This window comes from Argentina anserina, chromosome 3 (genome assembly GCF_933775445.1).
Source record: "Argentina anserina chromosome 3, drPotAnse1.1, whole genome shotgun sequence".
NCBI classification, from domain to species: domain Eukaryota; kingdom Viridiplantae; phylum Streptophyta; class Magnoliopsida; order Rosales; family Rosaceae; genus Argentina; species Argentina anserina.
In genome coordinates this window covers 32,701,212-33,836,491 of record NC_065874.1, presented here as the reverse complement: position 1 = coordinate 33,836,491, position 1,135,280 = coordinate 32,701,212, and the positions used below count along the sequence as shown (strand labels likewise).

At 38.0% G+C, this 1,135,280-nt stretch overlaps 131 protein-coding genes, 3 long non-coding RNA genes, 1 other non-coding gene and 16 pseudogenes across 172 annotated transcripts; 75 read left to right on the top strand and 76 right to left on the bottom strand.

The window, feature by feature from the left end:
- Positions 1-5,507: 5,507 nt before the first annotated feature.
- Positions 5,508-8,144, bottom strand: LOC126789421 (FT-interacting protein 3-like). The gene has a single exon (XM_050515571.1). It carries the CDS (start codon positions 7,944-7,946, stop codon positions 5,628-5,630), a length of 2,319 nt encoding a protein of 772 aa, XP_050371528.1. The 5' UTR covers positions 7,947-8,144; the 3' UTR covers positions 5,508-5,627.
- A 3,161-nt stretch (positions 8,145-11,305) lies between these two features.
- LOC126789455 (uncharacterized protein YMR315W) lies at positions 11,306-15,025 on the bottom strand. The gene is made up of 12 exons (XM_050515610.1): positions 14,873-15,025; positions 14,657-14,797; positions 14,203-14,251; positions 13,920-13,937; positions 13,657-13,772; positions 13,459-13,572; positions 13,027-13,077; positions 12,480-12,568; positions 12,316-12,376; positions 12,159-12,236; positions 11,878-11,988; positions 11,306-11,706 (listed from the first exon to the last, which is right to left on the bottom strand). Exons 1-12 carry the CDS (start codon positions 14,993-14,995, stop codon positions 11,578-11,580), a joined length of 1,080 nt encoding a protein of 359 aa, XP_050371567.1. The 5' UTR covers positions 14,996-15,025; the 3' UTR covers positions 11,306-11,577.
- A 433-nt stretch (positions 15,026-15,458) lies between these two features.
- On the bottom strand, positions 15,459-20,973 carry LOC126789424 (DNA topoisomerase 6 subunit B). The gene is made up of 18 exons (XM_050515574.1): positions 20,821-20,973; positions 20,670-20,722; positions 20,462-20,559; positions 20,244-20,349; positions 19,727-19,864; positions 19,575-19,626; positions 19,361-19,425; positions 19,082-19,188; positions 18,862-18,964; positions 18,638-18,723; positions 18,329-18,525; positions 17,883-17,998; positions 17,660-17,745; positions 17,435-17,507; positions 16,906-16,997; positions 16,638-16,776; positions 16,193-16,564; positions 15,459-15,762 (listed from the first exon to the last, which is right to left on the bottom strand). The coding sequence occupies exons 1-17, from the start codon at positions 20,888-20,890 to the stop codon at positions 16,466-16,468; spliced, it is 1,680 nt and encodes a 559-aa protein (XP_050371531.1). The 5' UTR covers positions 20,891-20,973; the 3' UTR covers positions 15,459-15,762; positions 16,193-16,465.
- Positions 20,974-24,953: 3,980 nt separating this feature from the next.
- Positions 24,954-31,138, top strand: LOC126789425 (linoleate 13S-lipoxygenase 2-1, chloroplastic-like). The gene is made up of 7 exons (XM_050515575.1): positions 24,954-25,568; positions 26,383-26,651; positions 26,881-27,121; positions 27,204-27,521; positions 27,645-27,730; positions 27,816-27,926; positions 30,942-31,138. Exons 1-7 carry the CDS (start codon positions 24,992-24,994, stop codon positions 30,975-30,977), a joined length of 1,638 nt encoding a protein of 545 aa, XP_050371532.1. The 5' UTR covers positions 24,954-24,991; the 3' UTR covers positions 30,978-31,138.
- Positions 31,139-43,083: 11,945 nt separating this feature from the next.
- On the top strand, positions 43,084-44,565 carry LOC126787557 (linoleate 13S-lipoxygenase 2-1, chloroplastic-like; the record flags this gene model as incomplete). The annotated part of the gene is made up of 3 exons (XM_050513418.1): positions 43,084-43,283; positions 43,385-43,651; positions 44,007-44,565. Coding segments are annotated over 3 exons (1,026 nt in total), but the record flags the coding sequence as incomplete, so codon positions are not given.
- Positions 44,566-51,426: 6,861 nt separating this feature from the next.
- LOC126789426 (beta-glucosidase 13-like) lies at positions 51,427-59,031 on the bottom strand. Its single transcript, XM_050515576.1, has 12 exons — positions 58,813-59,031; positions 58,527-58,596; positions 56,530-56,588; positions 56,334-56,409; positions 56,146-56,223; positions 55,970-56,057; positions 53,468-53,723; positions 52,861-53,197; positions 52,500-52,531; positions 52,265-52,367; positions 51,980-52,088; positions 51,427-51,804 (listed from the first exon to the last, which is right to left on the bottom strand). Exons 1-12 carry the CDS (start codon positions 59,023-59,025, stop codon positions 51,633-51,635), a joined length of 1,593 nt encoding a protein of 530 aa, XP_050371533.1. The 5' UTR covers positions 59,026-59,031; the 3' UTR covers positions 51,427-51,632.
- Positions 59,032-69,308: 10,277 nt separating this feature from the next.
- LOC126789442 (beta-glucosidase 12-like) lies at positions 69,309-108,211 on the bottom strand. Its single transcript, XM_050515596.1, has 13 exons — positions 108,198-108,211; positions 107,993-108,062; positions 102,064-102,122; positions 71,593-71,668; positions 71,350-71,427; positions 71,179-71,266; positions 70,780-71,035; positions 70,567-70,682; positions 70,227-70,447; positions 70,081-70,112; positions 69,885-69,987; positions 69,683-69,791; positions 69,309-69,596 (listed from the first exon to the last, which is right to left on the bottom strand). Exons 4-13 carry the CDS (start codon positions 71,651-71,653, stop codon positions 69,395-69,397), a joined length of 1,266 nt encoding a protein of 421 aa, XP_050371553.1. The 5' UTR covers positions 71,654-71,668; positions 102,064-102,122; positions 107,993-108,062; positions 108,198-108,211; the 3' UTR covers positions 69,309-69,394.
- Positions 71,748-75,926, bottom strand: LOC126787556 (cyanogenic beta-glucosidase-like). Its single transcript, XM_050513417.1, has 3 exons — positions 75,762-75,926; positions 75,575-75,644; positions 71,748-71,866 (listed from the first exon to the last, which is right to left on the bottom strand). Exons 1-3 carry the CDS (start codon positions 75,924-75,926, stop codon positions 71,748-71,750), a joined length of 354 nt encoding a protein of 117 aa, XP_050369374.1.
- LOC126789429 (beta-glucosidase 12-like) lies at positions 89,461-93,522 on the bottom strand. Of its 3 annotated transcripts, none has more exons than XM_050515579.1 (14): positions 93,147-93,522; positions 92,810-93,028; positions 92,480-92,549; positions 92,094-92,152; positions 91,923-91,998; positions 91,606-91,683; positions 91,404-91,491; positions 91,020-91,275; positions 90,763-90,878; positions 90,465-90,682; positions 90,328-90,359; positions 89,979-90,081; positions 89,714-89,822; positions 89,461-89,629 (listed from the first exon to the last, which is right to left on the bottom strand). In XM_050515579.1, exons 2-14 carry the CDS (start codon positions 92,978-92,980, stop codon positions 89,461-89,463), a joined length of 1,545 nt encoding a protein of 514 aa, XP_050371536.1. In that variant the 5' UTR covers positions 92,981-93,028; positions 93,147-93,522. The 3 variants fall into 3 exon arrangements, with proteins under 3 accessions (XP_050371536.1, XP_050371535.1, XP_050371537.1); XM_050515578.1 differs by having other exon boundaries at positions 92,810-93,048; positions 93,147-93,521; XM_050515580.1 differs by having other exon boundaries at positions 93,185-93,225.
- LOC126789427 (beta-glucosidase 12-like) lies at positions 94,285-97,531 on the bottom strand. The gene is made up of 13 exons (XM_050515577.1): positions 97,235-97,531; positions 97,077-97,146; positions 96,836-96,894; positions 96,670-96,745; positions 96,498-96,575; positions 96,260-96,347; positions 95,722-95,977; positions 95,529-95,644; positions 95,224-95,444; positions 95,103-95,134; positions 94,853-94,955; positions 94,602-94,710; positions 94,285-94,514 (listed from the first exon to the last, which is right to left on the bottom strand). The coding sequence occupies exons 1-13, from the start codon at positions 97,427-97,429 to the stop codon at positions 94,334-94,336; spliced, it is 1,584 nt and encodes a 527-aa protein (XP_050371534.1). The 5' UTR covers positions 97,430-97,531; the 3' UTR covers positions 94,285-94,333.
- Positions 99,467-108,362, bottom strand: LOC126787555 (beta-glucosidase 12-like). The gene is made up of 13 exons (XM_050513416.1): positions 108,198-108,362; positions 107,993-108,062; positions 102,064-102,122; positions 101,849-101,924; positions 101,414-101,491; positions 101,231-101,318; positions 100,843-101,098; positions 100,630-100,745; positions 100,290-100,510; positions 100,174-100,205; positions 99,968-100,070; positions 99,755-99,863; positions 99,467-99,668 (listed from the first exon to the last, which is right to left on the bottom strand). The coding sequence occupies exons 1-13, from the start codon at positions 108,360-108,362 to the stop codon at positions 99,467-99,469; spliced, it is 1,575 nt and encodes a 524-aa protein (XP_050369373.1).
- A 17,880-nt stretch (positions 108,363-126,242) lies between these two features.
- On the bottom strand, positions 126,243-127,732 carry LOC126787554 (putative beta-glucosidase 9). Its single transcript, XM_050513415.1, has 5 exons — positions 127,557-127,732; positions 127,360-127,429; positions 126,940-127,038; positions 126,625-126,700; positions 126,243-126,277 (listed from the first exon to the last, which is right to left on the bottom strand). The coding sequence occupies exons 1-5, from the start codon at positions 127,730-127,732 to the stop codon at positions 126,243-126,245; spliced, it is 456 nt and encodes a 151-aa protein (XP_050369372.1).
- A 1,542-nt stretch (positions 127,733-129,274) lies between these two features.
- LOC126787553 (beta-glucosidase 12-like) lies at positions 129,275-136,167 on the bottom strand (annotated as a pseudogene).
- A 12,007-nt stretch (positions 136,168-148,174) lies between these two features.
- On the bottom strand, positions 148,175-150,433 carry LOC126789448 (uncharacterized). Of its 2 annotated transcripts, none has more exons than XM_050515604.1 (2): positions 150,080-150,433; positions 148,175-148,910 (listed from the first exon to the last, which is right to left on the bottom strand). In XM_050515604.1, the coding sequence occupies exon 2, from the start codon at positions 148,861-148,863 to the stop codon at positions 148,450-148,452; it is 414 nt and encodes a 137-aa protein (XP_050371561.1). In that variant the 5' UTR covers positions 148,864-148,910; positions 150,080-150,433; the 3' UTR covers positions 148,175-148,449. The 2 variants fall into 2 exon arrangements, with proteins under 2 accessions (XP_050371561.1, XP_050371560.1); XM_050515603.1 differs by having other exon boundaries at positions 148,175-148,907; positions 150,080-150,432.
- Positions 150,434-152,622: 2,189 nt separating this feature from the next.
- On the bottom strand, positions 152,623-161,285 carry LOC126789453 (pentatricopeptide repeat-containing protein At5g59600-like; annotated as a pseudogene).
- Positions 161,286-161,630: 345 nt separating this feature from the next.
- Positions 161,631-164,488, bottom strand: LOC126789437 (G2/mitotic-specific cyclin S13-7-like). The gene is made up of 8 exons (XM_050515591.1): positions 164,346-164,488; positions 163,609-163,790; positions 163,313-163,492; positions 163,087-163,215; positions 162,750-162,998; positions 162,505-162,666; positions 162,211-162,392; positions 161,631-162,103 (listed from the first exon to the last, which is right to left on the bottom strand). Exons 1-8 carry the CDS (start codon positions 164,380-164,382, stop codon positions 161,974-161,976), a joined length of 1,251 nt encoding a protein of 416 aa, XP_050371548.1. The 5' UTR covers positions 164,383-164,488; the 3' UTR covers positions 161,631-161,973.
- Positions 164,489-164,897: 409 nt separating this feature from the next.
- Positions 164,898-193,285, bottom strand: LOC126789420 (G-type lectin S-receptor-like serine/threonine-protein kinase LECRK2). The gene is made up of 2 exons (XM_050515569.1): positions 193,169-193,285; positions 164,898-167,204 (listed from the first exon to the last, which is right to left on the bottom strand). Exons 1-2 carry the CDS (start codon positions 193,283-193,285, stop codon positions 164,901-164,903), a joined length of 2,421 nt encoding a protein of 806 aa, XP_050371526.1. The 3' UTR covers positions 164,898-164,900.
- Positions 193,286-195,654: 2,369 nt separating this feature from the next.
- Positions 195,655-198,350, bottom strand: LOC126789419 (G-type lectin S-receptor-like serine/threonine-protein kinase LECRK2). The gene has a single exon (XM_050515568.1). It carries the CDS (start codon positions 198,241-198,243, stop codon positions 195,835-195,837), a length of 2,409 nt encoding a protein of 802 aa, XP_050371525.1. The 5' UTR covers positions 198,244-198,350; the 3' UTR covers positions 195,655-195,834.
- A 1,189-nt stretch (positions 198,351-199,539) lies between these two features.
- On the top strand, positions 199,540-200,175 carry LOC126789449 (histone H3.2). Its single transcript, XM_050515606.1, has one exon. It carries the CDS (start codon positions 199,594-199,596, stop codon positions 200,002-200,004), a length of 411 nt encoding a protein of 136 aa, XP_050371563.1. The 5' UTR covers positions 199,540-199,593; the 3' UTR covers positions 200,005-200,175.
- A 7,810-nt stretch (positions 200,176-207,985) lies between these two features.
- On the top strand, positions 207,986-210,885 carry LOC126789433 (G2/mitotic-specific cyclin S13-7-like). The gene is made up of 8 exons (XM_050515589.1): positions 207,986-208,134; positions 208,758-208,936; positions 209,055-209,267; positions 209,364-209,492; positions 209,570-209,818; positions 209,897-210,058; positions 210,191-210,372; positions 210,488-210,885. The coding sequence occupies exons 1-8, from the start codon at positions 208,098-208,100 to the stop codon at positions 210,615-210,617; spliced, it is 1,281 nt and encodes a 426-aa protein (XP_050371546.1). The 5' UTR covers positions 207,986-208,097; the 3' UTR covers positions 210,618-210,885.
- Positions 210,886-211,702: 817 nt separating this feature from the next.
- Positions 211,703-212,654, top strand: LOC126787552 (pentatricopeptide repeat-containing protein At1g62720-like). The gene is made up of 3 exons (XM_050513413.1): positions 211,703-212,112; positions 212,210-212,285; positions 212,415-212,654. The coding sequence occupies exons 1-3, from the start codon at positions 211,703-211,705 to the stop codon at positions 212,652-212,654; spliced, it is 726 nt and encodes a 241-aa protein (XP_050369370.1).
- Positions 212,655-215,536: 2,882 nt separating this feature from the next.
- Positions 215,537-222,636, bottom strand: LOC126789434 (uncharacterized). Its single transcript, XM_050515590.1, has 18 exons — positions 222,591-222,636; positions 222,409-222,505; positions 222,261-222,314; positions 222,064-222,107; positions 221,952-221,985; positions 221,310-221,400; positions 220,796-220,887; positions 220,278-220,352; positions 219,777-219,868; positions 218,967-219,096; positions 217,989-218,078; positions 217,740-217,805; positions 217,408-217,499; positions 216,912-216,977; positions 216,749-216,812; positions 216,489-216,577; positions 216,138-216,267; positions 215,537-215,751 (listed from the first exon to the last, which is right to left on the bottom strand). The coding sequence occupies exons 2-18, from the start codon at positions 222,424-222,426 to the stop codon at positions 215,707-215,709; spliced, it is 1,272 nt and encodes a 423-aa protein (XP_050371547.1). The 5' UTR covers positions 222,427-222,505; positions 222,591-222,636; the 3' UTR covers positions 215,537-215,706.
- A 1,982-nt stretch (positions 222,637-224,618) lies between these two features.
- Positions 224,619-228,420, bottom strand: LOC126789430 (uncharacterized). The gene is made up of 4 exons (XM_050515581.1): positions 227,728-228,420; positions 225,577-225,860; positions 225,267-225,494; positions 224,619-225,163 (listed from the first exon to the last, which is right to left on the bottom strand). Exons 1-4 carry the CDS (start codon positions 228,146-228,148, stop codon positions 224,672-224,674), a joined length of 1,425 nt encoding a protein of 474 aa, XP_050371538.1. The 5' UTR covers positions 228,149-228,420; the 3' UTR covers positions 224,619-224,671.
- A 2,943-nt stretch (positions 228,421-231,363) lies between these two features.
- On the top strand, positions 231,364-233,766 carry LOC126789445 (uncharacterized). Of its 2 annotated transcripts, XM_050515600.1 has the most exons (7): positions 231,364-231,684; positions 231,809-232,058; positions 232,162-232,281; positions 232,374-232,532; positions 232,700-232,872; positions 233,176-233,281; positions 233,605-233,761. In XM_050515600.1, the coding sequence occupies exons 2-7, from the start codon at positions 231,843-231,845 to the stop codon at positions 233,632-233,634; spliced, it is 804 nt and encodes a 267-aa protein (XP_050371557.1). In that variant the 5' UTR covers positions 231,364-231,684; positions 231,809-231,842; the 3' UTR covers positions 233,635-233,761. The 2 variants fall into 2 exon arrangements, with proteins under 2 accessions (XP_050371557.1, XP_050371558.1); XM_050515601.1 differs by lacking the exons at positions 231,364-231,684; positions 231,809-232,058 and having other exon boundaries at positions 232,162-232,267; positions 233,605-233,766.
- A 163-nt stretch (positions 233,767-233,929) lies between these two features.
- On the bottom strand, positions 233,930-237,903 carry LOC126787551 (uncharacterized). Its single transcript, XM_050513412.1, has 7 exons — positions 237,511-237,903; positions 236,752-236,973; positions 236,469-236,612; positions 235,507-235,626; positions 235,328-235,414; positions 234,579-235,239; positions 233,930-234,289 (listed from the first exon to the last, which is right to left on the bottom strand). The coding sequence occupies exons 1-6, from the start codon at positions 237,901-237,903 to the stop codon at positions 234,583-234,585; spliced, it is 1,623 nt and encodes a 540-aa protein (XP_050369369.1). The 3' UTR covers positions 233,930-234,289; positions 234,579-234,582.
- A 6,487-nt stretch (positions 237,904-244,390) lies between these two features.
- On the top strand, positions 244,391-245,356 carry LOC126789457 (uncharacterized). Its single transcript, XR_007671527.1, has 2 exons — positions 244,391-245,073; positions 245,234-245,356. It is a non-coding gene; the product is annotated as an uncharacterized LOC126789457 (long non-coding RNA).
- On the bottom strand, positions 245,085-248,717 carry LOC126789431 (transcription factor bHLH122). 5 transcript variants are annotated; one of them, XM_050515584.1, is made up of 7 exons: positions 248,047-248,717; positions 246,924-247,709; positions 246,211-246,575; positions 245,969-246,133; positions 245,780-245,845; positions 245,611-245,679; positions 245,379-245,527 (listed from the first exon to the last, which is right to left on the bottom strand). In XM_050515584.1, the coding sequence occupies exons 2-7, from the start codon at positions 247,528-247,530 to the stop codon at positions 245,477-245,479; spliced, it is 1,323 nt and encodes a 440-aa protein (XP_050371541.1). In that variant the 5' UTR covers positions 247,531-247,709; positions 248,047-248,717; the 3' UTR covers positions 245,379-245,476. The 5 variants fall into 5 exon arrangements, with proteins under 5 accessions (XP_050371542.1, XP_050371543.1, XP_050371541.1 ...); XM_050515585.1 differs by lacking the exons at positions 245,379-245,527; positions 248,047-248,717 and adding an exon at positions 245,085-245,207 and having other exon boundaries at positions 246,924-248,015; XM_050515586.1 differs by lacking the exons at positions 245,379-245,527; positions 248,047-248,717 and adding an exon at positions 245,229-245,367 and having other exon boundaries at positions 246,924-248,015.
- Positions 248,718-258,526: 9,809 nt separating this feature from the next.
- LOC126789439 (rhomboid-like protein 15) lies at positions 258,527-260,536 on the bottom strand (annotated as a pseudogene).
- Positions 260,537-262,768: 2,232 nt separating this feature from the next.
- On the bottom strand, positions 262,769-265,953 carry LOC126787550 (S-adenosyl-L-methionine-dependent uroporphyrinogen III methyltransferase, chloroplastic-like; annotated as a pseudogene).
- A 6,610-nt stretch (positions 265,954-272,563) lies between these two features.
- On the top strand, positions 272,564-273,970 carry LOC126789440 (DNA damage-repair/toleration protein DRT100). The gene has a single exon (XM_050515594.1). It carries the CDS (start codon positions 272,724-272,726, stop codon positions 273,819-273,821), a length of 1,098 nt encoding a protein of 365 aa, XP_050371551.1. The 5' UTR covers positions 272,564-272,723; the 3' UTR covers positions 273,822-273,970.
- Positions 273,971-274,801: 831 nt separating this feature from the next.
- Positions 274,802-276,281, bottom strand: LOC126789451 (60S ribosomal protein L31-like). Its single transcript, XM_050515607.1, has 2 exons — positions 276,123-276,281; positions 274,802-275,306 (listed from the first exon to the last, which is right to left on the bottom strand). The coding sequence occupies exons 1-2, from the start codon at positions 276,206-276,208 to the stop codon at positions 275,027-275,029; spliced, it is 366 nt and encodes a 121-aa protein (XP_050371564.1). The 5' UTR covers positions 276,209-276,281; the 3' UTR covers positions 274,802-275,026.
- Positions 276,282-277,316: 1,035 nt separating this feature from the next.
- Positions 277,317-282,802, bottom strand: LOC126789416 (uncharacterized). Its single transcript, XM_050515566.1, has 12 exons — positions 281,909-282,802; positions 281,256-281,458; positions 280,966-281,163; positions 280,759-280,830; positions 280,253-280,348; positions 279,894-279,973; positions 279,618-279,693; positions 279,243-279,453; positions 278,838-279,034; positions 278,478-278,583; positions 278,223-278,312; positions 277,317-278,134 (listed from the first exon to the last, which is right to left on the bottom strand). The coding sequence occupies exons 1-12, from the start codon at positions 282,459-282,461 to the stop codon at positions 277,389-277,391; spliced, it is 2,628 nt and encodes an 875-aa protein (XP_050371523.1). The 5' UTR covers positions 282,462-282,802; the 3' UTR covers positions 277,317-277,388.
- Positions 282,803-288,133: 5,331 nt separating this feature from the next.
- On the bottom strand, positions 288,134-292,941 carry LOC126789418 (uncharacterized). Its single transcript, XM_050515567.1, has 8 exons — positions 292,808-292,941; positions 290,963-292,181; positions 290,621-290,810; positions 290,399-290,502; positions 290,205-290,310; positions 289,804-290,108; positions 288,824-289,129; positions 288,134-288,735 (listed from the first exon to the last, which is right to left on the bottom strand). The coding sequence occupies exons 2-8, from the start codon at positions 292,067-292,069 to the stop codon at positions 288,367-288,369; spliced, it is 2,487 nt and encodes an 828-aa protein (XP_050371524.1). The 5' UTR covers positions 292,070-292,181; positions 292,808-292,941; the 3' UTR covers positions 288,134-288,366.
- Positions 292,942-293,370: 429 nt separating this feature from the next.
- On the top strand, positions 293,371-293,739 carry LOC126787549 (uncharacterized). Its single transcript, XM_050513411.1, has one exon. It carries the CDS (start codon positions 293,371-293,373, stop codon positions 293,737-293,739), a length of 369 nt encoding a protein of 122 aa, XP_050369368.1.
- A 5,234-nt stretch (positions 293,740-298,973) lies between these two features.
- LOC126789438 (serine/threonine-protein kinase UCN) lies at positions 298,974-300,415 on the bottom strand. The gene has a single exon (XM_050515592.1). The coding sequence runs from the start codon at positions 300,389-300,391 to the stop codon at positions 299,144-299,146; it is 1,248 nt and encodes a 415-aa protein (XP_050371549.1). The 5' UTR covers positions 300,392-300,415; the 3' UTR covers positions 298,974-299,143.
- A 12,636-nt stretch (positions 300,416-313,051) lies between these two features.
- Positions 313,052-313,601, bottom strand: LOC126789450 (FCS-Like Zinc finger 5-like; annotated as a pseudogene).
- Positions 313,602-328,756: 15,155 nt separating this feature from the next.
- On the top strand, positions 328,757-331,985 carry LOC126789452 (AP2-like ethylene-responsive transcription factor PLT2). Its single transcript, XM_050515608.1, has 10 exons — positions 328,757-328,881; positions 328,978-329,186; positions 329,425-329,809; positions 329,900-329,982; positions 330,129-330,137; positions 330,277-330,365; positions 330,471-330,544; positions 330,643-330,693; positions 330,787-330,863; positions 331,106-331,985. Exons 2-10 carry the CDS (start codon positions 329,039-329,041, stop codon positions 331,861-331,863), a joined length of 1,674 nt encoding a protein of 557 aa, XP_050371565.1. The 5' UTR covers positions 328,757-328,881; positions 328,978-329,038; the 3' UTR covers positions 331,864-331,985.
- Positions 331,986-334,686: 2,701 nt separating this feature from the next.
- LOC126789447 (zinc finger A20 and AN1 domain-containing stress-associated protein 8-like) lies at positions 334,687-337,020 on the bottom strand. Its single transcript, XM_050515602.1, has 3 exons — positions 336,937-337,020; positions 336,696-336,776; positions 334,687-335,663 (listed from the first exon to the last, which is right to left on the bottom strand). The coding sequence occupies exon 3, from the start codon at positions 335,648-335,650 to the stop codon at positions 335,072-335,074; it is 579 nt and encodes a 192-aa protein (XP_050371559.1). The 5' UTR covers positions 335,651-335,663; positions 336,696-336,776; positions 336,937-337,020; the 3' UTR covers positions 334,687-335,071.
- Positions 337,021-350,300: 13,280 nt separating this feature from the next.
- LOC126787548 (uncharacterized) lies at positions 350,301-350,714 on the bottom strand. Its single transcript, XM_050513410.1, has one exon. It carries the CDS (start codon positions 350,712-350,714, stop codon positions 350,301-350,303), a length of 414 nt encoding a protein of 137 aa, XP_050369367.1.
- A 2,729-nt stretch (positions 350,715-353,443) lies between these two features.
- Positions 353,444-354,699, bottom strand: LOC126789444 (cytochrome c-type biogenesis protein CcmE homolog, mitochondrial). The gene has a single exon (XM_050515599.1). The coding sequence runs from the start codon at positions 354,658-354,660 to the stop codon at positions 353,842-353,844; it is 819 nt and encodes a 272-aa protein (XP_050371556.1). The 5' UTR covers positions 354,661-354,699; the 3' UTR covers positions 353,444-353,841.
- Positions 354,700-375,200: 20,501 nt separating this feature from the next.
- On the top strand, positions 375,201-380,041 carry LOC126789443 (zinc transporter ZTP29). Of its 2 annotated transcripts, none has more exons than XM_050515597.1 (12): positions 375,201-375,406; positions 375,863-375,921; positions 376,233-376,325; positions 376,418-376,507; positions 376,625-376,712; positions 377,192-377,247; positions 377,925-377,981; positions 378,063-378,103; positions 378,741-378,808; positions 379,245-379,301; positions 379,397-379,514; positions 379,738-380,041. In XM_050515597.1, exons 1-12 carry the CDS (start codon positions 375,343-375,345, stop codon positions 379,781-379,783), a joined length of 837 nt encoding a protein of 278 aa, XP_050371554.1. In that variant the 5' UTR covers positions 375,201-375,342; the 3' UTR covers positions 379,784-380,041. The 2 variants fall into 2 exon arrangements, with proteins under 2 accessions (XP_050371554.1, XP_050371555.1); XM_050515598.1 differs by having other exon boundaries at positions 375,207-375,406; positions 376,631-376,712.
- Positions 380,042-384,686: 4,645 nt separating this feature from the next.
- Positions 384,687-387,269, bottom strand: LOC126789441 (zinc finger protein WIP2-like). Its single transcript, XM_050515595.1, has 2 exons — positions 386,592-387,269; positions 384,687-385,378 (listed from the first exon to the last, which is right to left on the bottom strand). The coding sequence occupies exons 1-2, from the start codon at positions 387,162-387,164 to the stop codon at positions 384,938-384,940; spliced, it is 1,014 nt and encodes a 337-aa protein (XP_050371552.1). The 5' UTR covers positions 387,165-387,269; the 3' UTR covers positions 384,687-384,937.
- Positions 387,270-414,246: 26,977 nt separating this feature from the next.
- On the bottom strand, positions 414,247-420,094 carry LOC126789422 (outer envelope protein 80, chloroplastic). The gene is made up of 16 exons (XM_050515572.1): positions 419,429-420,094; positions 418,739-418,832; positions 418,504-418,586; positions 418,231-418,328; positions 418,075-418,144; positions 417,504-417,594; positions 417,328-417,409; positions 417,181-417,216; positions 416,304-416,457; positions 416,065-416,205; positions 415,856-415,926; positions 415,656-415,734; positions 415,462-415,577; positions 415,161-415,308; positions 414,916-414,985; positions 414,247-414,567 (listed from the first exon to the last, which is right to left on the bottom strand). The coding sequence occupies exons 1-16, from the start codon at positions 420,008-420,010 to the stop codon at positions 414,413-414,415; spliced, it is 2,070 nt and encodes a 689-aa protein (XP_050371529.1). The 5' UTR covers positions 420,011-420,094; the 3' UTR covers positions 414,247-414,412.
- A 21,872-nt stretch (positions 420,095-441,966) lies between these two features.
- LOC126788213 (probable L-type lectin-domain containing receptor kinase S.7) lies at positions 441,967-444,357 on the top strand. Its single transcript, XM_050514185.1, has one exon. It carries the CDS (start codon positions 442,076-442,078, stop codon positions 444,092-444,094), a length of 2,019 nt encoding a protein of 672 aa, XP_050370142.1. The 5' UTR covers positions 441,967-442,075; the 3' UTR covers positions 444,095-444,357.
- Positions 444,358-448,368: 4,011 nt separating this feature from the next.
- On the bottom strand, positions 448,369-452,810 carry LOC126786790 (poly(A)-specific ribonuclease PARN). Its single transcript, XM_050512716.1, has 7 exons — positions 452,428-452,810; positions 451,277-451,407; positions 450,834-451,147; positions 450,592-450,705; positions 450,373-450,499; positions 450,031-450,295; positions 448,369-449,548 (listed from the first exon to the last, which is right to left on the bottom strand). The coding sequence occupies exons 1-7, from the start codon at positions 452,793-452,795 to the stop codon at positions 448,675-448,677; spliced, it is 2,193 nt and encodes a 730-aa protein (XP_050368673.1). The 5' UTR covers positions 452,796-452,810; the 3' UTR covers positions 448,369-448,674.
- A 7,447-nt stretch (positions 452,811-460,257) lies between these two features.
- LOC126787547 (receptor-like protein 35) lies at positions 460,258-463,503 on the top strand. Its single transcript, XM_050513409.1, has 4 exons — positions 460,258-460,564; positions 460,949-461,593; positions 461,690-461,895; positions 462,889-463,503. Exons 1-4 carry the CDS (start codon positions 460,258-460,260, stop codon positions 463,501-463,503), a joined length of 1,773 nt encoding a protein of 590 aa, XP_050369366.1.
- A 703-nt stretch (positions 463,504-464,206) lies between these two features.
- LOC126786484 (receptor-like protein 33) lies at positions 464,207-468,120 on the top strand. Its single transcript, XM_050512320.1, has one exon. It carries the CDS (start codon positions 464,422-464,424, stop codon positions 467,632-467,634), a length of 3,213 nt encoding a protein of 1,070 aa, XP_050368277.1. The 5' UTR covers positions 464,207-464,421; the 3' UTR covers positions 467,635-468,120.
- A 20,372-nt stretch (positions 468,121-488,492) lies between these two features.
- Positions 488,493-494,104, bottom strand: LOC126786781 (uncharacterized). The gene is made up of 20 exons (XM_050512703.1): positions 493,917-494,104; positions 493,685-493,747; positions 493,461-493,523; positions 493,097-493,251; positions 492,788-492,901; positions 492,453-492,518; positions 492,049-492,132; positions 491,883-491,969; positions 491,480-491,571; positions 491,290-491,350; positions 491,022-491,081; positions 490,865-490,925; positions 490,605-490,712; positions 490,364-490,482; positions 490,213-490,284; positions 490,033-490,118; positions 489,654-489,750; positions 489,340-489,477; positions 489,203-489,244; positions 488,493-489,048 (listed from the first exon to the last, which is right to left on the bottom strand). The coding sequence occupies exons 1-18, from the start codon at positions 494,047-494,049 to the stop codon at positions 489,346-489,348; spliced, it is 1,653 nt and encodes a 550-aa protein (XP_050368660.1). The 5' UTR covers positions 494,050-494,104; the 3' UTR covers positions 488,493-489,048; positions 489,203-489,244; positions 489,340-489,345.
- Positions 494,105-496,430: 2,326 nt separating this feature from the next.
- LOC126789121 (E3 ubiquitin-protein ligase UPL1) lies at positions 496,431-512,611 on the top strand. Of its 3 annotated transcripts, XM_050515191.1 has the most exons (17): positions 496,431-496,672; positions 498,209-498,304; positions 498,382-498,588; positions 498,824-506,312; positions 506,418-506,776; positions 506,866-507,183; positions 507,767-507,968; positions 508,046-508,332; positions 508,733-509,019; positions 509,154-510,288; positions 510,415-510,561; positions 510,739-510,819; positions 511,015-511,240; positions 511,327-511,466; positions 511,560-511,666; positions 511,780-511,947; positions 512,196-512,611. In XM_050515191.1, exons 1-16 carry the CDS (start codon positions 496,640-496,642, stop codon positions 511,880-511,882), a joined length of 11,217 nt encoding a protein of 3,738 aa, XP_050371148.1. In that variant the 5' UTR covers positions 496,431-496,639; the 3' UTR covers positions 511,883-511,947; positions 512,196-512,611. The 3 variants fall into 3 exon arrangements, with proteins under 3 accessions (XP_050371148.1, XP_050371147.1, XP_050371146.1); XM_050515190.1 differs by having other exon boundaries at positions 498,827-506,776; XM_050515189.1 differs by having other exon boundaries at positions 498,824-506,776.
- A 1,612-nt stretch (positions 512,612-514,223) lies between these two features.
- LOC126785943 (pentatricopeptide repeat-containing protein At5g55840) lies at positions 514,224-519,151 on the top strand. Of its 3 annotated transcripts, none has more exons than XM_050511625.1 (5): positions 514,224-514,427; positions 514,769-518,178; positions 518,267-518,353; positions 518,465-518,546; positions 518,713-519,151. In XM_050511625.1, the coding sequence occupies exons 1-2, from the start codon at positions 514,289-514,291 to the stop codon at positions 518,014-518,016; spliced, it is 3,387 nt and encodes a 1,128-aa protein (XP_050367582.1). In that variant the 5' UTR covers positions 514,224-514,288; the 3' UTR covers positions 518,017-518,178; positions 518,267-518,353; positions 518,465-518,546; positions 518,713-519,151. The 3 variants fall into 3 exon arrangements, with proteins under 3 accessions (XP_050367582.1, XP_050367581.1, XP_050367580.1); XM_050511624.1 differs by having other exon boundaries at positions 518,703-519,151; XM_050511623.1 differs by having other exon boundaries at positions 518,465-519,151.
- Positions 519,152-519,804: 653 nt separating this feature from the next.
- On the top strand, positions 519,805-522,668 carry LOC126786346 (protein NOI4). The gene is made up of 3 exons (XM_050512141.1): positions 519,805-519,951; positions 521,566-521,751; positions 522,312-522,668. The coding sequence occupies exons 1-3, from the start codon at positions 519,946-519,948 to the stop codon at positions 522,354-522,356; spliced, it is 237 nt and encodes a 78-aa protein (XP_050368098.1). The 5' UTR covers positions 519,805-519,945; the 3' UTR covers positions 522,357-522,668.
- A 569-nt stretch (positions 522,669-523,237) lies between these two features.
- Positions 523,238-525,192, bottom strand: LOC126789302 (transmembrane emp24 domain-containing protein p24beta2-like). The gene is made up of 5 exons (XM_050515432.1): positions 525,079-525,192; positions 524,441-524,650; positions 524,088-524,274; positions 523,863-523,970; positions 523,238-523,556 (listed from the first exon to the last, which is right to left on the bottom strand). The coding sequence occupies exons 2-5, from the start codon at positions 524,648-524,650 to the stop codon at positions 523,423-523,425; spliced, it is 639 nt and encodes a 212-aa protein (XP_050371389.1). The 5' UTR covers positions 525,079-525,192; the 3' UTR covers positions 523,238-523,422.
- Positions 525,193-535,922: 10,730 nt separating this feature from the next.
- Positions 535,923-540,298, top strand: LOC126789300 (cellulose synthase-like protein E1). Of its 2 annotated transcripts, XM_050515428.1 has the most exons (8): positions 535,923-536,245; positions 536,338-536,677; positions 537,044-537,184; positions 537,291-537,422; positions 538,348-538,554; positions 538,682-538,906; positions 539,103-539,450; positions 539,585-540,298. In XM_050515428.1, exons 1-8 carry the CDS (start codon positions 535,974-535,976, stop codon positions 540,134-540,136), a joined length of 2,217 nt encoding a protein of 738 aa, XP_050371385.1. In that variant the 5' UTR covers positions 535,923-535,973; the 3' UTR covers positions 540,137-540,298. The 2 variants fall into 2 exon arrangements, with proteins under 2 accessions (XP_050371385.1, XP_050371386.1); XM_050515429.1 differs by lacking the exon at positions 538,348-538,554.
- A 1,060-nt stretch (positions 540,299-541,358) lies between these two features.
- LOC126789298 (cellulose synthase-like protein E1) lies at positions 541,359-545,723 on the top strand. Its single transcript, XM_050515427.1, has 8 exons — positions 541,359-541,756; positions 541,932-542,268; positions 543,177-543,317; positions 543,444-543,575; positions 543,683-543,892; positions 544,020-544,244; positions 544,504-544,851; positions 545,066-545,723. Exons 1-8 carry the CDS (start codon positions 541,485-541,487, stop codon positions 545,621-545,623), a joined length of 2,223 nt encoding a protein of 740 aa, XP_050371384.1. The 5' UTR covers positions 541,359-541,484; the 3' UTR covers positions 545,624-545,723.
- Positions 545,724-547,948: 2,225 nt separating this feature from the next.
- On the top strand, positions 547,949-552,800 carry LOC126787546 (cellulose synthase-like protein E1; annotated as a pseudogene).
- A 203-nt stretch (positions 552,801-553,003) lies between these two features.
- LOC126789301 (cellulose synthase-like protein E1) lies at positions 553,004-556,331 on the bottom strand. Its single transcript, XM_050515430.1, has 8 exons — positions 556,020-556,331; positions 555,452-555,758; positions 554,983-555,123; positions 554,747-554,878; positions 554,435-554,647; positions 554,122-554,346; positions 553,680-554,027; positions 553,004-553,594 (listed from the first exon to the last, which is right to left on the bottom strand). The coding sequence occupies exons 1-8, from the start codon at positions 556,283-556,285 to the stop codon at positions 553,037-553,039; spliced, it is 2,190 nt and encodes a 729-aa protein (XP_050371387.1). The 5' UTR covers positions 556,286-556,331; the 3' UTR covers positions 553,004-553,036.
- Positions 556,332-557,727: 1,396 nt separating this feature from the next.
- Positions 557,728-560,961, bottom strand: LOC126787733 (cellulose synthase-like protein E6). Of its 2 annotated transcripts, none has more exons than XM_050513636.1 (8): positions 560,656-560,961; positions 560,135-560,453; positions 559,830-559,970; positions 559,604-559,735; positions 559,288-559,500; positions 558,950-559,177; positions 558,515-558,862; positions 557,728-558,347 (listed from the first exon to the last, which is right to left on the bottom strand). In XM_050513636.1, the coding sequence occupies exons 1-8, from the start codon at positions 560,946-560,948 to the stop codon at positions 557,805-557,807; spliced, it is 2,217 nt and encodes a 738-aa protein (XP_050369593.1). In that variant the 5' UTR covers positions 560,949-560,961; the 3' UTR covers positions 557,728-557,804. The 2 variants fall into 2 exon arrangements, with proteins under 2 accessions (XP_050369593.1, XP_050369594.1); XM_050513637.1 differs by having other exon boundaries at positions 560,135-560,476; positions 560,656-560,907.
- Positions 560,962-568,055: 7,094 nt separating this feature from the next.
- LOC126786073 (WEB family protein At5g55860) lies at positions 568,056-572,348 on the top strand. Of its 2 annotated transcripts, XM_050511780.1 has the most exons (3): positions 568,056-568,436; positions 569,565-569,778; positions 570,359-572,348. In XM_050511780.1, the coding sequence occupies exons 2-3, from the start codon at positions 569,596-569,598 to the stop codon at positions 572,141-572,143; spliced, it is 1,968 nt and encodes a 655-aa protein (XP_050367737.1). In that variant the 5' UTR covers positions 568,056-568,436; positions 569,565-569,595; the 3' UTR covers positions 572,144-572,348. The 2 variants fall into 2 exon arrangements, with proteins under 2 accessions (XP_050367737.1, XP_050367736.1); XM_050511779.1 differs by lacking the exon at positions 568,056-568,436 and having other exon boundaries at positions 569,523-569,778.
- A 1,693-nt stretch (positions 572,349-574,041) lies between these two features.
- On the top strand, positions 574,042-577,477 carry LOC126786677 (uncharacterized). Its single transcript, XM_050512574.1, has 5 exons — positions 574,042-574,556; positions 575,735-575,820; positions 575,922-576,227; positions 576,364-576,447; positions 576,763-577,477. Exons 1-5 carry the CDS (start codon positions 574,143-574,145, stop codon positions 577,211-577,213), a joined length of 1,341 nt encoding a protein of 446 aa, XP_050368531.1. The 5' UTR covers positions 574,042-574,142; the 3' UTR covers positions 577,214-577,477.
- Positions 577,478-578,536: 1,059 nt separating this feature from the next.
- LOC126786678 (phosphatidylinositol/phosphatidylcholine transfer protein SFH1-like) lies at positions 578,537-582,529 on the bottom strand. The gene is made up of 11 exons (XM_050512575.1): positions 582,252-582,529; positions 582,103-582,131; positions 581,218-581,301; positions 581,075-581,128; positions 580,369-580,446; positions 580,164-580,217; positions 579,883-579,942; positions 579,708-579,803; positions 579,492-579,593; positions 579,308-579,388; positions 578,537-579,028 (listed from the first exon to the last, which is right to left on the bottom strand). The coding sequence occupies exons 1-11, from the start codon at positions 582,343-582,345 to the stop codon at positions 578,708-578,710; spliced, it is 1,053 nt and encodes a 350-aa protein (XP_050368532.1). The 5' UTR covers positions 582,346-582,529; the 3' UTR covers positions 578,537-578,707.
- A 2,324-nt stretch (positions 582,530-584,853) lies between these two features.
- LOC126786176 (serine/threonine-protein kinase D6PK-like) lies at positions 584,854-588,307 on the bottom strand. 2 transcript variants are annotated; one of them, XM_050511924.1, is made up of 3 exons: positions 587,943-588,307; positions 586,493-587,569; positions 584,854-585,962 (listed from the first exon to the last, which is right to left on the bottom strand). In XM_050511924.1, the coding sequence occupies exons 2-3, from the start codon at positions 587,392-587,394 to the stop codon at positions 585,095-585,097; spliced, it is 1,770 nt and encodes a 589-aa protein (XP_050367881.1). In that variant the 5' UTR covers positions 587,395-587,569; positions 587,943-588,307; the 3' UTR covers positions 584,854-585,094. The 2 variants fall into 2 exon arrangements, with proteins under 2 accessions (XP_050367881.1, XP_050367883.1); XM_050511926.1 differs by having other exon boundaries at positions 586,493-587,566.
- Positions 588,308-590,102: 1,795 nt separating this feature from the next.
- Positions 590,103-592,295, top strand: LOC126787545 (pre-rRNA-processing protein TSR2-like; annotated as a pseudogene).
- Positions 592,296-592,610: 315 nt separating this feature from the next.
- Positions 592,611-596,388, bottom strand: LOC126786172 (uncharacterized). Its single transcript, XM_050511915.1, has 9 exons — positions 596,124-596,388; positions 595,744-595,926; positions 595,127-595,253; positions 594,899-595,024; positions 594,586-594,761; positions 593,884-593,979; positions 593,709-593,802; positions 593,408-593,527; positions 592,611-593,019 (listed from the first exon to the last, which is right to left on the bottom strand). The coding sequence occupies exons 1-9, from the start codon at positions 596,295-596,297 to the stop codon at positions 592,892-592,894; spliced, it is 1,224 nt and encodes a 407-aa protein (XP_050367872.1). The 5' UTR covers positions 596,298-596,388; the 3' UTR covers positions 592,611-592,891.
- A 3,569-nt stretch (positions 596,389-599,957) lies between these two features.
- On the top strand, positions 599,958-603,687 carry LOC126786170 (oligopeptide transporter 1-like). Its single transcript, XM_050511912.1, has 7 exons — positions 599,958-600,174; positions 600,715-601,157; positions 601,260-601,357; positions 601,563-602,135; positions 602,229-602,496; positions 602,582-602,764; positions 602,901-603,687. Exons 1-7 carry the CDS (start codon positions 600,099-600,101, stop codon positions 603,519-603,521), a joined length of 2,262 nt encoding a protein of 753 aa, XP_050367869.1. The 5' UTR covers positions 599,958-600,098; the 3' UTR covers positions 603,522-603,687.
- A 961-nt stretch (positions 603,688-604,648) lies between these two features.
- Positions 604,649-611,324, top strand: LOC126786171 (oligopeptide transporter 1-like). 2 transcript variants are annotated; one of them, XM_050511913.1, is made up of 7 exons: positions 604,649-604,724; positions 608,343-608,779; positions 608,895-608,992; positions 609,400-609,972; positions 610,073-610,340; positions 610,431-610,613; positions 610,704-611,324. In XM_050511913.1, exons 1-7 carry the CDS (start codon positions 604,649-604,651, stop codon positions 611,322-611,324), a joined length of 2,256 nt encoding a protein of 751 aa, XP_050367870.1. The 2 variants fall into 2 exon arrangements, with proteins under 2 accessions (XP_050367870.1, XP_050367871.1); XM_050511914.1 differs by lacking the exon at positions 604,649-604,724 and adding an exon at positions 606,952-606,987 and having other exon boundaries at positions 608,324-608,779.
- Positions 611,325-611,515: 191 nt separating this feature from the next.
- Positions 611,516-613,483, bottom strand: LOC126786085 (pentatricopeptide repeat-containing protein At5g66520-like). The gene has a single exon (XM_050511796.1). It carries the CDS (start codon positions 613,474-613,476, stop codon positions 611,635-611,637), a length of 1,842 nt encoding a protein of 613 aa, XP_050367753.1. The 5' UTR covers positions 613,477-613,483; the 3' UTR covers positions 611,516-611,634.
- A 120-nt stretch (positions 613,484-613,603) lies between these two features.
- Positions 613,604-616,093, bottom strand: LOC126786086 (ER membrane protein complex subunit 8/9 homolog). The gene is made up of 5 exons (XM_050511797.1): positions 615,790-616,093; positions 615,544-615,690; positions 615,375-615,434; positions 613,972-614,135; positions 613,604-613,881 (listed from the first exon to the last, which is right to left on the bottom strand). Exons 1-5 carry the CDS (start codon positions 615,994-615,996, stop codon positions 613,851-613,853), a joined length of 609 nt encoding a protein of 202 aa, XP_050367754.1. The 5' UTR covers positions 615,997-616,093; the 3' UTR covers positions 613,604-613,850.
- A 1,423-nt stretch (positions 616,094-617,516) lies between these two features.
- LOC126787544 (F-box/kelch-repeat protein At3g06240-like) lies at positions 617,517-618,167 on the bottom strand. The gene has a single exon (XM_050513407.1). The coding sequence runs from the start codon at positions 618,165-618,167 to the stop codon at positions 617,517-617,519; it is 651 nt and encodes a 216-aa protein (XP_050369364.1).
- A 2,472-nt stretch (positions 618,168-620,639) lies between these two features.
- Positions 620,640-776,858, bottom strand: LOC126788917 (heterogeneous nuclear ribonucleoprotein 1). Of its 3 annotated transcripts, none has more exons than XM_050514936.1 (7): positions 776,855-776,858; positions 622,882-623,021; positions 622,704-622,744; positions 622,326-622,489; positions 622,117-622,216; positions 621,833-622,002; positions 620,640-621,566 (listed from the first exon to the last, which is right to left on the bottom strand). In XM_050514936.1, exons 2-7 carry the CDS (start codon positions 622,935-622,937, stop codon positions 621,030-621,032), a joined length of 1,068 nt encoding a protein of 355 aa, XP_050370893.1. In that variant the 5' UTR covers positions 622,938-623,021; positions 776,855-776,858; the 3' UTR covers positions 620,640-621,029. The 3 variants fall into 3 exon arrangements, with proteins under 3 accessions (XP_050370893.1, XP_050370894.1, XP_050370892.1); XM_050514937.1 differs by lacking the exon at positions 776,855-776,858 and adding an exon at positions 683,743-683,746; XM_050514935.1 differs by lacking the exon at positions 776,855-776,858 and having other exon boundaries at positions 622,882-623,051.
- LOC126788907 (GBF-interacting protein 1-like) lies at positions 626,720-632,161 on the top strand. The gene is made up of 9 exons (XM_050514925.1): positions 626,720-626,952; positions 627,827-627,870; positions 628,311-628,401; positions 628,505-628,637; positions 628,733-629,250; positions 629,567-629,831; positions 630,030-630,330; positions 630,842-631,279; positions 631,463-632,161. Exons 1-9 carry the CDS (start codon positions 626,784-626,786, stop codon positions 631,730-631,732), a joined length of 2,229 nt encoding a protein of 742 aa, XP_050370882.1. The 5' UTR covers positions 626,720-626,783; the 3' UTR covers positions 631,733-632,161.
- On the bottom strand, positions 632,305-634,869 carry LOC126788912 (nucleotide-sugar uncharacterized transporter 2). Its single transcript, XM_050514931.1, has 7 exons — positions 634,618-634,869; positions 633,962-634,113; positions 633,612-633,820; positions 633,422-633,515; positions 633,179-633,345; positions 632,909-633,079; positions 632,305-632,689 (listed from the first exon to the last, which is right to left on the bottom strand). The coding sequence occupies exons 1-7, from the start codon at positions 634,733-634,735 to the stop codon at positions 632,413-632,415; spliced, it is 1,188 nt and encodes a 395-aa protein (XP_050370888.1). The 5' UTR covers positions 634,736-634,869; the 3' UTR covers positions 632,305-632,412.
- Positions 641,617-649,315, top strand: LOC126788919 (disease resistance protein RUN1-like). Its single transcript, XM_050514939.1, has 5 exons — positions 641,617-642,073; positions 642,155-642,405; positions 642,521-642,719; positions 648,823-649,094; positions 649,184-649,315. Exons 1-4 carry the CDS (start codon positions 641,733-641,735, stop codon positions 649,019-649,021), a joined length of 990 nt encoding a protein of 329 aa, XP_050370896.1. The 5' UTR covers positions 641,617-641,732; the 3' UTR covers positions 649,022-649,094; positions 649,184-649,315.
- LOC126788918 (farnesyl pyrophosphate synthase) lies at positions 643,799-731,189 on the top strand. Its single transcript, XM_050514938.1, has 12 exons — positions 643,799-643,809; positions 727,642-727,815; positions 728,980-729,120; positions 729,206-729,292; positions 729,390-729,506; positions 729,592-729,680; positions 729,787-729,838; positions 729,968-730,063; positions 730,279-730,323; positions 730,419-730,508; positions 730,611-730,682; positions 730,805-731,189. The coding sequence occupies exons 2-12, from the start codon at positions 727,705-727,707 to the stop codon at positions 730,931-730,933; spliced, it is 1,029 nt and encodes a 342-aa protein (XP_050370895.1). The 5' UTR covers positions 643,799-643,809; positions 727,642-727,704; the 3' UTR covers positions 730,934-731,189.
- On the bottom strand, positions 650,448-656,334 carry LOC126788903 (probable disease resistance protein At4g27220). Of its 2 annotated transcripts, XR_007671444.1 has the most exons (7): positions 655,761-656,334; positions 655,433-655,680; positions 654,838-655,312; positions 651,975-654,752; positions 651,320-651,389; positions 651,158-651,236; positions 650,448-651,036 (listed from the first exon to the last, which is right to left on the bottom strand). XR_007671444.1 is itself a non-coding variant. In XM_050514919.1 (6 exons), the coding sequence occupies exons 1-5, from the start codon at positions 656,258-656,260 to the stop codon at positions 651,365-651,367; spliced, it is 4,026 nt and encodes a 1,341-aa protein (XP_050370876.1). In that variant the 5' UTR covers positions 656,261-656,334; the 3' UTR covers positions 650,448-651,236; positions 651,320-651,364. The 2 variants fall into 2 exon arrangements, 1 of the variants encoding a protein (XP_050370876.1); XM_050514919.1 differs by having other exon boundaries at positions 650,448-651,236.
- Positions 657,145-657,933, top strand: LOC126787542 (pentatricopeptide repeat-containing protein At1g62680, mitochondrial-like). The gene has a single exon (XM_050513406.1). The coding sequence runs from the start codon at positions 657,145-657,147 to the stop codon at positions 657,931-657,933; it is 789 nt and encodes a 262-aa protein (XP_050369363.1).
- LOC126787541 (F-box/kelch-repeat protein At3g06240-like) lies at positions 661,756-672,987 on the top strand (annotated as a pseudogene).
- LOC126788909 (uncharacterized) lies at positions 683,987-686,904 on the top strand. Its single transcript, XM_050514927.1, has 2 exons — positions 683,987-686,108; positions 686,602-686,904. The coding sequence occupies exons 1-2, from the start codon at positions 684,267-684,269 to the stop codon at positions 686,698-686,700; spliced, it is 1,941 nt and encodes a 646-aa protein (XP_050370884.1). The 5' UTR covers positions 683,987-684,266; the 3' UTR covers positions 686,701-686,904.
- Positions 688,193-689,169, bottom strand: LOC126787540 (putative F-box protein At5g15670). The gene is given in 4 exon segments (XM_050513405.1): positions 688,193-688,264; positions 688,635-688,706; positions 688,760-689,041; positions 689,044-689,169. Coding segments are annotated over 4 exon segments (552 nt in total).
- Positions 689,862-694,447, bottom strand: LOC126787539 (G-type lectin S-receptor-like serine/threonine-protein kinase RLK1). The gene is given in 3 exon segments (XM_050513404.1): positions 689,862-690,587; positions 690,589-691,017; positions 693,167-694,447. Coding segments are annotated over 3 exon segments (2,436 nt in total).
- Positions 691,404-692,989, top strand: LOC126789393 (uncharacterized; annotated as a pseudogene).
- Positions 697,549-698,805, bottom strand: LOC126788911 (F-box/kelch-repeat protein At3g23880-like). Its single transcript, XM_050514930.1, has one exon. It carries the CDS (start codon positions 698,803-698,805, stop codon positions 697,549-697,551), a length of 1,257 nt encoding a protein of 418 aa, XP_050370887.1.
- On the bottom strand, positions 700,799-708,165 carry LOC126788904 (mediator of RNA polymerase II transcription subunit 15a). 2 transcript variants are annotated; one of them, XM_050514922.1, is made up of 12 exons: positions 707,976-708,165; positions 707,490-707,626; positions 707,276-707,387; positions 707,052-707,175; positions 705,354-706,694; positions 705,122-705,201; positions 704,390-704,464; positions 702,857-704,185; positions 702,414-702,761; positions 701,848-702,042; positions 701,659-701,747; positions 700,799-701,500 (listed from the first exon to the last, which is right to left on the bottom strand). In XM_050514922.1, exons 2-12 carry the CDS (start codon positions 707,597-707,599, stop codon positions 701,293-701,295), a joined length of 4,011 nt encoding a protein of 1,336 aa, XP_050370879.1. In that variant the 5' UTR covers positions 707,600-707,626; positions 707,976-708,165; the 3' UTR covers positions 700,799-701,292. The 2 variants fall into 2 exon arrangements, with proteins under 2 accessions (XP_050370879.1, XP_050370878.1); XM_050514921.1 differs by having other exon boundaries at positions 707,490-707,605.
- LOC126787538 (F-box protein CPR1-like) lies at positions 715,871-716,901 on the bottom strand (annotated as a pseudogene).
- On the top strand, positions 723,673-725,255 carry LOC126788927 (E3 ubiquitin-protein ligase At1g63170-like; the record flags this gene model as incomplete). Its single annotated transcript, XM_050514951.1, has 3 exons — positions 723,673-724,169; positions 724,277-724,652; positions 724,793-725,255. Coding segments are annotated over 3 exons (1,020 nt in total), but the record flags the coding sequence as incomplete, so codon positions are not given.
- LOC126787537 (uncharacterized) lies at positions 732,280-732,585 on the top strand. The gene has a single exon (XM_050513403.1). The coding sequence runs from the start codon at positions 732,280-732,282 to the stop codon at positions 732,583-732,585; it is 306 nt and encodes a 101-aa protein (XP_050369360.1).
- LOC126788926 (protein FERTILITY RESTORER RF2, mitochondrial-like) lies at positions 733,207-735,753 on the top strand. Its single transcript, XM_050514950.1, has 5 exons — positions 733,207-733,355; positions 733,941-734,010; positions 734,305-734,507; positions 735,101-735,173; positions 735,352-735,753. Exons 2-5 carry the CDS (start codon positions 733,956-733,958, stop codon positions 735,558-735,560), a joined length of 540 nt encoding a protein of 179 aa, XP_050370907.1. The 5' UTR covers positions 733,207-733,355; positions 733,941-733,955; the 3' UTR covers positions 735,561-735,753.
- LOC126788906 (uncharacterized) lies at positions 738,631-743,895 on the bottom strand. Its single transcript, XM_050514924.1, has 10 exons — positions 743,647-743,895; positions 743,305-743,400; positions 742,637-742,758; positions 741,872-742,488; positions 740,403-741,736; positions 739,794-739,873; positions 739,596-739,688; positions 739,453-739,526; positions 739,150-739,282; positions 738,631-738,985 (listed from the first exon to the last, which is right to left on the bottom strand). The coding sequence occupies exons 1-10, from the start codon at positions 743,732-743,734 to the stop codon at positions 738,902-738,904; spliced, it is 2,721 nt and encodes a 906-aa protein (XP_050370881.1). The 5' UTR covers positions 743,735-743,895; the 3' UTR covers positions 738,631-738,901.
- Positions 744,779-747,957, top strand: LOC126788923 (calcineurin B-like protein 3). 3 transcript variants are annotated; one of them, XM_050514944.1, is made up of 10 exons: positions 744,779-744,923; positions 745,791-745,863; positions 745,957-746,111; positions 746,215-746,297; positions 746,464-746,535; positions 746,670-746,778; positions 746,924-746,976; positions 747,073-747,153; positions 747,279-747,391; positions 747,639-747,957. In XM_050514944.1, exons 3-10 carry the CDS (start codon positions 745,988-745,990, stop codon positions 747,694-747,696), a joined length of 693 nt encoding a protein of 230 aa, XP_050370901.1. In that variant the 5' UTR covers positions 744,779-744,923; positions 745,791-745,863; positions 745,957-745,987; the 3' UTR covers positions 747,697-747,957. The 3 variants fall into 3 exon arrangements, with proteins under 3 accessions (XP_050370901.1, XP_050370900.1, XP_050370902.1); XM_050514943.1 differs by having other exon boundaries at positions 744,779-744,948; XM_050514945.1 differs by having other exon boundaries at positions 744,780-744,948; positions 746,464-746,523.
- On the bottom strand, positions 748,860-752,061 carry LOC126788908 (heat shock protein 90-2). Its single transcript, XM_050514926.1, has 3 exons — positions 751,845-752,061; positions 750,978-751,119; positions 748,860-750,872 (listed from the first exon to the last, which is right to left on the bottom strand). Exons 1-3 carry the CDS (start codon positions 751,965-751,967, stop codon positions 749,044-749,046), a joined length of 2,094 nt encoding a protein of 697 aa, XP_050370883.1. The 5' UTR covers positions 751,968-752,061; the 3' UTR covers positions 748,860-749,043.
- On the top strand, positions 753,037-755,482 carry LOC126788925 (peptidyl-prolyl cis-trans isomerase FKBP16-1, chloroplastic). Of its 2 annotated transcripts, none has more exons than XM_050514949.1 (8): positions 753,037-753,126; positions 753,454-753,627; positions 753,799-753,833; positions 754,146-754,239; positions 754,356-754,416; positions 754,517-754,562; positions 755,051-755,121; positions 755,305-755,482. In XM_050514949.1, the coding sequence occupies exons 1-8, from the start codon at positions 753,068-753,070 to the stop codon at positions 755,380-755,382; spliced, it is 618 nt and encodes a 205-aa protein (XP_050370906.1). In that variant the 5' UTR covers positions 753,037-753,067; the 3' UTR covers positions 755,383-755,482. The 2 variants fall into 2 exon arrangements, with proteins under 2 accessions (XP_050370906.1, XP_050370905.1); XM_050514948.1 differs by having other exon boundaries at positions 755,207-755,482.
- On the top strand, positions 758,907-761,099 carry LOC126788924 (protein transport protein SFT2-like). The gene is made up of 4 exons (XM_050514947.1): positions 758,907-759,125; positions 759,938-760,205; positions 760,418-760,522; positions 760,787-761,099. The coding sequence occupies exons 1-4, from the start codon at positions 758,920-758,922 to the stop codon at positions 760,895-760,897; spliced, it is 690 nt and encodes a 229-aa protein (XP_050370904.1). The 5' UTR covers positions 758,907-758,919; the 3' UTR covers positions 760,898-761,099.
- LOC126788905 (LRR receptor-like serine/threonine-protein kinase RGI3) lies at positions 767,735-771,531 on the top strand. Its single transcript, XM_050514923.1, has 2 exons — positions 767,735-770,640; positions 770,747-771,531. Exons 1-2 carry the CDS (start codon positions 767,811-767,813, stop codon positions 771,205-771,207), a joined length of 3,291 nt encoding a protein of 1,096 aa, XP_050370880.1. The 5' UTR covers positions 767,735-767,810; the 3' UTR covers positions 771,208-771,531.
- Positions 772,415-775,431, bottom strand: LOC126788920 (uncharacterized). Its single transcript, XM_050514940.1, has 6 exons — positions 775,359-775,431; positions 774,764-775,035; positions 774,485-774,647; positions 774,127-774,219; positions 773,383-773,470; positions 772,415-773,094 (listed from the first exon to the last, which is right to left on the bottom strand). Exons 1-6 carry the CDS (start codon positions 775,364-775,366, stop codon positions 772,795-772,797), a joined length of 924 nt encoding a protein of 307 aa, XP_050370897.1. The 5' UTR covers positions 775,367-775,431; the 3' UTR covers positions 772,415-772,794.
- Positions 776,859-777,992: 1,134 nt separating the features above from the next.
- LOC126788935 (kinesin-like protein KIN-14F) lies at positions 777,993-785,856 on the bottom strand. The gene is made up of 18 exons (XM_050514963.1): positions 785,824-785,856; positions 785,387-785,605; positions 783,692-783,855; positions 782,789-782,932; positions 782,242-782,601; positions 782,051-782,119; positions 781,693-781,917; positions 781,515-781,596; positions 781,313-781,408; positions 781,043-781,219; positions 780,822-780,928; positions 780,515-780,693; positions 780,236-780,400; positions 779,873-780,126; positions 779,587-779,750; positions 779,314-779,505; positions 778,444-779,132; positions 777,993-778,346 (listed from the first exon to the last, which is right to left on the bottom strand). The coding sequence occupies exons 2-18, from the start codon at positions 785,553-785,555 to the stop codon at positions 778,187-778,189; spliced, it is 3,396 nt and encodes a 1,131-aa protein (XP_050370920.1). The 5' UTR covers positions 785,556-785,605; positions 785,824-785,856; the 3' UTR covers positions 777,993-778,186.
- Positions 785,857-795,501: 9,645 nt separating this feature from the next.
- On the top strand, positions 795,502-800,957 carry LOC126788910 (uridine kinase-like protein 3). Its single transcript, XM_050514929.1, has 15 exons — positions 795,502-795,637; positions 796,452-796,609; positions 796,726-796,817; positions 796,948-797,017; positions 797,489-797,607; positions 797,726-797,822; positions 798,113-798,192; positions 798,409-798,603; positions 798,707-798,790; positions 798,883-798,943; positions 799,034-799,094; positions 799,408-799,501; positions 799,806-799,878; positions 800,184-800,266; positions 800,400-800,957. Exons 2-15 carry the CDS (start codon positions 796,456-796,458, stop codon positions 800,574-800,576), a joined length of 1,440 nt encoding a protein of 479 aa, XP_050370886.1. The 5' UTR covers positions 795,502-795,637; positions 796,452-796,455; the 3' UTR covers positions 800,577-800,957.
- A 538-nt stretch (positions 800,958-801,495) lies between these two features.
- On the top strand, positions 801,496-803,422 carry LOC126788916 (fructose-bisphosphate aldolase, cytoplasmic isozyme 1). The gene is made up of 4 exons (XM_050514934.1): positions 801,496-801,630; positions 801,906-802,178; positions 802,271-802,680; positions 802,860-803,422. The coding sequence occupies exons 1-4, from the start codon at positions 801,603-801,605 to the stop codon at positions 803,220-803,222; spliced, it is 1,074 nt and encodes a 357-aa protein (XP_050370891.1). The 5' UTR covers positions 801,496-801,602; the 3' UTR covers positions 803,223-803,422.
- A 1,486-nt stretch (positions 803,423-804,908) lies between these two features.
- LOC126787536 (patatin-like protein 2) lies at positions 804,909-806,956 on the bottom strand. Its single transcript, XM_050513402.1, has 7 exons — positions 806,819-806,956; positions 806,504-806,688; positions 806,143-806,332; positions 805,825-805,980; positions 805,398-805,718; positions 805,100-805,275; positions 804,909-804,987 (listed from the first exon to the last, which is right to left on the bottom strand). Exons 1-7 carry the CDS (start codon positions 806,954-806,956, stop codon positions 804,909-804,911), a joined length of 1,245 nt encoding a protein of 414 aa, XP_050369359.1.
- A 10,300-nt stretch (positions 806,957-817,256) lies between these two features.
- On the top strand, positions 817,257-818,660 carry LOC126788914 (sufE-like protein 1, chloroplastic/mitochondrial; annotated as a pseudogene).
- A 997-nt stretch (positions 818,661-819,657) lies between these two features.
- Positions 819,658-836,032, bottom strand: LOC126788921 (NDR1/HIN1-like protein 10). 2 transcript variants are annotated; one of them, XM_050514942.1, is made up of 2 exons: positions 835,034-836,032; positions 819,658-820,026 (listed from the first exon to the last, which is right to left on the bottom strand). In XM_050514942.1, the coding sequence occupies exons 1-2, from the start codon at positions 835,637-835,639 to the stop codon at positions 819,862-819,864; spliced, it is 771 nt and encodes a 256-aa protein (XP_050370899.1). In that variant the 5' UTR covers positions 835,640-836,032; the 3' UTR covers positions 819,658-819,861. The 2 variants fall into 2 exon arrangements, with proteins under 2 accessions (XP_050370899.1, XP_050370898.1); XM_050514941.1 differs by lacking the exon at positions 819,658-820,026 and adding an exon at positions 834,563-834,708 and having other exon boundaries at positions 834,863-836,032.
- On the bottom strand, positions 824,026-826,076 carry LOC126788915 (patatin-like protein 5; annotated as a pseudogene).
- On the top strand, positions 832,275-834,478 carry LOC126788913 (sufE-like protein 1, chloroplastic/mitochondrial). Its single transcript, XM_050514932.1, has 2 exons — positions 832,275-833,503; positions 834,331-834,478. The coding sequence occupies exon 1, from the start codon at positions 832,322-832,324 to the stop codon at positions 833,477-833,479; it is 1,158 nt and encodes a 385-aa protein (XP_050370889.1). The 5' UTR covers positions 832,275-832,321; the 3' UTR covers positions 833,480-833,503; positions 834,331-834,478.
- A 2,990-nt stretch (positions 836,033-839,022) lies between the features above and the next one.
- LOC126787535 (putative pentatricopeptide repeat-containing protein At1g12700, mitochondrial) lies at positions 839,023-867,679 on the bottom strand (annotated as a pseudogene).
- On the top strand, positions 842,738-843,264 carry LOC126788933 (heavy metal-associated isoprenylated plant protein 47-like). Its single transcript, XM_050514960.1, has 2 exons — positions 842,738-842,825; positions 842,951-843,264. The coding sequence occupies exons 1-2, from the start codon at positions 842,738-842,740 to the stop codon at positions 843,205-843,207; spliced, it is 345 nt and encodes a 114-aa protein (XP_050370917.1). The 3' UTR covers positions 843,208-843,264.
- LOC126788934 (heavy metal-associated isoprenylated plant protein 47-like) lies at positions 845,647-846,630 on the top strand. Its single transcript, XM_050514961.1, has 3 exons — positions 845,647-845,751; positions 845,921-845,999; positions 846,400-846,630. The coding sequence occupies exons 1-3, from the start codon at positions 845,746-845,748 to the stop codon at positions 846,537-846,539; spliced, it is 225 nt and encodes a 74-aa protein (XP_050370918.1). The 5' UTR covers positions 845,647-845,745; the 3' UTR covers positions 846,540-846,630.
- On the bottom strand, positions 852,897-862,429 carry LOC126788937 (uncharacterized). The gene is made up of 3 exons (XR_007671449.1): positions 862,056-862,429; positions 861,784-861,901; positions 852,897-853,268 (listed from the first exon to the last, which is right to left on the bottom strand). It is a non-coding gene; the product is annotated as an uncharacterized LOC126788937 (long non-coding RNA).
- Positions 863,829-864,595, top strand: LOC126788928 (heavy metal-associated isoprenylated plant protein 47-like). The gene is made up of 3 exons (XM_050514952.1): positions 863,829-863,958; positions 864,057-864,135; positions 864,282-864,595. The coding sequence occupies exons 1-3, from the start codon at positions 863,896-863,898 to the stop codon at positions 864,536-864,538; spliced, it is 399 nt and encodes a 132-aa protein (XP_050370909.1). The 5' UTR covers positions 863,829-863,895; the 3' UTR covers positions 864,539-864,595.
- A 724-nt stretch (positions 867,680-868,403) lies between the features above and the next one.
- LOC126787534 (heavy metal-associated isoprenylated plant protein 47-like) lies at positions 868,404-868,927 on the top strand. Its single transcript, XM_050513400.1, has 2 exons — positions 868,404-868,545; positions 868,671-868,927. The coding sequence occupies exons 1-2, from the start codon at positions 868,458-868,460 to the stop codon at positions 868,925-868,927; spliced, it is 345 nt and encodes a 114-aa protein (XP_050369357.1). The 5' UTR covers positions 868,404-868,457.
- Positions 868,928-870,337: 1,410 nt separating this feature from the next.
- LOC126788931 (heavy metal-associated isoprenylated plant protein 47-like) lies at positions 870,338-871,138 on the top strand. Its single transcript, XM_050514954.1, has 3 exons — positions 870,338-870,466; positions 870,573-870,651; positions 870,766-871,138. Exons 1-3 carry the CDS (start codon positions 870,404-870,406, stop codon positions 870,996-870,998), a joined length of 375 nt encoding a protein of 124 aa, XP_050370911.1. The 5' UTR covers positions 870,338-870,403; the 3' UTR covers positions 870,999-871,138.
- Positions 871,139-877,011: 5,873 nt separating this feature from the next.
- On the top strand, positions 877,012-877,820 carry LOC126788929 (heavy metal-associated isoprenylated plant protein 47-like). Its single transcript, XM_050514953.1, has 3 exons — positions 877,012-877,133; positions 877,240-877,318; positions 877,433-877,820. Exons 1-3 carry the CDS (start codon positions 877,071-877,073, stop codon positions 877,663-877,665), a joined length of 375 nt encoding a protein of 124 aa, XP_050370910.1. The 5' UTR covers positions 877,012-877,070; the 3' UTR covers positions 877,666-877,820.
- Positions 877,821-879,278: 1,458 nt separating this feature from the next.
- LOC126788932 (heavy metal-associated isoprenylated plant protein 47-like) lies at positions 879,279-895,567 on the top strand. Of its 5 annotated transcripts, none has more exons than XM_050514955.1 (3): positions 879,279-879,427; positions 879,526-879,604; positions 879,743-880,185. In XM_050514955.1, exons 1-3 carry the CDS (start codon positions 879,422-879,424, stop codon positions 879,982-879,984), a joined length of 327 nt encoding a protein of 108 aa, XP_050370912.1. In that variant the 5' UTR covers positions 879,279-879,421; the 3' UTR covers positions 879,985-880,185. The 5 variants fall into 5 exon arrangements, with proteins under 5 accessions (XP_050370912.1, XP_050370915.1, XP_050370913.1 ...); XM_050514958.1 differs by lacking the exons at positions 879,526-879,604; positions 879,743-880,185 and adding exons at positions 894,866-894,944; positions 895,053-895,567 and having other exon boundaries at positions 879,280-879,427; XM_050514956.1 differs by lacking the exons at positions 879,526-879,604; positions 879,743-880,185 and adding exons at positions 894,866-894,944; positions 895,032-895,567 and having other exon boundaries at positions 879,280-879,427.
- LOC126788936 (uncharacterized) lies at positions 880,966-883,488 on the top strand. Of its 3 annotated transcripts, XR_007671447.1 has the most exons (6): positions 880,966-881,488; positions 881,802-881,938; positions 882,180-882,284; positions 882,447-882,815; positions 882,907-882,961; positions 883,138-883,488. It is a non-coding gene; the product is annotated as an uncharacterized LOC126788936 (long non-coding RNA). The 3 variants fall into 3 exon arrangements; XR_007671446.1 differs by having other exon boundaries at positions 882,180-882,815; XR_007671448.1 differs by having other exon boundaries at positions 881,802-882,064; positions 882,180-882,815.
- Positions 895,568-902,573: 7,006 nt separating the features above from the next.
- Positions 902,574-905,305, top strand: LOC126786858 (BTB/POZ domain-containing protein At1g55760). The gene is made up of 4 exons (XM_050512819.1): positions 902,574-903,104; positions 903,965-904,110; positions 904,243-904,361; positions 904,479-905,305. Exons 1-4 carry the CDS (start codon positions 902,986-902,988, stop codon positions 905,079-905,081), a joined length of 987 nt encoding a protein of 328 aa, XP_050368776.1. The 5' UTR covers positions 902,574-902,985; the 3' UTR covers positions 905,082-905,305.
- A 4,816-nt stretch (positions 905,306-910,121) lies between these two features.
- LOC126789304 (subtilisin-like protease SBT5.3) lies at positions 910,122-913,631 on the top strand. The gene is given in 12 exon segments (XM_050515434.1): positions 910,122-910,208; positions 910,360-910,469; positions 910,551-910,648; positions 910,768-910,935; positions 911,225-911,333; positions 911,432-911,987; positions 912,081-912,178; positions 912,266-912,511; positions 912,595-912,709; positions 912,785-912,947; positions 912,950-912,997; positions 913,096-913,631. Coding segments are annotated over 12 exon segments (2,334 nt in total).
- Positions 913,632-915,072: 1,441 nt separating this feature from the next.
- LOC126789303 (subtilisin-like protease SBT5.4) lies at positions 915,073-919,135 on the top strand. The gene is made up of 11 exons (XM_050515433.1): positions 915,073-915,524; positions 915,621-915,730; positions 915,802-915,899; positions 915,984-916,148; positions 916,573-916,678; positions 916,761-917,295; positions 917,391-917,488; positions 917,562-917,813; positions 917,914-918,028; positions 918,134-918,347; positions 918,434-919,135. The coding sequence occupies exons 1-11, from the start codon at positions 915,438-915,440 to the stop codon at positions 918,973-918,975; spliced, it is 2,322 nt and encodes a 773-aa protein (XP_050371390.1). The 5' UTR covers positions 915,073-915,437; the 3' UTR covers positions 918,976-919,135.
- Positions 919,136-920,978: 1,843 nt separating this feature from the next.
- LOC126789305 (protein DNA-DAMAGE INDUCIBLE 1) lies at positions 920,979-926,683 on the bottom strand. Its single transcript, XM_050515435.1, has 16 exons — positions 926,379-926,683; positions 926,226-926,258; positions 925,848-925,975; positions 925,623-925,731; positions 925,294-925,410; positions 925,047-925,112; positions 924,776-924,838; positions 924,640-924,684; positions 924,314-924,375; positions 923,831-923,924; positions 923,640-923,732; positions 923,497-923,566; positions 923,315-923,385; positions 921,668-921,725; positions 921,556-921,581; positions 920,979-921,342 (listed from the first exon to the last, which is right to left on the bottom strand). The coding sequence occupies exons 1-16, from the start codon at positions 926,442-926,444 to the stop codon at positions 921,214-921,216; spliced, it is 1,230 nt and encodes a 409-aa protein (XP_050371392.1). The 5' UTR covers positions 926,445-926,683; the 3' UTR covers positions 920,979-921,213.
- A 7,359-nt stretch (positions 926,684-934,042) lies between these two features.
- On the bottom strand, positions 934,043-934,552 carry LOC126788765 (uncharacterized). Its single transcript, XM_050514776.1, has one exon. The coding sequence runs from the start codon at positions 934,392-934,394 to the stop codon at positions 934,191-934,193; it is 204 nt and encodes a 67-aa protein (XP_050370733.1). The 5' UTR covers positions 934,395-934,552; the 3' UTR covers positions 934,043-934,190.
- A 3,007-nt stretch (positions 934,553-937,559) lies between these two features.
- Positions 937,560-944,607, top strand: LOC126789056 (enhancer of mRNA-decapping protein 4). The gene is made up of 12 exons (XM_050515116.1): positions 937,560-938,483; positions 938,679-938,728; positions 938,812-938,968; positions 939,094-939,312; positions 940,169-940,297; positions 940,393-941,922; positions 942,161-942,535; positions 942,610-942,729; positions 942,844-943,014; positions 943,548-943,712; positions 943,839-943,964; positions 944,051-944,607. Exons 1-12 carry the CDS (start codon positions 937,680-937,682, stop codon positions 944,357-944,359), a joined length of 4,155 nt encoding a protein of 1,384 aa, XP_050371073.1. The 5' UTR covers positions 937,560-937,679; the 3' UTR covers positions 944,360-944,607.
- Positions 944,608-944,690: 83 nt separating this feature from the next.
- LOC126789061 (chaperone protein dnaJ 11, chloroplastic) lies at positions 944,691-945,348 on the bottom strand. Its single transcript, XM_050515120.1, has one exon. The coding sequence runs from the start codon at positions 945,315-945,317 to the stop codon at positions 944,847-944,849; it is 471 nt and encodes a 156-aa protein (XP_050371077.1). The 5' UTR covers positions 945,318-945,348; the 3' UTR covers positions 944,691-944,846.
- A 4,947-nt stretch (positions 945,349-950,295) lies between these two features.
- Positions 950,296-950,835, top strand: LOC126787533 (E3 ubiquitin-protein ligase SDIR1-like). Its single transcript, XM_050513399.1, has 2 exons — positions 950,296-950,363; positions 950,406-950,835. Exons 1-2 carry the CDS (start codon positions 950,296-950,298, stop codon positions 950,833-950,835), a joined length of 498 nt encoding a protein of 165 aa, XP_050369356.1.
- Positions 950,836-953,360: 2,525 nt separating this feature from the next.
- On the top strand, positions 953,361-957,053 carry LOC126789057 (probable galactinol--sucrose galactosyltransferase 1). Its single transcript, XM_050515117.1, has 13 exons — positions 953,361-953,609; positions 953,715-953,974; positions 954,065-954,155; positions 954,373-954,421; positions 954,538-954,629; positions 954,714-954,821; positions 954,915-955,049; positions 955,146-955,556; positions 955,650-955,791; positions 955,880-955,947; positions 956,042-956,176; positions 956,259-956,476; positions 956,586-957,053. The coding sequence occupies exons 1-13, from the start codon at positions 953,419-953,421 to the stop codon at positions 956,954-956,956; spliced, it is 2,271 nt and encodes a 756-aa protein (XP_050371074.1). The 5' UTR covers positions 953,361-953,418; the 3' UTR covers positions 956,957-957,053.
- Positions 957,054-957,697: 644 nt separating this feature from the next.
- Positions 957,698-960,844, top strand: LOC126789059 (cytochrome c oxidase assembly protein COX15-like). The gene is made up of 8 exons (XM_050515118.1): positions 957,698-957,779; positions 958,267-958,441; positions 958,653-958,951; positions 959,150-959,375; positions 959,460-959,705; positions 959,812-959,922; positions 960,291-960,422; positions 960,568-960,844. Exons 2-8 carry the CDS (start codon positions 958,277-958,279, stop codon positions 960,736-960,738), a joined length of 1,350 nt encoding a protein of 449 aa, XP_050371075.1. The 5' UTR covers positions 957,698-957,779; positions 958,267-958,276; the 3' UTR covers positions 960,739-960,844.
- Positions 960,845-960,906: 62 nt separating this feature from the next.
- LOC126789062 (oleosin S1-2-like) lies at positions 960,907-961,622 on the top strand. The gene has a single exon (XM_050515121.1). It carries the CDS (start codon positions 961,058-961,060, stop codon positions 961,460-961,462), a length of 405 nt encoding a protein of 134 aa, XP_050371078.1. The 5' UTR covers positions 960,907-961,057; the 3' UTR covers positions 961,463-961,622.
- Positions 961,623-961,702: 80 nt separating this feature from the next.
- On the bottom strand, positions 961,703-964,215 carry LOC126789060 (F-box protein CPR1-like). Its single transcript, XM_050515119.1, has 3 exons — positions 964,087-964,215; positions 962,455-963,710; positions 961,703-962,058 (listed from the first exon to the last, which is right to left on the bottom strand). The coding sequence occupies exon 2, from the start codon at positions 963,685-963,687 to the stop codon at positions 962,467-962,469; it is 1,221 nt and encodes a 406-aa protein (XP_050371076.1). The 5' UTR covers positions 963,688-963,710; positions 964,087-964,215; the 3' UTR covers positions 961,703-962,058; positions 962,455-962,466.
- Positions 964,216-965,203: 988 nt separating this feature from the next.
- LOC126789328 (vacuolar cation/proton exchanger 5) lies at positions 965,204-969,418 on the top strand. Of its 3 annotated transcripts, XM_050515462.1 has the most exons (14): positions 965,212-965,358; positions 965,631-965,702; positions 965,826-965,970; positions 966,107-966,367; positions 966,447-966,514; positions 966,608-966,636; positions 967,045-967,241; positions 967,396-967,608; positions 967,736-967,876; positions 968,098-968,214; positions 968,288-968,341; positions 968,566-968,682; positions 968,842-968,938; positions 969,080-969,418. In XM_050515462.1, exons 3-14 carry the CDS (start codon positions 965,947-965,949, stop codon positions 969,100-969,102), a joined length of 1,341 nt encoding a protein of 446 aa, XP_050371419.1. In that variant the 5' UTR covers positions 965,212-965,358; positions 965,631-965,702; positions 965,826-965,946; the 3' UTR covers positions 969,103-969,418. The 3 variants fall into 3 exon arrangements, with proteins under 3 accessions (XP_050371418.1, XP_050371420.1, XP_050371419.1); XM_050515461.1 differs by lacking the exon at positions 965,631-965,702 and having other exon boundaries at positions 965,204-965,358; XM_050515463.1 differs by lacking the exon at positions 965,631-965,702 and having other exon boundaries at positions 965,205-965,358; positions 965,831-965,970.
- Positions 969,419-971,027: 1,609 nt separating this feature from the next.
- On the bottom strand, positions 971,028-972,299 carry LOC126787531 (26S proteasome regulatory subunit 7-like; the record flags this gene model as incomplete). Its single annotated transcript, XM_050513398.1, has 1 exon — positions 971,028-972,299. A coding segment is annotated over one exon (1,272 nt), but the record flags the coding sequence as incomplete, so codon positions are not given.
- A 2,840-nt stretch (positions 972,300-975,139) lies between these two features.
- Positions 975,140-975,658, bottom strand: LOC126787530 (uncharacterized). The gene has a single exon (XM_050513397.1). It carries the CDS (start codon positions 975,656-975,658, stop codon positions 975,140-975,142), a length of 519 nt encoding a protein of 172 aa, XP_050369354.1.
- Positions 975,659-976,633: 975 nt separating this feature from the next.
- Positions 976,634-977,011, bottom strand: LOC126787529 (uncharacterized). Its single transcript, XM_050513396.1, has one exon. The coding sequence runs from the start codon at positions 977,009-977,011 to the stop codon at positions 976,634-976,636; it is 378 nt and encodes a 125-aa protein (XP_050369353.1).
- A 727-nt stretch (positions 977,012-977,738) lies between these two features.
- On the bottom strand, positions 977,739-977,810 carry TRNAT-GGU (transfer RNA threonine (anticodon GGU)). The gene has a single exon. It is a non-coding gene; the product is annotated as a tRNA-Thr (tRNA).
- A 15,109-nt stretch (positions 977,811-992,919) lies between these two features.
- Positions 992,920-996,338, top strand: LOC126787886 (probable amino acid permease 7). The gene is given in 8 exon segments (XM_050513802.1): positions 992,920-993,010; positions 993,012-993,132; positions 993,779-994,012; positions 994,099-994,192; positions 994,997-995,211; positions 995,324-995,457; positions 995,569-995,796; positions 995,888-996,338. Coding segments are annotated over 8 exon segments (1,503 nt in total). The 5' UTR covers positions 992,920-992,935; the 3' UTR covers positions 996,290-996,338.
- A 452-nt stretch (positions 996,339-996,790) lies between these two features.
- LOC126787891 (transcription factor MYB80) lies at positions 996,791-998,761 on the top strand. Of its 2 annotated transcripts, XM_050513807.1 has the most exons (4): positions 996,791-997,721; positions 997,815-997,944; positions 998,029-998,462; positions 998,535-998,761. In XM_050513807.1, exons 1-4 carry the CDS (start codon positions 997,589-997,591, stop codon positions 998,741-998,743), a joined length of 906 nt encoding a protein of 301 aa, XP_050369764.1. In that variant the 5' UTR covers positions 996,791-997,588; the 3' UTR covers positions 998,744-998,761. The 2 variants fall into 2 exon arrangements, with proteins under 2 accessions (XP_050369764.1, XP_050369763.1); XM_050513806.1 differs by having other exon boundaries at positions 998,029-998,761.
- Positions 998,762-998,810: 49 nt separating this feature from the next.
- Positions 998,811-1,017,102, bottom strand: LOC126787884 (proteasome activator subunit 4). Its single transcript, XM_050513800.1, has 35 exons — positions 1,016,845-1,017,102; positions 1,016,553-1,016,655; positions 1,016,335-1,016,447; positions 1,015,856-1,015,978; positions 1,015,173-1,015,274; positions 1,014,923-1,015,088; positions 1,014,557-1,014,673; positions 1,014,392-1,014,459; positions 1,014,188-1,014,289; positions 1,013,882-1,014,098; positions 1,007,806-1,008,048; positions 1,007,594-1,007,712; positions 1,007,351-1,007,468; positions 1,006,992-1,007,210; positions 1,006,743-1,006,898; positions 1,006,523-1,006,599; positions 1,006,232-1,006,440; positions 1,005,760-1,005,976; positions 1,005,567-1,005,646; positions 1,005,365-1,005,482; positions 1,005,079-1,005,249; positions 1,004,169-1,004,337; positions 1,004,047-1,004,090; positions 1,003,911-1,003,953; positions 1,003,683-1,003,828; positions 1,003,390-1,003,481; positions 1,002,392-1,003,290; positions 1,001,439-1,001,720; positions 1,001,258-1,001,353; positions 1,000,719-1,000,897; positions 1,000,320-1,000,401; positions 999,965-1,000,089; positions 999,787-999,879; positions 999,074-999,227; positions 998,811-998,991 (listed from the first exon to the last, which is right to left on the bottom strand). Exons 1-35 carry the CDS (start codon positions 1,017,003-1,017,005, stop codon positions 998,950-998,952), a joined length of 5,445 nt encoding a protein of 1,814 aa, XP_050369757.1. The 5' UTR covers positions 1,017,006-1,017,102; the 3' UTR covers positions 998,811-998,949.
- A 10,612-nt stretch (positions 1,017,103-1,027,714) lies between these two features.
- On the top strand, positions 1,027,715-1,028,907 carry LOC126787895 (uncharacterized). Of its 2 annotated transcripts, XR_007671294.1 has the most exons (4): positions 1,027,715-1,028,450; positions 1,028,562-1,028,647; positions 1,028,737-1,028,796; positions 1,028,879-1,028,907. XR_007671294.1 is itself a non-coding variant. In XM_050513811.1 (3 exons), the coding sequence occupies exons 1-2, from the start codon at positions 1,027,823-1,027,825 to the stop codon at positions 1,028,606-1,028,608; spliced, it is 675 nt and encodes a 224-aa protein (XP_050369768.1). In that variant the 5' UTR covers positions 1,027,715-1,027,822; the 3' UTR covers positions 1,028,609-1,028,647; positions 1,028,718-1,028,797. The 2 variants fall into 2 exon arrangements, 1 of the variants encoding a protein (XP_050369768.1); XM_050513811.1 differs by lacking the exon at positions 1,028,879-1,028,907 and having other exon boundaries at positions 1,028,718-1,028,797.
- Positions 1,028,908-1,031,908: 3,001 nt separating this feature from the next.
- Positions 1,031,909-1,033,707, bottom strand: LOC126787889 (F-box/kelch-repeat protein At3g06240-like; annotated as a pseudogene).
- A 138-nt stretch (positions 1,033,708-1,033,845) lies between these two features.
- LOC126787890 (hydroxyacylglutathione hydrolase 2, mitochondrial-like) lies at positions 1,033,846-1,038,123 on the bottom strand. Its single transcript, XM_050513804.1, has 8 exons — positions 1,037,975-1,038,123; positions 1,037,689-1,037,874; positions 1,036,887-1,037,090; positions 1,035,638-1,035,761; positions 1,034,957-1,035,057; positions 1,034,532-1,034,606; positions 1,034,349-1,034,447; positions 1,033,846-1,034,094 (listed from the first exon to the last, which is right to left on the bottom strand). Exons 1-8 carry the CDS (start codon positions 1,038,029-1,038,031, stop codon positions 1,033,948-1,033,950), a joined length of 993 nt encoding a protein of 330 aa, XP_050369761.1. The 5' UTR covers positions 1,038,032-1,038,123; the 3' UTR covers positions 1,033,846-1,033,947.
- Positions 1,038,124-1,038,746: 623 nt separating this feature from the next.
- LOC126787892 (THO complex subunit 3) lies at positions 1,038,747-1,041,814 on the bottom strand. The gene is made up of 11 exons (XM_050513808.1): positions 1,041,480-1,041,814; positions 1,041,305-1,041,400; positions 1,041,083-1,041,212; positions 1,040,873-1,040,964; positions 1,040,695-1,040,763; positions 1,040,123-1,040,180; positions 1,039,944-1,040,043; positions 1,039,613-1,039,699; positions 1,039,330-1,039,408; positions 1,039,022-1,039,151; positions 1,038,747-1,038,940 (listed from the first exon to the last, which is right to left on the bottom strand). The coding sequence occupies exons 1-11, from the start codon at positions 1,041,540-1,041,542 to the stop codon at positions 1,038,900-1,038,902; spliced, it is 945 nt and encodes a 314-aa protein (XP_050369765.1). The 5' UTR covers positions 1,041,543-1,041,814; the 3' UTR covers positions 1,038,747-1,038,899.
- A 4,561-nt stretch (positions 1,041,815-1,046,375) lies between these two features.
- Positions 1,046,376-1,048,399, bottom strand: LOC126787888 (uncharacterized GPI-anchored protein At1g61900). The gene is made up of 2 exons (XM_050513803.1): positions 1,048,264-1,048,399; positions 1,046,376-1,048,133 (listed from the first exon to the last, which is right to left on the bottom strand). Exon 2 carries the CDS (start codon positions 1,047,971-1,047,973, stop codon positions 1,046,555-1,046,557), a length of 1,419 nt encoding a protein of 472 aa, XP_050369760.1. The 5' UTR covers positions 1,047,974-1,048,133; positions 1,048,264-1,048,399; the 3' UTR covers positions 1,046,376-1,046,554.
- Positions 1,048,400-1,048,605: 206 nt separating this feature from the next.
- On the top strand, positions 1,048,606-1,054,561 carry LOC126787885 (uncharacterized). The gene is made up of 14 exons (XM_050513801.1): positions 1,048,606-1,048,742; positions 1,048,853-1,048,935; positions 1,049,135-1,049,229; positions 1,049,313-1,049,473; positions 1,049,555-1,049,706; positions 1,050,052-1,050,170; positions 1,050,841-1,051,004; positions 1,051,154-1,051,228; positions 1,051,475-1,051,546; positions 1,052,038-1,052,175; positions 1,052,526-1,052,681; positions 1,053,192-1,053,244; positions 1,053,334-1,053,512; positions 1,053,619-1,054,561. Exons 1-14 carry the CDS (start codon positions 1,048,661-1,048,663, stop codon positions 1,053,716-1,053,718), a joined length of 1,629 nt encoding a protein of 542 aa, XP_050369758.1. The 5' UTR covers positions 1,048,606-1,048,660; the 3' UTR covers positions 1,053,719-1,054,561.
- Positions 1,054,562-1,054,970: 409 nt separating this feature from the next.
- On the top strand, positions 1,054,971-1,058,977 carry LOC126787893 (KH domain-containing protein At5g56140-like). The gene is made up of 7 exons (XM_050513809.1): positions 1,054,971-1,055,231; positions 1,055,461-1,055,546; positions 1,056,469-1,056,614; positions 1,057,579-1,057,698; positions 1,057,780-1,057,896; positions 1,058,074-1,058,217; positions 1,058,360-1,058,977. The coding sequence occupies exons 1-7, from the start codon at positions 1,055,098-1,055,100 to the stop codon at positions 1,058,510-1,058,512; spliced, it is 900 nt and encodes a 299-aa protein (XP_050369766.1). The 5' UTR covers positions 1,054,971-1,055,097; the 3' UTR covers positions 1,058,513-1,058,977.
- Positions 1,058,978-1,059,685: 708 nt separating this feature from the next.
- Positions 1,059,686-1,062,263, bottom strand: LOC126787894 (probable calcium-binding protein CML21). Its single transcript, XM_050513810.1, has 6 exons — positions 1,062,091-1,062,263; positions 1,061,801-1,061,896; positions 1,060,893-1,061,142; positions 1,060,600-1,060,802; positions 1,060,304-1,060,478; positions 1,059,686-1,060,069 (listed from the first exon to the last, which is right to left on the bottom strand). Exons 3-6 carry the CDS (start codon positions 1,061,089-1,061,091, stop codon positions 1,059,963-1,059,965), a joined length of 684 nt encoding a protein of 227 aa, XP_050369767.1. The 5' UTR covers positions 1,061,092-1,061,142; positions 1,061,801-1,061,896; positions 1,062,091-1,062,263; the 3' UTR covers positions 1,059,686-1,059,962.
- Positions 1,062,264-1,063,909: 1,646 nt separating this feature from the next.
- LOC126787896 (ubiquitin-conjugating enzyme E2-17 kDa) lies at positions 1,063,910-1,066,202 on the top strand. Its single transcript, XM_050513812.1, has 5 exons — positions 1,063,910-1,063,952; positions 1,064,533-1,064,618; positions 1,065,174-1,065,301; positions 1,065,510-1,065,614; positions 1,065,719-1,066,202. Exons 2-5 carry the CDS (start codon positions 1,064,549-1,064,551, stop codon positions 1,065,860-1,065,862), a joined length of 447 nt encoding a protein of 148 aa, XP_050369769.1. The 5' UTR covers positions 1,063,910-1,063,952; positions 1,064,533-1,064,548; the 3' UTR covers positions 1,065,863-1,066,202.
- Positions 1,066,203-1,078,006: 11,804 nt separating this feature from the next.
- LOC126789201 (phosphatidylinositol/phosphatidylcholine transfer protein SFH13) lies at positions 1,078,007-1,083,659 on the top strand. Its single transcript, XM_050515292.1, has 15 exons — positions 1,078,007-1,078,255; positions 1,079,156-1,079,270; positions 1,079,464-1,079,767; positions 1,079,874-1,079,973; positions 1,080,232-1,080,498; positions 1,080,617-1,080,694; positions 1,080,790-1,080,894; positions 1,080,982-1,081,031; positions 1,081,107-1,081,206; positions 1,081,318-1,081,416; positions 1,081,505-1,081,624; positions 1,081,731-1,081,878; positions 1,082,050-1,082,435; positions 1,082,518-1,082,592; positions 1,082,858-1,083,659. Exons 2-15 carry the CDS (start codon positions 1,079,264-1,079,266, stop codon positions 1,082,876-1,082,878), a joined length of 1,860 nt encoding a protein of 619 aa, XP_050371249.1. The 5' UTR covers positions 1,078,007-1,078,255; positions 1,079,156-1,079,263; the 3' UTR covers positions 1,082,879-1,083,659.
- A 416-nt stretch (positions 1,083,660-1,084,075) lies between these two features.
- Positions 1,084,076-1,086,283, top strand: LOC126786812 (GPI-anchored protein LLG1). Its single transcript, XM_050512743.1, has 4 exons — positions 1,084,076-1,084,294; positions 1,084,405-1,084,602; positions 1,084,730-1,084,786; positions 1,085,693-1,086,283. Exons 2-4 carry the CDS (start codon positions 1,084,500-1,084,502, stop codon positions 1,086,055-1,086,057), a joined length of 525 nt encoding a protein of 174 aa, XP_050368700.1. The 5' UTR covers positions 1,084,076-1,084,294; positions 1,084,405-1,084,499; the 3' UTR covers positions 1,086,058-1,086,283.
- Positions 1,086,284-1,086,517: 234 nt separating this feature from the next.
- On the top strand, positions 1,086,518-1,088,259 carry LOC126786604 (pentatricopeptide repeat-containing protein At5g66520-like; annotated as a pseudogene).
- Positions 1,088,260-1,088,291: 32 nt separating this feature from the next.
- Positions 1,088,292-1,093,840, bottom strand: LOC126786606 (actin-related protein 8). 2 transcript variants are annotated; one of them, XM_050512461.1, is made up of 13 exons: positions 1,093,441-1,093,840; positions 1,093,141-1,093,226; positions 1,092,793-1,092,863; positions 1,092,560-1,092,627; positions 1,092,210-1,092,271; positions 1,091,975-1,092,072; positions 1,091,754-1,091,835; positions 1,091,189-1,091,331; positions 1,090,933-1,091,081; positions 1,090,587-1,090,720; positions 1,090,398-1,090,516; positions 1,090,030-1,090,181; positions 1,088,292-1,088,476 (listed from the first exon to the last, which is right to left on the bottom strand). In XM_050512461.1, the coding sequence occupies exons 1-12, from the start codon at positions 1,093,785-1,093,787 to the stop codon at positions 1,090,107-1,090,109; spliced, it is 1,434 nt and encodes a 477-aa protein (XP_050368418.1). In that variant the 5' UTR covers positions 1,093,788-1,093,840; the 3' UTR covers positions 1,088,292-1,088,476; positions 1,090,030-1,090,106. The 2 variants fall into 2 exon arrangements, with proteins under 2 accessions (XP_050368418.1, XP_050368419.1); XM_050512462.1 differs by lacking the exon at positions 1,088,292-1,088,476 and having other exon boundaries at positions 1,090,033-1,090,181; positions 1,090,398-1,090,512.
- An 871-nt stretch (positions 1,093,841-1,094,711) lies between these two features.
- Positions 1,094,712-1,099,183, top strand: LOC126789587 (uncharacterized WD repeat-containing protein C2A9.03-like; annotated as a pseudogene).
- A 633-nt stretch (positions 1,099,184-1,099,816) lies between these two features.
- On the top strand, positions 1,099,817-1,103,814 carry LOC126789310 (uncharacterized WD repeat-containing protein C2A9.03-like). The gene is made up of 10 exons (XM_050515440.1): positions 1,099,817-1,099,977; positions 1,100,805-1,100,954; positions 1,101,193-1,101,357; positions 1,101,473-1,101,559; positions 1,101,671-1,101,805; positions 1,101,887-1,101,997; positions 1,102,200-1,102,291; positions 1,102,369-1,102,474; positions 1,102,759-1,102,845; positions 1,102,944-1,103,814. The coding sequence occupies exons 2-10, from the start codon at positions 1,100,826-1,100,828 to the stop codon at positions 1,103,355-1,103,357; spliced, it is 1,326 nt and encodes a 441-aa protein (XP_050371397.1). The 5' UTR covers positions 1,099,817-1,099,977; positions 1,100,805-1,100,825; the 3' UTR covers positions 1,103,358-1,103,814.
- A 390-nt stretch (positions 1,103,815-1,104,204) lies between these two features.
- Positions 1,104,205-1,104,903, top strand: LOC126788462 (photosystem I reaction center subunit V, chloroplastic). Its single transcript, XM_050514457.1, has one exon. It carries the CDS (start codon positions 1,104,346-1,104,348, stop codon positions 1,104,823-1,104,825), a length of 480 nt encoding a protein of 159 aa, XP_050370414.1. The 5' UTR covers positions 1,104,205-1,104,345; the 3' UTR covers positions 1,104,826-1,104,903.
- A 1,884-nt stretch (positions 1,104,904-1,106,787) lies between these two features.
- Positions 1,106,788-1,110,479, top strand: LOC126787734 (high mobility group B protein 10-like). Its single transcript, XM_050513638.1, has 6 exons — positions 1,106,788-1,107,085; positions 1,108,144-1,108,222; positions 1,108,588-1,108,744; positions 1,108,829-1,108,897; positions 1,109,348-1,109,700; positions 1,110,162-1,110,479. Exons 1-6 carry the CDS (start codon positions 1,106,862-1,106,864, stop codon positions 1,110,237-1,110,239), a joined length of 960 nt encoding a protein of 319 aa, XP_050369595.1. The 5' UTR covers positions 1,106,788-1,106,861; the 3' UTR covers positions 1,110,240-1,110,479.
- Positions 1,110,480-1,117,577: 7,098 nt separating this feature from the next.
- On the top strand, positions 1,117,578-1,119,134 carry LOC126787528 (uncharacterized). The gene has a single exon (XM_050513395.1). It carries the CDS (start codon positions 1,117,578-1,117,580, stop codon positions 1,119,132-1,119,134), a length of 1,557 nt encoding a protein of 518 aa, XP_050369352.1.
- A 3,298-nt stretch (positions 1,119,135-1,122,432) lies between these two features.
- LOC126786380 (WPP domain-interacting protein 2-like) lies at positions 1,122,433-1,125,643 on the bottom strand. The gene is made up of 3 exons (XM_050512191.1): positions 1,125,520-1,125,643; positions 1,124,186-1,125,355; positions 1,122,433-1,123,484 (listed from the first exon to the last, which is right to left on the bottom strand). The coding sequence occupies exons 2-3, from the start codon at positions 1,125,264-1,125,266 to the stop codon at positions 1,122,757-1,122,759; spliced, it is 1,809 nt and encodes a 602-aa protein (XP_050368148.1). The 5' UTR covers positions 1,125,267-1,125,355; positions 1,125,520-1,125,643; the 3' UTR covers positions 1,122,433-1,122,756.
- Positions 1,125,644-1,130,217: 4,574 nt separating this feature from the next.
- LOC126788385 (uncharacterized) lies at positions 1,130,218-1,133,775 on the top strand. Its single transcript, XM_050514372.1, has 2 exons — positions 1,130,218-1,130,292; positions 1,130,527-1,133,775. The coding sequence occupies exon 2, from the start codon at positions 1,130,785-1,130,787 to the stop codon at positions 1,133,716-1,133,718; it is 2,934 nt and encodes a 977-aa protein (XP_050370329.1). The 5' UTR covers positions 1,130,218-1,130,292; positions 1,130,527-1,130,784; the 3' UTR covers positions 1,133,719-1,133,775.
- The last annotated feature ends 1,505 nt before the right edge of the window (positions 1,133,776-1,135,280 follow it).

Genomic DNA, 1,135,280 nt, shown 5'->3' with positions numbered 1-1,135,280 from the left:
TGTATGTAACATGTCATAAATCTGATTTTACTCTTGATCTGCAGAACAATGTGTGCAGAAAGTCTCTATATGCTGATAAGAACTCCATTTATCTATATGCTGATGAGAACTCATATATTCCATTTATGTGGTAGACAAGACAAGTACTATGTTAAGAACAAAAACATACCTTGTGGGAAGTGCAGAAACTTTTAACTACTTTATGCCTTCTAAAGGCAGCAGCTTGACCAACTGAATATGCTTGATCTATGACATAGTCCCTGCAATGCCATTATCACCTTGCTTCAAAAAACCAGAACAGAGCTATGGAAACCATACCGAAAGAAAGCAAAGATCTTTACCCATCCATCTAACACCATAAACATTTTCTTCACTCTCATTCATCACACCCTACATATTACACATTCTAATCTCTCTTCACCAAAATCAAAGGCAAGAACTTTAACAGTTTAACTCCCCCACATCCACCTACACATTTATATAACAAAGATCATCACAACGACAGTGACTCACCTCAGAGCTGAAATGGGCAATAGTAATTGTTGCCAACGAATGCCATATGGCATATAACAATGTCGAAAATGCGTCAGATAAGCCGGTCCTCCAAACCCAAAAGAAGCAAAAGGTGATCTTATTACGGCTGATGATCTCATCATCTCTTTGAACTTGGACTGGTATTTAAATACCAAGATGCTTCCTTTCCCTCCAATAGCAAGCAGACAAAAACTCCCAACTGTTGCCTTGCTTCCAAAATCCCAACTTCCTTGGTGACTCCGAGAATTTCCAAACCCTGTGATCAGATATTCTCTTATATGCCCTTCTTAAGTTCTTATGATGTATCCTTTCTTTTCGTTTATTGAAAACGTCGGCCAGGGTGTGGATCAAAATACTATATTAAAATCTCCCGATATGGATTACAAATAAGAGAATGGGGAGGATATTCTAGACAGGATATACAGGTAAGAAAGGTCCTATGCAATAGGAACTTGGATCTTGGAGAAGCAATTATCCGTCTGTCCAATGATGGCGGAGATAGCAAACCAATGAGCTATTTCCTTGTGAATCTTTGTTGTACATTGACTCTTGAATTGAACTGGAGGGAACAGGGCAGTTGGGGTTTCTAGGGTTTTCAGTCGACTAGCATTTTTGATGGCTATGACCTATGAGCCGATGAAGAAGCGTCAAGGGAATGAACTGATAGAACTGCTGCTTGGACAATATAGCGGAAGACCGTGTATTGGTAGTTATGTTATGCTGTAACACTATACCAATTAATTATTATACCGGAAAGAGTCCGTTTGTTATGTTAGTTGAACTCGCCGCCTCTAAGAGCAAATGCACCCATTTTGGATTGGTTAGTCTAATTCTCGGGCCTCTGGCTCAATCTACTATTCACCTAAATCAGTCTTTAACATATGATTAACAATACATTAATGAAACTAATATAAGAATTAATTACTATTTCCATAGTATCAAAAAATTATTTTTTCTTTAAGAAAGTAATAATTATTTTATATTTTTATTATTTATTTTAAAATTATTTATTTATATGCTAAATACCATAATATACATATATAAAAAACAGTTTATAAAATATATCTAAAGTTGTTTTTAAATTTAGATTGTTAGATCTTAATTAGATGCTCATTATTTAAACAAATTATTATTTTTACTTAGAAACGTGTGGTGTTGCACATAAGGTGCAAATGTGGGCCCGTAGAGAAATTAACCCAGCTCAATCCATGGACTAAGAATTAGTCCACTTCTTGGTCGGATTGGACCAATCTCAGGTGGAACCCATCATTAGCCCGACTAATTCTACATGGGTGGATGCGTTTTTCAGTCCACCCCTCACTTCACCCCCACTTTTTAGTCCATTAGTGTATTTGCTCTCACAGATAAAAAATTTATGTCGCTAAACTAAATGGTACCAGACACAAATCACACGATCACTTAAAATACTCTTTTTTGAAATACTTTTTATATTTCTGTTTAAAGATATTAAATAATAGAAAGTTTGAGACCTTTTTAGTGAAAATGACTCCACAAAATAATAAGAGATATTAGCAAGTCAAATATACGATGATGCCATATTGTTACGCATTAATTTTATATTCATGCTTCTATAAGAGGGGTACGCGAGATAGGCTTCACGTTCTTTTGCTTTTGAATCATCCTATTGCATCCATAGTTTTGATAACTTTATGAGTTTTATGTGAAACATCAATTAAGCAAAACTCTTTGTCCTCCAACATATACACACGGCAAAGACTATTTGATTCTTCAACTAAGCAAGTTCTCAATTGGAATGTTATAGAATAAGGGAATCAATTACAACAAAAGCGGCATTAAATAGAGTGAGAGTGCTTTGAGTGGGATAGTGACATTCATATGTTTGGGATTAACTAAAACAAGTTTGTACTTTGTAGCAAAAACGTATTGCACAAACTTAGTACAATGATGATAACAATGACTTGTTCATGTCTGAACAAGGTTTTGGGAGACAATTCGTATATATGTGCTACATCTTTTCTGCGTGTTTTTCAATTAAGATTCTCTTTTCTTATAGCTAGAAAATTTTTGGTTTGCCATGCATCTGTCCCTCTTAAGGAAATAATCATCAATGATGACAAACACAAAATAATTTTTCTTTAGTATATACAATTGACTTTAAAATGTCCGGCCAAAAAATTATTGTCATACAGTTGAAAAAAAAATGTGACTCTTAGTTTTAAGTAATGATGATGAATCTGTGTAACAAGTCGCATACATGGATCAAGAGTTCACAATTATAGAAAAATATTGAAAAAGTTATTTGTGGTAATTGGGTCCGTGTATTATGCAAATTTATCAACTACTTTCAATCAAAGCCTCCTTATTTTGGTGAGTTATCTTCGTCATCATAGATTCAATACGTTTTAGAAATTGTCTAACACTGCAAGTTCTGTGACACAGTTCTAAGAAATTAAAGAAGAGATCAAGTACCTTTCCATTGAAAATGACTCTAGCTACCAGTATATTTACAATGGTCAAATCTCTTAAAACATATCGTGAGAGAAAGATCTCACGTCATATATATTTGTATTTGGTGTTGCAATTTTGTATATAAATTAAGACACAGCTGACCTTATCAATGTGTCCGATCTACAATATGGGGCATATGGCTAGTTCAATGATGCAACATTACTTAATATGCATATGAACACAAAACAATGTAATTTTTGACATGTTATCATGCACTCTTTATCTCTACTACTATAAAGTCACCACCCAATTACCACCAAATTACAAACTTCCAAATCTGTCCTTCTGTAATTTTACTCTCACACATAGTCATAAAGACAATTACGTAAAAACACTGATTGTGTTTTTTTTTTCAAAACTATCATTCGTGGTGAACAAAATTACATAACAACATTGCATTTTAAACTTAAAATTAAACGCTGCAAACGACAAACCTGTGTTATAAAATCACGTACATTGCACGGGTACGAGGCTAGTATATATAATATATTGGGTAGATTGGTAAGATTGAAGTATCGGATTCAAAACATTTACTTTACGACGGTTTTTAAGAGAGTGAAATCGTAAGTATATATTGAAATATTGAATTATGCTCGGTGTATTCGGGTGCCTCAAACAATTTAAAGCCACTGTTGCAATTTTCAGTAATCTGCAGTATATATATATTGAGTTGGTATGGAGTACTGACGATAAATTAACCTTTGGAAAGGGATAGATTCATAGATAGCTAGGACGGCAGAATGACATTTTATGATTTATATATCCCAAACATGTCTATCGATCACCTAGCTATTACATACTCGCAACTTAAGGATTTGATCAAAGTTAATTTTGTGCAGCTAGCATTATATATGCATGTTAATAATTCTGGGTAGCCAGCATTATATATGCATGTAATAATTCTGGGTACCAGTTCGACTGTCAACCTTAGGTTAATTCATCACTGCATATATAATTCTATATATACATCCATGCATATACTGTCTGCAGGTTTTACCCTGATTCCCCGTCGATAATATTAAGAGATCGAATGTGTTTTTTACAACTTACTGCGTGGCATACAAAGTGATACAACATGCGTTGGAAGGCATACAATGATAACCAAATCAACATATCGCGATCGATCCTAAGAATTGACGATTATTATGATGGAAGAAAAAAAAATAAACACTTCTAAGTTCTAACTGTGATTAGTTAGATGGTTTATTCATTCAATCATATAGTTAGGTCAGACTTAAGTACGTGGTAATGAGACCTAAGGCATTTTCATTATAATACAAGTTGACAAAGCTGATCTGAAATGCTTAGGTATGCAAAATAATGACTAGTTTTGGTTTAGCTTAGAAAATAAGGACTACGCTAATAAGTAGACTTCACTGAAAGTAAGCGCCACCTTATATTCATATGTGCGTCTAATACACTTGGGTTACGTACTTAGTACATTGTAGTGACACAATACATGCACAGGTACATATATGTAAAGCCATACTGTATACAAGTATTTAACTCTGTATTTGCTACGGATATGCTAAGCATACAAAACCATATTCTATCAAAAATTAAAGAAGCTGATCGCGGTTGACATGCATATAATATATATATATATATATATATGATATATAGTGTAGTGTGCTCAGCGGAGGTTATATGATATATAGTGTAGTGTGCTCAGCGGAGGTTATATATATATATATATATATATATATATATGATATATAGTGTTGTGTGCTCAGCGGAGGTTACAGTGTCATGATCATCAAGCAGCCCTTCAAGATTCAAATGAATTTGCTCTGATGTATGCCATAATTATGTAGGGCGTCATTCAGACTCATTCTGGAATTTTATTTATAGATTTAATTGTTCAGGAGCCCTTAATTAGTTCTCATTTTTTGGCAAAAAAAATTAGTTCTCAATTCTTAATTAACAGCAAAAAAGTAGGATTATATAATCAAGAAGCTTACTTGAACCTTTATCCTACAAATGTTCCATATATAGATATGTTGAGATGCTAGATACATAATTTTTACACTGATCACTGCTATGATTCAAGATGAAGATGAAAAACTTCACAGTCGTAGCAACAATTGCAAAAAAAAAACCATCAGAAATACGAAGCTTGGAGAGTCAGAAAACCAAAGATAGCTACAGGTAAAAATGAAACGGGAAAGAATGATATCAGCTTGAAGATAATACAGAGTAGCACCCTATTTGCTTTGGTGACCTGGAGAAGGACATTGCTAATGGGCTAAGTTCTGGAAAATTGTTTGGGCTCAGCATGGTGACATTGTTGAGGGACAAGTCTTGTGCCATTCTGATATGCAAGGCTATGTTCTAGAAAAGGTTATCAGAAGCACCAAGGTGCATTTTGACTCTACAGTTACAGGCTTATAATGCACATGAATTTAGTGAGTGGTGACACCCCAAACTCTAGTTCTGGCTCTGCATTGGATATGTTCAAACTGGATCCTACTAATACATGATAATACACAATGATTGCAATAAACTGAACTTGAAATAATACAAAGAACATAAATAAGTTTAGGCACACATGTGAAATAATCACTTGTGGAGACCGGGGATGAAAGCTACTTATGCTGAAGTTCTTAGAGCATACTGTCTGATCTTGCAGGCAACCTTCTAAAGAAGTTGAGTGGCGCCGAAGGAAGCTTGTGGCGGAACCTGGGATGCCTCAACACGTAAATTCCTGCTAGAAGTCCCACAACTTGGAATGGAGTCACATAGAGAACAATGGCAGCAATCAGACAGAAAGTAACAAACAATGTGGTTGCTCTTGGGTCTCTCCAACTCAGAAGAGACTGAAATCTTTCCCCTTGCGTTGCCATATCACCAACAACAGTCTGAACTCTCCCTGCAATACTTCTCAGGCGATCATACCTCATTCGAACAATGTCTGATGGCCGTGAAGTTGGGAATGTGTCAAACTCTTCATCACGTTCATCAGGATGAGCAGCATCAGCCTGAGATAGCCTGGTGTCCATGTGAGGAGGGTGTCTAGGCCTCCATCTGAAGTTCCAAATACCAATTAGGAACAGGTAAAGAAAAATAGTGGGGAGAATTAGTTCCGGATAAAGAACCAATATGACGAAAAGGACATGAATCAGAATGGTAGTCAGAGGATTCTTCCAGTTGCAGATTTGATCAAGCCATTTTCCTACTGCAATTACCCCGCTTAAAACTCCCATTATTCTGAAAAAGTTGGCCTTGCTTCTTCTCATGCTCCACATATGCGAATCAACATCTAGCATATACTCCACCACCTCTTTCCTCAGTGGGGGTTCAGCCCGATTGAGCCTCATTGAGACGATCTGCATAGCTTGATGCCTCAAGCTATCTAGCTGAATTACAGACAATGGATGAATGTAGTGCATTTTCGGCAACAAAGGATGTGAATACATGTGCAACATATTAACCAATGATGAGCATGTAAACCTCACTGCCAGTTGAATTTCACCCATTTTCTTCACCCCGGAAGGATGCAGGATAAGAAGAGGATAGGAATGTGTGTAAACCCGATCAGCTTCAAGTGTAGATAGCCGAATCCTTACTTTTCCAATTCTTGAATCCTTTCCACCTTTATCACCCCCATGTATATGACCATTGTCAAAAACCCCAATTGATATGACAGTGCACGGGTCGAAAACCTCCCAGGTATACTGCTCATTCCACTTGGGGGTAAAGCTATCCACAATGGTCCTTGTACGAACCCATTTCTGCCCATATTTAGCCACACAATAAGCATCTGTGGTTCCTCGGCTATCTTTCGCCTTCATTGGCATCAGTCCTACTGCACTAATAACCCCGAGCTCCAAAATCCCAATGCTTGGTTTCCACAACTGCTTTGCTGTTGGCCTAAGGTCACTACTGTAGTGTGTCGACTCATCCAGAACATGATACCCTCCATCCAAACAAACCCTCAAATGAATCCTGCTTGCAAACTTAATCTCCTTCTTCTGTTCCCCATCTATTATTGTATGCTTCTCTAGATTAAACCACCTTGTGTTCACAGGTTTATGGTCTAACCTCCTCTGCACATTCTGTAAGGCAATGACACATTTCCCCAAGACTTCATCTTTGCCTGATCCCACTCTATCTTCCACAGTCAAAAACAAAGGCTCTTCAAATGGTTCAGCAGCAACAAACATCAAATCCTCATTCCACATTGGATTGATACTTTTACTCTGTGATATTCTAGTCCTCAATGCCTGATTCCCATAGATAACCCTCACAAAAACTTCAGGATACCTGCTCTTGTCAGTAGGCAACAAATCCTGTGCTTCAATAACATTGACCCTCACATACCAAAGCTTAGGGGAGAGATACACCTTTGATCGAATGTTATTCACACCTTCAGGCCCAACTGTTGCAGCATCTGAATGCCAAGCATCAGGAAATGCTTCATCTGCTTGAGTTCCCATCCAAACTGCCAACATCAACTCTCCCTTCACCCTAACACCTTTTCGATCATCCAGCCTATACCATTGTGGTGCCAAAGGGCTGTCAGGTGGAATGCGTTTCGGTATGTCATTCAGTTCAAATATAACCCTGCCCATGAAATCATCAACCACAAAATCCTTGTCTTTCACAACAGCTTCCAAAATTGAAGCTTGAATTCGATCTTTGGAGAACGCAAACACTTGATTCCATTCAGGATTAGACTTCTTCTCGAAATGCCTAGTGACTCCCTTGTAATTACCAAGTTTCACTTCAACATAGGGATCACAACTACCACTAACATCTTTTCCAGGTAAATCCTTTGCTTTTACCACTCTAACATAGAGGTATTGCATCTGCTCAACAAGGTCATAGGTGCATGAGAGCTTGTCACCTGTGATTGACCCCGCCCCAATGTTGGGTGAGGTCTCCTTCAGAGCAAAATCTTGAGACTGTGGAGGCTTCTGCATTTTTCTAGCTTAAGGGTGAACTAAGCTAAAGGGGAAGACAATATATGGTTCTAAGGAGATGTTATCACTACAAAAACAAACTCACCATTTCACATATCAATGATATTACAGGCCTAATGGCTGAAGCTGGAAGAAAAGGTAAAAGCTTTGTCAAGGGTTTCTAATGAAAGAACCTAATCAAAGATCTTCAACCCAAACGCAATTTATTAACTGCAAAATTTCAAAGGAAATCAAGATCAATCTGATAGCCTTATTAAAAGTACCTTATAATGGGAAGAACAAGAACAAAGAAACTGAAATTCCCTTCACATTTTTTGGGATCACAAAGAAAATGAAGACACAACTCAACTGAGAGATAAGCATGAATTTTTTTTTACAAACATTACCTTCCCACATAAATGTTCATTAACATCAATAACATGTGTTCAGAGTTTATTTTAAACTAAATAAATTTTCTGACCAACTACACTGAACATTACAAGAAACCAAAGTATACTAAAAGAAGAAACAGTGCATAAAATCTCTTCAAGTAATTACCTTCGGAAAATAGAAGAAATAGCATATTATTTACAACTCACAGATCCAGCCCAGAAAACCCATTTAAGTTTCAAGACAAGAAGTAAGCTCAGAGTTCCACTAAACTCACACATTAACTTCACCAACAACAACTACTTAAACAAAAAAGAACACATTTTTCAAACCTACTCATATCTAACTCAAAGAAAGAAACTTTCTTAAAAGCAAGCATTGTTCAACTCAACAAGTAATGCCAACTTCTCTCAGTTCACAAAAACATGAGCTTCAAAGACAGAGTTCAAACTGACCTCAGGTAGGTACTGTTAGCTAAGCTACAGTGCTATTTCTCCAGAAACTGCAGCAATGGAAAATCTCCAAGCTTATGAACTGTGTTGTGTTTGTGAGGAAAGAAGAAGGTAAAGAGTCAAGTGTGGCTGAGATCTGTGAAGAAAGGGTAAATCTTTCTATAAAAAAAAGAGTACAAGTCTACAGAGATCACTTCAACCTACACTGTACCAACTTCTATACTATTTTAATATAGTTTTTGAATTTTTCTCTGTTTTTTCTGGGGACGGGGGTTTATACACTTGGGGACTAGAACAGTAGAACCCGTGGCACACGTGCGAGGGGATTGTGGTCGGTTTTGGCTGATTCCTTCAGGGAGTGTTGGTCTTTGGAATTGTGGTTTCTTGGTCATGAAAGTAAAATCATTTGTGTTTTCTTTAATCTTCTTGGTTTTCTGAATCATGTGTTTGGCATTCTAATGAACACTTTGGGTTCAACAAAATAAACAGACAGAAATTGTTAACCTCTTCCTCATCATTCCATGATCTCCATCATTTGTAGTTTTATACACAAAAGAGCATAACTTCATTTACTTGAGAAAATTGCACATACACCCTGGAAAAATGATATAGAAAATTATAACCCCAATTGTTGCATAAGAGTTCTTTCAGCATTATTGCATCCATCCTCTATCTCCATCATAACTATATGTATGTTTCTATGTAGTCATTTTCACATATTAAAATTGCCTTAGCTAAAGAAGGGATGTAGCTCAAGCTATTTATTAATTAATCAAGCCTTGATCACAAGAACACTAATGACCATGGAAATGCATGGACACCAATCATACATGAAGTCTTAAGCCTTTGATATATGTTTGATCAAAATCGATCATCAAATGCTAAACAAGTATTTTACTTGGCCATCCATAGTTCCATAATCCATACCCATACCAGAATCTCAATGCTGATCATTTTGGGGGTGAGGGGTTAATTCCAATGGTCCAATACTCAAAGCAAAAGGTAACCTCCTGTATTAATATCATCAATATCACTCATAGTTTGTGAAGGAAAACTTGCTTCAGCCAATCAGCCCTACAGTGCTGGCTATTGCAGTTGAGAAAATAATGAGAAAGGTATGTGTTAGGACATGACTGATTCATCAATTGGTCATTCCATGTATAGGAGAACACATTCTCTAAATGATGGAACACATTTTGTGAATGCAGAACGGATATACTGTCGTATTTTGATAAAATACAATTCATGTCTGGTAAAACGCAATTTGTGAATGCCAGACGGATATCATGTCGAACCCGTAACTAAAATTTGGAACTACCAGAATGAAACAAGAAGGAAAAAGAAAAACCTTGTGGTATATCTGTTTTCCAGCTGGGTGCATGGTCTAGTGATTCAAAGATACGGAAGAAATAATTGATCGGATAAGACATGAGTTGCGAAATTGAAGTTTGAGTAGTCTTGTAGGTTTTGTTAGGTACAGAAAATTTTGGGGCAAAATAATCAAGGCTTCCATTTCTGCGTCACTCGTTCTGAACTTGATGTGACATCAACAGTTGGCATGCAGGAAAAATGTAGCAGTTGCAGGACATGATCAGACTTTTTCTTATGGAGCTGGTTGATATTCACATGACCATGCAGTAAGAATGTGTAATCAATGAAAGCAATTAGTGAGCTACCCCTTTTGGCGAACCAGAGTTCTACTCTAAACTCTGAAGTTCTACTCTCCAGAAACAGGGTCATTAAAATGCCTGTGGAGAAACAGAATAAAGGACAGTGACGCATTAACCCTAGTAAGACTTCGATTCAGTGACTTGTTTTCCAAGTATGGAAACCCTAGAACAGGGAGCAGTTCGATTAATCCACTATATTGACACACTACAAACTAATCTAACAGCTCCCGGAGTTTCCTTGTAATGGTGCTTCTATCTGTGTAAGCCTGGTATAATGTCTTTATCAATTGAGTGCTACATGTGGTGATGCTCATCAAAATGGCACATTAACTGTACTGCAATAACTAACTGCATCATGTGAGACTGTTTTGAAGTTGAAGAAGGAGACTGAACTTGAAATGGTCCATCTAACAATTGTTCAAATACAATGAAAAACTGGCTATGTACCCATGCCAGCAAAATCAAATTTCATGGTTAGACAGGAAACAGTTCAACCATTTATTCACAGTTAGAATTGAGATGCTATTACCAACAAAAGAAAAACTGAGTTGCTAACTTGCTATTAGTGAATATATGAGTCAAATTGCAACAATACCAACAATTATTTTCAGCTATTTAACTTCACAGACGTCCAACTCCCAATCATGCCAATTGCCAACGGATTATGGATTGAAAATGCTTAAAGGAATTAAATCCTAGCATTAGATAGATTAGCTAGACACAGAGTTATTATCTTTTGTAAGGTGAAATGCAGTCGGAATATGGAAGTGAAACAATTTGTCTTTCCTACCTCAGTAAAAGTTACAGTAAAGATGAACCTACAGATTAATAAAGACACACACAGCTAACTATAAAATATTTATGAATACGTAGTTGCCAGTTACATAAGCTCAACTCTCCTCCATTAATCCAGGTACCCTTACAGAGGAAAAAATAACCTTTAGAAGATTCAAATTTCATTTCATAAACTATGTTCTCTCGTCATATCAACATAAATTTCACTATAGAAAACTGAACTGATAAAGCATCTCAATCAGAATCTTTTCCACGGAAATCAGTAATGGAGAGAGAGAGAGAGAGAGAGTGAGTGAGTGAGAGTGAGTGAGAGTGAGATATGATGTAAGAGATCTTATCATTATGTCAAAATTTCTTCACACGGACTGGTGCCCCTTGCTTTCCTCCAGACTCAAGCATTGCCTCTAGAACACCAACATCTCTAGCACCTTCCAGAAATGACATGCGTGGCTCAGCTTCATAGATAGCTCCCTTCTGCAACCATGACAAGTAGACAATCAGAAAGAGCTGGGGAATCTGAGTCTCTAAGCTTGTTTTATCAACACACTTGTCCACCAAAATTTTTAACTCAAGAGACAAAGAAACATGAAAAAGTAAACATCAATCGTATACTATGATGATTAGCATCTGCACTTAGTCAGTTACCTTTAAACTGGCTTGCTTTATGTCATTAATAAAAGCTATGAATTCTTCAGTCACTCCACTAAATGGGTAGAAGGAGCTTTTCCTTTGTCCATCAGCACTGTAAAATATGACCTGTCGTAGTAGATCATAAGTAATTGAGAATGGTCAACTTATTAGAAGTTGATTTACAAGATATTTTAGTTTTGAAGGGATAAAATGTCCTCAAGAATCCAAAATATAAATTACATTCTTTCTCCAGCGCCACAGAATTAAATTAACTGGTAGGATGATTGTGGACATACCACATAGCCATGTCGTCCATCTTGGTTTCCACGCTCAACTTCTAGTGTTCCCTTCAAGCCAACAAATCGCCAAACTATCTGATGGTATAAACAATTATGATAAACTACAATTTTATGTAAATGTAGAGTGTAAATGAAATTAACTCGTAGGACATGCCTTGGGAGACCTTGAGGAGACTACCATCACAAAAATCCCTGAACATCCATTCTCCAGTTGACTGAGGCAAGGAAATAGCGTTTAGAAATTTTGTTCTCAAAAAATAAAATTATTAGGAGCAGAGAACAGATTCTAAAGGCTAAGAATAAGCAGTGGTAACTTACAAGAGAGAGGATATGTTATCTGGGGGAGGTAAAGTTTTGTCAACATGAGAAGTTGTAGCCGACACTGAGACTATCTCAGATCCAGCAAGCTGTTCAAATAAACAGGAGAAAATGAGATTTATGTCCTGAATGAAACGTTACAAAGATGACAAGTAAATTGGTGAAGATCAAATGGTATCATGAGAGATTAAATGTGACAGACAGACTACACCATACCCAACAAGCTGTTCAAATTAACGGGAAAGAACTGAATTCATATATTGTAAAAAGAAGACTCACATAACTTCATGCAGAAATGTTCTTCAATAGATGCATACTTGCACATACAGGAAAAACACTGTGCACTCGATTTATAAGACTACTGCTATTAGTTTTCAGATATGCAACAAATAAGAGGAGAACAGCGGCAGAAAGACTGGTAGTAATAGAGAAGTATAAATACAACTCAAATGAGATTCAGAAGAGTAAGCTTTCTACTTCCTAGTCTGATATTAGTATCAGAATAGAAGCAAGCCGTCACTAATCAGTAGGAACATAAAAATCTTACCATCCTCAGTCCTGCCATGAAATGTACTCCCATGTCCAGAATGAAACCACCCTGCCATAAAGAGATGATAAAATTGCTGAGAAGAAAAACAAAAGAGGTAGTACGGGAATACATGTATTTGCTTTATCAAACAAGGCATCTCAGAAATCTTGTATTCACATAAATAGTAAATTCTTTACACACTGGCTCTCAGGAATAAAATGAGGCATTTAACATATGTTATCACAAGCATGAAAAAGAAATTAACTATATCTTAACTACTTGTTGCTTACTAATTGCATAAATTGAGCAGTAGGTGTATCTCATTAGTCACAAGTCTTTGACTAGGAGTGGAATGAACTGAACACTACATTTCACCAAGGTCAATTTTGGTAGTGGTTTCTTATGAACAAGGGAGAACTTCATAGTTATCAGCTATGTAGTTGTGCTTACATTGAAGTCTCGCCTCCAAGAGCTTGAGAAGTAAGGGTTTGAACTGTTCATTGATCCTTCGACAATAACTTGGATGCTCATCACATCTCCAATTTCAGTCATTAATGTTTTTCCCTATGGGAACGATGTTGAGAGTCATGTTGTCAAAAGTTATACATATTAATTTATTAAGCCATATTAATAACGGAGAAAGAGTACCTCAACAAAAGCAGGTTCAAATCGATAATTTTCTGCTACAGACCAAATTGGTTTACTGGGGGTATTAGCAACAATTGAATTATAACTTGACAGTGCAGTATCCAATTCACTTGTAGCTGCATACCAGAATAAGTCACTTAGATTAAACAGAATAACATGGAAAACTAATATCATAAACAAATAACCAACAGTTTTCAAATTCAGATGTCATAAAATAAATCGAAAGACAATTACAACACAGAAGTAAACCGCATCCTACTTACTAGCTGCTGCTGATTTCTCTTCAAGTCCATCAAATTGGCCAAGCAATAGAGGATAGGTACAGCAATGACAAACAGAAAAAAAAAATTTAGTCCATTGTAGAAACAGATAAATGATGTATTATAGCACTGTATGCTTTCTGTCAAATGAAAAAAAGCAACAGCCAGTGCGGTTGACTGTAGGTAAAGATGGCTTTACAAAATCCTTGACAAAAGTTTTGTCTCATATATGAATTGGATCCTTCTGACAATCCAACTATATAATTGTTCAGAAGCTAGAACTAACCTTGAAGGACATTCTTCCCTGCCTTGAGAAGCTTCAGTGAGAAGTCAACCTGCATGAGTTGGTTCATATTAAACACTTGATCTCATTTCCAAAAGGGTATATCTCACGAACTTGATTGCATCCTCATATCTATATGGTCAGTTCATTATGTGCTCCATGTTTTTTGTTTCATCATAAACACAATTTGGATGATAATAAGAACAAGCGATAATTTTAAAGTTTGAACCACAAACCGCATCAAAATAAGTTCCACAATCTACTTAATTAGGTATAACCAAACAATTAACATCAACGAGACCATAACTTCACAGGCATTAGAGTATTCCTGTAATCCACTCATCCAAATAAGATCCTCTTACACGAAAATCACTAAAAAGCCTAGAAATTTCTACGACCAAGCTTTTGATTCTATGATTTAAATGAATAAAGAAGCAAGCTTCGGCTATAACTATACCTGAGCTTGGCCAGCTAAAACCACAGCAACACCAAGGATTGAACTATCTGCAATAATTTCCTCAAGTCCCTGATCACCCCATTTGCATTCAACTCCTGGGAAATGTTTCTTAGCAATCTCAACTGCACCTCTAGCAGATTCCTACACCAAAAAAGAGATGAAATCAATGACTAAACGATCCGAATCCAATTAAAATATACAAGTTATTTGAAGTACCTCTGAACGGCTCCAAATGGCTTTAAGATTGACAAGGTTAGAGATCTCAGCCAGCCTTGGAATGTATTGGGACTTGACAAACGTACCAGCTCCACAAATGGCAATCTGGGGTGCTTCTGCCATTTTTGTCAAAACCCAATTTGCAGTTCTTGGTTTTGTCACTTTGTGCAGATGTGGCAACTGGGTATTGAATCTTGCTGTTTCAGTTTTCAGTTATATACACAGTTACAATCTGGGATTTGGAGTGAGGATGGTGACTCATAGTCTGTGGGTATCTTATTTAACTCCAAAGTTGATGGCTTTCCTTTTTAATGTACACGTTTTTGGTCTTTACAAAACGAAAATTGAGAGCCATCTTCCTCTGGTTCAAACAATTTTGTTTCCTCACTTTCATGTCCAAATATAGAAGTTAGAACTGTTTGGGCATGGTTGACAATCATTGGTTTATAAATGTTACATACCATTGCGGCATTGCCAATTTTACTCACTAGAAGTTTGTAAAAGCAACAGACTAATATAGCAATGATGATTAATTATGACTTATGAGAAACCTTGAGGATTTAAATGGGGCTGCGTTGGCAAAAAAGACCAATGAGAGCATTGATTGCAACCCTCAACCTTTAGAGTTTTCGGAATTAGATTCAAAGAACATTGACTGAATAAATTACAGTGGCACTTCTATTTCGTGTAATTAGATAAAAATGAGTTGCATGTTCAGTATAATAGTATCCAACAAATTCCTAGCAGAACAGCCGAAAGACAAAGAGGGGACTATGCAAGTTGATAAAGTTATCTTCAGCAGGTTCTAAAGATTGTAGATATATACATTCTCTTGGTTCCTCACTCACTCCGCTGTTTGCAGCAAACTCCATTGCCATCTCTGAGTCCACCTGCAAGATTTAAGCAAATATTACTTAACGCATTTCATTTTGATGCCGGGACTTCTACTTACAGATTCTACAGTCTACCACTATAGTGATATGTCTGGTTTTAAAATTTTCTTGCACTTTCCCACCCTTGCCTGTTCGGAACATCATTTACAAGTTACTACCATGATTGTAGCATTAGATTTCTCGGTGAATTCCAGAGCCAAAGAGATCAGTATGTGCCTTTGGCATATAATTCACTTCAGGACATAAATGCCTATTATATTGTGAAGTAACTTATGAACATTTTATTGGATGATTGCGCTCACTAATCACTGCAACTCAGAATACATGCTTATATGCATACTAATACCCCCACCCCCTGAAACTAATAATATAAAGCCAGGGAAAAGAGTACGCTCAAAGACCAATGACAAGTCAAGCATCATCTCACCTGTTCAACATGTTGTACAAGCTTCTCCTTGATCATTTCTTTTGTGATCATCCCGGTAGACAGTTTTTTAAGTACTTCTGCTTCCTTGTCATCATAACGTCTCTTCTTTGATGCTTGTATATGTTGCATTTGCTTCAGTACACCACACACAGCACCAGCAACATTTTCAGCATACCTGCAATTGGTTACTTATTTTCAGTTTGTGCAGCAAGGGAGGGTTAAAATTATCATTCAGGAAAAATCAAGCATGTAGACCAAAATGAGTAAACAATTTTACTTGCTTAAATTCCGTTTTCTTTCCTTTTGCTCACGAGCTTGAATGTTCTTCACTATCTTGGCTTTCAGCTGAATGCAACAGTGTTGAATGGCAGACTGGAGATAAATTGTGAATTAGATAGCTACGTTTACACATGAAGATACAAATCATAAAATGAAAATCATATACCTTGACGGCAGAAGCTACTTCGGTTATATCATCTCCAATATACTCCTTCCCAGTTCCTTTAAAGGGAATCTTTGTGCTTACAATGCTCACAAAAACACCAACTTTATCCTGAGTCTGATTGATCTTGTAACTACTCCAACTGAGTGAACATATACAGTATGATTGTTAGAATATTGCAAGTTTGACTCCATAGCAGATGAATAGTACTCCGAGCGAAAATAGAATTCACAGCTCACATAAGTAAATCAGGAAATTCTTTGTATCTTACTTGATTCTCTTAAGGGCGGTCCTTGTGACAACATCAGCACCTTGCTCAAAAAGGAGGGGAATCCGGTTTGCAAATCGGAAAATATTCAAACCCTACAATAGAAACCAGAAATATCAATGTTATCAAACCTTACTTGGCAAAAATTAGCTAGTCCGGTAAACTTACAATGAAAAAATAAAAAGAAGAATAAGAACAAAACTCCATTTCTTGGTTTGTTAATCCTTATTGTATTTAAACTCCACTGGCTTTGTACATACTCATCTATTCGTCCAATAATTGCTGGTCTAGTTTATGTGATAATGACAACAAGGAGCACTATACTTTCTCTTTTAACTTTTGGTTTTTCACTATGCCCACGTTTCCCCACTCCCTCCCTCCTCGTTATGTGTGTACCCAACGACATGAACAAGCTCATTTAGAAAAGAAAATAATTGTATTAAGGGTGCATATCCCTAAATACCTTCTTTACTAGCTAACAACTTCAGACCTATCTACCACCGCATGTTGATATTAACAGAGAAGCACCTACTTGTTTGACATCTTTTCCACCAACGCTGACCCCAGCTTCCACAATGAATGGGTGACCTTCAAAAATTTGAGCACTGTATAGTACATGCAGATGATGTAGAATAAGAACTGGCATCAGCTAGATAATCAGTCAAAATCCTATGCAAGAACTTTCAGAAAACCATAAGACAAAAAACAAAATTGAAACAAAAATTACAAGAACCAGAGAAATGAGAATAAAGACAACCTTCCAGAATAAGTAGCAACCAGCTCCGGATGCAGCTCTTTTATAATTCCTAGGCGGAGATTGTATTCCCCTGCAGGACTCAGGCACTGGAAAGAATTACTAAGTAATAGGCCAAACAACACTTAAACTATATTGGAAAAGGAGGCCGAAAAACACTACTACGCTAACATAGGAATTACATGCTCACAGGAAAAATTAATGAAAAGATTCAAAGGATTCTTACATCACCACTAGGATCATTGAATTTGGCTTGACGAAATAACTGATGGATCCGTACAATTTGCTGAGAAGTTAGAGACTTCACAGGCATCTTTAAACTGAACTCTGGACCCAATTCCCCTAAAAAAGAAACAACATAAACTTAAGCATCTGAGGAGCTGGAACACATGAATGACTCCGTAATCAGTATGCGAAAAAAATGAATCAATTCCCAACCCTTTAACAGCACACAAACGCTCTTAACAAAAAAAAAATTCATCCATTTATCAGAATACAAACGCCACTCGGAATCTCCATATGATATAAACCTCCCCTTTAATTGACACAATCATGCAGACAGATTTGATTTAAGCACTGTCCTCAATTATCTACCAGGATAACCTTTGTAAAGTATAAAGTTGTACTTTAAGTCGCATAAGCAATTGTAAAAAACAATGCCATAAGACTTACCAATTAATCGTTGAGCATAGGATTTTCCTATATTAACAAATTCATGCTGAAGAAACTGTATAAGGTTCTGCTTTGAAGTTTCTTCAATTAGGCGTTTGATTAGCAATAAGTCAACAGATGAGGGATGGTGCTTTGTCTCAAGTGGAACAGGAGGCATTACATCAGTTCTCCGTGCAAACCTTATGGTCACATTTTTACTGCACAAAAAGTAAAATCGTGGTTTAGATTTGTTTAGGAAAATAATTATATATATATACAGAGAGAGAGAGAGAGACAGAGAGAGAGAGAGAGAGAGAGAGAGATTCATACTCAGGAACATCTGATACAAATTTGAAAATGAACTCAGCGTAAGGAGTGATAACAGCCATTTGTCGCATGTAATGCAATATCTTGGACTGCACATGCCAAGAATGGAATCTTTAGCTAATGAAACAGGATAGGCCCGGTTAACTTTATTGAACAAGTTTTACCAGAAATGCAATAGAGAAGCTATAAGGGATCAACATGAAATGAGTGTCTGATGAAGTACATACACGGTAAGTTGTCCAATTTCCCTCAATAACAACTTGGATTTCAGCACCATGCCACCTATCCTTGTTATCCCGCTTCTCATGTATATGAACATGAGGAATGTTCCTGAAAGTTGAATGATACACCATATGACACTAAACAAAAACTTAAACTATTATATTTTCTGATGCAAATACGTAGTACAGCATATATGGACCTATGTGATACATATTTAAGTCATACCTATGAATATCAATATCCAGCCTGCAGAAAGAACTATAACTTTGGCCCTTCATTGATGAAGATATGTCTATTGGAAGCCCTGTACTCATCTTGGACCAAATTAAGGCCTGCATAGGAGAACATATGTCGTCAATTTTGGTTCAACACCTACAGGATCAAGTAATGCAAGCACAATGACCAGATTATACAATGGCGGGTGTGTGTGTGTGTGTGTACGTGTAATAACTATAATAGTTATAACAGGAAGATGTTTCTTGAATAAAATTTCACAATGCGTACCATCTTTGCACCTAGACCGAACTTTCCGCGTGTCTGCTTCAACCCATATTTTGTCCCAGACAGTACTGTATGATATCATAGATACACGGATATATTAAATGATGTCCAACATAACTCATACTGTCATCTATGATTACTAATAATATGAAATCATCTGTGCAAAACATTTTTCGCTGCTTAAAATAAAGCCACTAGGTCAAAGTAAGTCCACAACCTCGTCCAAACATGTTTGGAATGTCATCATGAGGCATTCCTCTTCCATTATCCTGTATTTAGAACCAATGTCAGTCATTAAGCAGAGTTGCAAAGAATCAGATCAGTATAAACCATGAAAATAAGGTGCAATTGTATGCTTAGAGGTTATACCCTGCAAGTAACCCTGTAGAATGCAGCCCCACCTCGACCCTTCATGGCCTTTGGAGCTGCAGGCTCTTTGATTTTCTTTCCAAGGGAAGCGTTCTTTTCTTGTAATTCTTGGGCTTGAGCTTCCTTTGCCAAACGTTTCTGTACACAATAAAATGAACAACAAGTTTTATGAGTGCTAAATAACTATAAAGAGAATACGAAAAGAACCAGTAGAGATAACAATGAAAGCTATGAATTCATCCTTTTGTCTTGGTTTTCATATTAGAAGAAGTTCATCTACATGTAAAGCACCTAGACTGCCAGTTAAGGTTCACACATATTGAAGCCCCATAACAAGGTGTTCAACCAAACAGAAAATCTGGAAGTATTGTAATTGAAACTCAAAACATCCAAATCAAGCAGTGTAAATTTCTGAGAAGGGAAGAATTATCAAGGTTCTTGATTTCTTTGCCTGATCTATCCTCCGTATCATACTTTCAATTACAAAAGACAAATGTCAAAGCATAAGTATGCAGACCTCTCGAGCCTTAGCCGTCTCATGATCATCATACAGTTCCTCATCAACACGATCTCGATCAACAAGACCAATCATAGAATTGAACTTGCTTTTCTCAATATCTTCACTGTACAAAAACCAATTTCAACTAAGAACACATCACATATACATTTACCCCCACATTAAATACTTTACCATTTCCAACAATTTGCAAACATTGCAACACAAGTAACACTCACATTGTGATTTCTATCAGTGGAAGCTTCGATATCGACTCTGTGGAATCAAGTGAGTTCTCCACAAGCTCTCTCACAGTAGTATACAGACATTTCCCTGGCTAAAACATCCAAAGTCAGACACTCCAAATTTCAAACCTCCATCCTTTACATTTCACATAAAGCTTCAAACTTGATGTTAAAAATAAAATAAAAAACAAAGAAAGCATACATTATCAAACCCAGCAATGTTCTTGTTCTCAGCGAAAAACTCAGCTGGAGATTCTGCAGTAACAAATTGAAGACAAAAAAAAAACAATCTGAATATGAAACCCAATACAAAAAGGCACAATCTTTATATGGAGAAAAGCATAGAGACTAACTCTGCTCAAGAACACTATCTTTGGACTTCTTTGCCGGAGCCTTTGATTTGGGTTTTTTACTGCCCTCCATCCCCAAATTCCAACTGGGTACTTTCCCAATTTCACTTTAAATCCAGAAAGCCCCAAACTTTGGAGCTCAAGAATCAGAAATTGAAGAAGTAGATGAGAGAAAGAAGTTAGGGTTCTGTTCAGGGGTTCAAGGTGGGATAATAACCGTTGTGATGTGAATATGATGAAATGTACGGTTGGGATTGAGGGAGGAGTAAGATGATTGGTGTATGTGCACTGTACCTGATCAGCACCTTGGTTTATTCCATTTATTTCCCGCCAAATCTTCTTCTTTTTAAAGCTAATACATGCAATTGTTGATTACTCTGTTTTATGAGATAATCAATCTACATGTCACGTCTGCCACAATACACACATGTGATATTTAGATGTCGTCGTAATTAGTTTTAGAAGATAAAGCCATGTTATTTTGTATTACGCTGCTTGTTACATCACTTGCATGAACTATTTTGAGTTTGTAAAGAGTTGTGATACTTATATAATGGTTGTTCCTCCGTCATCTATATTCTACGTGCCTTAATTTACTTCCAGAAACCAGGAAAGAGTTGTATATATTAATTCTTCTTGGGTCGAAGGGCGGCAGTAATGAAAGTAGTATCATTAATATGTTTTACCGATCAAAAGTAGACTTATAAGTTATAGCTCTAACTAGATCATCCAAGAACAGATCGACAAACGCCCCTGGCCTAACTCAATAAGAAATTTGATTGTTACTGACTTAAATGCATATCGATCTCTTGGAATGCTCCAGCCAATATGCAATCAATTTAGAGTAAAATTATTGTTACTCTGCCCGCTTGATCGAAGACTAAAAACCAAGTGGCGGGCTGGCGCTTGCTCAGTCTTTAAGCTAAGTCATAGTGAAAGAAACTAATTCTATTGAGGACAGTATATGTTGTTAACAGCAATTGTCTTAGTCCACAAAGTGTAGTCTGTGACCACGTACTCTCGTACCAATTAAAGACTGATCGAGTTATAGACTTCTGAGACAGATGAAGATATAGAGAATAATCTAAGATTTTAGCAATTACGTAATGTTTGTGGAAAGCCTACGCCGCAGCCAGTGGCGGATTCATGTACAGCCAAGCTTAGGCACTTGCCTAGACTGAGAATTTATTGCTTATCTGGAAAGTGGAGGTTTCCTAGAATAAGGCTGTTTGGGTCTAAAATAATACTCCGGTATTAGCTAGACTCTTTAGGCTCGTGGACCGGTTATTTGGGGAAAATCTATCATAGAGCAAAATTACCTGCCGTATTGAAATTGATTTAGGGGACTAATGCTGTATAGAATTTGAGTTGAATAAGGAATGTGAATCCAAATCAACTAGGAGGTTCTCAAAACTTGATCCGCAAAAAAGAACAATTTGTGTTCTCTATATAAAGGGGTCGAATGTGCGGAGTAAGACACACAACGTCAAACAAACTATCGCGCAACCGCATAGTCAAATCTCCACACGGAGTAAAAGTCCGATTAGCTTCGGCAACTAAGTCTCCCATCAGAGCGGAGCTACCCAGATGTACGCCTTGCGCTGCATGTAGCAACAAGTTCGATTAACCTCGGCAACCAAAGTCAAGTTCATCGAGTCGCTAGCATAGCTTCTAGCAAATACAAAAGTCTGCATTAGTCAGCAATTTCCTATAGCGAGAGAGTCCCGCTATCAACGACACATTATAAGCTCTGCTTTTCCCCAAGCGGTCTAAAGTAAGATCGGCAATCTACTTGAGGTGAAGTGAAAGGTACCTAGCAACTCCGGTTGTGTATAGGTCATTCGAACTTCAGCGGTTTATCAGCAACTGCGGAGCAATCGTTTGAGAAGAAGACGAGTACGTGAGCGCAATCATCGTCAACAAAGCAAGAGTTGTACCTAACTCAAGGGTACTGGCACGCCAAGCAACAACAGAGAACGAATGTTAGAACCGTCTAGGGTTCAACACCGGGACTTGCTGATTGTTCTCTGAGGAGATCTTTTTCCCAGCTTGAACAAAGGCATTGATTTTTAAAGCCAAATCTTTGGCAAAATTTTGGGTAGAAGAAAATGCACGGTCGTCCTTTTTTTTCTTTTCTTTCTTTAAAGCCAAAAGGGCATTGTTTTAGCATCTCTTTATTAGTTAATCAAAGCCCAAAATTGTCATTTATGCCTTTATAGGAAACTAAAATAAAAAAATAAAAAAAAGAAGACACAAGACAACAATTAAACCTCATTGTTGATTAATACTATTATTAAACCTGGTTATATCTTTAAGTTCATGACCTATCAACATAGAACATCTCTTTAGTACTTCTCCAAAATCGAAAAATGTAAATTCTAAGTCGAAAGAATTCTCTCAAAATATGAAATCGAGTCTAACTATCGTTTCGTCGATCAATGACAAGTTATCTTTTTATTATTGAGTTGCATTTTCAATTAGTGCATTATGTTCATATTAAAATTTGAGTTGTATTATTAACACACCATTATTCTATCACTATAATTTAATTGAATCTACAAATTCACCCATTAAATTAGCTTTATCACCCTTTATGATTAGCTCTTATCATAGAGGAGGTGTATAAATAGCAATTTGGTGTGTGTTAGCACAATCCTAATTTTTTTTGTCTTGTCATGTATTTCTGGATTTGTCACTGACCGCAACAGCTTTTTTCTTCACACGCTATCACACACACATGCGTGCATGTTATTATACCAGCATATTATTACACTAATTTTATACCACACATCAATATATGTATGTATGTATAATATACACTGCTGCATAACAATTAAACCAAATATTTGTACGTACTTTGTAGTCAAATCGTGCACGTTGTTGTATCAAGGCTGAACGGCTGGACCACGGCGTTTACGTCGGTTAACTCTAGCTGGCCGTCGCAATGATCAGTCACGAACAGTATAAACAACTTGCAATGCTTGATATTGCAGGTTTCCATATCAATCACATGCTCAATATATCTGTGTTGATATCGTCTGCTGATATGGACTAAAAGTGATGGAAAATTGATTGAAATGAATGGTCCTGTTTCCAATGAGCAATGATATTTGCATCTTTAATGGACGCAAAATCAAAGAATCTTTTTCTGACAAATTAAATTGAATTCATAACAAGTAGTTCTTCTTGGGTTAAAACTCAAACTTTCACTATTTTGTCACCGGCTAGTGATCTTCCTTAATAATTACTTATGCACTTATGCACACTGTGTTAATTTTAATTCCTATATATATGTACGTACTTTTCTTGTTTGCTCTTTCTTTTAGCTATCTGTAATTTGAGATATACATGCAGTACTATAATTGATCCGATCGATCTGGTCACATGCTTCATTAACTTAACTACTTAGTTTTCTTCCCAAAATAAATTATGACCTCTCCTCAGCTCCTCTTACAACTATTCATTCTGGCTATAATACAGGACCACCGGGTTTATGTCTGTTAACTTTTGCTATCAGTATGATCCGTTGCGAACGGTGTGAATTAATATCCAACCTTTTTTTTTTTGGGTAGACGAATTAACATCCCATTCCGGGTTTGTTTGGATGTGCTTGTTGTCATTGAATGATTGATTCACCTTACCAGTTACAGCCCACACTAGTAGCTGACTAGCTGTTCATCAAAACTAATGTATATCTAAGACAAAAAAATTTCATTTCTAACGAAAAAAAAAGGGACAATAAAATACACGTACGCAATGTCTAAAATGAAAATACAAAATTACACGTATCAATATCTGTGATATTATGTCGACTACAATTATTACAATATCACTATTAGTACATGCAACAATAATGCAAGTCCATCAATCCAATCAAATTACAGTACTGTGACTTGACCTAGCTAGGGCTCGGCATTTTATTGGAAGAAGAAAAGGGTGTTCAACCTAAGCGATGTTACCAAGCTTTTCTGGCTATAAGCACAAGATTCACGAAAAATAGAGATGTAAAAATCTGTAAAAGATATTAATCGTTATCAGGTCTCAGCGGTTCCTCTCGCTAGCTAGCTAGCTCTCTCCATCTCTATATAAAGATTTCTACATGAACGTAACCTAATAAACGCAACTGCCAGCAGACTCTCTAGCTAGCTATAGTAGTACAGTTATCGTCCAACCTATGCAAATAGCTAGTACATTGCAAAAGATGTTGAAACCAAAACTACTTCACCCATCACAGTCTTTAGTTCTCCAGCACAAGCCGTTCCTGCATGGAAGCAGTGGGCGGAGCAGTACTGCTTCACTTCCCGTCTGGTCAACAATGCCTTCGTACCCCAACAAGCAGCAAACCCTTCGATATGGCTCCAGTAATCATAGAAACAAAATAAAAGCCGAAAGCAGTAGTGACAGTACTGGTACTAGTAGCATTAGCAGTTCTACTACTACTAGTAGCAACAGCAGCACGAGTAGTGGTATCACTCCAGGACCGACGACCACCACAACAACAACAACAACCACTGAGGTGACGGAAGTGGTGATCGAGAATGAAGATGCAATGGTCGAGAAAGAAGTAGAAGTAGTGACCACAAAAGAAGTGGTGACGGAGAATTTCACCAGTGTTAAAGCCACCATAACTGTGACGCTTACAGTTGGAGGGTTTCTGACGAACATGGGTTTAACCCGAGGACTCGATGATGTCAGAGATATGCTTGGTCAAACTCTCTTCATGGATCTCATTAGTGCTCACCTTGATCCCAGTAAGTAGATCCCAGTAATTAGTATTGTACGTACGTTCAAGTGGTTCAACTAATTAGTAAATTGCAATTAACAAGCAGCTAGGTAATTAACCACTGTTAATTATTGTTCTAATCTTTTTCTGATCATTCAAACGTTTTTGTTCTTTCAATCTTGTTCAATAATTCAGTTCCAAAGAGTTGGATTTCCAAGTGTTTATTAATATCAGTTGCTAAATCATTATTCAGAAGGTAGCTCTCTCTCTCTCTCTCTCTCTCTCTCTCTCTCACAGACAATACAATCGATACAATATTCATGGTCCAATCTTTATACAACGTTGTTTATACATCACAAATTTTCGTTACGTTTAAAAGAAAACCTGGTCCAATGGTCCCAGTTCGACGAAATCTAGGGCATGGAACCAAAATGCGTTTATATTCTAGCTATCATCTAGGTATCTTGAAACCAAAAATTATTAAAAGTAAAACAAGACAACAAAACGGGGGAGTGTGAAATGTACCACCACGCACACACCTATTGTCTTCTAAAGTGGAGCTAGTTTATATCTCTATTACTATAAAATCAGCACTTTAAGCCTTATCAAACTACGAACTTTCAAAAATACTCTTTTACATTTCACATTGGCATACAAATAAATAAGAGTTTTATAGTCAAAACATAAATATTTTCAGAAAATCACATCTTCATAATAATAATCGCATATTTTTCTACACCGTATAGTGGCCAGTTTCTAGTATGCATAAAAAGCTCAAGTAATTATAGTGTGATAAATGGTTTAATACTTATATACTGATCTATTGAATTTGTTTTGTGAAGAAACTGGATTGGAGAAAAAGCATGTAACTGGGTTCGCACACAGGAGTCGCCGAAAGGACAGTGAGATTGTATACGAGACAGATTTTAAAGTTCCATTGAATTTTGGAGAAGTTGGTGCCGTTTTGATAGAAAATGAGCACCACAAGGAGATGTACCTCAAGGATATTGTCCTGGATGGCTTGCCTGAGGGTCCTGTACTATTTACCTGTAATTCATGGCTTCATTCTAAGTATGACAATTCAGCGAAGAGAGTCTTCTTCACAAACAAGGTCATACATTTGATAATCGACCAAGTTTACCCTGTTGTTGGTTGCATCATTAGGGACTACCAATTAAGTCAATTATAATTCCTGTGTTACAGAGCTAATTGACTGCCTAAGTTAGTCATAGTACGTGTCTTAATCTGAATACACAACATATATAGCAAGAGATGATGTTAATCATGTAATACAAAAATTATAACGTAAAACATGTTTGATTTCTGTCTGTTTGTTACAGTCATATTTGCCATCTAAAACTCCAAGTGCTTTGGTGAGGCTAAGAGAAGAGGAGCTCGTTACTTTGCGTGGAAATGGCCAAGGAGAGCGCAAGAGCTTTGAGAGAGTTTACGACTATGATGTGTACAATGATCTCGGGGAACCTGATTCAAAATTCAGCCTACAAAGAACTGTAATTGGGGGGAGCAAAGAGTTCCCTTATCCCAGGCGATGTAGAACAGGGCGACCAATGTGCGAAACAGGTACTATACACAGAAACACACAATTAATGTTCTCTTGCCAATTAATTAGTAGATTAATATTTTCTTTGATGCTAAATTACAGATCCGCAATCAGAGAAAAGAACTGGTACTTGGTATGTTCCTAGAGATGAAGCATTCTCAGAGATAAAACAATTAACTTTTTCAGCAAAGACAGTATATTCTGTCTTGCACGCAGTGGTGCCTGCTCTGGAGACTGCCATAGTCGATTCTGATCTTGGATTCCCATTATTCACAGCTATAGACGAACTCTACAATGAAGGCATTAGCTTGCCTCCTCTTAAAGATCAAGGGGTCATCAGAACCATAATTCCTAGGCTAGTGAATGCTCTACCTTCCGGAGATGAAGTTCTGCGGTTTGTGCCCCCAGAAACAATGAATAGTAAGCAAGCAGGCAAATATCGATTAATGTGAAATTTAGTTAGAAATATAGCAAGAAATGATAATTTTATTATTGCATATATACATGAATTTGTAAAAGCTGGATTCCTCGGGTTATTGTCAGGAGACAAATTCTTTTGGTTTAGGGATGAGGAATTTGCTAGGCAGACTCTAGCGGGTCTTAACCCGTATAGCATCAAGTTGGTGACGGTATGGATTAATTGTAGTTGACAAAACTAGTTTTACACATTTCATTATATCAATAAAAAAGTCTATAACAAAAATAAAAGTGTAGGAATGGCCATTGAGGAGTGAATTGGACCCCGAGGTATATGGACCTCCTGAATCTGCAATTACCACGGAAATGATTGAGCGAGAGATTAGAGGCTTTGCGACCATCAAAGAGGTATCATAACATTGTTTAACTAGAAGTTTAGAAATACCCTTCTTTGGCATTCTTACTTTTGTATATTTAAGTTCTGTGTGTTACATTCTTATAATTTTCACTTTAATTCTGATGTTTAATTATCTATATTTCACATTCGTATATGAAAGTTTCTATATGATACTACAGATAACTTATCAATCGAGCTAACTTTAGGGCATATCTGAATATGAATAGTTTGGTGATTTAACGCAGGCCATAAGAGAAAAGAAGTTGTATATACTAGATTACCATGATTTGTTCTTACCGTACGTGGGCAAAGTAAGAGAGATCGAAGGCACAACTCTATATGGATCTATGTAATAACCCGATTTTTCGGGTCGAGTTAATCGACTATTTCTAAAGTTATAAGTTTTCGAAAATATGAAATCGTGTTCGTTCCATTTTGTAACATCGGGAAATCGAAAACGAAAACGTTATCGGAACGCTTAATTTAAAAAAAAAACGTTACGTTTCCGTAACAAATATATCGACTTTTATTCCGTCGATCGTTGATGAAAACTTTCTTCACGAAAGTTGTAGAGCTCGTCGATACGAGTGCGTGGACATGTGACGCGTTCGCAACGGACATCGTACGTAAAAGTTATTCGCGTCGGAAGTTAGTTTCCGATTTGGAAACTAGTATAAAAAGGGAATTTTTGTAACTAGGGTTTCCATAACAGGAAACCCTTTTCTTTTCCGCCGCATTCTCTCTCTCTCTCTCTCTCTCTCTCTCTCTTCCTCTCCCCTTCTCCCCGATCCCTCTCCCTCTCACTCTCGGCCTCACCTCCGATCTCCCTTCAACAGGGAGACGTGCTTGTCACCGCCTAGCCGGGAAGCACCACGCCGCTCCCCTCTCCAACCCCTGAGCTTGCAGCGCTCAACCTCACCGCCGAGAGCATCACTCATTCCCCGAGCTCCTTCGCCGACACCATCCTCCACTCGCCTCCGGAGCCTCCGCGATAAGGGTTGAACCCCGATTCACCTCCACACGGCCTCGCCTCCACACGGCCTCACCTCCACTCGCATCGACTGCGTCGGCCTCCCTCACGTCACCACTGACGAATCGAAATCTCCATTTGAGCTAGGTATGATTGTTGATTTGAAGTTGTGTGTGCTTGTATGGTGATTTGGGGGTGATTGGGAGAATTTGGATTCGAATTTGGGAAGGATCGGCAGTGAAGGAGGGTGGGAGATACCGCCGCCTCTAGGCGGCGCGTGAGGGTGTTAGGGGTAGCCTAGGGGTGGTTGAAGGCCGTAGGAAGGAAGAGGGGGAGGAGGGGGAGAGTTTAGGCACGGCGGTGGCGTCACACGCTCCGTGGTTAGCCTCGGCGCGTGGGCCCCACGCGCGGCCGGCCGGAGGTGGCGCGTGTGCCACACGCGCCGCCGTGTGAGGTGGTGTAATTAGTTTTGACTGAAAGGGTATTTTGGTAATTTACTGTGTAACGGTAAATGTAAATTTTATTTACGTATGGTAAATGTAATTAAGTTTTACCTACGGTAAATGTAATTATAAATTACTTTCAGTAAATGTAAAAAGTAATTTGTAAAAGGGTAATTTAGTAAATTTTATTTACTGAGTTGTATTTACATTTAAATCGTACGTATACGTACAGAAATACGTATTAATATTTATACGTACAGAAATACGTATTTAATATTTATACGTACAGAAATACGTATTTAATATTTATACGTACAGAAATACGTATATAGTATTTATACGTACAGAAATACGTATATAGTATTTATACGTACAGAAATACGTATTAATTGAGTATTGCACAGTAACCGTGAATAGTGAACCGTGAACAGTAACTTCGTATAAATCAAAATTGCTGAACAGTAACTGTTTATTACTGTTTTGGCATTTAAAGGTTTACGAAACGATTCTAAATTCTTTTCTTATTCTTTTAAGGTGATCGTTAAATCGAGGAAATGAATTATCAACGGGAATTGAGGATTTACGCTTGAGTCGATAAGGTGAGTAAAATCTCACTGAATTACGAATCTACCCTCGCGGTGATTCAACATTTTTGCAAGTGTGTTTATGAAATGAATTACAACATGTATATAACTTAGTGGACTACGTATATATATAGTATAATGGTAATAAATACATATATATATATATATAGTTCATTAAATTACATACTGTTATTAATTCATTAAAAATAGTCATTTCGGTGACAGAAAAAAATTGTGCATGTGTGATTTTAATGGTACGATATGATGTGAGATTATCGTACGTAATTTTTCAGGTGTTTATGAAATATGACATGTATATGATATAGTGGGCTATGTATATATTGTATAAATGGTAAATAAATACGATTATATATAGTTTGCTATATAATATACTGTTATGATTTTTATTATGATATATTGTGAAAGTTTAAAACGTACAATATGATGAGTGATTATTGTACATGATTTTATCACGGAAAATGTGAAATATTGTGATTTGTCTTCGGACGTGATGTGTGGTACAATATGATGTGAGATTATTGTACATGTGATTTTATCACGGAAAATGTGAAATATTGTGATTTGTCTTCGGACGTGATGTGTGGTACAATATGATGTGAGATTATTGTACATGTGAGGCAAGTCGGAACCTAGCCTTTGGCCGGGCGAAAGTTACGATACAGTTAGAGCTCTAGTCTGTCTGCCATAGTACTGCATGGAGGTAACGGGTGGTTATCTGCTCATGGGTACTCAGCTTGTTTTGGATGTTGGGTGGCGGGTGGTTACCCAACATCTGCGGTATACTAAGTGAGGGGTAACAGATGTGTACCAGCGCTCATTAGTTACCATTTTGTGAAAGTATTAGAGTAACCAGATGGGTTGCTCGTTTTCTCATGATTTTCATTATACTGTGTTGATGTGGAGTTGTGTTTTTATGAGACGAGAGTTATTTTAATATTTTACTCATACGAGCTGTAAAGCTTACCGGGTTTGTGTTGCAATCCCGGTGCACCAATTTCAATGGTGTAGGGGATAATTCCGCAGGTGCTGAGTAGTGGTGATTGAGTGACGACTCCGAAGACTCGAAGTCGATCGCATCCAGTCATGGTGAGGTTCCAGCGTGGATTGTGTGTGAGATTTGGTGTGATTTTATTTGTGAGGTTGTTGTGAGGATTATACAATTCCATTTGTTATATGTTGAATTATCATTTGGGTTTGTAATAATCGGCTTGACTGAGTTATATTTTAAACTCAGATGTGATCCGCTGCGACATTAAAATGATTTCGATTTCATTGAGATTATTTTTGTGTTTAACGATTTTAAGATTTTGAGTTTTGAAGCTCGAAATTTTAGGGTCGTTACATTAAAGACGATATGTATTTGCATTTTGAATATGAGAACTTCAATAGGATGGTTAAAACCAGTTCGTGTATGCACAGTATTGGTCTTAACTAATAAAACTAAGGAAAATGTTTTAGAGCCATAATATGATGCCAGATTCGGCGCCACAATCTTACGTGGCATGCCACGTCACTTTATTATGTCAGCAATTACAATAATCACATAATGTCATTTTTGAATCAAAATACAATCATATCCTTATTAATTAAATAGTTCTAAATTATTATAAAAAATTATAGTTTTTTTTATATCATTTATTTTTTTCAAAATTCTTTAAAATGTAATAAAAAATATGAAATATATAAAGTATGCTTAATATATATATACATATACAGTCCCTATTCAGAGTGAAAGTTCACTTTGAAATTACATAGTGAAGTTCCAATTTTGGCACACTTTTCGGTCAAATATTTTCACCATAAGTGATTCAATATTTAGGTATGTTATTCAAGATCATCTCTACAAAGTTTCATCTAATTTGACAATGGTTTGAGCTTTCAAAATTGAGATTTACACAAACGGTTCACGTTGAATAATTTTAATTCATTCATTGATTTAATCTAATTTCAATACCTTAACAATGTCCGAATTAAATGAAATTTTGTAGTGATGATTTTAAATAGCTTACCTAAATATTGAATCGCTTATGGTAAAAAATTTGGCCGAAATGTGTGTTAAAATTAGAACTTCACTATGTAATTTCAGAGTGAAGCTTCACTCTGGATAGAGACTGTATATATATATATATATATAGTGTGTGTGTGGAGGTGCATATATGGTAATTATATTAATTAATATAGCCATTAATTAATTGTAAATGTAAATTAATTAAATAAGAAAATCATGAATCTTGACATATTTTTCACAATAAGGATTACCACATAATTGTATAAAATATGGTATAAATTAATATATATATATATATACTTTTGGAAAAATAATATTTGTTATCTTACATATCCGCTTAAATCGATTATACCCTAATAAAAGAATATTTCATTACAGAAAAAAAAACAAAGGTCTCACTCTTTTTTTTAATAGTGCAAACTACCCCTAATTTATTTAAATCAAACTAACAAAGGAGAGAGCCAAAATAACCTCACTGTCACAACCTCGAATTTTCGAATGATAAAAATTTGAATTCGAAGTCATGAAAACTCTAAAATAATCTCAAATATATTGAAATCAACTTATCATAACAGTGTATCGAAATTGAGTCCACATCATGACTCAGCGACTTAAATAACACACAACCAATGGAAATGTAAAATTCACTCAATCCTCACCACAAACAGCAGATTGAAATCTTCGACAATCTTCAGAGAAAACACTCTAATTCTGCTAATCCACACCTACAGAACTATCTCCTACACCATCGAATAGGTGCACCGGGATTGTAAACACAAACCCGGTAAGCTTTACAGCTCGTATGACTAAACCAACAATATAACACAAATAATACTGAAAATATTTAATTATAAATGTACTCATGAGTCAGAGGACGGCCATCTGTTTGTCAAATAATATCTGAAAATATAAGTGCTCATGAGAAATCGGGCAACCCATCTATTTACCCAAATACATTTATAATACGGGTACTCATGAGACCCAGGTACTCATCTGTTACCCCTCATGCAGTACGCCGCCAGACATTGGGCAACCCATCTGTTACCCAATATCAAAAAATATGGGTACTCATAAGCAAGTAACCCATCTGTTACCCCTCATGCAGTACACCGGCAGATAATGTCACAACCCCGAAATTTCGAGTATGAAACCCAAACATCGAAGCCATGAAAAAAACTCTAAAACAATCTCAATAAATCGAAATCATCTTATTGTCACAGCGAATCATTACTGAATTTATGGTACAACTCAGTCGAATTGATTATTACAAACCAAATTTATAATTCAAGCATTATATCAAATGAAATGTAAAATCCTCTCAATCCTCACCACAAAATAAAATAAGGCAACTTCGAAATCTTCAGAGTAGTCCGTCAATTCTGCTAATCCACACATGTGGAACTATCTTCTATACCATCGAATAGGTGCATCGGGATTGCAAAACACAAACCCCGTAAGCTTTTGTAGCTCGTATGAGTAAAACAACGAGATAACATGCATAGTAATACGAGAATAAATATTGAAACATCCAATTATAAATGTACTCATGAGTCAAATGACAGCCCATCTGGTTGTCCAATAATATATGAAAATATAAGTGCTCATGAGAAATCAAGCAACCCATTTGTTTACCCAATTACATTTATAATACGGGTACTCATGAGACCCAGGAACTCATCTGTTACCCCTCATGCAGTACACCGTCGGGCATTGGGTAACCCATCTACCACCCAATAATCCCAAAAATATGGGTACTCATAAGCCGGTAACCCATCTGTTACCTCTCATGTCAGTACACCGGCAGACAGATTAGAGCTCTAACTGTATCGTAACTGTCGCCTGGCCAAGGCTAGGTTCCGACATGCCAACACATCCGAAGACAACAAAAACGTTTTAACATAACTCAAGTTAAAACACGTACAAAACAATCATCACATGTTATTGTACAAAACCAAGTGACATGCTCAAATAAATAAATATCAATGCTATAAATAAACTTATTTGCAAACGAAAATATGACAGTATATAATATAGCAACCCATATATATGTATCGATTTTACCAATTATACACATACACAACTCACTATATCATATACATATCATAGTTCAATCTTTTTAAATAAGTGTAATTATGAATCTCCGCTAAGAGTAGATTCGTCACTGTGAAATTTTACTCACCTTATATTCCTGAGCGTAATTTCTAAAATTCGACAAGCAAATCCTTTACCTGTTGTGTCGATCACCTTACGTAAAACCTTAAATGCCGAAACAATAATAATGTTTTACTGTTAAGTAATTTCTGGTTTGTTACGAAATTACTGTTTATGTAATTAGTGTTCACGTAATTACTATTCACGTATCACTGTTCAAATACGTACAATCTATATATTACTTTTCATATACGAACTGTTTACGTATTCATGTACACCAATGTAGTATTCATAGTAAATACTGTCAGTAAATACAAATCACTGATTTACCTTTCAGGAATTACTTTTACAATTACTGTACGTAAAATAATTTTACATTCACCGTACCTAAAATAATTTGACATTTACTGTACGTAAATTATTTTTACATTTACTGTATGTAATATTACTTTTTTGACATTTACCGTACATAAATTAATTTTTACAAAATTTACTGTTTTGAAAAAAAAATCACTATTCACGTACCACCGCATGTGGCGGCGCGTAATGCACAAACGCCTCCCCACGGTGGCAGTGCGTGGCTTGCCCACCGCCGCCCAAAACCTTGCCTACCTTCCTCCTCTACCCTTCTACGGCCTCAGGCTGTCTCCTACCCCTTTCACGCCCTCTCACGCACCGCCTAAGGCGGCAGTACTCTCAATTTCCCCTCCTCCTCCGATTCTCCCAAAATCTCCACAAATTCACCAACAAACCATCTCAACAATCAATTCAAACGAATCCTTACCTCATTCAAGCCTTGGAACCATCGGAACGTCGCCGGAGGAGCAGCTTGGTCGGCGGCGATTTCTGCAGAATTTTCGGGTTGCCGGTTGAGCTCCGATGCGCCGTGGGACGGCGTGTCGAGCTCGAGGGTTGTAGCAGAGGGCCGTGTGAAGCTTCTGGGGCCGGAGGTGAGGGACACAGACGTCCGGTTGGTGAGATCGCCGGCGCTGAGTCTTTTGAGAGGGAGAGAGTGAGAGATCATGGAGAGAGATAGGGAAGAGAGAGAAAGGAGGTTGCGGGGGAAAAAGAGGGGTTTCCGAAAATGGAAACCCTAATTCCTAAAATTCCCTTTTTATACCCACTTCTTAAATCGGAAACTAACTTCCGTCGTTAATAATTTTCACGTACGATGTCTAATTAGAACGCGTGACACGTACACGGACTCGTATCGACGAGCTCTACAACTTTCGTTAAGGAAGTTTTCGAAAACAAGTGACCGAGTAAAAGCCGATTCTCGCGTCGCGGAAACGTAACGTTTTTCAAATTTACATCTCCGACGACAGTTCCGTTTTCGATTTGACAACGTCGCGAAGCGAAACAAATGCGATTTATTAATTTACAAATTTTATTAATTCCTAAGAATTCAATTTATTTGATTTCGAAAAATCGGGTCATTAAAATCTACCCCCCTTAAAGGAATTTCGTTCCGAAATTCAAGTTCTCTACTCAACAAACAACTGCGGATATCTTGTCTTCATATCCGACTCTAGTTCCCAAGAGGCATCGCCCTCATCATGATGGCTCCACAACACCTTGACTAGCTCTACTTCTTTCCTCCGGAGCTTCTTTGTGGATCTATCCAGAATACAAACCGGCTCAATAATAAATGTGGCATTTTCCCTCACCTCTATGGAGCTATGATCAGTTACATGCGACTCATCTGGTACGTACCTCCTCAACATAGAAATGTGGAAGACATTGTGAACGCCAGACATGCTAGTAGGCAAGGCTAGTCGATATGCTAGTTCTCATACCTTTTCAAGAATCTCAAAGGGCCCAACATACCTCGGAGCCAACTTTCCTTTCTTGCCAAATCTCACTACACCCCTCATAGATGAGACTTTTAAGAACACATGATCGCCGATCTCGAATTCAACATGTCTTCTCTTTAAGTCTGCGTAGCTCTTTTGTCTACTATGTGCGGTTCTGATCCTATCTCGAATGATCGAGATCTTCTCCGTAGTTTCCTGAACCATCTCTGGGCCCATTAGTGCTTCATCACCAACTTCGACCCAACAGATAGGTGATCGACATGGTCTACCATAAAGAGCCTAATAAGGTGCCATGCCGATGTTAGAATGGTAACTGTTGTTGTAAGCAAACTCAATCAGTCTCAAGTGATCCTCCCAACTTCCTTTAAAATCAAGCATATAAGCTCTCAACATATCTTCCATCACCTGATTCACTCTTTCTGTCTGTCCATCAGTTTGAGACTTTGAGGATGAAAAACAGTACTCATATATAAGGTAGTACCCATAGCTTTCTGCAAACTACCCCAGAACTTCGATGTGAAACGTGCATCTCGGTCAAAAACAATAGAAACCGGAGCTCCGTGGAGTCTCACTATCTCATCCACATATAATTTCCCTAGCACATCCACTGAATACTTTATTGACACTGGAAGAAAATGTGCCGACTTCGTCAATCGGTCGACAATCACCCATATCGCATCGTGACATTTCTTGGACTTAGGTAGTCCAGTCACAAAATCCATAAATATATGTTCCCACTTCCAAAGAGGAATAGTCAATGGCTTCAACATGCCAGCAGGTCGTTGATGTTCTGCCTTCACTTGCTGACACGTAAGACACTTTGATAAAAATTTAGCCACGTCTTTCTTCATCCCGTTCCAGCAGAATTGCCTACATAGGTTCTTGTACATCTTGGTATTCCCTGGATGTACTGTATATCGAGATCGGTGTGCTGTGTGAAAGACTTCCTCCTTGAGAGTAGTACAATCTGGGACGCACAATCTTGTCCCAAACCTCAACACTCCATTGGGTCCCACTATCCACTCGGATGGATATCCATCAAGCGTATCTACTACGAGGTCTGCCAACTTAGCTTGTGAGAATTTACCTTGTGCCTGACCCTGAATGATTCTTGAGATTAATGTAGGTTGCACCGAGACACTACCAAGAAAGACCTTTGGTTCTCTTCCCGATGGTACCAAATCAAATTCTGATACAATTTTGAGCATAATCCATTCTTGAACCATAAGAGAAGCTATCACACTTCTCGGTTTCCTGCTCAAGGCATCGGCCACCACATTTGCTTTCCCGGGGTGATACTCCAATGTGAAGTCATAATCCTTGAGGAGTTCCATCCATCTCCTCTGCCTCATATTCAATTCTTTCTGAGAGAATAGATACTACAAACTCTTATGATCAGAAAAGAGTTGAAATTTCTCACCATACAAGTAATGTCTCCAAACCTTTAGGGCAAAAACAACTGCCGCGAGCTCTAGATCATGAGTGGGGTAGTTCTTCTCATGGACCTTTAACTGTCTAGATCCATACGCGACCACTCCTCCATGCTGCATCAACACACAACCTAAGCCTTGGAGCGAAGCATCACTATAAATGACATAACCACCCCCACTAGTGGGAATTGTCAACACTGGAGCCGTTGTCAAGCTGGTCTTTAGTTTGTTGAAGGCCTCCTCACATGCTTCTGCCCACACAAACTGAACGTCCTTCTTGGTCAACTTGGTCAATGACGATGCAATACTTCGATAAACCTCCGGTAGTAACCTGCCAAACCAAGGAAACTAGGAATCTCAGTAGGGTTCTTTGGACGACTCCAACTCTTTACTGCCTCCACTTTTGACGGGTCTACTAATACTCCATCCTTTGAGACAACATGACCAAGGAACTTGACTTTTTCCTTCCAAAACTCACACTTCTCAAGTTTGGCGTACAATCTTGCTTCATTTAGGGTTTGCAATACAGTTCTCAGATGCACTACATGCTCTTCTTGCGACTTGGAGTATATCAGAATGTCATCCACAAACACTACAACAAACTCATCCAAGTACGGGCTAAAGATTTGGTTCATCAAACTCATAAAGACAGCTGGTGCATTTGTCAGACCAAAGGGCATGACCACAAACTCATAGTGTCCATACCTGGTCCTGAAGGCTGTCTTCGATATATCTTCTTCCTTCACCCTGAGTTGATGATAACCGGATCTCAAATCAATCTTAGAGAACACCGTAGCTCCTTTAAGCTGATCGAACAAATCATCAATCCTAGGCAAGGGATACCTATTCTTGATGGTCACCTTGTTCAATTCTCTGTAGTCCACAGATAACCGCAGAGAACCATCTTTCTTTTTCACAAACAGCACCGGTGCACCCCAAGGTGAGACGCTAGGTCTAATGAATCCTTGGTCCAATAGTTCATCTATCTGTACCTTCAACTCTTTAAGCTCATTTTGTCCCATTATATAAGGCGTCTTTTGACACTGGTGCCGTACCAGGTAACCCTGGTATCTCTTGGAACACCTCACTATACTCAGATACTACCACAATATCTGCAATAGTTACTTTCTGATCTACAGATTCCACATGTGCCAAAACTCTTGTTCTCATAGCATTATCGGACTTAAGGCAACGATAACGAAACACTGATTCTCCGGGCCTATGGAATAACACCACCATGTCAAAGCAATCAATCAATCAGTATTGTGGCCTCAACCAATCAATTCCTAGGATCACATCATAGGTGTGGTCCAGAATCACTATCAAAGAAGCAGAGAACTCTCTACTTCCAATCATAATAGGACAAGCCTTGCAGATTGTCTCCAATTCGAGGGACACTCCAAGGGGTGAAGTGACACATAAAGAGTTTCCAAGAAGTATATGAATCAGTCCTAGCATCTCCACTACCGAACTAGCAATAAAAGAATGTGATGCTCGTGTATCAAACAATAATCTAACAAGGTAGTCAAAAATAGATAAAGTACCTTCCACCCCTGTGTCACGCTGACCCACTGCAAACATTTTAGCTTGGCCTGCTGGTAACTATCTCTGCTGATGTTCATGTCTACCCTGCGGAGGTCGGGTGCAGTTTCTAGCCATATGTCCCACTTTCCCATACTTAAAACAGCATGTTCTCTTCAATTTCGGACAAGTTGTGGCGTAGTGCGCCATTTCATTGCAAAAGAAATACCATACAGAAGCTAACTGTCTAACAGGTGCAGTCCTAGTAGATGGCGATGCTGCCTTAGCCGGAATCTAGTAATGCGGTCTCGGCCACTTTCAAGATCCACCTTTTTGTCCTAGTACCCGTTGCCTGAACTGATTGCCTTGCCTTTTCCTCTAGCCTGTTCCAAATTCATAGCACTCTCATACATCAACTCCTTGGTAGACAAACAAAGTGCAGATGTGATGGTCTTGTACTCTTGCTTAAATCCCCGTAAAAATTTCTGGGCTAAGGAGGTTGCACCCATTGGTCTGACAAACCGCTACAACTGTGCAAAACGGGCCTCATACTCCCTGACAGTCATATCTCTCTGTACCAGCTCAAGGAACTCAAGTTCTAAATCCTCCTGCACTATAGCTGGAAAGTAATTTTCTCGAAAGAGTGCCGTAAAACCATCCCAGGTCATAGTAGACACATCCACAGTCCGCCTCGTGCTCTTCCACCAATCCATAACATCATCTTTTAAGAAGAACGTGGCTATCATCATCTTCTCTATCTCAGAGCACACCATCATCTCAAAGTAGGTTTCCATACTCTCAATTCAATGATCCGCTACCATATGATCCAGACCCCCATGGAATGATGGCGCTGACAGACTACTGATGTCCTTGATCAGCTTAAGCATGCCACCATCGTCGTCTCTGATGACTGCCGCGGGGTCAACATGTTCTTCTTGTGGTGCCGCCTCTTGATAGAGGTTCTCTACATTGCGGACTCGGCCTCCAGCCCTAGCTCGGCCTCAGCCTCTTGCCCGTCCTTGACCTTGTGCACGGCCCTTCTCCAAATTCATCACCTTGAAACATTTAAACACTTAGTCAATACATGTGAAATCTTGAATCCGAATAAAATAGATTCAACATATATTAACTTAAGACATTCAGAAAGAAGGTGAATCATCGAGGTATTGTCACAATACTTTACTAGAGGACCAAACCTTAAGGTGTGGCTCCTAACACTCTTGAGTACCCAGCAACATATCAATACCGAACAGCATGTGATGGGGGTCCGTTGCGATCGGGCCATCGCTCCTGGATGATATTGATAGATCACCAAATACACAAACTTGGCTCTGATACCAACTGTCACGACCCCGAAATTTCAGGTATGAAATCGAATTCAAAGCCATGAAAAACTCTAAAACAATCTCAATAAATCGAAATCATCTTATTGTCACAGTGGATCATTACTGAGTTCATGGTACAACTCAGTCGAATTGATTATTACAAACCAAATTTATAATTCGAGCATTATATCAACTGGAAATGTAAAAATCCTCTTAATCCTCACCACAAGATAAAATGAGACAACTTCGAAGTCTTCAGAGTTGTCTATCGATTCCGCTAATCCACACATGCGGAACTATGTCATATACCATCGAATAGGTGCACCGGGATTGTAAAACACAAACCCCGTAAGCTTTGCAGCTCGTATGAATAAAACAACAAGATAAAATGCATAGTAATACAAGAATAAATATTGAAACGTCCAATTATAAATGTACTCATGAGTCAAAGAACGGCCCATCTGGTTGTCCAATAATATTTGAAATATAAGTGCTCATGAGAAATCAAGCAACCCATATGTTTACCCAATTACATTGATAATACGGGTACTCATGAGACCAAGGTACTTATCCGTTACCCCTCATGCAGTACATCGCCGGGCATTAGGCAACCCATATGTCACCCAATAATCCCAAAAATATGGGTACTCACAAGCCGGTAACCCATCTGTTACCTCTCATGCCAGTATACTGGCAGACAGACTAGAGCTCTAATTGTATCGTAATTGTCGTCCGGCCAAGGCTAGGTTTTGACATGCCAACATGTCCGAAGACAGGTCCGAAGACAACAAAAACGTTTTAACATAAGTACATAACTCAAGTTAAAACCACGTACAAAACAATCATCACATGTTATTGTACAAAACCAAGTGACATGCTCAAATAAATAAATATCGATGCTATAAATGAACTTATTTTGCAAACGGAAATATGACAGTATATAATATAGCAATTCATATATATATATATATATGTATCGATTTTACCAATTATACACATACACAACCCACTATATCATATACATATCATAGTTCAATCATTTTAAATAAGTGTAATTATGAATCTCCGCTAAGGGTAGATTCGTCACTGTGAGATTTTACTCACCTTAAAATCCTGATCGTAATTTCCACAATTCCGCAAGCGAATCCTTTACTTGTTGTGTCAATCACCTAGAATAGGTAAGCAGTGAATTTAGAAGCGTTACATAAAATCTTAAATTCCGAAACAGTAATAATGTTTTACTGTTCAACAATTTTTGGTTTTACGAAATTACTGTTCACGTAATTACTATTCACATTTCATTATTGAAATACGTACTGTATATGTATTACTTTCTAAAACGTACAGTATATGTATTCATGTACACTAATGTACTATTCATAGTAAATACTGTCAGTAAATACAAATCACTGATTTACCTTTCAGAAAATTACTTTTATAATTACTGTATGTAATTTACTTTTTACATTTACTGTACAGAAATCACTTTTTACAAAAATTACTGTTTTGAAAAATCACTGTTCACGCGCCATTTCCGGCGACAGTGTGTGGCGCTCACGCGCCTCCCCACAGTGGCAGTGCGTGACGCTCACATACCGCTCAAACCGGCGCACGTGGCTTACCAACCGCCTTCCAAATCCCCTCATTTCCTTCCCTTCTTCCCCTCCACGGCCCAAGGCCACCTCCTGCACCCCTCACCTTCCCTCACGCGCCGCCTAAGGTGGCGATATGATTCTCCCCTCCTCCTCCTCCGAATCTCCTCAATTCCACCCAAATTTCATTTATTATCACCACAACCAACAAATCGAATGAACCCTTACCTAGATTGAAGCTAAGAACTCAGAAATAGTGCCGGAGAAGCTTGGATCGCTGACGGTGCTCGATTCCTCGGGGAGGGTGTGTTGCGGCTTGAATCGAGTCTCAATCACTCGCATGCGGCGTCGGAGGGTGGAGAGTGATTAGAGCCGAGAGCTTGCGTCGGCGGAAGCGGGGTTGAACGGCGGCGGAACTCGCAGGGGCTCGGGTTGTAGCGAGGGCTTCACGGCGGCGAACAGAGGCGTGTCGAGCTTGGGGGTCGCTGCGGTGGACCATGTGAAGCTTTTGGGCGAGGCGGTGAGAGTCACGGAGGTCCGGCTGGTGAGGGAGAGAGAGTTGGGTGAGAGAGAGGGGAGAGCCTGCGGGGTGAGAGAGAGAAAGGGGTTTCCGAAAATGGAAACTCTAATTCCCAAAGTTTTCTTTTTATACTCTTTTCTAAAATCGGAAACTAACTTCCATCGTTAATAACTTTCACGTACGACGTCCGATTAGAATGGGTGACGTGTCCATGAAATCGTATTAACAAGCTCTACAACTTCCGTGCAGGAAGTTTTCGGAAATGAGTGACGGAGTAAAAGTCGACTCCCGCGTCGCGAAAACGTAACGTTTTTCCAATTTAAGTTTCCGATAACGGTTCTGTTTTCGATTAACAACGTCGCGAAACGAAACAAATACGGTTTATTAATTTTACAAATTCTATTAATTTCTAAAAATTTATTTTATTTGACTTCGAAAAGTCGGGTCATTACACTTACAAAGCAAACAAATGCAGGAATGGCCATTGAAGAGTGAATTGGATCCCGACCTGTATGGTCCCCCAGAATCTGCAATCACCTCGGAAATGATTGAGCAAGAAATTGAAGGGTTTGTGACCATCGAAGAGGTACAGCAAACAATATTATTGTTTCTATTAATATTACAGTAAAATATCGTGTATATTATTGTGGCACGTATATGTATGTAATTCGAATAATTTTCTGGGAACATGTAGGCCATAAGAGAAAAGAAGTTGTTCATACTAGATTAGCATGATTTATTTTTACCATACGTGAGCAAAGTACGAGAGATTGAAGGAACGACGGATCGAGGACATTGTTCTTTCTTACCCCAGAAGGCACTCTAAGGCCGCTGGCTATTGAGTTGACTCGACCGCCCATAGATGGAAAGCCTCAGTGGAAGCAAGTCTTCCAACCCAGCTGGAATGCTACCGGTGTCTGGCTTTGGAGGATTGCAAGAGCTCATGTCCTTGCTCATGACTCTGGTTACCATCAACTTGTTAGTCACTGGTAATTAGTAAAGATTAATTCCATTGCAAACCCTATGTTCTACGTTCATGTTTTTTTTTTTACATATCTAACCCACGTATCTTACCGTGCTGATTTATCAGGCTACGAACGCATTGTGTCACAGAACCATATATAATCGCAACCAATCGTCAACTGAGTGTGTTGCACCCTATCTATAGACTGTTGCATCCCCATTTCAGATACACTATGGAGATCAATGCACTTGCTCGTGAATCACTTATCAATTCCGGTGGCATCATTGAAACCTCATTCTCTCCTGGAAAATACTCCATGGAGCTTTGCTCTATTGCCTACGGTAAGGAGTGGCGATTCGACCAAGAGGCTCTTCCAGCTGACCTTATTCGCAGGTACATAGTTCGTAGATTTCATTAAAATGCACGGTTAATAACTTAATATTGAATGTTAATTATAGAAAAAACTCAGAAGCACAGCTAATTCGTTAAGTACTTGAAAAGAAAAAGTTAAATGATTGAGTTTGTTGTGGAATATTCTATGGTACAACGACAGTACATGCTATGCAACCCGAAATAATGCATCCTTCATTGCATATGAGTGAGGTTAGAGAATTAAAATCAGTTGTTAACCACAAAGTTTCGGTCTGCATAGCATTAATTGAATGGTGCATAGTTGCTAATTAAAATGCTGTAATTATGAGTCTATGATCACTAACATCTTGATCATGTAATGTTCCTCTATATATAGGGGTATGGCTGTTGAGGACCCAACAGCTGCTCACGGTTTGAGGCTAACAATTCAAGACTACCCTTTCGCCAATGATGGACTCCTCATATGGGATGCCATTAAAGAATGGGTCTCTGATTATGTAAACCACTACTACACGGACGCCAGCCTTGTACAAACCGATCAAGAGCTCCAAGCATGGTGGACAGAGATCAGAACAGTAGGTCACGGAGATAAGAAGGACGAACCCTGGTGGCCTGAGCTAAATACCACTCAAGACCTCGTCGACATCCTCACAACAATGCTTTGGGTTACATCCGGTCACTATGCATCAGTCAACTTCGGTCAGTATACCTATGCAGGTTACTTCCCTAATCGCCCAACAATTGCAAGGACTAACGTTCCCACGGAGGATCCCGACGATGCAGTCTGGAAAAGGTTCAAGGAAAAACCCGAGGAGGCACTTTTGCGGTGCTTTCCTTCGCAAATACAAGCCACAACGGCGATGGCGGTTTTAGACATTTTGTCTACTCATTCGCCGGACGAGGAGTATGTCACGACTCTAAAATTTCGAGTATGAAAACTCAAATTCTGAAGTCATGAAAATTATAAAACAATCTCAATAAATCGAAATCATTTTAATGTTACTGTAATAACCCGAATTTTTAGAAACTAAATGTCGAGTATTTTCAAAGTATTAAACTTGTGAAATTAATTCAAGATGACAATTGGAGGTTTGCGACATTTCGAAACGAAAACGGAAACGTTCTCGGATCGTTTAATTAGAAAACGTAACGTTACCGCAACGTATAGATCGACTTTTATTCCGTCGCTCGGTTGTGAAAACTTCCTTCACGAAAGTCGTAGAGCTCATCGATACGAATTCGTGGACACGTCATGCGTTCGAATTGGACGTCGGACGCGAAAGTTATTAACGTCGGAAGTTCGTTTCCGATTTTAGAAATAGTATAAAAGGAAAGAGATGAGATTAAAAATCAGAAAATCAGATTTTTCTAAAAATCAGCTCGGGTACTGTTCACCTGAGCTCGGGTACTGTTCGCCCGACCCAAAAACCTTCTCCGGCCGATTTCTCCACCATCCGACGTCGCCTCATGTCGTGCCACCTATCAAACTGACGGGCTCGACGAGCTCCATCTTTTGGGCTACGCCTTCCACTCCGGCGACAACCACACACGGTGTAGCAACCGCCGGAAGTTACTGTTGTGGCGGCGCCGCCTCCTCCGGCCACCATGGCTCGAGATTCTTGGGGGGTTTTGCTTGTCTCAGTCCCAGCACCATTCCCACAAAAGGAATCGAGCCAAATCGAAGTGTAAGTATCCGAATCAAAATTTCAATTTTCTAGGGTTTGTGAATAGTGCCGATTTTATGTTCTTCGTTGTTTGGACTGTTTAGACTCGGATTTAGACCTTGGTGTCAACTAGGAAGTTGTTGGAAATGTTGTTTAGGTTGTGGTGGTGAAATTTGGTGATGATTGGTGGCGGTCGGTGAACAGTAGCGCCGAATGAATAGTAACTGTGAATAGTAACTCCGCATGAATAGTGATCTGTAACAGTACTGTGAATAGTGATCTGTAAAGTAAATGTGAACAGTGGCGTGGTAAAACAGTACTATGAAGAGTGTTTTGGTAAAACAGTAACTGTGAACAGTGGTTTAGTAAAAACAGTGATTAGTAAACATGAACAGTGTTCCGTGCACAATGTTTTATGAACAACATTTAGCTGTGCTGAACTCGTCACCTGATATTTTAAGTATCATTTTCTAAGCATTTATCGTGCTATTAGGTGACTGACGAAACGAGTGAGAAAATTACTTTCAGGGTCGTGGAAGTTGCACGCAAGAAAGAAGGTGAGTAAAATCTCACTTATTTACGAATCTACCCTTGCGGTGATTCAAGATTTTGCAAGAGTTTTTAATATTGAATTACGACACGTATACAATATAGTGGATTACATATATATCGTATAAATGGTAATAAGTATATATATATATAGTTTGCTATATTATATACTGTTATGAATTCATTAAAATTGGTCATTTCGAATGACGAGAATTAAATATTGAGCATGTGATTTGATTTTTGTACAACATGAGGTGTGATTATTGTACGTGGTTTTAACATGAGTTTGTTAAAATATTTTGTCTTCGGACGAGTTTTGTCTTCGGACGAGTTTTGTCTTCGGACGTGTTTATGAAATATGACATGTATATGATATAATGGATTATATATATATTGTATAAATACTAAATATGTACATATATATATAGTTTGCTATATAATATACTGTTATGATTTTATCGTGTTTTATGTCATTTTGATGACGAGATTTATATATCGAGCATGTGATTTTGATTTGTACAATATGATGTGAGATTATTGTACGTGATTTTAACATGGAGATTGTTAAAATGTTGATTTGTCTTCGGACTTGATTTTTGGTACAATATGATGTGAGATTATTGTACGTGATTTTAACATGGAGATTGTTAAAATATTAATTTGTCTTCGGACTTGATTTTTGGTACAATATGATGTGAGATTATTGTACGTGATTTTAACATTGAGATTGTTAAAATGTTGATTTGTCTTCGGACGTGATTTGGTACAATATGATGTGAGATTATTGTACGTGTTTGGCAAGTCGGAACCTAGCCTTTGGCCGAGCGAAAGTTACGATACAGTTAGAGCTCTAGTCTGTCTGCCGTAGTACTGCATGTGAGGTAACGGGTGGTTATCTGCTCATGGGTACTCAGATTGTTTTGGATGTTGGGTAGCGGGTGGCTATCCAATATCGGCGGTGTATTACGAGAGGGGTAACAGATGTGTACCAGCGTTCTTGGTACCCGTAATATAAATGCATTTGGGTAACCAGAAGGGTTACTTAATTTCTCATGAGCGTTTTATTTCATATTTCTTTGGGACGACCAGATGGGCCGTCCATTGACTCATGAGTGCATTTATATTTGTTTGATTTCTGGATTTTCGAATATATTGTTATGCGAGTTATATTTTCATTTCACTCATACGAGCTGTAAAGCTTACCGGGTTTGTGTTTACAATCCCGGTGCACCAATTCGATGGTGTAGTGGATAACTTCGCAGGTATGGATTAGTGGGAATTGACGTACCGCTCAGTGGACTTGAAGTTATTTATCTCCAGCTGGTGTGAGGATTTTGTGTGACTATCTTGTGAGTTTGTTGTGAGGATTACGCAATTCTATTTGTTATAATATTGAATTATAATTTGTGTTGTAATAATTGGTTTGACTGAGTTGTATTTTGAACTCAGAGATGATCCGCTGTGGCATTTTAAATGATTTCGATTTCATTGAAATTGTTTAGTGTTTAACGACTTTGAAATTTTGAGTTTTCAAGCTCGAAATTTTAGGGTCGTTATAGTTACAGCGGATCATTACTCAGTTCATAGTACAACTCAGTCAAAATGATTATTACAAACCAAATTTATGATTCAACATTATATCAAATGGCAATGTAAAAATCTTCACAAATCCTCACCACAAGATAAAATAAACAACTTCAAGTCTTCAGAGTTTTCCGTCGATTTCCGCTAATCCACACCTGCGGAATTATCTCTTACACCATCGAATAGGTGCACCGGGATTGTAAATACAAACCCGGTAAGCTCTGCAGCTCGTATGAGTAAAACAATAATACAACTCGCATAAAAATATATACGAAAATCCACAAAAAATCAATCATAAATGTACTCATGAGTCATTAGACGGCCCATCTAGTTGTCTAATAAAATGAAAATATATGTGCTCATGAGAAATTAGGCAACCCCTTTATTTACCCAAATGCATTTATAATACGGGTACTCATGAGCGTTGGTACACCTCTGTTACCCCTCATGTAGTACGCCGCCGACATTGGAAAACCACTTGCTACCCAATATCAAAAATATGGGTACTCATAAGCCGATAACCCATATGTTACCTCTTATGCAGTACCCCGGCAGACAGACTAGAGCTTTAACTGTATCGTAACTTTCGTCCGGCCAAGGCTAGGTTCCGACATGCCAACACGTCCGAAGACTGGTCCGAAGACAGAAAACACGTCCGAAGACATAAAACATGTTCGAAGACTTAACACACGTCCGAAGACATAAAACGTTTTAACACAATCAATGTTAAAACCACGTACTAACAATCATCACATGATATTGTACAAATCAAATCAACATGCTCAATAAATAAATCTCAACAACAAAATGAACTTATTCACAACGGAAATTTCAACAGTATATAATATAGCAAACCGTATATATATATATATATACATATTTACCATTTATACACATCCACAATCCACTATATCATATACATATCATAGTTTATTCTTTAAACTTTAGCATATTCTTGAATCTCCATAAGGGTAGATTCGTCATTGTGAGATTTTACTCACCTTATAATCTTGAGCGAAATTTCCACGATTCCGAATGTGAATCATTTACTTGAAGTATCGATCACCTTGAAAAGATAAGAAGTGAATTTAGAATCGTTACGTAAAACCTTAAATGCTGAAATAGTAATAATGTTTTATTGTTCAGCAATTTCTAGTTTTTATGAAATTACTGTTCACAAAATCACTATTCACGTATTACTGTATAAATACATATGAATTACGTATTCCTGTATGAGTACATATTGTTTACGTATTTATGTACGTAATCATACTATTTACGTATTCATGTACATCCATGTACTATTCAATCGTAAATACTGTCTTAGTAAATAATAATTATCGATTTACCCTTCAGAAATTACTTTTATAATTACTGTATGTAATTTATATTTACATTTACATTTACCGTACGTAAATTACTTTTTACATTTACCGTACGTAAATTACTTTTTATATTCACCGTACGTAAAAATACTTTTTTACAAAAAAATTACTGTTTTGAAACACTATTCACTCACCGCCGCACGTGGCGGCGCGTGGGGTACATGCGCCACCTCTGGCGACCGCGCGTGGCACTCACGCGCCACTCACTGTGTCAACGCGTGAGGCCCACACGCTGACTCTAACACCGGCGCGTAGCACGCCACCGTCGCCCAAAAACTCTTCCTTTCTTCCCCCTCTACCCTCCTACGGCCTCAGGCCGTCTCTTGGCCACCCCTCACGCGCCACCTAAGGCGGCGGTACTCTTCATCCTCCTCCTCCTCCTCCGATTCACCTCCGATTCACTCTCAAATTCAACCAAATCACACACAATACATCCAATAACACAACCCTTACCTTGACAAAGCTCGAGAACCACTGGATGATAGCCGGAGGTGGAGCTCGAACGGCGGAGGAGAAAACGCAGGCTCGGGTTGCAGCGCGGGGACTCACGGTGGCGAGGGAAGACGTCTCGACCTCGAGGTTTGTAGCGGTGGGCCGTGCAATGCTTCCTGGACCGGCGGTGAGAGACACGGACGGCCGGAGGGATAGATCGCCGGTGGCGATTTCGAGAGAAGGAGAGAGAGCTCGGGGAGGGAGAGAGAGAAGAGAGAGAAGGAGAAAGGGAGGCGGGGGTGAGGGTTTCCGAAAATGGAAAACCTAGCTCCATTAATTTCCTTTTTATACCCGTTTCCAAAATCGGAAACTACTTCCATCGTTAATAACTTTCACATCCGACTTCCGATTCAAACGTGTGACGTGTCCACGAACTCATATCGACGAGCTCTACAACCTTTGTGAAGGAAGTTTTTACAAACGAGCGACGAAGAAAAAGTCAATTCTCACGTCGCGGAAACGTAACGTTTTTCTAAATAAAAGTTCCGATAACGTTTCCGTTTTCGATTTACAATGTCGCAAAGAAACCAAATGTCGTTTAATAAAATTTACAAACTCTAATAATTTCTAAAATTTCAAATTACTTGACTCCGAAAAATCGGGTCATTACAGAGTATCTTGGAGAGAAGATGGAGGACGCGTGGGCTGAAGACGAAGTTATAACGGCAGCATATGAGCGGTTTAAGGGGGGGTTGAAGATGATTGAAGAAACTATTGATGATAGAAATGCTAATCCTGAGTTGAAGAACAGAAATGGTGTTGGGGTTGTGCCTTATGAGCTTTTGAAGCCCTTTTCAGAACCTGGTGTTACTGGCAAGGGTGTTCCATATAGCATCTCTATTTGAACGCCTTGCCTAAGGGAAACCTAAGTTTCAAAAACCTTGGTCGCTCCTACCCATCTCTCAAGTTCAATTTATCTAAAAATACCATATATTTTCAATACTCATGACCCAATTAATCAGGAATCTAAATATATAGTCGTTCGATCGAGTTATATATCCACCTTAATGAGTTGATGTTACCGTATTGCTTTGGTGACCACTAAGTTATCACTAAGGGAGAAATTACTGGACAACAAGAATTTGCATGGACACATTGAAACATAGATGTGAAAGCAACTAAACAAATTTAGTAACATATTTATATGGTCCATTACTGCATGTGAAGCAAATATGGACGTATGCTATAGCGGTCTGACATATCATGTTATGATAGGTTAGTTTGGAAAATTCAATTAACAAAATAACGAAATGATATCTGACAGAGAAACCAGAAATAATATATAGAGGACAACTTATATGTGATATGATGCCCAAAGATCATGAAAGTTGATACTAGAAAATTATGAGTTGATTACCTTGTACGACCTGCGCACCGCTGTGGGGGCCGGGGAAGAAGAGAGGCAACTGAGCAAGGCTATGTGGTCGAATTGTTCATCATTGTCTTCAATAATTCATTCATTTTTGTATTCTTCGGATACAAGTCACGCAAGATTGTACGTCTGAAACACTGAATTAGAAAGGCAAGTTCAGCAGCGATTGCAATCTGTGTTGGGGGTCCTATATATATTTTGTCTCTATTGGCGTACCTACGTGAGTCACGCCGTGTAGTATCAAGATTTTCTTCGAAAGCGTGTAGTATCAAAGATTGTGTATTCTGTGTAAGTGTACATCATTGGAACCTGTATATATACTCAGTATTTAGAAAAAGGATTAATATCATTCAGAAATTCCTAAATTCTCTTATTAGTGTCATCTCTAGGCCCTTATGTTCTTGCTGCCCTTATTAGAACTTGAAGAATGACGGTAAGGTTTAATAAGCGGAACTTTTACCATTCGATCACACTGAAAAATAGAAGTACAGCCGCTAAACCCTAGAGCTCTAAGTTTTCTCGTTCTGGCGCTTAGCACCCTTCCATTTCATCACCATGTCTGATGGATTCACTACTTGATTTGCTGCCGGCCTGCCGCCCTTGCTATTAATTAAGGAGCAAGGCAAGATTGTTAGCAACATTTTCAATCAAGCTTGAGCTCCATGCACCTGCTAATGTCATTGTAACAGAATAAAGTTGACAGTTTGCTGAATTAACCAAGATTAATTGAACAGTCAAGATGGACCACTATGGCATAAAATCAAGACCCAGAAGAGCCGAAACCCTTTATTATGAGCCTCAGGTGATGAGCTTCACATCTATATCAAGTACTGCCTAAACTCTTCTATTATCTTAAATTTATTCCCACAAAATATGATCTTTAGTTCTTTTTCCAAACTAATTCATGTCCATGAAATGTTTGAAATTAGTGTCGCTACATAGTATATAGTCATCTCTTAGTACTTCTTGAGGAAATTCTTGAACCATAATGCTGAGTGTTTAGGGTATCTCTTCAGCCCATCTTTATAATCGACATAGTTGATGCCAAACCGAACGGTGTAACCTAATGTCCATTCAAAGTTGTCCAGCAATGACCATGCGAAATAGCCCTTCACATTGACACCATCCCTGGGTAAAAAAAAACAAGATGTCAGAGATGATCCCAACAATTCAGGTGTACTAATTTCTCGATCGAAAGCTTTCTAAATATTGGAATAGTCTGCATTGTCGTCGATGAATCTGCTACATTTACACAACTTATTATCACAATATACAATATAATGAAAATAAGAAGAAGTCTGACTTGATTGATTCTCGGAGGTAATAGAGATGGCGAAAGTGGTAGTCAATTCTTTGGTTATCAGCAAGGGCTTCCTCAAGTGTTAACTTGGGATCATTAAACTCATCAACGCCTGCAATACAGGGGGAAAATGCACGCTTAAGGACTTCCAATTATCAAGATAGAAAGACAAATTAAACCCTCCCAATAAGATCACTGAAAGCTCTAGCCTTAAGTACAACACAGTCCATATAAAATCAAAAGAAACAAATTCAGCCATGTAGTATCAATACCAGTCCTGATGCTTACCATTCTCTGTGATGTAAATGAGCGGATTGTTATATTTCTTCTTTGTGTAGAGCAATACATCCCTGATGCCTCTCGGATAGATATAGAGACCATCTGAGGCAGCCTGCAGGAGATCGATCATGTCATCCATCATATAATGAGTACGTATTTGATCGTAATCAATTCAATTGATACATAAATGTTGCTCCAGAAGAAAATAATTGTTTGGAAATGAATATCTGGATTTCATACAGACCTTTGGACCAATGGGGACACCATTACGAAGGGCTGGAAATCAAGAAGAGAAAGCAGCACAATTTAGTAGTAATAAGCATGCATCACATTTATTATTCTTAAGATCTTATTATCTTATACAAAGATAAGTATAATGCAAAAAATATTAATTTAACTACGTTTTTGTGTATCATCATTTTATAATGATAGTCGATGTGACTAATAAATCTCCATTAAGAATATTCATATATGAATAATCTAATCTTCATATAAGGTACTTTATAGGTAGTGTGTGTGTGTGTGTATATACGAACTGTAAATTTGTATAAACATGATGAGAAACTTTTAATTTATAGAAATGGTTATCAGTTTAGAAACTTTACGTGACATAGTAGCAAGAGTGTCTGTCATGTAGCTTGCATTGGCGACTTTGGCTAGCTGGGGTGCGTCGGATACGTAGTTAGAAGTGTAGTAGTTCAATCCGATGAAGTCAAACGACCCTTTCAGCAATTTGGATTGCTCTTTCTTAAACTTAGGCAATCTGTCTCCGACGAGGGATTTCATGCTCTTAGGGTAGTCGCCATTTGTCAAAGGATCCATATACCATCCAAGCATAAAATCCAGGGCTCTAAGAGCTGCAACTTGGTCACCCGGTGCCGTAGAATTTGGTACCATCCATTGTGCCACCAGGGTTATCCCTATCAGTCCGTTTTGTGACTCCTGAAACACGCCCCGATAATTTTAATTATTAATCACTGATCGAGCATATGATATGATTGTGCTTTCTCAAAAAAAAAAAAAAAAAGAGAGTTTGCGGGAATGAGAGAAAGAATAAGGCAAATGTTTGATGAAATGTCTCAAACAACATGCTGTAATCTAAGACGAGCTCAAGGTTGATGCCTGGATAATGGCATAGATTCAATTTTATTGGATGCACGCATGCTTGTTGATGTAGAAATTAAGAACATGATACACAGTAGTGAAGTGAACCTGATAATGTTTCTTATACAAGTCAACTGCAGCTGCATGAGCAAGGAGTTGGTAATGTGTGACCAGATATGGCTCCGTCGTCGAATTTCCTCCCGTGCAGTTGGGGTTTATCCAAGCGGAGCATCGTCCCGGTGCCAATGCCCCGAGTCCATAACCAGCCACAGCAAGAGCAATTGGCTCATTGAATGTGATCCAGTGCTTTACCCGATCACCAAATTCCTTATAGCAAAGTTCGGCATAGGCCTCAAAATCTTTCCTGCATTTTTGTGAAAGTATACCAGTCGTGTGAATTAAGCATTGTAATACCCCGAATTTTTGAGTTTAAATTCGTATCATTTCTTGTAAATTATTAAATTTGGTATTTGAATAAAATCGTATTTTTACGCCTTCTCGTTGATGTCTTTGCGAAACGAAACAGATTTCGGAAATTTAAAGTTGAAAAACGTTACGTTTTCTGTGGCTCGAGGGTTCACTTTTATTTCGTCGCTCAAGGAAGTTTTAGAGCTCGTCAATACGAGTTCGTGGACACGCGACACACCTTAATCGGATGTAGTATGTGAAAGTTGTTAGCAACGGAAGTTTGGTTTCCGATTTTAGAAGGGTATAAAATGACATTTTTGGAAACTTTCCAAAATCAGAAAATTCCTCCGCAACTTTTCTCCCCGACCCCCATTTTCGCGCCGAGCTTCTCCTCCGACGATCTCTTTCCTCCGACCGCCGTGCTCAACACCGCCAGTGTCGTTGGAACCGCACGGCCAGGCCACATCGACCGGTGGTGGTGGCGACCCACCCCGTGCAGCGTTTTAGCCACGCCCAATGAAGCACAGCGATGGCTTCATCAAGCTCGACGTCGCAAGTCCTCCCTCCTCCTCCTAGACACGAATCCACCGGTGGTGAAGCATGAATCGAGCCATTTCATCTCCAATCTTCAACCCTCGATCCGAGATCTTGCGGCGGCGATTCCGGCGGTTTCCGGCCGACTTGGAGCGAACTGCAGGTATGGTTATGATCTCCACCTTGTGATCTACGTTTTTGTTGTTGGAAGTTTATTGATTTAATGAAGTTTGGGCGGAGTTGGTGGCGGCGCGCGTGCTGCTTTCTAGAGCGGCGCGTGGGAGCAAGTGAGGCCGGCAGGGACTAGAAAATAGGCCTAGGACGGTGTAGGAAGGAAATCACTGGTTTTGGGGGTTGCGAGTGAGGTCACGCGCGGCTGTTTTGGGTGGCGCTCACGCGCCACTCGCGGCTGCCAGTGTTCCATGAACAATGTTTTCAGAACAATGTTTCAGCTGTAATTAATATTCACATGAGGTTTTACGGGTTGTTATGCTATTAGGTGACCGACGAAATGAGTGAGAGAATCGCTTTTAGTGTCGCATAAGTTGAGCACTCGAAATAAGGTGAGTAAATCTCACTATGACAAGTCTACCATTGGCGGTGACTCATAATTATGATTTTTTTTTAAAAGAGTGAACTGAGACATCTATATGATATAATAGGTTGTTTATGTGTACAAAATGGTAAATAAGATACATATATATGAGTTGTTGTATTATATAATGTTACGGTTTTTATTAAATTTATGAAATTTTATTGTTTTCGATTAATTGTGGCGGATGGAACATGAATGGATATAATGTAATTTCCGGTATAATGGAGTATTGAAGTGACATTATATATATTGTTGTATAAGAGTCGCTTGGTTGTAGTAGATAAACATGCGTGAATTGTTATATTGTACGTGGTTTTAACATTGAGTCTTGTTAAAACGTTTTCTGGTCTTCGAACGTTGTTGGCATTAAATCGGAACCAAGCCTTGGCCGAGTGTCGGTTATGATCAGTTAAAGCTCTAGTTTGTCTGTCGTTGTACTGCATGAGGGGTAACAGATGTGTTGCTTAGGTCTCATGAGTACACATGTTTTAAATGATATTGGGTAACCAGATGAACTGCCAAGTGTCTAGATGAGCTGCCCAGTGTCTCATGAGTTCACACGTCATAATATGTTATTTGTTACATTTCCTTTTTATGTGACGTATGTTATAATGTTGGTTTACTCATACGGATTGAAAAACTTACTGAGTTTGTGTTTACAATCCTGGTGCACCAAATTGATGGTTTATGTGATAGTTCTGCAGTTGGGGATTAACAGGCTCAGAGAGCTTACTCGGAGAATTACTGAGGGTTTCCTTCTTCGTTTGCGGTGAGGATTGAGTGAATATTACATTTCCAATTGTTTTAATACTTGAGTGTATTAACTGGTAATGTATTATTCAGATCAACTGAGTTGTGCTGTGAACTCAGTTTTGATACACTGTTGCTGTAAGATAATTTCATTATGTTTGAGATTGTTTTAGAGATATCATGGCTTCGAATTTAAACTTTTATCGTTCAAAATTTCGAAGTCGTGACAAGCATAGATGACTATTGATCACAGTCAGCGTACTCTAACACAGACTTGCACAATACGAGTAGACTCAATTCAATAGCAAGGTTCATTCACTTACACAATATGGGGACTTAGGAACCCGCCATGCTCATCTTGCAAGGGTTGGGGAAGATCCCAGTGGAAGAGTGTCACAAAGGGCTTTATACCTGCACTTCTTAATTAATTTTAAATACTAAATCTAATTTTTAGTGTAGTTCGATGACGACGACGAATAGATAAATCAAGAGATTATACCATTGGCAAGGAGTTCATTTATAAGGTTGTTGTAGTAATTTATCCCTTCTTTGTTTACACCCCCGCTAATTTTTCCCTCTGAAATTGAACAGTTAAACAGTTAATTGGCCAGTGCATGTAGTCATGTTACTCATGTACGTAATAGATTTTAGTGAAAGGACTATATATACTGAACAAAATGATCTTACTTGGTAGTACTCTAGACCATGAGATAGAAAATCTGTAAACATCCAAACCCATTTCCTTCATGATCCCCACATCTTCCTATAATTTGTAACACATGCATATATGAAAATTAGTACGCATATGTGCTTAACTAATTAATATGATAATTAACTGGAATCTATATATGATAGTTAAAGATTAATACTTTATATTAAGTACCTTGTAGCGATGATACGAATCTATTGCAACATCTCCACTGCTACCATCTTTTATCTTACCTAGAATCAAACATGCATATATGTATTAGAACATATACAGAAAACATAAATACTACAGTTTATTAGAATGTTTTATACCATGATTCTTCCTCAGAAAATTTCATTATATCAAAATTACAAGTGTCATAACCTAGCTAGGAACGTATATCGATCATTTAGTATAGGTAAAATATATTGGGTTATAATTTGTTTTGACTAGGCTGTTTGTGCATTAAGTGTATTCTTCTCCATCGTTTCTCTCTGTCACATATTCTAAAATTCATATATAAGTAATATAACCAATTAAACCATTACATGGTGAAACACGTAACAGGTAAGAGATGGGGCTCTAGGTTTTACGGAGCAACCAAGATGTGAATCCTAGGGTTATACGGCGGCTCCCCTCTCCTTTCAAGGGTGGTGATCGTCTTGATATTCTAGCAGCAGCATAGAGGACTCTCGGCGTTGATTGTGAAGTTGTGGTTTCACTCTTATTGGTTCTGGCGGCGGGCATTGTGATATCTAGATCAGGCGATGGTGGGAGGACAACGATGCGGCTCTCGAGCAGCAGCGTCGAAGGTCAATCAGGTCTTTTGCAATCATGGGTTCGTTGAGTGCTACAGAGGCTCGGTGTGTCAGGGATCGGACAATCTTGGGGCTCGGGTTGTTCTTGCATCATGGCGGGGGACTTGATGGTCTGTACTTTAGCCTAGACGGCGTGTGCGGAGCTCGGTCTCCAAATCTGGCAGGGTAAGATGGGTATGGAGTTCAGGATCGGAGTTCTTCGATGGTGGAGCCAGCTCAGGTGTGGCCGATGCAAATAAGACAAGCTTTACTGGGCCGGGTTTGGATCTGGCCTTCGGGCTCTGGTCTAAACTTGGCCTTAATGGGGTTTGTGAATTGTCTGTTGAAGGCCCAAGTTTGGATTTTTTTGGCTGATGATGGCCCTTTTAAGGGCAATGATAAGACTTAGATATTTTCTTAGCCTATTCATATGCTTTTATAAGTCGTATAATAATTTTTATTTTATTTTATATGTTCAATTTAGGAATATTTATTAAATAATAGACCTATGTTATGTACTAAATTTGAGATTCGGCTTAAGACTTCTTGTATGCTGCACGACAATAACGGATGAGTATATAATGACTATTCAGACGTTCATTATATAAAATTCTAGTGGATTCCATAAAAAAAAACGATTACATGATGATAAACTAACATATTTTTTGTACAGGTCTTTTGACCCCCCTGTATAAAAAAAACATACATTTGTTGTACCCCATCGGGGTACATACGAGTGATACGACCTATGCAATTGGATGACCTGTGCACATCATACCCGTTGACTCAGGACATTCTGGACTTGGACTACCAACATAACTTGGACATTAAAACCTAAACTAACACATTTGTTTTCAAAAAACATCATTAGAGATACATTTGCAATGATGAGGGTGGTCATATATTCACACTAAAGGTTAGGAATTGATCTTAATATATATCAGAACGTTAGGTAGGTGTTGAATATTGACGACAAAAAAAAAGGTATATCAACCTAAACATCAAACAATGAGGAGAATGAATTCAAATTAGCGACAAACGTACGTATGCTAGATGTTAAATTGTTGATCGACTAGTTGAATGTTTAATACTCTAGTAGTGTTAAGTAGGCAAGTCCGGCCAACATATTCGTCGATTTCGACTCCGTAGTCGTGTGCAATTGATATATATCAAAAATGAAACTGTTGAGCTTTCGAACGGCTAGATTGAAGAGATTATTGTTTTTATATATGAAAATAATGTCATGTTAGGTAGCAAGAATCACTGGCCGGTATTTGAGTTGACGAGATCGATAAGAAGAACAACTCGTTAATTTAGAATAGCCTAGCTAGCTGGCTGATCACTGGCTTGCCATGATCAAATAAAAAGAAATTCAAAGGATAAAGAATATTAAACCTGGATATTTGTGGGTGAAAGTATCCCATATACTTGGTCCTCTACCACTTTCATTTGCAGCACCTTCATACTGAAATCGATTTAATTAAGTAGGCAACATATCAGAATTCAACCATCTTCCCTTATTCTTTTCCTTTCAATCATGGAGGGAATGTGAGAGCCAAAAGAAGAAAGTACAGTCCGGTGAATAGCCAAATCAGAACAAATTCAACAAATGATACTCTTACAAAATGCTACAAAGAATTAGGCGCGTATAGAGTAAAAAATGAGTGGAGTTTTAGATTACCTGGTAAGCTGCTGAAGCTGTGCCGAAAACAAAACCAACCGGAAAACTGCTCCGGTTGAGAAAAGCAGTTGCATAGCGATCACTGCTGAGATCAGTACTAGCCTGAGCTGCAGTAAATCTAGTTGTATTTCTCACTAATGAGGCAAAAGCAATTGCTATAAGGCTTTTGGTGATAATGTTGAGGAAAGAAGAACCTCTGGTAATGGACGCCATAGTTGATCTGGATCGAGTAGGTGGCAATGCATATGTTCGGCTCTACTTGTCAGCACGCATTTATAGATGGACGATAAGAGATTGAGTAAAAGATTATAAAGAAATAAGTAAGGCAAAAGGAAAGAGACGGATACATGATTAATTAACCATTTTCGTTTTGGGATATTATAATAAAATGAAATTAATTTTTGAATTCTTTTGTATATCATTTTGTGTGTGTGTGTGTGTGAATTGCGCATTGTAACATAATGTCTGACCATTTTCATAGTTTCCATAATCCAACTTGTGGGAGATTCTCAATCCGACACCTAACCACTAGACCACTCGCAGCCGTTTATTTCCTTTCATTGTTGGGCGGTAGTTACCGTGGTTTTGTGGTTAACTCAGTTCTCCCGGCAGCTACAACACAATGACCAGGTCGGACTGCTCGAACAAAATTCATTAGGTGAGATTCGTGGACGGCTACTTAACATTAATCATGTGCGGATTGCTGGCCGGCAGCATTGGGCCACCCTGTTCCGAATGACTCTTTTCTACAAGTTAGTATATCAATCCCATTATAAGATACTCCATTTGAAGTGAACTGGTCCCTTCCAAAAGTTATTGAGGTGTCTTTTAGCTGGCTGTACACAAGAATATATATCCATATATCTCTACCATTTGAAAATACAAGATATAACAGTAATAACAACGGATAATTTAGAAGAATTTTATTTTATTTATTGAATAATTCATATTACAAAAATTACACCTTAATATATGATAAAATAGTCATGAAAAGTAAAATACTTCTCACTTAATAGTCACAATCAAGTTGTGATATAACCTCATCCAGATCATTGTAGTCACTTCGATGTTCGACTTCACTCAGATCGTCGATGCCACAAAGGTCTTCAATGGAGTCACTGAGATCTCTTATGCCACTAAGGTCTTCAATTTCGTGAATTTTCTTCTCTCTATATTCACCACCTCTTCATGCATCATGTAACTGAACATATATACGCCCAAATCCCTTCAGCCTAAACTTTTTGATAAGGCTAGGAAATTTCTCTTAACAACCTTCTAAAATTATCTCAAAATAGAAAAGGTAAATCCCAAATAAATATGGCATACATCCATTTAACTAACATGTTTCTATATCAATTTATATCACCCTTTAACAGAATATATATTTGAAAACAACCTTTCAAATATATTCTAATCTACCGTTAAATAATCAAGTTGATAAACTACTACATGGTAATTAAATCATGTCGTAAATGTTTCTTAGTCCAACTAGGAAACATCATTAATGCGTTTGTAATATCCCGAAAATTTATAATTATTTTCTAATTATTGTTCGGAGATATTTAAATTGGTGGTGATTCGATTATATAGTACGAGAGATAAAACGAAAGTGTTCGATCGATTTATACACAGAAACGTTACCGTGACGGGTCAAGAGTTGACTTTTTATCCGCTTGAAATTTCAGAAAACTTCATCATGAAAGTCGTAGAGTTCATTAATACGAATTCATAGACACGCGACACGCCTAAATCGAAATTCGTATGAAGAAGTTACGAATCAAAAAGTATTTGGACATTTTTGGAAAATAGTATAACTATGGGAATTAAAGAGAAAAAGGGGGAGAAAATCAGAAATTCAGATCGGTACTGTTAATCAGTACTGTTCACCCCCGAAAAACCAAAATTTTTCCCTCCCGAGCTGCCGACTTTAGGGCGCCGGATCTCCGCCGTCCAGCCACCATAGAGCGGCGCAGCGATCCTTTTGAAAGGTTGCTGCGTCTCCTGTCGATTGGTGGCAGCGTCACCCGCCATCTCGCTGCCGTTTGGGAGCGGTGAAGCTTGGAAGTTCCTCCGAAAGTGCATATTTCGCCGAACTTCACCTCGCTGGATCTCCCTCCTCCGGCCAACAATCTATGAGATTCTTGTCCCATTGACCCAAATTGTTTTGTGCTAGGAGAATCGAAGAAAAGAAATCATAGGTTTTAAATTGGGACTTTTTGGTTTTTGTTAAATTGAAGTGTTTAGGCTCGGATTTGGACTTTGTGGTGAACTAGAAAGTTGTTAGGAATGTCATTTAGATTGTGGTGGTGAAATTTGGTCGTCATTGGTGGTGGTCGGAAAACGGTGGCGGCGCATGAACAGTGATTGTGAACAGTGTTCATGAACATTGTTCTTCACGGACAATGTTTTATGAACAATGTTATATGTAATGAAATTGTCACATGAGATTTTACGTATCGTTTTCTAAGAACTTTATCATGCTATTAGGTGACCGACGAAAGGAGTGAGTGAATCGCTTTCGGTGTCGTAGAAGTTACTCGCATGAAAATAAGGTGAGTAAACCTCACAATGATCATCATGATCGAATTAGTGTTATGATTATTGAATTTAATTTGAGTTTTTAACATAGTTATTGCATCACTATCTTATAAAAATTATTTTAAAAATATGTTTTGGTTTAAATTACGTGAACTTGATCATTTACGGTTCATGGGTAAGTGAAACGCTATTTTTAATAAATGATTTTAAAAAGTTTTAGTGATTATGGACTATGGTGAATGTGAGTAAATCTCAGTGTGACAAGTCTACCATTGGCGGTGACTTATATGTTTGAATTATTTAAAAAGAGTGAACTGTGACATTGATATAATATAGTGGATTGTGTATGTGTACGAAAATGGTAATATTAGTACGGTTGTCTTTAAATGTTATTTGTCATATTTCTTTTGTATGCGATGTATATTATACTGTTAGTTTACTCATACGAGCTGAAAAGCTTACCGGATTTGTGTTTACAATCCCGGTGCACCAATTCGATAGTGTAGGGGATAGTTCTGCAGGTGGGATTAACAGATTCAGAGAGCTTACTCTGAAAATTTATTTTTTCTGTTTGTAGTGAGGATTGAGTGAATTTTACATTTTCATTGTTTATAATACTGAGGTATAAACTGGTTATGTATTATTCAAGTCGACTGAGTCGTATTGTGGACTCAGTTTCGATACACTGTTATTATAAGATGATTTCAATATATTTGAGATTGTTTTAAAATTTTCATGATTTTGAATTCGAATTTTTATCATTCGAATTATAGGGTTGTGCGAGCGTCTTTACTCCCTCTTTGTTGCAATGACTTGTTCTCCAATCATTTGATTCTTCATCTCTTTTATGGAGGCTAACGTGTGTACCCTTCAACGTTTTAGTGATAATCAACACATAAACGCAATTAAAACAATTTATATTTTGTCATTCTTACCTGCTCTGAGTTTTGTTACTTAGTCACGTTGATATCAATCTCAACGGCTAATTTTTAACTATAAATAATAGTCACCGGTGAATATGCTGTGCTAACATGTCCGAGTACTACTATTTTGAGCATGCAAGGCATAATCGCTCTAGCGCATCTATTATTATAGATTTGTAGATGTGTTTACATGCATGCATGTGTGCTTTGTCCCATGTCATACTTTAATAAAATTCATGTCTGATATGATATTGTCAAACTATACACATTCATCACTACTCGGAGAGTATGGTGAAAGGTTTGGGGACTTTGGCTTTGTACATATACAGTGTCATAAGTATTATATAGATATACACACGTACAGGCATATTGTATAGATTCACCGATGAGTAAAGAAAGACAATGAGAGAACTCCATAACGTGAACCTTTGTATGAAGAAAGGCAAACCAACATATAAAATGGAGTGTGCATCGATCCCTCATTCTAGTACTGATTTATATTGATTGAGACTTGCGAGAGGAAATTGTATCTAACTTAACGGACTTTTGAAGAAACTTCTTGAACCAGCCAGCTGAGAGTTTGGGGTATCGTTTGAGTCCATTTTTGTAATCTATGAAGTTGAGGCCGAATCTACAAGTGTAACCCGTATTCCATTCAAAGTTATCAAACAATGACCACGCAAAATATCCTTTCACCTTAACCCAATCGCTTGTTGAAACAGATACAAGTTAAAGATTAAGTAATACCAAACAACTGATAATTGCTCTATCATTAAGCACTTACTTGATTGCTAAAAGAAAATAACTAGATGGGCATCATAATAGTCAATTCTATGATTATCGGTTAGGGCTTCCTCCAGCGATAATCCGGGGTCGTTCAGCTCATTAACGCCTTCAATAGCAGCAACAAAATGTACATTATTATTAGCTGTTGTGCCTCAGATAGTTGTTTGCTTTTCGCGATCGATTTCAATGGAAGAAAGATTGAAAATCATTTCAAATTAACATATTACCGTTTTCAGTGACGTAGATAACTGGATCGTTATACTTATTCTTTGTGTAGAGCAATAGCTCGCGAAATCCTGCTGGATAAACATAGAGCCAATCCAGAGCAGTCTGCAACATTCAATTAAAAATGAGTTGAAATCTCGTATGATCAAAGTTAGCTAAGGTATAAGATCAAGGTCCTTTTAAGAAGGTAATAAGATCAAGGTTGATCAAATTAATTGGTACACACCTTCGGACCAATCGGAACACCATCACGCTCGACTGCCACAATGATTAGGTTCAAGCTTTGTTAGAATATATATATATACGGAGGTTTTCAGGTGCGGAGGTCCGTATCTTAAGTTAAGGTACGGATTTTTATTTTTTATCCATTTTTCGCTCTAGTTTTCACATCTCCACCGTCCAATCCTTAGGTAATAACGTATAGATGACCTCTGTAAAATTTCAGCCAATTTGGTAATCGTTAAGGTATCTAACTAAGTTAAACCAATGAACGGATTAAATTTGCCGAATTTGAACCGTTCATGTGTATAATAGAAAAACGCAGTTTGGAGTGATTTAACGATTACCAAATTGGCTGAAAATTTTCAGAGGTGATCTATACGTTATTACCTAAGGACTGGACGGTGGAGATGTGAAAACTCGATCGGAAGGTTAACAAAAAATGAAAATCCGTACCTTAAGCTAAGGTACGGACCTCCGCACCTGAAAAACTATATATATATATACAGTCTCTATTCAGGGTGGCTTCACTCTGATATTAAATAGTGAAGTTCCAATTTTGGCACTTTTCAGTCAATTTTTTCAGCATAAGCAATTCAATATTTATGTATGTTATTCAAGATCATCTCTACAAAATTTCATCCAATTCGAACATCGTTAATGTATTGAAATTAGATTAAATCAACGAATAAATTAAAATTGTTCAACATGAACCGTTCATGTAAATCTCAATTTTAAAAGCTCAAACCATTATCGAATTAGATAAAACTTTGTAGAGACGATCTTGAATATCATACCTAAATATTGAATCACTAATGGTGAAAAATTTTGACCGAAAAGTTTGCAATGGCAATATAATGTGAATCTCAGCTCAATAATTGCATCATCACATTAAGAATGTATCACACACCCTACCACTCCCTTACTAATAATGTTAGAAATGTTTGTCACAAAAATTTTCGTTAAACCACCTCCAACCTATAGTCTTCACATCCCTTACCTTGAAAACAATACTTCAACCTCTTTAGGCCTCAACTTAGATTAGTTGCATAACTAAAATCCAATGCTCAACATTGGAACACTCAATATCCCTTAATGCAGGATCAACACTCTCCATCAAGACTTCTTGATAGGTCTCTACCCTGATGGAAATCTATATACTCAAATTAGTTAGCATTCATGTAACTTCTTCACTCACGAGACAAGGTGTCGCTAAGATATCGTCTTACTATTGCACCAAGAACTAATCCCTCACGAGAAAGCCTTTATGCAATCAAATCACATAAAGCATGTGACAAAACTTTGAATAAATGGGTTGATTGAGAGTTCACGCAAAGGAATGTTAGCAACATATTATGCATGACTCACCCCAAACCATAACTATTAACTTAGGCGCTACTACTTTTAGTCAAGGACTAGCCCAAATTAACAACACCATTAGGTCAGCACAATGACCTACAAACAAGTACAACAACAACAAAAGTCATCACCGAATCATACAAATCAACCTAGTAGTTCAACACAGTGACCCTACCATCAAACAATCGCAGGAGATAAGTCCTCCCGTGACCTAACATCCAAGCAAGCAAAACCACATATGTCAACACCATGACATAACGACAGTCAATCACTGATAGGAGCAATTTGTGCGACGTTCTTAACATGTTTTTACCTCCATTTGTACTTTGCTTAGCCCTTATTGTTATACTATTGAGTCGTAATAAGAGTATTGGACGGTATTGGATGTATTTTTGTGCTTACATGAGTTAAAAATGCAGAATTGGTCTAGAGACCTAATTTGAGTAGGAATCCTTGTAGGACTAGGAAACCTAGTTGGATTAGGAGTCTTCATCTTTCTACGTTTTGGTCGCATTGGCGATATTTTAAGAGTTTTTCTTGCACTAGGAATCCTTGTTAGGTTTCGAAACTAATTACCTCTTACTTATGATTTTATTTTCTTATTTTCAGATTGGATTTAAAGATAATACTAGAGGAAAACAAGGAGAAATCATGCACGTAAAGTCTTATCATCAACAAGTCATGCAACAATTAAATAGAAGAGACAAAAAAGTGGAAAGAATTAAGAGATAGAGTCCTTGCCGTGGGAAGAATGAAGAAATAAATGTGAAGATTAATTAAGTGAAAAGAAGAGAGATGGAGCCATGCATATGCAACATAAAAGCTAGAAGATGATCATTAAAGGAATAAAACACGACATGATTTAGGAAATAAAACATGGCATGATTTAGGGAATAAAAAGTAGTAAAAATTCTGGATTTTTGCATGTGAAATCATGGTGGGTGACGCCACAAATGAAACATGTCTCCAACAAAGATTTTGTGCTTAAATATAATCTTGTTTGATTTCTACTTTAAGTGTTATTGAATTCGATTGCATGCAAATTTAAATTAAGCCCTAAGTCAATCTAAATGTTAAATGAAATCTTGCCTGATTAGATGATCCACTAAGGCTCTAATTGTATTGATGTCTATAAAGTATGTAATTAGTCGAATTAGAATGCATGATAGGTTCGAACTTGTAATTATATGGTGTAGTGGTGAATTTGATTGAAGTTTGTTAAAGAGAAGTCGATCATGTAAATAGTAATTTAGGTTTTATTTTAGTAGTTAATAATCAATCTCAAACCCTATCCATTATTTGTTAACACTAAAAGTTTAGAGTTCCATTCAATTCCCCGACTGAACGATCCCTGCTTATTCTAACAATAACATTTTACAGGGTTTATTATACACGTTTTAATTAACGCTCTATCAATCACCAAAACCAAATCACAAATACTCAAGACAACAAAACTCAACGAAACTAATCTTAAACAACAATTCTCGTCCCCTTAAAGGTTGCCACAATTCTAGTCTCGCTACCCAAGCTAACTTAATAGCAACCCATGTTCTAAACTACACCAAACATTACCGCATACCTAATGACATATCAATACCGGAGAGTATATGATGGGATCCGCTGCAGACGGGTCCATCACTCTTGGTGATACTAATTATTACCAAATATGTCACATATGCTCTGATACCAACTGTCACGACCCCAAAATTTCAAATGATAAAAATTCAAATTCGAATTTGAAGCCATGAAAACTCTAAAACAATCTCAAATATATTGAAATCATCTTATAGTAACAGTGTATCGAAACTGAGTACACAGTACGACTCAGTTGACTTGAATAATACATTACCAGTTTATACACTCAAGTATTAAAACAATTAGAAATGTGATATTCACTCAATACTCACCACAAACAGAAGAAGGAGACCCTTAATAATCATCTAAACAAGCTCTCCGAGCTAGTTAATCTCCACCTGCATGACTACCCCTTACACCATCGTATTAGTGCACCGGGATTGTAAACACAAACCCGGTAAACTTTGCAACCCGTATGAGTAAACCAAAATTATAAATACATCACATACAAGGGAAATATAACAGATAACATCTTAAGACATGTGTACTCATGTGACACTGGGCAACCGATATGTTACCCAATATCATGTAAAAATATGTGTAATCATGTGCCACTGGGCAACCCATCTGTTACCCAAAATCATTAAAAACATGAGTACTCATGAGACCCAGGCAATCCATCTGTTACCTCTCATGCAGTACACCGACAGACACTGGGTAACCCAAAATTATTTAAAACATGGGTACTCATGAGACTCAGGTACCCATCTATTGCCCCCTTATGCAGTACACCGGTAGACACTGGGAAACCCATCTATTACCCAATATTACTCAAAACATGGGTACTCACGATACCCAGGCAACCCACTTTTATCCCTAATGCATTACACCGACAGTCAAACTAGACCTCTAACTGATCGTAACCGACACCCAGCCAAGGCTTGGTTCCGATTACTGCCAACAACGTCTGAAGACCAAAAAACGTTTTAACAAGACTCAATGTTAAAACAACGTACAATATAACAATCCACACATGTTATTGTACTACAACCAAGCGACTCTTGCACAACAATATATATAGTCACTCCAATAATCCATTATACCATAAGGTACGTTATCTCGCTTCCGGTCCCATCTGCCACAATTAATCAAGAACATTATCATCTCATAATTTAAATAGAAACCGTAATATTATATAATACAACAACCCATATATATGTATCGTATTTACCATTTTCGTACACATACACAACCCACTATATTATATAAATGTCACAGTTCACTCTTTTTAATAATTCAAAAATATAAGTCACCGTAAATGGTAGACTTTTCATAGTGAGATTTACTCACATTCACCATAGTCCATAATCACTAAAACCTTTTAAAATCATTTATTAAAATAGCGTTTCACTTACCCATGAACCGTAGATGATCAAGTTCACGTAATTTAAACCAAAACATATTTTAAGACATTTTATAAGCTAGTAATGCAATGACTATGTTAACAACTCAAACTAAATTCAATAATTATAACACTACTTCGATCATGATGATCATTGTGAGGTTTACTCACCTCAGCTCCCGCTGCATCTTCTAGTCAAAATAAGGAAGGTACTAGCTACCACAATCACTCCATAACCAAGCAACAAATACCTAATTCACATCAAGGTTGCAAGTCATTAACACTTGAGAGACGACAACAACAATTCAACCTAGAATCGTCAAACCTTTAACAACAACTAACTTACTCAAGAATTAACCTAATAGATGCAAATAACATGTATCAACGCTCGTATCGACGAGCACATCACATTGGAGTAAACCATGACCCAACACACTGCCACATCCATCAAACGACTCAAAAAGCCGTCGAAAACAACTCCGGCACGGCGGCAACCGCCCTTAGTGCCGCCCTTTTCCGTCCCCCACCAATGACCACCAAAATTCATCATCACAATCTAAATGACATTCCTAACAACTTTCTAGTTCACCACAAAGTCTAAATCTGAGCCTAAACACTTCAATTCAAGAAAAACTGAAAAGCCTCAATTTAAACCGTATGATTTCTTTTCTTCGATTCTCCTAACACAAAACGGAGTTATTTGTTTTGGGGATTGGGAAATGCAGATTTGAAAGCTATGTAGTCGACTATTGGGATATATAAGTAGTCGTGCATCGATCTATCTATATTTAGAGCAGCTTCCTTGCTTAGCCTCTTGTATTTCAACAAGAAGCGGCCAATGCTCTAGGATTTGGTTACCAAATCATTGAAATTCGTTGAAAGAGGGTCAATTATGGTAGTGTGAACGTCCAATAAAACTAGTCTTATCAAGTCCTCTATTTGTTGATGAGCTAGGGGAGTTAGATAAGACCTAAAATTTGTGCATGCCATGTAAGAATTGCAAACATTCATTTCTAATTTCATGTAACGATATTATCGGTATATAATTTTGAAACACCAATTTTACTCCATAAATATTTTTCTTTTTTAGATTTTAAGAGTGAATGAATTTAATGATTTCTATTTTTGAGGATCCAAATTAGGAAAAATATTCTTTCGAATTAGAAACTTTTTTGTTTCATTTATACATACTTTTTAATAAATTTTTCATTCTCGAACGTGACTTGTTGAGCTTTTAGTTTCTATCATGTTTGGTGTTGGGTCTGTTTGGCCCTGTGTTTTCAATTTTGTCCTATGAAATGCATATTTGATTGAAAGAAAAGAACATGTAAAGACAATAATTCTTTTTCTGCTTGATATCAATTGGAGGAAATAATCAAACCACGTACATATGCAGATCAAAAGTTCTCACTCATATGTTGAAAACTTGAAATAATCTGTACTAATTGGGAAATCAAATATGAACATTACATAATATAGTACATAAAGTTTTTTTTATTGAAGGGAACATATACTGTGCATAGGTACACACACAGTTTATATGTTCATTGAATCATTATTGGGTTTGGTGTGACAGATTCAAAATGTCTTTGGAAATTAGAAAACTCTTGAACCAGTGGGCCGAGAGTTTAGAGTATCTTTTGAACCCATCATTGTAATCTACATAGTTGATGCCAAACCTAACACTGTAACCCATATTCCATTCGAAGTTGTCAAACAAGGACCATGCAAAGTATCCCTTCACATTAACGCCATCCCTACTCGATCAAAAATACACACAAGTAAATGATTAGCAGGATTTAGGCCAAGCTTAATTTATATTGAGTTGTTGAATAGAACTTACTTCATCGCTTCAAGAAGATAATAGAGATGTTTATGGTAAAAGTCAATTCGGTGAGAATCGGCTAGGGCTTCCTCGAGTGACAAGTTGGGATCATTTTGCTCATCCCTTCCTACAGTACAATATGTATCATACATGCTTAATTAGTTGGCTATAATTCATAACTAGCTTAAACACAGTGAAAATCGCATTATACACTAATTACCATTTTCAGTGATGTAAATAAGTGGATTATTGTACTTCTCCTTCGTGTAAAGCAAAAGATCTCGAATTCCTTCTGGATAAACATATAGCCAATCTGAAGCAGCCTGAGAAAATCATTCAAAACAAGCTAATCAGGTATTGATAATCATTAAGGTTCAGAACTTAACGACCCAATAACTATATTATCTTATTCACACCTGTTGACCAATAGGAATACCATTACGCTCAGCTGCAACAATATATATGATCAAAATTAGTATAAAAAAAACATATATGATCAAAATTAACCTTGTTGGATATTAAGTAGCAATCTTAATTATAATTATTATAGGTTTCAACTCACTGGAAAGTGTAGCGAGAGCATCTGTAATATAGCTAGAATTTGCAGCATTCTTGAGATGAGGTGCATCGGCAGCATAGTTAGCGGTGTAATAATTCAATCCCAGAAAATCAAATGAGCCTTTTAACATGTCCGATTGCTCTTTAGTGAACTCGGGTAACCGATCTCCGACGAGAGATCTCATGCTGTGTGGATATTCGCCGTTTGTTAAAGGATCCATATACCTACGTACAAAGACATGCAGTTATAAAATCAACTTTCGGAATGCTAAATAGCCCTAACAATGATGGAAGTTCAAATTCGATGATTTACTTTCTATGTATTTACCACACACATTACATACCATCCAAACATAAAATCCAATGCTCGTTGAGCAGCTTCTTTATCGTGCTTGGCCTCAGAAAAGGGGACGAACCAGTGAGACAGTATTGTTATCCCTATCACACCCTTCTGATCAGCCTGCAATTGCATATTTGTGTAATTTAATTCCATATGAACAAATGAAGACCTTGCCAGTTTCCCAAAGCGTTTATGAATAACGTACTGCTGCACATACCTGATACTTCTCTTTGTATGATTTTACGGCGGCTGCGTGAGCTAGAAGCTGGTAGTGTGAGGCCAGATATGGCTCTGTTCCTGAATTTCCACCGGTACAATTTAGGTTTTGCCAATCAGAACATCGGCATGGTGCAAACGTCCCAATTACATAGCCACCACGGGCGTAGCTCCATGGCTCGTTTAATGTGATCCAGTCCTTAACTCTATCACCAAATTCCTTGAAGCAAAGCTCTGCGTAATCTTGGAAATGGTTTCTATGAAACAAGAAACAAAATGGTTAAGAGTTTATGCTCGTTATACATCGAGTTACAACTTACAAGCTAGTTGTACTCTTTTCAATCGTAACTTCGTCGTAGAAAAATTATTAATATTTATGAAGTAGATCATAGTCACTTACACAATTTGAGGGCTTAAGAAGCCACCGTATGCATCTTCTAAAGCTTGGGGAAGATCCCAATGGAAGAGAGTGACAAAGGGTTTTAGACCTGCATTAATCAACAATTAGTATACAGAAATTGCATGCAAACCAATTCAAGTTTAGGTCGATCAGATTATAACTATTACGTACCATTGGCTAGAAGCTCGTTGATGAGGTTGTTATAATAAGTGATTCCTTCTTTATTCACACCCGCACTTAGCGTTCCATCTGATCAAGTTAATGAAAAAGAACAAAGAATGTTCGTATCATATATTGTAGTCAACAAAAACCGTTCCAATCAATTCAAAGGAATAACCGAATAACCAAAAGTCACGCTGGAATGTAATAGTAGTTGCAAAGAGGGTAGTGATGTAGTCGAGTTGATCTTCTTACTTGGTAATATTCTAGACCACGAGATGGAGAATCTGTAAGCATCAAAACCCATATCTTTCATGATGCCAACATCCTCCTATAAAACACAATTAATACAATTATCAGAAAATATTACTTACATCTCTTGGTTGCTAATTTTATTACATCCATATATCTCAGTCATAATATTTTAAAATAAATGATACGATCAAAATTTCCAAATTCATATAGAGTACCTTGTAGCGGTGATATGCATCAATAGCTACGTCTCCGGTGCTGCGGTCCTTTATCTTATCTGTTTATTTACATTAATTAACATGCACATACTTTAGCTTGAACATCATCAGTAATTAATGATGAGAAACAGAGACCAGTATATATGATGAATATATATGAAAATGATAGCTGTACAAATTCAGAGGTACGGTACTTATGTGTTATGTTTTTGACTTTTGTTGTTATCGTTAATTTGTTATTATTCAGGTGGTACTGTATCAACAAGTAAAGAAAGAGAGCGACATGCATATATGTGAAAGCTAGCCAATTAACGTAATTAAGCATGAAATTGTGAGTCTTATTTTGTTAATTCTTCAGGACGTACGTATTCCATTCTCAAAAGTTGAAATTGATAAACATGCTCAAATGTCGACAAAAAAGGCTTTTAGCTTGCAATTTGTAAATTTACAAAACCGTGTTATTGTCACCAACGATGAGAATGAGTAGACGTGAACATACATAAGCATGCTGCATGCCCTAACATTTCCAGTGTTATATGGGAGATGTTTAAACACGCATACTCTTCGTATATCAAATGCTCAATCATAAGTCAATATTGCTAGATGTTGTCAGAGCTGAGGAAAATGCTTGAACTTTCTAACAGAAATCAGTAAAATAATCACGAATTTTTTTACTTCACGTTAATTGCCCTATTTCACACTTCTACTTTTATCAGTACGTACTTGTTGTAATAATCTGATTTTTCGGAACGATTATTGGATTGTTTTTGAGTTTATAAATTTGTAAAATTCTTTTTAAACGAATTTTGTATGCTTCGCAAAGTGGTAAATCTAAAACAGAAACATTATCATAACGTTTATTTAGAAAAACGTTACGTTTCAGTGACGTGAATATCGACTTTTATTATGTCGCTCGTTTGCGAAAACTTCCTTCATGAAAGTTGTAGAGCTCGTCGATACGAGTTTGTGGACACTTAACGCGTCTTAATCGGATGTCGTACGTGAAAGTTATTAACGACGGAAGTAGTTTCCGATTTTGGAAACTAGTATAAAAATGACTTTTTTCTGATTAGGGTTTCCATTTTTGGAAATCCCTCTCTCTCTCCTCTCTCTCCGCCTCCCTTTCTTCTCTGTCCCCGAGTTCGTCCTCTCTCTCTCCGAAAGATCCTCACCGGTGATCTGCCCCTCCGACCGCCCGTGTCACACACCGCCAGTCTCAAGACCACCGCATGGCCCACCTCAACTACCCTGGAGCTCGCCGCGCCGTGCCTCGCCGCCGTGAAGCCGCATGAACGTCGCCAAGATTCTGCAATTTCTCCGCTGGCATCTCAAGCTCTCCGGCCACGATCCGACGGTCCAACAGTTCGATTGAGGTGAGGGTTAGCTTAATTAGATTATTGTGATGCTTGGTTGTTGATTTGTAGTTGTTTTGGTTTGGATTTGGACAAGATCGGAGATCGGAGGAGGAGGGTAGATACCGCCGCCTAGAGGTGGCGCGTTTGGGTGCGTGTGGTAGCCTAGGGGTGGTCTGAGACCGTAGGAGGGTGGAGGAGGAAGAGAGGAAGGATTTTGGGGCGGCGGTGGCGTGCTATGCGCCGGCCTTAGGCTCGGCGCGTGTACCCCACGCGCCGCCACGTGCGGCGGCGCGTGAAAAATGTTTTCGAAACAGTAAATTTGTAAAATTTATTTTTTCGTAAAGTAAATGTAAAAGAGATTTACGTGCGGTAAATGTAAATTTTATTTATATATGGTAAATGTAAATGTAAATTACCTTCAGTAAATGTAAAAGTAATTTCGGAAGGGTAAATCGGTATTTATTATTTACTGAGACAGTATTTACATTTAAATGGTATGCATACGTACAGAAATACGTAAATAGTATGTACACGTACAGAAATACGTAATTGATGTGTATTTGTACATAAATACGTGAATAGTAAATGCATGAACAGTACTTTCGTAAACAAGAAATTGTTGAACAATAACATATTATTACTGTTTCGGCATTTAAAGTTTGCGTAACGAATCTAAATTCTTTTCTTATCTTTTCAAGGTGATCGATAATTTAAGGAAAGAAATTACTGTCGGAATTGTGGAATTACGCTCGAGCTTATAAGGTGAGTAAAATCTCACATTTACGAATCTACCCTTGCGGAGATTCAAGATTATGCAGAATTTTAAAGAATAAAATATAACATGTATATGATATAATAGAATATATATATTTGTATAAATGGTAAATATGTACATATATATATAGTTTGCTATGTTATATACTGTTATAATTTCGTTGTGAATATGTCATTTTGATGATGAGTTTTATATATCGAGCATGTGATTTGATTTGTACAATATGACATGATGATTATTGTACGTGGTTTTAACATCGAGTGTTGTTAAAACGAGTTTTGTCTTCGGACGTGATTTATGTCTTCGGACAAGTTTTTGTCTTCGGACGTGATTGATGTCTTCGGACGAGTTTTATCTTCGGACGTGATTTATGTCTTCGGACGAGTTTTTTGTCTTCGGACGTGATTCATGTCTTCGGACGAGTTTTGTCTTCGGACGTGTCTATGTCTTCGTACGTGTTTGGCATGTCGGAACCTAGCCTTTGGCCGGGCGAAAGTTACGATACAGTTAGAGCTCTAGTCTGTCTGCCGGGGTACTGCATATGAGGTAACATATGGATTATCGGCTTATGAGTATCCATATATTTTAGTATTGGATGACAGATGGTTGTCCAATATCGGCGGTGTACTACGTGAGGGGTAACAGAGGTGTACCAGCGCTCATTAGTACCCGTATTATAAATACATTTGGGTAAACAGAAGGGTCGCCCAATTCTCATGAGTACATATATTTTCAGATTATTAGACAACCAGATGGGCCATCTAATGAGTCATGAGTGCATTTATATTTGCTGATTTGTGGATTTTCGTATATATTGATATGCGAGTTTTATTTTATTTTTACTTATACGAGCTGTAAAGCTTACCGGGTTTGTGTTTACAATCCCGGTGCACCAATTCGATGGTGTGGGGGATAACTTCGCAGTTGTGGATTAGCGGAAGCCGACAGACCGCTCAGAGGACTCGAAGTTATTTATTTCCATCTTGTGGTGAGGATTTTGTGTGGTTTTTTTTGTGAGGATTTTGTGAGGATTATACATTTCCATTTTTTATAATGTCAAATTATAAATTTGGTTTGTAATAATCGGTTGACTGAGTTGTATTTTGAACTCAGAGATGATCCGCTGTGGCATTTAAAATTGTTTTGATTCATTGAGATTGTTTTAATGTTTTTCATGACTTCGAAATTTGAGTTTTATGCTCAAAATTTTGTGGTTGTAACACTTGTACTCATTAATTAACTCAATTAGTTTGTATTTTTTTTTTGAAGTTCAATTAGTTTGTATCTAATTTCGAACAATTTAGTCCAACTCCCTCTTATGATGAGGCTTCATAACGTGCCATCCTTGACATGCAAAATTGTATATATCATAATAGTATATTATACGTTTTAGGCGCACTTAACCCAAACTTATTATAGATTTTATGTAGGCCAAAAAATTAGAGATACTCTCGTGATAAAACAGAAAAGTATCGACTAGCGAACATGCATTTCAATAGATTTCTCCTATTCTTATCGATAATAAGCCATGTTCATGAGTTCATCAATCTCTCAAAAACACGTAGCCATATATATAATATTAAGTGACATGCAGAAACAGACCACAAATGAAAAATTACGGGAAAAGTGGAATAGACCTGGATATATGTGAGTGTATGTGTCCCATATGCTTGGTCCTCTTCCATCTTCTTTTGCAGCACCTTCATACTAAAAGTCATGCAACACCAAATTATGAAAATGCACAAGTATATATTTATATGTATTTAAGTTTTGAGCATGCTACAGTGACATCTTCCGTACAAAACTCCAGCTAGAGGTACGTACCTGGTAAGCCGAAGAAGCTGTCCCGAATATAAAACCTGCCGGAAAGGTGCTCCGGTTGATGGAAGTAACATCGTAATGGCTTAGGGAGGTACCTATAGTACTAGTTGCCAAAGCTAAGCTAAATACAAGTAGAATTACAAAGAGGAGAGTGCGTTGAAGTGCCATAACTGGTCAACTATATATTCTGGCTATGTACTCGATCCTTTATATAGATTATAGAGCGGAAACTTGACATTAGAGATAAACATGTGAGATAGGGTCCATGACTATCACTATCACTATCACATTTTTCATTTTAAAGGCATTGTACGTTTTAAGATAAACTCTGCATATGCCGGAGGTCAAATGATTTAATTTAAAACAAGAACGTACAAGTAAACAGTGGGTAATGTTTACAATAACCATGCATCCAGTATTAATTAGCTTAATTAATAAGATCTTTTCAGCTACAATATATACTTATTAACTAGTATTCTAATACATACACATACATATGCGTACAGTACGCTTATAATGATCTTATAATCTAATATATTGATCCCCGTACGTACGTACATATACAGTACTAATTAAGAGATGCATGCATAGTAATGCAGTGACACGGAGATTATTTGGTGGGACTCGATTAAGTATCTTTCCAGCCTTGGGCAAGGCTGTTGAATGAAATTTCAGTTGACCAAAAAAAAAAATACGTACGTCTTATCAATTTGGTCCAAATATTGGAAGTTACTGGGCAACGTTAGCTGATCGAACAGATCATGATATGCGTGATCGACTAGGACTTCACAAGTTTACGTGATCGCAAACTTAATTGATCGACCGAATTCAATTAATATTCGGACTATATATACATGCTGTAGGGGCAAAGTAGGTTGGTGCGCGTTCTTAGACGAACAAGAAACAAGAAATAGCGTCCATTAATTTTAGTTCCTTAAGTAGGTTGGTGCGCGTTCTTAGACGATCTTTATAAACTTGCGGAGAGAACTGCCTGCATTTTTTGATAAACCAAATTGAAAGGTCATCAATTCAATGTTTATCTTCTGAGATTTCTGTATCTGATATCGATTTTGTTAGATCGAAACTCACATCCATGCATATGGATTCATTTCGTGCAGCAACTTTTCACAGTAAACGTGTTTAATGAATTTATTTGGTTGACCTAGCTCGTGTATATTCATGCACCACGTATCTATGATCGAGTGGTCAAATTGAATGGTTAGACAAGAAGAAATCATGAAATTGAAGTATTTTGGGAATTGGGATTATCTAACTAGCTACTTGAGTGTATTACCCGTAATGTTTGGGACTAATCCAATCCATATTAGAACTCTTACCAATCAAAAGAGAGAAAAAGAAAACAAACAAAAAAACTTGAGGAGACTTGAAAGATGAAATGTGAGATTTTAACTTTGTACGTGTGTGCCAATACAAGCTGAGATCCAAGTGCATGTTCTTTTGGAATTCGCTTTCCTTTCCTTTCTGAAAGGCTATGAGGTTATTATTAATTCCAGGTGTGTATCATCCACTCGCTCCGACCAATTATAGAGTGCTATTCCGATTCTTATTATTAGTTGTAACCAATTTAGAGTGAAGGTTCTTGTTCTCCATGCCACATTTCCACTTTATATATGTTTTTTCCCTTTATTTCTCTTCTTTCTTAAAGGAGTTACGTTCTCCCATTCTCAGTCTCAATGGGAGATTTCCTTTTAATTGTATTATCTCATTCTCCTTCAAATATGTTACCCTCGATCTTTTTTGAAGCGAATTGGTGTATTAGTTATTCTTGCATGTTATATCATATGGAATGTCGTGTTTCCGGGATGAGATCGATGCCGTTGTCGTATGTCATAGATCTTATCCAGTTATGAAAATGATCGATGTGCATTACTAACTTGAACCACCGGTGTTTCTCGCTCTGACTAAATTAAGTTCACACTTATTTGGGTAATGGGGAGAAAATGGACCAAATAATTTGAATCTAACTTATTGTTCTGTAGAGAAATGGGGAGAAGTGAATGTGTGGATTGGAATATGAGACAGCGCCTGAAAATGTAAATACATAATGGAAGAATGCATGCGTATCAAACCGAGCAAATGAATGATATATGATGAAATTGTGAGTATGCAGTTAAGGTCACTAATTAATTCATTGCTGCCCTTTTGCTGAAGTGTTATTTGTAATTAGGATAAAATTTTATTCCCACACATAAAAATTCCTCGTACGTTACCTTATTGATCAAGGAAGAATGGAAAGATGCAAATTACAAGTTATATATCCATAGCCAACATATTTAGTTTTTCTTCAGGAAACCTTTGAACCAGTGTGCAGATAGTTTTGGATACCTTTTCTGTCCATTTTTGTAATCTACGTAGTTAATACCAAATCGGACGGTGTAACCAGAATTCCATTCAAAATTGTCAAGCAATGACCATGCAAAGTATTCCTTCACATTCACACCATCTGAAAAAAAGAAGAACTGTCAGTGAAATGATTGATCTAGTATGACATAACCGCCCCCATTAGAGGAAATCGTCAACATTGGAGCTGTGGTCAAACTGATTTTTAGTTTGTTAAATGCCTCCTCACATGCTTCTGTCCACACAAACGGGGCATCTTTCTTGCTTAACTTGGTCAATGACGATGCAATACTAGAAAACCCTTCAATAAACCTCATGTAATAACCTGCCAAACCAAGAAAACTACGAATCTCTGTAGGGTTGGACGACTCCAACTCTTTACTGCCTCCATTTTTTACGGGTCCACTAGTACTCTATCTTTTGAGACGACATGACCGAGAAACTTGACCTCTTCTTTCCAGAACTCACACTTCTCGAGTTTGGCGTACAATTTTGCTTCCTTCAAGGTCTGCAACACCGTTCTCAGATGCACCACATGCTCTTCTTGTGACTTTGAGTATATCAGAATGTCATCCACAAACACCATAACAAACTCATCCAAGTATGGGCTAAAGACTTGGTTCATCAAACTCATAAAGACAGCTGGTGCATTTGTTAGACCAAAGGGCATGACCACAAACTCATAGTGTCCATACCGGGTCCTGAAGGCTGTCTTCGATATATCTTCTTCCTTCACCATGAGTTGATGGTAACCGGATCTCAAATCAATCTTAGAGAACACCACAGCTCTTTTAAGCTGATCAAACAAATCATCGATCCTAGGCAAGGGGTACCTATTCTTGATAGTCACCTTGTTCAGTTCCCTGTAGTCCACACATAACCGCAGAGAACCATCTTTCTTTTTCAGAAACAGAACCGGTGCTCCCCAAGGTGAAACGCTAGGTCTAATGAACCCTTGGTCCAATAGTTCATCGATCTGCACCTTCAACTCTTTAAGTTCATTTTGTCTCATTCTATAAGGCGCCTTTGACACAAGAGCCATACCATGTACCACATCAATGCAGAAATCTATGACTCTTCGAGGAGGTAACCCTGGTATCTCTTGGAACACCTCACTATACTCAGTAGGGCTGGGCAAAAAGCCCGAAAAAGAAAAAAAACCCGGACCGGACCGCCGGGCCCGTCCGGACGGGCCGGGTTTTTTGCCGGGCTCATATGTTGTCATGTGATAAACGGGCCGGGCTTTGTTATGTCTGGGCCGGTCCCGGGCCTTCAAATCTTTAAACAAAAAAAACCCGGAAACCCGGGACATTAAGTGTTATTATGTAATTGGTTTTCGTAAGTGATCCTAAACTTATAGAATAGATACAATGACACTGGAACATAACCAAATAACCTTAAACTTAACTAATTCCAATCCCATAATTCTCATTGTCGTCGCCTCGCACTGCCGATTCGCCGCCAACTAGCCAAAAATAGAGTTAGGCCCGGAAAACCGGGCGGGCTCGGCCCGGATATTACCGGTCCGAGTTTTACCCGGGCCCTGCAATTAATTGACCCGGGCCGGGTTTTTCCCGGGCCCTGTTTTTTTTAGAAAAAAACCCGGCCCGTCACACTACAACCGGGCCGGGCCCGGGCCCTGAAAAAAATTGCCCGGGCCGGGCCCGTGCCCAGCCCTAATACTCAGATACTACAATGTCTGCAATAATTATTTCCTGATCTACTGATTCTACATGTGCCAAAACTCATGTTCTCATGGCATTATCTAACTTGAGGCAACGATAACGAAACACTAGTTCCCCGGGTCTATGAAAGAACACCACCATGTCAAAACAATTAATCACCGCGTGCTGCGGCCTCAACCAATCAATTCCTATGATCACATCTTAAGTGTGGTCCGGAATCACAATCAAAGAAGCAGAGAACTCTCTACTTCCAATCACAATAGGACAAGCCTTGCAGATTGTCTCCAATTCGAGGGACACTCCAAGGGGTGAAGTGACACATAAAGAGTTTCCAAGAAGTATATGAATTTGTCCTAGCATCTCCACTACCGAACTAGCAATAAATGAATGTGATGCTCCAGTATCAAATAGTACTCTAGCAAGGTAGTCAAAAATAGATAATGTACCTTTCACTCATGTGTCTCGCTGGCCCACTGCAAACACCCTAGCTTGGCCCGCTAGCAACTGTCTCTGCTGATGTTCATGTCCACCCTGACGGGGCCGGGTACAGTCTCTAGCCATATGTCTCACTTGCCCACACCTATAGCAGCCTGTTCTCGTTGGTTTTGTACATGTCGTGGCGTAGTGCCCAATTTCGTTACAAACGAAACACCTCACTGATGCCAGAGGTCTAACAGGTGCAGTCCTAACAGATGGAGATGCTGCCTTAGCCGGAATCTGATAATAGGGTCTTGGCCTCTTCTAAGATCCACCCTTCGCCCCTGAGGGCCCCCTGCCTGAACTGATTGCCTTGCTTTTTCCTCTAGTATCTCTATCTCTCACCTCTCCTCAGCGAGTCTTATCTGCCTGTTTCAAATTCATGGCACTCTCATACATCAACTCCTTGGTAGACAGACAAAGTGCTGATATGATGGTCTTGTATTCTTGTTTAAACCCCCGTAGAAACTTCTGAGCTGAGGAGGTTACACCCATTAGCCTGACATACCGGTACAACTGTGCAAAACGAGCCTCGTACTCTCTGACAGTCATATCTTCCTGTGCTAGCTCAAGGAACTCAAGCTCTAAATTCTCCTGTACTTAGCTGGAAAGTACTTCTCTCGGAAGAGTGCCGTGAAACCATCTCAGGTCAAGGTGGACACATCTACCATCCGCCTCGTACTCTTCCACCAATCTAGTGCATCATCTTTCAGAAAGAATGTGGCTATCATCCTCTTCTCTATCTCACAGCACTCCATCATCTCAAAGTAGGTTTCCAAGCTTCCATGAAATGATGATCTAACTGACCACTGATGTCCTTGATCAGTTTTAGCACACGACCATCGTCTCTAACGACAGCAACGAGATCAACCTATTCTTCCTGTGGTGCCGCCTCCTCATAAAGGTTCTCCATATTGCAGACTCGGCCTGCAGCCCTGCCTCGGCCTCGACCTCTCGCCCGTCTTCGGCCCTATGCACGGCCCTTCTCCAAATTCATCACCTTGAAACATTTAAACACTTAGTCAATACATGTGAAGTCTTGAATCTGAAAAAAAATAGATCCAACATATATTAACATGAAATTTCAGAAGAAGGTGAATCATCGAAGTATCACCACGATACTCACTAAAGGACCAAACCTTAAGGTGTGGCTCCTAACATTCTCGCGTACCTGGCGACATATCAATACCGAAGAGCATGTGATGGGGGCCCGCTGCAGTCGGTTCATCGCTCTTGGATGATATTGATAATCGCCAAATACGCACTTAGGCTCTGATATCAACTGTCATAACTTCGAAATTTGAGTTTCAATACTCGAAATTTTGGGGTTGTGACAAATTCAATCCATATTAGAACTCTTACCAATCAAAAGAGAGAATGTGACGACCCCAAAATTTCGAGCATAAAATCTCAAATTTCGAAGTCATGAAAACACTAAAACAATCTCAATGAATCGAAATCATTTTAAATGCCACAGCGGATCATTACTGAGTTCACAATACAACTCAGACAAACCAATTATTACAAACCAAATTTATAATTCAACGTTACATCAAATGGAAATGTAATAATCCTCACAAATTCTCACAAAAATCCACAAATAAATCCTCATCACAAGCTGGAAATAAATAACTTCAAGTCCTCTGAGCGGTCCGTCACTTTCCGCTAATCCACACATGCGGAGTTATTGCCTACACCATCGTATTGGTGCATCGGGATTGTAAACACAAACCCGGTAAGCTTTACAGCTCGTATGAGTAAAACATAAATAAAACTCGTATATCACCATATACAAAAATCCACAAAAACATCAATTATAAATGCACTCATGAGTCAATGGACGGCCCATCTGGTTGTCCATAAAAAAATAAAATGAAAGTGCTCATGAGAAATTGGGCAACCCCTCTCATTACCCAAATGCATTTATAACACGGGTACTCATGAGCGCCGGTACACCTCCGTTACCCCTCATGTAGTACACCGCCGACATTGGGCAACCTCCTGCCACCCAACGTCCAAAAATATGAGTACTCAAGAGCCGATAACCCATCCGTTACCTCACATGCAGTACTCCGGCAGACAGACTAGAGCTCTAACTGTATCGTAACTTTCGCCCGGCCAAATGCTAGGTTCCGACATGCCAAACACGTCCGAAGACTGGTCCGAAGACATAAACACGTCCGAAGACAAAAACTCGTCCGAAGACAAAACATTTTAACAAACTCCATGTTAAAACCACATACAAAAATCATCGCCTCATATTGTACAATTAAATCGACATGCTCAATATATAATCTCATCATCAAAATGACATATATTCACAACGAAATCATGATAATAAATTATATAGCAAACTATATATATGTATTTATTTACCATTAATGCGAATATATATATATTCCACTATATTAAATACATGTCATATTTCACTCTTTAAACTTTTGCATAATCTTGAATCACAGCAATGGTAGATTCGTAATTAAGTGAGATTTTACTCACCTTATTAACTCGAGCTTAATTCAATAATTTCCGAAGGTAATTCATTTCCTTAAATTATCGATCACCTTGAAAAGATAAGAAAAGAATTTAGATTCGTTACGCAAACTTTAAATGCCGAAACAGTAATTTCTGGTTTACGAAAGTACTGTTCACGGAGTACTATTCACGTATTTATGTACAAATACACATCAATTACGTATTTATGTACGAGTACATACTATTTGCGTATTTCTGTACATATGCATACTATTCAAATGTAAATACTATCTCAGTAAATAATAATTACTGATTTACCCTTCAGAAATTACTTTTTACATTTACTGAAAGTAATTTACATTTATATTTACTGTACGTAAAATAAATTTACATTTTCCGTACGTAAATCACCTTTTTACATTTACTACACGTAAAATAAATTACAAATTTCACTCGCCACCGTACGTGGCGGCGCGTGGGATACACGCGCCACTCACTGTGGCAGCGAGTGGGGCACACGCGCCGAGCCTATGGCCGGCGCGTAGCACGCCACCGCCGCCCCATTTCTCCCCCTCTCCTTCTCCTTTACCCCTTCACGGCCCAAGGCCACCTCTAGACCACCTCAAGCACTCACACGCGCCGTTAAGGCTCCGATCCTCCTCCAAAATCACTCCATTTCAAACCCAAAATCATCAACAACAATCACACAACCAATTTAAATCAAATTCTCACCTAATCAACGTCTTGGAAGCACCGGAGCTCGTCGGACCGTCAATGCTCGATTCGTGGTGAGGAGCGGCGCGGCGTTGAGTTTCCCCTCCGATTGTAGGTGGTACTGAGGTTGAAGAGCGGCGGAGATGCACCTGCCTTGAACCCTAGCTCGATCGGAGGAAGCTTGGGCGGTGGCAGTTCGTTGCAGGAGCTCGGCGTAGCTTCCCAGTGACGAAGGAGGTCGCGTCTTGCCTAGGAGGGGGAGGGGTTGTGCTCGCGATGGCTTAGAGAGTGGTGGTGTGAGACACGGAGGCCGGAGCTGCCAAATCGCAGCGGAGATTTTGAGAGAGAGAGAGAGAGAGAGAGAGAGAGGGCTCGGGGAGGGTGAGAGAGAACGAGGGAGGCGCGGGGGTGAGTGAAGAAGTGGGTTTCCGAAAATGGAAACCCTAATTCACAAAGTTTCCTTTTATACCCCCCTCTAAAATCGGAAACTAACTTCCGTCGTTAATAACTTTCACGTCCGACGTCCGATTCGAACACATGACATGTCCACGAACTCGTATCGACGAGCTCTACAACTTTCGTGAAGGAAGTTTTCACAACCGAGCGACGGAATAAAAATCGATTCTCACGTCGCGGAAAACGTAACGTTTTTCTAAATAAACGTTCCGAGAACGTTTCCGTTCTTATTTCGAAATGTCGCAAAAAACTAAATTTCATTTTAAATAAATTTCACAACTTTATAGAAACTAAATCAACCAAACATCTTTATTAAAAAGTCGGGTTATTACAGAGAAAAAGAAAACAAACAAAAAAACTTGAGGAGACTTGAAAGATGAAATGTGAGATTTTAACTTTGTACGTGTGTGCCAATACAAGCTGAGATCCAAGTGCATGTTCTTTTGGAATTCGCTTTCCTTTTCTTTCTGAAAGGCTATGAGGTTATTATTAATTCCAGGTGTGTATCATCCACTCGCTCCGACCAATTATAGAGTGCTATTCCGATTCTTATTATTAGTTGTAACTCACAAATGGCTTTTTATACCTGCTCTCTAAGAATTTATGAGTAATACCAATAAAAATTTGTAATATATTCTTTGTTGTTGTTTCATACATTTGATGTTGTTAATAAGATTGTAAGTTTAAATTGTATATGACCATTGCGGAGGAGTTCATTGATGAGATTGTTGTAGTATTTGAGTCATTCCTTGTTCACTCCCCCACTTAGCTTCCCATCTAACAATAAAAAAAAAAGAGAGGCCGAGTTAGAAATTTGAACTAACTGGGGCACAAATTTTTTTTAATCCAAAGTCAAACACTTTTCATAATGCTAATTCTTGTCGATCAAACTTTTGAAATGTGATATATATATAATTTTAAAGAAAACGAATAGCTATGATTAATTAGAAGAAATTAATGTAAGGTAGATTAAAAAGAATTTATTCTAAAAGTCTATTGAATCATTAAATTAACAAAAAAAAAGGTAGGGAAATAATCTTAGAGTTGTTTACAAATGATGACTGCTAGAAGAAAATGGTAAAGAATAAAATGTGTTAGAAGAAAATGCAAGGAATAGAAAGTGTGTTTCAAAGAAGGTAATGGGGTTCGAACTCAGGAAGTGAAGGAAATGTGTGATCCCTTAACAGCCTAAACACCACTGCTCCAAGTTGTTCATAATTCAGTTGATCAAACCTGAAAATATTTATACCTACTGGTGCACGGGACCTGATAGGTTCCTTAATGGCTCCGCCACTGATTAAGATGCTAATCAACAGACATAAATTTACAAATAATTCAATCAATATATAATTAATTAAGTAGGAACAGGTTAAGATATATATATATATATATATATTTATTGATTATACTCTCTCGACCATGAAGTTGGACCCGAATTTAACTTGGTTCATGGTGCAACTTGCTTGAATTTTTTTTTTAATGAAAATAAGCTGAAACTTTTCAAATATATGACCAACCAATTCAAACCAAACAATCGCTTCAAATTTAAAAAATTCAAACCAAACAAAATGAAGAAACACTACAAGCTCAAACCAGTCAATCCCAAACAAACACAACAAGCTACAATCTAGTCAAGAAAGACAACCCAAGCTGCCTGGTAATAATCTGTACTTCTAATATAATTAATCAACTTACTTGGTAACAATCTGGACCATGAGATAGAGAACCGATATGCATCCAACCCCAAGTTCTTCATGATCCCAACATCTTCCTAGAATCAAATATGACAAAAAGCATCATATATCATCGTGAGGACAATCGATCTCGGTCATGCATGCTTGTAGAAGCTATATATTTACTTGTGAATAACTGAATATTAAGGCATGAAGATCTAATCTTGAATTGACACCTCATCTATATACAAGTGGAAAGCTAGAACTCTACATTAGCTTAGTCTCAGTTTGATACTTATTTCATTTTTGAAAAAAGAAAGAAAGAACAAATGTCAACCTCAGAGCACTTAGCTTCAGTATTCAACTGCGGGACATATGTCAAATAATGGAATAAAAGAAATACATATAACACATTATGAAGCTCTATTGTGGGAGTAATACAAACTGACATTTTTCCTAACACATGAAATGTCTTACCATTAGCATTAGTAACATAGGATACTGGTAGAGAGGACAACATAGTAAAATAAAAAATTTCATAAGTCATATAATCTGAAGCACCAAAATCTATAATTCATGTATCAGAACCAACAAAACTAAAAATATTTAAAGTCATACTCATCTTATCACGACCATCTATTGATGTTGTGGGTGTTACTCTTCCTGTTGTATGATGATTTTGTCCGACTACTCCATAGATATTTGGTTCCTGAACCAACTGAATATATGTTTTTGTCTTAGGATGATAATTAGGCTTCTTAGGCCTAAGATGTGGATACAACTTCCAATAAGTTTCACAAGCATGGCCAATATCATGACAATAGGAGCAATGAGGACGGGACTGATTACCAAAGCCTAGTGATGGTCCTTGCCTATCAAGTGGAATATAACTGGTTTGTTGAAGGAGCGGTGCTGAACAGTAAGGCTAGAAATATCAACTTGTGTCTGATGAAGACTTTTCTGTTGAGACTCATCCTTACGGATATATGTGAAAATTGTGGTTAGGCTAAGAGGTTCGATCATTATGAGCAGCTCGCCCTTTGCATTGTTATACTTTACATCAAGACATCTCAAGAAACGGTGAACTCGCTCAAGATCCTTTTCTTTTTTATACCAAATAATATCCACCTAATTCTTGATCTTACAAGGACGTTTCATATCAATCTCAACCCAAATATTCTTCAGCTTGGTGAAATATTGTGCCTCCGGTTGTCCATTTTGTTGCATTGCTGAAGCTGTGCACATTAAGCCATGAACATGTATGAAATCTGATTCATTGGTATATAGGTCTTCCAATGTCTTCAATGTTGTTTGCGTAGTATCACATGCCTCCACTAGGTCAACTATATCCTCATTCATGGCTTTGTACAATACAAACATTACAAGACCATCATCTTCCCACTTAGTGTAGGTATCAACATCATCTTCACTGGGAGCCTTAATTACCCTAGTTTCATGTCTCATCTTGTGCATTCCTCTAAGATGAGCTGTCATCATTATCTTCCATTTACGGAAATTAGTTCCATTGAGTTTGGCCCCCCAAATGAACTACTTTCAAAATTCTTAATAGATACTTCAAATTTATGGACATCATTAACCAGAGAACTTTTTTCATATTTTCCATAACCCATTGTAAATCAAATGACAAATCAGTAGTTATGCATCGGAAACAAGAAAAGAAAACGTTATAACATGCCACTGGTGCACTCTCGTTGTCCATGTAACTGCACTACACTGCAATGGACTAGGTCAGGTCACAGTTGAGCGGGTCAGGTCAACGCTGAACAATTTGGGCCAAATATGAGCGGGTCGGACCAAATCTGAAGCAAGTTGGACAAATCTGTGGGGTAGGACCGATCTAGAGATGATGACGTCAACTTGGGCTGAGAACGCGGCAGCGCCGAGACCTAGAAACCGATCCAGTCGACGAGAGGAGCACCGAGGTTGCAGAGAGCCGAGATTGGGAAAAACAGAGCCGATCGGAGAGAGAAGTAGGTGCTAACGACGGGCCGGAACCGAATCGAGAGAGAACGCCGGAAAAGATGACGCCAATAGTGGTATATCCTCACAACTCAGAAGTCAACGCGGAGCCAACAGTGGTGCACCCTAACAACCCAAAAATCAACATGTTGCAACATTTCCACATCCCGAAAAAAAAAACCAATATGAAAAATACAAAAAGTTGAAAGGAAAGTCCCTTGAATCTTTGTCTGTTCTGATGCTAAGTCAAATATAATAAGATGAATTTCTAATATCTTATTCTTCTCATAATAGAAGCTATATATAGAGAACTACAAGAGTACAATTGACATACATGTCTACTCTACAATTGGTAAGTATTAAATTACAATATTCACATTTCTAATATTATACCATGACTCTCGCTAATATTCTATCCTCTCATCTTACGTGTACTTAATTTGTTAGATTTTCTGTATCTATTTGGGGTTACATATCAGAATCTGTCACTATGATCTCATATGCTTATTCCGGGTACCAATGTTGATGGTTCAAATTTATGTGCAAGTCACGTGCATTGAATTACAATATTCACATTTCTAATATACAATTGATAAGTATTAAATTACAATATTCACATTTCTAATATTATACTATGACTCTCGCTAATATTCTATCCTCTCATCTCACGTGTACTTAATTTGTTAGATTTTCTGCATCTATTTGGGGTTACATATCAGAATCTGTCACTATGATCTCATATGCTTATTCCGGGTACCAATGTTGATGGTTCAAATTTATGTGCAAGTCACGTGCATTGACAGAATCAACTGCAGTAAAACTAGAAAACGTATGACCCAGATCCCAGAACACGAAGAGACTCCCTGCCTCTCTCCCTGTAACCCGGCCTTCCTTTCCAACGATGCCTCCCAGGTCGTCGAGCTTTACGTTTGCGCCGTCATTGCCCTCACCACGGGGTCCTCTCCGTCTCTCCCCCTATTAGATAGGCATCCACCACCGCAGCTCACCGTCACCCTAATTTACTATTGCTCTCCCCACGTTCCTTTACTCAATTCCAAAAGCCAAAATGATTATACTCAATCATTCTTCCCAAAATCCAGTTAAGATGGAAGACGAGAACTTTTGTTTTCCGGCAAATGAAGCAACGTCGCCGGCGGAAGAGATGGCTGTAGCCACGCAAATGGCGATGAAGGATTAAAGGCTAGAAACCCTCCCTTATATTTTCGATTTGTGATCAGATTAATCCCATAATCTGATAACATCTTCTTCCATTTTGCCCACTTTTCTACTTTCATATTAACCTCGGTTAATGAATCAGATTTTTACTGATCTCTTGATAATTATCCTTTCTAACGTTGTTGATATGAAAGTTAGTGCCATGTATAAGCTTAGATCAAATGAATGGTTGGGATCTAAATTTAGTTAGTAGGTTAACTTGCACCTTAGCGCCTCGAATAAGTTTCGCTCGTATTATTGAGATGTTACCAAGTAGTACATTAGTTGTCATGCAAAATTCTCATATTATTTATGCCTTCGATATGACGAGTTCGGAAGCAGTATGGCTAATGAAGCAGAGGGTTGAAACCTTGAGGGTTCGTATCGCCTTTCCTAACCTTAAGATAATTCATCAAAATTACGAGCCGAAATGCATCAAATAAGGATCGATCCTCAATTACATTCTGAAGGGGACAGAACTACCATTATTAGGACTAGACTTGCTCTAATCCTCATACCCTACATAAGTAAAATGTATGATTGATATGGGAGTACTATCAAAAACAAGAGTCAGATGAATTCTCTTTCTGATAGGTATGAAGAAAGAAGGTGTCTGCATAAGTTCTAGCTAGTCATCCATGCTAGAGCGATCCATATATCTACTTTCTACTTTCGCAGAAAGTGCTTGAACCAAGATGCAGAGTGTTTAGGGTGTCTTTTGAGTCCATTTTTGTAATCCACAAGATTGATACCAAACCTACAACTATAACCATCAGCCCACTCAAAGTTATCAAGCAATGACCATGCAAAGTACCCCTTCACCTTAACACCAGCACTGGAATTAGAAAGACAAAACAGATTTATCAGTAGCTGGCAAAGATAAGGCAGAGACAAACTTCATTAGCTAATCTATACTCACTTAATTGCTTTATGAAGTTCATCAAGATGGCAACTGTGATACTCGATTCTATGTTTATCCGCAAGGGCTTCCTCTAGTGATAATTTTGGATCATTGCGGTCATCCCATCCTTCAATCGAATCAAGATACTTATTTAGTTTCAATGTGGATTGCAATGTAACCAATGTCATAGCTGGGAACCAATTCTAGTTCACGTATGATTTTGAAGCTACTAGATGTCAGTACGTAACTAATGCAGAAACTCAAATGGAAATGAACTGATTACCATTTTCAGTGATGTATATAAGAGGATTGTTATACTTTTTCTTTGTGTAACGCAAAATCTCTATGAAACCTTGTGGATAAAAATGAAGCCAATCTGAAGCAGCCTGCAAAATAATTTCAAACAAGAGGAGTTTGGATTATAATCGTCATTTTTTGGTTCAAGGATTCTAATTTCTAATGCTTTGATTGTATAATAGACTGACGAATTTGGAACATTTGCACATATCCTCTAAATGATCAACTATATGAGAGCATGTATATAATAACTGAGAATTGTGCATGTACAGAGAGAGAGAGAATTGCCAGACCGTGAAACTAACTAAGCTCAAGGTGCTAAACATTGTACTTACCGGTCGACCAATTGGAATACCATTACGCACGGCTGCAACAACAATTGAAGGGTTTCTAATTAGTATAGTTTATGTATTGCAGAACTAAAGCTGTATGATAAATTGGCAGTTAGTCTTCTAGAATATAGTTTACTAACCTGTAACATTAGCAAGAGAGTCTGTCGAGTAGCTTGGTTCTTTAACATTACGAAACGGTATATTGGCTGCATAATTACCTGTGTAGTAATTTAAGCCAAGAAAATCAAATGAACCTTTCAGCATCTTCGATTGCTCTTTCGTGAACTTCGGCAATCGATTTCCTACAAGAGATCGCATGCTACTCGGATATTCACCATTTGTCATGGGATCCATATACCTGAAGAAAAGCCTTGTTTGTCTGTCACTCCATAGGAAATGAAAAATAAGTTTCATATATAGAGGCCACTGTATTCATACCATCCATACATAAATTCCAATGCTCGTAATGCTGCAGCTTTGTCTTGCTTTGAATTAGAATATGGCACAAACCAGTGTGAATTTATTGTTATTCCTATCACGCCCTTCTGTTTTGCCTGTGCATATTCAACCATATATATATGATCCACATATTAAGCAGTATATACATATTTCACTATTTAACAGATGAAACTTGAGACACAAATTTTTATTGACTAATAATTCAAGTAAGAGTACTGATGACTGAAAAATTATACCTGATACTTCTGCCTATACAACTGTACAGCAGCTGCATGAGCTAGAAGTTGGTAATGTGACACTAAGTATGGCTCGGTCCCTGAATCCCCACCAGTGCAATTTCGTTTTTGCCAAGCAGAACATCGACCTGGTGCAAACTTTCCGGTTGCATAACCATTACGGCTATAGCTATGGGGCTCATTTAAGGTGATCCAATGCTTAACCCTATCACCGAATTCTTTAAAGCAGAGCTCTGCATAGTCCTGAAAATGGTTCCTGTACATTGCATAGCACAAGGGATGAAATAAACATACAAATATATACAAGATCAATGTAATATTTTATTACATAAGAAGGTATGCTTCAATTTATTATTGTCATACTGCAACAATCTATCGACTTACACAATTTTCGGACTTAAGAAGCCACCATATTCATCTTCTAATGCTTGGGGAAGATCCCAATGAAAGATTGTGACAAAAGGCTTCACACCTGCATTCAAACAGTTAATATATATAGCGAATAGAATGAATGAATTTACAACTTCATCAGTTCTGAATGGTGCAAAAGATTAAGTGGATGATATATATGGGAAAGTAGAATGACCATTGGCTAGAAGCTCGTTGATGAGGTTGTTGTAATATTTGATTCCTTCCTTGCTGACACCCCCAATTGGCTTCCCATCTGCTCAATGCATCAAGGCAACCTCAAATTATTGATTACAAAAGTTGGCCTACTATAACATTCTGGAAGGATGAGACTGCAAGGTGCTCGGTAAAATGTCTGATAGTTCTATAAATAAAATAGTTCAATCACTACTGAGTAATAGATACTTGCAAAAAAAATCAGTTCAATTGAAAAAATTAAAAAGAAAGTATCAGAAAAAATAATGGTAACAATAAGAGTTTCATGTAGTTACTCACTCGGTAACAATCTGGACCATGAGAACGAGAGTCTGTAAGCATCGAGACCTAGGTCCTTCATAGTACGAACATCTTCCTACAGAAAATGATTAGTGAAAAACGCAGACACTGTATAAAAATGATATAGATATGCATTGAAATATACGGTGTTATTGATCAATGGCTCTGTACCTTATAGCGATGATATTGATCAATGGCCACATCTCCGCTGCTGTGGTCAAAGATCTTTTCTGATATTATAATCAAAAGGCAACATATATGTTAGAACTACCTAATAGACTCTAACAACTGATTATAAATAAACAACAAAATATATTCATAGATTAAGACATACAAACAAAAGCTGAAGAATTTAGGCAAATTCAAGAGCCTACTTCATTGTCATATAATCAGGTCGCCCAATTTGGGTTACCAAAAAGGCATCCTGCTGTGCCAGATATGAGAACCCCTGCAATTGGGGCTAGCCTGCAGGGACCTAAGAACCAGTAACTTGTCTAATTGTGCTCAACCAATTCTAATCTCAATATTGAGGTTAGGTATCTATACAAGAAGATAACCTGGATACTTGTGAGTGTATGCATCCCATATACTTGGTCCTCGACCCCCTTCTTTTGCAGCACCTTCATACTGAAATTCAAACACAACTGAATGGGTAGCTAGCCTTCTAGCAAATTAAAGTATTAAACATCAGTCACATACAGAATGATTTGTTAGTTTCAGCGACTACCCCAAATCAATTATATCTTTGTTAAATGTTTTCAATTGTGTTTCTTTTGTTGCATTAGAAGGAACCCTGCTGTATAATAGATTCAACTACCAAACCATTTCTCATCATCTGGCCAGACGTATAATAGATTCAACCTTTATATGTACACATACTAACATACCTGGTAAGCAGCAGAAGCTGTCCCAAATACGAATCCTGCCGGAAAACTGCTCCGGTTGAGGGAAGCATTATCACATTGCTTAGAGTTAATCGCACCACTAATCGTCACAGCGCAGCCATGAACAACAAGGAAGCCCAAGAGGAGAGTGGCTTGGAGTGCCATTACTGCCATACAATAATTTCAACTCGATCTTTCTGGGTTCCTGCAGCCGGGTCAAGTCTACTCGGCCATTTCATATACTACACAGAGGAGATTAACGATTCAACAAAATAAGTAAATGAGCAATCTCAATGCTATATATGGTATATATGGCCATCAATAGAATGTACGATGCTACCTCTCCATAAGATCTCAATCTTCAAAGCAAGAATCAACCTTTACTGATGTGTTTGGTTGCACTTTTGAAGAGTAAGAACACATCAAAGAGAGTGGGCGCCCATAGCTTTACTTTTCACATTCAACTTGTTTTGTTCTTGGATGCAATGTAATATTCAGATTCGGGGTTGCTTTCAGTTTAACTAAAGACAAATGTTTAGAACCAAACACGTTACTAGGAAACATCATGTGGGCATGCATATATGAGTTTCTCGCCCAAGTTTTTATCGGGAATGATTTGTTGCTGGGTGGCTGAGTAATCTGTTGGGTTTCCCATTTGAGTTTAACGGCGGTGGCATCGAGGCTCCGGTGCTCATCACTGTTTGGGTTGTATTGATATCCACCGCGGCGGCTGGTTGCCTGGTTAGCTAAATGTGATTTGGGCTGTACCGCCGGTACGGGACTAATATAAAAAGGTGACTATGGCGATGGAGGTGGCAACAGAGACCTCGACGAGTGTGAAAGCAGAGACGTCGGCGGGCGTAGGGAGGCTAGTAGTGGCGGTGGCAGCTGCGATGTTTCTGCAACGGAGCAGCCAATATGGGCTTTATCCGCATTGCTGGGCTTAAAGTCAGTGGGCCTGTATCTTGTTTATTTTAACCCAGGGATATTTGGTCATCTAGCACACTAGATGTTTGGATCCCTATTCCCGTTTTCTTTCGCAAAAGAAAAATGTATCAAAGAAAGAGAGAATTTTACTCTGTTGAGTTGTTGCATTAGCTCTACGTATTGGTAGTCATGATACAACTTATAATTTTCATTACTTTTATATGCTATAGTTGTGTCCGTTTTAGTGCATAGGTAGTTTTGCAAAGTCGGTATCTTGCAAGATACGCTATATTTGGATTATGCGCAGTTTTTTTGTCACTTAAGTCTATAGGTTTTGGTTTGAATTGGGTTTTCTTGTGGCTTCGATAGTTTTAGCATGAACTTTTAGTTGAAGTTCACCGGTAAATAATTTCTCGCTCCAAATTGCTTATTTGTAATGGGAGTAAGGCGAAAGCTATCTTTAGTACATAACAAACATTTTCCGTTTAACATGAAAAGGAAAAATCCGATCACACAATCTTCAAATTGAACCTTCAACCATACAATAATATTTGATGCAATTGGATCTCACTCTATACTCTATAGTGATTTGTGACGAGCTTATTTTCCTCTCTTAGACTTGAGAAAGTTTTTGAACCAGTCTGCTGACTTTTTAGGGTGTCTTTTGAGCCCGTTTTTGAAATCGACATAGACGAGGCCGAATCTAACAGTGTAACCATCAGCCCACTCAAAGTTATCAAGGAATGACCACGCAAAGTATCCCTTCACGTTAACACCAGCCCTGTCGATCAAATACCAAAGTCAAATTTACTGGCTAATTGAATTCACTGGTGATCAATTATCAAGTAACATTTTGATCGGCGCTTACTTAATTGCTGCCTGAAGTTTCTGAAGATGTTGGTCGTAATATTCGATTCGTTTACCATCGTCAAGAGCTTTCTCAAGCGACCATGTCGGATCATTCACCTCATCCACTCCTACAATGACAACATGAAACACTAATTTAGCTCCAAACGTAAGAGTACTAATTGTGATAGCCAATACTTATAGTATAGTGACAGCTACACCACTATTGCACTAATATGCAAACCACATCACCAGATGAACTTAGCCACGTACCGTTTTCAGTAATATACAGAGTTGGGTTATTGTACTTTTTCTTTGTGTAGAGCATTAGATCAAGGAATCCTTGAGGAAAGACAAGGAGCCACGATGAAGCAGCCTGCAATTTTAACAAGTATATCATCACATTTATGCTCGCTCTAATGCATACATGCATGGATCACAAGAGACTAAACTAGTTTAATGTCATTATCAACATATTATTGGTAACCAGTTAAAGCTGAAGGATGCTTAAGATGGTACATACCACTGGACCAATAGGGACACCATTCCGTTCGGCTGTCACAACATCATGTTCAAGCTTGGTTAGTGTCAGAAGTATCTAATTAACTTCATAGCAGCTCAGATAAAGTAAGAGTTTAACTAACATGTAGTATTAACGAGGGAGTCCGAGGTGTAGCTTGGTTGCTTAGGATCAGGTTTATTATGTAAATCCGCTGCATAACCACCGGAGTAGTAGTTCATTCCGATGAAATCAAACGATCCTTTAAGCATAAGTGACTGCTCTTTAGTGAACTTGGGTAATCGATTTCCAACAAGCGTTCGCATGATTTGCGGATAATCACCATGCGTTACGGGATCCATATACCTGAGATAACAAATATAGTATACAGGATTAGTTCTAGATAGTGTGCTTACAGAAGTCGTTCAGTTTAAAATAGTTGACACATACCATCCCAAGTTGAAATCCATTGCTCGTTGTGCAGCCTCTTGGTCAGGCTTTGAGTCGGAATATGGCACAAACATTCCTGTGTTAACCGTTATCCCAATCAAACCGTTCTGTTTTGCCTGTTCAACAATATCTGATCAAGTCTTAGTGCACATATTGTAATGAGTGGTGATGACCTGAAAACTTCTAGCATCACCTGAAATTGATCTCTGTACACCTTCACAGCAGCGGCATGAGCTAGAAGTAGGTGATGTGCCACCATATATGGCTCTGTCCCTGAATCGCCACCGGTGCAATTAGGATTTTTCCAAGCGGAACATCTGCCTGGTGCCATTCCTCCGGTTGCATAACCATTGACGCTGTAGGTATGCGGCTCATTTAGTGTAGTCCAGTGCTTGACTTTATCACCATATTCTTTAAAGCAGAGCTCTGCAAAGTCTTGGAAGTGATTTCTGTACATTCCATATGACCATATATAACAAGATTGATCAAAATGCAATGCTATTTATGACCAAAAACAACAGATGAACATCTATAATCACTGGCTTTTGCAAATATTTTTCGACTTAAACTATATGAACCATCTTTCTGGGTACATTTTTTTGTCATTTAACATGATATTCGCAAATGTTGTTCACAGAACATTATTATCTTTTCCTGGCTAATTTTATTTTTTATCATTCCCTTTTGCTATGTTAGCTTTGCTGTACTGTTATTGTGGAACAATCACGTACACAATTTGAGGGCTTAGGAAACCACCGAATTCTTCTTCTAAAGCTTGAGGCGTATCCCAATGAAATAGTGTGACAAAGGGCCTTAGGCCTGCATCCAACCATTATTGTCATGAAAATTTGAAAGATACTAGCATGAAACTGAAATAAATGAACTGATTTTAGTTCTTTATTTGTAAATGGGGAAAAGAAAGGATCAAGTTATTAATCTATATGTTGATAAGCTCATGAGTACTCCTACCATTGGCTAGGAGCTCATCAAGGAGATCCTTGTAATACTTGATTCCTTCCTGGTTCACACCCCCACTTAGCTTTCCATCTGATCAATATCATTATATGATCCAAATTAGTTACTTCAATCGAAGAATGTAAAAACAAGGGGTGTGTACATAGAATCAATAAAATGGTCTTACTTGGTAACAATCTAGACCATGAGATTGAGAATCTGTAAGCATCCCAACCCATTTCCTTCAGCATTTTCACATCTTCCTATATATAAAAATGTATAAAAGAGAATAAGCATTTGATTGTAATACATAGCGAACCTTGATGATCTTTTAAACTCGATCGATAACGTACCTTGTACCGATGATATTGATCAGTAGCTACATCTCCACTGCTGTGGTCCTTTATCTTCTCTGATACATTTCACCCAAAACCAGAACAGATGAGACATTTTAGATAGCAGAAAAGAATATATAGGCAGATAGCTAATCCTCATATCAGTCCTATGAAATCTCGAATCATGAATCCAGTTATGTACCCAAGCCTCAGTGACATTTTAATTTCTTGTATGAAAGATTCTGGAGTAAGAGATCACCTGGATGCTTGTGAGCAAAGGCGTCCCATACACATGGTCCTCTACCACCGTCTTTTGCAGCTCCTTCAAACTAAAAATAAAATATAATTACATTTTCAATTAGTCATATCTCCTGCATGTATGCTCCTACATTCAGAAAAATCAGAACCTATAAATACCTGGTAAGCCGCGGAAGCTGTCCCGAATACGAAACCTGCCGGAAAACTGCTGCGGCATAAGGAAGTATCGTTATGTGGCCTTTTGTGGTGGGAAGCTTTACGGGGGATACTCTGACTACTTATGCCTGCACTGCTAAGAACAAGTAGGAGGCCAAAGAGAAGGGTACCTACGCCTAACCGGAGATTCATAGTCATTTGGGGATTGAGAAATGCAGATTTGAAAGCTATGTATGTTGACTATTGGGATATATAAGTAGTCGTGCATCGATCTATCTATATTTAGGGCAGCTTCCTCGCTTAGCCTCTTGTATTTCAACAAGAAGCGGTCAATGCTCTAGGATTTGGTTACCAAATCATTGAAATTCGTTGAAAGAGGGTCAAGTATGGTAGTGTGAGCGTCCAATGAAAACAATCTTATCAATTCCCTCGATTTGTTGATGAGCTAGGGTAGTTAGATAAGACCTAAAATATGTTACCTCAATCCTACCTAGCATGTCATATAAGAATTGCAAACTTTCTTTTCTAATTTCATGTAACGGTATTATCGGTATATAATTTTCAAACTGTTCCGGATAATTATTATTGTATCTTTATGTGTGTCTTAGCCTATTTAGATTTCCTTATTGGAGTAGATTATGCTTTAATGTAATAGATATGAATCATTTATTCATCGGAATACTCCGTATGTAATGTCTATATATAGGCCTCATTATCTATCAATAAAGAGTTCGGTTATGTTTCATTAAGTTGTTATTATTGTCGTTCTATTATCCTGCAACACGTTATCATGCACTTTATTTTAAAATGTCTGAGTGACAAAGCCACCACAAGAAATAATCCTTATCCCTGAAATCCTATGCTTCGGCAGCCCTCATTGTCAGAAAAATAGATTGACAAGTAGTTGTCAGTAAAGAAACGAAAAAAAAAAAAACCAAAATCGATCTTATTCAGGGCACCCAGAAATTTCCTCTGGGTACCCAAGCTCTTTCTTCCCCGATCGAATTGCTAGCTTTCATGGCCGCCGGCTCCGACTTGGTTGCATGACGCCGGCTCCGACTTGGTTGCATGACGCCCCCTCGTCCTGCCAGCCCTGCATGCCGCCTCTAGTCGTCGTCCAGTGCCATTTTAGACCCAGATTGCCCTAACCAAGACTCGTCGTTGCCTCCACGCAACTTTTGCCTACCTCCATCGCATCTGTAGACGTCGACCCGTGTTCGGAGTGCTTAACTCGACAACCCAATAGCGATGCTCGTTCTCAGTGCCACTCAACTTCGTCGACGATATTCTGAGGTCAAGGTCGACCGCCTCCGACCCGGTCACCGCCAACTTGCCACCCCCTCCTTCCTCGTCGTCAAGCAAGTTTAGCGTTGAACCCGAATTTGCAGATCTTGACCTGTGCAACGCCGACGATGTCCCTCGACGTCGCCAAAGTCCTCCGATATGGCAGCCTCGAAGATCGCCACCCCCTGACCTAGGCATGTGACACAAAGGGGAGTGTTCCGAGAGAAATATTATTCTACCCTTGTGTGTCTTAGCCTATTTAGGTTTCCTTATTGTAGTAGATTATGCTTTAATGTAATAGATATGAATCCTTGATTCATCGGGATACTTCGTATGTAATGCTTATATATATGCATCATTATCAATCAATAAAGAGTTCGGTTATGTTCCATTACGTTGTTATTATTCTCGTTCCATTATCCTGCAACACAAACAACAATTTTACTCCATAAATATTTTTCTTTTTTAGATTTTAAGAGTGAATCAATGAATTTCTATTTTTTAGGATCCAAATTAGGAAAAATATTCTTTAAAATTAGAAACTTTTTTGATTCATATATATACATACTTTTTAATAAATTTTTCATTCTCGGACTTTTGTTGAGCTTTTTGTTTCTATGGGCTTTAGTTTCTATCATGTTTGGTGTTGGGCTGTTTGGCCCTTTGTTCAGTTCTATCCTATGAAATGCATCTTTGATTGAAAGAAAAGAACATGTAAAGACAGTAATTCTTTTTCTGCTTGATATCAATTGGAAGAAATAATCAAACCACGTACATAAGCAGATCAAAAGTTATCATTCATATGTTGAAAACTTGAAATAATTTGTACTAATTGGGAAATCAAATATGGACATCACGTACTATAGTACATAAAGTTTTTTTTTGTTTTTTTATTAAAGGGAACATATAATATGCATAAGTGCATACATAGTTTATATGTTCATTGAATCATTATTGGGCATGGTGTGACGGATTCAAAATGTCTTCGGAAATTAGAAAACTCTTGAACCAGTGGGCCGAGAGTTTAGGGTATCTTTTGAGCTCATCATTGTAATCCACATAGTTGATGCCAAACCTAACACTGTAACCCATATTCCATTCGAAGTTGTCAAACAAAGACCATGCAAAGTATCCCTTCACATTAACGCCATCCCTACTCGATCAAAAATACACACCAGTAAATTATTAGCGGGATTTAGGCCAAGCTTAATTTATATTGAGTTGTTGAATAGAACTTACTTCATCGCTTCAAGAAGATAATAGAGATGTTTACGGTAAAAGTCAATTCGGTGAGTATCGGCTAGGGCTTCCTCGAGTGACAATTTGGGATCATTTTGCTCATCCCTTCCTACAGTACATTATGTATCATACATGCTTAATTAGTTGGCTATAATTCATAGCTAGCTTAAACATGCAGGCAGTGAAACTTCCATAATACATAATACTAATTACCATTTTCAGTGATGTAAATAAGTGGATTATTGTACTTCTCTTTGGTGTAAAGCAAAAGATCTCGAATTCCTTCTGGATAAACATAGAGCCAATCTGAAGCAGCCTGAACAATAGTTCAAATAAACAAGCCAATCAATCAGGTATTGTTAATCATCAAGGTTCAGTATTTAACGACCCAATAACTATATTAAGTACTTTATTCACACCTGTTGGCCAATAGGAATACCATTTCGCTCAGCTGCAACAACATATATGATCAAAATTAACCTTGTTGAATATTAAGTAGCAATCTTAATTATAATTATTATAGTTTTCAACTCACTGGAAAGAGTAGCGAGAGCATCTGTAATATAGCTAGAATTTTCAGCATTCTTGAGATTAGGTGCATCTTCAGCATAGTTAGCAGTGTAGTAATTCAATCCCAGAAAATCAAATGAGCCTTTTAACATCTCGGATTGATCTTTAGTGAACTTGGGTAATCGATCTCCGACAAGAGATCTCATGCTGTGTGGATATTTGCCGTTTGTTAAAGGATCCATATACCTACGTACAAAAACATACAGTTATAAAATTAATTTTCGGAATGCTAAATAGCCCTAACAATGATGGAAGTTCAAATTCGATGATTTACTTTCTATATATTTACCACACCCATTACGTACCATCCAAACATAAAATCCAATGCTCGTTGAGCAGCTTCTTTATGGTGCTTGGCCTCAGAAAAGGGCACGAACCAGTGAGACACTATTGTTATCCCTATCACACCCTTCTGATCAGCCTGCAATTGCATATTTGTGTAATTTAATTCCACATGAACAAATGAAGACCTTGCCAATTTCCCAAAGCGTTTATGAAGAACGTACTGCAGCACATACCTGATACTTCTCTTTGTATGATTTTACGGCGGCTGCGTGAGCTAGAAGCTGGTAGTGTGAGGCCAGATATGGCTCTGTTCCTGAATTTCCACCGGTGCAATTTAGGTTTTGCCAATCAGAACATCGGCATGGTGCAAACGTCCCAATTACATAGCCACCACGGGAGTAGCTCCATGGCTCGTTTAATGTGATCCAGTCCTTAACTCTATCACCAAATTCCTTGAAGCAAAGCTCTGCGTAATCTTGGAAATGGTTTCTATGAAACAAGAAACAAAATGGTTAAGTGTTTATGCTCGTTACACATCGAGTTACAAGCTAGTTGTACTCTTTTCATCATAACTTCGTCGTAGATAGATTATTAATTATGAAGTAGATCATTGTCACTTACACAATTTGAGGGCTTAAGAAGCCACCGTATGCATCTTCTAAAGCTTGGGGAAGATCCCAATGGAAGAGAGTGACAAAGGGTTTTAGACCTGCATTAATCAAGAATTAGTATACAGAATTTGCATGCAAACCAATTCGAGTTTAGGTGAATGTACAGATCGATCAGATTATAACTACTACGTACCATTGGCTAGAAGCTCGTTGATGAGGTTGTTATAATAAGTGATTCCTTCCTTATTCACACCCCCACTTAGCGTTCCATCTGACCAAGTTAATGAAAAAACACAAAGAATGTTCGTTTCACTGTAGTCAACAAAAACCATTCAATCAATTCAAAGGAATAACCAAAAGTCACACTGGAATGGAATAGTAGTTCCAAAGCAGGGTACTGATGCAGTTTGGTCCCAATGTGGCGTTTGCATATTTAATTAGTAACTACTTCTAAAAGCTTCATTTTCCATTTTTCATAATCTACATAAAGTTACATTAAAGTTCGTGAAATTAGGAAATAAGCTGATTCAATAAACACATGAGTTAGATTAATTATTTGAGAATTTAAACCTATAATCTGGACAAAACTCGAGGTCAAACTCAGCGTAAGTCGAGTTAATCATCTTACTTGGTAATAATCTAGACCACGAGATGGAGAATCTGTAAGCATCAAAACCCATATCTTTCATGATGCCAACATCCTCCTATAAAACACAATTAATACAATTATCAGAAAATATTACTTACATCTCTTGGTTGCTAATTTTATTACTTCCATATATCTCAGTCATAATATTTTAAAATAAATGATACGATCAAAATTTCCAAATTCATATAGAGTACCTTGTAGCGGTGATATGCATCAATAGCTACGTCTCCGGTGCTGCCGTCCTTTATCTTATCTGTTTATTTACATTAATTACACATACACATACTTTAGCTTGAACATCATCAGTAATTAATGATGAGAAACAGAGACCAGTATATATGATGAATATATATGAAAATGATAGCTGTACAAATTCAGAGGTACGGTACTTATGTGTTATGTTTTTGACTTTTGTTGTTATCGTTAACTTGTTATTATTCAGGTGGTACTGTATCAACAAGTAAAGAACGAGAGCGACATGCATATATGTGAAAGCTAGCCAATTAACGTAATTAAGCATGAAATTGTGAGTCTAACTTTGTTAATTCTTCAGTACGTACGTATTCCATTCTCAAAAGTTGAAATAGATAAACATGCTAAAATGTCGACAAAAAAAAAAGGCTTTTAGCTAGCTTGCAATTTGTAAATTTACAAAGCCGTGGTATCGTCACCAACGATGAGAATGAGTAGACGTGAACATATATATTAATATATATAAGCACGGCCTAACATTTCCACTTTCACTATAGGAGATGTTTAAAGTTTAAACACACACTCTTCGTATATCAAATGCTCAATTCAGACCAAAAAAAAAATGCTCAATTATAAGTCAATATTGCCAGATGTTGTCAGAGCTGAGGAAAAGGCTTGAACTTTCTAACAGTAAAATAATCACGATTTTTTCACTTCACCGTTAAGAGAATTTTTATATAATCTCTTAATACTACGCACCCCTTACTTAATATACTAACGACTAAATTTTTCATTTCAATATTTTACTCACTACACTTCATAAAATACTCAAAATATCCTTATGCTAAAAAATTTATTGAATATCATACATTAATATAACTATTTTATTTAATATTTTCATAGCATACTTTATACTAGTTTCGACTGTAAACTTCATTCTATTTTCAAAGAATCATTGGCCAATTAATAATTAAATGAAAAATAATTAAGCAACATAAGAATGTTAATAAGACGACAAACACATAACTCACTTGAAAATTGTTGAACTAGATTTGGGGAATTCATGTTATTTTGTGAGCAGTCTAGTGATGAAGAGATGGATTTTCCAAGAAAACATAGAAAAAACACACCCAGGTTTACAAATGTATTGTGCTATTTAAATTATTTTTTTCCTCCTACTAGTATATGTCTAATTTGGTCATTTATCATTTTTATAAAATCTAATTTAAGAAAGAAAATAGTGAGAGTGTGTATTAAAAAATTAGTGTAGCGTATATAAAATTTCTCTCACGTTAATTGCATCTATTATGTACACTTCTACTTTTATCAATTTATGTACATGCATTCTTAAAAAAAAAAATTATGTACGTAAATGTGGGAAGTTTATTCAGGACGGCAAGATCCATTTACACCTGTCATGTGCAAGTCACGTGACCTAACGGAACCGTTAGTCAAAAAGAAGAATAATGGCAGTAAAATCACACAAAAAAACAGTTTCTTTGATCAACGAATCGAATTCCAGAAATTTGCTCGTAACTCTAGATATTTCTGCGTCTTCTTCCTTTCCAACTTTCACCAATCGAATTCAAGAAACTTCATGAACAAACTTTCTAGTCGTTCCCTTTGCTTGTCAAAACTCACCACAAATTTCAGATGCAACAATTGTTGTATCAGTGGAATTCGAAAGGGCTAGTTCACCTAGCTGGTTCTTATGTTTTCCGGCGTCCATGGAAATAATAGTGCCCAGCAAGGTGACGCCGGTGGAGTAGGTAGCAAGAGCACCGGCACTTGGATACCGGGAGAGATAAGCTGAAAGGCTAAAGATTTTAGTTTCATCCTTCCCTTTACACTTTGATCCCAATTAGATCGAGCCCATAGAACCTCCTCCATCAGGACATTAATTATCCTCCTTTCTAATTAGACTCACTCACCTTTGATATTAATCACTTCTAGGTTATCTCTCTCTAATTAAGTTCTTGGCTGATTCTTGTTTATTTGTTGTAGGCAATTGTTCTATTGGATACTCGTTTCCCATTCCATCTCCTACGAAAGACAGCGCCTTTTTAATCCATTGGATTCGTTAGTCAATCATTTACTTCCAACCGTTTTATTCACACAGTCAGTAGTTCACCGTAGAATTCATGCTTAACTACCATTAGATGTAAATTTAATAGTTGAAAATAAAATAACTCAATTTTAAAAAGATTCTCTTCACCCTTGGATTTACATCTAATTGTAGTTGAGCATGAATTTCATTATCAGCTACTGACCGTGTGAACAGAATTATTGTTTCTAAATCTAGATTGTGTCGTCCATGACCGAAAAATCTCGACTGAGTTTGTTTCTTTCCGCTTGCAGTTTGATGAATATTTAATGTACGTTACTTTTATGGCTCATCAACGGGCCGGGCTCGGCCCATGAGTGGCGAATCTGGACCAGGCCTTAGTACATTTAAATAAATGACGGGCGGACGAGGTATTTTCACAAATATGAAGATCTAAGCATGTCCACCTTAAGCGAGCCTTACAGGCTTTTGCGAGTTTTTACGGACCGGGCCTTGCAAGTTTGTATTAGAAGAAGAAAAAACATAATACTTTATTTAAGTGTTTGGAATAATAAAAGAATTATTAGAAAACATTTAAAAAAAGTCACAAATAAATTCTAGTTTCGAAATATTGTCGATCGACATCGATAGATGTGATTGATATATATATATATATATATATATATATATTTAGGGACCCTGTAAAAAATTTGTCCGTTTTGAACATGGTTTGACCGTCTGTACCTACGGTCAACCAAAAAAGAGACATTTTAACATAATAAAATCTCATTTACCGACGCTTTGCCAAATCGGTTTCCTCATTACGACCACACACGATTGGTGACAAAAAAATTAAATGATTTCAAATATGTAAGCAGCTTTTGGCATTCGCATATTGGTAATAGGTCCTGCCTTAGGGCATATTAGTGGTGTTTTTGATTTATCGGAAATTCCAACGGTGAAACGAGATCCGAATTAGATGAAATTTTAAAATGGTCACTAAATATATATACTAATCACATCGGATGATGTCGATCAATTGTAAGAAGTTTCATTCATATAAAGGTTATGATATATTAGTGAACACTTCGGTGATCGACAACTTCAGTTCGAAATATGGTCGATCGACACCAGCAAATGTGATCGGTATATATATTTAGAGAACCCGTAAAAATTTCATCCATTTTGGATACGGTTTGACTGTCCGTACCTATGGTTAACTAAAAAAGACGTTTTGACATATTAAAACCTTCATTAATAGGGTTTTGCCAAATGGATTTCTTCGATGCGACCGCGCACGATTGGTGAAAAAAATTAAGTGATTTTAAATATGTAAACGGTTTTTGGTGATCCTATCTTGGTAATAGGTCTTCACTTAGGCCATATTAGTGGTGTTTTTGGTAATAGGTGTTTTTGGTTTATCAAAAATCCGGATGGTCAAACGAGGTCTGAATTGGGTGAAATATTGACATGTTCACTAAATATATACACCGATCACATTGGCTAGTGCCGATTGATCTCGAGAAGTTTCATTCATATAGTCGCTTCATAATGCGATAGTTTTATTATAAAACCTAATATAAAGGTTATAATACATTAGTGGACACTTAGGCAATCGACAACTCCAGTTTGAAATATGGTTGATCGACACCAGCAGATGTGATCGGTATACATATTTAGGAACCTTGTAAAACTTTCGTCCGTTTTGGACATGGTTTGACCGTTCGTGCCTACGATCAACTAAAAAATAAACGTTTTGATATATTGAAACCCCATTGACCGGGAGTTTGCTAAATGAGTTTCGTCAGTGCAACTGAGCACAATAGGTAACAAAAATTAGATGATTTCAGATATGCAAACGGATTTCAGCGTTTGCATCTTTGTAATGGGTCATCCCTTATGGCATATTAGTGGTGTTTTCGGTTTATCGGAAATTTTGACGTTCAGATGATGTCCGAATTACTTGAAGTTTTAACAAGGTCCCTAAATATTAGTATCGATACATCAGCTGGTGTCGATTAATCCCGAAAAATTTACTTCATATACTTCATATAGTTGCTTCATAATGCTACAATTTTATTTTAAATCTAGTATAAAGTTATAATATAATGAAATATAAAATTTTAAATCTAGTATTATTAACATATATAATATTTTATATATAATTATTACCAAAAAAGACATATAATTGATATATGTATAATATATTATATGCATGTATAATATTTTATTTTTTGGCGGGCTTTTATGGGCCGGGTCTTGCGGATTTTTGGCGGGCCGGGTTTCACACCTCTAAACTAAACCCAACCCTCTATCCACGGAAGCAGGTTTTGACGTGTTTTCTCGCTGGCCGGACCGAGTAAAATCTCTTCTGGCTTTTCGGATCCGCAAGCTAAATAATGAGGCCTAGTTAATTTGATGAACTAAATATTCATTGGCTTTGATTTAGTGTTTGACCAGACTTAAATAAATAAAAAAGGGATCTTAACAATGTTTTTTTTTTGGAATCAATGATGCATAGTCTCAAGTATATGTGAAAATATATAATATGTGTTCTTGCCTATTTCGTAGGGCAACGATAATGAGAGCGCACGAACTAACTAAGAAACTAGAAAAACCTAAAAAACTAGAATTCATCAATTTCTTAACTAGATCTATGACGAAATCCGTTGCAATCCGCTCAAAAAATTTCCAGAAAAAAAACCTTATTTATCATCATCAGCTAAGTTATTCTTGAAACAAGAAACTCGTCAACTAAGCCGGAGTGGCTTCCTCCGAAGAGGCCTCCACAGAAGTTACCGGCTCCTCCATGGCCAAACCAAGTCCCAACTTGAATAACAAAGACCTTAAGGCCCAAGGAAAAAGCCCACCTCTCAGAGAAAGCCCACATCCCATTCTTGCAACAATGGGCGCCGTCATCAAACCTTAACTACCGGATCCGACGCGTGTCGTAAGTTCGCACCGCCAAGCTCTCTTGACGGCACCACCATCCATTGCTCAGGCAATCATCCGACCTGTCAAGGGAAACCCATCAATGAGAGCATCTTTTATATTGCCCAACGTTGAACATGGAAAATAGGACAAAGCAACATTCCAGCACTCTCCTACGTCATTGACTATGCCGACCTTGAACGCCGAAAATCGATCTAGTTTCAACAAGAAACCTTCCATGGTCGCAGTGCCAGATCCACCCAAAGCACCTCGTCTCTTACGAGAAGACATGCTCCGCCAAAAGCTGAGGCCACCTCAATGCTAGTGGCACTGATGAGGCCAAGGAAACATAGGCCTGAGCCCAGAAAGATCTCCCCTTGAAGAAGGAGGTTGCCGGCACCCTTGAAAGAGGAGATGCACCCAGCAAACCCTGGCATGACTTTCCTCTCATATCTTTTTTATCTTAACAGTGTTAGTATTGGTGTGTGTGAAGAAAAAAGTTAGATTAAATGAACGGTTGAGATTGTATGTTGGTATTAGTTCACTTAAACCTTGATGCTTTGAATTAGTTTCCCATACATGTACCCATTAACTCAATTAATTTGTATCTAATTTTAATCAATGTAGTCCAACTCCCTCTTATGATAAGGCTTCATAACGTGACATCATTGACTTGCAAAATTGTATCACAATAGTATATTTTACGTTTTAGGCGCACATAACCCAAACATATTATAGAGTTTAGGCCAAAAATTAGAGATACTCCCATGATAAAACAGAAGAGTAGCGACTAGCGAACATGCATTTCAATAGTTTTCTTCTATTCTTATCGATAATGAAGGCATGAAGCATGTTCGTGAGTTCATCAATCTCTCAAAAAACACGTAGTCATATAATATTAATCAACATGCAGAAACAGACAAAAAATGAAAAATAACGGGAAAAGTGGAATAGACCTGGATATATGTGTGTGTATGTGTCCCATATGCTTGGTCCTCTGCCATCTTCTTTTTCAGCACCTTCGTACTAAAACTCATGCAACACCAAATTATGCAAATACACAAGTATATATCATATATTTATATGTATGTAAGTAAATAATGTAAATTAAGCATGCTACAGTGGCATCTTCCGTACAGAACTACAGCTAGAGCTAAGTACCTGGTAAGCCGAAGAAGCTGTCCCGAATATAAAACATGCCGGAAAGGTGCTCCGGTTGATGGAAGTAACATCGTGTTGGCTTGGGGAGATACCTATGGTACTAGTTGCCACTGCTAAGCTAAAGAGAAGTAGAATTACAAAGAGGAGAGTGCGTTGAAGTGCCATAACTGGTCGGCTATATATTCTGGCTATGTACTCGACCCCTTATATAGAGGGGAAACTTGGCATTAGAAATAATCATGTGAGACTGGGTCCATGATTGTCACTATCACACTTTTCTTTTAAAAGACATTGTACGGAATTTTAAAAATATACATTAATATATCTTATATATTATATATTGAACGGTTTTTATTATTTTGTGAGTTAAGTCAGAAAAATAATATATGTTTTCAACTGTCGGATGTGATATTAATATATAGTAGATTTAGAGCTCGTCAACGGGCCGGGCCCGAGCCTTAATAAATTTAAATAAGTTGCCGGCATGGTCGGGCAAGGTATTTTCACAAATACGAATATTCAAAGCCGCCCACCTAAACTGAGTCTTGTGGGCTTTTGCGGGCCGAGCCAGGCCTTGCGGGCTTATATTAGAAAAAAATATAATACTCTAATTTAACGGTTTAAAATAATAATAAAATTATTAGAAAACATTCTAAAAAAAAGTCACAAATAAATTCTAATTTGGAAATATTGTCGATCGACACCAATAGATGTGATCGATATATATATATTTAGGGAGCCTATAAAAATTTCATCCAATTCGGACCTCGTTTAACCGTCAGAAATTTCGGTAAAAAAAAAAGAGGCGTTTTCACATAATAAAACCCCATTAACCGGGGCTTTGTCAAATGGTTTTTCTCAGTTCGACCACGCACGATCGGTGACAAACATTAGTTGATTTCAAATATGTAAAAAAAATTCTAAATTCGCATCTTGGTAATGGGTCCCCCCTTAGGACATATTAGTGTTGTTTTTGGTTTACCGGAAATTCCGACGGTCAAACGAGGTCCGAATTGGATGAAATTTTAAAATGATCATTAAATATATATACTGATCACATCGGATGGTGTCGATCGATTCCGAGAAGTTTCCTTTATATAGTCGTTTCATAATGTGATAGTTTTATTATAAACCTAATATAAATGTTATAATACATTAGTGAACACTTCGACGTTAATAACTCCAATTTAAAATATGGTCGATCGACACTAGTAGATGTGATCGGTAAATATATTTAGGGAACCCGTAAAAATTTCGTCCGTTTTGGATATTGTTTGACCGTCCGTACCTACGGTCAACAAAAAAAAGACGTTTTGACATATTAAAATCCTCATTGACCGGGGCTTTAACAAATGGGTTTCCTTGGTGTGACTGCACACAATTGATGACAAAAATTAGGTGATTTCAGATATGCAAACGACTTCCGGTGTTCGCATTTTGGTAATGAGTCTTTTTTATGACATATTAGTGTTGTTTTCGGTTTACCGGAAATTTCGACGGTCAAACGAGTTTCGAATGAGATGAAATTTTTACAGGGTCACTAAATATATATACCGATCATATCGACTGGTGTCGATCGATCCCGAGAAGTTTCCTTCATATAATTTATTCATAATGCAATAGTTTTATTCTAAACCTAATAAAATATGTATGTATAATATTTTATTATTTGGTGGGCTTTTACTAGCCGGGCCTTACGGGTCTTGCGGGCTTTGACGGGCCGAGTTTCACACTTTTAATTTAAGCCCGACTCTCTACCAATGAAAACGGGCTTTGGCTGATTTTCTCATAGACCGGACCGGATAAAAACTCATCAGGCTTACGGACCCGCAGACTTTTCGAATCCGCGGGCTAAATGATAGGCATAACTAAATTAACTCCATTATGCACGTACGTTTAAGATAAACTCTCTGCATATGTGATGACGTCAAGTGATTTGATTTGAAACAAGTAGGTACAACAAAAGAGTAAGCCGGCCACGACTGATTCCAAACCCCTTTAAAAAAACAGTGGATAATGTTTACAATAATAAGATTTCTTAGCCATAATATTAGTACACTTATCATGATCTAATAATTTAATATATCGATCATTGTACGTACTAAGAGATGATGCATCCATAGTAATCTAGTGATACGGAGACTATTTGGTGGGACTCGATAATACTCATCTTTCCAGCTTTGGGCAGTGAATGAAATTTCAGTTGACAAAAAAAAAAAAATACTGGGCAACGTACCATCCAAATAATGGAAGTTACTGGGTAACGTTTGAACGTTAGCTGATCGAACAGATCATGATGGATACAGGCGTGATCAACTAGGACTTTACATGATCACAACTTGATTAATAATATTCGAACTATATACATGCTGTAGGTGCTACTAGAACAAACATGAAATAGCGTCCATTAATTTTATGCTACTTGAGACAGGAAAATGAACACTGATCCAATTTATTTTTATTTAACAATATTAAAAACCGGGGGCAATGGATAGTTCATAAAGTAGCTTGGTGTGCGTTCTTAGCCGAGGTTGATCTGTACTACGACGCTCTCAGCGGCTACTTGGAGAAAAATTTGGAGGCTGGGCTTAATATGCTATATTCACTGGACAGATTTTGACAATTGACAAGCATATCACATTGTTTTAGTTCTGGGTGGTTCATGTATTTTCCTTTTGATATCCACCATCCACTCAAATAGTTGAAGTCTCTGAGCTAAAGTTAGCAACATTTTGGGGATTTCTAACCGTCCATTTGAAGTCAAAGAGTAATATGAAAGTGTGGATGTAGAACATTGATGGAACTGGAATTTCAGAGTGAAGTTCTAATTTTGACACACTTTTCGGTCAAAATTTTTCACCATAAGCGATTCAATATTTAAGTATGCTATTCAAGATCATCTCTACAAAATTTCATCTAATTCGGACATCGTAAGGTATTTAAATTAGATTAAATCAATGAATTAATTAAAACTGTTCAACATGAACCGTTCGTGTAAATATCAATTTTGAAAGCTCAAACCATTGTCAAATTGGATGAAACTTTGTAGAGATGATCTTGAATAACATACCTAAATATTGAATCGCTTATGGTGAAAAAATTTGACCGAAAAGTGTGTTAAAATTGGAACTTCACTCTGGATAAGGACTGTATATATATATATATATATATATATATATAAAACAAACATTACTATAATGTGTCGAAAATGAATTAATAAATATAAGTTCTAGCAAAACAATTGAGTCCCAAGACATGATTGTCATTGAGAGTCAATGATGGCTTAAATAAGCATTTAACCGCATTTGTAGAGTTCTATTCGAATCCACACACTGCAACCTACCCAGGGGCGGATTCGGGGGGGGGGGGGGGGGGATGCTAATTTTTTTAATCTCATGGTCAAGTTTTTGTTTTACAGCCCAAGCTCAGTTCATAGTTATCATACTTTGTGACCTAATAAGGCGAACCTCATAATACTACACACATGTGTTTGGTGTTGCTCTATTTCCACGACTGAAGTTCTAACATCATTTTACACAAGAAAAATGAATGAAAAAGAGATTGAGATAAAATAAAATTCAACGTATATTAATAATTTCTTCAACTGTTATTCATATTAATCTTATTTGATTTATTATCTTATTTGATTCTTAGTGATATAAGTTCGTATTGATGAGTAGTTTATAAAATTTATTTTACCTCATCAAGAGTTTACATTACAATTTTTTTTCTCACTAAGGTAACTTTTGAACCTTAGAGATGCCACTGGTTCTTAGACGATCTTTATAAAATTGTGGAAAGAATTGAGAACTGTCTGCACTTTCAGATAAACCAAATTGAAAAGTCATCAATTCACTTTTTATCTTCTGAGGTTTCTATATCTGATATCGATGTTGTAACATCCTTAAATTATAAACCGTACAAATTCAAATTTAAGGATGCTAACACTCTAAAATAATCTCAATACAATTGAAATTACATTACAGTTGTTGAATATCATTACTGAGTTCAAATAACAACTCATTTCATAATTAAAAACACAAACTCACTGTAGAACGAGAATTTGAAAAAAAATGAGAATGCAGACACATGTACAAATAAAATGTAATTAATTGATAATCAAGCGCGAGGTTACAATCTTCGTGAACTCCTCTGATTCTATCTCCGTATGTAACTTGGCTTAAGGGTGACATGCACTTGATCTTGAGAATTTGAGTTTGGATTTGGATTTGATGAAGAACGAGCGATTTGGTAACTTGATGATTCTTCATGGACTTGAGTTTGGATTTGGATTTGATGAAGAACGAGCGATTTGGTAGCTTGATGATTCTTCGTGGACTTGAGTTTGGATCTGGATTTGATGAAGAATGAGCGATTTGATAGCTTAATGATTCTTCGTGGATTTGGGAGACTTCGGGATTTCTAGAGAGTGATATTGCTCTCTCTTATGTTGAAGTCGAAGAAGGGGTCATTCTCTTGAGCTTTAGTACCTCTTCTCTTGCTCAAGTGATTTTCTCTTTTCTTCTCCAAGTCTCATTCTCTTCATGTTAGAAGAGGTATTTATAGTGTCAAGGCTTCTATTTATAGAATATTTTAACGACACTAAAATAATAATATTTCTTCAATTGTATAATTAAATCAATATGTATTTTCTGATTAATTTAAATTTAGTTATTCTCATAACTAAGGTAAGAAAATAATTGATTTAATTATAACCGTTAAAGAATTTATTAATTTATTCAAATGTCCGATTACCATTTCAAAACGTCAATAACATTCAATTTCCGATTTAAGTTGAAATCACGTAGTTTCGATTACGATCATCCATTTATGTGCTGACACGAATTTTATTCGGATCCGCACTAACTTTTTGACTTTTAGGCCACGTGTATAATTTTATCGGGTTCTTAGTCGATTTAATCATTTAATGAAGATGATTTACTTCATTAAATTTTATGTGTCTACACTCACAATTTATATCAAGTAAATAAGTACAATTTGTTGTTTCTCACAACCCTCACCAAAACTAAAAGGGAAAATAGCTTCAAGACAACAAGTTGTTGCCAAGCTGCTCAACTATCCACTGCTGCTAAGTATTACATACAACACTAACCCCTGCACCATTGATTGGTACACCGGGATTACAAACACAAACCCGGTAAACTTTACAGTTTGTATGAGTAAACCAAATAATTACTCAACAGATAAACAACAACAGTTTATATCAACATATCATGCAAGAACGGCATAATGTAATGCATCAACATCTCAATCACAATTAAGTTCTCAACTTAACATCATCATCTTAACGACAACAGCTACAATCTCAACAACAATCACACATGACCAACTCACCCAACACAATGACTGAGATTACTGCGATCGACTTATCGCCTCCCTTAAAACAATATCAAATGACTCAACTCACTCGATACAATTTATGGGATTACTGCGACCGACTTATCGTCTCCCTTAAAACAACTCACTCAACATAAATTCTGGGATTATTGCGACAAACTCATCGTCTCCCTTACAACAACTCACTCAACATAAATTCTAGAATTACTGCGACAAACTCATCGCCTCCCTTAGAACAACTCACTCAACACAAATTGTAGGATTACTGCGACCAACTCATCGCCTCCCTTACAACAATAACAACAACCACACAACACAACCCAACACGCCACAACTCAACACCGCCACACACAACAACAACAACAACAAACCCACTTATACAAGATGGAAATGAAAGAAAACAATTAGTGAATCATGCATGAAAGCATATATATCGAGAATAGTCAAACACAACCTTAACACCTTAACACTACACAAATGCCCAATACAACCTTCCACAACCAAATCGAGAATAGTCAAACTTCTGAAAACAACCAACATCAATTTCAATCTAGAATCACCAAACCTTTAACAACAACTAACTTACTCAAGAATTAACCTAACACATGCAAATGACCTATATAAACGCTCGTATCGACGAGTACATCATAGTGGAGTAAACCATTAATTCGAAACATTACCCTACACACCACCAGTTTTTCCCGTAACCACCAATGATCACCAAAATTCACCACCACAATCTAAACAACATTTTGCAACAACTTTCTAGTTGACAACAAAGTCTAAATCCAAGCCTAAATAATCCAATTGATGAAGAACATAAAATTGGTACTATTCACAAACACTAGAAATTGAAAGTCTTGATTCTGGTACTTACACTTCGATTTGGCTCGATTCTTTTTGTGGGAATGTTGCAGGGACTGAGACTAGAAACCCCCCCAGAATCTCGAGCTATGGCGGCCGGAGAAGGCGACGCCGACACAACAGTAACTTCCGGTGGTTGCTGCGCCGTGTGTAGTTGTCGCTGGCGTGTAAGGCGTAGCTTAGAAGATGGAGATCGTCAAGCCCGTCAGATTGATAGGTGGCACGACACTAGGCGATGTTGGACGGTGGAGAAATCGGCCGGAGAAGTTTTTGAGTCGGGTGAACAGTAACCGAGTTGGTTTTGGGGAAAAAATTGATTTTCTTAATTTCTAATCTCATCTCCTTCTTTTTATAGTCTTTCTAAATCGGAAACCAAACTTCCAATACTAACAATTTCGACATACGACATCGGATTAAATCGTGTTGTGTGTCTACGAACTCGTATTAATGAGCTCTACGACTTTCGGGAAGGAAGTTTTCTAAAAAGAATGAAGGATTAAAACTCAACACTTGGGTCAAATGAACTTAATTAAATAACACATTGTTGGCTCTCGAAATCAATGTCTACTTCAAACAACGACAAATATAAAACATAAAATGTGAATTTAATCGAATTACCATTTTCTTAATTTCTGAGAAATTAAACGAAATGGTATTGAAAATTCGAGTTATTACAAATACTGTTAGATTGAGACTCACAACCATGCATACGGATTCATTTCGTGCAGCAACTTTTCACGGTAATTAAACGTGTTTGATGAATTTATTTGGTTGACCTAGCTCGTGTATATTCATGCACTATGTATCTATGATCGAGTGGTCAAATTGAATTGTTAGACAAGAAGAAATTGAAGTATTTTGGGAATTGGGATTATCTAGCTAGCTGCTTAAGTGTATTACCCGTAATGTTTGGGACTAATTCAATCCATATTAGAACTCTTACCAATCACAAGAGAGAAAAAGAAAACGAACAAAAAAACTTGAGGAGACTTTAAAGATGAAATGCGAGAATTTTACCTTGTACGTGTGTGCCAATACAAGCTGAGATCTAAGTGCCTGTTCTTTTGGAATTCGCCGTTCTTTCCTTCTGAAAGGCTATGATCGAGGTTATTGCTGATTCCAGGCGTGTATCATCCACTCCGACCAATTATATAGTGCTATTCCGATTCTTATTATTAGTTGTAACCAAGGTTTGAAAAATAGTTAGACGCTATGCAGACGGATAACAACCTCTTAATGCCTAAATGGATAGGTGGTTTCTTAGGCAACGCCTAGCCTGATTTGAATTATTAAATATTTATTTATTATATATATGTATTTAAACAATTTATATAATTCAAAATATATAATGATGCTCAATATTAATTTTCAAAATAGTCTAAACTCAAAATAACTTAAGTTCAAAGCCTATACAAAAATATTAGAACAAAAAATAAATTGTAAAACAAATGCAAAACTAAATCTCAAGTGATTCTTCTTCGAATCCTTCCCTAATTCTTCTGGTATCATACTCAAATTCAATACCTATTTCTTCTTCCTCATCTTCTGTGTCACATTCGAAATAAAATATTCATCATAAAGTTTTTTTTTACTTTTACTGCTTTTTTTTTTGAAAAGTTCACTCATTTTGACCGTCATAGATCGTTGAGAACTGCTGAGGAACATTCTGAACCGCCTAGGCGGCCACCAAATTCCTTGAACGCCAAGAATGACCAAATAGTCAAAAAGTATGGTGGTGACCCGCCTCCTAGCGCTTAGGCGGCCGCTTTTTAGAATACTGGTTGTAACCAATTGAGAGTGAAGATTCTTGTTCTCATGCCAAATTTCCACTTTATATCTGTTTTATTTTCCCTTTATTTCTCTTATTTTTGAAAGGTTACGGTCTCCCATTCTCCTTCTTAATGGGAGATAAATTGGATTATCCCATTCTCCTAAAATGTTACCCTCGATCTTTTTGAACCGAATTGGTGTATTAGTGATTCTTGCATGCTATATTACATGGAGTGTCGTGTTTCCGGGTAGATCGATGCCGTTGTGGTATGTCATAGATCTTATCCAGTTATTAGAACGATATGCATTACTAACTAACTCGAACCACCGCTGTTTCTCTGACTAAAGTTCAGCTCTAGCTATTTGGATAGTTCTTCGTTTTTTTTTGTCAATGGACAAATTCTCATAATTCCTCGAATCAACTCCAACCCTTGCAGTGGGAGAAAATGCACCACATAATTTGAATCTAATTAACTTATTATTCCGTAGAGAAATGGGGAAAAGTGAATGTGTTGATAGGAATATGAGACAGCAAACCAGCAAATGAATTATTGATTTTTCATCATATTTGAGAATATGCAGTCACGAACTCACGATTATTAATTAATTAATTAGAAATTTAATTAGTAGTACTAGAAAACATTTGAATTAAGTAAAAACTCATTTTTGATATTTCTCATACAAATTAGGACATAAATTGTAATATCCCGAAAATTCATATCTAATTTCCAATGAGTTCTCGGATATTATTAAGTTAGACATTTTTCAATTTTATTAGATAAAGATGAAAACGAAATGGTTCGAAATATTAATTGTTTGGAAACGTTCAATTTGACGAGTCTAAGAGTTGACTTTTGACTCATTGGGTTTCTTAGAAAACCTCTTACATGAAAGTCATAGAGCTCGTCGATATGAATTCGTGCACACGTGGCACGCCTAAATCGGAGATCGTATAAAGAAGTTACGAATCAAAAGGTATTTGGACAATTTTGGAAAATAATATAAATAGGGGAATTAAAGAAAAAAAGGGGGAGAAAAATCAGAAATTCAGATCAGTACTGTTCACCCGAAAAAAATTCCATAAGTTCTCTCTCCCGAGCAGTCGATTTTGGGCTGCCGGATCTCCGCCATCCGGCCTCCATAGAGCGCCGCACTAGTCACGTTTGAAAGGTAGCTGCATCCCTTATCGATTGGTGGCAGCGCCACTCATTATCTCGCCGCCGTTTAGGAGCGGTGAAGCCCGGAAGTTCTCCCGAAAAAGCATATTTTGCCGAATTTCAACTCGTCGGATCTCCCTCCTCCGGCAACCAATCGGTAAGATTCTTATCCCATTATGAAGATCTCTTTCCATACTACAAACCTTCCACAAAATTGAACCCAAATCGTTATGTGTTAGGAGAATCGAAGAAAAGAAATCATAGGTTTTTAAATTAGGGCTTTTCGGTTCTTGTTAAATTGAAGTGTTTAGGCTCAGAATTAGACTTTGTGGTGAACTAGGAAGTTGTTAGGAATGTCATTTAGATTGTAGTGGTGAAATTTGGTGGACATTGGTGGCGGTTGGTGAACAGTGGCGCCGCATAAACAATAATATGTACCGTGTTCATGAACAATATTTTGTAACAGTAAATTTGAACAGTGTTTTGTAAAACAATAAATGTGAACAGTGGTTATTAAAACATTGAATTTGAACAGTGTTTAGTAAAACAGTACATTTGAACAATGTTTAGTAAAAACAGTAAAACGTGAAAACAGTGTTATGTGAACAGTGTTTTATGAACAACATTTAGCTGTACTGAAATCGTCACTTGATATTTTACGTATCATTTTCTAAGTATTTTATCATGCCATTAGGTGACCGATGAAACGAGTGAGGAAACTACTTTCAGTGTCGTGGAAGTTGCACGCATGAATTAAATTGAGTAAACCTCACAATGATCATCATGATCGAAGTAGTATTATAATTATTGAATTTAGTTTGAGTGTCACCATAGTCATTGCATCAGTAGTTTATAAAAATTATTTTAAAAATTTGTTTTGGTTTAAATTATATGAACTTTATCGTCTACGGTTCATGTGTAAGTGAAACACTATTTTAATAAATGATTTTGAAAAGGTTTTTGTGATTATGAACTATGGTGAATGTGAGTAAATCTCACTATGATGAGCCTACCCTTGGTGGTGACTCATATTTATGTTTTCTTAAAAACATCGAACTATGACATGTATATAATAAAGTAGGTTGTGCATGTGTACAAAATGGTAAATACGATACATATATATGAGTTGTTATACTATATACTGTTACGTTCTTATTTCCAAATGAATTATACTGTGGCATTGATATTTATTTATTTGAGCATGTCACTTGGTTTTGTATAATAACATGTGATGATTGTTTTGTACATGGTTTTAACTTGAGTTATGTTAAAACGTTTTTGTTGTCTTCGGATGTGTTGGCATGTCGGAACCTAGTCTTGGCCAGGCGATAGTTACGATACAGTTAGAGCTCTAGTCTGTCTGCCGGTGTACTACATGAGGGGTAACAAATGGGTTACCAGCTTATGAGTACCCATATTTTTGGGAGTTTTGGGTGACATATGGGTTGCCCAATGCCCGACGGTGTACTGCATGAGGGGTAACAGATAAGTACCTGGGTCTCATGAGTGCATTTTTAATTGATTGTTTCAGATGAGTTGCCTGATTTCTCAGGAGCACTTATATTTTCAGATATTATTGGACAACCAGATGAGCCGTCCTGTGACTCATGAGTGCATTTTTAATTGATTGTTTCAGTATTTACTCTCGTATTACTATGCATGTTATTTTGTTGTTTTACTCATACGTGCTGCAAAGCTTACTGAGTTTGTGTTTACAATCCCGGTGCACCTATTCGATGGTGTAGGGTATAGTTCTGCAGGTCTGGATTAGCAGAATTAGAGGGCTTTCGCTAAAGATTTTCAAATATTTCTTTCTGCTGTTTGTGGTGAGGATTGAGTGAATTTTACATTTTCATTGGTTGTGTATTATTCTAGTCGATTGAGTCATGATGTGGACTCAGTTTCGATACACTGTGATGATAAGATGATTTCAATATACTTAAGATTATTTTAGATTTTTCATGGCTTCAAATTCGAATTTTTATCATTCGAAATTCAGGGTCGTGACATAAACTCAACCTAAAAAATGAGTAGACCCATTTAATTAATTAATTAATGCTGAAATGTCCAAACTTCCACTATTTTCACGAAAATTAATAAGTTGCCACTCTTAGATCTAACAAGTTTATCTCTCCTCATTTTTTAGTTTTTTTCAAACATTTATTTTTCCTGCCAAACCACCGGTAATTTGGAGGTGAGCCAATATATATATATATAAAGTTGTTTCTTACTTCATGAGCTTTTATTTAAGTATCATATTGCATATGTTTTGAGAAATTTTGAAATTTCAAATTTTGCTCACAAAAAACCACAGTAACAGTTAGTAACTAGATTCATAGTCGACAGTAGCAGGTACATTCCCAGCTGACAGTAGCACATTTCAAGTCGACAGTAGCAGGTTGCTTAATTAGATAATAGCTGTTAGTTTCATAATCGACAGTAGCAGCTAGTTTCTCAATCAACAGTAGTAGATAACTTTTTAGTCGATAGTAGCATGTAATTATTTAACAACAGTAGCATGTAGCTTCTTAGTCGGCAATGACAAGTACACATGTAGGTGTGATATGTGGTAGTGAGAATTAATTTTAAATTCTCTTAATGTGATGGGCTAAAGAGATGCAAAAAGTAAAATATCATATAACATGTGCCAACTTTCCATTATACGGTATTTATTTGTAACTTTTGGTCATAATTTGCTCTATCAAATTAGGAAGTGTGTTTTTTGTACACCAAAATGTTGTCTGACACTTCTTAATAGTTTGTTATTAATTAATTACTGCTCAAATATTTGTAACTAGGAAAGATTTATATTTCCACACATAAAATTTCCTCGTACGTTACCTTATTGATCACGGAAAAAATGGAAAGATGCAAATTACAAGTTGGATGTTGCCAACAAATTTAGTTTTTCTTCAGGAAACCCTTGAACCAGTGTGCAGAGAGTTTTGGATACCTTTTCTGTCCATTTTTGTAATCTACAGAGTTAATACCAAATCAGACCGTGTAACCAGAACTCCATTCAAAATTGTCAAGCAATGACCATGCAAAGTATCCCTTCACATTCACACCATCCCTGAAAAAAAAGAACTGAGTAAAATGATTGATCTCGTATGTACGTTGTAATGACCCAATTTTTCGGAGTCAAGTAATTTAGAATTTTGGAAATTTTTAGAGTTCGTAAAATTTATTAAACGATATTTGGTTGCTTTGCGCCGTTGTAAATCGAAAACGGAAACGTTATCGGAACTTTTATTTAGAAAAACGTCACGTTTCCACGATGTGAGAATCGACTTTTACTTCATCACTCGTTTGTGAAAACTTCCTTCACGAAAGTTGTAGAGCTCGTTGATACGAGTTCGTGGACACGTCACGCGTTCGAATCGGACGTAGGACATGAAAGTTATTAATGACGGAAGTTAATTACCGATTTCGAAAACGAGTATAAAAAGAGAGTTTTTGAGATTAGAGTTTCCATTATCGGAAACCCCTCTATCCTCACTCCGCCTCCCTCTTCTCTCTCTCTCTCCCTGATTTCTCTCTCTCTCTCTCTCTCTCTCAGAAATTTCGCCGCCGGCGATCTCCGTCCATGGGCCGCCGTGGCTCTCACCGCCTCGCCCAAAAGCACCGCACGGCCCACCGCAACAACCATCGATCTCGTCGCATTTTGCCTCGCCGCCGTGAAGCCGTGCGACGTTTCCAAAGCTTCTGCGTTTTTCCTCCACCGTCTCGGTGTAGTTGCCGGCGGTACTGAAGCCCAATCGAGGTAAGGGTCTGTTTGGTTGATTGTTTGATGCGATTGTTGATGGATTTTGAGTTGTTTTGGTGGGAGATCGGAAGAGGAGGAAGGGAGATTACCACCGCCTTAGGCGGCGCGTGAAAAAGGTAGGAGGCGGCAGGAGGCTGTGGAGGAGAAGAGGAGGAAAATGGAGAGGTTTAGGGGCGGCGGTGGCGTCCTACGCGCCGGTTATATGCGGCGGCGCGTGAATAGTGTTTTCGAAACAGTAATTTTGTAAAATTTATTTTTACGTACGGTAAATGTAAAAAGTAATTTGTGTACAGTAAATGTAAATGTAAAATACGTTTAATAATTGTAAAAGTAACTTCGGAAAGGTAAATCGGTAATTATTATTTACTAATACAATACTTACATTTGAATAGTACAAGGAGGTACAAAAATACGTAAATACTATGTACTCTGACATAAATACGTAAATAGTATGTAATTATACACGAATACGTATTCAATATGTATTGTACAGTAATATGTGAATAGTAAATATATGAACATTAATTTCGTAAAAACCAGAAATTTGCTGGACAATAAAATGTTATTATTGTTTCGACATTTATGATTTTACGTAACGATTCTAAATCCACTTCTATCTATTTTTAGGTGATCGACACATCACGTAAATGATGAGGGGTAACAGAGGTGTACCAGCGCTCATGAGTACTCGTATTATAAATGCATTTAGGTAAACAGAGGGGTTGCCCAATTTCTCATGAGCATATACATTTTCATTTTATTAGATAACCAGATGAGCCGTCTAATGACTCATGAGTGCATTTATGATTGATATTTTGTCGAGTTTCGTATATATTTTTATGCGAGTCATATTGTTGTTTTACTCATACGAGTTGCAAAGCTTACCGGGTTTGTGTTTACAATCCCGGAGCACCTATTCGATGGTGTAGGAGATATTTCCACAGGTGTGGATTAGCAGAATCGACGGACAACTCCGAAGACCTTGAAATTGTTTTCATTTTATATTGTGGTGAGGATTTGTGAGGATTTTATATTTCCATTTGATATAATGTTGAATTATAAATTTGGTTTGTAATAATTGATTTTGAATTCAACAATTAACCAAATGGAAATGTAAAATCCTCACAAATTTGAGTTGTATTTTGAACTCAGTAATGATCCACTGTGATATTAAAATGATTTCGATTTATTGAGATTGTTTTAGAGTTTTTCATGACTTCGAAATTTGAGTTTCATACTCGAAATTTTGGGGTCGTCACAGTTGGTATCAGAGGCTAAGTGAATGTCCTTCCGAGTGGAGAGTTGGACCCGATGGAGGGTTGAGGTTTGGGACAAGATTGTGTGTCCCAGATTGTAACGATCTCAAGGAGGAGGTTCTTCGCACGGCACATCGTTCTCGTTATACCGTTCATCCAGGGAACACCAAGATGTACAAGGACTTATGCAGGCAATTCTGGTGGAACGGGATGAAGAAAGACGTAGCTGAATTTGTATCGAAGTGTCTTACATGTAAGCAAGTAAAAGCAGAACATCAACGACTAGCTGGCATGTTGAAGCCATTGACTATTCCTCTTTGGAAGTGGGAACAGATATCTATGGATTTTGTGACTGGACTGCCTCGGTCCAAGAAGGGTCACGATGCAATTTGGGTGATTGTCGATCGATTGACCAAGTCGGCTCATTTTCCTCTAGTGCCAATGAAGTATTATGTGGACGTGCTAGGAAAACTATATGTGGATGAGGTAATGAGACTTCATGGAGCTCCCGTTTCTATTGTTTCTGATAGAGATGCACGTTTCACGTTGAAGTTTTGGGATGGTTTGCAGAAGGCTATGGGTACTACCTTGGATATGAGTACTACTTTTCATCCTCAGACTGATGGACACATAGAAAGGGTGAATCAGGTGATGGAAGATATGTTGAGAGCATGTGTGCTGGATTTCAAAGGTAGCTGGGAGGATCATTTGAGATTGATTGAGTTTTCATACAACAACAGTTACCATTCTAGCATCAGCATGACACCTTATGAGGCTCTTTATGGTAGACCATGTCGATCACCTATCTGTTGGGCCGAAATTGGTGATGAAGCACTGATGGGTCCAGAGGCGGTTTAGGAAACTACAGAGAAGATTTCGATCATTCGAGATAGAATCCGGACCGCACAGAGTAGATATAAGAGCTATGCAGACTTAAAGAGGAGACATGTGGAATTTGAGATCAGCGATCAGGTGTTCTTAAAAGTTTCACCTATGAGGGGTGTAGTGAGATTTGGCAAGAAAGGAAAGTTGGCTCCGAGGTATGTTGGGCCCTTTGAAATTCTCGAGAAGGTAGGAGAACTAACATATCGACTAGCCTTGCCTACTAGCATGTCGGGCGTTCACAACGTCTTCCACATTTCCATGTTGAGAAAGTATGTACCAGATGAGTCGCATGTGATTGATCATAGCACTATTGAGGTGAAGGAAAATGCCACATTTGTTATTGAGTCGGTTAGTATTCTGGATCGATCCACAAAGAAGCTCCGGAGAAAGGAAGTGGAACTAGTCAAAGTGTTGTGGAGCCACCATGATGAGGGTGATGCCTCTTGGGAACTAGAGTTTGATATGAAGGCAAGATATCCGCAGCTGTTTGTGGAGTAGTGAACCTGAATTTCGAGACGAAATTCCTTTAAGAGGGGTAGATTATAATAACCCTATTTTTCGAAATAATTTATTGGATTGTTTTAAAATTTATAAAGTTTGTGAAATTCATTAAACGTGTTTGTTTCGCTTTGCCACATCGGAGATCGAAAACGGAAACGTTATCGGAACTTTTAATTAGAAAAACGTTACGTTTCCGCGACGTGAGAATCGACTTTTTCTCTGTCGCTCGTTTGTGAAAACTTCATTCATGAAAGTTGTAAAGCTCGTCGATACGAATTCATGGACACATTGCACGTTCAAATTGAATGTCGGACGTGAAAGTTATTAACGATGGAAGTAGTTTCCGATTTTGGAAACAAGTATAAAAAGGAATTTAATGGAGTTAGGGTTTCCATTTTCAGAAACCCTCACCCCGCCTCCCTTTGCTCTCTTCCTCCCTGCGCTCTCTCTCCCCCTCTCGAAATCGCCACCGGCGATACATCCCTTCGGTCGTCCGTGTCTCCCACCGCTACAAACCCTGAGGTCGAGACGTCCTCCCTCGCCGCCGTGAGACCTCGCGCTGCAATCCGAGCATGCGTTTCCCTCCGCCGCTGTCGAGCTCACTCTGGCGACTCTGCGGTGCTTCCATGACTTGATTTAGGTAAGGGTTGATTGATTTGATTTGTTGTGATGTTTGTTGGTGTGATTTTGGATGGATTCATTCGATTTGGAGGCGGATCGGAGTAGGAGGAAGAGGGGAGGATACCACCGCCTTAGGTGGCGTGTGTGGCTGCTTGGAGGAGGTAGGAGGCGGCAGGAGGCCGTGGAAGAGAAGAGGAAGGAAAAAGGAATAAAAAATGAGAGGTTTTGGGGCGGCAATGGCGTGCTAAGCACCGGTTCTAGAATCGGCGCGTGGGTCCCACGTGTTGTCACAGTGAGTGTCGCGTGAACAGTGAATTCAAAATAGTAATTTTGTTAAAAATTATTTTTACGTGCGGTAAATGTAAAAGTGATTTACGTATAGTAAATGTAAATTTTTATTACGTATGGTAATTGTAAATGTAAATTACGTACAGTAAATGTAAAAGTAATTTCAGAAGGGTAAATCATAATTATTATTTACTGAGACAGTATTTACGATTGAATAGTATGCATACGTACAGAAATACGTAAACAGTATGTACTCGTACATGAATAGGTAATTTATATAGATTTGTACAGTAATACATGAATAGTAAATACATTAATAGTACTACATGAACAGTAATTTGTAAAAACCATAAATTGCTGAACAGTAAAATATTATTGTTGTTTCGGCATTTAAGGTTTTACGTAACAATTCTAAATTCACTTTTTATCTTTTCAAGGCGATCGATACTTCAAGTAAATGATTCACATTTGGAATCGTGCAAATTTCGCTCAGGATTATAAGGTGAGTAAAATCTCACAATGACGAATCTACCCTTGAGAAGATTCAGTAATATGCTAAAGTTTAAAGAATGAACTATGATATGTATTTGATATAATGGATTGTGTATGTGTATAAATGGTAAATAGGTACATATATATGGTTTGCTATATTATATAATGTCGTGATTTCCGTTGTCAATAAATTCATTGTGGTGTTGAGATTTATATATTGAGCATGTTGATTCGATTTGTACAATATAATGTGATGATTATTGTACGTGGTTTTAACATTGAGTTTTGTTAAAACGTTTTTGTCTACGGACGTGTTTTCTTGTCTTTAGACTTGTTTTATGTATTCGGACGTGTTTTATGTCTTCTGACGTGTTTTTTGTCTTCGGAACCTAGCATTTGGCCGGGCGAAAGTTACGATACAGTTAGAGCTCTAGTATGTCTATCGGGGTACTGCATAAGAGGTAACAGATGAGTTATTGGCTTATGAGTACCCATATTTTTGGATATTGGGTAGCAGGTGGTTGCCCAATGTCGGTGGCGTACTATCATGAGGGGTAACAGAAGTTTACCAGCGCTCATGGGTACCCGTATTATAAATGCATTTGGGTAAACAGAGTGGTTGGCCAATTTCTCATGAGCATATACATTTTCATTTTATTAGACAACCAGATGGGCCGTCTAATGACTCATGAGTGCATTTATGTTTGAAGTTTTGTCGAGTTTCGTATATATTTTTATGCAAGTTATATTGTTGTTTTACTCATACGAGCTGCAAAGCTTACCGGGTTTGTGTTTACAATCCCGGTGCACCTATTCGATGGTGTAAGAGATAATTCCGCAAGTGTGGATTAGCGGAATCGATGGACAACTCCGACAACCTTGAAGTTTTTTTCATTTTATCTTGTGGTGAGGATTTGTGATGATTTTACATTTCCATTTGATGTAATGTTGAATTATAGATTTTGGTTTGTTATAATTGATTGGACTGAGTTGTATTTTGAACTCAGTAATGATCCAGTGTGACCTTAAAATGATTTCGATTTTATTGAGATTGTTTTAGAGTTTTCACGACTTCGAAATTTAAATTTCATACTCGAAATTTTGGATCGTGACAATGCAAATCTACATACATTAATTTACAATTAATTAAGTAGGAACAGGTTAAGATATATATATATATATCCTCTCTACCATGAAGTTGGACCCGAATTCAACTTGGTTCATCGTGTAACTTGCTTTTGATTTTTTTTAATGAAAATAAGCTGAAACTTCTCAAATATATGACCAACCAATTCAAACCAAACAATCGCTTCAAAAAAAAAATTCAAACCAAACAAAATGAAGATGGAAAGACTACAAGCTCAAACCAGTCAATCCCAAACAAACACAACAAGCTACAATCTAGCCAAGAGAGACAACCCAAGCTACTTGTTAATAATCTGTACGTCTAATATAATTAATCAACTTACTTGGTAACAATCTGGACCATGAGATAGAGAACCGATATGCATCCAACCCCATGTTCTTCATGATCCCAACATCTTCCTAGAATCAAATATCACAAAAAGCATCATATATCATCGTGAGGACGATCGATCTCGGTCATGCATGCATGTACAAGCTATATTTTTACTGTGTGAATAACTGAATAGTAAGGCATGAAGATCTAATCTTGAATTGAAACCTCATCTATGTACAAGTGGAAAGCTAGAACTCTACATCAACTTAGTCTCAGTTGATACTTATTTCATTTTTGAAAAAAGAAAGAATGAACAAATGTGAACCTTATAGCGGTGATATTCATCATTAGCTATATCTCCATTGCTACCGTCCTTAATCTTCTCTGCAATAAACATGAGCTTCAAGCATAAGGAGTGGACAATCTGTCCAAAGTTGAAACACGTAGATTTACTATTATCATAATTCAGATACAAGGTAACAAGGAGAGGCGATGAAATTTAGAGATCCGGCCACTCTATAAATAGTACTTCCGCATATAGACAAGGATATATATAATTACATTATCTGCCCAACTAAATGAAAAGCCTGCATCTGTTTAAGCATATATATGGAGGATACAAATTTTAGATTCTTGCAATCCCCCAGGGCATCCATACAAATGCCTTGCATGCATTATAAGTTGGTCAAGTATCTTCAAGTAAAGGAACAGTTGAAAATCACGAACAGCTAGCTAGTTAAATTACCTGGATATTTGTGGGTGTAGTTATCCCATATGCTTGGTCCTCTGCCACCCTCTTGAGCAGCACCTTCATACTGAAACTCACACACGTGAATATGATGATGTTAAGTTCTACGATGAAGCACTAAGTCTCTAACGATGATTGAAAGCTTAGATTATACATGCATTTCAATTCCGATCGCGAGCTAGATATGGACTGACTGGTAAGATGATGAAGCTGTACCAAATATGAAGCCTGCTGGGAAACTAGTTCTATTGAGGAAAGCAGTGTCATACTGCGTAGGGGGTGTAGTAGTATTACTGGCTGTGCCATCTCTCATTACAAAGCCAAGTAGTAGAAGCACTATGGCTAAAAGCCAAGACCCTTGAGTTGCCATAGCTGGGGGTTTGGCGATCTGCTACTGATTAGAGAGTTGTTGGCTCTTTGTATATGCTTGGCATGGATTTATATAGAGGAAAGAGGTAGACAGAGACAAGTGCGGAAGAATAATTTAAAGATTAAAATAAGATTGTGGCTATTCTGTAGATGCATGATGCTTAAGCTAGTAAGATGTGCAAAGTCATCAGTAGAAAGTGACACACGCTGTATACATACAAAGGCTAGTTCAAATTAATTATGCATACATATATAGTCATTATTGGATATGATGAAGCCCCAATATATAAGATTGGTCATCAACAGGATGAGATCGATCAACTGCATTCAGATCAATCATCCTTCTATGACTCTGGGGTGGCCAACTTGCCAAGTCAAAGTTCACGCACTTGAATAGATGAAAATACTAGAAGCTGCACAAGAAATGGATATTAAACGGTGGCTGCAAGCCGTGTTCATTGAGCTAATACACACGAGCCTCTAAGATGATCAGGAGTTGAAGGAGAGAAATGGCACAGTTCTAGCAAAATTTGATAGTAGGATGCAGGGACGTTTTGGTGAGAATGATTATTTTGGTGCTCGCTCTAGTTAGTTTGGAAGTTTAGCTTTCCATCAACACCGAGATGATTAACAACTTGGGCGGTTAATTAAGAGAAATAATTAGGAGAGGCCATGACACTCTCTTGTTGTTTTGAAGGTGAAATAAATGCACCACTACAAGCAGTAGATATTAAGTGGCAAGCACCAGTTCAGCCTCTTTTCAAACTAAACTTTGATGGATCTGTGAAAAACAAATCTGCAGTTTCTGGTTTTATCATTCAAAACATGATGGCAGACCAATGTTTGCTGCTGCTTGTCACGCTGGATGTACTTCGGTGCCAGTTGCAGAGGCCACGGCCCTTAGAAATGGCTTGGCTATTGCAAAGTCAAAGAATCTCTTGAAGATTGAAGTAGAAGGTGACTCAAAGATGGTGGTGGACGCTATCAATGGGGCCATTCTTCCCCCTTGGAGGATTCGGATCCTCATAGAGGATATACAAATTCTTGCAAAAGATTTCAGGGAAATTAGCTTCAAATATGTTCCTAAAGAAGCTAATTTCGTATCCAATGCTTTTGCGAAACTCGGTCACACGTTGCATGCGAGATCATGGGTTGATCAAATGCCCCTTGAGGCTTCTAATGCCCTTTGTTTGATCTTGTTAATTCTGGATGTCCTAGGAGATTTTGTTCGTAATTTCATTTCTTGTATCAAAAAAAAAAAGTACATAATTCAAGAGTGAACAAAATGCTGAAAGGCCAAAAGCTATTACGTACCGTACTTACCATGCATGCAAACTAATTGGTGATTAGCATAAGCTAGCTAATTACTCTAATTACAAACAACGTTGTCATAATCCTAATCCTTAAAGTTCATTAGTGATCTTCATATTGAAGACAAATTGGGAATGTACGTAGAGAGAGGGAGAGAGAGAGAGAGAGAGAGAGAGAGAGAGAGAGAGAGAGAGAGAGTCGTCACACTTGAATTTTTCATAGTTCATACAATATAATTCAACGATAGAAGTCATACAACACGAGTACATTATTCAAGAATATTGCGATTCATCTGCATAATCCATAAACATTTGTCTACACTACTAATAACAGGCACTTCGATTTCTTAATGATCAGTACTTCTTTAGGAAGTTTGTGAACCAGTATGCTGAGAGTTTTGGGTGCCTTTTGTTCCCATCTTTGTAATCCACATAGTTGATACCGAACCGCACCATGTAACCCGAATACCATTCGAAGTTGTCTAGCAATGACCATGCAAAGTAGCCCTTCACTTTCACACCATCCCTGTCGAAAATTTAAAAGGGCTGATGTTTGTATATTTAAGGCTAATCGACTCAGATGTATCTTACTGTAGTCTAAAATGAGTGAGTCGTCATTTTGTATAAATTTTGTTTATAATGTATGAATGTACCATCGTTTTTCCATAAACCAAACTAAGCTAACCAGTAACAAGGTCGACCATTAGTGATATAAACCATATATTACCCATCTATATTATGATTATAATCAGACTTATTTGATTTGTAACGACCCTAAAATTTCGAGCCTAAAAATTCAAAATTTCAAAGTCGTTAGAACACCAAAAACAATCTCAAGAAGTTGAAATCATTTAACATGCACAGCGGATCATCTCTGAGTTCCAAATACAACTCAGTCAAACCGATTATTACAATCCAAATTTATAATTCGACATTACAATATGATGGAAAATGTAATAATCCTCACAACTCTCACAAAGCTCACAAATAAATTCACTCAAATTCTCACACAAATCCACGCCAGAATCTCACCACGAACAGGATACGAACGACTTCGAATCTCCGGAGTCGTCACTCAATCTCCGCTAATCAATACCTGCGGAATTATCCCCTACACCATTGAATTGGTGCACCGGGATTGTAAACACAAACCCGGTAAGCTTATAGCTCGTATGAGTAAAATGACAATATAGTTCGCATATCAATATATACGAAAAATCAGAATCAACAATATAAATGCCCTCATGAGTCAATAGACGGCCCATCTGGTTGTCCCAAAGAAATATGAAATAAAACGCTCATGAGAAATTAAGTAACCCTCTGGTTACCTAAATGCATTTATAATACGGGTACCAAGAACGCTGGTACACATCTGTTACCCCTCTCGTAATACACCACTGATATTGGATAGCCACCCGCTACCCAACATCCAAAACAATCTGAGTACCCATGAGCAGATAACCACCCGTTACCTCACATGCAGTACTACGCTGATATTGGGTAACCACCCGCTACCCAACATCCAAAACAATCTGAGTACTCATGAGTAGATAACCACCCGTTACCTCACATGAAGTACTATGGCTGACAGACTAGAGCTCTAACTGTATCGTAACTTTCACCCGGCCAAGGCTAGGTTCCGACTTGCCAAACATGTACAATAATCTCACATCATATTGTACTAAATCACGTCCAAAGACAAATTAACTTTTTAACAAACTCAATGTTAAACTCACGTACAATAATCACACATCATATTGTACGTTTCAAAATTATGCTCGATATAATCGCAATAAAACTCATAACAGTATATTATATAGAAAACTATATATATTCGTACTTATTTACCATTTATACAATATATATATAGTTTACTATATCCTATACATGTCATATTTCACAAACACATGCTCAATACATAATTTTTCGTCATTGAAATAACCTTTTCTAATGAATTAATAACAGTACATAACATAATAAACTATATATATATATATACTTATTACCATTTATACAGTATATATGTAGTCCACTATATTGTATACATGTTCGTAATTCATTATTAAATACCCTTGCAAAATGTTGAATCACCGCGAGCGTAGATTCGTAAATACGTGAGATTTTACTCACCTTATTGACTTGAGCGTAATTCCACAATTCCCGAAGATAATTCATTTCTTTGATTTAACGATCACCTTGAAAAGATAAGAAAAGAATTTAGAATCGTTTCGTAAACCTTTAAATGCCGAAACAGTAATAATCGGTTACTGTTCAGCAATTTTCGGTTTTACGAAATTACTGTTCAGTGTTACTGTTCACGGTTACTATTCATGGTTACTGTTCAAATATACAATTAATACGTATTTCTGTACGTATAAATATTATATATGTATTTCTGTACGTATAAATATTATATACGTATTGAAATACGTATACGTACTATTTAAATGTAAATACAATCTCAGTAAATAAAATTTACTAATTACCTTTTACAAATTACTTTTTACATTTACTGAAAGTAATTTATATTTACATTTACTGAAGGTAAAATTTAATTACATTTACCGTAGTAAATAAAATTTACATTTACATTTAAGTAAATTACCAAAATACCCCAATCGGAAAACACTGTCACACCGCCGCACGTGGCGGCGCGTGGGGTACACGCGCCACCCGCCGGCAGGCCGCGCGTGGGGCACACGCGCCGAGCCCAGGGACGGCGCGTAGCACGCCACCGCCGCCCCATTTCTCTCCCTTTTTCTCCCCTCTTCTCCGCCACGGCCTCACGCCGCCCCTAGACCCTCCTACTTCCTCACACGCGCCGCCTAAGGCGGCGGTACCCCTCCATCCTCTCCAACCTCCGATCTCCACCAAAACATCACAACACCACACGAAAATTCAACAACAACATCTCATCAACAAACCTAGGCTATCCTCACCTCGATTGGAGCTCGAAAACCACCGGAGTTCGGCTTGACACGGCGGTGGAGAACGCAGAAACTTGGAGCTGTCCGTGGAGCTCCGGCGCAACTCGAGAGGGTGCGTCCTCCTTGGGGTTGCCTGCAGGGGTAGGTGCGGTGCCTCCTAGGCCGGCGGTGAGGGCCACGTTGCTCGGGAGACGGCGGATCGGTGAGCGTTTCAGAGGGAAGGGAGAGTCGGGAGAGAGAGTGAGAACCGAGGGAGAGAGAAAGAGGAAGGGAGGCGGAGAGAAGAGAGAGAGTGTGGGTTTCCTGTTATGGAAACCCTAAACACAATTATCCTATTTATACTAGTTTCCAAATCGGAAACTAACTTCCGACATTAATAACTTTTACGTATGACGTCTGATTCGAACGCGTCACATACTCACGAACTCGTATCGACGAGCTCTACAACTTTCATGAAGGAAGTTTTCGCAAACGGGCGACGGAATAAAAGTCGATAAATTCGCTCGGAAACGTAACGTTTTCTTATTAAACGTTCTCGAAACGTTTCCGTTTCCGTTTCGTAAAGTTTGCAAACAAACAATTTCATTTTAATTGAATTTCATAACTATATAGAATTCAATTCAATTCAAATATCGTTTAAAAATCTATGGTTATTACATGATTGCTTTCAGAAGGTAATAGAGGTGACGAAAGTAATAGTCGACTCTCTGAGTGTCATACAAGGCTTCCTCAAGTGATAATTTCGGATCGTTGAACTCGCTGATGCCTGCATTATAGATTATGTAGTTTATATGTTTAACATAATTCTTAATATGTTTACTGTAAAAAATATCCATCTCATGGCTAAAAAATCACTAACTTACCATTCTCAGTAATGTAAATAAGTGGATCATTATACTTCGTCTTTGTGTAGAGTAAAAGGTCTCTAAGTCCTTTTGGATAAACATACAGCCATGATGAAGCAGCCTGAATATATATATTACCATGCATGGAGATTTTTATGAGTTTCTGATCCATATATATGTTACTTCAGAACGAACAGTCAATAAAAAAAATGACCAACTCGATCTAGGCTCAAGTACCTGTGGACCAATGGGGATGCCATTAAGCGCAACTGCGACAACAAATTAACATGAATAAATTAATTTGATGAAGAATCAAAACCCAGCTAACATTACTAAAGGATCTAAAGACTTGTAATTGCTAGCTCTGATGTTGATTTACAACTTACATGATTGAGTAGCCTGAGCGTCTGTCAAGTAGCTTGCATTTAAAGACTTGTTCTTAGGTGTATAACTTGCATAGTAAGCAGTATAATAATTTAGTCCAAGAAAATCATACGATCCAATTAGTAACTTGGATTGTTCTTTTGTGATTGGGTAATCGGTTTCCGACGAGAGATCTCATGCTGTGTGGATAGTCTCCGTTTGTCAAAGGGTCCATAAACCTAAAATACAGAAATTCAAAGTACGCATATGTATGAATATATAGCAAACTAAATCGATTATTGTAACAGAGAATCGATTGATGTATCATGAATATATATAATTGGTTAGAACTGACCATCCAAACATAAAGTCCAACGATCGTAAGGCAGCATTCTTGTGGTGCGTTGCGTCTGAAATTGGAATGAACCAGTGAGACACTATGGTTACTCCTATAACTCCTTTTTGATATGCCTGCAGAATTTCAATATATAGTTATATGGTGATCATGAACTATAACCACACTACATATAAACGAAATCAAACAAGACCAAGCTATATATGGACCTGATATTCCTGTTTGTACAACTTTACAGCAGCTGCATGAGAAAGGAGGAGGTGACAAAGCTGTGGAAACACAATGGAATCCGACAGATTTATTCCTCTCCATTCTTAACACAAATATCAAGATGAAAATTCATCATTGGCATGTAGAACCTTTGAAAATTTAGCAAGGCACGAAGATATAAAACAAAATCTCCGCACAACATCCGTAAAACAACTACCAGTGTGGGTGGTTATACAATTAGCAAGACATTCGATTTCACAGCGGGACCTGCTCAAAATAAAATTAAAAGAGTCAACGACGCAGTGAACTTCTCTAGACAATACGCTGTAGGATATTGTAAGAGGGGGGATTGAAACAAATGTGCAATCCCATCGAGTGTATCACATGGCAATAGAACTACATTGTTCAACTTAAGAGTTGGAAAAAAATGGTATTGGAGCAGTTGAATACCAAACAATTAGGGTAGTAAAAACCATCCAATTGGTGCGGGTGATCACCCATAATAATAAAATTGTTAGAGCTATGAAATGACTTGGAGAAAAACTGGAAAATTAACCGGAAAACCATATCAAAATAACTTAAAACCGGGTGAAATTTGGACTCGGAAAACGTGAAAGTAAAAACGGCGGGAAATATGCCGAAAAAATGACTAGAAACGACGAAAAATTGCCAAAAAATCGACGGAAAACTGGCCGGCGGTAGTCGGAGCTGGCCGGCAAGGAGGCAGGGGTTGATGTCCGGCAAGGGACGCCGGAAACGCCGACAGGTGACCGGAAGGCGGCCAAAATGTCAGAACACGTTCCGGAAACGCCGGAACAGTAACCGGGAAAAATGACGTCAATTTTGACGTTCCGATGTCCGTTTTCTAAAATTTAAGGTCCAAGGTCACAATGTAGTACTATTGGGGTCTCATGTAACCCAAAAGCGGCCAATTTAAAAACCACGTGAGTTGCAACGTTGACGATTCATGCTAGGTTTAAGGCAAGTAAAATTCTCACGAGTTCAACTAAGGAATACGAGAAATTTTATTGAATATGTTAATATTTAATACAACACAAACAAACTTCCAATTCCAATAGATGACTTAAGCTAAAGTCGAGCAAGAAACATGACAATGCTGACGTCATACTTGAAAAAAAGTAAGCAGAAAACATAGTCAAAATAGATTGACTAATCATAAATCTATTGCAACAAAAATATTGCATATCGGATCGGGCGGGGCCTTAGCCTGAGGCTCAAAACATTTACTTACTTGAATGAAAGAATGTTACGTTTCCATCACCAAAGTTCCCTTAATAAATAGATACAAGTGCCAAAAATTGGCATGTGTTTCTTGGAGGTGGAGTATGCATCAAGGTCCACTCTGATAATACAACGTCATAGACATTCATTAGATCACTTGAAGTGTGTCCCATAAAATTTGTTATTTTTGGGATCTTTTGTCAGTAATAGTGCTGCATCAGAGTAATGAATTTCAACTCAAATAAATGAGTACATACACCTTGAGATTATCGTTTATAAACATGAGTTTAAGAAAACTCAAACATTCAAATAACAGTCGTTATGGCGACGCATCTATGAGAAACGAGGATTGTATAGGTTTCGAATAATCGAAACTATTCAAGTATGTAACCTGAATTAGAAGGGTTGTGATGTATATGGTCACAAAATAATCGATGCATATTGGTGATTCTTATGATCGCACCCAAAACAGCGGTGCACTCAGGCGACCACACGAAATCGATATCTTCCCTTTAAATAATAACGTGACTCCCCCAGGACCGTCACCCGAAAAATGTCGACCAAGAGGAGAATCATATCCCTCGTTGGTCTCATCAGCGTTATAAGAAAGACCAGAAAAATAGACATGAAGAATGCTAATAGCGCTCGATAATTTATATATATATATATATATTCAAAAGCAGCAACTTAAAAAAACGCACTTGTTGGTCTGCCAAATAGACCGCATATAATTAAATTGTTCTGCAAATCGATAGTCATGCAGGAAGTTGCTTGATGAAATCTTTTTCGATCTTCGTCCGATGACATAATGGATACGATCGAAATTATATGTAGATGACAAAAGTATCGCCCATCTCGGCATGAATGTCATCACCCTAGTAAGATGAGCAATGATTTTTCCTATATGAGCACGTGAAAATATCATTAGAAATAAAAACGTGTCAATGAACATTTAAATAATAAAATAGGAAAAAGGAAAAGGAAAAGAAAGTTTAAAGCCAAAGAGGCTCAGTTGGGCTCGGTGGAGCCATAGGCCTTGAATTATGGGTCGGGTTAGATCTGGAAAACGGATCGGGTCCTGCAGGTTCGGGTCAACGGACCCCCGATACGGTTCGGATCATGGAGATCTGGGGCGAGTCCAAGAAGAGACGTGGGTCTGCAGATGTAACGGAGAAGACCTCCATGTGTCGCCGGTCGGAGAGTCTCGACGTCGTCGGCAAGTTAGAAAAAACGGTTCGAGGCTCGTTCGAGAAATTTGGCGATGAAAGCGTCTCTTACACAGGAATTCACACTGGGCATCAGCACCGGGTTTTAGACGTACATGAGCGGCCTTCGATTTTTGGAAGCTAGGTTTCATCCGGGTAACGAGAAGGAGGAGGGCGCCGTCGGGTCGAGCAAACCTCGAGCCTGCCAGGCTGGGTCCAGGTCAAGATGTTGAGGACCCAAACGGGGACGGTGTCGTGTTACAAAGGCACACTTGAAACCGGCGCTAGCGATCTAGATAGGTGGTCTCTCGACGACAGCGGAGCTGCAGAGGGGGTGACTAGAAGACGCAAGGCGGCATTATGTAGTCAAGGCGGAGCCGTGGCTGGTCTAGCAGATCGATCGGAGAAGAAGGATGGGTGCCCAAATCAAAAATATGGGTGCCTTTAGCATATCAATTTGGATTTTCTGGTTTCTTCTATGCTTTCTGACGACAATTTTGTCGGTAATTCTATGCTTTCTGGCTATGCTAAAAGAGAAGGCTGCCATACATGGTGGAGGTTAGGGCTAGGGTTAATTTTTCTGGTGGCCTCGTCGTTCAGATATTGTAGAACAAAGTGCATGATAACGTGTTTGAGGAGTAACGAAACGAGAATAATAACAACGTAATGGAATAGAATGTTTATCTTTATTGATGATAATGTGGCTTATATATATGCATTACATAACCTAAATCTCGTTGGACTCGGAGTCCTAATCTATTACAGAGATGCGAATCTATCTCTAACAGGAAACCTAATAAGGTTAAGACACATACGAGGGTAGAATAATAATTCTCATAGAACAATATGTTGTTTCTTTGGTGCGAGCATCTGACAAAACTACATTATTGGTTATATTATCAACTATACCACATCACATTACGTACGTATAAAAATTACTTATATATAGATGGACGATATTCATTGGTAGTTTTTTTAGAGATAAGACTCGTTTATGTCTTGTTCGTATGTGTTCACCACTTCATACAAAATATTGATTTGATGAACATTATACGTGTTTACCAAATAGGACATGGCTCGATCATGACATTTAAAGAAACTTAAAATGAAACCTTTCTATGATGTGTTCGTATATAAAATGAATAGAGTCGGCTATTGCAACTTTTATTATCTTCTTAATCCATCCAAAATGAATTCGGTCAATAACTCGTAATTTCTAATTGACAAGATCAAGTAGAACCAGAATGGGCAAACAAATTTATTATTCTGAACCAAAAGTACCATTTAGTTTTTTTTTGGGTCAATTTTTTTTGTCTTCTGTATTTTGAAGAATCGAATACCATCACCTCTAGTATTAGGTCTTCCTTAGAACTGGGTTATGTGAGTTCTGTCTCTCATGTTCCTAGGGAAACAAATAAGACTACTCACGAGATAACATATTTTGTAACCCGAGGTGATGGACGTTTTAAATGGTTCAGGATTGAGTTTTCTTAGTTCATGTTTATCGTTTCTAATGATAGTCTTGTAACTTGAGGTGATGGTAGAGAAAGAGTCAACCTTTACCACCTAGAGGTCTCTTAATCGTTTTTCTGGTTTTAATAAATTGGTTCTTCTTCTAAAAAAGAAGAAGAAGAAACAAATACTATCAAGTGCTAGATAAATATACACGTATTCATTTGAACCTAACTAATTCCATCCTTCCATTGATGACACAGCTAGTTGCCTAATTGCCTATCTCCGTTATCAATGACACAGATGATGTGCTCTTCCAATTGCAAACGTGCATATATGCAATCATTTAACTCTATTTAAGAACGTATACAATTTATTTTGGCTTCAATCCATATTCATAGACATTTAAAACAAACACTTACATGATAACTAATGATGTATCATTTGTTTTGAAGGAATTAATTATGGGTCCAAACGGACTATTTTACACCTTAAACTCTCTCTCACTCTCCAAGTCTCCAACCTTTCGTCCTCTCCGCCAACTATTATGAAGTTTTCGTTGATAATAGTAGCTAGCCAGGCCAAAAACTTTGAACCGACCTAGACCCCCAATTTATAGAGGCTCCTAACTTAGTTTGGTTTTCGTGTATTTATAGCTATCAGAATATGGAAACTAAGTTAACTAACCTACTTATAATGTTGTTAAAATAATTATAAGTTGATTCTCAATTAACAATCTTAATTAATAACCACCTTTTAGATCATTCCCTTTTTACTTTATTGTCTACCTAACCCTATAACTTGTATTCATAAGACTTAAATTATCTAGATTGATATTGTTTCCATAATCAACCCTATAAAGAAGTCATGTTTTGATACATGATATAGTAGTTCAATGCAAACCTTCAATTACCATTTTCAATAGTACGTAGTAATGCAAATTCGATTACATAAGATAATTAAACAATAATTTGAACTTTGCTTTATAATGAGAGGCTTAAAAAACTACATTATTATAAATAATATAGGACATATATTGAGCATCAAGAGCCTCATTTAACGGCATGCATGCCGTGAGCCCTCAGGGCCGGCCTTGTGAACCTGAAGCAGCTATTTCACCAGTCCTGGCTTTGCCAGCGTTGCCAAAGATGAAGAAAAGGAATCACTGTGGCGGGTTTTCGGAGCTCAATTTGTGATTTGAGTACTTTTCAAGTTTCCAGAGTCGTGGTCATAAAAAATTCGTTAAGTCCTATGTTTGATACTGTTGCGGCGGTGATTGAGTACTTTTGCCTTATGTGTTCATGCCACAATCTTTTGTGTTCGTTTAAAAACAATTAAACGAATGATTTGATCGAAAATATTATGTAAAATAACAACAGCTTTGAGCTCGATTAGCAAGTAATTAAGTGGTATGATTCACTGGTATCAAAACCTTTATCCATGATACTTCTATTCAAACTTGTTAGAAAGTAAAATTAATCATGTCAAAAACTAGCAGAGGGGATTCGAAAGAGAGTATAGGCACCTGGATGTTCGTAGGTGTAGGTATCCCATATGCTTGGTCCTCTACCATCTTCTTTAGCAGCACCTTCATACTGAAATTTTGCAAACATATATATATTTATATATATAAACGTTAGCACATTTCATTTCATCAACACTACAACACATGAACAGTAAAGATTCAGAAACACAAATTGAAGGCTAGGTAACCATGCGTGCCATTTTCACCCCAAGAGAACCGCTCACCTGATAAGAAGCTGAAGCTGTACCGAATACGAATCCGGCTGGGAAACTAGTTCTGTTGAGGAAAGCAGTGTCATAGAGAGGAGTACTGGGTGGAAAAGCTTCGCTGCTTGTTACTGTAAGCCCTGCAACAAGCAGAAACACTATGCCTAGAAATAAAGATCCTTGCATTGCCATAACTGGTCTCTGGTGATATATTCATATTCGTTCGCGCAAGGGGCGCTTATATAGAGCCATAGAGGGAAGTAGTAGCACATGACTACATGTAGCTAGAACATGAATACGTTAAAGACTAGCTGAAAATACATTTTGGATATATGGATCAAAATAATAATAATAATAATAATAATAATAATAATAATAATAATAATAATTGACTAACTCCACCCTTTAGATGAGACTTTCACAACATTTTTCAATAATAAATATATGCAATGTAGGTTAATCAAATAAATACAACACACCAATATACATACACAGCAAATCACATTTTATATTTGAATCATGATTCAGATATCTTTAACTATCTTTATTTCAATATAACATAACAGATTTTGTACCCAATCATTCTTAATACTCCAATCATATTAAATACATGAGTGTTCTATACTCGGAGCTATATTTGTTGTTCTTTAATCTTTAAGGTAAATGCCATGTTTTCTTAACAAAAGAATTTGCTACGTTCCTGAGAGTTTGATTAAAGAAATTTACACACGCATGATGAAGTCCCAACATATATATCTTAAAAATTACTGAAACACACGCAGCTAGTTTAATGGCATCTCCTGGCGAAGAAGAGGTCACGGACTTCCATCCATTGCCACCTTCTTAGACCCGTCACTCTTTGTACGTAGATAAATAATACTTCTGGTTTTTTTTAAGGACGAAAGTCATATATTAGAATTGGGTAAAGTACGATACATCATGAACACATTTCACCATCGTGTATTACGACATAATTGAAATGTGCAGAATAATAAAAACCCTAACTACTAGAGCTCTAACCACTCCTATGTTGAATCTCTGACTATAGGCACATAAATTGTCACCAAGGAGCCAAAGGAGCTAGTCCCCTAAGAGAGTGTGATATGTAGGAATACAACATAAACATAGAATACCCTTGTGGGCCATTGAAGAACAAGCCCGTACCTGAGTGTAGCCTAAGCAGCGGCCGCCTCAGGCACCACATCTTAGGGGCATCTAGAGGGGCACCAAAATGGTTAACATTCTCAAATAAAAACCAGCTTGTTTCCAAAATGGTTATGTAATTTGGGTAATTGGGTTTTCTAATTATGTTTATAATCCAAAAATTCAATTATATTCTCGTCATTAATTAAGGTAAATAAGATATTCATCAATCCAAACAACAAATAGGAAAGTAATAAGTATCATCTTTTGAAAAAGGAAATTTTAGGATGATTAGAGGGCACTAATTTTGGAACTCGCCTTAGGTCTCAAAATCTCAAGTCCAGCACTATTGAAGAACCATGCGAAAGAACCGAGAAAATCCAGGTAATCTCAATGGTGCAAACGCTGGAATGGAACACCACAGGTAACACCAGGATCAAAAATTTAATCCAGCGACCACCAGGGTCCCAGATCCGAGCCTAAGTGTGAGTGGGCCAAGAGTCCAAACCCCAACCCACAATGACCCAGGCCCAAAGCTGAGAGCCCACAATTGTTATGACCACCCTTCCCAAACCAGCCAGCTTCCAACGCCGACAACCACCATCTTCTGTTGTCAATGTGATGACATGCACCACCGACCACCCTGTAGATCTCAGCGCACACTATCTGCTAGCTCTAGACGCACCACCAACCACCATGTAGATCCCAGTGTACGCAATCTGCTAGCTCCAGACACCGTTGTTGTCGAGCAACAAGTTGCGGACCAAAATAGATTGACCATGTCAGCTCTGAGCCCCGCCACTGCACCCCTCAACCAGCAGCTTGGAATTGACGTTGACCCATCTAAAACCCAGTACCAGCCAAATCCAAGTCCATTCGTCGTCGAATAGCACACTACACGTCTAGAAAATCCTCCCAACCACTAAGCTGCCCACCACTGACTACGGCCCGGATCCCAAATCCAAAACCAAGACCACCAAACCGACCTCCCAATCATCCATAGTTTCTACTCCTCCCCTTGAAGTGACACAGCTCCACCGTGCAGCTCCTTCGGTTGCCTAACAACGTGCCAAATCTGTGCCACGAATCGAGAGAGGAGACTCCCCCCGACCCGACAAAGCATCCATCCGCTGGTGCTAATCCTATGACAGAGATTCTCTGCTTGCCCTAATGAAGGTGGGGAAGCTCACCGCAATGGCAAAGGCATGGACAACCACCACTCCCTAACCCTAGCAGAGCTCTGTTATGTCTCATACATCTATTAACTGGAAATATTTAATTTGAAAAGAAAAAAAACAAACGAACTGTACTTCGGTAAGGGTAATACTTCTGGTTCTTAATATATACTCTTAGGGCAACTCCAACAATAAGTCTTATTTGGGGTGATATTCTCATTTTAACACTCTTTTCATGAGTCCTATAAATCTTATCTCTAACAATAAGGTCTTATATGGGGTGTTATACTCAATATACTTGATTAATTTACTAATCTTGTATTGTTTCATCAAAATAATGACCCACCAAACGGATGCAAGACCCACAAATTGATTGAGTCTTGGTCTTGAAAAATTGGCTTATATATAGGACCTTCATGATTGAAATTTCAGACAAAAGATACTCGTTCTCTGTAAGATTAGTACACGTTCGAGTAATAAGTCAAAAATCCTTCATCTTCATTATGATATTTGATCTTTCTTTAAATGAGTTATTCATGTTCAAAGAAGGGGAAAAGGAAAAACAAGAATTTTTGCATGCTACAGACTTGTTCAATCTATTAATCTATACCAAAATCATATTCTTCGGTTGTTAGGGTCTTATTTCTTGGAGAAGCCAAAGAGAAGACATGTTTAGACTTCAAAGATCAGTAGAGCTGAATACATATTATCTACAAATTATTGCCCTCCAGGTTGTACTTTGTTTGGTTAATAAAGTGTTTGTTCCGTTGCCAAAAAAAAAACAATTTGTTTTGGAGTAAGATCAGGGTCAACTTTTACAATGTATAAAGAATTCTTAGTGTGTTGATAGTCTTACACGGCTACTAGATCTCTAAAATTTTACACTGACTTGTTTAATTCATGTAAAAGAAGTCTAGACTTTTCAATAGATATCGTGTCTAAGAATGATTTGCCACGATGTCTAGGCTATAATATGGTGCTTAGATTGGATATTCCAATACCATATGCTTTGCGGTCATCTTGATAATTGAGAATATATAACCTGAAGAAAAGAAGTAGCTGTTGAGCAATTCAATTAAAAGTAACAGCAAACAAAGTCTATTCGATTGCTGAGAATCCGGCACAAAATCCCCAGTGAAGTGATAGATTTGTCGTCATGTTCGTCCTAGTAACCTACCCGAATTATGCTGAATTATCATATCCAACTATTCAAGTAACATGTGGTTCGTGAGGAACAATACACAGAGTAACACGAAAGACGATCGTCCTTAACTGCATGATCAGATCAGTATGAACCACCAAGCTAGTATCGAAATTATTCGGGCCAGTCAAAGTTTGATAACAATCATGTGAGTCGTTTTTCATCATCCAAAAATAGTTGGACTCAAAAACAGAAATATCAACCAAAGATTGAATGAGCATCATGAATTTCAGCAAGTACTCGATCGCTCTCCTTTTTTTAGTGTAAACTGAATGACCATACAAACTGCAAACTATTTCTCAACAGAAATGCAGCATTGCCATCTTCATCAGTAACTATCAACACCATTATTGAAGTATCATTCTCCATCGTTTTCATATCTACATTAGAAGGAACCCCACTTTTAATGCGTATACAGGAAAGCATGCATAAACAGGAAATGCAAGTATGCTTAATTTCCCACCATTTGCAAAGTAAAAATGTCATTACGTCACAACAAGCACTCAAAATGAGTACTGAATGGAGCATTTTTGGGTTATGATAATATTGGAGCAATTGGGAGATGATTCCGGCAGCTGGTGTGGGGGGTTTTATAAGTGAAGTTTTGCGAGCTGAGACTTTGGGGTCTCTTTCATGGTTTTCAATTGGAAAAATTATTAGATGTGCTTAGTAAATAGTGTATGTGAGGTGCATTTTTAATATTATTGGTCTATTTTTTACTGTGTTTATTTATGATTAGTTACTCATATTTAAATATTTTTCTCTTTCACCGCGTGCATGTTTACAATACTATGAAGTAATATGATTGACTGAGTACATCATATGACAGTATCATGTGATGTTCCGGATACACATAATAATTACTCAATTGACTTTGAGTTTAAGGGTCTTAAAATTAGAATTGGATTCTTGTTTAGAGCATTTCCAGCAGTTAAGCTATTTTTGACAAGTCAGCCTAACGACTTCTAATTTGACAGTAATGAACCCACTCCAATGGATTAACTATTCCCACGTAGATCCACCTGTAATTGACATACGAGAGGCCCATGTCAAAATTGACATAGCAAAGGCAAACTGTCAATTTTATTAATTTCTCTCTCTCTCTCTCTCTCTCTCTCTCTCTCTCTCTCTCTCTCTCTCTCTCTCTCTCTCTCTCTCTCTCTCTCTCTCTCTCTCTCTCTCTCTCTCTCTCTCTCTCTCTCTCTCTCTCTCTCTCTCTCTCTCTCCAGAACAAAGAGTGGAACTCCCACCTAGAATAACCGACTCAGACCCAATCCACCGGTGCCGCCATCGAGCAATCCAGTCTGACGAACCGCCTCGATTTAGCACCCCCTCTTCTCCCCGGCCTTCCCTTATCTTCTTATTTCAATAGGCATCAAATCTGGTGATAGTTCTGCCTTGTTCCGCACTTGTTTTGTACAAGTAATTCCTCTCACTCAGTCTTTCTTCTTGTGTTTTCCTTCTCTCTTTTTTTCTAGCTTTATTATTGTTCTTTTCTTTTCTGTCTACCTTGTCAATTTCTAGATTTGTTTGTTCCCTTTTATCTCCTCTATGGCTTTATGTTTTTTTTACTCAATCTTCTAATTAGCTGTACCATGAATTAGTTTTCTAGGAATGTTCGTGGTTTTTTTTTCTGGGAATTAGTTCGAATAATTTGTTATGGCTTGTTCAACTGATAGTGTGTGTGCTTGAGCTTGTGATTTAAGATGTCGTTGGATACATTTTATTATAATTCATTTTATAATTGTTTGACTATGTGATATTGTTGATCGTCTTGATATGATAAAAGATACTGGCTTTTGAAAAGTTTCTTGAGGAAAACCCAATTTTCCTAGATAAAGTGGTTTTGCTGCAAATTGTTTTGTCTTGTGTTGTTAGATTATCATGGAGTTATAACTTGCTTACTGGGGCATTGACAGATCAAAAGCTTTCGAGTCAAGTTCATGAAATTGTTGGACTAGAAGCTTACATAACTAGCTCAACTAAATATAGCTCTCAACACAAATTTCATATCATTATACATTTTTTCTCTTTCATGAATTTCACTTTCGTACATGATTGTTATGTTGACTTCACTTTCGTACATATATTTTGATGCCCTGTTTCTTTGGAGCATCTTGAGTTAACGTACATGGAGGGTATGGAAGCTTGCATGGTTTGATGTGGAGACAAGATTGCAAGTCTACTAGGTATTACTTTCTTGATAAGTAATGTTATGGTGATGGGAATGCTGTATGGGAAGGACAATGTGGTTTTTGAGCATGTTGTACTACTGCTTCTATATAAGGAGGGAAAGAATGTTGACGCTTCAGCCCAACTTTTCTTCTATGAAAATCAGCAGTAACCTTGACAAGCAAACAAGATCGAGTAATAACTTGTGATTGCTAGAGCAGTGACAGACTGATAAAGGAACTTGTTATCTCCAAGATTACATGTATGACTGAGTAGATAGAGTTGGTGCTTATTTTATTAGCTTTGTTGGAGATAAGTAACTATGTTGTTTTCACTTGTTGATAAATTTAAATGATTGTTTAATACCAAGTAAATATTCAAATTTGACATCTCCATTGGAGAAGAGATTAACCAAATTAGCAAAAGTTATATTTGCCATGTCATATGTCAGATTTTGAATTTGACAAAATGATTTGAATACTCTATTGAAGATGCTCTTAGCTGTATCAGTTTCTTTTTATCTTTGGGACTCTGAGTGAATTTGAGCCTATTCAGATTAGGCACATTCACCACGAACGAATTATGGATGCTGATAATTTGGCCAAGAAATACTCTCATGGATTCTGCAGTCAGCACTCTTCTTCAAGATCCTCCTGCTACTCACTGAGGCGAATCATGGGTATTTCTAGAGCTAGAAACTTTAATGTCAGTTTTGTCTGGGCTGATTGCCCCAACAAAAAAACAAAACAAAAAACTGAAAATGAGTAGTTCTTACTAGAATCTACTTCCAAGTCAGTACAATACCTTCAGTACATAATTTAGCCATTCAGGTCCGAGGGGCCATGAATATTACAATTTGGTTTTCCTAGTTACAAAGTTTACTCGTATAAGTTATAACATGCAAAACGATTTGCCAGACAATCCCAGTATTCATCGTATCAGCCCAATCCTGCTAATGAACACAAGTTGATACTCAAACTCTTGGTGGCGTTGGGGTCCTCCCTGGCCGGCCTGTAGGCATCCTCGGGCGTGGGTTTTCAGATCCGACGGTGGTGTGCCACGTCCGGGTGAGGTGGGCGACCTGCGGAAGTGTTCGGGGCACGAAAGTGAGATTACAAATCGGTTTTAGGTTCCGATGTCGGTGGCTCCAGATCTTGGTGTTGGCAAGTCTGAGCCCCTTGGTGATCTCGGGTAAGGAGGAGGAGCGGATCTAAGGTTTCTGGACAAGTACTTCCTGCTTGGGCAGAATTCGATGCGAGGATATTGCGGCTGAGGAGCAGTGTTTAGGATCTCGCAGGGAGCGGCGTCGAACCTAGAAGAAGCGACATCTTGTTTTAGTCTATTGCCTCCTGTTATGGTGGAGAGTTGAGTAAAGCCGCCGAAAGTAAATCGGTGGCAATGAAGGTCGGCGGAGTGTCTCTCGGCTAGGCCATATGACTGGCCTTCGGGACGCGGCATGGGCTTGGGGTGTAGTCTAATTCGTTGGGTTTCGGCTATTGGATTGGCCCAATCCTTTCCTTTACACGTCTCTTGGGTTATGTACGACTTAAGACACTCACATTCCTAATTTACTCAATTAGGATTGTGTGGTTATTTTTCTGTTTGTCAGTAATTTTTACTTTTAGTTCCAAACTTTTGGTTATGTGATACATTTTAGTTTTACATTTTTGAATTTTGGTTTTTCGTTTTATTACCTAGTTGGCTAGTGTCTGCTTAAAGATGGCTTGTTATCTTTATGCATGATCCTAAGCGTCTCACGCTCAGATTGGCTTGCTCGGATTGGCTTATGCCAAGTGAATTCGTTTCACTGTTTAAAAAAAAAAAACACAAGTTGATACTCAGTAGACCTCAAGCATCTCAATTCTCTTGAAAATCAAGTCGTACCTAATTTATAGTTGCAAATTATGGGCCCTAGCATATAAACTATTGTCTTTATATAATCCATATCAAGGTAAACACAAAGTACACAATCTTCTTTTTCTTTTTTCTATATACCTACAGATGAGTACAGAGTACTACTTCATTAAAAGATAAAAATGATAAAGCAAAATAAATCCAAACAGAACAAAACCAGTGCTAATGAGACCGACTGAATACAGGTCTGAACAAAACCTTCAATTCACTAAGCTGAAAGAAGTCTAACAAACAACCTTGACTTCACTTGTTTATGCACTCAACCCTTTATCACCGATGTTTAGCTCAACATAACTACTAGAACAAAATCATATCACAGAACAAACCAGTAAACTCTAAGATATGATCGCATGACTTTAGAAAGTAAATGTAATGTAAATGTACTCCTTTTAGCAAAACCCTTGTATATGATAGCAACTTCACACAGAACTAGGACCCTGCATAAACCACTATGATTTGTTATCCTAAGAAGAAAGAAGAAATCATATGCCCTGTAAGTCTGTAACCACTCATCCACTCCTTAGCTGTAGCATCCTTCAAGGCTTACACCCTCTAAGCTTTGGTTGAACCTTTAAGAAGTGAATTATGTTTTCATCTAAGGCAGAATACACAATTTTCCGGTATATACCCATACAGGTCTCTCATACCTATTCTCCTCCCACTTTAATGCCACATGATAGGGTAAACCGCAATTTAGACAAAGCTTGAAAATATAGCTTATACAAAAAACATGTGAAAGTTTTATAGGCCCCTCTAAAGTTCTTCAAAATAAGCTAAAATTCAGGATTCAGTATGTCACATTTCGAGGTGGATAAACAGTCAACAATAACAGAACAAGTGTAAAAGTACAGTAAAAATGCAAATTAGATAAGAGGAGGTTAAATAAGTTGGGATTTGTGAAAGAAGGAAAGATAAATTTAACATCAGAGATGTCAAATATGCTAAAATCAGCCTAATCTGGAAATTTTTGTTATAAGAAAGTTTTGAAAAACTTCTAAGAACGAAACATCTATAAACAGCTATCAGAAGTTGGGAAAATCCAAATGGAGAACAATTCTACATCCATTAAACCCTAACCACTCTACCTTCAGCATGATATTGATGCCACATCTGCATAGCATTGTTGCTTGTACAGACTATAAGGCATACACTAACAGTCATCTAAATGCTACCAAACAAGATAGAAGACAATCTGAGAGACTGAAACTGCTTAAATATCTTCTGGGAATTATACAGGACAAGACAAAGAAATCAAATAGTCAAAATATAAAGTATCAGAGCATTTAAGGAAACATCCATCAGAATGCATTCCGAATTCACAAATAAATGAAAAACGAATCAGGAATGAAATTAAGAAAGAACGATTAGCCAGAAAAAGAAGAAAAACTAGAGGTTTACTAGGTCTCACATCTTGTCCGTGATTGCTCTGGCAATATGGAAAACAAGAAACCAGCGCAATACGTGATCACACCCTCACTTGCATTCAACCCCCGCTTCAGCAGCTCGACGGGGTTTATTTTTCCGCCTGCTCCCATTATGCCGAAATCCATTAGATTTAGTTGAGTCATCTGTACTTGATCGTGTTCCATTACCATTTTCTTCCTTCACTGAATCAGACTTCTCCTTGGCCTGTGAGTTTCGTTTCCTCTTCTTTCCATTCTCTATTGCAGAGGGGCTTTTTATCTCTTTGCTTGAGATGACAGCCTTTGCATTCTCCATATCATCTGGTTCTACCTTTTCTATTTCTTCATCATCAATTTCATCCTTTAAAGGCTTTAATGGCCTTCCTCTTCTCTTTTGTGCAGGTATTTTCTCTTCCTCACCACTCCCAGGATCATCATGATTGGTGACAGTTAACCTCTTTCCCTTTCCTCTACCTCTTCCCATATCTCAAAACTCCACGGAAGAAAAGTTCATGCAATAGAAGATTTCTGCTACAACAAACAAACACAAAAGATGAGGTCTTCAATAAAATACACTATTATTCGGCAAACAACACAACTTCTTAAAATATGAAACATGTGAGGGCTTTCCAAAACATATTTAGATCGCATCACAGATTATTAGGGGTTGCATATCAACCAGCACAAGTAGCTAGACAGTGGGATAAATATAAAGGAACAATTGGTAGCAGCTTATCCAAGTTTAACAGCTACAAGCAAAGCATCCACTACTTCGCACATGTAATGAACTATGAAATACAAAGAAAACTGGTACTTGGATTTCACATGCAAAAACTTCTAAAAAATCAAACCTGAATATGTTTCATATCCTTTCAACAAATCAATTGCAGTCATTTATTTGTCAAGGGAAATCAATTGCACTCATTTGTTTGTCAATGGCTTCTTCCAAAACACATTTAAGTAGTCCGAAGATTTCAGAATATGCACTAAGAACTTAAGACAGAGCATCTTATGATTAGAAGCCATATCAAGCAGTACTTCCATTGTCATGTGAAGCAAATATAACTCACAACCCAAGGTCACTTTACCCTAATGTTGTACTTCCAAAATAGTATTTTCAACTTGATAACTCCAAAACTTTGCCTCGGTGGCTGGACAAACAAATTTCTCAAGAGTTTAAGGATTGTTGTATGTTTTCTATACAGAACACAAAAACTCAAGAACCAACATGTCAAAAACCTCAAAACCCCAACAAGAAAAAGTAGAAGGTACTTCTTTGATTCATCCAAATAATCTAAATCTGATTTTTCATGTCAGATTCAAGATATGAAATATGGATTCAAAGATTCATCCTTTCCATCCAACCAACTTGAAATCCATGTAAGTTTACTCGCGAGAGTTGGAAACACATCAAAAACTAATCACAAAGACTCGAACTATGGAAACAGCTCAAATGAAAGCAACAACCTTTACCATCCAGAGACTACATAACTACGAATCGCAGTAGGAACAGACAGATTGAACTTAAAAAAACAAACACAAAATCTCCAAAAACGAATTCAAGCAAGATCCACCAGACAAAACCAGCATGAACAACATATATGATAAGCTTCAACCTCGTGATCATCATAAGCAGATAGCAAATAAATTAGAAGCATATCCCAATCCACAAAAGATAAAAAGAGAGATATGACACTGACCTTATAAGAAAAAAAGTGTTTGTTGCATCTTCAACAAGAAACCCAACACTTTGAATCCATTAAAGAAGTCATAGCAGACACAGAAATGACCAGAAACGATGTGGGTTTTGCCTCGGTCAGTAGATTTGTACAGTTAGAGAGCCACAAAAAGAAAACAAAAGATTTCTAAACCATCAGCAACTATGATCTAAAGGACAAGAAGAAGTATAGGGTACCCAGATCAGCAAGCTTAGAGATTTGAAGATATTAAGGATTGGCATGTGAGTGTGGCAGAGACCAAGAAACTGGCCCAAACTGGAACACACAGTGTGAGAGAGAGAAAGAAGAAGAGAAGAGTTTTAAAGAGATATTTGTTGATTGGTTGTGTAGTCTGCGACTCTGTAAACTGTGATGTGTAGGTTTGAATGTGTAACAAGCTTGAGACATGGAGGTCGTTTTAGTAATTGTGCATTAGTCAAACTAGGTTTGAAAAGTCATATACTTGGCATCCCTATTCACCTGGTATGGTATATTGTCTGTTAAATCTGTGTGCATTTTACAGTTCACACTAGTAAAAATGTCAACAACAAGATTTGCTTTCTGTCTCCATGAGTGTAACCCAACTAGAACTATCAATTTGTGTTATTTTATCATAATATAGGTGAGATCTTAAATGAGCTAAGTCTTCCTGTTCATTAATTTTATTCCTACGTATGTTCCTTCCGTTTAAGTTTTGGATTTGACAAAACAACCGTTTGAATCGAGGCCAACTGATATAAGTTATGTATCTCGTAGCACGAAATTTTGAGATCACCTCATATTGGAGTCTATACAAGGGCACTAAGGAAGCGAAATTTTGAGATCACTTCATATTGCAGTCAGTACGTAAGGGGACTTAGGGAGTCATATCAGATGCCTTGTAATCAAGGAGATGACCGGGGAAGTGTACTTACACCGTAATGTAAAGAACCTAGAAAAACAAAAGTGTTGTTGTTTTTTTTCTTTCTTTGTTCTGTTGTGAACCTTTGAAAATAGATCAATAGATTCCATAAGACTTTGCTTCTTTTTAGCTAGTAGAGAGGTAGCCATATAACAGACCTTATCTAGTCGACTAAATTTGCCAAGGCCAACACCCCCTAATTCTAAGCCTTTTAAAAGGCTCTATCTTTAAAGGGTACGACTTTACCATTTAAGGCCAGTATCTCATACTTTTCTTTTATGAAACTTCTGAGACCTAAACATGATCGATGACACTTATTTAGCAACATGATCAATGACACTTATTTGGCCAAACATAACTCGATCAAAGTCATCATACCTCTCAAATTTTCATAAAATATCATTTCTTTTCCATGAGCCAAATGATAAAAATAGTAAAAAGAAACGAGTGAACTTGGCAACCAAGTCAAAAAGGTCACTTCTGCACTACAAGAGTACAAGGACATCTTCTTCAGCTCAGGTCATTCTGATCAGCATAGTAGAAATTTATCGATAAAGATCCTACCTTTCTTGGCCTGATTGTTTGCAGAAGTTCATTCTCAACTAATAAACTTGACTACGGTAAAGCCAACCAAGAAAATGAGCCTAATTGATGGAACCTATTTAATGGAAGACAGCCAGGTGCCTCTGGATCATTATTATCCAAAGTCTAGATAACAACAACACGTTTTAACAATGACAAGAAACAAAAAAGACCAAGAATACTCCTGTATGTTTCTATTGAGGGTTCCTCAAACAAGGTTGAACATCCTAAAAGAGACTGCAACAATTACTCACACCTTCAGTAATATTTTGGGGTGCTTCATCCTCACTCAAAAAGGTGGGTGCAAATGTGAGAGTGAATAACGAGGGGGTTTCTAATCACCAAAACAAAAATTCGGGTGCTTCCAATTTTCTACACTAAGGAATAGACTTAGTAGCAGCAAGAAATTAAGAATCCATTATCATATCATTGCTTCCCACATAAACTTAGGGCATTTGATGCATGTGGGACTTGGAGAGAAAACAAAATAAGGAGTGGGGGCACACAAAGGTGGTCCAAGAAGCCCCCCATGACCCTCTAGGACATGGACATCAACCACAGACTTAGGCAGGGTATGGTATCTTCTACTTCAAGCTTGTGTCTTTAACCCAATGCAATTATTGGGAGAGTGGGTGAATTAGGACTCTTGTCAATGGTTAGGTTATGATCCATTTCATTTCCTAGCTGCTTAGTCCATTCTATTCTTGGACTGTTTCAAACTTTCTTGACAAGCAACTGACCCTAATTGCACTATAAACGAAGTAGTAGACAATTCAGGAAGACATGTAATTCCCAAGCTATATATGCAATGATCAAAGTAAAGGATGCTAAGAAGATAAATGGACTGAAAAGGAAGATGTTTCATGATAAAGTGTGAAGTATGATTTATGAAGATAACTCAGCAGGCATACTTGGGCATAACAAATTGGGAGAACAGCTCATTTGCTTCTGAACAATTAATAATCACTCAGTTCATATGCTTCAAGAGTGTTTATATGGACTTTTTTGTGACAGAGTTGGAGTAATATGACATATTGGTTATCCAAAAAGAAATTGTTGGTCTCTCTTAATTCCAACAGTCATCACTTGATCAAAACGTTGGTTGAGAAATTGATGAGGTATTTTTCATGATGCATCAACTTGAGAGCCTGCAAACTATTTCCCAAAGCTAGCTATGTAAACTAGAGCAGAGTGACATGCCTTATAATTTTATCATACCTGGTGCCTGAAGGTGTATTCATGCATCTGCCATTCTGCCTTGTCTTTCTGATGGTATATATGTTGTGCTTATCAAGCATTCTGTCCATTGAGTTACGAAGACCGTCCTTGAATCTAGTTTTTTTTTTCTACTTTTGCTTCAGCCTACTTTTCTGAAAATAGTCCCAGTCTATGAACAGCTAAGCTGTTGCTACTGTGTGAGGCTCCTAATATATTGATGGAGCATTCAACTTTGGTTCCCAACCCTGAAGGAGTAATACGCCAGTCAAAAACTGTTGCTAATTACAGAGAATCATTTATCTAATTTTCGACAATTGAAAAGACACAGAAATTTGCTGCTCTAACCAGATCAGGACATCAGGTACATGTCAATTATATCATGTGAAAAATCAATGAGGTAATAGAAAAAACTATCACTTAATGGAGTGTTGTGATCTTGTGATGTAAAAAACCACTAACTGATTGTGGAGACACAGTCAAGTTGGACCCAAGTCAGTCCTGCTACATCTAGGAACAACTGAAAAGGTCTGGCCATGTTAAAAATTGAAGTCTTTAACCCCAATTGCAAGAGAACAGTCTTTGTTTTACTGACACTTGGATCCATATACCACATTTGTGCTCCATGACACTGCTGGTTCCCTAGTTTCCCCACATGATAAATATATATTATGTCAAAAAGGGCATAATTAAGGTTTGGAACGAAGGATATACTGAGGGAATTAAAAAGCACACTCAGAGTCAGAACCAAATCTGGAGCTCCGAAAGTCTAAACCAGGTAACAAAGTTGGAAGAAAAGACAATGGGACGTAGATAATAGAGAAACTTATATGAAATGTTGTGGCTGGAATAGTTTTTCTTGATGTTTCTGCTTTGAACAATCATCCTGGCCTAATCTATATGATCATAAAATTCATGCAAGTTACAACAGACCGATCATCTATATGCTCACAAGTCCCAGCATAAATGAAATCAGTAGCTACATGCATGAAATATATTTTGGTCAACTACGAAATCCAGAAATAGATAAATTTGTGTCTAATGCAGTTCAGAATACTTGATCAATGACTAGTGGAGCCTATAAAGCTTTTGTTGATTTTTTTTGGAGAATGAAGAACCTGAATTATTTATCTATAAACAAATTGAAAAAGATTATCACCCTATTCATGTTATGGGATATTGTATGTCCGTATATAGAAACAAACAGATAGATCAGCTGTAACTTTGCATCATCACGATTATCCGGAGTTAGAATCATCAGTTCCCAAAAGATAAGGAGTACCAGAAATGGCCAAAAATATGAAGAGCAAACAAGAACGAAGTACAAACTTAAAATGTCTTTTGGAGGTCTTACCTGAAATAGAATGAGGTCAGGTCAGGTACAATCTCTCATCTTAAAGACTACATCGATCTGTTGTCTGCATACAAAGAAGAAGGAGAGCATTACATTCAGATAGGAATATCAGGGCATCAAACAGAAGTAGTATATCAATAAACACAATTAATAAAAATTAAGATTATGACTTTCTAATGATTTTCTTCTGTTAAGTATATATGCCCATTTCAGAATCAGAGCACACAAATATATACATCAGAAGCTTGTTCAAATATATTGATCTGTCTATTCTTTATCAAAAATTGAATGGCTGGACATACACAGAAGTTGGGAATCTCAATTCAGCTGTAATGGAGATGTCTGGTTAGAAGCCAAAATTTACTGAACTGATGGTACCTCATTAGAGGCAGACAAGGAGATTCTGTTGACCTCTTTTCCAACTCCCGGTGCAAATAGCTCTCCTTTTAGTCAAGGAAACTAAATCCAGGTTTCTTAAGGACCTTCCTCTTCTTCATTACCATTCTTACATACTCAACTTCTTCCCATTCTCCATCAGCAGCATAAATATTTGAAAGTGTTACAAAACCTCCAGGTCTCTTTAACTCCATTTTCAAAATATCCTCAGCCATCAATTTAGCAAGATCTCTCCTTTCATGGACTTTACACCCATTGAGAAAAGCTCCAATAACGGAGTCTGTGACTTCTATAGGAATGGACTTAAAAAACTCGTAAGCTTCTACCATCTTCCCTGAGCGGCACAAGATATCAACAACACACCCATAATGTTCTTTACTCGTCTCAATTCCATGGCTCTCTTTCAAGGACCTAAATATCTCTAAACCCTTTCTGACAGAGCCACTATGGCTGCAGGCAGAAAGTACAGAAGTTAGAGTCACTACATTAGCCTTAACTCCTTCCTCTTGCATTCTTTTGAAAAGCTCTATCGCAGAATCAACCATACCATGCTTACCATAACATCCGATCATTGCATTCCAAGATGCAGTACTGTTTTGTTAGCGTGAGTCATGTATATAGTTTAGGAATGTAAATTAAATTGTTATTACTTTCCTAGTCTAGATGTGTAGTACATGTGTAGTACATGTAGGGTTAGGGTTTGTACGTATTGTATCTCTATATATAGCCTCCACTGTGAGATGAATAACATATCAGAAAATTCATTCTCTAAAACCTCGTTATATTTGACTTGGTATCAGAGCAAAGATCCAAAAGGACTTTGTCTCTTTGTTTTTCCGCTGCACTTTTTCGTTGAAGTTTTCCCAACGATTCTATTCTATTCTCTGATCGAAGTTTTTCCGATCGGTGTTTCTCGCTCCCGGGTTACTGTTCACGGAGTTGGTTTGTTTCCAGCCGTGCCCAAACCGAAATCCAGCCGTGCCCAGCCCAAAAATCACCGTCGTGCCCAGAAGACGCCGCCGTGCTCAAGACCGACGACTGTTGTGCGTGGTTCCGACACCTGACGCAGGTTTTGTGATCTTATTATATTGCTACATAACTACTGTTTTTGGTATTTGTGTTGCAATGGGTTCTGGAACAGAGAGTTCTAAGGTGAATGATGTTCAGACATTTGAAGTATCTGTCAAGAATTCTGAAAGTGGTTCCTTTGGGGGGCCCAAACTCAATGGAACCAATTTTCGGAAATGGAAGAAAATCATGACGGCTCATCTCCGAGGGATGCACAAGATGAGGCATGTAACTGGGGTTATTACGGCTCCTAGTGAAAGTGATGTTGTTGCCTACACTAAGTGGGAAGATGATGATGGTCTTGTGATGTCAGTTTTATACAAGGCCATGAATGAAGACATAAGTGATCTGGTGGAACAATGTGACACAGCTCAGGCAATCTGGAACACATTGGAAGACTTGTATAACAATGAGTCTGATTTCATACAGGTTCATGAGTTGATGTGCACTGCTTCAGCAATGCAGCAGGATGGGCAGCCAGTGGCGCAATATTTCACTAAGCTGAAGAATATTTGGGCTGAAATTGATGCGAAACGTCCCTGCAAGATCAAGAACCAGGAGGATCTTGTTTGGTACTTGAAGGAAAAGGAGCTTGAGCGAGTTCATCATTTTTTGAGGGGTCTTGATGCAAAACATAACAGTGCCAAAGGAGAGCTACTCAGGATGACGGAGCCTCCTAGCTTGACTAAAGCTTTTACATATGTTCGTAAGGATGAGTCTCAGCAGGAAAGCCTTACTCAAGCACAACTTGAAGTCTCTAGTCTCACTGTTCAGGCAAAAGCACCAGCTCCACTCCTTCAGCAATCCAGTTCAGTTCCACTCCACAAGCAAGGCCCACCACCAGGCTTTGGAGACCAGTCTCGTCCTTGCTCTTATTGCAAGGGTGACCATGCTCGTGACTCTTGTTGGAAGTTGTACCCGCATCTTAGGCCTAAGAGGCCAACCTTTCGTCCCAAGGCAAAGGCAGCTGTCCAGTTGATCCAGGAACCAGATGTCTATGGTGTGGTCGGACACGATCATGACACAGCAGAAGGCGCCACACCCACAACATCAGTAGCTGGTCGTGGTAAGATAGGTATGGCCTTAAATATTTCTAACTTTGTTGGTGGTGATACATGGATTATTGATTCAGGTGCTTCAGATCATATGACTTATGACAAATCTTATTTTGCTGAGTTATCATCTCCACCAGTACCATATGTTACTAATGCTAATGGTGAGGCCTTCCCTGTGTTAGGAAAGGGGTCAGTTCGTGTCACTTCCACTATTGTCCTACAAAATGTGCTATATGTACCTGCTTTATCCCATCATTTGATATCTGTCCCACAGTTGAATGTTGAATCCAAATGTTCTGTGACCTTTTTTCCCATGTATGTGATTTTTCAGGATCTTCTCACTGGGGAGTTACTAGGTCGGGGGTACTTGAGGGGCAGGCTGTTTCGTCTGGACCAGACATACGCAGGGGAGAAACCAGGAGCACAGCCACGAACCGCTTTAATGTCAACTTCTGACAGGCTAAGTGAAGTTTGGTTATGGCACCGACGCTTGGGGCATCCATCTTTTAGTGTTATGAAAAAATCCATGCCTTCTTTGTTTATTGGTGTGGATGAGTCAGTCTTACATTGTGAAACATGTGTTTTTGGCAAGAGTCATCGCTCAACCTATCTGCCTAGTATTTCAAATAAAAGTGTCGTTCCTTTTGAATTAATTCATTCTGATGTTTGGGGACCTTCAAAAGAACCCACAGTGTCTGGTATGCGATATTATGTGTCCTTTATTGATGATTGTACACGTCTTACTTGGGTTGTTCTTCTTAAAACTAAGGATGAGGTTTTTCCGGCTTTTGAAGCCTTCCTTTCCGAAGTTCAAACACAGTACAATGCCAAAATTAAAGTTCTTCGCTCTGATAATGGGGGGGGAGTATGTCAACCGTGTCTTTCAGTCTTTCTTCAAAACACATGGGATTATCCACCAGAAAACGTGTCCTTATACACCTGAACAGAATGGGGTATCCGAAAGGAAAAATCGACATTTACTTGATATGGCTCGTTGTATTCTCTTTAGTGCCCATTGTCCTAAGGATCTATGGGGTGATGCTATCATCGCATCTACCCATCTCATTAATCGTCTTCCCTCTAGTGTCCTCCAAGGAAAAGTACCATTTGAGGTCTTAGCTTCTTATGTCTCTTTCTCTTCCTTTTATAATCTTCCTACTCGTGTATTTGGTTGTGTTGCATTTGTCCATATCCCAAAGAGTCAAAGGTCAAGTAAGTTGGATGCCCGAGCACTGAAATGTGTGTTTGTTGGCTATGGGGGACATCAGAAAGGATACAAGTGCTATCACCCCCCTACTGGGAAGTATTATGTCACTATGGATGTTACTTTCTTTGAGGACATGAGCTATTATACCTCTTCTGATACTGCTCTTCAGGGGGAGCATTCATATTTTGAAGAGCTGTATCATGGAGAGGGGGAGACAGGTCATTCAGTTGAGGTTACTGATGCACCAGTTTCACATGCACCAGCCACTCCAGAGGTTCAGGGACCGGAAGATGACAGACAGGCACCACCAGATGATTCTGGTGTGATTGCTTCAGAGATCCAGGTACCGGAAGCTGAAAGTGTTCCTGCCCCTCCTGCTTCACCTACTGTTACTAATACCCCTGACTCATGTCTCCCTGGTATAGAAGATCTTCCATCTGAGGTTAGTAATTCCATTGGGGGTAATACTAGTGATGTTAATAGTAGGCAATATGTGTTACCAAACAGGTCTACTAGGGGTAAACCAGCAAAAAAGTATGAACCTACCCTCCAAGCCAAAGCTAAGTATCCTGTGGCAAATTTTGTGTCTACCCAAAGGTTGTCTAAGTCATATGAATCATTTGTGAATCAAATATCTGCTGTGTCAGTACCTAACAAAGTGCAGGATGCGTTGGGAGATCCTAAGTGGATGAAAGCAATGGATGAGGAGATGGAAGCATTACAGAAGAACAATACTTGGGAGCTTGTATCACCACCACATGGAAAGAAGGCAGTAGGATGTCGTTGGGTGTTTACAGTGAAGCATAACCCAGATGGGTCAGTGAGTCGGTATAAAGCACGCTTGGTGGCTAAGGGATTCACTCAGACATACGGCATTGATTATGATGAGACATTTGCACCAGTTGCAAAGATGAATACTATCCGGGTATTGCTCTCTCTTGCTGCTAACTTAAACTGGCATCTTAAACAGTTTGATGTCAAGAATGCTTTTCTTCATGGAGAACTTATGGAGGAAGTGTATATGGATCTTCCCCTGGATATAAAACTACTCTTTCAGGTACCTTTGTGTGCAGATTGAGAAAATCTTTGTATGGTCTCAAACAATCACCTCGTGCTTGGTTTGGAAGATTTTCTCAGTTCATGAGAAAGATTGGTTATAAGCAGAGTAACTCAGACCACACGTTATTTCTCCGACACCAACAAGGGAAGGTAACAGCTCTGATCATATATGTTGATGATATGGTTGTTACTGGTAATGATACTGTTGAGATGGATAGTTTGCAAAACCAGTTAGCCACAGAGTTTGAGATGAAGGACCTAGGTGCACTCAAGTACTTCTTGGGCATTGAGGTAGCCAGGGGGAGTGAAGGCATCTATCTGTGTCAGAGGAAGTATATACTTGACCTATTAGCAGAGACATGTATGTTGGATTGTACTCCAATTGACACTCCTATTGAGCAAAATCACCGATTAGCAGAGTATCCTGACCAGGTACCTACCGACAAGCCTCGTTATCAGAGGTTAGTTGGACGACTGATTTATTTGACACACACCAGACCTGATGTTGCATATGCAGTAAGTGTGGTGAGCCAGTTCATGCATAATCCCAGTGTGGATCACATGGATGCTGTTGTGAGGATTCTGAGATACTTGAAGTCCGCTCCTGGGAGAGGAGTAATGTTTTCTAAACACAACAATGTCCTTGACGTTTGTGGTTTTACAGATGCAGACTAGGCTGAAAATATTACAGATAGAAGGTCTACATCAGGATATTTTACCTTTGTGGGAGGTAATCTTGTTACTTGGAAGAGTAAGAAGCAAAAGGTGGTGGCTCGGTCTAGTGCTGAAGCAGAATATAGAGGTATGGCTCATGGAGTGTGCGAGTTGTTATGGCTGAAGAATGTATTACGAGATTTGAGGGTTAAACCCAAGTGCGCCATGCAGTTATACTGTGACAACAAGGCAGCCATTGATATCTCACAGAATCATGTGCAACATGATCGTACTAAGCATGTGGAGGTTGATCGTCACTTTATAAAGGAGAAACTAGATGCTAAAATTATTAGCTTTCCTTTTGTCCCTACAGAAGAGCAACTTGCAGATATACTCACAAAATGAGTTTGTAAGAAGGCCTTCTATGACTCACTTGGCAAGTTGGGCATGGTGGATGTGTATGCGCCAACTTGAGGGGGAGTGTTAGCGTGAGTCATGTATATAGTTTAGGAATGTAAATTAAATTGTTATTACTTTCCTAGTCTAGATGTGTAGTACATGTGTAGTACATGTAGGGTTAGAGTTTGTACGTATTGTATCTCTATATATAGCCTCCACTGTGAGATGAATAACATATCAGAAAATTCATTCTCTAAAACCTCGTTATATTTGACTTGTTTACAGGAGTCCAGTCAAATACACTTCGAGCATATTTCACACAGCCACATTTCGAGTACATGTCAATAAGAGCACAAGCAACAAATACATTTATGTCCAACCCCATCCTACAGATCAATCCATGAATCTCTCTCCCTCTTTCAACTGAACTAATCAATCCACAAGCTGGGAGCAATCCTGTGATTGTGACAGGGTTGGGTTTAACTCCAGACACCAACATAGCATTGAACAATTTAAAAGCTTCACCTGCCTTCTGGCTTTGAGCAAAACCTGAAATTATTGCATTCCATGTAACCAAATCAGGAGCCAATCCTTCTGTAGTCATCCTAGATAGCAGCATATACTCCATTACTATCTCCAATCCGAGCATACCCGGCTATCACTGCATTCCATGTGAACTCATTAGGTTTCAATCCATCCAATTTCATCCTCGCAAACAACATTGCCCCTTGATCAGTCCTTCCCCCATTACAATACCCACATATCATTGATGTCCAAGAAGCCACATCTCTCTGAGGCATTTGATCAAAAACTCGATGACCATAAGACAAGCTTCCACATTTGCAATACATATCAACCAATGCATTGCCCAAAGCAACAACCTTTTCAAACCCCATCTTATACACCACAGCATGAACTTCCTTCCCCTTATTCAAATCCATCAAACCAACACAAACTTAAAGCATCACCGGAAAACTAAACTTATTGCGGGCAATTCCCAACCTTTGCATCAAAGAAAAATACCCATTTGCTTCCTCAAACCAGCCATTAAACGCTGAGGCAAAAGCCATCCAATTCAATGAGAACACATTTGGTCTGGGAATTTCACGGAACACCTTCCGTGCGGAACTCACAAGCTTCGAGCTCATAGACAACAAGTTCGTGTCAAACCCAGTTGATAACAACATTGCATGGACTTGCTTCCCTTGTCTCAAAGTCTTTGCTTTCAGGCATTTTTGCAAGCAGAGAGCAAAATGGTCTGGGGAGAAGTTGAACAATGAAAAAGATCGGATCTTCATTGTTTGTGAATAAATAGATAACATAAACCCATATGTCTATTGTCTTAATGTGTATATTAGATGTTGAAACATATGTATAAAGTATAAAGATTTGAAATTTGTGTTGTTCAGTTTAAGTGAACTTCAGTTCTGTCCTGTTTTGGCAAGAAAAAGAGTTTTTTGGCCAAAGGAGCAGGGTTTTGAGTTTTCTGATTATATTTTGGTGTTGCTCAATTACCAATTGGCCCAGCTTAAATTTACCAGGGAGTAGACATTGAAAGGATAACGATGTAAAGTGTTCGAAGAAATGTCAGACAAGAAAATGGGAATCGTTGTTCTAATAGACTGAAAGTCATAGCTATGATATTGACAGAAGATAAACTTCATAAAACTATACATGCATCAGAGAACAATCTGTAGCTGAAGAGAAACAATCTGTAGAAGACAATGAGCAGAACAGTGCCCACTCTCAGTTTCTAGAGTATGTAGATTGGAACCAAACCAGACCTATAACGTTCAACATTCAAGATGAACAGACCACACAGATTGAAACCAAAACCAAAACCACCTATTAACTTTCTTGACACTCAATCTCTATTACAGAAAAACCACCACTATTAGCAATATATTCAGGTTGGCTGTTGTATTCTGTACAAAAAAAATTACCAATGCTCAGAGGGGACTCCAGGGGACATCTTCCTGAAGACGACTAACAAAGTTTTGCTGGTGTGCGAAGAGCAACTGCACCATATTCAGGCTTTGTGTACTTCTTGTTAACAGCTTTCAGATCACTTTCTCCAGCCTTTGAGTGAAACCCAACCAATGTCTTGGTACATTCCCTGTTTTGAGATGAAAAGCCAACTCAATTAGCAAACTGTCATAGTTAAGTATATATAAACTGATATTAAAGTCACATGGTATATACATAGTAGGATGCCATTATTACCTTAACTGTTGTTCAGAGTAGCCAGTATGGTGCTTCAAAGTTTCAGTCCAGGAAGTCTTTTTGTTGAGGGTACAACGGGCAGCATAGACGGCTGCAGCAGCTATCATGGATGGGGAGTACCGTATGGTTGTCTGATAATCCAAGACTCCGAGTTCAGCTAGAAAGAACACCATATGTCTCAGCTGCATTACAAGAGTAAGAAAAGCATGTTAGTATCCATTGCTTCACCTGGAAGCCAGTTTAAAGGTATGGTTATACTTTCCGGAAAAAGAAAAACGTTAAGAATAAGAGTACCTCATCATCAGGTGAAATTGATGCTTTAATGTATCTTGCAAGAAAGACATAAGGTGTGGGAACTGTCAAATACCACCCCAACTTCTCCAAGATATTTTTCTCCATTGCACGAACCTGACTGCCTGTATATGTATTGTCTGATAAGCACACAAAATCCTTGACCTGCATATTAAAGCACCAGTTCAGATACGTATCAAATTTGGTATCAGTGCCAATGATTTTTTATTTGAAACAAGAACCAGTACCTGTGGAGCCCAGACTTCCTCATACTTAGATGCAATCACCATAGAACTGATGCCAACTAGCTGAAGTTCCCTTCTAATTACTATCCTCCTTGAAAGGAATCGGTCGATTATATTCACGGTGAGGTAGAATGTTTCAGGTGTTAGTCCAAATTTCCTGTGAACATCTACCAACCAGTCTACAAGGATAGATCTCATCTTTGAATTAAGATCTGGCTGTTTGTCCATGTAATCTCTAACTCGGCTGTTATCCTGCCCATGCAATTTTTCATGTGTAAAAAAGGGTATACAAGAAGGCTAAAGGGGGGAATGTGATTGGGGGAAAATTGCAAGAGATTACCTCATCAAGTTTGTAGAACTTGTACAATTCATCAACATACTCAACACCAGCTAATTCATCATTAACATCAGCTGCATCAAAATCCACAATCTGCTCTTTTGGCTTGTTGGTGAGTCCACAAGCCACAGCCTGCAGTAAACAAAAGTTTAATACCCAACAAATCAACATAAGCATTACTGTGAGAACATATATTTAGAATTCAATAAGAATTAAGTTCTAAGCTCACCTTGCTTCGAGCTGTTAGTGTTGAACTAAAAGCCTTGGCCTCCTTCCTTGGATATTGTACTGCCTTGGTTCTACTAATAGGCTTCTCCTTCTCGGCATCTGATGCCTTCTCCGTAACATTTCTTGTAGGGGCGCATTTTCTACTCTGAGCAGGCTGGTCTACAACACCGAGCACTTGGTTCTACAAATTTATAAGAGTCCACAAATGCAAAGAAGTTTCAAATTAAACTCCAAAGTTTCGAAAGTTAGAACTCCAAGACAAAAAGCATAGAAAAGAAGTTGTTCAAGAGCTATTACCACATTGTTCTTCTGCACATTGTTTGCCAACAGTTGGGCCTGAAATCTCCTTGTGATGGGGCGACTGATCTGAACTGGGGCCTTCCCTTTGATTTCAGCCTGACCTGCCTCAACATTGGTCCTGTCCCTGAGAACTACTCTCTGGTTCCTTCTTGGTGCTTCTCCATGCACTTTACCATTCCCTATAAGAAACACAAGCCTCAGTAATACATTCAAAGTCAACTTTCTGCAAAGAAATACATCAAGTCCATCAAAGCCTTCACATAAAAAACCAATAAGAAATAGATGAAAAAGGCAGAGACCCAAAAACCCATGAATCAAACCCCCTCACAAAACCCAGAAACATACACATAAGACTAAACCCAGAAACCCTCAAGAATCAAGATTCAAACTTTACGAAAGAAAAAGATAAGGTGAAACCCACAAACCCATAAACATGAAGTTAAATTCAGGAGAAGAACAGAGTACCCAATTCAAATCACAACCAATACAAACAATCAGAGTTTGAATACACACAATTAAAGGTACCAACATCCGAAACCAAATTTAAAATTAATCCCAACATAACAATCACATGTAGATACATATAAATCCTAAAACCCTAGAAGTGATCAATCCAAAAAAGATATAATTGAACCGAAATTAAACAACTTTATCACTCATCTAACCCAAAATCGCAAAACCCACAGAGAATTATGAAACGAAAAAGAAGAATTGGAGATCAAATCGAAGTATACCTCTGGGTTGTGGACGAACAACTGCTCTGGTGTCCATGGCCAAAATCTTGATGACAAGGACGAGAAATCCTTGTGGGTTTTTGCCTTCAAGACCAGACTCGTCCAAAGCTTGTTGCTTTTTCTCTCTTTCTTCTCTTTCTCTATTTTGCTCTCTGCTTTTGTGTTTAAAAGGAAGAAATGAGAACAGAGGAGGGTTTATATTTGAAGCTGGCGAACCGACATTAGCCCCAAACGGTCGTCTTTTTTAATTTTTTTTTTTAATTTTTGGAAAGTGAAAATCTTTTTCAAAAACTTGTGGGTGTGTATCACTGGATAAAGTTTCCTTTTTCTTCTCGCCAATTCAAGTAGTTTAAAAAAAAACAGTTGATAAGAGTACAAGTCTCATGCATAAATGACAGTAGATTTTCGATTGACAGAAAATGATTCAAGGGAAAACATTTGATTCACTCTTTTACCAAAGAGGTAATTTTGACTAATTTACAATACCCCTAAAATTACATGCATGACAAGTTTTACAACACATAATTGAGTACAAGTCGATACATAACAAAGTCACTAACGTATGTGTACAAATATGGAACTTGTGTAAGAAGATGGATCCGGTGGAATTGGAACTTCCACAGTTCCTTCAAGCATATGAATGGTTTTCTTCATGGTAGGTCTGAGTGATGGATCTTCCTGAATGCACCACATTGCAATCATCACATACTTCTCCATCATCTTGATGTCTTCCTTTGCCTCATCAATTTTCTCCAGCAACAGATGTAGTTTCTTTTGGCTGTAGCAGTCATATACCCAGTCAGCGAGTATTATTTGATCTTCATCTTCTGTTTCTTCGTCAAACTTCTTCCTGCAGCAAATGATCTCTAACAACAAAATACCAAAGCTGTAGACATCCACCTTTGCTGTGATGGGCATGTTCTTGAACCATTCTGGTGCCACATACCCTTTTGTTCCCCTAATTCCTGTAATAGTGCGAGTCTGGTCCAGTCTCAAAAGCTTGGCTAATCCAAAATCGGAGATTCTTGCTGTGAAGGAGTCATCTAGGAGAATGTTTTGAGGCTTAATGTCACAATGTACAACTTGGTTGCTGCACTCCTCATGCAAATACAAGAGCCCCTTAGAAACTCCTAATGCAATTTGCCTTCTTTGGTTCCAGTTTGGCCTTGACTCTCCGAATAGGAAGGTTGCTAAAGTGCCATTGCTCATATACTCATACACAAGAATTCGGTGATTCCCCTCATTGCAATATCCAAGAAGTTGGACTAAATTCCTATGATTTGTTCTCCCAATTGCTTTCACTTCAGCATTGAATTCTAGATCACTTTCTCCAACCTTTGCATCTAAAATTTTGACTGCAACACGTTTTCCCTCGTCACAAGCTAACACTCCTTTGAAAACTGTTGCTGAAGCACCCCTACCTAGTTCTTCCATGAACTCATTTGTAGCTTCCTTTAACTCCTCATAAGTAAAATATTTCAAGTTCATGCCTTGGTAAGGTTGAACCGCCGGAACTTTCCTAGAATGCATTCGAGAAACAACCACATATGTTATCAGAGGTAAGATGAAGGTCAGAATCCCCAGGCTACTTAGGAGCACTGATCCAACAATGATCAAAGTTGAATCATCTTTTTTCTTTTGTGAATTGGCTCTTCCATCCTTTAAAGTAGAATTGTTATTCCTTTTTTTGATAAAAGCTTTCGTCCCAGTAATAGTAGGATCAATCATCCCATTCGAAAAAGGGAGTCCCTTCTTATAGCACTGAGATAGGTTATTGAAAATGGCAACAACACAAAAGCAATCCTCTAGGCAATTCTGTATGCACCAATCCTCAGACACCGGTTTGAAAAACTCGTAATCCAAATGTGGCATATTAGTGTATTCCATCTCTTTTAAGTCAAACTCATCTGGGGCATCTCCAGCATCGCAACTTTGTGGAACAAAATCCTGTTTGCATCCTTTGAGCTTATCATCAGGATCAAAAAAACTGAAACCATCTGGACATAGACAAGTTGATCCTGCATCATCAAGCCTACATAAGCTGTTGTACCCACATGCACCGCCTCCTATAACTTCGACAAGTGACAAGCAAATATTTGGTGGTATGAAAGAGGCAGTAGACCAGGCCAAAGGCAACCTTCCCCCACTTGCGCTGCTGCTTTTAGGGTGCTTATAGTGCCTCAAAACTCCATCATAGTCGAGTGTAGCTCGCTGGTAGAACTCTTGGGATGCGATTGAGTTGGCTGATATTGTATACAGTATGCTCCCATTCTTTGATGTAAGGTAAATAAAGCCAGACTGATTGAAGATGACTTGATATCCAATTTCAGTATTTTTGGCAACTGACCAGGATGCCCAGTATGGGGATTTGGCAGAATATTGAGGGTAATATGTTGTGTAAAGCACGAGATTTCCATCAAGTTGTAGTGTTTTCATGAATCTACCTGTGGAGTAATTTGTCGCTGTGTAGCGAGCGTAGAGTATGCCATTCTGCTTGAGACTTTGTGTGGGAAGCATTGTGTCAGTTGGGTGATCAAAACTCTCCCACAGGTAGGTGGAGTTTTGGTCAGCCAGCACAAAATTTCCACTGTCGAGCATGGCTGCGTAGTAAACTCCGGTATTATAAACATCGGCCGACCATATTTGATTGCCCTTTGCGTCATTGAGCACAAATTGGCCATCACTGGTGAGCTCAACTTTTGATCCTTGTGGCACAAGACTGTCTCTATTGGCTGACCACACAATTGTTTTCTCTGGTATTTTATCGAACCAGATGCCTAGTAAGAAACCGTCTTTCACAATCTGTTGAAAACCAAAAGCAAACTCACCAGATGGGGATGGCCAAGATGAGTTGTCATCTTTCTTTGTAGTGAGGGACGAGTCTAAGGGTATGATTCTCGACGGTTGAGCCATGGTGGAACAAGGATGTAGCAAGAAAACAATGAAGCAAAGAAGGTAAGGAAGATTGGAAGATTGGAAGCCATTATTTCTGCAAGGTTATCAAAACTTGACAGAAACGTACACACATACAGAAGTTGGAGGAAGAAGCAAGCATATATATTTGGGTACAGATTGATCAAACTAGTTGAGCCATGGTGGAACAAGGATGTAGCAAGAAAACAATGAAGCAAAGAAGGTAAGGAAGATTGGAAGCCATTATTTCTGCAAGGTTATCAAAACTTGACAGAAACGTACACACATACAGAAGTTGGAGGAAGAAGCAAGCATATATATTTGGGTACAGATTGATCAAACTAGTCTAATTTGAAACTCTTACATGATCCCATTCGTTGATGTATATTTGCAAAGGTTTGGCAAGGTCTCAATTTAATTGTATTACCACTTTGGAGTCTAACCTGAAGACTTTTCATCAGTTTTTAATTGAATTAATCGTTCCAGTCTAGTCATTGTTGACTAAACAATTAACAAGTTTGCATTAATATTATGTACGTGCTTCATGACTAATAATATGCATGGACGTGTATGATTGTCAATCTTTGTACAGGTTTGTCAAGGTCTCAATTTAATTGTATTACCACTTTGGAGTCAACCTTGAAGACTTTCATCAGTTTTTTATTGAATTAATCGTTCCTGTCTAATATGCATGGACGCGTATGGTTGTCAATCTTTTAAGATTTCAACATTATATACAACTACTTGGATTAGTCCTTGCATCCTGGCTTTGAAATAGTCCTTCAAACTATACTTACAGATTTTCTTAAGTTCAGAGGTCCGCATCTATGATTGAAGTAGGGATTTCTATTTTTACATTATTTTTCGATCGAATTTTCTCATCTCTATCGTCTAATATCTAGATAATATTGTGTAGATCATCTCTGCAAAATTACAGTCAATTTGATAATTGTTAAGGTCTTGAAACTCGAAAAATAAATAGACATAATGAATTATGTCAAACATGAACCGTTCATGTTTTTTAATTAAAAAACTTAATTTTGAGGGCCTTGATGATTAACAAATTAGCTAAAATTTGGCAAAAATAATATACACATTATCTAGATACTAGACAGTGTAGATGATGAAATTTGATCGAAAAGTAGTGAAAATGAAAATCCGCGCCAAAACTATTAGTGCGGACCTCCATAGCAGAGATGAAGTGTATATATATACATATATGTGGTAGAAAATAGAAGCCTAGATATATCAAAGACCACACTTTTTAGTTCGAATTGTCAAAAAAAAAAATCTTTAGTTCGAGGAAATTCATATGAAAATGATCTCATGCGTCGAATGAATGATCAAAACCTAACATTCATATATTCTCTACGAGCAGAACGTCTTGTTCACGCCCGATGCAACAGGTGCCGGATGGATTCTGCTAGCGGGAGTGAATTTTAGGCCAATTAATCTATGTTCTACCATCTATAAGGTCATCTCTAAACTCATTGTCACAAAGTTGATACCTCTTATGATCAAGCTTATAAGTCCTAACTAAGTTAGTTATGTCCCTGGAAGACACATTTGTTCAAGTTCAAGAAGTCTAAGGGAATTATGGGTTTCTTAGCTTGGAATGTGGATTTATCTAAAGCTTATGATAGACTTAGTTGGAGTTTTATTGAGCAGGTGTTTTGTAAAATTAAGCTTCCCTATATGCTAATCAAATTGATCATGAGCTATGTTTCATCTACTAGTTTTCAAATCTGCTTTAATGGTGAACTCACAGACTCTTTTAAGGCTCAAAGATGAATTAGGCAGGGGGATCCTCTCTCTCCCTACCTTTTTGTGTTGTGCATGGAGAAATTATCTCACTTAATTAAGTCTGTTGTTGATTTTGGGAGTTGGAAAGCTGTTAAAGCTTCTCAATCTGGGCCGAGAATTTCTCTTATCTCTTTTTTGCAGATGATTTGATGTTGTTTACTGAGGCTTCCTCTACACAAGCTTATGTTTTAAAGGGCATTTTTGATATCTTCTGCTCTTTGTCTGGCCAAGCTGTTAGCTATGAGAAATCTCTTATATTTTGCTCTCCCAACACTAATAGAAGGCTTGCTAATGATATTAGTAGGACTTGTGGCTCCCCTTGACTGCTGATTTGGGAAAGTATCTTGGCATGCCTCTAGTTGATTTTCGAATCAACAAACATACGTATGATGGTTTGTTTGATAAAACTCAAGGTAGATTAGCTAGTTGGAAGAGTAAGACTCTTAGCCTTGCTGGTAGACTCACTTTGATCTAATCTGGTACTTCTGCCATCCCAATTTATGTCAAACAAACTACTAGATTTTCTATCAGTTTTTGTGAGAAGATAGATAAGTTAAATCGAGATTTCCTATGGGGAAACACTGAGGCTAAGAAGAAGGTTCACTTAGTCAACTGGGATAATTTTTGTCAACCTAACTCCATTGGGGGTCTTGGTATTAAGAAAACTTCTGAGAGGAATCAAGTCATGTTGGCTAAAGTCAATTGAAGCTCTCTCATATTTTTAGAGAGTGTAACATGGTTGCTGATGTATTAGCAAAAAAGAGTATTTCTCATGAGTTGGGACTAATTGAGTTGCTAATCCCCATGCACATGATGCGCAGGCTTTCTTGGATGATCTGGCCAGTGTTGCTAAATGTAAGTGCACATGAGCCTGCTTTAACATTTAGTCTCTGTGTTTTTTATTTCTGGGCCTTTTAGGTCCCTTTGTAACCAAAAAAAAGAATTAGGGCCAAATTATTTTTCACAGTTGGTCAATATTTTGGTCGTCGGTCACATGCAGTGTTTTAACAGCTAGGGATTTTTATCCCGATCTCTCTCAGTAGAATCATTACTTACATTTCATGGTTCTATTCTCTTGTCGGAACTACTTTTATAATACAATATACAGTTTACAACTGTTGGAGAAAACTTTGTTTTTGCAGTTAATCTTGGTCAAAATTGATAAGGACACCCATCAGTTTTGCTGGACAGTTACAACTATTGTAGGCGTCTAATTTTGAATGAAAGATTGCATTTGATATATCCAAGGGGTGCGACAAAACCATTGCAATGCATTCTTCAACGTCTTTATAAGGAAGACGCGATTAAGACATAAAGATACGGGAAAAAAATCTCTCATCTCTTCCCTCTCTTCTATATTTATGAGAAAACACAAAGTAAGTTTGCAAGAAGTTCTTGTTGGTACATAAACAAGAACTTGATAGTTGTATCCCGCAAGATAGACGTCCATCAAGTACAAGCATTAGTATGGGCGAATTTTTGTCTTAGGAGATTGCTACTACAAGCCTCTATCAAACCAAACAAGTAAGTTTCCAATTCATCCTTCATATACAATTCTATCTTTTCATGTATCAATGTTTGATTAGTTATAAAATTTTAAAATAAGAATTGTTATTGTTATATAGATTTCAATTTGTTCTAGATTTCTGCAAATTTAATTACTCTACTATTGTATATATCGAGCAAAAGGATTGATCAGTATCTAATTGATACATTTGTTGTAACATTCTAAGACATAAATTCATACTATGGATCAATCAATTGCTAGTGCGGTTAAGAACCACATTGAGAAGCCATTTGTGTTCAACGGAGTGGACTTCAAACGATGGCCGCAAGAGATGTTGGTTTACCTTACAACTCTGAATTTGGCACAAGTCATTACTGGAGAGGCTCCTGAAGTACCAAAACAGGGTGATATCCTACTGCAACACTCAAGGCTGCTGAGACATGGAACCAAAATGAGTTTCTGTGCAAAAACTACATTATGAATGCCTTGGATGATGAATTGTATGATGTTTACTCCTCATTCAAGACTGCAAAGGAGTTATGGGAATCTTTGGACAAAAAGTATAAGTCTAAGGTTGCAAATGCTAAAAAGTTTGTTGTTGGAAAATTTCTGAATTTTAAGATGAGTGACATGCTCTCTGTTGTGAAACAAGTGAAGGAAATTCAGATCATTGTGCTTGAGTTATTAACTGAAGGTATGGAACTCAATGAGACTTTTCTTGTTGGTTCTATCATTGAAAAGCTTCCTCCTTCATGGAAAGATTTCAAGTTACATCTTAAGCATATTACTGAAAGCATGAACCTTGAACAACTCATACTGAAACTTTGTGTGGAAGAGGAGAATCGAAAGAATGATAAATCTTATATGACTTCTATGGAAGCAAGAGCTGATGTGATTGAAGGTGGCACTGCCAAGCCTAAGTTTGCACAAAAGAAGGTTGCTGCAAAGAAGGTTGCTACTGCACCAAAGGCTAATAACTTCAAGAAAAAGATTCAAGGGGGTTGTTGGGTGTGTGGAAAGCCTGGTCACCGAGCAAGGACTGCCGCCACATGAAAGATGGAAATTCTTGAGGTTCTGGAAACACCAACCAAGCACATGTAGCAGTGGATGATATGTAGTTCATTGGTGTTGTATCTGAGGCAAACACAATGACAATTTCAAATGATTGGTGGCTTGACACAGCTTCAAGGCATGTTTGTGCCATGAAGAGTATGTTTGTTACATATGAGCAAGGATCGGGTGGAGAAACATTTATATGAGAAATGCAAGTACTGCTACTGTTGAAGGAAAATGCAAAGTGAAATTACAACTCACTTCTGGAAAAGAGCTTATGCTCACGGATGTGTTGCATGTTCCTCAAATCCGAAAGAATCTAATTTCTGGACCTCTTCTTAGTAATAGGGGATTCAAGTTAGTATTTGAAGCTGATAAGTTTGTACTCACTAAAGGTGGGGTGTATGTTGGAAAGGCTACCTATTTGTGGGGTTTTTCAAACAAAGTGTTATTTATGCTATTGCTAATAATAAGAATAACGCAAACACTAGTGCTGCTTCTATCTACTTACTTGACTCATTTAAATTATGTCATGCAAGACTTGGACATGTTAATAATCATTCTATAAAAAGAATGGTTAAATTAGGAATGATTCCTAAATGTAATTTAGAATCAGACCTTGATATTAAAAACAGAAAATGTGAGAATATAAGTTTGCAAGGCATTCTTATAAATTAGTGGAAAAATCAAATGAGGTATTGGGTTTGATTCATACTGATCTATGTGACTATCAATCAAAGACAAGATCAGTGATAATACTAGTACAGAACGAACAAGAGAAAATGTTCAGAACAATGCTTCTACTTCTCATGCTAAAGAACAAGAGTTAGAACCAAGAAGAAGTAAAAGAACAAGAGTTGCCAAAGATTTTGGACCAGATTTTGTGACCCTTTTAAATGAACAAGAACCTCAAACATATAAGGCTGCAATTGAATCATCAGAGGCACGTTATTGGAAGGAGGCAATTCAAAATGAAGTAGATTCCATACATGGGAGTTGATTGACTTACCACCTGGAAACAAAACAATTGGATTCAAATGGATATTCAAGACGAAGTTAAGACCAGATGGTACAATTGACAAATACAAAACGAGATTAGTTGCTAAAGGGTATCGTCAAAATCAAGGCGTGGACTTCTTTGACACATACTCTTATGTAACTAGAATTACCTCTATCAGATTATTAATAGCCATTGCTACTATATATAACCTAGAAATACACTAAATGGATGTCAAGACGGCATTCCTAAATGGTGATTTAGAGGAAGAAATTTCTATGGAGCAACCGGAAGGCTTCATTATCAAATGTCAAGAGAAGAAAGTCTGCAAACTTGTTAAATCATTGTATGAACTTAAACAAGCGCCAAAAAATAATGGCATGAAAAGTTTGATAATACAATGATGTCTTATGGATTTTCCATAAACAAATGTGATAAGTGTGTATTGGAGATCCCATGGTTTAGGTTCAATAGGCAAACTGGTTAAAAAAGACTCAAATTGGGTACAACACACATATGTCTATTCCTAAGATGTAACAAATGTGTGTTTGTCGTTGACGTTTAATGGATGAATATGAACTTATTTTTAATAATGTTAATAGCTTATAAAGTGGAATAGTACAGACTATTCTTGATTAGCATTACCTATATGAGAGTGATGTGGGGTCGGATCCATGAGGATTGATATGGCTAAATTCTCTAAAGCTCTCATGAAGTCGGGATTTGTTCAGAACCCACCGTATAAACTCGAAACGTGTTATGATGATATAGGTGTGATGCTTATTGTCTAGTATTACTACACACATGTGGATAGTTCAATATGAAAATTCACTATTTCACCAAGTAATTCCGATAAGTATCACTAGGAGAGGTTCAAGTCCAAAAGACACCTCTACTGACGCCTATTGATTCTTCATTCTCTGAAATAATGACCAGTTACATAATCCGTTTGTAGCTTATTTTCTATTCAAATGTGGGATATCGTAGAGTTTGAATAGAAAATGTGGGGTATTGTTGGAGAAAACTTTGTTTTTGCAGTTAATCTTGGTTAAAATTGATAAGGACACCCATCAGTTTTGCTGGACAGTTACAACTGTTGTAGGAGTCTGATTTTGAATGAAAGATTACATCTAATGTATCCAAGGGGTGCGACAGAACCATTGCAATGCTTTCTTCAACGTCTTTATAAGGAAGACGTGATCAAGACATAAAGATACGGGAAAAAAAACTCTCCTCTCTTCCCTCTCTTCTATATTTATTAGAAAACACAAAGTAAGTTTGCAAGAAGTTCTTGTTGGTGCATAAACAAGAACTTGATAGTTGTATCCCGCAAGATAGACGTTCATCAAGTACAAGCACTAGTACGGGAAAATTTATGTCTTAGGAGATTGCTACTGCAAGCCTCTATCAAACCATACAAGTCAGTTTCCCATTCATCCTTCATATACAATTCTAACTTTTCAGGTATTAGTGTTTGATTAGTTATAAAATTTTAGAATAAGAGTTGTTATTGTTATATAGATTTCAATTTGTTCTAAATTGCAGCAAATTCAAACTCTACTACTGTATATATCAAGAAAAATGATTGATCAATATCTAATTGATACATTTGTTGTAACAACAACCTACGGTGATTATTTGGTATCGTTTTCAATTAGCATTATTAGATTTTGTTCACTATTTGAAACTTCCCAGTGAGCGACTTTTTGATCATATGATTCATATCTATCATTAGATAGTTAAACACTCGGGAGTATAACTGGGGCTCATATTCCTGTAATCCCTAGAGTTTGACCATGTAAATGATTAGGCACTTCCCCAACACGTATGGTCCTACGGAGGGTGAACAAAGGAAATCATTGGGTGGAAATTAAAACTAATTTGCTAATATGCTATGTGTACCTCTTACATCTTTCTTACAAGCTTACTTCTTATTTTACCCTTTATTCTAATTTTGACTTCAATTTAGCCAATTCTCAAATTTCAAGGAAAAAAAAAGAACTTCTTCTCTTCATGATTTTAGTTCTCCAAATTAGGTTATCAAATCAATTTCTTTCAATGAAAACAAGCTAATTAAAAGAATAAATCTTATTGATTTGTTGTTAAGCCCCAATTTTATGAATTTACCAATGAGTTCCACAAACTAAAACTAAATAGCCTTGATAAATTTATGTGGGACTCGAAAGCTCAATTCCCATAAGATAAAAAGAGGTGGAAACATGCTTGAGATGAAATTGTCCCTAGATATAAATCATGGGGATTAATTCATCCCTTGGTGATCTTGGTTGCAACTTGACAACGAAGGGAGAAGAGGATTTTCTCTGTTAGATTAGAACTAATCAATAATAAAAGCTTTACTGGATATTATTATATTAAAGGGTATAAAAGGAAATAAATGTTGAGGGATGTATACATAACCAATAGAGAGGTGCAACCAGAATCACTCAAATAAAAAATAGTAAACAAAAAAGTCTCACTTGTATGTGTTATGTCTAGAGGCGGAGGCAGTTCATAACAACTGTGGGTTTTTGTCCATACCAGATTCTGACAAATCCCACCAATACTAGGTTATTATACTCTATGTGCCCACACACGACTTCTCTTTGTGCCCACACACACACAAGGACTTGTAAACTCCAACCAATATAGTCGTTTTAGATATTGTATCCCCACATATCTCAAATTCCCATAATCTCGTACAACAACAACAAAAAAGGAACTTTCTTTTGTACTTTATGTCTCTATTCAAGAAATAATTGACTATTATTGCTTGGTTTTTGCTCAATAACATATAACCCAAACAGATAGTTGTATGAAACTATGGAAGAAACACAGTCAAACACCCAAAGCCCCAAGTCCCCAAACACACAGTTTTGATATGGAAAACCCCCAAACCAGATAGTGTCTCCGCCTTTGTAGCCGACTATTCTCTAAACCCAGAGTCTTTTTTGACCGTATGAACAAAAAGCATACCTAGTTGGATTATGAGTCTTCTTCTTATTAAGGCATCAAATAACTTGCATATTTCAACAAATAAAAGCACTTTGTGAATAACATAGGAAAACCTCATTTAATAACTAAGTGCACAAATAGACCAAAACTATATGCTCAACTCTTGTGATCACCTCCACAAACCAAGATTTGCTCATTTTAAGAATCATTAGGATCATTAGATAATGTAACTGTTTAGACTTAGCTAAATGCATGAAATATCAAGGAATCACAAAGGTAATCTTATAGACTTAGCAGAGTAAACATCATCCTTATGACACCACACGCCATCAGGGGCCGAATATAATAAGTTGGGCACAATCATTCTATATACATCTATTTATATAAAGTTATTTTCTAAGTTATAAAGCGAGGTGGACGTGTGGCCTAAGTACGTCGTCTAGACACAAATTCATTCATTTGTTTCAGAAGGCTTGATAGCTAGAATCAGAGATAGTCACAAGGCATGACTCATTTGTTCGACACCACGGGAGCCACATCCTCGAAAATGATGTTTTCCCAATCGACTCCATCACTGAGATGTATGTCAATCTATGGGGCTCTGAGATCCAATTTTGTAAACTTTGAACCAGGGTAATGAAAATAGCATGCCCCTTACTCAGCTCGGAATAACTTTGTGTGTTAGACTGGCCCCAAAGTGTTAATAAAAGCCGCCATCAACCCTAAGTGACCTTAGCAAGGTACAAATGGAGGGTTAATGTTAAAATTAACAAAATAGACTTTACCTATTCCGTTCACTTTATAACTTACAATAAACTAAACATAAATAAATATTTTAACTTCCTTAAAAATTTATCTAAGTGTAACAAGTATCATATATGTATACTACAACAAAATTAAAACATTTACCACAAAAATATAGAATAAAACAATTATTTTGGCATTTTTTTTTATAAAAGTACTGTTCAAATCTAGTTGAAATGTTGTGTTACATTAGTGAATATTTCGGTGATCACGAACCTAAGTTCAATAATGGAAGATCGAACTGATCGATTGAATGGGTATATCTAGTGATGCAAGTGGTAATGTTTTGTCGAATTTTGTGCTCGTTTGACCATCGGTAAGTGGAGTCAGCCGAAAAATATGTTAGTTTACCAAACGGAAGCTCTTTGACCATAGTCGTCCGAGATTGTTTTTTTTTTATTTCGACTGCACACATTCAATCATGAGTATAATGTGGTTGATGAAGTGTAAAACTCGCTCGGTCATCGGTCTCCGTTGATGGCTCCACTCATAGGGCATATTAATAGTATTTTTAGTTGACCCGAGTTACATACGGTCAAACGAAGGAGAAATCGAATGAAATTTTTACCATGCATAATTATATGTACCGATCATATCTGGCGGTGATGATTGAGTACAAGTCGTTTCCTTTATATAGCTGCTTCATAATGCTACATGTTTAACTAAAACCTAATTTAAATATTATGATATACTACATGTACTGTCAGTTTAAAGAAGGAACATAGCCTAGCAATATAAAACATCATCTAACACAAGAGGCTGTTTGCTTCAAGTCCTAACTTACTGACATAAGGATTTACAAGCAAACATCTCATTGATTTTAACTATGGCTATTTCTATTTATTTTCAAATTAAAAGTGTGCCTCCCTGACATCTCCATTACTTGCATCTATCGTCTTTGTCAATATTTTTTGATCTAATACTTGCTCAGTTATTCTACAACAATTGATTCTCCAACTAATCACTCAACATTTGATGTATGCTCAGACGACAGATATTTGTCATCTGATATATGCTAAACGACAGATATCTAGGTGCTTATATAGAAACCTCATAATGCGACAACTAGTATACACTTTAGCACTTGTATTTCCCTATGGCTGTTCTTAGTGGGTAGAAGCATAGATAAGGTAAACCACTTGGATCGAGACCAAGGATATAAATTAGGGTTGTTAGGTTGCTTATTTTCTAGGCGATTGGTTCTCATATGAAGAGAACGCAAGGCGCTGAGAGAACTAAATCTGTGGCTACTTCAGAGGAAATGATGCACAGATAACTGAAGCATTTAATAGTATTGTGTTCCCAGAAATTACATGAAAAGCATCACGATTCTACTAGTTTCTTCCACTCGATATATCATCATAAGCCTATGTGATCCAAAATTACATCGAATAATTCCTACTAGGGCGTGATCATATATCACAGACTTAGGGATGAAAAGATGTACAACCTGTATCAACCCCTACAGTACAGTATCGAAAAATCAAAACAGTAAGAATCACAAGTGATGAACAACACGTGAGGTCCAATATGATTGACACCTACCAGACTACCACAGGTATCCGGATAAGTTCGTCTATGAGACATGAAATCAGTGGAAATGTGAACGTGTATATTACAGTTAGATGATTACAAAGCAGCCAGCTGCATATATAGCAGGCAAGGAAGAAAACTAAAAATAAACAATTATAACCTACTTAGCTATTTAAAACTAGGACCAAGACTAAACACCACAGCTTTTTGACTAATCAATACTAGGAGAAATGGGAAAGGAGATCAGGCTGGAGGCAGAGGCGTGCAAGCAGAGGCGTGCAATTCAACAATCATTAAATAGGTGCAAACGACCACCTCTTGTACAACTGAGAACAACAACAGCAACTGCAGAGCTGCATTCCCAACAACAACAGCAACTGCAAAGCTGCATTACCTGCATATCAAGACCAACTGCAGAGCTGCATTACCAACAACAACAACAACAACTGCAGAGCTGCACTCCTGCATTCCCTCTACATAAATTACTCAACTTCAATACTCCCCCTCAAGCTTGGATCGAGACAAGCTCTTGATCCAAGCTTGGACAACAGTCGATCAAATTGAGCAGAGGGAAGAGCTTTTGTAAAAAGATCAGCAAGTTGATCACTGGAACGAATATATGCAGTCTGTAAAACCTTTGATTGGACTTGATCACGAACAAAATGACAATCCACCTCAATGTGCTTTGTCCTTTCATGGAAAACAGGATTAGCAGCTATATGAATTGCTGCCTGGTTATCACAGTAGAGGATGATTGAATAATTGCAGGCAATTCCCAAATCACTAAGTAATGATTTTAGCCAAATTAACTCGCAGGCAGTGGCAGCCATGGCCCTATACTCTGCCTCTGCGCTGGAACGAGCAACAACAGATTGCTTCTTGCTCTTCCAAGTCACTAAGTTACCCCAAACAAAGGTGCAGTAACCAAAAGTGGACCTCCTATCACATTTTTTGCCTGCCCAATCAGAGTCACAATAGCCTTCCAATTTGAGATGATCATGCTTTTTCATAACCAGTCCTCTAGTTGCAGACCCTTTTAAGTATCGAAGAATTCTTTTCACCAAATGAAAATGGTGAGCACAAGGAGCATGCATAAACTGACTCACAATGCTCACAGCATGAGCAATATCAGGTCGAGTAATGGTTAAGTAAATTAACCTTCCAACCAATCTTTGATAATATGCAACATCCGAAAATGCAGGAGATTCTTCATCAATCTTGAATTGGCTGGGAAGAGGGGATCTAGCTGACTTGCTATCCTTCATATCAGCTTCTTCTAGCACATCTAGAATATATTTTCTTTGATTTATAAACAAACCAGATGGAACACGATCCATTTCAATACCAAGGAAGTATCTGAGCTTTCCAAGATCTTTAATGGAAAAAGATGAATGCAGAGATGATTTGAGAGCTCTGATTTCATCATCATTATCACCTGTAATGATCAGGTCATCAACATATACCAAAACAACAAGACGGCCATGTTTACCATTTCTGATGAACATTGAAGAATCAGCATGACTCCTCTTAAATCCAGCAGTAAATAGAACTGAACTAAGCTTGGAATACCATGCTCTAGGAGATTGTTTGAGCCCATAAATAGCTTTATGCAATTTGCATACAACTCCTGGTTCTTTTTCAAGCTCATGTCCAGGAGGCAACCTCATATAGACATCTTCCTCAAGATCACCATGTAAAAAGGCATTCTTGACATCCATTTGAAACAAATTCCAGCCACGATTAATTGCAACAGACAACAAGACTCTAACTGTGTTCATCTTAGCAACTGGAGCAAATGTCTCCTTGTAATCCACACCGTATGTTTGAGTAAAGCCACGGGCAACTAACCTGGCTTTGCATCTTTCAACAGTTCCATCAGAGTGAAATTTGATCTTGTATATCCATCTAGCTCCAACAACTTTTTGACCTTTAGGCAGCTGCACAATGCTCCATGTTTGGTTGTCATTCAAAGCCGTAAGCTCCTCCTGCATGGCCTTCTTCCAAATAGGTGAGGAAGAAGCTTCTTCAAAAGTTCTTGGTTCTGTGATCTCACTCATCTTAGATAAAAAGTAAAAATGAGAAGCAGACATTTTGCTAGAAATCACAGTGTTACCAAGAGGGTGCTTAGGTTCATAGTGAACAAAATCATCCAGACGAGTTGAAGTTTTCCTAGTCCAACTAGGAAACCTTCTCTGGGGCACGGTTGATTCAGGGTGAGCATCAACATCTTGAACAACTACATCTTGTCTTGGAGAAGTATCATTTTGATCTGCATCTCCATTGCCAGCATTAGGTTCACCATCATCATCACTTTGGACTGGACTCCTATTCCCTTCAGTATTTTCACCTTGATCTACATAATTCTGCAGAATTGCAGAATTTGGAGTTATAGTCTCAAAGAGCTCCCCCTGAAAATCATCATTGTTGGACTGAAAAAAGAAATTAGACTCATCAAATCTAACATCTCTTGACACATATAATTTTCTTGTTTCAGGACAATAACACTTGTACCCTTTTTGGGAAGAAGAATATCCCAAGAACACACATCTTGCAGCTCTAGGTCCAAGTTTGTCTCTATGGTTCTTTTGAATATGCACATAGCAGACACAACCAAAGACTTTCAAATGATCAATGCTAATTTTTTTGTCCTTCAGAACTTCAAACGGAGACATAAAATTAAGAACCCTGCTAGGCAAACGATTTATGAGATAAGCAGCAGTTTGAATTATATGTGACCAGTACTTCTTAGGAACATTTGATTGAATCAGTAGAGCCCTTGCTTTCTCAAGAAGATCTCTATTTTTTCTTTCAGATACTCCATTTTGTTGTGGTGTGCCAACACAACTTGTTTGATGCAAGATTCCATGAGCACTGAGATAATCTTGCATAATTTTGGATGTGTACTCAGTACCATTGTCTGATCTTAAAATGTTGATTTTTGAAGAAAAATGATTTGAGATTAAATTATGAAAATCTTCAAAGCATTTGACAACTTCAGATTTAGCCTTCAAAATATAGACAAATGTAGTTCTGGAAAAATCATCAATAAAAGTGACATAGAATTTATAACCATCAAAAGATTGCACCTTTGCAGGTCCCCATACATCAGAATGAACAATCTCAAAAGGTTGAGTTGCTCTTGAACTAGAAACAGGAAATGGTAACCTAGTTGACTTTGATTTGTGACATACTTCACATTCCTGACTAGGTTTACAAGAGTTTGGAAACAAAAACGAAAGAACATGTGGAGATGGATGGGCAAGGCGCATATGCCATAGCTGCTGTTGATTTGAGGACTGAGAATCAACAAGGAGACTCTTTGAAAAACTTGGAGATGTAGAAATGTAGTAAAGGCCATTTAAGTAGAAGCCTTCACCAATCTTCATCAAAGTAACTCGATCCTGTAATATTACATTATGAGTTGAAAAGGTGACTAAACAGTCAAGAAATCGAATAATTTTTCCAACTGATAGTAGCTTGAATGGGAATGAAGGCACATATAAAATTGATGATTTTTTATGACTAGAGAACAAGGAAAGATTTCCTTTTCCCATGATAGGAACTTGTTTTCCATTTGCAACTGAGACATGAGAAGGTTTACTAAATGACACAAAATCATTCAAATCAATAGAATTATTTGACATATGATCAGTGGCACCTGAGTCAACAATCCAAAAATCATGATTCTTGCTAAGTTTCAAAGCAGATGACATTGCACAAATGATACCTGGAATATCCTCAGATTTGGCTAGATTAGACTCAGCAAGAAAACCAGCAAATTTTCCTAGTATAGCAGTGTTGTCTCCATTTCCATTGTTGTCTTGTCTCTGAGCTATGAAATTTGCAAACTCATTAATGAGAGAAATAGGATTAGCTGTGAAATTTTCAATACCAGTAGAAACATCACTGCTAGAACGGTTGGCTTTTGGAGTGTAGGTCTGCTTCATCTTCCCTTTATCATTGAAATTTTTTGGCTTAAGCTCAGGGTGCAAGATCCAGCATGTTTCATGTTGATGACCAATACCTGATCTCCCAATGTTCTCACAATGAGTACACTTCAGATCAGGTCTTCTTCCTCTATAAGGCCTTGAAGTGGCAAAGGCTCTAGATTCAGATGAGCTAGACTCTACACTTCTCACAATTACTTCAGCACACATGACCTTTTTTCTAGTTTCTTCTCTCTGTATGATACTGGAAACTGCTGAGAGTGATGGAAGTGAGGATGACATCAAAACATGGCTTCTGAGATCCTCATACTCAGGTCCAAGGCTAGAGAGGAGCTCAAAAATCTGATCTTCTTCTTGCCTCTTCACAAGGGTATCATGATCAGTGGTGAAGGGTCTGTATTGGTCCAGCTCATTCCACTTTGCTGTGAGATTACCAAGATGCTCAATGAAGGGGAGATTTCCCTGTTGAAGTTCTACAATTTCTCTTTTCAGCTGGAAGACTCTTGCAGAGTTGTTGAGATCACTGTACATCTTCTTAATTGCAGTCCACATAGCAGCTGCAGATGATGAAAATTGGAAGATCTTCTGAATCTGAGGCTCCATTGAGTTTATAATCCATGCTCTCACAAGCTGATCTTGAGCAAGCCATGCCTCATAATCTGGAGAAGAAGCCACATGTGTTTTTGCCTTATCACTAAGGAAACTCTGCTTGGATCTGCCTCCAATAGCCAGAGTCATGGCATTTGCCCATGATATGTAGTTGAATGAATTTAGCAGAGAGGAGGTGAGCCGCAAGCTTGTGTTTGGATCAGTGACATCTAATGATTTTGCACCAGAAGAAGATGCAGATGTGTTGTTTCCACCAGTCATGACTAGTGGAGAAGGAGGAAATGAATCGATGTATAAGCAGAAGCAGGTCCAAAAATGGATCACTGCTCTGATACCATGTTGAATTTTAGAGAGCTATGAGACATGAAATCAGTGGAAATGTGAACGTGTATATTACAGTTAGATGATTACAAAGCAGCCAGCTGCATATATAGCAGGCAAGGAAGAAAACTAAAAATAAACAATTATAACCTACTTAGCTATTTAAAACTAGGACCAAGACTAAACACCACAGCTTTTTGACTAATCAATACTAGGAGAAATGGGAAAGGAGATCAGGCTGGAGGCAGAGGCGTGCAAGCAGAGGCGTGCAATTCAACAATCATTAAATAGGTGCAAACGACCACCTCTTGTACAACTGAGAACAACAACAGCAACTGCAGAGCTGCATTCCCAACAACAACAGCAACTGCAGAGCTGCATTACCTGCATATCAAGACCAGCTGCAGAGCTGCATTACCAACAACAACAGCAACTGCAGAGCTGCACTCCTGCATTCCCTCTACATAAATTACTCAACTTCAATAGTTCTAGTACTTCCAACCTGGTTTTTCTCTTCCAACCTTTTGTAGAGGCAACGAGATTGATCAACCCAACAATTTGATAATTTTTTGCACTCCTGCAAAGGCAAAGTGTATATTGCAGATTTAGTATGTATGATAACTACTGCCCGGACCTTGTTAGAAAATGTCTATAGCAATGAACCCAAAGTCTGTCATAGCATCATCATGTCATCAGCAAATGAAAGACTCACTATGTGGAACCAAACAACTTCTTTACCTCCTTATTTTCTGGGAAGAATGGATCCCTTGATGGAGAAACAGAATAACAAGTCAACAACATAATCATAATTGATCTTTCTACCCTCAGCAGCAATGATAACCCTAACTTCTAAGACTGAGCATATCAATCCTCTGTAAATCATACCGCCCCTCCCTATCCCTGAGAAATTATGCGTAGACTTGTGGACCATCAAGCCTTAGATTTGTGGTTTGTCATAACATTATCCCTCCCACTACCAACTAATAAAGGACAGTTACTTGGATGTCCTTAGATTAACGAAAGAAAAGTCACAATAGTGAGAAGTGAAAACAAAACAGCCTAGCAAGGAGCTATCAGTTGGGACTATTACTCTATTAACATCATTTTTTCAGTGATCACAGAGACCTCTAAGCAATGCGGTAATATCTTAGTCTAACCTCTCTTATAGCAATAACCTCCGCATGTGAGAGCTAAAAATTACTTCATCATTGCAAACAATAACTGCAACATATGGCCTTCCATCTCCACTCCCAGCTCCCTTGTAAGCTTCCTGATAAGAACTTGGGTTTCATCTGATAACATTGTCTTAAATTCAAGACTGATGTTAGTTTGAGCATATCTTACTTATAACTGGTGACAAGAAGATGGGGGAATATTGATAATTCGAGACAAGATAATTCCAAACCAGGGCATAGTCTCTGTTCTCCACCAAATGGAGTAAAACTAGTAATTTAATTTAAAGCAGCTTCTCCCTTTTGCAATGTCAAAGAAATTAATATGTATTATATGCATGATTCGTTAGTACACAAGCAAAGACACAGAGTTTGAGTTATCATCAAGAGAAAGTGAAATATAAAACTAGTTAATACACCTCTAACTTACCTCCCATCTCCATGGAACAAACTAATATGGATGTTCATAGTTCTCTTCATCCATGTGGATAGAACTAAAGACACCAAAACACACCATCCTATCTATGATGCACGAGTACGGATACGGGTACGGGATATGGATACGGCATGACACGGAATACGTTATTTTCTAAAATGTAATATTTTGGATACGTTTTATAAAATAATATATTATATTTTTTTTCTTTAATATTCAGTTTAATTATTTATTTTATTGTTTCACCTATGTTTTTTTTGTATTAGAATTTGTTAGTGTTGTTTTGGTTAGTATGCATGATCCACGTGGTGGTGGCTTGGGAAAAGCCCACTGAGCATAAGTTTTGTTTAGCCTCTAAGTTAATTTAGGAGAGGGGTACCGGAGGAAAGAGGGAGAGGAAAAGAAAGAAAGAAAGAAAAAAAAAAAGGGGAGGGGAGGAAAAACAAAGAGGAAGAGGGGACGGGAAGGAAAAGAAAGAAGAAGAAGAAGAGGGAGAAAGCCTGGGAAAGAAGATTTGGGATTTCAGAAGAAGAAGATTACTTTCGGGTTTCATCTAGATTACAATTAAGGTTGGTATCTATCGTGGTCTTGATTTTGTTTGCTTTAGACCTTGTAGGAATGGCAAAATTGAAAGGATGATTGAGTGGGAGTTGTGACAAACGCTTGATTTAAAGAGGGTTGCAGGTAGTTGAAGATGGTGGTAGAGATTAGATTTCTCACAGATCGTTTTGATGAGTTTTTATTATTGAACACAGACAAGGGTTCAAAGTTGTTTTCTTGTCTCTACAAAGCATGGTTTATATTCTGGTTTTATAGTGATTTGTTTTATCTAAGAGTGTTTCATGATTTGAGAATCCGGATTGTGTGTTGCTACTCTTCTGTCAAAGATCTACTACTTCATTTTCACAATAGATCTTGCTTCTGTGAAATGGAAACAATACGGCTGAGGATTAGATCTAGGTTTTCTGAGTTTTTTAACGTGGCAATAATAATTATATTTCAAAATGTATCCAAAATGTATTTTGACCGTATCTGGTGAGTTGACTATACACTACATATTTTAGGTGCGTATTTTGAGCCAAAAATACGTAAATATAGCGTATCCATCCCGTACTCATATCAGATACAGATACGATACGGGCATTCAAATTTTTCCACGTATCGTGCATCACAGCATCCTATTGGAATCAAATACCCTGTAAAATCCAACATCGAAATCATAAGCAACTCGAAGTGCCTACCCTCATGTACATATAAATATACATATTCATACTTATGAATTCCCACTGTTTTGTTAATTTAAAAAAAAAAAACATAGAAAACAGTTGAAGACGGTTTTAGTTTAAGTATTAGGTTCTTAGAGTGTAATTCTGACCTTTGATTCCGACATCTCAAAGAGCTTTTCTTCAAATAACATTGATAATATTTGCCATTCTTATAGTCTCACTAATCACCTTCAGATCCAAAATCAACATCCTCAAATTTAGTTTTAGCAAAAATAAGAGTAAGGAATATGCAATATCATGAGCACACTGTAAATAATACATTATGGGACTTACATTTTGAGTAAATGGCAAGGACATGTAATCAGTCCACTAATAATCAATCTTGTGCTTGTTCAACCCCATGTTCTCCTCCTGCACATATATACAGTAATTTGAAAAGGACTCACACTTGAAAATTAAAGCCAGAACTGGACAGATTAATTTTCAGTTTCCTTACACAAAAATGAGCCATCATCACTACAATTCTCACGCATGAAGTGTGACAAGTAGATGTGTGATTTCAGATTTTGCAAATCTTTTTTTCTGCCAAAGAAATGAAGTAAGTACAATTACTTTTCTAAAAGGATGTACAATCCATCAATATGACACAAAAATATTATTCATCGTTTATACTTACCATAAAGTTTAATTTTCCAACAACGAAATCAGCTGAGAGCGTGGTCACAAATGAAAAATGGACTGGCTGAAATCTAAAGTGGGTGGTTAACTTCAAAAAAATAACATACAACATAAATCCCATGAATCTAGCACCCCATTTGAGGAAACTCACATCCACATACACAAGGGTGAATTTCGATTCCAAGTTGATAATAACTTGTTACTAACCTGTTGCACATAAGGATCTGACAAACCCAATTGCAAACTGATGGCAATGCGTCTTCAAAACTCAGCGGAATATCACAATTCCTATCTATCTCTTCTGCCACCACCCCCACCTGCCTTGACGAAAATTCACTTCACGTCGAATACATTACTTCCACAGTGTGATCAAGACCTGAACCCACGAGATTCTGCCAATTCCAGATGAGTTCCGCAGATTTCCACCGTGGTTTGTGTGAAATTAGTCGACCACTGCAGTAGATAGCTTTCCCGACGCACCTCTCCCTCCTCGATGAACACAACTTACCCTCTCCAATTTAATTTACCTGTTTGACCAATAATATATTTTAAAACAAAAATTTACACTGAATCACGTGCCTCTAGCTTCTAGTAGAAGATTTTTTTTCCGGTAAATGACGGCAATTAAGGAAAAATTATTATATGCACTCGGTATGTAGTTTATATAGTATATTTTTTAATATTATTAGTCTATTTTTTTACTATATTTGTTTCTAACTGGTTACACATATTTAAATAATATTTTCTACTTTCACCGCGTGCATGTTTACCACACTATGAAGTAATATGATTGGTTGTATACATCACATGCCAGTGTCACGTGGTGTTCCGAGTACACAAAATAATTAAGGCCTAATGAGTCATGCAGCTCTCTCGTCCAATGCCATGTCGACACGTCACCATACAATCATAAGCCCAGTCTGCAAGAATTATTTGATTGTAATGTGGCCACGCTGAATATTGTTGGCTTTATCTTGTAGCGGGAATATAGTTGGAAAGCTGAATTATTTGATATTAAGATATGTACTCGCGTTACATGTTTACTATGTTTTATATTATGTCACCGTTCTTTCAAAGAAAATAAAGTCGTCATTGAAGTAGTACGTACTCTTTACTAACTAGTGCTTGTTAGAATACATTTATTTCGTAGAGCCTCTCAATATTATTATTGGAGTTCTTCCATGTGCTGCTTATTATATTCAAGGGTTTCGGTTTAATGCACCTCCTTTTTTTCTTTGTATTAGACGATTTCACTAATGAAGGTTTGAGGGTATATGTCACATTCCATGCCCTTTTTGAGCCCGAAACACGACAGTAACGCCATAATCCCAAATTAACAAGCAAACAACACGTCAATCCAATGTGTTAACTACTCACTAATTTGAAACTATAAAGCTAGAAATAAAATAAATGGCACAAATGAGGAAAGATGAAATAAATGCGGTAAATAAATTACAAGTGTGGAAAGTAACAAACGAGACTTAGACAAAAAAAATACGAACAAACCATAAGTCCGAAAATAAGCAATAATGGCAGCGAGCAAAAACAACAGGTAAAGAATGCTTGGAAGGTCAAAGTTCGCCTAATGTGACAATTGAAACAAGCACGAAGATCAAAAATTGATATACTGCAATGAAAGATTGATCCTCAGGAATGAAGTAAATCACGAACGACGATCGTTACCAAACTACTAGCCGTCAAACCAATGCCACTAGGTACTTGCAAAGTATGGGTGAACACTCGTCCTCGCTAACCCGTTTCAAGGCCAATAACCTAACCGAAGTAGGGCTTGAAAAAAAATAAGGGTGTAATGCTCTTATGTAAAAAGAATAATGAGCGCTCAAATAAAGAACGATACTACGATGCAACCAAAATGATGTTAGTTTTAAATAGGCAGAAAACATCCATATGCAATATACTAACACCACGGCCTTGAAAGAAATAAAATAGCCTATGGGGCTTTCTAGATCATGTGATTGATTAACCCCAAACCGGGGGCCAACTACCACTCAAAGAAGTCTCTAAGGATGGATGAGTAGTGAGAGTGTTCATTCACTGAGAAAGTGCCCAAATAATAAAACACAATAAGAAAGTACACCCTCGATTGCGACCCAATATCTCTCACGGAAATGAATGTAAGAGGGGAAAACTTAACAGGTCACTGCCCCTCCGGAGATTTACGGTCATTGACGTTGTACGAATAACAAGCGTACTATGTCCCATCACTCTCAGGCCACGCATCGGACATCAGGACAAAGATGTTTCTCATAATCCATATATGCATGTGCATAGCCTCAATTTTCGCAAACATGAATAAAGAACATAAAGTAGATAAAATAATTCACGAGGCATCGACTATGAGCAAGTGAATTCAAGGAATAACGTACACTACACAATTAAAATGTCACTAAGCTGGAAAGGTAACGACTCACCCTACCTAAAATATCAAAGCCGAAGACCACATGCTCCAAGTTTCGATCATCGTGCTCTGAACATAGATAACATCCTGAATCCATCACCAAACATGTCAACGACTAAAAAGATACGAAAGAGAAAGTGTGACAATTATCTCGGTCAAATAACCATTTCCTAATTTGACTAGGAAAGGTCAAAGGTTGACCTTGACCAAGTCCACCGAGTTGACCACGACTCGGCCAACTCGATAATCGCCGATTTACAAGTCAGAACAATACTAAGTGTACTTTAGGGTCCAAAGACACTATATATCAAAACGGTGATTTACTTTTAACATTATTGACACAATTATAAGTTACATGTACCTTTTTGATTTCCGAATTAGGTGGAAATCGAGGTTAACAATTGATCGTAATCAAGTGTCATGAATTTGCGTCGCCATATTTTTAAGTTGGGGTTTTCACAAAATCACCAAGAGTAAGAGTAAAACTGCGAAGGTAGTTTCTTAAAAATTTAGAAGTGATTTTGTAAAACCTCAAAGGTAATTTTTGTAAAATTATAAAACTGTAACAGTAATTTCAGAAACTGTATGACAATTAAAATTAGTGCCGTAAAATAGTGAAAGTAATTGTAAAATAGTAACAACAACAGTTTTGTAACTACTGGGTCTGTCAAGAGTAAAATAATATTTTCACATTACTGTAAAACAGTAAAACGATTATTGGTCCAACATGCAAGGTATGGGTCTAGTAGAGGAAAAGGAAATTAAGATTTTTTTTGTGGTTTCACGGCCAGTGGTAGCCGGCTGTGGCTACACAACGCAGAGAAGCCGCTCCGGCATCTGCGTTTGGGAGAGAGAGAGAGAGAGAGAGTGTGTGTGTGTGTGTGTGTGGGTCGAAAGAGATGGGTCCCAAACCCAAATAAACTGATCCAAAGGCTAAAACAAAATTGAAAGAAATGGAAGGCTCAGTTCTGAAAATAAGAGAAGAATTTCTCAAATGGAGCTTTTATTCATACATATCAAAACAACACTTAAACCTACCTCTTTTTCTAAGTTCATTTTTTTATTTTTTCAATTCATGTGAAATTACCAAAAAGACATATAAGAGTGAAAAAAACAAGATAATTATCAACCTTCCTATTTAAAAATAGAGGATATAAATGATTTTGTTTTTGTTTTTCGTCAATCTATTATTTATGTATATATTTCAGGAAAACCCCAATTCATAATAGTAAATTGAATAAGATGGTTTAATTACTTATATTTTTTATTGTTAAGAAATAAAATAAATGAAATTATTAATCTTCATGTATCAATTGAAAAGCTACATAGCATTTTCGATAAATATCGGTTATGACCTAATAGAAAAAATTGTTCAAAAGATATAAGAAATTTCGTGTTGATTTTACTATTTGGTGAGTTTTAAATCAATGAATGAAAAAAAAAGAACAATATTATTAATTATAAATTTAGGATTGAAAGAGAAAATTATTTTGTGAAAATAGATTATGTAATTGTTAAGAATTTTTGGAGTTGTTTATAATAATTTAATAAAAGTAGAATTCGAAATATATATTAATGGATTGTACATTAATTTGATATTTAATAATAATATATTGATTATGGGCATTTTTGAAAAAGTATGTTGGTCTAAATAACATTTTAAATATTTATAATAGTAAAAGGGAGGTATACTAAGTGAGGATGTCAAAATACTATGTTTAGAGTGTAACGACCCTAAAATTTCGAGTATAAAAACTTAAAATCTTAAACTCGTACAACACCAAAACAATCTCAAATAAATCGAAATCATTTTAAATGCACAGCGGATCATTACTGAGTTCACAATACAACTCAGACAACCAATTATTACAAACCAAATTTATAATTCAACATTACATAAAATGGGAATGTAATAATCCTCACAATCGCTCACAACTCAAGAATAAATCCTCACAAGTTCTCACACACAAATCTGCAATAGAAACCTCACCACAAGCAGGATAATGAACAACTTCGAGTCTTCGGAGTCGTCCTTCGATTCCCACTAATCGACACCTGCAGTAGTATCCCATACACCATCGAATTGGTACACCGGGATTGTAAACACAAACCCGGTTGCTTTACAGCTCGTATGAGTAAAATAAAACAATATATCTCGCATATCAACATATACGACAATCTACAAATCAACAAATATAAATGCACTCATGAGTCAATGGACGGCCCATCTGGTTGTCCCAAAAATACGAAAATGATAGTGCTCATGAGAAATTGGGCAACCCCTCTGTTTACCCAAATGCATTTATAATACGGGTACTAATGAGCGTTGGTACACCTCTGTTACCCCTCAAGTAGTACACCGCCGACGTTGGGCAACCTCCTCGCTACCCAACGCCCGACATTAGGCAACCTCCTCGCTACCCAACGTAAATTGAATAAGATGGTTTAATTACTTATATTTTTGATTGTTAAGAAATAAAATAAATGAAATTATTAATCTTCATGTATCAATTGAAAAGCTACATAGCATTTTCGATAAACATCGGTTAGGACCTAATAGAAAAAATTGTTCAAAAGATATTATAAATTTTCATGTTGATTTTACTATTTGGTAAGTTTCAAATCAATGAATGAAAAAAAAAGAACAATATTATTAATTATGAATTTAGGATTGAAAGAGAAAATTAATTTGTGAAAATAGATTATGTAATTATTAAGAATTTTTGGAGTTGTTTATAATAATTTAATAAAAGTAGAATTCGAAATATATTAATGGATAGTACATTAATTTGATATTTAATAATAATATATTGATTATGGGCATTTTTGAAAAAGTATGTTGGTCTAAATAACATTTTATAAAAGTAAAAGGGAGGTATACTAAGTGACGATGTCAAAATACTATGTTTAGAGGTATGAATAGAAGCTCCATTTCTAAAAAACAAAGTAAAATTATTTTTAAAACGCTTAAAACTTCAAAAAGTCGTAAAAAAAAAATCGAGGGTTGGAAAGATATTTTGTTAATACTCCCGTGTTGATGCCAACCTGTAGTTTAATGTCGGTGGTGAGCCTAAAGTGTAGGAAAAGTAAACGGAAAAATAATCATGGGTCTCACAACAGTTACACCAAGCATTTATTCAAAAAAAAAAAAGGATTTGAGTGCAAGTCTCAACATTTGATTTTCCATCAACAGAAAATGATTTTGGGGAAAACATTTGATTCACTCTTTTACCAAATAAGTAATTTTGACTATTAACTTTAGTCCTAAAAATTATTTGCATTACAACACATAATTGAGTAAAAGTAACTAACTAATGTGTAAAAGTATGGAACTCGTGTAAGAAGATCAGGACCGGTCCATTGTATTTGGAGGCCTTGTGCGAAATATCAAATGTGGCCCCTTATGTGCTCCATTGATTGCTCTACATTTTCTTATAGACCAACATCAACATCTACAGCTCCATCTGCATCCCCTGGACATTGTGGTTCATTCCCTTTCTTGAAAATAAATTTCTCCATAGCTCTTGATTGACTACGAATAAACTTGTCCCATTCCTCTCTTTTTTTTTTGCTTCGGGAACTACCAAATGGAGCCATTCAAACATTTTCAAAATTCATCACATTAAACAGAATATATTCAAACAAAGTTTAATTATCAATTCAATCTAATACAAATTTAACAGCAATTTCCCCTATCACATAAAATTCAACTCCCCTATCAGACTTCTTCATTTTTCTGGACCAACATCAACATCAAAATTCAATCTAATACAATTGGTGGTTCAATCAATTCAGTTTGAAAAAAGTTCAAAAAATAATTACTCAATTCACACTAACTAAGTAACTACCATACCTTCGAGAGTTGGAGAGTGGAGACTTGGAGGCTTGCCGGCTTGGAACCAGATCCCTAGATTCCAATAAGGCCATAAATTAGTTGATCCCGTCGTCCCGATAATGCTTGATTGCTTGTCAAGGTCGAAGTCTCGAAAAGGCAAGAGAGTGGGAGAGAAGAGGAGAAGAAAGACCAAAGAAAGGGAGACGACGACTGGTCTCACTGTCTCAGTGGTCTAGACGAGCTACTGAGCTAGATGACTCAGATGAGGGGAGTCACTGAATCAAGGGACTGGCCGACTCTGTGTCTGTGAGGGAAGTGAGGAAGTCAATGACTTGAATGAGGGTAGATTATGAGTTTATGACTTATGAAAGTTTAGATAAATTAACAAAAAAAAAATGTAAGAGGTTTCGAGGATAAGGAGATTCCACACACACATCCAAGACTCAAATCAACTCAACTAGTTGTTACATAGTGATATCATTTTTTTTTAACTTCTAAATTTTTTGACACTTGGCCGGCCGACGGGCCGGCCTAAAGAAGATGTATATGGTGGAATTGGGACTGTCAAAAACAAATAGCAAACTCACCAGATGGGGAGGGCCAATATGAGTTATCGTTGTTTTTGGCAGTGAGGGATGAGCCTAAGGATATGTTTCTCGACGTTTGAGCCACGGTGGAACAAGGAAAAAGTACGAGAACAATGAAGCAAAGAAGGTAGTGAATATTGGAAGCCATTATTTCTGCCAGGTAATTAAAACTTGAGAAAAGTGTTCGCGCGCGCACAGACATAAGTTGGAGGAAGAAGCAAGCATATCTATTTTGGTACAGTTTTGATCAAACTAGTCAATTGAAACTACGTAAGATCAATCCCATTCATTGATGCATATTTGCACAGGTTTGCATGAGTCTTAATTAAACTTTAATGATAATACCACGTACTACGACTTTTGGAGTCTAACCTAAATTATAAAGACTTTCGATCATCAGTTTCTAATTGAATCAAACCTGTTTGCTGTCAAGGCATTTAACACGTTTGCATTATTGTTGACTAAACTGATTAATATGACTAATATCATTAATATGATGTACATGCTTCATGACTAATATGCATATCGTACAGTGTATGTTTTGACAATGTTCTAAAATTTCATTATGTATACTAGGCACGTGACCAGCTTTAAAATACTGATTTTTTTCCGGAACCGGAACCGGAATCGAAAAAAAAAACGATCCGGATTTAACATAATTTGCTTCCAGAACTGAAATTGAATCGAATCATAAATAACGGGTCAATTTTTGGGTTTTTACGGTTCTAAAAGTTTACTGTAATATATATATATATATATTTATCTCCAAGCCTTAAACAATAACCATATAAAAATACCAACTTTAAGCAAATACAAAACGTCAACAACCTCTCTAGTACAATTACTCAATGATCAACAATTAACATACTCAATTATTTCAAAATAATAATTTGGATAATTTGGATTTTAGGGAGTAACAAAATAATAGAGGAAGTCAGGGCGTAAGACAAATCAAATAGAGTTTTTTTTAGTTTATATAGTAATTAGTAGGAGTCTAAGAAGTAAAGAAAAGAAAGTGATGAGGGATGTGGCGATGGAAGATGTTTTTAGGGGTTTTTCTTATATATCGTGAATACTCGGTTTTAACGGTTTCAAAATAATTTTCAAAAATAGGAACCGGAATCAAATCAAATCAGTTGTTTCGGTGCGGTTCCTCTATGGTTAGTAATTTTTTTTTTGGAATTGAATCGAATCAACCATTTTAGTGCGATTTTGATAGTTCTAAACGGTTCTCGGGTCTAAAATCCCAGACTCCCAAGCCTAATTTATACAACTATTTGGAGGCAGCTGCTTCCTAGCTTTGAATTAGTCCTTAAAACTAAACTTGTGAGGCACAATCGGAGACACCTGATGGAGTTACATATGGTAGAAATGTAGATATTAGGCCTAGATAATATCAAAGACCAAACTGTTTAGTTCGAGAAAGTTCATATGAAAATGATCTCATGCGTCTTTAGATCAATTCATTATCAAAACGGACAAAACCTAACCTTCATGTATTCTCTACCGGCCCTCTTTGTTTCAGTGACACCAACATTTGACACACACGAAGAAAAAAGAAATGAAAAAATGATGCAAGATGAGCTAACTATATATGACATCTCGATAAAAAATCTCGAAAAAAAAAAAACGTCGGCAGAATAATAATTTAATTGAATATCGCAAATCGGTATTTAAATACTGGACGATTTTTAGTGAGCGCCCAAACCCTGATAGCCTAGCCTTGTTTTATTAGGTGTCAATGCATTAGTTACTCCATTATTTTCAAAATTGCCACCGTTTTCATATGCCTCGTTTGCCATTACAGTTTGATTTCTTACGCGTTCCATGCTCTGTTAAAATAAGAACAACACGGGTTTGACCCAGACGGGAGAGAGAGATGATTAGCAGTTCACCTGGCCTCATCCAACTGATATAAGCTATTTACCATTATTTCCAGATCCAAATTTGATACAATTTTATAGTTGATTTAAGTAATTAATTGAAGAATTTCGATCAGAAGAAGAAAAATTCACTTGCAGTTGCTAATTTGCCATGGGGTACGGACACCATTTTCTAAGGAGAAAGTTCGCAGCAAACTTTCTTAAGAAACAATTTTCTAAGGAAAGCTTCAGAAACCATTTTCTAATGTAGCTTAATTCCTTGAATGATAGTGGCTCTGGACGAAGAGCAATAAAAAGAGAGAGTGACAAAGATAACCGAGTTGATCATTGTCTTGGTTCTTCCGTCCAATTCAATCCCCGGAGCTCCTGATTTCGATTAACCCAGCAAAGGTATGGTCTTTCTTTTCGCCTTCAAAAACTGTTCCTCTTCTTGTTGGAATTGGAATTAGTTGAAAGTTGAAACTGATTTTGAAGAGAGGGACACCAGCAGCAATCGAAATCATCACCAACAGTTCTCAATTGGGTCCAGATTGGATTCAACCTCTTCTTCATTATACATGGTAATATCATCATCGATTCAGTACCCCATACACAATGAAAACTTTTCCCTTTGCTTCGTTTAATTCCTCATTTTCCCTTTTCTCCTTCGAATTCTCATAAACAAACTAAATATGAAGTTACATAAATAACATACAATCAAAATATAAAATTACATAAATAATATACAGATGATTTCCAATAGATGGAAAATGGAAAATGATTTGGAGACAAGATTTTATGCCACATTTCCCAAATGTAATTATTTGAACACTAACTAATGTGTAAGGTCCAAAAGTATGGAACTTGTAAAAGAAGATGGATCAGGTGGAATCGGCACATCAACAATCCCTTCAAGCATATGAATGACTTTCTTCATGGAAGGTCTCAGTGATGGATCTTCCTGAATGCACCACATTGCGACCATCACGTACTTCTCCATCATCTTGATGTCTTCATTTGTCTCATCATTTTTCTCCAGCAACAGATGTAGTTTCCTTTGGTTATAGCAGTCATAAGCCCAGTCTGCAAGAATTATTTGATCTTCATCTGCTGATTCTTCGTCGTATTTCTTTCTGCAACAAATGATCTCCAACAGCAAAATACCAAAGCTGTAGACATCCACCTTCGTTGTGATAGGCAAGTTCTTGAACCATTCAGGTGCCACGTACCCTCTTGTTCCTCTAATCCCTGTAATAGTGCGAGTTTGGTCAAGTCTCAAAAGCTTGGCTAATCCAAAATCGGAGATTTTAGCTGTGAATGTGTCGTCGAGGAGAATGTTTTGAGGCTTAATGTCACAATGTACAATTTGGTTGCTGCACTCCTCATGCAAATAGAAGAGCCCCTTTGAAACTCCTAATGCAATTTGCCTTCTTTGGTACCAGTTTGGCCTTGCCTCTCCGAAAAGGAAGCTTGCTAAAGTACCATTGATCATATACTCATACACAAGAATTCGGTGCTTCCCCTCGTTGCAATATCCAAGAAGTTGGACTAAATTCCTTTGATTAGTTCTCCCAATTGCTCTCACCTCAGCATTGAATTCCATATCATTTTCTCCAACCTTCGCATATAATATTTTGACTGCAACACATTTTCCTTCGTCACATGCTAACACTCCTTTGAAAACTGTTGCCGAAGCACCGCTGCCTAGTTCTTCCTTGAACTCATTTGTAGCTTTCTTTAACTCCTCATAAGTAAAATACTTCAAATTCATGCCTTTGTAAGGTTGAACTTCTAGAGCCTTTCTAGAAAACGTTCGAGAAACAACCACATATGTTACCAGAGGTAAGATGAAGTTCAGAATCCCCAAGCTACTAAGGAGCACTGATCCTACAATGATCAAAGTTGAATCATCTTTCTTTGTAAAATTGGCTCCTCCATTCTTTAAAGTAGAGTTGTCTTTTCTTATTTTGACAAGAGCTTTCGTCCCAGTAAGACTAGGATCAATCCTTCCATTTGAAAAAGGGAGTCCCTTCTTATAGCACTGTCCTCCGCTGTTGAAAATGGCAACAACACAAAAGCAATCCTCTAGGCAACTCTGTCTGCACCAATCCTCAGACACAGGTAGGAAAAGCTCGTAATCCAAAAATGGCATATTAGTGTTTTTCATCTCTTTCAAGTCAAACTCATCTGGGGCATCTGCAGCATCGCAACTTTGTGGAGCAAAGTCCTGCTTGCATCCTTTGAGCTTATCATTAGGATCAAGAATACTGTAACCTTCTGGACATAGACAAGTTGGTCCTGCATCTTCAAGCTGACACAAGCTATTGAACCCACACGCACCAAATCCTCTAGCTTGGACAATTGACGTGCAAATATTTGGTGGTATAAAAGAAGCAGTAGACCATGCCATAGGCCTTCCCTCGCTTGAGCTACTGATTTTAGGGTATGTATAGTGCCTCAAAACTCCATCATACTCGAGTGTAGCTCGCTGGTAGAAATCTTGGGATGCGATGGGGTTGGCTGATATTGTACTCAGTATGCTCCCATTCTTGGATGTAAAGTAAATAAGGCCAGACTGATTGAAGATGACTTGAAATCCAATATCAGTATATTTGGCTGACCAATATTCTGAATTGGCCGAATTTTGAGGGAAATTTGTGGTGTAAAGCAAGAGATGTCCATTAGATTGTAGTGTAAACATGAATCTACCTGTTGAGTAATTTGTATTCGTGTAGCGAGCATACAGTACGCCATTCTGCTTGAGACTTTGTGTGGGAAGCATTGTGTCAGTTGGCTCATCAAAACTCTCCCACAAGTAGGTGGAGTTTTGATTAGCAATCGCAAAATTTCCAGTGTCGAGCAACGCTGCATAGGAAACTCCGGTACTAGTAGAATAATCGGCAGACCATACTTGATTGCCCTTTGCATCATTGAGCACAAATTGGCCATCACTGGTGAGCTCAACTTTTGATCCTTGTGGCACAAGACTGTCTCCATTGGCTGACCACACAATTGTTTTCTCTTGTATCTTGTCGAACCAGATGGCTAGTAAGAAACCATCTTTCACAATCTGTTGAAAGCCAATAGCAAACTCACCAGATGGGGATGACCAAGATGAGTTATCATCGTTTTTGGCAGTGAGGGATGAACCTAAAGAAATGTTCTTCGACGTTTGAGCCATGGTGTAACAAGGAAGGATCACGAGAACAATGAAGAAAAGGGGGTAAGCTAGATTGGAAGCCATTATTTCTGCAAGTGGATCAAAACTTTACAGAAACACACACACACACACATATGTTGGAGAAAGAATCTCAACTACCAAGTTAACTACAGATAGATCAGACTAGTCTGATTTTCTCATGCATAACCAATCCCATTCGTTTTGCTGTATTGCATAGGTTTGTCAAGGTCTTAAATAGAAACTAATTGTTTTACCACTTAAAAGTCCAACTCGGAAATTTCTCATCAGTTACTTAGTTGAATTTAATTTGTCCTGGTCATCAACAATTAATAATATTCAACGTTTGACTAATATGTATGGCGTATGTTTTGAAAGTCTTTTCTATGTTATGTACTACTTGGAAAGTTGGAAGTTGTTTTGTTTTGAATTTTAGTCCCTTGAGCTTATTTGGTTTGAACACAATTACAGTACACTTGACTACCTAAGATATATAAAAAGAAAGACCAAGTCTATAAGAGGAAGTTCATACGAATTCAAAGATTACCTTCATATAATCTCCACAGGCCCTTTATGTTTCAAATATTTTTATGCACGAGGTATTTGCCACACACAAACAAAAAACAAAATGACGAAACTCATTCTCGCAAAGAAAATCACACTAAATATGGCATGTGATACTATTGAGTTTCATCTCCGGTCAATCATATTTATTAAAACATCGGAGATTTTCCGAAAAAATGTTTATTAAATTTTCATATCCCATAATAACATAGAAGATTAACACCCATAATATTGTACTAATAGAAGCAAATTTGCCGATCACTTTTTCTAACCACCCTCATGCTCATCCACCTAGATGAAAGCCGCATGTCTTTTTTATCATGTGTTATTAATTTATATAGATAATTATGGTTATACCATAGTTAATCTAAGACACATAACTTTCATCTAATTAGGTGGGCACGAAGGTGGTCAAAAAAAGTGGTCGGCAAATTAGTTTTAGGGTTTAGTTTTCTTGTATTAATAATCCCACAAAGCATTTCAATTGCTTCATTTGGGCATAAACCTTTTTTTTTAGGCCTCATAACCGCAACCGGTCAAAACCAATGCGGGATCCAAACTCTTTTCAAAATTCCAAAACTACCCGCTTTAACAAAGCACAATTCTATTGGTTAACTGAAGAGCACACGGATCGACAAACAAAGCACCTACTGAAATTAATCTTAACCGTTCAAACTAACACAAGACAAATCAGCGGTCCATATCCACCCCACCCAAAATTTCAAACCTCCCGCTTCTCTACTCCTATAAATACACCCCACCATTTCATCCCCATAATCACAATTGAAATCCAAATCCCCCAAATTCCCAAAATCCTAACCCTAATTCCTCTTCTCAAGTCTCAAGCTTTCAATGGCTCGTACCAAGCAGACCGCCCGCAAATCCACCGGAGGCAAAGCGCCGAGGAAGCAGCTGGCCACCAAGGCTGCCCGGAAGTCGGCCCCGGCGACCGGAGGAGTGAAGAAGCCTCACCGTTTCAGGCCGGGCACGGTGGCGCTGAGGGAGATCAGGAAGTACCAGAAGAGCACTGAGCTTCTGATCCGCAAGCTTCCGTTCCAGAGGCTTGTGAGGGAGATCGCTCAGGATTTCAAGACTGATCTCCGGTTCCAGAGCAGCGCCGTGGCGGCGCTTCAGGAGGCGGCGGAGGCGTATCTCGTTGGACTTTTCGAGGACACGAATCTTTGTGCTATTCATGCTAAGAGGGTTACGATTATGCCCAAGGATATCCAGCTTGCTCGGAGAATCAGAGGCGAGAGGGCTTAGGGAAATTGAGATCGATTTGCTGTGCTTTGGTGTCTTAGAATTTGAATTAGATTTGAATTTGGTTTAGAAACGGTTGTGATGAATTGCGAAAGTTGTTTCGGTTGTATATCCTGTTAAGTTCTTTTGAGAATTTGATGAAATGAAATGTTGCACTCTATGTGTTTGTGAAAATGCCTCTTTTGATTTTGATGCTTCATTTGGTTTTGATGATCTCAAAAATGCGTATGCACAAATAATCTGATGGTTCTCGATTTTTTGATGAATAGTTTTACCTAGTTAGGCTGTGTTTTTGAATGAGGATGGATCTGGTGGAGATGTGGAGATGAGACTTTGCTGATTCCTTCAAGCATGAGCATTACTTCATGGTTGGTCTCAGTGTTGGATCCTCTTGAATGCACCACAATGCGATTGTTACATACTTCTCCACATTTGTGATGTCATTGATGGCTTTGTAGTCATTCTTGACTAACAGTTGCAGCTTCATTTGGTTGTAGCAATCATAGGCCCAATTAGCTAGTATATGATGTCTGCAGCAAATAATCTCTAATAACAAAACGCCGTAGCTGTATACATCTACTTTCGTTGTGACAGGTATGTTCTTGAACCATTCAGCGGCCACATACCCTCTTGTCCCCCTGATTCCTGTTGTCGTTCGAGTCTGGTCTGTTGTCAAAAGCTTGGCTAATCCAAAGTCGGAGATTCTTGCTGTGAAGGACTCATCTAGAAGAATGTTTTGAGGCTTAATGTCGCAGTGTACGATTCGGCTGCTGCAGTCCTCATGCAAATACAAGAGCCCTTTTAAAACTTCGAGTGCAACGCGCTCATCATATGGATCAATGTAGGTGTAATTGCTTGGACAGTAGCATTTATGCATGGATCAATATAGGTGTTCAGTCCTTTTTCATCATGTTTACACAGGCTGTTGAACCCACATGCGCCCATAGTAAACTTTTAGAAATTGCTGTGCAGATATATTAATGTGGTTCAGAACTCCATCAAACTCAAGAATTGCTCTTTGGTAGAATCTTCCATTGGTACTTTGTTGGTTATATGTTATGAAGTATGCGTCGTTCATTAAGATAAAAAAAAAAGCCAGACCAGTTGAAGACCTGATGAAAGCCAGTATTACTCCCAGGTTTGATTACCATGTTAGCAAAATTAGGGTAAGATGCCACCTGTATTTTTGATGGTGTAAGTTGTGCATGGAGTATGCCACCTGGATTCAGAGTCTGTGCAGTGGGTAAGATTGTTTCAGTTGATTGTTGAAACTCACCTTCGGTTTTAAGCCCAGCAAATAAAGCCGATCGACTAGGCCCAACAAGCCCAATAAAAAGGGCCGTATAGGTATTTCGCAGTTTTCACTATTAATGTTGGGAGTTCGGACCCAAAGTTCCGTTCTTGATTTCATCGGAGAAAACCTCACACTCTCCTCTTCCGTTACTCTCTTTCACCATTGCAATGGACTCTGGTTAGCTACGAATTCATTTTTTTTTTAAATTTCATTTCTTTATTTATATGCTTAACTTTAGAGCTGTTTTGGAATTTGAAGAAGGTTATGATAGTTTTGAGGTCGATTGATGTGGGTTTTAGGAGGATTTGGTTTTGGGTTAGTTTCTATAGTGATCATAGGGACGTCATCTCTCAAGTTTAGTGCTTTTACTGCTTTAGGTGAAATTAAATTAACTTAGGTAGAAGAGTTGGAGTTAAATTTGTGAGAGCTTTTGTCGTATTAGAAGTATCATGAAATTTTGGACTAGTGTATGGAGATTACATATGTATGGAGACAAATGATAATTGGCTGCAACTCTGCAAATCTGACTGTCTTTGACTCTGGTCATCCCATGTTGCAACTGGTTTTTCCCTACATTTTTATTAAGTTTCTATATCAACTTGACTAATTTTTAGAATGGTGATTTCATCTTGCCATTTTCGGATGTTTTCAATTTCTAGGGTTCGAGTTCATACTGGAAAATTCTGAGTCTTTTTCTGTTGTGTTAGGGTGCATGAAACTACAGCTATTCTGTGTGTACTTGCGTGTTTAAGAAGCCAGGTTCACACAAGTGGTCTGAAACTTTGTTTGGTTATGACTTATGAGGCTAGACACATTCAGAGAATTGTAAACCTGACCTCAGCTGGCCAGATTATGCTTTTGAGTCTTTCTCGTCAACTCTTTATCCTTTCCCCAGTATCATGTCTCAGTCCACTTGAAACATTAAATATAATTACATCGCTTTTGATTTTTGTGAGACGTTCCTGAATCAATTCCTATTTATCAAGATATATTCCGCAAAGTTATGGGAGACGTTCAAGAATCCTACTGATACCATGTTGCCTGGGCAAATATTGGAAAGAGGAGGGAAACTTTCTTCTCGAAACTCAGAAACTGACTATTCGAGAGGAAGGTTTACACTACATTTTCAAGATGATGGAAATCTTGTGTTTAGTGCTCAAAGACCTTTTTACTCAACCAAAACTACCACAGGGGTTGTTCAAGGTAGTGAAGGTCTACAGTTGGTTTTCGATGACTCAGGCAACTTCTATATTCTGCGAGTGAATGGTAGACCTTATACTTTCACTGCGGAGGAACATGCAGCGAAGGACTACTATCTCCGGTCAACTTTCAGCTTTGATGGGGTTTTGGCTCAATATTTCCTCCCAAAGACTTTCAGTGGCAATTAAGCTGGGTTCCTCTTTGGTCAGCGCCACCAAAAACTTGCAAAGAAATTAAGGCGAAATGGAGCTGGAAGAGACTGTCATGTTTGCTCTTTGGTGTATTCAAGGATACCCATCTCTTCGACCCGCCATCAAGAAGGTTGTGCATTTGCTTGAAGGATTAGTTCAAGTTCAGGAGATTCTGTTTGTCCTTCATAATAAGAGATTGTTATGATTTCATTAAGATTAATAAGTTTTGTGTTCCTTCGTCCGAGGTTTATTTATTTTTGACTGTTAACTCGTATGAAAATATATTAAATGACAATTGGATAAATACTGTATAGATATCTACTGGGTCAATTGAAACTGGTAGAGGTTTTCTGGTCATCTTCAACCAATCTGGCTTTATTTGCCTAAGAGTACAAAACGGTAGCATGCTTGGTTCGGTCTTTACAAGAAACAGTTCAGACACGAGACGTCTACCGGAGAACAACTTTTGACTATGATGGAGTTCTCAGGCATAGATCCACCAGAAAGAAACCGAGTCTTCAAGTGCTTGATACACCTTTAGCTTTATGCCTCCAAATATTTGTTTAACAATTTTCAGATATACAAGTGGTGGTGCATGTGGGTTTAACAACTTACATCTTGAGGCGGCTCTGATACCACTTGTCACGGATCTAGTATTTGACTGTCACACTTGGTACATGCGGCGCTTGATAGGAGCACTTTGTGCGACGTTTTTAACATGTTTTTACCTCAATTTGTACTTTGCTTAGCCCTTATTATTGTACTATTGAGTCATTGAGTCGTAGTAAGAGTCTTGAGCGGTATTGGATGCATTTTTGTGCTTACATGAGTTAAAACGCATAATTGGTTTAGAGTCCTAGTTTAACTAGGAATCCTTGTTAGGTTTTGAAACTAATTATCTTTTACTTATGATTTTATTTTCTTATTTTCAGATTTGATTGAAGAGATAATTAAAGAAAAAAAGATGGAGCCAAGTCATGCAACAATTAAATAGAAGATGATCATTAAAGGCATAAAACATGGCATGTTTTAGGGATTAAAGCATGGCATGTTTTAGGGAATAAAGCATGGCATGTTTTAGGGAATAAAACTTTCCATGTTTTAGGGATTAAAGCATGGCATGTTTATAGGAAGAAAGAAGCAATTTCAAACCCTCCATCTTTCCTCTATATATACATGGCTTCACCTCTCAAATAAGATCACTTCTCATTTGCATTCAAGAGCCAAACCTCTACCAAAATACTACCTCAAACATCCTTTACCAAAACAGCAAGCCATTCTCCCCATATACAAATTCCATCTCCACCGAAATCACCATTGAAGACACACCTCCAAGGTTCCTACAACGTGTGATTTTCGCAACTCTTCCCCACGGGTTTGTTCGTTTTTGATTTTTTACAATATTTTGTCTATGAAGATTATAGTATGATGTTTGTGTGGGATTATTGTTTTGTATTAAGAATCGAAATTTTCAGATTGTTGTATTGGATTTTTGGTTCTTTACCAAATTAATGGTTTCCTATAATTAATGAGTTTGTATTTCTATTGTTGTGTTCCAATCATCTTTCTCATACTTTTAGATAATTTTCAGATATGTGCATATGAATTTAGTGCTTGGATGTATTCCCTAAGATTGTGTTTGAGTGCTAGATTCATCAACCATATTGACACAAATCGAATCATGCCCTAAGTAGGTTCGGTTTGTGTTGATTAAAAGTGGTAAAAATTCTGGAAATTTGCATGTAAAACCATGGTGGGTGACGCCATACATGAAACATGTCTCCAACAAAGATTTGGTGCTTATATGTAATTGAATTTGATTTATACTCTAAGTGTTATTGAATTTGATTGCATGCAAATTTAGATTAGGCCCTAAGTCAATCTAAATGTTAATTGAAATCTTGCATGATTAGATGATCCCCTAAGGCTCTAATTGTATTGGTGTCTAAAAAGTATGTAATTGGTTGAATTAGAATGCATGATAGGTTCGAACTTGTAATTATGTGGTGTAATGGTAAATTTGGTTTAAGTTTGTTAAAGAGAAGTCGATCATGTAAATAGTAATTTAGGTTTTATTTTTGTAGTTAATAATCAATCTCAAACCCCCCATTATTTGTTAACACTAAAAGTTTAGAGTTCCCTTCAATTCCCCGGAAAGAACGATCCCTGCTTATTCTATACTAACGATGATGTTTTACAGGGTTTATTATAGACGTTTTAACCAACGCTCTATCAGCGCTCCATCCTCATGGAGCCAGTCTTATCAAATGAGGCAATGCACTGGTTTCACCCTGTCTTAGACTCATGGGATCGGCTCCAAATCCCGACCAGTGTGTAGGGCGGCATACTTTCTTCTTCGACGTTAAATCTCTGATTAGCGACAAGTTCTCCAAACTTAACCAGGTCGGCCTACCTGAACCCCTAGGAACGAGCAGCCATATATCTCCCACACTTCTGATTTTGGAGCAATCTCACATATGTATGAAGCTCATATAACCAGCGACGCCCACGATAAACACTCCCGAAAACGAGACGTGACATCCTCCCCCACCAAACTTGGTGTACGTCCTCATACACAGCATCCCTACTGCGGCATGCGTAACCCTCGTACGCCCGCGATGCCTGAGCGACGAGAGGAGTTCCCAAAGATCGTCCAACAATGCTTCGCGCCGGATCTCTCGTCCTAAATTTTTCCATGGATCCTCGTCCGGTCCTACCCCTGGAGGCACCTTGCCTACTCGACTCCCCCGCGGAGCCCCCTGTATCCTGGGGACACGGCGACACGTGTGAGAGCTTGGCGACACAACGACAGTGATGTCGAAGCGGCTATGATACCACTTGCCACAGACCTAGCCATTCGGCTGCCACACTTGATCCATGCAGCGCTCCATCCCCGTGGAGCCAGCCTTATCCAATGGGGCAATGCACTGGTTTCGCCCTACCTTGAGCTCATCAGGGGATCGGCTCCAGACCCCGACCAATGTGTAGGGCGGCCTACTCCCTTCGACGTTAAGTCCCGACTAGCGACAAGCTCCTCAAACTTAACCGGGTCGGCATGCCTGAACCCCTTATGAAGGAGCAACCATATATCTCACACACTTCTGATCTTGGAGCAATCCCACATATGTATGAAACTCATATAACCAACAACGCTCACGATAAACACTCCCGAAAACGGGACGTGACATTATGTAGACATGATGAGATTAATTACTCATGCCCTCCAAATTACTTTTTTGTTCCCCAAAGTTGTGTTAAAGCCTCATTAGAGAAAGACCTCTTTAAATTTCATGAGCTTCCCAACACTGATGACCTGGTGGAGAACTGGAGATTATGAGCATCTCCAGCAAGTTAATAAGAAATGGCAGGCTTATGGCACTATCCGGAGCTAAGAGTGATTGGCGATTTGCTCGCTTCGTCAGATTTATGTGGTGGAATGGTGAATGTGTTGGTGATGCAAGAGAGAGCAGGAGCTTGAATTATGGTGCTTAACCGAGCTAATTCGAAACGATAAGCTATGAATTCATATTTTTAATTTAGTTTTCTTTATTTATAGCTAGTCTTGCACATCTTACATCAACTAAACCAGATTTAGCTAGTTTTCTTTATTTATAGCTAGTATTGATCGACAATACTATCCCTAATTCACATCGATCAGATCCTTGTTGACCCGCTCGCATTCGTCGATCCATTCACTGTAAATGTCAATGGTTCAGTGAGAGGGTTGGCTTTAGTATGAAAAGCCTCTTGACAAACACAGCACACGGCACTTCCGTACCATTTCTCCTTGAGCTTGAAAATCTCACACTTGGCGTTTCTGCCTTAGTTGCAGAAAGAGCAAGCGAACAGTCTCAAGCTTCTCCGCTCGCCTCTTCATAGGCTTGGCTCTACTGCTACTCTTTCTCCTCCCCATTCTTGGTTTCTAATTCACACTCTGCTTTCCAAATGTGACTTCTCCACTTCGCACGGTGCTTCTGTTTATAAGCTCTGAATTAGTGTTTCCTATTCCTTATCGGATTAGTAAAACCCCTGTATTCGGCATGCAACATTATACAGCTGGCTACTCACCCTCGGTTTAAAATTTTAAAGTTTTTTATCTGAGGCTAAAGTAAATTTGCTCTCAGCACCCATTGGACACCACCGCTGCGTCGGAAACTTCAAAAAGCCGACGGACGACGACGGTGGTTGACTGAAGCGGTGGAGCGGAGAGAGAAAACGCGAGGCTTCCGGTTCGTCTGTCGAAGAAGAGAGAGTTGACTTGGGCCTAAAATTAAATAGGAAGGGCCAGCAGCCCAGAGAAAAGGGCTTGGCACCCTTTCCTTTCTCCTCTGCATTCCCTTTTTCTTTTAGTATTGGAAGAAATTTTATATTTGTTTCCCATTTGAAGAAAATTGGATTTAGTGAGATACTGTATACCGAAAATTCATTACTCATTGATCATAAGTTTATCATTTTAATATGTAAAATATCATATTGTCCTACACAATATTGAAAATTTTGATTCTGGTTCAACCTTGAGGTGCATAACACTTAAGAGACTTATAACCGCAACTGACCATATATAACCTCAATAGCCTAACCAATTAAAGAACTAAATGGCTCCACAGTGTGGAAGTGTCTTGATCGAAGGAGTTGTTATTGTGTCAACATCGTGTATCTAGTAATTTCGCACAGTAAAGCGCCAACATGTGCCAAGCGGCCATGGCCAAAAGTTGAAGAACGATGATTGTGATAGTGGGTGTGAGTTACCTATTTGGGGAGCTAGGAACATTCCACTTTCAATAGTGTCAATTTGTTAGACCAAATTGTGTTTGTCATTCATAGGCCGTTATACAATGCTTTAATTTTATGATTGATTTGGACGCAATATTCTCCGTCTGACATGAATCATATTTATAATTCCTTTTACATTACATAATCTTTTTTCGGATTTTCAAGACAAAGTATAGTAAATTTTTGACTTATACACATTTAAATGTTTGATTGTCCACTTGTACGACCAAACACATTTCAAAGTTTGAATATGCAAACACTTTCATGTTTCCTTTATTGCCATTTTAATAATGTGGCATATACATGTATCATGTATGTTCGTAGTAAAGAACATGGTGAGTTGTATTGGTCTGAAATACAAATAAGGAAATCTTATTACACCACAACTTTAAACCACAGCCGCTGCTCAAATCCAGCGGTTCATATTTCAAATGCAAAAAGATTTGACCGTTGTAGCTCCGTCGGCTCTCGAGCTTCAAATATAAACACAAACCCCCTATTCTCCTGAGGAACACAATCACAGAGAAATCAAAGAGATCAAGAACAGAGGGATCGAAAAAGCAAGAAACTTTGGACGACCCAAGACTTGAAGTCAAAACCCAGAAGGAGATCTCACTCCTATTCATCAAGATTTGGCCATGGACACCAGAGCTGTTGCTCCTCTACAACCCAGAGGTATTCATCGATTTCAATCTCATCCAAGTAATTTTTCTCGTTTCTGGTTCCATATTCTTTGTGGGTTTTGTGATTTTAATTCAGATGTGCAGTAAAATTTGTTCAATTTGAGGTTTTGTGTGGATTTCTTGAAGTAATTGGCATTTCTATCATGTTTGGACTAATGGGTTTGGGGATGATGTGATGCAGTTCTTGGTGGGTTCTGTATGAATAGAAGAATGAATTTTGAGAATTGATGGGTGTTTGTGCTTTGTTTTAGCTTTAATTTTAGCTTTTATTGGGTTTTGTCTTCTTTCCCTGATTATGGGTTGGTTAGGGTTTTACATGCACAAGAACGAGAACGTTTCTTTATATTGTTTTATTGATTCAATCCTTATGATATGCCTTTTGTATTCGTAAATTTAGATGATTGGGTTTATGGGTTTTTTAGTTATCAGTACTAAAACCCCTTTCATTTGAAGACTAAAACCCATTCTCTAGGACTATCATGATTATTTCTGTGAATACAGCCAACTACGTTTTCCCAAGTACTGTAAGATGTCTTAATTTCTTCAGATTACATGTATTTGGGTCTTATAGAAAATCGAAATTGATGTGTTTACTCTTGCTTGTCTTACTTCAAGGTAATGGTAAAGTCCATGGAGAAGCACCAAGAAGGAACCAGCGAGTAGCTCTTGAAGACAGGACCAACTTAGGGGAAGGTCAGGTTGAAATTGAAGGGAAACCCGGGGTTCAGGTTACTCGCCGCATCACAAGGAGTTTCCATGCCCAACTGTTGGCAAATGCACAGAAGAACAATGGGGTAATGAACCTTAACAATTGCTTTTCAATACTTATTTCTGCAATGAATTTTATGTTCTTTCAAATTTAAAGTTGATTAATTATAATAGTATATCGCATTTGACTCTGTGAACTTGCAGAACCCAGTACTAGTGCCTGGTGTTGACAACAAGGAAGCTAAGAATATAAGTGGTGCCCCAGCAAAGAAGGTCACCACGAATAAAACTGATGAAGATGTGGTTGTGATTAGTTCTGGTGAAGAAAATGAGAAGCCGGTCAATAGCGGCAAGCCGGTACAATGTTCAAGGAAAGAAGTCAAGACTCTCACTTCGATACTAACAGCTCGAAGCAAGGTGAGCTTAGAGTTTATTTTTAGTGAATTCTAAACACATATTTCCACAGTATTGCTTCTGTTTCTCTGTTGGGTATTGAACAGTTGTTTATTGCAGGCTATGGCTGGTGGAGACACTAACAAACAAAAAGAGCAGATCTTGGATTTTGATAGAGCTGATGTCAATGATGAACTAGCAGTTGTAGAATATGTTGATGAACTATACAAGTTCTACAAACTTGAAGAGGTAAAATCTTATCCCCTTTGCCTCACCAACATTTGCCGCTTCTCCCGTTAAACTTAAGCATGAAATCACTTATGCAGGATGACTGCCGAGTTGGAGATTACTTGGGCACACAGCCAGATATCAATTCGAAGATGAGGTCTATCCTTATAGACTGGTTGGTAGATGTCCACAGGAAATTTGAATTGATGCCTGAAACCTTCTACCTTACTGTGAACATAATTGACCGATTCCTTTCAAGGAAGATGGTAACTAGGAGGGAGCTTCAGCTAGTTGGCATCAGTTCTACAGTGATAGCATCGAAGTATGAGGAAGTTTGGGCTCCAGAGGTATTGTTCTACCCTTGTTTTAATCCAGGCAGTATTGATTTCTAATACTATTTATCTGAAATGGGTTTGATTATGCAGGTCAATGATTTTGTGTGCTTATCAGACTATGCATATACTGGCTGTCAGATTCGTGCAATGGAGAAAGCAATCTTGCAGAAGTTGGAGTGGTATTTGACGGTTCCAACACCTTATGTATTTCTTGCTAGATACATCAAAGCTTCCATTTCACCTGATGATGAGGTACTTGATGTGCTATGGTTTTTTTAGAAAACATAACATACATTAATATTTAAACTGTTTCTTTGGTACTTATTCAATATAAAAAAGTGAAGCAATGAATATAAACGTGTTTTGTTTACCTTTCTAATGCAGATGAAGAATATGGTGTTCTATTTAGCTGAACTTGGAGTTTTGGATTATCAAATAACCATCCGGCACTCCCCGTCCATGATAGCTGCTGCAGCAGTCTATGCTGCCCGTTGTACCCTCAACAAGATGCCTTTCTGGACTGAGACTTTGAAACACCATACTGGTTACTGCAAAGAAGAGCTAAGGTGATATAAGTGTGCTCAGTTACAGCAAAACATATAGTGATAGAGACACAGTGATAATTGAATTAACTGCCGGATATACTTGATGATTTGACATGTGTTGTTTTTCATACAACAGGGAATGTGCCAAGGTGTTGGTTGGCTTTCACTCAAAGGCTGGAGAAGGTGATCTCAAAGCTATATACAGAAAATACACAAAACCTGAATATGGTGCAGTTTCTCGCCGCACTCCAGCAAAAATTTGTTAGGTCGTCCTCATGAAGATGTTCCTTTTGAGTCCATTTGATTACTGGTTTACTTTTTGTAGACAAATGAATATGCTAGTAGTTTTGGTTTAGGTGTCAAGAAGATTGTCACAACCCTATGTAGTCTGTCCATCTCAAATGTTGTAGGGTGCTTTTGTTTCAATTTGTACTCCAGAAACTGAGAGTTGGTACTGTTCTGCTCCTCATTGTCTCCTACAGATTGTTCCCTGGAACAGACTCAGAGTGTTTTCGCTCCTTGTTAGTAGTTCTATGAAGTTTATCAACGGTCAATATCATGTCCCTTTCGAGTATATTTATGACTGTTACATGATCTTCCACACCTGAAGATTTTTTATTTTCTGGGTACAAATTTTTGAAACTGTTGTGAGCAGAATTGCTTTTAAAACTGTTGCGAGATGAATCAACTGAGGTGTTTGGTAAACTGTTTTGGAAAGTGCAGGGGCTTTGTAGGATTACCAAATTGGAGATCAATATATTTCTGAACTCAAGTTCTTAACAATATCATAACAGGATAAATCATTCAAGGAAAGAAGAAGCTCATCTTATATATTTATACAAAGCAATTCAAGCTATGATCTTATTTATTTAATACTTATGTCTGATCTAATGCATTTCTTTCCTGCAATAAGAAAAAGAAAATACTTTGAGACTACAAGATCATAAGAGGTGTTCGATCTTTATGCTAACACCTCACAAATTGAAGTACCCAGTTCACCCTCACAGATTGAAATATGCTTTTTAATACTTGATAAGTGCAATATATGATATTGATATGAGGACCATATTCCTTCTCAACAACTGTTTTTGTTTAATTGGAACTTTGCAAGGATATATTCTGTCATTAGAAAACAACTCTGATTTGCATGTATCTACATAATACAACTTGTTGGTTTTTCCACAGAGGAGAAGAACATGAAAATGGGTACTACTCATTGATGACCCGTTGAAACTATTCTCAGAAATGAGGAGAAGAGGTCTTGATCCAAATGTTGTTACTTACAACTCTTTAATTCACGATGGTTTGCGACTTAGGCCGCTGGAATCAAGGTACAAGTTTGCTGAATTACATGGTAAGCCAAGGTATCTCCCCAGATATCTACACCTTCACTGTCTTGGTTGATACACTCTCTAAGGAAGGGAAGGTTGAGGAAGCCAAAACTGTGCTTGACGTGATGAATCAAAGAGGAATTCAATCTGACATGATTACATACAGCTCGCTTATGAACGGTTACTGTCTGCAAGGAGAAATGGATCAGGCGAGACAAGTTTTCGATCTAATGATTAGCAAGGGCTCTATGGTCGATGTTCATAGTTGCAGTAAATTGATAAAAGGATATTGCCAGAGTGAAGAGGTCGATCAGGCTCACAAAATTTTCCAGGAAATGACCTGTTGGGAGCTTGTTCCAAACACTGTCACTTTTAACACTCTTATTGATGGTTCCTACAAAGCAGGGAGAATCCGAGATATGCAGAAAAGGTATTCTCTGAAATGCGAGTTCGTGGCCAACTTCCAGATGTTCAAACTTACTGTATGATACTTAATGGGTTGTGTAACAATCAACAACTTTCTACAGCACTAGAATTGATCAGAGAGATGGAAGTCAACAAGTTGGAGCTAAATATCGTAGGGCTACAATACTATCATCGAAGGTTTGTGCAAAGCTGGGAAAATGGATTATGCAATGCATGTCTTCTCTAGTTTGCCATCAAAGCATATTCAACCTGATGTGTGGACATATAATATAATGATTTTGAAGTTTTGTAAAGGAGGCCTGTTAGTTGAAGCTGAGAAATTGTTATCCGAAATGGAGGAGAAAGGCTGTTTGCCAAATGGTTGTGCCTACAACACAATTATCTGGGGTTTTAAATAACAATGAGATCTCAAAGGCTACGGTACTAATGAAAGAAATGCGTAAGAAGGGCTTCTCTGGAGATGCAACAACTATGAGGATTGCTGCTTTATTGTCGAAGGCTATAGGAGATCCTGAATTATTAGCATGGCTTAAAGATTCGGACTGATGCTTCAATTCTGCTCCCTTGGCAACTTTGGGTACGTGTTCTATGAAACTTGTTTGTAAGTCCACCATTGAAACACAACTTCAATACCTTGTCGCAGGCCAATAATTTATTACATGTGTCTGGATGCCAGACTTATCTGGATGAAAAGACCACCATGCCATTTTATGAAAGGAGGGCAAGCATCAAAGAATTTTATGGTGAGTTGGGTTGAGTATAGATAACCTTCCTAATGAACGTTCATCTGCAGTAAAGGAACTCTGTAAACTTTGATGTTGTGCTTACACGTTTTTCCATTCACGGACGGGTGAAGTTTCCTTCTTGGTTGCAACTGATTTGGAGGGCAGGAAACAAAAGAGGTTTATACTGTCAGACTCAGAAAAAAGGATGAGTTGGATGGAAGTCTTTAACATCGACATGGAAAGAGAACAAGGATTAAGGCTTAAATGCAAAAGTTTATCATGAATCTTCTAACAATGGGAATAAGCTAGATCACATAAACCAATCCAATCACATGAACCAAGTTTGTTCAGTGATTATTTATCATTAAGACAGCAGCCTCAAGTTTATTTCAAGAAAGAAAAATGCTAAATTACAATATATATATAGTACATCAATAATAATTTAAGTTGGCGGCCTATCGTAAACAATCAAGCCAGGACCTGAGGTGAGGCTGCAGTAGCGGCCGCCTCAGGCACCAAAACTTGCCCAATTTTTTTATTTTTATCAATGTTCTAAAAAAATGGTCTAGGCGGCCGCCTATGCGGTCCTTGGCGGTTCTAGGCGGTCCTAGGCGGCCATATTCAGTCCTAGGCGGTCTAGGAGGCCCTATTCAGTCCTAGGCGGTCTAATTGGCTCTATTCAATCCTAGTCGGTCAACCATCATTTGACATTAAAAAAAAAAACTAAAAAAGACCGCAACTCTCACTCTTTGTCTATTTTCTGAAAACTGAATCTCATCAACAGAAGAAGAGGAAAGAAATGTGAATATTAAGTTTGAGTCCGATACTGAATGAGTTAGGAAATAATTTGGAGAGAAATAAATTGAGATTTAGTATTATTCATTTGTTTCATTATTTATCTTTTCTTCAAATATTTTTATGGACTTTCTACTTAAGTTATGTGAATTTAGACTATTTTAAGTATTTTTAAAATTAATATTAAACATCATTATATATTTTTAATCATTAAAATAGTTTAAATATATGTATAAAAATAAATAAATATTTAATAATTCAAAACCGCCTAGGAGGCCGCCTAACCGTCTAGGCGCTAGGAGGTGGTTGTCCGCCTGCATACCGCCTACCGCTTTTTAGAACCTTGATTTTTATAAACTATATATTAGTAAACCATGGTGCAAATGATTAAGCTGCTTTGCAGATCAATAAAATCACACACTCAGAAGACTCCACACATGCTTATCACTTCAATAGATTACCAAAATTAGAGCTCGTTACATGTACGATTGTACTCATTTGTACGTTAACACATGTACTGAGTTAATTAAAAGACAGCTAATTAGTTATATATGTACTATATACTTCAAAACTTCTAGGTTCATAACTTTTTAAATGATTTGAACTCTCTTCGGTCTCCACTGCAATTGATTATTGGTGCACAAACAATTATCAAGGCTTTTGAATTTGAATGAGTGAGTAGTTTAGTACTACATTATTTATAGGTTTTTTTTTTTGGGTACTAAATTACTAGAGAACACCATTTTCGGATCTCACCTCATGTCTTGAAATCTCAGACTTGTAAACAATGAACAGATAGAATATGCCACCATAGATATCACTCATATCAGCAATTCCTCACTTCTTGCTGTTGCAGCTTGCAGGGTGACACATCTCTTCTGATGAAGTATAACTTTATATCTTGGAACCTGGAAGTGAAGCGCGCGATGGTTCAATTACATCAAATTCTAGTCCAAAAGAATAATTCAGAGAAGGTAAATTGTTCAAAACAAAAAGTTTTGATGCTAGTCATTCTCAGCTATGCAATCCTTGCTATGCAGACGAGGATTGCATATGCCTCTAGGAACACCCAAAATGATAACTGAATATGCCCTTGAAAGGTCTCCGCACAATAAGTTAGAGAACCCTTCCTATGCCTTTCAAGTTCTAAAAAAGTTAGATTCAGCCAACTTGTTTAAACTTCTGAATTTACACAACAATAAATACAGTAACATGACTATTGGCTCTCAGGTATAGATAAAATAATTTAAGAATTTAAACACTCAAATTTCATAATGATTGTACAAGGATAAGGAGGACTATCTGATCGACATGGATACAGGTGCGACCGTGCGAGGTTCGCTTTTTTTACTCGATACTTTGATAATTATAACTATTTCAGTGTTATTGAAATAGTTATAATTATAGGGTATGGACAACCAATCTTATAGCTGCATTTTAGAGCACGCATACTGAAGGACTTGAACAATCCCACCATTCACCTTCCATCATTTACAAGTTCACCAATTTTCTCATTCATTTTGTAGTAAACAAAGGTCCGGAAGTGTACCACACTCCATTACAAAACTTAAATTCAACAATCTTGCTCTTATCTTACAACTCCATCTCATAATTATCAAATTACTGATAAATGTATAAAAGGAAGATGTTGATGCATATATTGAGCTGATAAGTAGAAAGAGGTTTGACACAAGATTTTGAAATTTTTCTAGAAATGTACAATTACAATGTTCCTCTAATCTCAGAGTACCCAATTGAAGTATATACCTAAGGGTAACTGTCTAAGACAGCACCGCAAAAATCCCATACAATGTGGGACCACAGATTATTGATCTAACAATTAGAAGTTTGGAACCCTCTAATCTTTCTGCGGACAAAACCTAATTTCCATTAGAAAAACACATTAACTATCAGTTAATAATGGACCTTCAGTGCCCTCAAGAGTGGATGAGATAAATTGGCTCCAAGGCTTATGTACTCATTTGATCAAACCAGTTGAACAGAGTACTAAGTTCTTCATACTGTGTAGGCGTATATAGCTTCTCTGCAGAAGTAATTGCAGGCTTCACCTGATCCCCTTAACATGACTTGTGCGTTTGGGAAACCATGAGCAAAGATGAATGCTGCAGCAATCAAAGAGATAGAATTTGAGGCCTTATTCATTACCAATAAAATTCATCATCTGTGACATTGCATGAGAATGATATTTATCTGAAACATTGTTTGTGAGATCTTCAGTTCAAGTTGGAATAAGCTATTTAGGGAGGCCAAATTGGACTGGAGAACTCCATTAGAGAGAAGAGACTTGTTAAAAGATAGTTTGGTGAGGGACAAAGACTAGGATCCTTTGGGGTTGTTGTGGATGGAAAGAAATAGAAGATTATTTGAATCACTATGGCGGGGTAGAGAAGGAGGTCTTGTGGGAGAGAGTTAAATTTTGGGCATCATAAGCCCAGATAATTCAGGATCCAAAATATAAACAATTAAGAAGGTTTCTGGAAGTTCAAACCTTAGTTCCAGCTATGATTGTACTGTTGAGGGGATGAACTGCGCATGCAGTAACTCCTTCAGACAAATCAATAAACCGATTTTGCATAGCTTGATGATCCTTTACCCCAGAAAGACGATTTGCATTCTCACTAGAACATTAAGCAAATTTACTAGAGTAAATACAGATAACAGTAATAATTGCATGCTTACAAGCAGACACATGTTAAGATAATTGTCAGAGGATCAGGAAGGAAACAAGTCAAATTATAACCTAGATTTGCATGAGATTTTCATAATATAATGTCTATGTTTCATAATATAAACAACCAATTATAGAGTAATGTCTATATTGTTTTAATGAGTGTCTTACTCGTAGTCCACATGGCTAGGAGAGCTTGAATCTGGATAGAAATCCAAAATATGAATGCCACTGTCAGTTGATGATCCAACCACATATATCTGCATATAAAACATTGATGTTACCAAATAAAGTATGTATAGATAGACAAATTATATGCTACACGTTACAAGGTCCAACATTCATCCAAACATATGATTAAGCAAAAAATCAAAATGCATTTTAGTACAATCAAACAATGAAAAAAGGAATCTAAAAGTGAGAATCCTTACAGAGTTTGTAGGTAGCCATGAAGGCTTTCTCAGAAATGACAGATCTGAGTCGACAGAATCATTTCTAATCCCACAAAAGGAACAGAGTATAAGTAGCTATTAGACCCAAGCTGCTAATAATTCCAAGTTAATATAGAATATTCAAGGATTCAACTTTACTTACAACCAAGCTGGTGGAGGACAATGAATATGTGTAACTTCAAGATTATGGACATCCAGCACACCTGACCTGCGTGAGATGAGATGCAATAGTTTGATTAGATATGTGTACGAGCATAATTGCTTTGCCAAAGTCCAATATTAATCCTCTGGAATCAGTTATCATTTTCACAAGCTTATTCTTTAATGTTCAACATGCTTTTATTATAAACTATCAGTATCTCTTAATTTCCTGATTGATTTGCCATTAGAAGAGTTGGTACACATCAAGTATGTGATTTGTCTTCTAAAGTAAATCTCCATTTGATTTAGATAAGAACTCCGTTTCCAAAATGGATTTATTCTCTTTCATTTTCCTTACTAAGCAAGTATAAGATGAATAGAGCTTGGCACTCAGATTGGCCCTATCTATATCTGTGTATCTACTTGTACATAAAACAAATATTCAGCAACTCCTGACCACTTTCAGAAATAAATAATAACTTCATCCCCTGACCTACCAACCGTCATCAAGATGGAATGCCAATTGGTGTGGGCAACCAGGATCAAGATTAATGGAGTGTATTTCCTTAGAAACAATGGCTGACTGTTCCTATATATATAAAAAGATGAGAATAAATAGTTCTGTTGAAATTAAAAAAAGTATGCAAAACATGATTTTTATGCATAATAGGCCTTGTACGACTGAAATATTCCTGCCTTTACATTCCTGATGTGTTAATGGTTTTATCTACCAAGTACTTTCATAGCAACATACATAAAGAAAAAAGTTCTATGCTGTTTTTTCTTTTCCAGCAAAAAATGAATGCAAGTAATTTACATTTGCAATTACCTTCAGAGGCCCTATTTTTTCCAACATTGAAGATAAATTTAGTGAGGTGAGAGGTGGACGAGATCCCTGTGTAAACAACAGGAGCACATAGGTTATTACTAACATTAAGTAGAGCATAATATACCAGTCAAATTCAATATTTGTCAAAATAATCCAACTACTAGGATTTGTTCAGTGTTGATTCTCATTTTTTTGTAGTATTGTGTGGAGTAACAATAGATAAGTGACCAGAATAAGAAATCAGTTTGCCTCTTTAGAACCCTTGAAGAAAGAAGATGTTCTTCCACCACGAAGATCCCAAGCATAAATAACCCCATGCCTTCCAGCTCCAAAAATTATCTGATAAAAGAAGCATATATATGTTTTTACTCATGAGTCATAGGCAGGAAAAGAAAAATCAAAGCAGGCAAAATACACAAAATGTTTTGTAGTTTTATACAAGCTAAAAAATTCTGAGTATGTCTTTTATGTTGTGAGAAATTAGGACGTGAGAGATGACACTTAACTCGATAGTGTGAATTACTACTAATAACTTATACAATGTCTGTAGACAATTAGACCAGACTTTGTATACTGTTAGTCTGTTTCTGTTGAAATTGACATACTTCCATCTATTTAAGCATAATTTTCCTTCTCAAAGCTTTAATTGAGACTTGGAAACTTTTCTTCTTCGTACATGTAGTTACTTTGCATAATGTCTGTGCAACTATAAGTGAGCAATCTCACATGGGGCCCTAGGGCCACCGGTTCTATTATATCTGCAGGTTTCCATGATCATACCACTGCTTGTTGATGATCTAACATCCTAAGTTTCTTCAATACACTAGTTTTAACCAATGACTACCGCTTTGCTGACTGAGGCCTGAAGTTGGACATTACAGATTAACATACAAAGAACTACCATACTGCGTGAACCAAATATCTCAACTCTAACACATTCTTACTAAATTCAAACCCAGAGATAAATGTCAAGTAACTAGAACACAAAATTAAAAGAGTCAATCATCATTCATAGCTCTTAAGCATGACCAATCTTATTTATGATCCATTTATATGCAGACAATGTCTATTAAGAGAATATCATCAACCACCTAAAACTGCTATTAAACTCTACATTCATAACAGCAGGAGCAAACAAGCAGGACAGCAGGTTTTTGCCAAAGAAGCATCTTAAGTTCCCAAAAATTGTAAATATAACTGTGATACAGAAGGAATAAGCATAAATACCTGATCTTCCGCATTTAGTTGGATACTATTAAGGCTGCCGCGAGAATTTGTTGTAAGTTCAAGATAAGGAACCGTACTAGTTCTCCTGTCCCATATATGGATAACACCATCCGTATCAGCAGCAAGTACCCTGAAAAGGACAGACAGTAATAGTGGAGAAATCAGAAATCACACATAACAAGTACCAACATTTTTTTAAAGTTGAAGGTCAATAATTCTCATCAGCTATAAAATTTTAGTCACAAACAAAGTTTGAAATGAAAACTGATGAGGTATAATAGCATATAAGACACAGTGCATCCATTTTATTTGCAAATAACCAAAACCTTTTCAAAGGTTATATTGAAATGGAAAATAAAGGTACATCTTGATGTCTTGGAAAATATAAGATAATTAAAACATAATGATACACCAATGAATAATTAACATTTATCGAATGAAGGAAAGAATTAGCGTCAAATATGTATGCATTAATCAATATGTTTCTCACCAAGAACAGTCTATTCAAATATAATTCAATTGAATATTTAGATTTATGATTAAATCAGATAAAGATATAAGTTGATTTATACATCATTTCAACCCATTCCTGATCTGCTTGTAAAAGCCAATTCATAATCATTTGAGGTGTTTTAAAGAAAAGATATTAAAAATCACCTCAACCTCAACCAAATTCGTACTTCCTGTAGGTTTTCAAGTCTTATATATGGCCTACTGGGCAAGTAAATTTCTCTATGAGACAGATAGATGTTCTACATATCTCATATTCCCATCAAAATTGAGTTGAATTGTTCATCTATATTCACTAACCTCGAGTCTTCACAAGAGGTAAAGGCAATATCAGAGAGACCTTTCTGAAAATTAGAACCAAGGATACCAGGACGCGGTTTTGTTTTTAAAACCTGAATCAAAAAGTGGGGAAATTATCAATATATACAATTTCACTCAAATATATAACTACCATGTGACAAACATCTTGTCCTAATGTGTAGCCAGCTTACTGGTCAATAAGGACCAAAAGAAGATAAGATATTTTTAAGGGTTCTAACTTGACTAGAACTGCAAATCTGGGAACTGAGTTCCCTCATTCAAATCATGTTTGATTTTCGTGTTTGTGCAGGCATGTGTAATTGTGTGTAACTCAGAAGTCAAGTTCCTATAATCACAATAAATACCCAAGAAAGCATTTAACAACAATGGAAAGTAGACTCAAAAAGCCATTGTATCCCAGTGGAGGGTAATTACTGCATCAATTCTAATAGATAGCAACACTAAAAGAACACTGATGATAACAGGAGAAGAGAAACTTACTTCAGATGGTGTAGACGATATATAACTAATGTCAAATACAAGTACTTCATTCCTCTTCATAGATGTGCAAACAACCTAATTTAAGCCAAACAGACAAATATTGGTCTCAGACATCAGATAAAATCAGAATCAAACCAAATAAATCAAACTAATCTGAAAACAGCACTGAAATAACCAACATGATTTTAACAATTTCTACAATCTAAACTAGAAGAAAGAGAATTTACAAGAATTTACTTTGTCTTTTCTCAAAAAAAGTTTTTCCACTCAAGAATATCAACACATAGACAGTGGTATTAATCCCATTGATCATGAGTTTCCATTGATTAATAGCATTAATATTATGTATGCTTAAGCATGAGAACATAAATTACAGCTATATGACTGGAAAAAGGAGGATATTCAGCTGGGTTTTATATCTATAAATCTCACAATTTTCGATCTTTAAGCACACGTCAGCAGCCCTTATCAAATTATCTTTATCAGTAAAAAACAGAAAACTTGTATTAAACTCAGACCTCATCTTGGTTGGCACGATTCCACCGGACAAAGTCCAGTTGTTGAGCAACAGAAAGGTGCAGCACATGTTTTGCTTCATCTTCTTCCAAGCCTAGAAAGAAATGTAGGGCACAAGGAAGATAGAAAAGACTTTTTAATAAGCACAAGATGGATTTGCATCTAGCAGAAACGAAAAAGTAACTAAACACTCTACTAGAGGTAATACAAGCACAGTTTTTTAAAAACAATTAAAATGGTACTGTTTTCCTTCCTTCATTAAACAACAAAAATATAACCTGTTTAGTTTGCATAAGTAAAGAACAAATTGAACAATTGGCCAAATACAAATCCATGTGTTAAGCAATTATATTGCAACCCTTAGTTTTTGTGAATGGACGTTGTACTATATTAAGCAAACTGTTGGATTCATCATTGTACAAAATTAGAACATGTAGCAAAACCAAAACAATGTTATATCTGACTGTCTTTACAAAGGGTTGGCAAAAGAAAGGATGCTTTGTAAACGGAACTTACGTAGGGATGGTTCAGTACTCTGGCAATAAAGAATTTCAAAATCATGCACTGTTAAGCACCCGGATTTTGTCACAGATGCCAAGTATATCCCCTACAAACAAGAAATAGACAACACCTTGAGGTCAGAATACAAGATATCAAAAACAGAACAAAACGAAGAGAAAGTACAATAAAGTGAGTGTTATGAAGCTGTTCTCTCAATAATTTCATTTGTACCACAGAAAATTAGAATTTTTAAAAAGTATAAACAACTTCTCAGTTAAGGTGGGTTAATTATCTATCTCAAACCACCCAAATAACAGCACAGTAACTTGAATTTCTTAACATATGTGAGTATCAAAGATGTCACGAAAATCAGTGGCACTTTATAATAGAATGCTAAAAAATTGGAGACAACCATTTGCTGAAAATTATTTCAACTAATCCTAGAATCTAAAAACCCTTGACATGAATAGATACAAGCTCTGGTTTTAAGGGACACCATGCTCTTTCAAACACAGAGATATATCTAAGAAAGCTAAAACCAGTTGGGACAACTTCGACCTTAACAATTTCTAATGTAATTTGGGCACAATACTATTTTGACAGATGCACAATCACACAATCAAGTCCAACAATCAAACTTATAAAGAACGGATTTACCTTGTTGTCAAAATCCAGGGCTGAGATTCCTTCCCTGTAAAAAGAAATCACCATCAGGTACATTTTCCACAACATATGAAACAAAAGAACAAACATGAGAATAGGTACCAACTTTGTCACCGGGGCCTGGAACGTGCCATTAACCGCCCGATTTGCCTACCAAACCAACACCATAAAAGTAGTAAACTTCAACAATACTAACTACAATTACAAAAAAACTAGTATGATATAGTGATAAAGTGATAAACAAACAATATGGATTCAATATTTGATCAAAGAAAAAAAACTTGGGTTTGGAGCAATGCATACATGGGTTTGACATGGGTTTCCATCGATGTGGTACATATGCCGAAACGCCCTGAGCTACATTAAGCAATAAACTATGTAAAAGCCAGAGGCACATTTGCAGAATTCATCTCCCAATTCACAAAATCAAATCTAGAAAACAGTGACGAACCTCGGAGTAAGATTGCATGAGTAGGCCGGAGACGGCGTGGCGGTAGTGGGGCTCGAGCTTTCCGGTCAATTCGATCAAGCTCCGATGCCATCTTCGCCTGAAAAAAAAAAGTTAAAGACTTGATTTTTGAAAATTGGAAGTGAAAAAAAATTGAAGCGATGAGATGGGATTTGAGAGATTGCCTTAAATTGGGTTTTCTGGGAATTTCAGATTTGGGTTTGAGAGGGATTAAGAATTTGTCCATGGGAATGAGAATTGGGGATTTAGGGTTTTAGGGGTTAAAAGATGGCGTTTTTGTTGTTGTTGGTGTGGCTTGATTTCCCGCCATAATTAAATCAACGCGCGCTTTTGAAGCGTGGCCGGGTCTCCCAATGGACCGGTTTGTTTAGTTGGGCTGTGCCTCCATGGCCTGCTCTTGTATCTTTCCAGCCTTGGGCTGTTTGATTGATATTTCAGTGGGCCAAGAAGACTGTTGTTTGTGCCGATGACATTTGTTGCATAATTTTTTTATAGAAAAAGTTAACCATCGGTACCCTAATTATTGTGGCAAGATCAATGTAGTACCCCAACTCTGAGTACCCAAACTTCTAATTCGCTATCAACGAATGGTCTGAGCCCAGTATCCGTTACGGCTCCGTTATCTCGGTCACGTGTCATGCACATGACCCCAAAAAAATTCAACAACGGTACCCAAAATTTTGTGGCAAGGTCAATGCAGTACCCAAACTCTTTTTTGCTATCAATGAGGGGGTCTAATGCCAATTTACGTCACAGTTTCGTCTTATGGATCAAAATAAAAAATGTATTTATCTAAATAACTCTATGTGGGTTCTAAGACCCTAAATAAGAAACTCTTACAGTAAATATCTAGAATTAAGAAACAACTTACAAATTGGACAAAATACCAACTCATTCTTATTATGCTCCGGACACCTCACCACCACAGTGTAGCATTGAGGAGTTCCACCTCCTCTCATCCCACCGCCTCTTCCTTCACTACCAACACCATCTTTGAGCTCCTCCACCTCTCCTTGGAACCCCCGATCCATCGACACGTCATGATCGCAGACCTTCACTTTGAGATTCTTGACCGCCGACCGCACCGCTTTACATGCCTCGAATGTAGTAAGTGGAGGGAGAGAAGGTCGTAGGTGGAGGGTGTGAGGGAGACGATGTTATGGCTCAAGGCGGAGCTGCCGAGCTGGGAGAAGTATCGTGATTGAAGTGTTTGGAAGAAACACAACTCGTAGTATTGCTTTGTCTCAAAATCTGAGCTCATAAATACAATTTGGAAGGAGTGAGAGTGAAGGAGAATGAGAAGAAGAAAAAATGAGAAAATACAAGAAGTTATGACACGTGACCCAGTAGATGGAGTTGTGATAGAAATTGGCTTCAGACCCCTCGTTGATAGAGAAAAACGAGTTTTGGTACTACATTGGTACAACTCAACGTTTGAGTACTACATTGATCTTGCCACAAGAGTTTGGGTACCGATGTTGAAATTTTTTTGCAACCGTAACAGAAATTGGGCTCGGACCATTCGTTGATAGCGAATTACAAGTTTGGGTACTACATTGGTACAGCTCAGAATTGGGGTACTACATTGACCTTATCACAATAGTTTGGGTGCCGATGGCAAAATTAACTATTTTTTATATGCACAACGTGCAACTACATGATATAATCAGCCGTTTATATACTATATTATCGTGCATCTATATGAAAGTAAATTGATTTTAACGATTCACACTAGGTTATCTAGCGTTTATGGCCGGTTATATGACTTCATTTTTGAACTTTTAGATTCACATAATCGCTACACTCATTGATTGATCAATGATGTCTTCCTTGTTTTCTCAAATTGCGTATGTGTGTAATTGTACGTGTAATGTTTAACATCAGGTACCAGCAAATGGACTCTTAGTGTTCTCTTTGTAACTATTTGGTTGAAAGAAATGAAAACATACAAGAAAGAAAAAGATGATTTACAGTATTACACATGCTTTCACAACGTTCTTACGTACAGAGATGATTGACTGATCACTTCCATATATGCTTCATTTTGAAATCCTGTTTCGTCAATATAACGTTCTAGCAATCCTTTATTCTAGAATCTATATGTTTATAATCAATTCGATGCAATAATGCAAACAATGCATGATATATGCAAGACTAATTAATGTGCATGATTAATCAAACAAAGAACGACGTACAATGATACTTCACAAAATTAATTAAGAACCAAATATATTCATATATATAATCATACCCAATTGCTAGATTTTGCAAAATCATGGAATCTAAAAGAGGACTCCCCAGCTGTATCTCTCTGAAGCCTCTCTGATAATCGTTCATCAGAAAGTTCTAATGGTAGAGGTTGTACTTGATTCTCGTTAGGCTGACGAGATAATTGAACTTCAGGCGGCAGTGGTAATGGCATAGTTGGTGGGGAGGTCCTCCTTGTTTGGTTTGTGTTCGAACCAACTGATGTTCGATCCCAGTGAAAAACGTGAATGGATACCGGAATATTGGCATGACGGTGCAGTGAGAGCTTCTGGCTGAGTGAAACGGTGTCGTAGCATCGAACTGCTCCTGTTGAGGAAACCATCCAAGGGAGCACCTTTTGGTTTGAGACCCTAGATACCACCAGCAGCCTTGATGCATTCATTGCTTCTTTGTACAAATTGCTCAGACCTGATCGACTTGAAGGTGCATGTTCATCACCATCAGCCACTGATGATACGTATATAAAACCCTGTCAATCACAAGAACTCGGGAATTAAGAAAATCTATATTCCTGTAATGCTTAGAGGCACATCAAAGGTCACATGCATATGTGGTTTATGTGTGTACGATACCTCTTCTGTTCGACTAATGGCAAAACCAAGTTTGATGTCTCCTTCTTGCAATTTGATCTCGACTGGAATTTCTAGACCAAGAGGAGCATACCATAAGCGAACAGCTCGGACAACACCAATGTCAACCCCGTGGTAATCTTCAAAACCATACAAGCTTGCACTTGCAAGATTAGCCAAATCGGATAATGACCCTGCATTTACAGTTGAAGAAGCTGTCTCTCCGGAAATCTAGTACACAACAAAGCCACAAACTAATTAGTCAACTATGTATTATACTCGATCACGTAGATTTATCTTTCACATATGTTACCTTGGTAAGAAGGGACTCGGTCTGGATGTTCATAAAGACGACAGGGACACCGGAAGCCTGGGAGGCATTGAGCCAGACATTTGCCCGAGCAAGGGTGTCATCCAAATCGTTGTAGCGTGAAGCTGCCCGATCAGAAGCCTTCGGAAGGAAGAGAACTGAAAGGAAGCCACTAGAGTAGGGAATTGGAAGCAATTCCTGCATCCTTCTTTCCCAAGGATATGCAACATATCCATCTTGAAGCTTAGTCCTGGTTAGTGCACTAACCATCCGGTCGTTCCTTGAAGCTGCAAACATTATTTGTTAACTTGATTAACCCGTTCATTGCAATGTGAAGTGTTATGTTCTTCGATCTAATTTGTAGAGCGATCGATATAGATCAAGTGTTATACCAGCAAAGCAATATATAAACAAAAATAACACTCACGAGGCATAATCACAGCTCACATGTCAACAGTATATTATATATCCATCCCAACCTATAGTCGACCATGAATATAAACTACCGCACTATATTGTTGTTTGTTGAATCTTAATAGAGCATCCTTAATTGCCATGTATATATATATATATATGGTAGGGCTGCTCCATAGAAGTCGGGCATACCATCGATCACATGGCACTGGTACGTACGTATACCCTATTGAAATGATTGATCTCCACTCGATCTGGGACTTTATTTTGGATTAGATTCCTTCAGACTACTCCAGACGTCTAACAATTACTCTTGTTGAACCACATTATATAAATGATCAGTACAATTCACTCATGACCACATTTAGGTCTCATCATCCCGTGGATTCCGGCCCTAAGGCCCCGGCCCCGGCCCGCCCTAAAACCGACCCTAAAAGGCCGGCTCAAGCTTTTTTCAATTATGACAGGGTAAAAGTTGTGTAAATAAAGCTCGGCCGTACCTACAGTCAGGCCTTAAAGAGTCTTTTAGGACCAAGTTTGGCCCGATCCTAAAACTCCGCCCTTTTGGCCATAATAATAACATATATTTTTTATATTTAATATGTTTTTTTATTACATAAACAATACAACTTATCTTTATTTTTTATTGATTCTATAGGTTTTATTTCTATTTATTTTTTGTTAAATAACCCTTCATTTTGAGTGAAAGTTTATTGAATATATAAGTATAAGAATTTTCGGCTTATATTTAAAATTTCTTGAGCTAAATCAATTATATATATGTATGTAAAATATGATTATAAATTAAAAAGAAGAGTCTTACATTATCTATATAATTATATAGCTCAATTTTGAGGGAAAAACAATAACTTTAATGTATTTATTTCAATTTTTTAAACCTAATGCAAAATTCAGCCCATTTTGACCCCTTTTAGCCCTATATGGAGAGCCGTGCCTATTAGCCATACAGGAATTGGCCGTTGGGGCGGGCTAAGGGCTTGCATATTGTGACCTTAACCCGCTCCTAAATTTTATTGACTTGGTCAAAGCCCAGTCTTGCTCTACCATAAGCTCTAAATTTTAGGGTATGGCTAGCCCGGCCCGTGATGACCCCTAATTTCACGTTCTATCCTACTTCATCTGCAACAGCGTACGACTAATAATACTCAATCGAAACCCATAGATTTTCCCATAAAGAAAAGATAGATCAATCTAATATTCAATATATCTTCCCCTCCAATATAAGACAAAGAAAATATAGTGACATCCTTCAAATGCAGATGAAGAAAGCTTACTCTCTAATTCTCCAAACCAATCTAATCATATAGGCAAGAAAGGTTGCAAACTTCCAATGAGGCTGTCTAGCACCAATTTGGTCAATCTTCATTTTTTCAACAAAATGAAAGAAGTCATGAATGTCACATGTGGGCTGCTGTGTATCCAACTTATTGACCAAAAAGGTCTCATTGCATTCATACAACAAAACATATTCCTGGGAAATATTGGCCAACAAAATAAAAAAAAATAAAACTATCTTCAACTAATTATACTATAGGTAGCTAGCTAGGGTTCCACCAATTCATAATTACCATGCCCACCTGACAACTAGGGCATTTCTTAATGGACACGTGTGAGCATATAACCGGAACAGAGTGCAGAAGAAACAGTAGGGTATGCATACAGACTAGTCAACGTGAAAGTCAATGGTTGGTGATCAATTGAGTCGTGTTCCTCTCTTACCTTGTAGTTCAAAGCAGTCGGCTTCGGTTCGATCGCAGAACCCAACGGCGTAGTTGGGATCGGAAATGGACCGGAGCATGTAGACCTTTTTCCCGGCAGAGTCGTTGGGGACGATACAAGCCTGCAGCTCCGTGAAGTCCTCTCGGCCGCGCCGGACTCTAACATGGATGGACGTGTCCTTGGCCTTGAAGGAAGCGTGAAGAATCTTCTGGATGCCGCTCCGGCCGCTTTTGAACGGTGACTTGACGGTGACGGAGGTGCCGATACGGAGCTCCTCGACTATGTCTCCGGTCTGGAGCATGTCGTCGGTCCACTCGTCGGATTTAGAGGTACCCTTGAGGCACTCGATGGAGAGGACAACCGGAGATTTCGGCTCTCGCGTCGGCGAGTCGGAGCTCGGTTGTGATCGGTCCATGGTCATTGAAATGGGGTGAGTTCCAAGAACAGAGGTGTGTGTGTTATATATGGAACATGAAATTGATGCAGATAGAGAGAAGAAAATAATTAAAGGGAGAGGAAGCTGTTTAATTTGGTTTGATTGGGCGAAGCAGTAAAGTCAATGAAATCGAAGGGCGCTAAGTTTCTACGAATTTTCTTCCTCTCGTATTATATTATATACACAATCATATAGATTTTCTGGTATGATATTATATGTATGTAGGGTTATCGAATTAGATGATGGCATTATATGCTTACATCAGAATAATGATTACTCAACTATTTCTACCTTAATGATGCTTCTGTTGAAACTATGTGCGATATTTTTCCGGCGTGCACTTAGTCTTTGATTCTTTTTCTCTCTCTAAGTTGAAGTGCAAATAGATAGTATGTACTTTGCTTATCTAAATCCTTCTCTAGGTGAGGGAGAAATTGTAATAAGAACCATCTTTTTAAGGACTAGTCGAGGACTGTCTAACTAATTATTATTTAGACTTATTTTTCGATTACATTTGTTCATCTCAACTTTTAGATATTAGGTATATATAAGTAGATTAGGTATACAAATTTGCAGTCAATGTAATCGTTAAGGAATCCAAGTAGCTCAAATGAATTAACAAACTAAAACTCTCAAACACAAACCGTTCAAGTTCATAATAAGTAAATCGCATTTATGAATGTCTTAACGATTATCAATTTTAATAAATTTTTGCATGAATTATCTACTTATATATATCTACAAACTAAATGGTAGAGATATGAATATGAGATCAAAAATTAAGTAAACCAAAAAAGCCTTCAACTAGTTATTAACAAGATATTCATCATTAGAAAGAGCATGTTCTAATCTTATCAGCTAAAATGATGGTTGATGTTATTGCGGCTGGTACATAGCTGGTTGAACAGAATATACGATTAAATTAGTGCTAATTATATGATCGTTGTTTGTAAATAAACACTAATTTAGATTATGAATTTACCGTTAATGGGTGAATCATCGAGCAAGGTATAGAAGAGCTGAATATCTGTCTTCTCGTTATCAATGTTTGACCAATGATTTACAAAGAAAATTAAGACATTCCATAAGATCATCTCCAATAGCTCTTCTAAAATCTAAATAATATTTTTTAAGGCAGAACAACTAGGAAAGACTAGGTGTTGGAAGTGTTATTTGATATAAATAAATTTTACAAGGGGAGGTCCAAAGAATTTGAACCTCGTACTACAAAAGGTAAAACTCAAATAATATCTGGATTGGGTTTTACATGTTGGAGCTAAAAATTGATATTTTATTTTGGTTCTAAAAGCAGTTGTTCAAATTCGCTATGATATGAAAGTGAAACAAGTTCTTGCTAATGGTAAAAAAATGAGCTTTGAATGTGGGGGCTGTTCTTATTTTATAATTGATGTTTGACAAATCTACTCGTGATCAACGACCCGGAATTAGGCGTTCAATCAACCGTGATTCCAATACTTGTTCGATAATTAAGTTGGTCGATTTTTTATTTGAATAATTAACTTCTTACTCGATTATATTAGTCCATATCTAAAGTGGAACTTCACTCTGAAATTTCAGAGTGAAGTTCCAATTTTGATACACTTTTCGGTCAAATTTTTTCATCATAAGCGATTCAATATTTAGGTATGTTATTCAAGATCATCTCTACAAAATTTCATCTAATTCGGACATCGTTAATGTATTGAAATTAGATTAAATCAATGAATGAATTAAAACGGTTCAACATGAACCGTTCGTGTAAATATCAATTTTAAAAGCTCAAACCATTATCAAATTGGATGAAACTTTGTAGAAATGATATTGAATAGCATACCTAAATATTGAATCGCTTATGGTGAAAAAATTTGACCTAAAAGTGTGTCAAAATTGGAACTTCACTCTGAAATTCCAGAGTGAAGCTTCACTCTCGATAAAGACTATATATAATGAATCAAACAGAAGTGCTATGTACTATATAGATCATATATATTTCATCAACTTGCCTTATTTAGTTACATAATTAATCAAATCAGACAGCTCAATCTAGGGTTTAGTATAATAATATCCTTATACACATGCATACATATATTTTTCACTAAAATCAGCATCATTATTTTTTTAAAGGAGAAGACACCAGCTAGGTATTGCTTGAGATACCAATCAATCAACAACATATACCGTATAGTAGTTGACACGAGAATAGCGACATTTTGAAAGTAAGTAAAGTTTGTGCCATGATCCTATGGAAGCTTCCTGCTTGACTAACATATAATCACCACGACCAATAATTAGAGTTATACTACATCTTTCATGATTTACATAGATCCAACTATTTTGAATATGAACTACTGAGCGAGTGAATGGATTTTGATGTATATATATGAAGTTGAGAATGGACCTGGTGCTTATCCATTTATTTGAATTAGCTATGTTTCGGGAGACAATGACGTCGCGTCGGCAAAGAATAACTCTATGATAAATGGGGTGACGTTAACATTTAAAAAGTTCTCGAATTATAAGAAAATGAGAACAACATTATATATATATATATACACACCAGCAACATTCTTACACAAATTGGTGTATTATGTGTCACTATATCATGTAAGCTAGAAACATCCACTTGTATTTCGATGAGTTTGATTAGTTGTTATTGCATGTCGTTCTAATGGTACTCTAGTTTTTTTTTTAAACCCACCCCTTACATCAAGATAAATATATCTACGCACGACGTACGTGTAAGTACTTGATCTAATCATTTTATTTATAAAGTGAGACCACCATTTATTCATATTTAAGTCATAGATTTTTAACATTCACAGTATATCATATGTTTACATACCCTATACCAAAAATTGATTCAACAATTAAGTGAGGGCGAATAACTATTGCTAATGAGTGAGGGTGACAAAGTCTTTAGCGTTTAGTACTCGGTGTGTAAATACACAAGTAACACGACTCAATGTAGATAATTTATATCGATGACTTCACTAAAAATGCATGGTGTCAAAACATACACACAGTTAAGAACTTAAGATCACATTGTGAAGTTGCACATTGCAAAACATCGATCATGATTCGGAGCACGCCAAGACCTAAACTAGGCCAGATCCGAACCCTTAGCATGAATATAGGGAGCCCAATCCACCAACTGCCCCAGATCAGTGATGGGACTCCAGCCCGAAGCCAAGATTATAACAAAAAAGAACGAAGGAAACGGCAGAGCTTCTATTTTCAGTTTAATCAACGACGTCGTTACCGGCGCTTTCTTGCAAAGAATATCAAACTTTTCTTACGCCAAAAAGAGAAGAAGATTCTCTAACGCCAGAGATCAACTAGCAGCCAGAATTAATCTGAAAATAGAATCTCCATAGCCATCCATATAATTCGTGGCCTCAGATCCTCTCAATATTCACTTGACATAATCCACTTAATCCTCACTTTGCATGGATTTTTCATTTCTGTCGACCTTTGTTTGATTCCCAAGGAAACTTGAGAAAGAAACAGAGCAGAGTTAACAAGTAAGCTTTTCTTTTCTGGATTTCATTTATTTAGATGAGTTTGTGTTGCTTTTTGTTGTGGATTTTGTATTTCTTGGCTCAGTTCTGAATTCTGATGTTGGGTTTGTGGGTTTTGGTTGTGAAGGTTAGTGATACTCTGTCATGGTACAACTTCAACCATGATGATGGTTTATGCTCCAAGAGCTATTACATATCTAGATTCTCATATACTAAATGAGACAATACTACCATGTAAGAATACACATGTCAATTCCTTGAGCAGCAATATTTCAATCTGTCTTGGCACAATTCGAGCTCCTTGTAGTTCTATGTTGTCTGCTTCTTCGTTTTATTGGAAGAGTCGAAATCATCAGAGCAGTACCAAGAAATGGCTAGTAAGTGCTTATGCAAGTTACGCTCTTTCTCGTAAAGTTTGAAAAGGGAATATATTTTTTTAAAGGTTAAGTCTGTGATGTATTTTGATGTTGCCCTTTACAGTGCCAGATGCATGATTCCATTCCATCAGATGACGAGTATCGATCATCGCGAAACATAGCAATCAGTTTGTTTAGGAGGTACAGGAATGTGCTTGATCGTGGAGGAGGTGACAACTTGAAAGTATATTGCGTGGTTTTCTTGAACTTAGTGTTTTCATGAGAGCTGGTTTGCTTGGTTTGTTTGTTTAGTAGTAAAAGGGTTTCTTTAATCAGGAGTTCATCAGTGCTGGGGTGAATGCTTATGCACTGGGATGCACAGATGAGGGATTAAGAAAAGAGCTTATTGATATGAAGCTATCCGGGGTTGAAATTGAAGCAATGGAGTGCTATGGTGGAAGCACCAGTTTGAAATCCAAGATTGCATCAGGGGAGGTAAGTCTGCTGTTCTTCCTGGTTTAACTTGAACATCTTATCAACATTGTACTGCACGTTATCATATACGTGATTGTCGAAGGTCGTGAATATGAAGTTGGTAGCCACTTTCTTTTTGATACTAAGAGGTTCATCTTTGTGGTTGATTGTCACATTATCTAGTGCAGATTGATGAGTGCATTTTGTGGTTGAGCATTATATTTATCACCATCCTGTGTACTCCTCAACCGACAATAGTTAGATGGTCATCCACACCGCCAGTGTCAGATGAGGAAAGGCTCAAGTGGAAAGGCTTTTGTGCAGTCATAGCAAATGCTTATTACTTGAGGGGAATGGCGTGGTAAGATGCTTTCAGCTTATGACATTTCCTTACTTGAGCTTGTCATGCTAGTATTACTCACCTGTAGAACTTTTTCGAAGCTCTTATTGGCTTCTGGGAGTTCATTAATTAATCATGATATTCCAGTTCAGGCATACCATTTGCTATTCGTGTGATGTATTGATACATCTTAGGCAGTTCTCTATATTCCTTTACGGCTTCATGCTGAGATTATAGAGTATTTAACTGCACTTGGCCTTTCTCTGTACCAGTAGTTTGTGATGGTGCACCATTTTGCTTCATTAATTTTTATTGTTGTTGAAGGCTTCCCGTAAAGACTCTTCAACTAGAGCAAATGGCAGTAGTTGGACATGCTGAGGAACCATCTGTTGTTGCAAGTCGAATGCGATTGGTGTTTAGTACTCTCGAGGTTTGTGAATATGCTATGTTTTCTTAGTAAGCTAATTGAAATTGTTATTTAAACATGAGGTATGTTGTTTGGTAGTCCAAATGTTTAAGTTGCCTAATTATCTGTTTTTCTGAGTTAAGTAAAGACTGTATGAAGATCCCTCACTCGACGCTTTCTATATATTTGTCTCCATTATTGGCTGCACAATCAGTATATAGATGTTTTTGTTTGGCCTAAATCCAGAAATCGAAACGTATTCCATACACTGAATTCGCTGTCAATATAGATCGTTGACTGTGATAGATCATTTCTCTTACTGTCTTATGAAGTATTTGCTTATGCAGGTTGTGAGTCCACAGTGGCCTAGAGTATAGTGCTTCACTGCTGCTTCAACCATCAAGTGATATATTTCTGGCCTTATTGTTACTTTTGTAATGTAGTGTAGCCTAAGCATTATCCTCTATAGGAGAAACCAAAGAAAGGCCGTGTGGAAACGACTAGCTTGAGATTTGATTTTTTTGTAATTGTAAACTTTTTCAATGCTCTCAATTGTTCAGAAAATTAAATTCAAATTTGGCTGCTGTTCCATTATGTTCCTTTAAAAAAGATTCCAACGATGAAATATATATGGTACAAAAGCAAGTCATCATCTACATCATCATTCTTACTCCCTTCTCTCCCCTTTATAGAACATCTATGGGATGATTTAGTTCCCAAATTGCACCCAGAATTGGCTTGCACCACAAGTTGCCATTACAATGCTGTCTGAACCATAATGAAACCACTTAGGTAATGAGATCATCGTCAACTGAAAGAGCCATGGCAGATTGAACTAATAAAACATGTCCACCTAAGTACTGCAAGCTCTGCAATTCTATGTTTAGCAGCAACATCTTAACATTATGGCAACAGTACCAGCACCTATAATATATACTAGCCTGATTGTATATTGTATATATCACTCTCAAAAGCATGTTCATCTGGAATGAACAAACTCAGAATTGTGCATGTATCATTCTCCACATCAACCTACAAAAGGCAAAGAAGATGATGGATGAGAATGTGGTCATCATCTAAGCTAATAGTTTGGATAACACAGAACATTTCAGGTATAATTTAAAAGTTTCTGAAAGAAATCAAAATTTGCAACCCTGTTCATGAATACATTCGTTTTTAGAGAGCGGACTAAGTTCAAAACACTTAGTTTTCAGGTTAGTTGTTCAAAGTTCAAGCACAGTGATATTCACAGAACATTTGAAAGAGAAACCAAAAGGACACAGATATAGCTTAGTACTGAACAAAGGTAAAAGCGTGATACCTTACTAAGCCCATCTCTTCTGTGGAGTAGCATTCTTTGATTCCTTTCGTAGAGGCAGATAACGCTTTTTACTCACTTTTGAATCTCCACCAGCTGACAACTGCCTTGGCCTCGAAGTTTGGGATGTACTGGATTTTTTAAAGGTCGTGGCTGACTGAGATCTACTTGATAAGGGGGATAAGGGACTTGCTGGTCGAGAACTTGGATTTGCTGTTTGAGGTCTCTTTGAAAAAGGAGATAAGGGACTTGGTTGATGAGATTTTAGACTCAGGGATTGCCGTCTTGGACTGACTGGTTGATATTTTGTCTTCACCGACCGTAAATGGCTTGAATTCATAGTTATCTCTTTCAAAGGAGCCACTGATGTAGAAATTGGTGTCTTCTCTGGTGCTGATTTCTGGCTTGTTGAAGAAGACTCATAAGTCTGAGGAAGAGTCTCTAGAGTTGTAGCAATCTCTGGAGTTTTAGAAACAAGAGCACGTGTTCTGTTCACAGGGAAGGAACTATCTGAATCGGAAGACGGGCTAGTAGTACTATCCAAATCATAGAGCAAATTGTCTGCCATGTGCGGACCTTTTGGAAGAGGGTCTGCAGTGTCTGAATCATCTGAGCTTAAGGAAGAAGAGTACGAGGATCTCTGAAGCCTTGCATGGTGTACCACCTGTATTTATATAAAACACACAATTAACTCAAAAAAGCATTAATTTTCAAATTTCTAACAGAGCTTTTTTCTCCCAGAAATTTCTTACTCTTTGCTCCAGAACAGCCATGTCCCTCTTTAGTCTTGTTATTGTTGAATTTTTCCTACGTATTATGTCCTCCAACTGTGCAATTCTCTGTCAAGTGTCAAATAATAGACGATGAACCAGATCAATCAAGGGAAATACTGGAATGAAAGAAGAATAGTAGTACATGAGAGTGAACTTACCTTTGAACCAGCAGCTTCAGATGAGTGGAGTAAAGAGGTTAGCTCTCTTATGGTCCCATCTTTCTCTTCACAGTCCCTTCTGAGGTTGTACATGTCTTGTTCGAGAGCTAAGCTGTTCAGCTGTGTACATTACAGCAAAGCACATCAATGACATGATTCATGATACGGTGGGAATCATGTCTGTTCTAAACAATTCTTTTACTAATATATCACCATCAGGTAGTCAAATTTTATGTTGAAGACATGAAAAGAAAATAAAGTATCACTGCCAATTCCAATACTTTTTGCAGGCAAATGGAGTAAGGACTAAGGAGTTATTTGGAAATCATGTTATGCGGGTTTGTTATCTAAATTTAAAATAGAAGAAGTAAATGAACAGACAATTCTGAGATTTCCCAATAATTTCAAAAGGGAGAAGCTTATATTTCAGTTTCACTCACTGAAGTTGCGCGCTCACTGTAATATCATGCACGTTCTTGTCCTATATTTATTTTGGCTAGTTCAGAATTTTGAAGGTCTCCTCCAACCAATCCATTGAAACTCATAAACTATGGCATATCAAAACAATTGCGAGCTATTTGATTAAATAAACAGCAACCAAAACAGTGGTTCAAGACTACAGGACACATTCAACATCAGTAATCCATTTCAACTAGGACAAGCCCTTAACTACAATTACAACTAACTAATAAGAACAATTCTAACCTACCATTAATGGAAAAGTTACTACAAAAATATATGTACACTACAACTTAAGCTTCAGCAAAAGAGAAAAGTTGCTTAAACAACAGAAGATGTTAAGAACTTGAACAATATAGAGATTTCTAATGAAAATTTAGTCACTAGACATTGCAGTCTTGATCTCTATAAAGTATAAACTATGGGCTCACACACAAACTACTTTATATCAAGATAATGGTTTATTAAAGGATACAGTATTTTAAAATTACAGTGTTACATACCTGGAAGTCAGCAGCAGATGTGATACTTGATGCTATGTCTGATAAATCAGACATGCGGCGCTCCTCTTGCTCTGCTACATGCTCTAGAGACATTTTATATTGTAGTATCTCATACCCCTTGGATCCTTTCATGTCATTACTGCCCTGTTACAAAATGAAGAGATGCAACAAAATTCAAGAGCTGTAATGACTAGCAAAACGATGATACACTAGAATGACTGGACAAGATAACACATTTATCAACCAGAGAAACCAAACCAATCTAGAATGAAGTAATTCTTACCACCAAACCTTGAGAAATATCACGATGCTGATCACAAAGCCAGCAACCACAATCAACAAATTTGATTTTATCACAACCAAAAGAATCACTGGATTGCATTTCTATGTCCTTCGTTGGGCACATGTCCGGAGTCTCAATAGTCTCAGTTCCTGTTTGGTGAATGTTACTTATCTGCGCGCACAGACTGTCAAGCTTGTGCTGCATGTTTGATAACACCTGATCCTGAAATGAAGTTCCAGAAAACCATTTGAACCAAGTAGGCAACAAATTCCCACACACACCACACACACACACACAAAGTATCATAGTATCAGTAAATTATGCAGTGTCAATTTCATTCAGACATCTCAATATCACTACAACAATAATGTTTCAAAGAAACCAGTATCTCACATATCATACAAAGACCAAACTGCTGAAAGTTCTTAATCAAATCAGAAGAGGGTTCTAGAAACCAAAATGCAAATAATATAAGAATGAAATGTACTATGCAAAGTTCCAAATACCCAATATTGTTGTAAATTACAGACCTTTATTGAAATTTATGGTACTAATTCAAAACCAAATCTTTCATATAAACACAAAGAACCGCTAAAATAATCAAAACCCAAATAAATACACATAATCAAAATCATCAAGGACCAATCTTTAATCCAGAAACCGTTAAAATATTCACAATTCAATCAAAACCCATAATTGAAATCCACAATTAAATCAAAACCCCAATTGTATATAAAAAACCCCCAATTCTTTACTAACCCTAAACTCCACAGATTTCTTCAGCTCCACAATGCGCCGGTTCTTCTTGGACTCGGCGGCGGCGACGCTGATGACGGCGACGAAGAGAATCCTCTGGATTGGGGTAAACAGCTCCCAAGCCACGGCTTGGTCCGGCTCCAAGCCCCCCTTTATGGCTCGTGCCGACGTGGCCTCGTCCGCGTCGGCCAGCCACCCCTGCAGCGACATCCAGGACAGCTGTCGAGCCGCCGCGGGCGCATTGCGAACTCCGCACCGGCTCGGCCTCCTCTCGGCGCTGGTGATGGAGAGGCGCCGGGTGGAGGGGGAGGGGATGGGGCTTAGGAAAGCCGAGCCGAGACGGAGCCGAGTGGATTCCAAGCCGAATCGGAGCTCTTGGTAGGGGGAGTCTTCCATGGCATGAAGGGCGGAGAGAGAAGAGAGAGAAGAGAGAGAGAGAGAGAGAGAGACGACGACGTTTTTGATGTTTCAGGTTGGAAATTTGGGAGTGAATTCAGGTTTCCTGTTTTGTTTGTTGGTTTCTTTTTTTGGGTGGTTTTTCGTTGTTTTGTGATTTCAAAAAAATTTGAAATGAGAGGGAAACCGTAATGACCGTTGGCGCAACGTTCCAAGAGGAGAACGGAGTCCTTTTGAATTTTCTTGTCCTACTGTGTTCTTCAATCAGTTCAATGGGACTAGCTATTTGGATTTTTCTTCAGGTATTTTCATCCGTTTTAGTTTTGAAAGTTGTAGTTTGAATATTCGTTATGATAATTATGTGTTTACGAACTGTTCGGGCAGGATGATAGAGGTCAGGTGTGTCATCATGCTAGTTGACAATAAGTTTATTTAAACAAATTTCGTGTCTGGACGATGGTTGAGTAACAATTTTTGGTCTTTTAAGTTTGGAAGTTTGATTTCAAAGGAAACTGAATCTGAGAATTTGTTGTGTTGCTTGATTTTTGTATTTGTTTTCCTATTAATATATTACAATTAGAGTCTATCATTTTGTGCTTTCATTTCGTAAGTTAGGAAATGATGTTAAATTATTTTTTTGTTACAAATTACATCTTAAGATCATGAGAACCGAATCCTCTATAATTAGTACAGCTAGAAATTCTGACACGACTAAAGTGCATTTAATCCACATATTTATAAAGAAAATACGTCATGAATTTAACACAAATACAATCTTCCGACAAGTTAGGTGGATCATTTTGGAGCAATTTTTTAATGAACGTACATTTTCTGACATTATTAATTATTGAAATAAGTAGGGTTTTGATTCTTATCATGTGATGAATTTGATATCATGAGTTCATGACATGAAATCCAACTTGCAGTTAACTCATGTCGCCTCTAAAAGCCGACGCCATGAGAACAAGTCCAACCACTCATCCCATCCAGTGTACCACCTCTATTGTCACTAATCACACTACACCTCTCAAGACTTAGGAAATCATATAGCCACAACCACAATCACTTCTACTCATCATCCAGTGTACCACCTCTATTGTCACTAGTCACACTACGCCTCTCAACGACTTACGAAATTATAAAGCTACAATCACAATCAATTCTGCTCATCTCATCTAGTGTACCACCTTTATTGTCACTAGTCAAACTATGCCTCTCAACGACTTAAGAAATCATATAGCTACAACCACAATCACTTATGCATATGGCTCATTCGACTAAAGCCACCATTCTTTTCACACATACTACATGACGCTACCAGCCCGTTTAGTAGGGCCACCAAATTGGCGCCATTAGATGGAACCTCATAATCGAGTAGTCACAAATAGATATATAGGCAATAGACCAAAGCTTAATAGGTTCATTCTTAAGTCTTAACCAAAGGGAGGTGTAGGAAATACAGATCACATAAGGATTCACTTCCAAATGTTGGTTATCTTCATCTTTTTCTTGGAATAGCTACATAAATGTCAAATTTACCAAAATATTCATTAAGAAGTGTGGATGTGTCATATCAAACTATCACATAAAGTTGGGATGCAAGTGTTACCCAAAAAATCGGTTTAACTAAAAGTAGCTTTGAGAAACACATATGTGACTATATATTGCCTAATAAGAAGATATGGGCCATCCACTGTTAACCAACGGCCATACCCGAAATTTTTTTCTCCCATCTTTTTTTTGTTCTTTAATTCAAGCATAAAACCAATCTTCTCTCTCTCTCTCTCTCTCTCTCTCTCTATTCTCTTCCCTCTCTCTCTTATGGCAGAGACTATAAACCGATGTCTCTGTTATTCTCTTCCCTCTCTCTTCTGGCAGAGACTATAAACTGATGTCTCTGTCTCTGGCCTCCTCCTCATTGATCCACTTTTTTCTTTTTTCTTTTTCTCCATCTCCCTCCTCTCATGCAGGAGTACCCCAAATTGCCAATTCCGAATTCAATTCATCTTTGTTTGAATCATCTGACTTTAATTAATCTTTTCAAATTTCACCATCTCAAAACTTGTGAATCGTGTTCAAAACCATATGTGGCACTATAACAATGACAAGAGAATTGATTCTCTGTTAATCCTTTATGACTTCAAAAACACAAGTCTGACTAAAAAGTTTACTGAGAAGAGAGATTGCCATCTTGCTGTTAATTAGCAATTGGGCATAAGAGAGGAAACAAAGGGTCCAACAGTTGGGAATGAGAGAGAGAGAGAGACAGAGAGGGAATTGGGTGAGAGAAGGGTATGAGACATTTTTAACAATTGAGCTCATCTTGGCTGTTGATTAGCAATGGATGGCCCAGATCTTCTTATTGGGCAATATTAGGCAATCTCTCATTAGAAGAGGATCCCACTCTATATCGTCACAATGGTCACATACATCACTTAAGAGATCATGGACAACAATGATCAAAGAAAAAGAAAAGTTAAGAACAATGCATGAAATTTTCGCCACTGAGAATTTTGGTCGGTTAAGATCTAAAACTATCATATACTAATGTAATAGTTTTAGAAATTAAAAAACCAAAAATTTTCAATAGAGAAAACTTCATGTACATTCCTAAAATTTTCTCATGATTAAAACTAAGATATGTATCAATAATGATCAACTTCACATGCTATAAGGATGAGATGTCTGAAACCAAATAAATTGTGTTGAGTAAGACCCAAACCACACGGATCATTCATGTTCCGATTTCCCAACAAATTTTCTGAGCTTATTTGTTGTGTTTATTGGCTCATTGATACAACTTGGAACCATAGGATTCAGCAGACAAATTTGAGTTAAGAACATAATGTTAGTCTTTTAGGGTTCTATTATGATTTGTAAGTCTATTAGGTTTAAGAATCCTAAACCAAATTGTATCAGCAGCCCCTATTGATATAAATAGGGCTGCAGGGGGTTTTAGGTCGTGTGTGAAACAAAAAACCTAAAGAGAGTAAAAGAGTAATAGAGAGATGGGAGCTAGACATGGAGGAGTTAAGGTCTGTAATAAGTACTTGTACCTATATTTTTTCAGTACTAGTAAATATCTCAAGAAAGATCAAAATAGAGGTAGGCTTTGGTTGAATCACTATAAACTTTGATGTGTTTTTGTTTACTTTTTTTTGCTTATATCGCCAGTAACTATTAAAATCTAAAGGCTCTTACCACAACACGTGGTATCAAGAGATGGTTTACGCTGCGATGTCAACTAGCAAAATAATGGTTGAAGCAAGAGAGGTGAGAGCGTCTATAAAGTTATTTAATGGCAAGAACAACATCACGCTTTGACAGAGGAAGATGAGGAACGTCCTAATTCAGCATAAGGTTGATGTAGCTCTTGGAGAATCAAAGCCTACAAAAATATATGACGCAGATTGGGTGGAAAAGTGTAAGATATCAAAGAGCTGCATTGAGTTGCATCTTGCTAATAATGTCGTGCTTCAGATCGGAGAGGAGAAAAACAGGCATGAGACAAGCTACAAGGCATTTATATGGGTACAACCATCAACAAGAATCTACTCTTAAAGGAACGGCTCTTTGGCCTCAAGATGGAGAAAGGGGATGATCTTACTAATCATATATCCAAGTTTTAGAACTGCATAATTAACTCGGAGAAAGTTAGGGTAAAGATGGGATATGAGGACTATGATGCTATTGCAATCTTTGTCATCATCATTCAAACACTTCAAGACCACCATGATATTCAACAAAGAGACTATCACACTTGCAAGAGTGTGTGAGGGCCTGGAACAATATATCAAGATGCAGAGGGAAGAATATAATTCCTAAGCACGAGGATTGAGTGTTAGAGGGAAGGAGAGAGGAAGGTCTAAGAGTAGAGGTGGTGGATTTGAAGAAAATGGCATGTCTAAATCCAAGGGAAAAGACAAAGAAAATGAGAAGGAAGGCTATTTCGTTTGTGGTTCACCCGACCACTAGAAAAGAAATTGCAAATAATAGAAGGACAAGAAGGCACATATGCTTGGAGGAAGCTCCCACTCAGCCAATGTCGTTATTGGGAATGATAGCAATGATGGAGAACTTCTTGCAATATCAACTAGCTCCGGCGCGCCTAGACATTGGACCTTGGACACAGCCTACACAAACCATATGTGTGCACACAGAGATTGGTTTGACACATATGAAGAGAGGAACACCATATTAGTCTTGATGGGGAATGATTCACCAAGTAGAATCATGGGAATCGACACAGTAAAGATCTCAATATATGATGGCATTGTCAGAACATTGGGAAAGGTCATACACATTCCAAATTTGAGCAAAAGGTAACAATGGACTGCTCAAAGTTGGAAATGGTCAGATGGTTTATATGAAAAGTGTGTTACAGTATGATAATATGTTTAAACTCACATGTTCTACAATAGTAGGTAGAGCATCAGTTTGTACAGAAAAAGAAAAGACAAAGCTCTTGCACAGACGGCTAGGGCACATGAGTCAGAGGGGGCTACAAGAATCACACAAGCAAGATAAGCTAGAAGAGGTAATGAGTTACAGCCTTTACTTCTACAAGTATTGCACACTCAAGAAACAGACCAAGGTATCATTCAAAGTGAGCAGCAATGAGAACAAATCCATAGGAGTATTAGGCTATATTCACACAGATGTTTGGGGGCCTACATCAACAAAATCGTTGGGTAAGGCCAGATACTTTGTCTCTTCCATAGATGATTTTTCAAGAAAGGTTTGGGTTTACTCTATGAAGACAAAAGATGAGGTCTTTCCCAAGTTCAAGTAGTGGAAGGTTGAAGTTGAGAACCAAACGGGTAGAAAAATCAAAGTGTTGAGAATCGACAATGGAGGTGAATATAGAAGTAATCAGTTCTTACAATTCTGCAAGGATGAAGGCATTACAAGACACTTTAATGTTAAGAAAACTCTCCAGCAAAACGGTGTTGCAGAGAGAATGAACATAAATCTCTTGGAGAGAGGAAAGAAGTATGAGGCTTCATGCAGGGTTTCCTGAAGTGTTTTGGGCATAATCATGTATATCATGGTTGTTACATGATTAATTGATCACCTTCAAAGACTATTAACTTCAAGTGTGCATAGGAGGTATGGTCTGGAAAACCAGTTGATTATTCCAACTTGAGAATATTTGGATGCAATGCCTATGCGCATATTCCCAGTGATGAAAGAACCAAACTGGAACCAAATTCTCTTGAATGTGTGTTTATTAGTTTTCATGGAGAAATAAAATGTTATAAGTTGTGGGATATAATCAACAAGAAAATGGTGCTTAGCAGTGACATTGTCTTTGATGAGAAGACTGTGCCATTAAATGTAGAAGCTAATAGCAAGGTGAAAATGATTGTTGCTGAAAAAGATGAAGAAACAATTGAGATATCATTAGCTAAACGATCAGTTGAAGATTCTCAAACTCAAGTGGAACAAGTTGAGCAAGTAGGGGATGATCAAGTAGTTAATAAGATCTAAAGGCGCTTACCGCTATAGGCTTTAGATGAACCATTATAATCTTTTGTGTTTCTATTTACTTTTCTTTACTTATATCGCGAGTAACTATTAAGATCTAAATGCTTTTACCACAACAATATTGGTATTGTCAAGCTAATAATATGATCACAACATGTGAACATTTGTTGTAAAGTGGACAAGAAAACATTCATCCAGTAAATCAAAGATCAATAATTTACTGTTGCCTTGAAGAAAAATTGCAAGGACAAAAGGTTATGGGTCTGATGTTATCCTGATTTTTCAAACGTGACCAACTACTAGCACACAGCTTTAGAGATTTCTAGTATTCTCCAATCTACCTTAAGAACATAGTTTGGTCTTCATCAAACTAGGATCAATAGATTGCTGTTTTCAGTTGACCACTTGGGGATAAGGGAAGCAGTAGCTTCATGATGTTGCTAGAAGAAAAGGAAAAAGTTCCCCCACTTCAAGTCATGTAACTTCAAGGTACCCACAGTATAGTACAGCTGGTTGTCCTCTCCTCCTCTCATTGTGGCCAAGATCACCAAATGCCAACAAGTAAGAACAAGAACAATAAGGGCATTTTCCTATTTTACAGAAAACAATAAAACAAGTAACATCTTTCATGGGCAAGGAAAGGCAATTTGGGAGGACATGAACATGACATCAGTTATGACATGGAAATCACTTGCATATTGAAGCCAAATAATAAGGATATATAACAACTTATAACTCATCCATTAATCCAGCTTGCCTAGCTTCAACAACTACAATCCCTTCTTCACCAAGGCAACTCATAGTTGGTTTCTTATTTCTTTGCTTCAAACTCAAATGTATCCCACTTCATTTGCTTTCATAAGCAAAGTTGAAAACTGCAGGTATAAGCAAAAGAAAACAAATCATGCATGTTCCTCTTTCTTTTTTTAACAACCAGTTCAGCACATTTTGTGTTCCAAAGTCCTAAGAGGGGAATGAGAGAGCTTTATCCAGAAACTGAAATAAGAGAGTTTTTATTATACATAAAGGCAAATGCCCTACTTCATCTCAATACCAACCCCACAGACCTAGAACCATTTTCTATAATAAAAAGAATTGAAAAATGGGGGTAATATATAATTGCATATGGAACCTAGATCTGCCTGAACCATTCAATTCATACAGCACTAAACAAAAGTCAAAGTACATGAAAGTAATCAGAATTGGAGAAATCAATGTCAAATCCAACTGGGTAAAACCAGAAAGATTTTGATGCTAGAAATGGCCAAAACAAAAGGCACAAGCTTTCTAAACAGGTAAGTATTAAGATGCTCCACTCAAGCTTACCCAATTATGCCTACATAAATTAAAAAGAACCATGTTTGATTTTATATGCTTCATAAGTTATTTAATGGAGCTGCCTACTGATACGGCATATCCCTATCACTTCAACTCTTCAAGAATGTGGAGGTGGAGGCTGTGGAGCTAAAGCAATCTGGGAGAGATCCACATTGTTTGAGCTCCATACAGCTAATAAATGAAATGTCACATCTAGCAAGAGAATTACTATACAGCTTGCAATTGCTTCCTATAATGTCATTAATGGGTTTAGATCTTACAGCAACTTTTAGCATCTCCCTTCATTTCTCCTCCACCCACATAATAAATAACAACCTACTATCACTTTTTTCCAGTTCAGAAGAGGTCCAGCATTGCTTTCTATTTTCCCTAGTCCTTATGGTCCTGTACATAAAAATAGGCAAATCCCCCTACACTTCTTGGTGTTATTACTGCTGCTGGCTTGAACACGTACACTTAGAACGAGCTTCTGACAGTGTCTGAAATCATTTAGCAGAAGAAAGAGGTCCAGCATTGCTTTCTATTTTCCCAAGTCCTAATGGTCCTGTACATAAAAATAGGCAAGTCCCCCTAGACTTCTTGGTGTTATTACTGCTGCTGGCTTGAACACGTATACTTAGAACGAGCTTCTGACAGTGTCTGAAATCATTTAGCAGAAGAAAGAGGTCCAGCATTGCTTTCTATTTTCCCAAGTCCTAATGGTCCTGTACATAAAAATAGGCAAGTCCCCCTAGATTTCTTGGTGTTATTACTGCTGCTGGCTTGAACACGTACACTTCGAACGAGCTTCTGACAGTGTCTGAAATCATTTAGCAGAAGAAAGATCAATATATTAATTTGGAAGTACAAACTTTGGGCATGGTTTTACTCTTCTTAATGTACCTGGACTTCAGTTTGAAGGTCTTTTATGTAGTCAACAGCCAAATCTAACATGTCTGCTGTGTTGGTTTGCTGAAAAGAAAGACATTAGAGATGTTTGAGTTCATTGTCCTCACAATGTAGCAACTAGCAAGTTCAGAGTCGTATGTAGATAATTGAATGAAATATTTACTTTGTCCATGTTAGGTACAAGTTCTTGTAGTTTCCTCATTCGTTCACTGATTCGGGTTCTTCTGACCTGTTTCAGCAAATGAGGATATTTAGCATTTCTACTATCATAAATATGCCTTTGCAAACTTTACATAAGGGATACTCAAGGCAAAATATGAAATTAATGCTATTAAAACAAAATAAGTATTACCCTCTCAGCAATGCTTCGAGGGTGTGTAGCACAACCCCGCTTTGCTCGAATCTTACAAGGCACAGAATCTTGGAACTGCAAGAAATTTTCAATGGCAGCCATTTCTGCTGATGTTTTTGGCAAGCTCAAGTGATGAGCCAGAGGGCGACTTCTTGCTTCTGAATTCTGAAAGACAACAAATGATGTGAGAACAATATTACAGGTAAACACAAGCAAGCAGACTAGGAACAGAAGTAAGCTACCCGAGTTTCTGAAGCATTCAGGCCAGTAATTGTTTTCACATCATCATCATCATCCCTAAAGCCGGTTGAACCAATGATGTCATCCCCCAAAAGAGAAGATTCCTCCCATGAACCCATGGGAAAACCTGAGGCATAATTGTTACCACGACCTTCGCTAAACCCACCTCCATTGGGATCTTGATTATTAGATCTCATTCTTTTCTCCCCAACTTCTGAAATTGGACTCATCATGCTAGAAGTAGATAATGGTGGCCCTGATGAGAAATTCTTCAATCTGGTTGCAGGAGAAAAAGATGCTTCTTCATTAGTACTATTACGCGCTCCAACATTTCCCATGCCTCTCAATGCAGCAGCATACCCTGCCACTGCCAATTGCTAAGAATCATTAAGGATCATTTAAAAATGGGTAAAATTTCTATTTTAAATCTAAATATGATGAAGTAAATAAATCAATAGTATGGTTTCTTTATAAATATGTATACTGCAATTAGAATTTGTTCTTTTAGCTCTAGCTAATGAAAGTGAAGTGCAACATCAGAAACACCCCCCCCCCCCCGTACTAAGATCATTTCTTAATCACTATAGATCCAATTGATTTATCATATGACACTTTAATCTTCCGTACCAAAACAAAAGTAAGCTGTTTCATTCATACGTAAACGTACTAAACTGAGAACAAGGCAATTTGAAACAGGAGATAAAAAATAATATACCATCAATATTGATATTGGCGAAAAGTCCAGCAGGAGAGCTACTATGTCGAATAAGATTTGAGTGAGTGACACCACCAGTTTTCATGGGAGGCAACTGATTTGACCCCATTGGATAAACAGCAGCAGAAGCACATTCAGATGACACCATATTCTGATTCGGCAAAGGTGGTTTTGGAGATGGATTTTGGTAAAAACCCTGAGAAGTATAGCTGTTCATATGATTCTGCTGTTGTTGTTGCTGCTGCTGCTGCTGCTGTTGTTGTTGTTGCTGATGCTGCTGCTGCTGCTGCTGTTGCTGCTGCTGCTGCTGAATCATTTCTGCTTCAATATCCAGCTTAGGCACTAAAAACTGTGGTTGTTGATCTGTAGCTACTTTCTGATGTGGTACAATTTCTTCTGTCCCTCCAACATCACCACCTTGACCAGACATAAACCGAGATAGAATTCTCTCAGTTTCAGGGCTTGGGGCTCGGTTGAAGAAGGGTTCATTGAATTCTGTATCCAATATATTTGCGAAATAAGAACTCGGTGCTGATCGGTACCGCAATAAACTAGAATTCACATGCTGCTGTGGTTTATGATGTTGCTGCTGAAGATCGGACTCCATTGCTTCCTTCTTCCTAAAATCTCATACAAATGCTCGAAATTTTTCAGGAGAAAAAAAGAAGATCCGAACTTTCTTTAGCTATGATCCTTGATACTTCCTTTCACTATTTCTAGCCAGATCAAAATCAAACCTTCGTGAAAAGAGGAGTGGAGCAAATCCTCAAGACAGTCTTTTTCACCCTGCACAAATTCCCAGAAAAGAAAGATACAACCTTTAATGAAAAAAGAGCAATCAAACCAAGAATTCCTAGCTGCCCCAAAGCCAAATCCCTACAGATTTTATTAGGATGAGTTGAGTTCTGATACAAAAGTAGTTTCTGAAACAGAGGAAAGTATGATGAACAGAGACTCAAAGAACTATTCACTCAATCTACCAAGTACCCATTATTCTATTGTGGAGTATCAATCACCCAAGTCAAGAGATAACATAAGAAATCAAACCAAAACCACTCAACTCTAGACACCAAAGAAGCATAAAGACAAAGCAAGAACAGAACCATGTAGAACTGAAACGGACCTTCTTATCTTGTTCTGGTTTGAACTATGAACTAAACTTTGTAGCAGCAAATCTCTCTATCTCTAGAGAGAGAAATTTGCTTCTTCTCTCTTCCAACAGGTTCTGTTACTTCAGCTGTTTATGGAGTGGTGGTCTTCTCGTTGACACGCTAGAGAGTGAAGGGAGATAATAATAATAATAATAATAATAATAAAGAAGAGAGAACAATAAAAACCAACTCTCTTCCTCTCTTTTCACTGATGCAGCCAATCACAAGTCATAGAAACCAGAAATCTAGTCTCTCTGGATTTGGCAGTGCATGTAGTTTTATGTAACCATTATGCCCTTGAAGAGTGGGAGTATTAACAGAGGAAGCCATAAGTCCAAGGAGAGAAATAGCTGCACATATAATTGATGGCAGGAAGCAGAACCATAATTTTTTAAAGCAACAGAAATGGCTGGATTGTGTACACGTTAGCCAGCAGAGGACTAGAAAGAACATAATCTAATCCCATTTTTAGGAGTGAAGCTAGGTTTTTGGTGGGGAGGGTGACCACAATTCACAAGGATGAAAGAAAGCTTGACTATCATGCCCTTGTTTGGACCACTGTTATTGTGGTGCAGTGAGTGCTGGTTTTGACACAGACACCTTTGTGCCCCTGATCAGAAGGAGCCATTTTTATTTGGGGGAAGGTTTTGTAGTTTCTATTTCCATCGTCCAAATGAAGGATGATTTGTAGAGACCATGATATCATTTCGGGATATTCTTACATAATAAGATTGATGCTCAATATATTTTTTTTGTATTTTACGGTTTCATTAATAAATACAGCATGATGTCAAATAAAAAATTTATATGATAGAGAGATAATATCTTAAATTACTTGTTTTCGATTGTTAAGTTGATAGTTCTAGAGATTCATTTGAAATGAATATGATGTTTGATAGTTACACCATGCAATTTACAAATACACTTCATCTTCATCATTGCACTTATTGCGTTTAGAAAGATTGAATTCCAATATTGTATGAAAAGTCTAATATACGTTATAGACTTATGGTTTATCCATTGAAATCAAAGAGAGCAATGCTTATCATATCTAACATGTCAGCTAAAAATTTTTTTTGGTCTGATGTCAGCTAAAAACGGACAAACAAAATATATCTTTCGTTTAATGTTTATAATTATTTTCTTTTTAAATATTTCTGTCAAATTTGCTTCTATATGTAGGTTAACTAGATAAAAAAAATTAAATAATTGCTACGTAATGAAGTACAAAACTTAAAAATTGCTTTCCATCTAAAAAACTTAATGAGTGTTAATTGTTATATATACCCGACATATATCTCACGTGTCATATCTCCTTAATGTTATTAGTATATTTTTTATTGTATTTGTTTCTGATTGGTTACTTATATGTAAATAAAATTTTGTCATTTTCACCGTATGCATGTTAATTATATAATAGCGTAATATGATTGAATGTGTACACTACATGTCACTGGCGGATACACAAAATAATTACTTGGGTGCCTTTATTAATAAAACGGTCGCATAGTTGCTGCGTAGTAAAGTAGGAGAACTTTGTAAAGTCCTTGCTAATTGATTGTGTGATTTTCAAATCTTTTCAAATACTAGCTCCCTATTGATATGCAACATAGACTTAATAAAATTGGGGGTGAATGTTAGGTATATTGGCTAATCGTTTGGGGCCTGTTTTATGAAGAATTAAAGATAGCGACTTTACAAGAGGAAAGAAACAAGATCATTTGATGCAAATGAAAAGTGTTGAGTCGGTCATAACTCATAAGGCAGGAACTTTTATCAAATAAACATCTCCAATGTCACAATTAGCTAGTATTTTGTGATCGAATTTGACTCGCAATTGCATGTATAACGAGCGACTGTGTGACTATACTGAATGATACTGAGCTGAACTTTCTGTTTCCAACAAACTGATTTACTACAAATTAAACACGACCACCAATGACCAATGAGTTAATTAATTAATTAGTTAATTTGTTGAGTTAGTGATCGATGTACATCGTATTTATCTCGACCGAATTAGTACTTAGTATGTCATTGCTATCTTCTGTACGTTGGAATTAATACGTACATTAGTTGCTTGGGTATTAATTGTTTGTAATTAACATGCATGCATGTCCCATTGAATTGGGTTATAATGTTATATGCAGAGACGAAGAACTTCGAACTCGACCGATTAAGCCTTTTGCTTTTATAGTTTTATTTCAGATTAGTACGTTTCACGTAACATGCCCAGATACAAATAAACTACAGGAATAAGAGCAAGTGACCAAATTATTGCAAACCTTCAGCTCCCTCCTACTTCTGATTTTAAATCATATTCCCAATATTTTCGTGATATTTTTGTTGTTGTAAATTACAACTATATCTTAGAATGATGTATCTTTTTATTTTTTCAAGAAATAAAATAACTTTTTTATTACTCAACACATACCATGCATTATAGATACTCAAAAAGAGCTGTAAAAAAATTATAACAACAATAAAAACACTTTTTATACTCTTAAAAACATACATTGTAGTTTAATACTCATATGTGAAGATCAATGCTCATCAATGATGGTGTGTGAGGTTACATAGTAGATGAAGTTAACATCTATTCATCAATTTTATTTAAAATTTTAAGATAAATAAAAAAATAAAAAAGTTAAAAATATATTCCCTCATATATTATTGATATATCTCCAATATCTCTAATTTAAAAAATATATATATATATACTAATATTTTAAACTTTGTTTCTGAGTATATTCCATCCACCCTCATAGAATACCAGAAGTCTTTTGGAGATCGAGACTGATCATAAAGAAATAATCTTTTATCAGAATGATCTAGGCGGAATTATTTTATGCTTGGATATATAGATTAATCTGCTGACAATTGAATACTATGGTTTCTTTTATCATTGTCCCAATTAAGTATTCAAGGTCTCCGAAAGAATAGGTTTTGGTGTTTTAAAGAAAGAGACATTCTTGGGTGGGGCAAACGCACCACCTAGCAAATGGGGCAGACCAATAAGAAGATGAAACATGTTTATTTTTCCATGTCAGCGTTGCAGAAGAAACATTGCCGGAATTCAAGAAAACCAAAACAGAGGATGAAATCCGACCAACCCCTCACCCAATTTCTTCCTCTCATCATCTTTCACTGCAAGTATATTTGAGGACTGTGTCGTGTTTGAAGTGAGGGAATTGGGAGACGAGGTGGTGGAGCTTGCGGCCGGTTTGGATGTCGTTGTGGCGGTGGCGTCGATGGCGTCTTTGAGGGACTGGGAGGTGGGGAAGTGGGTGGTTTGGAGGACGGTGAGGGTGGTGGAAAGGTTGCTGGAGTTGCAGAGGCGGCTGAGGTCTTGGAGTGGGTTGTTGGTTTTGATGGGTTGTGTGGGAGAGAGAGAGTGAAGATTTTGGAGTGAGAAGGGAGTGTTTGGGAAGAAGGGATGATGATGATTTGAGAATGGGAGTGGTGGTGGTGCCAGAGACGCCATGGTTCAAAGCTCAAGCGGTGCCAGATGGCATCTTCCATCTTTTTGTTTCTAAGGTCTGCAACATCATCATTCTATCTTTATCATTCAATTCTAGACAAAAATTTCCAGAACAAGATAGGAACTTTCAGTGGGAATGTGAAGCAATCTTCCCACTATTTGTTAAAATCAATATCCCCTAGGCTTTAATCGAACAACAATCAACCTTTGACCCATAAAGGCAAAATCTTTTGAAAAAATCTGGGCAGATCTATATGAATGCAATTAACCTTTTACCATTATTCATTCATTCTAGATGGATGAATACAACCGATCATGATGAGCAGATCTAAGCATATATTGAAAAGCTATTATGCCAGCAAACAATCCTCAAGTGAAATGATTTCAGATTTGCAGTGAAAGATGATGACAAGAAAAAATTAGAGTTTGGTCGGATTTCATACTCTGTTTTGGTTTTCTTAAATTCCAGCAGTGCTTTTTCTGCAATGCTGACATAGGAAAATAAACAGGTGTCATCTTATTATTGGTCTGACCCATTTGCCAGGTGGTGAGTTTGCCCCGTCCAAGAATTTCTCTTAAAAAAAAGGTTTATCTGACCAAATTAGTGGGGAAGCAATGCTGCTACGAGTAGTTCTTTCATTTTATACGGCGATGCTTTGCTCAATTATTTCTTGGGGGTCCATTGGTGTTTAGTAAGTAGGGCAACATTGATAAGAAAGGGAAAAAGACAAAGAAATCACGTTAAATCAACATCAATTATATGTTCATTGTTCTTGAATTTGTCTTACTACAGCCATTAATCCAGATTTGATATGAGATTGACCAACTATTTCTTCAGGCTGGGTTGATGTTGTTTACCTTTCACGATTTTATCAAGACCTTGCAGTTATAAAAATTTAACCTAATGGTCAAATCTACTTTGTTAGGAACTTAGGATGTTGTTGAAAATAAGAGACTCTATAAACATATCACGTCTTGTACGGTTATGGCGATCGCCTAATAAACAAGCTCAAGTGTGAGCTACTCTGTCATACTCTTTTTTTTCGAAGACATCATACTTTCATATTTAATGACAAATAAATCTTGTTTACATACCTAATGTGAATTTTTTTTTCATATGAGATCATTCTTACCTTCAAATTGATAAGTTGCAATAAACCAAAATGATTTTCTCTCCTACTACTTTGTATTGGTTTATAGGGTATGCTTAATTAGGCCATCTACTAGCTAGCAAATTATTTATGTTGATACGTATGCGTAACTGAGCTTGAAAGGTACTCAAAACTCAATTGAATCACTAATTTCGTAGGCCTAATTCATAATGGATCCCGATTTGTTTTAACCCTTCTTTCTCGATTCATACAGTATTTACTGTTACTTAACGTGTTTATTCACGTGTAACTGCATTAGATTATTGTCTGATTAGACTTTAAAATAACACTAATCTCATTACCAGCTGCCAGCTTATCGATAGTTTAATCTGGTGCTAATTACTAATTTATTCGATCGAATCTCCATAGCCTAACCTAGCTTCATTAATTTACTGGATTTTAAGATCTTGTTTGATTATAATCAAATCGCAAAGTGACAAAAACATATGGAGGGTTGAGTGGAGAGTCAGGAGTCGTGCATTAGATTAATAATCAGTTTTTACGATGAAGAGATTAATAATTATTAGTTAAAATAGATAATGTTGTATATATCGTTGTATATGCTGCATTACGTGTGATCTATAGGTGGCAAGTGATGCATCCATTTTTATCTAGTGCATGGGTGGGGAGCTCCTAATATTAGTACAGTTCACTATACTCCAATATTTATTCTCATAGATGATATCAGTATGTGAAATTTTCTTATTAGGATCTGTCATCCTCTCGTTCAGTAAAATCATATCGAGCTTTCAGTCCTTTTCACATTGGGTACTCTCCAAGAAAAGTTACCACAATCGCTTAACATGTAGAGATTTTCTAGGTGAAAATTAGGCCTCATCATTTAACCTGCAGATCGGAAAAGCCCGCAAGTCAGATGTGCTTTTATTCGGTATAGCCCGCGAGAGAGCCCGCCAAAGTCCGCTTCAGTGAGTAGAGGGCCAGACTTAGATTAGAGGTGTAAAATCCGGCCCGGTCCGTGGATCCGTCCGCCAAAAGTCCGCAAGACTCGGTCCGTAAAAGCCCGCCAATTATAAAATATTATCCATACATATTTTATTATGTTTAGAATTAAACTATGATAATATGAAGCAACTATATGAAGGAAAATTCTCGGGATCGATCGACCCCAGCCGATATGATCGGTATATATATTGAGTGACATTTTAAAATTTTTATCCAATTCGGACCTCGTTTGACCGTCGGAATTTCCGGTAAACACAAAAAAAAACACTAATATGCCATAAAAGAAGACCCATTACCAAAATGCAAACACTAAGAGCTGTTTGCATATCTGAAATCACCTAATTTTATCACTGATTGTGTGCAGTAGCACCAAGGAAACCCATTTGGCAAAGCCTCGATCAATGAAGATTTTAATATGTCAAAACGTCTTTTTTTTTGTTAACCGTAGGTACGGACGATCAAACAATGTCCAAAACTGACGAAATTATTACGGGTTCTCTAAATATATATATTAATCACATCTGATGGTGTCGATCAACCATATTTCGAACTGGAGTTAACGATCGCCGAAGTGTCCACTAATGTATCATAACCTTTATATTAAGTTTATAATAAAACTATCACATTATGAAGCGACTATATGAATGAAACTTCTCGGGATCGACCGACACTAGCCGATGTGATCGGTATATATATTTAGGGACCTTGTAAAAATTTCATCCAATTCAGACCTCGTTTAACTGTCGGAATTTTCGGTAAAAACCGAAAACACCACTAATATGTCCTAAGGGAGGACTCATTACAAAGATGCGAACACTGAAAGCCGTTTGCATATCTGAAATCACCTAATTTTTGTTACCTATCGTGCACGGTCACACTGAGGAAACTTATTTAGCAAAGCCTCGGTCAATGAAGTTTCAATATGTCAAAACGCCTATTTTTTTTGTTAACTATAGGTACGAACGGTCAAACCATGTTCAAAACTGACGAAATTTTTACGGGATTCCTAAATATATATTCTGATCACATTTGTTAGTGTCGATCGACCATATTTCAAACTTATGACACACCGAGGGCGTTCGAGGGATCATCTCATGGTTGTTCCACCACCCGTGGTCACTGATCATCCATGCATGAAGGAAAAATAAAAATAGTAAACGGTGCTCTGATCAATTCTCAGGCGTTAGACTACTTCTGGTCGGTGCAACGGTCATGCGCGATTGGGCTCATGGTCTTAGAAGCCATTGTAGCCTCAGTTCATCAAATTGTTCATTGTTGAGGGAAATTGGAATGCCAAAAGTGTCATGTTATCCAGAGATATCTCTAGAAATTCTGGTGACTCCGGCGATGTTTTGGGGTTTTTGAGGTATGAAAGTTGATCCACTCTTCGTCCTCTACACAATGGTGTACATGAATTTTGGATATGATTGAGTTTTGAAAGAATTAATTTTTGTGGGTTCTTGGGGAGCAACGCAATCAACGTTGTTACATAGTCCCATGGTTTTTCATGAGTTTGTGATAGAATGTGTAAAGGTGAGCCCGGGGGACTCTGTAACCCAGTTTAGAATAGTCCTTGTATGTCCTAAACATGGGATGTGTTTTTTTTTTTGTGAGCAGTCCAATCCCATCTAGTCCAAGGTAACAAATGTGTCGTGTATGTACTACTGAATACTTAAGTTTACAGTATATTACCATATTAATGTACATAAATCGTAAACTAATCATTGCTAATCATGTACAAGCATGAATCAACAAGAAGCAGACCAATGTACAAATTCTTACGTTCTTATTTGCATTGATATATTAAAATTATACACTGACAAACCTACGAAGCAAAACCAACTACCTATATTTAATTGATCAAGAAAAAGAAAACGAAGGTTAATACTAGTTTTAATTTAACTCTCTAATTAATCAGTACTCAGTAGATTGTCATGCTCACTTAGGGAAGGTCCATGACTCCATGCCATATCCACACACTACCTTATGCTCCACCTTGATGATCGATGCATATTTGTGAACCATCCCTCTCCATAGATGTCGATTCAAACGAATCTGATTGGCATATTTAAGAGTATATGTTTTTCAAAAGTATCCTTTTTTCAAACGAAAAGGATGATCAAATAGTTGATAATTTTAACAGAATCAATTTGTCAATTAAACATAGAGACCAAAAAAGTAAAACTGCATTGATGGCACGCTATATATGCTAATCTCTCACAACAGATCAAACTTATGAAATATGGATTTGATGGGGCTAAACCATGCATGCAGAATGTATGGCTCAAGCAAATGAAGGGTAGAAACTACTGCATTTTTCAAAACACATCACTACATTAATTTAGTGATGTTTATATTGTTTTAATAGATACATCATACATGGGATGAGCGGACTGACCATGCGCCAAAGGCAGAAGAAAAAATAAATAGGAATAAAGAAAAAAGTGCAAGTTTCTTTCGATGATGCAAGAAAATAAAGAACCAAAAAAGGGATCGGAAGTGACATGAAGTAGTCGGTTTCACATCCAAAATGGTATAATTTTGAGCTATACACGGGAACAACTTTTAGATGATGAGGCGTTTGTGTGGCCGTACACTAGTCTTCCTCACATGATACATGGACTAAATTATTAGAGATGATGAAGTAATATTAGGTTCGCATCGATTAAAACTAATAGATAAACTCCATATAGAGCTTGGCTCATAAACTTGGCTATATGTAATACCCGATTTTTTCCACGTGGGATGTACATATTCTCAACATTCCAGACTCGATAGTTGGAGTTGGATTTTGTGAGTTAAATCACGATAAATTAATTGTTGTATTAGAACTATTTATTTAATAAAAAAGTGAAAGTTTATTTGTAAACTAATGATAGTCACTTGTTATTTGTAAGGGTGACATCTAGTTGTAGAAGAGAAAGTGCACGGTACGGTATGGATGGTGTCCGTACATTTGTAATAGCATATCCACACATATTGTTTTTCTTCTTGTTCTGTAAAAGCCAATCAATGAATTGTAAATTGATTGAATTAATCTATATCCCACGCCGTTCCTTCGAAACAACACCCACATTTTCTTGTAGATCCCTTTCATTTAGAATTGTTGATCAATATCAATTTTTATTTATTTAGTGTTATACCATAGTAAGTTATCCCTTAAAACTATATGCTTTCAAAGAATTTTCCAACGATCCTAATCGATGACAAATGAAGACATGAAATGATTGAAACATGCAACTCTATCGTAATTGGGCAGGGAAACTATTTTTCTTTTCTGATTATTTAAGAGGTTCTGACTTTTGTTTTGATTGAAAACCTTAGAGCTTATATAATGGTAACGTGATACTCGTGAAGGGTTATTTAATCAGATGTTATCGATCATCTCCATTATTCTAGGAAAGAGCAAGCTGAATATACAGATGAGATGAAGCCTGGAAATGTAGTATGAGAATTACTGTATAGACGAAATTTACTTCCAATTGGAAAATGATGTAGCTGACTTTTCCTGATAAGAAATGTACTATTAGTCCAATTAATTTTGACGAAACTTAGTAGATTACTATGATAATGACAATTCGATCATGACCATAATTAATATGTGGGCTAAAGATCAATCAAGCAACTGTTCTTAAGTCCTTCTGTAAGCTTCTATGCCTGCATAAGCATTAAGCAATATATTATTGGTCTATCATAAAACTGATTGATATCAAACACATAGGAAATTATTAGCAACTGATAAGATTGTGATATATGCACCAATTAGTGATAATTTTAAAATATTATATATGGAGTATATGAATCTAATGTCTTATTTAATTTCATTTATAACGCAGGGTTTAGAGGTTTAGCTCTGATATCCGAATAATTAAGCAACAATTAAATGTAACTTAACTTGCATTGTATTCATCTAACAATTGACGATTTTTCTAATACCAACCACATGAGACATATTTGCATTGGATGTGTATACAATTTCAATTAACGGCCAATCATGCTTGATTAATTACACAAGATCGAGTAGGGTAATTGTGTCCGGTATGCAACAGCAAGGTGGAGCGAGGCGGAGAAGAACAGTACGTATGATTTGTGACAATTATTTCTCTTCCGGTAGGTTTTAGAAGGACATTGAGGATGATCGATGAGCATGAATTGGAAGTGAGAATACATGCATCGGAATTTGGAGTGCATCATTGTGAAGTAAGAATACATTCAATGTTTGAACTTTGAAGGGCGATGAGGGGTGCAAAATAAAACAGAGTCAAATCGAATGCCATATCATGTAGAGTTTAAGATTTAGAGTCGTAGGACTACTACCATTCACTGCCTTCCCATGCATAATGTATAGTGGCATGGAATCTTAATTGATGAGGAATACGATTCTCTTCCAAAAATGAAGTTACTGAGCAAACCAGCAAACTCAGAAATATATATGTTCGATAGCAATAGGTCGATCGATATCAAGTTTGATTCTTCTAAGGACAAATAACTCTACAGCTCATCTATATGATCCAAAATTCCATTACGATCTGGGCTTTCCCCCCTTTATCTTAAGTTGATATGAACTTCAGATTATGCATGGAAAGTGTTGATGACTAGTGGCCGATTAATCGTTGATTAATATGTCCAATTGTGTGATTTACAATATTACAATAGTCATGAGTCATGACAGATTGATCGTCAAAACGGCTAGTAGGAAGTTGGGTTAAATTTTTGTTTCCAGTCTGCATGGACTAAGTGTGCTCATAACTAAGCTAAATGAGAACTGATTTCGCCTATTGTTCTTTGCTCGATTTTAAGTTCTTATGTTCTGTTTGCTTATATTTGCAATATAAACTACTGTATATACCATGTAAGAGAATGCAGGAATATTTGAGAGGCAGGAATTTATGACTTCTACTTATCCCTTCGAAACAACCATGATTTTCAAGAAATGTATACAGCATAAGCTCACATAGCTGTGATAGTGGAACTGGGCGAGTCAAACGATCCAATGGAGGTTCAGACCTTTGGGAAGTCGAAAGTTAGCCAGTTCGCTTGCGTTTTAATCCTGTTGGCTGGAAAATTTGGACTGCCACTTTAATATCGCATCCGCAGCTGCTAATGCAACTTCAACCTGCGTCCTATCAAAACCCATCGACATAAGCTTTTGCATTTCTTCTTCAGAAGCAACAAAATCCTGATGGTGAACGGGAATTTCAGCTCCAGCCGCCACCATGTTATTTATTGATCGCCTTACATTAGACAACTGCTGTCCTCCATCAGATAGATGTTCAGAGTCACTATCCAACAGTCTAGCCTGTAAGTTTGATTCGGAATTAACATCAGAAACAGCCTGACCTGCACCAGACTCCAGTGTCCTGCTCCCTCTAGGAAACATGCAACTGTATCGTGTTGCGACTGTTACCTGAGGAGATGTTTCTCTCCGCAGGATCCATGATGAAAAGTTTCTCCACAAATTTCCTGAAAAAAAAATCCCCTAGATGTGGTGCCTTGGCTTGAATATGTCTGGATGGAGGCAGAGGGATTTCCACCAGTGCACAAATAAATTAGGCCGTCTCACACAAGATGAAAGCAACGGGGAGGCCTCAATTTTGGAATAGAAGGATGGTCCTGGAATGAGGGTATTGAATAAGCCATAATGATACGCGAAGCCAGACCGAATTCCACACAGGTGTCCCAGTAATGAAACATTAGACATAACAAGTTGGAACACTACCAGCAAGATCCATGCATACCATTTAGCAGGCACATTGAAGAGTCCAAACACACTTCTATATTGCTGTAATGCTGTCCACTCGGACTTGTTTCTATTAAAATCATAGAAAACAAGATTCCATAGAAGCCTATTGCACACTCATGCATTAGATACTCAAAAGGGTGAATAGGATTATAGCCTTATAGGCCACCCCAGAAGTGCAATGAGAAGATGGAGCAACGGATTGGTTGTAGCCAACAGAATGATTATGTACAACAAGCGTATAGACCGCATAATCCTCTCCAACTCAGAACCCAAAGGAACCAACGCCATCATTTTGAACACCACATGAAGCAGTGACCCATGAAACAGAATAGCGGTGAAAATCCTGTAGACTTGGAATTTTGAGATAACTGCAAATGGCAGAAGGCACACTTCATAAAAGGAGTCAATCCAGCCAAGAGGCAAACCACATAAATAGTTGCACAGATACCAACCACCGCAGAAGTTAGGAACAGAGTGCCCTCCCACCATTGTTCCAACCTGGTCTGCAGTCCTGCCTCAGAAACGATGTTAGGCCTCATATTTGCTCCGCTGGAGAAGAGCAAAATCTGATCCCAAGATAATCACTGGAAAAAATAGTGAAACTTTTCATCGGTTACATGAGTCCATCGATCAGGGCTCCTATGACACGCCTGGTTGGCTGATTCCACATAACACTTTTGCTAATACCTTAGGTATAAGATTAAAACAACCTAAGAACAGAAGGTCGTTTTCTCAATCTGCCAGTGAACAAAATCCCAGCTCCCCCTTTCACATCAATGCATGTAATTCATTATTTCCCGCACAAGGAAGCATCATACTATGTTCTAGCACAAGCCAGCACTATTTGTAAACAACTAGCTCCTTGATACAGTATCTTCCTCCAGAAAAGAAGCAGCTAACTCGTCTCAATCTTGAGCAAGATCATCCTCCATCATTCAAATTGGTTTGAAATAGAGCTGGAAGTCCAAATTACGTAAAAAAAAGTATGAGGGCTGAGTTCTAAAGCCCAAGTGACTGATAAAGGTACTTGTTGCATACTCGATTGTGTCTATATGGCTCCGACAAGAGAGACCACTTCATTCGAGGTATGTGGCCACAATGGTGAAAGTGTAACTACTTTCCCAATGACGATGCTGATGTGATTTCAGTAGCAAGCTCCTTCAGTTCTGCAAAGACCTGTATAATTGCAAAATCAACAATAAGGAAATCAGTTATGTTGCCTGCAAATGAAAACTGGAAATGATCATGAGCAAGCTGACTATAAGTATGCAAAGGCATGCGACTGATCCAGCTAATTGGGATGACTGTTAGCCAAAAAATAGACTCCCTGGAAGTATTATGAAGATATAATAACTACCCCATTCTAGTGGCTTGCATTTATCAAAATATAGACTACTTCACTTTCTGCTTCCCATTTCATTTTCTATTAGCCTATTTGATAAAAAACTCTTCAACCAGAAGAATCTAATCTAAGCTTTTATTGAAAACCAGACCGGAATAACATCACAAGAGTACTGAGTTATCATTTCAAGAATAAATGAATAATAAACTGCTGTCGAAAGAATAAACCATATACGTGTGTGCAGACAATTTGCAAAAATGCATAGCATCAATGTCGTTGCAATCAACATAATTTGTATTGTTTCAATCAAATGCAAGTGTAATGTTTGATAGTTAGCTTTTGTTTCAGGTTTTTACTCCGGAATTTCTACAAAAGTAGGTCTACTGTGAAAGGTGGAATGAGAAACATATAGATAAATTGGGAGCACATATCTAAAACAAGTGAATGAATATGGTATAGTGTATAACTATTGATTTTCGTAGAACTCTTTTTCCTTCACTAATGATTCTGATATATCATATGGTTACTGTATAAAAGCTTGCATCTCTTTTACTAGTTCCTTACAGATGCTATTATTTTTGCCTGTAAATGCTCAAGAATTAAACCTCAAACCCATGAACAGTTGAAACCTGGAACTTCAGGTGTTGCATAAGGCAATTTCCCAAATCTATAACAATGTATACACACGCAAACACATAAAAGCATTTTTATATTTCCATGATTTAAGAAAGAACGTCCCTCCCCCCCCCCCCCCCCCCCCCGATTTTAAGTAAAAATAACTTAATATGACTTAAGGTAAAGTTTAGGGATCTTCTCCGCATTTCACAATGACATATTCGCTGACCATGACAGTCTTATCCTATTTGCCAAAGATGATTGAATAATAGACGAGTGGCATTTATATATTCTCTACATGCAATATACAAAACAGAGGTCTTTCAGGTCATTATATGATATTGAACGAGAGATGACCTCAGGACTACTAGTATCAGACAGATGGACACAGTTCGAATGCAACAGTCTCCAAATGAAAGATCATCTTACCATGCGCTGTTGAGGTGTGGTCCCACGCTCAACTGCAACAGCAGGTGTTGTTGGTGGCAGACCATGATGGACCAATTTTTGAGCAAGAGAAGGTAGTGTTGACAAACTCATGTATACCACCAAGGTCGAATCAGGATCAGCTGTATTCTCTGCTACAAAAAGAGGATCTGTTCCTCCCTTCCTGGCTACATAGCACGGAAGCTTGGTTGGACGACCGATTCCCGCTTCGGAAGCGGAAGCGGGAGCGGAAGCGCTCGGAAGCGCGATTCCGAAAAAGGTGGGTTTGGAAGCGCGGCGGAAGCGTTGGCTTCCAAATTGGAAGCGCGACGGAAGCGTTGGCTTCCAAATTGGAAGCGCGGCGGAAGCGTTGACTTCCAAATTGGAAGCGTGATTCTTTTTCTACCTCTATTTTATCAATCAATGTCTTGAGACTCTTCTTGTCGTCTCATCTTCTTATTTATTTCGTTAAGCGGTTAAAGATGATCAGCATCAATCAATCTAATATGTGTCAAAAATAAGGGGGAGAGATATCATGAAAATCTAGATGAGAGAGATATAGAGAGAAGACAGAGAGTTGTGGAGAGATATGAAAAAAAATCCATATGAGAAAGAGAGACAGAGAGAAGACGAACATTTTTTTTTATTAATTTCATCTAGGTGATGTCTCTTTGACTTGCACGTGCTCAACATCTTCACACTATGTTGTACATTCTTTTGTTTGAATTTTGAAATGAAGTTGTAATAATGCTATAATTAAAGATAATCATGGGTTAGAAAATAAGTCATTAATAGTTATCCAGTTATTTTAATACTAGATAAAATAATTAAAAAATAAAATATAAAAATATTATAATATATATATATTATTCTGACGCTTCCAAAACGTACCCGCTTCCTTAATTTTTAGAAAAAAAAAACGTTTCCGCGTTTTCAAACGCTTCGCTTCCACGTACCCGCACCCGATTCCATGCAGCCTAGCTTCCTGGAGTGCCCAGTCAGAAATCTGACACTATTTGCAACACCTCTGTGAGTTAATGGGATCCCGAGCTGTGCTGCTATCCCAGAAGCAGCAGTAATGCCTGGAAAGTCATAAAAGATTTTGATTTTATACACAAGTCAAACAAGGATCAAAATCTCACTAACTCACAACATGACCACATCGTAGATAAAAATAAATAGTGCATGGAATTCTTCTACCTAATAGCTAAAGGTAAACAGAAGAACTCCCTTAGTTCATCCTCAATGGGTCCATAAAGTGTATTACCTTAGCATTTTACTTTCTTTGTCTGTTTATGTTATTTCACTAGTGTTCCCTGCCCCTACTTGGAAACTAATTCCAGCTATCTCTTTTGTATGAGGTAGACAAAAAATTTATATGAAACGACAAGTACTATGTTAATGTGTCAGCAGTCTTATATTTTCTATAAAACTCCACAGCTCTTTGCGATTAACAGGATACATAAAACATGATGACCAGCAAACGCCAATGACCAAAAAAACACAAAACAAGACCACTACCACACACACACACACACACACACACATCACTTAGATGACAAATCACAGCAGAAGCCAGCGCCAACACTTCTCCTAGTTTGGATAGGAAATCTAATCTTGTATCTTATCTGTAACTATCACTTCTTATCTCCTAGAAATCTAGAATTCTGTTAAGCTGTGAATCTCTTCGTTGATAGTTATCTTCTGTAACCCTAGCATATCAGTTGTATATCGCTAAATATAAATTCAACACTAGCGAGGCTACGAAGTTAAGCTATCACATTCAGTTAACAACTCTTCTTCTCTAGTTCTTTCATTAGATACCAATTGCCATTGCTGTCAATGTTGGATGTGGTGAAATAATATAACTGAAGTTTAAGAAACATCTTCAGTTAAATTATGAACCTTTCACTTTGAAAGAATTATGTAATAAGGGAGACCCTTAGCTTCAAGAGGCATTCAAATCTTCTCAGAAAAAGGCTCAACTAAATGACATCTTTAATTAATACCGATTCATTATTGTTCCTGGAATAACTTGCACTTGAATTCCTTGTTGTTGCAAGAAATCCATCTCCTCTCCACCCCTTCCAAACACCTAAAAGACAAACGGTATGCTTCAATATCAATGCTAACAAATTTCACATGTATGGAGCAGTCATAACTTTCTGCAGATAAATCTGGAAACTCGCCAATGGATCCCCTCCTTTTAGTCTCACAACGGTAGCTCCAGCTTCAGCAAAACCCAGTAGCAATTTATGTATCTCCTCCTGAGATGGGAACAACAAAAGAATCTTATCACTCACCACTTGACATAATCCCATTTCATGAAACCATACAATACTTATCACAGCTAAAACGTCTTGATTAGATGTTTAAAACTCAATGTAATACCTTTTAATACCATTTTCAGAAACCCATTATCAGACTCACACAAACCCAACTGCCCAATTCACCCAATTACACAAAGATTAAACATTTACAGTTGGGGAATGCACCCAGTTAGAAATCGTAAACAAACTTAAAAATATGATTTTGGCCAAGTACAAGAAATTGTATAAAGATTAGAGCTTTCACCTGGGCCCTGCTATGGTAGCCAGCAGTCTTGCCAACATAGACAAGTCTAGCATCAGAAGCAACAAAATCCAAGACATCATTGGACACCAACCTATCATACAGCAACAAATCAGCACTCTGAATAACTCTGACAGCTTTCAATGTCAGGAGTTCAGGGTCTCCATGGCCAGTGCCCACTAGGAAGACATTGCCAGGCCCACACTTGCCTCCACCACACCCTCCTTCCCTCTCTCTCTTTCTCTTTTCTCTCCTCTCTCATCACCTCAAGCAGCTTTTTGAGCTCTGTAAGCAGCAAAGCAATGCCATTCTGCCTAATGAAATCAGAATCAGTAGAGTCAGGAGGAGGAAGGAGAGTTTGGGGCAATTGGGTGTTGTCGAGCCACTGGTCTCTCTGGTACCTCTCAAGAGAATGCTTCTAGGAAGACAGGTATGGAAGCCTAACTACAAGAGCCATGATGATTCAGAGTAAGAGAATCACAAGTGTGATTGTGTTGGGAATATAGCATTGAGGTATAATATTGAGTAGGAGAGACTCTTGAGAGAGACGAGAAGGCCAAATTGGTCTTGGCTTATGAGAGGAGAGGGCCTCTTATTTCCCTTTAGCTTTGGTCACTTGGTACGTTCCTCCTCATCTCAAGTTGTTGTGCCCTTTCTAATAACTAGCGTTCTTGTACGTGGTACACATGAGCGGAATGCTACGCTCTCGCGTGCGAATTTGTGTTTTTATCAGATCTCAATGTGATTTTCTATTTTATACTTTATTTGGTGTATTAAACATTTTGTTAAATTGAATTAGAAACCAACCCCATCTCATGAGTGTGCAAAAAGTTGATAGTTATCTCCGTAAAAACCGCTCATATTCTAGATGTGCAAAAAGTAGATAATTATTTATGTGCAAAAATTATTAATTAAAATATGAAGAAATAATATTTTTTATTTAATTTATTTAAATTTTGACTATAATACTTTTATTTGTTTGTGTTGATATAAAAATGACATTTTCGTCAGTTCGTAATTCAGTTCGTAAATCTCTCACCACTTGCCGCCCACAGTTGCTCATTTTCTAGGTTTTTTAGAAAACAATTATTCGATAATTTCTTATGATAATCAACATAAAAGTGTAGAACTAAGGGAGACTGGGAGAACGATGAGTTTACAGGAAAATGATGAACGACTAAGGGAGATGAACATGTAGACGATGATTCGTTATATATTCTTCATTTTATTGTTTGCTGCTACTGTTGTATCATCAGAGACCTGGAACGATGATGGTATGCAACAACACTTGAGAATCATACTTCGATTGGCCATCGGTATATACTGTCATGAATCATGATCAAATGCATGATTGAGATAGCCTAAACATCATGAAATGCCTAGCTAATACCTATGTACTTAAGCTTGTCAGTTATCACCCTTCTGGCCTTTTCCAAATGATAAAAAGTACATGAGCTTATTACACATTACACATTCCACAGAATAAGAACGACCAGGCCCAAACCCAGCAAAACTATGCCCATATAGCCCAATTACTTGGATAGATTCTTCTTCTCTCCTGCCAAAATCATCATCTTTCCAACCAACCATCATCTCCCTCCATAGGTGGAACGATATTGTTCAATTCCTTACCATTAATGGGCCTATATACACTACTAAATGGATGATGAACTTCGTCTCACAACCCTATATATGCCTTCGAAGTTCGAACTCAAAGAGAAATAGATTGGAATCAATCTGCACTGGTCACAAAAACAATATACAGACCAATCTTACGAGCTTGCTCTGCCATTATTTTGTTTACTCACAACCTCCCTTGATTCAAGGGAATGAAGGGATTGTTCTCGGACGTGTAATAACATAACCACTTCATGAAAATCCTCAACCACTCTCTGAAAAGTGAAAACTAAACCCTCTTCGACAGAAAACATCGTGTTCAATTTGTTCTTCATCAGGTATATAAAAAACATTTAAATATCTAGCCATCATTTCAGAACATTGCGTACCTTCAGGTTCAGAAAATTAGGGCAACAGAGAATATAATAGTTATAATACATTAATACTGAAGTAGTTTTCATCTCTGTTAGGGACATGTCTTGCGCATTCCACATGCAATTCCCAGATATTCTGGCTCTGAATCTCAAAAACCCAACCATGCATGCATCATCAACATAGGACTTGTTTTCTGTTAGTAAGTCAATCATGAATCATCAATCCAGAAACTCTTACTCCTGTTGTTGACTTCCCCAGATACCACCCAAATAATTAACTGGAGAAAGAGAAGTACTCAAAATCATGTTCGAAGTTAATATTTAGCTGATACGAAATGGAAAATCAGAAAACTCACAGGGAACATATCTGTCACGTGCCTGTGGTGGCCATAAATGAAAAAAATGAATCCTTTGGCAAAATATATGTAGTAGAATACTAGAATTTGATGTGGGTTGGTGGTGTTTGTGGTGATCTATTACTGGGTAATAATATATATATGCAGATCAGCACATAATGGTAACTGCGAGAATAATGGTGGTGCTGCATGCTGCTGCGAGAATCAATATATGATTCTAAATATCCATCGAGGGATCAAGTTGATGATTGCAATTTGTGGAATGTTTGTTATATGCATTCTCGACCTGTTGAACAGATTTAAGACAGTAATATTTATGTAATTTTGGTTCTTGCATATGTGTTTAGTACTAGATCTAGATATGGGACTCTAGCTAGCTAGTTATGTGGTAATCAAATTAACAACGCCCGTCAGTTACATATCATTCAGATCTTAGGCTACTTCGATCATTAGGTTTATATATAATTGCAACAATATATGCAAGTTAATTTAAACTGGGTGTGAGCACAACTTACCGTCTCATATGTTTATTAGACGATCAAAAGAAGAAGTAAATTCTGCTGAAGATCTAAGCTATCACGCATAGAAGTAAAAAGGAAAAAGAAAAACATGTAATTCAGATTCTATTGATAATAAAGAAAAGACCGGAGTGATCGTCGACGTACATAAGTAGAACTAATCTGAATATCTTATAACTAACAAATAGTTAGTATACAAGGACATACGAATTACTAGAAATTTAGTATAGAACTAAGAAAAGCTAGGTTAAGTAGAATATGCAGAATTGCAGAGATCCATCTCTTCCCAAGAAGCTTCTGCCTTGTCTGAGAGATTGAGATCCCCAGCACATGTGCTGTTCTTCACCACATGCAGAACCACTGCCAATCATTCAGTTATATCACTAGAGAAAAGGTATGATTGTAGTTATTGGTCAATTTGAATTCAAAGCTATCTTCATATTCTTAATATGCGCACTATGATCTAAAAAGAACAAAAGATCGAAATAATTATACACGATCCTGATCGAACTTATAATTATTTGCTTTGAACATATGAACTGCAACCGGAAATCTAAAGACAAGAAACCATTTGAACCCTTTTCTTTATTCATTCATTTTCTCTTCCCAGTTCCCACGTACAAACATTTCCATTTGTATATTATAAAATCATAACAACGAATTTGATAATTGACATCGATATCGACATACACCGCCCTTTGGGGTGTACTAGAAAATTCGATATGCGATATTTTTTAACATGCATGTCGGCTAATTAATCAGTCACATCATAATGAACATTTTTAGGAGAACCAAATCCATGTTTATTTATCTACTCCATGAAGAATCTTCTGGATAAGTTGCTCCCTCAATACAATAATTCGAATTGAAATCAAACTTTAATTTCCTCAAATTCTTGATCGACTAGCACATATTTAGCAAATTAATTATATATAGTAGCACAGTCTGGTGATAATCATCAGTACATTCATACCTTGCAGTGCCTGTGTAATGCTGTAGAACGAGAATATGAAAATAAACAAGAGTGTAGACACGTGTATAAATAAAATGTAATTTATTAATAATCAAGCGCGGGGTTACAATCTTTGTGAACTACTCTGATTCTATCTCTGTATGTAACTTGGCTCAAGGGTGACGTGCACTTGATCTTGAGAATTTGAGTTTGATTTGGATTTGGATTTGATGAAGAACGAGCGATTTGGTGGCTTGATGATTCTTCATGGACTTGAGTTTGGATTTGGATTTGATGAAAAACAAGCGATTTGGTAGCTTGAGATTCTTCGTGGACTTAGGAGAATTCGGGATTTCTCGAGAGTGATCTTGCTCAAGTGATTTTATCTCTTCTTCTCCAGTGTAAAAAAATCCATCATCTCTTTATGTTGGAAGGGGTATTTATAGTGTCAAAACTTTTATTTTATAGAATAATTTAATGACACTAAAATAATAATATTTCTTTAGTTGTATAATTAAATCAATATGTATTTTCTGATTAATTTAACATTAGTTATGATAATAACTAAATTAAATAGATTCAAATAATTGATTTAATTATAACAGTAAAGAAATTTATTAATTTAATCAAATGTTCGATTATCATTTCGATCGTCAATGACATTTAATTTCCAATTAAAGTCAGAATCACGTAGCTTCGATTACGATCATCCGTTTATGTGCTGACGCGAATTTTATTCGGATTAGTACTGAATTTGTTGACTTTTGGGTCACGTGTGCAATTTTGTCGGGTTCTTAATCAATTTAATTATTTAATAAAAATGATTTATTTTATTAAATTTCTGGTATACAAATGCAACGTATGTATATGTAAAACTAATCCATATTGTTATTAATATTCACGGATGTTATAGAACTTCGATCCTTGTATTATTGTATACAGCGAGTTACAACAAGAAAGCTTTTTGCTCCTTTGTCACTTAATTTAGAATATATATATATATATAATCCACAATGCATTACATTACACAAACGAAAACACACAACACATGCTAAGTAAGAAGATTGTTTCTCCCATTTCCTTTTGAATAATGGCAACTAACTCCTTTTACTATGTTCCCTACCATTTTCTTAATATATAGTTCGCTTCAACACAATTGGGTCCATAGCTTTTTCTTTTTTCTTTTTTCTCTTTGGACTTGCAGAGTTACCTCTAAATCCCTACGATGTATATTCGGAAAAAGTTTAAAGCATACTAAAATGTGATTCATCCCTTTTCCAGACAAGGACATTTTTTGTTCGAATGGGATTTCAATAATTGCAGCCAAGTAGCCAAGATATCATGCACTGTCACCGACCAAGATAACTATTGAATTTGTATGAAACAGTGTATATATGTGCAGAGAATATCTTTTCACTGTTGCTTCTTCTTGTCTAGATGAATGAGGTCAACTTATTCAGGCCAACTAAAATACAAGCACCATATCTAAACACATACGACAATAACATAAATCGGAAAATATGTAAACACCAGCAGCTAAACCAAGCATGCGGCAGCTGCAGAAAAATGATTATCACAAACGCCCAATTTTCTGCAAAACCAGAAGGCGGTGAGAATTCATGAACATTAGTTTTGCCTTCATGTGTCAAGAGTCAAGATGACGAAACTCACTGGCTAGTTTGATTTATGACTCAGTTACGTATGTTAATTACCTGGCAATTAGTTGAGTATTGTAATTTAGCCTCCATGGCTCCATGCATATATCTTCCTTCATTTTACCTTGCCGCTTCCCAGACAATTAGTCGACACCCCTTAATTAGGTAAAACCGTAAAAGAGACACTAATTATACGAAGAAAAGCTTCTAGTAACTCTTTAAACCCCAAATTAACCCAAGTAGCATGTCAGAATCGATCGATGTCAGAATAGGAAGGAGAGATTAGACATTTAGACTTAAGGCTAAACCTAGCTTCATACATGACTAGCTTTGACAGAAGTATACCAACTAGCTTGGAGAGCCATGGAGATATGTTTATGCATGATTGAACAACTGTCAAGTAGCTAGTCTACTCCAATCCATTAACAATTGTCAATTGTGTTGGTTTGGTATTCTCATAACATGCACATATGGTGGCTTTGTCTTCACACGATCGATCATTGTTCTCATCCACAAAACTGTTCATATAATCTATCCATAAAAACATGATCTTCCAAGTTCCAACCCTAGCATGGGCCTGTTTCTACTGTTTGGTGATAGAGCCTTTGGACCATCCATTGATTCATACATCTAATTTGAAAGCTAAAATTGCTTCTCTCATAACTGCATTGATTGAAAATGACCACTCCCTAAAATAACCAAATGTGTGATTCTAATAGGGGAGACAAAGATTCAGGTCTGCTAGGGACAGCCCAAGATATGAATAATAAGTGCACTCGATCTAATCATGTGTACTAATCCAGCTTTATTAATAACCCAAATCAAATAGAGTTCATTGCATTTCCACATTTATACTCACACAATCTAAAAAAACCCGAACAACAATCACATTACCAATAATTTACTGTCGATATCAATCCATAATTGCAGAGATCATGACAAGAAAACTAACAAACAAAGGAGGAGAGAAAGTCAAGTACAAGATCAGCTACTTAGATATTACTAATATTATTCCTCACTTTTTTCTCAATTTTCCTGTTCTTGTACGTTTCCCTAAACACATGCGGAAATAAAGTTTATATTAGACCTGTGTGGAAGCTAAGAATATGCAAAAACTAAGATCAACAATTTCGTAAACTTTTTTGTAGCTTAGACAGAAACTAAAAATGGTCGAATTGGTAAGATTCTAAGGTTTAGGAGTCTTATATTGTACACTTAACCTATCAGTACTAACAGCGTGGAGCCACCATATATGTCAAATTGATAAAATCTTAGGCGTGGAATCTCCATACACATGTTCGAATACCACCGACGCTAATTGGAGTTGATGTTGTCATCATGTCCTCTTTTCGTTATTACACTCTTTGCATTATTTACAATTACTCGGATCGAAATCCTGGGTAAGAATTCATTTCGATCAATCTGAAGACAGATCATAGGTTTTGGCATTTTTCTTTATTTGAATGGATTACGCACTGGTCCTGATTTATCTGCATATGAATTGAATGAGGACTTAACTCATAAGTCAGGACTTGATTATGTTATGGCTTTTCATCCTGACCGAAATTTATGAGTGACCCTGACATTCTCTATCACCAAAACTTGGAATAATTAACTTATTAACGCATATATGGACCTCAAGCTGCCACGTGCTGCTACTCTCATCGTACTCCAAGCCAAAGTTCAAGGATTGCTTAAGGACCAAAGCTTATCTTCTTCCCCCCCCCCCCACCCCGTATGCCTCCATGTTGAGCTGCATCATTTTTCAATTATTTGCCAGCATCAAACCCTACCTTAATCCATCAAATCTCATCCTCGATCTTTTTCTCCTCTGGAAGAAAATGCTCATCTGAAAAGTGATAACACTCGATCAAACTGATCTATTCCACCTAGCTAGGATGTGTATAATCTAGGTAGCTATTCAAGCAAAGAATCGAGAACAACTTATGTGTACTCGACAAGAGATTGTACACACACACATATATATATATAGGGAGGTTCAGAAGCGGATGTCTGCAACCCCGAAAAAGTGCGGACATCTTTCATCTCAATTGTATCTGGCGACGATAGTTGCACTTCTCTTTCCGGATTGAGGCCATGTGCATCCCAGAAGATGTCTCAATGAAGATGGAAGACAATTCGATCAAGATTCAAAGGTTATGGGCAACAATCTTGACTAAATTTTCAAATTTATCGAATTAGAAACTGGTAATTGGCGGCTTCACTATCAAAAAGAAGCTTCCGGTTCGGCAAGAGAGGTGTCATCGCCAGACTGTGATGGCTGAGAAAACAAAGACGTTCACAGTTGTGGATGTTCGTTTGTGATCAGGCCTATATATATAACATAATTAACCGTCGAGATAAACCGGCTAGCTAGGCCTCCCAAAAACTGTATTAACTGTTATATTCAATATATGCACATAATATCGATGAGATCGATCATGAGCTCCAAATCTTTAGTCTATTTAAGCAAAAAACACACTCATTCTCTAATACTAATATGCATTATTTTGAATGAAGTGAACCTTATAACGTGGCGAATCATTGAATGAAAATTTGGGGAAGTGAGAGCTACTAGTCGTCGCGTAGTCACCCAAGTCAATCAACCTATCTAAACGCCTAAAACCCGGAGCTTCACGTTAGGGCAAAACCGTCATAAACTATTGATTTCAAATTTTATATAAACCAGTATGTCAGTGAGTCCCCCATGCCCATCATCTTCTTCATCTCTCTCCCACTTCAAACTTGTATACCTGACATCGCACTACTCACTGTAACTCACCTTCTAAGCTTCTTCATCACTCTCACTCACACATATAGAGCAAAACAAAGAAACCTTTCTTTGTAAACAGCTCAAAGTCTCAAACCCTTTTGATAGCTTCGGAAAAATGCAGACAGTTATTGTAATAGTTGCAGTGCTGTTGGCTGCTCGTACTTGGGACACCGTCCAGGCATGTCCGCCATCAGACCGGGCGGCGCTACTCGCTTTCAAAGCGAGCCTCCACGAGCCCTACTTGGGAATTTTCAAATCATGGACAGGCGCCGACTGCTGCCACAAATGGTACGGTATCAGCTGCGACCAGGGAACCCGCCGTGTCGCCGATATAAACCTCCGGGGAGAATCCGAGGACCCCATTTTCGAACGTGCTAAAAGAACCGGCTACATGACCGGGACGATCTCGCCGGCCATCTGCCGTCTGACACGTCTCTCCAGCATCACCATCGCCGACTGGAAGGGCATCTCCGGTGAGATTCCCCGGTGCATCACCAACTTACCCTTCCTCAGGATCCTCGACCTCATCGGAAACAAGCTCACTGGACCTCTCCCCTCCGACATCGGTCGGTTGCAGCGCCTCACCGTCCTCAACGTCGCCGACAACTTCATCTCCGGTCCCATCCCCGAGTCTCTGACGAGAATCTCATCCCTCATGCACCTCGACCTCCGCAACAACAAGATCTCGGGAAAGTTGCCACAAGATTTCAACCGGCTCAGAATGCTCAGCCGCGCTTTGCTTAGCAAAAACATGCTCACCGGTCCCATTCCAGAATCCATCTCTCAAATCTACCGTCTGGCTGATCTTGATCTCTCTCTCAACCAACTCTCCGGTCCGATTCCGGCCTCCCTAGGTAAAATGGCGGTCCTCGCAACCCTGAACCTCGACTGTAACAACATGACCGGAACTATCCCCCCGAGTTTGATCGTCTCAAGTATAAGCAACTTGAACTTGAGCAAAAACTCCCTGCACGGTTTCATACCAAACGTGTTTGGTCCGAGATCTTACTTCACTGTGATAGACTTGTCCTACAACATGTTGAGAGGTAATATTCCGTCGACCATCTCGTCGGCGTCCTACGTTGGTCATTTGGATTTGAGCCACAACCACCTCTGTGGGAAGATTCCGGTCGGTTCGCCGTTCGATCACTTGGAAGCGTCGTCGTTTAGCTACAATGATTGCCTATGTGGGAAGCCACTAAGAAATTGCTAGAGTAAAATGTTTAGTAAGAGATTATACCATATTGTGAAGTTGGCTATCATGAATCCCTACGTTAAGACTCATAACAGAGGATTATGTATTTCGTGTGTTTTATTAGATCATTACCAATGAGCAATGAAGTAATTTTCATGCACGTATTTTTAGCATGTATCTATATAGACCAATCAATTGTATTTGATTCTTGTAGACAGCGAAAACTGGAAGGAGCACATCATCTTCATATGATTTCATGTTGATGTGACCATGGACTACTTGAGGTTAATCACATTATGACCTGGTTTTGTGCTCTTGCAAATATGATGGTAAAAGGCGCATCCAATAATTGAAAGAGCTATTTACTCGCCACTTTTGAAATTCAAAACCAAACATATTCCCCATGTCTTCTTCATCATTACCACATATTCATCACCATGCACCATTGTGTGGTACAACACATATTCATCAACATGCACCATTTCTATAGTTTGCACCAGTGTGTGGTACAACTCGCAAATGAGAGAAATTGACGTTGCGGTGGTACATGACTGGTATGGTTTTGTGACAGTTCTGGCATATGGATTTCTGGAATCGTTAAAAGCGCCTCTGCATTAAGCTTCTTACAGAAAACACAGCTACAGAAGCTGAAACGGCTCCTAAATGTCGACCCAAGTCTAGGATCTTGTTATGCATTGTGATGTAAACAAGTCATGTAATCTTATGCTGGCACTTCACTATAAGCAAGCGCAGCAATAACACCATTTGGCAGATTTGCACAGCTGGGGGCTGCTACAATCCAATTTCACATAATACCTCATACATGTTGTATCAAAGACAGCACACGTGAAGCATTAGTGAGATAATGACTCACACAGCGCCAGCTGTACCAATTTTGCATTCAAGAACAGGAGGCCAAACGGTGAACAGTAACTTCACACGCGTTGGATGGCCGGCGCAACACGTGCCAAGAGGTCCGTGTTATGAGGAAGCAAGAGTATTAAGTATTTCTCATATTATAGATGCTCTCGTGATGCAACCAGAAAACAATAATGGCCACCTCATAATGAACAAGGATAGAAGGGAGTACAATTCAAGTTACTTCTAACTGTGTCTCGGTTTCAAAGTGAAAAAGTTGAAACAAAAATTAACCAGACTCTGCTGTGAAATAGACTTGGAACAAAATGAATTACCAACAATCAAGTCCGGAGAGGCTATATGATTCAATTGTCTCCATCGACGACCGTAGTGCCTAATCCCTTAAGACCATCTGGTGGAACATCAGTGACTGTTACCAGGGTGTATAGCTCCTCTTTGGCATCTTCCTCGTCGTTTCTTCTGCGAGCAATGCGTATTCGAACCCTCCTTGGCACACTTCGGATGCCCCGGCTCCAAATGTGTTTGTTGAGCTTCACATCGACCCTGACATCAGTGGTTCCCATAGCCTTCTGAGCAAACTTCCGGATCTCCTTGATGGCATTTGGTGCCTTCTTCTTGAATGTGCTACAGAAGAACAGATGAGCACGGCATTATAGTTTGTTTATGAAATAATGATCTTATACACTTATTAAGGACAACATCTGTCAACATATTCCAAATGTTCCAGAACAAACTCATAGCACGCGGAGTGGACAAAAACAAGCTATATCGCCTATATGCACTAATTCTTTAGCGTGACTAATTAAGGGCAAGTAAACAGCATATATGCAATAATGCACCTATACATGAGCCATAATCATAACCAATTCATCATTGCATCAATGAAACTAAAATCCATGGCAACCAATAGTACCAAATGCCTCTGCTCTAATACTGTCGGAAAAATACATTACATTATGTAATATAGACAAGCACACCAGTAAACAATACTGATCCCAAGCTGCCCTAGTCCTCAAATTTATATACATTTAGGCTGCTGTTCGCGTTTCAACCCCTCTCAATCAAAGGGTACCTACTCCATCCCATTATTAGATCAAATTGAGTCTCACACCACACATTTCAACCTTTCAACTTAAACATTTTCTCCTAATTTCCCAGCAAATCATCCTATTCCAGTCAATAATATTTACCTCACTAATCCACATAAACATTTCAAAACAAAACTGGAACCTACACTGAACCATATACATCAATCAAACTAGCATAAAGATCAAATCATAACTAACAATGCAGCAAAATGAGCAACTAAGTTGAAGATTCAACAAAATCAGAGCATGATCAAGCTCAACCTACATGAAAATTATCAGCTAAATTGAACTCGAATCTTAAATCAGATATAAACTATAGTTAACGAATCAAAGATTTGAGAGAAGTGAATACCATCCATGGAGGCGCTTGTGGAGATTGATGGTGTACTCTCTGGTCACCACCTCTTCTTTTCTTCCTCGGCTCGTCGTCTCCACCATTGTTGACAGCTCTGAAGCTCCCTGCGGCGAAGAAACAAAAACCCTAAAACCCTAAAACGATGCCGCGAATAGTCCGACGACAGTCAACAGTCTTATATACGGTTTTGGGTTTTCTAATTGTGGATTATATGAACTGGGCTCACTATTGTAAACTTACAATGGGGGTAAAACTGTCTTTTAGGTTACGTATTGCAAACGTATCCTTGGATTGGGAGACGTAAAAATGTTTAATAATTGTCTGAAAGACTTTGAAAGAGCTCGGATAGGCGTCAAATAAGATCGGTGACATTACTGAAAAGACTACTTTACCCCTAAGTTCTGGTTTTTTTTTTATACCATGGGAAACTCTTGGTGGATTTCCGAGTGGCCCAGTGTTGAAGTTTTACTTTTTACAGTGTTTAATTTTCTATAAAATGGTTTTAAAAAAAAGTTCCTAGAAAATGATAACAAAAAGAGATTGGCAATTCATTACACCACTTGCATTTGTGGTCAGTCGCAACTCGCAGCCATATGCATATGACTGCTATGAGGAACTGGCTATGAAATTCTTGGTTCAATTCCATTTCATTCCAAACTCATAATTCCATCACTTCTGCTCGTGAGTCCTCAATCTTAAATGCAGCTGCACTCTGAATCTCTGATTGATACACTACTAGGGCTTTGGAGCATTATATGTACTTCTACATATGCTAGTTTCCTATACACACTAGATTTACCCAGTGGTAAGAGGGATTCAAACTTATTGGGATTATATATTTGAATAGTGATTTCAAGGCTCAGGTGTTGCAGGTTGGTGTAGTGGTCTTGCCTTGTCGGGTTTGCTCCTGGGTCTTGGTTCGACTCACGAAGCCAGTAAAAATGGCTAGGCGCTCTGCTGCAATGCGGGGCGGGACCATTTCACATGGACTGGCGGATTAATCTCTTGGGCCTAAAAAGCCTTTGGGAAACGTGACTGTCAAAAAAAAAGGCTCTAAGTGTGTTTAATAATTGGCCAACGAGGAAAGAATTGTTTAGATTCGGAAAGAGAAGAAGATAATGATTTAGCTATAGTACTTAGATTAGTGGCATTGGCACTTTTTACATGATCCTGAAGAAGCATAATTGCATATACAAAATGAAAACATCTACCAATACTTGTTACCCAATTGATCAGCCCAGGTCTCCAAAATCATGTTCGAACTTAAACAGTTGTTATGTTGAGATAGGCAGTATAGAATTCATCCCTGAAGCTTGACAATGGTTGCAAAAGAAAGTTCCTATCCTTTCCTTGAGCAACAAAGCTGAGAGGATGATACTGACTAATTCCGCTGTTCATTACAAAGCTCGCTGCCTGTTTGAATTCATCATCTGATGAATCCAAATTGCAGCCGAGCTTCAAGGCTGCATTAACCTCCAACTCCGGGCTATATACAAAGCAACCCTTGTCACTTTGTGACTCCAAGGAGGCCGAGGCAGTCTTTCCATCCAGACCTGGAACCAAGCGAAAAACTATGTTGTCCTTGCTATCTGAAGATTCTGCTATTACAAGGTTCTTGTCTTCCCCTTGATGCCCCAGAACCTTTCCAGGATGATCAAACAGCTCTAGCATGACTGATTTCCCTACAGCATCTTGCGCTTTGGAAATTTCTGTTGACGAGCCATCTAAAATGAGTCTAAAAGTGGCATGAACCGAAGCAGCAGTGCCTGCTTCTGGAAAGTTGTCCAGTTGGATCGTTTGGTTTAAATTGGTCAAGGCAAAAGTTGAGTCTTCGTACTCTTGGGAGAAAGATACCAAATAATTATTGTACGAGGAAGGGATTGGAGTTATCCAGTCTGAAAGAGAGTTGGTTGACTCAATTCGAAGGTCCCAGTTCCCACTGGTATGAGCCGCAAGCAGAACTGGACCATAAAGAATTGCTTGGAGTGAAGCAAACTCTTCCCTATCATCTGAGTTTATTCAAGGGACATGGTAAGTTCGTACATCATTTATGTGAAAAGTTTGTGTAGGAAGGGATTTTATTAAGGGTAAGGGTACCTTTAATAGCTTCTGTTCTCAGATTAATGGGTAGCTGAAGAGTTACTATGTCACCATGACTCCATTTATTTGATATTTGTAGGAAAGTACCTGTATCCCACAAACAGATAAAAACGATTATGTTTATATTCTGCATCTAAAAGATCAAAATCGACTAACTGAATTAGTCGGAAAACATGACATGAACATTAGACGATAATGAGCCATGGTAGAGAGGATTAGAAATTAAAGAGGATATTCTGATGGATTTCATACCTGGAGCTGATAAATGCAGACTTTGACCATTCAATGCTGCCTTTGCACCATCTGAATCTGTCCAGATTGGCATTCGTAAGTTCAAGGTAGATGATTTGCCTGTCCCCTGCATCATTTAGTCCAAAATAAGTAGCATGCTTTAAGAAAAAAGGCAGATGATTTTTTTTAATATGGGACACGCCACCAAAATTTAGAGAGCAAAATCAATAAAAACAAATGTAAACGTGGATTGCATTTAACCAACACAAAGTATACAACAGTTGTGCATGTAATTGTGTGTGCAATACGATGAATCAACAATTACTTATATGAACCACATGATAGTGTTACTGTTGAGGCCATAGTCAATATGATCTGTACCTTTGTTGAAGAAAATATTAACGTGATTCTAAGGTATGGATCCCAGGAATTGATGTTATCAACTGTCTGATTAAGCACAAGTTGTCCAGATTTCCAATCAAGCAAGCTTGCTATATACTGGATAATGTAAAGACCAGGAGTTTCACCATCTTCTTCAAAATATATGGAATCTCCTAACTTTGAGAATGATTCAATCCCTGAAAATAGCATCAAGAAGATCGCAGTAATGAGTAGTCATTAGCCTGCAACAACAGCAGCAATGGAATAGCATTCTAAATTGCTTCAATCAGAACAAGTTGGACGAAAAAGCATGAAAGGATGTAAAGATCATGAAAGTTTTAAAGCATGTTGATGGAATCTGAAACCCCTAGGATAAACTGCTAGAAAGGACAAGCGATCTCATACCAGTGCCATAGCAGCACCAGAAATGGTCAAATGGTGATCCCCAACCATGATAGCTCTTGGCCTTGGACTGTCCACGGCCTAGTGGGAGCATGTAGATCATGACTCCAGGCTCAGTTCCTCTTTGGATACCCAGCACACCATTTGTTAGAGCTCGCTCATAATAATCTGCATATGCCATTTCTTTGGTCCATCTAAACAGGTTGCGGGAGACCTACAAGATGAATGCAAAGTGCCAAAGATGAAGCAGAAGGAACCTTTGCATTAGTAATGTTAACACACACCACAGCCAGGCTATTTCTTTGTAGAATGAATAAATAAATGAGCAACCAACCAGCCAGGGTATCTCTTTGATTAATAACTTGCAGATAAGCATACCTTCAGCATGTTATAAGTTACACATGATTCCTCATTCTCTGATTGTAGAGTGGTCGCTAATCTTTTAGGGTCAGACCTGCTCACAATTAGGAAAGCAAACCAAAACAAGTTGGAATTAAGAACCTAGTCTGAAAGAAAGAAGCATAACTCCATAAAAGGATGCATCTAGACTTTCTAAATACTTGTCTGCAGATTAGCATTGAAAATTCAAGCACAAGGATGAGCTATAGATGAATAAACTGAGAATTGAAAGTTTAACTAGCTGAATTGCAGTACCAAAACTCGCTGACTGATGTCCCTCCTGTGGCATAACTGTGAGAAGAGTTAACCATCTCCATAAAGAAAATTCCCATTTCCTGACAATTTTAGATTATTGAGAAAGTGTTAGCATTAAAGTCCTCCCTGATATTCTAAACCTCATATCTGATATAAAATAAACAATAGAGATATTTATTTCTGGGTCAAGAGATAAGAAGGTAATGTAAAGACGAAGAATACAAGTGCAATGCCATATCCAAAATAGAAGTAACATCTCTACAAACGCACATCGAATGCAAGGGGAGCCAATTCGCAAGCACAAACATTAACAGTAAGTTGAGAGCTGTAATTCATATATTTCACAAATTTAAATTTACCTTATAAAGTGGATCACCAGTGACTTCATACCGCTTTTGAGCACCAATGACAACTGGAATATGTGTGTTAGTGTGGTAACCAGCTATGTCATAGGCCTACAAATGTAGGTACTTGGTAAGAGGCAGTACAAGAGATAAATTCTGGAGAAACTCAAAGTTTGATTGGCCTAGATATGCTCAAGAGACAGATAGAGACAGAACCAGTTAATCCTCTTCCCACCATTTCAGACCATAATCATTCATCAAATGCCCCGAAAGTACTTCTAAGGAAATATAGAACATCTGACCAGCTCATAATCTTATCTTTGCATGAAATAGACGCAAGAACTTTACCACTTCTATAATTCTATCAATCTATCATACAACTTTGTCAGGATATAGGTGCCTTACTCGTTTTTCCCTTTGGTATAAGAACTGAATTCCATAAGGTGTTTGTTTTCTGCTCAGACAAAATATTTAGATATCTAAGGGCTACCTAGCAATACTCAAAAGAAAACAACTGTTACCTGCACTGCCAAGAGTCCTAGAAAGCATGGTTTGTCAAAAAGATGAGCCAACAATAAATGCTTCGTATCTCCCTGAGCACAGCATTATGAACGTTTGATGTCACAAGCCAACATTCACACACTAGAAGTTCTTAAGAGCAATGAATTGTATGCAAGCAAAACCAAAGTTCTGGATTCCAGAAATGGTGCTTGATAGTAATTACTTACTGTGATAGCATAGAGCTTATAAAGAACGTCATTCATGCCACCAGATTCTTCATTGAGTGACATATAATGTCTTTCTATACTGTACTTCAATATGACATTCTGAACACGTTTGTAAAAGTAATCAACCATCCATTTCATCATACTTAAAGCTTGGTCATTACCAGCAAGTGTATACTGATCTAACAGGCCTGCCAAGATCTGCCAAAGTAAACAAGTAGATAATCTAAACATATGACTCTGAATCAAACTGAACCTTTTAAATCTAATAAAACAAAAGAATTAGACTCTACCTTGTGGATGGTATAATAAGGAGCCCATACAGGTTTGATAGCTTCCAAGCGATCAAATTCCTCAGTTGGATAAGCAGAAAGATATCCACTGCCAATTTTATTCTGACAAAGAGAAAGACTTGACACAATCCCAGACATCTTATCTTTGAGAGTATCATTATGAGTGCTAGCCCACATCAGTGCCGAAGCACTCAAATAATGCCCTTCATAACACAAAAGCAAGTTATATAAGATGATTTTCAAAAACTAAAATTGAAACTCTTTAAGCCTAAAGGCACACACCATTTTATCATTTGATAATGTCATTATGACAGTCTGTCGCATATTATGACTAGTATGTTGCATTACTTGCATATTATTCATTCTCTCCATTTTAATCCGAAAAAGAAAGGGAACACCACTGTTCCTCCAAACTAAGGTGGAGCTCCCTTTCCAAAACTGTATACAATACATGAAATTTAAGGAAGCTTAAAACATTCAAAAGCACCTTTAATAAAATCAAACAAATTATATCACATTAGAATATGAGAAGACAATGTCATTGCAGAAGACCACTTAACATGTGACGAAATGAAATGTACAGAAAAGCTACCATGACTAATGGGAAGCAAACAACGTTAAGAAAAATAATGAGATAGCATGTATGAACTAACCTACAAAATGACCCCGAAGTTCACCATCTGGTTTCTCCCATGAATCTCTGGCATCATATGGTTTTCCGGGGGTTGCTAAACCAGCTGTCTTTTGAAAATTCCAGAGTAAACTATCTGAATCCAACATCAACAGGTACTCCAGATTTGTTTGCTGTGCCTTCCCATGTTGTGAGGTTGGATCCAACCTCACATCATGCAATGACACTTCCTTAAGGAACCCTCCGGGGGCCTCAGAACCACCACCGGAGTTTTTCATCTTGCGGTACATGACTGACCACTCATATTCATCTTCCTCCCTCAATATTTTTCTTGGAAGCAAATTGAACCAAGCAGAATCATCACTTGGTGTCAAGTGGTAGTGTGAGAACACCTCTTTCTTAAAAGTTTCATTTTTGGAATTTAAAAGTTCAAACCGAAGAGTATGTGATGCCATCCATGATTCAACAGTATTTGTACACTCCTTACCCACAGCAAAACCACATCCCCACACACATAGAAGAAAAATCACAAACACAGATGACATATCAAGAAACCCAAAACCCTTCATTTCCATCAAAACAATACCCAAATTCCCAAATGTGATAAAAAAAAAAACAAGCAAATTTAGTAACAAGAACACAACTTTATACCCAAATTCTGTTCATATTCGACTTCCAACAATCAAGTACTCAACTTTAACAAAACAAAAAAACCACAAAGCATGATCACTGAAAACTCCAAAAGAATTCAACTCTGACTTCAATGTGTCTATCTGAACATAACCCAGAAGAGAGTGACCTCCAAGTTCAGTGAACTAGTGAGAAAATCAGTATGAAACCCATAATCAAAGTACAAGAACTGAACTGAAAAGAGTATATGAGAAGAACTAAAGACTCTGAATAAGTAAAAAGCAGGAGCACATGTGAGTATATATGTGACTGTGTAAGAGTAAGGGCCTATATATATACAGAAGCTAGAGTACAAGATAGCAACTTGTCTCAACTTGTCTCCGGGATCATCTCGTGAAAGCTAAGATGACTTTTCGTGTAGAGTAGAATTTTTTTCCACAAAACGAATAATTGTTCTCAAACATATTTACTGAAATTAATTATCTATAATTATACATATGTACATTGGAGATTAGAGAGAGAGAAAGAGAGGTGAGAATCACGGACTTTGAGGGGAGTTGACCCAAAAGAGATTCAGGGGTTGAAGAAGAAGATGACGGGAATGAGCAGAGCACCAACTGGAGAAGACCGCGGTTGTTCTGTTGGGGACTTGGGGTCTTCCATCTATTCAATTGTTTTTCACTTCTTCTTTTGTTTTGGTTCCTCTTGTAAGTTGTAACTGAAGTTAAGGAAATCTGTTTTCTTCTGGTTAAAAATATTTTTGTTTAGGTCAAATACTAATGTTATTAGACTAAATGATACCATAAAAGTAATATGTGTTGATGATAAAAAAAATCTAAATAGTATCGGTAAAAATAATATATACCCATCAAAAAAAAAAAAATATATATATATATATGTAATATATCGCCATTATAGATGTATTTTTTCTTTTGACATCATTATGACAAAAGAATGAAGTTGTTCAAAATACAAAAAATAGAGCGCTACTTATGTACTTAGCTTACATAAGCTTTTAATTTTTTAAATTTTCGCATTCTCATCTAGTTTTTAATTCACATTAGCAAAAGAAGATATAAGCCCCGTACTTGTAATATGAACAAATTACAATTCCTCTTAAATAAGAAGGTAGTACAATGACATAATTTAAGCAGAAATTAAAAGATTAGGTCAACCAAAACTGCAACATACCTAGGCGTGTGGGAGCTATATCTTTTTGGTGAAGCAACTTTGTCTTATTTCTAATAATCTTGTGAAATAGATTGACGAATGGTTGATAGTATGTCCCATCTATTAAGATGTAAGGTCCATTCAGTTACACAGATGCAAGACATGTATCAAAGTAAAACTATTGCCAGTATCATTCTTCTGTGCATCTGACCATCTGTAATGATCGACCTCCGAAAATTGATGTCTACTTGCTGAGTTGCTTCCAAAGGATTGTTGCTGGAATTCTCAAATCACATTCTTAATTAAGACAGCAAACTAAGTCTATCTTTGATCAGCTAAACAACAAAAGTTATGTAATACTGTTTCTCTTGTTCTTCACCTTCAAGATCCTACCAACCTAATCCACATTATAAAACTTGGTTCATGGATGATGATGCATCACACTCATATCAGAACTGTTAGCACTACATAATTCCCACGTAGGAGTCCATAGCTTTACACCCATATCAGAACTGTCAAACATAACTAATTAGTTCGTCGCACCCTTTGGTCAATTGGTCTTGCCATTAGTGGGGATATGCTCTATAACACTTTGCATACGGAAATTCCAGGAACTAGCATCTAGACTTGGTTTTTAGTTGTATAATATATGATAGTATAAATATAAATTGATTCAATTAACCAATCAAATATAAATATAATTCTAACAAGTCTATTTGATGAATGATTAAAGATTTCAACTTTCGTGAGTATGGTACAAAGAGGTGAAAGAGTGTGTAGGTGTGAACAATGAAGATGATATGGAAATTGTCGAACCCTTTGGTCAATTGGTCTTGCAATGAGTACATGAGTGGATCTGCTTTATAACACCTTTCAGGCGGAAATCCAAAGACTAGCATCTAGACTCGGTTTTTCGGTATTTAGTTATATGATATATAATAGTATAAATATAATTTGAATTAATCAATCAAATATAAATATAAATCTAACAATTCTATATGATGAATGATTAAAGATTTCAACTTTTGTAAGTATGGTGTAAAGAGAGTGTGGGTGTGAACAAATAAGATGATACGGTAGAAATAGTCGAATCCTTTGGTGAGTTTGGTCAATTGGTCTTGCAATTAGTAACTAAGTGGATCTGCTCTATAACACTTTGCAGACGGAAATCCAGGGACTACCATCTAGACTTGGTTTTATGGTATTTAGTTGTATAACATATAATAGTACAAATATATATTAATTCAATTAATCCATAGATTAAAGATTTCAACTTTCGTGGAGTGGTAAAGATAAGTTTTTTTTAAATAATGATAAACATAAATTTGACTGTCAGAGGATTCACATGACTTTTGAATTTTGATACAAAAGTTTTTTTTTTTTGTAATATTTACTCCTTACTCCATAGCTTTCAAATCCTAAATTATTTACTCCAAAACGGTGCGAGAAAAAGGGTATCATTTTGCCGTCACTAGGATCCCCTCTGGTTCATATTATCGTATCAGATAAAATCATTGGAATAAGTCCTTATCTGATCACCAGATCGATTGAGAGCATCATCATACGATTTGTTTGTGGAGTAAACTCTTTTAAAAAAAACGTGTAACTAATGACTGCTGACTCCCAAATAGGCAACCATGACAAACTGATCACAACCATTATCTGGTTTTGCATATTACTTGCAGAATGAAAAGGGAGCAGATGGTCTGTATTTGTATGTGGTTATTAGAAAGTGTGATTTAAAGTGATGTATACGCATGACCAAATCAGAAACATTAGCAACAGAGCTTAATTTTGGAATATAATAGCAACCGTACGTAGGAAAACCACAAATGATGATATAATATTATCTGCATAGTCTTGGTCTATCATCAGCAATTCAGCACAGATATAAAGTTGCTAAAAAATAGATGTAGTGCGTGGTTTTCTATTGTTTTCATACTAATATGCATATTTTAGAGGGTAAGATGATATCATGAGCAAAGCCCTTTACTTAATGGCATCTCAAAGAGCAGTAGTTGTATGTCACGTCCCGTTTTCGGGAGTGTTTATCGTAAGCGTCGTTGCTTAGATGAACTTCATGTATATGTGGGATTGCTCCAAAATCAGAAATGTGGGAGATATATGGCTACACTCTTCTTAGGGGTTCAGGCAAGACGACCCGGTTAAGTTTGGGGAGCTTGTCACTAGTCAGGGACTTAACGTCGAAGAAGGGAGTTGGCCGCCCTACACATTGGTCAGGGTCTGGAGCCGATCCCTTGATGAGCTTAAGGCATGGCGAAATCAGTGCATTTTCGCGTTGGATAAGGCTGGCTCCATTGGGATGGAGCACCGCATGTACCAAGTGTGGCAGCCGAATGGCTAGATCCGTGACAAATGGTATCAAATCTGCCTCGATATCATTGTTGTTGTGTCGTCAAAACGCTTACATGTGTTGCCGTATTCCCAAGATACGGGGTGCTCCGCAGGAGAGTCGAGTAGACAAGGTCGCCTCCAGGGGGAGGACCGGACGAGGATCCATGGCAAAGTCCAGGACGAGAGATTCGGCACGAAGCATTGTTGGGCGATCTTTGGGAACTCCTTTCGTCGCTCAAGCAACACGGGCGTACAAGAGTTACGCGGGCCGGAAGTGGGGATGTCGTGTACGAGAACGTACACCAAGTTTGGTGAGGGAGGATGTTACGTCCCGTTTTCAGGAGTGTCTATCGTTGGCGTCGCTGGTTAAATGAACTTCATGCATATGTGGGATTGCTCCAAGATCAGAAGTGTGGGAGATATATGGCTGCACCCTTCATAGGGATTTAGGCAGGCCGACCCGGTTAAGTTTGGAGAGCTTGTTGCTAGTTAGGGACTTAACGTCGAAGAAGAGAGTTGGACGCCCTTCATACTAGTTGGGGTCTAGAGCCGATCCCCTGATGACCCCAAGGTAGGCAGGGCCGGCCCTGTGTCAAAAATGCCTCAAGGCGAAAAAAAATTGGAGGCCTCTAAGCTGGAGTTCTCTCATTTGTCTTTTTTGTTTTAGCCACAAATTTGAAACTATGGAATCGCAAGGTGTCCGTGGTGAATGTGCAGTGGAGACGGCATAGCCGTAATGAGGCCACTTATGCGGGAGACATATCTGCACCTCTTCTGGCACTTAGTTAATTTCAAGGACGAAATTTCTTTAAGGGGGTAAAGTGTGAGCCCCTGCAAATTTCTTTTTTCTTTTTGGCATTGTTGTCACATTAACCGACATTTTTCGAGATATCAAACTTTTTGATTTATCATTTTTATGTTAAACTACGTGTCGTCACGAGCGCGGAGGTATTCACGGAATATTTTTCCGACGCTCGGTTAATTTTATACGTAGTTACGAAGTTTATGATTACTTAAGTCACATTTTCAGAAATTACACTTTTTACATTCTTAAATCTCAGCACTTGATCTCCATCATTTGATCTCCGCTGTTGAATTTAAAGTAAAAAGATAGTCTAGGGTTGGCTCTCCCACACACAAACTTCTCTCTTTTTTTCTTTTTTTTCTTATCCTTCTCTCTTTTCTTTCTTCTTCTCTCTCCCTCACGCGTCCCTCTCTCTATTTAAAACAGAGAAACCCAGAGACTGCGGCCTTTAACCGACCACGTTAGGGATTGCCACCACCGCCATTCTCTCCCCCTCGACGAGCTCTACACAATCCGGTCATTGCATGTGAGATTTGTGCCGATCTCTGTCCTTTCGAAATTGGAGGCCCTGATTTTTAGAGGCCCCTGGCGCAGGCCTGCTTTGCCTTACCCCAGGGTGAAACCAGTGCATTTCCCCGTTGGATAAGGCTGACTCCATGGGGATGGAGCGCCGCATGGACCAAGTGTGGCAGCCGAATGGCTAGGTCCGTGACATGTAGCTCTTTGTAGTCTTGAAAACACATTGTCCTCCAAGACCTTGCCATTATGGCTTGGATGGGAACCAACTTGACAACTGATGGAAATTTAATTAATAGGAAAACGATTGATGGCTTAAAAATGCAAGTCGTATTGATGTGAGCTACCTTGACTAGTAAGAATGGAAAGGTTGTTCTAGCTTTCAAGTTTGCATCCGGATCTTGTCGGGGAGGAAGAATGGAAAATCATATATGACGATACTCGATACGTATATTACAGCTCTTAGCCCTTAGCAGGATGAGTTTTAACTTTCAAGTACAATGTTTTGAAGTGGAATGCTGGCAATTTGTTTCTAGGTTTGTTCTAATGGTTCTTCGGCTTCTAATGTAAAGCTTAAGTGGCGGAGTACCTTGGAAGGTACTGAATCGTAAGTTTCACTTCCAAGTCCCCCATGAGACTTGAAACAAATGATGATTCCTCCACCAAATGAGGATAAAAATGATAGGATAAGAAGAGTGTTCGTCAAGTGTGCATCACGATCTATATGACTGTTCCATCACAAAGGGCAGACTGGGGACATAAACCTCAAGGCAGTATCAAAATTGGAAGGTACAGCTTCAATAGCGAGTACTTTAATACAGAAAAGATAAATCTGAAATACTAGTTATAGCACAAAATCTGCATAAACTTGATCCAGGCAAACAATAAACTTCACACCATACCAAATCCAGGCAGTATTTTACAATTTGTGAAATTCAAGGAATATTGAGATAACTATTTTATTTTAAAAACCTCATTACGTTTGTTCCACAGCAGTAAAGAGATTAATGTCTCCTCCGCTTCTTCTTGCGTTTTTCGTCCCGATCACTTTCACTTTCAGAGCTTGATGATTCTGATTCTGATTCTGATTCAGACTCAGAACTAGCTGACTCTGAGTCTGATGAACCAGAACTGTTGGTTTCTGCATCTGACTCTGCTTCTTGTTGTTGTTGCATGATAAGGCGTGGCATGTGTTTCAAATACTCCCGCAGATTCTCAGTGATGCCACCAAGCCCAATGGATGTGAAAAAGTTAATAGCAAAACGGGTATTCTTGGGATTATCCCTTGGGAAAATAGATTCGTAAGAGTCTTGCATTGCAGGATCCGTCAGCCGCTCATTAAGCAGACGAATACCAAGATGCTCCGAGAGTTCCTGCATCGTAAACAAATAACATATTATACGAGAAGGAAATCAACTAACATAAAAATCAAACAGAAAGACTCGGTTTCTTTTATGTTACCTGGAAAAGGATCTTGATGAATATACGAGAAGAAGAAGTGGTGTCCTCTTCGGTTAATCGTATATAGGCTAAACAATGCCACGGAAGAGCATCTGTTCCAAGTAAATGCGCAAAAAACTTGGCTACATTACGTAGCTTATTCGTTTCAAGCCGGTGAATCATCGAATACTGTTGGACAAAACACTTCTCAAAGTTTTCCTGGTGGATCCTGTTGATCATGCAGAATCGCTGTCCCAAAAGACCATAATAACGAAGGTAGGTTCTCTCCTGACTGCAACATTCCAAAAGCATGACACATAGCTCCATCTGCAAAGACCATATCAAAAAAAATTAGTTTTTCAACTGTATGATAACTATAACCAAAATTGCATAGATGCTAAGAGCAACATGCATAAATAACATATAAGGTTATCAAGTATCAACTATCATCAAAATACAAACCATGGAGTACGAGCAACTAGATAACTATAACCAAAAACAAATCCAACCAACTGAATTCAAAGCACATCTTCTGTGCAAGATCTCCTGTGCATGGAACTTTACTTGTAATTGCTGTAACCAATTTACAAATAAAATTCTCTATGTGCGCAGAAATCTCAGAAACTGCCATCTTAACATTGGCAGCAAGATATTTCAAAGTTGGACTCTCAGCATGACGAACAAATACATGTGGTAAACCTCTTTTGCTGTCGGAGAAGTCAGTAACCTTTGTACCAAGCTGAAATTATATTTTTCCTAATATATCTAAACTCAAAGGTTTTTTAATTCCGAAACTTGCAGGACTGTATCCACTTGTTGATTGTTATCCACTATATGAACCCTTATGTTGCAGTTGATTAATTATAAGCAAACTTAAGAGTAGTCTTACATTAACCCTAAAGTTCCCATTCAAGAAGAGTGGCACAAAATGCAAAAAAAATCCTACTTATCGAGTGAAATGCAATGAAATAGCAACAAAAGGCATGCAAAGAATCACTCACCTCTTGCCCTGGCTCAAGCCTAATCTTAAGGAGCTTATGACCTGCTTCCTCAAAATCTACACTGGACATGATAGTCAGATATATTGTCCTTCGAAGATTCACGAGATTTGTTTCTGTCTCATCTCTAATTTTCATTTGCTGCTCATCCTCTTCATCTTCATCATCTTCGTCATCGTCGTCGTCATCCTCACCATCTGAAGCTGCATCCGAACCTTCATCCTCAGAGTCTTCACCGAGAATTGTTTTCTTCACCTCTTCATAGCGCTTCTCATTCTCAATGAAATCAGGATCAGGCTTAAAAATATCTGAAACAAATACAAAGAACATTTTCAAAATCACATTAGTGTATATAGAGCTACATAAGTGAAAAGGCCACAAGCAATTTACAGCGTAAAACATACCAAGGGTAACTTCTGAATCTATATCCTCCTCCTGAAGGGAAATCTCATGCGTTAACTGGTCTTCTTGCTCTACAAGGTCCAGTTCTGGACGAACAGCTGGGTGCCCCTGCAAATGCACATATAGAAAAGATACTGTGAATCATGGATATTGATTGTTGCTAAATTGTTTACCATCAGAGGAGATTAGACTCAACCTGAAACTTGGCTTTCCGTAATGCAAATAAGCCTTCAATCAAAAACTGAACCCGTTTGTCAATTTCTCCTTCATGCAGAATTCCACGAAAGCGCTCGAAGATGCCTATTAAAATAAAATAAAAATTATAAGAGATCAATAATCAGAAACGGCATATGCAAACCATACCAAATAAATAGAACCAAAATGCACATAATACAGAAGAGTGGAACAGTGTGCGTACCATGGAGCCCTTTAGGTGAAAGGTCTTGCAGTATTGATCCACACTCTGTGACAAAGCCAACAGCAACTTCAACACTGTCATCAGTAGGATTTTCGAGCAGCACAGTGAGCAATTCCAATGCAATAATCTCATGAGCCACTTGTTGGTTGACAAGATGCGCAATAAATTTAACAGCAGCAAGCAGTTGTGGCTGGTCAAAAAGTCAAGCAAGTTAAAGGAATGGTAATTCTCACACTGAATTAATTATCGAAACAAAGAATTTTTTTTAATAAAAATAAGGGTTTGGAGCATTAAAAATAAGTAAATAACTTAAAAGTAAATAACAAAGGAGAAGAAAGACACCTTGTCATTTCGTTTAAAAGCTCTCTTAAGCTGCAAGACGATTCTTCTCAACAACAGTTCACCAACCTCAGGAAACTTGGTGTTAACAACAGCAACCAGGCCAGCAAATACATCTGTAAAGCCTGGAGAAGCCATCTGAGACTTCATACAGGATCGACAAAAGAGACCCCTTCCACGAATAAGATTCTCCGCAAAAATTTCTGGAATAATATTTTTAATGTTTGCAGCATTGACTTTGTTGACAAGCCCATTAATGCTCTTTCGCAGGGCATCCCATGTTAAGCGCTGATACTCGACACTACTTTTATCTTCGACCTCTTTCATCATTCTGGCCAATTTATAGGGCGGAATATAAACTCCACCAGTCTTTCCCAAACTAGCAATATTCGTATTTGGTTTTCCCTCTCGCAATGTTGACTGTCCTTGGGGCTTGGAATTTTGAAGTACCCTATCATCTCGCTTAGTGTCGTCTCGTCTCTCATTCACCTCTTTATTTCCGTGATATTTTCTATCACCATCATCATCCCAGTTTCTATGCCTACTTTGCCTTTGATCTCTACCATCCCTTCTCCGTTCTGACATTCTGCGGTCTTCCCTCTCATCCCTGTGCTCAGGGTAATGACGTGAAGGCCTGTCCCTTTTTCTACCATCCTCATTCTCCCGCCTTCGATGTCGACCCTCATGTCGGTATCTCTTCAGTCGCTCATCATCTTCTTCAGAACTTCTATCTCCTCTCCCCCTATCACCATTCCCATTTTCACGTTGTCTGCTCCCATTTTCCACTTTCCTTTCCCTTTCACCCCTGCCTTTCTCAGCCCTCTCAGCCTCTTCATCAGAAGTGTGTTGATCCCTATCTTGACGATCACCCCGCCACCTTCCATGTCTATCACTGGCATCTCCCTCACTGGACCTTTCCCTAACCTCCTCCTCATTCAATTTCCCTTGTCTCTTTGTTCTATTATCTTTATCAGAATCTGAGGAATCTATCTCACCCTGCTCAAGATGATTGTCTGACCTGGACTCAACTCTACTTTTATGCTGACGGTTCCTATCTCTTCCTCCCCTCACATCATCATCACTTGATTCACTACTGTACCGTCTAGCCATCAGAACCTATAAAAACTCCTCGTTGTATGCCCAAAAATTAACCCCCCCAAAGCACTAACAACCAGCACTTCAGAAACAAAGTTCCAGTTCCGCTTACTCCAGACCCGAATCCCTGCAATTACCACAAAGAAATAAGACACCATGACATACAAAACTCAGCATTGCCGGATAAAATGAAAAACGCAAGTACAACCCTAAACGAAACGAAACAGGTCAACATTACAAATTCGACTAACAGAGTACTAGTTCAACTCTTAACACCCAGCTTTTGCCTACCAAATACGGTAAAAACTCCAAATTCAATGCTTCGATTTCTACAACACAATTTCATATTCCAATTCACAAAACTTAATCTCCTCTTTCCCAATTAACAATCCAGCCAGAAGTACAATATACTTGGATTCCATGACTCAGCATCTAACCTACGCACACCAGATTGCAATTCCCACGACGAAAACAAAATCGCCGACTCCAATTTCGGATAAATCGTAAATCCAAACCCTAACTTTCGAAATCCACAAAGCACCAAAACCTAACCTAAAATCAGAAACAATTACTTAATCTGAATCAAAAACAAGCCTCAAATCCATACAAATTCATCAAAGAGAGAAATGCCGCGACCGGAGAGTTCAAAATTTAACACACAAAAACCCTAACTCTATATAAGAATACAATAATTATGTATTACCTACAAATATATATACATATATAAAGAGAGATAGAGATATATATACATACCTCGATAAGAATACGCTTGAATCTAAGAGAGTGAAGAAAAGCTGCGAACTTTGGGAAGAAGAAGAAGAAGAAGAAGAAGAAGAAGAAGAAGAAACTGCGATTGAGAAAAGTCCCAACTTTGTTTTTATTTTTTGTTTTATTTTCTAAATTTTTGTGGTTACTGAAATATATATATATATACGGATAAATAGGGTAAGGCCCATATATATAACACGATCAAATCCACTGACCTTTTACGTATTGGGCCGAGCAATTTAGGCTATTATGATTTCAAACCTAGTTGAACTTGGAAAATTCATAGTTGAATCCCTGCCGTGAGTAGGAAAGTTATGTAGTCTCCGTCTATATATATTTCTGAAAGAGAAAGCTTTCCTTGGTCGATCGTGATGGGAACTTTGTGTGTGCAATCGTTTCAGTATCCTCATATTGTGCGAGAGAGACCGGAGTCATCGTACAATTCGTACTTCTTGATGAACATCAGCGTTGTGACTGGTTCGAACTATTGGTGTGCTGCCTCCTTGCTCCATCTTTAACTGAGTGACTTAGAGAGGGAGGAACCAGTAATGTCGAGGAGTACCATTGAAAACGTGCTTTCTAGCTTGCGCATTCCTTCCCGATGTCGCTGTTCTATTGTAGAAAAACTACTGAGGGATGCAAAGGCGAGTGTTAGTGCTAGGGTTTTGAATTTTTGGGTTAAAGTTTATGTGGACATAAATGATCTAGCTCATTCAGACACGAACGAGGGCATGAATTCGAACACAGAGGAAGAAGATATAGATTCAGACACAGAGGAGGAGATAGCAGATATCGATTCAGACATGGAGGAGGAGATTAGTGTTTGTTCCATGTGTAACGAGGAGATTGTGGTTGGTTCCGAAGAAATTCGTATTTCATGTACACGCATGTACCATAGAGATTGCATTGTCAAATGACTTCAAAGTACTTATTGCCCACCGTGTCGGTATGGTATAAGCCAGCAGCTAGTGAAGCCTGAATGAAGATGATAGAATTAGGTGCTAGACTGTGCTAATTAAATGTAATTTGATGTAAAAGTTTGTCATATCAATCGGACATTGTTCCAAATTTTCCACAGACTGACCACTACAGAAAGCTAGCTATTAGGCAAACTGTGTGTGTCTTGCCTCTGTTCCCAATTCGATCTTATGATTAATTCTTATCTTTGCTGGTTTATATATGCCGATCGACTAAACTAAACCCAGAAACACAATCAGCTAAACTAAGAAGCAACACTATCCTACCTAGTTTAGTTTCTCTATACTTGAGATAACAGTTGGACCCAGAAACACAATTTACTGAACTAAGAAGTAAGCAACAGTATCCTACCTAGTTTGGTTTCTCTAATCTCTATACTGGAGATACTAAGTGGTTGGCGTATCTTGGGTTCAATGGGTTGTATTGGAGGATTTATCTACCACACCCAAAGCAATAATCTTTTTACAGAATCTGAAACAAATGAGCATAGAGAAAATTACCAGAAGAAACTCAGGGATGATGAAGTGTGTGATTATTTGAGCACAGCAGAGAATCTGAATCTGAGATTCTAAAAGCTCTGCAAAGGAGGTGAAGAGCACTAGAGGCCTAGAGCAGTAGAGGAAAGAGGCGATGATGATTATGGATCAGATACATTATATAATTGGATTTTGGGTTTTGAGGACTTCGGCTTTAAAGCCCAGATGGTGTTTCGGTTGGGCTCCTCTTTACTTCTGCTAGCGTTTAAACACGTGTTCTACAGAGACATGAATCAGTGAATCACAATATTGAGTTAAATCAACAAAACTTACCGGCGACAAGCCGGAATGTGGTGGCCGGCAACAGCTCCGAACTAGGAGTGTGAAGATAATTTCAGCTTTGTGGACTTAATGGGAGAGGATGCGTTTGGGTTTGGGTATGCTTTTGCATGTTGGTCATGAATGGACTAATGTTCAACAATTGGCGCAGCGCTAGTAGAGAATCTTCTAGGTTGCAAAATGATCACAAATTCACATTAATACAACATTGAAACTGGAAACAATCCCAGACCAGGTTACAAATGGTACATAATCATAAACGAAATGGAAGGGTTGATACCACGAGTTACTCTGTTACAAACACAAACCAACTTTGAAGAAATCATCCTATTTTTCTTGTTACTGATAGCAACCCAACAATTCTCTCTCTCACAAGTGACATTGCTGGGATTTGAATTCCCATTGTAGACATTGATGCATCATGATATCATTCAGGTGGCAAAGATAAGAGTTTCCTCCTATAAAGTCTAGTCCAAGAAAAGCTCATCTTCTCAAGCCTACATCTGCCACTGACAGGCACCTTCTGTGCTTCAGAAATCCTGATCACTTATCCTTCAATCCAATCATACCACTCTGTGAGGAAGAGTAAAATCGTAACAGACAATAGTTAAGAATGGATAACTGACATGTTTGTTATGAAGATGATAGAGATATATGCTAGACTGTGCTAGTTAAACGTAATTTGATGTAAAATTTTGTCATATCAATGGACATTGTTCCAAATTTCCCAAGACTTTTTTTTTAAAATTCAATTCTCAAGTTAAATGACTTATAAGAATTTTTACAATACAAACTCGAAAAATCGGAATATTACAGATAAACTCTAACAAAGAGACAAGACACACATAGTTCGCCTAAATAGCGTTCGATGCCTATCAATCCGTGGCCAGAAAAAAAAAGTGATCAACTCGATGCCTATGCTGAACAACTCGTTATTCAGACTTACGAGGGTTCTTTTTTCTGTGCTCATTTGTAAGCTCGAACTCAGCTGACCATATATATAGACCCTTTCAAGGGTTCAAAAAGAGAGAAAAATAGTTGCCAATTACTCTATACACTATACAGTACACAAAATAGACTACACGGAAGAGACCTAAAGGGGTACTGTTCGATCACTTGCAAATATTACCAAAACTGGGTCACGGGGTAGACGCTCGAATAGATATAGACTAGATTTGGCGATGGTGCTAGTTTGGATCATTGATATACAGCGCAATGAACCAATCAGACCTACGGCTAAGCTAGGGCATGGAAAGCCAGAAGATATATGATCTATCAGTAGATGATGACAAAGATTGCATATGGTTTTCAGTGGACATGCATGTGAGTCTGGTACTCACAGATCGAGAGGAAAACAATAGGTCCAATATCGACATGTAGCTCTGGATTTTCCGACAAATGGAATAATATGTTCATACGCGCGTGTTATCGAATCAAATTCCAGAATTTGGTGCTATGTATTGTTATGTGGTTTGAGAACCTAATACTATAACTGTACTCGTATTGTCATGTCTAGTGTGATTCCATTATTGAATTGTTGTCTTAGTTAGTTTGACATGAAGTTTCGCTTTTGTTCTGCTCCATTGCTCCGATTTTGTTTTGGATATTTCACATGCGAGAAATGGTTGTGTGATGCGATCTTAATCTACCGTATACAGACATCACGTCCATATTAGGTGCCTAACTGCAAATGGTATGCTTAATGGTACAATTCTTCCATGAATATTTTTATCAATCATGGCATGATATAGTTTGAAAAATACTTATATCTATACCAGTATGTATATATGCGTCCAAACTCTTCTTGTTTTTATATATTTAAAAATATTAATATAAATTTTTAACTGTTCAAATTTTTTGTCAAACAAATAGATATCACTTTTATAAAAAAAAAATCAATGTAAATATACATCGTTTACTTAACCGATTGTATGAAACAAACAGACGACTGATTATAAGACTACTAACTTTTACAATAACTGTTCATTTGTTTGATGTAATTGACTTAGCAAACGATTATTATTTCAATTCATATTTTAGTGAGATGATCTTTATTGATCAACTAAACTTTTAAACGGTTAACATTATAAATTACATTATTAAAGTATAAAAATAAGAGAATGTATGGATACAAGTATTTTTCATAGAGTTTTCATCATCTCCTTACGAGCTCAAGTAGCTCAGATGAAAACTAAGCACATGAGAGAATCCACATCCATGATATATACTGTATGAGTATAGTTGCAAACTTGCAATGATCATCTGTAAATTCTGATTCATGCATTAAGCAAGCGGCGTGGTGATGAAAATCATGAAATAATTTTGTTTTTCATTAATAAAAATTTGCATATCACAATAGACAATAACAACCTGGTGGATCTCAAATTATTTTCCTTACTGTATAAAGTGTCATATCTATTGTGATTCCATTAATCGTGTATGCTATTTTTTTCTATTATATTCCGCCCCATTAATTTCACCGACTTTTTTTAGACATTTTAGCCTTTTGGCCTATATATTTCAAACTTAGATCTTTGATGTGATCTTAATCTACTCTATGCACACATCACATCCATAAGTCAAATTAATGGAGATGATTGAATTTACCATCCATTCATGCATGTATATAGGAATCCATCATTACATGAATTGTCTTTAGTTTTGTAAATGTCATTCGATCTATCATCTAGGCCGCAAGAAACTGTTGGTATGTACCAACTACAAGCATTGTAGTGACAAAACATTTCTAACATTATCTAATAATCGAACGATCGTGATCTTTTTTCATCACATAATATCGAGAAACTTGAAATATATGAGTTCCTCAATCATCAAGTCATTGATTTACATTACAATCTCCCCCTTACCGATATATTAATACCAAAAAAAGCATGCCAACGGATCCAAAAATCTAAAACTTAAAAAGAAAATCCCTTGCCAATTACCACCACCACTAAGTTTGCACTGTAAAATTTAAGACCGCCATTATAAAATGATTAAAATCTAGTCACCTGACGGTAAAATTTAAAGTACTTCTACAGTCCTCAAAGCTAGTTAATTTTTTTTTTGCACACGGGTGGTCCCTATATTATGCCAAAATTATAAAACCACGTGCTTTTGGGGTTTTCCAGGTTATCCCCTCCTCATCAAAATTCTATTAAATTGAAGACCCTTTAGAATTTCACGACTTTACATTTAGGTCCATCATGCATGCTTTTGTAGCTTCATTGGCTCTGATTATTATGCCAATATAGAAACACACAGGTTTTGCGGTACTATAATCAAATTAAGAGGGCATATATTACGAATTTCCTTTCCAAGTTAAAGAAGGAATAATTCTCAATTTGGTGGTGGGAAAGTTATAATCATTGCTAATATATCTTTCAATTGGGTGCTATAGATGAAAGTCATATGAATTGTTTGGGAAAGTTGGAACTAGAGAGGATAATCTACTATTATCCAGCGTAATTTAAGATCATTTTGTCCCCTAATGATAACATTCTCATATCATCCAAAGTAATCTTTATATCTTGCTACAACCACAAGTCTAAGTCTACTCCCATAATTAAATAAACTATTTTCCAAGTTAGCAAATGAGTCATTGTGAATGAGGTAGGTTGTACATGTTTTTGGAGCTCATGTACTGCTCATTGTAAATGAGGTAGCTTGTGCATGTTTTTTGGGCTCATGTACGCATTTGCATGAAATCCATAAATTATTTTAAAACAAGGGATCACATTCTCACAAGTATATAGTATGAATACAATGATGTACGTTTCAGTGTTTCTTACTCAAATTTCTTTAAAGAGCATTGATATGAATGATGCATTTTCGTTGCTTGAGAAATTGAAATTAAAAAAAAAACAATCTTGATGTGTTATTTAACAATACGTTTGTGCTTTAACTTGACACATATAATGTTTAACAATAAGTTATTTGTTGATGTTAGGGTCATGAACAACATAAGCAATCACATTCAATTACTTGTTCACGTGTGAAAGGAATCCAAACCATGATTCCCAATAATGTTGATCGATGGCTTAATTTGCTATATTTCCACCCTTCACAGAACAACAAAAATATAGTTGCTATAATTTTATGTGGTTTAAGTAAAACGGGAAATGACCTACATCATTTCTAAATCCCCACCAACAATCTTTTCCATGAAGAAAGTAGCTTTTACCATTGCAATAACCAAAGTAGTCATGAGTCATAACTCATGAACAAGTTAAACGAACCTTGCACAGAAGGGTTTTCTTTCATTTCAAACTTCACCCCATCTTTGATCATCACTTAATCTCACCTTACCTTACGTTAAAGATATACTCCAACTATATGAGCCGGAAAACACTCACCGCGGTGGCCGGAGCATAGACAAAGCTACCGGGAAATTTTATACACCGTATAAACTGCTATACAAATACAAAGTCTAAATCTGAAACTAGTCTATACTAACAACATTCTAACCAGTTATTCTATTGTACAACAAGTGTACGTACGTAAGTACATTAAATCCTCCCCACACGTGTCAAAACTCGGCAAACTGACAATCCGGCGAAGGCGGCATCGACGACGGAGGAGCCCTTAATTTTTGAAGTAACTCCCTCACGCTCGCTCCACATTTCTCGGAGTCCCGCGTCCTCTCCGTTACGTCCTCCTCCCTCGGCGGAATAAACGGAGCCCGCGAAACTTCCGTCAGTAGGTCCCACCTCACCCCGCGGAAAAACTCATGCTCTTTGATCTCGCACGCGCCTCTCACGTACCCTAACCTCCTTGTGGGGTCCTTATGTAACAGCCGTTCGATCAAGTCCGTCAGCGCCGTCCGTCGACCCACGAACTCCGGCGTCCTCGTCACCACGTTACGGAAAGTCTCCTTCCGGCTCTTCCCCTTAAACGGCGTCATACCGTAGAGGCACTCGTAGGCTAAAATCCCCAACGCCCACCAGTCCACGGCGAAATCGTGACCCTCGCCGCGGAGGATCTCCGGGGAGACGTACTCCACGGTGCCGACGAACGAGTTGGCCCGTTCCCCGTTGTCGGAGAAGCTCGGCTTGCGGCGGCAGACGGGGCTGACCCGGGCGGACTTGGCCTTCTTTAACAACCCTACTCCGGCCGCCTTGGATTTCTTGTTGTCGTTGATAATGGTGATCCAGCGCGTGAGGCTCCCGCGGGACTTTCGCCGCGTGTCCTCCGCAGCGTTGTCCGCGGCACTAGCGACTGTTTTAACGGCTTGGTGGTTGAGGCTTCTGGAAAGGTCGAAGTCCGTGAGGGTCACGTGACCCGAGTGTTGGATCAGCACGTTTTCCGGCTTCAAGTCACGGTAAGCGAGCCCCATGGTATGGAGGTGCTCGAGCGCGCAGACGATCTCGGCGAGGTAGAAGCGGAGCACGGCGGGGGAGAAGACGCGGTCGTTTTGGAAGTGGCGGAGGGCGTTGAGGTCGCCGCCGGAGCAGTAAGGGACGGCCCATCCGAGATACTCGTCGCATTCGAAGGAGCCGAGGAGGGAGGGGAGGAAGGGATGAAGGTTTTCCGGGTCGGAGAGGCGGGTGAGGACCTGGACCTCCCACCGGGCGCGGCGGTCGGCGTCGGGCTTGGTGCGGAGGAGGGACTTGTCGACGAGTTTGAGAGCGAAAGGGGAGGCGGCGGAGGGGTCGGATTTTGGGTCGTAGACTAGGTAAACTGTGCCCATGGCTCCCTTGCCAAGGAAGCTGATGGGCTTGAGGGTGTCGAGGTCGAGCTCCGGCGAGAAATGCGACGGTAGTGGAATCTCCTCCATCGTTTTAGAGTTTTGAGAGAGAGAGAGAGAGAGAGAGATTGAAAGATTTTGGAGTTGGTTTTGGCTTATATAGGGCGAAGATTGTACGTACGTCTCTGTTGGGGTGACGCTTTTTTTTTTTGGTTTCATATTTTTGTTTGGTTTGTTTTTTGCGCGTATTTTTGGGTAGAGATTTTTTTTGGATTCATTTCCCTATAAACCCGAGTGTTGGATAACTGAGACTAATGCAAGGATTGAAAATAGGAGGAATTTCCATCCATAATAGTTGTTAAACAATATTCTTAAAAACGGCCGCCTAGGCCGTCATGTGGTGCTTAGTCGTTAGGCGGTGGGTCACCGTTGCATTTTTAATCAATTTGGTTGTTCATGGCGATCGGGTGATTAGGCGGCCGTTTAGGCGGTTTGACTTTAATTTTTGTTAATCTTATATTTTTGGATTTGAGGGTTAGGCCATTTTTTATTGTAAAAAAAATATTTACATTTTATTCTAAAATTCTAATATTGTGGTATGAATTTTGGATGAGTTGAAACTATTTTGATTTATGAACATTAATATTTAGTACTTTTTTACTCATTATATATTTTTAATCATATAAATAATATTAAAAACATGTATAAAAATTAAAAATATATTTAATAATTAAAAATCGCCTAAGCGCCGTCTAGGCGGCCGCCTAGCGTTTTTTCGAACCTTGATTTTAAATAACACAATTTAGTTTAGGTGTGGAGTGTGATATATGATGTGAGATTAATTCTTACTTTAAATTGGTCGCATTTAGAGTATAACAACGTTATTTTGGTGTCGTTTTGAGATAAAAAATTTCATATTTTGATCAATACATGATGATGTCTAATGTCGTAGTATATCCATGAGTAAGTACAAATTAAGAAATGAAAATATTAGATCATATAGGTTAATTAGCGGTGAAGCAGATAAAGAGGTAAATATGTAGAACATTCTATGCTCTTTTTACTTAGTATTTATGTGTTTGGTAATGTGACTGAAACTAAAGTGTTCAAACTTCTGTTAGTTAAAATTAACTTGTGTCCGTAAAACATTTGAATGAATAATGAAAAATGGACAATCCATCTATTTATACATGAGTTGTACGTACTCATCCACAAGTATTGTCACAAAAGATTCCCTCTGTGATATAATTCAGAAATATGCACAAAATCAAAAACGAAAACTTACTCATCTCTACTCTTTAGTTTCTTTTCCGGTGCACTCATCTTCATCATTCATTCTCTGCCTCATCTTTTCTTCCTTTCTCTTTCATTTAAGAAGTAAATCTTATAATCCAAAACCAAAAAATGCCACAAAACGAATCCTATACGGCTATACTAGCAATTAAAACTATAAATTATTCTTAAGTTGATTCAAGATGGTGAAGTTCTAATTTGTAATAAACAACATACTATATAACTTGAAATCCAAGTTTCCAAGTTCCAACCTACCTCTTATCGGCTATCGCCCATGATAGATATATTGTATATGTGCATAGCTAGCTTGCAGTGTAGTAGATATATAAATATAGACTAGCTACTAAACATCTTCTAATATCGACTATAGCCACTATGTAAAGTACACCCGCAAGTGTTTCGGTGCTTTGCCATTAGAAAATGAGAGAATCCATAATGCTTCATTTCCTTATACTACCAAATATGGAGGTCTCGAGTGCAATGAGTTGGATAAAGTCGATGTAATTAAGCTATTTCTTTGTTGAAGAAAGTAGGGCACACGTGTAACAAGACATAAACAAATTAAAATGATGCATAGAGCCAAACCCAATTACAAAACAAAATTGTTCGAACGTACGCTCTCACATGGAAGGCATCCCATTCCCCATAATCTAAGGGCCAACGTGCACCCTCTCATCTATTCTCTTCACTTTCTTGTATGAATGTCCTCACTATATATCTAATTCTCATATTTATTAATTAACTGGGATATAATTAGTTAAATCTCAATCTGGATTATAAGTTTTTCTTTAGAATATCAATCTTTTGTTTCTTGCATTATTAAAGTGTTCATGTGTGTTGCACTAACATAACAATAACATGAATCTGACCTTGATGATTTGATTAGAGGAGAGTTGGTAATATTTAGGGACATGTCGCCTGTCGCGTTATGGTTTTTGGCCCCTAGAATTAAGGCAAGTCCCTTCATGGAACTATATGCCCCCTAGACTTGATCTCAGGCCTCATCAGGGAAGTTATTGCCCTTTGTTTATAACTACTAGCGTCCAATGGCTGCTTGGAGTTAAACATTGTTCCTATCAATCTATAATACTTCATCATTTTTACTCTTGGATTAACCGCTAGGGATGTAACAAGCTGATAGCTGCTACACACACACACACACTATCGTAGCTTCACGCACAAGGATTTATATTCCATGATATATAATGTGTGTTTCGAGGAGGAGTGTAAGATAACTGCAAAGAAGTTTGATATACGAGTATTCATGCTTGTTTGTGTATATATATGAATCGACAATGAATATGTAATTTTAGCCTCTTGTTATATCATCAATTATCTACGTGGTATTAATATTTGATCATTTCACTGGTGTTGCTGTTGTAAAGCACTATGATCAAAAGAGAAAAAAATATATCATAAACGATCGAGAAGCCACAAGCTTAGTATGATCTGTAATAAAAGAAAATTGCAAAAATCATAAGGCTAAAAGAAACAGCATCCACAAGATTGGACCATCAAAGTGTGAAGAAACATTAATAGGTAAAAGAACTAGCTAACAACATATGTGACCCTCATACGTACTATTGAGGTAAGAGAACCTTTTTTTTTTTTATCACTAGGTAAGAGAACTTTGGTGCATAGAATCCGTTAGAATTTAAAAACTTAATGTTTGTTCAAGTGGGAAATTTCCTATGCACCACCCAAGTTCGTAAACAAATTAGAGATACGGAAGATATTTAGGATACACCACTGCTTTCATATAGGATTTTGAACTATAATTAATCTTGATTTCTTTAATGACTACCATATTGTTAAGTCAACAACTAGCTAGTAGAATCTTTTTTTTTAGGATGAAAAGAATGCAGAGCAGACTCTCTAAACAATTTCAAAATATGACGTGGGGCTTCTAACGCATTAAAAAACTTATATTCGAAACGCACCAGATTTCTAATAATCCAAATAAACTAAATTAGATTACAGGAGACTAGAAACCAAAGTTGACGTTTAGGTTTTGGGAACGTTGAAACACCAACACCATTAAACACTTCATCAAGGGTACCCCAATGCGAGAATAAATGAGAAAATAGAAGACAAACTCATTTCCATAAAGCCACAATTTCAGAATAATGCAAAAAAAGATGTGTATCTGATTCCGCATGACTTCCACAAAAGGAGCAACGAGATGGAAGTGAACAACCTCGCTGTTGTAAAAACTCATCAGTTAGTAAACGCCCATGAAGAGCCTTCCAAACAACAAGAGTTTTGTGGGGTTTAATTGCTTTACTCCAGATCACTTTCCCCTAATCTTTATGCTCACCATGATTTGAGAAGAAAATAAAAGCTTATTTTGCTGTCATAATTCTTGAGGAGGAGTGCGGCCATAAAAGAGAGTCAGATGTGTCTGCATCAGACATAACATTTTTTTACATTTTTTTAACTAGCTAGTATAATCGATACTCATACTGATAGGCACAATAGTTATTGGAATCTTCAACCCAATCATTGGAAAAAACATTTCGATTTGTAAATCTGTTACTGGAGAGCAATATTTATATGTATATAATGTACATGGTATAGATGCCTAGAAATAGAGAACAGTATTACTTGGTATTATACTGATCGGAATAGTGATTAATTTTGGTTCTGATTTGGTGGTGCTGTTGGAGCAAACCCACCCTTGTTATAATAACTTTTGGGAGGTTTAGATAACAAGAGTTGGTATATAGCAGAGTATATGCTAAGAGCACTACTAAGACGGCACAATATGACGTCAGATTCAACGTCACAATCTTATGTGACATGCACTGTTACATTGTCACGTTAATAATTAAAATAATTATTAAATTTTATTTTTAAATGAAAAGACAATCACATCCTTATTAATCCAACGGCTCTAGATCATTATAAAAATTATACTTTTGTGGTTCTTTTTTTATCACATGTTATTTTCATCACGATAATGTTTGTAAATACAAACGTAGGCTTGAAATATATATATATATATATATATATATAGTCCCTATCCAGAGTGAAGGTTCACTCTGAAATTTCAGAGTGAAGTTCTAATTTTGGCACACTTTTCGGTCAAATTTTTTCACCATAAGTGATTCAATATTTAGATATGCTATTCAAGATCATCTCTATAAAGTTTCATCCAATTTGACAATGATTTGAGCTTTCAAAATTGAGATTTACACGAACGGTTCACGTTGAACAGTTTTAATTCATTCATTGATTTAATCTAATTTCAATACCTTAACGATGTCCGAATTAGATGAAATTTTGTAGAGATGATCTTGAATAGCATACCTAAATATTGAATCGCTTATGGTGAAAAATTTTAACCGAAAAGTGTGCCAAAATTAGAACTTCACTCCGAAACTTCAGAGTGAACCTTCACTCTGGATAGGGACTGTATATATATATGTGTGTGTGTGTGTGTGTGTGTGCGCGCGCGCGTAATAAATATTTTCAAAATTAAATTCATCCGATAAAAATATAGATGTGTGTATCCTAAATAATTTTGTTAGAGATTTTTTTATATTCTTGTAATCTAATTAATAATTCGATAGGGAATATATGGTAATCGTACTAATTAATTATAGTCATTAGTATCATTCGTAAATGTAAATAAATTTTAGAAACTGAAAAGTCATGAATTAAATTTGAAATTTTTTGACATATTTAGTGACAGAAAAATGAGATTTTTTTGGTAAGATTCTTAATTAAGAGGATACACAAATTCAAAGAAAGTTGATTAATTCAATTAGATGAAAATTTTTTGGTAAGATTATTTTGTTTTACTAATTAATTATCCCTTAATTATTGCTGAAATCATCTTTAATAAATAAATGATAAAAATTAAATTATTACAAGGATATGATTGTCTTTTTATTTAAAAATATAATTTTTTAATATTTTAATTACTGACGTGGAATGATGTTGTAACATGCTAAATAAGATTATGACGCTAGATTTGACGCCATATTGTGACGCTAAAACAATTTACAAACGGTAATTAGCCGTAGCAATTCGTTAGTTCGATCCCACAAATAACTGATAATTAATTCGCAATATTATTGCCTTATTGGCTATATATATAATAGACATGCACGTTTTCCTTCAAACAGCATACATGAATTAATTTGTTGCATGTACAGTACAGGTTATACATGAGCGATCACTAAAGTTCCACATACGTACCTGTTGTTATTCGATATTTTGATTTCGGTTGATTCCTCTAATCCTCTAGCTATGTATAACAGACAGCTGGGAAAACGAACGCACTCCGATCCAAAATTTACACAAAAACTTTCAAGAACAGGAATGATTTTGTCTACCAATAAACGAAATGTGTACTGTCTTCTTCAACATATGCAGTTCGTTTCTGCAACTCAGTCTGTCTACAGTTTTGCTGCACTATCCACATCAGAATATAAGCAACAAAACTGGATGAGGTCTTACTCCCCCTGGACTTACCTGGAATGTATATTCTGTAGGGATCATCAAACAAAACTGGTTTATCTTCATTCAGTGCCATGCATATCCAAGCCACATGATGTGTCCCGATACAGCAATACACCATTAAACCATTGCTCGAGTCTTTCTTGTCGACTAATTTCACATTGAATGCTATGTTACGTATTAGCATTGTGTGTGTGTGTGTGTATATATATATATATATATATATATATATATATATATATATATATCAACCCAATAAATATAACCATTCCAAATGATAGTGTTGGACTTGATTTATTAGATTGATTTATGGTAACAACCGAGTAAATAACCATTCCAAATGATAGTAAAATTATGATATATTCAGACTCAATTTAAGGAATTAAACTCGAACTTATACTTATCTAATTATCTTGAAGTTGATTGTTCCTAAACTCGAACATAGTAAAACCTAATTGTTCGTGGATCTTCAATTACTGACATATCTCTATCAAAGCCACATGTCGTATTTTAGTGCAGCAACAAGATCAGAAAGGGAACTAAAGCAGGTTATGTGTATGTATAAAGAAGTTAATTAGTTTTGATAGTAATGTTTCAATGTGACAAAAAAGATGTATAGGCACCTATATGAAAATGACCTAGCTATATGTGCTATTAAAATTTGATGCACCTCACATGCTGCATTCATTATATTGATCGTTACCTTATATTAAATTTTGGTCCTACTTGTAGCAACCTGGTCGATAATGCCATGTATAAGCCACAAAATTTTATAGTTATGCTGAAGAACCTAGTTTGATATTATCTTTTTCACATTTTTGTGGACTATAAGTATAAGATACGATCACTGATCACATCGTAGCTCTGGGGCTCTGGGGAATGTTCTTTGTGAGTCCATAAAAGGAACTTAACATGGCATGGTAACAACTAATTAACGACACATGTATGGTTTAATTAGGGTTTTAGGGCAAACATGTGTAGTTATTATGTGAAATCCTTATACTGCATTGAAGTAACTCGTGCGCAAAACGTCAAATCCGCATGGAAGGATCAAAGGATGGCTGTGATCGACTTATGTCGATCTCCAGTCCAAATAAGATAGTAATCAGCTTAAATTAATCATGATTAGCGAATCTTGACTAACAGCTCCTTGAGATGACACAATATTGCTATTAACAACGAAGATCCGTCTAACTCTCAATGTTTTCTTCGTAAAAAACCTCTCTGTTGGGTTGGATACCCATCCGGCCATGGTGGATATATTTTGCGTGGAATGAATGCATGGTTTAATAGTTGTGAATTTATGATGGGAATTTACGCATGGTAGTTAATGCATAGTTAAATTCATGAAATGTACGTCTATTAGTATTCCTAGATAGTTAAGGAGGGAGACTTCTATCAAGTATACATAGCTGTGAAAAGGTGAAAGAAGGATCTTCAAGACGTAGAAGATATATAGGGGGAGTTGTGTTCAAGGGTGTGTATAGTTAGCTCTTGGGGTAGAGTTGTTTTCTAGGTTGAGAGAGCGTGTATAATGGGTATCATATTGAGTACAAGGGCTTGAGTTGTGTACAAAGTTGAGCATCGTAATCTTGTACTTGTGCACTTATCTCATATGAAGGTGAAACTCTCCAAGAATGCATGCCTACATTTGCCGATCGCGAGCCTCTTGAAATCTTTTGTGTTCTTAGCCTGTTCATTTTTTTTCATTGCATCTCTTTTTTCTAGTACTTGCTTGGCGGAGGATTAATCTAATAACACTCTACGTTTATATGCGGGAAATACAGTAGAAAATGATGTCATCTATTCGATTGATGATGGCATTCCTAATTGACTAAGATCAAATAAACTCCCAATTTTTTTTTAACTATTAGTTTCTCTCTAGTGTGAAGTGTGAGATATGATGATGGATTTAGGTGTTAGCACATAGCCAACAATAAACGAGGAATTCTTTGGGAAAGGGATCCTCATGAGCTCCCAAGTCCCACCTAATACGTACCCCATTTATTCTAACTTTAGGTTGCACAAAATCTTAGTCATGACTCATGACTGGTTTTCTTTTTTGGAATAGTTATATATGAAGTGTCTTTGGAGCCTAACTAGCTCTGGTACTGGGAACATTATAACCCCACCAAGAACTGTTTTAAACCGCTTGAAATTTTTTTACCTTTGAAGTTTCATAAGATGTGTTCCTGTCGTCATCATTTGGTGGGAGAAAATGTAAGCTTCCACCTAAGTTCAAAGCGAAAGGAATTGAAAGGGAAAAATCTACTAATTATATTCCCTCCACCATGTCAAAGTTTGGAACATATGTAACTTTAAAGAAATTTTCTTATATGCTTGGTCATGATGCCTCTGTCGGCCATGATTCCACCATCAAAAGTTTAGGAAAATTCTCATTTCTTTCTTTAACTGAAAAAATTGTTGGGGACGGGGAAGTGGCTATCTAAGTGTGACATTCAAGTACTTTGATCTTGAATTGTTCGTGGTTGATCATTTAAGTAATCAAAATGTTAAACACAAGTGGAAGTTAGACTGAGTAAATGATTTAAAAAGAGGCATAAGTCCCATTATGTATCTGAGGGATTATATGCATACTTAGAATACGCACCTAACTATTTTGCGTGGACATTAATTCAGATCTACATTAGAAATAATTAGATTTAATTATAACGGACAACAAGTTGAGTCTAGAGTACAAAGTACCCTGATTATCAACTACATATATGTGTTCCGGGAAGCAAATTTTGTAGATAATAATCATAATACGCTTGCTACAATCGGTCAGGGATGACTATTCCCCGTTCTTGGGAAACACTGTTTTTGCCGAGTGTCCTGTTAGCTATCAACTTCGACCACTTTGGGACTAATTGCTCCAAATTTTGAAGGACCCCAAATATAACTTGGACGTAACAATAGATAAGCATGATTATTACTGATCCAATTATGTATTGCATCTTGGATGTATAGTATCGTAAGCCCTTGATGAGATAGTGATTTCGAAATAACAAGTGGCATGCATGGATGGTTAAATTTTGGTGACCAATATCATCAATTAATGTCAGAAAGAGTAATCATAAGGTACATCCATTTTTGCATGCTTTCTTTGGGCACTGACCATGAGTCCATGACAACTCTGTAAAAATCGATATGCACGTCTTCTGCAGCTGGCTGCAAATGCATATCCAGCTTAGGTATTTTCACGATGGCCGGACAAAGAAGAAAACCTTGTACGTTTCTGATATACTGCCACCACACTACTACAGAAAGTAGAAAAAAGCTAGGGTTCGAGTGAGTGCTTTCGATAGCCTTTTGTTTCTTACTTTCGTGTTTGTGGGTATTTAATTATTATGGTTATTATTGTGGAGGTTGTGATAACATGGATGAATTCAAGTAGAATATCATTACAAGCGATTAGGAAAGATTGCCAATATAGTAGAGAGCATGATGAGTCTACGATCTGCGCGCTACGTGCTATTTTATGATATGGTATAGATCATCTGTCTAATTCCTTGCTTTACAATTATTGAAGTAGCAATGTCATTGCTTATCATGTTAGTAGAAGTATAACCTCTTGATTAGACTATTATTAATTAACTATTCATCAAACTTTCGTTTGAAGTGAGAGTGAAAGGAGGAAGCAGTGGTACAAATAGGGCTGTTGATTCCATTTTCCTTTATAATGAAGGCATAATAAGATATAATGCTATATATTAGTGTTAATCTTAAAAATTAATTCTCTTTGAAGTGCAACCGAAGCCCCAAAGGTAAACGTAAAACCAAATGAAGCGTATAGGAGACAAGGAACTTATAGTTGATCTGATATGGTATCAATTTTACATGCTTCTTAAGGTACGAATGTAGCTTTGTACGTTCGTGATAATTAACTCTTATTTACATGCATTTCCACTATAGATAAGATCTCGCAATTCACGCACACATTATGCATGTCGAAATAATGCGATCATACTAGCTTGCTCCACAACCAATTAATGTAAGAGAAAAATATAATAGTAATTCGATCGATCGTACTTCTCCACCACCAATTAGTAGTAGTTACATTCTCAAATTATCGAAATTCAATTTATCAGTGGATAATCTATTATTTGGATGGAGAACTAATTAATCATTAAGCAATCAATTGGACCAAGTTCCTAATTAAGGACTACTGTTCGAGCTGGGAAAACGGATCATCTTCAGAGAACAATCAGACTGCCCCGGCACCGAATCCTGGACGGTTCAGCCCATTCGTTCTCTGTTGTTGTTGGCGCGCCAGTACCTTTGAGTTAGGTACAACTGTTGCTTTGGTTGACAATGTTTGCGCTCCACGTACTGTCTTCCTCTCAGACGATTGCTCCACAGTTGCTGATAAACCGCTGAAGTTCGAATGAACTATACACAACCGGAGTTGCTAGGTACCTTTCACTCCACCTCAAGTAGATGGCCGATCTTACTTTTGACCGCTTGGGGAAAAGCATAGCTTATACTGTGTCGTTAATAGCAGGACTCTCTCGCGAATGAAATTTGCTGACTAGTACAGGCTTTGGGTTTGCTAGAAGCTAGGCTAGCGACTCGATGGACTTGACTCGAATTGCCGAAGTTAATCGGACTTGTTGCTACATACAGCGCGAAGCGTGCATCTGGGTAGCTCCGCTCCGATGGGAGACTTGGTTGCCGAAGTTAATCGGACTTTTACTCCGTTGGGAGATTTTGACTATGCGGTTGCGCGATAGTTTGTTTGACGTTGCGTGTCTCATTCTGTGCCTTCAACCCCTTTATATAGAAAACACCAATGTTCTAAATATCGTTTTTTGTATCGTATCGGTCGAGAGGTAAAACGATATATCGGGGGATATATCGGTTTTATCGGGGATATATCGGTTTTATCGGATTTGCTTATTTTCAATAAAATTTATAAAATTATACTTTAATATGTATCAAATAAACTAAAAAAACGGTACTAAGTAAACTAAAGAAAATAAATACTTGATTTAATGACAATTAAAGTACACGAACGACATTTAATAATAAAAATAGGCATTTAAGAATGATTATTTAGACTTGAAATTCATCATATATATTTAAAATATATAAAGTAAAAATATATATGAAAAAATGAAAAAAAATAAGTTTTTCAAAAAAAAAAAGAGGAAATAAATATTAAAAAATTAAACAAAAATTGAGAAAATAATAAAAAAATCAAAGTTTGACCGATATATCGGAGTTTGACCGATATTTGACCGATATATCGGGGTTTGACCGATATTTGACCGTTGACCGATATAGTCAACCGATATGGCGATATCGTATCGTTTTCTAAATATCGCCGATATATCGGCCGATATATCCGATATTTAGAACACTGGAAAACACAACTTGTTCTTTCTTGCGAATCAAGTCCTCAGAACTTCCTAGTTGATTAAGATTCACCTTCCTTAATCAACTCAGATTCTATACGGCGATAGTCCCCTACATCCACTCTAATTTGACAGGGAATCTTGCTCTGTGACCTTCTTTTCCGCAATCTCAGGGCCAGAGGTTGTCGCGATATACTTTTCCCAAATACCAGGGCTAGAGGAAACCTTGCTTTATGATATACTTTCCCCAAATATCCGGTCCACGGGCCTAAGTGGTCTAGATAATACCGGAGTATTATTTTAGGCCCAAACAACTACCTTGATCGATATCTTGATGACATTTAGTCTTCTCTTATATGGAGCATTGTGATGCACTGTCACGCACAAGTCTACCAACTGAGTCAGTCCCCCCTTTCCAACTGAAATACAGAATGGTCTAAGTCCATGCATGAAGGTAAGGGAGTTGAACTTGATTTATTACGTTAACCCTAAGCTAGCTATGTTCTTCTTAATACATATATACCTAAACCCCACGCAAAACTTTTTTTTTTCAATTCGAGTACATATAATACTTTCTTGATGCTACATATGAATTGGAGTAATTCAGGCATCGTCGATGTATATATATATATATATATATATGAAAATTTTCAGGTGCGGACGTCCGTACCTTACGTGAGATACATATTCGCTGATTCCGGCGACAACAGGCTGCAACGGCGGGGTGGACCACGAAAACCGCACTCCCCACCTCTCGGCGGTCCTGTCTGTGCCGGTTGGAGCTCTATCGGCGACCCACGGCGGCCGAAAATCGCGAAATTGTTGGAATCTGCCCATAAACTTGATTTTTGCAGATTCCGGCCGTTGTGGGTCGCCGATCGAGCTTCGGCCGGCACATATGAGATTGCCGGGAGGTGGGTAGTGCGGCTGTGCTGGTCCGTTGCGCCGTTACGGCATGCCGTCGCCGGAATCGGGACGTCCGCACCTGAAACGGCCTATATATATATATATATATCTAATTTCATTTCGAACATGATGCACGCTTAATTCAGTTAATTGGACCAAGAGTTTTGTTCATTGTCGTTCATTGCTTTGATACTGGCTAGGACTTATCCTTATGTTCTTGTTTCCAGTATCAACTCCCTTTCTGGAAGTGGGGGTCGAAGTAACAGCAGCCTAGCTAATGTGATAAGTTGGGCCCCTAAGATGAATATGAATTAACAAGGTTATCTTTTGATTCTTTTCTGTGCTCGTTCGTTTGACAATCCATCTTGATTATGTACGTTCTGTTGTGTTGTGCATGATTAAATTGTACGCTTTCTCCACACATGTAGATGGTCGACGTAGAAACGGAGATGATTACAAAACTAATTACGTTTGGTGGCCAAAATGAATATAAACTTAATTATGAGGTCTACCGCCATCTTAGAACACAAGGTGATTATAACAATATTGCAAGTATTCTGGAAAATACTGGTAATGACGAATATTACAAAACTAATCATGATAAATGCCCATATTCTCTATTGCAAAAAATGCAGGCTTATACCAGAAACTGATAAAATGCTGGACCGGCTCTGCATGCAGATGTGTATGGAGCTTCTACTGTTTAAAAGAAAAACTATTCTATTCTCTATCACCAAGTAATCTTCAGATTGTTGATCATCTTCTGATGCCATGATAGGGCTTCCGCCGATTGCCCACACATCATCATTTCCCTAACCTTGTCTTCGAGTATCTGTTGGATTCGGCACTCAGAGCTACAGAAAGCTTGCAACGAACTGCAATATCGAAACGAAAGTATAGAAACATCAATACTAATCATTTTGATCATTTTCTTCTTAGCTAAAAAGTAGAAAACTATTTCCAAAAAAACATCACCAGGACATGTAACAAGCTTCACCTGTACATGTAGATCTCATATTTGTCGCCGATCCTCTTCCTACAGAAGGTGCAGTGGTCCAGGAAATGACCTTGAGTGGTAGCACCTGACCACATTGCGAGAGGTGCGCCAGGTTTAGGAGGCATCATGGGAGTTCCTTTTTCTATGACGACGATATGATTGTCGGGCAGCTTCATCTCTTGCCTCGGCTCCTTCGGTGTCTGTTGGTCACTTGGTCGTCCAGGGCGGTCATATCGTCGAAGCTCGTCTTGGAACGAACTAAGCGCATGCGTTTCCCTGTCATTGTATGTCTTAATTGGGTTTTCTCGATCTATTCTTTGGAAACTTTGGCTTAGGGTTTTAGACAAAGAAAATAAGGGTTAGGTTTGTTTCCTTATTTTCCTTGTTTAAAACCCAGTTGAAGCCAATATAGAGTTGGAGGGAAAGATCAATCTCAATTCAGAATATTGATGTTTGAAATGATTGCATATGGGGCAGGTATATATATACTACACAGGTATCATATTGCAAGTGCCAAAGTTAATAAGTCCTGGATTACAACGAATATTAACCGTGAACACGGGCAATACATATGATAATGATACAGCTATTTCGTAAAGTATGGCTTAAAATTTTATTTGATAAGAGTGTGGGTTGGAAGTTCTCAATTTGAACATCAAACCGTTTACGTCATGTCTGTTCATTTCTAAATCACATGCTACCGTAAGTATACAGATACATGATACTATTTGTTTACCCCAAATAGAGGCATATGCTCTGTCGAACTTTCGCACAGTTATAACTAATTAGTCTTTCGGGCGTTCATGAGCAAGTTTTAAAATTAGATTCATCGTCCAAAAAATACATAATAAATGAAATAAAATAAAACAAAATTCAAAACTTTGGGACTCATCTGAGTAGAGTGACCATTTGCTTACCAAATATAAAGCAGTAGTAGAACTCGATATCAATTAGCATGGCTGGACACGATATGAGTGTCAAGAGTCATAGTTCTTATTAGGAGCTAAGTTCCGCTTTGAATTTAGACAGGGAAGTTAACATATTCCATTCGATCAATAATTAGGTCTATATGACAATAATCATCTTTGCAAAGTTTCATCTTTGTAACCCCACTTATAATTCTATCTTCGACTTGTTATCAGCCATTTCCTTTCTCTTCAGTGTACTTATCTGACTATATGAGAACCAGATACTGGTGTAAGAATCCCTGCCTAAGAGAAATGTTGTTCTATCAGCAAGAATCTGCACAAGAACGAGTCAACCTTTTCTCAACTCGAATTAAATACATTGAAATTAAATACTTATATACTCGAATCATATATGATCTTTGGTCAGTAAGTTTTGACCAAAGGATCAGAACTCCCTTTGAGTGATCAGTATATTAACGAACTAGTACGTAGATCCAAGTTCTTGGACAAGTTAGGTTCACCTAAAGGTGAAACTGGACTGTATGAGTGGCAAGTCCCCATTAGAAGCCCAGTCCGGGGAAACCAGAAGGCCAGAATGATCAGGACACCCATAATGATCAACTTGGTGGATTATATATAAAACATCATCTTGGGGTAGAATATTGTTATTCTTACGATAGAATTCATAGAATACCATTTCTGTAGCCTATTGCATTTGTGTATAATGTGGCATAGAAGTTTCATGCATGTTATCAGTTGGGTTTTAATGATTATGGTCACTCCTTCGTTGAATAATATATAACTATATGGGTCTAGTTGAATGAATCGATGTTGAGAAGATATCTTACCCCCTCCAATCTAGGATCCCTGTTAAATAATTTTCACAACATTAGTTACACCCTTTATTTTAGATATATAACGTTATAATATGCTTTATTAATTTGCATAAAACAAGACAATGACATGCACATGCACATTGAGATCTCATTAGCTCAACCAGATGTGCTATCGTTAATCTTTCCATCCTTTTTTACTTATATCGTTATTGAAAAGTTCCCCCATAACTTACGAGGGATTGTCGAGAGTGTGCAACGTACTGGCTTTCATTTATCAGCTGTTTTATATGTAACAAAGAGAATAGACAAGTAAATTAACTAGTTTATTAGTATAAGCATGCAATGCACCAATATTTGATGTGATCAAGTTGCGTGTGTTTTGTTATGGTCCATGGCCTATACCCTTGCTGGTGAATTTTATAGCTGATCACTATCGTGGCCATGCCATTTGACGCCAACAGTTCACGTCTGATCAAATTGTTTGTTTGGGTCTTCGAGAAGTAATATGCAACTCTTTCAAATTGACAAAACATTTTGGTTTCTATTTTCTAGATGTTCATTTTTCTTAAGAATTATGATTTTTCATCGAGTTGATTTATTAAACTCACTAGTCGGAAGAGTGTTTGTGTTGTAGTGACTGTTATCCTCGCATGACATTTGTGTATTACAATACTATCGATAATAACTTCAAAATTATAAATAGTGTAATATGTTTACATAATTATAACATATGTTTTATCTCAAGTTCCAAATCAATGTTAATGACAGAAGCATGATGTCAAGACCAAAGAGGTAAAAGAAAGCAAAATGATTGCAGAGTTGGAAGAAGAATATGGACGCTCTTTCTGCAACATGTATTGTAAAGATAACTTCTACATATACGAGTGATTAACACAATGTAGCTCCGAAATTTTAAGATCACGCCTTGCATAGATTTGGCTATATTTTAGAACTTTAAATTATAGTTATGTATATGTACGTTATGATATCATCTTATTTGGGGCACATATTCAATTAGATATATTTATGTTTGTCAGTCATGTGTTTAATGTTTATGAAACTTTTTTGTTTGTTGTTGCTCTTATTAGCACTAGAAGGCACCATCCTTAGAATTGGTATCCGGTATTCAAATCTCAGGTCTGCCCTGCTTCTTCTCCCAAACTGAGAAAACCTCAACTAGTGCCGCTACCAAACTAACGCTCTATGACACTAGCTAGACATATTTACCATGGCAGTGAACTACCGCTGCCACTCCTACAACCTTGCCTTTCCATGGACAAGGTATCCAACACCACCGTCGGGTATCTAGGCGTTTAAAAGTTAGAATGATCACCTTTACCTTGATAGTCTATCGAACCATCCCAACTTGGGAAAACAAGCCTCATGAGATGCCATCAATGCCTATGCCTGAAAGATACTGCAGTTGAGAGAGTGAGAGATCTTCTAAAATTGTAAGTGATCATGCAATTGTACCAAGCTCTTTTGTTAGTAAACTACAACCATTAATTACGAGTAGTGAAATTTGGATAATCTCGGTAAACAATAAACTACATACTATGGAAACCATACTTTCTGCTACTAGAGAAAGAGGTTTCGCTCGGACAACATAAATACGACAACTTTCAATAAATATAATGTATGTAATAAGACCCTAAAGCTAGTGTACGTTTTCAACTAGTACATTAGACTAACTATCACACGAGCACAGTCGATACTAAAACTTTTTTCCTATATGATGGCGCTAAGCAGCCTACACTACCTATCCAGCCTACCCACTTTTTTCACTATATTGTCTATTACACAGCGGAAACTATCTAATAAGCATACAAGTCACACACACACATACACACACACACAACACAAGTGTTTACGGGAGTCCGCTCCCAACCTTTAACTCATTTAAAGGATCAAGAAAATTACAATAAGAACAAAGAGTGTTTTCAGCCTTGGTCTACCCAAACTCAATCTGCATAGCCACTCACTTAGTGCGCCTACACTAGTCACTCAACCTAAGGGTCAATGAGGCTTATAGCATTCACAATTCCGACATGCCATATTTGTCTAGCTCTCTATTGTGTTTCTCTCACCCTTACAATTGTTATCTCCTTGCTCGTGTTCTCACACTCTCTATTGTGATTGTGATGACACCTCTTACCAACGACAACCCCATTGGCCTAGGTTATGTTGCACTACAATTGTGCATGGCAGTTGACACCCCCAACCGCCCTAGGGTGATGTGGCAGCCTGCATCCTTGCCAAGCAAGCATAATAACTTCCATGACACAGCCCACTAACCTCACTACCTTACAGGAGTAACTGCTGGTCCTATCTTCAAGCATGAGTAACCACCCACTAACTTGGATAACTTCCCACTGCTTTGGTAACTACCTCAGATAATTTCCCACTCCTTGGTAACTGCCTTGCATGCTTGATAACCGCCTACTACATACTTGGTAACCGCCCACTAGTTATGAACTGCCAAGTAACTGTCGTGTATGAGTCATGCACGCTTCGTGCGCGCATGCTTGCTTGCTTGTTGCATGTGCTTGCCTGACACCGTACCCTCCCATGCATGTTGTTGTCTTGCATCCATGCCTATGATCACTACTATCGAGGCTAATCTTTAGCCTATAGGTTTGCCTGCTCCGTGCTAGTTAGGCTAATATCCAGCCAACTGTCTACCGAGGTCTGTTGGCCAGGCTAATCTCCATGCCGTGTTGAATCTGCCTACTTCCTTGTTGGCGAGGCTAATATCCAACATACATGTCTGCTAGCGAGGCTAATCTCCAGCCCAGCCCTTGCACTTGTCTCTGCATCTGCTTTGCATGCTAGCGAGGCTAATATACATGCATTTGTCGAGGCTAATAACTCCACATCCTTTGCATTGCTTGGCACCTGACTCCGTGCTTGTGAGGCTCCTGCTAGTGAGGCTAATACTCAGCCAACCACCGTGCTAGCGAGGCTAATACATCTGCTACTGATTTGCCTTGTTTCTTGCATGTATATTTTTTACATGCGTGAACCTTGCTGAGGCATGGGTCATCCTATCAGACACTAAGGTTGTAACACTAACCATGACGCGGGATGTACAATCTCAGGCTATTCTCAGCGTCCTATGTGCACCCTTGCAATGTTATTTTATATTTATCCAGTAGTTGTTGCAAACAACCCTAACCCTACTCCATGCCCTAGCATACTAAGTAGGTTTTCTTACAAGAAAACAAGGGCTTCCCAAAATATATACTTTGCTTCTTCTCAAGTGGTTCATCTCGAGGCGACACGAGCCCTTTCCCGGCGTTCCCTCCCCAAGATTTTCTGGAACCTCACAATCTTCTGTCCATGGATTCTCGTGAGCCTTTATCCCTAAATTGACCTCATTTCAGTCATTTGCTTGTCCATCTTCACGACCAAGTCCCCCTATAGCCACCAGGCACAACCCACAACTCCTCTCTATTGTCTTTACCATTTCTCACAAAATCGAGCATGGATTTCATCATCGATCAGTGCCATGTTCAAGATTAATCCAAGGAATGGATTGATGGATCCCAATTGGGTTTTCCAATGCTCGTTTATATAGCCAAACTCTTCTATATTGCCCTATGAATGTAGGGGATATGTAATATTGTAATGCCCGACCGCACCTGCTTTGTAAAGTCACAAATTTTCTTAGAACATGGGAATGAACCAAATTAATCGGACTCATCTATTGTAGTATGTATTATAATTGACAGCCGCTCTTTATGCGTGTCGCACAAATTATATCAATTAGACGTTTTAATTGCATGCATGCTGGACATGAGGTTTTGATCTAGAAAAGTTTGAAACACCTTACGGTCTCACCTGTTTTTTTTTAAAATCCAACTATGAAAGCTTAATTCTTAGGGTAATTCTTATCAGAAAACACTATTGGCGACTATGAACAGATCAATGGTTTAATAGTTAATAGTTTAAAATTACTTTTTGTTTAAGTATCTATTGCCATAGACCATACTTAAGCTTAAACTCAAAATCTCCGGATCATGAATCTCCAATCTCTTACCTTGATTGTCACAATAAGAAGAGAACTGGTCCAAACGAACTCCAAGAAATGTACGCATATTAGATGCATCAGGATCGGAGATCATTAGAATCGTAATGATTACAACCAATGTAGGTTGAAGTTGAACGATATTGTTAAATAAAAATTGGTCTAAACACTAGGGAGTGTATTTGGTGCTCTAGCGTATGCGCACCGGTCCAATGTTGATTTTTTGTTTGACACGTGGCTCCTAATTTTATATTTAATTAATGTTGTATGTTAGTTTTCCATTTTTACCCTTTTAAAACATTTTATGTCTCTTTGTTAGGTTAATATTAACCTAGTAATGTTTGACTTATTCTTATTCTTTTACTTTATATTTTTGTATATTTATTTATTTCTTTTTACGTTTCATACTCATGTTAGGAAAATGTGCAAATGATCGGAAACACGTCAAGAAGAGTTGATTTAGCGCATATTATGGATTCAGGTGAAAGTTTCAAGCCAAAAAGAGCAAATGTTGAGATTTCATAAGAAAAGAAAAGTCAACGCCGGAAAATGCCGGTTAAACTCCGGCGATAAGAAGGTGATTGCCGGAAATGGTGGTGGTTAAAGTCAATAAGTCAATGAAGCATATTGGTGAATTATGAATTGTAAATTTTAATTTACAATTTAAATTCAAAATAGAAGAAGACAAATGAAGGAGACAATTTCAAGAACAAGATCCACAATTTGTGCTCCATGAATTGAGGATTTAAATTTAAAATAGAAGAAGACAAATGAAGGGGACCATTTTCAAGAACAAGATCCACAATTTGTGCTTCCACATTTGTCCACCATATCTAACCATGTATCCCCTTACATCTTCACCATTCATTTGTGACCTTAAGACCTTTAAATACCCTCATTCTTCACAAATTCGTGCATTCTCCTTCACCACACTAAAACTCCATCAAAATTTCACATTTTCCATAGTTTTAACATAGTTTTCTTAGGCCTAAGTCATAGATATCAAGTTGTGCAAAGAAAAGTGTAAAGTGTCTTGAGTTTTCACCAAAAACTAAAGATCCTTTACACCCTTGATCAATCACAAACTTGTTTCATAGATTTGGGTCACTTCACTCTCTTATCCTCTACTCATACTCTTTCTCAACCCTTGTTCTTTGTTTCTAGATTGTGTGGATAAAGTATGGTGTTCATGGAGTTCTTCTTTTGTTAGAACCCATTAATACCATACTTAGAAGCATTTTCTTTCTTATTACATCTTTGTGGGTAATAAACTTTTAGAGGTACGGTTTGGTATCATTTATACCAAACCCTTGGTAATCTCTTCTCTCTTTACTCTACTTCTCTTTTGATGTATTTCATTTTCAAGGGTTGTTGTATTTAATGGGTTGTGAGTAGTTGGATTTGAGGCTAGGCTAGCCCTAGCCAAACTCATGTGCTAATGAATTCATTTTACTTTTAATTGATGTTGATGCATGTTGAATCTATGGGCTTCTACACTTAAAATGTTTACTAAATGTGTTACTAGTTTTGTCACCTAGAAACATGTTTAGGTAATTAATGAATCGGAACTTGAACTTGACAACTTCTTGAATCCGTGAGCATGGGTACCCTTTAGGTGGTGGCTTAGTGTTTCTTATGGGAAATATTAAGTTACTTGAATTTCTTACCATGAACTTAATGCTTGTGCCATGAGTGTAATTACTCTAAGGGGGTGTTATGCTTGTGGTACATAGCCCACTTTTATTATAAGGTAATATAATTGGGACTAAGGTTTTGTGATTTAATTTGGCTCCAAAAGACTTTGTTAAATTGCATGATTAGTTGGTTTCTTGGTAGCTTCACCAAAGCACTAGGGGGAAGTTTGTCAAACATGTTATGCATTAATCTTGAGTTACATTTGTACATGAGTAAGGCTAGGTGCAATGCCTAAGTCTCTACTCCTCTTTTGATTCTATCTCTACATTTACCTTTCTTTGTTGTTTTAGTGCAAGAATTAGTTTGCTTAGCTTAATTCTAAAATCAACCAAGTCGATTCACTGCCACTTGTTAATACTATCTCCATGATTCTTAGCTTCCAAAGGGCTAAGGTTGTGAACTTATAAAAATTTAGAATGCATGTTTTTCTAGTTTTTCTTGCGAAAATCTAGTTAGAGTTGAGTTTCCCTCAATCCCTTGGGTACGATACTCTACACTTTCTGTTACTAAAACTTGACCTCCTATACTTGGGAGTAGGTAGTTTCACACATAAATACACATAATCATACTTAACTGATTCAACCAACGCTCTTCAACCGGCAACAACAGTTGTCTCCAAAGACGGCACTAAGAACACCCCACCAGAGTATGAGCTATGACCTTAAGCTGGGGATGACCCGAATCCCCAATACCGGCCATGATTACCTACCAATGAGGAAGTACTAAGCCTAATGTATGAAGGGGAATTGTTTTATGAGCTCGGATCGGATCTCACGCATCCGGCCAATGTACTATGACCGTGAAACCCCTTACGTTCTGACTACCTCGACGTCGCAGGAAATGATCAACTCTCCGAGTTGTACGTACCAGTGTTTTGTTTTCGAATTAGGGTTTAGTTTTGAGGTTTTGACTTTGGCTATTTAAAGTAACCGTCGGCCTTAGTTGTGATGGTGGTTTTGAGTCTGGTTCTTTAGTTTTTGGGTGGCTTATAATCAGCATGACAACTTAGCTGTTGTCACGATCCCGAATTTCGAATGATAAAAATTTAAATTTGAAGCCATGAAAACTCTAAAACAATCTCAATAAATCGAAATCATTTTAATGTCACAGCGGATCATTACTGAGTTCATAGTACAACTCAGTTAAATTGATTATTACAAACCAAATTTATAATTCATGCATTATATTAAATAGAAATGTAAAAATCCTCTCAATTTTCATCACAAGATAAAATAAAACAACTTCAATGTCTACAGGGTTGTCCGTCGATTCCGATAATCCACACCTACAGAATTATCCCCTACACCATCGAATAGGTGCACCGGGATTGTAAACACAAACCCGGTAAGCTTTACAGCTCGTATGAGTAAAACAACAATATAACTCGCATAAAAATATATACGAAAATCCATAAAGGTACTCATAAATCGACATCGGGCAACCAATTGCTACCCAATATCTAAAATATAGGTACTCATAAGCGCTGGTACACCTCTGTTACCCCTCATGTTAGTACCTGGCAGACAGACTAGAGCTCTAACTGAATCGTAACTATCGCCCGGCCAGGGCTAGCTTCCGACATGCCAACACTTCCGAAGACAGGTCCACAGACCACAAAAACGTTTTAACATAACTCAAGTTAAAACTACGTACAAACAATCATCACATGATATTGTACAAATCAAATTGACATGCTCAAATAAATAAATATCAACGCTATAATTAACTCATTCGCAAACAGAATTATGACAGTATATAATATAGCAAACCATATATATGTACCTATTTTACCAATTATACACATACACAGTCCACCATATCATATACATATCATAGTTCATTCTTTTAAAATTTAGCGTATTGGGGCAAGGGTAGATTCGTCACTATGAGATTTTACTCACCTTATATTTTTTAGCGTAATTTCCACGATTCCGAACCTCGAATCCTTTACTTGTTGTGTCGATCACCTAGAATAGATAAGAAGTGAATTTAGAAGCATTACGTAAAACCTTAAATGTCGAAACAGTAATAATGTATTACTGTTCAACAATTTTCTGGTTTTTACGAAATTACTGTTCACATATTATTGTACAAATACATATTAATTACATATTCATGTACGAGTATATACTATTTACATATTTCTGTACGTGTACATACTATTTACGTATTCATGTACATCCATGTACTATTCTATTGTAAATACTGTCTCAGTAAATAATAAATACCGATTTACCCATAAGAAATTATTTTTACAATTACTGTACGTAAAATAATTTTACAATTACTGTACGTAAAATAATTTTACATTCACCGTACGTAAAATAAATTTACATTTACTGTACGTAAATTATTTTTTACATTCACCGTACGTAAAAAATAAATTTACAAAATTACTGTTTGAAAATCACTGGTTACGTGCTGCCGCACGTGGCGGCGCGTGGGGTTCACGCGCCTCCTCCGGTGACCGCGCGTGGCGCTCACGTGCCTCCCCACAGTAGTAGCGTGTGGCTTGCCCACCGCCACCCTAAACCTCTCATTTCCTTCCCATCTTCCTCCTATGGCCTCAGGCCGCCTCCCTGCCCTCCTCACGCTACCTCACGCGCCGCCTAAGCTGGCGGTATCCTCATCACCCCTCCTCCTCCGATCCTCCACCAAATCGATCCAATTCAACCAAAATTTCACAAACAAGCATCACAACAGTCAATTCAGTCACACCCTTACCTAATTCGTGCCTTGGATCCACCGGAGTGTCGCCGGAGGTGCTAGAACCATGCGGCTGTGGATTTGAGCAGAGGGTGAGTCGGCGACTTGATTTCGAGCTCTGATCACTTCACCGGTGGCGCCACGGATGAGGAGCGGTGGAGTGGAGCGATCGCCGAGTGCTCGCGTCACCGGAGTAGCAGTTCGGGCGGCGGAGGAATCGTGGGCCTCGGGTTGTCGTGCGAGAGCTCATGGTGGCGAGGGGAGGTGTGTCGATCTCGGGGTTTGATGCGGAGGGTCGTGCGATGCTCTAGAGGTTGGCGGTGAGAGCCACAGTGGCTTGGATCGGGAGATCGTCGGCGAGGGGTGTGAGGGTCGGGGAGAGAGAGCGATCGTGGAGAGAGAGAGGGATGAGAGAGAAAGGAGGGAGGCGGGTGTGAGAGAAGGGTTTCCGAAAATGGAAACCCTGATTCTCAAAATCTTCTTTTTATACCCACTTCCAAAATCGGAAACTAACTTCTTTCGTTAATAACTTTGACATACGACGTCCAATTATCACGCGTGACATGTCCACGAACTCGTATCGACGAGCTCTACAACTTTCGTGAAGGAAGTTTTTGCAAACGAGTGACGGAGTAAAAGTCGATTCTCGCGTCGCGGAAACGTAACGTTTTCCTAATTAGAATTTCCGATAATGGTTCCGTTTTTGATTTTTAATATCATGAGGCGAAACATTGCGGTTTATTAATCGTACAAAGTTTATAAATTTCTACCAATTCAAATAAATCGATCCCGAAAAAATCGGGTCATTACAGTTATTGTGTCAAAAACATAGAGCTGATATAATCTGTAGTTCTATACAATTAGAGAGAGAGAGAGAGAGAGAGAGAGAGAGAGAGAGAGAGAGAGAGAGAGAGAGATTGGCGGGGTCGACATGAAAAGTAAGCAAAGCAGAGAAATATGAAGGATATAAGAAGAAAACTCTCCAATAATCCAATAGTGGGAACCACGTGCTACATACACAATGTGCAAACACCGAAAAAACGAAAGGTGTATAGAATCATCTTCCCTAAACTCTATACAATTTAGAAAATTTTGCTTAATTAACCAAAGTCAAATAATTTACAGTAGAAATTCTTTTCAAATTCAAATCAATAAAATCACATTCTAAGAGTCAAACAATTTACGATCTCCACTTCACACTCTTAATTCTGTAAGACAATTCCTAATGATAACTTTAATTGTTAGCTCATAATCCTCATATATCGTGGTAGAATCTTAGAGTCATTATCATGAGTTTTCACGTGCAACAAGCAACTTAAATGTGTACGATACGCTTGTAGCTCTCCAGGTTATATGAATGAAGGTAAATTACTTCAACTAGTTCCTTCTCCCAGATTGCATCCGAAGCCTGATTTCAGCTGAAACTGAGAATTTTAAAATGTGGAATCCAGAAATGAAAGTCACCGAAGGTAATTAATTAGAATATATGCATCGTTCATGTTCATGAACCTTGTAAACTAATCATTAATTAACGAAATATGAAAATCAAATTTTCACATGTAAACCTGTAATTTCAAACTTCAACTACTATCCTCAGCTTCTTCAGCTGGAAATAAATGACATTGATTATTGGCTGGAAAAACTATGGATTAAATCTTGCATTATAATCATTTAGAGGGTAGTTTAGTACTTCTCAGAAGAAATGAGATTAAAATTTAAAGGGGTCATACTCTGTAGAGTGTGGTCAAAGTTCCTTTCTGTTGTTTTTTGTAGTTCTTTGTGCAAAGAATGCAAACGGTATAATTGGTTCTCTCTCTCTCTCTCTAGCCTGGCTCCAACTTTCAAAGTTGAAACCCTAAACCCACAAACACAGCTGCCCCGTGGCACGTTCGTTTCATTCTATTTGGTCGCTGAACTTAAAACGCAATGAAGAGAGTGATCGAGTCATCTCCACACCGGACACACAGTGTGTGTGTGTGTGTCTCTCTCTCTCTCGCTCTCCTCTCTACATTTCTCAAGAAGATCAAAATCACCAAATCAAATATATCAAGAGGGAGAGAGCGAGAGATCGATCGTGAGGCTCCAAGATACAACATCGTTCTGGGATTTACAGTCTAGTGCAATAAGTTTTATATATGTTCCTCTTCGGATTTTGATTCGGCTTCATCAACCTTCGTATTATGAACAAGAAGCTACGGCTAATCAAAGTTGGCTTTGGCAGGTTTTAGTTATAGGGTTTTGTCATATTTTGGATTTTCCTTTTTATAAGATGAAGAAGAGTTTAAGAAAGCGATAGACGTTGGTTGGTGCTCCCTTATTGTGGTGCATTTCAGTCAAATAGCCATATATTTTTATGTTGGAGAATATGGCGGGAACTGTGTCATCAACAATGGCAGGTGATTTTCATAACTTTTGTTTTTTTTGCATACTAATTAACAAATATGTAACCCTTTGCTTTTGTTTTCAAATGATTTCGGAGATAAGTGAAAGATTCTTACTTTTGATATATACCAGGAAATGAGTAGCTAGTCTGAACTCTGAGAACTCTCTGAACTGTTTGATCAGCTGGAAAAAGAAGATCAATTTTCTTCAGCAGATTAGAAAATTAACCCACGGCTCTCCAGTCATATTAAAATCTTCATAATCCAAAGTTTGGAAAAAGGTATAAATTCTTGGAGTCAGATTTGCTCCACACACACACACACACTCTCTCTCTCTCTCCTGATCTCTCTCCTTGTTTAAGTTGTAAATATATAAGATAATAACATTTGTTAATTAATTGTGTCGCCTGAGGATGAGTTGCTAAATTCATGTTCACGTATCGTTATATAGGATATATGTTTATATGCATGCATACTACTGAATTGGAGATATATGAAATGATCAGGTGCTTCCCTTTTAATTAAATTGAAACACGTAAATATAATCAGAATTATAATACACTGTTTTCTTTTACAAATTAATCAGGTAAGCTTACAAATGAGGATATGCATGCATGTTTTGTCTCTTAGTTTTCTTTTGGAAAGTTCATGATGCTACTTTAATTAATCGTAAATGTATATAAATTAAACCTTTTATTCAAGTATAATCGTGGATTCTTATTGGGATCAAGCATCAAAACTAAGTAACAATGAAGATCGAATTTGGAAGTAAAATTAATCTCACATCTTTATTGTTGACAAATCATCTGTACAAATTACTACTAACTAGGCACCTAATGATTCTGATGTGTTTCGGTCAGTTGCAAGAATACACCAAAGGTTTCCTGCTGAGTGGTAACCTATCTAGCTACTCTGTCAAGTGCAATTTGTTTATATTTCATCTAATTAGAATTATTGGACTTCATTGACATTTATTTGAAGCTAGTGTGTATATATATATATGCCGCTTTCAGTGTGGACGTCTGTCACGTGCATATTCAGTGTTTTCGGCGACGGAAAGCCACAACGGAGGGGGCGGAACACAACAGCCGCACTCCCCACCTCCTGACGGTCTTATCAGTGCCGGTCGGAGCTCAATTGGCGACCCATGGCAGCCGAAATCGCTGAAATATGTCCATAAACTTTGAATTTTATAGATTTCGGCCATCGTGCGTCGCCGATTGAACTCCGACCGGCACAGATGGGACCGCGGTGAGGTGAGAAGTGCGGCTATCGTGATCCGCCCCTCCGTTGCGGACTGACGTCATCAGAAACGCCGAATCAGCACGGTACAAAACATCTGCACCTAAAAAAATATATATCTTACGATAGGAAAACTAGTACTATCAATTTGTATGTGCAGTACCTTTGATAATTAACCATCACAAAGATATGCTGGCTCTTATATATATCTATCAGGATGCGGTTCATTTGTACCAGAATGTTTTAGTGAGTTGATATATATTAACAGACGGAACTAATGTGCAGTGCAGTGCAGTGCGTGATACTCTACAAAAGATCATCATGGAAGCTACTAGAGACTAGCTAACTAATCAATTGATACTTATGTAGTGAATTATTATTCAAAATATCTTGAACATTTTTTAGCCGGTAGCCTAACCGGCTAACTGGATGGCACAATACAAGCTTCTAACCCTGAACACAGGCCAGACATTAGCAGAACATTATTTTATCTAATTTATTATTGTAACGTGTTTCCACCTTTTGACGGGTACGCAAATCAATCTGGTGGTCAACAGAATTCTCTGGGGAAACCCTAAACTAAATCCTTCAATCTTTCTTAATTTCCCTTTTGAATCCGCCTATTATTCTATCTTCAATTCATCTGGCACTGGCAGAGTGCTATAATTGGGTGTTTAAATATAAGTATTTTGTACAGTCGAGTAATCCTCACTCTTTCTTGCTCCATCTCTAGTCCTTTTAATATTTAATATGTCGGATTTTTTCACTTGAATATTGCATGTCCGTACAGTCACATCTTTAACACATGCACAGAGACTCGGGGATCCACAATTATATTGAGGTTTTCTCTTTTCTTTTCTGGTGATAGTGATTAGTGAGTAACCATATTTTAGGAGGGACAGAGAGATCTTCGCTGATTTAATGGGTTTGATTGATCATCTGCTCTTCATCAATATCTGATCGATCAAATCTCAGTTCCTAGCTACTTGCATTTTAGATAGATATATATTAGAGAGAAGAGGGATGAGAGAGGTCGGTTGGTATTGTTTAACTTTACATGAAGTGTCGATTTTAAGAGTGGAGATGATTTGCAGAGTGTGGGAATGCTGGGCTTTCGGGAGTCATTGGCTGCACTTAACGAGGTGAAGAGAGTTCCAATAAACCCTAGTGGGTAGAGAGAGAAGAGTCTTAGATAGAGAGGTTTGGGTAGCTTGGACTTTTCCAATTGGAATTGTAGGTTTGTCTCAATCTATACAAAGACTGAGTCACTGAGAGCAGCTCATCTACTAGTTTATGTATGGCACTCGTGTCCTTATATTTTTTTCTGTTTTTATAAAATTCTTTGTGGTAATACTTGATTCAGAAGTGTTGGAATGTGGTAAAGAGGGTCAGAGTCAGACCATCCTAAAATGTTAAATGACCACTGCGAAAGGGGTGACCTACAACAGCATGCTCATTAGTTTATTTGTATGCTGCCTATGTTTGACACACACATATATATAGGGTTGGACTAAAGACTACTTAGCCAAGTTAGCTAGCTGCTTTTATACTAAACCCTATTACTTCTCAGATTTATATATAAGTTTCCTTTATCTTTCTATAGATTTTCTCTTTCCCAACTAGCTACTCCTCTTCTTCCCCTCTTTTCTCTCTTACATGTTCTCAGTCTCAACATTCTCTTCTCAGCAGAAATGAAGTTCTAGAGAGAAAAGACAGAGGAGATAGAGTTGGCTTTCGCTGTTCCAAACCCTATTCGTCAGATACCTGTGTAAGTACTTGAACACAACTGCTACTCATCTTGGCTTATAAGCTGTACTTTTGTTTTTTCCTCGAGTACTAATTTCTAGTTTCTGCATATGAGCAGGAGGCTTTGATTCGATCTTTGGAGAACATTACAGCATATTCAAGAGATAAATAGAAAGAATATGGGCTCCGTGAATTCAAACAACTGGCTGTCATTTCCTCTTTCTCCTACTAATTCTTCCTTGCCTTCACAAATTCACCCTTCTCACTCTCATCAATTCTCGCTAGGGTTAGTCAGTGATACAATGGAAAATCCTTTTCAAAACCAAGGTAAGTAGTTATTCATTGTCTTTCTTGATTATCATCTCTTCTTCTTTATCTAATCTTGTATTTACAACAGCGCTAAACAATTCTCGTACCTTAAGATTGGTCATAAACTCATGATCGACCAGGTTATTGAAAGAGTAATTAGTAATTACAAACATACAACAATTGCGAAGAATGAACTTTCGTCTCTAGCATGGTAGGAGACTCCGGATTCACATCTATATACTTTGTTAATTGACAGACTGGAATATGATTAACACCCAAGGGAGCAGCGAGGTTCCGAAGGTAGCAGATTTTCTTGGTGTGGGAAAATCTGAGAATCAGCCAGATCTTGTGGCCTACAATGACATTAATGCTAATGAATCCGTCAGCGATTATATTTTTACAAATGTGAATAATGCTATAGTCCCAATGCAAAACGCGGTAGTTGGCACATCCAGCAACTACGATTACCAGGAGAACTCCAATAGCCTGCAATCTTTGACTCTTTCCATGGGCAGCGGCAAAGGTTCTTCGACATGTGAAACCAGTGCCGACAATACTAGTACAACTACTGTTGAAGCTCCCCCAAGAAGGGCTCTGGACACATTCGGACAAAGGACCTCTATTTATCGTGGTGTAACAAGGTGAGCTAGTGTTCAATTTGCTTAGTTTTCTCTTTTGATTGATTAGTTTCATTTTTAGTTCATGTACGAGCATTGGTTTGAATATTGCAGGCATCGATGGACAGGAAGATATGAAGCTCATTTATGGGATAATAGTTGTAGAAGGGAGGGCCAATCAAGGAAGGGCCGGCAAGGTATGCCACTTCTACGAGCTTGCTAGGGTTTCTTTTCTGTAACTACTTTCCACTATCATTAATACCACCGGAATGTCACTGACTATTCATTTGTTTCACCCTCATTGGAATGCCATCATCTTCATTCCGTATCTGGTTTCTTGCAGTCTATTTGGGTAAGTATTACTATCTAGCTTGCAAGTTACATTTTTTCTTTTTCGTAAATTAGTTTAGTACCTATATATGAATATGATTTTCGGTTCTAATGCTATTCTTCTTCCTCTTTTCGGTATTTCAATATTTTGCTTTATAAAGGTGGTTATGACAAGGAAGAGAAAGCTGCTAGGGCTTATGACTTGGCTGCACTAAAGTACTGGGGAACATCCACCACTACGAATTTTCCAGTGAGTTCATATATGTTGCAAGCCATTGAACAAAATTAAAATGTGACAAATATAACAAATACATGAAAAATTATGGAGTTTGATCTAGCCTTGTACTTGTTGCAGATTAGTAACTATGAGAAGGAGGTGGAGGAGATGAAGAACTGTACAAGACAGGAATTTGTGGCCTCCATTAGAAGGTATGCTGGGGATCGGATCATGTAAAACCATCAAGTAAACATTATTGGCAGCTAACAATATTTTTAACTTTCTTCTTACTTTATGGGTCTAATTCCAGGAAAAGTAGTGGCTTTTCTAGAGGAGCATCCATGTATCGTGGAGTTACAAGGTATCATAAATTAGGCCTTTTCTGTCTGCTTGTCTGTCTCTTTCATTTTAGGCTTCAGTTTTAATGTAAACATCAAAATCTTTTTTCCCCCAGGCATCATCAGCACGGCCGATGGCAGGCAAGGATAGGCAGAGTTGCCGGAAACAAAGACCTTTACCTGGGAACTTTCAGTAAGTACTAACCCAACACTGATTAATCATCGTAATGTAATTCATGCACATCAGTCCTAAGCACTTGAGATAGCACATTAAAAACGTTAAAATGAGAATAATGACGTTGATCTCGAAAGTTCATTAATTTGAATCTGATTAGGACTTCATGTATCATTCGGCATGCATGGCCTTCATTACAGTGTAGACATTTAGTATTATTCGATTCTGTATGGACTTCATGTATTCTGCATTTACTAAAGGTACTGAGGAAGAGGCAGCTGAAGCTTATGACATAGCAGCAATAAAATTCCGAGGCCTGAACGCCGTTACCAACTTTGACATGAGTCGATATGACGTGAAGAGCATTCTCGAGAGCAACACTCTCCCTATCGGTGGCGGTGCTGCGAAGAGGCTGAAAGAGGCTCAAGCCCTGGAATGTTCTAGAAAACGTGAAGAAATGCTAGCTCTCGGTTCCGCCTTCCAATATGCAGCCGGAACGAGCTCATCAGCGAGCTCGGCTGCTCGCAATTTACAGGGCTACTCTTTAATGCAGCAGCAGCCACAATCAGCATATGATCAGACTCTACTTTCTCTACAAAACCATGACATGTCTCAGTACGCCCACCATGACCCTTCTGCATACCAAAACTACATCCAAACCCAGCTTCAGTTGCAACAGCAATCTAGTAATAGTTATAACATCCACCAGCAAGGCCAAAGCCCTCATCAGTATTACAACACCTACTTGCAGAGTGCTCACCCAGCTTTGCTTCAAGGCCTGATGGACATGGGGTCTGCATCTACAACTGTCATGGACAATAGTGCTGGAGGGTTCTTAGGGCATAATGGACTTGGGATGGCTTCGAATTCGACGACAACAAATGGGGTCGGATCGGCAGAAGAACCTGCCCTTGTGAAAGTTGATTACGACATGCCGTCTGCTGGAGGGTATGGCAGCTGGTCTGGCGGCTCAGTTCAGGGATCAAATCCTGGTGTTTTCTCTATGTGGAATGACTGAAGACTGACATAGGGAGATTGCCTAGGCAACTAAGTGATTTGGTGATGGGGACTCGTGGAATATCAAGTATGGATTAGGAGCAATTTACTATCATGCATCCCTTATTTTCAATTTTTTATATGCTTTCTAAGTAACATGAGCTAATCATTATCAATTCCTGCTCTAAGAAGCAGGAATCCGTTTAATTTTGCGACAATTAATATCTGTTCTTTCGTTGATGACTAGATGTTAATTTCGGTGAAAAACTGACCATGAATCCAATTGTGGGTGAACGTGGCACCCCAAATTTTGCGTGCAGAAGATCCAATTGCATAGCTGCTAATGTAATTCGACTTGTTTTACAAGATGAACTAATTATTACTCCTCTAGTAAAATGACAGTGCTAGTAGTATAGTTCATATATATATATATATATCAGTTTATATTCTTATTTAGAGTGAAACTTCATTCTGAAATTACAGAAATATCAAGTAAAATGTCATCAGTACTTAATTTATAATCATATGTATGTGATAGATGCATGAAGATGCATAACACGTAAACTTCCTGGAAATAAATTGAATTAAAAGATTCATATAAGATGTACACTGCTATATAGCTAGAGACTTGATCATTTTTGCATGCTAAGGATCGAAGTTGTCGGTTTTCTGGTTTTCATTATGTTAAACAGCGACAAGTGTGGCTCATGGACCAACTGTACCGATATTGTCCCAACTTAGCCACCTCACAAGTGTTGGGTTTAATCACAAAAATTCTCGGTACAATTGGTTATTATCCACCCACTTATAAGCTTTATTTCTTTTTTCACTTCTTAGATGTGGAATCTCTCAAGTTTCCTGAAGTGATTGTTGTTATTCTATTACTGTTACTGATCGAGCATGAGCTAGCAGTTGGTTACCTTTGTTAGTTTAGTTGATGTGATTTAAGATTCTCCGAGCGTAAATTTCATTCAGGGTTTAACATTTGGATATGTATGAAGGAGTTTTCTGATATTATACTATTATTCTTTGTCACCATGGACCGAGCATGAACTACCTACTGGCTACTAACTTAGTTATGGTTGTTTAGCTAATTGCTATCATTGTTTTGGGTACTCCATTCAGTTGCTGCGAAGCAATTTGGTCAATAAGTGGAGTAGTGAGAGAGCCAACATCCCAACACCCACCCCCAGTAAAAAGATAGAATTGAATGACTACATGATCTTCACAGTTAAAACCTACTTTCAATTGGTGGTGTCTTATGGATGCCTGGGGTTTTATGATATTCATATGCAGCGATAGGTTCTCTGTTTCGGTTGTGTTTAGTGTACCAATGTTGGGTATTAGTTCTCCTCCTAAGCTAGTCTGAATTTGTGCAAAAACACTCAAACATACTGCACTCTTGTGCAATATGATGTGCTAACTTGTAGGTATGAGACATGTTGACATGGAAAAACTTGTTCTTTATAACGAAATTTCTTTTGGGTGTAAACAATAAAGGTATAGAAGATGATCAATTATGCTTCGGGTTTGTTGTTTTTCTTTTCCTGGGTTTTCTTTCTATGTGAACTGATGTAAAATTCTCTCAACAGGTATAAAGTCATGGTCAAAGCATATGCTCAAGAGTACACATACAAGCACCCATGGGAGCGGGTAACTTCAGCCTCTTGGAAAAAATTTGCTGACCCTGAAAATAAACGCACATTGTCTCATGTCCTTGAAGTGGACACTCTCAACCACAAGCTGGATCGTAGTTCTGGAAAGCTTTACACCACGCGTGCTATCACTGTCAATGCCCCAGGACCATGGTTTATTCGCAGAATTATTCGCCAGGATGTCTGTCACTGTGTTGAATCAACAGTTGTGGATGCAAAAGCACGATCAATGCAACTCAGCACCCACAATATCAGTCTTGAAAAGTTCATTGAGGTGGAGGAGAAGATAAGATATGATCCTCATCCCGAAAATCCTGCTGAGTGGACAATCTGCCGACAAGAGACTAGTATCCGAATCAAGCCATTATCAGCATTGGCATCAATGGCAGAGAAGGTTGAGCAAAAATGTGCTGAGAAGTTTGTGCAGAACAGCGCCAAGGGTAGGGAGGTCATGGAGAGAATATGCAAGTATCTTGAAGCAGAATCCAGGGGGATTTCTGCCTGATCTTACATGACCTTTATAGTACTAGATCGTAGAGCTCTTTCAAATTAGAAACTATAAATGATCTAATGAATGCAAGAATATAGACCCGTGGAGGATAATTAGCCTCGAATCACTTGGTTGAAATTTTGATACCACAAAGTGTTGCTTCTAGCCCTTTGCCGCATTTTCTCTTTTAATTTTTCATACAACTAAATCTGATCTGATTGGTGTATCGGATTCAATTTCAGTTTGTAGACATCCCATTGGCTTTCTGGTTTGTTTCCCGCTCAAGTGATTAAAATACCGATTTGTAGTCCTTTGCAATCACTAAGGCCGACTGTACCGATTTGTAGTCCTCTACATTCCAAGTTCTCCTGTACACTGAGCCAAGGGCGTACTTGGCTACTTGCACACTGAACATTTTTTCATTAACTAGCAACGACTTGAGGGAACAAGCTACAACGATTCCCTCATTGGCTCATTGGCTCATTAACTTCAATAACTTGCAAAACAACACTGAACGGATATTGATCAAAGCATCAAGTTTCACAACACTGGGGATCAGGATCACCCACTTGGGACTAGGAGCCAAACACAGAAATGAAAAGAATCTATCATTCCATAGCAGAAGACATGGTTAAACTTCGATGATGCCTGAACAGACCGAAGGTGTTGCTGAAATTAAAAAATTAAATCACTCCAAATAAATGGCAACCGAACTGAAAGCTCAGGATCTGGAATATGCATGAAACAGATAATATACAATACCAGACATTGTTGTCCACATCTCCGAATTTCAACCGAAAAGTAGTACAAGAGAGAAATGCCATATTAACAGAACACAGACACATACATTATGACCCCTTAACCACGACCACCAAACCAACACAGACTACAACTTGCAACACTGGAACAACATATAAATTTCTCCCAACCATAACAAATACAGAGTTCTTCAAGTCCAAACCGCCATGCCTCCCAATAGGTATAACTTAATAAGGGCAAATATAAGGTATCGCAGCACTCTGAAGCCATCATCTGGATGAAAACAAGCATCATTTCTCAGAACGAAACTTTCCACTAGACCAACTTTAGATTTTGTCAAGCTTCTCAGCTTTGACAACAGGATTGGCTTTAGCAATGGCATCACGACCAGCAGTACGATAATCATAGGGACAGTCATGTTTGTCTGAATAACGATGTACTGCACAGAAAAGGTCACCACAGCGACAATTGAATCCTGTTAAACCCACCCGCTTGTTGCAGGAAGTGCAGCGCTTTGGACCCTCTGGCTTCGGCTCACTGCTTTGCCCTGACCCAAAAGTAAATGACTCTGGGCTAGGTTTTGCCACAGCACTCTCCGATGGCCCAAAAGAAAAGGGGGAAGGAGAGTCGTTTTCCGACCTAAACTTAAGGGTTGGAATAAATATAGTTTTTGAGTCCACTGGATTAGCAGTGACAGGTTCCTTCCCGTGGCTGCTTGATGTTCCATTGACAAAACTTCCAATGGAAGATGCGGCAAGCTTAGCCTGCTCTTGTTTCATCATCAGGTCCTTATGGCACTTGGAACACATATTCATAGTAGCTGCACTTCCAAAGAACCCACAATTGTTTACACACAAAATAGGACCTTCAGGGGCAGCTTGACATCCAGTCTCCTCGTGGTCCATCGTTTCAAGTCAGCTGTAAAAAGAATAGTTGTTAAATTTCTCGCACAAACCTTTCACAAACAAAAAGAAAAGTTGCATCACATAGAGAAATAGCTAACTTCTTGTATGCCAACATTAAAACGGGTTCAAATATTCCACTATGGTTAGTTTCAGAAACACACAAGCACATACACACACAGAAAATAATAAAAAGACCATCACCAATGACCAACAATGTTCAAAGGTCTTCAAGTTCATAAAGGTCTATCAGTGCTAGTTTAGGATGCATGACAGACTAAGCTTATGGACTAATGCGAATCACCTTAAATCAAACTAACATTGACCTATGTTTGGTGTTTCACGGATTTAGATATCAATTTTCTTGCTTTACGGTTGAGAAGCAAGATGTTCTAGATATGTCCAGTCTAAGTACCCACCGCAACACCATCAAAGGATGCCATATTTTGAGAACAAGGTGTTCCATAAATCATTTACTCTTGTATCCAGTGACACCAAACATGATAAAAATCAAACTGGACTCCTTATTTAGCACAGTAACCCAATAAGCTTAGTCTGCATACCCAACATTCAGAGGTGTTCAATTCAAACATGGATATCTGAAGCAATTCATTATGAAATGTGCACACAACAATGCTATTTGTAAACTAAGGGTGCGATAGAAGATTTTCTCAAATCTAAGGCGTTCCAATCTATATTTTTGCTACAAATAAAACTACCAACCAATTAAACGCAACCATATACAAAAACATTCGGTAAATCTTCATTCTAAACCTCTTATCAGAGCACAAATTCAAATACATAACTTGAAATATCTAGTAAATTAATGATTACTATGTTATTTCAGACTACTGTATACTGACATTGACTTTCTATTGTTCTCGAAAATCCAAAAAAGCAAAACAGGTAATTCAAATTTAACCCCAGAATCATGAATTTCAAGACTCACTACATCAAACCAGCTCCAATCAACAAGAACGCAGACTTTGATCAGCTGTATAAGTAATCCAAAAAAGAAAAGAAAAAACAGATGAACACAGAACCTTACCCTGCAAATATAAATTAATGGAATTAAACCTCTGAAACCGATCCCCCAAGTTCAGAGTCGCATCGGACAAGAGCGGCTCCTCTGTTCAATAAAATCAACCATAACACAAATCAATCAAAATTGTTCAGTAATCGAGCAATTCAAATCAAACCCAACAAAACCCAGAACCAAAAGACACGATATTTAAACAAATTAGCAAGAAATAAAATTGGGGAAAGAAAAAAAATTCAAAAACCCTAACCCTAGCAGCAGCTGATTTTAGATCGTCGAGAGGAGAGAGAGACGTGTTGCTCTGTATTTCAATCAGCGCGACGCTCCTCTCTTTGCAATTTAATAACGAACATTTCCCAATTGCGGGCGACGTGGCGCGTAGGGATTGGTTGGTTTTCTTACCGCCAATTTCCTGTTTTGTCCCCCTTGTGAGGTGTTAATAACGGTTTTACGAAGTTTTTGGGGGAGAGGGATTTGTTGAAGGTTGGTGTGGTGGTGGTGGTGGTGGGTTGATCATAACATTATTGTTGAGATTATTCTTTGGTTAATTATACAGTCTAAACATGAGATTAGTCAATGAAGCTACCGGTTGTAGTGCTTGTAGCCGGCTGACTTTCTCAGTCGGAGAACGACATATGACGTATTGTGTCTTCCGACATTGATTAGCAATATAATTTGTACAAGTAAAATAGACTAACTAGTCGTTGAATTAGTCTCGTTCCCATTAGATGAGAAGTTCATCACTATTACAGTATTACCATATCTTTCTTTGTAAGTTTACTTCGGCTTCATTTCGATTGCATATTTTCACTTTCGTATTCAATCTACTAACTAAATTTGTACCGACATACCTACATGTGTAGGTCGAATAGTGTTTTCGATATTTATTAAGCTTACTATATATAAGATGTTGGATATATTGATCTAGGAAGCACGGAAACGTGTCTTCACCCGCGTTTTCCGCTTCCGAAGCGGAATCACTCTGCAAACGCGACGAAACGCCCGGAAACGTGTTTCCAGAAAAATGTGTTTTGGAAATGCGGTGGAACGCGAGTTTCCAAACAAATAAAGGTTTTTTTTTAAATGAAAGGCTAGACATACCTTCGTCGAGTCAAATGGCTTATTTCGACATATTTTTGACCTCCCGCCGAGTCGCCGACCCTCCTTCTCTCTTGTTGATACCTAGATCTCTCATTATATTTGTATTATTTCGAATGTTGAACACCAAGTTATTTGAGATTTTGAGTTACTTAAACTAAAAATTTGTTATTATACTTATTTTGTAATAACCCTCGTTTTTAAACGATATTTGATTGAATTAAATTCTATTAGGTTGTGAAGTTTGATTTAAACCGAATATGTTTACTTGCAAACGTTACGAAACGGGAACGGAAACGTTCCGATAACGTTTAATAAGAAAACGTTACGTTTCCGAACGAATTTATCGACTTTTATTTCGTCGCTCGGTTGGGAGAATTTTCTTCACGGAAGTTGTAGAGCTCGTCGATACGAGTTCGTGGATATGTGACGCGTTCGAATCGGACGTCGGAGGTAAAAGTTATTAACGTCGGAAGTTAGTTTCCGATTTGGAAACTAGTATAAATAGATAATTATAGGATTAGGGTTTCCTTATTCAGAAACCCTCATTCACTTCTCTCTCTCTCAACCCGCCGCACTCTCCTCTCTCTCACCCTCGGATCCCTCTCTCTCCCCCGAAACCCATCTTCCTCTCCTTCACAACCCGAGCTCTCTCCCATCTTCCTCTCCTTCACGATCGGACACTCTCACCCACCCTCTCCCTCTCATCTCTTCCCGAGTTTTCTCTCTCTCGGTCCCTTCTTTTCCCCGAGTCTCTTCCATCTCCTCCGAGCATCGCTCCTCACCGCCGGCAGCTACGACCTCACCACCACGACGTGACCACCCCACGAGCACGACGCATCACGGCGACGCAGCGAAGCTCGGCGTGACTCTCGGACGCAAACGCAGGCGGTCCGAATCTACCAAGGAACTTCAACGATTTCAATTCGTGAATTTAGGTAAGGGTTGTGGTTAGATCGATTGTGGGATTGCTTGTTGTGGTAATTATGATTGTTTTGGGGAAGTTTGAAGTAGATCGGAGAGGGGGAGCGGAGGAGAAGAAGGAGGAGATACCGCCGCCTAGAGGCGGCGCGTGAGGAGGCTAGGGATAGCCTAGGGGTCGGCGGAGGCCGTAGGAGGATAGAGGAGGAGGAGGGGGAGAGGTTGGGCACGGCGGTGGCGTCACACGCTCCGTGGTTAGCCTCGGCGCGTGTGCCCCACGCGCGGCCGGCCGGAGGTGGCGCGTGTGCCACACGCGCCGCCGTGTGAGGCGGTGTAATTAGTTTTGACTGAAAGGGTATTTTGGTAATTTACTGTGTAACGGTAAATGTAAATTTTATTTACGTATGGTAAATGTAATTAAGTTTTACCTACGGTAAATGTAATTATAAATTACTTTCAGTAAATGTAAAAAGTAATTTGTAAAAGGGTAATTTAGTAAATTTTATTTACTGAGTTGTATTTACATTTAAATCGTACGTATACGTACAGAAATACGTATTAATATTTATACGTACAGAAATACGTATTAATATTTATACGTACAGAAATACGTATTAATATTATACGTACAGAAATACGTATTAATATTCATACGTACAGAAATACGTATTAATATTATACGTACAGAAATACGTATTAATATTTATACGTACAGAAATACGTATTAATATTTATACGTACAGAAATACGAATTAATATTTATACGTACAGAAATACGTATTAATATTTATACGTACAGAAATACGTATATATTATTTATACGTACAGAAATATGTATATATTATTTATACGTACAGAAATACGTATTAATTGAGTATTGTACAGTACCCGTGAATAGTGAACAGTGAACAGTAACTTCGTATAAACCAAAATTGCTGAACAGTAACCGTATATTACTGTTTTGGCATTTAAAGGTTTACGAAACGATTCTAAATTCTTTTCTTATTCTTTTAAGGTGATCGTTAAATCGAGGAAAGGAATTAGCATCGCGAATTGTGGAATTACGCTCAAGTCATTAAGGTGAGTAAAATCTCACTGAATTACGAATCTACCCTCGTGGTGATTCAACATTTTTACAAGTGTGTTTATCATATGAATTACAACATGTATATAATTTTGTGGACTACATATATACAGTATAATGGTAATAAGTACATATATATATATAGTTCATTAAATTACGTACTGTTATTAATTCATTAAAAATAGTCATTTCGGTGACAGAAAAATTGTGCATGTGTGTGATTTAAACAGTACGATATGATGTGAGATTATCGTACGTAATTTTCAGGTGTTTATGAAATATGACATGTATAGGATATAGTGGACTATGTATATATTGTATAAATGGTAAATAAGTACGAATATATATAGTTTGCTATATAATATACTGTTATGATTTTTATTGTGGATATATCATGAAAGTTTTAAAACGTACAATATGATGTGTGATTATTGTACGTGATTTTATCACGGAAAATGTGAAATATTGTGTTTTGTCTTCGGACGTGATGTGTGGTACAATATGATGTGAGATTATTGTACATGTGAGGCAAGTCGGAACCTAGCCTTTGGCCGGGCGAAAGTTACGATACAGTTAGAGCTCTAGTCTGTCTGCCATAGTACTGCATGGAGGTAACGGGTGGTTATCTGCTCATGGGTACTCAGCTTGTTTTGGATGTTGGGTGGCGGGTGGTTACCCAACATCAGCGGTATACTAAGTGAGGGGTAACGGATGTGTACCAGCGCTCATTAGTTACCATTTTGTGAAAGTATTAGAGTAACCAGATGGGTTGCTCGTTTTCTCATGATTTTCATTATACTGTGTTGATGTGGAGTTGTGTCTTTTATGAGACGAGAGTTATTTTAATATTTTACTCATACGAGCTGTAAAGCTTACCAGGTTTGTGTTGCAATCCCGGTACACCAATTTCAATGGTGTAGGGGATACTTCCGCAGGTGCTGAGTAGTGGTGATTGAGTGACGACTCCGAAGACTCGAAGTCGATCGCATCCAGTCGTGGTGAGGTTCCAGCGTGGATCCTGTGTGTGATTTGGTGTGATTTTATTTGTGAGGTTGTTGTGAGGATTATACAATTCCATTTGTTATATGTTGAATTATCATTTGGGTTTGTAATAATCGGCTTGACTGAGTCATATTTTAAACTCAGATGTGATCCGCTGTTACGCTTTAATGATTTCGATTTATTTGAGATTATTTGGTGTTTAACGACTTTAGAATTTTGAGTTTTTAAGCTCGAAATTTTGGGGTCGTTACATATTTTTTGTATAATTTTTATATATTTATTATTATTTTTTTCGACGTTTCCAAAACGTACCCGCTTCCTTAAAATTTTGAAAAACACGTTTCCGCGTTTCTAAATGTTTCGCTTTCATGTACCCGTACCCGATTCCGTGCAACCTATGACAATTGTGTCTAGCACTCTCTAGCACAGTATGTGACCAATCTTTGGTGGATAACCTATGAATGATCATATGGTTAGTGGCAATGGTGACATACCAACCGCATGGTACTAATGATATATGTCCATGAAATCTCAAAACGCAAGCAAAGATTGCATAGCTTTCAAATAGAAACCAAGGCCTGAAAACCTCAAACGCCAGCCTCTTTCTTTCCTCTTTAGTTCTTTACTTTTGTCTCAAGAATCAAATCTTTTCTCTTTTTTAGCTTTCAAATCTTTTCATGTCTAGTTTAAAAGCATTTTAAAGAAACTTCGGTGGCCAGCTATGTAGGTATAGCTTTGAACATTTGAACCACTACTGCTGTAGTTGTTCTGTATATATATATAGACTATTGTTAGAAACCGAAATCGGTCAGCGTAGATTATTGTGAACTTCGATTAAGTCATTGGTTTTGTCATATTTCTGAACAGTCTCAACTGCTATATACACCTGTAATGTTCTTCTCAAAAGGTGAAGATGGTCATGGAGATTACAAGCATTTTAGACGGATTTTCAGGTTTTGGACTATCTGCACCTTATATATTATATAGCGGAGGTATATGTTCTGCAGAAGATGAAGATTCAGTTAACTAAAGCATAAATTTTTGTGTTTAAATGATATAAATTAGGGTATCTTGTGCTGAAATACTATGCTACATTATGTGGCTTTAAGGGTCAGCAGCCCACAGAGTTCTTCAAAAACACCATTAGGCGAGTTCGTTCGATCAATTTTGGGATTTATTCAATTGGCCCGTCGTTTGCAGCCTATCTATAATCTCCTGAAACAGCCTACTACCTCTGGTGATGAGGTTATAGCCTATCTCTCTGTAACAATGCTACATCATTTTATTCATTTACATTTTTACATTTACTTACATTCGTAGTTCAAAAAGATATATGATATGAAAGAGGTCGATTACAATTTCTCAGTCAACATTGTGAATTTGTGATTAAGTAACATATAGAGCTAGTAGTTTCATTACTAGATGCAGCATGATTGAACCATTTACTTTATATATGAAGGCCTGAACTGTAACCGGTTCGACATAGAATTCACTCAATTCAGTGTTATCAGTTGTTAGAAGACTTTTTATTCCTGAACTTTGGTTTACTGTTAAGGAACAATAATTCAATGGATCCTCAAAGTCAGCAACATATATAGTACGAAAGTTGTAGGTCGATCACTCTCTTAGTCTCTTGTCTGAGTTCCATTTGTATTAGCTCTTGGTCGATCACTCATTCACTCTATTAGTCTAAAGTCTAAACACCTTCCTTATTCGAAAATTGCACCTGGTTGGATTTGGCGAACAAGGAATGCATCTATCTGACCAAAAAAGTCGAGACCAAGATAATTAACTTTTACATAGGCCGGTGTTACCTATATATTTACAAGATTATTAGCATGGCCAAAAACTTAAAAACATTCTAAACAGATCGAGTCAAACAATTGGCTTGACCTTGTACGTTATATTTACAAAGATATTGACAAAGATGATTTTACAGATTTGTCTAATCCAGCCAATGCTTCCATGGAAAACTTATCATTTCCATTTTAAGCGCACAGGAGGTCATATAGTTTCTTCCAGGCCTCCATCCCAATCAAGACGTTTGAGCATTTCACATAACTTGGAGATCTTTGAACCATTTGTAGGAGAATATCCCCAACTGTAATATCGTGAGTTAGAGACACATTATTACCGATCGAGGCATTCTCTAATATTCTCTTATAGTTAAAAGGTTGATTAGCTACAGTGCAGCTTTTCTGCATTCAGAATAATCGATCAATGTATTTTGAAACAGACGGCATGCAGTTTTTGTTTTATGACCGTCGATCAATGTATTCCGTCCCAATGGTGGTATACATTGCCTCATTTTGTGCGCACGGTTCTATTTGTTTTTTGATTATTTCATGACTCACGAGAGACTGGGAAATAATGAAAACAAATCTAAAAACATTTCACATTCGCACGCGAAAAAAAAGATTTGATTCATTTATTGGAGAACATATTACACGCACACACATAATTGATAGCCTTCATCGTTCTTCTCCTCCTTCGTGTAGTACTAATTGAGTCATTTACTGCATGATAAGGGCCAAGAGAGACACGAATGAAGCTCCGGCCAAGGACCCAACTACGGTATTGGCTGAGTTGAATGGAGCGGTTGCAGGTGCAGAATCGGGAGCCGCATAGATGGAGTCAGCCAAAGGAGCCGGGGCAGAGGCAGCATCTTTTAAGTCCTTGGCAGCATTATGGCTATTACCTTTGGCCATAACTGCGGTCATGCAGACGGCAGCGATAAGGACGACAAAGGCAACCTTCTTCATGTCCATGATGATGGATATGTGTATGTGGTCGATCGACGGGAAAACTCCGAGAGAGTGAACTTGTCAACCGATCACACGCTTTGAGAAGTATTATTGGATTGTTTTTGCCTTGTGTGTTATTCTGCAAATGCGTCCTGAAGAAAATAGGGTGAGGTTGAGAGGTATATATAGGTACAGGTATGGAGAGTTTTGGCTAATTATAGAACGAATTTGTTGGTTTTAATTCTGGAAGATTATGTGGTTTTGGTTCATTCGAGTTTGTAGTGAAATGAGGAACGGTTGTCCATCTGTATGATCGAGTTTGCATTGAATGAGGAAGAGTGACCAAAATAGTATCGAGCTAATTAACGCTGGGACAAAGTCAAACCGTGATCTTCTGTACGTAGTAAATTGCACTAGGGAAAATTAAGCACTAGAGAATTAAGAGTTAAGACAACACTGCCAGGAAAAAAGAACTTAAACCCTAAACAAGCCCAAGAGCAACCAATTAAGCCATTAAAGTCAGTGAAGTCACAATTGGCCGACGCAGCCCAGTCCCTGCATCGAAGAGCACACATCATCGCCGGCATATATATGCATCCCGATCGAGTCCGAATCGATCAACACTCGCACCTTAGTGGCCTCCTTTGCCGCTACACCATCGTCGATGCCCTTCAATTCTTAATTTCCCAGCCTCCGCATAGAATGAGGAGCCAACAAGAGAACATAAACCACCATAGCTGTGCTTTAATCTGCCTTTGATCAAGTTGATGCCAATACATTGTAGATGAATCGGGTACCATAAAACCTCTATAAATTAATAAATTTGAGATGTATAACATTTATCATTTTAACGAGATATTATATATTAATTAATAACTTATTAATTTATCAATGTATAATAAATATATTTATCACTTTTTTGAAGAAATTAAGTTTTATTTTGTTCATGCACCATATTGTTTAATTTATCACGGATATCTTATTAAATATTTTTTTCTAATGTATTATATTATTTCAAAATATTATTTTATTCGATGTATTATATTATTATATTTGATAATAAATAAATAAAATAATTTAATAAAAATCCTCATAAATGTAAAATTTATTATATAAATTATACAATTATTAATTTATATATTCGATTGGGTTTATATTAATTCTTGAATTTTTATTATTTGATAAATTTAGAGAATTATTAATTTAGTAAGTTAGCCTTTAATCGGGATAGATAAAAAATATTATTTTAATAAAATTATTAATTAATTAAATATTAATTTAACGAAATTTTACTGTATAATCCAACCCACGCCACCATGAGATGGTGCTTGCAACCGTGTAATTGCATAGCTGCAACTACGTGACGTTGTAATCCATTAGTGATCTCTTGTTCCGACCAAGACCATGTCCTCAGTCCTAAAAGTTAAACACTAGAGCCACAGCCACCTCCCGTCCCGCAATAGAACCACAATTGCAATAGTAGTACGACCAACAGCTAACCAACATCATGACACATCCAGACGTGCGCCCATAGTGTTGAGCAATGAAAATATTTATTATACATATCATTTTCTATATACCACACTGCGAGTCGGCCACTCAATTATTCAAAGTTATTTAAAGTTACTATAAAGGAAGAGCAGCATGGCGCCGGCATTGGTGGAATTTTGAGGGATGATACTGGTTCGTTCCTGAAGGCTTTTAGCAGTAGACCTCCTCACGTGCTCTCCGCCAAACATGACGAGTACGTTGATGGCCGGCCATTAGGGAGGCAATTAATTTCATTTAAGCTCGGGGATTGTCCAACGTATTCATTGAAATAGACTGTCTTGTACGTAGCTGTTCAAGACATTCAAAGTGGTTCAAGGGGTCTGAGTCTTCTTGATAATATTCTGGAAGACATTTGAATGGCATTGCGTAGGTTGCAGCAGGTTGTTCGAGTTTTCTAGGATTTTTGATGTGTAGAGTTAAGGCGAATGTTCTCAATGGTGGTTATTGATGATGCGTAGGCATGCCAATACTTGCGTACGATGATGTTGGTGAATGTGATGGGCTGTCTTGACTTCTAATCTAACAATTGTAACGAGGTTGAGAACTTTCTTTGCCTTGGTCCGCCCTATAGGTCGTATGGATGTCCAAGTCTTCTTTCGCGTCTTCTAGCAAAAGTCACGATTCGATATTCAAGTCACAGAAGTCGTGATCGAGCAGAACTTCAAATAGATCACTGGTGGTCACTAAGGATAGAGATCTTTAGCTGTTTTCGGATGCTTTCGCTAACGACGAAAGGTCTTTAGCTGAGGATGCTTGGTCGTTGGGTTTGCCCGATGGGACTTTTGATAGTAGATGTGCTAGTTTGTCTGTTGAGAGTCGTGTTGTTCTTATGTGTTTTTCGCCCCTTTATATAGTGATCACATTAGGGTTTTAGCAATTCATTTGTCTTCAAGGATTATAGATATTCTTGCCCATAGAGAATTGATTCTGAATTGAGTAAGGATTCTCTTTTCCTTACTTGTCATGGAAGGTCTTCAACCCGGCAAACGAGATCCTCGCGCTAATAGGACTTCGAAGATCATACACAATAAAATAAAGATATTTTGGGCCGCAAGTATTGACCTCTTGGGCTAAATTGCTTAGAATTTTATCTTTAGTTAAATTTGGCTCAAACACAAGTTATTGTTATGCGTGCTCCTCAGCTCGTTCATATAACGTCATTGCTCATTAGACTTGATGCAATGACATATGAATCTAACCTTGATCTAGTCCTCCTACTTGGATCCTAGATGTCCTACAAGAGGATTGTAATCACATTGCTTGAGTTTTTTTAATAAAACAGTAGTTTTTCTTCCAAAAAAAAAAACTATAAGATAGGAGACTATCAAACACTAGTTTTTTAACAACCCGTGCAACGCGTGTGCAACAAACCGCTCAATCTGTCTGTGGATTAGGTTGTCGTGTACGCGGGATCCAATTCGACTTTAGCTCGATGAGAATTGAGGTTGTCTTGTCAGCTTTCTACAATTTTTATTACTTTTAGTTTGGACTGTACGCTATTTTGGACTTTAATTTTCATGGGGAAAATTTTAAAAACAGTACTTAAACTATATTCCACTGAAAATTAAAGTTATTTAACTTTTAAAATGATCAAATAAGTACATGAACTATTTAAACCGACCTAATTTAAAGCTATTCAGACTTTTAGAAGAGCATGAAGTTTAGCAAAAGTGAGTTTGGGGTTGATTGATTTGTCGGTTTTTTTTAAAAGAAATTTATTGTTTGATGGTGATTGATTCATCAATTTTATTGGATATAATGATATATGATGTTTTTGGTTGATTAGTTTGTGGAGATGAGGTTCTAGGTTTTTTTTGTTATTGGTTAATTAGATATATGTTTGATTTGGTGGATGATTAATAGGGATGACAATATTACCCATCGGGTAGGGTACTCGACCCTAATGGGGCTGTGTAATGGGTAAAAACGGGGAACGGGTATGGAGATCCCATATATTCGAAATATGGAATTGGGTAACTGGCGAGGATGATATTTTGATTCTCATCCTCATCCTCATCCCACCCAATAAGAATAAAATATATATTATATATGTTTTAATTATTTAATTAATTAATATTTATGTAAATAAAAACTTTTTTATAGTTATTATTTTATTTTGAACTAGACTTGTATTGGTTTAAGTTAGATTAATGTAAAAAAAAACTAATTTCATCATGATATTTAGTTTTCATTTTAGATTTTTACGTTTTTCTATACTTCATATGAATTTTTATATAATATAACAAAATATCATTAACGGGTATTGAGACCAGTATGAGAAACGGATCCCCATCGAGTATGAGAATGAGGAATACCCATTATTTTCTAACGGAGATTGGGGCGGGTATGAGGATGTAATTGAAATTGGGATGAGTATGTTATTTTAATCCCCTGATCCTATCATGTCCATTGTCATCCCTAATTATTAATCAATTTAAACTCTTCTTTCTAGTGATCAAATTTTTGGGTGAGTTTTCCATAAGCTTCTCCTCGAATTTTTCATTCCAATTGGTGCTAGCTTTGCTCTCTCTCTCCTCTTGTTTCTGAGAATATGCTCTCTGTGATAGGAGCACTTTGTGCGACATTCTTAACATGTTTTTACCTCCATTTGTACTTTGTTTAGCCCTTATTGTTATACTGTTGAGTCATTGAGTCGTAGTAAGAGTCTTTGGCGATATTAGATGCATTTTTGTGCTTACATGAGTTAAAAACACATAATTGGTCTAGAGTCCTAGTTTGAGTATGAATCATTGTAGGACTAGGAAACCTAGTTGGATTAGGAGTCTTCATCTTTCTATGTTTTGGTCGCATTGGCGATATTTTAAGAGTCCTTCTTGCACTAGGAATCCTTGTTAGGTTTCGAAACTAATTATCTCTTATTTATGATTTTATTTTCTTATTTTTATATTGGATTTAAGAGATAATACTAGAGGAAAACAAAGAGAAACCATGCACATGAAGTCCTAGCATCAACAAGTCATGCAGCAATGAAATAGAATAGATAATTAAAGAAAAAGAGATGAAGCTGAGTCATGCAACAATTAAATAGAAGATGATCATTAAAGAAAACACGGCATGATTTAGGAAATAAAACATGACATGATTAAGAGAATAAAGCTTGACATTATTATAAGAAGAAAGAAGCAAGTTCAAACTCTCCCTCTTTCCTCTATATATACATTGCTTCAGCTCTCAAATAATATCACTTCTCATTTGCATTCAAGAGCCAAACCTTTACCAAAATACAACCTCAAACATCCTTCACCAAAACAACAAGCCGTTCTCCCCCATATACCAATTTCATCTCCACCGAAATCACTATTGAAAACACACATCCAAGGTTTCTACAACATATGATTCTCGCAACTCTTCTTCATGGGTTTGTTCGTTTTTGATTTTTTACAATACTTTGTCTATGAAGATTGTAGTATGATGTTTGTGTGAGATTATTGTTTTGTATTAAGAATCGAAATTTTCAGATTGTTTTATTGGATTTTTGGATCTTTGCCGAATTGATGGTTTCCTATAATTATTGAGTTTGTATTTCTATTGTTGTGTTTTAATCATCTTTCTCATACTTTTATATAATTTTCAGATATGTGCATATGAATTTAGTGCTTGGATGCAGTCTCTAAGATTGTGTTTGAGTGCTTGATTCATCAACCATATTGACACAAATCGAATCACCCTAAGTAGATTCAGTTTGTGTTAATTAAATGTGGTAAAAATTCTAGAAATTTACATGTGAAACCATGGTGGGTGACGCCATACATGAAACATGTCTCCAACAAAGATTTGGTGTTTAAATGTAATCTTGTTTGATTTCTATTCTAAGTATTATTGAATTCGATTACATGTAAATTTAGATCAGGCCCTAAGTCAATCTAAATGTTAATTGAAATCTTGCATGATTAGATGATCCCCTAAGGCTCTAATTTGGTGTCTAAGAAGTATGTGATTGGTTGAATTAGAATGCATGATAGGTTCGAACTTGTAATTATGTGGTGTAATGGTAAATTTGGTTTAAGTTTGTTATAGAGAAGTCGATCATGTAAATGGTAATTTAAGTTTTATTTTAGTAGTTAATATTCAATCTCAAACCCCTATTATTTGTTAACACTAAAAGTTTAGAGTTCCCTTCAATTCTCCGGACTAAACGATCCCTGCTTATTTTATACTAACGATGACATTTTACAAGGTTTATTATAGACGTTTTAATTAACGCTCTATCACTCTGGCATATATCTGTTTTTTTTTTCCAGATTCAGCTCTTGGTGTTAGCTTGAGGATTCTAGAGCAACGGGCCGGTGGAGATGGAGAGAGGGAGATCCATGTGTTTGATATGGGGATGGAGATGAGGAGGGATAGAGAGTGGTGGCAATGACTCCATTGGAGAAGCTCTTTGTGTCATCTTCTTCAGTCCAAAGAGCTGTACAACTTGGTGGGGTCAGGATCATTATCAAAATCATGTATTGCATTCATGTATATTTTTTTTATATTGTAGAAACAAATTTGCCCTTGAATATATGACGGAAAAGATGCAAACTAACATAATATATAACGGTATGTATCTAAGTTAGGTTGGTTTAAATAGTTCATGCACTTATTTGATAGTTTTGAAACTTAAGTAAACTTAATTTTTAGTGGAGAATAGTTCATATATTGTTTTTAAAATTAACCCATTTTCATGTCTCATGTGAAAGAGGCTTATTTGAGTTTGTAATATCGCTTAACTAAATGTAGATACTAAGATTAAGCAAACCAAAATGATCAAAATGACAATATAGACTTGTAGAAAAAAAATTGGGTGTAAATTGAAAAAATATTTAGGTGCGTATTTAAAAAAAAAGAGGGATGGACGCAAGATAATTGCTTGGTCCCTTTATTTATTTGAGTGTGTATTTAATTTCAAAGAATGGTTCTAATATTGAGTTTGTCTCTAATTTTCTCTTCTTTTAATGTATAGTTATTGACAAATGATCGAGTTACGCACTCATTCCCCTTACAAAGATTTATGTGACGGTCATGTCAATACCAGTTGACACATAAGATATAGTACAGATTAATTCTTGTATGATTGTGATCAATTAGCTTAATTATTATTCAGAGGTAAATTGTAATTGATACAAAAACGGAGGACAGCATGTGTCTAACCCCAAATAATCAAGACCGATCTATCTCTCCTCCTTCCTCCTACTTGGTTAAGTCATTTAATTACTGCATGACAAGGGCCAAGAGAGACACGAGTGAAGCTCCGGCCAAGGTTCCCACTACGGTGTTGGCGGAGGAAGGTTCAGATGCATGTGCCGGTGGAGGGGTAGAGGTGGTATAGGTGCTAAAAACGTCTCCGACAGAGCTGGTAGGAGCGTCGGTAGTAGTAGTGGTGGTGGGAGGAGAGTCGGTGCTAGAGGTGGTAGGCTCATCCGCAGGGGAGGAACTAGGACTGGCTTCGCCTGAAGCTTTGGAGTGCTTAGGAGCCGGGGCAGGGGCAGGGGAGTCACCTTTGGCATTGACCTTGGGGGGAACATCTACAGTTGGCTTCGGCTGTGGTGGTTTACTGGCGCCCATGACGGCGGTCATGCAGACGGCAGCGACAAGGACGACGAGGGAAACCTTCTTCATGTCCATGATGATAGATATGTATGTGTGATCGATCGACGGGAAAACTCTTAAGAGACCTTGTCAACCGATCACACGCTCTGATAGATGTTGGATTTGTCTGACCTTGTGTGTTAAGCAAATGCGTCCTGAAGAAAACGGGGTGGAATGCGAGGTATATATAGCTATAATCATGGCGGGTTTCGGCTATTATTGGAATGACTTCGTTGGGTTTGGTTTCGGTATTGCAGGATTTCTGTGGCTTTGGTTTGTTCGAGTTGTAGAGAAATAAGGAAGGGTTGTCCAGATGTACGTGTGAGTTTGCATGAACAACCCCATGCCAACCTAGAAGGGTGCCCTCTCATAAAAATAAAAATAAACACCATTCTAGGTCCTCAACCAAGAATGGCGAAAACACATGACAAGGTGATTGAAAAGAGGGTTTAGGACCAACGAATCAATATGATATGGACATATACGGTGGTTTTCTTCTGCAACTACAATAGCTGATGAATATTACTTGTGCTGTTGAATCTCACATACATTATGATTTCGAATTCAAATCTCTCATTTCTTGAGATTGTTTAATTTCAATAGTGATATCGAAATGCAACAGCTAGCTAACTAGCTTTTTGTGTGATAAAAAACACTGAAACAGTGGCCAATAATTCCAGTTATCTCACTATAATCATCCTCACTATACTTAATCATCATCAAGCATCGTAAACTACACCATTAAATAACTGTATACATAAATCTCACAAAGACAACGAAGCTTTAGCTGCAAAAAACCCTAACTGACCGACCAAGAGAGCCGTTGGTGGGTCACGGAAAAGAACAAACGGCTGGCATATCGTCTTCTTTTAAGGAGGCCCCGCCAGACGTAAACGGCAGAGAAACGTTACCCAACCCTGGTCCTCAATTTCAATTTGAACTTGAATTGCAATTGTAAAAAAGAAAAATCAAAGGCCTATAAATTTTGAACGAGTCTCTGGTGCAATCTCATAGCCTCTTCTTCTTCTTCTTCTTCTCTTCCTTCACTTCTTCAACCTTCTCGAGAGGCTTTTGACACTCATTCATAGCTCATTCTCCTTTCTTCTGTCTAGAAATGGCTCACGTTAACATTTGCAAGGCTCTGTTTTTGATGGTGTTGGCCGTGGTGCTCGTCTCAGTCACAGCAGAGGATGCTACACTTGCTCCAGCACCCTCGCCGGTCTTGGGAGCTGGAGTTCCGGCGACAGTTTCAGGGGCATTCGTTTGCTCCTCGTTGTTGCTCTCTCTCCTTGCTCTGATTTGGCAGTAGAGAAACTCGACTTTGAGGCCACTATCTATAAGAAAATAACTAACCCATGGTTATCTTTTGTATTCTTTCTTAAGGTGAGTTGGGTTTGATGATATCCTAGCTACATGTATTTAAAACGGTATTTCCAATTCTTCAATATGCCTGGTCATTTGTTATGGATGTAACATTGCCTTGTTACATTATAAATATAGCAGTCTCAGATGAGTCTGCCTATTCTGGATTTCTGGAATTCAAATCTTTAGTACTCACAATTTGATTGCGACAGAGAGCACACAAGCCTCCACAATAATTCAATTCAATAAAATGTTTATAAAAACATCATGCAAAGTAAATTCAAATCTCAAGGCTAAATTCAACAGTTCGTCATCTGGAAGTGAATTGTTCAGCAAAATCACATTTTTATAACAAAAAGATGCCGATTTTAGATCTGATAAACACATGTTAAGTACTCGCAGAGAGTTCAGAACACTTCACAAAGAAAGCATTCACCATCTATGAATGAAAGGAAAAGAAGTGATCGAGCAGATAGGTAGTGACAACCCGAAGGCAATCAATTAAGGTGCATTAAGCATTCACCACACACAGAAGCATATTAACAAATCATCCAACAATAGTTGCACACAGGGACCTAAACGGCACCTCACAAACTAAAACGGCACTCATAACTTGTCAAAATGAACAAGCGGGGTGCTGGAGAAGATTTCACTAGAAAAACTAACGTGTTTAACAAGATGTCATACATGAATTCTAATCTTGTTTGTGATCTTGATGTATAATTTCTAACCAACCGTGTTTAGTGAATTGAAAGCTACCTTAAAAATAAAGGAAGAAGCCGGCATATATTATTCAACTTCAGGCACATGTTTAACACTAAGCACAACAGTATCAATAAATAACCTGTTAAACCATAACATCTGATGTCTACTTTCAAAGTTGAAGCAGCATCAATATTTTATACCTTTCAGAATGGCTTTTCTCAGATCCTGTTACTAAACTGACCAAATGAGATATTCACTGCAAGCATGCAACGAGCACAACTGGAATCAAAGCCACAAACATTGTCTGTCTTCCTCAACACAAATGACTATTCCCTGATCAAACCTTGATTGCTGATTTAACTAGCCTAACTCACTACTCCAAAAGTCCAAATGAACCAATGTATCTATTATTGAGTCATAGGTTAGCAAAGGTTCTCCTTATGAGAGGCAGTGCATAGGGCCTCAAACTAACTGGTAGGGAGCTAGATTGGCATCGAAGGGGTAGGAAGCAGGGTTCAAATGAATCAGATTAAATCTTCAGATATGTATCTTAGTCTAATTTAAGATGCTGTCAACAATTCATCAAAACAGAACACAAATGCTTCAAGGAAACAAAAGGAACGCGAGATACCAAATTATCACAGTGCATAACACAAGAAAGATGCTTGTCACTGACAATTAGATTGCAGAATTCAAAAAAGCGAGCACAATTCACTGATATAAATCTCAAGGTTGAAGGCAGTATCAGATACAAAAATGTGCCAAGAATTTCAATTGATGTTGCCATTTCCAATCGATGGCATTATTCGCTACTTAAATTAAACTGAGACACTATAGAATCTGCCAATGTCATCGTGCTACAACAACAAAAATTGGAATTTTAAAAGCCTCAAACTTCCAAAATCATATTTCTCTCTCCCTCAAACTCCAATGCCTACTCCCTCACCCTAAACATTAATCAATTAACTCAATTTTTCCAACTATCCTCCAAGTATATCCATTTTCGGATTTTCGCCAATCAAACCTATATATGCTACACAAAAATGAAACATCACTAACAAAAAAGTTGACAAATTCGAACTCGTACCCCGAAAATTCAAGAGCTCTTAACTACTGCTGCTCCATCAGCTCTGCCTTCACCGGCATTGCTCTCCAAATCAGCTCCACCCTCACCGCCGGACTTCGCCTCCTCCGCAAGCTTCTTCTTATTCTTCTCCAGCGCCGCCGCAACCTCCCCCGGCATGTACTTCTCATCGTGCTTCGCCAACACCTCAGTCGCCGAGAAGTAACACTCTCCGGTCCTCGCCTTACCGGAGACGCTTTTCGTCGACACCTCCTTGCGGATTTCGTCGGTGAAAGGCTTCACGAACCCCTCCACCACGACGGAGTGGCCCTCCCGGAACAGATCCGGCAAGGAGCCTTTGTACCGGACGAGGATATCGGTCATGAGATCGGTGATGACGAACTCAATCTCCGGCGAGGAGGCCGGCTGGACGACGCTGCCTTCGAGGACCAGGCCGCCGAGGCGGAACTTGGACTTGCTAGGGTTTGTGTTGTACTTGTCGAGAGCGTCGGTGGGGGTGACGTAGAAGACGAGCTGGTCTTGGAAGCTGTTGAGGACGATGACGATGAAGCCGGCGATGCAGCTGAAGGTGAGGGCGTAGGTCCAGAGGCGGCGGGCCTGGAGCTGGCGGGCGCGGGCCCCGATGTCGACGGATTTGGGCCGGACCGGGCCGCGGCGGGAGGCGGTGGAGAGGAAGCGGAGAGACGGCGGGAGAGGCTGGGTGTGATGGAGTGAGGAGAAGATGGACGGCGGAGATTTGGAGTAGGTACGAAGGTGGATGAGGGAAGAGGGAGCGGAGGAGGGGCGGCGGAGGAGGTGGGATTTGAGGCGGAAAGCGAGGCGCGTGGCCATTTGGGGTTTTGGGGGAGAGAGTGAGGAGGGGTTTGATGCGTGAACGGAACCTCGATTGTTGAAGAAGAAAGGTAGGCTCACGACCCATGAGTTTTATGAGGGATATGAAGGTCATTTGAGGCAGATAGTAGAGATGGTAAAAAGTCCGAGCGCTGTTACTTGTTTCTACCCGCTTAAAAGTTTACTATTAGTTAGCACTGCAGCAACACACTTCATGGAATAATTATTATTTTTTAATTTAGAACTCGGTGTGAGGCTCATTTTCACGACTGTTTTTTATTTTCAATAAAAACATACAACGGGAGAGACATAAATTCAAACTCGGTGATTTGAAAACAACAAAACATAGATATACTGTAAGAAACACTAAACTATCTAAATTGTACCCTACAAGGCCTGCTCAATTCGAACTCTGCAATTACATAATTATTCTCAATGCTATCAGCAAGATCCTTTTCAATGTTCAGAACCATCAGATCATCAAGAAACTCATCTTTTCATCTTGCTTCGAAGTTTGTTCTTTATGAAGTTCATAGATGAAATGTTCTCTCTGTTGTTGATGTAGATATTGGCAAAGTAAGCACAATACAAATCAATCTATATATCATAGGGAAAAATGTTGCTTTTCTTGATCAACTACTTTTCGACACAAATCATGCACTGATGTTAGATTGGCAAATCTTGGATCCATCCGAATATCTGCTATAAAATACTCACACTCCATATCTAGAGCTTGTAACTCATATGATGTAAAATCATCAGGATAAAACCTTGAAGCAAGAATGCAAATATCTTCACATTTAAATGAAGCAAAGTTATCACGTGGATCCAATGTAGCACTAAGAACAAGGAGTTCCAAGAAATCATCTGGAAATCTACTATCCAACTTTGTCAACTGAACTTTAACTATATTGACTTGATAGTAATGCTCATTTGTGATATTTTATTCACAATACATTATCTTTTTTTTTGTAAGGAGCAGACATATCCAACATAATAGTATCATACTTGCAACAAAATGATATAACCTTCGTAATCAAAGCATCGCAACCATTTCCTCTCATGTCTTGAAGTTTTGATTTTGTGAGTGAAAGAAAACGAAGAGCATTCAAGATGTCTATGGCCTTTTTTTAAAGTGCTTGGCAAAGAAAATCAATAATCTTCATCATATCATGCATCAAATGCAAGCAAAACACAACATTAAAACGCTTCAATGCCTTACCAACACTGTAATAACCCGATTTTTCGGGACGAGTTAATCGACTATTTCTAAAGTTATAAGTTTTCGAAAATATGAAATCGTGTTCGTTCCATTTTGTAACGTCGGGAATCGAAAACGAAAACGTTATCGGAACGCTTAATTTGAAAAACGTTACGTTTCCGTAACAAATATATCGACTTTTATTCCGTCGATCGTTGATGAAAACTTTCTTCACGAAAGTTGTAGAGCTCGTCGATACGAGTGCGTGGACATGTGACGCGTTTGAATCGGACATCGGAGGTGGAAGTTATTAACGATGTAATTTAGTTTCCGATTTAGAAACGGGTATATATAGAACTTTTTCTGTTAGGGTTTCCAATTGTGGAAATCCATTTCTTTCATTCTCTCACCGCCTCCCTCCTTTCCCCTCTCCTCTCTCTCTCCTTCGGTCCTCCCTCTCCCTCTCGACCCGAGCTCCTCCTTCTCCCTCTCGACCCCGAGCTTCTCTCTCTCTCTTTCTCTCTCTCTCTCTCTCTCTCTCTCTCTCTCTCTCTCTCACTCTCTCTCGGACCGAGCTCACTCTCCCTCATTTCTTTTCTCCTTCTGTTTTTCTTCCTTCACCGAGACCACGCCGTCTCCTTCTCCTCCGCCTAGCGCCACCCTCCGGCGAGCCCAACACACGCAGTACCACCATCTTGATCGCCTTTTCATCCTCTTCCAAGCCATGTTCCTCGATCATCCGTTACACCCACGAATTGGTGAGATTTAAATCAAGGCAGTCGAACACCACCGAGGAAGCTCATCACCCCGGCGGATTTCGACGATGTTTTCCTTCCTCCTTTGGGTGAGCTTGCCTAAACTATTCATACCCAATCTAATGTTTATTTCAATTTGATGAACCAGGGACTAATCTCTCTTGTTCCTCCCCTTTTTCTGGGTTCATCACCGTCGGTACACCACCATCACCGTCACCCTTCTTCTTGTCGAAATTGAGAGCTCCTCTGCCCCTAATTGATCTAAAAGCAATCACAGCCATCCAAGGGACAGTGGCCATGAAGAAGGAGGACTGCAGCAACTCGGATTGGAGTCAAGGACAGAGCAGCATCCTCGGCTTGCATTTTTAGTTCTTCAGGTGGCAATTCCGCTCCTAACCCTCTAATTGATGTTTTTCAGTTCTTGTGAAGGCTATATTAATGTTGTATACCGATTTGGAAGTGTTAGATTAAGCTTTTGGAGGCCGGAGTAGTGATCGGAGACAATGGGGTGAATTCCCCTGTTTTTACCATTTTACGGTTTACCTTTTTACCATTTTACTGTGATGTGAAATGACAAAAATGCCCATGGCAGAAAAGTTACTGTTTTACTATTTACTTTTACGGTTTTATCCTAAAATTACCATCAGTAAAAGTAAAAAGTAATTTTGTAAAAGGGTAATTTAGTAAATTTTATTTACTGAATTTGTATTTACATTTAAATCGTACGTATACGTACAGAAATACGTATTAATATTTATACGTACAGAAATACGTATTAATATTTATACGTACGGAAATACGTATTAATATTTAATACGTACAGAAATACGTATATAATATTTATACGTACAGAAATACGTATATAATATTTATACGTACAGAAATACGTATTAATTGAGTATTGTACAGTAACCGTGAATAGTGAACAGTGAACAGTAACTTCGTATAACCAAAATTGCTGAACAGTAACCGTTTATTACTGTTTTGGCATTTAAAGGTTTACGAAACGATTCTAAATTCTTTTCTTATTCTTTTAAGGTGATCGTTAAATCGAGGAAAGGAATTAGCATCGCGAATTGTGGAATTACGCTCAAGTCAATAAGGTGAGTAAAATCTCACTGAATTACGAATCTACCCTCGAGGTGATTCAACATTTTTACAAGCGTGTTTATTTAATGAATTACAACATGTATATAATTTGGTGGACTACATATATACAGTATAATGGTAATAAGTACATATATATATATAGTTCATTAAATTACATACTGTTATTAATCCATTAAAAATAGTCATTTAGGTGACAGAAAAAAATTGTGCATGTGTGTGATTTAAATAGTACGATATGATGTGAGATTATCGTACTTAATTTTCAGGTGTTTATGAAATATGACATGTATAGGATATAGTGGACTATGTATATATTGTATAAATGGTAAATAAATACGGATATATATAGTTTGCTATATAATATACTGTTATGATTTTTATTGTGGATATATCGTGAAAGTTTTAAAACGTACAATATGATGTGTGATTATTGTACATGATTTTATCACGAAGAATGTGAAATATTGTGATTTGTCTTCGGACGTGATGTGTGGTACAATATGATGTGAGATTATTGTACCTGTGAGGCAAGTCGGAACCTAGCCTTTGGCCGGGCGAAAGTTACGATACAGTTAGAGCTCTAGTCTGTCTGCCATAGTACTACATGTGAGGTAACGGGTGGTTATCTGCTCATGAGTACTCAGTTTGTTTGGATGTTGGGTAGCGGGTGGTTACCCAATATCAGCTTAGTACGGCATGTGAGATAACGGGTGGTTATCTGTTCATGAGTACTCAGATTGTTTTGGATGTTGGGTAGCGGGTGGTTACCCAATATCAGTTTAGTACTGCATGTGAGGTAACGGGTGGTTATCTGCTCATGGGTACTCAGATTGTTTTGGATGTTGGGTAGCGGGTGGCTATCCAATATCGGCGGTGTATTACGAGAGGGGTAACAGATGTGTACCAGCGTTCTTGGTACCCGTATTATAAATGCATTTGGGTAACCAGAAGGGTTACTTAATTTCTCATGAGCGCTTCGTTTTCTTTGGGACAACCAGATGGGCCGTCCACTGACTAATGAGTGCATTTATATTTGTTTTGATTGTGGATTTTCATATATTTTGTTATGCGAGTTATATATTTTCATTTTACTCATACGAGCTGTAAAGCTTACCGGGTTTGTGTTTACAATCCCGGTGCACCAATTCGATGGTGTAGTGGATAACTCCGCAGGTGTGGATTAGCGGGAATTGACGGACCGCTCAGAGGGCTTGAAGTTAGTTATCTCCAGCTTGTGTGACTATTTTGTGAGAAATTGTGAGGATTATTACATTTCCAACTTACGCAATGTAAATTATAAATTTGGGTTGTAATAATTGGTTTTCTGAGGTGTATTGAAAACTCAGTGATGATCCGCTGTGCACTTAAATAATTTCATTTTCATTGAGATTGTTATTGGTGTTCTAACGACTTTGAGATTTTGAGTTTTTAGGCTCGAAATTTTAGGGTCGTTACAGTTGGTATCAGAGCCTAAGTGCGTATTTGGCGATTATCAATACCATCCAGGAGCGATGATCCGACTGCAGGCGGGCTCCCATCACATGCTCCTCGGTATATATATGTTGTCGGGTACGCGAGAGTGTTAGGAACCATACCTTATGGTTTGGTCCTGTAGAGAGTATTGTGACGATACTCCGATGATTCACCTTCTTCTGAAATTTCATGATTGATATTGGTTGGATCTATTTTGTCGAATTCGAGACTTCACATGTATGACTGAGTGTTAATTGTTGAATGGTGATGAATTTGGAAAATGGCCGTGGACAGGGCCGAGAACGGACGAGAGGTCGAGGCCGAGTTAGGGCTGCAGGCCGAGTCCGCAATGTGGAGAACCTTTATGAGGAGGCTGCTCCACTGGAAAGACAAGTTGATCTTGTTGCTATCGTTAGAGACGATAGTCGTGTGTTGAGGTTGGTCAAGGGCATGAGTGAGCTGCTAGTGCTGTCATTTCATGACGCTTGGATCATATGGTAGCGGACCATTGGATCGGAGTATCGGGACTTACTTGGTGATGATTGAGTACTATGAGTTAGAAAGAGGATAATAGCCATATTCATTTATTGATAGTTGGCAGTGGAGGGGTTAGGATTGATTCCTACGCCTATGGGAACTCTTTATGTGTCACTTCACTTTTGGAGTGTTCCTCGAAATTGGAGACAATGAAAGGCTTATCCTCTTATGATTGGAAGTAGAGAGTTCTCTGCTTATTTGATAGTAATTTCGGACCACACTATGATGTGATCTGAGGAATCGATTGGTTGAGGCCGCAGTACTCGGTGATGAGGTGATCTGAGGAATCGATTGGTTGAGGCCGCAGTACGCGGTGATTGATTGTTTTGACATGGTGGGTTCTTTCGTAGACCCAGGAAACCAGAGTGTCGTATCTCTGACTCGAGTCAGATAATACCATGAGAGTTTGAGTCATAGCATATGTTGAGTATGGGAATCTGAAGTAGCTATCACAGACATAGTTGTGATGTCTGAGTAAAGTGAGACGTTTCAGGAGATACTGTGTGATAGCACCTATAACGAAGACGCCGTAAGGATGGGACAAATGAATTCAAAGACTTAATGACCGGTGCGATCAGCTTAGAGAGGCTACAATACTCTCTGAGTTTGACATGCGATCCAGATACTGGAATGCTAACAAGTTTGAGTATGTAGTTTCCTATCAGGGCAGAGAACTATCAAGGAGTCTTGATAGAGAGTGTTGACCCTATATTGAGGGATGTTCAGTGTTTAAATGTTGAGGACTAGATTTTAGTTATGCAACTAATCTAGAGATGTGTAGACCATAGGTTGGAGGTGGTTAACGAAAATTTTCGTGACTAGCATCTCTAACGTTATTGGTAACAGAGTGGTAGGGCGTGTGATACGTCCTTAGGGTGGTAATACAATTATTGAATTGAGATTCACATTTTGTCGACGTGACAATCCAAACTTGTTTTGGTTTGGCTATAGGCAATTGATGTTACGCATTGATATTGGCTGAGTAAGAAATATAAGGTGATGGAGAAATCTCAATGTGGCGATATGAATTAATTATTTGCTAGCTGAGCATTTAAATGAGAACGCTGGTCTTTCAGGATTTAATCATTTTGGTATTGAGGATTGGAACTTCACAATGCCACAGGTCCAAACAAGACGCAATGGCGGTGAAGTAACTCTATTAAAGGTAAGGTATGAGATGACCTTAGCTTAGTGGTGTTTTAACGAATTTCTTTTTCGTGACAAGCACCTTCCAACTGGTAAAGAAATGGTTGAGAACCAAATTTTCTTTTCAAGTACAAGTGGTGTTAGTATTGGAGACTTAGAGGTTCCTTTCCCTCTATGCATCCGATTGTTTATTGTTGGATAAGGCGAAGTTGACTGAAGTGTTCAACAAGGGATAAATTTTACAATAAAGAGTAATCAATTATATCACTGCTTGCAGAGAAGTTATTTTGGCCGAATGCGTTGGCCATGAGAGTTCTTAATGAAAGTAAAGAAACAACTGTTTAGAGTGGTGGTGTAGCAACCATTTTTGAGTTGATTTTGAGGAGACAATAGAACCAATAACCAGCTTCTGTTGTTGAATCAATTGCAGAACTTATTAGTACTACGACGGTGGGGGAAATCAATATGTTAGATAATGCCACTGGGGCGTTTGTGTGGGATCGTATGTCATGAATTTGAGGCATGTATGAACGAGGGGGTAAAGTATATCGCAGTCGCAGTCTTGTAGGATTTTGCGCAGTAAACTCGCTTAATTTTCATGTTCCACCGTTGTGGGATAAATACCACCTTGGTCTGACGTGTAAATTGTGGCACACCACTCAGGGAAGCAAGAAGCTGAAATTAATTTTCGACGGTAAGTTTTGATGAGAGGGGTAGGATGCGTGATGCATCTCTCTCTTGTGGTGGGGGTAGAATTTTCTACAACCTTTTGCGTATATTAGTCAATTCTCTGGTGAATTGTTTGAGAGTAATTCTTAGTCCAAGGTGGTGATTCTGTAGTGGTTGTGAACTCGATGAGTTAAGATTTCCTTATCGTGCTGCCGATACAAATAGGGTACTTGGGTGGGTATCATGCACGATAGTTACCATTCCAGCATCGGCATGGTACCCTATGAGGCACTTTATAGTAGGCCATGTCGATCTCCGATCTGTTGGGCCGAAGTTGGTGATGAGGCACTGATGGGCCCAGAGGTGGTTCAGGAAACCACGGAGAAGATCTCGATTATTCGAGATAGAATCCGGACCGCTCAGAGTAGACAGAAGAGCTATGCAGACTTGAAGACGAGACATGAGGAATTTGAGATCGGTGATCATGTGTTCTTGAAAGTTTCACCTATGAGAGGTGTAGTGAGATTCGGCAAGAAAGGAAAGTTGGCACCGAGGTACGTTGGGCCCTTTGAGATACTTGAGAAGGTGGGCGAACTAGCATATCGACTAGCCTTGCCTACTAGCATGTCGGATGTTCACAACATCTTCTACATTTCCAAGTTGAGGAAATATGAACCTGATGTGTTGCATGTGTGTGATCATAACACCATTTAGGTGAAGGAAAATGCCACAATCGTTATTAAGCCAGTGGTAATTTGGATAGATCCACGAGAAGCTTTGGAGGAATGAAGTAGAACTAGTCCAGGTGTAGTGGAACTATCATGATGAAGGTGATGCAACCTTGGAGCTAGAGTCAATTATGGAAACAAGATATCCACAGTTATTGTTGAGTAAGCTTGAATTTCGGGACGAAATTCCCTTAAGGGGGGTAGAATGTAATAACCCGATTTTTCGGGACGAGTTAATCGACTATTTCTAAAGTTATAAGTTTTCGAAAATATGAAATCGTGTTCGTTCCATTTTGTAACGTCGGGAATCGAAAACGAAAACGTTATCGGAACGCTTAATTTGAAAAACGTTACGTTTCCGTAACAAATATATCGACTTTTATTCCGTCGATCGTTGATGAAAACTTTCTTCACGAAAGTTGTAGAGCTCGTCGATACGAGTGCGTGGACATGTGACGCGTTTGAATCGGACATCGGAGGTGGAAGTTATTAACGATGTAATTTAGTTTCCGATTTAGAAACGGGTATATATAGAACTTTTTCTGTTAGGGTTTCCAATTGTGGAAATCCATTTCTTTCATTCTCTCACCGCCTCCCTCCTTTCCCCTCTCCTCTCTCTCTCCTTCGGTCCTCCCTCTCCCTCTCGACCCGAGCTCCTCCTTCTCCCTCTCGACCCCGAGCTTCTCTCTCTCTCTTTCTCTCTCTCTCTCTCTCTCTCTCTCTCTCTCTCTCTCACTCTCTCTCGGACCGAGCTCACTCTCCCTCATTTCGTTTCTCCTTCTGTTTTTCTTCCTTCACCGAGACCACGCCGTCTCCTTCTCCTCCGCCTAGCGCCACCCTCCGGCGAGCCCAACACACGCAGTACCACCATCTTGATCGCCTTTTCATCCTCTTCCAAGCCATGTTCCTCGATCATCCGTTACACCCACGAATTGGTGAGATTTAAATCAAGGCAGTCGAACACCACCGAGGAAGCTCATCACCCCGGCGGATTTCGACGATGTTTTCCTTCCTCCTTTGGGTGAGCTTGCCTAAACTATTCATACCCAATCTAATGTTTATTTCAATTTGATGAACCAGGGACTAATCTCTCTTGTTCCTCCCCTTTTTCTGGGTTCATCACCGTCGGTACACCACCATCACCGTCACCCTTCTTCTTGTCGAAATTGAGAGCTCCTCTGCCCCTAATTGATCTAAAAGCAATCACAGCCATCCAAGGGACAGTGGCCATGAAGAAGGAGGACTGCAGCAACTCGGATTGGAGTCAAGGACAGAGCAGCATCCTCGGCTTGCATTTTTAGTTCTTCAGGTGGCAATTCCGCTCCTAACCCTCTAATTGATGTTTTTCAGTTCTTGTGAAGGCTATATTGATGTTGTATACCGATTTGGAAGTGTTAGATTAAGCTTTTGGAGGCCGGAGTAGTGATCGGAGACAATGGGGTGAATTCCCCTGTTTTTACCATTTTACGGTTTACCTTTTTACCATTTTACTGTGATGTGAAATGACAAAAATGCCCATGGCAGAAAAGTTACTGTTTTACTATTTACTTTTACGGTTTTATCCTAAAATTACCATCAGTAAAAGTAAAAAGTAATTTTGTAAAAGGGTAATTTTGTAAATTTTATTTACTGAATTTGTATTTACATTTAAATCGTACGTATACGTACAGAAATACGTATTAATATTTATACGTACAGAAATACGTATTAATATTTATACGTACGGAAATACGTATTAATATTTAATACGTACAGAAATACGTATATAATATTTATACGTACAGAAATACGTATATAATATTTATACGTACAGAAATACGTATTAATTGAGTATTGTACAGTAACCGTGAATAGTGAACAGTGAACAGTAACTTCGTATAACCAAAATTGCTGAACAGTAACCGTTTATTACTGTTTTGGCATTTAAAGGTTTACGAAACGATTCTAAATTCTTTTCTTATTCTTTTAAGGTGATCGTTAAATCGAGGAAAGGAATTAGCATCGCGAATTGTGGAATTACGCTCAAGTCAATAAGGTGAGTAAAATCTCACTGAATTACGAATCTACCCTCGAGGTGATTCAACATTTTTACAAGCGTGTTTATTTAATGAATTACAACATGTATATAATTTGGTGGACTACATATATACAGTATAATGGTAATAAGTACATATATATATATAGTTCATTAAATTACATACTGTTATTAATCCATTAAAAATAGTCATTTAGGTGACAGAAAAAAATTGTGCATGTGTGTGATTTAAATAGTACGATATGATGTGAGATTATCGTACTTAATTTTCAGGTGTTTATGAAATATGACATGTATAGGATATAGTGGACTATGTATATATTGTATAAATGGTAAATAAATACGGATATATATAGTTTGCTATATAATATACTGTTATGATTTTTATTGTGGATATATCGTGAAAGTTTTAAAACGTACAATATGATGTGTGATTATTGTACATGATTTTATCACGAAGAATGTGAAATATTGTGATTTGTCTTCGGACGTGATGTGTGGTACAATATGATGTGAGATTATTGGACCTGTGAGGCAAGTCGGAACCTAGCCTTTGGCCGGGCGAAAGTTACGATACAGTTAGAGCTCTAGTCTGTCTGCCATAGTACTACATGTGAGGTAACGGGTGGTTATCTGCTCATGAGTACTCAGTTTGTTTGGATGTTGGGTAGCGGGTGGTTACCCAATATCAGCTTAGTACGGCATGTGAGATAACGGGTGGTTATCTGTTCATGAGTACTCAGATTGTTTTGGATGTTGGGTAGCGGGTGGTTACCCAATATCAGTTTAGTACTGCATGTGAGGTAACGGGTGGTTATCTGCTCATGGGTACTCAGATTGTTTTGGATGTTGGGTAGCGGGTGGCTATCCAATATCGGCGGTGTATTACGAGAGGGGTAACAGATGTGTACCAGCGTTCTTGGTACCCGTATTATAAATGCATTTGGGTAACCAGAAGGGTTACTTAATTTCTCATGAGCGCTTCGTTTTCTTTGGGACAACCAGATGGGCCGTCCACTGACTCATGAGTGCATTTATATTTGTTTTGATTGTGGATTTTCATATATTTTGTTATGCGAGTTATATATTTTCATTTTACTCATACGAGCTGTAAAGCTTACCGGGTTTGTGTTTACAATCCCGGTGCACCAATTCGATGGTGTAGTGGATAACTCCGCAGGTGTGGATTAGCGGGAATTGACGGACCGCTCAGAGGGCTTGAAGTTAGTTATCTCCAGCTTGTGTGACTATTTTGTGAGAAATTGTGAGGATTATTACATTTCCAACTTACGCAATGTAAATTATAAATTTGGGTTGTAATAATTGGTTTTCTGAGGTGTATTGAAAACTCAGTGATGATCCGCTGTGCACTTAAATAATTTCATTTTCATTGAGATTGTTATTGGTGTTCTAACGACTTTGAGATTTTGAGTTTTTAGGCTCGAAATTTTAGGGTCGTTACAGTTGGTATCAGAGCCTAAGTGCGTATTTGGCGATTATCAATACCATCCAGGAGCGATGATCCGACTGCAGGCGGGCTCCCATCACATGCTCCTCGGTATATATATGTTGTCGGGTACGCGAGAGTGTTAGGAACCATACCTTATGGTTTGGTCCTGTAGAGAGTATTGTGACGATACTCCGATGATTCACCTTCTTCTGAAATTTCATGATTGATATTGGTTGGATCTATTTTGTCGAATTCGAGACTTCACATGTATGACTGAGTGTTAATTGTTGAATGGTGATGAATTTGGAAAATGGCCGTGGACAGGGCCGAGAACGGACGAGAGGTCGAGGCCGAGTTAGGGCTGCAGGCCGAGTCCGCAATGTGGAGAACCTTTATGAGGAGGCTGCTCCACTGGAAAGACAAGTTGATCTTGTTGCTATCGTTAGAGACGATAGTCGTGTGTTGAGGTTGGTCAAGGGCATGAGTGAGCTGCTAGTGCTGTCATTTCATGACGCTTGGATCATATGGTAGCGGACCATTGGATCGGAGTATCGGGACTTACTTGGTGATGATTGAGTACTATGAGTTAGAAAGAGGATAATAGCCATATTCATTTATTGATAGTTGGCAGTGGAGGGGTTAGGATTGATTCCTACGCCTATGGGAACTCTTTATGTGTCACTTCACTTTTGGAGTGTTCCTCGAAATTGGAGACAATGAAAGGCTTATCCTCTTATGATTGGAAGTAGAGAGTTCTCTGCTTATTTGATAGTAATTTCGGACCACACTATGATGTGATCTGAGGAATCGATTGGTTGAGGCCGCAGTACTCGGTGATGAGGTGATCTGAGGAATCGATTGGTTGAGGCCGCAGTACGCGGTGATTGATTGTTTTGACATGGTGGGTTCTTTCGTAGACCCAGGAAACCAGAGTGTCGTATCTCTGACTCGAGTCAGATAATACCATGAGAGTTTGAGTCATAGCATATGTTGAGTATGGGAATCTGAAGTAGCTATCACAGACATAGTTGTGATGTCTGAGTAAAGTGAGACGTTTCAGGAGATACTGTGTGATAGCACCTATAACGAAGACGCCGTAAGGATGGGACAAATGAATTCAAAGACTTAATGACCGGTGCGATCAGCTTAGAGAGGCTACAATACTCTCTGAGTTTGACATGCGATCCAGATACTGGAATGCTAACAAGTTTGAGTATGTAGTTTCCTATCAGGGCAGAGAACTATCAAGGAGTCTTGATAGAGAGTGTTGACCCTATATTGAGGGATGTTCAGTGTTTAAATGTTGAGGACTAGATTTTAGTTATGCAACTAATCTAGAGATGTGTAGACCATAGGTTGGAGGTGGTTAACGAAAATTTTCGTGACTAGCATCTCTAACGTTATTGGTAACAGAGTGGTAGGGCGTGTGATACGTCCTTAGGGTGGTAATACAATTATTGAATTGAGATTCACATTTTGTCGACGTGACAATCCAAACTTGTTTTGGTTTGGCTATAGGCAATTGATGTTACGCATTGATATTGGCTGAGTAAGAAATATAAGGTGATGGAGAAATCTCAATGTGGCGATATGAATTAATTATTTGCTAGCTGAGCATTTAAATGAGAACGCTGGTCTTTCAGGATTTAATCATTTTGGTATTGAGGATTGGAACTTCACAATGCCACAGGTCCAAACAAGACGCAATGGCGGTGAAGTAACTCTATTAAAGGTAAGGTATGAGATGACCTTAGCTTAGTGGTGTTTTAACGAATTTCTTTTTCGTGACAAGCACCTTCCAACTGGTAAAGAAATGGTTGAGAACCAAATTTTCTTTTCAAGTACAAGTGGTGTTAGTATTGGAGACTTAGAGGTTCCTTTCCCTCTATGCATCCGATTGTTTATTGTTGGATAAGGCGAAGTTGACTGAAGTGTTCAACAAGGGATAAATTTTACAATAAAGAGTAATCAATTATATCACTGCTTGCAGAGAAGTTATTTTGGCCGAATGCGTTGGCCATGAGAGTTCTTAATGAAAGTAAAGAAACAACTGTTTAGAGTGGTGGTGTAGCAACCATTTTTGAGTTGATTTTGAGGAGACAATAGAACCAATAACCAGCTTCTGTTGTTGAATCAATTGCAGAACTTATTAGTACTACGACGGTGGGGGAAATCAATATGTTAGATAATGCCACTGGGGCGTTTGTGTGGGATCGTATGTCATGAATTTGAGGCATGTATGAACGAGGGGGTAAAGTATATCGCAGTCGCAGTCTTGTAGGATTTTGCGCAGTAAACTCGCTTAATTTTCATGTTCCACCGTTGTGGGATAAATACCACCTTGGTCTGACGTGTAAATTGTGGCACACCACTCAGGGAAGCAAGAAGCTGAAATTAATTTTCGACGGTAAGTTTTGATGAGAGGGGTAGGATGCGTGATGCATCTCTCTCTTGTGGTGGGGGTAGAATTTTCTACAACCTTTTGCGTATATTAGTCAATTCTCTGGTGAATTGTTTGAGAGTAATTCTTAGTCCAAGGTGGTGATTCTGTAGTGGTTGTGAACTCGATGAGTTAAGATTTCCTTATCGTGCTGCCGATACAAATAGGGTACTTGGGTGGGTATCATGCACGATAGTTACCATTCCAGCATCGGCATGGTACCCTATGAGGCACTTTATAGTAGGCCATGTCGATCTCCGATCTGTTGGGCCGAAGTTGGTGATGAGGCACTGATGGGCCCAGAGGTGGTTCAGGAAACCACGGAGAAGATCTCGATTATTCGAGATAGAATCCGGACCGCTCAGAGTAGACAGAAGAGCTATGCAGACTTGAAGACGAGACATGAGGAATTTGAGATCGGTGATCATGTGTTCTTGAAAGTTTCACCTATGAGAGGTGTAGTGAGATTCGGCAAGAAAGGAAAGTTGGCACCGAGGTACGTTGGGCCCTTTGAGATACTTGAGAAGGTGGGCGAACTAGCATATCGACTAGCCTTGCCTACTAGCATGTCGGATGTTCACAACATCTTCTACATTTCCAAGTTGAGGAAATATGAACCTGATGTGTTGCATGTGTGTGATCATAACACCATTTAGGTGAAGGAAAATGCCACAATCGTTATTAAGCCAGTGGTAATTTGGATAGATCCACGAGAAGCTTTGGAGGAATGAAGTAGAACTAGTCCAGGTGTAGTGGAACTATCATGATGAAGGTGATGCAACCTTGGAGCTAGAGTCAATTATGGAAACAAGATATCCACAGTTATTGTTGAGTAAGCTTGAATTTCGGGACGAAATTCCCTTAAGGGGGGTAGAATGTAATAACCCGATTTTTCGGGACGAGTTAATCGACTATTTCTAAAGTTATAAGTTTTCGAAAATATGAAATCGTGTTCGTTCCATTTTGTAACGTCGGGAATCGAAAACGAAAACGTTATCGGAACGCTTAATTTGAAAAACGTTACGTTTCCGTAACAAATATATCGACTTTTATTCCGTCGATCGTTGATGAAAACTTTCTTCACGAAAGTTGTAGAGCTCGTCGATACGAGTGCGTGGACATGTGACGCGTTTGAATCGGACATCGGAGGTGGAAGTTATTAACGATGTAATTTAGTTTCCGATTTAGAAACGGGTATATATAGAACTTTTTCTGTTAGGGTTTCCAATTGTGGAAATCCATTTCTTTCATTCTCTCACCGCCTCCCTCCTTTCCCCTCTCCTCTCTCTCTCCTTCGGTCCTCCCTCTCCCTCTCGACCCGAGCTCCTCCTTCTCCCTCTCGACCCCGAGCTTCTCTCTCTCTCTTTCTCTCTCTCTCTCTCTCTCTCTCTCTCTCTCTCTCTCTCTCTCACTCTCTCTCGGACCGAGCTCACTCTCCCTCATTTCTTTTCTCCTTCTGTTTTTCTTCCTTCACCGAGACCACGCCGTCTCCTTCTCCTCCGCCTAGCGCCACCCTCCGGCGAGCCCAACACACGCAGTACCACCATCTTGATCGCCTTTTCATCCTCTTCCAAGCCATGTTCCTCGATCATCCGTTACACCCACGAATTGGTGAGATTTAAATCAAGGCAGTCGAACACCACCGAGGAAGCTCATCACCCCGGCGGATTTCGACGATGTTTTCCTTCCTCCTTTGGGTGAGCTTGCCTAAACTATTCATACCCAATCTAATGTTTATTTCAATTTGATGAACCAGGGACTAATCTCTCTTGTTCCTCCCCTTTTTCTGGGTTCATCACCGTCGGTACACCACCATCACCGTCACCCTTCTTCTTGTCGAAATTGAGAGCTCCTCTGCCCCTAATTGATCTAAAAGCAATCACAGCCATCCAAGGGACAGTGGCCATGAAGAAGGAGGACTGCAGCAACTCGGATTGGAGTCAAGGACAGAGCAGCATCCTCGGCTTGCATTTTTAGTTCTTCAGGTGGCAATTCCGCTCCTAACCCTCTAATTGATGTTTTTCAGTTCTTGTGAAGGCTATATTGATGTTGTATACCGATTTGGAAGTGTTAGATTAAGCTTTTGGAGGCCGGAGTAGTGATCGGAGACAATGGGGTGAATTCCCCTGTTTTTACCATTTTACGGTTTACCTTTTTACCATTTTACTGTGATGTGAAATGACAAAAATGCCCATGGCAGAAAAGTTACTGTTTTACTATTTACTTTTACGGTTTTATCCTAAAATTACCATCAGTAAAAGTAAAAAGTAATTTTGTAAAAGGGTAATTTAGTAAATTTTATTTACTGAATTTGTATTTACATTTAAATCGTACGTATACGTACAGAAATACGTATTAATATTTATACGTACAGAAATACGTATTAATATTTATACGTACGGAAATACGTATTAATATTTAATACGTACAGAAATACGTATATAATATTTATACGTACAGAAATACGTATATAATATTTATACGTACAGAAATACGTATTAATTGAGTATTGTACAGTAACCGTGAATAGTGAACAGTGAACAGTAACTTCGTATAACCAAAATTGCTGAACAGTAACCGTTTATTACTGTTTTGGCATTTAAAGGTTTACGAAACGATTCTAAATTCTTTTCTTATTCTTTTAAGGTGATCGTTAAATCGAGGAAAGGAATTAGCATCGCGAATTGTGGAATTACGCTCAAGTCAATAAGGTGAGTAAAATCTCACTGAATTACGAATCTACCCTCGAGGTGATTCAACATTTTTACAAGCGTGTTTATTTAATGAATTACAACATGTATATAATTTGGTGGACTACATATATACAGTATAATGGTAATAAGTACATATATATATATAGTTCATTAAATTACATACTGTTATTAATCCATTAAAAATAGTCATTTAGGTGACAGAAAAAAATTGTGCATGTGTGTGATTTAAATAGTACGATATGATGTGAGATTATCGTACTTAATTTTCAGGTGTTTATGAAATATGACATGTATAGGATATAGTGGACTATGTATATATTGTATAAATGGTAAATAAATACGGATATATATAGTTTGCTATATAATATACTGTTATGATTTTTATTGTGGATATATCGTGAAAGTTTTAAAACGTACAATATGATGTGTGATTATTGTACATGATTTTATCACGAAGAATGTGAAATATTGTGATTTGTCTTCGGACGTGATGTGTGGTACAATATGATGTGAGATTATTGTACCTGTGAGGCAAGTCGGAACCTAGCCTTTGGCCGGGCGAAAGTTACGATACAGTTAGAGCTCTAGTCTGTCTGCCATAGTACTACATGTGAGGTAACGGGTGGTTATCTGCTCATGAGTACTCAGTTTGTTTGGATGTTGGGTAGCGGGTGGTTACCCAATATCAGCTTAGTACGGCATGTGAGATAACGGGTGGTTATCTGTTCATGAGTACTCAGATTGTTTTGGATGTTGGGTAGCGGGTGGTTACCCAATATCAGTTTAGTACTGCATGTGAGGTAACGGGTGGTTATCTGCTCATGGGTACTCAGATTGTTTTGGATGTTGGGTAGCGGGTGGCTATCCAATATCGGCGGTGTATTACGAGAGGGGTAACAGATGTGTACCAGCGTTCTTGGTACCCGTATTATAAATGCATTTGGGTAACCAGAAGGGTTACTTAATTTCTCATGAGCGCTTCGTTTTCTTTGGGACAACCAGATGGGCCGTCCACTGACTCATGAGTGCATTTATATTTGTTTTGATTGTGGATTTTCATATATTTTGTTATGCGAGTTATATATTTTCATTTTACTCATACGAGCTGTAAAGCTTACCGGGTTTGTGTTTACAATCCCGGTGCACCAATTCGATGGTGTAGTGGATAACTCCGCAGGTGTGGATTAGCGGGAATTGACGGACCGCTCAGAGGGCTTGAAGTTAGTTATCTCCAGCTTGTGTGACTATTTTGTGAGAAATTGTGAGGATTATTACATTTCCAACTTACGCAATGTAAATTATAAATTTGGGTTGTAATAATTGGTTTTCTGAGGTGTATTGAAAACTCAGTGATGATCCGCTGTGCACTTAAATAATTTCATTTTCATTGAGATTGTTATTGGTGTTCTAACGACTTTGAGATTTTGAGTTTTTAGGCTCGAAATTTTAGGGTCGTTACAAACACTCTTTGCTTCTCCTTGTGCTTTACTTGGTCCACTTGTAATCAAATTTGCAAGAGTTGTTCGGGTAGCTCCAAACAACTAGATCAAACTTGATATAGATCGAAGATGTGAACTCCAACGAGTAGCCCATGCTCGTTGCAAAGTGCAAACTTGATTAGTCCCGTACCTGTCTCAAGTGATCCAATAGCAACTAATTCGGCAATTTATTTTTCTCTAATAGTTCTCAAAGCTAAATATCTTTTTGCATAAGAATCAACAAAGTTAACAATCAAACTTAGAGTAGAAAAGAAGATATAGATATATATATATATCATCTACGCCTTTAGCTGCAACATTCAAACTCAATTGTAAACGATGAGCAAATCAATGAACATAATATGCATATTTACACTCTTGACGAAACAGAGCTTGTAGCCCATTATATTCACTCTTCATGTTACTAGCACCATCATATCCTTGGCCACACATATTTTCAACTTGAAGATCTTATTGAATAAGGACTTTTTCTAGTTGTTTAGACCTAACATTTTTTCCATCCTTGAAACCCGTCCACAGTAAATGTCGGTGATGAGAAGGAAAACTATCAAATAAGAAACAAGGAAGCAACATGTTTTATCCAACTCCTCAGAATACTAAAGACAAGACCATTCTTAAAAACCATTTAGGATTAAACCTTCTACCTTGACCTCATCAAATGAAGGTGGGTTTTTGAGATGGATTGGTATGGTTATAAGACCACATAAGCTCTTTGAACACTATCACGCAAATCCAAAGGATACTTGCCTATTGGACGACATAATCTTGGATCATGTTGGCATGATTATGTATAGACAGTCAGGCAACTACATCAAAATTGGATATAATGGTTTTCTTATTCAAAGCTCCATATATATGATTTTCTCTACCAAGACATTAGATTAGGCAACGATGAAATTAATCAACTCGTAATTCTCAAAATTCATATCTTGAGACCCCTAAATAGAAACCCCTAAATAGACCAATTTCATCACAACCTAAAATTGAAGAAGCGAGAGAGATGAACGTACCTTACATACAGGACTACGGGCAATAAGATTCGGAGAAGATAGAAATCTTATTAGAGTAGATAACGTTCTGCACTTCTGCACAAACGCTGATGACAACTTCGAACCCTCAACGACGCCGTTCCCGGCTTCCCGAGCAGTAACAACCACAACAACTACTCTTGTTGATAATTTGGTTATCGGTTTTGCTCACTAACACTACCAATTTATGGATCTACTCATCTATCATCAATGTGGGTTTTACTTTTGCCGTTCCCAACTTGCTGTTATACACACAAAAAGATTACATTTACAACTTTACAATCAATTAAGGAGAGAGAGAGAGAGAGACAACAATATTTTCGCCCATATTATAGACAAACATCCACACATGTATTATGAAAAAACTACAATGTGATTCATTTTAATTTTCTTCAATATCTCAATTTGTTGAAAGGCTTTCTAATTATCAGCATCACTTATTACGATATTCTTGTACCACCTACCAAAAACCTTCATCCTTGGCATTTTCAAAGAATAACTTACAAGCTGGTATTTCTTCTGTACGATTTGACCCTAAACATAATATTGAGATGGACCCAATTATACACTCTTCTCATGCCTTACATTTCTTGAAGAATATATACATGAATTTTTGCCATCAGAGACGAATGACAAATGTGTTCATTCATTTTCAGTACCTGCACATGATTCAATTCCCAGCCGATACATTAACTATTTCCATATTTATTTGAAACGGGTAACAGGGCATTGCGAGAATATGCTTGATTCGTCATCTTAATTAGCTAGCTTACTCTATTTGGCTATTTGTTTTTGTTAATCAGTACCTAATCCATTCATCATCACAGAAGCCACCACACACACTCGTTAGACAACATAGTGGGAAAACTGTCTTATTGGTTATTATGTTTTGCAGTAGTCGAGTTATCTTTCCGATATATCATCACTATTTTAAAACAAAGAGAGTTGTTAGTAACACACTTTTTGCTAGTTAATGCCTTGTTGAGTCTTATTTGTGAAGATTTTTGATATCATTTCAGGTTTTTGTAATTAAGGATTTAGACTTAATGTCTCCCCTTGTGTTCAACAATTTTATTAATTAAGGTTTAAGGGTAGCCGTACAAGTCCTTTATTAAAAAAATGTTTACTAATTAGCTTAAGAGTATAAGAGCGATTAGCTAGCTAATCCATATAAACCACGACAGTTTAATATAGTAATAGTGCTTAGTGATATAATCCCCTATGGCCATGATCAAGCTCGTCTTAGACAAATTCACATACTACGTAACAAGTTTTTGAATTGAACATAAAACCTCACACTTACATACAATATATGAGAACTGTGACATTTATCATCCAACACTTTCATCTACCGACATGATTGGTTTATGAATTTTAATATACACGATACATTGCCGTATTTCCTCCATTGTATGCAGTATCTAACCGACCAATCAAGCGATAGAAAAATGCTACATATAGTATACCATACACCAATATACTACAAACATTTTCATTATTATCATCATCATAAATGAATGAAAAGATTTGTTCTTTATAACAGAAGCTCTTCAATCCTTCTTCTAATGTTTGGGTAATTGCGGCATGATTCGTAGCGTACTTAGACTATTGCCTATAGAATTATACAATCACGTTTTCGTACAATCACTCACAATGAGGATGATGAATTGAGGACACAAAGTTAGGTATAACCAGAGGAAACTTGGTTGCAACATCTAGCACTCTTGCTTGGACCACCCTTTCAAACATCTCTTTCTTCCACTACAAAACAAACCCCATATTCCCCCTCCCTCCTCCTCCCTATATATACCAACCTTGCAGGAGTTTCCCATTTCTAGTCTGCCCAGTGTTTCCTACTTTCCTCAGTCAACTCTTTTCAACCCCCACCAAGCCCTCCATGGATTCCCAGGTCTTGGTTGCTCTCGCACTCTCGCTTGTGGGTGGGCTGAGTACTTCTCTGGGTGAGTTTATTGAATCTCAGGCTTGTTCTTTACGTGCCCAATTGAGCATTTCCGAATTCTAATTGTCCCATTTTGTTGTTCTTGTATTTGATGGTCTAAATTTGGTTCTGGGTATTGTTGTCTCTGTTGTTTTGGCTTAAAGTTGCTAGCTTGGTTTGTTGAGTTTGGGATAGAAAGGGGAGCCTGGTATTGGTGATTTTGCTGCTTCAAACTAGCTTCTAGAGGTCGAATTTTTTTTCGGTAAAGTTGTGAACTTTGGACTTAGTGGTGTAATTTGTGATGAAATGTGATGTTGGGATTGTATTTCTAGTGTTTATTAGATGACATTTGGCTTTGTTTAGTGTGCAGAACAAGATATTCTTCTGTGATTTTTTTGGTTTATGTAGTTTTTATGATGTTCACATGAATGCTTAGCTCTGTTGTGGGGTCTAAATATAGTCTTGGAATGTGAATCAGGTGCTCTTTTCGTTATTCTGAATGAGGCACCCAATTTGAAGATGCTTGGGCTTTTGCAGGTACTTATTTCTGAGAGCTTTAGCAATTGGTGAATTATATATTTATATTACTGCAGAAAATCGTGCCTTCACAGATTGAACTCATCTGATGTTTAAGATTTGCTCTACCCTTCAGCAAATGTTTACATGTAACCGATGTGCTTAAGCTTGCAGAAATCTCACTCTTGTTGCTTTATTAGGATAATATCCTTCAAACACTTGATGAAACATTTGTGACAATATCCTGTTCCTTTGGACTTGATGTAGAGTGGGAACATGCATAAGGACAATGAAATCTCATCTAAACCTCTATACATGTATATTCTTGACAGGGTTTTGCTGCAGGTCTGATGCTAAGCATATCATTCCTAGATCTAGCTCACAATGCTATAAACTCGATTGGATTCCTAAAAGCCAATTTATGGGTAAGCCATGTAGTTCAAATATTGTTCTTATTTGAATTTCAGCACATGCATTGCTCAATTTTCTTTAAGATGTAAAATACATGGTGGTGCAGTTCTTTGGTGGTGTAATATTCTTTGCTATAATCGCCAATTTTATTCCCGAACCATCACTTGCTCCAAGTTCAGATGTGAAAAGTAAAAAGGTATTGGTGATCTTTCTACTTCTCATTTAGCAATTTGCAAATAATTTTTCATATGATTGGGAATTATACTTTTACCAGATTGAAGGCATATTTGACTGTCTGTGACTAAATGCTTAACAACAGAAAGGCGGGGATGAAGGGGGAAAAGACACTCTGAAGAAGCATCGGCGTCAAGTTTTATACAGTGGTATTGTTACAGCAATAGGTATGACCATATGAATGTTTTGAGATGTTAATTCTACCCTCCGTACTGGTGTTTGAATTGGAAAACCATACAAGGTGCCTGTGGAATTAGAAGTTGTAATAAAATGTTGCATATCCGAGGTATATATATATTGCAAATTGCAATCAGAATCATAATTTTGGTACTTGTGAGTTGTGATTGACAAAAACCCCTTTTTTTTTCATTTTATGGTTTGCGTTTTCCTTTTCGTCCCTATAGATGTAAAATGGAACCTATGACTTGCCCTTTCCATCCTATTCTAAGGCCAAAGGGGGCTTTGCGTCATCTTTGTATTTTATGAGGTCTCTATAATTTTATGGCATACTTTTTATTTTTCTGGCGATCAAATTCTTATCCCTTTGGGCATAGGTTCTGAGCTAATGTCTGAGCAATATGAAGGGAAAACAAAATTGTAGTTATCTCCTCTAATGTGGAATTTAATATATATTATGATATTGCAGGCATAAGTTTGCATAACTTTCCTGAAGGAATGGCGGTGTTCCTTGGATCAATAAAGGTACCCTAGCAGTTGTATCATGTATGCGATATATAGTTAATTCTGATTTTACTTACATAGATGATTCATGCTTGTGTTGCTTTATAATTGACGTTGTGTGTTTGTTTTGTACGTTTTAACATTAATTTATGATGTGTGAAGTAAAGTCCTTCTGAATGATCACAGTTCCTTTATTCTTAAAGTGCAATATAAATGCAATTTTATGTTTTTCAGTTTCATATCTTAACATTGTTGAACATAAAATATGTTGTTTACCTGACCATCTAGTTGCACGAGTCACACAAACCCTTTATAGTCATCGTGAAATCATATAGTTGGTGAATAGAAATGATCAAGGACATAGGCTTCCGTTAGCTTGTAAAGAAACTCGCAGTAGCCTATCTTCTGGCACTGCAGTGCATAACCTGGGAACTTTGATGAATACTACCATTCGTTTCTGGTCTAAAATGCTATTAACTAGATGCTTTCAAATCCTGTTTTATTTGCTCTATTCTTGTGTTGACACTTTTTTTGCATTTGTTACTAGAAACATGAAATTGCATATTCATGGTTGTGTGCTCATCAGTTTAGCATGCTATCTTAAGCCATATCCTGAAAATAGTCTGCAAAAGAGAATTAAATCGCTCTGATGCCAATTGTTTGTATACAATACGTTCTTGTTCCATACTTCTTTGCAGGGCCTTCGTGTTGGTGTGAATTTGGCTTTGGCCATTGCCCTACACAATATCCCAGAGGTATATTCTCCACTCATTTTTTACTTTTCTGGTTTACACCATTGTAGATTTGTTATCCAGTGACAAGTTTCTTATTTCTAGGGAGTTGCTGTTGCCCTTCCTGTCTACTTTGCAACACAGAGGTGAGAAATTATGCAGCCATCATCTAGTTCCATCTAAAAATAAGCGTAAATATGTTTAAAAAGGTAGCGGTAGGGGCATAGATGATATTGAGGTAACTATTAACATGGTAACTCATAAAAGTGAAGTTAGTTATAGTGGCTGTTATGGGAAGGACAAGGTTGGGGCAGGAGTGGTGGTGGTGATGATGGAGAAGGCAGTGGCGATATGTGCAGGTGGCGACGGCCAGTATTCCTGTCATCGTTCTATATAAGCAGTGGTCTGTAGGTAAACTAACTGCGTTGGTGTTGGAGGAGATGATGTTTTTGATAGTGCGGGGTACCTGGTTCTAGGTAGTGGTATGATGGGGGTGATGGTGGTATTTGTGGTAATGTTGATCATGATTTGGTAACTAGCTAGGTTAATGATGTCAGTTCTAATAGTCCCGAACCTGAAAGCAAATCAGGAGCAGAGGGGTTCAACAAGATAATATACTCAATTTATATTGATACTTCGGTAACATGACTTGTAAGCTTCATTAAATTCCATGTCGATAACAACTTCACAAGCTTAATATTAGGCTGTATACTTTAAGAATATCTCTCAATGCAGAAAATCATTTATACCTAAATTGTTAAATGGGTTTTCTACATGATTCAGCAAATGGCAGGCATTCAAATTGGCAACACTTTCTGGTTTTGCTGAGCCTTTGGGTGTTATAATTGTAGGTATGGCATCTGATAACGAAAACCTTGAAGTTTTTTCTTCTATACTTTTTTTTTCTTTGATATTTGTTGTCGCAATTGTGGGTTTACATGCTTTGAAATTTTAATTTTATACCAATTTATTTTTAGAAGTTGATTTATTTACTTAATTAGGTCCCCACCTGATTTGAAAAAGATACAAGGTGCATCTACAATATTCAAATAGTATTGTGCCAATGATTCCCTTCAAGTTTTGTATCTGTTATCATTTTGTTTGCACTATATAAAACTTTCACGTTTCAGTGAACTTTACTGTTCGGAAGTTTTAATTACGCTTGGTGGTTAAATTGAACTCTATATCAATGATCAGTCTAAGTAGTCCCTTCACTTTCAGTTGGTCTCTATAATAAGTGGAACACTCTGATCTGCTATGGTTTGATTATGTGTGCTAATGCTGCAGCCTATCTCTTCCCTAGCAGCTTGGATCCAGAAATTCTTGAAGGCCTTCTAGGAGCAGGTTTGAAAAGATAACGATTGTTGAATATCTCAATTAGTAAACTGTATTTTTTTTGACAAGTTCAGTTCCTCTATATTTTTTTTTTCGTGGTGCAGTTGGTGGAGTGATGGCTTTTCTGACTCTCCATGAGATGCTGCCCTTGGCATTTGATTATGCAGGACAAAAGCAAGCTATCAAGGCTGTGTTTTTGGGAATGGCTTTCATGTCTGCAAGGTATGACCAAATATTGACACACTATCTGATAATTCAACTGCCTAAAACTTTCAGGATCCATCTTTTTCTTTGATTTGATGGAACTGGAAGCGAATCGATGTCTTTACTTTTATTCTTCTCCCCCCAAACCGCCTTAATTTTGGTTCTAAAATTCTTGTAGACACAAATGCAAAAAGGTTTCATGATATTTGCATAAACTACTTTCTTTTTGCCTGTTATGCAGCCTATACTTCCTTGAAATCAGCTTACCTGCAGAAATGAGCTTGTAGCTGTATTCGGTTTCCTATCTATAGTGTTGTACATTTATGTACTGCCATGCATTTGAGGACTATACCTGTGCTCACTTCTTGTAATTGGCACTAAATAGCTCGTAATACTGATGTTAGATTTGATTTCGGCCTATCAGAGATTTACTGTTGCCAAAAGTAGCAGTTTGATCATATGTAAGATCCTAGAAACATTGCAATCAAATGTAAAGTGACTAGTGTATGAGACTCGATTTCTTCAATCAACCTCAGTTACTTGCTCATATGCTTATTTGGAATTTATTTGATGGAGCTGATAAACCAGTGTAACCAGACTTCAGGCGACTATTGGAATACAATTCTTGCACTTGGCGAAACAAACAATCAAATTGATCTCTTTCCTCACCAAGTTCAGAAATTCCGATCATGGTTGATTTGTTCCAGCATTAATATAGAATATTCCAATATTTCATGTCGGCACTCATAGTCTTGGTACGTAGAAGAGTTATAAACTTATAATCACATAAATCATACAATTCACGCACATCGTTCACCGATGCACCCCAACCAAGTGAACCAACTGATCATCACACAGTCACCAAGAGCAACCCTCAAAACCTGTGGAGCTGAGGAGGCTACTGGAACTCTGGAAGTGTAGTTGGAGACTTGGAGTAGTATATATAAAATATTTTCTTCTCCCAAATACAAGAGAAGCGGCTGACTCTCACAATGAACTTAGTTTTAGTCTACATAGAGCAAGCATGCATGTCTAAAGGATCTAATACATGGAGCAAGCATGCCCCAAATTGATCTACGTACTAAACCTTTTACACCGAAAGGTCCGTAAGTAGTTAATAAATTCAATTTTGCGAACAAAAGAATAATAAAGAACACCCACAAGTAGATGTACAATCGAATGCATAGATTAACTATGAGTCTATGAGCCTATGTCTTATGTGAGAAAGATGCTCTGGCCATGCAATGCACAACGTACAGTTGAACAATTAGTGTTGCATATTCGTTTAAGTACTAAGGAGTATACGTACGAGATTGATTCAATTCAGAGACTCATGCATCATGGTTTTGAATTGAATTGAATTGAACTGTCAATGGAAACGCGCGGCAGGTGTTCACTGTTCAGTCTTATCGATCATCATCGCTTTTCATGGAGAAAATCATTGTGATTATTTCTCGGAAATATGCAAGTCTAATTTCGAAACAAGTAAAAGCGAAATTCATCTGCATAATCTAGTCCAATCTGCATTTGAACATAGGATTAAAGTTGTCTAGTCTTTTTCTGCAGTGCTTCTGATTGGATTTGCAAAAATTAATAAATCGAGAGAGAGAGAGAGAGAGAGAGAGAGAGAGAGAGAGAGAAGAAAAGGCTAAAGTACGTGTTGTCTGGTAAAATCAGGTCCTTGACAAAAGCTGAGGGATATATATGAGTGTGCTTTATTAATCCTAAGAATCAAAGCGTATTAAGACAAAAGTTGTCTATTTTTCTTTAATCTTTACCTTCTAATTCTAAAAGTCAAATTTTAATTTGGATAAAATTTGAACAGAAAGTGAGATAATGCACACTACTGGTCTACTGCACATCGACTCATGAATTAACATACTGAATGTTTCCATTAACACAGGCATCAAGCTGGATCAGTGTTTTACACATGGAGTTCATGATCGAAGAAATTTGTCCTAGGAATCAAGACTGGAGCAACAGAAAGGTGAGAAAGCCTACAGTTTCGTAATGCAAGTCCAAAACACAAAGAAAGCATATATAGCTGCTGAACCCAAATTGTCGAGTTCTACTCCTCCATCTCACACCCATTCGGTTTTGGGGACTTATTGTTGAAAGAAAACAATTTCGTATTTTTCTTCTTAGGATACAATAAATCATGCAGCTTTCTTTTGGTGAGAGTTTCAATTCTCTCAAAGCCTCACTTCGTAGTCTACCAGTACTATTAGGTTAACGTTTTCATTATATACATGTGCTCCATCTTTTGTATGATTTTATGTACAAAGGTTCATATATTCCTGAGCAAATCGTAAAGTCTCTGGTCTGCTATCATTCAGCTACATACCTAATTAAAGTCCTAAACAGCTAATAGCCCATAGCCTCCTCTAGCTAGAGCACTCCAGTGCTGAATCGATATCCTATACACAGTATTGCATTTGTCGTAAAATTTATGAAAGCAGTAAAGTTGCAACACCTTTGCTGTTGTATACAGCAGATGACGCTTTTTATGCCTTCCATGTTCTGTCTGGGGTCAGAACTAACATTCTAATTAGTAATTAGCTTACAGCAACTAGTTAAATTTACTTCAAACAACCGCTCACATTAATGGCATGGAGAAATATTTTGATCTCATTCTCAACCTAGAAAGTACGGAAACGTGCCTTCACCCACGTTTCCCGCTTCCGAAGCGGAACCATTCCGGAAACGCGACGAAAACGTTCAGAAACGCTCGGAAACGTCCGGAAACGTGTTTTCAGAAAAATGTGTTTTGGAAACGCGGTGGAAACACGAGTTTCCAAAAAAAAATTATGTTTTTTTATTTTTTAAATGAAGGGCTAGACCTACATTCGTCGAGTCAAATGATTTATTTCAACATATTTTTAACCTCCCGCCGAGTCGCCGACCCTACTTTTCTCTTGTTGATATATAGATCTCTCATTATATTTGTATTATTTCGAATGTTGAATACCAAGTTATTTAAGTTATTTGAGATTTTGAGTTACTTAAACTAAAAATTTGTTATTATATTTATTTTTTGTATAATATATATATATATATTTATTTATTTATTTTTCGACGTTTCCGAAACGTACCTGCTTCCTAAAAGTTTTGAAAAACACGCTTCTGAGTTTCCAAAAATTTCGCTTCCACATACCCGTACCTGATTCCGTGCAGCCTAGTTCTCAACCCGGCCTCTTTCATAATTTCTTGCAATATTAAATAGTAAATGCGAGATAATATTGGAGCCCGACCTATAACTAAATTACTGAAACTTATTTCGTGCTCGATTTCCAATCCGAGACCATGTACTCAATTCCGATCTAGCTAGGCTCTTCGATCTCATGCATGCATGTTATAAATTTGCTTCCGAGCTAGGGAGCTTCGCACGTTGTTGGTTGTGTGTGCCGGTACGGTCTTCTTATGCTGGCAGTAGTGGGACTGCTTGTGCCGTGCCACTACACGGTAAATTATTGTAGTTAGAACACTGACCGCAATTAAACGAACATGAATGAAAATAGATTTTCTTATACTTAGATAATAGTAGATTGACTAGGTGCATGTTGGTGAATAGAAGAAACTTGATTAAAACATTTTCTTATGTATTTAGAAACCTTCGTGCGGTTGAAAATTTCCCAATGTCCATGTCTGATGGTTCAATATTAGGGACACAAATTCGTTTATGCATGTTAGGGAGACATAGATGGAAGTATGGAACATCTGTGTCGCGCGGGCCATGCAGTAATATGTAATCAGAGATAATATGGTTTTACAAAAGTAATAATAATCAACTTTATTATTAATATCCATAAAAGAAAAAGAAGAAACGTAACTGAGATTTTTTGCGCTTATGTCACTAACTTGGCATGGGGTTTGATTTTTTGTGTCTTAATGAAAGTGTATTGAATGGGGCACGTACTAGACATATGCGGATCCATCATGATCATCTACATTCAGCATCAATAAGTGGAACTGATTTTACAGCACAATACATCAATAGTTTACAGAGTTTGGTAACGTAAGATGAGTGAGGTACGCCGGGGGTGCCCTAGTTAGGTGGAGAGAGAGAGAGAGAGAGAGAGAGAGAGAGATCTATCATATGTCTGTCAATGCTTTACTGCTGCAGGTAAAATGGTGGTGATTGGTGCTGTCACAGACATTACACTAGATACAACAAAGAGAATAATAAAAGAATATCACATAGAAAGAGTCCTAAAACGAGATCCAGAGCTAGAGATCGAGCTTAGTTATTACGGTGGTTTGTATTAATTCACTTCTTACCGGCCAGGTAGCTGGGTAGTTGCAATGATCTGTTAAATCTATGGAAGGTTACGTACAACGAAACTGTCAAATTCTGCCATTCTTACCTCATCTCATCATAAATTAAGTGCAAGAGCAAGAAGACAAAGAGAACCAAGGGAGGTCATGGCATGGTACCAGAAATAATAAAATCGAGACCTATCGATCCCACCATACTGTACATACTTACAGTTTGAAATGACATTTCAGTAGTAGCAGGGAAGCTCTTTTCTCTCTCTTTTCTTCTCTGTTTGACTACTCCACACATGACCCCTCTCTCTCTCTCTCTCTCTCTCTCTCTCTCTCTCTCTCTCTCTTAAAGCTGTCATAAAGATCAATTATATCCCTTCCAACCTCATTAGTACTCCACTCTTCAGCTACAATCAATGTATTGAAACCCTAATTTCTTTTTGGACAATGTATAGAAACCCTAATTTCTATTTTGGTCCATATTGAAACCTTATCAACAATAATGTATGTACTAACCCCAATAATTGCATCAGGTCGTCTGAACTCAAAATTAGAGCTACCTGATTGTTACAAGCATTTAATGTTATCTTCCGATCGACTTAAAATTTCCATAACAAAACTAGACTTGGATAGTTGGATACTTTCACGTAACTGTATCTTATATATCCATAACCTCTTTATATAAAGATCGATGATCGATGTTCAGGGGAATGGTTAAAGATTTGAAGGAGTCTAATGACCAAATCACCAAAATATAAGAAACACCATGATGGCAATGCATGAAACATGATTTGGAACTTACTTCTTCCAACCTGCTTATCAATTGCTCTTTCCTCGAAGGTAATAAGTAAGAAAACGAACTGAAATGTAAGCTAGTACGTGATTAAGGTGTTCTTGCAGTGTTTAAGATACAAAAACAAGAGGCATTACATTGACATCTTACGAGCCATTACTTTACCAAGGAAAAGGAAATTGTTTCAAGAAGGAAAAAGATAAGAAAGAAACAGTAAGAAAAAAGAAGTGCTAGAGATAACTTCCAGAAGCAAATTTATTAGGATCTTGAGTATGGCTTTGTAAGCTAATTAAGCCCCATTATGACCTGTAAACTAAGCCCCAGCCATAAGTATTAAATCCCATATTACAGTAAGGCCACCTTGCAATTAGGTGATCATCACTCAATGGCAAGAGTCAATTTCCTCAATTTCAGAGGCTGCATCGTCATCATCATCTTCTTCAAAACAATCAATGCCATAAGCTGCATGTCCATGCCCAAAAGCCTTGATATGATCCTTGAGCGACCTCTTGTGCTTGAAATCAGAACCACAAGTGCAGTACCAAAGCTTTCCGCAATTCTTCTCATGGGTTCTCCAATCACCTCTCACTGCAAACGCCTTGCCACATTTCCTACACATGAAAGGCTTGATCCCATGTTTTCTCTTGTAATGCGTTTGGAGGGTTCTGAAGTCTTTAAGAGGCTTTGCCCTAGGATGGTCAATGTTGTTCCTGCAACCTGGTGCACAGCAATAGCAAGGGAGTCTAAGCATGGCTGTCGGTTGGGTTCCCCTTAGAGACTCTGGCCCTTTTCTGTATTGAGATCCATGCCCCCACATATGCATCTTCATACATAACCACATCATAGATAAACAACAATCTTTGGTCACATTCATAAGAAGAGAGATTTTTAACAACTGATTAACTAGCTTGTTCAATCATAATTTATTTTGTTCATCTAAATTTCTAATTAACGCATAACCATTAGCTTAGTCCACAATTTCACATAGTAGTGTTATGCAAAAGAAACATAAAAAAGCCCTTAATGAAGGAAAAGGATCGAACAAAAGCTGGACTTGTTAAGGTTTTTGAATGTTTGATTCTTTTAAGACTTGTTTGAATAGCTGAGTGTTTGTGATTTATGCTTTTTCAAAACAAGGGTCAGTTGGGATTTTGAACATGAAATGAAAAAAAGATAAAGCAATTATGTCTTAGAAAGTTGGAGTTTGAATTTCTGCAAATGTAGCGCTCATGGTGAATAAGTATGAGGCAGTAGTAGTATTAACTGAGTTATCATTATTATGTGAGGATTTCCAAATTAGAAAAATTAGTAGGTGACTTTGTTTTCAAAGTTTGAATCGGTCACTGTTCATAGTTACAACTTTGTTCTGATTGTGTTCTCGACTTCTCGGGATATGGCAATCTCATCAAAAAAATCCCTGCCAATTAATATAGCATAGTATACACAGACTTCTAGATGCAAAAAGCACAATTTCTGTGTTGTTCAATCTCATAAAGAGGTGTACTGCACTACTGCTAGTGATCGTATGTAGTTTTATCTCAGACTGATCAGAATAACAGGTAGCAGATTTATTATATTTTGGTTCTCATTTGTTCAAACCCAAAAATCTGGATTCAAAAGAGTAGAACAGAAAAGCAATAACAAGGGGTAGTACCAGTGGTGCTGGTAGATCATAAAGTATCAAACTGGAAATTACACAAATAAAAAGAAAAAAAAAACATGATTTAAAGTAGCAAAGAAGACAAGGGAAAACCCTAAGGACCCATGTAGTACTCTTTTTTCCCAGCATATATAGAATAAAAAAGTTAAAGACTAAAATCAAGCTAGAAAAGGAGTGTACAAAACAAATGAAGAAATCTATATAGCTAGATAGGACTGGATTTTATCTTTCTCAGCAAAATCAAAAAGCTAGAATACGATCAAACCCAGAAAGTAAAGCTTTATTTTATCAAACTTTCATCCCTCTGGCTAAGAATTTGCTTAATCATATATTAATGTAAGGGAGAAATTACTTGATCATAAGAATATTAACATACCTGCATGTTATTGTATCTGTTGAAGGTCTTGAAGCAAAGGGGACAAGAGAACTGAGTTGGACCGATCAAAATTTGAGAAGGAGTTGGGATCCAATACTGGCCCTTGTTGAGTCTGTTTGAGACATACCCTGGTGAAGAAGCATTAGGAGTAGTGACTGCGTTGTCTCTATCTGTAGATGAGATCTCTGAGGAGGAGAGCCTTGAGATTAAATCAGCAGCAGAGCTAGGGTTTGGAAGCCCTAAATGTAAAGCCACAGTAACAGTTTCCTCCTGATCTTCATCTTCATCATTATCTTCAGCATGTTGATCGTGATCCTCAGGTAACTCATCTTGATAATCTCTTGTAGGGCTTAGGCTGAGTAGAGGAAGGGCTTCTTTCAAAGGAGGAGAGGGAGGTGATGGTAAAGACTGGTGGTGGCTACTGATAAAGCTATTGCTGCTGCTGTTGATCATGTTATAATTTGAGAAAGGAACTTGATGATGATGAAAAGTATAGGCAAGGGAAGGTGCGGGTGGAGAGAAGTTGAGGTTTAACCAACCATTGAAGTAATTAGACGGGTAGGGATCTGTCATGATCTTGGAGAAGAGAGGAGCTGGAGTTTTCTTTTCTGGGTTAATGTATCCAGCACTTTATAGACACACAGAGACGGTGTGGTTAGAGACAAGGTAGAGAGAGGATCAAAAGGTAATAATAACCAGAAGGATAGTTAAGAAGAGACCGGCTGAACAAAATCACCAAGCAGTAGTAAAAGAAGAGATATAAAGAGGTTAAAGAAAGGTCAAAAATCAAGGCTGGTTGATGAAAGCAAACACTCAACAGGGTAAAAAGGAGCTGAGACAAGAAATCACTTGTGAGGTGTGACTAAACGGTGACAAAAAATGTGCTAAAGCTAGGGATGAGAGAGAAAGATGATAATAAAACCTTGGGATTTGATAGGACAAGTAACTTGTCAAACACTATAAAGAACAATATACAGTAGTATCTGCAAACTGCACTTGTACACTGGAAGAGCCGATCGCGAAGAGATGGGAACGGAAGTTACCATACTAACCCTAGACTGGAAACCCGTATGAGAGGGTAATAATTGTCAATAAAGATTTGGGGTTGTCCCCCATAATCCCATTCAGAAAGAGAGGTTTTGTACATTGTAGAATCACAATATATACATGTAGTTCTTTCATGTTAGGTTTTTCCTTGTAAATTAAAGAAGTTGTAATGATATATTACTGTAAGGTAAGCTTTGGAAAACAAAGAGGTTAGACTCGAGGGTAATTTTAGATCCAAACGACCCAGCATTTGCTTTGGTGGGAGCGTCATGGTCGGCTGTGCCTCCCTTGGGGTAAACCTTATCGTTGCTTGCCTCTTTCATGCTTTTACATGCACAATTCAACAGCAACGTTCTCTCTCTCTCTCTCTCTCTCTCTCTCTCTCTCTCTCTGGTATCGAAGTCTTTGATTAACTTTTCTATATATATCATTAACGTTTCATAAATTAACTTTGAACATTCATCTCCTCTAATTAGCTATGAATTAATTACAGAGTTATGTAATGTGCAAATTGAGGAGACTGCACTGATTTTATACAGTACATGGCTAGTCTAGCTCAACCTATTATCTACGTAATCTACAATAACAGAGAGCTAAATGATTGATGATGTTGATTAATTGTTTATAATCTTTCTCCTTACAAAACAATTACATAAAATTAAGAGTTATTTTCACCAAGAGTCCCTCAATTTTGATGTACCTACCAATGTGATACCTCAACTCTCAATCGTACCAATGCGATACCCAGACTCTAGTATTGCTATCATTGAAGTACTTCCGTCAGTTTTTTTCAACTTCTCCGTCATCTTGGTGACGTGGCAAGTACGTGAGGCCCACAAAAAGGGTTAAAAGATAAAATTAACCTCATCTGAGATGAGCAATGTTTTTCCCGCCCTTTACCTTGAGAAAGACACACAACAATTCCAATTTTGACGCCAATTTTCCCTCCCTACTCCTTAATTTGTGTCTCTTATCTAAACTAAAGAACTACCGCCAACCAGTCAACCACAATCTGATAAAACCTAGATCAATCTCATTTTCTATTTTTACTCTAGCACTTGTTAAACTAACAGAATAAATATATAAATTTATATGGAACATCTCATTTCCACAATCTCATAAGAATATAGAAACACATAACTTAACGAAATTCAAATACATGTTTAAGTACCATTAGTTGCCACCTTTTATGTTGATCTGCCATGATTTTTGCTTGTAAGAACTAATGGTACTTAAACATGTATTTGAATTTCGTTAAGTTATATGTTTCTATATTCTTATGAGATTGTGGAAATGAGATGTTCCATATAAATTTCTATATTTATTATGTTAGTTTAACAAGTGCTAGGGTAAAAATAGAAAATGAGATTGATTTAGGTTTTATCAGATTGTGGTTGACTGGTTGGCGGTAGTTCTTTAGTTTAGATAAGAGACACAAATTAAAGAGTAGGGAGGGAAAATTGGCGCCAAAATTGGAATTGTTTGGTGTCTTTCTCAAGGTAAAGGGCGGGAAAAACATTGTTCCTCTCAGATGGAGTTAATTTTATCTTTTAACCCTCTTTGTGGGCCTCACGTACTTGCCACGTCACCAAGATGACGGAGAAGTTGAAAAAAACTGACAGAAGTATTTCAATGATAGCAATACTAGAGTCTGGGTATCACATTGGTACGATTGAGAGTTGAGTTATCACATTGATAGGTACACCAGAATTGAGGGACGGTTGGTGAAAAAAACTCTAAAATTAAAGCTTGTTTTGTTTACTTTCAAATATCATGAAAAACTGATTGAATGTACGTACTCCTTAATTTCGAAAAAAAACTATATATTAATTGCAAGTAGTCATCACCTTTCAATTTTTAATCATGTACATGCATAATGCGAGAAAAGAAGCATGTACTCCTGTGGAAATTGTAGGTGAGATCGAGTTATCAGCTACAAGGAGAGTGACTTAATTAATGGCCATCATGACTCGTAGGGAACTAAGTACACAAGTGCTATGATGAACCACAGCTAGGGCCAGTCAGCCTCTGAGCAGGGCTACTTATTCTGTACACATATATGAAGAATATATATACATCCATCAGGCAGATCTGACGATTTTCAAGCTATCCCTAGAACTAACTCAAAAGATCATGATATGGCCAAAATAACATTCTCAATTAGTAAGGTAAAAAATTGTCAATCGTAGTATAAAATAAGCGATGATCGTTCAATGCCAGAAATTAAAGATACTTTCACAATTCACGATAAATAAAAAGAAAATATAAATAATTAAACTAAACTAACTAAATCAATGAATCAAGATTTTTTTATTATAATAAAAAGAAAACAAGAAACAATAATAAACAATTTAAAAAAACTTAATGAAGATAAGATGAGATTAGAGATTTAATTGTCCACCACCGAATACGTTTCAAAACATGTGTAAAATCTTAGGTTCTAATTATTAAGTCAAGAATTGGTTCTAATCAAGAATAAACCGTGAACGCACCGCATAAGTTCTGGGAAGTACTACTAGAACAAGATGACGCACCATAATTTAGCCTTTAGAATAATCAATTCAGGTATAGACGTTATCCTATCAATGGATTACCCTAAGCCATAAACACAATGAAAGTTTGAACGAAACAAGTATACAAAATGTAATAACCCGATTTTTCGGGACGATTTAATAGATTATTCCTAAAGTTTTAAAGTTTGTGAAAATTATAAATCGAGTTTGTTCCGCCTTGTGACGTCGAAAATCGAAAACGGAAACGTTATCGGAAGGTTTATTTAGAAAAACGTTATGTTTTGCAACGTGAGAATCGATTTTTATTTCCGTCGCTCGATTGTGAAAACTTCCTTCACGAAAGTTATAGAGCTCATCGATACGAGTTCGTGGACACATCACGTGTTTGAATCGGATGTCGGACGTGAAAGTTATTAACGTCGGAAGTTAGTTTCCGATTTTGGAAACGAGTATATAAATGAATTTTATCAGTTTAGGGTTTCCAAAATGGGAAACCGCTCACTCTCTCTCTCTCTCTCTCTCTCTCTCTCTCTCTTCACCCCGCGCGCCTCCCTCTCTCTCTTTTCCTCTCTCCCTCCCCAATCTCGCTCCCTCGCCGACGATCTCCATCACCGGTCGTCCGTGAACTACACCGCCGGCACAGCGAGCATCGTGCGGCCCCCCGCAGTCGAACCCGAAGTCGACGCACCGTCTCTCGCCGTCGTGGAGCCTCGCTGCACTTCACCGAGCCCATATCGACTGGTCTAAGCACTCATGCGACTCTCCGGTGCTCCCATGATGTGAATGAGGTAAGGGTTGTGATGTTGTTGAATTGATTTTGGAAGTTTATGTGGAGAATCGGAGGAGATCGAAGTTGTAGGAGATGCCGCCGCCTTAGGCGGCGCGTGTGGTCGCATGGAGGAGGCTAGGGGCGGTGTGAGGCCGTGGGAAGGTAGAGGGAGAGGAGATGAAGGTTTTGGGGGCGGCGGTGGCGTGCTACGCGCCGGCCTTAGGCTCGGCACCTGTGCCCCACGTGCTGCCACAGTGAGTGGCGCGTGTACCCCACGCGCAGCCACATGCGGCGGCGCGTGAACAGTGTTTCCGAAGGGTAAATTTGTAATTTACTTTTACATGCGGTAAATGTAAGAGCGATTTACGTACGGTAAATGTAAATTTATTTTACATATGGTAAATGTAAATGTAAATTACATTCAGTAAATGTAAAAAGTAATTTTCAGAAGGGTAAATCAATAATTAATATTTACTGAGACAGTATTTACATTTGAATAGTATTCATACGTACAGAAATACGTAAACAATATGTACATGTACATGGATACGTAATTGATGTGTATTTGTACAGAAATACGTGAATAGTAACCCTGTAAACAGTAATTTCGTAAAACCAGAAATTGCTGAACAGTAAGTTATTATTACTGTTTCGGCATTTAAGGTTTACGAAACGATTCAAAATTTTTTTCTTATCTTTTCAAGGTGATCGATAAATCAAGGAAATGAATTACCTTAAAAAATTGTGGAATTACGCTCGAGTTAATAAGGTGAGTAAAATCTCACATATTTACGAATCTACCCTTGCGGAGATTCAAGATTTTGCAGAGTTTTAAAGATTGAAATACGACACGTATATGATATAGTGGAATATATATATAATTGTATAAATAGTAAATATGTACATATATATAGTTTGCTATATTATATACTGTTATTATTTCATTGTGAATATGTCATTTTAGTGGCGAGAGTTACATATTGAGCATGTTGAGTTAATTTGTACAATATGAGGTGATGATTATTATATGTGATTTTAACATGGAATTTGTTAAAACGTTTTGTCTTCGGACGTGTTTATGTTTTCGGACCAGTCTTCGGACATGTTTGGCATGTCGGAACCTAGCCTTCGGCCGGGCGAAAGTTACTATACAGGTAGAGCTCTAGTTTGTCTGCCGGAGTACTGCATGTGAGGTAATAGATGGGTTATCGGCTTATGAGTACTCATATTTTTGGATGTTGGGTAGCAGGAGGTTGCCCAATATCGGCGGTGTACTACGTGCGGGATAACAGAGGTGTACCAGCGTTCATTAGTACCCGTGTTATAAATGTATTTGGGTAAACATATGAGTTGCCCAATTTCCCATGAGCACTTTCATTATCCTATTTTTTTGGGACAACCAGATGGGCCGTCCATTGACTCATGAGTGTATTTATATTTGTTGATTTGTGGATTTTCGTATATATTGATATGCGAGTTATATTTTCATTTTACTCATACGAGTTGTAAAACTTACCGGGTTTGTGTTTACAATCCCGGTGCACCAATTCAATGGTGTAGCGGATAAATCCGCAGGTGTTGATTAGTAGAAATCGAAGGACAACTCTGAAGACTTGAAGTCGTTCATTATACTGCTTGTGGTGAGGATTTTATTGTGGATTTGTGTGAGAACTTGTGAGGATTTATTTGTGGGTTTTGTGAGAGATTGTGAAGATTTTTTTTTGGTCAATGATTGTGAGGATTATTACATTTCCATTTTTATGTAATGTTGAATTATAAATTTGGTTTGTAATAATTGGTTTGTCTAAGTTGTATTTTGAATTCAGTAATGATCCGCTGTGGCATTTAAAATGATTTCGATTCATTGAGATTGTTTTGGTGTTTCATGACTTTGAAATTTGAGTTTTTATGCTCGAAATTTTGGGGTCGTTACACAAAACTAGTGTGGAAACGTCTACCTAGCATGCAATCCTCTTTATTTGATTTCACCTATTGTCCTATAGGTTTTACTATTTTGAAAAAAAAAACATTCTAACCATTTAGGAGATCAATCAACCTAATTCTAGCTCCACTCATAAGTTCATAATGTTCTATGATGTGCAAATATGAACATAAACAATTAAGAGTTCTCCATAAAACAAAACCAAATAAACTTCTTCAAAAACTTAATAATAATGAAATCAAGAATCAATCCATGTACGTCTATCACATATTTGGGATTTTTAACCTCGACCCTAACAAGAAGAATTTAGCTACATAAAAACATAGTTGTTATTGTCCCATATGGTAGAGAGCAGAAGAGAGGAAGAAGTCCCCTTTTTATAGAGTTACAAAATCCTTTCTCAAACTAGGGTTGTTTTCTTTGTTTCCCTATATGATTTCTCTTGCTTGTCCCATAAATTGACTTTATAATCTTATATATATCAGAATTATATTTCAAAAGTCGTTCATGTGCTGTTTGGAGTGGTTTGGGCCTTGAAATATAACTTTTGATCCACAACGTGATTTTCAGGCAAACAGACATTTGCTGGCTAAATCGTGCATAACTTTATGTAGACAAATCATATTGATATGATTCCAACAACTCTGGAAAGTAGACACATAGGGCTTTCCATCGATAGATTATTCATAATTTTCCACCGTATGAGCTTCCCGCTATAATCCATTGAAGTTGATTGTTTTGCACATACAAATTTTCTGATTTGGCTTTGAATGCATCTTTTCTCCATAATCCTCTCATTTGCTTCTAAAAACACCTAAAATAATAAAAGTAAGTCAAAATGATAATATTTAAGAGAATAACATAAAAAATATGAGGAATTAGACAATATAATCATAGCATAAAATGCTTCTATTAGATCACTGGCCTCATTGGAAAGACCATGTATATCGAGAATATATACATATCCCTTCTAGTGAGGGATCTTTTTTTTTGGTTAAAAAATGGATAGTTTATTCACTAACTTTTCGATTACATTTTCACATCTCCACTGTTAAACGTTTAGAGTCTAATATGTAGATCACCTCTGTAAAATTTTAGTCAAAATAGAAGTGTTTAAGACATTCAAAACTAGAAATCAAACTTATAAACATGAACGGTTCATGTTTGACAGATTTGGTGCGTTCATTGCTTTCACAAAGTTTGATACCTTGAAGATGTAACGACCCCAAAATTTCGAGCTTAAAAACTCAAAATTCTAAAGTCGTTAAACACAAAATAATCTCAAATAAATCGAAATCATTAAAGTGTAACAGCGGATCAATTCTGAGTTCTCAATACAACTCAGACAACCAATTATTACAACCCAAATTTATAATCCATACATAAAATGGAAATGTAATAATCCTCACAAATCACTCACAAATCTCACAAATAAATTCACTCAAATTCTCACACAAATCCACGCCAGAAATCTCACCACAACAGGGTACGAACGACTTCGAATCTCCGGAGTCGTCACTCAATCTCCGCTAATCAGTACCTGCGGAATTATCCCCTACACCATTGAATTGGCGCACCGGGATTGTAAACACAAACCCGGTAAGCTTATAGCTTGTATGAGTAAAATCACAATACAGTTCGCATATCAATATATACGAAAGATCACAAAACAACAAATATAAATGCCCTCATGAGTCAATAGTCAGCCCATCTGGTTGACCCAAGAAATATGAAATAAAACGCTCATGAGGAAATTAAGTAACCTTTCTGGTTACCCAATGCATTTATAATACGGGTACCAAGAACGCTGGTACACATCCGTTACCCCTCTCGTAATACACCGTTGATATTGGATAGCCACCCGCTACCCAACATCTAAAATAAACTGAGTACCCATGAGCAGATAACCACCCGTTACCTCACATGCAGTACTAAGGCAGACAGACTAGAGCTCTAACTGTATCGTAACTTTCGCCCGGCCAAAGGCTAGGTTTCGACTTGCCAAACACGTACAATAATCTCACATCATATTGTACCAAAAATCTGGTCCGAAGACAATTCACATTTTAACAATCTCAATGTTAAAAATCAGGTACAATAATCTCACATCATATTGTACAATTTCAAATCACATGCTCAATATAATCACAATAAAATCATAACAGTATATTATATAGCAAACTATATATATTCGTACTTATTTACCATTTATACAATATATATATAGTCCACTATATCTTATACATATCATATTTCACCACACATGCTCAATTCACAAACTTCCGTCATCGAAATGACTATTTTTAATGAATTAATAACAGTACGTAATTTAATGAACTATATATATATATATATATATACTTATTACCATTATACTGTATATATGTAGTCCACTAAATTATATACATGTTGTAATTCATTTGATAATCACACATGCAAAAATGTTGAATCACCACGAGGGTAGATTCGTAATTCAGTGAGATTTTACTCACCTTATAGACTTGAGCGTAATTCCACAATTCCCGACGATAATTTCTTTCCTTAATTTCCTTAATTTCTTTCCCTAAACCCTAAACCCTAAAACCCTAAACCCTAAACCCTAAACCCTAAACCCGAAGGTAAAATTTAATTACATTTACCGTAGTAAATAAAAATTACATTTACATTTACCGTACACAGTAAATTACCAAAATACCCTTCTGTCAAAACTGTTCCCACCGCCGCACGTGGCGGCGCGTGTGGCACACGCGCCACCTCCGGCGGGCCGCACGTGGAGCCCACGCGCCGACACTCCCAACAGCGCGTGTTGCACCACTGCCGCCCCAAACCTCTCCCCTTCCTTCCTCCGCCCTTCCCACGGCCTCACGCCGCCCCTAGGCTACTCCACGCACTCACACGCGCCGCCTAAGGCGGCGGTGCTTCACTCTCCTCCACACCTCCGATTCTCCTCCGAAACTCTTCCAAATCAATCCCTAAATCCTCCCAAATACTCCCAATCATCATACAATCACACACAAACGTCAAATTCATCAATTCATACCTAGATTAAACCGTGGAGGCTTCGATTTGTCGTTGGTGAAGCTTGAGGCAGTCGACGTCGATTTCGAAAGGAGGTGAGGCCGCGTGGTGAATGGAGGTTCAGGCCTTGTCGTGGAGGGTTCCGGGAGCAAGAAAAAGAGGAGGCGTGCCCTCCTTGAGCACAGAGTCGGCGAAGGAGCTCGGGGCGAGCGATGAAGGTCTCGACGACGAGTTCGTGTGTTGCAAGCTCGGGGTTGGAGAGGGGAGCGGTGCGGTGCTTCCTGGCTAGGCGGTGACAATCACGTCTCCCTGTGAAGGGAGATCGGAGGTGAGGCCGAGAGTGAGAGGGAGAGGGATCGAGGAGAAAGAGAGAGGAAGATAGAGAGAGGGAGAGGGGGCGGCCCGAAGAGAGAGAGAGAGAGGGAGGGGTTTCCACAAATGGAAACCCTAAAACAGAAAAGTTCTTTATATACTCGTTTCCAAATCGGAAACTAACTTCCGACGTTAATAACTTTTATGTACGTCGTCCGATTAGAACGCGTCACATACTCTCGAACTCGTATCGACGAGCTCTACAACTTTCGTGAAGGAAGTTTTCGCAACTGATCGACGGAATAAAAGTCGATATATACGTTGCGGAAATGTAACGTTTTTTCTAATTAAACGTTCCGTTTTCGTTTCAAAATGTCGTTAACTACTATTTGTCGTCTTGAATTAAATTCACGAATTTATGAACGTAACAATAATCCAATATTCACTCCGAAAAATCGGGTTATTACAGAAGATCACAATTTTGGCTGAAATTTACAAATGTGATCTACATATTAGACTCTATAAGTTGAACAGTTGAGATATGAAAATATAATCGAAAAGTTGGTGAATGAGATATCTATTTTTTAAACCAAAAAAAGGAATCCCTCAATGGAAGTGTCACACCACAATCTTTGAGCTTGTTCTTCTTGCTGGTAGGGCCGGCCCTGTGTTTATTAAGGCTCCAGATGAAAAATAAAAATATTATTAATTAATTATATAAAATTCAAAACTCTCACATTCAAATGTGATATGAGCACTTTGTGCGACGTTCTTAACATGTTTTTACCTCAATTTGTACTTTGTTTAGCCCTTATTGTTGTACTATTGAGTCATTGAGTGGTAATAAGAGTCTTGGGCGGTATTAGATGCATTTTTGTGCTTATATAAGTTAAAAACGCATAATTGGTCTAGAGTTCTAGTTTGATTAGGAATTGTTGTTAGGTTTTGAAATTAATTATCTTCTACTTATGATTTTATTTTCTTATTTTCAGATTGGATTAAAGAGATAATTAAAAAAAAGATGGAGCCAAGTCATGCAACAATTAAATAGAATATGATCATTAAAGACATAAAACATGGCATGATTTAGGGAATAAAACATGACATGATTTATGGAGATAAAACATGACATTATTATAGGAAGCAAGAGGCAAGTTCAAACACTCATTCTTTCCTCTATATATACATGGCTTCACCTCTCAAATAACATCACTTCTCATTTGCATTCAAGAGCCAAAACTCTACTAAAATATTACCTCAAACATTATTCACCAAAACAACAAGCCGTTCTCCCCCATATCAATCTCCACCGAAATCACCATTGAATACACACCTCCAAGGTCATACAACGTGTGATTCTCACAACTCTTCTTTATGGGTTTGTTCGTTTTTGATTTTTTACAATATTTTATCTATAAAGACTGTAGTATGTTGTTTTGTATTAATAATCGAAATTTTCAGATTATTTTATTGGATTTTTGGATCTTATAATTATTGAGTTTGTATTTGTATTGTTGTGTTCTAATCATCTTTCTCATACTTTTAGATAATTTTCAGATATATGCATATTTTTTTAGTGCTTGGATGTAGTCCCTAAGATTGTGTTTGAGTGCTACATTCATCAATCATATTGGCACAAATCGAATCATGCCCTAAGTAGGTTCGGTTTGTGTTGATTAAAAGTGGTAAACATTCTGGAAATTTGCATGTGAAACCATGGTGGGTGACGTCATACATGAAACATGTCTCCAACAAAGATTTGATGCTTAAATGTAATCTTATTTGATTTATACTCTAAGTGTTATTGAATTCGATTGCATGCAAATTTAGATTATGCCATAAGTCAATCTAAATGTTAATAGAAATTTTGCATGATTAGATGACCCCCTAAGACTCTAATTGTATTAGTGTCTAAAAAGTATGTAATTGGTCAAATTAGAATGCATGATAGGTTCGAACTTGTAATTATGTGATGTAATAATAAATTTGGTTTAAGTTTGAGAAGTCGGTCATGTAAATAGTAATTTATGTTTTATTTTAGTAGGTAATAATCAATCTCAAACCCCCAATTATTTGTTAACACTAAAAGTTTAGAGTTCTCTTCAATTTCCCGGACTGAATATACATGGTTTATTATAGATGTTTTAATTAACGCTCTATCATTTTGTCACCGTTGCCGGGAAATTGAAAAAATCTCAATTATTTGAAGTGTTAATTTTGTACTATATTGTATATTTGTAAAAATAAATTCATGTGAACAATACGGTGAACAATAATATTCTGTTAAAAAATTTTTACAAGTATTTTTTATTTCTTCACAAAAAGAAAAAAAAATCTCTGTAATTTTTTTTGTTTTTTTGTAAAGTATAAAAATGTAAAAATACTTGTAAATTGTAAAAATAAAATTTACTTATTTTTATTTTTGTAAAGTGTAAAATAAAAAAAACTTTATCTTTGTAAAAATAATTTTTTTGTACAGTAAACAGTAAATCGAAAAAATTATATAAAATAAATATATATGAACAGTAATAGGTAACAGTAAAGTACACATAGTAAAAAAACCGTGAACAGTATCTTTGTAAAAAAAATTATTCTATATTTTGTTGTAATATGGATATAGGATACTTGTTACACTTAGATAATTTTTTAAGGAAGCTAAAATGTTTATTTATGCTTGGTTTATTGTAATTTATAAAGTGAACGGAATATGTAAAGTCCATTTTGTTAATATTAGCCTTAACTCTCCATTTGTACCTTGCTAAAGTCAATTGAGATTGATGGCGGTTTTTGTTAATACTTTGGAGCCAGTCTAACACAAAGTTATTCCGAGTTGAGTAAGGGGCATGTTATTTTCATTACCCTTGTTCAAGGTTTACAAAATTGGATTTCAGAGGCTCATAGACTGACATACATCTCAGTGATGGAGTCGATTGAAAAAACATCATTTCGAGAATGTGGCCCCCGTGGTGTCTAACAAATGAGTCATGTCTTGTGACTATCTCTTATTCTAGTTATCTAGGATTCTGAAACAAAGGAATAAATTTGTGTCTAGACGACGTACTTAGGCCGCACGTCCACCTCGCTTTATAACTTAGAAAATAACTTTATATAAATAGATGTATATAGTTTCAAAAGAAAATGATATTCGAACTTTTAAGGTATATCAGATAAAGCAAGACCCTTACCTGGGGCTGTTTAAGAAAATTGCACAGTTAGCTCATCTGCTCCACGTACCTTAAATGTTAGGATTGTTTATGAATAAAATCAATTAGACTTAGTAATACTTTTTACACTTGTAGATTTCGTAACAATAAAAAAAAAAGTCGTTGATCATAAATCTGGTCTTCGACAAGGAGCTGCTAAGGAAGAGAGATAAATTGAACAAGTATGGCCGCCCCCTATTGGGATTGGTTTGTCTCCATACAATTGAGAGGGAAGAATAAAAAAATAATGTAGAATAAAATAAAATATAAAAAAATGATTAGAGGAAAGAAGTTCCAAGTGGGCCATAAAGTTCTGTTATTCCATTCGAGGCTTATGTTGTTTTCAGGGAAACTTCGTTCGCGTTGGGTTGGCCCATTTGTTGTTACTAACGTGTTTGTTCATGGTGCGGTTGAGATTCAAAGTGATACAACATGAAAGGCATTCAAGGTGAATGAGTATCGACTTAAGACTTTATATGAGCCATTTGAAGAGCACACGTATAAGGAGGCAATTGTGAGAGATGCGCCTAAAGGAGAATGAACATGAGAGAGTCTAGGCTGAGAGACTATAAAACTCAAGCGCTGCATGGGAGGCAACCCATTTTAACCGTATATGTGGAGGAGTTGTCTATGGGAGTTTGAATTTTCTAATCCCTTCATTCTTATGATTGAATTGTATATGTGTTGATATGTGATATTATTCTATGTTTGTGAATTACATTATTACTATTGAGCTTACATTGAGGACAATGTAATTTTCTAAGTGTGGGGTAGGTTTACAAGTATGCTTTGTGTTTATTTGTTTTTGTTAAAAAAAATTTTAAAAAATGTGTTTACTTTATTTGAGTCAATTGAGTCTTAGGATGCATCTAGAGTCTAGGATGATTATGTCTCTAAATACATAGATGATTGTTTTACATTCCATAAGAATTGAATTATAAGTTTCATTAATAATATGGATTTAGTATGAACATGTGAGATTTGGATTGATTAATTATCATACATTTTTGGTCAGTTTAAAGTCCATAACAACCTGTGAGTTTTAGCATATATGTACTTTCTTCATGAGATGTAATATGAAATTCCGTGGTTGTTCATGAACCTCACTATTCTTTGCATATTCAATAGCTATGTGCCATAGTTTTTAATGGAATCTAGAATTTACTAGAACTCACTATTATGATTGTTGAAACTTTTAAGTCATAAAATGCTCTGATTTTGGAAATGATTTATGGATCATTTCTAGGAATACCACCACTTTAGCCAAACAACCATGTATCTCTATATGTGTCATGTTTGGGACTCCTTAGTTGAACCTCATTTGTGCCTACATTGAGCATTTTCTTCATCACCTATGTTATCTTCATACTTAGTATAGTTACCTCTACCTTGTTCTATAGACTTGGCAGAATTCTTGTTGAGATGATGTTGTGATGATGCATGAAATAAGTGTGGGGTGGAAGACATTTGAAAAAAAAGAATCAACAAGCTTTTAAGCAAGCATTGCCGAGAAAAAAAACAAGAAAAAAATGAATGATGAACTCGGCAAGAAAAGAAAAAAAATGCTATGTTGTATTCTATTTGTGATATGGAGTTGAGTTGTAATTGAAGGTCTAAAAATTTTTACTTGACCTTTATCCATGTTCACTTTGTGGTTAGAATGATGATTGTGCCCAACTTGTTATATTCGGCCTCTGATGGTGTGTGGTGTCATAAATGTGATGTTTATTCTGCTAAGTCTATAAGATTACATTTGTAATTCCGTGTTATTCCATGCATTTAGCTAAGCCTAAATATTTACCTTATCTAATGATCCTAATGATTCTTAAAATGAGCAAATATTGGTTTGTGGAAATGATCACAAGAGTTAAACATATGATTTTGGTCCATTTGTGCACTTAGTTATTAAATGAGGTTTTCCTCTGTTATTCATAAAGTGCTTTCATTTTTTGAAATATGCAAGTTATTTGATGCCTTAATATTATTTCTCTTGAATATACTTGTGTGTGAATAATAACCATGAATCTGAATGAAAAGAATAGAGTATGTCTTATGAAGAGGATTGGATTGACTAAACATGTTAAATGATTTTTGTCTCGTATCTGACTTATTCATACTATGAAGCATGTTTATAAAACTTAGAATTTATGTGCTTACATTCAAATGACTTGAAAGTTATGTGTTTTGAGATTCTGAGGCAATTATTTATGGGCAATAGTGTCTTATTTAGTTTTGTTTTGCTAAGGGACTAACATAATGTAATGTAATGTATCATTTTCATATCAAATTTATGATTTCAAGAGTTAAATATCATATTAGATTTACAAATATGAAAAAAAATCATAATTTTGGACTTAATAATTAATTATATATCAAAATTTTTATTAATTTTTATTAAAACTTTATATGTAAATTTAGAAGAAAAAAAAGGCCCCTACTTTTTTTTGCGCTCTAGACCTGGGTCTACTTGTTCTTGCCAGGGCCGGTAGTGCTTGCCGGTGGAGTTCCCAACTATGAGTTTTATGTCAACCTTGATCGGGTTTAAATTTTATGTGAGGTTGCTATGTACCCAGATGGCTACGCCTTCGACCCTGAACTCCCTGGCCTTCATCTTCATGAAAAGTGGCCTAAGATTCTTATGGCGTTCGTCCGGCAAGAAATATATCATCGTTGACACCTGATGGGTGAGAGCACATGGATATTTTAGTGTGCACATATATCCATCATGATGACAGGAATAGGTGGTTAAAGGAATGAGTGACAGAACGGAATTAGTAGAGAGATTTTGAATTCCATCAAGCGTTTACTTACTGTATGGAATTAGAATTAAGAATTGAACTAATTTCGGTTTGATTACTAAAATAAACCTAAAAATACAGTTATATATTTCAGTCACTCTCATTGCAAACTATTAATCATGAGGTTACATATTAACATCAACTTCCTATATGTAACTCTTTTGTGCCAAAATTTGTCAAAATTATTTTTGTATTACTTTTTTAAGTTGAGGAAGTCATAAGAGTTAGACAACAAAAGTAAACATATTTCTCTTTTTTTTTTGGAAAATATATCATATTAATAAAAGATATTATCGGAAGAAATATCGATTCCTGATGTTTCAATCCCAATCCTACCTCCCCCCTTATATTTTCAATTCCGAGTTGTTAAGGATTTAATTCTTGATGAAGAGGTTGGACCCACAACTATTACAATTCCACCATATGTAGGTAAACACTGGAATTCTTTATACCCGAAATCATTCCCTCACTTTTCCATTACATTTCCAATAAGTAAACGTGCCCTTAATTTCAACCTTTGATATCTTCATCTTCACTACTATAACTGGAAGCACTTATTTGGTGTTAACAGCTTCACCAAAATTTCATATTTCGATTTTGCCCATGAAACAAATATATTTCGCTAAATTAAAGGCTTTGATAACACTAAATATAGGGGTAGTATTGTAAACTAGGAAGAAAGAGAGGAAATATAAACACGGAGGAAAACGGGAGAGGAGAAAGGGGTTGAAGAGAAGAAATGTTTGGAGAAAACCGCAGGTGCACGATCTCAACAGTCGGAGATTAAGGATCCTATATTATATTTCTTTTAGAGCCACTCTGAATGAAAAGAAGAGCAAATTCAATCTTGAAATCATCAAATTTCAATCGCAATGTCGTTGGGTAATTTTCCAATATTGTTTTCCTCTCAACTCTATTTGATTTGGTTTTCTTTGTTACTCATCAGAATTGTCGACCTGTAGTGACAATTACTCCAAAGAGGATGTGAATTTTGTTATATATTGGCTAGGGTCTCGCAGTGACTTGATTGTTGTTCGCAATTGGTTTCAATTTCTTAAAAATTAATTGTTTTAGTTATGATCGCTCATGATAATGAGAAAGCTAAGGGAGGCATGATCGTTGAGTACTAATCTATGATTTTCAGTTTGACCTTGGGGACTTAGGAGTATTACACTTACTAATTGTGAAATGATTAGTTGTTTGGGGACTTAGGAGTATTACACTCGTTCTCCTATTTAAGTAGTATGATCATGATCCCAGGTGCAGTTAGAGAAACAACATCATCTTGAAGCAAAATGGTAAGAATTGTCTATGAAAGTAAATCTTACTGATCTCAAAAAACAAGCTCCTACAAGAAAATTTGCTTCCCCATGTAGTGCTCTAGCGTCCGATTAAAATATTCCTCTAACTTCTCTTTCCTTTTGTAATTGAAAAATGTAAAAAAGATCTATAATTTTGTTATTCAGATTGTATCTCATATGTAATTCTCTTTTGAATCTTTTCTTTCAAAAAGAGTCAAGAGAATTGATGTTATCATGTGGAATGAAATACTTCTTAAAATATGTATTCAGAAATCGCAAGAACGACAATTTCTAATTTTCAAGGATGTTGTGTCCGAAGATATCAATAAATCGTTAATATTAAAAAAAAAGACATGATATGACAAAAAATATAATTTAATTGCACACGCGAATGTAACCATTCGGTACACACATCTTACCAAGAATCGATGAGAACTTGACATCGCACGCGCGAAGGTACCCTTCCACACGTGCATAGCATACGCAGGAAGGCTAATTAAATATAAAGGTGAATCACCAAGAAAACCATGGTCGTCAGCTCTCCTGTGAACCAATTATAACAATCATCCAAAGTACACCATGAGAAATGTTAAAAAGACATGTTTCGGGAGAATTATTATTCTACCCTTGTGTGTGTCTTAGCCTAATAGGTTTCATGTTAGGAGATAAATTAGCATATCCGTAATAGATTAGGACTCTGAATCATACGGGATTGTGGTTTTATAATGCCTATATATAGGCCCCCATATCATTTAATAATACACAATTATTTCATCCTGAAAGACGTTATCACGCATTTTGCCCTAAAACCCTGAAACTTTTAGAGCCCTAGAATTTTCTTTCTTTCTCTTCATCCGCCGGCGCGCCTCCTGCTCGCCGCCGCATTGCAGCCCCTGCTCCCAGCCACGCATACAGCCCCTGCTCCCAGCCCTGTAGCCCCCCCTGCAGCTCCGCACGCAGCCCTGCTCGCAACACCTGCAGCCCCGCTCGCGACCTCTGCAGCCCCGATCGCGACCCCTGCAGCCCTGCTCGCGACACATGCAGCCCTGCTCGCGACACTTGCAGCCCCGCTCGCGACACCTGCAGCCCCGCTCGCGACCCTTGGAGCCCATGCATCCTGCCCTGCTGTCCTGTAGCCCCTGCGACCCCCCTGCTGCCCCTGCACGCAGCCTCGCAGGGTCTCATCCGCATTCGCTCCGCAAAAACATATTTTTGCCCCGTAAGTCCCCGTATCAAAGCATTCACAATTGCTCCTCCCGCATATTCACCTAAGAAACGTGAAATTCACAAGCAATGACTTCGCTCAAAAGAAGCTACTCCTGTATACTACAAACCTTCAAATGAAAAATGATCAATTGTCGTACCACTGTGATGACATCCATGACTGAGACGGACGTTACTCATGCGCAATTTATGACATCAGTATGAAGATCGAAAAGGAATTCATCAAGCAACTTCTTGCATGACGATCGATTTGCAGAGCAATTTAATTATATGCGGTCTATTTGGCAGACCAACAAGTATGTTTTTCTTAAAGTTGCTGCTTTTAAACATATATATATAAATTATCGGGCGCTATTAGCTTTTTTCATGTCTTCTTTTCCGGTCTTTCTTATAACGCCGATGAGACCAAAGAGGGATATGATTCTCCTCTTGGTCGACGTTTTTCGTGTGACGGTCCTGGGGGAGTCACATTATTATTTAAAGGGAAGAAATCGATTTCGTGTGGTTGTCTGAGTACACCGCTGTTTTGGGTGCGATCATGAGAATCGCCGATATGCATCGATTATTTTGTGACCATATACATGACAACCCTTCTAATTCCGGTTACATACTTGAATATTTCGATTATTCAAAACCTATACAACCCTCGTTTCTCATGAATGCGTCGCCATCGCGACTGTTATTTGAATGTTTGAGTTTTCTTAAACTCATGTCTATAAACGATAATCCCAAGGTCTACGTACTCATTTATTTGAGTTGATTCATTACTCTGAAGTAGAACTATTTGCTGACAAAAAATTCCAAAAATAACGAATTATATGGGACACACTTCAAGTGATTTAATGAACGTTTATGACGTTGTATTATCATAGTTGACCTTGATGTATACTCCACATCCAAGAAACGCATGCCATTTTTGGCACCTGTATCTATTTCCTGAGGGAATTTTGGAGATGGAAAAGTAACATTCTTCCATTCTCAAGTAAGCAAACATTTTTGAGCCTCAGGCTAAGGCTCCGCCCGATCCGATATGCAATATTTTGTTGCTACAGACTTTTGATTAGTCAATCTATTTTGACTATGTTTTCTGCTTACTATTTTTCAAGTATGACGTTGGCATTGCCATGTTTCTTGCTTGACTTTAGCTTAAGTCGTCTATTAGAATTGGAAGTTTGGTTGTGTTGTATTACATATTGGCATATTCAATAAAATTTCTCGTATTTCTTGTTTACAAGATGGACTCGTGAGAATTTTATTTGCCTTGGCTTAGCATGCATGGTCAACGTTTGCAACTCACGTGGTTTTTAAATTGGCCGCTTTTGGGTTACATGGGACCCCAATAGCACTACATTGTGATGTTGGACCTTCAAATTTAGAAAACGGATCTCGGAACGTCAAAATTGACGTCGTTTTTCCGGTTACTTTTCCGGCGTTTCCGGAACGTTTTCCGGCGTATTCGCCACCTTCCGGCCATATTCTGGCGTTTCCTGCCATATTCTGGCGTTTCCGGCACCGCCACCCGGTTCCTACCAGCGTCCCCTGTCGGACCTGAAGTTCTGGCCTCCATACCGGTCAGTTTCCGGCCGCCGCCTGCCGGTTTTCCGGTAATCGGTGCCGCCAGTTTCCGGTGAGTTTTTCTGACAATTTTTTCAGATCAGGTAGTTGTTTTACGGATCTCGTGCGGAGATTGTGTTCTATATCTTCGTGTCTTACTAAGTTTTAAAGGACATACATGCCAATGATGGATTTTCATCTTGATATTTGTGTTAAGAATGGAGACGAATAAATCTGTCAGATTTCATTGACAGTATCTTTTTCAAGCTTCGACAGTAGCTTTGTTAGCCTGCAGACATAGTTTTGCTTGCCTGCAGTAGTAGCTTTATATAACTCAAGATTCTTTGAATCATGGGTTCGGTTTTACTGTCTTCTTGGTTTTTACATGATCGTGTTTTGGTCATTTTGAACAAGATATAATGATTCGAGTTCTTTGAAATTCACATTATCATCTATTTTTCATGTTCACGAAGCGATTGGAGAACCACCTCACCCATGCTCCACACGGTGAGGCCGAGCCTGCCTATTTCGGCGGCTCCATGGCATTAAGGCCGTCGGTGGCGAAATCCCCTCCTTCACAGGAGCTTGTGATGCCTCCCGTGTTTTCTAATACCTCCATAAGAATCTATGATGTCCATAGCTCATTTTGCAAAGCTTGTTCTTTTGCTAGATTTCAAGGAAGTCCTTATTTGCTAAGGCTCCAACCGAGAACATTCCATTCTTACGAAGTATTTAAGGTGACATTAGTGGACCCTATCCAACCGAATACGGACATTTTTCGGTACTTTTATGGTATAGGTTAAGAGCATCGACGGGTTGGTCACACGTCGCTTTGCTTTCCACAAGAAACGTTGCATTCGCTAAAGGTTTTAGCTATGATCATCATCCTAAGGGCTCACCACCCTTCCTATCCTCTCAAATCTATTTGATTGGATACCGTTGGAGCGTTCACCCCCACGAATTTGATGATTTCATTTTGCATGTCTACTGGGATCGTCGTTGAACATATTATTCCTCATGTTCATTCAGTGTACGATCTAGCAGAGCTCGGACTTGGTTATGGGTACTAACCTGCCGATTTTTGCATGGAGATATGTAGTGATGTTGCATGCAGCGACACTTATTCGTTTTGAACCCACAACTTGCCAAGCGTTTAGTGCGTACCAGATGGTTACTAGATACAATCCCAACATTCTTTTCATTAAACGCCTATTTGGTTAAAATTGTTTATGTGCCTCTATTGTAGTTATCTCAATGGGTCTACTTGAAACGATTAAGTATTCTGGTTGGTTATGATTTATGAATCACCAACACTTGTCCGCTATTTCCCATCTACAACCGTTGATCTTTATCCTTCGATATTAGCATACGGTCACTTTGATGAGACATACTTCCCGTCGTTAGGGGGAGATATGGAATCCTCCCATTCCGGTTTTAACGCCAGGAATTGACGTGGTGTGGCACTATGTCTCATTAAGATCCCGCATTACTCAAAGTGAGAAAATGTGCAACGCATTATCTACCTCCAGAAAGTCAAAGATTCGATGCTCAATGACTTTACCGATATTGCGAAAGTGACGAGATCGCACATAAATGTTGTGATGTACCGGTAAGGTTGGAACTCTCAGAATATGAGAGAATTTCATATGACCTGGTCCAATCACCGTTGGCACCATGCCTGACACTGGGAAGGAAGTCGGCGATGACACAATCGTACGCTGTGGTGTTGTCGGCACCCGTGGTATTGCACCACAAAACAAGGGCGGCAAACGCAAAGATGGACTAGTAAGGGTCATAGCTTCGGTCTTGGCTCCTACCTAGATGAGAGGGAGACCATTATTCTCTGGAATCAAAATCAGAAAAAAGCAAGATGCGTAGGCACAAGTATTTCGCCCATCATCAAGAGATATTCTCTAAATATGTGTATCAACGAAGTTTATGTGGGACGCTACAAACTCCTTTTGTTGATGTTAGAGAAGAATATAAATCTCACAAATTGATCATATACAGCGCGCGCGCGTGTTTAATGGATTGATCTCCCATGATTGATGATGTATTCGCTTATGCTCTTATTCCGTTGTAAAGTATCAACGATGAGCAACTTGACCGAAGTGGAAAGAATCGATACATGCTGAACTAGACTTGTTTTATGTTGATCGTTGTTCGTAAGTGTAATGAGAAAGATGAAGTCATGCGATACATGCAGGACTTATGGTGCAAACATTGTCTCATTATCCTAGTATTGACTACGATGAGTTATATTCTCTCGTTATGGACATAATTGCTTTCCGCTACTTGATCAGTAGTAGTGTCCATGAAAACTGATTTGCAGCATATGATAGTGGTCATAGAATATCTGTAAAGGGATCTTGACGCAGATATGAGAGTGTCCGAGGGACTTTAAATGCCTCCAGACCACGGAGAGCTTATGTAATCTGATTGCGACGTTCGAGAGAACGTAGTACAATCGGTTGCAAGAACTCATACCCATATGTGTTCATATGAAAGCTAATTCTTGATTCTCTATTCCGTCTAAGTATAGATGATGAAGAGATTCAATGAGCAATAGATTCTTATATGTAAGTATTGTTGGGACACTATTGCTTTCATTATGACGTGATTAACTATGCGCCTATGCATCATCATTGGACTTGCATTGGTTATTTGACATGGGTTTAGTTATACACTTAGTGAACCAACACAAATCCTATCCACACCAATGCCGCCAGCAGCTCCAGCAACATCAACGTACGCCTTGGTGTAGTAGTCGACACTGGTAGCGTAGAGGATGCGTACGGTTCCATCTCGGACCAAAATCAGTCCTTCATTGGTCAATTCCCCCATTCTTTTGTGAAAGACACATTGAATGTGGCAAATCAGAATCTGTCCAGTTTCGTAGGTCAACTTTAACGAGACCTACAAGACAACTCGCTCGATGAAATATAGTGAAATTGGTACCTTGAAAAGGTCTATGTGTCTACTTTCCAGGGACACCAACCATTCTTGCATAGCTATCATATTGAGTGAGTTATGGCCGTTTTAGCAAAGTAGGACAGTTCTGTCCGGAAATTTGCAAGTCAGTCAACTTCGACAGAGCATTGTGAACTGCTCCGATCGGATGAGGTTGTGAAACTTATGTCACTGGAAAGCCACTGGTGTCTAATTTTCAGAACATTTTACGGTTCGCTAATACCTATTTTGACGAAGAAGTTATGGCCGTTTAAGTGAGTAAAGGTCATTCTATCCGAGATTCTGATTTTCATTGCAAACTCTTGTTTTGAGTTGTTATGCAATCTTGTTTCCTAAGATCTAAGTTTGGCTAAGTATAGCATGTATGATCTAATGATGTGTGGCTAGATTAATGATTAATCATTAGCCCAAGACTACGTTTGAGAAGCACGTAATGAACGTTGTATACGTTGTTCTTTGTACTCCATGATTATGGCACTAGTCAGGGGGAGTTGTTTCGTAGACTTCAGGGGGAGTCTACCTCACAAGATGCTATCAAATGTAGACGGTGCGTTGTGCTCTTTTTCCCTTCGATCAAGCTTTTGTTTTTACCTAAGAGGTTTTATTTTGCTTGACAAGGTTTTTACCGAGGCAACAATGTGTGTACCATGTGACACAAGGGGGAGTGTTCCGGGAGAATTATTATTCTACCCTTGTGTGTGTCTTAGCCTAATAGGTTTCCTGTTAGGAGATAGGTTAACATCTCCGTAATAGATTAGGACTCTGAATCCTACGAGATTGTGGTTTTGTAATGCCTATATATAGACCCCCATATCATTCAATAATACACAATTATTTCATTCTGAAAATAGTTATTATTTGTAAAAAAAAACAATAATTTGGGAGAAAATTTATAACTTGATTTTGCATCGTATGTATGATGGACGGATATTATGTGTACACGGATATGTATACATTCAGTCAAATCACATCTTAATTGGAGCTGAAGTTTTCAAAGATATATAGATAGGCCAAATCAGGAAGAAGATAGATCAATCATGTACCAAATGTAAATGGAAGATATTGACTGATATCTGCTCTCAAGTGCGAGCATTAACATGCACGGCCCATGCTTTTATAATTAACAATATCTTGAATCACATATTATGAAAACAAAGAAAAGATCAGTGAAAAGAAAAGGACGAAACATCTTGGACATATATAACACAAGACTTGGGAACAATTTGAATGATGATTCTTTATTTTGAGTACTATGTCCTTCAGAAATTGAGGCCCGAAGAAAACAAGCACCAGCTAGCTTATATAAACGTACATATATACAAAATCGAGTAAAGGGGGTCTCAACCTTTTCATGTTATAGTGATACTTCCTGTTTATGAAACAAACTCAAGCATGCACATCATTGCATCAATCACATTATACGAAAAACTTATGTATACGTACGTATCAAAATGCATTATGTGCGAACCATCTTGTTCAGTGCTTGGAATCTCGTTGGGTATCTATCTACTTTCCATGAATGTGCTCAAACTAGCTTAACCTACTGTGTAAGTTTCCAAAATTGTTGTTGAAAAAATTGGAACTTTTGAAGATGGATTGCTTTGAAAAATGTAAACAGATTGAATTAGGTGATTCAAAACTTTTGGTAGACAATGTTATTGGTAGAAAAGACTATGCCCTGGAAATTAAAAATGGTTAGTTCGACAATACGGTTCCTCATTTCGATGATCGATGATCGATGATGGAACATTTCATTATATACATGACGGCATGAGGCCATACTTTTGGAAGACGAATCAAGCCATTGATACTCCTATTAGGGCATAGTACGACCACAAATTTACATATTAATTTGGAAATTTTTTGGTAATAGTACATCAATTTAAACCCACTATTAATATCAGTACATTAACTTTCTAACACATGAATTTTGCTACATCACATTAGAAACCCGACTTAATATATGTATAATATATGTACATACCGTCATGACGTCGTTAGTTTTAGTGATATGTGTCACATTTTTCAGGGGCAAGTCGGTCTCTTTCTCTCTCACACACATCCCCCGACATTTTGTCGATTCGGACTCATAAATCCCTTTATCCCTTCTGCTCAATCGCTCATGCCGGCACCTCATTCCTCACTCAGTCCCTTGACAGCTGTCCCTTTCAACATCCTCCACCACTCCGTTGACCCTTCCACCATCAGTTTCTCAACACCTAATAGAACCTGAACTATGTCTCGGATATAATCATGAATTCGGCGATTTCTAGTTAGGTTGACGATTATCGTCTCTCTTTATATACCTCACCCACCCACTCTACTACCCAAACTCCTAGTAATGGCCTCCGAAGACTATGTCTCCACTGTGTCCACCGCTGCTGACGACAGTACGAGTTCTAGACTTGCGGAGGGACTCAGCTCGGCTCGGAGGTTATTTCACATCTGAATCTATATCTCAAAGGATCCATTTGATTCATGGAGTTATTGGCCTATTAATGACTTTGAAGTACAACCTTTGTGCGATTCAGCGATTCAGATTTGGTCTGCTTCTTAGGTGCTAGAATATGGAAAGGATGGAAGGTTTTCTTGCCGTCAAAAGTTTTGTATGGAGGGATTTGAGGCCTATCAAACTAACTGCATGTTTCTTCTGTGTTTACGTCCATGAAGGAATTTGAGGGACGGAGAGAGAGAGAGAGAGAGAGAGAGAGAGAGAGAGAGAGTGAGGTGAGGGAGGTGCCCACAGTAAGATGAGAGAGAAGGTTGAGTGCTCAGACTTGAAAGACTAAATTACCCCTTAATTTTTTGACATCCTAACGGTGTTGATGACGTTGTATGATTAATGGGCATAACTTGGAATCTGGTGTACCAAAATTTATGTTTTGAAATTTGGTGTACTGAATTTATGTGAGTATACCTATAAGTCTGTAGAAGATATACTTGGTATATGTGGTTCTAGCAATTTGACTGCTCTTTTCATGGTTTACTAATGGTCTTTAATTATACGAAATATATGTAAACTACTGCCAGAGGTCTTAATAAAGCTTAATGGCGGTCATGCTATTTTGCATGATTTAATTTGGCTACTTATGGTGGAGATCGAGCTCGTGTATTAAAGTTGTGGGAGTTTTGGCCAATTGGAAGTCCTGCTCAGCTGCTTGGTGGCCATGGTGGGACGTCGAGCAACCGAAGATTGCTAAGTAGCGAGAGCTTCTGCGTCCCTGTCTTGTCAATTGATTGCCAATAACCATAGTTCTAATTAACTATCTAACTGTAACGCATGGAAGTAGGAAATGCATGTGTTTGTGTTTAGTTAATTTTACATCAGAAAATTCCGAAGTAGGTGTACGTGGTCCAGTGGGTCCACAGTCAATTGGAACAGAAAGCACCAAGCATATCTATTTGCGCTCTACTGGTGTTATCTTAGTATTCTGGAGACCTGGTATCGTATTCAAGCAATCTCTTGGTCAGAAATTGCACATCCAAGAAGTGAACATTGATCATTCAAATACCACGATGCTTGACAGACCAACGTATTAGTGACCCCACGATTCTGGAAAAGGCCATATGAATCCCCGGCATATGGACTCATTATATATATAGTCCTTATCCAGAGTGAATTTTCACTCTGAAATTTTATAGTGAAGTTCCAATTTTGGCACACTTTTCGGTTAAATTTTTTCACCATAAGTGATTCAATATTTAGGTATGTTATTCAAGATCATCTCTACAAAGTTTCATCCAATTTGACAATGGTTTGAGCTTTCAAAATTGAGATTTACACGAACGGTTCACGTTGAACAGTTTTAATTCATTCATTGATTTAATCTAATTTCAATACCTTAACGATGTCCGAATTAGGTGAAATTTTGTAGAGATGATCTTGAATAGCATACCTAAATATTGAATCAATTATGGTGAAAAAATTTGACCGAAAAGTGTGCCAAAATTGGAACTTCACTCTAAAATTTCAGAGTGAAGCTTCACTCTGGATAGGGACTGATATACATATACATATATATATATATATATATATATATATATATATAATCTGATGATAAGGTAGATGGAGGCTCCGCAGAGAAGAGCAGTTTCCTGTTGGGTTGGTCCGTCCTAGTTGGAGGTGCATTACCTTTGGGGCGGTGAATGAATTGCACATGAAGAAAGCACAAGAAATTATTCCTTTGGCCGGTAACCAAGTGATTGAAGAAGGCTGCATGCATGGTAGAGCAATAAGACAGAGGATGAATTGTTGAAATGAAGAAACAAAACCATGGTGATAAGGTGGGTGCTGCCTAATTAATGAAGAGACATACAATTAATAATTTGCATGAAAACATTGAACGTGAAATGTGGAAGGCTTGAAGGCTATCAATGTTTTCACACTATGACATGCCAATATGCCATGCGTGAAGTAATGCTTATATAAAGACGTCAGAGTATAAGAATAAAGGCATCCGAATTTACTAATTGTCTAAGTTCGAGATCAGGAGTTTTAGCTTGTCTAAGTTCAAGTCTTCAAGATCAAGGTATTTAGGGGCAGTTGAGACTTTACTTGGCATATCACAATTGCATGCATCTGATGACATTTGATAAAATAAAATAAAATAAAATAACAAGACAAGAAATCCTGATACACAACTGATCCACAGTAAATTGTAATTAACATATGTAATTCACAGCAAAAATGCACCAAGCATTTCTGCACTACTGGTGTTAGCCCTCCTGGTATTGTATCCAAACAGTCTTAGTTCGGAATTGCACGTCCAAGAACTCCCTATTCACAACACGAAATTCAAATGCCACGACGAAAACACGCATCTTCTCACGAACTCCCTATCCATGAACCTCCAAATTCTTTGTTCTTTTTTTTGTTGTCTTATGAAAGCAAACTAATCTAACCACCAGTAACTGAAAACTTGCCATTCTCTCCATTTGAGAGCCGATCACGAGCGAACAGACCAAAAATGATTTACAAGTGACTCGAAAGCGTGAGCCAGATAATTTGCAAGGAATATGCAAGTTAGTGACTAAATATATAAACTGATGGAGGATAAGAAGACGGCAATCTGATGTCTGATGAATAAACGATTTGAAAGGGGGAAAGCCTTTCCTTATGAATCTATACAACATGAGCAAAAATAAATGAAAAAAATTAGAATACAATGATCTAGTTCCGCTGACCGACCCCAAAGTGAAATCTCGGGGCACCCCTATCGTTAAATGCATATTCAAGACGAAGTGGTCCTAAAGGCGAGTCTAATCTGATGCCCAACCCATATCCATGCCCACTTCCAGGCTTCAGCCGAGCTCCGGCAGGATCACCTAAATCAACATAGAAGTCAAATTAAAAACCTTCAAGGGTATTATTTAAAGTGTTGGGGGAATTATGGAATACGAGTTCTTTGTCATTTTAAAGAATTTTATCAGACAACCGCACCCCAATCTCTTATTACATCAAATGGCTCATCTGACATCTTAGCAAATGAAGAAATTGGCAGACTTTTTAAACATGTTTAAACCTAAGAGGATAACATTGCAACAGCTCCTTTTGCAAAGTCATGACACCATGACACCCCCCGCCCCCGCTTAGATAGACCAAAAAAAGGGGGGGGGGGGGGGGAAGGCAGGAGAATTTAAACAGAGTGCAAATCAAAATGTAGAGAGACCTACCAGGAACATTTGGACCTGATCCAAGATCTGTGCCATAGTCGGCAAATAAAACTCCCCCAACTGGCCCAACCTGCAACAATAGGACAGGACATAGTGATGGATCAAATCAAGTCAATATTGTAGAAAAGAGATCAGGAAAAGTTTGTACACAGTACTTCTGTTCAAATCTGATGAAAAGCATACCAGCAACAGAGTACTCAATCTTAAGGAGAGTTTGTACACGAACAATCTTATGAAAAGCATACCAGGGGGAAAGAAATTTCTCCAGAGGCAACTGCATAAGATCTACCAGAGCCCACTGCACCTTCTTCATAACCTCTTACACTATTTGTTCCTCCAATGGCAAATGCTTCATGTGGTGGGAAGTTCCCAATCACATGGCCACCAGATAAGCTAGTAATGAAAGAGGGGGAAAAAACACCAAACAAGAAGATCAATTACTTTACCTTGGAAGACAAGAAAAGTATAAAATATCTGGGGAATCAGAGCACGAGGAACCTTGCAACAAAAATTTATGGTTTTGCAGAAACTTTTCAGCTGCTGTACCTAAAAAGAAGGTGTGCAACGCCAATTTCTAGATCTTGCCTGGCACGAGCGGTCATCCTGTTGAAAAACAGCCAATCAGGCAAAACCGGGAGTCCTTGTTCCATGTTGAATTTTAACTGCACGAGATCATAAAGTTAGATATCAAAATTAAACAGTGAGAGAGGTATAACCGTAGAAAAACAGTGGAAGACTACCATTGAAGACCCACGGTCACCAGAAGCTGTATAGACAGTCTCAACTTTAGCAAGCAACATCTCATCATAGCTATTACCACTGCAAAACAACAAAAGACAATGGTGAGAGAAATGCAAGTGTTTTCTCATAAGAAAATATAAATTAAGACATGAAAACTGAACTAATAAGAGTGTACATGGATTGTTTTCAGATCGAGTACCTTGCAGTTAGGGGACTACTAAAGAAATCCTTGATAATAGGACTTCCTTTGTCATCACGAGCACCAGCATGCTGCAACAATTATCCATAATATGGAGTTACATGAGATACAATAAACTAATTAAGCCAATCTTCTAACGAACGTCACAAGCAGTCCAATGTTAAAGCTCATACACGCAAACAGAAAAACAAACATAAATGCATCAGCACCTGAAAGGTAAGCCCAGCCGTGCCGCTCCAATTAGGCCTAATTGGTCGGCTGAAATCGATACCAGCCGAGATGCGACCAATGGTGAAGTTGCTACCATCAAGTTGATTACCGTGGATAAGTGTGCCAGGGGTCCTTGAATTCTAAATAGAAGAAAAAAATGGGCAATCATCTCATCAAAATTTAGAATAGTAAGAATAGTCAGAAAACCTAGCACTAGAAACATAAAACAGTAAACTACCTGAACCATAATCGTCCGGGATGTCCTCTTATCATCTCCTGAAATCCATGGGTCTGAGTAGTTTATACGAAATAAAGAGTCTATCTGGCCCCTCTCTAAGGAAACATGCAGCTTTTGGTTTCTTCCAAAGAGATTTCTATGAGAATAGGCAAAGCTGCAATGCACACAAAGAACATTGAAAGCGTAAAAACGGAACCTTAAGAGTTACGAACTTGGAGCGACACTAGATGACAAGCACACGCAGTTGACAAATCTCTCTAACTACAATTTGAATGTAAGAACACTTGTATATTGTATGTATAAACTTTTTTTATACACAAGAAATACAAATGTTACAGGGTAGCACCACAATTGTCAGCGAAACAGTCTCTGCAGTTGATACCCTAGTCATCTGCTCTTTTTATTTCACATTCCAAAGTATGCTGAACATTACTTTCTATCGACTTCAAAAGGGTTACCTGTCCTAAACGAGATTAGTCAGCTCTAATGTCCAAGAATCTAGAACAAGTACCCTGTTCATTTGTTCAGGTATCAGTCTGAGAATCCAATTTGCCTTGGTATGCTCTACTAATTGAAGTTTCAGACACTAGCCCTGGCCTCTAATGTTTAATTTCAAAAATAGGAATCAAGAGTAAAGCATATGATATGATTATAAAAGCATATACAATATATATATAAAGTACTAGCCCTTTCTGTTGTAAGTCATGGGGGAGTCTAACCAACCCACACTTTGCACCAGTAACAAAGAGTGGTGAAAAACTTATCTAACTAGATCTAATGAATCAAGATGATATATGAATAGCTTGGCACCAGAAAAGAAAAAAAAAACATGAAACACTAGACAAGAAGAACAAATGATAATGTATAGTATCATTACCTTCCGATGAGTCCTGACAGAGGGCCACTTGTTATTCTAAAAATAGAAGCAAAAAAAATGAAAGTTAGGATTTAACACTACAAAACTAATCTTTAAACTCAATCTTGACATAAACGTCAATCTGTGTGAATCCCTCATTTGACTTACCCACTTGATATACCACCACCAGCAGAAAAACCTCCACTTGGCCGCTCAACGACATTCATTGCAATATCGACCTTACCACTGTCTACAAATTTGAAATAATTTTAGAAAACAAATTCACCCGTATCCATGTCACAACCATTAAAACAATTATCTCAACTGAATTACTTATACACCACCTGCTGGTTGGGGAATAATACTAACATCTTCCATAAGCCCCATAGTTAATACAGTTTCCACATCTCTCTTTCCTTGAAGCATACTATAGACCTACATAGGCATCACCCCAAGTTGCATCCCTTTATTAGTGGACATCTCAAAACTAGATTTAGTGAATCACTTTATCAAAGAACCACCTATGCACAAATACATGATGACTAAGAGAGAAATATTACTAGACTCTAGTTGCCAACCCAGAAAATGTAAATGCACACAACCCACTGATTTGAGATATATAGTGGATCCTTCATGGTACTACAAAACTATTGTTAAAGGTTTGAGCACAAGGAAAGTTCAGTAATTAACTGTCACTTTCTATTTATGACCTTCTCTCGCAAATTACGAATCTTACATCCAAAAAGGAAATCAACAAAAAAAAAAATTTCCTCGCATATAAAAGAAAATTGAAACAAAGAAGATTTTCCAAAACACTGAGCATAACTAGACAATAAGGGCAGTCCCTTAAAGCAAACCTAATGTCCCCAAATACCACTGTAAAACTTATCGTTCAAGATAGTTCCAGATAAGTACCTGTCCTTTTTTAGTTGTGAGTTGGCGAAGAATCGTTTCTGGCTTTGTCTTCCCTGTAGTTGGCTCACCCCTAATTAGTCAAGAAATCTTGTCAACTGCCATTGCACCTTTTCCAGATACTTTAAATTCAAGTATAGCTAATGATCAGAATCTTACGTCTTCCTGTCAAGGAATCGTATAGCAATGTTATTGACTTCAGTTTCTGAAACTTGTAACTTCAGAATACCTCCTGATAGAACCTCAACAGCTGAAACCTACACCGAAGGTAAAAAAAAAATGTAACTATTATGTAGATCATTGGAAAGAAAGAAAGTGTTTGAGCCTGAGGAGTAATTTGATATTCTACAGCACTAAAAATAATAAATTCGACTGTCTAAATGATAAGAATGTAACATACAAAGTCAAATATTATAGTGATGGGAAACAAACCATTGCAAAAAGTCCCCGATCCATGTACCAGTCATTAATGGATGTGATTACTTCATTCAAACGCTTTAGATTAATAACTTTTCCTGCACAACTTGACACCAAAATCTAAAATAAATATAAGCCTCCTCACATATGAAAAGTGGCACTAGAAAAACAAAAGATCTTTCATGCAAAGCATCTGAACTCCAGACATGCAGCCGTGAATAGGTATATAAGCCATTGAAGAAAAACCTACCATATCCATCATAAAATGCATCCTTAAGAAACTTGGCAGGAAGAACATTTGCCCCTTCACATACCAGCCCTTGGAATTCCTGGTTTGGTTTTACCTTGCAGCATTAAAAGAAAAGGAATTCAGATTATTCTCATAGTCCCATCTCCAATTGGATAAGAAAAGCCTATTCATATGCATGAGTCTGCACCATCTTATGAAAAATAAGAACAAACGCTCGGGTCACAAAACCACTACTTTCACTTACTTTAATCTCTTTCCCTACTTACCACATGAGTACCAGCTTAGCTACGATGCAATGCTACGCAAACTTCATCTGAAGCACAACTATACTCAAGTTCATTATCAACTGCAAAAACTAATTCTTCACTTAAATAATCACTACTTTCACTTTCTTTATGCTCTCTCCCTATACTTCAAGTCTTAAACCAACAAAAAAGGAAGCACAAACTACTCGACTTAGTTTCTCTCCAACAACCTATACGCACACCACACCTGCACAAAGCCTCACCCAACAATTGCATACAATAACATGAACTATAACAACTAATGTCAGCTCACAGAATCACAAAAAGTAACGTGAACATTGCACACACAGTAACCTCAGCACAATAAATATGAACAATAAACACTTAATGCTTGGTTCACATGCTCGAAATTCGATTTCAATTTCGACAAACAATGCATAACTACCTGAAAGATCAATCTGATACCATCCCTAGTATCAATAGCCACAGGCATACACTGACAGAAGTAGCCGCTGTCAATGATCCTATGCACGTCTTCCTGCACCTCTCTCACAGTCAGCGCCGAGTTGGCTCGGCACGCCTTGAGTGCTCCTAAGGCCTCCAATTCCAGGTCCTTCCTCTCCAGCTCCTCGCCGTCCTTGTTCCTTATCAGCACCTCGCTTATCAAAACCCTCTCCTCCGATCCCGACCGGGTCGACGACTCGTCGGACCGGGACAGCGACAACGAGGCCGAGCACAGCAGCGGAGACTTCCTGACCGGCCAGCTCCGGTCGTCGGCCGAGCCGCGGGAGCGAGTCAGGGACAGCGACGCCGAGCAGAGAAGCGGCGGATTCGGCTCGGCGGGAAGAGGTTGGGGACGGTTGAGGACAGGCGAGCGGGATTTGATCGAGGCGATGAGTTGACTCAGCGAGTTTTTGGAGAAGAGGGAGCGGAGGTCGAACGGCGGCGGCGGCGGCGGAGGAGGAGGAGCGCGGGGGATTTTGAGAGAGGGGAATGAGATGAAGCGTACGTCGTCGTTTCGTTGCATTGTGATTTGGAGAAGAGGTTTGCTCTGTGAAATTGGGAGGGTCTGGGTTTTAGGAGGGAAGATAAACCCGAGAGAGAGAGAGAGAGAGAGTGAGAGTGAGAGTGAGAGTGAAGTTAACTTCAGCAGCGGGGTTTTGGTATAGAAGGAAGAAGACGGAGAGTCCGACATGGGTCTGGAGCCGGGTCGTGGGTTTGGGCCGTTTGTTTCTTTTTGGATTTCGGGTTGTAATTATTTGCACCTGAACCAAGGATGATTTTTTTTTTTAATAAAAACACACTAATGTTGTTGTGTGTGGGGGTGGTGGTGTAACTCAATGAATGAGGGGTGCTAGTATAGTCTCTGTTCGAAATATCGGCGATATGACCGATATATCGTTGATATTTCGAATCTGATACGATAAGAGCATATCGGTCAAAATTTATCGGTCAACGCAAAAATGATAGTCAACGGTCAAATATCGGTCAAACTTTGATTTTTTTATTATTTTTTCAATTTTTGTTTAATTTTTGTAATATTTATTTCCTCTATTTTTTTGAAAAACTTATATTTATTTTCATTTTTTCATATATATTTTTAATTTATATAAATTTTAAATATATATTATGAATTTCAAGTCTAAATAATCATTCTTAAATACCTATTTTTATTATTAGATGTCGTTCATGTACTTTAATTGTCATTAAATCAAGTATTTATTTTGTTTAGTTTACTTAGTACCGATTTTTTAGTTTATTTGGTACATATTGAAGTATAATTTTATAAATTTTATTGAAAATAAGCAAATCCGATAAAACCGATATATCCCCGATAAAACCGATATATCCCCGATAAAACCGATATATCCCCGATATATCGTTTTACCTCTCGACCGATACGATGCCGACAACAATATTTAGAACATTGAGTATAGTTAATAAGTCAGATGAGACATGGATGGTATATCGATCTACATCCTCGATTATCCTCGCCAAATAGTGCAAATTGATTTTTCAATAAAGGTGTATGTAGTATATTTACTCAGATTTTTGGTTTGAAACTTATTACTCAATGGGCTGGCTACTCAATGCGGCAGATATTCAAATACTGGTTTTGCAGACAGTTTTTGAGGCAGTGATCCCTTTGATGGCTTTTAAGCTAGTGTAAATTAGAGTAAGCTTCTGTCTACGATGACCTCTAGATTATACTGATCACGTACGGAAGTTACGTCCCCGATTCAAAAGTAAGAATGTCGATGTGAATTGCCTAATTCCCGACTATATATATATATATATATATATATATATAGGCAATTTCAGGTGCGGACGTTCCGATTCCGGCGAAGGCAGGTGATATCATCTGTGCCAGCCAGATCTTAATCAGCGACTCACGACGGCCGAAATATGCAAAAATCAAGTTTTTTTTGGAGATTTTGGTGATTTCACGATTTCGGCCACCGTGGGTCGCTGATGGAGCTCCGACCAGCACAGACGGGACCGCCAGGAGGTGAGGACTGCAGCTGTCGTGGTCCGCCCCACCGTTGTGACATGTCGTCGCCGGAATCGGCGAATTCGTACCTTACGTAAGACGGACGTCCGCGCTTGAAAATCCTCCAATATATATATATGCTTCTCCATCTGTTGTAGGTGATCGAGTGAATATGATCTTTTGTTGCTTGCTTATTTGTAGCAAATACAAAACAAACTATATATGTAGAAACAAGTAGAAAAGTATGGCGGTCAGCTTCAATTGGAACAAACAAGATTTATTTAATATACACAACAAAATTAAGGAAATTCTTTCGCCCCTCCTTGTATAAGTATGACTGCAATCTGTCTGAGTGTTGATCACTAGATCCCACAATGCAGGGTGCCCTCCTTGTATGACTGACAGTATTACAGCGCCTTCACCTCAGAGCTCTGTTATAGTTACAATGCATACCAAAATAACCATAATGATTACCAGTCCACTTAATTACCCGGCCCTCTGAATCAATAGCATCATTCAACAAAGAAAATAACTGTCGACTCAAGCAGATACATTGATGGATCGATAATGATAAATATTATGCAAGCATGATCGTTAAATATAGGCACATCGCGGACAATTAATGCATAATTTATTGCATTCATTAATGCATGATTCTATAACTGTAACGACCCCAAAATTTCAAACCTGAAAACTCAAAATTTCAAAGTCGTTAAACACCAAACAATCTCGATGAAATCGAAATCGTTTAAAATGCCACAGCGGATCATCTCTGAGTTCAAATACAACTCAGTCAAACCGATTATTACAAACCAAATTATAATTTAACATTATAACAAATGGAAATATATAATCCTCACAACAACCTCACAAGATAGTCACACAAAATCCTCATACAAGCTGGAGATAAATAACTTCAAGTCCTCTGAACGGTCCGTCAATTCCCGCTAATACACACCTGCGGAGATATCCACTACACCATCGAATTGGTGCACCGGGATTGTAAACACAAACCCGGTAAGCTTTACAGCTCGTATGAGTAAAATGAAAATATAACTCGCATATTAATATATATATATACGAAAATCCACAAATCAAACAAATATAAATGCACTCATGAGTCAATGGACAGCCCATCTGGTTGTCCCAAAGAAATATGAAAAGAAGCGCTCATGAGAAATTAAGTAACCCTTCTGGTTACCCAAATGCATTTATAATACGGGTACCAAGAACGCTGGTACACATCTGTTACCCCTCTCGTAGTACACCGTTGATATTGGATAGCCACCCGCTACCCAACATCCACCAATCTGAGTACCCATGAGCCGATAACCACCTGTTACCTCACATGCAGTACTAAGGCAGACAGACTAGAGCTCTAACTGTATCGTAACTTTCGCTCGGCCAAAGGCTAGGTTCCGACTTGCCAAACACGTACAATAATCTCACATCATATTGTACAAAATCAGGTCCGAAGACAATCAACATTTAACAATCTCCATGTTAAATTCACGTACAATAATCTCACATCATATTGTACAAATCAAAAATCACATGCTCGATAAAATCTTGTCATTGAAATGACATCATCACGATAGTATCATAACAGTACATTATATAGCAAACTATATATATATATGTACTTATTTACCATTTATACAATATATATATATATATATAATCCTCTATATCGTATACGTGTCATAATTAGTAAACACGTCCGAAGACAAAACGTTTAACAAACACATATTAAAATCACGTACAATAATCTCACATCATATTGTACAATTTAATTCACATGCTCATCATATAATTCTCGTCATCGAAATGACTAATTCCAATGAATTCATAACAGTATATAATATAACAAATTATATATATAAGTACTTATTTACCATTTATACGAATATATATATTCCACTATATCATATACATGTCGTATTTCAATATTTAAAACTCTTGCAAAAATCTTGAATTCACCGCAAGGGTAGATTCGTAAATAAGTGAGATTTTACTCACCTTATCAACTCGAGCGTAATTCCACAATTTCCGAAGATAATTCATTTCCTTAATTTATCGATCACCTTGAAAAGATAAGAAAAGAATTTAGAATCGTTTCGTAAACCTTTAAATGCCGAAACAGTAATAATCGGTTATTGTTCAGCAATTTTCAGTTTACGAATTTACTGTTCACGGTTACTATTCACTGTTCACGTATCACTGTTCACGTATTTACTATTTGTGTATTACTGTATAAATACACACCCAATACGTATCTCTGTACGAGTACATAATGTTTACGTATTCCTGTACGTATAAAAAACTATTCAAAATGTACGTACTATCTCAGTAAATATTAATTACCGAATTACCCTTCTAAAATTACTTTTTACCTTTAATAAAAGTAATTTATATTTACAATTACCATACGTAAATAAAATTTACATTTACATTTACCGTACGTAAATAAATTACAAAATTACCCTTCCGGAAACACTGTTCACGCCGCCGTACGTGGCGGCGCGTGGGGTACACGCGCCACTCACCGGCGACCGCGCGTGGCGCTTACGCGCCACTCTCTGTGGCAGCGCGTGGGGCCCACGTGCCGATACTAACCAAGGCGCGTATGACGCCACCGCCGCCCCAAATCTCATCTCCTTCCTCCCCTCTTCCTTCCCAAGGCATCACACCGTGCCTAGCCACCTCAACGCCTCCACACGCGCCGCCTAAGGCGGCGGTGTTCATCAATTCTCCAATCCCGCAAAATCAACCCAAATCCAACCAATTTCAATCCCACAATCACACACAAGCATCAATCACTTCAATTCTTACCTAAATCGCACGGTGGAGCTGTTGGAACCCGTCGGCGAGGAATGGATCGTCGGTGGAGCTCGATCTTTCAAGGGGGCTTGCATCGGCTCGAGTTGCGTAGTGATAGCTCACATGCGGCGCCGGAGGGAGGAGAGGGGTGTGGATCGTGTGCTCGTATCAGCGGAGGGCTGCTCGAACGGCGGAGGGCTGGAACCCGTCGTCGCTGGGCTCGGTGAGGTTCGACGATACTTCGCGGCGACGCTGGAGCTCGTGCCATGCTCGGTGGGTCGTCGTGTCGAGCTGCTGAGCGCCTTGGAGCCGGCGGTGAGGAACACCTCCCTCGGAGGAGGGAGATCGAAGGTGGAAGCCGAGAGAGAGAGAGAGAGGAGAGCTCGGGTGAGAGGGAGAGAGAACGAGAGAGAAAAGAGAGAAAGTGGGAAAAGGAGGCGGGGTGAAGGGTTTCCGAAAATGGAAACCCTAATCCCACAATTTTTCCTTTTATACCCTTTTTCCAAATCGGAAACTAACTTCCGTCGTTAATAACTTTCGCGTCAGACGTCCGATTCGAACGCTTCGAACGCGTGACGTGTCCACGAACTCGTATCGATGAGCTCTACAACTTCCGTGAAGGAAGTTTTCGCAACCGAGTAACGGAATAAAATTCGATCTATACGTTGCGGTAACGTTACGTTTTTCTAATTAAACGATCCGAAAACGTTTCTGTTTTCGTTTCGAAATGTCGCAAACCACCAATTGTCGTCTTGAATTAATTTCACAAATTTAGCACTTTGAAACTACTCGACATTTAGTTTCGAAAAAATTCGGGTTATTACAATAACATATTTCACCATTTCAAGCTTGTTTAGCCGTTTAGGTTAATGTTATTGAATCATTTTGATGGCTCTAGATAATACAGATAGCTTAATCGCCCCTCCTCGATAGCTTCAGCCTTCAGAAGTCTTCATCTGCAGTACTTGAGTGGATATGATCTGATTGCTTGCTTATTTATAGCAAATACAAAATAAACTATGTAGAAACTCGTCAGCTTCAATCGGAACAAATACGATTTATATAATTTATACATAACAAAATCTAAGTGTCGTTCATTGCCAAAATGCATGGTGCTCTAGCTCCTTGTATGACTGATCGGCAGTATTGCAGCGCCTTCACCTCACACATCTGTCATAGTTACGATTCATGCCAAATGAATTCTAGTCCACGAACCCGGCCCTCTGAATCAATAGCATTATTCAACAAAGAAGTTGTCTGTTTCAAGAAAATACGTACATCGATGATTATCGATATATAATATGCAAATGAAGAAAAATACAAGCTGGAATATGAACAATTAGTTACCTAAATGATGATAGAGTCTGGAAGGGTATCCATTGTCACGAAAAATATTGAATTCTTTCAACTGCATCATCTGCATGCCCTCAGTTAGATCATCCGGATCCATTTTAACAGATGCTAGGTAAACGTTCAGCTCACCCGCTGCATCAACTGCATCTAATACTAGGCTATAATAACAATAACGATGATATGTCGGCTTCATCCAGGTTATCTGCACTCTCACAAATTGCAGTTGGGTTTTCTAGAAGAGGATGATCAACCCAAACCAAAACTCTGATCAGATAACTAGATAGATTCGAATGATAAATTATGCTTTATTTGTAATCTACTCTTTCATCACACGAGGACTGAATATATAGTGAGGGGTTATGAGTTCATGCATGTATACCTTTCGCTTGTTGAATTCCTCCACAGCAAATCGGGCAGGTCCTATTCCCCCTAAATCCATATGATAATCAATTCCCTGTTCATATTAAAAAGAGAGTAACAGGCCGGGGTAATCTTTCACATTAGTACATCAGCATAATTCAGTAACTAAAAACAACGAGACCACAGTATATATATACCCTATTAACAGTCATTGGAATTAGAACCCCATTTTCATCATAACAACCCATCTCAAAGAGATAAGCAGTAAGAGGATTATCCATCGAAAGCTCATCCTTATTATTGTTATTGTGATCGGGGTTGTGGTTGATAGCTTCAAAACTCCCAATCCTTAAAACTAGTCTTGCATTTTTGTGAATACATTTACTACTCATAGTTGTCATGCTACTCCCCAATTTTCTAAGCACAGAACGAAGAGCCATCATCTGTAAATTGCGCATTACCGAAATTAGGAATACGGATAAGATAATCATTAAAAAAGAATGGCGTTCTGCTTCTTACCTTGAAAACAATAGAAGCCTGAAGTTTAGAGCAGATCGATCGCAGAGGAAGCCGTCAACGTTAAGGTGTCCAATTGAACCCTAATTCGACCAATTTTGGGTTTGAAGTAGCTATATACAGTATATGATTTATATACCAAGTAATTATTTATTTAATAATTAGTTGATTAAATATTAGAAAAAAAAATTAATGAATAAATGTAATAACCCGATTTTTCGGAATGATTTTTGGATCACTTTTGAATTTGTAAAGTATGTGAAATTCATTAAACGTGTTTGTGCCGCCTTGCGAAGTCGGAAATTGAAAACGGAAACGTTAACGGAACGTTTATTTAGAAAAACATTACGTTTCCGAGACGTGAACATCGACTTTTACTCCGTCGATCGTTTGTGAAAACTTTCTTCACGAAAGTCGTAGAGCTCGTCGATACGAGTGCGTGGACGTGTGACGCGTTCGAATCGGACATCAGACGTAAAAGTTATTAACGTCGGAAGTTCGTTTCCGATTTTGGAAATAGTATAAAAGGAAGGAGAGGAGATAAAAAATTAGAAAATCAGTTTTTTTTTTTCCAAAAATCAGCTCGGGTAATGTTCACCCGACCCAACAATCTTCTCCGGCCGATTTCTCCACCATCCGACGTCGCCTCGTGTCGTGCCACCTATCAAACTGACGGGCTCGACGATCTCCATCTTTTGGGCTACCATTGCACTCCGGCGACAACCACACACGGTGCAGCAACCGCCGGAAGTTACTGCTGTGTCGGCGCCGCCTCCTCCGGCCACCATAGCTCGAGATTCTTGGGGGGTTTTGCTTGTCTCAGTCCCAGCAACATTCCCACAAAAGGAATCGAGCCAAATCGAAGTGTAAGTACCCGAATCAAAATTTCAATTTCTAGGGTTTGTGAATAGTGCCGAATTTATGTTCTTCGTTGTTTGGACTGTTTAGACTCGGATTTAGACCTTGGTGTCAACTAGAAAGTTGTTAGAAATGTTGTTTAGGTTGTGGTGGTGAAATTTGGTGATGATTGGTGGCATTCTGTGAATAGTAACTGTGAATAGTGATCTGTAACAGTAAATGTGAACAGTGACGCCGCATGAATAGTGAGTGTGAAGAATGATCTGTAACAGTAAATGTGAACAGTGGCATGGTAAACAGTGACTGTGAACAGTGGCATGGTAAACAGTGACTGTGAACAATGTTTTGGGAAAACAGTAACTGTAAACAGTGGTTTAGTAAACAGTGATTAGTGAACATGAACAGTGTTCTGTGAACAGTGTTTTATGAACAACATTTAGCTGTGCTGAAAATCGTCACCTGATATTTTAAGTATCATTTTCTAAGCATTTATCATGCTATTAGGTGACTGACGAAACAAGTGAAGAAATTACTTTCAGTGTCGTGGAAGTTGCACGCAAGAAGGAAGGTGAGTAAAATCTCACATATTTACGAATCTACCATTGCGGAGATTCAAGATTTTGCAAGAGTTTTTAATATTGAATTACGACATGTATACAATATAGTGGATTACATATATATTGTATAAATGGTAATAAGTATATATATATATATATATAGTTTGCTATATTATATACTGTTATGAATTAATTAGAATTGGTCATTTCGATGACGAGAATTAAATATTGAGCATGTGATTTGTTTTTTGTACAATATGAAGTGTGATTATTGTACGTGGTTTTAACATGAGTTTGTTAAAATGTTTTGTCTTCGGACGTGTTTATGAAATATGACATGTATATGATATAACGGATTATATATATATTGTATAAATGGTAAATATGTACATATATATATAGTTTGCTATATAATATACTGTTATGATTTTATCGTGATTATGACATTTTGATGACGAGATTTTATATCGAGAATGTGATTTTGATTTGTACAATATGATGTGAGATTATTGTACGTGATTTTAACATTGAGATTGTTAAAATGTTGATTTGTCTTCGGACTTGATTTTTGTACAATATGATGTGAGATTATTGTACTTGATTTTAACATGGAGATTGTTAAAATGTTGATTTGTCTTCGGACTTGATTTTTGTACAATATGATGTGAGATTATTGTACGTGATTTTAACATGGAGATTGTTAAAATGTTGATTTGTCTTCGGACTTGATTTTTGTACAATATGATGTGAGATTATTGTACGTGTTTGGCAAGTCAGAACCTAGCATTTGGCCGGACGAAAGTTACGATACAGTTAGAGCTCTAGTCTGTCTGCCGGAGTACTGCATGAGAGGTAACGGGTGGTTACCTGCTCATGAGTACTCATATTGTTTTGATGTTGGGTAGCATGTGGTTGCCCAATATCACCGGAGTACTGCATGAGAGGTAACAGGTGGTTATCTGCTCATGAGTATTTATATTGTTTTGATGTTGGGTAGCAGGTGGTTACCCAATATCGGCGGTGTACTACGAGAGGGGTAACAGATGTGTACCAGCGTTCTTTAGTACCCGTATTATAAATGCATTTGGGTAACCATAAGGGTTGCTTAATTTCTCATGAGCGCTTCATTTCATATTTTTTTGGACAACCAGATGGGTTGTCCATTGACTCATGAGTGTATTTATATTTGTTTGATTTGTGGATTTTCGTATATATTGTTATGCGAGTTATATTTTCATTTTACTCATACGAGCTGTAAAGCTTACCGGGTTTGTCTTTACAATCCCGGTGCACTAATTCGATGGTGTAGTGGATAACTCCGCAGGTGTGGATTAGCGGGAATTGACGGACCGCTCAGAGGACTTGAAGTTATTTATCCCCAACTTGTGTGAGGATCTGGTGTGACTATCTTGTGAGGTTGTTGTGAGGATTATACATTTCCATTTATAATAATGTTGAATTATAATTTGGTTTGTAATAATCGGTTTGACTGAGTTGTATTTTGAACTCAGAGATGATCCGTTGTGGCATTTTAAATGATTTCGATTTCATTGAGATTATATGGTGTTTAACGACTTTGAAATTTTGAGTTTTTAAGCTTGAAATTTTGGGGTCGTTACAATAAATACGTACAGTATATCATTATAAAATAAATTTATCTTAGGGCTTCTTATAAAAAAAAGTCACAATTGATGCATGTATTTAGTAAGATATGAAAATTAGAAAAAATTCAGTATCCTAATTTTTTTAAATCGTTGCCCACAAAATTCAAAAATATTACGGGGTGCCAATGACTCTTTCACATCGAAACCTCTCTCTCTCTCTCTCTCTCTCTCTCTCTCTCTCTCTCTCTCTCTCTCTAATATATCTGCTTTCCTCTCTGAGCCTTGTCGGCGGCTCTTTCTGGTGAAGACATAATCAAGGTCGTGAAACAAAGGTGGCAGAGATCAAGGAGAGTCACGATGGCGATGCCAGAATCGAGTCAAATGAAAAACGGATCGGATCTGGACTACCCTTTTTCCACCCTCTTTTGAGAGTGCGACAGCTGGAGATCGGAGGTGAATGGAAGCTATCGATGTCAGAGAGGTGCGGTCACTGTCGGAGGAGCTCAGTCGAATCAAGTGTGGGATTTGGTCTACAGATTGAAGTGGAGGTCCGATCTGGATTCGAGAGCAGAGGAGTGAAGGCCGACATGAATCTTATCGCCATGGATGTTGCGATCCTTGGCTTGAGGATGTCTAGTTCCGCCCGACGATAGGTTGGAACTGAAGAGAGGACGACGGCGTTGTGGAGTGCGTGGAACAAGAGCGGCTAATGTAGCGCCGATCGGATATGATGGTGAAGTTGTGGGTGTGACAACGACAGAGAAAACAAAGCTGATTGCATAGCAGAGATGGTCGTGGGTGCCCAAAGCAATTTTTTGGGTGCCAAAGTCAAAAAAAATTCGTTCGTTTCTTCAATTCTTCGTTTTCAAGTTTCAATTTACGTGATTTTGTGAATGTTATCCACTATATTGATATGTGACTATTAGTTTTGTTAATAAAGCTATTTCAATTACAATATCGCCCACAATAACTGTCACATCGACTGTCACAATGGGAGTCACACCACCTGTCACACTACTTGTCACAAAATAATGTTTGTGTGATATGTAGTGTGACATGCAGTGTGACAGACAAAAAACTAGTGTGATAGACAGAAAACTAGTGTGATAGGTTGTGTGACAACAAGTGTGACACCACCCTAATGTCGATATTTAGATTGTATGAATTGATTTAAGAAGTTGAAGATCACATAACAATATACAAATTAAAATTTGTTATTTCTAGTCATTCTTCTTCTTCTTTATCTTGTCACAACATAGTCACATAAAATAATGTGACAGCGGGTGTGATATGTAGTGTGACAGTGAGTGTGATAGGTAATGTGACAATGAGTATGACAGTCTATGTGACAACAGTTGTGATATGTAGTGTGATATCAGGTGTGACAGCAGATGTGATAAGTAGTGTGACATGTAGTGTGACAGCGGCTATGATAGATAGTGTGACAGTGGGTGTAATAGCAACTGTGACAGCAGCTGTGATAGGTAGTGTGACAGTGACTGTGACATGTGGAGAGGAAATATTTAAATATGCGTAATTATGTTAAAATTTAAAGCAGATTGGTATAAGTATGGCCAGAATGAAGAGAATAACTAGAATTAGCGAGCTTTGAGCTCCAATTTCGCCGGAATAACTTGGATTACCACCATGGACGGTGGCAGCCCCTTGTGAGGGTTGTTGCGTTTTTTACGGTGGTCGGTTTAGAGTGGGTATGGTATCAAATGAAAGAGGGAGAGAGATTTTTCTAACGGTACCAACTACGCTCAAATCCATCGCCGGACGGTAAAGTTATGGCTGAACTTTTTCCAAGAAAAAAGAAAAAGAAGAAGATGAAGAATAATAGTTGGAGATGTCATAACCCCGAATATGGAATGATAAAAATTCGAATTCGAAGCCATGAAAACTCAAAAACAATCTCAAATATATTGAAATCATCTTATCATAACAGTGTATCGAAACTGAGTTCACATCATGACTCAGTCAACTCGAATAATACACAACCAATGAAAATGTAAAATTCACTCAATCCTCACCACAAACATCATATTTACTGTTTTACATAACGATGTTCACATTTACTGTTTACAGAATATTGTTCATGAACATTGGTCGCAGTACTATTCATGTGGCGCCACAGTTTACCGACCACCACCAATGACCACCAAATTTCACCACCACAATCTAAATGATATTCATAACAACTTCCTAGTTCACCACAAAGTCTAATTCTGAGCCTAAACACTTCAATTTAATAAAAACCGAAAAGCCTCAATTTAAAACCTATGATTTCTTTTCTTCGATTCTCCTAAAACACAACGATTTGGGCTAAATCTTTTGTAGGGTTTGTAGTATGGAAGGAGACCTTCAAAATGGGACAAGAATCTTACCGATTGGTTGTCGGAGGAGGGAGATCCGACAAGTTGAAATTCGGCGAAATATGATTTTTCGGAAGAACTTCCGGGTTTCGCCGCTTCCAAACCGCGGCGAGATGGCGGGTGGCACTACCACCAATCGACAGGGGATGCAGCAACCTTTCAAACATGACCGGTGTGCCGCTCTATAGTAGCCGGACAGCGGAGATCCGACAGCCCAAAGTCGGCTGCTCGGGAGAGAGAATATCAAGATTTTTTCGGGGTAAACTGTACCGATCCGAATTTCTGATGTTTCTCCCCATTTTTCTCTTTAATTCCCCTATTTATACTATTTTACAAAAATGTCCAAATACCTTTTGATTCGTAACTTCTCGATTTAGGCGTGCCACATGTCCACAAATTCGTATCGACGAACTCTACGACTTTCATGTAAGAAGTTTTCTAAGAAACCCAATGAGTCAAAAGTCAACTCTTAGACTCGTCAAATTGAACGTTGCCGACCAATTAATCTTTCGAACCCTTTCGTTTTTATACTCGTCTAATAAAATTGGACAATGACCAACTTAATAATATCAGAGAACTCATTGGAAATTAGATATATGAATTTTCGGGGTATTACAAGAGAAATGGTAAAATTGTCCGAAAAATATTTTAAAAGTGACTATTTTATAATTTTATTCCAAGTTTGTTAATTATTTTCTAATTTCTAGTCAATTGAGATGACATTTTTATAATTAAAAAATAAGTGGTGACATTTTTCTAATTTATGATAAAATATTATACTATTTTATAATTTACTTTTTATCTTAAGAAAAACCTATATAAAAATAACAGAGTCAGATTTGTGTTTCGCAATGTTTCGCAATCGATCGCGACCATGATGAAAGATGATCCATAAAAACTCGAGCTAGGGAGCGGAGGTACGTGTAATTCGTCACTTGTGGTTCTTGAATATGTAATTTTATTAGTTGAGGGCCGGACGCTGGTTGGATTTGGCACTGATATTGCTTTTAAAATTAGGGTTTAGGGTTCTGAGTTTCTGATTGTGCGGAAGGCAAATGGCGGCTGCTCTCCGATCTATGCTCGGAAAGTCAGGAAAAAGAATATCACCAGTAGCAAACATGGTGACTATGGGGGATTCTGAAACTAGAACCCTAAAGCTTAATCATAATCTAAATATGGGTTATTCCTCTCATCACCCTCTTGAATATTATTTTCCGGCAGCAATCCATCCTAGAAATATTCGGAGGCCTAAGAAGCAGGACCTTTCCCCAGTATGTAAAACAACTTTCCTTAACTAAGTTAGCCAGGGTAATTATTCTTTTGTTTATTTGCTAAGTGATATTGATCATATACAAATACTTCCAAACCTGACCAGGAAATTCCAAGAAAGTTATATGGAGCAGGTTTTATCTCGCGTTCCTCCAGAAAAGGTCCCAGGGTTGTCATTAATTCACATTTCGCACTCGAAGAATTCAACAAGCAAAAGGTTCGAATTCGTTTATATGTATGATCATAATAACTTTATTATCCTTTTGCATAATAATAATAAATTAAGGTGCTACTAAATGAAATGTAAATGAAGTCTTACAAATTTGCAATGTATATAACTTTCTCTTTCGATTCTATTGGTTTTAGGATTGGAAAGTCTGGTTTGAAAATCCAAAATAGTTCTGATATAATGGAAAAAATAAATGAATATGCAGGATTCCTTACTAGTTACTGACTTACTGCTTAGTCCAGAAGTTCCAAATGTTAGGAACAAAATTGGAACAGTAATTCCCTACTTAATGCATCTTCTTTATTGGATCGGAATAACCTAGAATATCTTGTTCGGTCAGATTCATTCAGATAACCAATCCCCCGACTGAGATAAAGTACGTAATAGATCGATGTAAACATTTTACTATATTAGTTGGGAAGTCTAAATGTATATATACATATATACCCGTGTTATGTTCTTGGTCATTTTCATACGAGTCGTGTCTACATATATGCACGACTAGCTTCATGTAGAGTTTACGTCCATCATACATTTACTGGGATCTAAATCTGTACTAACGTTTTGGCTTCTCTTCAGAATCGCCAGCTGCAGTTCGTAAAACTGATAAAGGCATATAACCAGTGGAGTGGTGGTTGGCAGAGTCATTTGTTGACAATGGACGCAATTGATGCTGATAATGTGGTCAAAACTTACCAAGCTTTAGTTGCGGAACATTTTCCCAAGTACGGACCTCCACAGCTCCTATTGTTCGGTTTAGTTGCTGATAACGGCAATGGGAGCCTCTTAAAGCTTATTGACGACAGGCGTTCATCCATGGGGGGACTAGTCGATAATCGATGTAACTATCTCATACCAACTTTCGTTATTTTAGTATAAAATGAATACGAATGTTAGTACGTGTGCGTGCGATTCTATCTTTAATTTCTTATACTTTACATCTTTTTCTACTATTTTCTATCTCTAAACTCTATATTGCTTTTTTCATTCCTTTTTTCTTCTTCTTCCTCTTCCTTCCTAGTTCTTCTTCCCCTAAACATCTTTCAAAAAAATTTCTCTATCCTTAATTCCTTATACTTTACAACTTTGTCTACTATTTTCTATCTTTAAACTCTATATTAATTTATTTCTATTATATCCTTTTTTTTCTCATTATCTTTCTTTAGTTACAACATATTATTTACATATTCTTTAGGTATTTAGTTTTCTATTAAAAAACTAAAACTAGCCCTACCCACTTTTCAATCATAGTTCCGCCCCTGCTTGAATGCATATACGTGGTGTCATGGATTCTTATACATTATTATGACATCTTTGCCGTTATAGATGTTGAGCGAAAGAATGTAAAGCTTGAAAGGAAGACAAAGTATTCTCTGGAAGACGAGATACTAAGCAGCTTGCGATCTAGCACAGGTTTGCCTCTCCAATATTAGTTTCGTGTTGAGCAAATTATGCGGCTACTCAAGAGGTTTCATCTAGTTTCGTATATGTACTTATGATCCATTGTTCGGTTTATGATATCATGACAAATCTAAAACCGCTTTTCATAGTTGCTTGTATAAATATAGGTTATGCATGTGATTTTAACTGACTGACTCCCAGATACGATTTGTGCATTCATGTTTTCTTACTTATGTGATTTTATACAAGACTTCATGTAATCATAAACAGTTTACTTAAGTGCATTCAACTATTAAAGGAAAGAGAGATAGCTCATACCACGTAGTCACGTAGACAGAAAAATGCATGACGCCCAAATCTTGCTTCCCACCCTCTTGGATCTCTTCTGGATGGTTGCAATGGTTTGATGTCCAAGATGAATGATGTGAAAATCACCCATATTTTCAGGAAAAGCAATATGACAGCTGATGCCATGGCTAAGTATAGTATTCTCCATGAGCTGGGATATATGAGTTTTGAGAACCCTCTTGCGTATGTTGTTGATGCCTTCGTTATCATCGTTGATGATCTTTGTGTTGTTGCTAGAGCTAGGAGGATCAGCTCTAAATCTAATAGTGAGTCTCTTGTTTCTGTTTGTTTGGGTCTTTAAGACCTCGTTTGTAACAAAAAAAATGCATGACGCAATAAGTTGACGTAAGTAAAATAGCAAAATTTTGTTTTTAGGCGATACTATTAATTAACAATGGGGTATAGATGACAAAATCGTTTTTCATCATTACTTATATCACGTAATAATCCTCATAATTCACCTATTACCGCTTAATTGTTGTAAATTCATCGAATTTTATCTTGACCAAGTTCATCAGAAAATAATTCACCGATTCTCCCGAAGGATTTGGAATCCTGTTAACGAGGATGTTCAAAATGAGCGGCAATGTTAGAAGGTTGTTGACGGGGATATACAGCTCGAAATTACAAGGAACGCTAATAACTAGTACCGAACATCCATGCGGTGTAGAGCTTGTGCCTGAAGAAAGATCGTGTTTCCACTTCAGAAATACAAATGTGTGAATCGACTAAATGCGAGTAACTGTACTAAATTCCTTCTAATTTTTCATTTTTTTATATAAGTTGATATTATTATGTACTCGTTAACTGACCGGTTGGTACTCAAGTCGCACCAATATGGTTTTACATGTAAATGAATAATCTTACATTTTGTTCTTTATAAAAGACATGAATTTGCCTGGTACCATTTGATCTAGTGCATAGTTTCCCTTTTATAAGTGGCAGGTCATGATTCAACTCACGCTAGGTTTATTGTAACATTTAAGTTATGTTATTTACCTAATAAAAAAAATTCATATCTTGTTTTTTCAATATCTTTATCTTTCTTTATCTATACTTTTATAACCTCTGTCAACCAAAATTCTTGAAAAAAAATACGTTAATAACCTTAAGACTATAGATTAATTAAATTCAGTTTTTAATCTATGAAGTATATAGTCGAAAAGCCAAATTAATAAATAATAAATATTTTTTTAAAAAAATGGATAAGAAAGTTATTTTGCAGAACTAAGTTCTCTTTACAATAAATTGCACTCTACAGTTAATTTTTCAAAAAACAGTTTTTCCACACACAAACTTGGGCAGTGATGCTAGTATATTAAGGTAATTTGGCATAAGTAACCGACAAATCATAAAATATCAAATTTACTCTTCATTATTTAAAACTAAAACTATAAAAAATAATAGATGATGGTTAAAACAATAAATCAAAATATAAAAAATAAAATAGACGTGCGAGGAATTTCTTCCCACTGCCCCTGCACACAAAATAGACGTGCGAGGAATTTCGGCTTATGGGTTGGAAAATAAAGTTGCTTCTTCTGAATTTTTGTAGCTTTTGCATTCAAAAAAAGAATTTGTTGGAGATGAGAGATCCCACATCTAAGAAGTGACAAATAAAATAGAGATTATAAGTGAGTGAATAATAACCAATTGTACCGAGACCTTTTGTGATTAAAACCCAACACCTGTGAGGTGGCTAAGTTGGGACAATATCGGTACAGTTGGTCCACGGGCCACGCTTGTCGCTGTTTAACATGGTATCAGAGCGGGTCCCTCTCCAGTCGCGCCTCCAATCTGTCGTGAGCTCGAGTTGGGTGTCACTTTGTCATGGGCCCATGATGGGTGACATTATCATGCCATCTGAGGGTTTTCCGATTGGATGATCACCAAGTGTCGTTGGTTACTGGACCTTGGTTTATTTCATCCCAGTGTGTGGAATGTTAATCTGTCACGTGCAAACCTAAAAATTAGGTTGCACGTGAGGAGACGTGTTGGAGAGGAGAGATCCCACATCTAAGAAGTGACAAATAAAATAGAGATTATAAGTGGGTGGATAATAACCAATTGTACCGATGCCTTTTGTGATTAAAATCCAACACATGTGAGGTGGCTAAGTTGGACAATATTAGTACAGTTGGTCCACGGGTCACGCTTGTCGCTGTTTAACATAATTCTGATTCGAATTTAATTAGGTATTTTTCATGCTCTAGCTATACATGATATTTTGTAGCTATTTTCTTTTTCCCTGTGTTTGATTTTGTTTTGCTCACAACACCCTTTTTGAATTTCATTTCTCAAATTTTGATTATGAGTTTGTACTTCAAACTTGCTTTGCTATCGGTTTTTTCAGTTTAGAGTTTTGTTTGGAGATTGAAAGTGTTGTACAGCTGAAGGAAGTTTCATCAATTTCGTTTTTGGTATTGGATACTCAGCTTACAAAGTTTTATTTTTGTTTTCTGTAATTTGTTGATTGAATATGGTTGAAATATCATGTTTCCAGAATGAACTAGACTGCCTAAGAAATTGGTATTCTCACTGACAGGTTTCATTTGGTTTCTGGTAGGTAAAGTTTATTTGAAGCACCTGAAAGAATTCTTGAGTAATTTATTTAACTCAAACTCAATTCTCATTTAAGATATTTGTAAGTTCTTTTCCCTTTGTGATATTATGTTCCACTGTATAAAGAATATATGCAACTTATATGTTTGTTGCATTAGTATTTTCTTCAATATGAATGAAACTGATGAAAATGTGTGAGGAGATAGAATGAAGCTAATAATATGCAATGGTTAGGTTTCCACGGGAAAGTACTTGGTTGATGAGATTAGACTTGATAATATGCCTTATCTGGTGCTGCTTGGATAAGCATGAAACTAATGATATACATGTGACTTCGACATTGCAGTTTGTATGGACTTTTGAAAATATATACATATCAAGTTCTAGGTATATTGTCTAGGTATGTTTTTTTCCCAAATTGATAAGAAGAAACAACAACGATATAAAATGTGTGTGTGTGTTTTTTTTTTCTGAAATTGAGTGGATATAAACCAGAATGATATAAACAATAAACAGAAAATACTTTGATATTCATTTTATTTTCACCCTTCTTTTCAGTTTTCACATTTATTTCATACTATGACATTCATCCCCCCCCCCCCCCCCCCCCCCCTCTTTTTATTAAGGTTCGTGTTTTGTTTTACTTGGTGTTGGGAAGCATATTTTTCTTATGTTGCATGATAGTTGTCAATGTTTGTGTGCCATTTTATCTTTTCTAATAAATTTATGTTGCTATATTTCTATGTAGGTTGTGGTTACAATAAGTTTGTGCATTATGTTACTGGTTTGGAATCAAACAAGGCAGGTTCAAGCAGCTGTGCATGTGCATTTTGTTGGAGGCATTTCAGACACAAAGTTGTTGAGAGTAATGCTAGGTAAACCACATTTTAGTGAAGCACCTAGAGCCCACCTTATGTGGTAAATGATGTGGCATAACCAAGTCATCAAATCATAATTTCTGATTTCCTTATATGTAATTAATTAAAAAAATTAAATTCTTTTTTTTTGTCTTGGTTTATCTTCTAAACCTTTTTTTTTTGGCATTCTTTTCTGATTACCGGATCTTATCTAAGCAATGTCTCAAGACGTTTATCTCATCTCCTCCTCTCAACCGTACCTTCTCAGCGCTTCTTTAATTAATTGATCAATACCTTCTCAATCCAATTTTGTTTTCCTCGCAAGCATGGTTGATAGAAGCTTTGTCATTCTAATCGTCCGTAGTCCTTTTCCTCTTGAGTATGAGATTAGGGTTCAAGAGAGATTGAATTTGATATATATATATATATATATATATATATATATAGAAATTGGTAGCATCGGGGATTAACCCCCCTTCGTGATTGATCAAAACACATTCTCATATGATTTCGTTTTTCTCAAGTATCGTTAACACAAGTTCTTCCAATTAATTCAATCGTCGCTAGATCTTTTTTTTGTTCTTGAGGGTTACATCACGTACAAAAATCATATTTGGAATTAGGGTTTAAGGGGAGTACGTGAAATTGATCTATATGAATTGATGAGGTAATTCAAAAGAAGGAAGGGGGAGAAGAAGAGAGTTGTTGTTGAAGAGGAGGTTGAAACTATGTTGTTTAATTGAGGAGTGTTCTTGAGAGCTATGCTTGAGACTTGAGATAATGGATGAAGATTCTCGAGAAGAGAATTTATGAAGATGAAATTATAATAAAAATGAAATCCAAATCAAATTGTAATTGAGAAAATAGAAAGAAAAAAATGTAAATATGAAAACTAGAAATTATGATTTGATGACTTGGTTATGCCACATCATTTTCCACATGAGGTGGGCTCTAGGTGGTTCACCAAAATGTGGTTCATCTAGTATTACTCTTTGTATAAATACTACAATGGTATATTTTCAGTAATATTAACCCCGTAACGGAGCGGGGGCTAGTGCCTAGTTTACATTAGCATTCAGTAACTAACAACAATCACATACGCACCCTATTAACAGTCATCGGAATTCGAATCCCAATTTCATCATAACAACCCATCTAGATGAGATAAGCAGTAAGACGATCAGACGGATCAGGCACCAAAGGTGCATCCTTATTTTGTTACTGTGATCGGGGTGGTGGTTGGAAGCTTCAAAACTCCCAATCCTCAAAACTAGTCTTCTATTTTTGTGAATACATCGACTACTACTAATTGTCGTCACAATACTTCCCATCTTTACAAGCACGTAATGGGGCTTAATTAGTTCACCACCAAATTTAAGAAATGGCTTTCTTCTTACCTTAAAATCTAGAACGGCATGAAATTTAGAACATGTCGCAGAGGAAGCCTGACAGTTTAAGGTGCCCAATTGAACCCTAATTCACACCAAATATGAATCTCAAATAGCATGGACGCACACCACTTATTTAACAACGCATAGTATTCTTTTTTAGCAGGGTGGAAGATAATGTTCATGTCCTACATTCCTAGTGCAAATGCGCCTTCGATCATTATGAACAGAGAGTTGGAAGCATCCCTGGTTTTCTCCCGAATTTGATCAGGCAGGCTGGTCGTCCTCATCAAGATTGTTTGGAGTTATAAATTGCAGGATCAGAGTTCACGATTTCTAATGTTCTATTAGATTTTTTCATACAGTTTAAAAAGATGAAAATGAAGGATACAAGGATATTAAACCAACGACCAAATGATTGTGGAGGTCGTGTTGCCTGTGTCTGTCACCTCCCCATCTGCGCCTCTACAGATTTAGCTTCCTTTTCCTTTTCCTTTTTCTTTATATACAGGCTACAAGTTTGTACGCTCTTGTTGCTTCTTGCGTAGTAACAATTAGAACCCAAAGGCAATCTTCCATTCGTTATCATGATGTTGTGTTCAATATGACATATTTGGCGCAATCACTAATTATTTTCCCTTCAATTATAAATAGAGAGATCTACGCTGAAAGTGTATGGTATTGTCGGAAAATTCTTCCCTACCGGAAAACACTCCATGGCCGGCCTCATCATTTAATGATTAATCAAGCTTATTGATCAAACGTTCGACCAGAGATCTCTTTTAGAATCATGCATATGATCACATAACAAGAACCTAGCTTCCACCAAAGACTGTTCCTCACTTCCTCCCGTTTAGGAGAATCTTACATTTTAAAAGTTTAGTGTATAGTTTATATGTCTATGTTTACTTGTAATTCGTCTTAGTGTCCCTCTATATGTCTCTAATATTTTGTAACGGCTACATGACGTGTGGGATGTAGTATTCCATTGTTATTGTTTGATCTATCTGCAGATGTAGCCCTTGGTCACATGATGGCATTTCTTATTTGTCATTATTGAAGTCTCCACAATCAAATCTCACAACTGCAGTTCTGGCTTTCTGGTCCCTAACTAGTTCTTAATAATGAGCAACTAAAGTGAGCAGAACTTTGATTTGAATGGAAATTAACTAATCGCCAGAAGAGAGAATCCATCATTCTTGAGTTTCAGTGCCAACTGAGCCTCTCTCTCTCTCTCTCTCTTTTCTTAATCATTACTTGCTCGATTTGGCCAATTGCGAGTCATTGTGGCACTCTGCATGTTAGTATGCACTTGGTTTTGCACAAAGCCAAGCTAAACTATGGCAAAATCATTATAGTACTCCTTCATTATGGGTAATCTTAAATGAAATCCCATTTCTTAATGGTGTTCTATGAACAATCTAGTAGGTCGGCTGAGCTACTAGCTACCATAAGAATGTTGCGTCAGGTCATGCACTTATTACCTTAAAAAATTCGTTACTATCTAAACAAAGCTTCAACGACGATACACATTAGCACATTATCGTCAAAGTTTAGAATAAATCATGTGCATTGGTGTCCGTACATCAAGTTTTATACAATTTGTTTCTTTCGTATAAGATTTAATTTTAACGCTCAAAACTCTTTCAGTAATATAAATAATTGAAATCGGTATTGATAAACGTTTTGGTGTCCTCGAACCTTGATCGACCAACGTCTACTCCACCCCATTAACCTCACCTCCACTTCCCTTTCATAACAAGTTAAGAACACCATCCATACAACAGTCATGTCCCCTCTCTTCAATCAATCACTAAAGCATTCCCTTAATTGAGCTTTGACCACGTCAAACTCCCCCAAAACGCCGTCGTTTCCCCGCTCCTCCCACTACAAAGAAGAAAGTCCCTCATAACCGTTAGGCTTGCATACAAAAAAGTCCAACATTCCCTTTCCAGAAACCGACCCACTACTCTCCTCAACCGTTTAAACCCCACTCACTCCTCTAAGCTTAAACCCCAAATCACTACTAGTCTCTCCAGAAATCAATCTCCACTGAATCTTTCAACCCTCTCCAGAATCCAAGAAACCCAAGAAAACCCAAGTCATGAATCCAAGAAAGCTTCTTGCTTTCACCCTCATCTTCATCTTCATCCTCCGCCGCCACCACTCCGCCGCCGCCGAGAATCTCAGCTTCGACTTCCCCTCCTTCAACTTCCGCAACCTCACCCTCCTCGGCTCCTCCCACATCCGCAACGGCGTCGTCGGCCTCACCCGCGACCTCCCCGTCCCCACCTCCTCCGCCGGCACCGTCCTCTACAACTCCCCCGTCCCCTTCTTCGACCCCTCCACCAACACCACCGCCTCCTTCTCCACCCGCTTCACCTTCTCCATCTCCAACCTCTCCCCCTCCCCCTCCGGCGACGGCATGTCGTTTTTCCTCTCCCCCTCCAACTCCACCCTCGGCTCTCCCGGCGCGTTTCTCGGCCTCCAAAACTCCTCCACGTCATCACCACCCCCCGCGTTTATCGCCGTGGAATTCGACACCAAGATGGACCCACACTTCTCCGACCCGAACGACAACCACGTCGGCCTCGACATCGCCTCCCTGGTCTCCATCAAGACCGCCGACCCCATTGACCAGGACGTTGACCTCAAGAGCGGCGCCGCCGTCACCGCCTGGATCGACTACAAGAACGACCAAGAGACCCTCAACGTCTACCTCAGCTACTCCTCCCTCAAGCCGCCGACGCCGGTCCTCGCCGTCGCCATCGATCTTTCCGGCTACCTGAAGCAGACCATGTACGTCGGCTTCTCGGCCTCCACCGAAGGCAGCACGGAGCTTCACCAGGTCGAGAATTGGAGCTTCCGGACCTCCGGATTCGTTCCGGCGAGGCCGACATTGCACCCCCACAACGTATCCGATACGTATGTCATTGTTAGTCCGAGGCTGCCGGCGCCGGATTCCGGAGACGGCCGCCGTAGAATGGGGCTGGGGCTAGGGATTGGGATGCCGGCGGTGTTCTGCGTTGCGCTGGCGGTTTTCGGAGTCTTAAGTGTGAGGAAATGGAGGGAAATGAGGAGGGTGAAGAGTTTTAAGGCGGAGGTGGTGGCGGGGCCGCGGCAGTTTGGTTATAGGGAGCTGAAGGCAGCTACAGGGGGGTTCCATCCGAGCAGGGTGATCGGCCATGGCGCTTTCGGGACGGTGTACAAGGCGTTTTTCGTGCATTCGGGGACTATTGCGGCAGTCAAGAGGTCCAGGCATTGTCATGAGGGGAAGACTGAGTTTCTTGCAGAGCTGTCGATTATCGCTTGCTTGCGGCACAAGAACCTTGTGCATTTGCAGGGATGGTGTGTCGAGAAGGGCGAGCTGCTGCTCGTGTATGATTTCATGCCGAATGGGAGCCTTGAGAAGGTGTTGTATCAGGACAGTGAGCTATGCCAGGCTAATTTGCTGGACTGGCCTCATAGGAGGAATGTGGCGATTGGTTTGGCGTCTGTGTTGACGTATATGCATCAGGAGTGTGAGCAGCAGGTGATTCATAGGGATATCAAGACTGGTAATGTGTTGCTGGATGGGAATTTCAATGCAAAGCTTGGTGATTTCGGATTGGCAAAGCTGATGGATCATGATAAGAGCCCTGTTTCGACTCTGACTGCTGGGACTATGGGGTATCTTGCGCCGGAGTATCTTCAGTATGGGAAGGCTACTGAGAAGACTGATGCTTTCAGTTATGGTGTGGTTATACTTGAACTGGCTTGTGGAAGGAGGCCAATTGAGAGGATACCGGATTGTCACAAGATGGTGAATTTGGTCGATTGGGTTTGGGGGCTACATTCTGAGGGGAGGATTATTGATGCAGCTGATCAGAGGTTGGCTGGGGAGTTTGATGAGGAAGAAATGAGGAAGCTGCTGCTTGTTGGTTTGAGTTGCGCTAATCCGGATAGCTCCAAGAGGCCTACAATGAGGAGGGTTCTGCAGATCTTGAGCAATGAGGCAGAATCTCCAGCTGTGCCGAGGGTTAAGCCAAGTCTCAGTTTCTCTTGTGGCGTGTCCCTATCTGTTGATGACATTGTTTCAGACTGTGAGGAAGGCGGTTCAATGTGTGAGATTGTAATCAACTGAAGCAGGTTTCATACTGTTTTTAGGCTACATGAGATTGCATAGTTTTACATAGTTCAATTCTTTTATTTGTTATGCTCCTTTTCCCTGCAATTTGAAGATTAGAGACTGTTAGAGTTCAATGGCCCAAGTTCAAGCCTACTATTGAACTTTGTGGTCTCTGCTTAGATCCAGGATAAGAGACGCTTGCTTGAATATATCAGTTGTAATACTTGTTCAAGTAACATGTTTTCATATGGCTATGAAAGGTTCTTGAGTGATTTCTACACGATTTTCAGCTTGTTCTGTTTAATACCTTTGTGCTTTACTCTCTTATATGTAAGGTTATGTTGATTGATATCTACATGGATTATGCAAAAGAGTAGCTGCACTGACAATAGTAGTAGAAGGGTTCTGTTGGTTGATAATTTTGTCACTGAAGGTTATGGTCTTGATTACAGGGTAGTGAAATTGACTTGAGTCACTCTATTACTAGAAAAGTAGATATGCTGCTCTCAGGGTACAGTATGTCATCCTCATATGCAGGGAACTACCTAGGAAACCAAGTAGAAGGGTTCTGTTGGTTGATAATTTTGTTACTGAAGGTTATGGTCTTGATTACAGGGTAGTGAAATTGACTTGAGTCACTCTATTACTAGAAAAGTAGATATGCTGCTCTCAGGGTACAGTATGTCATCCTCATATGCAGGGAACTACCTAGGAAACCATGTAAAAATGTTTCTTATAAACACAGGAACCAATTTCCAGCTTCTATCCATAGTTCTTATATATGATTACCAGATCCCCATCTGATAAAGAACCACAGGTTGCTATTATCCCATTGTCATTTACTGCAGCTAATCCTAACCCCAAACTTGCTGCAACTATTCTTATTCACATACCTCCAAGAAGATTATTTCCTTTGTTGTCAGTTGTCCTGGGCCCAGAAAGAAGGCTGGTGTCAGTACAGTCAACTCGGCTAATCTATACTAGCTTATATTACTGAATGCTTCAATCCTTTCTTTGTAACAGCATTGAAGATCCTGACTGATTTTAATCGAGCTTACTCCGTATCTGTTTGTGTTTGTGTTTGCTCATAGCTTTTACTTTTAGAGTTTTGTTTTTGCTTTCCCTAATACTAGTTTAGTGGGTCTAACTAGAAGCATCCATCACACAGAAAACCATATATTATTTGGTTAACCTCTTGGCCTTAGAGATATGAGTACTAAGACTAAACTTATGTTGGTTGCATTCAGTTGCCACGACGAGCAGCTAAACTGGGAAAGGGATCTGGAATTAGCTTATCAATGGAGTAATTGAAAAAACAAAACACATCTGATTACATACCATGTAGTCTTCGAGCGACTTGAAAAGATTGACATGACACTTATGAGTGACTTGAAACGATTGACATGACAATTATGAGTAAACTATTGTCCAATAGCATAACACAAAAGTCTTTGGATCTACAAGGTTTATCATACAGAAAAGTATGATATAAGATCAAGCAGAACAGTTCCAGGTTTATTGGCATCTGTCTAAACTTTACTATGTTGGGCAATCTCTATTACTAATCGAGTGCAGATCTCATTTATAATCAGAGTAATATCGAGGTAAAAGTGTTTACTCAAGACCAAACTATATAGTATATACTCTTCTAGTCCAGCAGCCAAACATTCAGCAGCTCTTGCATCAAGTAGGTCTCAATGTCAAATCATTCTGATATAATTTGTAACATTCAGTACTATGCCATTGAATCATTTGAATGTCTAATTGTTTGTAGACCCTGTTCAACTAGAATATTCCTGTTTCTGGAATCTAGTACTGATTAACCTCAAAAGTTGCTTTTTTCTTTTTAAAATATTCTTTATTTATTTTAGAATTCTTATGTCTAATCACACTCAAATGTTCCAGTATTGACTCCTTTTTCAAAAGATTAGAACATTTTTCCGGTAAGCTGTTACTTTCTCCTTGATGACAAGACTGGCATATAATGAATCAACAACTGATCATGAATCTTGCTTCGACTTTCCACAGCTGTTGCACTTTGATTTATTTTCCTTCAAACACCAAAACACATAAGAAACATTAGCAATCACAGTTCGAGAAGGAAAAAAACAATATTCTGTTTTCTTAGAAACTATTTTATGGTGCTACACTGGATGAGATCATGAGAAGATTTTACCTTTTGTGTCTGATGAAGATCAGATGGCGCTGGCGACATGATTAGTGATGGGAATTACTGTCAAAGCAATGATGACAGAAGAAGAGAGAGCACACTCCCAACAGTGACAAAGCTCTCTTTCACCAATGCTGGGTTGTGCTCTCTCTCTTCTGTCAACATAATTCCTCATAACCATCCATAGACCAATCATATATCCACATCCTCCCTGCACTGGAAACCATGAATCCTCTTTAGCATGAGACACAAAATTGCAAAAGCTCATAAATAATAGTGCACATATAGCCTGAACTAACATGTTTGTCATTTGTTACATAGTACCACATGCATTCAAAATTTCATCCTTCCATTAGTATATCTAAATATTTTGGTTAACAGATAGAGAACTATTGTACCAGACATAAAGACATACGTATGTAAATCATACATGGGTATAATGCAAGAGCTTGAGAAGACTGTACATTGTGTGTTGGATGAAGATCAGATTGTACTGTTTGATGAAGAAGATTAAAGAGAGGATTAAGCGTAAATGATGATGCTGACAGAAGAAGAGTGAGCACACTCCGAACAGTGACAAAGCTCTCTTCACCAATGCCGGGTTGTGCTCACTCTCTTCTGTCACCATAAGCTCTCAGTCTCTCCCTCATAAACCATCTGTACACCCTCACACCAATCATGAATTCCAAATCTCATGCAGTGAAAACTGGAAACCATTAGTCCTCTTTTGAATGAGACATAGAGCATTAAATCACATAGATCAAAGAAAACATGCATATAGGTATACCAACATGTCTATCAGTTGCACATAAACAGCTCATGCATCAAACTTCCATCCTTAAATTACATGAATGGTCTCTTGTAAGTTTTGACATTTATCAGAACATTAATCCGATTTAGCAACATAAAGATCAACTTTGTAAAAAGCTCATGACAGACTGAAAATAAGTAAGAACAAAGAAAGGTCAAAGCTTACCCTTAAGGGGCTCTACAAGTTTGGAGCTAAAGGCCATGATCTTCATATAGAACATCTGCATACCCCAAACCAAGAGGAAGAAGAAACCCAATTATAATACCAAAGAGCTCTACCCCCATCAATCATGAGTACTCTATACTATAGCTAGACTTGAGGCTTGAAAGTGAGAGATACGTATTAGGAACAAACTCTACCTCTTATAGTGACATGTCCACCGGCTGCAGCAGGTCACTATTGGACCGTGACCGGGGGCTATTTTTGGGTTGTTTTCACCTCGTTCCACTGTCTGTGAGTCACCCTGTAGTTGTTTACTTGTTTATCCCAGAAATTTTCTAGTAACTAAAAGAGGAAGGAGGATATTGACCGGTTGGTTATTCAGGCACTAAAGCTGGAGGATAGAACGTTAAAGATGGATGAGTCTGGTCACATTAAGCAAGCATGGCAGGCGTGAATAAGGAGCACTGTTTTTATGATCTTGGAGAAGATCACGACGGTTTAATGTCGACAGGAGCGGTGGTTACTAATTACTATCTTGACTAAATCTAACTCTAAATACTTTGTGCATGCGTAGGTTTTAAATGGGAGCTGGCTGCAACTGGTAATAGGAGGTCTCTGGTTCCAAATCTCAGGATTGGTAAAAATATGATTTGAGAAGCGGTCATACCTAATAGGACCGGGAGCAGAAGTGGTAGCTCACAATTTCTATTTTTTTTTAAAAGAGATCATGAGTTCGAATATCTTTATTCATAAAAATCATTATTATTCGATCGCATATCATGTGATCAATGATGTCGACATATGAACCATGAAACGAAAACATTAAACATGGTGCATGAAAACATCGATCAACTTATAATGTCTACCCCTTCTGTTCAGTAGACATGATAAGATCTGTATATTGTAGCTACAAATGGTTACAATTCTGGCTTTTCTAGGCTTCGAATTGAATATGAATTTCCATGAAATGGCTAATGGTAAATACGTAGAGGCAACCTACCAGAGGTCCAGAGTAGCTTTCATCAGTCATGTTCTGAATCAAACTTCAGCCGCAGCCAAAATAAAATAATAAATAATAATAAAAATCATGACCCTTTAATCCAAGTTGCACATACATTACATACAACTTGGCAACTTGCATTCTTGAATAAAATGAGAAAATGCACATGAAAATGAAAAGGGAGCTCTCATGCACTAGATAATTTGATCCAATAGGGATGAACAATGCTGACAGGCCAAAAGGCTGAAGCCACATTGCAATGAAAATCGGTGAGGCATGTTATGAATGCTTTGCTATCAAAAAACTGGCATTTTGATAGTGATTTCTCCTGCTCTTAATGTCACATTGCTAACGTAATTCTCAGTAAGTACTGATTGCTTAAGGCAGAGTCTCTGTAAATAGAATCTGTATAAATTAACTACAGCAACTGATTCAGCAGAACCTAGAACTAGTCACACATTAGTGCTGACCTTGTTGCCTCTAGAAGCGATCAAAGAATCTATAATCTCAAAGTGCGAGACATTCGCACTGGATGTATCACTTTGGACATCGTCCATGTCAATTCTTTCAGATCCTTCGTCAGCCTTTGAAGCAGGACTCGAAGCATCTATTTCTTCAGTTGAAATTTCACTTTCCTGGCTATCCAATGAACTCTCACTTTCTAGGCTGTCCAATGATGCATCAACTTCAACCAACTTGGTTTTCCATTGGATACCAAATGCCTTGGCCTGATCTGCAAACAAGACTTTTGCATTGGGCGAACTACAAATTTCTTTATACGTTTCATAATCAGCAGCTCTGGTATGTCCACCTTCCAAAATTGTAGCAAAAGGATGCAAAACCGAGACGGGACTATGATTTCTCTCTAAAGTATCCTTCAAGCTGAGAAAATCAGAGACCAACTTCTTCTTGTTAAACTGAACGAACACTGCAGTTTCATCCAAGTGATAGACAGATACAACAGACGACACGCCAAAAACTTTGGAAATGCATTCTCTTATCTCTTGTGCCTTAAGCTTGGACGGAAATCCCCATATTAAAGCAATTTTTCCAAACGAAATCTTCGAGTTGTGCTGTTTGTTCCTAGATCCCACAGATATCACATTCTTATTTCCTGTTGTTAAATCAATAACATCTCCTTTACTCCAACTAAGGAATAGAAGATTGATGTGCTTTTGGAGCTTTTCATTGTGGGCCAACTTTTCAGAGGTCAAACAAGCCTCAAAATCAATACCTAGATGACCGCATGCCTGAGCAAAGACACATCCTGTCATAAAAGCATCATATCCAGCTTCATGTTTGGCTCCTGAATTCCAGTTGGAGGAACTGCAAACAAAATTTGATAAGAGTTATCTCTAAGGTGTCCCCTCTGCCTTTCTTGTTCTCCAATCATATTGTGAAGCTTGATGTGGTAATTTAGTTAGGAAACTATGCTAGTTTCCTATTAGATGCACCCACTTATGCATTCAATAGAGCCAGTCAATATCAACAAGCAGAGAAATTTTAAAAAGCTGGTCACATTTATGTAGTAATGCATAGTTGTTCCCAGTCAGATCTCAACAATTTTAAATTTTAACCCTATGCCTTAGAAATCTAATAAAATTCACATCAGGATGTTCGACAATTATATATCTGTTTTCACCCTTTATCAGTCTTTATATTCTTTTTATAACCATGGCAATATAAAACACTAGAGTTGTTAAGTAAATACAGTGGTTTCACGCTTTTATTTATGTAATCTTTCAACATGAAAACTGAAAGACTAGCAAAATGGTCATAGCTATTGGCACAGAAAGGAAAAAACAAACCTCAAATCATCAACCTGAACCTCAACTTTGACACACATTTGGAATGCTAGATCAGTGCTTTTTGCCCCCAGAGAAATTTGCGGACATAATGATGTGAATGCTGATGAGAGTGATGTTTTCCTCATCCGATTTTGAAGCAAAATATCAGCATTCAAGAGTACTTTGGTGTCAATGATGTGCGGAAAACACTTGTTAACAGAAGAGACAAATTCTTCAGCAGTTGAAGGAAGAGGAGCTACAAATTTTCTGTATATGTGTGCAATATCTGTATGACAGTAAAGGTATGTTAGCAATAATCTGACATAATTAACATGCTTATGAAACTAGAGCTGATATTTATACCCAGAAAGCAATTGTGACCAACAATCAGCTTTTTTTCTGAGGAAAGAAGGTCAATAACATGACGAAACCCGACTGCAGCTTGAATCTCGGTCTCTGCTAGTCGTAGATGTTCATCCTTCACCTCTTTCTGCAAAAAATTGAGTATCCTTCACATATGAAGCACATTATCCAAATTTCACATCAAGAGGGAACCAAGCCAAGGGGAAATATATTACCTACCATGAGTGACTCCCTATCATCCTCAGAATCTGTATGCACAACTAGTTGCTGTTGGCAGGAATTTTCCCCATTTATCTGAACATGAGAAAGATCTTGGAAATGCCTTCTAACGACCTGCAAGAGTTTACTTTATAATCAGCTTGCTAGAGCCATGATGGTGAAGGAGAAAAAAATTTACGGCCCGAGATATATTTAACACAAATAACAATCTTATAGTAAAGACCATGACGTAAAGTCTTTACCAGTTGAATCAATTTAAGCTGATGAGCTGTAAATCCATTTAGACTAAGAGCTGGACGCATCTTAAAGAAAATGGTTTCTAAATGTTGCTGGTGGTCACATGAGATTCCCTGAAATGGTAACCCTCCATTTCTACTTCTCAGCAACCCATCACGCCACTCAGTAAATTTATTTTTCATCCGCTCAGTGAAGAGAGTGTCAACAATCTTAATAAAGGGGGCATCCCTTACTTCTTTCAAGTTGGATCCATCCTCATATGCCAAATGTAGACGTCTCAGTGCTTCACTTTCCTGCCCCTTAGATAGATAAGATATCCCTGTGCATACATGATCCAAACACAGCATAAGAGGACTTGTTAAAAAAGATGTAGATATATCCTCATTCATTACATAATTGTATCACTACACATGAAGTTGAAACAAAATACACACCAAAACTGTAGTACCTTCGTGTATGCACATATTGAAATCGAACCGGTATTTTGCTAAGAAGTCAATTGACGTAGTCTGGCAGAGAAACTCATAAGTGGGGCTTCCGACAGGAAGCTCTTGACGTGGAAAAATATAGAAATTGTGCCTGCCAAAGTACACATATTAGCATTTAGAAATTACATAAAAAATATCAACATAATCAGCACATAAAAAAGCTAATCCTCGCAATTGTGACATGCTTATGCATCTATGCAAACTAGAGCAGATCTCACCTAACCTCTCAAAGTAAATGATTTGATGAATTACTCCTATACAAAGACACCAATAAGCTCTTTCAAGAAAAAAAAAAAAAACAAAGATGCAAATATGTACTGTACCAAAAAGATTTTTTTTTTCTTCGCAGCAATTTTAAAGAAAATTTCTAAAATTGAGACTTTCACTCCAAACACCATGACCAGTACAAAAACCACTCCCATTATAAAAAATTCTCTTTCCCCCAGTACTCCTCCTCTCAAAAATATCTCAGGACACATACATGCTAATAACCCACAGGAATTGATGAGTAGAATGCACAAACCCCTGTATTGCAAAGAACTTCCCCTCCAATTTCATAACCATAAAACTTCCATTTTCTGATATTACAAAGAGCCAACAAATGATAATGACTAAACTGTTTTCATTACATAGATGTCAACAAAGCCCTACATTACAAAACAAGACCTTTCCTTCCAATTCCCTAATCTTCACCTACACAAATTCTCACATCGCAATGATTTCTCACTAAGCAGCTGCATTAGTCCCTACATTCCTTATCAGTGTCCTCAATTTCCAAGCAAAAACAAAAGCGATATTCGGATTCCAAGTATGTCACTAAACCCCTGCATTGCAAAAGCAAGAGCCTTTCCTCCAATTCCATAACAATTACCTACTTTCTCATATTAGTGATATTACAAATGCTAATAACTACAGTTATAGTACTTACTTAACAGCACCATAAACCCCTAAAATTTCTGATCTTTGTGCTTAAATTTCTTAAATTTTCTTCATCAACTAAACAGAGCAAAACAAGAAAGCCATAAGAAATGATCATCACGATGACGAAAGCATGAACGAAGCAAATGAATGGGAGAGAGAGAGAGAGAGAGAGAGAGAGAGAGAGACTGACGGGTGAGCGATGAAGGATTTCTTGCCGGAGTCCCATCGGAAGGGGCAGACGCCGAACTGGAGCAGGGCGAACTTCTCCGCCGAGTCCTTCATCTTCAGGTAGCTGACGTCAGCGCGGTCGAACTCCAGGGAGTCCCTCCAGGGGGCGCTGGTGACTCCGCTCATCTCGAGGTCGACGGCCACGAAGTCTGCGGCGGCGACGTGGCGGCGGAGCTCGGCGAGCGCCGGCTCGAAGTTCGATTTGGTCACATTCTTCAGCGGGAAGGAGGATTCTGCGGCGGCGGCGGCGGCGGCCGAAGAGGACGACGACTGGGATAAGGCACGTGACAGGGCACGTGAGAGCGCCCTCACCGGGCGGTGCGCGTTCATGACGCGCGCATTGCTCTGAGCTCAAGGGTTTAAGAGCGCTGTGGGGTTTTGTTTCACGGCGCATAAGGTTATAGAAGATGAACTCTATTCAACCCCAAAACGACGCCGTGTTCGGATGGGCCTTAAGAATAAAATGGGCTGGGCCTACATAATAGATCCATATATAATGCTACCGTACCAAGTACCAACCTAAGCCGAAACCCTGCCCTATTCCTGTAACTCGATCTAGGTCAGTACCGGAGCCGGCCGGCCATGAAAACCACAAAGAGGCTTCTATATCAAAACACGATTGCAAGTCAAAGGAGAAAGCTTCCACGCAAAACTAAGAATTCAACTCAGCAATGCAACACAAGTAAAAGGAGGAGGAAGACGACCACTTCAAGTGCAAAATGGTCTGATCTCCCTCATGACCTATTAGGGTTAGTCTTCGAAAAGCTCGCTGCAATATCATTCTTGGGAACTCGCTGCAATATCATCTTCCACGTATAAACTCTTGTGGCAACCAATGCTCATGCTCCCTAGAAGTCAAGACGTGTCTACCGGTCGACGCTTCTTCTTCAGCTATGCAGAGAAAAAGGTGCATGCATGGCATCAACGCTGAGTTCGTTTTGCGTCATCTGGAAAACATTGTGCTTTCCTCACATGGGTGGCTACTGATTTATGAATGCTGGTGTCGGTTGATCGATGGGCCGTGCTCCGGAGTCGAGGGAGGTTTTGCTCCTATATTTGGCAGTCTCTCAGACAACGGTGAGCTCCGCCCTAGTCCACCGGGAGGACAACATGGAGCTCTCAGTATACTATAGCAGTAAGGGTTTGAATGATGCAGAGACCAGATATCCAGAGATCGAGAAACTTGCCCTGGCCTTCAAGATATCCAAATATCCGAAGACTTCGCCAATACTTTAAGGCTCACACTATCCATGTCCTAACTAACCAGTCGTTCCGACAAGTCCTCCAAAAACCTGATACCTCGAGGCGGTTAGTAAAATGGGCCATCGAGCTTGGGAAAATTCACTTCAAAGCTAGAACGGCGTTGAAGGAACAAGCAGTGGCAGATTTCATAGCCGAATTTATCCCTTCGGAGAGAGACCCGATCGAGATCGCCCCCGCGGTCACTAACCTCGCATCCACTTGGGATCTACACATCGATGGTTCCGCCAACAAAACATCCAGTGGCGTCGATGCTATCAACACAGATCCAGAGGGGAATGAGTATCCATATGCCCTAAAGTTTGACTTCTAGGCATCAAACAATACCGCGGAATATGAGGCATTGATCGTCGGGATCCAGCTATGTCGCGAGCTTGGGGCGACGTCTATCCACGTTTTCAATGACTCCCAATTAGTGGTCAATTAGGTCAAGGGATGAATATCTGTCCAACCACCCCCATCTAGTCTCCTTATCAAAATTTGGTCGGGACATTACTCCAGAAGTTTGACTCATTCAAACTCAACCAAATACCTCGGGCTAAGAATTCCAGGGCAGATGTATTGGTGCGTTTGACTACATAAGACCCCAGCTCCATCCTTCCGGACGTCATTTTTGAAACCTTAGACAAGCCCAACATCCAGTTCTACTATGAGATATTTGCGTTGAACAGCTTCCGCCACCATTGTGGATGTACCCTTTCATCAAGTATTTGACAAAGGGGAAGTTGCATGAGGACAAATCCGAGGTCAAGCGCCTATGGCACAAGACCGCCTTTTATATAATCCAGGATGGCCGCCTCTTTCGAAGAGGACAGTCATTCCCTTAACTGAAGTGCCTCACTCTGAAACAAGGACACCAAGTGTTGGCATCTCTGCATAGCGGCATCTGTGGCAATCACGTCGGAGCAAGGAACCTGGCCTTCAAGGCACTCCAGACCGGATATTACTGGCCCACCATGGAGTCAGATTCAAAGGCTATAGTTGATTCATGCATGTAATGTTACCAATACGCCAACTACAACAACAAGCCTTCGGTCCTCATCTCCATCATTGGGGAATTGCCAACTGCTCTGGGGCAATTCCAGTACGCCATCGTCGATGTCAACAACCACACCAAGTGAATTGAGGCCAAGCCCATGACCAAAATTACCACGGACAAAGTGATAAGTTTCCTGTGGCGCTCCATCTATTGCCATTTTGGCGTTCCCCAGGCATTTATCACGGACAATGGTCTGTAGTTCAATAATGACAAGTTTCACCAGTTTGCCCAGGAGAATGGCACCACCATCTTGTATGCTTCCTCGGCTCATCCCCAAACCAACAGTTAGGTAGAAGCCATCAACAAGCTCATCAAGCATTTGAAGAAGCGACTAGACATAGCCACGAGTTTATGTACCAAGAAACTCTCTGAGGTCCTATAGGCACTCCGGACCACTTCCACGGAAGCAACCGGGCAATCCCCATTTCTTTTGGCCTTTGGAACATAACCAATGATTACAATGGAGATAAAAGTTCTCATGGAGTGAGTCGCCGCCTACGTTCGGACACAAACACAGCCGGCCTCCAGCTTAACATGGATTTGCTCGAGGAACGTCGGGGGAAGGCGCATCTTCGGATTATAAACAGTAAACAATGCATTGCTCGGTACTATAACAAAAAGGTGCTGCCACGAAACTTCGCCAAGGGAGATTGGGTCATGAAAGCGATCATCCATATCAGAATTGGATGGCTTAGGAAAACAATATTTGGAAAATTAAACTATGAACCTTTGAGAGACTATATAGGTGAAAACATTATGAGCATTAGAGATGTTTAAATTAATTCAAGAGGCAACAAGGCACACAATGGTTCAATACAATCTCAAGTTTCAAACTTTACCCATAGTCCCTGTAAATTTCTCTCTCTAGATTCTATGACTTGAGAAACTGTTGAAGACACAAGGCAACTCTTAAAATCCAAGGCAAAGTATAAATCAAAAGGCAACTTAGACCAAAGGGGCAACCATTCTTACAGAGCCACGAGAGACAAATCGCACCGCCGCATATTTCAATTGATCTGCACAACAAAAACAAGAAAACAAAATCAAAATCAAAATCAAGATTCAAATCTTTATATAGGCCCTAACTTTTGAAGAAGAAGAAGAGTGAAGGTCCGCCATTTCTGAAACGGGTCTCTTGATTCTCTTCTCTCTCTCTCTTCTCTCTCTCTCTCTCTCTCTCTCTCTAACGGCTAGGAACGCTTTTGATTTCATTTATATTTCATTTCAGACCGCCTCAATCACAAACATTTTTATTTTTTATTTTTCTTATGTGAACAATATTAAATCATAATTAGTTTACTAAAAACCATGATTAGCAGTCAGTGTAATTATTTGTCAACGTGGTCAAAGCTCCATCCAGAGATTTATGTGTTCGAGACTAATGCCAAACAATATGATTTGAGGTGTATTGTTCTTTTTTCCAAATTCCTCCAAGTATATATGCCCTAGTTGACGTTATTTGTTATTCTTGATCAATGTTTTACAGTACTAGTTGCTTGATCGTTTTTTATATTTTGTGTGTGTTTTTTGAATGATTTCCTCATACGAGGCAAACACCATAACCAAAAAAGAAAGTGATTGATGTAAAGCTAGAAAGAAAAAGGGATTTGAGAAAAAAAAAAGAGAGAGGATGAAACCAAAAGCTCAACTTATATATATGTAATGACCCGATTTTTCGGAATCAAATTATTTGAAATCTTATGAATTAATAAATTTTGTAAAATTAATAAACCGCATTTGTTTCGCTTCGCGACGTTGTCAAATCGAAAAACGGAACCGTCATCGGAAATCTAAATTTGAAAAACGTTACGTTTTTACGACGTGGGAATCGATTTTTACTCCATCGCTTGTTTCTGAAAACTTCCTTCACGAAAGTTGTAGAGCTCGTCAATACGAGTCCGTGGACACGTCACGCGTTCTAATCGGACATCGTACGTGAAAGTTATTAATGACGGAAGTTAATTTCTAATTTTGGAAGTTGGTATAAAAAGAGAATTTTAGGAATTAGGGTTTCCATTGTCGGAAACCCCCCCCCAGCCTCCTTTCTCTCTCTTCCCTCTCTCTCTCTCCCTCTCAAGAAAATTCCGCCGCCGATCTCCCGACTCCAGGTGGCGTGACCCTAACCGCCGGTCTCTAAGCCATCGCGAGCTCGACTCCTCCCTCCCCCGAGCAAGACGCGACTTCTCTCGCCGCCGAGAAGCCACGCCGACTACCAGCGATTTCTGCAACAACTCGCCGCCGTCCAAGCTTCTCCTCCGGCGATGCCAGGGCACGAGGATATCACTCCTCCACCGCCCATTACCCCCAGTACCACCTGTGATCGGAGTGGAACTCGAGATCGCACAGCTCCTCATCCTTCAAGAAATCGAGCACGATTGGCGATCCAAACCTCTCTGACGACCTTCCGGTGGCTCCAACGTGCAATCTAGGTAAGATTTGTTGTAATTAATGGTTGAGATGGATTGTAGATGGAATTTGGATCGATTTGGTGGAGGATCGGAGGAGGAGGAGGTGGAGAGAGTACCGCCGCCTTAGGCGGCGCGTGAGGGTAGGTGGGATGGGCTAGAGGCGGCCTTGGGCCGTGGAAGGGGATGAGAGGAAGAAAGGAATGGTTTTGGGCGGCGGTGGGCAAGCCACGCACACCGGTTTGAGCGGCGCGTGAGCTCCACGCGCTACCACTTTGGGGAGGAGTGAATAATGATTTTTCAAAACATTAATTTTTGTAAAAAGTGATTTCTGTACGATAAATGTAAAAAGTAAATGACGTACATTAAATGTAAAAGTAATTTACGTACAGTAATTGTAAAAGTAATTTTTGAAAGGTAAATCAGTGATTTGTATTTACTATGAATAGTATATTAGTGTACATGAATACGTAAACAGTACGTATATGAAAAGTAATACATAGACAATACATTTTTGAATAGTGATACGTGAATAGTATTTACGTGAACAGTAATTTCGTAAAAACCATAAATTGCTTAACAATAAAACATTATTACTGTTTCGGCATTTAAGGTTTTACGTAACGCTTCTAAATTCACTTCTTATCTATTCTAGGTGATCGACACAACAAGTAAAGGATTCGCTTGCGAAATTGTGGAAATTACGCTCAGGATTATAAGGTGAGTAAATCTCATAGTGACAAATCTACCCTTAGCGGAGATTCATAATTACACTTATTTAAAAAGATTGAACTATGATATAGTTGGTTGTGTATGTGTATAATTGGTAAAATTGATACATATATATGAGTTGCTATATTATATACTGTCATATTCCCGTTTGCAAAATAAGTTCATTTATAGCATTGATATTTATTTATTTGAGCATGTCACTTGGTTTTGTACAATAACATGTGATGATTGTTTTGTACGTGGTTTTAACTTGAGTTAGGTTAAAACATTTTTGTTGTCTTCAGACGTGTTGGCATGTTCGAACCTAGTCTTGGCCGGGCGACAGTTACGATACAGTTAGAGCTCTAGTTTGTCTACCGGTGTACTGACATGAGAGGTAACATATGGGTTACCGGCTTATGAGTACCCATATTTTGGGATTATTGGGTGACAGATGGGTTGCCCATGCCCGGCAGTGTACTGCATGAGGGGTAACGGATGAGTACATGGGTCTCATGAGTACCTGTATTATAAATGTAATTGAGTAAACAGATGGGTTGCCTGATTTCTCATGAGCACTTTTATATTCAGATATTATTGACAACCAGATGGCTCGTCCTTTGACTCATGAGGACATTTATAATTGGATGTTTCAATATTTATTCTCATATTATTATGCATGTTATTTTGTTGTTTTACTCATACGAGCTGCAAAACTTACAGGGTTTGTGTTTTGCAATCCCGGTGCACCCGATGGTGTAGGAGATAGCAGAATCGACGAACAACTCTGAAGACTTCGAAGTTGCCCTATTTTAGTTTGTGGTGAGGATTGAGAGAATTTTTACATTTCAATTTGATATAATGCTTGAATTATAAATTTGGTTTGTAATAATCAATTGAACTGAGTTGTACCATGAACTCAGTAATGATCCGCTGTGACGATAAGATGATTTCGATTTTATTGAGATTGTTTTAAAGTTTTTCATGGCTTCGAATTCGAGTTTCATACTTGAAATTTCGGGGTCGTGACAATATATACAAGGGAAACAAAACATTCTAAAAATATATGTCCCAGACATATTAAATTATTCCCTAAACTCAATTTCCACCCATCTGAATAAAGATTCAAACTTCAAAAGCCATATCAAGGCGCATGCCCTCAATAGCCTTCATGTCTGGAGCTTTTTCCCCCCTATAGAAAGATCCTCATATCTTCACTGACAAGTGACAGCAACCAAATCAGTAGTAGTCTCCATATTTGGCACCACATTCTTGATCAAGGACTTGATTTTACATCAGGGCATACAAATACAAATCCCACAGCTGCAACACCTCCCAGAACAATGTCCACTGTCTTCTGTGTTCTGTGATGGTTAGACCTTACAGTCCCTACACATTTAAGCACATCACAGGCATGAATTATAGTTGACTCGGTGTTGAAATAGAACAGAAAACTAGAAGATGTAGAGGGAAACAAAGAAATCCATCCTTCTGACACTTCATCAAACCAACTATCCAATAAACAAAAGTACGAGCTACTCTTATTTACTATTTTACTAGTTATGATTAATGAAGCAACCCCTTCTTATGCTGTTTCATATAAATAAATGAGGGGCAAAGGGAGGGAGTGCACAAAGAATGTGTAATTTATTAGAATTGCTGAGACAGCAAGAGTTTGCTGGTTTTACTTTTACTCTCTTCAAAACAGTAACAATTGTCGTGGTTGTAATGTGACTAATGTCAACCATCGAACCTCTCTGCCTTATAGCTTCAAACTTGATGATATTGCTTTCAATACAACACTACTCAGTCAAATCTTAGTCAGGACTGCAATGATATCATCAGGCAGGTAAAGAGTTTGATCTTTCCTATCATGAAATTTCCATTAGTTGAATGTGGTCATTAATTATTCATTCAGCTGATGAGTGCGGATGATGATCGATTTCAGACACAGAACACAAAGAAAATTACAAACTGAGCATGCTACGTTTGCTTATTCTTGTTTCTTTCTGTTTGGTCATGCTTGTGTTTTGGCTTTGTTTGGAATTCAGATGTTTTTTTCTACTATTATTTTTCTCATCATCTGTTCGTTTGCTTACTATCTTGTTTGAAATTAAGGAATGGGAAAATATTTCTAATTTAAGCCAAAAAAAAAAACACTTTTGCAGGCCTACTGTTTCCAGTGAGAGAATATCACCTCAATTTGCAGGCCTTGTTAGTAAATGAATAAAGTCATTATACTAACCATTTCTAGATGCATTGACTCGGTGATTCTCAAATATCAAGTAGAGGTTGTAGAGAAACACTCGAGTATTAATATAGAAACAACTAACCAATCTTACAAATTTCTGCAAGAAAAAAAAAAGTTTCTGCAAGAATGACCTCTTTGTTCCACCATTTCTTCCTTTTCTTAACCATTACCTGTGTTACCAACCTCGTTACTGAAGTTAACATCAACTGTATTGAAGAGCAGCAAGTATCACTACTCAATTTCAAGAAAAGTCTTGTATATGAAATTAAGCCTCCTTCCCCCAGGCTTATTACATGGAATTCAAGTACTGATTGCTGCTCTTGGCTTGGTGTTACTTGCAGCATTAATGGATATGTTGTCGGACTTGACCTCAGCAGAGAGTTTGTTTCATGCAACATTGACAATTCCAGCAGTCTCTTCCAACTTCAATATCTTGAAAGCCTCAATTTGGCCAGCAACGACTTCAACGGCTCTCAAATTCCATCTGCAATCGGAAAGCTCACAAAGTTGAGGCATCTAAATATGGCGGATGGTTTCTTTACCGGGCATATTCCAAATGAGATATCAGGCTTGACAAGGCTTGTTACTCTTGATCTCTCTCGAAATAAGAACATGAACGGGGTTTCGTTAAAACTTGGGGAGTTGAGTTTAAACATGCTAGTTCGGAATCTCACACAGCTTGCCGAATTGTATCTTGATGCAATAGCACAGCAGAGTGACTGGTGCGAAAGCATATCATCTTCACTGCCAAATCTGAGGGTGTTAAGCTTGTCTGGCTCTGGTATTTCAGGCCCTTTATGTGAGTCCCTTGCTAGTATCCAATCTCTATCTGTGATTCACTTGGATTATAACTACTTCAATTCTTCAGTTCCAAGATCCTTTGCCAGTTTCTCAAACCTGACTTCCTTGAGTCTCTCTCATTGTAACTTGTTGGGAACATTTCCCAAAGAGATCTTCCTTATTCCTTCCCTTGAAGCTATTGATCTTTCTGGTAATCTAGAACTTGGTGGTTCCTTTCCTGAGTTTCCAAGGAATAGGACAGAACTCTCAACCATATCTCTTTCACGTTGCAATTTCTCTGGATCTCTAACCAAGTCATTTGAAAACCTCACACATTTGGTTGAGCTGGACATCTCATGGAACAACTTCAACAGTCCTATCAGTTCTATTCACTGGGAAGCCCTTGTTAATCTGAAAAGCCTCGACTTCAGCAACAATCATTTCAACGGAAGCATTCCATCATCTATTGTTTCTCTTCCCTTGCTGGGGGGATTATCACTTTCCAATAATAATTTCGCTGGTAAATTCCCTGTCCTTTCCAATACATCATCCGTGTCACTTCGCAACCTTCTTTTGGGAAATAATAATTTGGAGGGAGAAATCCCAACATCCATATTTAATCTTCAAGGGCTTATGAATCTCGATCTTTCTTCAAATAACCTTAGTGGCTTCCCTTTTACTAGTCCTCTGAAGCTGATAACTCTTTCGGTTCTTGACCTTTCCCACAATAACTTGTTTGATTACAACGGTACAAGTTCTTCCATACCTCAGATTGAAGTTTTGCATTTGGCTTCCAACAAATTTGGGGGATTACCAGAATTCTTGAAAAATCAATCCACACTTTGGCAACTAGACCTTTCAAGAAACCAGATTTCAGGCCACATACCTAATTGGATTTGGAGGCTCACTTCCCTTATAATCCTAAATCTTTCTTTTAACTCCATTGTAACTCTAGAACCTCTTCTTCCTAATTCTACTTCTACTGTATCAAATCTTGACCTTAGCTCTAACAAGTTTAGAACATTCCCAGACTTGAGAATTTTGTCCACATTATTTCACTTGGACCTTTCAAACAACCAAATTCAAGGCGAGGTACCCATTTGGATATGGAGGCTCAGTTCTCTTAAAGAACTGAATCTTTCTCAGAACTCTTTGGAAACTCTAGAAGCTCCTTTACCTACATCTAGTGTGACTTCTCTTGATCTTCACTCAAACCAACTTCAGGGAGAAATCCCATTGTTCCTACCATTTGCCCATTATTTGGATTACTCGAGAAATAATTTCAGTTCTACCATACCGATTGACATCGGTGGTTTCATCTCTCAAACAAATTTCTTCTCTTTGTCAAGCAATAACTTGCATGGAACTATTCCAAGATCAATCTGCAATACATCTGGTATGGTTCTTGATCTGTCCTATATTTCTTTGGGTGGCATCATCCCACAATGCTTGACTCAGCTTTCATTCTCAATCCTTGACTTAAGGTCAAACAACCTTACTGGTACCATTCCTGATAATTTTCTTGAGCATTGTAAGCTACAAACTCTTCATCTCAGCAATAATCAGATACAAGGCCAGTTTCCAAAATCTCTTGTGAACTGCTCAAGTTTAGAGATTTTAAGTCTCGAAAACAATCAGATTACAGATAGTTTTCCATGCTTGCTGATGACCATGTCCACATTGCGTGTCCTTCTTTTGCGATCCAACAAATTTTACGGCAGCTTTGGATGTCCCAAGACCAACAACACATGGCCTGTGCTGCAAATCATTGATCTTGCACACAACCAATTGAATGGTGAAATACAAGGAACTTCTTTTGCTACATGGCAGAAAATGAAGGTTAGGGAAGATGAATTCCTAGCCAATCTGGGATTTTCATACACACCTCTGTTCACAACAGAGACTATTGGTCTTGCAGTTTATTACACAGATACAATAACAACCATCATCAAAGGTCTGCAGTTGGATCTAGTAAAGATCCTAACTATCTTCACCTTGATTGACTTCTCCTTCAACAACTTAAGCGGATCGATACCTAAGGAAATCGGAGAGATGAAAGCATTGATTGTTCTCAACTTATCTGGTAATGCTTTCACAGGCGAAATCCCGTCATCTTGTGGAAACATGAGAAGCCTCGAGTCCTTAGACCTCTCACAGAACCGCCTAAGCGGCCACATTCCCCAACAGTTGGCAACTCTCAATTTCCTTTCGGTTTTGAATGTCTCAAATAATCAACTGGTGGGCAAAATACCAACTAGCACTCAGATTTCGACATTTCCAAAAATTTCCTTTGAAGGAAACAAAGGATTATGGGGGCCTCCTTTGACATCAGATACACCAGTCTCGCCACCAAATGGAAGTTCAAGCAACCAGAAACCCAAAGATGAGATTGATTGGGACATTATCAGCATTGAAGTTGGATTTACATGTGGATTTGGAATCGCCATAGGTTCACTTTTGTTTTGCCAAAGATGGAGGAAATGGTATTACAAAGTAATGTGCAACATTCTTTTGAAGATATTCCCTCAGCTTGAACAAAGATTTGGTAGTCATAGAAGACATGTTTACATAAACACAAGGTGGAGGCTTTGAAATGGCTATGAAGATTGAGGGCTTGACTCCACTTTGTCGAAGGCTCAGGTTGACATGTTTTCTCTGTTTTATCACATTTTATGTCAATAATGGTGCGCTTGGTTAATCTATGGTGATAGCATTTGTAATTCAGTTAGTGTAAGTGGGTTATTGCTCGTGGTCTTTTGTAATATGATGAAATACATTTGGTTTACCATTCTCGTGCTGTTTATAAGCACTCATAAGTTCAGACAGAAAAAAAAAGTGTTGCTTTCATAGAAAGTGATGTTGATCGCATCTCTAAGTAACACTGGTATACAAAAGCTTGTCCAATGAGATACATAGAACTAGCTAGTACTGATTGCTACTGGCCTACTGTTTTCATACAAATTTCGCAAAATTTTTGTGCCTGCAACTCAATTTCATCACCTCCTGAACTCATTTCATTCACTAGCTTAGCTCTACTATTGTTCTATAGGGCTGAAACTAAATTTCAGTAACCAGTTTCAAGTCCAATATGGATTGATCCAACCAAGAATATTCAAACTCATGGAGGCAACTTCCAGCTGCAAATTCTTAAAGAAGCTAAATGAAAATAAATAAAATATATATACAAAAAAAAGAAAGATCCAATTGACTCATTCCTTAATAATAACACCACAAAATGTCAAATTAAAAAGATATAATGGACCAAAAAGTAAAAGACATTGACGTGATTGTTATCAATATGAATAAAATAAAATAAATGAGTATGAATATTTGAATGGAGAGGAGACTAAGACAGTCACAACTGACAACCAAGTCTTACGATCCAACGTCTATTATTGGTTTATGTAATAGAATAGAGAGGAGAAGACTTAGAAAACATTGTTATATTTCCTGGAAGTTACCTATGGATAAGGAGGAGATGAGTTGAAAGTGAAGCCAAGCACATATATTATGGAGGAATGTTTCAATTGCTACCATTATCCTATATACCACTTTCCTGTAGTGCATTTGTCCATCGCAAGATTTGTTGTAAGAATGACAACCCTGTTCCTCCATTTCTTCCTATTCTTGATCGCTACCTGTGTTACTAACATCATCCCTGCTGTTCACAGCAAGTGTATTGAATCCCAGAAACAATCATTGCTCAATTTCAAGAAAAGTCTTGTATTTGATTCTTCTTCTTCTTCCTCCAAGCTCATAACTTGGAATTCCAGCACCGAATGCTGTTCTTGGCTTGGAGTAACTTGCAGCACTGATGGGAGTGTTGTTGGACTTGACATCAGCAGCGAGTCCATCACATGCAACATTGACGATTCCAGCAGCCTATTCCAACTTCAACATCTTCAGAGCCTCAATTTAGCCTATAACGACTTCAATGGCTCCTCAATTCCATCTGCAATTGGAAAGCTTGCAAATTTGAGGTATCTAAATCTAACCTATGCCTTCTATTCTGGGCAAATTCCCATTGAGGTTGCAAGCTTGACAAGGTTAGAGGTTCTTGATATCTCTAGAAATTACCTGAATGGGGAGCTAAAACTTGAGAACCCGAATTTAGGCAAGCTAATTCAGAACCTTACAGAGCTTACAGAGTTGAACCTTGATTATTTAAACCTATCAGCTGAGGGATCACTGTGGAGCCAAACCATATCATCTTCACTTCCAAAGCTGAGGGTGTTAACCTTGTCCCATTGTGATCTTTCAGGCCCTATTCATGAATCATTTTCCGGACTTCATTCTCTATCCAGATTATTATTGGATTTCAACTACATCTCTGCTCCAGTTCCCAAATTCTTTGCCAATTTTTCAAGTTTGGTTTCCTTGAGTCTCTCTAATTGTGACTTGCATGGAGCATTTCCTGAAGAGATATTCCAGGTACCTACACTACAGTCTGTTGACTTATCAACTAATTCAGAGCTACAGGGCTCCTTGCCGGAGTTTCTCAAGAATGGATCTCTCGAATCCCTAGTCCTAACGGGGACTAAATTTTCAGGAGTCTTGCCGGACTCTATTGGCAACCTTAAAAAGCTGTCCAGATTAGATCTGTCAAGTTCCAATTTCACAGGAGCAGTTCCAAAGTCACTGGGAAACCTAACACAATTGGAGATTTTAGTCCTGTCATCCAACAAATTTTCTAGTCCAATCAATTCTATTCAATGGGACAAACTCACCAAGCTTGAGCTTCTTGACTTATCCAACAATCTACTCTATGGGAGCATTCCGTTGTCTCCCTTTTCCATTCCCTTGCTGCAGAGGTTAGTACTTTCTGGAAATAACTTCTCTGGTCAGTTGCTTGAATTCAATAATGTCTCTTCGTACTTGTTGTACGAACTTGATTTGAGTAGCAACAATTTAGAAGGATCAATACCTGTGTCTATCTTTAACATTCCAAAGCTTCAAGAGCTTCGTCTATCTTCAAACAACTTGACTGGTTTCCCTTTTGATGGCCTTCAGAACTCAAAAAATCTTTCATTTCTGGATCTATCCCATAATAGCTTGTTGTACAATCATAATGGTACCGACTCATCACACCCCTCCCTCCTTCAGATCAACACCTTGATGTTGGCTTCGAACAAGTTGAAAACATTCCCAAGTTTCTTGAAATATCAATCAAGTTTAGCCTACTTGGACCTTTCAGACAACCAGATTCCAGGTCAGATACCCAATTGGATTTGGGGGCTTCCTCTAAATACTCTAGATCTCTGTTGCAACAAGTTGGTAAGTCTAGAAGCTCCTTTACTTGGCTCTACCTACAATGTCTTGAATATCGATCTTCACTTAAACCAACTTCAAGGACAAATCCCATTGTTTGTAAGTGGCAATTATTTGGATTACTCAAAAAATAACTTCAGCTCTAGTATACCAATTGACATTGGTGATTTCATTTCTTCCACGGCCTACCTTTCCCTTTCAAGCAATAACTTGGAGGGGGGAATTCCAGAATCAATATGCAATGCAAGTGGTCTAGTTCTTGATCTCTCCAATAACTCTTTGAGTGGAATCATTCCCAAATGCTTGACTCAGATATCTTCACTCTCTGTCCTTGATTTGAGGAGAAACAACCTTACTGGATCTATCTCCGACACTTTTCTTGAAGGTTGTAATTTGAAAACTCTAGCACTGAGCAGAAATCACATAACAGGTCAGTTTCCAAAATCTCTAGCCAATTGTTCAAGCTTAGAGGTTTTAGACCTTGGACTCAATCAAATTATAGGCACCTTTCCCTGCACATTGAAGAACATATCCACCTTGCGTGTACTTATGTTGCGATCCAACAACTTTTATGGACCCATTGGGTGTCGTGAGACCAATGGCACCTGGCCGAAGCTTCAAATCATAGACTTGGCTCATAACAGTTTCAATGGTGAAATAAAAGGTTCATCGTTGACAACATGGCAGGCAATGATGGTCAATGAAGATGATTATCCAATCGACCTTGGATTTTCATATGCAGCAGGTAGTAGAAGTGGGTTGTTTATTGATTATGGGGATGCAATAACAACTACAAGCAAAGGTCAAGAGATGGACCTTGTAAAGATTTTAACCATCTTCACTTCGATTGACTTCTCTGCTAACAAGTTCAATGGAACAATACCCAAGGAAATAGGCCAACTGAGATCATTGTATGTCCTCAATCTGTCAAGTAATGCTTTCACAGGTGAAATCCCATCAACCTTTGGTAACATGAGAGCCATCGAGTCCTTAGACCTCTCACAAAACCACCTGAGCGGCCAAATTCCACTACAGCTTGCCAATCTCACTTTCCTTTCGTACCTGAATGTCTCAAATAATCAACTGTCAGGAAGGATCCCAACCAGCACTCAGTTTTCGACATTTTCAAATACCTCCTTCCAGGGTAACAAGGGATTATGGGGGCCTCCTCTCACAGCAGATACACCAGCCCTATTGCCAGCACCTACGTTAAATGAAAGCTCAAGCAATCCAAATTCTAAAGATGATATTGGTTGGGATTTTATCAGTGCTGAAATCGGATTTACAGTTGGGTTTGGAATCGCCGTCGGGTCACTTCTGTTTTGCAAGAGATGGAGGGAATGCTATTACAGAGCTATGTGTAGCACCCTGTTCAAGATATTCCCTCAGCTGAAACGAAGATTCGGCAATAAAACAAGGCATGTCTACGAAATTCAGAGGTACGGAAGACGCTGAAATGGTTAGGCAGACAAGCATGCAGCTCAACTCCATGTTTCTGTGGACTCCATTGGCATGTTTTCTCTGTATTTTTATCACATTTCACTCAAACTGTAACTCAACTAGAATCGAATCAGACTCTCAAAATAGACATTAACATGCAACAAACAGGTGTTTACTCAAATGATATCAGAAGGAAAGAAGAGTACCTTAATCAATGAAGATTTGGTGAAGCAAATCGAGCTGCGCATTTACCGGCCAGCCGAACGGCAGGTCCTCAGATGGTCTCCCCTGCCATCACCAAATATAGCTCCGACTTCGTGTTTTTTCCGGGAATGGTCTGTCACCATAGCTTAATGGGCGGGTCGGGTCGGGTCGGGCGCTCGCCCTTAGAAAAATATATATGTAGAATGAACCAGGAACTGGGTTCGTTTCAATTGTGAGAAATATTAATAACATTATTTAAACAGAAAATGTACCAAACATGAAAAGTATGTATAATTTCAGTGATAGATTTGTCATTGGTGCTTGCAATGGCTTGGTATGTGTAAAGTTGAACTTCCTGGACATTATTATTATATGGAACCCTTGGTTTTGGTGTAGACTGGTGCAGCGCTGGGTCAGAGCCTTCACTTTACATATTACATTAATTGCTATAATGAAAAATGTAATGATATGCATGAAAATAAATTTAGACATTGGTACGCTGTCTTCCTCTGGGGTTAAATAGCATGCTATCTGAAAATAAGGGTTATCTGAAAGTTTCAAAAGAAATGGTCCTTGAAATGTTGCCTTTGAGATTTAAAAAATTCTACGAACATGTTGTCATCCTTGGAAATAACCACTCAAGTGATTTTGCCCAACTTGACGTTACACCAACTAAATGCAGTAGTGTTGGAGAAGACTACTGAAAATGTTGCCTCGTCGGTCTACGTAAAAAACATTGTTGCCACTCGAGTGATTATCCCCGCTTGAGGTTCCAACACAGGTCAAAGCACCTTGGGCAGGGTGACAGCTCTACTGGAATCGGCGACGTTTACGACTAAGTAAACAGGTTAAATCATCATCAGTTTAAAGTTCAATCAACACATGTCTATGATCCGTGGTAGAAGAAGATAAATGACGGCAAAGAAAATGAGGAAAAATCCCAGACAACTCTTGGTTTGCCACTCCATGATCCATCTGTTCTTCCACCAATCCAACTTGTTTTTTCTCCAGGCACATAAATCTTCCGGCTTAGGAACCAATCCTTCTCGAAACATAGAAATTCATCAACATTTATAAACACGACCACTGATCACAGTTGAGTGCGACATGTCCCCTTATTTCTTCCATCCAGTTTATCAGTTGGTTGCAGAAAGAGGGCAAAAAGACTCCAAGTCAATCTGGTCATTGGCCACATCTCATGGAAGCATTTTCCACACAATTTGTTGATCAAAACCAATGTTTTCAAAGGCAAAAATGAAGGCAAAGGCGATGTGAGGAAGCCTCACAAGACGAGAGCATCGGCGTGCTAAGGCGACCATTTTTCCAACATTTATTATTTTAATGTAATATATTTATAAATAAGATATGAATATATAAAAGTTAAAATAAAGAAAGATTTATGTGGGTATAAATATATTTCCAACTTTTAGAGGTTATCTTCAAAATTATGCAAAATACCAATAAGCTGGGCCAAGCCCACTGGTCTCCGTGATTAATATGTGTGTCGTATTAGTTGATATGGTGTCGTTTTGACAGAAAGATTGATTAAAAAGTCAATGACTTCATCTTTTTCCTTTCACCCAGGCCGCATCAGTGCTCGCCTTCGGCAAAAAAAGCCGCCCAAACGCTTTTCTTCTGCTTTTCCAGCAAGTCGTGTCAGTCTGGGGTAGCGAGGCTTTTCGTTACCGCATCGCACCAGAGCGCGCCCAGGGCGCGACTCAATTTCGCCTTTGAAAACACTACTCCAGATTGTTTCAAGGATGAGCCGTGGTGAACTTATTGATGATAATCAAGTCAAGTAGGCCAGAGCATCTACCGCTGGGGATTGAGGGAAGAATGTTAAAAGCAGTACAATGGGGGTTCTAATTGGGCCAACAAATATGTGCATGGGGAGTACGAGTCTTGTCTAAATTTGAAATTATGAAATCTATAGCTTTATCTTTATTTCAGTTCTTGATCTATGTTAAATTTGTTTTTTCTTTAAAAAAGGAGAAGAGTTCCATTGTCTCATTCATAGTGCCCAAAATTCCCTAAGAATTGTTGGAAGCATTGTCCAAATCAAATTTCTGGATAGTAGTTAACAAATCAGGCTCTTTTGCTTCAGTATTCCCACAAACAAATGCACACATTCAGCCTCTAAACGAAGCCCCCAGAGGAATTTGAAGACTGTCTCTGATCCACAATATTAAACAAAATCAAAAGCTACAATTCTTCCCCTTCTGATCCAATGAAGTGCCCCATTCAAAACAAAATTATCTTTGTAAAATGGTCAATGGGGGAAAGACACAAGATCATTGATCAGAAATTTCAAGGGAATCTAGCAAGGGAGGTATCAGTATTAATTAAGCAAATAAGACTTATGTAACTGCCAAGTTACTAATTACTTTTATTGCCCTTTCCCTTGATTTATTAAATAACTAAATTTTAGAAATTCCATAAACAAGGGGTAAAAATGAGATTGAAAACAATATTATTGTTTGCGGATGAAATACTTGTATATTATTGAATGATATGGGGGCCTATATATAGGCATTTACAACACCACAATCCCGTAGGATTCGGAGTCCTAATCTACTACGGAGATGTTAATCTATCTCCTAACAGGAAACCTATTAGGCTAAGACACACACAAGGGTAGAATAGTAATTCTCCCGGAACACTCCCCCTTGTGTCGCATGCCTAGGTTGCATGGTGCACACATCGTTGCCTCGGTAAAAACCTTGTCAAGCAAAACAAAAACCTCTTGGGTAAAACAAAAGCTTGATCGAAGGGAAAAAGAGCACAACGCACCAACTACTTAAGGATCTTAACATGTGATGTAGACTCCCCCTGAAGTCTACCAAACTCTAGTGTTCCGATAAACGACGCATGCCAATGCTCTTCACATGTTTCACAAAAGTAGATTTAGGCAAAGACTTGGTGAACAAATCCGCAACATTGGATTCTGAACTCACTTGATTGATCTGAACATTCAAGAACTTCTGTTGTTGAACGTTGTAGAAGAACTTAGGCGAAATATGCTTGGTGTTGTCTCCCTTGATGAAACCTAACTTCGTCTGCTCTATGCAAGCAGCATTATCTTCATAAATGCACGTAGGTTGATCAGTTGTAGAGACTAATCCACAAGAATCACGAATATGGCGAACAAGTGATCGTAGCCAAACACATTCTTTCACTGCTTCATGGAGAGCGATGATCTCCGCGTGATTCGAAGAAGTAGCAACAAGAGATTGCTTTGTGGATCTCCAAGATATCGCCGTATTCCCAATGGTAAACACATAACCGGTTTGAGAACGAGCCTTGTGAGGGTCAGAGAGGTACCCTGCGTCGGCATAACCAACTAACAAGTTGTTTGGAGTCTTTGCATCGGGGGAAAGAGCTGCACGGGACCGGTGGCTGCTCTCGGCACCGCGCACGGTCTCCACGCCATGGCGGCCGGCGGCGTCGCTGCGGCGTACGGCTGCAAGGCCGGGGTCGGTGACGGCGGTGGTGTGGGGAGATACCGTGGCGGTGTTCTCTCTGCAATAGGGGTAGAACAATCCCATGTCAAGGGAACCTTTCAAGTATCGAAACAAATGCTTGATTCCATTCCAATGACGTAGCGTAGGTGCGGAGCTAAATCTAGCCAATAAGTTCACTGCGAAAGATATGTCCGGTCTAGTACATTGAGCAAGATACAATAGTGCCCCAATCGCACTAAGGTATGGAACTTCAAGACCAAGAACGTCTTCATCATCCTCTTTAGGACGGAAGGGATCCTTCTTGATATCTAGACTTCGGACGACCATGGGAGTAGACAATGGACTGCATAGATCCATATTGAAACGTCGAAGCATCTTCTGCGTGTAATTTGACTGATGCACTAAGATGCCGTCGGCCCTATGCACAAGCTCAAGGCCGAGACAGAATTTCGTCCTCCCTAGGTCTTTCATCTCAAATTCCGACTTCAGATAAGACACGGTCTCTTCAATCTCATCAAGAGTCCCGATTATGTTCATGTCATCAACGTAGACCGCAACGATGACGAATCCGGAATTTGTCTTTCGTATGAACACGCATGGGCATAGTTCAACATTCTTGTAACCCCTTCTCACCAAGTATTGATGCAACCGATTGTACCACATTCTTCCGGATTGCTTTAACCCGTACAACGAACGACGTAATCTGACTGCATGAGCACTCCGTGGTCTGGAGGCACTTGATGGAGGTAAAGGTAGTCCCTCAGGAGCTTTCATGTATATCTCTGCGTCAAGATCCCCATAGAGATAAGCTGTGACCACATCCATAAGCTGCATGTTTAGTCTTTCGGACACTACCAGACTAATAAGGTAGCGGAAGGTAATGATGTCCATAACAGGAGAATAAGTCTCTTCATAGTCAATACCGGGTCGTTGTGAGAATCCTTGCGCCACGAGTCTTGCCTTATAACGCACGATCTCGTTCATCTCATTTCGCTTACGAACGAAGACCCATTTATGTCCAACAGGTTTGACATCTCTTGGAGTCAATTCAACCTTTCCGAAGACTTCTTGCTTCGCTAATGAGTCAAGTTCTGCCTGGATTGCTTCCTTCCACTTCGGCCAATCTGCTCTGCGTTCGCATTCAGCTACAGAGCGAGGTTCAACGTCGTCTTCAGATATGATCTCAAGTGCGACGGAATAAGCGAAAACGTCATCAATGCATGTGGTGGCTCGGTTTCGGACCGACTGCTCACTTGTGTAGTTCACTGAGATTTCGTTGTTCTCTGGCATCAAACAAGGTTCCATAGCGTCCCACGGAAACACTTGAGTTGATTCATGGACATAGCTGTAATCAGAGACAACTTCATACGATGGTGATTCATCGTTGATGACGCGCTGTGCCTTAGTCATTCGCTTCTTTCTAGGTTTTGAATCCCTAGAGTTTATCGGTCTTCCCCTTTTTCTTTGAGGAGCCGAGGCCGAAGCTGCTCCATGCTGGGCCATCTCAGCATCGTCGCCACAAGGGGCGCCGGCAACACCACGGCGTACGGTGGTGCCGCCGTCGGCCTCCGTCCCACTGTCAGGGGCGGTGCCAACGTTGCTAGGTCCAGGAGCTTGTCTTCCACGCCCGTATTTCGGGACATCCAACCGTGCCGGTACGTTTGCAGCGGGTATGTTTGATCTCGTCACTTTAGCAATATCTACAAAGCCGTCGGGCATCGAATCCGCGACTTTCTGGAGGTCGATAATGCGTTGCACTTCTAACTCACTTTGAGCAGTGCGGGGATCATAATGAGACATAGTGGGGACACACCACGTCAATTCCTGACGTTCATTTGGAATGATAACATTCCCATCTCCCCCTAACGACGGGAAGCATGTCTCATCAAAGTGACAATCTGCAAATCTTGCAGTAAAGAGATCTCCGGTGGTTGGTTCTAAGTAGTGGACACTCGTTGGGGAATTATAGCCAACATAGATACCTAATCGTCTCTGAGGACCCATCTTAGTACGCAGCGGAGGCGTAATAGGCACATAAACGGCGCAACCAAAGATGCGTAAGTGTGAAATATTGGGTTCGTAACCAGTTACCATCTGGTACGCACTAAACGCTTGGTTAGCCGCGGGTCGGAAACGAATAAGTGTCGCTGCATGCAACACTGCATATCCCCACGCAGAGACCGGCAGGTTAGTACCCATAACCATTGCCCGAGCAACAAGCTAAATACGCTTGATGGTAGCCTCTGCTAGACCGTTCTGTGAATGAAAATGAGGAACGGGATGTTCAACTTCGATCCCAATAGACATGCAGTAATCATCAAAAGTTTTGGAGGTGAATTCTCCAGCATTATCCAAACGAATGGATTTGATAGTATAATCGGGGTGGTGAGCCCGAAGTTTGATGATCTCAGCTAATAACTTAGCAAATGCAGCATTCCTTGTGGATAGCAATGCGACGTGTGACCAACGCGTCGATGCATCAACCAATACCATAAAATATCGAAAAGGTCCGCATTCTGGTTGAATAGGTCCACAAATGTCACCTTGGATACGTTGTAAGAATGGAATGTTCTCGGTTGAAGCCTTAGCAAAAGAAGGACTTCCTTGAAATTTAGCAAGAGAACAAGCTTTGCAAAACGAGCGATGGGCATCAGAAATTTCCATGGAGGCATGTGAAAGCACGGGAGGCATCATAAGCTCCTGTGAAGGAGGGGATGCCGCCACCGACGGCATGAAAGCCGTGGAGCTGCCGAGTGAGGCATGCTCGGCCTTACCATGCGGTGCATGGGTCGGCACGGCCTCACCGTGCGGAGCACGGGTGAGGTGATCCTCCAATCGCTTCCGGGACTTGAAAAATGGATGACCATGTGAATTCTTAAGAATTCTAATCATCATATCACGTCCAGGGTGCCCGAGACGGGCATGCCAAAGCATATAAGAGTCCGAATCACAAAAGTTGCGTTCAACCGCATATGATTCAAAGATCCGAATGGAAGTAAGATACAAACCATTCCCAAGACTCTTCATCTTCTCTAAGATGCGGCGATGGCCTGCTTTCTCATAGGTAACGCAACGATATTCCTCTCCATTCTCAACATAAGTATCGAGGTGAAAACCATTGGCACGTATGTCCTTAAAACTTAGCAAGGTGCGGGGAGACTTCGGTGCATAAAGAGCGTCTACGACGTTAAGAGTCGTACCATTAGGCAACATGAAAGAAGCAGTGCCTCTTCCTTGAATGATGGCTTTCGAGCCAATCATTGTAGTCATCGAAGAAGTCGAAAACACTAGATCCGTGAACAACTGCCTGTGCCGTAGGACAGTGTGGGTGGTTCCGCAATCAGCTAGACATTCGATTTCACCGCGGGACATCTACAAAATGACAATTAAGAGAGTCAGCGACACGGGAACAATTCTATACAATACGCCGTAGGATATTGTAAGAAAGGGAATCGGAACGAAGGTCGATCCCATCGAATGTATCACATGGCAATAGTACTACATTCTTCAACTAAAGAGTTGGAAATCATGGTATTGAAGCAGTGAAATACCAAACAGTAAACGAGGGTGGTATAAACCATCCAAAAATGGTGTGGAAACACACACGAAGAGTACCGGTGAGTGCATATAACGGACTTGGAGAAAACCGGAAAAACAAACCGGAAAACCATGTCAAAAGAACTCTAAACCGGGTGAATTTTGGACGAGGAAAACGTGGCAGCAGGGGCTGCTGCAATATGCCGGAAGAATCACGAGAAAACGACGAAAAAATCGTCGAAAAACTCGGTGGAAAACCGGCGGCACCTATTTCCGGAAAAACCGGCCGGCGGCTGTCGAAACTGGCCGGTATGGAGGCCGGGACTTCAGGTCCGACAGGGGACGCCGGCAGGAGCCGAGTGGCGGTGCCGGAAACGCCGGGAAATGGCCGGAAGACGGCGCATACGCCGACAAAACGTGCCGGAAACGCCGGAATAGTAACCGGGGCCGGCCAAGGCAAAACGACGTCGATTTTCGACGTTCCGAGGTTCGTTTTCCGAATTTTAAGTTCCAAATTCACAATGTAGTGCTATTGGGGTCCCATGTGACCCAAAAGCGTCCAATTTAAAAACCACGTGAGTTGCACACGTTGATCATCATGCTAAGTGTCGGATAAATAAAATTCTCAAAGAGATCGTCTTGTAAGCAAGAAATGAGAAATTTTATTGAATGCCAATCTTTAATACATCACACATAAACTTCTAATTCCAAAATCAAAAGACTATTACAAAGTCAATGAAAATAACAATGGCGGTCGGCCATAACGATACTTGAATCATAAAGCTAAAGAAGCTAAAACGACTAATCAAAGTCGGGAGTATCCATGGTAGCAACCGGAGGCCTAGCTTTAGAAGCAAGGGGCTCGGGTTTCATGGAGATATGGTGAGTCTCGATCTCATGGTCCTCATCCACATGATTCGATTTGGGTTGTAGAAACTTCTTGTAGGCGGAGTAAGCCTTGATCATCTCTTTGCTAGCGCGACAATCGCGATTAAAGTGCTTGAATGAGCCACATTTGAAGCATGGAGACTTGCCATTACCGGAAGTGGAGGCATTAGGAGGCGCATGGCCTCCTTGAAGTGTGGGACGGGGACGGCCTCCCCCTGAGGGTGCGGCGCCGCCACCATCACGGGTCCATGTATTGGACCGAGGCCGAGATCGGCCTTGTTGCCTCCCACTACGAGAGTTGTTATTTTGGTGCTGATATGGAGCGTTCCTTGATTGATTCTTTTGCTTAGGAGCTTTCCCATAGTTAGCCTGTGGCGTAGAAATTCTTTTAGTGCCAACAGGTCTATTGTTGTTGTTGAGGAGAATCTCAGAATGTCTCTCCTTCTTAGCTAAGAGTGCCATTAAGTCGGCAAAAGACCGGATCTTCCCTTCCTCTACATGAGTGCGGTACGTATGAGCTTGAACCTCATAGTTGATTGGAAACGTGTCCAATGTCTTATTGAGAAGATCTAGGTCGGTCTTGATAACACCAACAGTGCCAAGATCGGATTGCAAGCATAGCATATCCTGATTGAAATCATCCACTCTCTTATAGTCCAATAGACGGATGTTATCCCATCTAACGGTCAATTCAGGAAGGAGCTTATCATGAACGTTGTTGTACCGCAAGCGTAGTTTGTCCCATAATTCTTTAGGATCTTTTACGTTCAAGTATTGCCTCTTGAGAGTTGCATGGATGTGACGTCTCATAAAGATGAGAGTCTGAGTCTTAGCCACGGGTGGGAAATCAGCAGGAGGGTCGGCAAACATGCCTTCAATCCCTCGGCTCTCGAAAGCGAGTTCCATGTCGGAAACCTAGCGGTGGTATTCCTTTCCTTCTAGATCAAGAAGGCCAAATTCCGGTCGAGATGGCGATGACATCTACAAAACGAATACGGAATCGATTAGATTCAAGTATAATAGGAATTAGAAGGGGTGACGTATATGGTCACAAGAAAAATCGATGCAAACGGCGATACTCATGATCGCACCCAAAACAGCGGTGCACTCAGGCGACCACACGAAAATCGATTAACTTCCCTTTCAAAACAATCGTGACTCCCCCAGGACCGTCACACAGAAAACATCGACCAAGAGGGGAAACCCATCCCTCTATAGTCTCATCGGCGTTATAAGAAAGGCCGGAATTAAGACAAGAAGAAGGCTAATAGCGCCCGATATAATATATCTATACGTTCAAAAGCGGGAACGTTTATAAAAATTTACCTTGGGAGGTTTGTAGTATACGGGAGTAGCTTCTCTTGAGCGAAGTCCTTGTTTGTGATTTTCACGTCTCTTGCGTGAATATGCGGGAGGAGCAATTTTGAATGCTTTGAGGCGAGCAGCAGGTGCGGCGAGCGGCGAACAGCGAGTGCGGCGAGCAACGAGCAGCGAGCGGCGAGTGCGGCGAGTGCGGCGAGCGGCGAATGCGGCGAACGGCGAGCGGCGAATGCGGCGAGCGGCGAGCAGCAGGGCTGCGGGCAGGGGCTGCAGGGCTGCGGGGCTGCGAGGGCAGGCAGGGGCTGCGGCGGCAGGGGGGCTGCGGCGGCGGCAGGAGGCAGCGGCGGGCAGGAGCGACGGAGGGAAGAAGAGAAAAAAATTTTCCGGAAGGCTCTAAAAGATTCAGGGTTTTAGGGCTTCGTGCTGATAACGTGTTTGCGGATGAAATACTTGTATATTATTGAATGATATGGGGGCCTATATATAGGCATTTACAACACCACAATCCCGTAGGATTCGGAGTCCTAATCTACTACGGAGATGCTAATCTATCTCCTAACAGGAAACCTATTAGGCTAAGACACACATAAGGGTAGAATAGTAATTCTCCCGGAACAATTATCATAATTTTCCTACGCACTAGAATTGTTTCATCTTTAGAATCTGAAATATCTCCTTATCCAAGAAGATCATGCCACGTTTTTAGGAGCAGTAAAAAAAGATAACTAACTCCTACTCATGAATGAAGTCTAACTTCTCATATTTCTATCTTTTACTGAAGAAGAATTTCACATACTCCTAAATAAGGACACTAAACTTTTTTTACACAAATAAAGCCAAATCTCACCCGTTCATATTTTTGTTTTACCTAAAATACCCTCAAAGCAATTCTTTCACTATATATATATATTTTTGTTATACAAGGCTTTTCATATAATGAGGTCTTTATTTTAGCTTATAGTACGGATTTTTATTTTTGACCAACGTTTCGATCGAGTTTTCATATCTCCACCGTCCAATATCTAAGTTATAACGTATAGATCATCTCCACAAACTTTCAACCGATTTCATGACTGTTAAGGTATCACACGAATCAAAACCAATTGACGTATTGAATTTGCCGAACCTGAACCGTTCATATTTTTAGTAGAAAATCGAAGTTATGAGTAACTTAACGGTTATAGAATCGGCTGAAATTTTGTAGAGATGATCTATACGTTATTACCTAGATATTTGACGGTGGAGATGTGAAAAATCGATCGAAACATTGGTCAAAAATGAAAATCCGTACCTTAAGCTAAAATAAGGACTTCCTTACCTGAAAAACCTCGTGTGTGTATATATATCCCTCTCTCACAATTTCGATCTAGTTTCTCTCTCCAACTCGTCGTTGTGAACCAAGCCCTACTTTGCGACGGCAGAGAAGGTCAAGCTGAGAGTGAACCGACCCACTCTTACTGACACAGTCACCATAACGCCGTCTAAAGCTTCTACAAGAGCACAGTAGCCTCGTTTAGGCCAGAGACAACCACGTCGCCGCCCTCCACGGCTAGATCGAAGTTGCCTAGTACGGTGTTGATGTCAACGCCCAAGATCGCCGCTGTCTCCATCCACACAGTGATGCCTTCATTGGCCATCAGAAGCTTTGGAGACGGATTAAGCTTCACGGTGGATCTTGGATCTCCTTAACGACCTCGCGGACGTCCATCATCCTCCACAACCAACTTTGCCACTACCGGGTGCAATCCTCAATCTCCTCTCCGATCTAGCCCCCAACACCCCAAGCTCTCCTGCTTATCTTTGACTGCGTCCTCTCCATCAATAGGCGGCGAAGCTGTTGACAAGGTTCTATAGGCTGAAGCGGCCGTCTGGGAATTTGAGATGAAGAAGAAACGTTATGTTGCTCTGTTGTTCATGCAACATGCTTAGCCTCTGGTTTTATATTTTAAGACATGTGATATTGTTTTCATGTTATGTTAGTATGTTTTTAAGTGATAGTAAATAGTTGTAATAGTATCTTTCCAATTAATTGGTAGTATTTTTTAAACCTTGTAAGTATCTTTTCGGGGCATCATTGTGAAGCTTGTGACAGTAACTTTGTTTGTCATTAGTATTAGTTTTGTTTGTTACTAGTAGTAGCTTTGTTTGTTGTTGGTAGTCATAGTATCTATACAAATATATGGTTGTAGCTTTGTTTGTTGTTGGTAGTACCGGTTGAAGACAATGCTAGTAGCTTTGCTTTGCATGGTAGTAGCTTTTTGATTCGCTTGGTAGTAACTTTGTTTCTTATTGATAGTAGATTTGGTAAACATTCATAGTAGTTTTTGTTTGACTCGGTAATAGCTTTTATATGGCTCAATAGTATCTTTTGAGACATTGTCGGAGGTTGCCAGAAATCTCATCATAGTAGCTTTTATTGTTGGCAATAGTACATTGTGGTGCATGCAATGGTCTAAATATCGTTTTTGGTATCGTATCGGTCGAGAGGTAAAACGATATATCGGGGGATATATCGGGGATATATCGGTTTTATCGGATTTGCTTATTTTCAATAAAATTTATAAAATTATACTTCAATATGTATCAAATAAACTAAAAAAACGGTACTAATTAAACTAAAGAAAATAAATACTTGATTTAATGACAATTAAAGTACACGAACGACATCTAATAATAAAAATAGACATTTAAAAATGATTATTTAGACTTAAAATTCATCATATATATTTAAATATATATGAAAAAATGAAAAAAAAAGTTTTTCAAAAAAAAAGAGGAAATAAATATTAAAAAATTAAACAAAAATTGAGAAAATAAAAAAAATCAAAGTTTGACCGATATTTGACCGTTGACCGATATAGTCAACCGATATGGCGATATCGTATCGTTTTCTAAATATCGGCAATATATCGCCGATATATCGGTCGGCAATATATCGCCGATATATTGGCCGATATATCCGATATTTAGAACACTGGGCACAATCACCGATTCACCGTCGTTACTAAACGACGTCGTGTGGATGTGGCGGATGTATATGAGTCTAGGCAAACCCAAAATTGTAGTATTTTAGCTCCGAAAACCACAAAAAAAAACATAAGAAAAGTTTAGAAAATGAGAAGCTTGAAATTTCGATAAAGTCCGTTTAATAGTGCACCTTGAAATTTCCTTAGATGCTCATATTGATGTGATGCGAACTTGCGATGTGTATTTGTAGTCAAATTATGTTAGAGATTATTTTATATAGCCGCTCATTTTTTGGAAATTATGTTGTACGCAGCTGCATAGGGTCCACCATACACACTCTCACACACAGTATGTGTATTTTCTGACAACTCTCTATCCACCATTCATTTATGTATGTATATCATACAGTGCTGCACATCAGCTGAACCCCTCATCTTTACATCTAGCAAACAATCCCCACAAACATCAAATATGAAAACATACCTAACTATATTATTGTTATTCATGACATCTAAGTATCACGTTCATGATTATCAATAGATAATAATGTAGGATCCAAAACTCCACCCTGCATTGACATCCCAAGACTGCAAAACATAACACCTCTTAAAACAAAAGTGTTTTTTCTGATGAACAAAAGTTGGAACATGAAGAAATAATTCCTTCCTTTTAGTTGGGAAGCAGTTGCTAGCTTATTGTTGCTACCATAATTTCTCAAAAATATTGAATGCAATACTTGGTGAAATTAGACCAGAAATTGAATGGGGGCTAAAACTGGGCTGCTGAGGCCACCCAATGGGAAACAATCTCAGAATATAGAAACTGACACAAGTCACATGCCCAGTCTTCACCGTGCATGTGATAGTATCTTTTATGACATCACCAAAGTCATGCTGGAGTCGCCAGAACCTCGCCGGAGCTGACGGAACCTCGTTCAAGCCAGCCGGAACCTCACAGGAGATGGCCGGAAGTCGCCAAAGACCTAGGGTAGGGAGGAGAGAGAATCAGTGCTGACTTTTTAGCCTAATGACATTCAATAAATATAAAATTGTTTGAGGATGAAATACTTGTGTATTATTGAATGATATGGGGGCCTATATATAGGCATTACAAAACCACAATCCCGTAGGATTCGGAGTCCTAATCTATTACAGAGATGCTAATCTATCTCCTAACAGGAAACCTATTAGGCTAAGACACACACAAGGGTAGAATAGTAATTCTCCCGGAACACTCCCCCTTGTGTCGCATGCCTAGGTTGCATGGTGCACACATCGTTGCCTCGGTAAAAACCTTGTCAAGCAAAACAAAAACCTCTTGGGTAAAAACAAAAGCTTGATCGAAGGGAAAAAGAGCACAACGCACCGTCTACATTTGATAGCATCATGTGAGGTAGACTCCCCCTGAAGTCTACGAAACAACTCCCCCTGATTAGTGCCATAATCATGGAGTACAAAGAACAACGTATACAACGTTCATTACATGCTTCTCAAACGTAGTCTTGGGCCAATGATTAATCATTAATCTAGCCACACATCCTTGGATCATTCATGCTATACTTAGCCAAACTTAGATCTTAGGAAACAAGATTGCATAACAACTCAAAACAAGAGTTTGCAATGAAAATCAGATTCTCGGATAGAATGACATTCACTCAATTAAACGGCCATAACTTCTTCGTCAAAATAGGTATCAGCGAACCGTAAAATGTTCTGAAAAGTAGACACCCGTGGCTTTCCAGTGACATAAGGTTCACAACCTCATCCGACCGGAGCAGTTCACAATGCTCTGTCGAATTTGACTGACTTGCAAATTTCTGGACAGAACTGTCCTATTTTTCTAAAACGGCCATAACTCACTCAATATGATAGCTATGAACGAATGGTTGGCGTCCCTGGAAAGTAGACACATAGACCTTTCCAACGGTACCAATTTCACCATATTTCATCGAGTGAGCTGTCATGTAGGTCTCGTTGAAGTTGACCTACGAAACTGGACAGATTCTGATTTGTCACATTCAATGTGTCTTTCACAAAAGAACGGGGGAATAGACCAATGAAGGACTGATTTTGGTCCAAAACGGAACCGTACGCATCCTCTACGCTACCAGTGTCGACTGCTACACCAAGGCGTACGTTGATGTTGCTGGAGCTGCTGGCGGCGTTGGTGTGGATAGGATTTGTGTTGGTTCACTAAGTGTAGAACTAAACCCATGTCAAAGAAGCAATGCAAGTCCAATGACAATGCATAGGCGCATAGTTAATCACGTCATAATGAAGGCAATAGTGTCCCAAAAACACTAGCATGCATGAATGTATAGCTCATTGAATCTCTTCATCATCTATACTTAGACGGAATAGAGAATCAAGAATTAGCTTCATATGAACACATATGGGTATGAGTTCTTGCAACCGATTGTACTACGTTCTCTCGAACGTCGCAATCTGATTACATAAGCTCTCCGTGGTCTGGAGGCATTTAAAGTCCCTCGGGCACTCTCATATCTGCGTCAAGATCCCTTTACAGATATGCAATGACCACTATCATATGTTGCAAATCAATTTTCATGGACACTACTACTGATCAAGTAGCGGAAAGAAATTATGTCCATAACGAGAGAATATAACTCATCGTAGTCAATACTAGGATAATGAGACAATCTTTGCGCCATAAGTCCTGCATATATCGCATGACTTCATCTTTCTCATTACACTTACGAACAACGACCAACATAACAAGTCTAGTTCAGCCTGTATTGATTCTTTCCACTTCGGTCAAGTTGCTCATCGTTGATGCTTTACAACGGAATAAGAGCATAAGCGAATACATCATCAATCATGGGAGATCAATACATTAAACACACGCGCGCGCTGTATACGATCAATTCGTGAGATTTCTATTCTTCTCTAACATCAACAAAAGGAGTCTGTAGCGTCCCACAGAAACTTAGTCGATACACATGTTTAGAGAATATCTCTTGATGATGGGCGAAATACTTGTGCCTACGCACTTCGCTTCTTTCTAGTTTTGATTCTAGAGAATAATGGTCTCCCCCTCATCTAGGCAGGAGCCAAGACCGAAGCTATGACCCTTACTAGTCCATCTTTGCGTTTGCCGCCCTTGTTTTGTGGTGCAATGCCACGGGCGCCGACAACACCACAGCGTACGATGGTGTCATCGCCGGCTTCCTTCCCACTGTCAGAGATGGTGCCAACGGTGCTAGGACCAGGTCATATGAAATTCTCTCATATTTTGAGAGTTCCAACCTTACCGGCACATCACAGCATTTATGTGCGATCTCGTCACTTTCGCAATATCGGTAAAGTCATTGAGCATCGAATGTTTGACTTTCTGGAGGTCGATAATGCGTTGCACATTTACTCACTTTGAGTAGTACGGGATCTTAATGAGACATAGTGCCACACCACGTCAATTCCTGGCGTTAAAACCAGAATGGGAGCATTCCATATCTCCCCCTAACGACGGGAAATATGTCTCATCAAAGTGATCGTCTGCTAATATCGCAGGATAGAGATCAACGGTTGTAGATTGGAAATAGCGGACAAGTGTTGGTGATTCATAAATCATAACCAACCAGAATACTTAATCGTTTCAAGTAGACCCATTGAGATAACTACAATAGAGGCACATAAATAACTTTAACCAAATAGGCGTTTAAGGAAAAGAACGTTGGGATCGTATCCAGTAACCATCTGGTACGCACTAAACGCTTGGCAAGTTGTGGGTCTGAAACGAATAAGTGTCGCTGCATGCAACATCATTACATATCCCCATGCAAAAATCGGCAGGTTAGTACCCATAACCAAGTCCGAGCTCTGCTAGATCATGCGGTGAATGAACATGAGGAATAATATGTTCAACGACGATCCTAGTAGATATGCAAAACGAAATCATCAAAGTCGTGGAGGTGAACTCTCCAATGGTATCCATTCAAATAGATTTGAGAGGATAGGAAGGGTGGTGAGCCCTTAGTATGATGATCATAGCTAAAAACTTTAGCGAATGCAGCGTTTCTTGTGGAAAGCAAAGCGACGTGTGACCAACGCGTCGATGCTCTTAACCTATACCATAAAAATACCGAAAAATGTCCGTATTCGGTTGGATAGGGTCCACTAATGTCACCTTAAATACTTTGTAAGAATGGAATGTTCTCGGTTGGAGCCTTAGCAAATAAGGACTTCCTTGAAATCTAGCAAAAGAACAAGCTTTGGAAAATGAGCGATTGGCATCAGAGATTGTCATGGAGGCATTAGAAGACACGGGAGGCATCACAAGCTCCTGTGAAGGAGGGGATGCCGCCACCGACGGCCTTAATGCCATGGAGCCGCCGAAATAGGCAGGCTCGGCCTCACCGTGTGGAGCATGGGTGAGGTGGTCCTCCAATCGCTTCGTTAACATGAAAAATAGATGATAATGTGAATTTCAAAGAACTCGAATCATCATATCTTGTTCAAAATGACCAAAAAACGATCATGTCAAAACCGAGAAGACAGTAAAACCGAACCCATGATTCAAAGAATCTTGAGTTACATAAAGCTACTGCTGTAGGCAAGCAAAACGATGTCTACAGGCTAACAAAGCTACTGTCGAAGCTTGAAAAAGATACTGTCAATGAAATCTGACAGATTTATTCCTCTCCATTCTTAACACAAATATCAAGATGAAAATCCATCATTGGCATGTATGGCCTTTAAAACTTAGCAAGGCACGAAGATATAGAACACAATCTCCGCACGAGATCCGTAAAACAACTACCTGCGCCGTAGGACAGTGTGGGTGGTTACGCAATTAGCAAGACACTCGATTTCACGGCGGGACATTCTCAAAATGAAGATTAAGAGAGTCAACGACGCGGTGAACTTCTCTACACAATACGCCGTAGGATATTGTAAGAGAGGGGATTGAAACAAATGGCAATCCTATCGAATGTATCACATGGCAATAGAACTACATTCTTCAACTTAAGAGTTGGAAAAACATGGTATTAGAGCAGTTGAATACCAAACAATTTGGGTGGTAAAGACCATCCAATTGGTGCGGGTGGTCACCAATAATAATAAAATCATTTGAGCTATGAAACGACTTGGAGAAAACCGGAAAATTAACCGGAAAACCATGTCAAAATAACTCAAAACCGGGTGAAATTTGGACTCGGAAAACGTGGCAGTAAAAACTGCTGGAAATATGCCGGAAAAATGACGAGAAACGACGAAAAAAAACGTCGGAAAAACTCGTCGGAAGCCGGCGGCACCAATTGCCGGAAATCCGGCCGGTATGGAGGCCGTAACTTCAGGTCCGACAGGGAACGCCGTCCGGAACCGGATGGCGGTGCCGGAAACGCCGGCAAATGGCCGGAAGGCAGCGAATACGCCGGTAAAACGCCGGAAAACGTTCCGGAAACGCCGGAACAGTAACCGGAAAAAACGACGTCAATTTTGACGTTCCGAGGTCCGTTTTCCAAATTTCAAAGTCCAAAATCACAATGTAGTGCTATTGGGGTCCCATGTAACCCAAAAGCGGCCAATTTAAAAACCACGTGAGTTGCAACGTTGACCATGCATGCTAAGCCAAGGCAAATAAAATTCTCACGAGTCAATCTTGTAAACAAGAAATACGAGAGATTTTATAGAATATGCCAATATTTAATACAACACAAACAAGCTTCCAATTCCAATAGACGACTTAAGCTAAAGTCGAGCAATAAGCATGGCAATGCCAACGTCATACTTGAAAAATAGTAAGCAGAAAACATAGTCAAAATAGATTGACTAATCAAAAGTCCGTAGCAACAAATCTTGCATATCGGATTGGGCGGAGCCTTAGCCTGAGGCTCAAAAATGTTTGCTTACTTGAGAATGGAAGAATGTTACGTTTCCATCTCCAAAATTCCCTCCAGAAATAGATACAGGTGCCAAAAATGGCATGTGTTTCTTTGATGTGGAGTATAAATCAAGGTTAACTCTGATAATACAACGTCATAGACGTTCATTAAATCACTGTTAAGTGTGTCCCATAGAATTCTTTATTTTTGGGATCTTTTGTCAGCAAATAGTGCTGCATCAGAGTAATGAATCAACTCAAATAAATGAGTACGTAGACCTTGGGATTATCGTTTATAGACATGAGTTTAAGAAAACTCAAACATTCAAATAACAGTCGCGATGGCGACCCATCCATAAGAAACGAGGGTTGTATAGGTTTCGAATAATCGAAACTATTCAAGTATGTAACCGGAATTAGAAGGGTTGTGATGTATATGGTCACAAAATAATCGATGCATATCGGCGATTCTCATGATCGCACCCAAAACAGCGGTGCACTCAGGCGACCACACGAAAATCGATTAACTTCCCTTTCAAAACAATCGTGACTCCCCCAGGACCGTCACACAGAAAACATCGACCAAGAGGGGAAACCCATCCCTCTATAGTCTCATCGGCGTTATAAGAAAGGCCGGAATTAAGACAAGAAGAAGGCTAATAGCGCCCGATATAATATATCTATACGTTCAAAAGCGGGAACGTTTATAAAAATTTACCTTGGGAGGTTTGTAGTATACGGGAGTAGCTTCTCTTGAGCGAAGTCCTTGCTTGTGATTTTCACGTCTCTTGCGTGAATATGCGGGAGGAGCAATTTTGAATGCTTTGAGGCGAGCAGCAGGTGCGGCGAGCGGCGAATGCGGCGAGCGGCGAATGCGGCGAACGGCGAGCGGCGAATACGGCGAGCGGCGAGCAGCAGGGCTGCGGGCAGGGGCTGCAGGGCTGCGGAGCTGCAGGGCTGCGGGGCTTGCGAGGGGCAGGGGCTGCGAGGGCAGGCAGGAGGTAGCGGCGGGCAGGAGCGACGGAGGGAAGAAGAGAAAATTTTCGGAAGGCTCTAAAAGATTCAGGGTTTTTAGGGCTTCGTGCTGATAACGTGTTTGAGGATGAAATACTTGTGTATTATTGAATGATATGGGGGCCTATATATAGGCATTACAAAACCACAATCCCGTAGGATTCGGAGTCCTAATCTATTACAGAGATGTTAATCTATCTCCTAACAGGAAACCTATTAGGCTAAGACACACACAAGGGTAGAATAGTAATTCTCCCGGAACAAAAATAAATATAATGGTTTCCAATGTCAAAAAATTAAGCCATTTTGAAATGCTGTGTCCTTTTGGTAAATCTTATTGGGTGTCTTTTTGTGTAAATGTAGTAGTCCAATTGGCCTTATATGTGATTAATCCTAAAAAAATCTACACACATCGTGTGTAGGACAATGCTAGTATATACATCTTTTTTTAAAGGGGTTTGGAACCCGCTTTCTGGGGTTAGAATTGAACTCCCATCGATTCCCAGTAGTCACCTTCCCATCCATAGAGCTGCCCTCTCCGACGACCCGTCTCGCATCAACAACTTCATTGTTGTCACTTTGTTGCTTGCAGACCACAATCCAACAACTAGGATGGTATTCTTCAAGCATGGAGCAGGCATCAGATGGACCGACTTCGCTTCATTAGGTTGCAAGCTTGCAATGGAAGCTGATGTTAAGCTCTAAAGGACCAGTTTTATGTTGTGTCTAGCAACCGCATTATGGTTTGGGACTTCCGGGGAGAATCCGATCCTACCAAAACCATGGACTTACAAATCTCAGGGTTAGAGATAGAGAGGAATTTGACCATCTCCACTTATGTAGTGGTCACAAGGTGTCAAGGTGACATTGTTTGTGAAGAAAGTTGAGCAGGAAAGTACTTCCTTTCCTAAGTTTTATGTCTACAGATTAAATTTAGAGAGTAAAGAATGAAGAAAGGGAATGCATAGAATGACAAAAGGTGGAGAGTTTGACAGGCCGCGCTCTATTTATTGGTGAAAAGCAATCATCAATGTCATTATCTACTCGGAATTTTCCAACACTCGAAGGCAACTTGATTTGTTTAGTAGAAAGATATGGCAAATCTGAGAACTCAGACCCTACTTTGAAAGTACTACGATACAACTTGGAAGTTAAAGAGAAGCCTGAGGTGTATGAAACTTTCGAAGTGGAGAACAACCGAGGCCGTCGTTCACCACGAATAGCCAAAATCCAATATTGCATGGGGAGAAGAAGCACAAATCAGTGAAAATTGAAGCCGATAGATTGGAATAATATGCAACAGAACCCTTCTTTGTATTGTAGGCTTCTTTATGATCGACCTAACTATTAGCTTTTATTATGAGTGTTGTTCTAGTTGAACAGAAATGAAATGGAAGAGAAGAACTTTTATAGCATTGCTCGACCATTAGCTGCAACTATGGGCAAACATGAATGGGAATTGCTCAACAAAGCAGAAACTATGTATAAATGAAGTTTAACTGCGATAGATATATTTCATCCTGTAAAAACCTATATAATTTACCATATCCTGTAAAAGCATTTCATTTACATTTGACATGTTTACTTCATCTCCTCACAACTTTTAGCATGCATGAACGATCAGCAATGGAATTATTCAACCCTTTCAAGTAATCCCAACAAATCTCAGACTTCTAGTCCTAAAGACCTAGGTAAGGGGAACTCTGAAAACAATTGCATAAAATCGTAATTCATTTATTTGAGAACATGAATACAAAGAAAATTCCTATCTGTGTACAGAGTTTTTTTCCAAACTCCAAAGGGCACATGATGGCTGCTTAGAAGCATACTACCTAGATAGATCAGCCTATTCTCTCTTTTCCAAAGTTTCTGTTACAAACCTACATATTAACATCCCGCCCACCCCATTCTGTGTGAACATTTGCTGTATGGACCTATCCATGGTTGAACGTATTTCCACTGTTCTTCGTGCATAGCCAAAGTTTAAATCCTGAATTAATTCGGCTCGCATGTCTTTGGATAATCCAACTATCGCTATCTTGATTTGTTGTAGAGCTAGTGATCCCTCTGCAATGTAGGTGTATAACATTTTGACTGTACACATTGCGAATTTGTCCAAGCGACTTGGATCATCAGCACAGAAACCTCTCCAAGATGTCGAAAAGGCTGTCTACCACACATATAATCCTTGTTGTGCCTGTTAAAGTACCACTTCAAAAGTGAATTAGTTGCCCTCAAAAGTGAATATGGCTTTCAATGAAAAAATCATATGTAAAGAGAGCTGATCACAGCTGGCTGTCAATTCAGTTCATTTTCAGGGAAACAGTATGCAATCTCTCAGTCACACTTACCAACAAGCTATGGAGAAGTTGTTCGAATCCAGAACTCAATTCCTGTTGATGAAAACAAAGAACTTGTGTATCAGGATAGCATGTTCAATTAGAAGTTTCAAAAAGAAATTAAAATAATATGGAAAGCATTATTTTACCTGCATCTACAAAACTCGACTTAAACGAGCAGCAAAGGCCCCATCCAGGGAATGTTTCACGGGGTTGGAGGAATAGAAACCACGCTCCGTTACGAATTCAGATGGAACATATTTATCAACAGGATCTATGCAAAAATACTGAAACCCGAGGAATAGTTGTGATTAGAAAGATGCCCCATAATGCATGTTTAAAACTCTGAATATACATTTTACAAAAGTATTGACTTCTAACAAGTACGTAACAATCTACTTCAGTAATTTCAACATGGAAATAGTCCGAAATACAACAAGAAAAATCAAGTTATAGCCCTTACTGGATGCCTGACAAGAAATGCAGCAATTCTCTCTTCATTCTCTTCCGGATCTATGGAGCAAGTACTGTATATTAATACTCCACCAGGCTTGACCAATCTGTATTTGGACATTAAAAATAATGAGGAAAAACTTAAAATGGTAAATTCATTTGTTCGAAAGATCTGTAATTATGTGGGTGTGTAATTATGTCCTTAAGAAAAAGTTTGTGATTGTCAAATTCCACAAAAGGGGACGTGTCTTCATTTATTCAAGCTATCCTCACTGATGAACTTGGCAATTTGTGACACTTGCATCATAATTCAAAGATCAAGGTAAAAGTAGTTAATAAATGAATGAGAGAGAGAGAGAGAGAGAGAAGGGCGAGGGGGTTGTTATTACTGAGTAGCTGCATCAAGGAGCGCATCCTGCAAATTTTTAAGCTCCTCCATGTCCTCTAATCTCCTGTTCCAACGCAAGTCTGCCCTCTATACAAAAAGTCAACAAGAAAATTGCATCAAATAACTAAATGCAAAGTCGGTGCATGGCCTAAATTAACTTTGTAATTTTTTATACAATCACCTTGGAGAGAACACCCAGTCCAGAACATGGAGCATCCAACAGAACTTTGTCACACTTCATAGTATTATTGTCCTGGAGAAAAGATAAGGAAAGTTACAAATTTCATTATTTTTGTGTTCCAATTAAGGATCAATGTTGTAGAATAACTTACCGCATAACTACGCATATCAGCATGAATAGTTGTGATGACACCATCTAACTGGTGCAACTTAGCCGTTTCTTTGAGGATTCTTAACCGCCCTTCATTTATGTCAACTGCATATACGATACCTGAAAGCAAATGATAGTATAAGAAGACTAGAAGAAAGATCCAACTTATGATACAAGAATAATAATTCCAATATCCTCCACAGTAGGTTAAACAGAAACTACTAATTTAGATAACGAATTACCTTGGCCACTCAAAAGGGACGCCATGTAAAGAGTCTTTCCTCCGGGAGCAGCACAACAATCAATAATGCTTTCACCCTGTTGAGGATCTACAACAGAAACTACCAGGCCTGCAATGAGATTGCAGAATACAATTTAAGAAGATAGCAAGTAAAGAAAATTGTGAAAAGCCAGCAAGTAACTTAAACCCAGTAACTGATTCAAACAAATTAGCAATTAGTAACCTTTATTTTATTTGAAATAAAACTAAGATATGATTGACCTGCGCTCTCATCCTGTACTGAACATAAGCCTTCTTTCAGCAAACCAGCTTGAATCACACTCTGCATTAATAAAATTAGTTAGTAATAGGACATTTACCAACTTCGTCAAAAAGTACAGAATGCTGATTAGTAAAAAAGGAAAAAGTAAAGTCATACCTGCAACCCTTTTTTCATACGGACAAAATCATTCAAATACAAAGAATTCTCATGTGGGACCTGAGGTTTAAGAAAATAAATTTAATAATTAATGACCAAGTATATCTGGCGAGAGAGCCAGGCCGGTAAATTATGTTTCCCACACAATCAGGCATGTCTTTATATCCAGTTAAAGAATCTCATAGTAGGAGTGTTTACAAATTTATAACAACTCTTTATTTCATATATTCAGCAGCACAGGATTACAGCTGAAAAGGATAATCGTGACCTTCAATAAATTAAGCTTTGTCACAAGGTCAGCTCTTGAAAAACCTTTCCCACTGTTTGCCCTGAGATCAGCACCAGCAAAAAAGAAGAAGAACAAATCATGTCTAATAGTACGGTAGAAAGAACGAAAGAAATATAATAATAGATATAAAATTAAAGAAGGAAGGCGCAAAAACAGGAAGAATAGAAACCTTAAGCTGAAACTAGGATCACTATTATTCCATGTCATCAATCTAATTGCTTCTTCTTGTCCCAGATGTTTTGTCCATCGCCTTATCATCCACTAGAAAATCAATTAAAATAAGAGGGGAGGTGGAAACAGATTACCAAGCAGGCTATGCAAATTTAGCTATTTCAATCTTTGATTCTTCCTCAGGTATTGAATATTAAGATAAGCTGCAATATTTGGCAGTTTTTATTCTGAGAGGATTGTAATTGTAAATCATGTAAGATAGAGTGATAGACATTAGTCTCTACTTCCTCAAATTAATAGTTGTTTAATTTCTGTTATTTAGGTCTATGAGAGTCCACCACATTATCCTACTAATCAAAGATGTGTGAAGTGTGAACACACAAGTACGACTACATTCTTACCACAGGATGAGAGTACAGAGTAGCAAGAGCACGTGCTTGTGTGTGATCATCACCCTGCACTTTGGGTAGAGGAAGAGAGTTACTTTCCTGCAAACCAAATTCAAATAAATAAATTAATATTTCATAGCAATTACGTGATTATAGCATATAACTTTAAATGGCTAACCTTAAGTAAAACAAGCTTCCGGAGAATCCCATTGACCATGTTGCCAGCACCATGTCTAAGGGCAATTTTTGCAAGCCTCACATTCTGCAGTTGTTATGAGAAGTATGTCATTTAGAAAAACACTCAATAACATACATAAAAGAACATTTATAGACATTGCCAATATATTGGGGAATAGTCTTGATACTAAAGCCTTGGGTCAGCTTGACAATAAGTAAGAATGAATAAACTTTCTGAACCCCGCATATGGTGGAAACTACACAATCAAACTAACTTAAATTTCATAAAAATGAGAATCTTCGGATAAAATTACACCCTGGGGGCTTCAAAAACTCTCCATCTCTCAAATTCGATAGAGGAAAAATTTAAGAAAACTAAAAGATGAAAAAAAAATAGAAGGTCACCTCATCCACGACAGCATATGGTGGCATATTAAGCTTGACAATCTCGTAGAAACCAATTCGGAGAATCTAGATACACAGGCAGAGAGAACCAAAATTAGCTACTTGACAGACACCTCCAATTATTACTAATAACTGCAAATAATTGCATTTAACAGTTAGCACTTAGCAGTGCTTAGCACTGATCCACTCTATTATTAAATTGCAATAAAAAGACTATAAATGAAATCAATCCATCATGTAAGAATAGATCAAGTTGTCCTGGTTTTCATATTGGTCACGTGAGACCATAATAGTTGTAAGTTTGTGAAACTAGTGTGTATCAGAATGGCATATACCTGTAAAAGAAGTGGTTCCATTCTGCTAAATGTGTTTGCATCACGACATATTGAACTTATCAGATGATCCAGATATCTCTTCCAACGTATGGTACCTCCAACAATATCAGTGACCTACACAGTGGAATGAAAAGGAATTATTATCAAATCTTCAAGCAAGACAGACTCTTTTAGCTTCTAAGAACTAATATTAAATCCACACATGAACAATTTAGGCAGCATAATTCAAACCCTAATTTCAGGTAATACTTGTTGTAGTAACTGACAAAACTCAAACTGCAATAAAGATAAGTGGAAGGGAGAGCTAACCAGTCTAAGATCACGGTCCTCCAAATCCCGTGTGCGAAAGCCGAGAGTTCTTTCAACATATCCCATCTCATTTTCACCAGAGCCCTTCCCTTTCTCATTGAGAAGATCAGCAAAAGCACCGCCCATCTCTATCCTCATCAACCTCACTGCAGAAACTAAATAACCCAAAGCAATTCGAAACTAAGCCATCAAAATTCTTAATCAACAAGTCCCACACCCCATACTTCATACCAATTCTCGTTACAACACACTCTTCTCATGTTCCCATGTTTCTTACAAACTCGATACAATACAAAGACATTGAAAATGAAGACAAAAGAAACAGTCAAACTCACTAGTGCAATAAACCCAAATACACACTCACCAGCTCTATGAGGAGAAATTTCTGAATTCAGCTTCTGGGTTTTGCGTGACGGATTGAACTGACCTGTAAAAATCACACTTTTTTAGCAACAGAAACAAAACCTTTCTATCATCATATCATTCAAACCCAGCAAAACAATGCACATAACAACAAACACCAAATTCACTCCACATTAAAACCAAAGTTGATTTCACATTGGAATTCCCAAACAAACAAACACTTACCACCTCTGTGTGTAATAACCTCTGAATCTCGCTTCTGGGTTTTCCGTGAGGGAGTGAAATTACCTGTAAAGTCACAAACTTTAGTGACAGAAACATTAAAAACAAATCCTTTACCGAAATTCACAGTTCTACTATGAAACAGACCTATCTGGGTTTCACTAAATTAACAGGAAAGACAGCATTCTGAAAGCCATTGAAGCTCAGAAAATGTGTTCAAAAGGAAAGGTTGTACCTTTTCTGGGTGCAGAAATGGAAGTCCTTGTTCTCTGCTCAAACTTGAGTGACTTGGAGGAAGAAGAAGAAGAAGAAGAAGGCCTGTGGCTCTCTGTAGATAGAAACACATGGAAAGAGAGAACCTTTGCCATTGGTGATGAGCTCAAACGTGAAATTTGTCCTCCTTTTGGAACGGGCAACTGGATAATGGAGTCAGTTCTGAAGTTCAACTAGTGTGCGTATCATCATATTCACTTTTGTAATTATAGTTTCTTTTATCTTTAAATTTCTTTTACTTTCAAGTTATTCCGGTTCTTTTCTCAATTTTTTTTTATAAATTTGACTTTTTAACAAAGTTTATGATAATTTTTACTTTCATCATACTAGCTATTTAAAAGTTATATTTAACTTTAGCTACAAAATTTAATTAAGTATAGTTAGGGAAGAAAGAGAAAATAGTTCTAGCTAAATTATATTTATGTGTTAAAAATTGAATTAGCTTAAGAATAGTTATTACTGTTAAAGTATAACGATGATATTGAGTAGCTAAATGCTACATTTAGTTATTTTTAACGATGACATACATAACTAACACTGTTGGAAATGCTTTAATAGAGTAGTCTTTTGTCATAGTTAAATAAAAACTCACAATATCTATAATTACTAATTTACTATCTTAAAATTCACCTTAACTTATTGGCAAAACTAATAGTTGGGTAGCAAATGTGCAAATAATGACAACCTACTAGCAAATTGGCATAAATCAATTAAAAGTTAAAGGTAGCAAATTGGCACTGAGGTGAATCTTAGAATAATAAATTGGGTATTAAGCCTTTTAAATAAAATATTTGCTTCAAAATGGATTATAATACATAGCCATGTTTGTTCTTGTGGCATGCTTAGATTATCAAGTGTTTTCGGACTAAATGACTTAAACTCAAAGAAAGGAATAACCTAGAGTGGCATAACACCCTTTTTCTCTCAACTTTTCTCTTCGAGATGAAGACGGATTTTTTTTCCAGGGAATCTGCTTCACATAAATTATCAAGAAACATGCGGGTCTTAATTGTAGTTTATGATATCTTTGTGGTTTAGACACATCTAATCATAATTAGGATAAGATAGTGGGATTCTCCCTAACTAAACCCAAGAATATACATCACCATGAAGCACATTAACTGTAATCATGTATAGCTTAAAATTTACATAGCTCTATCAATGTCAGGTATGAGTCAATTACAATGTTAAAGTGATGTAGCTTCTCTAGTGAAAGTATGTTCCCACTATTTATTTCTCTTGTTGTTTTCCAATGTTTCGTGCAGAATTTAAACTTGGTAAAAAAATTATTCACATAATCGAATATACAAAAGTAGTGCCAATTTGTTCCTACTTTTTTTTGTTTGAGAAGACGATCATCCATTGCTATCAAGTAAATGGTCGTGATTCAACAAAGCCCCACATCGCCCTCCTAATACAAACAATAATGTCACGTCTCAATTGTGGCTTTTGACTTTTGTTCCTATTACAATTTTGTTGAAATGAAGTTTAACCAAAAAAGAAGAAGAAGTTTGTAATTGAACTAGCAATTTGGCATTTGACTTCCTTAAACTTGTTTTTACTTCGATACCAAGCAAGCACAAACCTATGAAGTTGTTGTTGCCTATATTTTAAAAAGTTGACGATGAAAACTTCATAGAAGGGGTTTTCACTTGCTATAGCAAAAAGAGTTTCCTCTGTCCACTGATGACGAATGTTGAAATATCAAATGTTCTATCTATAGATAATATCGTCATCAGTCCTTTCACGACGCAATTTAAGACTGGCATAGTGTTTAATTAAGAACACAGCTACACAAAATGCCAACATTTCTTCAATATAACTTGGTTCAAATGAGTGCATGCTTGAAGTGATTGCATATAGTTGCACCCCCAAGTGCAATCTTTAACTCCGTCGATGGTTGTTCATTATATTTTCCTGAAATTTCTTTACCACAACATCGATAATGTTACGTAGCTTATTATGTTTCTTGAATTTTATTTATCACATCGCGCGATGATGTCTGTAGAGTTATCAATTAGTGCTGTGAGACATGCTTGCATCATCATGTAATTTCACAATCTCATTTCCATAATCTCATCCATTAATAAATTATGTCGTATGTTTCTCCGATTTCCGATTTTATTATGGTTTTTGAATTTGATGTGGTAAATAGCACAGTAATGTCTGCAGAGCTATCGATTAGTGTTGTGAGACATGCTCGCGTCATCGTGTATTTTCACAATCTCATTTTCATAATCTCATCCATCCATTAATATTATGTTTCTCCGATCTTATATATGCCCGTTAATTTATTAATAAATAATAATAACAAAAAAGAAAGTCCATTAATAATAAGAATTTCTATTTTGTTTTTGTTGGCAATCTCCTCTCTTTATCTCTCACAGAAGCTCTTCCGCAAAAATATATAAATACGACACTCCTTAGCTTCGTCTCAGTTGTTTATTTCTCCTCAAATTCTCTCTGCTCCTCTCTCTCTGCGATCTCATCAAAACCCTAATTTCTGATCGCAAACCTTCCGTCACTCCTCATATCTCTGACCCCGGCGATCCGATCATCCCGAAACCCTCACCGCCTCACTCACTTCATCCTTCCAATTCAAGTCGATTCCCTCCGTGATTTTCAGGGATTGATCGCCTCGCAATTCACCGCCGCTCCGATTCGGGCAATGCTTTCAGTTCCAACATGAAGTTGAAGCGAAGGAGAGCCGTTGAAGTGGTTAGTATATATATCATCCAAACCAATTTTGATTGTATTGAAAATTACATATGTGATGTTTTGAGGTGCTTTGATTGGCTTTTGGATATGTTCTTTGATCGTTTTCGTGCTTTTCGAGAGTTTTGATTGTGTTTTTTTAATGATTGTTTGCTTCGTTTTTTGTTTAGGCGTTTGTGAATTAGTTTTCTGTTATGAGGTTAGGGATGGATTGAAGGTAGAATCTTTAATCTGTTAGCATCTTATTGGTGAATTGTTAATCCGACTATCGAGTATGAATGTAATGATGGAATTAAGGTTTTTACTTTAGTTAGTATGAATGGTTAATCTTTAGTCTTTACTTTTGTTTAGTTATTGTAAAACAAAGGATTTTTTACAATTGGAGGAGGAGTAAATAGCTGGATGTCACATGATAGGTCAAGGTTTAGTTTCGCTGTGTATAAATTGCGTTGAAACTAGATATTGTTACGGTAATATTCATTTGGGAGCAGGTCGTTTGCTTTGGATATTTACTCTGCCATAGAATTAGGAACACGCCACTGATTAGCAGTTTCAAGTTATTTAATTGTAATTTTTTATCTTTTCTCACAGTTGAATTACTGTGTTTAGCTTAAAGGCTTAGTTGAAAGTGAACCTTGACCATCAGCCTTCAGTAGCATGAGTTGGTTATTGCAACTTTTAAGGGTTTCAGTAATTTCAAGTATGTGTAGAAATTAAACCTGGGTTAGAGTTTGGCATTGGTGTCAAGTTCTTAACCCTTATAGTAGAGGTTGAGGGTCAGTGGAAGTGGCGCCTTTGCTCGAGTTATGGGAAGCTTGCTGGTCTGCAAATAGAGGTTATAGAGTGGCAGTGGAAATATCAAAACTGTAGTCAAGTTGCTAATCTCTATTGAGATATGCATTAGTGGTGAAGATTACATGCTTGGAATCAAATTTGGAATGCAGTGGTTGGTGCAATGTATTTTGAATGGTCTTTTTACCCTCCTTGATCTCTATGTATTATTACCGGTGTGATTTTTATTTCTCAAAGTTCTGGTACTCATCATCCTTCACCTAGGAATTTTCTCTGTTCAGCAAGGTGTTAATGAGGTCATCGTCTACAGTTTTTCAATAAAATTTAAAAGCAACCCGGGAATTCTAAAATCAGTGCTTCAATTGCAGACAATAGTTGCTCTGTATCTATTTATGTTTCTATATTTTATTACTTGGCACTCAATAATGTTAGTCTTTTTAGTAGGGCTAAAGCATGATAGGACATATTTCTTTCTGGATTTGGATTCTGGCACTTTGTTATATATGCCATTTTCATTGTTTTCCCTTCTCCGTCCTGTCCTTTTTCAGTATTTTCCCATCTTTGTACGCTTCTCTGTTCGTGTCACTGAATTGTTGTGTCTCATTGAAATTTGGGAAATTGATCATCATAATCTCTTGTTTCTAGCTATTTGTTATCTGTTTAAGAGGTGGGATACTATGTACATGAGTTTATCGATGCCTGGAAAATAGTTGCAACTATAATTAACATCTGCCTTGTTTATGTCAGCCTCCGAAAATTAGATCCTTCATCAACAGTGTGACTGCTGTTCCACTTGAGAATATAGAGGAACCCCTAAAAGGTTTTGTCTGGGAGTATGATAAGGTGGTCTTACAACTTTTACCTGTTACAGAGTTATGGTTATGATTAGTTTAATTTATGTGTTTTTGTATTTGGTGCAGGGGGATTTCCATCATTGGGTTGAACTATTCAACCATTTTGATTCTTTTTTTGAGAAGCATATAAAGTCGAGGAAGGATCTGCAGGTTGAGGATAATTTTCTCGACTCTGATCCTCCTTTTCCAAGAGAAGCTCTTCTTCAAATTCTCCGCGTCATAAGAATAATTTTGGAAAACTGCTCTAATAAACACTTCTACAGTTCTTATGAGGTAAATATTGTACTATTTCTCTTAGGTGAATTTTCGGTTGCTTAATATAGCTTTATATGTTTTAAGTTCTTTTTTTTTATCTTTTACATATTATAATCATAATTATAATATTATATACTGATCTTGTTATTGTTATTACTATCATTATTCGCGATGCTTAGATTAGTGATTTGTCCTATCATTATGCATTTCGTTAACTTTATACTTTATGCCTCTGGTTCCTGTGTTAATGCAGCAGCATCTCTCATCTTTGCTTGCTTGCACTGATGCGGATGTGGTTGAGGCTTGCCTGCAGGCTCTGGCTGCATTTTTGAAGAAAACAGTAGGAAAGTATTCCATTAGAGATGCTTCACTAAATTCAAAGTTGTTTGCTCTCGGACAAGGTTGGGGAGGAAAGGAAGAGGGTCTTGGACTAATTTCCTGTGCAGTACAAGATGGATGTGACCCTATTGCTTATGAGTTAGGATGCACCCTTCACTTTGAGTTTTATGCGTTGAAAGATGCAAATGAATTACCTGCCACAGAACAACAGACCCAAGGTTTACAAATCATACATTTACCTAACATCAACTCTCATCCAGAGTCTGATCTTGAGCTTCTGAGCAAGTTGATTGCCGAGTACAAAGTACCCAGTAGTTTGAGATTTGCTTTATTGACAAGATTGCGTTTTGCAAGGGCTTTTGGCTCTTTAGCCACTCGTCAACAATATGCCTGCATTCGTCTGTATGCCTTCATAGTTCTTGTTCAAGCAAATACTGATGTGGATGACCTTGTTTCGTTCTTCAACACTGAACCAGAGTTTGTCAATGAGCTGGTGTCCTTATTGAGCTTTGAAGATGTAGTCCCTGAGAAGATCCGAATTCTATGTCTTCTTTCATTGGTTGCTCTTTCTCAAGATCGGTCCCGACAGCCTACTGTTTTGACGGCTGTCACATCTGGCGGGCATCGTGGAATCCTATCCAGCCTCATGCAGAAGGCCATTGATTCAGTCATCAGTGATACATCAAAATGGTCTGTTGTTTTTGCTGAGGCTCTGTTATCTCTTGTTACAGTTTTGGTTTCATCTTCATCAGGTTGTTCAGCCATGCGTGAAGCTGGATTCATCCCCACCCTTCTCCCTTTGCTTAAAGATACAAATCCACAGCACCTGCATTTGGTCTGCACATCTGTGCATATTTTAGAAGCTTTCATGGACTACAGTAATCCAGCTGCTGCATTGTTCCGGGACTTGGGGGGTTTAGATGACACCATCTCTCGCCTGCAGGTGGAAGTGTCGCGTGTAGAAAATGATCCAAAGCAACAAGGTGAAGATTCTAGTAATGCTGGAAGTAGCGCACAAGTAGTCGCAGGAACTTCCACTGAGATAGACAGCATGCAGCCTCTGTATTCAGAACCTCTTGTTTCATATCATCGACGACTGCTGATGAAAGCTCTCTTGCGTGCTATATCTCTAGGAACTTACGCACCTGGAAACACTACCCGTGTTTATGGCTCAGAGGAGAGTCTCTTGCCACAGTGCTTATGCATAATCTTTAAAAGGGCAAAAGATTTTGGTGGTGGAGTGTTTTCACTTGCGGCTTCTGTCATGAGTGATTTAATTCACAAAGATCCTACCTGTTTTCCAGTTTTAGATGAAGCAGGTCTACCCTCTACCTTCCTGGATGCTATAATGGATGGTGTTATTTGCTCAACTGAAGCCATTACATGCATCCCACAGTGTCTAGATGCTCTGTGTTTAAATAATAATGGTCTTCAGGCTGTCAAAGATCGCAATGCGTTGAGATGCTTTGTGAAGATATTCACTTCAAGAACCTACCTGCGTGCTCTAACAAGTGATACACCTGTCTCCTTATCTAGTGGATTGGATGAACTAATGCGCCATGCTTCCTCATTACGCGGTCCTGGTGTGGATATGCTAATTGAGATTTTAAATGCCATCTCAAAAATTGGGCATGGGGTTGATGCTTCTCTCACGTCAACTGAAGTTCCGTCTTCTTCCACTCCTGTTCCCATGGAAACTGATGGAGAAGAGAGGAATGTAGTTATGTCTGATGATAGGGAGTCCTCCAAAATGGATAGTTTGGAGCAGGGAACTGAACCATCTTCTGTGTCTTTAGCTGGAAATGCTGAACTATTTCTTCCTGATTGTGTTAGCAATGTTGCACGTCTTCTTGAAACTATACTTCAGAATGGTGACACTTGTCGTATATTTGTGGAGAAGAAGGGGATAGAAGCTGTCCTGCAGTTGTTTGCATTGCCTTTAATGCCTCTTTCTGTTTCAGTTGGTCAGAGTATATCTATTGCATTCAAAAACTTCTCACCACAACATTCTGCTTCTTTGGCTCGGGCAGTATGTTCATTTTTGAGAGAGCATCTGAAGTCAACAAATGAACTCTTAGTTACAGTTGGTGGGACTCAACTTTTTTTGGTGGAATCTGCAAAGCAAACTAAGGTGTTGAAACATCTTTCCAGTCTTGAAGCTATTCTGTCTCTGTCTAATGTTCTATTGAAAGGGACAACTACGGTGGTGTCGGAACTGGGTGCAGCAGATGCTGATGTTTTGAAAGATCTTGGGAGCACATACAGGGAAACCCTCTGGCAGATCTCTCTGTGTAATGATGTCAAGTCTGATGAGAAGATCAATGCTGAACAAGATCAAGACAACGCTGAGGCAGCTCCTTCTAATGCCTTGGGAAGAGAGAGTGATGATGATGCTAATATCCCAATGGTGAGATACATGAACCCAGTCTCTATTAGGAATCAGCCCTTCTGGGGTGGGGAGCGTGAGTTCCTTTCAGTTGTTCGCAGTGGTGAAGGTTTACACCGCCGTAGTACTCGGCATGGGATTACACGCATGAGGGGAGGAAGAACAGCCCGACATACGGAAGTTGTACATATTGATTCTGAATCTTCTTCCACAGTATCAGAGACATCTACATCCCAGGATTTGAAAAAGAAAAGTCCTGATGTGCTTGTTACAGAGATTCTCAACAAGCTGGCTTCCACTCTTCGTTCTTTCTTCACAGCTCTTGTTAAGGGATTCACATTACCTAGCAGGCGCAGAGTTGACTCTGGATCATTGAGTTTGGCTTCAAAAACCCTTGGAACTGCCCTAGCGAAAGTTTATCATGAGGCTCTTAGTTTCTGTGGACATTCTACTTCAGCTGGTCTTGATACTTCATTGTCAGTCAAATGTCGATACCTTGGAAAAGTTGTGGATGATATGATGGCACTTACATTTGATAACAGACGACGGACTTGTTATACTGCAACAATTAATAATTTCTATGTCCATGGCACTTTTAAGGAGTTGCTCACAACATTTGAAGCTACTAGTCAGCTTTTGTGGACCCTACCATACAGTATGCCAACATCAGGCATTGATCATGAAAAGAATGGTGAAGGCAGTAAACTATCCCATAGTTCGTGGCTTCTTGATACTCTACAAAGCTATTGCTGTGTGCTGGAGTATTTTGTTAATTCTTCTTTTCTCTTGTCAACAACCTCCACATCCCAGGCACAGTTGCTTGTTCAGCCAGTTGCAGTTGGTCTATCAATAGGGCTTTTCCCTGTGCCAAGGGAACCTGAAGTTTTTGTTCGTATGCTGCAGTCTCAAGTTCTTGATGTAATACTTCCTATCTGGAACCACCCCATGTTTCCGAATTGTAGTCCAGGATTCGTTGCTTCCATTGTTTCACTTGTTACGCATGTATATTCTGGTGTGGGAGATGTAAAGCAGAATCGCAGTGGCATTGCTGGAGCTACAAATCAAAGATTCATGCCCCCACCACTTGATGAAGGTACTATTACTACCATTATGGAGATGGGGTTTTCAAGGGCCAGAGCAGAAGAAGCGCTTAGGAGGGTTGAAACAAATAGCGTTGAAATGGCCATGGAGTGGCTTTTCAGCCATCCTGAGGATCCTGTGCAGGAGGATGATGAACTGGCCCGGGCACTTGCTCTATCACTAGGAAATTCATCTGACACATCTAAAGCTGATAATGTTGACAAGTCTGTTGATGCGCTGGCAGAAGAGAGCTGTGTAAAAACTCCTCCAATTGATGACATTCTTGCCGCATCAGTTAAGTTGTTTCAGAGCAGTGATACAATAGCATTCCCATTGACAGATTTGCTTGTGACACTAAGCAATCGGAACAAAGGTGAAGACCGTCCTAGGGTTGCATCTTATTTAATTCAGCAGCTCAAGCTTTGCCCATTGGACTTTTCCAAGGATAATAGTGCTTTGAGTATGTTATCACATGTTATAGCATTGCTGCTTTCTGAGGATGGAAGTACAAGGGAAATTGCTGCACAGAATGGTGTTGTGTCTGTTGCAGTGGATATCTTGATGAACTTCAAGGTTAAAGACAAGTCAGGCAGTGAACTTCTTGTTCCAAAATGTATTAGTGCTCTGCTGCTTATTTTGAATAACATGTTGCAATCAAGGCCCAAAATTTCTGATAACATTGAAGAAACTCAGACAGGATCTCTGACTGAACTATCTGGAGAGCGTACTTCTTTGTCACTCCCTGGTGCAGTTGCAGAGAAAAAACAGGATACGGAATCCCAGGAAAAAGATTCTGGCTCTGGATTTGAGAAAATATTGGGGAAATCAACTGGTTATTTAACTATGGAAGAGAGTCAAAAGGTGCTAGCCGTTGCCTGTGATTTGATGAAACAGCATGTCCCAGCAATGATCATGCAGGCTGTTCTACAACTGTGTGCTCGTTTGACAAAAACTCATGCCCTTGCTTTGCAGTTTCTTGAAAATGGAGGATTGGCTGCTCTTTTTGGCCTTCCCAGAAGCTGTTTTTTCCCTGGATATGACACTGTTGCATCAGCAATTGTTCGGCATCTTCTTGAAGATCCGCAGACACTGCAAACAGCAATGGAACTGGAAATTCGCCAGTCACTGAGTGGCAGCAGGCATGGTGCGCGTACTTCTGCAAGGACATTTTTGACATCAATGGCGCCTGTAATTTCTAGAGATCCGGTTGTTTTTATGAAAGCTGCTGCTTCTGTTTGTCAGTTGGAGACGTCAGGAGGTAGGACATATATTGTCTTAATGAAGGAAAAAGAAAAGGAAAAGGATAAACTTAAAGCCACTGGTGCTGAGGCTGGATTATCTTCCAATGAAGGTATCCGCATTCCTGAAAATAAAGTACATGATGGATCAGGTAAATGCTTGAAAGGTCACAAGAAGATTCCTGCTAATCTTACTCAAGTGATTGATCAGCTGCTTGAAATTGTCTTGAAATACTATTCCCCAAAGAGCCAGGAAGACTCCTTGAATAATCTGTCTTCTATGGAGGTAGATGAACCTGCTACCAAGGTGAAGGGTAAATCAAAGGTTGATGAGACAGGGAAAGTGCAGTCTGACTCTGATAGATCTGCAGGACTGGCTAAGGTAACATTTGTTCTCAAGTTACTGAGTGATATACTTCTAATGTACATACATGCAGTTGGGGTTATACTCAAACGGGATTTGGAATTGACTCAATTGCGGGTAACTAATCAACTGGAAAGTCCTGGACATGGTGGTATACTTCATCATGTGATTCATCGATTGCTTCCACTCACCATTGAGAAATCTGCGGGACCTGATGAATGGAGAGACAAGTTGTCCGAAAAAGCTTCTTGGTTCCTTGTAGTTCTGTGCGGTCGTTCTGGTGAAGGGCGTAGAAGAGTAATTAGTGAGCTTGTGAAAGAATTATCATCATTTTCAAACATTGATGGTAGTTCTTCGAGCATCTTATTGCCAGATAAAAAGGTGTATGCTTTTGTGGATTTAGTCTACTCTATATTGTTGAAGAATTCATCATCGAGCAACTTACCTGGTTCTGGGTTTTCACCAGACATAGCTAAAAGCATGATAGATGGGGGAATGATTCAGTGTCTTACTAGCATCCTACAGGTGATTGATTTGGACCATCCTGATGCTCTCAAAACTGTGAATCTCATACTCAAGGCTTTAGAAAGTCTGACAAGGGCTGCTAATGCCAGTGAGCAATATTTTAAGTCTGATGAGACAAACAAGAAAAATTCTTCGGTGTTGAATGGAAGATCTGATGATCAGGTAGGTACTCCAGCTGATGATACATTGGCGCATAATCATAATATAAGCAGTGAGCAGGATGTCAGAGATGCAGTACCAACTGAACAACATCAAGATACTCCTCAAAGTGATGGTAATGCTAATGCAACTCCGAACCAGTCAGGGGAACATGATATGAGAATTGAAGTTGAAGGACCATTGCTTTCTAACCAGCCCATGGAGCTTGGGATGGATTTTATGCGTGAAGAGATGGAAGAAGGCAATGCATTACACAACACTGACCAAATCGAAATGACTTTTCGTGTTGAGGGTAGGGCAGATGATGACATGGGTGATGAAGATGATGTCATGGGTGATGATGGTGAAGATGATGAGGATGATGATGATGGAGAGGATGAGGATGAAGATATAGCAGAAGATGGTGGTGGCATGTTGTCTATGGCTGATACTGATGTGGAAGACCATGATGATACTGGTCTGGGAGATGATTATAATGATGAGATGATTGATGAAGATGATGATGATTTCCATGAGAATCGTGTCATAGAAGTGAGATGGAGGGAAGCCCTTGATGGGCTTGATCATTTGCAGGTACTTGGGCAACCTGGAGCTGCAAGTGGACTGATTGATGTTGCTGCCGAACCCTTTGAAGGGGTTAATGTGGATGACCTTTTTGGTCTAAGAAGGCCGTTAGGTTTTGATCGACGTCGCCAGACGAGTAGGTCTTCTTTTGAACGATCTGTTACAGAAGCAAATGGCTTTCAACATCCTCTCCTTATCAGGCCGTCCCAGTCTGGAGATCTGATATCCATGTGGCCAGCAGGTGGAAATTCATCCCGGGACTTGGAATCTCTATCTTCAGGAAGCTTTGATGTAGCTCATTTTTATATGTTTGATGCTCCTGTTCTTCCATATGATCATGTCCCAAGCAATCTTTTTGGTGGCCGATTGGGTGGTGCAGCTCCGCCACCATTGACTGAGTATTCTGTAGGTATGGATTCATTGCAATTATCGGGACGTAGAGGCCTAGGTGATGGCCGGTGGACTGATGATGGCCAGCCTCAAGCAGGTGGGCATGCTGCTTCTATCGCTCAAGCAGTTGAGGAACAGTTTATATCACAATTGTGCAGTCTTTCTCCTGTTAACACCCCTGTTGAACCACATTCTCAGCATTCAGGGGTGCAGGAGAAACAGCCAGATATACCTCCTTCAACTGATAGTCAAGTAGTAGTAGATCGTGGTAACACCACCAGCCAACAAATTGAAGATCAGGACCAAGACAGGGGTGTTGAAGCAACACATCAAGTTATCTCCAGGCCTGAGGGTATTCCTCCCCAAGATCAAGTCACTCCAGAATCTTTTGTTGAAGATGTAGGGGACTGTTTGCGGGGACCTGAACCAATGTCAAGCCAGGCACCTTCTCTAGACATTACACGAAATGATAACATGGACATTGGGGAGGGGAATGATACTGCTGAGCAAGAAGGGTCACTGCCAGTATTTTTCAACTCAGTTGCAAGCACAAGGGTTGATTTACAACGGGAAGAAGGTTCTGAATTGCCTTCTAATTTCAATAATGCTACAGTGGAAGCTATGGGTCAGGATGGATCTCCAGGCAATCAAGTTGGTGATATGCCAGAAAATTTCGGCTTCAATGTGTCCAATTCAGGTGATTCTCATACTTTGGTTCCAGAAAATGTTGATGTTGACATGAATTGCATTGATGAAGTAAATCAAACTGGTCATGCCACGCCTGCTTTTGAAAATGGTACAGATGACCCGTCAAGCCAAAACCCATTGGTTGCTCCAGAAGCTAGTCAGGCTGAACAAATTAACGATGAGGCTCCTAGTGCTAATGCAATTGACCCTACATTCTTGGATGCTTTACCTGAAGATTTGAGGGCGGAGGTTCTTGCTTCACAGCAAGCTCAGTCTGTTCAGCCTCCTCCTTATGCGCCACCTTCTGCGGACGACATTGATCCTGAGTTTTTAGCTGCCCTTCCTCCAGATATCCAAGCAGAAGTTTTGGCTCAACAAAGAGCACAAAGAGTTGCACAACAGGCTGAAGGACAACCTGTGGACATGGATAACGCTTCTATAATTGCGACTTTTCCTGCTGATTTACGTGAAGAGGTATTCATTTGGAATTGTCATCTTTGTTATCTTGGGTGTGGTGATCCTTTGTCTTTCTGTAGTAATTGTTTATTTTGCTTGTTCACCAGGTACTTTTAACTTCTTCGGAAGCAGTTTTGTCTGCATTACCTTCTCCACTACTGGCTGAAGCTCAAATGCTAAGAGATAGAGCTATGAGTCATTATCAGGCTCGCAGCCTTTTCGGGAGCAGCCACAGACTGAATAATAGGAGAAATGGATTGGGTTTTGACCGACATACAGTAACGGACAGGGGTGTTGGAGTCACAATTGGCCGGAGGGCAGTTTCTTCTATTACAGATAGCTTAAGGGTTAGGGAAATTGAAGGCGAGCCACTTCTAGATGCTAATTCATTAAAAGCCTTAATTAGGCTTCTACGATTAGCGCAGGTATGACCTTTTTCTTCATTTTCTAAAAAATTATTTTATATCTTCCCCAAAGAACTTGCATCTTCTTAAGTGGTAATGAAAAGTTAGTGGATTTGATGGTTAAGTTTGATTTCAGCTTCAAATGGATTAAAAAAATTGAGTAATTTGTGTCTGAACTCCTGGGGTTTCAACATATTTTTTTTCAACTGTCGAAAATACTAACAAAATTTTAGATAGATGGGAAGAATATCGAACAAACTTCTTATAGGAACCACCTAAAAGTTTTAACCTTTTATACCAGAACAAGTGTGTTTAAAGTTTCTTTATCCAACTTTTTCCAAGTCTCAGTAACCATCTGTATATGATTTACATGATAGTGGAGTATGTAGGAACCATAAGAGCAATTATTTGCTGGAATGATGTGGTAGAAACCAGGCGTTTTATTGTGTTTTAGTGCATAGTTTTTCAACTTGTAACACTATGTATATTCCATGCATCACACACGATCATTTACTTATTGATTGTTTTTACTTTTAATATATTATGTTAAGGTAAAAGACGATATTCTTACTTGGTGGATATGTTTGTTTTGTTTTGTGGTTAGCCCCTTGGTAAAGGACTCTTGCAGAGGCTCTTCTTAATCCTATGTACACACAGTGTTACAAGAGCAATTTTAGTGCATCTATTGCTTGGTATGATCAAGCCTGAAGCTGAAGGCTCAGTCAGTGGATTAGCTACTATTAATTCCCAACGGCTTTATGGCTGCCACTCAAATGTTGTATATGGCAGATCTCAGTTGTTAGATGGTAATTTAACCGACGTAACAACAATTATGTTTTTTTAATAACCTCCAATTAATTTGTGTTATTTTCATTTTCAACAGGTCTTCCTCCCTTGGTGTTGCGTAGGATCCTTGAGATCTTGACTTATTTAGCTACAAATAATTCTGCAGTGGCAAATATGTTATTCTACTTTGATTTCTCAGGGGTTCCCCAGGCTTTAAGTCCTTTAAATATGGACACCAAGAAGGACAAAGGAAAAGAGAAAATTGGAGAAGGAGGAATTTCCTCTGATCCTGTGAGTACCCAGGATGGGGATGTTCCCCTGATATTGTTTCTGAAGCTCCTTAATCGGCCTCATTTTTTGCGTAGCACTGCTCATCTGGAGCAGGTATAATTATTACCGTCAGTTTCTTAAATGTCCTGGGGTGTGAAGTTTATTTTATTTTATTATATAAGTAGTATTCAATCCCTAAATGTGCCGTCAACTTTCATACCACTTCATGAGATAGAGAGCACGTGCAAATTTAAGATTTCTTGGTCAAGAATAATCAGTTGTTTAAGTTCTCTGGCTAAAATCCATTCTGGGCAAGCCTTGCTTACTAGTACCTACCTTAAAACTAGATTGAGCTTCTTAAAATTAAATTTAATTAAATACAGTAGCATATGCTGAAGATGTATATTGCTTGCCTTATATCTAAGTCTATATTTGGCGTCCCAATCTCATCTGATTACATTATTGAAATAGTACCTGGAATCTAATGTTAGGCATTTTCTTAATCCCTCTACAGGTTATGGACCTGCTTCAGGTTGTAGTTGATACGTCAGCTTCAAAATTAGAGGTCCATTCTCAATCTGAAAGGGTTGATGGGAATTCCCAAAATCTACCTGAAAATGAACCTTCTGGAGATGGTCAGGATGGTCTTCCTGTAGAACCAGAAACTCATCAAGAGGTTAAACCTGTTGGTGTTGGATCATCAACTTCAGATGCGAACAAGAGTACAGATATCTATAATATTTTCTTGAAGCTGCCAAAATCCGATTTACATAGTCTTTGCAGTCTTCTTGGTCGTGAGGGGTACAGTTTGTTGTCTGATTGTTTTATTTGGATGCCTGATAAATTGTCTGCTACTTTTAAGCATTTTACTACTGTGACTTAGACGAGCAGTTACTCCTTAAATGAAGTCTAATTTGATCCCTTTGTTTGATCAGGCTTTCAGATAAAGTTTATATGGTTTCCAGTGAGGTGCTGAAGAAGTTGGCCTCAGTTGCAGTGCCCCATCGGAAGTTCTTTATCTCAGAGCTTTCAGAATTAGCTCATGGTTTGAGTGCCTCAGCTGTCCGTGAGCTTGTCACTCTCCGCAACACACAGATGTTGGGTTTAAGTGCTGGATCTATGGCTGGGTCGGCAATTTTACGAGTATTGCAATCACTTTGCTCACTCACTTCACCTAGTACAAGTGAGAATACGATTTTGGATAATGATGCAGAGCAGGAGGAGCATGCCACCATATGGAAGCTAAATATTGCACTTGAGCCATTGTGGCAAGAATTGAGTGACTGTATAAGTGCCACTGAAACACAGTTGGGCCAGGGCTCTTTTTGTCCAACCGTGTCGACTATAAATGTTGGGGACCATGTACAAGGTTCCTCTTCTTCATCTCCTCTGCCTCCTGGAACCCAGAGACTGCTTCCTTTTATGGAGGCATTTTTTGTTTTGTGTCAAAAGCTACAAGCGAACCAGTGTATTACGCCGCAAGAGCAAGCTAATGTGACTGCAAGAGAAGTCAAAGAGTCAGCTGGAAATTCAGATCCTTCAGGTACCAAGTTCCATAGCTGTGGAGATTCTCAGAGGAAGCTTGATGGTACTATCACATTTACAAGGTTTGCTGAGAGGCATCGCCGTCTATTGAATGCATTTGTTAGACAGAATCCTGGTCTGTTGGAAAAATCTCTTAGTATGATGTTGAAGGCACCAAGGCTAATTGATTTTGATAACAAGAGAGCATATTTCCGGTCAAGAATTAGGCAACAGCATGAACAACATCTCTCTGGTCCTCTACGGGTAAGTGTTCGTCGGGCTTATGTCCTGGAGGATTCTTACAATCAGTTGAGAATGCGTCCTAATCAAGACATGAAGGGACGATTAAATGTCCAATTCCAAGGGGAAGAGGGTATTGATGCTGGTGGTCTAACTCGAGAATGGTATCAATTACTATCAAGGGTGTTATTCGACAAAGGTGCATTGCTTTTCACTACTGTTGGAAACAATGCAACTTTCCAGCCAAACCCTAATTCTGTCTACCAGACGGAACATCTTTCTTACTTCAAATTTGTTGGTCGTGTGGTAAGTATTCTGGAAAATTGGGATTTTGGGACTATGATTTTTATATGTTATTGCTGTCTGATTAACATTTTATTGAGTTTTTATGCTTTGATTTATTTTTTATTTATATATATATTTTTTTTGCAGGTTGCGAAGGCAGTATTTGACGGGCAGCTTTTGGATGTTTATTTCACTCGATCCTTCTACAAGCACATACTTGGTGTAAAGGTGACATACCATGATATTGAAGCCGTAGATCCTGATTACTACAAGAATTTGAAATGGATGTTAGAGGTTAGTGGGTTTGTGAACACAGTTCGGTTGTTTGACAGTTGAAGCTTATATAATGTGTGTTTGTAGCTTCATATTGTTGGATTTATATAATGTGTGTCCTTGTGGTCCTTCTGAAGCTTTTTATTGTGCACACAGAATTCTCACTCTTGTTTCTTTTTGTACCATTTTCTTATCTAGAATGATGTGAGTGATATTCCTGACCTGACATTTAGCATGGACGCGGACGAGGAAAAGCATATTCTTTATGAGAAAAACCAGGTATGGGAGTATTGACTTTTGATTTATATGGAAGTTTCACTACTTTGTTACCTTTTCTTCTCGGACCCTTTTCAATATTAATGGGATACTTATTTGACTTAATTTGAACTTTCGAGTTCATAGGCCCCGTATTTTCTTACTTGTTTGTTGTGTTGTCTAATTTGTGTTCCCTTGTTGCATCCCCTTCTTGAATAGGTGACTGATTATGAGCTGAAACCTGGAGGAAGAAATATCAGGGTCACAGAAGAAACCAAGCACGAGTATGTAGACCTTGTAGCTGATCATATTTTGACAAACGCTATTCGTCCTCAAATCAATTCTTTCCTGGAGGGGTTCAATGAATTGGTCCCACGTGAACTTATCTCGATTTTTAATGATAAAGAGCTTGAGCTACTTATCAGTGGTCTTCCAGAGATTGATTGTGAGTTGGATTTTGAATTGAGGTTATTTATATAATGTTCTTATACCCCTGATGAAGTATCTAATTCGTGGCAATTGGTTTTGCAGTGGATGACTTGAAGGCAAACACCGAGTACACCGGCTATACAGTAGCCTCTAGTGTTGTGCAATGGTTTTGGGAGGTGGTTAAAAGTTTTAACAAGGAGGACATGGCAAGACTGCTTCAATTTGTGACTGGCACATCAAAGGTAGATATAACACAAATTGTTCCTGTGATTCGGTACTACTGCTGGTTCAATGGGTTTATTTAAAGTTTATAAATCAATTTTTTGTGGTTCCAGGTTCCATTGGAAGGTTTCAAGGCTTTGCAAGGCATCTCTGGTCCTCAGAGGTTTCAGATCCACAAGGCATATGGAGCTCCAGACAGGCTCCCCTCTGCTCATACATGGTACATAATTTGCTTTGGCTTGCCTCTTAACAAAGGAAAAACAACATAATCTCCAGCCTTCTTGTGCTTGTTATGCTTGACGTTGTTGTTAATGCACTCTTATTTGTTGCCAGCTTTAATCAACTAGATCTTCCTGAGTATACCTCCAAGGATCAGCTTCATGAACGGTTGATGCTTGCTATTCATGAAGGGAGTGAAGGATTTGGCTTTGGTTGACCGAAAGACTTTTTGCTGATTTGTTGCCCAGAGTGCCAGTCTTCTGTCTCAAGTATCATGTACATGTGAGTGAGATATCTTTACCAGAAATAATTATCTCTCCATGTTTTTTTCTCGGGTAGAGAGAGCCTTGGGGTTGGAGGGGGGGGGGGATTTGTAAAAAAAGAGGTGAATATCAAATATCAATTCCCTCCGTTCATCTTTATTTACTTTTTCTCTGAATTATCATATACTTGCAGCAAGTTATGTAGTTGAATAAAGTTGGTTTCATCTGTTTTCCGTCCTCATTGTTAATTGGTTATTCGTTCTGCAGATGAAAGAGGCGTTAATGATTCAGAGGTTTCAGAATTACAATCACTGAGGATATGAGGATGGTTTTGGTAACTGAAGGCATCGTCTGTTTATTAGAGGGCGGTGAAGGATCGATGCTTTAGATGATCGTACTATTCTTGATGGCTCATGTGTGCTCCTCAGTGGCAATGGCTGGGAAATTTCATTCTTTTGCAAATTCTTTACTTGTCAGAAATTGGGGAGCATACAAATGTTCGATAGTATTCATGTTATGAGTTCAATCTGCTTTAGATTAGGCAATCTTCCTGTGGCCTGGAAGTTGGTAATAAGCTTAGGTGGAAGTTGGTAATAAGCTTAGGAATCTGTACATGTAATAGAATCATTTCCAGGAGGACTCATTTTGGGTTCTAGTTATTGAAGGCCATAAAGGTTATTCCAGTTTTGCTCTTCATTTCTATCCATCTTTTTTCCTTTTCCTGGATTGGATTTTATATCCATGTTTGGTTCAATTCCATTAGATAAGTCTTATCGGATGCGACACCTTGGTCTTCTTTACGCAATATCGTGGCTTCATTCACACTCGTAGCCTCCAGATGTAGGGAGTTATGGTTTTTGCATATTTCTTGTAAGCAACTTCAGCTTTCGGGTGGAAATCAACCAATGTGCGTTTTCCCAATACAGGCCTTTCCCCTCCATTTCGAAAAACAACTTCTCAGCTTCAACTAACAGGCCTCCTTTACAAAACCCCAAAATCATTATATTATATGTCCACACATCAGGTCGAATATGCTTTGATGGCAAACTAGAGAAGACATGCATTGCATAATCCATTTTCCCAGCTTTGCACAAACCTTCGATGATAGTATTGTAGCCTACGATATTTAGTTCCAACTTGTTGGTCGTTACACAGGCCATTAAGTATTATACAGTAAGTTTGAACATCTGGAAGTCGGCCACGAACTCGCATTTCAGACCTTTTCTGCATCTTGGATTCTCCCTGCTTTGTAAAAACCATCAATAAGAGCGTTAAAAGCGACGGTGTTTGGAACAAGCTCCCAACAGGTCATTTCCTGAAAAAAAATTGTAAGCCTGATCGACCTCTTTACTCTTGCAATATCCATCTATACTACAACTATAAACATCAATCATAGAGCCCTTGCTAATCATTAGATCGAAAACTTGTCTAGCCTGATCCATTTCTCCTCGCAGACGGTAACCGTTCATAAGCGAGTTGTATGTAATCGTGTCAGGTTGAATTCCTCTTTGATTCAAAGCCAAGTAATTGTTGACGGCGATGAGCACAGCAGGAGGAGAAGGCACACCTCCTGTGGTGCGGCAATGAGAATACCAAGAAGAAGAAGAACAGGAAGCAGCTCTTCGGATCATCTTCAACAATTTCTGTTAGTGTTTTTCCTATGAGAATCAGAGAGTTTGAGTTGTTCGACGATTTTGGCTGGTGTTTTACCTTAAACAAAGGAAGGAGCTTTCAATAGATAAAAGAACCAAATAAATGACGTAGGTGTTCTACGTGCTAATTTCTTAAGCTAAACTCTCATTATGTGAACCTTGGACAAATCCGGACTATATTTCATCTCTTCGACACTATAATATATAGACATGAATCACATGATAACTTGATTGAGGATTAGAACGACAATCTCGCACCGTATCATTAATGAAACCGTAAAATACTTCGGTAACTACAATTAAAATAATATCATGAGTCACACATTGAAACCTATGTATTATAACGCTCATTATTTAAGAAAGAGTGTAACAATGTGATATAGAGTTAAGAAATTAGAGACTTAATAGGAGTCATATGACAGTACTAAGAGAAAATTACAAATAATAGGTAAAGAAGCACAAGAGAACATGATAGATAGGTAAACACTTGAAGCATGAGTAGGCAGAGTAGCAACTGAGCCCTGGACATTTGTTCTCCAAACCCCAAAGCTTCCCAATTGATCTATTAATTTTCTTATCATTATATTTTTGTTATTTATTTCAGCCGTCGGATCCGTCAGAGAAAAGTAGTGTTCATCTCCCCCGAAAAATAGGTGGTGTCTGCTGTGCAGACTTGTCATCACAAACAAGCATTACCCACCACACTCGATGTTGCTTCCGAAGACTAAACAACTCTCTCAAATTTCCCACACAATTTCAAAGCTCAGAGCTTTTCACGGCGGTTCCTCTCAAAATGTCAAAACCAGTTTCAAAGAAAATGGTTTCAGACACAGGGCTCAAACCTCAGGTATATCACTTTCTCTACTTCTCTCTCTGTTCTGATGCTAAAAGGTTCAATTTTGGGAAGTGGGTATTTGTGCATGTGGCCAAAGTTTGAATCTTTGGGAAGATAGTGCTTGTTATTATGTACATTTTTAGGAACAGGGTGTTTGTTTTGATGCTAAAGTTTCAATTTTAGGAAGAGGGTACTTGTGTTTGTGGCCAAACTTGTAATCTTTGGGAAGATGGTGTCTTATTTTATGCTTGCGTTTCAAATATAGGAAGAGTTTTGTTTGATGCCTAAAGTATCAATTTGGGAAGAGGGTGTTTGATTTTGAGGCCAAAGTTTTAACTTTTGGGATTGAACAGGTTCAGAAATGGAGAAAAGCATATACTCGATTCTCACTATAGACCGATGGGAGTCACTGAATCACATGGAGTATAGGTTGGCATCTCTTAGACCAGTGCATGGAAGATTGGCCCTGAAATTCTTCAACTGGGTAATTCAACAGCCTGGTTTGGAACTCAATCACCTCACTCATATACTCTCTGTTACAACTCATATACTTGCTAGAGCTAGAATGTATGAATCTTCCAGGTTGATTTTGGGGCATTTAGCACAGATGGATGTTGATTCGAAATCGATTTTCGGTGCTTTGATGGATACTTACCCTCTTTGCAATTCAAACCCTTCAGTCTTTGACCTTCTGATTAGAGTTTACTTGAGACAGAAGATGGTTGGTAGTGCAGTAGAAACTTTTTATCTGATGGATTTAAGGGGGTTTAGGCCGTCGCGTTATACTTGTAATTTGATTCTAGCTGCGTTGGCAAAGGACCAGAGGGCTGCATCAGTTTGGTCTTTTTTCAAAGATATGCTGGCTAAGAATGTTTGCCCTGATGTAAGTACGTTTAATATATTGATTAGTGTTTTATGTGTGGATGGGAAGCTCAGTAAAGCTAGTTATCTTTTGAGGAAGATGGAAAAGAGTGGTTATGTTCCTAACGTAGTTACTTATAATACTTTGCTCAATTGGTACTGCAAGAAGGGGAGGTATAAAGCAGCTTTTGAGCTTATTGATCTTATGGCTTCTAGGGGTATTGAAGCAGATGTATGTACATATAACATGCTTATTGAGGATTTGTGTAGAAACAGTAGTAGTGCAAAAGGTTATTTGCTGTTGAAGAAGATGAGAAAGAAGAAGTTATCTCCTAATGAAGTTACATACAATATCCTAATCAATGGGTTTGTTAAGGAGGGGAAAATTGGTGTTGCTACCAAGGTTTTTGATGAAATGTCGATGTTTAATCTTTCACCAAATTGTGTTACTTATAATGCTTTAATTGACGGGGTCTGTCAAAAGGGTAAGCTTGAGGAAGCTTTCAGATTGTTGGACATGATGGAAGCAGTGGGACTAAGACCTAATGAAGTCAGCTATGGTGCTGTTTTAAATGGGCTGTGCAAACAAGGCAAGTTTGATTTAGCAAGAACTACTTTTCAGAAAGTGCGATTGCATGGGATTGTTAGTGGTTGCATTATATATACATCAATCATGGATGGGTTATGTAAAAATGGGTTGCTTGATGAAGCCGTTCATTTTCTAAATATGATGATCCAGGATGGTGTGAGTCCTGATATCATAGTATTTTCAGTGCTTATCAATGGATTATGCCAAGCTGGGAGGATGAAACATGTGAGCGAGATAATGTGTAAACTGTATAGAGCGGAGCTTGCACCTAATAAAACAATATATTCTACCTTAATCTACCACTGTTGCAAGATGGGCAACATAATGGAAGCATTAAAGATCTATGCAGTTATGAATCTTAATGGCCTCAGTGCTGACCATTTCACTTGTAACATATTGGTTACTGCGCTTTGTGAAGCTGGGAACCTTGGTGCTGCAGAAAATTTTATGCATCATATGAGCAGCATCGGTCTGGGTACCAATTCTGTTTCTTTTGATTGTTTGATAAATGGGTTTGCAAACAGGGGTGATGCTTTAGGGGCATTCTCTGTGTTTGATGAAATGATTGAATTAGGTCATCAGCCAAGTCCTTTTACTTTTGGAAGTATACTGAAAGGGCTATGCAAGGGTGGTCATTTGGTTGAGGCAAGAAAGTTTTTGAAGAAACTCCACAGCATTCCATTTGCTGTTGATACTGTTGTGTACAATACAATACTTTCTGAGACATGTAAGTCTGGGAATTTGCAAGAGGCTGTTGTCCTTTTTGCTGAGATGGTTGAGAATAATGTCCTACCCGATACTCATACGTACAGTAGCCTTCTTGCAGGGCTATGCAGAAAGGGAAAAATGGTTGCTGCCATCCTCTTGTTTCAAAGAGCGATGGAACAAGGACTTCTGTCACCGAATCCCATAGTGTACACCTGTCTACTCGATGGCCTTTTTAAGATTGGCCAATCTAAGGCTGCTTCATATCTTTTTGAAGAGATGGAGAACAAAGGTTTGTACTCAGATACCATTGCTCTTAATGTAATGATGGATGGATATTCGAAGATGGGAAAGATGATGAAGGCAAATGATCTCTATTCAACTATGGGGAGCCGAAGATTATTCCCTAATCTGTCTTCATATAACATTCTTTTGCATGGATACTCGAAGAACCAAGACTTATTGGCATGCTCTATGGTGTACAGAGACCTGATCAGGCTCAAATTTTTGCCTGACAAATTGACATGTCACTCTTTTATTCTTGGATTATGTGAGTCAAGTAAGGTGGATATTGGCCACAAAATGTTGCACAAGATGATTACAGAAGGTGCTGTACCTGACCTTTCAACATTCAATTTGCTTATTAGCAAGTATGCTGAGATTGGGAAGATGCGGATGGCATTTGAGCTACTTAGTGTCATGAATTTGTATGGACTTTCTGCTAATATAGACACCTATGGGGCACTCTTGAATGGACTGTTCAGAATTTCAGCTTTCCGGGCATCCCGTAGTCTTCTGTTTGAAATGTTGGCCAAAGGTTTTACTCCCAAGTATACAAATTATTTCACTATAATTAATGGTATGTGTAGGGTGGGAGATATAAAGGGAGCATTTGAATTAAAAGATCAGATGGAAGCTCTCAGTGTTACTTCCTGTGACATTGCTGAGAGTGCTATGGTTAGAGGGCTTGCGAAATGTGGAAAGGTTGAAGAAGCGATGTTGGTTCTTGATCGCATGCTTCGCTTGCAACTTGTTCCAACAACTGCTACTTTTACTACTTTGATGCACAAGTTCTGCAAAGAAGCCAACCTCGCAGAGGCTTTAAAGTTGAGGGGTGTAATGGAACATTGTGGTGTGCCACTTGATGTTGCAGCTTTTAATGTTCTCATTTCAGGCCTTTGTGCTAATAGTGATGTGGTGGCTGCATTTGAGCTGTACAAGGAGATGAAACAAAGTGGTCTCTTGCCCAACACAACAACGTACACTCTTCTCCTTGCTGCTGTTTCTTCTGGTAATAATCTTATTGGAGGGGAAGAGATTTTGGGAGAATTAATGGAAAGGGGGTTGATATCTGGAAATGTTGATGGAGTCACCTTACCACTGCATGAGCGATTGAATGTTGCAATTGGAACATTAAGATCTTGGAGGTGCAATAAATGGAAATGATACTTTATTGATGATGTGACGCAACATCATTAATCAGTATATGAGACTGAAATGGCCTCTCCCAAGTACAGATATGGGCTTTTTACTTGAGGTCTGATGGGAGTTGAGACTGACATGGACTCTCATTTCTTATCAAAGTCATGATACAAGCTGACAATAATGGTATAGATTGTTCAGTTCTTCAATTCCTTATTCATTTTTACCATTATTTTACAAACACATATCTTAGAATTGGCTTGCTTTCTGTTAGTTCTGATGAGATGCAGTCTACCTGATTCTTGGCTGCTTAGGTGTCATGTTTCTTGGTGCGTTATGTTTGCCTAATTGTTCGTTCTATGTAAGTTTGCTCAGTTTCTTATATGCATGTTTTCTGTCTTATTCCTTATATGTGACTACAAGGCTGTAAGAGGTTTGATTTACAATTCAACTTACTTACTGTTCTATTTAGGTTGCTGATGCTTCGATCAAGCAATGAGTCTCTGGAGTGCTGTTGAAGACCCTCTCATATGATGTGTAGGAGTTACTCCGAGGTATGAGAGTTCTATTTCCATTAGGCAGCTCATTCTTTCATCTTGATTTCTGGTCTTACTTCATCATTGATTTCTTTCTTGTTTGTAACTATCTAAATGCTACGGATTATCTGAGGCAGTCATTACTTGTGGCTCATGACTCATGACTATTCAAAGGTATATACAGAGATTCAGACATCACATGCCAATAAATGTGGAGGAAACAGCTCTTTGATAGAGAAAGATGTTGGCCACAGATGAGGGAACCAAATGAATTGGGCATCTCAAGAAATATCTTCAGTTCCCACGTTGATGATGGCGGCACACGATGATAATCGCAACCGAATATGCTGATGATATATGGAAACCAGATGAATTGGGGCGTCTATATCAGCATCTCCAATTTGCACCTGGTATTGGAAGCACAGGGGCTACATTGCAACCACATATGTTGATGATAATTCGCAGAGGAATGTGATGCCGTCACCATGGCAGACAGAATCTAGCAATACATATACAGGGATGCTATTGCTCTTGTTGACTTTGTAACAACAAATATACTCTGATATTGTTTTGTATGAATGTGAATATTCCCATCTTTCTCAATACAATTTGGTTTTGCTATTTCGATCAATCCCTCTTGGCTAAGCCAGGTCCAGATTACAATTATGTTCATAGCTTAAGGCTTGGCCAAAGCAGACTGTGTGCCAAACTTGAAGTCATTCTCACGTGGTATTACGGAAGCATTAAAAAATTCATCGACTCTATTGACTCGAGTGTGTTATTTCTTTGTAAAACCACGTAATTTACAGATCGGTCCAAACACATCGAATCAATGTGAAAAAAATATATTAAAAAATAACTATGATCGTGTGTAAAACATGATAAACTTACGTTCGTCTTTTAGGTACAAGACTTGCACTACAAACATGATCACCGTATTACACCATCATTTTCATCACTAAAAAACATGTTCACTGTATCACACTCATCATTTTCATCAATAAAAACGACACTGAAATAGCTCCATAAAATTAAATTAAATTAATTAAATTGTTGGCTTAATCTGCAATGCCAGCTATTCCCAGCTCTCTCTCTCTCTCTCTCTCTCTCTCTGCCCCCGTGCAACCCTACAGCTACTCCATCTGCCAGCTCACCACCCCGTTCCGTTAACCCGCCCGCCACCCCACGTCACTGCTCACTCGCCCCCCGTCAACCCATTAACGCCGTCTAATCAAGTATAAATAAAAAACCGTTAAAGCCATGATTTGCTTTTCCATAATAGGCCCATTTCCGGCCCAACATTCTCTCATATTCTCTCTCTCTCTCTCTCTCGTTATTTTCTGGTACTACTTTTCCGACTCATTTTCCATTTTCCCGGAAAAAAGTTTCCTCCTTTTTAATTTGATCATCGAAATTCATGTCGGTACGTAATCGCTTTCGTCTTCTTATTCTCTCAAATCCAAACCTAACTATATATTTTTTCCTCTTTTTTTTTCAGATTTTATTTCTGTTAAGCATCAATCTGCTGGATTTGAGTTATATTATATTAGATTTTTCTTCGTTAATCCGTTTTAATTTAGTTCTAATTCGCTCGGATCAGAATTCTCTAATATTGTTTTTGCGTTAATTTTGGAGAGCTTAGGTTTTGTTTTCCTGTAAATTTTTATGGTGTTCGTTCGATTTTGGAGGAGCAGATTTAGATTCTTAGTTTTGTATATGATTGTTAGGAGGTTAATAATTTCAAATTTTTTTTTTGTTGAGTTTAGAATCTGTTTAGATTAAGTATTGGTTTGAGTTTGTTGTGATTGATCGTATATGATATTGTTAAAATTGAAAACGATGGATTTATGTTATGATTTTTGTGCTGGATGAAGATGTTCTGTTTATGATTGCTTTGGATTTTCGTCGTTTTCGGATAGAGAGAGGTTGTGTATCAGGAGAGTTGTAGTTGCAATGAATTGGTGTTGTGCTTAGAAAACCCTATTGATGTGATTCTGGTGGATTAAACTTGTGTCGTAGCGCTTTTGTGAGAATGACTGAGATATCTTTGGTAGATTGCTTCGTGATTTTGATTCGAGTATTTTCCTCTTCTGCTAGTTTGATTTACTGTCGTGATGTTTCTGGTTGAACATAAGCTGCTTTGCGTGGTGATTGCTTTTGTATCTACATGCTTAATGCTTCCTGAAAACCATCATCTTGATTCCCTGGTATAAAAACTTTGTTTGCTTTCTAATGTTAAATTCAGTAACGTTATATACGAGAATTTGAGCTGGTTCCCTGTAGTCGTGTTATCAGAGTTACAGAGTTATCTCTCAACTCTCATTTGTTAGGGCAGTTCTGAAGACACACCACTGAGTTTAAGTTCAGGAAGATAGTGTTAGCTAGGTTCTTAACTCTTTTTTACCATTAAGGTCTTAGTTTCTGATTTAGAGGCTTACCAAGTGTTTTGGGGATAATGAAAAGGCTTGAACCAGATTAGATTGAGTTTTTCTTCAAAGATTCTGTTGGGAGTGGTCATGTGGCCATGTAAAATTCTAGGGGGTGTCTCTTCCGTCTAGTCGGTGCAATTGTATTCTTCTGCCAACCTTGAGAAACTCATGGTGATTAGAAATGTAACACAATGATTGTCTGTCCTTTTCTGCAGTTTAGAAGATATTTTTTTGCTTCTGAATTGTTATCTGCGTATGCTAATTTCATGGAAAATAATAGAGTTGTATAAACTAGAGGCTACGTGGATTAGTGTAGTTTATCACCTAGTGGGAACTTGTAATGTCATCCATGAGACTAACTTTGCTACAAAACTGGTCTCTGGGTTGGATTCCACAGTAATTATATTCCTTTTCTCAGATCACGTTGACTTTGGTTCTTGCTTCTCAGTTTGTTGATGGTATTGAATATAAGTTTTGACATTTACATGTGGTGAATATATAAACATAAATCAATTGCTCATTACTTGAAAAGATACTAGTTTCTTATTACTTGGCTGCCCTATGTTGTGTCTGGATATTAATGGGTATACTTTACTGATCTCTAACAGGACAAGGGCAGGCCTCTCCCAAAATTTGGTGAATGGGATGTCAATGATCCTGCTTCAGCAGAAGGGTTTACTGTGATATTTAACAAGGCTAGGGATGAAAAAAAGACAGGTGGAAAACCTGAGTCACCAAGCAAGGCGGAGCAGAATAATGTCAGGCCTGGAGTGGAACCTGGAAGGCCATCATCTGTAAGATATATTCTCATATTATTCTCTTATTTATTGTGTATATGATCTTATATGTGTTAAATGCTTTTGCTTTTGAAGTGATGGCTGTACAATCACTTCATGTAAAGCTTTAATATCAATGTTACTAACTTCTTATATGGAACTATAGTTGGGAATAGAAAAAAAGACTTGTAACGTTTACGGCCATGATAATGAAAATAGAAAAAGAGAAAGGAATGTTTGGTCATATTATCAGCATTATATTGCTCCATGAAACAGAACTGGAACATCAGAACTCCAATTATATTTTCTTTAGACGGATTTACCCTAATCTGCCCAGCTACTTAAGTATCAGTAGAAAACTCTTAAGAGGTCCTGAAGATTGGTGCTATATCTTTCCGTTAAACCTATTAACACATATATGCTCTTTGTTTGGCACATTATAAAGTCTTTCTGAATCTGAGTGTCTTTATTTTTGTGTCTCTATATAGAATATAAAATTTCTTGGTGTGTTATTATTTCATTCCTCAATCTCATTGTCTCAATTTTCTTTCACTTATCTTGTGATCCCTGGCTCTCAGAAAAAATGGTTTTGCTGCATGGCCCAACCACCCACACAATCTTGACGAGGTCCCTCCTACATATAAGAGCCTTCAACTGAAGAGCCTGTTCTGTAACTGGCTCCACCATATTTTTCCAAAGATAGGAGCTGTATAGCAGTGATGGATTTATTGTGTGGCGAAAAGCTTTGTGATGGGAGGAGTAAAGAAGACAAATACTTATTGTATCTATATTGTCTGATGTGATTTTTATTAGATGCCAATCTGTTTCAGTCTTTTTCTTACCTATGCTACACACTTTAGAGCTTTGCTTATGACATTCTTTTCTTCCCTCATTGTATTATCAAACTGGTCTTGTTTGTGAAATGATTTTTCTTTCTTTTGAAATATTTTACGACTTCAGGCTGTAAGAATGTTCCCATCTTATTGGTATCTCTACCAATTAAAAGAAAAAATGGAATTAAAATTAGTAACCCTCGCCCGCGGATTTTATTTGGCATTTGGTGAATGGTCTTTGGGGTTCACAGAAGTGTTATAAATGTCAAGACTCGAAATGTTTCTGGGATTTGGTGAATGGTCTTTGCCTCTTTGGGCTTCACAGAAGTGCTATTAAGTGTCAAATACTCAAAATGTTAGTAATACGTGTTTCCATCACGAAATCTATACTTCTGCTTGTTTTCAACCCGATCACGATGAATTGTTTTCGTACTTCCAACAGGTTATGGTTTTCTTCATCTCGTTTCAAAGGTCTTGCAGCTTTTGAACTCCACACTAGCATTAGCCAACCCCTTTAGGATTGAAGATAACAGAACTAACACATTAGCAGTTTGGGACTAGCATATTGAGAATACAGTATGCTTCATGTAAAGAACAGATAGAGACTAGAAGTAGTGGTAATAGTGATAGCTAGTGATATATATGACTAAAATATGTGGCAAAAACAAGCATATGTGTGAAATCAAGGATTCCACAATCATGAGATTAGATTAGAATTTCCAAACTGATGGTTTCTATACAAGATTTATTCTTGCTGGACAGTATATTAAAGAGAACAAGGCAGAAGCATGGAACAACAATGTGTAAATTTAACTACTGAATAGTCAGAGCGAAATCCCAAGTGACTGTAAAAAGGTCAAACTCTGGACATCCCAAGCTTCCGTTCAAAGAGACGGTGGAGAAGGTAAACTTGGAGAACACTGGCACCAACAAGTCCAGCCGATTCAAAAAAGGCCTTGTGAATTGCCCTCCGGCTCATTGCTTCGTTCACTGCATCAATGATTGATCAAATTATATATAAATGAATGGACAAATCCAAAAGCTTGTGAGTTTCACAATTAGACAGCATAGGCACATGAGAGATAGAAAAAAGAGATGAAATATGCAACATTTTTTTAAGGAAATACTTCAAAAGTGAGAAGGGAATGACAGTTGCGCCTTAAGCTAATGACACAACTAATGACAATGAGAAGTGTTTAACTATTAAGTTCGAATCTATCAATAATAAAATATAAAGGACGGCACTTCCTCATCTGCTAAGGTTGCTTGAGGAGGTATTTAGAGTTCAGCAAATACCTATTGCCTGACGTTCGGTCTGAGCCTCAAGCCAATGCTGCTCAAACTGAATGTTGTAAAGAGCTTCCTCTAACTTTGATATCTGCTCTAACAAAGGGTTAAAATGCTCTGCAGATAAGCCACAAAACTATTGTAAGTCCAACCTTATTTTCCAACCAGCTCAACAGTTTTCAGAGACTTAAATATTGAACCAAATAAAGACTTCCACAAAGCACCAAGCCTCACCATCTTTTGCATGCTGATCATAGTATGTAAAATGGCTGACATGTATGTCAAAGTCTATGGTTTCATGATAAGGTGACTTGTTGGTGAAGCAGAACTGATGGATTCCTTTGTGACGAGAAACAAACTCATATTTCTCGCTTGTCTTATCACGAAACTCGTGTATCTGCTCACCAGAAGGTCCCTTCACCTACAAATTCCACAGACATTGCACAGATCATGGATTGGTAACCAGTTCATTACTAACATAATACTATGCCACTAGCCTCTGCATAACATGAATATGCATATAGACATAGAGATATGCCAAGCTTGCAAACTATAAACCAAACTTAGTCGAAAAACATGGGACTTACCACAAGATCAACACCATCTTGAGTATAATGCCAAGAAGCATCAACCTTAATTACAACAAAAGAGAGATGGACAGTATCTCCTTCATACAAAACATTATGCGAGAAGCATTCGTCTCTGTCGATCACAAATCTGATCCCAAAAGCTCCTTGCAGGCTCAACAAAAATGCCAACAGTATAACAGCAGCACAACTTGAAACCCCAATTTGCATCTGTAGATTAAATTAGGATTGTTAACAACTTGCAAATTCAACCCAAACCAAATCCAAAGAACAATTGACAACTCGTCTTTGAATTCCTATTTCATGCAAGAATTCAGTCAAGAACTCAAGACAAACAAACTTTGATAAATAAAAAATTGCTTAAGAAATCATCCAGAAACTATATTTCACAAGCAGAGACACAAACCCAATAATTCCACGAACTCCACAATAATCTGATTCAGAAATTACATGATAAAAAAAAAAGCTTCACTCTTTCTAGAGATTGAGAAAAAAGGGCAAGGAAATTAGAGGTGCCCTCATTCTATATGATATAATCATATTCATTAGTTTTGTTCCAAACAGAGTAACATAAGGATCGAACAGACGAAAATATAAACGGATAAAGGTTCAAAATTTATGACAGATATGGGATTTACCTTGGGATTTGATTACGCCCAGAATCACTTAGGAAGAAGAAGAAGAAGAAGAAGATGATGATGATGATGATGATGATGATGAAGAGAGTCTGTGTTGTTTAGTTTCAAATCTCAGGGAAGCGAGACTGCAACAACACGGAACGCTTTAGCTTTTCGAGTTTCGACTACTTTCTGTCGCTTCGTGAAAAAACGACATGTCACGTTTGTCGTTGGGTTCGCGTAATTAACAGGGCTTTGGCGCTTTCCCTTGCGACCGTTTTGCCCGCCTAGGCGACTGAGGGCTTTACCTTGTGATCGTTTTGTCCGCACTAGCACCCACTTAGACCGCCTAGGCACTTGAGTTGCGATAGTTCTAGGCGGGCGCTTACCCGCCTAAGCGTTTTTTCTTTTGGTGAATAAGCGATTTTTAATTTTAGAACGAGGTGGACGACGCGTCGTTAAAATATGTACACGTGGATAATAACGGTTGTAACGTTAATGGTATTTCATTATTAATTAATTATATCTCAATAACATAAAAATTTGGAATAGCACAGGGGAGTTCAATTTTGGCCTTATGAGTAGATTGTCACAGGTAGATTGTCACGGGACCGGATTTTCCTAATATTGTCTAATAAATAAATCTTGGTCATTCGTTGTGAATCAACAGCCAAGATGAGCCAAATTGTTAAAAATTTCTCTTACCCCTCTCTCTTTTTCTCCTCTCTCAGCCCCAACTTTTATTTTCTACAAAATTAGATCCGCCATCTACTCCTCTCTATCTTCCATCCCCACCGTTGTCGCCGCCTATAAGCCCCATCGTCGCCGCCAGCTACCCCCCCCCCCCCCCCCCACCTTGGTCGCCGCTACCGCCGATCTCTCTTTTTTGTGAGTGTTGCAGTTATGCTGGAACTTGAAGTGATAAATACAAGGACAAAGATCAGAGGAGCAGTGAGACAATCGAACTGGAGAAAAGCTAATTTTTCTAGATAGCTTTGACGTTATGGTTGGTTTAGTTGGAGTTGCGGTCTTTCTTCTTATTTTCGTCGAGAAGTTGAGTCTTTCTTCAAAATCAAATTATACAAAGCAATGAAACATTGTAATGGTATATGCAAGTAATTTATGTGTTTACCATGTTATTCATGTAATTAACACGGCAATACTCAATAATTTCATGGTGAAAAGAAGAGATCGACAACAGTGATTGGGTGTAGATGGCAGCGCGCAATGGGGATGGAAGACAAAGAGCACTCGATCTAATTTGCAAAAAATAAAGTTGTTGGGGTTGATAGGGGGGGGGGGGGGAGAAAGAGAGTGAGGGAATTGGGTGAGAGAGGGGTAGGAGAATTTTTAAAAATTTAGCTCATCTTGGTTGTTGATTCACAATGGATTGCCAAGATTTGTTTATTAGGCAATATTATGAAAAGTTTCATTAAGAGAGGATCCCGGTCCATTGTCACGCATGCTAAAGCCGAAACTTTAATTTAAGTACAACATTTGAATAACAAATTGCTGAAGTTAAGACACAAAGTAAGTATAGCCATATTATTTTGCTTTAGGAAAACTTAGGCCTCAAATGTCATAATCCTATGTGTCAATCCTAATCAATAGACACATTGTATTCTTTCTAAATTTATGCAATATCATTGTTAAGTAGAAAACCATGATTTTGTTTTTTGAAAATATATAAAAACCATATTTTATTATATACATTTGAATTCTATTTTTCCCTTAACATATTTTTCTTAAATATTTTTTCATATTTGTTTTGAATATGTGAATACATATGAATATACACACAAATATATAAGGGCCCTATAGATAAATCATCTACAAATTTATAATTTGCACTAAATATATTGTGTAATTCTAACAAAATTCATTTTGAAATCGTATTTTTATGCAAATTTTTATTTCCTTGCACAATTGCACTAAGCCACTAACTAGTAAATTTTAAAAAAAAAGTCAAAAGATCTAAATATGGAAAGAAAATATTTTAAAATATTAATTAAATTCATGAAATCCTTGAAACTAAAGAGGTAAGAAATTATCATTAAGTAATGAAACTAAATTAAGGGAAAAACTAAGTCAAATATAAATAACAAATTATAACCATTAGATATTTTCAAAATAAATAATAACCATTAATTTTGAAATGATTTGATGGTATTTTTACTTAACAATGATGTTACATAGTTTTGGAAATGATATGATGAGTCTATGTGACTAGACTTGACACATATGATTAAGGCATTTAAGGTCTAAATCTGTGAGGCTTTATATCACTGCTCTTTGCTTTATTACATACAACATGAGGTTTTCTATTCATATCTCCAAAAACGATATTTGGAACTCCCCACTTAATAGACTTCATTTTTATTTTTATAAATACTTAAAATACTATTTAGACCTCCATATTTTTCTAAAAATTCCCATAATTAATATATCATTATTAGATTTCAAATCAATCTACCATCCATTAATATATTTCCAATTCTACTTTTATATTCAATTATTATAAACAAATCGAAACTTTTTTTTAGAATTATATAATCCATCTTCTCAAATCTCCTAAATTCATAATTAATAATATTGTTCTTTTTTCATTCATTGATTTGAAATTCACCAAATAATCAAATTAACACAAAAAATTCTAACATCTATTGAACAATTTTTTCTCTCAACGAAGATTTAATAAGAATCTATGTAGCAATTGATACATAAAGGTTAATAAGATTATTTATTGTATTTTTTAACTTAAAAAATGAAAGTAACCATCTTATTTATTTTATTATTATGAATTAGGGTTAGTCTGAAATAAATAAATAAAGGATTGACAAAAAAAGTTATAAAATAGTCAGGTTAAGAATTCTCTTGTTTGTTTTTTTTCACTCTTATATGTTTTTTTTAGTAATTTCACATGTGTTAAAAAGTTTAAAACGGAATTGAAAAAATAGGAAGGTCTAAGTATTGTTGTGAGAAATATGAATATAAGCTCCCTTATAATAACCTCATGCGAGAGTAGAATCACAAAATGAATGAGAGGGGGAACAAGCTAATTGACTGTAAATCAGTCTTATTGGATCGACAACCAAGCTAATACGCAAATTTGATACAGGCTGAACCAACCAAACCAAATGTCATCGACTTCAACGCTATGGAGCTCGGCAACTTCCCCTTGTCCTTCCTTAAATAAAGGGCTTGGTACAAAGGCAGGTTGATGAGAATCAAAATCCCACATAGAAGAATTTGCAATGCCATTGAGTCGTAAACTTCTGAAATGCCCTGTCATCCAAGGCTGATTGTTTCCTTGACAAAACCAGCAAAGCAATACAAATTTAGCACTGCAAGTGTTGCCAATATGGTAAACAGTGGAGAAGAGGCTCCGAATTCCATAATCTCTTTCTCATATCGTTGTGACTCATCTTCTTCACACGTCTCGGCTGTTATTGCAAACGCGGAATCAGAATATCCCAACAGATACAAGATTCTGTCGATAAAGGAAAATATGTAGGAGCTTGATCTTTTGTACAGCCACATTCGTTGGTCGTTCCACCAACCTATTGAGCCACCTGCCCATAGAAACTCCAGAAAGCTCAGTGTACTTGGCAATTATCACATATGCAAAAGGTATGATCCATGGACTTGAAACCTGAATCCTGTACGTAAAATTGTATAACACATTAGTTTCTGATCGACAAAGTACACATGAAATTAATTTATGTATATATAACATGAAAAAAGAGAGAGAATTAGATCAAGCGAAACTAATCATACCCTAGGAGGCTAGGAAATAAGGAAATGCCCTTGAGGAGGTGAAGTCAAGGGATCACTGTGTAATATAGGATTGGTAGGAAATTGATAGCCCAAAAGCCGACATGAGCGTATCCAAGCTTTTGGCCAAAGCTAATCTGATCGGAGAATGCAGGGTCGTGCCGTGAAAACAAAATCTGGAGGCCACCTTCTGCCCATCTCTTTTGCTCTAGCGTCTGAAGCAATGTGCTTGGAGCTACTCCTAAGAAAGCTTTCCTTTTTGGGTTCAAGTACAACGATTTCCAACCACGGCATTGGATCGACACCCCCGTGAATGTCGGCATGAATTAGGCCGGGAATCACGGCCCGTGATTCCCTCCGTGAATCATGGAGTAATTAGTGGTAGTTAGTGCTAGATTAGTCTATATAAACAAGTGTAATCCGTGTATGAATCAATTAAGTAAGAACACTAACCTTTCAACTTGGTATCAGAGCGGGTCCATCTCCAGGCGCGCCTCTAATCTTTCGTGGGCCCGAGTTGGGTGCCACTTTGTCATGCCATCGGAGGATTTCCGATTGGATGTCCACTAAGTGTCGTTGGTTACTGGACCTTAGTTTCTTTCATCCCAGTATGTGGGATGTTAATCTGTCACGTGCAGACCTAAAAATTAGGTTGCACGTGAGGGGGCGTATTGGAGAGGAGAGATCCCACATCTAAGAAGTGACAAATAAAATAAAGCTTATAAGTGGGTGGATAATAACCAATTGTACCGAGACCTTTTGTGATTAAAACCCAACACATGTGAGGTGGCTAAGTTGGGACAATATCGGTACAGTTGGTCCACAGGCCACGCTTGTCGTTGTTTAACATGGTATCAGAGCCTCCGTGCTCTTCTTTATCTGGGTATTTTTCCCGTCTTTTTTTGCCGGCAGGTTACACCGCTGCCTCCTTCCCTCCGGCGCTCCTCACCGCTGCCTTCCAGCGCTCCCCGACGTCGACGACCTCCAGTGCTGCTCTCCGACATCACCTGACGTCGTCCTCGCCGCTCCTGCTCTCTCCGTTGCTGCTGCTGCTGTCGTCGCCCGCTCCTCAGCTCGTCGCTCACCCGCTCCTCAGCTTGCCGTTCCTCAGCTCGCCGCTCCTCAGTTTCGCTTACTCCAGACCTGAATCCCTCGATAAGAATACGCTTGAATCTAAGAGAGTGAAGAAAAGCTGCGAACTTTGGGAAGAAGAAGAAGAAACTGCGATTGAGAAAAGCCCCAGATCGCACAACTCAAACCTAAATCAGCCCTAGATCCGACCCGGTCTCGTTCACCCGGCCCGACCCAAAACACGACCCGGCCCAGCCCTGAAACAGTACGGCCCGCTGGATCTGACCCGGCCCGCTTGATCCGACCCGGCTCGCTTGATCCGACCCGGCCCGCTCGATCCGACCCGGCCCGCTTGGTCTAACCCGGCCCATCAATAATCAGCAGCTGTTTTTTGTTTTTCACGCACCGTCAGTGCAAGTGCACCGGCAGCAGATTCTTCTCTATTTTTGTGGTTCTTTGCTGCCTATTCTATCTTCTTTTACATTGTTTCTTTTTAATGGGTTCCGGACACGAAACGGAGGGTTCTCAGCACCATGATGTTCCGACCTTCGAAGTGTCTGTCAAAGGTTCTGACAGTGGTTCATTTGGGGGCGCCAAACTCAACGGAACCAATTTCTGTAAATGGAAACGACTTATGACTGCTCATCTTCGAGGCATGCATAAGATGGGACATGTCACCAGCGTCACTAAAGCTCCTAGTCCTGAGGATATTGTTGCCTACACTAAATGGGACGACGATGATGGTCTTGTTATGTCAGTCTTGTGGAAAGCTATGAATGATGAAATAGTTGATCTGGTCGAAGCATGTGCCACCGCGCAGGCAATATGGGAGACACTAGCCGGATTATATACTAATGACTCTGATTTCATACAGGTTCGTGAGTTAATGTGCACAGCTTTGGCAATACACCAGGATAGGCAACCGGTGGCGCACTATTTCACCAAACTAAAGAACATTTGGGCTGAGATTGATGTGAAACGTCCTTGCATGATCAAAAATCAAGAGGATATTGTTTGGTACCAAAAGGAGAAGGAGCTTGAACGCGTTCACCATTTCCTGAAAGGTCTTGATACCAAGCATACCAGCGCGAAAGGCGAATTACTCCGAATGACCGAACCACCTAGCCTACTCACCGCTTTCACCTATATCCGAAAGGATGAATCTCAGCATGAGAGTATTCTTCAGGCACCGGCTATCGTTTCCAGTCTCACTGTTCATGCTCGGTCTCCGGCACCACCGCTTCCGCAAGCAACTTCCGCTCCCCTTCATCGACACGGACCACCACCAGGCTTCGGGAATCAGCCCCGCCCTCCTTGCTCTTATTGCCATGATACTAATCATGCTCGTGCAACCTGTTGGAAATTGTATCCACACCTTAGACCTAAAAGGCCTAATTATCGTCCTCAGACTAAAGCAGCTCTTTAATTAGTTCCTTAACCAGATATCTATGGTGTGGTTGGGCATGATCATCATACTGCTGGCGGAGCACCTACAGCCTCCATCGTTGGTCGTGGTCAAATTGGTATGGTTTTAAATATTTCTAACTTTGTTGGTTTTGATACATGGATTATTGATTCTGGTGCATCTGATCATATGACTTATGACAAATCTTATTTTACCGTATTATCCACTCCACCCGTACCCTATGTTACTAATGCTAATGGTGAGGCATTCCCCGTGTTAGGAACATGGTCCGTTCGTATTACTTCCACCATAGAGCTTCATAATGTACTATATGTACCTGCTTTATCTCATCATTTGATATCTGTTCCCCAATTGAACGCTGACGCTCGGTGCTCTGTGACATTTTTTCCTATGTATGTGCTCTTTCAGGATCTTCTCACCAGACGGGTCATTGGTCGGGGGTATCTGAGGGGCCGGTTGTTTCATCTGGATCTGACATACGCAGGGGAAAAACCAGGGGGACAGTCTCGGACCGCTTTACTCTCCACTTCTGACAAGCTAAGTGAAGTTTGGTTATGACATCGTCGCTTAGGGCATCCATCTTTTAGTATTATGAAAAAATATATGCCTACTTTATTTATTAGTGTGGATGAGTCTTCTTTATGTTGTGAGACATGTGTTTTGGGCAAAAGTCATCGATCTACTTATTCCCCTAGTACTTCTCCTAAAATTTTTTTTCCTTTTGAATTAATTCATTCTGATGTTTGGGGACCCTCTAAAGAGTCTACTGTGTCAGGCATGCGATATTTTGTGTCATTTATTGATGATTGCACACGTCTTTCATGGATTGTTCTTCTTAAAAATAAAGATGAGGTTTTTCCCGCTTTTCGTGCTTTCCATACCTCTGTCCAAACACAGTATAATGCCACCATTCGAGTTATTTGCTCTGATAATGGGGGAAATATGTGAATCATGTCTTTCAGGAGTTCTTTAACACACACGAAATTGTTCATCAAACAACGTGTCCTTACACTCCTGAGCAAAATGGGGTTTCTGAAAGAAAAAATCGTCATTTACTTGATATGGCTCGATGTATTCTTTTTAGTGCCCACATGCCTAAATACCTTTGGGGTGATGCTGTCATTACTTCTGCCCACCTCATTAATCGTCTTCCATCTCGTGTCCTTCAGGGGAAAGTTCCCTATGAGGTGCTTGCATCTCATGTCTCATTACCCTCTTTTCATAACCTTCCTGCCCGTGTTTTCGGTTGTGTTGCTTTTGTTCATCTTCCACCACATCAACGGTCTAAGTTGGATGCTCGGGCAGTTAAATGTGTGTTTGTTGGGTACGGCGGACATCAGAAAGGGTACCGGTGCTATCATCCCTCTACCCGGAAGTACTATGTCACTATGGATGTTACCTTTTTTGAGGATATGAGTTATTTTACCTCTTCTAATACTGCTCTTCAGGGGGATAATTCATATTTTGAAGAGTTGTATCATGGAGAGGGGGAGACAAGTAAGCCAGTCGATATGATAACAGGTTCTGTTGAGATTGCCAATGTGACAGCTACACAGGCACCACCGGAGGTCGTTACTCGAGAGATTCAAGCACCAGAAGATGATAACACAACTACCCCTGACCAATGCTCTCCTGGTGCAGAAGATCACTCATCTGAGGTTAGTCATAGGAGACAATATGTTTTGCCAAATAGGTCTACTCGGGGGCAACCAACAAAACAATATGAACCTACCCTTCAGACTAAAGCCAAGTATCCTGTGGCAAATTTTATATCTACCAAAAGATTATCTAAGTCATATGAGTCATTTGTGAATCAAATATCTACTGTATCAGTACCTAACAAAGTGCATGATGCATTGGGAGATCCAAAATGGAGAAAAGCAATGGAGGAAGAGATGGAAGCATTACAAAAGAACAATACTTGGGAGCTTGTACCTCCACCACATGGGAAGAAGACTGTAGGATGTTGTTGGGTGTTTACAGTGAAGCATAATCCAGATGGGTCAGTAAGCCGGTATAAAGCACGACTAGTAGCAAAGGGGTTCACCCAAACATATGGCATAGACTATGATGAGACGTTTGCACCTGTTGCAAAAATAAACACTATCCGGGTATTGCTCTCTGTCGCTGCTAACTTGAACTAGCCACTTAGGCAGTTTGATGTTAAAAATGCATTTCTTCATGGAGAACTAACCGAGGAAGTATACATGGATCTTCCGCCTGGATATGTTGCCGCTTCTCTAACTACCTCTGTCTGCAGATTGAGAAAGTCCTTGTATGGTCTTAAACAATCACCTCGTGCTTGGTTTGGAAGATTCTCAAAATTCATGAGAAAAATTGGCTATAGACAGAGTAATTCAGACCACACGTTATTTCTCAAACATCAACAAGAGAAGGTAACAGCCTTAATTATATATGTTGATGATATGGTAGTTACTGGAAATGATACTGTTGAGGTGGATAGATTACAGAAACAGCTTGCCAAAGAGTTTGAGATGAAGGATCTAGGCACACTCAAGTACTTCTTAGGCATTGAAGTAGCCCGGGGAAATGAAGGTATCTATCTCTGTCAGAGGAAGTACATTCTTGATCTTCTAACAGAGACAGGTATGTTGGACTGCACTCCCATTGATACTCCTATTGAGTAGAACCATCGGTTAGCAGAGTACCCAGATCAAGTCCCTACTGAAAAAACTCGTTATCAGAGGCTAGTTGGACGCCTAATTTATCTATCACATACCAGACCAGATGTTGCTTATGCAGTGAGTGTAGTGAGTCAATTCATGCATAATCCCAGTGAGGACCACATGGATGCTGTTGTAAGGATTTTGAGGTATTTAAAATCAGCTCCGGGGAGAGGAGTAATGTTCTCTAAGCACAATAATATCCTCGAAATTTGTGGCTTCACAGATGCAGACTGGGCTGGAAATATTACAGATCGAAGATCCACATCAGGGTACTTTACCTTTGTTGGGGGTAATCTTGTTACATGGAAGAGTAAGAAACAAAATGTGGTAGCACGATCTAGTGCTGAAGCAGAATACAGAGGTATGGCTCAGGGAGTGTGCGAATTGTTATGGCTTAAAAGTTTGCTACAAGATTTGGGTATTAAGCCTGAATGTGCTATGCAACTGTACTGTGACAACAAAGCAGCCATTGATATCTCCCATAATCCTGTGCAACATGATCGTACAAAACATGTGGAGGTTGATCGTCACTTTATAAAGGAGAAGCTAGACGCGAAGATCATCAGTTTTCCTTTTGTTTCTACAGAAGAGTAACTTGCCGATATGCTTACAAAAGGAGTGTCTAAAAAGGCCTTTTATGATTCACTTAGCAAGTTGGGCATGGTTGATATATATGCACCAACTTGAGGGGGAGTGTCGGCGTGAATTAGGCTGGGAATCACGGAGTAATTAGTGGTAGTTAGTGCTAGATTAGTCTATATAAACAAGTGTAATCCATGTATGAATCAATTAAGTAAGAACACTAACCTTTCAACTGTGAACACGTCTTCAATTGCGCACCCATATTTCAGACCAACCTGCCGAAAGTTTAAAAGCTCGGTCAATGTGTGCAATGTTGATGAGAGAGAGAGAGAGAGAGTGAGACCTATTTTCCCCACGGTGTTTTGCACTCTTACTTCCCTTGGTGAACTTCCTTCCACAGATAGTATCCCTTATGTGGAAGCATCCACTTCTAACGTAAAAAGGGCCATCAAAACCATCCAAAGCATGCATTTCCACCTTCAAGTCCCCACAGAAACAATTTTAAAATTTGTTTTATATATAATATATATGTATATATATATATATATACAGGTGCGGACATCTTGATTCCGGTGACGGTATACCGCAACAGCGCGGCGGACTAGCACAGCCGCACTGCTCACCTCCCGATAATCTTGTCTGTGTCGGCCGGAGCTCAATCGGTGACCCACGGCGGCTAGAATCTGTAAAAATCAAGTTTCTAGACAGATTACCTTGCAGGAACAACTGCATTTTGGTGTCTGAGAAATTCCATATATATACTTATATAGCCGGGGTTTTCCAACGAGTTTTGCAAAGTTTAGATCAAAAGTTTCAAATATGTGACCTACATAGATGGCGTTATTATAGATTTTAAATATTATGAGTTCTAATAAGGACAACTAAAATGAGAACCAGTTGAAGATTTTTTTTTTGCCACATCCACATTTCGATCAATTGTTTTTTAGGTATGTAGTTGAAGATCGTTTAGGTATTCATAATGCGATTCATCAATTTTTGACATGAACAATAATCATGTTTGACAAAATTAATTTAGCTCATTGAGTTGATTTAGTTCTATAACTTGACGATAAACAATTAGACTTCAAGTTTGTAGAAGTGATATATATACTCATATAAACCATAAGTTGAATGGTTCAGACGTAAAAACAAGATTAAAAAAAGGTCTAAAATAATTCATAAACCATTAAGGTTCTCATTTGAAGTGTAACCATATGAGATTAAAGGTGGGACAGCTAGGTAGAAAGTGATGGGCTTATATGAGTATATCTACAATGAATATGAATGACCTGTTCGGCTGTTCCCCAGTCTAATGTTTGTGACGAGACATTTTAAATAGAGAGAGGAAAAACATCGCAGAAAGAGTGAGCTGAAAAATGGGAGAGGAAAAGTATTTACCACTGTTTGCAACAACCAGAGCTAAGGGAAGAGTCCTGTACAGATTATTTGCTGTGTCTGTTTTCATTGGTATATGTTTGATATGCGTATATAGAGTGAGTCACATACCAAAAGCTAGTGAAGATGGAAGATTTGGTTGGATGTATTTGTTCGCTGCCGAGTTATGGTTCAGCTTTTACTGGTTCCTCACTCAAGCCACTCGGTGGAGCCGCGTCTACAGGCAAACCTTCAAGGAGAGGCTTTCTCTGAGGTACGTATCAAATTTTCTAGATTTACATGCACTTTGACCACAATAACACTAATAGAAAAACGATGTTGACGCGTTGTGTTAACATGGAAAAGATATGAGAAAGAGTTGCCGGGGGTGGACATATTCGTGTGCACAGCAGATCCGATCATAGAGCCGCCGATGATGGTGATGAACACTGTTTTGTCTGTCATGGCTTACGACTACCCACCGGAGAAGTTCAGCGTGTATCTCTCCGATGATGGCGGCTCAGAGTTAACGTACTATGCTCTACTGGAAGCAGCTGAGTTTGCTAAGCACTGGATACCATATTGCAAGAAGTACAGAGTGGAACCACGGTCGCCGGCTGCTTATTTCGTCTCGACGGCTTCTGACGCAGCTGGTAATAATCGGAGTCACTATCAGAATCAGGCTGGTGATTCGACTCATATTAAGGTAATATTTCTTTATCTTATTATAATTGTTCCATATCTATTCTTGATTTGCTTTGTGAGGAGATCAAGGAGAGCCAGAGATACGACGAAATAGCTAGGGTCGTGCAATACAGACAACAATGAATTGGGGACTTGAGTCGATATACAATGAATTTGGTCATTATCATAACTCATAAGTGAATTGGGTCATCTATGACGTTCATGTGTATATAGAAAGTGAAAAGCATTTGGCACCTTGCACAAGAACTAATTTAGACTTTAGAGTTGCAAATAATGGAGAAGTCAAAGAAAGTGTCTGGACGTACTTAAGAGTCGTATGTTCTCCTCAATTCGTTATTTCAGTGATAATTAATATAATTGTCTGTAGAAATTATACGAGAACATGGAGAACAAAGTTGAAAGTGCAGTCAAGCTAGGCCGCGTTTCCGAAGACGTACGATCAAAACATAAAGGTTTTTCTCGGTGGGACTCGTATATGTCAAAGCGAGACCATGACACCATTCTTCAAGTAAGTCATCTTATCATTTTGGAACCAAAAATATTAGTTAAGAATTGATCGAGATTTCAATCGTCTTTGGATGTTGATAAAATTAGTTATGAAAAAAAAAATGCAGATAGTAGTTGATGGGAGAAACCCAAACGGAAGAGATGTTGAAGGGTGTGTGTTGCCAACTTTGGTTTATTTGGCACGGGAGAAGAGACCGCAATACCACCATAACTTCAAAGCTGGCGCTATAAATGCACTGGTGAGAAATACAACTATAACTATAAACCATTTACTGACCGTACAATTTGCACGTATTTGTGTATATGAAAAAATGTTTTAGCCCAGCGTCGAATCTTATGTGGCATAACACATTATCATTCCACATCAATAATTAATTATTACAAAATTTTATTTTTTAAATGAAAAAGACAATTATATCTTTATAAATTATTTTATTTTTTATCCTTTATATATTAAAGATGATTTTAGCAATAATTAAGGGATAATTAATTACTAAAACAAAATAATCTTACCAAAAAGTCTTCATATAATTGAATTAATCAATTATCTTTGAATTTATATATCCTCTTAATTAAGAATTTAATTTTTCTTTCACTAAATGTGTCAAAAAAATTCAAATTTAATTCATGACTTCTTCAATTTATAAATTTTATTTACATTTACAAATTATATTAATGGTTATAATTAATGACTACAATTACCATATATTCTCTATCAAATTATTAATTAGATTACAAAAATACGAAAAAAATCTCTAACAAAATTATTTACGATACACACGTCTATATTTTAATCGGTTGAATTTAATTTTAAAAATATTTTTTGCGAACACACACATATATATATATATATATATATATATATATCAAGCATACTTTCGTAAATATTAAATTTTTAATTATATTTTTGAAACATTATCGTGATAAAAAAATGATAAAAAAGAACCACAAAAATATAATGTTTATAATGATCTAGAACCGTTGGATTAATAAAGATATATATGATTGTCTTTTCATTTAAAAATTATATTTAATAATTATTTGAATTACTGACGTGTCAATGTGACAGTGCATTACACATAAGATTATGGCGTTGAATCTGACGCCATATTGTGGTGTCATACTGGCAGTGGTCATGTGTATATATGACTATTTATTATACAGATTAGGATTTCATCGAGCATTAGCAATGGAAAATTACTTCTGAATGTAGACTGTGACATGTACTCGAACAACTCCGTGGCTATAAGGGATGCACTTTGCTTCTTCATGGATGAAGAACAAGGCCATGAAATTGCATACGTACAATTCCCGCAGAATTTCGTCAACTTTACTACAAATGAGTTATACGCATCAGTAAGAGTAATCAACGTACGTGAGTTATCTATGTTCGTGGACATATTAATTTCTATGCTAAAGCGTGGAAATATAAGAATAAAAAATTTCAATCAGTGGTCGAATCATAATATTGTTGTTAATTTTTGATATTATTATGAAGGTTGAACTCCATGGTCTGGATAATTATGGGGGACCAATGTATATTGGAACTGGATGCTTTCACAGAAGGGATACCCTTTGTGGAAGGATATTCACCAAGGGATGTAAGAGTGAGATGAAATGGGAGGATAACAAAGGAGAAGAAATTGACGTTCATGGATTAGAAGAAACTTCAAAGAGTCTTGCAAGTTGTATATTTGAAGAGAACACTCAATGGGGAAAAGAGGTATATATCATATCCCTCTCTGTATGAACCACACATACAATATGACAATAAGATCATATCACGTTATTTAAGCTACAATTTTACTACATATACTAGCCCAAATACTCGAGCGACCCTTCGTATACAAACTTAATGAATTCGTGTAGCAATATACTCATGTTTGATCGAGCTTAGTCGAAATCTTAATGATCTGCAGATGGGTTTGAAATATGGATGTCCAGTCGAAGATGTGATAACGGGGCTATCGATCCAATGCCGAGGCTGGAAATCAGTGTATTGCAATCCTAAAAGGAAAGCTTTCTTAGGATTAAATTCAACAACACTGCTTCAGATACTTTTGCAGCATAAGAGATGGTCCGAAGGTAACCTCCAGATTATGCTTTCAAAGTATAGTCCTGTATGGTACGGCCATGGAAAGATTAGTTTAGGTCTTCGACTTGGATACCTTCGCTTCAACTTATGGGCTGCTAATTGCTGGGCAACACTAATTTACTCCACTCTTCCTTCACTTTACCTCCTCAGAGGCACATCCTTATTTCCTCAGGTATAGTTCACCTCATTATAATTTTTCAGAAGCTTTCATGTAACTTATTATATCCAATATTGAGATAGAAAACTTCAACGATATCTCTCCGCTTTCTGATTATAACTAATTCTGGTTTTGTCTTGTGGAATTAGATTTCAAGCCGATGGATCATACCATTTGCATATGTTATAATTGCTAGGAACATTGGGAGCTTTGTGGAGTATATGTGGTGTGGAGGCACAATGTTAGGTTGGTGGAACGACCAACGTATATGGTTTTATCAGAGAATAACTTCATACCTATTTGCCTTCATCGACACCATTGTACATTACCTTGGATACACTGATTCCGCATTTGTAATAACAGCCAAGGTGGCCGATGAAGACGTGTCGGAAAGATATGAGAAAGAGATGATGGAATTTGGGGGCTCATCTCCAATGTTTACTGTTCTAGGAACTGTTGCATTGCTCAATCTGTCCTGCTTTGCCTGGTTTGTGAAGGCAGCAATCACAAAGGGTATTGCTGAAGTTTATGAGACGATGTGCTTGCAGATCCTCATATGTGTGGTTTTGATAATCATTAATAAACCGCTGTACGAAGCCCTATACCAGAGGAAGGACAAGGGCAAGCTGCCAAGCTCTGTAGCATTTAAGTCGATGGCATTTGCTGGATTTGCTTGTTTATGTTTAGGTCGACGGCCGTGATCTTCTACTACGGATAGTTTCATTCTATTATCCATGTGTTTGGTTTCATGTCAAATTTATATGAAGGTACGACAGTCTTTTCATTTGCATGGTCTCCGGCTTATAGATTAGTGAGTTGTTGGTTTATTATCACTCTTTTTAATTTGACTGAGCGGATATCAATACTCTTTATCATCTATTGTATTTTCCACTTGCGTTTGCAGGCATTTTTTTATTAAGAGAAAAAATTATTTATTATTAATCAATGAAGATGATTACAATCATGATTGAGCCCATCTAAGATGGTCCTAGCCTCCTAGGTGATTGAGAAAGCCACAAAGTGCTAGCATTTAAATCAAAACCTATGGCGTGCCGTTTGCATGCATTATAACTATAACTGGGCTTGTAGCTTAATTAAGGAATTGTTCATTTTCCTAAATAAATAAATAAATAATCCATTACATCTCGTAGCTACTAAAAGTTATTCTCTTATACCAAACAGTCCTAACGCCTATCATAGTTCAAACAATAACTGTCTCTCGTGCATACGGAAAAAATTGTCCCGACCGACAGTCGACCCTTTCTTTTCTTTCAACTTAATAGCTAGCTGGCCTGGTGTTTGGAATGACGGATATTCAGCAATTGGTCAATAGTCAACACCACCTAACTATATTACTACTATTGAGTATCGACAAAAGCAAAGCAAAAATCCTATCCAAATCCATACGTATGGCTACAATACTTTCCCACTGATTAACCTGATGCTTGTTTGTATCAGGCATGCACGGAAAAGGAACCGAAATTGAGAGGGGTAAACGCTAAACAACTAGCAAACGATGAAAAGAGGTTCGAGATCAGACATTAATTCATGAACTCCTTATATCAATTAAACCAATCATTGTTGTTGTTTGTGGTTGAACTGAAAGGTACTTAATCTCTTTTTTTTCTTTTCCTCTTCAAGAGTGCTACTGAGTCTGATATGTGCTAGCTGATTATTTCCTCAAAAACTAAGTAGGGGTGCAGCACGTACTCCCCACCCCTAATATTTACCTATTCCGTGCTTGTTTGTATATTTACACCAGATATGTGAAATGCGGCATTGCATCAAAAGTTTTTGACTTTTCTTCATTTATAGATGCAGTAAATATTTCTTAGGGTATAGTCAATTGCATGAACTCCCTACTATTCTGTAGTATGTACACATAATTGACATTTGATAAGATGTTGAGGGTGTCCAGTCGTCCAGACCCCTTGAAACAGCAAGGTGGTTCCGCCCCATCAATGAAAGGACCTTGTCCCCCGTCCTTCCCTGTATTAAACCCTTTCAAATAGAGAAAGGAAAGCTTGAGCAATCAGAGTTGGCTAGAACATGGGAGAGGAAAGACAGCTACCACTGTTTGAGACGACGAAGGCAAAGGGAGAAGTCCTATATAGGTTTTCTGCAGTCTCTGTATCTGTTGGTGTATGTTTGATTTGGTTTTATAGGGTGACTCACATACCAAAAGCTGGAGAAGATGGAAGATTTGGTTGGATGTTGTTGTTCATCGCCGAGTTGTGGTTCGGTTTTTACTGGTTCTTAACTCAAGCCCTTCGATGGAGACGAATCTATCGGCATACCTTCAAGGATAGGCTCTCTGACAGGTAACATATGTTTATCGTCATCAAATACACGAATGATCCATATCGATTAACATCTTAACATGCTATATTGTTTTCTTATGAGGTTTAGCTCTAACTTTAGTTCTTTCGTAATGATAATCTTCACTGTTAAACTTCGCATGCATGTACATATAATTCACGTGAAATTACTTGGCAGATATGAGAATGAATTGCCGGGGGTGGACATATTCGTGTGCACCGCGGATCCGATCTTAGAGCCGCCGCTTATGGTGATGAACACTGTTTTATCGGTTATGGCTTACGATTATCCGCCGGAGAAGCTGAGCGTGTATCTTTCCGACGACGGCTGCTCAGAATTTACGTACTATGCCTTTCTGGAAGCGGCTGAGTTTGCCAAGCATTGGATACCCTATTGTAAGAAGCACGGCATAGAGCCGAGATCACCGGCAGCTTATTTTGTCTCAGCAGCTTCTGAAGCAGTTGATGATCAACGTCAGAATCAGAAACAAGCTGGTGACTTTGCTCTGATTAAGGTAATTATTATTTCATCTTCATCATAAGCCACCCGGCCTTAATCCAACGACCGTAAAGTATGACGAAGTACATCCGCAAAAGTACGTACGAGGGTAGTTTGGAAGAATTTGCTACGTGAATAATTATGCTTGAAATTCGTTGAAATAAAACTTTTGGGTCAAAGTAATTCTATTCATCATGGAGTACTGAGGAAGTTCCACTTCTTATATGCATATATAATATGTGGTCAACTTTGTTTTAGAAAACACAATTACATCAGAGTTTTAAAGACAAAATTTATATTAAATCACAGACGTAAAGAGTTTTTTTTTTCGACAATCAGAAATTTTATTGAATGACAAAAAAAGTACTTTAGTGGAGACGTGAAACCAAAATGCCTCAAATTTTTTTAAAATAAAAAAATTAAAGGTAACCAAGCATAAGTAAGAATAAAGTAAGAATAATTAGAGTCGATTTTATCATAGGTCAAGACGCCCAACTGCCGTGCGAGTATCAAAAAAACTGCCGTGCGAGTACGGATAGAGTAACGATTTCATAAATTAGAGTCTTGAGTAAATTTGATGACCAAGGGGTTCTTTGTTTTCCAAATACAGTAAATCATCGCAACAGAACTTAGTCTGATGAGTAGATCCTTAGCTTCTAAATTAGAATTCTCATCATTGGTCTCAAGCAAAAGCTCATAAAGAGTTATGTACTGTTCCGTTCATGCCTCATATATACAAATGATACAATCAATCACTTTAACATCCTTCTTATTTCAAACCACGCTATAAAGCTTGGTATGACTCTTGTTGTGCGCATTGTTAGTACCTAGATTCTTTTTCTTTTACAGAACTACTAATTTGTAAGTAGCTCTCATGTCACTAAATTTTCTTTTTGTCTGAATGTCACAAAATTCTTGATGTAGAAATTATATGAGAACATGGCGAGCAAAATTGACAATGCAGTGAAGCTAGGCCGGATTTCAGAAGAAGTGAAATCAAAACATGAGGGTTTTTCTCAGTGGGACTCATATTCATCAAAACGTGACCATGATACCATTCTTCGAGTACGTATGACATCTTGATATTCAAATCTATTAAAGTTAGCTGATCATATACATAATCAATTGGTGTTTAATTAATGTTAGCTACATGTTTAAATAATAAAATGAGTTGATGAACTTTTGTCCCAGATAGTAATTGATGGTAGAGATCCAAATGCAAGAGATGTTGAAGGGTGTTATTTGCCAACTTTGGTGTATCTGGCTCGGGAGAAAAGACCCCAAATACACCATAACTTCAAAGCTGGGTCTATGAATGCTCTGGTAAACAACATACTGAATTTACAAGATATATAATTTGAGTACGTTTTCTTTTGTGTGCCAGTACGGTTTAGATAATTAACATCCATATGATCCTTCCCAATTTGCAGATTAGGGTATCGTCAAATATTAGCAATGGGAAGTTGCTTCTTAATGTGGACTGTGACATGTATTCAAACAACTCCAAGGCCATAAGGGATGCACTCTGCTTCTTAATGGATGAAGAACAAGGCCATGAGTTTGCTTACGTTCAGTTCCCGCAGAACTTCGATAACCTTACTAAGAATGAATTGTACGCTTCATTGCTAGTAATTAACGAGGTGAGTTGTATATATATGTAAGGACATATTACATGTTACTTTCAACGATGAAATCGAGACTTCGCGATTAAATGTATTTCATATGTGTATCATTAAACTTCAGCTATTGTTTTGGTTATACATGAAGGTGGAATCCCATGGTCTTGATACTTATTGGGGCACAGTATATATTGGAACTGGATGCTTTCACAGAAGAAAAACTCTATGTGGGGAGAAATTTAGCAAGGAAAATAAGAGTGAGATGAAATGGGAGGATAAAAAAAGAGAAGATATTAGCACTCCTGAATTAGAACAATGTTCAAAAGGTCTTGCGAGTTGTACATTTGAAGAGAATACACAATGGGGAAAAGAGGTATTCTCTCTGTCGATCAATGACACCTTCATATTATGTTCATATTAACTTGTATATCAGTGTAACGCAGTACTAGTTTTAAGTTCAGACAAAATCTTATTGATCATAGAAATTCAAATTCTATATGAGGTTATATATAGAAAATTAACATACAATTATGTAGCAAACTATATTGCATTAGTATAAGTATATATATTTATAGTAAGATATAATGCATTGCCGTTCGAAATTAAGATATTGGAATTGGACTAATTTGCAGATGGGTGTGAAATATGGGTGTCCAGTTGAAGATGTGATAACAGGATTATCAATCCAATGTCGAGGATGGAAATCAGTGAATTGCAATCCAACAAGAAAAGCATTCTTAGGATTAGCTCCAACCACATTGCTTCAGACACTTGTGATGTATAAGAGATGGGGTGAAGGCAACCTTCAAATTGCGCTGTCTAGGTACAATGTTGTATGTTATGGCCATGGAAAGATTAGTTTTGGCCATCAACTTGGATACCTTCGCTTCAACTTATGGGCTGCTAATTGCTGGGCAACACTAATTTACTCCACTCTTCCTTCATTATACCTCCTTAAAGGCACTTCCTTATTTCCTCAGGTATAGTTCATCTCACTATAATTTTGTCACTATAGATTTACACGTAAAAAGCTCTAGATCGATATTATGTTATGATATCTATAATCTTCATATGCTAGCTAAATGATATCTTGCAGAACTCCGAGTTTCTAACTTTAACGTACATCGATCATATGCATTATATCAATTTCACGGTTTTCATTAATATGGATTTCTATTTGTCATGACGAATTAGATTTCAAGCCGATGGTTCATACCATTCGCATATGTTATAACTGCTAAGTACATTGGGAGCTTTGTGGAGTATCTCTCGTGTGGAGGCACGAGCTTAGGTTGGTGGAACGACCAACGTATATGGCTTTACCAGAGAACATCATCATATCTATTTGCCTTCATCGACACCATTGTACACTACCTTGGATACAATCATTCAGCATTTGTAATAACTGCCAAGGTAGCTGATGAAGACGTGTCCGAACGCTATGAGAAAGAGATCATGGAATTTGGGAGGTCGTCTCCAATGTTTACTGTGCTGGCAACGCTTGCTTTGCTCAATGTGTACTGCTTCGCTTGGTTTGTGAAGGAGACATTTACTGTAACAAAGGGTATTGCAGAAGTTTATAAGACAATGTTCTTGCAGAGTCTCCTATGTATGGTTCTAATTGTTATTAATCTACCGTTATACGAAGCTCTATACCTAAGGAAGGACAAGGGAAAGCTGCCAAGTTCTGTAGCATTCAAGTCAATGGCATTTGCTGGATTAGCTTGTTTCTGTTTCAAATTTTTATATTGATACGTGAGAGATATTTATAGTTTATACTAAGAATGTTGAAATATTAGCTCGATTTGAAACTCTCATAAGACATATATGTAAGTGCTCATGAGAAATTGGACAACTCATATGTTTATCCAAATACATTTATAATACGGGTACTCATGAGACTCAGGTATTCATTTGTTAGCCCTCATGCAGTACGCCGTCAGACATTTGGTAACCCATCTGTTACCCAATATCACAAAAAATATGGGTACTCATGAGACCCAGGTTACCCATATGTTACCCCTCATGCAGTACACCAGCAGACAGACTAGAGCTCTAACTGAATCGTAACTGTCGCCCGGCTAAGTCTAGATTTCGATATGCCAATACGTCCGAAGACAGAAAAAAACGTTTTAACATGACTCAAATTAAAACCACGTACAAACAATCCTCAAATGTTATTGTACAAAAAGACAAGCGACTCATGCTCAAATAAAATCAACATTGGTGCTATAACTGAACTCATTTGGAAATATGAATATGACAGTATATAGTATAGCAACTCATATATATGTATCGTAATTACCATTTATACACATACACAACCCACTATATCATATACATATCATAGTTCGATCTTTTAAATAAAGCGTAATTATGAATCACCGCTAAGGGTAGACTCATCATAGTGAGATTTACTCATCTTATTTTCCTGAGCGTAATTTCTAGAATGCCGAAAGCAAATTCTTCACTTGTTTTGTCGATCACCTAGTTGTATAATAAAGTGGTTAGAAACGTTACGTAAAACTTCAAATGCCAAATCAGTACTAATGTTACTGTTCAGCAAATTACGGTTTTTACATAATTACTGTTCACATAAATATTGTTAACATATTACTGTACATATACATACTATTTGCGTAAGGGAAAGCTGCCCAGTTCTGTAGCATTCAAGTCAATGGCATTTGCTGGATTAGCTTGTTTCTGTTTCAAATTTTTATATTGATACGTGAGAGATATTTATAGTTTATACTAAGAATGTTGAAATATTAGCTCGATTTGAAACTCTCATAAGACATATATGTAAGTGCTCATGAGAAATTGGACAACTCATATGTTTATCCAAATACATTTATAATACGGGTACTCATGAGACTCAGGTATTCATTTGTCAGCCCTCATGCAGTACGCCGTCAGACATTTGGTAACCCATCTGTTACCCAATATCACAAAAAATATGGGTACTCATGAGACCCAGGTTACCCATATGTTACCCCTCATGCAGTACACCAGCAGACAGACTAGAGCTCTAACTGAATCGTAACTGTCGCCCGGCTAAGTCTAGATTTCGATATGCCAATACGTCCGAAGACAGAAAAAAACGTTTTAACATGACTCAAATTAAAACCACGTACAAACAATCCTCAAATGTTATTGTACAAAAAGACAAGCGACTCATGCTCAAATAAAATCAACATTGGTGCTATAACTGAACTCATTTGGAAATATGAATATGACAGTATATAGTATAGCAACTCATATATATGTATCGTAATTACCATTTATACACATACACAACCCACTATATCATATACATATCATAGTTCGATCTTTTAAATAAAGCGTAATTATGAATCACCGCTAAGGGTAGACTCATCATAGTGAGATTTACTCATCTTATTTTCCTGAGCGTAATTTCTAGAATGCCGAAAGCAAATTCTTCACTTGTTTTGTCGATCACCTAGTTGTATAATAAAGTGGTTAGAAACGTTACGTAAAACTTCAAATGCCAAATCAGTACTAATGTTACTGTTCAGCAAATTACGGTTTTTACGTAATTACTGTTCACATAAATATTGTTCACATATTACTGTACATATACATACTATTTACGTATTCATGTACACCAATGTACTGTTTCATTGTAATTACTGTTTCAGTAAATATTAATCACCGATTTACTATTCAGAAAATTACTTTTACAATTACTGTATGTAAATTAGTTTTACATTTACTGCTCAGAATTTATTTTTACAATTTACTATACAGAAATTACTTTTACCGTACAGAAAATTACTTTTTATAATTTATCGTACATAAAATTACTTTTTACATAAAAATTATTGTTCGGAATCACTATTCACACGCCACACTCCGGCAGCCACCCACAGTAGCAGCGCATGGAGCTCACGCGCCGCCCGAACCGGCGCGCGTGGTTTGCCCATCGCTGCCCAAAACTCTCCCATTTATTCTCCTCCTCTCTGCACCTCCACAACCACCCACGCGCCGCCACAGACGGCGACACACGTCACGTCCTACAACTCCGCCCAAAACTCAACAATATCACAAACACTCAATATGAAAGATGAAGAATATGCAGAGGTGATCACAACCATACCTTCGTTGCAACCCAGATCGTCGGGATTGGCCGGAATGTCGTCGGAAAGTTTCGGAGTTCCCAAGCTCACCTCCGACGCTAAAACCTCCGATTTGAGTTCTAATTTCGCGCTACACTCCACCCAAGGGTCGATTTACGAGTATCTATGGCTCCATTCACCGGCGGCGAAGCTTGAATCAACGGTGAGGTTTTCCAGAAATCGCCGCTTGTCGGCGAGGCTTCACGGCGACGAGGGAGGACGCGTCTCGCCCGGGGGTTGGAACAATCGAGCTTGTGGCGGTCTTGGGACTGGTGGTGAGAGCCATGCCGGCCAGAGTCGCAAGATCGGTGAAGGGAATTTTTTGAGAGGGGGTCGGGTCGAGAGGGAGAGAGAGTTGCAGGGAGAGAGAGTGTGTAACGACCCTAAAATTTTGAGCTTAAAAACTCAAAATTTTAAAGTCGTGAAACACCAAAACAATCTCAACGAATCGAAATCATTTTAAATGCACAACGGATCATCACTGAGTTCTCAATACAACTCAGAAAACCAATTATTACAAACCAAATTTATAATTCAACATTACATAAAATAGAAATGTAATAATCCTCACAATCTCTCACAAAACTCACCAATAAATCCTCACAAATTCTCACACACAATTGTGAAATGAAAACCACACCACAAGCAGGATAATGAATAACTTCGAGACTCCGGAGTCGTCTCTCAATCTCTACTAGTCAACACCTGCGGAATTATCTCCTACACCATCGAATTGGTGCACCGGGATTATAAACACAAACCCGGTAAGCTTATAGCTCGTATGAGTAAAATGAAAATATAATTCGCATATCAATATATACGAAAAATCACAAATCAACAAATATAAATGTACTCATGAGTCAATGGACGGCCCATCGGGTTGTCTCAAAAATATATGAAATGAAAGTGCTCATGAGAAATCGGGCAACCCTTCTGGTTACCCAAATACATTTATAATACGGGTACTAATGAACGCTGGTACACATCTGTTACCCCTCACGTAGTACACCGCCGATATTGAGTAACCACCCGCTACCCAACATCCAAAACAATATGAGTACTCATGAGCCGATAACCACCCGTTACCTCACATGCAGTACTCCGGCAGACAGACTAGAGCTCTAACTGTATCGTAACTTTCGCCCGGCCAAAGGCTAGGTTCCGACTTGCCAAACACGTACAATAATCTCACATCATATTGTACAAAAATCAAGTCCGAAGACAAATCAACATTTTAACAATCTCCATGTTAAAATCACGTACAATAATCACACCTCATATTGTACAAATCAAAATCACATGCTCGATATAAAATCTCGTCATCAAAATGACATCATCACGATAAAATCATAACAGTATATTATATAGCAAACTATATATATATATGTACCTATTTACCATTTATACAATATATATAATCCGCTATATCATATACATGTCATATTTCATAAACACGTCCGAAGACAAAACGTTTTAACAAACACCATGTTAAAACCACGTACAATAATCACACCTCATATTGTACAAATTAAATCACATGCTCAATATATAATTCTCGTCATCGAAATGACCAATTCCAATGAATTCATAACAGTATATAATATAGCGAACTATATATATGTACTTATTACCATTTATACAATATATATGTAATCCACTATATCGTATACATGTCGTAATTCAATATTAAAAACTCTTGCAAAATCTTTAATCTCCATAAGGGTAGATTCGTAAATATATGAGATTTTACTTACCTTATCGACTCGAGCGTAATTCTACAATTTCTGAAGATAATTCCTTTCCTTGATTTATCGATCACCTTGAAAAGATAAGAAAAGAATTTAGAAACATTTCGTAAACGTTTAAATGCCGAAACAGTAATAATCGGTTACTGTTCACTGAGTACTATTCACTGTGAATATTCACGCATTTACTATTCATGTATTTCTATACGAGTACATATTGTTTACTTATTTACTATTCATGTATTACTGTATAAAACAGTGGCGGATTTAGGCTAGTCTTACTAGGGCTTAAGCCCTGGTGGGATATTTGTAAAACATAATTAACCTACCATACCTACTTGCATTCATTGGTTAGGCTTGATTATGTTAATTCAGGGGTGCTAGGTTCAACTCCCCCTAAAAGCATTTTATTTTGTTCTTGTCAGTCCTCCTTAGTCTTATCAATTAGAACTTGGGCATGTAATGAAGTTTATCTTGTTTGTTGTTTTACATCTGGGTTTGGTTTTTAGTTTTAGGTTACATTATTGTTCTTATGGTGCTGCAGTACTTTGATAACAAAATGAAGTTTCGCTTCACTAAAAAACATTGTCACCTGCTAATAAGATTTGAATGCCGGTCATTTTTCCAATACTTATTGGCTAAATGAAAATTTCATCAACTCAAAAAATCATACCGTAAGGCCATATAGACTAAAAAATACACTATATTCTTCTTTATGTAATAGACTTTTTTTGAAGCTTGGGTAACCATTTCATCCTGGATCCGCCACTGAATGTCAACCTGATAATTTATCTTGCAAATAAGATCTCTTAACTTTCTTTTTAGGCCACCCAGCTAGTATTATAAGGTTCTTAAGGTAGAGAGGCTAAAACTTGAAGTTCCATTAAAGAATTATTTTTTGTCATCAAATATTGTTGTAGAAACTATACGAGGAGATGGCCACCAAAATTGAAAATGCAGTGAAGCTATGCCGGATTTCGGAAGAAGTAAGATCAAAACACAAAGGCTTTTCTCAGTGGGACTCGTATTCATCAAAACGTGACCATGACACCATTCTTCAAGTATGGTGTTTTGATATATATCTTGATTTACTATTATTGACTGATCAAAGAACTGGATATCACCATTTAGTGCAAGATGTTTTAAACTAGTTGAACTTTTTTTTTTAAATCTCAGATAGTAATTGATGGAAGAGACCCAAATGCAAGAGACGTCGAAGGGTGTGTGTTGCCGACTTTGGTGTATTTGGCTCGGGAGAAGAGACCCCACGTTCACCATAACTTCAAAGCTGGTGCTATGAATGCTCTGGTAAACAACATATATACGTAACATACTAAATTAACAGTATTTACGTACGTGTGCGAGTAGGGTTGACATAACAGGTGCAACCTTTTGCAAATTGCAGATTAGGGTATCGTCAAACATTAGCAATGGGAAGTTGCTACTTAATGTAGACTGTGACATGTATGAGAACAAATTGGCATCCATGAATTAGAACAAAGGTCGAAAATTCTTGCTAGTTGTACATCTGAAGAGAGCACACAATGGGGAAATGAGGTATTCTCTCGCTCCAAGCGTACGTACTATATTCATATTCACTTAAACTCGATCATGTATAAACAAATTTAATTTGCAGCAGTACTTTTTTTTTTTTTTAAGTTCAGACAAAAGTTATGTGATTTGCAGATGGGTGTGAAATATGGGTGTCCGGTTGAAGATGTGATAACAGGACTATCAATCCAATGCCGAGGATGGAAATCAGTGAATTGCAATCCACCAAGAAAAGCTTTCTTAGGTTTATCTCCAACCACATTGCTTCAGGCACTTGTGATGCATAAGAGATGGGGAGATGGCAACCTTCAGATTACGCTGTCTAAGTACAATCCTGTATGGCATGGCCATGGAAAGATTAGCTTAGGCCATCAACTTGGCTATCATCGCTACAACTTATGGGCAGTCAATTGCTGGGCAACACTAATTTACTCCACTCTTCCCTCACTTTACCTCCTTAGAGGCACATCTTTATTTCCTCAGGTATAGCTCATAATCACTATAGTTTTCCCACAATAGATTTACGCGTAAAATTAATGCTCTAGAATCTAGTTATTGCATTATAATTTCTTGGTGTTGATATATCACAAGATTAGCAAAAGTCCGAAACTCTAACTCTAACGTACCTCGATAATACACTATAGCTCATGATCACTAAAGTTTTTCCACAATAGATTTACATTGTAAAATTAATGCTCTAGAATCTAGTTATTGCATTATAATTTATTGGTGTTAATATATCACAAGATTAGCATAAGTCCGAAACTCTAACTCTAACGTACGTACATCGATTATACACGTACAGTATATTCACAATTTCTCTGATATAGATTTTGCATGACATGTATGTCTAATTAGATTTCAAGCCGATGGTTCATACCATTTGCATATGCTATAACTGCTAAGTACATTGGGAGCTTTGTGGAGTATCTCTCGTGTGGAGGCACGAACTTAGGTTGGTGGAACGACCAGCGTATATGGCTTTACCAGAGAACATCTTCATACCTATTTGCCTTCATCGACACCATTGTGCACAAGCTCGGATACAGCCATTCAGCATTTGCGATAACAGCCAAGGTGGCCGATGAAGACGTGTCCGAACGCTATGAGAAAGAGATCATGGAATTCGGGAGCTCGTCGCCAATGTTTACCGTGCTTGCATCACTTGCATTGCTCAATGTATACTGCTTTGCTTGGTTCGTGAAGGAAACAATCACCGGAACAAAAAGCACTACAGAAGTTTATGAGACAATGTGCTTGCAGATTCTCCTATGTGTGGTTTTGATTATCATTAACCTACCGTTATACGAAGCTCTATACCTAAGAAAGGACAAGGGAAAGCTCCCGAGCACAGCATTCAAGTCAATGGCATTTGCTGGATTTGCTTGTATTTGTTTTAAGGTTTTGTATTAATGCATGAGATCGAGATGCTTTATACTAAGAATGTAGGCTCCATCTGTGACCCGTAATATTTCAGATCGTGTTAACAATTTGTGTCTTTCAATTACTTTCTTGTAAGTATGGAAAGATTATTGGGTGTTTTCCTGAGCGAGTTTATGTACATAGATAGATGCTGCATGCTTCTTAATCAACTGTATTATAATTAATCTCGATATTTTATATTGGACTCAACCTTCTTACTTCCTTGAAACCGTGGAATAGACTCAATAGAGCGTATGAGGTTTTGATACAAGACTATATATAGATGCTGTTGTTACAGCTCGTTATTCAAATTAGAACAAGACTTGAGTAAATACACAAGTTAGTGCGGCAAATGCCATCGACTTAAATACCACAGAACTTGGCATTTTCCCATTGTCCTGCCTCAAGTAAAGGGCTTCATACAACGGCAGGTTGATGACAATTAGAACACCACATAAAAGAATTTGCAAAGCCATCGTCTCATCATAAGCTTCAACAGTTCCTTTTCTAGTGATTGCTTCCTTGAGAAACCCAGCAAAGCAGTACAAATTGAGCAATGCCACTGTTGCTAATATGACGAACATTGGAGAGGAGGATCCGAATTCCATAATCTCTTTCTCGTATCTTTGTGACACATCTTCATCGGCCACCTTGGCTGTTATTACAAACCCTGAATCTGAGTACCCCAGAAGATACAGTATGGTATCCATGAAGGCAAATAAGTAGGAGCTTGTTCTTTTGTATAGCCATATTCTTTGGTCGTTCCACCAGCCCAAGATTGTGCCACCAGACCACAAAAACTCCACAAAGCTCCAAGAGTACTTGGCGATGATCACATATGCAAATGGTATGAACCAGGGACTTGTGATCTAATTCGAAAAGAAAAACCCAAAACATATTACATTGTAAAAAATATTGTGACAAGTTAAAAGGAATGACAGAGGGGACTATTACCTGTGGGAATACTGAGATGCCTCTAAGAAGGTAGAGTGAAGGGAGAATGGAGTAACATAGTACTGCCAAGCAATTTGGAGCCCAAAGGCAGTAGCAGCAATATCCGAGCTGAAGGCCTAAACTAATCTTTCCATGGCCATACAATGCAGGACTGTACTTAGAAACCAAAATCCGAAAATCACCTTCTGACCATCTCTTGTGCTGCACAAGCGTTTGAGGTAGTGTAGTTGGAGCTACTCCTAAGAAAGCTTGCCTTGTTGGATTGCAGTACACTGATTTCCATCCGCGGCATTGGATGGATAACCCCGTTATAACATCTTCAACCGGGCACCCATATTTCAAACCCATCTGCAAATTATAAGAACTGATCAGGCTCATTTGTCAACTTATTATGCACTTACTATGTTTGTGCGCGGGCGAGAGAAAGGGAGAGAATAGAGACCTCTTTTCCCCATTGAGTGTTCTCTTCAAATGTACAACTTGCTAGACTTTTACAACTCTCTTCCAATTTTAGAATGCTGGTTTCTTCTCCTTTCCTATTCTCCCACTTCATCTCACTCTTATATTCTTTGTTGAACTTCCTCCCACAAAGAGTATCTCTTCTGTGAAAGCATCCACTTCCAACGTATAAAGTACCACCATAACCATCCAAACCATGAAATTCCACCTGCATTTGATCCAACAAAGAGAGTTAAATTAAATAAGATCACGTAACTATACCCACCATTCAAATATGATTGCAAAATAATGCATACCTCGCTGATTACTCGTAGTGTAGAACTATATAGCTCATTCTTGGTAACGTTTTCGAAATTTTGTGGGAACTGTACATATGCAATCTCATGGCCTTTTTCTTCATCCATTAAGAAGCAGAGAGCATCCCTTATGGCCTTAGAGTTGTTTGAATACATATCACAGTCTACATTAAGGATAACCTTCCCATTGCTAATGTTTGAAGATATTCTTATCTGCATGAGTTAAGGATCACCATGACAAACAATTAATGATGAAAACTTTGTTATATCGAAGACTACTCTAAAAGTTCTAACAAGAAATGTGCAGCATACCAGTGCATTCATAGCTCCGGCTTTGAAGTTATGGTGATATTGAGGTCGCTTTTCGCGAGCCAAATACACTAAGTTTGGCAGTCTACACCCTTCAGTATGTCTTGCATTTGAGTCTCTCCCATCAATTACTATCTACAGGAAACATAGCTAGGAGTAAATTTCTAGTATCATAATTATGATTCCCTTAGATTAATATACTTAATAATGATCAATAAATTGAGATCTTGATACAGTACTTGTAGAACCGTGTCATGGTCACGTCGAGATGAATATGAATTCCACTTAGCAAAGCCTTTGTATATTGATCGTACTTCTTCAGAAATGCTGCCTAACTTCACTGCAGTTTCGATTTTATTCTCCATGTCTTTGTATAATTTCTGTAGGAAGGCAAGGATGAACAATAATATCACTCTTTTTTTTTTTGACATTGGATAAAAAATTTAACCAAATTTTTATCATTATCTAGTATTGTAGGGAAGGTTGTCATTGCCAAGAAGTGTCCAAATTCAAAGTCCATATATACAACAAAGAAAACAATCAATTCCTTGTTATTTCTTTTTGGTCCGAACCCCATCCCCATTTTCAAAAACAAACAATATTGACCCTACAATCTTATCCTTTCCAGATTGGGACATTGTCCAATTTTAGCAATGACCAGATCTGGTTTAGACCTTATTATTAGAGATAAAGACTTAACAATAGTACCTTAATGTGAGTGAAATCCCCTGCATTATCAGAAGCTAGTGAGGCAAAGTAAGCAGCAGGTGACCTTGGCTCCACATTGTACTTCTTGCAATATGGTATCCAGTGCTTGGCAAACTCAGCAGCTTCCAATAAAGCATAGTATGTAAGTTCTGATCCGCCATCATCGGATAAATACACACTAAGCTTCTCCGGTGGGTAGTCATAAGCCATGATCGATAAAACTGTGTTTATGACCATCATCGGCGGCTCTATAGTCGGGTCCGCCGTGCACACGAATACATCCACTCCCGGCAACTCATCCTCATATCTGTCATCCAGAAAATGATAACTAATTGATAGCACTCACAGTACACTAACAATGAGAGCATCATGACCTCATATTTTCAAGACCAATCATTCTATCACGCTTGTGATTCTATTTGCAATCTAATAACATATGATGTCACTATTTCAAGCATATATATATCCTTAAACATAGTGAAAGAACAATCTTACATATATCATTTTCCAATCTAATAATTTTAACCACAATCTAACAACATAACATACAGAAGTTTACTGTACTTACCTCTCTGAGAGCACATCCTTGAAGGTGTGCCGATACACACGGTTCCACCGGGAAGCTTGAGTGAGGAGCCAGTAAAACCCGAACCATAACTCAGCACCAAGCAGAGCCATCCAGCCAAGCCTTCCATCTTCTGGAATGTGAGTCACTCTGTAAACCCAGATCAAACATATACCTACGAAGATAGACGCAGCAAAAAGCCTATATAGAACTATCCCCTTGGCCCTCTTCGTCTCAAACAATGGTGAACTATTCCCTCCCTCTCCCATATTAAGCCAATCCAGCTCTCTATTCTCTGTATATTTTCTCTGTCTGAGCTTCTCTGTATTATATGTCAGGGACATGTACCAGATGCGTGTTTGTGTTTATACTTTATAGTCTAGGGGCGTATCTTATTGCAAGATTAGGGATGCTCAAGCATCACAAGTCAATTAGAAAGATAAAAAAATTATTATTAATTTTTTTTTAATTATGACTAGCATCACATACTCTCTCCCATTCTCTCCCACACTCAATCCCTCCACCAATATCTACACATACACACACCCACACATAATCTCCTCCCACACTAAGCTCTCTAATTTCACACGGACCACCAATTTTTTTTTCTTTTTATCTCTTGTGTCTTCTTTTCCCTTCTTTTTTTCCATAAAATTAAATATCTAACCCTAAAAACTAAAGCTTAATTCTTAAATTATAGTGATAGATCGCATTTGAGATCGGACTCACTCCACTATTCCACTAAGAAATTATGCGCGGCCTCCACTCCTCTAGTGAGCACGGGATGTCATGATTGAATTGGGGATTTTCCCATTTGGGATTTCTGGGTTTCTACGTTTGTTTTCCATCTACCGTCGGTTACATATGTTTGGAGGTATTTTGATGCAGATAATGTAAAACAATCAGTTCAAAAGTGAATCACATAGTATTTTGAGTACATTATCAAAAAAAAATTTTTGCCTTCGGTCAAATTTCAAATCCTCCATAAATTACAATTCTATATCAAACATCCCTTAAACACCCGTCCAAGATCCGCCACTGCTTTATACAGTCGATACCATTTGGCATGATTTGATAAGGAATCTTTTCATCTTCTTTGTTTATATCATTTTATCTTCTTAATTTGATGGTTGCTATATTTTTATCTGAAAATTAAATATATTAATTACTAATTTAGTTGAGACGTCTATGTTGAAGTTTGATGATGGTGACTGATCAAACCCTGCATCAAACTCAATCAGTACTAGACGAGTTGTAGATGATCCATTTCTTCTTTGTTGGTTTGAATATTTCAACACTTTGAAATTTGACAGTGTCAAACGATCCATTATTTGATCTGGATGTCGACTGCCCACAAGGTTTGATCCAATTAGCTCTATATGTTATCATCTCATGCGTCACCTTCCATTGTGTTCTGTCGAAACCAGGCAGTGTAAGCCCCCTCTTCTGCAAGTTACGGTGATAGGATCCGCATGGTGTCATTTACAACTACGTAAATTAAAAATTAATTTAATTGAGCTAAATTTACTTGATTACCACGTTGATTTGAATAATTTATAATTTTATATTGAACTAAATTACTAGATCGACAACAACTTGCTTTTAATCTTATAAAAATGTTTAAGTGAAATGATTCTACTTACCACGTTGGCAATAACGTTTGGTTTTTTATACGGATAATAAAATTTGTTATTGTATCTATAATTCTATAAATACAGGTGTTACATACATGTAGATATACTCTAAATTTCCTATATAATTTTGCTTAAAATCATAAGATTTACCTAGCTAGATAGGCATCAAGCAAGCCAGTGTGAGCATAAAAACAGACTTATACATGACAGAGGATGGTATATGGCCCTTATCACTACGAAAGAAGAGTGCCTCATACACTGGTATGTTGATCAAAACCAGTATGGCACAAAGGATAACTTGACTGATGAACTGGTCTAAGCCCTTCAACTCAAAATCCATCACAACCCGCTTTGTCCCCCAAACTAAGCTCACCAAGCTCAGCAATGCCGTCGTTGCCATTATCGTGTACATAATGCTTGAGCTTCCGAATTCCATAACCTCTTGCTCGTACCTCTTTAACACATCGTCGGTGACAACCTTATCAGTGAGGGTGAAGTGCGTCTCAGATAGCCCTAATTGCCTCTTTATGGTGTCAAAGAAGGCAAAGAAGTATGAAGTAATTCGTCGGATCAGCCAAATTCTTTGTAGATTCCACCATGCTTTGAGTTTTCCCCCACACATCACATATTCGGCTATGCTGTATGCATTTGTTGCTACAAAAACATAAGCAAATGCTAGGAACCATAGACTTGACACCTGCAAAATCAATTAGAAGCCACTGGTTTAACAGAGACAACATTGAATTGGCTTGAATTCATGTTTTATCAACGTTTCAGGTATAAGGATTCCGCCCCTGATTTCTTTTGCTCATTTAGCTTAACAAATCTTATGTCAATCAAGATAGAAGAGTGAGAAAGAGGTACCTTGGGGAACAAGGGAATTCCATGGAGCAAGCAAAGAGGAGGAACAGTTGCATAATACAAAGTTGGGAATGAAACTGGAGCCCATAGTAGGTAGATGCAATATCCCATTTGGGCACCAAAGTGTATCTTCCCATGTCCATATATGAAGGGGCAATACTTGGAGAAAAATATCTGAAACATGCCCTCAGACCACCTCTTGTGCTGAACAAGTGCTATTTCTAAGGTGTTTGGAGCAACACCAAGAAAGTTAGGCCTTTCTGGATTGTAGTAAACTGATTTCCATCCCCTGCATTGCACTGCCAAACCGGTAACTATATCTTCCACAGGGCATCCATATATTAGTCCCATCTGCATAGCCACAGCAAATATTTCATCATCACCTTCCGGATTAATATTCTGAATTTGCAAGAGAGACAAAGAGACAGGAAATGATACCTCTTTTCCCCATTGACTCCCCTTCTCGTAGCTACAATCGATAAGAGGTTTTGTAGATTCCTCCAATTTTTGGATACTATTGTCCATGGTGCTCTTCTGGCCCTCAATGTTCCATTTTTCTATATTACCCTTTGAATACTTCTTGCCACAAAGACATGCTCTTCGATGGAAACATCCGGTGCCACAATACAATGCTGCTCCATATCCACCTAACCCAGCCAGTTCAATCTAATTCCATAAATCATAATTTCTTAGTGAAATTTCGTGATCTTTGCCGTTAATTTTAGTAGTAACTTGAAAGGAAATAGACAGTTCCAGACATGGTTTATAATACTCACCGCATTAGTTGCAATGCATTCATTTCCATAGATATCATTTTTTGTGACATTGTTGTAGACCTGCGGATGTTGCACATAAGCTGTCTCGTGGCCAGTCTTTTCATCCAAGAAGAAACACAGTGCTTCTCGTATTGCATCGGCGTTGTTTGCGTACATGTCACAGTCCAAGTTGAGAATGAAGGGTGCATTGCTTATCTTTGATGAAACTCTCAACTGTAGAAAGGAAATCGCCTTTTCAGTTATATGGTACTTGTAAATTTCAAGTTAAAATCACTTGACACATGGAAATAAGCAAAGGAATTAAGCTAATGCTAACCAGTGCATTCATGGCTCCAGCTTTGAAGTTGTGTGGTTGTTGGGGTCTCTTTTCTCTTGACATGTACACAACGGTTGGTAATCGGCATCCATCTTTGTCGACAGCATTTGTGTCTCTTCCATCAGTTATTATCTTCAACAGAAATCAGAAGCAGATCAATAAAACAAGGGGGCAAGAAATGACAAAAGGACACATATAAAGACCAATCATTTAAGAATTGCTGTACCTGCACAATTGAATGATGATCATTCTTTGCTACTTTAAGGTTCCATTCTGAGAACCCTTTGTGTTGATTCCTTGTTTTTTCTGGTATCTTGCAACTTTCAACAATAGAATCGATCCGATTTTTCATTTCTTCATAGAGTTTCTTCAACATTAGACGAATTGTAAATTAATTAGTACTTTTTGATCGATAAGTTTCTTCAACATAACATTATACTAATGAGAATAAATTAGTACTTTTATCAACAAAATTAAAGACGTAAAAATATCAACCATGTCCATCTAGTTTCAATACATGACAGCACACACCTTGATATCAAACCATTCTTGACCGCACTTGGTGTCATGAACATCAGAATGCAGTGCAAAGTAGGCCTCCGGTGCCCTTGGTTCAACCTTGAACTTCTTGCAGAAGGGTATCCAATTCTTCGAGAACCGAGACGCCTCCCATAGAGCATAGAAAGTTAACTCTGAACCGCCATCATCAGAAAGATAAACACTCAACTTCTCAGATGGAAAATTGCTGGATAGGACTGATAAAACAGTGTTAATCACTAAACTTGGCGGCTCCATTTTTGGGTCAGCAGTGCATACAAACACATCAAAACCGGGTAACTTGTCCTCAAATCTGCATAACACAAACAAAGGTTTCTATATATATACTTAAACTAACCAAGCAAATAAGGAAAGACATTTCTTTATATAAATGAAAGCTTAACTCATTTTCTTCATGCTTATCGATCATTTCATATACTGGTCACTGTTTTACACTTCCACTCGTATGTATGAAGTATGAACTAGAATGTAAAATATATAAGAAGCTAGCAAACCTCTGAGAGAGTCTGTTCTTGAGAGGTTGACGATAAGTGACACTCCAGCGAACAGACTGAGTGATGATCCAGTACAGACCAAACCAGAACTCGGCCATGAGCATACCAATCCAAGCCCATCTCCCTCTCTCCCCAGCTTTTGGGATGTTTATTAGTCTGTACGCCAAGATCAAACACACAAACACGAATATAGTTGATGCAAAAGCCCGGTAGAAACCTCTATATCTTGCTCTTTTGCTCTCAAACAATGGAAGAGTAGTCTCTTCCCCTTCTCCGCTTTCCTTCTTCCCCATCTCTCTCTCTCTCTCTCTCTCTCTCTCTCTCTCTCGCAGTGGCTGAACCAGAAGCTTAGTTGAGTGTGGGTAAAAGATTACTCATCTTTATAGGGGGGGGGGGGGGGAACGAAAAATATTTGTTACTATCTTATTTATAAATTATCTTTTAAATTAGATACGTTAATATTTATCATTAGTATTATATTCTTTTACACAGATATAAGAGATATAATATATATCTCATTTTTATGTTCATTTATAAAATCTATTTATCTCACAATTGTAGAGTTATTTAATATTTATAAGATATATAATATATTTCTCTCTTTTATGTTCATTTATAAAATTTATTTATCTCACAATTGTAATATTATTTAATATTTATAAGATATATAATATATATCTCGTTTTTATATTCATTTATAAAATCTCTTAATCTTTTTATCTCAATAAAGTTATTTAATTTTTATAAAAGAGATAATATATATCTCGTTTTTATGTTAATTTATAAAATCTTTCAATCTCTTTATCTCAAAATTAGTAAACATTATAACAAAAGAGTCAAACATACAAAATAAGAGAAAAGTATAAAGTTTTAAATTTTTTTTTCATCTGATCAATTATCTATTGTAATAATATGGAAGATTTTCTTTATAAACAAATTAAAAAGTTAGGATAAAAAATTAGATTTTTGGGTTATAAAAAATAAAAATGAGTGGGGGAGTGGCCCCCGTTGGCCCCCTCCTGATTCCGCCTTTGCGCGCTCTCTCTCTCTCCCTCTCTCTCTCTCTGTCTCTGTAAGTGTAGCTACAAATACATATAAACCAATGTAGAGGAGGCAGAAAAACAAAATAGACATGTTGTCTTATGTCAAATCAAACACCACAGGAACGTACAGAGCGAACCATCACCAGGGAATGAAGTCATTAAGAATGGACATGCAAATAAAAAATGGCGGCCTACTAGAACGATAAGACTCATACGAGTTATCTTAAGAATGTACTAGAGGTGTCATATTAATATCAGCTAAGGCAGAGGTGAGAGGTTACCCTGTGGTCTTGTCCAGATGGACAAAGATAGACACTATTGTGGTCATGATAAGAAATGAAAGCAATCGATGAAAGTCACACCTGACTACTGACCCGAGGTGATATTAATAATCAGAACATAGTGCATTCGAAAGCATCACTAACTTGAGCTATAACTCGAGTAGCATGGGACACGCACTTAGTGCATTCCAACGGAAATTCAAATTCCAATCATAATTCGTAAGGCATGTGTTTCTCTTAGGGTTCATATTGTTACCTTTTATTTTCTGAAAATGTTCATAGTCGTTTTGGACTTTTGGTGGCTATTATTAATAATCAAATCGAGTAGGTAGAGGGAGGCAGTTTATGTGAAGGTGATTATTACCACCTATGAAGCAGGGACACGTGCTATGGACAGCGTATTGCGTGTCCGACACGGACACGGACACGCGTGAATACGTTCGGACACGCTAATTGACTTTGGACACATACCGGATACGTGACCAACTTATAATAAAAGTGAAAATATTTATGGTGAGATTTGAACCTTGGTCATCCAAATCACTCAACAACTCCTCAATCATTCTAACAGATTTAGTTTTTGTTATATTTATGCACACTTTAATATATATATATATATATAAGGAGATAAACTCGTGATAAAAATAAGAATGCTTGTGGTGGGATACGAACCTTGGTTATCCAATGTACTATCAAGTCTTTAATTATTCTAACAAGTTATCTTTTCATCATTTTAATGCACAGTTTGACATATATATACATTTAAAATTATAAATATTTTGAAATTTATAAATTAATTTTTTTAATAAATATATATATTAAAAATATTTAATTAACGTGTCCATGTCTAAAAAAATGTATATATGTCGTGTCTACGTATCGAATCGTATCTAATACGGACACCTGTGTTCGTGTCCGTGCTACTTAAATTACCACTAATCAAATCGACAGTGGCAACAAAGTTATACTACATTTGATCGAGTGCATGCTTCCGTCCGGCGACTATATTCTAATCCGACCCCGGGACAAAATGGCGTTATCGTTTCGGAACAAAACAACAAAACGGACGATGTGGCGGATCTAGGGTTTTATCGAGGAGGTTAAAGTCAAATTTCTTGATTAGCCTTTCATGGCCAATGAGCGGGCACTGATTCGACCTCGTAGGCGGCTGGAGGGACCGGCCTAACGAGAGTGTAGTTTTTGTATCGACATATCTCATCATCCATCATTCAAACTTTCATAGCGTCGTGCTTGTCGATTAGATAGCTTTCACAGTGTAGTGTTTTTTTTTGGTAATGAAAGAAACTTCATTAAGGGACCAGCTCGACAGTCGACACAGCGTAGTGTTAGACTGAAGAGACCTTGTGTTTCAGTTTTTAAAAAAGTAAGAATAACAAGACACTCTGCTCGAGTAGAATCGATCCCTAACTAAGTTATTAGGACGCTGGATATTTACTAATCCATTTTTAGTAGTTAGGCTGCTCAATACCGGACTCCTCTAACGCAAATAAAAGTGTCAGCTACTAAAACATCTAGGATGCCCGATTGCTCGATGCGAGCAGTGGTTTTAAGATGGAAAATCTTAGAACGGCGTCTTGACTACTCGTATGTGCTAGTCGCGCTGGACCCAAATGTTATGCAAATATATAGGCAATTGAGTTCATACGCCACCGATGGTTTCATAATATTCTTGAGTTGGTTAATTGCCTTTCACAATCCAAATCTACTTTAAAAAGATCACGATGATCAGATTGACCACTAATTCATGGTCCAAAACAATGCAAAATCACAACCACAAAGTAACTGATTCAGTCTAATGCTAGTATGCTACTATACAGAACTCAGAAGTCAGATCACAAATCACTATCCATGTAGTTCTTGCTGGGACGATTGTAAAACCAACTAGGGGTGGGCACGGGACGGGATGGGACGGGACGGGGCTCATCCCACGTCTCGTCCCACTCTTTTGAAGCGGGACGGGATCGGGACGAGGGTTTTTAAGAATGCATCCCACTCGGGATCAATCCCGGTTGGGACGGGACGGGATCGGGACGGGACGGGACAAATCTCACCTTCATATAAAATTAAATAAAAATCTATATTTTTACTTTTTCATTAACAAAGTAACATTTAATAATGAATTTTTAACAAAAAAATGCATATTATGTTCAAAAAATTATAATTTACCATTACTATTTGAGTTGATATAATTTTAGAGTTATTAAGAACATAAATTAGTTTCATTTTGATACAAATATATAAGAATTTTTAAGTTTTTATTAAAGGTGGGACGGGACGGGACGAAGCGGGATAAAAAATTATTCGTCCCACGTCCCGTCCCACTATTATGAAACGGGACGGGATCGGGATTTCCGTTTTTTATGCCCACCCCTAAAACCAACCAGTCCCGTCAAACCAGCTGCCGGTCACACCCAATTAAAATCCCAACATTTATACATGAAGCTGTCTAATTAAGTTCGTGATTTGAAATATGAGATATTAGGGTTTATTACTGAAAGCGAAAACTGATGCATATATTTGGAACTCTGATATCTAAGAAGTAATAATATATACATGGTACAACAAATTAGTAAAAGTAGTTTACATAATACACACAGCATAGGAGGGCTTTCAATCAGATATGGATATAGAGTAAACGTACAAAACAACATATATACGAACATATATATGGGACGAGGAACGCTACATCAATATATCCATCGAGATTTCTCTCCCTTGATGAAAATGTAACCATATCATTTGGATCTCTCAGTGACTGTGTGCACACATTTAAAGTGGTCTGCTTGCTGACTCGAACCGCAACAGTCGGCAACATCAGCCGAGCCATCATCACCATTGTCCCCTACTATACGGTTTCTTGTGTCACCGCATCGATCGCGATTCAACCGCAAACGCTCACCGGTAACTTTTATGACCACTTCAGGTGGTGCGTTTGCTCTTTCCGAGCCTTCTGATGGTAGCGACTGGTTTTCTTCTTGGATGCTTGCCATTTTTGCTGAAGCTTAGCTTACTGAAAGTCGAGGGGACATATTACATGTGTGTTGTTTCTACGTAAGCCGTAGGGCTTCAATTCTTATCTTAATGAACACATCATCAAAGAGTGCCAGTGCGCACATCAGCCACATGTGTACTCTCATTGCATGAGAACCGCCAATGCATGCAAGCTTCAGAGATTGAATTAGAATTTTGGGTGTGGTGTGTCAAATTGTCCAAATTTGATTTGCGCACCCCGACAAAATGGGCCTGAACAGAGACGTAACCAAAACGAGATATGGGCCCGAACCCAGTCCATGTTTACATATCTATGGCGCTTCGGCCTAACAGGGCGTTTTTCTCATTTTAATTGGGCAAAATTGCTAAAATACACCCTGAATTTGGCTCAAATTGTCAATTTACACCCCGAACTTGTAAATGCGAAAATTTACCTCATAAACTTGTTAAAAACTGTCAATTTGCACCATTACCGTTAAATTTAACATTTTTCATCCAATTTGTGGTCACATGTCATGCACATGATTGACATTTTTGTTATTTAATATATATTTCATTTTAATAACAAAAAACACAAGGAATTTTATATTTGTACAAATTATATTTGTTCACTCATTTACTTCATGATTTTTTTTCTTAATATTTTTTCCCGCTAGTACACTTAACATTCATCATTAGCTAATTAAGTGAGGACACAAGATAAAACTCAAACCTCTAAAATGACAAAACCTTGGAAGTAAACTTGACGATTTCTAGAGACTATAGACATGATTAATAGTTTTAGTTCTTCACTTATGGTCATAATTATGTATCGTTATTTTGAAAAAAAAAATTATCAAGAAAGATAAATATCATGAAGTGAATGAGTGAGCAAAAATAATTGTACAAAACTTAAATTCCTTGTACATTTTTATCATTAAAAATATGACAAAAAAGTCCATCATGTAAATGGCATGTGACCACAAATTGGATGAAAAATGTTAAATTTAACCGTGAGGGAGCAAACCGCATTTTTTTACCAAGTTGAGAAGGTGAATTTTCGCATTTACAAGTTCAAGGTGTAAATTGACAATTTGAACCAAATTCATGGTGTATTTTGGCAATTTTGCCTTTTAATTGATTCATACATTTATTTTTCATACCTTCATCAGTCATCAGTTGTTAACCCTCAACATTTCCGGCCACCAATGCCTTTAGCTTTTCTGACTTACCAGTCCCAAAGGCGGTGCATAAGCAACGGTAGCGCACCGCTTATTCTACTCTGGCGCCCCGTACGCTGCCACTACGAATAGAAGCAGCATGTGCCATTGAGTAATTGACCCTTCTACAAGAAGAAGGGTGAGCGACGGAGCTCTTTTAACACCCATGTATGTTACTAAACGTATATTTGTCCTCCTTCCTTAGTAGCCTGAAAATGTTGTATCAAATTGTTATCAAACCTGTTTGCCCATATAGTAAATTGGTATTAGGTTGATGATGCCCCACCTGTTGGCCCAATCAAAGCTTTTCTTCTTTCGGTTTCCTTTAGTAGTTGCCCCCAACTAATATGTGGATTTTCTTTCTTGGAATTTATTTCATGTCTGAACTAGTATGATATTCCTCGGCTGTTTTCTGATTTTTGGACAATTACATTTGTCCTGTTAATTTAGTTTGATCCTTATTTCTTTAATCTGAAAATTGGTTTGGTAGATAATTATATGCAACTAAGAAGGAACAGGATTTGGGCAAATGTCAAATGAATATGAATGGGGAAGTAGTCTAGAATTATTTAGATGAACAATTGAAAACGCCCTGGATGCATTGATGCTAGTCAATTTTCAGGTCAACCACAAATAAGATATTATCCAAAACCTCACATCCAAATCATATGAGGAAAAGGAAAAAATGCACTAAAACTAAACATTTGGTGTGACATTTGAGCAAATGAACTAGAAAGAAAACAACTAAAAGGCAAAAAGCCTATCCAATCCATTTTCACAAGCCAACTAAAGCCGTCTCTTTCTCTTTTGGACGGTGCCACGTGCACAATGCCAAGAGATCCAATCACCGGTTGCTTGAGGCCATTGCAGTGATTGCATTTTGTATACGAGGGGCAAAATGGTACACAATGTAAACCAGGTAAATATACGCAACAAAGTTAAGCTAAAATAACGAGTTATTTGCTCTAATCTCTTCTCATAAATTGCTGTTATAAAATGTAAAAGGGAAATTTTGAAGATGATTGTGAAATATACTCTAAATTGTAGGTTTGGACAATGTTAGTTCAGTGTTTGAGGTTCCGTTTTAAAGTCGATTATCTTAACTGTTTTCGATTTTATGTCATAGCCCTTAAAACGTGAAGAACAGCATCATCATCATCTATCACATACAATCTTATTCCTTATAACAAAAATACCATTATAACTAATTATCTGTTTTTTCTACTCTCATCTTTGTTTGCAGAATTTACTTGCATAAACAACCAAAATCTACAATAACCAAAACCAAGTCGATTCCAACTAACTTAGTTTCAAATAGGCTCGGTTCAAACTGAGTTTGACATATATTATGAGCTTAAATTCTCAAATAATCTGATTAAAGTGTTTGGTAAATTAGCTTATTTTCTAAGTTCACAAATTTCAATGCAATTTTTAGACAAATTATAAAAGTTGTAAAACACGCATAGAACAACCAATAGGCAACAACAATTTTCGATTCAATCTTAGTCCATTTCAATTCCAATTCTAAACGCAGATTTTTTTTCAATCGCATCTCGAGGTCAAATTGGATCTCAATTTCAACAAACTAAAATCCGTCGAGTCTCGGTATAATTCAGTTCGGATTCAGATACTGTATTTTTGAGACCCTATAATACCAGTAAAGAGGGGCATAATGGTACATAAAAAAGTACACAGTAGTTTTAAAGAAGAGCCAAGTAACGACAAGATATTCCACGGGATTCTGCTTCCCATCTCCTCTCCTTTTCCCCTCTGCTGAAAAAAAAGAAGAAAAAGTCACTCTGATATAAAATTTGTCTCTAAGCTTTCGAATTTTCAAACCCTCTCTCTCTCTCTCTCTTTCTCTCTCTACCATTGTACTCTCTCTCTCTCTCTTGCCGCCTCTATTGTCCAAGCAAAGACCCCATTTCTCATACTCCAACCCACACCTCAAAGATTGCTCCTTTTTTCTCTGATTTTGAATCCTCTGTTTTTTTTTTCTTGCACCAGAAAACTCCAATCTGTGCTGAGAAAGCTCGAGCCTTTCTTGGCGATTCAGGGCTTTTGATCCGTGGGATTTGCTTTTCCGGTCGAGAATTTCAAAGGGTCTCTGTGTCGATTTTTGGAGAACGAGACGATCGGTGAAGATGGTCGCTCTTGTTTTTGGGTGTGGTGTTGCTGGAGCTCAGGTTTCGAGCTTTTAGGGTTTGCGGTTGTGTGGATTTTGTGGCTTTGATTAGGGTTTGTCGGTAAGAAAAATGTTACCCTTTTCTTGGTTCTGTTTAAAGTTTTTACCTTTTTTTGAGCTGTGTTTGATTGATTGCATTGTGAGTTTGATTTACTGTTGTTTTTAAATATCAGTCAGGTACTTTATAAATTTAGTGTTTTTTGGGATTGAATTGTATGAATGATTGAGTTTTCATTATTAAAGTGTTGGGTTGGTAAGCATTTCTGGGCCCATTTTCTTGAAGGATTTGCTGTCATTGAAAAGGTGTGTCTCATGATTAAAGGGTTCGGCTGGAGATTCATAGTTTTCCAGGTGTTGGTGAAGCGTAGACTAGCCGTGTTAGATTGTACATTGATAAATTGAATAGGCTCCTTCTCATAGCTCTCTGTTTTATTTTCGGGTATAAAGCTGTTTGCTTTTTTGGTGTTTGTTGAGCTGTGGAGATTCAGAAACTAGTCCTAGGAAAGGCATTGGCAACCTGGTGGTGTTGAATTTTTTTGTTGGAGCTAACTCGGCTATTTCATATGCTGTATACTCATTGCAACTGGGGCTGTGTTACTTCTCTATATCTGACTGAACTGTATGGCAGGTTTCGGGTGTCATTTATATCTTAGGTGGTGGCCTTTCTGTTGTTTATGAGTTGGATAGAAGTGGTAGTGAGACTGTAGGGTTAAATTGGGTGTAATGTGAAGAAGAGCACTCATTAAACATTAAGGCTCTCATATTCTTCTTTCCCCATGCTTAGTTGAGAATGTGCGTTATGATTTATGAAAAAGGCTTCTGTAGAATTGGGTCGTAATTTACTGGTGTTTCAACTTTTCTGTTTTGTCTCCTATAAGATACACCGATACATATTTTTGGGAGGTTTGACAAGGCCTCAATATTTGTTTGTATTCAAATTTCACGTGGATTTTCAGTATCAGATTTTTACTTTCCATTGAGAGTCTATGTAGAGTTTCATAGTCAGTGTAGTTTAGGTTAGTGGGAATTTGTGTCTGCTTGTGTTGTTTGTATAAATGCTAAATGAGGAATGGGCGATTTGTATGTTTGGTCTTCTGAGACGTGTTGTGGGTAGCAAGTAGCAATATCCTTTCTGTTTTTCCTTGAATTACATTTTGAAGTGCCACTCTGTTGTTTTGCTGAATACCAGGATCAGAGGTATAATATATAAACATAGCAGTATGGTTGCAAAAGGCCACCAGAGTGCTACAAATTCTCCTAGTCCTAAAGTGGAGGTGGGAGAGATTGACACTAGGGCACCTTTCCAATCCGTGAAAGATGCTGTATCTCTATTTGGTGAGGGTGCATTTTCTGGCTCCGGGGAGAAACCTGCCATCAGGAAGACAAAACCCCAGTCAGCAGAGGTACGTCTGATTCCTTTCTGTCAATGTTTGGAGCACACCATCTAGTGTGACATTTAAAATCTGAAAGGCAAGTATTCGTAGCTTGTAGCTGGATTCTTGGTAGAAGGTCTCCCATTAATTTATCATTAGTGTGAAGCTAATCGTGTTGTCACATTAATTAAACAACAAAAGGAACGGTATTAAAGTAGAACAAAGAAGAAGAAAATGATTATTGTGAAAGTAAAAAAAATATTAAACAGTATTATGTCCGCAAGTTATTTTGTTGGGGTGGGGCCACATATTGCAATTTCCTTCCAACCCAATTAGTGACAATTCACAATAATTGTAGCTGTCTTTAAAAGTTATTGAGATGGAACCTACTGCCTGAAGGAATGTTTATTTTGTTTCTACTAAATACATATAAACAATATACCAGGACTGTTTTTCTTGATTCAGTCCCTTGATTAATTGACTGCTTTGTTGTTGTGATATAATTTATCACCGCATTAGTTTACTCATAGTAGTGCAAGGACTTTTTAAAAACTATTAAAAATATCCAGAATTGTCTTGTGGGAAGCTGCTAACACTTGTGTCAATGCAGCGAGTAATAGCCAATGAGACACAGCTTCACTTGGTCCAGAAAGAATTGAACAAGTTGAAGGAACAAGTAATGAATGCTGAAACTACTAAAGCCCAAGCACTTCTGGAGCTTGCGAAGGCCAGATTAACTGAACAGGACCTGACTAAGAAGCTGGCATCTCTCGCTGAATCTAAAGAAGCCGCAGTAAGGGCATCAGAAGCTGCAAAAGGTAGGGTAAAACAACTCGAAGAAGCAAACTGTGGGAACCCAGCTGGAACTGATGGTGCTTGGAAGCAAGACTTGGAATCAGAAAGGTCACATTACATGAAAGTAATTACTGAACTTGATGCTGCAAAGCAAGAGTTGAGGAAAATCCGTCAGGACTGTGATGCATCCATAGAAGCAAAAGTTGCTGCATTGAAGCAGGCAGCAGAAGCTGAAGATGCAGCCAAAGCAAATGCAGAGAGGGTTAATGAACTCTCTAAGGAAATTGCAGCTGTGCATGAATCAATAGGGCAAGTGAAGCTTGCTTCTGTGGAAGCCCAGCAAGAGCAAGCAAAGATATTTTCCGAAAAGGATGTCCTGAAGCAAGCATATAAGGCTACGGCAGAAGATTCTGCAAAGAAAGTGCTTTCTTTAAAAAAAGAGTTTGATCCAGAAGTTTCCAGAAATCTTGAAACACAACTTGCTGAAACTCTGAATGAAATTGGAGCACTGCAAAAGCAAATGGAGAATGAAAAGGCTTCAGATTTAGATTCTGTAAGAACGGTCACTTCGGAGCTGGATGGTGCAAAGGAATCTCTGCATAAAGTAGCAGAAGAAGAAAGCAGCCTCAGAAGTTTAGTTGAGGCACTCAAGGTGGAAATTGAGACAGTGAAGAAAGAGCATGCTGAGCTCAAGGAAAAGGAAGTGGAAACAGAATCTATTGCTGGAAATTTACATGTCAAACTGCGGAAAACAAAGACTGAGCTTGAAGCATGCCTAGCTGAAGAATCTAAAGCCAGAGGTGCTTCCACTGAAATGATAGCAACACTAAACCAGCTGTCGTTGGAAATTGAAAATGCTCGACGGGATGCAGAAGAGACGCAGATTAAAGTGGAGGAAATGAAAAAGGAAGCTGAAACTACCAAAGTTGCTGTAAAGGAAGCAGAGAAGAGGCTGAGAGTTGCTCTGGAAGAAGCTGAAGAAGCTAAATCAGCAGAAGAAAGGGCCCTCAATCAAATTAGAGCTTTATCCGAGAGAACTAATGCTGCTCGTGCATCCACTTCTGACTCTGGGGGCCAGATCACTATCTCGAAGGATGAATTCGAGTCTCTCAGCCGAAAGGTTGAGGAGTCTGACGCATTAGCAGAAATGAGAGTGGCTGCTGCCATGGCTCAGGTGGAAGCTGTGAAGGCTAGTGAAAATGAGGCCTTGAAGAGGTTAGAGGCTACCCAGAAGGAGATTGAGGATATGAAGACTGCAACTGAGGAAGCCAGAAAGAGGGCTGAAATGGCTGAAGCAGCCAAAAAGGCGGTAGAAGGAGAGCTCCGAAGGTGGCGGGAACGCGAGCAAAAGAAAGCAGCAGATGCTGCCTCGCGGATATTGGCAGAAACAGAGTCGTCAGTGGAATCATCCCCACGCCATTACAGGATTCAAAAGCAGGACCCCCAGACGAAAACTGTCCAGGTCCGTAAAATGGAGAAATCAAAGACCTCTGTTTCAAAGAAGACTCTATTGCCTACTCTCAGTGGAATGTTTAATAGGAAAAGGAACCAGATTGAGGGCGGCTCTCCTTCTTATCTCCCTGGGGAGAGACCCATTTGATGTGTGTGCTACGAATATTGTGGAACTCCGAAACATTGAAGACCAGAGCAAGTTTGGGTGTGTCACTGTATCTGCATTAAACAAAGCTTGAATGAGCTTTGGCTGTATGTAACTCTAGAGATCGTATGATTTGTATATTGCACAACAATTCTTGGATTGTCGGTTATAAGTTTTGCTGTAGAAAATGTAGTCTCCATTTTTCAAGCGTCTTCTTTGCATCACATTCTTGATTCTCCCCTCCTCCTTTATCTACGCATAGAATAATAACCCTACTCACCCTAATTGCTTTAATTCACGGGTGCATGCTAAATGCTCCAAGTATGGATTCAGCATCGTTGCGTAGTGTTGCATAGTAGATGACCACTTTGACAGTGTCGGCGTTTAAATTGAGACATCAAATTAGACAAGAACCACTAGACTACTGCAGTAACTTATCATAATCTTTTCAGAAGATAACAAGCGGAGATCCGAACCCGGTGAACCGAGTTGCTCAACCTCGCTAGTATCTAGTTGGCTCACATCTTTAGAATTTCAATGCTGTGCACTTAATCTATTTACTCATCGTAATCACTTTTCCTGAACGAACAAGTGTAAGTTTACGCTCCACAGAACTGAGCCGTTTTAGTCATAACGCCACAAGTATCAAGTGATTTAACAACTTGACTAAAAACATAGATAGACTAGCTTGACATGATCACGAATCTCAAACATAAATATCGATACTATACATTAATATACCCTAATAGATGAGATTAGTGTTGTCAATTTCAACACGACCCGATAACACGACTCGAAATCCGCACGAAATAAAACGGGTTGAACCCGCACGATTAAAAAGCGGGTCAATGGCGGATCAACCCGCCATGACCCATTTAATAAACGAGTCAATGACGGGTTAACCCGCTAACACGAAATGAACTCGCATGACACGTTTGATAAAAGAGTCGAACTAAATTATATATAAAATACGCGTACACAAGCTATTTAAAATTATAATATTATATGTATATAAAGGTTTAGTAAGTTTTTTCTCATTTTAAACTAGAATTTTGGGTAATACAATGAATTTTTTTATTTGATTATTATTTTAGTTAGTTATCTTATCTAAAAGGACAAATATATTTATTAAATAGGTTAAACGGGTTAGAAACGGGTAACCCGTTTAATAAATAGGTTGGGTTTGAGTTTAAATTTTTGACACGATTATTAAATGGGTTGGGTTTGGGTTTACATTTTATAACACGGGAGATATCTTGACTCGACACGAACCCAACCCGACACGACCCATTGACAGTCCTAGATGAGATGACTATATATAGAAGTAAGAGGGATATGGTAGAACCAAGGTTCAAACTATCGGTATTGCTAGATATATTGTTTTAAAAAAAGATATATCGGGGATATTAGAAAAAAAATATCGTTCATGTTCCGAAATTGTTTATTTATTTATTATTAAATTATATAGAAATATATATAATTATTAACTTTATATAATACTAAAAAAAGGTTAGGTGCTTGAAAGGATACATGTTGGTAAACAAAACTATAATATTCTGCTCAAGATATATGAGCTATATAATATGAATTATAATGATTAACATAATAGTCATATATCTCTTTGGAGCTACCAACCGTTTTTCTGAAAAATAGATAGTAAAAATCAATCAAACTTAATGATTAATCATATATTTATTTGTAAATAGAGAAACAACGATTATAAAAAAAGGCACCCGAGTGTGGTGTTCAAAGCAAGAGAGAGAGAGGGTCAAAATACAGGGCTATGCATCCCCATAAAAGCACGTGTCGTTATTCGTGTGAGACCAAAGTCTCTCACATTTCACTACTACTACTACTTCTAAGTTCTAACTTAGAGCCCATCCCCAATTCTCCACTTCTCATGCCAGTGGGGCAAAAATAACACATCTCTCTCTCTCTCTCTCTCTCCTCTTCTTTCTCTCTCTACAAAAAAACTCACTCTCACTTATTCTCTCTCTTTCTTATGGCTACGGCGGCCAGACACAGAGACGACACGTCGTATTCCCTCCCATTATTCGCGGCCCCATCCACGTCGTCCTCCTCCTCCTCCCCGATTCTGATTTCGGACCCTCTCGCCGACCCGAATTCCCACATCGCCGCCGCCGCGGGGAGCACCAGCGCCTCCGGGAGCTTCCAGAACGAGGGGCTGCTGTCGGCGGAGGCGGAGGGCGGCGGCGACGCCGAGTTCGGGTTCGGCAGGGGCGAGTTCCGGACGGGTCAACTCGCCGGGACGGTGGAGTTTTACCAAAGGCACGTGTTTTTGTGCTACAAGAACCCGCGGGTGTGGCCGCCGAGGATTGAGGCGGCGGAGTTTGATCGGCTGCCGAGGCTGCTCTACGCGGCGGTCGTGGCCAGGAGAGGTGATATGAGGAAGGAGGTGAGGGTTTTGAGTTCCTTGAGGGTTTTTGAATTCAAAGTTTTGATTTTTGATTTTGATTTTGGAATTGTGAGGTTTTGGTTTTGTAAAGGTGTGAGCTTTTTATGGCGTGGGGGGTTTTGATTTTTGATATTTTGGGGTGGATTGAGTGTTGTGTTTGGTTTGGGAATGGGGTGTGTGGATTGGTTTTGTGTTTTAGGGGTTTAAAGGTTATTGATTTTGAGGCGAAATGTCGTTTTCGTATGCATTTGGTGAATGCTTTGTGGGTTTCTTGTGTTCTAAGACTGATATGGGAGCATGTGATTTGGTATGTGTTAACTTGAACTTGAAGGGATTTGTTATGTTTTGTTTGGTGGAGAGGGGTTTGTTATGTTTTGTTCAGGGGAGTGTCATTTTGGAGTAGTTTTGTAATTGGGATGTGTTGAGGTATTTGGTTATTATTTTGAATGGCTGTTGCAAGATGTATGAAATGACTAAATTTGAGCTTCATTCATGAGGGATTGGATTTAGGGTTGTTGAAGAACGGTGTGTTTTATATTTATGAAAATGCATCTTTTCTAGTTTCGGTTGCGGTGTTTGAATTTGAAAACCTATTGAAAGAATATTACTTTGGATAGAAGGAAGACTTTGCTGTTTTGTTTCCGAGATATTATGGAAAATTGGGGATTTTTACCAGAGTAGAAATTGTTTAGTGTAATTATTTCTTATTGGTGTCAAATAAGAGTATGTCACAATGAAATCACTCGAATATAATTTCCTCCTCCTCCCTTTAGTTGTTCTTGGTTAATTCCCATAACATGGTGTACTCTTGCAAAATGTTGGCTTGACAATCATCTCTGCGATAATGATAATGAGGATAGCTGGTTGGAATATTTGTTTAGATACTATTTTCAAAAGACTATCATACTGAAGATATGAAGTGATGCAAGAACATCCTTTTGAAGGGCAGTTGTTGATATGCATTTTAAACGGTTATGAACGAATCTATGAAAGTTTGGTAGAATATACGTTACATAGCCAGAGTATTTATTTGCCATGCAATGCATTGTACTTGAAATAGCATGTCATAACTCAGCTTTTTTTCCTTTTTACGCCTTTTCCAGAAGTGGTTGTATAGTTTCAGTTCAAGCTAATACTAGTTCATTTTCAATTATTGATTCATCTCTTTCCTGTTCTAGACTCGCTTAACGATATGTGAAGGGCACGATGGAACTGAGACTTCAAATGGTGATGTTTTAATTTTTCCCGACATGATCAGATACAGGTCATATACTTGCTACACTAGGATTTCTTTATATATTATTCTCTTGACTTCCATTCACTAGTAATTATTAAGTACTGACAGACTTGGTGGAAACAATGCAGGAGATTGACACATTTTGATGTTGACACATTCGTTGAAGAAGTTCTTGTGAAGGAAGGTGAGTGGCTGCCTGGAACTCCTGAAACTCTGAGGGGTTTATACGTATTTGTATGTTCCCATGGGTCCAGGGATCGCCGTTGTGGAGTCTGTGGACCTCCCTTGATCAGTAGATTTAGAGAAGAGATAGAGTTGCATGGTCTGCAAGGTAAAGCGTCTGTTAGATCATGTTCGCACATTGGGGGGCACAAGTATGCAGGAAACGTTATTATATTTGGATCAAAAATCAACAAAGAAGTCACTGGCCACTGGTATTGAAGTTTGTTTCCTAATTCATATAATTTTTCCTTTTCTGCTGTTTTCATATTGAGTGGCTTCTCACTGTTATCCAGTTCTATTACTTACTGTACTGGCATATCCGCTATCTGATCATTTCATTTCACTTAGGTATGGATATGTTGCTCCAGAAGATGTACCTCAATTGCTTGAGCAGCATATTGGGAGAGGAGAAATTGTAGACTGGCTGTGGAGGTAATCCGTGTATTTCAGTTTCACTTTTGTCTCATAATTTCTAAGCAGCTATGGAAATGGTTTTCTAATGCTTCTAAATCAGACTACTGATATGCTTACTGTACAATTGGATCTTAGGCATATAAATCTATACTTTCTCTTTTGACCTTAACCGAAGTGATTAGCTATGTAAATTTGTCACACAAATACTCCTGAAAAATGGAAGAGAACATAGTCTCTTTTATCGAGTTAATTATACTTTTCATGTTTATGGTTGTCATACTTGTTATCAAATTCTTTGACACGTACTGACAGACTATATGGTGTGATATTCAGAGGTCAAATGGGTTTATCAGAAGAACAACAGAAGAAATCTCATGAACTAAGGTTCCATCTTAATGGCGAGACAAATGTGGAGAAAACTGAGCTGACACAAACAAACGAAAGGGGGATGGATACTGGTCAATGCAGATCTCAAAATGAAATTGGGGGATGCTGCCAGGAAAATGGAAGTGGAAGCTCTTCATGCTGCCAGACCCCCTTGTTAATTGATAGGGTAAGTAGTCCTGACTTGAATGTGATGGCAACACATGCGACATCTGAAAAGAAAAGGAGCAGCAGCGAACTACATTCCCGTAGGGGCAAAGCTGCATCCGCTCGAAAGTTTTGTTCTATGCCAACGTGGTCAGAGAGCTGGGAGCGGGAAGATACATATGCAGCTTTGGCAATTGTTTGTGCTGCTGTGTCGGTGGGTGTTGCTTACAGTTGCTACAAACAGTTGAGATGAAACGAATCCAATCTTGTGTTTACTCATATATAGGTTAGTGTTTCATCCTCCCCCTTGTTTCCTCAAAAGTTTACCAGATGGCTTTTGATACTAGATCGAATTGTAAGGTCCCAGCAGAAAAGAAAGATCTTTGCTAGGAAAAGGGTTGGGTACATGTGTGCATATGTGTGAGAACGCGGGCGGGAATACCTTGCATTCTCTTTCATCTTTCTTTTGGATATATAATTTCTACCTGTGAATATATCAATGTATTCTTATTTGTTGGCATCGGCTCCATCTTCAGTATGCTAGTTTGATTACTTATTCCCGTTCCCTGACAAGCATACAAGCTCAAGACCTTCCATTATCCTCCACGAGAACGTTTACCCTGTAAAAATGGTGACCTTGGTCGGGAACTTGCTTCCGATGTAGATTCCCTTCCCACTACGACCTTGTAATCTTCGGTGGCGAAATCATAAGCGAATGCATATATTATCTCACGATCTGAATAAGATGCAAGCTCAGGTAACATCTTAGTAGCTCCAGTATAAGGGTTCCATCAGAGAAGGTTAAGGGGGTTGGTTGAGACATGCAGACACATCAAGCCATTGCAAGAACGCACAATATTGCTGTCAGACAGTCTTCTTCAACGTTAAGCTTTCTGTTTACCTTCACATCAAGATCTCTGGCATTGCCCTCAAACTGGAGGAGCTGTAATCTACAGACGTCAGCTGCGCAGCTAGCTAGCATGCTTGTGAGTGAAACCAGAACGCGAGATTATATCTCTCCATGACTTGCACACTCGCCGGCATCGTAGCAGAGATTTTATCGGAAGCCTGCACCGCGTGTCACCGATGACATATTCGTTGAGATTGTGGGAGAAGAAGTCCAAACGAGGCCGTCGAAGGCGTTTAAGAACGCCGAGATCAGATGAGACTGAGTTGCTTCTTCCGCTTTCTCAAGACCATGCTATGTTATCATATCATCACAAAGTGGTTCTTAAAATTTAGAGACCTAAATCGTGATGTGACGGTGATCACTCAGAAACTTGTTGGCAAGGCTCTGTAGAGAAAATGAATATTAATGCGGTCAATTCAGACTCATGCAGTACCGGTATCTATACTGTTTGGGAGGACTAAACCTAGCATTCCAGACACGAATCCATCTAACCAACTCTATGACGTACGATGTTGTCTTGGTCTATTGTTAAACAAAATTATTTCAATTGATTCAGCTGTAATACAGAAGTCGGATTTAGCTTTCTAGAAAAAATTAGACATAGATTAGTGTTTCCTACGTACAAAGTACACATGGAAGAAAAATTATAATCGGTGGTACTGCAGAACTGCAGACGACACCGGATTAGCTTGTCATAAAGGTGCATCGAGCTGATGCAAGCATGCACTATTACACAGATTTAACATGACAACAACATTCAGGTCTCATAGAAATGTTGACACTGTCATGTAGGCTAAGATACTAATAACCACCATACAGGTTAACAAATGGAACTATTCAAGATCGGTTAAATCTTAGGCCGCTTGGTGACTTGGTGAGGCTGCTCTGGTTTCCATACTTGTGGAACTCAGCCTCTATGGTTTTAGCAATCTCTTCATCATCAGGGGTGGAATCCGGGAAATTGACATGGAATGATCCCTGTTTAATTGGTGCCACACACTCCATGCGCATTGCTTGCTGCTTGACAAAATTGTACAGCTCTTGATGGTAAGCATGGTCCAGGGAGAAACAATTACTAGTTTGCCCATTTTCTGAATTTCGAGCTGAACCAGAGCCCTGTTTTCTACAAAAATGTGGGAGGGACGAATAATCCATGATCTGCATACACATTTCCAGGTCAGATTGTCCCCAAAGAAGAAAGGGAACAAGATGTAGATGAACACATGCAGCTGAAAGAACAAAATGGCTTCGGAATACTTAATTTAACCCCCAATAGGTGATCAGAGGTACATAACTCCACTACGAAACTGCTGTTTACGTTAACGTAGAGTGATATGAAATACAGAGTTCCATTACGAAAGTACAAAACTTCTAATTGCAAGCCACTAGTGGAATAGGATGCCAATGGTGATATTTGAATGAAATGATCATGCTTACTTTCAGTAATTCATCTTTTCCACAACCTTGAAGAACCTGGATTTTCCTCCTTGTCCTTTCTTGCAAAAGAGGTTTTACAACCTGTAAAGAATTAAACATTAATACTTCTGTCTCAAAGTTGGCATACCACCCATTTAAGGTTCTACGTTCCTGTGTTTATTTCAAATTCTGAATAGCGACAAACCTTCCAACATGCTGAAAATATGTATGGGGCATTGACAATATAGTATGTATCTGTCTTCTCTGGATAATTCAAGTCATCAATTGTGGAGGTAACAGTCAAGAGCTGCATCAACAGATCAAAGAAAGTGTCAATCATATGGGACTTCGTAATTAAAATGAGAAGATTTGAGTCAATAGTTCCGTTCGTTTTGGATTTCTTTGGTTGAAGGAGGAATACCTTAATATGATTAAGCGCTGACAGCCTTAAGCCAGTCATATCCAGCACTTTCACACAGGTTCCAATAAATTTTCCGTACTTCTTTGTTGCAGAAGGCTACAACAAAAGATACCAAAATCAGGCTCCATATGAAATTGCACTTCAGCAAATTGATTAGACAACCTTAAGCACTTACTAAAACTACACGATCTCGATATTCATTCATCTGGATGTGTGACTGAACATAGTAATTTACCTACATTAATAGAATCAGACAAGTTAATACCACAGAAAGAATGGTTTGCAACATAAAAGCCTACCGACATGAGCCTTGCTGTGGCTTTGAAATATACATAGATACACACACCCTAGTAGCACCATTAGTACATGTATCTATGTAAATGCATGTATATAAATATATAGTCAAATGCACCTATGTCATATGATACAATTTATTTATAAAAATATCATCCTTACAGAAGCGTTGTCATATGTGCTGAGCCCAACACCAACAGCAATCACAGGAAGACCCTGGAAGAAACAAATAGGATAACAACATAAATATTGTGAATTGAAATTAAACATCAAGGACCATCAGAGAGCCAAAACTAGCCAACTATTGGCCTATTGCAAACAAAAGAACATTGGGATGGAGAGAATGGCAAATTGCATCAAGGAATACCTCTTTTGAGTAACCAGACAATCCCTGAAGCTGAGAATCTCGCACTTGTCTGTACAAATCAGTAGGGATGATTGGTTTCTGTATCACCAAAAACATGATCATCAGTCAACACATCATAATTAAAGTTATGTATTTTAATATGCCGGGTATCAATCCACAATATGCCATAGTACAATAAACAATTTTTCTAATTCCTATAAACTTGTGGCAACTAGATGTCAAATGCCCTCTAACTAATGATAGATTTATCTCTAACATGTGCGTCGAAATTTCCATACTGCCTTCAGATTTAACCAGTAGTTACTAGTGGCTGCTTGACCTAAAGTCCAAACAACGATCATAATACATGCTGTTCTCTGAACACAACTGAAACTAGAAATTTCCCACAAATGCAACTGGCATGCTTTTATACATATAATAATTAACAAAACAGATCAAATCTGTAAACAAAAGTTAGAACTTATAGCCAAACCTTAAAGACCTCCTATCCCCCAAATAGAGATTCAGGATGAACAAAACATATGTGCTCTTGAAAACTGAAAACCTTGAAATTTAAATGACCAACTCTTATAGAAAGTCATTTCTGTTTGAAACATTCTAAATACACAGGTATTGAAAATATCAGACGAGAAACACCAAAAAGAGGAGTTACACATGATTGGTCACTATGAGTTGATCCAATAATTTCTTGGTAAAAAAAACTCACCGCCAATATATTGTCAATTTCGCTGTCTATCCTCCATTGCAAACAGTCAACCAACTGGATCAATTTACGCATGGTTAGAAAAGCAAACCAAGGTCTAGAAGACAAAGTAGTTGAATTTATTGAGGAAAGTTGATGACTCAAACCATTTTGTGGGCTTTGGCAACATTCCAGTCCCTTGCTTTAAGAAACCGCACAAATGTCTCGTTGGGATACCCTTGGTGCACATTCTGTAAATGAAGACGCAGTATTTAGAATTCCAAAGTACGTTTCATTTGTACAGTCAATGGATGATAAATAATTAACTACCAACTTCAAAGGATTTATCATCAACAAAAACATTCCACATCGAGCTATATTGTCTCAACTTCGCCACATATCTACAATTTTCCCCTTTTGCTTGGTTTTCTCTCGCTTGGATCTAATTAGCTAGAGATGTGCGCAGTTGTACACATACAGTATATATATTATAGAATGTATTATCTACTACCGTATTACCAAAACCAAGAGACTCCATAATGCATAGCTAAGAGTAGCAAGGCATGCATTGCACCCACTTGTATTGCAGTAAGAAACTGATCAAGTAAATTCTACACCATCCTTATAATACCAAAAATATAGCTTCGTCAATTCAAGCATACAGTTGACATTGTCAACAAATAGAAAGTTAGAACTTGTAAAAGTCCAACATGTCGATCACAGCCAGAATTCACTCTGTCGGTTCAATAAAAGCAAGAGCCAGAGTTTCTCGTTCGAAGTACTACCAAGATCAAACGGATCAGGTATTACCATATAAACACCCTAATTATCTTCAAATAATTATGTATGAACTTTATTCGAATCGATACAGCATCCCAGGAAACTGATCTGACATCCAACAATAAGCAAGTTCCAACAGAAAAGACAAAGCTCAGTGATTAAACTGAACTGAATGAAGTAATGGGTTTCATAATCTGTTGCTGCAAATCAGAAAAGTTCAAAACTTTAACAACCCAGATCGAGCAAACTTTGAAACAGAAACAGGGTCTAACCTCAAATGTGTTCTTCAGCGGCTCATCAACTGAAAAGTTAACGAAAAAAAAAACACAGAGCAAAAGACAAAGATGGATCAAACTTCTAGATCAAAACAACAGGGTTGATCCATTGACATATCTGAAATGGGTTTTTCAAACTCATCTACCTTTCTCCATTAACAACTGAAACTGCTTGATCGCTTCTGGATCAGGAACACCCATCTTGTCTTCTGTTGGTTCCCTGTGCAGATATTTAAACATAAAGAAAGACTGCTATTTTTTGAGTTCAAGTTTGCACTCCAACTCTATGTCTCTCTCTCTCTCTCTCTCCCCAACTTTACAGCGCTCTAGATTACAAACAAACTTGAACTTGATTCCCCAAATCTAGAGAGAAAGAATGAGAGAGGTTTTAAAAAGACAAGAACTTTAGAGAGAGAGAGGTGTCCTTATAATAACAGTTTTGGGGTACACTTTCTGAGCACCTCAGACTATGATTGAAGCTTTTTTGAAGGCATGGTTTATTGCCATCATTATGAGATTTAAATTAATTTTTCAGCGGTGAAAAATAGGGAAAGGTTTTTGAAAGGAAAAGGGAAGATATTTAGGAGACAATATAGACCTACTGTCTTGTTTGTTTCTTTTTTGGTCTCATTCCATGCCCATGAGATCTGTTACTGGTTTTGATCAGATTAGTTTATCAATTGACATCATGGTAAACACATAATATGGGTGCCAATAAGTATTTTTGGAGAGAGGGTACCACCTATTTTATAAACATTACTTTCGCATCTAATTTTTTAAATTTTCCATAATATATTCCTCATTGAAAATTACAGTTTTCAATAATGCTCTTAATTCCTTAATAATTCAAGGGAATAACTCTTGCTTTTCTTTGAAGAATCTTCCCAAGCACAAATTTTTCCACTAAATATTCTACTTTATGAGATTGCAAATAATGGGGAAGATGTTCTCGTGCCACATATCGCCTAACTAGTAACTAGAGGTAGACATTTTTTACTTTAAGATGTTATATTACTGTAAATTGTCTAGGCCTCTTTGTATTCTATAATTTCATTAATAAGAGAGAGAGAGAGAGAGAGTTGATGTCTCAATGAAAGGAACTAATCCACTATAACCTTAAGATTAATTTCCTGATATAATTTCATAAATGTGGTAAGTCAGTAAATAAGAATTTCCCTTAATAAATGTGGCATGACTTAAATTTCTGTAAAAGGAAAATTCAAAATAGTGGTCCATTTATTCCTTAATATGTAATAAATAAATAAAATAAACATGGGCACACATGGAGATGCCAAATTTTGACCAAAGCAGCCATGTGGTGATGTGATTTCATCTAGGAAGTAAGAGGCAGCTAGCTAGAGAGAGAAACACAGAATATGTTAAACTTTCGGTGGAGTTGTTATTGTTCTTACTATTACCTTAAACTATACAGGAAATCGCAAAATGCAGCATTTTTTTGACTCAAAATCTCCAAGACCGTGTGATATCACGACATTCAACTTTTTAAACATTTACCTCGAAGTGGAAGGGAGGGAGAACATCATCTTGACTTTCGCCTTCAAGATCGGGCTGCCTCAAACTTAAACTTGACAGTGTGTCAAATGACCAAATAAATCACATACAAGCAGACACCTAAAAGTTAATATATATTGGTCAATGCGTATGATTAGGAAAAAATATATTATATTAGACGACACATACTCGACGCATATGAATACAAGGAGAAGAGAAAGTTACTCACGTGAAAAGTAGAAATTGAGAAGTTATTTATGAAAATAATGAGTAAAGTTGTGGATAATTATTTATTATATTTTGTATTTATTTTCTATATATTTTTATTTACATATACATCATTCATATATTAAAATTTTATCAAAAATAAAATATAGTCTGAAGATTCTCATATCTTTTCATAATACTTATGATTAATAAAGTGTGTTTGAGTTATTAATAATATAGATATAGTGCATAATTTCACTTTGAAATTAGAGTTTAAATTTTCTTATTTTGTTTATATTCAGTTGTATTTTTACATCTCCACCTTCTATTGTTCAGAACACTATATATATATATCTCAACTTCTACCGTATTTGAATTTGATGATCATTTAGTCTAACCTTAGTCTTGTGACTGAGGCAACTTATATAAGACAATAAGGTTAGATTAAGTCATGATCGAGCCAGCTCTCCTATTTACAGTACTTTATTTGTTTGTGTTCCTAGAGTTTCATCATGATCAGGTGGGGATGATGTTCTCATGGTTTTTCTTTCGTAATAGTATTCTGATTCTTGTTTAAAACAAGAAAAAAATTTCCTTAATTTGGTTCTAACCCAAAAAAATTAACAAGGACACGCCCTTAAAAGAATACCCCCAAAATTAGGGATGCAAGAACCGTCAAAGCTGACCTCCTCAGTCCTCACCTGGATCCATTTGACAACAGGTCCAAGTTGGGCAAGAGAAGAGAGTTTGCTTACGGAAAACTAAACGGCTACTCATACTAGTCATGTTGGTTGAGATATTGGGGAAGCTCCTCAATATCTCCACATGGATCACTTGTGATATCACATATTTTAAAGTTTCGCCAAGTCTCAATCTTCATGAGTCTTGTGTTGACAGGGAAGCCAAATAATCTCAGACTGTAGCTAACCATGGAGTTCATTCAAAGAACTCAATAAATTGGATGTGAACACTTCCCAGACTTTTCTATTGAGTCATTTGTGGTCGTTTCCGTATAAGAAAATAAGGGCCGGAAGAATGGATGAACAGAAGCTGGACCATACTGTTACCATCATATCAAAGACAGAACCAGGATCCCACATTTTCGACACAGCAACAAGCTTTGAGCTGCAATACAAATGTCTGTTTATAATGAAACCAAACATATGATTGTTATGAACATAAACAAACTCTAAATTCCACAAGATCAACATATTCAGAAGCTCTACATCTCAATAAAGAAAGAAATATGGCATAGCAGTTTGGAAAATAATTAAAAGAAATCAAATTCCAGGTAATTGTTTTGATCTGGATGAGATGCTGCAGCAGTAGCTTTATCACTAGTTGACATTACGGGGGCTGATAGCCGCTCAAACTCGACTGGCTTTGGGATATCAGGTGGGGTTGCACATCTAATCAGTGCCCAATTGACACCTTCAAAGAAGGGATGCTGTTTAATCTCAGTTGCTCCACGTTTGTATGCCAGCCTATGCTGTGGTTCTTTCACTAGTAAGCCCCTTATCAGATCTCTTGCTGAGAAGCTGACCACTGGCGACTCTGGGAATCTCAGTGGCTGACCTACAACATTGAACAGAGTGGCTCGATTTCCTGATCCCTTGAAAGGGGTCTTACCGAACAACAGCTCATACAGGAAGATCCCAAAAGTCCACCAATCAACAGCACTGCCATGGCCTTCACCTTTGATAATTTCTGGTGCCAAATACTCATGAGTCCCAACAAATGACATTGAGCGAGCATTGGTTGGCTCAGCCATAAGCTCTGGCAATGGGCTGACTTGGTTTCCCATTTCATTCTTGGGTTTTCGGTCTTTCTTGGATTTACTTGAAAAGAATCGAGGGGAGAAACATGTTGTAGGCACCACACATGACGGCTGAATACATGAGGGCTCAATGCAGGTCGGTTGCACACAGTAGACTGGATTCTTTCGCAAGGGATCAGACTCAGGAATTGAAGATTTAACTAGAGTCGGGCTGACAGCACAGCGCAACGAAAGATCAAAGTCTGAAAGCATTATGTGTCCATCATCTCTTACAAGGACATTCTCCGGTTTGAGGTCACGATAAACAATCCCAAGCATGTGAAGATATTCAAGCGCAAGGAGGACCTCTGCCACATAGAACCTGCATGGACAAACATAACAGAAATGACCATCAAAATCTGATAACAGTTCTAAGTAACATAGCAAGCACATTTCTTTATAACTACATGCGCAGGATTGAACATTGTAGCTGAGAGAAAAAGCAAACCCATCATTTTTAATTTATCCTAACACCAGTATGGTTGCCAATAATGTTGAAGAGTCAACATCAGCAACCCAGTTTCAACCCAAGTGTACTAATACAGCAGAAAAATTACATAGTGAAGCCTTGTGTTTGGGGAATGTGTGCGTCATATCAGCATAGAAGGGTTAACTGAGTCTAGATCATTTAATACTCAAACTCACACTACAAAGATGGAAACTTTAATGCCATATCATAACACACTTAATGGTATCCTTCTAATAGCAATATGTCAATGAGCAAGTAAACTGACCTTGGAAGATCACAATATCAAAAATAAGCAATGTAAACCACAAATGCTCAAACTGATAATGGTGGAGATTATTTACCATGTTTTGAACTATATAAAATGTGTAGGAGAGAATACTTACTTCACTGCTTGCTCACTAAAATACTTTCCTGGTTGCCTCTGCCGAAGTGTGTGCAAGTCACCTCCAGGGCAGAACTCCATTACTAGACATGAATACTTTTCTGTCTCAAAATGGGTATATAGGGTTGGAAGAAAAGGATGGTCCAAACATTGAAGTATATCTCTCTCTGTCTGAGCGCGAAGAAGTTTTTTCCGATTAGCCAGAGATGCTTTGTCCATGACCTTCATTGCAAAATAACATTTCGTTCCACTCAACTCTGAAAGATAGACGCTTCCAATATCCCCACAGCCCAATTTCTTCAGAAGTCTGAAATGACCTAAACCAAATACATTATCCCTTGCACGGACAGCCTGTATGGCTTCCCAATGAATGTCATTTGCCTTGTGAGGTTTGTTGATAGCGCTACTAAAGCTGCTACAAGTACTTTCATCACTCACATCAGTGCTTGTGCTACCTCTACAAATACTGCTCTTCCCACTCTCAACAAATTCAGCTTGATTACTAATCTTGGCACTTCCACTAGTCTTGGCCAGACTGCTTGCCCCATCGCTGACTTTCGCTGAGCTGATACCATTTTCTAATGTTTTCTTTACTTGATCAACTCCACCATCCGGCATATTCCTGGACTCACTCACTGCAAGGCCCGCATTGGCTGGCACCTGAATTGGATCACCCATTGATAAACTTGATTCTAACTTATCAGCTAAATATTTGGCAGAATCCTGCTGAGTCTTGCGTTTCCTCTCTTCGATAGTTTCTCCATACACCTGCTTCGATACAGCTGGTTGCAGATTGCTGCTGGGCATTTGTTTCGGAGTAACTGGCTCAGATTTACTTGTCTTTGTGATCTGTAAAGGTGGAGGTCTGCGCGATTTTCCTTCTTCTATCCGACTACCCATCATTTCCCTTTAATTATACAGAGAAGTTCAGCAGCCAGATTTCAAGAAAATCACAGAAACCCAGACTTGCTAGAACAGATCAAAACCTATCACTCAACCCCCAACTCGATTAAGTGACTCCCTCCATTGACAAACAAAAATCAATCTCATCTTCAAGTCCAAAATAGCAAGGTAACTTCTACAAACAAACAACAACATTCACAACTAAGCAGCAGAGACAGTAAAAAACCCAAAATAGAAGCACTAGTTTGCAAATCACTACAGTATCAACTTGATCCATATGCAAATCACAAAACCCAAATCAATGCAAGCATCCTCTACATGATTAGACACCAAACCTACAGAGAAGTAAATCTATGCTTTACAGTAGATCAAAATTCGATCTTTAACAAACAACAAACAGAAGGACTATCAAACCCACTTACAGAAAAACATCCTCAAGAACTTGGAACTGAACAACAAACACCCAGATGCTAGAAAAACCAAGATACAGAAGCAAATCACATGAACAGTTAAAAGTGAAGAGAAAAAGGGAAGCCCAAAAAGGGTACCTGCTTGAGTGAGAGCAAGGGAGAGATTGAGCGGTTCTCAAAGATCAGAACTTTGAAGGTGCTTTGCTTTAACTGAGAGAGAGAGAGAAGCACTCACAAGTCACAACTGTGGATAGAGAGAAAAGAAGAGAAAGAAAGAGAGCAATGTGGAGTGTGTGAGACTGAGAGCTATATATTTTTTTTTCTCTCTGGCCTGAAATGTGTGGAGAGAGAGAAAAACAGAAGAAAGGGAAGAGCTTTCAGTGAGTTTTGATTAATAGAGGAAAAGACTTGGAAAACTTGGGTGTGTCTCTCACTGTCTTCTGTGGGCTACACACTACACCATGGATTGATATATACTTTGAGTCTTTGATGGGGGGAGAGTATGAGGAGAGAGAGGGGTCAAAGCCAAAGAGCTAAAGTTTCAGGCTTTCTGGATAACTGGATTTAGGCTTTTCATTATTGGTTTCTTTTTTTTTTCTTTGGGCTCAATTATTTCATTGTATTCTGTCCCAAATTCAAGGGTCTGAATCAATGGATGGACCTCCTATGGCTCCACCCTGTCCCCCCATACATTAGAGTTCTTGGTTTTCTTCTTTAAGGCTTTGAGATGTAGGACATCACCCTATGCATGTCCCTTCTCACTTGTCCACTAGTCCCACTTTAAAGGAAGAAATAAAGCCATTAAGTACCCATCCCCAACCATTTAGTGGTCCAAAACTAAATTATGTTATGGAAATTTGGTTGTTCATTAATCTTGATTATAATAGGCAGATGGTCCTTTGATGAGGTGATGATCCAAAAAATAAATAAATAAAACTAAAGAAGTGGCGTCAGGCAATTTAGGGTTGTTGGTTCTCATATGTTCGGCTCATGAGGATTTAGACATGTAGCTATTATGTCAATCTGTCAACATCCATTTAATATATTGGAAACATAAGTGAACATGTAGACTTAATTTGTTAAGGGCTAGAATAGTTTACGTACATGGATCAATTGGTGAAATAATGAGTGGAGCGGGAGCGAGTAGACATTCGATGTTTAGCTCGAATTATTGCGGATCCCTTGTTTGTATACATAATAATAGCAGCACCAAATACAAAAAAAAGAACCCAACGAATCTCATAAAAATCTTTCGTTTTTGGTTAGTAATCTCAAAGAACTCTTAATTTGCATGTTCACTCAATAATAGGTTACCTACTTCTGTTTTTACTCTACTGAGTTCATTTGGTCGATGCGGATTGACATCCCTTGTATTAGAAGACCATGCTGCATATTCCAGGATTGAGCAAACTTGGCAAAATGATCAACGACACAGTACTTGATAGTTGATACACTTAATTTACTGGCAGATTTCCATACCCTACGTACCCGTATGTTTGGCTGCTATAATTAATATTAGTACGTACTAGACTACTAGTGCGCGCAGATCGACTGCAGACCATACCCTAGCTTCAGCGTAAAGCTCTATAACTACGGCTTATAAGAAGAAGAGAAGATCGAAGGAGTGAATTGATATGAGGAGCGAATGCATGCAGCAGTCTCAAGTTCGAAACCTTGTGGATGCAGCACCATGCTACCCTTCTACGGACATTCGGAATGGATGAATTGTAAAGTGTTACGACCAAATATGCCAAATCATTTTGAGAAAAAGGAGTGAATTGATATGGAGGCCTAGGGTTTCATTCACATATTTACATATATCTTTTCAACTTTCTTCGGCGCTGTCTTTCCTCTGGTAGCTACAAGTATAAGTATAACTAGTATGTATATGCTTCTGAGACATCTTGGGTGCCACATGCAGTATATATATATAGGTTCAATATTTATCTCAGTGAAATCGGCGCCTGCATCACATTGATTGGGAAGCCGGTTCTACCATCCCTAGCTTGCATTCCGGCGCCGGTACGTGTCATATTTGGCCACCGGCCAGTTTCATCCATGTGCTGGGGACTGTGGAGGATGAAAAACGAGAAAACTGATGATGATCGAGATGAGGAAGAGATGAAACCACCCGTATGAGAGAGAGAGGTTAACAGAATTTGAAGTTCTGAGAGAGCTGCATGCTCTTGAAAATCAAATTTATAACCAGCTCGTTGTGTTCTTCTATCTTCTCGGCCACGGACCTTATCATACTAAGGTGATCATTCACTCATTCTAACGGCATAGAGGGGGTAGGAAATGCATGCGAATACGCCTCGATCAAAACTAGGTTTCGGTATCACTCTGAAACTTCAGGTTCAGGAGCCTCATTTCAATGGGTTTGTTTGCTATGCTGTGCAGCAGGGTATACTATACACACACTTGTGTGTGGTGAAGGAAGGGTTTGATAAAATGCACAGTGGATATGGGGAGGATTTGGGTGTGGAGAAGATTGTTTGTGGATGAAAGTGTTGCTGCATAGCAACGTATAGCAGAATTCTCCCATTTCAATACAGTCCCAATATTCACCAACTTGTGGATTGTGGGTTCGTCTGCTGTACATACATGTACATCATACAACAAGTTTTATAGGCATTGATTAGGGGAGCACGTGATCAACACGATGGGTTGTGTGTGTGAGTGAGCTGTGTTTTTCTATATGCATGACATACAGCCGCGCAGAACAGAATTTTCCGTGGATTGTGACATATATAGCAAGAATACTTCCTCAAAAGAGAATGAAGAAACATGCCTCTAGCTAATTACCAATTGGTTTGTTCATGAAACAAGGGTCAAATCAATGACTAATTAAATCAGCTGTATGTTACATTAAAAGAAGATTAAAGGATTCCTTCAAAATAAAAAGAAGATTAAAGATTAAAGAATAAAGCTAAGCCATCCAATTGCATACCAATGGCACAACTCATGATCCATTAGAAAACATATATATGATTGAAAGCTTTAATCAAACACTCGTGAAAATTACTATTTTCTTCTTGTATGTGAAGCTAAACATTATGAAATGAGATGATCACCCTTTCTCATGCACATTCATCACATGTAAATGATTTCACCTCTTGATGGTAAGTTTTTTTCCCTCAAAGACTACTTTGACCCGAGTCCGAACCCGCATCCGCATTAATATCGGGTCGGCTATCCTCACATTTTCAGAGAGAGAGAGAGAGAGAGAGAGCTAACGGCGGCGGCCGCGGCGGTGTTCCAAGAAGGCGTCGGATTAGTCCTGTGGCGGTGGACGGCGCTTCAATTAGCCGTCGAGAACGAGTGGGGCGGCCGTGACTCGCGCCAAAAGGCGGAGCAACTCTTCTCCGGTATCGTCTCCTGGTTCAATCTCTCCACCGGTAAAATCAAACTCCTCTTCTTTTCCTTCAAATCACTCCATTAAATTTCGATTTTTTCGTGTCGAAAACTCATCAAAATCGAATGGATTATGAACTTGAATACTGATTTGTACTACATGCATCGTTAGTTTTGTGCTGGATTACGTGAAACTGTAGTGTTGTGGTTCTGATAGGAATGTGTTGTATTGATTTGCAGAACCTCTTTATATAGATGATTTAGAGGAAATGCTGACCGAAGCTATGCCGTCTCTCAATACTATGGTAGAGGGTGATAGCATTGAGGACGCATGTTTCATCGTTACGCCATTTTCGATAGTGTTTTGATAGATTGTATTAGGTATGCTTCTTGTCGAGAGATAGTGAACTCGAATAAAAATGAGGAACTGTTAGAGATCTGCGAGATTTTTGTGTAATGCATGTCTGATGTTCTATCAGCTGATTCTCTGCAGGGAGCTGAAAAGCAGTTGATTGATCAGTGGATGCTATATTGTGCTTTTGTGTTATTGGTTTTCTTTTATTTCTTTTTTTTGGGGATTATGAAGTTATCTGTGAAGTTAGTGATTATGCATAAGAATCGCAAGAGAATATGTAAATTGTGTCCCAAGTCTATGGATAGATTTAGGCTGGTCGACATCTGGGATGCAATTTTGTAACTGGACTTTGTATCTGTATGGTTTATTTTGCCTTCAGATTTGCCGAAGTAGTTGAAAGTTAAGATTGTAACTTTAGTTCTAGTCAGAGACCAAGGGGATCTGTGACAGTGGGTATGAGGGGTGAAATTTTAGACCGACTGTTTTATCTAAACTGTGTTTTTGACTTATAATTGGCTTTGGTTTTTGCACAGGTAGAGGAAAAAATAATGATTATGCATGAAGATTGTTTAAATTGCAATTTCAAGTCTATCGAAAGCCTTAGGGAAGCGAAAGATGATACTACTGATCCTAGCATGAACAATAATGATTCATCAAATATGATTGTGGACAAACCAGTCTCATGCAGTAGAGCCAAAGGCCAAGCAGGCAGTTGAAGCAGAAGATGGTTGGGGGGTAGTCGGACGGTCGGACCAAGAAGAAGTCGGAATCAAAGGAATTAGGTTGAGCCCCTCATTCACGCCCCTGAATGCTACTTATTATGCTCGAATTTTTTACACCGGTCACTCTTGAGGTAGAGTAGTTATATGTAGACCCAGTTTTCATACAATGTATAAAAGACCTGAATCAGTTATATCTATCATTTCATGATTGTTCTTAAAACATTTGGCTAACATGCAGTCTTATGTCTCAAGTTCATACTACTTTTTAACAAATTTGCACCCAGCTTCGGACCTTTTATAGCAGCCAATTTGCAAACGCATTGCATTGACAGGACCTTTCATAACTAAAATTCAGACTGATGAACGCATGATTATCAAAGCAAGCATGATCATTTGCCGAAACCGACCAAGCTGGGATCCGTCAAAATCATTCATTATGCAGAATCATAGCAAACATATTAGCCGTTACACCTCAGAACTAGGTTAAAACCCATCAAGCTACACAATATCGGCAACATACAAAACAAAGTTTGAAGTTGGGTAAAAAGGCACCACAATTGTGGTAGAAAAATCAAGACTTTGGGTCGCCCCTGCGAAAAATACACTTGCTACTGATATTGGCATTGTAAACTCTTGATCTCAACAGAACCTAACAATCAGACTTTTTTTGCTTCAGTTTCTGAACAAATATCATTAATAGCGCGTTCACACTTGTCTTGCAGTATCTTCACAGCCTCAGTAAATAAGACTTCAGGTGGTAATACCCCAGTTGATTCAATAGTAACTGATGGTGAAATATGAGAGTCAGAACTCAGAAAACAGCCATAGAAACAAATCATGATACCTTGTTAGAATCCTTTTACCCTGACTTCTTTTGGTGATTGTATCTATTAATCAAATAATTATAGTGATAACGAACATCTACCCAAGTCTCTGGGATCAGATGGTTGATAAAAAACTAGGGCCAATACAAATTATTTGAGTGAAAATAAAATCCTTGTACTGGAGTCGGACATTTTCTACATTTTAACTTTTTAAGTAATCATATAAAAACCGAACCATCGAAATTGAAACTTTTAGAATTAAAGCTTGTCTTAGAACGCACATTAGTAACCAGAAATCAAGGGAATTGTATAAATTATAATTTAATGAAAAAAAAGCATAATACTTACAAATGAAATGATCCTTGACACGTCTTAATGACAAGGAATCCTCCCATCCCTTTCCTTCCCTGATGCACTCCCTACATAGTGTGCATTTTCGTGGTCTTGCTACAGTAGCCCTTTTTTTGCCTGATAATTAATCAAATAATTGATCAAGCCAATGAATACATGGAAAAGAGACAATATTTTTTTAATAAGTATAATTCTACCAGGTTAATGATTGTTCGAATTAGAAGAATGGGACAAAAAGAGATAATATTGTATCATCAAATTACTAGAGAAGTAATGCATAATAACAAACTCATGTTACCCTTGCCAATATCTTCAATATCAAAGACCTTGACTGGACATGTTGCCACAAGTTTCTCAGCTTGCTCATCCTCAATATCTTTCAAAATTATAACCTACAAAACCAGAAGTTTATAATTCTGAATAACATAATATTTTTATTTCCAGAAGCAATCACATTACTCATATTCCCTTACCTCAGGAAGCATCCTATACCAAGCAGGGGCAACTGGGGACCATTTTGCATGTTCTTTGCCAATGCCCTTAACAGCAAGTGCTTCCAGTTCAATTTCCTAAGAAGAGGTAGGCAGTGTCAATTCAAAGAAAAAAAAATAACAGTTCAATAAAATTTCTGACCCAGTAATCCCTCAGACTGACTTTATAGACCTGGGCTCAAAATTGGGGGCTCCGGCCGCCAATGTCTAAATGCAGGAGACTATAGAAACTACCTAGCTACATGAAGGGGTTTTAACCGCAGACTACATGGAAACTAACCATGGACCTGACATTTCTTACTAAACCAGCAGCCTTTACCACCCTAATCTCCACCGCTGATGCTAGAATTAATCTTCTACATCTATATACTAGTTTAAAAAAATAGAGCTAGTAGTTCAACCTAGCCTGTCATATATCATTTAATCAAACTGTTCTCGCCTCACTTATAGATATTAGTCAAACAACAATGGAGTCAATAGCTGCAGAATCAAAACTCAACATATCACTTGAGAATTCACATTCTAAATCATACTACTAGATCTCTTTTGAAGTACTTGCAGTCACATTCAGTTAAGCAATATTTGGAGTCAATTGCTGCAGCTTTCAGTACTTTACTTTACATGGCAACGGTATATATGTGTTTTGAGGAATGACTAGAACTCTAAAACAGGTTAAAAGGTTACCTGGCCAGGGCCTAGTCTAGCAATTGTGATATCTCCATCTGTTGGACCAATTGGATTGGTAGAAAATACTTCCATGGTATCCTGGCTTTTCTGAAATGATGTGTAGGTTTTTCCTGGTTCTGATTCCAAAGCAAATTTACTCCCATTTGGCAACCATACCAAATCTTTTGACTTCACTGTTTCAGAAACAAAAATATCCATAACATGAAGAAATTAATCCACAAAAGATGTATAAACAGAGATCTTTTTTTTTTTTGGTCTGATAAGAGGTCATGTATACTTTGATGTCGCCTATAAAGAACAAGTTGTATACCTGTGATACGTGTTTGTCCATCTTGTTCTTGCCCCTCCTGTTTCAAACCCTTTCGTTTGCCTTGTTTTTCACACCTTACTTTGAGCCCAAATACAATGGTGTTCCTTTCATTTGGCGAATCCTTTTCTAAAAGAAAAAAAAATGAAGGAGAAAAACTCACACCAAAATTGCATAAAGAGCATAATACAAAACATTTTCAATAAGAAACAACAGCAATATCAAACAAACCTGTAAATTCAAATAATCTTGGGTCAGCCCTGATTGGAATGAGACCCAATCTGTGGGAAAGGACTTCATCTTGGATAACTGATGTATTATTTGCTATAAGAACTCTTTCAATAGCCATCGTCGGAACCTACACTTGCATCAACAAAAATAATTTAGGATCATCATCCATATATATATATATATATATATATATATATCCATTGAACTCCATAATGTTTCTTGATAACACACTTTAAGACTTAAGAGTAATCCTAAAGCTATTGCAAAACTGAGTAGCAGATACAGATTTCTAAATAAGGCCAGAGTAGTCTAGAAGCTATAAATATAGATATATTTAACCTTCTTAGGCTACTTCAACAATTAAAAACAAAACAAAACTGAAACGACAAGAACAGCATTTCTTTTAACAGGAAAAACTGACCATAACTCTTCATAGATCTCTACAAAAACTTACATACAGCAAAGAATAATTTTTACCTTTACTTGCAATGATCATATAATTTACTCCAAACAAAGCAATCGTATACAAAAATGAATCAGAACACTCCTCTTTTCTTCACAAAACTATTATACAATATTAACCTATTGTGAATTATGACACCAATCACAACACAAACCTCAGATATGAGGATCCTCCTGAACGCATTGGCAATAGCCGGATCGATCCCAATCATATCAAACTCCATTTCATTCTTTTCGAGCCGAATCACCTCAACTCTAAAGTTGCTTGAGAAGCTATCCAACAGGCTATTATCGACTTTCAACGATTGATAAGCACCAGAGTACTGAAATGTATCAGTCTGCAAGAACCCAAAACCCAATAAACACCACAACAAACAACAACAACAACAAAACCAAACCAAACCCAAATAAAAGGAATCAACTTTCTTATCAAACAAGCAATTACAACACATAATTTCAACTCAAACACATCAATGGGGCTGTGGATGTTACTGCCAAGACTGTAAAAGTTATCAAATAAAGGAGGTAACTTTACATGAATGGGAGCATCAGCCTTGCAATCGACACGTGTCCTCTGGAAGTCGATGTGGGGAGGTAGCTGCCCCATTGGAACATCTGGGAGGTTCTCTATGAAACTCAGTGTGTCGTTTCCAGAATCTGATTGCTCAGAGTTTGAGCTTGAGGTCGTGTCATCGTTCCCAGACGACATCGTTTTGGCTTCTCACTACTGGGAATTAGCGTTCTAAGAGCTCAGACGAAGATTTGATAGGGTTTGGCTTTGAAGTTAGGGTTTTGCAGAGAGGCAATTGCAAAATTTGGGGTTCAGGGTTTTAGGAGAGAGAGAGAGAGAGGGGAAGAGGAAAAGTGGGCCTGTTGGGCCGAAGTTTTTAAGCGGCCCATTAATCAATTTAGACCATTTTTATTGTTTTGCATATAATAATTTCGTTCATACGGTCAGTAGAACATTGTTGTATATAAAATGCGAATACCAATACAAATGATCACAGAAAGTGGTACGAATAGAGTTGTCACTTGATTTAGTAATCACCTAATTGACCGGTTACTAACCATAGTTTTAGCGAACCCCATGGACATATGTGATGTATCAAATTAATTTTGCCGAAGAGAAGTCCATGTACATGTTTCCAGGTAATGATGTGTTCTTCAATGCCTCAATGATATGGGGAGTCATCTTGGAGAATGTTCACCAAGAAAGGCATCTACCCGGAGATGAACCTGATCTCCCTCATCGGCTTACTTGCACCTGTTCCGGTTTGGTTCCTTTCCTGCAATTTTGTTTCCACGAAAGGTGGATTAAGCTAGCTCATGTTTATGCCTATAATCCTAGGAGCAACATGAGACATGCCACCTGCTAGAGCTGGCAACTAACTCATCATGGTTGGCAGTTCTTCAACTTCTGTGTTTACAGAAAATGTATACCTGTTGATAGCTATATATCCTATCTGCTGGTTTGGAGGGTGGAGTTGCCTTTTTATGTTGAAGTGTATAACTGTATAAGTACGACTTCTATACTGAACAGTACTGAAATCCAAGAAGATAATCGACCCGGAGTGGTGGGGTTTGGCTAATGATGATCATTCCCCTTTGGCTAATTGTCCTACAGGCTACAGCACCAAGGGTTGTGTAGAATGTCTAGAATCCATCAATCTAATGTCATTTCATACTTCATAGCAAAGTTTTCAACTTTACATACAGTTAGAAAATTACTATTACACCTACATTACTGACGGAGATTTTAATATTTTGCGATGAAATTCATAGGTTAGAATGTAAAACGAGGCATTATATGTCACATCGAGAGTCATAAAGACTCCTAAACAATATTAACTTATAAAGTAATCACCAGACAAATAACAAGAGTTCCTATGTGACAAGTGACATATTGGTACACTTGTTTTAAACATGATGTTAGGTGAAAATGTACGACGGAAATGTTCAACAATCAAAGTTTTCAAGTTCCATCAACATTAATTTAAATCATAAGTCATGACAGTCTAGTTCCAGTGTCTAGCTTTTAGTATTACTTAATCGTAGGATAAAGTTATCATAGAATTATATTGAGTAAATAAGAAAAAAATCTTTTCTCCCAACCACCACCCCAATTCTGCTTACAATATCTCCATCTCAGATCAGGGTCATCATTATGTCACATTTTCTGTGATGTTGCCTTCCTAAAGTTTTAAGAAATAAAACACACACATTTATGAGTTTATCTGTTATGGGCCCTCTAGTTTATTGTTACACTGAGCCATCAATGGATACTATTGTGGGCAGTGAGGGAGATAATAAGCAAGCATAGTCCTATCAAGAATATCAAGAATGACTGATAACAACCACAAACAAAATAAATGAGATAATTATTGACATCATAGAATCTTATCCCCATTCTTCTTCACCTGCAAATTGCCAAAATTCTAAGCAGTTTTGACATCATGGGAGAAAAGAAGCCCTCATATCTCTGCCCCTACCCTAAAAAACTTCAACCCTATTGCCAATGAGGATAAGAGAAAGTTGAGTTTTTTGACTGATATATACAAATGCTCAATTGCAGAAAGAACACTCAACCCAAGTGCCCAGTTCCCACTTCCCACTAATTTGAAAAACAAATATCTCTAGCTAGAGAAACATCATGCTAGCAGGGGCATTCATCTTTGACCCTAAAAAAAGACAATGCCATTTGCTGAGTGGAATTTGCAAGATCTATATGATCTTTTGATATTTTTGTGGCTACCTACATTTCAGATTCAATCTTAGAGATAAATGCATATATGCTACATATGATAGAAGGAGTTATACGTAGCCTATCATCTCACCCCAAACCTGTATAAAACAATCACCCTTTGCAGTCTTGCACATTATGAAACATAAAACCTGAACCAAGCAAAGTGGAAGATAAGATTTGAACTATTACACAATCAATTTATAGGCCTTGGCCGGTTGAACATCAATTCCATCACATTTTACCTAGTTCGATTCATATAGTGCCACAAATGCTGCAAGCCAAAGCTCATGTTTATAATAATTGATCAGATGAGCTGTGATTGTACATGCTTCCAAACTGCAGCAAAGCATGCATGCTATGAAATTTTACTTTTATGATTTGTTGGCTACTGGGGAAGAGCAAGTTGGTACAGAAAATGTTAAAGATGTGAGCTGAATTCAATGGTCCTAGATTAGATGGTGATATATACTTGACCTTCGATTTCTGAAATAGTGGTCTGGTATGGCAAAGTCCAATGTATACTAATGTGCAAGTTGGTAGCTGTAAAATAAAGAAAACCCTCATGGACTGCCAACCTAAATTAGACTAAAAAATGAAGAAGATCCATATTTTGGGGTGTTCCAAACTTCCAATATATTTCAATGAGGTCTAAAGAGAATACATAGGGATCTTCCTAATTTAGTATTCGTGCAGATGGTAACATAACCTTTCAAAAAAGAAAAGAAAAGATGGTAACAAAATGAACCTAATAATCAAATCTGATTATGTCAATCATCATCGTAGACAATAAGTTGTCTAGAAAAAAAGATGGGTCGAAGAACCATGTGTACCATCTTTGTTCTAGCGAGAGAATCTGAATCTTAAAAAAAAATTATTATACCAATCGATTCAAATTGTACTAGCTAGTACGTTGCACATGATATTTGCTCTATACTAAAAGAATCTGAATCTGAATCTCTTGGAATGAATTAAGTTCTTAATCAAGGTATTATCCATTACCATGTCATTAACTAATACGCAGCTGTACTAATTACATCTTACAGGTCCTCCTGGGTTGAATAGAGTCACAAATCACAACTATATTCTATTGCCAACTACCCAAGATAGAATCAATGAGAATTGACTTGATTTGGAAGTTATGACAGCTCTCATTAGTCCCACATATACATGATATCACATGTCAATTATGACTAATTTCAATTCGAATCACACAGAGCTGTCAAGAGTCCATACACGAAGTAAAATTTTGAATTAAGCATTAACCACTAATTTGTTCCACAATATTGGCGTAATCAGCAATCTAGACGTTAATTTTGTTTAGGTCTCTGGTGCCAATTAGAGTTTAATTTTCCTATTTTTTCTACCAGATTCTAGTTTTAAGGCTATTTATTAACTTCTTATTTGGTTTCACCTTCTTATCTGGTTTCAAGCAGGAACAAGCATTAGAATCAGAGGAGGATTCATATAACGTACATAAATGAAATTACTAGTCGGTGATCGAGAATAAAATGCTCAATATAAAGAGCAGTTTTCTTGGTATTAAACAGAGAGAGAGAGAGAGAGAGAGTTGATAACAATTTGCTATATTTGTATAAGACAGTCTGTACATCATAGCAAAGCTTGTGTAAGCTTGAGAGAAACCAGTAAACAAAAAAAAACCACTAGCAGTTTCAGATTCATGTGCTCCTTTAAATACTGACACCTCTTGGCATTCTTATTTCTCTTTTACAAAACACAAAGAGAGCTAGAGAGACAAAGGCACAAGATATGACAGGCTTGGTTGAGGATGGGGTTCCTCCAGCAAACCTTTCTGGGAGACACCACTTCGACATTGATGTAATTGGTGAGTATTTCTATGTATCTGGGTTATATATGAACTCCCATTTCAAGATGTTTTGCAGAACATTCTGTTTCTTCCAACCAAACTTTTATGCGGTTGAGATTGTGCTTTTGTTTCTTGCATGTGTTCCAAATTTTCGGTCTTGGGGATTCTGTTTCTCTTTGTATGCATATTTGGTCATGTCTGTCATGAAAGATGGTTGCTTTTCTGTAGAATCTCTGGATTGATATTGGGTTTTAGAGACAGTGTACCATGTTGTTTATGGTGTATGTGCATATGTATATGTATATGTCTATGTGCAGTTTCTATATATATTCATGTTTAGGTTGAAAGATGGTTGCTTTTTTGTTCTGTAAAACCACAATTTCAGCAAAGCTTGATTATATGGGGTTCTTTATCTGCATACGAAAAGTTCATACGCGGCCAACATCAAAGATGGTTAATTTTTGGAGTTTTGTGTTAGTATGACACTTCTGCCTAAGATGCATGAAGCAATTTCTGGGTTTCTAATCTGCAATGTTTGTCAATGTGTTCATGTGGCAGATGATGAAGTGAATGACAATCCTATTGAGCAAGTCAGACTAACTGTTTCAACCACCGACGACCCTACTCAACCAACCTTGACATTCCGGACATGGGTTCTTGGCCTTCTCTCATGTTCCGTTCTTGCTTTTATCAACCAGTTTTTCGGGTACCGCACGAACCAGCTCTATGTGTCATCAGTCTCGGCACAAATTCTTGTACTTCCTCTGGGGAAGTTGATGGCTGCAACCCTCCCAACTACTAAATTACGAGTGCCCTTCACAAAATGGACCTTTTCGATGAATCCGGGGCCTTTCAATCTGAAAGAGCATGTGCTGATCACCATATTTGCCAACTCTGGATCAAACAGTGTCTATGCTGTGAACATCATCACAATTGTTTTGGCTTTTTACAGAAGGAAACTGCATCCTGCATCAGCCTTCTTGTTAGCACAAACCACTCAGGTAAACTATAGTTATCTGTGTTTCTTTAATAATTTGATTCCACTGTAAGTCTATATATAAACTGTGTTGATTTTTCTATGTTTGTTGTTCCGAAATTAACAGATGCTTGGGTATGGATGGGCTGGCCTATTCAGAAAGTACCTAGTTGACTCTCCTTACATGTGGTGGCCTGCAAATCTGGTTCAAGTCTCTCTATTCAGGTATTTCATTGAACTTTCTGCAGTATAGTGCTTTTGTTAGAAACACAGATAACTTTTGATCTGCTTCTAGATAGTCAAGAGGAAGTTAACACAGCCATTTCTTGTCTAATACCAAAAGCACAGTTTGAATATACCTGTAAAACGCATAAACAGAAACTTTTTTGCCATCATTGAAACACTGCTAAATTCTTAACTTGAAATACAGGGCTTTGCATGAAAAGGAAAAGAGACCAAAGGGAGGCCGTACAAGGCTACAGTTCTTCTTCTTGGTTTTCATCTGCAGCTTTGCATACTACATTGTTCCGGCTTACCTTTTCCCCTCTATATCTACTATCTCCATTGTCTGTTTGATATGGAAGAATTCCATAACTGCCCAACAGATTGGTTCCGGAGCTCATGGACTTGGCATTGGCTCGTTTGGACTTGATTGGTCTACTGTTGCTGGTTTCTTAGGCAGTCCATTGGCTACACCAGGATTTGCCACCATTAACATCTTACTTGGTTTTGTTCTAATTGTCTACATTGTTACCCCCATTGCTTATTGGAACAATGCATATGGTGCTCATAGGTTCCCAATTATTTCCTCTCACACTTTTGATGTGACGGGCAAGACCTACAACATTTCCAGGATTATAAATCAGAAAACTTTCGACATCAATTTGAACGAATACAATAGCTACAGCAAACTCCATCTCAGTACCTTCTTTGCCTTCAGTTATGGATTGAGTTTCGCCACTCTCACTGCTACAATTTCACATGTAGCACTTTTCCATGGAAAGTAAGCAACTTTCCCCACAGCACTTGATTTAAAATTTTAAAATTTATCCTTTTTCAGTGTTTAATTTGTTTATGTGACGTATACATGGAACAGAACAATCTGGTATATGTGGAGAAAGACTGCTAATGCTGTGAAAGATCAAGTTGGTGACATCCACACAAGGCTGATGAAGAAGAACTATGAAGCAGTCCCTCAATGGTGGTTTCACATCATGCTTGTATCCATGGTTGGTCTTGCCATCTTTGCATGTGAAGGTTTTGGCAAACAGCTCCAACTTCCTTGGTGGGGAGTTCTGATGGCTTGTGGGATTGCATTCTTCTTCACCTTGCCCATTGGTATCATTCAAGCCACAACAAACCAGGTACATATTTGCAACCATGTTGTCATTCATAATTTACTGTGAATTTCCTCCTAGAGAATTTTAATTAACTGTTCAAATCCTGCAGCAACCTGGGCTTAATGTGATCACAGAATTGGTTATCGGGTATATTTATCCAGGGAAGCCTCTTGCGAATGTGGCCTTCAAGACCTATGGCTATATCAGCATGTCACAAGCACTCATGTTTCTTGGTGACTTCAAATTGGGTCACTATATGAAGATCCCTCCAAAGTCCATGTTTATTGTCCAGGTTAGTTCCACCATTCATATCAAATGAGTATTTTTTTTGTAAGGGGATATGTGACATTCTCTAGCCAATTGTACATTATACATTGTTTGATCATATTATTCTGATTCATTTTGCTATACACTTTTTGTTTCTTCAGTTAGCTGGAACAGTGGTAGCTTCAAGTGTCTACTTTGCCACATCCTGGTGGCTTCTTCACTCCATTGAAAACATTTGCGATGTCTCAAAATTGCCTGATGGAAGTCCATGGACATGTCCTGGTGATGATGTTTTCTACAATGCTTCGATCATATGGGGAGTTGTCGGCCCTCTCAGAATGTTCACCAAAAAAGGCATCTACCCGGAGTTGAACTACTTCTTCCTCATCGGCTTACTTGCACCTGTTCCAATCTGGTTCTTCTCCAAGAAGTTCCCAAACCAAAAGTGGATTAAGCTCATAAACATGCCTATCATTCTTGGAGCAACAGGGTCTATGCCACCTGCAAGGTCCGTCAACTACATTACATGGTTAGCAGTTGGAATCTTCTTCAACTTCTATGTGTACAGAAAGTTCAAGGGCTGGTGGGCTAGGCATAACTACATTCTTTCAGCTGCTTTGGATGCTGGTGTGGCCTTCACAGCAGTTCTGCTATACTTCACACTTCAAAGTAAGGATATTATTGGACCAAATTGGTGGGGCTTGGACAATGATGACCATTGCCCATTGGCAGCTTGCCCAACCGCACCAGGAGTGGTGGCCAAAGGGTGCCCAGTTCTATGAGAACTACATTAAAGGTGCACATAGTAAGGAAATCATAAGCCCATTTATCTTTAGTCATTAGAATACTCATGCTACAAGCTCTTGTAAAGGTTAAACAGTTTGATTTTTCTTGAAGAATAAATTTGTTTGTGTAGATAATTTAAAAAGTACTTTTGTTTTAGATTTCAATTGATCCGACTCATCTTATCTCGGTTTGTTTATCTTTAAGCCTTCTTTAGCTATATCCTCAATCTTAGTCGGTAATTTTGCACGAAGCTACTTAACAATCGATTTCTACCAAACTCTCTTTTAGCAGCTTCACCTACATGTTATTTAATTATTAGAGAGGGATGAGTATCTCTATTTGTTTTGATTCACGCTCTTGAATATATATATATATATATATATATAGTGTGTGTGTGAATCTCGATTATTTTTGTTAATTTATTTTGGATTATAGTTTAACTAAAATATAGTCATGGTTTTTATGGTTTAGCAAAACTGCTATTGACAATTCAATTGTACTAGTCCAATGTTATCTACATTTCCTAATGACGGAATCTAATCAAACTATAGAATCTTATCTTTTTATCCATATGTAAAAATGATTAAGTACTAAATTAACATTTTATCCAAAATGTCATTAATACACGTCATTATCTTCTAATTATATTTTCAGGGTTTTCCTGGTTTGAATAGGTGAACCACCATATTAGAATGAGTGCGAATTGACCACCAAGGCACCAACCCCCCACAGCCAAAAACAATTGGGAATCCATAAATTACTGATCTGCCTAAGCGCAGTTTCAGTAATGTGATCCAAATATGGATATCAACTTCTTATCTGCTTTCAAGCAAGAACGTGCATTAGAATGAGGAGATGATTCATAGAAAAATAAATAAATAAACTAGAACGTGCATTAGAATCATGAGAGGTATTAACGTACGTGAGTTCGAACTATAGCACAACACGAAGACAGAGAAGGAGTAGGTGATAATTTGCTAAAGAGGGTCTGTAAGCTTGTGTAAACTACAGAAACTCAACAAAACACAGCTACCAGATTCATGTGATCCTTTAAGGTGCTCGAGGAAGTCCTTCTCGATCTAACACAAACACAACAAAGAGCTGAAAAGAGAAGAAGGCAGATATGACAGGCTTGGTTGACGATGAAGTTCCTCGAGGAAACCTCTCTGGGAAGCATCAGTTTGACATTGATGTAGTTGGTGAGTACTATATATATATATATATATATATATACGTATATACTTGTGCCTTGTGGGTTTCTATATAAACTCCTTTCAAGATGTCATGCAGAAAAGTCTGTTTTCTTCTTCGTTTTAACCAAACTTTTAGCGAGAGAAGATTATGTTTGATATGAGGTTTTATTGTCAGTCTACATGTTCCAAATTTTGGCCATGACTCATGACTGGCATCAGAGCTTGATATGAGGTTTGCGAGCTTGTATGAGGTTTTATTGTCAGTGAACAACTATACGCGTTATTTTCTGTGGTATGTGTTTAGCATGACACTTCTGCCTAAGATGAATCAATTGTGTATGTTTTTTAATATGCAATTTTGTTTATGCGAAGTGGATGATAACCCCATAGAGTAAGTCAGGCTAACTGTTCCGACATGGGTTCTTGGCATACTCTCATGCTCCATTCTTGCCTTCGTCAACAGGTTTTTTGGGTACCGGACGAACCAGGTCTCTATACAATCCATCTCAGCACAAATTCTTGTCCTCCCTCTGGGAAAGTTGATGGCTGCAACCCTCCCAACTTATAAATTCCGAGTTCCCTTTACAGCACATTTTCGATGAATCTGGGGACTTTCAATCTGAAAGAGCATGTACTGATCACCATATTTGCCAGCTGCAGATCAAGTGGTGTCTATGCTATGCACATTGTCACAAGTGTTCTGGCTTTTTACAGAAGGAATCTGCATATTGCTTCAGCCTTCTTGTTAGCACTGACCACACAGGTAGATTATAGTTACCATTGCATTGTTCATTTTTTTGTGTGGTAATTTGGCTCCATGTTAGTCAGTAAAATTTGGGTTGATTTATCCATATTTTTCACTCTAAATTGAACAGATGCTTGGGTATGGATGGGCTGGCCTATTCAGAAAATACCTTGTTGACTCTCCTTACATATGGTGGCCGGCAAATTTGGTTCAAGTCTCTCTATTCAGGTATTTCATTGAACTTTCTGTAGTAGTGCTTTTGTTAGAAACATAGATAACTTTTGATCAGCTTCTAGGATATTCAAGAGGAAGTTGCGACAACTATTCCTTGTGTAATTCCAAAAACACTTTTGACTATACCTGTAAAACGCATAAACAGAAACTTTTTTGACAGGGCATTGCATGCATGATAAGGAAAAGAGACCGAAAGGAGGCCTTACAAGGATACAGTTCTTCGTGGTGTTTATATGCAGCTTTGCTTACTACATTGTTCCAACTTACCTTTTCCCCTCCATATCTACTATCTCCATTGTTTACTTGATATGGAAGAAATCCATAACTGTTCAACAGATTGGTTCTGGAGCCCATGGACTTGGCATTGGCTCGTTTGGACTCGATTGGTCTACGGCATGTTGTTGGTTTCTTAGGCACTCCATTGGCTGTGAACTTGACATACTGTATATAGTTTTCATTTATTCAAAGCTTTTCTGGAATCGGAAAAAAACGTATGGTTATTACTTATTAGTTATTACTGATTGATAGCAAATGTTAGTAATCTATGCTCAAGATCTGAAGTTTTTTAATTAATTCGGGTAAAAAATCTCAAGTATCAGATATCCCATTCCACTCGCTCCAATTTATGATGCGTGTTAGTGACGGGCATTCGTGTTCGTACATTTGGGAAGTCTTTGCAACAATCCGGTTTATTGAACATGTAATTAAATCCCATACTGTATACTATTTAGTGCCAAACCACACCCCCAAAACTGTCAATTGTGGGCGACAATGACAAGTTTATTATGTGCAGAATCTCCAAATATACGAATCCCAAAAGTAACTAAATTTAGATGGCTGTGACTTTGTCCATACACTAGAGTTTAATTTAGGCTACAAACCAAATCTTTGGCCACAAAATCAGGTTTTTGAAAGAGCGTTGCCATTTGGACCACATTTTCATTCTTGCTTCCGCGCTGACCAGATCTCCGGTAGACCAGAAACCGACCGACGTGTAGTCAGATCTCACACGTATATAAATGAAGTGGTCAACAAGGTGCAGACAGTCTACGTGATCTGAAACCTTTGGGAGCTTGATGGAGATAAGCTTCATTTTATAAGAAATAGACTGTATCATTGTAAGCTTATGCAGAGAGACAAAGTAAGAAACTAGCAAGAGCATATAAATGGTGCATGCCGAGTTGGAATTGAGAATTAAGGAACTACATTTTGGTAATCTCTGAGGAGAGAAATTTGTGCAGATAGAGGAGAAGGATGACAGTCCTCGAAGGTGAAGACTCTCAATCAACCGTTCCTGGTGGGACAAAGATCGACGTTCATGGTAAGTCTCTCTAGTATAGTTAGTAGACTATATCAGTATATCCGATCTCCACATTGTTTTGCAGAAAAATGACCTAGCCTTGATTGTGCATGGTTATCTTAATTTAAGAATTGGATCCAATAAAACTACGTAACTACCCCGATTATATGTTCTTTCTTTTGCATGTGAGAGGATCGGAAGACAGGAAGTTAATTAATGATGTGATTACATACTTTTTTTGGATACGTATGTGTTTACATACTTTGTTGTCAATATATATGTCAGAATTATTCTACCAAATATACGTTCATGACAAAGTTAATTGATGCATGATAATAATAAGGGCAACGATCGATGACAGATACAGAGAAGGCGAGTATAAGGGTACTCTTTAATTTTTACTTGAAGTGCATTCTTCGATGGTATATATAGCAAATATAGCTAGAACAACTAGTTATCTCGTTCCAACTAGTAAATTCTGCCAACAGGATGTGTAAATTAAACTTCTAAACGGGTCAAGATGAGGTCTCAAATATTTTCTTCCAGCAAAAACAAATCGATCTTTAGCTAGTCTGCACAAGTTCTCTATCGATGGTAACTCAACTTTTTTTTATATTAGGGCTAGCCCTTCACTGCATGAACCCACACCAAATTCATTCAGTTTTAGCCTGAATACATCCATGTTGAAATGAGCACCTGCGAATTCAAGGCTTCCCTTTTTACTCCGATCCACTACATATAGGCTAGGGCATCCTCCCATTTTCTGATCCAATAATCAATTTTTACTAACTAACCACAATTACTGTACCTACGTACGTACTAAGACCAAGGGATCGGACTACAACCAACTTAATGTTTATAAACTAAGACCATCCTCATGGGAAAGAAACGAAACGCAATGGATTTGACGGCTCGGCGAATACAAGATCAACAACGGCGTCCACAATAAGAAGCATGGCTGAAAGGCCAATATGAAAGGGAAAATTCTGTTCTGCGCGGCTGTATGCCATGCATACAGAAAAACACAATTCACTCACACACATAACCCATCGTGCATTTCACGTGCTCCCCTAATCAATGTCTGTAAAACCTGTTGTATGCTGTACATGTATGTACAGCAGACAAACCCGTATAAAAGCCCAATATGAAATGCAAGAATAAATTTTCTTCCCGAAACTTATACTTTTGAAAATTACCCGAAAAAGAAAATAAAAACTGTTAAAATACGAATACGAATGTTTTAACCTGTAATTTTACCGAGTTCATCGATCATGGCTGATAGGTATATAAATAATATAATGCAGTTTTGAACATAGTGATCACCAGTTTTGTGAATCTGTTTCAGATGAAGAGTTCAACGACAGCCCGATTGAGCAAGTCAGGCTAACAGTTCCGATCACCGACGACCCTTCAGTTCCCGCCTTAACATTTCGTACGTGGGTTTTAGGGCTTTTATCATGCTGCACTCTTGCGTTTGTGAACCAGTTCTTCGCTTACCGCCAAAACCAGCTCTTCATATCTTCAGTCTCAGCCCAAATCCTCGTCCTCCCTATCGGAAAACTGATGGCTTCAACTCTCCCAACAAAAAAGTTCCAACTTTTGGGATGGACATTTTCGTTCAACCCCGGACCTTTCAACTTAAAAGAGCATGTGTTGATCACCATCTTTGCGAATTCTGGATCAAATAGTGTTTATGCAGTTAACATTATCACTATTGTGATGGCTTTCTACCACAGGGCCCTGCATCCTATGGCAGCCTTCTTGTTAGCACAAACCACACAAGTAAGGGTTTTTTTGTCTCCCATTTTCTTTTGATCAATGTTTGTATTGTGCTTCTGAGTTAGTTCATTCAAGCGTTGTTTGTTCATGTTTTGAATGCTTATATTTGAACTTTCAGATGCTTGGATATGGCTGGGCTGGGTTGTTCAGAAAGTACCTTGTTGATTCCCCTTTTATGTGGTGGCCTGACAATCTGGTTCAGGTCTCTCTTTTCAGGTATTGTTCCCAGTCTCATTTTATGTATCATACTGAAGCTGTTGCAAGTTAGATCGTAGAATTCACCTCTGCTAAAAAGTGACTGACGAAAGTGCGAAACTAACTGGCAGAGGGAAGAAAAGAAGCTCGAGGTTTTAGTCGTTTTACATGTGTTAGTGAAACATTTTGATTTTGGGTATGACATTACTAATAGAGTGATATTTGATAGCACAGACCAGTTCTATCATTTTTACGTTTGACCACTGTGTACCATGTAAAAAGGACTAATTGGCATTGAGTGGAGAAAGCGATCAATTTCTAACATATCAGTTAGCAGCTGATTGAGACATTATTGGAATTTCTTTTATTCAATCGAATAAATTTGAGATTTGGATAGTTGTCAACAAACTTATATATTGCAATGACAGGGCCCTTCATGAATGGGAAATGAGACCAAAGGGAGGGCGTACTAGGCTGCAGTACTTCAGCTTAGTTTTTGTTTGCAGCTTCGCTTACTACATTATTCCAGGTTATTTCTTCCCCTCCATAGGTGCTCTCTCCTTTGTTTGTTGGATATGGAAGGACTCCGTCACCGCCCAAATTATTGGTTCCGGCCTCAACGGCCTTGGCATTGGCTCGTTTGGCCTTGATTGGTCGACTGTTGCTAGCTTCTTGAAGAGTCCATTAGCCACACCCGGTTTTGTCTTCATGAACATGTTAGCTGGTTTCACTTTCATTTTCTACATCCTTACCCCCATCAATTATTGGTCCAATGTAAAAGATGCTAAGAAGTTTCCCTTCTTTTCATCTCACACTTTTGACTCCACTGGCAAAACCTATAATGTTACCCGAGTTCTGGACCAGAAATCTTTTGATCTTGATCAAAAGGTGTATAACAGTTACAGTAAACTCTATCTCTCTATGTACTTTGCCACTAATTACGGGTGGAACTTTGCTGGTCTGACATCAACTATTTCACATGTTGCACTCTTCCATGGAAAGTAAGTTTCTTTTTTCTTTCTCCTAGTATGGACGGGACTCTTTACTAATTCTGTATCATTCATTTCTCCTAATGCATGGGACGTATTCATGATCAAACAGAGACATCTGGAAAATGTGGAAAAAGACTTCTTCCGCGGCGAAAGATCAGCTTGGGGACATCCACACGCGGTTGATGAGGAAGAACTACGATGCAGTTCCTCAGTGGTGGTTTCACATCATGCTTGTTTCAATGGTTGCCCTTTCCATCTTTGTTTGTGAAGGATTTGGGAAACAGCTCCAACTTCCATGGTGGGGAGTCTTACTGGCTTGTGCCATTGCACTAACTTTTACCTTACCCATTGGCATTATTCAAGCCACAACAAACATAGTATGTTCGTGTTCATGTAACTATATGTTATAAATGTTCACCATAATTGCAATTCATAACGTGGTGATATCTGTTTCGCACGTTTTACAGCAACCGGGACTCAATGTGATAACAGAGTTGGTCATTGGGTATCTTTATCCTGGAAAGCCTCTAGCCAATGTGGCTTTCAAAACCTATGGCTATATCAGCATGTCACAGGCACTCATGTTTCTCGGTGACTTCAAGTTAGGTCACTATATGAAGATCCCTCCCAAGTCCATGTTTATTGTGCAGGTAAATTAATGGTATTATCAAGTTAATAATTGTTCATGTTGTTTGTATATCTAGCTGATATATCATTGTTATGCATATCCATTACTTCAGTTAGCTGGAACATTGGCAGCTTCAAGTGTCTATTTCGGCACATCCTGGTGGCTTTTAACAACTGTAAAGAACATCTGTGATCCATTAGCTCTGCCACCGGGAAGTCCATGGACATGTCCTAGTGACGAGGTGTTCTACAATGCCTCAATCATTTGGGGAGTCATAGGCCCTCGCAGAATGTTTACCAAGGAGGGAAACTACCCAGAGATGAACTGGTTTTTCCTCGTTGGTTTACTTGCACCTATACCAGGTTGGCTCCTTTCGCGCAAATTCCCCAAGCAAGAGTGGTTAAAGCTCATAAACATGCCTATCATCATTGGAACCACAGCACTCATGCCACCAGCTAGAGCAGTCCACTACTTGATGTGGTTCGCAGTTGGAATTTTCTTTAGCTTCTATGTTTATCGACAGCACAGGGCGTGGTGGGCTAGACATAACTACATCCTATCAGCTGCTTTGGATGCCGGTGTGGCCTTCACCGGAGTTCTTGTGTATTTCACCCTTCAGAGTAAGGGTATTGGCGGTCCACAATGGTGGGGTCAGGACAGTACTGATCATTGTCCATTGGCTAAGTGCCCTACAGCTCCAGGAATAGAGGTCGCAGGCTGTCCAGTTTTTTGACAAAACTTCAGAGTTAGCTGCTGGTAAACTTCATTAGTTCATCGAATCGTAGCCCAGTTCAAGTAGAATAGTGTTTGTTGATGCTGGTTATCGTCGTGCAGCAATAGCAGACTGGTAAACATAAATTGTTTTTGAATCATTAATAAATTTCAGTAATAAATTTTCTGATTTTCATACAATCGCAGGTAGTGTTTGAATCGTGCTTTGTTACAGATAAGAGTAGCATACAGATGTACATTCCCAGTTTCTTTGACAAATGACTACAATAATGTTAGCCAAAATGTATAATGTACTTTTCTAAGACCCTATATCACCAGTAATCCCTGCAGGAACAAGAACCATTTTTGAAACAATGGAACCGATTTCTATCACGCACAACTATCTCTCTGTCAGCAATTTCTGATACTAGTTTTAAAGCAGCATGACAGTCCTCACAAACGCGAAGATTCTTCATAATTCGAATTGGTGTTCCAGGCTTCGTTTTGATCAGCCCAAACACCAGTGCTAATTTCTCACTATGGCGATTGAGAAATTTCTCCTTTTCATCCTCTTCCATGTCTAGTAGAACAACTGAAGTATTGGGCACATAACCCTTCATCTTCATTGTTTCAAGTAGCTTCTCCCACTTTTGGATGATCTCCTCGGCTTGAGGATGGGTTTCATCCCCAGCAACAAACTCATGGACCACTCCATCTACTGTGATTGAACTCCACCCAGGCGTCTTCTTCACCCCTCGATCCCTCATTAGCCTTCTCACTCTCGTCACATCCTCCCACCGTTGTGCCTCCGCATAAATGTTTGATAAGACAACATAGTATCCATCGTTCAGTGGATCCAGTTCAGCAAGGTGCTTTGTTGCTACTTCAGCCAGTTCAATGTTTCTGTGAACTTTGCATCCACCAAGGAGAGCTCCCCACACAACACCATTAGGTTTGATAGGCATGTTCATGATAAGCTCGTGAGCCTCATGAAGGAGCCCTGCCCGGCTTAAGAGATCAACCATACAACCATAATGCTCAATTTTTGGAACTATACCATAATCTGCAGTCATACTGGCAAAGAACTCACGACCCTTATCGACAAACCCCATGTGGCTACAAGCATGCAATAATCCAACAAAAGTCACATGATTTGGCTCCATCCCTCTCTCAATCATGTCTGAGAAAAGCCTCAAAGCTTCCTCAGCCTGCCCATGCATGGCTAAGCCCGAAATCATAGCCGACCACGACACAACCGTTCGCTCTTTCATCCCATCAAAAACCCTACGAGCATCCTCCAGACACCCACATTTGGCATACATCTCAATCAGCGTATTACAAATCCAAACATTTCTCCTAAACCCACTCCGGCTCGAGAACTCATGAACTCTCCTTCCCAAATCCAAGTCACCCAAATCAGCACACGCCGAAAGAACCGCCCCTACAGTCACCTCATTCGCCCTCACACCCGCCTCCTCCATCTCCAAAAACACACGAACGGCCTCCTTAGGCTTCCCGCTCTGCGCAAACCCCGAAATCATCAGCGTCCATGACCTCACGTTTCTCTCCTTCATCCCCGAAAACAGCCCATAAGCCTCCTCCATATCACCTCTCTTCACCAACAGAGTCATCATTATGTTCCACGTCACAACATCTCTCTGCGGCATTCTGTCGAACATCTTCCGTGCATCCCAAGTCTCCCCACATAACGCATACAGATTCAGAATCATGTTCACCAAAAACAGATTGGACCGAAACCCAAGCTTCTCAACGAAGCAATGCAGCACTCTGCCGGTGTTAAAATCCACCAAGCGAGTGCACGCCTTTAGAACGAAAGAGAGGGTGAAATGATCAGGAGCTACATTGAAGCAATGCAGCTGGTGGAAGAGGAGCAATGCATCAGCGGGGTTTTCGCCTTCGGCGAAGGCTTTGAGGCAGGAATTCCAGGCGGTGATCTCGGGGTTTTGGAGGTGGTGGAAGAGTTTGTGGGCGTAGGAGAAGGAGGGAGTGAGGGAGCAAGCGAAGGCGATCCGGGTGAGGGGGAGGGAAGAGAGGGGGGTGTTGGTTTTGATGAGATGGGCATGGAGTTGTTTGAGCTCAAATGGGGAGGTGAAGGTGTGGAGAAGATGATGATGATGATGAGGGAGATGGAGGGAAGTGAGTGCTGAAAGCATTTCAAACTCTTTGTGGTTTTGAATTCTGAAGGTTTGGGCTTTTGGCTTTTTTTAAGGACTACTTTGTTCAAAACGACGCCGTAAAGGCAGCTTTGAATAACATCAAAGACATTTTGACTCAGAAACCTTGCACCAGTTACTTAGTTTGCGACATTTCAAAATTGTGTTCGGTTCTACAACTGAAACGCTCGAGGCGGCAAAGATACTAATCGAGTTCATAACTTTTTTGAAGTATGAGGTGAACAATGTAATCCAGTTTTTACATCTCGGAAAAAAATTCCCAGAAACAAAGGAGATTGAGGTCAGTCTATCGGATTTCTTGGACCAGTTGTGCTTGTCCTCTGATGCCCAGGAGGAAGCTATAAATGCCTAGTTTACTTGAAGAGCTCTGGGTTCAGCCAATCCCTGTTACGTCAGATTTCAATCAGTATTCTAAACAGGAAAATTAAGAGAATCGTGAGAATAAGAACAGGTATGATGTTGTATTGCACTTACTTGCTAATGTCATCAAGGTGATCGTCAAAATCAACAACATCCTGCCATTTTTCAGTTGAAATGTGATCCAGTAGAACAGCATTTGCGGAGGGCTCCTTGATCGTCAACTGATTTCCATCTGATCCAACTAACTTCCAAATCCTAGATGCATCTTTTGTGTAAAGCTGATTTTTTTTTTCCATGAAACAGAAAATATTAGAAATATATAAGCTGAAACTTATTACAAGGGAGCATTTCCATGACTGATAATGACCGAAATTTATGTCTATATAAAAAAGGTACAGAAGATTAAGCTTATACAGGAGATGGATGAGAATGGGTAAAAGATAGCTTCAACATGCATAATCGGGAAGAGCAACTGCGCGTCAGATTTCTCAACTTGAATAAACTAAATGTCAGTTAAAACATGTTTGATTTTCTAAGATCAGCTTACTAAACTAATCATCATCAAACAGACAAACTGAAAGGCAGACACAGAAAGTTTAGGATCAGAGGGTTTGAAGAGGATGTTCAAACAGGGATGATTTAATTAGTTGGCTTGTTAATAACAAACACTATTACCCTCTTTTCAGATACATGCAACACAATCTATGTTGCAAACTCCTGAGAGTAGAATTCGAACACCACAACACTAAACCAAGGTCCATGAATAGGGATCTTATATCATTGCATACGGAACCTAGTAGCAAACCTTGAAAGTAGTTTTAAACTGGAAAGTACAAAAAAGGTGCTTGTTACCATTGCCTAATTTAGTAATAGCTTACAAGTACAAGACAAGAAAACAAAAGGGTATCTTCTTGGCATCTTAATTATGATTAATAATATGAAATGTACAGCATCCATATGGGCGTTAGAGAAGCGGATCGAGTTTGATCACTAAATTAACTTTTTGCGACTGATATATGACTACATGAGCTCAGACAAAGGCCACAAAAAACCCAAACCTATGTATGCTTTTATGTTCTAGGACGTCTTATAAGGCAGGGTATAAGCTAATCTCATATACCCTTTTAGTTGGGCTTGGATTAACATAATATCCAATGTATCTACTTCATAGACAGAATTAAGCTCTCTGAGTTCCTCTCTATCATTACAACTCACTGACCAGAGAGCCACACCTCCATCCACAATTCGAATCGCTAAAGATGTCCAAAACATTTTCCTGCGGTTACTATCACATAATTCAATTATCTTCTCGACCCCAATAATCCACTTCAACGATTCAGTGGCAGTTATAAATATCCACTGTCACTACAAACCCTAGTTACACTTACCACACACGTATCCTCTACATTTTCTTAACTAAACTAAAGTCATACTACAAATAGTACATAATTGAAAACAGAATTTAATCAAACAGCGAGCATATAGCGCACTAAGATCAAAGCAAACTATAAACCAACCTGAACCACGGGGCTCCGGTCCTTTGTCTTCGACAAAGCTGCAAGCTTCTTGTTATCTAACTGTAAACACACAAACACAAACACAAACACAAAATAAAACTCCAAATCTCTCGAAACCTAAAAAACTCCGAAAGCTTTCTTGAAATAGACAAAATCACACACTAACTACCAAGAGCACAGCAGCTTGAGGAAGATAGCGATAAATGTGATCACCAACATTCTTGGCTAGGCTGCCAAGCTCATGATCATCAAACCTCTCGTTGGCGTGGAAGTAGCCAACTATGCTCACTCCTTTCTCCGCAAACTGTTCCTCAATCTGAAACAAGACCAATTCAGATTCAAATTTCAATTCACAAAATCGAAAAAGAAATCTAAAAATTTCAAATTGAGTTGAATGGAATGGTGAGAGACTGACGAGGATGAGGGAGATCTCGAGCTGGGGGAGGAGGCCGAGCTGGGAGTGGAAGAGAGGGACGGAGTCGGTGATCTCGACGACGTCGTTTTGGGGGGAGACGCGGCCGAGGAGGATGCCGTTGACGGCGGAGGTCTTGTGCTTCAGAGCGTGGAGGACGAGCTTTATGTACGCGTTCTGCGCGATCTCGTAGCGTAACTCGCCGCCCATGACTCACTTAATCGTCCGAGTTCACGACTCAGTTTGCAGCAACTTCTCTGAAGCAGAGAGAGAGAGAGTCCAGTAATTTTCAGTGTTGTGCTTCTAGGCTTTGTTTTCCACGATTAATAAGCGTCTAGAGAAGTTTTAAATACACCTTTTAATACACAACCCATCTATATTTCTAATAACATTTTACATGAATATCAAATGACCAAATTAATTATTTGTAAAATTTAAGAAAATTAAAAATAAATTAAATAATTAAAAACAGAATATTTATTTTTGAAAATAAGTAAAATATTATTAATTTTCTGAAAAATCTAATTTAGAATCTATTTTGATTGAAAATTAATCCAAACAATCAATTTTTACACTTCAAAAATAGAAAATTCTATTATAAAATTCTGAACAAGATAATTCATGTACAAAAATTCTGATTTTTCATTTTATTAAATTTTACTTCTTACATTCCAAAAACAAAAAGAAGTTCATCTCTTCATTTTTTTTTGTTAATCGAAATACATTGATGATCGACAATATATATATATATATATATATATATATTGAGTATGTGTGTGTATTTAGAGATTTAAGGTGTGTATTTAAAATTTCTCAAGCGTTTAACATAAAAATCAAACAAAATAAATAAATAATAAGTAAATTTTGAGATATTTATAAAAAAATCTAATCTATTAAAACATAAAGTTGTCTGATACCATTTTGTGTAATGATATCAGTCTATTACTACGTTTTTAATTCTAATATTATTATTTTTAATTCTTTACTGATTTATTCGATAAAAAAATGTCGAAAATCATACTTTCAACTAACTTGAAATATAGTGGCATAGTGCCACCATTTCGATTATCAACACATAAGTGATTCTGATAACAAATTTAACATGTAATAATCAAATATCGTAACTACAATATCTTGAGGGAGGTCGCGCTCAAGGTTATTCACCTGAACTAAGTTAGTGTTGATAAGTTATTTCCTAGTTGGCCTTGGTAACCAATTGCTACTTCATCCAACCAGAATTACTTGATCTGAATTTAAAGAGCATGGCTGTAACTCCAACCAGATAAGCCTGTAAAAACTCTTGATTAACTGATCTTGTGTAGAGATCATCATGCAGCACTACCAGCAATCTGTGCTTTGTGATTCATACTATTCTCCAACATATGAATGCTTTTGTACTAAGACTAAAATGCTCATAGAGGAACGGGGACAAGAATGCGACATACGCTATTTCACAGCATCTGGTCACTCTATAATTACAGACGTAGTACACAGAATCATAACAGAAAACAAATACAAAATACAAGGCTTTATACTCAACCAAACACAAATCTTACATAGATAACCAGTTAACATGTGGATCAACATATGTGTCCCTAATCATAGAGGTATTGAAACTAAAGTTTCATCATATACCATTGTATCCAACAAAAACTCACCCCTGCAGTGTTCCTCAAGCATATATGCGCTGCTGCAGACCGTCTTCTCACCTTTACGACATTCTATCTTGACTAGCTCCTTTTCAAACTGTTTGATGACAATGGCATCATTTTCTGTAACGAAACACATATCGTCTCTCCAGCTGATGCGTAAAGGCCGCGAACCAAAGAAATGTTGTAGAGAAATGTTGTAGAGAAATCCTCACTAAATTCAAAGACTTTTATCCATAATCCAATAGCATCACTTTCCTCATATAACTGACTAGAGTGGGACAAGAGGCAGAGGCATCCTCCTAAGTGAACCACCATCTGCATCCATTTACCAACAAAATGGAAGTTTTCCTCATCAACTTGGTCAAAACCAGGAATAGGCATTTGCCGTAACTCTTCACTTACCAAATCAAAAGCATTGATACAGCATACTTCAATCAAACCCCCATCTACATCATAATTAGAGGAGTTAATCCAATGGATTGCTTCATTCAAAAAAACCCCGCAGTGTTCAATCCTCCAGCCAAAATTGGAGAACGACCAATGAGAGGCTTTACGAGTGCTCCAAGAGTTAGCTCTCATTGAGAAGATGAAGATGTTGACATCCACATCCACATATCCTACTGCTGCATCAGAGTATTTATCAGGGAATACTAAAACTAGTTTGTAGTCGTCAGTGGATGACACATAACCAAACCCAAATTTTCCGCAATGCCTCTTACAAACTCCCATTTTTTGTTAATGATGAAAATTTTGGATCAGGTATTTTCCGAAAGAAACCCGTTGATGGGTTCCAGATAGACAAGTCTTCATAGTAATTACCCAGAACTACCAACCCATTGCAAGAAGCCATTACAATTGTGCTCTGCTGCTCAGATGGAAATGAGCAATTTGTGACCCAAATATGGTCTCCAGATAAGTCTTCCAAGCATTGCAGTTGAGAATTCCCGACTAAGGTAGGAGGATTAAATATTGAGGTTTTGTAAACCATGGAGAGGGTGGAGACAAGGACTCTATGACGGAGGGTTCTCTGCTCATTTGCTAGCTGGAGTTGAGATTTGGCAAACTGAGGGTCAAAAATGATAATAGAACGCCACCTTTTCGACACACAGCTGAACCGGATCAAAGATTTGACAGGCAACCGACACATAATCTCCACTACAATGTGTTCAGGGAGATCGAAAACCTCCCCCTCTTCCGACGTTGAACAGATTTCCCAGCCGCAAATAGAAGGGCTGCAACAATCACATTATTAAGACTTAAGTAGGCAAAAACTTTATATTTGCATAGATTATATACTAACTTGCAGCCACAAAAAAAATAGGATTGTTTTCATGCAATAGTAATGAAAAAGTAGAGCAGATTACAGTGCTGCGCCAATGGTAGGTTTCTCTATTAGACCAAGAACAATGCTACTTAATTCTGCAGAATTTGGAGAAGATGGAATGAAAGAGGACATACCGGACTGAGATAGAAAGACTTGCTAGCTCTGACACAGAAGAAGAAGATTAACAACCAGCAGAAAGGTTAATACCTTTTTAAACACACAAGAAAGAAATAATAACCGGATCAACTAATAAATAGAATGATTGCTCACCAAACTTTTAAGTGTTTCTTGCTCACCAAGATGGAAGAGAAGAATAGTGGCTTACTTTTATTTCCTTGCAGTTCAAGAAAAACCGACCAGCTTGGCAGTCAACTTCATAATATCTTAGTGTTAATGAGATCTTTACCCTTGCTGTTTGTTTTTCGTGTGAGTACCAGTTTTTCTGGGCTCAGTTTGGGCTTTGCCTTAATGAAGTTTCTTCATTATTCAAAAAAAAAAAAAAGGAGATCTCTAAGAACCAACCTAGATATCTTTGACTTCTATTGTTCTATATACAGAGCGAGTAAGTATTTCATATATAAGTACAGAGAAATGACAGGATGACCGGAAAGCTAGCATATATGAATAATATGATACATCCAAGGAAATTGAAGCGACTAGTAGAAGACGAAAGGAATATGTGCTAATTTGATTACAGAAGGAGCATATATAACAGTAAATTTTTTAAACAAATGAGAACACTGGTCCAAACAGGACACAGGCCTCCCCTCAATACCTAGAAGCACCAGTCTATTGCACGAAGCCATCACACTGGTGACATTCACCTAGGCCGGGATGTTGAGATTTCTGACCGTCCAATTATCTGCAACATCTGAGGACTGTAAACTTTTTTTGGGGTTGTGAGCTCCTTCATCATTAACAGTACTTCCCCAAACTCGTCAATACTTTGCCGTACTCGGGTTTCAACTCTGTTTTGCAAAGAATTATTGAGGGATTTAAGGAAATGGTTCTCTGGCTTGTATGGACTTCAGGGTAGATCAAACCTTATAGCTATTTACTCAGAAAATGGAAAATCTGAGACCAACTCGACTCCTAGAGTCCTAGTCTCTTAGTTCCAGCCTTTTACTGTTCTTGCAAATGGAATGGTCTCAATTGTTTTTGTTATTTATGCAGCTCAAAACCTTGTCAGATCACATTACATGAATTTCCAAACTCAATTTCTATAAATCGCATTCTAAGGCTTTCAGAGTTAAGCCACAGAAATCAAGTAAGGACAGCAGAGTTTGATCGTCACATCTGGTATTGAGTTGAATGTTGAAACCACAAAATGCAGCATTGTGTAAATAGATATATAAATCAAAGATCCTTACCAATAATCGAATAATGAGCAAAGTACACCAATACGTAGTCAAAAACAGTAGTGGATAGATAGAAGGATAACCACCCTGGAACTTGGCCCGAGTTCTTTTACTTCATACTGGCCAATGTATGAACCTCCAGGCTCCAGATACAGAAGTAACATAGACGCACAACTTAACATGCATTAAAGTTCCAACACAAAGCAGCAATAATGCGTCAATTACATGAGACATTTAATGCAAATAAACATAGGTCTAAATTACGATTAAAATTTCAAGATGATGAATAATGAATAAGAATGTCAGAGAAAGAAAAAGAATAAACTAATACCCCAACAGTCACAGCAACCTAACAAGCCTGCAATATAAAGCAAGACTACAATGGAGTTCCCTGTTCACTCTGAAACTAAACCTTAAACTAAAAGAAATTATATACCATAAGTTCAGACCAACTGATACCCAGGTGTTGTAATAACACCTGGATAGTGAACTAATTATAACTAATGTGAACATCACATGCCCTATTAAACAGATAATTATAACATTAAAGAAAATAACTTAGATCACATACTCTAAGTAGATTGCAATCAACACCATAATACGATACTATAGTCTACAAGATACTAAGTTCAAATAAAACTACAAGATGTCCATAGCAGACACCATATCCTTCAATCTACAAAGTTGTTCTAAGCCATAAAATAGAGAAATTGCCTTAATGAAACTCTTCTGACCACCAAAAGCTCCCATCACAGAAAATCTCTAGTAGTTCCAAGAAAGTGCCTAACCGTGTGCGAGGCAGAAATCTAACGCAACCTGTGTCAAACTTCTATGGCAAGGCTAGCAACAGCATTGAAAGGCCTTCTTACTATCTTGAATAGGGATGAAACTGACTACCCCCCTCTATTTCTATCTTGAATATGGATGGTACCGACTACTGCTACTATATCCCCCCCTTCCATACGCTCCACCAGCTCCACCATAAGTACCACCAGTGCCAGATTCATATCCGCCACCGTAGTTTGAACTTCCATAACTACCACCTCCATAGCCTTCACCACCACCTCGACCGTAGCCACCTAAACCACTTGGACCATAACCGCCACCAAAACCACCACCATAGGGGCCCAAGCGACTGGTGTAGCCAAGGGAAGATTCACCCCTATAGCCACCTAAGCTATTGCTGCCAAAACTTCCATACCCAGTGCCAAATTCCCCATTATCACTACCATAACCATATCCATAACCACCACCACCATATCTACCGCCACCAAGAGCACCTGGTGTCCTATAGGGGCCAGGGCCAAATCCTCCGTCAAAACCACCATAAGAACTGCCATATGGACCATAGCCATCATTGAAAGAACGAGCCCTAGGATTGCTACCATATGTAGAAGCAGGTGGGGGATTTGAGGATTTCTTTGGTTCAGCTTTCTTGATCTCCACCTACAACAAAGCAACTTAGTTAACCTAGGTTATTTCAAAATGGGGCTACTGCGACCACCCTTTCCTCAGTAGATCTATACCTGTAACAACCTCCACCTAAAATTAGTGACAAAATACTAGAGTATACGTGAACAACTAAGCCATAAAGAAAAACAACCATCTAACCATCTTTTTAACAAAACTGAGGAGTGAAAGAACCCATGTTCCATGTCAAAAATAAATCTGTGTACATCCTGGTTACCCGGAGACCATTTAAATAAGCTCACCTGGGTCCCCTCCATATCAACCATGTTTCCTTTAGATAACAATTCATCTACAACTTCCTCACTGTCAAAAATTACAAATCCAAAGCCTCGAGAACGGTTGGTTTCATGATCCCGTATGATCTGGTGTTCCACAACTTCCCCATATTTTGAAAAGAAACTCTTCAACTCCTCTGTACAATTCCACGACGCAAATAAACACATAAATGTGCAGAACAACAAGAACCAAAAAACCAAAAACCTTCTGAGTAGCTAATCCGTAAAAAGAGTAAGCTACAAAACCATACCCTCGGTAACTGCAGACGGAATTCCACCCACAAATATCTTCTTCGTCCTAAAGTCCTTTGATTGCCCTTGGCCTTTAGGAATGGTCCTCTTGATCTCAACCTGCTCAAATTTCACCGTGTCAACAACACCACTCGAAAAAAGTACTCCCATAGTTTAACATTTAAGCAAGTTCACTTAAAAAACAAACAATCCTCAAGAACAACTTCACCTGCTTCCCATTGATCACATGAGTATCCTCGATAACTTTGTCAACGACCAAAGGATCAGCATAGGTGATAAACCCAAAACCCCTTGGAGTACCCGTGAATCTATCCTTCATTATCACAGAGTCCACTATCTCTCCATACTTCCCAAAATGCTTAGTAAATGTAGCTACCATATCATCAACAACAGAAGCATTTCATCACCAAAACCATAACAACACACCAAAAATCCAATAACTAACATCAAAACAGGCTACATAATTCAACAGTGTAACTTCAACTTAGGGATTATTCAATTCAAATATAAAGTACATAATAACATTTATAGAAAGAACCAAAAAAGCTGTGAATTTTGTTGAAACAAAAAAAAAGAGGGCACGTACCATATGTGGTGTCTTTAGCCAATCCACCAATGAAGATCTTACTGCATAATCACAGAGCAATTGTTCAGAATTGTCAGAAAGTTAAAGTTTCAATTTTTAGTTTGATGATTTTCCTATAGATCCAAATTTCGCGGGAATTGAAAAAGAAAAAGGTGAATTGAGAAGGAAGGAGACGGACCCAGGGCTAGCGCCGTCGCCGGAGTGAGGATGACCGCCGTGCGATTTCGAACCCATTGCGGCGATTTTGAGAGGCCGGAATTTGAGCCGGAGAAAATTCGTGGAGGAAAATAAAGCTCCGAGCTTGAGAGAGAGAGAGAGAGAGAGAGTGGAGCAAAATGCAGATTAGGGTTTTTGGGTGGTGAATAGTATAAATTTGTATATCACAATTTCCATATTAACGTGATTCGTCTGTGTGGAATGTCGAATTTACCCACAGAGATTCAGAGACGCTTCTGTAGAGTGTAGACTATTTCACCCTTTTGTGGAGTTTGTTGGGGGGTTCTGTTCCTTTGTTGGGTTCAGTTCTTCAACAAGTATTGAATGAGAAATTTGATTGACACGTACTTGATCATACAACAGTACAACACACTTTTCAAATACAAAAAAAAAAAAAAACAAGCCAAGATGATAATCGGTAAGTGATAGATTTTCTATTGCCTCGAGTTTATTTTTTATTTAGTAACTAAAGAAAATGACTCGTTCATACAAAATGTATGGTTACATTTTTTATATATTAAAATAATTTGTCATACATAACAATTTGTCATACAAAATTTACAGATTTAATTTATTAATTAAAGTTTCAAATATTAAACAAGAGTTAGAATAGTAAATTAAATAATAAAAAATAAAAATAAATTAGATAAATTCCTCCCACTTGCCCACTACCTTTCTTACTTACCTCAGCAACTATTTTCTCACACACATAAGGCGAGTAAAAAAGCTAGTCGTAAGTTAATGTATTAGAAAGTAGAAACTGAATATTGTTTTTGAATGGGTGAAAAAGAAAAACCAGAGTAGAGTAGTTGCATGCTTCACAAAACTTAGCCATATATCATGATTTTCCGCTTAGCTTCTCAAATGCGTGAAGATGAACTTGGTAAAGACAATGTATGTTCTTTATCTTAATTTGCCATAATACATTATTATTACATTTTCTCTGTGGTTTTGTCAACAATGACTTCTATGGTCGATATTGACTAATTGGCCTGGATCTCATCAGAGTGCGGTAGCTGCTTCTTGTTTCGTAAATAGCTTGGAACGTTCCAAGTAAGTTCATGTGTAATTGCATAAGAGATTACAATATTGGCTTTTGTGTTTGGCGAACTAATATTCTTGGGAGTTTGAAAATCATTGATTCTATACCAAACAAAAAACTTATCTTTAGTCACTATTTAAAATATAAGGCATGTTTGTTACATGAGATATGCTTGGACTGACGGTCTTATTTTCTTACGTGGGACTTATCTCATGTTTGGGAACACTTTGGGCTATTTTTTTTGGGACTCCGAAACACCAAAAACTCTCCCAACATGATCTACGATAATGACACCAAAAAGCATGACCTTATGTAAGCCTCGTTCTCACTACGCCCCAATTCATCGACTTCAACCTTACGTCGTAGCTCTCAAGCTTATCGTCACGGTCTAAGAACACGTCGCCCCCTGTGTTGCCGCCTTCAAACTTTCGTCTTCGTCGTCGCTTCCTCTCGCCATCCATCAATATTTTGCTCTCATTCCTCATGTTCTTCTCCTACACTTTTCCATTATCTACTGGTCATCTCCATCAGGTACGGAATTAGGACATGAATGGGTTTGAAAATTGTGATAAGAGATTTAGTCAATGAAAAGGCACCAATTGCAGGAAGTAGAGGTTCGTTTGGTCGGGTTTGTGTTGTTCTTGTCTGCTTTTGATTCAATTGCGTTATATGGATGCTTGGCTTGTGGGGTTTTTTTTCCTAGTGGTAGCGCATTGATGGTCGTAGTTGGATTAAACCGAGATTGGTCACTGATTTTGCAGGTTTTTGATCAAGAACAATAGACTGATTCAATAGAAATTTAGTTTCTTCCTAGGTGCCTCCCTGTCTTTGTCCACCACCAAGATCAATCTCTATCTCTCCATTCCACATTTCCTCATGTATTTTTGTTCTCTCTGTAATCTGTGTTTTTTGTTGCAAGATATGCAATTTCAGGTGTAGTAATATTGATGGTGAGTGTTGGTGATACCAAACATGGGTTAAGGCTTACATAACATAAGCCTAGCTTCTAGAAGGCTAGATTCAGGAAGAAAATAAGATGGGGTACAATAGTCCCCGTACCAAACGTCTCCATAGAGTTGAGACTTCCTCATAATTTCATATAATTGGATCAAATTTCGTGCAAGAACCTTTAAGGGGTCAATAAGGCAGTTATCATCAAGGCAAATTAGATAGTTTAACGTAGTCACTCCTTAATTTTAATGGTGCCAATAGGTTTGGTGTTGTGTTGTAATTGGAAGTTGGGAATCACATTAGTTGAGAAAAGAGACTTTGGAACTCATGGTAAAAGATTAAGTACTATAGTAATGTCGATAATCCGATATATGGCTTAAAATCCACACCATCACACTATTACTCTATAATTGTGAACCGGTCTATGTATTTTTCTTATTCTATCAAACTCTATTCTTATGATCGTAACCGTTGTATGTTCTTATGATTAGAAGAATTGACATTCAAGTGTATAGTTGGTATAGATAATGATATTTCATTCTCTCATTAGTAATAACGCCTGTACAACTTTTTACAATTCACTATACTGGGTTCGTTTTTGATTGCAGTTTCCTCTCTTGGAAATGTTGTGCAGTTTTCAATAAAAAAGAGGAACCTTAATGGTGAAGTTTAGGCTTTTGAGGGTTACCAGATGGTATTTTCCATTTGACTTTCCTCTGGTGCAAGTTGGTTTTGGCTTTGATCGTAACCCTGTGGTCTGGGGTTGGCATTCACATGCTTGCTGCATTTTTGACACAAACGTTTACTCTGAAGTATCAACAATGGAAATAACCTAGTTCTTTGTGTGAAACTGTGAATGAGTACTATCAGAGCTAAGAAAGCAAACATACTACCACAATGATTCTTCCAGAGCTGATACATACTTCGAAGATGGAGATTCAATATGCAAAGGACACATGGGGCGTTTTGTTACACACATTGTAAATGGTAACACTATTGCAATAAATTATTCGACACATAGCTCAATGTATCAACAATAATTCATGTAATTTTCATTCAATACATTGTCAATGATCGCAGCACACGTTTATGGCATCTGAACTCAATGGTGTTAAACGAAATCCACACCCATTTAATATCGGCCTATGTTGCATCTATGAATTCAAAAAACACACAAAATCACTTTTAAAATAGCTTTTGTCATGATTCATATCCATTCAAATATATTCATTTTAGTGTTCAGACGTGAACATTTAAACGTAAATATAGCTGCTTATCTGAATTAGGTTCGACCGATTAGATGCCAACACTAGTTCATTGCGTGATATGCCGATCGCGAGTTTGTGACATAAGAACGACACAGGCACCCCCTATACGCCGCTAACCCATCGAAAAGCAACATCGTGAATGACCTCAGAGTGAGAAGTCCAGTTGCAAAACCCTAAAACCCCAACACAAAACTCCACTTCTATCATCTAGCACACTCATAGAGTCATAGTGCCTTTATATGTAATTACACAACATCTTCATCTCTTTAAACAAAAAGATTAAAGTCATAAAACCCATCCCTCTCACGGCCGTCACTGTTCCTCTTTTCCTCTCTTGCCCTCTCTGCCCCTCTCTGTCCCCAACACCAAATCAAAATCATGATCTCAAGGTTTTCCATGTAGGCACCCCCCTCAAAATTTCCACCCTAAATTAAAAAAAAAAATTCTTGAAACTTTTGGATTGTTAATATAAATAGAGGGTCCATTTATTATTTCAGCTGCCTCTCAATTCTCCAAGTCTCTTAAAACAAAAAACACACGCACAAAAAACACTGTCTCTCTCTCTCTTTCCTCTTGTTCTCTCTCTCTCTCTGTAAACACAATATGAGCGGCGGTGTGGCTACTAGGGTTTCAATCCCAGACAATGTAAAGAGCACGATCCAAAACATCAGAGAGATCACTAAGAAGCTTCACAGCGACGATGAAATCTACGCTGTGCTCAAGGAGTGCTCTATGGATCCAAATGAGACTGCCCAGAAGCTCATGTATTTAGGTATACATATATATATATATATACATACATACTACTCTCTCTCTCTAATATATTTGTTTTCTCTGTTTTGCATTAGGGTTAGGGTTGATGTGTCTTTATGGGTTTGTGTTTTTGGGTATTGGGGTTTGTTGGTTTTGCTTCATTGATCGGTTGGTTGTTCTGGGTTTTGGTTTTTCTTTGATGGGTTTTTGTGTGTTTTGATGGGATTTTGAGATTTAAGTGAAAGTTGAAAGCTTTATGATGATTTTGGGTAAAGGTGGAGTCCTTGGTTTTGTTTTTGTTTGTTTGTTTGTTGTGAAAAGTGTGTGGAGGGTTTAGAGTTTGATTTATTACGCTAATTTGGGTACTAAGAGTTTAGCTTAAGGGTTTAGGTGATACAAGTTTAGTTTTTTACTGCAAGAATGGGGTGAAGTAGGCTGTCTCCTCATTATCAAATGATGAAGCTTTCTGGTTTTTACAAGAATGCAAAGCTTTAACCGGCATAGTCTAAGCTTAAGATGCTGATTCTGGTGATGTGGAGCTGTAATTCTGTTTTTATGCATAAATGAGTATGCTCTATGTCTAAGTTGTTTGCGGTGTCTAATGATTATGGATTTCATCTAGCAATTTCTTCATCGCAGACGTTTATGTTTTATCTAAGAAATGCATAGTCTAAAACTTGAGAAAATTAGTATCATTTGGATTTGCTTATTGTCAGCTTGTAAACAAATGAGACATATTTCTCAATTTGTTGTCTGTCAACTAAGGATTTGTTATTTTGTTCATCTCTTTGTTGTGTACATGTTCATGCATATTCCATCCTACACTTTGTAACTTCATACATATCATGTCATGTAATTACTGGAACTTATGAGCACATCCTCTGGCTTGGCAGATACATTTCATGAGGTAAAAAAGAGACGTGATCGGAAAAAGGAGGTAAATTCTCCACTCTTTAATAAATTGGACGAGGGTTTGACATCTTTATGGTGCAAGTGATGTTACAATCTTATGCTAGATGGTACTGAGTATATAGAATTATTTATCTCCATTGAAAATGTTTTTTGATATGAATATGTGGGAATATACTGGTCAGTGAATTGCTTGGGTGTTGTTGGGACTGCACTTTAATTCTGAAATAGCCTGAGAAGCAATTTGATTTCACCTTTCATAATGCAGTGACTAATAAAACATTGTTCTATTTCATGGTTACCTATTCTATTAAGAGTACTAAAATAGATTCTAATTGTACACAGATCTTGCTTTGATCAAACCATCTCCGTTGTCCTGGTTGATGATACTTGCTTTGGTGTTCATCTCTGTGGGCCTAATTGAAAACTTCTTACTTAGTCTATAATTCAATGCTGTTACTTTTGCAGAGCTTGAAAGGTAGAGCATCTGAAGAATCGAGGACAGCACCAGGGGGGCATAGGCGAATGGTTAGGGGTGGCGGCCAGGGGAATTCTTCTGGTACTTTTCAACCACCTTTCTGATATAGGAATTCCTTCTGCTTTTTCATATATTTATTGGTTAAGTATTAATTAGCTTCTGATTTTACATATGAACTTTTTAGATGCTGGTGGTGGGAGAAATTCTTCTGCTCGGAGGGAAAATGGAGGTGGTCATGTTCCAGATGAAGGTTCTCTATCTTCTTTTATGTCAGTTCAGCAGAAAACTAAAAACAATGCTGCGGTTCCAAGCACAAAGTAAGCTAACACTTATTCATTCATGGCTTTGAATCTATGAAGAAAACACTTTCTGTGCTACGCTTTTAATCTATAATTTATATCCCTGTTTTTAGAGCTTCAATTGGCGTTCCAAATGGGGTTAAAAGCATGTCCAATGGGACTGCTAGTCCTGTTCCTGCTCCAAAATCCTCTGCTGGTGTTGATGCAAACAAGCTGGGAGCTACAGCACCGCGGTATGCTGTTGTTGTGGCATCTACACCTGTTGGCCTAAAGGATCAACACAAGGCCCCAACACCAACATCTGAGCAGCTTTTGAATTCTGCTACTTCTGCAGCTGATACTGGTGTTTGCTCATCTGCTTCAGATCCTATACCAATTCCTATAAAAGAAAACAAAGACGTTTCTAGTGACCCTATTGTCTTAGAGTCGTCGAAGAGGGCAGATGTTGCCTCCAAATCTAATAATAACGTGATCAAAGAAAAGACTCAAAGTAACAATGCAAAGGCAATTGTAAAGAATCATCAATCTAAGTCGTCAGAACCCCCTTCCTCAATTCATGATGGTTCTAGGGCCATTCTGCTTCCTAATTCTGATGGAGAATCACAGCCAGAGTCCACTGATGCTTCAAAAGGTACTGTAACCATGTCAGTTTAAATTTTTGTTTTTACCCTCGTGCTAAAAGCATAAAACATGTATGTAGAGGGCCCCAAAACTTTCTTCATTGTGTCTAAGATCCATCAACTGTTGCCCTAGATTGTTTCTCATTAAATCAAGTTTTGGGATTGTGTTTTTCACTTATGTCAGTGAATGATGATTTTGTCTTTATACCAGTGTCTGATATACTGTTGTGGAATTCAATATTATATGTCATTGGCTATTACTGTTTGTGCCTTGAACTTTTCAGCAGTTCTGTTAGTATATTCATTTTGGTGATGTTTATGAAACAGTGGCCGCACCGGAAGTTCAAACCATTGCTGTTGAAGCTTCTTTACCGTTGCCACTTGACTCAAGTCAGTCAGATATCAAGCTCGTTACTTTTCCTAATCATATCAAGGTCCCTGAATCTTTAAGAAATGCATTGACTTTTGGAAGTATTAATTCTACTTTTGGAACAACTGTCGGCTCTGTTAACGGTACGAGTGGCAATGGTTCTACGGGTGGTGTAGAATCTTCTCAGGATACTGATGAAGCTGCTAAGGAGCCTTCTCCTAGGTTAGTGAATATTTTCTCTTGGTGGGTTATCTTTTAGTGATAGTTTGATATATGAATTCCGTCTTTCTTTGAGTTGCCTGCTGAAAAATTGAAAACACGAGCATAAAGAAGATATTCATCTTGGTTGCCTTTTATTAATGAGCACTTTATAATTTTGCATATTCATCGTGCTATATGTTTTTTTTCCTGTGGGTACAGCAATGTAAGTGTAGCTTCATCTGTTCAAGGAGATCTTTCAGAGACTCCACTGCCTTCAGCTAATGTCCTTGAAAAGTTACAACCATCTGAGGGTAATGTCTCTTCAATACCTGACTCAGACTCCAAAAGTGAACTTTTGAAGCAGGGTTTGCAGTTGCCTCCGGAAGTTCCACATAGCCTCACTGCTCTTAATGGCCCCAGCTATAATTTTGGTTTTTTGCCACCCATGCTTGGAAGCCAGGTTCTACAAGTGGAAGGACAAGATAATCAGGCACATGAAGCACCTCGAAGTTCAAACTTTGTAAGCCTGCTAACCAAGTCTAAAGTTGTATATTTCACTTTTTTGTTTTGTTTTTCCACTTTTTCGAGTTGCTATTAATCAGTTCTTTATTTTTATGTTCCAGTTTGATGAATTAATTGCTGGCTTTCTTTGTTATGAAAGCTCAGTCTTTCCATCTATTATAGTATTGAGTATTGACACATACAGCCTTTGTCACCATATTTCCACCGTATTGTCAGAAATGACTGTAATGACTTGTATTTTTTAAATCTCATATACTGATATTTAGTGGAGCTTCTACCAAATAATAAATGCGAAAGTTATAGAGCTGTGAGCTGCAGGTATATTATCCAATGATATTCAATAATGATCCTATACTCTCTGAAATTTTAGTTCTCACTAAAATTAAAATTGAAGATTTTGTGCTTTTTGTTTAGCATATTGAAATTAGTTGTGTTTGTAATATTTTGAGCTTGAGGAGAATATATCTGTTGCTGATGCATGCTTATGTTCTCTGCATTTCACATTGTAGGGTGGAAATTCTGTTGGTGTTCCCAGCCCAAATACGACCCCACCCCTGCCAAGCTCCATAGCTGCAACTCCACAGATTCCTGTTTTCAGACACGCATATCCCGCTAATTATTTCCCATATGGCTATATGCCGCCATATTATCTGCCACCAATGCACCAGTTCTTAAGCCCCAATGGCTATCCTCCACAGGCTTCAGCATACTTACCACCAACAGCACCAGCTGCTGCTGGGATTAAATTTCCTCCTCCGCAGTTGAAGGCAGGGAGCAATGCTGCCAATCCAGCCCAGTATAACATTCAATCTGGTGGCTCATTCATAACCACCCCTACTGGTTATGCTCCTGGTCCAGCAGTTACATCTGGAAGCTCAGTTGGTAACACTGAAGATCTTGGAGCATCTCAAATGAAAGGAAGTCATATTTACACTACAGGACAGCTGGTTGGTCTTGATTTCTCATCTGTAATCTGAGTTTTTATTACCATGATCTTTCGATAGAGTTGATATAATTGAATTTGGAATATGCTTCATTTCCTCTGCTGTTCTCCAGCATCCTGTCACATTTAGTTTGTGTTTTATAGTTATTGTTAGGCCACTCATAAAACTTCCTTTATGTTTTTGCAGACCGAGGGTCAAACTGTTTGGTTTCACACTCCTGGACAAGATATCAGTTCCCTGTACAACCTCCCTCAAGGCCAACGTTTTGCGTTCTCACCTGTCCATGCGGGCCATGGTGCCATGACTGGAATATTTCCACCTGGGCAGACAATGGCTTCTCCAACATATCTGCAACAATCCCAGGCAGTGGCTGGAGCTGCTGAGACCATAGGACCTCCGCCTGCTGCTTATCAACAGCCTCAACATGCACAGATGAATTGGAACAGTAGCTTTTGATTTACGTAAACTTCTTTATGAGGATTGAACGCAAAACGCACTGGGGATCTGATATCTGGTTTGTTCTCAGTGTAAATATGAAATGCTGGCCAGAAAATTTTGGGAAGTCATCCTTTTGTGGTAGGGAATGGGCAGTGCTGACCATCTAAAGTTGGAAAATAGGTTTGAGATCTCCATTATTGTCTAGCGTTTTTCCTCATTTGTGTTTTGAGAAAGTCTTGGTGGGAAATGAGTTTTTAGCTTTGAACTAGTGATTTATTAAGGTGTCATAGGAAACTAAGAGAGGATCATAGAGTAGGTGGGATTTTTTTACCAATTTTTCCTTTCTGATATCTCATCTGTATATTATGATATTATCATAGCAAGCATGATGGATCATACGGTTGTAATTGGTATAATGAGAATTGGCATTTTGTGTCGTTTCATTTCCTTGGAAGATCTGTTTTATGTTCAAGCTTTATGTATTCTTGATATACTAATGGGTAATGATGAATTCCTGGTTAATCAGAATATCTTGCAGACGATATAATTTTTTAACTGATCCTCTATAATGAGTTCTGCATTCTGCAATCAGGCTTTGTATAACTATGATGAAATGCTAGTGTGATTCAGCAGCCAAGGAAATGGAAAAGACGTTCTTTAGTAACTATCTATACACCAAATCAGTAAGCCTGCTTGGTTCAAACAACAGTTGTGCTATCCCTTGATTCTGAATCTACTACAACGTCTTGGTCATCAATGGTTTTGGGTTTCAGTGTTGGTAAGGCCTGCTTGGTCACATTGTCTTGTGGCTTTTTCAGGTTTAGGGATGTGTATACAGTCATTCCACAAAGCGCTGTAATAGCTCCACAAAGGCTCACGAAGCCTGGATCTGATTTGAAAAGAAAATATCCCCCTAGTAATATCACACAAGTTTTAAACTGTCCAAGAACAACATGGCTAGTTGCTGAGGTTGCCCTGCATAAAAAAGAGAGCAGCATTTCAGAAATACTGCAACCAGAAATAAAATTTACGTGCAGAGACATTGTGTTGTATCTAAATTGACGCCATATTCAGGTTTTGAATTTGTAGTTTGATCTTTATAGTAGAGAGGAATTACTGATAGCTTGGTTATAGACACAAGTATATATTAGCACACCTCCGGACTCCTTTAATGCATAACAGCAACAAACTCACCCGAGTGCCAACGCTCCGGACCATTGGAGGAGAAAACCAAGAACTGCTGATATGAGAATAGCACTGGAGTTATTGACATCCCACTGGAACAGTAGAACTCCTGGTGGATCCAACCATGGCATAAGAGCTAATAAGAAGAATATAGTAACTGGGGTAGTCCTCCACATCAGCCTACACTCAGAATAATGCATAGCTTAGATATGACAGATAAAAGCTTAGTCCTTAACCATCTTCAAGGAGCTAGGAGGAAAATAGGGAATCAAGTCTTACGCGAGGGCGGTCCAATTCCCTTGTTGTTGCAGATTAGACCACAGGATTTTGTTTACAGCACTTGGGACTATCCACGCGATTGCAATCAAAGCGCCAAACAAATTGAACTCTAGATCTGTTACTGTTGCTACTGCCACACCTGCTGACACCACAGCTAGAGCTAAAACCTGTGCAAGCAAGACTGTTACAATAATTCACCTGAAGGTGAAACAAAAGAAATGGGACAAAATCATTTGAGCTTGCCTTGTTACAAGAAATGGTTTTTCTAAAGAGAATGAACTCGGCAAGAACAATAGTAGGAGTGACAGCAATTTTAGCCATCTGGTAGAAACCAACACTGCAATTAATGAGAACAATGGTGAGTAGGCAACATATTGAGTTTGTAACAATTTTGTACATCATAAATAGAAGACAAAAGAGACCAAATTAAAACCTGTTATGTTTTAGGCTTGTATTGGCAAGACCAGAGGCAAAAGCCATGACAGCACCTAAAGAGAAGAGAGAAGTGAAAGGAGTAGTTCTAGCTGGAGGAGAAACTGGAAGAATTGCGAGTGTCTTAAAAATGGCTAGAAGCAGCCATGCTGTCACGTAATGAATCAATGTGAGAAAGATTGGAAACTTAAATCCAACTCTCCCCATTACCTGCAATCGGCAGATCGAAAGACATTGAATCATAATATTACTGAACAAATTGATTATGAAAATCTATGCATCTGAGCCTGCAAAATGCTAAAGAATATTTTTATTGCAGAAAGGCAAGAAGAGAAGGGATGAGGCATGTACAAGCTTATTTGCCAGAATGATCCCCACAGACACTATGAAATTGAAGGTCATTGCCACCACCGGGCCACAAAATCGTTGCTGTTGGCGCTTGGCGCCTTCTGAAGTCCGAAGATCATTGTAGAGAGAACCCCTGAGTTCTTCAAGTGCTTTACCTGATCATTCTAAGAATGAGAATTACAAGGAGATACATCTAAATCTTCTTCTGCGAGTAATAAGGTTTTCTGATTTCTTTTGATGTTGGTTGATCATCGAGAATATCCTATTTAGCTAATCTGCTTAAAGTAATCTACTAAATCACATGAAGTATATAACATATTGGTTGTTAACGAGATTGAGAGCAATGCAGAATTGCAGATTGTTACATTATTCACATCGTAAAGCAAAGCTCTTGAAACTATCAAAAGATCAAAACCATCACTAACAAAATGGAATAGATATGCTCATTGTACTCTAAGAATGAAATAGGAGAGTATGAAACAACTACACCACGAAATTTTACCGGCATAATTAATCAAACAGGAAAAGAAAATATTCAAAGATACATCAATATAAACCCAAATACCCACATAACAATTCTGACTCGAATTATCTTTCAATATAGAGAAAGAGCAATTAATATAGAAATTACAAAGGATCATAATTCTTTTTTATCAAACCTGCTTCTCCTGCATCACTGTCTTTCCTTTTCACAAATCGTTTGGCTTCATTCCCCAACAATGAATCAAGCAAAGCCATTCCACTCTGACAATGGCAGAGACATACATATGGGATCATGCAGCCATCAAAAACAGCTTTTGAATCACAGAAACTGAAAAAGTTTCTATATGAATGTGAAAATTGAGAAAATTTAGCTGCATTAGAGATTTAGAGCCCTTTAATCATATAAACACTGTTCTTTGTTCCTTCTTTTGAATAAATGAATGGAAAAAGTGTAAATCTAAAGGAACAATGAAATGAATAGAGAAAAAGGAGAGTTTCTAATGCTTTAGGATTTGTGTAAGATAAAATGTGATGTTTGTTATGATCCCAAAGTGACAGGTGGGTGAGAATAAGAGTCATGATTTATGTTAATCTCTCCAAATAATGTAGGTTTCCGGGGAAGTTAAGGAAAGTAGGAAACATTGGGATGTCTAATTTTCTATAACCAAGAAAGAGTCGAGATGCAATTACATGTGCTAAAGTGACCGCCAAGTGCTCATTACTCATTCATGATAATTTCATATATTGTTCTTCAAGATTTGGTGACACATCCCATACTTATCAAACGAATTAATACCATATTCATATAAACAGGTATAATCGTCATCATGTTGTTATTAACTACTAAAAGTAGATTAGGTCCATGACTTCATTATAATCGTAAGAGGGTCTTGCCAAAATGATGACAAGAACCTCCATAGCTACACTTTGAATCAATTTGGCGCAAAATGTGAAGTGATAATTATTAATAATTGATCAACATGTGATAATTATGTGATGCTAAGTCGCTAACAAATTGATCACAAGTTTTTGCAAGTAACGTCTTTAGCGAATTAGTATGGTTTATTTCTATCTGATAGTTGCGTGACATCCCAAAAGTTCATATATAACATGGCTGGAGTGAAACACAAAACTGAGAATGAAACAGAGATGTTGCCACCCTAGAAATTGAAAAATCCCACCAGAAGGATACGTTCATATATATGCCCCTACTTCGATCTTCAGCTTTTATATATCCAACCACTAGAGCTTAGTTAAGTTGTTTGAAACATATGCAGCACCGTTTCTCAGATTTGACACTACACCTGACTTGTGAGTCGTGGAAAACTGGCAATATTTGGTACCATTCAATTGATTCAAAGATCTTGTGCTTCCTGAAAAATTGAGATGCATAATAGCTACTTCAAAATTCAAATGTTAGGACTTGTGACAATTAGTACTTTGATGTAAGTGTAATGAGAATTTTGGGCCAGCCCGGAAGCCCAAACCGGAAAGTGAAAGGAAAGCGGCAAAACGTCTAAGCAGCCCATGTCTTATGTCTGCTTGAGCAAGTGATTTAATTTGTACAATAGGAGGTGTGATTATTGTACGTGGTTTTTAACATGGTGTTTGTTAAACGTTTTGTCTTCGGACGTCTTTAAGAAATATGACATGTATATGATATATCGGATTATATATATATATTGTATAAATGGTAAATAAGTACATATATATATTGTTTGTTATATAATATACTGTTATGATTTTATCATGATGACGTCATTTTGATGACGAGATTTATATATCGTGTATGTGATTTGATTTGTACAATATGATGTGAGATTATTGTACGTGTTTGGCAAGTCGGAACCTAGCCTTTGGCCGGGCGAAATTTACGATACAGTTAGAGCTCTAGTTTGTCTGTCGGAGTACTGCATGTGAGGTAACGGGTGGTTATCGGCACATGAGTACTCAGATTGTTTTGGATGTTGGGTAGCGGGTGGTTACCCAATATCAGCGGTGTACTATGTGAGGGGTAACGGATGTGTACCAGCGTTCATTAGTACCCCGTATTATAAATGTTTTTGGGTAACCAGGAGGGTTGCCCGATTTCTCATGAGCACTTTCACTTCATATATTTTTTTGGACAACCAGATGGGCCGTCCATTGACTCATGAGGGCATTTATATTTGTTGATTTGTGATTTTTCGTATATATTGATATGCGAATTATATTTTCATTTTACTCATACGAGCTATAAGCTTACCGGGTTTGTGTTTACAATCCCGGTGCACTAATTCGATGGTGTAGGGGATAATTCCGCAGGTGTTGATTAGTGGAGATTGAGTGACGACTCCGGAGACTCGAAGTCGTTCGTATCCTGCTTGTGGTGAGGTTTCTAGCGTGGATTTGTGTGTGAGAATTGGTGTGGATTTATTTGTGAGTTTTGTGAGAGATTGTGAGGATTATTACATTTCCATCTTATGTAATGTTGAATTATAAATTTGGGTTGTAATAATTGATTTTCTGAGTTGTATTGAGAACTCAGTAATGATCCGCTGTGCATTTTAAATGATTTCGATTTCATTGAAATTGTTTAGTGTTTAACGACTTTGAAATTTTGAGTTTTTATGCTCAGAATTTTAGGGTCGTTACTGCATCTGAGCATAGAACCATCAATAGGAGACTGTTTCTCACCATATACTCGTATCACCGTATGTATGCGATTTTCTTGAAGAAAGCCGACCCCGAACATGGTGTGCCATATCGATCAAATCTTTAGAAAACTTGTTTGGAGATGAATATATAGTCAGAAATCTCACCATCCCATCCGAGGACCGTGGCAAAGTAGCTGTGTCTTCTTGCAACGGTTTGGTAGCCCTAGGTGATTTTTTCAAAGGGTGGTCCATTCCGAAGTACTGCAGTCCGAAGAGTATACAGTAGTTTTTGTATTGTTTTAGTTGGTTTTGGTTATGTCTCATCTACTGACGACTATACCACACTAGCCCCCATTGATGACTCTCCTACTACAGTGGATGTCAACATCTTCGTATACTCAACGAGAGCCAACTCTTGGAAACTCATGGAAGTTTCTCGCTGGCCATCCCTCAGCTACAGACCTTACACGTCTGCGTGCGAATGCGCGCGGAAATCTTTCACATGAAGCAATCCATTGGGTTAACCATCACAAAGAATTCATAGAACATAATGACCACGACTATGACATAGTAAACGATCAGAGACTGACTGAGGAGTTTGGCGTTTGTGCTTTTGATTTAGAAAGCGAGGAGCTATATAAAATGCCTGCTCCTAATTGTTTTAACCAAGATGATGATATATATAGCCCCAGAAGAATGCAGACTATTGTTCACTCAGAAGGATGCCTTTGCCTTTGGTCTCAGACTGGTTATGATGGGAATCTGGGTGGGTGTATTGAATTGTGGATGATGAGAGATTATATATGGGGTATGTGATCCATGGATGAAACTTCATAAATTCAGAACGGCTGCTTTGCGGAATGTTCTTGGACAGCCATCTCGGTTTTGGGAGCCAAGTTTGGTTATGGAAAGTGGTACAATTATGATCGAGCTTGGCAACAAGGAGTTAGTAAGGATTGAATGCCGGCTAAAGAAGAAGCCGGTGTGCCGCGGCCGATATAGGCTTCAGGAGGCGCCTGGGTGTAAGCTTTTGATGGGCGCAATTTTATATGATGAAACTCTAGTTTCTCTAGCTTAATTGAGTTTGCTGTCTAATTGGATTCAAAAGCTGGCTGCTGCTATTATATATGTACAGTTTGGATATATTCCTGGTACGTATTTATATTTTGGCAATACCTTTGAATGTTTGAACCAATCGAGTTGCGCTTATTCAATTCCGATTTCCGAGTGACCGGTGTTTGGCTTTTATATATCGTGATGCTTCATCTTGGATGATTTTAGTGTCTCCATGGTCGGAGATGCTTTGTTTTGATCTCACAACATAATAATTAGGGAATGCATGACTACGTACTTGCATTCATAATTCAGAAAAGAATATGCGAGTGTGTTACTACTTACTAGCTCGCCGAGGTGGCTTGGTAGTTGGTACCACATAGTAGCCTCTACCTGTGCATAATTACATCCCCGGCATTATAAAGACTGGATATATGATTCTCAAAAAAAAAAAAAAAGACTGGACATATGGAGTTTTGGTTACAGTGTGGTCATGCTGAAAAAGGTGGGTACAACCGTACAATTATGATTGAAAGACACTAGGAAGTTCTTTCCTAGTCTCTGCAAGCTGTTTCTATTGTTCATAGTTTTATACTGTTTCTGGAGTGAAACCGTTGTCTTCCTCTTGTTCTTATCCTGCAAGGACTGTATTACTGGAACAGTTCGGGTTAGGAAAGTAGGAAACATGTCTGATGTTGCCGGACTATTCAATTCCGATGCTTATATATGCCCAGCTGATATGGCACATTTGGACATCATTCATACTGTCATAGCACCACCCCTACCTACTCTTCTGCTTAGTCTTACGGGCTAGATCGACATTTGGTGTTGGAATGTTGCATGGGGGCCTGTGGGTTGGGCTCAGATGGTCCAGTAGCGGCAATTACTAAATATATACACATACTAAATATTGCTAACACACCCATACACCAGTTAACATATATTGCGGTTGCGAATGTAGAGAGGTTTTTTTTTTGGTACAAAAATTATAGTGATTGAGTGAACTACCACTTCATTTGAATTAGGATAAGGGAGAGAGACTGGAGGGGTTTGGTAGTATGCAATCAATATTTATCACGGGAGAACTTGTGGGAGTTGGAAGGGACTCGTGAACTTTGATGATTTGAGTGGAACATTATATTGGAATTAATTGAGATTATGGGCTGTTTGTAGCAGTGCTAATGGATGGTGGTAGGGGTAGCTAGTGATTACCGATTGAAATGATTATGGTTCTCCTTTGATTAAGTTGGGTTTGGATCAAATGAGTTACTAGCATACTTGGCGGACGTTGAGAATATTGGAGGAATATGCAGCAACTTCTGTGCTGGAGATGCTTTGATTTGGATTATTTTAGTGGGTGAATATAGAGGCTTGTTTTGGATTTGGAATGGAAAGTGTCAACTTTGGGTATACTTTGATGTTAATTAATTTGTTGATGAAGTCGGTTTGGCTTGAGGACATTCATTAAGCAGTGGTGGTTTTTGACATTCCCCAACCAAGCACCTAAGATGGAGTTATATCATTGTCTTTCCTTGAATTCCAAAATCTGAGGAGTTATGTTACCGTCCCATCTGGATGGTTGAGGCCGGTTCAAGTAAGATCCTTTAAGTAATTTGGGAGCAGTTGCATATTAATGGAGAAGATGATAGTTCACGTATTTAGTTTATGATGCTATGGTTATATTAGAATTACTATCAGTGTTGAGGCTTGTCCAGGATGGAAGCTTTAGGTGTCCTTAGCAATTAATGGACGTGCAACCAACATGGAAAACATGCAATTCCAATATTCACAGAGATCGTCACATAAATAGAAGTAATTTGCCTATCTTCTCGGATTAAGGAGTCAGTACGAGGATGTTGACGATTCCAGGAGTGGAAGGATAAAGGTCTCGGAATGTGTGACATTGTGTTGCTAGTTCGTCAAATTTTTTGTTTGGTAAGCGTAGAGAAGTAGAACATCATTCTACGAAAATTTATTGAAAGAAAAAAAAATACAAAAATAAAATAAAAAATAACAACACAATTATCTCTCAACCAACTAAGAATAATTAACGAAAACGAAAATCAGAAAATCATAATCGATCTCTATTACAGTAACTCACCATAAAATCTGGAACTAAATCTCACCAAGTAAAACTATCTGAAGAATCACCGAAATTAGCAAGAGCATCAGCAGCTTGATTGCCCTCACGAAAAATATGGCTCGGTCTAAAATGCATTTGGGAGATTCGATGCAAGCAATTGCACTACTCCACACGAAGACTCCAATGAACTAGATGAGAAAACTGTAGATAAAGAAGAATAAGAGAAGAGTCCACTTCTAACCAAATAAACTTCTCGTCTCTAACTCAAGCTTGTTCAATAGCCTTAATGACCACCATGACTTCTGCAGCAACTGAGTTAGAGATATCAAAAGTAGAAGAGAAAACACCTAAAATCGTACCTATGTAGTCTCTATAAACACCACCATAGCCTGCTTTATTAGAACTAATTTTTCATGCTCCATTAGTATTAACTTTGATCAAACCAAAAGGAGGGGTTAAGTTCACCTCAATCACTCGAGGTGCCCGGCCAGGTTTGCAACTAGCACCCATACTTTTAATTACACAAATCTCTTGAACATTATTAAACATAGAACCAGAAGATAACTTACTAGAGGCTGCAACATTACCCGTAATTAAACGGCAAACTTGAGAAACAATAACTTCAATACCATCATATATTCATATTGGGCTCGATTTCTGCAATGCCAAATGAACCAAAGAGCTGAGACAAAACATGCAACCCAAAAATCATGTAATTGAGAACTCCGATCAGCCGACAACCCCATATTCAAAAGATCTAGTTCGTCGATTAATTCTCGGCAGTCATCAATTCTGGAATCTGACCAGAACATTCATCTTCCAGTTCTCGGATGATTGTTTTTTTTCTCGGATGATCATGACTTCTTCATGAGGTGTGTTCACAATTGTGACTTTTATTTTGTGACTCAAATTTCAGAAACATCTAACGGTTGAATCTTACTGAACTGAGATAAACATTAAATAATCAACGACTACTCGTGTTAAAAAAACATGTTCTTGAGTTAAAATAATGAAAGTTTTGTCTCAACCTCTGTATACTTAGGGGGGTGTATTCAATTGAGATTTTAAGAGACTCTTACTGACTTTTAATAATCTATGAAATCTTTAATTCCATGGATTGTTTATAGAGTTAACTGTATTTACTTAGATTGATTTATCTATATTTATATAGACTTAGAAGTCTATAGATTGTTTTAAGTGTAACAAATAGAAGAAAATATGTATCAAACACAAACAATAGAATAAAATTGGTTATGATTTGAAACACAAATGTTATTATACTCCTAACAAATTGGTTGTTTTCTATTTGGTTTTGGGTTGGTTTCCTTTGAGTTTTTTTTTTCACTGGGAATCAGTTTCTTGCTGTTTTCAAATGGCGTCAGCATCTCTTCCTTCTTCATCGTCAACAGCTCGTCGGTGGACGTATGACGTTTATTTGAATTTCAGGGGTGCGGATACTCGAAGGGGTTTTACATCTTATTTATATGATCGGCTGCAAGCAAAGGGAATCAAAACATACATGGATAGCACAGGAGTTTCACGAGGGGAATCAATTTCGTCTACTCTCCTAACGGCAATTGATGAACCAAGGTTTGCAATCGTTGTTCTATCCCCAAATTATGCTGCTTCTACTTGGTGCTTGGAAGAACTCGCCAAGATTTGTGATCGGGATCACTTCGGTATCCTTCCAGTTTTCTATGACATCTATCCTGCTGACGCGAGACATCAGAGGAGAAGTTTCAGCGAAGCTTTTAATAACTATGAAAGGTCTGGGCGATTCGAATCGGACAAGATACAGCAGTGGAGAGATGCCTTAAGAAAAGTGGCGAGTTTGTCCGGGTGGATGTCAGAGAATTACGGGTATGCATCTAAAGAGTAGCTATTTCAATTACCGAAACTTAACACTTGTGCTTATAGCTGACTCTTATTTCGTTCCTGCAGGAGTGAGTTAGAACTTGTGAAAAACATTGTGGAATCGGTGTACAGTAAATTACAACCTATTGAAATCAATAAGGGAGATGTTGATGCAATTGAAGCAACAAAGCTAGCCGCTGTTGAAGATGAGCCTAAAATATCGGAGTCAAATGAAAACGATGAAGTAAGAAGACCAGATACTATGGAACTCAAGCCTACAATGCCAGATTCTTTCGCTGAAAATTTTGAGGCAACAACACAAGCTACCAATGGGAACTGTGAGTTTACTCGGTTTTGTCTGTTTTTCATTGTGGTATCTCTTTGTTAATTTCTCGACTGTTCCTGAATCCTGATACCTTTTTAATTTTCGTTTTCCAATTTTTGGATGTTCAGCTGAACGAGAATCAGCTGGTCAGTGGAAGCATGATGTGTTTTTAAGTTTTAGGGGTGAGGATACTCGCCAGGGTTTCCTGTCCCATTTATACCGTGAACTGCAAAACACGAAAATAATTAGAACGTTTAAGGATGATGAACAACTTAAGAAGGGGAAGGATATTTCTCAAAGTTTGCTGACGGCAATTGAAGAATCAAGGTTTGCAATCATTGTTCTGTCCGAGAACTATGCTTTTTCTGCATGGTGCTTAGATGAACTTACAAAGATTTTCAAATGCATGGAAGGCAAGGATACTAATCATACTATTCTGCCAATTTTTTATCATGTTGATCCCTCTGATGTACGAAATCAAAGTTGATATCAAGGTTGTATAGACTGGAAGAATTGTACATGATATGTGAATTCGGGAACTGGGGAAGTCAAGTCAAGGAATCAGTAGAACAAACAAATGCCAACTTTGATGAGATAATTGGCTTGTCCCGTTTGAGCATTTTGAAGGTTTACATATCTGATGCAGCTTGCTTACCCAAAGATATCGAGTACTTACCGAGCTGGATAAAATATAAGATATGCATCATCAGGGATCTCTCTTCGGATATGATGCTTTCTTTGAATGATCAGCCTTCAACAACCTTGATTCTTGACAGAGCAATCAATGGCTTACCGGATTGGTTTATCAACGTGGTGACAGAGAAAACAGAAAAGCTAGAGTACAGAGACTGTAAGGGAGTAATCAACATTCTTGAGGAACATGAGCATGGGAGATTACATGGGCTCAAGCTTCTCAATGTAATTCGGTGCCATGCGACCTTGGAAGAGTTGATAAATGCAACAACTTGGGATCCAAGTAAACCTGTGTTTGAGAGCTTGGAAGAGTTGCATCTCCTTCACTTGCAATGTCTGAAGGAGTTGTGTGTTGGTGAATTTCCTCTTGGGTCCTTATGCAATCTCAAGTTATTGAAAGTGCAAACTTGTCGCAGCATTGTGAATGCACTTTTACGACCGAACTTACTGCAGAGACTAACAAATCTAGAAACAATATTTTGTGTAAATATGGCACTCATGAAATATGTGTTTGGATCTGAAGGGCTGGAGCTTGGAACAATTCTCTTGACAAAACTAAGAGAGATGAGATTGGGCGCTCTGTTCGAACTTATAAGCATCTGGAATGGTCCGGTTCCACCTGCAGTTTTTGGGAATCTTAAAGTTTTGGCAGTTTGCCAGTGTACAAAGCTGGAAAGTCTATTCCCATTTGATGTGGCTCGATCTCTTGTGCAATTGGAAGACCTCTCTGTAGAGCTCTGCCCTAACTTGGGTAGAGTCATTGAACCAAGCCGCAGCATTTTATTTTGTTTGAAAGCAAGAACCAGCTTGAAAATATATATGGTTTTTCTAGGATTGAAGAAATTAGTCTTGAAAAGTCTTCCAGAGCTGACATGTTTCTGCAGTGAAAATGTTACTCTTGCTTCCGAGTGCCCATTATTGGAATACTTGTATGTGGATGAGTGCCCCCAGTTTATTAACTCTGCTTCTGCTTCTGTTAAAATCAATGATCAACAACATTTGAGTTCTCTAGCTAAAAGGTACGTCTCTCTGTTATAACCTTCATCTGTTTTATCATGCTGTCTTTGTTTCTTGCTTTTCTTTTCCTGCCATGTGATAAATGTATGTCTGATGACATATTGCCATAATCTTTTTGCACTTCTTGAGCTTATAGTTAGGTGTATTCTATTATGTATCACTGTATCAATATATCCGCTGGGTGCATCAAAACTCATGTAATGCAGACCAAAAGAACCTCAGCTAGCTTGTCATTTTAAAGTTCCTTCTGTTAAAACATGATCACAATATTTTGGAAGTGTGTTTTGGTAGTCAACTGATAAAAACAAACAGGTAAAATTACGAACAATCAATATGACATAGCTAGATGATGGATGCGTACAGGAAGATGAAATGAATTCAGAAACTTTGTGGATTGGTTGACTCAGAAGAGCTACAGAGTCGATGATAAAAGCCTAACTATTTTATTTCATCTATCTATTTATTTATCATGGTAGTGTTCGTTTTTTGCTTTGAACTTTTGCCACTTGATCTTTTATCCTATTCAAGTTTGTACTGTTACCCTGATTTGTTGAAATACTTATTAAAAAATAATTATGTACGTCATTTTCTTTTCATTTTTTTTTTGAGTAGATGGGAAGATATGTATACACTTTAAAGAGAGCTGATGCAAGAGAAAGGCAAAACAAAGAGATGCTCGGGGTAACTATATGAAACATGTACACAACTTAAGTTGATTATGAAAACCAATAATCTAGTTTTCTTACGAAAAATGTTAAATACAGGTAAAAGTTTAGCTGTGATCTGGGCTCAAGCTTCGAGTGCATCACTAATGGGTGTGAGGTTTCTGGTGACAGTAAGTTTCAAGCCAATTGCATTACTCAATCGTTTCCATTTTGATTTAAGTTTACTGTTCAGAAATCAGAATCTAGTTTTTCGTTTTCATAAGTTAGAATTGGTTCCTGCTTGTGAAGTATATTAGAACGAACATAAATTCGAAGCAATGGAGGTCAAAAAGAGTTTGGAGAAACAAGATGGGCATTCATGCAGTGGATGAAGTCACTAAGAATCTAAGATACTGGAGGATGATAATATCATGGTGCTTGGGGTGTACGGAAGAGGACGCTTTGGCAGGACAGCCATACTGAAAATGTCAGTGTACAGGCATACACTTATGTCAAAACGGTGGTGTAGTGTCGTACTTTCGGACCCAATATTTGGGAACGCCCACCTCAAAATAGCATCTGAGCAGAGAACCATCACTAGGAGACTGTTTCTCACCTGCATATACGGATATACCCCTATGTATGCCATTTTCTTGAAGAAAGCCCTGAACATGGTGTGCCATATCAATTCAAATATTTTGAAAACTTGTTTGGAGATAATTCTATAGTAAAAAATCTCACCATCCCATCCAAGGACCATGGCAACGGTTTGGTACCCCTTGGTGATTTTTTCAACGGGTGGTCCATTTGGAACCCATCAACTGGGTTCTACGCAAAGTATCTGTTCCAGATTATTCACTAGTGATGCAAAAAAGGAGAGAAGGGGAAGTACGTACTGCAGTCCGAAGAGTATAGTTTTCGTAATGTTATAGGTGGTTTTGGTTATGTCTCATCCACTGATGACTATAAACTTGTGGTACTAGCCTCCATTGATGACTCTCCTACTACAGTGGATGTCAACATCTTCGTATACTCAGCGAGAGCCAACTCTTGGAAACTCAAGGCTGGCCATCCCTCAGCTACAGACCTTACACTTCTGCGTGCGAATGCGTGCGGAACTCTTTCAAATGAAGCAATCCATTGGGTTAACCACCACAAAAAATACGTAGAACATAATGACCACGACTATGACATAGTAAACGATCAGAGACTGACTGAGGAGTTTGACGTTTGTGCTTTTGATTTAGAAAGCGAGGAGCTATATAAAATGCCTGCTCCTAATTGTTTTAACCAAGATGATGATATATATAGCCCCAGAAGAATGCAGACTATTGTTCACTCAGAAGGATGCCTTTGCCTTTGGTCTCAGACTGGTTATGATGGGAATCTGGGTGGGTGTATTGAATTGTGGATGATGAGAGATTATATATGGGGTATGTGATCCATGGATGAAACTTCATAAATTCAGAACGGCTGCATTGCGGAATGTTCTTGGACAGCCATCTCGGTTTTGGGAGCCAAGTTTGGTTATGGAAAGTGGTGCAATTATGATCGAGCTTGGCAACAAGGAGTTAGTAAGGATTGAATGCCGGATAAAGAAGAAGCCGGTGTGCAGCGGCCGATATAGGCTTCAGGAGGCGCCTGGGTGTAAGCTTTTGATGGGCGCAATTTTATATGATGAAACTCTAGTTTCTCTAGCTTAATTGAGTTTGCTGTATAATTGGATTCAAAAGCTGGCTGCTGCTATTATGTTCTCTTTTAGTTTACAGTGTGGATCTATTCCTGGTACGTATTTATAATTTGGTAATACCTCTAAATGTTTGAAGCAATCTAGTTTCGCGTATTCCAAATGGCCGATGTTTGGCTTTTATGGATTGTGATGCTTCATCTTGGATGATTTTAGTGTCTCCATGGCCGGAGATGCTTTGTTTTGATCTCACAACACTAATTTGGGAATGCGAGTGTGTTACTAACTAGCTCGCCGAGGTGGCTTGGTAGTTGGTACCACATTACTGCCTCTACCTGTGTATAATTACATACATGCCCGGCATTATATGGATTGAGGCAATTTGGTTTTGGTTAGTGTGGTGATGCTGAAAAAGGTGCTACAATTATGATTGAAAAACACTAGGAAATTCTTTTCTAGACTCTACAAGCTGTTTCAATTGTTGTTTCTTGTTTATTTTTCGATTGACTTTCAATTGTTGTTGCGAATGTAGTACCTTTTTTTTCTTTGTTTGATTTAAAAAAATAGTGGTTGAGTAAACTACCATTCAGAGTTATTAGCAGTGCCTTGGAGTAAGGGTATCTTTAAGAGACTAATTATTTTACAATTTTTTTGAAATTTAGCTAGTTTTTTGTTAATTTTGATCTCCAGCAGAATAACTGAAAGGTATCTAATGAAATCAAGAGGCGAATCTATCCAGTTTTTTTTTTTACGTTCTAATTATTTATGTTGCTTTAATCGCAATCTCGAAGAAATCTTCAATGCTAGATTTCATTGAAGATTTTGAGGCAACAACACAAGCAGCCAATGGGAACTGTGAGTTACTCAGTTTTGTCTTTTTTTTTTCATTGTGGTATCTTTTTGTTGATTTCTCGATTGTTCTTGATACCTATTTATTTTTGGGTATTTTAATGTATACTCAATTTTTAGAAGCTTTTAAAAAAAAAACCCAAATATTGTTTTATTCATTATGCACTCAATTATAACCATTCGTTTAAATCTAAATTACTAAATGCCACTATTAAAATCTAATAAAAATTAGTGATTAGTCAATTAATAAATTGTGCTCTCATTAACTGTCTTAATTATAGATTTTCTCTACTCATCACAAATTTAGAAATAATGAATCATTTCCTTTTTGACATATCTAGATCGAAATCGAAATCACTTTATGATGATTTGAACTTTCCTTTTTTCGTTTTGTTGAATAATTTAAAATTTATAACTTCATAGGTAATTAACATAATTTAGTTCATTTCAACTATTTATTTACAACCTTAGTTTGAGGTAGAGATAAGTTTTTTTTAATTCCTATTTAGTAGGTTTTTATTTTTAATTACAACCTAAAATTAGGTATTTATCTTTAAAACTAACATCTCTTATAGGAATTTTTACATCAACCTGTTTGTTAGGTATTTTATAATTCTAAAAATCTATTTCGTAGGTTGAATTTGAAATTTATACTAATATGCATGTATCTATCTATTAGGTAATTTTTACATCAACCTATTTGTTAGAGATTCTCTAATTTTAAAGATTTCTTCGATATGTTGAATATTTATATTAATATGCATGTTTCTATCTATTAGGTAACATCATAGAGTGAAAAAAATATGAAAGTTGAAACCTAGAACAAAAGATTTACCCCACGAAAAATATTCATGGTACAATGATACGAAAAGAAAAAAAAATTGAAAAAAAAAATATATATATATATATATAATGGATAACATACGTATCTTATTGATAGATTTAAAAGATTGAAAAAAATGACGAATGATACAGTACACAACAACTTTTTTGTTCTCTCGTATGATCTATAAAAGTTGGAGTAGTGTTTGTATTCTGAAACTCTCATATGAGCTATATATAAAAAATATTCTCAAAAAAAAATTGAAATCAAATCTTTCAGCAATTTAAAGTAGTGAAAAATCAATGGTAGACTTGAATTAAACATGTACAATAAATAGATGCTACAATTAAGGAAACCAAAATAATCAAAAGGGCAAAATAGGGTTGTAAAAAAAGAATTTGGGTTTAGATTGAAAAAACATTTGGGTGTGAGTTTGATTTAAAAGAGGGATTCCAATATTGGGTATATCTTTAATTTTCTCTTTATTTTTCCATTTTTTCCAATTTTTGGATGTTCAGCTGAACCAGAACCAGCTGGTCAGTGGAAGAATGATGTGTTTTTAAGTTTTAGGGGTGAGGATTCTCGCAAGGGTTTCCTATCCCATTTATACCGAGAACTGCAAAACACGAAAATAATTAGAACGTTCAAGGATGATGAACAGCTTAAGAAGGGGAAGGATATTTCTCAAAGTTTGCTGACGGCAATCGAAGAATCAAGGTTTGCAATCATTGTTCTGTCGCATAACTATGCTTTTTCTGCGTGGTGCTTAGATGAACTTACAAAGATTTTCCAATGCATGGAAGGCAAGGATACTATTCTGCCAATTTTTTATCACGTCGATCCCTCTGATGTACGATATCAAAGGAAGGTACCAAATGGGCCTTACAAATCATTCCAGCAATGCAAGACGCCATAGAGAAGGTGAAGCAGTGGAGAGCTGATTTAATGAAAGTGAGCAGTCTCTCTGGGTGGCATTCAAAGAACTACAAGTATGATTTCTACAATTACACAAGTTAATTGTTGTATGTAATTTTGCATTCATTAGTTGCTTAATGGAGTTTGATCTTTTTCATTGCAGATCTGAAAGCGATCTCATTGTAGACATTGTGAAGTTTTTGCTTGCAGAAATACTTCAAGTACCAAGGGGAGATTTTGAAGAATTTGAGGCAACAAGAGAAGCCGTGGATTAGGCTGGTTAACAAGAACTTGAAAGCGTAAGACTTTATTGAATTAGACATAAGCATTTTTGATTAAGCTGATATATGTAACGAGTTTTAGAATTCAATATATAACATGAGTGAATTAAATAAAGTTTGTCAACGAAAATAGATTTGTCAATGCAATTTGTTTTTGAATTTGAATTCAAACTTGTATGTTTATTTCAGAGTAATACATTAGATAATATGAGAATGTTATATGCATTTTCCTTGATGGAATGAACTACCATAACCGCTACTCTGATATAAAGTGTGTTACATTCATTAATCCATGCTAGAACACTAATCCTCTTCTTTATTCTTGTCCTGAGAAGACCTAATGCAGGAGCATATATGGCAAGTTTAAAGGAATTGTTTGTGATTTTGTTATAAATAATATTTGATATTTTATTGTTAAGGTAGTTTTAGGGTATCATTTTACAATTATTTAGGTTATTCTCTTTCCATTAGTCTACTTATTGTCCAAGTGTGTGTGTGTGTGAGGGAGCTTATTGTGGCATGAATTTGTCCTGCTATGTGAGTTTGCCGTTCCTTGTTTCTAGTGTCTTTTAATTGACGGTTGGAGACCCGTGTCTGATACCCTGATCCCCATTAAGTGGTATCAGACATGGGTCTGGCTCTGATACCACTTAATGAGGATCAGGGTATTAGACACGAGTTTATTTTATGCGGTTTCGAATTATATTATCGAGTCGTGTTGGAATCGACAGCCATACTTTCAACATCGACACCTCCCTTGTCTTTTTTACCGAAGCTGAATAGATGACACCCAAATTAACCACGCACACTTGCAGCCACAAAATCTAACCCGAAAGCCCACCCAGCCGAATGGCAGAAACGCAAAAAAAAAAAAAAAAACAGTAGAAGAAGGTAAACTGTAATGACCATTTGGGCTGAATGAAGTATAGGAAATAGAACGACTACGGAGATGAGTGGAAATGAAGTGTCACACCCAAGTTTTGGCATAATAGGAGGGATAGCTGTCGGCCTTTAGATTTGGGCTTTCATTTTGGGTAAGCTGGTTATGGATAGGCAGGAGTGTAGAGCTCTACAAAAGCTGTCCTAATAGAAAAATATACTTCAAACGAGAAAGTATTACAAGTATTTCAAAAACTCCACCAAGAGTCCAAGACTATTGAAAACAATCAGTACATTCTCTACAAAATAAAAAACATCAATACTTGTATAGGAATAAATTCCGAGAATCTTCCGCTGGCAGACTATTGAAAAGGATCAGTACTTTTACCAGGGAAGACACTCCTCACACTCGTTATCCTTGGTAACTAGGACTTTGGATTTCATCATTAAGTTCACCCTTACCAGGGAATTCAATGCTAGACTAAGACTCCCAAATGTCTTCCAAGATTGTAAGGATCCCAGTTTCGGTCATGAGCCTCTCTTCAATCTTCCGTCTCCCGGACATTACAATCCCAGCCAGACCTGCCAATGTGCTTTGGATTTCGTTTTCCTTTTTTGCAAATCAGGGTTCTAGAATACAACAACCATAATAACATAACTATATACCTATACACTGACATTTTCACTATGGCTGTCCTGCCAACTGGTCATCTTCCGCGCACCCCAAGCACTTTGATATTATCATCCTCCAGTACCATAAATTCTTAGTGACTTCATCCACTGCATGAATGCCCGTCTTGTTTCTCCAAACTCTTTCTGACCTCCATTGCTTCGAATTTCTGTTTGTTCTTATATACTTACAAGCAGCAACCAGTTCTAACTTGTGAATAACGAGAAACTGAAGATTCTGATTTCTGAACAGTAAACTTATATCAAAAATGGAAACGATTGAGTAATGCAGTTGGCTTGAAACTTACTGTCACCAGAAATCTCACACGGCCACACCCATTAGTGATGCACTTGAAGCTTGAGCCCATATCACAGCTAAACTTCTACCTGAATTTAACATTATTCGTTAGAAAACTTGATTATTGCTTTTCGCAATCAACTTAAGTTGTGTACATTTTTCATATATTTACCGCAGAGCATCTCTTTCTTTTGCGTTTCCCTTGCATCAGCCTCTCTTAAAGCATATGCATATCCTCCCATCTATTTATGACAAAAAAGAAGAAGAAGAAGTAAATAATTATTTTCTAATAAGTATTTCAAATCAGGGTTACAGTACAAACTTGAATTGGATAAAAAATCAAGTGGCAGAAGTTCAAAGCAAAAAACGATGTGCAACACTACCATGCTAAATAAATAGATGAGATGATGAAATAAAAAAATGCCAAAATATATCATCCACTTTGTAGCTGTTTGAGACAACCAATTCACAAAAGTTTATGTATTCATTTTATCTTCCTGTACGCATCCATCATCTATGTCATCTTGATTGTTAGTAATTTTATCTGTTTGTTTTTGTCAGCTAACTACCAAATAAAACATTCAAAATATTGTGATCCATGTTTTAACTAATGAACTTAAAAATGACAAGCTAGCTGCGGTTCTTTTGGTCTGAATTGTTGCACCCAGCGGATATATTGATACAGTGATACATAATAAAATCCACCCAGCTATAAGCTCAAGAAGTGCAAAAAGATTACGGCAATATGCCATCAGAAATACATCTATGGCATGGCAGGAAAAGAAAAGGAAGAAACAAAGACAGCATGATAAAACAGAGAGACATACCTTTTAGCTAAAGAATTCAAATGTTGTTGATCATTGAATTTAACAGAAGCAGAAGCAGGGTTAAAAAACTGGGGGCACCCATCCACATACAAGTATTCCAATGATGGGCACTCAGAAGAAAAAGTAACATTTTCAGTGCAGAAACATGTCAGCGATGGAAGTATTCTCAAGAATAATTTCTTCAATCCTAGAAAAACCATAAATATTTCCAAGCTGGCTCCTGCTTTTCGGCTTGGTTCAATAACTCTACTCAAGTTAGGGCAGAGCTCTACAGAGAGGTCTTCCAATTGCACAAGAGATCGAGCCACATCAAATGGGAATAAACTTTCCAGCTTTGTACACTGGCAAACTGCCAAAACTTTAAGATTCCCAAAAACTGCAGGTGGAACCGGACCATTCCAGATGCTTATAAGTTCAAACAGAGCGCACAATCTCATCTCTCTTAGTTTTGTCAAGAGAATTGTTCCAAGCTCCAGCCCTTCAGATCCAAACACATATTTTATGTGTACCATATTTACACAAAATATTGTTTCTAGATTTGTTAGTCTCTGCAGTAAGTTTGGTCGTAAAAGTGCATTCACCAAGCTGCGACAAGTTTGCACTTTCAATAACTTAAGATTGCATAAAGACCCAAGAGGTAATTCACCAACACACAACTCCTTCAGGCATTGCAAGTGAAGGAGATGCAACTCTTCCAAGCTCTCAAACACAGGTTTACTTGGATCCCAAGTTGTTGCATTTATCAACTCTTCCAAGGTCGCATGGCACCGAATTACATTGAGAAGCTTGAGCCCATGTAATCTCCCACGCTCATGTTCCTCGAGAATGTTGATTACTCCCTTAGAGTCTCTGTACTCTAGCTTTTCTGTCTTCTCTGTCACCACGTTGATAAACCAATCTGGTAAGCCATTGATTGCTTTGTCAAGAATCAAGGTTGTTGAAGGCTGATCATTCAAAGAAAGCATCATATCTGAAGAGAGATCCCTGCTGATGCATATCTTATATTTTATCCAGCTCGGTAAGTACTCGATATCTTTGGGTAAGCAAGCTGCATCAGATATGTAAACCTTCAAAATGCTCAAACGGGACAAGCCAATTATCTCATCAAAGTTGGCATTTGTTTGTTCTACTGATTCCTTGACTTGACTTCCCCAGTTCCCGAATTCACATATCATGTACAATTCTTCCAGTCTATACAACCTTGATATCAACTTAGATGGAATTTTGTGAACACATCCACCAGTGATGTCCAGCATCCTTAGACTGGTCATATTTCCTATCTCTTTCGGCAACTCCTTATGAGGAAATTTTCTCAAACTAAGAATCTCTACTTTCTTCAGCTTCCCCAGTACAGATATATCAGTTATTTTCTTGCAAGAATCCAAAAACAAGGCCTTGAGGTTAGTGAGGAGATCAAATGAAGAGGGTAGTACTACGATACCGGTATAGCTCAGATCAAAGACCCTTAATGGATTTGGACTTTGAAAAAAAGTTTCTGGAATGTCAGATATACCAAGATTTCTTTGCAGCAATAAAATTTGGAGTTTGGAACATACCAAAGTATCGGGAAGCTTCTTAAGCTCGTTCCTCATTAGTGAGATTGCTGAGTAGCCTTGATGAACATCCATTGGCCAGTCCTTCAATTCAGAACCAGCTTTCACAAAGAAAACATCACCTTCTTCAGACACAATAGACATAGCTACATTTCGGATGTCACAATGCATCTTTATGCATTCCTTTTTCCCATCCAAAAGCAACCCCGAATCTTTAAGGTATGCGATCAAAAAATGTGCTCTGTCTCTAGCTTCTTGCAATGTATCAGAATATTGAAGCAAACCTTTTCCAATACTATACCTGAACAATTCTTCAATTGGGATGTCATAATCTTCTGGAAACATGCAGCAAAGCAAGAACATTGACTTTGCATCATCAAACATCAAGGTATGATAGGTCAACTCTATCTTTTTAAATGTATCTCGCTCATCCGTAGTGGGAACATACTGAGATGCGATTACTTCTTGACCCGGCTTTTGCGAATCATCATTGTTATCTCCAAATGCCTTTGAAACTGCTTCAGTCCATTCTTTCACATATTTATGTCCAAATGCCTTTGCAGCCTCTTCCAATGCACTTGGGAGACCACCGCATGTTCCAACTACGTTCCTGTCCTCATTATACACATCGGCAGATCCATGAAAAGGCTTTCTCGACTTCTTCATGAATAACTTCAAAGAATCTTCCTCTGATAGGACATTGAGAGGAATATGTGCTTGGCACCTCATAGAATGACTAATCTCCATGATCCTCGTGGTGAGTAGGACCTTGGAATTGCATCTTTGAAGCTCGTCAAAGCTAGGAATTCCAATGCTCGACAAATCTAATTTCTCCCAAATGTCATCCAAGATAAAAAGGATCCTCTCCTTCAATCTACTGGCTGTTTCTATTTCTTCATTCTCCCCCATTTCCAATCCCAACTGATTTACCAGTTCCCCTTGAATTTTTTGCAAATCAGGGTTTCGGGATATAAGGGATATAACAACATGATCAAAAAGCCCCATCTTTTTGGCCAGTGCACCAACAGATTTCACCATGGCTGTCTTGCCAACGCCTCCTCTACCATAGACCCCAATGGCGGTGATTGCATCATCATTCAGCTTCTTGTGAACCTCAGCCATGGCTTCTCTTGTTGCTTCAAATTCTTCAAAATCTCCCCTTGATACTTGACGTACTTTCTTAAGCACAAACTCCACGATGTCTACAATAAGTTCGCTTTCCGATCTGCATTATAAAGGAATAAACTCCATTAGGCAACGAATGAATGCAAAATTACACCCAACAACTTATGTAATTATAGAAATCATACTTGTATTTATTTAGATCCCACCCAGAGACACTGCCCACTTTCCTTAAAGCAGCTCTCCAGCGATCCACCTTTTCTATGGCATGTCTTGCCTTGCTTTCATGATTTTCAAAGGCTACTCCATAACTATTATTTTGATATCGTACATCAGAGGGATCGACATAATAAAAAATTGGCAGAATAGTATCCTTGCCTTCCATGCATTGGAAAATCTTTGTAAGTTCATCTAAGCACCACGTAGAGAAAGCATACTTCTCCGACAGAACAATGATTGCAAACCTTGATTCCTCAATTGCCTTCATTAAACTTTGAGAAATATCCTTCCCCTTCGTAAGTTGTTCATCATCCTTAAACGTTCTAATTGTTTTCGTGTTTTGCAGTTCACGGTATAAATGGGACAGGAAACCCCTGCGAGTATCTTCACCCTTAAAACTTAAAAACACATCATGCTTCCACTGACCGGCTGATTCTGATTCAGCTGAACATCCAAAAATTGGAAAAAAAGGAAAAAGAAATAGGTATCAAGAACAGTCGAGAAATTAACAAAGAGATACCAGTCATACCACAATGAAAAACAGACAAAATCGAGTAATCTCACAGTTCCTATTGGCAGCTTGTGTTGTTGCCTCAAAATCTTCAATGAAATCTAGCATTGTAGGCTCAAGTTCGACAGTGTCTGGTCTTCTTATTTCAACGTTTTCATTTGACTCCCATACTTTAGGCTCATCTTCAATAGCTGCTCGCTTTGTTGATTTAATTGCCTCAAAATCTCCCTTATTAGTTTCAATAGGTTGTAATCTACTGCACACTTCGTCCACAATGAGTTTCCCAAGTTCTAACTCGCTCCTGCAGGGAAGAAATAACGGTCAGCTATAAGCACTAGTGTAAGTTTTGGTAATTGAGATACCTACTCTTACGATGCGTACCAATAATCCCTTGATTCCCAGCCGGACAGATTCCCCACTTCAATTAAAACATCTCTCCACTGCTGGATCTTATCCGATTCGAATAGCCCAGACCTTTCATGGCGATCAAAATCTTCACCGAAACTCCCCCTCTGATATCTCACATCAGAAAGATCGATGTCATAGAAAACTGGAAGGATTCCGCGGTCTTTGTCCGGGATCATACACTCACAAATCTTGGCGAGTTCTTCCAAGCACCAGCTAGAAGAAGCATAATTTCGGGATAGACCAACGATTGCAAACCTTGATTCTTCAATTGCCGTTAGGATAGTAGAGGGGACTGAGAAACATAATTTCCCAGTAGAGTAAATTTGGGAAAGTTCCATACGTATCTCAGGCATAAATGTTTCGATTCCCTTTTCTTTCAGCCGATCACATAAATCTGCAAAACCCCTTCCAGTATCTCCATAGTCGAAACTCAAATAAACGTCATACTTCCACCGACGATCTGTTGATGCCATTGATGAAACCAGCTAGAAAGAAGAAACTGTTTCCAGTCAGAAAAGCAACAAAGGGGAGAGATGAGGAGACTTAAGTTATAGGGTTCTAATGCATTTGCTTGACTTGCAAGTTCTGGCCACAGTTTGTGACGAGCTTCCCACTCTGGACTATCTTAAAAAATGAATGCGTACCCAATACGTTTTCTAAGAGCCATGAGCCTTAAAAGGTTAGGTGAATAAAGCGTAAGTCTTATGTTATAAAAAATTAATAGTTAAATATGTAAATATATAATTATTCACATACAAAAAGAATAAATATATATAAAAATTTACCAATTTATTACATTTAAATATAATGAAATTCATAATTTAAACGTTTTTTTTTACATTTTAGATATTTTTCATCAAATTAAACATAGTATATAGATATATATAAAAATATACCTAAAAGATTATTTTATAAGATGTAGTAAAATGCGTAAAAGACGTTAAAAACGTAGCATAATACGTAAAAAACGTAAGTTTTTTAAGTCTTGGTGCCCAGACCGAAAAACAGAGACATTATGTAAGTAGTCGTAAGCTTGTTAAGGTTGAGGCGAGTTTTTTAAAACATTGATCACTACACCCTAAACATTCTCATCAATTGCTACTGCAACTTGAACCAAATGGGGTTTGGATCATGTCTTGGGAAAGTACTCCAAATTGGGTCTTGAACCGGATGTTGTTACCTTCACCACTTTGATCAACGGCTTTGTTCTCAACAATCAAGTCCTCGAGGCCGCACGAGTTTTAACCAAAATGCTGGAGAAGGGAACTGTCAACCTAATGTGTTTACTTTCAGCACACTCATAAAAGGCCTTTGCAAGACAGGGAACAACAGTGCAGCTATTCAGTTGCTCAAGCACATGGAACAAAAGGGTTGTAGGCCAAACGTAGTTTCCTATAACACCATCATCGATGGTCTCTGTGAGGCTACACTCATTGGTGAAGCCTTGAAACTCTTCGCTGAAATGACCAGAAGCGATCTTGATCCAAATGTCGTCACTTACACTTGTTTGATTCAAGGACTTTGCGATATAGGCAGGTGGAAGCAAGCTACAAGGCTGTTGGATGGGATGTTGAGTAAAGGTATACTTCCCAATTTACACACCTTCAGTGTCTTAGTCAATACACACTCTAGGGAGGGGATGGTTATGGAAGCCAAAAGTGTGGTACAAATGATGATTCAAAGTGGCATTGAACCTGACACGATCACATACAGTTCTCTTATGGACTGTTACTGTTTTCGAGGCGAAATGGATGAGGCCAAGAAAGTCTTTGATCTAATGGTTAGGAAGGGCTGTATGGTTAATGTTCATAGTTGTAGCATATTGATAAACGGATATTGCAAGAGTAGAAAGGTCGATCAGGCTCACAATATTTTTAAGGAAATGACTTGTTGGGAGCTTGTTCCAAACACTGTTACTTTTAACACTCTTATTAACGGTTTCTACAAAGCAGGGAGGATAGAAGAGGCAGAAAAGTTGTTATCTGATATGCAACGTGGTGGCCAACTTCCAGATGTTCGAACTTATGCTGTTACACTTGATGGCATGTGTAACAACCAACAACTTTCAGCAGCACTGGAATTGCTTCGAGAGATGGAAGGCAAGAAGTTGGAGCTAAATAGAGTCTGCAGTAGATATGTTCTCTAGTTTGTCTGCGAAAGGAGTACAGCCTGATATGAGGACAAGCAATATAACTGGAATTGGTTGGATATATAACTTGATTATTTCTTCATACACATATCAACCTATATATACTAATCTACGAATTCACTTTCCGGGATTCAATCCGTAAAACACGGATCATGTTTCCCGCCACTATACATGCCAACACTCCCCCTCAAGTTGGTGCATACATATCGACCATGCCCAACTTGCTAAGTGAATCATAAAAAACTCTTTTTGACACTCCTTTTGTGAGCATATCGGCAAGTTGCTCTTCTGTGGAAACAAAAGGAAAACTAATGATCTTTGCGTCTAGCTTTTCCTTTATAAAATGACGATCAACCTCCACATGTTTTGTACGATCATGTTGCACAGGGTTATGCGAAATATCAATAGCTGCCTTGTTGTCACAGTACAGCTGCATAGCACATTTAGGCTTAATACCCAAGTCTTCTAGTAGATTTCTAAGCCATAATAATTCGCACACTCCCTGAGCCATACCTCTGTATTCTGCTTCAGCACTAGATCGAGCTACCACATTTTGTTTCTTACTCCTCCACGTAACAAGATTGCCTCCAACAAAGGTATAGTACCCTGATGTGGACCTCCGATCGGTAACATTTCCAGCCCAGTCTGCATCTGTGAAGCCACAAATCTCAAAGATATTGTTGTGATTAGAAAACATTACTCCTCTCCCTGGAGCTGACTTCAAGTATCTCAAAATCCTTACAACAGCATCCATATGATCCACACTTGGATTATGCATGAACTGACTCACTACACTTACTGCATATGCAACATCTGGCCTGGTATGTGACAAATAAATCAGGCGTCCAACTAGCCTCTGATATCGAGCTTTGTCAGTGGGAACTTGATCTGGATACTCTGCTAACCGATGGTTCTGCTCAATAGGAGTATCAATTGGAGTGCAATCTAACATCCCTGTCTCCGTTAGTAGATCAAGGATGTACTTCCTCTGACACAGATAGATACCATCACTTCCCCGGGCTACCTCAATACCCAAGAAGTACTTGAGTGTACCTAGGTCCTTCATCTCAAACTCTGTGGCTAGCTGCTTTTGTAATCTGTCCACCTCAATAGTATCATTACCAGTAACTACCATATCGTCAACATATATGATTAGGGCTGTTACCTTCCCTTGTTGGTGTTTGAGAAATAATGTGTGGTCTGAATTACTCTGCACGTATCCAATTTTCCTCATGAATTGTGAGAATCTTCCAAACCAAGCACGAGGTGACTGTTTAAGACCATACAAAGACTTTCTCAATCTGCATACGGAGTTACTTGGAGAAGTGGCCACATATCCAGGCGGAAGATCCATGTATACTTCCTCTGTTAGTTCTCCATGAAGGAATGCATTCTTAACATCAAACTGCCTAAGTGGCCAGTTCAAGTTAGCAGCGATAGAGAGCAATACCCGGATAGTGTTTATCTTTGCAACAGGTGCAAATGTCTCATCATAGTCTATGCCATATGTCTGGGTGAACCCCTTTGCTACTAGGCGTGCTTTATACCGGCTTACTGACCCATCTGGATTATGCTTCACTGTAAACACCCATCGACATCCTACAGTCTTCTTGCCATATGGTGGAGGTACAAGCTCCCAAGTATTGTTCTTTTGTAATGCTTCCATCTCTTCCTCCATTGCTTTCCTCCATTTTGGATCGCCCAATGCATCCTGCACTTTGTTAGGTACTGATACAGTAGATATTTGATTCACAAATGACTCATATGACTTAGATAATCTTTTAGTAGATATAAAATTGGCCACCAGATACTTGGATTTAGTCTGAAGGGTAGGTTCATATTTTTTTGTTGGTTGACCTCGAGTAGACCTATTTGGCAAAACATATTGTCTACTATTAGCCTGAATAGAATGACTAACCTCAGATGAGTGATCTTCTGCACCAAGAGAGCATTGATCAGGGGTATAAGTAGTACGAGATACATGAGGGGCAGTTGTGTTGTCAGCTTCCGGTGCCTGAATCTCTTGAGTGACGACCTCCGGTGGTGCCTGTGTGGCTGACACTTTGGTAATCTCAACAGATCTTGTTACCATATCGACTGGCTCACTTGTCTCCCCCTCTCTATGATACAGCTCTTCAAAATAGGAATTCTCCCCCTGAAGAGCAGTATCAGAAGAGGAAAAATAACTCATATCCTCAAAAAAGGTAACATCCATAGTGACATAGTACTTCCGAGTAGGGGGATGGTAGCACCGGTACCCTTTCTGATGGCTGCCGTACCCAACAAAAACACATTTAACTGCCCGGGCATCTAACTTAGAACGCTGATGTTGTGGAAGATGAACAAAAGCAACACAACCGAAAACACGGGCAGGAAGATTATGAAACGAGGGTAATTTGACATGAGATGCAAGCACCTCATATGGAACTTTCCCTTGAAGAACACGAGATGGAAGACGATTAATAAGGTGGGCGGAAGTAATGACAGCATCACCCCAAAGGTATTTAGGCATGTGGGCACTAAAAAGAATACACCGAGCCATATCAAGTAAATGACGATTTTTCCGTTCAGAAACCCCATTTTGCTCAGGTGTGTAAGGACACGTTGTTTGATGAACAATCCCGTGTGCGTTAAAGAACTCCTGAAAGACATGATTCATATATTCCCCCCCATTATCAGAACGAAGAACTCGAATGGTAGCATTATATTGTGTTTGGATATTGGCATGGAAGGCACGAAAGGCTGGAAACACCTCATTTTTATTTTTAAGAAGAACAATCCAGGAAAGACGTGTGCAATCATCAATAAAGGACACAAAATAACGCATTCCTGACATAGTAGACTCTTTAGAGGGTCCCCAAACATCAGAATGAATTAATTCAAAAGGAAGAGAACTTTTAGTAGAAGTACTAGGGGAATAGGTAGATCGATGACTCTTGCCTAAAACACATGTCTCACAACATAAACAAGACTCGTCCACACTAAGAAATAAAGTAGGCATTGATTTTTTCATAACACTAAAAGATGGATGCCCTAAGCGACGATGCCATAACCAAACTTCACTTAGCTTGTCAGAAGTGGAGAGTAAAGCGGTCCGAGACTGTCCCCCTGTTTTTTCCCCTGCGTATGTCAGATCCAGATGAAACAACCGGCCCCTCAGATACCCCCGACCAATTGCCCGTCCGGTGAGAAGATCCTGAAATATTACATACATAGGAAAAAAGGTCACAGAGCACTGAGCGTCAGCGTTTAATTGGGGAACAGATATCAAATTATGGGATAAAGCAGGGACATAAAGAACATTGTGAAGCTCTATGGTGGGAGTAATACGAACGGACCCTGTCCCTAACACGGGGAATGCCTCACCATTAGCATTAGTAACATAGGGTACGGGTGGATGAGACAATACGGTGAAATAAGATTTGTCATAAGTCATATGATCGGATGCACCAGAATCAATAATCCATGTATCAAAACTAACAGAGTGAGAAATATTAAAGGCCATACCAATTGGACCGCGACCAACTATGGAGACGGTAGGTGCTCCTCCAGCAGTATGATGATCATGCCCAACCACTCCATAGATATCGGGTTCCGGAACTAATTGAAGAGCTGCTTTCGCCTGGGGTCGATAATGAGGCCTCTTAGGCCTAAGGTGTGGATATAATTTCCAGGCCGGGCTTCTCGGATCTGGGCCGGGCTTCTCGGATCTGGGCGGGTCGGTTTCGGGCGCGGATGCAGCGATCTTGACGCGGTCGGTTTCGGGCGTGGAAGCAGCGCGATGCGGCGGTCTTGACGCGGCGGTGCTGACGGAAAGAGATGCCCGGTGGTTTGCAGCAGCGGGACGGCAACGAGGGAGCTTTGTCACCGGAAGCTTTGTCGAGGCGCCGAGGGGCTTCGCCGGTGTTGAGGGGCTCGTCGGTGTTCGTCTGTGTCGAAGAGAACGGCGCTCGTCGAGGAGAACGGCGCTCGTCGAGGTGCCGAGGAGGTGAGGTTGCAGCAGCGGGAGCGACGAGGAAGGCGGCGCTCGTTGACTTCTGGAGCACGACGCCGGGAAAGAAAAAAAACAAACAGTCGGTTATTCCGACTAATTACCGGAAGCTGCAAACACCAAACCCAGGTAAAACAGAGCACGGCTCTGATACCAACTGGAATTGGTTGGATATATAACTTGATTATTTCTTCATACACATATCAACCTATATATACTAATCTACGAATTCACTTTCCGGGATTCAATCCGTAAAACACGGATCATGTTTCCCGCCACTATACATGCCAACAATATATTGATTGATGGATTTTGTAAAGGAGGCTTGCTAAGTAAAGCAGAAGATTTACTTAGAGGAATGGAAGAGAAATGTTTTTCTCCTTATGTATGTACTTATAATAGACTTATCCGAGGGTTTATCAATAATAATGAGGCATCAAGGGCTGTGGAACTTATTCGAGAAATGCATAAGAGGGGTTGCTCTGCAGATGCATCAACTTTCGAATTGATATTGTCCAAGAATAGAGTGGATTCGACTTTGTTGACATTGTTGAAAGATTCATTGTAAAGCTCTCCTGAATATTTGAAACAGAAATTTCCCTGTACAACAAAAAAGGTTGAAGCTTCTGCTCCTTTAGCATCATCGGAGGTATTATTATAATTTTTTTTTCTGACCAGAAAACAGAAATAATAGTGAATGTTATTTGTTAGTGTATGACCTGAAGACTAGTCTGAAAACTCAATGCTACTTCCTGATTTTCAAGTTAACCATTTTAATATTCTTATCTCCTCTTATCAATTCGGACTTTCAAATTCCATTACTTAAAAGAGTGCTAGCTGAATTTGCTGATATATTGTGAAATGAATGGTGCAAGCTGCCACTCATATGGTGCAATCCTCTGGGGCATTGAGATTTGAATATCTGTATCTGTATAATAGATGTTTGTATGGATGTGTCTTGTCTGTCTGTGCTTCCCCAGTATGACTTAAATTGTTTGCAAACTCATGTCATCTTTCTTTTAGATTGTGTTACCGATGCTCTGATATTTTCTATTCTCCATAACTTCTGTCTGATTTGGGTTAATGAATTCTGTTAGTATCACGGATAACAAGTCCATGGTTCAATTCAGACCATGGATAGATGATAGTCCTTTACCCTCTAAATTTTCAGTTATTAGAACATCATTTTTTCAGTCAATGGTTATATTTTCCGTTGGAGGCAAATATTCTACAAGTAATTACTTCGTGAAATGAAGAGAGATTGGTATTTGCATTTGAGTGCTGGCTATTATTTGAGCTTAAGATCTTTTATCTTGTGATCGTTGTATTCCTAAATGTATTTTCTGTGAGCTTGTGTGCAAGTAAGGAAGAATTAATCCTCTATGATGCTGCAATGCCGACAATGGGAATTCAAATCCCAGCAATGGCACTTGTGAGAGAAAAAGAATTGCTGGGTTGCTATCAGTAACAACTAACAAGCATCCTATTTTTATTTCTTCAAAGTTTCAAAGTTGGTGTGTTTGTAACAGAGTAACTAATGGTATCAACCCTTCCATTTGGTTTATGTTTATTTACCATTTGTAAGTTTTTTTTACACCCTCCAAAGCCAGTTTTTGACACATTCGGATTGGCAACAAAGGTTTCCCACAAGCCTTTAGCCGTGGGACTATTCCTCTGCCGAGACCCCGTTTGGCTGAAGAGGCATCGCAGCCCTCCCCCAGCCACCTTCACGGATATAGTAGTATCATTGTTTCCCCCCAACGTTCGAACTCCCGACCTGTTTGCCAAGCCACAATGTAATAACCCTCGTTTTCAAACAATATTTGAAATTGAATTTAATTTTATTAAGTTGTGAAATTTAATTAGAATGGATGTGATTGGTTACGACGTTATGAAACGAGAAACGGATACGTTATCGGAACGTTTAATTCGAAAAAACGTTACGTTTCCGAACGTTTATATCGATTTTTAATCCGTTGCTCGGTTTCGAAAACTTTCTTCACGGAAGTTGTAGAGCTCGTCGATACGAGTTCGTGAGTATGTGACACGTTCGAAACGGATATCGTACGTAAAAGTTATTAACGTCGGAAGTTAGTTTCCGATTTGGAAACTAGTATAAATAGAACATTTATGAGATTAGGGTTTCCATAATTGGAAACCCCTCATTCGGCCCGCCTCCCTTCTCTCTCTCCCTCTCTCGCTCTCTCTCACTCACCCCGAGCCCTCCCTCTCTCCGAAAATCTTCTCACCGATCTGCCTCCTTCCGAGGCACCGTGAAGTACACCGCCCAGCCTAGCATCACCGCAAGGACTCCCTCAGCCACCCTCGAGCTCGCCACACCTCCCCGCGCCGGCGTGAGTCCCGCCGCGCTCCAACCCGAGGCCTCAAACTTCATCGCCGCCATCGCACCACACCGACAACGCGAGGACACGAAGGGAGCATCACGACGCCGAATCCTCGCCTTGGAGCTCTCTGCCATCGATCCAAGGGTAAAACCGCACGATCTCAGTCCTCCCCAAGGATTTGAAATCCATCGGCGATTCAAGCCTTTCCGAGGCCAAATCGGAGGGTCTAGCTTCGAATTAAGGTATGGTGTGGTTGTATTTGATGGTTGTTTGTGATTGTAAATGAATTGGGATCGATTTGTGAGGATCAGAGGTGTTGGAGGAGGAGAGGGTTACCGCCGTGTAGTAGTGGCGCGTGGGGGAGCGTGGAAGGTGCAGGAGAGGGTCTGCCACCGTAGGAAGGAGGAGGAAGAGATGAGGGATAGATTTGAGGTAGCGGTGGCGTGCTACGCGCCGTGGTTAGCCTCGGCGCGTGGGCCCCACGCGCGGCCGGCCGGAGGTGGCGCGTGTGCCACACGCGCCGCCGTGTGGCGGCGGTGTAATTAGTTTTGACTGAAAGGGTATTTTGGTAATTTACTGTGTAACGGTAAATGTAAATTTTATTTACGTATGGTAAATGTAATTAAGTTTTACCTACGGTAAATGTAATTATAAATTACTTTCAGTAAATGTAAAAAGTAATTTGTAAAAGGGTAAATTAGTAAATTTTATTTACTGAATTTGTATTTACATTTAAATAGTATGTATACGTACAGAAATACGTATTAATATTTATACGTACAGAAATACGTATTAATATTTATACGTACAGAAATACGTATTAATATTTATACGTACAGAAATACGTATTAATATTTATACGTACAGAAATACGTATATAAATATTTATACGTACAGAAATACGTATTAATATTTATACGTACAGAAATACGTATTAATATTTATACGTGCAGAAATACGTATATAGTATTTATACGTACAGAAATACGTATTAATATTTATACGTACAGAAATACGTATATAATATTTATACGTACTGAAATACGTATTAATCGTATATTTGCACAGTAACCGTGAATAGTGAACTGTGAACAGTAACTTCGTATAAACCAAAATTGCTGAACAGTAGCCGTTTATTACTGTTTTGGCATTTAAAGGTTTACGAAACGATTCTAAATGCTTGTCTTATCTCTTTAAGGTGATCGCTAAATCGAGGAAAGGGATTATTATCGGAAATTGAGGAATTACGCTCAAGTCAATAAGGTGAGTAAAATCTCACTGAATTTACGAATCTACCCTTGTGGTGATTCAACATTTTGCAAGTGTGTTTATCAATTGAATTATAACATGTATATAATTTAGTGGACTACATATATATAGTATAATGGTAAAAGGTACATAATATATATATAGTTCATTAAATTACGTACTGTTATTAATGCATTAAAAATAGTCATTTCAGTGACGGAAAATTGAGCATGAGTATGTGAGAATATTGTACGTATTTCTTCAGGTGTTTGTGAAACATGACATGTATAGGATATAGTGGACTATGTATATATTGTATAAATGGTAATAAATACGAATATATATAGTTTACTATATAATATACTGTTATGATTTTTTGTTGTGGTGATATCGTGAAAGTTTTAAAGCGTACAATATGATGAGTGATTATTGTACATGATTTTATCACGGAGAATGTAATAAAATTGTGATTTGTCTTCGGACGTGATGTGTGGTACAATATGATGTGTGATTATTGTACGTGTTTTTAACATTGTGATTGTTAAAATGTGAATTGTCTTCGGACCTGATTTTTGGTACAATATGATGTGAGATTATTGTACGTGTTTGGCAAGTCGAAACCTAGCCTTTGGCCGGGCGAAAGTTACGATACAGTTAGAGCTCTAGTCTGTCTGCCTTAGTACTGCATGTGAGGTAACGGGTGGTTATCTGCTCATGGGTACTCGGTGTATTTTGGATGTTGGGTAGCGGGTGGCTATCCAATATCAACGGTGTATTACGAGAGGGGTAACATATGTGTACCAGCGTTCTTGGTACCCGTATTATAAATGCATTGGGTAACCAGAAGGGTTACTTAATTTCCTCATGAGCTTTTTATTTCATATTTCTTTGGGTCAACCAGATGGGCTGACCATTGGCTCATGGGGGCATTTATATTTGTTGTTTTGTGATCTTTCGTATATTTTGATATGCGAACTGTATTGTGATTTTACTCATACGAGCTATAAGCTTACCGGGTTTGTGTTTACAATCCCGGTGCACCAATTCGATGGTGTAGGGGATAACTCTGCAGGTGTTGATTAGTGGAGGTTGAGTGACGACTACAGAGGCTCGAAGTCGTTCGGATCCTACTTGTGGTGAGATTTTAGCATGGATTCGTGTGTGAGGATTTGTGTATTTTCATTTGTGAGATTTGTGAGCGATTTGTGAGAATTATTACATTTCCATTTGTGTATGGATTATAATTTGGGTTGTAATAATTGGTTGTCTGAGTTGTATTGAGATCTCAGAATTGATCCGCTGTTACACTTAAATGATTTCGATTTTATTGAGATTATTTTGTGTTTAACGACTTTAGAATTTTGAGTTTTTAAGCTCGAAATTTTGGGGTCGTTACACACAAGATACCCGAGATAGGAGCCCCACTTATTCCACTACATCACTTTGCCAGTGGTTTACCATTTGTAAGCTAGTCTGGGATTGTTTCCAGTTTAAATGTTGAATTATTATAATCATTATGAAACCTAGAATATTCTCTACTAGCGCTGGTGGAATTGTTGAACATTAGTCTTGGTCTTGCACAAGAATACCCAAACCCAAAAGCATTCTATCCCATTAAGTCCACAAAGCTGAACATATCTACACACTCCTAGTTCGGAGCTGTTTGCCGGCCACCACATTCCGTCCTGTGGCCGTTTAGTTTTGTTGATTCAACTCTTCTTCTTTTTTTTGTTGATTCAACTCAATTATATATGTGATTTACTGATTTATGTCTCTGTAGAACACACGTGTTTAAACACTAGTGCGAGTAAAGAGGAGCCCAACCGATACACCATCTGGGCTCTAAAGCCCAAGTCCTCAGAACCCAAAAACCATAAATATTTATGTATCATCAATTCATCATCGCCTCCCTCCTCTACTGCTCTTCATCTTCTTAGAATCTCAGATTCAGATTCTCTGTTGTGCTCAAATAATCACGCACTTCATCCCTGAGTTTCTTCGGGTAAGTTTTTCTTTGCTCATTTGTTCAGATTCTGTAAAAAAAAATTATTGCTTTGGGTGAAGTAGATTAAATCCAACACAACCCAAGATATTCCAACCATTTAGTATCTCCAGTATAGAGAAACCAAACTAGGTTTAAATAGTGTTGCTTACTTCTTAGTTCAGTTAATTGTGTTTCTGGATCCAACTGTCCAAGTGCTTTAGTTGGAGTAATCTGTACAAGTCAGTCAATGTCAGGAGAATGAGGATATGAAAGAAATGGGCTCATGCAATGGTTTTGATACTTCTAGGCGATCGCTCGGGATATATGAACTTGTCAATCTGGAACCTAACTACTGGATTCTTTCGCAAAATTCCTAATCCAAGTTTCCGGTTGAAGTCTATACAATTACCCAATAAAGAGTTCCTCTTCTTTATAAGTCATGGTTTTGGTTATGTGTCGGAGACTGATGACTACAAGCTTGTTTTGATAAAACCTGCCATTGGTGATCTGCTGAAAGTCCATATCTTTTCTTTGAGAGCCAATATTTGGAGAGTTATTACAGCTCCTTATTCGTCATGGCCGGGCTGGAATAGTGGACAGGGGACATTTTCAAATGGGGCAGTTCACTGGGTTATCGACAGCAGAAATAAGGGTCCGGATCCAGTTATATATGCCTTTGACTTGGCAAAAGAGGAGTTAAGGAAAGTGCCATTGCCGCCTGTTTTGTGGCAAAATGAAGACAGCAGAAATCCAACAGTGATAAATAATTAAATACTATTGTTCATTTAGGAGGTTACCTTAGCATATCGTCTCGGAAGCGTTATGATCATAAAGTAGATGAAGCTTGGGCAATGACAGTGTATGGGGTGCCTACATGGGATCTTGTAGGGCTGAGATCGGTACGGGACGGGTCGGGATTCGACCTATTCCGATCCCGATCTCGAAAATAAAATCGGGATCGGAACGGGTCGGGATTCGACCTAATACCGAATCATCCCGATCCCGATCGGTTCGGGACGGGTTCGGGACCAATCTGGACCAATCGGGATCATTCTACATATTACTTTTTTTTTTTTGAAAACCTGCACATTACTGCTTGCAATCAAGAACATAGCACAATAACAAGTTCATACTCATATAGCAAACTAATACAAAACCAGTAGCCAAACTTAATACAAACCAGTAGCCAAACTTAATACAAACTAGTAGCAAAAGGCCAAACTTAATACAAAACTAGTAGCTGAAAACAACAGTAAACAGTTCATACTTCATAGCAAACTTAATAAATAATAACATATCAAGAACATAGCAACAACAATAGCTTCAGATAAAACACCATTAACTTGTCTCTGAATCATATTCAGATCCCAGCTCAGTGTCATCATCACTGACTTCATCATCTGATTCATCATCAACTTCAACAACTTGTTTCTTTCCCTTGAATATTGGAGGAGGACAGTTACTTGAAGAGGTTGTGCTTACATGCTCTGAAAGACAAACAATTTCATTTAGACATTTAGTACCCAGTCTTAAGTGAATAAGTGTCTAACAATCAATGCTTCAACAGATTTGTAATCAATGCTTCAAAAAAAATTAATAAGATAGCATTAAAGTGACTAAACCACAAACAATCAAGTAATCAACAATTCAAAATGAATTACCTCTCTCACACTGCTCATAAAACTCATTGTCTGTAATGGATGGTTCCTCTTGTATGCAGCTAATTTCATTACCCCTCAACCAGCTTTGTAAACATATCAATGCTTCAACAGAGTTAGGAGTCAAGGAACTCCTAAAGCTGTCAATGACTCTGCCTCCGGTGCTAAAAGCAGACTCGGATGCAACAGTTGAAACTTGAATAGCCATTACATCTTTGGCTATTGCTGCAAGAACAGGGTACTTGGGTCCATTCATCCTCCACCATAGCAAAATAGGAAATTCAAATGCTTCCTTCTCATTAGGGTTAGTGACCTCAAGAGGATCCAGCAAGTATTTGTCAACTTCATGCACAACCACAGCCTCATCAAGCTCAGAAACAACCTTGCTCCAGTCAGCCATGTAACCTCAGCTGCCACTACTTGATCCTGAGCTTTGTGATGTGCTACTAACGTTTCTTTCAGCTGTCTTCTTTACAGTAGCATACGTTGGTGCATATTCTTCATACAAGGACATCAACACATCCTTCAACTTCTTCGTTTTAGTCTCCACCTCTTGCTTGGTAAAGCCTTCTATTGTGAAGAGATGACTTATGTGTCTGAGCTTACACCTAGGATCAAGAACCAGCCCCACAAATACCAATGGATTCAAATCAGAATAAGTCCCGTAGTACTTGAGGAACTTGGCCTTCATCTGTTGGGCCATCTCATACAAAGTCTTCTCAGTTTCTGTTTGTGTTGCTATTTCAGGCTGCACAAGGAGCTTTCCAATCTCAGTTTCCATTGCTAAAACATCATGAAATGTGGTGTGGATAGTGGGACGATTACTTGCACTAGCTCTTAGAGTAGCTTCGAAAAACGTCAAAAGAAAATGCACAAACACTTTTACCTTATACCATTCTTCCTCCTTGGGTGGTCCTACTTTAGGCCTCCTGCCTTTGGTTGGAAGCAAGTTTCCCTCCTCATCAAACTCTTCGTCAGGCTCATTGAAATATGCTGCAAAACCAGTGTCTGCTTCAACTGCCATTCTTGCAAAGACTGCTTTGAACTTCAAGGCAGCTTGCAACATTAAAAATGTTGAATTCCACCTTGTAGGAACATCCATAACAACCAGACTTTGACAAGAGATCTCTTCCTTTGCTGCACATGTCTTAAAGCTTTCCAACCTTGATGGTGAAGATCTCACAAACTTCACTGCGTTTCTTATCGCTAACACTGCTTTATTCAACCTTTTTAACCCACTTCCAACTATCAAATTACAAATATGGGCTGTACACCTAACATGCATGTGTTGACCCCCTAATATGGATTCCGGTTTTTCTCTTTTGTTCAGTTTGGACCTAACATAATCAATGGCACACTTATTTGCTGCAGCATTATCGACTGTGATGGTAAGAACCTTGCTAATTCCCCACTGAAGCAAACACGCCTCGATAAGAAGACCTATAGAATTCCCGCTGTGAGAAGATATAATGCAGAAGTTGATTATCCTCTTATGCATTTCCCACTTATCATCGATAAAGTGTGCCGTTAGCACCATGTAGTTCATGTTTTGAACACTTGTCCAAGTATCGGTAGTGAGGCACACCCGATGACATTTAATATCAGAAATCAACTTCTTCTTCGTCTTATCATACAAACTCAGAAAGTTCTTCACCAAAGTTTTCCTACAAGGGACTTTAAACAAAGGCACTGCAACATGACAAAAGTGCCTAAATCCTTGCTTTTCAACAAACCTAAAAGGAAGTTCATCAACTACAACCATTTCAACACAAGCTTGCATCACTGCATCAGGATTATATGCTACCATCTTCATCGTATTGCCCTTACTTTTATCACTAGAAAATACTGGCTGATTTTTCTCTACTACTTTCACTTTCCTACCCGGATAAAACTTGTAGTTAAACTTTAAGTGCCTAAGCATCCCTGAATTTCCATTGCTACGAGAATCACAAGCATAGTCTCCTAAAGGACCCTTAGGACAGTATCTACACTTGGCCCTCTGAGATTCATGTACAATATCTTTCTTACCCTTCACCTTAGTGACTTTCCTGTCTGTATATTCATCAAAATGCTTCCATACCCAACTACGTTTCCTACTATTCCGAGTATCTTGACTAACATCAGAAGCTTCTTCACTAATTTGGGGCAATGAATTAGAGAGAGAAGGAGTTGTACCAGAAGAAGAATTGACCGGAGTCGTCTGAGCAGAGAGAGACATAGTTGTACCAGGTCCAGATGTAATGATTGCTTCGGCTGCTTCCTCCGGCCTAAGTCTCTTCTTACTCTTTCTAATCTGTAAGAGAATGAAAATTGCAGTAAGAATTAAGATATTCCCAACCCAGAACAATGAAATCTAAATGTAATCCTTAACAATGAAAACCATAAACTTACTCCCAGTTTTCCCATTGAAGATTGGCGATAGCAGAGAGGCGTCTGAGAGCAGAGACACGACTGAGAGAGAGTAGAGAGTCGGGAGAAGAGAGTCGGGAGAAGAGAGTCGCGAGAGCAGACTAGCTAGCAGAGAGTCGACTGAGAGCAGACTAGCTAGCAGAGACGCGATTGAGAGAGAGCAGAGAGGCGAGAGATGAGAGTCGCGAGAGCTGAGAGTGAGAGAGAGCATCAGAGAAGAGAGGCGATTGAAGAACTGTGTTAGAAATCTAGGTTTCTCTGCTTTAGTCTCTCTCTCTCTTAAGTTTTGGACTGGGCTTCGAGAATTTGGACTGGGCTTAGATATTCGGGACGGGTCGGGATTTTCGGTATCTATTCGGCCCATCCCGATCCGACCCGTTTACTTTAATTCGGGGTCGGGACGGGTCGGGACGACATAATTTTAGAGGTGTATCCCGACCCGATCGGGACGGGATCGGGACGGGTCGGGTTCGGTATCGGGATTTCGGTATTGGATTCTCAGCCCTAGGATCTTGGGTTCGACTCTGTCAACTTGATGCAGAAGATTTGCGTATCTTTAATGAATATTACACTACATGGGATCTGTGTTTTGTTACAGAGAGCAATACGATGGTGATAAGATTGGGTAAGGAGTTGTTTTGGATTGAATGCGGTAACAAAAAGAAGCCGTATAATGTCTTTTGCTGTAACATTCTCGAACCTATTCTTGGCGCAAATTCAACCTTTTTTCGGCGCGTTTCCGAGCGTATTATTAGGTGCAAAGATATGTGCCGCTGAAGCCCCATCGGATGAGTTCCGGATATAGTCGGAAAAGCGTCGGAGGTTGTCGGATAGGGTAGTAAAAAGACAACTTTGCCATTCTCTGCCTGAGTCGTGAAAATTACGGAGAGGTAAATTACACTAGGCCCACCCAAACTGAGCCCGCATCGGCCCAATTTCTCAGCCATTATCCAACAAGAGGTAAACAGTGCAACACAGACTCCCCCGGCGCCCTAGGCTGTGTGTGGATTAGACGAATCCTACTGAGATCGAACCCTCTACCTCTCCACAAGTCTCACACAACCTCCTCTCATCTCCTCCCACCGCCTCTCCTTTACTACCGCCTCCCCGACAACCTCACCTCCGTCAACGACGGTTCCTCCAGTTTTGACGTGCCTCCGTTCACTTCGCCGAACAATTTCACTAGAGACTTCAGACAAAAGCTCCAAGGTGCTTCTTCAAGGGATGAGCTGGTTGGAAGGTTAATTCGTTTTTAGTAGGTTAATTATGATTATGTGACTCATATTAATTGTAATGCTTTGGCAGAAATGGGTTCAATCACAAGGCTACAGGCCCGGACAAGCTATGATGCTGTGGAAGTGTCTCTACGGGAATGATTTGTGGGCGAATCACAGTGATCGGCTGGAGAAGGTTTGACACGTATCCACACTCTCTTTCCTAATGCAATCGTTTTCGTAACTGCAAAATCAAAGACTTACGACTACTATATGCTCGTGTTGTAGGTTTAAACAAGGAATTTAGGAAGATGTTGAGTGAGAATCGAATGCTGAGTTTAAGGCATTGCCTTTGAAGGATATTATTACCGCGGCAGATGGAACTAGGAAGGTACATGAAATTGTTCCTCCCTGCGATGCTATTTAGTGTAGAAGTTATGGTGTGTATATGGGAACTTTAGGGACTAATTATAGTTGTGTTATTTGAGAACCTTATCATTGATTGCGGAACTCAAAAGGTTTCAGATTTTGTTCACTTTGGAAGATGGCATGGTGATTGAGACCGTTGTCATACCTTCCTGGTAGTAGCAGGAATACTGTTTGTGTTTCGAGTCAAGTGGGCTGTGGCATGAATTGCCAGTTCTGCTACTCCGGCAGGCAAGCTTACCAAATGATTGTCATGAACCCTATTGAATGATACAAGAAAATAACTACCAGAATTCATATTGTAATTTGCCAATTGGCAAGTCAAAAAGGAGCAAGATTTCTAAATTTACAACCATCTCTGGATAATCAGTATTTTCATAATATTGCATGCACAGTAATCACACTCCATACTTGAATGCATCATCATTGGATACATCTGCTAATCCATGCCAGGTCATCATGAACTGGCACAATCATGGTCATGAATATTTCAACTTGTAATTTAGACCAGCCAGTTGAGCACATAATTGAAGGGCACGAACAAAATCACATAACTTCCCAGCCTAGACTTATTATGCTCCTTTGCCATCATTTCTTTGTTTTATTACTAAGAAAGTTCAATTGAAGAGAACTCCTGACTCTTAATGCAAGTAATTGGAAGCCTAGAGGTTCACAGACCTATAAACAAACAGTCGATTATATAAACACAAGACTAGAACTAATTTACTATATACTATTTTTGAGTTGGTCGGTGCACTGTAGCTAAGCACTGTTCCCAGCTCACGCGTAAATTACGGTTATGCCCTCCGTCTGCTTATAACTGCACTCTTGCCATTTGCGTCTATGTAAGAGTCCACGATCGTCATTTTCTTATAACTCCCACATCCTCGCGTCGTTCTCCTGATTCCTGAAGCTTCTATAGCAGTCTCGATCGGTTGGTTCCTCCTCTATCCAGTTCATTGGAAATCTTCCTCATATTCTGGTATTGCATTAGGGATATAGAGACATAGATCGAGGTCAAGGGGCGATAGAAGAAACGATCTCTCTCCGGGTATGTTAATTGATTCTGGTACTTGGTTCAATTTTTGTTTGAAGTTTTTTCTTGCTGTGATGATCGAGCATATACTTGGGTCTTGGACTTTTTGCGATTTTAGATGTTTGGGTATTGATTATTTAACTGTATTTCAATGATCATGCGGCAGCCTTTTTTCTTGCTCAAGTAAGAAATTAAGAGGATTTGGGTCTTTCTGTGATGATGGAGCATATACTTGGGTGTTGGATTTTTTGCGATTTTAGATGTTTGGGTTTAATAGGATTTGGTCAAAACAGCTGAAGACATGAGAAATCATTATAAAGAGCATTACATTGAGAAATCCTATTTGATTTCTGGGCTTCAATTAGATTTGCAGAACTAGAAATCAGTACAAGTTCTCTTCTTTTCAATTAGATTGGCATAACCAAAATTAGGTAATTAACCAAAAAGAAGGCAGTGAAATAGGAAAAACAATAGTACATATATCTTTTAATTTTGGACATAATCATATGCAGTATGGTTTAGGTCTTCTGTAAGAAGGGTTTGCAAATTTGGATTTGTATTTATTTTCTGCAATTGTGTTTTTTTTTATGAATTGTTTACCAACTCAGTCAATATTGGTAGGCTGCAAGACTTAGTGTGTTATTGAATTTTACTTTCTATCTGACTTGATAATTACATAAGATCTTTATTTTCTATCACCCAAACCTGTACATTTTGTGATAGTAAATTGCAAATTGTTCTACGAAGTTTAATGACTATTTATATTGAATGGTATTGACAAATTTTTAATCTATGAGTAGGTATTGATTGTTTGTGATTTCTCTCTGATCGCAACATACAGAGACCCATAACAAATTCTCTGATTTTGAGTTTTATTTTCCCAGGTTATTCAGATTGTTGCTCGGAAATAAGGTACATTGTTTGATCTCCCTATTCGTGTGAGCTATAATGCATAACCCATAACCCATCTCCTATAAATTATGTATTAAGTTAATCCTTGGCCGCAGATCCTTGGCCGCCTCTATTTTGGGCTGATTAATTCCCAATTAATCCGATTAATATCCGATTAATCCTCTGGGCGCTGGTTTTTAGCTGTCCGCCCGATTAACGCCTAGCGTTTTTTAGAACCTTGGTATTAACTATAAATTCACCCAATTTTATGTCAGTTTAATACAATTATGAATTACTCTATATTAGTAAGGGTTGTTCGAATCTTAATATCCTTTGCTTCATTTATGTCATCTAATTTGGTATTTTGGTTTGATTCAAATATTGATTTCATGCAACAAAAAAACCTTGAAGTGAGGGGATTGTATATGAAGACCAAAAGACCACATTCACCTGGCTTTTAAATTGGGGTATATATGTCATACGTTTCAGATTTTAGCTATATCTGTGATAGGGTTTAGAGTTGTAAAGTAGTCCCACCTGAGTTCTATCAATTTTATATATATGGGTTTCAAAGTTTTTAAAGTAGTCCCACTTGAATTTTATCAATTTTGTATACATGTATGTTAGCACTCTACTTGATTCTGAATTAAATGCCAAGGCTTCTTGGTTCTGTGCAATTTATATTGATGTAGTTTGTGTCTCCTCTCACTCTATTATTCAGTTTGTATTGGTGCTGACTCTTTAGTTGATCTGTTATACAGGGGTGGGAAAACTAAACTAAACAAGTAGAAGTCTAGCAGTACTAAATGCACCAAACTCAAAAAAGCTCCCCTTGGGTACTTCATTGAAGATGTGAGGCCTCACGGTGGAATCAAGAAGTTATGCTCAGTTGCTTATTCTAATTTAAGTTTTTGTGCTTTCTTGATGTATGCAGTTCTTGGTTTGTATACTGTAACCAAATATACTGATAATTGTTGGTGTTTTAGTGCTAAACAAATCAAATTACTTTAAATTGTATCTATAATTTACTTAGAGACTATGTCACTGTAAGATGATTTTTGATTTGGTGTTTGATTGAAGGATACTGTACCTCCTGTTAGACTTTTAGTTTCTTATTAATATGTTTTATGTGTAGGAATAACTTTGGTGTACCTTTTGTATTAATATACTGTATCTTCTTTGGTTCAAGAGATTTTTCTTCTCTGTCGAGTGATGCACATCGATCAAAAGAGATTGAGATCATGAATGAAGAATCAAGCCGAGATTGGATCAGTTTTAAGGTACAATTTTATATAATTTCTAGAATCTATGCACCTTTTCTTTTCTTTTTTTGAGAATCAATGCAAATTTTCAATGTAAGATTTGAAAGAAATATTAAATTTGATTTAGTTTAAGTTGCATCTCTAAACTACAAATCGTAGACCTCTGTATCCTTTTTTTTTTTTGCCTTCAGCATTGGTGATTGCTTGGTTTATTTACTGTGGTCCATGTACTAAGGTACCAAGGTAATTGGTGATTGCTTGGTTTATCTACCGACTATCTTGATCGGTTAGTAAAGGAGCTTTTGGATTGTTGCTATTGGTTTTCACTTTTGAGTGTTATTGCTAGGAATAACTCATATGTATTTTATAGGTACTTGAACCGTTCGATTCACAGAGAGGATAAAGAGATGGTTATCTACGTGGTATGTACAGCTGTGGTTTACTCATATAAATAGCCCATGGCAATGTTTGGATATTTATCATACTGTAAACCACTTTTCTCTTGCTAACCTTCCTACTGTACACCTCAGCTACAAATTGCTGAAATGCCTCTCTGTAAGTATTTGTTGATTTTTCTCATTCAATTTCGTTCTATAATTTTGATTACATTGTACATAATTTAGTCAGGTTTGTCACTTTATTATTTCTTTGTTCAATTTTGTAGCTTTTTAGGTGTAGTAGCCTTCTTAAAATGCTTATCAAGATCATGAGCTTCACCAATTAATCTTATTGGCTTGGTTGATTATAGGTATCAAACATTGATTATGAAATCCTAACCAATATAACTTTTATGTTCTAATTTCAGAAGAAAAAAAATTTACAATTGATCTAGAGTTGATATATTTCCTGCGGATATATCAGGGATGACTCAACTAGGTTCAACCTTACATTAGCAAACCCCATTCTGTTTCAGGTATGGTAATGAAAGACTGAATAGATTCATCAAACTGTGATGTGCAAGGTGAACTATAATGCTCTCAAGTTTTCTTCCTGAGATGAAGCAAATGGCTGATTCATTTGCATAAAAATGAATCCACATTGGAAGTTGTTGCATTTATTATATAAATAGGATTGCTTCATTAAGGTATGTCTCATCTCTTTTTTAGTGTATCCTAGAATAAGTGGATCGTATTCTTCTTGCAGGACAAAATACTTGGTTGTCTTTATGCATGCATATAATGTCTAACATTTCAAGCAAATTTCTAACTGTATTATGTCACTAGCTTTTGATGACTTGAGAGGTGTCCAGGAGATTTCCTAATTGCATGTCAAAAGAACCATAAAACTACATTTGCTTGATCAAACATGTTGTTGCAGTACTGATGTAAAACTAATAGTAGCTTATTTAAAATAGAAAACCAAATTGTGGTTTTTTGGTGTTCCTTAAGAAGGTATGTATACTTTAGCTTCATCAAAGATTTCATTTGATATGTTTCTCATTCTAATGGATTCTTAAATGTATCTGAATTTCATCTTCAACTTTGTGGATTGTCTCCAAGTTTTTTTGTCTTCTTTTAAATGAAATGGACAAATCACTAAATTAGTAGTTAGTATCATATGCACATCACTCTAAGATAGTTGTTTTTGTATGTGCTATGTCTGTTTCAATACATATTATTGGTTATATGACTTTGAGTATAGCTCATGATCATACTTGATGATACAGTAGTACAGTTAAGTAGTTAACACTACACTAAACCATATGTTGTCAACTGATGTCACTATTCTTCATATTTATACATTAATCATCATAAGCAAGCCAAATTATAAACAATGCTGCAGATTAAAATATTAGCAAAGAGAGAATGTCCCTCTCATGCTCTATCTGTGCTACCACAGTAGCACCCTATACTGTTTATTCTGCTTCCTTTGCCAAACACAACTTAGTTTTCATTTACTGATAGTTGAAGCAAAGTAAATTAATGGTTTTACCATTATTTCTGCTACCTTTAGCATTCTGTTTAGAATCCCTCCGTCTTCCACTAATGGTGATTCCTAAAAAAGACCTTTTACAAAAACTGGTTGACAGGAAGTAACATGTGAAATTTGAACATTTACTGAGCTGTTGGATATTACTTTTCCATGGCTCATACTGAACATGTACAATTGAACATCAGTGTTATTGAAATGCATGTAAGAGTTGAAATCCAAAAACAACAGCCAAAATTGACTAACTATTAATTAGAAACTATTACCTCAATAAGACAGAAATTTTAAAAGTTGAAACTCTGAAGCATTTGCTTCTGTTCTTTTAGCATAGAAAGGTACCCCGAGTTTCCCAGAAACATTTGCTAAACCATGTGTATCAAAACGGTAAGCGGCAGTCTGCATTTTTTACTAGCCGTGAAAACTATTCTTTTTGAGGTATGAAGTTTTGGAAACGAAGAAAAAAAAACTCCTAAACTGTGTTGAACTAAAAATACAGCTAGGATTAGTTTTAAAATACAGTTAGCTCCTGTTAGTAGAGATATAAGGCTTTACTTATATATCTAGGAGGCTCAATATAGTTAATTTTGTTTCCAGACTTTTATGCTTCGTTTTTGAATTTGTCATTCACTTTACATCAAGTCATCAACTGAACTTGATAGATATGCTGAAGTTTCAATTTGTATCAATTGTACTAATATATATATTAAAGTTTAAAGAACTTTTGCCTAATCTAATATTCTTTTGGTGTATAATATTTAAATGTAGTTTCTGCATTCTGTCTTATCTTCACGTCGAGGATAATCAGTGGTGTTCTTTGTTTGTGGCTTTCTCAGTAGGTACTTCAATCTTTATTCTTTTTTTTTGCTCAGTTCTGAGTAGAGTGATTCTAGAATTTCATTGGGAATCAACAAGCTAATATAGATCCTGCTTGCTGAATTAGTTATACGTACTTGCTAATCAGTGTGCCTCCGACAGTTGAACAAGCTTTGTGATTGAATTTTGGTGTTGGGTTTTCATCCAATGAGATATAATTGTTGCTCATTTTATTATGTTTCGTTCTATTCTATTTGTTTTACTTTTTTATTCTTTTGTGGGAATTAGGAAGACATTACTGTAAATGGCTTTAAGTTATGAATTCATCCAGTAGAGCTTCCTATTTTTACAAAGAAGTTTATGTAATATACTTAATATACCTATTGATATATAGTTTTTGTGCTTGGTTCTTCCCTGTAACTTTTGCTACTCTTCCTATATTCGATGTTGGCCTTCATTTTGTTTTTTCTTCTTATTCAATCAAGTGTTGGTGATCTATGATGTTGTATGATCATGATCATGATCCATTTCTATATTTTATAAAGATGGATATATTAGCATAATGATGTATGAACAAAATAGAAGTAAATATTCTTTTTATCCTTTGTTCAAGTGAATCATGAGAAACTTCAAATAAATGAACTTGATGCACTTTTAATAATGTAAAACAAAAAAAAATGGTCTCGATCTTATTTGTACAAAAGGAATTTTTTTATTGCACTTTTGGTCAATGCTAATACTCAATTTTTAGTCCATGCCAATACTCAATTTTTATTTTCAATTTTGGTTGTTTCTTCCTAATTTTACTTTAATATTACGTGAACTTCATTGCAAAAGAGTCAAATCCGCTGCAACGCGCGGGCTATTTTCTAGTATCTACAACATAATCTCGCCAGAAACAAGGACCGATAAATCTTTTGTAAATTGGATTACCCTGTCATGTGGACATTGTGCAAAGTTGTCCAATTTTTTCTGGTCTTTCCTGTTTGTTATTCTTAACCAGAAATAGGCACACTTCACAGAACAACATACATGTCCTGGACTGTAATAACCCTCGTTTTCAAACAATATTTGAATTGAATTAAATTCTATTAAGTTGTGAAGTTTGATTTAAACCGAATATGATTGTTTGCAAACGTTACGAAACGGGAACGGAAACGTTCCGAGAACGTTTAATAAGATAACGTTACGTTTCCGAACGAATTTATCGACTTTTATTTCGTCGCTCGGTTGTGAAAACTTTCTTCACGGAAGTTGTAGAGCTCGTCGATACGAGTTCGTGGATATGTGACGCGTTCGAATCGGACGTCGGCGGTAAAAGTTATTAACGTCGGAAGTTAGTTTCCGATTTGGAAACTAGTATAAATAGGTAATTATGGGATTAGGGTTTCCTTAATCAGAAACCCTCATCTCACTTCTCTCTCTCTTTCCGCCGCTCTCTCTTTTCTCTCTCTCTCTCTCTCTCGGTTCCCTCTTCCCTCCGAGCCTCTCTCTTCTCCTCCGAGCGTCGCTCCTCACCGCCGGCAGCTACGACCTCACCACCACGACGTGACCACCCCACGAGCACGACGCATCACCGGCGACGCTGCGAAGCTCGGCGTGATTCTCGGACGAAAACGCAGGCGGTCCGAATCTACCAAGGAACTTCAACGATTTCAATTCGTGATTTAGGTAAGGGTTTTGGTTAGATCGATTGTTGGATTGCTTGTTGTTGTAATTATGAATGTTTTGGGGAAGTTTGAAGTAGATCGGAGAGGGGGAGCGGAGGAGAAGAAGGAGGAGATACCGCCGCCTAGAGGCGGCGCGTGAGAAGGCTAGGGATAGCCTAGGGGTCGGCGGAGGCCGTAGGAGGATAGAGGTGGAGGAGGGGGAGAGTTTAGGCACGGCGGTGGCGTCACACGCACCTTGGTTGGCGTCGGCGCGTGGGCCCCACGCGCGGCCGACCGGAGGTGGCGCGTGCGCCACACGCGCCGCCGTGTGAGGCGGTGTAATTAGTTTTGACTGAAAGGGTATTTTGGTAATTTACTGTGTAACGGTAAATGTAAATGTAAATTTTATTTACTACGGTAAATGTAATTAATTTTTACCTTCAGTAAATGTAATTATAAATTACTTTCAGTAAATGTAAAAAGTAATTTGTAAAAGGGTAATTTAGTAAATTTTATTTACTGAGTTGTATTTACATTTAAATCGTACGTATACGTACAGAAATACGTATTAATATTTATACGTACAGAAATACGTATTAATATTTATACGTACATAAATACGTATTAATATTTATACGTACAGAAATACGTATTAATATTTATACGTACAGAAATACGTATTAATATTTATACGTACAGAAATACGTATATAATATTTATACGTACAGAAATACGTATATAGTATTTATACGTACAGGAATATGTATATAGTACTTATACGTACAGAAATACGTATTAATTGAGTATTGCACAGTAACCGTGAATAGTGAACCGTGAACAGTAATTTCGTAAAACCGAAAATTGCTGAACAGTAACCAATTAATACTGTTACGGCATTTAAAGGTTTACGAAACGATTCTAAATTCTTTTCTTATTCTTTTAAGGTGATCATTAATCGAGGAAAGGAATTATCATCGGAATTGAGGATTTACGCTCGAGTCGATAAGGTGAGTAAAATCTCACTGAATTACGAATCTACCTTCGTGGTGATTCAACATTTTTGCAAGTGTGTTTATTTAATGAATTACAACATGTATATGACTTAGTGGACTACGTATATATAGTATAATGGTAATAAATACATATATATATATATATATAGTTCATTAAATTACATACTGTTATTAATTCATTAAAAATAGTCATTTCGATGACAGAAAAAATTGTGCATGTGTGATTTTAATGGTACGATATGATGTGAAATTATCGTACGTAATTTTTCAGGTGTTTATGAAATATGACATGTATATGATATAGTGGACTATGTATATATTGTATAAATGGTAAATAAATACGAATATATATAGTTTGCTATATAATATACTGTTATGATTTTTATTATGGATATATTGTGAAAGTTTTAAAACGTACAATATGATGAGTGATTATTGTACATGATTTTATCACGGAAAATGTGAGATATTGTAATTTGTCTTCGGACGTGATGTGTGGTACAATATGATGTGAGATTATTGTACATGTGAGGCAAGTCGGAACCTAGCCTTTGGCCGGGCGAAAGTTACGATACAGTTAGAGCTCTAGTCTGTCTGCCATAGTACTGCATGAAGGTAACGGGTGGTTATCTGCTCATGGGTACTCAGCTTGTTGTGGATGGTGGCCGGAGGAGGCGGCGCTGACACAGCAGAAACTTCCGACAGTTGCTGCACCGTGTGTGGTTGTCGCCGGAGTGCAAGGCGTAGCCCAAAAGATGGAGATCGTCGAGCCCGTCAGTTTGATAGGTGGCACGACACGAGGCGACGTCGGATGGTGGAGAAATCAGCCGGATAAGATTTTTGGGTCGGGTGAACAGTAACCGAGCTGATTTTGGACAAAAACTGCTTTTCTGATTTCTAATCTCCTCTCCTTCCTTTTATACTATTTCCAAAATCGGAAACCAAACTTCCGTTACTAACAACATCTACATACGACATCCGATTAAAGCGTGTTGCGCGTCTACGAATTCGTATTGACGAATTCTACGAATTTCGTGAAAGAAATTTCCTGAAAAGAGTGACGGATTAAAAGTCGACTCTTGGGTCAAATGAATTTAATCAAATAACACACATTTGGCTCTTGAAACCAATTTCTATTTCGAATAACGACAAAATAAAAGGCGTAAAATGTGAATTTAATCAAATTACTATTCCCTTAATTTCTGATAAATTAAAAGAGATGGTATTGAAAATTTGAGTTATTACATTGTATTAATGGTGCTCCACAAGACTTCATGTACACGAATTTTTTAATAAGAAATAAAACCATATATTTCTGTGTACATTAATCCATGCCTATGACATTATGATGAGGATAATGTTGAGCTTATTATCATTAGCTTTTGTGAGCCAATCTTTCCAGTTGAAATATCAGATTTGTAGCTTCATATAATTTTTAATTTTCTATTCATAATTATGAGTCTGCTGTCTGCATTATTGGCGTGGACGTTGATATTGTTATCAATTGTTTTCTTGAGCCAAGATCATCAATCAATTAGGATCATCAAGAGGATCGCACACATCCTAAATGTGTAGTTTTTTCCCCCTAATATAAACTCTTGTCTAAACCAGTTGAGATAAGCTGGTCATACCTCATTCGAATATAGCTCGTGCCATTATCCCCCGGATTAATTTTTAACCATCTTTTTGTAAAGATGGCCTAAAAGAATGATAAAGTCACGAACTTGCATATACAAGTACAAAAGTCGAACGCAATGTTCTATCAAAAAAAAGTCGAACGCAATGTTTATGGAGATGACTATAGTCTGCATAAGAATATATTCCCTAATTACAGGTCAAAACTTAAATACTTTTGTAACCCCAGAACTAAGTATTTTGGTAAATTAATTTCCCTTAATTGCCATGAGTTGATTGAGGTAGCTGATTAGTAGTAAAATTTGGAGCAAAAATCTGGGGACAAGTGGAAAATGACAAGGGAGAAGAAAGAAAGAAGAAAACAAGTGGAAAATTCATGTTTCTATGACTGCCTGCCGACTACGGAAGATGTATAACTGTAATAACTGGCCCCCCTCTCTCAATTCGTCAAACAAAGAAACAACCAACTCTGTCAGATAGAATAAAGCCAGCCAGAACAGCTTCTCTGTTTCCCACATCATCTGCTTCTTCTCCTCCTACCTCCTCCATTTATGGTCAAAAGTCCACCACCTTTCACCATCACCCTCACCTCAAATATCTCTCTCTCTCTCTCTCTCTCTCTCTCTCTCATTTAATATATCCAGTTTACCCAATTGGGGTTCCAATCCCCATCTCTCTGTTTCTCTGTTCTTGATTTTCCTGCCATTTCAGCTCAACCCTCCAAAAACCCAACAATCCAAACTCAACAAAGACTCAAACTTTTCACTAAAAGATTCAAACTTTCATCCACTCCCTCACTAAAGATTCAATCTTTAACACTACCACCCATGTCATTAGTTCCATACTCCGACCCGAATTCGGAGCCGGACTCTGCCAATCCTGCATGGCAGGACATGTTCCGATCAGCCTCCATCCGTAAAGCAACTCACGCGCCGCCGGCTCCGGCGCCGGCGCCGGAGAAGCCGAAGCAGACCGGCCCAGATGAGAAAGCCGTCCCAAACGGCGATCCCCAGGTACGGCTAGCTCTGTACATAACCATGGCCCATGCTGGGTTGGCCTTCACCATTTTCATATTCTATGCTGTGGGTAAGCTTTTAGAGGAGTACTTGAGGCCTATACAGTGGGCTGTGCTTTGCTCTATTCCTTTGAGAGGTATACAGCAGACCCTTGTTGGGTTTTGGTCTGAGCCATTGAGGCTGGGACTCACTGAGACTGTTCTGGCAGTCCCTGTTGCCATTTTTCGAGTTTTTGTGGGTACCCTTGTGGAGGTTAGGGAGCTTTGTTTCAGGGTGATTCTCCGGAAGCCGAAATCGGAGCAGCGCAGGAGGAACCGGAGTGAGTTCTCCAAGCTGTTGAGGTGGCTGGTGTCGTTTTGGATACTCATACTTGCTTATGAGAGAATTGGTGGTCTGGGGTGTTTGGGGATTGTTGGATTAGGCTTTGTGTTTAGTGCTAAGGGTGTGGATTCGACAATGTCCACTGTGTCGAGTTTGAGGTGTAGTAGCTTTAGGCGCAGCCCGATTAGTGCTTTTTTCACTAGGAGGATTTTGGTTAGGTTGAAGACCATTGTGGCTATTGGGTTGATTTTTTCTATGATTGTGGGGTTTTTAGCAGGTATCATGTTTTTTTCGTATAAGATTGGGGTTGAGAGTAAGGACGCGGTGATTTCGGTGAAGTTACATGTGGAGGAGAGTAATTATACTGAGAAGATTGGTGTTAAGCAGTGGATGGATGAGAATGATGTTCCTGGAATGGTGGATAGATATAGTTCCAAGTTGTATGAGACAGTGTCGGAGCAGCTGGATAGTTTGGCAATGCAGTATAATCTGACAGAATTTGCCACTGGGATTAGGCATTTTGCAATAAGATCGTCTGCTAATTCTTCTGAGCCTTCAAATGCTTTAGCTACCCCATCACCGTACACAGAAAAGCTTGTGAGTTTGAGGAATCGGATCAGTAACAGGGAATGGGGAAATATTTACACTGAGGTGCATGCAATTGTTAGAGAATTAGTAATCACCAGGGAGGATTTGGTTGAGAAAGCAAAAGGGTTCGCCATGCAAGGAATGGATGTCTCGCAGCGCATGCTGGCCAGTAGTAAATCAGTTTTTGCAGGCAGTGCAAAAATTATGTTTTCCATTGGGAGTTCTATTGTGTCTGGAGCAGCTGAGGTATTCAATTTTGTGTCTCAACTGATGGTGTTCTTCTGGGTATTGTATTACCTGATCACATCTGAGTCTGGGGGAGTGACTGAGCAAGCAATGAGTATGCTCCCAATTTCAAAGTCTGCAAGGGTTAGATGCGTTGAAGTTCTTAATAATGCCATTTCTGGTGTTCTTTTGGCAACAGCTGAGATTGCCATTTTCCAAGGATGTCTTACATGGCTTTTATTCAGATTATTTAAGATACACTTCTTGTACATGTCCACCATTCTTGCTATCTTCAGCTCTGTACTGCCAATATTTCCATCTTGGTTTGCAACTATTCCAGCAGCTCTTCAACTGCTGCTGGAAGGCAGATATGTAGTGGCCATCATCTTGTCCAGTAGTCATCTTGTGCTTATGGATTATGGTTACTCTGAAATTCAGGAGGATATACCGGGTCATAGTGCGTATCTTACAGGTCTTAGCATCATTGGTGGAATGACATTGTTCCCATCTGCATTGGAGGTAAACGTTTTTCACGTTTTAAAGTTACATTATAGCGATCATGTTTCGTACATTTGACTCGATCATTATTCATTTAATTTTCCAAATCCGTGTCGGATATTGAGGTATAGTGCCTATCCAGGAGCATATTCACACCAAATTAACCCAATTAAAGAGTTTAACTAGCTTTACTTTCAACTCATATGTCTTAATATTCACATCAAGTTAAGTCAATTAAAGATTAGAACCAGCTTTGCTTCAACTCATGTCCTAATTGGACTCCTTATTTTCTTTTGCAATACTCAAAGCCTTGTTTGCTGAGTTTGAAGGTACTAGTATTTTAACAATGCTTAGGGAAGCATCTGGTCATATCACCTCGATTATTAATTCTTAAGCTAAAATTATTACATTTTCGCATGACAAATAACATGATGCCCCTTCCATTCTGTTAAAGATATAGTATACTCGAGTCGCTTCATTTCATGACACAGTACCTATGCTTCTTCTTTTCCAGGGTGCAATTATGGGTCCACTCATAACCACGGTTGTGATTGCTCTCAAGGATTTATACGTGGAATTTGTTCTGGACGAAGCCAAGGATAAAGATGTGTAGATAACAAACATAGCAATGATAGCATTGTATTCTCCAGCAGTTTTCATTTATTTGTTTGCACCTGCAACTTAATCTGAACTGCAAGTGCATTATTCTTTGCCAGTCGGTTTTGAGTGCCTCTCTTTTCTCCAAGGTGTGTGGATTCCTTGTATCCTAATATACATCTTTTAAATTTCCGGTAATTTATTTTTCCTATTTACTCTATCTAGGAAAGCGTAAGATCAGTTTGGTGGCTTCATGTGTATCCAATCATGTGTTGAAGTGCAATAAGAAACTGACAGATTATTCTTGTCATGCCATGTGATACAAAATTGTGTAATTTTGATCTAGCTGTCGCAGTACAGTACTGGGTTATCGAGTTGATATATACATTTCATTGTTGTGCTTTATTCTGTTTTACAAACCAGGCCGTTGCAGACTACCATATACCAAAGTTCTGTTATCCAAGCCAGTCCTCATTGACTATATAGTGCAACTTGGAATATGCATTGTCCTCTGAAGCAAAATCATACAACCAAAAAGCACCATGCTTTTGTGCATTACCAGATTCGCATTCTTCAGATCAACTGGTATTCTATTCGTGAAATCCGACGGCTAAAAGTTTCCTTTGGATAGGTTATAGGAGAAGAACTATATGTTCATGGCATGATGTATTATGAGTAATATACATTACGTGAAACTACAAATCTGATTACCAAATCTGAGAACACTAGTGATCTGCTCGGAAGTCCAAACTGATCGTGTACTCAAATATGGGTAGAGCATAATCAACTTCAGACATCTCAGAAATTACACGATGTATTGTATACAAGGAATGATAGTCTCCTGGTAGTAGGAGGAATGTTTGATTACACCTTGGATTGGATCATGTATTTAGTTCGGACTTTGACGAAGTTATTAGCTTTATGCTTGAGGTGGTCACAACTCACAGCCCCCTAATCAAAACTAATATAAGAATCTTGTCCGCTGAAGATGAAACCATAGCATAATTTACATAAACATAGAGAATTGTACAATAAACTACCCAGCTGCAAAAGGCATGGTGCTGAATTGCAGAATCATGGCCTATACTCAGTTATAAACATGGTTGATGGTTAACATCAGAGATCTAATTAACATGTAATTGCAAACCAATTAATCATATCCTCAAGTTCAAGTATAGCAGAATGCTGAGTAAGAAAGAGTGAAGTTAGATTACACCTTGGATGTATTACTTTAGGTTCCGACAAAGTTGCGCAACAATACTAAAACCAACTGAAAAATCTTGTTTGCAGTAATCTCAAGGATTGATGATCAAATCATAATATTGTTAACATCAACACACAGAATTGTGCAATCAACTATCCAACTGCAAAACTGCAAAAGACATGGGGCTGAATTGCAGTTGAGTTGATCACTGCCTATACTGATTGAGCATAGCAAATATAGATGATTGATGACCTAAAACTTCATTTATCCATTCATTACACGTACTTTATTGGAAAGAAAGCAATCATCGCATGAACCAATGAGCAAATAAAACTGCAGATATCAATCCAGAAACCTTTGCCATGTTGCCAGACCACTGTTGTGCACAGCACTTGAAACATCATCACTCAAAACAACACTCAACCCAAATAAATGAGAGAATATGTCCAACACGAAATATGAAACTTTGTCGCAGTTACAAAATCTAAAGGTCATACATACTAACAAAATTAGGAAGAACATAAAAATCTAAAGGAAAAACAGCTCTCAACTTGCCCCTTTTTTTCCTCAGCAAGAAACTGCTTCACTCCTGTCAAGTAAGACAAGCTTTCTTCATAAGGATCAATGGTGTAATGTTCATATTGACAAATCCCAAGATTCTTGAATTGACCGCTTACAAGGTCTGCCGAAACTAATTCATTTTTAGCGTCTCTGCTTCCATAATAATCCCTCCCAAATTAACGTACCACCACTACACCATTTTTCCTAAAACATAAAGCTCTAGGTAATTTTCCTTCCGGACCAGGTGGGCGGAAGATTATCAATTTGATTCACGATCTCTCCACACAATATTCTTTCATTACCCACACACCAAGTAGAGAGATGGCATTGCAGCTAGTGAATAAACCTCCACATAAGTTCGATTTTCAGCTTCTTTGTCACCATTCCATCCATATTAATCCTCGACAATCCTCACAACCTTATAGTCATTGGCAATAGCATCATACGCGAACCCGTGATAAGCATTGTACCCACCAATTGTCTGAAAGGTAAGGCCAGGCTTGGGAAGGGTTACTAGCTTTCTTATAGAGGGATTCCAAATCAAGAAGGTGTAACCATAACATCTTAAATCATCTGACAGGCATACCAGCTCATTAAAAAGCTCGAATCTTTAATATTGGACCTCCAGGACTTGCAGACAGAGGTGCAAATGGCCAAAGATTTACTGGGTAGCCTAAGTAATATGTTGGTAATGACTTCATTAGGAAGATAGTCAGACATTGCTTCAGTTTTCAGTTAACAGCTGCACTTTGCGGAGAGACAAAGTTATACAGGCTCATTTCAAATCAAATCATACTGTAATACTCTTAATCTAGGCCAGAAAAATAGACATGATCTCAGACTACCACAAATTTAAACTTAAACTCAAGGCTTTCATACAACACTGTACTTCTACACTGCTAATTGTGCTAAAGTTTTCAATATATATCTTGTTTTTGCAAATCAGATTCAGAGAAACAGGGTTCAATTATTATATCTATCAATTTAAACTAGGGTGAATTCCAAATTTAACCCACGCATGTTCTTGATGTTTGAGGAACTAGCCGCCACCTCTTTCATTTAGGCCTAATTCCATAGTGATGTTAATATTTTTGACAATGGAGCTACTGGTTTGCGACAGGGTGAACCTGCAAATGGAATAATGGATACTGATAGTGTGTTTTGTATATTACACCTATATATTAAGGTTCATTGGGATATTTAATGTGGTAATTCATTATTAAAATTTTCAACTAGTAATGGAACTGTAAGGTTTGGAAATGACTTCATGATTCCCAACAAGATCATAACTTAAGCTTCTAAACTACATCTGATGACAAAAAAAGCGTCTAACCGTCTTATTACTAAAACAACGTACTACATACACACTAACAAGAGGAAAGCTACATAATGCTAATCAAACAGAGTCGGTTTCATCCTGTTCTGCTGTATGGTGATGGACTTGGTGGAACATGCACTTCCACTACTCCTTCCAGCATATACATAACTTTCCTCATAGTTGGTCGAAGAGAAGGGTCTTCTTGAATGCACCAAAGAGCAACCATGATGAATCTTTCCAGCGTTGTTTTCTCATTCAAGGCCTCAACTTCATAATCTACAACAGCATCCAAGACTCCTTCGAGGTAGCAATCATAAACCCAATTGGTTAAAATAGCACGCTCTTCGGAGATATTTTCCATTTCAACGCTTCTCCTGCAGCAAATGACTTCTAGCAGCACCACACCGAAGCTGTACACATCGACTTTGGTAGTGATTGGCATGTTCCGGAACCACTCAGGTGCAACATAACCTTTTGTTCCTCTTATGGCTGTTCGAGTCCGGCTCTGATTCATCATTAAAAGCTTTGCCAATCCAAAGTCAGCTATCCGAGCATTGTAGTAATCATCTAGCAGAATGTTCTGAGGCTTAATGTCACAGTGGATGATCTGCGTGCTGCACTCTTCATGTAAGTATTGAAGTCCTCTCGCAACTCCATAAGCAACATCAATTCTTTGCCTCCAACCTGGTCTGGTATCAGCAAAAAGATAGTTTGCTAAAGTGCCATTGCTCAAGAATTCATATACTAGTAACCGCTCTTGCTCCTCGTCACAATATCCAACAAGTCTAACCAGATTCTTGTGATGAGTGATCATGAGTCTGACCAATTATGTTCAGTTCCGCCTTGAATTCCTTCTCACTATCTTGTGAAACAAAACGGAGCTTCTTCACTGCCACCTGAACACCAGAAAAAATTTGCAGTATTCCTTTGTAAACAACTCCAAATGCACCCTTTCCTAATTCTTCATTAAATCCATTTGTTGCTTTTAAAAGCTCTTCATAGCTAAAAGCGTGCAGATTCGAGTCCCAAACATGTTGGTTAGACGTAGGCCTTATATGTTTCTTTCGATAAATGAAGAAAAAACCCAGAAAAACTATAGCACTTAACATTAAGTTAACAAAGACTGAGGTACCAAGTAGTGCTGGTCCAATGCGTATCAAAGTGGTTTGGTTCTTCCTCTTCTTGTCATCTTGATTTGGCAATTGAGGAACTGGTACAGTAAAATTTCCCTTCCTCACTTTGATGAAGGCCTGCGTACAGGGGCGGAACTAAGTGGCGGGCTGGTAGGGCTATAGCCCATCCGAAATTTTAGCTAAAATATCCCCAATTATATGTATATCATGATCTCCTCCCTTCTTTCCTTGTTTGGCTGTTAGTTTCGTTAACAAACGCTCTTTCTGAGCCCAAAGATTTTATCTTTGTTTTTGTTATGCTGCAACTTGTTATAGTCAAGCAGTAAGAAGTTAATGAATTCATGTAAGTGTTTAACGTTGGTAGTTTCGATTGGATCATTGAATTTGAAGTTTGTTTGAGACACTGCCCATTCGATCGAATTTTTAATGCAAAGTATACTTGTTCTTGTTGTTTCTGGGAGGCTTTGTTCATGAAGTTATGTTCCTTTTCTTGTCATATTTCAATGTCTCAAATCGGGATTATCTGGGTTCGTTTAGGGTTCTTTAGAGATTTGTAGTTTGTTCTGCAAAACAAAAATTGAATTGAGTTCGTTATTATTGAGGTATCTCTTGTTTTTCGTATAATTTTCATTCTCTTATTATTTCTTATCATGAGATGCTGAGAAATTTGATGTGGATAATTGCTTGAGGCTAATTTCATCTATTTCACGGCGGCCAAGAGCAGATAATTGCTTGAGGCTAATTTCATCTGTTCTACATCGAAATATAATGTAAATTGAAAAACTGTGTGTTGATTGTATTCACTTTGCTTGATCTGGTGTAGGATACGTCCATTAGCTGGAGTCGAAGAAAATTAAGAACTGCTGCACACATGCTGAAGTTGAACTTGTTTGGTCTAAGGGGGGCTGCCATGGGGTTCTCGCACAGATGGTGAAGAAAAGGTTGGTTGAGTAGTTGTTTGCATTTCTCACTAGGTGTTGTGATATTTTTATGCATCTGACCTGCTACAGTAATGTAATTGTCAGGTTGAGCTATCTGCTGTAGAACTAGAATCACTTCGAAAAGAGCTCGCTGATATAGAAGAGAGGGAAGCTCACTTGAAAGCTCAGTAAGAACTTTGTACTTGACCATTTTACATGATCTTACAATAGTAAGCTACATATTATTGCTAATACTGGGTCTTAGGAGGCAACTTCTTTTAGCTGTACCTTGGTTTATGAAGTCTCAACACAATGTACCATTGACGTCACTGAAAGACTTGTGTTTTGTGCATATTGGAACATGTTGATGAAATTTTGCGATCTGCTAGTCTGTCTGGCTATTTGTACATTCGAACTGTAATGACTCTTAAGTATTAACAAGTCAAATTCTACTTTGAATTAACGTTGCCAAATATGGTCTGCTCACTTTAATTTTTGTTTTCTTTATAATAGAGATGGACAGCATTACCAGGAGAACCTCCTCCCCTTGATGATACTGATGTTGATGACTGGCTTCCGCGCTTTGTTGTCTTGCAAGGGACCTGTATGTTCTTCTACTTGTTATCCACAGGTAAGTAACCATTTAATCAGACATAGTCCTGTTTCTTGTGCCTCCTTAATTTGTGTTTGCCAAATTATTTGCCACTGTCTGGCAACAAGATATAGTTTAATGCTGTAAGATATCCTGGTTTGATTGATTGGCCCTGATTTCTCATTTCATTGCATTGTGCATTTCGTTTAAATCTTAATTTATGGTCAAAAACTCAAACTGGGGTATGGTAGTGCTAATTTTCAAACTTTGAAGCTCATACGAAATTCTCCATCATGGCTTCTGCTATAAAGTGTAACATAATATGTTCACCGATGAGCTTTATTTCTTGTTCATTTTTCAGATATAAGTCTTCAAGACTCTACGTACCCTATTATCTGATATTGTTGAAATAGGCCCCTTGCCAAGCTTTACACGAGATGATGAAGGAACTCGATATGCATTTTATATTTTAACACGTCAAGGACTGCGGTACGAGTGCTCTAGTGTTTCTGAGATACAGGTAGGGTAGGACGGGGTTTCTGTTTCAAGATTGACATTTTTTTTTGGCTTAGTCCTGAAATTTGTGATCAATCCTCTGATTTTTGTCCCTCTTTATGTTCCTCCTATTGTATTTTTAAATTTAAATAGTAAAGGCGTGAGTATGAGCCTCCCATTGTGTTCCAAACCTCAAACAAAAATTTGTATTATGTGAAAAGTAGCCCTACCCATATTGAATTCCTAGTTCCGCCCCTGCCTGCGTATTAAGCTTTCCGTCCTGTCTCCCATTTGAAAGAGGTAACTTCTTTTTCCAACAGTAACCAGCTCTGAAAATGGCAACAGCACACATACAATCTCCAAAGCACGACTGATTGCAACTTTCTGAAGTAGAAGGATTTAACCGCATATAGTATGAGGTTGCCCAATCAGTATTTGTCAGCATTACAACTTCATATAGATCCTTTGTAACAGTCAGGTCATCTTCCTCACAGCCTTGTGTGAAATCCGGGCAATTCCCATACGGATGACTCGGGTCCTGTAATGAGTAATTTGTTAGGCATTTACAGGTTGGTCTCTGATTTTGGAGAGTGCAGATACTGTTGTAGCCACATACACCGAGACCTGCTTCAATAGTCATACTGCATATGTTATCTGGCACTGACCAAACAAGACTCCAGCTTACATTATTATCAGTGTAACTTTTTGGGTGAGAGTATAGTGCAAAAACCCCATCAAAGTTGAGGGTGGCTCTAAGATAGAAGGTCGTGGCTGAGACTCTGGTTGCGTCTTTGATATTGAATTTTTCACCATTCTCTCTCAAAACATACATGTAGCCTAAGCTATTGAACTCCAGCTTTGTACCAGCAGTAGAAGAATTCAAGTCACCAGTTGTGTCACTTGCATAGTAGGGCTGGTTGGCAAACTCAGTTGGCAAGTTTATGGTGACAAGCACGAGATTGCCATCATCTTGCATACGTAGCTGAAATTTTCCTTTAGAAAAGTTAGTCTGGGATTGTTGAGACCAGAGCTTCCCTCCTTTTTCGATATCCTGCCCAGGTAGAACGGTATGAGTAGGATTGTTGAAGGTCTCCCATAAGGTCTCTGACTTGCCATCTTGAAGAACAAAGTTGCCTGTATCATTCACGACCCCAAAGGCAACAACTCCAGAGGGGTACTCGGATCTCCAAAGCTGAACACCCTGAGGACTTGTAAGCACTAGTCCACTCTCAGCAGTCAGATTCACAACTGAACCCTTAGCTACAGCTGCATGACTATCTCCATTCGCAAACCAAACTATGGTTTTGTCTGGAATCTTAGCATACCATACAGAAAGCAGGAAAAGATCACTGTTTTCAAGTTGTCGAAAACCAAAGGCGAAATCACCAGAAGGAGAAAGCCATGAGGAGCTGTTACCTGCAGTTGCAACGAGAAAAGCACCTACAGCTACTTTGCCATCATTATTCTGGGCCAAAAGAGATTCTGGAACCAGAAACAATGAGGCAATAAGCAGAAGAAGCAGCCTTACAGTGAAAGCCATTCATTTGCTGCAACAAATGTGATTAAGCAACTACAACTTGCAACTTGTACCACCAGTTAGCTCTTTATCTTAATGAAGCGTGGACCATGCATGGCCGGCATGGGCATCTTGTTTCCTTGAAAGTTATGGAATCAGTGTTGACTTGTTCGGAGACTTTGACGAAGGAGTAGCAGAACCAGATTGTCACAATTGGAACGGTCTTGGCTGTCCGTCCTGTTAAGAATGCCTCAACTTTAAGAAAAGCATATTGATTAACTTTCATTGACCAATCAATGGTACCTGTTTAACGTTTTAATTGACCAATATTCATGTCAATTTTGAAATATTCGTGCCTGGCCCGGCTTCAACTCTATTTAAGTTTCCCTCCGGAAAGCACCAATGAATTCCAGGACTCAAGTAATTGTATGATATCCAATATGAAGTATTAAAGACAAGACGCAAAATAAGTCATAAACTATGAAAACAATGCAGAGGACAAGGGCACCTGTCAATAAAATGAATAAAGATGGATTAAAATCATTAAATAAGCACCTCCTTCAAATCTGAACTTAGTTAAAGTAAAACCAACTATCGATCAGAAGACCATTTTTTTACCAACATCAATAATGCAAAGTAGTAGCTGCATATCACCGAAATATCTTGGTATTATTGCTCCGACTAATTTCTCAAGTGTGATGAAGTAATCAGAAAAGTTTTTAAGTGGACAAATATCCAAAATAGAATCATAGAAATATGTATTAAGATGAAAAGAGCACTTGTTCATAGAATAAAACCATACATCCTGTGTAAGTCTATGATGCACGGATACTTGAAAAAAAATGAATCTGTATTGTACCCGTGTCGGATATGGGTACGGTCTGGATACACTACATATATATATATATATATATATATATATATATATATCTAGATGAAAATACGCATCTAACTATGTAGTACATAGTCAACCACCAAATATGGTAAGAGTACGTTTTGGATACGTTTTAAAAGTATAATTGTCATTGTCACGTTAAAATTAGATAAAACCTAAAACTAATCAAAAGGTACAGCTGTATTGTTTCGTTTTCTCTCTTCTAAGAGAGACTGATGCCATCACCAAAACTCCCAGAAGGCCACAAGCCACAACGATGAACTAAGGATTTATGAGTCGACTGACACATGTTGCCTTTTCCAATCTCTTTTCTGATAAGTTTTCGATCTTTCAATCTGGGTTCTTTTAATCTGTCATCAGTTAATTTGTACGTTTGCACTTTTAGAATTTATGATAAGAAATTGTAGTTTATGAAGTGGAAGAACTAGTTTTCTTATCGGGTCTTACTCAAATTGTAGCTCATTGGTTGATTGATTCATATTTTAAATTGAATACATAATGGGTGATCCGTCTACTACTTCGCGTGTGGGTGAGGGTGGAGCCGCAGAGAATAATAGCAAAGGTTTTTCCTTATTTATCATGTTTAGTACTTATTATCTTCTATTTTGCTTGAACTTATAAAGTATTTATTTATGAAATTGATGGGATTTAGGTGTTCTAATGGTTTGTTTGATCAAATTTTAAAATTTATTATATATATATATATTTACAAAACGTAACCAAAACACTACATTTTAGAAAGAAAAAATATATATTCTCGTGTCATGACGTACCTGTATCCGTATTTCGTACTCGTACTAGTGCATCATAGTGTGTACCATAGGCTTCTCAAACTTTATAATCAACAAACCCAAATTCTTTTCTATGAAAAACAACAAATACATTACTCCAAACAGAAATAGAAACAGAAACACATAGAAAATGAAGAGAAGCAACCTTTATTCCATCTTTTTCATGATTAGGGGAAGATGCATTGAATTTGGAGCAAGAGAGACTTGATTACCTGGACAAGTTTTGGTCTTGAGAAGCAGAGAGAGAGAGAGGCTTCTGTTCTCACCTCTGATGATAAAGGGCTTCCGGCGCAAACCCTCTTGTAAGGAAGAGAAAAAGGGGGAGGGAGAGCCTATTTATAGTGTTCAGAACTCGAAACCTGACAAATGTGTGAGTCATGGGTTTAAGTGAGTCCTAACAAATGCTTGGTAACGGCTTTAATGGAGTTTCACATTGGCCTAAAACTTCACTACTTCATATAGGCTCATTTCTGTTCGAATTTGGAGGAGTTTTTGGATGGGTTACAGGAGAGGAACCGTCTTCATATGGCATGATATATTTTGGAATCTGAAGATGATTTGTGTGAATGTGACTGCATTATTTGAAAACTGCAAAATCACCATCAGCTCTATCCACAGCCAACGTGATCACCATCTGGTTCAGCTGCCGGAATGCTACTTGAAGATCTTATTAAACAAAATCTTACTCCCCCGGTTGTAAAGAAATGCTCTGTGAGCTTTAAAGCCTTTCTCGCCGGACGGTAAAGTGAGAACACTAATAATCTAAGATTGGCAATCTTATGCTCAAATGTGGGTAAAGGACAATCAAGTTCAGACATCTAATTGATCTCAGAATCACACATGGTATTATATACAAGCAATGGTAGTCTCCTGATTGTTGGAGGACTAGAGAAAGATGAAGTATGCTTACAGCTTGGATGTATAAGTTTAGGCTCTGACAAAGTTATGCAACAAAACTAAAACCAACAACAAAAATATTGTCTGCAGTAATCTGAAGGACATATGATCAAACCATAACATCCTATACATCAACTATCCAAGTGCAAAAGTCATGGGGCTGAATTGCAGTTGAGTTAACCACTACCTATACTGATACAGCATAGCAAATATAGATAATTGTTGACCTATAACTGCATTATCGATTCATTACATGTACTTTATTGGAAAGAAAGCAATTATCGCATGAACTAATGACTAAATAAAACTGCAGATATCAATCCAGAAACCTTTGCCATGTTGCCAGACCACTGTTTTGCACAGCCCTTAAAACATCATCACTCAAAACAACACTCAACCCAAATAAAATGAGAGAATAGGTCCAACACGAAATATGAAACTTTGTCGCAGTTACAAAATCTAAAGGTCATACATACCAACAAAATTAGGAAGAACATAAAAATCTAAAGGAAAAACAGCTCTCAACTTGCCTCTTCTTTTCCTCAGCAAGAAACAGCTTCACTCCTGTCAAGTAAGACAAGGCTTTCCTCATAAGGATCCATGGTGTAATGTTTATATCGACAAATCCCAAGATTCTTGAAATGTCCGCTTACAAGGTCTAGCGAAACTAATTCACTTTCAGCATCTCGGCTTCCATAATAATCCCACCCAAAATTACATATCATCACTACTTCACCACTCTTTCTAAAACATAAAGCTTTATGCAAATTTCCTTCAGGACCAGGTGGGCGGAGAGTTGTCAATTTGGTCCACGACTCCTCCACACAATATTCTTTCATTACCCACACATCAAGTAGAGAGTCGGCATTGCTATCACTAGAACACCTCACGAACAGAGCAAGAGAATTTCCATCTCCTGAAACAGACGATCGCAATGTCATGCCTCCTAGGCATAATGAATCCCAATCCAAACACTTTGGCATCATTATCTCCTGAAATAACTCACTGCCCACATCAAATGCCAATATAAAATAGCGGCGTGTGCTACTCCTCAAACCGTGTGCATCCCAATGTAGAGCCCCATTAACAAAAGCTGAGGGTGAGCGTATACCAGATAACCCACATTGTGGATCAATTAACCTACTACTACTCCATGAGCTTGCAGCTAGTGAATAAACCTCCACAAAAGTTCGATTTTCAGCTTCTTTGTCATTCCATCCATATTGATCCTCGACAATCCTCACCACCTTATAGTCTTTGGTAACAGCATCAAATGCAAACCCATGATAAGCATCATACCCACCAACTGTTTGAAAGGTAAGGCCAGGACTGGGAAGGGTTACTACCTTTCTTATAGAGGGATTCCAAATCAAGAAGGTGTAACCATAACATTCTAAATCATCTGCTAGGCATACCAGCCCATTACAAACACCAACCACACGGAAACACTCGTTATGCATTCCCCTCTCAGCAATTGGACATTGTAATCCTATCTCGCAACAATCATCAAAAGAACTATTATCATAATGCAACGAGTATACATCATTTTTCACCCCATCGACTGAACTATTGCGGCCCTCAAGGCTAGAATCTTTAGGATAAAACCTGTGTAGTAGTAGGAGGTGAGTGCCATGGCGGTTGTTGGAATCGATTGTGCGGCTATGGTGGGCGCCAATAAAGCTCGAATCTTTAATCATGGACCTCCAGGACTTGCAGACTGAGGTGCAAATGACCAAAGACTTAGCGGGTAGCCTGAGTAATATGTTGGTAATGACTTCCACAGGAAGATAGTCAGACATTGCTCCAATTTTCAGTGAACTGCTCCAATTTGCAGAGAGGCAAAGTTATACATGCTCATTTCAGATTAAAGTCATAGAGTAATATTGTTCATCTCAGATTACCACAAACATAAACTCAAATATAATATCAGATTAACACAAATGTGACTTAAAGTTCAGAGCTTTAACACAACAGTCTTTCTACCCTGCTAAAGTTTCAATCTTTTTTCTTAGTTTGCAAACCATATCAGAGAAACAGGCATGAAGTACACAACATGCTGATTCAACATGGCTATAAAGTTTCCATCTTTGATTAAAATGACATGAATTGTGGCCAAAGTTTGCATCTTTTTCTTAGTTAAGAACAAGAGACATTGAATTTGAGAAAGAGAAACGTGATTACCTGAAAGGAAGAGAGGCTTCTGTTCTGCCCACTAAGAAAAAAAAAAGGCATCCGGTGCAAACCCTAAAAAGGGAGAGAACAAGAGGGAGTCTATTTATAGTGGCCAGAACTCAAAACACTGGGTTTAAGCTCGGAGATGATTAACAAATCTTGTTAAGGCCTATAATGGAGTTTGTGACACAAATGACTAAACCATAACATTGTTTACATCAACATACAAAATTGTGCAATCTACATGCATGAAATTATGTAGCCCAGTTGCGGTTAAGTTGATTCTTGACTTCAAGAAAATGTTAACTTTATAATGTTATATTTGCAAAATCAACTGCTAAAAAATGTTCATATTTTCATTACTTTACAATCATTTCCGAAAGTTAAGTTTAAAAAATCAAAAGAAAACAACTGTATGAAAAGGAAAGGGAAAATACCCAAAATGATACCTGAAGTATCGTGAAATGTGTTTTTTTGTACCTACGAATTTTTATTACCTGAAATGGTACCTGAACTATTGCACCGTTACCCAATATAGTTCATCCGTTAATTTCTCCGTTAAATTGATGATGTGACATGTATTTAGAAGGACAAAATGGTCTATACAGAATTTTTTTATATTTCCTATCTTTTTCCTTCAAAATTCTCACAAATTCACCAAACTGACTGAAAATTTGTTGGACTTGATAAATCATACCTATATTATTTGCAAATTTATTTACAATATTTTTTTATGAAATTTGTAATTTTAAGAGGAAAATTAACTCTTGTATCACAAAACATAACACAAGTTTTAGTATATATATTTGTTTAGCAATAATAACAAAATTAATTTTAAAATTATTATTTTTCTTATTACTTACCGTAAAACCTCTATTTATTAATAGTCTCGGATTGATAAAATTTATTAATTTAGCGATATATTAATATATCAATATTAATAATTTATTAATTTATTTATAGCTTATTAATTTATCAAGATATAATAAATATTTTGTTTCATTTTGTTGAAGAAAAAGGTTTTAACTTACATTGTTTAATTTATTACGTATACCTTATTAAATATAATATTTTTTATGTACAACATTGTTCAAAATATTATATTGTTTGATGATGATTATGTTAATTAATTTTTTTAATGAAATCCTCATAAATTTAAAATTTATTATATAAATTATTACACTAATAATTTATATATTTGATGGGGTCTAGCTAAATAAATTTTCGAACTTCTATTATCTTATAAATTTAGTGAATTATTAATTTAACACGTTGGCTCCGAATTGAGACCGGAAAATAGTTTTATTTTAGCGAGGTTATTATTTAATCGGGTATTATTTAACGAGGTTTTACTATATTTGGTAAAAAAACTCTAAATACATGTCACATCATCAATTTAACAGAGAAACTAACGGAGGTTCAGGTACCATTTCGGATAACAAAAATTCGTAGGTACCAAAAAATAATTTTCACGATACTTCAGTTATCATTTTGAGTTTTTTCTCAAAAGGAAAATACACTAGAATTTGAAACTACTTGCAGCCAGGACGTTCAGGAGTCAGGACAATACACTTCAGGCAAAGCTGTTGTTAGTTGTTACACACCAGCACCACGAACCTGTAACAAAGCGAATTTTTCAATTAGAGAATTAAAGAACTGATTTTCATACAAATTAGGAAATGTGACAATTTTCCTTTCAGACAGTACGTGCTAGCGTTACATTTCCCAACTGAACAGTAAACTGACTGCTTTCGCTACGAAACTAGACTATAAATACTTCCCAAGCTAATAATTAGCAAGTCGATAAGCTATAGAAATATAGAATAACCTTTGAAAAAAAATAGCTTCATTACAAACGGAGCAGAACTCCGCATCTTCATTCTTTGACATTATTTACAGTATCAACAATAGCACCCAGATATAACCTGGGACAAACACAACAGAGAACCCACATTGGAGAGTTTGTATGAAGATATCCCGAGGAAGTTTGTCACCATATCTGCCTACCAGGTAATCCAGAACTACTTCAATCGTCGTGCCACAACAGCAGGTAAAGATCATGCAAACGCGTAATAACACATCATAGGAGTGGCTTTTTCAGCTCTTCATGGTTATCAAGCAGCACTCAAACAGTTTTCCCATGTGCCGTACTTTGAGCTGAAGCTTCCTCCACCACTTCTCTGCGCATGCTCAGAAATAACTGCACGTGCACAGATATCCCAAGTCCTTGCTATCTCCCCAAGGGACATGGGCTGCGAAATGCTTCGTAAAGAGATGCTAAACCTTGATTTTGCCTTCACAGAAAGATCTTCGTACTCCTTGCTGTCAAAGTAAACCATTGTAGTCAACAACAAAATAAAAAGTTACCTAGAAAAAGACGCTGACCCATATGGCCGTTAGTTTGAAACTAACATCTATTTAGTTCATATAACACAAGTGCTAGCAACATGAGAAAACTTTCAGAAACTTAATTTTCCCACCTGACTTCAACTGGAAACTTGTCTAACAGTATCGGAGAGCAGTTGGGATAATTTGTTGGAACAAGCAGTCTTAATGGCTGAATCGGAGACTGCACACATTGAAGTAAATCCATACATCAATTTATTTGACTATCAGAGCAATATTTTAATACAGGTAACAGATGGGTGCAGTAATGTCTTAGGACCAACCATTTGTGCTGAAGCATATTGTGATTTCAAGTTGGGACTCAGCGCCACAGCATCAAAAGAGCACTTGACAATGGTTCCTTCACCCCTTTCAGCAGCTGCTGCACTCGGATCAACATCTTCATCACTGATATCAACAACTGTGTCTATAAGACGCCGATTTATTTCTCTTATTTCTTCCATAAGAGCATGATTAGCCTGCAAAAATTAGATATGCCATATAATCATTTATGGAAGAAGTGGTGATTCTTTTGACCATAACTAGAAGAATACACCAAAATGTAACAATGTAAAGCATGCAACAATGTAACAACATTTTTACATAGAATTTCAACTTTTAATTCCATCTTCCTCGGGATAAAACAAAAGCAAACAATTCCCTATAGTTATGTGTATAATTTCTGATTGCGTCAGCACTTCAGGCCATAAAAGTGTATGATTAGGTGCAGGAGTAAGTGTATGCTTAGCTTTAGTCCTCATTGGTGCTATTGTTATTTACATATGAAGTACAGCTATTATGCATGCATCGATCACATCATTTGTAGTTACAAGAAAAAAAAGATAAATACCTCAATCCTAGGTCTTTTGATACGAGATGTTGCAGTAGACTCCAGGTCAGATGTCTCTGAACCGGTCATCTGCTTGAAACTATCATTCAGGCTGCCACCTGATGACACCACATTTAAGGGCATGGCACTTGTGTATCGCCTCATTTTCCTTGTCCCATTTGTTGTTCCATCATGAGTGATGAAGTTTCTTGCTTGCAGACGGCATTTTGTCATAGCAACCAGATCCTCACCGACTGCAGCTCTAGATCCATTACCTGGTGCTGAACCTGCTATTCTATCAATCATACTCACTACTGAACCTATGTCACTGACAGATGCACTCAATGCCTTTGGTGATATTGATTTGACCTGAAAATTATGATTACCTCGAGTCAAATGATACTGATGAGTGAAAAGGGATGTAAAAACCACCGAGTATAATAAAATACAAGGATGAGACTAACCGCTTTAATCAAGCGCTCAAGAGGCTGCTCTGTAACACTCAACTTGCCAGATATAGTTGACAAAGCAGTAGCATGAGTGCCATCTGGACCGCTAAATTCAGCGAGCAAAGGAGAGGCTGAAATCCCAGGGGTGCCAATGGCAAGGGACTGAACCTGAGCTCCAGTGCCAGTTGTGTGTTGATGTCCAACATTTCCAGCATTTGAGAGGGAGGAAGGTTTCTCTGAATCCCCTGGCATAGGCGATGGAGCTATGGGAGTTGAGGGAGATGGGTTGACAAATGGTGAACTAGCATTTTGCAAAGGGGTCCCAGCTTTAGGGACTATCAAATGGGGGTCAACTTGGGGAGATGAATGCTGTGAAAGTTGAGGAGAATGAGCCTGGAGTGAATTATTTGATGTAACAGGATATTGGGATCCTTTCATTTGCAGATGAGGATAACCACGCTGGGCTACAGACATATGTTGCTGAAAAGCCCCTGGCTTAACACCCATCCCCGGTCTAATTTTCACATCATTAACATCACTGATTTGATGAGGCTGCGGAATCTGGTGTGCCTGCAACTGTCCAGGCATCTGCTGCTTTGCTTGCTGCTGTAACTGTTGCTGCTGCTGTTGAATTATCTGTTGCTTCTGCATCAACTGCTGCTGCATCTGTCGTTGTTGATATTGTTGCTTGATTTGATTCTGATGCAATTGCTGTTCCTGCTGTTTCAGATGTTGGCTATGAAGAATACCAGAATTTGACTGAAGGGGATTAATGTTGTTCTGAAGCATGTTGATCCCATTTTGGGATGATAAGGCATTCATATTAGCTTGTTGGGGAGCACTGACAGCAGTTTGTTGGATAGAGCCCACAGGGACCTGCTGCAGCGAGTTTAGAGCAGTTTGTCCTGGATCCATATTGGAACTTGGCTGCAAAGGATTCATCATGTTCTGCTGTGCTGTTGAAACCCCAGATAATGAAGACATAGAATTTTGCTGCAAGCCAGTCATATTGTTCTGCTGCATTGTTGCCACAGGACCTTGCAAGTTCATGGGTTGCAATTGTGGGTTCATCTGATTTTCATGAGATTGCACTTGAGTGATTTGGGGTTGTGACTGCTGCATGGGCTGCATATGCGGCGGGGGGAGCTGCACTGGCTTCCTGGGTCTATTTGTATTAATAAAATTTATTATCTGCTTCTCGTATAAACCCAGCTTCTCCTTCAGACCAAGTGATATGTTACTTTTTGTCAATTGTAAGACTGCTCTGAGGCGCTCAAGCATGGTCTTGAACATTTTCAGCTTATCAAGCTGATCTGACTTTGGCTGTTGCGGAAGAGAATCTTGCTAGCGAACAGAAAGAAGAGTGGTAAGCCAAAGACCTTGTAGCAACTGATATTAGCATGTTAATAATAATGCCATTTAGAAAGACTTCATGGCTTCAGTAATGCAGTTGTTCAAAAAGGAAAACAGTTACATGGAAAAATTATATCATATAGTACACCAGCTGGTTGAAGAGTAAAAAATACAAAGGGAAATGGAAAAACATACCTGATGAAGTTTAGCAGCAATTTTTTGGTACATTTCACTTAGCTCGGGGAAGTACATCTCCTTCATGACTTTTATCTGTAAAAAACATCAAGCAGATGATTAAAAAGATACTTGCAACGTCAACACGGTTGCATATTCTATGAGATCACAAGATCTCTTTAATTATTACTGGTTAAAAATGTTTGAAAGTATTTGTGTTTTTGAATCTTTGAAGTTTCTTTAGATAACAATTTTGATAACTACAAAGAAAATCCGAAAAACAATTTTTCATCTAATCTTGGGATCTTTACTTATGGGAATAATAGGATGTTTTCTCTACTGCTTTTCAATCTCTCCATAGCTTATTACCAGTCAATTGTTATCCTCAGAGACATAATAGAGCCATAACACAAGCTCTTTTAAGACGGCCAAGCGTTCCTACAAAACCATTTCTAGTGAGATGGGATATATGTGAACGTCAAAATTCTTCTGGTACACCAGGAAAATTTTCTACTCATGTATAAATTAGCTGATGTATTCTTAGGTTAGCACCGATATGTCATCACCCAAATGGCTTTATCTAAAGCAATGCCTTCCCTATTTCAATTACCATAAACAAGTGGACATGATTTTTCTCTGAATAATATTACCCTACTGTATCACCCACTACATACTGTTTTCTACTAAGTTCATACTTCAGTATTTTATTTCAGGTTGTGACAGCAGCTAAACCCTATAACTCAGGGATCTCACCTTTTGATAGACCTCCTCTTGCCAATCTGCACCATTTGTATGTCCAGTCTGGGCTGTGGAATGACTGGAATCCATAGACGCTACAAAATATACACATATAGACATCAATATTTGCATAACCTTAGCATTAGAAAAGGCATTACTTGCAGAACACTGGGTGTAAGGAATAAAAAAGAAGGTAAACTAAGAAGTAAAACAGAAGTAGGAACATGCATAATTGCTGACAACATACTTGATGATGTCTCAGGTCTTTGAGACTGATATAACTGCTTTTGCTGTTCCATTACATTTAGTGGTTGAAGCATGGCTCCTGATACATGACCCGATGCTTGCATTCTTTGCGTCATATCTCGTTGCAGTGCATTCGGTTGCTGTTGCATACCCATAGGTTGTTGCATCTGTGAGGGCTGAGATTGAATCTGAGACAATAATTGTTGTTGTGAAGCCTGGGGTTGGGACTGGTGTCCTTGAGTGGGTAACGATGAACTCTGATGTTGCTGAACCTTGGCTTGCAGCATGTGTGCAGGATGCTGATTAGTTTGCATGCTTGAGTTGCCAATTTGACTACCAAGGTGCTGCTGTTGCTGTAATCCAGTAACATTATTCTGTGGGCCCAACTGTTGCTGATGCATATTTGAAAGGTTGTTTTGCTGAGACATTAATTGGTGTTGCTGTTGTTGTTGTTGCTGCTGCTGCTGCTGTTGCAAGTTTAACATATTATTCTGCTGGCTCAGTAACCTTTGCTGTTGCTGCTGCTGCTGCATGTCCCCGACATTGTTTTGTTGCCCGATAAGCTGATTTTGCGGCAAGTTTGTCGAATTTGGCTGTTGCACCATAAGCTGTGGCTGTGTAGGCAATATTGGCTGCTGTGGGATTGGTGTTTGCTGCTGATGGACAACAGAAGACTGTTGAGGCTGCTGTTGCTGACGGAGAACAGATTGAGGATGCTGCTGAAGCATGGATTGTGACGAGTGTTGCATGGCAGGTTGTTGATTATGCTGCAGACTAGAGAGAGAAGACTGCACTGCAGGAGGTTGCATAACAGATTGCTGGGAAGATTGCAATTGAGGTGGTTGTAATAAGTTTTGCTGCTGCTGCTGCTGTTGCTGTTGCTGTTGCATATGATTTTGCACAAGTTGCATGTTTCCCGGCTTAAAGTTTGGCTTCATAAGCTGTTGTTGTAACTGTTGTTGGTACATATACTGCTGTGAGTTTTGGGGTTGCTGTTGTTGCTGTTGGGGAACTACCTGTTGTCTTCCTGGCATTGGCCTTTGGGGATTAGCAAACATATTTGAGGCTACCCCCTGGCCCATGGAGTTCCCTAATGAATTATGTGATGTACCCGACATACTTTGCAAGTTTGCACTTTGTCCAACCATAGGGTTCTGGGTGAGACCAGATGCAGGGGGTAGTGCAGATGACAACCCAGCAGAATTTTGAACTCCAGCAGGAGTTATGTTATTCTGAATGTTCTGTGATAAGAGCTGTTGGCGTGTTTGAGACTGATTGGCTGGAACTGGCATAGAGAGTGACTGTCCTTGATTGGGGGCTTGGGCTTGCATACCGAAAGATCCTACTCCAGCGAAGTACATCAAAAAGAAAATGAGAGCTAGAATTGAAACAACAAAGAGCAAAAGAGATCGAGTAAAGTTGTAATAGTTTAAAACTAGGCTTGGTATAAACAAAGAAAAGCCGAGGGCAATACAACATTTTCCGACAACAATGGGGTGCACCACGAAGAAATGACTTATACTCAACACATTTTGCATGATACAAACCTTCTTAAGTTTGGGAAGGCCTCATGAATCATGATTCCCTCCCTTGCAAGGTTTATAAAATATATATATATATATATATATATATATATGAACCAAAAGAATTCCAGTCTAGAATGAGCTAAATAGAAGCATGTTTTCCGATGTGTTTTTACCTGGATCAGGGGGTCTGTTACTATTACCACCAGAGTTGCTTGGTAAAGAATTGTTTCCTATGGTGTTCTGAGACTTGTTCTCCATCGTCAGCATCTTCAGAGATATTTTTCGTAAATAATCCGACTACAAAAAGACACAAAAACTGGATTATCTTTCGTATATAATCCGATTATGGTACACGCACAACACACACATGTTTCTATGGCCATGATGACAAAGATACCTGGCTTGTAGCAGCAGTATAAATCTTTTCCTCAAACCTAACAGCGATTTTCTTGAGTTCATGCAATCCCTCTTGACCGGAGAAGGGAAGATGCCTCTTCAACGTATCCATACTTCACATGCAACAAAATCAAAAAGCCATCATCAACATTACAACAAAAGCTAATCCAAGACGAACACACCAATGCACATGAAAAATTTCAGCATATACTAACATCTTATTAACAATTCTCTGCCGTGAATCTGCCTGCAACTGGCTCCTCCAATCTCCTGCATCCATTGCAGGCTCCCCACCTGGAGGAGGCCTCCAGTTATTCGTGTCCATCGAAACCTAAAACAGCCCCAACAAAAACTAACAATTCAATACAAACCTGATCAAAAACACCAACTCACAAGGCACAAATTATCTGACAAAAGTTGCCAAATTTGAAACAGTTATACAAAATTTAATGCCAAACAATCGAATCCATCAAGCTAGATCAACTCAAACACGCAATTCCCAAATTCAAACATGTAAAAATCGAAACTTTGCAATTCAAACACAACCAAAACCCTAACAAAATCATCAACAATCGGATAAACAAAACTCATGGTGTCATGGTGATGAAAGTGTTACACAAAATCCCTAATCCAATCACCATAAAAAGCCGAAACCCATCAAAATTGAGACCAAAATTTCCATAAAAAAAGTCACCTTTTACCTTTAAAGATTGAAACTTTGAGATTCCCAAAACTGGGAAGAGATTGAAATCGTCGGAGAGATTAAGCTGGAATCAGGAGCAAAGGGTTTTGGATGATGCGTAGGAATGAAGTCAATTTTGCAAGTAATGAGAAATAATGAGTGAACTAATCGGAGAATATACCCAAATCTATGGGTTGGAAGCCATGGAAATCAAAGACGAAGACGACGACCAAGAATATTTTGCATCTTATATATAGGTGTGATTTCTTCTATGGTTATTCGGGTCGGGTTGATTTGGCTTTTGAATGGCTAATACCTTTATCTATGGTTAATCCAAAAGAGATGGGGACTTTAATCCAAGGTTAATCCATTTGAGATAAGAGGCAACTGTGGAAACTTTGATCAAGGAAATATGGAGAAGGTTTGTAAGAAAAATTCATGATTGGTGACATGATATGAACATGATTGTGAGTTTGTATTTTCAGTAGAGATAAAACGGTTTAAAAGTTCGTTAGGGCAAGATTAAGAAACTTATGATTTGTTACATTCGGCACACACCGAGTTTTTATTAGTTTTCTAACCCTAGCTCGTGTGCTACAAGATTTTCAATAGAGATAAAACGGTTTAAGATTAAAGTTTGTTTATTGGGCAAGCTTAAGAAACTTATAGTTTCATTAGTGAGAATTCATTACATTTCTTTTTATAAGAACCTAGCTACTATAATTTTTTGTAACTGTTTTATTACTTTTCTAGTCCTACATCTTGGCTCTTGTGCTACAAGATTTTCAAGAGAGATCAAACGGTTTAAAAGTTCGTTATAGGGTAAGATTAAGAAACTTATGCTTTGTTACATTCGGCAAGCCGTGAGAATTTATTACATTTATCTTTATAAAAATGTACTATAATTTTTTATAACTGTTTTATTACTTTTCTAGTCCTACCTCGTGTGCTACAAGATTTTCAATAGAGATAAATGGTTTAAAAGTTCGTTTATAGGATAAGATTAAGAAATTTATGGTTTGTTACATTCGGCAAGCCATGAGAGTTTATTACATTTCTTTTACAAAAATCTACTATAATTTTTTGTAACTGTTTTATTACTTTTCTAGTTCTACCTCGAGTGCTACAAGTTCTCTCATGGTGATTAATTGAGCATTATTGAAGCCTCATGGTCCTAGTATATCGAATTTGAAGATATAATTAAGTTCACGAATCACGATGATCTATAAGGTTAGATACAACAAACGGCAGAACATACTTGTTTATGTTACTTTGATCACTAATAGAAATAAACAGTGAGATATCGTTGTACTTGTTGATGTAATGACTTGTGATACTTGAGACTAACTTCTTTAAATAGAACATGCAATATATTTTCTTACGAGCTGGCTTAGCTTGAGAAATAAACTTATGAAGTGAAAATTACAACATCAGTACATTGAACAACAGAAATTTCTGCTAGCCGGATTGTTAGACATTTTCATGTTCCTAACCAAATCTGGCTGAGAATGGTTTCGGAAGTCGTGCGAGCAAATTAACTAAAAGAAGACTTTAAAGTTAGCATGATAATCCTATATTCATAATGCCATATATGCCGGTGTAGAAGGGGTTAATGGCTTACGTTATTCAGAAAGGAAAACAATTACATGGAGAAATGTATCATATTTATTTTTATCAGCTACCACCAGCAGCTGTTCAAAGAGTAACTTAAAAATGCCAAAGAAAATAGGAAAACATATATACCAGCTGAAGTTTATTAGCACTGGCAGCACAACTTTGGAGAATTTCATTTTGTTCGCTGCGATACATCTTCTGGATGACTTTTGATCTGCAAATAAAAGAAGGGAAGCTAATCACCCACTACGTACCATATGTATGTTTATATATTATTACTTCAGTACGTATAGTACCTCAGCTTGTTAGTACGTAGTAATTGCCACCATCCTGTGGCGAAACTCAATGGAGACAGGGGGCAGCCCCCGCGGCAATTGCAAATAAATATTATAATTATTGTATAATTATAATATAATTATTATGATTATGGTATAATTATGATATATTTGTATATAAATTATTTAATTTTAAAATTTGGTATTTTTTTCGCCACTGCCACCATCCGATATTAAGCCTGATAATATTGTACAACTGAACACCAGAAATTGCTGCTCAATATTCTACTCTAACGTCCCAGATGGGGTTCCTCTTCAACGCATGAATTTAATGAATGAAAGCACATAGCTACGCAGACTGAACAAACCAATATATAAATTGACCTTAGAAAAAAAAACAACACAACTGTCGACTCAGCTAAATATGTTTTCAGCTTCTCGCTGAGAAATATCAGAACAAGCTTAGAGCTTCAGAAAAAACATAAAACAGCAGCTAGTAGGTAGAGAAGAACAAAGCCTGATTGTTAAACAACGACAAGCGTGGCCCACTGGCCCATGGACCAACTATACTGATATTGTCTCATCTTAACCACCTCATAGGTGTTGGGTTTTAATCATAAAAAGCATCGGTACAATTGGTTGTTATCCACCAACTTTTAATCTCTATTTTATTTGTCACTTCTTAGATGTGAGATCTTTCATCTCCAACACGCCCCCTCACGTGCAATCTAATTTTTAGGTCTGCACGTGACAGATTAACATCTCACACACTGGGATGAAATAAATCAAGGTCCAGTAAGCAAAGGTGTCCTCCAAGAAGAACCAGACTGAACTCTCCCCCCAAATAGGTTTTCCGGCCATGACTGACATCTCTTTGGATTGAAAGAGGTAATGACACTAGACGGAACCCCTCTGCTACCAAATCAAAGGCATAGATGGTTGCATCTGAAAACAAGGGCCGAATTATGAACCAATGAAATGCTCCATTTGAAATAATATCCTGTCCGTCAACATAGCCGGGTAAGCGGGGGCATGAAGAATGAGGAGCATGGATAACTTTCCTGGAGTTGGCTGTGAGTGAGAAGACATGGACTTTGAGAGGACGTCGACGAAAGCCAACAGCTGCCTGGGAAGGTACTACAAATGCAACCATGTAGTCATCAGTGGCAGAAACATGACCAATACCATAACCGACAAACCTTAGACACTTCGTTGCATCATAACCAGGGGCATTTTTACCAAAACTAGGACTAGGTAATTTGCGGAGAAATCTTGTTGATGGGTTCCAGATGGACAATTCTTCATAACAACTGTAACGATATATATCAGCCTAGCTAGAAGTACCAAACCATTGCATGAGGCCATTGCACTTTGGGAGCTCTCCTCGGATGGGAAGCTGATAGTTTTGACTGAAGCAACATTGAAATCATCATCCAAGGACTGAAACCGAGAGGGCAAAGTAGGAGCGTCATAATCAGGATATTTTGAGGTTTCAAGTGTTGCGTAGGGGGAGATGAGGACTTTTTGCTGGAGGCTTCTTTGCTGTGATGCTAGTTCGGAGGTGGGATTTTGCAAACTTAGGGTCTAGCTACGCCACGTTTTCGACACACAGGTGAACCGGATCAAAAATTTGACCGGCAGCCTGAGAAGAATCCCCACTACAACATATTCAGGAAGATCAAAGCCTTGCTTCTTCCACATTGACAACTTTTTCCCCTATCAAATCCAACAAAATGCCTACCCTACTGCAACCAACAAGTCAACAACAGATATAATGCCCGAATTGTCCACAATTTGATTCAACAGCGGCAGGAAATGCAGACTAGCTATAATGCCCGACTATCATTGAAACAAGCATAGTTTGAACAAAGAAAACTTGGGAGCTCGGAAGAAACATGTATAATTCCATATGTTAGCTTAAGGTGGACATTGATTATTAACTAGAGTTATGAACTTTTGAAGCTCTCAAACCCTAAATTTTGTCTAATCAAAGATGAAACAAACAACTAAATAATAGTAAAATCTGGCCAAAATCGACAAACAAAACATACCCAGAGAGTAAAATCTTTGGAAACGAGGCAGAGAGCTACGGCATGGGTGCAGTGGGCAGCTGGATTTCTATAATCTAGGGTTTTAAGAGGTGCTGATGTGAGAAGAGTGAGACGTAGAGGGTTGGGGTCTAGGGTTTACTGGTTACTGGTTTAGCAAGGGGGTTTCATGCTTGGGCTTCGGGCGTTTTTTTTTTCTAGCTTAAAGCAATGTGGGCCGATGGGTGATATCTGAAATAGCAAGATTATCCAATCCAAGTAGGATTAGAAAATTGTCACCGACTCCGGAGCTGGTTGGCGAAAGAATTCTGAGAATGTGATAACACAAAAATATCTAAACTTGCTTTGATTATGCGGTTCGTTGATTCCTTCCAATCCAAATATCGTAGGAGTCAAAAAGAAACTGCAGGCTGCAGCAGCCAAAGTAATTAAAGACTCACTGTTTAATTTCAAGCTTTTTTTGGGCTATGAACAAGTACAAGTGTTCTAATTTGTTATTTTTTCATGTATATTTCATTGTAATTATTCACCAAAAATGAGAGACGAATTTGCAGTCAATGCAGTGGTAAAATGGGAAAAAAAATGAAAAGAGATTATGATTCTATCCTATTCCGATCCGATTTGAGGGACTACCTATTCAATCACAGAAGCTCAATCATACAAAAATACTGAGTTCATGTTCAATAGGTAGCTTAAAGCGTTAAAGATGGAAGTCACTAACCGAAAAGAAATCAAGACCAGAATAATCATCCATTAACTTATATTATTCCATAAGAAATGCGAATACATTACAGATGACCATACAATAAAGAAATAAAGCATTAGTAAACCCTAGTCCATGAATCACAAGTTCTCAGAAGGGCTACAACTATTATTTCCCCTCATATAAATTTTATTTTGTCATCTGTATTCGCCCTCAATCTGACCCTTTACATCAAAGGAATCCTACACATGTCAGAGAATACATATGGATTAGTTAAGCTAGTTGCACATCATTTAAATGATAAAGATACTTGATTAGCTAGGCAAAAAATGTGACAGAGACAAAGAGAGAGTGATCAATTACTTGCTACAGTCGATGCTTGGGTCAAGAGCAAATGGAAGGGAGACCTTGCAAAACTGAGGAATTTGCTTAAGTTTCGAAGGATCAACTTGCATGCCAGCAGCAGCCTTCTTTAAGCATTCGCAGAGAGTCCTGCGAATCGCTGTGGTGGAGGCCTGAGTGTACACTGTTTGAACGCCACCGCAGCATGCAAAGCTAGGAGTTGACGGGCCGGAGCTCGTCAAAAACGGCTGGCATGGCATCAGATCGAGTAAGGCAGCTTGGCATGTGATATCCCCATTTGCAGGGGAGACATTGAGGACGATGGCAATGATCATCAAGGCAAAAGCCAAGAGGGAAGCCATTTTGTTCTCCATACTTGCAACAAATGAGTTGAACTGGTAAGGGATAAGTAGAATATGACTGACGATTTGGCTCTGGATGCAAAAGCTGAAGTGTGGTTTAGGAGCATAGAGTTGTGTTTCTTTTATAGGGGGTATTGGCTGCACTTATGGGAAGTCATTCAATTTTACATTTTCACAGTTTGATTCATGTATAAATGACAAATCATGAAATTACCAAGAATTCTTTGACAGATATATTTTCAAATCTGTGGTTCATATTACAAATATAAAATTAATTGCTCCAAATAAATTCTACCCAATAAGATGTGGCTGTCAGTTTCAAATTACAAAATTGCTCCTACTAAAGTGTTTGTTGGATTGTGTTAAATTAAAATTTTGAGTAAATCTGGATACAATTATTACAAAGAAGTTATGCTCAATCATTTTTAGATGTAAATCTAATGTTCAAAAACAAAACAGGTAAACCTAATTAAAATAATTATTATTATTCTCATGATTTACACCCGAGTGTGCTTGAGTATGAATTTTTATGTAAATGACCAGGTAAGCATGCTTACTAATAAGTTAGTAATCACTTAGTTAGTAGCTAATCAAAGACATTATGCTTAATCACCCATTGTTTGTAACTTTAAGGGTTGAAAACAAATCAACTGAACTTGAAAATAATTCATCTCATGATTGGATGTACATAAAACCAAAGGTGGTCGAGTCTGATTTATGTGGTCAATAACTGACCAGGTAAACATACTCGGATATCAATACATTATTGGTCAGGTTATATATGACATACAATTAGAGACTCCAGTATTGTTTTCACCTATAGGCACCGGCAATGATGTTTGGAAAGTTATGGTCAAACTTTGATTATTCATCAATTAGGAGAATTATGATGGATTATGATGCTCATCCCAAGTATAAGTGGCATCCTAGCTAGTGAATTAACTTGTTTAATCCATTATAAACTTCTTCTTTTTTATACAACCATGACACGTTTACTAATCCGTAATGAAATTAGTAAGTTATAGGAGAGAGAAAGAATAGGAGAGAGGAGGAGTGTCATTCTCTTGCTTGTGTTTACTTGTAATCTGGAATAGCAAATACTAGGATTGATTCCCTTTTATGTGTTTATTAATATGTACGAATTGAAATCCGGATTGAGAATCATGTGTATTTATAGGGATATTTATGGATTATCCATAAATGATGAGGATTATTTTAGAATATAAATTTAATATGAGGATTAATTAATACTTAAGTTGTGTTTACTTAACAACAATAAGAATGAAAATGATTTACACACTACACTCTAGTTAATGTATGTCTACTAATCTCAAAATGGAATTAAAGACATGTAGGCCCATATTGAAACCCTCTTTTTCCATTTAGGGGTTGGTATTATTTTTTATTCACACATGAATCATATTTTAGTTTTAAAAGTGACCTTGTAATTTTTTTTAAAAAAATCCAAAATTATCCATTGTAAATGATGCTCTTATTTACCTATTTCAAATTCATTTAAATTAGACCTCATTTTTTGGAATCAATCTCATTCTTATTTCTCATTCCAAAGAACAAGTGAAAATTGATTCATTCTCTTTCCATTCTTTCTCATTCTCATTCTTTCTCTTTCTCATTCCTCCCCAAACTCATTCAAGTTTAGTCATCCTACCAGAATGAAAATGAGAGAGTCATTCTTGAAATTATTGTGAGACCCACATGGAATCATTCCCTAATAAGTTAGTAAACATGCATTTTAGGAAGGGAATGAGAATCACTTCCTATGGACTCATTCCTTTTCCGATTAGTAAACATGCCCCCAAAGTAAAGCTATTATCGCCTTATCCGGCTAATCTAAATGGAACATTGAACACAAATAGAGGCAAGGAGTGAAACCAAGCCGTAAGTCCGGGAAGATAATGAGCGTGGTCTTTAAGCTTCTCAACCACAACGTTTGAAATCGCCTCATCCAACAGAAAATGGAACGTTGAACACAAGCAAAGGCAAGGAGTGAAATCGAGCTGCAAGTTCGAGAATTTAATGAGCGTGATTTGTAGCTTGTTAACAGTTTGCCTCTCGACAGTTTGTCAACCACATCAGGAATGCGCCAAAAGTTTTTGTGCAACGGCTATTCATGCAATCCGGCCACGAGGACTTTCAAATCACCTTCTACCAAAATTCGGGAGAAGTGATGGAGAGAAGCAGTGTGAATAGTAAGCTAATCATAACTAGCAAAGAATATACTTTGGGTTGCTTGTGTTTGGGGGAATATATAGGCGATTAGCAATAGGAGCTTCAAAATTCTCCAGTTGCTCACAGTTCTGTTGCATCAACATCTACAGGAGCACATAATGCAAAACCTAAAACAATTCATACAGCCGGACTCTAGAGTAAGATAAGTGCTCCATATTTCATAGGCTATTTCATATTTTTGGCAACATTATTACAAATAAACACACCGAGAACAAGGTGAGCTATAAAATAGGAGGAGACCTATAGTATTCGTTCAACTATATATATAAAACTGCATTGTATACACAACACTCCCTCAGGAACTTCATCAAACTAAACCTCATTCTCCATGATTCATCACCATCATTCGGGTATCATAAGTAGAGTTTCATCATATGCAGTGGCATGATATATATATTTGCACCCACGCACCTCCTCCTCAAGCCTACATCCACCACTGCAGACTAGCTTCCCTTCCTTAGTGCATTCAATCTTGAAAAACTCCATCTCTTCACTTAATCTCATTAAAATTGTGCCACTTTCTGTCACAAAAATAGGATTACAACAATAGTGCAAGCCTGCAGGGACTCTTGGTAAATCACCTAAACTAAACTGAAATACTCTGACCCAAGATTCAGCCAAACCATACTATGTCATTACCCAGTATTCAATATGCCCAAAATCATCCTCAGTGGATATACAAAGGCAACCTCCTAAATGAACCTGAGTTCTTATCGTTTTCCAATTCAAGTCATATTCATTTGATCCCAAATGATCAGGCAACGGTACTTTTCCGAACTCTTCCCTCGCCATATTAAAACAATAGACAACTCTTTCAGAAACCTCTGGTGTGAAGTAGTAACTCCAATGAATTGCTCCATTTGAAAGAGTCCCCACAGTGCTAGTCCAGCTGTTTAGTGACAGCCAAGAAGGAACTTCAACAACTTTCCAAATCTTCTCTCTTAGTAAGTAGACACGAACAGATATACCATAAGGCGGTATTAGGATAATCTTGTAGTCATCAGCGGTCGAAACATAACCAAAACTCATAGTCTTGGTCCCCGTTTGGTAGATGAGGTACTTTGTGGGAAAATCTCGTCGTTGGGTTCTAGATATACAAGTTTTCACAATGACTTGTGCCGGATTCAGCTAGAAGAACCAAACCATTGCAGGAGCCAACTATTCGTGGATAACGGTTCTCCTCGGTTGGATAGGTTAGAGTTATCACTGAGGAATCATCATTGAAAGATTGAAATCGAGTAGGTGCATCACCATAAGGTAGTCTTGCTAAATTACTGTCAAAATAATAGGCAGAGACAAGGACTCTACGACGGAGGGTCCCGTTCTGTAACTGAGTAAATGTCAGATTCATCTGAAATCAAAGAAGAAAACTTACCCGATGGAAGGTTTAGTATGGGAGGTCCAGCAAAACGACGACGTATTTGAAGAGATGAAGCGACTGGAGCTGAAGAGAGGAAAGTGGAGTGAGAACTGAACTGAAGGCCGGGAGATTTATGAGCTCATATTTGGGTTTTGGGCTTATAGCCCAGTGTTTGCGTCTACGTACAACTACCAGACTTGATGCATGGTTAATGTTCATCTAGGGGTGGGTACGGGATGAGCCTAATCCACGTCCCGTCCCACTCATTAAGTTTGGGACAGGATCGGGACGAGATTTGTGTTTTAAAATTTTCATCTCATTTGGGATCAATCCCATTAGGTCGGGACGAGATCGGGATGAGACCAGGACTATCCCACCTTTTCAGACTTTAAATAATAAATATTTAATTTATTATTAATAAAATTTTAGTATCAATTGTTGTAATAAAAGAAACATATAAATTGTTCCAAATATCCTTCATCATCGACTTCGATACCAAAAGTTTAATTATTATAAAATTAAATTATATCATTCAAATTATAACGTTATAAATATTGTACATAAAAATTCTACTGTTATCATATAAGATAAACATATATAATTATATATTATATATAAGATTATATAGGTTTCAATTGCTAAGTTCATAGAAATTTGCAATATACAAATCGTTTTATTTATATTATATAACTCGAACCATATATTAATGAGAAAATTGACCGGGACTTATTTATCTTTAGGAAACGAACCAAGTTCCAAGATTCATTCTTTGAAGTTAGCCATTTCCTTATCAAATGCATCTAAGATGTTCTCAACAATTATAAATGTATGATGATGATGAAATATTTGATGGTTAAAATTCAAATGAAATTTAAAGAGTGATATAAATTATTCGTCCCACGTTCTATCTAACTATTATGAAACGGGACGGGAATGACGTTTTTAGACTTATGTCTCATTTCATCCCTATGAATTTCGGGACAGGATTGAGACGTATCAAGATTTTGGCTTTTTATGCCCACCCCTAGTTCATCATATTGATAAAAGAGGTATTTCAAGCGCTAAAATGTCGAAAATGTCGCGACACTTTCAAGAAATTTGGGGTCGTATCACTCTAATGAATTGGAAGAATAGGAGATGAGTAGAAGTTGTTCATCAGGATGCAAGTGTGCAGGACCGGCCCTAAGGGATTCGAGGCCTAGTGTGGAAAAAAAAAACTGGCCCTTAATAAATATTTATGAAGCCAAATTTCTTGATTCATGTAATCAAGTATTCTTCATAATGAAGGAAGAAGATTAAGAATTTAAGAGATGAAATTGAAGAATAAAAATAGTGAGATTTTCTTGAAATAATATAATTGTGAAGACTGAAAAAGATGATTTTACTATTTAAAATATTAAATTGAATTATTGATAAATAAGTTAAAAAATTAAATTTTTGCCATTGGCCCAAGCCCACTGGCCGCACTCCCCAAGGGTCGGCCATGCAAGTGTATGCCCCAACTTCGAGATCCACAAGTAAGCTACTGCTTTACAATAACACGAAAGATCTCTGAATTGGTTTCATATGTGCACTCTTGTTTGGATATTCGAATTTACGGAGATCTCTAGACTCCAGAAATATGTAGTTATAACCTAGCTGGAAAAATACATATAATTAGCATAGTTGGAGCAACATTGGGGAAGAAAAATATAGTAAGATATGGAGAATCATTCTAGAGTCTAGACATCATGTCTAGACATTATCTAGAATTACATACCAAGAGTAAAAATTAATCATCCAAAAAAGACACAGAGAGCATGGGCGGAACTAGCCCAAGCCTTGGTAGGGCTCAAGCCCAACCGAGTTTCTTGAAAAATATTTGTTAACATGTGTATGTGATACATAATTGAATGTTCCGTCAACTTGATTTAGTGTGTTCACTAATGTCTAACCCATATGAGTTCGATTCTCACATTCTCACTTCTTTTATCTTTTATTTTAGTTATTTATTTCTTAATGCTTTCTAGTTTCTACCTTCAATTATCCAAATTTGGACAATGGTTTTCTCTTTTGTGGCTTTTAAAATCCATTTATGATTTAGCCTTGGTTTAGCTCTAATTCTATAAGTCATAGTAAATTATTCATGATAGTTTTCTTTTGCGTTTGTCTTAGTAGCCTTATTCAATATCATAATATAAAATAATTTTCTCGTTTAATATAACTAGCTCGAAAAAATATTTTTCTAGTTAGCTACATATTAGATAGAGTTTAGGATGATTCTTAATTTTCGCGGATGTATAAAGTTTATATATAATATATATTTTATTTAATATCGACATTGCGATGAATTTTTTAAATAAAATTTTCAAACACACCCATACATTAAATTCTAGATCCGCCACTGACATTGAGAAATTAGAGATACAAAGAAATCAGACATGATTCTTTTGATTTTCACAGCTCAAGCCCACACCTCGCATTTAGCTAGACAGAAAGTATAATTTCCTCATATTCAATATTGAATATGGGGTAAAGAGTAAAAAATATGGAATATGGAGTTGTAAGCAAGACTTATTGTCTGGACACCATTCATATAACTCAACTTACTCAAGTAATCATGCAGCTAGACTACACATGCATCCATATATAACTCAAGTATTCATACTGACAGTAATAATTATGCATCCTCTAGAAAACTACATTATGAGAACCAAAAAAAAAAAAAGATACAGATTGGTCCACAATAAAACATCCATTAAAGCTGGAGAAACCAATTTCAGTAGTGAACAGATAGAAGCTAACCAACTTATGTGTCCACTACGCTGTTTTCGCAGAGAGCAATCCTTCTTCATTTCTGGTTCTTAGTTCTTAGTCCTCATACCTTGTGCTACACCGAAAATAGAGTTTCATCATATAACATCGCAGCATATGGAGACAGACTCTCGTACGTACCCTTAATCTTATACCGGCCACTACAGACGGGCCTCTCTTCTCTATGACATTCAATCCTGACCAACTCCTTCTCGTTGAGGTTGATCACAACTGAATCTGGCAAACCGAGTCAGAGATGATAATCGAACACCACCTTTTCAAGACACATGTGCACCGGATCAAAAATTTGACGTGCAACCGGCAGAGAATATCGAGCACAACATCTTCAGGGGATCGGAAACCACCACCTCCACCTCCTTCGACACTGAGAAATCTGAAAAAATCATCAGATATATAGCGAGATACTTGCTAGCTATCAAAGACTATGAGAAGATAATAATTTCCTTCTAGGGTTTGAGCTTGTATCACAAATATATCTTTCCACAATTGCACTGACCCCGGCAAGATCCGACTCATCTAAGTGTCCATTTTGGGCCTAGAGATTGCTCTCCAGGTTTCTGTTCAGCCCAAAGGAAAAAATAAATAAGATGATATTGTGACATTTGGTGATTGGGATGCCCGACATGTACTAATCTACAAATTAACACGCTGCGCAAATTACAGGTTAATATTGATGACCTTGAAGTTAGTGGTCGATTACGAAAGGGATAGCAAGCTAGCTTGTATGTCTCTATAAATTCTTTGTGTTCCTTAAGGATTTATATTCCTTTTTTCACATTAAGATCGAATGTGATCCTATTCCTTTAACACGCGCGTTGCAATAGCATATATTATTTCGATCGAGTCATGAGTCATCCATATATCATAATACGGATGAGCTTAGCATAACTTAAATTTATACTATTTTGACATTTTTTAGGGTAACCAATTAGTTATCAACGTAAAATACACATATGTAATTATGTATGATATGCATGTGGATATGTTTGGATACTACTATATAAAATCCTAGTCCTCTTATTATATTACATGCATTCTATTACGAGTTAGATGAATTGTTTCATTCTTAATTTGCTTCTTAGTTACAAACTTAACATAACTTACAAACTCCTTCAAGGCTTTAACTAAGCCAATTTGCCATCTGTAATCACCGATCGTCATACACAGATGTGTCGATCAACAATTTGATGGAGCTAGGCTCTCTAGCTTGTATAGAATTCTGGACTAATTAATCCGATTCCCAAATATATATTTGCCTGGTAATATAAAGTTGAAGGCAAATTGCATATTTGTTTTCCCTAAGAAGCCAAACGTGGTGATGTAACCCCGATTCTTGAGAATTTGTTAACAATCAAAAGAATTGATAGAATAGAATATTGTGACATAAGAAAAACCCAATAAATCGAGGGAAGTCATTCTCATTTTGAGTCATAAATTACATGGAAATGGAGTTTGCTTTCATTTTAATACGACAGAGTTCCTACATGTAAAACTTGTTCGATTACACCACGTCCTTTCTCAAGATGTAATCTAGGCCATGACCCGAGATCGTCATTAGGCAAGAAGCAAGTTAAATGGCTCCGAATATTCATTATCAAGCAGCAGCAGCATATCCATAATGAGAGCAATCAAGACTCTCAATTTCTAGGGCTAATTGGCTAAACACGTGAGACTCCCCTAGAGAATTCAGCTTCAAAAATTGAATGTGATTTGATTCAACACTAAGCGTTTCTCTTCTTTAATCTCTAGACTCTATCTAACGTACTAATCAAATGGATTAACTTATTTAATGGACAAGAAGTTGACAAAAATCATGTTGAACTGTGAGAATCCCACGAGATATATTGGTTCTAATGCGCGCTATTGGTTTAAGGCTTTAAGCTTGTAGTAATCTTAGAATGGTCGACATACCAGTCCAATTGCTACGTGGCTTGCTCCTGAAGAATTTATAGAGTAGGAAATCAATTTTGAAGAAAAATTCTTAGATGGGGACTTCCCCACCACGTGATCATGGGGCAACCCAATAAAAATCCAGCATTTTATTTGTCCATTCCTATTTTACCCCCACTTAAACAACCACTATACCCAAAACACCTCCTTGTTATGTTTTTATTGGACAGTCCCACGGTGCGTGGCCCACAGCAGAACTAATTGGAGAATACCTATGACGGAATTTACTACAAAGTCTTAAGGTCCATGGAACACCTGATTTTGATTCTGATTCATTTATACCTCTTCATTAATTTTTCATCTTGTAGTCTAGACAGAAGATTATTTATAGAAAATTCGATGCATTCTCTGGATGTCACAAAATCCTTAAAAAGATATCTGAGAATAAAGTGATAAGACATTATAATCCAATTGATGTATTTTTTTTTCACATGAACTCACAACAAGCTTAAAATTACTTATACAAGACAACACACTTGTAATTGAGAACATCTTTGCTTTTTCCAGTGTTCCTAAAAAGATTAATGGTTTTATAGTTTATTAGACTTCGATAGTTATATGCAAAAACAAACTTCGAATCATCAAGTTGTTGGATTTTCCCCCTTTTCATGTATAACTTTGTACAATACCTTATTGATACGTGTTCTAGGTTTGATTTTTCAGACTAAGTTTCAAAAGATTAAAATGAGTGCGTAGAAACACACGTACTTCTTTGAAATTATACACACGTACGTAATTTTGTTTTTAATATTAAAGTTCAATTCTCATGAAAATATAAAATAAAAAGAAAACAAATAGGGACAGTGCATGAAACATAATCAATGGTATAAGATATGGAACTTGTAGAGGGGCCATGGTGCTTCTAAATAATGCAGCTGCAGATCTGATTAGGTGGCCAACAAATTAACTGCTTAAACACAACAAATATGTCACACCCCACGAACTGTACCCGCCAGAATTTAAACTAACAAAGATGCCTTAAAACAAGAATTAACCGTAATCGTCAACCCATCACTTTATCTGTTATCCAATCAACTTGCAAAACCAGATTTATCATCTTTATAAATCAAATTATCTTTTGCTTTTATCCTAATTTTGTTTTAAGAGAAAAGGATAAAGATGGGAGAGAGAAACAGAGAGATTTGCAGTTGAAGAAGCCCAGTAGCTGATCTCTCAGCTTTGCTTTCTCAATAAACAAAAGCAAGAGCCAAGTTAAGCCAACAACAGTTAGTTTCTCCTCCAAACTTTGTCATTTCACTTGGAATCAAAGCAAAAGCCTCTTTCTTCTAGTTGCTGAGTCTTGGTCACCATCTCAGACCCAACTCTTCACCTTCCTGACATATTCTTCACACCTATTTTTCCCCCAATCCCCTTTTATACACTTCAGCTTCTTTTGATCTTGCTCATATTTGAATACCCAACTCACAGTTTGGCCTCTTCTGCATGGCTTTTTGGTCACAGAATTGAGTCCTTGGAAGTTTCTGGTTCTGGGTTTTTGGCATCTTTGCCGTTGGTTTTCTGTTAGAACCAATAAAGATACTCAATTGGAGGAGAACCCATCAAATGGTTTTGTTTGGAGGGTGTTTCAGAGTGTAAAGGTGTGAGCTTTATTGGAGAATTGGGGGTTTTGGGTTTGTTGCAGTTGATTACAAGCTTAAAGATTGAAGCTTGGAGTCATTGGAGATGCAAGTTTCCTAGATTGTGCTTGTGGCTACTCAACCCATATGGTATTTTTCACCTTTATGCCTCATTTAACTCTCATGACTATTACTGAAAACAATGAATATTATATTGCAGGGCTTCTCTGTCAAAACCACCTGCACACCACCTATTTGTGATAATGCCAGCACAGTTTTTGTGATACAACTCTCATATATTTCATGTTAAGCCTAAAAAACTGAATGTTAATACCATTTAACTCTTCTGCAGAGTTATATGTATAGTTGGCAGTAGAAACACTCGCTGTGCGTATATATATATATATATATATATATATATATATATATATATATATATATACCAGTTTCTATGTGCAACTCTGGCAGTGCTGTTTCGTTTTCATCGAGTTCTGCAGGAGAGAATCATATGGCTGTGAATGGGAGGAACAGGTCTTCTAGACCTCTTCCTTCTACATTCTTGATGAGAATGGCTATGAAAATATCTAGAGCAAGGTGGTTCACCTTCTTGAGAAGAGTTTTTCATTACCAAAATGGGTCAAGGTCTGATCTTGGAACGAATCCTTTTAATTCCAGCAGTTGGATGATGCTGGAGTTCATAGCTTTGGTTGTTCAGATAAGCATCACGACGATTACTCTGGCTGTTTCGGAGAGGGAGAAGCCAGTTTGGCCTATGAGGATTTGGATTGTTGGGTATGATATAGGCTGTGTTCTCAATTTGCTGCTACTTTTTGGTCGTTATAGACTACTGTATATCACTCAAGCAGATGGTTTCAACAGCACGGATTTGGAACAACAAAGAGGCGTTGAAGAATCGAGGTACTCTTCACACACCTCAGTTACTTAATGCTGGTCATATGGTTGTAAACTCTAGTTTATCGTTGTAAACAATAGAATGACTAAATAATACTTTGCGTATCTTGCAGGACAACACATTTGATGAACAAGTGCAGAACCTCACTTGAGCTGTTCTTTGCAATTTGGTTTGTAATGGGTAATGTTTGGGTGTTTGATTCTCGGTTCAACTCATTCCTTGGAGCACCGAAACTTCAAGTGCTCTGCATTGCTCTGCTTGCTTGGAACGCGATCTGCTACTCCTTTCCATTCCTACTGTTTATATTGCTATGTTGCTGTGTTCCTCTAATTAGCAGCATGCTTGGATACAACATGAACATGGGCTCCATTGATAAAGCAGCATCCGATGACCAAATTTCTCAGCTTCCTTGCTGGAAATATAAGGAAGTTAACACCACAGTAGACTACGGAAGCGATGGTAAATCAGACCTTGTAAATGAAGATCCAGTAAGTCAGAACCATAACTTCTAATGTTCGATAGTCCAAATCTCACCTATTTTGATCTGAACTTTCCAATATTAGTGGTTTGATGTTGAGAAAATTCCCATACATAGATCTTTAATTTGTTTCTTTTGCTTGTATTAAAGGACTGCTGCATTTGCCTGGCCAAGTATAGGGACAAAGAAGAAGTGAGGCAGTTGCCATGTTCACATATGTTTCACCTCAAATGTGTCGATCAGTGGCTCCGGATCATATCTTGCTGCCCTCTTTGCAAGCAAGAACTACAGAGATAACAACAATTCGGCTCGATATTCTGCTATTTTTTGTGTGATTTTTGCAGGTTACTTGAGTGAGTTAATTTGCTTGTACAGTGGAGCTCACCAGTAACCAAACTATACCAATTAAGTTTATAATGTTGATTCTTGAATACATACACAGAAGAAAGAAATGATGGATATTGGTAGCCTTATGTATTCTCTTCAATTTGAACCAACTCACAGTTTTTGGATAGTATTAAATTCATGTACAGATGTAAATGTACCAAGCCAGTATACTGATGCATCACTTATTTGTATTATATCTAAAATACAGTATTGTGTTCCAACTTCATAATCACACAATGATAGCAGGTTGGGCCTTGACAATGATCACACAATGAGACTATGGTTATGATTGTCGCCTCTTATTCTTTTGGGGTAATTCATTATACACCCAAAAATCAACACTCATTTTAAAATAAACTCACCTCTACAACTCTTTCAATTAGGTTGAATGAAAAAAGAAAAAGAAATTATTTGATATAAGAAACCAAACCTGCTTTTGATAAAAATTATTTTTCTTGTCACTAATACAAATAACTATCAAATGTTTTTAAATCGCTTAATTATACCTTCCATCCAATCTATATTGCAAATTATGTACCAAATTCCATAAATTAAGCTTACTATATTAACATTTTAATCACAAATTTGTAAGTCTAGTCTTAATTTACATTGTTCTTAATTGACTTTATGTCTTAATTACCTTAATTATGAATTATTTATTTGAATTAATTTCATAATTATTGAGAAAATCATGAAACTTTTTAATAAAACTTATGAAAAAGTTAGGTGAAAATGAATTTCGATTTATAGAAGATATGTATATATAGGTAGTTTTAGCCTATATGCATAAGATATCTAATTCGATACTTTTTATAGTTAACTTGAGGTTTTGAAAATCATCTCGTGTGTAGGAAATTTATTTTTATATTTCTTTTCGTTTGATACCTATGTATTAGACTCCAATTTTTTTATTATAACTCTTCATTAGATTTGTCACTACATTATACCTATGTTTTAGTTCGAAGGTTATATTACTCAAGCCCTACATAATAGGTAAATTAGAAATGCAAATAACTATGAGTAAAAAACTCTCGATCATAATAATATACCTAAAAAAAATTAACAAAGAACAAGATCACTATGTACCTTATAATCAGATATCATTCGTGCATGTAAAAAGACACTAAATATGAGTTTAAAAGTGAATATGCAAAACTATTACTCTCATGTGAGTCATTTATTCTGTTTTTTCAACCCTGTCTTTTCTTTTAAAGTAATTCTCCGATTATCAATCAACCTGTTGAGTCACATGTAAGAAAAACTATCGATGTTTGTCTTCTTCCCCTAATTTCTTTAAAACAAGTAAAAGTTCTTCTCATGATTCATATGAAATGAGACTCTAAACTCTAGGTAAAATCTGATATTTTATCTGTAAACAAATTACCTACACATAGGAAATAAAAATCTATCAGAAGTATATGTATATATACATATACACACACGCGCGCACCTACTTAAGGTATAAAATCAAGAAAGTCATAATGTAATTGATTATAATGCATTCAAATCGAGCTAAATTTTAGTTTAATATTCAAAATTCAAACTTATGTTGAAATTAAGAAAATACCAAATTTTGCTTTAGTCAATCTGAAGGGTAAAAAGGTGAAGACAGAAAAAGATGAATAAAAATAACAATAATTAATGCTTATTATACATATGAATTGGGTCTAAATCAAAAGAAAAATAGAGTACGAGTTTAGTTTTAAAAGAGGGCTTCAAAATTGGATTTATCTCTAATTTTCTTTATTCTTTTTTGTTTTTGCACTCTTGTTAGATAACAGTGAAACTCTTTACAGTACGTGGTGCACATTGCATTACAATCTACAGATGCTATTGCTCAACCATTTATGAAAATGTAATGCACGACGTGCACCGAAGATACGCTAACAGTGCAAGACTACTAATTGTTTGGTCATCCAAAAATCAAATAATGCCGATAGATCTCACTTGTCAAATGAGTTTCGTTATGAGAGTACAGATTTACGGGCGTCAAATGCAACATTTTTCGCCCCGTGTCATATTGAAAGTGACCGATTTATATAAAAGTGAGTAGAGAGCTGCCATAGTTGGACAGAGTCAGAAGATCATAGTTGGACATAGTTGGTACCTTGTGTACATGGTAACTGATGTAGGGGCCATTGCAAACTTCACCAACTCACAACTGTCCAACACACAAATTTCCAAAACTAGATGAATTATTAGTATACATATTGACAATTAGGTTCGATCTACATACCTCAAAAACTCACAAGTATCGATCAACTCATGCTCATGCTTCCCCATAATTCTATTTTGTCCTCAACATATGGCTCTGTAACTTGCCCATAAGTTGGAGGAAATTAAAACCTTAAAATGATGGTGGTGTTTTTTTTTTTTGAGAAGAAACGAAAAATGATAGCGGTGTTTTCAAGCTAAATTTCGGCGTTCAATAAATTTTGGAAGGTGACCCATATTCCCATAATATATTGTTATATATAGAGACATCATTGCCAACTAAACGGAAAAAGGAGAGCCAACCAGACCTGACTAGCATCAATCACAAGTCGTTTAACACTGAATTGTTGCTTCCCTTGTTCAAAGCTTGCGGCTTTCTTAAAGATTTAAAGACCCTTCTCCTCCTCCTCTTTCCTCCCCAACATCAGAGTTCAGAGCTTGAAGCACATAACTGAAACAGAATGAGCAATTTGAGAGCCAAGTTCTTGGAGGTCTACTCTGTTTTGAAATCTGAGCTCATCAATGACCCTGCTTTCGAATTCACTGATGTTTCTCGTCAGTGGATCGAGCGAGTATGGCTATCTCTCTCTCTCTCTCTCTGTCTGTCTCTCTGAATTAAATGTGTTTGAAAGATCGAGTTTTTCTTGTGCTACTGATGCATTGAGTTTGGTTTCGTTAAGTTCTATGTTTCTGTGGAAGTTTATGTGATTCTGTTTCTGGGTTTTGGTTCTTGGACATGTTTCAATGTGCATGGCTGTGAAAGATCGAGTCTTTGCTTTTGTGATATTGTTACACAGAGTTTTGGTTTCTGAGTTGTTTTGTTCTGTGGATTTGAGGATATAATTCGGTTCTGTGCAAACGTGTTATTGTGATTTTGGTTGCTGGAATGAAAGTTCTGATGAACTCACTTTGTTTTAGGTTCAACTGGCAATGTGCACGGATCGGAAGATAGATCCAATGTATACATGTTACTGTTACATCGAGTTTGGGCTTTCGATTTTATTCTGTGAAAGTTCATTTGAATCTGGCCAAATCTTATTTATCTTGATATTTCTGGACTGAAAGAAATTTAATGGGGTTATTACTTTCATTTAGATCGGTTAGTGTCATATGACTTTTTATAAGAATGTTGGTACAGAGAAAATTGCTGTAATTGTTATTTGAGCTGTTCATACTTGAGCCACTGAATTAACATGAATTAGTTGGGATAGTATGCAAGGATTCTTGAAAATCTATGCCATATTGGGAATCTGGAGTCCTGAAGATAAAGGGGAAAGAGAATAAATGTGTTAAAAATTGTACCAATGAACCTCTGTTTAGAAGCTAGACTAATATATTAAGCATGAAGCTTAGACAAGCGAATTCCAAAGATTAGTTGCTGATAAATTAACAATTGAGAACTATCTATTCCATCGTAATCCGTATGAGCTTCACCAAGTATAGTCATGCATACATGAGATTTCTCCTCTTTGCCACGTGTTTATGCATTTGTAGGTGTTATCCATAATATCAATGTAAGCATGTGTATGTGCGACTGTGTATGGGTTTATCTTATTTCCAAGAAACTAGGGTCAATTAATGTTTCTGTGGACATAGAAATTGTTTGAAGGGTGGATTTATCTTTTCTATTATCTGAATGTGCTGTTGTATACTTGTATATCATTCTGTATTCACTCCTTACTGATATTTGTATATTACAATGGAGTATGTGTGTAATAGTGCCCCTTTTGTTGCAGATGCTGGACTACAACGTTCCAGGAGGAAAATTGAATCGTGGACTATCCGTTGTTGACAGCTTCAAATTACTTAAGGAAGGAAGGGAGCTAACAGATGGTGAAGTGTTCGAGTCTTGTGCACTTGGTTGGTGTATTGAATGGGTATGGCTACACAATGACGTTCTTGCAGCTTTTTCATCTCCTCATTGATCACAAGTTTAACTCTGTTTTTCTTTGAGATTTGTAGCTTCAAGCATATTTTCTCGTTCTTGATGATATTATGGATGGTTCTCATACACGTAGGGGTCAGCCCTGCTGGTTCAGACAACCAAAGGTGTGAGCTCCTAACAAGGTTCACCTTGTCCTTGTGCAGTTTTCTTTCTAATTGCTCTGAAAAAAAAAATCTAACTTGCATTATTGTTAATCCTAAGATTGGCATGATTGCTGCAAATGATGGCATCATTCTTCGTAATCATATTCCGAGGATCCTCAAAAAGCATTTTAGGGTGAAGCCGTACTATGTGGATCTGCTGGAGTTATTTGATGAGGTATCGTTGTGTTTAGATATAGACCAGGATCAGCTTGTTCCTTTCCTCTTTTAGGCACTTATCAATCATCAATGTTGGTCTGCAGGTGGAATTCCAAACTACCCATGGACAAATGATTGATCTAATCACCACTCTTGAAGGAGAGAAAGATCTATCAAAGTATTCCCTAGGGCTGTAAGTGAAATTTGAGATGGTTTGGATCATATATTATTATGAATATCAGTAATCTCTGTTTGCTATTTTTGGTTCGTAAGACTGAAGCGGTTGTGTTATCATGCAGTCACCGACGCATTGTTCAGTACAAAACTGCCTACTACTCATTTTACCTTCCAGTGAGTGCAGACCCCTGTTTATGGATTCATTAACTGTTGTTTGTGACAGGATTTAGCAAATGTTTTTTTGTCCCAGAATTTAGTGATTTTTGATAACTTAACATGATTTTGAGCCATCTATGCACTCAGGTTGCGTGCGCATTGGTGATGGCAGGAGAAAATCTTGAAAGCCATGCTGATGTGAAGAATGTTCTCATTGAGATGGGAACTTATTTTCAAGTACAGGTAACTGTTAACTTTTCATGGAACTACTTCTGTTATTTCCTTCCAATGAATGGTAGGAATTTATGCAGAAGTAAACAAGGACAGCTACACGATCATCTCCGAAATACCGATATCTATGACTAACCTTTTTTTTTTTTGTTAACCTTTCCCTTGTCTTTAAGCAGTCAAATTAGCAAACATCTTTCTGATGACACTCCTTTATTGTTTTTCTGTAGGATGATTACTTGGATTGTTTTGGTGATCCTGAAGTGATTGGAAAGGTATGTTGTTGATATATACTACTCCGCTTTTATTCATTTTACACTACCATCATACAGCCATGGGAGACCTTAGTTTTGGTCATTGAAACTATCAGGTTGGGACTGACATTCAAGACTTCAAGTGCTCTTGGTTGGTTGTTAAAGCTTTAGAACTATCCAATGAGGAACAGAAGAAAATATTACATGTAAGTAATAAATTCATTTCCCCTTGTGCATTAGTAAGTACTACGTCCTTATATCATAGCTGATACTGACCATATTTATCCATGGTTTTGCTATTTCACCAGGAGAACTATGGGAAGGACGATCAAGAGTGTATTTCAAAAGTGAAAGAGCTGTACCATGTCCTTGATCTTCAGGTTAGGTTCCTGGTCTTCTCTTTCTGCTTTACATTTTGGTACGATCGTGTGCTCTAATCTTTTCTTCTCTGGATTGGAACCAGTGCTTATAAAATATTGTGCTTTTCATTTGGTTTTTTTAGAGTGTTTTTGCTGAGTATGAGAGCAGCAGTTACGACAAGATTACAAAATCAATTGAAGCTCATCCCAGTAAAGCGGTACAGGCTGTGTTGAAGTCATTCTTGGGAAAGATATACAAGAGGCTGAAATAGAGAGACATACAAAAGTAGACCTGGCTCATTTTCTAATAACAGACTACGGAAAAATAAATATATAAGAAAGAGTGAAATTTATTTGTATCCCCATATCTTTATGTTTTCTGCTTAGGCTCTTATGAACCAGCTATGTTGGTTAGGCCTAACTTTGCTAATTTGAGGGAACCATTAATGCAATGCATTACGTTATAAGCCAAAGTTTGTAATTCAATTTCATTGAAAAAATTTCACAATCAAAAAGACCATTTCGGTTCATTCTGCAGCAAAATGATGGTTGCCTGCCTATTTTCCTGGGCGATGATACTCAAGTTGCTAGAAACCCTATTAGCCAAAAATAGGTTAGCTCAAGTGCAATACAGATATTCTTGGACAATTATTGTTAGGTTTTCATGGCATTTAAAAAAAAATGGAATTAGAACAGAAGAGGTGCAATAACGATGGAAACAAAATTAGTGGCTGGAAACTTTAGAGTAAGTTGTTACCACAAAAATACAGCTGCAAATAGAAAGGTTGTTGTAACTTGAAGCCAAAAATACAGTTATTAGATACTGCTGCATGTCAAAATTTGTTGACAGTTTACATTCCGATATTTCTGTGTGTGTTGGGGGTGGGTTGAAAGATAATTGTGAAACACATCTTTCACAATCTCACCCTTGTTCCTCGTTCCTTCTCTAAATTCAAGCGTACAAACCTGAGAAAACACTGTTTGGCCATTTGGTATTGAAATTCTGCCGATTCCAGAAATTAAAGATCCGGCCAGGTAAAATTATTTCTTGTTATTTGTTAACCATCTGTTATATCAGTTTCCCTAAATTCATTGTTTCTTTTGGGGGCTTTATTTATTTATTTATTTATGAATACATGATGATAACAATATAAAAATACAGCTGCAGTGACATTATTAAGTTCTTACTTGAGCTACTTATATAAATGACAGTTATGGGATTGTCATTGAGTTTAACAATGAACAATGATGCATCAAAAGTATTATCCTTGACAGGAACTGCTCCTATTCTGAGTCCTTGAAGAATAGTCCTCACAAAAAATCTGTCAAAAAGATCTTTTAGCCACATGGTTGCCCTCATGATCATTATAGTTATATATGGTAGATTTTTTTAAGAAGAGTTACATATGGTAGATTGTATCTGTCAAGACAGTTTAAATGATTGAAAGGGTTCCCATACTACTGATGTTTAACACAAGTACCTGATCCTTGAAGGACCTGAAGATGAAAAGTTTCCACTATTGAATTATATTATACAAAGAGAAGAACACACTTAAGCTAGCTATATCGAATACTGATTGGTTATTATTTTTCTTTGGTAAAGTTTGAAGAGACAAGAATGGCTGAAAAGGAGGAGAAGAAACCCCAAAGCCCAAGGATGAAGTGCAAGGGTCCCAACCTAACCATACCAGAGTTTAGTTTGGACGATTTCAAGAAACATTCACACAATGCCACACCAACATCTGCAAAACCTCAAAGTGCAAGGTGGAAGAACTGTCTTTGCTCACCCACCACGCACGTCGGATCATTCCGTTGCAGACACCACAGGAATTCAGGACTTCCTCGCGGTGGTTCTGTTGGCTCCAACCTGTCCAACTATGCAGAGCTGGCCGAGGCGCGCAAACAGAGTCCTCTTAATGACTAAGTGTCTAAGTTGATGAACCTCAGTTATTAAATCCATAATGTAGGGATCCTTAAGCCTAGCTGCCTAGCTCTATTATTTCATACGAGTTGAGTGAGTGTGTAGCATGTTTCCATGAATTCAAATCTACAAGAACCAAAATGACATTTTAGATTTTGATGTCATGCAACTGTTAATGATTTGTACTTGTCTTAGTTTGAATTCATTCTCAACTGGTAGTTTTTTTTTTTTGAAGCATCCCTTCATATATTCCAGTCAAAAAATGTTACGAGGGTCATATCTAGATTTGTCTCGGGTGTGTTAACGAAACACTTAGAAAGTAAGAGTTCCTCGCAAAAAAGCGTATGTATCAAGTTTCAAATCCATCCTGTGTCAGTAGCAATGTGGAAACTAGAGAAATTTCATTCCATTAACTAACAGCCAGATTTTAGCTGAGAAGATTCCCATTGTCACAAGGGAAACAACTCAGATTTGGGCTACTTCTCACTCAATCCCATGATTGAGCTAACAATCCACCACAAGGGTAATACCGTCAATTTGATACAACAAACTTTATACGACGTGCCGTTCGTTAGGATTTGCTCATCATCTTCTTCTCCTATTCTTCACCGCCTTCAATAGAATTTCCACAACCTCAAAACCTCTCCTTCATTTTTTCGAATTTCAGACCATTAGGGTTAGGGTTTCATACTAAGCAACACGCCGCTCGAAAAGGGTTCTCCGGTTTGTGATTCGCAGCGGTTGTTCCGCTTCAAAGGCGGAGTCTTTATCCAGTAAGAGCTTTATGATTCTGAATAAAGATTGAAATTTCGTGCTTTCGGTTGTTGTTTTTGCCTGCATAATTTGAACCTTGGATTCTCTAGCTTGAATTGATCATTGTTCTTGTGTAAAATGAGAATTGACGATTTGAAAGCTTGCAACTTTTCGTTTTGGAGGTTATATCCACACACATATATAATGGGTTCGGTGATTCAACAGGTTTAGGTAACTTTTGATATAAAAGCTGATCAAATGTCGATTCATGAAAGCAAGCTAGCATTTTGTGTGCTTTTTAATGAAACAGTAGTGGTTGGAGTTGGGACTACTTGGACGATAGGCTATGGAAATAAAATTTTGACTTTCATATTGTAATATAGAAGCATAGTTAAATTGAAGGTATGAGGAACATGGGAGTTTCTTTGACGCGTTAATGTGTTTGAAGAATTTTATTAGGAGGAAGTCGCAGTGGGGTTATTGTTTTTGCTTATGGCATATGCTCTTTTTTACATGCATTTGGGTTTTCCTGTTTTAATATATATGCATATGAGTATGTGTTGGTTGTTTTATAACCGTAGTGTGCAAAATCCTGTGTTTTCCAGGTGGTTGTTATCAAAATGGTGATGTTGACTGCAGCAAGTGCAATTGCTAGTTTACCTTTACTGCCAGCAGGTATAGCATAAGTGACGATGTTATGATTCTGTGATGTAGTTGAGGACAAGTTGTGCTATTATTTCTAACAGTTAGAAAATGAGGATATGCTGTCCAAGCAATTTGGAATGTTAGAATTGGGGAGTTAATTTTTATGTACAATTGCATGCTCATGCCAGATAATTTCTGGATGTATCTGATTCTTGGAATCACTTCTTCCATAACTGCATTGGTGGTCGATATATAGTTTTTCACAATATTTGCATTTTGGTTTTCAGAATGACATATCATGGTTATGTGCTTTGTAAATGATAGGGTCAGTAAGTCAGCACCAGGGACAGGCTGGGTTTTATGGGTCTAGTCCAAGAAGAGTTGGTGTGGGTCGAAGTGTGGTTGGCTTTGGCATTAGACCGGTGGGGCCTCGGACACAGATATCACTTCAGGGAAGAAAACCATCATCACCAATCACAGGGTCTCGTCGAATGCAGTCTGCTGCTGTAATATGTGCTTCTTCTTTGGTTAGTTTTCTGCTGCATGTCCTATATCATTACTGCAGTTTCTTTCTGTGTGAGTAGCATATATTGATTGGCCATGCAATTGTTTTCTTATGACATCAGCCCTGTGAGTAAACAGTGGTAAAGAAACTAGACATACCTATCTAAAACTGAAGTTATAGCTCAAAAACATACAAGCAAAAGCATTTTTTTGTTTTGAGTTCAGAGTTTAGCTAATGCGGCTGTTCTCTGTAATTGCCTTTTGGCCATTAGGAAGAAACAGTAAAAGTATTGACTACACAACCAAGCCAATAGGTTTCACACATCTGTCCCTTATGATTTATACTTCAGTAGGGTTTTTGGCTCCAATGTCAATTAATCACCTTCTTTGCTCTGCTTTTTCATTTTCCTTTTTTCTTATTTTGCAAAGATATTTAATTGTTGTACTTGTACTGTCTATGTGTTTTGTACCTTCTGTTGATTCATGACCCTGCAATAAAACATCAGGAAATTTTTGTGCTTAAATAGTATATTTAATGGCATCAACGAACTTTTTCTCCCCATGATTCTGATCCTTGACTTTGAAACATAGCCTGATTTTGCCTTATCTTTTACAGAATGCCAAATGCAGTACAGAAGGGCAAACACAAACTGTTACACGGGAGTCTCCAACAATTACACATCTTCCTGGTATGATCTAACACCTAGCGTAAATTTCATATACAGTAGTGTCAAGTCTCCTGTGCTTGAACCTTTGTATGTTTTGTATCGTGTCTTGATGCTCGCCTGAATTCCCTTGGAACTGCTGTTTTGTATGTGCAATTTCCATCTTTGTCAAACAACCCATAATAGTTGAATGAAATTACAGGCAAGGAAAAGTCTCCGTTGCTTGATGATGGTGGAACAGGATTCCCTCCCAGAGATGATGATGGTGGCGGCGGCGGCGGTGGGGGTGGTGGTGGAGGCAATTGGTCAGGAGGCTTTGCCTTTTTTGGATTTCTTCTTTTCCTCAGCTTTCTAAAGGATAAAGAAAGTGAGGGTTCTTATCGAGAAAATAGGAAAAGGTCTTCATATTGAACTTTAGTTAAGGTTGCTGCAGTTATATTCTTCACTGTTCTATTGAATAATTATCTTAACTTTCTACACCTACAAAAATGGTCAGTTTGATGTTGTGCCTGTCCCATTTGTGGACATCAACTCATCAAAAAGACCTGTATTCTTTACTCTGAATATTGAATCAATGTAGCATCTGCAATTTTGTTTCTCTGAGCATTTATCTGTTGGCAAATGAACTTCTATTCGGGATTTTAAAAGAAATTAACAATGAACTTAGAATGTTCTACAATTTGGTCACCAACTAAATCCTGAAACTAAATATTCAAAATCTAAACGTTGTACGGTTTGCCAAATACAATTAAAAAAAAAACTGTAGTCACATATCTGCCTTGAAGAAAATCTTGCTTCAAAAAAACAGAGAAATGCCATGAAGTCTGCCCTTCCTAAAACTGAAAACCGTATTCCTCCGAGTAGGAAAAATCGAAGAGAACTTGATATACACGTCTCATAATACGTATATGTACTCTAGCCTCAGTCTTTCCCTCTGTTTGATCTTTTTCGGAGCTAGTGTACTTAAAACCTTTGGCGATGAATTTCCTATGTATGATACAGTTTTTCTAGAATTATTTATCGATGTATACGTTGATGAATCTGAATGTAGATTATTGAATTTTCCAGAGCTCTGAACAGCTTTAATGCTTATCAGATCATGGTTTTGATGAGTGAGTACTGTATGGTTGTGTTTGAAACACAGAGAGACATTAGGATTACTCATATTTTCAGTTTGCTGATATATGAGATATGAGTATTGAGTACTATGATCTTTCTTTGTGTATGTACCTGGTGGGTTCAGCAGGTTAAAGACGTAGACGAGGTCTTCGAGGTGGGATCTATGGGTATGGTTTAAGAAAAGCTTGTGTTGATGAAGCGTGGTGCATTTTTCAGATGAGACCGGTCGAGATTGGTGCAACTCTAGTTGTATTGCAACTTTGCAATGAACATGCTCTACATTGCTGCACATGAACTAGCTTTTCCTTTATATTGATGTATTACGTTACTCATTGCTTCGAATCAAGCCTCAACCAAGTCTGCATTAGTGTAGGATTTGGTGTACATCAGATCTAATTGCTCGTAACTAGGCGTCAGCTGCTGATTTGCTACCATTGTCATTTCTATCATTTATTTCCCACTGTAACAGTAGCAGAGAGGTTGGTATATACTTCGCAATCTTGTAATCAAAGACTCGATGAAAACCACTTTACACAGATGCACAAATAGCTCAAAACCTGACCAGTATCATGAATTCGGTTGTAGAAGAACTTCCCGAAACAAATTTTGAGAAGTTCAAGATTGTAAGAATTCAATACCGTGATCAACACCGCCTGAAATGTTTGGTAAGTAGTACTCACCAAAATCGATGATATTCCTATTCCTTCTAGGTTTGCACTTATATGTTCCTATACTTCCTATTAAAATTGGACAAATACTGCAATATTCTTATATTTCGTAAGTTATGCCTTATTATTTCCTATATAAAGTTGCTTACCTCTTCCCTTTTATGTATAAAAATACACATTCGTTTTGTGTACTAGTGCTTTAATTTCTCTACACAACCAGAGACCAACATGGGAAATTCTTCTTCAAAGAGAATAGAGCTTCTAAACAAGGCTTTATAAAGCGAAGGCATGACCTTGCGGATGCACATTTGAAGTTAAATGGCTATTACAAAGAAGTAGCCGACTTCATAGACGCTTTCACTAAAGAACAGAAGCCCCAGCCTCAGAATCCGAGAACCCAGCAATATACAGTTGATCTACCTGAAGACGACGACGATGAGGCTATGGAGAATCTCAATGAGGGTGCTTTGAACACAAGGAGGCAAGACATTATTGTTGTGCCAGAAGCCTGCCGGTTGGCTTTGACGGACGTCTCCTGCAAGGAGTTCTTGCAAGAATTAGGAGATGTTGGAGAAAAATTTCAGATGGCCTATAACATTGGTGAGGAAGTTTCAAAGATGTTGGAGACGAATAGTACTGAAAACAAGTCTAAATCAGTTGCAACCTCCCAAACTCTTGCGCTCACTATCAAGGAGCAGCTCTAGAGTTCATTGTTCAACTTTCAATGTCAGCTCTGAAAGAATGGGCTTAACACTTAAGAAGCTGAAAGACTAGGAGGTGAAACTCTACAAGGATTTGAACCGAAAAAAGCAAGCCATGAAGAAATCAGATAAGAGCAATGCCAGTGCAGGAGAGGAGCATGATAACATAATGGTGAACCCCAAAGTTGAGGATTAGGAAGAGAGTGCTGAGTTCTACTCTGACCAAATTACTAAACTGAGAGACGAATAGTTGCATCCCAAACTTTACGAGGAGCTAAAAGGGACGAGGAGAAACTGGAAGGCACATGTCAGAGTTATATAAAACACAAAAGAAGATCATGTTAGAAGTTAAAGAATATCCCATATTACGCTGCGAAGAAGAGCACGTAGAAGCTACTAAAAAAGCTTGATAATTGGTGGCGGTGTTTTGCTTCATATATTTCTCAACAAATAGCATACTTTGGAGTTCTGTATTGTTGGCTCTCCGAGAGCAAGCCTCCAATATTAGAAGATCTGAGAGAAATAGAGGAGATGGAGGTTGAAAAGCTTTTGGAACGATGTTGAAGCTATACTAGTTCAACAGAAGAATGATCATTGTCATTGGCATGAGGTAGCGAAACTTCAGAGGCGAGGCGAGTCGAGTCTAGAGAGGAAAGACTAAAAAATAATGAGGTTCCTGAGGATGAGGAGCAGCAGATCAATGAGATTGACGAGTTAAAGAAGAGAATAAAGGAGAAACGAGAGAGGTATAATAGTGCAAAGCAGGATACCCAGGAAAAAATGAAACAATTTCAGACAGGGTTCGCTGAGCTTCTCGAAAAGCTAGAGGAATTTATACCCTAGAACATGGAGTACCCCTCTGGCTTCGCCAAGATGACAACATTTTACATTTTAGTTTAAAGACCATGTCAATCCTAGAACATGTAGAGTGTAATTTTTCTTTTTCTTCTTTTTTGTCAAAAGAACTAGACACAATTGTTAAATAAATGAGCTAGTCTATTGTTTTTAATGTGAAGGCTAGATTGGGCTAAACTGTATACAATGAACTGTGCTAAGGCTGACCTAGTACTAGATGCTACACTCCTTCACAGGAGGCAGAAGGGGGATTTTCTATTGCAACCAAAAACCTACATTCCTCAGAACTTAGGACTTTTTGCGTACAACATTGTGATGATAAAATGATAGCTTCAGCACAACAGATGGTAAGTGATATAACTGCCAACTAATACAGCAACTATACAAGCCTTCGAAGTTTGGAAACAACTCATTTTGTTGGTCTCGTCCAGGTAGTTTCTGAGGTTACAGTATTTCCGTAATAAGCTTGCTTCGAGGATTCATCCCAGTAAACCTGAAAATCGAACAAATCAAGGTTATATTTCAAAAGCCATAAAACCAAGGCTTGAAATAAATAAATAAATAGGATTACTCCGCAGCCTGTCTATTAGAGAGTGAAGTTAATTACTAGCTGGTAGACAATGCATTGTGGAAAGTTAGGGGTCCAATTAAAAATACCTGCCATCCAGAGGGGAGATTCCTTGAAAGTTCTGTAAGGTCCGGCTGCTGGTTCCCGTTACTAGGTGCTTCTGGTGCGGTCTCCACAGCCTCACGGGCTAACTGAGTCTTTCTCCGCTTCACCTTCTCACGCCTGTATGAAACAGAATTTCACATCATTATAGAATCACATCGAAAACCTGGACAAAACAACCAAGACACGACTATGCATATACGTATATGCAAATCTTGTTGAAACTTCATCCCTACTGCATCCTGCATCTAAGCAAACTAAAAGTTTCTTTTGATTAAGAATCCCCATACCAATTGCCGCCCAAAGGTTGAAAATTAGCATTGTCTTTGGCCTCTCCACTTGTAATTTGTTGTGAATACCATTCCTGCAAGGAAAGCTAGTTAAGAAAGCGGGGTCAAAAAGTAGTGACTTGCACAAATAAATTCCAGCATACCTCTATTTCCCTTTGTCGCTTTCTCTCTAGTGACTCATATGTATTATCAGGTTCCTCCTCATCTTCTAACAACTCCTCTTTTGCTGCTTTCCACTGATTTTCAAATATAAAACTCAGGTGAATCTAAAAAATATTCATATACGAGTAGTAATTGGAAAATATATAAAGATGTGGCAAACTAGATGAGAGGGAGCATACCTTGTCCACCAAACTGGAGACTTTCTTATTAGACCTCAAGGAAGAAGAAGCTGGTATTGTCCGCTTTTTAGTACGTAGAACTGAAAAAAGAAGTAAAAAATTAGCATTCCTCCAATACATTGTATACACATGTCATCATATTAGCAGGTTTAATCTCATGATTAACCAAAAAAGGAGCATTTGCTGGCTTGCAGTTTTCATAATATATGTAGCCATTGCAGACTAGAGGGCTAAAAGAGCAAAAAAAAAAACTCTTATTATATTCTGTCATTGCTGCATTTAGTAACAGGAACAAAAGAACAAGAGTGTTCATAGCGCACTATAAACACCTTCATAGATTTCATATATAATCTGTCTAGAAATTAGGACACACTTCAAGAAAGATGAAAACTACAGAATATTTATTTAACTAGTTTTAACTTTTAAACTCATGTCTCATCCACTCAAGAAAAGCATGTAATACATATAATATGACAATACTTTCTACCCAAAAAAATTGTTTTACACTTAAATTGAACCATTGTAAGATATCAGCTATACAGTTTATAAGCTTCTTTTCTGAGGAAATTATCAAGAACGACAAATAAAGCCATAGTTCAAAAGCTTTACCTTTTGATTGAACCTTCGCAACCACTGATGTGGCAGGAATAGGTTCAGCAATAGAGACTGTATTAGTTAATGGAACAAGAATCGTATCTTTTTCCATAATATTAGCAGGCGCTTGGACAGTGGCTGAGATAGATGGAACCTGCAAAGTTGAACCACTGATGCCTGTTCCTTCAAAGGAATTGATACTTGGACGATCAGATGAAAGGTTGTCAGAGCTAATAGTAGCAGCCTCACTGTGAAATTGCATGGAATTTATGCTATTGACTACAGGAGGGGTAGGTACTGTTCCATCTTGAAGCGCATAATATGTGACAGGCGCAACAGGATTTGCCACAACCTGAGCATTGTCAGCGTAGGTGCTAAGACCTGCACCATAATAAACTGGTACATGGGGTATAGCAAGTTGACTTCCTTCAGCTTGTCCATAATAATTACCACCAGGTGCTTCAGCAACTGTATGTCCATAATATTCAAAACCAGAAACTGGATAGGAGAAATTGTATTGTTCTGCATAGAGAGGTTGTGCTGTCTCAGAATAAGACACCAGTGGAGGGTATGGAGGTTCAGGTGGTGGCTCATCAGGTGGAGGCGGAGGAATCTGTTCATTATCAGGTGGGGGTGGAGGGATCCACTCCTCATCTGGAGGAGGTGGAACCGCAAAAGTATCCTCTGAAACTAATGATGTGTATAGGGAAGCTGAATTTGGCTGATTTGGCTGCTCTGTTCCAGTGAACTCCTTTGCATGGAACGCATAAGAATTAATAGTTGTATTCTCGGCTAAATTTGAATCTTCAACTTCCATGTCCACATCCATGTCAACATCTTCCTCAGCACAAACCTCATTCTTGGTAGTTAACTCATCAGGAACTATTATACCATGGACTTGTTCACTTGCACCAACCTCTATTTGTTTAGTAGGGGGGCCAAATGCAGAAACATACTCATTATTCACAATACGGTCTTTAACTTCTTGATCTTCACTGACTGCATCCGCACTAAGAGAACCATGACATTCATTTAGAGAAGAAATAAGTTGCTTCTCTTCTACTCGATCTACTTCAGTTTTAGATTCCTTGCTTTCCTGAACATTAATTTCTCCCTGGAAGAATGATGCTTGAGATGCCTCAACTTGATTTGACTCTCCAGAATTTACAATCTTAGACATTTCAACATCAATAGCACTCTCAAGCCGCTTAAGCTGTATTTCAGAATGCATCCAAAATGGAAGCAGAGATGATCCATAGGAAACTAATGACTTCAAATCAAACAGTCTGATTTCAATTTCCAATATGTATTTTGTGATCTGGTCAACACCTTGCAGTTGATCCTTGGACCTGAGGCATATAAAGAATTAATCAACATCACCCAAAGAAGATATAGGAAAGATGCAACAAATTATAAATGAACGAGAAAATATGTAAATAATTAGATGTATTTGTATGTGAAACTGGGAGGGGTGAAGAAATTACCGTTGTAGTGACTTCAATCTCTCTAACAAAGCCTCAGTATATTTTACAAGATGAGAGGAGGGATCAATCTCTGATCCATTATAGTATCCTAGATTCCAGTCATTCATCTGGGACCCCTCCCCATATAGGGCCTGAGGTACCATATTGGAAGACCCTTCAATGGGATTAGAATTAGAATAACCATTAGACTCTTGCATACTAACAGGAACACTCTCTTTTTCATCAATAGAAGGCATCTTCGGTTCACAGGTTGACTTGCCAGCCTGGGCCAAAACATCAGGCACTTCCCATGAGGTTTCTCCAGTTTCAGTATTCCAGTAATAATAGCTTTGACTTTCTTCATGCATCACAATCTTCCAACCTGAACTGACATCACCAATAACTTGTACATTATCAGTTTCAGGCGAAGAAAGTTTATCCACTAAGTCCACTTCTGTACATAAATCCCCAGTGGTCAGATCACCATTTTCTTTTTTATCACTATCTTCAATGCTCTCATCACAATCCAGTGTATCAGAGTCGGTATCCACTCCCTTTTGATGGAAATTCTGAGAAGCAGGCACCTCACTACCTTTGATATCCAAATTCTTTCCCAATTCATTAGGCACACTCTTAACCTGATAAGGGTAAAGCATTTAGCATGTGTACAGAGGGGAGGGAGAGAGAGCATCATACAAGTCACTAAAGTAGACAGTAACTGAGATCAATTATGGGTGAAGCCATTGAATATAATGGAAGGAAAGAAGAGAAATTAATTGTGCTTACCTCGTCATCACTCGGAGGCAAAGAGTTCCCTACAGCATCACCATGAGTTTTATTTGAGCCATCATCCAACTCCTCATCACTATACTGGCCAAGTAAAAGCAGCGGATTTTCTGGTTGCTGACCTGCAGACATAATAATACTAGCATGTCAGATACTATGCAACCCTTCATATTACCTATTCACCAACATACGAAAACCTTAAACAGAAAGGCTACAATATTTATGTGAATGGAAGTAATTGCAACTAAGATCAAGAGAGGAAAATGAATTGAGAATTTTGGATATCTTCATTGCAAGCACCTGTTACACATGGAAGGAAAACATCAGCAGGGCACAAAGCAATAAAGCCAAGGACATACGAACCAATAGACAAATTTCCCGGCTGAAATCTCCTGAACTATTCTCCGCTGCCAGAAAGCACAAACCGAACAGGGGGAGTAATTCAACAGTTTCACTGCGGCAAGGGGGCAGACACAACCTCACAGTGAACGTTCTCCTCCAACCTACAGGCCGAAAAAGCACATTCTTTGCGAGGGGGGTGCAAACAACATAACAATGTCTTGTACATAATAGTTTTTCCATAATTTTCCCGGCGAACAACATAATTGTTGTGCACACATGTCCTCTCTACATAGTCCTTTTTTCGAAGAAAACTTTGGGGAACCCACCTGAAGAAGATGGTGAATTGGGTAAACCGGATTCGCTTTTCGAATGTACTTCTCCTCCAACTCCCTCATGTTCAGCAGAGCCACCCAAATCTCCTCCTATACACACCCACATACAAATCTTCAGAACATACTAATTCACCTAATTACACTCAAATTAAAAATTAATTTGGGGGTACAACTCTTCAGTCTAGTTAAAGATTCAATCTTTTTAGTCAAAACTAGAATAGCAACAAAACCCTAGCAATGAAATGATTGAAATCAAAAGCCCTAAACAATTGTACGCTGATTCAATCAAATATTGACATAGATATGCAAATCCAGAGAGAGAGAGAGAGAGAGTACCAGAGGGTTCGGCGAAGAGGTCGAGCTTAACTCTGCGACCAGAGCTGGACATGGCGGCAAGACGACGTCGTTCTTTTCGGTTCCCCATGGATTTGAAACCCAAGGCTTACGCAATTCATACACAGAGAGCTCGAAAAGCCTTGCCCTAATTCGAATAAAAGCTTCAATAAGTTTGATGGAATTCGTCTTCTTCTTCCTTCTCTCTCTGTTCTACCCTCGCATAGATTGTCGCTTTATATATGTATGGATCTGATGGAATGTTGTAATTTGCTTTTGCTAAACATGCCCATTTGCTGGTCCAATGGGCCTCCAAATATTAAAAAGAAAAAATCTTTTTTTTAAAGAAATAAAAACATAATTCAACAAGTCACATCGATTACGTTAGCAAATTAGTAATACAATCACTCAATTTCACTAATCAGACTTTGATTCACGTGCTATTATTCCATAACACATATACTGATCTCTTACTGCAGTTGCAAGAACTCGAAAACTACAAATTGGTAGAAGTTGTGACTCGAGCGTACAATTGTATGTTAGGGCATTGGATAAAAGTGGTTTTGTTTAATAAAAGTTTTGATTTCCTATTTACTTTTGACTTTGACAAAAGGATTTTAGAGTATCCTGGTTAAGTTATTCCTTTAAGTTTATGGACTAGTGTGGTATAGCATACACCCCTCCTCTAACCCATCTAAAACGAAAACTCCAGCGTTTCACAGTGCGCCTACACTTTATCAATTATTTGTATACAACTGCGATTTTGTTATAGTTTACTCCTAGTTAGTTTCATTGTCGCCATTTTATAAGAGAATGAGTACGATTTTTAAGATCTTTATTATGAGTTGTCATATCATTTATGTGTTTATAATTTATATAAAATTTTAAATTTTCAAATTACGTAATAATGTTGCGGCTTTTGTTGAAAATGATTGATACTGATAATTTTCTTTATCCTCAAAATAAAATAAAATAAAGATTGGGAAAAATAAATAAAAGGAGGAGTTTCTCCAATAATGCATTATCGGCGCGTGAGAAACCGCCAAACCAACAACCGTACGGTGTCGTATTGCACTTGATATCAAAACACCAACTCCCCAAAAACACGATATATTCGTCTTCATAAACACAACACCATCGCCAGCTTCTTCTTCAAATCTTAAAAATTCATATTCCTCGTTAACCCTTCTCCTCCAGATTCTCTAAAGCCACCCCCAGTTGCACAGAGATCCTGTACCGCCATCGCCACCAGGACCCCTCCTCTCTATTTCCCACACCAAGTAAAGATTGGTTTTTTTTTTACATGTAAATCTCTAAATTTTGAAATCAAAATCTCATATTTATGTAATTTTACTTGTTTTTTTTATTTCCCAATTTCCCAAATCTTTGTCTGAATCTGTATCTGCTTAGTTCTGTTCCGTTTGTTTTGTTCTGTTGTTGGATCTCGATTTGGATTTGTATCCAATTCATGTTTATGATTGGATGTTTTGATATGGTTTTCGTATGAATGATTGTTGTGTGAGCTATTAAGTCATCTCCTTAAGCGTTTTGAGTTCAAATTTAGTGTGAATATTCTTCGTTTATGCTTCACAATTGGTGTGTTGTGACTTGTGAAGCATTGTGAAGGGTGGAATTCAGTTAGCTGGAGAAAGATTCGCACTTTAAATTCGATTGTTGTTGTTTATAACTTTAGATTGTCATCAGTTTGGTCACGTCATTACGAGGATTGGTTTTGTGATAAGAATGTGTGAATTTTCGTATTCAAATCCATTAAGATTTTGAAACTTTTCAGTTCTGATTATGGTATGAATGAGGTAGCCCTCAGTTGATATGAGCTTCTGTAAGCGTCACTGAGATTTGGTAGATGAGAGTGATGAGGCTAATAGGAGTTTATAATGAAGTTGTCAACAAAGATTGTTTGAATATTAGATTAGGAAAGTAGTTGAATATGGTGGTTTGTTGAAAGTCAGATGTGTGGGAGTGTTTGATATTACAAAAGTTGCATGTTCAGTCACATATACAATGCTTCTTTCGCTTAGTTGTCTGTTTATTGTTAAGCTATATAAGAACAATATTGTTTTATGTAAACCAGATTCAGGGTTGGCTGAGATATCTTTCTGAAATAGTTCATCTATCTTTGAATTCAGATTTAGGGTTGGCTGCTCTGTGGGTTTTGCCATTTGGGTGCATATATAAAAATAAGCAGGAAATGGTGAAAAGGTTTGTTTTGTTATTCTGAAGTTATAGACTGCTTAGTTTGAAGGAAACACACTTGAATCTTATGTCTTATCTATACTCTTTCATGTGAACCAGGTATGGAGTGTTTTGATTGCCAGAAAATACCATGTTGCAGTGCATAGAGGGGTTAAAGCATTTATGTGCTTCCCTACTGAGGTGCTGTGATCTTGACTTATATAAACAATCGAGAGGATTAGAAGACCCTGAAATTCTGGCTAGGGAGACAGTGTGTATGTTATCCAACCCCTTCTTTTTCCATATGTATCTACTATTTGTATCTCTTCTTGTTAACTGCCATAGATGCTGATTCAGTTATTTATATATTTTATGCAGTTAGTGTTAGTGAAATAGAGGCACTATATGAGTTATTTAAGAAGATTAGCAGTGCAGTGATTGATGACGGGTTGATCAACAAGGTTTGTATTCTGTATATTTGGTTTATTAATTCAAGAACATTTTTCTTGTAGGAATTGGGCTCATATTTCACACTCATACTTTAGGTCCCTTCCTCATTGAACTATTACTTCTCTTTCCTTACTTTTTTCTCATCCTCTTTTGTCATTTTCTTATGCCTTTTTGTAGGAGGAGTTTCAATTGGCGTTATTCAAGACAAACAAGAAAGAGAGCTTATTCGCTGATCGTGTACGTTTTTCTGTGAGACATTACATCTTCGTCAAACTTGTTGTAGTCTTTTTTGAGTCGATTGTCGTGATTGTATAATTCTATTTCATCATTGGACCATCTCAAGGCAGTGATTGATAAGACTTACTTATCACTTGTCTTTGCAGGTATTTGACTTATTTGACACGAAGCACAATGGAATACTAGGTTTTGAAGAGTTTGCTCGTGCTCTCTCTGTCTTCCATCCTAACGCCCCAATCGACGATAAGATTGAGTGTACGTATCTGAAATTCATTGTGATTGACTTTTGCTGTTGCTTGTAAAACAACATTCATTGTGTTGTATATGAATATGAAACATAGACTTAAGTCTTTGGTAGTATGGTTTATGTATTACTGATCCTTGTGATGTCAAACTCCAGTTTCGTTTCAATTATACGACCTCAAGCAACAGGGCTTCATTGAAAGGCAGGAGGTAATCTCTTTGTTTGATGATCTACTTTGTGTTATCTTTGATTTCCTTTGTTAGTTTCCGTCTGTCCTTAACAAATAATGTATTTCTATATATTAGGTGAAGCAAATGGTAGTGGCCACGCTAGCAGAATCCGGCATGAATCTTTCGGATGAGGTGATAGAAAGTATAATCGATAAGGTGCTTTCTCAGCCTCTTTTTCATCTTTCTGTGATCTAAGGAATATGTTGATTAAGTGGAGGAGTTCGTGGTCTGTTGCTGAAGCATGATCAATTTTTACTTACTATTTTAAACCTTGGTTTCAGACATTCGAGGAAGCTGATACAAAACATGATGGGAGGATTGATAAGGAAGAGTGGAGAAGCCTTGTTTTGCGGCACCCATCCCTTCTGAAAAACATGACTCTTCAGTACCTCAAGTAAGTCCTGGATATTATTATCAACCTAGAGCACTGAACAGAATAATGATAGTTCTAACACTATCTTGTTTAATTTCCGTTGAGGTCACCCTAATCCCGTATTCAGGATTTCGGATGTTGATTACCTATGATGAACAGTGCTACATGTGACAGATTTTAGATGTAGCTGCCCTTGTTTGTAGATCCGCTTCACTTGCTTGGCTTCTGAGTTAATACTTATGATTTGTCTTGTTTGTTTTCTGAGCAGAGACATCACCACAACATTCCCAAGCTTTGTATTTCACTCACAAGTCGACGACACCTAGAAGTTGAAAATTTCCATTTTAAGCGGAGACATTATTTTTTAATTAAATTATTCCCAAGATTTGCATGTTTCCGAAGAACATGGTCCACTCTAGTGTAAAGGGCCATGTGGAGAATTATCATACCATATTTGTTGTTTCATTTGAATATTTTTGGATGTGTGTAATTTATCCTCTAACGATGTGCCGGTTTTGATTTGGAGTTTTCATTGATACGAATTATGTGAAAGGTTGTTGGGTTCAGAATATCTGATGTTGTATCTATATTCCAGTGTCACACAACTGTCAGTCTTGCTTATTAACTTTAACAATGTTGACTTAGGAGGAGAGTTAAAAGTCTGATTGGAATAGCTTGGCAATGTAGTCTTGTCAATTGAATTGTATTTGATATTGGTTGAATGAGGTGACTGATCAAATACCTGTACCCAGAAGAATCAGAAGTTCCTATTGATCGCATCTATTGTTCCTTTCCCTTGAAGTCTTGAACACACCTCCCTTGTCTTTAATGCAGTGAACCCCCACGGTTTGAAATTCAGCCAACTTTACTTCCTACAATCAAGTGGACATGTGTCCAGCCAATATTCAGTACTCGCATTCTCTTAGGCAAACCGATGGTCAGTTCAGTTCTTGTTGCTAACAAGCGATCAAGGATATTACTTTTGCTAACAGATGATATGCTCATCAGCTCATATATCATTCATTCGGCAACAAAAGAATTCAGCTACCAATACAGTTTCTCGTTTCATTTAGTCAAACAGTAGGTGAAGAAGAAGATACACAAGGAATAGTTTTCGACTTTTCCACAATCCACAAGGGTATGACACTACCGTTTGTATGATTACGAAAGCTATGATAACAGGTTTCTGGATTCCATATAAACAAATTGTTCAGAAGCTGAGTCAATTTTGGTACGTTCAACCTCTAAAGAAAATCCAACTGAAACCAGTTTCTAGTATTTCTTCCAGGACCATGATGTATCCACGAAACCTAACTTAGAGCTACAAAGTAGTGAAGCACAAAACCAAACTGAGTGAGCTACCAACGGCCAAGGCCACAGCGAAGGAAGGAAGCAGGTCCCTTCCTCTACTGAGACCTTCCTTGCACTCCAGTCAATATGTCCCCAAACTATGTTTTAACAAAAATAAGGCATCCCAACATAGCAAAGATAGGAGATGAAATTGTACCAAAATGCATTGAAAATTATAATCCGATAGCAAATCCCATCCATCATCCACGACTGACCAAAATATTAAGATGTTCCAGGTAAATCAAAATAAAAAGATAGAAAATATTACTACTGCGCAAAAAAATAAAAGGTAAATCTACTGCTGGGTCAGGTGGGTCTCTTGTTTAGTCAACTTCCTCCATCTTGCTCTCAGCCTCTGCATCAACATCCTCCAATGGGGGCATTTCAGCATCACCATCAACTGCATCATCATCAATGCTCAGGCCGAGCTTCAACATCCTGTGGATCCTGTTGCCGAAGGTGTTTGGGTCGTCAAGGCTGAACCCGGAGGTGAGCAGGGCAGTCTCGAAGAGAAGGAGCACAAGGTCCTTCACTGACTTGTCGTTCTTGTCTGCATCAGCCCTCTTCCTGAGCTCCTCCATGATTGGGTTCTCCGGGTTGATCTCCATGGTCTTCTTGGACGACATGTAACCAGCCATGCTGTTATCCCTCAAAGCCTGAGCTTTCATGATCCTTTCCATGTTTGCAGTCCAGCCATACTCGCCAGTCACCAAACAGCAGGGAGAATCGACCACACGGTCAGACACCACAACCTTCTCCACTCGGTCGCCCAACACATCCTTGACAACCTTGCAGAGTCCCTCAAACTTCTCCTTCAACTCTTCCTTCTTCTTTGCCTCATCCTCAGTCTCATCAAGCTTGAGACCTTCCTTGGTGGCAGAGACAAGCTTTTTGCCCTCGTACTCCTTGAGCTGACCAACTGCATACTCATCAATAGCATCAACCATAAACAGAACCTCGTATCCCTTCTTCTTGAGCTTCTCTAGGAAAGGTGAGTTCTCAACAGCCTTCTTGCTTTCACCAGTGATGTAGTAGATATCTTGCTGGCCCTCCTTCATCCTTGTGACATAGTCCTTGAGGCTGGTCATCTCTTCACCGCTCTTGGTTGAGTGGTACCTCAACAGATCAGCAAGCTTGGTCTTGTTCTGGGAGTCCTCGTGGATTCCGAGCTTGAGGTTCTTGGAGAAAGACTCGTAGAACTTGTTGTAGTCCTCCTTGTTCTCAGAAATCTCAGTGAACATTTCAATACACTTCTTCACCAAGTTCTTGCGGATGACCTTCAAGATCTTGTTCTGCTGCAACATCTCCCTGGAAATGTTGAGGGGAAGATCCTCAGAGTCAACAATACCCTTCACAAAGCCAAGGTACTCAGGGATCAACTCCTCACAGTTGTCCATGATAAAGACACGGCGGACATATAGCTTGATGTTGTTGGGCTTTTTCCTTGTGTCAAAGAGATCAAATGGAGCCCTCTTGGGAACAAAAAGGATGGCCTTGAATTCCAACTGACCCTCAACAGAGAAGTGCTTGACAGAAAGGTGCTCTTCCCAGTCGTTGGTAAGACTCTTGTAAAAAGCAGAGTACTCTTCCTTGTTGATCTCTTCTGGCTTCCTCATCCAGATAGGCTTCTGTTTGTTCACCAACGACCATTCATGAGAGATCTCCTGGATCTTCTTCTTTTTCTTCTCCTCCTTTTCCTTCTCTTCGTCAACCTCTTCTACCTTTCCTTCCTCTTCCTTCTTCTCTTCCTCATCCTCATCATCAGAGATCTCCTTCTCGGTGGTCTTCTCAATCCACAAGGAAATTGGGTAGCTGATGAACTCGGAGTGCTTCTTGATCAAGTCCTTGAGCCTGCGCTCTTCAAGATACTCAAGCTGGTCCTCCTTAAGGTGAAGGCAGATCTTGGTACCCCTGCCAAGAGGCTCACCAGAGTCCCTGGTCACTGTGAATGATCCTCCAGCTTGAGACTCCCAGATGTACTGCTCATCATCGTTGTGCTTGGTGGTAACAATGACCTTCTCGGCAACAAGATAGGCAGAGTAGAAACCAACACCAAACTGACCAATCATGCTAACATCAGCACCAGCAGCCAAGGCTTCCATGAATTCCTTGGTTCCTGACCTTGCAATGGTACCAAGGTTGTTGACCAAATCTGAGAACACAAATTACACAAACTCATTAGTACTACATCATCAATATCACAGTATAGCAAGAACATACAACAATCAAAAAAGACAAGTGATTAAAAGAAACTTACCAGCCTTGGTCATCCCAATACCACTGTCAATAATGGTCAACGTGTTGTTGGTCTTGTCGGGGATAATGTGGATGAAGAGCTCTGGTTGAGCCTCAAGCTTGCTCTTGTCAGTCAAGCTCTCAAATCTAATCTTGTCAAGAGCCTGCATAAATAAATCAACATACATAAGCAAAAGCACTACTTCATCGAAACCAAAGAAAGCACAAATTCAACTAAAACTGACGCTCAAACAAAACAACCCCGAGAGGCAGCAACTTAATAACTTCTCAATCACACAAAGCACTTTTACATCAAACTCAATTACTCGATTCAATATTTTAATTTCCAAGACACTCGTTGCCTGTATACTATCCACCCTACTAATTTAATTTCCAAGGCACTAAACAATAGAGCAAAATTATTTGTTTATGGGATCAAATATTCGAAACCAAATGCAAATCAATCACGATTATCACCGAGCCCAGAACATGCTTCACAACAATCCAAAACCCCTACAATAAAATCAAAACCCTAAACCCCCCAAATCAAACAAAAGAACTAGAGCTACCAAGCAACTCTTAGTCATCAAATCAAAACCCCTTCGATACTAATTCCAACACAACAGCTACACAACTACAGGAATCATCATCATCATCTTAATTTCATTTTTAACTACCAAAAACACACAATTAATCCACAAATAATCAACTCATTCGATACTGTAAAACCATCAATTAAGCCTAAAGAATCCAGATCCCTAATAATCCAACACCGAATCACTCGAAATCCAAACAAGAACTATAAAGACGCAACGAATTGAAATACTGAAATCCAAAAACCACATGAACAATCAAAAGCTTAAGAGGAAGAAGAGAGAAGAAGACTCACATCGGAGGCATTGCTGATAAGCTCACGGAGGAAGATCTCCTTGTTGCTGTAGAAGGTGTTGATGATCAAGCTGAGAAGCTGGTTGATCTCGGCCTGGAAGGCAAAGGTCTCGGTATCCGCCATCGCCGCTCGGAAAGTTTTAGGGTTTCGGAGCAGATCTAGGGTTTTACAGAGAGAGAGAGAGAGAGCTAAAAGAAGATGACGAAGTTTTAGCAGAGCGTAGTGACTTTGAGAAGGAGTGAAGCGATGGTTTTTATAGTGGGACTCTCTTCTAAACTAGGGTTTCTAGATCCTTCTGTTTGCCTATTAAGTTGGACCTTTTTTTTTTTGTATCTATTTATTTATTTTTTCTTTTCCGGGTTTTTTTTATGCCACGTTGGAAATCTAGATTGTTCGGAAAGGGGTGGCGTTTGGGCCTTTGATTGGCTTTAGAGAGAAAAGGACAGCCCAATGGGAAAAGGGGAAGAAACTATGCAAGTTGGTATGGAGTTTCTCGTTGGTACGTTTGAATGGTTCTTTCTTCCTTTTTGGCATTTTCTTTTCTTATGATTTGAGGAAGGAATATAGCAATTTCCATGACAATGTTTGAAATCTTCATGAAATTTGTTTGTATTCAACTTACTAAATATATATAGTACTTTTGTTGTAAGCTCTTGGAGTAAAGCCATGTATTTGAAACGAAAAAATAATTGCTCTAGACCAAGGAAAAACAACACCAATGGATGTGATTATAAGCATTAGTCGAAAATGTGTTTGGACACCCGCTCTAGCAACAAACTAGCAATGGACTGTGATATTTGAGATTTCATTTCCACATTTTTTTTGTGATTCGTGAGTATGAAGTGAAACGAAATATCAAACTCTCATTTGTAACAAACGGTTGTATACGATATATTTTTCATGACTTTATTTCTATTACAGCATTTTTATAACGCAAACACGTAAAGCAACAATTATATTTTGATTTATAGAAGGAAAAATAAATTCGCTCAATTTGTGGGTAGGTGACAAATAATATCAATGAATCCACGATCCCCATTCACTAATCATACCCGTTGACTCAAAGACTGAAGACCCTCGCATTGACCCAGAGCCTGTGGAGTGTACCCTGCACACTCCAACATAATAGCAAAACCCTCCCTCCCTTCTCAAGCTTCCACCTTTCAGGTCCCCTCCAGGTTTATCCATTTATCTCTAAAATTCTTGAACACTGCATTAGGCAGATGGAGTCTCTCTCATTTCCAAGCTTGCTTCAACTCCCTTGTTCCCCCAAAACTCCAAGGTGACTTCTCATATCAACTTACCACTGTATTCAAATGTAGTAGTACCAAGTTAACATTGATCACCCATACTTTAATTTCTTATTGAATTGAATATCAATGTGCTCAAGACCCAACTTGATTCCAAGTGGTTTTGATTCAAGCTAAAGATGCAATTTTTAGTTTACATATTCTCATATTGATCATAATGCAATGTTGGGTCCTCACCTAATTGCTTCTGTGTTCTGATTGGAGCTATACAGACAATTGTGGGTGATTGAGATTTATGTCATTACCATTTTCAATATTGTTGGGAAAGAATGTTGATTTTCTTATTGTGTCTAAACCAGATATGTTAATAAAGAACTAGTCAAGAATGTTGTGGCTGCTAAGAACTTGAATGAAAGACTTCCCAACAGAACACCAAGGAGGCTGCTTTTGCAGTTTATGGGGTTCTTCCCAATCCTATCACATCCTGTTTTGGCTGCACCAATGCCGGAGATGAAGGAACCTGAAGTGATTCGGTAAGACTTTGTATGTGGACATTTGTTTGTTCAATTTTGGTTTTTACTTTTCAAGTTTAAGCTCAAAGTCGAGTGCCTGATGGATGCATTGATGATTGAGCTTTGTATTTAAATCATTAAATGTGTATGAGTCTCATATGTGATATTTGTTTGGAAATTTGAAGCTTCCAGGACCTTAAAGCTTCCCAGTGGTGTGAGGATTCAAGGTACAGAATTTATCAGATTTGTCTCCGGAGTCCGGATTCAGTAGTCCTAGTCTCCGGATTGCCTTGACAGTTAGATTTGATTTGATCTGATCAGACTTGCAATACCATATGAAACTCTTCAGATATGTCTATTCCCATTACTTTATGTAGCTGTTGGTAGTTTGAGCTCCCAGTTTTGAAAACCTGGTGTGTAGAATGAAATCACATACCTTTTTTATTAGAATTGCATTGTTTGTCAAGCAACAAGGCACCATAGACTTATGTGTTTATGTCAGTTTAACCTAACGTTAATCCATGATTTTGTTTTCCCAGAGATTGTTGAAGGGAAAGGACCAGCAGCCACTGAAGGAGATTTGGTTGAGATTAACTATGTATGCCGGCGCACAAATGGCTATTTTGTTCATAGGTAGATAACTAAATCCTGTAAATTCTGTTCCATTTGTGAGCAATGACATTTGCCATTTGGAATGTTCTTCGATCTAGTTCTATAACATTTCTCACCAGTAATGTGTTCTGATGTAGCACTGTTGATCAATTCAGTGGAGAAAGCACACCTGTGATACTTCCTTTGGACGAAAATCAGGTTATATCTCGTTTCTTTGTAGCGTATGAGTTCTTGATAATATTTGTGCTGCATACTTCATATGAAACGTCATCACATCTTACATCATTTCCTTTTTCAGATTATAAAAGGCTTGGAGGAGGTTCTGGTTGGTATGAAAATCGGAGGTATTTTCTAATTCTTAAGCCTACAATTATAAGAGCTGCATTATGCACTTGTTTGCTGGTTTTACTTTTTTTGTAATTAGGAACGCAGCAGAAACTATAGTATAGTTTTGATGAATGTACATGTTAAGTGGATCACTGTGGGTTGATCTTTCCTCTTGTCATCTTCTTGTGTTGATTAATATACTTCTTGCTGATTGCTATACTCCGTCTTTTTGCCAAATCAGGCATTGTGTAACAAAAAGTACGATCATCAGTTAAATAAGGAGCAAAATCTCTATCACTCTGTGAGGGAAACTTATAAAAATAAATAAAGAAAAAAGCATGTGGCTTGAATTTAGAATTGAGTTTAAGATACTGTTGATCCGTCGGGATAATCATATTAGGCTTGAGATACTGTATTTTTGAGTTTTGTTACACAAATATAGTATTGACCAAAGAAAGAGAAACACACATAGAAATACATTAATCATATTTGCCTTACTTTCCAGGAAAGAGGAGAGCGCTGATACCTCCTTCTGTAGGATACACAAATGAGAGCTTGCAACCGATTCCTGAGGAGGTACGGTATATTTACCACTTACATTCCCTCAACTCTATTGTTGAATGCATTCATTTAGGTACTCTTTCTTTATTCCATTTCCTAGCTTTCCCTATGGGCTGTGGCTACAACTATAGTTGAAGAACTAGTTCCGATTGCCCGCTGTAAAAGTAATACTGCGTTAATTCTGTTGGTTGCATGCAGTTTGGCCCTCGACGCAGCCTCTTGTCCCATGTAAATGAGCCTTTAATATTTGAGGTGCAGCTCTTGAAATTACTATGAGTTTATGAAGTGAATATGTATTAAAGCATTTAAAATTTGTAGTGTAAATGTATTCACTATTCAAAGGGATATAATCTATGATCTAAGTTGATTTGTTGATTTCCGTTTGGCTCCCGACACAGCCAGCAGCCTCTTGTCTCACATGTAAATGAACCTTTGATATTTGAGGTGCAGCTTGAAACTACATGTAAATGAGTTACATGTAGATGATAGTACTCAATCACTTATATTGCTGTACCAATATATGTACAGTAATTAAGATCTTACACCAGAGTGATAGTTTTTTGGACCTTTGATTCCATCGATTACAAAAATCCCTACAATTCGTATCTTACACCAGAGTGATAGTTTTTTGGACCTTTGAACCTTGTGCAACTGCATTATATAGTTCCATGCCTACTGGATTAACCATCAATAAGCTCCAACCAGTGGAAAGAAACTTGGGTCATCAGAAAAGCCAGATATTGATGTGGTTGGTTGATTTCTCATCGGTTTGTTCATGTGTCACATGACCCAGCTGCATTATTCCTTGCCATCACAACTTGCTTTATTATTTTAATCACAACTTGATTATATTCCTTAACATTCTTTAATCACAACTTGTAAAACCGGTAGAACATTTTGTTTTTTATGAAGGTTTAAAGTAGGGGTGGGCATAAAAAACATAAATCTCGATCCCGTCCCGAAATTCATAGGAACGGGGCGGAGATCTAAAAACGTCGGTCCCGTCCCGATCTCGTCTCGTTTCATAATAGTGGAATGAGACGTGGGACGAATTATTTATATCCCGTTTCGTCCCATCTCGTCCCACCTTTAATGAAAACTTAAATTTTTTTATATATTTATATCAAAATGAAACTAATTTATGTTCTTAATAACTCTAAAATTATATCAACTCAAATAATAATGGTAAATTATAATATTTTTGAACATAATATGCATTTTTTTGTTAAAATTTCATTATTGAATGTTACTTTGTTAATGAAAAAGTAAAAATATAAGTTTTTATTTAACTTCATTAGAAGGTATGATTTGTCTCGTCCCGTCCCGATCACGTTCCGTCCCGTAATTTAAAATAAGAGACGGGACGGGATTAATCCCGAGTGAGATGCATTCTTAAAAACCTTCATCCCGTCCCGTTCCCGTCCCGATTCAAAAGAGTGGAATGGGACGTGGGACGAGCCTCGTCCCGTCTCATCCCGTCCCGTGCCCACTCCTAGTTTAAAATCTGCTGAGGGCTAGCTTCCACCATTTTTAGTCTTTATACATTTCCAGTTTGATTAGAATTAAAACTTTTAAAGTATTGATTAGTTATAAGAGACGCAGTAGCTCCATATATATATTTTATTTGATGTTAGCTCATTTTATGCCTAATATACTGTAATGAGATTAATGAGCATCTTCTTAGTCTTTTTTTTTCGTTCCTAAATCTTTAGTCATGTGAGGAAGTCTTTTTTCAATTGCTAATTCATTATTATGCAGTAGATTATGCAGTAGACCTACTGCAAAAATAAAAATAAAAATAAAAATACACAAATTATGATTCTATAAAACCAGAAGTTTGTAGATTGCATCTGCACATAGCAGCTGTGTTACAAACTATCTACTCCCAGCTTCTTCAATATTTTCAATCGAGGTGAGTTAGATACTTCAATATGTTCAATTCATTTCAATCGATAATCATATGCACAATTCATCATTATTTCTAGCTTGGCTTTCTTTCCACATAGTCTAACAAGAAGGTGGCTTTACCATGACTGGAAATTTAACAGAGTGAGCATGGCAGCTGCTAGCGGTGTCACCAATGCAAATAGCATTCATGTAGTTCTGAACCTAAACAACTATGAATATTGGAGCATTCAGGTCAAAACCTACTTAATGGCCGAGGGTCTTTGGGACGTTGTCGAAGCCCCAACAAAAGATCTCAATCAAGGAAACACTGGCGAATGTGAAATTGGGGATTGGAGGAAGAAGAACGTCCAGGCACTTCATGCAATCCAAAACTCTTGTGGAGTTGATGTCTATGGTTTTATTCGTGACAGTAGGATGGCCAAGGATGCATGGGAGACTTTGGCAAACAGGTTGAAGCCAGTTATAGCATCCAAGAACACTGCAGCTAGGAGTCATTGGTTTGGGCCGAACCGGCCATACCCTAGATTTTAGATTTTTATGGCTCGACCAGCCGAAGACTCCAAAATACTAGAAAATAATCATTGTATTGAAGCTATCTATATAATCACCCTTAATGGATAGGTTGAATCATATCCGAATAAAAACAAAGTAACCAATGACGCTTTTAAGATAGACCCCAAACTACGTCAAAGATTTATCTTGCTTTAATCTCATAATAAAAACGGAGTAAACAACTCAGGCCTGAAGGCCCCAATATAGCAAACCCCAAGTCTATCTCATGCCCAGTACTTCCTCACCATCTTCGGTGGGACTTGCTCCCACAGTAGCACCTCCATCGTCTCAAAATTCACACCACTAAGGTTCGCGGACACAAAGTATCAATTAAGGACAGACTATAAGTAGAATTTTGCCCCTTTTTTTTGTAGAGGAATTTACGTATCATAACATGATGTAAAAATAAAAATCTATTAATGTTGTCCAATCCTTGGAACCGTCTAACTCAAATCCGGTCCTTGTTGGCGCATATTTCGCATGACTATCAGACGACCTCAAACAAAATCGAGCTATCAAACTAAGAAGTTGCAGTCATTTCCTCTATTCAACTGGTTGGGGACCGAAGGGTCACCACTGTTAGCAAGTGAAACCTATGTTGAAGTAGAGGAATCACTCATATTGTAATGATCTTATAATCTCAAAGTGATTGGTTTGTGAGTTACGTGTAATACTCCGCACTTTTTCTAATTATTTAAATTTTTTATAGTAAAATCACACATTACCAAGCATATAGTAAACTCTATGATAAGAACCATCCCCAACAAAACAAAAGAAAAGCCCAATAATGCATAGTTCCACTAAACTAGCTGATCAAAACCAATTTCCATCAAACTTCAATGAAAACTTCAGTATTCAGTCTTTTATAGTTGTTTTAATACAACAATTTTAGAGATACATGGTGGATACTAAGATTACTCAGTGTATTTACATGTTTTTGAGAACGTACATGACATGTTAAGATCTTCATTTTAAAATAAATTCATAACAGCTCGATTTAATCGATGTAAAGTTATATATTAATATAAAAAAATATATGAAACAACGTGAATATATTCTGACATCGCAGTGCAGAACAATCAAAATGCTTGACTAGAGCTCTAACTATCTATATGTTATGTTGAATTTCTAAGAAGAGGCTAATAAGAAACCGAGAACGTCATTAATTTTGGATCAATGTTTTGGTTAATCCAATTTGCTGAGCCCCTAAACGGCGCCAACCAAAACAGACGTTTGGACAAAAATAAGCTCAAAAAACATTTCTTCCCTAATTCTCCCTTCAATTTTTAATCCCCAGAAAAAGAGTCCAAACCATCGAAGACTCTTGGTGGAGCCAAAAAAAAAAAACCTAGAATGCAGAAGATGGCACAGGAATGGTTCTCCGGCGGCACCAGCGGCGCCGGCGACGACTCGCAGAAGCCAGCGTCCTCTCTCCTAGCCGATTGGAACTCCTACGCCGCTTCCCAATCTGCCGAGGACACCGCCTCTGTAAACCTCGGCTTCGATCTCGAATCTGCGGTCCGCTCCGCAAACGACACCGTTTCGGGGACTTTCAGCGTGTAAGTAATTACCTGATCTCACTCTTCTCTCAATTCAAGTCTGCGTTTTAAGTTGGAATTTGATATGTTTTGGTGGATTTGATATTTAATTATGTTTTACGATCAAGTGAAATCGGATACTGGATTAGTGTTGATTTGTGTGTGTTTATATCTAAAGTTGAAGATCAATTGGATTTTGGCGTATTAGTGTTGGCTTTTAGGGTTTAGGAGCTGATTTTTTTTTAAAGTTAAATTATTTGCTTCATTATAGATAATTTATGAGAGCAGCTACTTGATCTGATTTAAGAGGCTGTGATTCGTGTCGGATCTCGTTGTTGAATGCTAGTGAATAAGCATTTGCTTTGTAGGATGTAGGTTTTCGAGCTAAAAGTATGGATTTATAGCTGATTATGGGGTAGAGATTAAGAATGCTGACTTTGTAGATTGAGAAAATGTGTGCTTATGTAGGTTATTACGTAGAGGATTTGAAATTAGCACTCTGGAATTTGTTCTAGAGGCTTTAGTCCAATGTTGGCTTCTTAATGCGCAGTTTCTTAAGGTAGGACTGACAGAAGACTGAAAGTTCTTTAGGCTATTTAATGGTTTTTCTGTTCTTGTACCTTGAAAAGGTTGTTATTCTGAACATATCGTCTCTTTTTGTTAAAGTTTATAGACATATCAATGGTGAAGTCACAAAGTAAATCGTAAACTAGAGTTTATATCAATATTTGTTCTGTGTTATTATCTATCTCAAAATGGTTTTTTTTTTTGTTTTTTTCGTTTTGTTTATAGTTGTGCATGTAATTTTTATGTTATATTTGTTACTTGTTTAGGGTTTCCAAAGGAGTGAGAGATCTACCTGGGAACCTCCAGTCTGCCACTAGTAGTGTCCCTTCGGGAAAGGCTCTCATGTATTTTGGTTTGTTTCTGGCGACTGGGGTGTTCTTTGTGTTCATCGCCTTTACCATGTTCCTTCCGGTTATGGTATTGATGCCGCAGAAGTTTGCTATCTGTTTTACACTTGGGTGTGCCTTTATTATTGCATCCTTTTTTGCACTTAAAGGTCCACAGAATCAGCTTGCGCACATGTCTTCAAAAGAGGTATCTACCATATTTTTACCTATAAATGTGTTATTTTAACATGTGCCCCTGCAAATGTACATGCCATACACTTCATTGTTTTGTTAACTCCATGTCTTTAAAAGATGTATCTCTACCATAAATATATATACTTCTGTTTTTGCAACATGTCTCCCTGCTAATGTAGAGGCTATATAGTTCATTGTTTTGCTAACTTTTCATTACTCATGCAGAGACTTCCTTTCACCCTTGGATTTTTGGGCAGTATGGTGGGTACCATATATGTCTCGATGGTGCTTCACAGCTACATTCTCTCTGTGTTCTTCTCTGTATTACAGGTATCCAACTTGTTGCTCTCATTCTTCTGATGGTTCTGGTGTTAGTATACAGTACCTGCTCTTTCAGATGCTTTCCTGTGATTGTCTAGTCACTTATCTGCTTCTCTCATATTTTTGTTGTTTGAGACAGTGTCTCCTGAAACTTTTTCCTTACCCTAGACAGTGATCAGAAAAATATATGTTAACATAGAGACTATCTTATGAAGTTATGATAGATAAATGTCCAATCAGACATTGACACTTGTGCTAAAATGATATTACCAGGTTCTAGCACTTGCATACTATGCTGTTTCATACTTCCCTGGTGGATCGGCTGGTTTGAAGTTCCTGTCTTCCGCCCTTACGTCCTCAGTAATGAAATGTTTTGGGAGGTGACGTTGACCTCTTTTACTTCTATGCTTGTTCCCTTGTATATTTCTTACATAAGATTTTTTGTAAGTGTAGTTCAAACTGTGGATGGCATGAGACAGAATTCTAATTTGAACCCTATGATATGAGTTCTTTTTTCCCCTCGAAAATTTATAGTGTACCCTAATTAAACGAAATGATAGTGTGAATCAGCGACATTGTGGATCAATTGGCTATAAAAGCAGATTCAGTATCTACTTATTCTGTTATTATTGCTCTTTTTCATTTTTTTTAATCTTCTACTGTTATATTAGTCTCTCCCGTCTCCCCTTGGAACATGTGGTGGCTGAAATGCCATCCTGCATGATATATATGTGTCTATTTTGTATAATTGCCCGGTGAGAATGAAAGGATGTCATTATAATGGTTTCGGAGTGGTGTCTGCTGTCTTGTTGATGATGAAATTTTATTACTTGTGATAGTTACATATGAGCTTATATATTACAGGTGTAGCCGAAAGTACGTGTGAGATTGAGATCTTCTAATATTTTGAGAATAAACTTCTACTGTTTACTTTTTTTGGTTTGACTTCTGAGTAATACTAATCTACCACTTTTGTGAGGACATATAGATCAGCTAGTATTTCGTTTCAGTTGTCTTGACTTACAACTCCCAATTTGCAATTTTAAGCATGACAGTAGCAAGAAAGTCTCGAGTATACCCGTACATAGGAAACTTAAATCAGAGATATCTTTGCTAGAAGCCAAATTAGGCCTGTGATATTGTAATGTGACAGACCGTAGAATTGTTCGCAAATTTTGGTTGCTGCAAGTTGTTCATTATATTGAAGTGAGATGAGTCTAATAGCCCCTCGATTCTACAATCAGGGTTCAGTCAGATTACATGCTACTCCAGTTTGTACTTTGTAGCCTACCAACTTACCAAGTTGGTTCTAGTAAAACTTCTAGATATGGAAGCTTATAAACTGCTATCTGCCTTTTTATCATTCACCATAGAACCTACCCCACTTTTTCTATGCACTTGTCTTCAATCTTGATTAGTTTCTTGTAGTTTATGAATCACATAAAGCCACATGATGCTGGACCCTGCTCTGTTCCATTTTAGATTTACCAAAACAAGAAAACAATAGGGTTAGGTTTGAATGGCAGCCCAAGTACACAACATCAGTTTTTTCTTGGTTTTTCTCTTTTGAACATTACAGCTAAGAAACACATCACTGAAGAAATCGTTTGCTGAAGTGACAATCGTATGCCCTCCTGTTGCTTTTGCTCGCATGATAGCTTGCAGCGTTGTGCTGTATGATTGAAGATAAAAGCAGTTTCAAATTCACTTCATTCATTTGTTGGGTGGCATCCTAACAGAGAGCTCAAGCCGCCAACACTACAGTACCATTTGTGGGTTTAGGGTTTCTTTAATGGCCATGAATGATAAGAAGGTAGGACTTGGGAACTTGGGTGTTGAGAGTTTAGAGTAGACAATTTAAACCAACAGGTTTCAATGTAAGGCTCGCCGGCCATTAGACCTTTCGGAATCATATCGCATATGCCTTTTCCATTAAGATGAGATCTCATTTCCGCAGGTAGTGTGTTGAGATTACCTCCTCTGGTTAGGAAATAATGATTTATCTCATTTATGTTCTAAAGATATAAAAAAGCAAAGCTTTGGGCCCGTAGCACACACATTTTGACTGTTAAGGACTTAAGGCCGAGTGCGGTTTAGATTGTAACACATGTAGTGCATTAAGATAAAGAAACGAGTTTAGTCCTCAACCTCACACCAAATGCCAATCACTCTTATAGTAATAAGTCTAATGACCATACATCACTACTAAAAAGCTGTGTTCAAACTTAAAACAACAATGTCCAGAAATTAAGGAAAGATGAGGACAACAAATTGTAACTAGGCGACGAGGATTTTGACCTTTTGAATGGAGCTTATGCAAGAGAATGCATTCTATATGTTAAAGCCTTGTTTTTGTATTGAAATTATTGTTGGAGGTTAGGGCCATCTTCTCCACTAAGTAAAACAAAGTGATGGGTTCAAAGATCAATTGGCATAGTAAGAAATAAACTAAGCAGAAATCAAAAGCCAAAGCCAAAGGAGTGTTCAAAGGGGTAGTGAGAGGTCAGTTGCTGCAGTCTAAGCTGGCTACTTAAAAAATGGATCATCTTATTAGAATTTGTATGGGAAATTAGCTCTTAATTAAAAGTGTGTGAAAAGATGCTTAGAATGCTTCACTGAATCACAACTATTTCTCTATTAGTGTTAAAGATAGAAATTGCTACCCAATTATACATTCCAGTCAATCTGACCGAATGAAAGCTAAAGTTTTGTAGGCCAGTTAGGAAAGGTAACAAAAGATTAGGACATGAAGTTCATAACTACATGGAATTCAAGATTATGTCTAGCATAAACTATAAGAAAGTTTCGTTGTTATCATGTCTCTGAATTAAAAGGAGTTGAACGGATTCAACCGAGAACCTATGTTAGAAATTTTCTGGAGAGAATCCTTTATCATTATACCTAATACTAGTTGGCTGAAATACTATACCAGTAGTACATATTGTGACTATTTTTTTTTCTTTTTGGAATTTTGCTATTCAACACAAAGCATAGTGGAGCTTTTGAGTGACTACCCTGCTGCATCGATCACCATCAGAATAAGATGGTGCAAATCCTATCAAAGTTCAATTTTTCTCGTTTTGGACGGTGAAAAGACCCTAAATGCCTCGGATCTCTTAGTCGATGGGAATATACATATATATATATATATATATAAGTGCAATTATTATCACCCCACAATCTACTCAATTTACCCTATAAATTATTGAATAATTGAAATATTAAAATACCATGATATTACCCTTTTAAGACAATAAGTTGTTAAAAATTACAATTATTTTTTTACACTATCTTTTATTTTGCATAAGATGCACTTAAATCTAAAGATTAAATTAGATTAGATTTCATTTTAATCGTTATAACTCTTCCAGATTCATTCATATTCTACCATTTTCATAATAAATTAAGAATAATAATAAATAATAATAATATCTTCAACCAGTATCACTAATACATCTAATTAGTAGGTCTAACGTTAGGTTCAACTTATACATGTGTGATGTGTCACATGTCTCTTTTTTGTTTTGTGGTTTGATTTGGAGCCTTAAGTCGGTTTGTTATTATATGGTTTAATTGAATAATTAACCAACAATGAATGTGTACTTCAATTTAACATAGTCAGGTTAGCTTCATTCATATGGTATAAGACACCAAGACCGAAGTTAATAACTCATAATCTTTTCTTAGTAGTGATTATTAAAATAAATATGGAATTAAAAAACACTACAAAAAGATTTTCAATTCGCCATAGCGGCTGAAATTTGGAAATTTTCGGAATTTGCCTAGAAACTTGAAATTTTTAGAAATTTCAAGATTTTCAGCCGCTGTGGACCGGTGCTGCAGCTTCACCAGCACAGACAGGAGTGCCAGGAGGGAGAAGTGTGGCTGGCACCTTCCGTGTCACCGTCACGTGTCGCTGGTCACCGGAATCGCCGAATCATCATTATTCATCAGTGGTTGTTATTTCCGGAACTAAAAAGTTCTAAGGTTTATATTCATTTTTCCAACTCATTCGCACCAAGGGCGGAGTAAAAATTTCATAATGGATTAAGTTAGAAAAAAATTTATGATTATTTATAAACTATATATAGAAATTTGACGTAGAATAATATTTAAAATTTAAATTTAAACACTGAAATTTAACTAAAAAGACAAAAAATTTAATAATTTAAAGTGTTTTACAGCTCACCATAACCGTGTGTACGTCCTTGCATCACCCGTAGGTGTGCCAGTGTGCCAAGACAAAGACTATCAGCTCCTTCTCTTTTCTATTCTCGATCGCCCTGAATATACATACATCCTTACACCAAATCGATATGCAACGCCTATTCATAAACTATAAAGAATGCCAAGCTCACCCTTCTTCCATACTCTCTCTCTCTCTCTACATGTGCAGGTCTCATGCCAGAAACTAGAGCTGACAAAACCCTAATAATAAAATAGGTTGCACCAAGTGAGGGTTGTAACATGGCACTACTTGAATAACCAGAAAGCATGATGTTCTATGTAAGAAAAACAAAAAAAACTCCATTAAGTCTTGTCATGTGCACAATATATACAAACCATTGACAAAGATCAGATTCCTATATAAGTTCTTTCTGGGTACCTATGGATATGGAATATAATGTTACCCAATATTAATATACGCGAAAATGTGATGGGATCTGAAATATAAAAGAGAATGTGATTTAGATCCAAATCATACACTGCCTTTGCATTTTCATAAGTTAGTGCATGCAGCTGGTTAATAATTGAGATGAACAAGTTACAGACAAATCTGCTATATACTGTATGTAGATTATCACATTATTTATGTCAATGAAATCATGAATAATGCACTATGAAGTTCAATATTTGAACACCCATTATTGCTAAGTAGCTACTAGCTAGTCAAAAAGTGATCACTTGTTGTAACCAAAAAAAAACGTTATCACATGTTCCACTTCCATTCGTGCATACCAAATTTCTATATAAATTTCTAGGACAAGCCTTTTGAGCTAGCTTGCTTTTGATAAAGAAATTTTAGAAATGAGAAAAGTGGTGTTGGGAAGAGGGACATAAATTACATAATTATATCTACACATATTTGTGTACCTGTACGATCTCTTTTCTTAGGTGTCTATATTCCTTAGAAATAAAATCACAACTATCATGCTGTAAATCAGAGTCAATATTATCATAGTTTGAATTTGTTTTGGTTGTGAATTGTATAAGATATAAATCTGTTTTAGTCCTGGTCTTTCAAAGAAGCTCTTTCTCACAACGAAAAGATATATAAGAAATCATAATTCATATGTGAAGAGCTGTATCGAATACAAATTAAAAGATTCGCTTCCTTAATCCTTATATACGTATGGTCTACAAAAATTCAAGAAAATAATTACAATTATAAACAAATGGAACTGTGTGGTTAAAGGATCTTTAGGCAAATCAAGGGTTCACATCAGAATAGGTATTCATGAATAGATGAGAAGAAGATATATATGTTCCTAAATCTGTCCAAACCTGAAAGGGGTCTCCATCAGTTCCAATTATTGTTACTGAATTTGTTAACTGTGATGATGTAAAATCTGTTAATTAATGGATAGTGTATTCACAATCACAATTCTTGTCTAAGAACTAGAGAACTTACCTGGCTACAGTGACAAAAGCTCAACTTGTTTGCTGGCATATATGGGAATTATCTGCAGCCTGCTGCTCATAAATCAAAAACATTATCCTTAAAAGGCACATCTTCACACAATTAATGGTTTAAATTGTACTACTAGGTAGCCACTAGCATATAGTAGTCAAAGAAAATTATTCAGAAGTATTGAAGTAATTCATTCATTAAAGAAAATGGAGATTAAATAATCATGTATATTACCACTGCACAATCCCAAGAAACCAACACGTAAAAACCAATAACTTTCATGTATATTAATCATGCTGATGCCATCAGTATCATAAACAACTTAATCTCTTTGTGTTTCATTGGTGATTTGGTTGTGATTTGTGATTAGTACTAATTATAATTAACAAGTCTTAGTTGGTGTGACTTTGTTCCTTCCAAACAAGGCCAGCATTCCTTCTCTTTTCTTTTAATCTTTACAGAAAAGACCATCCGACAGGATGACTAGATTTGCAGTAATTAAACTAAAAAAACCATGTTTTCACATATTCCTCACTTCCATGTGCACTTCACTACTGCACCAGATTCCAGTCATTCCATATAAACCTCAAATGGATCACCATCGATCCTTTAGAAAATGACTATGTATATGCCAGTCTGCCTCTACAGATTAACCATTCATGATCCTTGAAATTCAAGATAATTGCCATTAAATAATAGAAACTGATTACTATGATATGATATTCATTGCCTGTTCATTTCTGGACATATAACTAATGGCTTTTGTAATGCTTCAAATACTTTGTTGGTTCATTTCGTGATAGCGCGCTAAATTTTATGACGCATACAATGATAGATAAGAATTCCCTTTGCTTCCACTTCGGTAACTCTTAGTAACCAGAACCCGTAGATTTTTCAATATTTGGACCATATTGGAGATTCTGTATACTGCATTCCTGTTTGATGAGGTTAAGGGGGTGTTCCTCAATTGACTAGGAACATGGATTGGTACTTTTACATACTACAATCACCACAAACTTGCTACAAGTAGCTGCTAAGAAAGATGTGGCCACAAAGATTGATGGACCACATTTGGGGCTTGGGGCCTTTCCCTATTTAAGATGATGTTGTCTTTCTGATTAACACATTTCCACAGCTTAACACATTCAATGAGTAGCTCTGTCTTGTTGGTTTGATCACTAAGCTATCACTGTCTTTAGGAGCTGATCCCCTAATAGGATAAGGGCCTTACTCTGTAGGCAAGTTAGGGTTTGACTGTCAAAATGACCAATGCAAAAGGAAATGTTCTTTTATGACAGAAGGAATGTGATTTCTGGGTATTACACATTGTCAAAAGAGAAGGTGAGCTGCTTACACAAAATAGCAAAGAGAAGTCCATCTGGACTCTGGAGAGAAAAACCAAAACCTTTTCTGCCAATAAGTTACTTGACTCAGAATGAACAAGAAGTCCCATTTATAAAAACCCACTTTGTTAAATAAAACCAAAAAACCCCATCTGCATCACCATCTCCCCCAATTAATAAGTATACCCAATTACAATATTAATTAATAGGATAAAGAAGTTGCTCTATTGGATCCAGATCTTCTGCTTTTCTTCTATAAACAAAACATGGGGTTCCTCCCTCTACAATCCCAAAACAGATCAACTGTTCTCCTCTCTCAGCAATGCCTGCTACTCTAAGGAATCCATTCCTTTCTCCCAATAACATCTTCTCAATAATCTTACTTCTTTCAATAAACACTCTTTTCTTTTCTACATGTTATTCCATTGATGAACAAGGCCAGGCCCTTCTAGCATGGAAGAACAGTTTAAACAGCTCCACAGATGCATTGAAATCATGGGTTCCTTCAGACGCAAGTCCATGCAAGTGGTTTGGCATCCGCTGCAGCGACTTGAATGGAGAAGTGACAGAGATAACATTGAAGGCAGTAGATTTGCAAGGCTCATTGCCTTCAAATTTCCAGCCTCTCAAGTCATTAAGAAGCCTCATCATCTCTTCGACGAATCTCACTGGGACAATCCCCAAAGAGCTAGGAGATTATCATGAGCTAAGTTTCATTGATCTCGGTGACAACGCTCTATCTGGTGAAATCCCAGAAGAAATATGCAGGCTTAGCAAACTTGAAACCCTATCTCTCAACACCAATTTTCTTGAAGGAAAAATCCCCTCAGGCATTGGAAATCTCTCAAGCCTTGTGTACCTGACACTCTACGACAATCAACTCAGCGGCGAAATCCCAAAGAATATTGGAGCATTGAGCAAGCTACAAGTCTTCAGAGCAGGAGGAAACAAAAACCTTAATGGTAAGATTCCTTGGGAGATTGGCAACTGCACCAACTTGGTCATGTTAGGCCTTGCTGAGACCAGCATTACCGGAAGTCTTCCTTCATCGATTGGACTACTGAAACGTCTCCAAACAATTGCCATATACACGTCTCTCTTGTCCGGTCCCATCCCAGAAGAGATTGGAAACTGCGGTGACTTGAAGAACCTGTACTTGTACCAGAACTCAATCACAGGTCCAATCCCAAAGCAGATAGGTGACCTCAGCAAGCTTCAGAGTCTGTTGCTGTGGCAGAACAGCTTGGTGGATTCAATTCCAAATGAGCTAGGAAGCTGCAGTCAGCTCACAGTCATCGACTTATCTGAAAATCTTCTGACAGGCCAGATACCAAATACTCTTGGTGAGCTAACGAAACTTCAAGAGCTTCAGCTGAGTGTCAATCAGCTATCAGGTACTATACCTTCTGAAATCTCAAACTGCAAGGATCTGACTCACTTGGAAGTCGACAACAACGACATTTCCGGTGAGATTCCTGCTCTCATTGGCAACCTCAAGAGCCTTACTCTATTTTTCGCCTGGCAGAATAGGCTCACAGGCAACATTCCTGAGAGTCTCTCTGATTGCCAGGAGCTTCAAGCTCTTGATCTTTCTTACAACAACCTCTTTGGTCCGATACCGAAGAACATCTTTGCACTGAAAAATCTTACCAAGGTTCTGCTACTTGCCAATGATTTATCCGGGTTTATCCCACCGGATATAGGAAACTGCTCGAGCTTGTACAGATTAAGGTTGAATCAGAACCGGCTGGCGGGTGCTATTCCAGCTGAGATTGGCAACTTGAAGAGCTTGAATTTTGTTGACATGAGCAACAACCGCCTTGTTGGAGCTATCCCTCCAGCAATATCAGGATGTCAGAACCTTGAGTTTCTTGATCTGCATTCAAATGGTCTCACTGGCTCTATCCCTGATACTCTGCCTAAGAGCCTCCAGTTTGTTGACATCTCAGACAACAGGCTCAACGGTCAGCTCCCTCACAGCATTGGTTCATTAACCGAATTAACGAAACTAAATCTGGGGAAGAATCAACTTTCAGGAAGCATACCAGCTGAGATCCTTTCTTGCACTAAGCTTCAACTGCTAGACCTTGGCAACAATGGCTTCTCAGGTGAAATCCCAAAGCAACTTGGTCAAATTCCTTCACTTGAAATTTCTCTCAACTTAAGCTGCAACCTTTTTTCTGGTGAAATCCCATCACAATTCTCTGGTCTTACCAAGCTAGGAGTTCTTGACCTCTCCCACAATAAGCTCTCTGGGAACTTAAACACTCTCACAGACCTTCAAAACCTTGTTTCCCTCAATGTCTCTAACAATGACTTCTCTGGTGAACTGCCAAACACCCCATTCTTTCGTAAACTTCCTCTTAGTGACCTTGCTGCAAACAAGGGTCTCTACATCGCCGGCGGGGTTGTAACTCCAGCTGACAGAATGAGAACCGGCCACAGCAGATCAGTTATGAAGCTGATCATGTCCATTCTCATTAGTATTAGTGCACTACTTCTCCTGCTTGCAGTTTACACGCTAATCCGGGCGCGCATAGCCAACAACATTCTCAGGGAAGATGACAGCTGGGAAATGACTTTGTACCAGAAGCTCGAATTCTCTGTTGATGACATTGTCAAGAATCTGACTTCATCCAATGTGATTGGTACTGGAAGCTCTGGAGTTGTATACAGGGTGGCAATTCCAAATGGGGAGACACTAGCAGTGAAGAAGATGTGGTCACCAGAAGAGTCGGGAGCATTCAGCTCCGAAATTCAGACACTTGGTTCAATCAGGCACAAGAACATCATCAGGCTTCTTGGTTGGTGTTCCAACCGAAACCTGAAGCTTTTGTTCTACGATTACCTTCCCAATGGAAGCTTGAGCTCACAATTACATGGTGCTGGTAAAGGAGGACAAGACTGGGAGTCTAGATATGATGTTGTCTTAGGTGTGGCACACGCCTTATCGTACTTGCATCATGATTGTGTGCCTGCTATTTTACATGGTGATGTGAAGGCCATGAACGTGTTGTTAGGTCCTGGAAATGAGCCTTGCCTTGCTGACTTTGGATTAGCTAGGATTGTCAACAGCAATGGTGATGATGATGAGCTCTCCAAACCAAGTCAAAGGCCTCAGTTAGCTGGTTCTTATGGATACATGGCTCCTGGTAATCTAGGACTATCATTTTCACTGTTTTTAGTTAGTTACTTATTATCCAACCATTTTTCTTCCTCCAAATGACTAACTGTGTTTTCATATTTCGATAACTACAGAGCACGCTTCGATGCAGAGGATCGATGAGAAGAGTGATGTATACAGCTTTGGTGTAGTTCTGTTAGAGGTGTTAACAGGAAGGCATCCACTGGATCCAACTTTGCCTGGTGGTGCACATTTAGTCCAATGGGTTCGTGAGCACTTAGCCGCAAAGCGAGACCCATCAGACATTCTCGACGCAAAGCTTAGAGGAAGAACTGATCCTACAATGCATGAAATGCTGCAGACACTAGCTGTGTCATTTCTTTGTGTCAGCACTCGTTCCAGTGATCGTCCCACGATGAAAGATGTCGTGGCAATGCTGAAAGAAATTCGACACGTTGAGACTTCAAGGTCAGAGCCAGAAATGTCAAAGGGAGGAGCATTGCAATCAATTTTAGCATCTCCTCCTGCTAGAAAAGCAGTTTCACAAGGCTCTTCAAACTGCTCATTTGCTTTCTCTGAAGATTCAATGCAGTGAGGAACCGTAAAACAGAAGCTATGTGAATATCTCTTGGGAAAGTACCCTAGAGCAAAGGGAGAATATTAGGAATATAGTGTAAAATAAATTTTTTCTCACTATTTATGGCTGTAGATTGAAATAATCAATGATCTTGGGGGAATTTGAAAGCTTCAAATTCCTTAATAGCTCCCCCCAAATATTATGGGGATGTTCTTGGGAACAGGATGGCTCAACTGTCCTGTGGAGCAGTGAGAGTAGTTGGGTATGAAGAAGTTATAACAATGATTGGTATATTTGGATTTATGTTATTAGAATTTCTTGTAAGGGAAAGAGATTCCTTCACCCCTCTCTTTCTCCAAATATAAGTTTATGTATTTTTGGGTGAGGGCCAGTAGTTCCAGCACAGCTCACATGGTCCCTAACTCCTTATCACATGTCCATAAGTCCATCCATGTGCTTATCTGAGCAAGACTTTCCAGCAAAGGCTACTAATCTTGGATTAGAAGACTTGCTATGTCATAATAAGAAGCACATGTACAAGAAATGCAGGACCATTATACTTGCAACATGTATAATACTCGAACAAAGAGGCTATCGTTCTTTATCATTACACCTCACATGGATTTACGTCTTCTTTTTCAGCATATATTGCAGAGTATGGAGTGATTAAAAATCTAGTCGATTATATAACATCTAGTATGGGTTGGTACTCCATTGAGGCCGGATCGAGAGCGGATGCATCCGTACATCTAGTATGAGTTGCTACTTCATTAAGGCCGGATCGAGAGCGGACGGTCCGTACGGATGCGTCCGCGATTTTGGCGACCGGTGATGCGCAATGACGACACGGATGGTGCCAGTCGTGCTCCGCCCTCCCAACGCTCATGTCTGTGCAGGCCGGAGCTCCATTGTGACGGTTGGAATCTGCAAATTTGCATAAATTCCAAGTTGATGAGAATTTTGCAAATTTCGGCCGCGTGGGTCAGTAATGGAGCTCCGGTCAACACAAACAGGAGTGCCGGGAGGGGGGAGCACGGTCAGTACCATCCGCGCCGTCGTTGTGCATCGCCTGTCGCCGGAATCACCGACGTCCGCACTAGCAGACGTCCGCTCTTGATCCTCCCTCCTACTCCATTAACCTACACATACTCGCACATCTGAGTGAGCTGACGGATACAAATTCAGATCATAAAGAGAGGTTGCGTAGAGGCAATAATCGAATGCAGCAACAGAAACAACCAAGTTTTATTGGAGATTTAATTTACAGTACATGAGTACATGAAGTTTTCACCTTTCAGCTCCAAAAATGGTGATCCTACCAACAACAGCTAAGTAGTGCCCACCTCTTGCCCTTCTCTATCTATTTTGTCATTAGTGTAGGCTTCAAGTCTTCAACCCATCAAATCTAGGTGCCAGAGTCGGCTATTGCAACCTTTATGTTCTGATAAGGTCTAAAGTGACTAGTTCTCTGGCTACAGCAACAATTGACAACAGAGATTGGAACATTACCCATACTACACAACTTGCATTTCAGTTGATGCCTAATGAGATGGACAACAGCATTTGTTCTCATACGGCCTGCAAATAAGATAGCCTTATTGTGTTCTAGGGTGGGTGCTGAGCCTCTAACTTCTTTAATATAAACCCAATAACACCCCAGTTGAAGCCACGATATTGAAGCCAACGGACAATCCTTGATTTCCTCGTCTCTTTAGGAACTTCACGGCCTCGAAGCCATTGTTTCGAGGCCTGAACAAATAGGTGGTCCATTGACGGCTTTGACATGCCATGAATTAACTCCTGATCCTCATTTGATCCTCCATCCTCATCCGATTCTCTATCCTCAAACACCAGTTTAATTGCCTTCTGAGCATCAACTTCACTAACCCCCTTGGTGAATAGTGCCTGATTAAACATATTTGGTTTCATTATATGAAGGCAGACATGACACCCTGACTAATTTGGTATTTCTAGCAATTTCTTGATAGACTTCTATGATTTAAAGAACTCTGACAAGGAGCTGACTAGTTTGGTATTCCTAATGTGACATCAAAATTACTACTCTTGTTTAGATGAGGGTGTACTATAGTAAAATGACAATTATTTTGGCAAGTTCTGTTTCAGCACATTAATCCCACTAATAGTTATGTCAATTCACCTAGTAACTTTTCATACTCAAAGAGGATCACTTACTTGCTTTATCCTCTTTGGTCCCCAACTTGAGGAAGACCATCTAGAACGTGAAAATGCTTCCGCATACAAGCTATCATTGATTAGCCCTCTACAGTAGAAGGACAAACTCAAGTCAAAACATGAATCTCAGATTTAATGGTCTATATTACTGTTATTACATATGAACAGGAGAGGACATTTTGGGACTCACTAACATAACTACAAAAGTAACTCCAGCAAAAGAAAATGCATATTTGCAGCAGATCAGTTCACATGAGCAGCCACCAACATGTTTTTTAAAATGAATATACCATACGTCTATTCATGACTGTTAAAAGGAAAGTGTTCATCAGGTGCTTTAGAAGACCAAGGGAAAGAAAAGGATGGGGAAAAGAATCGGGAAAAGGATACTGAGGTGCTTTGAAAATCCCCTGTGGTTACACATGCCATTCTAAGATGTTTATTCTTTCACACCAGCATTACACATGTCATCCCTATGAGATCTACCATGACGACCAAAACAGAACTGATTAAGGATGGAGAAAATATCCACGCGAGTGGTATAAAGCTTAAAGTCAAATAGTACCTATTAAATGCAAATAGTACATCCAGGTATCTGTCATCAGCTTTTATTCTGCTTATTTTGAATAGATATTGAACTAGTGTACAACATGCAACTCATGAAGGACTAGCAACTCAGAACACTGACACTTTTACTGAGGAGCATTTTCATCACACACGCCAATCATATATGTAGAAACATACCTTTTTATGAGATCTTTAATCACTGCTTCAATGGCGTCAAGAGAAAATCCCTTTCGGCATAATTTCTTTCTCAATTCAACTGCGGTGAAAGCCCTACATAGGAGAAGAAATTCCTGAAATCTTTTCCTCATTCACAGGCAAAGAGTGTTATCTTTAAACTGTTGAGAATCATACTCCCATATTAAAATTGCTCAACCCTCAAATTTTTATAAATTTGAAAAATACCTCTGCCAAAGTAATTCACTAAGAGCTAGCTAAACCCCTACACATTCTAGAGCACTACAATCAACAGTATCTGTTATCATTATCAAAGTTATCGACATATATGCAACAGGACAGGAGTTATGAAAGTTCTAACCTTCCGGCAAGTAATTCAATTGCTGCTTTTTCAACTTCATGCATAGTTTTACTATTCTGCAAGAGATTCAACTCTTCGGAAACCTCTTCAGGCTCGTCCATCAGTTCATCATCACCTACAACCCCTGAAAGATTATCAACCTGATCTTCCAGCTCTGACGATGCTACATTGATCCAAAGTTAATTTACTTGAGACTTGTGCAAAAGCAAAGACCAAAGTAAAGCTTGAATAACCAAGCACCAAAACACAATTGCTAGGAGAAATTGGAATTTAGTATACCTTGCTCAACGTCATTAGACAATGAGTTACTGTAGGGAAATTTCTTATCAAAGTCCCTATAGTTCTGTAAATCACTTCTCCCATGTTTAACCTCATTCTTCAATGCAAAACCATCCGAAAGCTCGCGAAATTCTTTTCTACCAGAACCCTTTGTCGACAATGAAGTTTCCGATTTTTTAACTTCAGAAGATCTCTTTGGAATGTACCTAGCTGGAACTGATGAACTGTAGTCTCTGCTTTTCAAGCATGAAATTGCACTGTTCTTCCCAACCCTACAAATGAAACATCCAATATTGATTCACAACAGTTCATTTCACCCAAAACTCTCAACAAATCATACCCATTTCCTAAGCTGAAGTGTTTGTTTATTACAGCTACTATAAGTTTATAACTATAACTATAACAAAGCAACAAATCTGTACATTTCAGTGTTTGGGACTGAGAATCGAAAACCCAATTCGCTCAACTTGTAAAACGAACCGGTTTTCATTATCTGAACTCTCAAATAAGGTAAAGTTTCATCCTTGAAATTCTACTTCATTTTCTGGGAGACACAGTAAAGTAAGCAAATGCTAAAGGTATGAGTATTTCTCACCAGGGCATGCAGAAAACTCGATAGTGAAGCTGCAATTGGGTTTTGAAGAAGAGGGTTCCCGCGTAAATCGGCATATTTTGGTGAATTGCAGAAAGCCCTAATTGGGATTGGGATTAGGGTTTTAAAGGGGGCAGAAAAGGCAAGAAGACGGGTCACAGTGTGGGCCGGGTTGGCTCTAAACTGTAGGAGCCCAAAAGAAATTAATACAGAAGCCCAATGGCAAGACCATTTGAAGTTGCTTTTTTCTGGAGAAAATAACAATTCAATTAGCAAGGCAGACACATCCATGCATGTTTGTTTTCATATCTCAAGTGGACATATCCATGTCCATGTTGTGATGTAGATATAACTGGTATTTTGTGTTGTTGTAAAATTCTATTGCATTCCTAAGAGTGTGTTAATGTTGCTTATATTCCCCTGCAATCGGTGAATAATTTTCATTCAATAGTGATGCATTATTCAAAGATCATGAGATATTGGTAGAATACTAATTTTACTGTTCATTGAACAGAATAACAAGAGCTAATGATAAAACTTGACTTATTCGATGTTGTAATAATAATAGATCACTACTACTTATACACATTTTTCATTTTTGAGATCACCGGATGCACTTTTACTTGTAGTTTTGACAATAATTACTTCAACAAGGAGATGATTTATCCACTAGTCTTTGTGTTCTACTCAATTGTAGCTTTTAGAACAAGAGTGGATTAAGTTACTCAATTAGAGTATTTATTTAGCTCTCAAAGATGCAGCTCTAATAGTGTGTATCAATCGAAGTATGTACCATTAAGGCGGGAGATAATTCTTAAATTCTCAAAAAACACATGACGTCTTTGTTGTCTCACGGTATATGAGGAAAAAGTATAGTATTCACACCAATATTTTGATTATTCTCATGTTTGAAAATTCCACAGGCAAATTAAAGTTATTAAACTTTGTTTGAATGAAACAAAATTCGAGTTTATGTACATTACAAATTTCTAAGGTTCAAAGTTCAAACCATTGTAATGCAATCCTCTTCATTAGAATTAACTTTTGGCCAAGTTATGCATTACATTACAATTGCGTTACAAGAAATGCGATTACATATCCACAGTAGACAATCAACAACTGCTAATCAGTTTTCCAAGCATAAAGAAAATGGCAGAACTGTGTGATTGATGAGCTCTCTTTTGGTAAGTCATATTCAGAATTTTTACTACCTGAAGGGTCACTATGACTAGTCTCCAAATCTAGCCTACCTGGCTTGAAGATAAACAAGCCTTGGCCTATGGCTTCTTTACTAAATAACCAATCATGCACATCCCAGAATATTTCAACTGGAAAATCATGCAACATCAAACTCGCATTCCCTCTAAATCTCCAATTCAAGTTCATGATCCGCGTTGTCACTGCGTCTACAGTAATCCACATTTCAGGATCATTAAGCTCTGATAGTGAAGCTTCAATGACAATCTCATGCTCTTCTCTCCCTACTTCCAACATGGTTTTGGAGCAAAACAGTCTTTTGCCACAGACATGTTCCTTCTTGTACATCAATGTAGCTGCTTCTAAAGCCGGTTTTGATCTGGTTCTGTTATAAGCATCTGTCACTAGATCCCCTAGCAGTAAAACTACTTCTGCCTTGGACACCAAGGCAACATAGTAATCCGAACATGGTTCCGGGTTGCTGGAGAATTTTGCCAGTCGAAAATCCCAGAAAACATCTACTCGTCTTCCATCTAGGTTGAAGGATTTGAGACCTTTCTTGCCCCACAATTGACTATAATTTAAATCAATCTTGCAACTATACAGAGCTTCTTGACAAGGGTTTGCCACTTCAATGCAAAGGGAATGGTTTTTGAGGTCTTTTCCCCATGTTGCTGTGACATTGCACCATAATTCGGCCAGTATAGCTTGATAGACATAGGTCACAGAGTTCTGTGGAGCTGCCTTATCTTCATCTTCTTGTACCTGAAAATCTTTATCTGCAGATGGTGGTTGTGAAATCGAAAAGGGTATAGATCCAGGAAGATGATCAGACATTGTCACAAGGAAATGCAGGCCTCATCATCTACTGGGTCCAAATTATACATCACACAATAAACCGCCCTTTCTCAGAAAATGATTGGAGCTGGTCGTATTCTTTGAGACGATTGTTTTTCTTTTTGTAGAACAGAATTCTTTGAGATGATCAAAGCAACAAAATATGTAGAATGAAGCCAAGACCTCAGAATTTGGAGACATCAAATTCAATTGGTTAAGGCTCACACAGAATAGGTAGGAAGTTAGGAAACTATGGTTTCAAGCTGAGGTTAACTATTACGTTTACGAACCCTTCTGTCGAAGAGGTTAGAGAAACAGAATTTTCCAGAAATTTTCTTCCTCTTGTTCTACTGTTTTCTATATACAGTATCTGGTTAGAAGGCTATATAATTAGAACCATAATCGCCTTTGTTTCTTCAAAGAACCAATGAAAAAGTTCCATCTTTTTTTATTACAACATAAAACAGAATAATACTTCAAAATCATCATCATAAAACAGAAAAATATTTCAAAATCATCACCATAGTAAATGCAATAATCACACACATGCAAAAGAAGGTATTTGTAGCCAAAATCAGCTTTGTCAGTAGAAAAGACTCTTGGTGGTATAACTTTGTTCTTTTGATCAACATATACATAACTCATAATACATTAGATAGGTTACTGTCCGATATAAGAAAAAGGTTCAAGAATATCACCTCTTGTAAAATCCTCAGAGCACCTAATACTATGCAACCTGGAACACAAAAGGCCACTATACAAAATGCATTTAAAGAATATTGAAAACTTTGAAACTCTCAAGTAAAATTAAATAAATTCCCGCGAGGTGTGGACCGGCTTCTTCTTAATTCAGGCACGGACATATTGCTGCCTTCTTTCTGAAATTGAGTTCCACCATTTGAAAGCTTGTTTTCTGTTTTCCCAGCCATTAATGGTTCTGCTGCTTTCACATATCCTCTGCATGTAACATGACACGCTATAATGGTTAAAATTGAACACACCAAAAAAAAGAAAAATGAATTAGCAAAACAAAAGTTAAATCTATTCATTTTACCGTGTTTCAATATTTATATACTTCCTTGATGAATTTTGCCGAAGCTTTTTTGCCACCAAAGAAGGATGCATGGGTGAATTTATGGCAATACGCTCATTTTCTGTCTCCGAAAAGTCACTCTTTCGAGCCTCTTCTATCCTTTCAAGACCATTCAGATCAGAAGACAATGCTGTCACTGCATCATACTTCGGTATTCGGTTCTGCTTGGCCTTAGCCTTGGTATCAACTTTGCTTTTTCTGATACCACCTTGTCTTACATTAAGAGCTTGCTTGTACTGATCGTCTTCACTTTCTGGATTAACTTTTTTGGCCTTCTGGAAGCTGTACAATGCATCTGAAATGTCATCATGCTTTGTTGACTCTTGTGAACTGATACGTACCCTCGAGTTCTCTGTTGATGGGATTGATGGCATGGTACTGGCAAGAGATTTATTGACTGGTACTCTAGCCGGAAATGTTGGTTTCACCATTGGTTGGTTTTCTGTTGTGTCAGCCTTAACTCTGGGTCTAATGAAAGCCCCTCTATCAGTAGATATTGATCGCCTGACAGGAGGGGATGGTGATCTATGCTTTCCAGATATCACTAATCTTTCTTCAGTTGAAAATGGTATCTTTGGTATGATATCTTTCTCGGAGAATGCAGAGGGAAACCTCGATCTCCGTTGCTTGCCCGAAGAACAACTTCTTGCCTGAATAGAGTAGGAAGTGAGAAAAACGACAAGAAGAATTATCATGTGCTATGTTAGATGTCTAGTGACTAGTGGTACCAAGACTGTTTAAGGAAACTATATTTTCACTCAAGCCATTGGCTGGTTAGAATTAAGTTATTCACTCAATGGTTGCTGACAAGAACACACATCTACAAATTACCTCAAAAATCTTAGCATCATCTAAGGGTCGCTGACAGGTTGTTTCTTGCTTTGAATTGTTGCTAAGTCCTCTTGGAAGACGAAAAGGTGAAACGGCTCTTGACTTTTGGGAATCGATAGCATTTTTTGTACCACCTTTGAGTTGGTTTAGTTCAGCTTCTTTTCTCTCTAATGCCAGTTTAAGATCTGACATCTGCACGTTAATGAATATACTATTAAGCAGTATGATGATGAAAAGTTGAAACTTGAAGAATGAATAGAGAGATTTACAGACCTCTTCTTTGAGTTCCCGGATTTCACTGGTTTCTTTATTAGATTTAGCTGCCCCTAGTTCTATAGACGCAACCCTCTCAGCAAACTTCAGTGTACTAATCGTTTCCCCAAGAGCATTAAGCTCTGGGTTGATATGTACAAACATCATTGTTTTGGCTTGACCACCTACACATGGACAAGAGTTCGACATTATGACAGTATAAATACTTTCCAGTTGAACAAAATAACAATGAAAAGAAAAATCAGTATAGGAACTCCATTATCAAATGATAGGTTCTGAAACTTACCTAAAGAATCCTGCAAGACTTGAGTAAGTTTACTATTTCTGTATGGAACATGCGCACTCTTCTGTGCAAGAGCAGCGATGACATCTCCTAGTGCAGAAAGTGATCTATTTATATGTTGAGCTTCCTTTAGTCTCTCTCCAGTGGCCTCAGATTTATCAACTCTCTCGCTCCCTGCCAAATCCACAAGATGGAGGCAACCCCTTAAGATAGTACCAGAAGCCAATTCCTTTCCAAGTAAATGAACTGTTAAGACACTGCAGAAGAAACAAAAGATCACTAGTTAGAATAATTCCTACTACAAGAATTTATACCCTACATTCAGCCACTATTGAGAAATTTCCAGAGAAGAATGAAAACATCTACCTGTGAGAGCGGCTGCTTCTTTCATTCAGAGCAGTAGCGCCAACAGCACGATTTCTCTGACCAACTTTCATCAACTCAAGAACATCTTGTGTGCATGTAACTGGAACCAAACTTGCATCAGGTACATTAAGGCCATTTAGCTGAGACTTGTTTCGTATATCTAATGTACAAATTGTTAAGGAAGTAAAATAGTAATGTAGTTTGTAACTAAATATAGCTTATGCATTTGTAACACCCTAATCAAAGTGTAGAATAAACATAACTATTTGTTAAGGATATCTTCTCGAAGAGCCATCACTCACTAAGAGGTCTCTCACTTGTTCGTTGTATATTTCTATCATCTGAACTGCAACTTCGTATCTTATTATGTCCACCCTTGCCTTTGATATTTGAAATAAGTCGCGCAGGGCTCTATAGTTCACTCCCCATGTTTCTTCACTGGTCAAATCAGGGCCACTCTGGAAAAGTCAATAAAAAAATCTATATTATGTGAGGGTCATGCAATACTAGGTGACATAAATGTACTGATCGTAGTTTTAGGGTACATTTAAAGCCACATATATCACAGCACAATAGATAGAGTTACCATAGTGTATGTCTTCCCTGAACCAGTCTGTCCATATGCAAAAATGCAGGCATTATAGCCATCTAAAATTGAACGGATCAACGGTTGAGTGTCAACATATATTTGCTCTGCAAAAAACATGAAATAGAGCTCGTGAATTATGTCCGAGGAAAAACTGTTAAGCTATAAAAAAGATGTTATTCCTGGGTGATCATACAGACTGAGTACTTCATTTCATTTACCTTGTGTAACATTTGTTCTGAACACTTTGTTGAAGGTAAAGACCCTTCTCGAGTCTTTTCCCTGTTTAAGGGGATTGATAATCATGATGGTTCCATTTTCTCCAATATAATCCACAGAGGACTGTCCATTTGATTGACCTAAGAAGGGCCTCACTCTGCAATAAACTCTAATTGTTCCTGTAAGAAACAACCTTTTCCAATTAAGCTTCCAATCATGAAATCAAACTATATATACTAAATAATTTATCAACTTGGGATAAGGTGAAACACCTTTGAGGTCTTGAACTTGATTGTAGAGAAATCGGTTTTCTTCGAGAACTTTATTGTAAGAAGAGGAAGTAACTTCAAGACCTTTAATATGGTGCACTGAGACAAAAGATAGCGTAAGATTATCCATCTTTTAACAAAGGGGAATACAAGTTATGACACATTTCCTATTGACATAGATGTTCATCAAATCTATGGAACATACCAAGCCTTCTAAGTTCCTCCTCCCAGTTTGAATGAGCATGTTTGACTTCTAGTCTTGTTTTTTGGAAAGCGGACTTTAACTCCTAAAAATTACTCCAGGAAAACAGTAAAATATAAGAGAAGAGTCAACTGCAGATTAAAATTTCAGTTATTGGAAATGGAGCATTGTATATACTTACCTCAAGGTGCTTCTGTTGAATTTTAATTAGTTCTTCATGATCAGATGAGTGACTAATACTGTGATAGACAGCCTCACGTTTCCCCCCACAAATACAGAATTTGGACAGATCACTCGACACAATGTGACTTCTTTGTGATAGATAATCTTTCATGGCTTCTAAAAATTCAGATTTCGACAGCGCACCAAGATCACCTCTCAATAGTTTCTTCAAAAACATTCCAAGCTAAATGCAAAAGAGATTTAAGGTTATTTCTGTGCTGAAATTTTTTATAACTCAGGCGCTTGAACGTGATAATACTCACAAGTCATAATAGTAAAGAGAAAGTGTTTCTTGATGAGCAAAAATGTTTACATACCTGAGTGCCTTGAGAAACCAGGAGTGCCAAAAAATCCTTGACTACCTTACTGAGCAAAGTATCTATTACCTATAGAATTTTACCACTTATACTAATCAGACCCCATAAAACAATATGACCTCCATTCAAAAATAAAAACAATAGGACATATGGATTTAAAAATAAATAGCCATAGCAAGAGTCTTACCTACCATTGCATTTAAAGGAAAATCTTCAATCCCATTAATCTCTTGAAGATAAGCTTGAAGAAGTTCAATGCCAAAACGATCAAAAAGGAAAGCCAAAGCAGTGGCAGTTCTGGATTCTGCATTTGACACTTCACTAGAGAGATGAAGAAAATCCAAGAGCTGTTCAAATTGTGATGAATCGGATTCATCTATTGACTCATCAGCACATTCACTTCCTCCTGAGGAAGATGATGACCCTTTTGGGAAGCATGTGATCCTCACTGTCCCTCCATACCTCCAAACTCCTATTCCACCTGCTTGCTGCCATTCATAGTAACCTTTGAGACACAGAATGCAGTCCACAACTTTACTCGATGAGCCTCCCTGAAAATGCAAGACCTTCTGTAATATTAGAAAAAGGAATAAACCAATAAACATAGAAAGATACATTGAAGGACACCATAGGAAGCTGAGGGTTAAATTATTAAGTGTATTTTTCATACTGTATATTAAATTTACAAGCAGTAATTGCATATATTTAATTATGTTGCGAATTATGATGCATTCTGACCTTTTCCAGATCAGAGGCTTCAAATGTCAAGAGCTTCATGGCTTTGACAGCCTCGAGGAAATTCCTCATGTTCTCAAAATACTGAATTGCAGACTGTGCTGCCCCTTCTGTTGACTGAACAGCAATAATGGGGTTTTCCACCACCTATATTGAAATCCAAAAGAGAAACACAACATGTATAGTTAAGAAAAAAATTTAATCCATGTGGTAAGAATGGTCTAAATATCGTTTTCGGCATCGTATCGGTCGAGAGGTAAAACGATATATCGGGGGATATATCGGTTTTATCAGGGATATATCGGTTTTATCGGATTTGCTTATTTTCAATAAAATTTATAAAATTATATTTCAATATGTACCAAATAAACTAAAAAAACGGTACTAAGTAAACTAAAGAAAATAAATACTTGATTTAATGACAATTAAAGTACACGAACGACATCTAATAATAAAAATAGGTATTTAAGAATGATTATTTCGACTTGAAATTCATCATATATATTTAAAATTTATATAAATTAAAAATATATATGAAAAAATGAAAAAAAAAATAAGTTTTTCAAAAAAAAAAGAAGAGGAAATAAATATTAAAAAATTAAACAAAAATTGAAAGAAAAAAAATCAAAGTTTAACCGATATTTGACCGTTGACCATCATTTTTGCGTTGACCGATAAATTTTGACCGATATGCTCTTATCGTATCGGATTCGAAATATTAGCGATATATCGGGATATATCGGCCATATCGCCGATATATCTCCGTAAGAAGATAAAATGACATCAGCCTCATCAGGATAACCAAAAATCATGTATGCAATAAAAAATGAAACACATTTCCTTCATCCGCGATACAGAAACGGTTAACCCTTGCTAAAACTTATTATTGCAACAAGGGAACAGTACCTTGAGAACAGCACCGGGGTTGACCTTGTTGAGGACATTGCAAAGAATGAGGCCGTTACGGAGTGAAAGGCGAAACTCCTCTTCAGAGGGTTCTTTGGACAGTGTTTCTGAGGCACCAAAGTCCATCTTCCTCAGCCATTCTGCTGCTTGGTACCTCCTTGCAGCTAAAATTATCCCAATTACAAAAATAAGATCATCAAATGCTCACTAACATTTTTACATATACATAATGTGTCATTTTCACTTTCAGTTCAAACATCCCCATCACTGAAGTTGGTCATCTTAGACTACTATAAATACATCAAGGTCATCAAGAACTAAAGATTAAAGAAGCGACTTCTTTTTCCAGTGAAGTTAACCAACTGTAAGGTTTTAAAATCTGAGTTCTCGTTCAAATTTGTAAAATTTAAGGAAATGCACTCGATTTTGGTTGGAGGGGTTTGAAAGCTTGGTGACTCTGATCTTCATATCAAAATTCAAAAGCAAAAGAAATCTATGTTTTTGCTTTAAAATCTCATTAGAATCATGATCAATCATTACTAATGTTTAAATATAATGTTAGCCAAATGCTTAAAAATCAGGCTTTTAGCTAATTAATGTGTATAAGATTAGAAGGGGCCAAAAAGCAAAAGAATACAAAAAATGGGTCCAAGTCATGAGTTGATGTTTCTTTTTCGGGCCCAAATCATCATAAGCAATAATCACCACATTTCAGCAGCACCCACATTCTAACATAATGGAATAACCATCTATACCAACAAAATTATCTCTGTAAAAAACATTTTTTTACCACAATCATTCAATAATTCACAGCACTTCTGCGAACACATATATTTCAGAGATATATTTAGAGAAACATAAAGCGAGCTTTTATTAATAACTCCAAAAATAGTACTTTGACCACCTTTTTTTTCTTATTAGTTTTGACTTTATCAAGTCATATGAAATTACTAAAAAAACCTATAAGAGTGTTTGTTTTTATTTTGGAAATAATTATTAACTTACCTATTCTAATATACAAATATAAATAATTATCATTTATATTTATTACTAGATAATCCTGATTTGGGATATAAAATGAATAAGATGATTTAATTGTTTACTTTCTTTTTTTCATGAACATCAATAGTCTTAATGTATCATGAATAACTATATAATTTTTTTTATAAACTTGGGTTTGAGCTAAAAAATAAAACTAGTTCATTAGAGACTAGAATGTCATAAAATGTTACTTTTACTCCTTGGTGAGGCATATATATCAACGAAAAAAGATTATCACTTTTATTATGAATTTAGAGAATGAGTGAAAGAATAAATTAATTTGAGAAGATAATTTGTGTAATTATATTGCATTTTTATAGTTTTGTATAATAAATAAATTTAAAGTAGAGTAAGAAAGTAATTAATGGATAGGAGCTTCATTTGATATATCAAATGAGATTATGAGCATTTTGAAAAAACTAGGGAGGTCTAAATAGTGTTTAAGTTATCTATAAATGTAAATTTGAGGTATACTAAGTAAGGAGATCCAACAAACATTTTTAGAGGTATGAATAGAAGCTCCCAAACATAAAAGATAAGGGTAACATAACCCAAGAATAAGTATAAATTAGGCCAGGAATATTTGGAGAAGGTTATATTATACCACATGTGTGACAGTAAATAATAATTTAGAAGTAGATGCTGTGTATATACCTGCTTCTCCTGCTTTTCTCTGAGCTAACTCATAGTCATTGATGAGCTCATCTGGGTTTGAATATGGATTATGAGCATGATCATTGTTGGGGACTAAACCCTTCAACCCTCTCAAGTTCTTGCCAGGAGATGATGCAAAGATATTTGATAAAATGTTTTCTTGTGGCATTTTGATGTCTCCAAGAAAGAAGTACTACTTAATATTCTTTATTCTGCAATCTGCAATACATATACCAATGCAACTTAAACAACCACTTTGCCTATAGTTGGACAAAAACCTCAATCAAGTATCAGAAAATTTAAAATCTACAGAAGAGAGAAACAGAGCCAGTGAGAAACAGAGTGCGGAGAATAAAGGTGTGGCCTTTACAGTGATCACCAGAAAAAAAAAACCAAACTTTTGAATCCTTAGTTATGTGTGGCTGTGAACCTCTAACCTTTAAAGGGTCTTGAAGTTCTGGAAAATTTGACTATTTGAGCCCCAGAAGGAAATGGAAGTGTGAGAATTTGAACTGGTAGTAGATCTGATCTTCAGGAGAGAAATGGGAAGGTGAAGCAAAGCAGGTTTCCCGTGTTCTTTGTGAAAGAAGAAGCATTCAAAATTTAGTAGAGCTCATTGAATGCTTCTCCAACTCTTCATGTACTCTTGAAGAAGAAGAAGAGAGAGAGATAGAGAGAGTGGGAACTGAAGAGAGAGAGAGAGAGGTGTATGGATTTCATTAAAAAGGACCTGAAATTGAAACGTTGTTGTCTCCAACTTGTCCTAGGCTTAGAGAGAAATACATATGAAATGGAAGTCAAAGTAGAGGGTGAGTTTGACTTGGATCTGGTGCCTCCACGTGGCAGAGGTGATTTCACGATTCATATACGTAACGGGTTGGGATGGTTGGAGACTTGGAGTCACAAATTTATGAGTTTCAAATATTCATCCCGGAAAAACGGTCCAATAGTAAACTCAAAGCAACTGATCAAGTCTTGCAAATTATGTAAGAACCCTCATCAGTCTTCACCATTACTTTGATTTACAAGCCTTAATTTTCTATATTATGATCAGGATTGAGTCTAGTTATAAATTATTTAGCCATTTACATCTTTGCATGCATGTGTAATGTGTGTTCTTGAATATTTTTGATGCGTATTACTTTAAATTTTCTTCATTCTAGTGGTTACGATTTTAAAAATAATTATTATACAATTAAAAATCGGAAGAAAATAACTAAATCGTATCCTTAAATAGAATAAGACTATGATCGAATTAAAAAAAATTCATGAACTAATGATAGTTCGATCATGTACTTATTTTCACGCACCAAAATGTAAAGTATTCATATAGCATAGTATAAGTCTATAAGCAACTCACAACTTTAACTGATTTTGATGTAGCGAGTGTACTTACGTATCATACTAATTAACTCTTCGAGGTTGAGCTCATCGTTGAATGAGTACGTAAAATTAGTTCGAAATTAGTTATTATTAGGTTGACAAGGAGATGTAAAAGCTTGCTCTGTAGTAAAATTATGGGAATTACGTACTTGTCGAGTTTTCGTGGTAGGTAAAGTGAGGTGTTTTTTCAAATAAATGTCTTCGGTGGCTGGGTCACATTCTTCATGGAATCAAATCAAGTTTACGTTAGGGCTCTTCTCTTTTCTTTCCTTTCCTTTTGAAATGAACAAACTAAGGGGGACAAAAGTGAGAATTACTGGTTAGGTAAACTTTCGAACGTTGGATCCCCCCAGGCCACTTTCAAAATCATTGCGGAGGGAAAGCTTTCGATTCTTTTTTACATTTGGTGCCCCAATTAATGGACCATTTGATCCATCTATATCAAATTATGGGGCATATAGTGTTTTCTCTAGTAGTTAATTACCTTTTTGGTTGGGGTTAATTTAGATAAAGCTATGCGAGCGAGAGAAGATCGATGGCTTCTCTTATAAGCATATTGATTTGTACTATGTGATCATATTTGTTACAGTTAATCCGCGACAGGAAAGAATGATTAGTTAGCATGTATGTTGTAGCTTCAAGGCAATTAGAGGTGTAAACCTTGAGCGAGATTAACATTACTCATGGCACTAATTCTCCAAAACTTGCGTAAGCTATAAGTTTCTAATAATTAACTAGGTACGTAGATAATTAAGAGCCTAATGTTACGTCTCGTTTTCGGGAGTGTCAATCGTGGGTGTCACTGGTTATAAGAACATCAGACATATGTGGAATTTGCTCCAAGATTAAAAGTGTGGGAGATATATGGCTGCTCCTTCCGAGGGGTTCAGACATGTTGACCGGTTTAATTCGGAGAGCTTGTCGCTAGTCGGGGACTTAACGTTTAACGTTGAAGAGGCGAGTTGGCCGCCCTACACACAGGTTGGGGTCTGGAGTCGATCCCCTGATGAGCCCAAGGCAGGGCGAAACCAGTGCATTGCCTCGTTGGATAAGGCTGGCTCCATGGGGATGGAGCGCTGCACGGACCAAGTGTGACAGCCGAATGACTAGGTCCGTGACAAGTGGTATCAGAGCCGCCTCAACATCGTTGTCATTGTGTCGCCAAGCGCTCACACGTGTCGCCGTGTCTCCAAGATACGGGGGGCTCTGCGAGGGAGTCGAGTAGGCAGGGTCACCTCCGGAAAGGAGGACCGGACGAGAGGATCCGTGGTAAAGTCCAGGACGAGAGATTCGGCGCGAAGTCATTGTTGGGCGATCTTTGGGAACTCCTTTTCGTCGCTCCAGGCATCGCGGGCGTACAAGGGATACGCGGGCCGCAAGTGAGGATGTCGTGTACGAGGACGTACACCAAGTTTGGTGGGGGAGGATGTCACGTCATGTTTTCAGGAGTATCAATCGTGGGTGTCACTGGTCACATCAGGCATATGCTCCAAGATTAAAAGTGTAGGAGATATATGGTTGCTCCTTCCGAGGGGTTCAGACATGTTGACCCGGTTTAATTCCGAGAGCTTGTCGCTAGTTGGGGACTTAACGTTTAACATCGAAGAGGCGAGTTGGCTGCCCTACACCCAGATTGGGGTCTGGAGCCGATCCCCTGATGAGCCCAAGGCAGGGCGAAACCAGTGCATTGCCTTGTTGGATAAGGCTGGCTCTATGGGGATAGAGCCCCGCACAGACCAAGTGTGGCAGCCGAATGGCAAGGTCCGTGACACTAAGCAATCAAAAGATGACGTAAACCCCTAAAATATAGAAAGTTGATACCGATATCCGTTAAGATTATAATGTTCCTTTTCTCTTTAACGATCTTCACTCACTCACCGGCCGCCCTGTCGAAGTCACTCATCGATCAATGCTTTCATGCATTACTAACCCTCTCGTGAAAAGATTGTTGGAGAGTTGTTTTTTTAGTACGAAACCCAAAATGTACATCTTCTTAAATCTCCATTAATTGCGCTAGCTAGGTCGTTTGTATATAGTTGCTTTATTTAAGCCATTCGATCAGTTACTCTAATGTAGTTAAACCTTGGTCGACTACTTTAGCATTCAGATGATCAGATCCAGGGGCGGAGCCACAAAGGGAATTTGTGGGTCACGCGCCCCACTTAAACAAATGTACAAATATTTATGTGTTAAGTCATAGCATAAGAAGCATAGGGCCCCAGTGCTCCATTGCTTCGGTGTTTTCCTCAATACCAATAGGTTGTGAGTTTAATTCTTCTTGTTTTGTTTTCTCATTTTTTTTATTTTTTTTCTCATTTTTTTCTTCCGGTGTTTTTAGACTCTTAGTATAATTGAGTGTTTGCTAATTATAACTTTCTTATCGAAGAATTATAATATTTTATTTTCTTTATGTAATAAATGATTTTACTAAGAGTAAAATATTGTTTTATTTGTTAAATGTCTATCAAATTAAATGATTTTTTAATACTAATGTAAACACTAATTTTTAAAGAAAATACACTAGTTTGAAATACAACATTTTTAGCTTTTAGAAGCTTTAATATAAAAAAATTGTAGGCATTAATTTGTGCCCCAATCGATTATGAAATCTAGCTCCGCCAGTAATTAGATCCCATGACCAGAATTGTGTTGTGTGATAGAGTTGCTTTCTCCTAGTCCTAGTTCGATCATGTTACAATTTTTTTTCTCAGGAGAAAGATTAGTTGCAAGAGAGAAATGCGTGATAAATTTGGGGTCCCCAAAACGGCCATTATCTAGGCATGCTACCATCTTTATGTGCGTGGTTTAGGTTTTCTCATCAACTCGAACACAAAAAGGGAAGGCTTCATGCCTTCATTTAATTCCTAATGAACTTATAAAGTAGCACTAAACGACTGGTGAGATTGAGAATAGCTTATACGGAGTCAGAATAAAAGATATTGTTCCAGCCAAAAGGGTTCACTTATGTATAACTGTATACATATACATGTATCAACGGGTATATCATATACATGCGCACTAGAGCTTATTGTTAGAGACCAATATTGGTGTTACATTAATGTTACATTATAGAATTTGTGGCACCGTTCAAAAACGGTTGAAAATAGCATGTGTGTATATATATATACACCACGCAGCGCTGCACCACAAACAAACTCTTTCTTCAAGCGTATGTCATAATGCTTTCTTTATATACAATGCTGTAATGTTTCGAATTATTTAGAGTCGGAATTTCTTCTTAAGAGAGAAACTATAAAAGACTAAGTGAGAAGAACGCGATCCCATGCATGATGGAGGCAAAGCTTGTGACTTGTGAGAGGTCCATTGGGCTATCAGAGAGAAATAACGGCAAGGTGCAGTCAGCATGTTTGGAGCCTCAGTCGTAAGGCCCAAATGAAGTTTAAATTAATTAGTGGCTCTGACTCATTTCTACATGTTTCTTCATTGCTATCGGCCATATATAGCTGGAAGCTAGCTGGTCTTTCCGATATATATTCAATCGATCGAGTGGTTGAGTTCTCGGCTGCGTTGGCATGCATGGCCGGCCGGTGAGAAAGGCAATGCTATATTTGGTAATGATAGTACGTATGTGATCGGTGCTTCATTTAGAAAGCCATTCATCAGACCCAGCCACGGCCAGGAAAGAAGTAAAGAGTACGTAACTAATTCATGCTTAAGTTTCTGGGTGATTGATCAATAGTTAGGTCTCTATTTTGTATTATAGATGCAAAGAACTGATCAAATCAGAATCATAGATATATATATTCATTATGATGACAATTGGCAAATTAACCTATGAATGATCAATATCATACACAGTATTGGAGACCATGCCATTAGACCAGAGAGGATATAGATTGGTAGTCCTTATCCTCATACATGCTATTGCTACGTGTTATTGGTTTCAAGGATCATGTTTCATAGGTCAATGTACATGCTCCAAATAATGATCTGGTAAAACGCATGCATGCCCATGTATGTAAGAAAATGACTGCTGAATAAAACAACAGCGAAGAGTTGATTATCACGATGAGAAGTGGTTTACAACTTTCTGGAAATTAGACATTATCAGGACAAGAAGTTTGACTAATTTTTTTGTTTGTTTTGACTTAAGAGGAATAAGATTGGCTTGAAATATCAACGATTATCAGTAGATAGGTTTGATCAAAATATCAAAAGGATGAGTTGAAGTTCTTTAACTCAAGAATGTATCGAAGAAGACGTCGACGACTCCCCGGCCATTTTACGAGTTTGATAATAGTACAATGAATTTCTTGAGGTTTTGAATGTATTACGATTATGTATGAAATAAGGGAAAGATTGTAACGGTGTAACAGGTCCTTGTCTTAATTTAAAAGCAACATGTCTTCCCTTTGAATAGAAAAGGCAGCATCAAATTGCAGTAATGATCTAACGAAAGTTTGAGAGCAACAAAGCATATATATGACATTCTTCTATCAGTCTCATTTTCTTCATATATATATGAATAAAGGTTTTTCTAACGAAGAACTAAATTAAAGAAGAAATGCTAGCTGCTAATAGGTTTTCTAAGTTCCCATGCCACGCAAATGCTTCAGGTGTTACAAAATTTGATTAATTGTGCCAAATTAATCAGTTCATGTCCGAAGGGAAATAGACAAAGGAAAAGAAATTTTATTCGTTTTCGTTTTCGTTATTTCGTTGTCAGATATGTAGTTTTATATTACGTACTGTAGCTACAATTCTTTGATGCTTATCGTATGCATGCAATAAAAAATGAAAAATCTTTGTAGATTACGATTTTCCACAAATCTTATGATAATTATATGAACCAATAAGTCCTGTCCTTCTAGAACTGTGACTAGATTTTCTCGATTCATTCAGGAGACATCTAAACTGTGATTTGTAGTTAAATGTTTTATATTGATGAGGAGTGCTAATCCGGCGCCGCAATCGTACATTTTAAATGGAAAGACAATTATATCCTTGTTAATTCAACGGTTCTAAATTATTATAATTTTTTTCTTTTTATCATTTCTTCTTTTTCATCACAATAATGTTTCTAAAATATAATTTTAAAAATTGAAATTTACAAAAATATGTTTAAAATATGTGTGTGCACGCGCGCAATATATATATATATATAAACAAAAAAATATTTTTAAATTTCAGATGATGTAAGGTAACTATAACATTTATATTTAGATGAAGCTTTTGGTAAGATTCTTTTGGTTTTTTGTTCTTCTGAAAATTAATATTCTTTTGTTAGGGTATAATCGATTTAAGGGGATATGTAAAGTAACAAATGTTATTTTCCTAGAGTATATATATCTTAACTAATACCATATTTAATACAATTATGTCCATGGTAATATTTCTAGTGACAAATATGTCAAGATTCATGACTTTCTTATTTAATTAATTTACATTTAAGATTAATTAATTGCTATCATTAATTAATACAATTACCATATGATAGAGCGTTTTGTTAAAACGTCTATAATAAACCCTGTAAAACATCATCGTTAGTATAGAATAAGCAGGGATCGTTCTTTCCGGGGAATTGAAGGGAACTCTAAACTTTTAGTGTTAACAAATAATGGGGGGTTTGAGATTGATTATTAACTACTAAATTAAAACCTAAATTATTATTTACATGATCGACTTCTCTTTAACAAACTTAAACCAAATTTACCATTACACCACATAATTACAAGTTCGAACCTATCATGCATTCTAATTCAACCAATTACATACTTTTTAGACACCAATACAATTAGAGCCTTAGGGGATCATCTAATCATGCAAGATTTCAATTAACATTTAGATTGACTTAGGGCCTAATCTAAATTTGCATGCAATCAAATTCAATAACACTTAGAGTATAAATCAAATTCAATTACATTTAAGCACCAAATCTTTATTGGAGACATGTTTCATGTATGGCGTCACCCACCATGGTTTTACATGCAAATTTCCAGAATTTTTACCACTTTTAATCAACACAAACCGAACCTACTTAGGGCATGATTCGATTTGTGTCAATATGGTTGATGAATCTAGCACTCAAACACAATCTTAGGGACTACATCCAAGCACTAAATTCATATGCACATATCTGAAAATTATCTAAAAGTATGAGAAAGATGATTAGAACACAACAATAGAAATACAAACTCATTAATTATAGGAAACCATTAATTTGGTAAAGAACCAAAAATCCAATACAACAATCTAAAAATTTCGATTCTTAATACAAAACAATAATCCCACACAAACATCATACTACAATCTTCATAGACAAAGTATTGTAAAAAATCAAAAACGAACAAACCCGTGGGGAAGAGTTGCGAAAATCACACGTTTTAGGAACCTTGGAGGTGTGTCTTCAATGGTGATTTCGGTGGAGATGGAATTTGTATATGGGGAGAATGGCTTGTTGTTTTGGTAAAGGATGTTTGAGGTAGTATTTTGGTAGAGGTTTGGCTCTTGAATGCAAATGAGAAGTGATCCTATTTGAGAGGTGAAGCCATGTATATATAGAGGAAAGATGAAGGGTTTGAAATTGCTTCTTTCTTCCTATAAACATGCCATGCTTTAATCCCTAAAACATGGAAAGTTTTATTTCCTAAAACATGCCATGCTTTAATCCCTAAAACATGTCATGTTTTATTCCCTAAAACATGTCATGTTTTATGTCTTTAATGATCATATTCTATTTAATTATTGCATGACTTGGCTCCATCTTTTTTTCTTTAATTATCTCTTCAATCCAATCTGAAAATAAGAAAATAAAATCATAAGTAAGAGATAATTAGTTTCAAAACCTAACAAGGATTCCTAATCAAACTAGGACTCTAAACCAATTATGCGTTTTAACTCATGTAAGCACAAAAATGCATCCAATACCGCTCAAGACTCTTACTACGACTCAATGACTCAATACTACAACAATAAGGGCTAAGCAAAGTACAAATTGAGGTAAAAACATGTTAAAAACGTCGCACAAAGTGCTCCTATCACCATATATGCACTCATATATATATATATATATATATATATATACAGTCTCTATCCATAGTAAAGCTTCACTCTGAAATTACATAGTGAAGTTCAAATTTTGGCACACTTTTCGGTCAAATTTTGTAACCATAAGCGATTCAATATTTAGGTATGTTATTCAAGATCATCTCTACAAAATTTTATCCAATTTAACAATGGTTTTAGCTTTTAAAATTGAGGTTTACACGAACGGTTCACGTTGAATAGTTTTAATTAATTAATTCATTTAATCTAATTTCAATATATATATCTCACCACACACACACACACACACACACATATATATATATATTTTAAGCATACTTTGTATATATCATATTTTTATTACATTTTGAAAGCATTTTAAAAAAAATAAATGATATAAAAAAGAAGAATTAATTTCAGTTTACTCACATAAACTTTACCTCAAAAATCAGTTCACCCCTTAAACTGTTATTTTAATCAATTCACCCCCTTATACTTTCAAATAACATCAAAAAATGACAAAATTCAGATTTTAATATGCATTATATCAATAATTATGCTATGAGACCTAATTTTAAAGCTTCAGTGTTGTTGTAAAATATTAAGAATTTTGTTTTGGTCTTGCATATATGATTTGAAGCCTTCTTTTGATAGATTTTGATCGGATTTTAACCAAAAAAATCTGAATTTTGTCATTCTTTGATGTTATTTAAAAGTATAGGGGGTGAACTGATTTTGAGTGTAAAATTTAGGAGGGTAAACTGAAATTAATTCAAAAAAGAACTATAATTTTTTTAGTAATAATCTAGAGCCGTTGAATTAACAAGGATAATATTGTATTTTCATTTAAAAATGACATTTTGTGATTATTGTAATTACTGACATGACAAGGAGACGTGACATGTCACGTGGGATTGTGGCGCCAGATCTGACGCCATATTATGACGCTAAAACATTTTCCTATATTGATTTTTAATTTGAAGTAATGTAATTGAATTTCCTGAAACTACAAGATAAGTTTCTCATTTTTTTACATACCCTTTTGCATGAAAGAAACTTGTTTCATTTCTTCATAAATCATAACGAATGTTAAACTCCCATTAACCTCAAAAACGTAACACCTAATTTAAAACACTTTAGCACGTCATATTTTACATGATACCGAGTGTCAATTTACATAACAAATGTTAAATTTTATTGTACCTTTAGAAAGTTGTTTCATGTCTCGACAACAATAATAAATCGATTTATACTTGGCCTTTTATAACATCATATTTTGCATGATTTACACCTTACAATTGTTTTTAGCCTCGCCTGATCCAGAGTTTCCACATAATTTACCACTGTCTTCCTCTTTCGTGAAACCACGACAAGTTACAAGTAAAAGCTACTATCACAAAACTCCATAGTCCATACATTGACTACCTTCCATTTTGAATTTTTGATTGCCCAAAATCTCACTCCATCAAAATCAAAACTAATCAAGAAGATCGTAATTACCGTGCGCTGTAAACACATGCAACAACTCCCTCTCCAATACACATCGGTCTGAAAAAGCGCGGGCCCGACCTCTGATTCAGTGCCACGAAGGACAGGCAGGCCAGCTCAATCTGACGTCTCCAAAAATATCAAACACCCCCAAATGGTGGCAAAGGCGTAATTACCCCAAAAACCATGGCCATTTCGGTCCTTTACTCTCCCTCCACTCCGGTGCGAGGTCTCCCTCAGCCGCGGCTCCCACTATATAAACCCATCGGGATCCGTCTGTATCACCCCTCATCATATCTCTCTCTCTCCCCAAACCAAAATTTCTTCCAACAATTTTTGGCGTCGTAATCTCACTTTCCCTCTCTAGAAATCTCGGTACGTATTACATTGCTGGATTCCTCTGCTTGATTTTTCAATCCATAAGGAATCTTAATTTTCATTAATTCATATATTTTTGATGCGATATAACCTGATGAAATTAGTGAATTCTGATCCTCTGTTACGCGCATTGGATCTCTACTGTTTACAAAGTGCTTGGTTTTGTATGGAGATTGCTGTATTTCGTTTCGGTTTTGCTTTGCTGAGTTGTGGTGTTGTGGTTATTGTTATGCAATCATACGGCACGAATGTGATGGGAGTGAGAGGGAGAGTGTCAATGTGGAGATGATTAGGCTGTGAGGTTTGTAGAGTTACTTGTTCCGGTTTCGCTGTGATTGATAGGAATCATAGCATGCAATGAATCTGGCCTTTGTTGTGGTTGTGAATTTGGAATCGGATTGTTTCGTGAGTTGTTTTGTTCCTGGAACGTGGATTGTACACGCAACGTAGAAGAGTGTGTGGTCCGTTGCGAATGTGATGTTGTTTTGATCTGTAATTGGATGTTTAGTGTACATATGTGGAGATCATCAGTGAGGTTTTTTGTAGATTTGGATCATTGTTTGTTTTGATCAATACTTTAGTGTTTTGAGTTCTTTTTGAAGTGCAAGTAGTTCCTTTGTTGTAGGTAAATACATAGAGTTGATCGATAGCATTGTTTTTCCCAATCAGCTACCTTGAGCTGAATTTGATTCCGGTATTGCTTATTGAATGGGGTCGAATGATTAGACGTGCCAAATTGGCTATTCGATGCAATTGTGTTGATTCTTATATTTCAGAATCTAACACATTTTCTTTCGTTGTGCCTCTGTAGGTCCATGCTCATGGGTTCAAATTCAGTTGTAGATATGATAGAGGCCTCCTCAGGGGTTCATTTTTCTGGATTTCACATGGATGGCTTAGAGCAAAGGCTGAAGATTGAGCCACCGACAACCTCAAATGAAAACATGCATAAGCAGCCTTTCGTTATTGGTAAGTATTGGTTTATGGTTTAGGGGCATGCATTGTTTTTAAGAAGGTATTGGAGGTTCCTCTTTTTTTTTTTTTCTTAAATTATTTATTGATGCCTTTACTACATATTGTCACAGGGGTTGCTGGTGGGGCAGCATCTGGCAAGACCACAGTTTGTGACATGATTATACAGCAGCTTCATGATCAGCGTGTTGTTCTTGTTAACCAGGTAATGCTTCCTTGATCCAGGTAAATTCTTGTGATCAATTAGAGTTCTCTAATCTATTTCTTACATACTTGGGGCTCTTTTGTTTCTCCTGTCTATAAATTAAAATATGGTACCTTATCATCCATGACAGGACTCTTTTTATCATAATCTGACCAGCGAGGAACTTAAAAGGGTTCATGAATACAACTTTGACCATCCTGGTGAGGATATTACAACTTAAATTTAAAGGAATGTAAACCAAGCAATAACTACATGGACTATCATGATTTATACTAAATTTTCTGTTGTCTATCGATAGAAATGGTATGTTAGAATCATGTGAGAGCCTGAACTGAATTGGTAACTTTGGTAACTAGTGAGTAGTAATGTCATCAGTTATACTGTTTATATTATCTCGGTTACTATGTGATTGAACAAGTTTGTTTTCCTTACCATTTTTTTTTGGCTGACTTTCACATCTGCAACAATCTAAGAAAATCACATTTTATGCATTTTACTTGATGTTCTATAATTCACTGCTATTTATATTGTCATACTTCCCTCTTAGTCATGTGTCACCCATTTTGATAGCTTCTGTGGATATTGTCAGATCTTTTTTATGGTCATATCTTTTTTATTCATAGTTTGGATATGACTGTTACTTATTGTTGACTTCTTTTTGGTATCATAAGATGCTTTCGACACGGAGAAACTATTATCTTATATGGACAAGTTGAAGCATGGGCAAGCAGTAGATATTCCAAATTATGATTTCAAAAGTTACAAAAACAATGTGTTTCCGGCTAGAAGGGTAAGTATCTGAGTCACACATATGAACAGTAAATTGAATGGTGTTCTAGCAAAGTATCATTTTTACCTACATGTCTTATGTACACTGAAAATCATTACTGGTATAATCTTCTTAACAGGTAAACCCTTCAGATGTCATAATTTTGGAAGGCATTCTTGTTTTCCATGATCCTCGTGTTCGAGAGTTGATGAATATGAAGATATTTGTTGATACAGGTCAATTATTTTCTTTTTACCATTTTGACCTTTTGAAGTTCTTGTAGTGCATTATCAAAACTTGTGTCAATATTACATATGATTTGAGTCTATGTTTGATTTCTTAGTTAATCTGTTGCTGAAAGTTTTACTGGTTTAGTATGTAGTCATTTTGTCGTTTATATGTTGTTTGAGACCATAGTTGTTGATTTTTAATTGTGTGAAAATGTTAAGTTATAGCTATGAGTGCTGTTTGCCATTTATATTGTTACTAAATTAGGCCACTTCACATTGTAAAATTTTCAGTGCAGATGCTGATGTGCGGTTGGCTAGGAGGATAAGGCGTGATACGGTTGAGAAGGGAAGGGATATTGGTACCGTTCTTGATCAGGTTTGCAACTTTCCATTCATCGCACTGTAAAATAAGATTATATGAAAGGCGGGGTGGGCCCTTGAAAGTACTTGATAATAAGTTCATTAATTTGTATTTTTTTAATGAAAAATTATGAAGGGTGTTAAGACTGTGTGCTTTAGTTCTGTTGCTTAATCTTACTTATGCTCCATGCTCATGCATTAATGCCTAAAAAATACTTCTTCACTGCTGCAGTATTCACAATTTGTAAAGCCAGCTTTTGATGATTTTATTCTTCCTACAAAGAAGTATGCTGACATCATTATACCTCGTGGTGGAGATAATCACATAGCCGTTGATTTGATTGTACAACATATCCGCACTAAGCTAGGTCAACATGACCTCTGTAAAATATATCCTAATTTATATGTCATTCAATCAACCTTTCAGGTATGCGTTTTACAATTAATTAAATCAAGCTCCAAACTCTGTTTCCTATCATTTGGTGTTTCTGTTTTGGCTCACCATTAATTGCTTCTGCTTTTTGGTGCAGATACGGGGTATGCATACCCTCATACGTGATTCTCAAACAACAAAGCATGATTTCGTTTTCTATTCTGACCGATTAATTCGTTTGGTATGTTGTCATTTGATCTGATATTGTTTTTAGTACGTGGCCACTTTTTATATGTTTGAATGTTGTCATTAAGAAAATTGCATTTTGATCAGGTTGTTGAGCATGGCCTGGGACACCTACCTTTTACTGAAAAACAGGTCATCACTCCAACTGGTAAGTTGATGTCTCATCAGGACATCTTATGCAGTTTCCTTAAGATTCCTATGTCTTTGCTAAAACAATTATTTCTTGTATATTGTGCAGGGTCTGTGTATATTGGTGTGGATTTTTGTAAGAGATTATGCGGTGTATCTGTCATTAGGAGGTACAAATTGATTCCTATTAAGGCATTTCGTTTTCCTCTGAAGACATGGTTATTCTACTGCTATTCTCTATCACTAGCTTTCCTTACAAGTGAACAAAAGTCTCTGGGATGCATTCTTGGTGTATAAAACAAATGATTATTAAATATCATAAAGGTAGTAAATAATCTGGATTGAAATGCAACCTTTCGTGTTTTAATGAACCAAAGTCATAGTGCATCCATCATGCACTGATGTTGCAATCCTCTTTTGTTTGATTTTGTTTTCAAATGAAATTCTCGGATGCTTACCAGCTTACCATTCTCCTGATTTCAGTGGTGAGAGTATGGAGAATGCTTTGCGAGCATGTTGTAAAGGTATCAAGATTGGCAAGATTCTTATTCATAGAGAAGGTGACAACGGTCAGCAGGTTTGCACTCATCTCTCTCTCCCTCCTGCAATTCCTTGGGTTCTTCATATAGACTCATTCACGTGCCTGTTTTTCAATTTTTCCCAATTGTTCTTCTTGATTCCTCAAGTGCAATCCCTTGAGTTCATCATCTACACATGTCTGCTGCCTGTTTATTTAGTTTTCCCAATTTTTTCTCTTCATTCTTCAAGTGCAATCCCCTTGGGTTCTTCATCTACAAACACTTGCCTGTTTTTAAATTTTCCAATTATTCTCTGTTATTCTTGAAGTGCTGAACGACTATTTGTTTGGTCTTGCTGAACAGCTAATTTATGAAAAGCTACCGAACGACATTTCTGAGAGGCATGTATTGTTGTTGGATCCTATCTTGGGAACAGGTTCGTCTTTTTTTCGTTTTGTTTGTAATGTTTTATAATATATATGGATCATATATGGACCAAATGCTGCATATCAAGCACGCCAATGACGAAATTCAAAAATGGTTGCTGGTAGAGTCAGGGATGAAGGGCTTTGAACAAAGAGAAAATTAAGGAAGCTGGCGGTTTTAGTCTCTTTAAAATGCCTCGCTAGCTTTCAGTTGGTGGTTTGGTTTACAACATTATAGAGCTAATCAGATGAGAAGTGTTCTGAAATCTTGTGATATTAGACCTTTGTGATGGCCATCATTACCTTTTTTTCTCAGGAAATTCGGCTGTTCAGGCTATTTCTCTTCTTCTAAAGAAGGGTGTACCAGAGTCCAACATCATATTTCTCAATCTCATATCTGTAAGTTCATGTCTTTCTCCTGCATTTGGTTCTTCCAAGGAGTATTTCAGTTTTGAGCTAATTTCAAACACCTTCCAAGGGCCAAAGTCCAACATTAAGTTCATGTCTCATTATGTTGCACATTATTGACCAGGCACCTCAAGGTGTGCATGTAGTCTGCAAACGCTTCCCCAGAATAAAGATTGTGACATCTGAGATTGAAACTGGTCTGAATGATGACTTTCGTGTCGTGCCTGGCATGGGGGAGTTTGGGGATAGATATTTTGGAACTGATGACGATGATCTGGAAGGGGTGCCTCCATCGAAGTAGCTTATGGAAACTGCTCTTTGGTCCCACCCATGATCAACTTGAGTTATTTTCAGCAATGATAATGCTGGGTTATGCAGTTTCAATGTTGGGAAAATTTTGACTTTCAAGTCCAGAACCACCATCCTTTGAATGTTTCTTTTGTTATATAGGGTCTTCCGTTCTCTTACAAATGTATTTTACATATGACAATAATGTCATCAAGGTTGGGGTTGGACAGCGAGTTTACGAAAGCAGGCAGTGACTGTGCGCCTAGATAGCCAAGCTAGCTCCCGTTGAAATGACTTCGCATATGTATGGCTTAAGAGGGAAGCAATATTCTGGCACCCGGCATGTAATGTACTTAATGAACCAAGACTTTTTATGATAAATCATTCTTACTTTCATACCTCAAGATGTCATTTCCTTTCGATCATTTTCTTAGTTTGGAACTTCGGATGCCATATGCAAGTAGCATTTCATTTGTCAATTCTCGGCGAGCTTGGAGCTGCACTGGTGTATAGAAAGTTTACCTGGTGGGGAGTGAGAGTGTGACTGGCTATTGGTGGTGACAGTTGCTCCAAGATGGTTGTTATTCGTTGATGTATAGAGTCGACGGTCGTGAATGTATCATCTGTCGGAACTTCCATTGTCGACAATAGCGAGCAACTGTCTCTAGCGCTGAGAGGTACTAATAATGGAAAGAGAACAGAAGAATTGAAGAGGCTGATGCACACAGTTGGGTAGAATCCAAAACTTCTCATTTGGTCTACGCCTCTTCAAGCTCTGAGGAACTGGATGAGGATCATTAGCCATTCCACACAAATTTATGCCTGAGGATGAGTTGCCAGTTGGCTAGGAGAGTGATCACTCGTTGCTCTATCCTAGGTTGATAACCTTCCTTGGGCTACCCTTTGGACACGTGTTGGCGTCCGCTCTCGTTGGATCTATTGGCATATTCCATCTAAGCTTTGGCTATATAGATTGTTGGTTGTGTAAGTTTGCTTTTGCACTTTCCATTATCTTATTAACCCACCTTAAGCCTCAACCATGTCAGCCTTCGTTGGCAAGTATGCTGGTAATATCTCTCTCCATGTCAACCATGCTCTATCCACTATGTAGGAAGATATTATCTTAGGATTATAAGATTGTAATCAATCGTAATATCATCCATCACCAAATACTTTACTCACAAAATGATGTTACATGTTATGTTGTTAGATTGTTTGCACCGCGAATAATATATTTGTATGCGCATTAGACTATGTATGTAACAAGAGACCTTTTTCTTGAATTATACGTGGGCATAAAATTTTACAACCATGAACTATTGATGACCTTTGAGGTTTGCAGAGGAGCTGATAAAGAATGCCAAGTACATTGCCACTCCCGGCAAGGGCATATTGGCCGCTGATGAGAGCACAGGCACCATTGGCAAGCGTCTAGCTAGCATCAATGTCGACAACATTGAGTCCAACCGCCAAGCCCTCAGAGAGCTGCTCTTCACCTCTCCCAATGCCCTCCCCTACCTCTCTGGTGTCATTCTCTTCGAAGAGACCCTATATCAGAAGACCTCTGATGGCAAACCCTTTGTTGAGGTCCTCCAAGAAAACAATGTCATTCCAGGCATGTTCTACGATTTCGATAATATTTTCTCCACCGAAGTACTTTGAACGACTATATATGAGTTAATATGATGCATAATGCCTTGATACCAGGTATCAAAGTTGACAAGGGCACAGTTGAGTTAGCTGGAACGAATGGAGAAACCACAACTCAAGGGTTTGACTCCCTTGGAACTAGGTGCGCACAGTACTACAAGGCCGGTGCACGCTTTGCAAAGTGGCGTGCCGTGCTCAAGATAGGCCCGACCGAGCCTTCTGAGCTTTCCATTCAGCAAAATGCACAGGGCTTGGCTCGCTATGCGATCATCTGCCAGGAGAATGGTTTGGTTCCAATTGTGGAGCCTGAGATTCTAACTGATGGGGATCATGACATCAAGAAATGTGCTGCTGCTACTGAACTTGTGCTTGCTGCAGTTTACAAGGCACTGAATGAGCAGCATGTTCTTCTTGAAGGCACACTCCTTAAGCCCAACATGGTCACACCAGGCTCTGACAGCCCCAAGGTACATATATAATGCATGCATTTCTCAGACAGTTTCATGTGTTATGTTGCATGTTATTTGATTCCACAGTCCAGCTTGTTTTACCAAAATATTGAGTACATCTAGATACGTAACTTTCATATTGGCATGCAAGATATATAGATATATAATTTGAATCTAATTGGGGTTTATTTTCACAGGTAACGCCGGAGGTGATTGCTGAGTACACAGTGACTGCATTGCGCCGCACAGTACCGGCTGCGGTGCCTGGCATTGTGTTTCTCTCCGGAGGACAAAGCGAGGAACTGGCAACACTCAATCTGGATGCAATGAACAAGTTGGATGTGCTCAAGCCATGGACTCTTTCATTTTCCTTCGGCCGAGCTCTGCAGAGCAGCACGCTTAAGACTTGGAGTGGGAAGAAGGAGAATGTTGGGAAAGCTCAGGAGGTATTTTTGGCGAGGTGCAAGGCCAACTCAGACGCTACTCTTGGGAAGTACGGTGGAGAAGGTGCTGGCGGATTAGCTTCCGAGAGTTTGTTTGTTAAGGGATACAAGTACTAGTTGTATACTTGTACAGTTGTACTAAACCTTCACCATGGGAACTTTGGAATGATCAAGTGTATGAAATAACCTAAACGTATTGTTAATTTTGTCCAAACAAAAACCAAACTTGTAATTTAATTATTTGCGTTCTTCATTTCTTGGTACGTATTCTACAATGTTGATGTCGATCATCAGAGCGTAACTCAACTGTCTTTATTAAAATCAGTTGTTCTGTCCTCTCTTTTGATCGCTTATAAAAGCAGCAACCAAATATTATTCGCAATAGTCGTAGTTCACTGTGTTACCAATATATCAGCCCAAATGGCTATGGTCCAGGTCCTTAATGTAAAATTACCAACTATCAACTACAAGCTAGGAACCTTCTTCATTTTCTTGCTTCTTCTTCTTCATTTTCTACCTTACACCATCAAAGGCGGAGCCATGATATCATAATGTGTTGAACTAGAAAATAATTTACGATTATTTATAAACTATATAAAATTTGAGATGGGCTAATATTTAAAATTTAAATTTTTATACTAAAATTTAACTAGAAATATAATTTTTTTAGTAATTTGAAATTGGCTACAACCCACCGTATGTAGCTACGTTCTTGTACACCATCTACATCAAAACTTTAACAGTGTTGTTCTAGTTATAGGAGATTATAGTCAACACAATTTGAAAATTAATCCTGTCTCTTCTGATGTTCTGAGTACCAAGTCTATTAGGAACGACAAACTCATAAAGTGAAATGCCGTTAGCATGAATTTTAAGTTTTCACGTGTAACCAGAAAAAAATGTGGTTATGATCCTCTCTAATTTGGCATTGGTCGAGAGAATGCTTTTACCCAAATGTGGTATAATTTGCCTAATAGTGGCTGATAGCTAGCTACTAATTAAAATTATTGTGCTTGTAAGTAGAATTTATATGCTATCTCCAATTATAGGCAATTTGATACGTACGTACTGGAGTGGTGTTACTTATGGTACGGATCACAATCGAGCTGTAAAGGATACAAAATAAAACCTGATCATCATCATGCAGACGTTGCAACGTGGCAGTAGCAGTAATCGGAACTCGCGTAAGAGAAGTAGCCGCTGCTCTTTGCCTCTTTGCAATAAAATTGAACATGTAGAACCCAATAAGTTGAGGTGTAGAGGCTGAGATAAAATGAAAATGAACTTACATTGATCGATTAGATAAATAGCTACCTTCCCGATTTCTTGTATTGATCAACACCGGTTCAGCTTTTTCGATCTATCCGTTTTGGTATTTATCTCCAACTGTTCTCTTTGTTTGTTTTTATACCTGATAGCATGGAATTGCATATATAAGATGGAAACCGAAAGATTTATTCTAGGGGAAGGTAATACGCATTAAAATAGAGAGAGTAATATCATTTTTATTAATTCATAATAAGATATTTATATAAATATTACATAAAGTATTTCGTAGAAATAAAAATTATATATATTTTCTTATTTAGATTATTATATATTAATTATGACAAAATAGGAGGTGACAATTATGGAGAATAAATCTCTTACAACAAGACTTTGATATATATCATGGAACACGGTTCATCACAAGGTCACAACCAACATGATAATTAATTGGTATTTTATTGAGGGATGACATATATTTATAACTTTATATTAATCGGATACTGAACGAGGGTCGATAGTTTGGTGACTTTGGTCTTAGGCTTCAATATCCTTGTGGTGACCATGGTCGTCGCTATGACGTCTCTTCCTCTCCTCAACGAGAGCTACCGCCATACTATAGAAACAAGATGAAGAAGTTAGCGATGAGAGACTTTGCAAGGAATATATATAATTAGAATATATGCAAGTTTTGCTACTAATTTTAGTATAGATGAGAGGAATAATACTCTCGGAGAGCCTTCTCATTTGTGATCTTGGGTTCAACAGGCTCACGGCGACCGGTTGATGTATTCATCTTTGCAACCGGTTTACCTAACAGCTCCTTCCCAGCTTTCACAAGCTTATTCAGGTTTTCTTCAGTAGCATTGTGCATAGAGGTCATGTCTATAGGCAGTTCATCTTCCTGCACCATGCATTTTGTACTTCTATCAGTACATGGTACGTAATTGTGAGGTCTTCCCATTAATCTTAGCTTCTACATGTTATGATTTACAGTTTATAGTTATATACGATCAAGTTGTTTACCTGAATCCAAAGGTAATTTCCATCGGACCAAAGAGATTCGAAAAGGGTAATAAGTTGGCAATCGACCATAGCACTACTTGCTTCAGTGAATACATCTATCAATGGACAAGTAGATGGAAAGCCCTTAGTCACATGGATCAACCATCCACCAATACCCCATTTAGCTGCATCGTCAGAGCTGTATGAACACTTTTCCTTTGGTTCACCAGTACCCAACGATATCAGTAGGAACCGATTGCCCTGATCAGCCGCCCGATCCTTTCTGAAGTCGGGATTTTGGTTCTTGATTTTTTTTATCACTTCAGTTATAGCAACCAAACTCTGAAAAACAATAAATTGCATACAAATGAATATACATGAGCGTACTTAATTCCATGCCGTAAGCAAGGTTCGGGAATTTTTTACTGATGTCTGTGAAAACTAGTACCGGATTATTAGCAGCCACTCCGCCATCAACGACATTGTATTCCCTAGTATTGGTTCTAAATTTGTGAGCAGGAAAATAGACTGGTGCTGCTGAAGTTGCCATGCAGATATCAGAGAGTTTAGCCGGATCTGTCTCCTTGTTTGAATTCCGTTTCAACTACAATGACCAATAACATATATGATATTAGATTTGCATGTACGTTCTCCAATCTATAGTTGACAAACGAAAATCGTATAATACTCTCGAGTATTAGAACTGTATGCCGTAGTCGCGACTAATTTAATGACACTTAATTCTAAAAGAAAGAAAAGTACAGACCTCGTAGCTTGAGAATATGGCTGGATGGAGCAGTTTTATATCATAACTCGGGATTACAACGTTGGTTAATGTCTGGTTCAACCGTATGGCACTTAATTTTGCCTCGACTATATCCAGCAACGCAGTCGCAGAATATTTCGGTCCCCGCAGTGGCGGCAATTCCCGGAGATATGAAAGGACTGTTTTTATGCTTGCTTTTATCATTGATTTCCAATCATTTTGATCGGGCTCTGTTGCTTTTATCGACCAGTTTCTGTTGCATAGGCCAACAAGCATGTATAAGGAAATTAATTAATTAAACCGAACTATGGAATTAAGTTTAATTAATCAGTAAATTAATTAAGCTAATTTAATTTATTACTTTTCTAATGGGAAGATCTTGGGACAATTTGAAAGATAAAAAGGGCCAATCTGGTCTGCACTAAACAAGGGGCGGTTGTTTTCATCAGGAGCAGTGAGCATGGCAGTCACAAGTCCGCCGGTGCTCGTCCCTGCAATCATATCAAAATAATCGGCCAGTCTTGCATATGAATTGCCCTCCTCTTCCTGCATAAGTAAGATAATCGATCAACTGCACTTGTATAAGTACACGAATTAAGATTCATCAATATATCGAATCATAAATTAAGAATCCGGCCGTATATAATGAAACCTTTTTGTTTAATTTGTTGATTACCTGAAGCATCTTCTCTAGGGCAGCGAGAATAGTTCCGGGGATAATCCCTTTGACTCCACCTCCATCAATGCTTAGGATAGTGATGAGTTTTCCCTTACGAGGAGGAGGATGGCGGAGGAATGCACTTGCTTTCTCCATTCTAACTAGCTAGCTCTAGTATAATAAGGAAGGCTTTAGTAGTTGAGGAGGAATGAAGCTTACATGAGCTGTTTTGGGTTTATATAGCTAGAGAGCTTGAGTCTGATATTTCATGCAGGTACGTACTATTCGTGAAGGCTAGGCAAACACTGATTCGTCTTCTGTGCAACGCTTCATATGATGCAGACAATTTGTGGTCCCCTTTTTATGTCTAGCAGGTAACCTTTACCTATATTACAAGTTTAAAAAAATCTAGGTATTTCTACAAATTATCAAAGACACTTAACTAGCTTTTAACATGTCAAAAATTTCACCCAACGACCACATGTTTACGGTTACTTAATCTTGGTGAGATTACCATTGTCTTAACAGGAAAATATTGAAAATTAATAGAAACAACCTAAATTATCTTAATCATGTCTTAAATATATATATATATTGTCTCTTTATATATATATATGATAATTATCAGTGCGGACAATAGAATAGTATATTACACACTTAATCAATCTATACACACTAATGTCCTATATATAATCAAGTAAACATACACTTTAACAACAATTTATCCCTTAATTCCCTCTGTAATTCACGCCAACACGGATGTCCGCACAGATTCCGGCAACGGTAGGCCATAATGGCGGGGTGGACAACGACAACTATACTCCCCACCTCTCGACGGTCCTATCAATGCTAGCTGGAGCTCTATAGGCGACTCAAGGCGGCCATAATCTGCAAAATTCAAGTTTCGGGGCATATTTCGACGATTTCGCAATTTCGACCGCCGTGGGTCGCCAATGGAGCTCCGGTCGGCACAGATAGGACCGTCCGGAGGTGGGGAGTGTGGCTGTTGTGGTCCGCCCAGCAGTTGCGGCATGCCGTCGCCAGAAAACGCCGAATCTGCACGGTGCGGACATCCGTACCAGAAACGGCCTATATATATTAGGTGTTTTGGGCTCACACTATTTATTTCAACATAAATACAAACTAAAACCCAAAACCTCAACTCTTGGGTAAACACCTAGTTATAGATGACTAAATAAAAATAAAAATTTACTTATAAGTAAAACAAACCACACCTATTTATTACAGCAGAATACTTCACACAACATATTCACACTCAAGCTTCACTCTTACTATATATTCACACTTTTACTCTCACTATACTAGAACACTCTTAGACTGGCTTTCTTCTTCTTTCTGAAAGGTGGTGAGAACTTCTATCTCAAGTTCTTCAAATGCCTTCCTTCTAAATATTAAGCTCTATATATAGGTCTCGGATTCCAACTAGAAATTAAATCGAATATAAAGGAATTTGTAGACATGGATAATCCTTAAAAAAAATCTTTTACTTTACTTCAAAAAAAATAAAGTAGAATATTTTGTAGCGTCGGTAGCCGCTTATTTCACAATCAGAGAAAACATATTTTGGCTTGTTGCGTCGGTAACCACTCAGTATTTCAACATTCATTCTAAAGGTTGAGCTCTATATATAGGTCTCGGACTCCAACTAGAAATTAAATCTAATATAAAAGAATTGGCAGACATGGAGAATCCATAAAAGCTTTTACTTTACTTCAAGAAAAATAAAGTAGAATGTTTTGAAGCGTCGGTAGCCGCTTATTTCACAATCAGAGAAAACATATTTTAGCTTGTTGCGTCGGAAACCACTCAGTATTTCATCATGTTGATAATGCTTTGGTGTGCTTTTTCTTTAAAATCATAGGAGGCATTTGAGTCATAGTCTTCTATCTTGGATTCAAGATCTGAATCATAGATAAGAATCTTATGTTTTTCTTCAATTTCTATTTTTTTCTAACCAGCGGTAGTGGGTAGAGTGCAATCATCATCTTTTCTCCCTAAGGATGTAAAAAAGCGTTATTCTTTGGTAGGGTACGTTTATAACAGGTGATCATAATATTTTCCCCACTTGATAGAGGCTTGAACTACATCCTTTCGGAACTATCTTTCTCATGCTGATAATAGTCATTGCCTTCATCGATGGAATGCTTTGATTAGGCTTTCTCGAGACAAAAGATTTCTTTGCCGAACTCAGAATCAATCTAACATAATGGTATGAAGAAATGTAATTTATTTCTCCCTTGATTATTGTCCAATCCGGAGGTGTGGACACAAATTTTAATCTCAAAATACATCTGTCAGGTCTGATGTGCTTAACAGCTCTATAAATTATCTCAAGAAGTCTCTTTAAGTCTTCATTTGATTTTGTCCAAAGGTTGTGAACAAAACTATTTTCCACAAGCCATAACTTATGCTTATGGGGATGTTATGCTGGACCATCAACTAAATATCTCCCATAATATGGGCCAGGAACTACTGATAAGGTTTCTTAAATAGCATTTCTCTTCCTAGAATCCCCTAAAATATTATGAAATTTATACCATTCATCTTCTCTTACGGCTAAGATAGGAATCTTGGAATTTTTAGGATTCTCAATGTATATTACATTTGGAGCGTGAATTTCTTTAGTAGCAACCTGCTTATCTTTTGTATGTGATCCATACATTTCTTCTATTAATACTTCAAAAGCTTGAAGCATATCACACTCATTAGTTTCATGGAAAGCATATAAAATATTATCCATGATGATCGTTTGCTTGAAGGATAATACCATGTCTGTTCTGAAAACTGGTTTGTTGAAAATCTTCAAATGCTGGTGATAAATCCTCTTTGTTCCTGTAACTTGAGGAAGCTTGCTTGCCCTAAAAGGGGTTCTTCTACCTTTTGGAAAGGCATTAGCTATAAACGGACTTGATATGCCTTTACCGTCTGCCGCTTGAGACGGACTAGCCAATCGTTTACCCTGAGATTGATTAGTTGTGGTTGCATTACTAGAATAACAACTCATTTAAGAGTTTTTTCATCTTCGGAAGTCACTGACCGAGATTCTTTTTTCAATGTGGATTTATTGTCTGAATGCTTATCTTAATCTTTTGTTGGTTTAGGCTTCTGTCTTCCAACTGGTCTACTAGGTTCAACAACACCATAGGAGACTATGTACTAATATCTATGACCATCATGCAGAGGTCCAACGGTTTTATCTCCACTCTTGTATCTTTCCCACAAAGTCTTTTATTAAGGTTTAGACTTTTCTTCAGGTTCTAGTCTCCTGCTTCTAGGATTACGACCTTCTTTTCTTTCGACCATCACCATTTCTCTAGTAAGGGCATTCGACAAGTAGTTTTTATCTCATGCAACCATTTCAACATCATATTTATATTGAGTTAAAAACATCTGTCATTTAAGAACTCTTCCTCTATCAACTGCATCAATCAATTTTTAATTTTTGAATTTTTTGACTCTTTTATTATATGTTCTGACCAGAAACTTGTTTCCTAAGAATGCTTCGACACTCTTTAATGGATTTAATTAGAGTAAGGACTTCCTTGTCTTTAGTGGAATAGTTTAATTCTGTTGGATTAAACTTTATTGACATGAACTTATAAATCTTTTTCATGACATGTATCTGAAACAACAACTAAAACAACTCATACCCAATAGTAATCATTTGCATGTGTATGCAAAATGATCCTATTTACTTCTTCAGGTAATTGCTATCATCTGTCGTGAAAGACCACTTATTTTTAGAGAGCATTTTGGGAGAGAGAAGAGTCGTGAGAACATTGACTTGAGGAATAAAAAGTCTCTCGCAAAATTAACAACTCCCAAGAATCTATGTAAAGACTTAGCGTCTGAGATGTTATTTGGAAATTGGCTAATCTTCTTGACAATATGATATTAGAGACGAATTTCTCCATTTATGACATGTATTTGTCAAGAAAATCAATTTTACCTTTGATAAGATGAACTTTCTTTTGTCCAAGGATAATTCTTTTCTTGGACAATAAGCTTGCAAATCTGCTCGAGGTGCTTTAGATGTGTATTCATAGTCTTAGATAAAACCAGAATGTCATCTATATAAACTATGCAGAAATATGTATGAGGTTTGAATATATTATCTATCTTTCTTTGAAAAATGGAAGGAGCTTGTTTCAATCAAATGACATAACTAGTCATTCATAGTGTACTTGAGGAGTTCTAAAAGCAGTTAATGGTATGAAATCATGATGCATTTCGACTTACCAGAATCCTGACTTTGCATCAAACTTGGAGAAGATTCTTGCTCCATTCAGTCTATTGATGAGAACTTTCACATGAGCTATCTCATAACCATCATTGATGGTCTTTTTGTTCACATCTCTATAATCCATTATCATTCGAGCTTTTCCTCTTACTTGTTCTGCATGATTTCTCACAAGGAAAATTGGAGCCTGATGATGAGTATTGGACGACCTAATTAACTTTTTTTCAAGAAGTTCTTGAATATGGCTCTCCATTTCTTTCATATCTTGCTCTTTGTAGTGAGAAATTGCTTTTACATGGCAAATATAATTTGCATCATGAGTCTTTAGCTCAAAATATACTAGATCTCTTTCCTAGTACAATTGAGGATCTTCACCGATTACTGGTTTCAGCATATTCTCAATCTCTAGAAGAGTAGGAACCTTCTTTTGATCAACCTTATTGGCATATTCCTTGAGGTTATGTTCCATTATGAATTCTTCTTCTCCATTGGAGCTAGAGCTCTCATTATCAGAACTTTGTGGATCTTGCTCTAATTGTTAGCCTTTTGGGTCTTCTAAACTTGTCTCTTCAGCTATTATTATTTTTTGGTGTTCTTTAGCTGATCTTTTAACATCAAAACCGATTGCATTTATGGTTTATAACCTGGCTTGTGATTACCATTATTCGCTTGCGATCTCTGATATTGTTATATGAACCATTCTCTTGTGATTCTTACCACATGTCTAAGTCTGTATTCTCAGTAAAACTTGTTGTATTTTTCAAACCCGAGCATATCCAGAGTTTGAGTTACAACTTGTTGAAGGAGAAAATAATGCCCAATCAACAAATCAGTTTCTTGTCCTTTACATTGCCAAAATCGCTTGACGATAAAATATATTTTATCATAATGATTACCTCCTAAGGAAATGATAATGAGAATTTATCTATAATGGTACGATTATAGATGGCTAGATCTGATTATCGAGTGACTGGTTATCGTTCCTTTATAAAATTACCTCCTAAGGAAATTTTTGTCTTTCGTTATGAAGATGTTCATTTTTATCTCATTATTTCCCTTTCAATGACTGGTTTTGTCAGAACTTTTCCAATTTTCTTTAGGAATAACGTATTTTCTTGCTAGATTGTATCATGATCCACTATCTATAAATACATGTAGATGATATTTTTTGTAATTTTGGGAAACGTCAGCCCTAGAGTTATATAGTTGTTGTAACCACTCGTCTGAACTTGTTTTAATAGATATGTTGAATCTCCAGTGACTTTTATAAAGGGATTGATTATCCTTTCCTCATCTTCTTGAATGGATGAATCTCCAGCTTTTGTTGATATTGAATTACTTAATGAAGTTACTATCTTCATCTTTTCAATATCCTTCTCAAGATTTTATCTAAGGATTTGCTCTTGTTCTTGTTCATAGAACATCTCATACTTATAGTAAACCAAGGTATGAGCATCATTTTCTTTCTTCCTAACTCTACGATGAAGCATTCTCTATGACTCTCCGATGCTTTAAGTTAGCAAGTATTAGGCTCTTAAGCATGAAATTAAGTACTTAGAAGGAGTAAAGTTACCTATTTTGGAAGGTTCTGACTTCTTTTATTGGCTTGGGGAGTGTGCCTTCTTCCCACATATCGATGTGGGAAATTGAGTTTACTGTGAACAATGGTTCACCTACTGCGGGAGTCCACTTTACGGCGTTGTGGCCAGTGCCGACGTCAGAATTGAGGGTTGTCGGCCATCAGTCTAGTTGTGGAGGCTGCAATGGTGGGATCAAGTTCCCCTCCTGGTCTGGCCTGGAGGATGACCGGAGGTCGGGAAAACTCGCTGGGAAAGTCTCCTCGAAGAGGAGGAGTTAACAATAGGTGATCTAAAATTTTAATCAGGCTTAGTGTTGATGGATCAAGCTCTGTTACTCCAATTTCTCTCTAGAGATAAATATGTTCGTCGTATGAAACCAACTTTGTGGCATAACCCTATTCTTTACTTGTTTTTTTAGCAAAACATGCTTTGATACCGGTTAATGCGGATATAATCAATGCTCAGAAAATCAAGAGTTTTTTTGGTCCTCTTGAAGAGTTTCTTGAATAGTTCTTATTTCTTTCTGAACATAGTACTTGGACTTGAAAAATAATATTCCAATATCCTGGAGTGTTCTTATCAAGCTCTGATCTAAACTTTTTTTACTTTTCTTAATTTTTTTTTCTTGTAATTCTTTATATGTTATTTTCAATCTTCTATATAGTCTAATATAGTATAAACTACTTCAATAATTTCAGATAATAAATAATTATTTACCTTCGAGTATAGAGATTAGATATTAGCTTGCATAATGTCAAAATAAACAAACTCAAATATGGACCTCATACGCTCCGTCAAAACATTAATTAAAAAACAACTAAACTTAGAGGCTAGGTTACCCGAGTGTAAAATTTTGAAAAAGGGAGAGATGACTTCAGCCAGGGGCGGAACTAGGATTGAAAAGTGGGTAGGGCTAGTTTTAGTCCAAAGTTTTTTTTATAGAAAACTAAATACCTAAAGAATACGTAAATTATATGTTGTAAGTTATAACTAAAGAAAGATAATGAGAAAAAAAAAATGGGGAGATAATAGAAATAAATTAATATAGAGTTTAGAGATAGAAAATAGTAGACAAAATTGTAAAGTATAATGATAGAATTTTTTTTTTAAATGGAAAAAGAACTGGGAAGGAAGAGGAAAAAAAATAAAAAAAGCAATATAGAGTTTTTTTTGTCAATATATATATATATATAGTTTAAAGATAGACAATAGTAGACAACGTTGTAAAATATAAGACATCAAGGATAGAGAAAAAATTTTGAAAGAGAGAAGAAATGTGAAGGAAGAGGGAGAAGAAAAAAAAAAGTAATGAAAAAAGTAATAAAACTCTATAGTAGACAAAGAAGGGGAAAAATTGGGAATGAAGAGGAAGAAGAAGAAAAAGGAAAGAAAAAAACAGAATGATGAGAGTGGGAATCGAACCCAGTACCACTTGGTAGGACTGAATTTAAATTAACAGTTAGCCAACTCGACTAACTTAAACATGTGCACATATGACATATATACTAGATAATATTTACAGGTGTTTTTCGGTAGGGCTATAGCCCTACTAGCCTTCCATGTGGTTCCGCCCCTGACTTCAGCTAAATTTTTTTTTAATTTGTCTACATGGTATGCATCGCTGCATATTAGAATTCTCAAGGCAAACACAATATTCAACCACTCAAATGTGGATGTTCATATTGCACATCGAGATAGGCATACAAAGTTACAAACTACTGTCGGTGTTTTTTTTTTGAGAAAAAAATGAAAATTTTACCCTAGCGTCGGTGCATAATAATTTTATAACAAGATTGACCCTAGCGTTATATATATATATATATATATGTGTGTGTGTGTGTGTGTAATGAATAGATATGTAAAGGGATATATAGAGGTTCAGTGAGTAAACAGAGTTTGTTGTACACGTGATAGGAACTAAGATGCGAAAAGAAAATCGGAGGCATAGAGAGTATAAGAGGTCAAGTTCGTGAGAATGTTTGGACTAATAAAAACTGTGTATCTCCGAATTCAAAATACTAGCACGTAATATCGCCAAGCTCAATTCTTATTTGATTAAAAAAATTGCTCTCACTGCTTGCATGTAAACAACCATTATATGAAATATTGTTTCTCAATAAACCAAAAAGATTTTGAATTGGATCTGCTGTTAATAAAACAGATTGATTTTGATTTCTCAAAAAAAAGAAAAAGGATTTGATACTTTAATCCATCGAAACGTTGACGATCAAGATACGATCCATGACGTGTAATGGATCAAATATAGATTTAGTGTAAGTATCAATAATTTGGATTTTATTTTCATTTGTGTGAAGGACCGACATTGGCGTGCTCCTTTCTCTCTTGTTTTCAATCTTTTTTCTAATTTTTATATTTTTTATTATTTAGTATATTAACCCTTGTAAATATTATTTCTTTCTCTCTACTCTAGCATGGACAACCTCAGAATTTCAATTTATCGGTAAAGTTGTTGACACCATAGGACTTTCAGTTATAGTAGTGGAGCTAACACAAAAATAATATATTAATCTAAAATCATTTTTCAATAAATAGGTAGTACATGATCGAGTTTCTTAATTATTGCATGTGTTCTGAACTAAATCATTAATTTATTTCGCCAACAAGACTCGGGATAGATGGGCACATTAATGTGATTAGAGCTAAAAATCATCAATTAATTGTTGGACATTTCTTTCATTACTTATTTTCTCCTTTAACATTTTGTCTTTCTTGTATATGTCAAGTCTAGTCACATAGACACACCATATTATTTCCAAAACTATACAACATCATTATTAAGTACAAAAACTATCAAGTCTTTTTCAAATCTAATGATTATTATTTATTTTAAAAATATCTAATGGTTAAAATTTGTTCTTTACATTTGACTTCATTTTTCTTTTAATTAAATTTGATTATTTAATGATAATTTCTTACCTCTTTAGTTGCAAGGATCTCATGAAATTAATTACTATTTTAATATATTTTATTTCCATATTTAGATCTTTTGACTTTCTTTATTTTTTCTAGTTAGTGCAACTGTACAAGGAAATTAACATTTTCATAAATAAAATACATTTTCAATATGAATTTTGTTAGAATTACACAATATATTTAGTGTAATTAAATTATATATTAATTCAAATTATATGTTTTGCAGATGATTTTTATATAGGGCCTTATATATATGTGTGTATATTCATATGTATTCACATTATCACATATTAAAAAAAAATATGCATTCAAAAAAATATTTTTTTTGACCATTTTTTTCTTTTCGGGAGTTTATTTGTTTTTTAATTAAAGAAAAAAAAAGTTGAAGAACAAATATTTGAGAAAAGTATATTGAGGAAAAAATAGAACTCAAATGTATAGAATACAATATAATTTTTAGATATTTAAAAAAATAATAACCATTAGATTTGGAAAGGATTTGATGGTTTTTATACTGAACAATGATATTACATAAATTTGAAAATGATATAATGTGTCTATGTAACTAGATTTGATACGTAAAATTAAGGTATTTGAGGTCTCAATTTTTAAGGCCAACAATTATTTTCCATTTTCTTGTCGATCTATTTATCTAAAGGTCATTCTTCATTTTCGTGAAACACATGCATGACCATGTTCATCATGAGCAACTCGATCAAGTCGATCCTCTTGCAAGCATTGAAGTTTTTCTTTTTAATTTTCCAAGTCCTCGATCAGTGTTCTTGCTTATAACACATGATCACGATCAACATGTTTTACTCCACGATTGGAAACTCTTTTCACGGACGAATTCTAGATTTCATAAACAACATGAACAATATGTTAAGGCTTGGAATGAATGAAACAGTAAGATGTCTGGGTTTTGGCATCTGTATGTTTCACCCCATGAAAAACCGGAAAATCCCATTCATAAATCACAATGCATGTACTTGGCTTTTGGAAAGCTCAGCTAAAGAAGCTTTCATGCAGATGCTAATATAAGTATATAACCAGTTCAATACCAGGTCCTGAGAATCCGTACAGTTCTTCTTGAACGTTCAAGAATTCTTGATTTTACCATTTTCTCATGTCTATGGAGACACCAATGAATTGGCTCATGCTTGGCTCCTGTTCTTCTTCTACTATGAGCATGCATTTCCAAGAGTGGATTCGCTATAATATCTACTGTGGAAACAAAAATTAAAATCTCCAAAACACATGTATATATATATATATTTTTTTTTCCTTCTATCTTACGTAAAATTTTAGAGGTTGCTGCAAATAGTTCTTTTGCTTCAAATAATTAACTTCTTCTGGTTTGTACATGTCCTAATTAAACCGTCCCAAAACCTTTTGCCAAAATTAGTTAAAGCTATACATCGGCTGAGATTGTATTATTTCTTTGACTCATTTGTAACTTACAATGCATAGTTTTTTATCAGAGATTCTTCAATGTACTGCGTGACATATTAATCCATATAGTGTCTGATTCTTCATGAAAAACTCTTATTTTTGTTAAAAGGGAAGGAAACAAAAACAAATGTTAAATATGGTGGCCTAAAACGGTGCGTTTAGAACTTGGGGGCGGGGGGGGGGGGGGGGTTTATACTTCCAGCCCGGCCCAATGATGGTGTTCCCCCTACCCGATCAATCGTCTCTGTTTCTCTGCAACTCTCTGCTTCCACCACTCACAACTAAACCGAACCATGTCGTCGTCGTCTTCCATCTCATCCTCCCTTCGACTATTCACTACCAAACTCCCCACCAACTCTTCCTTCGCCCCCAAAACCCTCTCCGCCTTCCCCAAAAACCCAAACTTTACTTCCTTCACTAGACCCTTCACTTTCCAAAGAATCCCCACCATATCCTCCTCCTCCACCTCATCACCCTCCACTCCCCTCCAGCCAATCGAAGAACTCCCCCCGAAGCTTCTAGAAATAGTCAACCTCTTCCAGTCCGTACCTGTCGCCAAAGCCAAGTACGAGGAGCTCCTGTTCTACCGCAAGAACCTTAAACCCCTCGAAGACAAGTACAAGACAAAAGACAACAAGGTCGAAGGTTGTGTCTCGCAGGTTTGGGTCCGGGCCTACCTCGACTCCGACAACAACGTCGTTTTCGAGGCCGATTCCGACGCCCAAATCGCCAAGGGTCTCGCGGCTCTGCTCGTCAAGGGGCTTTCGGGTCAACCCGTGGAGGAGGTTTTGAGGGTCCGACCCGACTTCGCGCTCCAGCTTGGGCTTCAGCAGAGCTTGTCACCTGGTAGGAATAATGGGTTCTTGAATATGTTGAAGTTGATGCAGAAAAAGGCTAAGGAGTTGATTAGTGAGTCGGATTCTGTGGATTTGGGGTTGAATTCTGAGTTGGGTAGTGTAGAGTTTTCGACTTCGGGTTCGAAAATCAATGGTGGATTGAGCTCTATTCTGAGCAATTGAGTGGCAGTACTGAAAAGAATTCGAATTCGGGTTTGAAAATTGGTGATGGGAATAATGAAGCAAGCTTAGAAGGAAATGGGGAGGAATTGGAGGTGGTAGAGAGTGTTTCGAATGAGGAGGAGTTGAATTCGGGTGGTTTAGGAGGTAGAGGGAAGAGAATTAAGGAGGCATTGGAGAGGGAGCTTAGTCCTGTGGAATTGGAAGTGGAGGATATATCTTACCAGCACGCCCGGGCACGCTGGAGTTAGAGGGAGTGGTGATGGTGAGACACATTTCAATGTTAGAGTTGTGTCGAAGGAGTTTGAAGGGAAGAGCTTGATCAAGAGGCATAGGCTCATTTACGCCTTGTTGCAAGAGGAGTTGGACAGTGGACTACATGCATTGTCAATTGAGGCGAAGACGCCAGCTGAAGTGAATGCGAGGTGAAGCTGCTGTGGCTCCGGATTAGAGGTTTGATTTGTATTTTTGAATGAGCTCTTACATTACAGTGATCGTTTAATTTGGTTACTGCTCAGAATTTTCAGACGTAATGTACACATAGTGGTCTAAAAGTTTAGAACATACTTTCATTACTTTGTCTTAAAACTTTATAATAAATCACATCTTGGTCGATCCTTGTGCTGTCTACTTGTATACTTTGTTTGTTATCAAGATTCTTCATTAGATTCATTAATTTAGCATAAGACACTGGATTTTACTTTATAATTTGAATATGATATGACACTCAAATGGTAATTGCCAAGTTTCTGGCTGAGATACTCTCTTTGTCAACTAGGCGTAGCTCACTGTCATATTAAACCAGAGGGACTTTCCTATGAGGCAGTTTAGATTTTCTTATGGTATTTCCCTGTGCTGCAAATTCTTTTACTATATAATTAGTGTTTATTCTTTTGATCTTTTCTTATGCAAAGTATAGAGATGGACTAGTTGTCTTGTGCTGGCTGTTTCAGTCAGTGAATATTTAGGGATATTCCTCTGTGAATTCTTGGCTTGCAGTTAGGCAAGATGGATGGGTGAGCATTATGATAGTGGGAGATATACAGTGTGGTATCAACTTTTCATACTGGGATATTTCCAGTATGTTTGTAACAATGGTTGGGCGTAGGAAGACAGAAGTATAAAAAAGAAAAAGAAAAAGAAAATAGCGTGTTGTGTTGAAACAGCTGTCCATTACAAGAACATGTGACTATGACCTTTCTGTTTCAATTAAAGATAGCTCTTTCTATAATTATGGACATTTAATTTGTTGATGAATCTAAACACTGATGGTATGTTAGGTGCTTACTGATTAGGGGGACACTTCAGAGTACGACTGTCTCAGAATGTACCCTCTATGTAAAATGCTGCAGTCGGATTCCTGGGGAGCTAATATTTTGGATGATTCTATAGCTGTAGTTTTCTCTGAAGTTTTGAATCAATATATAATTTTTAAATGAATTCGTTATGTTATCAAACAAGTGCATCGTAGTTGAATATTCTGGAAATATTAAGAATGCAGAATTTATGTGGAGATCAGCACAGGATCCTAGTTGATTCTCCATATAATATTGATGGTACTATGAAACTTCCTTCCTCAAATAGATTCTGGTTTGAGGACTCCCTTTAATTTCCTAGCGCATTTATTATGTACTATTGCAATGATACGTTGATTTTTCTCCTGTGTTTTTCAACATAAACAATATTGTCAGAATATAGAACTAATTTGTTCTACGATAGAAACTATACATTCTCTCTTATACACCAAGAATTCCATTTAGATCTCAATGTAGACAGAAGGAAAAAGAAAAGATCGTACAAGTATTGCTCCTCACCAATCTATCTTTTGGTTCGGCAACTTTGGTCAACTAAAGCACCTGTCGGTGGACCTGTCATCTGTAGCTGGCATCTGCTATGCAACCAGTAAGAAAAGTGGATCATTCCCAGACTGGCTCTCACTTTGAATGTTCCTCTTATATTATAGTCGACCCTGTTGTTCTGCACCTGGGTTCGAAGCGCCAGAGCATGATTCTGTGGCAAGTAGACAAAACTAGACACCAACTCAACTGCTTCCAACCTTCCTTCTTGAGGTCTTAAGAGTGAAATGGTCAAGATAGTTCCATCTTGATATATGGTGCATGTGTTAATATGTAGTAGATGTAGAAACAAGTTGACATGGTACAGATTTATCAACATGTTTAAACATGTGAGTGATTGAGCCTAAATGTGATTATACATGCTTTTTTTGTTGTGTGTCAATTGCTTACCGCAGATTAAGTTAATTGACTCTAGAGATTACTAGAACTTACTCTTGTGCTAGTCAAAGCTTATAGTCATTGTATATCTTGATTGGAGAAGTGATAAAGGCACTTAAGATCTACCACTATTGTCATATGTGGCACATGACCCATATTTTGTGTATACAAGATGTGCACCCCTTAGTTAACAACTTAAAGTTTATATTATGGTCTTCTTGTCATCACCCGCATAATCTTAACCTTGAACCTTAGAATAGTTATATCTCTATCTTTGTTATAGAACTTAGTAGAGCTGTACATGAGACATATACATGAAGACCAAGGAGGAAGATTGTGAAGATGAAGTAAAGGAATAAGTGTGGGATATCAAGCTGGTTGTGTTGTATTGAAAAAAAAATACATAGAGAAAATCGACGAGAAAGAAAAAAAGTTATTTTGTGATGTCTAGCTTGATATCCCAGGTTAACTGTAGATACAAAGAATGAAATAAATGCCAAACAAGATGAAATTCGGCCACAATGGTGATATGTTTGGAAGAATGCAATGGTGAAGATGTTTCAATGGTTGTAAAGTTCGAAAAAGTCTCTTCATTGATACTCTACTAGGTTTTAGAACTTGTTTGAATTCCATATCCTTTTGTTCTATAAACCTATGAGCTTAACCCCATTACAACTTTATAAAGTCATTTTTGATCCTCAAGATAGACATGTATTGATATGTGGAGATAAGTCACAAGAGTTGAGCATATAGTTCGGTCCATTTGGCAAGGAATTGAGTTGAGTGAAAACCTTAGACATAAGTTGAGAGAAACACTTATAGCATACCCATGTGAAGTTGAATCTTAACTTGTTTATTGCATGCTACACTTTTACATTCACCCTGATTATGTCTTCGTCCTACATGTTACATGTGTATTTTGTATTGACATTAACCTTCGAAATTCCGTGGATTGAATATAAATATCATGTGATCTTGGTGTTGCAATGTTAGGGAGATTGCTTAGACAAAGTGTTAAGGACATTAGAGTTTTGTAGGTTCATGTTATTGTTGAGTCTTTTCAAAGACTTAGTTTAGTGTATTGCTCGAGGACTAGCAAAATTTAAGTATGGGATATTATAATAGGGTATTGACCCCTATTTGTCATTTACTATATTGATATAATTTTCTTGATAATAAGGTATCTTTGTTAGGTACTTTTGCTCCTATTAGGTCCAGTTTGTCAGGTACTTATAAACATAATTGATGAAGGAAAAAAAGCTCTGGCAGGAGATGCAGATGCAGCTTATGAGTCAATGACATCGTATCAATTTGTCTTCATCTTACATCTCATGGAAGAAATTATGGAGAACACTAATGAACTTTGTCTAGTGCAAAGTAAATCTCAAGACATCTTGAATGCCACGAGGCTTGTTTCTACCACTAAGGATTTCATTGAAAAGATGAGAGATGATGGTGATGCTTTATTAACCAAGGTAAATTTCTTTTGGGAGGCACGTAACATAGAGATATCATATATGAATGCTCCTTACGTTGCAAGAGAAAATCGAGCTCGTCACCATAATAATTGGACAATTATGCGGTTTTATCAGGTAGATACATTTAATGCTGTCATAGATTCCCAATGGAAAGAGTTGAATTATCAATTTAATGAGCGTTTTGTAAAGCTACTTACTTTAAATTTAGCTTTTGATCCTGGTGAATAAAAAAATCATTCCAGATTGATAGCGTATGTTGGTAGAAGAATTTTATCTGCATGACTTTACATGAATTTTTTTAGTATAATGTAGTCCGAAATGAAGAGTTCAAAAACTTTTCAACTATTTACAACATATCTTAGTGGTTAGTAAGAACTAAAAATCAACAACATATCCACTTGTTTATAGAGTGATTTCGCTTGTACTTACTCTTCCAATGTCTTCAACAACTACATATCGATCGTTTTCTGTTATGCGTATAGTCAAAGCAAGGCTTCGTAACCGAAAGGATAATGATTTTCTTACAGATGCATTGTTGATATATATTGAGAAAGAAAGTGCAGAAAACTTCACATTTGATTCAATAATTGATGATTTTCAAGATATGTAAGAACAATGACCTTATTTTGATATATGTTGTATTTTATTCATCTTGTCGATTCTACGTTTTATTGTAAATTGAATTTTAGATTCTTTTAAAGCTATTAAATAAGATTTTTATATTATTATTATATTATTGTCTTTTATTGTCTTTTATTTTTCAATTTATGGTCGATGTTTCGGTCCTAATATTTGAACCCCCCAAAGATCAAACATGGCTCCGCCACTGGCTAAGATAAAATGAAAATGACCTTGCATCAATTAGATAAAGGAAACGGATTGTATGCACCGTGGAGTGCAGACACCATCAAATATTTTATTGATATCTAGATAATCACAACCGTGGAGTGCAGACACCGTCAGATTCTTTTTATTATTTATGGAAGCCATTAGTTTTTTCTAACGATCGCATTAAGTCGTTAACAAACCCACAAGGTAAAAAGAGTTGACGAAAACCCTAAATACCCAAAGAGATGGCGGCGGTTATGTGTGTCGGACGGGTGGTAATATAAACCCAGTCGGAATAAAGTTTGTGGTGGTTGGGGATTCATAAATCATGGATGAGATTGTATTGCAGATTCCTCCTATTTTAACAGAGTAGTTAGGCATCAATCATATCATGGTCTTGAAGTTTCTTGGGGATTTCGTGGAAGCATATTGGTACCGACTGGATATATACTACTATTCAATCTATTATACACAATGGCTTTGCAATATTTGGATCGTGAGTACTCATATCAGATCGGATATGGTTGGAATTTTTTGAAGATATCTTGTTGAGGGGAATGAATTAAAAGGAGATGCGGGGATTACAGGTCTGATAGAAAGATGGAGCGCGGCCTGGGTGCGCCGTTCTACAATTAGATATCCCTGGAATTGCGGCGGAGCTAGGTTTGAATTGGAGTGAAGGTTCTGGGTTTGATTTGGCTCTCGGGTCTGAGTTTGGAACTTTCGGGTGCACTTCCGATTCCGGGTCCGGTTTTGAACTACACTCTCCTCTCAAAGCTTACCTTCCACGTGGTGATGCTAAATCTTCAATTACTGTTTCTTTCTTATTTGTGGACACTGTGAATCAAATAAGAGTAACAAAGACATTTCAAAGAGTCACGTGATGAGACATGTGGTGTTGGTGCCCGCACACTGCTAAAGCACTGAATACACTCTCTTAGATAAATAGCTAGCTTCTTGATTTCTTGTATTGATCAACACCGATCCAGCTTTTTCGATCGAACTGTTTTGATATTTAACTGCAACTGTTCTAGCTCTTTGTTTTGTTGATACTTGATAGCATAGAATTGCATATATAAGATGAAAAACGAAAGACTTATTTTAGGAGAATTAATGTAATAAGCATCAGGATATGAGAAACATTATCTTTATTTATTAATAAGGAAACTCTTATTTAGGCATTACATAAAATATTTAGTAGAAACATTGATTATATATTCTTCCTTATATAAACTATTCTATACTAATTAAAACAACATACATACACCGGGGTATTACGGAGATTAAATCTACTAACACTTATATAAATCATGGAACACGGTTCATCACAAGGTCACAACCAACATGGTAATTAATTGGTATTTTATTGAGGGATGACATATATTTATAACTTTATATTAATCGCATACTGAACGAGGGTCGATAGTTTGGTGACTTTGGTCTTAGGCTTCAATATCCTTGTGGTGACCATGGTCGTCGACGCTATGACGTCTCTTCCTCTCCTCAACGAGAGCTACCGCCATACTACAGAAACAAGATGAACAAGTTAGTGATGAGAGACTTTTCAATTAATGTATAGAATTAGAATATATGCAAGTTTTGCTATGAATTTTAGTATAGATGGAGATGAATAATACTCTCGGAGTGCCTTCTCATTTGTGATCTCGGGTTCAACAGGCTCACGGCGACCGGTTGATATATTCATCTTTGCAACCGGTTTAGCTAACAGCTTCTTCCCAGCTTTCACAAGCTTCTTGAGGTTCTTTTCAGTAGCATTGTCCATAGAGGTCATGTCTATAGGCAGTTCATCTTCCTGCACCATGCATTTTGTACTTCTATCAGTACATGGTACGTAATTATGAGGTCTTGCAATCAATCTTAGCTTCTACATGCATGTTATGATTTACAGTTTATAGTATCTTGTTATATACGATCAAGTTGTTTACCTGAATCCGAAGGTAAGTTCCGTCAGACCAAAGAGATTCCAAAAGGGTAATAAGTTGGTAATCGACCATGCCACTACTTGCTTCAGTGAATACTTCTATCAATGGACAAGTAGGTGGAGGCCCCGCATGAATCATCCATCCACCAATACCCCATTTAGCTGCTTCGTCAGAGCTGTATGAACACTTATCCTTTGGTTCACCAGTACCCAACGATATCAGTAGTACCGGATTAGCCGCCAAATCAGATCGGAAGTTGGGATTTTTGTTCTTGATTTCTTTTGTCACTTCAGTTATAGCAACCAAACTCTGAAAAATAATAAATTGCATACAAATGAATATACATGAGCGCACTTAATTCCATGCCGTAAGCAAGGTTCGGGAATTTTTGACTGCTGTCTGCTGATAACTAGTACCGGATTATTAGCAGCCACTCCGCCATCAACGACATGGTATTCCCTAGTATTGCTGGTTCCAAATTTGTGAGCAGGAAAATAGGTTGGTGCTGCTGAAGTTGCCATGCAGATATCAGAGAGTTTAGCCGGATCTGTCTCCTTGTTCGAATTGCGTTTCAACTACAATGACCAATAACATATATGATATAAGATTTGCATGTACGTTCTCCAATCTATAGTTGACAAACGAAAATCGTATAATACTCTGAGTATTAGAACTGTATGCCGTAGTCGCGACTAATTTAATGACACTTAATTCTAAAAGAAAGAAAAGTACAGACCTCGTAGCTTGAGAATATGGCTGGCTGGAGCAGTTTTATATCATAACTCGGGATTACAACGTTGGTTAATGTCTGGTTCAACCGTATGGCACTTAATTTTGCCTCGACTATATCCAGCAACGGAGTCGCAGAATATTTTGGTCCACGCAATGGTGGCATTTCCCGGAAATATGAAAGGAATGCTTTTATCTTTGCTGTTATTGTTGATTTCCAACCATTTTGATCGGGCCCTGTTGCTTTTATCGACCAGTTGCTGTTGCATAGGCCAACAAGCATGTATAAGGAAATTAATTAATTAAACCGACCTCTGGAATTACGTTTTATTAATCAGTAAATTAATTAAGCTAATTTAATTTATTACTTTTCTAATGGGAAGATCTTAGGACAATTTTCAAGATAAAAAGGGACAATCTGATCAGCACTAAACAAGGGGCGGTTGTTTTCATCAGGAGCACTGAGCATGGCAGTCACAAGTCCGCCGGTGCTCGTCCCTGCAATCACATCAAAATAATCGGCCAGTCTTGCATATGAATTGCCCTCCTCTTCCTGCATAAGTAAGATAATCGATCAACTGCACTTGTATACGTACACGAATTAAGATTCATCAATATATCGAATCATAAATTAAGAATCCGGCCGTATATAATCAAACCTTTTTGTTTAATTTGTTGCTTACCTGAAGCATCTTCTCTAGGGCAGCGAGAATAGTTCCGGGGATAATCCCTTTGACTCCACCTCCATCAATGCTAAGGATAGTGATCAGTTTTCCCTTACGAGGAGGAGGATGGCGGAGGAATGCACTTGCTTTCTCCATTCTAACTAGCTAGCTCTAGTAAAATAAGGAAGGCTTTAGCAGTTGAGGAGAATGAAGCTTACATGAGCTGGTTAGGGTTTATATAGAGAGCTTGAGTCTGATATTTCATGCAGGTACGTACTATTCGTGAAGGTCAGGCAAACACAATATTTAACCACTCAAATGTGGATGTTCATCGAGATAGGCATACAAACTACTGTCGGTGCATTATTATTATTATTCTTTTTTTTTTAGAAGAAACGAAAATTTTACTGTCGGGGAATTATAAATGAGTTTATAACAGGATTGACCCTAGCCTTATGTGTGTGTGTGTGTGTAACGAATAGATATGTAAAGGGATATATAGAGGTTCACTGAGTAAACAGAGTTTGTTGTACGCGTGATAGGAACTAAGATGCGAAAAGAAAATCGGAGGCGTAGAGAGTATAAGAGGTCAAATACGTGAGAATGTTTGGACTAATAAAAACTGTGTGTCTCCCAACTCAAAATATTAGCAGGTAATATCCCCAAGCTTAATTCTTATTTGATTAAAAAAAAGCCTAATCGACTTAAATTTATAGAAAAAAAAAAAGAGAGATAAGGAATACTACTTTCTTTTCTTTTTTATTTTCTAAGCTAGCAAGTAAACACATGAAAAAATTGCTCTCACTGCTTGCATGTAAACAACCATTATATGAAATATTGTTTTATCTGAAGAAATAAACTTCTTAACAAACATAAAGATTTTGAATTGGATCTACTGTTAATAAAACAGATTGGATTTGATTTCTCAAAAAAAAAAAAACATATTGGATGTGATACTTTAATCCATTGAACGTTGATGATCAAGATACGATCCATGACATGTAACGGATCAAATATAGATTTAATGTAAGTATCAATAATTCGGCTTGTCTTTATAATGACTAATTTTCCTGTACGCGTAAAGGCACATGTGAAGGACGCAGTCTCGCTTGCGGTGTTTTATTTTCATATGTGTGAAGGACCGACGTTGGCATACTCTTATCTCTCTTGTTTTCAAGAAACGGATTCAATGCACCATAGAGTAATTATTTTATTATTTTATTATTATAAATGAATATTAGCCACTAGTATCTAAGCACGGTTATTGAGGTTAATGTTATTTAAACAGTCAACTTCCATTTAAAAATATTATATAAAAGGATAAAATTATATAAAAAATAAGTCCATAATGGAAATAAGGGTTTAGTTATTTCCATTAAACCCAAATTAGTATAGCTACATGATCAAACAAATGGGTCAAAGTTGTCCTTAAATTTTTCTTTAATGCTCTTAACAAATAAATCAAGTGAACAATCTCCAGTTTTTACCAATTATTATCTCATCAACTACTTAATTTTTAACTAAATGGATTTCTTAGAATTATTATCATAATACACGATATGTGGCATAACTCCTTTTTGTAAATAGAAAAATGTGAGTTTGACTCACGCTAAACTGGTTATAACATTTTAATTATTTATTTATTTATTCATAAAAAAAAGTATTTGACATTTTAGTTAATTTGATTGACACAGTATAAATTAAAAAGAGAAGGAAATTGGTAAAATTATTTATAACACACATAGAATATTTGGATCCTCTTATCCAAATGTTTTTAGTGTATTTAGTATCCTTATTTCATATGTTGATGATTTTACCTTTTAAGAACCCGATAATTATATTAATGGTACTACAATTGAGCAAGTGGATATGAATCAAAGTCATTAGGTTCTCTTATTTATATTCACCTTACTGTCACTTTGGAAATGTTCACATGATTTCATACATTGCGTGAACATTACACAACATCATTAGACACATTGGTTTCTTTTTGCCCGTAATATAGAAAAAGAAAAAGTAATTTTTGACCATTCATATGTCACCGACGCAGCTATATATGTTGTGTAAATTATATATGTTACTTCGAGTCTTCGACAAATTAAAAATCATTTAAAAACTATAATCTGACAAATTACATGCAAATAGTACTCTAGTCTTATATACCGTTGTTTAATTAGTTGAACAAAGTTGAATTGATAATTAAATTAGTTTATTTTTCGGTTCGGTCAAATATATTTATCCTCAATATTACATGAAAGTTGATATTTGCCCTCCCAAATTTATAATCCACACTCTTATTTGGTTAAAATTCTTATAAAAGACAAAACTTGAGCCGAGTAATGACAAAACTTAAGTTACAAATTTTAAAAAGAGTACATAAACTATGCTAATTTGAGAATATTAAGATTACCCTACTTTGAAAACTAAAGCATAAATATATCAACTATTTAACTCTACTCAGTTTCGATAAATCTGTTAACTACCTAATTACGGTCCATGTATATTATCAGCTTGAGTTGTAAGTTTATCTTCCTCTAGATTGAATTAGAAAGTTCATGCACATAAGTTGTAGTTTTAAAAGTAAGATACCATTACATAACTGATTTAACTATAAGTGGAGCATAGTTCATGTACTATTCTTACAATTTTGCCTACTTGAAAAGAAAATGTGGAGTGTGGACTGTAAAATGAGTAGTGTTAATTTCAGCTCCCATTTCCATTACATGTAAAAAAAAAGAAATAAATTTAGGAAAAAACAATTGTTTGTCTTTGTAAATGCACTGGTCACGTCATATATATTCTTTGTGATTTTGTATGGCAAAGTAGTTGGTTGCATATTGTTACTCTTATAAAAATATTATGGAAACTAAGAGTTCTCATGGCTTAAGAGTACATCTCCATAATTGAAATTTTTATATATCTATACATTTTGATATACATTATTTAATGCAATTATAGTTGTATAAATAATGTATGGTACGTTTTTTTTTTACTTTTTTACAATTTGTATATTTTGAATATAATCTTAATTTCTACAATTTTTTTTTCCGGAAAAAGAATCATATTTATTTTTAAATGGTTGAAATTTACTTATTTAGAGGAGAGACGATAATTATTCTCTTGGAAGTAATTAAAAGTGTATCTTGAAACCCGAAATGTTAAAATCTGACAATAAATGCTGTGAAGGAGGAAATAAAAGTAAAAAAAAGGTGGTAAGTGACATCATTTTGTTTGTTTGTAGGAGATGAGCTAACGTCTGTTTAATTGGGTAACTGCCACGTCATTAGTATTTGCTGGTGCCCATGCTCCGGTGGAGTGCAGAATACACTCCCTTGTTTTCAATCTTTTTTCTATTTTTGTTGTCATATAGTATATTAATCCTTGTAAATATTTGTTTTCTCTCTACTCTAGCATATGCATCCTCCAAACTTCATTTTATTGGTGAAGTTTTGACATCAAAGGACTTCCTGTTACAGTAGGAGTTAACAAAGAGCTAATATATTAATCTAAAATCATTTTTCAATAAATAGGTAGTACATGATCGAGTTTCTTAATTATTGCATGTGTTCTGAACTAAATCATTAATTTATTTAGCCAATAAGACTCGGGATAGATGGGGCGCATTAATGTGAATAGAGCTAAAATCATCAATTAATTGTTGGACATTTATTTCATTACTTAATTTCTCCTCTAACACTCTGTCTTTCTTGTACGTGAAACACATTTTCTTGTCGATCTGTTTATCTAAAGGTCCATCTTCATTTTCGTGAAACACATGCATGACCAAGTTCATCATGAGCAACTCGATCAAGTCGATCCTCTTGCAAGCATTGAAGTTTTTCTTTTTAATTTGCCAAGTCCTCGATCAGTGTTCTTGCTTATAACACATGATCACGATCGACATGTTTTACTCCAAGATTGGAAACTCTTTTCACTAAGGAATTCTAGATTTCATAAACAACATGAACAATATGTTCAGGCTTGGAATGATTGAAACAGTAAAATGTCTGGGTTTTGGCATCTGTATGTTTCACCCCATGAAAAACCGGAAAATCCCATTCAGAATAACTCCACCTTGTGAGCCTAGCCTCATGGCCGGCACTGGTAAGTATCCATAATTCGGTTTGTCTTTATAATGTCTAGCTTTCTTGCACTCACGCGCAAAGGCGCATGCGAAGGACGTAGTCTTGCGTATAGTTTTTTTTTTTTCATGTGTGAAGGATGTAGTTTCGGAATTTCAATTTATTAGTAAAATTGTTGACATGAGAGGCTTCAATTAGAACAGTAGTAGTAGAGATAACACAAAGTATATTAATCTAAAATCATTTTTCATGATCGAGTTTCTTAATTATTTCATGTGTTCTGAACTAAATCAATAATTTATTTCGCCAATAAGACTCAGATGGGGCGCATTAATGTGATTAGAACTAAAATCATCAATTGTTGGACATTTCTTCATTACTTAATTTCTCCTCAAACACTTTGTCGTACGTGAAAAACATTTTCTTGTCGATCTGTTTATCTAAAGGTCAGTCTTGTAAGTATGAACTAGTATTAATTGCCATCTTCAGTAATTTTTTTGACGTACTGGCAGTTGGCTGGCGCCGTAAGTGGTTGGTAGTCTTTAATTTGCACGAATATCTACCATCACAAGGAGATGGGGAATTAATGCTTCTTTATATTCAAGTATATGGATGTTTTGTAGGATTCAGTACAGGCCAGATAGATAAATTATCTGATAATATATGTTATACATTTAATGAATAATTAAACTATTCATTTAGAGAAAAATTAAAAAAATTCACGAGTTTTCATGGGTATATTTTCACAAACTGGTGCCAATCATAATTATTAGTGAAGTAGATTTTAGTTTTGTTTTCATATTTGTATTTTTCTAGGCATGAACCATGTTGGTTTTAGAGAGAATTATTTTTTTTTAAATAAATAAATAATCTGATAATTAACTTTACTTAATCATAGTTTACCCATGATAATTTATTTTAGAACATAAACCAACATAGTACTGTCCAGAAAAACACAAATATCGAACACAAATCTAAAATCTAATTTACTAATGATTATGATTGTCACCAAATTGTGAAAATATACTCGTGGAAGCTATTAATTTTTTCTCAAAATGAAAAGGTTAATTACTCAAGAACATATATTATCAGATAATTTATATATATATATATATATCTCTTACATGTGGCCTGTTTTGAATTGGGAGGTGATATCATCCGGTGTAAAGTAGTATGTAGTTGTAGTATGTAGTCGCGCCTACTGGACTTTCCGGCCAGTATCAATATCTGCAGACCTTGCTCTGGGAAATCAAATTCATGAGATTCTTGTGAAGCTTGAATAAACACATGCATGACCAAGTTCATCATGAGCAACTCGATCAAGTCGATCCTCTTGCAAGCATTGAAGTTTTTCTTTTTAATTTGCCAAGTCCTCGATCAGTGTTCTTGCTTATAATACATGATCACGATCAACATGTTTTACTCCACGATTGGAAACTCTTTTCACGGACGAATTCTAGATTTCATAAACAACATGAACAATATGTTAAGGCTTGGAATGAATGAAACAGTAAGATGTCTGGGTTTTGGCATCTGTATGTTTCACCCTATGAAAAACCGGAAAATCCCATTCATAAATCACAATGCATGTACCTAACTTTTGGAAAGCTCAGCTAAAGAAGCTTTCATGCAGATACAAATATAAGTATATAACCAGTTCAATACCAGGTCCTGAGCATCCGTACAGTTCTTCTTGAACTTCTTGATTTTACCATTTTCTCATGTCTATGGAGACACCAATGACTTGGCTCATGCTTGGCTCCTGTCCTTCTACTATGAGCATGCATTTCCAAGATTGGATTCGCTATAATATCTACTGTGGAAACAAAAATTAAAATCTCCAAAACACATGTATATATATATATTTTTTTTCCTTCTATCTTACCTAAAATTTTAGAGGTTGCTGCAAATAGTTCTTTTGCTGCATATAGTTAACCTCTTCTGGTTTGTACATGTCCTAAACCGTCCCAAAACCTTTTGCCAAAATTAGTTAAAGCTATACATCGGCTGAGATTGTATTATTTCTTTGACTCATTTGTAACTTACAATGCATAGTTTTTTTATCAGAGATTCTTCAATGTACTGTGTGACATAGTAATCCACATTGTGTCTGATTCTTCATGAAAAACTCTCTTATTTTTGTTAAAAGGGAAAGAAACAAAAACAAAGTTGTTAAATATGGTGGCCTAAAACGGTGCGTTTAGAACTTGGGGGGTTTATACTTCCAGCCCGGCCCAATGATGGTGTCCCCCCTACCCGATCAATCGTCTCTGTTTCTCTGCAACTCTCTGCTTCCACCACTCACAACTAAACCGAACCATGTCGTCGTCTTCTTCCATCTCATCCTCCCTTCGACTATTCACTACCAAACTCCCCACCAACTCTTCCTTCGCCCCCAAAACCCTCTCCGCCTTCCCCAAAAACCCAAACTTTACTTCCTTCACTAGACCCTTCACTTTCCAAAGAATCCCCACCATATCCTCCTCCTCCACCTCATCACCCTCCACTCCTCTCCAGCCAATCGAAGAACTCCCCCCGAAGCTTCTAGAAATAGTCAACCTCTTCCAGTCCGTACCTGTCGCCAAAGCCAAGTACGAGGAGCTCCTGTTCTACGGCAAGAACCTTAAACCCCTCGAAGACAAGTACAAGACAAAAGACAACAAGGTCGAAGGTTGTGTCTCGCAGGTTTGGGTCCGGGCCTACCTCGACTCCGACAACAACGTCGTTTTCGAGGCCGATTCCGACGCCCAAATCGCCAAGGGTCTCGCGGCTCTGCTCGTCAAGGGGCTTTCGGGTCAACCCGTGGAGGAGGTTTTGAGGGTCCGACCCGACTTCGTGCTCCATCTTGGGCTTCAGCAGAGCTTGTCACCTGGTAGGAATAATGGGTTCTTGAATATGCTGAAGTTGATGCAGAAAAAGGCTAAGCAGTTGATTAGTGAGTCGGATACTGTTGATTTGGGGTTGAATTCTGAGTTGAGTAGTGTAGAGTTTTCGACTTCGGGTTCGAAAATCAATGGTGGATTGAGCTCTATTGAAAATGCTGAGCAATTGAGTGGCAGTACTGAAAAGAATTCGAATTCGGGTTTGAAAATTGGTGATGGGAATAATGAAGCAAGCTTAGAAGGAAATGGGGAGGAATTGGAGGTGGTAGAGAGTGTTTCGAATGAGGAGGAGTTGAATTCGGGTGGTTTAGGAGGTAGAGGGAAGAGAATTAAGGAGGCATTGGAGAGGGAGCTTAGTCCTGTGGAATTGGAAGTGGAGGATATATCTTACCAGCACGCCGGGCACGCCGGAGTTAGAGGGAGTGGTGATGGTGAGACACATTTCAATGTGAGAGTTGTGTCGAAGGAGTTTGAAGGGAAGAGCTTGATCAAGAGGCATAGGCTCATTTACGCCTTGTTGCAAGAGGAGTTGGACAGTGGACTACATGCATTGTCAATTGAGGCGAAGACGCCAGCTGAAGTGAATGCGAAGTGAAGCTGCTGTGGCTCCGGATTAGAGGTTTGATTTGTATTTTTGAATGAGCTCTTACATTACAGTGATCGTTTAATTTGGTTACTGCTCAGAATTTTTAGACGTAATGTACACATAGTGGTCTAAAAGTTTAGAACATACTTTCATTACTTTGTCTTAAAACTTTATAATAGATCACATCTTGGTCGATCCTTGTGCTGTCTACTTGTATACTTTGTTTGTTATCAAGATTCTTCATTACATTCATTAATTTAGCATAAGACACTGGATTTTACTTTATAATTTGAATATGATATACCACTCAAATGGTAATTGCCAAGTTTCTGGCTGAGATGCTCTCTTTGTCAACTAGGCGTAGCTCACTGTCATATTAAACCAGAGGGACTTTCCTATGAGGCAGTTTAGATTTTCTTATGGTATTTCCCTGTGCTGCAAATTCTTTTACTATATAAGTAGTGTTTATTCTTTTGATCTTTTCTTATGCAAAGTATAGAGGTGGACTAGTTGTCTTGTGCTGGCTGTTTCAGTCAGTGAATATTTAGGGATCTTCCTCTGTGAATTCTAGGCTTGCAGTTAGGCAAGATGGATGGGTGAGCATTATGATAGTGGGAGATATACAGTGTGGTATCAACTTTTCATACTGGGATATTTCCAGTATGTTTGTAACAATGGTTGGGCGTAGGAAGACAGAAGTATAAAAAAGAAAAAGAAAAATAAAATAGTGTATTGTGTTGAAACAGCTGTCCATTACAAGAACATGTGACTATGACCTTTCTGTTTAAATTAAAGATAGCTCTTTCTATAATTATGGACATTTAAATTGTTGATGAATCTAAACACTGATGGTATGTTAGGTGCTTACTGATTAGGGGGACACTTCAGAGTAGGACTGTCTAAGAATGTACCCTCTATGTAAAATGCTGCAGTCGGATTCCTGGGGAGCTAATATTTTGGATGATTCTATAGCTGTAGTTTTCTCTGAAGTTTTGAATCAATATGTAATTTTTAAATGAATTCGTTATGTATCAAACAAGTGCATCCTAGTTGAATATTCTGGAAATATTAAGAATGCAGAATTTATGTGGAGATCAGCACAGGATCCTAGTTGATTCTCCATATAATATTGATGGTACTCTGGTTCTTCCTTCCTCAAATAGATTCTGGTTTGAGGACTCCCTTTAATTTCCTTGCGATTTATTATGTACTAGTGCAATGATACGTTGATTTTTCTCCTGTGTTTTTCAACATAAACAATATTGTCAGAATATAAAACTAATTTGTTCTACGATAGAAACTATACATTCTCTGTTATACACCAAGAATTCCATTTAGATTTCAATGTAGACAGAAGGAAAAAGAAAAGATGATACAAGTATTGCTCCTCACCAATCTTTATCTTTTGGTTCGGCAACTTTGGCCAACTAAAGCACCAGTCGGTGGACCTGTCATCTGTAGCTGGCATCTGCTATGCAACCAATAAGAAAAGTGGATCATTCCCAGACTGGCTCTCACTTTGAATGTTCCTCTTATATTATAGTCGACCCTGTTGTTCTGCACCTGGGTTCGAAGCGCCAGAGCATGATTCTGTGGCAAGTAGACCAAACTAGACACCAACTCAACTGCTTCCAACCTTCCTTCTTGAGGTCTTAGAGTGAAATGGTCAAGAGACTGAGTGGCTATGAGCCTATCAGAAAAGTATAGTTCCATCTGCAGATACTCAAATCTTGTATCTATTTTCCGATTTGGGTTGGAAAAATTTGCCAGGAAAGCAAAGTTACCATTGAAATACTCTGGTGAGTCGAAGTAGATGGTGCTGAGCTTTGCATTAGGGATATCAAACAATGGAATTCTAGGTCTTACAACAAGGAAGATGATCAAAGTTGCAATTCCAAAGAAGATTAGAATAAGGCTGAATATGAGACATACTATAGCACAACACCATACAAGGGGATTTGTTCGTTGACTCTGAGGTGGCCAGAGCATCGGTTGTTTTTCTGATTTTCTGGACTCATGACTAGCTGCTGCAGGAACCAGAGCATCTTGATTTCGAGCATATTTTGATATGATGATTTGATTCAGAGAGAGTGGTTTGTTTTGCTTTTGGGCTTGTAGTAGTGGTGAAGGTGGTATTGGAGATGCAGGTGGAGGGGCAAGGGGCAGCATATCTGCCAAAATAGCAAGAAGAAGAACAGCTGAAACAGATAATGAAGGGGATAGAGGAAGATGGTTGTTTGTTTAAATAAACTAGGAGATTGGTTAAAGCAAGTTAAAGGGAAATAAGCTTTTGATTGAGGGATAGTGGAGCCAATTTGTTTGTCATTGAAATTTGCAAAAGGAGGTGGGGATTGAGCTAAAGGTTGTGTTATCTTAGATGTTTTGTGTTTGAATGGTTTTGCTTTTGAAATTGCTACAATGTTTGAGAGGTCCCATATATTCTGCAAAGCGCTTAAGTTCCTTAATGGCTTCTTGCTACTTTTGATTGGCGTGATTTGTTAAACTTAATCAAAGTAGCGAATGGTGGATGATATAGTAATCTATGAAATCAATGGCTTTGGAGCTTATGCTGCATCAACTTCACCATGTAGCTGCTTTACCTTGTGAGAACTTGTGTGTTTTTAATGTTTAGCCCCTAAGGAATTATCTGGCGGAAAGTGGGAGACCTTACTGTAAAGATTGTGCAGAAAATATTGAACAAAAGTTTCTAGAGTAATCAAAGGCATGTGTTTTGATTTTTGAAGTAACCCATACCTCAAACTGATTGCAGGTTTATTTGTCATTTCCTTCTTAAAGGGTCTATTATGTGGTTTGAGCGGGATGCATAACTCTCAATCTCTCATACTTGAGAAATGTATGAAGAAAGGTGAGGTATTAGAATTCACAACTACTGTGGCATCAAAATATACAGGTTAGTAGTTAGTACTACATCTGATTATGCGGGTCTGGTTAAGTGACCCTAAGGATCACCAGCAGGGTTGCTCCTTTACAACACACTAGTTCTTAAACCTAAATCGTGTTCCATAGCCGAACCCAAGCGAAAGCCTTGTGGGGTTTGAATATCTCAAATTGGAGAACAATTTCATAAGACCAAGGAGAGCTCGAGTCTACTGCATCACAAGAGCAAGCTAACACCAGCGCAATATCTCTAACTTACCAAATGCTGAAGCTATCATGAGATGGTTAATTATCAAGCTGAAACAAGAGCTAGTTGGAATGCTGAGGCTATTGAGTACACTACAAAAGTGTCATGTGAAAATGATTCCCTTGATACAACTTGTATAAGGCCAATGATTTACTTCATGAGGAATGCTTCTGCAACATGGCATTTTCACCGCAGTTTCCTGCCACAGAATTAAGCTGGACTCTAAAAAGTCTAGAGCTCTCTTTGGTTCACACCATCAACATCACTTATCATATCATCCAAAGACTTGGGAGCTCAGATGAATCCCGATGACTGACATTTGATCGCCTGCCCTGTGAAAACATAAAGAGAACAATCAGAGTTCCAGTATGACTGCCACTATTGTTAGATCTATTATTCATAGAAAAAAAAACTGGATGGCATTAATGAGAGACAAGAGAGCAATCCAATATTCAGAGACAGTATGAACTTACATTTTTCCTTGTGGTTTAGCTTTTCAAAACATCTACAACTAGCTTCCATGGTCCATGGAAAGTAATTATGTTATCTAATGCTTAATAGCTAGGGAGCTATAACAACTTCCTGTGACTATGTAACATAACACAGAACATATCCACGCCATAAAGACTCCAATGCCCAACTCCGAACCCAGCATAAGATTTCCATTGAGAGGAAAAATCACTTATTTATGTAAATGAGTTCAAACATGGCAAACAAAGGCCAGCCGGTATCAATTTCAACAGGCCAAAAAATTTAGAAAGGGGGAGATGACCACCATGCATCTCTCCAACTTCATAAAACAAAACGTCAAAAACAGAAAAAGCTTTCCTGCACTCTCGAAATACAGTAACATGAATGTAATTGTCCAAAACACTAACCTAAGTCTGATGCATACAATTTCCGGATGATCATTGATATTACTTGACAAGATCTCTTAAAGCCACTCACCAACCTCATCACCCATGGGCCCTTAAAACAAGATCTCTTAAAGCCACTCACCAACCAAATCCAGTCTGAGAGCACCCGACGGAAACCCTCATGAGACATGAGTATAAACAATGAGCAGAATGCAGCAGTCAGGGGTGGAAACTGCATTTAGAAAGTTACAGCATGAAACATACCAATACCATGAAGCATGAAGCAAATAGGAACTTGTTAATCCATGGGCATACCGTGAAGTTACAAAGGTTGTCCCTGATACAAAGCGATTATGCTTCTGAACATTGACACCAGAAGCATAAGTTTACCTAGTCAAAGCATTGGTAGCAGACCATTGAAAGGATCCATATTCCCACCAACAACACCAGAAAACAAGAATTTAGCTAGGTGACTGTATAACTATATACAGAAATCTCCATAAATAAATACTCATCAAAACTCCTGGTCTATGACAGATGTATGGGTCACACACTCTTACATCTCTTTCCAAACGAAGATATATTATCAATTTATCATTGACGCATTACAAAACTTGACTAACACACAGTAGAATCGAAGGAGGAAAATATTAAGCGACAACTGTAATTGATGGGAGCCTAATTTCAGTACTATGAGTTTTTTTTTAATAAAGTATTATCAGTTTTTTTGGATACTCAAATTACAAACTATATTCTAAACCCATGCCATTGGGAATCGCCTACTTTCAGAGAAGAATCACCAGTTAATATAAGTTTCTGGATATTCAACTTACAAGCTAAAAAATCTACACCCATTGGGATTGCCACCTACGTTCAGAGAAGAATCACACCAATTTATTAACAATAAGCTAAAAAAAGTCCTATCTTTAGAATGTAACTATCAGACAGAGCTGAACTTCAAAAAAAAGAAAAAAAAAAGATCATACGTAAATAAAATTGGCATATACCAAAGTGCTGAAGTTAGAACCTAGGGGTTAGATTAAATATAGAGTTTCCAAATATTTGTTACAAACTAAACTGTAAATCATAGGCCCTGAAACATCAATAATAAACTAGAATTGAATCACAATTGCCCAGCCTTTCGGGCATATTAAAGACAAATGAACTAGAAAACAGGAATACTTACAGTGTCAGCATTTGTTTGTGTACCAGTTGAATAAAAATAGTTCTTCAGATATACCAGTTCCCAGCAACTTAATATTCAGATTATCATAATTATATACATGCACAAACAAGTAACACTCATAAATCCTCTCTGGTGATGAAACTTTGAACGTTCCTCTTTATATACAAGAAGAGATCGATAACAAAATTAAAGATAGAATTAGATAGAAACCAGGAAATAGCACTGCATTCATTAAATCATGAGCTTACAAGTAACACCACAATTCTTCTTTGGTCAGAAAAAAATAAAATAAAGGAGCAGCAGGTTCAAGAATTCTTGTTGTACTGTTGGGAAAGTTCTTTTACAAATAATCTGATGAACTTTACTATGAATTCTTTATCAATGTCAACAAAGTAGAATCTTCTCTATCCTTGGACAAGATCAATTCGAAAGTTGATGCATCTGCAGAGTAACCGTTCATACGCATTTCTCGAATATATCCCACAGCCCTTGATGCCTCATCATTATTGATTAAACCCCGGATAAGTACATTATAACTACAGCCATCAGGAGAAAAGCTTTCATCTTGCATTCTTCGAAAATAATCTTCTGCTTCACATAATAAGCCTCCTTTACAAAAACCCTGAATCATTATGTTGAATGTCCTCATATCAGGCTGGACTCCTTTGGATGACAAACTAGAGAAGATATTTACTGCAGATTCTATTTTCCCATCTTTGGACAAACCTTCAATGATAATATTGTAAATAACAATATTTAGTTCCAACTTCTTGCCTTCCAACTCTCTAAGCAATTCCAGTGCTGCTGAAAGTTGTTGGTTGTTACACATGCCATCAAGTATAATGGCATAAGTTCGAGCATGTGGAAGTTGGCCACCACGTTGCATCTCAGATAACAACTTTTCTGCCTCTTCTATCCTCCCTGCTTTGTAGAAACCATCAATAAGAGTAGTATAAGTGATGGTGTCTGGAACAAGCCCCCAACATGGCATTTCTTTGAAAATCTTGTAAGCCTGATCGACCTTTTTACTCTTGCAATATCCGTTTATCAATATGCTACAACTATGAACATTAACCATACAGCCCTTCCAAACTATTAGATCAAAGACTTTCTTGGCCTCATTCATTTCGCCTCGCAAATAGTAACCGTCCATAAGCGAACTCTATGTGATCGTGTTAGGTTCAATACCTCTTTGAATCATCATTTGTACCAATCTTTCAGCTTCCACCACCATGCCATCTTTACAATAGGTATCAACCAAGACACTGAAGGTATGTACATTGGGAAATATACCTTTACCCAGCATCTCATTCAATAACCTCGCAGCTTGCTGCCAGCTGCCTATATTACAAAGTCCTTAAATCAAACATGTGTAAGTAACAACATCTGGAGCAATACCTCCGCTGACCCTAAACCCTAAAGCTTCATCAATGAGTGTATCCTTAGCGAGACCATCGATGATGGTGTTGTAGGTAACTACATCAGGCACGCATCCAGTTTCTCCCACCTTCCCAAGTAACTCAATCGCAGCAACGTTGTTCCCCGTCTTGCAGAAGCCCTTGACATCGGGCTTACAGTAGCCTCCCTCCATCATTTTGGTGAAAATTCGGGCAGCCTCGGGAACTTGATTTTGGAGAACAAAGCCGTGGATGAGAGTGGTAAAGGTCACGACGTCTGGTTGAAGACCCAATTTGAAGAACTTTCCCAAGACAGATAAACCAAACCCCATTTGGTTCAAGTGGCAAAAGCAATTGATGAGAATGTTCAGAGTAAATCCATCAAGAACAATTTGACGCAGGCCCATTTGATTAAAGAGAGGAATGACTGCCGGGTATTGTTTGAGTTTGACAAGCTGAGTCAAGATTTGATTGAAACGGATAACAGAAGGGAGAGGACGCGAGTGAAGCATTTCATGCGTCCTCAAATTGGGTCTATGATTCCGATGGGTTCCTCTAAATTCGGATTGCTCAAAGCCGGATAATTGTTCACAGCGAAAAGAAGGAGAGGGAAAGGCATACCGCTTCCTTTGGTGATGCAATGGGAGTAACAAGAAGCAGTTGTCGCTCGAAACATCTTCACAACGAAATGAATCTCCTCAAAATCAAAACAAAACTCACCGGAAAACAGGTTGGCTCAGCTGAATAGCTCCGATGCGATCACAACCCAAACTCAGAACAAGGAACAGGTTTAGGTCTACGAATGAGATCGGAAATGAAATGGAGGAGGTTTCGGTGCAATGCTACTAGTTGGTGCTAACGGTTCGGACCGTTCGGTTGATGAACATTACTGAAAACCGACACCGACAACTTTCGGTTTCATGTTTTTTTTTTAACCGAAATTAAAAAATAAATATAGAAATCGCGGTGTCGATTAAATTTTAATTCGGTTTGATTTTAATTTCACTTCAGTTAAAAACTTAATATCCTTATTGGCTTTTCGTATTTAACTAATGAAAATTAAAAAAATTAAAATTAAAAAAGTAAATTATAAGTTAAATACTTCAATTAAATTACATTAACTAAATAAATAATTAAGAACTCAAATATTAACTAAATAAAAGCATTGTACTTTACTGAAACACAACAAGTTAACCAAAATAAAACATTAAATCTTATGAATTTCATCACTAGACGTCTAGACTTGTCTTAACATGAGGGCTAGTTGATAAAATCCTTAAATATTACATTAGATCTCTACATGCATGATTGTACACATACAAAATTCAAAATCACATATTATCTTGTACAAAATCACATATCTCTGCATGTATATATTTATTACCAAATCTATTCATTGGATAAGTACCTGATTATATATATTCACCAAATATAAGCTATAACCTTACCTCCCGATTCTCGGTTTGGATCGGTTTCTACCGGTTTTTTAAAAGCATATAACCGATAACCGGCACCAACTGCTCAGTTCAGTTCAGTTTCTGGCACCGACGCGGTGGTTTTTTCCGATTCCAGTTTCTTGGCTTCGGTGCGGTTTGGTTATGGCCAATTTTGGTTTTTTTTTTGTCCAAAAGTCCAGCCCTACGGTGCAGTGTGAAATTGAATTTGGGGTTTATAGAAGCAAGGGGTGTTTCGGCTAAAGATATTAGGTTTCTACTTGGGCCTGAGTAATATGGGAGTCAGGGCTTTTTCTCCCGACACGTCTAGGAATCATTTTTCGAGTAAATTCTTTAGAATCAACAAACACGCATTCGGTTGGATTGGTGCTGAGGTGGTAAGTCATCTGAGTTAAGTGAGCTAGTTATAATGTTATACAGACACATTGATTAGTAATGAAAGCCTCAATTAGTAAGTCTAGGACCAAATATGCGGAGCATGTGTGGGAATCTTTATTTTAGGTGTTCATAGGAGAAATGGTTTTTGGGCTTAGAAAATCCATGCTCTTAGATGGTTTCCTGCGGTCATGTTGAACCTTTGTGTTGCAATTTGTAAATGTTGTGCAAGCAATTAGCCTTGGACATTGGAGTTTATAACCTAAGGCCCTAACCTTATATACTAATCCAACTTCTATATTAAATATTAGATGCCCTTGTTATTTCCACCTTACATAATGCTCATTTGTACAATGCTTGCTTGCTTGCTACCTCGTATTTGGGCAGAAGCTTCAATGCTGTATGCTAGCTACGAGTCTTCTTTTTATATTTCTTTAGTTTTCTACAGTACACGTCTACACCAAAGCCTTGGCCATTCACACGTCTAGAGACTTGATACCCAGATAATCATATAGAATGACGACCTGCAAGTCTTTCCAGTTGCTTTTTAATGAAAACGTATTTAATTTTTGGTTTTAGTGGAGGAATTTGATCGATCATCTGTGGCCAGCTTGACCAGTTCTATGGAATTCTTGGCTTCAATTCCACGGAAGTTATACTCGTTAACTATATTTCGAGACGGTCTCGGAGTATTATACTAACCATTGTATTTTAAGGAGACTGAGCTCGTATAAATACAACCAATGATTTCTGCTACTTCCTCAATAACTTGTCTCAGCTGTGATCATACATTCATAGAGTTTACAAATCTGTTTCCTACCCTCCAACAAAATCATCTACACTAGCTAAAACCATGGTGCAGCAGAAGATAGTTATGAAGGGGCAAATGTGCTCTGAGAAATGCAGAACCAAGGGCTTAAAGATTGCCGCTGTGGCCAAAGGTACAGTGCAGTTTAAGAAAGCTTTATATTCATATCCATGGTTTTAATTAGATATAATGAGTAGCTATATTATCGATTAATCTCACTGATAAGTAACGATGAATCGAAAATCACTGAAAAAACAGGTGTGAGCAAAGTGTCTATAGAAGCTGAGAAAGATCATGTGGAAGTGATAGGAAACGGGATCGACTCCATGACCTTGACCATGACAATAAGGAAGAAGGTTGGGCATGCCGATATAGTAAGTATTGAAGAAGTGAAAGCCGAAGAGGAGGACAAGCCTGTTGAGTGTATCCCAATTACTTGCATATCAAGCTACGGTTATCCTCACTATCCACAATATGTAGTTCATGAGGAACCAACTACTTGCTCCATTATGTAACAAAAATTCCTATCAATTTTAGTGATATGTCTCATTAACAAAACTTGAGGATCTGCGTTTCTATTCTACCTGTTGTTGTTCAGTTAAACTATATCATGTATAATTGAATCGAATCAAAGGATTGAGATATAGATCTCACATTGGGGTGGTTTTATAAGGTGTTGAGTCACTATTTATTATCAACGGATGTGAATTGGAACGTCATATCAGTTTGACAGTTTATCATAAATGCATGCATGAAAACATATCGGCAAGCCATGCAATTGAATTTTTGGAGTGGCCGAAGAAAGCCTCAAAGATTGTTGCAGACTTGCAGCTGCCAAAGCCCAAAGGTTGCACATTTTACAGGTTATATATAGAGGTGGACTAATTAAGTTTAAGGTTGCTTCTTCTTTTTTGGGCGAAATTAATCCAGGAAAGAAAAAATTGATGTGTCTTTGTTCGAGCCGTACGCGTTTTAAGCCTTGAAGCCTACTCATTGTTGATCAAACTGAAAGTATAATTAGTCAAAATAATACAGTATATCTGCAACTCAACAAGGATTCAAGAACACGGAGTCACTTAAGTTGCAGACATAGTACAATTATGATAACAATTTTAAGTAAAAGTTTCTCAAAACCCGATACGTACTCTGATAGATACATACTAGGCAGATTTTTTGCCCAAATCTACCTTGGGCTATAGGCCGTGTAGCAGTAGCCGTTCAAGTGGCTGCGTCCTTATTGCATGTATACATTCATATGCACTATGTATAAATGTAAGTTAATTCATGCATACGATTGACTATATAACGTATATGTACGTCTATTTATGTGATACGTATGTTGAAGCATTAGGGTGCGTAAGACTTAGTTGACCTAGTACGTGGTATTTTTAGATAGCAAAAGGAAGAAGTACGTAATGATCAATCCCTCTACACTCATATTGTTAAAGATACGCCACATAGAGGGCTAAACATCGTAATTACTTGCCTTGCACTTGGCTACCGTAGCCCTAAATCGACACGTTCGGGTCTAATTAACCTAAAAGCCCATTACATGTATTATTAGCCCAACAGGGGTAGTTCGGTAATTTTAGTAGTTACACACTTTTTGCCTATATATGTCTCTCCTCTCCACAATAAAGTAAGATTCTACTCTTACATCTTCTCTTACCTAACTCTACACGTTCATCTTTGTAGCTAATATAGGCATCAGAGCGTTGAAGGCTAGCCAACTGATCTTCACCCTATGACGTCGTGTGCTCATGGTTTGTAGATGATGGAGTGCTTTCTCGGTTCGCCGAAATTCCCCGTCGTAACATAGATAATTAGATATTCTAATCCCAACGACGGTCATATATATATACGTCATATCTATACATATGCTTGGACGTATGTCCTAGACTTCTTAACTTCGGACCGTACGACGGTCATATATATATATATATATACGTCATATCTATACATATGCTTGGACGTATGTCCTAGACTTCTTAACTCTCGGACCGTTCAATAGAAAGGAAAAACAAACCAACTTGTCACATGATTATATCTACGATAGTGCCATGCATACAGTTTTAATTACTAGCCAATTCGATTGACTTGACTAAATTTGCTACAAAGATATGGTAGCTAGCAGATCCAATTAATGGCATCCGACTATTCCAACTTGTAGTCAATAGATTAGGTAATTGTGCGTAGACATCACGAGATCACTAAGGTTTCACTTTGTGGAATTTGCATTCGATCACTAGTTGAGGAGTTGTTGTAGTAAAGACTTCGACTTCTTTTTGCTAAAATGATTTGATCTACTAGCTATAGATGAATTTGTACGAGTACGTACATCACTTCAATATATATTAGGCATTAGTATGTGAAACTTGAAAATGAAACATATGTTTGAAGTTTGCTTCGATTCCTAGTTTCTATCATGTAGACTATGTTATTCAGTAATTTACATTTAAGTAACTTGTATCTCATTTCACGTAGTCTAGCTTGATTAGAGATAGGTCATTAAAATTTCAATATGATAAGAAGAATAAGATCGATGTAGCTAGATTAAAGGTGCATAATTATTTATTTAGGTATAATTTGATGTAGATATTAGAAGTTTTTGAGTTTGTTTTACATCTTTCGCAAAGGAAATTGTAATTATTGGCTGATAGAATTTCACACCATGCTAGTTTAATTAGGGGACATGTTATCGATGATTCATTATTCACTTACAAAATATGTCATTTCATTTAATGCTTGTCTGTCGTATAATGTTGGTACATACATGAGAAATTGTCAATAAGTATTCTCAATGACTTATTTTCGAACATCGAGGGTGACTTGAGTCGATGAAACCGCGGTTTTTGCTCTGAAGTGCTTTCCCAGGAAACTACGATTAACTTGTACATGAAGTTTCCAAGCCTATATAAGTAGTGAGGCTTGTTAACGTTCACACAGCATATAGTGCTCAATATCCCACTTCATATTCGGCATAAGATTCATAGAGTTCCCATCCCAACTGATAGAGTAATAGTACTTCCAATTCGTACTGTATCTCAAGATCGATGACGGTAATTAAGCCCTAACAAATACTTGTTATCTCAATTCCATAGTGAAATCTAGAGTTCATAGCTTCTTTAATTCGTTCGTTTTATAAATGTTACAATTTAAAATGGATTTCCGAATTGGAGATTGGATCGTGAATTTTGTTATTGTTATAATATTTCTACAACTGTGCAGCAAAAGATACTTGTGAAGTTGCACGTTCATTGTGACAAATGCAGAACCAAGGCTTTGAAGATTGCGGCCACTGCTCCTGGTAAACATGCATCAATATAAATTATGCAGTTTTTGATTACTTAGCTTCTTCATTGCTCACTCTTGTGGGCTAGATATATTTTTGGCTAAATTTTAAGAACGGTACATGACATTTGACCCATTAATAATCAAGATTACTTTATTTTCAAAACTATCATATAAACTACATAATTTGATCTATTTTTGATACATATTAGATCAAATTATGTTGTTTATGTACTTATATGATAGTTTTAAAAGTAAAATAACCTTAATTATTAGTTGGGCAAATGTCAGATACTATTGTTAAAATTTAGCATATATTGCAGTATTCGATCATTGCATGTTATTCATTTCTGATACTCGATGGATCAGTGCAAACCTAGCTAGATACATGACATGATGGATTTATGATCAAACAGGTGTGACCAAAGTGTCAATACAAGGTGAAGACAGAGATCATCTGGAGGTGATTGGGGATGGAGTTGACGCGGTGTGCTTGACTAGGGCTATGAGGAAGAAGCTTGGATCTGCCGATATAGTCATTGTGCAACAAATGTGATGAATCTATCATGAACCAACATATAGTAGTTATAGGTTTTTAATGTAATTGAGGGCGAGTTTGGCCCAGATGATTAATATAAAATCAGCTTTAAATATGTTGCGAGAATAACTAATTTTATCTAATTTTAATTGCGCTGTGAGAATAATCAATTTTGTGTTAAAAATCGTGTTAAAGTATTTGATAAATATTATTATTAAAGTGTGATGAATTTATATAATAACTAAAAAAGATATTATATTAAAAATAAATATATTTGTGTATTTTATCGAGGAATAAAAAATTACTACTTAATAGTTGGAGTGAATTTTTTCCTCCAAATAAATGTTAGCATATCTGATCAAAGTTTTTGGATTGCTTCAGTGTCAGTCATATCCTGGCAATTCTCCTTCAACCCACCTTAATTAGCCAAGAAGACCATTAATGTCCCAAAACTTTCCCGTCGCCTACGCATGTATAATAGGTTCTAATATTGATCGATTGTTTCTTCGAGTTCTGATATGTTCGATCTCGACATCGGCCTAGGCGATTGTTCTAGGTTTTCATGGTTATTCTGATTGTTCTTGGTTCTTTCGATTTCTGGTAATATTAGGCAATATCACATTCAAGATGAGGACAATATGGGCAAAAGCTAACAGATTGTGAAATCTCTTAATTTGAAGCAGTGATTTGCAGCTTCTGGATTCTACTTTTTTGTGCAACGGGTGCAAGTGTATGATGTTATTTTTGCGAACAATATTGTTCATCATCCGAAAATTAAACCCGTGTGTGTAGCTTGGATCACAAGAGGACATCCGCACATACTTTAAGGACTGTGTGGATGTCTCTGCTTTTTCAGCTGCCCGGCACCGACGGTGGCGGTTCTCTTGCCGGATGAACAACAATGGCATGGCTGACTGCATTTTCATGAAGACGTACGCGATGAAGATTGAGAATCAAAGGTCTAGGCAACAATAATAACAAAAACTTCAAGCTCGATCGAGTCGGCTACAAAATGGTTGCTACTACTCCACCATGGAGAATAAGTTTTATATTGATGGTTGTTGTTCATCCGGCAAGATAACCACTGTTGTCGGCGCCAGGCGGTTGAAAACGCAAAGATGTCCGCACTTTTAAGGGTTGTGCAGACGTCCGTTCTCTAATTGGCATATATATATATATTGGATATTATATCATTCAAAAACTCTCCTAGGATCGACATATATATAGTTCCGTACATGGTGTAAAATTAGATTTATATATATTTATGAGGCAACATTATACATGCTTAAAATATCGATACTCTGATGTGTTTGCAATATAATTATTGTTGGCGTTGTTATTAAAAGTTCAAGTCTAACAATAACACACTAACACATACACTTTACCTTCTCTAGGTCATGTATACCAAATATTTTTTAAATTTTGTAGATCGATGAGAAACATCTGAATTCACTAGATGAACTGGGAACATTAATTGATGTAATATAGAATGCTAAATCATATTGGAAACGAAAATCGCGTATGTTACGTACGTATGGCCGTATGGGGTCCAAAGCAAAATCTTGAAGATAGTACTGTCCAGTTTTGAACCCAAATTAGGTCAAACGTGTCATTCTTAGTACGCAAGTATATATTAGAAGAAGTGTCCCTTCTTGGTATACAAGTAGCACACGCACGCGCGGTTTCCTTTTTGGTACAATTAAGCAGTCACTAACTCACTACATATATGCATTAGTTCACAATTACTTTTTCTCCAGAAATATTAGCCCATCATAAGATTTCAACCTGAAACTCCAAAAGAAATTAGGAGATGGTGCAACGAACTATAGTTTTGAAATTGAGCGATGGTGATAAAAACGAAAAAATCAGGGCTAAAGCCTTGAAGATTCTTGCAGCTTCCAAAGGTATTCTAACACATATGCATTAATCAAACTGATAATTCATTATTTTTATACATGATCTTCATGTAGCATATTAATATATCGATGTGTAATAGGGAACATTGCGGGCGTATCGTTTGACAAGGAGTTCATGAAGGTGATCGGCGATGTCGATGCAGCTAATTTGACCATGAAGTTGAGAAAGAAGAACATCAACGCCGAAATAGATACGGTTGAAACACCAAAACCAAAACCAAAACCAGAGGCAAAAAAGGAGGAGAAAAAAGAAGAAAAGAAGGAGGACCCTAAGCCGTTGAGTTATCCCTCGTATATGCAAGGGTACTATCCAAAGTAGATATATATAGTACGTACTGCTTGCATTGAGACTTTGAGAGCATGAACAAGTAAAGTCCGGCTGAGGATGTATGTGTATTTCCGTCATTTTATTTAAACTTTCAGAGTATGTTTTAATTGTATTTATCATCCGATTGCACCGTACATTGATTAATCTTCTAACTACTCTACTCGTTCTTCGGCCCAATTAAAATTATAGTACCTTAGTGTAACTTCTGTTAACCCATTTTCAACCGTTATTTTAAAATTTAAATAATCTTTATCATAGAGGAAAAATATTAATTTTTAACTCTAATAGTTTCTCGAAACCGTCTTTTATAATAGAAAAAATAGAAAAAAAGAGATAAACAAAATTTCTTTGTAGAATTTTTAAAATATGTATAATTTTGAAAACAATCTCTAAATTTTATTTCTTACTAAAAAAATTTACTCTATATCCTAAAATATAATATAAAAATAGAATAATTTATCTCTCATTCTCTCATCTTGCTCGGCTGCACTCTCGAAATCCACAATAGCTTCCTCCCTCCATATCCCACCATTGCTTGACAAGTGAGTTTTAATATCTGAATTTTATTCATGAATCTTTCATTCAACTGGCCCTAAATGGATTGTACATGGCGGTTATAGTTGGTTAAATTGTTTATATATATATATATATTTAATTATATATATTTATATTTAATTTTATACAATAAAATATGAAATGTCGGAGATGATCTTATTATTAATTATGGTGTCGATCATATTATGCTCGGGACTATGAGTCTATAACTATAAAGATTTATCGTGGTAGAATAGAAGACGATTTCTAAAGAGACTATTTTGGCTCTTGTTAAATCAAAAATTTATCTTTGAGACATTAGTTTAGGTAGACCGTTCATGTCTTTCGCATGCAGCTAGGTTGACTTGCTATTGTATATGTAGATAAATCTGATGCACCCAGGTGGGCACAGGTGATGTGCTCCCCACACGAATGTACATCCGTGTTAATTACTATTAAGATGACTAACTAACTAATTAATTTGCATTCTTACTTGCCCCCGTCGAAATAATTGGCCCTGACGAAGACTGGAGATGTGAATGAGGGACCTTAATTATGTTTTATCCTATGAAGTGGGCATTATGTGGGGATTAATTAGTACTATTGTTGACTCGCTATGAGGAAACTTCTAATGATGATATAATATGAACTGATTGATTATGTGCTTTTCACACGTGAACTTTGAAGTTATACACTATTCTTCTTATCTTCTGATCGTAGTACATGCATTACACTATGTAACTATGCTTTCATGTACACTAAACGAGTAGGTTTCTCCGAGGACCGAAAAATCAAAATATCTCCGAAATTTCAGCGATATTTTCATTTTTCTCACATAACATACCAACTCATTTTCGTTCGATATTTATGAAATTTCTCGATATATTTGAAATTATACAAAAATATCGCTATATTTTGCATCTCCCTTACCTCACATCGTCACGCGTTGCCACGTGTCACCACCACCATCTAAAATTTCAAATTCGCCGATAAGGGGATTCAAAGCCCTGATCACCTCCTTACACATGCAGTGACTTAGCCATCTCAACCAAGCATATTTATTGTTCTATTATGCATTGTTATAATATGTCTTTCCTTATTAGTCGTAGTTTATAAAATTAATTTACTAATCTCAACTAATTATACTACTTTTTTTCCTTCTTTTAATTATTAACTACAAGTCAATTATTAGCTAATTTTAAATGTTTTTCCTTAACTTTGCTACACTATAAATACGTAAAAGATTGTTGCACCACTACTCTTTTCATTTGTTCTTCTTGAATTCTTTCTTACCACTTACGTATAGATTAATGATGAGCTTATGGGGGAAATTCAGCAATGTATTATCTACTATATTCTTTTCAAACCAATTAGATGCTAAACTTTAAAGTCAATTTTTAAGAATTGTCGACGGTTGTTTCACCTCAAATCACTACAACTCATTATAGTAGTTATACAAGATTTTCTTATGAATTATAGTAGATAATTTATCAAAGAAACATCTCTCAAAATTTCATTCAAAATTTCCACCAAATTTCTCAATTAATTTTCAAGATCGATATTTTCCCGAAATTTCCGTATATATTTCAATTTCTTTTACCCTCAATATTTTCGTTCTCGCCAAAATTTTAGTCATTGATTTCTCTATATACTTAGCCATGTATCGAGTACATACATAGCGAAAACATTTTTTCACCTTTTAGTCAAGAATATCTTATGCACAGTACATTAAGCGGTAGAGTGTGCACCTATGTGGGTGTCCCTGGAAAAAAAAAGATTTCAAGCAAGTTTGCAATATAACTGCAAGTACATTAATTATAACAAATTATCAATTAAACACTAAAATAATTAAAAAAAATATTTATCTACTTGTGCATGTATACATTTGCACTGTCTATATGTATGCCATAGAATTTGTACGTATTGCAAAACTGCAACTTGTATTTTGAGTCTCGGACTTGTTTTGTTTAGCAACAACTAGTGCATAGTACTGCAATGGGGCAACAATTGCAAAACGTCTGGGAGTCTCATATGTTTCCTCAAATGCCACGTTTGGTAATTGGAAATGAAATGGATTGGATTCCTTCCTCTTTTTCATAGATAAGGGAAATCAAAATTTCTATTCTTTTTTTATTTCCATTATTTGGAAATGTCAGGAAAGTATACTATCTACAGTTTTTAGTTTCCAGTGTTGTGTAACATTGTGTTTGGTGGTGGTAAGGAAAGGATACAAACTCCTGTCAATTTCTCATAGTACCCTGATATTTGACAAAACTAGTCACAACTCTTAAACTTTCTGTTGCAAACGAATTCTGCACCAACTTACCCCAATAATGATATACTCAAAGAAAAAAAAATTGACTATGCATATCATATCAGTAAAGAGGATATATCACCAAGTAAACATCACAAGTTAAAGAAATCTGAAATAACAAGATCAAAATAAATAGTGTGTTATTATGCTATCACTGCATGTTTAAAGTCAGATTACTTAATAACTTCTAAGCAAAAGTATTTTTAATCAAAATATACATAATGTTGAGCAACTGTCCATACTTCCAAACTATAAACAAAAGCATTAATGCCAACATTAGTTTTCAACATCTTTCTCTAGCAGGTAAGATGCTTGTAGATCCACTAAACTAGAAGAGAAAAAAAAAAAGCATTAGGACCTCAGACAAAAAAAAAAAGCATTAAGGCCAACATCACTGTTCAACATCTACTTCTCTAGTGGTTAAGAAGCTTATTATAGATCCATTCAGACTTTAGATTGTCAGGTAAGCTGAACAAGAGCTCAATTTTGGAATCATCACCAATAATGGCAGCAGCAGCATCAAGCACATCCAAATCAGATAAACCTTCAATTTTTTTGAATCTCTTCAACAAGTTGACCTCTTTTAGTAGATGTTGCATGGTCACTCAAGAGTACTTCTTTCATAGTCTCCAGATGTGTCTTGGTCAGGTCCACAAAGGAGCGTAGTGTGCTAGCCATGTCTCCCAAGCATTGAGCATAAGCGTCTCTTGGTCGCTTTCTAATTCTAGTTGAATTAAAAGCATAAGAAGGTGCTTGAGTAGCAAGTGTGGGAACGATGTTTTCAAGCAAGCCATGTCCTTCGAGATCAACAAATTCACTATCCCAACCCATTGGCATGATCTCTACCAAAAGTTTCAACCAAACTATCATAATGAATGAAAGGTTTAAAAAAGAGTCTTTTTGGATCCTTGTGAACCTGGCACATACAACATAACTCGATGTCAAGATTAAATTGAGCAGCTATGTTCTTTTAAAAACAGTAACTTTGTAGCTATGTTCTTTTTTAAAACAGTAACTATGCAACTAAGTCTTTCATAAATGTAGATATTATATATATATATAAATCAATTATGATTGAACTTGCATTTAAATTTAATACAACTTACTTGCATAAACATAATTATATGTCAAATTCAAACTATAATTTGTAACATAAGGAAATTAAACATAATAAACAAAGACATATGGCTAACTAACAACTTAATGGAATAAAGAAGAAAAACAAGAACCAAGTTTGGACTAAATATACATAAACAAGTTTGCCAAACATATATAACATACTTTAACCCATTCATCAAACACTTGCTTCTAGCATACAATTATTTTCGATTCATTGTCCCATGCAAAACCACTTGCGTTAGTTATCATGTCGAAGATGGCAAGTGTCTGTTTTTTTAGTGTCTTAACACGAGACACAATATGTGGGTTTGCTTTCAATCCACAATTTGGTACTTTACGATTTATAATTCTCTGAATTTCTGCTAAGTATCTTGACTTGAATTCATTATCAGCTTTCCAGCTCCCAAAAATACAAATTTCAGTTAAAGCCTCAACGAGAGCTACATCTTCAACATAAATACAAGTGTGTGTTGGTTCTTCACTTTAGGTGTTCTCCTTCTATAGCTGAGGGTCTTGAGTTTGCTTGTGAATCCATCCTACATAAAAGAAGCAACGAGATGTGAAAGAACACCTAGAACTAATTATACACATACCTAATGTTTCTCATTCCAGTCTAGTCCCCACAAACATTACAGAATACAAGTACAAACATAGATAATAAAGAAGGCAACATGACAATTACTACAATTTTGATATATAAAAGAACAAACACAGTATTTCATAAATAATAAAGAGGGAAACTGGAAATTTAAACAAGGCCAAATCATAAACCAAAACACAAATCATTTCATAACAACAATACAAATGGTCCTCCAAAACAAAAGAAAGTTTCATACATATATACCAAGAACACCCTATACAACATTAGAACAAAGCCACGGGTATCAAATAACAAGCACAACTCCGCAACAAAAGCAAAAGTACAATCAAGTCTCCAACTCTTCTTCTCTTGGTATGATGAACTCTCCCAATCAAATTTTTTAAACTTGTGTTCCTCTTTCCGCCCCATTCATTGAACATTTGTGACGCTAATTCACTCCTCCAATTACTCCACTATTCTGATGAGTCAATAAAAGTGATCATATCATCTTCATCATCTTCATCATCTTCTTCTTCATTTGCATTCAATTCATTTTCTGATGGATCCATTGTCATTTCCCGTCTAATAAGGTTGTTGAGTAGACAACATGCTATAACAATACGACACTGTGTCTTCACTGGAAAAAAAAAAAGAGGGGCTCCTTAGAATCGCCCAACACAGCTTAAGTAACCCAAATCATCTCTATATCACATTCCTAGTATATAAATGCTTCATATTAAAAAATTCTTCAGGGCTGGTTGGTTGATATCCTTCTCTCCATTCATTTAGATGATATCTTTGACCTCTATATGGAGCAAGAAACCCTTATCCATTTGGATATCTGATATCAACAAGATATTAGAATCCTATTAAGTAAAGTAAAACCATAATTACCTTGATGAAAATTTATAAAAATAGAAACACAGTCATGTAATGGCATCTCACCATGGGGGACTCGCAACCCATGTCTTCTACTAATGGCATCACACAACACTCGTGAATCAGCAGCGGAACCCTCCTAACCAAGTAATACATAAATGAATTGCATATCTTGGGAGCATACTCCCAAGACGTTTGTAGCAATTTTATTCTTCCTACCACAATACCTAGGCTTGTCATCTTTCAACACATGTAGTTTAATATATGTCCCTTGTAGCGCCCCAAGACAATTCTACAATAATAAGCTACTAAGAATGTATTTTTCTTGTTTAATTATATTATGTATTAAAGTAACAAGTTTGTGTACCTTGAACCATTTCCACTTCTCATTAGATAAGTTCTCAGGGACAGGTTCTGGTACTTTAAGCAATTGTCTTTGTAAAGATAAGACTGCTCTTAAGATCAAATTAAAATATCTGCTAACTGTTTCCCCAGAGCACAAAAACCTATCTTGTATTATTATGTTCTTTTCATGGTGTGCAAGAATATGCAAGAACATAGCTGTCATTTCCTCCATAGATACGTATATTGTATCTCTCAATTTACTAGTTATGCATAACATAGAGCACAATATGCTAAATGTATGTCTATCCATGCGAAGACTATTTATACATCTAACATCACTTGCATACATCATTCATTGAAAATTTCTCATTGTTGAAAAAACATCATAAATAGATCGTGATTTCAACAAATACTTTCAATAATGTCGTTCAGCTATGATAGACAACATAACGTATATCATGATGGCAACATTTAGTGAATCCTTAATACTATCTATTATTAGGAGAATCTTTTTTGCCTTCAACCAGTTTATACGAGCCATAACTGCATACAAAATTTATTTTCTTACAAATCTAACAATTATACAACAAAGTCCCATTTAGAAATCTATTTGTCAGACCAACAAAGTCCCAATAGAAAATAATTGAAACACGTATCAAAATTGTTAAATAGCAAGTATAAAATAACCCTTGTTCAACTGGAGAAGGTGTAACGACCCCAAAATTTCGAGCCTAAAAACTCAAAATTCTAAAGTCGTTAAACACAAATAATCTCAAATAAACTGAAATCATTTAAGTGTAACAGCGGATCAATTCTGAGTTCTCAATACAACTCAGACAACCAATTATTACAACCCAAATTATAATCCATACACAAGATGAAACTGTAATAATTCTCACAAAACACTCACAAATCTCACAAATGAAAATACACAAATCCTCACACACGAATCCATGCTAAAATCTCACCACAAGTAGGATCCGAACGACTTCGAGCCTCTGTAGTCGTCACTCAACCTCCACTAATCAGCACCTGCAGAATTATCCCCTACACCATCGAATTGGTGCACCGGGATTGTAAACACAAACCCGGTAAGCTTATAGCTCGTATGAGTAAAATCAAAATACAGTTCGCATATCAATATATACGAAAGATCACAAAACAACAAATATAAATGCCCCCATGAGCCAATGGTCAGCCCATCTGGTTGACCCAAAGAAATATGAAATAAAAAGCTCATGAGGAAATTAAGTAACCCTTCTGGTTACCCAATGCATTTATAATACGGGTACCAAGAACGCTGGTACACATCTGTTACCCCTCTCGTAATACACCGTTGATATTGGATAGCCACCCGCTACCCAACATCCAAAATACACCGAGTACCCATGAGCAGATAACCACCCGTTACCTCGCATGCAGTACTAAGGCAGACAGACTAGAGCTCTAACTGTATCGTAACTTTCGCCCGGCCAAAGGCTAGGTTCCGACTTGCCACACACGTACAATAATCTCACATCATATTGTACCAAAAATCACGTCCGAAGACAAATCACATTTTAACAACCTCAATGTTAAAAACACGTACAATAATCACACATCATATTGTACCACACATTACGTCCGAAGACAACTCACAATTTTATTACATTCTCCGTGATAAAATCATGTACAATAATCACTCATCATATTGTACGTTTTAAAACTTTCATGATATCACCACAATAAAAATCATAACAGTATACTATATAGCAAACTATATATATTCGTATTTATTACCATTTATACAATATATACATAGTCCACTATATCCTATACATGTCATAATCCATAAACACCTGAAGAATTACGTACAATATTCTCACATACTCATGCTCAATTTTCCGTCACCGAAATGACTATTTTTAATGAATTAATAACAGTACATAATTTAATGAACTATATATATATTATGTACCTATTACCATTATACTATATATATGTAGTCCACTAAATTATATACATGTTATAATTCATTTGATAAACACACTTGCAAAATGTTGAATCACCACGAGGGTAGATTCGTAGATTCAGTGAGATTTTACTCACCTTATCGACTCGAGCGTAAATCCTCAATTCCCGATGATAATTCCTTTCCTCGATTAATGATCACCTTAAAAGAATAAGAAAAGAATTTAGAATCGTTTCGTAAACCTTTAAATGCCAAAACAGTAATAAACGGTTACTGTTCAGCAATTTTGGTTTATACGAAGTTACTGTTCACTGTTCACTATTCACGGTTACTGTACAATACTCAATTAATACGTATTTCTGTACGTATAAATAATATATACGTATTTCTGTACGTATAAATAATATATACGTATTTCTGTACGTATAAATAATATATACGTATTTCTGTACGTATAAATATTAATACGTATTTCTGTACGTATAAATATTAATACGTATTTCTGTACGTATAAATATTAATACGTATTTCTGTACGTATACGTATGATTTAAATGTAAATACAAATTCAGTAAATAAAATTTACTAAATTACCCTTTTACAAATTACTTTTTACATTTACTGAAAGTAATTTATAATTACATTTACCGAAGGTAAAATTTAATTACATTTACCGTAGTAAATAAAAATTACATTTACATTTACCGTACACAGTAAATTACCAAAATACCCCTATCGGAAAACATTTTCACACCGCCGCACGTGGCGGCGCATGTGGCACACGCGCCACCTCCGGCGGGCCGCGCGTGGGGCCCACGCGCCGAGGCTAACCACGGCGCGTATCACGCCACCGCCGCCTCCAAAACCACCCTCTCTTCCTCCTCTACTTCCCCACGGTCTCCGACCACCCAGAGCTTGCCCCCTACTCCCTCACGCGCCGCCTCTAGGCGGCGGTACCCCTCTCCCCCAACCCACCTCAAACTCCCACAAATCCATTCAAAAATTCAACAACATCAACACCACAACTCGATTCGTTCATCCCTTACCTCGATTGAGCCGTGGGGAGCGCCGGAGGAGCTTGGCAGCGGCGGAGGGAATCTGCAGAAACTTTGCAGCGTCCTTGCGATCTCACGGCGGCGAGGCACGAGCTAGCGGGCTGGAGGATGGCTGAGGGTGACCTTGCGGCGACGTAGAGAGGGGCGGTGTACTTCACGGCGGCTCGGAGACGGCGAATCGAAGGGGAGAATTTCGGAGAAGGAGAGGAGAAGAAAATCGGGGAGAGAGAGAGAGTTGAGAGCGGCGGGATGAGAGAGAAGGGAAAAGAGGGTTTCTGATTAAGGAAACCCTAATCCCATAATTATCTATTTATACTAGTTTCCAAATCGGAAACTAACTTCCGACGTTAATAACTTTTACCTCCGACGTCCGATTCGAACGCGTCACATATCCACGAACTCGTATCGACGAGCTCTACAACTTCCGTGAAGAAAGTTTTCACAACCGAGCAACGAAATAAAAGTCGATAAATTCGTTCGGAAACGTAACGTTTTCTTATTAAACGTTCTCGGAACGTTTCCGTTCCCGTTTCGTAACTTTTGCAAGCAATCATATTCGGTTTAAATCAAACTTCGCAACTTAATAGAATTTAATTCAATTCAAATAATGTTTGAAAACGAGGGTTATTACAGAAGGACATAAGCTAATTTCTAACTATGAAATGAGTAAATAAAAAGCATTAACAAACTTGATTCATCATTGACAATGAGTTTCACCATAGTATGAGATTCTCCTACTATATATAATAACATAATCATGGGCTCTCAATCATGGATTTCTGGCTTTGTAATATATGTTTGCAGGCTTCTAAACAAAAACGAAAGAGCTAAATATATATGTATCTATGAGAAACAAGGGTATAGAAGAAATGTCAAGGGCATATCACATACAACCCATACAAAATAAGAAAGGAATAAGGCAAAATTTGATACGTATACAGAAGGCCAAAAGGTGTTATGCGAAGAGGAAGATGAATTTCGATGGAGGCAGCGAGATATGAAGTCTGGAAGATTGCGATGATTCTATACCCGTGTAAAATAAGCAGGGTTATTTTTGTCCAAAGTTTGAGTAAAATTCCACAATTAGGGAGGGAAAATGTTTCCATAGGGGGTGTGGAGGGAAAAGTTGTCTGCCCGATTTTCCTTTCATTTTAGCACCAATTTCCTTTCCCCATCTTTTTCTTGGGCTCCCAAACAAAGGAAAGGAAGCACTTTCCTTTCCCATGTCCTATTGTCCTGGTTACCAAACCTAGCCATAATTTCATAAATGCTGTCAAATTCGATCTCTTTGAGCTGGTTGCTACCTGCTACTTGCCACAGAGGTTTCTCGTTGTAATATTAGCTTTAAAAACAAGAGAAAATGACCAAATGAACATAAATCCTCAAAAACTTGACCAACTCAATTTTATATGCCCATTTCTATTACTGTTAGGTAAAAGACTAGAACACCATATCTCTTTCTTCTCCAAATCTAATTTGTTTTCTCTCTCTCTCTCTCTCTCTCTCTCTCTCTCTCTCCCAATCTCCCAGCCCAATAGTTGTATTTATCCTACCTAAAACATTTACTATTTTACCCCTTCTTAAGATTAAATTTGTGTTCATACCATTCATTCATCTAGAAAACACAACAACGAGATGAGTATGATCTCATCCCTGAAAACTTTCCCCTCTCTCTCTCTTCTCCTTCTCCTTCTCCTTTATCTCTCCCCAAATTGGAAAGAGACGCAGCCCGACAACGCCGGTGAAGATCTTGCTTGACCCTGAGGAAGCCATCGACGTAATCCTTTCCGACGACGATGTATGTTGGACAACGTCGTTGCCCAGCCTCAAGGACAAAAATGTCGCCGCCACGAGATAACGACGTCGCTCTCTATCCTCACGACTGCCTCTCTCTCTCTCTCTCCTCAATGCCGCTCGGCCTACAAGAAGCATCGACGCCGCCTTACGTCCTCGACGTCAACGGCGACCCTCTCTCTCTCTTACCATCTTTGATCGGCTTATTTTCTAATCGGATCTAACATCAAGAAGTCGTCAAATATGACATCAAGATGTCGTTTTGATGAGGCCGGTCATCATGGCCATCGCTCTGCATCTAAGGTCTTCATGAACTGATTATGATGTTGGAATTTTGAGTTTTCTGGAATTTGGATTTGTTTGAATTTTGAAATTTCGAGCTTATTTCTTGAAATTGGGATGATTATGATGTTAATTGTGAATGCATCAGTTTGAGATTTGGTTCCAAAGCTACAGTTGATGTCTCGTTTTGTGAATTGGTATGTATTTGTATCGATATATGAAGTGGTGTACTGGATGTGATGCCCAGTATTGTAGTAGTGCACTTTAATGAGATTATGATTTAGAGTTTGTTTAGGGCTGTAACTTTGGGATGTAATCGACTGAAGTTGCCAGAGCTCTAGTTACAGGGAAATTGTCACATCCCATAAGGGAAAATGACGGTATTAGAGTTAAAAATTCGGGATTAACAAGCGAACAAACGAATAGAGTCTGTTTGAACACTCACTAGCTTGGACTCTTGTTCAAATTTTTCGTTAAACTACAAACTGAGTTTTACAAATGTAACTTGAAAATAGAAATTCAAATTACGACATACGTGAAATAATTATATAAGCTTTACAATATTTTGAAACAGAAGGTGATGAAAGAGTCACCGGCCCAAAACAACTATAACTATGGCAACCCAAAATATACAACAAAGGTGACATGGTTTATGATACAACCTCGGAACTTATATTTTAATAAGAACAAGATACAAGAGAGAGCTAATAGAATAAAAATGACTTTAAACGGCCCAAAGGATGTGTACTCCTAAATTTCACATTTATTAAACTCTTGTTGGCTCCTAACCTGCACAGAAACTATAGTAGGGGTGAGCTTCGTCCTTGCTCACCCAGTAGGGGCTAGCCCACCTATATGGTTTGAAAGTGACGTAGGCTAAATTTTATGAAAATTAAATAGTTTTAGATGTGAGCTCGAGCTATAAACCTTTTTATTACAAAAGGGATAAGTTATCTTTTAGGAAAATCAATGCAAACATGTATGATGATCATCAATAATATCCAGTCAGTGGTGACCGATCCTAACGACTTGTAGCAAAATATTAAGTCGAGGCCAACTACCTTTGTTGTAACAACAAAGGAGTGAGAGTGTCCATTTAATGGAATGCCCTAAATAATATTGTAAGATTTGGATCCAAATAATAAACAGGGCATTGCCCTAGAGGTTTACGGTTATCGACACTGAGGGGTTACCGGAATACCGGGCCTCATTCACTCTCAGGTCTACTCACTCATGAAGTATCCGTCTATCCTCGGGTTTTAGCATTTCTAAAGCAATAATGCATTTCATTTAACATGTAATTAAATCAACCGAGGCATCGACAATGAATTTAAGGGCACAGAATACATACAGGGGGTTAGTTCATCCTACCTAGATTGAAGTGTAGAATCCTCGCTGCTATTCCAGTTCCGAAATAATGATGTTGCTGCTCCAGCTGTGTACGATTTCGTTGCATCAACTCTGAATCTATTAATCAAAGAGTCAACACGAATTTCCGAGTATCGTAAATTGACTCGATTCAATATTCCTAGTTTGACCAAAAAAGTCAAAGGATGACTTTATGTTGACCAAGTATTCCTGGGTTCACCAGGAATTGACCGTGTTGACTAATTATCGACTAAATCTCGGAAAACCAAAAAATAGTCTAACTTTAAATATCGAGCGATAAAAAGCATACTTTAATGATATTAAAGCTACTTAAGATCGAATCGACGACTTTATTTTTTACCAACACAATTCTAATAAAATGTAATTCTCGATTCTCGAACCGGGCGAGAATCGAAAATAACTTAAGTCGTAACTAGACGTTACGTGAATCGTCGTCATTTAATGAAGTTACCTTTTGACATTTAAAGTTAAAAAAAATAAAACCGTTTAAAAATCACTTAGTAAATAGTAAATAGGTAACTTAGGATAAAACGGTCTAAGTCAAACAGTCAAATAGTAACTTTCTGCCATGGGCAGTAAAGTAATTTCATATTACAGTAAAATAGTAAAAAAGTTAAACTGTTACCGTCAAAACCCATCTTTTTACCCTAGTATACTCCGATCAATATTCCGGCTGCAATTTCATCTCCGATTTCAATCAGACAAACATACAATACCACAACAACGATAGGAGACCAAAACTACAAGAAATTGAAGGAAAAGAGTGTGGTCTGCTACCTCAATTTAGTCTCCAATTCAATCGGAGTTGCTGCATTTGTGTGCCCCAAATTCTAGTCACTTGTCGCTCTAACGTTGCTCCAAAGCTCCTGCTCCACGTCTGGGCTATCCTCAAGCTCTTCTTACCATTCGGAGAAATAGAACAAAGAGGTCGTCGGGGTCATGGACGGTAGAGCAGAAAGGGACAGAGAAAGGAAGAAAGATTTAGGTTCCAATTTCAGATAATCAAAGGTGGAAATCGATTGGAGATGGCGACAGAATATTAGACTGACCAATGAGGGTTGGAGAAGCTCTCAATTTCGCCAATAAGAGGGGCGACGGTTACAAAACCCAGAAAAATAAGAATTTGAGTTTAGCTTCAAATCGATGAAATCAAACATAGAGATGGATTGGGAAATAAGATTAGAGGCTAGACTTACCAACTGGAATCAAGAAGGTTCACCGGAGATCAAGGTTCACCGGCTGCATTTCTCTGCTTTGATTTTGATCTGTTGAGAAACAAAGATGTTTCTACGATTGACAAGCATGGTTGTGTAGAGATTGATGAGGCAAATCTGATGGTGGAGATGCATGTGTGAGTCTTGCCTTGGCGGCGGAGCTAGGCAGAGAAGAAAGAATGGTGCGGTCTGTGTGGTTGCAGAGAGAGGAGAAGAGAAAGACGAAGGAGAAGAAGAAAAATGGGGAAGAAGAAAACGTGGGGGAAAAAGAAAAGGACCTGGGCCCGAGTTTGGGCTCGGATCAACAAATGGTCTGGGATGGGCTTTCTCAAGCCCATAAACAAAAACTCAAAACTGATTTTCAGAAAATAATTTTTAAAACAAGTAAACTTTTAGAAATTCGTAAAAATAAAACCGAGCGTTAGAAAAATATTTCGAAGATATTTTTTAGCTTGTGGCGACGTGCAGTTTAATATCGACATATTAAACTACGTTTTCGACATTTAAGATAAACATCGATTGATTAGTCCTAATGTGTTGATAATCGAGATTAGAAATCTCGGGTATTACAGAGATCTCTACTTGTATAAAGCCAGCGCCTAAAAAATACCAAAATATGAACTTCCAAATATGTCAATTTGTAGTCTTACACTCACACACAAGGCATCAGGACAATTACGTAAAACCACAAATGTTTAATCAATGTGTTTTGTCAAAAATATACATCGGGATAAATAGAATTACATAAACATTTGAATAAATTGTGCAAACTCATGCGATGAAAACACGTGCATCACACGGGTACGAGACTAGTATATAATTATTGAGGGGTAGTAATCATTTTACTGAGGGTTTATAACATGATTATTATGGGTCAATAATTTATTATTGTGGGTTAGGTCAGTAACATGATGTCATGATTACTGGGTTGGGGGTCAATAATTTATTATTGTGAGTTACTGGGAGTCAATAATTTATTATTAGTAGGTAATCAGATTTGTGATTCCGGCAACTATGGACCTCTGGTGACTCTAAATTTATTACGGGTTACTAGGGGTCAGTAATTTATTCCAACGATCAGTGATCGAAGTCCGGCAATTGAAAACCGAAGTCCGCCGAGGTTTCGACCTAATGTTCTCTCTCATCAATTTTCTCTTTGTATGATTGTTTTCATTATATGAGTGTAAAATAGTCTAAATAATATACAAAATAAAAATTTTTGTACTAATTGAGTAAGGTTTGGTTACCTTATGTTGAAATTAGACATTTTAGATTTTGTCATTGAAATGGACAAAGGGTGTCAAATTTGTACTAAAATGACATTTTAATATTTAAGACATTGGACTATCTATTAATTATATCTTTAATTAGTAATTAGTAGTAGTGTACTCTTCACCGGCGGGATTGACTTGATTTCACCGGCGGGGTAGTCTTAATGTCTTGGTCTCTGAGCCACTGAACACAAAATATGAAATCTTTGCTCAAAAGTATTGGCACAGAAAGTCAACAGGAAAATAATATTATTCTACGAAGACTGTTCTTATTACTTCTTATATATAGAAGCGGGTGTCATTGTTTCTTTGCAACTACTGATCGACCTCATTAGTGTTCCGAGTACTAGCTAGGAAGATATATCATAATTAATTTTTTCTCTCAAAATCCTTCCAGTTCTCCAATGTGGAATTTATGTTGTTGTCTTTCAGATTCTTCTGTACACTGTTCGGCATCCACAGTGAAGGTTAGCATTTGAATCATCGTTGTATTAATCTTATGAAGTTCCTTCAAGAATGTTTGTGAAAGAAGCTAATCTCTAACTCTCGTCGTTATATTATGCAGCAAAAGATCGTGATGAAGGTGCAATTTAGCTCTGAGAAACGCAGAACTGAGGCCTTCAAGATTGCTGCTGGCTTTAAAGGTATGTATGCACATCGCCAAATTCGATATATCAATATCTTCTAGCTAGGTATGTAAAAGGAGAGAATATATATATATATATATATATATATATATATATATCCCAATTAAGTGCTGATGTATAAGGAAAATCGGGTAACTATGCAGGTGTGAGCATCGCGTCTGTAGAAGCAGATAAAGACGAAGTCGTCGTGATTGGAGTCGGAATTGATTCGGTTTGCTTGGCCAAGTCGTTGAGAAAGAAGCTCGGCTGCGCTCAAATATATAGTGTTGAAGAAGTGAAGAAGCCCGACGAAGAAAAGACACCAGAAGTTGAACCAATTCCAATTCAACGGACACCAAGCTGTGTTCAATATCCTGTGCACGGTGATGTTGTCTACTGGCATGGTGATCGAATTTATTGATCACTCTCAGCAACGTTCAAGTTATATGTATCCTCTGTCAAAAACAATTTTCTTCCAAGAACTCATCCCTACCAGAAAAAAAAGTCCTAAACGACGAAAAAAATTTCAATAAAAAAGTTTCATCGCTTAGTAAGTCTTTAAGTGACGAATAGTGTCAGAATTTATTTTCGTCGTTTTAGATGTTTCTTACACGACAAAAATTTGGTTTCCTCGCCTGGGAAAGTACTTAGACGAAGAAATCAGTTTGTCGTTTTATATTCGTCGTTTAAGTTAAGTCTTTTGAATATTACATATGATTTTTTTTAACTCCTATTATTTTTTAACTATTAAATGTTGCCGGATCCATGCCTCCATGGACACCCATATTATAGGCAAGGATTATTCTCATGGATAATCAAAATTTATACGAATTTATGGCTTGTAATAAGAACATGATATTTCCTAAACCAACACTATCAGAATTAATGACTTAGATTACAATGATATTTCGTCGCCTAAGATCTTATTTTCATAGTTTTAAGTCATTAGGCGACGAGATTACATTTAGACGACCCAACTAAGATGACAAAACTGCATTTTGTCATTTAAGTGGCACCTAGGTGACGAATGTGTTCACTAAACTGACGGCTTTGTTTCGTCGTCTTATAATTTCTTAGGTGACGACTGATTTTTGTTGTTGTCATCTAAGTGTTATTTTCTGGTAGCGCGCGCTGCAAATATGTATCTATTAATTATTATCTATTTTCTTTTATAACTTAAAAAAATCTATATAAATATAATTCAATTATGGACCTTCAATTATTCCTAAAATAAAGTTGCACTATTATTCCATATTATGTTTTCAATTGATTGATGAGGTTAATTTAAAATAAGGGATTTTCAAAGCAATAAGTATGACACAATTTAATTAAGTAATTAAATTCATTCCATTATGATTTTCCTTATTAAGACTATGACAGTTGATTTTCTTAATTATTTACTTATAAATGATCTCTAACTTAGGCGACGATATGATAGAATTAGTCGGCGAAGTCCCAAAATTTTAGGTGCCCTACCTTCCGGCCAAATTTTGAGCCAAATTCAAACAATTTTTTAAAAAAAAAATTGGGCAATTCCCCAATTTTTTTAAAGAAATCTTTAATAAGGTCCATACCTCATCTACTTAAACTCTCTCCCCTAACTTCAACCTTCTCCTTCAAAATTACGATTTCAATTGATAATTAATGAGCTAATAAAAAAGTAAGTAATAAATAAGGGGCCGGGTTTCAATCTAGCGTAACACTTGTTTCATATTAATTTCCAAATTCCAATTTATTTGGTGACTTACGCGAGAAAACCTACATTTTTCGTCGCTAGGAGCCCAAAAATTATGGCGGTCTTTGTTTCCCAGCATCTCGAGTAATCAAGCTAAGGAAGAAGATAACCAGCACTGAACAAGACCCCGATGAGACTTTCTGCGCCTACCATGGGAGATTCAAGTCACTGCTAGCACAATGTCCGCAACATGGAATGAAGGATGAGAACCTTCTACAGTACTTTTATGAGGGACTCTTGGAACATGAAAGAAAAATGTTGGAGGCTGCTAGTGGAGGAACATTTATGGACAAGTCACCAGCTGAGGGAATGGCCTTGATTTCCAATCCTGCTCTGAATGAAGAACATTATGCAGGTGTTGGAAATTCCACATGTCAAGTGAAAGAACTAAGGGAACAAGTGACGAATATGATGCAACAAGCACAAGAGTGTTATATTAAGAATGACAAGATGTTTGAAGCTCTCGCCAATTCCATACAGACTTTGACACATGCGATCAAAGATTTGGTGCAAGGGCAACAAACCAATTCAGAGGACATTGCGTATATGAAGAACAACATTATGTGTATGAAGCATGAGTCCATGGAAAATCCTAATACTTCCTTTGAGTCCGCCAATGCCACGACAACAAGAAGTGGTAAGGTGTATGTGATCGTGTCAGGTTCAATACCTTTTTGAATCATCAACTGTACCACTCTTTCAGCTTCCACCACCATCCCATCCTTACAGTAGTTATCAACCAAGACACTGAAGGGGTGTACAATGGGCAATATACCTTTACTCAACATTTCATTCAATAACCTCACAGCTTGTTTCCACTTGCCTAAATTGCAAAGTCCTTGAATCAAACATGTGTAAGTGACAACACTCGGAGCAATACCTCTGCTGATCATTTCCGAAAGGAGCTTCAATGCCTCATCAATGAGTGTCTCCTTGCAAAGACCATCAATGATGGTATTGTAGGAAATTACGTTAGGCTCGCATCCAGTTTCTCCCATCTTCCCAAGTAACTGAATCACCGTTGTTCCCCGTCATGCAAAAGCCCTTGATAAGTGTGTTGAAAGTAAACACATCGGGCTTACAGTAGCCTCCCTCCATCATTTTGGTGAAAATTCGGGCAGCCTCAAGAACTTGACTTTGGAGAACAAAGTCGTGGATGAGAGTGGTAAAGGTCACGACGTCTGGTTGAAGACCCAATTTGAAGAACTTTCCCAAGACAGATAAACCAAACCCCATTTGGTTCAAGTGGCAGTAGCAATTGACGAGAATGTTCAGAGTAAATCCATCGAGAACAATTTGACGCAGGCCCATTTGATTAAAGAGAGGAATGACTGCCGGGTATTGTTTGAGTTTGACAAGCTGAGTCAAGATTTGATTGAAACGGGAAACAGAAGGGAGAGGACGTGAGTAAAGCATTTCATCAAACACCTTCAAAGCGTCCTCAGCTTTACTCACATTGAGACCGCGATTCCGATGGGTTCCTCTAGATTCGGATTGAGAAAACAAAACTTACCCGGAAACAGGTTGCCTCAGCTGAATAGCTCCGATGCGATCACAACCCAAACTCAGAACAACGAATGGGTTTAGGTCTACGAAGCTGAGAGCGGAAATGAAATGGAGGAGCTTTTGGTGCGGTGTGAAACTGATTTTGGGGTTTATAGAAGCAATGGGTGTTTCGGCTAAAGATATAGAGCTTTCTATTTGGGCCTGAACAATATGGGAGTCGGGGCTTTTTCTCCCGACACGTTTAGGAATCATTTTTCGAGTAAATTCTTTAGAATCAACAAACACGCATTCGGTTGGATTGGTGGTGAGGTAGTAAGTCATCTGGGTTAAGTGAGCGAGCTAGTTATACAGACACATCGATTAGTAATGAAAGCCTCAATTAGTAAGTCTCGGACCAATTATGCGGAGCATGTGTGGGAATCTTTATTTAGGTGTTTATAGGAGAAATGGTTTTTGGGCTTAGAAAATCCATGTTCTTAGATGGTTTCCTGCGGCCATGTTCAACCTCTGTGTTGCAATTTGTAAATGTTGTGCAAGCAATTAGCCTTGGACATTGGAGTTTATAACCTAAGGCCCTAAGCTTTTATGCTAATCCAACTTGATAAGTCCTTGCTATTTCCTCCTTAGCTAATGCTCATTTGGACAATGCTTGCTTGCTACCTCGTATTTGGGCAGAAGTTTCAATGCTATCTGCTAGCTACGAGTCTTCTTTTTATATTTCTCTAGTTTTCTATAGTACACGTCCTTGGCCGTTCACATTAAAGATACTCATATAGAATGACGTCCTGCAAGTCTTCCAGTTGTTTTTTAATGAAAACGTATTTTTGGTTTAGTGGAGGAATTTGATCGATCATCTGTGGCTAGCTTGACCAGTTCTATGGAATTATTGGTTTCAATTCCACGGAAGTTATACTCGTCAACTATATTTCGAGACGGTCTGGGAATAACTATTGTATTTTAAGGAGACTGAGCTCGTATAAATACAACCAATGATTTCTGCTACTTCCTCAATAACTTGTCTCAGCTGTGATAATACATTCATAGAGTTTACATATCTGTTTCCTACCCTCCAACAAAATCATCTACACTAGCTAAAACCATGGTGCAGCAGAAGATAGTTATGAAGGTGCAAATGTGCTCTGAGAAATGCAGAACCAAGGCCTTAAAGATTGCCGCTGTGGCCAAAGGTACAGTGCAGTTTAAGAAAGCTTTATATTCATATCCATGGTTTTAATTAGATATAATGAGTAGCTATATTATCGATTAATCTCACTGATAAGTAATGATGAATCAAAAATCACTGAAAAAACAGGCGTGAGTAAAGTCTCTATAGAAGCTGAGAAAAATCATGTGGAAGTGATAGGAAACGGGATCGACTCCATGACCTTGACCATGACAATGAGGAAGAAGGTTGGACATGCAGATATAGTAAGTATTGGAGAAGTGAAAGCCAAAGAGGAGGATAAGCCTGTTAAGTGTATCCCAATTACTTGCACATCAAGCTACGGTTATCCTCAATGTCCACAATATGTAGTTTGTGAGGAACCAACTACTTGCTCCATTATGTAACAAAAATTCGTATCAATTTAGTGATACGTCTCAATAACAAAATTCATATCAATCGATTGCACCGTACATTGATTAATCTTCTAACTAGTTCTCTACTCATTCTTCAGCCTAATCAAAATTATAGTACCAGTACGTAACCTCTATTAACACATAAGAGATCCTTATAATTATGGTGTCGAACATAATATTATGCTCGGGACTACGAGTCTATAACTATAAAGTTTTATCTTGGTAGAATAGAAGACGATTTCTAAAGAGACTATTTATGCTCTTGTTAAATCAAAACTTTATTTTTTAGACATTAGCTAGTTTAGGTAGACCGTTCATGTCTTTCGCAAGCAGTTAGGTTGACTTGCTATTTTTTTTCATTTCAAGGCGAGGACCGTGTACCTCAATAAAGCATGGGGCCTCTAGTCTCATGTGGCTCTTACGAGCGCGAGCAGAGACATTCCACATCCGGGACATCAGAGTATCCCCACAACTGAATGTAATTCCTCTAGTATGAGACTAATCTTTGATGAGCCTCATGTGAAATGGTTTCAGTCCAGGCCATTAAAGACTAACGCCTTAGCCACAGTAATGCCTCCAGTGGCCAATACAACCGAGCTTTTCGCTACAATAGGGTCATCAGACACACTGTAGTGTGTAATACTTCCGTTAACGATCGAACTTCTGACCAATGCCACATTTAAGTCATTGTCAAATAGTTGTCGCGATCAAAAAATACTACACTACACCTTGTTGGTTGACTTGCTATTATATATGTAGATAAATTTGATACACCCATGTGGGCACAGGTGATAAATATACATCAGCGTTAATTACTGTTAAGATGACTAACTAACTAATTAATTTGCATTCTTACTTGCCCCCATCGAAATAATTGGCCCTGACAAAGACTGGAAATGTGAATGAGGGACATTAATTATGTTTTATCCTATGAAGTGGACATTATGTGGGGATTAATTAGTACTATATCTTGTTGACTCACTATAAGGAAACTTCGAATGATGATATAAGATGAACTGATTGATTATGTGAAGCTTTTCACACGTGAACTTTGAAGTTATACACTGTTCTTCCTACACAAGTTTGTCTATAGTAGCTTTAAAAACAATGCATAATATTTAACGCATTGGACTACCTACTAATTATATATTTAATTAGTAATGAGTAGTTGTGTACTCTTTACCGGGTACAACGCGGGATTGACCGATTGACTTAATTTCACCGGCGGGGTAGTCTGAAAGTCTTGGTGCGGAGTAGTGTACATGTGAAATCTTGTCTCAAAAAGTAGTCGCAAGTCCCTACAGAGAAAGTCAACAGGAAAATAATATTACTCGAAGACTCTGTCCTTATATATAGAAGCGGGTATCATTGCTTCTTTGCAACTACTGATCAACCTCAAAAGTGTTCCGAGTACTAAGAAGATATATCATAATTAATTTTTTCTCTCAAAATCCTTCCAGTTCTCCAATGTGGAATTTATGTTGTTGTCTTTCAGATTCTTATGTACACTGTTCGGCCTCCACTGTGAAGGTAAGCGTGCATGCATTTGAATCACCGTTGCATTAATCTTACGAAGTTCCTTCAAGAATGTTTGTGAAAGAAGTTAAGCTCTAACTATCGTCGTTGAATTATGCAGCAAAAGATTGTGATGAAGGTGCAATTTAGCTCTGAGAAACGCAGAACTGAGGCCTTCAAGATTGCTGCTGGATTTAAAGGTATGCATCACCACCAAATTCCATATATCAATATCTTATAGCTAAGGACGTATGTAAAAGGAGAGAATATCCCAAGTGCTAATTATGTATAAAACAAATTGGGTAACTATGCAGGTGTGAGCGACGTGTCTGTAGAAGCAGATAAAGACAAAGTCATTGTGATTGGAATCGGAATTGATTCGGTTTGCTTGGCCAAGTCGTTGAGGAATAAGCTCGGCTACGCTCAAATATCAAGTGTTGAAGAAGTGAAGAAGCCCGACGAAGAGAAGAAACCAGAAGTAATTCCAATTCAATGGCCACCAAGCTGTGTTCAATATCCTGTGCACTGTGATGTTGTCTACTTGTGAATCGGACTTGAAAACTCTCAGCAACATTCAATTTATTTAGATCTCCTCTTTCAAAAACAATTTATTTTCTTCCAAGAACTCGTTGGATTTGGTTGATATTGATACTATTATATACAAAGCTAATAAATATATAAAACATAGCTTCCCTTATCAAAGGTGTCCATTTTTGTTGATCATATTTATGTTTCAGTTTTTATTTTCCACAATTCACCTTGGCCAATAGTTCAGGATATTTATATTGGTGTGGAACGCTGGGACGTAGCAGGACGAATCCAATCGAATTGGCCACGCAAGTTTCGGCACATACATATATGACACATTTCCAACACATGTAAACATGAAATCCCATGATCTCAAACTGAAATTACATGATAATTAACAAATTAAATATGAATTAACACATGATATATATCAATCCTAAAGTTTAGGAATGCTATAAACTATTGGACCGAGAATTGCTTGATCATTTGCAAAATTACGTCCTTTTCATCTAAAATCTACTGTGCGATACTGCGATCATATGTACGAGCCTAAAGAAGTATTAGAAACTTCTTATAATCTCATACATACGTATGTGAAGAGCATCTAGATTACTAACAAAGAGACTCTCGTAGGTTAAATGCACGTACAAAGAAACAAATCGAGATTTATGACAATACGTATGTATCTATACTATTAATGACAACTCATATACCAAAACAGACATGAAATTACATAACAACCCATATATTATATATTATTTTTAAATTGTCTTAAATATTGGAAGGACATTTTAGTGAATGAAATATAAAGATAAAACAGTAAATACAAAAAAAGTTAGAAATTACCCATTACTCCATTAATTTTTTATTTATCTCTAACATTAAGCGTATAACTGTTGGTATTTATTAATTCTAAAAAATCATATTTACATATGCTACGGGTGTTTTATGTCTTTCACCTACATCAATATATAATTAAACATATAGTAAATCAGCGCGCAATAATATAAGGGAAGATCTGAATTCTTTTAATAGATTAACGAGTACAAGGGCGTAGCTACATGGGCTGTAGCTCACCTCAAATTACTAAAAAACGTATATTTCTAGTTAAATTTTAGTGTAAAAAATTAAATTTTAAATATTAGTCCACCTCAAATTTGAAATTTCTATACATAGTCTATAAATAATCATAAACTTTTTTCTAACACAACCCATTATGAAAATTTAACTCTGCCTTTGAACAAATAGTCAACATCGGCATGAAATAAGATACTCCGTATGAGCCGATGCTTGACGAAGACTGAGGATGTGATCGATATTCGCTAATTAGATTATTCTTTCAATTAATTAATTAATTATTTTGTAAACAAGTGAGGTTTAGTAGCATGACGACCAGTATCGTTGATTCGCTAAGAATGAAGAAACTTCCTACGACGATTCTTGTAATAATGAAATAAAGTCGACTCCGGATTAATGGATAGTGATATGCACACCAAACCAACATTTGTCTCTGGTGAGAAATTTGTGAGGACACGTCATCACACCTATGGTCCTCCTCACCAATAAAAATTAGACACGTGGCATTCAACTTTCTCCGTTAAAACCATTTGACCTCCGTTATCTCAACCATTATGACACAACAACTATCGACGATGCTATCCAGAACTATACATAATCTAAATGAATCAATCCAAAAATCTCATCGTTCTAGATCGATGAGGGAAGAAAATGGGATTCCTCCAGGTCTATCGTTGTATTAATTGATATCCAGAAGAGAATAAATTAATTAATCGAATTGAAGGCGGAATAGATCTTCTGAGATCATATACTCAGATTTATTTTGGCGGTTGGTTACTGTTTTTTGATCTGGGGTTTGCTGATTCCATGGGAATTTTTTAAATGATCAAAACCCAGACCTCAGATCTTCTATCCCACCTTCTTTCTAAAATTCACACCAATTCTATTAATCTATTACTTCTCTTTTGAAAAACAATAGACATGGAGGAATACCAAATCTTCCCTTCTAAAAAATGATGAGATTTGATTCATTCAGATAATTTCACAAATATATTATCGTAGTTACTGAAGTGTACTGTTGTTCATCGTCTTTTTGTTCTTCAAGAAAGAGATAACTGAGGTTACAGCAGAGAATTTTCTCACGAGAGTTACTTTTAAAATGCCATTGAAAAATTTCCCGGGAAGTTGGTCCCACTTATAACCCCAAGAAACTAAGAAGGTTAAATTTCTTACATTTATTACTCACAATATATAATTTTATTCTATCAATTACAAGTTGTTTCACATTTTTCTACTTACTTCCCTTTTGTCACCAAACACTAGAAATGAAAGGTCAATTCCTACTAAGTACCATTTCCACGTGAATTCCAAAGTACTACTTTCCTTTTCGGAATACCAAATGTAATTAAATTCCCTTAGATGACAGTAGGACTTTCTGTATACTTTTTTGGTTGTGTGAGGGAATTGAATCTAATATAGAGAGAGAAGAGAGCTTTCTGTCTACTTTTTTGTGCAAAAGTGTATGATGTGTGTGTGTGTTTTTTTTTTCTGGTCTCTCTCTATATATATTATCATGCGAAAACTCTCCCAGGATGACTGTGTACGTGGTGTAATTAAAATTAGATTTATATATAACTATTTCTGGTGTATTATATAAGCTTTAATATTCGTTGCGGTAGCATGTACATGCATTTACTCTTCACCATATATATCTATGGGAAGAGATCGTTACGGTAACACTCTAACACGTACACTTTACCTTTTCTAGGTCATGTATACCAAATATTTTTTAAAGTTTGTAGATCGAAGAGAAAAATCTGAATTCACTAGATGAACTAGGAACATTAATTGATGTAATATAGAATGCTAGATCATATTGGAAACGAAAATCGCGTATATAAGTTAGGTATGTATGGCGTCCAAAGCAAATCTTGAAGAATGTTTACTGTCCAGTTTTGAACGCAAATTAGATAAAACGTGATGCTACGACGGTATAATTCTTAGTACGCAAGTATATATTAGAAGAACTGTCCCTTGGTATACAAGTAGCACACGCACGGTTTCCTTTTTGGTAAAATTAAGCGGTCACTAACTCACTACATATACGCATTAGTTCGCAATTACTTTTTCTCCTGAAATATTAGCCCATCATAAGATTTCAGCCTGAAACTCCAAAAGAAATTTGGAGATGGTGCAACGAACTATAGTTTTGAAGTTGAGCGATGGTGATATAAACAAAAAAATCAGGGCTAAAGCCTTGAAGATTCTTGCAGCATCCAAAGGTATTCTAACATATATGCATTAATCAAACTGATAATTCATTATTTTTTATCCATGCTCTTCTTGTAGCATATTAATATATATCTGCTATTAGGGAGCATTGCCGGCGTATCGTTTGACAAGGAGTTCATGAAGGTGATCGGCGATGTCGATGCAGCTTATTTGACCATGAAGTTGAGGAAGAAGAACATCAACGCCGAAATAGATACGGTTGAAACACCAAAACAAAAACCAGAGGCAAAGGAGGAGAAAAAAGAAGACAAGAAGGAGGAGCCTAAGCCGTTGAGTTATCCCTCGTATATGCAAGGATACTATCCAAAGTAGATATATATATATATTATATATATATATATATATATATATAGTATACGTACTGCTTGCATTGAGACTTTGAGAGCATGATCAAGTAAAGTTTGGCTGAGGATGTATGTGTATTTCCGTCTTTTTATTTAAACTTTCAGAGTATTTATCATTCGATTAATCGTTCTTGATTAATCTTCTAACTAGTTCTCTACTCGTTCTTCGGCCTAATTAAAATTATAGTACAAGTTCTTAACCTCTATTAACACATACGAGATCCTTATAATTATGGTGTCGAACATAATATTATGCTCCGGACTATGAGTCTATAACTATAAAGATTCATCTTGGTAGAATAGAAAGTCGATTTGTGCTCTTGTTAAATCAAAACGTCATCTTTTAGACATTAGTTTAAGTAGACCGTTCATTCTTTCGCAAGCAGCTAGGTTGACTTGCTATTATATATGTAGATAAATTTGATACACCCAAGTGGACACATGTGATAAATGTACATAAGCGTTGATTACTATTAAGATGACTAACTAACTAATTAATTTGCATTCTTACTTGCCCGCATCGAAATAATTGGCCCTGACGAAGACTGGAGATGTGAAATTGTGAATGAGGGACCTTAATTATGTTTTATCCTATGAAGTGGACATTATGTGGGGATTAAATTAGTACTATTGTTGACTCGCTATGAGGAAAGTTCTAATGATGATATAATATGAACTGATTGATGCTACCCATTTCGGTTTATACCTTCTATTCAACCACCACAATACATCTGCCAAATACAAAGCATATCTTCAGCTATTAAATGTAAATGGTTCACCTGAATAACCATAACTCCCAACATCGTCAACCCATATATTTTAACAAATTCACAGTTCAATACGCATTCTTCAAACCCTAAAATGGATCTCATAAATTCTAATCCTAGAAGAAACAACATTCAACTTAGAACATATTTCAAAACCCAACAAGTGTCTTATTTATTTCAACAACAATTCAGTCTCATAAGCTCACATTACATCTAAAGCCAATTAATCTATCAATTACAGATATGCATGTAAAACCAAGAAGAAAGATCAACACTTTATACATAAAATTTCAATATTTTTATCCAAATCAACTTAATCAAAACCCAGAGGAGAAAAACAAAGGCAAATGAAAAAGAGAACCCATATGGGAAAATGAGCTAAAACCATGAATTGAAAGGTATAATAGGTTACCTCAACCGCTCAACAGATTTTTGATGAAAGCTAACAGATCATTTCAGGGCGGATTATTGCAACTTGGGTCGTCACTGTGGGATATGAATTTAGGAATGGGATGAAGGCACTAATTGGGGTTGTAATTACCTGAAATCATGGGGGGTACCATATGTATTTTGAAATCTTCATTAAATCGCCGTTACAGTACCCCAGAGAAGTAGAAGTGTGTTTTTAAAAAGAGGGTGGGAGCAACTTATACTTATAGTTGAAAAAAGCTACAGCTTTTGGAAGCGGGAGAGGAGAAGCCCCTTTACCAAACATACTGAGGGGTTTAGCTTATAATCACATGAGCCAAAAAGCTATACCAAACACAGCCTATGTGAAGCTTTTCACTCGTGAACTTTGAAGTTATACACTGTTCTTCTTATCTTCGGATTGTAGTACATGCATCACACTATGTAACTATGCTTTCATGTACACTAAATGAGTAGGTTTAGAGAAATTTTTAAATGTCAAGTGGTAATGCATAGTGGTCCTCCTTCACTGTTATATTTTGACACGTGAATTTATTACACCAAAATTATAATTTAACATATTTTTTATTATTATTCAAATAAACTTTTATGGGTATTGATGATTTTAAACTAGGATTTCGGGTTTAGAGTGTAGGATATTAGAGCATAGGGTTTTAGGGTGTATGATTTTAGGGTTTACGGTATTAGAATGCAGGATGTATAGTTTTTATAAAGAAACTCAAAATAGTCTTTGATAAAATAGCTAAAATATAATTTCTTTGATTAAACCATACGTATAAATTTGTGATTGAAATAATAGACCACTAAACATTACCACGTAGTACTACGGTATTCAAAATTTTCTCTATCTATGTACATAGGCTTCTCTAGTAGTAGCTTTTTAAAACAATGTATAGTATTTTTAACACGTTGGACTATCTACTAATTATAACTTTAATTAGTAATTAGTATTATTATACTCTTTACCGGGTCGAACGCGGGATTCACTTGATTTCACCGGCGGGGTAGTCTGAAAGTCTTGGTCTCTGAGCAACTGAACACCACATATGAAATCTTGTCTCAAAAAGTAGTCGCAATCTCTGTAGGGACAAGTCAACAGGAAAATAATATTACTCTACGAAGACTCTGTCCTTATATATAGAAGCCGGTATCATTGTTTCTTTGCAACTACTGATCAACCTCCCAAGTGTTCCGAGATACATCATAATTAAGTTTTTCTCTCAAAATCCTTCCAGTTCTCCAATGTGGAATTTATTTTGTTGTCTTTCAGATTGTTCTGTACACTGTTCGGCCTCCACTGTGAAGGTAAGCGTGCATGCATTTGAATCATCGTTGCATTAATCTTATGAAGTTCCTTCAAGAATGTTTGTGAAAGAAGCTAAGCTCTAACTATCGTCGTTGAATTATGCAGCAAAAGATTGTGATGAAGGTGCAATTTAGCTCTGAGAAACGCAGAACTGAGGCCTTCAAGATTGCTGCTGGCTTTAAAGGTATATATGCATCACCATCAAATTCCATATATCAATATCTTATAGCTATGGTATGTAAAAGGAGAGAATATATCCCAAGTGCTGATGTATAAGAAAAATTGGGTAACTATGCAGGTGTGAGCGACGTGTCTGTAGATGCAGATAAAGACCAAGTCATTGTGATTGGAGTCGGAATTGATTCGGTTTGCTTGGCCAATTCGTTGAGGAATAAGCTCGGCTACGCTCAAATATCAAGTGTTGAAGAAGTGAAGAAGAAGGACGAAGAAAAGAAACCAGAAGTAATTCCAATTCAATGGACACCAAGCTATATTCAATATCCTGTGCACTGTGATGTTGGCTACTGGTGATCGGACTTGAAAACTCTCAGCAACGTTCAATTTATTTAGATCTCCTCTTTCAAAAACAATATATTTTCTTCCAAGAATTCGTTGGATATGGTTGATAACTTGATATTGATACTATATATTATATACAAAGCTAATAAATATATAGAACATAGCTTCCCTTATCAAAGGTGTCCATTTTTGTTTATCATATTGGCGTCTCAGTTTTTATTTTCCAACAATTCACCTTGGCCAATAGTTCAGGATATTTATATTGATGTGGAATGCTGGGACGTAGCAGGACAAATCCAATTGAATTGGCCACGCAGGTTTCGACACATACATATATGACACATTTCCAACACATGTAAACATGAAATCCCATGATCTCAAACTGAAGTTACATGATAATTAACAAATTAAATATGAATTAACACATGATATATATCAATCCTAAAGTTTAGGAATGCTATAAACTATTCGACCGAGAATTGCTCGATCATTTGCAAAATTACTTCATTTTCAACTAAAATTTACGGTGTGATACCGCGATCATACATACAAGTCTAAAAAAGTATTAGAAACTTATTATAATCTCAAACGTACTTAAAGAGCATCTATATTACTAACAAAGAGACTCTTGTAGGTTCAGCGCGGACACACTAAGAAACAAATTGAGATTTTTGGTGATACACATGTATTTATAGGTACTATTAATAACTCAAACACATTTTATTAACTAAAACAGATATGAAATTATATAACAACCATTATTCCATATATTAGTTTTAAATTGTCTTAGAATGATATGTTAGTTAATGAAAAATAAAGATACAACAATAAATAGAAAAGAAGTTGGTAACTAACCACTACTCTATTAACTTCTTATCTATCTCTAACATTAACCGTTTAACTGTAGGTATTTATTAATTATAAAAAAAATTGAAAACCACATTTACATTTGCCTAGGTAGACTAGTAGAACATTATGTCTTTCACCTACATCAATATAAATCTTTCAGTTATATATGGCGTTCATATATAATTAAAACATACATCAGCAGTACCAGAAGAGAAGATCTGAACTATTAAAATAGATTAAAGAGTAGTCAACATCCGCATGAAATAAGATATAAGCCAATGCTTGACGAAGACTGAGGATGCGATCGATATTCTCTAATTAGATCTTATTCTTTCAATTAATTAATTATTTTGTAAACAAGGTTTAGTAGTATGCGACTAGTATCATTGACTCGTTAAGAATGAAGAAACTTTCTACGAGGATCCTTGTAATGAAATAAAGTGGACTCCGGATTGTAATATGCACACCAAACCAACATTTGACTCTGAATTTTATATCTGGGTCTGGGTTAACATTCGCATTGTATTAATAATATGTTTCTATATGTACATTAATCATTGCATTGTCCTCAACATATTAAAGCATTAGCTAGCTAGTAGCTACTAAATATATATTTTCATAGGTACGTACTAAGCTTAATCCTATACGCGCCATTGATTTGACTCGATCGGGCTATTTCAAAATCCTATCGGTTGCTAGCTAGGAAGGTGAGTATTGCGGGAAAGAAATGATATTTTTTCGATTGCCGATCTTATAATAGAACATAGCCTCATTGTTTCTTAGCAAAATACCACAAACTGTTCAAGTTCTATAAAAAGATCGACGATATTGATACATTAGGTTTCCCTCTTAGAAATACCTTCCAAGTTTTTGTACACGTAATATCTCCAATTCTCCAGTTTTGCTCCACCAGTCCACCATGAAGGTAAGCCTCATCTTTACTCCCTAGTTGGACTATTCTTATGGAGATCGACCATGTTTGAACATACAGATGGCCTTACCTATCGTCTTAAACTTATGCAGCAAAAGATTGTGATGAAGATGCAGTTTATCTCTGAGAAACGCAGAACTGATGCCTTCAAGATTGCTGCCGGCACTACAGGTATGCATCGATCATCAATTAATCAAGTATCAACTATTCCATGGAAAAACTGTAAAAGTAGACGAAAGATGTACATCATATGTATAGGATATATAAGCAATACTTTAAGTTACTGATGAATGCTAACTGTCTAAGCAGGTGTGACCAATGTGTCTATAGAAGCAGATAAAGACCAACTTGTGGTGATCGGAGATGGAGTTGATTCCGTTTGCTTGACCAAGGCATTGAGGAAGAAGCTCCGGTGCGTTGAAATAGTTAGTGTTGCAGAGGTGAAAAAGCCCGAAGATGAGAAGAAGCCAGCAGCTGAGTGTATTCCCATTCAATGGACATCAAGCTATGTGCACTACCCCATGCATTATGATCTTGTCTACCGATGGTGATCAAATTTAAAGCACTTTTGGCATTCTAGCTAGCAACGTTAGAGTTTTCTCCGTTCTCAAAGTACAAATTCTTTGCCATGGCCTACTCATAAAACTATCTTCTTTGATACTACTTTTCTCGCTGGTCGATCAAGTATACGACGTCGGCTAGTAGTAAGTAAATATCCAATCATATATGAGAGATCGATATTTGTTAAAGATTTCATTTTTGAATCCATCTGCTCTCGTTATTATACCTTTGTGAATTGTGATGTCATAGCTCTATGACGTTTAAAGATTACAGTACGATATGCATATGAATGGTCAATTGTTATATATTCGATCATTTGTACCTCTAAATAACAGTATAGAGGGTACTTGATCAAGATAGTTGACTAAATTTAAATACTAAATGGTGTAACGAACAATTGATAAATCCACTTCAATCATCCGGTCACGTCAAATGCCATTATTTTTAATCAAACTTTTCAGACGGAGACATTTTAAATAAACATATATGATTAACGGTTGAATGTTATTCAACATTTTGAGCATATGACAGGGGTTGTCTATGGTTAATGATGCACTACTGCATGCTATGCAATCTGAATTATTATTGATTCTACTTCTCTAACCTCAACTCACTTGCAACTGTATTAGCAAAATTTCAGGTTGCATAACATGCGGTGTTCACTAGGCCAAAAAAGTCTTTAGACGACACCTTTATTCAGCATAAGTTTTGGACATGCTATCTGAACTTTGATCAACTTCTTCATATAGCATATAATCTCAAATGTGCGGTCAAAACTTGGTTACTGAATATTTGAGAATTTTCAACTTTTTCCCAACTTTAACAAATTTGAGAACTCTCAAGCAACATATTAGCATTATATGACTGAATAATAAGAACGTAAAAATTACGACAACAAATAAACATTATATGCTGAACGATTAAACCGAAAATTTTGTAGAAGCTCGAGTCCCATTCAACGACTTAAAGAGTGTCAAGATAAAATCTGAGCCGTTGGTTTTAGATAGTGAGATATGGATCGTCCTTCCGTATCTAATTAAACCCAAGCCCAGACCCTGTCGTATCTTCAGCGCAACAGCGCCGTCTACCTTCTCTCTGCCTAGCGTCGACGTCCGACCCAACCTGCAACAATCTTCTGCAAGGATCTGACAGGCATACAGCGGTTCTCTGGTCGTCACCGGCGTTCTGGTGATGGTAGCTTGCCCTATCTCCGCCGGAAAAGAGAGAACCGAAGGCTCGAAACCTTAACAGTTCTGGGTTTCATCAACCACGTCGTGGGCTCGTAGCCACCTCCTCTCTCTCTCTGTGACTTTGGTTTTTGGATTCCGTTTGGAGTTAGTGTTGAAGTATGTGGCTTTAGTTTCAGTTTTGTTGGAGATTGAAGCTAGGCTCCAATTATACCCCTTGAAAGCTCATAGAGTATAGGTAAAGGAAGAGGGAGGATTCTGTTCTACTGTGTTCGTTGGAATGCCTTTTGTTATTCTGTATCAAAAGGTAAATTATAGCTTTGATTACAAAGTTTGGTTACTGTGAAATTCAATTTAGTATCACTGATTGTTTAGGAAGTTTTGGGAAAATTATGATGGTTGTATGATGCTAGTTTGGATATTGAGTGAGAGAATGAGCTACAATAATCATAAGCTTGTTTAGAATAGTCATTTTTCTGAGCTGGTATCTATATTGCTTTGCTTATTTGTATATGAAGTGGAAAACTATTTCTGAAGGCTTCTACTGCTGGTTCTTGTTGATTACTTGGTAAATAACTTAGTGATTGCGTGATTTGATATTTGTTGGTGCAACTTGTTAGGAAACCCTCGTTTTGTGTTGCTGAGACATGCACCTAAGGAGAATGCCTTTGCAACCGAAGTGAGCCGAGGAGCCGAGTAACGTGCCAGCTATACTAATTGAGTGCCAGCACGTAGCTGTGATCCATTTTGTTGACAGGTACTGAACTATGACTGGCCATCATATTAGCAAATAAACGTATTCCTAAGCTTAATGTGCGAAAACAATGAGGAATTAGCTCAAGGAGTACTAAAAAAGGTGCTAACAGCAGTGAGACTCCTGCGGGTAATGAGAAGCTTAAAAATGAAGCCCATTTCTTTGAAATCCCACTATAGTAATGCCAATAAAAATAGAAAATGAGAGACCCAAAGTAATGAGAAAATGACTTGTAACTGTGAAGGTAGTAGAATTGGGAGGTTGGAGTTTGAGAGGATCGATGTGGTCAGGCCAAAAGGGACACACCAAGTGACGCTTAGTTACATGGCTTAAATGGTAAGGGCTCAAGGTAATACTTATTTTTGTATCAAATATGTTAGAAAAAACATTTTACTGGTACCATTTGTCATTGTTTTCAGATGAAATTCAGGCTCTCTTTGGTATTTGATATTTGCATTCTGGTATTATGTTTCTGCCAATCACTGAGTTTGCTTCTCTATGTTTCTTGCAGCTGTTTTTTTTTTTTCACTTTTACTTCAAGTTCACAGTTCTACAAATTAGAATTGGTATGTGGTTCCATTCCCCTTGTTATAAGCTACATTTGAGTAGCATATACATAGAAGGCTCACTCCCTTTACATTGGTATCTTCAAGTTTACAATGGTACAAATTATAATTGGTATGCTGTTTCACCATGTCCCTGTGTCAAAATATTGATATTGGTTTTGTAATTAACAAGACACTGTGAAGGAGTTACTTGGAGAAAAATTTACACACTGTGTTTAATTTTTGCTTTCATTTGGTTTGGCATATTCCAAAATTAATGGAGAAATTCCTTCAAGTGATGAAGCAACATCGGATCATCAAGGACTGCTTGACAGGTAGTACCTACTCTTCTCATCTATAGGGTTTGGGGTTTAGGTCTGAGATTGAGTTCAGGGTGTTAAAAGTATTTCTCATCTTTGATTGTAGACTGCAATTATATGTTGTTGTTAAGCATAAGGTTCAAGGAGATGGTAACTGTCAGGTTAGTATTAATTCTTCCAGCTGTACATTTTCTGTGGTTATCATGCTCTTGACATGTATATAGTAATCATTTAGATCAGTCGGTTTTCTTATCCCTAGATCTGGAAACTGATCTTAGCTCTTTCCGAGCAAACATGCTTATAATTTCCTAAGTTGTCTTGTTTTGTGCTTTATCAGATCAATTGCATCAGTCACCATACCACCGCACAGGTGTATGCTGCACAACTTTGTTGGAAACCTTGAGCATGGAGATAAATTAAGGCTGTGAGTGGAAGAACCAACCCTGAAACAATAGCATGGCTGGCTTGCTGTCTGAAGGATTTATTGACATAGTGTGAGATGTTGCTTGCAATTACTACCAATGAAGTCTTTATGAAACTTGTTAGTTCAAGTTTCAGTGTAATGCAAATTTTAGATGTACTTCATACAACAATTGAGTGATTGCTAGGTCTAGGATTGCAAGAAGCCAAGAAGGCATATATAAATTGATTGTACTTTTGATTGATGATATATATAATGCCAATTGGATTACAATATTTTTGTTGTTGTTACACATGCATTCAGTCAGCAGATGTGTCACTTTACATGCTATCATAGAACATAAAGTATAATTGTGTGTTATTACAGATCTGGTCAGTCCACATTTATCTGCCATCTAGATAGGTTTCTAGTGAAATATGGTTTCATCACACAGCAGAACCATTAATGAAAATTTGATGGAAATGTCTATCAGACAGCATATATATGCTCTCATAATATATGAGACGACATTTTTATGCTATGTACTTGTGTTTCAGACAGCATATAGCCTATATTTGTCTCGATTTTTGGTGAAATTGGGATAACTCAGACGGTATTTGACCAGAAAATAAGTGTTGTCTGAGAATTGTTCAGACGACGGTCTAAAACTGATGTCTGAGTTACGCACGAGGTTCTCAGCAGATAGGTTTCAGCGGTCTGAAGGCTTTTTTGGCCTAGTGGTTGTCTAGTAATATATGCTAGGCTGCATAGAATCGGAAGCGGGGACGTGGAAGCGAAGCGTTTGGAAGCGCGGAAGCGTTTTTTTTCAAAATTTTTTGGAAGCGGGGACGTTTCGGAAGTGCGGAATAAAATAATATATAATTAAAGATATTAACATGTATATATAATATTACAAAAAAAATAGCATATGTTATGCTTACTATCAAGTAGTGATCAAACCCATACCAACTCAATTTGGACTAATACTATATATAAAAAAAACTCAATTTGAACTTCATGAATGGTGTATCAATTGGAAGTTTCGACATCCCCGAAAGGCTTTCTGTATGAGGATTGAATCCAGTTCACTTGCATATAATTAGTATTACAGTGCAGTTTGAGAACTCACAATCAGGTTATCTGGTAGTGAAATAGGTGAAGCAATGAAAAGCACAAGTAGAAGTAGCTTAAGCACACTTTCATGCTTAAACCCCTATCAATATTTCACAACCTATACAAAATGCATGCAGCTAAACATTTCATCTGTCCTCTTTGGTCAACTGAATTTGTTGTTGTTGCACCCACGAAGTATGGAAAGTGCCGAACATATTACAAAATTGCCCACGCTTCCTTCCGAACTATTTGACGCTTCCAATTTGGAAGCTCGCGCTTCCATATCGCTTCCAAACCACCTTTTTTTCGGAATCGCGCTTCCGAGCGCTTCCGGCGCGCTTCCGCTTCCGAAGCGCGAAGCGCGACTGCATGCAAGCTTCCGTGCTTCTTAGAATATATGTCACAAACTCACAAACTATCTTTTGTACGGTAATATGACAGAAAAAGAAATGGAAATCTCTACCGGTGATTGGAGTTGAAAACTCTCAGCAACTTTCAAGTTATTTAGATCTCCTCCGTCAAAAACAATATATTTTCTTCCAAGAACCCGTTGGATATTATTGATATTGATACTATTATATACAAAGCTAATAAATATATAAAACATAGCTTCCCTTATCAAAGGTGTCCATTTTTATTGATCATATCGATGTCTCAGTTTTTATTTTTCCGCAATTTACCTTGACCAATAGTTCAGGATATTTATAATTTATATTAATGTGGAATGCAGGGACGTGTAGGTAAACAAATTTGTCGACCACCCTTATTTGCCCTAATATGATCACCCACCTAGATTAATGACATGTGTCATTTTTCATTTACATGGTTATACTATAGTTTACTCTAAAATTCTGACTTATTTTTTTACCTTATATTCAATAATAATAATAATAAATATATTATATATTACAAGTTTAGGGATTCGGGTTTATAGTTTAGTGTTTAGGATTTTAGAATTTTTAGAGTTTGCGATAATTAAGATTAAAACCCCTAAAATTCTAAACTCTAAACCTGAAAAATTGTAAGAAAAATAAACTATATGTTCCGGGAGAATTACTATTATACCCTTGTATGTGTCTTAGCCTAATAGGTTTCCTGTTAGGAGATAGATTAGCATCTCCGTAATAGATTAGGACTCCGAATCCTACGCGATTGTGGTTTTGTAATGCCTATATATAGGCCCCCATATCATTCAATAATACACAATTATTTTCATCCTGAAACACGTTATCAGTACGTTGCTCTAAAACCCTGAACTTTTAGAGCCCTAGAAATTTTTTCTCTTCTCCCATGCAGCCCCTGCACGCTGCCACCGCAGCCCCGCGCGCAGCCCCTGCACGCTGCCACCGCAGCCCCGCGCGCAGCCCCTGCACGCAGCCCCCGCAGCCCCGCGCGCAGCCCCTGCACGCTGCCCCCGCAGCCCCGCGCGCAGCCCCTGCATGCTACCCCCGCATCCCCGCACGCTGCCCTGCCCTGCAGCCCCTGCGACCCCCCCCCCTGCTGCCCCTGCACGCAGCCTCCGCAGCCCCACTGGGTATCCTCCGCATTCGCTCCGCAAAAACATCTTTTTGCCCCGAAAAACCCCGCATAAGAGGATTCAAAATTGCTCATCCCGCATATATACGCAATGAACGCGAACTGCACAAGCAAACTCTTCGCTCAAGAGAAGCTACTCCTGTCTTCTCTACCCTTTTGGGCCTTTAAACTATTTCTCTTTTTTTTTTTCATTTTTCTTTTCCTATTGCTTATTAAATCGTTTATTTGCACGTTTTCGTTTTCTAAATATGTTTCACGTGCTTGCATAGGAAAAGTGATCACTCGTCGTACTATGGTGATGACATTCATGCCGAGATGGACGATACTTTTGTCATCTACATATGATTTTGATCGTATCCTCCCAAGATTTTTATGTCATCGGATGAAGATTGAAAAGGAATTCAACAAGCAACTTCATGCATGACGATCGATTTGCAGAGCAATTTAGTTATATGCGGTCTATTTGGCAGACCAACAAGTATGTTTTTCTTAAAGTTGCTGCTTTTGAAGATATATATATAAATTATCGGGCGCTATTAGCCTTTTTCATGTCTTCTTTTCCGGCCTTTCCTATAACGCCGATGAGACCAAAGAGGGATATGATTCCCCTCTTGGTCGACGTTTTTCGTGTGACGGTCCTGGGGGAGTCACGTTATTATTTAAAAAGGAAGATATCGATTTCGTGTGGTCGCCTGAGTGCACCGCTGTTTTGGGTACGATAATGAGAATCGCCGATATGCATCGATTATTTTGTGACCATATACATCACAACCCTTCTAATTCCGGTTACATACTTGAATAGTTTTGATTATTCGAAACCTATACAACCCTCGTTTCTTATGGATGCGTCGCCATCGCGACTGTTATTTGAATGTTTGAGTTTCTTAAACTCATGTCTATAAACGATAATCTCAAGGTCTACGTACTCATTTACTTGAGTTGATTCATTACTCTGATGCAGCACTATTTGCTCACAAAAAGATCCCAAAAATAACGAATTCTATGGGACACACTTAAAAGTGATTTAATGAACGTCTATGACGACGTATTACCAGAGTTGACCTTGAAACATGCTCCACATCCGAGAAACACATGTCATTTATTGGCACCTGTATCTATTTCTCGAGAGAATTTTGGAGATGGAAACGTAACATTCTTCCATTCTCAAGTAAGCACATTTTTGAGCCTCAGGCTAAGGCTCCGCCCAATCAGATATGCAAGATTTTGTTGCTACAGACTTTTGATTAGTCAATCTATTTTGACTATGTCTTCTGCTTACTATTTTTCAAGTATGACGTTGGCATTGCCATGATTATTGCTCGACTTTAGCTTAAGTCGTCTATTGGAATTGGAAGCTTGTTTGTGTTGTATTAAATATTGGTATATTCTATAAAATCTCTCGTATTTCTTGTTTACAAGATTGACTCGTGAGAATTTTATTTGCCTTGGCTTAGCATGCATGGTCAACGTTGCAACTCACGTGGTTTTTAAATTGGCCGCTTTTGGGTTACATGGGACCCCAATAGCACTACATTGTGATTTTGGACTTTGAAATTTGGAAAACGGACCTCGGAACGTCAAAATTGACGTCGTTTTTCCCAGTTACTCTTCCGGCATTTCCGGAACGTTTTTTGACGTTTTACCGGCGTATTCGCCGCCTTCCGGCCATATTACGGCGTTTCCGGCACCGCCATCCGGTTCCGGACGGCGTTCCCTGTCGGACCTGAAGTTATGGCCTCCATACCGGCAGGATTTCCGGCAATCGGTGCCGCCGGCTTCCGACGAGTTTTTCCGACGTTTTTTTCCGTCGTTTCTCATCATGTTTTCCGCATATTTCAGCAGTTCTTGCTGTCACGTTTTCCTAGTCCAAATTTTACTCGGTTTTGAGTTAATTTGACATGGTTTTCCGGTTAATTTTCCGGTTTTCTCCAAGTCGTTTCATAGCTCAAATGATTTTATTATTATTGGTGACCACCCGCACCAAATGGAAGGTTTTCCACCGTAATTGTTTGGTATTCAACTGCTCTAATACCATGTTTTTCCAACTCTTGAGTTGAAGAATGTAGTTCTATTGCCATGTGATACATTCGATGAGATTGTCATTTGTTTCAATCCCCTCTCTTACAATATCCTACGGCGTATTGTGTAGAGAAGTTCACCGCGTTGTTGACTCTCTTAATCTTCATTTTGAGAATGTCCCTCCGTGAAATCGAGTGTCTTGCTAATTGCGTAACCACCCACACTGTCCTACGGCGCAGGTAGTTGTTTTACGGATCTCGTGCGGAGATTGTGTTGTATATCTTCGTGCCTTGCTAAGTTTGAAAGGCCATTCATGCCAATGATTGATTTTCATCTTGATATTTGTGTTAAGAATGGAGAGGAATAAATCTGTCAGATTTCATTGACAGTATCTTTTTCAAGCTTCGACAGTAGATTTGTTAGCCTGCAGACATCGTTTTGCTTGCCTGCAGCAGTAGCTTTATGTAACTCAAGATTCTTTGAATCATGGGTTCGGTTTTACTGTCTTCTCGGTTTTGACATGATCATTTTTTGGTCATTTTGAACAAGATATGATGATTCGAGTTCTTTGAAATTCACATTATCATCTATTTTTCATGTTCACGAAGCGATTGGAGGACCACCTCACCCATGCTCCACACGGTGAGGCCGAGCCTATCTGTGCCATGCACGGTGAGGCCGAGCCTGCCTATTTCGGCGGCTCCATGGCATTAAGGCCGTCGGTGGCGGCATCCCCTCCTTCACAGGAGCTTGTGATGCCTCCCGTGTCTTCTAATGCCTCCATGACAATCTCTGATGCCAATCGCTCATTTTGCAAAGCTTGTTCTTTTGCTAGATTTCAAGGAAGTCCTTATTTGCTAAGGCTCCAACCGAGAACATTCCATTTTTACAAAGTATTTAAGGTGACATTAGTGGACCCTATCCAACCGAATACGGACATTTTTCGGTATTTTTATGGTATAGGTTAAGAGCATCGACGCGTTGGTCACACGTCGCTTTGCTTTCCACAAGAAACGCTGCATTCGCTAAAGTTTTTAGCTATGATCATCATACTAAGGGCTCACCACCCTTCCCATCCTCTTAAATCTATTTGATTGGATACCGTTGGAGAGTTCACCTCCACGACTTTGATGATTTCGTTTTGCATAACTACTGGGATCGTCGTTGAACATAGTATTCCTCATGTTCATTCACTGCACGATCTAGCAGAGCTCGGACTTGGTTATGGGTACTAACCTGCTGATTTTTGCATGGAGATATGTAATGATGTTGCATGCAGCGACACTTATTCGTTTTAGACCCACAACTTGCCAAGCGTTTAGTGCGTACCAGATGGTTACTGGATACGATCCCAACGTTCTTTTCCTTAAACGCCTATTTGGTTAAAGTTATTTATGTGCCTCTATTGTAGTTATCTCAATAGGTCTACTTGAAACGTTTAAGTATTCTGGTTGGTTATGATTTATGAATCACCAACACTTGTCCGCTATTTCCAATCTACAGCCGTTGATCTCTATCCTGCGATATTAGCAGACGGTCACTTTGATGAGACATACTTCCCGTCGTTAGGGGGAGATATGGAATGCTCACATTCTGGTTTTAACGCCAGGAATTGACGTGGTGTGGCACTATGTCTCATTAAGATCCCGCACTACTCAAAGTGAGCAAATGTGCAACGCATTATCGACCTCCAGAAACTCAAAGATTCGATGCTCAATGACTTTACCGATATTGCGAAAGTGACGAGATCGCACATAAATGCTGTGATGTGCCGGTAAGGTTGGAACTCTCAGAATATGAGAGAATTTCATATGACCTGGTCATAGCACCGTTGGCACCATCCCTGACAGTGGGAAGGAAGCCGGCGATGGCACCATCGTACGCTGTGGTGTTGTCGGCGCCCGTGGCATTGCACCACAAAACAAGGGCGGCAAACGCAAAGATGGACTAGTAAGGGTCATAGCTTCGGTCTTGGCTCCTGCCTAGATGAGGGGGAGACCATTATTCTCTAGAATCAAATCTAGAAAGAAGCGAAGTGCGTAGGCACAAGTATTTCGCCCATCATCAAGAGATATCCTCTAAACATGTGTATCAACTAAGTTTCTGTGGAACGCTACAGACTCATTTTGTTGATGTTAGAGAAGAATAGAACTCTCACGAATTGATCGTATACAGCGCGCGTGTGTGTTTAATGTATTGATCTCTCATGATTGATGATGTATTCGCTTATGCTCTTATTCCGTTGTAAAGCATCAACGATGAGCAACTTGACCGAAGTGGAAAGAATCAATACAAGCTGAACTAGACTTGTTATGTTGGTCATTGTTCGTAAGTGTAATGAGAAAGATGAAGTCATGCAATATATGCAGGACTTATGGCGCAAAGATTGTCTCATTACCCTAGTATTGAGTACGATGAGTTATATTCTCTCGTTATGGACATAATTGCTTTCCGCTACTTGATCAGTAGTAGTGTCCATGAAAACTGATTTGCAGCATATAATAGTGGTCATATAATATCTGTAAAGGGATCTTGATGCAGATATGAGAGTGTCCGAGGGACTTTAAATGCCTCCAGACCACGGAGAGCTTATGTAATCAGATTGCGACGTTCGAGAGAACGTAGTACAATCGGTTGCAAGAACTCATACCCATATGTGTTCATATGAAGCTAATTCTTGATTCTCTATTCCGTCTAAGTATAGGCGATGAAGAGATTCAATGAGCTATACATTCATACATGCTAGTGTTGTTGGGACACTATTGCTTTCATTATGACGTGATTAACTATGCGCCAATGCATTGTCATTGGACTTGAATTGCTTCTTTGACATGGGTTTAGTTCTACACTTAGTGAACCAACACAAATCCTATCCACACCAACGCCGCCAGCAGCTCCAGCAACATCAACGTACGCCTTGGTGTAGCAGTCGACACTGGTAGCGTAGAGGATGCGTACGGTTCCGTCTTGGACCAAAATCAGTCCTTCATTGGTCCATTCCCCCATTCTATTCGCGAAAGACACATTAAATGTGACAAATCAGAATCTGTACAGTTTCGTAGGTCAACTTCAACGAGACCTACATAACAGCTCGCTCGATGAAATATGGTGAAATTAGTACCGTTGGAAAGGTCTATGTGTCTACTTTCAAGGAACATCAACCTTTCGTTCATAGCTATCATATTGAGTGAGTTATGGCCATTTTAGCAAAGTAGGACAGTCCTGTCCGGAAATTTGCAAGTCAGTCAACTTCGACAGAGCATTGTGAACTGCTCCGATCGGATGAGGTTGTGAACCTTATGTCACTGGAAAGCCACGGGTGTCTACTTTTCAGAACATTTTACGGTTTGCTGATACCTATTTGGACGAAGAAGTTATGGTCGTTTAAGTGAGTGAAGGTCATTCTACCCGAGAATCTGATTTTCATTGCAAACTCTTGTTTTGAGTTGTTATGCAATCTTGTTTCCTAAGATCTAAGTTTGGCTAAGTATAGCATGGATGATCTAAGGATGTGTGGCTAGATTAATGATTAATCATTAGCCCAAGACTACGTTTGAGAAGCATGTAATGAACGTTGTATACGTTGTTCTTTGTACTCCATGATTATGGCACTAATCATGGGGAGTTGTTTCGTAGACTTCAGGGGGAGTCTACCTCACATGATGCTATCAAATGTAGACGGTGCGTTGTGCTCTTTTTCCCTTCGATCAAGCTTTTGTTTTTACCCAAGAGGTTTTTATTTTGCTTGACAAGGTTTTTACCGAGGCAATGATGTGTGCACCATGCAACCTAGGCATGCGACACAAGGGGGAGTGTTCCGGGAGAATTACTATTCTACCCTTGTATGTGTCTTAGCCTAATAGGTTTCCTGTTAGGAGATAGATTAGCATCTCCGTAATAGATTAGGACTCCGAATCCTACGGGATTGTGGTTTTGTAATGCCTATATATAGGCCCCCATATCATTTAATAATACACAATTATTTTCATCCTGAAACACTATAATGTTTTTATTAATTGTAAAATTAGATAAAAAGATATAATTTATTGTTATTAATTTATATAGATAACCATGGTTACATTATAGGTAATCTAGGACATGTGTCATTAAAAATCTAAGTGGTTGAGCATGAGAGTGGTCAAATAAAGATGGTCGCCAAATTTGCTTCCATGTGGTAGGACAAATCCAACCGAATTGGCCACACAAGTTTTGGCACATACATACATGACACATTTTCTAACACATGTAAACATGAAATCCCATGATGTCAAACTGAAGTTACATGATAATTAACGAATTAAATATGAAGTAACACATGATATTAATCCTAAAGTTTATGAATGCTATAAACTATTGGACCGAGAATTGCTTGATCATTTGCAAAATTACATCCCTTTCATCTAAAATTTACCGTGCGATATTGTATTAATACGTACAAGCATTTTTTTAAGAAGTATTAGAAACTTATTATAATCTCATACGTACGTGAAGATCGAGCATCGGGATTACTAACAATGAGACTCTTGTAGGCTTAGTGTGCGCACAAAGAATAATAGAGAGAGAGAGAACGCTATAGCAAGAAAGGAAAAAAATTACTTACGAACATATGTGATTACGGAATTTTCTTAGATATCTTGAAGTATGTGATACCCTTATTTATTGATATCATAACCAGGGGTGGACCTATTACGAAGCCTGAAGGGGTTCAGACCTCATGGGGTTTGGCATATTTTATATTGCTTCATTAGTTAGCTAATTAATATTAAAGATCAGTTCAATTCCTACTTAATTTCATCATTAACCCCCTAGAATTTCTCATAACCAATCAATTGAAATGACAATTTAATTATATTAGGAGTATATTTATTATGTTGATTTTTATCCCTTACCAATTAAAATAGGTAAAATAATTGATTTCTTTTGATCGAAAAATAGAAAAATCTATGCATTTACTAAAAACAAAAAGCTTGAAGTAACAAATGGATAAAGTACTATTTTCTTTATTGGTACATTTTTTTATTTTTAACTAGTTTAGGATCTCTAAACATCTTAATTTTTTTATGTTATAAATTTGAAAAAGAACGACTTCTATAAGAAAATTATACAAAATTGTAAGTCTGGTCATTTTGTTACGAAGTTTTAATATAAGCTCAATTTCGTATACTATACTTGGACCCCTGTTGTAAATCCTAATTCTGCCACTGATCACAACAAATTTGTTGTTATTGTTGTAAACAGAGTGATGTTTTGGGTAAATATAGTTCTATTAGTTGTAATTACTTCACCCATAATATTTTACAAGAACAAATAGTTGTCAATTTGATAAATTTGTTTTGTTATTTATAAATATAGAAAAAACATATTGTAACTTTGTTCTCAATGTTGTAAATTTAGTTCAATAAAATTATAATTTAGTTCAAGAGGTTGTAAGTAAGGGTATGCTATACCTCAAAGTATTATAGACAACCCCATGTGATTACACCCGCTAATTAAGAGAGCAATCTCACATAGAAATTTTGAAGAGCAACGTACGTAGAAGCCTGAAAGCAATGGGTTAACTAATTAAGTATGAGATTGTAACTAAAAAAATTGAGATCTATGGCAATACGCAGGTAGAACATACATTCATGTATTTCACCTACATCAATGTTAATCTTCCAGTTATATATGGCGTTCATATAATTTAGGCTTAATAGCCAATTTGCTACCGTATCTTTCATCTTAGTGTCAATTTATTACTCTAGCCTTAAATTTTGTCAATTTGCTACCCAAGCTTTCAAAAACTTACCAAATTACTACCCTAAGCATTAATCTTACAAATTTACTACCCTTTTATCTTCAAAAGTAGTCTATTTGATACCCCACTATGCATCAATTTGTCAATTTTTAGTAGCCAATAATTAAATTTGAAAATTCAATTAACTAAATTACTTAATTTTGAAAACCCTAGAGTAGTAATTCAACTTAAGGTTAGAAAAATGACTAACATAAATACTCAGGGTAACAAATTTGTAAGTTTTGGAAAACTAAAGTAGCAAATTGGCTGAATTTAAAGTTAGAGTAGTAAATAGACTCTAAAGCGAAAACTAAGATAACAAATTGGTAATTCATGCCTATAATTTAACGTACATCGATCACCAGTACTAGAAGGGAAGAATCCGACTTCTTTTAATAGATTAACGGGTAGTCCGCATGAAATAAGATATAAGCCAATGCTTGACGAAGACTGAGGATGCATGTGATCGATATTCTCTAATTAGATCCTATTCTTTCAATTAATTAATTATTTTGTAAACAAGTAAGGTTTAGTAGTATAACGACTAGTATCGTTCACTTGCTAAGAATGAATAAACTTTCTACGATGATGCTTGTCATAAAGTCGACTCCGGAGTGTAATATGCACACCAAACCAACATTTGTCTCTGAATTTTATATCTGGGTCTGGGGAACATTCGCATTGCCTTAATAATATTTTTATATGTATATTAATCATTGCATTGTATTCAACATATTAAAGCAGTAGCTAGCTAGTAGCTACTAAAAATATATTTTCATACGTACGTAGTGCAGTTTCAGATCGATAAAGAATTGATCAGTCATCAGAGTATTCGATCTGGCCGTGTGTACTAAGCTTAATCCTATACGCGCCATTGACTTGACTCGGTCTATTTCAAAATCTTATGGGTTGCAAGCTACGAAGGTGAGTATTGAGGGAAAGAAATGATATTTTTTCCGATTGTCGATCTTATAAATAGAACATAGCCTCATTGTTTCTTAGCAAAATACCACAAACTGTTCAAGTTCTATAGAAAGATCGACGATATTGATACATAAGGTTTCCCTCTTAGAAATACCTTCCAAGTTTTTGTACACGTAATATCTCCAATTCTCCAGTCTCGCTCCACCAGTCCACCATGAAGGTAAGCCTCATCCTTACTCCCTAGTTGTACTGTTTGAACATACAGATGGCCTTACCTATCGTCTTAAACTTATGCAGCAAAAGATTGTGATGAAGATGCAGTTTATCTCTGAGAAACGCAGAACTGATGCCTTCAAGATTGCTGCCGGCACTACAGGTATGCATCGATCATCAATTAATCAAGTATCAACTATTCCATGGAAAAACTGTAAAAGTAGACGAAAGATGCTAACTGTCTAAGCAGGTGTGACCAATGTGTCTATAGAACCAGATAAAGATCAACTTGTGGTGATCGGAGATGGAGTTGATTCCGTTTGCTTGACCAAGGCATTGAGGAAGAAGCTCCGGTGCGTTGAAATAGTTAGTGTTGCAGAGGTGAAAAAGCCCGAAGATGAGAAGAAGCCAGCAGCTGAGTGTATTCCCATTCAATGGACATCAAGCTATGTGCACTACCCCATGCATTATGATCTTGTCTACCGATGGTGATCAAATTTAAAGCACTTTTGGCATTCTAGCTAGCAACGTTAGAGTTTTCTCCGTTCTCAAAGTACAAATTCTTTGCCATGGCCTACTCATAAAACTATCTTCTTTGATACTACTTTTCTCGCTGGTCGATCAAGTATACGACGTCGGCTAGTAGTAAGTAAATATCCAATCATATATGAGAGATCGATCTTTGTTAAAGATTTCATTTTTGAATCCATCTGCTCTCGTTATTATACCTTTGTGAATTGTGATGTCATAGCTCTATGACGTTTAAAGATTACAGTACGATATGCATATGAATGTTCAATTGTTATATATTCGATCATTTGTACCTCTAAATAACAGTATAGAGGGTACTTGATCAAGATAGTTGACTAAATTTAAACACTGAATGGTGTAACGAACAATTGATAAATCCACTTCAATCACCCGGTCACGTTAAATGCCAATATTTTAATCAAATTTTCCAGACAAAGACATTTTAAATAAACACATATGATTAACTGTTCAAAGTTATTCAACATTTTGAGCATATGACAGGTGTTGTCTACGGTTAATGATGCACTACTGCAATCTGAATTATTGTGGTTGACAATTGATTCTACTTCTCCAGCCCCAACTCACTTGCCATTGTGTTACAGGATTTTGGGTTGCATAACATGCAACGTTGTCCCGTAATATCTGTCACTGTGACAATTTTCTTTTGTACGGTTACATATGTCATAGCCCAACTCTATAAAGAAGGCCAGCAGGCCAGCTAGCTTTTGACCTAAAAATAGAGAGAAGGGCCCACCCGTCCAAAATTTGCACAACATGGACTTGGGCACCCATACTAATCTGAATCAGATGGCCCAACTTTACAACAATGAAAACTGGTCAAACATCTGGAAGGTCAAAACCCTAACTCTCTGTTAATTACCACTTACACATTCAGCAACAAGGAAATTAAGCAAATTAAGCATGTTCTGAATTCTCTGGCAATATTTTGCAAAACCCATATCCTGAAAAAGGCTCATCTTCTCGAAGAAAAAAAAATTATCCTCCATAGTCTTATCATTTAGCCCGCGGATCCCATAAGCCCATGGAGGCCTGCAAGCCCGATGTGCTTTTATCCGGCCCGGCCCGTGAGAACGCCCCCTAAAGTCCGTTTTCGTAGGTAGAGGGTCGTGCTTAATTTAGAGATGTTAAACCTGACCGAGCTCGTAAAAGTCCGCCAAGTAATAAAATACTATACATTCATATTATATAATGATTATTAAATCAATTATATATGTCCATAATACTAAATTAAATTTTTTATATCTTTATATTATAACCTTATACTATATTAAAAATAAAATTATAACATTATGAAGCAACTATATGAAATAAACTTCTCGTGATCGATCCACACTAATCGATGTAATCGGTATATATATTTAGTGACCCTGTAAAAATTTCATCCAATTTGGACATTTTTTTACCGTTAGAATTTTCGGTAAACCGAACACACCACTAATATGCCCAAAGGGATGACCCATTACAAAGATGTGAACGTCAAAAAGTCGTTTGCATATCTGAAATCACCTAACTTTTGTCACTGACCGTGCGCAGTCGCACCGAGGAAACCCATTTGGCAAAGCCCCGATCAATGAGGTTTTAATATGTCAAAACACCTCTTTTTTGGTTGACAATACGTACGAACGATCAAACCATGTCCAAAACAGACAAAATTTTACAGGGTCCCTAAATATATATACCAATCACATCTGCTGGTGTCGATCGACCATATTTTGAAATGGAGTTGTCAATCGCCGAAGTGTCAACTAATGTATCATTACCTTTATATTAGGTTCAAAATAAAACTATCGCATTATGAAGTGACTATATGAATGAAACTTCTCGGGATCGATCGACACTAGTCGGTGTGATCGGTATATATATTTAGTGACCCTGTAAAAATTTAATCCAATTCGGACCTTATTTGACCATCGTAATTTCCGATAAACCGAAAACACCACTAATATGCTCTAAGGGTGAATCCATTACAAATATACAAACGCCGAAAGCCATTTGCATATCTGAAATCACCTAATTTTTGTCACCGATCGTCCATATTCGCACCGAGGAAACCCATTTGGCAAATCCCCGATCAATGGGGTTATAATATGTCAAAACACCTCTTTTTTTGTTGACAGTAGGTATGAACGGTCAAACCATGTCCAAAACGGACGAAATTTTACGAGGTCCCTAAATATATATACCGATCACATCTGCTGGTGTCGATTGATCATATTTTAAACTGGAGTTGTCGATCGGCAAAATGTCCACTAATGTATCATAACTTTTACATTAGGTTTAGAATAAAACTATCGCAGTATAAAGCGACTATATGAACGAAACTTCTCTGGATCGATTGACCCTAGCCGATGTGATCGGTATATATATTTAGCGACCCTATAAAAATTTCATCTAATTCGGACCTCGTTGACCGTCAGAATTTCCGGTAAACCGAAAACACCACTAATATGTACTAAGAGATGACCAATTACCTAGATGCGAACGCCAAAAACCGTTTGCATATTTGAAATCATCTAATTTGTTTTGTCACTAAGCGTGTGCGGTCAAATCGAGAAAACCTATTTAGCAAAGCCCTGGTTAATGGGGTTTTAATGTGTCAAAACACTTCTTTTTTTACTGTAGGTACAAACGGTCAAACCATGTCTCAAATTGACGAAATTTTTACGGAGTCCCCAAATATATATATATATATATATATATCGATTACATCTGCTAATATTGATCGACAATATTTCGAAATTAGAATTTATTTATGAGTTTTTTTAAATGGTTTCCAAGAATTCTTTTATTGTTTTGAAGATATGAATTTGGTTTTAGACTATGAGAAAGCCCAAACACAGCTCTTTCCTCTTTTAAAATTCAAGTTCATAGCCCAATGCATCAGTGCAACTTTTTTTTTCTCTCATACGACACAACAATCTCTCCATCTTTCTCAATTTCTCTGTTTGATTTTCATTTTTTTCACATTTGGATTTAGATTTGTTCCCAATTCTAGGGATGGGCATTTGGTCCCAAAAATCTCGTTCCCGTCCCTAAATTTGCAGGGATGAGAACATGATTCATGTTTAAAAAATGTACATCTCGTCCCGTCCCGGTCCCGTTTTAAAATAACGGGACAGAATCAGGATTAACTTAATAAGGCTCGTTCAATCCAGTTTCGTCCCATATTAATATAAAACTAAAATAACTAGTGTATATATAATGTGATTTCATCTCGACCGTTAAATTGATCAAGAAATATTAAGTTAACAGCAACTACAACCCCTTAAGAGTTTATTTTACCCTAAAAAAAAGTTTATTTTGCTTCTCTAAACATTAGGTAAACCATTATTAATTAAGATATATAGTCTTTATTGATTATTTAGTAATAGATTTAAGCAAGATATGAATCTAAAGTAAATTAACAAGTAGAATTGAACTTGTTATAATGTATATGGTAATTGATAAATTCTTTATTTTCATTTTGAGATAATTATTGCATTATTTTACAAATATTATTTTAAGCCCGTTTTGGTCTCGATCCCGAACAGGACACAGTCCGGCGAGATCACTTTTAGAAACATATAATTTTGTCCCCTCCCTTATTTTAAATTACGGGACGAGACCGGGATTCACCTAATCTCGGCCCGTCCCGGCCCATTCCCAGCCATACCCAATTCCCTAATGTTTTGAATTAATTGATATTTTATTTTAATAGATTGAATCGGGCATAAGAATAAACCTCCAAACTTGGTTGGGTTCCAAACCTTTAAATAAGAATATTATTTTTTTCTTCTAATAAAAACCTCAAGACGTGGTCCGTAAAAATCCGTAACGCCTGTTTTAGATGGGCGAACTAATCTTCTTATTTGTGGAAATACCTGATCCAACCTATCACTTATCTAAATGTACTAACACCGGACTCGGGCCGGACCGGCGTTGACGAGCCCAACCTCTACTTAACAAGCTTATATATGAGAATGCAGGAGATCGATCGAAGAAAGGTTGTTGAGAGTTTGGTCAGTCTGTTTGGTGAGACTGACTTCGACAGAGTCGCTACATATTCAAGTGCCAATCGCATAATTAAGCATGCAGCAGCCTCTGAGTTAGTGTTTGCTGACAGACTCCAGAATAATCCCGTTCACTCCTTTTGAGTTTTTCGGATATGTAATTCTTTCATTTCCAATATAAATCAGCTCCAATAATTAACTTGTTTCATGGGGTTGCCCCTATTGCCATCTGTAATCTGTTGACGTGTAAGTTGATTAACAACTACCCTTCAAACTTTGACGTGCAAGTTAGTTGGTGGCTTGGTGCAGGGTAGGTCGCCATGACCCAATTGTCTTTCTCGATCAGTATGTGTTATTTTCTAAACGATATGTCTTATTCAGTTGAGAAAGAACCAATACTAACAATATATATGATCATATATATTCTGGAGGCAATCCACAGAGATGGGTTACAGTTTATTTATGAGCTCAACGACAAGAAGTCACCGCATTTAATCATCATAATTATATTATTTCTGTGCCATAGACTATATATGAAATGAAATAGTTAATTATATGTACGTAGCTTTGCTCATTATCTAAAGTCATACGAAATCTGTATCATTGAAATCTCAACTATGGAAGCTTGCGTCCGAGTATGAATACTCCACACTCTCCTAAAGATGGCGGAGGTTAGAGTACGTACATAGTTGCAGTTTGCACTCTCACTTTCAAAAGTTAGAGATTAAAACATTCTTAGTTTGTCGATCGATACATAGATTTGAATAGGTAGATATGAATAGAACTCAAAGTGAAAACATTAATTCTACGTACGTATTTCTTTTGGAGTTCGTAGTTATTACACCGCAAATCCCCAATTATACCCCCATGTAGGAATTCTTACCCTATATATTCTTATTGTTAATTAAGGAATTTCAAGTGATTATATGATTGCTTATTTGCTTATTATCAAACAAAAATAATGATGTATGCATCTTTTATATTCTCAACTCATCGGTACATGACTTTAGTAAAAAAATCAGGATATATCAGCACTTGATTATACATTTATAAAACTCTCCAATGTAAGAATATTACTTGTATAACTCATTCTTGAGATGGACTTGGCCAATTATTTGAAAGGATCATTTACATTCCTACATACAAGATAAAGATGCACAACCCTAACCAAGAAAAGAATTAGCAATGAAAATATTGAAAGAGATTAAAATGAAGGGAGATGATCGATGATCATATCCATACCCGTTAGAATTGATAGTTTGGTCGGCAAGCCAAACAAACAACTTATTGAAACGAAAACCAACGAACTTACAAGAAGTGGGTCAACCCGTGTATATTAGTGCACGATGTGTATTTTCACATATAATTTGAACGGCTTAAATAAAAAAAAAGTATGTAAATACACGGTGGACTCTGAATATAAATTAAATTAAATGGTTAAGATTGCACCGTGCACCATACACGCCGTGTATACAAGAATTTCTGATAAATTCGTACGTACTCTATTTACCAATTTTTAATTGTTGAAAGATTGATTGAGCTATACAATTTACTTAAAATTACGTTATAGAAACAGCATGAGCCAACTTTGTATCATGAATCTGATCGACTCTAATTTACACAATGGAATCATCATCTCTACAAAGACAATCATGTTATCTTATGAGAGGCCCTGTTTTCCCAAATGAGTATCCTACTAAGACAATAACTGATCGACATTCAACCATAAACTAAGAGAAATCCACAAGTGGATCAAATTAATCACTGCCTGCGTCTATTGTTGGGTCACTCGAGTGCTTTGAATCTTTGATGATCCCCACTGTGATAGTGTGTCTTTCTTATATAATCAAATATTAATTGATTCCACGAAGAAAGACGAATGAGGTTACTGGCAACTTGCAAGACTGGAATGCTTTGAAGGATTCTAGTTGACATGTCCCACACCATAGATACCTTTCTTGTCGAATTATATATATGAACCTCCAATCAAACAATTGCCGTTGCCAATTATCTAAGATAAAGGAAACAAACAATACCAGAGATTCCAAATTTCCAATCCCTCCCAATCAATACTTTCAAGACAATTCGCTTGCTTCATTAGTTGCTTTTGATATTGCCTTCTCCCTAGTTGCAAGTTGCAACAAGAATTCATTGTTTGCTTCATTAGTTTAAGAGATGATAACATAGATATCTTGAAAGATTATGCCATATAGTATGCCATATAGTATGCGTATGTCGGATACACTACATGAACAATAGATCAAATTACCATTCTAAAATATCTACTTCTGAGTGTATGTTATGAAAAACTTGAAAACATAGATACAAAATACACCAAAGTAGTTTGGTGAAAAGAGCTCAATATGTGAATGGTGATCATGTCATCTGCTGAAAAGATTAAACATAATTTTGGCATTATATATACATGTGGATTTGTTGTAATTAAGCTATTAGCTTACATGTCATTTTCCTTGTCTATTTCTACTCATCTCCTTAAGATATGAAAATAGTCCTACTAATATACATTTCATTTTCACTTATGTGATTCAGCACTATTAACCTCAAAATCACCACCAATTAGTCAAATATGTGTGGTGACTGGTGAGCTAACATAATCTTGAAAATCATCCTTGGCAAAAGTTTACACTTTACATGATAAAACTAACAACAAAATGCCATCCAAAAGTGAAAGAACTACAACTTAGGTACATCGTATAATTGTATCATAAGTTTTGGTCAAATTATCGGTAACTATAACTACCAATTAAGATCGGGTTTGCCCCTCTAACAGATACTTTCCGACGCCTAATCTTGCTTATCTCAATCACATTGACTCATCCAATTTGCTAATGTATCACATCCCACAAAGGCATTTGTGGTATTCTAAACAAACAGAACAAAAAATGCATGCATTCGTGGTAGTATTAGTCTTGAAAAGCTGCCATTTCACAACAAATGTCCTCCATGCAAAGCATTAGCAAACTTTGGAAATCCATACAGATCTAGTTCTTGAAAAGAATAATCACAAGCTAATGACTCCAAAATCCAAAGCATAGATACTTTGCTTCAAAGCACCCAAAAATCAATAAGAATTAATGGTCCATTACTCGAAATCATGTCTCAATTAATTTACAACAAGCCAAAACCAAAATCCAAATGCTCTCAATAATTTATTTATAATAACCTCATCTCCTCTCTCCCTCTCCTCCTCCTCCTCCTCCTCCTCAATAAGAAGAGGAAGAAGTAGTGTGTAAGCCAACAAACAACTCCCATACCCAAGACCCACTACTCTTCTCCTCTCTTTCCCCAAGCCACAACAAACCACCTTATCAATGGCGTAGACAAGCACCCAAATCCAAAGCAAGTCCTTGCGTGCTTGAAACCATTGGAATGAGGATTTAAATCCAAAAGAAAACCAAAACCCCATATCGAAAATTCTATCTCTTCCTGATATAGTATTAGAGTGGCAGAGATAGAGAGAAACAGGGGAAAACAGAGTAGAGTGGAACAGAGGGAGAAGAGTTTGTGTTGTCTGTGTGGTAATGAAACTGGGGCATTATAGTGTGAATTGTCAATCTGGGAAAGGCGGGAGAGTTTCTGTTCGAGGGTTTGTTCGACTGCATCCATGAAATCACGTCGGTTTTGGCTTTTTCTGCGGACAGGATGAGCGATTCGGCATACAGAGTCGAAACGACGTCGCGCCTCGCCCAATGGAGGATCGACAACTTGGCTTCGTGCACATGTCGGAAGTCTGATCCTTTCAAGATTGGCAAGTGGAATTGGTGAGTCCAAATTCTGATAATTTCTTTCGTGTTTCAGACACTGTTTAGTATTTTGGGAAAGTTATACCCTGTATCTGCTTTTCACTTGCTATGTTCAAATTGATGATCTTGGACTTTATATGCAAGAATAGTGTTAATCTATGAAAACCCAGATCAGTTTGCATCATTTATATTCAGTAATTAGTGTGTGATTTCTGCATTTCATCATTTATATTAGTGTGTGATTAGTTTCTAACCATTCTGACTGTTTAGATACCTAATCACTTATCAGTAAAGTTACAATCCATCCATGAATCCCTTTTGTAATGATATCTGTTCAAATGAATAGTCTTTGAATCATTTGCATGGTGTAGACTGGAGAGATTTTTTTTCCATATATTGTTAGGAGGGTCTGTCATCAAATTTTAAACCTTCTGGGATTTGGGAGAGTTTGTCCTGTTTCTGCGTTTCGTCAAGATATTTGTTTTGTTTAAAGTGATGATCTTGAAGCTTCAAAGGCCAGCAAGATTAGTGTTAATCTAGCCAAACCTAATAAAGTTTGAATAATTCGTATACCTCTAATACATATATTGGGGTTAATCTTCTGATTATCTGGGACATTTATTCTGTTTTTCTTTTTTCAAGATTCTTGGTTTGTTCTTTGTTCCAATTCATGATCCTGAAGGCTGAAAGTTATATGAGTTCAGAAGTAATCTAGAATCATCATTTAATCATTAATTTTATTAATGGAGACTGGACTTCTAATGCCATGATTAGTATTAAGGAAGTTGTTTTTCAGACTTTTCTGCTTCATGTATTTTCTAAAAGAAGTGAATTCTAATCTTGTTTTTGTTTTTGTTTTGTTTCCGGTATTATTGAAGGCACTTATCTGTAGAGAAGAACAAAGTGTTGTATGTAAAATTGTATCCAGAAATCTCAAATTTAACTAGAGAAAACCCTCCCATTGCATCTTTTGTCATACAAGTGGTCTGTTCTGTGGGTGATCGCAAAGCATTAATTCATCCAGGTAAACCTTGAAGTTTGTGATGATTTTCTAATTAGGACCATAAGATTTGATCCAAAGGACTTTTATGTTGCTAAGGTTCTCCAAGTTATTCACAAGTACAGTCAGTTGATTACTTTTGATGCATTCATGCAGAAATTACAGATAAGCAGCTCAAAACAAATGAGGATTTTGTTTGGGGAATTGAAGTTCCCTTGACTGGAAAGTTCATTATAGATGTTGAATTCCTTGATTTGAAAACTTTCTCTCGAGACGTAAGCATTCTATTCTTGCTCATGAACACTGGCTAGTAATCTAGCTGTTTACTGTCAGCTATTCCAATGAAGCTAAGATATTCACATCGTTTCTGACAATTTGTTACTAATGTGTAGGGTGGAGAACCTTCTTCCATCTGGGCTGGAGGGCAGACACAAAAACAGTCGCATGCAACAGCTCTTGCATCCCTCAGCCGAATGTTAACCGAAGGCATCCACACCGACATTACAATAAATGCATCAGATGGAAGCATTGGTGCTCATCGTGCAGTTCTTGCTGCAAGATCACCTGTTTTCCAGAGTATGTTTTCACATGACCTCAAAGAGAAAGAACGCTCCACCATAGACATATGTGACATGTCAATTGATGCGTGTCAAACGTTTCTAAATTATATATATGGGAACATTGGGCAAGATGAATTTTTGATCCACAGACTGGCACTTCTTCGTGCTTCTGATAAGTACGACATCTCTGACCTGAAAGACGCCTGCCTTGAGAGCCTTTTGGAAGATATTGATTCAAAGAATGTGCTTGACAGACTCCAAAATGCATCTCTATATGAACTGCCTAGATTGAAAGCTAGCTGCATGCGGTATCTTGTGAAGTTTGGTAAAATATTTGACATCCGTGATGATTTCAATGCATTCTTGCTCTCTGCAGATAGGGAATTAATTTCCGAAATCTTCCATGAAGTGCTTAATACCTGGAAAGGTTTCTGAAGACCACAACATCATGATTCTATGTCTTATTACGTCCATGGAAGTGTGGATTGTTACTTAAACTAGTGTGCAGGATTTGCTGTCCTGATGATTCTTTAGTCCATAAACTGAATTTGTTTATGTCTCGATGTACATACATATATTGATTCTCATGACATAGATAATATCATCCTTGTAATAGAAACAGATATTCTTCAATGAAAAGCAAGATGTTTGATTGATTACATCTTTTGGTATTTATATCAGAACAGTTCAGTTGTCTCAGACTCACTAATTCATCAAACTTTCTCCTTGAATAATTTCAATCCGAAAACATTCCCTTCGTAAAACAGAACTCTTGAGCAGTTCTCGTTTATCTGATGATGTCCAAACTTTCAATTTGTCACAGCAAGAGCAGCAGATTACCTCACCTTGGAGAATGGCCTCTTCTTCTTGCTTCTATTTACTCTTAAATCTGGCAGAGCTGTATTTTTCTTTTCTACCTACTTTCTACAAACAAACAAGGGCTTTGCATCAGCCCAAACCATGTAGAGATCATTGCATGACTTTCCTTTCCTCTTCATTAGGCCTTTCCACTAAACTGTGAAGGAACAACGAAGCTGAGATCAGATTTGGCACTAAAATTGAGTAACAATCCATGGTGTACGTGTTCTTCATGTCGTTATTGACACTTGTTTAAGTTTTAATTTCTCTACGGCACAGCACATGAAAAAAAGTACAATAGTGTTTCTTAATGTCAGGAATATGATGTTAGCAAATGAGGTGATCATATTTTAAGACACTTTATTTGTCATATGCACACTAAAATTTATGAAAAAGTCAATAGGGACAGAAAAATAGCGTCATCTTTTTGTCCCTATTGAGGGATTAAGATTTCGACTTTCTAAAGCCTGGCTCATGAGGAAATTTGTGATAGCGTTCGGTAGTGCCAGGAATACAACACTACCATACAAATTATCGTTTTTTATGTCAAAGTAATAGGCCTAAGGCACACTAAATTTTTTTGGCCTTCTATCTTTGGTGAGCAAAGAGGGATGCAAATAAAGAAAAACGCGTTTAAGAACATCTTGTTCATCAGTTGGAGTATGACCAGCTCCCACCCTAAGAAATCGGCTGCTCCTTGATATTGGCTTGCAGGTTCACAACAATGTGCTATGTTTGATCTTGTTTTAGGGGTGGCATGGAGTTCTTACAGATCACTTTCTTGGGTAAATAAGGTATCAAGTTATCATAGAAAACCACATATAACAAAAACTCAGTGATATGCTGCATTCTGATGTTAAAAGTTTCTGTTTTTCATGACAACTCTACATCGACAGCCTATTTAAAGAAAAAGAAAAAAGTCGATTAATATGAAAATCAGGAAGGTAGAACAAATCTGCAGTATGATAGCAAAATTTTCAGAGTGGCAGAAATCATGGAGATGTAAGTTTTATCCAGAAGGAAGAGAAGTTAAACACCATAAAACTGTACAGTCCATATTGTGCAAAAAGAAACCAAAATGCGAGACTCGTTGAGCATAATTTAACTACAACAGTTTGGTAACCACTTCTTCTTCAACTTATTCTATTTCTGTTTATATATATGCACTTCTCAACTTCTCATACATAGAACATCATTGCACGCAGAGCCGAATAGGTTATGATGATACATGAATCCAGACCCCTAATTTATACTTGGTTAATACCCAAACATGAACCTAGATAAAAATATTGCACGAAGAGTAGAAACTGTAGAATTAAATAGGAAGCATGCGCCACATTCAACTACATGGACTAGATTCAATAAGCTTCGTTGTCACGACTCCGAAATTTGAAGTATGAAATTCGAAAATCGAAGCCATGAAAACTCAAAAACAATCTCAATAAATCGAAATCGTCTCATCATCACCGCGTATCATTACTGAGTTCATAGTACCACTCAGTCAAACGGATTATTACAAAACCAATTTAAAATTCAAACATTATTTCAAATGGAAATGTAAAATCCTCACAATCCTCACCACAAAATAAATGAATAAACGTCAAAGTCTTCAGAGTGGTCCGTCAATTATGCTAATCCACACCTGCAGAGCTATCCCATACACCATCGAATAGGTGCACCGGGATTGTAAACACAAACCCGGTAAGCTTTGCAGCTCGTATGAGTAAAACAACAATATAGCTCGTGTATAAATGCAAAAGAAAAATCATGAAAACATTTAATTATAAATGTACTTATGAGTCATTAGACGGCCCATCTGGTTGTCCAATAATATCTGAAAATATAAGTGCTCATGAGAAATCGGGCAACCCATATGTTTACTCAAATACATTTATAATACGGGTACTCATGAGCGCTGGTACTCATATGTTACCCCTCATGCTAGTACACAGCCAGACATTGGCCAACCACTTGCTACCCAATATCCAAAAATATGGGTACTCATAAGCTGGTAACCCATATGTTACCTCTCATGCCAGTACACCGGTAGACAGACTAGAGCTCTATCTGTATCGTAACTGTCACCCGACCAAGGCTAGATTTCGACATGCCAACACGTCCGAAGACAACAAAAACGTTTTAACATAACTCAAGTTAAAACCCCGTACAAAACAATCATCACATGTTATTGTACAAAGAACCAAACACTCATGCTCAATTAAAATATATATCAATGCTATAAATGAATTTATTTGAAAACGGGAATATAACAGTGTATAATATAGCAACTCATATATATGTATCGATTTTACCAATTATACATATACACAACCCACTATATTATATACATATCACAGTTTCATCTTTTAAAATAAGCGTAATTATGAATCTCCGCTAATGGTAGATTCGTCACTGTGAGATTTTACTCACCTTAAATTCCTGAGCGTAATTTCCACAATTCTGCAAGCGAATCCTTTACTTGTTGTGTCGATCACCTAGAATAGATAAGAAGTGATTTAGAAGCGTTACGTAAAACCTCAAATGCCGAAACAGTAATAATGTTTTATTATTTAGTAATTTCTGGTTTTTACGAAATTACTGTTCACGTAATTACTATTCACGTATCACTATTCAAATATGTAATGTCTACGTATTACTTTTCATATACGTACGGTTTACGTATTACTTTTCATATATATACTATTTATGTATTAATGTACACCAATGTACTATACATAGTAAATACTATCAGTAAATATAAATCACTGATTTACCTTTCAGAAATTACTTATATAATTACTGTACATAATTTACTTTTTACATCTACTGCACGTAATTTACTTTTTACAAAAATTACTATTTTCAAAAAATCAATGTTCACACGCCGCCGCACGTGGCGGCACGTGGGGTTCACGAGCCACCTCCGGCGGTCGCGTGTGGCGCTCACGTGCCTCCCCACAGTGGCAGCGCGTGGCTTGCCCACCGCCGCCCAAAACCTTGCCTTCCTTCCTCCTTTACCCTTATACGGCCTCAGGCTGTCTCCCTGCCCATTCACGCCTTCTCACGCGCCGCCCTAGGTGGCGGTACCTCCCTCATCTCCTCCTCCTCCGATTCTCCCCAAAGACTCCACAAATTCACAATAATTCATCTCAACAATCAAATCAAACTAACCCTTACCTAATTCCAGCCTTGGAACTACCGGAACGTCGCCGGAGGGGCTTGAGATGCCGGCGGAGTCGAATTTGAGCAAAGGCGAGGCGACGATGCGATTCGAGCTCCAATCGCCTCGCTGGTGGCGCCAGGGGTGTGAATCGGAGTGGCAAGCTGTCCCTCGTGCTCTGGTCTTGCCGGCGACGTGCTTGGACGGCGGAGGAAAATCGCAGGAGGCTCGAGATGTCGTGCGGCTTCACGGCGGCGGGGCGAGGCGTGTCGAGCTCGAGGGCTACTGCGGTGGACCGCGCGAAGCATCTGGGGCAGGCGGTGAGGGCCACGGAGGCCGGAGATGGTGGATCACCGAAGGCGATTTGAGAGAGGGAGAGTCGGGGAGAGAGAGAGAGAGAGCGGCGGATGAGGGGTTTCCGAAAATGGAAACCCTAGTTCTTAAATTTCTCTTTTTATACTCTCTCCCAAAATCGGAAACTAACTTCCGTCGTTAATAATTTTCACGTACGACGTCTGATTAGAACGTGTGACGTGTCCCCGAAATTGTATCGACGAGCTCTACAACTTTGGTGAAGGAAGTTTTCAGAAACGAGCGACGGAGTAAAAGTCGACTCCCGCGTCGCGGAAACGTAACGTTTTTCCAATTTAGATTTCCGAAGATGGTTTCGTTTTCGATTTTACGACATCGCGAAGCAAAACAAATGCGGTTTAATAAATTTACACACTTTTATTAAAATCTAAGAATTCAAATAATTTGATTCTGAAAAATCGGGTCATTACATTCGCATATACTATCAAAGAGAAAAAAAATGAACATATATCTGTCAATCTGTTTTTATGAAATAATTTACATAGCTGATGATTAATAAAACGAGTTAACGAAGAACTAGGGGACATAGTTCATCTTTTCGTGTATACTCCTCATTTTCCTTGAGGTGGTGATTATAATTTTCTCATCAAATATAGTTGTTAGATACCCCGTACCTGAGACTGCATAATCCAGAAAGGCAAGTAGTAAACACATGAATTTGGGAAAGTAGATGATTAAGCCGTCAGGTTAATTTTATCTGTGCAATCTCTGGCGAAATATCTCCGAAATATTAGCCAAATATTATAATTTTCGAAAACACAATGAATGCAAATTATTGACTTGCTTCTAAATTGGTAGGTTTGTTAAGGATATGCATAACATGATTCTTGGATAAAATGATGGGATTGTTTTCTCAAAATTGCAGTGATCGTATTCAAGTACAAATCTAGTCTATCCATTAGGTTAGAAAATAAACAGCTGTTACGATGAACAGTACAATGATTTTTACTTAATTTACTCCCACCTCTTACTCTGAATGAATCGGAATATACTTACTTCCATACACGTTACTGATTAACCGGGTTTAAAAACAGGGCAAAGCAGAGTCCCTATGTCACAACTCTCTTAACACTCCAAGAAAATCAATGGGACATTCTTCACTTCTGCCTCCTTTTCTTCTGTCTCTTCTTCTCTACTCTCTGTTTCAGACGCCGGCAGATGCAGCCAAACAGGCATGCCATCATAGACTTATGAGTTTTGACATTGGTTTCTATATAGTTTTCGAAACTGCAACTTGCATGAGTTCTATTTTGATCATTTTGGAATGTTTCTATATAGTTCTATATAGTAAACTAATGCCCTTTTGATCCTTCTCTGTTTCAGTCTTACATTGTGTACTTGGGAGCACAAAGCCATGGCCTGAACCCTACAGACGCTGAACTCGAAGCCACAACGGATTCCCACTATGATTTGCTTGGAACTGTTTTGGGAAGGTTTGGAATTTCTTGTAACTTCCTTGCAGGCTATGTGTCTTTTCTACCCTTGTAATTCTTTGTTTCGATTGCTTCGTGTAGCAATGAGAGGGCCCAAGAAGCAATGTTTTACTCCTATACTAGTAACATCAATGGCTTTGCTGCAATTTTAGATGAACAAGAGGCTTCACAGATTGCAAGTATGAATTTAATATCTTTACGTATTTATGAACAAGTTTTAGGGTTACTACAGTTTGCTCTGTTTTCCTCTGTTCTGCTTCTCTGACTAGGTTTTCTCTTATCCGCTTTCGTATTTCAGAGGATCCAAATGTTGTGTCTATTTTTCCAAACAGAAGACTAAAATTGCATACAACTCATTCATGGGAGTTTTTGGGACTAGAAGATAAACTCGGAGTACCTCGTCACGGTTCGCTTTGGAAGAAAGCCAAGTTTGGTGAAGATACAATCATTGGAAACCTTGACACTGGTAATTTTAGTCAGTTAAAATTGCTTCATTCTTAAGATTAGAATTTGCACTGCAATGTTGAATAATATCTGATCGGTTACTCTTTTTGCTTACTGGTTATTAACTGCACTTTTTAAATTTGATCTGATCTATACAAATTTTTTCTTCACACAGAATAGAAAAATAAAAGAATTTGAAATATATGCTCAGTTTAGGATTGATAAGCTAGCGTTTTTATATGATGATCAACCCAACACAGCCTTTGTATTTTACGCATTACGGTCCTTTCTGTAACATCTTTGTCTGATAGGTGTCTGGCCGGAATCAGAGAGCTTTAACGATATTGGATTTGGACCAGTCCCATCCAAGTGGCGTGGAGCTTGTCGGTTTGACACCGAAGACAAAGTTCGTTGCAATAGGTTTGCCAATCTCTATTCCATTTCTTGCTGCTGTCTTCCAAACCCTTATTTATGTGCAAAGATTGTTGATATATCGTTGGCATCTTTGCTTCATTCAGGAAGCTGATCGGAGCAAGGTACTTCAACAAAGGCTACTTCGCGTATGCCAAAGCCAATAATGACACCATTCCATCTAATGTCATGGTCTCGCCACGCGACCAGGAAGGCCATGGCTCACATACCCTTTCAACAGCTGGTGGTAGCTTTGTGCCAGGGGCCAATGTTTTTGGTCATGGCAATGGCACTGCTAAAGGTGGATCCCCGAAAGGTCGTGTTGCTGCTTACAAAGTTTGCTGGCCAAGTATTGGTGAAACAGAAGGAGGGTGTTTCACTGCAGACATCATGGCAGCCTTTGATGCCGCAATCAGTGACGGTGTTGATGTTCTTTCCTTGTCTCTCGGTGGTGATCCTGTAGAGTTTTTCGAGGATGGGATCGCAATAGGGTCATTCCATGCGGATAAGCATGGAATCGTTGTGGTGTGCTCAGCCGGCAATTCAGGACCTTCCCCGAGTACAGTATCTAATGTGGCACCTTGGATGTTAACAGTTGGAGCTAGCACCCTTGATCGCGAGTTCACTAGTTATCTATCCTTTGGAAAGGGAAAGCATCTGAAGGTATTCCTATATGCCTCCTTGTTTCTGTTTCCCATTATGAAGTATTGCTAGAACGACAACACCCCAATGTGACACTTTGTATTTTCATGACAGGGAACAAGTCTTTCCTCTAAAAGTTTGCCGTCTAACAAGTTTTATCATGTTATAAGTGGTGCCGTTGCTAAAGCAGCTACTGCGCTTCCTGAAAATTCGTGAGTGCCGCCATTTTGCTAATGATTCAGTTCTGAATAATCTCATTCTAAGGTTTTTTACAATATTTTTTTGTTGAACTTCTGCAGCTTGCTGTGTTTGAATGGAACCCTCGACCCAAAGAAGGTGAAGGGAAAAATCGTGGTCTGCGTACGTGGGACGAATGGGAGAACAGAAAAGGGAGAGGTAGCTGCTCTTGCTGGGGCTGTTGGAATGGTTTTGATTAATGATGAGGAAAGTGGAAATGAACTTATAGCTGATCCTCATGTGCTCCCGGCTACACATCTCACTTATGCTGATGGAAAAGTTGTCTTTAAGTACCTCAATTCTACCAAGTATATTATCAGACCTTTCACTTTTATTTCTGATCAAATCTGTATAGTAATATAGTTCTGTGCTTATATGATTTGCACATCAGAACCCCATTTGCTCTCATTACTCCTGTCAAGACGGTAGAAGGAACAAAGCCAGCTCCATTTATGGCTGCATTCTCATCTCGGGGACCAAGTGCCATTGAGCCATCAATCCTTAAGGTACTTTTTGAAATTCTTTGTTAAAAAGTCCAATATTATTGATGTCTAACCTATATATTGTGATCTTCATATCAGCCTGACATCATAGCACCAGGAGTGGATATAATTGCTGCTTATACTGGAGCAGTTAGTCCAACTGGTTCAAAGAATGACAAGCGTCGCCCACTTTACATTACAGAATCTGGAACTTCTATGTCATGCCCTCATATATCTGGAATTGTTGGTCTTCTGAAAACAATATCCCGTCATGGAGCCCCGCTGCCATTAGATCTGCAATCATAACCACAGGTACAAGAAACCTAACCATCTCATATTGTATTAAAAATACAATCACACTTGTCCTGTACTCTTCCTGATAACTTACTGGTGTTGTGCTTCTTTCACAGCAAGAAGACGCGACAACAATCAGGAATCAATTCTCGATTCAACTAAGGTGCCGGCTACACCACTTGCTTATGGTGCAGGCCATGTCAATCCAAATCGTGCAGCAAACCCAGGACTTGTCTATGATTTAACTACTGATGACCACTTGAATTTCTTATGTGCTCACGGATACAATGCATCAGTCAAAGTGTTTTCCAACAAACCAGTCAAATGTTCCAACACTTCTAGCCCTCCTGATATAAACTATCCTACAATTGCAGTTCCTAATCTCCAAGACAAACCGATTACCATTTCTAGAAGAGTGAAGAATGTTGGTACTCCAGGCACATATGCAGCACATGTTAATGCACCAGCAGGAGTTTCTGTTTTGGTTCACCCTAGCAAATTGACATTCAAGTCCATTGGTGAAGAGCTTGAATTCAAGCTCACGCTGAAGGCGAATAGCAAGGTTCGAAATCCAAACTATGTGTTTGGAGAATTGAAATGGTCCGATGGCAAACACATTGTGAGGAGTCCTATTGCTGTGATGCAATACTAGAAATGACAAACTTTTTGTTGGCTAGATAGTACATTTAAATTTTGCAGATAGAATTAGTCTGTTGTTTTGTATATGTCTATTTCTGTCCCCATTCAAGAAAATAAGACTTAAATAAAACTCGATCAGTTTTCTAAAAATGATTGGTTACTTGCAATTTTTTTTCCATTACATTACTATTCATTACTTATTTTCCTCCCAAAATACAAAATATTTGACAAACACTTGTAAACTGGTGCTGAACTGCTGATAATTGCATCTGATGTTTTGTTGCAAGTACTCTGTCTGAGAACTCAATCACAGATTGCAATTTTGGTACCTAAGACATTTTCAAGCTACCAAAAATTGCAATCAGTGATAGTTCAAGTACCATTTGAAGATAGGGTTAATTTCTCATATGGTACCTAAAGTATGGCTATTTGGACAATTTGATACCTGATGTATGAAAACGGACAATTTGGTACCTGAAGTTTTCATTTGTAAGCCATTTTGGTACCTCTATCAATTTTGATCATATTTTTAGGGTTATTTTCGTCATTCTAGCCATAAACTCAATAAATTCACATTTTTCTTCATTTCTTCCTATAATTGCCTCTCTTTGGAGATAATTAAATTGATATATCTACTCCACTTAGCATCTACTTCGCATATATCAAAAATAATTTTTTTTTCTTAATATACTTATTGTATCCTAATTATTTTCTGCAAAGGAATAAATTACCTTTATTCAATTGTAATTTTTTATTAAAATATTTTTTTTAAATTACTTATAATTAAAATTAATTTAGATTGATAGCTACATTATGAAAACTTATATACGTAAATCATCACAGATACTAAATGGATGAGTTATCAAATTTTTAGTAATAATTTAGAGGCAATTTGGAGGTATTATGAAAAAATGAAGTAAAGTAGAGATAGGATGACAGAAATAACCCTGAAAATATGGTCAAAATTGATATAAGTACCGAAATGGCCTAAGTTTGATAACTTTAGGTATCAAATTGTCCGTTTTCATACATCAGGTATCAAATTGTCCAAGTAGCCAAACATCAAGTACCATAAGAGGAATTTACCCAACTATTTCTCTAAACTTAGAGCGTACAAAAACATACCCTCATTTAGAGCGTAAAAAGAAATGAGGGTTAAAACTACTACCAATCCACTTCCAACAAAAGAAAACTAACACTACGTAGCAATCTCCCATATTCAAACAGAGTACTGATTCCAATGGCTAGTATATGGCCATCTGAGAATAGGACCTAATAACAAGAAAGTAAAGAAGAAGAATAAAACTGGTCTACCATTTTCTTGTGTGGGAATCTACTTTGTTTTTCTAGTTATTAGTGCCATACATTTTATAAGGTTATAACCCAACATTATGTCACACAAAGAAATGAACTTTAACCAGCTTTGTGGTCAACTTTATAGTTTTTAGCAGAGGCTTGATAAACACTGATTCATCTTCGCATTGAATAGCACTGATTTCTCCTTTGTATTCATGTTGATAGCTATAGCATGACAATACATAAAACTGTAGCTGCATATCAGGATTTGTAACAGTAGCTGCAATCCTTTACTTAAATTACTGATCTTTAGGCGCACTTAGCTTGTATATATGATTAAAAGTAGTTGAATATCATGATTATAACAGTAGCTATCAGAATAATAACAGTAGCTGCAATCATTTACTATGATTGCTGAACATTAGGATTCGCAGGTTGTATATATGATGAACTGTATCAATGAGATATACACATCAAACACTTGCCTCAATTCTTCTTCCAGGCTAACCAAAGCTTCACAGCAATGGAGCTTTCATCTTTTTCTCCCGTAGTATTATTATCAGCACTCTTGGTTTCTCTATTGCAGACACCTACCCTTTCCATAGAAAAAGTAAGCATGCTTCTGTTGATTCATATAGTTGTATGTGTTTGATGACCCCCTATGGATTTTCAGTTCTTATATTTCTGTTTCTACATGGTATTGCAGCCATATATTGTGTATTTGGGAGCACATTCTCATGGTTCAAACCCATCATTCACTGATCTCGACTTCATCAGAAATTCTCACTGTGATTTTTTGGGGTCATTCTTGAGAAGGTATAAGCCAAGTTAAAACCGTTGTTCTTTTCTTCAACCTTATGTTAACTCGTTTTGAATTTCACTGACAGCAATAAAAGTGCCAAAGATGCAATTTTCTACTCCTACACCAGACACATTAATGGTTTTGCTGCAATTCTTGAAGAGGAAGAAGCTGCTCAGATTGCTGGCAAGTAGCTAATACTAAAGACACATACATATATTTCTCTTCTCACTTAATCTTACTAAGATACTGAATAATTTGACCATGCAGAAGATCCAAATGTGATATCAGTTTTCCTAAACAAGGGAAGAAAGGTGCAAACTACCCGGTCATGGAACTTTCTTGGATTAGAGACAAATGGACTAATTCCTTCCGACTCCATTTGGAAGAAAGCAAGATTTGGTGAAGATACAATAATTGCAAACATCGATACTGGTAAGTTCTCTATATTCAATTTCCTGAGTATGACAGTGCCATATTAAGTACTTGTGGACTACTGTACGAAGCATTATTTGAGGAATTTGATTCATTAGAGTGAAATCCTGAAGTTGGTGGCTTATGCTATTTTTCTAAGACTTGCTCAATTTATTGTACCGGTACACCTTGTGATGGAAGCATAACCCTGCGCGCGATTCGGGTGAAAGTTAATTATATGTAATAGCAAGTAAGCATGATAGCGCCAATACTAAACTTCAAACTGAACTGATTTGATCTAAACGCTCATTTTCAGGTTGACAATCCCATAACATAACATAACATAACATAACATGTCATTTTTCTGACTAGACAACATACATCTATTAGGCTTTTATACCAAATTTATTTAACTAGATCGAATTAATACGTCCTGGTGTGCTAGGTGTTTGGCCAGAATCAAAAAGCTTCAGTGATGAAGGATTGGGACCTATCCCTTCCAAGTGGCGTGGAATTTGTCAAAAAGACACAATGCAAGTTCATTGCAACAGGTTCACTCTTTCCCCATCCACCAACTCCAGCCTTATGTTTTAGAAACAAGCAACTCATGTTGGATATAGTTTTTGAATGCAGAAAGCTGATTGGAACTAGGTACTTTAATAATGGTATTGCCATGTATGCCGGTCCTCTCAACTCGTCCTATTACACTGTTCGGGACTACGATGGTCATGGATCACATACCCTATCCACGGCTGCGGGTGGCTTTGTTCCAGGAGTCAGTGTTTTTGGCAATGGCAATGGAACCACCAAGGGTGGCTCTCCTCAATCCCGTGTTGCTGCATATAAGGTATGCTGGCCACCAGTTGAAGGTAATGGATGCTTCGAGGCAGACATCTTAGCTGCCTTTGATGCTGCCATAAGTGATGGTGTCGATGTAATCTCTGTGTCTCTTGGTGGAGGAACAGAGGAGTTCTTCAACGATGGAATTGCAATAGGGTCGTTCCATGCAATTAAAAAAGGCATTGTTGTGGTTACTGCAGCTGGAAACGCTGGACCGGATCCAGGTACAGTGTTACACTTGTCGCCATGGTTATTAACAGTCGGTGCAAGCACAATTGATCGAGAGTTCACAAGCTATGTTACTCTCGGAAACAAAAAGCAATTGAAGGTAACACATGCTTACTTTCTGTATTAATTTCTTAAATTACTTGACATGAAAAATTAAACACTTGCACCAACTCGTTTCCATTTCTACAATGCCAGGGAGCAAGCCTTTCATCTAAAGGATTACCATCACACATGTTTTACCCGTTGATCAGTGCTGCAGATGCGAGAGACGCTGATGCATCCACTAGAGAAGCGTAAGCTCAATGCTGCAATTAACAAAGTTGTATGATAGTGGCCATGTCTGATTTAAATTATCTTAACTCACAGAGAACTTTGCAATGATGGAGCCCTTGATCCTAGGAAAGTACAAGGAAAGATTTTGGTTTGCCTTCAAGAGTACGATGAACATGAAAGAACTGCAAAGAGCCAGCAGGCTTATGTTGCAGGTGCTGTAGGAATGATCTTGGTTAATGATGAGAAAAGTGGAAACGATGTTGTGGCTGATCCTCATGTGCTCCCTGTTTCACATCTCAACTACACTGACGGCAAACATGTCTTGGATTACATTAAATATACCAAGTCTCTGATCTCTCACCCCCAATGATCTCAGAAATTTTTGTTTATGTTAGAACTGATGTCCTAGTAACTCACATATAGTAAAACTCTACTTTTACAACAGAACTCCTGTGGCTTACCTCACTCCAGTAAAGACTGAATTGGGAACAAAGCCAGCTCCTCTTGTAGCTCCGTTTTCATCAAGGGGACCTAATCTTTTGGAGCAGGCAATCTTAAAGGTCGGTATTGTGCTTTCTCGTTTCTAATTCAAATCAAATGAATTTCTTTCTCTGATATATATCATCCAGAACATAGCACATAAAAAGTCTCATTGCATATTTCAGCCTGATATCATTGCACCTGGGGTGAGCATAATTGCTGCTTATACTGAAGCAACAGGGCCAACTTATCAGTTATCTGATACTCGCCGGGTTCCTTTTAATGTTCAATCCGGCACTTCAATGGCGTGCCCTCATGTATCAGGAGTAGTAGGGCTTCTGAGGACACTCCATCCGGATTGGAGTCCAGCAGCTATTAAATCTGCCATCATGACAACTGGTGTGTAGCATTTTCACTTAGTCATTATTGTCTGAACTTGCATATCTTTAATGGCATTACTGAGTTTTCTTATGCATCCTTGGCAGCTACAACACACGATAACAGCAATGAAATGATGTTTGACTCGTCTTATCTCAAGGCAACACCATTTGATTATGGTGCGGGACACATTCAACCGAACAACGCAACGGACCCGGGACTAATCTATAACCTAACAACAATTGATTACTTGAATTTCTTATGTGCTCGGGGATACAACGCAACGATGATCAAATTGTTCTCTGGTTCACCTTTCAGATGTCCCAAGTCTTTCAGACTAGGAGACTTCAACTACCCAGCAATTACAGTTCCTAATCTCGGTGAACAGTTAGTGACTGTTGCTAGAAGAGAGGTCACAAATGTAGGATTACCAGGCACATACGAAGTGTGGGCCAAGGCACCACCAGGAGTAGAGGTTTCGATTACACCTAAAAGCATGAAATTTGAGAGTGTCGGTGAAGTGAAAAAGTTCGAAGTTATATTCAAGCCCAAGGTTCAGGGTGAGCCTCGAGGGTATGCATTTGGAGAGTTGCTGTGGTCAGATGGTAAGCACAATGTAAAGAGTCCTCTTGCAGTGAAGCACTACTAGAAACTAAAATGTGGCTGTCTTTGAATTCAGCCCTGCATTTACTGTCAATTCAATTTATACTTGAATATGACTATTTTTGACACTACTGTACGTATAATGAATATAACTGTAGCTAGGCTGAAAGATTGAATGTTCACATTTAACAATTCTAGTGCATGCGTGCATAACCTAGCTAGATGGGCAGAGAAGTGGAAAGAAACTGAGAAGGAGAAATGAGGAGCAAGATGAAACGGTAAACCTATAGCCTGGGTGGAGTAGGGGTTGCTAAACTCGCAGGGGGAGCCAGTGTGCAGGGAAACCAAGCGTCCACCGTCGCATTCACCTGAAAAGAGTTGTAAACCCCTAGCTCATGTATCATATGCCGAATCCCAATTGGTATTCAATCCACAATTATATGATGCATCCCAATTGGTATTCTACTTGTAAGATTCTCACCGTCGGGATACAAACATGAACCAGTTCGAGTTGAGGCTTCGGATAGGAGAGTTCCTTCCACAAAATTAGACGGCACTACAGGTGCTTCTCCGTCAGAAAGTACAGAACCCAATTCTTCTTCGGAATCTCTCTTTCTTCAAACTCATCCTGCTAATCTGAAATTCATGATTGATGCAGAACAGAAGTACTATCTAATAATATTTTGATGCCGCGGCCTGTGCGGCCAGATCCCCACTTACGTACGTATGAAAACCAGTTCTTCTTCAACATGTCAATCCACTGCAAGCTTTTTTAACAAGCACATAATGACATAATTCTTTCTTTGAGAAATCTAAAAACAAAAATGAAAATAATTGAAACCGAGTTTAATGGTGTAAGCAACAGTGATAGGAGATCGATCGTACCTGAAAAGCTTTGATGAATTCATTTGAGAATGAGAGGGGTGCAAGTCTGAAGTCTAGGGTTTGGTCACTTGAGTACAACAGGTACGTGAACCTATCAGGACCCTTACTCGTAGTGCTGATTTACCTTTATGCCCAAGAGTGCATCGCTTTCTACCTCTCTCGCTTCCTCAGACATTAAAATTAGGGTTCAGGGAATACAGAGCCAACTGATCTTGATTGTATTATATATGCTGGAAATGTGGCAGTTCATGCCACCTGCCGCTGTGGATACATCCCAGGATCATGTACTCCGACCACCAGTTGCTTAAGTTGGCAACCGGTATTCATACAAGCAATTTAGCATATCATTCTATCCCGATCGAGTGTATTGTCTTGTTATTGTCCTTATGTCGTGTCTTGTTCGTTTTTAAGTTTCTACTGTCTAATTGAATTTGGTGGGTGACCTGACTGTATCTCCAACTTGGGTACTTCTATGAATTGATGCTGGTATTTACTTGTAAATGGTAATAAGCTAATCTGGCACCTTGTTACCACCATTTTCTTTTTGGATGGATTGTAGATGGGTTGTGCCGTCGCCTGTCTCAATTTAGTCATAGGCTCATAGCTATGTGGACACTTGGGTATGGTTCTAGACAAAGGAATTGAGCAAATTGTCAAAACAGGTAGGCTGCCATTCTCAGCTGTGTGCTTTACCGATTTGTAAAGATAGGTTCACTTGCGAACTGTCCAGCACCAACAGCAGTATGCTACTAACAAATTTTACGACATAAGGACAATAACAAGACAATACACTCGATCGGGATAGAATGATATGCTAAATTGCTTGTATGAATACCGGTTGCCAACTTAAGCAACTGGTGGTCGGAGTACATGATCCTGGGATGTATCCACAGCGGCAGGTGGCATGAACTGCCACATTGCCACCCCAGGATAACCAATGAAAGGCACCAACTGATTTGAGAACTGAATAGCAGTGTTCAGTCTTCACTCTTCAGGACTCGAATCATGGTATGCTACAATGTGTCTGATAGTAAGCATAAACAATTTTGCTGTCAACTAGTTCTGAGTTCTAACACATGGTAAACCCCATATATTACGACTACGCACAAATCACTAGTTGTACCAACTTGATTGGTTTCAAAAAATAAGAAATTAACACATCGGTAATGAATTCAATCTGGAAGAAATATAGCAACATGAAAACTAAAGCCCAAGAAAATCACTTGAACAACAGCTGTCTTGGAACTGCAAATGGTTTATCATGTAAATTGCATCGTTTGATCCTCATTGTAAGTCGCTAGGTTGCTTTATGGGTATCAACCAACTAAATGTATGGGTACCCTTAAATACCCAGCGTGATCTTATCACTTGAACAATGTATGCATTTTAGGTCTACAATTCAGCCGCCAAAGAGAAAACCTGCAGCTTGTTCTTCATTGCCATCAAAAAATTTGAGAGCTTGTATTACTGCATCTCTCCCGAACCCAAGCTCAACAAGCTTTGCAACTTTCGCTTCAAAATCAGGTGCCTGCACCACATCAATATTAAAAATAACCTTCATATGACTATTGACCACACTCTTCATGCTGATTTCATCAATGAGGTGCACATATAGCATGATTTGTGCCGAGTTAAAAGGTTCAGTGGAAAGAGCTCAAGGACAGCTGAAATTAACTAACTGTAAACAGTAAAACAAGGATCGAATGTTTTGGCAAAGTTGGGAAAGTAAATAAAAATTTACCTGACTTGTATCAGGATGAGCACCCCCTGGATTAAATAAAAATAATAATAATCAGTTTTTGCTCGTTAAATAAGGAACCCCATGTTATATAAAACCAATTTCCAAAACTAACCAGATGATTGCCCTCCAGTTGATACATTCTTGCTTTTATCTGTAGTTCCAGATATCACCTATAGAACAATGTATAATGTTATAGTGAGCAACTGAAGAGATACCACATACATCACTAGAAAAGAAAAGAAAAATCCATTTTCATGCCCATTCTTGTAAAATAAGTATGGAGCTGCAGCTAATAACCCGAAAGAAAAAAAACAACCATTTTCATGCCACTGATGCATTATTAAAAGTATATTGGAAGGTTCTCGTTTTATATGTGCTGGAAGGTCTAATCACTGAATTTAATTGAGGGAACAACATTTCTTTTAGTTTTAGCTGCTGAGTTCTATTGGTAGCATTTCCTTAATTTTTCTTAGTCAGGTGGATATGTTCCAGCTTATTTTTCTTAGAGTTTTTTTCACCAACAGTCCCTCAACTCTGGTGTACCTACCAATGTGATACCTCAACTCTTAATCGTACCAATGTGATACCCAGACTCTAGTATTGCTATCATTGAAGTACTTCCGTCAGTTTTTTTTCAACTTTTCCGTCATCTTAGTGACGTGGCAAGTACGTGAGGCCCACAAAGAGGGTTAAAAGACAAAATTAACCCCATCTGAGAGGAGCAATGTTTTTCCCGCCCTTTACCTTGAGAAAGACACCCAACAATTCCAATTTTGGCGCCAATTTTCCCTCCATACTCCTTAATTTGTGTCTCTTATCTAAACTAAAGAACTACCGCCAACCAGCCGACCACAATCTGATAAAACCTAGATCAATCTCATTTTCTATTTTTACCCTAGCACTTGTTAAACTAACAGAATAAATATAGAAATTTATATGGAACATCTCATTTCCACAATCTCATAAGAATATATAAACACATAACTTAACGAAATTCAACTACATGTTTAAGTACCATTAGTTCTTACAAGCAAAAATCATGGCAGATCAACATAAAAGGTGGCAACTAATGGTACTTAAACATGTATTTGAATTTCGTTAAGTTATGTGTTTCTATATTCTTATGAGATTGTAGAAATGAGATGTTCTATATAAATTTCTATATTTATTCTGTTAGTTTAACAAGTGCTAGGGTAAAAATAGAAAAGGAGATTGATCTAGGTTTTATCAGATTGTGGTCGGCTGGTTGGCGGTAGTTCTTTAGTTTAGATAAGAGACACAAATTAAGGAGTATGGAGGGAAAATTGGCGCCAAAATTGGAATTGTTAGGTGTCTTTCTCAAGGTAAAGGGCGGGAAAAACATTGCTCCTCTCAGATGGGGTTAATTTTGTCTTTTAACCCTCTTTGTGGGCCTCACGTACTTGCCACGTCACCAAGATGACGGAAAAGTTGAAAAAAACTGACGGAAGTACTTCAATGATAGTAATACTAGAGTCTGGGTATCACATTGGTACGATTAAGAGTTGAGGTATCACATTGGTAGGTACACCAGAGTTGAGGGACTGTTGGTGAAAAAAAACTCTTTTTCTTATAAGGTCAACAGTCTTCCTTGACTTTGATAACTTCTAGTTAGACCCTAAGTATATCCTAGTGGGTGCAATGAACAGCATATAAACTGAAAATGAGGTGTATATTCACTAGATATAACTCCAGCAGATTGACCTAAGGAATCACGGAATAGGTCAACTCAAGTACTTACAGGAGCTCCTGAGCTGGATGTTTCCTTGGATAACACTTTTTCATCCCGAAACTGAGATGGTAAGTCTTTCTCTGAAATTAAAGAATCACATTGAAAAACCTCCATAAAAAGCCAGTGACTAGGATATTAATGGGTTCACAAAAGAAGGCAGTCAAACATATGGTGGAGATCATAGAACAAACCTTGTAAAAATGGCACAGAGACTTCGCCCCCGCCAACTCTCAACACATTATCCTTCAAGTCTATACTGCACTGAAAACTTAGGCAAGGTGAGAAGAGTAACAATGGAAAAGACCGAGTTACATCATTGGACAATGGACTTCACCTGATGCTTTCGAAGCATATCTAACCCAAAGAGGAACTCCATATTGGTTGCATCCAGTACCGAGAAGGAGCAGGGGTAAAAATTATTCCCAATCTACAGACAACATTATCATGTTAAAGAAAAGGCTATCATTTGACCATCTGAAAGAAACGGGATAATAATGATATGAAACTTTTTTGTTAGACTGATACCTTGATAGGAGCTACGTGTATTCGACCCAATATCTCTGTTTGACCAACGCCGTGAGCAATACCTTTGAAACGTTGATCTAATAGCCTCAACAATCTACATAATTCAATTAATAAATAACACGACGTCAATCCTTCTTATTGATAAAGATACAAAACCAATAGCCAAGTATCTCTTGTTGTCAAACACAGGACAAGAAACCACATAATTAATAGCAAAGAATGTATAGCGAGCAAAAATGATACCATTTGACACCTAATTTGCAAAACCTAATTAAACCTTGAAACTATTCATGATAACAGGTGAAAATACACAGTACACTCAATGTAATCATGTATTATTCTCCCAAAAAACCAATATTAAATCGTCTATGCAATTGGATTCGCATCAAGTTGATGATATGAAAACATGATGAACTTGCGCAAATCAGTTCACCAGAACCAGGAGAAAGAAAATTTGGTGCTTTATCTTAAATGATCTCATACCCACAACGTTCAGCACAGCTTTTTGATATAATTGTTGACTGTGCTCCACTGTCAACAAATGCCTGGAACAAGTAAAAATACATTATCAAACCATGTAATTTAATTTTCCATTGAAGATTTAGGAATTAAGTAACTGATAATACCAATGGATATGGATTACTCTAATCCAATAGTGCATAGAACAAAGGGATTGGATTTAAGTAAGAACCCATAATAGCAACACAAATGAAACAAAAATTACTCCTTCATTCCATCACATCACTTTACAATAAATTGAATAAAATCAGAAGAAATATATGAAAACCTGGCTATGATGTTCAAATTACCTTGATGGGGACACCATTAACTTCCATGTCAACATACAACATAATCTGAAAATAGATAGAGCATCAAACTGGAGAGAAATTAAAAGAAACAAACACTAAATGAGAGCAGATGGTGGAGATTGGCAACCATACTTACCACCCTTGCAAAAGATTCCGGGTTATGTTCAACAGCTGCAGCCCAATTTTCATCAATTCCTTTCTGTAAACCATTAGCAATATGGAAAACCATCAGTAAAAAATGAAATTTGACATTACGTGCTTTTTAGAAATGATTTTTTGACCAAGTTATTAGTGGCATATAATATGAAAGAAAAAGAATAGGATTACATGATTAAAGATGGTTGACTGACATTATAACTCGTGATTAGTGAACTTTCACACCTTTGAATAAAGGAAGTATGACTAACCTGGCGAATAGCAGCTTCAATCTTCTTCTGGGTTTCAACATCAAAAGGATCTGCAAAATGAAGAGCCTGCTCACAAAGTATAGGTACATAGAAGCATTAATCATTAGAGTCTGATGATAAGTCATAGTCAAATTTCTGTATACTCATGCATATATATTAGTACTTATGGGGATAGATTAACACAAGAAGCCATGTAAAAAAGTATCTATATATACAATCACCATGCGAAGAAGAAAAATGTGCTCACATTCTCCTCCTCTTGCTGTCGTTGATGTTCAAGTTTTTCACGGTGAAGCTGTCTTAATACTTCCTGCAGTCTATTGAGATCGTCTCCAAGAATAGCTTGTGCGAATTCAGGATTACTCTGTAAGGTCCCTTAAGGAGTAAGATTGTCTGATAACTCTTTGAAATTATGACAGTTGCATGAATATGCACCAGAAAGGTTACACTTAAAGAACAACTATGTATAAAATTAATTCATCCAATTTCTGTATCTTTGAATGAACTATGTCGTGGGCATTTACAATCTCAATGAAACCCAAAGAAACAAACTGAGGGAAAAAAACAACATCATACCTGAAACAACTGTGCCACTGCATTAGAATCACTCCTAATCTGCTGCTGGAAAGCTCCTGGATCAACAGCTGACCCGTCTGGATTGAATCTCAGTGTATTGCTGGAAGCACTGAAATATATTCATACGCCAATTAAATGCATGAACACCATCACAAGAACTGTAAAGACAGTACCCAAAATAGTCAAGCGTTAACTTTATCGAGAATTCTGGCAAATGCAGCATACCTGGACACGGCACTGGGTACCATCATGATCAAGTCATCATCTTTGACACCGAGCGCACTCAGTTTCTCGGCATTCCTAACCTCCCTACCATTATAGAGCAGCTGCTGATTCTGAAGCAGCACCCTGGTCTGCTCATTCACATTACCAAAACAATTCAGGCACAAGAATCCATGCATTCACTATATACATTTATCCACCAACTAATCAAAAACACAAAACCTCCATTGAAATTTAAGTTCTTCACTAGTTCCCTTAACTACCCAAATCAAACAAAGATCCAAACTTTACTCCAACTCAATAACCAAACACCCAAAAATCTCATCAATGAAACTTTAAACAACAAAAACCAATGATGAAATGTTCGAAGGAACTTCTCACCTCCACTTCCAGAAGAGCCTTCACGTTTTCAACCTACAAAACACAAAACCCAGAAAATCAATTGAAGTAAACAAAGCACCAACAAACCCAATTTGACATAAAGCTAAGTAATTTAGAGCTGGGCTTTTGGGGGAGATGAAATTAGGGATTTACAGTCTCATGAGGGTCGACGTCTAAGGAGATGATCTGCTCATCGGCGGTCATTACTGTGATCTTCATCTTGGTTTCTCAGATTGGATCGAGTTTCTTGTTGGAGAGGTAAAGGGTGGTGAGAATGTTGTGAAGGTTGGAGCTTTGGGTTTTGGATATGGTGGAAGCTTTTGGGTTTGGTTTTGTTTACTTCAAAAAGTCTTCCAATTCAAGAAGAAGAAGAACGAGTGTGGAAAGGACTCGCGGACTTCCTTATGATTGAACGCTGCGTTTTGTCTTATCATTCGTTCCATACTTTTATGCAATTTGAGGGTAATTTGGTTGGAGATGTCAAGTCTATAATTTCAATTCTAAGTGAGTGTGAGACATGTCACAACTACTTCATCGCCTAATCTAATGAAGCAATTCTCGATCAAGCTTTTATTTGCAATTATCCGACTAAAGACTGGGCACATAACAAATCGTTTCCACCAATTTTACAATTTATGCATTAGTATTATGCAGCAATGGATCAGTCCGGCGCGTGCCTGGGATGGAGCCCATGCATGAATTTTGGGCTTAATTTCCTATATATCATCAAACCCAAGTAAAAAAAAATTAGATAGATAGATTAGTTATCTCTCTTCGTTTAGTCGTTTCATTCGTCTTCGTCTCTCCTCGCGTCAAACTCACTCAGTCCTTCCCCAGTGGCCAGTTCCCCACTCGCCCTAACAAGACTCGTCGTCTCGGCTACAAGGCCAAACAAGTTCCTCTTATTTCCTCTCTCACTCCTCTTTTCTCTCTCTAATCTCCTCCTCGATCAGTTTTGTATTGTCTGGGTGCAGTACTCTCTCTCTCTCTCTCATCAATTCAATTCCCGATCTGAAATCCATCTCCGTCGCATTGTCAGATTTAAGGTAAACACACTCTCTCGCCCTCTCTTTCTCTTCTCTCATCTCTAACCGGTATCCAAATCATTAAATCAAATTCAACTTTTGATCTTGAAACCGTGTGCGGTGGTTTCTGTTTCAGATGCTGACGAAATTTGAGACCAAGAGCAACTGCGTCAAGGAGCTAAGCTTCCACACCAAGCGGTCATGGATCCTCGCGAGTATCCACAGCGGTGTCATCCAGCTATGGGATTACCGCATGGGCACTCTCATCTCTTCCTTTATTCCTACAAATTGTTTTAAAAAAAAAAAATTACCTTCGGGCAAATTTAAAGCCCTCCCAAGATTTTAATTCTAGATCCGCCACTAGTATTATGTGTTAGAACATAGAACATCTTCTTGCTTCTAATGATGTAAAAAAAAAAGGTAAAACAATGTAAAATTGTTATGGTTTAGTCCCTGGCTTGTGTGATGCAGAGTCAGCTATAGCTTTTTTTTCCTTTACTTTATAGTCTTGTATCCACTTTTTAAAAAAAAATCTGTGTTTTCTTTGATAGATTTTAGTTCTTGTATTTCAATCCATCGGATTCTATGACAAGCTTAACAAACTGAATAATATCATAATCATTACTAAACTACAGATCGATTCAACTGTTGTATCTGTCTATCTCAAATGTTCCTAGAGTTTTCCAGTTTTTTTTCACTAGAACGCCTTGCATAAAGAAAATGTAAACAATAGTAGTAGTTGAGCAAATCAGAAAACTAAAGAGAACGTAACTAACTTCCTGTATATAATGTTTACTTCTCCTTTTTTTTTTGGTACAAATGGGGCAATTAGCCCGAGTAAAAGAAAGCAACGAATAAATTAGTCAGAGCTATAAGCCATAAACTCCCTAGCTCTAGAGACCAACAATGTCATTTAGCAGAGCATCAGAAACCAGCGTAGGAGGGTCATGTAAGATATATATTCCTCTATCATTAGAGGTGTTATGCTTAGCAAGGATATTAGCTACCCATATTCTTCTCTTTGTGGATATGTTTCACATTAATATAGTCAAAAGCACACATCAAGCTTATGTAGTTCATTATCAAGGTCCCAAGATGATGCAAATCAATATTATCATGTTGAAGAAGATTGATAAGCACTAAAGAATCAGACTCAACTTCCAGTCTTGAAATCTTTAAGCTACGAGCTAGGTGTAGACCATGGAACAAGCCCCAAGCCTCAGCTTGCAGGACCTCCCTAGTTCCAATGTTCACCATAAACCCACCCTGCCAACAGCCAACCTCATCCCTAAGCACACCCACTGCTCCAATATTTCCATTATTCATCTTAGAGCCATCAACATTCAGTTTAAAATTTTCCAACAGCTGGTTTAATCCAATATAGCATCTCCACATGTTTAGGCAAGTTTGTACCAATCTTAGCATTAGCTTTAGCCCATTCATCAACATAACTAAACACAACTTCAGAAATATTAAAAGGATACTTAAGGAAGCTATCAAAAATGGATTTGCACCTCCATTTCCATATGAACAAACAACAGTATATGAAGAAGATATTCCAACTGGTATTTATTCATATAGTACCATTTCTAAAGCAAATTAGCACATATCCAATTTTTCCAACTCATAACAAAGTAGCAAGGATATTCGGGTGAATCTTACAATTTTGTCAAACTTGTTTAGGCTTAGGATAATCCCTGAAGAGGTGAAACATTATTTATGGGGTATTAGTGCAGAATTTGCAGTGAGGATTGGATGCAAGCTTCCTTCGAAACCTATGGTCATTAGTTAACAATTTGCTTGAAACAAATGTCCATAAGAATATTTTAATCTTTAGAGGTATAGGAAGTGACCAAATCTTCATCCAAACATACTTTTGGAAGCCATGTTCATCACATAGCACATTGTAAGCAGATTTTACAGAGAAGATTCCAAAAGAAGTCTGCCCTCATATAACTTGATCATGAATATCACATTAAGTAATAGGAACATATAACACTTGAGCAATTATTTCATGAAGGAGATTTTCACCAAGCATGATCATATTCCAGCTACCATCAATCCAAAATTCATTCACAACAGAGTTAGTATTGACAGTATCATGATTAATAGCATGGTTGAGAAGGATACCAGAAGGAGCCCAATTATCAGCCCAAAATTTAGTCTGAAAATCATTTCCAACTCTCCAGGTAAGCCATTTTTGTAGTAAATTAGCCTCATACACAATACCATACCAAGTACTTGAGCACTGAGCATGCTTTTTATAAGAATTCTGCATGAAAGAACCAGAATGCAGATATTTCCTCATATAAATCTCGCTCCAAAGCCCTTGGTTTTTCTGGACAACTCTCCAACTAGCTTTAGCAAGCATGGCCATGTTCATATTAGCTGACTTTTTAATCCCCAAGCCACCATAGCATTTAGGCATGCATACTGTATCCTAGTTAGTAAGATGGACTTTCTTTTTCTGCTCAGTATCGCCCTATAGAAAATCCATATTGAGTTTATTCAGCTTGTCACAAATTGACATAGAAAGCTTAGCAGTTTGCATTGTATAAATAGGAATTGAAGCATTAACAGATTGAATCAAAGTTAATCTATTCACCATATTAAGAGTTTTACTTTTCCAACTAGTCAACATGACCTGAAACTTGTCAACAATACTAGCATAAGTGAATGTTTTCTTTTCCCTTCAATGTTGTAATCAATTCCAAAGCAAATTCGATCCCAATGCAGCTGATTTTGTACGTTGACAAGTACATTTGTCGATTATATATAGATACAAATGTAACACACAAATCGTACAAAACCTTTCCGGCCGGCCTAGCTAGGTTATCGATCACAAAGATAGAGAGTACATATTTACAGTCCCAGGTCGGTCATAACGCTATATAGCTCTGATTAATTACCTCATTGAATTTATTTGAATTTCAATGATTAATCAGCAAGAACTGAGAAATAACTAGGTTAAACAAGCACGGTCGACCTAGTTAGCCGGAGGTGCCGTGTGACCGAGGAAGGGTCTTCCATTCCTACAAATTAAGGAGCCATGAACAATGTTATCTCGATCACAGAAATTCACAGAAGACTTGTTGGTGGTATGAGATTTCGCCCATCCTAACGGAAAGTTAAAAACCCCAAACCCCAGAAATAAGACCAGGAGTACCACGCATATGATACACAAGCAACGTACATCTGCTCGAACAGCAAATTAAGCACATCTCTAGCTAAATATTCCCCACTGGCATGAATCTGTTTCTCCAATTCTTACCTCCTTTCTTATTTCATAATTTCTTCTGAATAATGCTGCGATTCTTACCTCTTTTACCTAAAATCCTTTGCAGACCTCACCTCCAATGTGCGTGAGATAGAGATGCAATATCCTAGCTAGCTGTTTTTAGCTTTGATCTCTAAACTGTTGAAACTTGAATTTGCATTTTTTTTTGATAACCGTAGAGAGGATCAACATCCTCCTACGAAAATTTATTGAATTTGTATCTTAATGGTAAGGAAATGATTCAAATTTTCAAATGAATGTTTCAATCTCATTGTCCATGTATGGTACATGGATCATCATATCTTATTTGGGAATCTTTTTCATTTCGTGTTAGCGGTGCAATTCCAGTGATTCCATGATTTCCAGTTTAGAGTCTATTATGCTAGAAATTGTACGTTGTATATAACTGTGTTGTCTCAGAGTCTCAAATGCTTCTTCTTCTTTTTTTACTTTTACTTTCCTTACAGTTTTAATATAGGTACGTTATATATGGAATTAATGTTTATCAAAATCACATTACCATGGTAGCCAAATGAGTCCTTAACGATATTTCAAAAGAGGAACAATAGCATCCTTGGCTTCCTTGCCATGCCAACAACTCTCCTCCGTCCTCCTCTTTGTTGCTGGATTATATGACTTGGATCATCTAGCATATATAGGTGGTGACATATATGTTAAATGGTAATTAAGTAAGTTTATTATCTTTACTTGGACCTATACTTGATCAATACCTTCATGGCATGGACTACCAGAGATCAAGTTGAAATTAACGGAGTAATGAAGGAGTTTGAGATGTCCGTTACAAAGTTATAATATGTTATGAAGATAAAAAAAAAATTGGCAATTACAAAGACCACTGAATAGCTGGTTCAGATTTAATTGCTGATAACGTAAAGAGCAAACATGTCATAACATCAGATCGATTATATGTATATGTATATATATATATATATATATATCATTATATGTAACTGAATAAAGTCTTGAAGATCAACCAGTATCTTGTTGTGCACTGTAGCCCATGCCAGGCCAGAAAAATAAATATACCAGCATTACAAAATCCATCCCTAAAGCTCAATACATCTTTGTCCTTAAAAAGAAAAAAGTTATATGGTATCAGTGTTTATAGTCCTAGAAAGGTGAAGGTGCTAGAGAAGGCGCTAGGCTATGAAACCACGAACGTAAAGGTGCAGGTGCAGGTGCAGCTGCTTTGCTATGGAACGACGAGCGCGAAGGTGCTAAGTTATTGAACCCCGAAGGCGAAGCTGCAGGTACAGATGCGCTGCTATGGAACGACGCGAGCCAAGGCGCTATGTTATTGAACCACGAAGGTGAAGGTGCAGATGCAGGTGCCCTGTTATGGAACGACGACGGCGAAGGAGCTAGGTGATTGGACCATAAAGGTGAAGGTGCAAATGCAGGAACAGGTGCTAGGAATGGTCTTCTTGGTTTGCATGGAGATCCAGGAGCATGCGGATTACAGTTTACATCATCGAAGCTCTTCTTGCCAATGTTGATAATCTGTTTGTGTTTGAATGGACCAAAACCAAGCAAAAAACCAAGTGTGATTACCAGACCTGCAATGCAGAGAACACACATGCATATTCTCGCGAGGCACATCTTTGCTTTGAAGATTTTCCTTCGTTCTCTTTCCTCTCTTTTTTCTTTTGATCTCAGAGAATGGTTAATTCTCTTGAGATCTTGGAATTCCTGCCTGTTACAGAAGGAATGCAATTTGTTTGGAAGACAAGCCCTCGGTTTTAAAGGACGGCAAATTAGTATAGTTAGTAAATTCGCGTATAATATGCGCAGACCATCAATTGTTTGGAAATAAAATTTAGGGTTGAAGCCAGACCTGAAAGAGAATTCCAGCTTGGCTTGAAGAGAATGTTAGCCTCTAGTCCATACCAAAACCTCAAATCCAAGTGTATATACAACAAAAACCTAACTGGCTCCATATGAATATTCATGTTTGACAATTGAAATACTTAGATGGCATGCTATATTTAGTCTTCTTGTAAACAAATTATTAGCTTTGGTTTTTGATCTCATGGATTGCCCCTGATCCATACAGAAAGCTTCTTCTTATTTTGTAATTTATGTTGGCTTTGTAACAAACATGGTCCCTGCTTAATTTCAGCAGTTGATGGATAATGGTGGTTGAACTTGTATGAGTTGTATCATTGTTGATCTTCATTGCATTCAACTTTTATGCCTATTCTCTAAGTCTCTAACAACAAAAAATTAATGGTAACAAGTAGATCTATCAATGAACCAAAATGAAGAGAGGTTTATAATTCTGGTGGTTAAGTCTTAAGACAAATTATCATCATCATACAACGTAACAGTTCAAATCCCTATTCTACCTGGAATCTTTTGTTCATACATGTTTGTGTAGCCAGTTTCAATGTAGTGCAGAGCAGGTAACAAAGCCACAGTCCATGGCAGTGTAAAAACGAAAAAGCCCTGCTAGCTTGCAACTAATGGCATTACAGAGAACCTACTTGTTCACTTCATGGAAAAGATGATCGGCTTGCTTCGATTTCCTAGTTTCCAATAGCTTTCATCTCCTTGATGCAATGCGTTACACTTCTACACATTGTGATCGTGCCCATGGACGGCCAATTGTCCCCCTAAAGGCTTAAAGCCATGAACCTTCAGTTCTATGCTGGTGACTGTTTTCTGAGGTATGCATACTTCCCTAGTAACAAGTAGTGTTGTATGTTCTATGTTTAGTCGATAAGCACGACTCATGGTCATAAGGAGCTTTTTTGCTTATGTAAACACGAATCTAAGTGTTGACATGCTTCTGTTGCTTACTAGCTTACGAATAATTGATGTATGCACCAATCCGAATCCAATGAATGGCTGATCTTCTTCGCCAATCACACGCAACACTTTGGTTGTATTCACGGCAGAAATGCATTGTGGATTGAGAAGGTCAGAAAGGGTGAGAAAATGTTGCAGAAGTTAGGAACAAGTAGATGGGAAACAGGGAAAGTGTGGTATTATGCTCAACATTCCGAATTCCTAACTCCAACTAAAAGGGTGTCAATGGTGTAAAGGGGCACTCCTCAGTCCTAAAACAACCGCATCAACAGTATTCTAGCATATCTCCGTCAACCAACCTCAGCATATTCAGTTCACAGCCACCACACCATCAACCCTGGTTTCTCCTCCGCCCCCCCTGCGCCGCCTCCGGCCATAAAAACCGGTCACTAAAGAACCATGAACAGCCGCATACAGTCTTGTAGCACTCCCTTTGTCAAAGCCATAGTCCCATTAGAGTCAAACAGCCAAGTCCATAACAAAAGGGTGCACACAGTCAAAAGCCTTGACCCACAAACCCCAATTTTCATGCAGAGCTTCAACGGCTCATTGACCCCTTTGTTATTCATCTGTTAACCTCTACTCTAAAACCCAGTTTTCCTTCCTGGGCAATCTTAATCTTCCAACACTCAAAACATGAATAAGAAAATAAATAAATTCAATACAGTATCAAGGTGACAAAGATCAATACCAACATTGAACAATATATAAAATTAAAAGAACCTACATTCCAAGAACAACATCCAAATGTAACCCAATAACCCAGATTACATGATTCAAATAATAACAAAACAAATAAACAAATGACAAGGAATTAGAAAGAACCGAACCAACTTAGTAGTAAGGAGGAGCAGCGTAACCCAAGAAGGGTCTGCTGCCACACAGAGACCCATGAACATCCGGGTCGCAATAATTCACGGTGTCTTTCAGCTTGTGAAACCCGTTCTTGAAGACTCCGAACCCAAACAGCAACCCGACAAGTATCACCACCAGAATCAGGCACGTGCAGCACATGCACACTCTTCCCGGGCAGCACATCTTTGTTCTTGTTCTCTAGAACTCTGAGATCTTTGGAATACTGGGTGTGAAGGATTTGAGGTCGTTTTGGTTGAATGCGTGAGATTTGGAATTCTGGGTTTGGAGGATTTGCGATTTATATGGGGTGTTTTGTTTTGGGGGTAAGTCCTTATTGGAGAGAGAGAGAGAGAGAGAGAGAGGCTTTTACACGCGAGGGGAATCGTTTGCTTTAAAAGGAAAAGGAAAGGGAATTTTGGATTCGAATTTTATGGTTTTGAATGGATAAATTGCAAAGGGAGAGACGTTAGTAACGTCTTGTTGGTGTGTTTGTTTGAGTTGGGATGGGATGGGGGTTGGCTTTATTTTTCTCGAACGCGGATGTGTGATGGGCTAACGGAAATCGAATGAGGGGTGGAATGGATGAGATGTTAACTTTTTTTTTTGAGAGGGCGTTGCTATTTGTATCCAGTAAATATCTAAGTGTACTCAGTATTATTCTTTATGACATATTTACCTATATTTGAATATGAAACAAGATAATTGAAAATTAAGTTCATGACCCCAAGGCATCCTCTATCCCCGATGGTTGGCCATGGTTTCTGAATCATGGTTCCAATTTACATGAATACATGAAAGCACAGTTATAAGAATATGAATCAAATGATGATAATTTGATTATAGGTTATTAAAGAGAAAAGAAGTATGATTGTGGTTCCCATTGGGAATTTGGGAAGTACCCAAATTTGATTTACATATGGATCATGGTCAATGACGGATCTATGATTGAATGCCACTATGGCTAACTTTATGCGAAGCGTAAAATTACTTTTATTTGCGCGAAACGTAAATTTTTTTTTTCTCTCCTTATATTAAGTGTGTCGATATTTGTCATCAGAATGAAGCATTTTCAAATTAATCTCTACACACCTCTGTTTTATCTTTCATTATGTATCTATATCGTCTGATGTTAATTAATAAAATTCACTACTTTGATTCTAATTTCCAAATAGGCAAATAAAATACTCAATCTCTTATCATAGTCACCAGCCATTTTGTAACAGACAGTATATACTAACACCCAATTTCGATTCCAAATTTTCAATCATTATATATCAATACTTTAACCAACAAACCCATATACCCAAAATCCCAAATCAAATCAATCATTCCATAAGCTAAATTTTGATTCAATTTTGAAAGAGATTGGAGGAAAAGAGCTAAACCTGTGGACTAGTCCAGAGCTTCAGCGGCGCGCATGGGGAAGTGGAGAATGGCGACGGGCAATGGCGAGTGGCGAGTGGTGACATGCAGGCTTGAGCGAGAACTCGAGAAGATGATTAGAACAAGATGAATAGTAGATCAGTAGAAGCAGACGAGAAAGTCTTCAGAGATTGAAAGAAGAAGACACGAAAGTGTGAGAGACATAGAGAGACCCGTGCTGATGTTTTATTTTTTTTTTAATAAAGGGTTGGTTTTTTTTTTCTTCTGGGCTTCATTTTCACCAGGGCTGGATCCGCCCCTGATCATGGTCGGTCAATGGGTTGTATTGGAGGACTTCAATTCTCTCTCACACTTTCTTGATCATTCTTATTTCCTTTCTTTGTCAAATTACCTTATTTTGCTGATTATTCGAATTTATAGATTCTTTATTTTTCAGTTGGATGTAAAATTTTGAAATGATCGAAGTACAAATTTAAAGAAGAAACTTAATGCTTGATCTATTGTTTGGCCTTGAAGATTGTATAGCACATGAATCACAAGCCTGGTGTTTGGTATCCTTGTTTAATTACATTGATAATACTTAATTAGATTTTCTGATAAATGGGCAAAATGGAAAAAATATGTGTCAAAAATTGTGATATTGGGTATACTTCAAACTTTACTGGGTACATTTAAAAGCACAATTTCAAAAAAATAAAATAAAAGAAAAAGGTTTGATAGCTTTTAGTAGCTGTGGAATTTGGTTACACTCAATCGATATATTTTAATGTTTCAGCACTAACTATGAGTTGACGAGCTGATTGATTTACTTAGGTATGGATCCAAATTTAGAATTATTGGGCGCGTTTAGCAACTGATAAAAGGAGGTTCAATGTGATTCATTTCAAGATTCCATAAGAGCATCTAGACGAATGCGTATAGCACACAAACTTCTTTCAATGAATGACCACACAAAAGGAATGACAAGGAATGAGGAAAGTAATCACAAATGCTCCAACAAGAAGTGGGTATACCGACAATTTTTAGAAAACGGGCCCAATATTATTACCCAAAGAAGAACTGGCCAAATAAACTGGTAATTTAGCTGTCCAATCAGAAATAGTGTCCTTGGCTTCATTCACACAAAAAAGACTACAAGGTATAGAAAATCCCAAGGGGGTGAGTTACAGAAAATTAAGTGTCGGTAACCATTTCATATCTCTATTTGTTTAAATTATGCAACTTACTGGTTAGGAAAATTATGTCTAAACTCTAAAATGATTTGTTTAGGTTGCATGGAAGGATTGGAAGCTGTACAATGAAGAGGTTGCTCGAGTCCTAGTAGGCACTTGGAGCCTTTTTGGTCCCCATTTCATTCTCCCAAAAGTGTCTTTTGATGATATTGACACATCTATATCTTCATGCTAAATTTAGAAGTTGAAAAAGAAACTTTGATGAAATTTTCTTTGTTAATTAACCAAGTGAACGCCGTCATCCATTTCTAATACGAGATTTCTTCAATTACAGACACTTTTTTTTTCTTCCAATTGCTAAGTGAGTTAACCACACTTAGATTACCTCTCCCCATCATACAAACTTTTATAAACTCACGTTCGAACCAATTACACTCCCCTTCAAACAAAAACAACAACATTTGCAGCCGTCTGCGCTCGCGTGTAGGTTGACATGTTTCTGCTCCGCCATCATACTGTCACAAAAACTCCACCTCACGGTCACACATTAAGTTAGAAAAGTATATCAAAAGAAAAGAAATAGATAATTCATTAATTTTTTTTTGATACGAGATCCTCTTCCATTTCCATTTCCATTTCCATGCACCCAAAATCATTTCCTACCTCCCCAATCACAAAACTTTTAGCTCAAGGAGAAAAAAAAAACTCAAAACCAATAATAATGTCTTCCACTTGATAAAGGAGTATCTATAGTCTCCCCTATTCCCCACTATATTATTTTGGTCTCCACCAAGTCCCCACCTCTTCTTCTTCTTCTCTCACTCCCCTCGCTCCGCCTTCCCAGGCCCATCACTCAGATCTCACTCTGAAATCCCCCGAATCCCATTTGGGGATCCCCCAATCCGATCCTCTAATGGCCTCCGCCGGCAACCCCAACCCTCCTCCTCCTCAACACCAACCCCAACCCTTCGACATGGCCAAGTTCTTTAAACCCTCCAACCCTTCCTCCCAGTCTCCTCCTCCTCAAAACCCCAACCCCAACCCCAACCCTAATCTCTCCTCCTCCGCCTCCGCCTTCCCCATCCCTCCCTCCTCCTACCCTCCCTACTCCTTCCCTCCCCAAACGGCGCCGTTTCACCACCAGCAGTTCCAGTACCAGCCTCCGCCTCCGCCTCAGCCGCAGCATCAAATCCCCTACCCTCCGCCGCAGGACCACCACCACCTCCTCCAGCAGCAGCGCTCCCTCCCCTACCCCATCTCGCCCCCCCCCGTCCCCGCCAGCTACGCCCTCGCCGCCGCCTCAAACCCTAGCTCCGGCGGCAACCCCAGTTCCGGCGCCCGCATCATGGCCCTCCTCGGCGCTCCCTCCTCCAGCCTCGAAATGCCGCCGCCGCCGCAGCAGCAGCAGCCGGAGCTTCTCTCTGTGCCGATGGGGATTCCGCCGTCGCCGGCGAGAATGCCGAGCAATAAGCTGCCCAAGGGGCGGCATTTGATCGGAGACAGCGTGGTTTACGACGTGGATGTTAGGCTGGCCGGTGAGTTTCAGCCGCAGCTGGAGGTTACGCCGATTACAAAGTACGGGTCGGATCCTCAGCTGGTGCTGGGGCGGCAGATTGCGGTGAATAAGTCGTATATATGCTATGGATTGAAGCAGGGGAATATTCGTGTTTTGAATATACACACTGCGTTGAGGTCTTTGTTTCGAGCTCATACGCAGGTATAAATCGAAATGTTCTTCGTAGTTTATGTGCTCACTATGATGTAGTGTAGTTCGACTCCGATAGTAGCTATGTTTGCTTAGCTTATAAATTGAAAGTTAGGATGAACTTTAACTGATTTAGTTGGACAATTGCTTTATGTTGTCGATGATTATTATATCTTGTTGGGCCTAAGCAATGTGTTGTTTTGTCAGAGGGTTACAGACATGGCTTTCTTTGCCGAGGATGTTCATCTTTTGGCTAGGTAGTTTGCTTATCTATGCTATTTATATATATTTTTGCTTCATGTGGTTTGGTTTCTGCATTATCTGACATCATTTTATGCAGTGTGAGTGTAGAAGGACGGCTTTTTGTGTGGAAAATATCTGAAGGTCCAGATGACGAGGGTACGCCACAAATTACAGGGAAGATTCTTATTGCCATTCAAATAGTTGGTGAGGGAGAAGCTGTACATCCACGAGTCTGTTGGCACTGTCATAAACAAGTAAATGATTCTTTCTTAATGCTATTTTTCAAGTAGAAGAGTTGTAGCTTATTGATGTCTGTGATCATATTTTTTTTTGTCTTGAAGTGATTAGTTGATCTATCTTTTTCTTGTATACTCCACAGGAGGTTTTGGTTGTTGGGATTGGGAAGCGTGTTCTACGAATTGATACTACTAAAGTTGCAAAAGGTGAAGTCCCTTCTGCTGAGGATCCTATCAAGTGTCCTGTTGAAAAGCTTATTGATGGGGTCCAATATGTTGGTAAGCATGATGGAGAGGTGACAGACTTATCAATGTGCCAATGGATGACTACCCGGCTGGTTTCTGCTTCTATGGATGGAACTGTAGGTTTCTTCACCGTTTTTCTGCCTTTTGTTACAAACTTCCTTTCAGTTGAATAAGTAGTGAAACTTAATGCAGCAGTTTTATTTAGGGTTGGGTGGGAACACTTTGGCTGCAGCTTCGGCTTTTACATAATATATTTTTCCTTCTCTGACCCCTCAGCATATTGTTTTCATTTCCAAAAAAAAAAATTCTGCTGGATATTCTGGCTCCTACTTAATGCTTCAGGGAGTTTTCTATAAATTAGGATAAATAATTTATCTTGTCTTTCAAATCCTACTTATGTGAGTTTAGGGTACTGGAATGGCTGTGGCAGCTGTTCCACTTTGTAAGGTGATTGTCAAATTTTAAACTTAGTACATAGTATGACACCATCAAGAATGAATGGTGGCTCACACAATTTGACCTTCATTCAATGGGCCTTCTTGATGAACGATACCAAAATTATTTCTGAGCAAGTTTAATTAGGTATCACTAGTTTATGGTTCCTACTTTGCTGATTGGTTTGTGAGTTGTGTGGATCCAGTATATGAGTAAAAGAAAAAAAATTATGCTTGTGAAACCTTGTTTTCTAATTTTAGTAGCTGAATTCTGCCCATCGACAACTTCATGCTTTGTGTTTTTGAATTCATCTACTGCATTGTAACTTCTCTGATAGTAATATATCATTTATGGAATAATTAGGGTTCCTGTTTTATTTACGTTTATTTTTTGCAGAGTTTGTCATGGGGGACATGAGCATGTTCAGGCAGATACATTTTATTTATACACACACACACATATATGTATGTAATCTTCCCAATATACTTGATCAATATAAGTTATCTGACTCGTACATCTGTTCATTTTCTGATACAGATAAAGATTTGGGAAGATCGCAAGTCACAACCACTTTTAGTACTGAGACCCTATGATGGCCGTCCTGTTTATTCGTCTATATTTGTGACAGCTCCCAACAAACCAGATCACATCATACTTGTAACGGTGGTAAGTGGTGTTAATTTGTTTACATTAAGTGGTGTGTAAGTGGTGTTCTCTTTGCTAGAGTACTGAATTGTAATTGCACGAAATCAATTATACAGGGCCCACTTAATCGGGAAGTGAAGATCTGGTCGTCAGCAAGTGAAGAAGGCTGGCTACTTCCCAGTGATGCTGAGTCATGGAAATGTACCCAGACCTTAGAGTTAAAGAGCTCTGCTCAACCTCGAGTAGAGGATGCATTCTTTAACCAAGTCATAGCACTGTCACAAGCTGGACTTCTTTTACTTGCAAATGCTAAGAAGAATGCCATATATGCTGTGCACATTGACTTTGGTGGTGAGCCAGCAGCTACACGCATGGATTATATAGCAGAATTTACTGTTACAATGCCTATTTTGAGCTTTACTGGGACAAGTATATCGCCTCAAGGTGAACAAATCGTTCAGGTTTATTGTGTCCAGACACAAGCCATTCAACAGTATGCGTTGGACTTATCCAAGTGCTTACCTCCTCCACTGGAGTTTTTAGGTCTAGAGAAGTCAGATTCCAGTGTTTCACATGATGCAATTGAGGCGCTGTCAACTAATTCAGCACTGAAACCAACCATACAAGCTACTACTTCTGAAGCTGCAGTATCCTTGAGGTATCCTCTGCGCACTGTTTCGGTTGATGCTGCCGCGACTAAAGATATTACCACTTCGTCTATGGAATCAAAACCTGTTGCATCGGCACCAGAGACTAATGACACAGATGTTGGTTTTGTAGTGTCACAACCTCTTCCTTTGAGTCCTAGGTTGTCGGGGAAACTTTCTGGTTTAAAAAGCCCAACAGAGAGCACCCATAGTGGTGACCAACAAGTTAATGAGTACTCGGTTGACAGGCAAATGAATACTGTTCGTTCAAATTTGTCTGATATGCCTGCAGTTGATGATGAATCAAGGAATGATGAGCAGAATATTGTACAAGATGAAGTATACAGTGTGCCCAGTCCTCCGATGTACAAACCTCCAACCCATCTAGTAACTCCGGCTGAGCTTGGAATGGCTACTTCATCTGAAATGACAAATCCAGTTGATAGCAACACCGAGGGAGATGCAAAAATCCAAGATGTGCTTGTTAACAATGATGTGGGTAGTCCTGAGGTAGAGGTCAAAATTGTGGGTGAAGCAAGATCTACTGAAATCGATGAATTCAGCTCCCAACGTGAACTCAAAAATGCTGTTTCAGAAAATAAGGAAAAGTTCTTTTGCTCTCAGGCATCAGATCTTGGAATTGAGATGGCCCGGGACTTCTGTGCAATATCTTCAGAATCTTACATTACAGAGGAAGTTCAGCAAGGTGATGGTGCCAGCATGTCTGAACCATCTGCTCAGCTACATTTTGGAGAGGAAGATCAAGATCACTCTGCAAAAGATGTATCTGGGTCAGCTACCACGTCGCAACTGCAAACACCAAATTCAAAGTCGAGGAAACAGAAATGGAAAAATATGCAAGCATCAGGTCCATCTTCCCCATCACCAGAGTTGCTTAACTCAGTAGAGTCCCCCAATGAAGGAGCTGGGAATTTAGGTCCCCCCTCCGGAGAAGCTGCAGTTCCTCAAGATATGGTCTTGCTGGATATGATGAATCAGGTGAGAGAAATATTGGTATTTAATTATCTTGCACATGTTTATGACGTACCAACTTTTTTCAGCTTTAGTGTAAAGTTGACTTAGTAGCTTCTTAGAAGTTAGGCAACTGCAATCTATTATTTTGTGAACCAGTGTAGGTTTTATTGTTGCATGTTTTATGGATCGGTTTTGTGTAATCCAACCTTCTTTCTTATGCATTATGCTTTCTATTAACAATGGCTTTTCGTCATATGCGCAGATGATGAATATGCAAACAGAATTTCAAAAGCAGATGACAAAAGATGTAAAACGATTGGAGGCGAATCTGAGTCGGATCGAGAAGGAAGTAAAACGAGTAGAGACTGCTATGGGTCGGAGTATGGAGAAGACTGTAAAGGCTAATAATGATGCTCTGTGGGCTCGGTTTCAAGAAGAGAGTGCAAAGAATGAGAAACAATTGCGGGCTAATTCTCAGCAATTAAGTATAATGAATAACTCTGTAAACAAGGACCTTCCAGTCATGTTTGAGAAAATGGTGAAAAAAGAAGTAGCTGCTGTTGGACCAGCTGTTGTTCGTGCGATCCCTCCAGCTATGGAGAAAGCAGTACCTTTGGCTTTATCTGATTGCTTTCAGGTAAGAGTTTGCATTGTCTGGCCTTTTCTCTGCTAAAGTTGGCCTTAGTCATCTAATTGATGCTTTTGCTGCAGAGAGGAGACGGCTACAAAGCAGTTAATCAATTGGAGAAATTGGTCAACTCTAAACTTGAAGCCACTGTATCCAGGCAAATCCAGGCACAGTTTCAAACTTCGGGTAAACAAGCTCTTCAGGTATGATCTAGTGTCATAGTAATTTTGCTTATGTGATTTCATCTAAAATGTGCTTGATTTGGTTTTTTAAACCTTTCAATATATACTAATTATATATGCGGCCTTTTCACTTAGGATGCTCTCAAGTCAAACATGGAAGCTTCAGTGATACCTGCTTTTGAGAAGTCATGCAAAACCTTGTTTGAGCAAGTAGATGCTACATTCCAGAAAGGAATGGTTGAACATACTACTGCCGCTCGGCAGCACTTCGAGTCTGCGAATTCACCATTGGCACATGCTTTAAGGGTGTGTATGCTTATAGTCTGTCCAGCTTCTCTTTTAATAGTTGCAATTTGACTAGTTTTCTTCGCTTATGCTTACTAAGGTTATAATCTTTGGGGTCGTTGAATCTATATGAGAAGTAGAGGAATTGAGATTGGATTATCTGGTCACAGTGACTGTAAAACTTCTTGTGTGGTGCTCTAGTGCACTAGTCTGTGTAACTGTTCATATGTTGATGCAGCAGAACTGCAATCCTTAAACTGCTTTCACTAATGTTTATGTTTCGAATATCAAAGTAATAATGTTCTTCTTAACTGCAAAAAATAGTACTTTTGAGTTTTGGGTTGATGACTGAAAGGATGAGTCTTTGGAGTGGAGGTTCTTGAGACAAAGTTTTTCTTTTTGTGGTCAAGACTTCTTTAATGGTTATCTATCTTCCTAGGAATAAGAAATTTTTTGGCTTTGCCTTTGCTTTCTGTTGTGTGTTCTGGATTACTATGGTGCACAGTTCCATCTTCCCATATTTGCTTGTGACTTTGCTTTGTGATGTTTTGCAGGAAGCTATTAGCTCTGTATCATCAGTGACTCAAACTCTAAGCGGAGAACTGGCTGATGGCCAACGCAAAATAATGGCTCTTGCAGCTGGCCAGGGAACCTCAAGTGCAGTAAATCCCCTAGTCACTCAACTAACCAATGGACCCTTGGGTGGCCTCCACGAGAAGGTTTGTTCTATCTTACATTTGTCAAATACTGTGGAGGTTCATACGTAACTCCAGATACATACACCATCTGAGGACACCTTGCTTGGCTATATGAATCTCAATAAGCATTTGGTATATGCATGATAGGTTGAAGTGCCTTTGGATCCAACAAAGGAGCTGTCGAGGTTGGTAACTGAACGCAAGTATGAAGAGGCTTTCACAGGTGCTCTACAAAGAAGTGATGTTGGGATCGTATCATGGTTGTGTGGTCAGGTATTATTTGATGATATCTCAGTGGTTGTTATCCGACTTGGTTAAGGATTGTCTGTATGTGATAATAGCTTTCCACATTTTTCCAGGTTGATCTTCATGGCATACTGTTGCTGCAACCTCTTCCTCTGAGCCAAGGAGTACTTCTCTCACTCTTGCAGCAGCTCGCCTGTGATATCAGCAATGATACACCTCGCAAGGTATTGTGGATGACGGACGTGGCGGCTGCAATAAACCCAAGCAACCAGATGATTGCAATGCACGTGAGACCCATCTTTGAGCAAGTGTACCAGATATTGCACCATCAACATAGCTTGCCTACAGTCTCCAGTGGCGAGCATGCTAGTCTTCGTCTTCTGATGCATGTCATTAACTCCATGATGATGGCCTGTAAATGATCATGTGTCACAATTCTACCGTTGATTTATATGGACATTTTGTACAAATCCCTTGTTTTTATTGTCTCCCATGAAAGGATTGCCAAACTGTGTAGAGTCAGTTTCTGTGGAATTGGATAGATAGGGAGGCTAGGCATCTCGAATTTTCTTGCTTCAGAATTGATCTTCTCTCCTCTTTCGATATAGCTCTGTAAAACATGAAATTTTGTATTTCCTTACACCTGTGAATGGGTATTTTGATTATGTTACTCTAAAGCGACTCACCACTAATCAGTTGCAACTTTACTTTCATGAGAGCTTTCACCTGAATTCACCAGAAAGTAAATTGATATCTAAAAACTGCAGTAAAAAATGAACTGAAAATATTCACTGCTAGTGATAAGAATTTACATAATTTCTCCTCTACTCTTTACACGTCTCGTTTCTTTTCTTAGAAAATTCTAAGAAAACTGAAATACAGGTGAACTCGAAACTGCGCATTTCTATTCTACCAGCACTGGTCCGTCTCCCACCTCCGGGTCGAATAGAACCCATTGGGCCGAAACCCGACCGGGCTTCTCCGCCGATCGAAACCAACGCCCGCATTCAACGTCAGGTCGTACATCGCCCTGGCCGCCGGATCCGACAGCGTCGCGTACGCGTTGTGGATCTCGATGAATTCGCGCCCGTCCGAATCGGCTTCCGCCGCCGACGACGACGCGTCCGGGTGGTGCATCTTCGCGAGGCTCCTGTACGCCGTCTTGATCTCCATCTGCGACGCGTTGTTCTTGACCTGGAGAACCTCGTAGAGGCTCGCCGGGGAAGTCGCCGTCATCGGCCGCCGCTCCGTCTCCGCGAAGGCCCTGACGGAGAGCTTGAGCTGGCGGCGGGGGAGGGGCATTTCGGGGAGAGAGGAGGGGGAGGAGCGGAGCTTGGGGGAGGTGAAGGAGAGGCCGGAGAGGGCTAGGGTTGCTGACATCGGGAGGGCAATTTGGGAAATTCGAAGAAGAAATTTGGGGGATTGGAATTCGAAACTGAAGAGGAAGGGAGGGGTATTTATAGGAGTCAAAATGGTTTTGTGTGGTTTTTCTCTAGGGGCGCTGACGTGGCACTCCTTCTGTTTTTGGACCTCACAGAAAGATATCCTTCCAGAACATTGGTATTAATGAAAAATTGATATAATGTTTGCATAAATAGGTTTCGATTGGTTATTTCGAACGGTTTCATTAATTTCTATGCTTATCTTGTTCATTTGGGATTTGGGATCAATATCATTGTTTCCCTGTCCACTTTTTTAACTTGATAGTGTGGTTTCTAAATTTGTTCTTACGGTACCGTACTTGATGTGTTATTGATTGTTATAATCGCATTGTTTTTCGTTGATGGTAAAGTTAGGTAAAAGTTGTTTTTCTAGTATGAATTTACATTTTAAGTTTTTAAACGTGATTCACACACTCTATTTTCATTCTCGCGGTGGAACGATAATTCTTACTTTTGTAATGATGTGACAAATGACATGATAAATGGTATCATGCATCACGTGTTACGCTACTACACAGTTGGTAAGTTGCCTCAATTGTTGTTTGTTTCTTTTATTTTGAACATGATACGATACGTCTACTAAAATTTTATCTAACGATAAGATTTAGTGAATAAAATTAGTAGGTTACACGAGAGATATGAAAACGGACAAACCAAGATTTTAAATTGCCAAACCTAGAAGATGGGTAAGTATATATTGCTTGACCTAACACAAGAAGATAGGTAAGTATGAGCTTGGTACAAACATGCTCATGCCATAGCCATGACCTTTTTCTTAGCCAGTGTTCCTCATTATTGGTAAAAGCTTTTACTCTACATGCTCGATCTCGCGCGTGCAAAAGTTTCTAGAAGGGCATAATCAAGCTCGAATAAATTGAAAATGACTACCCACCATAAAATATCAAGGGCTTATCTTTCTTTGCCATACATAGAGCGTAGAGAGTGAAATGAGTAGAAGGCCCTAAGTTTAGCTATCTACCCTTTCCCGGTTTACACGTATAAAAGGGTTCTAGAAGGCCTTGCCTTTGCCCCAAGGCTAACCCTCGTCTACTGGTTCTGGGACCTGGGCCAGCATTAACATTGATATGGGACAATGGCACAATGATGAAGGGTGGGTGCTTAAATTAACCTTGTCAAAAATAATAAGAGTTTGGTACTTGGTGTGCAAGTCTTCTAGAAGGCTTTCTCCATCTTTTCCTTTTAAAACCCTACCCAATTCAATTTTGTACATCTCCAATCACTTTAATTTGATGAATGCTGTCTTTATTTGATGAGATATGTTCAAATGTAGCTAGGCTTTCACATTGCGACCACATTTAGTGCATTCGTCTAGTTTTATTTTAAGGATCACAACATGAATCAACCGAATATGTTGTGGTTAGTTTTTGATGCGAATTCATACCCTCAGATGAGCTAGGCCGGGAAACTTCATGGTAATACATGAGTGGACGAATTGAGCGTAAACATGGTTCGGATAATGAAGAGAGGATTCAGAACACGGATATGCATTTGGACCGGCTTCTATGAAAGGTTAGATCATGTAAATATACATTTGATTGCAAAAAAATGGAGTCAAGTATAAATATCAATGGTTCTAACTCAACAAATAAGTTGCAACAATCAAATAATGACAAACATTTTGTATAAAAACAAGATATTTTCGTGAAAGGAAGAAACATCCGTATATAATTTCATGGCCTTTTGACCTTTTTTTCCTAATTGATTACAATAGAGAGTTCGATAATGGATGATGATGAGAATGATAATAGAAGAAAAAGAGGAGACAAGAGAGAGTATAAGACACAAATGCTCCTGGTCTTCCACAAACTCCCAGTTTATAGTAATTTAAACCAAAAGTCCAACAATGTGTGCAGTGTACTAAAATGGACACTGACTCGGACTGTGCCAATCCACTCGTCGTGTTTTTGATTCAAAAACTTGGTTCTGCATGATCAATGGGGTGGAAATATCAGTTGCTCGCTAGTTAGCTACTCATGTTTGTGTGTGAAACCCTAATTAACCACCCTGCGATCAGTTCACAACGTACTGATGGATCTTTCAGGGGCTTTGTATCGAAGATTCCTTTTCTCCCGCCGGCCGGATAATCTTTTGACCTATTAACAAATGGATGTGCCGCCGACTGGGTTGCGGGCTGCGGGGCAGTCGATTAAAAATTTAGCCATTGCAGACTTGCATTATATAGCTTATCAAGGTCGATTAAGGACCAATTAATTAAGTTGCTTACCAGCTAGAGCGCACCCTGATTGACCCTTACGAAAAATTTAAATGTTAAGACGGTTCTAAAGTCTAAACCATCGGACATTATATTCGAACAGCTTCCAGTTCTTGCGCACAGTTCATAACTTCACATATAATTATAGACTAACTCCATGCAATGGCCGGTAAACCAAAATAATATAAGCTAGTCAACGTTAGTTTACATTTGTTTGATGTTGCGATCTGTAGCTTGAAATTGTGAAGCTGGAGACAGTTGTTGAGAGTTGAGACACGTATGAGGAATTCTATTATACAAACCAGGATACAAACCAGGATACAAACCAGAATTCTATTGTAAACGGTTCCAAAATAGCTAAAAATAGGTGGAATTGTAAACCGAACCGTGTTATTTAAACGGTTCGGTTCTTGTATTTTTCAGAATAGGAACCGAACGGTTCGGTTTCTAACGGTTCCATGGCGGTTCCGGTTCCAAAACGGTTCCAAAAAAAATTGTCTTAAATTCAAGAATGATGTTAGTTTGAGCATATCATACTTATATCTGGTGACAAGAAATGAGGGAAGATTGATAATTCGAGACAAGATAATTCCAAACAAGGGCATAGTCTCTGTCCTCCACCAAATGAAGTATCACTAGTACTTTAGTTTAAAGCAATTTCTCCCTTTTGCAAATGGTTCCGGTCCCAAAACGGTTCCAAACGGTTCCTATACATTTTAGATTTTAGAACCGAACCGAACCGAACTGTTTTAAAAACGGTTCGGTTCTACTGTATAACTTCATTTTTTTTCTAGGAACCGAACCGAACTGCTGTTAAACGGTTCGGTTCCAACGGTTCCTTCAGGAACCGGAACCGATTAACAGCCCTAAGAGCTACAGTATGTGGAATTGTAAATAGTACTCGTAATGCTGTATATAACTTTGCATCATTGCTGATAATTTGTCTAAGAGTTGGCCGCCTACTTATTACTAATAATTTGCTTACTTTGTATTTTCTATTGTTTAACTTCTGGTTTCGATCTCTATCAAAACGACCAGCTACAGTTTGTGAGAGTGGTGAGGACGAGGGTCTATGATGCACGAGTACGGGTATGGGTACGAGATATAGATACGGCATGACACGTGATACGTTATTTTCTAAAATGTAGTGTTTTAGATACGTTTTGTAAAATAATATTTAATATATATATATATTATATAAATTTTAAAATTTGATCAAACAAGCAATTAAAACACATAAATTCTATCAATTTTATAATAAACATAAGTTTATGAATTAAATACTTAATAAGTTCAAGCAAAATAGAAGATACAACAATGAAATGGACTATTACTCTCCACCTAATTGTAATTAGTAATTTAGTACTTTAGTTATTATGAGTTTTTAACGTGACAATGACAATTATACCCCAAAACGTATCTAAAATGTATTTTGACTGTAGCTGGTGAGTTGAGTATACAATACATATTTTGAGTGCGTATTTTCAGCCAAAAAATACGTAAATATAGAATATTCATCCCGTACCCATATCCGATATGAGCATTTAATTTTTCCCACATATCCGTGCATCACAGACGAGCGTACGTGATGGAAAACATAATCAGTAATGTTATCGGAGGCAGTTGATCGATGGTGACCGATGATGTGAGAGCAGAAGCTTCACTAATTAAGCACTTTTTACTTTGTAGACAGTCCGGCCAGTGAGCCAGATCAGATCAATTTGGCACCTCAATCGGTGAACTGTGTAAATAACTAGCATGATAGTGATCATATATCGTTGCAAACTAACTAAAACGTAGCTTGTTGAACGCCTCCAGGCGAGGACACAATGATCCAACTCTCGCAGCATCCTTTTATAAATCATAAATCTGAAATTCCTTGTTCAAGCTATAGGAATGAGAGTGGGAAATGCGAATTGAACCATTAGGCAGAGCCGCAAGGTGCAACATCATATCCTTTATATTGAGTAACATACTGCAGTAATAGTTTTCCGTTTCTTGCAGGAGTGAATCACTGTGAATGAGATGATCATTTTCGAAACAAATTTCGATCTGTTTCAAGCATGTGACTCTAAGCCGCGTCACCTTTGTTACACAGAGTCACAAAGTGACCAAACCCTTTCTCTCGTTGTACACCAACCGTTGAGCCCATTTTCTAAGGTGGGCTGGGAGGCTTCCATACTCTTCGTCGGTTCCCCCTCTTAATTATCATTGGGCTTCTATGTCATGGTCCAATACGTAGCCGATCGCCCGATCTTATCCAATTCTCCTTCATTTCAGGGCATCACAATGTTTTTTTTCTCTTCAAGGACGTCTATTTTCTTGGCAGGGAATTAATCCTAGCTCAATCGGGTTTCTTAAACTGACCCCACCGGATTTTATATTATATTAATCCTTTTCCTAACCTAATTGGGGGAACCTGAGTTCACATTTAGTAATCCTTTTTCTAACCGAACAAGGGAAATTCATTTCCCAATTGGACTAGGTATGTGTATAGATAAACACGTATGTCCACACTCACACATACATACATCTTCAGTTTTGTCATTTATTTTTACCCATCTTTTTTCGATCTCCATTTCTAAACAGATTCTATATGGAAATCGTGATCGAGAACTCTTGCAGGTTATCTATATCAGACCTTAATGAACCTGACGAAGAGTTGATATGTACACAATTCGTGATGGACATCAACGTTGAGGCCAGAAAGCAGGCCTTGGAGTTGGCCGCCGATGTCAACGTTAGCGAAAAGTAGCATGGACTCGAACTTGACATATGGATGTATGAAAACAGGTCAAGGAGCGCCCTTGCAGGGGAACTCTCTCGGTTGCACGTCCCTGACCAAATCTGTGATTCCATGGTGGATAAGATAGTAGCCGATGCTTTTAGGACTGCGAAGCGAACTAGTTCTGAGACTAACTGCATGATTCTACATTTTGTGGTTGATATCTTTCTTCATGTCGTTACGGTACCGTATTCTGTTGATCCTGCGTTCGAGCCGGCAAGTAAATCGACGATTGAGGGGTTGGAGAAGGCGAGAGTGGAGGTGCCAACAATGTGTTCGGTTTGTTTGGAGACAATGGTGGTTGGTCTTGAAGCAGCTCGTATGCCGTGTTTGCATCTCTATCATGGACGTTGCATTGTGAAGTGGCTGGGCCAGAGCAGGTTTTGCCCGCTGTGTCGGTATTCTATGCCGATCGAAACACTCGTGAATGTAACTTGATTTTCTCTTTTTGTCACTAGCTTCAAACGAAAGATACCGTACGTACCGATCGATATGTTAAACACTAACAGTGCATGTGATTGTAGTCATTGTACAAAGTCTACGCACATTCTCCATCACCCATATGAGATTCATTTCTCTTTTGAGGGCTTTAGCCATCATATCTTTAGGAAGACTCTTCATGTACTTTGATGCATTCAACATCAACATCCTAATAATGTATACAATTTGGTTCATGCATTTAACTGTAGAATTCTCTTACGTAATTGTTAACGAACTACACACTAATACACTAATATATACGCACAAGCAAATTACAATTTGAATGACTAATAAGAGATTCATGGGCAACAAAATCTGCATCACAAACACTTGTATCGATCAGGGTTTTCTCTATTAGTATTGGATTGATTTGTTGACTAGGTACACATCTCAATCTAGCTATCTGGCAATTGATTGCTTGTGAAAAGAGCCATGCATGAATGACATAGATTTGTTTTTTTAACGATCTGATCGTGCTGTCTGAGTATGGCTTCCACGTCATACCAACGTATCTCCAGCTGGTTAGCAAATCTGGACATAAACGAGTCATTTATAGCAGTCAATTTTCTCACCTACTAACTGGTCCTCTGTCTTATTTCGCTCCGATTTGTTTTGTTGAATTATTGAAGTTGCCGCCTTTGCATGCGCCGCCGGGAAGCCGCGTAATCCATCGTGAATGTAAACCGGATTCATCTATGAAGATATTTTCACAAATGATCCGATCCACTGCTATTCGCATGGATAAACATAGGAACAAGCTTTATGCTAACACTAGCCACTTCGACTTGCAATTTGAACTACATAAAATATACTCAAAATTTTGAGCTCCGTGAAATGTAATGAGCAATTTGTAAGTTACAAATGTCTATGATCTGTTGCATGTTGTGCAACTGAAATTCTGTTGTTACATATTGATTTTACAATAACGTACGGCTGCATAATATCAGGATGTATAGTATGTATCGGTGTACCGTATAATTTTTCAACATGAGTCTGAGACGAGTCTTGTTTGACAAATTTTCTACTCAAACTCTCCACATGTATTGATAACATGCGTAGTGACGATGATTCAACATTGTAAAACAAAACACAAATGGCACAATTGATACAACTCATACAAGCAATGTGCAACCAGTTTTCTACCCAAATAAAAATCCAACACACTCTTCACTTGCAACTTTGTCAAATTCTAAGTTCCCAAAACAACTATAGTTGACAGACCACTTGCCCCGTGAAGCCATGAACTTGTGCTAATTTCCAATGGTCCAATTATGCGATTAATCACATGTTCATGTAACATGCGCAAAAACAAAACCCTCTGACTCATCAAACCTCTCCAATTGGTAGGCTGTTATTATTTTCACATGCCTTCCATGAACAACGGTCCAAAATGCCGACCCTTACTTTTTCAGGTCTGTTACAAAAATAGAAATAATATAAAATTATTTAGCAGTGTCTAATTTGAATTAATTAAAAATTTACTTTCCATATTTTTTATATAAATTAGGATATTTAAAAATAAGTGGATTAAAATTGATTAAGTAATTAATGCATAAATATCTAAAATACGATTATTTTCACGAAAATTACCAAGATACCACTCATAAATCTAACAAGTTTATCTTTCCTTATTTTTTAATTTTTTTTTTCAGTAAATTTAAGTTTTTCGACCAAACTACCATTAATTTGGAGGTGAGCCAATATATAATGTTGTTCCTTATGTCATGGGCTTTCACTAAAGTACTATATTGCATATTTTTTTTTAGAAATTTTAGAATTTCAAATTTTGCTAACAAAAAACACAATTACAGTTAGTTTTCCAATCAACAGTAGCAGCTAGATTCGTAGTCCACAACAGCATGTACCTTCCCAGTCGGCAGTAGCAGATAGTTTCATACTCGACTGTAGCAGGTTGCTTAATTAGATAGTAATAGTTAGTTTCATAATAGACAGTAGTAACTAGTTTCTCAGTCGATAGTAGCATATAGCTTCTTAATCGAGAGTAGTAGGTATACATGTAGATGTGATATGTGATAGTGAGAATGAATTTTAAATTCTCTTAAATGTGATGGGCTAAAGAGGGGTAGAAAAGTAAAATATCATATAATATATGACAACTTGCTATTATATAGTCATTATTTGTAATTTTTTGTCCTAATTTGCTCTATAAATTAGGATATGAGTTTTTTGTAAACCAAATATTTATTAGTAGTTTGTTATAGAAATAAGTGATGGCCTTCAATCATTCAAACAAATACGTTTAACATGCAACGAATATCATCATAAAACTCTAGAATAAATTGTCCCCTCCCGCCAAACCTAGATATTTTTGTTTAACGTTGAACAACACAGTAACTGAGGCAAGGGCTTTTCCCTAATTCCAGGGAGTCCCTAGTTTGCAATTTCGAACTTCCACAACTCCTTAACAGTCAGTTTCAGACTTTCAGTTTTGAAGCCTATATATACTCCTCCAGTTTTTTCACTTCATCATCATTGATTTGTTGTTGGATTCTGATATTCTGATTAGTTGCTGTGGTGAAGATGACGGTTGGCGCTGGCATAACCGTTGAAGATGGAAGTTTAATGGTGTTGGGGAACAAGGTGTTGGGAGAAGTGCATGCCAACGTTGTTGTCACTCCGGCATCCGGTGGCGCATTGGCCAATGGGGCCTTCATCGGAGTCGAGTCTGATCAGAAGGGTAGCCGGAAAGTGTTTCCGATCGGCAAACTCGAGTAATTAAGTTGGCTTTGTTATATATATTGTCATTACTTTCTTCTCTAGTATTTTTTGTGATTCGAGTTGCAGATTGCTAACTTGCGAGTGTATTTTGTGTATAGGGGGTTGCGGTTTATGTGTGTATTTCGGTTTAAGATGTGGTGGATGACGCAGAGGATGGGGAGTAATGGTCAAGATGTTCCATTTGAGACTCAGTTTCTGATTGTGGAGACTAAGGAAGGTGGTAATTTTGGTGAGGGTAGCAAAACTGGAGGGGAGGAATCTGCTGTGTATACAGTTTTCTTGCCGATTCTCGAGGGTGATTTCAGGGCTGTTCTTCAGGGGAATGAACTGAATGAGATTGAAATCTGCTTAGAAAGTGGTAAGCGAAAATGTTAAATTTATAAATAAGCTTTGGTTCATGAAATGGAGATTCTGGGTTCTGATATGATGGAAATTCTGGTTTTTTCAGGAGATCCTGATGTTGTTGGATTTGAGGGTAGTCATTTGGTTTTTGTTGGCGCTGGATCAGACCCATTTGAAGTCATCACAGATACTGTCAAGTAAGTATTTTCAAACTATTTGGATGCTAAGTATAGGCTTTGATTCTAGTTCATGTATGGAGGATATGATTTCAGCTGGAACCATCTTCAGATTCAATGGTATTCAACAAATCTGGAATTCAACACAGAAACATAAGTTAATTCCTTACAGTATTATCAATGTGTGCTAAAGCCTAAAGGGATTAAGTACTGACTTGGTTGTATTTTCTATACATAGGACTGTAGAGAAGCATTTACAGACATTTCATCATCGTGAGCGAAAGAAGGTAATTCACTCTCTAATTTTTATATTATGGTTTGAGCTGTCTGTTTTGTGAGATAAATTAAGTAAATTATTTTTATTTTTCCAATATGTCTAAATTACTAGTGTTTTATGCTTCAGATGCCAGATATGCTGAACTGGTTTGGCTGGTGTACATGGGATGCTTTCTACACTGATGTCACTTCAGAGGGTCTAAAGCAAGGGTTAGAGAGGTACTAACTTACATCATAGATAGTATTTCAGATCTTGATTAATTTCAGCATTGCATAGATAGTTAAAGGCATTTTATTTCGCAGCTTTGAGAATAGTGGAGTGCCTCCGAAGTTTGTTATTATAGATGATGGATGGCAATCAGTTAGTATGGATGACACTGGTGTTAGCTTCTTAGCTGATAACGCAGCAAAGTGAGCACTTGATGTTTCAATTTTGGTTTCGAGGCAATACCTTATTGTTGATTTGCTAACAGTGTAATACATAATTTCTTGTATGTGTTTCAGCTTTGCAAACAGATTGACAAATATAAAAGAGAACCACAAATTTCAAAAAGATGGTAAAAAGGGTCACAGAGTAGAGGATCCATCTTTGGGACTTCGCCATATTGTATCTGAAATTAAGGAGAAACATGCTTTGAAGTGAGTTCTCATCACTTAATCTGCTAATTTCAGCTGTGTGTCACATATATTTTTGATCAGGACTTAATTAAATCTGTTTGGTTGTGAAATTTCCAGGTATGCTTATGTGTGGCATGCTATAACTGGTTACTGGGGTGGTGTTAGACCTGGTGTTTCCGGGATGGAACACTATGACTCCAAGTTGGCCTACCCTGTTTCATCTCCAGGGGTTGAGTCCAATGAGCCTTGTGATGCCTATAACAGCATTGCCAAAAATGGCCTTGGCCTTGTGAATCCTGAGAAAGTTTTCCACTTCTATGATGAACTGCACTCTTATCTCGCATCAGCAGGAATTGATGGGGTTAAAGTTGATGTTCAAAACATTCTCGAAACTTTAGGGGCAGGTCATGGTGGAAGGGTGAAACTTGCAAGAAAATATCATCAGGCATTAGAAGCGTCTATTGCGAGAAACTTTCCTGACAATGGTATCATTTCTTGTATGAGCCACAACACAGATGGTTTGTACAGGTAAAAATAGTTTCTCACATTTGTCTGGTTCAAGCTACATTTTGTTCCTTAAAAGTTTTATAGTAATGATTTGGTATGACCTGCATTTTTCAGTGCGAAGAGGTCAGCTGTTATAAGGGCATCAGATGATTTCTGGCCTAAAGATCCTGCATCACACACAATTCATATCGCTTCAGTTGCTTATAACACTGTTTTTCTCGGAGAATTCATGCAGCCAGATTGGGATATGTTTCATGTAAGAAAGCAGACTTTATCATCAGCTATTACTCAGTTTTAGTTCTTATAGTTTCTGGTTGCTCATATTGAAATTGTTTCTGATTCAGAGCTTACACCCGATGGCTGAATACCATGGAGCAGCTCGTGCTGTAGGTGGATGTGCAATTTATGTTAGGTATGTTCTTCAGTTATGAATATATCAGTTTCTGATATCATATAGAGTTAAAACATGAAGCGTGTTCTTACTTATATGCGATGCACCGTTGCAGTGACAAGCCAGGGCAGCATGACTTCAATCTTCTAAGGAAGCTTGTACTCACTGATGGCTCCATCTTGAGAGCTAAACTACCAGGAAGACCAACAAGGGATTGCTTATTTTCTGATCCAGCTCGAGATGGGAAAAGGTACTCAGAAAGACAATGATAACAAGAACTGATTGTGAATTTATATACAGTGAATTTTCTAATCCAAGTATTAAAATGGCAGTCTTCTAAAGATATGGAATCTGAATGAATTTACCGGAGTTGTGGGAGTCTTTAACTGCCAGGGAGCTGGGTGGTGTAAGGTTGGAAAGACGAACCTCATCCATGACTTAGAGACAGGCACAGTTACTGGGATCATTAGGGCTAAAGATGTCGATTATCTGCCCAAGGTTGCACATGAGGAATGGACTGGGGATGTTGTCATATATTCCCATCTTGGTGGTGAGTTTAGCTTTCTGAGTTGGTACTTCTGCTTAATTACTGCACATTTTACTGGTAGACTGTAATATTTGGAGTAACTTAGCAAAATTGATTGTAATGTAAATTGCAGGAGAGGTGATATATCTTCCCAAGGATGCATCTAGGCCAATCACCCTGAAATCTCGAGAGTACGAAGTTTTTACAGTGGTTCCAGCTAAGAAATTGTCTGATGGAGTAACATTTGCTCCCATCGGCTTAATCAAGATGTTCAACTCTGGGGGAGCCATAAAAGAATATGAATCTACGAGCAGTGCTACAATTGACATGAAAGTGCATGGGTCTGGCCTCTTTGGAGCCTATTCATTAGCTAGACCAAAGAGGATAACAGTTGATTCGGAGGAAGCTGAGTTCGATTATGAAGTTGAATCGGGTTTTCTCACCATTGATTTGAAAGTTCCAGAGACAGAATTGTACCTTTGGGACATCACCATTGAACTTTGAGGATTATTATGCATGTATTAGCAACTTCTGTAGGGTTAGAAGGAAATGATATCTGTAGCCTGTAGTTGGAATTCATAAGTTGGGACAGAAATGCAGACTGCTATTTGCTCCTGCATGATCCCCTTATTGTTGTATTCATTAAGATTGGAAATGAAATGCATTGTGCTAATATTCTCCCCATGTTCGTTACCAAATAGGATGATCTGCCTGCAGTAGCCACTACTCAAAAACCAAACTCACACATGAGCAAAAAATCAAAGTGAGATCCACTAAACATTTTTTTCATATCTATATTTGAATGTCTACTGCTTTCATTTCTCCACTAACATGCTGAAAAGATCACTTTGTGACATATGCAAAAGTTAAAAATGTTCAATTTTGTTAGGAAGAACCATTACAACATCAATCTACCGCCATTAAATTAGCATCTCGATAAAACATACTAAAAAGGTAAATATCTATGATACGTTATCACAGAAACAACTTATATGTACTATGTTACTACATCTTGTATAGTAAGCAAACAAGTTCGAATGATTCATGAGAAATGACCACGAATTCACAACTTTTGGTGTTTACAACTTTACATTATAGATGTAGTTTCATAGGATTGGGGTTAAACTGTAAAAAAGAACATAGAAAACTACAGTGACGAACTTGTGGAAACTAGACTAACCGCGTGTTTATCAACTAAACGTCGTCGTTTACTTACTCGGACTCTGATTAAAGGTTGAGCCGCAACAGAATAGTCACTACCAGACCGCTGATAAACCCCAAACCCCAACAACCATTGAAACCATCACAACAAAGCTCAGATCTTCAGGTACTCTTTGTCTTTCTATTTAATTTATTATTATCTTTCTAATATCTAATGACTCAAATTTATCTGTGTGTTGATTTCTGATATCTGCAACTTGGTGATTGTAGTTAAAGTTCTCATCTTTTTTCCAATGTGTTATGTGTATAATCCTTGTGCAACTGTCAGATGGTTGATATTATGTTTAAATTTTTATGGGTTTTGATGTTGTGCTTACTTAATGAAAACCCAGAAAAGAATCAATGTGTGAGCTTTATGAAATCATCATTGAAGAATTGAACTTGATCAAAGCAAATCTTAGTTTCTTTTATCTTTCAGTGGCAATGTAGGAACTATGTATTGCTTGATTTTTGTGAGTATAACTTTTGCAAATTTGGGACTTCATGTAGAAAATACTGTATTTCATCCCTGAATGTATCTATATATTGATGTTTGTGAAGTGGAATAGTTTCTTAGGATTGATTCTAATCCCAAGTTGGGATTTTTGTATCAGAGAAAAAGAGATGTTTCGGAACCGTATTGTAGCGTTGTTTGTGAAGAGTAATCAAAAGGCACTGTACAGTCTGAGAGGAACAACTTCATCTCGGGTATTGAAGGAGGAGCCCTATAGAAAATTCTCAACAGGGATCACAAGGCAATGCCTGGAGAAATTCCGCTGTTTGCCTAAGGTTCCTTTCTCTATTTTGCTTTATATCATCTGCTTTGTTTATTTACGTTTAATTTTAGGAAATTGTCTGAAATATAGATTAGCAGTTACAGTGCTTGAGACTAGGATCTGCAGAAGTGCTTTGTGTTCTTATCAGAAACAAATTGTATTTCCAGGAAGATGTCAAATGTGTAATTGTTATTCATAATAAGAAGACTTTTTGTCATTTTCAGGGTAACTATGTACCATATGTAAGGAATATGTCTACTGTGGCTTCCATAGGTGGTGAAAGTAAGGAAGGATTGAAGCTTCTAGTAAATGGAGGACCTCGCGCTCAGAAAATTGTTGGCACTTGGCTGTTTACCTCTGCTGCTTGGGTATTCAGTATGGTAATGCTTGGTGGTATAACACGATTAACACGATCAGGTCTATCAATGACTGATTGGAAGTTTACTGGCGGCCTCCCTCCTCTATCAGATGAAGATTGGTTGGCTGAGTTTGAGAAGTACAAGCAGTCCCCTGAGTATAAACGGTTAGTACAGAAAACATCCTAGGCTTGAATTTGCACTCTAAACCTTTTACCAGCTGTTTAGTTATATCTTGAGTCACTGGCTCACAGCTACTTTTATTGACTAACTATATAGATGATGTACTAAAGTACCATTGTATTATCTAATGGGAGTTAAAGTTATTCATATCTTTTTAATGTTACTTTCTTTTTAACTTGCAGTGTAAACAAAGGGATGAGTATTGAAAATTTCAAATTTATATACTGGATGGAATATGCGCATCGTATGTGGGGAAGGGCATTGGGTATCCTGTTCGCATTGCCATTCTCATATTTCCTTAGTAAAGGGTATATCACCTTACCACTTGGATTAAGACTCTCAGCTCTCTTTGGTCTTGGTGCTGGACAGGGTCTAATAGGATGGTGGATGGTTAAAAGTGGTTTAGAGGTTTGTTATGGTTTGTTTTTGCTGCATTGAGTTGATATTTATTGATTGACTCGGGATGTTTCTAATGCTTTCCTTTTCCCACAGGAACCAGCCTCTGAATACGCTCAGCCAAGAGTAAGCCCTTACCGTCTTGCAGCTCATCTCACTTCAGCCTTTGCTATATACTGTGGACTACTATGGACTGGTCTTTCTGTTATGATGCCCGAACCACCTTCTAAATCAGTAGCCTGGGTTCATGGGGCAGCAAAAGTAAAGAGACTGGCTCTTCCTGTCAGCTTGCTTGTGGGAGTTACTGCTGTCTCAGGCGCATTTGTTGCCGGGAATGACGCGGTATGTAATCATTGTTTTCCTTCTAGATTTACATAATGAACTAATTGATCAGATGTGGTTTTTGGGTAAGATAGATTATAACTTTGCTTCAATGTAAAATTGTCAGGGGCATGCTTATAACACTTTTCCAAAGATGGGAGACACATGGATCCCTGATGATGTTTTTGACATGAAACCACTAATCCGGAACTTCTTTGAGAATACGTCCACTGTGCAGGTACATTCTCTCAGCAAATATTGCTTATTTTCTTAGCATTTACTCATTTAGAAGCCAGGCATTGCTAGATCTATAATATTGTCTAAATGTATCGTAAGTTTCTCTTCGCCAAAACTCACCTTTGGGAAAATAGCTAAGCTTCAGCCAGCATTTCTAACCATTTAACATTTTAATGGCGATTCCTTCATCTTATTATGCAAATTTATTACACGGGGATTTATCTCTTCAAGTGATTATGGTATTTGAAGTTTTGAACGACAAACATTGTTAAATTTTGTAATGATTGAACCCATGTCGTGCATAACTCTTCCTTTTACATTTCCTGGTTATGAAGCATTTTAATAATTTTCTCCTCTTATTGCTCGTAGCTCGACCATCGAATCCTTGCAACCGCAACTTTAGTCTCGATTGGCGCTCTGTGGTTGACAACAAGGAAGTTCGACACACACCCTATAGTTCGATCTCTAATCAGAACCACTCTCAGCATGGCTGCCCTTCAGGTATACATAGTTCCCATTCTCCATTCCTTCTCTATTCATTTTCTCAATATCTCAAGTAAAAACATTTATCCCATATTTCATCATTGCCAAATTTATGAGCCAACTGTGATAAATAGGATTGGTTAATAAAAAGTTAACATCTCAGGTCACCCTTGGAGTATCGACACTTCTATCCTATGTGCCTGTTGAGCTTGGAACCGCACATCAAGCTGGAGCTTTAACTCTGTTGACCTTATTGATCCTCCTGAATCACACAGTCCGCAAGCCATCACCATCATTTCTCAAATCTCTGCCTCAAGTTTACAAGAAAATCTAGCATGTCCCTTTCTTTGGTACATTTCTGTAAGATATTTATATATAGAAAAAAGACGTGTCAAAAAAAGGAAAAAAAAGAAAAAGAGAGAGGATGTTATCTGTTTCTCTTTGATTTCATTTGTTGGGATAAACTTGAACCTCTTTCATAGCCATGCAGCAAGTAACTACGTGTCGAACTCTCCATAATCACCTGTCCACATTTGCTCAAGAAGCTGCCACATAAGCCTTCATTTCCACAATATAAAATCTCAGTGTACCAATCCAGAAACAAGCCACATTTCCAAAAGCGATTGCTGTGAAGTAACAGAGATAGTAATAGGATGGAGAGTCGTCACCAACAACAGGGTCTTGGTGAGGGACTAGTTCAGGGTCGGCATGAACAGCAGGCATCTGGCACCATGGTGGCTGTGGCGTCAATCACAGGCTTAGCCATTGGAGGGTCACTTCTTGGCTTGATGGGGCTGAGCTTCTTGGCATCATTGACACTACTGCTTTTCAGCTCGCCACTCTTGTTGATCTTCAGTCCTCTTCTTCTTTTTGGTGCCTTTGTGTTTGTGGGATCACTCGCCGGGTTTGCTGCCGCTGCAGCCATGGCTCTCATCGGCATGTCGGCTCTCGGGTGGCTTTATCAGGAGGTTGGAGGCCAGAGGCTTCTGGATTTTGGCGGCGGAGATATGACGAGTGGAGTGAAGGAACAGGGCAAGGGTTTGGGTAGATATATATGAAGCAGATAACAATGCCTGAACTTGTAAATTTTGGTTTTTGCTAAAATCATCTGAAAACAAAAGAGAACATATATGGGCTATGATATTTGTACTTTCTCTCTTCAGGTAAAATGTGGGATTGATCATATGATCTACGGGGTTGTACTTGTATCAAATGTCCATTAATAAAAGCTCACATCACCTGAAACTCATCAGTACTAACTCTATTTAGTCCTCAAGTTTCACTTCCTGTCATTCTAAAAAGAAAATGTTTCACTCGCTTCATACAAAGAGAAGTTACATTCAGGTTCTTTTGTCCCAAAATGTAGCTAATCTACCCTTGTCATGGAGCTAAATTGCAGTGAAATTACTTGCTTCATGTTAAATATATATGAAGACTACAACCATAACTAATCAGGGAAGTTCAATATGAGAACTCTGCAATATATAGAAACAAAAGCAAAATTCGTTTTGCAGATGCAATAGCAGCAAGATGACTAACATCACAACTACTTTCTCTAGTACAGCAGCACTTGATCAGAAGTTGCATGACTTGCATCCCAAGAAAATGCACCAATCAATTCTAAGCGCCAGATTGTTGTTACTGCACACGAAGCCTGCAACAAACAGATAAAACAGAAATAACACTTCAGTCATTGATACATTTTCCATAACATCCTCAGCTCTAGGAACTCAGAAATTGGAAACTGAATTGTTTGGAGTTGCAGGAATATAGCACCGTATCATATCATTTCGGTGCATAAACTACATCGGTAAATTGCCTAATCTATCGCACATTTATGTTCGAACAACGGATGGAATTGCATACATCAGTTCACAAGACTTCACAACAAGGCAAACTACACGCTGTCGGACACTTATAATGAGCAATCACAGATTAACAGTTAGCAACTCTCGAAGCTACTGGCATACACATATGAAGATGAAATAGAAAACCTAAATCTGAAAGAAAAGACAGTAGAGACATAAACCCTCTATGTGATACAGCTTACCTCTTCTTTCCCTCAGGAAGAGATTGCATCATTCCTGTCAAGTAAGACAATGCTCTCTTCATAAGGATGCATGGTGTTACACTTATATATAGAATTCCCAAGAGTCTTGAATTGTCCGCTAGCAAGATCTAGTGAATATAACTCTTTATAACTGTTATATACTTGCAATATCACCTCACCACTCTTTCTAAAACATAATGCTCTGAGTAGTCTCTCTTCTGGACCTTGGGGATGGAGAGTAAACAATTTGGTCCATGAATCCTGCACAGAATACTCTTTCATCACCCATACATGAAGAAATGAATATATCCCTTCTTCACTAGGACCTGCCACGAACAGAGCAAGCGATTTTCCATCTCCCGAAACAGATACTTGCAATGACAAGACTCCTTGTAAATCCGATTCCAAACTCTTTGGCACCATTATCTCCCGGAATAGCTCACTGCTCACATCAAATGCCAGTACGAAATAGTGATATGAGGTACTAGCCAAACCACACACATCCCAATGAAGAGCCCCATTAACAAAAGCCTGGGGCGAGCCTGTATTTATACCACACTGAGGATCAACCAACCTAGGGTCGCTCCACGAGCCAGCAGCTAATGAATAAACCTCCATAAATGTTTGATTCGCAGTACCCTCCATAAAACCACTTTGGACCTCTATAAGCCTCACGACCTTATAGTCATTGGTAATAGCATCAAATGCGAATCCATGACAAGCATAATACCCACCAATAGTCTCATATTTGAGGCCGGGTTTCGGAAGGGTTACCAACTTTCTTATAGATGGATTCCATATTATGAAGTTGTAACCAAAATGTGAAAAATCATCTGCAAGGAACACCAGCCCATTACAAATGCCGACCACACGGAAATACTCATTACACATTTCCTCATCAGAAATTGGAGATTGAAGCACAACCTTGCAGTACTCATCAAAATTATAGTTATCATAATGAAGAGAGTAAACTTCTTCTTTAAACCCGTTGATGAACAGGTAATGACCAAAGCTGCTCCCATAAGTTTTACAAGAAACGCCATGGAGTAGTAGGAGGTGAGTGCCATGGAGGTTATTGTAGTTAATTCTGTGGCTGAGGTGGGCTTGAATAAAGCTCGAGTTCTTAATCATAGACCCCCATGACTTGCAGACTGAGGTGCATATAACCAGAGACTTGCTGGGTAATCTAAGCAAGATATTGGTTATCACTTCCTGAGGAAGATAATCTGACATCGCTTCAATTTTTCAGTCAATTGCTACAAATTTGCAGAGAAACAAAGTGAGACAGAATCTCCTTTCTGAATGAGCTTAAAGAATTTTCAAAGTCAGTAACTTTCTTGGTCCAAGCTAACATAAAATGGATCAAAAGCTAACCCTGTTATCAAATTTAACACATGCATAAATGATCTTTGACCATCACAAACACTACCAATCGGACATAAAGACAAAAACTTTCGTACACAATTATGTTTCTACAAGCTAAAGATTCCATCTTTCAGTTCAGTTTGCAATTGAAATTAGAGGATACACAACATCGAGTTTCTACATGAGTAAAGTTGACATCTTTTTCTTTGTTTGCTAAAACAGATTAGAGAAACAAGCTTAAATCATGAGCAAGAGAAACTTGTTTACCTCAGACAAGTTTGCGGGGACGACGTCGTCTTAGAATGGGAACAAGAGTAAAGCTTCTGTTCCAGCGTAAACCCCCTAGAAGAGAGAAGGCAGTTCCTATTTATACTGTTTCAAACTCAAAACCTAAAAGATTTCAAGCAGCATCAAACTCCAGAATGATCATTTCTTACCAGTTGGTATTATATAAGGTTGTGGCCTTGTGGGGTTTGAAGTCCAAACAGGGTAAATAGAGCCCACAAAAGTAAGAAGAAAAAGAACTCCAGTTTAGGTTTCACTTTCACCTAGGTAACTTCTACCGTTGCAGCTATACCATCTTGGTGCGGCAAGGTTTTGGAGCACCAAGACTAGTATGGTACTCGAGTTTCAACTCCCAAACATGTTTTTCATAAAAAAAAAAAAAAAAACTCCCGAACATGTTTTTAACTTTCAAGGGCCTTCAGGTTTGTCGTTTGTGCGCGCCTGCGGCACAGGAGAGGTTATTTTAGATGTATGAGATATTCTCATCAACAGCAGCCCAAATAAGTTAGTCGGTACTCCTATCATACTGATTTCCTTAATAATATATGATCATGTGACATGTGTCTACTTACCTGGAGGGGATGGATGTACAATCAAGAAGGCTAAAGACCTAGACTTGTGACCTCCATTCAGTCCATTGCACGCACTTAGGTGGGTTGCTCGTCTATGCTTTTCTCATAATAGGATAGCTAATGACATATGTTCTTACAAATAGCCAAATAGGGCTTACGTTTTCGCAACACCTGTTAATAGAGTTAATTCATCACATATTACAAACTTCAGTATGCATCATTTTCGTAGGATGTTATGACCGAACTGAAATTATTTCACATTATTAAAAATGTGATTACCATAGCTATTTTATCTACTTCAAAAGTAGATCTTATTAATTTTATAACGTCAAATTTAGAGGGCTCAAGTCCAATGTCCAACTCAAGAATGCAACTTTGGAATTTACCCTAACCAAAACATGTATTTGATCCTAAATTGAACTCATAATAATGGACCCAATGGAGACGAATGATACGACAAGTCGTCTCTAAATGTGAATGCAGTGGGGAACCATTAAGGTTCCAAAAACGAGTACCGAAGACAAAAACGAGTTGATTCATCAAAACTGTCTCAAACATATTCAAGTTACAAGATCCAATCTTCAATAGTCTCTCAAGAAGAAGAAGAAGAACCAGAAAACCCAACAATAAAAAATAAACCATAAACTGATTTGAAACTGATTCCTCTTCTAAATATAGCAAGGTATGTCATTTATACATATATAACCCTCTTTCTGTTTCTGTTTCTGTTTCTGTTTCTTTATCTGTTAGTTTCAGCTATGGTGTTTCTCGGATAAACCCCAGATTGAAATTGGGTTTGTTACTGCCTTCCTCAGATCCGAGAATCACCAATACCTACTTTTCCACAATTGTATATTGTTTCTGTTAAAAGCCAGTTATAAGTTCGGAACTTTATTGCAACCCAATTTCAATTCTAGCATTGTGTTTGTAAATTCTGAGATTTAGAATGTGCAGTTAATGTAGTTCGAGTTTGGAATCATAAAACTGTAACCTTTCTTACAATTGGAACTCTACTTGTGTTTGAAGGTACACTACTTGTAGTGGAAAGAACAAATTTCAAGTTTTGAAGATTAGTTTTTGTAGTAGTATGGAAATTTCATTGTGCTTATTGGGTTAGTTCCATGTCTTCATACCATTGTTCTTTTGCAGTATAGCAACCTGGGATGAACATTGTAGAAGCTTATAGCCCCAGTTCTGAGATTTGTACATAAAGAACGTAGTGCCACGATCTTCTTTTCTGTTTATGGATGAATTGCCGCAATAGAGTACGATGAGTCATAAGTTATCAGTTGAAGTGAGTAATATCTTATTTCTTTGATATGCCTTTTCCTGTAGTTCTTTGATGAACTTCATTAGGTCTACGCATCAATAAGTTATTACATAGTGCAACTTAAGTGGTCAATGTTAAAGTGTGCTGTTTCCTGTGATAGATGGAATCAATAGACAATGAATCGTTACATGAATTTGAAGATGAGATTCTTTCTATTCCTGAGATGAAGGCTCAGAAGTCACATCCCATTCAAGCATTGGGGGAAGGGTCTTTTTCAGGAGGTTTACAAGCTAGGGGCGATAAAGTGTGGAGGAATGCTGTTTGTAAAAGTATAAAGACTGTAGTTTTCTCAAATAAACTCAACATGCTTATGCCTTTTGGGCCTCTGGCAATTTTTATCCATATATTTACGGGCCATAATGTGAGTTGCAACTCTCCTTTTTTTGCTTATTTCCTGACATTATATAATCCAGTTTATAATTTATTGATGTGAATCTCAGGGCTGGGTCTTTTTCTTGACTTTGTTGGGTATAACTCCTCTGGCTGAGCGTTTAGGTTATGCTACAGAGTAAGTAGTTCCTAATCCCTATCTCTCAATTACATCACAGGAACTTGATTTTTTTTTAAAGTAGCTAAATTAAATTTTATTCTGCTGATATAGGCAGCTGGCATTCTATACTGGACCTACTGGTAAGTTTTTTACTTCAACTCCGAACAAATCATTTTGCACCCTTATTCCTTTGTGGTTTGTTTTATTTCTCTGTTGGAGCTGTCAATCAAATGGTTTTCTCATGTTCCAAATTATATTACTTTATCTAGGTCGCGTTCTTCATCAGAAAATTCACAATGTGTTTCTCTGATTGTGTTCTTTTCTCTTTTCCTTTCTGAGACAATCCGGTTTCATGTAGCACAGTTTTTATTGAATTTCTTCTGCTATGTATAAAATATTGATATTTCTTTACATTGAATTGCACCCAAACCATATGAGGTTTCTTATAGTATTATGTTCCTGTTATGTTGTGAATGTTGTATGTAAGGGTGAGTAGTAGTATTTTCTTCCAGGGTTTAACTTTTGATATGTGGAATTGGACTTTGCAGTTGGGGGTCTTTTAAATGCTACTTTTGGAAATGCAACAGAACTGATTATATCAATTTATGCACTGAAACATGGAATGTTACGCGTTGTTCAGCAGTCACTGTTAGGATCTATTCTGTCAAATATGCTGCTGGTGCTTGGATGTGCGTTCTTCTGTGGTGGGCTTGTTTTTCAAGATAAGGAACAAGTGTTTGACAAGGTAAATTGATCATCTCTCTCTCTCTCTCTCTCTCTCTCTCTCTACACACACACCCAGAGACACGCATGTAGGTATCTACATGTATATTAATTATGGCTAGTCTATGTTACCATTTTTGTTATAGTATCATTCTGAGGCTATTGAAGTACTGCAGGCCACTGCTGTTGTGAACTCAGGCTTGCTATTAATGGCAGTCATGGGACTACTTTTCCCAGCTGTTCTGCACTACACTCACACAGAGGTGCATTTTGGGAAGTCAGAGTTGGCACTTTCAAGATTTAGCAGTTGCATCATGCTTCTAGCATATGCCACATATCTTTTCTACCAGTTAAAGAGTCAAAAGAATCAATATGTTCCTCTAAATGAGGTGAGTTGAGCATTTTTTTTATTTTATATATTGCTGCTCTTCATTACCACCATCACAGGGATTTTTCATTAAATTTTTGCTTTCCTAACTTAAGAAATCTGTGGTGGTAAATATATTGTGAACTCAGGAAGGGAGTCAAAATGAAGACAACTCCAGTGATGATGATGATGAAACTCCAGAGATCTCTAAATGGGAATCAATAATTTGGCTTGTAATAATGACGAGTTGGATATCATTCCTATCAGAATACTTAGTTAATGCCATAGAGGTCAGTACACAAGATTCTGCACTTGGGAGTTGAATATTACTCAATCTAAATTACAGTTCCCCTCCCCCACCCCCACCCCCCAAAAAACAAATTACAAGAGTTTATGCTAAAACAATTATTTGTTTTCCGGTAAATTTATTTCAATGAAATTTAGCAACTATTAGTGAGACTGGCTGGAATATATGATTATTGAGCTTCATGCTTGGATGATTTATTTTCAGGGAGCATCTGTAGCATGGAAAATTCCTATTTCATTTATTAGTGTTATCTTGCTCCCAATTGTGGGTAATGCTGCAGAGCATGCTAGTGCTATTATGTTTGCCATGAAGGACAAGCTTGTAAGTTACTAGATTTTCGATATTATATTTACTTTCCAATACTGCACTGGAATGATCTTGAGTTTTTCTACAGGATATTTCATTGGGAGTGGCAATAGGGTCATCGACACAGATATCTATGTTTGGGGTGGGTACTTTTTATTTTGTTTTTATTTTATGTATATGGTGCATATACAGGCGGAGGGTCCATCCATTACCCTTTTTTAAGTACAATCTAAACCATGTTTCTAGGTTGTAAAACTAAACTGATGTAACTTGTATATTTTATCATCCTGTTGCAGTTATTAAAGGCTAAAAGTAACTGGTCGCCGATACAAATTTCTAAACCTTTATCTGTTTCAATTACTGCAGATTCCTTTTTGTGTAGTTATTGGGTGGATTATGGGACGCCCCATGGATTTGAACTTTCAACTCTTTGAGACAGCGACACTATTTATAACTGTCTTAGTTGTAGCTTTTCTACTGCAGGTATGCATTCCAACCACTGACATTAAGAAAAAAATGCACATATTGAATAGGGGTTTCATCACCCTTATATTTAATTGTTTTTCTGATTCTGCTTGTTAGTGCTTTTCCATTCGATTCGAAGTTTTTGTGCTTATTAATGTCATTGTGCTTTGGTTGCAGGATGGAACCTCTAATTACTTTAAAGGGTTGATGCTTATTCTTTGTTATCTGATAGTTGCTGCAAGTTTCTTTGTTCATGTAGATCCTTTGGCTGCAGGTCTGTTCTAATTTAAACTTCTCTATTAACGTATGGAAACTTCTTTTTGTGTGTAAATTGAATAACTACTACTGTGTATAACTGTATATGCCTTGGACTGATCGAGCATTTGATTTTTAACATATTGGTGCGATTCTGCAGATGAAGCAGGGTTGAAAACGTAGTCAATTCATGGAAGTTGTCCAAGATGGCTATTAAAGGAAGGTGGAGTCCATTGGTGAAAGGTTACGTACAGGTTCGACTTTTAATTGTATCACGGTCAATGTAGCCAATGATTCTAAAGGTGGATCTGCATCTGCTTTGAGTCCTTGTTCTGTTTGTACATATGAGAGATTCAACTTTTTTGTTTTAGCAACTGCTGCTTGTTCTTGTTCGTTGAATATTATAGAGCAGGTATAGTTGCAGAGCTCTTGCGCCATTCTAAAAAATATATATACATTCTTTTACACATAATGGATAGCAATGTTTTTAAAAGTGAAGACGTACCTAACTGAAGCTTTGTGTCTTATGTTATAAAAAATTAATAGTTAAATATGTAAATATATAATTATATATATACAAAAAAAAAACAAATATACATAAGAACTTACCAATGTATTATATTTAGAAATAATGAAATGCATAATCCAAAAATTTTAGATAGTTTTTATCAAGTTAAACACTATAAATATAAAAAGATACCTTACAAGATTATTTTCTAAGGCGTGAAAAACGTAGCGATAGATGTGAAATGCGTAAGTTTTTTTAGTCTCATTGCTTAAACCGAAAAATAGAGGCATTATAAAAGTAGTCTTATGCTTTTTAAGCACTTGAGGTCAGTTTTTTAAAACATTGATGGATAATTGGTTTATTTGTGAGGCATACGTCAAATAATGACTGCTGCTGGCTTCATTACAGATCTATAGTACAAAAGCACCATAGAACTTGGTAAAGCATTGATAAGGTTGTAAATGACATGCGAAAATGACAAGGTATAACAGATATGTGACCGAGCTTTTACACCCAACACAATTTTCTATACTTCAGAAAAGATTTACAAACTGGTACAGTGATCTGATTAATGATTTCACGAGATTCAAGCAAAATAGATGCAGATCATGCAGTAGGTAAAAAGCCTTCACATTCAAAGACTCAGAGTCCATACACGTTAACAACTTGGATAGAGACTGCTAGATTCAAGGTCTTGCCATAGGTATGAGGACCATTACCATCAGCCAATAAAACAGCATCCTTCACTATTTTATCCATCATGGATTCATGAAGCTGTGCCGGTACATTCACTCTAGAAAGCTTGTCCACTATGGCGTTCCTAACTGAAGCTTTGCTCTCCACCGTGAGCGGGTTGTGTTCGAGCTTTTCGCTAGTCTCAATGATTTTGCCGCAACACTGATTTCCTTCAATTCTGTCAATGGAAGCGTAGAGCCGCTCGAACTCGAAATCCCAGCAGGGTCTCAAGTGTCTGATCTTTGCATGGAAATAGATGCAGTACTTGGTGAACGGGAGCTGGTTTTGGTATTCAACTATGTAGTTGAGACGAGTGTCACAACGAGCTTCAACTACCAGAGTCTCACACGCATTATTCATCAGCTCCGTGGCCATCGTCCTTGTGTTTGGAAAGAGCAATTGTGGAAACGGGAAGGAAGAGCATCCACTATATAAGATGATTTGCTGGTTTCCTTGTTAAACGTGGATAATTGTCAGTCCTAGTCCCAACTAAGCAAGGAATCGTGTTGTTCTGTGTTCTTTTTAATTCATTTGTTTTATGGGAAATTCCACGTTATCATGACGAGATCAGATAGTCTGAGTCATTCGAGAATTAGGAGGACTTCCCAATTAGTAGAACGAGGATTAAGATGAAGTGATTTTAAAGAAGAAAGTTGAAGAAAGATTGTTATGTACAGTATATAGGGATCGGAGCGAATATCATAAAAGTTTGATCAACGTGTATTTCTGGCTAGAACAACTCAGTTGTATAAGTTTGTATACAATGGAAACTTTGTATCAGCTAAAATAAAAACCTTGCTTCAACAGATTGAAAACACAGAAGGATGCAATTTAATTATCTCCGCTCTCAGCGTATATGAACAATTCAATTGTAAACCATATACTTGGGCGTCGCACTAAATTTCTTGTACCCCTTAATAACTTTGTTCACGGCGTCAAGGAAGTCCTTTTCAGTCACCATCTTCCTCCGGGCACGAACGGCAAACATTCCGGCTTCTGTGCACACGCTTCTTATATCGGCTCCGGTAGAATTAGGGCACATTCGAGCCAGAAGATCAAACCTTACATCTCTTTCACAATTCATTGTCCTTGCATGGACCTTAAAAATCTGAGTTCTACCTTCCATATCAGGAAGACCAAACTCGACCTTCCTATCCAATCTCCCGGGACGCAACAATGCCGGATCAAGAGTGTCCGGCCTGTTTGTTGCCATCAACACCTTAATGTTTCCCCTTGCATCAAACCCGTCGAGCTGGTTCACAATCTCAAGCATTGTTCGCTGTACTTCAGTGTCTCCGCCAGCACCATCATCAAACCTGGCACCTCCTATGGCATCAACTTCATCGAAAAATATAATGCAAGCTTTCTTCGTCCGCGCCAATTGGAACAACTCTCGAACCATTCTAGCACCTTCTCCAACATATTTCTGAACAAGCTCACTCCCAATGACACGGATGAAGCAAGCATCTGTTCTATTGGCCACGGCTCTAGCTAGAAGAGTCTTGCCAGTTCCTGGAGGGCCATAGCAGAGAACACCCTTGGGAGGATCAATCCCAAGCTTGAAAAACTTCTCAGGATGAAGCAATGGTAACTCAACAACCTCGCGCATCTTTTCGATCTGGTCCTTGCATCCACCAACGTCGTTGTATGTTACATCTGGCTTCTCTTCCACAGTCATCATGGTCACAGTTGGATCGATCCTGGGAGGCAAAGGAATCTGAATTTGAAGCTTATATGGGTCAACCCCGACACGCATGCCTTCTTCTATATCAGTTGGGGAGACTGTCTCACCCAATCCTACCACAAACTTTGCCATACGAGCAACGTTGATGACGTATTTTGCGTCTGGGGAATTAGGGTTTATTATCTTGGTGCATCTTGCCACCTTGAGAGGTTTCTGCCCCATCAGCTGTCCATCCGAAACAAGATCCCAGTGGGTTGGAGGAGCTAGGCCAGTGTCCGACTCCTTAACACCACATAGCTTGTTCACGTTGTTCGCCTTGTCTTTGATTTCATCCTCAGTATTTTTTATCGGAGTTGAATAGGGTCCCTTTCCATAGGTATTGAGGAGTGCGATGTCGTCGTCATCGAGGGGTCTTGGGTTCTTCTCTTCCTTGATGTTTTCCATTTCAGTTGAGATCGATCAGAGAATTGGTTTGATCGAGTACGTACAGAGTCCTACGCTGCTACAGCTAAACGCGATAATACAGTCAGATTTGTTGTAAGACTAAGAGAAGTCTCCGCCTTATATAAGCTTCACCAGCTCCCATATCCTTTTGCGAATAGGATAAGAATCCATTTTCAGGTTAGTAAGGAAAACACTATAGATTATACATAAAGACAATCACAATCCGTTTAGGACTCGACTTCAATCTTCGTTGAACAACGGGGAAGCTAAATCTTGAACGGATATGGGAGGGAGATATAACCTACGTAGGAGGCACCTGTTAAAGCAGCTCGATCAATTTTCTCCACTGACTGCTCAATCTCCTTCATTGAATACCTACGTACTGATATGGCCATATCTATGTGCATCAATCATGCTATGATTGCTATCTTATTGAATGCTAGAATCATCAGTAATATGTTTGTATTCATAGAATTGTAATCAATAGTAGGATGTAGTCTGAAGCCTATATAATTTTAAAGCTCGTATCATTCAGAATCAATGGAATATAATCAATTTCTACACAATTGAATGCATGGCTGGTGATACTGTGGTTGTGGCCGGGCACCTCATTGGATGAGGACTCGATGGGTTTTTTTTTTTGATACGGCTACTACTGGTTAGCTAAACTGCTAAAAATAGTAATCGGAAAGTTTTGTTTAAGTTATTCAATGCATTTATAGGACACTATGCTAGTTTACTCAATTAAATTATAGAAAATTACTTAATGGTAGTACTACATTTGAATTAACTAAAAACTTACTTTTAATATTTCTTATATAAATCAGGACATAAGTCAAAACCCAAATAATAAGTAAAACGAAACTGATTAATTAATTAATATAAAAATATCCAAAATACCCTTATTTTGTTGAAAATTACCAAATATCACTTCTAGATCTAACAAATTTTTCTCTTATCATTTTTTAGTATTTTCCGGTAAATTTAAGTTTTTCGGCCAAACCACCGGCAATTTAGAGGTGAGCCAATATATAAAGTTGTTCCTTATGTCATGTGCTTTTATTTAAGTACCATATTGCATATGTTTTGAGAAATTTTGAAATTTTAAATTTTGCTCACCAAAAACCACAGTAGCAGTTAGTTTCGCAGTCGACAATAGCAGCTAGATTTATAGTCGACAGTAGCAGGTACTTCCAAGTCGACAGTAGCAGGTATATTTGAAGTCGACAGTAGCAGTTAGATTTATAATCGACAGTATCAGTTAAATTCATAGTCGACAATAACATGTACATTCCAAGTCGACAATAATATGTACCTTCCAAGTCGACAGTAGCAGGTACATTCGAAGTCGACAGTAGTAGTTAGATTCATAGTCGACAATAGCATGTACCTTCCAAGTCGACAATAGCATGTACCTTCCAAGTCGACAGTAGCAGGTACATTCGAAGTTGACAGTAGTAGTTAGATTCATAATCGACAGTAGCAGTTAGTTTATATAATTGACAATAACAGATAACCTTTCCATTAATAGTAGCAAACTCTATGGGTCAAAGATGGATAAAAAAATAAATTATTTTATGACATGTGACAATTTGCCATCATTTGGTCATTATTTTTTTTATTAAATTAAGTAGTGAGTTATTTGTAAATTAAATTATTGGTTGATACTTTTGATTAGTTTGTTAATTAAATTAAGGATTACATACTTATCCTTTTTATGCACAGAGGTACGTGGTTGCATGTATTGTCACCATGACCTTGTCAATCCTTTTTACAATATGTTCTCGACCTGTGAGCATAAGGGTATGTAAACCCTGATGTACGTGACAGCGTACATGATATGTTTTATTAATCTGACTCTATTTTAGTTGATAAATTAAAGATAGATGAAACAAAGTAGAGACGAACACATAATCAATTTTTCTTATGAAACTGTATTCCTAATTGGAGCAATTAAATGATTTCAAACCTACTTTGTTTATAAAACAACAGTATTTCTTTTCTTGATGGCTACGACCTACGAAAAGAGTAGATAGGTCATCACACCTGCCGGCCTTGAATAATGAGTAACTAGCCAAGCAGATACAACGTTTTTGGTCAAACGGATCAATGAATCCAAAGAGAGACCAACAAATTCTCGTTTATCTGCAATGAGGGCCAAAGCGAGCAGTAATTAAGGTGATAAGGCTGACGACTACGGCACCTAACTCAGTTTGGAGGTTGAAAAATACATCAGATAGAACTTAGAACTATTGTTAGACCAATCCTTCGCTAAATAATGTCGAGACATGAGTAATGTACAAGTTTTGTGTACTTAACCTACATGCATGCATGTAAAAGAGTTTGTATTACAGTAGTTTACATAAATATTTAGAACGACGGTTCAACAACTATATACTTGGGAGCTGGGCATATATATATATATATATATATATATATATGTCCGCAAGTGCGGAAGTCACCACTTCCGGCGGCCAGTGACGAGCAACAATGGTTTAGATAGTGTCGGTCGTACTCTCCCTCCCAGCACTCCTCTGTGCCGGCTGGAATATGTAAATTTCTCATAAACTTAAAAATTTTGGAAATTTGTAGATTTCGGCCACCATGGGTCGGCGATGGAGTTCTGGCCGGCACAGATAGGAGCACCAAGAGGGAGAGCACGACCGGCACCTTCTGCACCGTCGTTGCGCGTCGCAGATTGCCAGAAGCGGCGACATCCGCACTTTTGGTGCATTGCGGACGTCCACTCTCTAACCCGCCATATATCGATCAATGAAGACATAATCGATCAGTAGGCAAGGAAAAACATCCTACATTAACGCGCAACTACGTACTAATTAAAACCCTAGCTAAAAGACATCAGGGTTGAATTTTCCAGAAGGGACGAAATGGGAGCTGCATTGTAGAGCTTGCTTCAGATGCAAATTCAAGCCATAGTTGGTAGCCTCAAGCGCTCTCAATCGCTCTTGTTGATGAGCCACCAACTCCTTCAATTGCCTCAGTTCTCGGCTTCCACTCTCTTGCTCTTTCCGCCGCTTGAGAAGCACACATACTGCATGCTTGAGCACCATATTCTCCTTTTCAAAGCTTGCCCCGATCGATTTCTCGAAACCCTTTAAAACTTTTGCAGCGCGTGCCCTAGCATCCTCCACACTAGTACACGTCATCATTTCTCCGATAACCAATTCAACCCAATCCGTAGAACCATCTTCGTTAACGGGATTCTGGTCCTGTAGTATCTTTTCAGCAGGACCAGAAGTCACCCTATTCTCCGTTAGTTGAAGCTTGCTCAGGCTCTCTATGGTGGCGTCGATATCAATATCGTTGCAGGACTCTTGCAATGCTCTATTAATAATCTGGAGATCCATTAATGAAAGAGAGCGAATTGATCGAGTTCTTAGATCGAGATGAATGAGGAGCAAAGAAGTTATGAGGAACTCTAAATCAATGAGGAGTACCTTAAATACATATGCTTAATTAGCAGCGAAGTCTTAACTAAGCTTATGGTTTCCATGTCCATGTAGGATTTGATTTTGTCGATTTGTCCCCAACGTACCAGGAATTCCAAATTCTTCTGGGAAAGGTACGACCAATGCTTGATTACCACGTGTAAACGACTAACGGGGAGAGAGAGAGAGAGAGAGAGAGCCCTAATTTTGTTTCCATGTCGGCTTTGAAAGACATAGCAAATGCTATGCAAAATTCTGTTAAGTCTGTCTTTCACGATTGGTTGATTGGTCGAAAAATTGTATATGGAAAGTTATGCCAACTAACTCTTCACTCATTTTCTTTTCCGGCCATAATATAACATTCCTACAACTAATACTTGAGATGGCCGGTGGTAAGAGACTGAGTTCTTCAGCCAATTTTCCAACTTGGCCATGATCACTATTGCTTAAAAATATTTGGGCAATTCGCCATGCATGTCTGGTTAATTTTCATTCAATGGTTTGTGATCATGAGGAAGTTGATTATGCTCGTAGTGAGGTTTGTGACATAAGTTATATTTTTATTTTATTTTTCTTGAAGTTGCTTTATGACTGCGGGTCTTCTTTCTCTTTTCCAAGTTTTCTCCAACATTTCGGAAGGGTCTATCAGTGTAAGTCAATATTACGTAGTCTAGCAAGATCAAAAATGGCCATGTCTTATTTTGGAAGTCTAGTACGTTATGTACTTGGTCGGAGTTCAATATGTCTTCTTTATATAGTGGATCAATCGATGCATGCGTCAAATAGTAGCGTGTTATCGGCTTATCGCACACCAAGAAGGCAAGAACAAACATATACATTAAACAACAGAATTCGGACCTATATATATGCATGATTTGATCGCTACCAAAACCTTTAAAAGACATCTGGATTGAAACGTCCAGCTGGGACATTGGAGCAGTTCTTCAAAGCCTCATCCAGGTTCAACTGCAAGCCATAATTGTAAACTTCCAGATTTCTCAACTGCTCCTTCTTTTGATTCACCAAGTCCTTCAGGTTCTTCAACTCCTGCTTTCTCCCCTCGTACTCTTTACACCGCTCGTTCTGCACATGCACAAAACGTTTGAGAAATACGTTCTCTTGCAGTGCTTCCTCTTGCTTCTTCAACATCATATTCTCCTCCTCCTTCTGACAATTAGTTTGAGAAATCTGTGCAGAAACAAGTGCACCGGTTGATTTCTCGAAGCCCTCTAGGAGTTTCGCTGCTCGTGCCCTAGCATCATGTATCGACATTAGTAGCACTCGTCATCTCTCCGATGACCAAGTCGATCCACCCCGGGCCATCAACAGGAAGCTCTTCTACTATTTCAGCAGAGCTTGATAAAAATTCCGTCTGATTTTCAACAAAGTCGCTGAGACTCTTGACTGTGGCATCAAAATCGTATCCGGATTCTTGCAGTGATCTTTCGAGAAGCTGGGGGTCTATGTTGGGGAAGAGAGAACGAAGTTGAGATATTACATAAGGAACCCAGAAGTGATGAATGGTTGCTGTTATGTCGGGATTCCAACTGGGAATTACGGCTAACCGATGAAGCTCTCAATCACATGTAAACCACAAACACACGGTGTTACAGAGTGAAGACTGAGCTTGTCAGCATTCAAAGCTCCGATGCCTAAGTCAGCTACAAAGATATGGGTTAGGTCCACTTACTTTTTCTTTTGTTGATTTCTAATCGATTTAATTGGAATAATGGAAAATAGGAAAGTAATCAGAATATTTTATTCAAGGAGACAACTTATCCATATTTATTATAATTTATAATTCATTAAAATAATATTAGCAAATTTATAACTGTACTCTAATTTATTAGTATGTTATAATTTATATAATGATATAAATTATACGTATATTACATTATACAATTTGTTACTTTATTTATTACAAATATCCACAATAACTTTATTCGTAATTCAAATAGGAATACTACCACCGGAGTTTTTTGATTTATGAAAAAACCAAAGCCCCTTATCGGATTTGAACCGATGACTTACGCCTTACCATGGCGTTACTCTACCACTGAGTTAAAAGGGCTTGTTTGATTCCATTCCTGAATAAAGTCAGGAGCCACATGTAAAGTTAGGTAGGAGGAACGTGAGAGTAGAGGCTTAGGAGGCTTACCTTGTTGTGGAGAGGAGAATCATCTTCTATTAATAAAGACAAAAGACAAGTAAAAAAAGTCAAATTGTTAAATTTCCTAATTTTCCAAGAGTTTATTAATCACCACTATATGTAGGTATATTTTCATGAGGGATAAGAGTATAACTTAACAAAAAACAAACTCAAAAATAAATATTTTTTTACGGTTGCTGACTTGCTCACCCACAATCTCTATAATTGAAGGGAACTGTCAGATCATGATCTCAACACCTCCTGACAAGTGTTATGCTAGTATTTATAGAGCCAGATAATGTGTGACCATATAAAATTAATGAATTACCCTTGCGGGGCTAATGATGTATGTAGTGGGCCTTGAGTCAATTGGACCCTAAAGTGGCGAGCAATTTCGATGTTTAGCCATTTACATGGTGTATTATTAACAAGTCCCCAAAGTCCTCGGTCAAGAGACTCTTGAGTGGGGATTTTATCAAATAAAACATCGGGAGTGTGAGCCTGAATGAGTGCCGGAGCACCAGTGGCGACACTACCAGTCCCCAATCCCCATGCAAGAGAGGGACGAACTGCGCGTAAAGAAACATGCACAATGATCTGAGGTCCAGAAGAGATCATATGAGGTGAGTATGTTTGTAATGTTGATATGATGGTGAATGTGATGTATGCCATGTTTGTGGGACATGATGAGCATGCAACTGAGGCGTGATCGGCATGCACGTGGTGCACGATGAGTATGCACGTGATGTATGATAAGTATGCACGTGATGCCAAATGAGTATGTGCGGCAGGTATGATGTATAAGTCTCCCGGTCTCTGTATGACGATGGACCAGGCTTAAAAGAATAAAAGATGCCAGGTCTCGGAAAGACCAGGTGAGGAGATAAGAGAGAATCAAAATCAAGACAGACGAATGTTACAATCCGGAGGAACATGTGGTGGTGTATACGATGTGCCAACATGATCCAGAGGATCATATGGTGATGTCTATGACATATGTGACGTGGTATGAGAGACCATATGGTAATATGTGAGACATGTGGTCATGATCCGGAGGATCATATGGTGATGAGGTCATGTGGTCATGATCCGGGGGATCATATGGCGATATATGTGACACGTGATCCGGGGGACCAAATGACGATGTGTGACGTGATCTGGGGGGATCCTATGGCGATGCGCTTTAAGTGGTTGCATCTAGGTGAGTGCTAGAGTGCCTACGTATCCATGCATGAGATCAACCCAAAGGTAGTTCATTTAGAGCTAAGTTGGGCTGTGCTGGGGAGTGTATGCCCGAGGCCAGGAGGCGGACTAGTAGTCGGGGCATCATGGGTATGACGAGTGACCTAGGATCCCAGTGCTAGGCCCGGAAGCAGCTAGCAGCCAGAGCATTCATGGATCTGGAGAGTGACATAAGATCTCGGTGCTAGGCTCGTGGGTTAACTAGCAGCCGAAGCATCCATGGATTTGGCGAATGACCTAGTATCCCCATTGGCGAAAACATCGGGCGTTAGATCCCCTGGCGAATACGTGGGTGTAAGGAATCCGTGGAGATTAAGTCATGTAAGTGAACGCTCATGGAGAGAGTATTCATCAAGAGAGAGCAAGGCAAGAGTCATGTAAAAATACCAATAAAGGAAAATTAGACAAAATAAGCATGAAAAGTAGTCATAAGGCGAACATATAAAGGCAATATGTAAGTAACCAACATAGGTGTGTAGCCATATGGTGTTTCTTTTTAGATGCTAGCCCCGAGACGTTACCGTGAGGCGTTATCATGAGGTATTACCATTTAGCGTGACATATGTGAATATGTGTAGTAGACACAAAGAGTATGCACTGAGATATGTCGTAGGAAATAAGCATATGGGGTAGCTATGAGGTGTAACCCTTTAGGTGTAGCCATTTAAGTGTTAGCCCGGAGAGATTACCGTGTGGCATTATGCGTCACCCTTGTACATGCACATATAACAAGTATGTCCAAGAATGATATAGCATATATGGCGTAATGGAAAACGTACATGGCGATAATATAAATCAAGATTTTAAGAGTGTAAAGGGAAACGTACCAGAGACTCTTGAAGATGTCTAGATAATATATAAATAATGGAGTTAATGAATGAGACTCCATGTCGGCCATTGAGCCCCGAAAAAGCTCGTTGCTCATATAAGAAAGCATCCAGGTGGTAATTGTACCTCACGGGGGAAATATTTATGTGTCCGGGCATATAGGGGAGCTCATGGGTGCCCAACACACTAGAAATCCAATAAGACACGGTGCAAGTGTCGGCGACATATGAGTAGGCATATAGGAAATTCGTTGGGTGCCCTTAGTAAAATTGAATCAGCTTATATATGTCAAAATAATATTTTTCTGTTGACTGCTTATCAGTAGAAATCTCGTGTTGACCTCTCTGTTTTTTTTCCTCTAAATACAGAGAAGTTCTCAGGGGCACCAAAAGAAAAAGATGTCGAGAAAGCTTGGAGCCGGATTGAGAGGGCCAGAGCAAGGCTCGGCCGGACAGAGAGAGTTGAGGCCAGAGAGGGAGATGCAGAGCCGGGACAGAGCTCCGGGCCGGGAGAGAGATCCGGGCTGGGGTTACATCCGGGGCGAGGCGCAGCTGGGAGAAGGCGTGGCTGGGGAGGTGCAGCATGGCATGGCGTGACCGGGAAAGGTGCAACCGGACGAAGAGAGAGCCGGCCGGGGGTTCCATCCGAGGTGAGATGCGGCCAAGACAAGGCACGGTTGAGGAGGTGTGACCGGGCATGGCGCAATAGGACGGGGTGCGGCCGAGATTAAGCAGGGCCGGGCATGGCGTGGCTAGGGCAAGCGCGGCCGGGGTGAGGTGAGAACGTAGAATTCCTTTGTCCTCAATTTCTTTTCAATTTGAAGAACCCGAAATCTTGGTTGTTGCGATTTTGATGTTGTGGTGAAACAAGAACCTTGACAAGGCTGATTCAAGCCGTCGGGTAGTGTCGGCGGCGAGCCCAGAAGCTAAAGGTAGATTTCTTCTTCTCTGTCCTCAATTTGGAGAAGCAAAAGGTTTGTTTTTTTGTAATCGTTGAAGAGATGCTGAGTGAAACTAAGCAATGATATAACGGAGATACGATCAAGTCTAGCCACAATTTCTCTTGGAGAGATCTCTCTGGTTTTTCAATTATTGATATAACCTCAAAACTGATTATAAATTTGACGCACTAGCAATATGAGTAGAGAGAAGAAACTCGGGAACTCTGGTGGGTGTCCAGATGAGATATGGGCAAGGTTGTACCGGTGGTTGGGCCGTTTTCCGGCACTGGAGGATGAAACATAGGTCATGGTTGATGCTTGGGGGTCTCATAGTTGTGGATGTGAGATACCCTAGTGCGAGTAGGCAAGTGGTGGAGGAGGGAGAAGATTTCAGATGTACTTTCTCTCTCACACATTCTGCAGATTTGACGAAACCCATAAGAGATTGGCGATAATGGGTGACTGGAGAAGAAAGATTTTTAGAAAATAAGATTGCTCGCATAGAGCTATGAAGGCGTTCCCATGAAGGCCCTCCTTCTAGCGCCAAATGTAACGTCGGGATTCCGCCTGGGGAATTTTGGCAAACCGATGAAGCTCTTCGTCACTTGTAAACCACAAACACACGACATTACGGGGTGAAGACCAAATTGGCCGGCTCTCAACGCTCTGATGCCTAAGTTAGTTATAAAGATGAACATGTAGAGTTAGATATGAGGAAGGAGGGAGTAGAGACTTAGGAGGCTTACCTTATTGTGGAGAAGATAAATATATTTATAGCGAGATAATTTGTGACTATGGAAATTACTGAATTGCCCTTTTGGGGGTAATGATGTATGTAGTGGGCTTTTGGGCCAATTGGACCATAAATTAACGAGCAATCACGATATTCAACCATATACAAAGCGTATCGTTATCAGTTTCCTCGTCGGCAAAAGACGTAGAAGAAGAGGGGAAACGACAAAGCCTCTTCAAGAGATAAGACGATGTTGGAGATGAAGGAAGCTCCTCAAAGAAGACATCACAGACCTTAGTCTCAACCACCCCTACCTTCCGCCAACGACCCTATCATCCTCACACCTACACCCAGAACGGTCGTCAGCACTAACGCGACTCCGGATCTGGCAACCGACGCAAGAATGGAAAACATGGCCCGAGATCTAGCCGAATACCAGCAGCGCGAGGCACTTGAACGCGAGAAGGCAGTAGCTCTGCAGGGCGAGCTCTACAGGATGCGAGCACAGCTCGAGCGGGCCGAGTGCAGTCATTTACATGGCGAGTCACAGCGCGAGGGCAGCGCGCAAACGAGAGGACGAGAACAAGTTCACTTGAGCATCAGCTTGACTCCCTCCGAACTCGCCAAGAAGCGGCCACCATCACCACGGCGTATTCGCAACCGTGAGGAAGGGAGCACGAGCGTCACCTCCAGTTCTAGACCCCACACAACTGCTCACAACAGCGAGTCAGCCACGCTAGCTCTGATATTGCAGCGACTAACCGCAATAGAACAACGGGATGCCAATCCACGGTGCCAACCAGTGTTCTCAGCCAGGCCGGGCCCCTTCACCACGCAAATAATGAACACCGTGCGCCCTTCTCAATCCAAGAGCCCAAAAATTACGCCGTACACAAGCGAAGGCGATCCATTCCGGCACATCGATAACTTCAAGAAAGTCACTGCCAGCAGAGAATTCGACGACGCCACATTGTGCCACATGTTTAGCGAAACACTAGATGGGGATGCCATGAATTGGTTCTTCGAAGAACCGGCGAACTCTATGAATTCTTTTGCGCAGTTGACCACATCATTTCTCAATCGGTTCATCCTCATGGCCGGAGCCGCCCACACAACTGATGGCCAATTTCAAGTAAAGCAAGAAAGCAGGGAAACGTTGGGTGCCTTCGTCATGCGATGGCAGACAGCAGCATCCAAATGTCAGAACCTGAACAAAATGCTCGCCTTGGCCGAATTCAAGGAAGGACTGCGGTCAGAGAACTTCATATTCCATATTAACGTGGACCCTCGAATGCGCGGTGCCACATATGATAACATCATGACTGAAGCAGTACGATACGCTCAGGCAGAATACGTCACATACGGGGAAAAGCGGACCCCAGTACCATCAGACAAAAGCACTGCGCCGCAAACATCTGTACACACAATCCCCCTCCAACGCGAGCTCTTCCTTAACACAAAAGACCATAGCAAAGGCAGGAAAAGAGAGTGGCATCAGGCCAATCACCGTGACACACGCAACAACGATCGGCACAGAGGCCGGGACAAGAATATGAGACTTGGCAGTGAACGTCGCGACAGCAGAGACCCTCGCCAAGTTAACGCGATGGGACGCCGTAGTGACCACACACCGCATAGGGAAGAAACCTTGGAGGACTTTTTTCACAAGCATCAGGGGACGCTGAGGAAACCAGCAAGACCACTACGCCCTCAAACCGAAGCATAAACTGGTAAGTGGTGCAGATTTCATAAAAATGGAAGCCATAACACTAATTATTGCCGCACCCTCCGCACACTAAGAGCAAATGGCGACACGGGGTTCGCCCGGCGCAACAAAGTGCACAGCAAAACGTAGTGGCCGTAATTGAGAACCTTGCGCCGCATCAACATAATAGATGGAGGAACCCCCATGACAAACATGTCTAACCGAGCAAAAAAGAGCTTTGACCGCAGCAACCACCCAAGGCAGGTGTACGCCATCACGGGAGGAAACGCCAAGCGATAGAAGGAAGGATGTAAGCAGATCACCTTCACTGAGGAAGAGGAAATTGGTATCTCCTTACCCAATGACGACGCCTTCCTTATCGACGTAGTCTTGGGCGGACAATGGGACGTAGGGAAAATGATGATCGACACGGGCTCCGCAGTCAACGTCCTATTTAAGGGATGCTACGAAAAGATGGAGCGTAGTGGCAAGAAGTTAGTGCAGGACCACGAACCACTAATCAGCTTCTCTGGCGACGTAGCCCAACCCCTAGGCTCGGATTATATGACAGTACGCAATGGGACCGCACCATGCACAAGTTGCGTCGAAGCTGAGTTCATCATATTCGATGCCTACAGTTCCTTCAACGGGATCATCTGTCGACCTACACTTAACCGGATGCGAACTTTTATCACTGGACACATGATGCTCATAAAATTCCCAACTCCGCATGGAACAGGACAGGTCCGGGGTTCACAATCCGTAGCAAAAATTGCCAAACACGCGCGATTTGACGGACGCGCAACCGACACGAAATCCTGGTAGTACATGCCGCAGAAAGCTTGATCGACAAAGTCGTCGACGCATGAGATGAAGAAACATCGAAAGGCAAGAGCAAGCAGAAGGCTACGCCATACGAGGCCAAAACACCGGCAAACCCTGAATCTTCCTTGAAAAGCATCACGCCATTCCCGCACCATCCGGAGCGCAAGATCAAAGTCGGCACAACTCTCAGTCCCACTATTGAGAGGGACTTAACAAGTTTCTTGGGCGACAACATAGAAGACTTTGCATGGTCCTATGAGGACATGCCTGGCATCTCGCCCGACATCATCATGCATGAATTGCACATCAAACCTTCTGCACACCCAATTAAACAAAAGTGCCGAAGCTTCGACGACGAAAAAAGCACGGCAATACGCCAGGAAGTTGACAAATTGAAAGGCATGAAGTTCGTCCGGGAAGTGTAATACCCTGACTGGATTTCAAACTGTGTTATGGTCCGTAAAGCCAATAGTAAATGGCGAATGTGTGTGGATTACAAAAACGTAAACAAAGCATGCCCCAAAGACAGTTTCCCCCTACCTAGAATTGACCAGCTAATCGATGCAACGGTAGGTCATGAGTTGCTAAGCATGATGGACGCCTACTCCGGGTACAATCAGATACGCATGAACCCTGCAGATTAGGAAGCGACGACATTCGTTACTGACAGAGGCCTGTACTGTTATAACGTCATGCCCTTCGGGTTAAAGAATGAAGGCGCTACGTATGTGCGTTGCGTCACACAAATGTTTGACCAACACATCGGTCGGGAAATTGAGGTATACGCCGATGACATGTTGGCCAAGAGCATAAAAGCCGAAGACCACGTAGCCAACCTCCGAACCATCTTCAATGTGCTCAAAAAACACAAGATGCGATTGAACCCGGAGAAATGTTTTTTCGGCGTAACAACAAGTAAGTTCTTGGGCTACATCGTCAGTCAACGTGGCATAGAGGCAAATCCTGAAAAGATATAAGCCATCCTGGATATGGCGCAGCCAGTACTCAAGAAGGACGTAGAAGCCCTCCAAGGCAGACTCGTGGCACTATATCGATTCATATAAGATTGACTGACAAGTGTGACCATTCTTCAAACTGTTAAGGCGCTCCAAGAGCAAACTGATCGAATGGACACCAAACTGCCAAGAAGCCTTTCAGGGATTAAAAGACTACCTCGCCGCAGTACCATTACTGTCGACCCCACAGCTAGGAGAACCTCTATACCTTTACCTCGCAGTATCCACAACCGCGGTCAGTAGTGCCTTAGTTCGCCGTGATGGAACTAAAGAATTTTCAGTTTTCTACACAGGCAGGGCCATGAACAGCCCGGAGACAAGATATCCAACACTGGAACAATTAGCCCTCGCGCTCATCGTAGCAGCTAAACGACTGTGCCACTACTTCCAAGCTCATAGCATCCACGTACTTACAAACCAGCCTCTCAAACAAGTACTACAGAATCCAGAACACTCCGGGCGACTCATCAAGTGGGCTATCGAGCTGACAGAATTCGACATCGAATACAAGCCACGACCCGCCATAAAAGGACAAGCCGCAGCTGATTTTATTGTAGAAATGATTCCCCAAGATACGACGGAAGTGGTACCAGATGATGTTATCAACCCCATCAAGGTTTCGACATGGAACTTGCATGTAGATGGCTCCAGCTGCGCCAAATCTAGCGGAGATCTTGAGCGGACCGGGGGGACTCGAACTCGAGTATGCTCTAAAATTCAACTTTGCTGCCTCCAACAATGTAGCAGAGTACGAAGCACTGATTGCGGGACTACAGTTGGCCCTCAGCACGGGTGCCACCAGCATCAACGTATTTAGCGACTCTCAGCTCGTAGTCAATTAAATCACCGGGTCCTTCACTGCCAAGGATGAGCAATTAGCAGCCTACCTGGTGTACGCCACAACGCTGTTAAAACGATTTGAATTCTACCACATCAATCAAATACCAAGGGCTAATAACGCAAGGGCGGACTCCTTAGCAAGACTCACCACGGCGCAACCACACCAATGCCAAAAGGATACCAGGGTTGAAGTTCTCTACCATCCCTCCATCTCCCAGACCTTACAGCAGATATGCCAGGTAGAGCGTGACCAAGCCTCATGGATGGATGAAATAATAGCATTTAAGCGTAACGGCAGGCTACCCGAAGACGACACTGTGGCAAAGAAACTAAGGAGACGAGCGGTAAGATATTATTTACGGAATAACACGCTCTACCGCCAAGGTCTGCTGAACGCCGACCTGAGATGGGTCACAACTAAAAAAGACAAGCAGATCTTGAACGAAATCCACAGCGCTGATTGTGACAACCATTACGGCAGCTGCACATTAGCTGCAAAGACACTCCGCACAAGATATTATTGGCTCACACTAGCCTCCGATGCACAGGAGCTCGCCAGATCTTGCCATAAATGTCAAATTCACGGACCCATACCACAACAACCCTCAGAACCGCTATCTTACATAGTCAGCATGTGGATCAACTGCCTCTGGGGAATGGATTTGATTGGCCCACTTCCCGTCGGGAAATGCCAATTCAAGTGGGTCATTGTGTGCATCGATTATCATTTCAAATGGATCGAGGCTGCGCCTTTGACCGCTATTACAACAGAAAAGGTCCAAAACTTCCAGCAACGCAGTATCTTCTACCGCCACGGTACGCCGGAGTCTATCATCACAGATAACGACACACAATTCAATAACGACCACCTCATCACATGGTGCAAGGCAAGAGGGACTAAGCTCAAGTTCGCATCCGTAGCACACCCCAAAACTAACGGGCAAGTAGAAGTCGCTAACAAGTTGATCAAAGGCCTCCTTAGGAAAAAGCTGGATGAAGCCAAATGACTTTGGCCCGAAAAACTCGATGAAGTACTGTGGGCAATCCGTACCACACCAACAGAAGCCACGGGCGAAACTCCTTTCTGCCTAATATACTGCACGGAAGCAATCATTCCCATCGAAGTAATTCAGCCAACGCAACGGGTTTCGCTGTTCGACCCCGACACCAATTCGGAAAATATGCAAATTAATAAAGATCTCTTGGAAGAGAAACGCATCGCAGCGCACCGTCATAACATCCAGAAAAAACAGCGCGTAGCACGCTTCTATAAATCCAGAGTCAAGAGAAGGACACTACAACTAGGTGACTGGGTCCTAAAGAAGGTCCAAGCAAAGGTCACTGGACTACGCCCGAGATGGGACGGACCATACAAAGTCGTCGAAATCGTGGCACCAAACACGTATTGCCTAGAGGACAAGTACGGAGAAAGATTAGCCCACCCCTGTAACATGGAACAGCTTAAGTACTTCTACAAGTAGGGGTTCGCGCGTAGCGCAAGACAGGTACTTGGACTGTTTGAGTACTTACGGCACACTGCCAAAGCTATCTTTGTACACGGCTACGGCTAGGCTATCAATGAAATGAGGAATTTTTCAAACCATTGATCCTTACTACGCTAGCGTACTATGACAATTAAATTCCTTCGACATACTATTTCATTGTGTGCACAACAAAGATAGCATTAAGCATGTAGCCAGAAGTATAAGATAACAATCACATAACATTGCTACGGCAATAATATAAACAAAATCACTTGGACCAAAAGACAACTTCTATTCATTAAAGATAGCGAGTTCGGCACAAAGGCCATTATAGAAGGGAAAATGCAAAAAACAATTACATAAATGAAAATGAAGCACTACGGGGACGAGGGATGCTCTCCGGCTACGCTAAAGTCTTTTATCATCCCATCCTACTTCTCCCTCGCAGCTTGATACGCCGACATCGCTCAGGCCGCATCGCTAGTACTCGCAGCCTCTAGCCCCGCCGCTTGCCCCGATTTGCCTTGCGGCGGTTGTGCATCATGATGCTCTGAGAAGGAGGAGTAGGAGAAGGGGTCTCCGGATTAGAATCAGACCTCTCATTATCACAAGATAAACCAGAAGAAGAAGAGTCCGAAATTTTCTTACCATCTTCCCTCTGCACTTCAGCCTCCGCAGCAGCAGCAGGTTGTGAAAAGGGCGGAATCACCTCATGCAGCATTGGCGGTACTTCCAAGCCCTTCTCCGCCAGCCGAACCTCGTAGTCTGCAGGATCCAGCATCTCCAACTCTTGGAACTGCGCTATCATATCACCCACGGCCGTGACGTAGTACCCTTCCAGATACGCGGTCATTTCCGCGGATGATTTGAAGGCAGCCACTGCGCTGGATGCGGCCTCCTCCGCTACGCGGACCTTCTCGGTCTGTGCCTCCTCTCTCACCCGCCTAACAAGCTCCTCGGCCTCCGCAAGGGCAGATTATAATGCATCTCTCTCCGCGGCCATCTCCTGGGCAAGCGACTCGGCCACCTCCCGACGGGCAACCTCCTGCCGAAGGTCCTCCTGGAGGTTTGCCGCATTCTCCAACTTGGCCTTAGCATTGGCCAAGTCGTTTTCCAGAAATAAAACCCTTGTCGCATGACTGATATCCCGCTCGATCACTTCGGTAAGATGACGCTGCGCCTCAAGAGCATCTCGCTCGGCGTCGAGCAAGTTGAACACCATCTTAGCCGCCCTCGTCGTAGGAAGACCAAGCGGGCTTCGCAACTCAAGACCGGACCCTTCAGGTCGCCGCAGTCCTCCGAGCCCGGCACGCTGACTGAGCAGGACCAGCTTCTCCAATTCCGGAGCTCCTAGTTGGCTCAAGGGACTACGATCCAGCACTGCTAGATCCTCGTAGACCCGAAAATCTGTAAAGGTGAGAGGCGCCACCTGCGTAGTCTTCTGTCTTTTAGGAGGCGGAGCTTCTACCATTAGTAGAGGACTTCATAGCGTATCCTCCACATCTTCGAGAGTAGCAGAGGACTTCGTTTTCCTTGAAGACTCGCCCGCCTTCTGCACCTTCTTCTTTCTTCCGGTTTCTTGGGACACCGCCGGATCAGCCAAATGCGGATCGGCATCAATGCGGCCTACTCCTTCTGCATCGCTCCGGTGCGGCAACCCTTGCTCGTTTGACATGCTCACATGAGAGGGAATAGGCAGATCCACGACCTGCGGGGAATCCTCGACCCGATTCGCTGAGGCATTCACTTTCTTCGTGGACGCCGCCACTTTCTTCGACATAACGCGTCACAACATCGTTACAGCTAGTCCTTCGGTATTCGGTGTTACGTCGGGATCTTCTTGCTGCAGAAATCTTGCGTAGGAGATATGCTCCGACTTCTCAAAATTCCTATTCACTGAGAGCGTCGTAGCTGCACACGTAGCAACAGATTAGTATGCCATAAACAAAGAATATAAGACTGAAGAGCGTAGCACTTTTACTTACGATGGCGACGGAGTAATCCTTGCTCGAACAAGAGGTACGGGTTCGTCAGTACCTTCAAATCGTGGACTAGGTCCTCACCTTGGCACCTCCAAAGGTATGTCACACGATTCACTCAATCGACTTCCCGCTCTGACAACACCAACCTCCTTCCCGTTGCGCAAAAAAAAAAGGAGCGTCAGTAAGCAGTTATTTCGTAGCGACAAAATTTAGTAAAACATTAAAACCTACAATTAATGGCTTGAAACCGTGAGGGAATACGCTTCTCTGGGAGATATTCTACCCCGTTAATACACCCATATTCCCATTCCCTCTCTACTACGAAGCTGTTTTTCCTCCAGTTAGCTTCCGAGGTAGGCCAGTTCTCCAAGACTTGGAACTTACTACGCTCATCTCGCCTCACAAATCACGCGGTCCCTCCGTTACCATTCCCCTGGTTATAATCTACCTTGAAAAAATGGAGCACTTTTGCCGCAGTAGGAGACGAACACCCTGAGAGGTGGAAGAGCGAGCAGAGACCGAGAAGGACTCACCACATGTTGTAGCTGACTTGACCAAAAGCCAAGCCAAACTCCTCCACAAGACACTGCAGGCGCGGATCCAACGGTAACTCCACCCCAAGCCGTAGTACGGAAGGACTAACTAGCGCGTACCCATTAGGCAGCATCGAACCACACTCATCACACCGAATTGCACGGGCAACGATCGTGGTAGGCAACTTAAACTCCTCCACGTAGCCATCCACCGCGGCGGAGTCAGCTCCATGCGGTTCTTCCACCTCTGACCTCTGCACTCCGCCGTCTAACCAACGCCTTACAGGCACTGGGCTCAGTGTTGGGCCTGAAGTACTAGTCCCCGAGGCACTCGCGATACGCTCTAATACGCCTTGATCTTGGCCCAGAGCGAGATTCACCTCACTTTCTCCAACTTCCTCATGTTGTGACTCCATGGTGCTTGACGACTCACTCGTGTCCCAATTCGCTAGCACTCTTGCAAAGATAGAAGCACGATCTTCACGGCGCAAGTCATTCCCACCGCTGCGCCGCACCAAGTCCAAGTAGTTGGCCTCCAATTTACTAGTCCACGACCAAGAGGATGATGACGCGGACCAACTTCCCTCTGCAGACGCGGAATCGTTGTCAGTTAGTATATTTATCCTAGGCATTACGTCGCAGCAAGCAACACCGAAGTCAAAGGCGAACAACCTAGAACTAGAAGTCAGAAAGTCAGTTAGATCTATCCTACGAACCTCGCAAGAACGAGTTTGAAGAACATGAAGAACACGAAGAACACGAAGAACATCAAACCCAGTTAACGGCGAAAACCCATCAGCACCGCCCGTACAAACACCCCACTTGGCCGGAAAACACCCATCCAAAGATTAAATAGACCCAAAACCTACCAATTTGCCGGAAAAACCCAAACCCAAAACCACTGACTTACCCTATAAACACAAATCTACCAACAAACAACCAAAGCCACTAGCCGTATAAAGGAGATTCAGATCAGAAACATACCTCAAAAAACCGATTCGCACAAAGATCCCGATGAGTTTCTTCTAAAACGTGAAGGAGAGCAAACGAGAGCAAAAAAGAGGGAATGAGAGAATTTGGATTTCGAAAACTTGGATCTGTCGATAATGACAGCCATTCTATCCCGTTCACCCTTTTATAGTAAACTCAATCTCACATCTCGCCTGTTGATTTCTCAAAAGCATTCCTTAACCGTCAGATCCAGAAAACCGTTACTCACATCTTAGCTGTCGACTACGGACGCGCCCTCACGCGCATCTCAAAGAAGACTCCAGAGAACACTTTAATCGGACCTCGTTCCACACCGAGAGATAGGTAAACGATCTACCTCAACTCAACAATAAGAGGTCAAACTCTTGACCTCATAAGGAAGGTACACTAAATCCCCTACTGTAACTCTGCATAAATTACCATCATTCTAACTTAAGCGTCGGGGAGTTGAAGGCCACGCCGCCGTGGTCTTTACTTTGACGACGTGTGCCACTTGTGACAGGGAAAAGACAAAGAGTACGGCGTAGGTCATCCACAAGGAATACGGTGTACTAAACCAAGTGTTATCACAATATTAACAGACCTTTTGCTTCCGCACAGTGCTACTGCTGCAGACATCTTTCTTCTCGATGATTTATATATGTATTTTAGGGTTTCTTGATATCGATCACTGTCGGTTTTCGGAAACGCAAAAAAGCAAGAGGTGATTGCGGCTGTGGAGATAAACGAACAGCGTATGTATAAGGGTTAATCCTAGCTAGGTTTCCAAATTCCAATTATATATAGGATTTGATGAGTAGGAATCAAAGATTTCCTGATTACTCGTGGATACACAATTACACATCAGCTCTTACCGTGGGCCTCCACAATTTTCATTTAATTAAGTTCAAATTTGGCCCAACGGGCTTTAATTTCATCAACCCTAAACGAAGGTATTTTGATTACTCGTGGAAATGGTGGAATCGTGGATTACACACGAAGCCTTTAACCGCCACGCATATTTTCCTTAAGCATTTCTCTAAACCCCCTGATAAATTTCAGTTTTACAAATGTTCTGCAATTTTTATGTGGATTTTTACTAATGTTCTACAATTTTTATGGGGACAATTTCTTCAATTCCTAAGGATTCTGTGCGGAGTTAATTCTATGTTAACGAGGCCGCGACGAATCATTTGTTGAGCTTACGCGCGTTGACTCCATTTTCAATAATTCTTTGCTTGTACTAGTAGACAAACCACTACTGAACACAGATATGGCCACAAGTCCACAACACTATTAATGCACAATTTTATTTAGGGAGCAACTAGTCCATCATGTAAATGTTGTAATCGATCTCCAGATTATCCGCTGAGTCTTATAATTGTGTTAGATCATTCATCCATAAGAACACAGACATAAAAACTTCTCGGCTACAATACCTTTCCTTGAGGTATGACATACATTTTATTACAACTTTTTAAACTAAAATTACAATTCATTAAATTTATTTAGTTATTTGTAATTTTGTTCTTAATATTTATAAATAACTAAACAAATTTACCACATTAATAATTATTTATTCATAATTTTATAAAATGTTTATACTTCACATATTTACACCTAATAGAATTATATTTACCTAAAACATCACTGTAGTTACTAGAATGACAAAAATTTAACATCGGTGATCAGTCGTCGTGCGTCGGTCAATTGATGCGCAACACCAATGGGTCAACTATTCCCAACCCGAGAAAAGTAAGGCAGACAACTACGTAACAGAACTCTGTTGCTTTCAATCCATTTTTGTGGCCCACCAGGCACCTGCAAACCAACCCCCCCATCTTTCACGATAAAAATGATTCTTCACTGCGCGAACGGCGACAAACGGTCTACAGCGTCGGACCACGAATCCACGATGGTACTGGACCAGAGCAGAAAGCTCTCCTTCACATGGAAATTTTGGTGGAGGTTTGTAAATGCTTCCAAATCTCTGACAAGTACGTAGGACAGTGGATCTACCATATAAATTTTCAGGGATACAAAGGTGGGTGGTGAAGAAGCAGAAGAAGAAGAAGAAGATCAGCAGTCATCATTGCTCCTTGGCTTGCCTTCAACAATGGAACCCAGTGGTGACTTCAAAAGAACCGGTAAGTTTGTTTAAGCCCATTAAGTTCAGTTCTTGGTTTCATTTGTTGGCATAGCAGTAGAGATCGATATAGTGTTCACTCTCTCATACATTTGGTTCTTGGTTGAGAGAATATATATGCAAGTTCAGGTTCTTGGTAAATAATTTGAGTGGCAGTTGAGGAAGTACAGTCACGAACCATTTGTGTGATTGTTTTCTTCTTTAGAGCTGTGTTCCCACAGTTATGCACTTATGCCTTCAGAGTTCAGACAACAGCAAAAATGTATTGTCATACTATATTTTATTTTAACAGCAAATATGGACTCGGTTAATATGCTCATACATATTCAATTTCTTATTTGTAAGGGTATTCAAAATTTGAATACTTCACAAGAAACTTGGTTTCCTTTCAAATTCTCAAGGCCTCTTCCGTCAAATGTGGGATTGCAATAGAGAAAATTCGACATAAAGTAGCTCAAATTTGAAACCTTTAAAGACAATTAACCAACTTTTTTCAGACTTGTGAACATAGTTCCATTTGAAACCTCTTAGTAGCAGCAATACTACTACTATTGTAAACGTCCACTATTGTAATAGAATATTAGAACCTGCAGAATCTATTAACAGATTTAGGAGCTAATGTTTTGTGTGAAATCTTCTGTATATAGGGACCATATGGACGGCATTGGCACATATTATAACAGGTGTGATAGGAGCAGGGGTGTTATCCCTGGCCTGGAGTGTGGCTCAGCTAGGGTGGATTGCCGGTCCATTGCTTATGATAGTCTTTGCTTCAGTCACTATTGTCTCCAACAACATGCTCTCCGACTGTTACAGATACCCGGATCCACATGCCCCGACACGAAACAGGTCCTATATGGAAGCTGTGAAGCTGTACTTAGGTTTGCATCGCTAACCTCTAAATTATACAATCTCTATAACTAGTAAAACTCTCATAACATGACTTGTGTGCATGATGGAATCTTAGGAGACAAGCTGCAAACAGTGTCTGCCGTATTTGTACATGAGAGCTTGTATGGCTGTGGCATTGCCTATACCATTACAACAGCTAGCAGTATCAAGTATGAAATCCTTTACCAACCTTCTTCTGCTTTTGAAATACATGAATTTACTAGTCTTGAATTGTTTGAATAAAATCCAGTTTAATTTTCTTCTGGACTAGGTTGTTTTTTATATAGGCCAATTTTATTTGATACTATCATATTGAAACTTAGTAAGCACTAGGGACTTCGAATACATACTCAAAGTTGTCAATTTGTGTTCCTAGATGCTATGTACCAAAATGCTACTTTTGTAAAGCAGTTTTCTGCTGATAGACCAAAAGAGAATTCCAATTATTTGGTGAGAAGAAATAAATTAGGATCAGTGGGAACAATGACTGTATGCTTTTGAAAACTTGCTTTTAGAGATGGTGCAATTCTAGGACTATTTCAGAATTTTGGTTCGATAGTTCATCAACTTGTACTTTGTCGGCTGTTATGCCAAGGTAAAAACATATCTGTAAGGTATTCTGATTGAGCACAGCCAGATTATGGAAACGGAAAAACCTTACACACATAATTACAAATTTGTAAGAGTCAGTGAGTCACAGTTTCAGATGTATCCAACTCTAAAGGAAAAATTAATACAAAGGTGACCATGACAGGAATTCTTCTATTATTGGAGAGATCCAAATAATTAAGAGTGTATACACTCTCACAGTTTGAAGCATTCTATAGGCATGCATAGTTGTATTGATTTAATTAGTCATTGCAGCCATAATTTAGTTGAGTACAGGCTTCTGTTTCCCTTAGTTTCACCCTTATCACTTTGTAAGTTTAATTATCGATTCTGAAAAGCTTTATGTTTGTCCTCTGTTACTTTAGAGCAATTCAGAAGTCGAACTGCTATCACACGGAAGGGCATCAGGCTTCATGTACATACGGGCATACTCTCTATATGCTGATATTTGGAGCTGTTCAGATTTTTGTGTCACAAATTCCAGATTTCCATAACATGCAATGGCTTTCAGCTATTGCAGCAATCATGTCCTTTGCCTACTCTTCTATTGGACTTGGCCTAGGCTTAGCCAAAGTAATAGGTAATTCTTCCATTAATTATAAACTTTGAGTTCATTTGCAGGCAGCTGTGATCCTCTATTAGCTTGCCAAATTCTGGATCCTCTTTTTTTAAGGGTGTGATAATAATTGCAGAAAATGGGAGTATTAAAGGGAGCTGGTCAGGAGTTGCAACCTCTACTGTTTCCGCCAAATTATTTTTAGCCTTCCAAGCACTTGGGGACATTGCTTTTGCCTATCCATACTCTATCATTCTTCTTGAGATTCAGGTTTCCTTTATAATCTTTTAGACAAAAAATATTCTGATCAACACACCTTATGAAGAAGGTTAATTCAGAAGCTGATATTAAATTGTGACATCATAATTTTGAACCGTCTAGGATACGTTAAAGTCCCCTCCACCCGAAAATTACATGATGAAGAAGGCCTCTTTGATTGCCATCCTTGTCACAACCTTCTTCTACCTCTGCTGCGGTTGCTTTGGATATGCAGCCTTTGGGGATGATACGCCAGGGAATATCTTGACTGGATTTGGATTTTTCGAGCCTTACTGGCTCGTTGATTTTGCCAATGCTTGCATTGTTCTTCATTTGGTGGGAGGATATCAGGTACCACTTATGATATTGTGAATTCAAAGTTTGATTCATAATTTGGAGTTTTCGAAGTTGTGTTCTTTTCTTCACATGTTTAATCATCCAGGTCTTTAGTCAGCCAGTATTTGCAGTTGCTGAGAGATGGTTTAGCAACAAGTATCCAAACAGTGCATTTGTAAACAAATTTTACAGCTTTAAAATCCCCATGTTTCCGAGATTTCAAGTGAATCTATTCAGGCTATGTTTCCGGACTGTTTATGTCATTTCGACTACAGGAATTGCAATGCTCTTTCCTTATTTCAACCAAGTTTTGGGAGTCCTAGGAGCCTTGAACTTTTGGCCTTTGGCTATATACTTTCCTGTAGAGATGTACTTTGTACAAAAGAAAATTGGGATATGGACCAAGAAATGGATAGTATTACAGACATTCAGTTTTGTTTGTTTTCTTGTGACAGTTGTGGGTCTCATTGGATCAATTGAAGGACTCATTAGTGCCAAACTTAGCTAGGGATCCATGTAATCTTTTCATAATTAAATAAATCAATTTGTTTCTATCAGTTATTAGTATATTTTTTTCATATTGTATGTCATTAATTTCACTATACATTGGGCACTTATGCAGCAAATGCAGTTGACTGGAGATTTCAATGCATCCCAGTTATCGCTCATTTCATGTAGATAGTACCAAAACTTAATGTCTCCCATACCCTCATCCTAAGTCTTACATAGGAGCTAGGGTGTTTTTCTGTGACTTCAAACTTAATATATATATATATATATATATATACAGTAAACAGCTTTTGTGTGAAAATTTTGAAACTCTTTCCTCTGTTAATTAAACTTGATGATAAATGGGATGTTACGTACAGGTTCACGTAATGTTGGAGGTGTGTTTGAGGCCATGTCAATCACTGCTAGCTCGTCTTCATCAACCTGTTAAAAGAAACTATCAAGGTGGTTGTATCTATCCTATGCTAAGTAGAGGCAGAACAAGTTCACCGTCGATCTAACGATTCATCAAAGCTGATCGATCAGGTTTGTTTAACAAGCTAATGAAGCATCATGCATGCACTCTATTTTAGAAGTTAGAACCAAGACTGAATAAAGCAACACATATGCATGAATGCATCAGTACGTAACATATGGCCTCCCAGGCAGACAACCACATATCATAGGTCACACGATAACATGAAGATGGTACTTCTAGCCATTAAAGAAGAAAATGCATGTTTGTGAGTTGTGACCCGCACGTGCAACCAGCAGCCTTAGCTTCAGAAACAAAGACCTTCCTCCCTCGTCGATCTGTGTGAGTTGTTTTGTGTGAGTGAAGCAGAAATCCACCCAAACGATCAAGGCATGCGGTCAACAAGAGAGAGAGAGAGAGAGAGAGAGAGAGAGAGATGAGGTTGACCAGGTGTTTTGTGGGTGAGCTACCGGCCAAGGTCTCACACGCTCAATGGCGTTGAATTCTTTAATGAACTCATGCACCTTCGATGCTTCTTCACCATGGCTGGCACCCCATGCACTTGCAACTCATCCCTTAAATTCCTTATATAAACAATGCAAGTATAGGTAACCTGCATCCCACACTAAACAATACTAAAGACAACCCAAGAAAATTGTTATCCATCTATTTATTTTTCCACAACCCCCTGATTAGTACCCAAATCAAAGAGAAAAATACCAGCTTTCTCGGCCTTTTAGCTTGCTACTGATCATCAGGCTCTACTTCAACTAGAAGTAATCAATTATTCTTGGTTACTTTCACTACTCTCGATCAGTTCCAAAAAGTACTACCTACTCGAAGATGGGTCGAATTCCATGCTGTGAGAAAGACAATGTGAAGAGGGGACAGTGGACTCCTGAAGAAGATAACAAGCTCTCTTCCTACATTGCCCAGCACGGCACTCGCAACTGGCGTCTCATTCCAAAGAATGCCGGTAAGAACCTCTCTTTCCCCGTCTCATCGATAATTCACCGTCTCTATCTCTCTTGCTACATGCTGAAGCTTAGTCTGTTTGATGATTAACAAGGTTTGCAAAGATGTGGGAAGAGTTGTAGGCTACGTTGGACCAACTACCTAAGGCCTGACCTCAAGCATGGGCAGTTCTCAGACGCAGAAGAGCAAACCATTGTTAAGCTCCACTCTGTTGTTGGCAATCGGTAATTTACTCATGACATAACAAAAAACGCAACTGCACATATCTTGTGATTACTGATCACTAATCACTAATTTGAACTTCATAGATGGTCCTTGATCGCTGCACAACTTCCGGGTCGCACTGACAATGATGTGAAAAACCACTGGAACACAAAGCTGAAGAAGAAGCTGTCAGGCATGGGGATAGATCCAGTCACCCACAAACCCTTTTCCCACCTCATGGCCGAAATTGCAACCACTCTAGCACCGCCAAACGTGGCTAACCTTGCAGAAGCAGCACTTGGTTGCTTCAAGGATGAAATGCTTCACCTCCTCACAAAGAAGCCAATAGACTTCCAGTTCCAACATTCTAACACAACCGGGAACCGCACAGCCACTTATGTCAACAGTAAGCAAGAAGAAAGAGATGACACAATTGAGAAGATCAAGATTGGTCTATCGAGGGCTATGCAAGAACCAGACATGTTACATTCACAAAAATCATGGGATCCTACGGGAGCAACATCGGCAAACCTCACAGGTAACTGCAGTGCTTACCCCTTGCGTTCTATGTCTGGATTTGACTACGGGCTAACAACCTTCGGAAATGAAGAGGGCGGTTCACCCTGGAGCCAGAGCATGTGTGCGGGAAGCACATGCACAGGGGCAGACCAGCAAGGTGATTTGCATGGCAAACTTGATGAAGAAATGGGAGAGGTGTCTGAGGGCGCAAAGGAGATGAGAAATGGATCTAACATATTCAACTCAGATAGCATCTTGTGGGATTTACCATCTGAGGATCTAATGAATCCAATAGTCTAATACAAATTATATAATTGTGAGGAGATCGATAGGAAAGAATAAATTTGGCAGTGATGAACAATGATAATGGTGTAAATAAAGCCATCACAATCAATTATGACACAAGAAATTTTTATAAAAATGATTAGTATATTGCTAGTTCTCAATTAACTGTGGTACAACTATATCTATGATTCTATTCTCTTTACTATGAATTACAATGTGAATCAGGCAAAATATGAAGATGAAGAAGATGTATCAGCCAGAACCTGCACATGACAATCACAATAAAAGGTTAGAGAAATAGAAGCAACGAAGATTTGTAAATAGGTCAGTCTGGGAAACAATAACCTCAAGTTGATCTTCAGTAAACGAGTCTTTCTGTATGTTCCATGTATCAGCATGGGTTCGTCGAAATTCAGCAACAGCTTTTGTAACCGTAGATTTCACCGGTGTCGGTTCTCCAGCAAAACGAGCAAGTAAAGTGACATGATCTGGCAACCAACTGATACAGACAGTGAAATTTTTTTGTAAGATAAAGATTTAATTCAACAAAATAATATACAAGAGAAAAAAATGACTGGATAAAATTACAGGTGGAGGGACGCATATATGAGATGAAACTTAAAAAGTTCATAAATAAACAGCTAAACGAAAGGATAGCTATTTGAAAACTATACAGGAATTTTTTTTGATACTCATGAGTCATGACACTTCTTTGTTTTAGTGTAATAAGAGAAGCCTATCCAGACACGGGATTTGAGCCACCAAGATATATTACTGACTTTGAGCCAATTCGATTTAATCTTTTGTAGTATGGAGTAATTTCTATGGAATATAGTATATTGTGCAAAGTGTGATCCAGGCTAGTACTGGTTTTTTACTCTAGACCTGCTTCTTATTTAAAGCACATCACAAGTTATGCACCTTGACCAACATAAAAATACTGACAATTTCAAGATTTCGCAACCATTGAGACTAGTGTTTGTGGCAAAATATGGTTACAGTAATTCCAAATTTAAAGCTTCCAAAAGATGAATTTGCATGGACTGAACACCACATACCTGGGCATATCATAAGGCGCTGACAGAACAGAAGCAACTAAAGCAAGTACAGCACCATGAATGGAAGCAATAGGTTGGCTAGAACTCAAATTCCTGCAATGAAAGATTGATGTATATATCAAAGGAAACACAGGTAACATCAACTAATACAAGATTATGTCAACAGTAAGAGAACTACCTCCGTTTTCTTTTCCTCTGAAGATCAGTAGCTTCTTTGTAAGCTTTCTCCCGGAAGTTTTTAGCTAGATCTTCATCACCACCCTTCGTTAGGCCTGCTAAAACAGCTGCAGCATGTTCCCTTACCTGAGATACAATAAAGTCATAAACTACAAAATCTACAAGTTCCAAAAAATTTATAAATCATTGTGCAAGGACCATTTTGTAAGCAATGGTAGAACTCCAGTTTCTTCTATTTCACAGGTTGAAAGATCAAGATGAGTCACTAATTAAAGTTCTTTAGATATGATACTTCGACAAATTAGATTTAAGTCACCAGGAAATAAATATATTACTCATTCAAACCAGAAACTTACCTCAACTTGGTTGTCCACAAGTAACTTTTCAACAGTGCTCCAAATTTGCTGTTTCTCCCCAATAGAGAGAATGAAAGTGTGCCTGTTTGTCAAAAGTATTAAAACAAAGACTTCTTAACATGCATACCAAATTCAATACGTACTCTGCCACAATACGTATTCAATAAGTTCTGTTATATAAGGGTGTACCAAAAAAGGTGTGTACCAATAAATTGTTATATATGAACTTTATAAACTCTCAATTCTATTAAATAACAAACCACCATATTAAAAAAATTTTAAGCAAAATTTGCTCTGTATTTTCAATTCCAACTAAAGTATCCTTAAAGGCAGGCACATTTAGTGCAGGAGTGAACCTAAAGAGTTTGTCAGAAAATTATGAGATGCAAAACTTCATACCTGTACATAAAAGTCCGCAGATATGTCAATGTTGCAGATCTAGTGCGCCAGTTAGAGTCATTGGCAGAAGAAAGAATCACAGATACGGCCTCCTGGAGGTGCGGTCCCCAAAAGACCCTCCATTTTAGCAATTCAAAAGCTGCCTTGGCCAAGGTTGACAGTTCTTTACTCGAAGTTTCCTACAAAAGAAAAAAGAAGATATAAACAGAACTTACATTACGAACATTTAAATACTGCCAAACAAAACTGCACCGCAACAAGTAAACCCTGCAAACTGTAAACCTATATTCAACTTTCTAAATGGTGTTTAAAAAAAATTTAGCAAAGAAAGGGGCCTCATTGGCATCTGCTTGTTGAACATGTTGAACAATCCTTATATTTTTAAATTTCAACTTGCAAAAATGATATGCTTAATTACATGAAACTCATTCACCTCTCTTGATTCAGCAAGAAAATTTACACAACATTGTCATTCAAATAAACACAAAAGGAACAGTATCATCTAGAAAAATTTATAATCAATTTTTTACTTCACTTACCTGCAATGTTATCACAGGATAAAGAAATCCCACAATTACATCCACCAGATATGATGATCGTGCAGACCTCAAAGATGAGATGATGAAATGGAAGAGCTTCACAAAACATAAGATTTAAAAATAGTCAGTTTATCTTCTATATAATTAAGAAAACACTATTAAAACGGTTCCACATTAGTACCGTTTCCATCCATTTGACATCAGCTTGTGAATCGCCATTCAAATGCCCATTTTCTGAAGTATTATTTTCTGGGGTTTCCAGATTGTCAGAATGAGTGGTATTCTGAATATTCATTACCACTTCTGACGCTCGCTCTTTTAGAAAAAAAACCCAACTTCTTCCATCAAATTGGTTGCCAAGACCTTTATTAGAATTCTCATGTGAACCATCATGATCGAATGACTCATAAAGCCGAATGTTAGAACACACCACAGCAAGGGTAACACCTATAGCTTCTCTTACCTGTCCACACATACTTATCGTCAAAGTATATAAATTAAAACTTGAAAGCAAATTTTTAGATTAATGCAAAACATGAATGTAGACATAAAATGAACATTGTTGTAACCATACATGAGAGATTACTTTGCAAAACATACGTAGTTGTATTTAATCTAATAACCTCCTATACTGCGACTTTATTCTTTATCTCAGTATCAGAATCCCTTACACAGTTACCCATATCAAAATGAACAGGATGAAACAAAGAAGGTTTGCAGCAGCAGAGGGTATTTTAACAGTTACCTTGAAAATAGCAATTTATCAATATTGCCTTTATAAGCACAGATGTATCTGTTTCCTCCTTAGGTCATGATGAGTCTATGATTTTAACAGAAAAGCTTAATTATCTTGCTACGTGAAATTCTGTCTCATGGGTTTCTATAACGAAATCACATGATACACCAATGGTACATATAAAAAGTACCCTTTTTCGTTTTTCTATCCATAAAATTATAAAAGGATTAGAAGACAACACAGTCAAACATCAACTTATTACAGGAGTACAGTTAGGAGTTCTGCCAATATCCACTTAATTCAATTGCCATATGAGCTTATTCTTATTTTCTAACCAAAATGGATAATGGAAAGAAAGACTTGGTTAAAATGACACAGATCTGAAGAGATATGCTTACTTGGGCGGATGAATGGCACATATTACTGAGCAACTCCTCCAGAATTCTATAGTGGAGCTGAATTTCAGCTAATGGCATTTTCTGGGGAGATAGCTCCACAAGGGCAGCTGAAAGAAAAGCATAACGCTTGGCAACTACAGTGGTAGTGACTGTTCCAGGCAAAGGTGCTGCCAGACAATCTAGGACCGGTTGTCTCAAAAGAGGAACTGTAGTTCCAAATTTTCCTTTTCCAGTAACTGCATAACGTATGCAGGCTGTCCACTCGGGTATTGATTCTACTGACTGTGCTAGAATTATGTTCTGCAACTGGACAGCCATCCAATCATCCCATGCTTCTGAGATACCATTAACATCAGAATGCAATATTCCAGCGAATGCTTCGGCAGCAACGCACTGCTTGGACCTCTCTTTGGCATTTGAGTATTCCTCCAGTGAACTTTTCAGTGACACTAGGACAGGCATCCCACATTCTTGTAATAGCCGTTTGAATATTCTCGCATAATTTGAATAAAAAGTGTCACTGCCCAATAAAGAGATCCAAGTTGGAGTACGCGGCCATGACGAGGTAAAGTCAAAATAAAAGCGAGTAATTGATTTGTCTGCTAGGCTCTGAAAAGAAGAATTCCCATGCCCGCCTCTAGAACTGCTTTCAGTGTCAGAAATTATATGAACGTGAGAAAGACTGTTCAAAGTCTCGCTGAAAAATCCATCTTCCTGAAATATTTGGGTTAATTCTCCTTCAAGAGATGATTTTCCAACTCCTTGCAATTTTTCTGAGGGAGAACTCTGTTTTTTGTCTGACAATTTATAAGGTGATTCTTTTAACAGCGTATTTAGAGCTGAGATGGCTAGTATCCTTGTCTGAGGAAGCTGGCTTTTTAAATTCTTTAAGAAGTGACCTGCAAAGGATTGATCTAAGATAACAAACCTTCTCTGAATTTGACAGATAGTAGATTGATTATTAAATGGGAAAAGAGTAGAAACAAACATGAACCCACCAGCAGTTTCACTCAGAATTTTGGAGGAATTTGGGTCATTCCTAGATGCCATAGCCAACAGCAATAAAACCCTATTAGCCATCAGATTGTACCTGGAAAATATAAAAGTACAACATTACACCCATAAGTAATGAACTTCAGAATTTAGGTGATTAATCTAAGGAAGCAAATCACTTTGAATATTATTACTATATGACCATTAGGCTCAAGGGATATGCCAGGGGCTTAAAAGATATAGGGGACTCAACAAAATCCTGTACTCATCAGGAATAGGTCTATGTAGATAATATTACCTCCAATGCAAGCCCACAGAATCAAAACTCATAGAACTGATCTGAGAAACTAAATCTGCAAAACTTGGTGCATCACCATGATTCTCTGATGACTTGAAATAGATTCTTGATACCCCAGCAAAGTGAATGTTGTATTTGACAAAGAGCTGCATTAAATGACAGAAATTATATTAGTTTTTACAATATGAAACGTCGCGAAACTATGCTCTATTCAATTTTTGGAGTTACCTCATTAATAGCCTTCTGGGTTTTCAGTGATTCATGATGAGAGCTTTAAAAAGGAGAAAAAAAAATCTATTAAAAAGGTTCAGCATTACTATTCCAAATCTGTTACAAAAAAAACGTATGAAATATGCCAGCTTACCTTGAAAGGATTCCAAGGATGAATGACGAGAACGATTTTGGGTCCTAAAACAACAAAAAATATATCAGAAAACTTTCAGTTCTTTACATAAACGATAGTCAGCAGTTTCTGTTCGATGTTACCATTGTCAAATGCTTGAGAACTGTTTGTGTAGCAAGGACTGCACAAGAACCGAGAACTGCATATTCTGGTGCTTTGGGGTTTCGCAAATTATCGGTATGTGAGAGAACACACTTTGAAATCATAGATGGCCATCTCTTTATCATTTTTAAAAGATATTTACCAGCAAGTCTGGACACAATGTAAGAAACTTGATTAGTCAAAGTAAGCAACGTAGAAACAACTACGCACTAAACAACTAAGCACTCGAATGATATAATAAACCGATGCCATAAAGAAAAATCAGGGAGTAGATATACAGATTATTTCAAATTAAACTGGGAAAAAGGATAGAGGCACTGCTGAGGAACTGAGGAACCTTCTACAGAACAGGATATTAATACATAAGTGTACGTTTGCAAATATACCAAAGACATCTTGAGACATAAGTGGCAACCACTTAGTTGAGAAAGAGATTAAAAAAAATACATGGACAAATGATAACTCACAATCTGAGAAATTCCCCGATACTTTTACCACTAAAGCATGAGACACTTCTAGAGCTCTTTCGAATGATGAATAATTTAGGATACGAATAACTAATTATATATGTAATCCATCATCCACCTTGTAGAAGTATTTAACCAGGTGTTATAGGATTACAAGTACACTGTACAGTGTACTCCTATGAGTTGCATATAGTGAAAAAATGTAATCCAGTCAATTGCATGTCAATCTTTGTCAATTCATATACCTATTGAGTGACTTGATATAAGCAGGCCTAATTTTTTTCTCAAGAACAAGTACGCATAAATTACCAAAGATATCGTGTGCATCAACACATTTGCATTACATTTCTGCAACTAAGCCAAGCAAGCACATAAATATGCTAAGGTATCAATAAAAAGTAGGGCCAAGATGATTGAGACTCACATTCTAACAGTTTCATAGCTATGTAAAGAGAGATTTAGAAGATCATCCACCAAAAGATTCACATGTTCTGGTGGACCAAAATTCCCATTAGTTCGAAATATATGATAGGATGACTGGGATGATCTCCAAGTATTGTGCATGAATGCCTTGTCAATGAGTGCCCACCGTGGCCTAGCAGAAGAGAACATGATCAAGGTCAGATACCAAAGTATAAATGCATCGTATCTATGAAAGGGAGGCCCAGCAATTTTATAGTATATCTAAATCCAATCAGAACTACACTCACCTTCTTTTCCCCTTGGAGTGAGCTGAAACAATAAAATTTATTGAAGGCTCTATAATGGCAGCAGATTCCAATTTCCATGCCTGCCTGTGGTTAGCCCATTCATCATACTCCATACTTCCTGCAAGACGAAATTGACATTGAGATACTGACCCTGCATGATGGGAGGTTGAGGGTATTATTATCTAGAACCAATGTTGCCTACCATAGTTGCCTAACGCGTCCATAATACGAATGATGAGGACCAAGAGGATGCTGTCATCTGATTTTTTCTCAAGTACATACCTGCACAGTGCACACACAAAAAAAGGGAAAAAAAAGAATTCCGTCTATGAGACATTGAGACTCGCATGGTGACATAATTATATCTACAGGAAAATTGAAAAAGTAGACATTACTTGCATGCTGTGTGTATAATCTCAGCAGCTTTTTCCCGTAATTTAGTACTGCCCACGGTTGAACCTGTTGCCCCAGCTATTAGAAAGGAACCATGATTTGGACTATCAACAGTTCCATTCCTGGATGATGGGGTGAAGTCGGGCAAGCAAGTCAAAACACCTTGCAGTGCAGAATCTATACGCAAAAGAGTCACTTTTAAGTGCTCTTTCTCATCTCCTGGATCAAAACATTCAATATGATGTCAGACATTATAACATTTCTGTACAAACATGTCCCCGTCAGCATCTGTGGTCTTGCATTAATATGTGCAAATGTATACTGTTATTGATATACAGGCATCAAAATCAAGAAAATGTTCAGAAAATTTAATCCCATCATCAATCTTCTAACTGATTCACATCTAGCTTCTAAAAAATATGCCTTCAGCAATAAGTGTGTCCAGGACAAAGGAACAAGGAGTATAAAGATTACCTGGATCAGCATGTACTTTTGTTTGACATATTCTCAGAAGATCATCCAAAGCTGATCGGAGATGAAGGTCCAAAAGTTCATTTGCAAATTTAACTTCATCAACACTAGGGATATGCCATTTGGGGCCCACCAATGGTTTATCGTCTGAATAATCTTTTGAGCTGATCCATTCCTCTAATGCAGCAGCATTAGGATGACGCAAAGTACACCTAACATAAAAAAATTACTACTTCTCCACAGACAGATTGACTATTATGGAGCTAGCAAGGAGGGTAAACTACTGAAATATACTTGTACTGATCAAGAGGATAATAAAGAACCAAGCTTCCGAGTAGAGACCGAAGAAGATGATCACCAGCTCCATTGACCTGCCAAAGAATCATTTGGACCATTGAACAGTTTCAGTGAGCACATCACATGAAACAAAATTCATCTTGGAGGTACATGAGAAAACAGAAGTGTGGAAAGGCACTTTTGATCATGAGAAACAAAAGCTGTTGCAATTCAATACCTTCCAAGATGGAGATTCAAAAGCAGAAACAACAGCCTCTTTGAATTGATCCTTGTATCGCAGAAGAGTAGGACCTCCATAACTTATGGCAACTGATAGTATTTTTAATTGATAATCGATGGCTGTTTCAAGAGCTGGAGAAATTGTTGGTTTAGCCTGGGAAGAAAACAATCAAAGTTCAAAATAAGAATCTACCAGGACCAGAGAAGCAAATGGTCAACATCATTTGTAAAAGAAAAAAAAAAGTACCTTGGTTGAAACTGAAGCATCATATATTCCTCTACCTCCGAATCCTGTCGATGGTGTTCCTTTTAAAGAGGTTATAACAGACAGTAAAATTGGCTCGATCAGTTGAGTAACTGCTTCTTCTGGATTTGAGTAAACACATGCACAACAAAGCAGCCCGACCTCTGCAATTGCCCCTGGAAGAATATTTGTCTTGACAAACTTGGATATCTTCTTCAAAGCCTGCCAGTGATTTAAGTACGAGATAAGAATAATCTGTTGAAAACTGGATCATTGACAAATTTGAGTTTTAAAGTATACTGTGTATTTTTCGTTGGGGATTTCCTGGAAAAAAAAACTAAAATAAAATAAATTTGAGTAACCTGATTATATAGAGGTTTTGAGAGTCGTCCAAACAAGATTTCAAGCATACAATAGTAGTAAGGACCATCCTCAACCAGGAAAGTTCCTGATGATGCTGATGAGTGCAAGCCTTCGTTCCTGCGATACCAGTAACCATCACTCTGACTATTAGAAATAATTGAAAGGGAAAAATGTTGCCAGAATGGACAAATAAATAATAACAGTACAAGTGAAGAAAGAGACAACTGAGTTACGATGCTTACGTAACACTGCTTGGTTCCAAGTGTAGCAGTAAGGAAAATAAACGACAGAAGAACTCATCCAACCATTCAGAGAAGCGAATCATTGGCATGACCGACAACTCATCATCCAATGAAGACATCTGTGAACATAAGCAAGTTGATAAAACAGTATATGTACAATGTACGAACATATTATCTGTGTTTGTTAATAAATTATGACATTGTGTGCTTACATTGGAAAATATAGAACCGATTAATTGCATGGTAGCCAAGGTTTTAGGAGGATCGTTGGCATCCATACCAAGTAATGCATTGGATAAAGAAACCATCAGTAGCTCAATGAACATATCACCAGATTCATCACTACCAGGATCAGTTGATTTTACTGTAGATGTTGACAAGGATTCAAGAAATAGTGAACGTCCAACAAATGCTACCGACATCACAGCAACTTGCAACTGGTGGGTGGCAGTCGTCTGACTAGACACAAAAGTTTTTAAAGAAGAAATCAATTCAATTACAGAAATGTTGTTACATGATTGAACATTGTGTGTTATCCTATCAATGCAGTTTTGAAGAAACAAAATAATCTAAAATTTTGTAAGGCACTAATTATTGTAGCCGAAAATACTCCCCTAAATCACGTAGAAAGATTTTGCGTTGTCTGTTTGAGCAAAATATTTTAATTTCTTATTATTTGTACACCTGTTTACTTAAATCAGCTTGCTTGAACATTGTAATATTGACAAACAATAGACATTCCAGCGGTTCTTTTTCTTGTTTTTCTGAAACATGAGCCTTGTTGTGTTTTTGGCTCGTTGATACATGTTGGAGTTAGGATTCAGTAATCAAATCCAGGTTTAGAAAGGAAATAAGTTAGCACAGCTTTTCTATATGTTTTAGGAGAGTATATCTTCCAATATTCTATTAGGATTTGTGTTAGGTTTAGTAATCCTAGTCCATATTGTATTAAGCAGCTCCTATTGATATAAATAGGGCTGCAGGGAGGTTTTTAGAGACAGAAATCCTAAAGGGAGAGCTAAGGGTGATAGAGAGATAGGAGCTAGACAGGGAGGGGTTAAGGTCTACAATAAGTACTTGTACCTAAATTCTTCAGTACTAGTAAATCTCTCAAGAGAGATCACAGTGGAAGTAGGCTTCAGCTGAACCACTATAACTTTGGTGTGTTTCTGTTTACTCTTCTTTGCTTATATCGCGAATAACTATTAAGATCTAAAGGCGCTTATAACAACACGTGGTATCAAGAGCTGGTTTATTTTGCGATGTCGATTGGCAAATGAATGGCTGAGGCAGGAGAGGTGAGAGCGTCCATAAAGCTATTCAATGGCAAGGACAACTTCACGCTTTGGCAGAGGAAGATGAGGAACGTTCTGATCCAGCATAAGGTTGATGTAGCTCTTGAAGAATCAAAACCTACAGCAATGTCTGATGCAGATTGGGCAGAAAAGTGTAAGATAGCAAAGAGTTGCATTGAGTTGCATCTTGCTGATAATGTTGTGCTGCAGATCGGAGAGGAGCTGACTGCAAAGCAGGCATGGGACAAGCTGCAAAGCGTTTATATGGGTACAACCATCAGCAACAAGCTACTCTTGAAGGAACAACTCTTTGGACTCAAGATGGAGGAAGGGGATGATCTTACTGATCATATATCCAAGTTTCAGAACTGCATAATTAACTTGGAGAAGGTTGGGGCAAAGATGGGAGATGAGGACTCGGCTATGATGTTACTACAGTCTTTGCCATCATCATTCAAACACTTCAAGACCACCATGATATTCAACAAAGAGACCATCACACTTGCAGGAGTGTGTGAGAACCTGGAACAATATGTCAGGATGCAGAGGGAAGAAGATAATTCCCAAGCACGAGGACTGAGTGTCAGAGGGAAGGAGAGAGGAAGGTCTAAGAGTAAAGGTGGTGGATTTGAAGACAAGGGCAGGTCTAAATCCAAGGGAAAAGGCAAAGAAAAGAAGAAGGATGGTTGCTTCGTATGTGGTTCACCCGACCACTGGAAAAGAAATTGCAAACAATGGAAGGAGAAGAAGGCGCAGATGCTTGGAGGAAGCTCCCAGTCAGCCAATGTCGTTATTGGGAATGATAGCGATGATGGAGAACTCCTTGCAATCTCAGCCAGCTCCGGCGCGCCTAGACATTGGACCTTGGACACAGCCTGCACATTTCACATGTGTGCACACAGAGATTGGTTTGACACATATGAAGAGAGGGACACCGGATCAGTTTTGATGGGGAATGATTCACCAAGTAGAATCATGGGAATCGGCACAGTAAAGATCTCAATGTATGATGGCATTGTCAGAACATTGGGAAAGGTCAGACACATTCCACATTTGAGCAGAAATCTGATTTCTGTAAGTCTATTGGATAGGGAAGGATTGTGGTATAAAGGTAACAATGGAGTGCTCAAAGTCGGAAAGGGTCAGTTGGTCTACATGAAAGGTGTGTTGCAGCCTGATAATATGTATAAACTCACAGGTTCTACAATAGTAGGTGGAGCATCAGTTTGTACGGAAGAAGACAAGACTGAGCTCTGGCATAGACGGCTAGGGCACATGAGTCAAAGGGGGCTGCAAGAATTACATAAGCAAGATAAGCTAGAAGGCATAACGAGTTGCAGCCTTGACTTCTGCAAGTATTGCACACTCGGCAAGCAGACCAAGGTATCATTCAAAGTGAGCAGCAGTGAGAACAAATCCAAAGGAGTATTAGACTATATTCACACAGATGTTTGGGGGCCTGCATCAACAAAATCGTTGGGTAAGGCCAGATACTTTGTCTCTTTCATAGATGATTTTTCAAGGAAGGTTTGGGTTTACTTTATGAAGTCAAAAGATGAGGTCTTTCCAAAGTTCAAGGAGTGGAAGGCTGAAATCGAGAACCAAACGAGCAGGAAAATCAAAGTGTTGAGAAGTGACAATGGAGGTGAATATATAAGTAATCAGTTCTTACAATTCTGCAAGGATGAAGGCATTACAAGACACTTTACTGTTAAGAAAACTCCCCAGCAAAACGGTGTTGCAGAGAGGATGAACAGAATTCTCTTGGAGAGAGAAAGAAGCATGAGGCTTCATGCAGGGTTACCTGAAGAGTTTTGGGCAGAATCGCTTAATCATGCTTGTTACTTGATTAATCGATCACCTTCAAAGGCTATTAACTTCAAGTGTGCAGAGGAGGTATGGTCTGGAAAACCAGTTGATTATTCCAACTTAAGAGTGTTTGGATGCAGCGCCTTTGCGCATATTCCCAAGGATGAAAGAACTAAGCTGGAACCAAAGTCACTTGAATGTGTGTTTATTGGTTTTCAGAGAGGAGTAAAAGGTTATAAGTTGTGGGATATAATCAATGAGAAAAGAGTGCTCAGCAGGGACGTTGTTTTTGATGAGAAGACTATGCCGTTAAATATAGAAGCTAATAGTAAGGAGGAGAAGATGACTGTTGTTGAAAAAGATGAAGAAGCAATCGAGATATCATTAGCTAAACGATCAGTTGAAGATTCTCAAGCTCAGGTGGAGCAAGTAGGGAATGATCAAGTAGCCATTGAGGAACCAGAGCAGCAACAACAGTCACCAGTTAGGGCTCAGGTGGAGCAGTCCCCACTTAGGGGTCAAAATCTTCCCATCCCACAAGAACCTGAGCCAGTGAGGCGAGTCATAGCACTTGACAAACCAAAGAGGAATTTAAAGAAGGTACAACGGTACGGATTTGAAACCGAAGAAGATGTGAGTCATGCTCTGACCATTAGTCAAGGTGATCCAACTACTTATCAAGAAGCTATAGAAAGCGAAGAAAGGGAATGTTGGATTGGTGCTATGGCAGAAGAGATGGAATCTCTGCATAAGAATTCCGTGTGGGAGTTGGTTCCTAAACCCAAAGAAAGAAAACTTGTTGCCTGTAAGTGGGTGTTTAGGAAGAAAGAAGGAATACATGATGATGATGCCATAAAGTACAAAGCACGTCTGGTGGCAAAAGGGTATTCGCAGAAAGAAAGAGTGGACTATGACGAGATTTTCTCTCCGGTGGTCAAACATACTTCAATACGGTTGTTGTTGTCTATAGCAGCTCAGTATGATATGGAGATTGAGCAGATGGATGTTAAAACTGCGTTTCTTCATGGGGACCTCGAAGAAGACATTTACATGTCGCAGCCGGAGGGTTTTGTCGAAACAGGGAAAGAGAATCTGGTTTGTCGACTAAAGAAGTCTCTATATGGACTCAAGCAATCGCCAAGGCAGTGGTACAAGCGTTTCGACACATACATGCTGAAGATAGGCTACACAAGGTGTCAATATGACTGCTGCGTTTACTACCATGTATTCGAAGATGAGGAGGTAATTCTACTACTACTGTATGTAGATGACATGCTGATTGCATGCAAGGATATGTTGAAAATTCAGAAACTTAAGGAAAAGTTGGGGGCTAAATTCGACATGAAGGATCTAGGAGCTGCACAGAAGATCCTTGGAATTGAAATAAGAAGGGATAGAAACACAAGTGAAATATGGCTGTCACAAGAGAAGTACATTATGAAGGTACTTGAACGGTTCAACATGGATGAAGCTAAGGTTGTTTCTACCCCATTAGCTGCACACTTTCGGCTGAGTGCAGAGCATAAGCCATCAAATCAAAAGGAGATTGATGCGATGAAGAATGTTCCATATGCTAATGCAGTAGGGTGTCTCATGTATGCAATGATATGCACAAGACCAGATTTAGCTCAAGCATTGAGTGTTGTCTCTAAGTATATGTCAAATCCGGGAAAGCGTCATTGGGAAGCAGTGAAGTGGATTCTGAGGTACTTAAAGAGAACTAGGCAGTTTGGAATCAAGTTTGAAAGAAAACAAGAAGAAGCTTGTGTGGCTGGTTTTGTTGACTCTGATTTTGCAGGTGACTTAGATAGAAGAAGGTCTACAACAGGTTATGTTTTCACTTGTGGTGGAGGGCCTGTGAGCTGGAAAGCAAATCTTCAAGAGGTTACAGCTCTATCTACTACTGAGGCAGAGTATATGGCGTTGACAGAAGCTTCTAAGGAAGCTATTTGGTTGAATGGACTGGCAGGACAGTTTGGTATTCACCAGGAAGGTGTGGTAGTGAAGTGTGACAGCCAAAGTGCCATACATTTGGCGAAGAATCAAGTGTTTCATGCAAGGACAAAGCACATTGATGTTCGCTATCACCGGATCAGAGATTGGATAGAAGCTGGATATATTATTGTGGAGAAAGTTCACACAAATGACAATGCAGCAGATTGTCTAACAAAGCCAGTTTCTGTGGAGAAGTTCAAGCACTGCTTGAACTTGCTTAGTGTCACAACATGCTGAGTTGTGGTGGAGCACCTCCTCACTTGAGGTGTGATGAGGCAAGAGGAGTATTGCCAAGGTGAATGATCTTGGAGGTTTGTTCAGGGTTACTTCAAGAGATACAAGACATCCTGAAGGTTGCAACAATCATTTGGTATCAACTCACCAAGGTGGAGATTGTTGTGTTTTTGGCTCGTTGATACATGTTGGAGTTAGGATTCAGTAATCAAATCCAGGTTTAGAAAGGAAATAAGTTAGCACAGCTTTTCTATATGTTTTAGGAGAGTATATCTTCCAATATTCTATTAGGATTTGTGTTAGGTTTAGTAATCCTAGTCCATATTGTATTAAGCAGCTCCTATTGATATAAATAGGGCTGCAGGGAGGTTTTTAGAGACAGAAATCCTAAAGGGAGAGCTAAGGGTGATAGAGAGATAGGAGCTAGACAGGGAGGGGTTAAGGTCTACAATAAGTACTTGTACCTAAATTCTTCAGTACTAGTAAATCTCTCAAGAGAGATCACAGTGGAAGTAGGCTTCAGCTGAACCACTATAACTTTGGTGTGTTTCTGTTTACTCTTCTTTGCTTATATCGCGAATAACTATTAAGATCTAAAGGCGCTTATAACAACAAGCCTTTCCTTTGTTTTTGTCACAGGAACAAAAAAACAGGAAAAAACATTTTAAGCATTCTGTTGAGTTTTCCTTGTCCTTGTTCTTTTTCCTTTTCTTTGTCAAAACACAACCATTGTTGAGTTGAAACCCACAAGTACAACAGAATCAATCATAAACAAGTTTAAGACACTACCAAATAGCAGCAAACGAAAGCCAGATCATAATTTCGCAGTAAGCAGAAGTTTTCCTATGAATCTATCTTTCATCTTAACATAACAGGCTATAATTATCTTTCCTAATCCCCATCTCGTCAGTATTCAATAGTTCTAGAACAAATGAATACATGTAATAAGACTAACCGTCTCCAATGCCATATGGAAGCGAGATGCAACAAAAGGAAGGATTAAAGAAGGCTCCACATAAGATAAAATTGAAGTTGCAGCAGCTACTGTCTCAGAAAGATGTTCATTCTTGCTATATTGACCACGATCAATTAACTTCAGCACCACATTAACAAAGAACTGCCTTTCTGATCTTCCTAGAGACTGTTCATCCTGTCTATCTTTATCTACTTTCCTGCAATAGAGAGTAATTTAGCTCCAATACAAGAGAATAGGCTCAAGATTATTTAGAACAAAATGCTAACCATGCCAATACATTCTTACAATTGTTCATTCTGTAAACGCTTCTGGAATGAAACTACCAAATGGAGCAAAAAACGCTCTAATGAGTATGTCCATCGGCCGCCGTTTGAAGGATGGTAATATCTGAAAAAAATAAATGCTAGTAAAGAGATGTCCAACACAATCCACATTCATTAAACAAAATATCAGGAAAATGAAAAGGAGTACTATTGAGAGTATACAAACTGTTCTAAAAGGTTGACCAATTTTTCAAAGTGCTCCAGCACCGAGCTACCAGGTTTTAATAGATAGACCTGCAATTCCAGTTATAGTATATCATCGTAAGCATATATATATATATATATAGGCACCAATCCATTAACATGTAAAGCAATGGCATATAAATCTTACTATTGACTTTGCAATGCCCTTTGCTGGAGTGACTGTTCTATTGGAGAACAAGAACCGTGTATTTCTCGGGACATCCACCAAAAACGGATAAGAGCTGCTTCCATTTGCAACAGGAACCTTAAAACACGGGATATAGGCATGAAGTTTCATTAAGTCCAATACGATCTTTGATAAACTTTTGATCATCACATGCAAAGTTAAAGCAATTACATGTGATGATATACTATATCAGCATTTATGTACATCCACATCATTGATGACAACCTTAAAAAACTAGAAAATTATGCATGCTCCAAGAATGACCAAAATCCGACAAAAGGCATGCATCTTGGCTCAAGCTGTGCTTAAAAGGGCTACTTCACTCACCTCAAACATATTTAAGTATCTAGTGAAAAGTGTAGGCAAGTAACTCTCCCAATCAATGAATCTGTAGTTCTTTACAACACGAGCTATGATAGCTGTCCATTGACTGTTCCAAAACTGGCAGTTCGGTATTGAGTCCCACAGGTGCATTACCTCCTTGATCCAATCACTACAGTACCAACAACATAAGGTGATGTGCCACAACTTATGTCATTAAACATAAAGGACAAAGCAGATAAAATGTGCTCCTTACTGCGTAAAGAATTCCTGGTTGTCCGAATTTGTAGGAAGAAACAGTCTGACAAACCCAGATCCTTCAAAGGATGAATTATGCCATGGATTTTCCAACAAATATCTGCATGATTGTCTCATTAGATGAAAACAAAAGAGAGGAAGTGGGACAACTAAGAGTTTAATTTCTATAACCTAGATACTTATTTTTCCTTTTAAAACGAGATGTGTAACCTATCTAGAGTTAATGTCTGTTACCCTACCTAGAGAGAACATAATTAATGCTTGTGGGTCACGATAGTATGGGAAAGGTCAACTAAATATTAAACTGGAAAGGGTAAAATTATGCAACTGTGGCTTTGCTGGGGGCTCGGTAAGAGACAAATGGGGGCTTATACGCCCACTGAAATTTATTATACATACAATTACAGTTTTATGATACCAGTTTTAATGTTATATACTCATATTGCATCTAAGTTGGCCGATTAAAGCCTAAATTACAAAGTGTCAGATGGTGAAAATATGCAGATATATAAGGCCATTTTCACTTGTCACTTTTGTTTATCCGATTAAGTTTCTTTAGTGGCGGAAACATTTATTATACGCCCCATACGAAATCCAGGGTCAGCTACTGTGTGACAGAAAAGTATTACAGCCTTACAGGTGGATGGTGAAGGAAAAAAAAAAGAGACCTTATGTACTAACCTAAACTCAGACCATATCTCAACAGCAGATCCTGGTGGATAAAACTTCCGGCAAGACCGAACAAGAGAAGTAGTAGCCTCAAAATGCCGTTGTCTCAATCTCCAGCCCTCAGGACCTGTGTTCCTGTAACATGTGTCAGAGCATGAAGTTTTCCAGGCACTTTCTTTGATTTGGTTGAGCAATCGGGGACATTGCATAATTTAATTTACTAGAAACAATGACAAGAACTATACGACAATTATAGCAAATTTCAAGTTATATTAGGTATGTAATATATTCGATATTATCATTGGCCTCAGAGCTTCACAATTCAAAAGGGTGTTTATTGTACTTCATTTTTTTTATGGCATTCAAGAGCAAAACCAAAGCACAGAAATCGAGTCATGACCATAATGCTCCAACAAACATGATATAACCCATCATCATTCTTGAATTTAAGCGGCAACATATTAGAAGTAAGGAATACAACAAAGACTCACCTGCTGAAATGTGTATGAATCAGAGTATCATACATCGGGCGCCACTTCACCTTCAACGACAACTTCTTCCGAAACTTGTTCAGCAACTTCACAAGTATATTTCCCCACCTAACCTATTCAAATAAAAAAACAAAACACAACCCCAACATTCAACAAAACACAACATAACCCCAGCACAAGCATTGCACTAAAAATGAGCCACACAGAGTATCATTTACCTGAGCATAAAGCTTGTTTTCAGATACACAAAACAACTCCAACCCAAACTCAATGAGTCCACTCACATCCTCCAAATTCACTTCACTCTTAGCCTTGATAAAACTGCACACACAAAAAAACCAAGTAAACACACTTAGTGCTAAAGTATATCCCAAACCCCAATAGTACAAGTCCCCCAATCACAAAACCAACAACAACCCATCTCCAAAGACTCGAAATTTAAGCAAGAAAACACTAAATTGAATTGAGAAAACAAGAAATGAAAGTGGAATTGGGGATGTGGGGTCTCACAGGTCAATGACGGAGACCCATTTGAGAGTAGAGTAGACTGAATCCGGGTCATCGGAGCGGTAGGAGGCCTTGACGGAGGAGACGACGCGGGAGAAGGAGTCGGACTCCTTCTTGGAGTCGTCGGCGACAGGTGGAGGGAGCCAAGCATTGTAAAGATGCATACTTTCCTTTTTTGATTGATCCCAAATCTCTCAAACCCAAAAAACCCTAAGAGGGGATATATAGTTCTACAAAAGACTTTGGCTTTCTTGACAAGAAATTAAGTTGAGGGAGAGACGCAGATTGGAATTTTCTTCTCTCTTTTTTTTTTTTTCTTTTTGTTGTGGAGGGGGAGGAGGGCAAAAGGGGGCTGACTGGCTACCGGAGACGGCGGTTTGGGGTTCACTTCATTGACTTTGGTTGATGGTGAAAAAGATCCTACTGCTACCATGATGTCATTTGTACTGTGAGCCAAGTATATATGTGAATTGGCAAAAAGTAAGTTGGTAGGGATGACAAGGCAATTGTATCATTGTATGGGTGGTAACTGGAAACTCCCCAAGTTTTTGAGCTTGATAATTCACATATCTCCTTTATTGGTAGGTTGTTGAGTTCTAAGGTCACGTTATATGTATGTAAAAATATTAATTTACCAAAGAGTTATGGATCATCAGTCATCATAGACCAGTCTGTCAGATGTCAGCTGATTAGTGCTTACAAAGTGGGAAACGTTGGGTCAATAGAACTTTAACGACTCTCACGCCGTTAAGAGAAATTATAATAGAAATGGTGATGGTCGTACTTAAAACTATGATGAGGCGTGTATGGTTCGGCTAGTTTGGAATGAGTCTTGAAAATAAGTGTCTCGCTTTGTTCTCTTGCCTCAATTTGATGTTATGCACATCATTTCATCATTTGTATATTATTTATTTTAATATATCTTTGTCTTCTGTTGTTTCTTTTTGTTATAACAGTCGAAAATAACATGATTAATTTGTTTTGAGTCTCCATTACTATTAGCCAACCTCCCCAGGTTCCTTATTGACTTGCCCCCTTCTCAAAGAAATAGAAATTACACTACACTTTCCATTAAGCAAAAAGGCTGATCACTCCAACTATATTAGATTATAATAGACTTCATAGAGTAAATTGGTAAAATGTAAATCAGTAAATTCCATTTTCAAACTCATTGAATAGGGGTAACAAACTAGCCAGCAAACTACTGCTCTTTTGCAATGACCTCTTGAGACTGGTATGAAAAGGCCATGTCCACATCTCGCACCTTCTTGCTCAATAAGTAATGTTTCATGTGGTTTTCTGTTTTGTTTTTCATGTTGGGACAAAACTCACCGGTCAAAAGTGCAGGAGATTTGCTATTATTTCTGGAAACTGGGCCACGTTGACGGCCACAAAGTCTTGTCGTGTCCACTTATTTAATAGCAAAGTGAAACAGTATTCTTTCTAGATAATAGAAAGGCTTTTGTGTACACATGAATATAAGGTAAGCTTCATAAATAATGGCAACTCCGACAATGACAATCGAAATTTATCGTCTTTGTTCATATTATTGGAGCATTTCTTAGTTGTTTGTGAGAAAATTCTTATCTTTGAGCCGATCTTCTCTGATTTAAGATATCAGTTTGATTTTGACAAGGTGAGGAGTGGAAGGGGGTGGGGGGAAATGAATGTAACTTTGAGAAGTTAACTACCTCATTCGAAAAATAAAAACTACCTCATTCAGCTAATATATCAGCTACATAGAACTTTACTAGTAAATCGTAATCATATAAACATATAATCTTACTATTGAATATGAGGATTTACGGAACTGGTGGTTTGGTTTTCTAAGTTGTACTCACACTTCTAAATAAAGATCGGTTTAAGCATCGGAAGTTCTACTAACCCCTTTGCAAGAAGTCAAGAACTAACTTAGCATCCCTAACTTGGCATTTCAACCCTAAATAGGCTTGCATTTAGCATTCCATAGCTAGTCCTAATAATTCTGTAGTAACAGATAAAGCTGAAATAGAGTTGCAGACGCCACATTTGACAACAGTTAAAACAGTGAAGACACAACCAAGTCGGTTTGAGTTCACCTGTAATTGGAAGATTCCTTTTACAAAATGCAGATCAGTGAGATCACATTATAACATCATTAACATGGTCAAATAATTGAGAAAAAGATGAAACAAAAAGAGCTAATTGAAATGCTGAGCCATAACAACTTATTTAGTAATGCCAACAAAAATCCCTACACAGCACTCCATAGCTTCATACAATAGAAAGGGAAAAGCACTTTTTCACTCTTACATTTATACAATTACTGGGTAAACAACACCACCAGAGGTAAATACCATATATATGCATCCTTTAGTCATCTCCATTTGAAGCTCTTCTTTTTCTTTTTCATCATTCAAAGGCATTTACAACCGCAGTTCTGAAGTCATTCTTCATTTTGATACCTGCAAAAAGAAAAAGAAAAAAAATATTAGTCTCAAGAGCTTTGTAAAGCTCCTCCATACAAAACACATCAGCTTGAACATGTGGAAGCTGGCCAACCTCCTCATACAAAAACAAGGCTGCGAGCTTATGGGGCTGAAGATTACCAGACAAGTAAGTAGTGAAATGGAGGCAATACAACGAGCAAAACTGGGCAAACAATCAATAACAATTCCTTAAATGAACCAAATACAAGCTAGCATCTCAATGACTCAATCACATCAAATTCAATAAACAAAGCATAGAAAGCAATTGAACAACTTTCAACTGTAAGAACATATAACCAAGATTGCCAAAATCAACAACAGAGCAAGTGAGACATTCTAAGAGAAACACGGCACGAGTTTACCTAATATTTAAGCCATACTGGGAAGCATAGACAGATGAAACATCTATACAGACATAAATTATACAGATAGAGATAGTCAAATGCATGGCCAGCAAATTCAACTACTGCTTTTCCTGGTGAAGGAACTAAAAATTTATACAAAATTGGAATTTTGTCACTGCAAAAGTTGGACCCACATCCAAGAAACACACTAACAAACAAAACTTAGGCAGGTGAAGGAATTGACATACCTGCGCCAACAAAGCAGGATCTACTACAGGCTCTACAGCCTTACATAGAGTTGGCAAACGAGCCGGGCCGGTCCATTTTAAATGGGCCAAAAACGTGCTCGTGCCGTTCTCGGGCCGACCCATTTATTTATCGTGCCGGGCTCGAGCCGGGCCATTTCCTTAAATATTAAGCCCGGGCCCGTGCCGGGCTAAAAAACGGGCCGACCCGGCCCATTAGCATTATATGACACAATTAAAATAAAAAAATATTATGTATTTTGAATATTTGTTTTATATAACTATTTAGAGTAGTAAAATAGATAAAATACTACAAAACATTTCATAATCTTATTTTTAAAATGTTACGTATCTCAAAATAATGACGTTTTATTCAGTATTTTGATAATATTTGTGAAATATTATAGTTAAAATAATGAAATAATCAATAGATTTTAATTTAAAAAGTATAATATTCAAGTTTAATAATGATAATTGTTTAAATATTGATATAAATAATATAAAATTATGTGTTTAACGGGCCGACCCATGAATTAACCGTGCTCGGGTCATGCCGGGCTAAAAATGGGCTCGGGCCGTGCCGGGCCCACGAGCCAAAATATCTCAGCCCGGCACGGCCCATTATAATAACGGGCTCGGGCTTTTGGGCCCATTTACCACCTCTAGCCTTACACAATAAACGGACTATCAATTTCATAGTAGATGCATCAGTTAAAATTAAAATGCTATATTGATTGTTTGATATTTTTTTAATGATCTTGATACAAGTCTAGCTATTTATAGGAAATGAATTAGACAATGACATTGCTGTTAGCACTATCTCTAATGATGAATCTAGTTGTTCTACCACCATGTTTGTTGCTTTACACAGCTCACACACAGCTCACTCATGCTAACACTCCCCCTCAAGTTGGCGTATACACATCAACCATGCCTAACTTGCAAAGTGAGTCATAAAAAACCTTCTTAGACACTCATTTGGTGAGTATATCCGCAGGTTGCTCTTCTGTATGAACAAACGGAAAGCAAATGATCTTAGCGTCTAACTTCTCTTTTATAAAGTGACGATCAACCTCTACATGTTTTGTACGATCATGTTGCACATGATTCTGTGAAATATCAATAGTTGTCTTGTTGTCACAGTACAGCTGTATAGCACACTTAGGTTTAACACCCAAATCTTGTAGTAAATTCCTAAACCATAACAACTCGCACACTCCCTGAGTCATACCTCTGTATTCTGCTTCAACACTAGATCGAGCTACCACATTTTATTTCTTACTCCTCCACGTAACAAGATTGCCCCCAACAAAGGTAAAATATCGTGATGTGGACCTCTGATCTGTGATATTTTCAGCCCAGTCTACATTTGTGAAACCACAAACCTCAAAGATATTGTTGTGATTAGAAAACATTACTCATCTCCCCGGGGCTGACTTCAAGTACCTCAAGATCCTTACAACAGCATCCATGTGGTCCTCACTGGGATTATGCATGAACTGACTTACTACACTTACTGCATACGCAACATCTGGTCTGGTATGTGATAGATAAATCAGGCGTCCAACTAGCTTCTGATAACGAGGTTTGTTAGTAAGGATTTGATCTGGATACTCTGCTAACCGATGGTTCTGCTCAATAGGAGTATCAATGGGAGTGCAGTCTAACATACATGTCTCAGTTAGTAGATTAAGGATGTACTTTCTCTGACACAGATAGATACCATCACTTCACTGGGCTACCTCAATACCCAAGAAGTACTTGCGTGTACCTAGGTCCTTCATCTCAAACTCTGTGGCTAGCTGCTTTTGTAATCTATCCACCTCAATAGTATCATTACTAGTAACTATCATATCATCAACATATATGATTAGGGTTGTTACCTTCCCTTGTTGGTGTTTGAGAAATAATGTGTGGTCTGAATTACTCTGCATGTAGCCAATTTTCCTCATGAATTGTGAAAATCTTCCAAACCAAGCACGAGGAGACTGTTTAAGACCATACAAAGACTTTCTCAACTTGTATACAAAGTTATCTGGAGAAGCTGCCACATATCTAGGAGGAAGATCCATATACACTTCCTCTGTAAGTTCTCCATGAAGGAATGCATTTTTAACATCAAACTGTCTAAGTGACCAGTTTAAGGTAGCAGCAAAGGAGAGCAATACCCGAATAGTATTCATCTTTGCAACCGGTACAAATGTCTCATCATAGTCTATGTCATATGTTTGGGTGAACTCTTTTCCTAGTAGGCGTGCTTTATATCGGCTTACTGATCCATCTGGATTATGCTTCACTGTAAACACCCAACGACATCCCACGGTCTTCTTGCCATGTGGTGGAGGTACAAGCTCCCAAGTGTTGTTCTTCTGTAATGTTTTCATCTCTTCCTCCATCGCTTTCATCCATTTTGTATCTCCCAATGCATCCTGCACTTTGTTAGGTATTGATACAGTAGAAATTTGATTCACAAATGATTCATATGACTTAGACAATCTTTTGGTAGACATAAAATTTGCCACATGATACTTAGTTTTAGCCTGAAGGGTAGGTTCATATTTTTTTGTTGGCTGACTTCAAGTAAACCTATTTGGCAAGACATATTGTCTATTATTAGCTTTACTAGTATTAGCCTCAATAGAATGACTAACCTCATGTGAGTGATCTTCTGTACCAGGTGAACATTAGTCAAGGGTATAAACAACAGTAGGGGAGGCATGAGGGGCAATTGTGCTGTCAGCTTCCGGTTCCTGAATCTCTTGAATGACTTCACTGCCGAAATCATCCGGTGGTGCATGTGTAGCTGACACATTGGTAATCTCAATAGAACCTGTCACTATATCTACTGGCTTACTTGTCTCCCCCTCTCCATGATACAACGCTTCAAAATATGAATTTTCCCCCTGAAGAGCAGTATCGGAAGAGGCAAAATAGCTCATGTCCTCAAAGAAAGTAACATCCATAGTGACATAGTACTTCCTGGTAGGTGGATGATAGCAGCAGTACCCTTTTTGATGTCCTCCATACCCAACGAATACACATTTAACTGCCCGGGCATCTAATTTAGACCATTGATGTTTTGGAAGATGGACAAAAGCAACACAACCGAAAACACGGGCAGGAAGATTATAAAAAGAGGGTAATGAGACATGAGATGCAAGCACCTTATATGGAACTTTTCCCTGAATGACACGAGAGGGAAGACGATTAATGAGATGGGCGGAAGTGAGGACAACATCACCCCAAAGGTACTTAGGCATATGGGCACTAAAAAGAATACACCATGCCATATCAAGTAAATGCCGATTTTTCCTTTCAGAAACTCCATTATGCTCAGGTGTGTAAGGACATGTGGTTTGATGAACAATTTCGTGTGTGTTAAAGAACTCCTAAAAGACATGATTCACATATTCCCCCCCCCCATTGTCAGAACGAAGAACTCTAATTGTGGCATTATACTGTGTTTGAACAGTGGTATATAAGGCTTGAAAAACCGGAAAAACTTCATCTTTAGTTTTGAGGAGAACAATCCACAAAAGACGGGTGCAATCATCAATAAAGGACACATAATACCGCATCCCTGACACAGTAGACTCTTTTGGAGGGCCCCCATACATCAGAATGAATTAATTCAAAAGAAAGAATACATTTATTAGAATGCCTAGGGGAATAAGTAGAACGATGACTATTACCCAAAACACATGTCTCACAACGTAAAGATGACGCATCGACACTAATAAACAAAGTAGGCATGGATTGTTTCATAACACTAAAAGATAGATGCCCTAAGCGGCAATGCCATAACCAAACTTCACTTAACTTGTCAGAAGTGGAGATTAAACCGGTTCGAGACTGTGCCCCTAGTTTTTCCCTCGCATATGTCTGATCCAGATGAAACAGCCTGCCCTTCAGATACCCCTGACCAATTAACTCCCCGGTGAGAAGATCCTGAAATATCGCATACATAGGAAAAAATGTCAGAGAACACTTAGCGTCAGTGTTCAATTGAGGAACATATATCAAATGATGAGATAAAAGCAGGGACATATAACACATTATGAAGCTCTATTGTGGGAGTAAGATGAACTGATCCTTTCTCGATGACGGAAAATGCTTCACCATTAGCATTAGTAACATATGGTACTGGTGGAGGAGATAATATGGAAAAATAAGATTTGTCATAAGTCATATGATCAGACGCACCAGAATCAATAATCCATGTATCAAAACCAACAAAGTTAGAAATATTTAAAGCCATACCAAATTTATCACGACCAGCGATGGATGCGGTAGGCACTACTCCTCATGTTGTATGATGATTATGTCCAACCACACCATAGATGTCTGGTTCTTGGATGAATTTAATAGCTGCTTTCGCCTAAGGTGTGGATACAGCTTCCAACAGGTCGCACGAGCATTGTTAGTATCATGACATAAGAGCAAGGAGGACGAGGCTGATTCCCGAAGCCGGGTGGTGGTCTTTGCCGATGAAGTGGAGCTGAAGTTGCCCGCTGAAGGGGTGGTGCTAGAGATCTAGCACGAACAATAAGGCTGGAAACTTTAACTTGTGTTTGATGAAGACTTTCCTGTTGAGACTCATCCTTTCGGATATATGTGAAAGCTGCAATCAAGCTAGGGGGTTCGGTCTTTCTGAGTAATTCCCTTTTCACAGTGTTATGTTTTGCATCAAGACCTTTCAGGAAATGATGAACGCGCTCAAGCTCCTTATTTTGTTGGTACCAGATAATATCCTCTGGATTTTTGATCATGCAAGGACGTTTCACATCAATCTCAGCCCAAATATTTTTTAATTTGGTGAAATATTGCGCCACCGGTTGCCCATCTTGTTGCATCGCCAAAACTGTGGACATTAACTCATGAACGTGTATAAAATCAGAGTCATTAGTATATAAGCCTTCTAGTGTCCTCCATATCGCCTGCACAGTATCACATGACTCCACCAGATCAACTATTTCTTCATTCATAGCTTTCTATAAGACAGACATGACAAGGCCATCATCGTCGTCCCACTTAGTGTAGGCAACAATATCATCTGCACTAGAAGCTTTAGTTACTCCGGTTACATGCCCCATCTTGTGCATTCCTCGAAGATGAGCTGCCATAATTCTCTTCCATTTACGGAAATTGGTCCCATTGAGTTTAGTTCCTCCAAATGAACCACTGTCAGAACTCTTAACAAATATTTCAAAATTCAAAACATCATTGTTCCGAAAACTCTCAACGCCGTCTCCGAAAACTCTCAACGCCGTCTCCGAAAACCATTTGAAAAAGCAAATCAAAGATCAGAGATTATATAGCGGAAACACCAAAAAAGATATGAACCTATCAAAGTTGGGCTGGGTCGGATCTTTTCAGGATTGGGTCAAATCTGATTCGGGTCGGGTCGGATCTGCCTGGTCGGGTCGGGTCGAATTGATTTTGGACCAGGTATTTAGGGTGGAAATACCTTCGCCTACCCACACACTTCGTATGCTGCCTCTTCTTCTCCCAAAACTTCCTCCGATTGAAAACGTGGAAGTGGAGCCGGACCTCGGTGGGTTTAGGGTTCTCGGAGGAGCGGTGGAGCTCCTTGGTGCGGTGCGGAGGCGGTGGAGAGCTCGGGCGGCGCGGTGGAGCCTCGGTGCGGTGGAGCTCCTCGTTGCGGTGCGGAGGCAGAGAGTGGCGAGGAGACCGTCGGATGAAGGCGTCGAGCTACGGTGCGGTGGAGCTCCTCGTTGCGGTGCGGAGGCAGAGAATGGCGAGGAGACCGTCGGATGAAAGCGCTGAGCTACTGCCGGCTGGTTTATGGCCTCGGTGCGGTGGAGCTCCTTGGTGGGATGCGAGGAAAGCGCCGAGCCACTGCCGGCTGGTTTATGGGAGGTATGAATCCAAACCCAGAAAAAAAAATTGGCTCTGATGCCAAGTTAAAATTAAAATTCTATATTGATTGTTTGATATTTTTTTAATGATCTTGATACAAGTCTAGCTATTTATAGGAAATGAATTAGACAATGACATTGTTGTTAGCACTATCTCTAATGATGAATCTAGTTGTTCTACCACCATGTTTGTTGCTTTATACAGCTCACACACAGCTCACTCATGCTAACAGCATCTTGAATAAGTCCCACAGCCCTTGATGTTTCATTGTTTCTCAACAACCCTCGAATGATGGTGTTGTAGGTGCAACTGTCCGGAGAACAGCCCCTCCCTCCCATTTCTCTTACCAACTTTTCTGCTTCAATTACCAAGCCATGACGACAAAGTCCATAAATCATTATATTGTAAGTCCACACATTAGGCGGAAGTCCTTTTGATGACAAACTACAAAAGAGATCACCCCCAGCTTCAATATTTCCAGCTTTGCACAAACCTTAATAATATTGTAAGCTACAATATTAAGTTCCACTTTGTTGGTTTCCATCTCTTGGAGAGAAATATTAGGAGATCTGATTACATTAAGAAGACATCAAGACTCAAGAGTGAACTTAGGAGATAGATTACATTAAGCATAGTACAATGTTAGAAATCTACAACAAACTAACTACTTTTAAGGAGTGTAAAACAGTGAGAGAAATTTTGTGATAACTTCTACTATTTTTCAATATATAGTTAGAATGGTAATTGAAGAACAAAAGTTGTAGTGTCAAATTAATATGAGTTGATGTGTACGGGAAAATGAGAAAAACGCATGCCACTCTTACGGCTATTCAATAACATTTCACATTCAAGAATTGTGCTTTGTGTTCAATTCTAAGAAAATTGTCATTCCAGCTTAACATGAAGAGCAAATGCACCGCATAGGCAAAAGGCAAAGGCAAGATAATCGTTTTTGCCTCCTATTGGCTCAATTTGCCTTTGCCATTCACTTTTGTTATGCACCCGTAAAGAGCAACACTTATACTTCTCAAGCATCTGTTTAGAGTTCATGATTTTTCTTCTCAATTTTACCCTTGTTATACTTCTTAGGCATCTGTTTAGAAACGAAACTAGACGGTTAAAAGTGGGAGAAACTTTGTATTGCCCGACTTGATTACGAGGCAAAAGTTGCCGGTGAGCTTGGTCGGCCATGGTTTGGTCGGGGAATAAGTCACACGGTGGATTAATTCTGGGTTGATTGCGGTTCACTTATTGTGCCATGATTGTAAGACCTAATAATATACTTCCCAAGTTAGTGCTTTACCGCCTGAACCTACTTAGGGATGTAAACTTATATCTTTTATTAGACTTGCTTAAATGCAAGTGAAATTATATAGTATATTCAGCGTACGGCGTGTATTTTTACATACAGTTTGAATGACACAGATTAGAGGAAATTATATAAATGCACGGTGGACTATGAATATAAATTAATTTCAATAATTAAGATTACGTTGTGCCCTATACACGCCTTGCATATAAGAATTTTTTATGAAATTGTCTTATAAATGAGCTAAGAATGCCTAAACATAATTTGGTTCTTCATGTTTATCGGCGTCATGTAGTTTCTTGCGTAATTTCAGAAAGTTTTAGGAATAACTGTTTGTAACATGATGTTACACTACAGATAAGAGTCGGATCCGTTACAAGTCGTATTGATTCAGTGGTGCATGCGTGATTCCAGGCCCAAATTTCACAAAGCCTTGTACATTTGTTGGCCCGTAAACATTATAACCGTTGGAAAAGAAAAATAAAATAAATGAATGCCCTGAGAATTGGACCGTTTGGAGAAAAGTAACCGTTGCCTTGCTCTCAGGCCATTCCCAACAAAAGCTTAAATACCAGAACCCTTTCCTTCTTCTTCCTCACAAAACCAATCGATACTAACCATCTCTACTACTCTCTCGTTGCCGAAGTTCTCTTTTCGTTACAGTTTCATTAGTCTGCTGCTATATATATCTTGCTTTTGTTTCTCTCTACATTTTAGTTTTCATTATCATATCAAATGGCTGAAATGAAAGATTGCCACCACCACGTAGTGGAAATTCCGGTTGACGAAGAGCACCAGCAGAAGCTCTCGTCCGCCATGACCATCATATCCGCAATCCAGCACCACCCATTGACGGAAATCTCCGAGAGCCCCGGCCATTTGCTTCTTCTCAAGCTCTGGCGAAGAGAAGAAGACCTCTTCGGCCGGCGGATCGCTCGGAGAGAGACCCGAATGGATCTCATCCGCCGTGAAATCTTTCAGCTCTGTTGCTTCTTCTTGATATTTCATGCCTTTTTCCTGACCATCTTGTTCACTTCTTCGGTTAGCTCCGAGGAGGGGACGTGCCAGAAGTGGTGGATTCCAAGCATTCTTTCGGTTTCGACTTCTGTCGTGTTTGTGGTACTTGTGCAGGTGAGTCTGTGGAGGTACTGGAAGGTGTGGGGACAGTTGCAGAGGGAGAAGAGTGAGAATCGAGCTCTGGTGAGGTGCATTCAGGAGTTGAGGATGAAGGGAGCGAGCTTTGATCTATCCAAGGAGCCGCAGAGCGGGAAGAGGATGAAGAGCTCGAGTGTCGAGATCAAGTGGAAGCCCATCACTTGGGGCTCGCAGAACTTGATCACCATCTGCCTGGTTTGCTTTGCAGGTAGCTATATATCTTTGTTATTGTATATAATGTGCTATTGTAATATTGTGCAACCGTAATAGACTTCATTTGTGGTGGTCTAGGAGTCTGATTGTCTTGTTTGCTTTGCAGGTTTGGTGTTTCCTGCCTCCAAATTGATGCTTTGCAGCGGCTTCTGAGCTTGGAGAGACTCCTGGTTTATTATCACCTTTCACAAGGTATTGAATGTTCATGTCGTAGGGAAACAATTCATTGGGGAAAGCATTGTTAAAACTGTACTAAATGTAGGTTATTTCCTGCCTTCTAGATTGATGATCTGCAGCGACTTGTTAGCTCGAGGAGTTTCCCGTTGATGATCTTTCTCGAGGTATTGTAATTGTTGATGATTCTTGAAATTTATGTAAATGGCAAATTCAATAGTGGTTTTTGACAAATTCTATTTTCTGCAGGCTGAAAATTGTGTTGTAACTGGGAAGGGAAGCATTGGGAATTTGGGATTCATTGCAAAATGCAAAGTATAAGAGCAATTGTTCTTTGAAATGATATTGTGCGGATTTATGCCTACTCCTGAAGTGCATGGTTGATTGTGAAACACATCTGGAGCCTACTAGCATCAAATATCTGTCATGGTGTCTTTTCATTCTGTCAAATCCCTCCTTGACTTCAAATCTTTACGAGGGAATGGTGGGCAGATAAGCAAGCAGAGTTGGAGGTCCGATCACTAGCCAAAGTGTCTTACCCTTTTTGGGTCTCATTCTTTGATCTTTTCTCCGCGCTGAGGATTGAAACCTGTTCTTGCATGTCTACTGCTTCCAGGCAGATTGCGGAAGACACTACTTTGCGCATCTACTACTTGTAGTCAGATAGAGGGAGTCACCACTTTTGTGCTCTTGTAATGATGTAATGATGCAATGCAATGCAGCTGTCCGGTTAATAATCTCATTTACAGCAAGGAATTCAGTTATTCTTCACAATTTGGAGCAGTAGGAGCTGTTCTATTGCAAAATGAACAATGGCGCTTCCCTTTCAAACCAAAACCTGAGTGTGAGACAGAATCTAATGGTACTTACAACAGTGAAGCAAAACAGTCTAAATAGTAGTTGCATTCACAATCCAAAAGAAGCAACAGAGTTACAAATGATCACACGTTTTTAGTCCACACTTTTGAAGCTGACGACCCAGGGAACCAGAAACATCAGTTTAGTTTGCCCTTTAATTTGCGCCTTCTGTTTAATGAGATTGGAGCAGGCTGTCAAGAAACCTCCATTTATTAGGAAGAGAATATGAATACCTAAACATTTATTAGGAAGAGATTCATTAGAGTGAGAACTTTGTGGGGCATACCTTTGCACACGGGTCAATTGCAATGCAATTGCAACCATCTGTATTCGTCATGAGAGTGTCCGCAAAGATGGGTATGATAGTACTTCAACAATGCCTTTGTTATCTGAAGAAACTACAACACAAACTTAGTAGTCCCCAGCAGTTAGAAAGGGAAAAGAAGTTGTTCTCACCCTTTCTAGTTGTCACGATCAAAATATCACTTCTTACGTTCCAAGCAATTTCATTAACCTGGAAATGAGACTAAACAGAATTAAGGAGAGTATCCTGGACTAGGATGGAAAATGATAGTAAAGGATTACTAAAAAAGAAGGTTATACCAGTCTTCACAACTACGCATCAACCGTAAATTAGTTGGATTGATTCACAAATAATTTGAAGAATAATTTATGAAAGAGGAAAGAATTCATTTGTGATGGATTTTATATTCCTTTCTAGTTGTCACGATCAAAATATCACTTCTTACGTTCCAAGCAATTTCATTAACCTGGAAATGAGACTAAACAGAATTAAGGAGAGTATCCTGGACTAGGATGGAAAATGATAGTAAAGGATTACTAAAAAAGAAGGTTATACCAGTCTTCACAACTACGCATCAACCGTAAATTAGTTGGATTGATTCACAAATAATTTGAAGAATAATTTATGAAAGAGGAAAGAATTCATTTGTGATGGATTTTATATTACAGCTTCAGTATGCATGGACTAGACATCAAATACAGCTATGAGTCATAAATCTGTAGAACAATCTCGTTCCTTTGTAATATCACACCTGCAATATCATAATTAAAATAGTCAGGATTTAACCTTCATGAGAGAGATTTATTAATATCGATCATAAATGCTGATAACCATCCTGTGAGATCTGAAATACATGCATTCCGACTTAATTTCAGTTTTTTAGTTGCCTTTGCTTACTACACCTGAACTGAATATCTCAATGTTGAACATCAGGTAAACATGTACTTTTCCCAGATACAACATAAAATATACACAGAAGGAAATTAATCAAATTACAAAAAGGCATCCATTAGTTTGTTTACGTCGTCGCAATTGAACTTCTTCTTGCTAATTGGCTTGAATCCTCAAACATCCAAAACAGTTACATTTCAAAGGGCAAATACAATGACCATTACAACAACAATCACAGCTATATCATAACTCAAAATAACAGTCCAAAAATTCTCCAACTCACACAACTAAGCACACCTTATCACCAACTGCCATGTGCTCGCCGTCAGGTTTATATGCAATGTTAATGTTCCTGCCAGTAAGTTCCGCTCGCCGCACACACTTGCCAGCTGCATCACCAAATCACACAATCAAACAAACCGATAGATCAAATTACTCACACCAAACATATCACAGACAAACAGCTTTGTCCAGAGAGGCAGTAGCAGCTGTGTTGGGATCCGAAGCACGCCGATTTGGTTGCTACTGCCTCTCTGGACAAAGTTGTTTGTCTGTGATATACAGCTGCTCCACACTCCGCTTGTGCCCCCTCAAATCAAGCACGCCGATTCGGCTCGAGTGTAGTTGTCTGAGTTTTGAAGTGAATATCAAACTGAAGACGAGATGAGTATCATTTGGTCTAATAGTATAGCTGTATAGTTTCCCATTAGTAAGTAGGAGGTTTAGGTTATTTTATGAAAAAGTCTTTATAGTGTTTGAGTCGTTTAACCAATCTTAAAACAACAACAAAAAGTTGATACAAACTGAAGATTGATTCGACTGAATTTCAAAATTCTACAAATCCTGTCCCAAGAGATTTTTTTTTTCTGGTAAATACATTCACTGTGGAATGGTTATTTTTACTAAAAATTGTTATAATTTTAGACTTGCAATTGGTGACGAGGAAATGCATAATTCAGGAGCAGAATGTACTAGTTTTGTAGCTAGCGCCTAGCGGCTTATGAGCTTTGGAAAGTGTACGTGATGCGGTTGTTGTAATGGTAAATCGATGATGCTTGTTGTTGGCAAAATATATTACGTAATTGCATATAATTTCGGTATATATTTAAGTCATCGTTGTAGTTCAATTCTCTTCTTGGTAGCTGAGAATTTAAAGCGTTGAAGAGACAGAGAGCTGTAACAAGAAACACTTCACTCATTGCGAAGTAGAACATTTGCTTCGAGTCGCTCATTCACAATTTACAGATTGGTCCGTTCACTTTCAGCTACGTCTAACATCCTAAAATAGATAAGCCAATAAGCTAGAAGGACCTCTAGAACACTTTATAAGACAATGTCTTCAGGCAGGAGCACTAACACTTGCAATAGTGCTTCATGCAATTTAGTTGTGGCTCCTCAAATACAAATAACAAATGGGAAACAAATTGAGAAACATCACGATGGAGAATCCAAACAACAAAGTAGTCAAAACACAAAACCAACCAGTGTTTAATGAATGTCTCCAGCGATCACTCTTCAACTTTGTTCTACCTCTTTACTTCTTCCAGGTCTCAAGTCCTCATGCCCACAGACTGACCATAATCATTCAGGTATTGAAACTAGAGTTTCATCATACAAACACCTATTATATAAACTCCTAGTCCCAGGCACCTCAAGCAAGTATCGGCCAGTGCAGACCAGCTTCTCATCTTTACGGCATTCAAATCTGACCAACTCATAACTGTCAAACAGTTTAATCACAACCGTACCGCCTTCTGTAACAAAACACAGATCCCAACCAGAGGTCAGTGAAGCAAACACGTCTGGTAAATCACATTCTCTAAATCCAAAGAGCTTAACCCAAGAATCAGGCACAGCATACTCTGTCATTCCCCAAATCTCGCTACCACGCCCATCTTCGGTCTTAAACCCCACACAAAGGCATCCTCCTAATAGAACCCTCTTATGTCTGGCATTTGCGAACCAAACAGGCAATGGCATCTCCCGGACCTTCTCCTCTGCCAAATCAAAAGCATACATACTCTCCGAAGGGCGCCGGCTACTCCAATGGATCGCCCCATTTGCAAGAGTCCCTGCCTCGTGATTGCAGCAGGCTGATGACGAGTGAGGAGCTTCAATACTTTTCCAACAATTGGCCCTCAGTGAAAAGATATAGACACAAAAATGTGTGCTATCCCCCGGGATCACGAAAACGAGCTTGTAGTCATCAGTGGCCGATACATAACCAAAACCATATATTACAAACTCCAGGTACTGTCTTTCTCCGCATCCCTTCATCCTTGGACAAGGTATCTTGCGGAAGAATCCGGTTGATGGGTTCCAGATAGCCAAGTGTACCAAACCAGTTACGTACGAGTCACCTAGAAGTACCAAGCCATTGCAGGAGGTGACTACTCGTTGGAGTTGTTCCTCTGATGGGGCGGTCAGTTCTATGACTGAACCGTTGTAGCTATCTTCCCATGACTGAAACTGACGGGTGAACCCATCACCATAATCAGGGCCCTTAACAACTGGGTGATTAGTGATGAAGAGTCTTTGGGTGAGAGCTCTCTGCTGCAATGCTAGTTGGAGGTGGGATTTGGCAAACTGAGGATCGGAAAGGATGATAAAACGCCACCGTTTTGAGACACATGTGAACCGAATCAATGATCTGACCGGCAACCGGCACATAATCTCGAGTATAACATCTTCTGGGAGATCGAAGCCCGTCGACATGGACAAGATCTAGGTAAGCTTGACTTGCACCTAAATGGAAGCAAATAAACTTGAAGAAAAATCTAAAACCAGAAAATGAAAGGGTTTGAGGATAATAGGAAGAAGTCAAATACTGCAGAATGCAGAGAAACTTAACGGAGAAAACTCACCGGCGGAGCTACGGGGTCGGTGCGGCGGTGGAAAGGCCGCTTGGGTTATGCTTGATTCTGACAGCTGAGATTCCTGTGAATGAAGCGTTGGGTATATATATTTGCTTCCGCTTTGGGCCTTTCGGCCCAAACCATACCATTGTATTTGTAATGATTTGTAGAAGTATAACTTTACGGCTTTACCCGCCATATTTTCAGAGAAGAGAAAGGGCGAGTTAAACGAACGAGCGTCAAATTTTAGATACTTGGCAACATATGCAGTAGCATAGACATGTAGCTTGAATTTAAACAAAAGAAAAGACTTGAAAATTATATGGATAAATTTACTCAATGAAATGTATGAGCTGATTGAGCTCTCACTCTATCTGCTATACAAAATGAAACAAGGACCGGAACAAACATTAAAAGGTATCCTTTGCTTGGCGTATGACACCCAAGGCTTCTGCCTCACTTGCTGAGGCTGAAATATTCAACGCCTGCCGGATTTCCGTACTGAATGTGCGAAGAAAAGGATTGCAAGCCTTCTCCAATAACAAGGTGGTAGGAACCTGATACATCACAACAAATTTGACGATTAAAGCGTGAGGGTCATGTATCAATACATATGAAACATTATCATATGAAGCTAATATGGATACAGATTCTCTCTAAAAGATGGATTATGGATTTGTGACTTCGCACCAGATGCAATCTACATACTTCTATCTAGTGGCTCTACAACAGGATCTTAAGTCACAACTCACAAGTCACTAAAGCCAACCACAAAATATCATACTATTAAACAAGAAGCCAGCATTTTTACCGTAGGCACGCCTTTGCTGCGAAGATGTGCGACACGGGCAGCGTAGGACTGAAGTGCCTCATTCTCAGGTTCAATAGATAAGGCAAACTTAGAGTTACTCTGTCACCAATGATTGCCCAAAGTCAGTTCTGAACTTTAATACATTATATAGCTTACAAAATTTAAAAAGGTCACGTCACTAACCAATGTATATTCATGACCAAAGTATACTTCCGTATCATCTGGCAATGACATGATCTTTGTAAGGGAAGACTGCATCTGTAACAGAAAATGAACTAATTAATAAACAGACTTTGAAATACAAAGTTGAACAAATGTTAAAAGATATCATTGTTACAGAATGTTTAAAACCAAAGGATCATTTTCAGTTTTTCACGTATTACTGTACCTGCATTGATCCCCCATTAGTTGCAACAATTTGCTTTTATATTTTTTTTTCTAAAGTGTGGTCATAAACAAACAAGACAAATGCAACACATAACTTCCAACTTTAATTTGAGAGGTTTACTGCAAAATTCTATAGGATTAACAATTTTATATTCTGGACATAAGCCCTACAACAACTTGCCACATGATAATAAGAACATAATGCATAGACCAAGAATTACCTGGTCAGGTGTTCCTTCAAACAACTTGCCACATGATAGGCTGAACAAAGTATCCCCTGTAAATATTGACCCTGATCCAGGAAAGTAGAAGCTGATGTGACCTGCATGCAGCCAATTAACACCAAAATACATATTAAAAATCAACAAGCAAGCAATGGTGGTTCATCTGTAAATGTAATATAATATGGAACCATCTATAATTCGCAAATGAAATTCTGACTTTCTTCTGTAGGTACTCTATTTCTAGGTCAGCATATCTACAAAATTTATATAAAACAATTCCATTTTGTTAAAAGTTCAAATATTAAGGAGTACAGGATCGTGAACAGCATATGATGGTTTATAACACTTTAATATTTCAAAGTAACTAAAATGGAAGAAAGAAAAGGTGGTAACATGATTAAACCAATATGCACAACATGAATACAAATCCAGATACATAAGGAAACACTAGAATGCAACCAAACAAGGAATAAAATGTAGATTTCACATAGATTTAGGCATCCAGTCGATGTGATTCTACTCATTCTAGCAGCTAACACTGATGAAAGAAATTTTGCCAACTGTTAACAGAGATACTGCAAGACTGCTAGTCGAACACCAACAATACTCGTACTAAATGGGATGTATAGCAGGATAGTTTAATGAATTAGTCGACTGTAGTCAAGTAATGAAAATGACCTTTAGTATGACCAGGCGTCCCCACAACATGGACCTCATGGCCTGCAAACATCCATTTGTCTCCATCATTTAAAACGATATCAATGCCAGGTATTCTGTCTCGGTCTATTCCTGAACCAATCACCTACAAGGAAAAATTGCATGAGTACATATCCAGAAATGAGCCTTGCAGAAGAATTTTTCTGTAAACTACGCAGCCACTATTGGCCACAGAAGATGAACGTAGTTCTGATTCAGCTCTTCACATATCTGAAACAATTATCTTGGCATTGTACAGATATAACATACCATCTCTAATGTTTGACAGTGTCATGTGTTCACCTAAAAAAGGGTAAGTTATCAATAATGGTACCTGATCTTCTGCCTTCCAAGAGATCGGTACCCAAACTTTCAATTCAATCAACAAATGACCCTATTTATTGATAAAAAAAAGTCTGTAAATATATCAACTGAGATCTTTGTCTTGCAGTCAACATGTGTTCCCCTCCTTCACCTTCAGTCCATTAGAAATTCACCTGAGCCTCTTTACCCATTTTACTGCTGACGACAGAGTTTAACTTTAACCCTTCTTACCCTGTGCCCAATTTTCATTACCAGGGACTCCGTCCAGCTCAGAGAACACAAGAAGATGATGGACTTTGCAATATTTGAAGTCTGAAGAAAAGGTACTTCCAAGGTCTATCACCGGAAATAGATATACCTTCTACTTCTTACTCTTCTTTTTCATGGCAGTCAGCGTTGGTACAAAATTTGTCAAAAGTTTGGGAACCTTACCAATTTTGGAAGTTGGAGTACCATCTTGCCTTATGAATTATATTTAAGGTACCATTTGTGAGATACTACCCCCGATTAGCAAATCCAGGGGCAAGAAAAGGGATATGTTCATTCTAAGTAGGTTACTTACACTCTACAATGTAAGCAGTTTAATCATGAATCCACCATGTCATATATTCTACTACCTATGGTACAGCCCAACATAACAACCTTATTAAAGTAATGACTTCAAGTGTCATGCTGAGAATATATATGGCCTAAAGCGGTATGAAACATAAGTACATGTCATACCACAAAAAAAAAAAATCAGATGCAACTCTGAGAAAAGAACCAAACATTAAATAATTGTTTCCACTAAAATTTAATGATCTTGAGAACGTCTACTAGGCACTGAGACTAAAAAGAAAAAGGAAAATAAACCAATCAAATGATATTGGACACCAAAAGAAAAGAGCAAAGACTAATGCGTCCATACCTTTGCACCGTACCTTGCTTTTAACTCTGCATTTCCCCCAGTGTGATCGTGATGGTGATGAGTATTCAGTATATATGTCAGATTTCGGTTTTTCTTTCTCAAAGCATCTATAACAGGTACAGCTTCAGAAGGATCAACAACACCAACTGTGCCAGTATCCATATCGTGCAAAAGATATGCATAGTTATCTCTAAGACACGGTACCTTCAATGAAAGGCATATTAAAAATTCACGTCAGTCAAGGTAAATATGTATGAAGACAAACAAATCATGAGTGCACTTGCGTATATCTATATACTCCAACAAATAAACAGCAAGCATATCCACAGGAAAAAAGAGGGGCAAATGGAAGCATCGTGGAAACAAACGACGAGAATATCTCAAGTTTTGACTTTGGAATGTCACTCTTACTTCTAATCCAGATGACTTTCCAGCCAAATATCTTTTGTATAACTAAGAAAAATGTAATCCTCGAAAGGTATTCAGAATTCAGCTCCACTGAACATTTCTTCATTGAAATATCCACTTTTCACTCTGAAAAACCCTCATAAATTAAGTACACGGCATCCTTAAACAACCGTGAATCGTCTCAAACACTCTATATTACCTCAATGATCCCAGCAAACTCAAAACCTAGAACTACTCAATCATTACCACAAAATATGTCTACAGAAGCACTCTACATACTTCACTAACAATCACAACAAATGCCAAGTCACACCAAACCAAACAATCTCACGAAATTTTCGACACGGTTTATAGTCAAAAATAATGAACTGATCCAGACAGATCTGAGGCTCACCAATTCGATTTGCAACGACGCCGAGATTTTGGCGACACTACAAAACTGAGAAACTCCGAGGGACCGACTGGCGGCGCCGCGCAGGGACTTCAACGGCACTGACAAGAGGTGCATGAATCCGTACAGTAGGCCTTTCCGGAAGCAAAGCTGCCTCGTCCCAGGCCACACACAGAGCCCCCCGCTCCCCTGCAAGGGCAAAATCGTCAATATTATATTAGCAAACAACCAAAATATACAGGAGATGAGAGAGAGAGAGAGAGAGAGAGAGAGAGAGAGAGAGAGAGACCCGAGAGCAAGGGAGGGAGAGCATGGCGGAAGAGGAGGCCTTAGAGATCGTCTGCATCTCTGGAAATGGAGAGTGCCTTTTTCTTCCTTTTTCATTTGGCGCTTTGGCTTTGTGGGTTGCCCCCACTTTTTAGTTGTTGAGAGCACTCAATCTCCAACCGACCATAATTATTTTTATTTTCCTTTTCCTTTTTCTTTTGTTCCTTTCCTTTTTTTTATTTGTGGAATATAAATCTCACCCACCTTTTCTTCTTCTTTTTTCTAAAATTGCACGACTCTTTCTACTTTTATTTTGACTATATTTTCTCAAATATTTTAATATATATTATGTCATTAGTGTATATCACGAGTTCATTCTTTTCTTATAGCACATAAAGAGGACGTTACACGGATGCACCTGGTAAAAAATTGGTTAGAACATGAGGGTGGACCCTAAATTGCTACCGATCACCACGGGTGTGGAAGCTCATTTGACGACCACTTCATACAAATGAGCTTCCACACCGTGATCGATTTCTTCTTCGACTAAAAGATCTTATTTTTCATATAAGGAGTTTTGAGGAGAAAAGGTGAGAAATTTGGTGAAATTGTAGATGGCAGTAGGAAGTTGATACTATAAAAGGGAAATCGAATTAATTCTTTGCGGTGGTAAGTCATCTATGGCTTTGACGAGTTCCAACCTTTGCTTGAAAGATACATGTTGCAAATTGCAAATGGGAATGAAAGCATTTAAGCTCGTTGTTGTTGAACGATCCCATCATGCAAATTGCAACTAAATGGAAAAGGTCAACTGTTGTCTAATATCAGACAGCAAGCTGTTTCTGGATTATGGAATTTCAGTTTCAAAAGTTTTGTTAAAATAAACAAGATTCCTCCACTAACGGTCGAGTAGAGATTAGATGAAAACAGATTCTAATTATAAGACACTAGCTCGAGCTACTTTTGAAACCAAATATCCTAAAGATACCTGCAAGAAATTAAGCCCAGAACATCGGATCAGTTCAGTTTAACTTGTGCTGATGAATATGAAGAAGAAACAGTAATTTACCTTCACCAGGGGGTTTGACTTTGTCATCCCCGGCATATGCAAGTAGATTGCCTTTTGGATTCCATTCCACACTATTCATGGCAGCCCTACATGGAATTTGATGCACCGTCCGCCCAGTTTGAACATTTGCCTGTTTTATACAACAGCAATTTCGTGAACTAGTATATCCAAATTAAGGAAAAAAGGAACATGTTTTTAAGATTAAATGAAGCGATAACGAGATTAGCAAGGTAGAATGAAAGACTACCGCCCTTATAGGCAAATGCTGTATTACAGAGTAAACCCTACAAGATAGTGAAGATACTTACAATATCAATAAACCAGTCTTCACTGGCACAAGCAAGATACTCTCCAGTGTGGTTAAAGCTTATTGTTCTCACAGGCGATCTGCAAAAAAGTACAAACATAGGTCATAACAGGACTAGAAATGCAGATATGAGTCTATGCAACAATTGTTCCGGAATCTGGAGACAAAAAATATACGGCAGTTAGTTAAAAAGGAGAAAACAAAAAAGTACAATGGCCATATTTTATTTAGTAACTGCAGAATTTGTTTAGATAATACTACGATAGGAACTTTTCAGAACTCACTCAAGCTTTGTAAACGTTCGCACACAGAGCATCTCTGAGATATCCCACAGGCTGACCAGGGAATCAGCACTCCCAACAGCAAAATATCTATCATGGTACAAAGAAGCATTAGAGAGTGCGGAGGATTTATAGCGACCTCATTGAGAGATCGTTCTCTTGACCTTTGGAGGCCGAAGAGAAAAAGAACAATGTAAACCATATATATATGCATCCTAGTATGGAATCCATGAGAGTGTGGCCCATGCTTTCATAGGTAGTTTAACTATTACAGCAGGTTAATGGGAAGATGAGATGAAGGGGGTTTCTCTTTGATAAATGAAGAAAAGTATACCTTCCACATGGATCAATTGCAATGCAATAGCAACCAGCTGTATGAGCCATGAGAGTATCAACTGGCTTAAGAGATGGGTATGATAGTACTTCAACAGTACCTGATCAGAAGAATATGTAATTAGAACAATTACCCAGCAGGTAGGTCAGAAAAGAAGACTAAATTTACATTGTTCTCACCATTTCCAGTTGTCAGAAAGAAAATATCACTTGTTGTGTTCCAAGCAATTTCATTAACCTGACAAGGAAGACAAACAAACAGGAGTCAGGGGAAATCCCACGGATCGGAGCATGCATACTAATACAGATAAATTACACATGTTCTCAAAACTGTGCATCAATCCAACATCCGGTAACTAGCACAATAGATTGGCAATAGTCTTCTGGGAGAAAATCATGGGCATAGGTTTTGTAGTGTTATAGCTTCAATATGGACTAGTCATGATAATATAGACCACCCTTCAATTTGTGTACACTTATTCCTTTCTAATATTTCACCTGTAACACTAGAAATTATAGAATGAAAAAGATTGATTCTTCAATTAGGATAAAGAGAGATGAGAAGAAAGATTAATTAACGTTTTATACACGCTGATAAATCATCCTGCGACTTCGTTACATTTCTTATTCAGGTCAGTATCTCACATTGAACTTTCTATGGCTGAGCTTCAAAGTCTTCCAAAGGCCTAGTACTATGAAAGCTAAGCCTCATAAACATGCAATAAAAAAATATATTATCTTCAAAATTTTACCTCATAATTGAACTTCCTCTTGTGAATTGGCTTGAATTTCCGAACATCCAAAATCGTCAGTTCATCGTCCTACATTTTCAGCACGAGAAAAAAAAAGAGGCAAGAAACATCAGAACACCAAATACCTACTGATACTCAGTAATCAGAATTTCACCAAACAAACTTCAAGCAAACATACCCTATTACCAACCGCAATGTGCGTCCCATCGGGCTTATAAGTAATGTTAATATTCTCCCCACTCAGCTCCGCTAGCTGCGCACACTTCCCGGCTGCACCACTCAGCAACGACACACAATCACATTACACCATCATTACCATCAAACTGCTACAACAAAAAACGATATACGCCGAAAAAGCTACCAAATTGAGTACATCAAAATGACTCACTGCGAGCATCCCAAAGCCGAACGGTCTTGTCCCCGGAGGCAGTGGCAACCAAATCAGCATGCTTAGGGTCCCAGCACAGCTGATCCACACTATCCGTGTGACCCTTCAATTCCACACCTTTGGCCTTACTCTGCAAAACAACACCATGATAATAATCATATCAAATATCTATACTCTTACAAATAACAGAAATTTCGGATTTGGGAAAAGAGTTAAGCTTACGTGCCCGTGGGGCTCAACGTGCCAAATCCGGGCCGTTTGATCGACGGAGCCCGAAGCGAGCTTGGTGCCGGCGCAGTTCCAAGCGACAGAGTGGACCTTATTGTTAGAGGGCGAAAGAATCAGGATCGAGGGAGTGGGGGGAGAGAGAAATTAGGGTTTAGTAAAGTGGAGATACCTTCTTCTCGTGGCCGTGGTACTCTCGGCTGCTGAGGTTCTTGAACGTTACGGGCTCCTCCATCTCTGGCGCCGGGTTTTTGATGATTTACCGCTCCGTGTTTTTAGAAACAAAGGAGTAAACGCGAAGATAAACCCCTCCTTAATGCACACCACACTTCCTATTTATTAATACACCACTTAATTAAATACTAGTCTCTGACTCTGGCTTGGATTGTGATATCGAAATTTTGAGTTTGGTTTGGGATTGAGCGAGTGGGTTTCGGCTTAGGGTTTAAATTAGTGCCATGGGGAAAGAGAAGGGAAAGAAGGTTTTCGTTTCCAGTGTCGCTGCCGCCTGCGGATATTGAAAACTGTCTAACGAAGAAGAAAAGAGAAACGACATGTCTGAAGACGTCGTATAAGGTTTATCTCACAGCGGAGCGGTGCCGTTTGGGGGTTTGACCGGCTGCGTTTAGGGCTGGATTTTATGACACCGAAAAAAACCGAAACCGGCTATAACCAAACCGCACCGAAATCAAGAAATCAGAACCGGACGGAACTATTGCGCCGGTGCCAAAAATCGAACCGAATCGAGTAATTAGTGTCGGTTATCGATTATATGCTTTCAAAAAACCGATGGAAACCGAACCGAACTGAGAATTGGGAGCTAAGGTTATAGCTTGTATTTGGAGAACATATATAATCGGGTGCTTATGCTAACAATGTATTTAGTAATAAATATATACATGCATATATATGTGATTTTGATTTTTTGTATGTGTACAATCATGCATGTAGAGATCTAATGTAATGCTTTGGAGATTTTGTCAACTGGCCCTCATGTTAAGACAAGTATGTACGTCCAATGATAAAGCTCATGAGGTTTAATGTGTATTTTGGTTAACTTGTGTTTCAGCAAACTACAATGTTTTTGTTTAGTTAATATTTGAGTTTTGGATTACTCATTTGGTGAATGTAACTTAATTGGAGTATTGAACTTGGAGCTTACTCCTTCAATTTTTTATTTATTCACAAGTACGGAAGGTCAATAAGGATATTAGGTTTTGTAACCGAAATGAAACCGAAACTGAACTGAATTATAGGTTAACTGAAACTACGGTTTCGGTTTTGAAAAATATGAAACCGAGAGTTCGGTGTCAGTTTTCGGTTAGTGCTCATAAACCGAATCGTTGACACCGAGTCCATCCCTAGCTGCGTTTAAATCCACAAAGGGTAAAATAGTCTTTGTGACAACGTACCAGACCGTATTCGTTCGTTTTAAGCTTGGACTCGACATCTTCTGACGCGTTTTCGGCGTTTCTATTGGTGCAAAAATAATAGACTCTAAACAACTTATCGGACATGTGCCAAATGTTCACCGATTTTAGCCATGAACAAATCGGTGTGTCAAGGAAAAGACAATATATTGTTTCCCTATGTATTTTGTTAATTTACAGCCCCACCAATGGTCTTTGTTGGACGCACTTCCTACGCGGGAGGATGAAATATGCATTTTTACGACGTTGTCTATTTCATCTAGCGGTTGTTGTTCATATTTTGGATAAATTACTCATATGATACGTACTTAACGTACAACCAATTAGACACTTTAGTACTTGATATTTAAAAGATGATAGTTTGGTACCTGAAGTTAAATTTTATATGACATTAGGTCTCATCATCTGGCCCTAAGGCCCTGGCCTACCCTAATGCAAGGGTCGACCCAAGCCTTTTTTCATTAGGGCAGGGTAAGGGTTATACAAATAGAGCCAAACCTTCCCCTAAAGCCTGACCCTATTGAGCCTTTTGGGGCCAAACTCGGCCTGGCCCGGCTCTAGAACCCCCACTATTAAACATTTCATGTCCTCTATCACTGTCACACTATACATTGTTCTCTCCTTTTTTCAATCTCTAGTTCTCTACAATGGCGATGCTCCCATCACTGGTGTTACTGATCTTCTTGGTCTTCTTGGCTTTAACTCATTCTCAACCTGGTAATGAAGTTATGTGTGTTTAATTTTGATAAAGCGGGCACTCAAAATTTTCACAAAAAATGAACTTCCGAATATACCCACTTATTACTTCCACTAACAAACAAACTTACAAACTATTAGGGTTGTTATGGTCAAAACTTAAATAGATTAATTCAAAAATATTATTTCTTTTCAGATTTTAACCACAAACTTTTTAATGTAGATAACCACCCATTTTAATCACACTCATAGGGTGTGGGCAGTTTCTAGTGCTCTACTAAAACCTTAGACTACTAGCATTTCTATTTGCACCTACGCGCGTGTTAAAAACTCTCAATTTATTCTCTACTCTCCCACAATCTTCTAGGTGGTTTTGCTTTCATTTTTATGTATAAAATTATGATAATATCTTTTATACATTAGGTTCAGTTTTTTGAAAGTTAATAAACTATGAGTTTTTTTATAGTTAAAAAATTTAACTATTGAAATCTCCTTTTTGTTTTATTAATAGATTATTTTATTTTAGTATTTTACTCAATATAAAGTTGTGAGCTTCTATTCATACCTCCAAAAACGTATTTAGACCTCCTTACTTAGTGGACATCTATTTTGTTTTTATAGATACCTAAAATGATATTTAGACCTCCATAATTTTTATAAAATGCCCAATATCTAATTTGGTATATTAAATCAGACTACTATCAATTAATTTCTTTCATACTCTATTTAAAATTTATTTATTATATACAATTAGGAAAATGTACAATAATCACACAAACTATATTTTCGAATTTATTCACTCTTACACTCATTTTCTAAATTCATAATAAAATTAGTAAACTAAAATTTTCATTCACTTGTACATACATATATATATATATACGGAGCTTTTCAGGTGCGGAGGTCCGTACCTTAAGCTAATGTACGAATTTTCATTTTTTATCAACTTTTAGATCGATTTTTCACATCTCCACCGTCTAATATCTAGGTTATAATGTATGGATTATCTCCACAAAATTTCAGCCAATTTCATGATCGTTAAGGTATCAAACTAATCAAAACCAATGGACGTATTGAATTTGCCGAACCTGAACCGTTCATATTTTGAGTAGAAAATCGAAGTTATGAGTACCTTAACGGTGATAGAATCGAGTGATATGGAGATGATCTATACGTTATAGCCTAGATATTTGACGATGGAGATGTGAAAACTCGATCGAAAATTTGATCAAAAATGAAAATCCGTACCTTAAGTTAAGATAAGGGCCTCCTTACCTGAAAAACTCCGTATATATATATATATATACATGCAACTCACCAAGAATTAACATCAACGTATATAAAATAACCTCTAATGAACGAATTTTGTTCTTTGACTCAAATCAAAGTTTATGACTCATATAGTTTATACATTAAATTGTATACATTCAATTTGATGTTAATCATCTACATTTAATTTTTGACTTATGATGTTTATAAAAAAAGAAGGTAATCAATTAAATATTTTTATGCAATTTGATATCCCATTTTGGGAATTTCCAACAATAAATAAAAAGGATAATTATCTATATTTATAATTTAGAATAGACATGTTATGAATTGTTTTTTGGTAATTTCATATGCATTGACTAAGTCAAAACTATCTAGGAAACAAAAAAGAGATATAAGTATCATTTTGGGAGGTATGAATAGAAGTTCCCTACAAAGTTACTTTGTAAAAAAAAAAGATTGTTTAGCCGAGTATCACCGTCTCCCCTTATTAAGTAAGAGGTCGTGAGTTTGGACTCATTGTAACATTTCAATTATTTATCCCATAAAAACAAAGGATCATTAACAAAAAAGGATCTTTTACTGTCCTTTAATGTTTGATACATCAATAGACTAGTTCGCGTTCATGCACAAGTTTTATTTAGGGAGATCAAGTGCAGTTAGTCTGTTTGATAGTCGAAACCTCCATACACAGGACCATGTACTATAAGATAGAAGGTACATGGCAGTGACATAAGAATTTACATCAGTAGTCAAGATAAATAACAAAGAGACACAGTCGAACTCTTCCAGCAAAGGGCAGCAAAAAAGAATGTAAAAAGCCCTATCGTTTACACATATAATTCACAATTCACAACTGAAAGGGAGTGTCAAACACTTAAACAAAACACATATGTACAGTACACGTCTCAATTCACAAATGAAAGGTAGTGTCAATTTACAACTGAAAGCAAACCACATTGTTCCCCAGTTGATAGGGCCAGACTAACTCCTGTGGCCAAAGTCCACACTTTTTCCTTGTGGATAGAGTCCACACTTACCAGTTACCCCTATGGCCGAAGATTTTAGAGAAATCTCATAACAGAAATGTAGAACGCAAAAAGATGCAGCAGTGAAAATCCAACATTAAAATATTTAACGCGATTAAATCACTCCACAATAATGCACCAAAATTTCCAGATCTACAGTACACATAGAATAACAACTCCACAAAATTTCAAGCAAAACTGAGTCCTGTATCTTAGTCAAATTCAAATTCAAGGCAGCTGTAAACACAGAATTTCCAGCTCTGAACACTTTTAACTTCACAAAATCTATGCAAATTAACCATCTAACTAAATAGCAGAAACTCCCCAGATCAAAAGCATACATATGGGAGTAAAACTCCCCATCAAATGAAGTTACAAAGATCTACTAATTTTCAAACCCAACACAGTACAAATCATGTACTTAAAGGAAGCTAATCATTCTTCGAATCTTGAGTTCACTTCCCATCTTTCCAAACCCAGCTCATTCAATTCACAAAGGCAATAGCAATATAGGTTGGAAGATTTCCCTGTAATACGAGTGAGAAGAAAATCAAGGGGGTTAAGTGAGACAATTTTTAACTACCTTACCTGAAATTGAATCTTCAGTTGTTTTCTAAGGCTATCGAATCCCCCTGTGAAAAAAACCTTCTTCTAAGTTTTTTTTATATAAGCAAAATATGCCCGTCAAAAAGATTGCTTGCATATGAGAATAAAGTGTTATACATTGAGGCTAATCAAGATATACAGGTAACATCCACATGAACAATTTCCAAACGCCCCTAATTCAAACCAGATCTACTTAACCCACCCTCAACTGAACATGTTCAATACAATAAGGTCCCGACAACCATAAAAGATATAATGGTTATAAGCAATTGCTGCCCTCCACCACGACAGCCAGGATTTTTAAAAGTCTCTGATGTTGGTAGTGCGGGCAATGACATCTCCGGTCCACAAAGGGACACTGATGAAAGAGAGGACGATGAAGGCCATGGTGCTGCAATATTATCACTCAAGTCACATGTAAAGCTGAACCCAGTTGAATTGTCAAACATCACATCTGCAGGCAGGCTTCTAAGTAGACACCCTTGTTGACCATATGCTTGAATGCTGAAATCTTTTAAATCAACATCACAAAGCTCGTAAATATTTGTCATTACCCCGCCTTTCCTCAATACAGAACCAAACACTGTAGCACAAACTATAGCTTGTCTGTTTGTAATCAACATTTGCTTCTGTATTCCTGCAATGTAGGTATTTAATGAGCTGCAGCAGGAAGGACTTGGGGCAGCAACATTGTGGCATGCTTTAATTACTTCCGAAGGCTGCTTAAAATCCAAAGGACAAACTTTATTAACTTTGCAGGCAGATATTATTCTAAGTGCAGTATTTACAACGTCTGCCGGGAGTTTCCTTGAAAGATATGCATAAACCACTCCCTTACAGTCACTTAGAATGTCGCTATGATTCAGCCCACCACCCAAATTTTTATTCTCATCCAACATCAGTTGCGTTCCAGAGATGTGAAGCGCCGCATCCATTATTGCAGGTTGACATAACGGTCGGCAGCACTCTTTAAGAGGATCAACAGATGTGCAGGCCTGTAGTAATCTACTCGTGTTTACTGTTTTTTCAAAGGTATCAACATCCTTCACTGGACAGGATCCACCAGTAAGATTTGAAGATTTTACAGAGCAAAGTGCAGGTATTGTACTATTTGCACCCCTACTGGCTAAGATGCTGATTATATCCGAAAAACAATCACTTGCAACTGAATTTTGCAGAACCAACTTGGCTGAGTTGAAACTGTAGAGACCCTGGAAGATGCGCATCAAACTACTGAACTGTGGACAACAAATCACATTTCCTACAAGTGCTGCCAAGGGTTGAGAACAATCAGAAGCCGTTTTCTCCATGATACTCGACATGGAGGAGAAATTGACAGGACATTTCCCACTCAAAACAGGCTCATATCTGGAGGGAAACGTAGGGTACATTGGCGGAAAAAAGGGCTCGTCAGGGTCCGGATACTGTGGAAAAACTGCAGGTGATATCTCTATAGGACCAAACATTCCGGTCGAAGGCGGTTTCGCAAGCTCTGTCAACTCAGGAACATGACTCTGCTCAAAGACGGTCTCGAATGCCGCCGCAGCATCTTGAAAGCTGGATAACCCTATGAAGAATAATAACAACTGACAGCACAAGGAACCCTTTAGATGACTTGGAGTTTGACAACAGTCCATCTCCCGCTATTATCACTGAAATCCACACATATAGCTCTCACATCACAAGTCGGACCCAATAAACATTGCCAGGAGATGATTCAGTCGAGGTTTCAAAACCCTAAATCGGAGCTGAGTAGACGACGACGACGACGGCACCAGTCATAGCTTTTCCGAGTAACTGATACAAGAACATCAATGTCGCTCTATTATTCCCAACAACAAAAAATCGTACTAAATACCTTGAACCAATAATCAAACTAATAACAAGGTTAAACTAATCAAGCATGAAATTAGCGCCGGTAACTAACCGTTCAACCCTCCTTCATCGTCATCCAAGCGTCAGCCGCCGTCGTGGTTGCACAGATCAACAGAGACTCGGATCTACCTGCGATTCAGGCCGTGAACCCGAAGCCCAAGTGTGAGAGAGAAACAATCGCAGTAGCTATACAATTATGATCAAAGCAAAAGAGGCGCCGTCGGGGCTCAAAGGTGTCGTTCCGATCGGCGGCGAAACAAGGACAGGTGGTTGAGGATGAACGACGCTGTAGAGAGTAGAGAGAGAGAGAGTGAAGAGAGAGAGAGAGTATATAGAGGAAGTTAAGTCTTGGGTCCCCATTTTGCGTTTTATTACGGTCATGTATAAAGTCAACGTTCTCTTCTCTTCTCTTCTTCTCACTTGAGTAACGCGACCAAACTCCACCGAGGATGTCGAATTCTCCGTCGTCATCCAAATCGTCAAGTGACGCCAGCTCGTCGGATTTCTCTCGCACTTTCAAGTACCTATTGGGTCAGTTTCTCGTCTCTTTTGCTGTGCTTGTTTCCTCAGCAATTTTTACCAAAGACAATATTATGCGGTATTGGGTATTTACTATTTACTTTGTTTTTCTAATGCATCAGCTACCCAGTTGTGTTCAAGAGGAATTCCATTTGTAGTCAATGCTGTGATCCTCAGAAATTTCCTCAAAGTTGAAGACTTTGCGGTAAATATCACAATGCCTATTGCCCACATGAAAAAGATGCAACCTTTAGTTTGTTTGTACGTTTTGAACGGAATTGAAGAATAATTCAATCTCATAATGCACTGTAATTCTAGCAATGCAATGTCTGTTATGGGTTTGAGGAATGTTTTGATTTGAATCAGGATTGTTTTGGTGAAAGTTTGTTTCTGTTTTTATGCAGCTCTATGGAGTACAGTTTCCACTTTTTGTGAATTGTGTTTTGTTCCTCAGCCGGGAGGGGTTTCGGCGAGCATGTCTTCGGCAGGACATGAAAAGGTGACTATTTTTTTAGGTGTGTTTAGTAGTGCATTTATGTTGCACTTGCTAAGGACGTATGATCAATGTGTGGTATGCTGCAGCGGTGGTACTTCAACAGAAGAAAATGTAGCAAAGATAATGAAATTTGCATGGTTGGTTCCACCGTGTGGAATTATTATTACTGCTGCAGCATCCGGTTTTGTTATCTGGTGGAAAGGCTTGAACTTTTCTGATCCATATGGACAAGGGATCTTGATAACTGGTAAATTGATGATTTACTCTGCTTGAATCAATTTGTTATTCACAATAATGCGTCACACACCTGAGTTATCACATCTGGCAGGTGGTGCGTGTATGTTAGAACTATTGGCAGAGCCCTTGTATATCCTTTCTCAAAACTTACTCCTGCTTAAGTTGAGGCTAGCAGTTGAAACCGCTGCTACCTTTTTTCGCTGCATAACAACAGCCATTCTCTTTGGGATGCGAGTTGACATGGTAAGATCTTAAATCAAATGATGTGCTCACATATCCTTTATTTCCATAATAGCACCAAGCAGTTTGTGACAATCTTATTTACTCTCCTTTAGTCAAATCCTCTGAATATTTCCCGGGGAAGTTTGTTGATTCCCATAAGTTCCTTAGCCAGGAGTGCTTTTCTTTAGTAAAACTATGGTTACTGGCGTTCATGGAATAAATTTTGTTATATTGTTTTGACTAACTATTCGAGGGGTTATGATGAAACAAAATCAACACTGAAAGAGTCTACTTTAGAGGACCCAAGTTGATGGTTTCGTAGTTAGAGACAGATTTTAATTAAAAGTTCCAATTGATCTGTTGCAGGAAAAAGAGATTATATTTGCAGTGTCACAAACTGCTTATGGACTGTGCTTGTTTCTAGGGTATTGGGCCTACTTTCTTCGTTTTCGTCCATATAGAAGTTCTGCTCTTTTCCCGTTCAGGTACTATATTCTGTTCCTACTTGTGCATTGTTGTGTGTGTGTGTGTCTGTATAATTACACACACACACACACACACAAATATGTTGATGAACAATTGAACATTCATTTACTGTTACAACAAGGAAATAACTAACAAGATGATGCACTTGAACTTTTAATAGATGAATATAACCCAGCATTGTCCAAAAAAAATTCTTTGTACAATGGATTTTTAGTAGAAAGAGAAAAGGAACTCATAAGATCCTAGGTGAAACTTTTGGTCATCACATACCTTGATTTCGTTGATAGTAGAAAACTAGAAATGAGTTCCTTCTGTTCCAGGCAAGTTAATTTGAAAGTTCTTTGTTGGTCCTGGTCATATGCGGGAAGCAGTAAACCTACAGTTCCGTGAGCTTAACGTGAATAAAGCTTATCTTTTAGTAAATATGTTATATTTATATAGTAAAGGGTCAGATATGTTACATGTGTGTGTATATGTGTAGTTGGTTGCACTATTGTTGCAAGTTATACTCATTATTTACCCATCAGATTAATTGTTGTGGCCCGGTATTTTTTGCCTATTCATCTGTATTGCATCCAAAAGGACAATTAGTTTTAGCTGAAAGAATAGATTTGTTCAATTAAAGTTATCATCTATGTACTGTTCTCAACTGCTTAATACCTTTCACAGATCAAAGGAAAAGAAGAACTATGATGGGGAGCTGTTAAAGATGTGGGAGTTGTTTGCCTTGCAATCCTGTGTGAAACTGATCCTTCAGGAAGGTCAAAATTTTGTTCTTTTACAGTGGGCAACATATTATAACCAAGCTGTATATGGATTTGTGGACAATTTAGGTAATTTTCTTGGTTCCGATATATATCGGCCATACAATAATCAATTCCTCACCTTAATTAAAAGTTGTTTTTTTCTTTTTACCTAGACTACCATGCAAATTTTATGTCAAGTAATCTGGAATTTCATTTATTAATTTATCACACATCAGGGAGCCTGGTGGTGAGGATGGTGTTTCTTCCTTTCGAAGAAAGTACCTATGCTACATTTGCAAGGTCTGCATCAGGTTACTTCTCTCCTCTGTTTATTGGTAGTTATCTTGATGATATTCCTGCTTTTCTGAATCTTGAGTCAAATTATGTCTTGCTTTTTGTTTCTAGTGCTTTACGGTAGAAATATTGGTTTCTCTTCCATCTGAGAAAGCTCCAGGGTTTCATTAACAATTAAAAAACATCAGTTGTTTGGTGTTGAAATAGCATCAGGATTCAATTTTAAGCAACATTAGTTTTATCTTGATATCTTTAATTGACAGGGAAAGACCCAGATAAAGACAAGAGATTGGGAAGTAGCCTTACGGAGGCCCTTAAGCTGGTTTTGTTGATAGGTGTGTGCCTTTTCATTTTTGTTTATTCTATGTATACAAATTAAACATAAGAATGTGTATCTATGTAGTTTCCATAAAATGTTAGTTCATTAGCATCTCAAAACTCAAACGAATATGACAACTGTGACAGAAAGTAAAAGATGAGATATGCGTTGATCTAATTTGTTTTAAAAGGTGAGATCAAGGTAATGAGAAGACTAATGTTTACTTTTAATTTTCTTCCTTAGTGATCAAATTAGAGGGTTCCTTTCTGACAAGAAATTCTCATGGAATCCTGATTTATTTATATATATATATATATATATATATTTTTTTTTGAGAAGGACACGGAACTCTGATCTAACTTCTCACCACTCCATAAATGCTACAGTGAACATGTTTCTGATGCAAGTTTCTGTTTTTGATATCAATTGAAAGAGGAAGTAGCACCATTTCTACAGTTGGTTTTTCTTCTTTATTTTCTTGGTCTCATGCTGCTTAGATGGCTGTAGGTCTTATATTTATGGCGTTTGGCCCGAGCTATGCTTATTCTCTCATCAGATTGGTGTACGGTCAAAAATGGAGTGATGGCGAAGCATCAACAGCCCTTGGATATTATTGCTTTTATATTATTGTTTTGGCTATGAATGGTAAGTAATGTTCAGATTCTATCTTTCAATATTTAATGAGAAAGAAACCAAAAACAAATGACGCAAAGAAATAGTTATTACTTATGATATAAAGCAATAAGATGTGAACATTCTCATGTCAATTTCCCCTAGAATAATGAATTCCTTTATTTAAAAGCAAAAGGAATACCTTGAGATTCGTGATAGATCTTTCACAATCTACTAAAGTCCTAGATTTGGAAGTGGTGGACCTTTCAAATGTTGTGAATGTTAACTAAATGGAGTCATTGGTGGTCTTGTGTTAATTTACATACTTCACCTGTATGCATAAAAGTAGCAGGTGAGAACTCAAATTTTTTTGTGATATGCAGGAACTTCTGAAGCATTTGTTCACGCAGTTGCTAAGAAGAATCAACTCCTTTGGTCAAATCTGCCATCTGTTCTGATAACAATTATATATGTAGTACTGAATATCCTGCTGGTAAACTCTGCTGGTGCAGTGGGCTTGATTTTGGCAAATTCATTGAGTATCCTTTTCTTAAGATTGTGTATTTGTTCTGGAAATCCCTTTGCAACATTTGTGTGTATCTTTACTCTTGTGAGTCTTGGCCAATTGTTTTCGTCTTGAAACTTCTCAGTTCTGATTTTCTTCTTTTCTTCTTTTCTTTTTATCTGCCTTCTAACAGTCTGATATGGACCCTTAGGTCTCACCTTTTGTCTCCTGCTTCTTTCTGAAGTACTTTTCATATCCCTTCCACTCTTACTTAAAAGTAAACATTTTGCCTAGTAAAGCATTTACAACATTATGTCATTAGTTTTCTAGCAATGAGTGAGAACAATTGGCCTCAAAACATATCAGAGGCCAATAATAAAGAACAGATTACAGATGACTATCCTTCTAATTTACAGGTTCGAAGTTGCATAACACAATTATATTGATGATTTCATCTGTTTCAATACTGTTATCAGATCAGATAGCATTTGGATTGTGCATTTATCTTGTAAAGTTTGGTTACTGGTTCCTTGACATGGTAAAGATATGATTTTGAGAATAATGTACTCTGGGGCATTCATCAAGCATTACTTCCGGGTATAATTTTTACGTTTTTCTTGCGTATTTAGTGATTGACCTTAGCCATGTAGTCTTGTTGCACTAACTTTTCTGTTTTCTTTTCACAGGGTTCATCCTCATTTTCTTTTTACAAATGCTTACCTGAAGGATGGAAGGCCTTGCTCTTTTCAGGAATAGCTACTATCATTTCTGAGAGAATATTTCTAGACAAGAAGAATTTCTGGGCGACTTTTGTTGTACATTTTACCGTTGGGGTCGCTTGCTTCTGCACATCAGCATTTCTCATGTACTATCTTGTGCCCTGTTTCGACATTAAAGTTTTTATTATGATATGCTTTGTTATTTTACATAGCAGATAATTACTCACCAGTAATCTATTTCCATTATAACAGATATCGTCATGAGAGATCCCTTATCAACAAAATCATTCCCATCAACAGGATTTTCCCAAGCATCAACAAAGTCATCCACCCCCGTGATCACTCAGACTGAAACAAACGTTTCCCAATCTTTTCTGTTGTCGTGGAGAATGTTTCCTTTGCTGGTAACCTGTTACAACTTCTTGTGCACATCTGGAAATGAGGATTCCCGGTTATGGCATACCTGTTGAATTTTGATGTAGCAAAAACAAGACGACGAGGAAGGCAGAACTGCTGCAGATACAATGACATCATAGATTTTTCTTGAGTTTCCATCAACAAGCATGCAACAAGATAGCTGAAAGTTAACAAGGGATCCCATTTGATGGGAATTGTATTACAAAAGATTTCATTTACATTCTTTTGGTTTGCTATAATCCCAAATCGAGAAGCGTGATGTAAATTCCTCATGGCTTCAGATTACAAACAGATGAAGCAGAATGGCAGAAATGGTAAACTGAAAAGTGGAAAGTAAGAAAATGCACGCTTCTACATGTCAAACACAAGATTGAATCAAGCCCAGAAAGGCAGAAAGTTACAAAGCAATGATGAATCTTTCACTCTTGAGCTACTGTGCACACTTGAAAGGCCGTTGCACCCTTTACTATTCATGCCAAAGCATAATAATTGGGGCCATTCCTTTTTCCCCCACAGCAGTAATGGAAATCATGTGCATTTCAACTGTGTACTCGAGAAAAGTCCAGGATGTACCTGTCCATTTCAACAACTACTCTTCACCAATGTTTCAAACTTTCAATGTTGAAGCTCCTCCTATACTTCAACTTGTTATCCGGCTTGTTTTAGTGCTAGGTTTGAGTTCATACAATTTAGGTCTCAATGTTTTTTCTTTTTCCTTTCCTTTCCAAGTCCAGTAATGTCATGTGTACTATGGTTACTTTGACATTAACGCCAAACTAGTCCCCCTCCCAATCAAGTTGGGTTCTGCATTTTTTCCTTTAAAGAAAATAATATTGTCATTTACAAAATAACGAATCAAACACAAGTCGATCAGTTACTTAATTTTAGAAAATTAGCGAATCATTATATATATTATGCCTCTTTCTTTACCATATAATGGATGAAACCCGATATTTCCACAAATGAGTAATTCTAATTAAGAAATTCTTTAACATTTATGAATTATGAATTATGACTTGCTTATTCGGTGTTTTAGTTTTATTATTTCCTATGCATGATGAAAAGAAAAAAATTACTGCGTAGTAGTTACTGTAGAGTGTGGGTGAAAGTAAAATAAAGCAGTGTGAAAAGAAGTAGGTATAAAATGAAATCCACCGACGCAATCGAGCTTGAATTGAGATTCCACAGAGACATCGGAATCGTCCCACCAGCCCCTCCCACCACACACAGAGAGTCGCCGCCGCCGCCGATCGTAACAAGTCCACCACCACCTCCACGGCGACGACGACGACGACGACGATCGGACGCTTAAAGATGACATCATCATCAGGCGTTGGTGGAAGGTACATGGCTTACTCGCCCTCGCCGTCGGCGCCTCTCTCGCCGCACATCTCCGCCCTCCGCTCCGTCTCCTCCTCTTCCGCCGCTCTCGTCGCCGAGCAAGAAAAGTAAAACCTTCCTTCCTTTTACTGAGATCTAGTCGATTATTAACCACTAAACTGCTTTGGTTTATCTGTTTCTATTCAATCCAATACTGATTATAGATGAATCTGACTCGATGAAGTTTCTCTCAACTAAACCTAATCGGTTGCTGAATTGTTAAAGATCTGGTGCTTTGTTAGTTGTAGAATTGGTTTGATTTCTTGATGAGTGATATGATTACGCTTTTGTGTGTAGATATTTATCTGAGCTGCTCGGAGAGCGTCACAAGCTCGGTCCATTCATGCCTGTGCTGCCGAATTGCCGCAGGTTGTTGAACCAAGGTCAGTTCCGAGTTTCGAGTTTCGAGTTTTGATTCAGCTTGTGAGTTGTTTTTACTAAAACTGCTGTTGTGAGTGCGTGTAGGTGTCCACATGTCGAGAGTCGAGCACTAATATCACATTTTAACAACTACGACCAGTAACTCTTAACTGAGGACAGAGTCCACGGTTTGGCTGACTTTACTGGTCAGGGACCTATTCCTATAACACGACTAAGTTAACCAGACAGTTGCATTAACATGACTAAGTTGACTGATAGTCCTATTAACATGACTAAGCTAACAAACAGTTAATACGCCAAGAGCAGTGATATTAATGTAACTTGGTCAAAGGCACACCACATAGTAAGTATTGGAGATGCTCTACTAATGCTCCCTAGTATCATATCTCTTACTTTGGGCAATGACATCATATTGCAAGGCTAAGCGAAAGTTTGTTTTCTTGAACTGTATGGCATTGTACTGTGTGGCTGTCTTGAAACTTCAGGGGGACTCATTGCTAGGGAAGGCTATTGTTTAAATTGTCAGTTTGGGGAGCGGTCGTTGCTGGGTGTTCGCTTGGTGCACTCTAAGAACTAGGGTTCTCTTGTATGACTTTTTCGATTCAGTGATAGTAGTTGTAACTATCTTTACTATTAAGGTCTTTTCCCCCTTCATTATCTTGTCTGACTTGCTCAATTCAGTGATAGTAGTTCTAATGATTTCACCACAATCTTTACTAATAAGGTCTTTTTCCCTTTCATTATCTGTTATGATTAATTCGCAGTTCAGCACACTTTAAAGTTAATTTATTACTTGAGGGAAGCATTGGTTTTGACTGACTCAGAAAAAATCCGTGTTGTCTCTCCATTTTGTCGTGACTGCTAACCTTATAACAAATGCTAACTGGTACATCTTATTCTTGAAAATTGACATTTTTGGAGCAGAAATTTTGCGTGTAACTACGCTGTTGGGGAATGCATCAGTTTTAGGTCAAAGTGGACTTGAACATGCTAGCCCCCTGGCTTCTGGAGGACTGTTTTCAAATGGAGGTGCCGATATGGACGGATGGGCATCACGGTTTCAATCAGAAGTACGGATACTAACCATTAACTTAACATAACTTTATTGTCCATCTAATATTACTGTTCTTTAGAAGTATTTCTGACACGATCTTTTACATCTCATACTAACTCTTTAACATTTGTTGAGATGTGCAATTGAATTGCAAGTTTGTGACAGGTAATCTGAAGCTAACATCAAGATGCAAAGAAATAATCAATTAGCTTTGCTTCCGGAGTCCTCCTTCATTTAGATAGTTCTCCATTTATTATGGGTTTTCCTTTTTGACACAAAAACAAAAAAAAACTAATTTGTTATGCATCAAGTATTATATTAACATAAGATGCATGTCTCCCTTACAAGGTGAGTAATAGAAAAGGGTTCGGTTAAAGTCCTGATCGTCTTGTGTGGTGTGCTAACCCCTCAGTCATACTTGTTCAACATGTAAGTTTGGCCACTAGTTTGTCTATTCCTAATTTTTTTTTAAATCTAAGCTACCGGATGTCTTCTTGTGGTTGTATTTTGGTTCTGGTAATACCATGAAAGTCATCATTACAGTCTCAGTTCCATTGTGTCTGCTCAAATGTAGAGTTTGAATTATTGTTTCAATATTTGTTCGTTGCTTGCTGATTTTTAAATATTCAAGCTGTAATGTGATAACTACTAATGTGTAATAATGCTATTTTGGTTCTTGTAGATATCTGTACCTTGAAATTTATCATCTCTTACATCTCAGTTCTATTTTGTCTGCAAAATCGTACAGTTTGGATTAATATCTCATTAATATTTGTTGATTGCTGATTTCGGCATTAATCAAGGGTACAGTTTGGATTATTCTACTGATTTTTGCATTCATTAAGCTGTAACTTGATGCTAAATGATTTTGGCATTTCAGAGGTTTTCAAGGACTGATATTTGTTGTTACATGAATGCAAAAGGGAACAACAAGCACTACTATATGTTAGTCTTTGACTCAGTTTTGATGTAATTTTCAGATGTCAGGTTTATTACAGTCCTCATCAACACAAAATTGGCATAGTCCTCAAGGCAGCTCTTCTGGTCTAATTGTTAAGCGGACAATCAGAGTGGATATCCCTGTTGACAGATATCCTAATGTATGATAAAATACTAGATCTGTTTCTTTTATCTCCGTATTTATCTCCTTCTGCCTAACAACTATCCGATGTTTTTTGCAGTATAACTTTGTTGGGCGGTTGCTAGGCCCGAGGGGTAACTCCCTTAAGCGAGTGGAAGCAACTACTGAGTGCCGTGTTCTGATCAGGGGACGCGGTAGCATAAAGGATCCAGCCAGGGTAATGTACTTTTCTTAGATAATTGCAGACATTGATGTATGGAAAAAAGTTTTGAAAGCATTGATGATGGAGTTCTGTTACTCTTTTCTGTGAATATAATTTACTTCTCCATTCAGTTCTCACTCCGTGTAATGTGGATTTTAAATGTTTCTTCACTGTAATGTTCACGTCTTACAGGAAGATATGATGAGAGGTAAACCAGGGTATGAACATTTGAATGAACCTCTTCATATACTAGTGGAGGCAGAACTACCAGTTGAAATTGTTGATGGTCGTTTATTGCAAGCGCGTGAAGTACTTGAAGATCTGCTCAGGCCTGTGGTATGGTTTTCCTTCCCTTCTGAATAGAAAAGATTTCACCCCCCCCCCCCCCCCCCCCTAGTATTTTTTTTTCCATTTTACCTGGAAGAGATGAAACTTGGCATGATGACTGAACTGATTGTGTTATTGCTGTTAATATTAGGATGAATCTCAAGATTTCTACAAAAAGCAGCAGCTGCGAGAGTTGGCAATGCTCAATGGTACACTTCGTGATGAGGGTTCTCCCATGTCTGGTTCTGTGTCACCCTTCAACAACAGTCTCGGTGGTATGAAGAGGGCAAAGACCAGGGTGTAATGGATTCTCGTTATTGGAGAACTCTTGGAGCTTCTTTGTTAGAGTCTGCAAGTAAACAACGGTTCTTGCGCCAGAGATGGCGCAGTGTCAGCCAATCCTCCGACTGCCATCGGGGCACTGGCAACTCCATTGTCTGCCAGTTCTAACTTGTTTCTATATGAAGTGTGTACCTACTTTCGAGAGGTTAGCGTATCGCATAGAGAGAGGATGGTTTGATTTCAGGGGGTTTGCTTATGTATGTTGCAGCTGACGGTTTGGTCAGAGCATTAGCTCTCCTAGGTGTCCTTAAAACAATTATAAATGTGTGATGGCAGTGTCTTTATGGTCATTGGTTTATGTGAACAAGTTAAGAATGGTGTATATAAGCAGTGAGGCGAAATATTATGCTCTTGTTTTATGGATTAATTTATGTAGTACTCTATTCGATTGTATCAGTAGTTATTAACTTATTAAAAGCATTCTTTATGTGTTCTAACCAAGGTTGCATTGGATTATATTTGTTTTGGCGCACTGCAAGATTCTTCAATTTAGTTGTAATTGAAGAATGATTGCAGGTTACCATCAAGCTTGAGAACTTAGGAACTTCGAAGAAATTCAGATGTTCTTTGACTATGTATTGTTGATCCGATGGAACCTGATTTACACGCCTTTGCGAACTTGTAGTTGCAGGGTTGTCCGAGTCATCTGGTATTTCCTGAGTGTCTCTTTGGTTGAGAACTCACAAGTCATAAACTCTGTCATTACAAGAAGTTACCATAATGTCTAGATTAATTTCATCCTCGGTTTTCGTCATTGGTAAGGCCCTGAGTTTTTGTCAATTTATGAGATTAAATTCTCAAATAATCTGACTGAGAAGTTTGGTAAATAGAAATTGTAGATGATCATATGAGAATTTCACACACCGAGACAAATTCTAAAAGCTGCAAATTAGAGCTTTTGATTCTGGGGAAGAGATTATAATATGTCTATCACCTTACTACCACATTTTTCTAAACTCACCACACTTTTATATCAATATTCACCAAACACTTTAAGTACTCACAGCTGATTATTCAATCAGCTCAGCTAAAACTGATTATAAAAAACTCACCTCGGGCCAAACTTGCACTAAGTCGTGGTTCTATTTTGGCATCATGAACCTCATGTTGGTCGATCATCTATATAAGAAATCGAGAGAGAAGATTCTTCTACATATTGCATTTCAGCAAGTATGAGCTGAAACAAGAACTTGTTTAACAGCAAGAGAATTGGAATAAGTCCATCACAAACTATTTACACTGATCTCAAAGAAAGGATGAAATGATCATATCGTTTCATATGCTGAATAACGACTTGGCTGTTATTGTAAAAGTAGATCCGACAGAGGAGCTACCTCTATTGCTCTATAACACCAGCCATGGTAAAGTATAGGAAACTCCAGAAAGTGCCAAATCAAATCTTCTTCTCATCTTTAGATTTCATCCTCATCATCAAGATCGTCAATTCCAATCCATCGAGTGAATGCAAAAAGGAACTCCTTGAAGTTCACCATTCCATTTCTATCCCAGTCCATCTCTTCTGCAACAACAAAGAAGTAAAATGTTCCGTAAACTCTTACATCTAACTTCATATCATTTATCGAACTGAAGAAATTTCTGAGAGTGCAATTATCATGTCAATGAGTACAAATGAACTATACTGCCAACTTAATGGTGACATCTCTCGATAAAGATACTTGTTAATAACAACCTTTAGAAAACCAAGGATGTACATGAAGTTGGGGAGAGAGAGAGAGAGAGAGAGAGAGAGTACCAAATCTTTTCATGGCTATCCGCCCAGAGGAGCGTTCTCCTGTTGTAGTTTCATTAATTGCCTGAATCATTTCACTCTTGCTGACATAACCATCCTTGTTCTTGTCCAAGAACACAAATGCATCCACCAATGTTTCAAATGTGGCCTGCAGCTTTGGCATTCCCATATCCACTTTCTAACAGAGTCAAGGAATTTAAGCAGAACGAGAGAAAAAATGAAGCACAATAATAAAACGTAAATTGCTTTGCATAAAAATGGTAGCTTAGAAAGAATGGTCAAGTTTTGTGCTCGGATACTTTTTGACCAGCATTCTGATCATCCTTCAGAAGAAAGACCACGCAAATAAGAACAATGAACTCATTAAACTTAATTCCCATATCCTCATTAATATCGCATGCTGCAAACAAATCGTCGATTTCCTCATCTGTGAACGAGACTTCTAGTTTTGAAAAAGCTCTTTTCAATTCATCATGATCAATTGCGCCATTTGAATCCTCATCTGTAGAGATATCATGACAGTTAACAACAACTTAGACACATAGGGGGGAGGGGGAGCTGGGTAGTATAAAATAGATAGTTGGATACATACCAAACTGCTGGAAAATATCTCTGCAATTTCTTAAGCTTTCATCAATCTTTGGAAACTTCAAGATTAAGTTGTTGAATGATTTCATGACACTTCCTTTAGCGGCTCTTCGCTGCATAGCTTCAACCATTTTGGCTTCCAGCTTCGTTTCAGTTATCAGAAGACTTCTAGGGCTTTCGTTTTTCCCTACTACAGCCCCCATTGCCAATTAGTAGACAATACTTGGGAAGAAGGATTCGAGTGACCAAGGTGCCTGGTCAATGAAGTAAAAGGTAGACTTTAAATGACATCTGAAAAGCTGATGCAGAAATGCAAGGCACGAACTACAAATTCATATATGCACAATATACAAACGAGTATAACTACTATACAAGACTTGATTCCAGTTTTCCCAGATCACCTAAGTCCACTTTGAATGAGATTAAAGTGATGTCCAAGATAATCCATCATACAGGGACCATCTAACATGTTATCGCATTGAATATAAAATTTCACTTATCAAAGTGTAGAGGTTTAACTGATGGCCGAATATAATCATGTAATTTTCTCCAACCTCTGATTACAGAATTTGAAGTAAATTCTGACAATAGGTATGACTGCATGAGCTATGTACACGATCTTTTAGACTTTTACCATGGTTAAGATAGGCATGTCTGCAACTGAACGGATTAGTAACCAGTTGACAGGCATATAGATCACATACAATAACTAGATTCAACTCACTCACAGATGATCCAAAATTACATCAACTACTTTCTCTTTTTCATTTCAGTTCTATGCTTATTTCATCAACAGCAAATCGATTGAAGAAACATATAATGAAGAACACAAAGAGAAGGTAAAGTGAAAGTGCAAGCTTTGACCAAATGAAAAAAAAATCATATATAGCTTGAAAAAGAAGGGTGGCACACCAGAATTTCCCAGGCTCTTCTATAGAATCTAAACTGCAACAAGATCAGAAGCACCGAGATATGCACTTGATCAGAAATGGGCTCCTCTAATTATGCCTGAAACTTGATCAAAACCCAATTAAACAGAGGAAACCACCTCACAAAGAATCAAAAGGAGAAAGACAGACCAATCAAGCAAAGATCAAAGCTTTGAACGATAGGGTGGTGATGCAAAACAGATACACAAGCAATAAGCCAAAGTTAGAAGCATAGACAGAGAACTCGTCAGTCACTTTGAACTTTGATGTTACCTTTTGTTTGGCTTCTGAAGTCTGAACCAATATTTGTGCTCAACCCAACACGTATTGTCGTCCCTCTCCACCCATTCAGCTCCTTTCAAATTTACAACAAGAACCACCTTCGCTGACTTTCCACAAATTATTGGATACACCAGAACCTGGGAACCTAATATACAAAATGGTTTCGCCACCTAATCCAATTTAGAGTGAAAAATAAAAACTAAATATTGCCTGCGCTTATATGATAAGGTGATTCATAGGAAGCATCCAAAATCCAAATCTGGTTGCAACAATTGTGTTGCATGTGGCAGCCCTGCCTTTTATGTTGCATTGTTTTGTGGATCGAAATGTGATTTTCAATAGGGAAAGGGAGGGGCTGTCTCTTCCATGCAATTTCCCATCTCACTTGTTTAGTGAAATGTAGTAATGTAACCCTAAACTAATCTATATTTCCACAAATGCCTCATAACATAGTCCATTATATGTAATAGTTCTTCCGTGGGCTTTGTAGGATCTGATGTTCCGATTGCAACGTTCCACCCAAATTATGCCTTGGATATTCTTGACGTTGTAGACTTGTAGTCCAAGTGTAGAACTTTGTTGGGCTTGTCTATGTCACACTATCGTACCTATACTTTTTTTTTTGATGAAATTATCGCACGTATACATTGGTAGACTCGATCGATACGGAGAAAAATTAGTTCGAGAATCAACTCTAAGTAAGTCGAGCTGTTATTCTTATGCGTGAAGTCTATTTAACTCTATATCAGATCTTGTTTACTTGATATATTAGTATGGTGAACCGTAGGAATTTCCGGTTTATCTGACTAACAATCAAAAGAATGAAAAGAACTTATGCTCTATCTATTTAGGTCTAACATCACACATGATAGCTATCTCGACTCTCGAGTGGTAATACGCTCTTTACAAACACTTTCAATGGAAGTGATCGGAAAACAAACACTTTTGCTTGCCGGTTCTATGCCAACTTCCACTATTCCATCCAATTTGATTCAATTTTCCAGCAAATTTTAATGTGGGAGAATAATTGCACTACGACTTTGGTCCGTATATCGTAGATTGAAGATGACTCCAAGCTAGTGCATCTAACTGATCTAAAACAATATATGTTGGAATATGAAAAGAGGTAAGCTACCGGCGTTTTACAGGTTCACCAGCGGAGATCTACCTTATACATTCGAGTTTTTTTTTTCCTCTTATGATTTATCAAGTGCGTGTAGTTTGGTTCTAGCTAGCCACTGCAGACAATAATCCAAAATTAACAACAAGAATCAATTTCGTAAAGTACACCAAAAGGCTAAAACCCAATTGGAGCTACCCGCTCACACCTATTGAAGCTTGATATTTTCAATTTTATGTTTTTCATCGAGTTTAATTTTAGTATGAAATAAATTATACAATAAATATCGCTACAGAGTAATTCTTCCTATGAACAACATCAAAATATATGACAATATATATCTTGTAGAGAGCTCGATAATTCTAAGATCTCTCTTATATAACGGTGTGTAATCAAGGTATAAATCCTCGTATTCGACACTTTAATCTCGAGTACAGTATTTTTCTAAAAAACAAATCTTCTCATAAAAAATGAAACTAAGAGAGAGATATTATGTTATTATAAAGCGTGGCAAATAAGCAGGTGCCGAATAAGGAGCTTACGTGGCGGGCAGTCACGGCCACAAATCAAAATTGGGCTTCACATTGAAAACACCACTCTCTCTTCCTTTTTATTATTTTTTCTTATTATATTTTTGGTTATGTGTCCTTTATATAAACGCAACCAAACGCTTTTCGCTTTGTACCTCTCTCTCTCTCTCTCTCTAAAACCAACACAGAAAACCCTAGCGCCGGTGAGCCACCTTCCTCCGCCACCTCTTTCCATTTCGATTCACTCGTCTCTCTCTCTCTCTCTTCCCCTCCCTCCCTTCCGGCCTCGCTTCTCCGATTCGTCGGATATTCGAGCCTCGGGGACTTTGATTGTCGTTTTTTTTTTTTGCGTGTGTTTTGGTTTGGAATATTATTATAGTTTTGTTTGTAGTAGCTTTGATTTGTTTAATCAAATTACTATATTAGAATAATTGATATATTGCCCCATTTGTGTAGATCGCTCTGGTTTTGCTTCATCAACTTTGTGATGCTATTTTGTTTTTCCTAGTTTCAGTACCCACTGATATTTTGGTGGTTTTTTTTTTTGTCTGTTTAGCCGGATTTCGATGTCTAATTTACAAGTTATTTATGTAGCACTAGAAAGGTGCTTTTTGGAGAAGCACTTGACACAGTAAACAGTATTAGGAATATTTTTTGGACATGCATAAAGTTTAGTATTGAAATTGGTAAGAATTTGTTTGATTTTGTTAGCTGTTGCTGTCAATTATGTTGTATGTCGTGGAGAATTGAGTTCTGTTGTGACTGTGTGGAAACACTATTTAGGGTTTAGGAGTTTGTCATGGCTTCGAAGCGGATCAGCAAGGAGTTGAAGGACCTGCAGAAAGACCCGCCAGCTTCCTGCAGTGCTGGTATTGCTTTTATACTATGTTTATTTTCACGTTCTTTTCAATTTTCTTTTGAAGCTGTAGCTATACAGTTCAATAGTGTTATTCTGTTCAATATTTTGTTGGCTGTTGCTGTCAATTTGATGCTTGTTTTGTTTTTGATAATGGTGTTTTTCAGCAGTCTATTACTTGTAAATTTCTCTTCCCGAATGGAGCTTAATATTCAACCATACATGAGTGTTACCTTCTCTTTCACTGTTGGATGCACGCAAATCTGATCTTTAACTAGTAAATAATGTTACTTGTAAGCTTCTCAGGATTCCCTTGAGTGGATTGATTTAGCTGGTTTTATATTGACCAGATATATGAATGTTACTTTTGTCTTTCATTGATTGGATGGAGACAACTGTGAAAAATTACTTAGTAAGGCTCTTGAGAAATATATGTATTCCATCAGAAGTGAACATGGTTGTCCATAGAGAGTAGAAAAGACGCATCGAAGTTTTTCTATTGAAGTTTACTAAGATGTTACCATAGTCTGTAGGTATGACTTACAATATACTGCTTTCACTTCTGCAGGTCCTGTTGCTGAGGATATGTTCCATTGGCAGGCGACAATTATGGGTCCAGGCGACAGCCCATTTGCTGGAGGTGTTTTTCTTGTTTCCATTCACTTCCCACCTGATTACCCTTTCAAGCCACCGAAGGTAAGTATAGCCTTGCCATGGAAAATTTCTTGGTACCACTTTTGCAACCTAGAGAGCTAGCTAGAGCTTTCATCTGTCTGGTTTAGGCTTTCAACTTAAACACAACTCAAGTATGTTTTCAGATTTCAACTTCAACACCACTCTGAAGTTTGTCTCTCTATTTTTTCTTGGGGATGACAATGTTTCACTCTCTTGGTGTATTGAGCAGGTTGCTTTCCGAACAAAAGTCTACCATCCCAACATTAATAGCAATGGTAGCATCTGCCTTGACATCCTCAAAGAGCAGTGGAGCCCTGCACTGACCATTTCCAAGGTATACGCTCAACTTGCTTTATATAGATTATTCATTTTTTACAGTTTCATCGTGTATTATTGCATGCCTACAGCATCTTGATAAAAACTGATTGTGTCTTGCAGGTCCTTCTCTCCATATGCTCACTGCTGACAGATCCAAACCCAGATGATCCTCTGGTGCCTGAGATCGCTCACATGTACAAGACAGATAGAGTCAAGTATGAGACTACTGCTCGATCCTGGACCCAGAAGTATGCTATGGGTTAAAGGCTCTTATTCAGGCTGATGAATCTATTATGCTTTATGATCGTAATGGTAAATAAATAGATATAAGTGGAAGTGAGTCTAAGATGTATGTTCGTCTTTGGGTCTGTGTCATTGTCCTTGTTGGTTCTGGTGGATGCTTATGTAGTCTCATTTATTAAAGCCAAGACAATGTTATTTTCAATAGGTCTTTAAAAGTTGTTGAAAATTTGATCGAGATTTTCTCTTTTGTTTTTCATTTGCTAGGATGATCTGTGTCCCCTCTGATCTGGTTGTTTTTCATTTATAGACCAGATTATTTCATTTTGTTGCCATTACATGTTCAACCTTGTTCATTGCTACCGATTCACTTGCTTCATCGATAGCACTATCTCTAAACTAAACCTCCAGAATTCAGTTTGGTGATTGTAAATCTCAGGTGTTAGATTAATCTCCGGTGACTATTCATGCGTGTTATATTCCAACAATTTCACAGTAAAAGGAGTCCTATGGTAGTATCTGTAGAAAAAAAAAAGTTTGTAGAAAATAGTTGGCAACGAACGAGCTATAATCTGCTGAGCCCACGAAATCTTTGGGCTCGAATCATGAAGAAACTCGCAAGCTCCCAATTTGATGATCATACTATCGTGTGTCTTGGACTCTTGGTAATAAGCAGTCGTTGTTATGGGTGATTGTTTTATTACACATCCACTGCAGAACACCGTAAATGAGATGTGTCAAGATTCACTCGAAATTAATCATCATGTGTATTCACACAGCAAGAAGCCGATTGATTTGAGCTCGTATACAACATTTTGGGCTATTGCCACTCGACGAACTAAGCTTGCTTTTTATCGGATTTGTCGAGTCTCATGGTGTAATACATACAGTAGAAAAGAGTAGCGCTCCTTTATTGTCGTTTTGGACATCAGAAGATAGTACCTTGTTAAACTAAGGATCGTTTGTGACGAATGATTCATTTATTTTTGACATAACATCTTCTCTAAATCTTGCTTCTTCTTTTTTCAAATATGGAATAACTGTGAATGGATGTAGGGCATGGTACTTCCCTGAAATGGGCCAAACCTGAACAAGAAATGGCGCTGTTCAGAAATTCAGTTCATTTACTGTATGTATTACCTGGTGCCCCATTGGCTTTGGACTCATCACTGTCCTTTTATCCTTTTTTTTTTGCTGTCTCATATTTTACCGGTAAGGTAGGTAACTCGCATGAACAGATTAATTTACTGCACCAACTCAACAAAGTCAACTAGTCGGCTATTCTGTTGGTGCAAGTTTGATGAATCTAAAAGAGGGATGCAAGGGAACTGAGGAAAGTGGGATGCGGGTCACACTCTTTTTATTGATTTTTCAAGTTACCAACACACATTAATCGAAAAATTGACTGATCAACAAAAAAAGTTGATAAGGTCGTACGGTGAGCATGGTGAAAATCTAGGAAGAAAGGGAAAATAAGTTCATCTATTTAGGCGCTCGGAGCTAATGAAACCCTAAGGATTGAAAAAGTTAAACATGATGGACATGTTCTGGGAAAAAGAATCTGAATAACTTGGATGATATGAGTCTTTCGCCAGCTTGTGAAAAACATATGTTGGAGATGTGTCATGCGGTCATGCCTAAATTACTCGTGTCATCGGAGTGGTAGCTAACCTATCCAGTATTTTGGAACATTCTACTCAATTCTAGACACTAGAGAAATGTAATGTAATGAACATATGTAGCATTCCGAGTCACTACTGGTTACAAGTTACAACTTCTAGTTACTACCATTCGACTCCAAAGGATAGGTTGTAATTCAAGGCTCCAAACTAAAACAGTAAAAATCTTGCGAGAATCTTGAGCAGCTGAACATGTTGGCCTGTATCAAGGCATGTGAAAACAGAAGCCCTGCACGATATATATACAAAGTGATAGAGATATCAATCCATGGGGACCCTATTCAACACGTATTGTCGTTTTACAACCCACCATAATTAAATTATGGCATGTTTTCCAACATTGCTTGCTATAGTGTCATCTCCTTCTTATTTATTTTTCACAAAATCGTGGGTCTCCATTCTAGTCTCGATTCTGTTCAACTTTTCACCCAATTTGTTGCTAGATTGGAGCATGCAAATTTGCATAGCACAAAAAGTGAAGAAGAGAACAAGGCTACCCTTTTTTGTGAAAATCTTTTGCCCTATCTAGCTCTAATGCTCGAGCGATAAAGCAATTTGGCACTTCTGCTTCGATAGGTGTAGTAGTATCCATACTCTTATGGCAATGCTAATATAGTATTTAGACTCATAAATGTATCATTGTAGTACCCAAACTCAAATTGTATTATCAATGTGATGTCTGAAAACATTTTCCATCACGACACCGTATTTTTATCACTTGTCGTGCACGTGCTCCTAGAAAGAAGATAATTACTAAAATGACCTTAAGAGACAAATTTAACATTAGCCCTAAAACTTTTGTGACAATATCAAATTAGTACTCATACTCATAAAACTACAAATATAGTACCCAAAACTAAGGATTCTTTATCAATGTGACGCCGGATACTATTTTCTGCCTCCATCACCAAAGATCCGTTGTTGTTCGACCACGTGGCCTTCGTACCTCCGTCGCTGCTTGACCTCGGTGCTGGTGAAGATCATGTATTGTTGGAAGAGTGAAAGAGGTTGGCGTTAGACTATTTACCTTGGAAGAGCTCCAACTTAAAGTTGTCACATACCAGTCTTGACGCCAAATATAAGATTCAAGGATGAGAGACAGGTCAGAGACACCAAATCCAAGGCATACGACGTGGTCTCCGACCTTATGTGCAGCCATATGGTAACTAAGTATTTTGATATTTGGGTAATTAGAATTCAAAGTGAGAGAGAGAGAGAGGCACTGGGATTTGGGTTTAAGGGTTGTGATATTTGGGCTCAGGAATTTGAGTTGTTGGAAGACAATACATGATGAGAGAGAGAGAGAGAGCTATCGATGAGAGGGTTTCAAGTATGGCTTATAGATTGAGAGAAAAGGTTGGTGCGCCTCAATATTATGGTTATTTTAGTAATTATCTAATCTAAGGGGAACATGCGTGACACGTAACTAAAAAGTCGGCTTTATGATGGAAATAGTTTATGATCTCACGTTGATATGGAATTCTAAGTTTGGGTATTACATTGGTAGTCTTTGGAGTCTATGTACTATTTTGATATTACCACAAAAGTTGGGGATTGATGCTGAACTTTTTTGTTAAGGTTATTTTAGGAACACGTGATAAAAAAGAAGATGTCATGACGGAAAATGCTCTCAGGCGTTACATTTATAAGAAATTATGACTTTAGGTGCTACATTAGTACATTAGGGAGTCTGAGTACTGCATTGAACTTGTCACAAAAGTTGTGAAATTTTTTCATATATTTAATCACACTTGCTCACTTGCTTTTGTTTGTTGGGTTACTCTGTGGCAATTTTGCATGTAAATCAACAGTCCCCGGTGCAAGAGGCACATGGGTTTGCTTCCCTTTGTTGAATGTAGTGAGATTGACTCACATTTTGCAATCTTGGAGTCTTTGTATAGGGACGAAAGCAACTACTTTATTCGAACTGTTTTCTTGTTCAATCCAACCTAGCCCTGAAGTTGGATTTGGAACAAGAACATGAGAATCGAGTTATGAGATCTCAAGCATTGGATAGTTGGCAAATTGTTCACGACTGAATATGAGGCCGGTGAGATTGAAAGGCGTAGTATGATAGTCAATTTGGACTTCTAACACCTTTGATCACATCTTAATCAAGGATATGCGTATCATATTATGCCGATATTGTCACAAAATCACTAAAAGGTGTCAGGACTACAATTGTGACGAGCTTGTGGTCGATACAAGGTTGAGGTTGCACAATATACTATATTATGTGATCATGTTGATACGAGATTGAGATAATATCGTTACAATATAACCCACATGCCTGCCATGCTGCTTGTAGTTTACTCATTCCCTAACCGTAGATTTGGTACGATCTGATCTCCAAGCGCAACATTAGAAAGTGCAAGGCGAACACGGATTAATCTACTATACATCAATGTATGTTATACATCATACATTCAACGTTTGACAACATATATTATTTTTCTGACCCCACTCACAAAACAATATCGACCGTTGAATGTGAGATGCATAACATACATTGATGTATACTAGAATTTTCCGGCGAACAGTGGTGAAGTGTGATGTTATTTTTCTTTTGGCATTGGACACTAGAGATTAACACTTCCCTTTCTTCCAAGTGAAAAATAAAAAGGTACACTAGTCTCTCCGATTCCAATGGCCAAAGTACTGCATTGACCTGCAAGAGCGAGGAGATATCTTGTCATGACAAAAGGTCAAGATTGTCATGTCGGCGAGTACATATAGGTACTAATGTATTTTTGGAGGTCAGGATTTAGTTAATTACATTTGATTGTTAATTAAGATTCTTCATAGGGACCAGAAAAGATAGTGAAGCGTGACGGTCTTCTGCATTAGATTCTTATTTCGTACATCTTCTTTGATTCTTAAACAAGTCTGCTCAACGAAACAAATTATGTACAGATAGCCCGACTAGTTTAGCTGCCGATTAGGTTATACATTCGATCATCATATCTTGGTGTAATACGACAAGAAGAAGTATCTGTACGTGACAAGAAAATTTACCTGCTTATGCAAATATAGGTTATACATTCATCCGTTCGGGTTGTACGTATTAACGTATTCATACCTAACGTACGCTCAGGCATGTTTGTACACTCCTAACTGCTTATGAAAAATTATCTCTAATTTAATCTTGCGTAATTAACAGTACGAGACAAACTGCATAGTTTCACAACCTTTGTGATCGATCTGTATATGGATTTTGACATACTCGTACATAATTGAGGGACAAAGACGATAATCTCAATGAGTATTTGAATTTGGTTGGATCAATGGAATAAATATATTTTAGAAATTGACAAGAAAATGGACTGTTTGACCCCAGTGGGAATATGAAAATCACGCAAATGAGAAAACCAAAGCAAAGAATATGGAATATATAGGATTGAGTGAATTAATGATTAAACAATGAATGTGAATATGGAAGACAAAACAAATCATATAGTCCTCAACTCCTCATCAGCGTACACTATCATCATCGTCACCATTCTCATGAGTCCACTGTATATATGCCGTTAACTGTGGGAGCCCCCCAGCAGCGATTTTACACACAAATCCAACAACTGACTCAATCCTCTCTCTTTTTCCCTGATCAAGGTAAAGAAGAACGACTCAGCAGTCGACAGAAACAATAGACTTAGGTCTTAGGAAATAGACGTAACAATGGTCAATGGTGTGGTCTAGCGGAAAACTCGAAATGCCGGGTGTCAGAAAACAGATTATATATTCACGGGACAGCCCTCTTCCACTTTGCTTTACTACGTCCTGGTTCTCTGAGAAAATAGATTACGATGGTAATTGACTCAAACAGTTGTTAATTTGATTTTCATTTTAATTTACATAGTCCCGGGTGTTTTTAATCACTGGATTTCAAGAGTGAAATGAGTAACATCCTTTTCTGGAGATGAGTCTTTATACAGTTAACGTTGACACAATAGTGTACGTGTTATGTCCCTTCTAGTATCTTAATTATCACACGTAATACTGGTTAACGTGTAAAATGTCCATCAATTACTTGTAAATCAAGAATTGGGAATCAATTAGTCAATTGTTTTTGAGTGCATTTGTAATTCACCTATATCAGACGTAGAGAGAGAGATATATATATATATATATATATATATATATATATATATATATAAGAAATTGTCGCTGGGGTTAATAGTTGCAATATCGACACCGGTTTGTTACGTCGAGATTTCGGCTGGGGAATTTCGGTGAACATCAGTTCTCCATCACTTGTAAACCACAAGCACATGGTGTTACAGAGTGAAGACCGGGCTGGACGGCTTTCAACGCTCATATGTCTAAGTCAGCTACAAAGATGAACATGTAGAGTTAGGTACGAGAAGAAGTGTGAGTAGAGGCTTAGAGACTTACCTTTTTGTGGAGATAAGAGATCTATTTATAGAGGCAAATAATATGTAACCATAGAAATTTCCGAACTGCCTGAAAAGGGACTAACGATGCATGTAATGAGATTTTTGGCCAATCAGACCCTAAAATTATGAGCAATTACGATGTTTAGCCCTCTATATGACGTGGTGTTAACACGGTTGAACGACAAACATAATGTGCAAAGAGAGACGTTTGAGAGAAAGAGACAACTGAAAGGACAGTAGAGAAAAGAGCTTGACTTAGGCAGACCTAAATAAACACAGTAGGGTAAGGAGAGCTCGCAATCGATCCAAATAGGCATAGTCTATAGAATGCTGTTGTTGGATGGAGAGGTCCTGAAAATGACCTGAAACTGCAACCCTTTTGGCTCTCTGGGGTTGAAACTGACCTGACCTCTATACCGACGGGAGCTCCAAGAGAAAAAGAGTACGTAACTGGCCGCGCGGTAGACTGAGTTATATGTACGTTGAGACAAGACTTGAAACCAAACGAATGAAACCATAGGATCCAATTTTCCGAACAGTGCCGTGGTCGTTGGTTAGTACAGTAGAGTATACAGTGCCGACGGTCTTCCCTGAGTCGTACGTAACTCGATCGGGTCTCATCTCCATCGACTTGTTCATAAATACATATTGCTGTCTTGCAAAGTCAAATGTATTGATTAGTTACATGCGTAAATGGGAGATAGGCTGACTATAGGTATAGCGAGTGACAACACATATACGTGTCTACTACGTCATAAATAATGGAAAATGGCAAATGACAAATTAAATTGATCTATGTAAATGTGTCACGGGGTTATTATTTGGCTTAACATATATGTAGTAGAGACTTTGATTTCGTTTGACATGAATGTCAAAGCACTTGCTTGAGTGAATATTCACTTAAGTTCGAGTTCAAATACCTACAAGCAACATTAAAAAACGAAGTCGGCTTTTAAAGATTTTAGATCATTGCGTGACTCGGTTATCATGTACAGTTATGGAGTTGTTCAGAATAATTGTATAACCGCCCATAATATTCCTGAATTAGTGAGCTGTCTGCCATATCCAATGTTTATGTCCACAAAATAAAGCGGGCGAACTATTGTTTGGTGCATGCATTGCGGCATTGGAATTCATCTCATGTGGCATTAATTGGTGGCTCACTAAACATTCTATATCTAGGACTTATTCTTCATCCTTCAAAGTGTATAAACAGTTATAGGTCAACCTTTCAATTCGTTTATTTTAAACGAAGCACATCGACCTTGATTTCCCCAATTTTTCCATCTCTAAACCCTTTGGTACGTAGTATATCACGCAAAGAGTTGACCTCGATCTAGCCTAAAACTGATATAGTGATAGTCTCCATCACTCGTGCATGCATAGGCACTACATGACCAAGTAATTAAAAGTACTCATGCCTGCGTGCACTAGATCGGTGAAATATATAGTCAGCTATCGGCGGAGACTTGTGACATTAATCATGCATTCTATGCATGAATCTGAGGTTGGCGTATAGTATTTGCTTATGACATTTGACATTATACATAGTTTTTTTTTGTAAATAAAGAAATTAAACAAGTCTATAATCCCCCAAAAACAAAAAATTATAAGGGTCGATACCACATTGCACATTATAGGCGTGCTATCTATAATCTATTTCACCAATTTAGCAACTGGCTGAGTTTTTCTCGCATATACAGAGTGACGGATTTCTGCCATGGATTGGTAGTGAAGGGTTTCCAGATAAGCGTAGTGGGAAGAATGACAAAGAAGCCACGAAGAAGATTCGTGAATATTAACGTTTTGGACTGGCACTGGTGTCTTGTTGCAGATTACGTGATACAGCATTCGATCATGTACCAACTTTGCTCGACTCTTCTCGATCAGCTCGATCGGTTCACCCTTCCTACTCTTTCTTTTTGTTCACCTTTCATATTCAAATGACTGAAATGAGTTGTATACGTGCATGGCCTTTTGCGATTTTGATTAATCATTAAGCGCGCGCACGTAGTACTTTTAAGAATAAGTGGTCTAATCGACCTGAATATGAGTGTAACGCCAAACATATGGAAGGCTTTTTTTTTTGTTTTAAGTACGTACGTTTATAAGCTTTTGACGATCATGTACTAATTATTTCTAGCAAATATTTCATTCAAACTCTTGATCGATAAAGAATTATTATCCGTAATTCTGTATTGTGAAAAACCAACTGTCAACAACAACAAAAATGAAGTTTATTTATTGAAATTTAATTACCACGTATAATTTGTGGTCCATGAGTATTTGTGAAATGTCCATACATCAATACGTACATGCTTATTTCTGCATGTCGATTACGTACGTACACAATTTGTCTTGTTAGAGACTTAGAGGTTAAACTTGAATGAAACACGGGATTATATTGAGGGCAAGTGGGCAACCATAAGCAGGGCGTACAAGAAGGGGTCCGAACACCCCCCTCAGCCTTTTGTAGGGAACCTATATTAATACATATAATATCAATTATACCAAGTGATATAGTATGTTTATTGTAACTAGACCCCGTCTAGGTTTAATCCACACCCCTCATGAGATTAATTATATTCATTTACCCATATGATGAATTGAATGAGCTTACTATCTTCTACACTGGCTAAAAACATAAGTTGCTCTCTTATTTAGGCTAAAGAGAAGGATCTGTCGAAGTCTTTTTCCTGTTTTTTTTTCATACAAATTTTTATTCTCTATCTTCTTTGTAACATTTTATTCTTTAATTATATATAAAGATTGGTCCGGGTACTTATCGTATACATGAATTTTATTATGGTTTTTAGATGAGAAATGGATTACTAAAACAAAAACGCCTGAAAATTGTCTACACCTAACATTGTCATACCACAATATAAGCCTCATGAGCATGGAAATCATGTTAAATTTTCCAAAAATAAAAATTAATGAAATTCAAATTAATTCACTATAACGAGATTTGGGTAGACATCCATAAATATGAGAATATGATACTAATATACGAGATAAGGTCCAACGTACTTTATATTCGGACCCCCCTTAAGATAAATTACTGGTTCCGCCACTGACCATAAGATGGAAGAATATAATGCACCAGCTAGCTAGAAATTAAAACACCATACAAACTACATTATAACGAGAGGAGTATTTGCCGTGCCAACCTCTCTTACACTTAAACTCACTCGAATTTGTTTAATTGCAGAGGCGGATCTAAGTGACACCAAACCCAGCAGCCGCTGGGAAGAAAAAGTTATATAACAAGTAAATTTTTTATTCAGCTGGGTAGTAATTAACTTGACCAAGTCTAAACGTGATTTTAGTTCATTGTATTAATTAACCATTCTGTAATCATATACACTCTTGGTTCATTCAGCATTTTCGGTCTTAACTCCATCAATATTAACCTTTCTATATATTATTCTGAGTAGTCCCCTCTTGCATGGTCTGTGATTACTATAATTACGGGCTAATTTCATTTTAATTTTCTAACTTGAGATTAATTGTATCTCTAAATTTCTAATGAAACTAGATGTATTCTTGTGCTCTCTGATTTAATCTACCTTATTGTAAATTGAAAATGTAGTACCATAATAAAAATGTAGTCCCAAAGTTAGTTCAAATCTATTGTTGGCTTATTATCAAAAGTTTGTATTATATTACTGAATAACTTTTTGACTTATTAAGAGTTTAACTAGTCTTGATTAATTAGTTAAAAAAAAACTAATCTCGATGATTTTTTTTTCCGCTCACCTAACTTTCAGACTCTAGATCCGCCACTGTTTAGTTGGCTAGCTTCTCCTAATTATAACACTTTACCACTCGCATTAACAAAAAGAGAGTTGACAAGTTAACAAAAAGTGAGGGTGTAAAGCACTGGCCATCGTTCATCTTTTTTGTTTATTATTATTATTATTAGAAGAGGCACCATCGATAATTGAATGTGAAATATGGACTTCAATACTTAATGGATTCAAAGCCTACACTCCTTTGTATGGAAACCGAACACATGTATAAAATTTCATAAACATTTCACAACAATAGTAACACACTAAAAAGCTTTATTATTATTATTATTTTGAATAAACTCGAAGCCTAATAGTATCCTCAAAATTAGCTGCCGACATGCATGCACCAATACCCCCTCTTAAAATATCCAACACTTTGGGAGTGATTCCGATTGATGGCGCGGGCGATCGCAAGAACCTTGTGATGAATTATAACTGTCCCAGTCACGAAGCTAGCTAGGAATATTGAATCACCTCCATCATCATAACGCTGCCATTGTTAGGTGAGCCATGCAAACAATACCCTATAAACCACCATTACTAATTTACACTATACGCAACACCACCGTACGGCTTCGTATCTCCTCCTAACTAACCACCTTCAACTAACTCCAGGAATTCCAACGATGGCGATTCGATTTTAACCCGGCTTCATTCGATTTAACCTAGTAATAACATTGATCACTGTTAAGGTTCTGGAGATCAAATTCTGAGACGCAGATGAGGGCGTGCGTAGAATTATTGACCCATCATGGGAATAGGGAATGGGGTCGACTGTGATATATCGTGATCATATCATGAGATCTGTACTATTGATTAGCATGTATTTAGAGTAATGGAGGCAATAGGCTTTGGCAGGGCTAGAGTTGCTCTTTCGATCTGCAACTGTGCCCAGCAGTTTTATAGGGGGAAGTGAACCAAACCAAGCCTACTATTTTGGTCGTCTGGGGAACTGTTTCCTAATATTTGTTCACCTCCTTCCGTGCTACTTAATTAGTTGACTTCCTATTTCTTAATCCCGTTTTCTTCCCCCAAAATCTCATCGTTCTGCTTACCTTGTTGTTGCTAGTTAGTTTGATACTGTAGAAGAAAATGAAAACTGAAAAATGAAAAAGTTACAAAATGTCATTATTGTTCACACGGTCAACATTGAATATAAATTTAAAATTTGAAAATAATAATTTATTTTTAAAAATTTTTCATTACTATTGAATTTACATTAAATGTTAGTTGATCATTAATTTCATAATCAGCTACTGACTGTATAAACGAGACTGATCCTTGTAATATCCACATCCACGTGAATAAATATTTACACTATCTAAAATTGATGAGGATTTTCGATATTGATGTTTGGTTACATAAGAAAATCATTCAAAAATTGAATTAATAATATGTTGTGCAATTGAAAGAACGAGAACATTGTTCAATTGGATTTTGGAAGTAATCAATTTCCTCTGTTTTTTTTTGTATCAAGAAACTATTTCGTTTTCTATTACTTCTCAAAAAAATGACAAGTAATTATCAATAGACTCATAGTAAACCACCACGTAGCTTTCAAGCATTTGTAATCTCGAAAGATCGTAGAATACGAATGTGACTCACACATGCAACCTTTTTAAATTACACAAAATAACATTCGTAAGTCGTAACGAAATATATACGTAGCCGCAAAAATCCAATGCTTGCTTCCTTGGTAGATGTCGATAGCTAAAAGCCTAAATCCAAAAGCTCCAAATCCAACAGAAGGAACTAAAATTTATCACCCTACATATCCCCATAAAAACCAAGTAAAATCCAAGAACCCAACTCCTTTTGGTTGCAACAGTCTCACCAAAAACAGTATAAAACACAATCACCACAGTCAAATGCGATAAACCCACTCCCTTAATGAAACAGTAAATATTCTCAAAAAAGAAATAAAAACAGTACAAAACACAGTTTCGAATATAATAAAAGGAGGGCGCGTGAAGCAAAGACAAAAAAAAAGGAGGAGGAAGCGAAACGCGCTCGTGCTTTGGTTCGCTTTACCCTCGCCCCCAATCGTCACCGTCAGTCCAAATTTGCCGCAAAGTCCCTCGAAATATTCTAATTTATTATTCCCCCCACTTTTTAATTCCCCCAAGCAATAAAACCAGGGCGCGACGCGTACACGAATCTCGGGGGACAGCGGTGCCAAATAAGCAATACCCAAAGGCCTTTAAAATAATAAATAATTAAAAAAACAAACCCAATAAAAAATAAATAAAAAGAAAAGAAGGTAGAAGAAGTAGAGAGCTGTCTCTCATTCTCTCTCTCATTTCTGTTGAAGCTTTTAAAATCCGCTAGAGAAAATTCCGGTTGTTTTATCGGGAAAATCTCTATCTTTTCCTAACGGCTTTTGGCCTCCGGCGTCAAACTTTCCGTTGCCGTTGCCGTTTTCGGTTTCGCTTCTCTCTCTCTCTCTCTCTCTCTCTGTATTTATACATAGAAACACAAACGTCCTCTGTTTCCGGTTTTAGATTCTCTATGAATCGTAACAACACGCCTTCTCCGATTTTGATTCCAAAGGTTTCATCATCATCTTCTTCTTATTTTTCTTGTTCTGATTTGGTGTTGAAATCGATTTCCGTCTTTCTTTCTTTCTTTTTTTTGTTCTGTTTTGGTTTTGGATTCGGCTTCCGAATAATGAGTTTTCCGGTGAATGATGATATTCCGGTGAGTTATTCCGGATTTATGAGGGCGTGATCGGAGCTAGGGTTACCGGCATTGGCGAGATGCAATGCGTTTTGAAGGAAGGAGGAGGAGGAGGTTGGTGAAGGTTGTGATGATGCTGTAATGGCGTCACTGATTCTCCTTCGTTTTTTTCAGAGCTTTTGAGCTGGAAATGGTGAACCGGTTTCCGGCTGTCTAGGTTGATCGGAGAGAGAGAGAGAGAGAGAGAGTGGTGAGGTGTGTACGACTGGTCTTCAGGCTTCTTGCTCTGTTTTGTTTGGGGAAGAGGGAGAGTGGAATCGGATTGGGTGGATTGAGTGAGTGGTGGTGAGAATCAAGGGATTTAGTGTTAGTGTTTCGGAGATTTTAAGGGTGAAAGTTTACCCTGGTTTCAGATCTATCCACCTTTTAATGGTGGAAGAAGGTTGTGATTTTGTTTCTGAGGTTCAAGATTGGTGATTTATGAATGGAGGGAGTTGTCTTTCAAGACATTTTGGACTGTGAATTCAGTGGCAATGTGATTGTTTGCTTTTACATTTTCGCAAAATGTTCTTACAGGGTTTAGACATAGTTATGGCAATTGGTGGGTTTTGGATTTAGGTTTTGTGTGGTTTTTTTTAGTCTAGCTTGCATTTTGTGGATTTTATGTGTGTGTGTGTGTGTGTTCACATTTCCTTTGTTTTTGGTCTGTTATGTGTAATGATGATTGAACTATGTGTTTGTGATTCCTAACTCAGCTGCTTATATTTCTGACAGTACATGGTGACATGCATAGCCTAGAGTTTGCTGTCGAGTTGGCTTCTGTGACTGGAATTGTGGGGTCAAGAAATTCTACACTTCTTCTTCTTCTGCATCTGGATTAAGATGTCAAGTATGGGTTTTCACTGGCAAGATGTATTTTTTCTTCTTCTGAAAAGTAGTTTTAGAGAAGTCATTTTGTGTAGAAGTACCAGACATTATGCATTGAGGGTGATTTATGTTACTTATGTTATAGAGAGAAAGGGAAGATTAAGTCGGATTGATTATATAATCATATCTAACTGCGTATGTTTTGTTCATTGAAGGCCAAGAAGGGTGGGGAACTCAAGATGAAATTAGAGATAGAAGAGCAGATTTTGAGAATTCTGAAGAAGAGAGAAGACGCTCAAGAATTTGCAACCTCAGGAAGAAGGCGATAAATGCTTCTAGTAAGTTCACTCATTCTCTTAAGAAAAGGGGAAAAAGAAAAATAGATTACAGGGTTCCCTCCGTTTCCATCGAAGATGTACGGGATGCGGCGGAGGAGATTGCTGTCCAAGAATTGCGTCAAAAGCTCCTTGACAAGGACTTGTTGCCTGCTAGGCATGATGACTACCATACTTTATTGAGGTACGTCGAATTTCTTAGTGAACATGGTAGCTGCTCAGATAGATCTTTTACTATTCTGGTATGTTGATTATGTTGTTTAATCTCATCCTCTCCCCTCCTGATGTAGATTTTTGAAAGCTAGAGACCTTAATATTGAGAAAACAATTCAATTGTGGGATGAAATGCTTAAATGGAGAAAAGAATTTGGAACAGATACCATATTGGAGGTAATGAGGAATTTTTTTTTACTGATGATTTAGCTGTAAGAGTAGTTTGTTTTAGACTTTGAATTCTTAGGTGAGGGACTGCCTAATTGTAAAACATGAAATAAAACATTGAAATGAAATGTTATCTTTAGCAACTGATTAATAAACATGTCATGGTTGGATTGGCGTAGTACATTCAAACGACAATTTTTTTTTCTTGGATTCATAGTTCCTGTCCTTGGTTAGCTCTAACTTATTAGCATCTTAACAAACCTGCAGGATTTTGAATTTGGCGAGCTTGATGAAGTATTACAGTATTACCCTCAAGGGTACCATGGTGTTGATAAAGAAGGGAGGCCTGTTTACATAGAAAGACTGGGAAAAGCTCATCCTAGTAGGCTCATGCAAATCTCCAGCATAGAGCGATACATAAAGTACCATGTGCAAGAATTTGAGAGGGCTCTGCAGGAAAAATTCCCTGCCTGTTCAATTGCTGCAAAGAGACGGATAAGTTCTACGACGACTGTACTTGATGTGCAAGGCTTGGTATGCTGACACCCTCATCTTAGTAGTTCCATTTTTTTTCCAAGTTTGTATTTTCTTTAGCTGTGATTGCTACTTGCAGAATTTTAACTGGCAATTTGATGTTCATTTATTATTATAGGGCATGAAAAATTTCACGCGCACTGCTGCAAATCTTCTGGCTTCTATGACAAAGATAGACACCAATTACTACCCTGAGGTAACTCTAATATACAACTATTTATATTTTGTTTTAATCATAAAATATATATAAATATGAGTGATATTGTGATCTAATTATTGAGCAATATACAGACTTTACACCGGATGTACATTGTCAATGCTGGTCCTGGATTTAAGAAGATGCTTTGGCCGGCTGCTCAGAAATTTCTTGATGTAAAGACAATTGCGAAAATACAGGTAATGATTATTGGCGCCAACCCTGTTTCATCTCTCAATTTTTCCTATATCATCCTTGAATATTGTACTTATTATCTGAATATTCAGGTGCTGGAACCCAAATCCTTATGCAAATTACTGGAAGTGATTGATTCAAGGTATGTTTACCCTGTACACTGCACAATTATTTTTGCAGTGCCTCATCTCACTGTTACATGTATCTCCCCTTTCAGTCAGTTGCCAGATTTTCTGGGTGGATCATGTACATGTGTTGCTGAAGGAGGCTGCCTCAGGTCTAGTAAAGGCCCATGGAATGATATCGAGATAATGAAGGTATTCCTCATCTTACCTGTCTTTTAGATGTTACTTTTTTGTGCATGTTTCAAGTTTGAATATATATACCGAACTATTTAGTAAATATTAACCCAAGGTTTTCATTTGTAGCTTCTGCATAATGCTGAAGCAACATTTGTGAGGGAAGTAACCAGAGTGTCTAATGACCAGCAGATATTTGACTCATACGTTCAGATACGGCCACTGAAGGTTAGTTATTATTTGTCGTTTTGATGTGGCAATAGTTTGGATCAAGCTGGCAGATATAGTTTGATCTTAGTTCTGACTTATATATCAGGGTAGAGCATATGATGCATCAATTGCTGAGTCAGGGTCAGATATTGATATTGATGATCCTTGTTCGTCACTAGGACAAAGGAATTCTACACTTTCTGCTTTGGGTGCAGTTGATGAAGAAGTGAGTGTAAAGCTTTGGCTTCTCAGTAGTGTGGCAATATACTTCTACATATATACTGCATATGTGTGGGTGTATGTTTGATTAATCTATTTTTATACATCTTTAGGCATCAGATCAAAGTGCGTACTACACCTGTGATGATCATTTTCCTCTTGTTGAGAAATCTGTCACAACTAATCTGGGACATGATCAGAATCTGTTATTTGATTGTTGTATGAACAATGGTTCTCGTGAGGCAACATCAAACTCAGAAGGTACATGTTCATATAATCTTATTTGTTCACCGATTTTTCTATCTTCTAGTAGGTATTGTTGCATAGTCGTAGATGTTGATATAAGGTTCATGGTGTAATTGCATATATTTTTCCATCTTTGGTGTCAGCCTTGCCTTTTGGCTCCTTTATGAAATTCATCTCTGTTTTCAGGTAGTTCAGTCAGCCATCAACTTGACTCTGTGAAAGATAAAATGGAGAAGAGAAATTTCCCTCGTGTGGCGAGGTTGATGATATCTTTCCTGGTCAGACTAATACCATTTTCACATATTCTAAGACTGGAATTTTGGAGAAGGCAGAACAACAATGTTTACCCATCTAATTTGGTGGAAAACATCACCGACACTAATTCATCAGCGCCTGAAGCTGTGGAAGAAGACCATGTCCTTCCATGTTTACAGCGTCTTCAACAACTAGAAAAAGTATATGAGGAACTCAGCAATAAGCCTGCCACCATTCCATTAGAAAAAGAACGAATGCTTATGCAATCTTTAGACAGGATTAAGTCAGTTGAATATGATCTTGAGCAAACAAAAAGAGTAAGCATGTTTGAATGCTCAGAATAATTTGTTACCAAATTTTTAAATGGATATATGAAATTACCTTTTCATGCTGTTACAGGTGCTGCATTCTGCCGTGGTGAAGCAAGTTGAGATTGCTAATTTGCTGGAGAATCTAGATGAGTCCAGATTTCATGTGAGTTTTGCTTCTGCTATAACCGTTTCTTATCAACATTCCTGAACCAAAATATGCATGCACTGTTGCACACACGAAGTGTGTATTTCACGTTTATTGAATTTTAGCATCGTTAAGCTTTCTGAGATGTATTTAAATCTACTTGCACTTTTTGCACACACGAAGTGAATTCACGTTATCGAATTTTAGTGTTGTTACTTGTTAAGCCGAATTTTAGTGTTGTTAAGCCGAATTCTGAGATGTACATAAATCAATTTCTGTGCAGCGAAAGAGACTGTTCTGTTAAATAGGTAATCGTAGTGGATAAGAGTAAAGAAGTATGATGCAGAAGCTACAGCAAGCAATATACAGGCTGGGAAGAGGCACTTGGAATTTGGAATACAGTTTCTCTTCCCCATCCCTCTTTTATTTTTCTTTTTTCTTTTCTTAAAACCGGGCTGTAACCTTTTGCTGCTTTTGGAACAGAACAGAGCAGAGATGAAAAGAATGAATGAAATTTTGCACAATGCGGCATCACTCTGTTACCGGGAAATATTTTCTAGGTCTTATAACTCCTTAGAACAGGTCCAGTGCCATGTATATAAAGAAAATTACAGTGTAACAGAGATTCTAAGTAGCTTTCAGGCCAACAACCAACGCCACTATTTTCATATATCCTTGCATTACTTATTAGTCAACCGATACTGTTATAACAATCTAACATAGTTCAACTCTATTTACTTGCAATAATAATCAGAAGATTGTTCATAGTTGAACTATAAGTGAGAAGAATCCTGCTGCTAAAGGTTGAGCTGATATGAGATTACTTGATGAGTGGGCGATCTTGATTCCGGGTGAACACGAATGTGCTTCTGAGTTCAGAAGTGTAGTTCTCAGAAGTAGTTTTGGAAAATCTATGCCATGGTGGGCTGGAGCATCATTGATCATCAACATTATTAATTAGAGTGTGAGTTTCTGGCGACAGCGCGATTTAGTTGGATAGCCTAATTTCTCATTAGTATAGATAGTGACCTCAGTTCATATGTGCAACAGTGGGAAGGAAATGCTTCAATGCTTTTATGAATTGTTGTTGTACAATGTGAAGGAATATTTAAAAGGATGTGAATTTCTTTCATATCATAATGTCAAGTGACTTGACTGCATCCCTCTGAAAAAAAACAAAAACAAAAAAGTGATTCATTTCTAGATTTTCATGTGAAAAAAAGAGAGATCTCAATGGAATAAATTGATGCTTGAAATAATATATATTATGCCTCACATAGATTCAAAGTCATCCATTTACTTTCTTGTCATCACTTTACTCGTGACATCAATTTGCACTTAGAAGATGTTCAATCCTCTAATTCAAACTAAAAAAAATAATAATAAGAACAATTTAAGATAGTCTACTATCTGCCGTGGATAGTGATCGTACTTGTTTCTTCAAGATTTACAGTGCAATGCCAAAAGAGAGAAAACAACCAGTTACAAAATCATCATTAACTTCAGATAATAAAAAACCACAATGAATGAGTTCAGTTTCAGTTTGGATCTCCCCTACGGTTTATGTTAGTCCAATAACAATAATAAATGAAAAAAAGAAGTTAACAAATATAGATTGAAGAATGACGCGGTTTACCAGTTTTCGCATATCCTGCTGTACTCCATTTTCATTTTCAGACCAAGTACACCACTCTTCTCTTCTTAATTCAACTCTTGTTAGGTAATAATAGACATAGTTGCCACCATTACTTCTTTCAGTTTTCATTTTGAGTTTGTGTATTTAAAGCACTAGACCCATTTTTCTATCTATTTTTCTGGTCTTGTCTTCAGAAAAGGAAGTCAGGAACATAAGGTAGAGGGAAAAAAGTAACAAGCTTGATCTGTCTGCTGGATTTGTCTCTGTGTTCTTTAAGAACCCAGAAAGCATGGTGTTGAATCAGAGCTTCAGATTCTGTTTTGCTACTGTGTTCTTCTTCATTCTGTTGGGTCTCCCTGCTTCTTCTTCATCTTCTCCCACTTTCATTTCAGGTATTGTGTATTTGTGTTGCTCAATTGAGCTTACTGGGCTCTTTGTAATAAGTAGGATTGTATGCAGATAAGCTTAGATTTATTAAAGGTCTGAACTTTTTCTTTATGTTTTTGTGTGCAAGTGCAGATGGTATCTTTGAATCTCAGGCTTCTATTGGCCGGAACCTACTGCAGGCCAAGAAAGGTTTCATTTCCTTCATACCCTTTTATGCAAATTCTATTGGAGTTAGTTTATAGATCATAAAGTTTAATTCTTTGATTGAAATGTAGTGCCACAAGGTTTAAAAGTTAATGTTTCATGTTTCAATAATGGCGTTTTACTGTATTGGGTAATAGAAGCATGTTGAATCTTCCAGTAGTGATCTGTTATCGGGAGAGTTGGTTTTGGATGTACAACTTAGTAATCAAGTAGTTATAGCTGAGTTTCAGTTTCTGGCAGTGATATTCAATTATTCTATCAAACTGGCTCTGAGATATGAGTTGACTAATGAAAATGAAGTTGGGGAATTTTTTGCAAGTGGTTTATGGGTTGTTCATATATCTGTGTATATGGGATGTGATGGACATACGAATATGGGTGTTGGATAACTAAAGTGGGGAATCTTGAATTCAAGCTTTGATTTAAAGGCAAGCAATTGAGGCCGTGAATTTAGTAAGTTAATCTTGCTGTGTATCGATCGTGCATTGTCTGACCTTGCATCTATGGATACTTGGATAGCAATCATGTCATTGGAGTTTCGCATAAGATATCTGGGTCTTGAAAATTGAGGATGCTATCTTATATTGTTTTGGCAATTATGAAACGAAGAGTTATCATTCGGTCCTTTGGGAAAGAAGGAAAGCTATAACTAGCAGCAAGCATTATGGGGATTGTAGATGGCATTACAGAAGATAGAACATGATAGATACACACATGATTCAAATAGGTTCTTTCGTTAGTTCCTGGACTAGGAGCTAGCCGAAACTTTTCATTCAGGCTCCTTCTTTGGTTTTGGGTTGCATAAAGCTCAGTCTTATCTGCCTCGTCCTTTTGGATATCTTAATTAGAGGGTACATAGTTTGATGAGATTATGTCTTCTGTTATCTGCAGGTTGCCCAGTAAATTTCGAGTTTTTGAACTACACCATCATCACAAGCCAATGCAAAGGACCACGTTACCCTGCTAAGCCGTGTTGTGCTTCATTCAAGGAATTGGCTTGCCCTTATACAGATGTATTGAACGACTTGACAAATGAGTGTGCTTCTATTATGTTCAGTTACATCAATCTCTACGGAAACTACCCTCCTGGCCTTTTTGCCAATGAGTGCCGCGAGGGGAAATTGGGTCTTGAATGCCCTGCATTACCACCTTCAACTTTGGCTGATGATGTAAATGCGGTTCATACCACCTCCTCTCCATCTCCATTGTTAATGCTCACAGCTGCTTTTGTATTGTTGCTGTTCCGGTTACTCTAAATCTCCAGACTATCTTCCACTGATTAGTTACTCTCAAAACATGTGAGGGAACAACGATTTTTTCATTCATATTGTGGTAGGCATCCCTTGTTAATTACCGAGTTACTGAGGTTAAACATCTGTGATTTGTAATATTTAAGCTCCCTTTGTGGAATACCTTGACAGCTACTACATATATGCTGCAATATTGTTTAATGCCAAAGAGTGAACCTTATACGCGTCGAAAGATCAAATTTGCTGGTTGTTCATTTACAATTTATGTGTCAAAATGAGCTGGAGTTGCGCTCTAGTGGGGCCTGAATGCAATCAGCTTCATATCATTGTTGCTTGGACTTTTGTTTCTGGCTTTAGATAATGGCTGTCACTACTCACTAGGGACCAAATTGAAAAACTTAAGCAGAATCTTATCACTTCCTTTCAACTTTCAACTTTCAACTTTCAACAGGCCATAGCTGTTCCATTTGGAGACTTCACATGGCTTCTGTTGCTCCTCCATCTCTTCCCAACCAAATTAAGTTAGGATCGTCGACGAAAATTCCGGCTCGAATGCCGGCCTCCTTGGTTTTGCTTCAAATGTGCACCAACTTTCAAGAAGTAAGACAAGTTCATGCTCAATTAGTTGTATCAGGACTAATTCAGAGGCCTATAAATGGTGGGAGGCTTCTTCAGGCCTATGTCACAGTGTCAAATTTTGACCATGCATTATCAATTTTTGATAGCATATCTAATCCTGATGTTTTTGCCTACAATACCATGATGAGAGGTTTAATACTGAGCAAGTCCCCTTATCATTCGCTGAACCTCTATAGGAAGCTCTTAGTAGATGGCTTAAAACCAGACAATTACACATATACCTTTGTTCTCAAGGCATGTTCTCAGGTGAATGCACTCTTCGAAGGTAGAGAAGTCCATGGCCGGATAATTAAGGCTGGGATAGCACCAGATACTTACATTGATAGTTCACTGATAAACATGTACTCAAGTTCATCAGATGGTTTGGTTTATGCAGAGCGAGTTTTAGCTTCCTTTCCGGAGGAGAACACACTTGCTAAGAACTCCTTAATTTCAGGCTACCTCAGTCAGGGTGAAGTAGAAAGTGCTAGACAAATTTTCAATGACATGGTAGCAAAGGATGATGCATCTTGGAGTGCAATGGTAGCAGGGTACACCAAGAATGGTATGTATGCAGAGGCATTAGTCATGTTTCAGAAGATGTTGAGTTCCCAAGTCTCCCCAAATGAATCAGCAGTAGTGAGCTCATTGTGTGCTTGTGCTAATTTGGGAGCACTAGACCAAGGCAAATGGATACATGCATTATATTGATAGAATTGGGGTTAGGATTAGTGTCACTGTGGGTACTGCTCTGATAGACATGTATGCAAAGTGTGGCAGCATAGAACATGCCTATGAAGTTTTCAGAAAGATGTAGTTTCATGGGGAGCAATCATTTCTGGTTTCGCCATTCATGGCCGAGCTGAAATGTGTTTTGAGTTGTTTGATGATATGGTTTCTGATGGAATTCACCCGAATGAAGTAATATTTGTGGGTGTACTATCTGCTTCTTCTCATGCAGGGTATGTTGAAAGAGGACACAAGTATTTCGATCAAATGGTTCATTGTTATGGGATAAAGCCATCCATTGAACATTATGGATGCATGGTGGATCTTCTTGGCCGTGCAGGGCGGCTGGCAGAGGCGGAGGAGCTCATCATGTCGATGCCAGAAGAGCCTAATTCGGTTATATGGGGTGCATTTCTTGGTGGTTGTAAGATGCACGGTGACCGTGAGGAGAGGGAACCTTGCTTTCAAGCACTTGACTGAACTTGAGCCAATGTCTGGTGACAGATATAAACTTGCAGGGATTATGTTTGCTAATACTGGGGAGAAGGAAAATGCTACTGATATTAGGAAGATCATCACGGATAATGACTTGGAGACTACTCGTGGAGTAAGCTCAATCGAAATAAATGGTTCAGTCCAGGAGTTTGTAGCAGGAACTCTTAATCATACCAGGCACAAAGAAATTCACAGAATGTGGGAGAGGGTTAATAGAATATTAGAAATCCATGAGCTTGAAATTGGCATTTGACTCTGGGATACATAAATTTGAAGTCTGCATTTGATGCTGATTCAGGTTGACAGTACAATGAGCTTGAAGAACTGCAAAACTGAGGGAAATAGCAAATTCACTTTTAAATCTACAAATTTCTTGTTACAATACTAGGGAAATCCCACGTCTTACATTTTATCATTCAACGTTACATAGAGGCTTACCGTATTTGCAATTTATTGGATATATCTAATTACATTATAGATTGCTTGATCTGTTCATAAATAAATGAGGTTTACAATATGGAACTCTCAAGTCTCACATGTCACCCTGTTCATCTCTATCCCTCTCAGCTCAGTTGGAATTTATGATAGAGCGTTTTGTTAAAACGTCTATAATAAACCCTGTAAAACATCATCGTTAGTATAGAATAAGCAGGGATCGTTCTTTCCGGGGAATTGAAGGGAACTCTAAACTTTTAGTGTTAACAAATAATGAGGGGTTTGAGATTGATTATTAACTACTAAAATAAAACCTAAATTATTATTTACATGATCGACTTCTCTTTAACAAACTTAAACCAAATTTACCATTACACCACATAATTACAAGTTCGAACATATCATGCATTCTAATTCGACCAATTACATACTTTTTAGACACCAATACAATTAGAGCCTTAGGGGACCATCTAATCGTGCAAGATTTCAATTAACATTTAGATTGACTTAGGGCCTAATCTAAATTTGCATGCAATCGAATTCAATAACACTTAGAGTAGAAATCAAACAAGATTACATTTAAACACCAAATCTTTGTTGGAGACATGTTTCATGTATGGCGTCACCCACCATGGTTTCACATGCAAATTTCCAGAATTTTTACCACTTTTAATCAATACAAATCGAACCTACTTAGGGCATGATTCGATATGTGTCAATATGGTTGATGAATCTAGCACTCAAACACAATCTTAGGGACTGCATCCAAGCACTAAATTCATATGCACATATCTGAAAATTATCTAAAAGTATGAGAAAGATGATTAGAACACAACAATAGAAATACAAACTTTAATAATTCTAAGAACATAAATTCGGTATAGTCTAAAAAAATATCAAATACAATCTGAAAATTCTAAAACATATACAAAACCAATATTTCCACATAAATAACAACTTACAATCTTCATAGACAAAGAATTGTAGATTAACACAAATAGACGAAGCCATGGAGATGAGTTGTGAGAATCACACGTTGTAGGAACCTTGGAGGTGTGTCTTCAATAGTGAAACTCGGTGGAGATGATGAGAGTTTTGGGGTGGACGGCTTGGCTAATTTGTGAGGGAAATTTATGGTGGTGTTTTGGTAGAGTTTTGGCTCTTGAATGCTAATGAGAAGTGATCATATTTGAGAGGTGAAGGCATGTATATATAGAGGAAAGATTGAAGGTTTGAAATTGCTTCTTTCTTCCTATAAACATGCCATGCTTTAATCCCTAAAACATGGAAAGTTTTATTCCCTAAAACATGTCATGCTTTAATCCCTAAAACATGTCATGTTTTATTCCCTAAAACATGCCATGTTTTATGCCTTTAATGATCATCTTCTATTTAATTGTTGCATGACTTGGCTCCATCTTTTTTTCTTTTATTATCTCTTCAATCCAATCTGAAAATAAGAAAATAAAATCATAAGTAAGAGATAATTAGTTTCAAAACCTAACAAGGATTCCTAGTCAAACTAGGACTCTAAACCAATTATGCGTTTTAACTCATGTAAGCACAAAAATGCATCCAATACCGCTCAAGACTCTTATTACGACTCAATGACTCAATAGTACAACAATAAGGGCTAAGAAAAGTACAAATTGAGGTAAAAACATGTTAAGAACGTTGCACAAAGTGCTTCTATCAATTTATAAGAAAATTAAGGGGCCAGATCACTAACAAAGTTACAAGCCACAGAAGCATTCAGATAGCTAAACCAGCTCAAGTACTCACCATAGTCTGACTTTAGACTTCTGGCGGAACTGCTTCTTCGTAATGCACCAAGTGCCAGGGAAGGTGCTCAACTGTATTATTGCAGGTAAATTAGAATAGACAGAACATGACTGGCACTCTAAGATTAGCAACTCAGATGATAGCTGGAACTTGAAAAAGTATACGGAAGACAAAAAAAATTAATATGCCTATAACCAACTCAACCGATGCATTTTGCCACATGGGAATGAAAACACGTGCAATGCTGATGATTGAAATGTCAATGCAAATTCATTTCTTGAGCTTACATTGCTGATTAATTTAGCCCCAAACCATGCAGTATCTGCACCAAATGGCGGGGGGATGACAGTGATTCCATTGGACACAGATGGAGGAAGAAGTCCATGTAATTCCTGCTGTAATCTTCCTGTATGAAAAATGTAATCAATATACTGACATTTAATATACCCACTCTACATTCCAAAATTGAATTATACCTGCAAGTCCTGGTAAACATGCACTGCCTCCCGCCAAGACTACCGTCTTGAACCAAGAATCATCACCTGTTAATTCTGCCGAATGGCAATGATCCATACAAAGAGCAACAGCCTGGTGCAATCCCATGGTACGCCTACCAAACATAAGATTACAAAATGAAATTTCCTATGAAATTATATATTTAATAAACTAAAGCATGTAATAATTCCACATGCTATATGTCAACGACCAGATCCAAACCATTTATAGGCCTCAGTCTATTAAATAACTACTTAATAGTGATTCAGGGCAACAGGGATGGTGGAAACAGGAAATACGTAGCAAAATCCGGAAAAACATACTTACACTCCTGCAAGTCGTGGCTGGAATAAAATCTCTCCTGTTTGAAAGCGTTCTTTTGAGAGAGTATACCAACCGTCTCCACCGGCTCCAAATGAAGCTTTTGTGTCTTTAGACAGTTCAGCTTCATAATCAGCAGCAACATAACATAGTTTCTGATAGTGTTTGACCAACAACATTAGCCAACATCATACAGGTCTTCGAGGAACACTAGGAACATAAATATATCAGCATGTAGCCACAAAAGGATACAAACATATACCTCTTTTATAGTCCGGATGGTAGACAGTGATTCAAAATTGATATTGTTCTGCTGCATCAGCTCCCTGAGGAACCCCGTAAGCTTTAATGCTCCCAACCCCATAACTTCTACACCCACCTTTCGCATAACTTTACCATTAAGAACTTTAAAAACATAAACACAAAAAGAAAGCTACAGTCAGTTCCATCAAATAGAAACAAGGATAAAAGAAAACTACTGGAACTTAATAGTTCAGTGCAAGAAATTTCAAGAGAGTATATAAAGGAAATTAAAGGAAGCATATGCCTCCAACAAGTTTACAGGCCACACATGGCTTTGTCGGATTTCTAGAAATAGATCTATGAGAGGTAAACTAAATCAAAGGACTTATCAATAACATGATGTTACTGAAATTAAAGAAAGCAAACACATATAACTATATATATATATATAATATATAGATATATATATAATATAAAATTATAGGCATTTCCCCCAGTAAGTATAATGTACTCATGGAGAACAAGCTTAAGAATAAAAAACCTAAGATCAGGAGGAAGATTTGATAAAACTTAAGCGAGCTTACTTGGGACAATAGACGTAACCTGGAAGCCAATATTTACAACAATGCCAGATATTCTTCTTGCTGCATATAAAGCTAAAGTTGCCTACAATTCAAAAGCATAGAATGAATGATAAATATATATGACACTAATAAAATAACTATCTGTTCTCATAGTCAGTCAAATCTAGTGTGCAAATCTGAAACCAAGAGATCCAAGATAGCAAGCAAGAGTGAGAACTAACCTGATTAATTGCACAGACAGCAGGGACATTCATGTCAAACAGTACTCTATGTATGGCTTCTTTGAGCTGTTGTCGTGATGCTCTGGCAGATTCAGTATCTGAATAAATGCACAGAAAGTACATGAAAATCATATGTAGTGAAGGATGTAAGAATAACAAAATCATAATTGTAACACAAAGAACTAATGCAAGCAATAAGGATATCACTCTAGAAGAAAACTAGGTATGAACTCACCATCATAATGACAGATTGGAATAGAAACAACCATCGGCTGCGAATTTGGTTTTACCTGCATCCTATATACAAAATATGTAAGACCTCGATGCGCTACAAAATTTCAAGCTATTAGTTGTTTGACAGTCAAGAGTCCGCATGCCACATGATAATTAAGGAGTAAATTAGCAGGTCAGTCAGCAATTACTTTAATTAAAGCTTTTAGTTCAAATCATTTTACATATGCTCACTTGTATAACTGTATTTCACTTGGGAAAGGGTCTACCCTAACTGACTGAGAGAGTATATCAATGAGAAGAGGTTGACTAGAACATCTGAGTAGTGACAGTGAAAATGATAGAAAGATTTACCTGCTATATATGATACCAAAAAAGTGCTGAAGTCTGGAGTACATTGGAGACTCAATATTGCCAAATTCCTGCATATGCATCAGATCACAATAAAACAGATGTGGCAAGAAAATTTCCCTTCATTGATGTAAAATTGGAGAGACCGAAACACATGTGACAAGTACATCTGTATATAAACCCAACAAATGGAAACCATATACAAAAGAACTTTCAACTATGAACAAACACCTCACCAAAAAGGTTGCTGACCGCCCAGATGGACAAGCATCTCTGCTCCAACCAAATTTGCAGTAGCCAGAGCCACCTAAACAATACATACAAACAGAAAACGAGAGCTTTTAAACTACGTAGAATCTAGATAGAGTTAAACCACTGGTAATAACTCCTCCTATATGGGTACATGATAATCCTACTAAAAGACTAAAACATTGCAGTTCCAACAGCATGCTACATTGCTACTTGACCATAAAAGAAATGAACAATGCCCCAATATCAAAAGCTTAATTCTTTCACCCTACTCCCACAATCTCAATTCAAAAATTAAAATTATGAGTTAGTATAAACACGTTAATGACACTCACCATCGATGATAATAGCACCGGGAACTTGCATTCTCTGACCATAAATAGATATCAAACGTAACCGAGGCACCTCACCCCAGAATGGTCTGCCAAAACACAAACAAAACAATTTCCACAATTTAGCAAACACAACACTCCCAAAATTCATACCGCAATTCAACCTACAAGCATCATCAATCTCATTGCCGACTTCCACATCATTATTAATAAATTTACATCCTAATTTGATCAAAAACCAGAGCGATCATTACACATCATTTGCTTCTCTCATTGTCTCAAATCGAAAAGGTTGAAACCTACCGGATGAGGTGACCGGACCGGAGATGAGTTTCCGAGAATAAAATGCTCTCACAGAGCGGTTCTTGCTGCTGCTGCTGAGTCTGCCAGAAGAAAATCCAGAGCTCATCGTCGGCGGCCAGTGACCGCCACGCCTTGCACACCGCGCTAAGCCTCGCAGCTGCCTTGGGCCCCACCAGTCTCAGAATCTGCCTCAGAAGCTCCGTCGGAATAGGATCGAAGGCTCCCAGCGGAAAACACGACGCCGCCGAAGGAGAAGAAGAAGAAGAAGACGACGACGGCGTGGACTTCGAGGTGGAGGTCTTGCAAGTGGAGACGGATTCCCAGACCTTCCTGATCAACGTGGACATGGTGAAAAACGGCGTGTCGTTTTTGGAAGGGAGGTGACGGAAGCGGAGGAGGACTGGAGGTGACTCTTCGAGTGGTTGGTGGCGCTGGTACGATTTTAGGAGGGAAAAGACCGGAAGAGATGATCACGTGGCTGGCTGTAATATCGACACGTGTAGATCTCACAGCCTCTGGCCAGCCTCGTGGAACGTGTGTAATTTTTTTTGAATTTAGTGGGTGTGGGGCTGTTGGAAAATTATTTTTTATTTTAAGAAATTACGTTGCAAAATACTTAGGAATATCAGAATTACAAGAAACAAGCTACATCAAATGTTTAAAATTGAGAAATGACATTGGTTATATCTAAACAACTCAAGAACGACAAGATGAGACCTAGAGTGGCTCAAAGAAATCGGTTGAAAGAGGGAAAATATGACTAGAAAAACCAGTAAATGTGTTTGATCATGTGAATCACATATTGATCGGCTGAATTTAGTTTATTGAGTGTAAATATAAAAAATATATGTTACTGTAAATGAAATAACTACTCAAAATTTTATTTTGTTAACCTTGTAATTCACTACAAAATGAATAACAAAAAATTCACACATACTAAAATGACTCAAAACAACATCATCAACTAGTGATTTGGTCACGCTCAATGTTGGGAGAGCTCCTTAATTATCTTTAGCTGCTAGTCATGCTCTCTTGTTTGATCAGTTAGGTTTTGTTCTGTATTTTTTTTAAAAAAAAATTATCGGAAAAAACTAGTGATTTGGTGATTTTGGTCGATTAGCTAGTTTAATTAACATCGTTGGTTAAGTGATTCAATATTTTTTAATACATGTATTTTTTTTTTGTTTAAGAAAAGGGGACATAAAAGGACTTAGAGGAAGTTGGAACACCAATTGTGCAACTTTTCTGTAGAGGCTTTGGAATTTGGATACACAGTTACACACTGGTCTATATGTAAGTCAGTGGGGGAAGGAAAGTTGAGTCGTCCTCACTGTTAAACCAAAGTTGAGACTTGAGATGAGAAAGTCTCATCTTAAAAAAGCACTGATCAGTTCGAAATACTGGATATAACAGAAGGTGAGCTTTGAGCCTTTGACTGTTTGGTTTAGTTTTTAGTTTCTTTGCTTATATATTCATAGATTACCTGATCATTCCTATGGCTATCAGGCGATGTCTGATGGTTCTCCTCTGAAATTTTGATCTTGGATTTGCTAGTGTAATCGCCGTCCCTCCAAATTCCGGATTTGGTAGTTGGTAATTTGGTTTTCTGCTTGATCATATTGTAAATCAGAGTTATCAGTTGTGTATGAATGGTTAATGTGCTGGTGAGAATTTGCTGATGATAGCTCAATCACAAGGTTTGATGTGTGTGATCTAGGGAAGAAATGAAAGGTAAATAGAAAAGCTGGGTCTTTGTCAAGTTGCCTTCATTAAAGTCTCAATCTTTAAATCCAAGAAACAACTCGGGTACTATTGTTCTGGATTTCGTTGAGCTACCCTTTGCTGGTGTCATGAATCATGATGTGTGCTTTTCTTCCGGTGAAAATTTCAACGCTGATATGCTTGTTAGTGCTTAGAAATTTAGAGCCAAGGTTTCAGGATATTGAAAGTCAATTGAACATACCCTGCCTGGTAACTTGGTGACTCCTGTGTTTTGTTTTTTTGGGTCAATGACTCAATGGTGACTCCTGTGTTCTGTTGAAGGTAAAGGATAAAACATACATTATAGATGAAGTATTTTAAGTGATTTGTGAATTGCAGTTACAAGCTGTTGTCTACTGATGTATGTCAATCAAAAACTGTATTGATAAATTGTGAAAGACTTGTGTTCTAATTACCTTGTGGATAGCTGTTATGAAGATCAGATCAGCGATATTTTCATTAAGTTGCCTGTTCCAGACCTTGGGTTTTTCAGCTTATTTTGGTTTGTATATTTGGTGATTTTTGTGTAACTGGCTTGAATACTTTTGGTGCTGGTTGTGGCAGTGATGTTCAAATGGATGATGATGTGCATGGTGATGTGGGTGGCGTATATAATGGTTGAGAAATGGCTGGCTCGGAGTCTGATGCACACAAATCGGACTGCGCGGTATGTGATATAATTTTATGTTCTATGGAACAATTAGGCAAGTTAATATTGACATTCATATGTTCATATTTCCTTACTTTTGTATTAGCAATGCACCTTTGCTTGTTTCTCTGTGGTTATTTCATGCAGAATACTGAAGAAGATGATACCACTGATGCTCAAGCAATCAGAGGAGAAGACATCCAAGGTATTCCTTGGGATAGACTTGGCATTACTAGAGAGCAATACCGACAAACCAGGTTACAACAGTACAAGAATTATGGAAACATCCCTAATTCTGGGGAAGTGTCAGGGAAGGTAATAGCACCATTGATTCAATTTTATTGGCTATTTACTAGTCAAAAAATATTTAACCGATTTATAAGAGTATTTCTTCAAGTTTTTATTCTCTCTGGTGAACAGGACTGCAACATTACAGAAAAAGGATCTTTATATTATGAGTTTCAGTGCAACACAAGATCAGTGAAACCAATTATTCTTCATTTTCAGGTCTGCTGAGACGACCATGTATTATTACTTACTGGCTAAAGTTTTCTGCATATGTTGTGACTTGTAAATCCAGTCTCATGCACATACCACCAATTATTATGTTCTCATTTATATCTTAGTTGGCTTTTAACCCTCATTCTTGCCTTGATACTTTTTCATTTATCTAAATTTTCGCCTTAATACAAAAGCTAACTCTAGGCTGATCAAGATGCTGCAGGCAAGTCAAAGAATATATAATAGATTAAAATAAATAGAGTAGCCATTCGTGCACTCTTTGTTGGTTGGTGTCTTATTGAGTACTTGTTTGTAGAGATGTCTGATATTATTTCAGATCTTTGTAATCAGAAGTTTAAGCTTCATGCCCCCCTTGTATTCGACGGCTTCATTATTTAAGGCTTAAGGGTAACCACACAAGCCCATATTTTCAAAAAAAAAAAAAAAATTGTCGCCGTAATACTTAATATTAAAAGTTATGGAAGTTTGTGACATTACAAATACCCTGCGTATTTTGCTAACATTCCCTAAGAATTTTCAAAATATACAAGAATAATACCATAATGCTTGATGTGGTTCTTTTAATTAAATTTATCTCTTATTTCTTTGTTGTTGCAGTTGCATAATTTGGTCTGGGCTACATCAAAGCACGATGTCTACTTCATGTCACACTTTTCTGTCATTCATTGGTCGTCATTAAGTTGCAATGCATCCGAGGTTCTAAATGTTTCTGGAATTGTCACACCATCAGAGGTGAGTGGTTCTCAATCTCAGAACCCTTATGTTTGCCAACAAATTTAATTACTGGGGACTGATGCTTTTATACATATCCCGTGTAGAATCATCCAGGAAGTTTCATGGAGGGATTTAAAGTTTTAAACAAACTCAAGTTAGTACTCTTGCAGTGAAAGATAAGATACTAGTTGTTGGAGGATTTATGGGAGAACTTATTTGCAAGGTGAGTTAGAAATGGTATTATGGAGTATATACTACGAGTAGTTATGAATGGATAATATAGAACAGAAGTCCTTAACTACTACTGCTTATTCGGCAGTTGCTAACATCTGGTAAAGGTTCTTTTAAGGTTTTCCTCACGAAGATCAAGTGAATTATATATTCTTTGACTTGCCTGCAGCATCTTGATCAGCCTGGAGTTAGCTTTTGTTACAGGACAACTGATGATCATAATGCCATTACAAATGCTATCGAGGTTTATGACAATCCCAGGTGCTTGTTCTTATTGACTTTTTTTTTCTATTAGGGACTGCAAATCTGGAATTTCTTCTTTCCACAAATGAGCTAAATTAATCTCGTCTCTTTGAACTATACAGTGGTGCCACTCACTTTACTGCCTCAAGCAATGATTGTGGAGTCAGAGACTTTGACATAAAAGCATTCTAAACATTTCCGTTTTCCTTGGCCATCAAATGTGTGTTTCCTGCATTTTGTTCCGTTTGATTAGTACTTCCTTCGTGAGTGTTTTCATTTCTGCACTTAATATATGTCATTCTTGAGGGTCGGCCATTTTTCTTGGATTATAAATCTCAAAATGCCTTACTTTGTTCAATTAAGTGTTTGATTTTTGGTGGCCACATTGCACATATAGAGACCTAGTCACTAACGCAATTTTGTCAGGCTTTTACACCATTCAATAACTCTAGTAGCTGCCATATATACTGTCATGCATTGACTTGTGGATACCTAGTCACTACTACATACTCACTATAATGAACTTTACTAAACTGAGATATGCTTTTATGCTTCATCTTTTGTAGCATACTTCTCTGAGTCCCGATGGTAAACTTCTTGTAGTAGTTGGTGACAATCTGGATGGGATGCGGTAGACTCTCAAACAGGAAAGGTGGTATTTACTTTACAATTTTGTGAACTGACTTTAGTGCCAGGAACTGAAGTTTTACTGATATGGATGAGATTCTTGCAGACGGTGACGCCTTTATGTGGACAACTCAGATTACTCGTTTGCATCAGCGTGGCATCCTGATGGTATCACCTTCGGCACTGGGAATCAGGATAAAACTTGTCGGGTTTGGGATGTTAGAAATCTATCCAAGTCAGTTGCTGTTTTAAAGGGAAATCTTGGAGCTATTCGGTCAATCCGTTATTCTTCTGATGGTCAGTATATGATGATGGCAGAACTAGCAGACTTTGTGCATGTGTATGATGTGAAAACTGGGTACGAGAAGGAGCAGGAAATCGACTTCTTTGGTGAGATATCTGGCATATCATTCAGTCCAGACACAGAGTCGCTTTTCATTGGCATATGGGATCGTACATATTCTAATCTTCTCCAGTATGGAAGACAAAAAGTGTGTTACTTAAGGATCCTGATATCTAAGCAACTGACCAAATCTTATCAGAGTATGTGTGCTTCTCATTTTGTTAACCCAACTTCACATTGTTTGGCTGTAATTGTGGGACATCTTCATTTATCCTTGCATGCAGGTCAGTGAGGTGAAAACTATACTGTCTGTAGCAGTAAGTGCTGTTTCACTTGCTTGATTTGAGAATTGAGATCTATCTTTCATTTGAAGTTCTCTACTAGCTAGATCATCCTGTCAAAGAAAAAAAAATATGCGAAACTGTTTCTTGCTATATCCAGATTTGAGAATTGAGAGGAAAGAAATAGAAATGACAAGAGAACTACCTACATCTTGGTTAGACAAGTCTCAAATATGAAAAGATTAGCCTTTATTCCATTTGGTGTACCAATAAGTAAAAGTTGAAAGTAGATTTTCTTGAATCAATCGGATATGACTGCCAACCAAATTGTGGTTGATTTTCAGGACAAACATCATGTCCTCATCATCAAGATAAAGACGCACGAAACCATTTATGTTTACTTATGTAGTAGTAGTGTTAGTTTTAATCGTTTATGTGTTCATAATCGCTATACCTCAATTATTGACCCAATTTTTTTTAGTATTTTAAGAAGAAAAATGCTAGCACACTATTAATGTATCTCGTATCTGTATGAGGAAGTACCAAACAATAGCAATATATTTCGCTTTTTCTCTCCCAAGTTATATGCACATATTTCTGGACTAGTTGTTTTGAAAGCAGGTCAAAACAAAGCTAGATTCCGAGTCTCTTCTCCTCACATCCGCAAAAGAAAACTCCTGAATCCGCTTGCTACTGGCATACCATTTTCTTCCGCCTATATATTTGTCACGACCTATGCACACAACTTTCTCCGTCGACCGGACCAGAAAATCTTATTTTCTCATTGACACGAAATGGACAAGGAAAGAAACTAGGCAGATTTTAGGGTAACATCCCCAAGATAGAAACTGTAACCGACTCTTGTACAAATCGAAACACCCCCAAAACGTATAAAAGTACAAGAATACAAAAAAAAATACGAGATATACGTATGGAATACATATATAAATGTGTGTATTTTTGTCACGTCATTTTCGTAAGGCTCTCTTCCACCTTTCTCATTTGCACGAAACCAAAACCAGTGGATAGATAGAGAGATAAACAATCCCCAATTTCGATCTCTCTCTCTCTCTCTCTTTGGATCTCAATTAGGTTTTCTCCTGTTTCGGGTTTCTCCAGTTTCGTTTCAGATCCGAGTTAAGTTCTTCGGAGCGTGAGCGAAAAAGGTGAAATTTTTGAGTTCAATTTTGGATGTGACAATTGAATCTTGATTGTTAAAGATTGGATTTTTAGGGTTTGGTTCAATTGTGGTTTTGTCGATTTCGGTTTTGATTTGTTCGGGAACTTTGATCGGCGGCGAGGGGAAGCTTGTCAAACGTCGTCGTTTCACCTAGAGTGGAAGAGTTTCTTCCTTTTTCTGTTGTTCTAAATTTGGAGGTGTTCATTTTTTTTGAAGTGGTGTTTTTTTGTGCTATTGTGAAATTAAGCTTTTTTTTTAATTATTATTATTAGGGTTGTGGTTTTTTATTTATTGTAATGATTAAAATTTTGTGTGCAAATGAATTGGTGAAGCTTTGCATTGTGGTTTGATGGGCTGATGAGAAATTGCAGTGGGTTTGTTTAGGTCAGGAAAGTTTTTATGTGTGGTGATGGAAGAAATGTTAATGAATATAAAAGCTGGGGGTTCCCGCCACAGAAGTTTTAATCTTTAGGATTAAGAAGATGTCATTGTGTCTGTGTTTGCATTTTTTGTTTTTATACAGTGTTCTGATGGATGTGTACAAGCTTGTGTCAATGTAGCTTTGTAGCTTGCATAATCCTGAAGAAACTTCGTGTATAAGAATAGGTCCATGTTTGGCTTTCAAAAGAAAAAAAAAAGATTAGTCAATGTATATTGAAATTTTACGAGGTAGATGCTACATTATATGGAAAAGTATTCCAATTTTGACTTGTGTGTTGCAGTCAAGTGCGCATTTAGAATTTGTGTGTTTTTATAATATTTCTCCTTTTTGCTGATTGTCGAGTAACTGGGTTGAATATTTATTGGTGCTAGTTGTGTATTGTTGGTAAGAATATGTCTCACTACGCTGGCTACATGGAAGATGAATATGAAATGGAAGATGTAGATGATGATATGGATGACGAATTTCGTAGTAGAGACCTGGCTGGCTCCGAGTCTGATGTCGATGAAGTTGACAATGCGGTCAGTGATATATTTATTTGTTCTACATAATATGTATATATAATGACACTTTCAAAATAGTTTGCTATATATATATATATATATATATATATATATATATCTCACTGTCCTTTGCTGTTCAAAGCGGATTCCCCACTGGCAGGGGGACAGGAGACAGCTTCAGTATGGGATGTCAATGTTTATCGTTTCTTTGGTTACTTCTTATCTGATCAGAAAATTTTCTATTGATCTTGTGCAGAATAGTAAAGCTGATACAACTGCTGCCCAAGCAAGAAAAGGAAAAGACATCCAAGGGATTCCTTGGGATAGACTTAGCATTACTAGAGAGAAATACCGGCAAACTAGGTTAGAACAATACAAGAATTATGAAAACATCCCTAATTCGGGGGAAGGGTCGGGGAAGGTAAAAACCACTTACCATTTCTTTTTTCTGAAGTTCTCTGATTTTATGCAAATATAAAATTTGGCTTGCATGCTAAATTTGATTTTGATTTTGATTTTCTTCTCTTTGGTAACAGGATTGCAACAGTACTAAGAAGGGATCTGTATATTATGAGTTTAGACGTAACGCAAGATCAGTGAAATCAACTATCCTTCATTTTCAGGTGTGCTGAGTTCAAGCATGTATTATTATTTTGATTATGTTTGCTTTTTGGTAATTTAGTTCCTATTGATGTGGTTTGGTTGACTGAATGTTCTTTTACTCGTTAATGCAGTTGCGGAACTTGGTCTGGGCAACTTCGAAGCATAATGTCTACCTTATGTCACATTTTTCTGTCATTCATTGGTCATCATTAAGTTGCAACAAGTCTGAGGTCCTAAATGTTTCAGGACATGTGGCACCATCAGAGGTGAGTGTTCTTTTAGATAACCTCTTTTTCTTATTTACCAGTCTTTCACCGGTAGTTGATGCATTCATGATTAACATGTAGAAACATCCTGGGAGTCTCTTGGAGGGATTTACGCAGACTCAAGTCAGTACTCTTGCAGTAAAAGATAAGTTGCTAGTTGCCGGAGGATTCCAGGGGGAGCTTATATGTAAGGTGTGTTACTAATATATAATATCTACCATCTCTCAAGTTATTAAATTACTTAAAAAAATATTTATTACATCAGAAAAACATTATAACTGAAAATGGATGAGCACTTATTCAGCAGTTGCACATCTGTGGTACTCTTTTGGTCATTCCAGTTTAATATTATCTATCAAAATACTAGAGTGTAACTACTCTTATTGGTATGCAGCATCTTGACCGGCGTGGAGTTAGCTTTTGTTCAAGGATGACTTACGATGATAATGCCATTACAAATGCTGTTGAGATTTATGACAGTCCCAGGTGCTTGATCTATTCCTAGGTTGGATTCTCTTAGTTCCATACATGAACTCAACTGAATTTGTGTCCATGAATCACAGTGGTGCAGTTCACTTTACAGCATCAAATAATGATTGTGGAATCAGAGACTTTGACATGGAGAAATTTCAACTTTCCAAGCATTTTCGTTATCCTTGGCCAGTGAATGTGAGCTTCCTGCATTAATGTTGTGTTTCATCATTATTGTTAGATGTTAATATACTTTGATTTATTGTTGCTCGCACTTCATGCGTGGTTATCTGTATTGTTTTCTTCTTGAAGTTTACTAGTTACTTTATTTTAACAAGACCGAGTCTTATGTTTGGCCACAGTGTAAGTGCGTTCACCTAGTCACTAAGTGCTTGCTAGTCCCCAACTCTTTTTAAACTGCCATTCTCTTGATGAATCTTGTACTCAGTTTACTAAGTTACCTGCTATATTTTCTTTTATAGCATACTTCTTTAAGTCCCGATGGCAAACTTCTTGTGATTGTTGGTGACAATCCAGATGGGATGTTGGTGGACTCTCAGAGTGGAAAGGTAATTACTTCTCACTTTGTAAGTGGATTATGCTTTGTTTTCTTATCTATTGGCAGTGTGGACTCAAAGGTGTGCTAATATGGATAAGATTCTTGCAGACTGTGACAGCTCTATCTGGGCACTTGGATTTCTCGTTTGCATCAGCGTGGCATCCTGATGGTGTCACCTTTGCTACTGGGAACCAGGACAAAACTTGTCGGGTTTGGGATGTTCGAAACCTATCCAAGTCAGTTGCTGTTTTAAAGGGAAACCTTGGAGCTATTCGGTCAATTCGTTATACTTCTGATGGTCGGTATATGATGATGGCAGAGCCAGCAGATTTTGTGCATGTGTATGATGTGAAAAGTGGGTATGAGAAGGAGCAGGAAATCGACTTCTTTGGTGAGATATCAGGTATATCATTCAGTCCAGACACAGAGTCGCTTTTCATTGGAGTGTGGGATCGTACATATGGTAGTCTTCTCGAGTATGGACGCCGCCGGGAGTACTCTTATCTAGATTCTCTTATTTGAGTGGAATGTGCAACCTGCGAATAAGTGTTTTGGTGTTGCTGATTCTTCGTTGTAACTGCGAAACCTAGTAGCATAATTGAAGCGGTTGAAGAAGAGAGGGGTGTAAGTGTACATTAGTATCACTGTGTCCTGTGCAATTTAGTGTTGTTGTTCCAATTATCCATAAAGTGTGTAAAAGGGAGGAATGTATAGAAGGCCAAAGCGAAGGCCAGAAATGTTCCAAACAAATAGGAAAGACCAGGGGTGTCTTTTTAGGGTACAAGTGTTGTCTGTTTACTTTTTAGAAATCTATCTTAATATGGGACGTGTTATGTGAGAACTGAGAACCTAATGATCTTGTTGGTTTCTTGGATCCTAAATGATGTGTCTCGTGTTCCATGTAAATTTTGAATCGGATTCTCCTCTGTTGCCTAATCTTTATCAAGCCTCAATACTATGTCTTCTCTTCTTTTGAATCCATGAAGTGCTCTATAATAGGTATTTTAGGCAGGGCAATTTTGAAATCCGGATAGCCCCTGTTATTACCATATTTTAACTTGCCTAAACCATGTCTTCTCTTCTCATGTGTCTAAGAATCTCAAGCGTTTACAGTTCCTTGGCTTTCTTTGTTTGTGGTGAAGAGGAACAGAAGTGTGTTTGCCATGATACATCAGGTATGAGCTCCTTTCCACATGGTCAAATTGGACAAGCAAATGTTTTGGTGTTTATAGGCATCAGCTAGTTTTACTTGGCTGATACTCCAAAGAGATTCAACCAAAAATCTCTGATCCAGAAGCTACCAATTATACATTGCCAACTCAGCCTCCAAAATCTTACTTCACCGGTTCACATCCTCACAATCCTTTGCTCCAGCTCCACTCCAATCACAACTAGTGAAGATATGACTTTGTTTGCACTATTATACAAATCTCATCTCTTTCCAATCCAACTCCTGCTTTTATCATCATAATTCTCCTAGTCCCAAGTTTGCAACAACCACACTTCAACAATGGCAGCTGCTTCCTCTTCCACCTTGTTCCTCTCACCCTCCATTACCAGGCCACAACTCTCACCAACCCAAATCTCCTTCCAGGGCCTCAGACCCCTCACCAGGTCTGCAGCCCCAAGCACCAAGTTGAGCATCACTGCACCAACCACCAAGAGATCAAGTGTTGTTGTGAGAGCTGAGCTGAGCCCAGCTTTGGTCATAAGCCTCAGCACAGGTCTGTCCCTATTCTTGGGTAGGTTTGTGTTCTTCAACTTCCAGAGGGAGAATGTTGCCAAACAAGGCTTGCCTGAGCAGAATGGAGTGAGTCATTTTGAGGCTGGTGACACCAGGGCTAAGGAGTATGTGAGCCTCCTCAAGTCAAATGACCCAGTTGGATTCAACATTGTGGATGTACTTGCATGGGGCTCAATTGGTCACATAGTAGCTTACTACATCTTGGCAACCTCCAGCAATGGCTATGATCCCAAGTTCTTTGGCTGATGTTATTTTGATCCACCATGTTGTGTTATTTTCTCTTGCTTGTAATTTGTATAGCCTATCAATGAATCACTAGTTGGAGAGCTTCTGTGTTTTATTCTGTTTTCTTATATATTTACTTTTCTGAAACTTAAGCTCATTGTATATTCTGTTTGAATGCTGTGTTCTTGGAATTTCAAAAGCTCATTCCTTGTTCTCTTTATCTGATTGGAGGACCCTTCTGCAGTTCTGCCAATATGTACAAAACAACACAGAAACACAACACACTCGAGAATGCTAAGAATCTTAGATAGCTCATTCATTTGAAACTTCACACTTTTGGAGTTATAGTGAATGAAGTCTTCCCACAATATGCAATTAAGCTTGTGTCCGAATGCTTAGATCGTATGTAATATAATATACAGTATCACTTGACAAGTTGACATCTTGTGTGAATTTGACACTTCTGAGTTTATATTAGAGAGACTACAGAGGCCAATCATTTGCTCTAGATGGTCGTAGTTGGTGCAATATGTAAACCAAGTAGAGCTCATCTAAGCAAGAGTACTGATGCTAGCTAGCTACCTTGTGCTCTTATTGTTTGAATATTTTCTTCATATGTATAATCTGAACTGGAAAGCTGAAACAAGGTAGACGAACCAGGATGAAATGCCTGCAGTTGTATCGATGTAAAATCAAAGTTAGCTCAAGTTCTTTTCACTTCTGTAGACAAGGCTAAGAAGTCAAATCATCATGCGTCAAAGCTCTCAAATTGCTCGATCAGTCCGCCCTCAAAAGCAATGGTTCCAATGCATTAGACAACAAATACTTCTGTATTGTGGTATTTAGTATCTACATAAGTTAGAAACACTTCAAACACAGCCACCCAAGAGCATAATGATAAACTCTAATGGCCAAAGATGGTATAATATTCCATACGTACCGCAAATATGCTATAAAGTATAAACTGAACACGTAAACGCTCAATGATATTAATAAGATCATGAAAGTAACATCTTCAATATCTGGATATATAAATATTATATGAGACTCATATGCTTGATCTGAATAGAATTACAAAAAAAAAAACAGAGGTATTTTAGAATACCTCATAATTGGATATATTATTATTCCAAGTTCATTATCATCATCATCATCATCATCCACTGCCAGTCGAACCTTCGACGTGAAAGACTGTGAATATTTCACAGAACCAACACGCTAAGGACGACCAGCAAGGATGTACTACAACCTATTTAGTAAAGTAATAGACTTTGTCCACCTACTTACTCGTTTCACCATACAAACTAACAAACTTTATAACTAGGGAAAGAGAAGATCTCTTTGTCTCAAGCCTCGAGTTGTCGTCTGCAGAATAACAAATAGTTTACAGCAAGAGTTTGCTCACACACTAAAATTGCAACTCACTCACCGACATGCATTTAGCCCCTAATCTGAAGAGTGAAGACCCTTCTAATTTATCATTTGTGGAGTTAAATCAAGAAGAAAACCACCTCTAGGGACCTCAAAGAGGACAAACCGCTCACCAAGAAGAAATAAACGTGTTGTAGTCACACATTGCATCATCAAATGTATCCCCGCTAATGTATTATCTTCAAAATAGTGTAATTTTCATGTATAAATGATTCTATTCGAGAATGAAGCATTTCATTTTTCCTTGGTATTTTTAAGAAAGTGTTTTATTTTCGTGTACTGTACACACCAAACATTAACAATAAGCATATATTATCCTTCCAAAGTCCTCGATTCCATGAACCGATCAAGCCCAGCAAACTAATTTCAAATTTCACTACTTTATTATAGCCGGTATATATCTTTAATCTAAAGTATATAACATGTGCGTTACATTTCGATAAAATCTATGACTTAGAGGGGTCTGGCTTTGTTATATATAGGTTTGGGATGTATATAATGATACACATAGAAGCATAGAGAGTGAGAGACCCCAATATGACCTGGCCCTATTAGAAATGGGGAGGGGAAAATAAATCTACCCCAACCCACCATCTTTACCCCTCTTTGATTTTTCAGACTAAAACATGTCTGAGGTCCCAGCAACACCAATTACAGGAAAGGAGGCTGCTTGTCCACAACAACACCAACTCCTCACTCCCACCGCTAATGGGTCCTCCTCTTCATCCCTCACTTCCACTTCTAAGGTGTACCCTCCACCCTCCGCCGAGTTTGACGATGTGGCTCAAAGCTCTGACCTTTTCTGGCAAAAGCTCAAGGAGTTTCACGATTCCCTAGGAACCAAGTTCATGTGAGCTTCTGGGTTTGCTCTTATGTTACTTTTTTGTTATGTGGGCTTGATTTGCTTTGAGCTTTTGTTTGTTGTTATGGTGTTGCCATAATTGGGAAGTTGTACTGTTAATATTTTTTTAATTCTATTTTTGCATCTTGATATACTTCAGTTTACAACTTTGTCTGCCCTTCTGTGAATGTGTTAGTAAAGTTGGGATTCTTATTGAGAGTTGATGATGTTGGATTTAATAGCAACGTAAACTACACTGTGTGTTGCCTTTTCTTTTCATTTGAATTGATTGGTTGTGAACCTGAATTTTAAACTGCAGTGAACTGCAAGTTTGAGTATCTTGGCAAAGTTAGGATCTTTATCTAGCGTTAATTGTGCTGGTTTCAGTAACAGTATCAACTGTGCTTTTTCAGTAACAGCATGAACTGCATTGTGTACTTTAATCGATGAGTTTTAAACTACAACTGTATCCTTCCTTTTGTTGGAAAAATTAGTGGTGAACGCGTGCATTTTAAATTTCTTAAACTGCATTGCACAGCGGGTTTGAGCGTGTCCAAAGTAAGGAGTGGTAATGGTGTGGAATTCAATTACAACACCAACTAAACTGCACCCCGTACTTCAGTTGTTGAATGCTTGAAAATTGACAACTGTCTTTTCCCTTTCTTTCATTTGAAAAATTGGCCGTGAATGCGTGCATTTGGAAAATGTTTGTCTGCATTCCACAGCTAATTTGAGTGTATTTGCGAAGTTAGGATATTTATCTAGGGTTAATGATGCTGGTATCAATTAACAACGTCCAATGAACTGCATTGCATGATTCAATTTATGATTTTCAAGTAGCTAGTTTCAAGAATACAATCTGATGGGTGCACTTGGTTCTCATTTGATGAATTCTTTACTATCGTTCTATCATTCTTTCTTTCTCTCTGTTTTTTTTTGTCACAGTAATTCCTTTTACCCACTGACTGCCAACAACTCAACATTGTTTTCTTTTGTGCTCACTAATGGGAGTGCTGTATATAATATGCTGGATTCCTATATGAAGCCTGAAGCTTTTTTTTTTGTAGGATTCCTACTGTTGGAGGAAAAACTCTGGATCTGCATCTCCTTTTTGTTGAAGTTACAGCTCGTGGTGGCATTGAAAAGGTTCTTTTATATATCATTATCCGGCATTCTGGTTGTTCATAACTTCATATAAGGTTCTTGAAGCTAAAACTAAAAATATACTGTCTGAATCTCAATAATATACTCACTGTGTTTTAAGAAATTCAAGCTTTAATTAGTGGAGGATGCGGTCACAATTGACTGAATGCCTAGCCGACTTATATGTATGAGTATATGAGGAGTCTCAATTAGGACAAAAGTACTCTATGCTTCTGAAAAAGGTCCAACTTTACCTATTCCTACCCATTTGTATCTTTGCATATATTCTTTATTCAGTTCTGTCTCGGAAGTCACTCCATAGCTATTTTGTCTTTTATTTCCCTTTAAATCTATCAAACTGGTTGCAGGTGATTAGAGATCGCCAATGGAAAGAAGTGATTATGGCCTTCAAGTTCCCAACAACCATCACCAGCGCATCATTTGTCTTACGGAAGTACTACTTGTCGTTGCTCTACGACTTTGAGCAGGTCTATTATTTCCGTAAAGAAGTTCTTAGAATCCCTGGTAAATGAAGACATGGCTCCTTGTTATTTTGTGTGTTATTTGTTAATTAAAATGATAATATGGTTTTGTTACTTTATTTTCCAGATCCAGAAGAGAAGAATCTTGACAACGGGTCAGAACGGGTGCAAGGTATTATACGGTTCCAAGGTCAGGGTAAGTGCATCCAACTGAACTCTTTCCCAATCTGATTAACTGTAATAGCATGTTGATTTTAAAGCTGTAATAGATGTGGAAGTTTCTGGTGCCTACTTCAGATATCCTACGATTTTAAGTGTCGGCTAACAAATAGATATTATCATATCTGTAACTTCTTAAAGTTGGCATTGTTAAATAAAGAAGTTGACATTAGTCATCAAGATTGTGTGACATCCCTTATTAAATATAGTGGTAGCTGCTAAGAAGAAAGATAAACAACATAGGAAGTGTCATTGGCTATTTGGAAGTCTGTGTAGTTTAATGATGAATGACTTGCTGTGAATGCATCTTTCTAGTTCTTTGTTATGATTTCCAAATTCATTTGATCTTATTTGCAAGCTTCTAGTTTTCTGAGCAACTAGTCATGAATATTAATAATATGAATCTGTTTTGTCTATCTCGGCACAGCCACCCCAGTAGTAATGCAACCTGGTGGTTCCATTGTGGGAACCATTGACAGCAAATGTGACGAGGGATATGTTATTACCGTCAACTTGGGTTCTGAAGTTCTTACTGGTGCCTTGTACCATCATCCTGTGGCTATGTCTCAGAATTTTTCTGAGATGCCTACTCAACGGCACCGTAAGAGATCTAGGTTGGCAGCACGTGATCCCTCTCGGCCCAAGTCCAACAGGAGTGGCTATAATTTCTTCTTCGCTGAGCACTATTCTAGCTTAAAGCCTTTGTATTATGGCCAAGAGAGAGCCATTAGCAAGCAAATTGGGTTTCTTTGGAACAACCTTACTGAGGATGAAAAACAGGTATAGTGAGTTGATGGACACATCTCTTTCCTATTGCTGCTCCTTTCGCTTTTAGCATTAAGTTAGTTTTCTGATTTTTGGGGTTTGGATGATTTTGTGATATAATATGAAAGTCTAAAAAGAGGTTTCACATTGTTGAATTTTAGATTTACACATATCGAGCTTTTGTTTTCCATTTTTTGTATAAACATAACTCTGTTGAACCTTTGTTTTTCTCAACCCTTCTGGGTGGCTCACTCTATCAATTTACATTATAATAAATCATAAATTAGGGGTACGTTTCTTAATTTACATTGTGAGGTATACGGTAACCATGTTTATCAACTCACTAAGCTTCCATTGTTTAGTTTGCTTAATTCAAGGCAGAAACATGGGTCTATTCATATACGATATGAAGATTCATTTACCTGTTTGTAGATACTTATAAAAAATAACACTCCACCTCCATTGCTGCTATGTAGGTTTATCAGGAGAAGGGGTTGCAGGACAAGGAGCGATACAAGAACGAAATGATGGAATATAAAGCACAGCAGTATTAGGCTTTTAGGTAGGCACTTGTTTCCCTTAGTATGTTCTTGTTGTAGCAGTAGTCTGTGTTCCCATGGTAAAAAGTTCATTTCTCTTGGCAAAGTCTGCCGGGTGAAAATCGTTGATTTGCGACATAAAAGTTGAATTTGTGTATCATTTGGGATTTCAAACAACTCTGTTGTAGTAATCCGTTGGTATCTAGTTGTAGCACACAGATCCAGCTTTGTTCTAACGAAAGCCAAATTACATTCCTCGAATCCGTCTTGATTAGTTGATTATCAGAATTTAACAGTGAAGATTGACTAGTGAAATCTGACATTATGAATATCGATTCGTGGCCAAGGTGATTGAATCGCTACGTCAAAGTCAATCTATGAAATTTAGGCTGAAAAAAGTCAAGATGGGAATTGGAAATGCAATTCAACCTTACATTAAATCTCTGCAAGATGGATTTTACGGCATGGTCATAATGAAGATTATTATATGAATGCATGGGCTTCGAATATTTTTATTCATGATAATCGTTGATGCATTCTAATAGAACAACTTATATCTGTGTAATTTTTTTTTCTTTTTAGCAAATGAAATTTATCATAGGAAAGTTACCCTATAAGAAGTACACTCCAACAATCGTTGATGTTGTTATAAAATGAGTTAACTTGCTTGCTAGATAGTAGAGAGCATGAAGATAGATTGATAGAAAAATAGATGGGGAAAGAGAGGTGTGTAGTTTCATTCTTTACTAGTCCCTTTATATAGGGATACAAGACTTGGTGACCACTCCTAGTTACTTGGTGATCATCCACAATTGCTTGATGATCACTCACAAGTAACTCGGTGAATACACACAAGTAAACATGCTTAGTAATGACACTCACAAGCATCATTGCCAAGGTTCTAAAAAACGCTAGGCGTTAATCGGGAGGACAACTAAAAACCAGCGCCCAGAGGATTAATCGGGGATTAATCGGCCCAAAATTGAGGTGGCCAAGGGTCTCCGAGCGCCTAGGCGGTCCTAGGCGGGGATTTTTAGAACATTATTCATTGGTGTTATATTATACTAGTAAAAATGTTCTAAACTATTATGTGGATAGCCACACTAATAATTATATTTACAACACTCCCCCTTGGATATCCACCAAATAGTTTGGTGTTGGATGCACTTAATGTTGCTTCATTAAAAACCTTGTCAGGTAATAAAACCAATGAGAAAAACAACCATGGTCGAAGGAGAAAAAGAGTGCAACGCACATATGTCCATTGAGCATGGTTGAATGCTCCCCCTGATGATTGCAAACTTTGTTGATGAAGCACATTAATTCGACATTATCTTCCAATTATGTATATTTGGACTTGATTTGGAGGGTCTGAGCTTTCTCCTTTAACTTGAGTCATGGAGAATACAAAACCTTCATGTATGGTGGCTTTGACGTTTCTCACCGAATGGTTTACTTGAGCCACAGAGGATGCAAAATCGTCACGTTTGGCAGTTTTGATCTGACTCACTTGTTTGTTGCATATAAGTGCTTATCACTTATTTTCATACATGTAAGGTTAGAGCAACACAAGAGATACTAGGCTATCTAAAGCCTTTATTGCATAAAAACAAGCAATGATAAATACATATGCTCTTGGTTTCTTAAATAACCATGATATGCATATTGATAAATTTTACCTTTGTAAGTATGCATGATACATAAAAGGATATATGTGGCTAAACAAGCCATTCACATGAATGTATGAAACTAAGCAATATGAGGCTTCTTCAGGAGCTCTAATGCACCCTTAACTTGATAGGGTATGTTGCAACAATTTTTCGAGAATTTGGAAGATTTCATTTAAGTACTCAGTAAGGCAACTTAAGGTAAATGTTGCCATGACGTCATTGAGATTATGACTCTCTGAATTCTTTATAGACTACTTTTGGTCATTTTAAGTTCTTCAGAGATTAGCATTAGGCCATTAACATATACGTTTTATGGCACCTTTAGAGGTAGTTATTGCTTTTATATCTATGAGTAATCGTGTCATGCGATACAGTTCAAGCATTCCTTGCCTTTAATGGATATTGGCACAAAAGCGTTAGGGTATATGAAATCTCCATAATACATCATGTCGTGGCATGATACTGATACAAATATAGTTATATGCGTAAGAGGAGATTAAATTGATAATCGTAACCCTTATCTTATTTGAGAAACCATGTGTCATAATGAACGAAGTTATCTCGCATTATCTACAACACCATCGTTAATCTTCTAGGTTAAGAAAATATTTCATTTAGTGTGGAAATGTCATTTTTCAGTTGGCCAATAATCATGCAACATTTGTATGAGAACGTGATTTAATGTCATCATAGCCCTTGATGATTTTTTAGCTAGCATAAATTATATCGATCATCAATTATCATCAATTATGTAATCCCACTATTCTCATAAGCGCACACTAGCTATCCATATAGCTTATTAATATTGGGTACTCATGTCTATTAAGTGGTTTTCATCCTTTCTTTAGTAGACTTGTCTCTCTTCTAGGACAATCATATCATATGGATGAACTTATTTGAGAATGTGGATCATTTACTCATAACCTCATGTGGAGCGTTAGAGTAATATATATATAGGGTTTTATGACCTCCATTTCATAAGAGTTGAAACTCTGGAAAACTGTAACCTATAGTTATGTTACGCTAAGGTGATTGACATATTAGATGAAATATACAATCATGACATCATCTATAACTGTTTTTACCAGCTTTGTATTTATAGCCTCTATAGCAGCGCTAACATTTTATGTATGACAATCTCATGTGGAGTACCATGTCACATGGACCAACACGTCTTTTACAATTTGAGTGTGGTCTGGACTGCTTGCACATTCTTTTTCGTGCGTTAAGGAACTTTAGTTTGATCATGAGGAATGTAATTAGCACATGATCTTGTCACTTGTGAACTAATTTACTTCACAATTATTGATTAACAAACCCTTCGTACATGATGTATGAGGCTTGATTTGAGATATGATGAATTTACTAATTCATGCTCACACATTAATAATAATTTTTCTCAATGTGAGATACCCATCGTACTTCAGGTAAGCGGCTGAGCATATATATGACTATATGAGACACAATTAATTCACGCCGTTTATTATAAGCGTTATTTCCTCCCCTAACGGCAAGACTATTGTCTTAAAGTGACAAATCATATGTACAATAATGCTCTATTCCTTGATGAAGTTCCTCATGAGAAAATTTCTCAGTAACTAGCTATTACTTAACACTATAGTGTTAGAACTCGACAATCGCAAACTCAACAATGAATCGTATTAGAGTTTGTTGGTAATATTACACACATGATGACCAATTTAGTCATGCATATCAATGCATTAGGCTTGGTGGACTTCTAGTTCATAACCATATATGTCTTGCATTGTTGTGTAATAATATAATCCAAATGAGAGGGTGAATGTTTACCCATCACACACTTTAATACTAAGGTACTTCCCATATAAATATCTTTCATTTTGGTAACATAAATATATGTTCTTCTAGAGTCATCCACCAAGATATGTAGGATCTAGGATACAATTTTACTCTAGGTATAAATAAATATAGAGAGCTACTTAGGATCTTTACAGATCATACCCAAAATAAAGGCAAACTCTTAACATGTAACAGTGAGATATAAAAACTAATCATAGCATCTTAATGCTATTATCAATCACTTCTTTTTGAAAGTGTATTGATTAAAACCCTCTATAGTATGGAGTGCGAAATATGCATATGCCCACAATTCTTGATTCCATCACATGTGTGAAAATCATTTCCAAGATTTTAGGGCACTATCTGTATGGTCTTTACATTTGCCATTTTTCTAATCCACTTGTGGTGGTTATGATTTAGCCATGTAAAACTTGGCGTTATGGTTGTATCATGTACAACCCATTAAAGATGGTAAACTCTTCTAATACATGTATTATATGTAGGTGCGTAATGCAACTATACTCCACTAGATGAACTTGTGCAAAGTCATTGGTAAATCAAATATGTAGCATTTGAGATTGTTGTCATTAATATAGAGTTTTAATGACCAAAAGCATGATCGCATTATGTTGTTGAGATAACATTTCCATAGATGAGATATGTTTGAATTTAGAACTGAGGTTCTTTATATAATCTCATGTTGGAAGCAACTCACCCTCGAATTGTTTTTAGGTTTGAGGCTGACACATACTAGAATTATTCATTCTAGATTTACTCAAGACTATAGGTCCGAGTCTACATAATTAGAAGCTGCATGTGGGGTGAACTTCATGTTTACATGTTGTTATTCAGTGTATATGGGACTACACGCCCGCTTCCATGTCAAGGAGTTTCTAATCCTCTTACAATAGGGAAACATGATGTTTTCATCATATAAATATACTCGCAACTTGTGGTTTAAGTCTATAAATTGGAACTGAGGTCCCAAATTATGGTATTTATATGTGACCATCTTGTTGTAGAATCAATTAAGACCATAACATTCTGAAATGACATACAAGATGGTTGTATATTGGCTCACAAATGCCCCCTTACATACTTGTGAAATTAATAGGGATTCAAGTAATTTTTTCATTCTTTTGTAAAGATGACGTCATTGTCAACTTCCTTGTGAGCATGTTTTATAAGGATCGTTGCTTGGCATAGTAATATTCACATTCAACAATGAATGTCCATTGAAATTTGTAATAATCATACACACCATGATGGATGTGGGGTGACCAAAATGATCATGCACCAAAGCATAAGTATTGGTTGATCGGTGAATATGTGGTTCATAATATGGTATGCCTTAATTGACTTAGTGGTTGCGTATTACAAATCAGATGAGATGACAACCAATTTTTTCCAATATATGCCTTGGGCTGTAAGTATTGGAAGTAGTGAATCGATATTTCACATTGTTCTTATTTTTCAAATTTGTAGTCTCCTATATAAAGGAGAAGAGATATGTCATAATCTATGAATGTCAGAACTATGGTTCTTGATATTGAAATAATTTAAGCTCCATGAGGGAGTACTTCGCTCGAAAACTGCGGTTTCGAGGTTGACATATCTATTGGAACAATGGATCATGGATGAGCTATGAGCTCGAAGCATTAGGTTTGAGACTTTATTATCAGAACATGAGGTTCTAAATATTGATGGTTGAACTTGAGGTTCAAACGCTTACTACTCGAAACTTCGTGCTTGAGGTAGACCAATTTTGAACTTTTAAGTCCATATTTACCATGTACATAGCATGATACCCAATAAACGAATCCAAGCATACATATGTATGATTTGGTTATTACCATATATAAACTTGTGAAAAATATTAAAGAAATAACGTGCGGTGATACGTACTCCATCGCTATATGTGGCTAGTGAAATGCCTTGAATGACATGAATATTGATGTCCACTCACACTAGAATATTGTGCATCAGAATCCATTATTTGAATTTTTACATATCCTCATGGAATGACATAAGCAATATTAGATAATATTCATACAAAAAGAATAAGCAAGTTAAAGTCTAACATAAAGGTATTACCCGAATTGAAGTTGTACGATATATGACTCTTGAATCTCCGGGAGTTTGTATGAAAGACCATTGTGCTAATAACATGTTATAAAATGAGTTAACTTGCTTGCTAGATAGTAGAGAGCATGAATAGAAGAATAGATGGGGGAAAGAGAGGTGTGTAGTTTCATTCTTTATTAGTCCCTTTATATAGGGATACAAGACTTGGTGAGCACTCATAGTTACTTGGTGAACACACACAAGTAAACTTGCTTAGTACTCACAAGTTAAGAAGCTTGTATGGTACTCACAAACATCATTGGTGTTACATTAATACACACTAGTGAAAATGTCCTAAACTATTATGTGGATAACCACACTAATAATTATGTTTACAACAGATGCATTTTTTCAATACAAATAGCGTAATTCACAAGGATACTGCTAGACGTGCTAGCTGCTATAACACCATGCCTCTGATCCACACGAATTCTCAATGTATTTTTGATCAAGTAACTTCCTTCACTCAAAATAAATCTACTGAGTCTTACTCGATTTGATTATCTACCATAGAATTCAAGCATGTGGTGATCGTGGCGTAGGTGTGGTGAATGGTAAAAGTGTCATGGTGTGAATATGAAATTCACATAAATGAAATATAAAGGAAGATAATAATGATTAATAAACACATATCTATCAATAGTCTTTAAGAGAAGTTAAGAGATTTTCCACTCCACCAGAGAATCATTAAGAGATAGGCACACACTATAAAACCCAAGAGTTTTCATACGGCAGGGTTTCCTCCCATTTATAGAGCATGATGGGATCCTAAAGCGATTTTATCTTAATGACTGAGAGAAAAGTTAGTATCAATCACTAACCAATAAAAACATAAAACAGAGAATTTACATGATTGGTCTAAACATTACATCATACGATTTGAAAGCTCAATATTGAGAAATCAAAATATTTGAGGTGGAATTCAAAGAAAAATAGAGGTAAACCCTATCTAGGGTTTTGGTGTGAACTATGAAGTAATGCATGTAGTCCTAAATAGTCTCCTAGTGGGGAGTGTGGGAGGGTGACAAAGTTAACCTCAACCTCAACTTGACGCTAACAAAGTACCGACACTCCCTCTAGCTTGTTTAATTTTCAGCTCAATTTAAATTCTCATAAAAGGAAATAAAATAGAGTGGGGGGTTTTTGTTTTGGTATTATTTATGAATTTTTTTTAGAATTAATATTTATGAGAGTTGAAGATTCTAAAAGAACAGAATTGGAGGAGAGTAGTCACTGGTCAAATTCCCACAAACCTGAAACTCTCTTCACAAATTAAAACAAAGAGCAGTTATATAAAACTCAACTGCTGAATTCGGAAGGCCTCCATCATCTGTTACTTTTATCCTTCTCTCTTTATCTCCCTCTAAGTTTTTTGCTTTGTTTCTGTTCTGGGTTACTGTTCCATTCAAGCTTTGATCGATCAGGCTAGCTCATCAATTTTGCTTAGCTAAGATGTAGAGAATCTCTTATGTTTTTATTGCCTTTCTGACTGCATCTTGATTTTAGGAACGAAAGGAGGATTTTTAGGAAGAAAATTTTCCCAAAGATCAAGTTAAGTGGATTTGCTTCCTAGCCAAGCTACGTTATATTATCTCTATCTCTTAAATTAGGGCTACATTCCATCTTTTACTCCAGCCCACCGGTTCACAAATCCCACTTCAACACAGAAACACAACACATAGAACTGGATCTTGTGTGTTTTCTCTGAGCTGGTTTTGTTTTGTATATTCCCCAAACGGACATGAAGCACCAAGAGATCACTAACGCTGAGGTCAATGAGAGCAACAGCAATGGAGGAGGACTACTGATCAAGCTCAAGATGGCTAAGGTCGAACCTTTTTCAGAAGGAGGTAATCGTAAACCTGAAAAACCTGCTCCTCAATACCCTAAAATCTGTGATATCTGCCAGAAAGGTTTTGAGTCCGGGAAAGCTCTTGGAGGTCACAAGAGAATGCATGTCCAAGAGAGCAAGGGAGTGATCAAGAGCTCTTGGAAATCTCCGAAGCTGGTGATGGTGAAGAACAGTGCCACTGAATTCAGTCCTAGTGCTACTGATTCCAGTGGTGAACCAGTTTGCATAGAATGCGGTAAGATTTTCCCGTCAAAGAAATCTCTCTATGGACACATGAGGTCACACCCGGATAGGCCTTATAGGGGGATTGAGCCTCCTCATTCCGCCAAGAACAGCTCCACCTCAACTTTATCTGATGCTTTGCCTCAGAATAATCACAAGGCAGCTGAGGATCAGCAGATTGATTCTGCTGGGACAGCTCGAATCAGGTTCGGGCCTTATCCAAAAAAGGTCCGCGATCGTGATCTGTTTAAGATTGTGCCTAGCTGGTCTCAAACTGCAAAACGAGGTAGGAAAGGTACTAGTTTATCTGACACCAACTCTGAGAGTGATGAGGATTGTGGTGATAATGATGCTGATGATGTTGATGATGATGATGATGATATGAGTGAAGCTGTCCATGATTTGATGATGTTAGCTCAAGCCAATCCAAAAGGAACTGAGGAGGCCACGAACAGCAATTTCATGACCATGAAACTAGAACACGATGTGAAGGACAGAAAGGTAATTGACTATCTGGGTCTAGCCAAGCAGAAGAGGAAGCATATACTTGAAATTGAGGAGGATGGAGATATGGTAAGTGGTTTTGGTCTAGGGAAGTCCAGGAATCAGTTGCAGTTGGGATTGAACTTGAAAGAGGACAGTGAAGAGGAGTTATCAGATAGTGAAAACTCCGAAAGCATTGTGCTTGCAAACATGATGAATAGGAAGAAGAGAAGGAGGATGAAATTGGAAGACTTGGAAGGAGGAGTTGTTGTAGCTCAAGATCACCAACATCAGAGCCATTATCACAAGGTTTATACTTGCAGTCTTTGCAACAAGTCATTCCCAAGCCACCAAGCATTGGGAGGACATATGTCGAGCCACAACAAGCCCAAGAACAACAATACACAACACTCTGTGGAACATGATCATCATCAATCTGGTTCTGAAGACACGAACAATGACAATGCTAATCTCACTAACACAGCCATCCGAGTTGACCATGATCATTCTGAAAATCACCAATGCGGAATCTGCCACAGAACCTTTCCAACAGGTCAAGCATTGGGGGGTCACAAGAGATCTCACTGGCCCGGTCCAAAGGATCAAGCTCAATCGAGCCAGACCGGACGCAAAGGCCCTCTCGACATTGACCTAAATGAGCCTCCACCTATGGAGTATGAACAAGGTATGGACCACTCTGGAGCTGGTTATGCAACTTCTTCTTGCAATTCAGTTGCTTAAATTAGTCATTCACTTGATCAAGCTCTTTCAGTGGCAGCTAGCTAGAACTAGAGCTAGAGTAGAAGTAGTCGATCTTTGGTGTTTTTGATAGTGCAGTGTTGGCTTTTCTAAAACGCATGCTCTTCCTTGTTTGCTCATGTAGGGTCAAATGGGTACCTTGTCCTTTTGTGTTAAATTTCTTCATGGAAAGCATGGATGGTCCTGTGATAGATTTAAAGATCTTGAAGGTCATACTGTTTTACTTTAGGATCATGATGATGTAAAGAATCTGAATGTACATTGGTTTCTTTTGGAATTTCAATTTCTCTAGTATTTTCCTCGATATAGTTCATGATTCTACATTTGATTGCTTAGCTAGTTTGATTCCAAAAGCTTCAGCACCATATATTCTCTTTTGTGTGGAAAGCCCTTTGAGATTTTATAGTCATGGCTCATGATCGAGCAACTTGTATAGATATCGTGTGAGTTGTTGCCATTTGGTTTGATTTGTCATATAGGAGATGCGAGACTAAGAACATAGCACTATGTAGTGGAAGTCCATCACAGGGTGTCATTTTTCTAACAAAGTCAAGACTCAAGAGCTCGTTTACATGTCAGCTTAAACTAGGAAGAATCATTCCTTTTCTATCGTTCAGTTTACTTGTTTGTTTTTACCAAAGACCAAACCATAAAGATGGAAAAATATATATATAAATAATCCAATTGGTCCCTTTAAGCAACTTGTTAGAGCTTGGGAAGTTGGTCGACGTATGAGTTATGAAAACTTGAAAAGGTCCAATCCTAGTGTACACAACTGAAAGAGATGTCAACTTTCTTCTATATCATCTACCTTAATTACAATATCAAAACAAGAAGAAACAACAGGTCACAAAGCACAAAGACACAATTATTTGTTAATGCCTCACCAAGCTTAAGTCATTTCTTCTTCATGACCAGGTAAAATAATAGGACAACAAAAAACGTGTCAAGATTAATTAGGCAATGTACATATAACATGATTGCCAAAATCAAATGTACCTAATACAAAAGTACATACTCTCAAAACAATCCATACACAATATATATTTCACACAATTTACTAATGTAAATATATATTATTCGATTAATCTGACTAGCATAAATATTGTTCGATCGTGTGTGTAGATCAGTTTGATATAAACCCTGCAAATTCAGCGGAATGTCTTTCCTGTCAAAACAACTGTGTTTACATGTAAAATTGCTTATATACTTTAATGATAACTTGATATGTGTCAAGTGACAAAGTTATGGTATCATTTTTGTAGGGTTATTACTTGTGAAATTGTTCAAATGGTGATTAGAAGGGAGTAGGTGGAGGCTGCATATATATCTCTCAACTGTTTTATTAACAAATTCTCGTGACCTCAAACTTTCTCTGTTCAAAATCATTTGACGTTTAAAAGACATTATCACCTTCCTCACGCCATTTTCTTTACTTCCAACCAGTACCAATGTACCCTATTAAGGAACTTGGTACTAGGATATGATGATTCACATACATTTAGGTTTCTTAATTTGTTTGCTTGACTTCATCTGCTCTCTGATTCTGATATTTATGTCCAGAATGTGGTTGTGTTTGCGTTCATATCTAACTTAATGTGACCTGTGATTCCACTAGTGCTGCTCTAGGGTTTACATACCCAAAAATAAATTAGCATTTGGTTTATGTATCGATAGTTTGATACAACATTTTCTATTTGCTTATGTGTTAGTGTGTCACCATGTATATTAAAAGTACCTATCTATTATCAGCCTGAGATTCATTTACGCAAAAAAAGCTTTTACAAAATTTGATTTCTAATTTTCTATCATGCATTGTATTTGTTTAATGTGGCAATTACACATTCAATATATGTGCATGCTCATCTATTAAATTCTTTGACCAATTCTTGGATACAGAATTAGAGTTCGTGTGCGGGCATAGACTCATGAGATTAATTTCATTACCAATTAACGAATTAATCCAGTGTGACTCTATATCAAAGCTCCTCCTGATTAAGAATGTTGAACGAATTTGCTTGAGCTATGCATGAACATGCTTTAGTTTGGGGATATCGTTATTAATTTGGCAAGCAATGAAATGTTTCATGAAGCAATATATGGTATCAAATCTTTCACACGCAAACAATATATGAACAAAGGCTGCTGGCTTTGATCTTCCCATTTATACAGAACATTTACTGTAACTATCTTATATATATACTAATAACACAGAAATGGAGCTCATACTTTTGCAAATATATTCATCACATTTACTGCGAAACATCGTCAATGTAACTCGGTTTGGCCTGAGCATATTCACTCCTCTCGTAAAAACTACTCTTGTATTTCTTATTTATCAATAGTTATAGAGACTCGCAGCGAGATTGAGACCATGGACTCGGGGAGAGGACTCCTTAATTCAGGATAGGAATGACAACTGACGACATTGTATCATTGAGTCTCTCGTTCTTCTTATCCTACATCTCACTTAGGGAGGAAGATCTATAAAAGAAGAAAGATGAGAGACCGAGAAGAGATAAGTTTGCAGAGGACAAGTTTGAAACAACACAATAGCTAGCGGAGACTGCTGCTGTTCAGGTGGCAGCAAATATTGATTTGAGCTAGTTTCTGAGCACATGCAGTTAAAACACTGCAAATACTAATGATCAAGGGCGTGCAAGGTATACCCTCTCCCTCCCATGTAAGCTACTTACAAAATTACTTGCCTTCGTGGAATGCAATGTTTACAAAGGAAGACACACTGATATGTGACAAGTGATAACTGGGTAACTCAACTCATGCTGGCCGTTCTTTTGCAGGAGGAAGAGTTTGGACAAGAAATTCTCCAAGAAGTCATTCAGTTTATTCAATTCGATAAGAGAGGTGCTGGCTGCCAGAGAGGCACCAATTTGTAATCTGTTTTGAGTAGGCCAGAGTTTATTGAGCATCAAGTACTGAGGGAGCTAAGTGTTGAACCTTAATAGTTTAATAATTAAATTTCAAACTGTGCTGTCATGCTCTATGATGCGGTGCCTAATGTCAATTTTCAACTAAGAATGTTAATCCATTCAAGGGCTCGTAAACTCGGGTAGAAATTTGGGAAGATCAGCTTGAGTTGAAAGTCTTGAGATAATAACACATGCCATAAATGGGGGTTTGTAGCCTGCAAAGTATTAGTCTTATCCTTGATGGACTCCACTACACATCCAACACAACCGCAACAAGAATGAAAATAAAATAACTTGAACCGTATCAACACCATAAGTTACAGTTGATTCAATGTCAATCAAAACCAGCAAGGGTAAACACATCTTTAGCTAAATACTATTGTCATATAACATAAGTTACAGATGACTCAATGTAGATCAAGGAACTAGCCAACTAGTTTACAAAACGAACTCAGCGAAGGGGAGATAAATACAGTATGGCTTTGTATCAAGGTTATAATTTCCAGATGAAAGCATTCCCATAAGAAATCGAGAATTATTACTATATGTTACAAAGGAAAGGAAAGGAAAAAGAAAAGAATGAGGGAAAAAAATGTTCTCATAATAATACAGAAAAGAACTTAATATCTGCCTAGAGTGGTTGAGAATACACAGAAAAAAAAGCAATACGAGACTCAGGTGGGTACAGCCACCCCTTGAGGAGGGGATGACTGAAACAAAAAAAACCAGATGGCAAGGACCAACAAAAGCGACTGGACAAAAATACATGAGCCAACCTTACACAATTTCATCGGCATGGCGAGAACCTCTTCTGTCTCTAAAACACCTCTTCCCAATTCCTCTGTTCGCTGTTTTAGCTTTGCAGCCCTAATTTGTTGTTCCCCAAGCTTGTTCAGTATCCATGATTGTTCTCCAGCCACTGCTTCTTGCTCCTCAATGAGGGTAATATGATCACCTGCAGCGATTTTCACCTTCTTTGTTGTTGCTTTTATTACAATTAACTCCACCTCTGCTTCAATCTTTTGCCTAAACAGGCCCTCAACCTCAATCTCTAGCTCTCTATATTGTTCCTCCTGTAACTCTATGTTACTACCTGATTCTTCTTTAAAAGACTTGCTAACGTTAACAATATCTTCCAGTTCAGCAACCCTGGACTCCTTCACAACAAGCCTAGCCCTAGTCTCATCCAGTTTGCCTTCCATAAGTTTCACATGATGTTTCAAACTTGATATCTGTGCTTCCAAGGAATCAGAAAAAGCTCGTCCAATCTTTTCAGAACCCACTTGATCAGATAAGTTGGATTCAAATTTTTCCGGATCACTTGAAGAAGGGTCAACAGACTTCACTGGATGATCAGTTCTTGATATAGGTTCTCTCCCAATCTCCCTAAATTTCTGAACCTCTGCATGAGTATACATGATTCAATTAGCAAAAGCTAAAGCAGAAAAATTCCCTAAAATTCTTTGCCTTAGTCTACCCCTCTTAAAGTAGTGAAAAAAAAGGTCGCCAGTAGCTGTTGCAGGAAACAAACAATTAATATGGATGAAAAATACTATTTAACTTAATGAAAGAGAATGATCACTTCTTTGAAAAACCAACCATAACCCAACAATCAAAGAATTATGAATTTCAAGGAAAATTATTTTTCTTATGGGACTACTTTTGGAGGGGGAAATAAACAACCCCTAGGAGAAATATGATTAATACATGTGTCAACCATGAGGTAAGAAACTATGGAACACTTTTTCCTCCAAAACAAACAGATGGTTAAAAAAATGCGACAACGTGAAAGATTTCTAGCTTACAAGGGAGCATAAATTACCAAAAAGTTTAATTGAGATCAGGATTCCTGTAAAATGTGACAGTTTTGCATAATGAGGTATCCAGCCATCTAATGGGTCCTATTTTATGAGATCATTTCTACCTTGCCCTGATAATCCAGAAATGACTAAATCAAACCATTTCAAGATTGAGAACTAATAAACACCAGGCCAGCAAAAAGAAGATTTACGGACTTCACAAAAACAATGTATACAAATAGAAAAGCAATGTGGCAATACCAGAACTACCTTACAAAAATTTTCTAGTTTAAAATGGACTAACCTTTCTGGAGTGCGTCTTGTACAGTTTCAAAGTTGAACATAGACTCAGCTAGAGCATCCATATCAGCAAAGGACCCATGCTTCTTTTTCTTGTCTAGCTTGCCTAGCCAAGACAAGTCGGCATCTAGATCTTGTGAAAAATCTTCAACTTCTGCCGCATTCTCTCTCCGAAAACCAGTTTGAACTTCTTCACTGAATTGTTGGTCACTTGCATGAGCTTCATCACTATTTTCTCCCTCCTGACTCATTGACCGTCTACTTTGCTTCCCGTTACTGGACATAGCCGCAGCCTGCACAAAGACAAAGTTGGAGCTTCTCGAGTCAGATTCCATGCTGGAATGAGAGTTCTCCTTCTTGATTTTGACCCTGTCTCCTCTATGCTTCTTACTGCTCTCACTCCGTCCCCTTCCCTGTTGAGCATTTTGAGCTGAACTATTCCGACCCTTTGTGCTAGCATTCTTCGCCCTACTCCTCGGTTGAGTCTCTGCTAAAGGCACGTCATACTTTCCCTTCGGAACACTGGCAGCTGTAGAAGACTTGCTACTGCGATCCTCACTGTTCTCAGAATCCGCACAAGCAGTAAAAACAGGACTGCCCACATATCTAGAATCCGAACTACCACCACCATATCCAAACCCAACACCAACTCCCACATTTCTCATCATATTCACGGATCCAACCGACCCCTCACTGTTATTATTATGATCAACCTCCACCGGAGTATTCCTACCCTTAACCGGAATCTCATTTCCAGACATACCCCTCTTCCTACTAGAATCATCTACCAAACTCCCACCCCCATCATTCCCCACATGCCTCGGAATTCGCTTCCACCTCCTCAAACCCTGCCCTTTCGGAGCAGAATTCGACCCTACAACCGGAGACTTCCCGGCCGAAAGAGCCAAATCCACTACTGAGGGAGCAGTGCCAACATGATTCTCACTAGTCCCAGGTCCATTTCCAAACCCATTATCACATGCCCCATTGTTCCTAACCTCAACACTATCCCCATCATCATGGGACACTACCGGTTCAGGTTTCACAACATTATTATCATCCACAGATTCACTACCCAAATCCATTAACACACTTAAAACACAAACTCCCCAATTCAAATTGGATCAAGATCGAGAACAAGAGCAACCATCATTCCAGCTCATGGCCCCAAAATCTATACCAAAAATATCAAAATTCCCAAAATCAAAAATTTGATCTTTCAACACTACTAAATCAAAAAACCCACAAAACAATCAAAAACAGCACGAAATGAAAGAAAGATTAAATCTTTCACTGATTGAATCAACGGAGGTGTGATTAAGAGAAAAGGGTACGTACCGTTTGTGGATTAGCTTCATTTATTGAGGTCGGTGATGGCAAATTGGGAGGACATTGGAAACCCTATATTGTGATCGGATTTCCGATTTTATATCGATCAGATTAATTATTTTTTCTTTTCTTTTTCTTTCCGGGTGTTGTAATAATTTGGATTTAAAGAAATAAATGAATTAAATAAATGGGGGATGTTAACGTGGAAACGAACGAGAAGAGCCACATGCATGGGGTGGATGGCCTACAACGCATTGGGCACCGCTGGCTCTGATCTGTATATGACGAGGTCTTTGTTTTTTAGTTCTCTCATTTTCTTTTTCTTAACATACTCCAAAGTACGGTTTAAGGTCTATTTGGGACTTGAAATCGTACAGTCGTACTGTGAACTAAACCGGCTCGGACCGAATCCAATGTAACAACCCAAATCAAACGGTAACCCAAAACAAAATCAATTGGTTTCGTCCAATTCAAACTAAACAAAACCCTCATGATCCAAACACACGCCTACCACAATTGTGCTCTACATGTTGGCATATCCGACATTTGAACTCCAAATTATGTGGATTAGTCCATACCAAAATCTGTTTATTCTGAGCTGTATGAATGTATAATTAAGTTGTAAGCAATGAGGTGATTCCCAATTTATCTATGAAGCTGTAGAGTTCAATTAAGTTGAGGTTAATCTAAACGAGGAGAGAGTGGAGTAGGTTCGATTCCTTCCAATGACAAATTACAAAAAAGAAACTTCTAGAGGTGACTGCAGTATTACCTCATCATGCAATACTACTATTAACAACTGGCTAGTAGGGAAATTCCACTTGCATCATGGAAGTGTATGCCCTAAAATAATCACGACGTACTCTTTCACAGAACAAGAGTAAGTTGATGTTATATATCCATGGCCAGTCTCCATTCAAAAAGAGAAAACAGAGAGAGCCTCAGTGTCCATGAAGTTGTAGTAAGGACCCAAGGAGGTGCTTATAATTAATTAGAAAACTTAATAGTACATACATATTGAAGCTTCGTTGAGCTTGGTAGTTCGAGGTCGATCATCTCCAAGTTTTGTAGGCAGATTTGGGTTCGTATAATTTTACTCTTAACCGATTGCCGAGAGGTAGTGTCGACTGTGTCGGTGTTATTACTTGTAAATTCTGATGAAAGAGTTGGAAATGGTGGCGATGGCCGGCTCTTTCTCATACCAAATTACTTGTCTGGTGATACCGTCATATATGTTTGCTCACTTCATTCCTCGCCAGTATCGGGTGTCATCGACACATGTATAATTATTTCCCTAATTACATGCAGCCTAGAATCTAGGCCCTAGATACTGTCTTCTTCTTCTCTCCTTACCTAGCTAGGTTAGCCCATAATCTCATATAGTCCTTCAAATTTAGATTTTGGTATGAAATTTGATGGCATAATAAATTAATAATGGGTCTTCTTCAGTGTCAATTGTACGTGTTCTATTCAAAACTTAAGCTTAGATTTTGAAAATAATATCGTGAATGTTACCGATAATATTTGACTTTTGAAGTATATAGATTTTGGTGTTCTTGTTCAGTCGTCTCTTTGAGCAAAAGCATCGTAGATTGAATAATCCCACTTCAGCAAGCTAGCAGGCTTATTAGCTACTTTTATTGGGGTCTAATTATGAGACAATCAAATAATCAAACTCACATTTTCATATAAAGCTATATAGTATATAGCATAGCTTTTCAGGTGCGGAGGTCTGTATTTTAAGTTAAGGTACGGATTTTCATTTTTTATCAACTTTTCAATCGAGTTTTCACATCTCTACCGTCCAATATCTAGTTTATAATGTATAGATCATCTCCACAAAATTTCAGCCAATTTTATGATCGTTAAAGTATCAAACTAATCAAAACCAATTGACGTATTGAATTTGCTGAATCTGAACCGTTCATATTTTGAGTAAAAAATCGAAGTTATGAGTACCTTAACGGTGATGGAATCGGGTGAAATTTTGTGGAGATAATCTATACGTTATAGCCTAGATATTTGACGGTGGAGATGTGAAAACTCGATCGAAAAGTTGGTTAAAAATAAAAATCCGTACCTTAAGTTAAGATAAGAATCTCCTTACCCGAAAAGCCCCGTAGTATATAGTACTTTCATTGGTTCTTGAAGTTTATTGTCGTACTGGGAAACTATGTTCAAAAGCCAAAGACCAAGCAAAGAGAAACTAAACTATTGAAAAGAGATTAAGCTTTTTCAGTAGATCGACTGGGAATTGAAAACTGTTAGCGATAAAGGATTCTGGTTGAGACAATTTATCTGTCTCAGAAAGCCTTTCCAGCCTTCCAGATTTGCCCAATATATCATGCATCCGTCCAAGTGAAAGTATCCACTATCCAATCATACAGTAACGTTGTTTTCACATACAGTATATATGCTCTCAGATTACATCAAGCTGGGGGTTTATATATCAATCTGGTTCCACATATCTAGTTAGGTAGCTGCAGTAATATGATTGATGATACGGCAAACCTTAAAGAAGCATTTGAGCACCGCAACAATTAATGAAGGAAACACACGATATAATTAGAATAATTTATATAGTTGTGTAAGGTAGCTAGGTCTAACATGGTACAAGAACGATTAGTCTATTCAGACTTAGTTGGGATATAAATCTATACATCCAATCATATATAGTAAGTTTTTGCTGGAATAGGAGTGCTAGATAAGTAAATTTAGTGTTGGTAAGCAACTTATAAATCATAGTTTGGTAGAAGCAGAATACTAGTGTGATTCATAGGGTAATTAGCATGACCATTCTACTGTACTGGTTCAAAAGACTAAATGAGGGACTAATCTAATAGTCACTGATGACCCTTTTTTCCCTATGAAGCTCAAATATATTTTTATAACTTGTGATTCAGTACGTATGAAAATCTAAATTTTAAATATAAATAAACAAACAAATAAAATTAAGAATAACCTAATCAAAAATTGTGATTCTGTTTCTCTTCTTTCTTTTATATAAGATATAAATTTTCTCCAAACATGTCTACTTCTAATCCATCATTCAGCCCGGTGGACAATGGCGGATCTTGAATGAGTGTTTAGAGGATGCTTGATTTAGAATTGTAATTTATGGAGGATTTGAAATTTGGCCGCAGGGCAAAAAATGTTTTTTGACAATGTACTCAAAATACTATGTGATTCACTTTTGAACTGATTGTTTTACATTATCTACATCAAAATACCTCCAAACATATGTAAGCGAGGGTAGATGAAAAACAAACGTAGAAAGCCAGAAATCCCAAATGGGAAAATCTCCAATTCAATCATGACATCCCGTGCTCACTAGAGGAGTGGAGGCCGCACATAACTTCTTAATAGAATGGTGGAGTGAGTCCGATCTCAAATGCAATTTATCACTCTAATTTAAGAATTATGCTTTAGTTTTTAGGGTTAGAGATTTAATTTTATGGAAAAAAAATGGGAGAAGAAGACACAAGAGATAAAAAGAAAAAAAAATTGGTGGTCCGTGTGAGATTAGAGAGCTTAGCGTGGGAGGAGATTGGGTGTGAGTGTGTGTATGTGTAGGTGTTGGTGGAGGGATTGAGTGTGAGAGAGAGTGGAGGAGATTGAGTGTGGGTGTGTGTATGTGTAGGTGTTAGTGGAGAGATTGAGTCTGGAAGAGAATATGAGATGCTAGCCCTAATTAAAAAAAATTAATATCAATTTTTTTATCTTTCTATTTGACTTGAAAATGCTTGAGTATCCTAACTTTGCACTAAGATCCGCCCCTGACTTTACTTACAGACTGCTCTATGTAATACAATGTTTAGTAACTAATATGATTATCTGAAGTTCAGTGATTAATTGATAATGTTTCCTGCACATTCAACCATATCAGGCACACCCCATTTTTGTACAGCTAGACTAGGGAAGTGTTGAAGAAGGTAAAAAGTTTATATTTACATAGTTCAATCATTTGCCAAATAGTTTTACCATGGATGAGATATACAGAAAATTAACTGTTCTGGTCATTGGAGAATCCTCTTTACCTGAAAATTTAACAGAGATTTCACTTGAAATGGCAGTCCTCTCCTCCTCCTCAGTCCACAGTTGGACTGGTCTTTGGTCCAATTTCCCATACAAATATATTCAAACTCTGCCTGATGACGACTGCACACACAGGGAGAAGAGAACCCTGCCATTGCCAATTATATAGGTTTTGGGAAAATAACACATTTTTAGTTTTTTCTTTTTTGGTGCAAGAAAATCATATACTATTATTTCCACCCCAGTTCAATTTGAAACCCATGAACTCCATTACCAACAAGCTCTGAGCTTATGGTTCCTCTCCCAATGTCTTTTTCTCCAAGTGCTTTCTGACCAATCTTTGGCTTCTGTGACTATCAAATGAGAGAGCCCCATGCACATTACATTAAAAAATTGGAATATTAGTGAGAGATTACTCTGTCAAGCACATAAAACAAAAATAAATTGGCAAATCCCAGAACATATTATTAGATTACTAGGGCAGTGTTAATATAGTAATCCTATGCATTTAACCCTCATCTGCAACTTCTTTTTAAGCACCATTGTTTAATGATTCAAAAAAACCCACATACAGATCCAACCCATATACATTAATACAATACATTAGATTCCTCCATCCATATCTATACTGCTATACAGCTTGTTCATTACATAGAAAGAGAAACACAAGGAGTGGGCTTCTGAGGATTCTTGTGTTGCTGCAAAGTAGGACCTGTCCCTTTATTTGATCTTAGCCTCTTCTCTAAGGTAAGAAAGTTGAATGATTTCTTTTGATTCAATGTTGCACTAGTTTGGACTGTTATATTGATTAAATGTTGCTTCTGATTCTGCTATTTATCCCTCTCCATTATTTCTGAGCAAGAACTTAAATGATTGAAATGTTCACAGCCCTTCACAGCTCTTCACAGCTCTCACAAGCATATAAATGCATGAAAGAAAAAGAACCATCATTTGATTTCTCTCTCCTGGTCAAATCTGCAGGATAAACTTCCTCTGACCCAAAGAGACAGAGGCCCACAAGGATGGACATCAATGGCTGCAGATTTCTCCTGTTCTGAGTTTACTGTTGCATTAATCTTCTGCCACAGTCACACCCCTCTAATTGCATCTTTCCAAGCTTAAACAAAAGGCTGATTCTGATACTTTGAAGCTCACAATGTTCAAACAACACATTGCAGAGAAACACAAGCAGTAATCTTGACTACTCAAGAGCGAGCAAGATAGATCTAAAAAGCTACCATGAATGAAGAACAAGCATCAAAATCTCCTCAACTAGACACAATGGTCTCCAATGGCCTCACCATCAAAACCTCCTCAAACACTTCCACAACCAATACAACAACAACAACAGGTAAAGACAGCTCCTTGCCTTCTCCAAACATCCAATCCTCACCTATATACTCCCCTACTCTAGTCTCCCCATGTTCCTCAGCATTTGTCTCAGCTCTTCAATCCCCATATATCTCTCCCAGAGTCCTAAGCCCAAAACCCCAAGAAAACCCTACTCATCATCATCACCACCAACAACAACAACCTTCACCACCCATCTCCTACACTCACTCTGATGACATCCCAAGCAGTTCATACACACCCCCATCAGACCAGTATGAGTACTCAGACAATGATCCAATGAAGCTCATGTTTGACTCTTCTGCCCCTCCAAGAATCTCTTTTTCCTTCCCTGTCCCTCGGATTTCCTTCGCCAAAGGCGGCTCTGTTTCCCCTGCTCGAAACTCAAACGCCAAGCTCAGAAGCTGTGATGTCTACATTGGCTTCCACGGTCAAAACCCGAACCTAGTTCGGTTCTGCAAGTGGCTTAAGTCCGAGCTCGAACTCCAGGGCATTGCTTGTTTTGTTGCTGACAGGGCTAAGTACTCTGACACTCAAAGCCAGGAGATTGCTGACAGAGTCATCTGTTCTGTTACTTATGGAGTTGTGGTTGTTACTAGTTCGAGTTTGCTTAACCATTTGAGCATGGAGGAGATCAGGTTCTTTGCGCAGAAGAAGAATCTGTTCCCCGTGTTTTTCGACACGGGGCCGGGTGAGATCATGGGCCTGTTGAACTACAATTTGATTGATAAGGAGTGTAAGGAGGCCATTGATGGTTTGATGAAGTGTAGTGAGTTTAAGCTTGAGGCCAATGAGGGTAACTGGAGGAGCATTGTGTCGAAAGCCGCCGGGGTTTTGAGGGGAAAGCTTGGGAGGAAGAGTGTGTCATTGAGTGAGATTGAGTCTGTTGATGAGCTTCCGTTTCCGAGGAACAGGTTTTTTGTTGGGAGAGAGAAGGAGATGATGGAAATCGAGACGGCATTGTTTGGTTCTTGTGGGGATTATATGGAGCAGGAATGCTCTGTGGTCAAAGGAGAAGCTAGTGGACAATCTGAAGGTTTGGCTGATGAGGAGAGTGAAGTGGTTACTACTAAAGGGAGGTACATTAATTTGGAGATTGGGAAATGTAAAGAGCCTAATTTGGAGGCTTGGATTGAGCCTGTTGTGGGGAGAAGTTCCTTCAAGAGGTCGAAGCATAAGAAGTCGAAAAGTGGGAATTGCAAGAGCTTGGGGAGCAGTGTGATCTGCATAAATGGGGTTCCTGGCATTGGGAAGACTGAGCTTGCATTGGAGTTTGCTTACAGGTATTCGCAGCGGTATAGGATGGTGTTGTGGATTGGGGGTGAAGCTAGGTATTTTAGGCAGAACATATTGAATCTGTCTCAGAATTTGGGATTGGATGTGAGTGCTGATCCGGAGAAGGATCGGGGGAGAATCCGCAACTTTGAGGAGCAAGAGTGTGAGGCATTCAAGAGGGTGAAGAGGGAGTTATTTAGGGACATGCCTTATTTGATTGTGATTGATAATCTTGAGAATGAGAGGGAGTGGTGGGAAGGGAAGGATCTGCATGACTTGATCCCAAGGAACACAGGAGGGTCTCATGTGATCATTACTAGTAGATTGTCCAAGGTAATGAATTTCGACACAATGCAGCTCCCGGCATTGCCGGTTTCAGATGCAATGGTTTTGATTAGAGGGAGAAAAATGAAAGAGTATCCATCTGAGGAGTTGGAGTATCTAATGAAGTTTGATAAGCAACTAGGGAGGCTGAGCTTTGGTTTGTGGCTGGTTGGGTCACTGCTCTCGGAACTAGCTATTGAGCCTTCTGCTCTATTTGAAGCTATGAACGAAATTCAACTTGATGAGGGATCACCTTGCCCTTTCTTAAGCATCACTGAAGAGCAGTACTACAAAAACAATCGCTTCCTGATGAAAGTCTTGTCTTTTTGCTTTGATGTGTTGCAAGAATCGAGGGGGAAAGCACACGTTCTTGCCTCGAGAATGCTTCTTGTTGGTGCCTGGTTTGCCCCGACGCCTATTTCCTTGACTCTTCTTACCACTGCAGCTAAGAATATGCCTGCTACAAAAAGCCGGCTCAGGAAGTGGACTAATTGCATGAGTGTCACATTTGGTTGCTTCACACCGCAGACATGGAAGAACACTGAAGAAGACTCGGCCCTTCTTCTTGTCAAGTTAGGCCTAGCGCGTACGGCAAAAAAGCCATTCGGAAATTGGATTCAGTTTCATCCCATAACTCAGGTGTACACAAAGAAAAAAGAAGGTTTAGTAGCTGCCAAGGCAACAGTTCAGGGCATTAGGAAAATTGGTAATCCATTGGTGAACTTAGACCATCTATGGGCTACTGCATTCCTTGTTTTTGGATTCAAATCTGAGCCTCCTCTAGTCCAACTCAAGGCAATCGACATGGTTCTGTATATCAAAAAGACTGCCCTCCCACTCGCGATTAGGGCTTTCACAACCTTCTCCAGGTGCAACTCGGCATTGGAACTCTTAAAGGTGTGCACAAATGTCCTAGAGGAGGTAGAGAAGTCTTTCGTCTCCCAAATACAAGATTGGTGCCACGGCTCACTGTGCTGGAAGAACAAGCTACAAAGTAACCAGAGAGTGGACGAGTACGTGTGGCAGGACGTGACGCTGCTGAAGGCCACATTGCTGGAGACGAGAGCGAAATTGCTGCTACGAGGCGGGCATTTTGACAGCGGGGAAGAGCTGTGCAGAACTTGCATTAGTATCAGGACGGTGATGCTGGGTCATAACCACACTCAAACCTTGGCAGCTCAAGAGACATTGGCAAAGCTAGTAAGAATGAGGAGCAAGATATAATGAAGTAATGGCTCCTCTGTGCAAAACTTTTGTCACAAGCAATCTCCTTTGTTGTAAGGAGCTCAGTTTTGTTACCACTGTAATCAAACTAGTTAGTTGTAATATTTTCTTCTCTGGCTCTTGCAATCTGCACACTGAAATTGCAGTCAAAAGAAACCAATTTTGCACATAGGAAAGCACGGTGAATTTTTACCACCGAGAGCATTAAAAAAGAATGGAGATAGGTTTTTTCGATGATAGAAGGGAGGGAGGTTGGGGACAGTGGTATCCTAACTCCTAAGTGCTCAAAATCAAGGGTCCCATGATGATAGATAAAGCCGTAGCTGTCTGGTATGGTCCGTATGGAGTGAGTCAGGGTGACAATGGTCCATAACACATAATCAATATCCGAGCAGTGACAGTTGAGACCAAGGAAGGACTGAAATATCGATACTGTATTTAATATTTTCGTGAAAGATTTCATTTTTTACATATGGATATATTTTTTATATTCAAGTATTTTTTTATGAAATTTTTTAAAATTTTCCGATATATATAAAAAATTTAAATAAAATAAAAAATCGTTGGTTAAAATAATTGAACCTCTGATCAATCATTTTGCAAGAACAAAACTGTACCAAATTCTATTGCACCAACTTGTTATTATATATGATTTTTTTAATATATATTATATTTTATGTCTCAACATTCACCTAAATTAAAAAAAACCGAACTAGTTGTTGAGAGGAATAGAACCTCATTCACCTCATTACAATATTCACAAAGTTATGATTATGATCAAAATCGATAAATATTTGATCTGAACGGAAACCATCAGTATCACCCACAGTCAATCACCTATGACCCTTATGATTGGCATATAGTCAGTATATGCAAAATTATAAAATGGAGGTATCATTTAATTATTATTCTTCACAATATACTTAGGGTTCTACTCATGGACATGATGAAAATAGTCAAAATTTTGTACCTCATAGATCAACTATGTGGTTCTAAATCACTCATGCAATTTCATATTTAATGTATTATATGTAAATTAGGCGTGATGACTTAGTATCCTTTTGAGTTCTTAGCCATAAAAATTATATATTTTAAGAAGATTTTTAATAATTCTCTACAATTATTTCACCTCAAATTACTACAACTCATTATAAACATATAGTTTTATAATAATTTCTTATGACATATAGTAGATAATTGATCAAATAAACATCTCTCAAAATTTCATTCAAAATTTTCATGTTTTTATATAAATTTCCATCAATTTACTCAATTATTTTTTAAAATTTAAATTTCTCCGAAATTTTCAATTTTCACTCTCAAAATTGCCGTTTTCGCCAAAATTTTAGTCTATGGCTACAACTAAGTCAATGAAAACCCAACAAGTAAATCAAATCAAATCAATATAAATTCTTTTCATTTCATTCAAATTGGTAAGAATACTCAATTTACGCATACACAGGACAAGTTCCTTATTTTTTCACACCAATCAAAGCTCATTACACAAATACACCTAGAAATAGTAATGTAAACTATTGAAATATTTGTTGTTTGGTTCCCAA

Excerpts from the sequence above, each read along its gene's own strand:
- LOC126789443 (XM_050515597.1), top strand. The coding sequence starts at position 375,343 with ATGGATTCCCAGGTCTTGGTTGCTCTCGCACTCTCGCTTGTGGGTGGG. Across the intron at positions 375,922-376,232 it reads AGATGCTTGGGCTTTTGCAG|GGTTTTGCTGCAGGTCTGAT; the intron begins GTACTTATTTCT and ends TATTCTTGACAG. Across the intron at positions 377,248-377,924 it reads TGTTCCTTGGATCAATAAAG|GGCCTTCGTGTTGGTGTGAA; the intron begins GTACCCTAGCAG and ends ACTTCTTTGCAG.
- LOC126788909 (XM_050514927.1), top strand. The coding sequence starts at position 684,267 with ATGTCATTAGTTCCATACTCCGACCCGAATTCGGAGCCGGACTCTGCC. Across the intron at positions 686,109-686,601 it reads TGTTCCCATCTGCATTGGAG|GGTGCAATTATGGGTCCACT; the intron begins GTAAACGTTTTT and ends CTTCTTTTCCAG.
- LOC126789310 (XM_050515440.1), top strand. The coding sequence starts at position 1,100,826 with ATGTCTCACTACGCTGGCTACATGGAAGATGAATATGAAATGGAAGAT. Across the intron at positions 1,101,806-1,101,886 it reads GACATGTGGCACCATCAGAG|AAACATCCTGGGAGTCTCTT; the intron begins GTGAGTGTTCTT and ends ATTAACATGTAG. Across the intron at positions 1,101,998-1,102,199 it reads AGGGGGAGCTTATATGTAAG|CATCTTGACCGGCGTGGAGT; the intron begins GTGTGTTACTAA and ends ATTGGTATGCAG.
- LOC126786790 (XM_050512716.1), bottom strand. The coding sequence starts at position 452,795 with ATGAACGCGCACCGCCCGGTGAGGGCGCTCTCACGTGCCCTGTCACGT. Across the intron at positions 451,408-452,427 it reads AAATCCTTCATCGCTCACCC|GCACAATTTCTATATTTTTC; the intron begins GTCAGTCTCTCT and ends GTACTTTGGCAG. Across the intron at positions 451,148-451,276 it reads CAATATGTGCATACACGAAG|GGATATCTTATCTATCTAAG; the intron begins GTACTACAGTTT and ends ATGTATGCACAG.
- LOC126789418 (XM_050515567.1), bottom strand. The coding sequence starts at position 292,069 with ATGGCTAGACGGTACAGTAGTGAATCAAGTGATGATGATGTGAGGGGA. Across the intron at positions 290,811-290,962 it reads CTTTTAAACGAAATGACAAG|CCACAACTGCTTGCTGCTGT; the intron begins GTGTCTTTCTTC and ends CTTTTTGACCAG. Across the intron at positions 290,311-290,398 it reads TACGGAAAGCCAAGTTTCAG|GGGCACCCAGCTGTTCGTCC; the intron begins GTTGAGTCTAAT and ends GTGCATTTGCAG.
- LOC126786172 (XM_050511915.1), bottom strand. The coding sequence starts at position 596,297 with ATGTCGTCTGGGAACGATGACACGACCTCAAGCTCAAACTCTGAGCAA. Across the intron at positions 595,254-595,743 it reads GGAGGATCCTCATATCTGAG|GTTCCGACGATGGCTATTGA; the intron begins GTTTGTGTTGTG and ends ATGCAAGTGTAG. Across the intron at positions 593,980-594,585 it reads CTAGACTAGGCCCTGGCCAG|GAAATTGAACTGGAAGCACT; the intron begins GTAACCTTTTAA and ends ACCTCTTCTTAG.
- LOC126789421 (XM_050515571.1), bottom strand. The coding sequence starts at position 7,946 with ATGCAGAAGCCTCCACAGTCTCAAGATTTTGCTCTGAAGGAGACCTCA.
- LOC126789434 (XM_050515590.1), bottom strand. Across the intron at positions 221,986-222,063 it reads TTCCAGGCCCCGGTGACAAA|GGAAGGAATCTCAGCCCTGG; the intron begins GTTGGTACCTAT and ends TTCTTTTTACAG. Across the intron at positions 216,578-216,748 it reads CATGGCTACCTACAAACTCT|ATATATGTGGTTGGATCATC; the intron begins GTAAGGATTCTC and ends TTTTATATGCAG.
- LOC126788923 (XM_050514944.1), top strand. The coding sequence starts at position 745,988 with ATGTTGCAGTGCATAGAGGGGTTAAAGCATTTATGTGCTTCCCTACTG. Across the intron at positions 746,112-746,214 it reads TCTGGCTAGGGAGACAGTGT|TTAGTGTTAGTGAAATAGAG; the intron begins GTATGTTATCCA and ends TATTTTATGCAG. Across the intron at positions 746,977-747,072 it reads GCTTCATTGAAAGGCAGGAG|GTGAAGCAAATGGTAGTGGC; the intron begins GTAATCTCTTTG and ends TCTATATATTAG.
- LOC126788919 (XM_050514939.1), top strand. The coding sequence starts at position 641,733 with ATGGATAGCACAGGAGTTTCACGAGGGGAATCAATTTCGTCTACTCTC. Across the intron at positions 642,074-642,154 it reads TGGATGTCAGAGAATTACGG|GAGTGAGTTAGAACTTGTGA; the intron begins GTATGCATCTAA and ends TCGTTCCTGCAG. Across the intron at positions 642,720-648,822 it reads ACGGCAATTGAAGAATCAAG|GTTTGCAATCATTGTTCTGT; the intron begins GTTTGCAATCAT and ends CGAAGAATCAAG.
- LOC126786170 (XM_050511912.1), top strand. The coding sequence starts at position 600,099 with ATGACAGGCTTGGTTGAGGATGGGGTTCCTCCAGCAAACCTTTCTGGG. Across the intron at positions 600,175-600,714 it reads CTTCGACATTGATGTAATTG|ATGATGAAGTGAATGACAAT; the intron begins GTGAGTATTTCT and ends TTCATGTGGCAG. Across the intron at positions 602,497-602,581 it reads TTCAAGCCACAACAAACCAG|CAACCTGGGCTTAATGTGAT; the intron begins GTACATATTTGC and ends CAAATCCTGCAG.
- LOC126789061 (XM_050515120.1), bottom strand. The coding sequence starts at position 945,317 with ATGTCAGCAACCCTAGCCCTCTCCGGCCTCTCCTTCACCTCCCCCAAG.
- LOC126786677 (XM_050512574.1), top strand. The coding sequence starts at position 574,143 with ATGGCTACGGCGGCCAGACACAGAGACGACACGTCGTATTCCCTCCCA. Across the intron at positions 574,557-575,734 it reads GAGGTGATATGAGGAAGGAG|ACTCGCTTAACGATATGTGA; the intron begins GTGAGGGTTTTG and ends TTCCTGTTCTAG. Across the intron at positions 576,228-576,363 it reads AAAGAAGTCACTGGCCACTG|GTATGGATATGTTGCTCCAG; the intron begins GTATTGAAGTTT and ends CATTTCACTTAG.
- LOC126788916 (XM_050514934.1), top strand. The coding sequence starts at position 801,603 with ATGTCAGCCTTCGTTGGCAAGTATGCTG. Across the intron at positions 801,631-801,905 it reads CTTCGTTGGCAAGTATGCTG|AGGAGCTGATAAAGAATGCC; the intron begins GTAATATCTCTC and ends TGAGGTTTGCAG. Across the intron at positions 802,681-802,859 it reads CAGGCTCTGACAGCCCCAAG|GTAACGCCGGAGGTGATTGC; the intron begins GTACATATATAA and ends TTATTTTCACAG.
- LOC126787890 (XM_050513804.1), bottom strand. The coding sequence starts at position 1,038,031 with ATGCAGACGATCTCTAAGGCCTCCTCTTCCGCCATGCTCTCCCTCCCT. Across the intron at positions 1,037,091-1,037,688 it reads CGTCGTTGCAAATCGAATTG|GTACCGTGTCTTAGAGATAA; the intron begins GTGAGCCTCAGA and ends CTTTCATTGAAG. Across the intron at positions 1,034,095-1,034,348 it reads GCAGCAAAGGCGTGCCTACG|GTTCCTACCACCTTGTTATT; the intron begins GTAAAAATGCTG and ends GTGATGTATCAG.
- LOC126789451 (XM_050515607.1), bottom strand. The coding sequence starts at position 276,208 with ATGGTGGAGACGACGAGCCGAGGAAGAAAAGAAGAGGTGGTGACCAGA. Across the intron at positions 275,307-276,122 it reads CACAAGCGCCTCCATGGATG|CACATTCAAGAAGAAGGCAC; the intron begins GTATTCACTTCT and ends GTTCTTCTGTAG.
- LOC126786678 (XM_050512575.1), bottom strand. The coding sequence starts at position 582,345 with ATGTTTAAATATCTGCACAGGGAACCAACAGAAGACAAGATGGGTGTT. Across the intron at positions 582,132-582,251 it reads TCAGTTGTTAATGGAGAAAG|TTGATGAGCCGCTGAAGAAC; the intron begins GTAGATGAGTTT and ends TTAACTTTTCAG. Across the intron at positions 579,389-579,491 it reads TATTTTCAGCATGTTGGAAG|GTTGTAAAACCTCTTTTGCA; the intron begins GTTTGTCGCTAT and ends AATTCTTTACAG.
- LOC126788931 (XM_050514954.1), top strand. The coding sequence starts at position 870,404 with ATGTGGAATTTATGTTGTTGTCTTTCAGATTCTTATGTACACTGTTCG. Across the intron at positions 870,467-870,572 it reads GTTCGGCCTCCACTGTGAAG|CAAAAGATTGTGATGAAGGT; the intron begins GTAAGCGTGCAT and ends TGAATTATGCAG. Across the intron at positions 870,652-870,765 it reads GATTGCTGCTGGATTTAAAG|GTGTGAGCGACGTGTCTGTA; the intron begins GTATGCATCACC and ends GTAACTATGCAG.
- LOC126787542 (XM_050513406.1), top strand. The coding sequence starts at position 657,145 with ATGGAACAAAAGGGTTGTAGGCCAAACGTAGTTTCCTATAACACCATC.
- LOC126788904 (XM_050514922.1), bottom strand. The coding sequence starts at position 707,599 with ATGGACACGAATAACTGGAGGCCTCCTCCAGGTGGGGAGCCTGCAATG. Across the intron at positions 704,465-705,121 it reads AAGAGGAGGTCTATCAAAAG|ATAAAAGTCATGAAGGAGAT; the intron begins GTGAGATCCCTG and ends TGTTTTTTACAG. Across the intron at positions 702,043-702,413 it reads TCAAAAGACCTAGGATTGAG|GCTAATCATGCTCTTATGGA; the intron begins GTATTTATCTTT and ends TAATTTTTGCAG.
- LOC126787556 (XM_050513417.1), bottom strand. The coding sequence starts at position 75,926 with ATGGCACTTCAACGCACTCTCCTCTTTGTAATTCTACTTGTATTTAGC. Across the intron at positions 75,645-75,761 it reads CAGCTTCTTCGGCTTACCAG|TATGAAGGTGCTGCAAAAGA; the intron begins GTACGTACCTCT and ends CATGACTTTTAG. Across the intron at positions 71,867-75,574 it reads ATACACTCACATATATCCAG|ATAAGATAAAGGACCGCAGC; the intron begins GTCTATTCCACT and ends GTAAATAAACAG.
- LOC126787733 (XM_050513636.1), bottom strand. The coding sequence starts at position 560,948 with ATGGGGAAGAAGGAAAGCGGAGAAGGGGAAGAGACTACTCTTCCATTG. Across the intron at positions 560,454-560,655 it reads AAGAACAGACTCTCTCAGAG|ATTTGAGGACAAGTTACCCG; the intron begins GTTTGCTAGCTT and ends TGTGTTATGCAG. Across the intron at positions 559,971-560,134 it reads AAGAATGGTTTGATATCAAG|AAACTCTATGAAGAAATGAA; the intron begins GTGTGTGCTGTC and ends CTAATGTTGAAG.
- LOC126789444 (XM_050515599.1), bottom strand. The coding sequence starts at position 354,660 with ATGGCCACGCGCCTCGCTTTCCGCCTCAAATCCCACCTCCTCCGCCGC.
- LOC126787547 (XM_050513409.1), top strand. The coding sequence starts at position 460,258 with ATGACCTCTTTGTTCCACCATTTCTTCCTTTTCTTAACCATTACCTGT. Across the intron at positions 460,565-460,948 it reads TCTCTTCCAACTTCAATATC|TCCAATCTCTATCTGTGATT; the intron begins TTGAAAGCCTCA and ends CCCTTGCTAGTA. Across the intron at positions 461,594-461,689 it reads TAGTGGCTTCCCTTTTACTA|TTTTGCATTTGGCTTCCAAC; the intron begins GTCCTCTGAAGC and ends CTCAGATTGAAG.
- LOC126787534 (XM_050513400.1), top strand. The coding sequence starts at position 868,458 with ATGGTGCAGCAGAAGATAGTTATGAAGGTGCAAATGTGCTCTGAGAAA. Across the intron at positions 868,546-868,670 it reads GATTGCCGCTGTGGCCAAAG|GCGTGAGTAAAGTCTCTATA; the intron begins GTACAGTGCAGT and ends CTGAAAAAACAG.
- LOC126789303 (XM_050515433.1), top strand. The coding sequence starts at position 915,438 with ATGGAGCTTTCATCTTTTTCTCCCGTAGTATTATTATCAGCACTCTTG. Across the intron at positions 915,525-915,620 it reads CTACCCTTTCCATAGAAAAA|CCATATATTGTGTATTTGGG; the intron begins GTAAGCATGCTT and ends ATGGTATTGCAG. Across the intron at positions 916,679-916,760 it reads ATGCAAGTTCATTGCAACAG|AAAGCTGATTGGAACTAGGT; the intron begins GTTCACTCTTTC and ends TTTTGAATGCAG.
- LOC126787892 (XM_050513808.1), bottom strand. The coding sequence starts at position 1,041,542 with ATGGAGGAGCCCGTAACGTTCAAGAACCTCAGCAGCCGAGAGTACCAC. Across the intron at positions 1,040,965-1,041,082 it reads TCGGCTTTGGGATGCTCGCA|CCGGGAAGTGTGCGCAGCTA; the intron begins GTGAGTCATTTT and ends TGAGTGGTGCAG. Across the intron at positions 1,040,181-1,040,694 it reads AGAGGAAGTTCAATTATGAG|GTTAATGAAATTGCTTGGAA; the intron begins GTAAAATTTTGA and ends CTTCCTTGTCAG.
- LOC126789442 (XM_050515596.1), bottom strand. The coding sequence starts at position 71,653 with ATGAAAGATATGGGTTTTGATGCTTACAGATTCTCCATCTCGTGGTCT. Across the intron at positions 70,113-70,226 it reads TGCTCTCGCTACACTTTCCA|CTGAGCGTAATGGTATTCCT; the intron begins GTGAGTTGAAAC and ends ATATTGTTGCAG. Across the intron at positions 69,988-70,080 it reads GTATTCCTATTGGTCAACAG|GCTGCTTCAGATTGGCTATA; the intron begins GTGTGAATAAGA and ends TGATTTTCTCAG.
- LOC126789445 (XM_050515600.1), top strand. The coding sequence starts at position 231,843 with ATGATGATGGTTTATGCTCCAAGAGCTATTACATATCTAGATTCTCAT. Across the intron at positions 232,282-232,373 it reads GAGGAGGTGACAACTTGAAA|GAGTTCATCAGTGCTGGGGT; the intron begins GTATATTGCGTG and ends TTCTTTAATCAG. Across the intron at positions 232,533-232,699 it reads CCAAGATTGCATCAGGGGAG|ATTGATGAGTGCATTTTGTG; the intron begins GTAAGTCTGCTG and ends TATCTAGTGCAG.
- LOC126786484 (XM_050512320.1), top strand. The coding sequence starts at position 464,422 with ATGGAGGAATGTTTCAATTGCTACCATTATCCTATATACCACTTTCCT.
- LOC126786346 (XM_050512141.1), top strand. Across the intron at positions 521,752-522,311 it reads AACCTGGAAGGCCATCATCT|AAAAAATGGTTTTGCTGCAT; the intron begins GTAAGATATATT and ends CCTGGCTCTCAG.
- LOC126787528 (XM_050513395.1), top strand. The coding sequence starts at position 1,117,578 with ATGAAGCACCAAGAGATCACTAACGCTGAGGTCAATGAGAGCAACAGC.
- LOC126789438 (XM_050515592.1), bottom strand. The coding sequence starts at position 300,391 with ATGGAGGAGATTCCACTACCGTCGCATTTCTCGCCGGAGCTCGACCTC.
- LOC126787544 (XM_050513407.1), bottom strand. The coding sequence starts at position 618,167 with ATGGGAGTTTGTAAGAGGCATTGCGGAAAATTTGGGTTTGGTTATGTG.
- LOC126787554 (XM_050513415.1), bottom strand. The coding sequence starts at position 127,732 with ATGGCAACTCAAGGGTCTTGGCTTTTAGCCATAGTGCTTCTACTACTT. Across the intron at positions 126,701-126,939 it reads ATGAATATCACCGCTATAAG|GAAGATGTTGGGATCATGAA; the intron begins GTTCACATTTGT and ends ATTTGATTCTAG. Across the intron at positions 126,278-126,624 it reads ATGGTCCAGATTGTTACCAA|ATTTGCATTGTCACGATCCA; the intron begins GTAAGTTGATTA and ends TAATGTATGTAG.
- LOC126787884 (XM_050513800.1), bottom strand. The coding sequence starts at position 1,017,005 with ATGCATCTTTACAATGCTTGGCTCCCTCCACCTGTCGCCGACGACTCC. Across the intron at positions 1,015,275-1,015,855 it reads GAGATATGGTCTGAGTTTAG|ATATTTGTTGGAAAATCCAT; the intron begins GTTAGTACATAA and ends ACAATCATGCAG. Across the intron at positions 999,228-999,786 it reads GCGCCTTATGATATGCCCAG|TTGGTTGCCAGATCATGTCA; the intron begins GTATGTGGTGTT and ends TGTCTGTATCAG.
- LOC126788926 (XM_050514950.1), top strand. The coding sequence starts at position 733,956 with ATGGTGATGTTGACTGCAGCAAGTGCAATTGCTAGTTTACCTTTACTG. Across the intron at positions 734,011-734,304 it reads TTTACCTTTACTGCCAGCAG|GGTCAGTAAGTCAGCACCAG; the intron begins GTATAGCATAAG and ends TGTAAATGATAG. Across the intron at positions 734,508-735,100 it reads TAATATGTGCTTCTTCTTTG|AATGCCAAATGCAGTACAGA; the intron begins GTTAGTTTTCTG and ends TATCTTTTACAG.
- LOC126789448 (XM_050515604.1), bottom strand. The coding sequence starts at position 148,863 with ATGGGAAGAGGTAGAGGAAAGGGAAAGAGGTTAACTGTCACCAATCAT.
- LOC126787895 (XM_050513811.1), top strand. The coding sequence starts at position 1,027,823 with ATGGCTGAAATGAAAGATTGCCACCACCACGTAGTGGAAATTCCGGTT. Across the intron at positions 1,028,451-1,028,561 it reads CTGCCTGGTTTGCTTTGCAG|GTTTGGTGTTTCCTGCCTCC; the intron begins GTAGCTATATAT and ends TTTGCTTTGCAG.
- LOC126787548 (XM_050513410.1), bottom strand. The coding sequence starts at position 350,714 with ATGGACATGAAGAAGGTTTCCCTCGTCGTCCTTGTCGCTGCCGTCTGC.
- LOC126788765 (XM_050514776.1), bottom strand. The coding sequence starts at position 934,394 with ATGTGCTGCCCGGGAAGAGTGTGCATGTGCTGCACGTGCCTGATTCTG.
- LOC126786176 (XM_050511924.1), bottom strand. The coding sequence starts at position 587,394 with ATGATGGGTAGTCGGATAGAAGAAGGAAAATCGCGCAGACCTCCACCT. Across the intron at positions 585,963-586,492 it reads TTTAGTGAGCAAGCAGTGAA|GTTCTATGTGGCAGAGGTCC; the intron begins GTAAGTATTCTC and ends TTGTCCATGCAG.
- LOC126787885 (XM_050513801.1), top strand. The coding sequence starts at position 1,048,661 with ATGTCGAATTCTCCGTCGTCATCCAAATCGTCAAGTGACGCCAGCTCG. Across the intron at positions 1,051,005-1,051,153 it reads TGGATTTGTGGACAATTTAG|GGAGCCTGGTGGTGAGGATG; the intron begins GTAATTTTCTTG and ends ATCACACATCAG. Across the intron at positions 1,052,176-1,052,525 it reads TATTGTTTTGGCTATGAATG|GAACTTCTGAAGCATTTGTT; the intron begins GTAAGTAATGTT and ends TGTGATATGCAG.
- LOC126789427 (XM_050515577.1), bottom strand. The coding sequence starts at position 97,429 with ATGACTATGAATCTCCGGTTAGGCGTAGGTACCCTTCTCTTTGGCCTC. Across the intron at positions 96,746-96,835 it reads ATCAATATCATCGGTACAAG|GAAGATGTGAAAATGCTGAA; the intron begins GTACGTTATCGA and ends TTTTATATATAG. Across the intron at positions 95,978-96,259 it reads TTCCTAAGCCCTCAAATTGT|AAATCACTTCCAAGACTTTG; the intron begins GTACGTGATTGT and ends TGGAATGTACAG.
- LOC126786171 (XM_050511913.1), top strand. The coding sequence starts at position 604,649 with ATGACAGGCTTGGTTGACGATGAAGTTCCTCGAGGAAACCTCTCTGGG. Across the intron at positions 608,993-609,399 it reads GTTCAGGTCTCTCTTTTCAG|GGCCCTTCATGAATGGGAAA; the intron begins GTATTGTTCCCA and ends TTGCAATGACAG. Across the intron at positions 609,973-610,072 it reads GTTGCACTCTTCCATGGAAA|AGACATCTGGAAAATGTGGA; the intron begins GTAAGTTTCTTT and ends ATGATCAAACAG.
- LOC126789441 (XM_050515595.1), bottom strand. The coding sequence starts at position 387,164 with ATGACAGATCCCTACCCGTCTAATTACTTCAATGGTTGGTTAAACCTC. Across the intron at positions 385,379-386,591 it reads ACAGATACAATAACATGCAG|ATGCATATGTGGGGGCATGG; the intron begins GTATGTTAATAT and ends TTATGTATGAAG.
- LOC126789452 (XM_050515608.1), top strand. The coding sequence starts at position 329,039 with ATGGGCTCCGTGAATTCAAACAACTGGCTGTCATTTCCTCTTTCTCCT. Across the intron at positions 330,545-330,642 it reads TTTGTGGCCTCCATTAGAAG|GAAAAGTAGTGGCTTTTCTA; the intron begins GTATGCTGGGGA and ends GTCTAATTCCAG. Across the intron at positions 330,864-331,105 it reads CCTTTACCTGGGAACTTTCA|GTACTGAGGAAGAGGCAGCT; the intron begins GTAAGTACTAAC and ends CATTTACTAAAG.
- LOC126785943 (XM_050511625.1), top strand. The coding sequence starts at position 514,289 with ATGTTGCTTCCGAAGACTAAACAACTCTCTCAAATTTCCCACACAATT. Across the intron at positions 514,428-514,768 it reads ACACAGGGCTCAAACCTCAG|GTTCAGAAATGGAGAAAAGC; the intron begins GTATATCACTTT and ends GGGATTGAACAG.
- LOC126788918 (XM_050514938.1), top strand. The coding sequence starts at position 727,705 with ATGAGCAATTTGAGAGCCAAGTTCTTGGAGGTCTACTCTGTTTTGAAA. Across the intron at positions 729,839-729,967 it reads ACTACTCATTTTACCTTCCA|GTTGCGTGCGCATTGGTGAT; the intron begins GTGAGTGCAGAC and ends CTATGCACTCAG. Across the intron at positions 730,064-730,278 it reads GAACTTATTTTCAAGTACAG|GATGATTACTTGGATTGTTT; the intron begins GTAACTGTTAAC and ends GTTTTTCTGTAG.
- LOC126788929 (XM_050514953.1), top strand. The coding sequence starts at position 877,071 with ATGTGGAATTTATTTTGTTGTCTTTCAGATTGTTCTGTACACTGTTCG. Across the intron at positions 877,134-877,239 it reads GTTCGGCCTCCACTGTGAAG|CAAAAGATTGTGATGAAGGT; the intron begins GTAAGCGTGCAT and ends TGAATTATGCAG. Across the intron at positions 877,319-877,432 it reads GATTGCTGCTGGCTTTAAAG|GTGTGAGCGACGTGTCTGTA; the intron begins GTATATATGCAT and ends GTAACTATGCAG.
- LOC126788912 (XM_050514931.1), bottom strand. The coding sequence starts at position 634,735 with ATGATCCCATATGTATGTCTCTGCCATTGTCAGAGTGGAATGGCTTTG. Across the intron at positions 633,516-633,611 it reads ACAAGCCTAAAACATAACAG|TGTTGGTTTCTACCAGATGG; the intron begins GTTTTAATTTGG and ends CATTAATTGCAG. Across the intron at positions 633,080-633,178 it reads GGGAATTGGACCGCCCTCGC|GCTGATGTGGAGGACTACCC; the intron begins GTAAGACTTGAT and ends TTCTGAGTGTAG.
- LOC126788913 (XM_050514932.1), top strand. The coding sequence starts at position 832,322 with ATGTCGTCGTCTTCTTCCATCTCATCCTCCCTTCGACTATTCACTACC.
- LOC126786858 (XM_050512819.1), top strand. The coding sequence starts at position 902,986 with ATGAGCGATTCGGCATACAGAGTCGAAACGACGTCGCGCCTCGCCCAA. Across the intron at positions 903,105-903,964 it reads AAGATTGGCAAGTGGAATTG|GCACTTATCTGTAGAGAAGA; the intron begins GTGAGTCCAAAT and ends GTATTATTGAAG. Across the intron at positions 904,362-904,478 it reads TGAAAACTTTCTCTCGAGAC|GGTGGAGAACCTTCTTCCAT; the intron begins GTAAGCATTCTA and ends ACTAATGTGTAG.
- LOC126789449 (XM_050515606.1), top strand. The coding sequence starts at position 199,594 with ATGGCTCGTACCAAGCAGACCGCCCGCAAATCCACCGGAGGCAAAGCG.
- LOC126788924 (XM_050514947.1), top strand. The coding sequence starts at position 758,920 with ATGCAGAAGATGGCACAGGAATGGTTCTCCGGCGGCACCAGCGGCGCC. Across the intron at positions 760,206-760,417 it reads CGCACATGTCTTCAAAAGAG|AGACTTCCTTTCACCCTTGG; the intron begins GTATCTACCATA and ends TTACTCATGCAG. Across the intron at positions 760,523-760,786 it reads TGTTCTTCTCTGTATTACAG|GTTCTAGCACTTGCATACTA; the intron begins GTATCCAACTTG and ends TGATATTACCAG.
- LOC126789060 (XM_050515119.1), bottom strand. The coding sequence starts at position 963,687 with ATGTCAGATTATCTTCCTCAGGAAGTGATAACCAATATCTTGCTTAGA.
- LOC126787533 (XM_050513399.1), top strand. The coding sequence starts at position 950,296 with ATGGACATCAACGTTGAGGCCAGAAAGCAGGCCTTGGAGTTGGCCGCC. Across the intron at positions 950,364-950,405 it reads GATGTCAACGTTAGCGAAAA|GTCAAGGAGCGCCCTTGCAG; the intron begins GTAGCATGGACT and ends GTATGAAAACAG.
- LOC126788908 (XM_050514926.1), bottom strand. The coding sequence starts at position 751,967 with ATGGCGGATACCGAGACCTTTGCCTTCCAGGCCGAGATCAACCAGCTT. Across the intron at positions 751,120-751,844 it reads TTATCAGCAATGCCTCCGAT|GCTCTTGACAAGATTAGATT; the intron begins GTGAGTCTTCTT and ends TTATTTATGCAG. Across the intron at positions 750,873-750,977 it reads TATTGGGATGACCAAGGCTG|ATTTGGTCAACAACCTTGGT; the intron begins GTAAGTTTCTTT and ends TTGTGTTCTCAG.
- LOC126786781 (XM_050512703.1), bottom strand. The coding sequence starts at position 494,049 with ATGGCAAAGGTTCTCTCTTTCCATGTGTTTCTATCTACAGAGAGCCAC. Across the intron at positions 491,082-491,289 it reads CAAAGCTTAATTTATTGAAG|GTCCCACATGAGAATTCTTT; the intron begins GTCACGATTATC and ends CTTAAACCTCAG. Across the intron at positions 489,478-489,653 it reads CATTTCTTGTCAGGCATCCA|TATTTTTGCATAGATCCTGT; the intron begins GTAAGGGCTATA and ends CTCGGGTTTCAG.
- LOC126787893 (XM_050513809.1), top strand. The coding sequence starts at position 1,055,098 with ATGACATCATCATCAGGCGTTGGTGGAAGGTACATGGCTTACTCGCCC. Across the intron at positions 1,055,232-1,055,460 it reads CTCGTCGCCGAGCAAGAAAA|ATATTTATCTGAGCTGCTCG; the intron begins GTAAAACCTTCC and ends TTTTGTGTGTAG. Across the intron at positions 1,058,218-1,058,359 it reads AAGATCTGCTCAGGCCTGTG|GATGAATCTCAAGATTTCTA; the intron begins GTATGGTTTTCC and ends TGTTAATATTAG.
- LOC126786086 (XM_050511797.1), bottom strand. The coding sequence starts at position 615,996 with ATGGGCGGCGAGTTACGCTACGAGATCGCGCAGAACGCGTACATAAAG. Across the intron at positions 615,435-615,543 it reads CTCAAGCTGCTGTGCTCTTG|TTAGATAACAAGAAGCTTGC; the intron begins GTAGTTAGTGTG and ends GTGTGTTTACAG. Across the intron at positions 613,882-613,971 it reads CACCTTGATGACATTAGCAA|GGATTGGCTGAACCCAGAGC; the intron begins GTAAGTGCAATA and ends CTGACGTAACAG.
- LOC126789302 (XM_050515432.1), bottom strand. The coding sequence starts at position 524,650 with ATGCAAATTGGGGTTTCAAGTTGTGCTGCTGTTATACTGTTGGCATTT. Across the intron at positions 524,275-524,440 it reads AAGATGGTGTTGATCTTGTG|GTGAAGGGACCTTCTGGTGA; the intron begins GTAAGTCCCATG and ends TGGAATTTGTAG. Across the intron at positions 523,971-524,087 it reads TGATCAGCATGCAAAAGATG|AGCATTTTAACCCTTTGTTA; the intron begins GTGAGGCTTGGT and ends GCTTATCTGCAG.
- LOC126789419 (XM_050515568.1), bottom strand. The coding sequence starts at position 198,243 with ATGGCTTCCAATCTAGCTTACCCCCTTTTCTTCATTGTTCTCGTGATC.
- LOC126789426 (XM_050515576.1), bottom strand. The coding sequence starts at position 59,025 with ATGGCGTCCATTACCAGAGGTTCTTCTTTCCTCAACATTATCACCAAA. Across the intron at positions 56,224-56,333 it reads ATGGTCTAGAGTACTACCAA|AGGGAAAAATTAGCGGGGGT; the intron begins GTAAGATCATTT and ends GTTCAATTTCAG. Across the intron at positions 52,089-52,264 it reads CATTTACATCACAGAGAATG|GCGTTGATGAGTTTAATGAT; the intron begins GTAAGCATCAGG and ends CCTGTATTGCAG.
- LOC126789300 (XM_050515428.1), top strand. The coding sequence starts at position 535,974 with ATGGGAGAGGAAAAGTATTTACCACTGTTTGCAACAACCAGAGCTAAG. Across the intron at positions 536,246-536,337 it reads AAGGAGAGGCTTTCTCTGAG|ATATGAGAAAGAGTTGCCGG; the intron begins GTACGTATCAAA and ends AACATGGAAAAG. Across the intron at positions 536,678-537,043 it reads GTGATTCGACTCATATTAAG|AAATTATACGAGAACATGGA; the intron begins GTAATATTTCTT and ends AATTGTCTGTAG.
- LOC126786380 (XM_050512191.1), bottom strand. The coding sequence starts at position 1,125,266 with ATGGATTTGGGTAGTGAATCTGTGGATGATAATAATGTTGTGAAACCT. Across the intron at positions 1,123,485-1,124,185 it reads ACAAGACGCACTCCAGAAAG|AGGTTCAGAAATTTAGGGAG; the intron begins GTTAGTCCATTT and ends ATACTCATGCAG.
- LOC126787894 (XM_050513810.1), bottom strand. The coding sequence starts at position 1,061,091 with ATGGGGGCTGTAGTAGGGAAAAACGAAAGCCCTAGAAGTCTTCTGATA. Across the intron at positions 1,060,803-1,060,892 it reads AGATATTTTCCAGCAGTTTG|ATGAGGATTCAAATGGCGCA; the intron begins GTATGTATCCAA and ends ATATCTCTACAG. Across the intron at positions 1,060,070-1,060,303 it reads GATAGCCATGAAAAGATTTG|AAGAGATGGACTGGGATAGA; the intron begins GTACTCTCTCTC and ends TTGTTGTTGCAG.
- LOC126789056 (XM_050515116.1), top strand. The coding sequence starts at position 937,680 with ATGGCCTCCGCCGGCAACCCCAACCCTCCTCCTCCTCAACACCAACCC. Across the intron at positions 940,298-940,392 it reads ACATCATACTTGTAACGGTG|GGCCCACTTAATCGGGAAGT; the intron begins GTAAGTGGTGTT and ends TCAATTATACAG. Across the intron at positions 943,965-944,050 it reads TATCATGGTTGTGTGGTCAG|GTTGATCTTCATGGCATACT; the intron begins GTATTATTTGAT and ends ACATTTTTCCAG.
- LOC126787529 (XM_050513396.1), bottom strand. The coding sequence starts at position 977,011 with ATGTCGATACATGATGCTAGGGCACGAGCAGCGAAACTCCTAGAGGGC.
- LOC126786812 (XM_050512743.1), top strand. The coding sequence starts at position 1,084,500 with ATGGTGTTGAATCAGAGCTTCAGATTCTGTTTTGCTACTGTGTTCTTC. Across the intron at positions 1,084,603-1,084,729 it reads TTCTCCCACTTTCATTTCAG|ATGGTATCTTTGAATCTCAG; the intron begins GTATTGTGTATT and ends GTGCAAGTGCAG. Across the intron at positions 1,084,787-1,085,692 it reads CCTACTGCAGGCCAAGAAAG|GTTGCCCAGTAAATTTCGAG; the intron begins GTTTCATTTCCT and ends TGTTATCTGCAG.
- LOC126789429 (XM_050515579.1), bottom strand. The coding sequence starts at position 92,980 with ATGGCAGTAATGGCACTCCAAGCCACTCTCCTCTTGGGCTTCCTTGTT. Across the intron at positions 90,879-91,019 it reads TGTATAGGCAGAAGTATCAG|GCAAAACAGAAGGGCGTGAT; the intron begins GTATAATTTTTC and ends GAATATGCACAG. Across the intron at positions 90,360-90,464 it reads CTCTCTTGCTAATGTTACAG|CCGTGCGTAATGGTATTCCA; the intron begins GTTAGTAAACTA and ends TTGTTGTTGCAG.
- LOC126789437 (XM_050515591.1), bottom strand. The coding sequence starts at position 164,382 with ATGGACACCAGAGCAGTTGTTCGTCCACAACCCAGAG. Across the intron at positions 163,216-163,312 it reads CACTAACAGCTCGAAGCAAG|GCTGTGGCTTGTGGACTCAC; the intron begins GTGAGCTTAGAA and ends TGTTTACTGCAG. Across the intron at positions 162,999-163,086 it reads AGTTCTACAAACTTGATGAG|GATAACAGCCGAGTTAGAGA; the intron begins GTAATCTCTTGC and ends TTGCATGGGCAG.
- LOC126789422 (XM_050515572.1), bottom strand. The coding sequence starts at position 420,010 with ATGCAACGAAACGACGACGTACGCTTCATCTCATTCCCCTCTCTCAAA. Across the intron at positions 418,587-418,738 it reads TGCATTTTATGATGGATATG|GAAAAGTTATTAATCTAAAG; the intron begins GTAGGTTTTTCT and ends CAAGTTGTGCAG. Across the intron at positions 415,578-415,655 it reads GTGACCGTGGGTCTTCAATG|TTAAAATTCAACATGGAACA; the intron begins GTAGTCTTCCAC and ends GATCTCGTGCAG.
- LOC126788933 (XM_050514960.1), top strand. The coding sequence starts at position 842,738 with ATGGTGCAGCAGAAGATAGTTATGAAGGGGCAAATGTGCTCTGAGAAA. Across the intron at positions 842,826-842,950 it reads GATTGCCGCTGTGGCCAAAG|GTGTGAGCAAAGTGTCTATA; the intron begins GTACAGTGCAGT and ends CTGAAAAAACAG.
- LOC126789425 (XM_050515575.1), top strand. The coding sequence starts at position 24,992 with ATGCAAATAGCTAGTACATTGCAAAAGATGTTGAAACCAAAACTACTT. Across the intron at positions 27,522-27,644 it reads GCCCCCAGAAACAATGAATA|GAGACAAATTCTTTTGGTTT; the intron begins GTAAGCAAGCAG and ends GGTTATTGTCAG. Across the intron at positions 27,927-30,941 it reads GCTTTGCGACCATCAAAGAG|GGGATAATTCCGCAGGTGCT; the intron begins GTATCATAACAT and ends TCAATGGTGTAG.
- LOC126789301 (XM_050515430.1), bottom strand. The coding sequence starts at position 556,285 with ATGGGAGAGGGAGGGAATAGTTCACCATTGTTTGAGACGAAGAGGGCC. Across the intron at positions 554,879-554,982 it reads ACCATGACACGGTTCTACAA|ATAGTAATTGATGGGAGAGA; the intron begins GTACTGTATCAA and ends TGTTTCCTGTAG. Across the intron at positions 554,028-554,121 it reads ACACTCAATGGGGAAAAGAG|ATGGGTTTGAAATATGGGTG; the intron begins GTCTCTATTCTC and ends TATAATTTGCAG.
- LOC126788903 (XM_050514919.1), bottom strand. The coding sequence starts at position 656,260 with ATGGCATCAACAGATCGTCGGTGGAAGTATGACGTTTATTTGAGTTTC. Across the intron at positions 655,681-655,760 it reads TGGGAATCAAGGGATTATTG|GAGCGAGTTAGAACTTGGGA; the intron begins GTACGCATCGTA and ends TCTTCCCTGCAG. Across the intron at positions 655,313-655,432 it reads ACAAGCTGCCAATAGGAACT|CTGAATCAGAATCAGCCGGT; the intron begins GTGAGATTACTC and ends TTGGATGTTCAG.
- LOC126788910 (XM_050514929.1), top strand. The coding sequence starts at position 796,456 with ATGCTCATGGGTTCAAATTCAGTTGTAGATATGATAGAGGCCTCCTCA. Across the intron at positions 796,610-796,725 it reads TAAGCAGCCTTTCGTTATTG|GGGTTGCTGGTGGGGCAGCA; the intron begins GTAAGTATTGGT and ends ATATTGTCACAG. Across the intron at positions 796,818-796,947 it reads GTGTTGTTCTTGTTAACCAG|GACTCTTTTTATCATAATCT; the intron begins GTAATGCTTCCT and ends CATCCATGACAG.
- LOC126789201 (XM_050515292.1), top strand. Across the intron at positions 1,079,768-1,079,873 it reads GACTACCATACTTTATTGAG|ATTTTTGAAAGCTAGAGACC; the intron begins GTACGTCGAATT and ends CTCCTGATGTAG. Across the intron at positions 1,080,499-1,080,616 it reads TACTTGATGTGCAAGGCTTG|GGCATGAAAAATTTCACGCG; the intron begins GTATGCTGACAC and ends TTATTATTATAG.
- LOC126786606 (XM_050512461.1), bottom strand. The coding sequence starts at position 1,093,787 with ATGTCCACGTTGATCAGGAAGGTCTGGGAATCCGTCTCCACTTGCAAG. Across the intron at positions 1,091,332-1,091,753 it reads GGTTACGTCTATTGTCCCAA|TTCTTAATGGTAAAGTTATG; the intron begins GTAAGCTCGCTT and ends ATGTTTTTAAAG. Across the intron at positions 1,091,082-1,091,188 it reads CCATCCGGACTATAAAAGAG|AAACTATGTTATGTTGCTGC; the intron begins GTATATGTTTGT and ends AAACACTATCAG.
- LOC126789430 (XM_050515581.1), bottom strand. The coding sequence starts at position 228,148 with ATGACCATGGACCGATCACAACCGAGCTCCGACTCGCCGACGCGAGAG. Across the intron at positions 225,861-227,727 it reads CGACTGCTTTGAACTACAAG|CTTCAAGGAACGACCGGATG; the intron begins GTAAGAGAGGAA and ends TAATGTTTGCAG. Across the intron at positions 225,164-225,266 it reads CCATTAGTCGAACAGAAGAG|GGTTTTATATACGTATCATC; the intron begins GTATCGTACACA and ends TGTGATTGACAG.
- LOC126787888 (XM_050513803.1), bottom strand. The coding sequence starts at position 1,047,973 with ATGGACTGTTGTCAAACTCCAAGTCATCTAAAGGGTTCCTTGTGCTGT.
- LOC126788925 (XM_050514948.1), top strand. The coding sequence starts at position 753,068 with ATGGAGTCTCTCTCATTTCCAAGCTTGCTTCAACTCCCTTGTTCCCCC. Across the intron at positions 753,127-753,453 it reads TGTTCCCCCAAAACTCCAAG|ATATGTTAATAAAGAACTAG; the intron begins GTGACTTCTCAT and ends TGTCTAAACCAG. Across the intron at positions 753,834-754,145 it reads CAGTGGTGTGAGGATTCAAG|AGATTGTTGAAGGGAAAGGA; the intron begins GTACAGAATTTA and ends TTGTTTTCCCAG.
- LOC126789424 (XM_050515574.1), bottom strand. The coding sequence starts at position 20,890 with ATGGAGGGCAGTAAAAAACCCAAATCAAAGGCTCCGGCAAAGAAGTCC. Across the intron at positions 17,999-18,328 it reads CTATGCTCAACGATTAATTG|GGGAATTGGGTCCAGAGTTC; the intron begins GTAAGTCTTATG and ends TTTCTTTTTTAG. Across the intron at positions 16,998-17,434 it reads GTGGAAAAGATGTCAAACAA|GGTTTGAATATTTTCCGATT; the intron begins GTAGGTGCTTCT and ends TTTCTATTGTAG.
- LOC126787552 (XM_050513413.1), top strand. The coding sequence starts at position 211,703 with ATGGTAAGCCAAGGTATCTCCCCAGATATCTACACCTTCACTGTCTTG. Across the intron at positions 212,113-212,209 it reads ATCCGAGATATGCAGAAAAG|CACTAGAATTGATCAGAGAG; the intron begins GTATTCTCTGAA and ends AACTTTCTACAG. Across the intron at positions 212,286-212,414 it reads CTACAATACTATCATCGAAG|TTGAAGCTGAGAAATTGTTA; the intron begins GTTTGTGCAAAG and ends GAGGCCTGTTAG.
- LOC126788917 (XM_050514936.1), bottom strand. The coding sequence starts at position 622,937 with ATGGGTTCGAAATCGCACGGCGGTCATCCTCACTCCGGCGACGGCGCT. Across the intron at positions 622,490-622,703 it reads GGCTAAAGACACCACATATG|CTACATTTACTAAGCATTTT; the intron begins GTACGTGCCCTC and ends ATGATATGGTAG. Across the intron at positions 621,567-621,832 it reads TTGATATGGAGGGGACCCAG|GTGGAGATCAAGAAAGCTGA; the intron begins GTGAGCTTATTT and ends GCTTTGTTGTAG.
- LOC126788385 (XM_050514372.1), top strand. The coding sequence starts at position 1,130,785 with ATGAATGAAGAACAAGCATCAAAATCTCCTCAACTAGACACAATGGTC.
- LOC126786085 (XM_050511796.1), bottom strand. The coding sequence starts at position 613,476 with ATGCTTTCAGCACTCACTTCCCTCCATCTCCCTCATCATCATCATCAT.
- LOC126789447 (XM_050515602.1), bottom strand. The coding sequence starts at position 335,650 with ATGGACCACGAGGAGACTGGATGTCAAGCTGCCCCTGAAGGTCCTATT.
- LOC126788905 (XM_050514923.1), top strand. The coding sequence starts at position 767,811 with ATGCCTGCTACTCTAAGGAATCCATTCCTTTCTCCCAATAACATCTTC. Across the intron at positions 770,641-770,746 it reads TTATGGATACATGGCTCCTG|AGCACGCTTCGATGCAGAGG; the intron begins GTAATCTAGGAC and ends CGATAACTACAG.
- LOC126787891 (XM_050513806.1), top strand. The coding sequence starts at position 997,589 with ATGGGTCGAATTCCATGCTGTGAGAAAGACAATGTGAAGAGGGGACAG. Across the intron at positions 997,722-997,814 it reads TCTCATTCCAAAGAATGCCG|GTTTGCAAAGATGTGGGAAG; the intron begins GTAAGAACCTCT and ends ATGATTAACAAG. Across the intron at positions 997,945-998,028 it reads CACTCTGTTGTTGGCAATCG|ATGGTCCTTGATCGCTGCAC; the intron begins GTAATTTACTCA and ends TGAACTTCATAG.
- LOC126789416 (XM_050515566.1), bottom strand. The coding sequence starts at position 282,461 with ATGGAAATGAAGGGTTTTGGGTTTCTTGATATGTCATCTGTGTTTGTG. Across the intron at positions 281,459-281,908 it reads ACTTCGGGGTCATTTTGTAG|GGCATTATTTGAGTGCTTCG; the intron begins GTTAGTTCATAC and ends TGTGTTATGAAG. Across the intron at positions 279,035-279,242 it reads CTGGTGCTGCTATGGCACTG|GGATTGAATCATTCTCAAAG; the intron begins GTATGAGATCGC and ends TGCTATTTTCAG.
- LOC126788213 (XM_050514185.1), top strand. The coding sequence starts at position 442,076 with ATGAATCCAAGAAAGCTTCTTGCTTTCACCCTCATCTTCATCTTCATC.
- LOC126787896 (XM_050513812.1), top strand. The coding sequence starts at position 1,064,549 with ATGGCTTCGAAGCGGATCAGCAAGGAGTTGAAGGACCTGCAGAAAGAC. Across the intron at positions 1,064,619-1,065,173 it reads GCCAGCTTCCTGCAGTGCTG|GTCCTGTTGCTGAGGATATG; the intron begins GTATTGCTTTTA and ends TCACTTCTGCAG. Across the intron at positions 1,065,615-1,065,718 it reads CTGCACTGACCATTTCCAAG|GTCCTTCTCTCCATATGCTC; the intron begins GTATACGCTCAA and ends TGTGTCTTGCAG.
- LOC126787536 (XM_050513402.1), bottom strand. The coding sequence starts at position 806,956 with ATGGAGAAAGCAAGTGCATTCCTCCGCCATCCTCCTCCTCGTAAGGGA. Across the intron at positions 805,981-806,142 it reads CCATATTCTCAAGCTACGAG|TTGAAACGGAATTCAAACAA; the intron begins GTCTGTACTTTT and ends TGGTCATTGTAG. Across the intron at positions 804,988-805,099 it reads AATGAGAAGGCTCTCCGAGA|TATGGCGGTAGCTCTCGTTG; the intron begins GTATTATTCCTC and ends TTGTTTCTATAG.
- LOC126789121 (XM_050515189.1), top strand. The coding sequence starts at position 496,640 with ATGAAGTTGAAGCGAAGGAGAGCCGTTGAAGTG. Across the intron at positions 498,305-498,381 it reads TTGTCTGGGAGTATGATAAG|GGGGATTTCCATCATTGGGT; the intron begins GTGGTCTTACAA and ends TATTTGGTGCAG. Across the intron at positions 507,184-507,766 it reads GGCTTCTACGATTAGCGCAG|CCCCTTGGTAAAGGACTCTT; the intron begins GTATGACCTTTT and ends TTTTGTGGTTAG.
- LOC126788920 (XM_050514940.1), bottom strand. Across the intron at positions 774,220-774,484 it reads ATTGAATTACTTGCCGGAAG|GGCTTTCACCGCAGTTGAAT; the intron begins GTTAGAACTTTC and ends TCTCCTATGTAG. Across the intron at positions 773,095-773,382 it reads GACCAAAGAGGATAAAGCAA|GCACTATTCACCAAGGGGGT; the intron begins GTAAGTGATCCT and ends ATGTTTAATCAG.
- LOC126788907 (XM_050514925.1), top strand. The coding sequence starts at position 626,784 with ATGAGCGGCGGTGTGGCTACTAGGGTTTCAATCCCAGACAATGTAAAG. Across the intron at positions 627,871-628,310 it reads GACGTGATCGGAAAAAGGAG|AGCTTGAAAGGTAGAGCATC; the intron begins GTAAATTCTCCA and ends TTACTTTTGCAG. Across the intron at positions 629,251-629,566 it reads GTCCACTGATGCTTCAAAAG|TGGCCGCACCGGAAGTTCAA; the intron begins GTACTGTAACCA and ends TTTATGAAACAG.
- LOC126787537 (XM_050513403.1), top strand. The coding sequence starts at position 732,280 with ATGGCTGAAAAGGAGGAGAAGAAACCCCAAAGCCCAAGGATGAAGTGC.
- LOC126786073 (XM_050511780.1), top strand. The coding sequence starts at position 569,596 with ATGGTTGCAAAAGGCCACCAGAGTGCTACAAATTCTCCTAGTCCTAAA. Across the intron at positions 569,779-570,358 it reads CAAAACCCCAGTCAGCAGAG|CGAGTAATAGCCAATGAGAC; the intron begins GTACGTCTGATT and ends GTGTCAATGCAG.
- LOC126787551 (XM_050513412.1), bottom strand. The coding sequence starts at position 237,903 with ATGGAAGACTCCCCCTACCAAGAGCTCCGATTCGGCTTGGAATCCACT. Across the intron at positions 236,974-237,510 it reads AGAAATCTGTGGAGTTTAGG|GATCAGGTGTTATCAAACAT; the intron begins GTTAGTAAAGAA and ends ACTTCATTTCAG. Across the intron at positions 236,613-236,751 it reads ATATTTCTCAAGGTTTGGTG|GGCAGTAATGACATGAAAGG; the intron begins GTAAGAATTACT and ends ATTTTGTAACAG.
- LOC126789431 (XM_050515584.1), bottom strand. The coding sequence starts at position 247,530 with ATGGAGTCCGATCTTCAGCAGCAACATCATAAACCACAGCAGCATGTG. Across the intron at positions 246,576-246,923 it reads CGCCAATATCAATATTGATG|TGGCAGGGTATGCTGCTGCA; the intron begins GTATATTATTTT and ends AGCAATTGGCAG. Across the intron at positions 245,680-245,779 it reads TTGTACCTAACATGGACAAA|CAAACCAACACAGCAGACAT; the intron begins GTAAATATTTCA and ends CTTTCTTTTCAG.
- LOC126787549 (XM_050513411.1), top strand. The coding sequence starts at position 293,371 with ATGTCGAGGAGTACCATTGAAAACGTGCTTTCTAGCTTGCGCATTCCT.
- LOC126788932 (XM_050514956.1), top strand. Across the intron at positions 894,945-895,031 it reads GATTGCTGCCGGCACTACAG|GTGTGACCAATGTGTCTATA; the intron begins GTATGCATCGAT and ends CTGTCTAAGCAG.
- LOC126788921 (XM_050514942.1), bottom strand. The coding sequence starts at position 835,639 with ATGCTGCCCCTTGCCCCTCCACCTGCATCTCCAATACCACCTTCACCA. Across the intron at positions 820,027-835,033 it reads CTCTGGCGCTTCGAACCCAG|GTGCAGAACAACAGGGTCGA; the intron begins GTGCAGAACAAC and ends CTTCGAACCCAG.
- LOC126787530 (XM_050513397.1), bottom strand. The coding sequence starts at position 975,658 with ATGGATCTCCAGATTATTAATAGAGCATTGCAAGAGTCCTGCAACGAT.
- LOC126789059 (XM_050515118.1), top strand. The coding sequence starts at position 958,277 with ATGTTTCGGAACCGTATTGTAGCGTTGTTTGTGAAGAGTAATCAAAAG. Across the intron at positions 959,376-959,459 it reads TGGTTAAAAGTGGTTTAGAG|GAACCAGCCTCTGAATACGC; the intron begins GTTTGTTATGGT and ends CTTTTCCCACAG. Across the intron at positions 959,706-959,811 it reads TTGTTGCCGGGAATGACGCG|GGGCATGCTTATAACACTTT; the intron begins GTATGTAATCAT and ends TAAAATTGTCAG.
- LOC126788935 (XM_050514963.1), bottom strand. The coding sequence starts at position 785,555 with ATGCCACAAGAAAACATTTTATCAAATATCTTTGCATCATCTCCTGGC. Across the intron at positions 781,409-781,514 it reads GGAGGAACTTAGAAGGCTTG|TGCACCATATTAAAGGTCTT; the intron begins GTATGTTCCATA and ends CTTTTGTCTCAG. Across the intron at positions 780,127-780,235 it reads AGAAGCAGCCGCTCTCACAG|TGTCTTAACAGTTCATTTAC; the intron begins GTAGATGTTTTC and ends TTTCTTCTGCAG.
- LOC126789057 (XM_050515117.1), top strand. The coding sequence starts at position 953,419 with ATGACGGTTGGCGCTGGCATAACCGTTGAAGATGGAAGTTTAATGGTG. Across the intron at positions 954,822-954,914 it reads TTAGCTGATAACGCAGCAAA|CTTTGCAAACAGATTGACAA; the intron begins GTGAGCACTTGA and ends TATGTGTTTCAG. Across the intron at positions 955,948-956,041 it reads GGATGTGCAATTTATGTTAG|TGACAAGCCAGGGCAGCATG; the intron begins GTATGTTCTTCA and ends GCACCGTTGCAG.
- LOC126788906 (XM_050514924.1), bottom strand. The coding sequence starts at position 743,734 with ATGGGGAACCGAAAAGAACGACGTCGTCTTGCCGCCATGTCCAGCTCT. Across the intron at positions 739,874-740,402 it reads TGCGAAGGTTCAATCAAAAG|TTCTACGTACTAAAAAGCGG; the intron begins GTAAAGCTTTTG and ends TTCTTTTTTCAG. Across the intron at positions 739,283-739,452 it reads CAACCTTTGGGCGGCAATTG|GCGTGAGAAGGTGAAGCGGA; the intron begins GTATGGGGATTC and ends TGTTTCATACAG.
- LOC126789328 (XM_050515461.1), top strand. The coding sequence starts at position 965,947 with ATGAGTCATAAGTTATCAGTTGAA. Across the intron at positions 965,971-966,106 it reads GTCATAAGTTATCAGTTGAA|ATGGAATCAATAGACAATGA; the intron begins GTGAGTAATATC and ends TTCCTGTGATAG. Across the intron at positions 968,342-968,565 it reads CACAGATATCTATGTTTGGG|ATTCCTTTTTGTGTAGTTAT; the intron begins GTGGGTACTTTT and ends CAATTACTGCAG.
- LOC126787734 (XM_050513638.1), top strand. The coding sequence starts at position 1,106,862 with ATGTCTGAGGTCCCAGCAACACCAATTACAGGAAAGGAGGCTGCTTGT. Across the intron at positions 1,107,086-1,108,143 it reads TCCCTAGGAACCAAGTTCAT|GATTCCTACTGTTGGAGGAA; the intron begins GTGAGCTTCTGG and ends TTTTTTTTGTAG. Across the intron at positions 1,108,745-1,108,828 it reads AGAAGTTCTTAGAATCCCTG|ATCCAGAAGAGAAGAATCTT; the intron begins GTAAATGAAGAC and ends TTTATTTTCCAG.
- LOC126789455 (XM_050515610.1), bottom strand. The coding sequence starts at position 14,995 with ATGGCAGAAGCACCCCAGATTGCCATTTGTGGAGCTGGTACGTTTGTC. Across the intron at positions 12,569-13,026 it reads TCATGGCAGGACTGAGGATG|CTTGCTGGATCTGAGATAGT; the intron begins GTAAGATTTTTA and ends TTATTTGAACAG. Across the intron at positions 12,377-12,479 it reads GATAACATATCCTCTCTCTT|TCAACTGGAGAATGGATGTT; the intron begins GTAAGTTACCAC and ends TCCTTGCCTCAG.
- LOC126789305 (XM_050515435.1), bottom strand. The coding sequence starts at position 926,444 with ATGAAGATCACAGTAATGACCGCCGATGAGCAGATCATCTCCTTAGAC. Across the intron at positions 923,567-923,639 it reads ATATGCTTCGAAAGCATCAG|TGCAGTATAGACTTGAAGGA; the intron begins GTGAAGTCCATT and ends CTAAGTTTTCAG. Across the intron at positions 921,726-923,314 it reads CATCCAGCTCAGGAGCTCCT|GTGATATCTGGAACTACAGA; the intron begins GTAAGTACTTGA and ends ATTGTTCTATAG.
- LOC126788911 (XM_050514930.1), bottom strand. The coding sequence starts at position 698,805 with ATGTCTGACTATCTTCCTGTGGAAGTCATTACCAACATATTACTCAGG.
- LOC126788462 (XM_050514457.1), top strand. The coding sequence starts at position 1,104,346 with ATGGCAGCTGCTTCCTCTTCCACCTTGTTCCTCTCACCCTCCATTACC.
- LOC126789420 (XM_050515569.1), bottom strand. The coding sequence starts at position 193,285 with ATGGCTTCCAATATTCACTACCTTCTTTGCTTCATTGTTCTCGTACTT. Across the intron at positions 167,205-193,168 it reads CATCCCTCACTGCCAAAAAC|GATGACAACTCATCTTGGCC; the intron begins AACGATAACTCA and ends ACTACAAAGAAA.
- LOC126789440 (XM_050515594.1), top strand. The coding sequence starts at position 272,724 with ATGCAGACAGTTATTGTAATAGTTGCAGTGCTGTTGGCTGCTCGTACT.
- LOC126789433 (XM_050515589.1), top strand. The coding sequence starts at position 208,098 with ATGGACACCAGAGCTGTTGCTCCTCTACAACCCAGAG. Across the intron at positions 208,135-208,757 it reads TGCTCCTCTACAACCCAGAG|GTAATGGTAAAGTCCATGGA; the intron begins GTATTCATCGAT and ends TCTTACTTCAAG. Across the intron at positions 209,268-209,363 it reads TACTAACAGCTCGAAGCAAG|GCTATGGCTGGTGGAGACAC; the intron begins GTGAGCTTAGAG and ends TGTTTATTGCAG.
- LOC126789298 (XM_050515427.1), top strand. The coding sequence starts at position 541,485 with ATGGGAGAGGAAAGACAGCTACCACTGTTTGAGACGACGAAGGCAAAG. Across the intron at positions 542,269-543,176 it reads GTGACTTTGCTCTGATTAAG|AAATTATATGAGAACATGGC; the intron begins GTAATTATTATT and ends TTCTTGATGTAG. Across the intron at positions 543,318-543,443 it reads ACCATGATACCATTCTTCGA|ATAGTAATTGATGGTAGAGA; the intron begins GTACGTATGACA and ends CTTTTGTCCCAG.
- LOC126788928 (XM_050514952.1), top strand. The coding sequence starts at position 863,896 with ATGTGGAATTTATGTTGTTGTCTTTCAGATTCTTCTGTACACTGTTCG. Across the intron at positions 863,959-864,056 it reads GTTCGGCATCCACAGTGAAG|CAAAAGATCGTGATGAAGGT; the intron begins GTTAGCATTTGA and ends TATATTATGCAG. Across the intron at positions 864,136-864,281 it reads GATTGCTGCTGGCTTTAAAG|GTGTGAGCATCGCGTCTGTA; the intron begins GTATGTATGCAC and ends GTAACTATGCAG.
- LOC126787555 (XM_050513416.1), bottom strand. The coding sequence starts at position 108,362 with ATGGCACTTCAACGCACTCTCCTCTTTGTAATTCTACTTCTCTTTAGC. Across the intron at positions 101,925-102,063 it reads ATGCATATCACCGCTACAAG|GAGGATGTTGGCATCATGAA; the intron begins GTACTCTATATG and ends TGTGTTTTATAG. Across the intron at positions 99,669-99,754 it reads TATCTTCTTGAAGCGATGAA|GGATGGCGTTAATGTGAAGG; the intron begins GTAAGTTCTATT and ends TTGATCGAGTAG.
- LOC126789062 (XM_050515121.1), top strand. The coding sequence starts at position 961,058 with ATGGAGAGTCGTCACCAACAACAGGGTCTTGGTGAGGGACTAGTTCAG.
- LOC126788934 (XM_050514961.1), top strand. Across the intron at positions 846,000-846,399 it reads GATTGCGGCCACTGCTCCTG|GTGTGACCAAAGTGTCAATA; the intron begins GTAAACATGCAT and ends ATGATCAAACAG.